The sequence below is a fragment of the Nyctereutes procyonoides genome, unplaced genomic scaffold (assembly GCF_905146905.1).
Source record: "Nyctereutes procyonoides isolate TBG_1078 unplaced genomic scaffold, NYPRO_anot_genome, whole genome shotgun sequence".
Classification (NCBI taxonomy): domain Eukaryota; kingdom Metazoa; phylum Chordata; class Mammalia; order Carnivora; family Canidae; genus Nyctereutes; species Nyctereutes procyonoides.
This window is the reverse complement of record NW_026575028.1, coordinates 2,409,344-3,402,276: the sequence shown is the minus strand read 5'-3', so window position 1 is coordinate 3,402,276 and position 992,933 is coordinate 2,409,344. Positions and strand designations below refer to the sequence as shown.

General features: G+C 39.0%; 6 protein-coding genes, 1 non-coding gene and 6 pseudogenes across 40 annotated transcripts; 5 read left to right on the top strand and 8 right to left on the bottom strand.

Moving 5' to 3' along the window:
- Nucleotides 1-37,768: 37,768 nt before the first annotated feature.
- LOC129503518 (U2 spliceosomal RNA) lies at nucleotides 37,769-37,954 on the bottom strand. The gene has a single exon (XR_008663190.1). It is a non-coding gene; the product is annotated as a U2 spliceosomal RNA (small nuclear RNA).
- Nucleotides 37,955-77,146: 39,192 nt separating this feature from the next.
- On the top strand, nucleotides 77,147-224,414 carry WNK1 (WNK lysine deficient protein kinase 1). 10 transcript variants are annotated; one of them, XM_055315332.1, is made up of 28 exons: nucleotides 77,147-78,041; nucleotides 140,270-140,442; nucleotides 155,308-155,528; nucleotides 157,533-157,690; nucleotides 176,601-176,689; nucleotides 178,693-178,912; nucleotides 180,763-181,096; nucleotides 181,982-182,169; nucleotides 190,237-190,314; nucleotides 196,766-196,912; nucleotides 198,184-198,642; nucleotides 199,394-199,675; nucleotides 200,365-200,453; nucleotides 200,550-200,712; nucleotides 201,334-201,450; nucleotides 201,769-201,942; nucleotides 202,150-202,207; nucleotides 202,344-202,466; nucleotides 203,224-204,671; nucleotides 205,783-205,866; nucleotides 207,719-207,802; nucleotides 208,443-208,503; nucleotides 211,730-211,803; nucleotides 213,484-214,145; nucleotides 214,897-215,099; nucleotides 216,860-217,054; nucleotides 223,480-223,667; nucleotides 224,051-224,414. In XM_055315332.1, the coding sequence occupies exons 1-28, from the start codon at nucleotides 77,277-77,279 to the stop codon at nucleotides 224,366-224,368; spliced, it is 7,155 nt and encodes a 2,384-aa protein (XP_055171307.1). In that variant the 5' UTR covers nucleotides 77,147-77,276; the 3' UTR covers nucleotides 224,369-224,414. The 10 variants fall into 10 exon arrangements, with proteins under 10 accessions (XP_055171307.1, XP_055171311.1, XP_055171306.1 ...); XM_055315336.1 differs by having other exon boundaries at nucleotides 196,763-196,912; nucleotides 198,376-198,642; XM_055315331.1 differs by having other exon boundaries at nucleotides 196,763-196,912.
- A 3,334-nt stretch (nucleotides 224,415-227,748) lies between these two features.
- RAD52 (RAD52 homolog, DNA repair protein) lies at nucleotides 227,749-263,745 on the bottom strand. 6 transcript variants are annotated; one of them, XM_055315536.1, is made up of 13 exons: nucleotides 263,411-263,528; nucleotides 256,526-256,688; nucleotides 249,030-249,131; nucleotides 247,856-247,957; nucleotides 247,151-247,244; nucleotides 246,904-246,971; nucleotides 244,428-244,546; nucleotides 243,457-243,532; nucleotides 231,072-231,268; nucleotides 230,751-230,893; nucleotides 229,650-229,733; nucleotides 229,075-229,263; nucleotides 227,749-228,460 (listed from the first exon to the last, which is right to left on the bottom strand). In XM_055315536.1, the coding sequence occupies exons 3-13, from the start codon at nucleotides 249,111-249,113 to the stop codon at nucleotides 228,399-228,401; spliced, it is 1,218 nt and encodes a 405-aa protein (XP_055171511.1). In that variant the 5' UTR covers nucleotides 249,114-249,131; nucleotides 256,526-256,688; nucleotides 263,411-263,528; the 3' UTR covers nucleotides 227,749-228,398. The 6 variants fall into 6 exon arrangements, with proteins under 6 accessions (XP_055171511.1, XP_055171513.1, XP_055171509.1 ...); XM_055315538.1 differs by lacking the exons at nucleotides 256,526-256,688; nucleotides 263,411-263,528 and adding an exon at nucleotides 263,615-263,745 and having other exon boundaries at nucleotides 243,457-243,529; XM_055315534.1 differs by lacking the exons at nucleotides 256,526-256,688; nucleotides 263,411-263,528 and adding an exon at nucleotides 263,615-263,744.
- Nucleotides 249,614-251,888, top strand: LOC129503365 (60S ribosomal protein L23-like; annotated as a pseudogene).
- A 2,858-nt stretch (nucleotides 263,746-266,603) lies between the features above and the next one.
- On the top strand, nucleotides 266,604-268,391 carry LOC129503441 (T-complex protein 1 subunit theta-like). Its single transcript, XM_055315516.1, is given in 1 exon segment — nucleotides 266,604-268,391. A coding segment is annotated over 1 exon segment (1,647 nt). The 5' UTR covers nucleotides 266,604-266,626; the 3' UTR covers nucleotides 268,274-268,391.
- A 26,602-nt stretch (nucleotides 268,392-294,993) lies between these two features.
- LOC129503440 (WD repeat-containing protein 31-like) lies at nucleotides 294,994-314,666 on the bottom strand (annotated as a pseudogene).
- Nucleotides 312,639-312,732, bottom strand: LOC129503520 (U6 spliceosomal RNA; annotated as a pseudogene).
- Nucleotides 314,667-314,748: 82 nt separating the features above from the next.
- ERC1 (ELKS/RAB6-interacting/CAST family member 1) lies at nucleotides 314,749-841,860 on the top strand. Of its 14 annotated transcripts, none has more exons than XM_055315461.1 (19): nucleotides 314,749-314,887; nucleotides 350,724-351,548; nucleotides 405,576-405,992; nucleotides 422,910-422,984; nucleotides 429,751-429,906; nucleotides 431,155-431,247; nucleotides 434,753-434,920; nucleotides 458,277-458,444; nucleotides 482,188-482,325; nucleotides 483,896-484,036; nucleotides 485,190-485,330; nucleotides 496,158-496,351; nucleotides 522,216-522,351; nucleotides 538,007-538,186; nucleotides 571,018-571,178; nucleotides 699,769-699,913; nucleotides 756,666-756,764; nucleotides 796,427-796,615; nucleotides 836,409-841,860. In XM_055315461.1, exons 2-19 carry the CDS (start codon nucleotides 350,880-350,882, stop codon nucleotides 836,544-836,546), a joined length of 3,408 nt encoding a protein of 1,135 aa, XP_055171436.1. In that variant the 5' UTR covers nucleotides 314,749-314,887; nucleotides 350,724-350,879; the 3' UTR covers nucleotides 836,547-841,860. The 14 variants fall into 14 exon arrangements, with proteins under 14 accessions (XP_055171436.1, XP_055171439.1, XP_055171437.1 ...); XM_055315464.1 differs by having other exon boundaries at nucleotides 314,809-315,048; nucleotides 431,155-431,238; nucleotides 538,007-538,138; XM_055315462.1 differs by having other exon boundaries at nucleotides 314,809-315,048; nucleotides 431,155-431,238.
- Nucleotides 529,940-530,920, bottom strand: LOC129503360 (adenylate kinase isoenzyme 6-like; annotated as a pseudogene).
- On the bottom strand, nucleotides 835,110-835,637 carry LOC129503417 (40S ribosomal protein S19-like; annotated as a pseudogene).
- Nucleotides 841,861-863,601: 21,741 nt separating the features above from the next.
- On the bottom strand, nucleotides 863,602-864,497 carry LOC129503490 (40S ribosomal protein S2-like; annotated as a pseudogene).
- A 2,784-nt stretch (nucleotides 864,498-867,281) lies between these two features.
- On the top strand, nucleotides 867,282-976,669 carry WNT5B (Wnt family member 5B). 7 transcript variants are annotated; one of them, XM_055315324.1, is made up of 8 exons: nucleotides 867,372-867,991; nucleotides 871,508-871,580; nucleotides 876,945-877,026; nucleotides 877,179-877,264; nucleotides 962,184-962,335; nucleotides 963,519-963,766; nucleotides 969,485-969,777; nucleotides 975,245-976,669. In XM_055315324.1, the coding sequence occupies exons 3-8, from the start codon at nucleotides 876,987-876,989 to the stop codon at nucleotides 975,701-975,703; spliced, it is 1,278 nt and encodes a 425-aa protein (XP_055171299.1). In that variant the 5' UTR covers nucleotides 867,372-867,991; nucleotides 871,508-871,580; nucleotides 876,945-876,986; the 3' UTR covers nucleotides 975,704-976,669. The 7 variants fall into 7 exon arrangements, with proteins under 7 accessions (XP_055171303.1, XP_055171299.1, XP_055171300.1 ...); XM_055315325.1 differs by lacking the exon at nucleotides 871,508-871,580; XM_055315323.1 differs by lacking the exon at nucleotides 867,372-867,991 and having other exon boundaries at nucleotides 871,287-871,580.
- On the bottom strand, nucleotides 921,095-925,531 carry FBXL14 (F-box and leucine rich repeat protein 14). The gene has a single exon (XM_055315329.1). It carries the CDS (start codon nucleotides 924,750-924,752, stop codon nucleotides 923,550-923,552), a length of 1,203 nt encoding a protein of 400 aa, XP_055171304.1. The 5' UTR covers nucleotides 924,753-925,531; the 3' UTR covers nucleotides 921,095-923,549.
- Nucleotides 976,670-992,933: the final 16,264 nt, after the last annotated feature.

Here is a 992,933-nt window from a genome sequence, read left to right as displayed (position 1 = left end):
TAACAGACACTTGGCTACAGCTCCTCTTCTCCCTTAGATACACGGGAACTAAGAGCGACTGTGAAGTCACTGACTAGAGGCAAGCTCAAGCCAATTTCTGGGAAAGAATTGCTTTCATGTGGCTGCTCTAGCTAGTGTGAGGGTAGCCTTTCAGGTGATCTCTTTCTAGACTCCAAAATAGGAGTGACAGATGGAGTCAACTCTCTTCTTGGCATTCCTTCAAAGATCTACTGGTGATATCCATCACTCCCAACCGCCAAAACTACACCGGGGGTCAAGAGCTGTTCTAAGCACTTTAACACACACTCACTTAGTTCCCATAGCATTTCTGCAAGACAGGTAATATTATTACTCCTGTTTTACAGATGAGGAACAGAAGCATAAAGGGGTTAAGTTGCCCAAAGTTGAATGGAGATTCAAACCTAGACAATTAGAAAGCAGAGTCCATGCTCTTATCCACGACATTGGCTCAGAGAGGTTGAGACCTGTGTCTGAATACCTGCTTTCTCTTTCTCTACTTGAGTATTTCCCATAATTCCCATAATCCAGAATCAGAAAAGGCGGGCTTTGTCTTCTTTCTCTTCCTGGCATGTGCCTTACATGGAATTTTATGGTAATAATTCTAAGAGGAAATAAATTTAGAACATCCCCATTCTCAGCAAAACCTGACAAATTTCTCATTCTCGACAAGACACAACAAAAATACCATCTTGCTGGAAAACCTCATTTTGGATGTTAGAAGCAAAATACCAACTATTTCTCTTTGCATTCCCGTTGTGACAATCCCAACCATCCTTTAGATAATATGGATGCATCTGGCTAAATAGAGAGGAAGTCAGAGCCAGAAAATGCCAAACAGAAAAACACCTGAACGTATTCCCATCCTACTCCCACCTCCCCTAAATATCCTATTGATTTTAAAAGGAAACATTTATTTCTAGTTAGCTATAATAATGGTTTTGGTTTGTTAAGACCTTTCCGGATTTGGATCTTTCCCTACCTCTTGAGCATCATTTGGAAGTAAATTTGGATTTGGAAAGTGGTTTGTCTACTGTGACTCTGGAAAAGGGGTCAGCAAACTTTTTCTGTAAAGGTCCAGAGAATAAATACCTTTTAGCCTTGGAGGTCAAATGGTTTCTGTTGCAATTACTCAACTCTGCTATTGTACCGTGAAAGCAGCCATAGACAGTATATAAACAAAGGAGTATGGCTATGTTCCAACAAAACTTTATTTACAAAAACAGATACTGGACTAGATTAGACCCCACAGGTCATAGTCTGCTGACTTCTAGAATTTACACAGAAAGAGAATCTGGAGTTCTAATTAGCATAATCATGTCCAATTTTCCAGTCCACATCTTTTAAACCTAATTCCCACTTGAGAGGGCACAGCTGAGCCCCTACTATAAGGATAATATGTTAGGGGATCCCTGGGTGGCGCAACGGTTTGGCGCCTGCCTTTGGCCCAGGGCGCGATCCTGGAGACCCGGGATCGAGTCCCACGTCGGGCTCCCGGTGCATGGAGCCTGCTTCTCCCTCTGCCTGTGTCTCTGCCTCTCTCTCTCTCTGTGACTATCATAAATAAATAAAAATTTAAAAAAAAGATAATATGTTAAACACCAATTATGGGGACATAAAATCACAAACTACATGCCCTTGTGAGACACAGGCATGGAAAGTTAACCTTTGTGAAGTGTGTGTGCTCTGACATTAGGCTGTGATACTGAAACTATCCCTACCTGGAGGTTATCCAATCTAGAGAGGAAAGGTTTCTGTTTCTCCTTACTGCTAGGGTGACTTTTGCAGTGTGAAGCCCAAGGGGCATTTTTAGGGAAACTGCCTCTTGGCAGTATATTTCTAAGGATATGCTTGAAGTTATAGATGCATAAACACTCAGAGCGACTCAGAAAGTGGTCATGGAATGTGCGGCCTGCAATGAGACACTAGGGGTATCTTGCTAGGTAGGAGGAGCAGAGTTGCAGTGTACTGAAGATGCCAGCAATAAGAAGATCCATTAATGGTGGGTGGTGAGGAAAACCCCAGGGTGAAAACCAGGTGACCTAGGTTCCTCTGTGTCTGCTGAGGTACTGCATGTTCTTAGGCAAGTCGCTCAACTTCTCTGGGTCTTATGTTGTCCTTTGTGAAAAGTGAAGCTGTCAAAAAAAGATGATTCCTAAGATGCCTTCAGCTCTTAAAGTCTGTTTCTAGTGTGTGTTTCTATTAAGTACTTCCTGCATGACAGTATAACATCTCAGATCCAGGTCTAAATTTCAATATGTACAAGGATCCCTAATAGAATATTTATGTAATAAGAAAGTTTTTAGGAAAAATGATCCCTGTTACCCCTGCTAGTGAGACCAGGCAGGGCAGGCACAGAACTAAGATACAGAAGTGAGAAGAAAGGCATACTTCAGAATATGCTTACAAACTCCTTTATGCTCATTTACCCATTAATTCACCCACTTCCAGACTCACTGCTCCAGGAATCCCAGGGCCTGGATAGATGGAAAGGGAAACTTCTGGGGTGCTTAGAGAGGGAGTTACCAGTTCAAGGATTGATAAAAGGCCTAGATTGGCCACATGATAATTCAGAATTAGATTAGATTACATGTAGCCCTGTCTCTTAGAACTTTCTGCGATGACCAAAGTGTTAAAGAACATTTCTGTCCTCACTATTCAGCCCAGCAGCTATTAACCATATGTAGGTATGGAGCCCATGAAATGTGGTAGTGTGGCTGAAGATCTAAATTTTAACTTTCATTTAATTTTAATAGATTTACATTTAAATAGCCAGCAGCTACCATATTGGACAATGGATATCTAGACCAAAATTCAGTATATTTAAAATATTATTTAGCACTGGCCACCACATAATTAATGCTCCCATTCTGGCCCCTCATCTCTTGATAGATGTTCATTGAGCAAAAGCCTGATTTGACATAAATAGGAACTCAGGTCACACAGCTCTCATGGGAATGCCCCCTTGAACCCCAGGGATGCTCTTGGTTGTGGTGAGTAAAATTCCCCTCTGTTCTTTTGCATTCAGGGTAGGGGGATTTTAACTGTGACTCACTGTTCGATGAATGATTAATAACAGAGTCTCTTCATGTTGATATGGAACACTTGCCACCTCTCACCTCTGTGATGAAATTAAAAAGTGCCTGGCACTCTCTCTTGGTGGCATAAGGGAGGGTACTAGTTGATCTCTTCTTTGTAACAAGAGAGAGACATTCATGTTTCTTTTTTTAAAGATTTTATTTATTTATTCATGAGCGACAGAGAGAGAGAGAGAGGCAGAGGGAGAAGCAGGCTTCATGCAGGGAGCCTGACGTGGGACTCCCTCCCGGGTCTCCAGGATCAAGTCCTGGGCTGAAGGCGGTGCTAAGCCACTGAGCCACTTGGGAGGCCCCATTCATGGTTTTTAAACTTTTCAAAGCAAGGCAACCTTTTGCATTTTTTAAGAGTGAAATCTTATGCAGAAGTTAATATAAAGCAGGTTAGGGGCACCTGGGTGGCTCAGTCAGTTAAGCATTCAACTCTAGATTTTGGCTCAGGTCCTGATCTCAGGATTATGTGATCAAGCATGGAGTCTGCTTAAGATTCTCTCTCTTCCTTTGTCTCTGCAACTCCCCGCCCCTTAAAAAAAAAAAAAAAAGAAAGAGGAAAAGAAAGAAAGACAAGATAAAATGAAGCTGCTTGGATCCTGGAGTCATGTTCACTTCTATCCCACCCACTATTTCTCAAGTTATCCCTTAAGGGACCTCTTGGGCACCACTGGTATTCTTGGGCAGGTAGCATAGTTTATAAACTTCTAAAGGCCTTTGGGTGTGTTAGGGCTCAGCAATCATAAGTCTCATGAAACGACATATTAAAGAAAAACAAAAGAAGAAGATTTAAAAAGCACAGTCAAAATTATGGACAGAATGTTCTTTTTTAAGATTTTTTTATTTATTCATGATAGACATAGAGAGGGAGAGTCAGAGACATAGGCAGAGGGAGAAGCAGGCTCCGTGCTGGGGCCGGATGTGGGATTTGATCTGGGACTCCAGGATCGTGCCCTGGGCCAAAGGCAGGCACCAAACCACTAAGCCACCCAGGGATCCCCTGGACAGAATGTTCTGCGGTGAAGTCTAAAAGTCACTGTTGCACCATTTCCCAAAGGGCACAAAGGACTTCAGCTTCAAGGAGGATGAAGGCTGCAAGATGCCATGGGGAAGGGGCATAAGAACAGCACACACAGCTCTTAAGACTGAGGGAAGGAGCAAGGGCAGGAGGCCCAGGCAGCACAGTAGTGGGGTTCTGAGTAGTATGAAAATCAGAGCTCAGAGACAGAACAAACCCTCTGAGATGGAGGTCTCAGTCCTCCACTTCATCTTACAGATGACAGAGGCAGCTTAGTGGTAAAGGTGAAATTAGAGAAATAGAAACTAAATTTCCTGGTTACCCCTTTAATCACAAGGGTGCGTACCTGTGAGTATGTATATATATGTGTGTGTGTGTGACAACTGACATGGAAATAGTTGCTTATAATTTCAAGGTGCTCTGTGCATATTTGATTTCATTTAACCCTCACAATGACCCAGCTGCAATTTACAGTTGAGGAAACTGAAACCAAAGTGACCTGCCCAAGATCACTCAGCTACCACGTGATGCGTGATGGAGCAAAGACTCAATTCAAGATTTCTTCTTTTTCCTCCACATGGTACTACTTAACACCAGGCCTCCCAACTCCTGCCACACACAGAGACACAGAGACACGCCAGCGTGATAAACAATGGATGTCACACACACACACACACACCCTATTGCTTTTGGTGCCAGTGCCATGGGGCTAAGTAGGTTGTTGATGACAGAAACTCATCATCAACCCAGGGAGACAGACCTGGTTTTTGCTCCCAGCCTTGTTATCTACCAGTTGTATGTGTGTTTTAAAATATAGGCTTTATTTTATAGAGGAGTTTTAGGTTCACAGCAAAATTGAGCAGACAATACAGAGAGTTCCCAAACACCCCATGCCCCTACACATGCACAGCTTCCCCCACTATCAACAGGGGGCCCAGAATGGTACATTTGTTATAATTCAGGAATGTACACTGATACATTGGGATCACCCAAAGTCCAGAGTGTACATTAGGATTTGCTTTTGGTGTTGTGCATTCTGTGGCTTTTGAGGAGCTGTGTTTTTGAACAAGTCACTTGGCCTCCTTTCCCCTGTAAAAATGGGGACCTTGGTATCTAACTTATGAGGATCATTGTGAGGATTAAAATAGATCAGATCATGGGTGTAAAGAAAATTGCCTGTCTGGCCCAGAGTAAGGAAGACTCATTAAATGGAGCTAATATTGGGGCACCAGGCTGGCTTAGTAGATATGGCATGTGACTCTTGATATTGAAGTTGTGAGTTTGAGCCCCACGTTGGGTGTAGAGATTACTTAAATGTAAAAATATTTTTGAAAAATGGAGCTAATAATAAATTTCATATGAATATCAATATGATAAGCCTGGCAATAAAACTCTTCTGAGTTTTTCGTCTTGAGCTCCTTTAACTCAGCCCAGAACCTCTAGTCTGGCCTACATAATTCTGTTGCAGATGAGTTCTAGAGGTTGGTAGAAGATATTCACCTAGGAATATTCCCTCTGCTGCTGAGAGGAACTTAAGTGATAAGTTTGGTTCTTGGAGGAGGCAGGGTTAAGCAAAGTGGAGATAGAATGTTTGGAATGCTTAGGTTCACTGAACCCTAAGGAAGGCCGCAGAAGGGACTCCTGGGTGGCCCAGCAGTTGAGCACCTGCCTATGGCCCAGGGTATGATCCTGGAGTCCCCGGGATTGAGCCCCACAAAGAGCCCCACATTGGGCTCCCCACGGGGAGCCTGCTTCTCCCTCTGCCTAGGTCTCTGCCTCTCTCTCTGTGTGTCTCTCATGAGTAAATAAATAAAGTCTTTAAAAAAAAAAGGCCACAGAACAAATACGTTTTGATAGGGAGAAGCAGAAGGGGAAGAGAAAGTGCAGAGGGGAAAAAATCGAAGTGCAGGGTGAGCTGTTGCTTGAGCTACTGTGAATATGACATGAAGACACCTTTTCAGTTGGCATTTGTCAAAGAGACCTTTAATACTGTGAACTATGAAACAAGTGAACTGAATTATTCTGTGCATTTAGATCCTCTTCTTCATACTGTTTACCTTTGGAAACTCCTACAGAGGGTAGCTGGGGGGTGGGGGGATCAAAAGGAGCAAAACTCCAGCATGTCTCATTTTTGCTTTCTGATAAGATTTTGTGCTAAGTTTCTCCTCTGACAACCAGTTCCTGCCCCTCCCCTTCCCCTTGTGTCTTAACATTTAGAGTCTACACAACAGTATTGATAACTACTATTTCCGATACAACTAGTCTGTAAGCCTTTTGAGAATGGGGATGGTGGCTTCTACTTCTGAACCTCCCAGAGCAGTCAGCCCATGCAGATGAGAGTGGAGTGGGTGACCCTGGGCTTCCAAGGGGGCCCTTTCTGCAGAAGGTGGTGCTGGTTCCCCAAGCCAAGGCGATGCCCAAAGAGATTCTTGTTAGAAAAACACTGGATAACTAAGACTCAAGTCAGTGGGGCGCAGACCTGGAAGTGCAGTTTCCTGAGCACTTGTCATAATGTAACATTGATATCTTTGTGATCTTTGGTGACTCATTTCCTATCTGTTACCTTGGTTTCACTCATCTGAGAAATGGGGAGAACAATTTTTTAAAGGAACATGTATTTATTTTTTTCTGATTGAAGAAGTAATATATGCTCGTTAAGAAAAATGTAGAATACACAGAAAAATAAAGGATGAAATATAAAGAACCTGTAAAACCACCCAATGATCAACACTGTTAACATTTTGCTTTATCGTTTTTCAGTCTCTTCTGTGTGTGTGTGTGTGTGTGTGTGTGTGTGTGTGTGTGTATTTTTTCCCAGAACAAGCTACATAATTTACAGGGCCCATTGCAAAATGAAAATGTAGATCCCCTTGTTCAAAAGTTATTATGAATTTTAAGGTGGCAACAGCAGGGCATTCAACCAAAGTACAGAGCCCTTCCAAGGACCAGGCAGGCAATTTGCTTTACATCTTGTGTGACTACACAATCATACAACCATGAAGCTAGCTTGTTATACTCCCTCCTCAAAATAGAAATCAAATCCTTGGGATGCCTGGGTGGCTCAGGGGTTGAGCATCTGCCTTCGGCTCAGGGTATGATCCCCGAATCCGTGATCAAGTCCTGCATTGGGCTCCTAGCAAGAGGCCTGCTTCTCCCTCTGCCTGTGTCTCTGCCTCTCTCTCCCTCTCTCTCTCTCTCTGTCTCCTAAATAAATAAATAAATAAATAAATAAATAAATAAATAAATCTTTAAAAAAAGAATAATTTGTATATTAAAAAAACATCAAATCATTTGAGTCTTTCTATGTGCCAGGTATTTTACTTGAATTAGTTTTAATTTAATTCAGCTTCCCTAAAATAAATGTAAATTCTTGCCCCACACCCTCTATTTCGCAGATAAGACTTGCTGAATTTATATAGCTTAGTAACTAGCAGAGATCACACTCATGCCTTAGTCTTTCTGACTGCAAGCCCTTGCTTTCTTCAAGTACAGCTTCTGGTACTAACATAAATTAGTAAAAAAAAAAAAATCCTAGCAAAATTGGGATTATAACATAAATAAACTCTTATATTGCATTATTTTCCATTTTATACCATGAGTGCTTTTTTTGCCTTATGCCTCTCTGTCTTCTTGGGCTGCTCTAAGGAAACACCACAGACTAGGCAGCTTACAAACAAGAGAAATTTATTGCTCACTGTTGTGAAGGCAGGAAGTCTGAGATCAGGGTGCCAGTGGGGTTGGGTAGGGGCCTTTCTTCTGGGTCACAGAGTTCTCTTTGTAGCTTCATGTGGCAGAAGGAGCTAGGGATCTTTGTGCTTTTAGAAGAGCACCAATCCCATGCATAAGGGCTTCATCCTCATGAACTGATCACCTCCCAAAGGCCCCATCTACTAACACCATCAACTTTGAGGGGTTAGGATTTCAACGTATGAATTTGGTGAGGGACACCAACATTCAGATCACAGACTATGACATTAAATACAAAAGAAAAATAGTGGCTACTTGTGAGAAATAGTGAGGTTCCAGATGACAAAGTGCTGACAATAATTCCACTTCAAGATTATATATTAAATATAAAGCACCAATGGCCCAAGGAGGAACATGCGGCCATAGAGGCTTACTTAACCTACATCCTCCATCTGATAAATGGAATATACACACCTCATTCCCCTTGCTCTGAATGTTCTCCTCCTTAAAGAAGATTTCTTTGCATATTTCAACCTCCTTCTTAGACACACACCCACATTCACTCAAATATCCCTATAGGGAGTGTGCATTCACCCTCTCCCCTTCAACAATCACTGAACTACATGTAAAAAGAGCCAGTTCTGAACTTAATATTAACAACCTTATTATATACTGCTCCATATTCTTGGAAATTTACTTACTCTTACTAGGCCTCAGAAGCCACATCTGCAACATGGAGCTCAAGAACTACTTCAACATTGTAAGAAAGGGCCTAGTAGGTAGGTCTTTCTCAGCCAGGGATTTCTAAGCCGAGAGTCAATTAGAATTTCTTTGGATGCCTTAATTCCTCAATGAAAACTTCAATCATGTGTGTGGTCCCTGAGATCAGGAACTGGGAAAGGAGTAAGGCCTATTACACTTCCTCCCACATGTGAACCACATGATTAAAAGGAAGACCATGTGCAGAAGGGTGAGATCCCTACCCTGAACTTGGCTGAGCCACCATTTTCCTTCCTTGCTTCAATCTGTACCCCACTCCATCACCAGTACTTTTTTCTCTACATTCCTCAGTCAAAGCATTGGGCCACTTCCTCCCCTGATCCTAGATAAGCCTGTGGTTTTCTAGTACTTTCAAATTTACTCTGAAAAGCTTGCAAATAGGAAAGACCCTTAAACTTTTCTGCCTTCGATGTCTCCCCCCACTTGAGGTGAACACCTACTTGAGAAACTGAGAATCCTTGTAATCACAGGGGGTTACATTTTGATTTTGGTTCTCATGATTTTTGAATTATTAATATGGTATAATTCTATTACAGAATATTGAGACACTAGAGGCAAGGGGGGGGGAATAACCATAAATAACTTCACGATCTTAAGACACTCCTGCATGTAGGTTATTTTAATAATAATGTTTTAGGAAAAATTCGACTCTCCATTTACTCCTATAATTACTACATTTTTTTTTGCACTTAGAATGACTTTTAAGCTGATGTTCCCTTTTCAATACACTACTGCCAATTCATGGGCACAGGGCACTGTTGACTGCTCTGACTCGGTCTGTCAGAGAGTAACCACAAATCCAGTTTCATTTAAAACACTGGTCAGCTTTTTTTTTTTTTTGTCAGCTTATTTTAAACAGTTCCATTGCCCACTAGGTCAAAGAAGGCCTCTCTGAGGAGACCGTTTGGACTGGCTGAACTTTGGGTAACAATAACTATGTTTACCCAAACATAGCCTTGTCCAGACTTCACCATTCAAAGGTTCTTTACAATTTAAGTAAATTCAGAATATGTCTTTTGTTCATAGAAGGGGTTACTTAGGGATAGAGGTCTATTTAGAATGCATGTATAGATTTAGTAGAACTCTTCCTAGCTTGGCTTGAAATTTCCTAGGTTTGGGTGTATATTTATATTTGTGTTAAATAATGACATGGATACGTAAAATGTTAGAGATAGAAATGACATTAGTGGCGGTGGTGGCAGGGGGATATGTAAGTGGAAGATATACTAGGATTATCCAGATGACATATGGCTGTGTATGTAATAGATCATTAGATTAAAAATGTATAAAGAACTACCATAAATGAACAGGAAAAATACAAACAACCCAGAAAGTAAATGGGCACAGAATTTCAATAGATGTGCACAGAAAAAGAAAGTTAGGTGCTACTTATGAAAAAAACCAGTCCATTTCACTGATAATCAGGGACATGCAACTTAACAAAAACAAGATATTCTTTCACACCCATGGGATTGGCCAAAAGTAAAATGTTTGACAATAGCAAGTGCTGATAAAGATGTAGGGAGAGAAGAGCTCTCATTCACATCTGATGGAAATTTCAAGGTATGTTTTGGAGAATAATTTGGCAATATCTAGGAAAGTTGAAAATGTCCATATTTTATTTTATTTTTAAAGATTTTGTTTATTTATTTATTCATGAGAGACACAGAGAGAGAGAGGAGCAGAGACACAGGCAGAGGGAGAAGCAGGCTCCATGCGGGGAGCCCGATGTGGGACTTGATTCCCGGCTTCCAGGATCACGCCCTGGGCTGAAGGCAGCGGCTAAGCCACTGAGCCACCTGGGCTGCCCAAAATGCCCATATTTTAAAACTTTGCGATCTACTTCTAGGTTATACTCCAAGCATCCTTTCTTAAATGAGAGAGCCTTCATATGAACTACAGAACCTAGGTAGTTATTTGAGTAACAATTTTACCAACTCTCCCAAGGACAGGACATAACTAGCATCATTCTAAATGCATCGGAGAGAAGTAAATTCATTATATATTATGTTTGTATTATGATATTGGAATTAGTCTTGTTAAATCCAATTGAGAAAGATTGAAAGAATCTCTCAAACATATTTACAGTACCACACTACCAGTAATAATAAAAAATTGGAAATGGTTTGTTCATGTGTAAATGAATAGATACATAAATCAGCATATTTACAGTATAGAGTTCTATGCAGCAGTTTGAATAAATGAACCCAGGTATATCATTCAGCATAGGTAAATCTTGGAAACAAAAACTTGATTTAAAAAAATTATAGGACTGGGATGCCTGGGTGGCTCAGTGGTTTGGCGCCTGCCTTTGGCCCAGGGTGTAATCCTGGAGTCCCAAGATCAAGTCCCACTTCGGGCTCCCTGCAGAGAGCCTGCTTCTCTCTCTGCTTGTGTCTCTGCCTCTCTATCTCTGGGTCTCTCATAAATAAATAAAATAAAATATTTTTAAAAAATTATAGGACTTTATACAAGTATAATTTCATTAATAAATATTTTATAAAATGCACAAACTAATACTATATATTATTTATAAGTGCTTATTTCATAGTAAAAATACAAAATAAGGTCTAGATATGCACCAAATTTATGATGGTGGCCACTTCTGAGTGGAGAGGGAAGTCAGTCTGGGGAGAGAGGCACAGGGGAACTACTACAGTCATTGGGTCTGTTCCTGAATGTTCCAGCTTTGCTACTATGCACACGACAGGATGTACTTCCTCATAGTCTTTGGAGTTGGGCATGACCAATAAAATGTGAGTAGAGTGTTACTTGCAGGTGGAAGATTTAAGAACCACATATAGAATTTGCTTTGTTCTTTTTCCCTTTTGCTGAGATAACCAGTGATATTTCAGATTTCATTGTTTCAGGCTACTTCATCAGCCTGGGTCCTGGAGTGAGAACAATGCATAGCAGGGTTCCCACATGATCCACAAGGAACATGAAGCACAATTGAGAAATAAAGCTTCATTGTTTTCAGGCACTAAGGCACTAACAGTGTAAGATTGTATGTTACTGCAGTATGGCTTAGGCCATCCTAATGGGTACAGGTACTTCATCTTTATCTATAATGTTTTATTCCTTCTTCTTACTTTTAAGGTCTAAAGAACATGTAACTAAATGTTAACAGTAACTTATTTTGAGTGGAGAGTATGAGTGTTACTGTTACCCTCATTATTTTTTGGTATTAAAAAAAGTCATCTGGAATAATTTTTCAGAAGACATTTGATACACATGGGGTAGGGATGATGTAGAAGGCATCACTTTTTTTGAAAAAACTCCCCAGATAATTTGATAATGCTTCCTTACCTCTCCTCTGATCTATAAGGCAGTTCCTTCTTTTTATAGGAGGGGAAACTCAGGCCAAGTATCTTGCTCTTCACAGCATTATCAATAATAGCCAACTTATGGGAAGAACCCAAATGTCCATTGACTGATGAATGGATAAAGATCTGATATATAGGGACACCTGAGTGGCTCAGTGGCTCAGTGGTTGGGCATCTGCCTTTCACTCAGGGCGTGATCCTGGCTCTGGGGATCAAGTCCCACATCAGGCTTCTTGGAGGAGCCTGCTTCTCCCTCTGTCTATGTCTATCTCACATTCTCTCTGTACCTCTCATGAATGAATAAATAAAATCTTATTAAAAAATCTGATATATATATGTGTATATATATTTATACACACACAATATGTACTCAGTCATATTGAGTCAGTCATCAAAAATAACAAAATCTTGCCATTTGCAACCATGTGGATGAAACTAGAGGCTATTATACTAAGCAAAATAAGTCAGTCAGAGAAGGACAAATACTATATGATTTCACTCATGTGTGGAATTTAAGTAACAAAACAAATGAACGGGGGGTGGGGAGCGAAGGGAGCAAACCAGAAAACAGACTCTTAACTATAGAGAAGAGAACACATTGATGGTTACCAGAAGAGAGGTGGGCAGGAGGATGGTTTAAATGGATGATGGGGATTAAGGAATGCCCTTGCTGTGATGAGCACTGGGTGTTGTATATTAGTGTTGAATCAATGAATCCTACACTTGAAACAAATATTACACTGTATGTCAACTGGAATTTAAATAAAAACTTTAACTTAAAAAAAGAGATCAATCTAATGCCATAGCCATTATGTCTTGCTATAATAATCTTGATTCCAATCCAAGCTTATTACAGGAAATAGTCCTCCTATGAAGATTTTCTGCATTTGTTATAAAGCTACTATCTAGGACATCACCCATTAGATTGCCCCTAAAATAAGGTTCAAATGAGAATTTTTTAAAAAAAAATTTGGTTCCTGGAAAATCTTTTTCTATTATGGATAATTGGCAGGCATCCACCTTTCTTTTTAATCTTTTCCCTTTTCATTAGGGCTGCCAGGAGACTCAGAGACAAATGTGTCCTCCATATGCATGGTAGCCTTCCTGTTTTTTTGTTTTTTGTTTTTTTGTTTTGTTTTGTTTTAAAGATTTTATTTATTTATTTGAAAGGGAGAGAGCAGGAGTGGAGGGGAGGAGCAGAGGGAGAGGGAGTAGCAGACTCCCCAGTGCAGGGCTCGATCCCAGGACCCTGGGACCATGACCTGAGCTGAAGGCAGATGCTTAACCAACTGAGCCACCCAACCATGAGGCTTCCTGGTTTTTAAAAATAAGCGTTTCTCTTACTTTAAACAATTCTGATAATAACTTTATTGCATATCCTTTGCTTAAGCTATCTCAAACCTCATCAGAAAAAAATGAATAAAGCACAAATCTTCTCTTTGTCAGATTGCCTCCTTTTTGGGCTCTTTCTGTTGACTGTGTTTTATCTCTCCTACAGCAAGGGAACCCCAATTGCAGGAGAAATCTGCTCATCAATCCTTGCACAACTACTATGCTAAGTAAAAGCCCAATATAACCATGGTGAACCTGTCACCTGGGATTCGTTCTGGTCTCCCACTTTGATATAATAAATGGGTTCTCTCTGTGGACAGATATTTTGGGGTCTATTTCATATTTCTAAAGCAGATGTTTCTATTAGTAATAGATATCCCTTCCTTTCCTTTCCACAGAGTATTAGCAAGCATGTGATCAGAGAGGCTGTAGAATCAGTTCCTCGGGCATGTAATGACTTGTTTTTTGTTTTTGTTTTTTTTTTATGACTTGTGATAAAGGAATGAAATCTTAGTCTCCAGGGTGGGACAAGGGTGATGTGGGGACATAATAATTTCAGACAAGGTTATTTTTCAGCATTCCAAGAACAGCCTGATTTTATAATGGAAAGGAATTAGTGGAGTAGAATTCAAGCCAATAGGATCAACGAAGGCAGTTTCCAAACTAGTACTCGGAAGAAAACTGTCTTAAGAATTGTTAAATAAGGGGCACCTGGGTGGCTCAGTTAGTTGGTTAAGCATCTGCCTTTGGCTCAGGTCATGAGCCCAGGGTGGTAGGTAGGAGCCCAGCATTGCGCTTCCTGCTCACAGGGGAATCTGCTTCTCCCTCTGCCTGCTGCTCCTTCTGCTTGTGTTTTTTCTCTCTCTGTCAAATAAATAAATAAAATCTTGGGGAAAAAAATGAATTGCTAAGTAGGTATGCCTAGTGGTTGATCCTGAAAAGTAAGTATTCTCTGCATCTGTGCTGGAGAATCATAACGCATATTAGAGCATTAAATGTTGACAAGTCCTGCAGAAAAGAGGTGCAGAAAGTGCACCGGTGTCTCACACCGGTTCAGAGAGCTGCAGACCCAGGGCTGAAAGCAGACAAACCACACCAGAACCATCCTTTGTCGTTAATTTGTCTCAAAGTGGGAAGGTTTGGGGGCCGGGCGGGGGGTGAGGGGTGGTGATGTGGGGATGGTCTGTGTTTTCAAGAGTGGGGGAATGATGTTTAAACACAAAAATAATTTTTTTCATTTCCAGAAACATTATTTATTATTTTTAAAATTTTTATCTTTTTTGGGGGTGAAATTGGCAGATGTCCCAAGGTCACAGCTATGCCCTGTATCACTGTGGCCGGTGAGAACCTCGAGCGCCCCACTAAGCACGCGCGGCAGGCGGGGTCGGGGGTGGCCCAGGTCCTGCGCCCTGCCGCCTGCCTGGACAGAAGGTCAGGACAGGAAGTCTAAGCTGTAGGAATCGACACGGGGGAGGGACTGTGTCTGCGGAGCGTGGCCAGTGTGGGTTACGCTGACCAGGAATACCCAGGTAACCCTTTTTTTTTTTGCTTTCGTTTTTATAAAGGAAAGGTGAGCAGCCCCACGCTACATGATTCTTTATGTTGTATTGTTTTGTTTTGTAAATTGTATAATTTTTAAATATCTGAGTTTTAAAAAAAGAAGAAAAAAGTACAAAAAAAAATTCTTGTTAAGGCCTTAAGAAGGGGTTAGTGCATCTTTCAGGGGTCACTCTGCCGTGGGGATAAAATAGCTGTTTCACAAACAGTTTTATTTAAAAAACAAAATAAATAAATAAATAAATAAATAAATAAATAAATAATAAACCTTGAAAAAAAAAAAGTGTTCTGTGCTCTTTTAACATCTTCCATGTCAGCATGGGGAATGCTGCCTTAAGGCAATATCTGGGCCTTTGAACTAGGAGTCCTGGACTCTGTTGTGTGGTCTGACAAAGTGTTGCTGAGTAACTGGGCCAGGCCTGTTGGTGGTCTATATTCCTCCACCTGAAAATTGAGGAAGATAACACTTGGGAAAAGTTAGATAATGTCCATGAGAGCTTTGAACACCCTGGAAACTAGGTTCTATAGAAACAATGCCATTATCTCAGCCATCCTGGCAAGATAGGATAATAAGTCAGATCATTAGACACAACAAATCTGGACCTAGCAGATGCTCCACACTTAGCTTTCCATCCTGGTCTCTGAAGGGATTTATGTAAATTCCACACACTTCAGTAAGCAAACCCATCTCATGCTGGTGCCTGTTTCAAACATATATTGAGAAGAGAAGAAATGGGAAATAAAGAGGGGGAGACAAAGTCAAGAAGTAAGTACAGGGTACAGCAACAGCCAGAAGATGAACATCTGCTGAGTACTTACCATGTGCTAGGTATTGTGCTATGCAGTTGAAACCAACTATATTTAAACTTTTAAATATAGTTTCTCATTTAATCCATACCAAAATCCTTATGACAAAATTGAAGTTTAAGAAGATTAAGTGACTTGTCCAAAGTCATACAGGTATTAAGTGGCAGAGCTAAAACCTAAAGTAGGCCTGTTTGACTCCAGAGCCCACGCTTCACTAATGTCTCCTAAAGTGGTACACATGGGATGATCTTATGCACTAAAAAATATTTTTTATTGTAATGGTTTTGCATTTTATTTTTTTTTATTTTTTTAAATTTTTTATTTATTTATGATAGTCACACACACAGAGAGAGAGGCAGAGACACAGGCAGAGGGAGAAGCAGGCTCCATGCACCGGGAGCCCGACGTGGGACTCGATCCCGGGTCTCCAGGATCACGCCCTGGGCCAAAGGCAGGCGCCAAACCGCTGCGCCACCCAGGGATCCCTGGTTTTGCATTTTAATGCACATTAGAAAAATATAATATGCATAGCAAATCCATGATATCTTTAATGAGAATTATAGGCAAGGATAAGCAAAAAATTCAAAAAGTATATATTAAAAAAAACAAAAAGTATATATTTTAAAATATTAAGAAAATTATAGGTGGTATGTGGAAATGTCAGAAATCATAAAGATAGTGTCCTACTGACTGGAAGTTAGAGAATCTCTGCAATATCCCCTTCTACCTCCCAACAGAGACATTAGAGGCAAAAAGCCAAAGACCAGTTGGATTCACTGTAAAAAGGCTTTGAGCCTGTTTCTGTCTCCACACAAAGTGGTCCTGTAGGTTCTACAGACAGAAGTGCATGGGAGGAAATGAAGTTCTGTGAATGCTGAAGGATGGCAATGGTTGCTGTGTTTACCTGGATGTGGGTGGGTCAAGGCACTGACAAGTACTGCCTCCTACAGAGAAGGAAACAGTGCTTTCGAATCCTTGGCAACCCTTACCCTGACCTCCCAACTATGTGCAGGTGCCTGGCAGACCTCCCAACTATGAGCAGTTGTGTCTAAGAACCCTTAGTTAAGACTTCTTGGTTGCAAAAGAAACCCACTCAACTAGTTCAAGCCAAGGGGGAAAAGAGGAAGAAGTGTAAGCAGATAGGACATGGTAGATTTACTGGGTTTCTTAGAGACCACAAAGAAGTGGAACCAGGAGTGTGGACCAGGAGTGTGGATCAGGACTCAAGATTGCTATCTGTTTCTTTGAGCATCTCATCTCTGTTTCTCTGAGTGTCTGCTTCATCCTCTGTCTTTTTCAGAGCATCATCAGACATGACCATCTGGGCTCTAGCCTTACATCACTTCATAGTTCTTTCTCTTAAAGGATAAGTATCAGTGATTCTAGGTCTTAATTCTAAATTGCCATAAGAGAATGGGATCAGCTCTGCCTGAGTCAGGAATCCATTGCTTCCCAGTATGACCAGTGTATTCATTGCTGCCAAGGTATAACGGGTTCTTCTGAAATGCAGCATCTCCTCACTAGTTGATATTGGACCTGTGAATTCTAATAGATGAGACTTGGGTACATTTCCATGAAATTATGTGGTCCCCATCTTTGCTGCTTTCAGTTCAGCTAGTTCTATTTCGATACTTGGTATTTCCAATAAGTAACTGGATTTCCTGCATCAGTAGCAATGTTTCTTTCATTGTACTAACTCCGGTTTCCTTGAGGCATGAAGGTGATGGACACTCACAGGGTGATAAAGCTATAAGCATCTGGGATACAAGGAAAAAGAGTTAAGGGGTTGGAATATCAGTAATGGGTATAGAGCACCCACTGGCACTTTGCAAGGAGTTCTGGGGAACTGCTGAGCCATGATGATTATAATGATGATGATAGTAATGGTGACAAAAGAAATTAGAAGCATGAACCTTATGAAAAGACATAAGATTATGGATAGAGAAGCATAAGTAGATATTATCATGTAGTAAAGAAGACTTTTAAACAAAGACTCAAAGACTTGGCTTTGTTCTGTAACTAGCTTAGTAATCTCAGACTAATGACTTAGCTAGTTTGGGTCCTTATCTGTAAAAATTGGGATGGCCCTCTAAGTCAGAAATTCCTATGGCCCTACAGTCTATGATTCTGTACCTGCAGGAGAAAAAAAATCTTGGAGTAAATGGGGTGATTAGAGCCAGATGAAGATAAGAATGGTCTAGTTTAGGGACACCTGGGTGGCTCAGTGGTTTGGTGTCTGTCTTCAGCCTGGGGTGTGATCCTGGAGTCCTGGGATCAAGTCCCACGTTGGGCTCCCTGCATGGAGTCTGCTTCTTCCTCTGCCTGTGTCTCTGCCTCTCTCTCTCTGGGTCTCTTATGACTAAATAAATAAAATCTTTTTTTTTTTTTTAAAGAAAGGTCTAGTTCCCTTTTTTTTAAGATTTAAAAAATTTATTTATGAATGAGAGACACACAGAGAGAGGCAGAGACATAGGCAGAGGGAGAAGCAGGCTCCCTGTGAGGAATCTGATGCAGGACTTAATTCCAGGACCCCAGGATCAGGCTCTGAGCCAAAGGCAGATGCTCAACCACTCAGGCGTCCCCAGAAAAGTCTAGTTTTTTAGAGAAGATTAATTTTCAGAGAGATTTGAAAGGTTTGAACACAGGCTCTGGTAGAAAGGAAAAAGCAAGGTTTAGGGTAAATAAGGAAGGCCTAAATAATGGCTTAGGAGTAGGAATATGAAGTATAATGCTGAAGAAAGACTCCTGGACCAAAATATGATCTGGATAAATCATTTCTCTTTTCTGGGTCTCATCTTCTTCCAGCTCTATTTTTCAAAGAAGAAAGTTGCACAAGGAAGGAAATGGCAATCAGGTTTGTCTAGCTGAAACAGTCTGAATTGATTATTTAAAAAAATTAAGGTGGGTTGGAGTGAGATATCTTGAAACCCATATTAAGGAATTTCCCTGACGTGGAACAGAGCAATGGGTTGTTACCATTAAATTTTCCTTGTTTTTTCCCATTAAAATTCCTATATGGGTGCCCTCTCTTTCTCATTGTGAATGTTGATTAAGCCATTGAACATTACCAATTGCTCAGGGGAAAGGAATCAAGATGAGGACGAACTCTTATGCATTGGCAACAACAGCAGGTCTACCAGATGACTCCCATAGACCTTAACTACAGAAAGATAATGTCACTGCCAGCAGCCAAAGAAGATGAACTCCAATTCTAGGGAGGAAATGAAACAAGCAATTACAAAGAAAAAATTCTTCCAATATGCAGAATTATAATCTCCAAACACAACAATTTGCTAGGCTCTGTTTTGATTTTAATGACTGGATGACTCAAGATGAGGGGCTGGCAGGTGGAGCCACAAGTAGTTCCTCAGCTATATCCAGCGGGAGTTGGAGAGGTGGTTGGCAATGGCCCATACTCACCCGTTTTCCAAAGGAAGTCTTTAGGGGCTGCTACCAGACCAACTGGAAGGAAACCTTAGTGTCTTAGGCTAAAAGAAAGCAGAATGAAAAGTCAGCCGGGGAAGGTAGAAGACAGAAGGGGAATAGAAGGATGTAATGAGTCTGAAGGACTTAATTTTTAATTGTACAGGAATTCAGTTAAATTCTTCTGGGTTCTCTTTGAAGGGCTTTAGTGTGTTTCCCCCCTGTAGCTACACTGAGACCAGGGTACCAGCTCTCCTTCTGGAAGAAGGAGAGAGAAGAGAGGGAGGAGGCAGGGCAGAGAGATGGAGGATAGAGAATGGTGAAAATGATCATTGAAAAGCTAAAACCCCAAGCTCTATTCTATTCTAAAGAAAGAAAGTTGTCTCTCTGGGATTTTTTTTTTTTTCTTTCTTCACCCTTCATGTCTTGTTTAGGAATGAACAATAAAGGGAGTGAAATAGAAGAAGGCTAACATTTACTGAGGGCCTTTTGTGTGCTAGGCACTTTCTCATCTACTACTGTTTCTTTTAATCTCCACATTTTTACAGATGAGGAGACTGGAGGGGCAGAGTATTTAAGTGACTTCAGTTTCCTGGCAATGAAAGGCAGAAGTGGTATTTGACCCCGGTTTTTCTATGAAGCCCTGGCTCTTTCTACGCCAAAGGACAATGAAGGTGTCTATACTGTAGGCCATAGCCACTAGGGGGACCAGATAAATTGCATGACATAGAGCAGCATTCTCAAACTCGAGGGTGCAGCTGAGTTTCCTGGAGGGCCTGTTAAAACCCTGCTTGCCAAACCTCTCCTCCAAAGATTCTGATTCTGCAGATCTGGGTGGGGCCCAAGAATTTTCATTTCTAACCAATTCTCAGGAGCTGCTGCTGCCTCTAGGTCATCCAGGGCAATACTTGAGAATCACTGGTTTAGAGCTAATACATGTCCAATAGTGGAAAAGCATCTCCCAGTATGTATTCTAATGACAGAGGACTTAGGGAATGTGCCAGTGTCATTCTTATAGAAGAAGGCTGATGGAGCCCCTGAGTGTCTCAGTCGGTTAAGCATCTGCCTTTGGCTCAGGTCATGATCTCAGGGTCCTGAGATTGAACCCCACATCAGGCCCTCTGCTCACTGGAGAGTCTGCTTCCCCTCTCCTTTGCCTTGCTTCCCTTGCCTGTATTCTCTCTCTTAAAGAAATAAATAAAATCTAAAAAAAAAAAAAAAAAAAAAAAAGGAAGGCTGACACATCTCAAAGTGGACTTAGAATAGAGTTCTTCACATTCTGAAAGCTTATAGAACCATGTTTTCTTGATTTCTGATTCCATGGCAAGATTTCACCAACAAAACATTCTCATTTATAATGTGTACAGTTACAGGATTGTGTCTTTGTGAATTTGTCTATCTGCTAAAATTTATTTGTAACCCCTAGATCAATTCTAGTGGTGCTTTTTTTTTTTTTTGAGTAGGCTCCACACCCAACATGGGACTTGAATTCATGACCTTGAAATCAAGAGTTACATGCTCTACTGACCACACCCCTCTAGTGATGTTTGTTTGTTTGTTTGTTTTTAAGATTTTATTTTGGAGGTACCTGAGTGGTACAGTCAGTTAAGTGTTTGACTCTTGGTTTCGGCTCAGGTCTGATTTTAAGGTTTTGAGATGGAGTGTGGGGTTCCATGATTGGTGAAGAGTCAACCTGAGTTTCTTTTTCCCTCTCCCTTTGCCCCTCCCCATTGCTCTCTCTCTCTCTCTCTCTCTCTCTCTCTCTCTCTCTCTCTCATAAATAAATGAATCTTAAAAGGAAAAAAAAGAAAGATTTTATTTCTGAACAATCCCCACACCCAGTGTGGGGCTCAAACCCACAACCTTGAGCTCAAGAGTCACACGCTTTACTGACAGAGCTAGCCAGGCAGCTCTCCAGCAGTGATTTGGAGTTCATATGTACACATTTGTAGAGCTGTGGAAATTGTGAGTTGCCCAAAGCACATGCATGTTTGCAGCTGAGGTCAAATGATGTGATGCTCTGCCTTCTTGTGTCAGCTCTTGTTCTGTAAACAAATGTCCTACTCAAGGTCCATTTAGTGCCATGTTTTTCACAGTTCTGTACTTTTTCTTGATGACTTTGCTGTTTTAAAAGGCCTCCAAGTATAGTGCTAAAGTGCTGTCTAGTGTTCTTACATGCAAGAAGAATATGACTTGGGATCCCTGAGTGGCGCAGCGGTTTGGCGCCTGCCTTTGGCCCAGGGCGCGATCCTGGAGACCCAGGATCGAATCCCACATCGGGCTCCCGGTGCATGGAGCCTGCTTCTCCCTCTGCCTATGTCTCTGCGCCTCTTTCTCTCTCTCCCTCTGTGACTATCATAAATAAATAAAAATTAAAAAAAAAATTAAAAAAAAAAAAAAAAAAAAAAGAAGAATATGACTTGCCTTACAGAGAAAATGTGTTAGATAAACTTTATTCAGGCATGAGTTATAGTGGGCTGTTGGCAGTAAGTTCAATGTTAATGAATCAACAATATGTATTAGATGTCTTTAAACAGAAACACCTAAGACTGATCAGTTAGTGCAAATGTTGAAACTAGAGTCTTGTAGGAACTGAACTCTCTATGTTCCCTAGGAGTGATATTTCAGTATTCATTAATTCAGTGTTCACAGCGACTTTATAGAATACAACTACCATGAAAAATGAGAATTGAGTGTATATTATAAGGAATCTGAGGCAGTAAAGTGCAGGAAGTAACCATAAAAATCAAGACAAGAAAAAAAAGGAAAAAAACTTGAAAATTGGCTCAAAGACTATGTAAAGGCTTGGCAAATGCAAATAGGTGTATATAAATTATAGGCAAAATTGTGTTGTTTCTCTAGTTATTTCATATGTGGAATATAGGAAAATATTAGTGATGATAGTTATTGCAACTTCTCAGCCTTCTCCTTCTGTTTCTTTGCAAATAATATATGATGTTTAAAGAGTGAATCTTATGCCCACATCTTCATCAACTCTGCTTTCGAGAACTATCAGAACCCTTATATTCATGCCAGGCTTCTCACATTCAGTACCCAGGCCTGGAGGAGGAAGGGCAGGGGCCTCCCAGCTGCTATTTATCTCACTCTTGTAACCAGAGAACAATGGATCCTGCTGATGGAGGGGTGAGAATAACACTTCCATTGTTGGCAGGGTAGCAAAAGACAGAGCCCTGAACTTGGGCATGAGTTCTTGCTCCTGTCCTTTGGTTCTGGGTTTTCTCAGGTGCTTAGCCACTTTTCAAAGATGTGCTGTTATGCTAGGAAGCCAGGAGAGAAATCTACGGTCCAATACAACACAGAATCATTCATACACATATGAAAAATGCAAATAATTGGCCTAAAATTCAGACCATACTTAACCAAGAGAACTCACTTCTCAGACGTTCGGGTGGGATTAACTCTATGTTATCCCATGATCCTCTGCATATGTATGGCAGACCTGAAATATTCAGGGAGGAGAGGTCCAAACACATGGATGAGACAGTGACAGGACTGTCACTGAGTCAGAACAATTAAAGATCACTGTCAGTTAAGGATACAAAGTATTCTTTTTTAATGTTCTAGCTTGAAAAATGTGTGATCTTTATATACATCATCAATCTTCAGTCTGTCACAGAATTAAGACATATTCTGTGTGCTATTGGTAATTCTATTACACTCCTACTAGGTAAAATTTTTGCTCTGGGATATTTGATGGCACAGTGTGAAAGGGACCGGAGTGCCTGTTTCCTCAATATTATGCTCTTGGGTTTATTTTTATTTGATTTTTTTAAGACTTTAAGTAATCTCTACACCCAACATGGGGCTCAAACCCACAACCCCGAGATCAAGAACTGCACACTCCACCAAACTGAGCCAGCCAGGCACCCCTGTGCTCATGGGTTTAAACTCTGTTTTCTCTTAGTGTACATGTGCTTTGCCTTTAGCCACCCCTTGATAGAATGATATGCTTACACTCATCTTTTGTGTGTTGGTCTTGTCTCTTTTGCTTGACCTGCTTAGGGGCAACATTCACATTCTATTAATAGAGTGTACTGTGTTTGAATTTGAAATAGTCCTACAATAACTGTTCCTAGTAATTGGTCAGGAGGGGGTTGGGGCTCAAAAAGTGGAGGAAGGTAAAATACTGTGGGATGTTTGGAAAGAGGGAGTGGGAATCAGAAGCAATTTTTGCTGAAAGTAGGACCCTTTAAATATTCAGTCTTCAGAGAACCAACTCTTTAATCATGTTCTCATATTGTTTACTTTTTGCCCTTTGATTTTAATATTCAATCGGACAATTTTTCCCCATTTTTATTATCATTTCTCATCCTCTGTTCTTCCTTGCTCATTCTTTAAATTCTTTTGACCAGTTCTCTGAATCCCTCAACTTTCCCATTATCCTTGCTGGTTCTAAAACTCCTGCCTTCACCTACATAAAACTTTGTATATCTATAATAATAGTTACACAGAGAGTCCTTGTTCTGGGCATGACATTATCCTCAGTACTTTATACACATTAACTCATTTAATTCTTATATTCCCTGTATGAGATAGATTCTAGTAGGAACCTTAGTCCCGGGATCCCTGGGTGGCGCAGCGGTTTGGCGCCTGCCTTTGGCCTAGGGCGCGATCCTGGAGACCCAGGATCGAATCCCACATCGGGCTCCTGGTGCATGGAGCCTGCTTCTCCCTCTGCCTATGTCTCTGCCTCTCTCTCTCTCACTGTGTGCCTATCATAAATAAATAAATAAATAATTAAAAAAAAAGGAACCTTAGTCCCAAAAACAAACAAACAAACAAAAAACCTTAGTTCCAGGAGAAAACTGAAGCACAGGGAGGTCAAGTAACCTGACCAAGTTCACCCAGCTGGGAAGTATAGGACCAAGGATTCAAACCAGGTATTCTGGCTCTAGAGTCCATGCTCTTCACCAGAACACATAGGGCCTCTTACAGTGAATAATATTACCTTCTACTAGCACTACCACATTCTCACTGATGCTTGGAGCACATGATTTTTATGCTTCTGAAGCTTCCTTCACAGGTTTCCACAAAAACTACTGGGATGAATATGGTGGTATGCCACCCAGACCTGCCTTTAGGGATGGCCCCAGTTATTGGGAATGCAGCTGACAGCTATAGGCTTCAAAGCTTAATCTCAACTGAGAGAGCTTAGCTCAAGGTCATGTTCTTCCCAAGATAGCCCATATCCAATGACCAAGGTGGGTATAAAGATTGCTCTTTTGACCAATCATGGAATTATTTGATGAGCCATCTTAGTTCTTCACTTCCCCATGGGTTGGGATGAGGCTGTGATCGGGCCTACATGGCAGCTCAGCTTCTCCTTCTACTTTATTTTACTTCCTTCTCCTAAGAAAGGGGGAACTGAAGAAGAACTTCAGTTCTGGATCCCAAAGACGCTCTAATAAACTGAGACTTACTGCAAGCCTCAGGCACACAAAAAAGAATATTAATCTTCACTCTGTAGACTAAGACGAAAGGAAAGAGACAGATATATGGACAATTTAAAAACAAAGAAAATATTGGTATTAAATTTTAAAGATTCCAGATTTATCATCTTGCATCACTTCTTTTGGGGAGGGGAGAGAGAGCACACATGGACATGAACAGTGGGAGGGTGGGGAAGGGGCAGAGGGAGAGAGAGAGTCCCAAGTAGGCTCCATGCCCAGCTTGGAGGCCAACATGGAGCTTGATCCCACGACCCTGAGGTAATGACCTGAGCTGAAATCAAGAGTCGGTGCTCAACCTACTGAGCTACCCAGACACTCTTCATCTTGCATCACTTTAGTCCAGTTTCTTCCATTTATCATTTCTGGGTGATTTTGTTATACTCTAAAACTTTTATTTAACAAGATCGCAATTCTTCAAAAAATTAAAAATGGAATTACCATATGATCCAGCAGTCCTGCTTCTGGGTATTCATCTAAAAAGTAAAAACAGGATCTCAGGGAGGTGTCTATACACCCATGTTCATAGCAGTATTATTCACAATACCCAAAATTGATGGATGAATAAACAAAATGGAGTATATGCATACAATGGAATATTATTCAGCCTTAGAAAGGAAAGAAATTCTGACTTATGGTACCAAAAAGAATGAACCTTGAAAACATTATGCTAAGCAAAGTAAGCCAATGACAAAAGACAAATATTGTGTGATTCTGCTTGTATGAGGTACCTAGAGGGATGCCTGGGTGGTTCAGTGGGTTAAGCTTCTGCCTCTGGCTCAGGTGATAATCCTGGGGTCCTGAGATGGAGCCGTATGTGAGTCTCCTTGCTCAGCATGGAGTCTGCTTCTCCTCCCTCTAATCTCCCCCTCTCCCCATTCATGCTCTCTCTCAAATAAATAAATAAAATCTTAAAAAAATACAAGGTACCTAGAGTAGTCAAATTCATAAAGACTGAAAGTAGAATGGTGGCTGCAAGGGGTTGAGGGTGGGGAGGACAAAAGGGGAGTCACTGTCTAATGGGTAGAGTCTCAGTTTTACCAAAAGAAATGAGTTCTAGAGATTGCACAGCAATGTGAACATACTCAACACTACTGAATTATACCCTGAAAAAATGACTAAGATGGTAATTTTTTAAAAAGACTGATTTACTTATTTTGGAGAGAGGAGGGGGGGGAAGGGCAGAGGGAGAGAGAAAGAAAGAATCTTAAGCAGACTCTGCACTGAGCCCGGAGCGGACATGGGGTTCCATCTCACAACCCTCAGGTCATGACCTGAGCCAAAACCAAGAGTCAGATGCATAACAGACTGCACCACCCAGGCACCCTGAAAATGGTAATTTTTATGGTAAATTTTATGTCAGTTAAAGAAAACGTTTATGTGATAAGATGTAAAAATTAAATTTCGGTGAGGGAGCATTGAAGAGAACATTGCTCAAACTTTTCCCAGGTACACAATTCTCTGAACATGGTCATAGATCTGAAATCCTGCCCAGTGTAAGTCTTTGAAGGAGAGAGGTAAATCTTATCCTACAGGATACAAGCAGAGAAAGACAAAGCCTTGAAGAGCGAGCAGGAAGTTCTTAGAGGAAATAGTGCCAAATCCAGGAGCAACCGCCACAAGCTTTGACACACAGTGGCTGCGGGGACAGGCACTTCTTGGGTTCCACAAAGGAGATCTGAAGGCAGAATAAGGAAGAGAGTGGAGAGAGTGCATGGGTTCATGGCTCCTAACCACCTGGGCTGGTTGTATACCACAGCTAAAGGAAACTGCTAGGAAAAACCTTTTGTTGTGAATCTCAGGACAATCACAATAGCAGGTGCTAAACAGGAAGAACCAGAAAAACAGTTCTTGAGTCCCATTCAGCAACTCTGGAGAAAAATGCCTGGAAGGATTCAGCACTGACATTTTAAAAGCCAAGATGGCAGCGCAGGACAGATAGGGTATCAGATGGAGGATTCTGGCAGCCTGTGGCAGAAGCTGAAGCGACAGGGTGATTCTGCATCAGTCTTCATGGAATCCTTGGGTGCCAGGTGGCTTTTGGGCCATGGCCTTGGCCTTAGCTCATGACAAGGAAAGAGGAGCCAAACAAATAGGGGAAAGGAAAGCTAAACCTTGTAGGGGTTCTATTTCAGAGTAACTCTAGCCAACTGCCCAGGCTGAAGCTACTTTTCTCAAAGGATTGTCACTACAAGCACTGCCCTTATAGATGCCCTACTTGACACACAGGTGGGAATTACCTGTCCTGCTAAAAATTCACCTTATTGTCTTTCCCAGAGACCCCTGAAAATTGTTTTATTAATTTAAGATGGTATAGATTTGCTCTGGATGTTGCTGAAGGGGTTCCTTTGAAGAATTTTTATTCAAAAAATTTTTTAAAGATTTTATTTATTTATTAATGAGACAGAGAGAGAGAGAGAGAGAGAGAGAGAGAGGCAGAGACACAGGCAGAGGGAGAAGCAGGCTCCATGCAGGGAGCCCAACATGGGACTTGATCCTGGGTCCCCAGGATCAGGCCCTGGGCTGAAGGCAGCGCTAAACCGCTGAGCCACCCAGGCTGCCCCTTTGAAGAGTTTTTAAGCACTTTTTTCTCCCTCCCTCCCCCTGTCCTTTCTCTCCTTCCCTCCTTCCTCCTTTCTCCTTCTTTCCCTTCCTTCCTTCTTTTCTGCCTTCCAGGACTTTTTTTATTATAGCAAAGGACATGTAATATAAAATTCACCATATTAAGCATCTTAAAGTGGACAATTCAGTGACATTAATTACATTCACAATGTTGTATAACTATTACCAGTATCTATCTCCAAAATGTTTTTGTGACCCCACGAAGAATCTCTATACCCGTTAAACAACTCCACATGTCTCCCTCCTCAGACCTTGGTAACCTCTAATCTATCTTCTGTCTCCATGAATTTGCCTACTGTAGGCACCTCATGTAAGTGGATTTATACAATATCTATCCCTTTGTGTCTGGGTTAGCTCACATAGTATGTCCTTAAGATTCATTCTTTTTGTACCAACTTCCTTTTTTTATAAGACTGAATAAATACTATTTCATCAAAAGTATATCATATTTTGTTCTTCCATTCATCTTTTAAACACATGGTTCTTTCTATCTTTTGGCTATTGTGAATAATCCTGCTATAACATGGATGTAAAATATCTATTTGAGTTGCTGCTTTCAATTCTTTGGATGTATTCGCAGAAGTGGAATTGCTGGATCATATGGTAATTCTATATTTAGCTTTTGGGGAACCACCAAACTGTTTTGTTTTGTTTCAAAATGTTTTTTCATAATGGTTGCACTATTATACATTCACAATCAGCAAAGTATAATGTTTTCAATTTCTCTACATTCTTACTAACTTTTGTTATTTTCAGCTGTTTGGGTTTTATTTAATAGTAGCTTTCCTAATGGGTATGAAGTGGTATCTTAATATGGTTTGTATTTTTCTAATGACTGGTGATATTGATCATTTTTTAATGTGGTTATTGGCTATCTATTTATCTGTCTTAGAGTAATATCTATTCAAGTCTTTTGCCCACTTTTGTATTTGGTAGTGTCTTATTGTTGTTGGAAAGTAGGAGTTCTTTGTATATTCTGGATACTAATCCCTTTTAGATAAATGATTTGCAAATATTTTCTTCCATTCTGTAGGTTGTCTCTTGACACTCTTGATATTGTTCTTTGAGGCATAGATGTTTTAATTTTGATGCAGTCCAATTTATTTGCTTTTTCTTTTGCTGCCTGTACTTTCAGTTTCAAATGCAAGAAACCATTGCTAAATCCAATGTCATGAAGATTTCTCTTAAGTTTTTTTCTAAGCACTTTATACTTTTACCATTTATATGTAGGTCTTTGATCCATTTTTTTTTTAGTTCTTATATATGGTGTAAGGTAAAGGTCCAACTTCATTCTTTTGCTTGTGTATATTTAATTTTCCCAGTACCATTTGCTGAAAAGATTGTCCTTCCCCAGTCTTATTTTATGTTTACACATTTTAGGCTCCCTGCATGGTAAGAAAAGTGAGAACTACTTAAATTGCAAGCAATATATAAGTAAAATATATTATATTTAAGTAAATATGGTAACACAATCAGATAACTATGACAGAATTATGTTAATGTTACAAATCCAAGTTTCACCTCTGTTATAATCCCTAAATCTGCAGGCTGGAATAATTCTTCCCCTTATTGATCTTTTAGCCTTCATTTTCTACAATATTTTTTTTTGCATGATTTTTTTTTTTTTACTGAAATCTATTTGATGTTAACATTGTGTAAATTTGGGGCACCTGGGTGGCTCAGTTGGTTAAGCATCTGCCTTTGGCTCAGATCATGATCCCAGAGTTCTGAGATTGAGCCCTGCATTGAGCTCTCTGCTGGGAGGGGGGGAGGCCTGCTTCTCCCTCTCCCTCTGCCTGCTGCTCTGCCTATTGTGCTCTCTCTCTGTCAAATAAATAAATAAAATCTTTAAAATTTTTGTGTAAATTTAAGGTGTTATAATATTTTTAAGATTAATAATTGGCTCACTTTTTAACCTAGCCCAAATTTTTAAAAAGTTTTTAATTTTTTATTTTTAGCATATAAACAACAAAAACTTATTTTTCACAGTGTTGAAGGCTGGAAAGTTCAAGATCATGGTGTCAGCATTTTCAGTGTTTGATGAGAGCCCACTTCCTAAACTGCCCCTCATCTCTAGGTAACAGATTGGTGCTGGCTGTTCACAGGAAGCAGCAGCTCTTCCCCATAGGGTCTTCTCTACCCAATAGGGCTGCTTGAATGTCCTCACAATATGCTAGCTATCTATCCCTAGAGGGAGTAACCCAAGAAACTAAGAAAGAGGTTCCTACAATCTTTCAGTTACTCATTGTTACTCTCTTAACTTCATGTTAAGAATCCATGTTAAGCTTGATTTTATATGCATTTGAAGTCCTCTAGTACAATGTCATCAAAGGGAGTATATGATTATGGAGACTAAGAACTCTCATGATCTACTGTCTACAGGATGGGGTCCAGGAAAGTTAATATTATAGTTCAAGTCCAGATCTAAAGGCCTGAAAACCAGGGAAACTAATGATGTAAGTCCCATGCAGAAACAACCAATTTCTCTCTGGCATAATTCTTCTGTTCTAACCCAGAACTCAGAGACCAAGGTGACGGAATTTCTGCAAAATCCGCCCAGTGCTCATGCATGCACAACCTAGAAATGCAGGCGAGCCCATGCCCCACAAAGCAAATCTTGACCAATGTGATCAAGAATCAATCCTTCCTGATCTAAGGTGGATAATTCTGAGGCCATTCCACGTAGCTCCTCAAAAAGCCCTAAGAAGATAGAGATGCAATTTCCTATAATGACTATTTTGAGATTACACTTTTGTATTGGTTTTCTCTTCTTTCCTGTTTTACTCTCCCTACCTCTATGGGATTACTGTCCCCCACCTCCAAATACTTTTTCTCAAGGCTTGGTCTCAATCCTTGCTTTCCAGGAAGAACACAGGCTAATACAACAACCTCAGTCTTTTGATACATATTGTAATTATTTTTAGCTGAAAATAACAAATGATTTCTTATAACCAGTTTAAAAAGAGTAAGAGGAAAGTAGATGTTGGGAGTCAGCAAAGATTTGGCTATGTGATTAAGATAGAAACATTTGGTTTCTGTATTAGGCTAAGCTAAGGCAATAGCCTGAAAATAGCCATTATGGAATCAGCTATTTTGAAGTCACTGTCAGTTGACTGGAAGCTATAATTTGTCCTGTGTGTCATTATAGTGTCTTCTTCACAATGCATTGCTCTATGCAAGGAGAGCTGGTTTGATGACTTCTCCCATATAACTGTGTCACACTCCTTCCTTTTGCTTTTTTAAATTTTTTTTTTTATTTATTTATGATAGTCACAGAGAGAGAGAGAGGCAGAGACACAGGCAGAGGGAGAAGCAGGCTCCATGCACCGGGAGCCCCGACATGGGATTCGATCCCGGGTCTCCAGGATCCGGCCCTGGGCCAAAGGCAGGCGCCAAACCGCTGCGCCACCCAGGGATCCCCCTTTTGCTTTTTTAAACAAAAAGTTTGTTTATTTTTAAAGTGTACAATTCAGTCGTTTTCAGCATACCCACCAAGTTATGCAATCATTACCACTAACTCCCAAACATTTTTATCCCTCCAAATAGAAGCCCATTAACAGCCATTCCCAGTTCTCCCTCTCCCCCAAGTCCTTGCCAGCCGGGAATCTACTCTCTGGTAGAAAGTAACTGGTCTACTCTAGTCATTTAATATTAATATTAATGGAATCATATAATATGTGACCTTCTCTGTCTGGATTCTTTTACCTACCATAATGTTTTCAAGGTTCATCCATGTTGTACCATGTGTCAATGGTACTTTCTTTCTTCTTGACATGGACCAATTCCTTGCTACCAGCTGGGCTGTCCTACAATTCAGTTCAATTCCACCACTAGTTCCTGGAGTTAGCATCAGATCCCACAAGGTTAAGGGATCAGTCCCACAAGACTGACCCCACTTCAGACCCCAGCTGCTGATGAGGTGCCTAGCTTACCCACATTTCTGCCCAGCCAACTACATATTTAGGGGTTTCCATGAACCCACATCTTAGGTTTGATGATTCACTGGAATAACTTCAACTCACAGAACTCAGGAAAGCACTTTACCTATTGTTATCAGTTTATTATAAAGATATAACTCAGGAAGAGCCAAATCGATGAGATGCATGGGGAAAGTCTGGAGAGGAGGCACAGAACTACCATGCCCTCTCAACGCATGCCACCTTCCCAGCACTTTGATGTGTTCGCTAACCTGGAAGCCCTCTGAGCCCTGCTGTTTAGGGGATTTTTATGGAGGTTTCATTCCTAATTGATTAGATCATTAGCTATTGGTGATTGAACTCAATCTTCTGTCTCTCTTTCTTCCTTGGATATTGGGAGTAGGACCAAAACTTCCAACTCTAATCATGGCTGATCTTGCTTGCAACCAACTCCCATTGTGAAGCTTTTGGGCCCACCAAGAGTCACTCCACTAGTGTGAACTCAGGTATGAATAACAAAAGACCTTCTTATCACCCCGTCACATAGGAGATTCCAATGGCATTATGGAGCTCTGTGCCAGTAAACAGGAACAAAGACCAAATATATATTTCTTTTTGTACCATAATACTTTATTTCCTTTTATGGCTGAATAATAGCCCAGTTTATGGATACACCACATTTGTTTATCTAGTCCTCTGTGGGTGGACATTTGGGTTGTTTCCACCTCCGGCTATAATGAATAGTACCACGGTGAACATTCACGTACAATCTTTGTGTGGACATATGTTTTCTTTCCTCTTGGGTAAATACCTAGAAATTGAGTTGCTGAATCAAATGGTAACTCCATATTTAACTTTTAGAGGAACTGTCAAACTCCAGTACTCTTTTCCAAACACTCATATTTTTTTAGACTTTCTTTTCTTGTCTTATTAAAGATTTACTTATTTATTTGAGAGAGAGAAAGAGAGAGGGGGAGCACACACAGAGGGAGAAGTAGACTCCTTGCAGAGCAGGGAGCCTGATGCAGGGCTCTATTTTTTTTTAATTTTTGATGTACACTATTTAGGTTTTATCTCCCCATTAACTTTAGAAACTCCTTAAAGGAAGGACTAATGTTTTCTATCTCCCTGCATCTGCCACAATATTGATCCTAATGCTCTGCACTTAGTAGGAACTCAGTAAGTATTTGTGTGTGATCACTTAATTAAGACAATATGGCCTTTATCATGGGAGTCAGTAGCTGACTGTATCTTATTGTATCTGGTTATACTATATAGTTATACAATATGTATGGTTATACGATATAGTATCTTATTGTCAGCTGGTTGTTGGAGATAGATATAGATAGATCTATATAAATGTAGATGGCTTTCTTTGCTTTCTTTACTTTCTACTCTGGAGAAATTCAGGCAACTGTTGTTGTGTGTAAGGAGTGGGGTTAGAAAGAATGGCTTACCCAAAACTTCTGGTCAAGTGCTTATACAGATTCCCAGAGAATGTTTATCTGTTCTGATTCAAAGTAATGTATCCAATTGAAGCCATACTTATGGACTGGAAGTAATCTGGAAATATTTTCCTTATGCTAATCAACTCATCTCAACTCTCTCTTCATGACTATAGGGCCTTACTCCAGATGTTAGTCAGGACTCTTTCAGTTGTGAATGATAGGAAATCAACTTAAAGCAACTCATGCAAAAAAAGGAAAGAAAAAAAGAAGAGGAAAGGGAAGGAAATGAAAGGAAAAAGGAGGAAAAATTTATTGGCTGTGAGTTTAGTTCCTAAGCTTTGGGTAAGGATGGGTCCATGGTCATAACATTGTTTGCTAATGCTCACTGTCTTCCTGAGTCTGTTGGCTCTGTTTTATCTGTTTTGACTTTATTTTTAGAAAGACTCTTTCTATCTGGCATGTCCCCTAGCAGCTTCCCTTGCTTCTCACTATTTCTTTGACATAAATACAAGAAAGCAAGGCAGGAGCTTGGACAAATTCAATTCACCATCCTACTGGTGACAAAGGAACATAACATCAGGCTGAATTATTTTCTTATTTGGATAGAAACTCTGGAGATACTCTCAGAGTCTAGATATCCACCCATCATAATAGTGTCCACTACTTCTCCCCACCACCACCTCCTCCAGAAATGTTTGGTGTACCAACTTGTACCTCATGTTCAGAGAGCAAGTACTGAATCCTGTGCTTGTAAAGAAACAGATGCTGATACCAGCTATAGGATGATTGGAAAATAAAGTGCCTCAGCCCCCATTCTTTAAAACTTCTTGCCATGCCTTTCCATTTCTGCTTGCACCTTTGATTTGATCTTGTCAACCCCAATGGAAAGAGGCCTGGTACCACTGAACAGCTATTCGTGGGAGAGGACCTCCAGTGACAGGTGAGGTTAAACCCAATGGTGCTCAGGGCATTGGTTACAACACACAACCTGAGCTCTTCCCTCAGTTGACCCTAACATTCCTTTTTTTTTTTTTTTTTTTTAAAGAATTTATTTTTTTTTAATTTTTATTTATTTATGATAGTCACACAGAATGAGAGAGAGAGGCAGAGACACAGGCAGAGGGAGAAGCAGGCTCCATGCACCGGGAGCCCGACGTGGGATTCGATCCCGGGTCTCCAGGATCGTGCTCCGGGCCAAAGGCATGCGCTAAACCGCTGCGCCACCCAGGGATCCCGACCCTAACATTCCTACATCTTTTCCAATTCTGAGAAATGAATCTCTATAATCATAATAAAAACTAGGACGTCCTCACATGCCCAGCTCACCTCAAGGGTGAGATTTCAAAGTTCTCTGTGCCCTCAGCCTTTAGTCCCTCTGTAGTTACTGCTCCATCAGTCCCTAAAACTTTCTGAGCCAGAAATAGGAAGAAAACATGGGGAGGACTGGAGGCTGACTCACCTCACACTGTTGTGTTCCAGCAAGAAGTCCAAGGAGTCCAAATTTTCTATTTAAACCAAGCCAACATTACAAAAATATATTTGTCAAGGTAGAAGGAGATATGAGTTTTAAGTTTGTTACCGTAAATTATAAAATTTATTTATTTATTTATTAAAGATTTTGTTTATTCATGAGAGACATACAGAGAGAGAGGCAGAGACATAGGCAGAGGGAGAAGCAGGCTCCCCCGGGGAGCCTGATGTGGGACTTGACCCCAGGACCCTGGGATCACGACCTGCGCCAAAGGTAGTTGCTCAACCACTGAGCCATCCAAGTGCCCCATAAATTATAAATTTTAAATATTAAGTCTATAGTTTGTTTCCTTGCCTGTATTTGTGCCTTGGGCCCAGCAAATGTCAGAGACAGACCAACCTCTCTTTTTCTGTTTTCTCACTAACTTAGCTGCTCACTAACTGCTATCGTGAGCACCTTCATAAGACAGAAATTAAAGCCCTGACTTTGCTCAGCCAAGTCTTATATTTGTATCTACTTGTGCCTTCAGAGGACAATCATTGATAGATCTAAACCCCACCAAGTAAAGAGAGTTTCAGAAAGAGGATGCTGTGATCAATATGTTTAAATCTTATTTGGAAAATGTTGTTGGTGTGAAATGGAAGAAAAGAATTCTATCAGTATTGGTTAAGGATAGAAAGTCTCAGCTGCAGCTGCAAGAAACCAAGGAACAATAAGTAGTGGAATACAAAACAAGTATGACAGCTCACCTAACAGAAAAAGTCACTTTATTGGAGGAACTTACAGAACTTTGCATTCAGTTTCATACCACCTACCTAAGAGGTAAGATTTATTTTGGTTACTTGAAGATGAGGAAACCAAGGCACAAGTAAGTCAAGTACTTATGGTATGTGAATTATTATTATTTTTAAAGATTTTATTTATTTATTCATGAGACACGCAGAGAGAAAGAGAGGCAGAGACACAGGCAGAGGGAGAAACCAGCTCCATGCAGGGAGCCCGACGTGGGACTTGATCCCAGGTCTCCAGTATCACGCCCTCGGCTGAAGGCAGCGCTAAACCGCTGAGCCACCCAGGCTGCCCTGGTATGTGAATTATATCTCAATTTTTTTAAAAAAAAGTCAAATATCACCATTTGACCAGAAGCAGTTACATAATTTTTAGGGCCCAGTACAAAAGAAAAATGTGGGACTCTTTGTTCAAATATTATGAGGAATTTCAAGATGGTGACAGTAGAGCACCAGCGCAAACACAAGGTCCTTTTAAGCATGTGGCTCAACGTGATACCGTGAAGCCAGCCACACACATGGTATAGGTGAAGCCAGACACAGATCTCAGATTCATGTTTCCAAATCGGGTATGTGATCAGTGATTCTCAAACTGGGAAACAAGTTCCTGGGGTTCCTCTGATAAGCCCTGTCTCCTCTTTGATTCCTTATCTCTCTCTGGGTGATTTCCTTCTCTCGGATCTCTTCAGAGTCACACTCCTTTAAAGAGAATGTCTTCACACACTGCTGCTTTACCTTCCATTTACTACCTTGCTTCCTTTCCCACCTGCTATGGACAACCGGATTTGGTCGGGCTTTTTCATAGTATATGGCTTCCTTGTTGCTTGAATCCATGAGTATTGCTCAGTACTTATCTCTCTGACCTCTCTGCAGCATTTGTCATAGCTGGGAACTCTTCTTTCTCCAAGCTCATGTCTTAGTTTAATGACACCATCACTTCCTTGTATTGCTCTCAGGTCTCTGTTCTTGCTCTCCTTTGGAGACCCCTAGTCTGCTAGTCACACCCCAACAGTTACTATGGCATATAAGCTAACTAACATACACAGGACTCAATCTTTGGGCCCTCTTATCTTCTCTGTTTACACTATCTTCCTAACCCTACATACCATGTAGGTGCTGAGCACTCAGAATTTTCTCTTTAGTTTAGGCCAAACTTCTCCTTTGAGCTCCAGTCCCAGATCACTCTCTGTCATAGTGTGGCTTGTCCATTGGAATGACTCAGGCCGCTCAAACTTAATATGTCCAAAACTGGGCTTGACATTCCTTTACCACCCCAAAGCCAGTCCTTCCCTAGCTTTACTCATCTCAGTATCTAGAACCATCATGTAAGTTCTTGCTCAATTCAGAAATGTGGAAATCATCCTCAATTTATCAGTAAATTTTATAGAAACTCTCACCAAAAATCCTATCTCAGATGTATTTGCTACTAACTATTTCTCACGATAACACATTAACTCAACTAGTCCATCAGTTCTAAATTCATTCCAATAGTCTCAGCCCTGGGTCTTCTCACTTCTTCTGTTGCTCTCCCTCCAATCCATTTTTCATATATAGCCAGAGCAACACTGTCCCATAGAAATATAACATGACCACATACATAATTTAAAATTTTCTAATATCCACATTAAACTAAAAAGAAACAGGTGAAAATAATTTTGATAATATGCTTTATTAACCAAACGTATTCAAATATGTCAACATGTAATCAATATAAAGATTAGTGAGATATATTACATTTGAATATAATTTTATTTTTTAATGTTTTATTTATTTATTTTTTAAAGATTTTATTCATTTATTCATGAGCAACACAGAGAGAGAGACAGAGAGAGAGAGACAGAGAGAGAGAGAGGCAGAGACACAGGCAGAGGGAGAAGCAGGCTCCATGCAGGGAGCCGACGTGGGACTCCATCTCGGGTCTCTAGGATCACGCCCCGGGCTGCAGGCGGCGCCAAACCGCTGCGCCACCGGGGCTGCCCTACATTTTAATATAATTTTAAATGAAACATCTTAAATACACAAAATAATGTATATTCTACACTTATAGTGCATCTCAATTCTGACTTGCCATAATTCAAGCACTTAACAGCCACATGTGGCTAGTGACTATCACACTTCAAAGAGGCAGAGTGATCTTTTTAAAAGTAAGTTGGGTTAAATATTTTATTTATTTATTTGATACACACAGAGAGAGCAGCAGGCAGAAGGAGAGGGAAAAGCAGACTCCCCGCTGAGCAGGGAGCCCAATGTGGAGCTCGATCCCAGGACCCATGACCTGCGCTGAAGGGAGATGCTTAACCGACTGAGCCCTGCCCCAAAAGTAAGTTGGGTTAAGTAATCACCTGCTCAGTAACTCCTCAATGGTTTCATAGGACACTTGGAATAAAACCTAAGCTCCTCACCATGATCTCTCCACATCTTTTCAACATCTGCAACATCCTTGGGCTCTGTTTCTGTTCATTTTGCTTCAGCCACCTTGGTCTCCTTTCAGTTTTGAAAATGCACCAACTCTCCATCTCCACATATATCTTGGCTGGCTCCTCCTTATCCTTAAATGACTAAAATAGTATTTCCTCAGAGAAGCCTGCCCTACCTGTCTCTAAAAAGGTCCATCTAGTTATCATTTATCTACAGTACTCTGCTTGTTACCCTCAGTGTGCTTTCTTCAGCTTGTGATTATATATTTACTAATCAGTTTATTGTCTATCTTCTGTTAGACTGTAAATTTTATGAAGGAAAGAATTATCTCCAGTACTATATACCAATTCTGGCTCTAGCTGGCAATCAATAAATATTTGTTGAATAAATGAAGGTCTGCACCCTCATTAAGGGAACTAAGAAACAAATTGATTTCAGTAGTGCTGTGTATCAAATGACAATAAATGCATGATAAATAAATACATTATGGTTAGAAGAGATTCTTTCCCATTAACCAAAGAAAGTTTCAAATGTAGGCAAAATTAGATTCAGTTTGTTATCTTACTTTTTTAAAAATGTTAAGCAACCTTTATTTCCCTTGAGGGGGGTGCACCGTTCCTAGAAGTACTGCAATACCAGGTCGATGCGTGGAGGGAGCAAGCTTCTACTCCATCTCCTAATTCCAAAAATCCATTTAATATATTGTCCTCAGATAGAGAATGTATCAGATATTAAACTGATAAGAACAGATACTACACTTAATCTTAGCCAAAAGGCCAAAAAGTGATATATCTTTCTTAAGAGATCTTGATTATTTATTCTGCCAATAAAGCAATTAACCTGAGGAAAAAAGTTCTAAGGATTGTGGTGCATCTGGGAAACCCTACATCTTAATATAATAACTCTGTGAAAGTTAAAACTCTTGCTCTAGGAGAGAGAACCAGACACCCCAAAACCTCTGTGGCTTTGAGGAAAGGTAGCTAGAAGATGGATGAATGCCCTGATCCCAACCTAGAGTGATGATCCACTTGTTCATTCATTCGGCAAATGTTTATGAATAGCAGGCATTATTCTAGGCTCTGGAGATAAAATAAAACAAACAGGCAAAAATTCCTGTCCTCATAGAGCTTATATTCTAGTAAGGGAAGATAGATGGTAAGAAACTAATTTTATAATATGTTAATAGTGATAAGCTCTAGGAAGAAAAATTAAGCCAGGATGAGGGGTAGAGAGTACAGGCTTACAATTTTAGCTAGGGTGACCAGACAAGGCCTCACTGATATGGTGACATTTACATAAAGCACTGAGGGAGGTGAGGGAGTAACCCAGGTAGCTGGCTGAGGTAAGAAAGTTCCAGCATTAAAGGGACGGCAAGGAGGCCAGTAGGGCTGGAGTAGAGTGAGTGGTAGAAAAATTGGAGATGAAATCACAGATGTTGGGAATCAGTGGCTAGATCAGGGAAAGCCCGAAGTAGGCCATTATAAAGACTTGGTATTTACTCTGGGTGAGGTGCGAAGTCAGTGGAGGCTGAGAGCAGAAGAATGATGTGAGGGGTGCCTGGGTGGCACAGGGGTTAAGTGTCTGCCTTCAGGTCATGATCCTGGGGAACCAACCGGGATTGATCCCCGCAGCTGGCTCCCTGCTCAGCAGGGAGTCTGCTTCTCTCTCTCTCTCTCTCTCTCTCTCTCTCTCTCTGTCTCTCCCTCTCCCTCTGTCCCTCTTTCCCCCACCCCATGTTCTTGCTCTCAAATAAATAAAATCTTAAAAAAAAAGACTGACATGATTCTTACACTTTAGAATGGCTTCTCTCACATGTGTGCTGAAATGAGTGAATGCATGAATGAAAGAAAATGGAGCAAGAAAGAAAATAGAACTAGTAGGCCTTCACTTAACCTGAAATCCAAGATACAATGCTAGAAACAATCTCTTAAAAAGAAGTGTAACAACACCTGATCACTTTTTCACCACATTAAAGGCATAACGACCCACTTGAGGTGCTTGATCCCTAGCTACAGGTCTCTCCTTGGGCTTGCCTATCTTCTGGAGGGGTGAGGAAGACACTTGAGCTCGGGAGAGAAAAGCAGCTGGTTGCTGGTGAGGCTGGAGCAGGACCTGAAGCAGCCCCTTTGTCACTGGAAACCTGACCCCTTTCAGTTTGGTCAGACAATGAGGGCCTTGGCTGGGGAATGTTAGGGAAGCCAGCCAAGTTTACAGGCTGCCTCTCAGTCTACACAACCTTTGAGAGAGTAGCAGATCTTTTGAATTTGAAGAAATGAGATAAAGCAGAAGGGAGAACCAACATTTCTCATTAGTATAATGAGATAATGTCAAAATATGTTGCTGAATCTATTCTGTTCCCACTGTGAGAAAGTAAAACATCCACAAACAGAAAAGAAGATATAATTGTGGGGTTTAGAATTTAAGGAGCTCCAAAATGGCTTATCTAGATAAATTTATCTCTACTAATCATTGTTTACCCCTTTTGCATTCTTTTATTTTTAATTTATTTTAGAATGGAAATGATTTTTTTCTGGTTTTAAAAAGTAATACATGTATGTGGTCAAAAATTTAAGCAGTACAAAGAAGTATACAATGCTAAGAAATAAGAAATAATATAGACATGTAAAAAGTCTCAATAATATGAACATGTAAGGTCTTTCCTAAATTCATCTACTTATTTGACCCTATCACAATAAAAATGCTGTCAGATTTTATTTTATTTTTTACAAGGTAAAGCAATGCTAAAGTAAATGCTGAAAGCAAATATGCAAAAATAGTGGTGAAAATTCTGAAAGAGAAAAATTACAGGGTAAAATTAGCCCTAGAAAATTAAAATATATCATAAAATCACTCATTAGAAGTTTGGTAGTGGCACAGGAATAGAAAGATTGGTGGTATAAAATAGTATCCAGGGGTGCCTAGGGGGCTCAGTCAGTTAAGCATCTGCCTTCGGCTCAGATCGTGATCTTGGGGGTCCTGGGATTGAGCCCCACGTCAAGGCTCCCTGCTCAGTAGGGCCTGTCTCTCTGCCTCTCCTCCAGCTTGTGCTGTCTCTGGCTCACGCTGGCTTGCTCTCTCTCAAATCTTTTTAAAAAAAATAGTATCCAGAAATAGACCCAAGTATACACGGAAATTGACTGTAAGATAAAGGAAGAATTTCAAAATTTGCATGGAAAAGATGACTAATAAATAAAGTTGGAACACTTAGCTTACTATCTAGGAAATAAAATCGGATCCTATTTTTGGAGGTAGGGTTTTTAAAGAGGTAATTAAGTTAAAATAAGTTCATTGCGGTGGGCCTAATGCAATCTGACTGGTGTCCATAGAAGAAAAGGAGGTTAGGACACAAAGACAAGAAAGGTCATGTGAAGACACAGGGAGGTGGCAACCAAGGTGGTGACAAGCCAAGGAGACAGGCCTCAGAAGAAACCAGCCCTGCCGACACCTTGGTCTTAGATTTCTGGGCTCCAGACCTGGGAGGAAAGAAATTTTTGTTGTTTAAGCCACACAGTCTGGTTTTTGTTATGACAGCCCTAGTCAATTAATACAGGTACTAAAATCTTTCTCATCAAGATATGAAATTCAGAAGCCATAAAAGAACTGATTAGTAAGTTGGGCTACATCACTATTTAAAATTTCTGTACAGAAATAAAAACAACAACAATTGGGACGCCTGGGTGGCTCAATGGTTGAATGTCTGCCTTCAGCTCAGGTGTGATCCTGGGGTTCCAGGATCGAGTTCCCCATCAGGCTCCCTGTGAAGAGTCTGCTTCTCCCTCTGCCTGTCTCTGCCTCCTCTCTGTGTCTTTCATGAATAAGCTAATAAAATCTTAAAAAAAAAATTTAAAAAGCCCCCCCCCAAATTAAAAACACAACAAGCTGGGGGAAAAAATATAATACCCAGAACAGCTAATCTCCTTGATTAAAAAAAAGAAGAAGAAAGAAAAGAGCCCAGGATTGCTATATCTATTTTTATTTACTTACTTCTCTTTCTTTCAACAAAAGCCAGAAAGCCTAAGTCACGTGATATCTCCTGGTGGTTTCACACTGAATACTAATTTAAAAAATTTTTTTTAAGATTTTATTTATTTATTCACGAGAGACACACACACAGAGAGAGGCAGAGACACAGGCAGAGAGAGAGAAGCAGGCTCCATGCAGGGAACCTGATGTGGGACTCGATGCTGGGACTCCAGGATCATGCTCTGGGCCAAAGGCAGGTGCCAAACCACTGAGCCACCCAGGGATCCCCAGAATACTAATTTAAATTTTAAACACTGTGTGGGGCTGCTAGTTTAGGACCTCTAACCTAGATTAGCATCACAGGGGACCTTCCCTTTAGCAGATGAGTCCAATGTGGGCTGTCAGACTATTTTAAGATCTTGCTGCCATTGAGAAGTGCCATTTCTAAGAAGAAATCCTCCCAGAATCTCTCTCTCTCACAGATATGCATGCATGCACAACAACTATTAACTCTCAAGTATATTTTGTAGCTACATTATGGAAGAAAACCATTTTCCCATATGCGATATAGTATTTATTGGCCCCTCTCTGCCCAAAGGGGAATAGTTTTACATTCTTTACATTGTTGGTACAGAGCTAGGACAATCACTTCCTTTCCCCCCTCACCTCAAACGGTAATATAAGCCTAAGAGGCCTACCTGCACAAGAAACAGGAAACTTTACAGAGCTATCAGTTGATTGATGGATACACTGAGAACTTAAAGTAGCTTAAAAAAAAAAAAAAAACAACCAACTCTTTCTGTACCTTAAGCCAAGTCATATTCCTAGGCCAACATCCCTAGGAGGGAAAGAGGAGATGGAAAATTTGTGTTCCATTTGCACAAGAACCTCCTTGTATGACAGTGTGAGGTTAGAGTACAAGTAGATTGCCCATTTGTGGAGGGCTGGTGAGGGAGGTGTGTGTGTAAAGAGTTATAATTTGGGATTTTGACTCTGGTAATTTGGGTAGTGAGATTTGGGATGGTTTTTATTTTCTTCTATTTGATTTTTTATATTTTATATGGTGAATGTATATTGCTTTTGTAAATAGGAGAAAGAACATTAAATGTCATAAAAAGTGTATGTTAATCTAATCTTCCTAACTAGACTATATAAATTCTCTGAGAGAGGGACACATTTTTTTTTTATCCTTCCCCATACCTATATTTTAGGACTCATGATAGGCATGTAAACTGTGATTGATTGTCATTAATTTGGAGTCTTTTCCAGAACTAGTCCTGATTCAAGTCACCTAGGCACAATAAGTCTTGTCTGGGTCAGAATGATTCTTGAGGATCTGAGAGCAGAATCTGTGAGTTAGATGTGTATTATTCTATACTGATCTCCAAGTCACGTTATCATGCCCAATGGGCACCCAGCCTCACAATGCTATATTCCAGGACTTTGCACCAGGAGTCCATCATATGGTATTATTTTAAACTTCAGATAGTACTTACTGGTTTATAAGATCTGTCTATCTCTATCTATCTATCTATCTATCTATCTATCTATCTATCTATCTATCTACCTACCTACCTACCTATCACTGTGTCACTGTGAGGTTTGATGAGATCATGTGAAGTGTCCAATACAATGCTTAGTACATAGTAAGAACTCCAGGCATATAAGCACTACCTTCTGCTCTACTCTCATTTCCTACTTTGTAGCTAAGCTGAAAGAAGGCACAAAACCAAAGGAAAGATGAATGGATGACAGCTGGCAATAAGAGAGATGTTAGTCAAATTCCACAGGATTAAATGGTTGTGAATCAGAGGTGTCAGGTCCACTCCCCAGATTCCAAAGAGCAACTTTTAGTCTTGAAAGAAAAGTTGGTGAAGAGAGGGATAAGTGAGAGGCCTGCTGGAAGAAAGAGGAAGTAATTATTCATAGCAGAGGGTGAAATTGGTCCTTGGGATTCCTTCACTATAAGCAGTGGCTATTTTGTTGGCCAAGATTGGATTAGCCTGAGGGTATTTAGAGATCTATGTATCTCATTGGGTCATCTGCATTTTACTGAAGAATAGAAAGATTAATTGCAGGCACCTGCTAGTCTGGTCATCCCACTTAATGCAACCAAGCCCTGGAAAGTCCTCTCACATTCCAGAAACTGCTCAGTCTCTTGCTTCAATAAAGTTTGCTCATCTGTCTCAAAAAAGGCAGTTCAGACCACATTTTTCCCAAGCAATAGAAAACGCCTTTCTCAACAAAGCTAGAACTTTGTCTTCAAAATCGAGAAGATTACTTACGAGATATTTCAGCAACCTATGTTTTTGGAAAGGTTCCCTAGAAACAGATTGAAAGGGGAAATTACAACTGAGACCAAAGAAATACAAGGAATCACAAGAAACTACTATAAACAATTGTATGCCAGTAAACTGGACAACCTAGAAGTGGATAAATTCCTAAAAATGTACGATCTTCCAAGACTGAATCATAACGATGTAAAAAATCTGAATAGATCAATTACCAGTGAGGAGATTGAATCAGTAATCAAGAACCTTCAACAAACAAAAGTCCAGGGCCAGAAGGCTTCCCTGGTGAATTCTACAAAACATTTAAAGAAAATGTAATACCTAGCCTTTTTTCAAACTCTTCCAAAAACCTGAAGAGAAGGAATGCTTCCAAACTCATCTTATGAGGGAAAAAGTACCCTGATACCAAAACCAGACAAGGACACCACAGGGAAGGAAGGAAGAAAGGAAGGAAGGAAGGAAGAAATAGAAAAAAGAGAATTACAGGCCAATATCCCTAATCAACATAAATGAAAAAGCCCTCAACAAAATATTAGTAAAATTCAACAATAAATTCAAAGGTTCAAACATTATGATCAAATGAGACTTATTCCAGGGATTCAAAGATGATTGAACATCCACAAATGAATCCATATGATATATCAAATTAACTAAACAAAGGATAAAAGTCATATGATCGTTTCAATTAATGCATAAAAAGCACGTGACAATAATCAACATAAATTTATGATAGCCCTTTTTTATGATAAAAACTCTTAACAAAGTGGATATAGATGGAATGTATTTCAACATAATAAAGACCACACATGACAAGCCCACAGCTAATGTCATACTCAACAGCAAAAAGCTGAAAGCTTTTCCCTTAAGATTAGGAACAAGGCAAGGATACCCAATCTTTCCACTTTCATTCAACATAATATCAGAAGTCTTAGCCAGAGCAATTAAGCAGGAAAAATAAATAAAAGCCATCCAAATTGGAAAGGAAGAAATAAAACGATCACTATTTGCAGGTGACATGATTTTATATGTAGAAAACCTTAAAGACTCTACCAAAAAATTGTTAAAGGTAATAAATTCAGTAAAACTGCAGGGTACAGGGGCACCTGGGTGGTTCAGTTGGTTGAATGTCTACCTTCAGCTCAGGTGATGATCTTGGGGCCTGGCATCAAGCCCCTTGTTGGGCTCCCTACTCAGCAGAGTGTCTGCTTCTCCCTCTCCCTCTCCCTCTCCAACTTCCCTTGCCCCCCACTTATGCTCTCTCTCTGAAATAAATAAGATCTTTTAAAAAAAAAGCTTCAGGGTACAAAATCAAAATGCAAAAATCAGTTGCATTTTTAAAAAGATTTTATTTTTTTATTTGAGAGAGAGCATGTGAGAGACAGAGCATGAGCTGGGGGAATGGCAGGCAGAGAGAGAGGGAGAAGCAGGCTTCCTGTAGAGCAGGGAATCTGGTGGAGCACTTGATGCCAGGACCCTGGGATCATGACCTGAGCTGAAGGTAGATGCTTAACTAACTGAGCCACCCAGGCACCCCCAGTTGCATTTTTACACACTAACAATAAGCTAGCAGAAAGAGAAAATAAGAAAACAATCCCATTTACAACTACATTAAAAAGAATAAAATAACAGGAATAAATTTAACCAAGAAGGCAAAAGGTATACATTGCTAATAAGACATTGATGAAAGAAATTTAAAAAGTCACAAATAAATGGAAAGGTATCTTATGCTCATGGATTAGAAGAACTAATTTTGTAAAAATGACATATTACCCAAAGTAGCCCACAATTCAATTCAATGCTATCCCTATCAAAAGTCCAATAGCATTTTTCACAGAAATAAAACAATTCTAAAATGTATATGGAGCCACAAAAAATCTCAAATAGCCAATGTAATCTTTTATTTATTTATTTATTTATTTATTTATTTATTTATTTATTTATGATAGTTACACACACACAGAGAGAGAGAGAGAGAGGCAGAGACACAGGCAGAGGGAGAAGCAGGCTCCATGCACCGGGAGCCCGATGTGGGATTCGATCCTGGGTCTCCAGGATCACGCCCTGGGCCAAAGGCAGGCGCCAAACCGCCGCGCCACCCAGGGATCCCCCCAATGTAATCTTTTAAAAAATGTTTTATTTAAATTCAATTTGCCAACATGTTATAACACCCAGTGCTCATCCCATCAAGTGCCCTCCTTAAGGCCCATCACCTAAGTTGCCCCATACCCCCACCCATCTCCCCTTCCACAATGTTTTGTTTGTTTCCCAGAGTAGGAGTCTCTCATGGTTTGTAGCCAAAGTAATCTTTGAGGAAGAACAACAAAGGCATCATCTTCCCTGATTTACTGTATTATAAAGTTATAGTAATCAGGGCAGCCCGGTGGCCCAGGGTGTGATCCTGGAGACCTGGGATCGAGTCCCACGTCGGGCTCCCTGCATGGAGCCTGCTTCTCCCTCTGCCTGTGTCTCTGCCTCTCTCTATCTCTCTGGTCTCTCATGAATAAATAAATAAAATCTTAAAATAAATAAATTTACAATAATCAAAACAGTGCAGTATTGACATGAAAACAGACACATAGATCAATGGAACAGAAGAGAGTGCCCAGAATAAACCCAACCATATATGGTCAATTAATTTATGACACAAGAGGCAAGAATGTACAATGGAGAAAGGACAGCCTCTTCAATAAATGGTATTTGGAAAACTGGAAACCACATGCAAAAGAAGAAAATTGGACATCTTACACCAAACACAAAAGTTAATTCAAAATAGATTTTATTTATTTATTTTTAAAGATTTTATTTACTTACTCATGAGAGACACAGAGAAGGAGAGGCAGAGACATAGGCAGAGGGAGAAGCAGGCTCCATGCAGGAAGCCCGACATGAGACTCGATCCCGGCACTCCAGGATCACGCCCTGAGCTGAATGCAGGCGTTTAACTGCTGAGCCACCCAAGTGTCCCTCAAAATAGATTTAAAAAATTTGGGGTAGCCAGGTGGCTCAGTGGTTTAGCACCTGCCTTCAGCCCAGGGCGTGATCCTGGAGACCTGGGATCGAGTCCCACGTTGGGCTCCCTGCATGGAGCCTGCTTCTCCCTCTGCCTGTGTCTCTGCCTCTCTTTCTCTCTGTGTCTCTTATGAATAAATAAATAAAAATATTTATTAAAAATTTTTAAAAATAAAAATAAAAAATTTGAATGTAAGATCATAAACCATAAAACTCCTAGAAGAAAACAGACAGCAAGTTCCTTGACATCGCTCTGGATGATAGATATTTTTGGATCTGACTCCAAAGGCAGTGGCGACAAAAGCAAAAATAAACAACTGGGACTGCATCAAACTAAAAAGATTCTACATAGTAAAGGAAACCATCAATGAATTGAAAAGGCAACCTACTGAATGGGAGTACATACTTGCAAACCATATATCCATTAAGAAATTAATATCCAAAATGTATAAAGAACTCATACACCCAATAACAAAGGAACAAAAAAATTGATTAAAATATGGGCAGAGTATATGAATAAACATTTTTCCAAAGAAGATATACAGATGGCCAACAGGCACATGAAAAGATGATCAACATTACTAATCATCAGAGAAATGCAAATCAAAACCAGTGAGATATCACCTAACGTCTATCAGAATGGCTGTTATCGAAAAGACAAGAAATAACAAGTGTTGATGAGGATGTGGTGAAAAGGGAACCCCTGTGCACTGCTGGTGGGAATGTAAATTGGCACAGCCACTATCTAATATAGTATGGAGATTCCTCAAAAAATTAAAAATAGAACTACCATTTGATTCAGCAATTCCACTTCTGGATATTTAAAAAAAAAATGAAAACATTAATTTGAAAAGATATATGAACCCCCATGGTCATTATAGCATTACTTATCAGGGCCAAGATATGGAAACAACCTACATGTTCACTGATAAATAGACAAAGAAAAGGTGATTAGGGACACCTAGGTGACTCAGTAGCTGAGCATCTGCCTTTGGCTCAGGTTGTAATCCCAGGTCCTGGGATTGAGTCCCACATCAGGCTCCCTGGGGGGAGCCAGCTTCTCCTTCTGCCTATGTCTCTGCCTCTCTCTCTGCATCTCTCATGAATAGATAAGTGAAATCTTTAAAAAAAAAAAAAAGGAAAGGTGATTAATATACACATGTGTGTGAGATATATCACATTTTTAGATATACCACATTATATTATATATATCACATTATATATATATGGATAGATTAGATAGATAGATAGATATAAATAATGATGAAGCAGATGGAGATGGGGAATAAATATATATAATGAAATAGTACTCAGCCATAAAAGAGAATGACATCTTGCCATTTTCAACAACATATGGATCTTGAGGGCATTTTGCTAAGGGATATAAGTCAGAGAAAGGCAAATACCATATGATTTCACTTATATATGGAATCTGAAAACAAAATTTAAAAACTCACAGAATCAGAGTACAGATTGGTTGCCAGAGGGGAGGGGATGAGGGAATAAGCAAAATGGATGAAGGGGATCAAAGACACAAACTTGCTGTTATAAAATAAATAAGTCAGGGGATGTAATGTATACCATGGGGATTATAGTAAATAATATTGTATTGCAAATTTGAAGGTTGCTAAGAAAGGAGGCCTGGGTGCCTCAGTTGGTTAAGCGTCTGCCTTCAGCTCAGGTCATGATTCTGTGGTTCTGGGATTGAGCCCTCCATCAGGCTCTGTGCTCAGCAGGGAGTCTGCTTCCCCATCTCCCTCTGCTCCTCCCCCTGCTTATGTGTGTGCTCACTCTCTCTGTCTCCCTCACTCTCTCTCAAATAAATAAATACAGTCTTTAAAAAAGAGTTGCTAAGAAAGTAAATCTTAAAAGTTCTCATTATATGAAAAAAATTTTTTGGAACTTTGTATGGTAAATACATTTATTGTGGTGATCATTTCACAATGTACACAAATGTCAAATTATTATGTTGTACACATGAAACTGATATAATGCTATATGTCAATTACACTTCAATTAACAAAAAAATGTTTGGCTATCTTTTCTTGTGAAAACACAGCCATAACCATTTTTCCTCCTTGATTTAATCCTATACGAGTCTTTGAGTAATATTGAAGAACTTATCTGCATTGTCCAATATGGTAGCCACTAATCATGTATAAAGTTGATAAATAAAATATAGGACACCTATTTAAATTTTAATTTCAGAAAAAATAGAGAATCATTTTGTAATGTGTGTCCCATACATTATTTGGGATAAAAACTATTAAATTATCTGTTGCTAATCTGAAATTAATAATTAACTGGATATCCTGGGGTGCCCAGGTGGCTCAGATGGTGGGCATCTGACTCAATTTTGGCTCCGGATAGTGATCTCAAGGTCATGGGGCCAGGCCCAGTGTTCGGCTCCACACTCAATGGGGAGTCTGTTTCTCTCCTTCTCCCTGTGTCTCTCCCTCTGCCTCTCCTCTTACTTGTGCTGGCTCTCTCTCCCTAGAATAAATGAATAAATAAGTCTTAAAAAAATAATTAGCTGGACATCCTATACATTTGTTTTCTAAATCTATAACCCTGAACATTTGACTATCTAAATTTAAACTTCAATAAAAATTTTAAACTTTAGTTTCTCAGTCTTACTAGGCACATTTCAAGAGCTCAATAGCCACACGTGGTTAATGGTTACCGTTTTGAGCATTATAGATACAGAGCATTTCATCATTGCAGAAAGTTTCAATCACACTCCACTTTTGCCAAACAAAGGATAGAAGGAAAGTTTTATGTTTTTATAGGTTATAAAAAATTATATTTGGGGCTGGAAAACTGCCAGCACACCCCAACTAGCCCCTTCTAACACAGCCAAGAAGCCATAGTCTTCATGTTCCAGCTATTATTATTACTGAATATGCAGGTTAATTTATTAAAAGGTAAAAAGATCTTTGTTTGAGCTAAATGAGTCTACATAAGAGAAGCAGCTCTTGCAGTTTATTTATGGTTGCAGTTGTTCTTGCTTTTCTCCTGGGACTCCCATGAAATAAGTTAGCTATCAGATCAGAGCAAACCAAAATTTAAAAAGTTCTAGATGAGAAATGAATGTGTTGCCACCTGACTTATTAATATAAATATTTATAGATTTTCTAAATTAATAATCAGAGAATATCCTCAGCCAGAACATCAGTTTATAACCCAAGTCTGTGATGAATTTGGTGAACACAACAGAGGTACTCTCTCTCTTAATTAGCCTTTTGGGAGAAACCATGTTTTGAATTGTTGCCAGCAGCCCTGGGAGTCTTATACAAAGCAAGCTAAGATTAATCTCTAGAAGAGATCCATACCAAAGGCTGATTTTTACATATGATTTAGTGAATCTTTAGCAGAAACTGGCTAACAAGCAAGATGTAACCAGCTAAAAAGTGAGAAGACTGTGTCATCATCAAAGGGAGAAACCATAAAGAATCTGACACAAACATATTAAAAGCTGTACATCAAAAAATTGTCAAAAACAAAATTAAAGACAGATGACTTACATTTCAAAATATTGTTACCTATGTGACAGACTCAATATCATTAGTAGGTATGAAGTTCTTACAAATCAGGGCACCTGGGTAGCTTGGTTGGTTAAGCATCCACCTTGGCTCACATCATGATCCCAGGGCCCTGGGATGGAGAGTCCTGCTTGTGTGCTCACTCTCTTTCTCTCTCTGTCAAATAAATAAATAAAATCTTAAAAAAAAATTCTTACAGATCAGTAAGGAAAAAACAAATGCCTCAGTAGAAAAATGACTAAAGGATAAGCAAGTCACAACACAAAAATACAAAAGGCTAATAAACGTTTAGTGTCTAGAATAGTACCTGTCACATAGTTGGCACTCAGTAAATAACCAACATGAATGAATACCTATTAAAAAGTATTTGACTTCAGCAAAGAACTGCAAATTTAAAGAATATTAAGATACCATTTTCACCTGTTAGCTTTGCAACGATGAAAACTAATGGCATCCAGTGTTGATGGAAGGGTAGTGATAAAAACTTTTTGCTGGGAAAGTTCACAATATGAAAAAAGCTTTGTCTGAAACTTTGACACAGCAATTTCTTTTTTAAAAAAGATTTTATTTATTTATTTATTTATTTATTTATTTATTTATTTATTTATTTATTTAAGAGAGAGAGAGAGAGAGAATAGGAGGTGGAGGGAGAGGGAATCCGAAGCAAACTCTCCATGGAGTGCAGAGCTCAACAGGGAGCTAGATCCCACCACCACAAGATCATGACCTGAGCTGAAATCAAGAGTCAGAGGCTTAAATAACTGAGCCACCCAGGTGCCCCCTACTTTTAAAAAATATTGTATTTATTTATTTGTTTGTTTATTTATTTATTTGAAACAGCAATTTCTAACAAGTTGTTCCAAGGAATTCTTTGAAATGCCCAAATATCTATATACAATGGTAAGATAGATGGTATGTATTTCTTCTTGCTTTTTGGGGTTATTCTTTATAATTTACCCTCCAGAGCTTAGTAGTTGGTACATAGACACAGGATGCAACCAAGTCAGGCCACTCCTTCCACAGAATTATCCAAGTTGGAGATGGAAAAGGAGTTTTCTCTTGGTCCTTGGCTTGCTGGCTGTCAGGGTCAGCTCTAGAGCAGACAGTGACCATATCTTCCACTAGAATGTGGTCAACATATGGAAGTAGAACTGAGATTGAAAGATGGAGGGAGGGAGGGATGCCTGGGTGGCTCAGTAGTTGAGCATCTGCCTTCGGCTTGGGACATGATCCCAGAATCCCGGGATCAAGTGCTACATCAGGCTCCTGCATGGAGCCTGCTTCTCCTCCCTCTGCCTGTGTCTCTGCCTCTCTATGTGTCTCTCATGAATAAATAAATAAAATCTAAAAAAAAAAAAAGAAAGATGGAGTGAGGGAAGGAGAAAGAGAAAGTATTCTGGTATAATATGAGCCAATAGATCCAGTCAACCCTAAGGCTAATATAGATTCTTCATTTCTGTAGTTACATTATGTGAGCCAATTAATTCTATGTTTTTGCTAAATTAGCATGAGCATGGACTTCCATTTTCTATGAAGATGGAATAATAGGGGCCAAATTTATCTTTTCACCCCAAACAACTAAAAACCTAGACAGAATGTTTTTTTTATTTTTATTTATTTTTTAAACATTTTATTTATTTATTCATGAGAAACACAGGGAGAGAGGCAGAGAAGCAGGCTCCATGCAGGGAGCCCGACGTGGGACTCGATCCCAGGACTCCAGGATCATGCCCTGGGCCTAAGGCAGGTGCCAAACCACTGAGCCACCCAGGGATCCCCAGAATGTTTTTTTAAATGACTATTTTCAGGACATTGAACATCAGACCATGAAGAATAATGATCCCTGAGAGATGGGAAACAAATGAAGTAAGACCTATGATTGTCCAGCTTATTGCCTTGAGAGAATTTCCAGATGATGGGACAGAAAAGTAGAATGTAGGTAGAGCCTGGCGGATTCCCTGGGTGAGGAGATGGAGCAGAGAGCGTAGGAAGATCATGACAGCTAGAGTTTGTCACGTAGAATACCAGATAGGAGACAGCTATATACAGAGAGAAAAATGACTAACAGCAACAAAAATCTAGAGATCTCCAGAGGGTTCAGAATACTCACTAACACATGATTTTTGTGAGGAAATTGTTTAAGACCAGGTAAAGAATCACCTGAAAGTAGTGTGGGAACAGTAACTAGAACTTCTCAGAGACAGAATAATGCCTGTTTCCACCAGCCAGATTGGAAATTTCGTAATTCACAGGGCATTAAGTAATGTACCCAGAAGGATCTTATCTCAGTTGTAGATCAAAATTGGCCCTAGAGTAAATGCTGCTCTGGTCCTGCCTAAAAATTTTAAAAGCAAGACTTGAAAGGATCAAACTTTCTAAGTAACTGTGCTCCAGAACAAACTTAAGAATATTTATGGAACTACAAAAATATCTAGCACTCAACAAGGTAAATTCACAAAGAATGGCATTAATAAAAAATTACTGGACACACACAGAAGCAGGAAAATATGAACCATAATGAGGAAAGTAATCAGTCAAACTGACCCAGAAGTGATGCAGATGTTAGGATTAGCAGGCAGTGGGGTGCCTGGCCAGCTCAGTCAGTTGAGCATCCAACTCGGTTTCAGTTCAGGTCATGATCACAGGGTCATGGGATTGGGCCCCAAAACAATCTCTGTGCTCAGTACTGAATCTGCTAGAGATAGATTCTCTTCCTTTCCCTCTCTCCTGACCCACACTCACACTCTCTCCTTCTCTCTCTAAAATAAAAACAAATACATAAAATCTTAAAAAAAAAAAAAAAGAAATTAGCAGGCAAGAACATTACAGTAGTCAGTGTAACTCTATCCATAGGTTCAAAAGGCTAGAGGAAAAATCAGGTATATCAAGTAGAGACTTGAAAGATACTTTTAAAGACCCAAATTGAACTTTTAGAAATGAAAACTATAATGTATGAGATGATTATTACACTGGATGGAATTAATGGTATATTATCCATAATGTTCATCCATATTGTATATGTATTAGTACTTTATCCTTTTTTTATGCCTGAATAAGATTTCAGTGTATGGATAGGCCACATTTCATTTATCCATTCATAGTTGATGGACATTTGGATTATTTCTATTTGTTGGCTGTTATGAATAATGCTGCTATGGACATTCATGTACAAGTTTTTGTGTGCACATAAGTTTTATTTCTCTTGGCTATGTACTTTGAAGTGGAATTTTTATAAACTTCTTTATCCTTCTGATTTCCATTTATCAAATATATAAATAGCCTAGTTGCACCTGAAATTGCAGGAATTGCGTCATAACTCTGTGTGTAACTTTTTAAGGAAATGACAGTTTTCGAAAGCAGGTACACTACTTACATTCCTATCAACAGTGAGGTCCAATATACCTAATTTTGTTGTTATTGCTTATGCTTTTGGTGTCCTATGTAAGAAATCTTTGCCTAATTAGAGGTCACAAAGATTCACTCCTATGTTTTCTTTTAATAAGTGTTTTATAGATTTAGCTCTTCCATTGGGGTCTATGGTCCATTTTGATTTAATTTGTGTGTGTGGTATGAAGTAGATATTCAATTTCATCCTTTTGCCTGTGGCTATCCAAATGTTTCAGGACATTCATTGAAAAGACCATTCTTTCCCATTGAGTGGTTTTAGCATTCTTTTTTCTTTTTCTTTTTGTCTTTTTTTCTTTCTTTCTTTTTTTTTTTTTTTGAGAAAGAGAGTGTGTGTGGGGTGGGGGGGAAGAGGTAGAGGGAGACTCTTAAGCAGCCTCCACACCCAGCATGGAGCCTGATGTGGGGTTCCATCTCAGGACCCTGAGATCATGACTGGAGCCAAACTGAAGACTGAGCTACCCAGGCACTCTGGTCTTGGCATTTTTAAAGATTTTTTTTTTTTCATTTGAGAGAGAGAGAAAGAGAACAAGCATGAAAGAGAAATAGAGCACAAGCAGGGGGGAGGAATAGAGGGAGAAGTAGACTCCCTGCTGAGCAGGGAGCCCGATGGGAGACTCGATCCCAGGACCCGAGCCAAAGGCAGACACTTAACTGACTGAGTCACCCAAGCGCCCTGCTCTTGGTATTCTTGTTGAAAATCAACTAATCATAAATGTGAGAGATTATTTTTTGGACTCTCAATTCAATTCCATTGATTTATATGTTTATCTGCATGCCAGCTCCACCCTATGTTGATTACTGTACTTGTGTAGTATGTTTTAGGAATCAGCAAGTGCTTTAGCTTTGCTGTTCAAGATCATTTGCTATTCTCTTGAGATTGCATACAAATTTTAAGATCAGCTTGTCAGTTTTTGCAAAGAAACCAGCTGAGATTTTGATAAGGATGATGGCAAACCTGTAGTTTAATTGGAGAGTATTGCATCTTAACAATATTAAGTCTTGGGATCCCTGGGTGGCGCAGCGGTTTGGCGCCTGCCTTTGGCCCAGGGCGCGATCCTGGAGACCCGGGATCGAATCCCACGTCGGGCTCCCGGTGCATGGAGCCTGCTTCTCCCTCTGCCTGTGTCTCTGCTTCTCTCTCTCTCTCTCTCTCTGTGTGACTATCATAAATAAATAAAAAAAAGAGTCTATCTTTAAAAAAAAAAAATTAAGTCTTTCAATCAATGAACATGGGATGCTTTTCTGTTTAAGTCTTCCTTGGTTTCTTTTCACAGTGTTTTGTAATTTTTAGTGTATAAGTTTTGCACTTCTTTGCTAAATTTATTCCTAATTATTCTAATCTTTTAGATGCTGCTGAAAATGAAATTGTTTTCTAAGTTTGTTCACTGTTATTGTACAGAAATGCAATTGATTTTTCTATATTGATCTTTTTTTAAAGTCATTTTAAAAAGAGGAAGGCAGGGGTGCTGGGGTAGCTCAGTCAGTTAAGTGTCCAATTCTTGGTTTTGGCTCAGGTCATGATCTCATAGGTTGTGAGATCAAACCCTGTGTTGGGCTCTATGCTCAGCAGGGAATCTGCTTGAAGATTCTGCCCCTTCCCACCCCCTACCCCCAACCCCCGGTTCACACACTTGTACGGTCTCTCTCTCTCTAAAAATAAATAAATAAATATTTTAAAAGAGGGAGGCAAACCATAAGACAGACTCTTAACTATAGAGAACAAACTAAAGGTTGCTGTAGGGGAGGTGGGCAGGAGAATGGGTTAAATGAGTGATGAGTATTAAGGAGGGCACCTGTGATGACCACCGGGTATTGTATGTAAGTGATGAATCACTAAATTCTACTCCTGAAACTAATATTACAGTATATGTTAACTAATTAGAATTTAAATAAAAACCTGAAATAAAAAATAAAATCATTAAAAAATTTTAATGAGTCCTGTTAACCAATGGGGAAATGCAGTTTATTTATACCAGCAGCCATAGGGGCAAGGAGAATATACAGTTAGCTAGCAATCTGTATAGGATGAACTACTTTTGCAAAAATAATAACCTCTAAAACAAAGGATAGTGATGAGCTTCACTACACTTCCCGAATGATTCCAGCACGTGATAATGCCAGGCAATGGCTGCTGGATGGGAGTGGTGAGAACTAATATATGGAAGGAAAATTCACAAATCACAAAAATTTGTAAAGAACCCCTTCCCCCCCCACACACACTGATACAGAATAGAATTACAGGGTGATCAATATACTTAATTGAGGAAGGGAGAATAGGAATTCTGCTGTTAGAAGGAAGATAGGTAGGGAAAGAGAGAATTCCTAACCACTGTCAACTATATGGTAGGGAGTAGTCACATTTCAGAAAAGAAAGGAGTTAGTCTATCCCTTCACAGTACCTGTTGGACCTAGCCCACTTCATACCCACCTAGGACAGGCTACTGCCCTAATAATGGGAGGGCAAAAAACAAAAACAATAACCAAGAAGGAGGTAATATGAACCAATATTCAAAATTACTTTCCACTTCTTCCTCCTCTAACCAAGAGAAAGACCAAAAAGGAAACAAATATCACAATCAGAACTCTCTCTGAAGGAAGAGTGGATTATGATTTTACCTTCAGCCTGTTCCCCAGACATTATTTGGAAGCAAGCCAGAGTTTCCTTAGACCCTTCTTTCCCTCTGCATATTCTCAGAAGGAAATGTCTATAAAGTTAAAGTCAGGGGATCCCTGGGTGGCGCAGCGGTTTGGCGCCTGTCTTTGGCCCGGGGCGCTATCCTGGAGACCCGGGATCGAATCCCACGTCGGGCTCCCGGTGCATGGAGCCTGTGTCTCTGCCTCTCTCTCTCTCTCTCTATCATAAGTAAATAAAAAAAATTAAAAAAAAAAGTTAAAGTCAGATAACTCAAAGTTATTTTAGCTCTTGCCAAGGCTCAGCTTTCTGAAAAATTATCACAATTCTTGGATTGAAACTTGACTAGTTCTAGAGGGAGAATGCAATAATAACCTTTAAAAATTTTTTACTATATGGATTTTATATCCTGTAAATTTGCTAAACTTAATATTTGTTCTCATAGTTTTTTAGTAGATTCCTTAGGATTTTTTTATATATACGATCATGTCATCTACAAAGAGACATAGTTTTCCTTTCTGATCCATTCTCGTTTAATTGCCCTGGCTTGAACCTCCGGTACAATGTTGAACAGAACTGACAAGAGCAGACATTTTTAGATCTTAGACATTGTTTCATATCTTAAAGCAAAGCACTTAGCCTCTCACCATGCTGCATTATGATGTTAGCTATGGGTCTGCATTATGTTTATTTTTTCTAATTAAGCATCTTGCTAAATTCATCCTGCTCTTACACCAATATTTTACACATAGCTGTGAAATGTACTAATTTCTCAATCACCTGTTGAATATTTAGAATGAACAGAGTTAATTCTATTCTCAGTATGTGTTGTTACAAACACTTGAATCCAGGTACCAGTTTACTTCCATTTCGTGCTGGCAGTCACAACAACAGCAACAGATATTTTGACCATAACATTAACTTTCTTTAAGACTCTATTAAGCTTAATGCAAATATGGTGGAGGCATAGCACAGTTTTAATAATCACTTTAACAGCTATTTGGATGATCACAATGTCTTGCCCATAGTAGTTCTCAATAAATAAATAAATGATGTGTTGTTGCAGGTTAACTGATAATGGGAAAAGGAATAACATAGAAAAATAAAATCCAAAGATAATCCAAAATTCTAGTTTTAGACAGTATTTTTTATCCCAGCATCCCTCCCCACAATTTTTTTCCTAAGTTTCTTTATTCTTTTGTCTCCTCTATCGTCTATAAATAGCCTAAAAAATAGGCAGGCCAAGAGAGGAGAAAGGCTGAATAATTCACAAACATTCTCATTTGAACCTGAATTATGAAAAGGAGTTGGTAATACAATACTCTGGTTTACAATGAATTCTTATCATCAGGAAAATTAATTCCCTGTTGTGACTGGGGAGCCTTCTGTATTGAACAAAGCATCTGTCAGTTTAAAAAGAATATTATAGGGACTCCTGGGGTGGCTCAGTGGTTGAGCATCTGCCTTGGGCTCAGGTTGTGATCCCAGGGTCCTGGGATCGAGTCCCATATCAGGCTCTCTTCAAGGAGCCTGCTTCTCCCTCTCCCTTGTCTCTGTCTCTCTCTGTGTGTCTCTCATGAATAAATAAATTAAAATCTTAAAAATAAATAAGTAAATAAAAATAATATTATAGATTTAACATGCCTGGCTAGAAAGACTGTCAGAATCTTGGGACAAATAATTTAGTTTCCTTAGGTCATAGTATATCTGTTTTATGATTCTATTTAAGTCAATTTTTTTCCTCTAGGAAGGTAATATTTTATATGCCCCATTAAATATAACCAAAAAACCCACAGTGTAGATAAAAACAATTTTCCTTTTTATTTGGGGATGGTAAAGAGAGGTGTTATGGAATTTGTCTAACATTGACAATGATCAGTGAATCAAAGAATCTTAGAGTTGAAAGAGTCCTTAGCGGTCATCCAGACCAACCAATGTGGAAATTCCCTTCCGTATCACAGACTAAAGATCAGTCATCCAGCTTCTGCTTGAACATTTCCTGTAACAAGGAGTTCACTGGCTCACAGGACAGTTGATTCTAATTTAGGGCAGCTTTAATCATTACCAAATTCTTGCTTATGTTAAGCTGAAATTTGTCTCCTAGTAACTTCTACCCTTTTGCCCTTTGGAGCCACACAGAATAAATCTAATCTATTTTACACACACAAGTCCTTTCAGACATTTGAAGAATGTTATCATGTCCCCCTGCCGCAATTCTCTTACCCATGCTGTTTCCTAGGTTTCCACTGTTTTTGCAGAACATGATTTCCAAGACTTTTGCTATCCTGGGATCTATTAACTGGGACTTATTTTATCAATTTCTTTAAAAATAGAGCTCAGAACTGAACACCATATTAAAGATTAGTGATTCTTCAGCTCTTTTTCTTTGATGGGGGAGAAGTCAAAGGCATACCTGTGGGAGTCCATTGAAAACTATGGATACTCTCCTTTAAAAAAATGTAGACAAAAAACTCATTATTTACATAGGCTGTATAGAGAGTTTAAGGATTGTCTAAAGCCTATATTCATAGACCACAGGTTTTAAATGGTATCTATGGAGTATAATAGATCTATTACTTTCCTGAACTGAGTAATCGATAAATTCTAAGGTTTCTTTTATCTCATGTTTGTTCATTTGGATATTTAGTTTGTCACTTTTGGCAAATAGTAGACTTCCTTTCTTCTTTCCTTTCCTTTTTTGTTGTTGTTAATGAAATATCTCCAAAGCTTACTTGTACAGATGATTATTTAAGTGTAAGTTTATATTTATTTTTTTAAGTGTAAGTTTAGATCTTTTGTGTTTATCACCATAAAATTTTATTTTGACCATTTTGACTCATTGTCCAAGCCCACTGAGATCTTTTAAAATATTGGTTTGATACTCACAATATTAATCAGCAATATCTCCAAGCATCAGGTCATCTGAAAATTTAGTTCACATTTCTTTTAGTGTTTATAGAAGATATTGATTTTTTAAAAAATATTTTATTAAATTTTTTTTAATTTTAATTTTTAAAAAATATTTTATTCACCTATCCATGAGATACAAAAGGAAAGGCAGAGACACAAGCAGAGGGAGAAGCAGGCTCCCTGAAGGAAGCCTAATGAGGGACTTGATCCCAGGACCCCGGATCATGACCTGAGCTAAAGGCAGACACACAGCCTCTGAGCCACCCAGATGCCCCTAAAGATTTTATTTATTTATTAAAGAGAGAGAAAGAGCACACAAGTGGGGGGAGGAGCAGAGGGAGAGGGAGAAGCAGACTCCCCGCTGGGCAGGGAGCCTGAAGCAGGGGCTCCGTCCCAGGACCCCAAGGATCATAACCTGAGCCAAAGGCAGATGCCAAACTGACTGAGCCACTCAGGCGCCCATCCCCTTAGATTTAAGGGGATTTATGAAAATAATATATTAATGACAACTAAAAGCCTGTGACTGTTTTAAATTTGTTTGTATCTACTTACCTGCCTGACCAAACAACTTCTGAGGTGGGTACTGTTGTCATCCCCATCTTATAGATAAGAAAGAAGGCTGAGGGAGGCTCAGGAACTTGTACAAGTTAAATTGCTATTAAGGGCAGCCTGGGTGGCTCAGCAGTTTAGCGCCGCCTTTGGCCCAGGGCATGATCCTGGAGTCCCAGGATAGAGTACCCCATCGGGCTCCCCGCATGGAGCCTGCTTCTCCCTCTGTCTGTGTCTGTGTCTCTGCCTCTCTCTCTCTCTCTCTCTCTCTCTCTCTCTCTCTCTCTCTCCCTGTCTCTCATGAAAAAATAAATAAAATCTTTAAAAATAAATAAATTGCTATTAAGTGACAGAGTTTGAACTGAGGGTTTTTTTGAGAATTCACATGAAAATTTTAGTTTCTTCTCTCCTGATTTCTGTCCTGCTTCCTTAGCACATATGAGTCAAAGAGAATGAATAGAGCACCCTTACTTAGCACTTGCTATTTGCCCAGAGAAGTAGGCTTTAAGATAGGCAAGTTTCTTTCTAACCAGTAAATATGAAGAGGAAACGTGTGAAGATTCAGTAAGATCCAGTGGCTGGGGCTACATGGAAGCTCTAATGTGGACACCAGACAATATACTAGGCCAGTTTAACCACTGGCTGGGTGGTTAGGGTCAAACTTTTCCTATTCTGTGTTGCAGTTTTCTCGTCTGCTTTATCCCATTCCTCTCTCTTCATCAAAGGGAATTTGGGAAAATGGAAATAAGAGTATGACTATGTGAAGAGCTTTGAGTTTGAAAAATATCAGGAAAATACAAGATGTTGTTAAAATTGATCTGTCCTGAACAACAACCACTTAAAGACCAATTATCATGGGATGCCTGGGTGGCTCAGTGGTTGGACGTCTGCCTTTGGCTCAGGGTGTGATCCCAGATACTGGGATCGAGTCCTGATCCGGCTCTCTGCAGAGAGCCTGCTTCTCCCACTGCCTATGTCTCTGACTCTCTCTGTGTCTGTCATGAATAAATAAATAAATCTTTTTTAAAAAAAGACCAATTATCACGCTCTAAGAATTATAACTATAGTAAAATAACCAGTTTGAGTAGCCCGTTACATCATCACCTTTTAAAAACTCAGTCCGGGGGATCCCTGGATGGCTCAGCGGTTTAGTGCCAGAGCGTAATCCTGGAGTCCCAGGATCGATCCCCACACCAGGCTCCCTATGTGGAGCCTGCTTCTCTCTCTGCCTATGTGTCTCTGCCTCTCTCTGTGTGTCTCTCATGAATAAATAAATAAAATCCTTAAAAAAAAAAACAAAACAAAACTCAGGTACCTCCACTTAGAAAACTATTTAATCCTAAACTAAACCTGAGGATTAGGACGGCTGGCTTCATTTAAATTAAGAGTTACATAAATTGTCAGCTGCTCTTTTAGGGATTATTGTTGATGAGGGATTTTAACTGTGGAATGGACTGTTGTCAGGATTAGACAGATCAAATTTTATTTGACACAACATTGACGGTCTCTCATGGCTTTATTTTTACATGAAAAAAATTTATATAAAAACTGAGTGGGAAGGTCTTTTAAAAATCCCAGTTAATATTAAATAAATACCGAAAGCTTGTAATGTGTTAGAAACTGACAAGGTATCGTAATATCTAAATGGATTTGTTGACCTTTAAATTGGAGCTTGGCTCTCATGTCTATTTGTCACAATTTCCTACTTATTTCCTTCCCCACCTTTTCCCCATTGTCAACTCTTGTTATTCTCAATGGTCATGGAAAAATATATTAGTTTGAGAGTCTTAGTGCGACCAGAACAACACAGACTGGCAGGTCATCTCTCCTCCTTATTAAAATATTTCTTTTTTTTAAGGTATAATTGACATACAACATTATATGTATAACACAATGATTCTATATTTGTATATATTACAGAATGATCACCATAAGTTTAGTTAACATACGTTTACTGATGTATTTCATTTGGGCTCGTTACAGAGCTTCTAATAGTAAGAATAAGAGCCTTTAACACAAAGCTTGTACCAACAAACAGAATCTCATCAAGATGTTCATTTTGGTCTTCCCCCTCAAGAGAATGTTTTAGTGATACTATCTAGTCCAAATGTATATTTTCTACATGTGAGTAAAATGCAACAGCATTATCAGATTGCATAGACTTTGAAGGGGTCTTCTTATGAAGTTAACTTATTATATTAGTGTGAAGAGAGAAATCAAATTTTGGGAAGGAGAAATGAGTATAACGATGAATTAGGGTAAATCAGATGACAGGGTGAGTCCAACTGGCACGGAGAGGGAAAGCAAATTAAGCTCTAGGTCATCTTATATTTGGTATTTAAATAATAATTTAAAAAAATATTTCTTAAAGAAGGTCTGTTGATGGGTCAGGCCTGAGTGAAAAGAAGGCCTCTGGGGGAGTGAAGTTGGTTCACATTATACTCGATTTCTATTTCCTACTGTTCACAGCTTCCATTTTAGAGACAAATCGTCCAAAAGCATATTATATATAATAGTGAAATATTAGTAACAAGTTAAAAGTCCTGTAATGAAGTAGAGTTTAAATAAGTCTTGATTTAGACTATGCTGTCATTTAAAATAATATTGTAAGTAAAAATTAGTGATAATTTTTATTGAAATATGCGAATATGATTATATTGTTAGGTAAAAATAAAGTAACATGTAAAAAGTATAAAAATAAAAGAATAGAAAAATACTGGGAAATATTTTTGGAAAGTGTCAGATAATGTGGTTATTTCTCTGTGGTAGAATTATGAGTGAGTTTTACCTTTGCTTATTTTTAATTTCTAAATTTATTTAAGATTTTATTTATTCATTCATGAGACGCAGAAAGAGAGATAGAGGCAGAGACACAGGCAGGGAGAAGCAGGCTCCATGCAGGGAGCCTGACGTAGGACTCGATTCCGGGGCTCCAGAAGCACACCCTGGGCCGAAGGCAGGTGCTAAACAACTGAGCCACCCAGGGATCCCCTTATTTTCTAAATTTTTAAAAAAGATTTTATTTATTTATTCATGAGAGAGAGAGAGAGGCAGAGGGAGAAGCAGGCTCCCTGCAGGGAGCCTGATGTGGGACTCAATTCTGGGACCCTGGGATCACGACCTGAGCCAAAGGCAAATGTTCAACGCTGAGCCACCCAGGCATCCCTATTTTCTAAATTTTTGAAGAACATATATACTGTTGGACTAATAAAACAACAACATTTTTTAAAAAACTGCAACAAATAAAGAGGTTTCTTGCCTTTAAAGAGATAAAATAATGTAATTTATAAAGTATGGCTTTTGCTGTTATAATAAACAGAATATTTATTAAAAACCTAGTTTGTTGTATGCATGTATATATGGGAGTGGTGTTGGATAAACAAAGTTAAATTTAATATTTTGAAATAATCAATAGTTCACACCTGCTAGGAACAGGGTGCCTTCACAGATATTGTAGAGGACAGAATTATTATGAGGCATAGAACTTGTTTATAGAAGGCTTACATCTGGCTGTTGAAACAAGGCTTAAGGCAGCAGAAATATCAATAATAATCCCCATGACTAGCTGATGTTTTTTTCCATGAGTCATTACATGATGTTTCATGCATGTAACTCGATGACTGGAAGATGCCTCTTGAAAACATCTTAGTCTATCTTTTTTGGGAATATTATCTATCTTTAGGTAATAATCATGTATCATAGGAATCTGAAGAGGAAGGACATTTTTTTCTATTAAAAAATTGAATCAAGGGGTACCTGGGTGGCTCAGTTGGTTAAGTGTCTGCCTTTGGCTCAGGTCATGATACCAGGGTCCTGGAATCAAGCCTCACATTAGGCTTCCTGCTCAGTGGAGAGTTTGCTTCTCCCTCTCCCTCTCCCTCTGCCTCTCCCCCTGCTCAAGCTCTCTTTTTTTCTCAAATAAATAAAATCTTTAAGGATTTTTTGAATTGAAATTGATTCAGCATAAGATAGGGGCCAAGCCTTTACAGGACTCTAAGTTTCTTTTTAGGCCAGGGTTCAGGGTTCAGCCTTTTGGTTCTCCTAATTAGCACGTGTGACTTTATTTTTTCTAATCAAGACCTAGAACTTGGGGGTAGTTAATCCAACAGTTCAACCTATTCTGGTTTGTTATAGGCAGAGACAAGTGATAAGATTCTCCAAACCTGTTCTGTCATAGCTTACTACCTCTGTCAAAGCTCAGTGATAAGGGCTGTAAAGATGCACAGATAGAGAGCTAAAATCAGTCCGACAGTTGCAAACATCTACTTTGAGAAGCTACTCACAACACGTACTAAGCTGTACGGCAACATTATCTTGTCTTTCTCTAGGAAACCCCTACATTCCAAATTTAGATTCCACATGCTTATCTAACCTGGCCCCTATTATCATCATGACTGTTATTATTGCTTAGCACCCTTATCAAAGAATTAAAATTGCACTACATACAAAATGTGAAGTTCAACATGCTTCCTCTCCCAAGAGAACCTAATCTAGATACACACGCAAAAGAAATTTAGAACTATCTTAGGAGAGAGGGAAGAGGGAAGGCAAAGTAATAATCGTTTTAGGATTTTCCTAGAGAAAGTATAAAGGAACTTTACAGGAAGTCCCAAAGGGAGGAAACTGAGGTCACCTGCCACTCTGACAATGGAATACCAGCTTATTATTAATTCAGTTTAATGAAAGGTCCAGCTCTGCTAAGGTCTCATCCACTACTAACCTGAATGGCCCAGGTTCCTTTTTTTTTTCTTTTCTTCATCTTCTTCCTCTATTGTTTCCTTGTATCGTGTATAATTTTATGAGCTTTGTGATTAAGTAGAAGAAAAATGAGACTACTATTTAAAAGACTATTATTACTGTTTTAGAATGTATACTTCTGTCTACTATAGAATGTTACCCAATGTAGAAGTTGGAGCTCTTTTCCTAATTCTCAGCTATTCTAAGAAAGCACATTTACAATGATATCTTCGATTGGCCTCAACACATAGACATTGGGAAGATGAAAATATTATTGCTGTTGTTTATTAAATTTACCAAATACTGGGCAGCCTGGGTGGCTCAGTGGTTTGAGCCTTAGGCCCTGGGCGTGATCCTGGAGTCTCGGGATCGAGTCCCACATCGGGCTCCCTGCATGGAGTCTGCTTCTCCCTCTGCCTGTGTCTCTGCCTCTCTCTCTCTCTCTCTCTCTCTGTGTGTCTTTCATGAATAGATGAATAAAATCTTTAAAAAATTACCAAATACTCACTTTTATTTTTTTTAAAGATTTTATGTATTTATTCATGAGAGACACACACACACAGAGAGAGAGAGAGAGAGAGAGAGAGAGAGAGAGAGAGAGAGGCAGAGATATAGGCAGAAGGAGAAGCAGGCTCCCTGTGGGGAACCCTATGTGGGGCTTGATCCCAGGACCTGAGCCACCCAGTACCCCCCCCCCACCAAATACTTTTATAGTCACAGAGTGAACCAGACTGTGAGGGTTATTAAGCAAAATACATTCAGCAAAATCATGATCTTTAGATGCAGAAAATTATTACTGAATGTTAATTTATTGATATTGAAGTAGTACATAGGATTTCCCTTGGTCATAGATGACTAAATAATGCAAGCAGGAGAGACCATATGGAGCTGGAAAGCTTATCTTACAATTTATTGGTAAGAAGGTACTCAGAAGATGAGCAGTAATTATGTTCATCATTCTCTTCAGTATTTTTCTTCACAGATATCCCTGTCCTTCCAACCAATGGAGATGGATGAACATGCCCACTGCTCAGGGGTTTATCTAACTGAACCAGTAATTTCATTTTTATTCAGAAAGTTCATGTAGACTTTGAGTATTTTGTTTAATTATAAACACAATAGAATGCTTTGTAGAGTATTTATGTTTCAATAATCTTGGCAGAATTATCTGCCACTTTACAAATCTACTTTATTGGGGTAAACTTATGTAAGATAAAAATTTCCCATTTAAAGGGTACTGTTTGGTGAATTTTGAATGAACACAGTCATGGGACCACCACCAAAATCAAGATAAAAAACATTTCCATCACTCAGAAAGTTCCCTTATGCTCCTTTGCAGTCAGCCTCCTCATCCTCTGACCCTGAACTGATCTTTCTATTAGTATAGTTTTGCCTTTTCTAGACTGACATATAAATGAAATTGGTAGTCTTTGTGTCTGGCTTCTTTCACTTACATTAAGCTTTTGAGATTCATCCATAGTATTGTACATATCAGTAGTTTATTTCTTTTTATTGCTGAGTAGCATTGCATTATATGGGAACACCACAATTTACTTACCCCCTTACCTGTTGATAGATATTTGGTTTGCTTCTGGTTTTGAGCTATTATGAAAAAACACTATGAAATCTTTCATGTAAGTCTTTGTGTGGACAAATGTTTCCATTTCTCTTGGGTAAATGCCTAGCAGTGGATTTGCTGGATCATATCTTAAGTGTACATTTGACTTTGTTAGAAAGTCTATTTTCCAAATTGGATCTACCATTGTATTCCCTTTAGCAACATATTAGAGAACCAGATGTTCTACATCCTTGTCAACACTTGGTGATCTCTTTTTCATTTGAGCCATTCTAGTGAGTATGTGGTAATATTTCATAGTGGTTTTAATTTTCACTTCCTTAATGACTAATGATGTTGTGCATCTTTTCATATGTTTGTTTGTCTTTCTTTTATTTTCTTTGGTAAAGTACCTGTTCAAATCTTTTGCATACTTTTTTTGGGTACTATTTATTCTAATGTTGAATTGTAAGAGTCTTACATGTATTCTGTTTACAAATGTTTTTCCAGGTATTTGTTTATAATATTTACTCTCAGTCTCTGGCCTTTTCATTTTTTCAATATTCTTTTTAAAGAACAATTTTTTTTTATTTTGATGAAGCCCACTTTAATAATTTTTTCTTTTATAAAGTTTGTGCTTCCTGTGCCCTAGAAATTCTTTACTTAACCCAAACTCACAAGGATTTTCTGCTGTGTTTTCTTCTGGAAGTTTCATAGACTTAATTCATATTTAAGCATATAATTCATTTTGAGTTAATTTTTTGTGGATATTGTGAGGAAAGGATCAAGGTTTATTTTTTTTCTATATGACCATCCAATTGTTCCAGCATTATTTGTTGTAAAGTTATTTCCTTTCCCTGTTGAATTACCTTAGCACATTTGCCTTGTGTCTTGGCACCCTATTTTGGTCCAATGATCATTTGTTAATCTTTATGTCCCTACCCCACTGTCTTGATGATCACAGCTTTATAGTTAAGTCTTGAAATCAGGTAGTATAAGTCTTTCAACTGTGCTCTTTTTGCAAACTATTTTGGCTATACTAAGTTCTTCAATTTTCTATGTACATTTAGAGCCAGTTTGTCAATTTCTGTTTTTAAACAGATTTCTGGGATTTTAACTGAGATTGTGTTGCATCTATAGATTAGTTTGGGGAGAGCTGACCTTAATGATATTGAGTGTTCTGATCCATAACAGGGCATATCTCTGAATTTATTTGGGTTTTTAATGTCTCTCAGCTATATTTTGTGGCTTTTGACATATAAATCCTGTACATAGTTTGTTAAATTTTTCCTCAAGCATGTTTTTTGACACTATCTTAAATGATATTTAAAATTCTTTCTTTACATTAAAAAAGAAAAGTTATATACATCTAAGTTTTTTGAGTACAACATGACGATTTGATATACATATCCATAATGAAATGATGATATAGTCAGGCTAATGGACATATCATCTCTTCACATAATTACCAATTTTTGTGTGTGGTGAGTGCACCTGAAATCTACTCTCTTAGCACATTTCAAGTATTCAATACAGTATAATTAAGTATAGTCATCATGCCTATACATTAGCTCTCTAGACTAACTCATCCTACATAACTATTAGCCAACATCTCCTCATTTCTCTATTGCTACCACCTCTGGTAACAACTACTCTCTGATTCTACGAGTTTGACTTTTCTCCTTCTTCTTCTTCTTCTTCTTCTTCTTCTTCTTCTTCTTCTTCTTCTTCTAGATCCACATATGACTTAGATCATATGATATTTGTCTTTATCTGGCTTGTTTCACTAAGCATACTGTTTTCAAGTTTCATCCATGTTGTCACAAATGGCAGGATTTCCTTCTATCTCATGGCTGAATAATATTTCATTGTATATTTATACTACATCTTCTTTATCCACTCGTTTTGTCAATGGTCACTTAGATCGTTTCTATATCTTGGCTATTGTGAATAAATACTGCAATAAACATGGGAGTGCAAATGTCTCTTCCAGATCTTATTTTTTATTTCCTTTGGATATCATTTCCCTTCCTGAATTGCAATTGCTAGATAATATGGTTCTATTTTTAATTTTTTGAGAAATCTCCATACTATTTTCATAATGGCTGCACCGAATTACATTCCCACCAAGAGTGTACAAGGATTCTCTTTTCTCCACAACTCCTCAACATGTTATCTTTTTGTCTTTTTTGATAATAGCCATTCTTAAATGGGTGAGGTGTTATCTCATTGAGGTATTGACTTTCATTTCCCTGATAATTAATGACGTTGGGCACCTTTTGGATGTGTGCCATTTGGATGTCTTCTTTTGAAAAATATCTATTCAGATCCTTTGCCCATTTCTTAATTTTAATTTTTTTCTTTGCTACTGAATTGTATGAGTTCCTTACACATGTAGCATAGTAACTCCTTATCAGCTATATGGTTTCCAAATATTTTCTCCATTTTGTAGATTGCCTTTTCATTTTACTAATTGTTTCTTTGTTTTGCAGAAGCTTTTTAGTTTGTTGTTAAGTCTCATTCATTTTTGCTTTTGGTGCTTGTGCTTTTGGTTTATATCCAGGAAATCACTAATTTTGTTGTCTGTGTTTTTTTTTTTTTAAAGTTTTATTTATTTATTTGAGAGAGAATGTGGGGAGGGGTAGAGGGAGAGAATCTTCAAGCAGACTCCATGTTGAGTGGGAAGTCCCACGAAGGGCTTGATCTCACAACCCATGAGATCATGACCTGAGTCAAAACCAAGAGATGGATGCTTAACCAGCTAAGCTACCCAGATGCCCCTCTTTGTGTTTTCTTGTAGTTCACTGAATTTCTTTTAGAGGATTATTCTCAATTCTTTGTCAGATAGTTCAGACATCTCCGTTTCTTTAGGGTCAAGACTGCTTGGTGTTGAGGAAGGAATGACAGGAGTCATGTGAAACTGTATTTTCTACCCTCTCAATGCATCCTTTCTTATTCTTTGCTCCAGCCAGGTGCCATAATTTCCACCTGGAATCCTGAGTTCTTCTGACGGTATTTTCATGTATAGATATTTGTTCAAACTGTTATTTCTGTGAGGTGTCAACTTGCTCATGTCTGAGAGTCAAATGATAGATTTTTAAATTTTAAATTGTCCATTGCTTATATATGCAAATGCAATTGATTTTTTGTATATTAACTTTGTATCTAGTGTCATTGTTAAATCACTTATTAGTTTTAGTAGGGTTTATTTTTGAGCTTCCTTAGGGTATCCTATATATATAATCATCATGAGGCCTATGAATTAAAGGTAGTTTTACTTCCTTCTTTGTAGTCTGCATGTCACCCATCTTCTTCCTTCTCTTATTGTGTCAAGTAGGACAGCCAGTACCATGTTATGAGAAATGGCAAGAGTGAATACTCTTTTTTTTAAAGATTTATTTACTTATTTCAATAAGAGAGAGAGTATGCATGAGGGTGCAGAGGAAGAGGGAGAGAGAAACTCAGGGAGACACCCCACTAAGCACAGAACCTGATGGGGGGGCTTGATCTCATGACCCTGAAATCAGACCTGAGCTGAAACTGGCAGTCGGACACTTAACCAACTGCACCACCCAGGCACCCCAAGAGTGAATATTCTTACCTTGTCTTCCATTTTATTTTTATTTTTAAGATTTTATTTATTTATTCATGAGAGACACAGAGATGCAAAGACATATGCAGAGGGAGAAGCAGGCTCCCTGCGGGAGACCTGATACGGGACTCGATCCCAGGATCCTGTGATCACGACCTGAGCCGAAAGCAGACACTCAACCACTGAGCCCTCAGTTCCCCCCTTGTCTGCCATTTTAGAAAGCATTTGTTCTTTTACCTTTAAGTATAATGTTACTCTAGGTGGGTTTTTTTTTTTCTAATAGATATACTTATGTTGAGAAAGTTCCCTTTTACCTATGGTCAGCTGAAATTTTTGTGGTTTTTTTTTAATGAATATTTGTTGAGTCTTGTTGCATGCTTTTTCTGCATCTATTAAGATATAAGTAAAAAATTTCTTTTCTATTTCACAACATATTTATTTTTCCTAAACTTAAGAAAATCCTAATTTACTAATTCATCTACTAATATTTTCTGTTTCCGAAGATTTAAAAAAATAACACTTCTTATAGTGCAGGTCTACTTGCAATGGATTCTCTCATCAAATATACACCTGAGTTGGGTGGAGTAGTGTTGATAAAACACTCCAATAGGTATATTTTGTAATGGCTTCCTAGGTGATTCTGATAAATCTCTTCCTGTGAGAGCTTAACAAAGGCCTAAACATGATAGGGATTCCTATTTTTATAAATATTTTTCCCTATGTTCTTTCTAAATGACATAATAAACTTATACTTGATAATGCCATATGATGGAATCCTATGCAGCCATTAAAAATGATGTTTCTAGGGGATCCTTGGGTGGCTCAGTGGTTTGGCACCTGCCTTCGCCCTGGGGCATGATCCTGGAGTCCCGGGATTGAATCCCGCATCAGGCTCCCTGTGTGGAGCCTGCTTCTTCCTCTGCCTCCCTCTCTCTGTCTCTCATGAATAGATAACAAAAAAAATTTTTTTAAAATGATGTTTCTAAAAAATGTTTAATAACCTTGTAAATGCTTATAATTATCAATCTTTTTATCTTTCTGAAAAGAATGATACCTAAATATCAAAGGCTGATATCTCTCTTTTTCAAAATATTGCTGTCATTCATTAAATTATGAACATTTTCCAATATACTTAAATGTTTCAAAAGCTGCATGATATCTCATTTCATAATTATGCCATTATTTTATTATTAGAAATTTTTGAAAATTTTAAAAATGGAATGATGCAGTATATATTCTTTTAGTCTGGCTTTCTTATATTCAGTTTTTTTGTTTCAAATTTTTATTTAAATTCTGGTTAACATATTAGTGTAATATTGGTTTTAGGAATAGAATTTAGTGATTCATCACTTCCATATAACACCCAGTGCTCATCACAAGTGCCCTCCTTAATGTCCATCACCCATTTAGCCCATCCCCCACCCACCGCCCCTCCAGCAACCCTCAGTTTATTTTCTATAGTTAAGAATCTCTTATGGTTTGCCTTCTTCCCTCATTTCTCCCACTTCCTCTGTGTTCATCTATTTTGTTTCTTAAATTCTACAAATGAATGAAATCATGTGGTATTTGTTTTCCTCTGACTGACTTATCACTTAGTATGATACCCTCTAGTTCCATCCATGTCATTGCAAATGGCAAAATGTCATTCTTTTTGATGGCTGAATAATATTCGTGTGTGTGTGTGTGTGTGTGTGTGTGTGTATCATGTCTTTATTCATTCGTCAGTTGATGGACATTTGGGCTCTCTCTCTCTCCACAGTTTGGCTACAGTTGATAATGCTTATAAATATCAGAGTGAATGTGCCCCTTCAAATCTATATTTTTGTATCCTTTGGGTAAATACCTAGTAGTGCAATTGCTGGGTCATAGGGTATTCTATTTTTAACTTTTTGAGGAACATCCATATTGTTTCCCAGAGTGGCTGCACCAGTTCGCATTCCCACCAACAGTGTAGGAGGGTTCCCTGTCTCTGCATCCTTGCCAACATCTGTTGTTTCCTATGTTGTTAATTTTAGCTATTCTGACAGATGTGAAGTGGTATCTCATTGTGGTTTTGATTTGTATTTCCCTGATAATAAGTGATGCTGAACATCTTTTCATGTGCCTATTAGTCATCTGGATGTCTTCTTTGGACAGCTATCTATTCATGTTTTCTTCCTATCAACTGGATTATTTGTTTTTTGGGTGTTGAATTTGATAAGTTCTTTATAGATTTTGGATATTAACCCTTTATCAGATATGTCATTTGCAAATATCTTCCCCCATTCTGTAGGCTGCCTTTTAGTTTTGTTGTTTCCTTCCCTTTTTACTTGGATTAAGTCCCAATAGTTAATTTTTGCTTTTGTTTCCCTTACCTCCGAAGACATGTCTAGTAAGAAGTTGCTACAGTCAATGTCAAAGAGGTTGCTGCCTATGTTCTCCTCTAGGATTTTGATGGATTCCCATCTCACATTTAGGTCTTTCATCCATTTTGAGTTTGTTTTTGTGTATGGTGTAAGAAAGCGGCCCAGTTTCATTCTTTTGCATGTTGTTGTCCAGTTTTCCCAATATCATTTGTTGAAGAGTCTGGCTTTTTTTCCCATTGCATAGTTTCCTCCTTTGTTGAAGATTAGTTGACCATAGGGTTATGGATCCGTTTCTGGGTTTTCTATTCTGTTCCATTGGTATATGCATCAGTTTCTGTGCCAGTAGTATACTGTCTTGATGATTACAGCTTTGTAATATAGCTTGAAGTACAGAATTTTGAAGCCTCCAGCTTTGTTTTCCTTTTTCAAATTGCTTTGGCTATTTGGGGGTCTTTGTGGTTTAGGATTGTTTGTTATAGTTCTGTGAAAAATGCTGATGGTATTTTGATAGGGATATATTAAATGTGTAGATTACTTTGGGTAGACATTTTAATAGTATCTGTTCTTCCAAATCATGAGCCTGGAATGTTTTTCCATTTCTTTGTGTCAGTTTCTTTCATAAGTTTTCTATAGTTTTCAGAGTACAGATCTCTTACCTTTTTGATTAGGTTTCTTCCTAGGTATCTTATGGTTTTTGGTGCAATTGTAAATGGGATTGATTCCTTAATTTCTCTTTCTGCTGCTTAATTATTGGTGTAGGGAAACAGAAAGGATTCCTATACATTGATTTTATGTCCTGTGATGTTCTGAATTCATGTATCAGTTCTTAGAATTTTTTTGCTGGAGTTTTTCAGGTTTTCTACAGAGTATCATGTGTCTGCAAATAGTGAACATCTGATTTCTTTCTTGCTGGCATGGATGCCTTTTATTTCTGTTGTCTGATTGCTGAGGCCATGACTTCCAGTACTATGTTAAATTAACAATGTTCAGGGTGGCATCCCTGTTTCAATTCCTGCCCTCATCCCCATTAAGGATATTAGCTGTGGCTCTTTCATACATGGCCTTTATGATGTTGAGGTATGTTCCCTCTATCCCTACTCTGTTGAGAGTTTTTATCAATAACAGATTTTGCCCAATGTAATGCTGTATTATATCCAATACAATGCTGTCCAATGTAATGTCCAATGCTGTATTTTGTCAAATGTAAAAGCGATATCTCAAAGGCTAGTAGATTTGCTGAGGATTTGTACTTTCATATTCTACTGTATTTTTCAAATTGTCTGCAATAAGTGAGAATATATTAAGAAATTCATACAATATAGATCAGAGTACTCCCCAGAAGTAACCTCTCACTTTTCATTTTGGCGTGTACTGACCATACTTTTACTCTGTGCATTGAGATACATATAGAAACACAATTTTAAAAATACAACATATGATCAAGTACATACTACTCAACAACTATTTTTTATGCCACCACATATATATCTACCTCCTTCTTTTCTCTTGTTGCATGATGTTCCCAAAATTAAATATACTATAGTTTAACTATTATAGGGTACATGCAGATTGTTTCAAATTCTTGTTACAGGCAAAACTGCAGTGGATCTTCTTATAAATGTTTGTTGGTGCATATATGCCAAGTATTTGTAGAAAGCAGCTACCAAGAAGGGAAACTGCTAGCTCCAAGGCTTTGCAAGTTGTACATTTCATTAAGTACTAACAAATTACCCGCAAAAAAAAGGTTTTTCTAATTTATGTTATCACTAATAGCACATGTTTCTCCACATTCTTGTTTACACTTGATATTATAAATGCTTACAAATTTTGCCAATTTTGTAAGGGAAAAGCATATATCTTGTTTTAATTTGCACTTCCTTTGTTACTGAATTTCACCATTTTTTTAAAGCTTATTTTTGTCATTTGGATTTCCTCCTGTTTCAATGGTCTCCTTTTTCTATAGGATTGTATTATCCTTTTGTTTTGTTTTGTTTTTTTAAAGATTTTATTTATTTATTCATGAGAGACACAGAGAGAAGCAGAGACATAGGCAGAGAGAGAAGCAGGCTCCCCACAGGGAGCTGGATGAGGAGGGACTCAATGCCAGGACTCCGGGATCACGGGATCACGATCAGGTGTCCTTGTATTACCCTTTGTGATTTAAGGTGTTATTTACATATTTTGAATATTAGTCTTTTGTTATACAGGTTTCAAAATTTTTCTGTCAGCTCATCATTTGTGTTCTATTGAACAAAACTGTTAATTTTGAAATAGTCAAGTATTTTTCTTTATGGCTCGTGGGTTGTTCTTTGATGTCCTTTCCTCTTCCATGTTTTCCGAGATTCTAAAAATTCTTAGAGCTTATTTTGAAAATTTTCTTTAAATTATATGGACGTTAGTTTTGTGAAGGGTGGGAGATAGACATCGAACTTAAATTGAACCATTGTACACAATATGGTTATATTCAATATGAAATTGTACCCAGGGGCACCTGGGTGGCTCTGTGGTTGAGCGTCTACCTTTGGCTCAGGTCGTGATTCCGGGGTCCTGGGATCGAGTCCTGCATTGGGCTCCCTGTGGGGAGCCTGCTTCTCCTCTGCCTATGTCTCTCTCTCTCTCTCTCTCTGTGTCTCTCATGAATAAATAAATAAAATCTTTTGAAAAAGTAAAGTTGTACTTGTTTTTATAATAAAGTTAATGTTAGACAAGTAGGAAAAGCTGTCAGGTGGGCAAGGGGGGGGCTTTACCTTGACAGTTAATTAAATTATTTACAACAAATTTAGTAGTTTGTTGTTGAAAAAAACATGTTGATAAGGCATGATTATCAAGGGCCTTGACTGTGTGTATTCCAGTTGCCCCACTGAATTTATATATTTTTATTTAACTTAAATTCAATCAGCCAACATATAGTACATCATTAGTTTCAGATGTAGTTTTCAATAATTCATCAGCTGTGTATAACACTCAGTGCTTATCACATCATGTGCCCTCCTTAATTCCAATTACCCAGGTACCCCATCCCCACCCACCTCTTCTTCACTGAGTTTATATTTTAAAGTGTTCATAATCTATTAGCTTCATGAAACCTAACAACCTTTGTTTTTAAACCCAGCTTTTTTGTAAACCTGAAAATGTAGAGAAAAATTTTTTTGGGAAAAAATTGAAAAAGTGTATTTTACACATTAGATGAATTAATATGAATTATGTAGCAAATGTTCTCTATGTGGAGTTCATCCTGATAAATTGTGGGTATTTTCTAGGAAACTGGTGGTAACGACTCATCCTCTTAATGTGGCGCTGGGCTAGGAAGTGTGCTTCTGAGTTTGTTCTATAGCGGGCGCTGATGAGAGGCAGGAGCTTGAGGACGCTCTGATGAACTAGCAGCGCACCTTTAAGATCTTCCCGCTCTTAAGACTTCTAACTGCCGTCTAACTGGCCTGGCTTCCCACTCTGATGCCCCCTGGTGCTCACCACCTGTACAATCTTGAGCCCTGCGAGGAGCGAAGGGGTCCAGAGAGTGTAAGGATGCTTTCAAGGAAAGCCTTCCAACACTGTGAACTGCATGGATCTAGATTTCCTCTATGTCCAAAGCCACGGTAAAAACTACATGTGCGCTTTCATGCACCTCTGGGGAAAGGGGATGGCCTCTCTCTAAGCCCTCGGGCAAATGAAAGATGGAAATTAAACTTAACCAACTATATAGCAAAATTCAACTGCACTCTCACAAGTTTGTGGTAAAAGATGCACAGATACGTGGACCTTCTCTTTTCTCGAATCCTCGCTCACCGCGCCGTTATTTTTTTTCTGGCAAAACAAAAGATTCGCTATGATCCTGATTTCAGGAGGGCAAACCATCTTCGAGAGCCAGAATATCTATCTTGAGGCTGGAGCTGAGAGTGTGGCCTTAATTGTTATGGAAGGGAAGAGGAGAAGAGGTAATAAATAGTCCGTGTCTCCTTCCCATTGGCCAATCTTCACAAAATTTCCTTAACCCTATGGAAGGAGTCCTTCAGTCCCTCTGGCTCTCTGAGCCCAGGTTCTGGTTCTTTCTGCTTTCCTTTTCTCCACCCCCATCACGCTAAAATCACTCAACACTACCGCGGCTCTCTCCATTAAAGATGAACAACGGATCATCTTTCATCGCATGGCAACCTCTTAGCTCTCTCTCCCCTCAGCAAAGCATGACGGGAGTCTCTCCTCTGGTCCTGCCTCCGTCTTCTTCTTCTTTTTTTTTTTTTTTATTCTCGTCCCCTTTTCCACAATTAAACCCTAAATGAAGATCTTCCTAGCTAGCGTTGACTTAAGGATGGGGTTTAGCGACCCACGGCGACGCTCCCATCAGCCTCCCAGAAGGGGCGGTTTCCAAAGAAAACTACAGCTCCCATGAGGCATCAGGCTAAAGCAACCACAGAGCATCACGGAAGTCGTAGGCTCCCTTCTCCACAATCCCTTTCATTCTTCAAAGGCGAAAACTACAAATCCCAGGGAGCCCCAATACGAGCACGCCTGCGCAAGAGCCCCGAGAGCGGGGTGGGGGTGGGGCGCCCCGGCGGCGGGGGGCGGGGTCCGAGCGGGCTGTGTGGAGGCTTCAGAGTCCCGGCGCCATTTAGCGTGGAGAGTTTCCCCGGCGGACGCGGCTCTTCACCCTCGGCCACTCTGCACCCCCCATCTTCGGTGACAGAAGGCGCCTGGTGGGGGTGACTACTCTTTCCACTCCCTGACTCCCTTCACCCAGTCCTCTCGGTCTCCCCGACTCTCGGCCCAGAGAAGCAGCGGAGCTCGGGCCCCGCGGTGAGCGGCCCTCCCCTCCCCACCGTTCCCTCCCTCAGTCAGCCCCCGGCACCGGCCCGGGAGGAGACGGGGGTTTGCCAGGCCCGGGGCGGGCGGGGAGGCCTCGGGGAAGGGGGGGCCCGCTCCTCAGGCACCGAGGCTTCGTCGCTTCGGCTCTTTCCGTCCGGGCGATGGGCGCCCTGTGAGACTGTCCCCCGAGCTGGGGGCGCGTGTGGGAGGAAGCGACCGACCGACTGACTGACCGGATCCCCGGCCGGCCCTCCTCGCCTCTCTCGGCCCCTCCCACTCTGCTCGGCTCCCGGGCCGCCGCCGCCCGGCAGTCGGTGCTCGTCCGTTCTTGGCGTCGCCGCCGCCCCGGGGCCTAACCCGCCCGGCTTGGGAAGCGGCGGCGGCGGGGACCTGGAGCCGCCGCCGCATCCGCCTCGTCCCAGTGCCGGCTGCCCGCCCTGCCCCTCATGACTGCGGCGCCCCTGCCGCTCCCGCCTTCCGGGCCGCCGCTCGCCGCAGGATGGATGCGGACCGTGAGGCGCTAACCCCCGCCCGCCCGCCGACGAGCCCGCCTCGTGAGCCGCAGCAGCCGCCGCAACTGGGTCCCGGGGCCCGCGTCTCCGTCGGGTCGGCTCGTCAGTGCTGAGTGAGGAGCCGTCCGGGTGCACCGGAGCCCGCCGGGAGCCCCGCAGCGGGACCCGCACGCCTCGCCGTCCGTCGGGCGCGGCCCCTCGCCCTCCCGAAGGGAGGCTTCGTTCACAAGTTCGAGCCCGCTCGCCTCGCTCCTGCGGACCGACCATGTCTGGTGGCGCCGCAGAGAAGCAGAGCAGCACTCCGAGCTCCCTGTTCCTCTCGCCACCGGCGCCGTCCCCCAAGAATGGCTCCAGCTCCGACTCCTCGGTGGGGGAGAAACTGGGCGGCGCGGCGCCCGAAGCTGGGGCCGGCCGCACGGAGGAGTACCGGCGTCGCCGCCACACCATGGACAAGGACAGCCGTGGCGCGGCGGCGACCACCACCACCACCGAGCACCGCTTCTTCCGCCGCAGCGTCATCTGCGACTCCAACGCCACGGCGCTGGAGCTGCCCGGCCTCCCTCTGCCTCTGCCCCAGCCCGCGGTGTCGGTGGCTGCGCCGCAGAGCGCCCCGCCGGAGCCGCCCCGTGAGGAGACCTTGACGGCCGCCGCCGCCGTGCAAGTAGCCCAGCCGCCCCCCGCCGCTGCCGGCCCCGGGGAGCCAGTCAGCTCAGGCCCTGCCGCTGCCGCCGCCGCCCCCAGCAGTGCCGGCAGAGATCGGCAGGCGTCCCAGCCCAACCATGTGGGGAGCAAAGAGGAGCCTTCGGCGGCCAGGAGCGGCAGCGGCGGCGGCAGCGCCAAGGAACCACAGGAGGAACGCAGCCAGCAGCAGCAGGATGATATCGAAGAGCTGGAGACCAAGGCCGTGGGAATGTCCAACGATGGCCGCTTTCTCAAGTTCGACATCGAAATTGGCAGAGGCTCCTTTAAGACCGTCTACAAAGGTCTGGACACTGAAACCACGGTGGAGGTCGCCTGGTGTGAACTGCAGGTATGGATGGCCCCATCGCTTACGGTGGTTTGGAGCTACGTTTGGCTCGACTAAGCCAGTTACTCCAATTCCTCCTTTAAAGTCGTTCTTTTAACCATTCGCTCCCGCGGCGGGCGGGGGTGGAGGGGAGTGAGGGGGGTGGGAGGCCAACTTTGAAAAGAGATTGAAACTAGAATTTGGGGCATGTACCTACGTAGGATAAGAGTTACTGGTAACCAAAGAGGCTTGCCACTTAGGGAAGGAGTGGTGAAAATCATCTTAGTACAAACGCATTACCTACTTGTTATTGTTTTAGTGTCTGGCAGGAAACCCGGAATTAGTGGGAAAGTTTCTGAGTTAGGAAAGTACAGTCTTCTTGCCCCGTGCGTTTCAGTCTTAGCAGAGGCTCTGCACTTTTGAGCTGCTGGTGTGTTACATGCGAGTTTCCATCCCGGAGATCAGGCTGTACTTTTCAAATAGGAACGACTTCGTTCCTCAGTGACCTTACTTGGGATATATCTTAGTTGGTGATTGCACAGGCATTTAACATAAACCATAGAAAAGACTTTCTTCTCTCGGTAAATGCTTTGGGACTAGAAAGGTACAATAAGTGTTTGATATTGTTCTACCTAATGATGCTTAATTAAGCCTGTTGGTAGCTGGTAGTTTTCGGACAGCGTTAATTAAAACTAGTATGTCTTGGGGATCCCTGGGTGGCTCAGCGGTTTAGAGCCTGCCTTCGGCCCAGGGCCTGATTCTGGAGACTTGGGATCGAGTCCCACATCGGGCTCCCTGCATGGGGCCTGCTTCTCCCTCTGCCTGTGTCTCTGCCTCTCTCTCTTTCTCTCGCTGTGTCTCTTGTGACTAAATAAATAAAATCTTAAAACAAAAAAACAAAAAACTAGTATGTCTTCAGCCCATTCACTATCCCCCTGAATAGTACACGAGCCCATGTAAAGTTCTGTAAGTGGTTTGAGAGTTGTAACGTCACTACGGTTATTGTTATGAAAGGTTTTTAAGCCAGACTTTTTCCAGGAGTCCAAAGGACTCAAATGCTTTGCTTTTTTAACGTCTCGGGGAGGTTTTCATGGTGTAAATAATGGTGTGCCATTCTGGTTGACAAGTATATTCTACGTTTAAATAGCTAGGTTTGGGTAACTTGTTGCTTGACCTATAGCAGCTTGATTGAATGTTGTCCTCATCCAGAAGTGAACGGAGATTATTGGAAGAAGCAGAGTTCCACTGAAAAAGTCAGTTACATTATAGACGAAAAATGCTGATATCCTTATTCTTGTCAAGAAAATGGACCTGAATGGACTAAAATAGGATATGAACGTTACTGAATATTCTAGTTTATTTTATCCATAAACTAATATGTCAGTACTTTGTCACCCTGCAAATGACCAAGGCCATATCAAATGTGAAGGGAAGTTAGCATGTGGAAGGAAGTGAACTTAAAGACTGACAAGTTCTTTAGGAACATAATAATTTCTTAAGTTTTACAGCAAATGATGTAGAACTACTAAGGCATTGTGAAATAAAAACTATTTTATGGCAGTTTACATTGGGTGCAGACGTTTTTTTAAAAAGTTTTGTCAAGCCATAGCCTTATTCTTATTGGACAGTCCTCAAAAACTGATTCCTTTTGGTTTACAGGCAAAAATTCCATTTATACACTTTTTTTTTTTTTTTTGGTACAGGGGTGCATATTGCTGCTGATCTTGGATTTTATTCTTCTGTTAAGGTGTTATTTGAATAGGTGCTTTTCAGATAAATTTTATTTGGTTACCTTACTTTCTTTTTACTGGACCCAAGTAAATGTTGAGCACTTTATGGATTGTGTTAGTTTCAATTATTTAACTTTGAAGACTTACAGAATATAATGTGTGTTTTCCTTAATCACCTGGATTTTTTTTTTAATGATTTTATTGATTTATTTGAGAGAGAGTGTGCCAGGACACAAGGTGTGGGGGAGGGGCAGAGAGAGGAAGACAAGCAGACTACCCTGCTCCCCCAGGAGGGAACTAGTCTTGGGGCTCCATCCCAGGATCCTGAGATCAAGACTTGAGCCAAAGGCAGGCACTTAACCAACTGAGCCACCCAGGCACCCCTCATCTGGAATTTTTTGATAGTTTATTTATCTTGAAATTAATGATACAGTGGAAGAAATCGGTTTGTCTGATGTCATAATAATTTTGTCTAAGCTTCTCAGTTTTTCTTTGAACTCATGGCTTTTCTCTGTCTAGGCATGGCATGGTCAAATTAAAGAGTATCTGATACCTTATCATATCACCATATTATTTTTAAAGCAGTTCAGGATTTGACAGCAGAACCAAATACATCCTAGCTCATTGAATGGTACCCTAGTTTAGGAACTTCCATATGTCATTTGACCCTGTTTGTACAATTTTTCATTTTGTTTTTTGAAATATGATTTTCCTAGCCTTTATAGCAGTATGTCGGGTAGTATTTTTGGTTTCTTGACCAGGATATTTGCCTAATAACCTATTCATTAGATGACTGAGTTTTTGGATACAAATTAAAGGACTAGTCAAGGGATTACTGAAACATTGAAAAGAAAGGAAAGCTTTTTCACTAAAAGTATACATCTAATATACATGTTTTTCTATAGGAAGAAAGAAATAATTCAGTTATTAAGTAAAAAATCTTAGTGTATTAAAATTGGAAGAAATTATTCTGCCTGACTACTTGATAAAGAACTTGAAATTACAGAGCAGGTAAATGACTTGCTTAGAATCGTAAAGAACAAATTTTAAACTGGTTAGGATCTGATGATTTGGGAAATGTTAAAGCATTTGTTAGTCTCGTACATGGCTAATTAGTGCATCTCAAATGAGGCTATTGTATTTTGGTGTGAAAGTCACTGTCAGATTTCTTTAGAATTCTGTAACCATAGCAAATTCTATTCTTTGGTTTAGATATTAATTTTATCAATTCAAGTATATAAATAGCTTTTTGGGACGGAGAATGAGTGAATGTGGTATACAAATCAAACTTGTTTCCATCAAGCTAATTTTTAGAGTCACAATATGCATAACTATTAAAGTAAGTATTAATTCCTAATAAATAATATTAAGTAATACTTAATACTTAAGATACCAAGGATCTTAAGTACTAACTTTAATCCTTTAAGATACAGATTTCTTTGCTTGATTTTGTTAGGCAAATGACATGCCTTAATTTTAATACTCAGTTTCTTTGGTCAGAAAATGTTAGTGCTGGATTTTGCAGAATTTATATTGCTTTTCTGTGGAAGGATTTAAGAAATGTAGCATAATTTTCTTAAGAAAATGTATTTATACTGAGATTTGTAAATGATTTTACTTTCTTTAGTACTTTTCTCCCAAATTGCTTCTAAATAAAGTTCACATGGCAACTTGATATATTCGCTTTGTACATTGATAAGATTGTTTCCAGTTTGGAAGGGAAAGTCAAATTTTGTTTAACCTGCAATATTCCTAGTGCTTGGCTCTGGCTTTCTCCCCCACCCCCTAAGTAAATTAAGGGTCATATCTCATCAAGAGCATAGGATATATTTTTGGGACTTAATTTCCTTTTTTTTTTTTTTTTTAAGTTGAAGTATAGTTGATGCACAATGTTACATTAGTTTCAGGTGCACAGGTTTAAATTAATGTTTTCATAAAAGGTTTAGCCGTGCTGCAGGAATGTGATGTGGTTCTGTGATTAAGAGACTGTAACTTATTTCTTTGCTTTAGTTCTTAAAATAACTCCTTGAATTGAATCTTCCATTTGAATATTGATAGCTTTTTTTGCCTTTATTTTTTACATTTGTGCCAAATTCCTTGTTTTTCAGGATGAGAATCTTCAGTAATTTTCAGTCCCAGGAACAAGATTTCCGGGAATAGTCTGCAGGTTTTTTTGTTTTAAAGTCTCAGAGTTAGTGATGAGTATGGGCAACACTGAGATAACACAAGTGTAACTGCTATGCAAATTAAAGAATGATTGGTAACTTGCTTGAAGTAATCCTTTTTTCCTACTAACAAGACAGTGTAATTAAAGACAGGATAATTTTGGTTAGGTAATATAATGATTTAAAATATACATAAATTTATTGCTGTAGGAAGTAACCTTTGGGGCAGAGATATTGAGAATTATATCTAAGTTGATTTTTCAGTCATTTTTTTCTTGGTGTTAAAGGTTTAAATGTTTTCTATTTTTTTCTCTCATAAGTATCACAGCTGTTCCTAGTGAAGGGTGTTTTTGTGTAAAACAAATGGGGAATCTGTTGTATGGTGATTGAGTTCATTTCTTGATTATCTAGGTTTTAGTGCAAGATCCTGGTCATTTGAAAGTCATTCTACTTAATCTCTGTGGAAACATTCAACTAAAACTGGGCTCTCATTTTTAGAAATTATTCTAAACCTGTTGTTTGGGTTTTATAATAGCTTTTCAGTGTTTTAGATAAAGCTGTAAAAGTAGCAAGAGTGGTTATGTTCAAATTATACTTCCTGAAAATGTTAGTATAACATGAAAAAATTCATAATAGCTATTAGGTTTTGTGGTAATAGCTCTTTATATTTACTTATGTAGCATCTTGCATTTTATTTTTCTTTCTTTCTTTCTTTTTTTTTTTTTAAACAGGACCACTGTAATGTGCAGGAATAGGTGAGACTTACCATGCGTGACCTGAATTTAGATTTGAAGAGGACTTTATTTTTCTGCAGTGTAACAGTCATTAAGAACTTAACTGCCTGAATTCAAATGCTGACTCAGCTAATGATTCTGTCACTTTGGGAAACATCTGTGCTAGTTTCCTATCGATAAAATGGAATGTAATAAGAGTACCTACTTGATAGAGTTGTGACTATTAAATGAATTACATAAATATAAAACATTTAGGACAGGGCCTGGCACGTAAGTGTTAACTATGATGATACATCAGGTTTTTAGACTGTTTTTTTTTTTTTTGAGGCTGTGAACATTTTGTTTGATTTGTCTATATTCTTGAAAATTCATGTAACAAAACTCTTGTTGCTTATCATTTTTAGGGGGAACTTTGGAGTTGAACATATTATCATCAGTGCTTTGAAATTCTTTAGCATTGCCTGTATTCTGGCCTAACTTTGTAATTTCATGACCTGTCACTATCTCAGATGCCAGACATTTTGAATTTGCTAAGATGTTTTTCCTTTTGGGATCATTCTTATGATATTCTTCAAAATAATTGGAAACTGTTTATATTCTTTGGCTACTTTAACTAGTCCTTGAGCTCTTTGAAGATATAAGTAGATTCTCAGTGTACTTTAATAAATACTACGTTCTTTTCTAAGTTAGAAGTAGTTGTAGATCTAGAGTTGTTTTATCCATACTCTTTTCCTCTCTTTGGTCCACAGCAGATTTTCTAATCTTGTATTTGGAGAGTTCACTGTAGTATAACACAATACTATATAATGGAAAAGACCTCTAAGGCAGAACATTTGAGTTCTCTGGTACTCAGTTTTCTGACCCAGAGTAAGGAATTTAATTTGTAATGCTGATTTATTAGTAATATGACCTAACTGAATTTTTTTCTAAAGATTTTATTTATTTGAGAAAGTGAGAGCTAGAGTGAGAGAGAGAGTACAAGCACATACAGAGGGAGAGAGAGAAGCAGATTCCCCACTGAGCAGGGAGCTTGAGGTGGGGCTCGATCCCAGGATCCTGGGATCATGACCTGAGGTAAGGGTAGTCACTTAGAAGACAGATACCCAGGCACCCCGACTTAACTAGATTGTTGAAGATAACTGAAAAACTGTGTGAGGGTACTTTGTGAAGTGTTACAGATAATGAAAGGATAATGGTGCTTTAAAAAAATCCATTTTGAAAAGGTTTATGTTGTCACTTGTTACAAATTGGGTTGACTATTTTGAACTTCTTAGTTGGGTTTTAGGACCTGCAAGAGAAAATTAGGGAAAAGGCACTGGAATTATAATGTTTGAGTTAATAAGCTACATTAGAAAGATATAATTGCTTTGTTCACAACTTTGTTTAGCTCTGGGAAAGTTAAAAAGAAAATTTTAGAAATCTGGAAGAGAATAGCACTCATTCATATTCTAGTATTGACATGGATTCTTTCTATCCCCACCTTTTCCTAATTGATCTCAACTGGATTAATCCAAATAAAAATCAGTAAAGAAATAAAGTTCCTAGTTAGAAAAAAAAAATTGGTTTTTAGGAACTTTTTGGTTTTTCAGTTTTAGGAATTATATAAAATCTTAAGAAAAAGGGGAGCAGATTGAAGAGAAGTTGCCAGAAGCTCTTCTTAAGAGTTTTATTATTTGGGAGAGGGTGGTGTCTTTATCAGGTGGCTTACTTAATATTGTGTGTACTTTTTAAAAGATTGGTTATTTGTTATTCTACATGAGAGGAATGATGTCAGTAATTTGCTTTGTTCTGTAATTGACTTATTTGATATCTCCACCTTAATTTGTATTAATTTAGATTTTTCAGATAGTCTTTTTTTTTTCTTTTTCTTTTTTAAAGAGGTGGGGACAGAGGGAAAGAATCTTAAGCAGAGTCCATGCCCAGTACACAACTGACCTCACAATCCTGAGATCATGACCTGAGCTGAAATCACCAGTTGGATGCTTAACCAACTGAGCCATCCCGGCACATTTCAGATGAGGCTTCATAAAGATTTTATTTTTTGACATTGTGACGTGAATCTTGGTATTGTAAGATTGACATATTAGGTGTGCTATACTAAATGTGCTTAATAATTTTTAGGAAAGAATCCTCAGTTAAACTGTCATCACAAGCAGATACAGTTTTTCGAGGAATTCAAGAATTCTTAAATTTAAGAATTTAGGAATAATTTAAGAAAGAGTGTTTAGAAATCTACTTGGTATAATCATCAGATTAGTGAAGAAAAACCACACTATTTCTGTAGAAATAATTGCTTTTATGCAGCCAAGGTTCAGCTGCTCAGAGACAGGTGATTTCTTTTTTGTCAGTATGTGCATGGTGGATGGTCTTGTGTTACTTAAACACAAACTAATATATAAACTAAGCAGTGAGAGGTGAAACTAATTAGTAAATCAAATCGTTATTGATATGCTTGGGATAATGAGATCACCTTAATGGCTAATAGTTTTGTGTTAAATAACCTGATATATCCATCTCTGTGTGGATACTCTCCTTATTTGGACTGGTAAGTCATTGTGGATGAAAGTAAATTTGGGAAATTCACAGGTCATCTCTTTGACATGCTGAAGATATCCTAGACATCATTATCATATTTATATTTACATGCTCTTTGAATGCTTCACACACCTCTCCCTCACAAATACTCAACTATAGGAAACTGAGTGTAAACAAAAGGATTTTTAGGTAGATTTGCATAGTAATAATAGTAGAGAATGGATTTAAGGTGTACAAGGGATGTGTAGAGTTTAGTTAGGGGTACGAATATGAGACTTCTGCAGCCTGAATGAGGGCAGTAGTGGTTAAAAGAATCTTTAAGTATTTTGGAGATAAAATATGCAGAGTTTAGTGATGAATTGGCATTTGGAGGAAAAAGCACAGATAAAAGGGTAGAGATAGATGATTGTGCTGTCAACTGAGAGAATTAAGAATTAGGGGTTTTGTTTTAGGGGAGGGGAAAGGCTATGGAGATCTATTCAGTTGACATGTTAAGTCTGAGGTACTTGGGAAACCTCCAGAAAGAAGTTCAATAGGCAATTGTCTTTATCAGGTGGCTTACTTAATATTGTGTGTACTTTTTAAAAGATTGATTATTTGATATTCTACATGAGAGGAACATTACTGAAGCTCATTACATTACTGAAGCTCAAAGAATAGGTTCAAGGTAAAGCTATAGATTCCCAAATGTCTGTTAGTCATAGCTGAAATAATGCAAGTACATGAAATCATCCAGGGAGAGGATATATCTAAATACATAGAGATGGAGGAAGAGATAGGGGATGATAATTTTACCAGGGCAAAATAGGAATAATTAACAAGTGGACAGAGGATAAAAAGAGACCAGGGGTTGGGCTAACTAGAACACTAGAAGAATGGCAATATCAAGGGAATAAAATTTTAAGAAAGGATTATAGTAGAGAAATCCAATTTGCATAGTAGTAATTTTGGAGAATAGATTTTAGAAGGACTAGAAAAGAATTACAGAGATTAGTTAGGCTTTGGAAATTGTTTATTGCCTTTGGGTATTAAGTCATTAACAGCAAAATTCAGGATTATCTAAGAGGAGATATGAGCAAGGGTAGATGTAAGTCACCGATAACATCCTAGATATATGCACTGTTTGCTAGCCTCCTGTGGCTATTTAACTTAATTAAAATAAAATTTTAAAACTCAATTCTTTGCACTAGCCACATTTCAGGTACTCAAAAGCCACGTGAGTGTACCATATTGGATGGTACAGATATAGAGCATTTCCATCATTGTGGGGAGTTCTATTGGAACATGCTGTATCTAGATCTTGGGTAGAGTTGTGTTTTTTTTCAATAGCTTGATTGAGATATAATTTGCACATCATAAAGAACATACAGTGCGGGGCACCTGGGTGGCTCAGTTAAGCATCTGACTCGATTTTGGCTCAGGTCATTATGATCTCAGGGTTGTGAGGTCAGTAGCACACTGGATGTGGACCCTGCTTAAGATACTCTCTCTTCCTTTGCCCCTCTGCTGCGCCCCCTCCCTCCCAAAATACACACACAGCATAGTGCTTTTATAGCTTAAGTTACATATTTTAAAAATGTATGTATTCTGTATTAATAAAAATTTTCTGGGGGGAAAAGATATGCAAAGGATGTTATCACAAACTCAAATATATGTGTAGAATTAACAGATTTACATATATCACGTTATGCTCCAGATATTTGGTGATCTTACAGTTTCAGAATAGTGGAAAATTTGTGGTGGATTTAAGGGAGTGGCTGAGGAAGGTTAAGAACTAGAGATAATAAGAGTAGGCTATTTCTTTAGACAAGTTTGAGTATGGGTCAAGAAAGATTGGCTAAGTAGAAGGCATGATCAAGGATGAGATGGATAGATAAGGAAAAGGTCTTTATTTTTTTTTTAAAGGATTTATTTATTTATTTATGATAGACATAGAGAGAAAGAGAGGCAGAGACACAGGAAGAGGGAGAACCAGGCTCCATGCCGGGAGCCCGACGCGGGACTCGATCCGGGACTCCAGGATCGCGCCCTGGGCCAAAGGCAGGCACCAAACCGCCGAGCCACCCAGGGATCCCCAAGGAAAAGGTCTTTAAAACTTGAAACACTGAAATATAGTATTTGCTTACTCTACTTCATTATCTGTGTTAAGGTTCTGTTCTAAGCTAATTGTTTTATTTTTGGTTATTCTTTTTTTTTTTTTTTTAATTTTTTTAAATTTATTTATGATAGAGCGAGAGAGGCAGAGACATAGGCAGAGGGAGAAGCAGGCTCCATGCACCGGGAGCCCGACGTGGGATTCGATCCTGGGTCTCCAGGATCGCGCCCCGGGCCAAAGGCAGGCGCTAAACCGCTGCGCCACCCAGGGATCCCTATTTTTGGTTATTCTTTATGAATAGTTAGGTTTAGTCCAAATAAGTTTTCGTACTTCATGCTATTTATTAACTAGTGTTCAGAAGAATACTTACCAGAATACTCTTTGAAAATAATGTTTTGATTAAAGTGTTTCCCTTCTATAATCTCTGGCTTTCTTGTTACATTTACGTAATACTGTGGTGATATATATTTTATAAGTGAGCATCTCTCTGAAATAACCATCTTTGTCACTTGAGGAAACAGCCAGATTTAAAATAAAATTTTATCATAGGAAAGATTCTGAGTTACTATACTGTTTCTAGGATGTGGTAAAAATGCGCTTTTCTATAACAAAAGCCCTAAATACTGCGTACCTTTCTTCAGGCCTTTTTTTTTTTTTTTTTTTTTTTCCAAAATGGTCCTTGCTAATTAATCTGGAAAAGTGTTAATAATCACTAATACCAGAACGCCTTGGTGGCTCAGTGTGAGTGTCTGCCTTTGGCTCAGGGCATGATCTTGGAATCCTGGGAGTGAGTTTTCATTTTGGGGTCCCTGCAAGGAGCCTGCTTCTCCCTGCCTATGTCTCTGCCTCTCTCTCTGTCTCTCATGAATAAATAAATGAAATCTTAAAAAAAAATCACTAATACCTAGCTAATAAGAGCCTTTTTTTTGCAACAGGCACAGTGTTGTTTTACTTATTAATAATTTAATTATTAAAGAATTATTTGTAATTCTCATAAGGCATATGTTTTCTTAATTTTATATCTGAAGAAACTAACTCAGTTTTAATAACTTATTTAATTAAGATCATGGCATATTTTGTTTTTTCCACTGCAGAATGCTTCAGTTAAACCAGGAAGAAGAGTTTGAATTCTTGTGGAAGTCTAAGTCCTTTTGCTCTATTTAGCAATTATAACTAATTCTTGAACATCTTATACCTTTACTTTCACTTCATGAAATAAATCTTTATTTAAATGATCTTTTAGCCAGTATTTATATGTAGATACTATAAGGAGGGAGATGGCAGGGCTTTTTAAATTAGCTTTTATTGTGTGTTCAGAGTTTTTTAGATGCTATTTTCATCCATTGGCTATCACAGGATGTTCTGTTTACATTTAAGTATTTAAGGTGAAGCAATATTTCTGTGGTCTATGTGTATCAGATTTCCTAATAGAGACAAATTGAGTGACTGATGTTAGTACGATTTTTGTCAGTGCTCTTTAACAACTTCTATGTATAAATGTTCATTTCAAGTATTACGTTGTATGTAAAAATTTCTAAATTCCTAAAGTTGTTAGGTACCGATGCTATTTTTTACTTAACCAGGAAAGCAGAATTAAAGGATATTGGAGTACTTAATGAATAGATCAACATGTTGTTACTGTATAATTAACATGGGACTTAGTTTTATTTGTGGAGATTGAAGTTATAACTAGTTTAGTTCTTGATACTGATGGTATGAATTGACCTTTCTCCTTGATTTAAAAAAAAATCTTGTTACTTTTTTTTCTTCACTGTGTAGTTTGACATATTACATATGCTCTTGAGAAGGATTTGGGGGATCCCTGGGTGGCGCAGCGGTTTGGCGCCTGCCTTTGGCTCAGGGCGCGATCCTGGAGACCCGGGATCGAATCCCACATCGGGCTCCCGGTGCATGGAGCCTGCTTCTCCCTCTGCCTGTGTCTCTGCCTCTCTCTCTCTCTCTGTGACTATCATAAATAAATAAATTAAAAAAAAATTAAAAAAAAAAAGGATTTGGCTCTCATGTATGAGCTACAGATAGAAAGCTCATTTAAATTACATAATTATGTTTTGAAATCTTCTGGAATGTTTAATCAGCATTGTTATGGGAATAAGATGTTAGCTTACCTCCAGTAAGATTTCCAGATAAATGAGATTTTCTTCCTGAAGTATGAAGACTTTATATTAATTTAGTAAAACACTTGAAGTGTATCACTTGATATTATTTGCCTGTGTCATACACCAGCACAGACTAATAAGCATATCATGCCATCAGCCTGGATCCTTGTATGTTCTTTAGACTAAAATGGTTCTTTGAAGTCAGTCAGTTCCGCAGCCTGTTATACCAGGAGTAATCCATGCTTAGGCACATAAGATCTTGCCTCAAAGTATGGCAGATTGTTCAAAATATTCTTGTTTTGTTTAGAGTAACTGGGTCTGTAGGGGTTTTCAGCTTCAGCTATATAGAGTACAAATCACCCGTCCTTCTTTCATCCCAAGCATAGATTTAGGCTTTCATTCTCTCTTCCTTTTAAGGTAAGTTGCATTATTTTGGTTGTTCAGGATGGGGGAGACTTTCCAGCCAGTGGCCCTCATTCAGGGCCATTTATTTTAAGTCTGTCAGAATTTCGAATAACAGTAAACTTAAAAGGGAAGGTCTTGGAATCTCCACACTTACCAAAAGCCTTTTTTTGCATACTTCTACACACTTTCTCTTAGGTCAATCGCACTTACTATCATTGGTAGGGATACTTTTATCAAGTCAAAAACAGAGTCTGCTCTGTACCTTCTCTGTTCGCTTCAATTACATTACTGAGAAGCATCACTCACGTGATTCTTCCCAGAACAAAGTAGGTGATGCCTAGGTGCATTGCTCTTTTCTGCCTAGACAAAAAAAAGCCACCAGCAATTTTTAAATGGTAGACTCTCAACTTAAATATTTGTTCTGCCTGACCAAGCATCCTATTACATAGAGGTGCTAGTTTAGATATTACTTTTGGTAACATAAGTGGAGGGGGCAGGGCGTAATGATACTCTGCTGGGGAGAATCTTGACCATTTTCTATCCCTCTTGTAAGGACAGAAGTCAAGCGTCCATATTTGCCAAAAATACCACTATTACATAATAGCTTTCACAGATCTTACTGAATAATACTCTACTTGAGTATTTTATTTTAATGTTTTAAACATCTATCATCTTTAACCCTCTTCATATGTAAAAATGACTTAACAACCAGTACTTAGCTATTACACAATAGGTACTTTTTTCCTCTTTATGTGATAGATATACTAAAACCTCAAAAAACCTTTTTACTATGAAATACTTAACAGTTGTTCCAGATTGGGCCAGAAGCTGCCTTTTGTGTCCTTGTTATTAACATGTCTCTGTCGTTTTGGATGATGTCCTTATTTTCTGCACAAGATGTTCTTTCCCCACCCTGGCCCTGGACCAGCCGTTTCTCCAAGGAGGCAGGTCCCATATAGTATAGAATGGAATTCAGAAAGCAATGTCTGAGTTTGGATGTACTCATGGATACTGGGGCATCACAGTTTCCAGATTTTTAAGTGAAGAGTTAGGAAGTATTTATATGTATACATGAGTGCGTGTGCCTCTGTGTATATGTGTGCATATGTATATATTTTAAATATTTTATTTGAGAGAGAGAGCAGTGCAAGAGAAAGAGCACAGGAGCAGGGGGGAGAGGCAAAGGGAGAGGGAGAAGCATGCTCCCCATTTTAGCAGGGATCCCAGTATCCTGGGATCATGACCTAAGCCAAAGGCAGACGCTTAACCAACTGAGCCACCCAGGTGCCCCTGATTAATTGATTTTCAATAAAGGTACCAAGGTAATTAGTGGAGGAAAAAAAATTTAGCATCCAGACTGAGATGTGCAGGTGTAAGTTACACACTGGATTTTGAAGACTTAATAAAAAACAAAGTTAAAATATTCCAATTAAAAAAATTGATTACATGTTGAAACAACCATATTTGGATATATTGGGTAAATCTATTTCATCTGATTCTTTTTTAAATGTGGCTACTTGACAATTTAACATTGCATGTATAGTTCAAATTGTTTCTCTTGGCCACCTCTGACCTAGACTATGTGTTAAAATAAAATGCTGTAAAAGAGCTCATGCTATAGTAAATTAAGTATACTACTTCCTTTAAAAAAATGTTAGCACCTTCCTTTTTGTGGTTTCTTTTATTAGTACCCTTTACAAACCATAATTGTTTTGCTGTTGCTGAACAGAGAAATTTGGGTTTTTAAAGTCTTTTCTGTGGTGCTTTTAATATCTGATTATTTTATGAAATTGGCATTTTAGTCCTTTAAAATTTTATCTTGTATTTTGTTATTTACCAAATGTCTGTATCAGAAATACTTCTTGTGGTGTTGTTCTTTGAGTATTTTAGTTGTTGCTAAGAATGTTAGAAGTCAGTTTTTATTGCAAATATCTTGAAATATTTGGTAAATACTTTTGTCTATTTTGCATAAACTGCTAGTACATGTTTAGATGTATACTGAATGTGTAAACTTGCTGCTTTATTTATATTTTTAAATTATTTCTGGCCATTGTGTCTCCTTAAACTTGTTAACCAACTTATTGCCCATATTCATATTTTAATGAACGTGAGAAAAAGGTTAAGTTGATTTTTGATATCTTTTGCTTATGAAAGAGATAGTATTTGTAGTTCAACTATTTGCATTAACTTTTTCCCTAAAGAGTTGATTCATGGCCAGGTGAATAAGGGTGAAAAGATTAGTGAAAAGGGTACAGTAAATAGGGGTGTACAGTAGAGGTGAAAAGATCAATGAAAACATCTCTAATTGCTTTATTTTCATAAAGCTGTAAAATACCTTTTTTTTTTTTTTTAAGATTTTAGTTATTTTTTCATGAGAGACACAGAGAGAGGCAGAGACATAAACAGAGGGAGAAGCAGGCACCATGCAGGAAGCCTAATGAGGGACTCTATCCCAGGACTCCAGGGCGTGATCCTGAACCGCTGAGCCATCCAGGCGTCCCAAGTTGTAAAATAGCTGAGATGCCAAAGCAGTGCTTTTCTTTTCTTTTCTTTTCTTTTCTTTTCTTTTCTTTTCTTTTCTTTTCTTTTCTTTTCTTTTCTTTTCTTTTCTTTTCTTTTCTTTTCTTTTCTTTCTTTTCTTTTCTTTTCTTTTCTTTTCTTTCTTTTCTTTTCTTTTCTTCTCCTTTCTTCTCTTTTCTCTCTTTTCTCTCTTTTCCTTTCCTCTTTCCTCTTTTCTCTTTTCTCTTTTCTCTTTCTCTTTTTCTTTTTCTTTTTTAGCAGTGCTTTTCAAAATCTAAATAGTAATAATCACAGAAGCTTCCTTCCCTTTTTGTATAAGGTTTGTTTGATAGTCATTGTTTAGAAAATGCTAATTTGATTTTGACTCTGTTACTGGAGTCGTAACTTATTTCTACCTTAGGTTTCGTAACTATCCTTAAATCACACAAAATAATTTTGAAGAAAGAACTTTATAGAAGTAATATATTCTCATTGTAAAAATTAGGAAATTAGAGGAAAAGAAATATAAATAAATGACCTGCATTGAATCCCTATATCTGGAGATAAGTCTTGTTATTTCCAAGTCTAATTTTTAACAGTCTAATTTCTCTTCGTGATTTTTGTTTTTATAGTGTGATCATATTGTATGGTGGTAGTTTGCCTGTTTTACTGCATAGCAAAAGCATTTTCCTATTTAAAAATTTGACCTATTTAGATCAAAACAACAAATACTGTTTGTATACTTTAATCCTAATTGGGGTATGTGTTCCCCTAGTTTTGATTGTTCTGTATAGTGGCATAATTTGCCTGATTTACCTCACAGAAAAACATTTCTTATGTTAAAAATAAGAAATTTTAGATAAAAATATGTATTATTTTTTGTAATTGTGTTTTGAGACTTTGTACTACTACTACACATGCAGTTGTGACATCAGTTTCAGAACTAACATTTTGATCTTAGAGTGTGTAACACTTGAATTCCTACTTGACTATGTATTTTTAATTCTCAAGAGAAAAATCAGTTAGAATGTTTGGCCCACAAATTGCTAACAATTAGTTACAACTGTCTAGTAAATTGGTCATTGATGTATTTGGTGATTATCAACAGAAGTTTAAAAGTCATGGTTGATATATTGCAAAACTGATTTTTTTTTCACTCTCACCCTTTGTTCAGAAATTTGCAGAAAGTTCATTCACTACCTCTCATGATTTTGGGATGGTCAGAATATTTTATCATTTCTAAAAGATTTTATTTATTCATGAGAGAGGCAGAGAGACAAAGGCAGAGACGTAAGTAGAGGGAGAAGTAGGCTCCCTGCAGGGAGCCTGATGTAGGACTTGATCCCAGGACCCTGGGACCATACCCTGGGCCCAGTGCAGACACTCAACCACTGAGCCACCCAGCCTCCCGGTCAGAATTTTTTATTTTATTTTATTTTTATTTTATTTTATTTATTTTATTTTATTTATTTTATTTATTTTATTTTATTTTATTATTTTATTTTTTTTTATTATTTTATTATTTTATTTATTTTATTTTATTTATTTTATTTATTTTATTATTATTTATTTTATTATTTATTTATTTATTTTTATTTTATTTATTTATTTATATATACTTTAAAGATTTTATTTATTCATGAGAGAGAGAGAGAGAGAGAGAGAGAGAGAGAGAGAGAGAGAGGCAGAGGGAGAACTAGGCTCCATGCAGCCTGACGTGGGTCTCGATCCCAGGTCCTCAGAAGATGGTGCTAAACTGCTGAGCCACCGGGGCTGGCCCCGGTCAGAATATTTTAAATCAGTAGTTTGCTTTTAGAACAGTGTTACTGTACTGGTACAGTTTTAAAGAGCCAAGTATTAGTACATCAAAAATTCTTTGAGGAAGGTTAATTTTGTATATTGACTAAACTACAAGAGAAAATGCCTTCGTGTGCTTTTTCTATTTCCTACCCCTAGGAAGCCCCCCCCCCGCCCGCCCCCAGTAGAAACCTTTGAAGTCTGTTGGCAGTCACAAAACTTATACTGTATGCAGTAAACACCCTTGCAAGACTATCCGCAACCTGATCACACAAGAAATGATTCACCACACAGTTGCCAGAGGAGAAGGGGAAAAAAATTAACAGGCTTGTTTTTGGGGGTAAAGGAGAGAAATAAAGATTATACCTAATTGATGAGTGTCCCATGGGCAAGAGCTGAACTAGAGATGTGTACAACTAGCAGCAGCAGTTGTGGAAAAAGTACAAGGCAAATAGCTCTCTCCATTAATTTACTTCTGTAGGTTAATTTTTTTAATATTCAAAATATTTATTATGGTTTTCATTTATAAACATGTATATTTTTAAAGGGGTGGGAGATTGTTAAATACTTCATACTAGGCAGACCTTGTTATTAAGAACCCCTCCACTGTAGTAACTTCCTCCAGTTCCTACATTCACAAGTGCAGGGTACGTATATAAATATCCACGCACACACATCCACATACTGCCTCAAGAGCTGGGAAGACTCAAAGTTACTGGCCACACTACTGAGCCTCTGGTGGACTCATCCAAATGGCTCACCAGGAGAGCAACTGGCTTAGTTCCTTTTCTCCAGTCTCTCCCTTTACAGAGACTGAGAACCCAAAGTCATAGAGTTACATCCGACTTGTAAAAGCAAGAGGCTTCTGTCTGGGGATGAGGATAAGCAAAGTGGGAAAAAAGGATGAAGCTAAGAACACCAAACACTTTTAGCTGGAGTTGTCTGTCACTGCAAGAGGTCAAGGGACTAGGGCAAGATAACTTAAATCTTCTTCCTTTATTTAAATTGTGTTAAGTCTATTCTAGAGCATGCCAAAGATGTTTTTAAAATATAGGAAATTCTTAATGCATTTAAAGGGAGTTACTTCTTAGTTGTTTTTTACCCCGTTCCAGAAGCAATATATACTTAGGGACATCTTAGAAGACAGAAGAATAGAAACCAAAATAAGCCCACTAAAGTTCTGTCACTAAAAGACAATGCTAGTGTATCAGTTGGGAATATTTTCCTTTTCTCTCTCCCCCAAAATGGGTTTTATATTTATTCAACCAATATTTATTAAACTCTATGTGCATGGTACTGTCTTAGTTGGCAAGTAGAGGAAAAAACCCTGCCCTCACAGAACTTATGTTTCTGCTGGGATCATGGGCGTGTGTGTATGTATAATTTTATTTTATGATAATTTTATAATTCATCGGAATGTAGGAATTAGTATAAACATTTTAGCAGCTGCGTGATAGTTCCTTATGCAGAAACACCATAATTTACCAATTGTTATTAAATTATATTTTCTCTTATAAATACAGTAGGCATGAGTCTTATCTGTAGATTGTAACTGTGAAATATATTCTCATTTTACTAAAATTTAATCTATTGTGACCTTACCTAATTGTGTTCATCATTATTCCCCTGTACAATTACTCCTCCCCCCAGTCTTTGGATAGCTTCATATATTCTAGTACATTTATCAGGAAAGGGCTTTCCAGTCTACTACCTACACTGCTTGTCAATGACATGCTATTTATAAGCCTGAAAAGTTCTTTCCAAGGCCAACTTATGGAGAACTGTGAGTATCCTATGCAGAATTTTCTAAAACAAAGTTCTTGCTGTCTTTGTCTCTCTCTTAACCCCACCACACCCCCATCCTTTTCTTCCACTTGCCCCTTCCAGTGGGATTAGGGGCAGGGGTATTCATCTTGATCTGGATGAATCCTGAGTCCAGTCCCTTCTTTTCCCCCAGTTTCTACCTCTTCAACTCTTCATTCTTTCCATCCCCTCCCTCTCTAGTATAGTCTAGCTGAACTTCTCTTTTTGGGCCTGGAGTTTCTCAAGCCAGATGAGATTGTCTTCTAATTGCTGGTTCTGAAATAAGACAAAAGATTTTGGAATGGGGGAAAGGAATTTACCTATTGCCTTGTGAAAAAAACACAAATTAATACTTGAGATTTCACTATTTAGACCTGTTTTTTTTTTAGGATTAAATTTCAGAATGTAATTATTGGTTTCTAAGGTTATGAACATTTAAATATCTTCTACAATCAGATTGTTTCCATAAGGTATAAACTCATGTATATTTTCAGTGCCCCAAGTGAGAGCTCTTTTATTTATCAATACTATAATCTTAAAACTTTCTCATTGTTTTATATTTTATTTCTTAAGAACTTTCCCCATATACTTGATAACAAATTGTATATTATCTTTTGTGTTTTGATATTTTGCCTACCTTCAGGTGCTTTACTCCCCTAATCAATTTTCAAAGCAAAATTAATAATCCTTTGTTATATTTTTGGAAAATGTTTTTCAGTGCTGGGAATCGAGTGTCAATATGATACTCTCTTTTTTCCTTCATTAGAGTTAATTGTTTTTTAGAGCAGTTTTAGATTTAGAACAAAATTGAGAGAGAGGTATAGAGATTTTCCATATACCTCCCTGCACCCACACATTCATTGCCTCCCTCTATCAGTCAACATTACTGACCAGAGTGTGGTACCTTTTTCTTTTTTTTTTTTTAACTAAGGATGAACCAAAACTGACACATCATTAACCACCCAATGTCCATGGTTTTCCTTAGGGCTTTTTTTCCTTAGAATGTTGTATATTCTGTTGGTTTCGACAAATGTGTAATAACATTTACCCATTATTATTATATCATTCAGAGTATCTTCACTGCTCAAGAAATCCTTGGGGTTGTCCTTAATCATCTTTGTGTCACCCTCACTCCTAGCAACTGCAGATCATTTCACTGTCTCCAGTTTTTTTTCCCCGAATGTCGCATACTTGGAATGATACAGTACACATCTTTTCACATTGGCTTCTTACACTTAATAATATGCGCTTATGGTTATTCCGTGGGCCCTTTAGCTCATGTCTTTTTAGGGCTGGATCATATTTCATTGTGTGAGTATACCAGTTTATCCCTTTATTTACTAAAGGACATCTTGGTTGCTTCCTAGTTTCCTTAGTTTTTGACAATTACGGTTTACCTGTAATTGCTTTATACTGCTATAAAAACCTGTTGCAGGTTTTTGTGTTTTCAACTCCTTTGGGTAAATGCCAAGGAGCACAGTTGCTAAATTGGATGGTGGGACTATGTTTAGTTTTGGAAGAAACTGCCAGACTTTTCCAAAGTGGCTGTATCATTTTGTATTCCCACTAGCAATGTATGAGAGTTCCTGTTTCTCCACATGCTGGCAGTCATTTGGTATTATAGGTGATCCAGATTTTGGTCATTCTAGTGGATGTGTAGTGGTATCTCATTGTTGTTTTAATTTGCATTTTCCTGATGACAGTAGAGTATCATTTCATATGCTTATTTCCCCTTTGTATCTCTTCTTCGGTGAGGTGTTAAGTCTTTGGCCCATTTTAAAATCAGGTTATTTGTTTTCTTCTTGTTGAGGGTTTTAAATTTTTTATTTATTTATGATAGTCACACACAGAGAGAGAGAGGCAGAGACATAGGCAGAGGGAGAAGAAGCAGGCTCCATGTACCGGGAGCCTGACATGGGATTCGATCCCGGGTCTCCAGGATCGCGCCCTGGGCCAAAGGCAGGCGCCAAACTGCTGCGCCACCCAGGGATCCCTTGTTGAGGGTTTTTAAAAGATTTTATTTAGTAATTTGATAGTGCACAAATTGAGGCGCAGAGAGAGGGAGAAGCTGACTCCCTATGAGCAGGGAATGGGAGAAGGGGTGGTGGGCTCAATCCCAGGACCCCAGGATCATGACCTGAGCTGAAGGCAGATGCTTAACCGACTGAGCCACCCAGATGTCCCTCTTATTGTTGAGTTTTCAGAGTTCTTGGTATATTTTGGATAATAGTCCTTTATTCAGATGTACCTTTTACAAATAACTTATCTGTGGCATGTCTTCCTGTTCTTTTGTATTCATTGATTCTGTTTTCATTACTTTTGATTATAGTGAGTCTTCACTCTAAAGGTAATAAGTGAATTTCTAATTTCTCATCTTCCCGATCTTGGTATTAAAAAAATGGCTTTTCAGGGTACCTGGGTGGCTCAGTGAATAAATAAATAAAATCTTTAAAGAAAAAAAGGTGGCTTGTCTTTTTGAGCATATTTATGCTAGAGTATTATCCAAATTTTAATTTAACACAAATAGATTTTTTAATGTTTATTTTTCGTTTTATTTTTCTAGCTCCTCATCAGTGTTTTAAAAATTAGTGGTATTCTCTCATTTTTATGTTTTTTTTTTATTATTTAAAGAGTAAATTAAGAGATTACTTACTGTGATGAGGTAAATGGCTTATTGAGTAAGATGGTTTCTTATGACACAACAGTTTTTAATTTAGTTGTCTTTAAATTTCTGTCTTATGACAAATTATGACAAATAATCTTTTTTTAAAGATTTGATTTATTTATTAATGAGAGACACAGAGAGAGAGATAGAGAGGCAGAGACAGGAAGCAGGAGAAGCAGGCTCCATGCAGGAAGCCCAATGTGGAACTCCCAGGATCCCGGGATCACACCCAGTGCTGAAGGCATAGACGCTCAACCAGTGAGCCACCCAGGTGTTCCTGTGGCCTTTTTTTTTTTTTTTTCAAATGGTGGTTGGAATTTTTTTTAAGTTTATTTAAGTAATCTCTACACCAGAGAGGGGTTCAAACTCACAACTCTGAGATTAAGAGTCTTGTACTTTTCTGACTAAACCACCCAGGTGTCCCAGTGACAAACTGTATTTTTATTATAAACTTCTGAGATCTAATGAATGACATTTGATCAGAAACTTGAAGTGTGGGATCCCTGGGTGGCGCAGCGGTTTGGCGCCTGCCTTTGGCCCAGGGTGCGATCCTGGAGACCCGGGATCGAATCCCATATCGGGCTCCCGGTGCATGGAGCCTGCTTCTCCCTCTGCCTGTGTCTCTGCCTCTCTCTCTCTCTCTGACTATCATAAAACAAAAATAAAAAAATTAAAAAAAAAAAAGAAACTTGAAGTGTATGCATGTCTGTGTTTAAAGGACTTGGGAAGGGGGAAGGTCCTGTGTTTTACATTTAATTCTTGTAACAGGTAAAACTCAATCACCATTTTATAGGCGAAGAGGCTGTAAAAGTTAAATATTTTGCGAAGATCACTGAAACTAGCAAATGGTAGAAGTGGAATTGAGAATGGATCTTTCTTGTCTCTCCTTTGTTTCCTTTTCATTTGTGTCTTCAAAGCTAGGGTGCTTCTCTTCAGACTTTGTAACTATCTTGTAGTGCACACTAAAAAGGAATAGTTCAGGTTGTTTGTGATTTAAAGACCAAATTGATAATTTTTCAGTTTTTAATCTGGCGTTTGAAGTTATATGAAGTTAAAATTGGATCTCATCATGTTCATCCTGTGTATGGCATTTGTAACTGATCTGATGCTTTGAGAAAGAAGTTGTATGGTTTTCCAACAACTTCCAAGAGGCAGTAAAATAAAATAGGGATCTAGGTAAGAATATGAACTGAAGGAAATTAACCAATAAACTCTTTCTGGAGTCATAATTGTTGACTAGAATGTTTACAAATGCCTCACAGAAGTGGGTGTGTATACAGAAGTTTTGAGACAAAGACTGGACAGATGACCTTGGTCCCTTTTATTACTACTGTTGTGTGATTTATTGAGGATTATGTGCATATGTTAAACTCATTCCATGATGTGCAGTGTGACTTTTAATTATTCTCGGATAAAATCAGCGTCTGTGCTTTTCATTTGCATTTTAATTTTTTTATTTTTAATTATTTAAAAAATATTTTACTTACTTGAGAGAGCATGAGAGAGGGAGCACAGGAGACGGGGGGGGGGGGGGGAGGGCGGCAAAAGGAGAAACAGAGGACACCTCCATCCAGGAACAAGAGCCTCATATGGGGCTCTATCCCAGGACCATGAGATCGTGACCCCAGCTGAAAGCAGATGCTTAACCAGCTGAGCCACCCAGGCATGCCTCTTCTGCAGTTTTTAAATAGCTAAAGAGTTAGATTGGTTTCTTTGTGAAAGACAAGATTTTGTCATAGAGGTAGATGCTTCTGTTACTTTGAGCTAAGCATAGTCTGCTAGAATTTTGAGATATAGCTAGATATGGTCTACCATAGAACTGTTCTTGCCAGCTGTATAATTTCTCATTATTATTCTGATCTAGGAAGCATTTGAAGAGCAACAGTGAAAGCAAAGCTTGCTTATAAGTATGGTATTTCTTTTGAAATGATAAATGGTAAATATTTAGTATCAAAGTGCTTTGTAGCTACTCAAGGAAACAAATGTTAATGTTATATGTGTAGCTGTTTTATTTATTTTTATGTGTGTGTAGCTGTTTTAAAAACAATTTACTACACACTCAGGAAACTAGATGTTTTGTTGAGACATGGCAGGATTTTACTATTAAACTTAAGCTTTTAGTAGTATTTAATTTTGAGTTGTAGTGACAGGTAAATAGGACTCAAACATATTTCAGAAGTTTTGGTGATAGTTGATTTAGGAGGACGTTAAGCTTCACTTAGTGCCATATCTAGAAATCTGTAAGTAGTAGGTGGCTCCTGGTTTCCTAATGATTTAAATTATATTTTCATCTAAGAGGAATTACCTTCCAAGCCCAAGTGATTTCATGCCATTGCTTATAAATTAGGGTTAAATTTTGTTTAAACTGTTTAGTTGAGCTATGGGAAACCAGAACAGGACTATTGTCTAATCGTATTTCATATTTAGATTTTTCATACCTGTGATTATGACTTTTAAAAATTTATTTTACTCTACTCTCCCGCCAACAAATCTCCCTGAGCTCTGCCATCTACATCATCTTCTCTCAACCCTATACCCTGGGCTGGGCGCTGTTGGCTCCAGCGCTCTGCCAGCATATCACTGCTCCATTTTATTTTAGAAAAATGAGTAAATGAACTTTGGCAGCTCCTATATTTGGCTTGTGAGTGGTACTCACTTTTAGAAGTCCCTGTTGGGAAAATAATCTCGGTTATGTTGCTGGGGGTATAATTTATGCATACACACACGCATATTTATAAATTTCCATTTCTTTAATCTTCTGAGAGAAAATTTCACATTTAATCTTGCGAATTAGCTGGGACCATAGGTTAAAAATGTTGAATTTTTTAATGTTTCTACCACTACAGTACAGGTTTAAAAAATAAAGAAGAGGGGGGATCCCTGGGTGGCTCAGTGGTTTAGCACCTGCCTTCGGCCCAAGGTGAGATCCTGGAGACCCGGGATCAAGTCCTACGTCGGGCTCCCTGCATGGAGCCTGCTTCTCCCTCTGCCTGTATCTCTGCCTCTCTCTCTGTGTGTCTCTCATGAATAAATAAAATCTTAAAAAAAAAAAAAAAAGCAAAGAAGAGGACATTTCTTATTGTTTGGGTGTGAAGGACAGACATTGTGCCTCAGTCAGTTCCCCCTTTCCTGTATTTGTTTGAAATTTCTATGTAGTTCTATAAGGCTCAGAAGTCAGAAGAAATAAACTTTATATCTCTGCTATAGATTTAGCAGTTTTTAAAATCTTCATTTTGTTGGTAATCATCAGCAATTGTTTAAGTGTAAACAATGAATGTTCTTTAGAGAAGTAATTTGAGGCATTGGTGCGGTGTTCTTTGCAAGAGTTATGGATATTGGGAGAGGATGTAGAAATAGGTCTTTGCTTGTAGGATGAAGTGGTGATGATCTGCCTCCTGTTTTCAGGGTTTAAACTTTTTAGCTCTTTGTAGAGATATCCCTTATGTTTAGACTTCAGTCCTTACATGTTTCTTCCCCTCCTGACTTTGTTGTTGAAGATTTGTCAGGAGATGGAAATGAAGTATTTTGCATGTTACTCACTCTAAAGGAGACCTCTTAAGATATTTATTGTGTTTGAATATAGTGAGGTATACAGATCACAAAAAATATGGTCTGATTTAATTAAAGTTGTAGTACTTTGCTTCAAAAATTTGGACAGAATGTAGAAATTTAGGAAAATTTCAGTTATGTTATGGCCCTGGTCATGCATTTTTTAAAAGCAGTGTGTTGCATTCTTAACCACTGTATTTGCATGCACTGCTGAGCATAATGGGAAAAGAAAAGTGCCATAAAAAGCTAAGTACCAAGTAACTAGCTGGAAAAAACTTTTAATGGGAGAGCTGGTGAGGTCATTAATCTGTTAGAATAGTATTTGAGAAAACAGTTGCATGTGTTAAGCTGCAATTTCTTTTGGTTATTAGAAACCAAAATAGGAAATTTAGAATTGTAGGCACAATACTACTAGCATTGGCAAAATCAGTGGCAATAAAAATCTTTAGCACCTTTTGGGATTTGAGTTTTTGGAAGGTATTTTGTGGCAAACACATTAATCTTCAGGCATACTTGTGCTGTTATTTTAAGTGAGTTTTTTGCTTTTGTGTTTTAACCATAAAGATACATTGTTTGTTTGTTTGTTTTAAACATTTTATTTATTTATTCATGAGAAACCCAGAGAGAGAGAGAGAGAGAGAGAGAGAGGCAGAGACACAGGCAGAGGGAGAAGCAGGCTCCATGCAGGGATCCCAACGTGGGACTTGATCCTGGGAACTCCCAGGATCACACCCTGAGCGGAAGGCAGGTGCTAAACTGCTGAGCCACCCAAGAGTCCCTAAAGATACATTGTTTTTAAACCTTGAACTTGCCAATGTTGTAGTTCTGTCAAATTCTTTTATCTCTTTTCCCTATCACCTTACAGGATTTGTAGCTTACTTGTTCTAAGGATTAAAATAAAGTTTTCTAGAGTATTAATATTTGTATGATCCTGGACATTCCACTCCCTTAAGATCCTTTTCCTTATTTGAAAGTGATAATTTTGTTTACTTGACTGGATTATTTTAAATAACAAATAATGAAAAAATAAAGTACATTCACAGTAAAGGTGAAAGTTTATACAAATTGTAAGTCACTATGGTAGACTTGACTTTGGAAATTAACTTCTGAGTTTTTTGTCCTAAAGCGATCCTGAAAGTTGGTGACCTAATTATCATTTTATTGAAATTTGAATTCGAATCCTGAATTCTGAGAGAAAATAGTACAGAAGTAGCTAAGTAGCTGACTAATCTAGGAAGTCTAGAACAATGCCAGTTAGTTCTTCTGTAGTACTTCATCTCATTTAATTCTTTCAGTAACCCATACATAGTATGTTGTCATCCTTCTTTCATAGATGAGGAAATCAAGGGAACTTTTTGGTGGAATATGTTTGTAAAATCAGGAATCCTCCCATGAGACTTAGTGTATAATTGAATGTATCACTTTGGAGTTCCTAAGTCTTTGACGTTAATTAGAATTTAGAAATCTAAATCCAAGGAAAAACATGATGGGAAGAAAATAGTAGTGAGAGATTTTATCTACCTATATTTATCAGTGACAAGTTAAATAGCTTAAAAAATAAATGTCTTAAATCAGCATTGTCCTAAATAGAAATATATAGTGTGTACAGATGTAGTTTAAATTTTCTTTACATTTTCACACAAAAAACCCCCAAATAGGTGGAATTAAACATTATATAGCCCACTATACTAAGTATCATTTTAACATGTGATTAGTATAAATATTTTTTTTATTTTTATTTTTTTTAATTTATTTATTTATGATAGTCACAGAGAGAGAGAGAGAGAGAGAGGCAGAGACACAGGCAGAGGGAGAAGCAGGCTCCATGCACCGGGAGCCCGATATGGGATTCGATCCCGGGTCTCCAGGATCGCGCCCTGAGCCAAAGGCAGGCGCCAAACCGCTGCGCCACCCAGGGATCCCGATTAGTATAAATATTAAAATGATGTTTTGTATTCCTTTTTTCTATTAAATCTTCAAAATCCATATTTTACACTTAACTAAGTTCACACCAGCAACATTTCAATGAAGTACTCAATAGTTGTATCTGGCTAGTAAGTACCATTACTGATAACTCAGTTCTGTGGTGTCTTTTTTTTTTTTTTTGGATTTCTGAATGCTAAGAACCTCATTAAACTATTCTTTTTTTTTTACACAAAATATTGTGTAAATATTTTGTTTTGAGAGGCAGAGAGAGTAAATGAGAAAGAGAACACAAATGATGAGGGGCAGAAGGAGAAGTGGAACCCCCACTGAGCAGGAAGTGTGTGTGGGGGCTCCATCCCAGGACTTGGGGATCGGGACCTGAGCTGAAGGCAGACACTTAACCAACTGAGCCACCCATGTGCCCTTCATTAGACTTTCTTAAGTAACCTTTTCCTACCATCTCAAGAAGTTAGTGATAGTTTTAAATTATGCCGTATCAGTAGTGAGGCTGTGGTTGCAGGCATAGATGAAATAAGAGTGTCTGAGTTCTCCCCAGTTTCAAGTTTAAGAAAATAAATTAATTTTTAAAGGTTTTCATTATTAGATTTTTTTTAAAAGATTTATTTATTTTAGGTGTGAGCCTGGGGCGGGGAGCAAAACAGAGAGAGAGAGAATCTTATGCAGGCTCCCCTGCTGAGTGTGGAGCCCAACTCAGAGCTCAATTCCAGGACCCCTATATGATGATCTGTGCTGAAATCAAGAGTTGGGTGCTCAACGGACTGAGCCACCCAGGCACCCCTTCATCATGATTAGAGTATTAATCCTGGCTCATTATGTGTATTTTGGAAGATCTACAGATGGAAAAGAAAAACTACCTGTTTTTCTTATATATTAACAGTGGAATATTATCCAGCCATTCAAAAAAGAAGGAAATCTTGCCACTTAATAACAACATGGATAGACCTTGAGAGTGTTACCTTAAGTGAAATAAGTCTGATAGATAATTACCTTATGATCTCACTTGTATGTGGAATCTGAAACAGAACATCAACAGAGCTCTTAGAGAACAGATTGGTTGTTGCCAGAGGGGAAGGAGAAGGGATGGTAAAAATGGGTGAAAGAGGTCAAAAGGTAAAAACTCCCAAAATAAATAAGTCCTGGGGATGTAATATATAGCATGGTGACTCTAGTTAATAACATTATGTTACATATTTGAAAGTTGTAAAAATAATAAAGTTTAAAAGTTCTCATCAGAAGAAAAATGTAATTATGTATGGTGAAGGATGTTAACTAGACATTAGCTAGACTGATCATTTCACAGTTTATACACATAGAGAATCGTGACACTATATACACCTAAAATTTGGAGGATGTTATGTGTCAATTATACTTCAGTAAAAAAAAAAAAAAAAACAAACACACACAAAAAAAAAACAAACCTAAAACTGTTCCCACCATCCAGAAATATTACTGCCAGTATTTTAGTGAATTTTCATCCAATGGTTTGGTTTATTTTTGCTTTTCATGTGATTATTAGTGTCTTGCTTTGTAATACATAGTTTAGCATGTAACTTGAATATTTTTATGACATTTTTATTTTTAAAAGTTTAAAGTACAGTTGATACAAAAAAGGTGCATGTGTTTAAAGTGGACAATTTCATAAGTTTTGATATATGTACAAGTCTGTGAAACCATCACCACAGTCAAGATAACATATTAATCACCTCCAAAAACTTCCCTTGTGCCCCTTTTGTTTGGCTTCTTTCACTCAGTTTTATTAGAGTATCTCCATGTTTTAGTGTCTTTTTTATGACTGAGGAGTATTCCACTGAATGGATATGTTAAATCTGTTTATTGATTTTACTTGCCCATGAACATTTGAGTTTTTATAATTTCTGCTATTTCAGAGAGAGGTGTGATACATATATTTGTGTGCAAGTCTTTGTATGAATATGTGCTTTCATTTCTCTTGGGTAAATACCATGAGTGGAAAGGCAGGGTCAAATGTTTAGTTTTTTGGAATACCGTCAAACAGTTTTCTAAAGTATTATAATACCATTTTACATTTCTGCATGCAGTGTATGAAAGTCTAGTTGATACACATGTTCACTAATACATGGTATGTTCAGTCTTTTTAATTTTAGACGTGGTTTTAATTTGCATTTCCCTAATGAATAATGTGTTTTGGCATCTTTTCATGTGCTTATTTACCATCTCTATATCTATATGTATGTCTGTTCAAATATTTTTCCCACTTTTTTATTGGTTTGTTTCATTACTGGGTTTTGCAAATTCTTTATATATTCTGGATAGAAGTCCTTTGACAGCTGTATGAATCTTTAAATTTTCTTAACATCCATGGAGTGTCTTTGCATTTTCTTCACATGCCTTTCAAAGAGCAGTAGTTTTTAATTTCGATGAAGTCTTAATTTATCAATTTGTTTTTTTATAGATTATCCTTTGGGTGACATATCTAAAAAGGCTTTGCATAACCCAACATCACAGAGATTTTCTAAAAGTTTTATATAGTTTCGGGTTTGCATTTAGGTCTAGGAGTTAATATTTGCATATGGTATGAGGTATAGATTGAAGTTCATTATTTTTGCATATGAATATCTAATTGTTACAGCACTGTTTATTGAAACTTCACTGAGTTTTTATACTTCCTTTGAAAATCAGTTGTCCCTCATTCATTTTTCCCCCTTTCTTTAAAAAATTATTTATTTATTTGAGAGAGTGAGTGCAGGGAAGGGGGGAAGGACAAAGGGAGAGGGAGAAGGAGAAGCATGCTCCTAGCTGAGCAGGGAGCCCCATGTAGGGCTTGATCCCAGGACCTGAGCTGAGATCAAGGGTCAGATGCTTAACTGACTGAACCACCCAGGTCTCTAGTTTCTCATTTATTTTTTGGTCAGCTTTTTTGAGATATTCATGAGATATAAAATTCGCCTATTAAATGTATAATTAGTTGGCTTTTTAGTGTCTTCACTGAGTTGTGCAACCATTACCACAATCAGTTTTTATGACCCCCAAAAGATACTGTTGTATGTGTTAGTACTCACTAATGAACTTTTGCATAAATTAGTAACTTTTTGCAAAAGTCGAAATGTTATTGCTCCTGCCCCTAGCTGCCCAAATTTTAAACTTCGGTAATATTTTATATCACACTGATAGTAGTCTCTGACAGTTTTGTATCTTTTAATAGTGTGGCTATGTCATAAAGTACTATGTCATATTTTGAGGGGACATTTAGGCTATATATTCAGATTTATACCTTCCTAGCAATATAAAAAATTAAATATCCTTAGTGTAAACATGTTTGTGTAGGATGGATCCCCATTTGAATTGCTAAGGAGCTAGATAATGCACATTTATTACTTATGTTATTGATTTTATAATAGGTTCTATGCTTACATAGTTTGAAGAGGTAAGTAGTTCTATGAAGCTAACTACAGAAAATAGCAATGCCTCTGTTCTCTTTCCACCTTCTTCCTACTTCCTAGTCCCTGGAAGTACCTACTTGCAATTTTTTTTAGCTATTTCTTTTGGTATTTACTTCCATTTATTTATGTAACAAACTACAGTTCTTAGTTTTTCAGTTCTCAACATTGTTTTAAATTCTCCCTATTGATTAATTACCATGTCTTTCATGCATACTTTCCTCTGTCATTTCCCCAATGAAGTTGAAATATTTAGTGTTTATATCATTATGATTCTGTAAGTGCTGTACAAAACTGAGCCTAGTAATAAATATGATTATTTTATCATACAAACTTTTGCTTTCTCTGGAGTTTATGTTGAGTTTTTGCTTAGTTTCCTGTGTATTTATTAAGTATTTTTGCTGAATTCTTCCCTAGTTGTTTAAATCTTTTGTCAATACTTTGAAACTTCTGTATCTTCTTCCATTTTGAAGATGCCTCTTTTAAGGACTTAGTTGTAACTTTCACCAGTCTATACTGATTGCTTTCGTTGATGCCCAGGTTAGGTGTCTTGTATCACTCATTTCAGGAAGTCCTTTTATCTCTAGCTGATGTTGGGTCTTGTTTCTAGAATTCCATTTCTTTCTTGATCTCTTCCCTCATTTTTGAAGGTATACCCTAGTAGTTGTTTGAGAAAAGGCATTTGGGAGAGAGTTTTTTTTAAGGTCTCGGATTTATGAAAATATCTTCCTTCACCATTCTTTTATTCCCCTCCTTATTTGGGAGTTTGGATACGGAATTCTAGATAAGAATCAATTTTCCTTCAGAATTTTAAAGACCTTGCTCTATTTTCTTCTAACTTGTAGGGTTACTGTTAAAGTCTGATGCTAATAGGAATCTCTGTTCCCTATAACCTTCCCCCCCCCTTTGGAAGTTTTTAGACTCTCTACATGACCTGTGTTTTGAAACTTAAGTGATATGCCTTGCTGTCTTTCTTTATTATTTTTCCCACTGTGGCTCTTTGTATCTGGAAATTCATTGGTCATTAACTCAGATAATTAATTTTCCTTCTGTTGCTTTATTTCTTACTCTTTGTTTTCTCTGTTGCTTCATCTGGTGCTCCTGTTATATGTATGTTGTTTCTCTTAAACCAGTGGTCTAATTTCCTTTCCTTTTCTTTTTTTTTTTTTTTTTAAAGATTTTATATATTTATTCAGGAGACAGGAAGACACATAAGCAAAGGGAGAAGCAGGCTCCCTGCGGTAATCCTGATGTGAAACTCGATCCCAGGACTCTGAGATCACAACCTGAGTCAAAGGCAGATGCTCAACCACTGGGCCACCCAAGGCATTCCTTCTCTTATTTTTCATATCTTTATTTTTTAGTTCTGTTCTCTAGGTTTCTTCTTGGATGATCTTGACTTGACCACGCTATTGTGTGTGTGTGTGTGTGTGTGTGTGTGTGTGTGTGTGTTTTCTATCATATTTTTTAACTTCCAAGAAATCTTAAGGAAAAAAAAAATCTTATTTTATGTATACAAGATTTTCTCATTTTAGAATCTTTTTTTTCCTGACATTTTCAGATCTTTTTATAGCTTCTGCTTTTTCCATTCCTTTACTGATTTTAGTAGCTTTTTTTCTTTTTTTTTTTTTTTTAAGATTTATTTATCCATTTGAGAGAGAATGTACACATGAGTGGGGGGAGAGGCAAACGGAGAGAATCTTAAAGCGACTCCTCTGCTGAGCCCCACCCGGGATTAGATCCCAGGACCCAGGAGATCATGACCATAGCTTAATCCAAGAATCCCACACTCAACTGGCTGAGCCACCTTTAATTATACATTCTGTATATTTGTGTGTGTATGTGTAATTTGGGTGTGAGAGATAGTTTGTCAGTCAGGGTTCTCCAGAGAAACAGAACTGGTAGGAGATATTTATTGTATGTGTGTTTTTTCCATACCACCAAACAATTTTTGACACTAGCTGAGTGTTGGGTATCCTACAGCTCAACTCAATTTAGACACTTTCTACCTGAAGATAGTATGCTACAAAACTGCTGCTGGTCCCACTTTGGACACTAATCACAAGTCCAGATTGTTCTCTGTGCTTCTAACTGGCTATAGATCAGACAACAACTCCCTTCTCTGGTTCAGTTAATTTGCCAGGGCAACTTATTGAACTCCAGAAACATCTTAGTTATTATGTTACTGGTTTATTTATAAAATGGTAGGACTCAGGAACAGCCAAATGGAAGAGATACACAGGACAAGATATGTGGGAGGCGGCATGTAGCTTTCATGTCTTCTCCAGGTACTCCACTCACCCTGAATCTCCATGTGTTCACCAAACCTAAAGCTCTCCAAACCCCATCCTTTTGGAGTTTTATGGCAGCTTTATGGTAGCTTATGTATAAGCTTAAGAGAACAGAGGGGAGAGAGAATCTTAAGCAGGCTTCACCCCTCAGTGCAGAGCCAAAATGGAGCTCAATCACAACCTGAGCTAAAATCAAGTCGGTCAACCGCTTAATTGACTGAGCCACCCAGGCACCTCACAGGGCTGCTAATTTATGAGGAGTCATAATTAGAGAAAAAGCTGTAGCACAAAACCTCAATGGTTTTCCATTCTAGTTATTGAGAAGCATGACAGTATACTATGTATAGATAACATTAAAGAATAACATAAGGCCACAGAATATTTTGCTTTTAAAATTAAAACATAACTGTTAAAGTATAGTATGTTGTGGTAAATGATGTATAATACCAGTTGTACATTTACATTCTCTTCCCAGTTATATCCTATATTAGTCCTTGTTTCTCTATTCAATGCTCATGTTAATTGTATCACTTTCACCTTCATTTCTCTGAAGTAGAAACTGTGTGATTACATCTCGATTCTTCATTAAACCTTACCTATTCTATCTGAGAAATGCCTTTTTTCTGTTCTCTCCTTCTGTCCCCATTGCTTTAATTTAGACCATCATGTCATCTTGATGTTTTGGTAAACTGTCAGCATCCAGCTGCATCATCCCTGTGCAGGTACCCACACTACCCCACCCACTCATACATACAGATCTTTAATTTCCTATACTGCTATCAGACTCAAGACTTCATGTTTCATGTTACTTTCTATTGCCTAAAATTTAATTTTCCTGACTGAAATTTGGAAATTGAGAATTTATATTGTAAGTTCATAAGTCCTGCATTGAAGAAACCAGTTTAACTTAGTTTTGCCAACATTTTCCCCATGCATACTCTTGTGGGCATGTCTTTTAACATTTCAGAACAGTGTTCTGTGACACCATTTTCGGGAAGTCCTGGCCTGTTACAAGATAAAGCCTAAATTCCTTGGCTTGGTGAGGTTTTTAGTCTTGCTCCAACCAATATTTTTAGCTTTATATCTTTTCTATCTTTTTTTTTAAATAATTTTTATTTTATTTAATTTATGATAGTCTCACACACACACACACACACACACACACACACAGAGAGAGAGGCAGAGACATAGGCAGAGGGAGAAGCAGGCTCCATGCACCAGCAGCCCGACGTGGGATTCGATCCCACGTCTCCAGGATCACGCCCTGAGCCAAAGGCAGGCGCTAAACCGCTGCGCCACCCAGGGATCCCATATCTTTTCTATCTTATACACACATTCAAGGAATGCATACTGAGGAGATATTCTCAAGACATTGTAGGGATTAAGAAGCCATTTTTTTTGTTCTCAAGTTGCAAATATTCTTTGTAAAAAGTCCTGTAGTAGCATTTTCTGTGATACTTCTGCTTGATAAAGTGTCTTCTGAAAGGACTAGGAACTTTTAGGATGTTTTTGGCTATAGTAGCAGAAAATCCAACTTTCATCAATAAAGATTTATAATTTTTCGTAAGAGGTAGGGCATTTCCAGATAGTTTGACTCAGTTATGTCATTAATGATCTCTTTGCCATTCTCAGCATATATCTCAGACCAGTGCTCCTATGGTCCCATTCCCGAGTGTCTCAGCATCATGAACAGCATTCAACACCAGAAGTAACAGTTACTTTGGATTGTCTCATACCTCACTGGCCAGAGTTGTGGTCACATGCCGACATTCCCTTGCACTGGAGATTGGGCCTACCCTTCTTTTAGCACAGGGTAGGTACTTGAACCAGATAAATGATGATGGCTAGCAAAGAGAACGGGGCTTGGGAATGGCTGGCAGACAACTGACAATGCCTGCTACTTAATTCAGTCTTAAGGAGTGAGGAGGAAATAGAAGAAGGAAACAACCTTTTCTATAAAGTGATTTCTAAGCTGAGTTTTGTGAACAAGGGAAGATCAATAGAGAGACCTTTCCTTTTTCTTCTAAGCCAGTTGCACTTGTGTTTTCTTTTTAAGAATAGCAAACCTGTTTAACATATTTCTCTAGGAATGTATCATGACCTTCTGTGTATATATGTATGAGTTATATTGTGGATTTATTTAAAAGGAATATGTAGCAGCTGTTTCAGTTGAATAAAATACATTCTGTAGGATAAAGGCTTTGTAGGAAAAGTGCTAATCATTGTTTTAAAATGACAAAAAAAATATTGATTCTCAAACCTTAAAGTTAACTTTTTTTTTTTTTTTTAAAGCTTTGGAAGATACTAAGAGTTTACAGCCTAAGTGTTATTTTGTTTTAGTGTTTATTCTGTCTCCCTTTCTTCCTTGCCTCCCTCTTTTTCCCTTCCAAGATTCTTTTTGGAATGGGCCTTGAGTACTATCTTTTGGCTCTCTCTGCTTGATCTTGTCCTTTTGATTTTAGAGATGAAAATGTAGAAATCCAAAAACATTAAATGATTTGTATGAGATCATTTGGCTAGTAGAGCTAGGCTTAGAAGTCAGGTTGTTTAGGGAAATGAAATGCAGCTGTAATGGAAAACTAGGGGAAATATGCCCTGTTAAGATTCTAGAGACAATTGTCTTAACTTTATAATCTATATAGACAGTTGTCTATATAATCAAGAGAGCCTGATATTTTAAAAAGGGGTATAAAACTGTTAGGATTGGTGAGTTATTATAATTTTGTGGATGTCATAGTACCACAGGATATAGTAATTAAGTAGCACCCTTAGAAATGTCAGGAGCAGAATTTTACCATTTTAAAATTATGAACATCTGATAAAGGTCTTTCTTGTAACTGTGAGAAAAATAGATAATTACGTGAATAATGAGGCTCTTCTGGGAATTTTCTTTGCATACACAAAATTTTAGGGATACTAGAATGCTGTTATAAATATTGGTTCTGATAAGAACCTGATAAGAACTTTTTCTACAACATGGTCCTTAACTTACCTAAAACCTAGATCTCTGCTTTTCTATATTCTTGGTTTAAGTTTATACTTGACCAAAAAAAAAAAAAAAAAATTATACTTGACCTGAGAAGAGGTACTTTGCTTGGAGAGCTTCTTTTTAAAACAACAACGACAAAAATTACATTTCATAGGTAACCTGCCACCCTAACATGGTAAGCCATTTTATTTTAGTTCATCAGGTATTTATTAATGATTTACTTGGTGAAAGATCCTAAGGAGAGCAGATAAAATTGTCTGTGTTTACAGTTTACTTAGCACAGGACGTTGTACTTGAAGTTTATTAATATGATTGATACATTTTTTCTGATAATTTTCTTTCCGTTTTTTTTTTTTTTTAAGATTTTATTTATTTGAGAGAGAGTGTACACACAAGCAGGGTGGGAGGGGCAGAAGTAGACTCCCTGCTGAGCAGGGAGCTCACCATCTGGCTCCATCCCCAGGACCCTGATACCTGGATTAGGGAGACCCTTAACTGACTGAGCCACCCAGATGCCCTTTCTGTCCATTTCTAATCTTAAATTGGGGGAGGATGATGTTTGCTTTTTTAAACTTAAAATACATAGAGTGATAAAAGAAACATTTATTAGTTCAGGTTTAAAGCACTTCATAAAGGCACCTGGGTGGCTCAGTGGTTGAGCATCTGCCTTTGGCTCAGGTTGTGATCCCAGGTCCCAGGATCAAGTCCCACATCAGGCTCCCTGCAGGGAGCCTGCTTCTCCCTCTACCTATGTCTCTGCCTCTCTCTCTCTGTGTCTCTTATGAATGAATAAATGAAATCTTAAAAAAATAAAAACACTTCATAATACTCATGTTCTCACCTCCAGAAGTTTTATTTTACTCAAGACCTATAGTTAGAGTGCCCACAATGGGGGAGGGAAGTTAGAGGATTCCTCATTACATCAAACTGCTTTTTTTCCCCACCTAGACCTAAACACTGGTACTCCTGTATCCTCAGGCTCCCCAGAGTGAGAGATGAGAGAGTTCATTAAAGTTTTCTGGAGGGAGAAATTAGCTACATAGATTTGGGGAAGGGAAATAATGTATGTTGATAATGTATATTGTAGACTGAGGAAGAATGGAAGTCTAAAAATGAGAGAACTTGCCACAGAACTACAGTATTATGTGTATTAGTTCTGATTAATAAAACTATTTTTTTCATTTTTTAATATTCTTAGAAGAAACATGCAAATAGGAAAGAATTTACATTGTTTAATATTAAAGCCATATGTAAATGTTTACAGCAGAATCTGAAAGTTTCTACTTGATCCTGCCTTACTGCTTTCACTTTGCCCAGAGGTACCCATATATTTGTGGGTGCTTCCAGTTCTCCATATATTCACACCAGTATATGTTCCCATTAAAAAAACAAAACTGGGGTGCCTGGTGGCTCAGTCAGTTAAGCGTCTGCCTTCACTTAGATCTTGATCCCAGGGTCTTGGGATCCAGCCCCGCATCAGACTCCTTGCTCAGCTGGGAGCCTGCTTCTCCTGCACTCTCTGCATCTGCCTGCTGCTCCCCCTGCTTGTGCTCTGTCTCTCTCTCTCTCTCTCTATCAAGTAAATAAAATCTTAAAGAAAACCAAAAAAAAAAACCCATAAATATGTTTTTTTTTTTACATGCTTTTTCTTTTCATTAGCTCTAACCCCTTGAGCTCTTATCAGGTCCTGTAGAACTCTGAGGAAGAGAGACATGATTTGGATTCAAATACCACTAGCCATTAAGCCTCTGTTTTCTTCATTTGTGAAATGAGAGTAATGATAGCATCTACCTTTTAGGATTATTACAAAGATTAAATGAGACTCTCTATGGGCTCTTTAGCATGGTAGTTCTTGGTAAACTAACCTGTGGTAGCTACTATTACTAATACACAAGACCAGTACATTTCTATATTATCCTCCTATACTTAAATGAACTTGTAGCAGTAAAGCTCCATCAGTCTACCTCTAAATCTAGAGAATAAAGTCTTTATGGGGCCTACCAATGTGGCAGTGATGACTTTACCAGGTAAGATTAAAGGATTGTTTCATGAAGAAAAACCAGGCCTTTCTCTGTAGTTTTTAGAACCGTTCAGATATGAAATTGTTAGCTGTTGATGGAAGAACTTTATAAAGCCAAGGTTACCAAAGTTTGATGATCTGAAAAGTCTATAAAATGATAGAAGAGTAAACATATTGGTTTTCCTAATTATCATATATTAAAATAAGGGACACCCACAAAAGAGCTAAATAGTAAATTTAGGACAAAAATAAGGATTATAGTTGTCTATTTGATGGATAGTAAACATTGGAACTAATTATTATTAAGATTTTATTTATTTATTCATGAGAGACAAAGAGAGAGGCAGAGACCTAGGCAGAGGGAGAAGCAGGCTCCCTTAGGGGACTTGATCTCAGGATCTGGGATCATGACCTGAGCTACCCACGTGCCCCTGGAACTAATTATTTTAAGTAAAAAGAGAAGATGATAAGGATTTAGATAATAGAGATTCATATTGAGTGACAGTATTGTTTTAGGAATCTCTATACAATCCTTTCAGAAGGAAACAAGCCATTTCTTCTCACTGTACAGTATTTATATTATTATCTAAGAACACTGGATTAGAGAGACCATGAATTTGACTAAATATGGCAATTCTAAAATCTGTTTGATGGTTTGTATTATTTTATTAGCTTGACATTAGCATTTTTAAAAACAACTTTCTTGAGATCATAAACATATGTTTTACCTGTTAAAGTATACAATTTTAGTGATTTTTTTTTTAGTAATACAGTCACAGAGTTGGTGTAGCCATTGTAACAGTTTTAGAACTTCTCATCACCTGCCAAAGAAACCCATTTCCCCCATTTCTCTGTAACCCTTCCGGCTTTAAGAAATCACTGACTTATTTTCTGTCTCCATAGATTTGCCTATTCTGGACATTTTATACAAACGACATAATACAGTATATGGGCTTTTCTGGCTTCTTTGCCTTAGCATGTTTTCAAGATTTATTTATGTTGTAGCATGTATCAGTACTTCATTTATTTTTTTTATGGTTGAGTAATGTTTCTTTTTTTTTTTTGAGTAATGTTTCATTGTATGGATTATACTACATTTTGTTTATTCATCAGTTGATTGGCATTTGTGTTTCCCATTTTTTTAAGTTCTCGTGAATAATGTTGCTGTGAACATTAATGCACTGACTTTCATATGGACATATACTTTCATTTCTCTTGGGCAGATACTGACGATAAGAACTGCTAGGTAATACGGTAGCTTAACATTGAATCTTTTGAGGATCTGGCAGCCTGTTTTCCAAATTGGCTGCACCATTTTACATTCTGACTGCAATGAATCAGAGTTCTAATTTCTCTGCATCCTTAGCAACACTTTTTTTTTTTACCTTTTTTATTTTAGCCTCAAGTGGGTGTGGTGTCTTATTGTGATTTTGATTGTATTTTTCCAGTGATTTGTGATGTTGGGCATCTTTGTAGCCATTTGTAGATCTGTTCAGATCCTTTGTACATTTTTATATTGGGTTCTTTTACTGTCAAGTTCTAAGAGTTCTCTATATAGCCTGGATACAAGTCCTTTCTCAGAGATAGGATTTGCAAAGGTTTTCTCCCATTCTGTTGATTGTCTTTTCACTTTCTTGGTAGTGTCCTCTAAGCAAGAAAAGTTTGCATTTCAGTGGAGTCTAGTTGATTTTTATTTTGTCACTTGTTCTTATGGTTGTATATCTAATAAGCCATGCCCAACTGAAGGTCACAAAGATTGACTCCTATGTTTTCTTCTGACTGTTTGGTAGTTTTAATTCTTACATTTAGGTCTTAATCCATTTGAGTTGGTTTTTCTATATGGTGTGAGTTGAGGGCTCCAATTTCATTCTTTTGCAAAAAAAATAGTATCCAGTTGTCCCAGCAACTTTTTTTTTTTCAAAGACAAATTTTTCCCCTGTTGAATTGTCTTGGTACCCTTGTTGAAAATCAGTTGACCATAGATACTAGGGCTTATTTCTGGACTCTAATCCATTCTGTTTATCTATGTATGTCTTGCCTTAATGCCAGTCCCACACTGTTTTGATTACTGCAGTAATTCTTTGTAGTAAGTTCTAAAACCAGAAAGTAGGAGTTCTCAAATCTTGTTCATTTTTTTTTAAGATTGTTTGAGTGCCTTACATTTACATATGATCAGTTTGTCCATTTATGCCAAAAATGACAGACTTCAGGGGGAGTTTTGGTAAGGACTTCATTGAATCTGTAGATCAATTTGATGAGTATCATCATTTTAACAATATTAAATTTTCAGAACTATGAGCATGAATATCTTTTCATCTATTTGGGTCATCTTTGATTTCTTCAACAATGTTTTTTGCTTTCCAGCATGTAAGTCTTAATGTTTCTTTGGTTAAATTTATTGTGAAATATTATTCTTTTTGATGCTATTATAAATGAAATTTTGTTTAATTTTGAATTGTTAGTGTGTAGAAACACTGCAAGTCTTTAGAAATATAATAGATTTTGTATATTGATTTTGTATCTTGCAACCTTACTGAACTCATTTATTAGCTCTAAGTGTTTTTGTAGATGCCTTAGGATTTTTTACATACAAGATCATTGTCATCTGCAAATAAAGATAGTTTTACTTCTTCCTTTCAAATCTAGATGTCTTTAAAAATTTTTTTACCCTTTAATGGCCCTACTTAGAATTTTCAGAACAATGTTAGAAGTAGTGAGATCAGGCATCCTTTTCTTGGAGATTGTTCCTAATCTTGGAGAAAAGCATTTAGTCTTTCACCATTAAGGTTAAATATGGTTAGGTGTGGGGTTTTCTGTAGATGCCCTTTGTTAGATTGAATTTGTTCACTTGTACTCTAGGTTGTTGATTTTTTTTTTTTTTATGGAAGTGTATTTAATTTTGTTCAGTGCTTCTTTTGTATCTACTGAGATGAACTTGTGGGCTTTTTGCACTCTGTTAATGTGGTATATTGCATTGACTGATTTTCAGATGTTAAATCATCTTGCATTCTTGGGATAAATCTCACTTGATCATGGGATAGAGTTCTTTTTATTTGTTGCTGGATTTAGTTTGCTTGTATTTTGGTGAGGATTTTTGTGTCTATATTCATAAAATTTATTGTTCTGTAGTTTTCCTGTTATGTCTTTATCTAGTTTTGGTATTAGGTTAATACTGGCATCCTAGAATTTCTCTTCTATTTTTTGGAAGAGTTTGTGAAGGATTGGTATTACTTCTTTAAACTTTGAAAGTGTTTACTAGTGAAGCCATCTATGTCTGGGTTTTTCATTGAGAGAAGTTTTTAAAAATTACCAATTCAGTCTCCTTACTTGTTATACGTCTAGTCAGATTATTTCTTCTTGTGTCCATTTCTACAATTTGTGTCCTTCTAGAAACTTTCTGTTTCATCTAGATTATCTAATTTTTTGTATATAGTTTTCCATAGAATTCCCTCATAACAGGTCATTTAAACTTAATAAGATTACTAATAATGTTGCTAGTTGTTTTCTCTTTGTTCCAGTTATTATTTTTTAAAATCTTTCTGCATTTCGGTTGATTGAGCATGTTTATTTTATCTCCATCATTGGCTTAATAAGTGTTTTGGTTTTGATATTTTTTAAATGGTTGCAAAAAATTCTAAGAATCATCTTAGATTTCTTTTTCCTTTATATCTTCTTCCATATCTACTTCCCATTTATAATCAACCACTTTGTCACCCTGATTCTGTCGTTTCTGTATCAATGCAGTTGTCACCAAAAATGATTTCCCTAAGAAGCCTAGATGCATTTCTCTAATATGTGATTCACATCAGTGCCAGTGTGATCTTTTGAAGATGCAAATTTGATCACATATTTAAAAATTTTCATTGGTGTTCTATTCTCTATAATGTGAATTTATAATATAAATATATTACAAAATATAAATCTCCTTATTGGAGTATAAAGTTCTCCTAAGATTTTACTAACGTTTACCCCCTTACCATTTCCATTCTAAAATTATATGTTTAAACAGTTCCTGAACTTTTTAGTTTGATGTTATCTATATAGGTATTTTTTTTTCACTTCCCTGCTTATATTGTCATTACTTTATCAATTTAGATCAATTTAGATCTTTTTTTCTGTCTCTTTGCTATACTTGGGTATTCTAGTATTGGTTGTATCCTTATAGAGATTATTTCCTACCCTCAGTACATAGTAGATTCTTTGAGACTTTTGATTCTCATCTTTAGAGCACATGTATTGAATAAAGATTGAACAGTTTAGCTAAAATTTGGTAATATTTTCCCAATTTTATAATTACCTTTTATATAAGGCAAATAACATAATTGGTTTTCAGTCAGCAATAATGTAAAATTTCCTTTTATCCATAAATTTAAGTTTTATAAAAAGATAGATTTTTGAAAATTAAAGTCATAATACAGTAGCAGTTCTAATGGTGATATTGAAGTGATTGGAGTTTAACTCATTTGCAACTTTACATAATCTACCCATGCCAAACCTTTATTTATTCCATCAAAGACCAGCAGTTTCTATTTTCTGCTTTGTAAGATGAAGATAATATCATTCTTATTCTTTTCTTCAATTCTGTTAAACCTCCATTATATGTATTTTATTTTTTTAAATTTTTATTTATTTATGATAGTCACAGAGAGAGAGAGAGAGAGAGAGAGAGAGAGAGAGAGGCAAAGACATAGGCAGAGGGAGAAGCAGGCTCCATGCACCGGGAGCCCGACGTGGGATTCGATCCTGGGTCTCCAGGATCGCGCCCTGGGCCAAAGGCAGGCGCCAAACCACTGCGCCACCCAGGGATTCCCCCATTATATGTATTTTAAACTAGCAACATGATTAATATTAACATTCTGTTTTCTATCCTTTAACAATATCTAAAAGTGAAAATCAAGTGTTAATGATTGCCAGTATTTATCTTTGAGCCAAACAGTATGGGTACAGTTCCTTTGCCTTGTACTGCTGTTTTTCTTACAGTTTTCAGTTACCTTTATGTTTTTCTTACCATATTTTCAGGTCTTTTTTTTTTTTTTTTTTAATCCCATCAAATATATTGAGTTGTCTCACTCTTAGAGAATACTTTCAGAATTTTCTATGCCCCTGTTCTGGACTTGATCTTTCTATATTCTTTTTAAGTATACGGCACAACTGTCTTGTTTGTTTGCTTGTTTTCTTTCATGGATTGAATCTACTATCTCCTGTTTCCTGAATCCCTTGTGTCCCCTCCCCACCACTTTTTAAAAATTTAATTTGTGAAAACGTCATAAGCCTATTGCTAATAAGAAAGTATGCATGTATGGTAAACTTTGAGTGCTTCCATATATGAAATACTTGTCCTTTTTTTTTTTTAATTCTGGATTTATTTAGGATTCTGTTTATATTATTTTCTTTCCACAGTTCTGCTGTTAATTCCTCCCTATCCCCTAAATACTTTTGGTTTTGGAAAGTTGGTCTTACAGAAATGGGTCTCCTTTTTTTTTTTTTTTTTTCATTTTCACTACCATCCATTGTGTTTGGTTGTTAATGGCCCTTGTATGTTTTTATGCTTTGGGAAATGTTTTCGTTCTTGGATTATTTCCACTCCTCTATTTTTCCTGTTTATATGTTGAAACTCTTGCAGACTGTACTCTCCCCTACTTGCACCTCCCCAGCTTCACCCCCAACCTTTTTGTCTGCTTTTTTTTTTTTTCTTTTTTCTTTTTTTTTTTTTGGTTTGGCATTATTCTTGCATGCTTTCATCCAATTTTTCTTTTGGTGAGCATATCTTTAATTTCTGTGAGTTCCTTCTGGTCCCTCCCTCCCCCCCATCATTTTCTGTGATTGTTTTATAGTCCTAATATTTTTAAGGTACTCTATAATTTTTTTAAAGAAATTATGAAAATGAATATTTATGTGTAATGAGAAATCACAACAAATTACAAACTTAAAAAAGCTAATACCAAAAATATCACAAAATACAGAAAAAATTTTATTAACTTCCATACTTAGCTCTAAATCCTTTTCTCCCCCTGCATTTTTTGGCTTCATTCTCTTTGATCACATTTTCATTTGGCAAAGAATTTGTGATACAATACCACAGGATCATTCAATTTCCTCTAGCATTCAAGTTTCTTGCTACATTGTTTCCATTTTTCCATTTCACTTGTAGTAATATTTTTTTGATTAAAAATATAACATAAAGCTTACCATTTCAATATTTTTATATGTACAGTTCAGTGGTTTTAAATACATTCACAATATTTGAAACCCTTACCATTACCAATTTCCAGAACTTTTCATTATCCCAAACAGAAACTCTGTATTCATTAAACAAAGGATTTGTTTATTTGTTTTGGTTTACTCTAGTTCCTGAATTTGTTTTGTTTTTTTGTTAATCCTACTTTCTCTCTTCCTTATTTTGGCAGGGTGTGGAATTTTTCCTTTACAGATTCTCTCAAGTGTGGTGATTGTCTGTTGATATTTAAGAATAAGGCTTACTGTGAGCTCTGAAAATGGGTGGACTTTTTAACTGTCACTCTCCCAGAACAGTCAGGGAGCTCCTAAAATGGTAGAACTACCGGTAATGGGTTGTGTTTAGGGGTACCAACTTCTGCTTTAATTGCTCCACTAGTTGCTTTAATTTCTTTAGAATAAACCTTAATTTTTTTCCTACCACCCAAAGGTAAGCTCTTGACTGAGCATTTTGCTGAGTACAAGGAAGGGAAGGGGCATTGATTAGTCTGCCTTACAATTTTTTTTTCTTTTTTAAATCCAATATTTCATTTCTGCTTTACTGAGCCTCATCATTTTTCAGGAAAAGATTGCCTCCCTTCTTAGGTGCCTTCTATATTCTAGAATAATGTTACTTCTTGGTTCAGAATGTCAGTGTTTGGGATCCCTGGGTGGCTCAGCAGTTTAGCGCCTGCCTTCAGCCCAGGGTGTGATCCTGGAGAACCTGGATCGAGTCCCACATCAGGCTCCCTGTATGGAGCCTTCTTCTCCCTCTGCCTGTGTCTCTGCCACTCTTTTTGTCTCTCATGAATAAATAAATAAATAAAATCTTAAAAAAAAAAAAAAGTCAGTGTTTGCCAGACATCTTTCTTCTGCTGAAACTCCCCTCCATCTTTTATCATTTTGCATTTAGTATTTATTTCTTGAGCTTCCTTGGGTTACTATGTTAATGGGGTCTGGAGGGAAAGTAAAATAAGATGTTTATTCTACCATTTCAGTTGGAAACTCCTGCCAACTTCTAAAATGATGTTAATCACCTTTTTATATGGAGTGACAAGCTTGTTCCTTGGTGTTAGTTGGTTATTTGGTTATCAGAACTTAAAAACTGGTGTATAGGGGTGGGGAAGTTTTAAAATGATGGCTAACAATTGCAAAGACAGGCTTTCTTATTTTTCTCATGAAAATAATCATGAAATCAAGAATGAATGAAAACTCCTAATATTAATAGAAATGAAAATTGATAAACATAAAGACAAAAGTGGGAATAAGTATTACTAATAATAAGGCAGATTCAGCCAGATAGAGGAATACTATGTAGATTTCAGCACATGGAATTTATATTGACTGTTTTTTGAAATGAAGATCACCACAGGCAGGGAAAAAAAAATCCTTATCTATCCCCATTATTTGTTAAAAAGTCTGACCTGGGGCCTGAGCTAACCACAAAGTTAATCCACCATCAACTTCACCCACTCTTCCATGAGATGAACTGACTGTCTTTTTGTGTCTTTTTCAGTGTCTTTAGTGTGTGCCCCTCACAAAATTTTCTGTATGGAAGCATATCAGTAAATGAGGCGGTAGGGAGAGAGGAATACTTGGTGGTAATTCTGTTGTACGTGTAGTGTATTGGGGATTGTTATCCAAAATATGGTGTATATACTTCTAGACATAAGAGATATTTTCAGGTGATATATGAAAGAAAAACATTTTAATTCTTAAAAATTTTTAAGGGGAAAAAAATTTTTAAGGGGGAAGTGGGGCAGAAAGAGAGAGAAAATCTTAAGCAGGCTCCCTGCCTCAGTGCAGTCTGATTCTGGTGCTTTTGTTGCAGCTCAGTTGCACAATCTTGAGATCATGACCTAAGCCAAAAGCAAGAGTATGACACTTAATCAACTGAGCCACCTAGGCACCCCACTTATAAATTTGTTTTAATCACCAGCAATGCAATACTAATTGATTAAGAGGATGCCAAATTAGGTATTAAATAAAGTGATACGTTGTAAATAAAAATATCAAGTAAATATTATAGCTAGTATTGGTTTTGGAAAAATACCGTGAAAATGATAGGCAAATTACAGAAGTTTGAGAAACATCTCCACTAGTTAAAAGCTTACTAGGAACTGGCAATGGTATTGCTATTTATGTATATCACAATATAAATATGAGAAGGGAATTTGACTACTTCTGTTACATGTGTAACAGACCATAAACTCTGGAACATCTGTGCTGTCCCTTTTATTCCCATGACTTACCCATTCCTAAAGGACCGATAATTGATAGACTAGATTAAAACTTTCCTGAGTTTTGAAAAAGAAGTTCTTTGTACACAGAAAGAACTCACTCCCTTCTTAAAAAAAAAAAAAAAAAAAAAGAGACATCTAAGGCACATTCTAGTAAAATAATTGAACTATAAAGTATGGGGAAAGGACAACTTCTAAATATCCATTTTGAGCAGTGTTATTATTTATTAAAGATCTAAAATCAGATTCTTCACTCCAATATTAGGTGCTAGAAGACCATGGCATCAACTTTGTTAAAGGGACTAGAGTATTAAAACAAGAATTAGGGTATCAAAGATTGAATTCATTTTATAATGACTGACAATATATATGAAATGGCTAAAATTGTAAGCCTGACTATACAGGGAATATAAATGCCATGTGACCAGCAGTTTCTGGCATCAAAAAGGAAGCCATAATCAATCTTTAGATTACTTTAACAACTAAGAAGTAGGTAAGGAAGGTGGTAAACATGTTTTGAATTCAAATGTAAGATACTCCAAAGATCCTGATCCTAGATATAAGTTAAAGAATGTTGTTGGACAACTTAAAAAGTAAGCACTAGTAGAATTAAATAAGGTATCTTCTAAACCACTGGGAGAAAAATGAAAATAATTCCATCCTGTGTTAGGTTGAATTATATGATATAGCCTGTACTCAACCGTGAGTACAGGTACAGGTTGTACTGTACAGTACAACCATGAATTATATGATATAGCCTGTATATCACCCATGATGACTGACAAAAGACAATTTTATTTGGTTCAATTTTATAATATGGTTAATTATATTTCAATATATATATTATATACTTGAAGGATGGCCTTCTCTGTTGGGATAGGAAATTAGTTCATTAAAAAGATCACAAGCAGGGGCAGCCCTGGTGGTGCAGCGGTTTAGTGCCGCCTGCAGCCCAGGGTGTGATCCTGGAGACCCTGGATCGCATGTCAGGCTCTCTGCATGGAGCTTGCTTCTCCCTCTACCTGTGTCTCTGCCTCTCTCTCTCTCTCTGCATCTCTATGAATAAATAAATAAAATCTTAAAAAAAAAAAAAAGATCACAAGCAAAAAAGCCAGGAAAAAGTTCAGAAATAGCATTTATATAAAAGTCAAAACATATAAAGCAGTATCATTCATGAATGTGTACATATGTTGTAAAACTGTTAAAATATACGGTAGAGTGACAAATTTCAGACAGTGGGTAGGTATGGGGAGGAAGAGAAGGAAATGACATTTTTATTTCATATAAAATAATCTAAAACAAATATGGCAAAATATGAAGATGTGACAAAAACAGGGCATATATATATACACACACACACATATATATTCTACATTTCTCTATGCTGAAAAAGTTCATCTAAAGTTTCAAAATATTTAAATTCCCCACATACCCACTGATCATACCGTAACTGATTTTTTAAAAAGGTATGTTAAAACCAATTCATTGGGTGAAATGACACTTGGTTTAGGTTTTAATAATAATGAAAACTAGTCTAGTTCCTAGTTAAACTTATTAAGAGGTCAGTATTGAGGTAGAATTACTTGCCTTGAAAATAAGAAAATGTGAGATTTGTAACTTATCTTTTTTCTTAGAGAGTTGATAAGATGACTAGTAGGCATTTTTCTCTTAAGTGTAAAAGGATCATATACAGTATCTCATATTTATTTCAAGATATTCATCTAGTATATATCCTAATGTAGGAAGTAGAACATTATCTATAACTTTGAAGCTTTCCGTGTGATTCTCCCCAGTGGCATCCCCTGGCCTCCCTTGTCCTGAATTTTGCATTTCATTTTCTTAAGCATTAAGAGCAGAGTTCCTCAAAATCAAGAAATCTTAAGACTTTTTTGTTTAGGTGGTAAAATATACATAACATTAATTTACAAAAATGTAACACTTTGTAAGTGTATATAATTTCAGTGATATTAATTACACTCTTAGTGACGTACATTCATCACCACCATCCATATCCAGAACTTTTCTTCATCCCAAACTGAAAATCTAAACTCATTAAACATTTACTTACCATTCTACCCTTCCCCCAACCTCTTGTAACCTCTTTTCTACTTTTTGTCTCTGAATTTGTCTATTCTACGTACCTCATAGAAATGGAATCATACAGTATTTGTCCTTTTGCATCTTGGATTATTTTACTTAGTATAATGTCCTTATGGTTCATCCATGTCATAACATGTGTCAGAATTTCCTTTTAAAGGCTGAATATAATTCTGTTGTACATATTTGCCATGTTTTGTTTTCCATTCATCTGTTGATGGGCATTTGCATTGTTTTTACCCATGGCTGTTGTGAATAAAGTCCCTGCTCTTAATACTTTTGGATATATGGGAGGAGTGGACCTACTGGGTCATACGTAATTCTGTGTTTAGTTTTTTGGAGAAGTGCCATACTGTTTTTCCATAGTGGTTATATCATTTTACATTCCTACCAGTATTGCACAAGGGTGCCAATTACTCTGTATCCTTGGTAACATTGTTTTGTTTTGTTAAAGATTTTATTTACTTATTTGAGAGCAAGAGAGAGTGAGAGAGCAAGCCCAGAGGGAAAGGGAGAAGCAGACTCCCTATTGAGCAGGGAACCTGATTCTGGGCTGGATCCCAGGACCCTTGGATTATGACTTGAGCCAAAGGCAGAGGCTTAACTGACAGTCACCCAGGTGCCTCTGTTTTTTTTTTTTTTTTTTAATAGTCAACCTAATGCATTTAAAGTGGTATCTCATTGTCAGATGTGTTTTAAAGGAAAAAGCAATATTACCCTTAATATTACTTAATTATTGAAATGTTACATATGTAAATAGACAACAAAATACACAATTCTTGTGCTTTTAGGTTATACCCAACTATAAAACACACTTTCGATTTATTTTTTTTTAATTTTTATTTATTTATGATAGTCACAGAGAGAGAAAGAGAGAGAGGCAGAGACATAGGCAGAGGGAGAAGCAGGCTCCATGCACCGGGAGCCCGATGTGGGATTCGATCCCGAGGCTCCAGGATCTCGCCCTGGGCCAAAGGCAGGCGCCAAACCGCTGCGCCACCCAGGGATCCCCACACTTTCGATTTAAATGCAAATTAACTAAAACCAAATTAGTGTTTACTTAGTAGTCTGAATCAAATTGTTGCAGTTAGTCTTCTTTTATAAGTAAGTCTTAAAAGAATGTCTTTTTCAGTTACAAATTATAACTGCAGCAATTTTATCTTTAAATAGTAAAGGAATTTAGAGTAAATAGTTGACAGGAAATTAGCTGACATTATGACATGCCAATCTATCTGCAGCCAAAATCTTTTAGCAAAATTAGCAATACATGGGATTTATAAATTGCCACTTAGCTTATCATTTGATTGCTAATGTAATTAAAAAAATAAACTTCCTCGTGAAATCTTTTGGTCAACTAGTTGAGTCAGAATATACGTATATAAATTTGTATTTAATTGTCTAAGAGCATAGAATTCTTTTACCAATTCCTGATATGTCTGTAGTCCCAAATTAAGGAAATGGGAGATGACTTCTGATGACTTTCTCATCAGTCTCTTACACTGCAGTGTAAAATGGCCAAATGTGAATTATATTCAGGAATTCGTATGTGATAATAAATCCCTGTGAATGGAGTAGCCGCCATAAAAATAATGTTCTTAGGGTGCGTGGGTGGCTCAGTCAGTTAAGCATCTGACTCCTGGTTTCGACTCAGGTCGTGATCTCATGGGTGGCAAGATTGAGCTATGTGCTCAGCAGGAGTTTGCTTGAAAGATTCTTTCCCTCTGTTCCTCCCCACCAGGTGTTCTCATTTTCTTTCTCTCTCTCTCTCTCTCTCTCTCTCTCTCTCTCTCTCCTTCCAATAAATAAATCTTTTAAAAATGTTCTTTATGTAATTATTGTCATAGTTTTGAAAACTTGCATGCAGTATGTTAAATTCTCAAAATAATTCTTAGTCAAGAAAGATGATGTTTCCATTTTACAGGCAAGGAAAATAAGACTCATGTCAATTACTTTAGTTATAGGAGTACAAAAGAAGAGATGAACATGGCGTGTGAGAATGTAGGAATCCTTCCTATATGTGGTTGGGTTATTTTGGAAAGTGTTGGGGGAAAAAGGATGAATCTGAATGGCTTTTGAATTTGGATTTTAATGTAATAGAGTACTTTTCAAACATACTGAGTGTAAGAGGTCCTTCCCCTGGTGATTGATTTTACGGTAATGCCCCTAGAATACTTAGTTGACAGATGCCCCAGAAAATTCTTAGCGTTAGGCAAAGTTGGCTAATTTTACACTCACTATTTTTGAGCAAGGGAGTTGGGATGATAAAATTAGTGTTTTGGAGAACATCTGCAATTAAAAGGATAGATTGATGTAGGAAAAGTTTAGTAGTTGTTTTGATATGAACTAGTTGTATGTTTTACTAGTGTGCAGCAGTGGAAATGAGATATGAAGAATGATGGAATTATGGAATTATAAGGATTAAAAAAGTTTCAGCCTATTGCCTGGGAAGACAAAGAGAAATTGGGAAATTGATAATGAGCTAATTTATGGAAGAAACTTTGTAGAGTTGGAGATATATTGAGTCTTGGGTCATAAACTGTGCACTAGACCTTTGTAAGTAGTAATTTGAATTCCAGAATTAGTAAAGCATTACATTAAAATACACCCTACCGAACATGAACATAAAACTTCATTAAGGCAGGTGCACTTGTGCAAATTGGGCTTTTAGGTTTTTTTTTTTTTTCTTTACTCTTCACATCTTACTGTTTTCTGTATTTCTGGGTCTCCTTGTAAAGTGGAAATATTTATTCCCTGTCCCCCAAGTGGATATGAGAAGAAGGGAGGGGTTAAGATTGAGCTGATACAGAGAGGATCCCAGAAGAAGTGATACACAAGTATTTATATTTAATATGAATGAGTATATACTCAGAATCCTCGTGTGTGTGTGTGTGTGTGTGTGTGTGTGTGTGTGTGTGTGTGTGTGTTTGTGTCTTCCCTCTTTTAGGAGGTTTTTAAAAGTTTTACTTCGGTCTTATTTCCTTAGATTATGCCTATTGAAAAGCTAATGCATTGTGTTCTTATATACTGGACTTAATTTTATTGATTTTCCTCTTGGACTAAATGAGACAGTTTTGGGAATAAAGCTCAGGGAATTCTTTGATGAGATTCTTGCTTTGCAATGTGCAGCTACGGCATGTAGCTTTCCTGTGTTGGCAGATTCTTAACAGGATGATCTACTGAGTTTCAGTGCTAATAACTCCGTGGGGAGTTTTCAGTTATATGTTGTTGTTGTTGTTTAAGATTTTTATTTATTCATTAGAGACACACACAGAGAGAGAGGCACAGACAGAGACAGAGGGAGAAGCAGGCTCCATGCAGGAAGCCTGACGTGGGACTCGATCCCAGGTCTCCAGGATCATGCCCTGGGCCGAAGATGGCGCTAAACCACTGATGCCCCAGTTATATATTGTTGATCTCACCTTTGGCAACCCTTCATTCCCCATTCAAAAAACTTTGGAAATTTTTTCATAGCCACTGCAGGGTATCATTTGTCTCTGAAGTGTAAAATTTCCTTATAATGAACGAGAATTTTTTTTTATCTTTCTGTCCACATTCAGCATGCCTTCTTTGTCCCCTTCTCAACTCTTTTTGCTTTCTTTAGAAAGTTTTTGTATAAGGCTCTACCTGTAACAGTTGGGGTTTAGCTCTCTCAGTTCATTGCCTTCACATTCAAATGAATCGAATCCATTTCAGTAAAAACTTTTGAATTTATGTGGATGGCTAAGTAGTGTTCTGAGTTTTGCTATTATAGTGGATATTGCAAGTCATTTAGTGAAAATTGCTATTTTTTAATAGGATTGAATGTGTTTACTTTCATTTTGTGGTTTAGCTATTTATAAGTATCTGCTATATTTGTAGCATTAACATAAAGCTTTCTATTTGTGCCAGGTTCTAGATATGTTTGAATTATTTGGCTTTTGTGCCTGCCCCCCTCCCCCTACAAGGAGATGGGTGGAGAGAATCTCTTAGACTCCAGATTTACATATTTGTGGCCCAGACTGGGGATGAATTGGAGGATGCTTAAGGATAGAACTATATAAATTAGTCTGGTTTGAGAAAGCACTCTTGATTTTTGTTTAAGTAGATCATTTTTTTTCTTGCTGTTTTGAAACAGAGAACCTTTTTGTAAATAAATGAAATGCAAATAAAAATGAGCCACATTGGGAAGAAGGGTCTGATTGGGAGTTAGAAAAAACAGGGCTTTTTTGGTTTTGTTTTTTACTATTCTTTTCATGACGCCTTTTTTTTCTTCTTTGGTCCCCAAAACTGGTACTCAACTCTTTCAAAATAGTTCTTAAAAGACTGTGGAGGGGTGGCTGGGTGGCTCAGTGGGTTAAGCATCTGCCTTTGGCTCAGGTCTTGATCCTGGAGCCCCACAGCGCCCCCCCTCCCCCACCTCTGCTCCACAGGGAGTCTACTTCTCCCTCTGCGCACTCCCCCAACTTCCTGCTTGTGTTTTCTGCTCTCTCTCAAATAAATAAATAAAATCTATGAAAACAAAACAGACTCAATGGAGAAGCAGGTGACACAGTTCATTTTAAAAATAATCCTTCTACCCTCCCTCGCCCCAGTAATTATCACATATATTGACCTACTGAGTAAAATTAAACTCTTCTCTATGGGACAGACCCAATTCCATTCTAAGGGTACCTGATAGAAGGCCATAAAGAAATTTGTAGTAGAAATTTACTCTGTAGATTTGGCCACTTAAAATCCAGGTTTAATTTTCATATTGTATTTCAAAACACCTTAACGGCCCTGTTAGTCATTTTTGCTGTTATAACATTTAAGAGTTTTTGCATGAGAATTACTTTCCTTCTAGTTATTTTCCCACCTTTCCCCAGGCCTTCAATCTCTATTCTGAAATTTTCAAGAAAAGAATACAAGTTACCTATACAGCTTTAAAAAGCAAAATATTTCGTGTAGAAGTATTTAGAAGTACAAAATACTTTTATCATCTTGGAATTATTATTAGACTATGTAGACCTATAAGTGATATGTCAAACTTAATTACTTATATGATTCCTTTCTTTCAAAATACAGAATAGTTGGTTTTTTGTTTGTTTTAATTACTTCTTTACTCAATGGTAACTGAAACCCATGCTGCACTGGAAAGTTTCAAACTACTTTCTACCTAAAGACAAGTTTTTATTTCTTTATCCCAAAACCCACAATTAAGTGTCACTTTAAAAGATGTAGTAGATGCCCAGGTCTTTGCTAAGTCAGTGTGGTGCAAAAAAATGATAAGGAGGGAGGACTCCAATATTGACCTAAAATATTTTAATCACAGAATTCCAGGCACTTCTCTCCACCCATATTTTGATATGTCTGTGGTCTTAATTTAGCAGTAAAACTTTGAATATTGCTAAAAATAAAATGCTGTAGAAGCTTGAATGCTAATAAGACTTGAGAACCAGATATTTTGGGGGTACAGATGTTAGCCAATAAAATTAATTAATGAGGGGATCCTTGGGTGGCTCAGCAATTTAGCACCTGCCTTTTGGCCCAGAGCGTGATCCTGGAGTCCTGGGATTGAGCCCTGCATCAGGCTCCCTGCATGGAGCCTGCTTCTCCCTCTGCCCGTGTCTCTGCCTCTATCTCTGTGTGTGTCTCATGAATAAATAAAATCTTTTTAAAAAATTAAAATAAAATTAATTAATGAAAACCAATCTCACTTTCATTGCAGTTTGTTTAGAAGGTTTGCTTCTGGGGCTAATAAAATAAGCGTTAGTTAGGGATAGGATTGCTTCTTTAGAAAATAGTTAAAATGGGGATAAAGAGAAAATGCCTCTAGAGGATGTTTAAAATAGCTTCTTGGGGATCCCTGGGTGGCTCAGCAGTTTAGCGCCTGCCTTTAGCCCAGGGCATGATCCTGGAGTCCTGGGATTGAGTCCCACCCACATCAGGCTCCCTGCGTGGAGCCTGCTTCTTCCTCTGCCTGTGTCTCTGCCACTCTCTGTGTGTGTCTCTCATGAATAAATAAATAAAATCTTTAAAAATAATAATAAAATAGCTTCTTAAAAGAAGCAAACGAAGGGATTCCTGGGTGGCTCAGCGGTTTGGCGGCTGCCTTTGGCCCAGGGTGCAATCCTGGAGTCCTGGGATCGAGTCCCACGTTGGGCTCCTGGCATGGAGCCTGCTTCTCTCTCCTCCTGTGTCTCTGCCTCTCTCTCTCTCTTTGTCTATCATAAATAAAGAAATAAATCTTAAAAAAAAAAAAAAACAAAACAGCAAACGATGATGTACAAATTGCTGTAAGGCCATTGTACCAAATATTAACATTGTGTTTTTTACCCAAGAAGAAATTGCATCAGCAAATAATCTACTGAGTACTGAGTGAATGGTACTGAGATGGACAATTGTTTTAGTTGTTGACCAGCTCACCACCTCCACCCCTCAGCAGCCTGGAACTATGCATATTATGGGAGGTCATGTGACAGTGATCCTTGGTTTTGTTCATTTAGCCTGTCCAAACAATTTTATGTAGGTGGAAAGAAATGAATGAAATGAATAGAGTGGGTTAGCTGCATCAGCTCTAGTTTACACTGAAGGTAATGAATGATAGTGTATGTACCAAGCCCCCAGGAATATCTAGCTTGGTAATGGTGGTGAGAAGTTACTAAAAAGCAGTAGAGTAGCTCATCTGTTCTAAATCTCATTTGATTATTTAAAAATTTTATCATTGTCATCCTGAATATTTGATTGACGGTAATATTTAAATAATATATATTCCTCTTACTTGGCCTTCAATTATAATTTAGTAAAAGTGACTAGTTCTTTTCAGTGATCCCTAGTTAATAGAAATAACATGGTTGATGTTGAACATGAGAACATTGTTTTAGAAGCTTCACAAAAAATCTAAGATACTTGTTCTAGTATAATAAATGAAACATGAGCTTTGAATCAAATCTTCATTTAATTCTTGGTTCTGCTTTTCCTGTGAACTTAAGGGATATGTTAAATTTTTTTTCTCAATCTGCTTATCTGTTAAAGTCATATTACCTAATAAGTCACAAGGTTTTTCTGAGAATTAATGAGAACAGAATAAACAACCAGCTATAAAGTAGCAAACAATTGGCAAGTATTTTTAAAACCCTAACTGTTCTTACTGGTCTGTGTGCTTGTTGGTTTTGATATATTTTACTATTGTCTTTAAAATATTTAGGGGTGCTAAAATAATATCGTTCTGAGATATTTTATGAATTGCTCCTAGATTAAAAAATAGAAGACTTAATTATAGGTAGACCAAGTTGACAAATTATTGAAAGAAACACCAGATTACTTATTTGGGTTTTTTCCCCCACTAGTTGATAATCTGTATTCATGTAATTTTATATTTCCAATTTTAAAGATTTTCTCAGACCTCTTTAAATAAATCACCAGTAATTTTCAGGGAGGAAAAAAAATTACAGATATCTAAAATACCCTCTATTACAATATAGATGACTTGTAGGCAAAATTAGATAAAAGTATTTTGATAGAATTTTAAGATTTGGCAGATTTATTGTGTTCACAAGGAAAATTGGTTCTAGTTTTTTTGGTGAGGAAGAAATCCCTGTTTGAGGTCCCCCCCTCCTTTTTTTGTACTTTGCTATAAATAAGTAGTTGGCATCTTTTACAATGAGCTTTTACAAATTATTTTAAAAAATCAAAATGGCAGCGGCAGTCATTATATTAGACTTACTGAGAATCAGAGGCCCAATTTCAATTCTTACCTTTCTTTTAAGTCATTGAAATTTATTTTATTCCTGGGGAAATGCTAACTCCTTATTAAGGATATATGTGTACTTTTTTTTTTCTTGGCAAGCACTTCCATGGATTCATTCAATACCTGGCTGTTGAGTAAGTCATTATGCGAGATTGTCAAATGCTAAAGATAGAACACTGAAAAAGCAGTTTGTCACTGCTTTTAGAATAAGTCTCAATGTAAAATGACTACTGATTAAGTACTACACAAGAGGCATATACATAGTTTGTAAAAGGTGTGTGTGTGTGTGTGTGTGTGTGTGTGTGTGTGTGTGTGTGTAGGGGGTATGATGACCTAGAGTAAGGGACAGTCAGGGGAGGTGTCCCTGAGGAAATGACTTAAATTGATCTTTGAAAGATGGCCGGGCATTAACTAGGCAAAAAAGGTTGATCGAAGGCTGTCTTAGATATAGAGGAAACAATGTATGAAAGACCTGTATGGGAAGAAGCATAATATGCTTGAGAATGGGAAAGTTTAGAGTGATAAGAAATTAGGCTTGAAGAGTAGGCAAGGACCATAAATTATGGGACCTCATAGGTCACAGTGATTTTCCCTTTTGTCCTAAAAGCTGTAGAAAGTTATTTAGCAGTTTAATCAGGATTATGATGTAAAATATTTCATTGGATCTAAAACTCCAGTAGCATGACACATTCTAATTTCAGGTATATTAAAAATGTGAAAAAGGATATTTCTAAAAATTATGTAGACATACTTCAGAATTGATTAAATTGGCACTAAAAACATTTTGGCTGTATATGGACAAAATGGAAAAGAGATTATATAAGGTTAAGATTAGATTTGGGAAACAACTTCATAGGCTATTATAGGATTCAGAGGAGATCACGATGGCTTGAAATAAGAGTGGTAGTAGAGAAAGACATAAGTGAATTACTTTGAATGAATTTCAACAGAAAATTTACCAAGCTTTGTGTGCTTTAAAACATTATTGAAAACTCTGAATTGTAGATAGAAGAGTCTTTAGATTTTTTTTTTTTAAGATTTTATTTATTTATTCATGACAGAGAGACAGGCAGAGGGAGAAGCAGGTTCCATGCAGGGAGCCCGACGTGGGACTTGATCCCAGGTCTCCAGGATCATACCCCAGGCTGAAGACGGCGCTAAACTGCTGGGGCACCGGGGCTGCCTGAGTCTTTAGATTTTAAATACAATTTAAGTAACAAAGTAGAATGATTTTTGTTAATGTCCTATTTTACATCTAGTAACAATTTTGATCTAAAATTACATATCAGTTGAGAGAAAACACTGCCTGATTGAAGGTTCAGTGTATATTTTAAACTAAAGATTTTGTGAAAACCCTTTACAGAGAATTATTCAGACTTAAAATTAACTTTCTATTTGTACAACAGTGATCATATTTATGCAATTTATATTTAAACTATTACTCCTAAGCATTATTCTCCCTTATCCTGTATAGTGTATATTCATTCTAAGTTTCTGCTACAGTGGTCTACTGTAAGTGATATATTTTCCAGCAGTTTTAAACTATTGGTGAATAAAATTTAAATAAAACGTTTTAGTTTCAGAGTTCACTATTATTAGAGTTTTGAGTCTCCTTGCCCCTAATCTATATCTTCTATTCAAGTATTACATGACCAGAACTATGGGTACTTTCATGCCCGTGATATCACTTAATCCTTAGAGTATCCTGCTGATAGAGGTTCTTCTCTTCTTACATGGTTAACTCTAGCCTGTGCACACTCACATACACAGAATTGGGTCTTTTGTGATATGTTCTCAGAGTACCCAGTTTTTTCCTCTTTATCATAATAAAATTGATGCCTTTGCCTCTTAATCCTTGAAAGTCTATGGTAGCAGGAACTTTTTCTCTGATATTCATCATATCCTGTTGTCTGATACAGGGTACCCAAATATTTGTTAAAATTAAGCAAACGTTCAGTGCAGTCAGTTAAGTGTTGGACTCTTGGTTTTGACTCAGATTGTGATCTTAGGGTCCTGGGATTGAGCCCTGTGTTGGGCTCTGTACTCAGCATGGAGTATGCTTAAACCTCTCTCTTCTTCTCTCCGTAAATAAATCTTTAAAAAAATAAAAAAGTGGGATCCCTGGGTGGCTCAGTGGTTTAGCGCCTTTGGCCCAGGGTGTGATCTTGGGGTCCTGGGATCGAGTCCCACATTGGGCTCCCTGCATGGAGCCTGCTTCTCCCTCTGCTTATGTCTCTGCCTCTCTCTCTCTCTCTCTCTCTCTCTCTCTCTCTCTCATGAATGAATAAATAAAATCTTTAAAAAATAAAAAAGTATATTGGGAAACCATATTGTAGGTCAATAAGTGAAAAACCAAATACGCTGAAAACAATTCCCACTGTAAAACACCAGATATTTTGAAAATTTTTATTAATAGAAAAATAAAAACCTTTCTTTTTAAGCATGATGAACCTTGTAAGAATATAAGAATAATCCTTCTAAGGTCTAAAAACTAAGAAGAAACAAAAAAACCAGAGTGGGAGAAGTGTGAACTGACGCAAGGACTTTTCTGGGACAGTTACCAATCTTGTTAATAACTAAGAGGCATGGTTTTATCATCTAATGATAGATGAAGTCTTAAACCCAAGCAGGTAAGTGGAATCGAGATGCAATAAAGTTGTTCCTTAAAGAGACCTATACCTTTTTTTTTCCTCAAAGATTTTGTTTGTTTATTCATGAGAGACACAGAGAGAGAGAGAGAGAGAGAGAGAGAGAGAGAGACAGGCAGAGGGAGAAGCAGGCTCCATACAGGGAGCCTTTTTTTTTTTTCCTCAAAGATTTTGTTTATTTATTCATGAGAGACACAGAGAGAGAGAGAAAGAGAGAGAGAGAGAGACAGAGAGACAGAGAGACAGAGAGAGACAGAGACAGGCAGAGGGAGAAGCAGGCTCCATACAGGGAGCCCGGAGACCTATACCTTTAATGAAAATACAGGCTAAAGAGAAATTCTGTTTCTAAGACAAGAAGAGACAAGCTTCTTCAGGTCAGGTGAAAGAAAAGTTGACCCTGGAAGTTTATAAACAAGGACCTGTATTCACACAGATGATTATGGTTTTGAACTGATCGCATACAGTTTGATTTTAAACTGATTGCATGGAATTGGAACTGATTGCATGGAGTTAATGACCAAGGCTAGTAATATTCCTAGGGCACTAGGCCTAAACAAACTCCAGGCCATCTACAGGAATATACCTGTAACTGAAGATATTCCAACAGACAAATCAAAGTTTAAGATAACCATTTTATTCAGTATTATAAATCACATGAAGAAACAAACCACCACAGGTAAAACAAAGCAATAGGTAAAATTAGAGCCCCAGTAACTCAGAGAAGAGTGGTATTGAATTGAGCCTTTAAAGTAAGTTATTTAAAAATATAAAATAGTTAAATATAAAAGAGTTAAAGGGCTAATAATGTCAAGTTAGTGTTGGAGAAGGGATAGTGTATGACTGACTTAATATAGATTCAAAAAGAGATTCAAGAAATGAAAGTGCATTGTAATTAAAAACTAAATAACAAGTGCTCCTTTCCTCAGTCATCCGGTTTTAGATATTTTGACTTCGTCCTTTCACGGTCTGTTCTCTCCAGAGCAGGAACATTTTTGGAGAATAACCCAGGATACAATAGCTCTGCTGCTATGGATCTGAGTCTCGGTTGACAGGGTATATGACTTATGGTTGATTGCAGCCTCTAGTTGAGATTGGGAGTAGAAGTGACTATGGGCTATAAAAGGGGGCTTTTATGGAACTTTGAGAAGAGTCAAGCTTGTGATAATTTGGAGATGGAACAGGATTCTGGGAGAGAGGAGATTCCAAGTAAGGTACTGGGAAATCTTAAATGTTCATGAAACAGGGAATTGGAGGGAGGCTGGAAAGGGGTTCTTTGCAAATTGAGCTGCCAGTTTTCATGTCTCATTCAAAACCTATGTGTTGGGAGTCCCACATCAGGCTTGCGTGGAGCCTGCTTCTCCCTCTGCCTATGTCTCTGTCTCTGTCTCTCTCTCACTCTCATGAATAAATCAATTAAAAATCTGAAAAAAAATGCCAAAAGAAAAATAAGCTGGCCTAGAATTCTGCATCCATCTAAAAACTATCATTCAAGACTGATTAGAAGTAAACATTTCAAACAACCTAGGATTATACCACTAATGGAACATTTACTGAAAGAATTTAGAAAAATATATTTTACAAAAGAAGAAAAATTAGCCCCAGATAAGAGAATAAGGAGCAAAATGGAAAGGTGAATAAAAAGATACATGGGTATATTTAAGTAAGCATAAACTGTTAAATAACAATTATAATATTGTCTTAAGTGATAGGATGAGAGAGAATTAAAGTAATAGAGAAAATAATGTATAAGATGGGGAGGGGTGATGAGAATAGTGTTTTTTTTTAATGGGTGTAAATTTACAATAAAAATTTAAAATATATACTGCTTGGGGAAAAAGTTGTTGAACAGATTATCTATACAGTCTCCATACCATTACAAATTATATGCATTTAATTAAAATTCTTGATAATATTCTGATAGTTTTAGTTGGTCTATGCTATAATTCCTATATTACAAAAATAATAATGTCTACATTATAAATATATATATAAATTATACATTAAAAAAAAATCTTATTGGAAAAAATAACCAAGATAATTTGGAGAATAAAGTTGAAGAACGTGTTACAGGAAGTGGTTCTACCAAGAATGAGTTATTTTAAAACTATAATGATTAAGAAAATGTGGTGTTAGTGCAGAATAGACAGACCATTGGAAGACAATATAGAATCCAGAAATGAAATCACACTTTCATGGAAAGGATGGATTTGTTCATCAGATGGTATTGGGTTATTGGTTGATATAGAAAAGCAGCCAATCCTTCTTGAATGCAACTAAATAAATTCCTCAGTGAATAAATTCCCAAGTGTGGCAAACAAAACAGATTTATATCTTAGAAAGGAAAAGAAAAGGTAGGGTCTCGGTGTCTGGAAAAATTACTAAAGAGATAAAGCCCACCCTACCACAGAGTAAAAGATGAAGTACAGTGAAATAAAAACATCAAAATCAAAAGACATCATAAGTAAGGTGGAGATACAAACCACAAGTTGAGAAAACATGTTTCTAACATAAAATTAATAAAAGATTTGTATCCAGAATATACTGAGAACTTCTACAAAGGAGAAAAGTAACAAATGATATGGTTGAGCATCTCACAGAAGAAGAATCTCAAGTCTGCAAAGAAAACAAAAGTTTTTTCTTACTATTGCCTCTAAAAATATAAATTAAACAACAGGATATGAGTTTATACCCATTAAATGGATAAAAATTAATATCTGATTATACCAATTGCTGGTGACCCTGTACAGCAATGGCAACCTTCATACAATGCTATTAAGAGAGTGTACATTGGTACAGTCCCCTTGAAAAGCAGTTTGTTGATACCTGTGAAAATTGAAGTTGCCTGTTATTTTTTACGATTCAGTTATTCTAGACATGTATCCTAAATAGATGTTAGTATTTTTTGTGCCTGTTTTGAAGGCTAGAACTAGTGTTTTTAAGTCTATATGTAAAATACATAGGATTATAATGAAAACTAAAATAGTTCTAAAAATTTTCAGATTTGTGATATAGTATGCATTGTTAGTACATACTAATCAGATCAATTGAAAGATGTAATAACTCTGAATTTCAAAGTAATGATTAATGTAAACGATACTTTGAGACAATCTATAACCACTTCTATGTATTGTCAAAATATCTAGGGTTGTTGGTGACAAAAACCACAAGGATTACTGAATGCTCTCAGGTATATATATTCATAAGTGATGTATGGGCTCATTTCTAGACTTCTAATGCTATTCCTTGGTATATATATCTATTCTTATGCCAATACCACACTGTTTTGATTATGATAGCTTTGTTATAATTTAAGAACCCGCATACTAGAGATACATTTAAATGTATATCCAAAGAGATTAAATATTGTAACACCACTGCAATATTGTAGTAGCAAAAAATGGGGATCAGCCTAAAGATTAGTTAATAGATGATTTAAATTGTGATATATTTAGGTATCAGCTAATAACTGTAACAGTGATAATGAACAAAGCCAAATTACAGTAATATGGTAGATATCTTGTAGTGTCTCCTTGTATATCATCACAGGTGACTTCAAACAATATTGAGTGAAAAAAGCAAGCTTTCAAAGAAAACATACTCTAACATTTTATGAAATTTTTAACATTTTAACACAAAGTGTAAAAACCCATATGGGAGTGATATGTCCAAATTTAGTCTAGTAGTTATTCAAGGATAAGTAGTGATGGAAAGGACAATCTAGGGGGCTTTTAATTATATCTATGTTTTCTTTAACAGTATAACGGGCACATTATTGTATGCCTGGAATATGTTGTTAAAAATATGTATTGCATGATTTGACAGAATATTAATATGACAGAGATAGTTTCAATTTTAATATATAGAATAGTTTGTGTATATTGGATCTTGTGAAGGGAAGATCAGCAAATTAAGTGCTTTTCCCTAGTTCATCTCAGAGAGAAGTGAATTAACCTATGAAGTGACAGGTGCTTTAAACATGTGATGAAAGCATATCTAGTAGATTATTTAATATAGTAAGAAAGAAAATTCTAATCAAAGATGGAACTAGAACTTATATTTAGATCCTTTTGCCTCCAAAATCATATGCCTGTTCCATGTTGTTAAATTGCATATCTAGAAATAAATGACATATTTTAGAAGTGGTAAGTTAACTGCACCCACAAAATGAGACTGTATCTGAGGCACATATTAACAGTAAAGACACTGAAATAATCTCAAGCATGACATTATAATCCAGTTTTCTTAAATATGCTTTAGCCTGTCCCACACTCATGAATGAAAGGCTGAAGAAATTATTAGTAACATTAATGTTACAGTGTTCCTGTTTCCCTTTAAACATGTACAATTTAGTACACGTTTAGCATTTGATTTTATTTTTGTGGGTTTTTTTTCTATTTGAACTATTTTATTTTTATTTAAGTATAATTAGCATACAGTGCTATATTAGTTTCAGGTTTGCGTTATGATTCAGCAGTTCTATACATTTCTCCAGGCTCATCAAGATAAGTTACTCTTAACATTTAAATTTGACTGTGTAACTTGGTGTTCTGTTCTTTTAAACCACCTTCTGTTTGGGTTCTTGATTTTAGGATCGCAAATTAACAAAGTCTGAGAGGCAGAGATTTAAAGAAGAGGCTGAAATGTTAAAGGGCCTTCAGCATCCCAATATTGTTCGATTCTATGATTCCTGGGAGTCCACAGTAAAAGGAAAGAAGTGCATTGTTTTGGTGACTGAACTTATGACATCTGGAACACTTAAAACGTAAGTCTATCTATATTATAAAAGTTGACCAAGAAATATGAAAGAACTTGAGTCGTCTTACATCATTTTTTATCAGTTTTGGTTTTGTTACCCTGTGTACCAAGGAGGGAACAGCCCCCTTCAATTCTTGATAGCACATTTTCCTGCCCACAAAGTCCTCTGGTGTATAAAGTGATTTGATAATTATTTAGTGGTAATATTAAAATAAAAAGTTATTACAGAGTAAACCTGGTTATTTTAAATCCTGTTGATTCGCAGTTCTGAAATTGAATGGCTAAAGGATCACGAAATCATGACAAGGTAGCCCTCTAGTGGTTAAAACGCGGTTGAAGCTTAGTGAGAAGGTTTCCCCATTTATTTTATCACCTTGTATTGGACAGTATTTGCTGCAACTATTATATCAAATTCAAATTGTACTGTGACAATTTTTACTAGATAAATCCATTTGCCATAGTATCAGAAATTAAAGCCGAAATAGTTAGACTTATCATTTCTTTCAGGAAAACAGGTCAAATGTAGAAATTTCTTGTTCCTATTAAAACAATTCCTGACAAGGTATTTCCCCTTCCCCTAAAAAGAGATGAGATAGGTAGATAGAGATTGATTTATAAAAGATTTTATTTATATATTCATGAGAGAGGCAGAGACATAGGCAGAGAGGGAGGCAGGCTCCCTGCAGGGAGCCAGTGGTGGGACTCAGATCCCAGGACTTCAGGACCACATCCTGAGCAGAAGGTAGACTCTTAATCACTGAACCACCCAGGCGCCCCCTAGAAGAGCTTTAAAGAGTGGGAGTTTGCCTTTGGAATCCCAGGTCTCTCAGAGTATCTGTTTGTATTCAAAGAGGAAACTGGGGGAATCAGTTTCCCTCAAGTAACATGGGGGTTAGGGGAATTGACCCTCCATGTAGTTGAAATTCCGATTATAACTTTTGAATCCTGCAGACTGAATTACTGAGTAGCCTACTGTTGACTGGAAACCTTACTGATAACATACATACTCTATTAACACATATTTACATATTGTATGTATTATATACTGTATTCTTTTAATGAAGTAAGCTAGAAAAAATAAAATGATGAGAAAATACATTTATAATATTATACTTTTAAATCTGCATATAAGTAGACCCACACAGTTCAAACCTATGTTGTTCAAGGGTCAAATGTAGTATGAATTACATGGTTTATTTATTTTTTTATTGTGGAGGAATTTGATTTTTAAAAATTGTCTCTTTAGTATGTATTCATTCCTTACTACTTTCTTTAGTGACTACTACAGAGCTGATTCATCCCAGATCTTTGAAACATGGTTTTATATCCCCTGGATATAATCATTTGCATGTGCTCTTGGATGCTCAAGATTAACGCATTGAAAAACCAACATATTATTTCCCTCCTGCAAATTCTAGTTTCCCCACCCAGCTTCTCTATATTTATGGCAGCACCTTTATCCTGGTTATGCAAGCTGCTTGTTATTCATATGTCTGTTTCTTCTACTAGATTGTGCTCCCTAGCACTATGCCTGAAACTTAAGAAGTATTTAAATGAATTAAGGAAAATTGTGTGGTAGTAGTTATGTGAATATCTGTATGCCAGTTTGGATACGTTAGTGGACTGTCAGTAATCTGTCAGGCATGCCCTACAAGTTCCCTACAACAGTTTGTTTTAAAAAGTTTATTGAGAGACTTTGGGTAGTATAGTTGATATTGGTTAGAAAAGTTGGTTCAGGAAATGGAAATAAAGCTAGATTTTTTTTTTTTAATTGAGATGAAATTCACAGAACACAAAATTAACTTTTTTTTTTTTTTTAAGATTTATTTATGTATCCATGAGAGACCCAGAAGACAGAGAGAGACAGAGACATAGGCAGAGGGACAAACAGGCTTCTCACAGGGAGCCCGATGCAGGACTCGATTCCGGATCCCAGAATCGCGACCTGAGCCAAAGGCAGGCGCCCAACCGCTGAGCCACCCAGGCATCCCAAAATTAACATTTTTAAAGTGTATAATTCAGTGGCATTTTTGTACCTACACAATGTTGTATAATCACTACATCTACCAAGTTCCTAAACATTTTCATCACCTCAAAGGAACACTGTACTCATTATTTATTACCCATTTTTCTTCCCACGTAAAGTGTATTTACTCTTTAATTGCATGCCATCTAAGTTCTTGGCTTTTTTCTAAGCTTAAAGTTCTCTTTCTCCATCTTTGTTTCTGTTTCTGAGCCTCAGAGCTAGAGGAGCTAGACGATATAGTAGAAAGAGCACTTAGAACAGAGTAAGAGTAGTGAATTCTACTCCCAGCTCTGCTTCTGCCCAGCTCTGATTTGGGGCAAGTAGCTCCCCATGTCTAGGCCTCAGTTCTCCATGTGCAAAAATAAAGGATTGTACTGACTTTTAGGATTTATGGAGAGGAATTTTTTTTACTGTGATAAAAAAACATACACTGGGGCACCTGGGTGGTTCAGTCAGTTAAGCATCTGCCTTTGGCTCAGGTCATTATCTCAGGGTCCTGGAATCGAGCCCCACGATCCCCACGTCGGTCTCCCTCCTCAGCAGGGAGTCTGCTTCTGCCTCTCCCTCTGCCCCCTCCCCACCCCTGCTCGTGTTCTCTCTCGTTATCGCTCTTGCAAATAAATAAAATCTTAAAATATATATATAGCATAAAATTTACCATCTTAATCATTTTTAAATGTGCAGTTCAGTAATGTTAAGTACATTCACATTTCTGTGCAACCATTCTCCAGTACTCTTCAGTTCTACAAAACTGATACCTATTACACAACTCCCCATTTTCCCCTTATCCCAGGCTTTGCCAAATACTAACTGCTTTTTCTCTCTAGTTTTATCTGATCAAGGTATTTCATGTAAATGGAATCCTAAAATAATGAGGCCTTTTGTATTTGGCTTTCACTTAGCATAATTTTTCAAGGTTCATGATGTTGCACATACCAGTACTTTATTCCTTTTTGTGACTACATAATATTTTGTTTGTAGATATATCACAATTTGTTTATCCATTTATTTCTTGATAGACATTCGATCTATTTCCACCTTTTAGCTATCGTATAGTCCTGCTTTATAACTTGTGTATATAACTTGTGTATAAGTTTTGAGTATATATTTTCATTTCTTTTGGACGTATGCGTACAAGTAGAATAGCTAAGTCATGGTAATTCTGTTTAACTTTTTGAGGAACCACCAAGCATTTTCCACAGTGGCTGAACCATTTTACATTCCCACCAACAGTGTGTAAGAGTTTCAGTTTCTCCAAAATCTTGCCAACGCTTGTTTTTATTTTTATTTCATTTTATTTTTTATTTGCATTTTCCTAGTGACTAATGATGTTGAGCATCTTGTCATGTGCATGTTGACCATTTATCTATCTTTGAAGAAATGTCTGTTCCATCATGTTTTTGTACAAATGTCTGTTCAGGTCTTTTGCACATCTTAAATTTTTTAAATTCATTTTTGAGTTATAAGAAAGAGTTCTTTATATATTCTGTAAGCCTTTCTCAGATACATGATTTGCAAATACTGTCTCACATTCTATGGGCTGTCTTTTAACTTCCTTGATGCCCTGTGATGTGTAAAATTTTTAATGTTGATGAAGTTCAGTTTACTTGTTTTTTCTTGTTGCTTATACTTTTTTTGGTATTATATCTAAGAATTTTTTTTGCCAAAACCCAAGGTCATGCAGATTTGTCCCCAAATTTTCTTCTAAAACTTCTACAGGCTTGTCTCTTACATTTAGGTTGTTGTTTCATTTTGAGTAAACTTTTGTATAGCTGTGAGCTGTGGAACCCAACTTCATTCAGTTGTATGGGGATAGCCAGTTACTCAGCATCATTTGTTGAAGAGACTGTTCTTTCTGTATTGAATGGTCTTAGTATTCCTGTCAAAAATCATTTAAGGATAGATGTATGGGTTTATTTCTGGACTCTTGGTACTATGCTTTTGGTCTGCGTATCTGTCCCTAGCAGATATGTACCACACTGTTTTGATTTTGTAGCTTTTTGTAATATGTTTTCAAATTGGGTGTGAGTTCTCCAATATTGTCCTTCTTTTTCAATATTGTTTTGGTTATTTGAGACCCTTGTAATTCCATAAGAATTTGAGAATCAGTTTTCCATTTCTACATAAGGCTGATTGAATTTTGATTATATCTGTAGATAGAATAAAATATATTTATACATTGAATCTGTAAGTCACTTTAGGTAGTATTGCCATCTAACTAACTATATTAAGTTTTCTGATCCATGAACACAAGATGTTTTTAAATATTTTATTAAATTTTTCAACAGTGTTTTCTAGTTTCCAGCATATAAGTCTTTCACTTCCTTGGCTAAATTTATTACAGTGTATTTTATTCTTTTTGATGCTTTCGCAAAGTGGAATTGTTTTCTTAATTTCCTTTCCAGTTTGTTAATTGTTGGGGTATAGAACACAACTGATTTGTGTTTGTTGATCTTGCGCTCTTGAAACTGTGATGAATTCTTTTATTAACTCTAATTGCGAGAGTGTGTGTGTATTCTTTGGTATTTTCTATATATATGATCTTGACATCTACAAATAAAGTCTTACTTGCTTTCCAATTTGGATACTTTTATTTCTTTTTCTTAATTGTTCTGGCTAGAATTTCTAGTACAATGTTGAATAACAGTGGTTATTGTTGTCTTATTCCTAATACTAGTGAGAAAGCTTTTAGTGTTTCATTATTGAGTATGATGTAAGGTTTGGGTTTTTCATAATTGTTCTTTATCATATATTCTCTGTTATTTCTAGTTTGAGTATTTTTATCATGGAAAGGTATTGGAATTTGTCTAATGCTTTTTTCTACATCAACTGAGATGATTGTGGGTTTTTTTTTTTAAACTTTGTTCTATTAATATGTATTATGTTGACTGATTCTCTAAAGTTGAGGGATACTTCCATTTCATAGATAAATTGCACTTGGTGTATAATCTTTTTACTGTGCTGTTGGATTCAGTTAGCTAATGTTTTCTTGATGACTTTTTTTTTTTTTTGACACATTTGACACATTCAGCGTCATGATCAGACTATTACATTTAGCAATCAACATCATGGGTGAAAAAAAGAAAAAAAACTACATTAAAACCCTTTGTTGTAATGCTTTACACTTTCCACAGAACAGAAACTAAAATAACCTGTTATACAATTAGTCACAAATACAGTCCTCAAGTGTTTTGCTCATACACATGAGTATTATCTAAAACATGTCTTCTTTGTAGCAGCTAGGCCCTGCCACCACTGTGCTTGGCTGAGTTCACAAATTTGTTGTAACCTGTAGCTTCCCTGTCACTTCTCTGGCTTTCCTCTCCTGCTAAGCTTTGTTTCCTGGCAGTAATTAAAACGTTCTGTCACTGCCATAGCCACCTTGGTTTCGTGGTTTGGCAAAGTATTGGCCTCCACCACCATAGGGGCCAGAGCTTCTGCCTCCAAAATTTCCTCCTTTCATGGGTCCAAAATTGAGGATTGATTGTTGTAATTGCCAAAATCATTATAGCTTCCACCACCTCCAAAGTTGCTTCCATCATTACCAAATCCGTTATAGCCATCCCCACTGCCACCATATCCACCACCACCTCGACTGCCACCAAAGCTACCTCAACCACTGAAGTTCCCTCCACGACCAAAGTTGTCATTCCTACCAAAACCACCTCCACGACCACCACCAAAGTTTCCAGAACCACTTCGGCCTCTGGCTGGATGAAGCACTAGCCATCTCTTGCTTCTATAGGACTTTCCTTACTTCACAGTTGTGGCCATTCACAGTATGGTTTTTTTTTTTTTAAGATTTTATTTATTTATTCATGAGAGGCATGGGAGGCGGGGCGCGGGGGCAGAGACACAGGCAAAGGGAGAAGCAGGCTCCAAGCAGGGAGCCCGACGTGGGACTGATCCCGGGTCTCCAGGATCATACCCAGGCCTGAAGGTGGCCCTAAACCACTGAGCCACTGGGGCTGCCCAACACAGTATGGTATTTTTGAATAACAATCTTGTCTACAGAATCATGGTCATCAAATATCACAAAAGCAAAACCTCTTTTGCCAGTGCCTCAGTCAATTATGATCTCAATCACTTCAATTTTCCCATACTGTTCAAAATAACCTCTTAGGTGATGTTCTTCAGTGTCACCAACAAAAATCTTTTTCACAGTTCAGTGGGCACCAGGTCTTTGAGAGTCTTCTCTTGAGACAGCCCTCTTCGGTTCCATAACTCTTCCATCCACCGTGTGTGGCCTTGCATTCATGGCTGCATCCACCTCCTCCATGGTGGCATACGTGACAAACCCAAAGCCTCTGGAGCGCTTGGTGTTTGGATCTCTCATTACCACACAGTTCGTAAGTGTTCCCCATTGCTCAGAATGGCTCTTCAGACTCTCATCAGTTGTTTCAAAGCTCAAACCTCCAATGAAGAGCTTCTGCAGCTGCTCAGGCTCTTTGGGAGACTCTTAGACCTGACGACGGTGGGAGGGGAGACTAACGATGCTTACTCGGCGGCATCCAGGGGCAGAAAGGCTTCTTTATGACTTTTGCATCTATATTCATAAAAAATATTGTATGGAGTTTTCTTGTGGTGTCTTTGCTGTAAGGGCAAATGAATGACTTGTGAAGTGTTTTCTCCTTTTCTACTTTTTGGAAGAGTGTTTTTCCTTTAAATGTTTGGTAGAACTCAACAGTGAAACCATGTCGTCCTGAATTTTTCTTTATTGGGAAGTTTCTTAAAGGGATATTTCCATGTATTCTTAAGAATATGTATTCATCTGTTGTTGGGTGTCATGTTCCATATATTTCTCTTATGTTTAGGTGATTTATAGTGTTGTTCAAATCCTCTCCTGCCTTAATGGTCTTCTGTCTGGATGGTCTATCCATTTTTGAAAGTGGGCTATTAAATCTCCAGCTATTACTGTAGAACTGTGTACTCCATTCTGTCAGTATTTGCTTCATGTATTTAGGAGCTCTGTTTGATGTGTATTATGTTTATAATTTTTATGATCTTAATAAATTGACCCCTTTATCAATATATAATGTTCTTTATCTCTTTTATCAGTTTTTGATGTAGTCTGTTTTGTCTGATGTTAATATAGCCACCTCGTTCTTTCTCTTTTGGTTACTATTTGCATGGAGTATCTTTTTCTGTCCTTTGATTTTCAACCTGTGTGGATCTTTGAATCTGAAGTAAGCATTTAGTTGGATCACATACATCTCCATTCTGCCATCTCTCTTGTCTTTTGATTAGAAAATTTAATCCATTTATAGTTGAAGTAATTGGTGATAAGGAATCTTTTGGGTTTGTGTGTGTGTGTGTATTTTAACACTTTTTTTTGTTCCTTGTCTTCATTACTGCTTTTTTTTTAATTGTGTGGGGTTTTTTTTTTGAGTGTACCATTTTAATGCCCTTCTCATTTCTTGTGTGTGTGTGTGTGTGTGTGTGTGTGTGTGTATTTAAGATTTTATTTATTTATTCATGAAAGACAGAGAGGCAGAGACACAGGCAGAGGGGGAAGCAGGCTCCTGGAGGGGAGCCCGATTTAGGACTTGATCCTGGGACTCTGGGACCATTCCCTGAACTGAAGACAGATGCCCAACCGCTGAGACACCCAGACATTCCCTCCCTTGTATATATTTTTAAAATATTTTCTTAGTGGTTACCTTAAGAATTACAATTAAATTTTTAATAGTCTGGTTTGAAATGTTTACCAACTTAGCTTCAGTAGCTTCAAAATCCTTGCTCCTATACAGCTTTGTACCTCTTGTTTTTGTAGATTTTGCAAATATGCAAATTGCATCTTTATACATTGTGTTCCCATTAATACAGATTTAGAATTATCGATTATGCGTTTGCCTTTTAAATCATGTAGGAAATGAGCAGAGAAGTTATAAGCCAAAAAAACATTAATATCGGTTTTTATATTTAGCTATGTAGTTATCTTTACCAGAGATTTTATTTCTTGGTTTCCAAGTTACTGTCTGGTATCATTTCATTTCAGCCTCAAGGACTTACTAACAGCAAACTCCCTCAGCTTTTGTTCATCTGGGTATGTCTTCATTTTGCCTTCATTTTTGAAGGATATGTTTGCTAGATACAAAATTCTTGGTTCACAGGTTCCCCTGCCTCCCCCCACCCCCGCCCCAGCACTTTAAATATGTCATGCCTCTGTGGTTTCTGCTGAGAAGTTGGCTGATAATCTTACTGAGGATCTCTTGATCATGATAAGTTGCTTCTCTCGTTTTCAAGATCTTCTCTTGTTGGGATGCTGGGTGGCTCTCAGTTGGTTAAGTGTCTGCCTTTCAGCTCAGGTCATGATCTCCATATCCTATAATTGAGCCCCATATCGGTCTTCCTGCTCAGCAGGGAGTCTGCTTCTCTTTCTCTCTCTCTCTCTCTGCCCCTGCCCTGCACTGCCCATTCTCTGTCTCAAATAAAATGAAATCTTAAAGATTCTCTCAGCTTTGGTTTTCAACAGTTTGAATGTAATATATCAGTGTGAATCTCATACTTATATCCTTCTTGGAGTTTGTTGACTTTCTCAGATACATAGATTCATGTCTTTCATCAGATTTAGAAAGTTTGTGACCATTATTTTATCAAATACTCTTTCTGCTCATTTCTTCTTATTTGAGGCTCCCATTATGCATATATTAATCAATTTGATGGTATCCCACAGGACTGTTAGGCTCTATTGAGTTTTTATTTTTGTTTACTTTCTGCTCTTCAGACTATTTAATTTCAGTTGTGTTTTCAGGTTTGCAGCTTTTTTCTGCTTGTATCATTTGATGTTAAAATCTCTTAGTGAATTTTTCATTCCAGTTATTTTTTCAGTGACAGAACTTCTGTTTTGGTCTTTATAATAATTTCTTTATTGATAATTCTCTGTTGAGCTAAAACTTGCTGCACTCTAGTTTTTGGCAGCCATTGTTCTTAGCTTTTAGTCTTCCAGTTTTGTGGGATGAGTACATAATTAACCCTATTTAACCATGAGTTGGTTGTCAGTTTATATTAAATAATTCAGCATTTAAGAGCTGATTAGGAGCTATAGTTTTGAGGGTAGGACTTCTCAGCTACTAGACTTTTCTTCAAGGTGATTGGACATGAGTCAGCCATAATGAAGGACTAAAAGATGCTGTATCACAGAGACCCTTTATTTATTTAGTCAGTCATCTGTACTGATGGTACTTGGTTGTCACTTTTCTTGTTTGGTTAGGTGATTATTGACTAATATCCCTATCTTTAGCACCACTTCTCATTCTCACCATATTTAGGTTTTCAGGTTTGTAAATGTCCCATTTGTGTTTGTATAGGCAAGTCAGATCTCTTCTTGTCCACATTCTCCTCTTTTATTTTTTTATTTTTATTTATTTATTTTTTTTATGATAGTCACACACACAGAGAGAGAGAGGCAGAGACACAGGCAGAGGGAGAAGCAGGCTCCATGCAGGGAACCTGATGTGGGATTCGATCCCGGGTCTCCAGGATCGCGCCCTGGGCCAAAGGCAGGCGCCAAACCGCTGCGCCACCCAGGGATCCCCACATTCTCCTCTTTTAGACAATGCTACAGTAATCATGTATATACCTATGTCCTTATTTATATCAATAGAAATAGGTTTCCAAAAATGTAACTCAAAGTATATGTGAAATTTTAAATATTTTATTTTATTTATTTTATTTTTTAAAATATTTTATTTATTCATTAGAGACATGGAGAGAGGGAGAAGCAGGCTCCCTGTGGGGAGCCCAGTGCCAGACTCTGGGTCCTGGGATCATGACCTGAGCCAAAGGCAGACACTCAACCACTGAGCCACCTAGGTGCCACCTATATTTTGCTTTTTAATTAAATGCATATATTAATTTAATTAAATGAATACATAACAGATTAGCAACTGTGTAGGCAGTCAGGCGGTAGCAGTAGTTCAAGCCTAAGAATTCCTTTGCCATCTCTGTCTTGTCATAGTTGCATAACTTTGGGCTCACCGTCTTCATCAATAAAAAGAAAACTGAGTACTCGGTATCAGAAAGTAGAAGTGACTTTTTTTTTAATATTTTATTTATTTATTCATGAGAGACACACAGAGTGAGAGAGGCAGAGACAGGCAGAGACAGGCAGAGGGAGAAGCAGACTCCTTGCAGGGAGCCTGACATGTGGGACTCAATCCCGGGTCTCCAGGATCAATCAGGCCAAAGGCGGCACTAAACCGCTGAGCCTCCTGAGCCACCCGGGCTGCCCTAGAAGTGACTTTGTTATTAGCATCGCCTTAAATGTGTGCTATATATCAAAGTTTTAAAAATCTAATGTCTTTAAAATTGGACTTTTGAAAATTAAAAACTTCTGTACAATGAAAGATATATTAATAGAATAAAAAGGCAATTCACATAAAGGGAGAAAATATTTGCAGGTCATATAACTCAAACGGGATTAACATTTGGAACAGATAGAGAACTCCCCAAATTCAACAACATTTAAAACAAACAATCCTATTCGAAAATGTGCAAAAGACCTGGATAGACATTTCTCCAAAAAAGATATACAAATGGCCAACAAATACATGAAAAAGATTATCATCATCATTAGTCGTTAGGGAAACACAAATCAAAATCATACTGAGATATCTCATACCTTTCAGAAAGGCTATTAGCAAAAAGACGAGGAAAGCAAATGTTTGCAAGGATGTGGAAAAAAAGGAACTCTTGTGTACTGTTAGTGGACATGTAAATTGGTGCAGCCATTGCAGAAAAACTATATGGGGGTTCCTCAAAACATTAAAAATAGAACTACCATATGATCCAACAATTTGACTTCTGGATGTTTACTTGAAGAAAATAAAAACACTAATTGAAAAGATATATGTACCCCCTGTTCATTACAGCTTTATTTACAGCCAAACCATAGAAGTACCCTAAGTGACCATCAGTGGATTGAATGGATAAAGAACATGTGGTGTATATATACAATGTATTATTAATATTGTTCTTCCATAATAAGAAGGAAAATTTGCCATTTGTAACAATGTGGATGGATTTTGAAGACATTGTGCTAAGTTAAATAAGTCAGAGCAAGACAAATACTTTATGATCTCATTTATATGTGACCTCTAAGAAAAACTAAAAATACCCAACTAAAACAAAACACGGAACTCATAAACACAGAGAACAGATTGGTGATTGACCAACGTGGCGGGGACAGGGGTTGAGTGTGTGTAATGGATGACAGTGGTCAAAAGGTACAAACTTTTATTTATAAAATAATAAATCCTGGGGATGTAATGTACAGCATAGTGACTATAGTTAACAAAACTGTATTATGTATTTTAAAGTTGCTAAGAATAGATCTTAAAAATTCTCATCACAAGAGAAAAACCTGTAACTGTATGGTGATAGATGTTAACTAGACTTACTGTGATGATCATTTTGCAATGTATACAGATCATTTTGAATCATTGTACATCTGAGACAAATATGTTACATGTCAGTTATATCTCAATTACCACATGATCCAAGACTTCCACTTGTGGGTTCATACCCAAAGAATTGAAAGCTTGGTCTTGAAGAGATATTTGCATACTCCTATTTATAGCAGCATTATTTACAATAGCTAAAGGTGGAAGCAGCCCAAATGTCCATCAAGGAAAGAATGAATAAGCAAAATATGGGGGGGTATTATGAATATACACGCACAGTAGAATATTTTTCAGCCTTAAATGGTAAGGAAATTCTAACACATGCTGTAATGTGAGTGAACCTTGAGGACATTATGCAAAGAGAAATAAGCCAGTAACAAAAAGTTACATACAGATACTGTTTGATTTCACTTTCTTTGAGATACCAAGAGTAGTCAGTTCATAGAAACAAAGTAGAATGCTGGTTGCCAGAACCCAAGGAGGGAGGGGGCCTTGGGAGTTACGGTGTAATGGGTATGTCATTTCAGTTTTTCAAGATGAAGAGTTCTGGAGATAGTTGGTGGCAATGATTTCATAATTGTGTGAACTTTAAAATGGCAAATTTTATGTATATCTTATCTTAATACAAAATGGGAAAATCCACTGTGTTGTTTTCTCAAAAATAAAGGTAGAATAGTGTGTCCCATTTTATGAAGCCAGCATAACACTAATACCAAAACCTAAAATATTATAAAAAATAATTTTTTTAAAGATTTATTTATTTGACAGAGAGAGAGAGAGAGAGAGAGGGAGACTACAAGCAGGGGGAGTGGCAGGCAGAGGAAGAGGGAGAAGCAAGCTCCCCACTGAGCAGAGTCCAGTGTGAGGCTTGATCCCAGGACCCTGGGATGAGGACCTGAGCCAAAGGCAGATGCTTAACTGCCTAACCAACTGAGCCCCCCGGACACCCCAAAAAAGAAATTGTTAAAGAACAGTGTCCTTCGTGAATATTGATGCAGAAATCATTTACAAAATAATAATAGCAGATTGGATCCAGCAATCACAATACATCAGTACCAGAGAGGGTTTATCCCAGGATTACAAAGTTGGTTTAAAATTGAATGAATCAGTGTTATTCATAACATTAACAATAAAGGAGAAAAGCCATATGATTATTTCAAAATATGTTGAAAAGTATTTGACAATTCAGTATCTGTTCATGGCTAAAAACTCTTAGCCAAACGAGGAATAGTAGGGAACTCCTTCCAACTGATAAACAACATCCACCAACCTATAGCTAATGTCAAACTTAACCACTGCTCCCTGAGATTAGGAACAAAGCAAAAATGTTTGTTTTAACCACTTACATTCATTATTGTTTCAGAGGGCCACTCGTTGCAATAAGGCATAAACGCAGGGAAAACTAGTAAAAGGCATAAAGATTGGAAAGGAAGAAATACCATTGTCCTCGTTTGCAGATTATGTAATTGTTCACATAGAAAAATTTCAATGATTCTAAACAAACTTAATGAAGTTATACAAGGTTAATATATAGTTATCTATCATATTTTATATACTTGATCATTTTATAAATGTGAAAGAGATACAAGCCAGACTCAACTTTTCCCCAAATTTTTATTATAGAATTTTTCAATTATACAGAGAAGTTATAAGAACCACACAATGAACATACACATATTTACTGCCTAGGTTCTGTAGTTTATTAACTTTTGCTGCATTTACTTTACCAAATAGTCCATCTAATCATTCACCTATCTATCTTAATTTTATTCATTCCAAAATAAGTTGTAGACCTCAGTAATGCTTCAAGTGTAACATTTGTTTCATTAAAATTCTCATATTTATATGCTTTGTTTTTCCTTACAATAAAATTTAAATACAATGAAAAGTGTAATCATAGTGGTATCATTCTATGAGTTTTGACAAAGGCATTCACTTATGTAATCAAAATTCTGTGTATAGAACATTTTTATTATCTTAGTAAAATACCCTTATGGCTCTTCCTAGGCAGCCCTTCCCTCACCCTCCAGAGGTAGTTCATTTTAATTCCTGTTTTAGCTTTTCAGTTAAAGCTTCCTTGTGTTGTTTTTTTGCTTGTTTGTTTTTTGTTTTTTAAGCAATTGCTTTGGAGCAATTGTTAAAATCTTTAACTTTTCATAATAAACTTTAGGTTGATCCTGTATAATTTCATGTAAAGGAACCTCGCACAGATAAAATTTCAGGTGTCCCTAATACTTGCTCTTTGTGCTATAATTTTTATGTATGTGATATTTGTGTATTCTGTAGGTCCTAATACAGTGTTCTATGTTGTTCTTTAATTAGGCTTGCATATTTTAAAGATACTAAGAGGCTAATATAATTTTTTATATCTTCATATTTCTGAATATTTTCAGATAAAATACTCATCTGAAGCCAATCCACAAACTTTATCTTTCCTGCAGTGGGTAGCATCAGAAATCTCTGTTCTGTTTTTTTAGCATTAGCTGGGCAACTTGGAATCTGCTCCACATATACATATTTCAAAGGTCAACCAGAGATTTGGGCAGAATGAATATGCAGGATTTGAGGGTCCCCTTCTTTACCCCCCCTTCTGGAATTTCCTTTTGTTTCTAGATCTCTGCTTGTTCACTGGAACTCTCTGGTGATGGAAATATTTTATAATCTGTACTATCCAAAATGGTAGCTACTTAATACATGTGGCTTTTGAACACTTAAAATGTGGCTAGTGCAGCTAAAAAATGGAATTTTAAATTTTAATTTATATTTAAATATATTCACATTTGTCTAGTGAATACTATATTGAATAGACTATCATTAAAGAAAGTTCTTTTGGACAGCACTGTCGTAGCTTCTGTGGTCATCTTGACCTCTGTCATCCTATTTCTCAGCTAATAATAAGGCTAGAGGCTTTTATTTAGAATTAAACTGATCGGTGCAGTCAAGCTGGAGCCTTCCCTCAACTGTGTAATGATTTAGAAACTGGGAAGCTCAAGCAGTACTCTTTTTTTCCCTCCCTTCCAATTTATGCATAATTTTGATTGCTCTCCAGAGACCTGAAGTAGTTGTTCTTATATTTTTTTTACTATAGTTTATAATTATATTTGTGTCCAGTAAGAATTACTCCACTTAATCAGAAGTCAAACTCCACACTTTATTTTTTATTTTTATTTCTCTACCTCTTACCTTCTAAATTATTTTAGCACTGACCCAATTTTAAGCAATTCATTTTTTTGTGCTTTGTTATTAAAATTCATTTGCCAACCACTTATTATCCTTTCCCCTTTACCCTTGCTAAAAAAGTATCACTAACCTTTAAGGTTACTGAATCTTAATACTGTGAATTTGATATTCCCATCTCAGATATGCTAGAATTTAATGGAATTCTTCAAAGCAGTAAACACATATCATTGATAACCTGTTTGGTGTACTTTGCCTTTTCTAGGTACCTGAAAAGGTTTAAGGTGATGAAGATCAAAGTTCTAAGAAGCTGGTGCCGTCAGATCCTTAAAGGACTTCAGTTTCTTCATACTCGAACTCCACCTATTATTCACCGAGATCTTAAGTGTGACAATATCTTTATCACTGGCCCTACAGGCTCAGTCAAGATTGGAGACCTAGGTCTGGCAACCCTGAAGCGGGCTTCTTTTGCCAAGAGTGTGATAGGTATGTTTCAGGTGTACCTTGCATCCTAACTGGTTTTCTGATACTCTTTACTTAGAAACCTGACCCTGTCAGAGCCTTTATTATGTGAAATAAGCCTTCAGAAATTCATAGCTTGAACTCAGGAAGTGATCAGTTTTACTTATGAGATGTGGAGTTCTCTATATGCTTTTAGAATCATATGAAGAGAAGTAAGGTGAACTTTGTTGACAAAACCTTATGTAACTATCATTCTTATTGGGTCATCCTGTTGATATTTAGTATTATATACTTATTTGTATAATAGATATAGAGTTACTTTCTTATAAAAGAAATTGAATTTATATGTAGTTTAGTTTATAAAAAAATGTTAAATATGTATTCAAAAAGTGTTCAAAAGTAATTACCTGTTAAGACTTTATTTTAAAAAGTGAAAATATGAGTTTATTATGAAAGCTTGGTTTTAACTTTTCTTACTCCTGTTCTTCAGAAGATATATCTGAAACAGGGCTTTTCAGCCCTGTATTATTTGGCATTTGGAGTTGAATAGTTCTTTGTTGTAAGGGCTTTCTTGTGCATTGTAAGATTATTTAGATGCCAAGAGCACATCCCCTTTCCAGTTCTCCCCCAGTTGTTACAACCAAAAAGATCTCTGAACATTGCTAAATGTTCCCGGATAACAAAATCAACCCCTTATTGAGAATTGCTGATCTAAAGAACAAGGCTAGCCTTTCAGACTTTCAGCTATGTGTTAGAAAGTTGCAGCTGGAAAAATAATTTAATGCTTATTATTTTGATAAACTTTCACTCTCTGAAGAGGCTATGACAATTTTAAAACGTGAAATCTTCACAAATACTCTGTTCTCCCCCCACAGGTGGTTACAACAAGGAAACCATTAGTTTTTAAGTGCACTAGAATTTTATGTATTAATAGAAAACCATAGAACACCAGTAATTTGTACATTCTTATAGTGTTCTCCTTAGAATATTATGTAACTTGGATTCAGAATGCTAGTTTTCAATTTTCTTACAATAGATTAACAAGAAAAATTGGAGAAGAGTTATTTAAAGCTCAGTTTCCTTTTTGCCTTCCTTACAGGAAAAGGAAACATTTCTTTGATTTCCTTTGGCTCCTTAAAAATCTCTAACCTAAGAAAGGTGCCCCCCCCCACTTTTTTGTTTAGATCATATTACATACTAGGATCTATTTATTTTTCCATTCTTGGAAATGTCCCACAATATGAGGTATCCAAACTTAATTTCTTTGGAAACATTGGAAAACCTGGTCTATAGGGTCACACACTCATAATTCAGTTTGTATTTGAGTTCTCTGTGATGCATTTGTTTTTTGTCTGCAAGATCTGTAAAATGTCCTTCACTATATTTCTTGTATCTGCAGTAGGCTTATTTGTGTACTGCAGGTAGTATGGTAAGTATGTGAAGAAAGGGGCTCTGGGGAGTGGCCTTTATAGACAATTACACTTTATTACTATTTTAAAAACATATTGAATGTTGGATTTTCCACTGCAAGGCCTTCCTAAAAGTAAAACTGATCAGGTTAATGGCCAAAGACTAGCTATAAATATTAATCTTACAGCTACCATACAGTAGGGGGCAGACAAGTATTTTGATCTTTTTTAACCCATCCTGTCTTATTGGTAGATGCCATTATATTTCTTGCTAATCCCTTACTTTTTCTTCCATTTGTTTTCATTATGAGTTATATCAGTTTCTCTCCTAACCAAGTCTCTATTTTGACATTGTATAACAGTAATCCATTTGAAATAGCAACTAAATAGACACTAGACCCTGTTCAGTTTCTTTCATGAAGGCCATGCAGCAGAAGATTTATAAGATATTTGGTGGAAGAGACTAAGATTTTTTTCCTCTTCCCTGCCACTCTTCTTTCTTCTTTTCCCCCACTTTCACTTTCTTCTATTTTACTGGTCATCCCCTTGGCTTCTCCCCCAAGTGAGTAATATTTGTTACTCTGTTCACGTTGAGTCTGAATTGTTCTTTTAATTTAAGGTACCCCAGAGTTCATGGCCCCTGAGATGTATGAGGAAAAATATGATGAATCTGTTGATGTTTACGCTTTTGGAATGTGCATGCTTGAGATGGCCACATCGGAATACCCTTACTCAGAGTGCCAAAATGCTGCGCAGATCTACCGTCGAGTGACCAGTGTAAGTCTTCCCTTAACTGTGAGCTTAAGTCACACCAAAGAAGGAATGCCAAGCTGGATATCATCAAACCATGCAAAAGGAAACAATAGTAGAATGCACACTCAGGTGTTGGGGTAAGAGGGAGTTGAAAGATTTTATTGCTCCTGATTTAGTGAGCACAAAAATAAAGATCAAAGAAATACCAGTATATTCTGGATCCTCCTTGCATTCATTTAAATCTTGAGATATATTATGTTTAAAAATGCTCTCATTACTACCTTTCAAACCTCTATTTATTCATCTAAGTTCTCATTCCCTCCAACCATAAAACATATTATCTGAGTTAAAAATAATGCTCTTAACTCAAGTTGCTTTGTTCACAGACCTTTCCCTAAGTGGTTTAAAATTGATTTATGAATTTATTAAATCATTTATAAGTACCACAGGGTTTAAGGCATAACAATAATTTCTGGATCATCTATATACCCTAACCTATTAAGATATTGGCCCTGTTGTTTCAGAGATGTCTGTTTACAGTCAGTGTTCAAAATAGGATGCATCAGAGTCCACAGAAGATACTTTATTTTTATGTCTCTTAATCTACATCTGTTGCCCCCTACTTTCTTTTTCTCAGGCTAGGTGAGGGCAGGAGAAGTGTCATAAATGTAGTTTGTTTAGCCTTTGGATAATTCTGACAAGTATTCAGTACTCTCCATTCTTCCCCCAATGCCTAATAATTTACATTATCACTTTTTTCTTTGGGGTAGGATGGAGTAGATGGATTATTCACTGGATAATTCCTCCTTGTATTTTATTTAGAATTCCTGAAACCTCAAGAAGTATGTTTGATTCCTTGTTTTTTATTCACATCTTCTGTTTATCAGGTTCTTGGTTCAGAATAATTCTTAGATACAGACTTCATTTCCATTGTCAGAACTCTGATTTCACGTCTTCCTTGCTTCATTCCTTACACTATCATCCTGAAGTAGTTAACATTATGAATTTGTTTCTCTGCTTCACTTGAACTAGTTGAAATTTCTTGCTATTTCTTTTTGTTATAGGGAACTTATATAAAATCAGTTTGCTTATGAAAGCATGTACAGGTTCTTATTATAATGTTTGCTGTTCCTCATTTTATCTAAACACCTTTTTTTAGTCAAGCTAGTCCTCTTTATCATCTTGCACACATGCCACATCCTTTCCTTTTTTCCCTCTCCATTTGTACACACTATTTACCTTTTGTGCATGCGCTTCTACTATCCAGTCAGTTTTTATACTGGATTTAACAGACTTCCCCACAAAATTTTATTTCATGGGCTTCACTACATAATGATTTTTGCCTTCTCTGAGTTGAGTTTCTTAACTGGTCTGAATCATAGCTTTTTTTTTTTTTTTTAAGATTTATTTATTTATTTATTCATGATAGACTAAGAGAGAGAGGCAGAGACACAGGCAGAGGGAGAAGCAGGCTCCATGCAGGGAGCCCGACGCGGGACTCGATCCAGGACTCCAGGATTGCGCCCTGGGCCAAAGGCAGGCGCCAAACCCCTGAGCCACCCAGGGATCCCCTGAATCATAGCATTTTATTTGTAATTGATTTTTACTTAAGAGTTCAAAAATTGAATTAATCCTAAAGAATTTTAAAATAAGTCTCAAGTGCAAATACATGCAACATTTTCTTTATCCCTGCTACATGCCAAGTCCAGAGCCTGACATTAGGTAAATTAAAGATGGGTAACATGCATATTCCCTGTCTTCAGAAAACTAACTCTAACATAGAAGATAAATGTGTAAGCAGACAGTTGTAATTATAGTATGATGGCTTATTGGCAGGGTTTTTTTTTCCTTTGGAAAAATGCCTATTCATATCCTTTGCTTGTTTTTTAATAGGGTTTTCTTTTTATTATTGGGTTGGGCAAGTTCTTTGTATATTCTAGATAGAAATCCTTTATGAGATAGATGATTCTGAATTATTTTCTCCCATTCTGTCAGTTGTCCTTTTAAAAAAAAAAAAGATTTATTTATTTGAGAGAGAGGAAGAGAGAATCAGAGAATCTCAAGTAGACTCCACACACTAAGTGCGGAGCCTAACACACGGCTTAATCTCTCAACCCCAAGATCATGACCTGAGCCAAAATCAAGAGTTGGATGCTTAATTGACTCAGATACCCCAAACACCCAAGTTGTCTTTTCTTAAGAGTGTCGATATATTATTATTGCCCTTTAGAACACAAAAGTTTTTCATTTTGATGAGGCCAAGTTTACATAGTTTATCATGTTTTTCTCATGCTTTTGGTAATATCAATAAATCTATTTCCAAACCTCAGATCAGGTGTGTTTTCTTTCAGGAGTTTTGTTTTAGTTCTTGTAATTAGATCTTTGATTTATTTTGAGATAATTTTTATATATGATATGAGGTAAGGGTTTTAACTTGATTCTTTTGCTTGTGACAATTATCCAGCTGTCCCAGCACCGTTTATTGAAAAGACCATTACTTCTCGATTGAAAGATTTCACCCTTGCTGATCATCAGTTGAGCATAGGCACATGAGTTTATTCCTGGACTCTCAGTTCTGTTCCGTGGATCTATATGTCTTGATTACCATTGTTTTGTAGTAAGTTTTGAATTGGGAAGTGTGAGTCCTTCTAATTATTCTTCAAGTTTTGACTCTTCTTGATCCTTTGCAACTCTATATAAATTTTAGATTCCGCTTGTCAATTTTTACAGTTCAGCTGGAATCTTGATACATATGGCATTGAATCCATAGATCAGTTTGGAGACTTGCCATCTTAACCATACTGAATCTTCTAGTTCATGAACATGGAATGTTTTTCCATTTACTTAGACCTGTAATTTACTTCAGTCATGTTTTATAGTTTTCAGAGTATAAGTCTTGTACTTCTTTAATTAAGTTTATTCTAAGTAATATATTTTTGGGAGAGATTCTATTATACATGGAATTGAGTTTATTTCAATTTTTGATTGTTGATTACAAATACCACTGGTTTTTGCATATTGATTTTGACTCACAAACTTACTGAATTTATTAGTTTTAATAGTTCTTTAGTAGATTCCTTAGGATTTTCTATATACAAGCTAATTTAATCTGCAAACATAGTTAGTAAAAGAACTTAAGACTTGGGACACCTAGGTGCCTCAGTGGTTGGGTGTCTGCTTTGGGCTCAGGGCGTGGTCCAGCGATGAGTCCCACGTCGGGCTCCCAGAGAGGAGCCTGCTTCTCCCTCCATCTGTGTCTTTGCCTTTCTCTCCGTGTCTTTCATGAATAAATAAAATCTTTTAAAACAAACAAGCAAATATAAGACTTGGCAGTGTGGGTGTATGCTTGTAAGAAAATTCTTGTAAAGAAAGAATTGAAAAACAAAATGACTTTTGGTTTAATGAATAGAATTTAGGGATAAAGTTGAAAACAAAACAAAACAAAAGACTGTGTGTGGTTGGCTTCTGGGAATTTTCTAGTGAGAAAAAAGAGACCTATCTCCTGATATGTCAGGTCCACTCCCATTGTAATTTATACAGTTTGTATATGTGAGAAGATTAACATGTAATTCTCAACATTTTCAGGAAAATAACCAGTAAGAGTTTATTTTTAAAAGTTAACTACAGGAATAAGTAAAACTTTATAAGTGAATTACTTTTATTTTTTTACTTAAGGGTAATTTGCCATTTTTTAAAAAGTTGTCTTGGATTTTATTTTGTTTCATTAACTCTCCTGATTTTGCTAGAAATGATAGAATGGTTGTCAAATTAAAATATTGAATTAAATCTGAACTACCCAGTTGTTTTGATAGGTTCAGATCCTTGTTTGAATCCAAATATGTGAATTTAATCATTTATTCTATCATATCCTATTACAGTAAAGTTAACTCACCATGTGCACTCATATTGATTACATTTTTTTAACCTAACTTTCAAGGAAAAGTTAAGATTTGGTGTATAGAGAGACACAGGAAACTATCATTGGTCCAAGTATTTGAGCATAGTTTTCAGGGACTGTTGTAACAAAGAACCACAAATTGGGTGATTTAAACCAGCAGAAATTTATTGTCTCACAATTCTGAGGCCAGAAGTCCCAAATCAAGGTTTTAGCAAGGTCATGTTCTCTCTAACACATGGAGGGGAGAACTTTCCATTGCCTCTTATCTTCTGATGGTTTGCTAGCAATCCTTAGCATTCCATAGCTTGCACCTGCAGCACTTCAGTCTCTGTCTCACATGATGGTCTTCTCTCATCTGTGTCTTCTCTTATAAAGACACCAGTCAGATTGTGGTAAAGGACTAAGAACAGTTTTTACATTTTAAGTGATTGGGGAAAAAGAAGAAAAATATGCCATGTCATGTCAACCTTTCAGTGTCCATAAATAAAGTAATAAATCACAGCCACGCTGATTTGTTTCTGTATTATCTTTGTATTCACGTATTACAGTGGCAGAGTGAGTAACTGGAAGACTATGTGGTCCCAAAAGCTTAAAATATGTACTATTTGGGCTTTTAACAGAAATAGCTGTAGACTGCTATTCTAAACACAGGTCACCAGAACTTCTTTAAAAAAAATTCTCCACTGAAGAGATCTGTGTAAGTAATTACTCATCTGTAAAAGTAGTGATAAAATGTTTCTCTGTTGGAATTCTGTTTGCCTCTGCACTTAACAGTAGACCTGAGAATCTCAGTGCATGCAAGTTAAATTTTTAGTTCTTAAATTTTTAGCTCTGAAAATTTGTGGGCACTTTTCTGTCAAAAGTAGAACTATTACTTTAATTCTATGATGAAAACATAAGAGGTTTTAATATATAAGTTTTTTCAGTGGCCATACTTAATACTGGTACTGGCCTAAGAAATAACATCTGAAGCCCAGTATTACTGCTTGAGGTGATCATTCTGGATTTTAAACACAAGGGTTTATGAATCAGTATCCTTTATTTACTTGAAAGCAGTGCTGAATGTTTTTTTAATGTCAAACAGACTAGATAGATGCAATATACACATCAGATAGCTATAGCCATATATTTGAGCATTCTCTGCTCTCTCTCAGTCATACCAGTTTCCTTTGTTAGTATTATTAGTTAGTTAATATTTCTATTTTGAGATGGGGGAAATTTTGTTACGTACCAGCAGACAATGGCGCTGCTGTTGGAGACACTCAACTGTGTTGTCTCTATTAGTCTGATTAATCTTGCAAATTCACATTCTTATTATTTCTCTAAATCAAAGTTGGTGTTGAAAATGTTTCAATGGATCATGAAATTTTAGGTTTCTTTCCTTTTTTTTTTTTAAGATTTTTTTTTATTCATGAGAGACCCACAAAGACAGAGAGAGAGAGAGAGGCAGAGACACAGGCAGAGGGAGAAGCAGGCTCTATGCAGGGAGCCCAATGGTGGGACTCAGTCCAGGGTCTCCAGGATCACACCCTGAGCCAAAGGCGGCACTAAACCGTCGAGCCACTCGGGCTGCCCGGAATTTTAGGTTTCTATATATAAAATGAAGTATAAAAATAACTGCTACTTAGAGAACTCAAGTTATAAATTATATGGTAGTACCAGTTGTTTTTTTTTTTTACGATTTTAGTTATTTATTCATGAAAGACATAGAGGCAGAGACACACACAGGCAGAGGGAGAGGCAGGCTCTCCGTGGGGAGCCCAATATGGGACTCGATCCCAGGATGCTAGGACCACGACTTGAGCCCAAAGGCAGATAGATGCTCAACCACTGAACCACCCAGGTGCCCTAGTACCAGTTCTCTTAAATGCAAATTATATAGGTGACCAATAATAAATTTTATCCTTGTTCTTTATTTAACCCAGCAAATATGATTAAATGATGAAAAATATTGACTCATAGGCTGAGTAGGGGAAAAACATAGCTAAACACTGTTGATTCAAAAGTTGCTCAAACACTATTAATTCAGAAGTTCACTAGAAGCTTAGAGCTAAAACCAGTGTTTCAGAGTTCTTTGGCTTCAGACTATTAAGAACCACCATAAGATCAGATAAAAATTTATATAAGCAATTATTTTATAAAAATAAAAACCAAATTACTTCAATATTTAATAAAAGACAATTTGAGACACTACGCTAATAGATATATCTTTATTTGCAAATGCAGATTCAAGCTCAAAATCCTCTTAAATGAGAGAAGTTTTTCATGTTAATTTAATAGAACCAAGAAAGGCCAAAGTCACTTTTCCATATTCTTAGTATAGTATCTACCTGTTTTCAGTTTTTCACTGTTTTTTGTTCCTTTTTTTTAAACTTTGTTGTTGTTGTTGTTGTTGTTGTTGTTGTTGTTGTTAGAGCACACAAGCAGGGGGAGTGGCAGGCAGAGGGAGAGGGAGAAGTCAGGCTCCCCACTGAGCAGGGAACCCAATGTGGGCTCAACCCAGGACCTTGGGATCATGATGTGAGATGAAGGCAGACATTTAATTAGCCACCAAGGTGCCCCAGTTTTTCACCAGTCTTTAAGGTAAAATTCACATACCATAAAATTCATCATTTAAATAATTTAAGGTATACAATTCAGTTTTTTAAAAAATATATTCATACTGAACCTTTCCATCACCCCCAAAAAGAAATCCCATGCCTATTGGCATTCACTCTCCATTTCCCTTTCCACAGCGCCCCTGGCAACTACTAATCTACTTTATGTGTCTGGATTTGATTTGCCTGTTGTGGTGGACATTTCATACAAATGGAATCATATGATATATGACCTTTTGCATTATACTTTGTTTTCCATTATACCTTTTGTGTTATGCTTTGACTTAGTTAGCATAATGTTCTTAGGGTTTATCCATGTTGTAGCATGTATAAGCATTTCATTCTTTTTTATAACTGAATAATATTCCATTGTGTTGATATACCACATTTATTATGTTCAACAAATTGTATTTCTTCCTCCTCTTGTTGTTAAACTGTTTGAACCTATAGCCAGCTTCCCTTGTGGAGAGGGACTAAGAACACAAAGAATGAAATACATAGTGTCTTAAAAGATATTGTCCTGTAGCCTGATTTATCAAGTCTTTGTTTATACATATTGTGTTGATAGCATAGCACATTCTAGGCACTTAATAATATTTTGAAGAATAAATGACTTTTAAACCTTTTTTTTTTTTTTAAGATTTATTTACTCATTCAGAGAGAGCGAAGAGAGAGGCAGAGACACAGGCAGAGGGAGAAGCAGGCTCCATGCAGGAAGCCCGATGCGGGACTCGATCCTGGATCTCCAAGATCACACCCCGGGCTGCAGGCGGCGTTAAACCGCCGCGCCACCGGGGCTGCCCTTTTTTTTAACTTTTTTTTTTTTTTTAAGATTTATTTATTTTAAATGACTTGTAATTAAAGGAATCCCAAATATAGTCAGTTAGACATTATGTAAGTTTGGGAGGTTGAATTTACCTTGCAAAAGAGGAATGAAACTTAAGGCAACCTCTGAAATATTAACAAAATTATCCTAAAATGAAAATGAATGGTAGTAAGTAGGAACTGATACCCATATAAAAGCAATACATTTTATAGGGTGAGTAAAACCACTTGGTACAAATAGAGCTGGAAACAATGACTTTACCAGTTAGAAAGAGTCAAAACTCCAGGATAAGTGCATTCAAGAAAGTCATCTATATACATACATTTCCATTGTTCCTAAAAATCTCGTATTTGTGATTTTTTTTAAAGATGTAATTATTTATTTGAGAGAACGAGCACAAGCAGGAGGGGCAGAAGAAAGAGAGAGAGAATTTCAAATAGACTCTGCACTGAGTGTGGAGCCCGATGCAGGGCTCATCCCAGGGCTATGAGATCAAACCTGAGCCCAAACCAAGAGTTGAATGCCTAACTGACTGTGCCAACTAGGTGCCCCTCATAGCCGTAATGTCTAAACAACTATTTTATAAGTAACTCTTTCTATTGTGAGGCTAGGTCTATATTGAAGCATTTCACCATAATTTTTACCCTCTGATGACTCTGACTTTATTCTCTGAGATTTCATAGGGAAAACCAAATCATGATTTCACTTGTTAATACCTCAGATGTTTTAGGACAATTCCTTTAAAAAAATTTTTTATTTATTTTATTATAGGAGAGAGAGAGAACAAGAGAGCATGAGCAGGGAGGAGGGGGAGAAGCAGGCTCCCCAATGAGTAGGAAGCCTGATGTGGCTTGGTCCCCAGGACCTGGGATCGTGACCTGAGCCAAAGGGAGACACTTAACTAGCTGAGCCACTCAGATGCCCTTTCAGGACAATTCCTAATTCATGAGTCCTTTCTCATTGAGAACCCACCGTTTTCAAGCAGAACAGTCCTGTGAAATCTTTGTAACCTGAAAAGGAATAAAGTGAAGGAATAATTAGTATTAGCTTACATTTATATTAAAAATTTTTAAGTACTCTCAAACCCCAAAAATAACTACTCTCAGGCTTTTCTAATACCTTAGGACATATCTTGCTAACAGACTCATAAAATAAGTCAATATAAAGCACAGGTGTTCATAAGCACAATTCAGAGCTATGGTATCTGGATGCTAAATGTAACTTCCAGGGGATGGAGCTTGACATTGCCCAGCCAGTGTCCTTACCACTCCCGTATTTCTGGTTTCCATCCCAGATCTACTATGTATATCATTCTGTCAGTAATCAGTAAACATTGAAGTAGTAATTGCACTGAAGCAGATGGATTTTGATCTCCTTCAGAGGGTCAAAGACCATATTCATGAAAAAGTGTGTTTAAGTTGAGAACTTTATTGACCTCCTGTCACAGAAGGGGTGAGGCAAATTTTATATGAAGTAATCATTAGTAGCTTCAGCCTCTTGGTACTCTTTACCAGAAATATTTTAGGATTCTTGGAAGAAATCCATGCCAGTATCATTCCCTCTTCTATGTTCTCATCATACTCTACCTCTGTTTTATTAATATAATAATTATTATGTTCATATTAACTATTGTCCCCCCATTAGAACTGAGCCCCTCAAGGAAAGGTTTCTTTTTTCCTCTGTAGATTAATTCACTGCTACATGTCTGACCCCGCAGTGGTGCACTGTCATACAAATAGTGAGTGATAGCAATGTAAATATTAATATATATTCTTTTGTGCCAGACATTGCATTAAACACTTTGCATATGTTACATAATTTAATTTTTCCAACAACTTGGGGTGGGAAGTGGGTAAATGCTGCTCTTAATCAACATTTTGTAAATAAAGGTCTGAAGCCCAGGAAAGCTAGCCCAAAATTACATATCTAGAAGGTGCATTCTGTTATTTCTGTTATTATCTGATCCCAGATCCCATCCCATGCTTATATCAAAATACAATACTGTATTTATAACTGTCAATTACAGTGTCAATCTGTAGCCTAAGGGTATTTAAACATATCTGTGTAAGTGTTAATGTGGAGGAGGTAAATGTAAACTGGTTTAACAATTACATTCTACACTGCACTGAGAATAAATTGCTATATGTCATTGTTCCATAATGCAGTTTATTCAGGTCTGTACTTGAAATGTTACTTGCTCAGAGGGGCTTTCCATGCTTACCCTCTAAAATATTTTTTAGTGTGCACACACTTCTATTCCTTTATGGTTTTATTTTTCTTCATGGCTTTTATCGCAGCCTTCCAGTATTCATCTGAAGCCCCAATTAGAATACAAATTCTGTGGGCTGGGGGTTTTATTTAACTTACTCTTTGCTGTATTCCTAGAGTTTAGAGACTGACAAGTCATAGGCACTCAGTTTTTGTGAAATGAATACAGAACTTAGGGAATGAAACTCAATTTTATGTTGCCTCTGGAGGAACTCTGGAGTTGGGTTGGGTCTGCTTAAGTTTAAATCCCAGCAATGTCATTTCCCAGCCAGGATACCTTGGGCAAGTTATTTAACTTATCTGAACCTAACGGGTTTATGAAGAATAAAGGAGAAATGCATGTAGAACACAGCCAAGTGCCTGACATGCAGTTATCATTCACTACTTAGTAGGTATTGCTGTTGTTACTGTTAACATCATGACATGCTTAATAGTGAAATACGTTGTCTCATGTTCCATTCTTTATCCAGTGGTATCTGGTAATTTGCAGTTATTAAAAGTCAAGTTTTAGAGTAAATGAGCTAACATTTATATAATGTAATCCTTCTTGCCAATAACCTTCGAAAGTGCTTTACATATACTATCTTATTTTTATCCTGGTAAGTAGATAATATCTTCATTTCACAGATAAATGAAATGAAAATAGAATCAGAGGTAAGCATTTTGTCCTAAGGACATGCAGGAGAAATAGTATTGATAATAATAATAGTGGTGGTGATGGTGGTGTCAGAAATCAAGCATCTCTAACATGATATTAATACAAACCTTAAAATTTTTTCTTTGCCTTTTTTGTTTTTTTTTTTCACTTTTTTTTAAGACCTCAAGAGAAAAAAGTTGAATTTTAAAAAATTACAGTACAAGGATAGCGTAAGACTGGTATTACAGGTTTGAGCCCAGTATAGAGGGTTCATGATTGCTGTTTAAAGGAGAAAAAACTTCAGTTATCTTGAAAATCTGCCATTGGTAATGAGAGAATCCAAATAACAGTAGTAATGTCCTTAGCACAATTTTTTGTCTGCTCTTAAAAGAATAGAAACTATAGGAAGCAATGGCATCATTTTTTTATTTGAGGGATAGTATGCTTGAGGTTGGAGCCACACACAAGCTTTTGTGTATCCAGAGAGTAATGAGCCTTGGAGAATCATGAGGTAAACTAATTTCTTTTGATAGAGCTACTGGATTTGGTAGGGAGTTTGAAGAGGTTTGTTTTCCAGTGGGATCATAAGGTATGTTCAAATTCCTGTAAACTAATGGTTCATACCAAATAAGAATCTGGCTGAATCCAGCCTCATAACAACCAAGTTAGAAATAATGGGGATTTTTAATTACTTTGTTTGTGTAATTTGACTTTGTCACTGATTCCATTAGCTATTGGATTGCAAGGTTTGAACATTCTGTCTGGGAAAAACAGAATTAAAGCAGTTAGGGTGAAATTCCTTTTAGTTTTTTTATATAACAGATTACAGTTCACTTTTTTTTTTTTACAGAAATAAGTGAGGCTGATTCCTGATTAGTGTTTGAAAATTGAGGAAAACTTTGTATTTTTTTCTTTAGCAGCTAGGATTTTTTGTGCTATCCCAGAGACCTAAACACACTGGAATTAGCTGAAAACTGTTGCTTTATAAGTTTTGTTCCTGTTCTCATCCAATAAATTTGGATTCTACCTGTAAAAGAAAATTTGTGTATCATGGGCTATATCTTGGTAACATTTTGCATGATTTTCAGAGGCATTCCATTATTCTGTGATTTGCTTAATATTAAAGGTTCTTAATCAGACTGTTAATCTAAAACCAGACAGTTCTGGATATCATTCTTAATGTTTTAGGTACTAAAGAACAATTGTGAAATCCTTTTTTCAGAATTTCTCAAAACTGAGTTTTGTTTTTTTTTTTATACTCACTGAATGTTGATCTATAATTCATAAAGCATTAGACTATAGAATAAAAACTTGTGGTATATAAATGATGGTTTCTATATTTAAGTATATTATAGCAATAATGAGTTTCCTGGTATCTTACAAATAACCTCTGTGCCAGAAGATTGATATATAGATGCTTTGTAGTTGCTGCCTTCTCATTATATATGTATGATTCATGGTATATCTAGAAAGAAGTGTGAAACTCAGTGGCTAAAAAGGAGAATAGAAATTATTCTTGTCAGTGAAAATGTGCACTAAGTATTTGGTCAACAAGTAACCAGTTTCATTGGACTTATTGGGGAGATAAGAGTAGAGAAAACGGTGGAAATTAGATTTTGAGGATTTTTCAAAAACACCAGATTAAGGAAATTAAAAGGACTATAACACACAGACTAGAAGTAACATTGAACTAGACATTGTGGAATCTGGTTTCTATATTTTGCTTTATGTTGATGAGGCCCTTACCAACAAGCCCTTACCCACAAAAACAGGCTGTTTTATTCTAGGTGTTGAAGATAGTACAGTGTATTTGGCAGGTATCTAATAATGATAATGACTAGATCCCGAGTTCGTGGGATCAAGTCCTGCATCAGGCTCCCTTTGGAGAGAGCAGGCTCTCCAGGCCCAAAGGGAGCGTGCTTCTCCCTCTACATATGTGTCTGCTTCTCTCTGTCTCTCATGAATAAATAAAAATCTTCCCCCAAAATTTTTTTTAAATGGAGATGAGGTGTGATAATTTGGACTTTGGACTTTGATGGTTACAGTTATACAAAAGAAGCAATGATTTTGAGAGGGAACAAAAAAATTAGTAAAAAATCTCGTTTTGCCTGTCCAGAGATCTTTGTTGCAGGAACAGTCGGAATACTAGTAGCAGAAGTGTTTACCGTTGCTTTAAACATTTATCTTTGTTTAAAGAGCTCATAGAGAATAATAGTACTTAACTATATTGGGAGAAGTATCATATAAGAGTAACTAGTTTTCTACTCTGAATCATGGAAATAGAGATGATAGCATTGAAAGAAATGAGGAAATGTAGAGAAAAGCACTGACTCTAAGAGGAATTAGAGCTTAGGTATGTAAACTTTTGTCCATATGTGAATGGTGTTTTTATTGTATATGTTGAAAATTCTCATCTTGATATATAGAAAAGACTGGTCTTTATAGATTTAGATATTAGTGCCTACATTATACCTTTATCCAAAAAAAAGTGATCTCACTGTAGTTTTGTGTGTTGCCCAGCAGAATTTTAAAAGCCAGGCAACAAGTCACCTGTTTTCTAACTCTTATTTTCATTTGGTTAAGCATAGTCCTAAGCAGGCTTACTCAGACATTTAAGTTAAAGGTAATGCTGCACACATTACTGTATTTCTGACCAATACCTGACATTCTAGACTACTTACTTAGTAGTGATGAATTGTGTTGAGTCCAAGATCAACGGCAGTTACTTTGAGATAGGTTGTTAGAATTAATAGTCATTTTTAGCCTTTAGAGAAGTATTCCTACCATTCCCTAGCTTCTAAGCTCTTATCGTATGTTACTGTTAATTGAGTAAAGACTAAATACCTGCTTCCTTGATGGGGATTCCAGCTTACCAAATTAAAAGGGATAGACTTGGGTTACCTATTACGACAGTGCATTGAACAGTGCTTTTTCTGCCATCTTTGTTAATGCCATGAAGAAAAACCTTTCTTTAATCACTAAAGTCAAAGTAGTACTTATTTGGGTTCATGAGATGATCTTGTCAAATGCAAATATCTTTAGTTATAAATGCATATTGAGGCTTTTAATAGAAGGGAAGGGAGAAGAGTAAATTCTTAACGATTCTGTGTACTAAGTCACGGCTGTTTGTTTATTTTTAATGTCATGAGAGAGTAGTAAGGCTTTAATATCACCTCTTTTTAAGTTAGGTAAACATTTCAATCACATAATTTAGATAAACTATTATCTATAGTTTGCAAGTGAGTTTAAGGGATATGGCTTAGGTGACACATAGACTTGGTATATGAGAAGTCAACTGGAGAACCCAACTCTGGTATTGTGATTTCCCTGAACAGTGTTTCTTTTGGCTTCATATTCAGAGTTTACATTTTGATTGTTGAGCTTAATCCCCTTTTCTTTTAAAAGCATAGTTCCAACATGATTAGGGGTGAGGGAGTGTGTTTAGATAAATAGATTTCTAGTGTGGGTTTTGATGTCAAGGAGGCAGAACCTGTGGATATAATGGGTGGAGCTTTGAGCAAGTAAAAATCTCATTTTGCTTGCCTTGGGCTCTGTTGCTTTTAGAGGAAAAGCAGGAGGAGCAGTAGCAGAACAGTGTCCCTGCTTTTCAGCATGTAGAATTGTTTAAAGGGCTGATCTAGAATAAGTAGATAATTGGCTGAGCAGAGCACTCATGTCTGAAAGTTGGAGAAGCATGGCTAGTGTTAAACAAGAAACTATGCTTCAGTCTGACTTTGATGTCTGCCTTGCTTATGCTGTAGGCTAATTTACTGTTAATTTCCATTTTTATCAATTTCCTCCCTTTTCCTCTAACTGTAACAAGTTTGTTTTGTCTTTTGTGATGGATTTTACAAAGAAAGACTTCTGCTCAGTGTTTGTCATCATAAATTCTCATTGCTGCTGCTGCCCTCAAAAGGATTGTGTAAATGAGGTGGGTAAGAATTTCTGATATATACAAAAGGTGTATTGTAGCCATTTGGTAATATATGTAGCAATGTGAAATTATTTATTTTAGAATGTCTTTTAAAACACTTGAAGTTTTGTGATTTAGTTAACTTCCACTACATTTTGTAGAGGGGGAAGGAGGCTTTTCTCAATTCTAAATTGTTAGGAAGAAAAGATAGATAGATAGATAGATAGATAGATAGATAGATAGATAGATAATAGATAGATAGGAAGAGTTTTACTTTTATGAAAGTATAGATAAATGTTACCCTAACACATTTGAAACCTGAGCTTTTAATAAGCAAGAAGCAAGTACTGACAGTTTTAAGAGCTAGAATATTGAACCAGAAAATACTGTATTATGAATCACTTTTCAAGCAGGCTAGTTGGCAAACTATAAGTAAATAGAATTCAAAGGAAAACTGAATCTATAAAATGCATGTATGTGTTTTTCATTTTTCTTGGTTCAAATCAACATTTTATAAGTATATCAACTCTTAATGTGACTTTGGGGGAGTCACAATTGTTAGGTTTTTTTGTTTGTCTTTGGGTTCGTTTTTTTGTTTTGTTTTTTGTACTCTAAAATTGCACAAAAGTAGTCTTTGTTTTTGTTTTAAGAGAACATATAGGGACGCCTAGGTGGCTCAGCGGTTGAGCATCTGCCTTCAGCTCAGGGCATGATCCCAGGATCCGGGATCTAGTCCCACATCTGGCTCCTTACAGGGAGCCTGCTTCTCCCTCTGCCTGTGTCTCTGCCTTTCTCTCTGTATATGTCTCTCATGAATAAATAAATAAAATCTTAGAAAAAAAAAGAGAACATATAATTTTGTATAAACCCAGAAGTAAATGGATATATACATTAAATATTCAAGAAGTACTTTTGTTTAATGGAGGGAAACATGTTACTCTCCCATGTCAAAAAAACATAACATAGCACTATTTGCCTAAAGAGGGATCCTGTGAATTACAAAAGTAAGCAAGAATATTTCTAGAGCCAGTGGGTTGCTGGCTGCAGAAAAATGGAATAAGAGGGAGTGTCTCTAACCAGATTTTTCTTATGTGTAATGTATTAGCCCAATTTGTCTACCTTAGTATTCTTCTGTTTTGGGTTTTTAACCCTCATTCAGAAGAAGTGAGCAGAACTTTGCCTTTACTGGTTGAAACTGGACTAGAGTAGTACTTAGTGAAGTTAAATCAGGAAGTAAAGGGGTTACATTAGGAGGATTTTAAAGACTCTAAGTTGATTATCTTTGTTGAAGTGTATGAAAGGGAAAAAAGATGAAAATGAAATCTTGTCAAATGTTTTTTCTCATCAGTATTTTGTTCTGTCTGGTGCTTAAAACCATGTTTTAGAATAATCCGGATCTTTTTTTTTCTTTAAAAAGTCAACAGTTACCAAAAATATTTTAAAATATATTGAGTTCTTTCATTTCTTAAACCTGTAAGTATGATGAAAGTATCAAAACCTGTACTTGTTTATTTTAAGCAGCTTTCTATGATATGTCTGTCCCAGATGACTTTTTTGTAAGGTCACTTTCAGGGGTGAAGTTTCATACTCATTTTTACATTTTGGGGATCATTTTCAGTATACAACCCCATATATTCTTCTCAAAATGATTCAGAATACTTCTGCTAGGTATTTTGATAATCCTGGCTGGCTTGATAGTAGCTGACTGATAGCTGAAGTTTCTTCTACCTTTTTCATTATCTAAGTGGGTAGCCATAAACTGCATTAATCTTTTAATATCAGCTACTGGACTAGTAAGGTATATCTCAGTTTTATTGGCTCCCTTGGTACCTGCAATACATTTTTTTAAGTCGGTACTGGTGTCAGAATGTTAGATAGCATTGGTATGGAGTCTTCTCTATTTTAATCTTGAATAGGTTGAGAAAGCAGCTTAACCTAGTAGATTCCAGGCGTTTATGACTCGCAGTTGCTGGTTTTGCTGTTATAACCTTACATAGCTCATTTGTTCAACTAGTATTTCTGTTTGTAAATAGGAATTCCTATTTGTAAAGTGTGTGTGTGTGTGTGTGTGTGTGTGTGTGTGTGTGTGTGTTTGCATGGGTAGGATTAACAAGAGTATTATTTAAAGACAACCAAGAGGGATCCCTGGGTGGCGCAGCAGTTTAGCGCCTGCCTTTGGCCAAGGGTGCAATCCTGGGGACCCGGGATCGAATCCCACGTCAGGCTCCCGGTGCATGGAGCCTGCTTCTCCCTCTGCCTATGTCTCTGCGCGCCTCTCTCTCTCTCTCTCTCTCTCTCTCTCTCTCTCTCATAAATAAATAAAAATAAAAAAAAAATAAAGACAACCAAGAATGAAAGTAGGTTCACTATAGATTGTGGTGATTATTTTTCAAGAGAATTATTTGCTTCCTTTTAGACCTAAGCTTTATTATCTTCAGCGATTGCCTCTGAATTCAAAAGCAAACTTAATAATTCAAAGAGCTTTCAGTCTAGATAATACATCTGATAATACATCTGATCATATTCTATATTCTCTTTATCCAGTTTCCTGTAATATTTGGATTGTCTTTACATGCAAAGGCCAAATATGTATTTAGTGTCCAGTTTTACCAAAGAACATTCTTTTAGATAATTTTCTGCTAATAATAAATGTTCTACAAACTTAATATATTTTAGATTGTTCTCTACATTGTTTATAAATAGCATCTTTAAAATTTTCTTTTATACAGTTTTACATGTATGTTACACAACATTAAAAACAAACATAAAACAAAATCTCCAGTGTTTCCACTATCAGAGAACTTTTAGGGTATGTCATCTTTTTTTTTTTTTTTTCTTAAAACAGTTCCTATTTTCTTAAGCCTTAGTCTGAAATACCAAACCAGCTTGCTGAAGTAAAGCAACTTTTTGCTTCAGCAACATTATTTTCTTGTTCTCATTAGAATTATTATATGAAGACAAAGACCAGTTGGGAAAGCTAAGCTGTTTTTGAAAAATAAGAAAATTGAGGAAAATACAAACTTTTAGTCAGTATTTAGTACTTAGAAACTAACCTTTTAAATGCATGGATTGATTGATTTAATTTTCTTCATTTATTTAATGGAAATTTGCCTATTTTCACGTCTTATTTTATATTTTTAAAAGAAGACAGTATTCATCTATATTTTGTATAGCTATTCTATCAAGTGTAGGGGCTTTATGTCATGTTATTAAAATCAGTTAAGCAACCTTTTATGTTTTCTATATTATCATTTAGAATATGTGTTGCAGTTTTTATTTATAAGAAAATCTAATGGTTGGGTCATGTTGTTTATATACATCTCTTCCAGTTGCTGTTTTAGAGGTGGTGAAAGCACTACAGAAAGATCCCATCATCCATCTGCCCACTTTACTCATTCTACCATCAAAATTTTGTCAAATGCTAAAAGAGAAAGTTATATATTTCATTTAAATATACATAATACATGTTATATTTGGACATAAATATTTCACAAGTCTCTTATATATGTATCAGCGTCCTAGATCTTGGTAAAGGACCCAGGTAGTGCTGAGATATGTTGGGGCATAAATGCATGGATTTAACTTTAGGGTCAGCCCTACTTACAGTTCCTTGGTATGGAAAGTTATTCCTAGAGGGAGAGGTAGAATCCTCCAAATCAGGAGTTTTGAATAACACAGTTGAGTAATTGATGAGACTTACCCAATCACAACTCCAGTATTTAAAGACAAAGTGCTAACCATTTGATGCATTTCATTTCAGTCTGTGAGAGGTTACATGCATTTCTGTGATTTATCAAATTTTCACTAATTCTGTTTTAATCTGTCTTGTCACTGAGACAATAGGTGATTAAAATTTATATGCTATATTCTGACTTTTCTAGTCCCTCTCCCTTATTTCCCGTTCTCTGCGTTTTATGTGTTTATAGACTTACACTGCCACTTGGACAGTGTATCAGTGCAGCTGCATCAATCCATGTGGTTACTTAGACACGATGGGAAGAGAAAATGAAATGTTTTTCTCCACTTCACCTTTCAGCAGGGGTTATTTTGTTACATCTTACGTATATTTTCCACACATGGCTGAAATTTTTGTTTGCAAAAAATTTACATGTTACGAAGGTTCTAAAATGCTACTAGGATACTATATAGTATTACCTAAAATAGTGGTATTGAATTTTCTTCTGAAATTAATTAGAAACCTTGTCTTTTATATGGGCCTGGTTTATCACTTTTCATTTTATGTTTCATATGTACAAGACAGTTTGTTCTTCTGTTATGCCAAACCAACCCAAATCCTTACCTCCTCTGTTGAGTTTGTTAAAGAGTACTATGATAATAGAATACCTGCCAAACTAAGCATGTGAATTCATGCCCATTCATGGATTCACTGTTTAAAATGGTTAAATACTGTGTTGATTAATGTGTTAGGGAACAAGGCTGCACAAAAGATCTTCTAACCAGTTAGAACATTTGGCCCTTCTCTTGAGCCAGTAATTTCCTTTACCTGAAACAGCAGAAGATATTGACAACAGCTTAAATTTTTCCTTAGCTACATATAGAGGCCATGGAAGTAAGTGATCCCACTGTCTGACTATTCCTTGTTGTTTTCTTGTGGGAGTTAAATTGCCACTACCCAATTCTGACCCTGCAATGGACCAGCTCCTTCAGGCAAATCAGAAAAAAGCCAGGATGGTGAGAAGGCAATCTAATAGAACCTTAAGAGGCAATTCAAAATCAAAGTTCAAAGAACCTGCCTTTATTAATGTGTTTCCTTTGCTATTTTTATGTTTCTCAGGGAGTAAAGCCAGCCAGTTTTGACAAAGTAGCAATTCCTGAAGTGAAGGAAATTATTGAAGGATGCATAAGGCAAAACAAAGATGAAAGGTAAGTTTCCACTTTTGATTTAGGTGTTGCTTAAAAACCTAAAATATGATAAGCTCTGAATACAGTACTCAATCCAAACTACTTAATACTTGTGATTAATTTCTCTACTTACATAATATCTTTAAAAGTAGAGTTCTAGGGAAGCCTGGATGGCTAGTGGTTGAGCATCTGCCTTTGACTCAGGGCATGATCCCGAGGTTCCGGGATCGAGTCCCACATTGGGCTCCCTGCGTGGAACCTGCTTCTTCCTCTGCCTGTGTCTCGGCCTGCCTCTCTCTCTTTCTCTCTCTCTGTCTCATGAATAAATAAATAAAATCTTTAAAAAAAAAAAAAAAGAGTTCTGGGGCTGCCTGGTTGGCTCGGTCAGTAGAGCATGCTACTCTTGATCTCGGGATGGTGAATTTAAGCCCCATGTTGGATGTAGAGATTACTTAAAAAATAATATAAAAAATTTTTAAAATCTTTTTTAAAAAAAAGTAGAGTTCTGTCCATTTAAGGCAGTGTTGAGATTTGATACACTGAATGTTATTAAAATGTGGTATGGTAGAGTTTACATAAACCAGAACCACCTTAAACATAGCTGCTACATTCAGTAAGAATTAATTACTTGTAGCGTCCGCATGACTTATGAAACCAGTAGGGTTCAGTTTCTCTCTAACCAGCAGATTTGTTCCTTACTTTTTTACCAATTGAATTCTAAAAGGTGAAATAAAATCTTGGCTCTTTAAAATCAGCTCAACTCTACACATCTTAATTTGCTTTCATTATGCCAGAATTAAAGAACAAACATCAAAATGCCTTTCAGTAAAAAAGAGACAACTTTGCCCAAAGCTTAGGAGGAGATTTGGCTTAGTCATTTTTACTAATAGGACTCTTCTCAGAGGAGTGGCAAGTATCTGATCTGTCATAGCTGATTCATCACCCATTAGGCATGGCAAAGATCCAGTGTCTGCTTTTTAAAAATAATCCACCCTCACCCTCCAAGAAAGAAAAAGTAGACCAGCCAATATAAATATAAATTGTAAGTTGAGTGTAATCCAGTTCCTAAAAAATGTGAGTGATCAAGTATATCAGCCAAATTAAAGAATTCAGGATCTTCACTTCGCCAGTCTCATATTCTTTTCATAACATTGTTATTTGGAAGAGCTTAACATCATGATCTGTAAGGCTGTTTAGTAGAACTTTAGTTTGGGTTTCTAATTTTATATACATTTGGAAAGGAGAGTCCTTAATCTAAGAACTTTTTGTTTATTTGTTTTTGTTTTTTTTTTTTTTTTACTATAAACAAAGGAATATTTGTTTCCAGTCTTAGAACAATATTACTCTGTTTCTTTTCTGGATGGTGCAGTTTACTAGATTACTGGTTCTTTGAAACCATTTATCTAAAGAAGATTATTCCATAATCAGACTTTTTACCTAGTACACAAATTGTTGACCAAGGAATTGAGAGAATTTATATCAGTAAACAAAGTTGTAGTAGAAGGTAAAGAACTAGAAATCACAAAATCTAGTTTCAAATTTTGATTCAACCAGTTGAGGTTTATAACTGTGAGCAAGATTTTCACTCTCTCTAAGCCTCTATTTCCTAGTAATCAGAAAATACCTCATTGGATGTTGGTCAAAGATCAGAGGGGATCATAAATAAGAGGAGTATTTGCTAACTATAAATTCTGCATAAATTATGTGTGTATTTTGAAGCTATGATATTCTGTGTATTACTTGCTATTTGTTAACCAATAAGAGGTTAGATCACTTAGATTAAAAAGTATTAGCTTTCAGCTCTTATTTATAAATGAAATTGTTCTGATGTTGTATAACTTCAGAGTAAAACTGTAATGACTATTCACATGGAACTCATGTAGTAATGAGTTATAAAGTTTCCCTTTTTTATAGTCTGCCTATATTATTCCAAGCATAACAATAATCAGCCGCACATGAAAATTATATTTTCAATCTAATGACATTTTGTTTGGTTTTTTGTTTCATTTCTCTCTCTTTGGAAGGTATTCTATCAAAGACCTTTTGAACCATGCCTTCTTCCAGGAGGAAACAGGGGTACGGGTAGAATTAGCAGAAGAAGATGATGGAGAAAAGATAGCCATTAAATTATGGCTACGTATTGAAGATATTAAGAAATTAAAGGGAAAATACAAAGACAATGAAGCTATTGAGTTTTCCTTTGACTTGGAAAGAGATGTGCCAGAAGATGTTGCTCAAGAAATGGTAAATGTGGATGGAACTAGAGGGTATTATGCTAAGCTAAATAAGTCAGTCAGGAAAGACAAATATCCTATGATTTCATTCATATGTGAAATTTAAGAAACAAAACTGTTGTACACAGGGGAAGGGAAGGAAAAATAAGATGGAAACAGAGGGAGATAAACCATAAGAGACTCTTAACTGTAGGAAAAAATAAAATTTCTAAAACAATAAGAGACTCTTAACTGTTAGGGAGAACACTTGATGGAACGAGCAGTAGGTGTTATATGTGATTGATGAATCTCTAAATTCTTCCTCTGAAACTAATAATGTTAATTATTAACTAATATGTTAATTAAATTGAATTTAAATTAAAAAAATTTTTTTAAAGAAATGGTAAATTAGTGTTGATCCGCTATTTAAAAATTGATGTAGATTTATAAACATTAATGTTGGGATGCCTGGGTGGCTCAACAGCTTAGCGCACGCCTGGGGCGTGATCCTGGAGACCTGGCAGCAAGTCCCACATCAGGCTCCCTGCATGGAACTTGCTTCTCCCTCTGCCTGTGTCTCTGCCTCACTCTCTGTCTCTCACGAATAGATAAATAAATAAATAAATCTTTTTTTAAAATAAAATAAGTAAACAGTAATATTGAGCAAAAAAGTTTCTGAAGCATTGTGGGTGGAAGATCTCAGATATAAAATTGTGTTGATTGGTGGCCCCCAAAGTTCTTTTTATTTGAGGAAAAGATATATAGAAGTAGATATATTAGGATGGATAGATGGATGGATGAGTAGATCTAGAATGCATTCTGAAATAATGTGAACATCTGTGAGGTTGAATGACTCCTAATTTATATAAACCTACTGAGTTATAATGACAAGTTATATTTTCTAAATACTGATAACATCTGATCAGTCATCTGGATAAACCCTATAAATATATCATAAATTGTTTTTACTTTGAGGGAATTTTTAAGAACAATTATTAGTAGGCAGCCTTTGGTGAATCATCTTTTGAAGTATGTCTAAAAGGTCATTTTCAGAAAGGAAACACTTTACCAATTTTAGGCTCGCCATAGTGTCTAAACTGTTAATATGCAGAGATACTCATAGACTCTCTACCAGAATTTATCAGCCCCCATTTGATAGAAGTTGCTTCTGAGAAGGGGTCAGGTATGAAAGAGATACTTATTTTAATTGTTAGTTTTTTATACCTTTAGAGATTTGTGTTTGTGTGTGTGTGTATTTTTAACTTTCATGTATTTATAAAAATTGTTTTACCTGGTTAAGTTATTGCCTAGGGAAAAGAAGTAAAAACACAAGTTAACATTAATAGTTACATGTAAGGGGAAAATAGATTGACTAGAGTAGAAGAGCCTTACTTGGTTTAAAAACTTTGGGGGGCAGCCCAGGTGGCTCAGCGGTGTAGCGCCGCCTTCAGTCCAGGGCATGATCCTGGAGACCCGGGATCGAGTCCCATGTTGGGCTCCCTGCATGGAGCCTGCTTCTCCCTCTGCCTGTGTCTCTGCCCCGCACCCCCTTTCTCTCTATGTCTCATGAATAAATAAAATCTGTAAGAAAAATTAAAAAAAAAACTTTGGTTTTAGGTTCCCCATTGTTTTGTTGTTGTAAGAAGTGAAGGTACACCTACCCTAAGAGTTTCTACAGAGATGATGGCACCCACCCCATGAGTATCTACAAAAAAAAATGGAGAAATGCATGATGCAGACAAGTAATTTCACAGTTTGGTTAAGGCCAGTCCTTGGAGAGGTCTTTCTCTTTCCCCTTTCTTATTTTTTTTCTCCTAAAGGTGCCTTTTTTGTTTTCTGTTTGTTTTCTTCTGCTTCCTAATGCACTCTTGTATCTTGTAGGTAGAGTCTGGGTACGTCTGTGAAGGTGATCACAAGACCATGGCAAAAGCCATCAAAGATAGAGTATCATTAATTAAGAGAAAACGAGAACAGCGGCAGTTGGTTCGAGAGGAGCAAGAAAAAAGAAAGCAGGAAGAGGGCAGTCTCAAACAGCAGGTAGAACAACAATCAAGTACTTCCCAGGCAGGAGTCAAGCAGATCCCTTCTGTCAGCACTGGCATGCCTACTGCTTCTACCACTTCAGCTTCAGTTTCTACGCAAGTAGAACCTGAAGAACCTGAGGCAGATCAACATCAACAGCTACAGTACCAACAAACTAGTATATCTGTATTATGTAAGTATTTTGTGATGTGCACAGGTATGCTAAGGATATCCTTAGTTGACTTTTCAACTTCTTGTTCATCATTTTGTACTGGCCTCTTGGTTTGAATCATAAATCTAACATATAATAAGAAATTTGAAATGATTACCACCCTACCTTTTCCCATGTGTCAAATGATTATCACCTACATCTATCACTAATAGACTAAAAAGATAAGAAAATGTGATTAGAGTGTAAAATAATTTTACAGGTTCCAACATCTTGAAAATTCCAGTTTGTAGATTTCTACTTTTCACAATTCCTTAAAATAAAATATAATTATGAAACTAATACTACACTGTATGTTAACTGGAATTTAAATTAAAACTTTTTTAAAACTTACATCTACAAAAATAAATAAAATGAAATGTAACTAATAATGAAAAATGAACAAGTTTATCTTAGCTATTTGTAACTGAACCCATTAGCCAGGTTCAGCTTTTTTAGCAAAACTCAATAACATATAAAGTAGAAACTAATGAGGTTACTAGTTTTTGATTAAACTACCTGCTTAACACAAAAAATGCACTGGTCCCCAAAGTTAAGACTTTGAAAGGTGTGTCAAACTTACAGCTAACAGCATTCCATTTTATTTTCCTTATTCTTCAGATAATAAGATTCTAGGATAGCTATGAATTTTTTTTTAAGACATCAAAACTTTTTTCCCATATGGATCCTTCATGTTTTTAAGCATAGACACCTACTTATTAAAAACTAGTATTTATTTTTTATTTAGGTCAGATCTTTGCAAAGAAGATCTAACCCCAAAGAAAAAGAAAGTCTGGGTTTGTGATGGGAAAATATAAACCTCCTTTTTGTGATTTTTCTCTGTTTTTTCACAATTTATTTCTTCTTCAGCTGACGGGACTGTTGACAGTGGTCAAGGATCTTCTGTCTTCACAGAATCTCGAGTGAGCAGCCAACAGACAGTTTCATATGGGTCCCAGCATGAACAGGCACATTCTACTGGCACACTCCCAGGGCATACAGCTTCTGTTGTCCAGGCACAATCTCAGCCCCATGGGGTCTATCCACCCTCAAGTGTGGTAAGTAGCTGCATAAGAGAGTGTAAGCCTATAATAAAAGCCGATAGATACATGTTAAATTCACATTCTTTCTACTATCCAAGCAATAGCATGAGTCTGAAGTAGAAAATGTAAATGGTATATTTCTGAAGGGAGTAGGTTTCTTACAGAGTACAATGAGAGTAGTTCAGGCAGGTTAGGACATAACATTAACATGTGAGAATTAGCTGAACTTTGTATGTGAAGAAACTATGTACAAGACTTAGACTAATCTGCATTTATTAAAGATAATGCTCTCTTTAGCATTTTAGAGTTGAAACTGTTCAAAGCAGCATAAGTTGGACATAGGAATGATTTGGGGATGGGCACAAGGAGTTTTCAAAAGCTTTCTTACTAAAAGTATTACTGAGCATTTCTTGTAAGATTTCTTACTGTATAAAACACAGGTAAGATGTTCAAACCATTATAGAATGCTGCATGTTAATACTTTAGAGTGAAGGAATCCTTTATTTGTATGACCATTTAATTTAGCGCTTGTGTTTAGTTAACCATCAGTTGCTATGCGTGTTCTTGCCTTAAAGTCTGTGTTGGACACAAATTCCTTCCCCAGTATATGTTCATTGCTTTTTCTCTTTATTTGATATTGTTTAATTACAGATTTATTTTCAGAATCAATTTATGGAGATTATTTCCTGAAATATTTTATGCATTTATATAGACATACAGACACAGCCCCTGTTTTACATTAGCCACTCTTCTCATAGAGAAAATGTTAAAATAGATCATCAGGTAATACCTCATTTCTTTTTTTGGCCCTGCGTGAAGTCTTCAGAGGTAAATAAAGGACATCATCTGCCTCAGGGAAGAATTGGAGAACAACTGGACACTGTATAGCACTTGTTTAGTGAGATCTTTAGACATATTTTCTCTTTCGCAGAAAGCTTTTAAATCTGAATTTTGTGGAACTTCTGCTCTGCATTAAATGAAAATCTTTCTCTCTTTAAGAAAATACTTCTGCTTGCTCTGTTCTTTTATCCTACAACTTGGAATAAAAGATGTTTGTATTGTTTCAGAGTCCATTCATCAGTCCTGCAGTGGCTAGGTCTCAAGATGAATGGCCACAGTAACATAAACTACTAATACACTGTTTTAACAGTCTACTTTTCTGACATTTAAAATCATTAAGGTAGAAGAATTTATGAAGGCTATGTAGATGTTTCTTTGTTCTGATATATATTTTTTGTCAGCATTTCATGTTCATTTCTATTGTTTACATTGATTTTTTTGTGGATCATAATAACTAGATTTTTTAAAACTATTTTTAATATCTTGGCTTCCTGCATCACAGGGTAATGAACATTAGGTGTCTCTATTGAGAGAAGGAAACAGAATGATCATTTATGAAGATTTTAAATATTTGAGCCGCAAACATAGCTGTATTGGTTGATGCTCTAAAAGCAGACTGTTACTGACGGTCTTGCCTTTTAATGACAGTATTCTGTAGAGGTAGCATGAAGGGTTACTAAATATTGAGGATTTTTTTTAATTTTATGATTCTGTTTCTTTCTTAGCACAGAAAGAATTTATTATGGCTTACAACAATGTATCAATATGGAATAAAAAAATTAGGGTAAAAAAGAAACAAGGGTGGAGAAAAATAGAACTAGGAATGAACTAAGTATGATAAGTATGATGATCTCTTACTTGCTACTGGTAGGCCACAAATTTGGTTCAGTGTATTCTCTGCAGCCAATTTTGGAAAAGAAAATATAATTAGCAACACAGTTCACAATACCTAAAAGGAAGTAACGAACTTGCTCAAGACAACCTTACTACAGTATTAGGTGTACTGCTTTCTAGCTATATTAAAATTTTTATGTTAAGACACCTCAAACTTTATAAACTTAGGTTGAATCTCTGATATGTTGGAAAATTGTTAGTTACTCTTTAGAGATTCACATTTAAGATGTTTTTCCATTGACTACTTTAGTAAAACTGCAGAATGTATCTATATCGTGAATTAACTCTAGAAATCTAATGCTTTTCCTACTAGAAAATGACTTTCTACCCTTTATAAAGATAGGAAGTGTAATAAATAAAATACTCTGAGCCAACAAACTTTTTTTAGTCTGATGTCTTCTAAAATAGAATTGAGAAACCTTTTTTGAGGTTTCCAGAATTCCTGCAAACTATTCGAGTCTTAAAATCTACACCTTATAATGTACATTAAACTAATAGAATTCATTCTTGTTTAATCTTAATAAGTTTGGAGAAAACTGCAAGCCAGTGTTCATTGTTTTCCCTATTATACTATCTCAGTCGGCCATTCTTATTCATACATTAATAACAATTAATGTTATTTTAGGATATTTAGGAAGAGAATTGATCATTTTCATAGTTTATAAAAAAAACCTGTACTTGACCAATGGTATAGAGAGAATAGTTATGATCTACCAGATTTGCTTTGTGGAATTATACCTATCCTCAAAAAAATTGAATTTGTGGGATTGAGGGAGGATGGAATACTTTGTCAGCTATGCCCTGTTTTCATTGTACATTTGGTTATTTTGTGTTCACAGTACTGTGTTTTCATGTGTGTGTTTGTTTTCTGTTTAGCCTCGTCGTGGCCGTAGCATGTCAGTTTGCGTTCCCCATCTTTCTGCTGTTCCCTCTCTGTCCCGCATCTCTCCCAGTGCTCCTTCCACCCCACCACCAGTGCTGTCTGCACCTCTTTCTCCTTCCCTCCTTCGGATTGCCCCTGAGGAAACTTTTGCCGAAAAGCTTTCTAAAGCATTGGAGAGTGTCCTGCCTATGCACTCTGCCTGTCAGCGCAAGCACCGACGCTCCAGCCTGCCTTCCCTCTTTGTCAGTACTGTATGTAACCATAAACTTCCTGACAAATGAAAATTTATTGCCAGTGAATACATCCAGGCATCAAGAATTTTCATAAAAATTAAATAAAAGGATTACATAATATATTACGTAATATATTATGTATATATTATGTAATATATTATGCTTTTAGGGTACCAGTTCTTCCTATAGGAAACTTTTTGTTATAAAACTTTAAGGGGGAGAAAATTAAAAAAGCAAGGAGGTAGAGAGAGAATGCTCATAAATTTCTGGGCACAATATGTACACAATAAAATTTAGCTTCTATTATATTCTTCTATCCCAATGACCTATACAGATCCTTGTATTTTCATACATTAATAATGAATATGTATTACTTCATTTTTAAATTCATTGGCTTAATCAAAAGCAAATTTTCTCTTTATCAAAAATTAACCCAAGTATATTTTCTCTTCACTTTATTCTAAAGAGACATTCATGAAGCTGGATTAGTCCCATTTTTCCCCATAGTGAAGAGTAATTGAAGAGAGAAAGTTGGTTTTAGTTTATTAGCTGTTTAAAAAAGTGTATTGATAACTAAAAGGCCTCTCATGTTCCCTTGTGAAAATTTTTCTCTGATATTGAATAAGGTTGAATCTTGACCCTAATGAATACATTAGATACACATATAGTGCATAAGATTTCCTTTGGCCCCACTTATATCCATAAAAAAAATCTGTCTTTTAAAGTTATGTTAAACACTGTAGGACCTTGCTGCTGCTTTTCCAGAGAGAGAATATAGTTAACGTTCCAGTTTAGCGATACCAAAATCTTCAAATTTTTACTTAGGATAATGATTAACCATATAGTATATAATGGCTTTGGGATACTCCTTGAATAAACAGTAAAATGGAGCATTCTGCTTTGAAATAGAGGTGCTCTTTTAGCTGTTATGAAGAAGTAACAGTTGAGCCATTTTATTAACTTGATGGGGACCATCCCTACTGAAAGAATGAGACCAATCTATTATTTTTAAAAAGAGTTCATGAAAGTGCATTATTACAGTGTACACTTTGCATTTGGCAAGGTAGAGTCTTATGCCTAGAACTGCCTCTGCCACAACAAAAAGTGCTGTTAAGTCAGTGTTATTATTTTATCCTTTTCACTTGATTTGAACACCAAATTATTCAACTCTTAACTAGGATCAGAAAAGTGGACATTCAGTGATGTGGCATCTGTAACATGTCTCATATAGTAAAATTAACTGCATCAGTTTGGGATTGATGGATGAAGGACATTACTGTCAGCAGTCAGTAGTGTTTTTTTTCTGTCCACAAAAAATAGCTCTTTTGATTTCTAGTTAGAAGGCATATATTAGTTGATAAGAAAAATAATACGGAGCCTCTGATACAGCACAGGATAAGACAGTATAGGAAAACTTTGTATTGCAGCTTTAATTGAAGCATCTTACGTTTTTAAAATGCTGGGCTTATATTGTCATGTTGTCTTCCCTTATTATTTTAACTCTTTTTCCACTGATGTAATTTATATTAAATCTTAAGAGTGAGCATATTTATTGGAGGTAAAAACAGAACAGACACTTAAATTCTTCCATCTCCTTTCAGAAAGATTGTTGTGGAAAAGTAGCTCTTATCTAATGCAAAAAGTCCCACAGAATAACTTATTGACCCTGGATGTATTTAATGGATTTTTACTATGCACATAATTTTATAATAACAAAAGCATTGTTATTTCTTAATTATAAATTTGGTGTAACCATTTCATAGTGTTACACAAAGCTACCCAGTTTTGCATGTCTAATGTAATTTCACATATGAATGTATGAATTACTTGTCTTATTCATGTTGATACAGCCTCAGTCCATGGCGCATCCGTGTGGGGGGACCCCAACATACCCAGAATCACAGATATTTTTCCCAACTATTCATGAACGTCCAGTTTCTTTTTCACCACCTCCCACCTGTCCACCGAAGGTGGCCATTTCCCAGCGACGTAAGAGCACCTCCTTCTTGGAAGCCCAAACTCGCCACTTCCAACCCCTGCTGAGGACTGTTGGCCAAAATCTTCTTCCACCTGGTGGCAGCCCAACTAACTGGACACCAGAGGCTGTAGTTATGTTGGGCACTACAGCCAGTAGAATAACTGGAGAGCCATGTGAGATACAGGTCCATCCTATGTTTGAACCAACTGAAGTTCACAGTGACTATAGACCTGGACTGGTACTTCCAGAAGAAGCTCACTATTTTATTCCTCAGGAAGCAATGTATTTAGCTTACCAGGCCCAGGTGACAGAACAGTATGAGGGTATTCCATACAACTCACCAGTACCGTCAAGTCCTATGAAACAGATACCTGAACAGAAGCCAGTACAAGGGGGCCCTACTTCAAGTTCTGTCTTTGAATTTCCATCTGGACAGGCTTTCCTGGTAGGACACCTTCAAAATCTAAGGTTAGGTTCTGGATTGAGTCCAGGATCTCCCCTCTCTAGTATTTCTGCACCTATCAGTACAGATGCTACATGTTTGAAATTTCACCCTGTCTTTGTTCCTCATTCTGCGCCTGCTGTGTTAACTCATAACCATGAGAGCAGAAGCAATTGTGTATTTGAGTTTCATGTTCACACTCCAAGCTCCTCTTCAGGAGAAGGAGGAGGAATTTTACCTCAGCGTGTTTACCGAAATCGGCAGGTTGCAGTGGACTTGAAACAGGAAGAACCACCTCCTCAATCAGTTGGATTACACAGCCGCCTACAGCCTGTGACTGAAGAACAGCGTAATTACCATGCCCCAGAATTGACCATTTCTGTGGTAGAGTCTATCGGACAGACCTGGCCAATAGGAAGCCCAGAATACTCCAGTGATTCCTCACAAATTACTTCTTCAGACCCCAGTGATTTTCAATCACCTCCCCCTACAGGGGGAGCAGCTGCACCATTTGGCTCTGACGTCTCATTACCCTTTATCCATCTGCCTCAGACAGTGTTACAAGAATCCCCACTTTTCTTCTGTTTCCCCCAAGGAACCACATCTCAGCAGGTTTTATCTGCCTCATTTTCTTCAGGAGGATCTGCACTCCATCCACAGGTTATAGGAAAACTTCCACAATTCTTTTAAACTACCCTACTGTGCATCATTACTTTTAAGTTTTTTATCACTCCTTTACATTTATAAGGATTATTTTTACTTTTATTAGTAGAGTTTCTCCTTTGGGGGGATTACAAACTACTTGTATATAAGAACAAAATACAAGAGAGAAGCTGCCTCATTTACCTATAATATGTGCAAACCCTTGAAAAAGAGAACACAAAAACTAGAATCTTAGTCCCTCATCAAAATCAGTTACTTCTATCTGTATGTAGAATAATTTCAACTTGTAGTGAAAATGTAAATGGTAAATGTCTGTAATGTAAAGTTGACTCAGCATTGACTATTTATAAATGCTAATGTGAAGTATTTCTCCCTAGAAACAAACAGGACTAGTTTTTTTAAAAAACAGAAATGATAATATTTTTTCTGTAAAATGAAAAGAATGGAAAATAGGAAAAAAATTTTAAAGAGTATTAAGAATACCCAAAATTTTCATTAACGTGGAAGAATCTTAAAAGAGAAAGGAAACATCTTAAGAATTTAGGAAAAAATGAAAATGCATTTTAAAATGGCATCATTTGAACAAGTCACTTTGTATTATATGTCCAAATGTTAACCATAAAATTGATTCTAATTTTTAGCAACAATGTTATAATCTAGTGTGGGTGGTGGATTTTTTGCTTTGTTGTTTTTTTTTTTTTAAGAATTTGTGATATATGTTGCAAACTAAAAAACAGGTATCTCAGGCCTTGGTTCTTTCCTCAATAAATTAAATTTTATGTATACATATGGACATATGTACTCCCTTGTGAGTAAAAACAAAGTAATGGACATAATAGAATTCAACAAGTGGAGTCAGTATTAACTATTTGATATATTCTGTATATTTTATCATATATTTATCCATGTATAAGTCTTACATAAAATCTGTATAGGAGACTTTCCAATTATATTTTCAGGGCATCATTTGGATCTTCTTAATATTCCATTCTTATAAAGTATCACATGTTCTTAATACTTGTTTCCTATGTTTTTCCCTCAGGGGCGTAAACAACTCCAAAAGTATACATAAAGTATCAATTATTTAGAATAGTTCTAAGAAGCAAAAAGATCCAGAAACTTGAAAATTATGCTTCATGGGCATGCAGTGTACTCACATTAATGTACTAGTTGTTAGCCTATACTATAAATCTTACTGCACTGCCAGCCATTCTTTAAGCTTTTCAAAGTAAAATATCAGGTGGTTAATTTATAGACATACTGCCCGAAGAATGCATACTATGTAAATTTTTATTCTTTAAACAAGGTTAAGATGGAGTAGAATGTGGTATCAAATCCAAGTAAGCTTCAAAGAAACTGAAATGGAACACCAAAAGTGGGCATTTTCATTTCCTTAATTTACTGTATAAAATCCTGTATTCATTTTTTACCTTCTCATTTATCTTAACTTAGGTGACTTCTAGGTCAAGGTTTCTCAAATTCATCACTGTTGATGTTTTAGGTTGGACAAATTCTTTGTTGTGGGTCATGGTTCTGTGCATTGTAGGATTAGCAGCATCCTTGGCTTCTAATCACTAGATGCCTGTAGCAGCCACTTCCCCCAGTTGTGACAACTAAATGATCCCTGGGAGGGCAAAATCACTTCTAGTTTTGACAACTGTTGCTCTAGGTCAGTGATGATAACAGACTTTTTTACATTTTTGGTAAAAGTCACCATGGCACTAGAAGAAGTAGCAAAAGGAACCAAATTAGCACTATCAAATACCCTTTTGTCTTTAATTGTTCAGATATAGGAGTTTTTCACATCAGTAATTGTACTACTATTTTCCTGATTATTATATTTTCAGTAAGAATTTTATTATGAATCTTAGTATTTTGAATAGCTAAAATTATAGCCAGAGCATAGCAGTAGTAGTTTTAACCATGAGTGGTTTTTGCGTGGAATCAGGATATGTTCTGTGATATAATCCTCCAACCTTTTCTTACAAAAGATACCTCAGTGATCTCTCCCATACAATCAAACTAATGTTTTATTTTGCTTAGGCAAAGTCGCAGGAGTTTAAATATTTATTACAAAAGCCTGACCTTTCTATATACTTATCTGGGGCTTTGCTAATTTGTTGTATTCACTTCTTTTCATCATGCACAGGGGCAAAGCCAGGGTCAGCCATCCTCAAGTAGCTTAACAGGGATTCCATCTTCCCTCCCCATACAACATTCTCAGCAGGTGAGAACAACTCATTGCTACATTTTATGGATTAACAGTAGCCAAACACCGTTTAACGTCTTTTCATGAATTAGATTCCTGATATAAATAGGCTTGCTATGTTTTTGAAAGAAAAATCAAGAGGCATAACATTTCTTGTGTTTAGTAGCATTCTAGAAAGTCTTTTAATGTATTTTTAAACTATTAAAGTTAGACATAATGAAATTCAAAAGAATCATTGTTAACTTATAACATTATTCATCTGCCTTCTGAAATAGATGATTCTACACATAATTTAACAATACAAAGAATGTCAGTTTCGTTTTTATATTTGTGACTTATTCTTTTATGAGCATTTTGCCATTGCCTTCATTGTATTTAACTCTATTAATACCAAACAACTTAATTATTTATAATTTGTGGAGTGGAATATCAGATTTTACGCTAAAAGAAACTGAACAGCTACTTTAGGAACTTCTTAAACGTTTTTTTTTGTTTTGTTTTGTTTTGTTTTTTTGTTTAAGATTTTATTTATTCATGAGAGACACAGAGAAAGAGAGAGAGGCAGAGAGACACAGGCAGAGGGAGAAGCAGGCTCCATGCAGGGAGCCTGACATGGGACTTGATCCTGGGTCCCCAGGATCAGGCCTTGGGCTGAAGGCAGCGCTGAACCACTGAGCCACCCAGGCTGCCCCTTAAACGTTTTTTTAAACTTGATTTGAGGAGCTTAAGCCCCCAACGTTCAAGGAGCTAAAAAGATTATTAGTACAGTGTTGATGTATTCAATAGCAAAACTACTAATTCTAAAATTAAATATCTGTAGTTCATTTACTGATATTAGTTAATAGCAATTATTTGCATAGGAATAAGTGGGTTTTTTTGGCACTATCAAATATTTATTAACTGTTTCAATAAAATTTATATGTGACACTACATATGTCCTAAAAACTTTCTGATGAACTATTTCATTGATAGTTCCCTATGACATGTGTTTTCCAACCACCAAATCATAAATTGGTTTCTGTTTCTATTAATTTTTTAAACAAAACTTTTAGTTCTTATTACAAATGGTCTTCTTCTCCAGCATGTTCATACAGTCATTTGATACTAGTTTAAGATTAGATGTTCCTTGTTCAAAATTAGTTTGGTCATATGTACATTTATTTGGTGACCAACAGCCCTGTCACAGAATTTGCTTTGTCTTGCTTCTGTCCTTTCTTTCAGAAAAGCAGCAGAATCTGTATATAATTATAAATTTGAGTAGTCATATTTTTGCCAAACTTAACAAATTCTATTTTAATTATAGTAACAATCCCTAATAAGGATACAAATTATGGGACACCTGGGTGGTTCATTCTGTTAAGCATCTGACTCTTGACCTCAATTAGGTCTGGATCTCAGGGTCTCATGAGTTCAAGCCCTACATTGGATTCCATGGTAGGCAGGAAGCTTGCTTTAAAAAAAAAAGTACAAATTAAAAAGTACATAAAGATATTTGAGGACAGAAGGACTATAATGGATACCACTCTCCTGTGTCTTTGGACAGAGGCCCACACCAATAAACTGAGCAAATTTAAGTGTGTGCACTGTTTTTCCTTTTCCAAAGGAATTTTTCATATATCTTATATGTGGGCATTTATGAACAAATGAAGATAGTGAAGCCATTCAGGTCATTGATAAGAAAAATATGTGGGGGTAAAGGAGGGCAATTCTTTAAATGTCAGGTTAAAAGAATCAGGTAGTTGACTCTCCTGGGGGAAAAAAATGTAGCTAAATATGGCTATTGTCATACTAAAAAATTTGTGTGTCAGTGATGCTTTTTTTAAGATAGTTTTATTTTGTGAATTGTTTTAAATATAGAATGGTATTTAAGTTACGTAGAATCATAAAACAGAGCCCTCAGTTTATGTAAGTGTATATAGTCTAGAATACTTAACTTTTTCAGGGTTACATAGCCAGTAAATGAATAGAACTAAAAATTACAAGTCAGAATTCAACATTTCTAGAATATTGAGGGGTTTTTTTCTATATTAAGGTTCTTCTATATCAGGGACTTCTGATTCTGCAGATGTGCTTAAGAAGCTGCATTTATTGGCTTCAGCTACTGGGGTTTCATGTATTTTTTTTTAAGATTTTATTTATTTTTTCATGAGAGACATGGGGAAGGCAGAGACACAGAGGGAGAAGCAGGCTCCATGCAGGGAGCCTGATGTGGGACTCAATCCCGGGACTTCAGGATCATGCCCTGGTCTGAAGGCAGGCGCTAAACCACTGAGTCACCCAGGGATCTGCGGTTTCATGTATTTTTTTTTTAAAGGTTTTGAACCCTCTTTACTATATAGGTGGAGTTTTTTAGATGTGAGTTTCACTTTACATGCTATCAGTTTCCAGCCCCATCTTAGGAAACTGTATCTCTGGTTTTACTAGAATGAGGAAAGAAATATACTTTAGCTAAAATGTACTTTATTTCATGGTTTCTGGAATGTAACCAATAAGGGATTGCTTTTTTCATGTTTTTATCAAGAGTCCCTTCTAGTGGTATGCTGTATCTTAATGTACCAAAAATACCTTCCTTCTACTAGAAAACTTAGAATGTTCTTTGCCATACGCCATATAGGCCATAACCCAGCTTACTTAATTTCTTCATAGGACCATGTAGAATCTTCAGGTATTTCGCTTTCTGTTCAACTGAGGCTCATGAACATTTTTTCATCAAGCACCATTCCTTGTCCAACAGATAGTACGTAGTCCATATAGGCTATTTGAACTGGTTTCATGAGGCAAGTTAATAAAAAACCATGATTTCAAGTTGCTACACACAATACTTGTTTGGCTGAAGCACTGAGTGTTAGCCAGTAGGATTGTGCACAAAAAGATCACCATATTCTCCTGGCCTACCCAGAGGTGCCACTTTTCCCTAAATACTCTTAAGGTATAATTGGTATACGTGCTTCTCATTCATATGTTAAGCACAAAGTGATGGTATATGTCTAAAAACTTGTTTCTTGACAGCTCGCTCTCTCTCTCTCTCTCTCTCACACACACACACACACACCAATTAAACAGATTTTTTTCATAATTGAGTTCATGTTCCTAAGGACTATGTGCTAGGTAGGCACTGAGGGTCTATCAAGATGGACCAGATAGGACTACTTTCAAAGGATCCTAAATAATCTAAACATATCTGTCAACTCCTACAAAACAAATAAGCATAATTAAGATTTCATACAATGTGCAAAGCACTTTACCTGTATTTTTATTTAATTCTTATATGAACCCTGTATGTATACCGTCATTTTCATTGTACAGATGGGAAGGCTGAGATGAGATCTGGAAAACCTAAGTAACTTAACCAAGCTTACACAACTTAGAAGAGGTAGAAACAGAATTTAAATCCAGTTGTCTTACTCCACAACTCATCAGTTAACTACATGCCAATTATGCCATGAAAGGAGAGAAATTAACATCACCTTCAAGCGGGGGGGCGGGGAGGGCGCAGGGAATATCAGGAAGGCTTTATGAAAGAGCATTTGGACTGGAATCTGAGTTAGACTCAGATGTAAGAATAAAGAATATTCTAGGCCAAAAGGAAAGTGGAGGTAAAAGCACAAAGGTAGGAAAACGTGAGACAGAAACACCTGTAGTTCAGTTTAGCTAGAATACAAATAATGAATGTATAGGTTCGTAGAAGAGCTGGTTGAGGGCAAATTTAGATGTAAGCATAGTTCTGCATTAATAGGGGTGAGTGAGAGGTAATCATATGCCCATATATAAGGTAGGGATTTTTTCCTCAAATTTTCCTCTTTCCCTCAGTAAAGAAGGAAATCAACATAAATTTAAACCTTTATAATATTTCCATATTACAGACTTTCACTTCCTTTATTTTGAAATAACCAAAAAGATGTTAATGGAATAAAACAGAACTGGTGAAAACACATGTGCCTATAAGGACCTTAAAGTAGTATATGTAGTTGGAAATGTTTATAGAGCATATCTGACCGAGTTGCTTTTAAAATAAAAGATAGGAAGTTAAACATAGATTTGGTCCTTATTCTTAGGAAAACGACTTAACTATTCCAGGTTCTGTATGTTATTGTAAACAATTTGTTTAAAGATCACTGTAAGGAGTTAATACAAAGATCACACAAATATAAACCTGTTAATACAAAAGCACAAAAATCCCAGCTGTCCTAATTTTTTTAAAGATTTATTTGAGAAAGAGAGAATCTCAAGGAGACTCCCTGCTGAGTGCAGATCCCACTGTGGGGCTTGATCCCATGACCCTGAGATCAAGACTTGAGCTGAAATCAAGTGTTGGACACTTAACCAACTGAACCATTCAGGCTCCCCAACAACTGTCCTAATATTACTCATGATGCTTGTTACTGCAGATTCTACCTCAAGACACAACTTACAGAGAAAGTATTTGCTATGTTCCAGAAAACTAGAGCCTTCGTAGTATAGCTCCAGTAAAGAGTAAAGGAGACTGGTTTATTATGTGGGAAGAGTTTGAGAGATGCAGAACAATATTTCTAAACAAACATGACTACCATTGTGTTTCAGCATTTTGGAGGAGGTAATTTTAATTGATACAATAAGAACAAAGTAAGATATAACAGGAGAGAGGCACCTTTTTGGCTCAGTGGTTGAGCATATGCTTTGGTTCAGGTTGTGATCCTAGGGTCCTGGGATCAAGTCCCACATCAGGCTCCCTGCAGGGAGTCTGCTTCTCCCTCTGCCTATGTCTCTGCCTCTCTCTCTCTGTATCTCTCATGAATAAATAAATATTTAAAAAAATAAAAATATCAGGAGAGCAAAACTATTATTTGCAGATTGTCATCTAACAAAATCTAGGATGTTCATGAAGGTGGCCAGGTTCATAATATATATAAAACAAAAATAAATAAGTCCTAGGGATGCAGTATATAGCATAGTGACTATAGTTGCTATAGTATTGTGTATTTGAAAGTTACTAAGAGAGTAGATCTTAAATGTTATCATTGCAAGAAAAAAATTTTAACTGTGTCGTGATGGATGTTAACTAGATTTACCGTGGTGATCATTTCACAATATGTGCATATATTGAATCATTATATGTCAATTAAATCTGTTTTAATATATACCCACAGATATAAACAAATAGCTTATCTTTTTTACCAGCAGTAACTAATTAGTTGTATAGACCGGGATATATGTAAAAAGCTACTGGTTGTAGCATTAAGTAGCAAAAAAACAGCTTAAATGTTCATCATTAGGATATTGATGCCCTTGATAAATTATATGAAAATAGCATGTTAGAGAACGGTATTTACAAAATGGGCATGCTTTTGTTTCAGAAAACAAATATGTCATTTTTTGTAAAAGACCACTTAAATATAGGGAAAAAAATCGCAAAAATGATAACCAAACCACTAATAGTAGTTGCCTCTGGAGAATTGGTGTGAGGTAGGCTATTTCATTCAACTTGATATTCCAATAGGTTGGTTAAATTTTTTATTATAAACAGCTGTTGTTTTATATTAATAAGAATTTTAAATTATAGGTATTAGAGAATTTTGAAGATCTGGTATGAAGTTCAGATTTTTGTTAGGCTAGAGAGAGCCATTTATTTATTATAAAATATAGTATTGAGAGTACATTTATGCTCCATGCTTTAAGTTTAGGTGTATTATACCACAGTGCCTAGACATGGTCACTAAGACTTTGTATTCAGCTTAGCTTAATGTAAATTTGAAATTAGCTTTTTTCATTAAATAAAAGCCAATGCAGAATTAAAAAATGCCTAGCACATGGTTGATTACTAAATGTCACTTATTCCCTTTGCCCTGCTTTGAATTGAGTGATAGTGTCCTTTTCAAAGAAGGAAATACCTTTCTGGCAGTAAAATGAGCAGTCTCTAAAGTATTACAACTAGCAAATGATAGAGCTAAAATTCCACATTCAATGCTTTTCTCACTATTTGGTGGCTGTAATCAGAGCTATTCTTCAAGGAAATTAATTATACAGTTGATAAAATACAATAAGAGAAAGAGATTAAAGGAGGAGATTAAAAAAAATAAAGGAGGAGATTAGATTTGTTTAATATAGGACCAAAACGAGAGGTGATACCAAGAAATAGGGTGGAAAAATAGGGAGGGCAGTTTTGGAGGAGGGAGTATTTATTTGGGTATGTGATCTAAAGGTGTTTGTGAATGACCTCCTGTTGGGGTCAGAGGGATAATAGCCGAAGAACCAGTGGTGACTCAAATTTTGAAACATTGGCTAATTGCTCTTGGTTGTACCATCATGAAGAATACCAGAGGAAAAAGAGAAGTAAATGTAAAAGGGAATTGATTAATCTGGGTTTATGCATGTCTTAATTCCTAATACTGTCATTTACAGATACAGAAGGCCTTAGGCAAATATACTTCCTTAGAACTATGTGATTAATGATTTGAAATAAAACTGAATTATTCTATTTTATTTTCAGCAGCAGGGAGTACAGCAGACAGCCCCTCCACAACAGACAGCGCAGTATTCGCTTCCACAGACATCAGCCTCCAGTGAGGCCACTATTGCACAACCAGTCAGTCAGTCTCAGGCTCCACAGGTCTTGCCTCAAATATCAGCTGGAAAACAGGTACGTTCTTAATTTCTAAATAGATGATAAAAAAGAATCTCCATATAACTTTCTCATGGAAGGTTTTTATCTTCTGTAATAGTGAAATACTGAAGTTGGTTATTTTCACCACAGAAATTCATTCACAGAAATGAATTGACAATTGTTCCTTTTGTGCACACGCATTGGTTAATGTAAATAGGTACATATTAGCAGCATTCATAATCCAAACTGACTTTTAGGTTTATCAGTCTAAAGTCCATTTAACAGGCATTTGAACTGGTAGATTAAATAACAGTACTTTGGTACTTGAACCTGGACATTTTCTAGAATTGCGTCAGCTCTATCCAACATTCTAGTTTTACAGCTCTGCTGTATTTTTTTTTAATTGCTTTAATTCCCTTTAATGCAGATGTTTATTTCTGCTGTATTTTTCATGTAGATTATGCATTGCTTCCTCCTTCATAGTAGGTCATATGTAGGTCATAAAACCTCCTTATATGGAGTGGTGTTTGTTCTAAGTCATCCTTCTAATCACTTGAAAAGTGCCCTTTGGAAGGTATATTTTACTGAATGACTTTTTTTTAACTTTAACATTGGGACTTGTTGTCCTTGTATTTTGGCATAGTGTATTGTTTCTCTCGTATTTCATTGCATCTGAGATACTGTAATTATCAGATGCACCGTTATTTTAGTAACCAGGAACTGGCACACCATTAATTGTAACATACATCTCCGTTTCACAAAGGTTACAAAGAGCAGATTGTAGAGAGGGATGACTGTATCCTGGAATCAGTGAAAATACGGTACTTATACCTACTTTCATAGGCCAATGTGAGACTTCAGAATTGTAGAAGCAATATGAACTGAAATCTAACTCCAGTGAGAAGGAACTCACTTGAATTCCAGTAACTACTATAATAGCAGTCATAGATGTAGTGACAACACATATGCCAAAGGATTAGGATATGTGAAATAAATCTAAATAAAACTGTAAGAAACAGACTTTGCCTATGAAAGTGTCCTCTTTCTATTGTTAAATGATGAAGCATGAGCAGAATTTTTTACAGCAAAAGATTTGAAACAGCCAGTCTGTCAGCCTCTTTGTCTCCTATTATACTTTCCTGTTCTCTTGTGGCACACTAACCCACACTAATGTGTGCGGAGGTTTGGGGAGGATTTTCCTTCTTTTTGGCTAATACATAACTCTTGCTTTTGGCAGCCTTGCTCTTTTTTTTTCCTTTTTTTTTTTTTTTAAAGTCTGTCTGTTTTGTTTTTCTTTACCTTACCAGCTTCCAGTTTCCCAGCCAGTACCAACTATCCAAGGCGAACCTCAGATCCCAGTTGCGGCACAACCCTCAGTTGTTCCAGTCCACTCTGGTGCTCATTTCCTCCCTGTGGGACAGCCACTCTCTACTTCCTTACTCCCTCAGTACCCGGTCTCTCAAATTCCCATATCAACTCCTCATGTGTCTGCGCCCCAGACAGGTTTTTCATCCCTTCCCATTACAATGGCAGCTGGCATTAATCAGCCTCTACTCACCTTGGCTTCATCTGCTACAACAGCTGCGATCCCAGGGGGACCAACTGTGGTTCCTAGTCAGCTTCCAACCCTTCTGCAGCCTGTGACTCAGCTGCCAAGTCAGGTTCACCCACAACTCCTGCAACCAGCAGTTCAGTCCATGGGAATACCAGCTAACCTTGGACAAGCTGCTGAGGTTCCACTTCCCTCTGGAGATGTTCTGTACCAGGTATTGTGTTGGCTAGCAAAAAGGAAGACACTAGACAGAGGGCTTGGTTCTAATAGTAGACCATCAAAGGACTTGAAAACCTAATAGTTGAATATCAGAATATTTAGCAATAATAAAGGTGTAGCTGGTCTCAACTAGGGAAGCTAATATAGTAAAATTCAGAGAAAAGATAGAAATTTCCATTTTTCTCAAGATACTTCTTAGGAGAAAGATGCTTCTCTCTATTTGATGTAAGCTGACTAAATGCTAAATATAGCTAATGATAGAGTATATCAGGGTACTTTTTTTTTATAGGTGGGATAAATAGAGTAGCCAACATGGTACCAATAAAAAGCCTTAGATTATCCTGTCATCATATGATTAGAATGACTGATACCTTGAAGAATTTTTGCATTCTTCCACTTAAGATTGGCTAGAAAGTTCATATTTTTCTAAAAGGAATTATGTTTATTCCTCCTCTTTACTCTCCAAGAGGAGAAAACTCAGCAATTTATAGTTGTAGAGTCCTGTCCCCTAAATTTGAAACCAGTCTACCATTTCAAGAATCATTTTTAAATTATTAGAAAGACATTGGGCTACTACTATTCTTTGCTGTGTACTTTCTTTTTTTTGTTGGGGTTTGGGGTTTTTTTGGTGTTTTTGTCTGGTTGTTTTTTTCATTTGTTTTTTTTTTGTGTGTGTGCATGTCTTACTGTTTTGCTAATTTGATGACCCAAGCTGCACTAACTCACCTTCCTCATTTCTGTCACAGGGCTTTCCATCTCGACTGCCACCACAGTACCCAGGAGATTCAAATATTGCTCCTTCTTCCAGCGTGGCTTCTATTTGCATCCCTTCTACAGTCCTATCCCCTCCCATGCCCACAGAAGCACTGGCTACACCGGGTTACTTTCCTACAGTGGTGCAGCCTTTTGTGGAATCTAACCTTTTGGTTCCTGTGGGCAGTATAGGAGGACAGGTTCAAGTGTCCCAGCCAGCAGTGAGTTTAGCACAACAAGCCCCCACTACATCCTCCCAGCAAGCAGCTCTGGAGGTAAATGGAATTACTGCATGTTTATATATAAAACGTCTACACAGTGGGATAAAAATGACAAGAAACAAAGGTTCCCCTGTTTTAGAACTCATTTGGAGACTATTTTCAAACTAACTTCTAAATCACTTTTTCTTCCAGCAGAATGAAATGCCAATGTGGGGGCCTTGTTGCCACTGGCTGTTCTGTTGGGAAGTGAGTGTGCCTTGGAGAAGATTAACCCTATTAGCACTTCACTTCTCTAGCTAGTACTTTAGCCATTATTCTTATCCTTTCACAAATTCTTGCCATTGGCAGTCATGAAAGTATCTTGTCCTGCTGTGCTCCCAATAATCATTTTTGCCCTACTAGGAGAAAGATCTGAATCATCTTTGCACTCTGCTCTGCCTGCCCTGTTGCACACTTCTAGGAAGATGCTGGCTGCATGCAAGTTGTACTTTCTCACTACGTAGCAGTTATGTCGGCTGACGTCACACCATGCAGTCTATATGAGATTTAGCTTTAGAGACTTCCTTTGGAATTTTAAGACCACTGTCTCTAGATGCTGAATACTGGGAATTACTAGTACATTTAGTGCTTCTAGGACTTGGGGGTGGAGGGGTAAAGGAAAAAAAAAAGTAGCTTTTTGGAGATGCTGAATAATAGATAAAATATATTACTGCCAAGATCTGCATCATCCTTTCTATTTACAGAGCACTCAGGGAGTCTCTCAAGTTGCTCCTCCAGAGCCAGTTCTAGTGGCACAGGCACAGCCTACCACTTTGGTCTCCTCTATAGACAGGTATGTAAAAGTAAAGTTCTACCTTGACTGATAGGGAAGGATGATAGAAAACTTCAAAATATCAAATTTTTAAACACTGAACTATTTTTTTTTAAGTGCACATTCAGATGTTGCTTCAGGAATGAGTGATGGCAATGAGAATGTCCCGTCCTCCAGTGGAAGGCATGAAGGGAGAGCTACAAAACGACATTACCGAAAATCTGTAAGAAGTCGCTCTCGTCATGAAAAGACTTCGCGTCCAAAATTAAGAATTTTAAATGTAAGTGTTGCTAACTTATGGGTTTCATATAATTACTTAATGTCATTTAATTATTTCTAAGGCGGGTGCCTGGGTGGCTCAACTGGTTGAGCTTCTGCCTTCAGCTCAGTTCATGATCCCGGAGTCCTGGGATTGAATCCTGAATCCAGCTCCCTGCTCATTAAGGGGTCTGCTTTTCCCCTCTCTCTGCTCATGCTCATGCGCACATGTGTGTACTCTTTCTCTCTCTGTCAAATAAATAAATAATCTTTAAATTTTCTAAGGCTCAGGTGTATTGATGAAAATTTGGAATTTTCTAATCCCCCAATATTATTATTAAATTCCATATTTTTATAGTAAGGCATAATTTTCCTTCTAGAAAAAGAGTTTTAATTTGTAGAATGGATACTTTATTACATTCCTTCCAGACTCTTCAGCGGAAGGTGAGGAAGTAGCACAAAGGCCGATATTTTCTTAACGTTTTCTTGCTACCAATTTAAGAGATAAAATACCAACAAATCTTCAAGGAACAGTGGTAACGCCAGGCAGGCTTAAGTTCAAGTGATCGTCTGCATTACTTTCTCAAATTCAGTAACAGTGCTGAATATGGCTTCTGCAATATTAAGTTCCTTTTCTTTTTAGGTTTCAAATAAAGGAGACCGAGTAGTAGAATGTCAACTAGAGACTCATAATCGGAAAATGGTTACATTCAAATTTGATTTAGATGGTGACAATCCTGAGGAGATAGCAACAATTATGGTATGTCTGCATTTGGAGTTCCAGATTTTGCTTTAGTACTTTTTCAGTATCTACTGCCCTACGAAAATGTGCAGCATTTTGTAATCTATTTTGATAGTTATGTGTTTATTTCAATATGAATTACCTGTGACTTAGAGATATTTTGTCTAGGACATGTCCAATTCTGGGTATTAAAGAACTAATTTACATATCAAATAAATAATGATACAGGTAGTATGCAGATTTGTCAGACAAAAGTCATGAACAAGTGGTAATTGGAATAACTTAAAACATGAGTAACACTCTACTAATCAGACTGACATCACATTTCTTTTACAGGTGAACAATGACTTTATTCTAGCAATGGAGAGAGAGTCCTTTGTGGATCAAGTACGAGAAATTATTGAAAAAGCTGATGAAATGCTCAGTGAGGATGTCAGTGTGGAACCAGAGGGTGACCAGGGATTGGAGAGTCTGCAGGGAAAGGATGACTATGGCTTTACAGGTTCTCAAGTAAGATCATTATCCCCATAGAGAAGTTTGTTTACTTGAAATATTGCTGTGGTGTTAAATCTGCCATGCAAAATGTTCAGTGATACCACATTACATCTGTGATTAAGATTATCAAACATTTACGTTCTCTTTGCACGTGACCTTTTGCTGTGCTCAGTGATAAAGACTGTGTTTGAGAATGAATTTGATCACTTTTGTTTGTTGTAGAAATTGGAAGGAGAATTCAAACAACCAGTTCCTGCGTCTTCCATGCCACAGCAAATAGGTGAATTTCTTTTCTTTCCATGTTTCCTTTTACCTTTGACCTAAGAAGTTGAATACTAATAATGAAATCTTGAAGCTTCATATTGGTGACAGTATATAAGTAACACAATTAAGTGGTTTGTTTCTTTTTTTACCAGGCATTCCTACCAGTTCTTTAACTCAAGTTGTTCATTCTGCTGGAAGACGGTTTATAGTGAGTCCTGTGCCAGAAAGTCGATTACGAGAATCAAAAGTTTTCACTAGTGAAATACCAGATACAGGTAAGAAATTGCTTCTACCACAAACTTGTATTAATCTTACAGCATCTCTCCTATATTGGAAGGCTGGTTATCAAACAGTAGTTCAAATGATGACATAGACAGTAAAGAAGAGTAGAAAGTTGAGATTATAATCAATAGATAAATATTGGGGGAGGGAAATAGATGATGAATAGGGGACTAAAAGATAAGAGGCAGAAAAGACACCTGCACTAGATGCAGCCTGTGTAATAGATACTGTATACCTACAATAGTATGTGTTCGTTTCTCTATTTAGGACTATTGTAGGTGTTTTGTGGTGACTTTTTTTTCCCTTTTTTCCTTTCTATTTTTTTTTGCCCCTAGAAATAGATACTCATAGAAGCTAACTTATTTTGATCGAACAGCTCTTTTACTTTGCTGCTTTAGATCCTGTCATTTCCTTAGGAGAAGTTTTAAACCTTGTTGGTACGTGGCAATATTGGTAATCCAAAAATAGATTGTTAGGACTGTTTTGAATCGACCCTTTTAAAATGGACTGATTCTTGAGATTCCTGGGTGGCTCAGTGGTTGAGCATTTGCCTTTGGCTGAGAGCATGATCCCAGAGTCCTGGGATCGAGTCCCACATTGGGCTTCCTGCATGGAGCCTGCTTCTCCCTCTGCCTATGTCTCTGCCTCTCTCTCTCTCTTTCTGTGTGTCTCATGAATAAATAAATAAAATCTTTTACAATAAAATAAAATAAAATGGACTGATTCTGAATTTTGTATTTTCCTTTACAGTTGCTGCCTCTACTTCTCACAGCGCTGGAATGAACTTGTCTCACTCTGCTTCATCCCTTAGCCTACAGCAAGCCTTTTCTGAACTTAGACATACGCAGATGACAGAAGGGCCCAGTACAGCACCTCCCAACTTCAGTCATACAGGACCAACATTTCCAGTTGTTCCTCCTTCCATGAGTAGCATTGCTGGAGTCCCAACCACAGCAGTAGCCACACCTTCAGTATCAGTGCCTGCAACTAGCAGCCCTCTAAATGACATTTCCACATCAGTAATTCAATCTGAGATTCCAGTGCCCACTGAAACAGGGGTTGGTGGAGTTCCCACCTGCACAAGTGTAATGCCTTCAAGTGGTCTCCCTGTACCACCCATATCTGAATCACCAATATTTTCCACTATGGTTTCAAGCATCACAGTACCTACAGTTGTCTCAATATCAGCAACATCCCAGCCAGTTCAAGCTCCCACATCTGGGAGCACTGTTTCTAGCATAGGAACTTTGCCTTCTATACCAGTTTCAACAACTTTAGCTTCTGCAGTGGGCAGTGTTGCTGTCCCAGGTGCTAAGCCTCCACCTGTACTATCACAGCAGGCAGCAGGCAGTACTACTGGGGCAGCCACATTAACATCCGTTCCTGCCATCACTCCGTTCCCAAGCATAGCTTCACAGCCATCTCTTCAGCTTAGCAGCAGCACCTCTGCTCCAACTCTAGCTGAAACAGTGGTGGTTAGTGCACACTCACTAGATAAAACATCTCATAGCAGTACAACTGGATTGGCTTTGTCCCTGTCTGCATCATCGTCCTCCCCTGGAGCAGGATTATCTAGTTCTATTTCTCAGCCTGGTGGGGTGCATCCTTTGGTTACCCCATCAGCTATGGCTTCTATTCCTGCCCTTCCTCAAACAGCAGGACCTACTTCTACACCTTTATTGCCCCAAGTACTTAGTATCCCACCCTTGGTACAACCTGTTGCCAGTGTGCCTGCTGTGCAGCAGACACTAATTCATAGTCAGCCTCAACCAGCTTTACTTCCCAACCAGCCCCACACTCACTGTCCTGAAGTAGATGCTGACTTACAGCCCAAAGCTCCTGGAATTGATGACATAAAGACTCTAGAGGAAAAGCTGCGGTCTCTCTTTAGTGAACCGAGCTCATCTGGAGCCCAGCATACATCGGTCTCACTAGAGACTTCACTGGTAGTAGAGACCACTGTCACACCAGGTATCCCAACCACTGCTATTGCACCAAACAAGCTCATGACATCTACTACGAGTACGTGCTTACCACCAACCAGTTTGCAATTAGGAACATCTGGTTTGTCAGTTATACCAGTGGTCACGCCTGGGCAGGTTTCTACCCCAGTCAGCTATGTGTCAGCCCCAGTCAGCACTACATCAGGAGTGAAAGCTGGAACTGCTCCATCAAAGCCACCTTTGACTAAAGCTCCAGTAAGATTCTCGTTTTAAAATAATTTGATAAATATGATCATTCTCCCCCCCACACTCCCATAAGAGCATTTTTTTCAGTTCAGCTTTGCAAATTAGAAATGCAGTTATAAAGATACCCTGGCATATAGTAGCATTCTGTATTTATTAAATAAATTGAAAATGACTTTAGGATATATGTATATTGAGCACAAGATACTTTTTTCTTTTGAAATATAGCAGGATTATACTACATGATTTTCTAAGGTTGTATGATAGGTAAAATAGACATTTCTTAATAATTGGTACCAGCTAAAGAAATCTTTATCCTAAAAGGAAGCTAAATGCCTCTGCTAGCAATTATACATAGTAATATAGCAGTTAACAGCCTTTGTTTCAGTGAGGATGAAGCAAATTTTCTGCTTTGCTTAGATTCCAAGATGTAAAATTTGAGGTTTATAAAACTGAAAGTTGGTGATGAATTTTGTAAAGAGGAAGAAAGAATCTAATCCTAGGAATAAAATAACTAAAATGTATTTTCTAATTCTGCAATGGTGGATTTCCTCTCATTCTGCCATCTTTAGTCTCTGAAATCTTCTCCAAATAACAAGGCTGTGTTTTTCCTACTATATTCTGTGCTTCACTCATCTTTTCTGCTTTGCCATTGATCGCAATTTTTTTTTTTATAGTAGGGCAACAGTAGAGGCTTTGTACAAATTGCTTAATAGTACTAGATTTCTGGTGACTTTTGTTCTCAGACCGACCCTTGGTTATTTCTGAACTATACTGTTTTCTCAGAAAAGCCTAATGATACTGTACTAAAACAGTGGCTCAAGAATATCTGGACTTGGCCTCTCCTGTCCAGACAGCCTTTGATTCTGTTTTCCCTAGGGAAAAACCTTTTACTAAATTTTACTATTTATTTTATTGCCATGTAGTAGTAACCCCTATAATAGTATCATGGTTATAATGTCCTTTATTTAAGATAGATACCAGAATATAAGCCAGGTGACAGCATGTCTTACGTATATATTTTACTCTTATATTTCTACATTGGAATTAGTTGATTTGCTCTCCAGTACGCATTCTGTACTCTCAGTGTCTCATGGACTTGAATTTCCCTTCATTGTCTCAGGTGCTGCCAGTGGGTACTGAACTTCCAGCTGGTACTCCACCCAGCGAGCAGCTGCCACCTTTTCCAGGACCTTCACTAACTCAGGTGCCCTAAGACTTGGCAGATGTCTTTTTGTACCCTTACTTTTCTTTCACAAAGCTTACTTATTTAAATTCTCCATTGCATGATCTTGGCTTCTGCCTCCTCTTTGGTTTTGACTTAGTAACAACTTTCTATTAAAACAGTGTAGCTAATTATCCAGGCCCTACTTAAAGTAAGAAGCTTCATAGTTCTTTTGTTTTTATTATTACTTCCAAGTCATCTAGAAAACATTTAATATTAATACTTTTTCATATTTTATGAAGGAAGAAAATAGCAAAGTTTACCTATTACCGGACAAATATAACTCCTATCATTCAGAGTTTTGTAGAGTAAAATTACATCTAAGGAATGAGAACTAGGTTCTAAACAATTGTGGAAGTAAAAATAAGTAATCAAAATTAACTTTGAAAGTTCCTTAGGAAAAGATACCACCCTGATAACTGATAATGCCCCTTTTCTGTGAGTTCAGTCAACCAGTGTTTTCTTGAATATTTGATATTTCTTTCACTGATCACCTAATAAAAGTAATTGGTTTATGTATAGATGGTCGTGCTTCATGAACAAATATGTATTATATCCTTCAGTAGAAAACCCACACAGCTCAGACCAGTGACATGAATGTTAATTTCCTATGTCACGATCAGTTCTGACCAGAGGGTAAAACTGCCTGCAATATTTAAATTATCATTTCCCTTTCCCACCATACCCCACCACTCCACACATTTAATTGAATTCCCATAAGGAAAGTACTTATTATGAATTCATTATAACTGTAAAAAAGCTTCTGCCCTGAGACAAAGCAGTAAACAATGAAACTAAATCATGATAAGATTTGATTTTACAGTTGTGTGCTTTATTTTAAAATTGTGTCTAAGGAAAATATAAATTTCTAACTTGAGAAGTCTAAACTTGTCCCTACTTCTTTAATCTCAGGTGTACAGTAGAACATAATAACTTTAAGAACTTGCTAGAGTAAAGTAATAATTCCAAAAAGAACTCCCATCAGCCACTAAATTTTGGAAAAAATTCATTGTGAAACTCTGTAAATTAGGGATTTTACCCCTATTTTCTCTTTAAAAATAAAAACAATCCATTCAGACTTTTGAGAGGGTGCAAATGAGATGAGAAACAGCAAATAAGATAGGGGTGGTTGATGGTGAGGGTAAGTGGATAATGCCTGCATATAGAAGAAGTATAAATGAAGGCTGCAGAAGAACAGGTTGACAGAAGCTAAGATAGATATGGAATTATGGTCTGTTTCAAAGGTAAAAAGTTATGGCCTTGGGGTGGATGATAGTTAAGACCTGGTTAACAGGATGGAATGTCCAAACCTCCAGTTCCTTCTTGCTGTCATCTGTAGGGTATAAGAAGTATAGATTATTAAGACCTAAAGAAAAGAGTAATATCCCTTGATAGTGACAGCATGTATTAATGCAATTCATAAGGTCAAGTTGTCAGACGGACCTAAACTAAAAAGGAAAAGAGGGAACATGTGATACAATAATCTACTGGTAGATCTTGATACAGTTATCAGAATGTTTTAAAGAGAGAACAGAGGACAGAATTTTTTAAAGAGAGGACAAATGAAATTTTTCTATCACTTCAAGTAACATCAAACATAGAAGGTAAGAAGACTTCAAAACTATAAAAACATTAACTAAATTTCTCCAAGGTTTGGGAAATTGACAGAAATCATTCAGGCAATGTAAATTTAGTGTATTGAGTTTTATACTCAGTGAATAGATGTTATGTTGTGTTAACCTAAAGCACCAAACAGTATTCTGTATAGATTAGCTATATATAGTGGGTCTGACTATGCCAAAGACCTCTCCTTATTGTACTTATTTTCGTTCAGTCCCAGCAACCTCTGGAAGATCTTGATGCTCAGTTGAGAAGAACACTTAGTCCAGAGACTATTGCGGTGACATCTACAATTGGTGTAAGTTTTGAAAATCTTGATGATGTCTTTCCATAATTCTAATATATCATATTCTCAAAGCATACTGTAACCTATTAATATGTTTAACACCTACCGAGTTAAAAGTATTAATTCAATCTTTGCTTGTCCCAGCAAGCGGAAATAAGGCACATGAATAATGTAAGATTAACAACTGACCCCTTGGTGTAACTGTGGAAAAGATTATTTTTATTTTTTTGAAAGATACTTTTCTTGTTTTACCATAGAATTATACCATAGATTAATCCTATGGATTTTGCATTTATGCTTTGGAGGAAGCTATACTTTAAAAGTTTTAACTTCTTCCTTTTAAGTTTGTCACACAATAGTGTTCTGATTAAAACTATTTTTCTATGAATATCCAAGTATCCCATGAGGAAAGTAAAGAAAGCAATATAGAAACAGCTCAGAATTTCTTCCTTTTAAAAATCTTTTTTACATCAGACTTATTTTTATGCTGAAAAAAATAGAAAACTCTTGTGGACATAAGTGTTTCTTCACATATGTATATACTGCATTTATTTGGCCATTATAAGGGCAAAAGAGAGAAGGCAGCATGGCAAAACTTCAAAAGTAACTGAAGCTAAAGATTTTGTGGTATCTTTGCGTATGTGTTTTGCAGCCTGTGTCCGTGGTGGCTCCAACAGCAGTCACAGAAGCAGGAGCACAGCCTCAGAAAGATGGTGAGAAGCATTCTTCTTTTATGTTATCATTTCCAGTCCTCTCCATAATCGATATAGAGGTTACCATTTGAAAGACTTTCTTAAGAATGTAGGTGTATTTGAGACCATTCTAAGGAACATTTTTATGTATTTTATGATTGAGGAGCATCAATACTAGTATCTAGAACATGTCATATTAGCAAATTAATAAATCTTTTATGTTTTGTTCGTTGTTTTGGGTTTTTTGTTTTGTTTTGTTTTTTGCAAGAGGGGCATGCAAAAGGTCGATTCTCATAATAAGACCCTTTGTTATAGCTGGGTCAGATACTTGACTAAAAGAGATAAGGAAATTCAGGCATACTTACCAAAAATTTTACCTTAACTTGGATTTTGTGACACTAGATAATCTTGAATAGCATGAATGGTAGAAATACAAATATAAGATTTTAATCAGTTTAAAAACATTTTTATCTATTTCTAGAGTCTTTAGAATTGTGTTAAAAAAAAAAAAGAATTGGCATGATCACACATATAGTCTCCTGAGAAAGGTATATTTCCAACTTAATTTTGTAAAAATAATCCATACCAACAATGAGAACTTTTATGAGCATGCATGTGGTCATAAATTCACATTAAGTACTTCTTTTCTAAAGTTTTGTTGTGAATCTCTTTTCACCACATCACTGGTCCCCCAAAAGCTAGGAAATTTAAAGCATTTATTTTCTGTTAGCTTTTCCCTTAGAACCATTTATGTTCAAAGGTGGATATAATTCAATGTGAGCTGTACTTATTCAACGTGATTTTGTTAGAGCACTTGCTTAATACTTTTCCTCTTTATAGTTTATCCATTCTCCTCACTACCACCTACATAGATATAGTTTCTCCTGTGTAACTATTAATAAGATTACCTGGAATGCTCAGCTTTCTCTCTTCATTAAATTCTAAATTTTACTTCAAAGCTCTCTCTTAAAGGAGTGACTTGAAAATTAGTGGAACAGACCAGGAAAGTCTAGAAATGGACAAACTATAAGAGAATGTAGAATATGAAAAAGATGGGCTTGCAAATCAGTGAGAAAATGCTGGGATATTTCAGTAAATGCTTTGTGACAACTAGACAGCCATCTGGAAAAAAGCAAAGATAGATCACCAACCTCAACCAAAATAAATTACAAATGGCCCAAAGATAGAAAATGATACTAAAAATAGTACTGTAACAAAATATAAAAGGAATCCTTTTCTTCTTTTTCTGTAGAAAGCAGGGTCAACAAACTTTCTGTAAAAGGCCAGAAAGTATACATTTCAGGCTTTGTGGGTCATATAGTCTGTCACCATTACTCGAATCTCCTACTGTAGCCCCAAAGCAGCATAGACATTAATGAGTTTTCTGCATGGAAAAAAAAATGCCAAAGATAATAAAAAACTGGGTTAGAGGGATGCATTCATATCACAAAAAAGACTACTAAGTGATAACATTTCTTACCTCTTACTGGTAAATTCAGAAGTTTAATAGCCTCAACCTCCTTGGAGATCGATTTAGTAATATCTATCAGAGTTTTAAATGGGTATGGTTTAGCATGTCCACTCTTAGGTATTTATTCCACAGATCTGTAAGAAAATATTTAGAGCACTTTTATAATAGCCAGTTCTAAAAAACTTGATGTCCATCAGCAGAAGTCTGCTTAAATTACATTACCTTTGCATACATATAGTGTACAGACAAACAAAATACTGTGCAGCCATTAAAAAGAATGAGACATCAATATGGAATGATCTCTAAGATATATGGTTAAAATATCAAAATCAGGGACACCTGGGTGGCTCAGTTGGGCACCTGCCTTCAGCTCAGGGCATGATCCTGGGGTCCTGGGATCAAGCCCCACATCGGGCTCCCTGCTCTGTGGAGAGCCTGCTTCTCCCTCTCCCTCTGCCCCTCCCCCTGCTTGTGCTCGCTCGCTCACACTCTATCTCAAATAAATAAAATCTTTTAAAAAATCAAAACCGGTGTTTTATATTTATACATATATATTAAATATATACATATATATGTATATATATAACACAACTTATTAGTTTTGCAAAATAAAGAAAATGCTGGTATAGGTCTACATTATCTCCAGAAAAAAAAACTTCAAACAAATGATTGTCCCTAGAGAGGGGGACCTAGGTGGCTTTAAATTTGCTCAAAACTACTTAACAGTGATTCTGATACCTGTACTTGCTGTTTTAGGATTTTGCCTAAGTATTGCCTAAACCAATTTATCATAGTTGATTTTCATTTTAAAATGGGTCTTTAGGGCCCCTGGGTGACTCAGTCAGTTGAAGGTTTACCTTTGGCTCAGGTCATGATCCTAGGATCAAAGCTCTGCATCAGGCTCCCTGCTCCTCACAGAGCCTGCTTCTCCCTCTGCTTTCAGCTCCCCCTGCACATGCAGGGGTGCATTCTCTCTCTCTCTCTCTCTCTCTCGCTCTCTCTCTCTTTCTGTCAAATGAATAGAATCTTTAAAAAACAAAAAAATGGGTCTTTAATGTCCTTGGTAAAATCTCATCCTTTCTCTTCATTTATTTATAGCTATCTTTGAGTTAAAGAATGAGTAATTGAGGGGATCCCTGGGTGGCGCAGCGGTTTGGCGCCTGCCTTTGGCCCGGGGCACGATCCTGGAGACACGGGATCGAATCCCACATCGGGCTCCCGGTGCATGGAGCCTGCTTCTCCCTCTGCCTGTGTCTCTGCCTCTCTCTCTCTCTCTGTGACTATCATAAGTAAATAAAAAAAAAATTAAAAAAAATGGTGAAGATTGAGTGTCTGAAATTTCACATTAAAAATAAATTAAAAAAAAAAAAAGAATGAGTAATTGAATTCTTACTGCCTGTTAACCATAGTTTTTGTAGTATCTCTTTTATGTTATAGTTAAGCTGTGAAGCTGTTTTATTCCTCCAAATAATACCGTATCAGCTGTACATGTGTATAAGGAAAAGTAAAGGGTTAATTTTCAGATTTTGACAGTGTTTCACAAACAATATAATATTTCAGACTAGAGATATCTAGTAAGGAAAGTAAATAATAACTTTTCCGTTGTTGGACAAAACTTAAGGGGAAGAGGAGGTAAGGAAATTTTCCCTGCCTTGAACAGTTTTCCTCACCTGACACATAGTTTTATTTTGCTGTATTTCTGGCCAAAGGGAAAAGAAGCTAGCTAAACAGAAATGCTAATTTAAGTTCTTTTTCTCCTCCATGTACTTACTTCAGTTTCTCAGATCACAGAAGTTCCTGTCCTAGCAACTACTTCGGGAACTGGTGTTTTTAAGATGGGAAGATTTCAGGTAAGACAACCACTTTTCCTTGCCGTGAATTCCTCTTTGGGGTAAATAGGTATATAATAAAATTATTACTTACCTTTGGGACGTAATTGCCAATTTAATGATATATTTCTTTTTTATAGCTCTTTGTCATTTTCCCCTCTTAAAAATAATACATGCAAAAAAAAAAAAAAAAAGCTGCGGTGCCTGGCTGGCTCAGTCGGAAGAGCATGTGCCTTAGTCTTGGGGTCATGAGTTCGAGCCCCACTTTGGACAAAGAAATTACTAAAAATAAGTAGATAAGTAAACTTTAAAAAATAATAATAACACATCTCAAAGAAAATATAGAATACTTAGTAGAGAAACAATGAACTATCTGCCCATCCCCACCACCTCCCTTCCCCATCCAGGATTACTTTATAGGGTTGTGTTCCCTTCCATTGATTTTTCTATGCCATGGGTGTATCTACAGTTGACCCTGCTGCTTCTTTGAATGATATTTTGTGGCTCCCCCGCCCCATCTTTTTTATTTACCTAACTCATTCTCCTATCGTTAGTCATTACATTGTTTCTAATTTTTCCAACATAGTAAAGTAACAGGAAACATTTTTGTATGTACAAATACTTTGCGTGTTTAGGATAATTTTTTAGGATTAATTTCTGAAGTAAAACTACTTACTGAGCATCAAGTGTGATACCATATCATTATATTTTCCCAGCTGATCCAACCAGTGAATTTTTCTTTTTCTTTCTTTCTTTCTTTCTTTCTTTCTTTCTTTCTTTCTTTCTTTCTTTCTTTCTTTCTTTCTTTCTTTCTTTTTCTTTTTTTTTTTTACTGCTTTTTAGAATTGCTTTCCAGTTATTCTCAGGATACCACTGGGAGTTGAGGTTGGTAGGTGATGTTTGTAAACTGAGGTTCTGAGAGTTTGTAGCTGGGCTGAGTTTATAACACATGGGCAAATTAGAATAAGGATGTGGATCCTCATAGTCCCATTTAGTTGTGTTGATTCTTGAAGCTTAGCTGGCATTTAACATTTACTGGATTTAATCTTTGTAGTTTTTATATTCACAAGCAACCTTCAAGATTCCATTCCTTAGGGCAGCCTGGGTGGCTTAGCGGTTTAGTGCCGCCTTCAGCCCAGTGCATGATCCTGGAGACCCGGGATCGAGTCCCATGTCGGGCTCCCTGCATGGAGCCTGCTTCTGCCTCTCTCTGTGTGTGTCTCTCATGAATAAATAAATAAAATCTTTAAAAAAAAAAAAAGATTCCATTCCTTGTTAATTATATTTCCACAAAGACATAAATCTAAGTCCTGTGTATAACATGAGATATGAAAACAATTATTTACTTAGTAAGCTTTGCCAGCCACTGAGAATCTATATATCTAATGTGTACATCTCAGTACAGATATATTGTTCTCTATAATGGTATTCCATTTATTTTCACAGTGAAAATAGAGGGACTTAAGTAAAGACATACTCAGCCTATTCACTGGGAGACAAAGTAATGCACTTTTTAAAAAGATTTTGTTAGTAATTTCTACATCCAGTGTGGAGCTCAAACTCACAATCCTGAGATCAGTAGTCACATGCTCTACTGACTGAGCCAGCCGGGCCCCCCTCAATTTTTTGAGGGGGGTCCATTTAAAAAATTGATTATTGGGGACTTTGTTTTTTAATCTCACTTTGGTTTCTTTCTGTCAGGTTTCAGTTGCAATGGATGATGTTCAAAAGGAGGGTAAAAATAAGTTAGAAGATGGAAAGTCTGTTCATTTTGAATCCAGCACTTCAGAGTCCTCAGTGCTATCAAGTAGTAGTCCAGAAAGTACCCTGGTGAAGACAGAGCCTAATGGGATAACCATCCCTGGCATCTCATCAGATATGCCAGATAGTGCCCACAAAACTCCTGCCTCAGAAGCAAAGTCAGAAACTGGGCAGTCTACCAAGGTTGGACGTTTTCAGGTGACAACTACAGCAAACAAAGTAGGTCGTTTCTCTGTGTCAAGAACTGAAGACAAGCTCATTGAGGCAAAGAAAGAGGGACCAATAGCGTCTCCTCCTTTTATGGATTTGGAACAAGGTGTTCTTCCAGCTGTGATACCAAAGAAAGAAAAGCCTGAACTGTCAGAGCCTTCACATCTGAACGGACCGTCTTCTGACCTGGAGGCCGCCTTCCTGAGCAGGGATGTGGATGATGGTTCAGGTAGTCCACACTCCCCCCATCAGCTGAGCTCAAAGAGCCTGCCTATCCAGAATCTAAGTCAAAGCCTTAGTAATTCATTCAACTCCTCTTACATGAGTAGTGACAATGAGTCAGATATTGAAGATGAAGATTTAAAATTAGAGCTACGAAGACTACGAGAAAAGTAAGTATATTTTCTTCTATGAAAGAATAATGGCAGAACTGTATTAAGACCTAGCTACTGGTGCCTAGATTAGTGTTTTTTCAAGCAAAATGCTTATACGTCATTTCTTTTCAAGAGAGAGTGGTAGGCAAAAGCTAGTTATCTGAATGTTCTCATTAGGTCTCTTATAAGGACCCATAGCATTTCTACTTCTTTACCTTTTGTTATTATATGGTTGTTTTTGTTAATAGTATTCTTTATCATTATTAATCTACTTACTAGTCTACCAAATGAATCCAGTAATGGCACTGGGATGTAGATTATGTGGGCAGGTTTTATAGATCATAGTTGATAAACTGGATCAGAGTAGCAAATTCAGTACTCCTGTGTGTAGTCTCAAAAGTCAGGAAACCTTTTCTCCTAACACATCATCAACTATCTGTTGTTGGTTAGGAGCTGATTGGAATTTGGCTTGGGTAATGGAGGCCAACAATATGAGATGACAAACTAGAATTTCAAGATAGTAGAAATTGGGTTAAGTATATTGGGGGAAAAATAAATAAGTAAATATGGAGGTTAAATAAATAAGTAATAATAATAAATAAATAATAAATAATATGATAATAAATAATAATTATAAATAAATATATAAATAATAATAAATAAATAATAATAAATAAGTAAATATGGAGGTTAAAGAATATGTTATTAAATCTCATTTGAACAAAAATGTTGATAATGTTTTTGAATTATGTTTGGTTATCTTTCATAGACATCTTAAAGAGATTCAAGACCTGCAGAGTCGCCAGAAGCATGAAATTGAATCTTTGTATACCAAACTGGGAAAGGTTCCCCCTGCTGTCATTATCCCCCCAGCTGCCCCCCTTACAGGGAGAAGAAGGCGACCCACTAAAAGCAAAGGCAGCAAGTCTAGTCGCAGCAGTTCCTTGGGGAATAAAAGTCCCCAGCTTTCAGGTAAAAAGCCATGGTCCAGGTCAGCTTTAGCTGTCCCATCTTCTTTTTCTGTCTCCAACTCTATATGTAACATATGAACATTTATTGTTTTTGTTAAATTTCAAAGGAGTTTGACTTTCCTAATATTCTTGCTTCCTTGACTTTTCTACTCCCTATGTTTATAGTATCTCTTTTGTTGAGTCTGTGAAAGTAGACTGGGTGAGTACAATGCCTTATTCCATTGTGACTCTCTACTGGTAGCCACTTACAGTTGTTCTAAAGGAAAAACAATGCAGCAATGCCTGGTTACTCATATAATTCACATTTCACCAAACTGATAAGCAACTGTACTCTATTTTAGTAAAGTTCAGGTAGATTTTTCTTTTCAATGCATGAATTATTCATAATTGCAGCTAGGATGAATGTAAATTTCATATATGTCACAGGTAGTAATTTTCTTGATTCAAGTTTTTATTTCTATATTGAAATAAAAAAATGGGGAGCCCTGGTGGCGCAGCGGTTTAGTGCTGCCTGCATCCCGGGGTTTGATCCTGGGGACCCTGGATCGAGTCCCACATCGGGCTCCCTGAATGGAGCCTGCTTCTCCCTCTGCCTGTGCCTCTGCCGCCCCCCTCCCCCATCTCTATGAATAAATAAATAAAATCTTTAAAAAAAAAAAAAAGAAAGAAAAAAACTTGTTTGTGGTTGTAATAAAAAAAATAGTTAAATCACAATATCTTATAATGAACTATAGTTTGTCTATTTTAATTGTGATAGAATTTTTACCCTTTGGTGAAATTGTGATGTTAACAGATAATTAGTTGAAAAGTAGGGACACCTGGGTAGCTCAGGGGTTGAGCATCTGCCTTTGGCTCAGGCCATGATCCTGGGGTCTTGGGATCAAGTCCTACATCGGGCTCCCTGCATGGAGCCTGCTTCTCCCTCTGCCTCTGTCTCTGCCTCTCTCTCTCTCTTCTATATCTCTCATGAATAAATAAAATCTTTAAAAAAAAAATTAGTTGAAAAGTAAAAAAAAAAAAAAAAAAACTGAAATAAGCTTGTACCCATATTTGCTCTCCAGATCTAATATAAATATGTTGGAAAACAGTTCAAATTTCATAGCAGCTTTCCATTCTCTGGAAGCTTTCAGAAACCCAAACTTTTTCTCTAGCACATTAGAACCAATTCAGTAGTGGAAATGTGATTATAAGGGATATCAGCTAATTTAGATCCTGACCCCAATTTTGACTTTTTGAGTGGCCTTCTATTCCACCAGTTAGTAGGAAACAGACATGTTTGTCAATTTAAAGACAATTGATTAGAAAATAAAAGCCACAAAGCCACCTGCCACAAATTTTAAATTTGCATTACTCTGTAGTCACTTGTGTCTGTTTTGACACCACTTTTTACTTGATCTGACACATGCTAAGAATAAAGACTAAGCAGAGACTGCCCATCAAGCCTATTGATGTTGTGCTCTGACTCAGTGTTTTATAATAGGGTTTAGGAAAGCGATTGTGGAATTCGGTCATACCCTCTTCATGTTCTATCCAGATGACACTTGGGTACCATCTCGGATATCTAAAGCTATCTGTAGCCCTGTTGCCTGTTGATTCTCTCACTTCCCCTCCCATGAGGGAGGCTTTTTGTTCTTTCATCAGTTATAGCTTCTGACCTGTGATTAGTCACTTAATGGGACACATTATAGGAATAAGAATAGTGCCGTTTAGGGTGTTGGGAAAGCTGTACATGTTTCTTCATGCCGCTTTATCTTTTGACAGGTAACCTGTCTGGTCAGAGTGCTGCTTCAGTTTTGCACGCTCAGCAGACCCTCCACCCTCCTGGCAACATCCCTGAGACTGGGCCAAATCAGCTGTTACAGCCCCTTAAGCCATCTCCCTCCAGTGACAACCTCTACTCAGCCTTTACCAGTGATGGTGCCATTTCAGTCCCAAGCCTTTCTGCTCCAGGTCAAGGTAAGCAATCAAAGCAACCATCATCTTCTAAAAACATTAAAACGGAGAAGCTGTCATACCTGGCACAAAAGCCTGAAGAGTAACCTGTTGTTAAGGTCAGTTGGAAAACCAGCTGGCCAGAACACAACCTATCTGTTGTATACCTACAGATTCTGAGCTGGAAGGGGCAGTTGGGCAATGATTAGATTAGGTGAGTTCATTGCTTCTATCAGATGAAATTGCCTTTTTCAAAGGATTACAGCAAAAAGTTGCATTTGTGACTTATGTGAGGACTTTAATCAAATTAATAACTCATTTGGGATTGGAACATATGCTTTAATACTAGACTGAAATTTCCTGAACCAAAATTGAAGGAGTTGTAGCAGTTTCTGAAGAGCTAATACATTTGCTTAGCCAGTGCAGATTTTTTTAACTTTTAAGTATGGGAGTAGCATACTAAGATAAATAGCCATACAAGTATCTGTAATCTACTTCCTAAATATAGTTTTATTTACTAATGATCATTCAGAACTTTCCTGTCGAGCAAAGAGCTGCTAGCAATAGTAGAAAGAGAACTGGAAGGACTTAGGTATCATCTGGGTGGAAAAGAGTAAGAGAAGTTACAGGTAACTCGCATAGGTGCTTTTGCAGCAATATCATGGAAATTAAAGATGAGATCAGGGCAGCATGGGTGGCTCAGCGATTTAGCGCCACCTTCAGCCCAGCGTGTGACCCTGGAGACCCGGGATCGAGTCCCACGTCAGGCTACCTGCATGGAGCCTGCTTCTCTCTCTGCCTCTCTCTCTCTCTCTCTCTCTCTTGTGTCCCTCCTGAATAAACAAATAAAATCTTAAAAAAAATAAAATAAAAATAATTTTAACAAAATAAAGATGAGACTGTCTCTTCATAAGAGGAGTATACTTGTTCACTAGGACCGCAAGCTAGCTGGCATTATTCCCACTGGGAAGAGCTTCAGCATTTGGCAGAGGGTGGGAATTGAGACCTGATATTTCCTGGCCTAGATATCTAACCTTTTCCTGGAAACTTGTTCTTCTGTGTGCCATCTTAGCGCATTTCACCACTCCGGCCTCAAGTTTCTAACATCTTGTAGTTGTGTTCTGTCTCTTCTCTCTCTGTTCTTCCCTGTTTTTCCCCTCTCACAGGCTGTGCGAAGTTTAACTGTGCATCTGAGCAGGTGACATTCAAACCTGGTGGCAGGAGGACCCGATTTCTGAGTACGCCCTGCTTGGCTCTTTGTGTGTAACACCTTTACTCCTTCCTTGTCCTTGTTTTTCTGCTGCTTGGATCTGATGTTTCATGCAGTCCATTTTCATTGTCTCTTTGTATATCATCTACTCAGTGGCTTGGCTGAACTATTAACCTCAGAAGTTTGGGTCTCTTTGTTAATTATGATAAAAAAATATAGCGATAATAATTAAGTTTCCATAAACTTCAAAATAATTTTCTGGTAGAAGTTCTTCTTCATAGATCTGTGACAGAGAGTAGAAAAGAGAACTATGCTATAGAGACTGCTGGGCCATTTGGAATAAATGAAGACTGAAGTCCATAGTCACGTACGCCCCCCTTGTCTCTGGCATTAGAAGTGACAGAGAGCGTCTTGACCACTGATGTACTTTGATCCTGGCAGCAGGGGAGAATTACACCCTATTTTGTATTCTTTTTCAGAGTAGATTGAAATTATTTTTCTTCTTAGTTAAGCCTATCAGTTGAAATGATGTTAGAGTCTCTTCATTGGATCCTTTCACTTCCCCCCTCACCCTCTAACTCCATAAAATCGGTAGTTCAAAAAGGGTTTCAGTATAGTTACTCTGATTAAGCATTAATTTTTTTAAGGACCAAAGCCCAGCACCTGCCAATGAAAATGGTCTTTTTTAACATAATATCTAGGATTTCTCTGCTCTCTTCTTAAAAGTAAGTTACAATGGCAGATCACCCAACTTCCCCAGCCTGTCTTTCCCATATGTGAAATGAAGATGATGCCTATCTCCTAGGGCTCTTGTACAAATCAAGTAAGATGGTGTGCACAGACACGGGCAGCATTGGGAAGCACACATCATTTCCTTCTAATTATTCAGTGCCTGCCTGCCACGTAGTAGATGGTCAATAAATGTATATTGAAATAAAAAATTAAAAAAACAAAAATAAGGCTCAGGTAGAAAACCTGTTAGAGTTCGGTTAAAGACCTTCTTTGTTGAGGCCTCAAACTTCTGATGTGGTTATTGAAGTGCTTTTTAAATGCATGTGCAAAAGTCATCATTGTTTCTGAGTATGGTCCAGAGGTTCTTGGGCCTCATATATCACCAGCCCAGGACTTTTAAACAAAAGAGGTGGACGGTGTTACCCAGTGTGGCAGTTTTCCAAAGCATGTGTGGTTTTTGGGTACTGAGATTGATAACTTTACAGGTTAGACCAGGCTGGACCAGGTATGTTATTAGCACCTTGACACTTAAATAAGCATTTAATTTCTATGTCCAGCTGGCAAAGTGAAAAGACACGTAGGAGACAAGTGTTGTAAAGTGGTATATAACATGTCAGGCCTATATCATATAGCCTGAGATGTCTGAGAGGGAAGAAAGAGAACCAAGGCTTTTTTGTGAAGCGTAACGTGAGAGCTACACTTCAGATTAATTAATTAAATTCTCACATACTCTTAAATGTAGGTGGTGGCACACTTGTAACATCAAATGTTAGAGATATTAAATCTTACTTCCTTTTGGGTCTAAAAAGAGAAGCCACTTGATGATTATACATCTTTTAAGCCTTGGTGAACAAATTGCAAGAGGCAGATTTAAAGCAAATATGGAAGAGAAAACATACATAACAGGCGTGGGGTCTTTCTAGTTTTAGATGCGTTATTCTGTGCTCTCAAAATAGATTCTGGTTTGGAAGCACGGCTTGGCTTAATGCTTTATTTATGTTTAAAAGTTGCTAATTTTCCACATACTTTTAAGGATTTTTCTGGAGGGGAAGGGATTAGTGTGTATATCTAAGATTTGGAAATATATTAGCCAATTTAAATATACCCAAAACTGTAATAGTGGTCCTGTCAGTCTACTGGAATAGAATTACTAATGCATTTAATGAAGTGCTTTATAACAACCCAGCAGGAGAAATAGAAAGTGGGACGGGGTCAGTGGAAAGACTGCTTGAGTATTTGAAATTCAAGCAGCAAGACCTGAGAGACTGTGTTGGAGTTCCTCCCCGACCCCAGAACCTCAGTGCCAAGCACTCTTAAATACAAAGATTGGATGTGGAAGCTCCGCTGTCAGCCATCAGACAACCATGTGAAGGCTAACAGCCAGTAAGATCTATGTCCCATAGAACTTTACCTATGGCAGCGGCTCCCGGGTACCACCAGTCTGTCTCTCATTCTGCTTTCTCTTGCTGGGATTTTGTGTACTGTTTGGAGATTCTAAGTATTTTACACTGATGTTTCTTTATCTTTAACATGTTGCTCTCTCTTTGTGCTTCAGGGAAGATGGTGAAAAAAGTCTGTCCTTGCAACCAGCTCTGTAGTAATTATCTTTTCATTCTCTTACTTTTGGTCCTTGATTGCAAAGCCTGTTATCCATGAGTTCTTGGAACCCTGAAGCTTCACAACGTCCTCATTCCCAACTTCCATCTGTCTAATTCTGCACCCTTATCTAAGATACTTTTCAACATGCTTAATTGCTGACTACGGGCAGATTAAGAAATCACCTCATAGTCTTCTCTCACAAGATGACCCCCTGTGAGCCTGGCTTTGTGACAATTATGGATTGATAATGCCCATGATATATATAGAGAGATTGGGGATGCCTGGCTCCTTGAGGAGAGTTCTTTAGTCAACAGATACGTGCCGGCCACTCTTCTACCTGCTGGGAGATCAGCACTGATCAAAATGTAGAAAAGTCCATATACACACATCATAGTGGGAGATGTCTGCTAGGTTGGTGAAGAGAGAAACACTACTTACTAGAGGTTGGGTTCTTAGACTGGTGGCTTCTTAATGTGCAGATAGTTCAACTGCCCAACAGGCCCCCTACAGGGCCAATCAGAAAACACATGTATTTGCAATACTGGGCAATGAGTATGACTCAGAGTAAGGTATTGTGGCTAGGATCTGGTGGTGTGGGGTCAGGGAAATGTCTTATGCCAGAAGAAAATTTAAAAATGGATTTGGGGTAGTAAAACACTACCTCTTAGAGCTTTGCAGCAGAACTCAGAAAGGTTTCAAGATTATTCAGTATAACTCTCTGGAAGGCAAGCAGCAGTCTCAGAAGTATCTGCATTTACAAGCAGTGTTCTTAAACCATTTACTACTAAGGTGGACTAAACGTGCCATCTGTTCTCCTAGCTTTCATAGTCAAGTCACCTTTTCCCAGTTAATTTCCAGTCAGAGAGGAGTGTGTTTGTTTCCTTCTTTAATGGGAAAGTCTGTTTGCAGAAGCCAGAGTAAGAAGGTTAACTATGTGATTGACCCCTGCCGCCTTGGGTGTATAAACCCTACTTGAGAATCCAGTAGTGTGTAAGACAGATTAAAGATGAAAAATGAAATGTGGTTGTAAAGGAGCCTCACAGCATCAGAGGCGACTAGCAGGAGACTAGAGAGATGTGACTCCCAGCATGAGCTCTTTGTGAATAAGCAGTGTTCGCCTCTACCGAGCTTCTTGTATTTGGCTTTTGACAGTTCTGCTCACATGTGATTGTTTCCGGTTTTCATTTTGATTGTCTCACTCATCATCAAGCTTTCCAAGCAATTATTATTCAAACAGGAAAATAGTCCTCATGCATGTGATATGCTTGCTCTCTGGATTTTATCACTATCATGACTGCCACACTCATTGCTTGCACTTCCTGCTCTGTACTTTCCCCACCACTGTCTCTCTTGCTTTTCGAGGAAGGCTGTTTCCTGTGCTCTTATCCTTTTCCACTTGGGTTTCCCATACCTTAGGGGAACTTACTCTTCCTTTACGCTGTATGTGCAGTAGCTACCCCTCGTGGTTCCAGTGGGCATAAAAAGTGAGCTAAATATACACTGTAGTAGATCCATGTCTTGCCTTGAGGGTAAGAAGCATGTGACCTTCCTCACTCTGCAGCTTCAGCTCAGAATTAGCTCACTCTACTACAGACATGCTTGTGTGTGCCTTTCCCAGGGCGGTGGGGTTTAAACTTGACTTGAGACCAGCATTGGATTATAAAGGGCTTTTAAATGGCAGAGTTGCTTTGGGCATGCTGCTATGCTCTGGTGCCGCTTGGACCTGGAAAGCAGGAATATGTATGCATTTATTTAGCCCCCGAGCATTACTTAGATATCTGAAGGCCTAGTGGCTGACAACTTATCTTAGAAGCTTTTATTTATTCTGCAGCAAATGTGAGATCTGGTAAGAAAGTGGGGGGTGAGGGAAGAAAAACAAGATCATGACTTTTCTTTCCCTCTTCCCTAAAACTTGCCTCTTCGAATAATCTTCAGTGTGCCCTCCAGCAGAGCCGAAATCAGGCAGGACACAGACCCCTTCTTCCTTTCTCATCAAACCATAGAAATAAAATTCCTTCATCATAACCTCAAAGCTTCCTCCTTCCTTTTGCTCTACCTCAGCTGAATGTTCCTGTTGCTTCCACATGCAAGTGCTTGCTCTTTGGGGGGTGAGGGATGTGTTAGTGAGAATCCACGAACCAGTTGAAACTGAGGTCATCTTCAGGAAAACCATGTCTTCCTGGAGTTGAGTGATTCAGGCATACGACAGAGAACCTTCCTCAGGAGTAATCTTGGTTCTTAACTCATAGGCAATTGGGAGAGGTTGAAGCTTCCATTCCTCCCAAGTTTATGTTTACAAATTTGTGTATATGGGTCCAGGTGAAAAAGGTTTTGAACAGAGCATGCTATCTCTCCTGTCACCTCTTTCTGTTAAAGAATGGCTAAAGACTGTGGCACAATATCCACATGGTTTCAGAACCCCATCTTTTCTGGGCCAAGCATCTACCTTTGTATCCCTTTAACTCCTACTTTTAATCCTGCCTTGGGGCTCTAGAAATCCTCTTTTACCCTGCATTCTGCAGCAGTCTAGAGCCTCAATAACCTTAACGCACCTCCTTCATCAACGTGATGCTGGGAATAGGGTACTGAAAGTAAGTTTCAGTACTCTGATACCATGTGAATGGGCTGAAAGAGGTCCCTCCCCTTTGTGCCCTACCATTATCCGGAGTTATTTGGAGTTATTTAGCCTCATCCGCAGCTCCTAAAGAGAATCTGTTTTCATTACTCTGCCCTGCCCAAACATGGCTAAACAAACCTATGGGACTTTCCCTTCTTGCATGCCTTCTCAGCTTATCCTCTCCTCATTCAGTGGCTTGCCATTTGTCATCCTGTGAAGTTTTCCCTCTTCCTGAAGTTCTAACCCAAACTCCTTTTAATGGTTGTATTCTGTTGCTTCCTCTAATTTTAGGGACCAGCAGCACAAACACTGTCGGGGGAACAGTGAACAGCCAAGCTGCCCCAGCTCAGCCTCCTGCCATGACATCCAGCAGGAAGGGCACATTCACAGATGACCTGCACAAGTTGGTAGACAATTGGGCCCGAGATGCCATGAACCTCTCAGGCAGAAGAGGAAGCAAAGGACACATGAATTATGAGGCAAGTCTTCCCTTTTTGTCATTTACTGACCAGCAGAGTATCACTTAGCACACATCTGAATCAGAGGTGATATCAACTGCCTAGCTAGTGCTTAGCATTTCATGCCATAGCCTTCTGTAGCTAATAAATTTAAACACTTTTAGAAAAAACAAAATCATCCAGTTACTCTGTTTTTGAATCCCTAGGTGTCAACTCGTTTTTTTCTCCCCTTTTCTTTCACCACCCTTAATTGCATACACATATTAAAAAAAGGTATGGTTCGGGTTTCACTATACTCTGTAAGATTTGAACAGCCCTGATTCTAGAATTAGATTTCAGTACCACCCATTTCACCTTTGAGTTATACCCACACCAAACTTTACATGTAGCTGTTTTCTTTTCAGGGCCCTGGAATGGCAAGAAAGTTCTCCGCACCTGGTCAGCTGTGCATCTCCATGACCTCAAATCTGGGTGGTTCTGCCCCCATCTCTGCAGCATCAGCTACCTCTCTAGGTCACTTCACCAAGTCTATGTGCCCCCCACAGCAGTACGGTTTTCCAGCTCCCCCCTTTGGCACTCAGTGGAGTGGGACGGGTGGCCCGGCACCACAGCCACTTGGCCAGTTCCAGCCTGTGGGAACTGCCTCCTTACAGAATTTCAACATCAGCAATTTGCAGAAATCCATCAGCAACCCCCCAGGTTCCAACCTGCGGACCACTTAGACCTAGAGACTTTAACTGAGTAGATTTGGGGGCAGGAGATGGAATGCTGAGGGGTGGGTGGGAGGGGGGGGGAATGGGAAAGTAGCCTATATACTAACTACTAGTGCTGCATTTAACTGGTTATTTCTTGCCAGAAAGGAATGTTTTTTAATACCGCTTAGAGCCCTCAGAATTGAGACTCTCCCTCCCCTTCACCATTTATTGGAGTGGAACAAGAAGGAAAGAGCAGCTTTCTTGTGATGGGGCAGCTTCAAACCATGCTTTCCTATTTATCTACACCCAATAGTGAGGGCTAGAAAAGAGAATCATTTATCAGAAAACTATAAGAGAGCTCAGTGTAAAACCAAACCCATCAGTATTTTCAAGTGGGTGGAGCTCTTAATTTTGGTACCTACCCCAAATCCCTTATTTCCTCAAGAATCTAAACCACAAGACAAAAAAAGCAAAAACTATTGGGGTCTCTCCTACCCTGTTTCCCCTCCCCCTTTTTTTCTGTTTCTTCTTTGGTTCTTTCTTTTTGCTTTAGAACCAGTGGAAAAACACCAGGGGACTGAGGTTTCAACCCTTTCTTATGATAGGTCATTAGTGCTTTAAGCAAATGATATTAGCAGCTTTGACTGCAGCATTAGCAATTAGGAAAAAAATTAAGTCCCCTGCGGACATGTAACTTTGCCATCAGTTTTGATGTGGAAACACTGTGATATATAAATGTTGTTGGACAACAGTAGTTTTAAGAGTAAGATATGAAAGGTTTAAAAAGTTGCAAAAAAAGCAAGCTCTGTCCTTTACTTATTGAGACACTTTAGCTTTTTCCTTTGTATTTCCATTGTAGTAGATAAATAAATGTGAATGTAAGATTGTATAAATTACTGTACTTGAATACTTCTGTTCTCCCAGTATTGCTGGCTGGATATTTTAGTGCCTTGGACTCTACTGCTTCTGCCATTAGCACCAACTTCTCATCAGACCCCAGATCAGCAGAGGGCGTATGGAAGGATATTAGGTCCATGTGACCCCAGCAGAGGATTATGCCAAAGGGAAACTGAAAGAGTATTTTTTTTTTTTAAGTCATTCAATTTTGTCTAGAGCAGGTGTAAGATGAGCAGGGTGAGAAGTTAAGTTGACATCAGTGGTTGAAAGCAGAAAGTTCTGTTTCAGGAACAGTAAGGAGGGGTGTGGTAACAAAATTGAGCAATTTAAAAGATTAAGGGTGGTTGTGATAAATGAAAGAAAAAGAAAGACTAAGAACGAGAGAACAAACTTGTCAGGAAAATATGTGCTGCCTGGCCTGCAGGTGCCATGAGCCTTACTTACTCAAGCCAGGTTTGGACAGACAACACCTAGTGGAAATGGCTGAATATAAAGGGGAAAGGGGGTGGGGGCTAGTTTTTAAGTTGGGAAACGTTGATTGGAAAAGTCACAGATGGAGAAAGTTGCTCTAAGAACTTTGGATTGCTTTCCTCTTGTTGCAAATGTATCCTGCATTTCTCAGCTTGGGGTGCTGTATTTTGTGGAAAGTGGACCCACATCTGAATTGAGCATTTTAAGAAAGAGTGCTTATTCCTACTCATTTCCTCTGTGATGTCCACATGGTAGCAGGATCTTAAATCTGTTGTGCCACCTGTTTCTAGAATTGCAACTGATATTCTCACATTCTGATATAAATACTCCCCTTCAGTAACTGCAACCAACCAGTATTATTTAGTGCTATGCCTAGTCATAATGGGCAGTTCTGTTATTTTCAGAGCTTTCAGAAAATACTCTAATTGGCTATGTTTGGGATATCTATTATCTCCAAAGATGGAGAAAGAAGCTAGGACTCCTGATTTTTTGGGTGCTGCTTCTCTTGACTCGAGTTGGGAAATTAACACGTTTCCAATCTCTTACCCACCTCAACGGCACATCCCAGGAATCACCAGAAGGGGAGCCTGGTTGGCTGTCCTAAGCTGTTGTTCCTTCGCGGGCCCAGTTTTCTTTTAGTAAGTTAACCTAGGTCCCAAAGATGCAAACAAAAGCCGAAGGTTTAGCAAAGTAGAAATGAAAAGGACAGGGGTTCCAAGCCCTGCTTCAAGGTTGTTTACTTATTTATTCTCTGCTTAAGATCCTTGGGGAGATGGTAAGAGTAAGGATAGAACAAAGAAGGTGCCAAGTAAATGAGAAACAGACCACCTAAGATGAATGAAACCATACTTTCTACCAGAGGAACGAGGGAACCAAATGCAGCACATTATTTTTTGTTATTTTGGTTTAATTTTGAGATCTCTTCACTTAACACACAAAAAATAAGAACTGGTTTTATTTACTGTTGATTTTTTTTCCCCTCCTGTGGATGAAGTAACTGAAGCCTAGAGGAATGAACTAGTGCTACTGAACTGTTTAAATTATTTTTGTGTTAATAGTACACTTTGAGTATCTTTTTCCACATTACAAAAATCTTTTCTGGATTATAAATGTTTTCCTTACATTATTTAACAATGTACACTGTTTAAAAAACAAATAAACTGAATTCAAACCGTGGGGGTTTCTCAGCAGCCGTTAATTGTACATTTTGCACTAACTCTGGGTGTTGCGCTTCTTGTAAGATTGCGCTCTGTGCTTCAGTTTGTTACCTTTGTAGACTTATTTAATGAAACCATTCAAATAAACCAAACTTGCTTTTGTTGAGCTGTGGGGTTTCATTTCCAGAAAATTTCTTTTCATGATCTCATTAGCTCATGTTTCGAGTTGTGTACAATTTATAACTGAATTCCTCACTCCGGGGACTTTAAAGCAGAAGATCTGAACTAAACTAAGATTATGCTTGAGACAAGGGAGAGATTTTTTTCTGAAAAAAATGGTCAGAACCAAAAGATGAACATATAACCAAATCCATTAATGAAGTTGGTAAGATAAAGGAGAAATCAGGGTAAGCTATGGCCTCTTCATCTTCCATAGGAATAGAAATGGCTGGCTGCCGCCTTGTACTTCAAGAGTTCCTTGCCTCGGGGGGCACCTGGGGGCTCAGCGGTTGAGCATCTGCCTTCAGCTCAGGTCATGATCCTGCGGTCCTGGGATGGAGCCCCCACACCAGGCTCCCAGCACAGAGCCTGCTTCTCCCTCTGCCTGTGTCTCTGCTGTGTCTCATGAAAAAATAAAATCTTTAAAAAGTACCTTGCCTCGGGTCCATAGCTTCCCACAAATGGAACTGTGATCCAAAAATTAATAAAAGCCACAGCTCAAAGATTAGGTAAAAGGCACAGCTGCCCAAGACGCATCTTAAAAAGTAAACTTGTAAACTCATTATTGGCTGGGGGTAGAATTATGAACGTCTGAAACTGGGAAAAATCCATTTACGTTGAGTTCTATCTCCCACCTAAAAAGGAGAAATACAAACACTCACATTTTTTGTTACAAAGTAATTTATTTTGCTTTCTTAAAATGCCTTTTCTTTGGTCTTCTTAGGTTATTTCCTCCATTAGGAAAAAACTGCAGGATAGTGACACCGTGACCTATAAATCAGAGATGTGTATCACAGATGAAAAACATAACCTGGATTACTGCAAAGTAGTAAAACACTGTAGCTTTTGTTCTCAGAAGGATACGCGGTATGGTGTGGACAACGCTAAACACTGAGCCCCACCCAAAGTGAAAGGAGGCAGACATTACAGTAATTTCGTGGAGGCAGTTGCAGGTACTTAGTAGTATAGCTTACATTGCTTGAATGCAGGAAGCCACTGAGGATCCCTAAAATTTCTATCCATATTAACACAGTAGCTTAGGAATAGTGAAGAACATCAAGAGCCAAAGAAAGGGTTTTTAATCTCCACGCCTCCCCCTGCGGTGTGTGACGAGCTTTCTTAAAGCACTTGTCTTCTCACTGCTCAGTTTTATCTGCAGAAGGCTCCAATAGATCTTCTGGGTTAAGTTCAGAATGAAGCAAGGTAAATCCTTGGAAATAAGCTCATTCCCTAGGAATGATGAACAATATTATGACCAAAAAGTAGCTTTAGAAAGTCCCTTTGTGACAAAGTCCAAGGATGTGACCTGAGCCTCAGGATGGATCCAATTTCCTTTTCTTCAAGTCCTGGTTCTTCCTATAGATATCACAGTTTCCTGTGGAAGAAAAAAATCATTTAAATATGGCTGCTGTGGGGATCCCTGGGTGGCTCAGTGGTTGAGTATCTCCCTTCGGCTCAGGGCATGATCCCAGAGTCCCGGGATCGAGTCCCGCATCAGGCTCTCTGCATGGAGCCTGTTTCCCCCTCTGCCTGTGTCTCTGCCTCTCTCTGTATCTCTCATGAATAAATAATAAAATTAAATATATATATGGCTGCTGTGATTTTCAAATGAGGAATAAACTGACCATGAATAATTTCTGATGTTAGTTAAAAACCCTAACATAAACTAAAAGGCTAAGAGTGAAAACTATTAGGGCAGATCACTCTATTAACACTAAACCAAGTTACAATAACCAAACGCAATGGAGAAGCTCTCCATTCTGTCATGTAAGCTCCCTACTGCAAGCAAGGGTTACAAGGGCTACAGCACTGGTCAGGACTGCAAAAGAAGGGTTCTGGCTCATAAGCCAGTTATCTTTCATTTTCTCAGACTGCTGTTCCTCCAGCATACTATCACCCAACTTCTTAAAATGAAATGGCATTCTTCCTCTAAAATGCATAGAATTAAACCCAAGTTCTTTCCATTTTTGTCCCTAAACACATTACTACCTGTGACATCTTGGTTGATGCCGTGCAAGGGTCCAGACTTTCCTTGTGGATTCTGCTGGCAGAGGTTCCAGGTCACCACCTGGTTCTTCAGGACTGTGGTGTCAGGGATCTGGAGCGGCTCTGGTTTACACAAGGCCTTGGTATCACTCTCGCCTGCCTCTGGACCCACATCCCACATTCCAAGGCTGTCTGTGAGGACCAGGATCATGGGAAATGCACAATCAAACAAGCATTCTCACACAAAGCACTGGTCATAGGAAATTCCACGTCACGAGTGGACTATGACAGATTCTGGGACTGCTCTGTCCCCCACCCAAAAGTACAGCAGAGCTTCTCTTAGGACAAGAGAGGAGCTGAGTGTGTGCTAGCAGAACTGCCATCAGCCAGTTATGGGTCTTCTTTTGTCCCAAAACCTTCAGGGCCATAAAACAGATAAAAATGAGGATTTTTATGCCTCTTTTAAAATGTGTTAGTGACAAAAATAAATGAATAAATAAAAATTAAAAAACAAAATGTGTTAGCAACAACCAAAGGTGCATTTCGTAGGTACTCACTGTCATTCACGTGGCTCTTACCTGTAAGGAAGTCATTGTCCGTGGCTGGCTCCGAAACAGCAATCACAGGAGTGCTCTGCCTCAGAGGAGGTGCTGGCGGCGCTGCTACAGTTCCCACGCAAGCAGCGAGCGAGGAGCAAGGAGCGAGACAAATGCACACAATCACTGAACTGCCAGGAGAGCCTCAGAAGTGCAAAGCCGCCTAGAGTTACACCGGCTCCTGGCACAGCCAGCAGCCAAGTCAAGCTTCCTGACTGCCCGTCCCTACCTGCAGATCTACAAGAGATCAGAAAGACTATTCTTTTTTTCTTCTCACCAAATTGGGGTTCATTTCTCCTTAAGCAGCATATAAAATAGAGGGGTTGTGAGAAGCTCTCTGGTCCATTTTTTTACTTTTTAAAGCTATAACCCTTGTTCCAAAAAAATCTTAAGCAGAAATTCAGTATGTAAAACCAATAGAAACAGTGGCTCTGGTTGTGTGGTCAGGGTGGGGACCTCCGCACACCCTTCCCCACCAGGAGTTTCTGCAGTGGTCGGAAGCTCCAGGTCCAGAATAATAGATTAAGAACATCCCTAGCACAGTAAGATGTGTTTTCCCCCTACATTAATTTAAGCCTGTCGGTGCTGAGGGGAATACTAATGAGTTAACCCGAAGAAGGTCCTCTGAATCTTTATAATCCTTCGGGAGAAGCTAGACAAAGATCCATTGGTCTGAGATAAGCCCTTTGTTTCTATTCTCCGGGCAAGACTCCCCAGGAATCTGTCCCAGTACCACGGAGTCTAGACTCGAGTAAACCAAAGCTTAGGATGAAGCGTTATCTTCCAGGAAGTCTGCCTGATATTTGCAGACCACTCAGGCCTCCTAGCAGAGGTGGCCACGGTACCTGGAAGGGAGAAAAGTTCTATCCGCTGCAGTATCTAGTTCTAGATGATGTCAAGGCCTGTTGCCTTCCCTTAAAACAGAGCAATGTCTTTTAAAATGGGACTTTGTTCTCTCAATCACCTAGACTCCTCTCCTGCGTGGAACCTGGGGCAAGTGCCATGGGGTTCCCGCTGGCCAGGGGTCAGGCAGGCCCCTTGGGACAGCTCCCCACTGCCTCCACACCCATCCTTCTCACACACCCAGATTCTTCTTTTCAACTGACGAGGCAAGTAGTTGGACTTGCTGCTGTTTCTCCATCTCCTCCCGGAACTTCTGCTGCAGCTGTTTCTGCCGGAGCTTCCGCTGGTACGTGGCATCGCTCTCCATAGCAGAAGTCAGGCTCCTGCAGCACAAGAGCCACAAGGTAGGCGTGAGGTCCTGAGCTAAGGGAGTAACCCATGTGCGATTCCTGGGGTTGTGCACAGACCAACTGGCTGGCTCAGTGGGTAAAGAATGAAGGTCCCTTGGACCACCTGAAGAGGAAGAGTGGAAAGGGAAGAAACTGGGAACCGTGGCCTCACCGGGAGCTGCCAGCCTTCTCTTCCTGCACCACACAGGGGGGATCCTCTGAGCGGCTCAGTCTGCAAGGGGAGGTCACCTCCCGTGCTTTGGGGGGTCCCAGGACCACGTTCTGCCGGCAGCTGCTATATCTTGCTTGTTCCACAGATGGTTCAAAATCTCGTCTCTTGGCTTTGGTTAAATCCACTTCAAGAGGCAACTAAGAAGGGAAGAGAGGGGGTAAATAACCCTCCAGCTGCACTTCCTTCCTTCCCTTGTCCCAGCCTGACAACCTGGGTTCCTGGAGAGCTGACAGTCCTCATCCGTCACCCCTCTTGGTCCTCAGAAGCTGAGACAAAGGGGACACCTGGGCGGCTCAGCGTTTGAATGCCTGCATTTGGGTCAGGGCGTGATCCCAGATTCCTGGGTTCGAGTCCCACATCAGCCTCCTTGCATGCAGCCTGCTTCTCCCTCTGCCTGTGTCTCTGTCTCTATGTCTCTCATGAATAAATAAATTTAAAAAAGCTGAGACAAAGGATCCACACTTCAACTAATATTTTTAATTACAAGAGAAGTAAAACTATTTTTTACTTTACATCGTTCTGTATTAATCAAGTTTTGATAAAAAGGGATCTTACTTTATGATTCAAGGCAAATGGTCTGTAAGCTCTAATTTGAATCCTTCATTGGCAGCTGGATCTGTCTGATGCTGTGGACTTTTTCTTTTTCATGGAAATGATCACACATAGTCTTTTTGGAGGCCTGCCCTTTCCCAGCCTTTTCTTCCAGGACCTCCCCCTAAAATACCCCATACCACTGAAGAAGCCTCAGGCTGCTATGGCACAGCTCAGTGTCCTTCAAAACACAGGAAGAGGAAAACCGGCAAAGCACGGATGTAAGCTGCTAGCCAAGGCCACAGGCAATCTCCCAACCTGGGGCCGTTCCTGCATCCCACCATCTGTGAGAGCTAACACCAAATGAAAGCCAAACACAAAACAGTCCATACTGTTTGGTTCCCAAAGTACAAAGAGTCTACACTAATCTATGCTGCTAAAAGTGGTTTCTTAGTTGCTTAGTAGTGAAGAGAAGGGAAGGACGACTTGGCAGTGACTGCAAGGGACACTTGAGACTTCTAGGACACTGGTAATGTTTTATCTTGATTTAGATGCTAGTTAAGTGGATGTCTTCATCAAGCTGAACGTTTATGATGAGTATACTTTTCTACATGTTTATAGGTACATTTTTATACTTCAATCAATTTTTATAGTACATGTACTGCCGAAGCAAGCACAATCAATTTTTATAAAGTACAATTTCATTTACATAAAGTTCTAAAACAAGAAAAAAAATCTACAAGGCTGGTGCACCTGGCTGGCTCAGTCGGTACAGCATCCAACTCTTTATCTCAAGGTTGTGAGTTTGAGCCCCACACTGAGTGTAGAGATTATTTTTTAAAGAAAGAAAAGAAAAGAAAGAAAAGGAAAGGAAAGGAAAGGAAAGGAAAGGAAAGGAAAGGAAAGGAAAAGAAAGGAAAGGAAAGGAAAGGAAAGGAAAGGAAAGGAAAGGAAAGGAAAAGAAAGGAAAAGAAAGGAAAAGAAAGGAAAAGAAAGGAAAAGAAAGGAAAAGAAAAGAAAGGAAAAGAAAGGAAAAGAAAGAAGAAAGAAAGAAAAAGAAAATCTATGAGGCTAAATAAAAGTCAGAATAGGGACGTCAGGACAATAGTTACTTTTCAAAGAAGTCAAGTAGTGAATGAGAGGGGGCAGATGGTGCTGGAAGGTGCTGGTAATGGTAATTTTCTTATCTGGGAGATAAATAGCTCTGTTCACTTCTAAAAATTCATCAGGCTGTGACATTATGAATTACGCAGTTTTCTGTGTTTATGTTGCACTTCATTTTTTAAAATCTTAAAAAAAATAAAAGTGAAAAAGAAAAGGAGAAGGATGTTATCAGAATGGTAGACTCTGAAGCTCCAAGGTCCCCACCCCTTCTCCTAGACACTGAGTTAACAACATACAGACTAGAGTACCTTTGTGAGCACTCCAGTGACCAGCTGAGAAGCTATAGGACTCAGGCCAGCATAAAACCAAGACAAGATTCCAACAAAAGAGGTAGGAAAATTCATGGCATTTTGCATGCCCACTCATGCTTCTGCCCCTGCCCTCACCCAGCATACAGCAATACAACCAGCAATACTTCCCATCCTGGGCTCTTCCCCTGGGATGGAAACAAGAGTAAACTGTGCATCCAGTGTTGTGGTTTGTCTGGGGGCTGCCCAAGGCATTGGTTTTTGTCTCACCTGACTCAGCATGCTGATGGGGTCAGCAGAATTTGAAAGCCCTAAAAACAGAGATGAGCACCAGAACACATTAGAGCTACAGTTACAAAGTGAGATGCCAGGAAGAGGGGAATCGCAAAAGGTTTGAGCAGTACTAGAACCTCTAGCTGGGCTGACTGGTGAAGGTCTTCCCCTGCACCAAACCAATACATAAAGACTGGGACAGATGCCTGTTTTCTCAAAAAAAAAAAAAAAAACAAAACAAACAAAAAAAAAAACCAGGGAAATGTGACCCAAAGGAACAAAATGAAACTCCAAAAACTGACCTTAAAAAAACCACAATCTATGAGCTAACAACAAATTTAAAATAACTGTCATAGGGGTACCTGGGTGGCTCAGTTGCTAGGGTGTCTGCCTTTGGCTCAGGTCATGATCCCAGAGTCCTGAGATCAAGCCCCATGTTGGGCTCCCTGCTCAGCCGGGAGTCTGCTTCTCCCTCTCCCTCCAGCTCCTACTGCTTGTGCTCTCTCTGTCAAATAAATAAAATCTTTAAAATACATAAATAAAATAAAATAACTGTCATAAAGATGCTCAATCAGTAAGAGAGAACACAGTTAAATGAAACCAGGACAGTGATGCATGAATACCATGAGAAGAATATTAACAAAATAACTGTCATAGGGGTACCTGGGTGGCTCAGTGGTTTGGCACCTGCCTTTGGCCCAGGGCACGATCCTGGAGTCCCAGGATCGAGTCCCGCATTGGGCTCCCGCCGCATGGAGCCTGCTTCTCCCTCCTCCTGTGTCTCTGCCTCTCTCTCTCTCTCTTTCTCTCTCTGTGTCTATCATAAATAATAAATAAATAAATCTTTTTTAAAAAGCTATAAAAAAGCAGCTAACAATATAAAAAATTTTTAAATATAATAACAGCTGAAAAATTCACTAGAGGGGTTTTACAGCAGACTTGATCTCACAGAAGAAAGAATCAGCAACATGGAAACAGGTTATTTGAAATCATCTCATCAGAGAAACAAAAAAAGAATGAAGAAACATGACAGAGCCTACGGGGCCTATAGGACACCTGTCACACTGTATACTAAAAGAGTCTCAGAAGAATAAAAAGAGAAAGGGGCAGAAAGATTATCTAAAGAAATAATGGCCAAAATCTGAGGAAAAGGAAGGATAAATTCAAGAAGCTCAAAAAACTACTTCTAGGATAAACCCAAAGAGGCACACACCAAGGCACATTATAATCAAACTGCCAGAAGTCAGAGACAGTACATTAATAACAGACTACCAGAAAGAGAAATTAACAAATCCACTTATAATTTCAACAAAAAGAATAAAACACGGGATCCCTGGGTGGCGCAGCAGTTTGGCGCCTGCCTTTGGCCCGGGGCGTGATCCTGGAGACCTGGGATAGAATCCCACGTCGGGCTCCCTGCATGGAGCCTGCTTCTCCCTCTGCCTCTCTGTCTCTCTCTGTGTGACTATCATGAATAAATAAAATCTTTAAAAAAAAAAAAAAAGAATAAAACACTTTTAGCAACAAATGAACCAAGGAGGTAAAATACCTGCACAGTGAAAACTGTAAGACACTGATGAAAGAAACTGAAGAATAAATAGAAACATATTCCATGCTGTGGACTGGAAGAATTAATATAGAATGTCCAAACAAACCAAAACAATCTATAGATTCAGGACAATTCCTATCAAAATTCCAATGGCATTTTCTACAGAAATAGAACAAACAATATTAAATTTGTCATGAATCACAAAAGACCCCAAATAGTCGAAGCCAACTTGAGAACAAAGCTGAAGGCATCCTGCTACCTGATTTCAAACTGTATTAAAAAGCTATTGTAATCAAAACAGTGTGGTACTGACATAAATACAGACACCTAGAATAATGGAACAGAATACAGAGCTCAGAAATAACCCATGTTTATACAATCAGCAAATTTATGACAAAGAAGCCAAGAATGTACAATGTAGAAAGGACAATCTCTTCAATAAATAAATGTTGGGAAAACTGGACAGTATATGCTAACGAATGAAACTAGACCACTATCTGACGCAATGCAGAAATATACTCAAAATGAAGAACAGACTTGAGTGTAAGACTTGAAACCATAAAACTCCTAGAATAAAACACAGGAGATAAGCCCTTAATATTGGTTTTGGTGATGACTTTTTGGATCTGACACCAAAGCAAAACCAACAAAAGCAAAAATAAACAAGCGTGACTACATCAAACTAAAATGCTTCTGCAGAGCAACAGAAACTATAAACATGAGAAAGTAACCTAATGAATGGATGAAATATTTGTAAATGATAGGGAGTTAATTCCAAAATATGTAAAGAACTCACAACTCAATAGCAAAAAAAAAAAAAAAAAAAAAAAAACAAAAAAACAAAAAAAAAACCACCTAAATAATTTCATTTTTAAAAATGGGCATTTTTCCAAAGATACACAGATGGTCAACAGATGTTTGAAAGGATGCTCAACATCACCAATCATCAGGGAAAGACAAATCAAAACCAAAATGAGATGCCACTTCACACCTGTCAAAATGGCAAAAAAAAAAAAAAGCGTTGGCAAGGATGTAGAGAAAGATGAACCCTTATGCACTGCTGGTGGGAATACAAACTGGTATAGCCACTGTGGAAAACAGTATGGAGGGACCTCAAATAATTAAAAATAGAACTACCATGTGATCCATCAATTCCACTTCTGGGTATTTATCCAAAGAAAACAAAAATACTAACTCAGAAAGATATCTGCACCCCATGTCCACCGCAGCATTATTTACAATAGCCAAGGTATGGAAATAACCTAAGTGTCCAACCGTGGATGAATGGATAAAGAAAATGTAATAAATATACATTGGAATATTATTCAGCCATAAAGAAGAAGGAATTCTTGCTATTTTCCACAATGTGGATGCACCTTGAGGGCATTATGCTACTGAAGTGAGACAGAGAAAGACAAACACCGTATCATCTCACTTACATGTGGAATCTCATGGGGGAGAGGGAGCACATAGGTACAGAGAACAGATCAGTAGTTGCCAGGAACAGGCAGGTGGCAGGCAAAATAGGAGGTGGGAGGGTGTGTGAAAAAGCACAAACTTCCAGTTATAAAATAAGTCATGGGAATATAATGCACAGCATAGTGACTAAAGTTAATAATACTGTATATTTGAAAATTGCTAAAAGAGTAAATCTTAAAAGTTATTTTAAAAAAAACTGTAACTAGGTATGGTGACAGATGTTATCTAGACTTATTATGTTGATAATGTAATAATCTATCAAGTATCAAATTATGCTGTATCCTAAAACTAAAATAATGTTATATTCAATTATATCTCAATTTTTAAAAAGTCAAAGACAAAAAGAAATCTTGAAAGCAGCAAGAGAAAAACAAATTATCACATACAAGAGAGCCTCCATAAGATTATTAGGTTTCTCCTTATTGGCCAGAACAGAGTGGGATGAAATATTCAAAGTGCTGAAAGAAAAAGACTCAGTCAAGAATACTGTATCCAGCAAAACTATCTTTCAAAAATAGAGAAATTAAGACTATTATAAAAACAAAAGCAGAGGGAGTTCATTTCTACTAGATCTGCTCTGCAAGAAATGGTAAAAGGAGTTCTTCAAACTGAAACAAAAGGATGCTAAACACTAACACAAAGCTATATGAAAATAATAAATTCTCCAGTAAAGGTAAATACAGACATAAATATAGTAGCCTATATTATTGTACTTTTGATGCACAGAATTTTTTTTTTTATTCATTCATGAGACACACACACAGAGAGGCAGAGACACAGGCAGAGGGAGAAGCAGGCTCCCCATAGGGAGCCCGATGCAGAACTCGATCCCAAGACCCCAGGATCATGACCTGAGCCAAAGGCAGACACTCAACCACTGAGCCACCCAGGTGCTCCATGAATATAGAATTTTTAAAAACAATTACAATTAAAAAAAAATTACAGTTTTTATAACAGCAAATCTCGGATACAGGGTATACAATATATAAAGATGTAACATCAATGAGATAAAGTGGAACAGGGGTGGAGTTGTAAAGGAATAGAGTTGTTGTATGCAACTGAACTTATCAAGTTAGAATGCTACAACTTTAAGATGTTTTAAAATTGCAATGATAACCACAAGGGAAATAGCTATAGAATATACACAAAAGGAAGTAAGAAGGGAATCAAATCATGTCACTACCCAAAAGTCAACAGAACACAAATGAAGGCAGTAAGAGGGAAAGGAGGAACAAAAAAGCTACAAAATACAGAAAACAATAAAATGGCAATAGTAAGTCCTTCCCTATCAATACTTCAAATGTAAATGGATTAAACACCCCAATCAAGTGACAGATTGGCTAGTCAGATTTAAAAAAACAAGATACAAGTATATGCTTCTTATGAGAGACTCACCTTATATCTAAGGACACATGGTAAAGGTGAAAGGATGAGAAAAAATATTCCATATAACTGATACAAAAGAAGAGCAAGGCAGGTTATACTAATACCAGACAAAACAGACTTTAAGTCTAAAACTGTTACAAGAGACAAAGGAGGACATTATATAACGATTAAAGGGTCAATTCACTGAATAGGTATAACAATTATACATCTTTGTGTACCAAACACCAGAGCTCCTAAATACATAAAAGAAACTGACAGAACTGGAAGGAGAAATAAATAGCAACACAATACAATAATAGTAGGAGTTGTCAAATTGTACTTCCAATAGTGGGTAGAATAACCAAATAGGAGATCAATAAGGAAATAGAGGATTTGAACTTTATAAAGCCAGCTGGACCTAACAGACATATACCCAATACTACCCAAAAACAGAATATAAATTCTTCTCAATATACATGAAATATTCTCTAGGAGAGACCACATGTTAGGCAACAAAACAAGTCTTAACCAGTTGAAGAATACAGAAATCATACAAAAGTATGCTTACTGATCACAGTGGAATGAAGCCAGAAATCAATAGCAGAAGAAAAAAGTGGAAAATCCACAAACATGTAAATTAAACAGTACACTCTTAACCAGTGGGTCAAAGAACAAGTCACAGGGGAAATTAGAAAATATCTTGAGACAATGAAAATGAAACACAACATATCAAAACTTATGGTTTGCAGCAAAAGCAGTGCTAACAGAAAAGTTTATAGCTGACATAAGCTAGTGATAAAATGAAATAAAGCTTGGAGCAGAGATACATGACATACAGAATAGAAAAGCAACAGACAAAAAACTGACAAAACTAAGAATTAGGGGATCCCTGGGTGGCTCAGCAGTTTGGCGCCTGCCTTTGGCCTGGGGCGTGATCCTGGAGTCCCGGGATCGAGTCCCACGTCGGGCTCCTGGCATGGAACCTGCTTCTCCCTTCTCCTGTGTCTCTGCCTGTCTCTCTCTCTCTCTCTCTATCATAAATAAATAAATAAATAAATCTTAAAGAAAAGAAACAAAACAAAACTAAGAATTAGTTTTTTTTAACTTTTTTTTTAAAAGATCAACAAAATTGATAAACCCTTAGCTAGATTAACTAAGAAAAAAAAAGGGAGAAGACTCAAATAACTAAAATCAGAAAGTAGGGACATTATAACAAATGCCACAGAAATAAGATTATAATACAACAAATCAGATAAGCTAGAAGAAATGGACAAATTCCTAGAAACATACAACCTCCCCAGACTTAAACATGAAGAAGCGAACAACCTGAAGAGATCAGTAACTAGTTAAGAGATTAAATCACTAGTCCAAAACCTACCAACAACAAAGCCCAGAACTAGATGGCTTCGTGGGACAATTCTACCAAACATTTGAAGAATTAACACCAGTACTCAAACTCTTCCAAAAGCTAAAGCAGAGGAACATTTCCAATTCATTTTGTAAGACCAAAGTCAAACAATGACACTACATACATTGATCATGATGAGCACTGAGTAATATATATAATTGTTGAATCAACTATATCATACCCCTGAAACTAATATAACACTGCATATTAACTAGACTGGAACTAAAATAAGAAACTTAATAAAACCAAAACAAAACAAAACCAATGACACTACAAGAAGGAAAAAAAAAAAAACTGTGAGAAAACTATAGAACAATATAACTATAGAACAATATCCTTGATGAATATTGATACAAAGATCCTCTGGGGGCACCTGGGTGGCACAGTTGGATAAGCAGCTGACTCTTGATTTCAGCTCAGGTCATGATCTCAGGGTCATGGGACTGAGCTCCAGGTCATCGGACTCCATGCTTAGCAAGGAGTCTGCTTCTTTCCCTCTGCCCCTCTCCTGGCTCATGCATATGCACTCTTTCTCTCTCTCAAATAAATAAATAAATCTTTAAAAAAAAAAAAAAAAAAGACCCTCCGAATACTAGCATACTGAATTCAATAGCACATTAAAAGAATTATATACCACAACCAAGGGGGATTTATTCATAGGAGGCAAAGATGGTTCAACTCCACAAATCAATCAATGTGATATACCAGAGTAACAGGAAGAAGGAACAAAAGTACATGGTAATCTCTATTAATGCAGAAAAAGCATTCGATTAAGACTCAATACCTTTTCATAATAAAAATATTCAACAAACTAGAAATAGAAGGAATATACCTCAACATAATAAAGGCCATATATGAAAAGCCCACAGCCAACATCATACTCAATGGTGAAAGACTGAAAGCTTTTCTATAATATAAGGAACGAGGCAAGGATGACCACTCTCACAACTTATACTCAACATACTGGAAGTCCTAGCCAGAGCAATTCAGCAAGAAAAAGAAATAAAAGGAATCCAAAGTGGAAAAGAAAAATATCTCTAGATGTAGATTACATGATCTCATATGCAGAAAAACCTAAAGACTACAAAAAAATTGTTAGAATAAACAAATTCAGCAAAGTTGAAGGATACAAAAATCAATACACAAAAATTAGTTCTGTCTATACACTAGTAATGAACAATCCAAAAAGAAAATGAAGAAAACAATCCATTTATAATAGCATCAAAAAGAATAAAATACTCAGGAATAAACCTAACCAAGAATGGGAAAGACCTGTACACAGAAAACTACAAAACACTGCTGAAAGTAATTAAAGAAGCCACAAATAAATGGAAAGACATCCCATGTTCATAAACTGGAAGACTTGACATGGTTAAGAGACCTACTGATTCAACACAAACCCTATCAAATTCTCATAGCATCATTTGCATAAACAAAAAATTTCACCCTAAAATTTCATATAGAACCTCAAAAGACTTCAAATAATGAAAACAGTATTGAAAAAGAACAAAATTAAAGGACTCATACCTTCTGATTTCAAAACATACTGCAAAGATACAGTGATCAAAATGGTATGATACTGCCATAAAGACACACAGTCCAATGGAATAGAGAATCCAGACATAAAACTTTGTATATATGATCAAGTGAGTATCAGCAAGTGTGCCAAGACCACTCAATGAGGAAAAGGAAAGTCTTTTCAACAAATGATGCTGGGAAAACTGGATATCCACATGCAAAAGAATGAAGTTAGACCTGTGTCTTACAACATAAACAAAAATAAATCCAAGACAGATTAAAGACCTCAAACCATAAAACTCATAGAAGAAAATTTATGGGAAAAGCTTCAGGACATTGGATTTGACAATGATTTCTTACATATGACACCAAAACCACAGGCAACCAAAGCAAAAAATATACAAATGGGACAATGTCAAACTTAAACACTTTAAATGCAACCTATGAAATAGAAAAATTTGCAATCCTGTCTCTGAAAAGGGGTTAATATTCAGAATATATACAGAATTCCTATAACCCAATAACAAAAAACTAGATAACCCATTTAAAAAAAAATGGGCAAGGGCAGCCCTGGTGGCTCAGCGGTTTAGCGCCACCTGCAGCCCAGGGTGTGATCCTGGAGACCCTGGATCAAGTCCCACGTCGGGCTCCCTGCATGGAGCCTGCTTCTCCCTCTGCCTGTGTCTCTGCCTCTCTCTCTCTCCTCTCTGTGCATTCTCATGAATAAATAATTTAAAACTTTTAAAAAATAAATAAATAAAAATAAATTTTAAAAAATGGGCAAGAAACTTGAATAGTCATTTTTCCAAAGATGATGTACAAATGGCCAAAAAGCATACGAAAAGACGTTCAGTATTGAAACTCATCATCAGAGAAATGTAAATCAAACCCACAAGAAGATAGTACTTCAACACCCACTAGAATGGCTGCTATCAAAAAACACAGAAAATAGTAAGTGTTGGTGAAGATACAAAGAAATTGGAACACTTGTGCACTGTTGATTGAACTATAAAATGATGTGGCCGTTATAGAAAACAGTGCCTCAAAAACTTCCTCAAAAAACTACCATATGAAGGTGTCTGGGTGGCTCATTTGGTTAAGTGGCTGACTCTTTTTTTTTGTTTTTTTAAGATTTTATTTATTTATTCTTGAGAGACACAGAGAGAGAGAGACAGAGAGAGGCAGAGACACAGGCAGAGGGAGAAACAGGCTCCATGCAGGGAGCCCGATGTGGGACTCAATCCCAGATTCTGGGATCGCACCCTGAGCCAAAGGCTCAACGGCTTAGCCACCCACGTGTCCCATGTGCATGACTCTTGATCTCAGCTCAGGTTTTGAGCTCAGATGAGCTCAAGCTCTGCGTAAAAATAAATAAATAAATAAATAAATAAATAAATAAATAAATAAATAAACAAACAAACAAACAAACAAACCCTACCATATGATCCAGCAATCCCACCTAGATATTTATCCAAAATAACTGAAAGCAGGATCTTGAAGTGGTATTTGCAAACCCATGTTCCTAACAGACTATTCCCAAATCAAGAGATGAAAGCCATCCAAATGTCCATTGATGGAAAAAAGGAAAAAAGAAAATGCAGTGTATACATTCAGTGGAATATTGTTCAGCCTTAAAAAAAAGAAGGTAATTCTTGTTTTTTTTAAAGGATTTTATGCATAAGTAATCTCTACACCCAACACAGGGCTCAAACTTACAACCTGAGATTAAGAGCTGCGTGCTCAACTGACTAAGTCAGTCAAGTGCACCAAAAAAAAAGGAAGATAATTCTGCCATAGGCTCAACATAGATGAAACTTGAGGACTTTATGCTAAGTGAAATAAGTCACCAAAAAAAGTAAAAAACCAGGATGATTTCACTTACACGAGGCATCTAAAGTAGTCAAATTCATAGTAACAGTAAGTAGAATGGTGATAACCAGGGGCTGTTAGAAGGGGGAAAGGGGAGCTGTCCTATGGGTATAGAGTTGCAGGATCCCAAGACTAAAAAGTTCTGGAAATCTATTTCATCAGTGAACTGTACACTTAAAAATGGCTAAAATGGTAAATTTTATGTTATGTGTTTTTTACCATAAGAAAAAAAAAACATGACTAATATACCTCATAAACACAGATGCAAAAAGTCTTACCAAGATAAAGCAAATGGAGTCCAGTAACATATGAAAAGGATTTTAACAAGGGAAAGTGTGGCATTTTGACAGATGCCAAGTGCCACCCCCCTCTGTCAGGGTCTCCACAAGAAGAACCCCTCCAGGACAAGTAGGGGACTGCCGCCCTGGGCAGCAGCACTGCAGGGGGCCTCGAGACCACCCTGGAGACAGCAGCCACTCCACCCAGGCAACAGGAAGGCTCCTCTGCCTGACTCAGCCCTGGCCAAGAGTGACTCCAGGGATGCATGATTCTAGACCCCTAAACAGCAGGAGCGGCAAGATTGAAGAGCTGAGGTTCTTTGAGGGTTTTTAAAGAATGACAGGGGTACCGCAGGGCGCTCTGTGCTCCTTTTGAGGTTTCACAGACCATTCCTGAACGCAGTTCTCCGTGGAGAAGAAAACAAGTGGCATAGATTCTCTAGGCTTCAATCCCTTCAGCTGGAAAATAAGGTGATTGGTTCCTGTTGCCTCTGGTCGTCTAACAAGTCTGAAATACACATTCCAGACCTTGAAAGGGTTGGGTCTCCCCTTCTCTCTCCTTCCAGGAATACTCAACCCATGCCACCAGGGAACTGGCTCTAGTTTTCCTATGATGCAGTCCATTCATCCACTTCTAACATACCTGGCGTGGAAGCTTATTTAGTGACCTCAGATAGTCTTTGTCCAGAATACAATTTCCAAGTGCATTCCCGAAACTTCTAAGGATAAGGAAAAAAAGAGTGCAACAGGTTGAGAATGATTACATGTAAATATCAGAGAACAGAGTTACGACCTTTGTGCACAGTGCTTCCCAACTGCGGCAAAGGAGATGGACCCTAATATACATCCAGAAATGTTTCTTGAGTACCTGCCATGTTCATACACTGTATCAGGCTCTCAAAATACAGGACTGGGCACAGCCTTTGCCAGTCTCTGCCCTCAACAAGAGGCAGGGAGTACAAAAAGACTAAGAAAACACCATTAGCTACCTCCTGCCATGAAGCACTAATTCCGGAGCAGAGATTTTTTTTTTTCTAAGGACTGTTCTAATTCCCCCAATAACAGTGGGTGACACATGCTTAGAGCACAATCTGTCTCCATGACTGAAGCACTTTGCTTGAGATATCTGGCCTCATGCACAAGTTACAGTACTGTAAGTTTTTCATGTATGTTCAAACACGTTTTTCTGGGGATTCAATTCACTTTGATTCTCGAAGGCCATGTATGACCCCCAGAAAAGTAAAACTGAACAAAACCTGTTCTATGTAACTAAGTTGTACATACACAATGAGAAACTGTTCAGGTGTTTTGACAGAATAGGAAAGCTATCTCTGTACTCATGTAGAAAGGTCTCAGGATTCAAGACGGGGTTGGGGGTGTGCAAAATCAAGGACAGAATAGAGAACATGGTATTCTACACCTGTTCCCAAAGAAGGGAGACGTAGGCATAACAAAGCATGAGAGAAATACGAGGAGGAGGAGGCAGGGCTGATGGGGGCAGGAAGACACGTGAGACTTGGGCTATTTTAACTTTTAAACAAATGAACAGAAATCACAACTGCTCTGAAAGCAGAGCCAAACGGAAGCAGGTTAGACTCCAGCTCTTGCGCTTACCTCAGTGCCCGCTTCAGCCCATCAGTCACGGCCTCCTTCCGGGCCTTCTCCAAAGACAAGGCTTTGGACTTGAGGCCCTCGCTGACACCATAGCCCACGTCTTCGTGATACGAGCCATCCTACAGGTAGAAAAAGAGCTCAGAGTCCAACGTGAAAAGCTGCAGGCCTCTCCCTGGTTCCACAGCTCTTCTCACCCTCAAGGGCGTTCACACTGGGCAAAGAGGACCCAGGCACCTTGCTTCAGGACATGGGCACCGAGAACTGTAACAGAACTCTTTTCCAGTACTGCATCCTAGACCTCATCTGCCTGGGAATGTGTGAGACAATTTTCCCTTCCCTCTTCCTCTTTCACATAAAAAAGGCACACAACTAACCTACCCTAAATCTTCCTAAGGTGCATTACTCCAAGGTCTAAAAACCTCTGGGACAGTGAACAAAAGGAAAAGATGAAATATTATATTTAACAGATTCTAATGATTGAATAGCAAATCTCACAGGTCAGGTGGTATCCATTTCTTGGCTTTCGCCAAAAATGAAGGTTCACCTGATCAAGTTAGTACCTGGTAAAGAACCAAATGTAATTTTGGATGATAGCACTCTGATTTTTGAGATATAACTCAGAAAGCTTATTCAAAGAAATGAGTGACACTGTAACAAAACTCTCTCTATTCCCAGTTTATATGAACAAGGTTTTTCAGTACTATTTATAAAAATAAGAAGTCAGAATAGAATTAATGCTGAACATCTAAGAAAAAGTAATATGAAACTATGAACATATAAACTACCCAAAAAGAAAAAAGAGCTATGGGACGCCTGAGTGGCTCAGTCAGCTAAGCGTCTGCCTTCAGCTCAGGTCATGATCCCAGGGCCCTGGGATGGAGTCCCACATTGGGCTCCCTGCTCAGCTGCCAGTCTGCTTCTCCCTCTCCTTCTGCCCCTCCCTGCTCATGTGTGCACCCTCGCTCTGTCTCAAATAAATAAAAAATCTTTAAAACAATAACAAAAAAAGCTTCATCCATCTCATTAAGAAATGCATTTTCCACAAAAATTTATTTTTATTAAGTATATAAATTTTGATGTAGTTATTTTGTCCTCCTCACAGACACAACTGGCTGATCAATTGTGTGTTAATAATACCTGTAATGGTAACTCAATCCAGAAAAATTTTTTTATAATTTAGAGCCTTAAGATCACTGAATATTTACCCCCCAAAATTACTTTTATATACACATACATACACACAGAGGAATATGTTAAGGTTTCATTAAAATGTTCTGAATATATATAACATATATAGTACATACTCCAAACATATATATATATTCCAAACATATTTAATTATAAACAATACATTTTATTTATATATACATATACACACACATATATTTATACATGCACACATATATATGGACAAAAGCCAATGGAGAGATATAAGGGAAATAGGGGTTTGAGAAGAAACAATGTAAAATTTCTCATGATTAGAGAATAGTTTGCTCATGTATTAAGTGGATGACGGTATTTAATCATTTATGATATTTAAAATCCATTGGTTCATTTAAAAATGATGTAACAAAAAAAGATGCATGGACTAAAAGGGATGAAGAACATACTTATCCTGAGGAGCTATGAGAGATGTACAGAAGTGCTGAATCACTACATTGTTCACCTGACCTAACATAGCACTGTATGTTCATTATACTAGAATAAAAAAAGGAAGAGAAAGATGTAACATTTATTTTAGAATGTCAAATTCTACAATATGCTAAAAACATATCATTGCAAGTACAGGCTTACCCCACTATCTGAAAGTAGAACATTCTTATGAGAACTTTCTTAAGTCAAAATGGTGTAAAGCAAAGAAGCAATTACCATTAATTTATATGGAAAAATTTTTGAGCATTCCCAGATCTGGAAAATAACTTGTTATGCTTTTCTGATACCTTAGGACACATCTTGTTAAGATGCAAACAATAAATCCAGATAAAGCAAATTGTTCACAAATACAGTTCAAAGCTCTGGCAGCTTGATGCCGAGATGCTGAGGGGAGTTCCCAGGGATGGACTGGCAGGGCCACTCTTGCTGCCAGTGTACAATGCCGTTTATCGTAAAAGTGAAAATCCTCTCCGGATTTCTTTCAGTTAAGCGAAAACAGTTACCAGTATAGATCTTTCATAAAAGCAAAGCAGTGTAACGCAAACTTTTTGAAACACAGAAGATCTCATTTATACTTATGGTGAAAACTTTCAGGTGTCAACTTAAAATGTGCAAGAAAATGTGAGTTTTTCAGAATTCATTTAGAGGCCACATGAGTAAGAATCTTTGGATACCACCATCCTAAGGAACACTGGCTGAGTCCCAGCTCTGAGCCTAGATCTCTAGCATGGCTGTGCTACTTCCAGAGAATTCTCTACCTGCTCATTCTCTCTTACCACCCACCCAATCCTTGGAGGCAGCAGGTCTATTCCATCACCCTCACCTTCAACTGGACTCTCACAAATGCACAGACTCCCACGTAGAACTTGCCATTGTTAAGGTCAACAAAATCTAGGAGTGGGAAAGAGAACCAGTTGAAGAGGATACTGATCCCTGTGCCTCACCCATATTCTTCCTATTGCCAACCAAACATACCTACCCTACATCCTCACCCACAAAATACTCTCATCAGAAATTAGTATAAAAGTAAGGGAAATGAAGAAGTCACCATTGCCAGGAAATACACTCACCCACATTCTGCTGTGTGATAGAGTGTGCCCAGCCATTATAACCAAACATTTCATTGGCCAGATTAATTACCCTGTGACCCTCAATGTAACATACCTGGAAAAAGAAAGTTAAGGGGAAGAAAAAAAAAAAAAGCTTGTTAAAATTCCTTGCCATATTTAAATAAGAATCAAAATTTACTTAATTTATTCCTTACCAGTTTTTTGTTTTTGTTTTTGTTTTTGTTTTTTGGCAAAACTGCCCTTTAACATTCCAGGGAAATTCTCAGTGAACTTATTTCAAAGATCTTCCAGAAGGAACCAGTTAGAACTAATGTTTTGTCTCAGGGGAGGGACTAGACTCAGAGGGGAAAGATATTCACTCACTTAGCAGTTTCCAAAAAAGTACAAGTCTCAGGTTGACATATATTACAGAAGACCAAAAATATACACAGAAGTTAAATTTAGAAGCAAAAGGCAAAAGAAACATTTTTAAAAGATGGTATAAAAATCCCAAGAAGGCAGGCATGGAAGTCTCAAGACAAGACTTGGGTCACTTCAAATGACAATGATGGCTGGAACCCATCCTCTCCCAAAGACACGAGGGAACATGTAGCAACAGTGAGCAAGAGACCTGAATCCATGAGGACCCAGAGAGGGAGCTGTTGAGATCATCTGAGTAGCCAGCTATTAGGAGCACCCACTTTTCAAGCATATCAATTCTCCTACCCTCTGGCCTCCTCCAGACATGCGGCTACTGATGTATTCTGGGCCCAGCCTCTGCCTCAGAGCATTCTGGATGGCCTGGTACTCTTCTGCTGTGTACTGATACTGCAATTCAGAAAAGAAAAATTAAATTGACATTTCTTCCATTCCTACATCAGCAAATCTCCAACTTTTTGGTCTCCAGACCCTTTTACACTCTCAAAAAGTATTGAGGACCCTAAGAGCTTTTGTTTATGTGGGTTATAACTACCAATGTTAGGAATTGAAACTGAGAAACCTTTAAGGCACACCTTCTTCCATCAGCCATCCTAGCAGTATCACAATAGGCTGCGCATGGCCTGGCAAGTCCCACTCTTCACTCGTGTGAAAAGGAAAAGGCAAGAAGTACTTTAGTATTATTATGGAACTCTTCTTGACCTCATGGACTCAGAAAAGGTCACAGGGCCACAAGTAGACAGGCATCGCCTTAGGTGTCACTACCATCCTTACAAAACTTCCTCAAGCCACAACTGGTAAACTGAAACTTCCTGCTTCAGAGTCTGTGTGTGACATTTATGCCTGCGAGGGAGTAGGGGAGACCCACCGTCCTCTCCAAAGTTGTATACCTCTTCTCTGCTTAAACAATTTCCCACCCTGTATATGCAGCTAAATATACTGCTACTAGTTTTGATTTTTGTCCCCTTAGTAATTTTTTCCTTCCTTATTTAAATGAAATAAATCTTCATCAACAAATCTCTGGTAAAGACAGAATTTGAGTGGACAAAGCAAGAATCTCTTTGATAAGCACAGACTATCTCCACAAAGAATATGACATGGGAATCTTTGGATGCCTCCAATAAAATGAACTGGGTGAAATGTGAACAGGAGTGATGGGGAAATAAATGAGATTTTTCATTCACAGTCCACGTTTCATTTTGAGTGTTATACCATATGAATATGTAATCTAGCCAAAAAAATAAACAAAATATAAATCTAAATGTAATCTCCAGTACTATTTGTCTTTTGATGTCAAAATTCCAAAATGGCCTGAGAGTTCATCAGACTCGCAAAATAATGCACCTAACAGGAAAACCACTGACAATAAATAGCTTCTACATCTATGGCAATGCTTTACAAATTACATTCTCCTACCTTTTCACTTAACCTCATTCTTTCCAGGTATGATAAACACAGTTACCTGTCCAAAGCATAATACAGAGTTGCCACCAGCAGAAGGATGGCTGCCACAGCCTCCAAGAACTGCTTCCTCAGCCCCAAACATGTTGATTTTGAGTAACCTCTATAAAAACAGAAGATTAAAAAAGATCTCAAAGAATGGTAAAGGTAAAAAACAAGAACCTCCACTCAAAATCAGATTAAAGCACCCATATGCAGTATTCTACAAGTTTTTTATTTACTTAACACTTTATTTATAAGCACTGCCCCAATCAGACTAAGTTCCTCAGTGCTTAGCTATCACTGAAGATCCTTTAGAGTCCACTTCCATCTTTGTTAAAATTTTTCTAGAGTTGGGGCACCTGGCTGGCTGAGTCAGTAGAGCATGGGAAGCCTGATCTCAGGGTCATGAGTTCAAGCCTCATGCTGGGTATATAGCCTACTTAAATACACAATAAAAATTTTGCTAGAGCAATTGTATTATTAAAGGTGATTTTTATAATTAGAATGTATAACTGTAATATTTATAATTGGAAAAGTCAAAATTACAAAACACACCAAGGGAGAGTAACCAACCAACTGATTACTACCTATCATATGAGCAACATGACCTTGGCCTCAGTGAGGTCATAAAAGAAGTATAAGCCAGGGGCACCTGGGTAGCTCAGTCAGTGAAGTGTCTGTCTTTAGCTCAGAACATGATCTCAGGATGCTGGGATAGAGTCCCCTGGCTGGCTCCCTGCTTAATACAGTCTGCTTCTCCCTCTCCTTCCGCCCCTCCCCCCAATTCATGCTCACTCATGCTCTCTCTCTCAAATAAATAAAATATACATAAACAACAAAAAAACTAAAAGCCACAATAACTGATCTGCTTTCCAGGACCTAACAAGCTAGCTGATAGAAGACTCATAGACAGGAAAATTAAAGAGCAAGAGAAGGGGCACCTGGGTGGCTCAGTTGGTTTAGCATCTGCCTTCAGGTCATGATCCTAAGGTCCTGGGATCAAGTCCCACATCAGCCCCTGGCTAGGCTCCCCTTTAGCAAGGAGTCTGCTTCTCCCTCTCCCTCTGCTTCTCCCTTTCCCCCTTAAGCTGTCTCTCTCAAATAAATAAAATCTTTAAAAAAAATAAATAAAGAGCAAGAGAAGGCAATACGGTGACCCTAACATTCAGGAATAAAGCATTAGACCAGTGAGGTCTCTTGCAGCATCAGCATCACCTGGGAGCTTATTAGAAATGCAAATCCTCAGGACCCCTGGGTAGCTCAGTGGTTGAGTGTCTGCCTTTGCCTCAGGGTGTGATCCCAGAGTCCCAAGATCAAGTCCCACATTAGGCTCCTTGCATGACAATTGCTTCTCTCTCTGCCTCTCAGTCTCTTATGAATAAATAAATAAAATCTTAAAAAAAAAAAAAACAGAAATGCAAATCCTTAAGTCCTACCCTAGACCTTGTGGACCTCAGAAACTAGAGGTGAGCTCCAGAAGTCAATGGTTGCCCAAGCCTACCAGGTGATTCTGACACAAACTCAAGTTTGGGAGCCAATGTATTATACTGAGACTATGTAAATATATAGTCCATGAGAAAACAGAATTACCCTAAGAAGCACCTGCAACTGGCTGACCCACTACGTGACTACCCCTACACCTGTCTCAGATCAGATGGATTCAGTGTTGTGCCCAGCCTTTCTGTCCCTTTCCAACACTCAAGATCCAGAAACAAGGACATGGTGGGTCCTCCAGTGTAAAATTCTAGGACTTCCTGGGTCTTCCAGTAGGAGCTGTGATCAGTTGTGCTCAGCACAGGAGCCAAAAATCTGTAGATCATCTCCTCAAAAGAGGATCAGGGACTGAACAGACTTCCTGCTGCTGGTGGGGGTGATATGGTGACGGCCAGAGTGAAGATGACAAACCAGAGCTCAGAAAGAAGGTACAGGGGCACCATGGGTGGCTCAGCAGTTTGGTGCTGCCTTCAGCCCAGGGCGTGATCCTGGAGACCCGGGATCGAGTTCCCCCCTTCAGGCTCCCTGCATGGAGCCTGCTTCTCCCTCTGTCTCTGTCTCTGTCTCTCTCTCTCTCTGTGAAAGAAAGAAAAGAAAGAAAAGAAAGAAAAGAAAGAAAAGAAAGAAAGAAAGAAAGAAAGAAAGAAAGAAGAGAAAGAAAGAAAGAAAGAAAGAAAGAAAGAAAAGAAAAGGAAAGAAAAGAAAAAAAAGAAAAGAAAAGAAAAGAAAAGAAAAGAAAAGAAAAGAAAAGAAAGAAAAGAAAAGGTAGTATCCAGCAGTGTTATCCAGCACTGTTATCCAGCAGTGATAACTGGACAACAAAAGTCCTACAGGAGAAAAGCTGGTGTGTTTCTCTGTTTTGAAGATAACGCAGGGGTCATGGTAAACAGAAAAGGTGAAATGAAAGGTGCTGCTTTCACAGGACCAGTTGCAAAGGAATGTGCATACCTGCGTCCACTATTGGCAACACTGCATGATTCTTTGGTGTGTTTTAAAAAAATTAAAAATTATTTGCTTCCCATGTTTGCCTTCCTGTTCTTTTCTACATGTCACTCTTCTTGATATCACCCAATTCCTGCCTCCTTTTGTAAAATGAAATTACTCAGTGGGTGTGTGCAAACTAACTGGCTGTGGGTGTGTGCAAAATAAAGATAAAACAGTTCTGGGGGAAAAAGAAAGCTGTGCCTCAGCAAACTTCCAAGCTGTAGTCTTCAGGTTATTTGCAGACAGTAAAACTACAGACCTGGGAATGTCAAGTGGCAGGACGCTCCATGTGTCATTACAATACAGCATTTAGGGGCTCAAGTTCTAAATGTCAGTTTCTGGCTCTATCATTCACTAGGTGCTTGACCACGGGAAAAATCACATAACCTCTACCAAATGATGTTCTCTCATCTAGAAAATGGACATAATAATACCTACATTTCCTAGGGGTTCTATCAAGATTAACAGGATATTGCATGAAACTGCATTAGAATTGTGCAACATGGGGATGCCTAGAGGGCTCAGCAGATAAGCTCTGCTTTTGCTCAGGGCGTGATCCTGGAGTTCAGGGATCAAGTCCGACATTGGGATCCCTGAGGGGAGGCTGCTTCTCCCTCTGCCTATGTCTCTGCCTTTCTCTCTCTCTCTCTCATGAATGAACAAAATCTTAAAAAAAAAAAAAAAAAAAAAATGCACACATGAAGTACTAAAAGGTTAGCTATTGCTAAGGGTGTCTCAATTTTCTAAAATATGATGAAAATGCAAAAAACTATTTAAATGATCATAAAACAAAAAAAAATGATCATAAAACATTGTATTTCAGCTAAGAATGATAAATTATTCTAATCTGGCACCAAATAAGTAGAAGAGTGGCCTAAATTAGGTTAGTCAATAATTAGTGTCTAAAATTGTTATAATGGGGATGCCTGGATGGCTCAGTCTGAAGAGCATGTGACTCTTGATCTTGAGGTTGTGAGTTCAAGCCCCATGCTAGGGGTAGAGATTATTTAAATAAATAAATAAACTTTAAAAAATTAAATTGTTAAAACAGAATCACTATATTACACACTTGAAACTAATATTACACTGTTTGGGGCAGCCCAGGTGGCGCAGCGGTTTAGTGCCACCTGCAGCCTAGGGCGTGATCCTGGAGACCCTGGATCAAGTCCCACATCAGGCTCTCTACATGGTGCCTGCTTCTCCCTCTGCCTGTGTCTCTGCCTCTCTCTCTCTCTGTGTCTCTATGAATAAATAAATAATCTTAAAAAAAATATATTACACTGTATGTTAACTAACTGGAATTTAAATAAAAACTTCTAAAAAGCACAAAACACTTCACACACACAGGGATGGCTACAATAAAAGACAGTGGATAACCAACATTAGTAAGGATGTAGAAAAACTGGAACACACACACACACAAAATCTGTTAAAACAGGTTGTGTGCCTGCCTGACTCAGCTGATAAGAGCACTCAACTCTTGATCTAGAGTTGTGAGATCAAGCCCTACATTAAGCACAGACATTACCTAAAAACAAAACAAAACAAAACAAAAAAAAACTAAAATTGTTACAAAAAGATATAGTGGAATAAGGATGGTATTTAGAATGCAACTATAGGGCACCTGGGTGGCTCAGTGGTTAAGTGTCTGCCTTTGGTTCAGGTTGTGATCCTGAGGTCCCGGAATCTAGTCCCACATCAGGCTCCCTGTGGGGAGCCTGCCTGTCTCTGCCTCTGCCTCTGTGTGTCTCTCATGAATAAATAAAAATCTTAAAAAAAAAAAAAAGCAACTATAAATGCCAGAAAAAAACACTTAAAAGAATGAAGCAGGGGTGCCTGGTTGGCTCAGTCGGTTAGGTGTCCAACTCTTGATCTCAACTCAGGTCTTGATCTCAGGGTCCTGAGTTTGAGCCCCAAAATGAGATCCACACTGGGTGTGAAGGCTACTTAAAAAAAAAGGAATACAGCAGATCTGTCTCCAAGGGGTGGGACTGGGGTGGAGAACAATGTAGCAGGCATCTACTTTTTCCAAATAAAACTTTTAGCACTATTTCATTCTCCAAATATGTGCATGTATTATTTTAATAAAAATTAAAATAAAAAATTTAAAGAAAGACCTATTACATAAAGCAGAGGTCAGCAACTTTTTCTGCCAAGTGCCAGATGGTAAATATTTTAGGTTTTGCAGGCTACATGGTCTCTGTCACAACTATACAACCCTGGCATTTTAATGTGAAAGCAACCATAGATAATACATAAACAAATGGACATGTTTGTATCCCAATAAAATTTTATTACAAAAAGAGGTGGCAGATTCGGTCCACAAGCCATAGTGTGCCAATCACTGCTATAAAGCATGCTTTGAATATTACAGTCAAAATGCTGATCAATATCCAGCTCCACCCAACCAGGTATTTAAATTGGGCAATTACTTAAACTTTCTGCACTCCAATTTCCTCATCTCTAAAGGGGAATATTAGTAAAATCAACCTCATAAATTTATCATATTAAAATGATGTGATGCCTGGGTGGCTCAGCGGTTGGGCGGCTGCCTTCGGTTCAGGTCGTGATCCCAGGATCTGGGATCGGGTCCCAGCTTGGGCTCCCTGAGAGGAACCTGTTTTTCCCTCTGCCTGTGTCTCTGCCTCTCTCTGTCTGTGTCTCTCATGAATAAATAAATAAATCTTTCAAAAAAGTTTTTTTAATTAAATAAATAAATGAATGAATGAATGAATGAATGAATAAATAAATAAATAAATAAATAAATAAATAAATAAATAAATAAATAAAATGATGTGAGGGACACCTGGGTGGTTCAATGGCTGAGCAGCTGCCTTTGGCTCAGGTCATGATCCTGGGGTCCTGGGATGGACTCTCCCATCAGGCTCCCTGCGGAGAGCTTGCTTCTCCCTCTGCCTATGTCTCTGCCTCTCTCTGTGTCTCTCATGAATAAATAAATAAAATCTTTAAAAAAAAAAATGATGTGGGACACCTAGATGGCTCAGGAGGCCCGCTTCTCCCTCTGCCTATGTTTCTGCCTCTCTCTCTACATCTCTCCCGAATAAATAAAAGAAAATGATGTGATAACAGTATCCAGTAAAAATCACCAATGGATACTAGAAAGTTGTGGAAGATATTTACAAAGTCTCAAATGAGCACTTGTCCACTTATTTGTTAAAATAAAGGGGTATACATTGGGAATATACCTAATACTACTGAGTTGTACACTTAAAAATGGTTGAAGTTGGGGCACCTGGGTGGCTGAATCAGTAAAGCATTGTCTGCCTTCAGGTCAGATCATGATCCCAGGTCCTGGGATGGAGCCCCACGTCAGGCTTCCTGCTTGGCAGGGATCCTGCTTCTCCTTCTCCTGTTACTTACCCTGATTGTGTTCTCTCTCTCTCTCTCTCTCTCTCTGTCAAATAAATAAAATCTTAAAAAAAAAATAGTTGAAGTGGTTGAAATTTAAGTATGTATGTTTTGCAACAATAAAAAAAAAGGAGGAAGAATAACTTAATAAAGGTTTACATCTTTCATGCAAGATCTAATGCAGTCTGGTGGCTCTGCCCATCCTGTGGCTGTACATCTAAGATATGTGACCTCCAAGGTCACCACTACAGTGGGGAGAAAGAGTTGGAAAAGTCACACCAGTCCATAGCTGCCTTAGGCCAGAAGTGATATGCATCACTTCTGGTCACAGTTCACTGGACAGAACTTGTCACAAGACCCCAGCTTAATTGCAATGGAGGTTGGAAAATGTAAGAAAGCATTTGGTGAGTGCTGTCTTTTATATCCATGTTCCCCACTCCAATGTAACCCCCTAGAAGACAGGAGATTCTTGATTCTTCTTGGCACCCCAGTGAGTAGCATAGTACCTGGCTCATAGTAATGGGTCCGGGAGGAAAGTGGTGAGTGATTAAATGAATGAATGGATGGATGGATGAATGAATGAAATACATAGCGTAGGATACTAAGTTTATTTTTTAATTCTTTAAAAACTCATTTTATAAGAGTTATATTTCTCACACTTAAAAAGCAACTTTCTACTTTTCTAAACAATATCTTAGAAGAGTCAACCTTTCATCACAGAAAAGGATAACTTCATCTCTGCCCTATAAAAAGTAAAACATGGAATCATTCTTTTTTTTTTGCCAATTACTACTTTGAAAAACAGCTATCTTCCTTTTAAAACTGTCCATGGGGATCCCTGGGTGGCGCAGCGGTTTGGCGCCTGCCTTTGGCCCAGGGCGCGATCCTGGAGACCCGGGATCGAATCCCACATCGGGCTCCCGGTGCATGGAGCCTGCTTCTCCCTCTGCCTGTGTCTCTGCCTCTCTCTCTCTCTCTGTATGACTATCGTAAATAAATAAAAAAAAAAATAAAAAATAAAAAAAAATAAAACTGTCCATGACCATTTTCCCATTATGAAATTAAAATATCTTTACTGTAGAAAGCTTTAAACATTTATCAAAAAATATGGAAGCAAAATTTGGCTGGATCACCAACCGCAAGAGGTACTCTTTATTTTTTTTTTTTTTAAGATTTTATTTATTTATTCATGAGAGACACAGAGAGAGGCAGAGACACAGGCAGAGGGAGAAGCAGGCTCCATGCAGGGAGCCCAACGTGGGACTCGATCCCAAGACTCCAGGATCACGCCCTGGGCCGAAGGCAGGCGCTAAACCGCTGAGCCACCCAGGGATCCCCAGGTAACTCTTTTTTAAAAAAGATTTAGTTTATGTGTATGTTTTATGTGTATATATGCATGAGCATATTTGCTAAACAAGAGTAGAATCCTAATTTATCACGCATACCTTAATGCAGCACCTCAAATCTTCTTGGCCTCGTCAGTCTCTGAGGCCCTTGAACACTTTTCTACTCCAGCTGCCATTATTAGGTCAACTAAATATGCATGAGTTGAGTGAATGCACAGAGGCACCACCACCGGTCCCTTACTTCCTAGTCATGCCAGATGCCTCTTGCTCCCACCCCTGGGTTCCCTCTTGCCTTGGAAGTATGAGAACCTGTAGGACCCACCTGAAGCCCATGCACAACCGGGGAGTCTGAGGGAATTAATACACCATGAGGCAAACTTTTTACCAATGAGATACAGTAGCTTTAAAGGGTAAATTCTTCTCCTTTCTTCCTTTGGGTGGGTTGTCCTGGGATATAGTACTTCATACATGCTCCTGAGAAACAGCTTAAGGAGATCAAGCAGTTAGTTGTACTTGTCACCAAGGGGTGGCCAGATTTCTTACCCACCTTGTGAAATAACACTGAGCTGTGAGTCCCACATTGGCTTGAGTTCCCCAGTGAAATTAGGTTTGGTTGCCTACTAGTGTTAACTGGCTTGGCTATGCACCCTCTGTTGACTGCCTTTTCTTCCCCATCTCACTTCCCTCACCTCTACCAGACATCCTGGGCTCTTCTCTCAGATAAGCTACTTAATGCTTGGAGAAAAATGTAGGGAGAGCAAAAAATACCCTAGCAATGGAGAAATCTAGCAAATGCTACCTTAATCAGGTAATTAAACATAATGTCATCAATAATATTCTCATCATAAGCTTCCTGATGGATATACTGAAAAGGTCACAACATCACTTAGGGAGTATTTCTACGAATTTAATTATGACTCTAATCAAGAGGAAATAGACAAGTTGAAATCTATAAGGGTTAGATTCAAATTGTATCAATGTCTCAAAAAATAAAGCAAAACAAAAAGGCTCGTGAACTCTTCTAGATCAAGAGACTAAAGATACACAACACACAACTACAACTAGTGTGGTCCTTGAGAGGGTTTTAGATCAGGGGGAAAAAAAGCTGTAAAGGCTAGTATGGGAACAAGGGGGTATTTTAATGATGGACTGAATATTATTCGATGGTATTGCATTGTTGTTAAGGTCTTATCACAGTTATATAAGAGAACAATCTTGTCACTAGGAGATACATGATGGAGCGAAGTGAACGGTCATGTTTTCTGCAACTTACTCTCAAATCATTCAACTAACAAAATACGTGTGTGGGTAAATGCAAAGAGGAGGAGAGGAAGATAAAGCAAAGTAACAAATTTATGAATCTTGGTGAAGGATATGCAGACATCCCTTGTGTAACTTTTCTGAAGGCTTCAAGTGTTTCAAAATAAAGTGTTAGGAAAGACTTCCTCCACAGCCACTTATGGCAGCTACAAAATCTAAATATCCCAATTCATCCAACGTAGGTCAAAAAAAGGAACAAATATAATCACAAATACCCCATAACTACTAATATAACTAGACAACTGAAAATACTACAGGCTTCAAATCGCCTGGAATTAGAAAAAACAAACATCAACTTCTGGTGGAGATAGTTCTCAAATGTTCATCCTAACTCTTCAAGGACAGTAAGGTGGGACATAGAAGGGAAGAGAAATATGTAAAAGAGAGCAGAGGAGGATAGAGAGCCTAAAATGGAACTAAAATTGCTCCCAGGAAAAGCATACCCACACTAAGTATGAAGATACTGACAAAGAGTTCTGGCAGGTCAGAGCCATCCAGGAAAAAAGTGTATATACAACTCAAGGAGGCAGTCTTGAAAAGTCAGTGTTTCTGGGGAAAAGAGGGCAAAAAGGAATAAGACGTGCCTTCGAAACTGTGCTGTAAAGGACAGAAAAGGCAGAGTATAGATCCTGTAAGACAAGAGAAAATTTAAAAGTCAAAGGATATAGAACCATTTCCCCTTTTTTGGCTTTTTGCGTCTAATAAAGAAACCATACTCACTATACTTACAGAAGAAGAGAAACTATTCTCAATCTAGGAAACTCATAAATTATCTATCAATCCTGTTCACAAAATGCAAAATTGAAGATAAAAAAAGTCAGTGAACTTGAAGATAGTTCAATAGAAATTATATAACCCGAAGAGGAAAAAAAAAGACAGACTGAAAATAAGCAAAAGCCTCAGAGTCCTGTAGAATAATATAAAAACAGCTAACACAAATACAACTGAAGGCACAAAAGAAGTTAAAGAAAATAGAAAACAAACAAAAAAATTAATGACTTGAAATCTCCTAAATTGGGTGATAGGCATAAATTTACAGATTAAAGGTCAACAAACTTCAAGCAAGATAAATATAAAGAAAACCGATCACACCCAGACACACTATAAGCAAACTGCTGAAAACAAAAATAAAGAGAAAATCTGGGAAGCTGTCAAAGAAAAGTGGCCCATTATAAATAAAATAACGATAAAAATGATGACTCCACCTTACAATAGAGTTAAAAAAGGCATACTTAGAAACAAATTTAACAAAAGATAGTATAAGACATCCCCACTGAAAACCACAAACAGCACTAAAAGAAATTAGACCTAGTAAAAAAGGAGATGTACCATGTTCATAAATTTCAAGAGTCAATACTATTAAGATGTTAATTTCTCCCAAATTAATCTAAAGATTAAATGTCATCTCAGTCATAATCCTAACAGACTTTTTATAGAAATTGATAAAATAAAAAAAAGAAATTGATAAAATGATTCTAATATTTATATGGAAAATGCAAAGGAACTAGACTGTCCAGATCAATCACGAAAAACAACAAAGTTGAAGGACCTACACTATGTGACTTCCCGACTTACTCTACAGCTATCATAATTAAAATAGAAGTAACTAAAATTGACATAAGAATTTATTATTGGTGGGGTCCTGGGTGGCTGAATCAGTTAAGTGACCGACTCTCAGTTTCAGCTCAGGTCGTGGTCTCTGGGTCATGGTCTTGGGGATGAGGTATCAACATCCGGCTCTGTGCTCACCAAAGGAGTCTGCTGGAGACCCTCTCTATCTCCTTCTGCCCCTCCCTCTACTCTTGTTCTCTCTCTGTCTCTCTCAAATAAATAAATAAATCTTTAATTAAAAAGAATTGATCAGTGGAACAGGAAAAAAAGCCTAGAAACCAACCACCATTTATACAGTCATCTGAATGGCAATGTGAATTGCAAAGGTACAAATATAATACAATAGCATTCTCAACAGATTATTCTGGGATAACAGGATATCTATATGGAGAAAAAATTTTAAAATTTTCCACAAAATATTTTTTACACAATTCACAAAAACTAGAGATGGATCATAGGCCTAATATAAAAGCTACAATTACAAATTTTCTAGAAGAAAATATAATTATATCTTCACATCCTAGAGGTGGTCAAGATTTCTTAGGACTCAGAAAGCAGTAATAAAAAAAATGATAAATATGACTACATCAATATGTAATACTTTGCTTATTAAAGAGCACTCTATGAAAATGAATATGCAACACCAAAGGTGATACCCAGGATATAAAAAAGATTTAACTCCTACAACTCAATAAAGACAATCTAATTTTAAGTAGTCAAACACCTGAAGAGGCACTTAAAGGAAGATACACAAATGTCAAAAAGCACAGGAAAGTTCAACTTCATTAGTAATCAAGAACTTAAAACCGTAATGACAGGGATCCCTGGGTGGCGCAGCGGTTTGGTGCCTGCCTTTGGCCCAGGGCGCGATCCTGGAGACCCGGGATAGAATCCCACATCAGGCTCCCGGTGCATGGAGCCTGCTTCTCCCTCTGCCTGTGTCTCTGCCTCTCTCCCTCTCTCTCTCTCTCTCTCTCTCTCTCTCTGTGACTATCATAAAAAAAAAAAAAAAAAAAAAAAAAAAAAAAAACGTAATGACATACCCTTCTAAACCCTCCAGAATGGCTAAAAATAAAGACTACAGCACCAAAATTTGGCAAGGATGTAAAGCAACTAGAATTCTCATACACCACTGGCTGGAAACAAACTGATAAAACTATTCAGTTGTAAGCACACGCTATCCTCCATGAAAAAATAATAATGACTAGAAGATAGCACAGCATAGAACCATAGCATAGGTTCAGAGGATAGAACAGCAGGCCACAGAGGATTATCCCCAGGCCTTGAACCCTAATGGCACTTTTTACACCCTGGAGATCAGTCCTTTATGAGGTAGGTGTTGGTGCTTGCCTATTTGTTTTCTTAGAGCTGTCTTTGATGAGTTTTAAATTTGATGTAATCTCATTTTAAGTGGGTATTGCTTTCTAAATCTTGTCTAAGAAATCTCTGCACAGGGTAGCCCCGGTGGCGCAGCGGTTTAGCGCCGCCTGCAGCCCAGGACGTGATCCTGGAGACCCTGCATCTGTCCTGCGTCAGGCTCCCTGCATGGAGCCTCCTTCTCCCTCTGCCTATGTCTCTGCCTCTCTCTATGAATAAATAAATAAAATCTTAAAAAAAAAAAAAAAAAAAGAAATCTCTGCACAAAAAAAAAAAAAGAAATCTCTGCACACCCCCAGGTCATGAACATATTTTTATATTTTCTTCTAGAAGCCTTATGTTTTTTAATTTGTAAATAAAACTGATAATTTCCTTAGAAATTAAACATGCAACTGCCATATGACCCAAGAATTCTTCTAAGTATTTTCTCAGAGAAATAAAAACATATTGACCAAGAAAAGATTTGTAGAAAAGGTGGCACCAACCTGGTTCAGTTGGTTAAGCTTCGACTCTTGATTTTGGCTCAGGCCATGATCTCAGGATTGTGATCAAGCCCCCCATTGGGCTCTGCGCTGGGCATGGAGCCTGTTTAAGATACTCTCTCTCCCTCTCCCTTTCCGCCACCCTCTCTTACCAAAAAAAAAAAAAAAAAAAAAAGTGGGACAGAAAGGAAAAGTGCCTGAACCAGAGCAGGGCTGTGAGCAAATGGATGAATTTGAGAGACATTAAGATAAACAAGATTGACAAAATTGTTTTTATTTTTATCCACTTCCTTTTCACATAAAGCATTTCTAATTATATGTGGAAGAAGGGAGGAGGAAGAAGAGGGAATGAGGCATGTTGCATATGGCAATTTTCCTCTTTCATCTGACCTTTCTTTTATCTTTGTTAAAGACAGCACAGGAGGGGATCCCTGGGTGGCTCAGTGGTTTGGCGCCTGCCTTTGGCCCAGGGCGTGATCCTGGAGTCCCGGGATCTGAGTCCCACATCGGGCACCCGGCATGGAACCTGCTTCTCCCTCCTCCTGTGTCTCTGCCTCTCTCTCAATCTCTGTGTCTATCATGAATAAATAAATAAATCTTTTATTAAAAAAATTGAAAGAAAAAAAAAAGCACAGGCAGGGCATGATTATGAAGAATATTGTCCACCTTAAAAAATATGAAACTTTAGTATGAGTCCAATGGAAATTTTAAGCTGAGAATGATGAGATTATACTGTCTCAAAAGGCTCTTTGTCAACAGAGAATAATTGATGGAGGGATCAGTTAGAAGTCTGTTACAACAGTCCAGAGAGAAAATGATAAAGAAATACCATGGCCACGTGGAGGAAGAATGGACTCTGGATATATTACAGAGCAGAACTGAGAGACGTCAGTACGGGCATGGATCTGATTGCAAGGATCAAAAACAGCAGGACAGCAGACTGAGTTCCTTTCTTTTCAAGTACATGCTGCTGTAACATTTGTGAAACTTCAGATGTCATGTGCTCTTTTAAGTGCTATGGAACTTACACTCTAAAGAGAATTAATCGTATGTTTCCCTAGCATTTTAGACACACATCAAAGCACATATTACACCATAATCCACACCCAGCCATTCAAGAAGAGAAAGGCTGTTCCAAACTGCAAGATCACTAACAAAAAGTACAAAAATGAGAAAAATGTGACACTAAATATACCTAAAAGCACCATGAGTGTTGATTTAGGGGTCACAAAGAAATCTGTGAATAGGTACATTCTCAAAGCAGATTCCATGAATAATGACAATACACTACAGGTTTCTGTTTTGTTTTCTTTTCAATAAAACCTCTCCCACAGCTCTCTCAGCCACATTTTCATACACTCATCTCCAGCTACACCCAGTTCATATCACAAGAGAAACAGGTCATGGCACACATAACGCAGCAGTACAACTATTTCTCTGCCAGTTATCACTACAATTAATGATCCAGGAGAGGACTTTAAAAAGACAAACTTCCCCAAAAGATACCAGACCTGAGGACACTAAAATATCTAAGCCAGTCTCAGAGTTAAATGCTGGCTTATAAGAATTTCCCTTAAAAATGCGCCTGGGGGGTGGGGGTGGGGGGCATCTGCCAGGGCTCAGGTCATGATCCGAGCAGGAGTCAGGCTGCCTGCTCCACCTGGGGAAGTCTGCTGCTGCTTCTCCCTCTCCCTCTGCCCTCCTGCTGCTCATTTTGTCTCTCAAATAAATAATTAAAATCTCTTAAAAAAAAAAAGTGTCTCAGACTGTGAGTTCTGTGAACAGATCTTAAAAGCTCTTCGAAGCCACAAGTAGAAACCACCCAAATGCCCCTACAATGGCTTGTTATTCTGCCATTAAAAGGAGTGAAGTACTGACAATGCTACAGCATGCATGAGCCTTGAAAACGTTATGCTCGGTGAAATAAGCCCAACACATAGAAACAAACACTGTAGGATTCCCCGTATGTGAAATATCTAGAATTAGTGAATTCAGAAACAAAAAGTAAATTCGTGGGGTGGGGACAGGGGCAAACGAGAAGTGCCTGCTAACCCGTTGTGGGTGATACAAACCTATGGGACTCGACGATGGCTGCACAACCCTGTGAATATACGAAAACCACCCAACTCTTTCAATGGACGACTTTAATCGTATATGAATTGTATCTCAATTGAAAACAAACACCCCTATGAAGGCCAAATATGCGGCTACACGTGAATGTCAAATTCCTTTGAAACGGGTAACTGCTCCCCAACCACGGCCTTTCCGCCTGCCCCCGCCTGGCTGCAGACACACACCCGAGCCTTCCGCCCCGCGCAGACGGCGCCCTGGAGGCCTGACGCCGGAGCGCCGGGACCGCCACTCGAGCACCGCGCACCTGCACACCGCCCCGGGTCTCCTGCACCCGTCCCTCCTACCAAATCCTCGGGAGGCCCTGATCCCGAACCGCTACTGGGCCAACGAGCGCACGCCCCGGACTCAGGGTCACTGTGCGGCGGCCCACACGACGAGCCCGACTCCCGCCGCCAGCGAGCCACTGGGAAGGCGCGGCCCGCGCTCGCAGCCCGGCCTGGAACCACCCCACTGGGCCGGCCTCCCTCCCTCCCTCCTTCCCCACTTACGCGGCTCGGGCAGCGCGCGGTGCACGCAGGGAGCTCGGTCTACACTAAACACTTGGGGAAGGGAGTTTAGATAGAGCCGCGCAGGGGAGCCTGGGAAGGAAGGGGAAGAGAACGCTGGGAAGAAGGTCATAACCCAGAGCGGGCCAGGGACCGGCGGGAAGTACAGGAGAAGGAGCCGAAAATCAAGTCGGAAAGGGAGAAGGGCCGCCGCAAAGCAAATCGCCGAAAGCCGTAAAGCAAGCTGGCAGCGCGGCGGTGACTTCGATCCGCCAAGGCCAGTCTTGCCGCGTCACTCTCTGGCTCGGTCGGCCCCCGCGCTCCTTCTGGTTCTGCGGCCGCTCAGGTCTCTGCTGCCCCCCGGCGGACTGGGCGAGCTCACGCGGGGCGTTCTGGCGCATTCTTGAAAGGCCCTAGTAAACCCAACCCCCAGATGGAATGCGGCGTTGGGGCCGGGTAGGAACTTCCCAGAAACCATCCATTTAAGCCTTCTTGAGAACAGCCATCCGAGTCCTTCATAGCTCCCACCCCAGACAGGCACTGCAAAGCGAGGCAGGGGGACGTTCTTCCCCTCCGGCCCCCGCCGTGGCCGCACGCACCCACCCATCACCTGATGGCCTCTTCAATCAGCTGGACCCCAGGGAAGTGAGTGTGGCGACCTGGAGGAAGGGAGTTCCTTAGAATGGCCCCTGGAACGGTGACTTGCAACTGGGAGATGACTGCACATCCTATTAGCAGTATTAGCATCCTATTAGTAATCAAAAAGAAGATTAAAATGTGTAGTCATCACAACCCTGTCTTAAGTGCTTTAAGAACTTCAACAAAATCATTCTCTTTCTCAAATTCATTGTCCCAAGACATCCTTTTAACCAGACAGCTTATTATCTGAGCAGTAATGCTCCAGAGCAAGTCATTTCCTGGATGACTACTCACTCTTCCCGGGAACCCCGTGGGAAGCTGAGAATCAGACCCTATGCATGAACAATTTATTTGGTAAAGGCTCCTTTTCAAATCAAACAATAAAGGAATGGTTTACTTTTTAAATGATGCTGGGACCATTAGTTAACCTTTCGAGTTAGATTCCTATCAAAATACATACTAAAATTACAATGGACTTCAAGAGTGAAATGTAAAACACAGGGATACACATAAAACAAAGTAAAAAATACACAGATGAGTACCCAACCTCAGAATGGAGAAGGACTTTCTCAGTATAAAAATGGGACATAAATTGTAAAAGAGGGACAAATGTAACAAGGTACATAAAACTTTTTAAACTTCTGGAAGTTGAAAATAAAATAAACTTTTTAAAAAGATTTTATTCATTTATTCATGAGAGACCTAGAGGCAGAGACACAGGCATAGGGAGAAGTGGGCCCCCGGCTGCTAACCAGCTGCAAGACTCATCCAGGATCTCCGAATCACACCCTGAGCCTCACACCCTGAGCGAAAGGCTCAACCACTGAGCACTCAAGCCTCCTGAAAATAAAATAAACTTTAGAAGTAAATAAGAAAAAAAAAGGGGAATGGTAAGGGGAATTTATCATGAATGGTAAAAAACCTTATATAGGGGTGGCTCGGTTGGTTAAGCGTCTGCCTTCTGGTCAGATCATGATCCCAGGGTCCTGATATCAAGCCCTGCTTTTGGCTCCCTGCTGGGGTGCGGTGCTGTTTCTCCCTCTCCCTCTGCTGCTCCCCCTCCTTGTGTTCACACTTTCTCTCTCTCTCTCTCTCTCTCTCTCTCTCTCTCTCTCTCTATCAAAAAAATAAATAAAATATTTTTTAAAAGAACTCACATATAAAAAGTTCTAACAACTCAAGAATAACAGGCAAATGAAATGAGTAGATATTTCACAAAAGGATGAATACAATAAATATGAGAAAAAGTTTAACTTTAGTAAAAATTTAGAAATCGTGAATATTAAAATAAGTATATAGGGATCCCTGGGTGGGTCAGCGGTTTAGCACCTGCCTTCTGCCCAAGGCATGATCCTGGAGTCATGGAATCCAGTCCCACATCTGGCTCCCTGCATGGAGCCTGCTTCTCCCTCTGCCTGTGTCTCTGCCTCTCTCTCTCTCTCTCTCTCTCTCTCTCTCATGAATAAATAAATAAAAGCTTTTAAAAATAATAAAAATAAGTACATGATTTCACTCATTTCCATTTTAAATTAGGAAATTAAAGTATTTCATAAACTATCACATGATTTACATTTTTTTAAAGATTTTATTTATTTATTCATGAGAGACCCAGAGAGAGAGAAAGAGACACAGGCAGAGGGAAAAGCAGGCTCCACCGCCTGCAGCCTGGGGTGTGATCCTGGAGACCCGGGATTGAGTCCCACGTGGGGCTCCCTGAGTGGAGCCTGCTTCTCTTTCTGGGTCTCTCATGAATAAATAAATAAAATCTTTAAAAAAAAAAAAAAAAAAAAGCAGGCTCCAGACAGGGAGCCCGATGTGGGACTCGATCCCAGGACTCCAGCATCACGCCTTGGGGCAAAGGCAGGCGCTAAATAAACCTTTAAGCCACCCAGGTGTCCCACATGATTACATTCTTATTGAAAAATACAAAGAGTAAAAATAAATCCAACATTTTATTTGGCCAGTCATACAACAAAACCAGTCCTATTCTCAGAGTTAGCCATTGTTATTAGTTGATGTATATTCTTGCTGACCTTGTATTTATGATCATACATTAAAATAATGTTGTCTGAGGGTCACCTGGCTGGCTCTGTCAGTGGGCTGTGGGGCTCTTGATTTCTGGGTAATGAGTTAAAGCCCCACTTTGGGCAAAGAGCTTCCTTTAAAATCTTTAATTAGTTAATTAATTAATTAATGTCCAATAATATTCTGTGTAGACGATAATCTCACACTGCTAAAAGGAATATAAACTGTGGCAACCTTTCAGGAAAGCAATCTGACAACATATATTAAAAATATATATGGGAGGCTTTGCGTGCCCCTCGCTGCCACCGGGATCTTCCGAGCGGAGCGCGTGAGCGGCTGCCTGCACCGGCCATGGCGCTTCCCGTCCCCAAGGCCCCGGGCTTTGCCCAGATGCTCAAGGAGGGGGCGAAGCATTTTTCCGGACTAGAAGAGGCTGTGTATAGGAACATACAGGCTTGCAAGGAGCTTGCCCAAACAACTCGTACAGCATATGGACCAAATGGAATGAACAAAATGGTTATCAACCACCTGGAGAAGTTGTTTGTGACAAACAATGCAGCCACTATTTTAAGAGAACTAGAAGTACAGCATCCTGCTGCAAAAATGATCGTAATGGCCTCTCACATGCAAGAGCAAGAGGTTGGAGATGGCACCAACTTTGTCCTGGTATTTGCTGGAGCCCTTCTGGAACTAGCAGAAGAGCTTTTGAGAATTGGCCTGTCCGTTTCAGAGGTCATAGAAGGTTATGAAATGGCCTGCAAAAAAGCCCATGAGATTCTTCCTGATTTAGTATGTTGTTCTGCTAAAAACCTTTGAGATGTTGATGAAGTGTCTACCCTGCTTCATACCTCCATAATGAGTAAACAGTATGGTAATGAAGTGTTTCTGGCCAAGCTTATTGCTCAGGCATGTGTGTCTATTTTTCCTGATTCCGGCCATTTCAATGTTGATAACATCAGAGTTTGTAAGATTTTGGGCTCTGGCATCTATTCCTCTTCTGTATTACATGGCATGGTTTTTAAGAAGGAAACCGAAGGTGATGTAATAGCTGTCAAAAATGCAAAAATAGCAGTGTACTCCTGTCCTTTTGATGGCATGATCACTGAAACTAAGGGAACAGTATTAATAAAGACCGCTGAAGAATTGATGAATTTTAGTAAGGGAGAAGAAAATCTCATGGATTTCCAAGTCAAAGCTATAGCTGATACCGGTGCAAATGTCATAGTAACGGGTGGCAAAGTGGCAGACATGGCTCTTCATTATGCAAACAAGTACAATATCATGTTGGTGAGGTTGAATTCAAAATGGGATCTCAGAAGGCTATGTAAAACAGTTGGTGCTACAGCTCTTCCTAGATTGACTCCTCCAGTCCTTGAGGAAATGGGACATTGTGACAGTGTTTACCTCTCAGAAGTTGGAGACACACAGGTGGTGGTTTTTAAGCATGAAAAGGAAGATGGTGCCATTTCTACCATAGTGCTTCGAGGCTCTACAGACAATCTGATGGATGACATAGAAAGGGCAATAGATGATGGTGTTAATACCTTCAAAGTTCTCACAAGGGATAAACGTCTTATTCCTGGAAGTGGAGCAACAGAAATTGAGTTAGCCAAACAGATCACATCGTACGGAGAGACACGTCCTGGACTTGAACAGTATGCCATAAAGAAGTTTGCTGAGGCATTAGAAGCTATTCCCTGAGCACTGGCAGAAAACTCTGGAGTTAAGGCCAATGAAGTCATCTCTAAACTCTATGCAGTACATCAAGAAGGAAATAAGAACGTCGGATTAGATATTGAGGCTGAAGTTCCCGCTGTAAAGGACATGTTGGAAGCTGGTATTCTAGACACTTACTTGGGAAAATACTGGGCTATCAAGCTGGCTATGAATGCTGCCATCACTGTCCTTAGAGTGGATCAAATCATCATGGCAAAACCAGCTGGTGGGCCCAAACCTCCAAGTGGGAAGAAAGACTGGGATGAAGACCAAAATGATTGACTGGCTTAGTTTTTTACTGTAGGTGAAGACTACATTTGTAGCAGTAGTCTAGGAATTGCCTGATGTTTTCATATTTTACTTAAGTTAAGAAGAAGTGTTTTGTGTTTATATCCTCAGCTGGATGATAAAATAAACATGTTGTTGCTGTCAAAAAAAAAATATATATATATATATATGGGGCAGCCATGGTGGCTCAGCGGTTTAGTGCCACCTTCAGCCCAGGGCATGATCCTGGGGACCCAGGATCGAGTCCCACATCAGGTTCCCTGCCTGGAGCCTGCTTCTCCCTCTGCCTGTGTCTCTGCCTCTGTGTGTGTGTGTGTGTGTGTGTGTGTGTGTGTGTGTGTGTCATGAACGAATAAATAAAATCTTTAAAAATAAAAAAATAATAATAAATAAAAAATAAAAATATATGCTCTGGGGGATCCCTGGGTCGCTCAGCGGTTTAGCGCCTGCCTTCCCACCGGGGTGTGGCCCTGAGGTCCTAGGATCGAGTCCCACCTTGGGCTCCCTACGTGGAGCCTGCTTCTCCCTCTGCCTGTGTCTCTGCCTCTCTCTCTCCCTCTCTCTGTGTATCTCAAGAATAAATACAATAAAAATCTTAAAAAAAAAAAAAAAAATATATATATATATATATATATATATACTCTGACCCAGGAATTCAACCTCCAGGACCTTATCAACTAAAGAAAATATCAGGGATGTATACAAAGATTTCTACCCTAAAAATTACTGGAAACAAAATAAAATACCACATTATGGGATCTGTTCAATAATACCGCCATTAAAAAATCATGTTTAGAGAAATGTCCACTGACATGCAAAAATATTCAAGATCATTTTCTGTGGAAGAAGCAGAGTCCAAAACTATCTACATAAAACAGCTTGCCTACATCTATTAGGATGGCTAATAGTAGAGAGGCCTAGGTGGCTCAGTGGTTGAGCATCTGCCTTTGGCTTAGGGCATGATCCCAGGGTCCTGGGGGAGTTCCTCATCAGGCTTCCCACAAGGAGCCTGCTTCTCCCTCTCCCTATATCTCTACCTCTCGCTCTGAGTCTCTCATAAATAATTAAATAAAATCTTAAAAAAAAAAAAAAGGAAGAGAGAAGTAAATTCTGACACCTGGTACAATGTGGATAAAATTTAAGAACATTAGGCCAAGTGAAGTAAGGCCATCACAAAAAGACAAATACTGTACAATTCTGCTTATAGTAGATACTTAAAGTAGTCAAATTCATAAAGACCAAGAGTAGAAGAGTGTTACCAGGGGCTAAAGGAAGTGGGAAATAGAGAGTTGTTATTTACTGCACCTCGAATTTCAGTTGTACAAGAGGAAAAGAGTTCTGGAGATTGGCTGCACAACAGCCAATGTCAATGTACTTAATACTACTGAGCTGTACACTTAAAAATGGTTAAACTGGCAAATGTTATATTATATGTATTTTAACACAAACATTTTTAAATTAGAGTAAGTTTTGTTTTGTTTTGTTTAGAGTAAGTTTTAAAAGCTTGCCTACAATGAAGTAAATCAAGAGCTTCCATACCCTCAAAGCCTTGGTGGCTCAGTCAGTTGGGCCTATGGCTCTTGGTTTCAGCCCTGGTCGAGATCTCAGGGTCATGGGATCAAGCCCCAGGTTGGGCTCTCTGCTCAGCGGGGAGTCTGCTTGAGATTCTCTCCCTTTCCCTCTGTCCCTGCTCTGGCTCATGAACTCTCTCTCTAAAATAAATAAATAAATCTTTTTAAAAAAATGAAGTGAGGGGCATCTGGGTGGCTCAGTGGCTGAGCATCTGCCTTCAGCTCAGGGCATGACTCTAGGGTCCTGGGATCAAGTCCCTCATCGAGCTCCCTGCAGGGAGCCTTCTTCTCCCTCTGCCTATGTCTCTGCCTCTCTCTGTGTCTCTCATGAATAAATAAATAAAATCTTAAAAAAGAAAATGCATCAGTATCAAACTTCTGCCCTTCTTGATTCACCCTTTGAGACCACAAAGAACAAGTTGAATGCCTCTATCATATGACAATATTTTCATTTTATTTTCCCAAATAATGAGGGGACTGGTTGTATTGCATTCATGCAACACGTATTTATTGAGCATTTATTATGTGCAAAATACCATGCAAGGAACTACAAAAAATACAAAGAGAAAGACAGTACCTACTCTTAAGAACTTAACAATATAGTAGAGAAATAAGACATATACAGAAATAACTACAACACAGTTTTAAAATGTTATATGATAAGAAGTTCAGATAATGGAATTTGAACTGAATGAAGATGCTACTTCTAAAGAGTCAGCAGGAAGACTTCATGGAGCAGCGTGTGAACTGAGATTTAGTATCTGCCTGAACAAATATCAGAACTTAGGCTATAGAAAGATAGACATTATACCTAATGTGTTATCTTAGGGATATTATTTGAAAGTTTGTTGAATTTTTATAAATTGCTTTTTCTAAAGTAATTTCAGTAATTTGGTTTTTTTTTTTCTTTTTCTTCCTCTTGCCTGTATAGGTCTCTACCTCTACTCCTCTTACCTATTCTTCCATTCTTCTATTCAGCACTACTTGAAATCAGCTTAAGGATCAGCCCACTTAATATTTTTCAAAATCTTCGAGAAAGTATGCTTTTTTAAAAAAATGAAATTGTAGATAAAACCAACAGAGAAAATGTAGTGGTTCTGTCCTGATGTGCAGGAACATGAAGCCCTGCGCTCTTAACCTTGAAGCGCCTCTGCAGAACAATCACTACCAACTCCCCATTCAAAGGTTGAATTTAAATGGCAAATAGTCAAGCAGCTGACGTTTGAACATCTGTCTTGACAGATTATTATAATATTTGCAAAAGTAAGTTATACATATAAGTGAATTAAGTTGTTATTTTGGAGGCATAGGACAATTATATTGTAGTCAAAAGACTGAAATTTGAGTCTTCTCTATTTATTATCCATCTGTCAAACTTCGGTTCTTATTTTCCTCACCTAAAAAATGGAAATGAAACAGAAAAACTCAGACTGAGAGACATTGAACAAAATAACTAGCCTGTACTCATAAAAATGCCAGGGTCATGAAAGATAAGAAAAACTGAGGACTTGAAGACTTGAGATAGGAAAACTGAATGAAATCTGTGATTTCAAATGTTCTTTTTCTATGAATGGCAGTATGGAACAATTGTCAATATTTGAGTAATGTCTGTAAACTGGCTAAACGAATCATATTAATGTTAATTTCCTGATTTTGAAAATTATGTCGTGGTCATGTAAAAAATACTCTTGTTTCTAGAATATTCACATTGAAATATTTAGAGAGAAAGGGCTATAATTTTCAAACAATTCAGAAAAAAAAAACGAACAGCTATAAAGCAAATGTGGTTAAATATCAACAGTTGGAAAATCTGAAAGTGTAGTATATGCAAAATTTTTGTGCTATTGAAACTTTTCTTTAAGACTGTAATTATGTCAAAAAGAAATGCTTTTTACAATGGAAATAATACCTGCTTATGCACTTCATATAATTTTGAGAAAGAGCAAATAAAATCTTTGATTTTTGATCTTTACAAAAGAGCTTTTTAAACTATAAGTCTCCCTACAAATGTAGAACATAATTATTGCTACTGAAAAGAGCTTTATAAGCTATAGGGCTCTCTACAAATGTAAAACAATTATTTTTATTGCATTTTTATAGCTTCTACAGAGAATAAGTCTAGTTCTGTATCCATTAACTCAATTATTGTTCCTCTGAAAGAAGATTTTTTAAAGTCAAAAGCATTGCCCTTTGGTTTCATTATTTTAGAGGATCAGTGATCAACAGTAATTTTATTACCTCATTTATTACAAAAAAATCTATATCCTGAGAAATTGTCTCTTCTGTATTTACTGCCTGAAACTAAATGTCCTCCAACATCCCTTTCCAACACTGGAATTTCATGATTTAACAGAAACAATTCAGAAAAGCTATCCATGGGAGGACTGGTGCTTGTATCATTCCATGGCTGGGCCACAATGCTATCTTTTTTTGACTCTATGTACTAATTGACTGAACTGTGGCAGGCTGGCACATAGTAGGTGCTCAGTGCTAATATATATGTATAAATGAACACTAAGAGGCAGAGTAAAGAGCTTCTGTAAATTTGATCTAGCCCATTTTTGTTCCCTATTTCTGACATATTTTTTTCTTTTGCTTGACATATTAGTTAGAACCATAAGAAGTAGCCATTTTTATATGTCCAAAATGGTTGAATATCAGCAATTTCTTTTAAACCTATGGTTGGGCAGCCCGGGTGTCTCAGCGGTTTAGCACTACCTGCAGCCCAGGGTGTGATCCTGGAGACCTGGGATGGAGTCCCACATCGGGCTCCTTGCATGGAGCCTGCTTTCCCTCTGCCTGTGTCTCTGCCTCTCTCTGTGTGTGTCTCTAATGAATAAATAAATAAAATCTTAAAAAAAAAAAAAACCTATGGTTGAGCTAACCTATTACATATATATTAAGAGGTGTTCCTTATTTATTTATTCTGACACTAATAGATATGTAGTGTTGGATTATTCAGACTGCTTGCCTTCCCTTCCCTCTTCCCTTCCCTTCCCTCCCTTCTGAATGACTACAGTCTGGTCTTTTCACAGCTTATTAACAACTACAACCTATTTTACTATAGCAGTTCTGGTAAAATATTAGGTAAATTAGGTTGAGATTATTGCCTTCAATGTAACCTGAGAATTCCTGTAGATTCTAGTTGTTCATGAAATATTAGTTTCTGGGATTTCTGGGTGGCGCAGCGGTTTGGCGCCTGCCTTTGGCCCAGGGCGCGATCCTGGAGACCCGGAATCGAATCCCGCGTCGGGCTCCCGGTGCATGGAGCCTGCTTCTCCCTCTGCCTGTCTCTCTCTCTCTCTCTCTCTCTGTGACTATCATAAGTAATAAATAAAAATTTTAAAAAAGGAAAAGAAAATTACTTTAAAAAAAAAGAAATATCAGTTTCCTCTGTTGCCAAGTAAAATCAGAAGTTGGTTTATATGCAATTGTTCCTAAGCTAATGAAAGTCTGGGAGGAAATGATTTGCATATCAATGGCAGAAATAAAAACAGGCACCATTGTTTAAATTGTGAAAGAAATCTTCTGCAAGAATCTGGGCTCTCTGCCTGGTATCATTTCAGTCTTCCTTATTGACAAATTTTTTTTATCTATATAAGGCTTTCACTGTGTTGTTACTGTAATTTATCTGTTTAGTTTTATGTATCCTCCTTAAGACTGTGAATTCCTGATAGAAATCTTGTATGGTGCTAGGCACAGAGCAGGTGACCCATAAACAGTTGTAGGGAGAAAGGGGGGTTTGGGGAGATAGATGAATTAATGTGACTGTTTTTATCTCTCAATCTAGAATTTTAAGGAGCCCCCATCAATTATCGCTTTAATGCCTTAGTTGTTATGTTTCATTTAAAGAATCAACTTCCAAAAACAAAAGCAATAAAAGCAAAAATAGACAAATGGGACTACATCAAACTTAAAAAGCTTCTAAGCAGCAAAGGAAACAAAGTTAAAAGGCAACCTATAGAATGGAAGAAATTATTTGCCCATCATATATCTGATAGGGAATTAATATCCAAAATTATAAATAATTTATACAATTCACTAGAAAAAATCAGTTAGAAAATGAGTAGAGGACCTTTTTCCAAAAGAAGACATACATATAGCCAACAGATACATGAAAAGATGATGGACACCACTAATTATCAGGAAATGCAGATCAAAACCACAATGAGATATCACCTCATACCTATTAGAATGGCCAGTATCAAGATGATAAGGAATCACAAGTTTTGGAAAGGATATGGAAAAAAGGGAATCCTTGTGCCCTGTTGATGGGATTGAAAACTGACACAGCCACTATGAAAACAGTATGGAAATTCCTCAAAAAAAAAAAAATAGTATTAACATATAATCCAGTATTGCCAGTTCTGGGTATCTATCCAAAAGAAATGAAAATAGAATATTGAAAAGAGGGATCCCTGGGTGGCGCAGCGGTTTGGCGCCTGCCTTTGGCCCAGGGCGTGATCCTGGAGACCCGGGATCGAATCCCACGTCGGGCTCCCGGTGCATGGAGCCTGCTTCTCCCTCTGCCTGTGTCTCTGCCTCTCTCTCTCTCATTCTATGTGACTATCATAAATAAATAAAAATTAAAAAAATTTAAAAAAAAAAGAATATTGAAAAGATATCTGAACTTCCATATTTATTGCAGCATTATTCATAATAGCCAAGATATGGAAATAACCTAAGTGTCCCTTGAGGGATGAATGGATAAAGAACATGTGATGGACAGATAATTAGACAGATAGGTGATAGATAGAAAGAAAAATGAACAATCAAATGGACTTTGAGAACATTATACTGAGTGAGATAAGTCAAAGAAAAACAAATACTGTATGATATCACTTATATTTGGATTTGAAAAAAACTTGAATCTGTAGAAATAGAGAGTAGAATGGTGATTACCAGGCGCTGAGGATGGGGGTAGAATTAGGGAGATGTTCCTCAAAGGGTACAGATTTGTAGTTAGAAGATGAATAAGTTTTGGGGATCTAATGCACAGCATTATAATTATAATATACATTAAAGTTGCTATGAGATTCCATCATAAATGTTCTCATCAGAAAAAAGAAATGATAATAATGTGATGTGATAGAGGTGTTAGCTAATGCTACAATGATAATCATATCTCAATATATGTGTATCAAATCAACGTATTGTATACCTTAAACTTACATAATATTATATTTCATTCTATCTTGTTTAAGTAGGCTCCATGCTCAACGTGGGGCTTGAACTCACAACCCTGAGATGAAGAGTCATATGCTCTACTGAGTAGAGGGTGCCAGCCAGGCACCTTCATAATGTTATATTTCAAGTATATCTCAATAAGAAAATGAAAAGAATCAATTTGATTTATTTCATTGAAACGATACAACCATTATAACTTTACAACTTTATAAGAAACTGCCAAACTATTTTCCAGAATAGTCGTACTAGTAGCATGGAAGTTAGTCTGGTTTCCTAGTAGCGATGTATAGAAGTTAAGCTTGTTCTTGTTTCACATTCTCATAAACACTAGGTACTACCAATCTTCTTAAGTTCAGCCATTCTAGAGGTGCTTGGGTGGCTCAGTCAGTTAAGTGTCCAACTCCTGATTTAGGAACAGATCATGACCTCAGGGTCATGGGATTAAGTCCCACATAGAGCCCAGAGTAGGGCTCTCTGCTCCATGTAGAGCCTGCTTAAGATTCTTTCTCTTCCTCTCCCTCTGTCCCACCCTACCACTCTTTTTCTCTCTCTCTAAAAAATAAAAAATTCAAAATTTAGCCATTCTAGTAGGGGATTTTTTTTTAAGATTTCATTTATTTATTTGAGAGAGAGCGACAGGAATAGTGACCAAGATAGCAGAAGTGGAGGAGAGACAGAAGCATGCTCCCTGCTGAGAAGGGAGCCTGAAGCCAGGCTTGATCTTAGGACTCCAGGATCATGACATCAGCCAAAGGCAGGCACTCAATCAACTGAGCCACCTAGGTGCCCCTCTAACTGTAATTTTAACTTATTTTCCCCTAATGATTAATAATGGTGATCATCTTCTCATGTGTTTATTTCCCACTTTTATATATTCTGTGGTGAGGTGTCCCTAAAATTATTTGTCCATTTTAAAGAAATCAGATGGTCTTATTATTATTGAAGTGCAAGAGTTCTTTATATATTTTCTGTATAACTTCTTGGTCAGACATATGTTTTGTAAGCATTTTCTCCTAGACTGTGGTTTGCCTTTTATTCATTAACAGTGTCTTTTGAGAGCAATAGATTTTTATTTTAAGAGAGAAAGAGAGTGGGCACATGGGGGTGGGGGGAGAGGCAGAGGGAGAGAGAGAGAGAGAGAATCATGATCCTGAAATCATGACCTGAGCTGAAATCAAGAGTTAGGCACTTAACTGACTGAGCTACCCAGGCACCCCAAGAAAAATAGTTTTTAATTTTGATTAAGTGTTATCAATTTTTAATAGTTTGTGCTTTTATATCTATTTTAAAAATCTTTGGTCAATTCAATGTCAGAAAGATTTCTTCCTATGTTTTCTTCAAGAACCCTGTAGTGTTGGTTCTTGTATTAGGTCTATGTTCCTTTTCAAGTTAGTTTTTGTACATGGTGTGGGTAAACATCAAGATTCTTTTTTGGGGGGGGCATATATATATTCAATTGTTCTAAGCACCATTTATTAAATAGATTATTCTTTCCTCATTGAATTGTCTTGAAATCTTTGTCAAACACAAAACAAAATAATTGACAAAGTATATTAGAGTGTATTTCTGGACTTTATATTCTGTTCTAGGGTCTATATGCTTATTTTTACACTAATATTCCACTGTATTACTGTATTGATTATTGTAGCCTTGTAGTAAGTTCCGAAATAAGCAGCTTAAATTCTTCAATTTTTTTCAAAAATTTTACCTCCTCTGGGTTGTTTGCATTTCATAAATTTTAAGATAAGCTTGTCAATTTCTACCAAAAAATGAAAAATAAAAAAATCCCGCCAGAAATTCACTTTGGATTATATTGAATCTATAGATCAATTTGAGGGAGACTATCCTAATAATACTTCTGGTCCATGAATATGGTACAGCTCTCCATTTATTCAGGTATTCTTTAATTTCTCTCAGTAATATTTGCATTTGTTAAATTTATTCCTGAATAGCTTTTTTTTGATGCTTTCAATGGTATTTATCTAGTTTCAGATAGTTACTAGCCTACATAATATGTAATCAAAAATTTTAAAAAATGTTTAATCATTTGTCCTGTTAAACTCACTTATTAATAGTTTTTTGTAGTTCTCTCAAAATTTTGACATAGATTATTATGTCACACTTCTGAATAAAAACTACTTTATGTTTACTTCTCAACCTCTATGGTTGTTTGTATCTGACTTCTTGTACTAAGATTCCTATTAGATTGTTGAATAGACATGATAAAAGCAAACATCCTTAAAATTTTCACAATCTTAGAGTAAAAGCATTCAGTCTTTCATCATTAAACATAAAATTAGCTGTAGGTTGGTTGTTCTTTTCTATTTACTTATTTTTTTTTTTAAAGATTGTATTTATTTATTCATGAGAGACACAGAGAGAGGCAGAGACACAGAGGGAGAAGAAGGCTCCATGCAAGGAGCCCGACATCGGACTCAATTCTGAGGCTCCAGGATCACACCCTGGGCTGAAGGTAACGCCAAACCGCTGAACCACTGGGATTGCCCGGTTGTTCTTTTTTTAATAGATGTACTTTATCAGATCCAGAAAGTTCCTTTCTATTACTACTTTGCTGAGAGTTTTAATTATGTTGAATGTTGCCAAATGCTTTTACTGCAGCTATTAAGATAATCATATGACTTTTCTTTTTTAGTCTGTTAGTATGAATTACATTGATTTATGTTCCTATGTTAAATCAATATTTCATTTCTGGGAAAAACCTCACTGAGTCATGATGGTTTTTGTATTGCCAGATTTGGCTTGCTAAAACTTATTAGAGCTTTTTGCATTTATATTCATGAGATATTGGTCTGTAGTTTCTTTTCTTTTCTTTTCTTTTTTTTTAAGGTTTTATTTATTTATTTGACAGAGCGAACACACGCAGGGGAAACAGTAGGCAGAGAATAGGGAGAAGCAGACTCCCCACTGAGCAGGAAGCTCGATGCAGGGCTCCATCCTAGGATCCCTGAGCTAAAGGCAGACGCTTAACCAACTGAGCAACCCAGGCACTCTTATAGTTTTACTCATACATTTGTCTGGTTTTGGCATCAGGTTAAAGCTTCTTTTTTTTTTTTTTTTTTTTAAGATTTTATTTATTTATTCAGGAGAGACGCAGAGAGAGTGAGACAGAGAGAGAGAGAGAGAGAGAGGCAGAGACACAGGCAGAGGAAGAAGCAGGCTCCATGCAAGGAGCCCCATGTGGGACTCCATCCCCAGTCTCTAAGATCAGGCCCTGGCCCGAAGGCGGCGCTAAACCGCTGAGCCACCAGGGGCTGCCCTAGGTTAAAGCTTCTTACACAAAATTATCTAGAAAGTATTCCTTCCTTGATTTTCTGAAATGTTTACATAGAATAGACATTATTTTATCACTAAATGTTTGAGTCATAGACATATGTTTTATTTGCCTGAGCAATGACAGATTGTACTCCACAATAGCTGCAATGCATGAGAAGTTTCCTATATTTTTCTATCCCTTCGTGTTTATATACTTCATATTATCTAGCTTTCCAACCTTTGGCAGTCTAATAGGTGTAAAAAGATACTTTATTGTTTAAAATTATATTTCTAATTACTAGTGATTTTAAGCATTTTTTCCTATGCATGTATGCATGCCCTACATAAGTTTTTTGGTTTTTTATTCTTTAAATTGGCTGTTCATATCATTCTTCTATTGATATGTTTCTTTTTCTACATGGCAATGACTTTTTCTTGTTGATTTGAGGGTATTATTGAAATGCTGGATGTTAATCTCTTGGTAGATTTTTATTGTGTAAATATCTGCTTTTATTCTGTTAGCTGCCTCTTTGTACATGGTGCCTTTTCTTCACCACAAATCCTTAAATTTTATGTAATAACATTCACAGATATTTTTCTTTATTGGCTTGTATTTTTAAAATATCTAAAAATCCCTTCGGGGCTATTATTATCTTACATATCCATTAAAATTATAAATTAAATATAGATAGTGTAATCTTTTATTTTTAGGCTATTAATCTAGAATTTTCCTTTAAATGTGGTATTGGTTAGGGATCCATGAGGGATGTTACTGAAGCATTCCAGGTTTGCAGCTTAATTCTGTCACAATAGGGCAAGGGATTCTTTTCTCTAGATTCAATTTGAAAAATTATAGAGAAGGATTGACTAGCTTGAGTCACATACCCATTACTATGGCCTGATTACCAAGAAACCTTACTAAGTGCTAGGCAAACAAAACAATAGTCACTATAGGAGTGATATCAGGGGTGCATGGGTGGCTTAGTTGGTTAAGTGGCCAACTCTTGATTTTGGCTCAGGTCGTGATCTCAGGGTTCTGGCATCCAGGGCCATAACGGGCCCTGGGATCCACCCTCCATGCTCCATGGGGAGTCTGCTTAAGGATTCTCTCTCTCTCTGCCCCTCCCCCTGCTCATGTTCTCTCTCTCTAAAATAAATTTATAAATCTTAAAAAAAGAAGTGATAAGATAAATATACCTATTAATTAGAATTTAAAGTTAAAAGTTCTTAAGACTTCAGATGTGGAACAATCACACCCTAGTGGGGAAACCAGATAATTTTTCATGACAGAAATGACACTTTCTTTTTCTCTTTAAGATTTTATTTATTTATTAGAGGGAGAGAGAGGAAGCACAAGCTGGGGAGGGGGCACAGGGAGAGGGAGAAGCAGACTTCCTACTGAGGAGAGAGCCCAACACAGGGCTTGATCCCAGGCAGGACCCTGGAATCACAACCTGAGCCGAAGGCAGATACTCAACTGATTGAGACCCCAGAAATGACATTTTCAATGAACTAAGTGTGTGGGTAATATTAAGACCCATAAGAGGGATCCCTGGGTGGCGCAGCGGTTTGGCGCCTGCCTTTGGCCCAGGGCGCGATCCTGGAGACCTGGGATCGAATCCCACATCGGGCTACCGGTGCATGGAGCCTGCTTCTCTCTCTGCCTGTGACTCTGTCTCTCTCTGTGTGACTATCATGAATAATTAAATAAAATCTTTAAAAAAAAAAAAAGACCCATAAGAAACTACATGTGTAGTGACTTTTAATTAGAGGAAAAAGCATAACAAAAATGCAAGGGCAAGAAATTAGGATTGTATCGAAATTGGACAAACATGCCAAATTTGTCTGGATCACAGAATACAAAAAAGTTTAGCATGTTCTGACACTCTGAAAAGGTCTTCGTAGAGGACAAATTGCCCAATGGCAACTACCTCAACCCTTCATCTTTGCTCACAGAACCCTGATTTCAGATGGCAATGGATCTTGATTTATCTAAGTCTGTGGTGGCAATTCAGTTCCCCTTTGCCTGATACTCACTTTCCTAGACTCCCTTCAACAAAAAGTAGCCATATAACTCAGTTCTGGCCCACAAAATGCAAGTGAATATCTCCCAGATCTTTCCCTGTCCATTCACTTCTATTTGGCATCTTGTGTCCAAATGGGAAAGGATAAGAAAATTGCAGATGGAAACCCAGAGTCCTGACATCATCAGAACTAGATTCAGCTTCATGGGAGCAGTTGCACAGGCCTCAGCACCTAGAACAACCTTACACTTGGTTTAGCACTCTGTTGTCACTGTCCTAAAATTAGGAATAATTTTTAAGAAGGGACCTTGCATCACCATTTTTGCACTGGGCCTCATAAATTATGCAGCAAGTCCTTATTAGGGTAACAATATAAATTCTGGAATCTCCTATTTCCAAACTTACTGTTAACAGTAAGTATCCTTCTGGATGAGCATACCGTTTTGGGGTTTTCTGTTACTTGTGGCCAATCACATTCTGACACAATACATAAACCTGAGGCAAGATTCACCTATAACAACGTTCCCTATAAAATCTCTGGATTCCCTGGGGTACCTGGCTGGCTCAGTGGGTGGAGCCAGCTACTGTTGATTTTGGTGTTGTGAGTTTAAGCGCCATGCTGGGGGTAGAGTTTACTTAAAATTGTTTTTTGTTGGGGCACCTGGGTGGCTCAGTGGCTGAGCACCTGCCTTAGGGTCAGGTCATGATCCCAGGATCCTGAAATCGAGTCCCACATCAGGTTACCTGCAAGAAGCCTGCTTCTGTCTCTGTCTTTCTCTCTCTGTCTCTCTCATGAATAAATAAATAAAATCTTTTTTTAATAAATAAAATCTTAAAAAAAAAAAAAGAGCATGAATTTTGGATTCAGGCAGCACTACAACTTGAACATTTTGCTCTATGCTCCTGAACATCAGCTTCCTTTCTCTTAAAATGGAAATCATCAACTCTAATCAGATTGCAGAATTAAATAAGTTGATGTATAAAGCACACAGGTTAGTATCTGATATTTAAAAGATGTTCCAGAAATGTTTTTTTGCATTCATTCTCAATTCTACATCTTATAATAAGCCCACTGAATAAAAGGAGAGAAGCATAAGGATTCCATGGACGAAAGTCCTTGCTTGGGAAATTACCTTCAGGTCTCAGTAAATAATAATAATAATAATAATAATAATAATACATTTCAGAGATTAACAAGATTAACAAGTAGATAACATTGTTTAAATTGAAGAATTAAAAGAATCTGAAGAATGAAATACAATTTTTAATTATTAAGAATTATCATTTTGGGGACACCCAGATGGCTCAGCTGTTTAGTGCCTGCCTTTGGCCCAGGTAATGATACTGGAGTCCTAGATCAAGCCCACATCAGGCTCCCTGCATAGAGCCTGCTTCTCCCTCTGCCTGGGTCTCTGCGCCCCCCCTCCCCGTGTCTCTCATGAATAAATAAATAAAATCTCTCAAAAAGAAGAGTTATCATTTTGGGGACACCTGGGTGGCTCAGGGGTCGAGTGTCTGCCTTTGGCTCAGGTAGTGATCCTGGGGTCCTGGGATCAGATAGAACTTGAGGCTGCTTCTCTCTCTGCCTGTGTCTCTGCCTCTGTCTGAGTCTCTCATGAATAAATAAAATAAAATAAAATAAAATAAAATAAAAAAGGAGGGATGCTTGGGTGGCTCAGCAGTTTAGCGTCTGCCTTCAGCCCAGGGCATGATCCTGGGGTCCCAGGATCAAGTCCCACGTTGGGCTCCCTGCATGAAGCCTGCTTCTCCCTCTGCCTGTGTCTCTGTGTCTCTCTCTCTGTGTGTCTCTCATGAATAAATAAATAAAAATCTTTAAAAAGAAAGAAAAAAAAGAATTACCATTTTGGTGTAGACATTGGCAAAAATGGGCTTTATCCATACTCATTTTCTCCTGTTATAAATATTTGTTTGGAGAGGGATCCATCACTCGTTTTGCTCACAACTCTCCTTTTGGGCAGTGAGTGGCAAGGCAGCTTCATTTCTCCTCTTTGTGCATCAGCTGGGGTCACTTGACTGGGGGCTGTAGGACCCGCTTTTCAAGCCATCTTGCTTTTCAAGCCATCACATGGCTGGCAGGTAAGTGCTAAGTCTTAGCTTAGATTTCTGTTGTAGATAGGGGTCTACATAGGGTCTTTCCACTGTAAGAGCAAGCATTCCAGAACAGCATAAGGTGTCTTGCTTTTTATGACATAGCTTTAGAAGTCACTTAACACCCACCTGAAAACCATAAGCACACCCAGATTAAAGGGGAGAAAATACAGCCTCACTTCTTAACGAGAGAGTGGCAAAGTCACAGTGTAAGAAGAATATGCAAAATGGAACATATTCCATTTTTGGCAAATACTATCTGCCACAGGATACTAGCAGTTTGGGCCAGGACATGAAGTGGTTGGTAAGCCCATCATGTACTTTCCATTTAATGCAGGCTGAAATTGGAAGGACCTGGATGGTGTAGAATTGATGTAGGGATTCAGACTTCCTTTTATTTTATATAAAATGGAGGTAGGTGGAGTGATAGGATAGAGTCTGGCTTCAGGAGATTGGGTGGCATTTTCCTCAAACATCATTATGTAGGTATTAGTAACTTGGCTAGGTTCCAAATCTAGTAATAACATTCTCTTTCTTTCTTTCTTTCTTTCTTTCTTTCTTTCTTTCTTTCTTTCTTTCTTTCTTTCTTTCTGATTGTATTTATTTTACTAATCACACACACACACACACACACACACACACACACACACACGCAGAGGCAGAGACACAGGCAGAGGGAGAAGCAGGCTCCTCCATGCAGGGAGCCTGACGTGGGACTCAATCCCGGGTCTCCAGTACCAGGCCCTAGGCTGAAGGCGGCGCCAAACCACTAAGCCAACCAGGCTGTCCCCCATTCAGTTTCTTTCAATTTGCCATTATCCCCAGGGAATAGAGTATTCTTTTTATTTCCTGTCCTTGTCTATTGTATGATGTTGTATGATGGAAGGTGTACTGCTTATCAAGTCACTGCCACTCTATTTACCAGAAAAAGATGTATTTAGGCCTACGGTTTAATATGTTTTCAGAGAAATTCTGAAAGAAATAAAAAGGTTAACATTAATTATACTCAACAGTATGCTAAGTGTTCAACACTCATTAGCTCATTTAATTTTCAATATTTCTCTAAGAACTGGGTACTGTTATTGCTATTTCATAGTTATGGAAAGTGCATTTTAGAGAGGTGAGGTAATTGGCAAGGTTAAGGAGTATCAAAATAGGAACTCTAAACTCTACTATACCATTATATTTAAATATATACTTTGGGGGCACCTGGGGTGGCTCAGTCGGTTAAGTGTCTGCCTTCAGCTTAGGTCATGATCCTGGGGTCTTGGGATCAAGTCCCACATTGGGCTCCCTGCTCCGCAGGGACTCCGCTTCTCCCTCCCCTTTTCCCCCTCCCCTCGTTCCTTCTCTCTCTCTCTCTCTCTCTCTCTCTCAAATAAATAAATAAAATCATTAAATATATGCATACACAGACACATAAACATTTAACACATTTGTTAGGCCCTATGGTGACTTAGCATTGTTCTAGGCACAAGAATTCACCTGCCAATGAAGCAGATAAAGTCTATTTTGTCATGGAACTTCCTTCTAGTGGACAGAGAATGATCACATATCGAGGGAAGTATTAAGGTGATATTAAATGAGGGCAATGTCTGGTGACAACTTGATGTCTATCTGAGTAACAGGAAGAAGGCAGGCATGGCTAAATTTGGGGAATGAGCAATTCTGGCTGGGAAGAGCAAATACAAAGGTCCAGAGGTGGGAAGGAGTTTGGGGAATCCAAAGGGAAATTAGCACAAGATATAGAGAATGAAGGCACAGAGGTCAGATCACCTCAGCTTTAAAAGCAGGATAAAGATTTTGCACTCTATCTTAAGTGTTATGGGAAGTCCTTCAGAAATTTTAAGAAATATGATCTGGGTGAAAACATCATTCTACTTGTTGTGTGGAGAACAGATTGTAGCAGAATAACTGAGGATGGAGGGGGTGCTGGTTTGGAACTGATAGATGGTGGCTTAGTGAAGCTGTAGAAAAGAGAACAGAGTTGGGAAATGTGTTTATTGAGGATCCATAGACAATCCAAATTTCCAGGTGATAGCAGTTGACATCAGTTTGGATGATGGAGATAGGGTAAAGAAAGAAGTTAAAGAATAATACTTGGTTCTTGGCTTGAGTAACTGAGTAGGTGGTAGGGCAATTTACTGAAATGGGAAGACAGAGGGTGGAGCAGGTTTGGAGGAAAGCAAGAGGTATCATTGGTATACACATATAATATTTAAAGCTGTGGGAGTGGATGAGATAATATAAGAATAAAGTTTATTTAAGGAAGAGAAGGAACCCCAAGACTGAATCCTGAGTACTCTGACATGGAGAGACAAGACAGAAAATGAATAAACCAAGAAAAAAAAAAAGAGTGACCAGTGAGGAAAGGAAGAAAGCCAGGAAGTTATTTCTTTTAAGCTGATTTGTGTTCCAAAATGTGTAGGTTGAAGCCTGAAACACCAGTGTCTCAGAATGTGAGATAAGCCTTCAAAGAGGCAATTAAGTTAAAAGGAAATTCTTAGTGTGGGCACTCATTCAGTTTGCTTGGTGTCCTTACAAGAAGAAGAAATTGAGATGCAAAGAGGGATACCAGGGATGCACCAGCATAGAGGAAAGAGCAGATGAGGGCACAGCAGGAGGGAGGCCATCTTGTGAACAGAGGAGAGAGGCTCCAGGAGAGACCAAACCTGCTCACACCTTGATCTTATACTTCTAGCCTCCACAACTGTGAGAAAATTCAATTCTGTCAATTAAGTCACCCAGTCTATGGTTTTTTTTGTTATGGCAGCCAGCTCCAGCAAAGCAACATGGCATTTTATTCCAGAAATAAAGAGAGGAAAATGTTTCAGAAGGAGGGAATGTTCAGCTGTGTAGGTTGCTGACAAGAGATGGAATGAAATAAGGATGAAGAAATGGTCAAGCAGATACCTTGATGACTCTGAAAGGAGCAGTTCTGTGGAAGCCTGAGTAGAATTGAAGGAATGGGAAATGAGGAAGTAGAAATGGTTCCTAGAGGCCACACTCTCAAGAAGGGTCAGAAAAGTGATCAGAGAAATGGGTGTCAATGGAGAGAAATGTAGAGTCAAGGAAGACATTATTTAAGGCAGTTACTTGACCATGTTTGTCTGGACTTATTCTTACTAGATTTAAGGAACATTAATGAGACTGGAACAAAAATAGAGGAGCAAATTTTTTTAAAGGAGAAAATTTATTTAGTTAGTTTAAATCGTCTTATGTTTCCATGTGAAATGTGTGGGTTCTTTCTGTTTTGCAGACAATGCTGTATAAAATGCCAGTTCTGAATATTTTACCAGCTAAGGGCTCCTATAGTATTTAGTAATAGCTAATATGTCTCATTAATTCTTTTATTCATGTTTCATCAAATAAATACATATTAAGATACTCCTTTGTGAAAGGCCCTAATCTAGGCACTGAGGACAGAGCAAAGAACAAAGTCCAGGCTCTCATGGAGCTTGTATTTTAGAAGGCAGAAACATAATAAACAAGTAAACAAATAAATATGTAGTATGGCTGGTAGAAGTAAGTGCTATTAAAAAAATAAGGCTGAAGCTAGAAAGTGATTACAAAAATGGTAACATTTTATTTATTTATTTTTTCAAGTTTTTTTTTAAAGTAATCTCTATACCTGATGTGGGGCCCAAACCATGACCTTGAGATGGAGAGTCACATGCTCCACCACCTGAGCCAGTCAGGCGCCCTAAAATGGTGCTATTTTAGATGGAGTGATTTCTTGGGAAAGGCATCTGATAAGGTGACATTTGCAAAGAACTAAATAAAATGAGTATTAGTATAGGGAAAACTGTACTCTTCCTCCTGTTGCATATCTCCTTTACTCCCATAAAGCTGTCATACTTGCTTCTGATAACAGATGTGCGGGTTTTCCACACATCAAGCAATTCTCTGCAACACCAGCTGGGTGTTCTACAACTCAAGTCATTTCTGACACTAACCTGAGTTAGGCAGACTCCACAGTTAAGGGCTCAGTCCTGTGAGATTGCTCATCACTTCAAACTCCTATTGCAAGTAGAAGGTCCCCAGGTTACTCACCATTTTTCCCAAGTTGGCTGCAAAACCAGAGGTTCCCATGATCCCCTCTTTGGATTAAATCATTTTCTAGAACACGTCAACAGAAATCAGGGAAACACTTATGTTTACTACTTTATTAAAAAATAAAGCCTATGATAAAGGATACTGATGAACAGCTAGATGAAGAATTACATACAAAGAGGTTTGGAAGAGTCCCAAGCACAGGAGCTTAGGTCCTCATGAACTTGGGATGTGCCACCACCCCGACACATGGATGTGTGCACCAACCCAGAAGCTCTCCAAACACCACTTTTGAGCTTTATATGAAGACTTCCTCATGTAGGTATAATACAATGATCATTAACTCAATCTCCAGTCCCTCTCCCCTTCCCAGAGGATGAGGGGTGGAATGACAGATCTTTCTGGTGATGAGCCTCCATCCTGAAACTATTCAGAAGCCCACCAAGAGTTACCCAGTTAAAACAAAAGACGTTCCTGGGGTGCCTGGCTGGCTCAGTCAGTAGAGCATGCGACCCTTGACCTCAGGGTTCTAAGTTTGAGTGGCACATTTGGTGTAGAGATTACTTAAAAATAAAGCCTTTAAAAAAAAAAAAGACACTCCTATTACCCAGGAAATACCATGTTTTCTAAATCTCTGTGTCAGGAACCCAGAGTCAAAGATCAAGTATTTTTTTTTTTTAAAGACTTTATTTATTCATAGAGATGCAGGGAGAGAAAGAGAGAGAGGCAGAGACACAAGCAGGTTCCATGCAGAGAGCCTGACGTGGGACTCAATCCAGGGTCTCCAGATCACGCCCTGGTCTGCAGGCAGCGCTAAACCGCTGCGCCACGAAGGCCGCTCAAACACCAAGTATTAGAACGAAGGATACTGCTGGTGGTCTTATCACTTAGGAAAATACAGTGGTTTTAGGATTTCTGTCCTGGGAACCGAGAACAAAAACCAATATATATTTATGTTTTTTTCATTCTTTTTTTCCCCTATCTTTATCCCATTGTACACATTTAACACGTATAATGTGATAATTTGATATGCTGTGAAATGATTACCACCGAAAGGCTGGTTAACACATTCATCATCTCACATAGTTATCTTTTGTGTGTGTGTGATGAGAACTTTTAAGATGTACTCTCTTAGCAATTTTCAAGTATACAGTGTAGTATTAACTAGAATCACCATGCTATATATTATGCTTCTAGAACTTATTTATCTTATAACTGGAAGACTGTACCCTTTGACCACCCTCAGCCATCCTTCCCCTTCTCCCCTTTGCCACCAATCTACATTGTTTCCATGAGTTTAGTTTTTTGTTTTTGTTTTTATATTCCACACCTAAATCAGATGATATAGTATTTGTCTTTCTCTGCCTGACTTATTTTACTTAGCATAATGACCTCAAGATCTATCTGTGTTGTCACAGATTGCAGGATTTCCTTATTTGTAGCTGAATAATATTCTATTTTATTTATACAGCTGACCTTGAACAACATGGGTTTGAGCTGCATGGTTTCATTTATTTTCACCCGGATTTTTTTTTTAAGACTTGAGAGCAAAAGGCATGAGACATTTATTTACAATTGTCTCCAAAGGATCAAATTGTAGGTGATTGGCACAGAGGTCAGGCCTGCTGCGCTCTGGGTACATGGGGAGGCCTCCGAGGCTATCAGCAGCCCTGAGTCGATTCCATGTCTTGGCAGCTGAAAATAATGCTGCAATGAGCACAGCAGTGCGTGGTATCTTTTCATGTTAGTGTCGTCTCTTCCTTTGGATAAATACCCAGAAACAGAATTGCTGGATCATATGGTAGTTTTATTTATTCCACATAAGAAGGAAAGCCATGGAAGCATTTTAATCAGAAGAGTGATATTACTTACAAAATTTTTAAATTATAAATTTTAAAAGATCTTACTTGCTGCTATGTTCAAACTAAAGGGGGCAGTGATGTTATACAGGAGACTAGTTAGAAGCTTATTTCAAGAATCTGGATGACGGATGATAGTGACCTGATCTGGAAATGGAAGAGTTGGACAGAACTATTTCTTCTGAAGGTATAACTCAAAGATTTACTGATGCATTGGATACAGGCTGGGAGCAAAAGAAGTCGAGAATTTTTCTTTAACTTTATAAAATTTTCAGAGTGACTTTTGTTTTAATCATAAATATTACTCTTAATTGTTGAGTGGGTTATTCAGCGACTAGAATTAAAGCAATGTAGTCGGGATCCCTGGGTGGCGCAGCGGTTTGGCGCCTGCTTTTGGCCCAGGGCGCGATCCTGGAGACCCGGGATCGAATCCCATGTCGGGCTCCCGGTGCATGGAGCCTGTTTCTCCCTCTGCCTGTGTCTCTGCCTCTCTCTCTCATTCTATGTGACTATCATAAGTAAATAAAAATTAAAAAAAAAAAATAAAGCAATGTAGTCAAACTTATTACATATGTATTAGCACTTGTTTCTACTTTTGAGCTTCTGAAATAATGTTTGCATTTACTATTTACAAAGCCAAAGGGTTGGGGCACCTGGATAGCTTAGTCAGTTGAGCGTCTGACTCTTGGTTTTGGCTCAGGTCATGATTTCACAGGTCCTGAGATGGAGCCCTGCATTGGGCTCGGTGCTCAGCAGGAAGTCTGTTTGAAGATTCTTTCCTTCTGCCCCTCCCCAACTTGTGTGTACACACACACCTGCATATGCTGTCTCTCTCTCAAATTAATAAATCTTAAAAAAAAGAAGCCAAAGGTTTTTTTTTTCCATTAATAAACACAAGGATTCACTGAGGAATATGCTATCTTTTCTACAAAATGTACTGATTATTGGCCTTTGAGAGAAATGTCCAAATCAGTCTAAACAAAGTTGTTAAACTAAATTTATTTTTTTATTAAATTAATTTTCATATTGCCACTATGTTAAGTTGACCTCTTTTTGGGCAAAAACAGGTTTTCCCATCTTTTCCATTGTTTCCTACAAATGATTCCTGAAAGGATTAAATATAGTTGCTTTGAAAAGTAGTATTGAGGAAATTCTGAGTAAAAGTTTCTCATCAATCTCTTTTTTGAAGATATTAGCACATTAGGGGTACCTGGCTGGCTCAGTTGGTAGAGCATTCAGCTTTTGATCTTGGTCTACAGGCCCCAATTTTTAAATATTTGATATTTTGGATAGACATCTACAGAAAATGTATCATATACACCTTTGCTTTCTTTACAGAAGATTGGTACACATAATTTAACATTTTCTTGATGTCTCAGGGTCTGTATTATTAACAACTATTATTAGTATGTATTGTTATATATATTTTTTGAAGATTTTATTTATTTATTCATGAGAAACACAGAGAGAGAGAGAGGCAGAGACATAGGCAGAGGGAGGAGAAGCAGGCTCCATGCATGGAGCCCGATGTGGGACCTGATCCTGGGACTCCAGGATCAAACCCTGAGCCGAAGGCAGACACTCTAAACCACTGAGCCACCCAGGCATACCTTAACCAAAATTTTTCCTGAAATTCTTATAGTTTGGCCTATTAGGAATGGTGGTTGACAAAGATAATTAGCTGTTGGGTTAAAATAACAACTGGAGGGGTGACGTTGAACTTGGGGTTGTAAATTTGAGTTCCATGTTGTATGTAAAGATTACTTAAAAAATAAAATATTTTTTAAAAATGACAAAGAATAGCAACAATGTAGGAACTATGCAACGTTGATTTAGAGATGCAGTTGGGAGTGGGCATTAGGAGGAAGTGGTTGCAAATGGTAATTTAAAGTCACATTTAGGAGTAGGTGACTCATGAGATAAGGTGGTATCTGAAGAAAGTGAACTAGTAACTGAGTTTGGATAGGGTATCATAGCAATTTTAATGTTATATTAACTACTTTTCTCATCGATAATTAAAGCCAGGCATATTCCTTGCTGAGACTTTGGGTTATTCATATATATACATATATATATATATGTATATATATGGCTGTATCGAACTACTCTCATCCTATGAAAATATAATTATATGAAGTTACTCAAGCAGAGACATATAATCCATATGTATACATTCATAAATTACAGGGTACAAAAGACATTGTGAGGGGAGGCATGGTATTTTTTTTAATAAGGCATAGTTATGAAGGCAGAAAAATGGCCTCTCCCTCTAGTGTGAGTCTCCTTAACTAAGATAAAAACTAATAAGTAGGACTTAGAATCCTACACTTGTGGGGGCCAGTACGACACTTATTTTAAAGTACTATTTTTATTATATTATATTATTTTATTTAAACATACTTTCATTTATTTTTATTTTAAGATAGTCACAGAGACAGAGAGGCAGAGAGGCAGAGAGGCAGAGAGGCAGAGACACAGGCAGGGGGAGAAGCAGGCTCCATGCACCGGGAGCCCGACGTGGGATTCAATCCCGGGTCTCCAGGATCACGCCCTGGGCCAAAGGCAGGCGCCAAACCGCTGCGCCACCCAGGGATCCCCTATTTAAACATACTATTGATGGTTATAAATAAATATGGAGGGTCACCTGGCTGGCTCAGTCAGTAGAGTATGCGACTCGTTTTTGTTTTTTTTAAGATTTTATTTATTTACTCATGAGGGACAGAGAGAGAGAGACAGAGACAGAGACACAGGCAGAGGGAGAAGCAGGCTCCATGCAGGGAGCCCAAGGTGGGACTCAATCCCGGGTCTCCAGGATCAGGCCCTAGGCGGAAGGCTGCACTAAACTGCTGAGCTACCCAGGCTGCCCATATGAGACTCTTGATCTCGGGTCATGGATTCGAGCCTCACATTGGGTGTAGGGATTACTAAAAAAAAAAAAAATAAACTTTAAAAAATATGGAAAAATAATCAAATCTGCTAGTCTTTTCTATGAAATTTGTGGGAAAGTTTCAAAGTATAATGCCTAGCAGGAGCATCTTATAACTAGTACCCTCTACCTAATTGTATTAATTATTTTGGGAAGCAATTTGATAACATATTAAAAAGCCAAAAAATGCTTTTTTTTTCAATACTCTCATTTTGGAAATAAATACAAAGGAATTAATCATAAAATATGGAAGTAATATACATAAAACTTGGTACATGGGATCCCTGAGTGGCGCAGCGGTTTGGTGCCTGCCTTTGGCCCAGGGCGCGATCCTGGAGACCCGGGATTGAATCCCACGTCGGGCTCCCGGTGCATGGAGCCTGCTTCTCCCTCTGCCTATGTCTCTGCTTCTCTCTCTCTCTCTGTGTGACTATCATAAATAAATTTAAATAAATAAATAAATAAAACTTGGTACACATAAAGCTTGAAGCAACCCAAATGTCCAATCTTATTTGCTCATTCATTTATTCATTAAGCAATTTTTTTCTAAGTACCAACTATGTTCCAAGCACTAGGGGTAAAGCAGGGACTAAAAAGAAAGTTCCTCTCCTCACAGAAATTACATTTCAGAGGAGATAGAATATAAACAAAGAAGGGACACCTGGCTGGCTCTGTCAGTTAAGCATCTGCTTTTGGCTCAGGTCATGATCTCAGGGTCCTGGAATGGAGCTAGTATTGGGCTCCCTGCACAGAGAGGAGTCTGCTTCTCCTCTCCTTCTGTCACTCATGCTGTGTACTCTGTCTCAAAGAAATAAAATAAAATAAATAAAATAAAATAAAATAAATCATAAAAAAAAGAAAATAAACAAGGACGACTGGGTGGCTCAGCAGTTAAGCGTCTACCTTTGGCTCAGGGTGTGATCCTGGGGTCCAGGATCGAGTCCCATATCAGGCTCCCTGCATGGAGCCTGCTTCTCTCTATGCCTGTGTCTCTGCCTCTCTCTCTCTGTGTGTCTCTCATGAATAAATAAATAAAATCTTTAAAAAAAAGGAAAATAAACAAACATTATATATACATATATATATATATACATATATATATATATATACACACATTGATATAAATATATAATATATATGATATATATATATATATACACACACATGTTCACTTGTTTGCTTGTTTGTGTTTTTTTTTTAATTGTCCCTGCATGTAGAGAGCTGGCTGTTCTGTATAGGGAATCAGGGAGGCTTCAGGGATGGTGACATCTGAGATCTGAAGGAAGTGAGGAAACAAGCCTTGAAGGTATCTGGCAGAAGATGTGCCCATCGGAAGGAGCAAGTCTTGAAGCAAAAGCAAAAGCAACATGCTTGGCATTGTTGAGAAATAGCAAAGAACTCAGTGCAACTGGAGCAGAATGAACTAGAAGGAGAGTAGTGGATTAAGGTCAAAGAGAGAGGACCAAATTGTATAGGAATGATAGGCCTTATAAGAATTTGGATTTTACTATCAATAAGGCTGGAAGCCATTGGAGTATTTTGAGTACAAAGGCGATATAATATGATCTAAGTTTTAAAAGGATGGTGAAGAGGGGGAAAGAAAGTACAGAGAGCAGTCAGGGAACTATTTAAATAATCCAAACAAGAAACCACAGTGGGTTGGGTCACGGTGGTGATAATGGGGTAATGAATGAGGTTGGATTCTGAAAGTAGATTAAATGTGATGAACAAGAGAAAGGAATTTAGGAGGATGCCAGCCTTTGGTCTAAGTAGCTGGAAGGATGGAGTTGCCTCTACTGAGATGGGGAAGAGGTGGGGAGAATGGATTTGGGGGTAGAAAGCAGAAGTTTGTTTTTGATCATGTAAGATTTCAGACACCATGTAGACAGCTGTAACAGCAGGTTGATGCCTCACTCCTACCCCCCTTTGGCTATACCACCATTGTGCACTTAGGACAGCCTGACCCACTGCCTGCACCTCCATTTCTTGGCCAGGGGGCTTTCTCCGACTAAGACATTCTTGAAAAACACAACACAGCACAACTCAATACAGAACAATACAATACACAGACTTCCTCTTTAATAAGAGAAAGGCACACTTGGAGAAATCTCTTTGCCCTTCCTTGCTCCCTGCTTTCTGCTTTAGAATATATTTGTTTGGAAATGTGATGAATGGTGGTATTGCAATCATCAGAGAAATTCCAAGGGAATGGAAGAGAAGCCAAGCCCTGGCATTGTAGAAATAAACCAATTTTAGCAAACACTTATCTCCCGGGTGCCTGCAATGTGAGAGAAACAAACTCTTTGTATTTAAGTCACTGTAAATCAGGTATTTTCTTACTTAACAGTTGAAAGCATTCCTAACTGATGCATAATGATTGTAAATATAATCTAGCTAACGTGATCAAGTACTAGTCTAAGCACTTTACATGTATTTTCTCATTTAATCCTTATAATAACTTTGTGAGAAAGTTACTATGATTTCTTTAAAAGATGTATTCATTTATTTTAGGGAGAAAGAGAGAGAGAATGAGTGCACATGCATACAGGAATGGGAAGGGCAGAGGGAGAGGGAGAGAGAAAGAATCTCAAGCAGACTCCCCGCTGAGTATGAAGCCTCATGTGGTGCTCCATCTCACCACCCCGAGATCATGACCTGAGCTGAAATCAAGAGTCAGAGGCTTAGCTGATTGTGCCACTCAGGCGGTGAAGTAGTTACTATTATTATCTCCACTTCAGATAAGGATATTGAAGCATGGAGAATTAAGGCATGATGTGAACCCAGGCAGTCTGATTCCAGAGCCCTTGCCCAAAACTACTTTGCTATACTACCTTCCAGTACTTGTGGTTCTATAATCTGACATAAAACTATAACCATAAACTTTACTGTGGCAAGTTTTTTTTTATATTTACAATATGGACATTTATCAAGTATAAAAAGCTTCAAATACAGAGGGTAAAGGTAGATCGGCAGCCAAATAGTGACTCAAAATTCTCATACTCTTCTCTGCAATTTTGGATTTAAAATGTTCAGTCAGGAAGCATCTGTCTTTGGCTCAGGTCATGATCTTGGGGTCCTGGGACTGAGCCCTACATCCCTGTTCAGCAGGGAGTCTGCTTCTCCCTCTGCCCCTCCCCCTGCTCATGCCGTCTCTCTTTCTCTCTCTCAAATAAATTTTTAAAAAAATCTTTAAAAAATTTAAATGCTTTAGGATATACTTAAAGAAAGTTTAGTTATCTTATCATTATGCACATGAAATAGGTAATAAAGGAGGCTTTCAAGCTATTCAACCAGCCAGTATGCATCCTTTACCTACAAGTCCCAAACCAGAAGTCACCAGAAGTGAATGATGTCAAATGGAACTTGGGGATAGGAGAAAGATACATAGGAACCTAAGGTTGAGCTCACTTTTCCCACTGGCCTCTGATGCATTTCCTCACTCCTGTTTATAGCAGAAATTCTCTAAAGAATTGCTAGTTCTCAGGATTCCTGTGTGGCTCTGGTTGAGCATCTGCCTTCGGCTCAGGGTGTGATCCTGGAGTCCTAGGATTGAGTCCCATATCAGGCTCCCTGCATGGAGCCTGCTTTTCCCTCTGCTTGTGTCTCTGCCTCTCTCTCTCTCTCTCTCATGAATAAATAAACAAGATCTTTAAAAAAAATTTTTTTTAAATGATAGTCACACAGAAAGAGAGAGAGAGAGGCAGAGACACAGGCAGAGGGAGAAGCAGGCTCCATGCACCGGGAGCCCGACGTGGGATTCGATCCCGGGTCTCCAGGATCGCGCCCTGGGCCAAAGGCAGGCGCTAAACCGCTGCGCCACCCAGGGATCCCTCTTTTAAAAAATTTTAAAAAAGAATTGCTAGTTCTCACAACTTACATTGCTACTCCATTTCCATTCTCTCTTGAGCCGATCAAACTTTCAACTTAACCACCTGAATAAACTGTTCTTGTCATCTTGATGTTTACATCACTAATCCAATGTCTATTATATATTTATTTTTATTTTTTAATTTTTTTAATTTTATTTATTCATGATAGGCACACAGTGAGAGAGAGAGAGAGGCAGAGACACAGGCAGAGGGAGAAGCAGGTTCCATGCACTGGGAGCCTGACGTGGGACTCGATCCCGGGTCTCCAGGATTGCGCCCTGGGCCAAAGGCGGGCGCCAAACTGCTGCGCCACCCAGGGATCCCCTATATATTTTTTTAAAAGTAGGCTCTAAGCCCAACATGAGGCCTTATCCTCATGACCACTGATCCAGCCAGGTGCCTCCCCTGACATCTATTGTTAATCCTCATCTTATTAATTTATCAGCAGCATATGGCATAGTCCTCAGCCTCTGTGGTCATTCTTCAGTTCACTGGTCTCCACGTTGGAAGTTTCAGTGTTTGGACTTCATTTCCACTCATGCCTTTGGTGTTCTCATCTTGGCTCAGTTTTATGCGCTGTGGTGGATTAAAACTCATCTGGCAGTTGAATATCATGCAGTGAGTAACCTCAGGTGATGCCATGTGAAAGAGAATAATTGCCCATTTGAGACAGGCTTAAATTTCCGATTCTCAAAATTGTGAGCTAAAAAAGAAAAGTTATTTCAGAGACTAAATTTTAGGTTAACCTCTCTCTCTCTCTCTTTTTTTAAAGATTTTATTTATTCATTCATGAGAGACAGAGACAGAGAGAGAGAGAGAGGCAGAGACACAGGCAGAGGGAGAAGTAGGCTTCCTGTGGGGAGCCCAATGTGGGACTCAGTCCCAGGACTCTGGGATACCGATCTGAGCCAAAGGCAGGTGCTCAACCACTAAGCCACCCAGGAGTCCCAGGTTGGCCTTTCTTGTTGCGATAGATAATCAGAAGAGAGAATCATCTTTTTTGCTGATGACCCACAATTGCCTGAATGCCTCACCTGAATTCCATATTTAATTGCATATCTGACATTTCCACTTGGATATGTCTTATTTGGGATTCTACCAGAAGCAGACTCCAAGATGAGGATTCAGATGCAAGTAGCTTCCCCCCAGAGGTGATCTCAAGAAACACCAGCAGAGGAGAGGGGAAGTGAGATGAGAGAGAAGGCCTACAATAATGGGTGTGTTATTAAGCCAATTATCACCGAAGAAAACTCCTTCATGCTATTGGGAAACTCGGAGAATTAATGTAAAACATGTCTCTCATAGTTTTCACACTCAGAGGGCAAGGGAACTGGAACACGCTAACTTGTGTGAGTCACTGGTTGAGGGCTGCTCCTGGGGAAGTGAATTCCCTGAAATCAGCTTTAGGTAGAGGTTTAGGAAAAAAGCCCTCAGGCAAAGAAATGATAACCCTGGGAGTGGGGTGCACACTGAAGTGGGTAAATTGAGGAAATATGAGCAGGACTCTAACAGCATTTGCTAGGACATTAATATTTTAATGATTCCAGGACAATAGTTTATTGTATTGTTCTTGTTGTTACTGTTTAAAGATTTTAAGTAATCTCTATGCCCAATGTGGGTCCCAAATTTACAACCCTGAAATCAAGAGTTGCACATTTCACTGGCTAAGCCAGCCAGGCGCCTTTCCAGAACAATTATTTTGTAGAATGTTCTATATACTGGCTGCTGTGAGACAGTGTTCCATGGTCTCACATTTCTTTGTGACTTGTGAGAAGAAGCACTAACTGTCCTTCTGCTCTGGATTACCTAATCCAAAGATATTTGGATAGTGAACAGCCTTGGAAGCTAATGTCTCCCATCAAGACAGGCTTGTTTATTATTACCATAGTGTAATAAAGTAAATATCTCTCTAAGGCAAAAGTTAGGCATGTTTGCTTGCAGCCCATTATAAAAAATTTGGGCTCCTTGAGTTTAGGATTCCTCTCCCGTAACAACATATATTACGTGCAGGTATTACCTAGCTCTTGTATCATCCTGGAGGAACTGGGGCTTGGGAAACTGGCACAAGAGAATGACTCTGTGATTACTATTATTGCTGTCCAACAGTATAAAGCACCATTCCTCATAATAATATATTTACTTGTTTTCTCTATCCTACAACAAAGACAAAATAATTTCAGAATTACTATTCCATTGATGCCATCAACAAAAAATCTAAGTAATTTTCAAAATTTTCTTTTTTTTTTTTTTTTCAAAATTTCTTTGCTGAGCCTGGGTGGCTCAGCAGTTAAGCACCTCCCTTCAGCCCAGGACATGATCCTGGAGTCCCGGGATCAAGTCCCACATCAGGCTCTGTGCATGGAGCCTGCTTCTCCCTCTACCTGTGTCTCTGCCTCTCTTTCGCTCTCTCTCATGAATAAATAAATAAAAATTGTAAAAATTTCTTTGTAGTTATTAGAATATATATATTTAAACTTTATTTCTGTTCTTATGTTAGTATGCTATTTAGAACAATGATATAATGTTAAGTGGAAGAGACAATAGTGGCTTTGTCTTGTTCCTGATTTTAAAGAGAATGATTTTAATGTTTTCCCACTAAATGTAATGTTTGCTATGAGCATTTTTATTTATTTTTAAATTATTATTTTTTACTTTAAGCATTTTTAGAAATAATTGGTCTTTTTCCTAAGTAGGCTCCACACTGAGCGTGGAGCCCAACATGGGGCTTGGACTCAAAACCCTGAGACCAAGACCTGAGCTGATACCAAGAATTGAATGCTTAACTGACTAAGCCACCCAGGTACCCCCAAAATAGCTTTGTATTAGATTAAATTTCTCCTCTGTAATTGTTTTGCTAAGAGGTTTCTTTGCCTTTGTTTTTGTTTTTGACTTGCCATGGTTGATATTGTCCAGTGAAACATCTTTTGGCCTCACAAGGCTGCCACTTCCCACAGCTCCAGCCCTCAGCTGTGGTCCACTCTGAGTAGATGAATTCCCCTGCTGAAACTTGCATATCATAAGGAGACAGTGTCACCAACAACCAGGGAAGTCAAAGGTCCTAATCTATCCAGAGACAAGGTGAACAGGCAGGCTCCAGTATACTGGTTCCCAACTGTCACTTTGCAGTCATATGATGAAGTAGCAATGATAGGCATGAAGGCCAACACGCTTGGTAGAAAGACACAGGATGCAACAATCTGAAAATGCCTCTTATATTCTCATATTCTGTTCCACGTCTGCCTTAGGTTCCACAATGTGGCTTCACAGCCTTCCCTCCAAAGCCATTGCTGCAGGAGATACACTTGTGTTTGTCCTCACTGACCTCAAAGTAAGTCTGAATATGCTGCTTTGCAGGAAATGTATGAGGTATCTGCAGCCCCAACTGTCCCATAATCTGATGGTTTTATCCTTAGAAGTCTGTGGTTCTTAGGGGACCCAGCACAGGTAAGTGAGCAGGTTCCTGGAAATGGAGGCTCTCTCTGTGCACCGTCCCGTCCCAACATCCCACAGAAGCAGGGTGTTGTCCCAAAAGCCAGGGCCCAGATGTGACATGCCTGGACTCACAGCCAATCCAGTGACCACCGTGGCATTATGGAGAACTGTTGCCTTGGTTGTGAAGGACCACACAAGTTCCACATCATGACCATCCTGTCACAACAGACGCTGAAGAACTGGCTTGATTTGTGAATACAGGCTACCTTAGTGATTTCTTTCATTAATGTCCTCTGAGCCTTTGATCACATTTCCGATTTTCCAGTTTTGGCCACAACTGTCTTATCTTTTCCTCTGGAGACACATAGGTCTGAGTGCAGAGCAGCAACAACAGAGACAGTGTCCACGTGGGCTGGGCTATACTCCCGACAAGCTTTACTTAGAATTTCCTCTTCTATATTTCCATTGGGCTGTATTCAGAAGTGCTGTGTTTGAGTTTACTTTGCAGTTCACTGCAGAGAAAAGACACAAAACATTCTGAGAAAGAATTGATTTCAGATGGCACCTGAACAGCAGCATCCCTAGTGGCTGCTGAAAGTTGTGCTCCCCACAGACCAATAGGATTTTCTTGGGGCGCCTGGATGACTCAGTTGGTAGACTTTTTTTTTTTTTTTGAGACTCTTGAACTCAGAATTGTGAGTCTGAGTGTAGAGATTGTGAGCCTGGGTGTAGAGATCACTTAAAAATATATATATATTTTTTAAATAGGATTTTCTTGATGAGCTGCCATACTCAATCTCAACGCCTTGTAATGTTTATCCTTTGGAAAATAGTTCAGGCAGCTGCTTCCTAATCTCTGTGATTATGGAGGGCTGGCCAGGCTGGGAGCTGAGGCCAGTAGGACACAGAGTGGAGGGCATCCACAGCTACCATACTCCACAGCCTCTCGTGCCTCTTAGGCCCCAGCAGGGAGGTATATTGCTAGGACAGGAGGTGTTTTGCTAGAATTTTTTTTTTTTTATCAGAAATGTGTATTGGATTTTACCAAATATTATTTTGTGTACCTATTGATAGACTTTTTTTTCTTTAATATCTTAATGTGGTAAATTACATTAATTTTCAAATATTAAAATATATTTGTACACTTGGGTAAACTCAACCTAGGTGTAATACATTATCTTTTAAATATATTGTCATATCTGGTTTGCTACTAATTTTTTTGTACCCTTCTTCATGAGTATTGCTCTATAATTTAATGTTCTTATATTGCCCTTGTAGGGCTTTGGTATTAATATTTTATTAACTTCAGTAAATGAGTGGGACTGGGCATTTTCTCTCTAATTCTGTTTTTTATAAATTCTCTGGAAGAGTTGAAAATAAGTTTAAAATGCTTTGTTCCTTAAATATTTTGTAGAACTGACTTGTAAAAACTTGTGGACTTTTTTTTCTTAAATGAAAGAGTTTTTACTACCAATCAAATTTCTTTTTTTTTTTTTAAGATTTATTTTATTTATTTATTTGAGAGAGGGAGAGAAAGAGAGAGAGCACAAACAGAGGTGGAGAGAGAAGCAGGCTCTCCACTGAACAGGGAGCCCGTTGTCGGGGCATACACTCAACCGACCGAGCCACCCAGGTACCCCTCAAATTTCTTTGTTATAGAAACATTCAGGCTTACTATTTCTTCTTCAATCAGCTTTGGAAAGTTACAAACTATGTGTATTTAGATATCTCCATGTGTTCACTAATTTCTTTGATCACCATATTCCTGTCTTTCAGAACTTTTTCCAGGATTATTTTTTCTGAAGTATCATTTATCCTTCCCTTTAGTGAAGATCAACTAGTAATAAACCCTGTGCTCTTGTTTATTTGAAATGTCTTTATTTTGTCCTTAGTCTTATAAAATAGTGTTACTTAAGGAGAGCATGTGATGTGATGAACACTGGGTGTTATGCACAACTCATGAATTACTGAGCTCTATCTCTGAAACTAATGATATACTATATGTTGGCTAATTGAATTTAACTTTAAAAAAATTAAAAAGTAGTGTCACTAGATGACAGTTATTTTATCTCAGCACTTGAAGATATTATCCTGGCTTCTGGCTTCCCTTTTGTGTTAACAAGTCTGCTGTTATTCTAATTACTATGACTTTGTAAATAAGCTGATTTTTTTTTTTTTTTGGTCTGATGTTATGGGTTGAATTGTATCACTCAAAAAGGTATATTAGGGAATCCTGGGTGGCGCAGCGGTTTGGTGCCTGCCTTTGGCCCAGGGCGTGATCCTGGAGACTCGGGATCGAATCCCATGTCAGGCTCCCAGTGCATGGAGCCTGCTTCTCCCTCTGCCTGTGTCTCTGCCTCTCTCTCTCCCTGTGTGACTATCATAAAAAAAAAAAAAAAAAAAAAAAAAAAAAAAAAAGGTATATTAAACCCTTAAGCCCTAGTACCTAAGAATGTGACCTTATTTTGAGATAGACAATTGAAGATATAATTAGTTAAGATAAGGTCATATTGGATGAGTAGTCCATTAATCCAATATGACTGGTGTCCTTTTAGGAGAGTAAAAGAGATGCAGAGACACAGATGTATGAAGAGATAACACATGTTGATGGAGGCAGAGATTGAGGTTTTGCAGCTGTGAGCCAAAGAATGACAAAGATTGCTAGCAAGTCATCAGAAACAAGGAAGAATTTTCTCCTATCAGTTCAGAGGAAGCATGACCTTGTGACACCTTGTTTTTGGACTTCTAGACTTCAAAACTGAAACAATAAGTTTCTTTCTTTTTTTTTTAACTTTCTTTTTTTTAAAATTTATTTATGATAGTCACAGAGAGAGAGAGAGGCAGAGACACAGGCAGAGGGAGAAGCAGGCTCCATGTACTGGGAGCCCGATGTGGGATTCGATCCCGGGTCTCCAGGATCGCGCCCTGGGCCAAAGGCAGGCGTCAAACCGCTGCGCCACCCAGGGATCCGAAACAATAAGTTTCTGTTATATTAAGCCACCTGGTTTGTGGCACTGTGTTACAGCAGCCCTTAGGAAAAGAAATGAAATTGATTTTAAAATATTTTGTCAGGGGACAGGAGAGAAAATGAGTGGAAAATGTCAGAAAGGGTGACAGAACATGAGAGACTCCTAACTCTGGGAAACAAACAAGGGGTAGTGGAAAAGGAGGTGGGCAGGGAGATGGGGTGACTGGGTGACGGGCACTGAGTGGGCCACTAGACAGGCTGAGCACTGGGTGTTATATGTTGGCAAATTGAACTCCAATAAAAAAATATGCAAAAAAATATGTTGTCAAAAAAAAAGGAAGAAAGAAAGAAAAAGTATTGTCTTTTATGTTGTCAGTTTCGCTGGAATTTTCTGGGTTAGATTTTCTTTTTACTTAGTATTCTTAGTGACTTCTGATGTGTGGATTTATGTTTTTTATCAATATGGAAAATCCTCATTCATTATATGGATATAAGCTCACCTCCATTCTTTTTTTTTTTTTTTTTTTTTTTTTCACCTCCATTCTCTTGATTCTCCTTCTGGGACTCTAAGTAGATTTTTTTTTTTTTAAAGATTTTATTTATTTATTCATGAGAGACACAGAGAGAGGCAGAGACACAGGCAGAGTGAGATGCAGGCTCCCTGCAGGGGAGCCCAATGGGAGACTTGATCCTGGGACTCCAGGATCACACTCTGAGCCAAAGGTAGAAGATCAACTGCTGAGCCACACAGGCATCCCCTCTAAGTAGATTTATTTTATTTTATTTTTTTTTTAAATATACATCTTTTCTTTTTTTTTTTTTAAAGTTGTTTTGTTTTTGTTTTTTTTAATTTTTTTATTTATTTATGATAGTCACAGAGGGAGAGAGAGAGAGGCAGAGACACAGGCAGAGGGAGAAGCAGGCTCCATGCACCGGGAGCCCGACGCGGGATTCGATCCCGGGTCTCCAGGATCGCGCCCCGGGCCAAAGGCAGGCGCCAAACCGCTGCGCCACCCAGGGATCCCTCTAAGTAGATTTAAATTAGGGAACTGCCTCATGTCCTTGGCCTGTCACATTTTCATCTCCTTGTGTCTCTGTGCTGCTTTCTAGGTAGAGGTTTGTGGCAGAGATGGATAATTGTCATTCCTTAGTCACTTTCTCCATATTTAATTATAAAACTTCTTAATTTTGATGGATCCATGATCATTCACAATAAAAGCTGTATTTCCAGTTTGCTTGAGCAAACACTGACTGTGGTATACAAGCAGAAATGATGTGCACAGTTAAAAATAGGAAAAAAAAAGAAATGGTGTGCATAATTTTCACAAAGTTTCCTTTTTGCCTATTTGTGTATCTTATTTGGAGAAATATCTATTCACATTTTGTACCCATTTTTTAAAATGGGGTTGTCTTTTTATCATTGAATTTTAAGAGTTACTTATATATTCTAGATATTATATCAGATATACATACGGTTTGTAAAATTTTTTCCCATTCTGTGTGCTGTCATTTCACTTTCCTGGTAGTGTCTGAGTTAGTCTACTAGGGCTGCCATAACAAAATACTACAGACTGGATATGACCTAATTTAACCTTTATCACCTTTTATTTTTATTTTTTTTAAAGATTTTATTCTTTTATTCATAGAGACACACAGAGAGAGAGGCAGAGACACAGGCAGAGGGAGAAGCAGGCATCATACAGAGAGCCCGACGTGGGACTCGATCCAGGGTCTCCAGGATCACGCCCTGGGCTGCAGGCGGCGTTAAACTGCTGCGCCACCGAGGCTGCCCCCTTTATCACCATTTATTTATTTATTTATTTATTTATTTATTTATTTATTTATTTAATTTATTTATTTATTTATTTAAATTTTTATTTATTCAGAGAGAGAGAGAGAGAGACTGAGAGGCAGAGACATAGGCAGAGGGAGAAGCGGGCTCCATGCAGGGAGCCAGACGCGGGACTCGATCCTGGGTCTCCAGGATCAGACCCGGGCTGCAGGCGGCGCTAAACCGCTGCGCCACCGGGGTGCCCCTTTATCACTTTTTAAAAGGCCCTGTCTCCAAATACAGCCACATTGTGGGTTAAAGCTTCCACATATAAATATTAGGAGAACACAGTTCTGTCCTAAACAACTCTACCTTCTGGGTACCCAAAATTTATATCTTTTTTTTTTTTTTTAATTTATGATAGTCACACACACACACACACACACACACACACACACACACACACACACACAGAGGCAGAGAGAGAAGCAGGCTCCATGCACCGGGAGCCCGACGTAGGACTCGATCCCGGGTCTCCAGGATCGCGCCCTGGCCCAAAGGCATGCGCCACACCACTGCGCCACCCAGGGATCCCCTTATATCTTTTTAAAATGTGAAATACATTCACCCCAATACCAAATTCTTAACCCAGAAGCAGCTCTCTATGTCAAAAGCCTCATCTAAATATCATCTCAAACAGGTATGGATGAGACTTGAAATATGATTGATCCTGAGGCAAAATTCTTCTTTTAGCTTTGAGCCTGTGAAACAGAAATTCTGTGCTTCCAAGATAGAATGGCGAGATAGGCATGCATAGACATTTCCATTTTATGTTTTTCAAGATTTATTTATTTTTATTAGAAAGAGAGAGAGCGAGTGCACACAGGCAGGAAGGTTGGGAGAGGGAGGAGTAGACTCTCTACTGAGCCGGGAGCCCAAATGGGGATTTGGACTCAATCCCAGGGCCCTGGGATCATGACCTTAACCCAAGGCAGATGCTTAACTGACTGAGCCACTCAGGCACGTGTATTTTATTTAAAAAATTTTTTGTGTGTTTTTTGTTTTTGTTTTAGAACAATTACTTATTTTTACTTAGGTTGTATGAAATGCAATTGGGAGAAAATACTCTGGAACACAAACCTACAGATTAAATTAGGGACATAGATAAATGCTGCAGACATCAGTAGTTTATTGTTTGTTTAGTCCAAACACATTCAAAATGGAAATTCAAATACTTTTCCACCTGAAACAATTAAACTAGATTGTACTAGCATATAATGCTTAAGACAGTATAGTAATAAAGATGATAATCCATTGTCTTCGATAACTGCTAAAGCAAAGATGGTAAAGCCAGTTTGGTTGCAATAGTGTCATAAGGATACATTACCATAAAAAAAAATCAGCAAATAACCATAATGGTCAATGAATATTTTTACTCTGGTTCACTGAAAAGGATACAAAATGTTAAAAGTCTGCAGTACTGCAGGTGAACAATCACCACGTAAACTTCTCCATGTGATGTTTTAATGTTTTATTCATGGTATGTAAAAACTGAAGCTGAGTAGCTCCTCACTCTAATTTTCTAATACACTGAACATTTCTCATTACTTTTGGTGCCAGAACAGTTTTCGTGGGTGGCAAGGCAATATCCTGGATTGGAAATTATATATATGTTTAAAATGGGAAGGAAAGAAATAAAAGGGTAGAGGAAAAATATTCTATAAAACAAAATGAAACACAGCACTGACAATAAACCACTTATTTAAAAGTAGTTTGAATAAAGCCTTCAAAACTCAAAAGCAATTTTCTGGCAAGAACTTCAAGTACTATACATCAGAAAGTGTAAAAGTGTTCCAATAGGAAAAAATCTTTAAGTGCCCCTAAGTGGAAATTATGAGAAGTCTATGTCCCCATAACATATGCAACAGTGCAAGTCTTTTTTCCAAACACGGAAACCTCATTCAAGAGGGGAAAAAGGACAGATTTAATTTCACTTATATTGCCCAGTACATGAAAAACAAAATATGTGCATCATTTGCTAGCTTGCTAAATAGCAAACGTTTCATAATTCAGAACTAATTTGCTGCTACAATATTCATATTTTAAAAGAGAAATCAGGATGCCTGTGTGGCTCAGTCAGTTAAGCATCAGCCTTCAGCTCAGGTCATGATCCCAGGCTCTTGAGATTGAGTCCAGAGTCCAGCATCCAGCTTCTTGCTCAGCAGGGAGCCTGCTTCTCCCTCTGCCTGCTATTCTGCCTGCTTACACTCTTTCTCTCTGACAAATAAAATCTTAAAAAGTAATAATAAAAGAGAGAAATCAGAAAGAAGAAAGGGGGAGGTGTGGATCCAAAGGAAGTACAAAATTTAGTAAGATAATTCCATTAGATTTTAAGGCTCAAGAGTAATCTCGTTTGGCTCAATGCTTTGCCTCTGGAGCTCCAGGGGTGGCAGCATCATCTTCTTGTTTCTGGGCAATAACTTTGTTCCTGAGGGACTGGTTGGTAGCAGCCTGACCCACTAGAACTGAAGATACAGCCTTGACCCCCTAGACCTGTATCCTCCAGACTCATGGTAGGAGTGACAGTTATGCTTATTTCTGAACAGCTTTTGGTGCTATTCCTCCCTTTTCTTTAAGGATAATGGGGACTGGCAGCCACATAGTTCATTTTTTTTTATTCTGTGGAATCCCAGAAGTCCAACAGGATTCCTTTATTTTGTTGACTCTGTCGCCTTTATTCCAAGCTGGCAGTGCTTCTGCTGTTATAGTTCCATCGCTATTCCTGGATACTTCTGAGATGGCTGATTAAATCTATGAATCACACTATCAGGAGGAAGAATTTTCTCTACCTTTAATGTCCTTTTGGCTGCGCTAAGAATCAAATTGATAGGAGACAGATTAACAAAGGAAAATCAAATTTAATAGCATACATACAGGGAATCCACATAGACATGGATTTTCCAAAGACAGTGAAGCAATATGATGCTTGTATAAACAAAGGGAAGGTATCTGAGGATCCAAAGTGGGGAAAGACCATTAGCAGGAAGTTGAAAGATGCTTGGAAAACCAAGGTTACCTTATTATATAGGTAAGTTTCTTAGGTAAAGAGAAGTCTCTATTAATAGCTCTTTTCCTGGTTCAAAGAGTCAGTTGAGGGGGAGGTGAAAAGCTTTTTATGAATCTACTGGGTTTCCATTGTGTTTAATTCAAAACAGTGTTCATGCCAAAGTGGCCTGTCTTCAGGCAGCCTGCCCTCAGGCAGCCTGCCCTTGGACCCTACAGCACCCATGAACTCTTTATCATACGATTTTCCAGCCACCCATTTGGTGTGCTTTCTAGAATATACCTTTTCTTTTTGTAATATGGATAGTAATTAGGTACTGTGCCCAATTCCAACATGTGTGTGTGTGTGGGGTTTCCCACATCACCAAGGAGCAATTTTCCAGAAACCTGTTGGATATCTTACAATTCAATTCAATTCTGACTACCCAGAGATATCTGGGTATCTACCCAGAGATAATATCAGATCCCACAGATTAAGGGCTCAGTCCCACAAGAGTACTGTCCTACTACTCTTTTCCCTGCTCCTTCATATGCCAGATGCAAGCCTATGTTATTACCTGTGTCTCTGGCCAACTGGCTACAAATTGGAGGTTCCAGTGATCCCCTCCAACTCAGGATGCCATCTGCAAGTTCAGATTGTTATCTGTACTTCTGACCAGTTGGCTGTAAATCAGAGGTTCCCATGACCCTCTCCCTAGGGTTGAGAACTTCCTGGAGTGGTTCACAGAACTCAGAAACACATCTTTCCTAGTAGAATATCAGTTTATTACAAAAGGATATAACTCAGGAACAGCCAGATGGAAGAGAGGCATTGGGCAAGGTATAGTGCCCTCTCTAGGTGCATCACTTTTCCGTACCTCCACGTGTTCACCATCCCAGAAGCTCTCCAAATCCCACCGTTCAAAAAAAAAAAAAAAAAAAAAGAAAAAACAATATATATATATATATTTTATTCGTGAGAGACACAAAGAGACAGGCAGAGACATAGGCAGAGGGAGAAGCAGACTCCATGCAGGGAGCCCAACGTGGGACTCGATCCCAGGTCTCCAGGAACACGCCCTGGGCTGAAGGTGGTGCTAAATTGCTGAGCCACCCGGGCTGCCCTAAATATCCATTTTTGAAACAACAGTCTCTCTTCAAAGGCAATCTGGGCCTTTTCTAACATGAACCTCAAAAATCTTCCAGCCTCTATTCACAAACCAATTCCAAAGCTACTTCCACATTAAAAAAAAAAAAAAAAGATTTTATTTACTTATTCATGAGAGACAGAGAGAGAGAGAGAGAGAGAGAGGTTGAGGCAGAGGGAGAAGCAGGCTCCATGCAGGGAGCCGGACATGGGGACATGGGACTTGATCCCAGGACCCCAGGATCACGTCCTAGACTGAAGGCAGCGCTAACCGCTGAGCCACTGGGGCTGCCCTACTTCCACATTTTTAAACTATTTGTTGGAGCAACACCTCACTTCTCAGTGTCAAAATCTGCATTAGTCTGGTAGGGATATCATAACAAAATCTCATTCAACAGCAAAAATTTATTTCTCACAGTTCTGGAGGCTGGGTATCCAAGATCAAGGTGCTAGTAGGTTTGGCCAGCTTGCAGATGGCCATCTTCTGGTTGTGTCTCATGAGGCCTTTGCTTTATGCTTATCCCCCAAGTGTCTCTTCCTCTTCCTACAAGGACACTAGTCCTATTGGATTAAGGTTTCACTCTTACAACTTCATTTAAATTTAATTACCTTTGGAAGGCCTTTCTTCAAATATGTTGAGGGTTTGGGAAAGAGTGAGGAACTTTGAAGGAACACAATTCAGTCCAAACCAGTGTACTTGAAGTACAAGAGATAAATTTTGTTTATTGTGGTAAAATATATACAACATAAAATTTACCACTTTAACCATTTTTAAGTGTACAATTGTATGGCATTAAGTGCATTCGTATTGAGATGCAATCACCACCACCATCATATCCAGAACTTCATCTTTCCAAACTGAAGTATGCAAAGTACTCTAATTTCTAAACACTAACTCCATATTCTTCCTCCCCCAAGCCCCTGGCAATCACTTTTTTACTTTCTGACTCTATGAACTTGAGTACTCTAGGTATCTTATATAGATGGAACTGTACAATATACAGGCCTTCTGTGGGTGGGTTATTTCACTTGGCATAAGGTCTCCAAGATTCATTCATATTGTAACATGTATATATGCTGCCGAAATGAGCACTACATTGTAACATGCTAGGATTTCCTTCCTTTTTAACGCTGAATAATACAAAAGTTTTCCATTTTGGTGAAGTCTAATTTTCCTATTTTTTTTTCTTTTGTCACTTGTATGTTTGGTTTTATAGCTAAAAAACTATTGCCTAATCCAAGGTCACACAGAAATATACCTATATTTTCTCTGAAAGTACTATGGTTTTATTTTTATCTTTTTATTTTTATTTTTAAAATATTTTATTTATTTATTCATGGGAGACAGAGGGCGAGAGAGAGAGAGAGAGAGAGAGAGAGAGAGAGAGAGAGAGGCAGAGACACAGGGAGAGGGAGAAGCAGGCTCCATGCAGGGAGCCTGATGTGGGACTCGATCCTGGGTCTCCAGGATCCCGCCCTGGGCTGAAGGTGGTGCTAAACCGCTGAGCCACCAGGGCTGCCCAGTACTATAGTTTTAACATTTATATTTAGATCTATGGTCCATTTTTTAAAAAAGATTTTACTTATTTTTTATTTATTAAAATTTTTTTAAAAATGATTTATTTTTTAATTTTTTTTGATTTTACTTATTTATTCATGAGAGACATGGAGAGAGAGAGGCAGAGACACAGGCAGAGGGAGAAGCAGGCTCCATGCAGGGAGCCTGATGTGGGACTCGATCCCAGGACTCCAGGATCATACCCTGAGCTGAAGGTGGACGCTTAACTGCTGAGCCAATGAGGCATCCCCTATGGTCCATTTTGAATTAAATTTTGTATGGGTGAGGCAGGGGTCCAGTTTCATTCTTTTGCATTTAGATATACAACTGTTACAACACTCTTTGTTGAAAAGACTATTCTTTTCTCATTGACCTGTCTTGATGTTTTTATTAAAAATTGTTTGTAAATGCATGTTATTTCTGAATTCTAAATTCTATTTCACTGGTATATATGTCCACCACTTTTCCAGTATTACATTATCTAGATCACTGTGGGTTTGTTTTTTTAAAATTATTTATTTATTTATTCATGAGAGACACAGAGAGATAGAGAGCCAGAGACACAGGCAGAGGGAGAAGCAGGCTCCATGCAGGGACCCTGATGTGGGACTTGATCCCAGAAGTCCAGGATCATGCACTGAGCCGAAGGCAGATGCCCAACCGCAGAGCCACCGAGACATCCCTAGATCACTGTGGTTTTGTAGTCAGTTTTGAAATCAGGAAGAATAAGTGTTTTCTTTTAAGGATTATTTTGCCTATCTTGCATCCCTTATATTTCCATGTGAGGGACTCAGCTTGTCAATTTTTGGAAAAAAAAAAAGGCAGCTGAGATTTTAATAGTAATGCATAGAATCTGCAGAATAGGGGAGTATTGCCATTATAATACTTTAAGTCTTCTGCTACCATTTCTTGATGAACTACCTAGATTAATGATGATTTAGCTTACTTATAAATCCTGTTTCTTGTGTCTTCCTACCCTCTCAAAATAGACTAACAATTCCTTGTTCCTCCATTGGTTACTTTTTCTACTTCTAACATGCATTTTAAAACCAGAAAAGTTCTGCCAATAATAATCTCTTGAATACTTTTATCTTTACTTGTATCTTTTCTCCCTAAGTTCCACATCTTTAACTGTCCACTCTATTTTTACCTTTATATCATCAATAATGGTATAATGTTTGAACTTCAACATTTTACAAGGTTGTTTTTTCTTTGTTATTGCTCTGCACTAGTAGACACTTTAAGCTCTGGGAAGTTTTCTTCCATTATTTTTTTTAGTAATTTTCCATCTTTTATTTACTTTGCTTTCTCTTTCTCTTGTAATATTAGTCCTCTTGGATTGATTTTCTTCCTTTATTATTTTTTATTTTAAAAAAGATTTTATTTACTTATTCGTGAGAGACACAGAGAGAAGCAGAGACATAGGCAGAAGGAGAAGCAGGCTTCTTACATAGAGCCTGATGCGGGACTTTTTTTTTTTAAATGCATATTTTCCAATTTTATTCCATATCTAATGAATCAAAATTGGTGGTGAGGTGAGTGGGGATGAGGGTAGGACATTTTTCGCTTCAACAAGCACTCCAAGTAGCTCTGATTTACAGATCTCTTTTTTCCTTTTATATATATATATATATATTTTTTTTTTTAAAGGAAGATTTAATCCCAGAAGTAGAATTACTTTTTTTTTTTTTTTTAAGATTTTATTTATTCATGAGAGACACACAGAGAGAGAGGCAGAGACACAGGCAGAGGGAGAAGCAGGCTCCATGCAGGGAGCCTGACGTGGGACTGGATCCCGGGTCTCCAGGATCAGGGCCTGGGCTGCAGGCGGCGCTAAACCGCTGAGCCACCCAGGCTGCCCCTGTATATAATTTTTTTATTGGAGTTTGATTTGCCAACATATAGCATAACACCCAGTGCTCATCCCGTCAAGTGCCCCCCTCAGTGCCCATCACCCAGTCACCCCAACCCCCCGCCCACCTCCCCTTCCACCACCCCTTGTTCGTTTCCCAGAGTTAGGAGTCTCTCATGTTCTGTCACCCTCACTGATATTTTCCATTTTCTCTTCTTTCCCCTTTATTCCCTTTCACTATTTTTTATATTCCCCAAATGAATGAGACTATATAATGTTTGTCCTTCTCCGACTGACTTACTTCCTCAACATAATACCCTCCAGTTCCATTCACATTGAAGCAAATGGTGGGTATTTGTAGTTTCCAATGGCTGAGTAATATTCCATTGTATATGTATAGGTTTGGGGTCCATGGATGCGGGACTTAATCCCCAGGCCCAGGATCACACCCTAAGCCAAAGGCAGATGCTCAACTGCTGAGCCACCCAGGTGTCCCTTCTTTTTCTTTTAAAGTTTATTTATTTATTTATGTAATCTCTACATCCAACATGGGGCTCAAACTCATGATTGGGAGATCAAGAATCATGTGCTTTTTTGACTGAGCTATCTAGGTGCCCCTGTATTTCTCCTATTTTAAAAAATTTCATTCACTTAATCTTTTAACACTTCAAGTGAATTGATAATTTTGGCGATTTCTTATTTATAATTTCAAGACCTACCTTTTATTCATGGATAAATAAATAAAATACTTCATCTAAGTATACTGAATATGTTATTCTTGTTCACAGGTGTAATGAAAGTCCATGAGTATACTAATTATTTTTCAAGTTCTGTGAAGTTTCTCTATTTCCTCTATGGCCACTTTTTCTGTTTATCTTTCTTCCCTCCCCCTAAATTGAAACTGCTTTTAAATATCAAATAATCTAATCCTTGGTTGTCTGTTTATGTTTAAGATGAAGTAATTGGAATGATTAGAAACCTTGTGAACTTGGGCGGGTCTTGCCAACTTGTACAACTTCACTCAGGGGTGAGTGGGTAGAGAAATAGCTATTGTGCCAGAATGAAGACTGCTTTACTCTTAGACATTAAATGCTCAAATAGCCACCCAGCTCCTCCCCAGAGATTATGAGAACTCTTGATTTTTAGCCTGGAATAAATGCCTAGGGTACTGTATCCAAGATAAGGAAGGGTTCAAGGGTTCTTCTGTTCTATATAGGAATGTTTATTTCACTTCCCTATTGGCTGTAGCACCTCCTGCACCTATTACACATTACAGTTTCTTTCATTTTGTTTAGTCAGACTGTACTCACTTGGTGTGTAAATTAAGAAAAAATTATGTCTTGGTGATCTCTTCCCACTTTCTATTATGTATGAGTTTCGTATCATTTTAATGGGTCTCAGGAAGAAGAGGTAATGAATGCATGTGCTTAGCTAGCTTTTTAAAAAAATTATTTTTAAATTTTAAAAGATTTTATTTGAGAGGGAGAGAGACGGAGAAGGCGAGCAAGGGGGCAAGAGCAGGGGGAGGGAGAAGCAGAACCCCCCCCCCCAACAAGGAACCTGACAGGGGCCTGGGGAATCATGACTTGCGCTGGGATCATGACCTGAGCCAAAGGCAGACACTTAACCAACTGAGCCACCTAGGCTCCCCCAGCTTATTTAAGTATATAAAAAAGTATATACTGAAGTATAGTTGACAACCAATGTTATATTAGTTGCAAATTATGGAATGCTTCATTAATTTGAGTGTCATCCTTGCACAGGAGCTATACTAATCTTCTAACATTCAAATTTTATTTTATTTTTTTAAGATTTTTAGTTACTTATTCATGAGAGACACACACAGAGGCAGAGACACAGGCAGGTGGAGAAGCAGGCTCCATGCAGGGAGCACGATGCGGGACTGGATGCCGGGTCTCCAGGATCACACCCTGGGCTGAAGGCAGACGCTTAACCGCTGAGCCACCCAGGCATCCTACATTTCAATTTTAGTATATGTGCTGCCGAAGGGAGCACTCAGCTGGCTTTAATTAAAAAAAAATGCTAAATGTAAGTTAAAAAAAAAATCTGGGGCAGAGTCGGGAATAAGAAAAAACAACCAATGGGAGGGAAAAAAAGAACCCCACAAAAAACAAACCCCCTCCCAAAACATAAGAAAACAAGCTGCCAAAATTCTGAGTCTGTGATATTGCTAGCACCCTGTTGTATGTATAACTTAGTGCTTAGCATACTAACCCACACGTTTTAGTGATATGTTGGATCTCAGACATCTAGTTCACATCCCATTTTACAGTTAAGAAAAGTAGAACCCAGAAATAAAGTGATTTTCCCTAGGTCATACAAGTAGAAAGTGGCATAATGGAAACTAGGATGGGACTCCCACTTTTCTTTTACCTCACCACCCTGCCGGGGAGTAAAAGGATGAGTAAATCAGCAGTTAGATGAGAAAGATCTTGAAAAATAGTGGAAGAAGGATGGCTTTTTTTCTGGGGGGGGGGGAAGGCCAGATGTCTAAAAAAATGAAGTATTTTAGGATGCTTATTTGGCAGCTATACAACCTTCTCTGGCAGCAAGCACATCTTAACAAATGGTAGGCATATGGTGAATGTACTGAAGGGGGCGACTATACAGCGGGACGGGGAACTGCAATAATCCAAGTGCGTGGTGATCTGGGAGGGAACAGAGTCTGGGCGGGGTGAAAGAGTAGAATTTGGTGAATGAATGAATGTTAACATTGAAGAGGGACGGGAAAATGTTAGTGGAATTATGGAGTGTAAATTGGTTAACTGTGGTGGAGAATAAGTAGGGGTAAAATGACGAGTCTACTCCTTGTAAGGCCATTTTAAATTATTTGACGCAACCGAGAACGCTGGGGCAAATGTAATTCACAGCACTCCTACTTTCTTGGTTAAGGGATAGTTTACCTACATTCTTAAATAATAGGTGCAGTTGCCCTCTTTGCATGACTCCGGTGGAAGAAAATCGACTGCGATTCATGACAAGAAAATTGCGTTTCCTGAAATGAAGTACCATTTGCCCAGCGGACTCGCCTAGATGCTCTGAGGGCCGAATAAGACAACGTAGCACCGCATGTGGCACATCGCACAGCTGAACGTGCACCTTAAATCCCGCCGGCGCTCTTCCGCCCCGCGGAGCTCCTACAGAAAAACCAAGCACCCTGTTGTAGGTCTTGTGCGACGCCTGCTTTTCCCTGAGGTCTAGTGGGCAGCCCCGCGGCCACATTCGCAGAAGCAAAGAGTGGAGGAAAATACAATTCCCCCGGGCAAAGGGCTCCCACTGCAGCCGTGGGAGCGCAGCCCGGAACGCACGACGACCTCAGACCCACTCCGCCGCGGCGGCGGTCCCGGGGCTGGTGGACAGCCCCTCGGAGCAGGGGGTGGGGCGACCCTAAGGTTTGGGAAAGCTACGACTCCGCTCCTCGGGCCCGGCCCGCCCGCTTCCTACGGCAAGCCCAAGGAGACAAACGCCGCCTGGCCGCGTTCCCACCTACCGCCGCTTCCCCGAGCCGAGTCCGGCTCTCCCTTCCCGTGGCCGCAGGGGCCGCGCGTGGGGGTGTGGACGCCCCGCGCCCGTTGCTGTGCTCGAGCGCGCGATCGCCGCCGGAATCTTGAGTCACCCCACTCGTCACCCCTGACCCACCTCCGTCTGGAAGGCACCGGAGGCGGGCGGGCTGCTACGCGCACTCCCAGGAGGGTGCGGGCAGCCTAGGTGGCTGGGACAGGAGGGGGCGGAGCTCGCGAGGTCTCGCGGCCGGACCGGGGCGGGGCTAGGTGTCTCGCGCAGGGGGCGGGGCGCGGTGACGTCGGCGGGCGCTGGGGCCGTGCTGTGGCTGTGGCGGCGGCGACGGCGGCGGCGGTAGTGGCGGCGGCGGCGGCGGTGGCGGCGGCGGTGCGGCGGCGCCCGGGCGGCAGCAGCGGCAACAGCAGCAGCAGCCCCCCTGAGGAGGGTGAGACGGCCGCCGTGTAGGCTGCTCGGAAGTCGGGCGGGACTGAGAGCTTCCCGCCTGCCGCTGGCGCTGAGGCTTTTTTGCCTTTTCTTAGCCTGCTTCTTCCTCACGGCCCTGGCTAGGGCTGGGCAGCGCGCCCCCGGGGAGGGGCGGAGCCGTAGGTGAGGCTTCAGGACCCCCTCCCCCCTCTCCCCACCGGGGGGATGGGACCGTCCGGGGAGGGGCGGGCCCCACCCCAGCCCATCCCAGCCCATCCCAGCCCCCCGCGGGCTCCACCCCGCCAGCTCCAGGGTTGGGCGGGAGCTGAGGCGGTAGATGCGGGGAGCCCGAGGTGGGAGACGGGAGTAGGGGTTCCCGGTGCTTGGAGAGCGAGGCTTTCTGAGGCGTGGTGGTGCGGGCGAGGTGGTGGGGGGGTGGAGAAATGGGGAGCCGTGAGGGGGTTGGGGTGCGGTCAGGGTGGATCTGTGTGTTCAGGCGACTGTTGTCAAATGCTGAAAGAGAGGAGATGAAGGACTATTTCAAAAGGGAGAGGAGCTGTGGATGTTGCCTTTGAGGCAGTTGGAGAAGCTGTTGCACCAGCTCTCACATTTCTACTTTGGTGTTTGATTATTATTATTTTCCTCCTGGCGGGATGGGACGAGAGGGAAGAGAAGCCCTCTGCTTTTGGCGCAGGTGGGTAAATTGTGAGGGTGGCTGGGTTTAAACTTTTACACCCTTCAAGAAGAGTGAGATCTTGGGTTAAGACAACTTCATTCTGGCAACAACATAAGGGTGTAGGTCCCATTACACCTAGTTCCTTAAAGGTGTTATCTTCCAGTCTTTTTTCTGTGCCTGAAAGATCTCTTTATACCATCTCACTTAGAAGCTTTATCCTGTCCCCTTAAGGGAAGGCCTGAAAATCAGGTGGTTGCTTTGGAAGACACATTTCTGAGTAATAGTTGCAGGTGGTTGTGGTTGACTGCTTTGGATGGATAATTTGAACAGTTCTGTTGGAGCTAATTATATGAAAAATGTTTTAAAGCACAGTTGTCTTTTACAGCTCGTTTTTCAACAGACCTTAACATTTAGACTCTTTGTGTTCAACACAATTATTGGAGATTATTTTTATTTCTCAATTGCTAATGTTATTAGACCCTTTAAAAATGAAGTGGAATTAATTTTTTTCGGTAGGTCCTTCAATTTCTGAGATATGTTCCCGGAGTCAAGTGCTTTTAAAATGCTCTTTAATAACATTTTGGGGGCATGTAACTCATTTCATAGGGGTGGCAGAGTAAACGGTGTTCAGTGTTCAAAACATCAGCGTTTCACAACTTTGCACATTAAATCAGAATCTTTTCTCGATTCCTGCTCCCTATTAGATCACAGTATTCACTGACCTTACCTATCAGTTAGTGTCATTTAAGCTGTTTCTTGCTCAGAAGACAGGTCCTGTGATGGACATGTATTATGTAATGGATGGAAGTAGGCATGACTCTCAATAATTCATTTGTGGAGGAAGAGAAACCGTCATGAAGTGGAATTTAAGCAGTGACTTTCCCAAGGCTTACTCTTTTTTTTTTTTTTTTTTTGGGAACGTAGCCAGAGAAATGCTTTCCTGTAACCCAAGAGAGAAATATACAGATATGAGTGTCAGTAGTTGCAGATCATTGCCTTTTTTAACATGCCTAATTAATGAGCAGACTGTTATCTTTTAAAAGATACTTCTGTTTGGAGAGACTTATAGGCAACAGATGATACAATAGTTACTAAGTGAGAAAGGGTGTGTCCACAATTTGTAATTCTAAAAGATTAAATGTATTCAGATCAAATTAGAAGTTTTGATTTTGGATTACTTAGAAGGAAAAATTAAAATTCACATATCTAGTTTTGGTTTTTAAATTATACTTTGATTTAATTGGGTACTCATGAAGACAAATGTGAACTAAAATATCAAGTGAAACTTTGTATGTATATTGCTAAAATTACATTTGAATGGCTGACAGTGGGATGTGATTCTTTGTGGGAATGAAATCATGGGATTTGGGAGAAAGGTTAAGGTAGGAGTGGTCTGTTTCTCTTTAGAATTTCTTATGCCTGAAAAAATTACTACATTTTATTTTTCAAGAATGTTGCTTGCTAGTCATTACTGTGATTATTTTATGTGTATTTTACACATAATCATACCAAAACATCAATGGGGGAAGACCAGGGAATGAAGTATTTTGGTTAACCAAATAATCAGTACATATTCATTATCAAGTTTGACAAAATGGAATGAAGTAAACAGCATTCAGGTTATATAGAATATAGTTTATTTCTGTAGCTCTTCAACATCTGAGCCTTGGGGCACTGATTCAATCAATGGTTATTTATTGAGTATGGTTCTGGGTGCTTTTTTAGCTTATTGGGGTAGTGAACAAAACTGACAAAGATCCCTGCCTTCATGGAACTTACTTTCTGGATACCTTTTGGGGAGATGAAGAGAAACCTGGCAAAGGAGATTGATAAAAGGTTATTGGGTTAGGAAAACCAGGAGAGTATGATGTACTAGAAGTGAAGAAAAGGAAGTTTTCAGGGAGGAGGGAATGATTTAAGTGTGTGTCATTGTTTAAAGAGGTGTCAGAGTGTTGGGTAAGGGAGAATTTATATGATTATAATGTCTAATATCAGAAAATGAGTAAATGCTTTTTAGTGTGAGATGAAATAGATGTAAGAATTTGTCAGTTTTTTACTTCCCTAGATTGATTTATTTTATTTTTTTAAAAGATTTTATTTATTTATTTATTCATGAGACACACACACACACACACACACACACACACACACAGAGGCAGGCAGAGACACAGGCAGAGGGAGAAACAGGCTCCATGTAGGGAGCCCAACGTGGGACTTGATCCCGGGTCTCCAGGATCGTGCCCTGGGCTGAAGGTGGCGCTAAACTGCTGAGCCACCTAGGCTGCCCTCCCTGGATTGATTTTTTAGAAACATATAGTTCAGTTTTTATTCTTCTCAGAACAAAATAGGCAGTCAATGAAAGTATACTTAGACTAAGGACAGATATGACATTGTTGTTATTTAAAAATATATTAATAACTGTTATACTCATTTAAGAAATAGGTAAGACATTGGGGGATCCCTGGGTGGCTCAGTGGTTTGGCGCCTGCCTTTGGCCCCGGGGCACGATCCTGAGGTCCCGGAATTGGGTCCCACATAGGGCTCCCGGCATGGGGCCTGCTTCTCCCTCTGCCTGTGTCTCAGCCTCTCTCTTTCTATGTCTATCATGAATGAATGAAATAAATAAATAAATAAATAAATAAATAAATAAATAAATAAATAAATCTTTACCAAAAAAAAAAAAAAAAAAGGAGGTAAGACATGTACCAAGTCAGAAGGTATACAAGAGTACATGTGGAAAAGTAAGTCTCCTGTCCCATCATGTTATTCCTGAAGGCAGTCACTGTTTCCAAGTTGTTTTTCCTAACCAGTGCAATTTTGTGCAATAATATGGGTTAGCTATTTTAAAATTGCATAAATATAACATATTCTCTTCTAGGTCTTTTTTTTTTTTTTCAGGTTTAGTATTTTCATAATTTAAGCCTAGCTACCTGTAGTCCTTTTTAAAAAAATTTATAAGAGCTTTATTGAGAAATAATTCATACACCACACAATTCACTCATGTAAAGTGTATAATTCAATTCTTTTTGGTGTGTATAATTATCACCACAATCAATTTTGCAATGTTTTCTGAATTCACCCTCAAGAGAAACCCTAAACCCGTTAGCAGTTACTTTCTTGACCTTTAGTTTTTCAGTTTTTTTTAAAAATTTATTTATGATAGTCACAGAGAGAGAGAGGCAGAGACATAGGCAGAGGGAGAAGCAGGCTCCATGCACCGGGAGCCCGACGTGGGATTCAATCCCGGGTCTCCAGGATCACGCCCTGGGCCAAAGGCAGGCGCTAAACCACTGCGCCACCCAGGGATTCCAGTTTTTCAGTTTTCTTTTGTATTTCTGTGGGAGATAATGTTTGTAAAATACTTGTTTACCAACTAAAATGGCAAGTAAGCCATTTAGTGTGTACTTTTAATATTCTTTGATTGAATAGAAACATAGGTTTGTGTAAGTCAACTTAGCATTTTATTTGGTTGAGTACATGCTTGTGAAATGATTTCATTATTCCTTCATTTATCACATATTTGTTGAGTACTTTTAATGTCCTAAATCCTAGGGTAGCCCAGATGGAATCCATGATGAATAGTGGACAGGGTCCCTTATTCTTAAGGAGTTTTATTCTAGTGAGAGAAGAGGAAACGTTAATAGGAGTTTGTGGGCTGCTGTGCTTCAATAGGTAACTTTAGGGTTCTACATCAGCACACATACTGGATTCCTAAACTGAATTGTTGGAAGATCTGCAATGGGATCTTAAGGATACGTAGGATTTGGCTGAATGAAAAGGATGCAAGTAGAAGGAACAGAGTTTGCAAAGCCCAAATGCCAGAAAGCTGTAGGGCAAATTGAACGATCTGAAAATGGTTTGGTCTGCTGGAATGTTGAGTGCTAGTGTGAGGTTTGGGTCAGTCCTCCTTTATATTAAATAGCGTGTTGTCTTGAAAAGGCAAAATTATTACATTTTTAATTTGCTTAAACTCTATGGATTGCTGTCATTTTGTAGCTGTATAGCTTTGAATGAGTTACTTTACTGTCTAAAACTCAGTTAATTTTCTCACCTGTAAAATGGGAAAAATAGTCCTATCTCATGTGATTGTTATGAAGAACAAATGAAATATATTAATAAAGCTTTTAATAAAGTGCTTGGAATAGAGTAAGTACTCAATAAAAATCAACATTCTGATGGTGATGGTAGAGTGTGGTGATGTTGATAATGATACCTGATTTGTGGAATTCCTTAGGATGTTGTGGAACCCCAGGGAGTTCTCAGGAGACTGGAAAATTATATCTGTCTTTTAAATTTTTTTTCTGGGAGGGATGAAGTGAATACTAAAAACTTTAGGCCAGCACTGTTCAATAGAACTGCGATGATAGAAATGTTCTGTATACCATTTGATATAGTAGCCATTTCAGCCTGGGTAGCTCACAGGTTTAGCACCGCCTTCAGCTCAGGGCGTGATCCTGGAGACCCGGAATCGAGTCCCGTGTTGGGCTCCCTGCACAGAGCCTGCTTCTTCCTCTGCCTGTGTCTCTGCCTCTCTCTCCTGTGTGTGTATCTCATGAATAAATAAGTAAAATCTTAAAAAAAAAATGTGGCTAGTATAATTGTTGAGAAATAATTAAAATTATTAGTTTTTAAAAAATTAAATAGGCACTGTAACTGGTGATTTAGTGTATTGGGCAGCACGGCAATATGGTCATAGACTGATGAATCTGATACTGAACTCTGGCAGTATTTTAGTATACATTATTTAAAAGTTAGTTTTAGGGATTCTAGGGGGGCTCAGTTGGTTAAGCATCCAATTTACTATTTTAGCTGAGGTCATGGTCTTGGGTCATGGGATTAAGCCCTGCTTTGAGCTCTGAGTTCAGCTCAGAGTTGGCCTGAGATTCCCTCTGCCTTTCACCCTGCACTCCTGTGTGTGTGTGTGTCTGTGTGTGTGTGCGCACGTGCACGCTCTCTCTAAAATAAGTAAATCTGTCTTTTTAAAAAAAGTAGCTTTAGAAGCCTTGTCAAGTGATACATTGATCACTGGGATATAGTATGGATTCATGAAGTCATTTCAGGTAATAATTTCAGTTTTCTAGAGTTGACATGGTTCCTAAACTGTAAAGGAAATGTAGTAGTTGTATTTAGACTTCAGCTAGATCTTTTCATGATGTCTTTGCGGAAAATATGAGATCTTTTATGAGGGCAGGGACTGTCATGTGTTCTCTACTGAGCAAATAGTAGGTACTTGTTAAATATTTGATGAATGAATGTTTGATAAGACAATTAAGTGAATTCCCAACTGGCTGTGAATGGATATACCCAGAGAATAGAGTTGCTTACTGAGGATAATGGATTTGAGGAACTGGTATTAGATGACTCATCCATGTGTGTATTGAAATAGCCCAGGACGGGATCCCTGGGTGGCTCAGCGGTTTGGCGCCTGCCTTCGGCCCAGGGCGTGGTCTTGGGGTCGAGTCCCACATCAGGCTCCCTGCATGGAGCCTGCTTCTCCCTCTGCCTGTGTCTCTGCCTCTCTTTCTCTGTGTGTCTCTCATGAATAAATAAATAAAATATTAAAAAAAAAAAGAAATAACCCAGGAGTGGAGTGGTTGCATAAAAGACAATTGCAGTGTGAACTGGTTGCCAGTATCTCCTCACTGAGTGTGGAGGATGTCCAGGTGGTCATTAGCTGATAGTGAAAAGGGAGAAAATAGAAGACTGTGTTGCTGAAAAACATGAGTATCAGAATAACAAATATTTTACATGGGGGTTCAGGATTTTACATGGTCTAGAGGTGGCATTGGAAGAAAGAAGGATACCAGTCTCATTTCCCAACATTGGGTTGTAAAGTTGAGAGACCTGAGAGCCTCCTTGAAAGGGCCGCTTGGGAAGAGGTGTCCTAGGAAAATCAGTTTTCAGTTAAGGCAGAGAGGCAGTGAGAACTTTCAGAAGAATTTCTTCATAATGGAATAAAATTCCTTGAGAGTATTTTTCTACCTTACTGGCTTCTTACCATCACTTAAACTTTATTATTTTTTTAAAGTAGGCTCTGTTACTGACTGAACCAGCCAGGCACTCCTCATCACTTAAACTATTTTTAAAACGTATATATGTATGTATATAATCTTTACACCCAGTATGGGGCTTGAACTCATGACTCGGAGATCAAGTCACATGTTCTTCAGACTGAGCCAGGTAGGTGCCCCATGACTTAAACTTTAAAACGTCTCTTTTGTCTTAACAAAATCTCTTCTCCCAACTTCATACTTTAAGTTACTGTCTGCTTTACCACCACACTTTTTGAAAGACTTGCTACATTTGCCATATGTCTCCATTTCTTTGCCTCTTGTTCTCTTTTCAACCTATTTCTATATTGTTTCTGTTTTCAGAATTTTATTAAAACTGTTTTGCTGGGTTACTGATGTGTTTAAAGCCAATGGCTATTTTACTGTCTTCTTATTTAACCTCTTTGCTGTACTAGTTGCCTATTGCTATGCAACAAATTACCTCCCAACTTAAAACAACATTTATTGTTTCACAGTATCTGTGGGTCAGGCATCTGGATGTGGTATGTCTGATTCAGTGTCACTCATAAGGCTGCAATCAAATGTTGACTAGGACTGCAGTGTTCTCAAAGTTCCACTGGGGGGGAGGGTCTGTTTCCAAGCTGTTGGCAGGCCTGAGGTCCTTGTTGGTCCTTGTTGTTTGTAGTCTCCTTGCCATTTGGGTCTCTGCATAGGAGTACTTGCAACATGGCACCTTGCTTCCATTGAGAGCTCTGTGGAGGAGGAGTGGATATATTAACCAGAGTTTTTTGTAACCTATTCTTGGAAGTGCCATTCTCTAAATTGCTTTGTTCTATTCCTTAGAATCTCTTAATTTATAACATATGCAAGGATCTCTTAAGTTATAACATATGCAAGGGGGGCTTCTACAAAAGCATGATTACTAAGAGGCAGAGATCATTCAGAGCCATTATCAAGATTACCTACTACAGTAGCATTTGGTACAGTTGATTTCTCCTTCCTTTGTAAGGCTCATTTCATTTGCCATCATTAGCTCATGTTTCTGTATTTTCTTCCTGGTTTTGGGGCTCTCCTTCTGTCACCTTTGTTGAATTCTTCTCTAGCCATTTATTAAATGTATAGATTTCTATGAGTGATCTCCTCTCCTATTTAATTTTTCATCTACATGCTGAGTATTCGTTTTTCTGACTTTAGCTTTTACCTCTTTGCTGAGTGTAAGGACCATTGTTATTCAGTATTTCTATTTGGATGCCCCTTAAACTCAGCACATCCAAAACTAAATGTATTATCCCTACTCTTCTCTTTTGTTGTTTAACTAATTAAATGACACTTCCAGTTGCTCAAGCCAGAGACGTGTAGTATTCTTGATTTCTCTCATTCTTCCACCTTCCATTTTACTGTTCCTTATTGATTTTATAAAAGTCATTGCTGTCCAGTCATGATGGTATACATGTTTTTATGAGGTAGTGCATCCCTTGTCAGATTCCAAGCATTGAATGAATGTTTGCTAGGTGATTTTTAAGGCTCCTTCCAATTTTGAGTTACTATGTTGGGTACTAGTGAAGATTTTTGATTAGAAGACACATGATTCAGCTGTGCTTCATAGATATAGCAACTCTTGAATACATTTAAAAAAAATTTTTTAGGGCAGTTTTAGGTGCATAGCACATTTGAGTGGAAGGTACAGAGATTTCCCATAGATCCCCACTCCCACCCCACAGTGCAGAACTTTCTCCATTATCATCTCCCACCAGAGCAGTACATTTATTACAGGTGATCCTTGATCAACACATCATTATCACTCAAAGTCCATATGAACTCTCATTTTTAGTGGTTCATCAAGAATGAAACTAAACTTTGTCTTCCTTTAATTTTATTTATTATATGTTGTGTGATGAATAGACAATGGTTTTCATCAGTTATTTATGTATATTTATTATTTACATTTTCCCCTTATTTTATTGTTTTACTTTTTTGTTTGAAAGACCTTTGTATGGAAATTAGGTAACTAATGGAAAAAATTTGTCTAACCTTCAGTTAAACATCTCTGAAATTGTGAAAATATTTCAAGAAATGAATCTGTACCTTAAACATAATTTTATTATGGTAGTATAGTTTATTAAGGGAAGGAATTAGGTTCTCCTTGAGGCCCTTTTTGAATGTAACACGCATATAGGAAAGTATGTAAAACAAAAAATATAGGTTAACAACTTATGAAACAAACATTTGTATAACTGTCATCCAGGTCAAACACTAGCACCTTGCTAGCATTCCAGAAACTTTCTTTACCTCTTCCCAATCACATAAAGATTACTGTTGTCTTGACTTTTATGGGAATCATTTTCTTGCTTTTATTTATATAAACGTATGTTTAGTTTTGCCTGTTTTTCAATTTTATATACATGGGCTTCTTTTGTATATATTTTATGCTTGGTTGCTTTGACTCAACGTTTTGTGAAATTTAGATTTGTTGTGTAGTTTTTTTTTAATTTTTTTTAAAATTTTTATTTATTTATAATAGTCACACAGAGAGAGAGAAAGAGAGGCAGAGACACAGGCAGAGGGAGAAGCAGGCTCCATGCACCGGGAGCCCGACGTGGGATTCGATCCCGAGTCTCCAGGATCGTGCCCTGGGCCAAAGGCAGGCGCTAAACCGCTGCGCCACCCAGGGATCCCTTTGTTGTGTAGTTTGTTCATTTTCATTGCTAAATAGTTTTCCATTGTATAAATACACTACAATTTATCCGTATATCAATGATGGATATTTAGGTTGCTTCCAGTTTCAGGTCATTATGAATTATTCCACCAGGGCCATTCTTTGTACATTCTTATGGTGCATATATTTCTGATTACTGTAATAGCTTGGAGTGAAAGTTTTGAGTCATAGAGGATGCATATGTGAAATTTTAGTTTAGCCAAACAATATTTCTGTGTGGTACAAACTAACATGCTCCAAAGCAATATGTGAGAGTTCTTTTGTTCTCTTTTTTTTTTATTTTTGAGATTTTATTTATTTATTCATGAGAGACAGAGAGAGAGAGAGAGAGAGAGAGAGGCAGAGACACAGGCAGAGGGAGAAGCAGGCTCCATGCAGGGAGCCCAATGTGGGACTCGAACCCAGGACTCCAGGATCACACCCCAAGCCAAAGGCAGATGTTTAACCGCTGAGCCACCCAGGTGTCCCTGTTTTAATTAATTTATAGGATTACATACTTTGGGTATGAGCCCTTTGTTATTTGTGTTGCAAATATTCCACTCTAATCTGTTGGTTGATATTTTGCTTTCTTAATGGTGTCTTTTGAAGAAAGGAGATTCTTTTTTTCTTTAAAAATGATTTTATTTATTTGAGTGAGAGAGAGCATAAGCAGGGGGGAGGGACAGAGAAAGAGAAAGAAGCTGACTTCCCGCTGAGCAGGGAGCCTGACAATACGGGGCTCAATCCCACGACCCTGGGATCTTGACCTGAGCTGAAGGCAGATTCCTTTTTTTTTTTTTTTTAATATTTAAAAAATATATTTTTATTTGTTTATTCATGAGAGACACACAGAGAAAGGCAGAGACACAGGCAGAGGGAGAAGCAAGCTCTATGCAGGGAGCCCGGTGTGGGACCCCATCCTGGGTCTCCGGGATCAGATCCGAGCCAAAGGCAGGGGCCCAACCACTGAGCCACCCAGGCATCCCTCTGTAGGCCGATTCTTAACTGACTGAACCACTCACGGGTCCCTTGAAGAACAAGATTCTTAATTTTAGTGTAGTCCAATTAATGTTTTCCTTTATGGTTAGTGTTTTTTTATGTCGACATTGGGACCATTCCCTACCCTAAGGTTATGAAGTTATTTTCTTTTACTGTATTCTGAAAGGTCACTGTTACACCTTTCTATATAGCACTATGGTCTGTCTATAATTGATTTTTTTGTGTATGCTGTGAGGTAGGAGTTATGGTTTATATTTTTCCTGTATGGTTAGCTAATGTTTTCTGTACAGTGTTTGTATATATCTTTTGTAGATTAATCTTAGGTTTCTGATGGTATTTTAAGTGGGGTTTTAAAATAAATTTTATTTTCTATTGTTGGTATATGGAATAAAATTGAATTTAAATATTAGCTCTATTTTGCCAGATTTTGACCAAGTCTGGTAAATTCTATAATTTTATCAGTAGATTCTCTTGGATTTTCCACCTGTATAATCATGTCATTTGTGGATAATTACTGTTTTGTGTCTTTCCTTGCAATTCTTATACCTTTTTCTTGTCTTTTGGTTAGGATCTGTGGTGTGTTGTTGAATGGACTGGTGATAGAGATCCATGTTATTTTCCCATCTCAAAGGGAAATTGTTTCACTTTTCACTATAAAGTATGATATTGTGAATATACACACGTAAGGCAAGACAAGGCCTGACTGATTTGACTGGTATGGATACAATGAACCCGTTAGGTTTAAGCAGTTTATCACTTACATGGGCAGTGGAAAGGTGAATAAGCCAAAGGTACCAGCTCCATGTGACCCTTGTCCCACACATGAAAAAGTCAACATTAGAACAAAAGCCTTGCTAATGACTACAGTCTTAAGTTGTGGGACACGCTCTATTGATGAAGGAGCCCATTCTAATTTGCCCCAAAGCAGTTTTGTGTTCTATGGCTCTGTTCTGAAATGGGCAGCCTGAAAGTCACATGCCTCATCAGTATCCAGTGATGAGAAGCTGTCTTATGTTGTCCTCCAAGGGAGATAGAAAAGCAGTGGAAAATGGCCTGGGAGCAGCTCCTTATGGGCCGCCCATCCTTTCCTCTTCTGGGGGGGGGGATCACAAGGCATTCTGCCCAGACTCAAATAAGCTACAAGTTGCCAAATATGGTGCAGCAGAGCAGTTCCTCTACAGAACTTACTTGCTTTTGCATATATCCTTTATTAGATTAACAAAGTTTCTTTCTGTTCCTAATGTAAATTTTTTATTTTTATTTTATTTTTAAAAGATTGTATTTATTCATGAGAGACACACAGAGAGAGGTGGAGACATAGGTAGAGGGAGAAGCAGGTTCTCTGCAGGGAGCCTGAAGTGGGACTCAGTCCCAGTACCCTGGGATCATGCCCTAAGCCGAAGGCAGACTCAACCGCTGAGCCACCCAGGTGTCCCTAATGTAAGGTTTTTGATCATTAACAAATGCTAAAAATCTACCTGATGCATTTTCATATCTATTGAGAGAATCAGAATTTTTTAACCTGTTAATATGGTCTTATATGGATTTTTGAAGCAGAATTTCTACTGGATAGAGTTTTTTTATTTTTTATTTTTAAATGATTTTATTTATTCATGAGAGACACAGACAGAGAGGCGCAGAGAGACACAGGCAGAGGGAGAAGCAGACTCCTTGCAGGGAGCCCAGTGTGGGACTCAATCCCGGATCCCGGGATCATGCTCTGAGCCAAAGGCAGACGCTCAACCGTTGAGGCACCCAGGTGCCCCAGGATAGAGTTTCTTAACATTTGTTTTCCTTTCTAAGCTTTCACTTATTTGGAAAAAAACTATTGATAGAGACTTTATTTTCTCTGACTGCCTGCCTTTTTTTCTCCCCTTGAGTATACATAGAACTTTGTCCTTGTACATATATTGTACATATAGAATTTACTGTTGCTGACCTTTTCAAGGAAAAAAGACTGATTTGAACTTAAAATTGGTCAGTAAGTTATTAGTGATCTAAGAGATTCTTAGAATTCTTCTGATACAAGAAGTAGTTATGTTTGACATCTTTTTGAGTATATCCCTTCAGATCTTTTAGTATACATCCTTATGGATACCACACAGGTGACTTTTCTACCTTCATGGCAATATTGACTTCACTTTCATTAGTGGAAGATAATTTTGAATATTTCAAATAGTTTTCCATTCCTTTTCTAAACTATTCTATTAAATTTAGATCAAACCTTTGCTTGATGTTTTTCTTCCTGAATAAGTAGAAAATTTATTAAGTAGAAATAATGATTGAAAATAGAGTTGTTCTGGTGGCTTTTCTAATGGTCTGATGGTAGTTAATTTTATAGTATTGCCTTTCTTTCTTTTTTTTTTTTTGCCACATTTCTGAATCCATTTTGAAATTGTTTGGTTATGCTTATGGGTTGGTATTTTTAAATGTTAATAGAGCAGCAGTTTTTATCTGTTTACCTGCTTGTTATTAACAATAAGTTAGCTGAAAACAGACTCTTAAATGGGGAGAACAAACTGCTGATTGCCAGAGGAGAGGTGGGTGGAGGGATGGGGGAAATAGATAGTGGGGATTAAGAGGGAAAAACTTCCAGTTATAAAATAAGTAACTCATGGAGATGAAAAGTACAGGGTAGGGAATATAAGCAGTAATGTTGTAATAACATTTGGTGAGAGATGGTGACTATGTTTATCATGATGAGTACTGAGTAATGTATAGAATTGTTGAATCAATATGTTGTACACATGAAACTAATATAACACTGTATGTTAATTATACTTCAGTTAACAAATAATGGAAAATGGATATAAATTCTTTAGATTTATACTCACAAATATAGGTAAATAGTTTCTCATTTTTACATAGCAGGTATATATATATATTTTAAAGTATCAAGATTTCCTTGGAAAAATCAAAATAGGTTGATTCTTAACAAATTCACATTAAAATTCTTTCAAATAGTATAACAAAAATATCTACTTTGCCAAATTTTTATTTTCGTAGTTGTTCAAGAATAGTATATATCTATTTCCCTTTTTTTTTTTCTTTTTCTTCCCTCATTCAAAAAAGATTTATGGAAAATCTAGTATACCTTGTTCCTGTACTGTGACTGTATATTGTGTTCTGTCTTAACAATATGATGTTTGAAACATTGTCTCTGCCCTCAGGATGGTAGTGCCTGCTAAGGAGGACAAGTAAATAGGCAATGTTAGTAGAGCCTGATACGTGTTAATGATATGGGTAAGAGCTGGAGTGGAAGGGAGTGGTGAAAGATGAGGCTGGAGATTGGGTTTGGATCATGAAAGGTTTTGTAAATCATGTAGAGTCTGGAATTTTACCTTGGGGCAATGGCAAGACTTTGGAGACTTTTGAATAAAGGAAATAAGTTTATATTTACATTTTATGAAGAGTAGATAGGAGGAAGCTAAGTGAGGAGGCTAACTAGGAGGTTATGGCCTTAATCCATCAAAGCTTGAAAACCAAAGTAGTAGAAGTGGAAATAGGGATGCAGACAGAATTGAAAGCTTTAAAGAATACAGGACTAGGTAATTCAGAATCTGTGTGTGTGTGTGTGTGTGTGTGTGTGTGTGTTTACATTTTTAGATGTAGGGGAAAGGACAGTTGATGGGGAAGGAGGAGACTAAGATGACTTCCAGACTTTCAGATGCAGCAAGTACAATAGTGCTGTCTAATTAGTAGCTACTAGCCGTACATGGCTATTTAAAGTGATTTAAATGATGTAAAATGAAAAAGTTAGTTCTTCAGTTGTAGTAGCCATATTTCATGTGCTTAATAGCCAAATGGGACTAGTGACCTCTGTATTGGAAAGTGCAGATACAGAACATTTTTATTGTGACAGAAAGTTCTGTTGCACAACACTGGTCTGCAGTTTTTGTACCTAGTACCTTTTCCCCAGAGGAAAGTCAGAATAATAGATGGTGTTTGCCTAAGTCTCCTAGGAATTCTGGCTTCACGATATTTAAGGGATTCTCTGAGTCTCACACCGTCATCACCGTTACCACCAGCACCAATCATCATCAGGTTTAGAACACTTCTATAATAGAGAAGGTTGTGTTGGAGCACTGAGCTAGAGGGACAGTGATGCCATTCATTGAACTATTGATTGCTACAGTGAGGGCAATAGGAACCTCTGGGCGGTACTGTCCAATAGAAATATAATGTAAGCCACATATTAATTAAAATTGTAGTAATTCACATTATAAAGAGAAAATATTAGATCTTATAATTTTTATAATACCTTATTTAAATCAATACATCCAAAATAACCATTTTCAACGTGTTAAAGCGTACATTAAAAAAACTTTAAATGAGCAATTCTACGTTATTTTTTCATACTAAGTTTTTGAAATAATCTGTATACTTTTTTTGGTAGCATGTCTGTTTTTGTTTTTAAAATTAATTAATTTTTTGAGTAATCTCTACACCCAACGTGGGGCCTAAATTTACAACCCCAATCAAGAGCCTCAGTGCTCTTCCAGCTGAGCCACCCAGGTGCCCCTAAATTTAACTTTTAACTACAGTGACATAAAATTAAAAATTCAGTTCCTCGGTTTCACTAGCCATATAATAAGCGCTTAGCAACTACATATGGTTAGTGACTACCATCTTGGGCAGTGCAGCTCTGGAATAACCAAGTGCATTCACTTGATATTTGGAAATTCCGGTCTGGATCTCAGGAAAGAGGTATAGAAATAGACCAGCTAGATGGCAGAGACTGAGGAATGGGGAGATAAATTCTTTGTGTTTTAGGACAAACTAATATTAACTTTTTAATGTTTCATTAAAACAACCCATAAATGTATCTGAGTTAAAGTAGTAGATGAGTATGCAGTGTATGGTAGTGGTTAAGAGTGTGACTTTAGAGTCAGATGTGTGATCATGGGCACTTACTGAGTTTTTTTTAAAAAAAGATTTTATTTATTCATGAGAGACACAGAGAGGCAGAGACACAGGCAGAGGGAGAAGCAGGCTCCCTGTGGGGAGTCAGATATGGGAATCGATCCCGGGATGCTGGGACCACGACCTGAGCCAAAGGCAGATGCTCAACTCTGAGCCACCCAGGTGCCCTTTACTGAGCTTTTCTAAACCTAAATTTTCTCATCTAGAAATGGGATAATAAAATCTTTTTCCTTGAAAGCTTTGCTGGGAGGATTATAGGAAGAATTCGTGAGTATTTATCACGTATAATACATGTCTCATTTCTAAGTTTCCATTTAATTCTTTTGGAGTGTACCATCAATTTAATAATTTCTTTATTTTTTAAAGATTTATCCATTTGAGAGAGAGTGTGAGAGTGCAAGTGGGGGCAAAGGGAAATGGAGAGAGAAACTCAAGCAGACACTGCATTGAGTGCAGAGCCTGATGCGGGGAGGCCGATCCCACAACCCCAAGATTACCACCTGAGCAGAAACCAAGAGTTGGATGCCCAACTGACTATACCACCCAGGCACTCCTTAATAATTTGTTTTAAAAGGGCAGCCCCGGTGGCGCAGCAGTTTAGCGCCACCTGCAGCCCAGGGCGTGATCCTGGAGACCCTGGATCGAGTCCCGCGTCGGGCTCTCTGCATGGAGCCTGCTTCTCCCTCTGCCTGTGTCTCTGCATCTCTATGAATAAATAAATAAATCTTAAAAAAAAATTTGTTTTAAAAAATTATACATTTTGATATAAGCTGAATCCCACCTTTAGAAACTTCATATTATGAAAGAATGTTTATCTTAAAATAGAAGAAATATACTTATAGCTTGTACTGATGAGTGCTCATTATGATCCACATATTATGTTAAATGCTTTACATGATAGAAAGGTTTTTTTTTAAAAAAAAGGTGTGGTGTACCCCATTTCTATTGTAAAGTTTCACATAAGCAGATTTTTGTAATAGAAAGTCTATTTTAATTTTGAAACTTTGAGATGTATGATGGTCTAAGTCTTTTTTAAGTTAGTCCAGGAACCATTGAATTCTGCTTGAATCTCTTTGGCTGTCTTAAATTTATGATTTTGTAGCACTCTAGGCTCAATCTATAGAACTTAAAGAGTCTGTAATTCTACATTTGTGTATATACATGTAAAGAATTATGATTAAAAGAAATACCCTTGGTAGAGTTTATTCAGAGAACCATGGTAACAGGAGAAAAATGGTCTCTCAAAGAGAAAGGAATTATGATTTTTACTGGCTCCACAAATGATTTTTTTCAAGTCTTTTTCTTAAGTCCCATCTTAACCTTTTATCTGGCAGTGTGCCATTTTTTAAGTGTACTGGAGAAGACAAACATTTTTATAATGCTTATCCCATGTGTTGAATACCTCATATGTGTTAAGAAATCTTGATGTCTTCTTCTTAGTAGTTCTGTATACTCACTCAGGTCTGAAATAATATTAGATGTCTTACATCTGTATTATTGCAAATCATGAAAAAAAGGTATGATGCCTTTAGGGCCAGCAGATAGGTTTGGTATTATTACATTCCTGTGTTGGGAAGGATTTTGAGACCAGGTTCAAAAGGAGGAATTGCTCATCTTAGTGTAATTTAGGGTGGCTTTTCCCTTTTGTTTCTGTTTAAAACTTGTAAACATTTGTTCTTTTTAAACAAGTGTTATATACCCATTGGGAAAATTTTGGCAACTACTAAGAGCAAAGTAAACGCATTTCCTCCCATTCTTTTTGTTTTGCTTATATGGAAATTTGCAAAATCTAGAATATACTGTTAAATGTATATCCATTTTTGTTCACTGTGTTGTAAATATTTTTTATATCAGGCATTAGTTATAAATGTATTTTTTGTAGATGGTATATTAAATCATAAAGATTTTACTTAAATATTTCTCGAATGATTAGTGATAAGGCTGGCATATCATAATTCGTAATGTAATGGATCTTTGTACATTTTAGGTCATTTAAGTAGATAGGATTCTTGTGTATGGAATTATTGTATTAAAAAATACGAATGTTTTTAAGACCCTAAGCATAACCATTGTCAGATTTGCTGCTTCCCAAATGCTTTTACATTTTAAGGAAGGAAACAAATGCTTTGAATACAAATGCTTTTATTATTTTAGGGAAAAAATTAAACATTGAGAACCTACAATTTTTCACTTTTTTCACTTAAAGTTTTAAAGTTTATGAAATGTTTCAGACATGCAAAGAGAATTGTATAATTAATTCTTGTATACCCACCACCCAGCTTAAGAAATAAAATATTGTAGGGCTAAAATCTCCTTGTGTAACTTTCCTTGATTATAAATGTCTTGATAAACAATGATGTGGATATTTAGTCTTCAATTATACAAGTCTAAGTCCCAGATTTTTTGGGTCAGAATTCAGAAATTCTCAGATTTTAGAAAGATGGTATGATGCATATACCATATGAATCTAACTTTCCAAGCAGGATTGAGGGGCATCTTCCAATTCCTTTATCAAACACGGAGGTATTTCTGAATCAATTTAGGGGTGGTTTTGCCACCAAATTGGTTATAAAAGGTTTTGGTTTTCAGAGATTTTTAGAATTCAGATTTGAGGATAATGGCTTGTGAACATGTGCATCTATTCACTGGATTTGTTCAGTTTAATCTGGTAGGATATGTTCATCTTTCTGTTGAACTGATAATAGTTGAGTATGAGATGTGTAAAGTGAAAGGTTATATATCTACAATTCAAACAATTTCATATTTTAGGATTTTAAGATACCAGGGTATCAGTGAGGACTGGAGTGGTTGGGAAGGGCTGTACAGCTTCCAACTGGACTCCATTACACTAAATGGCACAGATTGTGATATAATTAGGAACAACTATGATTAATAACCTTGTATTTGCTTCTAAGTATCTGCTTGACAAGATGTTTGTCATAGTGAGAACTTTGATAGACCTTACAATTAACTTGATTAACTGATTGATAAGAATTACTAAAAACCATGATTATCTTGACTATAGAGTTAACCTTCCATAAAGAAGAATGTAATGGCACTGATGACAAGTGTTAAGTATTATTGCTGGTCCTAGCAGAGGGGCTTTTTCTGGTAAGAATGTCACCAAAACACTGCTACTGTTGCCATATAATTCTGTAATTTTTGGTTTCTGCGAGAATCAGATTAAAGTCATGCAACGTGATGCACAGTGTTAGCAAACCTGATAAGCTGTGTACTGAGAGTGGAAGCAGACACATCTGTGTTTTAACTGGTAGGGGTGTGTGTGTGTGTGTGTGTGTGTGTGTGTGTGTGTGTGTGTGTGTGTGTTTAACCTACTACTCAGAGACTTTATCAGCCAGGAGCCTAGCCCATTAATTACCATATAGTAGTGCTGAATGGTTGAGGCCTTTTTTAAGCCATTAGTTTATAGTGAGAAGTGTGTGTGTGTGTGTGTGTGTGCATGCGTGCATGCTCCTGTGTGTATAAAAGTAATATATACTGTTAAAGGATTAAAAAGAAAAGTATCTGTGCAAGGGAAAAAGTGATTCCATCTGAGTTTTCAGAAATAGTTACTTACTCTCCAGATAATTCCTGTGTGTATACATACATACATACATACATACGTGTAACCTTTTGTATACTGATGGGATTGTATTATACATATTATACAATTCTTCTGTAACTTGCTTTCTTCTTTCAAAAGATATCATAGATGTCTTTATAGAGGTCAGATACAGATTTAAGAAAAATTTTTAATAGAATTTTATTTTATAGTTTGGAGATACCATTATTTAACCTGTTGATGAAAATTCAAGTTCTCTCCCTTTTTGCTGGTACAAATCATAAAATAATTGAACATCTTTGCACATATATCCTTAAATCTGTGAAATTTTAAAAGTGAGACTTCTAAGGTCAGAGGGCATGCACACTTGAAATGGGTGTGATAGATTCTGCCAAATTGTACTTGAATGGAATTTTAAAATTTGGTCTGTTAATCTTTGCATGGAGTGCTTACGAAAGCAGCATGTTTCTTGCCCCTCGTAACATTTATAACCCTTTAACAAAATGAACAGCATCTTAAAAATGTTGAAATAGTGTTTAAAATATTCATTTTCTGATAATAAATGCTAATGCCGTTAAATATAACTCATCACAGCAGGTTGGACTAGTAATTTTGAGATTTAGTCACAATTTCACATACCATGTTTTATTTTTTTAAATTTTTAAAAAATTTTATTTATTCATGAGAGACACACACGGGGAGGGAGAGAGAGAGAGAGATTGAGAGACAGAGGGAGAAGTAGGCTCCATGCAGGGAGCCCAACGTGGGACTCGATCCCTGGACTCCAGGATCATGCTCTGGGCCAAAGGGAGGCGCTAAACCGCTGAGCCACCCATGGATCCCCACATACCATGTTTTAAATAGCTAATAGGTGATATATTTTCTAGTTCACCTTGCACATATCTCAGAACACATCTATGGCAGCCTGTCCAGTTGCAATTAATTTGAAGTAGGTTGCTATTGAAAGATTTTCTGCTTTCCTTAGATTTATGAATTTTTGGTGTTCTTTGGAGATTTAGGTTGTAGAGAGCTATTATTATCCTTCTAATCTGTGAAGAAAGAGTTGAGACTACTGTTTGCATTTTCATGTTATGCTTGTAGCTATTTGTGGGAAGAGTGAGAATTAAAGGCCGACATACAATCATTGTGTGTTGAAGCCTTTTTATTTTTAGGCCTATGGGTGTATTTCAGGATTCTGAGAAGCTGTATATGGGTGTCTGTGGGGTGGGGCCCGCGAGGGTGTGTTTTTCCACAGTATGCATATAGGTGTTGGTACAAATGCTCTTCTTGCAGGGAATTAGGATTCTGGAATTTTCTGGTATTCTCTTAATGGTTTTCCTAACCTAGTTGACAAACTTTGTGGGGTGAATATGTAGTAGTGGCCAGGTCTGAACTGAGTTTTGTTATTTTATTTGAAGACCTCAAGGAGATTTGGTAATGAATATGGGAAGTAGGATTTAGTATGTTAAGAAAAACCTTAGATCATAAAGAATTGACCTCCACAGCTATGCCTCTCTCACCTTCCGTTTTGTTTTAGCAGCATTTTGGTTCCTTTTAGAAGCTTTGAAGTAGATTATTCTCATAATTACTACTTCTTGTATGGCCATCTGTATATTCTGGTTAAGGGATACAAAAGACACTTTTCCTGTAGGAGCTTAAATTGGAGTTTTCCAGAAGGAACTTTACTAAATAACTAAGGGAGTAAAACCCTAAATCTCATCTGCCCCCCACTTTTTTTTTAAGATTTTATTTATTTATTCATGAGACGCAGAGGGAGAAGCAGGCTCCATGTAGGGAGCCTGACATGGGACTTGATCCTGGGTTTCCAGGATCACGCCCTGGGCTGAAGGCAGCACTAAACTGCTGAGCCACCTGGGCTACCTTTGTCCCCCACTTTTATAGAGCGTTTTAAAAATAAGAGAAATGGGTTATTTAAAGTAGTATGTGTTTATTGTAAAAATTATAAAATTTACAGAGAAAGGATACTACTTTTTTTTTTTTTTTGGCCTTTTTTAAAAAAAGATTTTATTTGAGAGAGTGAGGGAGAGCCAGCGTGAATGTGGTGAGGGGCTGAGAGAGAAGCAGACTCCCCACTGAGCAGGGAGCCAGATGCAGGACTCAGCCCCAAGACTCTGGGATCGACCTGAATCAAAGGCAGTCACTTAACTGACTGAGCCACCCATGCACCCAGGATACTACTTTCTTATTCTCACTTAACCTTTAGTTGACATTTCCCAGGCTGGTAGAGCTTATAGGATATATACGTTAATTTCCTTTCACCTTAATTGTCTCACATTGATGCTAGGGATGTATATTATATAAAGACACATAACGTCTGAAGTAGATTGGCTTTCACATTCTTGATGGCCTGGCCTTCCCACTTCTTTTCTCCCCTTCCCTTCTTTCCACCACTCTGTCCATATGCTTATAAACATGTAGTGACTGAACACATGCTATGATATACTAACTAGTAACGTGTGTGTGTGTATTAAAATCCTATTTTCATAGAGTGTATAGTGTAGTAAGAAATATAGACAAAACACATAAAGTATTCCTAAATTCTAATGCATCTTAAGAAGGGAACAAGCAGCATCACATTTTCTCTGTAGTTCCTACTACTACTTGGTTCTGCAGTGAGTAATGTTTACATATCATCATATTTTAAACTGTTTTTTGGCTGTTTTTAGAATTGATTTGTAGACAAAAGACAGTTATAGATCGGAAAATAAATATTATGGACCTATACAGTGTAAAAATAACAGTAAAGGTGATTCATGTGAGGGGCACCTGGATGGCTCAGTTGGTAAAGCATCCAGCTCTTGATTTTAGCTCACATCTTGATTGTAAGTTCAGGCCCTGGGTTGGGATCCACACTGGGTGTGGAGCTTACTTGAAAAAAGAAAAGAAAAAAGAAAAGAGAAGAAAAGATTCATGGGAGGTAGTTGGATGTACAGGAAACCTGGATTCCTCATCTTATACTGAAATAGGTAGTAGGAGGCTAAGAGTTTAAATTTGATGGAGGAGAAAAAACAAGTTAAAGCATATTAGTTAAAATGATAAAGATAACCATTAAAAATACTGAAACTAAACTGTAGCCCAACAAAAATTTGGGAAAAAATGATTATGAACAAATTTCCTCACCTTTTATGAGGAGAGACTCAAGAAAATATATTTGGAGTTTAGATAAATCAAGAAAGAAATGTTCATTTTTTTTTAAACATTTTATTTATTTCTTCATGAGAGACACACAGTGGGAGTCAGAGACATAGGCAGAGGGAGAGGCAGGCTCCATACAGGGAGCCCGATGTGGGACTCAATCCCGGGACTCCAGGATCACACCCTGGGCCGAAGGCAGATAGATGCTCAACCACTGAGCCACCCAGGAGTCCCCATTTAGTGTATTTATCATCTACCTTTTGTGTGCTAGGCCCCATTCTAAGTGGTGAGTTACAGCAGTGAACAAAAAAGGGAACATTTACTGTCCTCTTAGAGCTTTAATTCCAGTGAAGGAGGCTGGCAATATCAAAATGAAGAAATGAAACAAATTGCATATTATATAGTAATAAAAGCTATGAAGAAAAAGTTAAAAAGTTTAGAGTTATGGAGGTAACTAGACTAGACTTAAAAGCAGAATGGTCAGAAGTGGTTATTTGTAATGACTGAGGGGAAGAGAGTTTAATATTTATTATTTGAATTTTTATTTCTACATGTATATATTACTTGTTTAATAGTAATAGTTAATGTCATAGGTATAAATATATTAAAAACATATATTACCAAAATGGACACTAAATATATTTGACTCCAAACATGCTGATAATTTTTTGAAGATTATTATTTAAATAAAAAGTCATAACATCAAGTTCACAGTAAGTTAACACTTCACATCAGGTAGGATGGCTAGATGGACAGTAACAAGTGTCCATGAAGGTGTGGACAGATTAGAACTCTCATACATTGCTACTGAGAATGTAAACTGTTGCAGATACTTTGGAAGACAGTTTGATATTTTCTTCAAATGTTACGTAGAGTTTTCATATTGCTCAAATAATTTTACTCTGAGGTATATACCTAAGAGAATTACAAATATATGTCTATACAAAAATTTGTACATGAATGTTCATAGTAGGATTATTAATAAGGGAAGGAACCCAAATGTCCACCAACTAATGAATGGATGAGCAAAATGTGGAATTTCCATACAACAAAATATTATTTAGCCATTATATGGAATGAAATAATGATACATACTGTGCCATGAATGAACCTTGAAAACATTATGCTGAATTGAAGAGACACAAAAGGCCTCATATTATATGATTCCATTTATATGAAATATCCACAGTAGACAAATATATGGAGACAGTGGTTATCAGGGCCTGGGAAATGGGGAGTGACTCTTATGGGTTTGTGGGATTTCTTTTCGCAATGATGAAAATATTCTGCAATTGGTGGTATAATTGTACAACCTGGTGAATATTACTAAAAATAACTGTACACTTTAAATGGTGAATTTTTTGATATGTGAATTATAGCTCAGTTAAATATTGAAGCAAAAATGAAAAGGCATACAAAGAAAAGTATATTGATTCTCGGTGGGGCATGGAGGGGAAAAAAAGAGTATTAGTATTAGAATATGGGGCTTTTATTAAATGAAGAATGACCATTTGGCATTTTTAATATGTCTCCCACCCTTAATTTGATAATGTCTATCAAAATGAACTATTATTAATGGTAGCATGTCCTATCCCTTAAGTATGGTGGGCTAGGAAGATAAAATTAAGCAGGAGACACCAACATGTTTGGGGGTAGAGGTATAAGGTACGTGTACCAGTGTTTTAAGGATAGGCAGAGGAAGAAGAGCCAAAAAATGTATGAAAGAGGGATTGTCTTAGATAGTAGAAGCAGAAGAGTAGTATTAGAGATACTCAAGGGTTTCAAGATAAAAGTGGTCAGTAGTGTCAAATGCAGTGAAAGTAAAGAGAATCTGTTGATTTTGGCTTATAAGGAAACCATTCTGGCTTTACTCTAGAAGTGTTAGTGGGAGTTTTAGTGCCTAGACCTTTATTTTATGCCAATATACCATTTCTGTTGGATATCTTTATACCAACCATTCCTGAAAAAGTTTTTTTTTTTTGTCCTGATTATAAAAAATAGTACGTGCTTGAAAAAAATCTGTGGTTTGACAAGAAAGTGAGATAACCACCAGAAATCTTACTACCTAGAATTGTACATCCTGCTGAAACTTCGGAAAAAAAAAAAAAAAAGCAAAACCCAAAACAGTAACAACAAAAACAACAACAATCTCAGGTAGAGTCTGTGTTTATAACTTTTTCTTTTTTCTCTTTCGTTTGACAATAGATCACAAACATCTTTCTCTGTCATTGAGTATAGAGCTACATCATCATTTATTATGAGATGGTATATTAGTTTTCTAGGTTTGCTGTAACATAATTGCCACAGACGTGGTGAGGTAAAAAACCAGAAATTTATTCTGTTTCAGTCTTGGAGGCTAGAAATCCAAAGTCAGTATGGGCAGACCTTGCTCCCTGTGAAGGCACAAGAGAGAATTCCTGGTTTCTTCTTCCTGGCTTCTGGTGGCTCTTGGCAGTTCTTGGTGTGCTGTGTGGCTCATAGCTGTACCATTCTAGTCTCTGCCTCCATCTTCTACATGTGTGTCTACAACTGAATCTCTTTTCTCATAGGACACCAGTCATTGGATTTAGAACCTACCATAATCCAGTGTGAACTCATCATCACTTGGTTACATCTGCAGACTCTTTTTCCAAATGAGATCACATCCAGAGGTTCCTAATTGACATGAACTTAGGGGTGACACTATTCAACCTATTGCAGATAGTAATTCATTTTATAATTTTGCCTTAACTTACATAGCCAATGCCCCATTGTTGGACATTTAGATTGTAATTTTTCCCTCTTATCAACATAATGGAGATGGTATATCTGTAGTCGGTGGTCTAGCTGGCCACTCCCTTGCCCCATCTTAACTGGATGGACATATGCAGCAATCTTGGCCTAAGATGAATATGATCATCAAGAACTTAGGCCCCTTGGGAATGATAGTTTGGGTTGCCATCAGATAAGCCACTAAGACCTGTAAACAGGATGAAATTGGTGGGGGAGGGAAAAGATGAGTACCATTTATGTTCTTGAGAGACTGCCAGCATCTGTAGTTTGTTTCCAGTAACCTTCCTCTTCTGTGAACCCCTCAAGAACAGAGGCCTACGAGAATCATAGAGAAGCTGCTTCCTGTTCCTGGGTGGGGAAGTGATCCTGCAGCGCAAGGGGTGGACTGTGCAGCCACACAAACGTACTGTTCAGATCTCCTGTTGTGGGGAGCAGAATTGCCTCACTTTTTTTTTTTTTTAAAGATTTTATTTATTGATTGATGAGAGACACACAGAGAGAGAAAGAGGCAGAGACACAGGCAGAGGGAGAAGCAGGCTCCATGCAGGGAGCCCGATGTGGGACTCGATCCCGGGTCTCCAGGATCACGCCCCTGGCTGAAGGTGGTGCTAAACCTCTGAGCCACCGGGGCTGCCCAGAATTGCCTCACTTTTCCTACTTTTATTGCCTTTGTACTTTTGTCAAAAATAAGTCGTCCATATATGTGTGGGTGTATTTTACTTTATAAATTATGAAAGTAATTCATATTTATGTTAAAACCTGAATCAGCGTAGAAATGAAAAAATATAAAAACCCACCTCTCCTCATGATTTCTTGTATTTTTCTTATAAATTGAAAAAATGTATCTTGTGTCTCTTATTACTCACAGACTTACATTCTTTTCTTTCTTTCTTTCTTTTTTTTGTTTTTGAGAGCGGTTGGGAGGGAGCAAAAGGAGAGGGAGGATCCTAAGCCGGCTCCAAAGCCCAGTGTGGAGCCCCATGTGGGGTTTGATCTCACAACCCTGAGATCATGACCAGAGCCAAAATCAAGAGTCAGATACTTAACTGACTGATCACCGCAGGCATCCCAGACTTATTCTTCTTAATAGTATTACCATAATTTTAGACTATTACCAGAGTCTTTTTGTTTTTGTTTTTTAAGATTTTATTTATTTGAGAGAGAGAGCAAGAGAGCACAGCAGGGAGGGAGACAGGGAGAAGGAGAAGTAGAAGTAGACTCCCCTCTTGAGGGCTCAGTCCCAGGACCCCAGGATCATGATTTGAGCTGGAGGACTCTTAACTGACTGAGCCACCTAGGTGCTCCTGAGTCTTGTTATTTCAAAGAATTTAGTTTATTCTTACTCAGTTTTCCCACTTGTGTGAAAGTATGTGTAAGATGAATTCCTAGAAATGTAATGACTAATATTTATTGAAAACTTAGAACTAGATAGATTTTTTTTTAAAAGATTTTATTTATTCATGTGAGACACAGAGAGAGAGAGAGGCAGAGGCACAGGCAGAGGGAGAAGCAGGTTCCCTGCAGGGAGCCTGAAGCCGGACTTGATCCCAGGACCCCGGGATCACAACCTGAGCCAAAGGCAGATGCTCAACGGCTGAGCCACCCAGGTGTCCCTAGATAGATATTTTATACTTATTCACTGATTTGATTCTTTTAGCCATCTTTTGAGGAGGATACTCTGTCCATTTTTATAGATGAAAATACTGAGGCTCTGACAGATTCATTTGTTTAATGTTACACATTTAAATCATGGAGCTGAACCAACCAGCGCAAGTGCAAGCCTTTCCTACTACATGACTAAGCCTCAGGAGTCCGGTAAGAATTAATTCACAGGGAGCTTGTTGGGATGAAATGTATGTAAGGTCTAGAATTACATTTTTGTTACTGCACATTTTTATACTTGCTCCCCAGAAAAGATTTTAGGTCATGCTTTTGGTTTCATACTTGAGCACAGTGTTATTAATATGCTTTAGTACAAAGAGCAACAGTGTTAAGGAGGATACTATAAAAATTACATCTCTGTATTCTGAGCACTGTTGCTTCATGATTTGGAATTGTATTTTTAATTTTTGCCATTCCATTTCATTTAGGGAACTTTAAAAAAATGACTTAAAAATTTAAAAAATGGCTATTTAAAAAATAAACCTAATCATTATGAATGTTGATAGTGTTTTATACCTTTAAAAAATTCTTTGCTAAGTGTGTACCACCAAAACTATTAATTTCCTTGCTTATAAGTGTATACCACCAAAACTGGATTAATTTTAGGTATTTTCTTTAAAGATTTTATTTATTTGAGAGAGAAAACGTAAGCAGGGGGAGGGGCAGAGAGCGAGGGACAAGCAGACTCCCCACCGAGGTTGGGGCCTGATGTGGGGCTCAATCCCAGGACCCTGAGATCATGACCTGAGCCAAAGGCAGATGCTTAACAGATGAGCCACCCAGGCACCCCAATTTTAGGTTGCTTGACTTTATTTTCTGAGAACACATTGAAATTTATCTTGATAGGAAACCCACTGTTTTGAGCCTTTTAGGCTATTTTTGAGTTAAGAATGCTTTGGTGAAAAATAGAAATGCTGTAAAAATTATAAATTTTTTTGTGGGAACATGGAAATATGATTTGATGGTGATACTATGTCATTAATAAACTCCAAATCTAAGATAAACCAGATTTTTAGTAAAGTTCTTATCAGAAGGAGATTTTAGGAAATTTTTCTAAACATAACTCTGGATAAACTTGCAGAGTTTTAAATGCTGTGCTGATATTTTTTAGAATTTTTAAAAACTCAAAATATAGGGTAAGAATACTCATTTGAAGTACTTGATAAGTCTTAGGCTATAATATTAACTTGCCAGAGAATTTAATAGACTGTTCAGTATTAAAAGCAGTGTTGTATCCATAGGCATATTTTTTACACGTGGTTGCTCTGTGTGTGTGTGTGAGAGAGAGAGAGAGAGAGGACAGAATTTAAAATTTTTTTCTTACAAAACGAGAGGAATTAGTCTGTTCTTATTGAGCTTATGATGTCTTTTTGGAATTAAAATGTAGCTAGCGAATTTCCTATTTTTATTTATCTAAGAAGAGCAGTTTGTTTTTAAAAAATTTAAGTCTTTACCGTTTAGAACATTTCTGTGATTTTCAGGGCATAATATTAGAGGACAGAAATACATAGCAATACATATAGAGAAGGAGGTTGTCAAATTTAAGGAATTTGGTTACAATTTAAAAATAAAGTTTATTAACTTGAAAAGTGAAAAAAAGGGCTTTTATTATATTTGTCTTACATTGCATTTTTTATTTTAACTTTTTAAAAAGATTTTATTTATTTATTCATGACACACTCACACACACACACACACACACACACACACACAGAGGCACAGACATAGGCGCAGAGGGAGAAGCAGGCTCTATGTAGGGAGCCCGACGTGGGAGTCGACCCCTGGTCTTCAGGATCACACCTCAGGTCGAAGGTGGCACTAAACTGCTGGGCCACTGGGGCTGCCCCTTATGTTGCATTTAGTTGCAGTTTCCTTAAACTAATTTCAAGCTTACTACAACCTTCTCAATATAAGAACTATTTTAATGAATTGTATTCAGATTTCGGTTAACTTTCAGCAAACATTGCATACTTGATTTGTAATAGCTGTTATGCTAGGTTTTGGAAATAAGACATTCCTTTAAGGATGCAATTAATTAACTAAAACAGAGTAAGTACATTATTTTGAAAGCCCTTGGTTCCATGAGGGGGTACCTAATTAGATTGAAGGGTTTAAGGGTCTATGTAGAACTGTGACTATTCTTCCAACAGTTTGGAAGAATGAGCAGTAGGTAGTTAGCCAGTTGATGGGGGAAGAGGAGGGTCATAGAAATAAGAAGAGGACATGGTATTTTAGGAAATTGTAGGTACTTGTTAATGGTTGTCACATGGAAAAGGAGAGTGGTTAAGTAAACTGCTGTAGGGAGGAAGGCAAGACTGAAGCCATGAAAATCTTACATGCACTGCCAAGGAATTTAGATTTTTATTTTGGGAAGCCATCAAAGGAAGTATGTATGTGTGCTCATGTTATATTTAAATATATTTTAGAGCAGTGGTTCTTAAACTTTTTTGTTCCACCATCCCTATATGCTTTTGAATATCAGTGAGGACTATAAATAGCTTTTGTTTATGTAGGTTATATCTATTACTGTTTACTATTTTGGAAAGTAAAACTGAAAAAAGTAAAACTGAAAAATTTAAAGCATAAGAGTACCTGAGCATAATTCCATTAGTTGTCAGTGGGATATACTACATATTATGTGGCCTCTGGAAGACACTACTATACATTTGTAAGAGTGTACAGTGGAAAAGGCAAATGATATCATTGTACTATGAAAATAGTTTTTCTCTCACAGACCTCCTGAAAGGATCTTAGAGTCTTGGGGGTTCCTGACTCTGTATTAGAAGATCATTTTGGCAATGGTGTTGAATTTTTTAGAACCTGCAAAAAGAAACACGTTTTTAAATGTGATACAGTATGTACATGTGTGGGTATATGCCCCCTCTGAAGCAAAGATTTCAGGAACAACTCTGTATTAGTTTCTTGTGGTATTAAAAGTAAAAAATATATATATATATATACTAAATTAAAAAAACATCTTACTGTTATGCAGAACACAGCTGACTCAGGTTTCTGGCTCAAGGTATTTCATGAGGTTGCAGTCATCTGAAGGCTTGATTGGGGTTGGAAGATCTTTTTTGAAGCTTTCTCACATGACTGTTGGCAGGAGGCTTCAAATTCTCACTGTATGGCTCTCTTGTAGGGTAGCTGAATATGCTTACAGATGGTAACTAGCTCCTCACAAAATGAGAGATCCAAGAGAGTGACCAAGACAGAAGATCCATTGTCCTTTACGAGTTGTCTTGGAAGTGATGCATCATCAGAAGCAAATCACTAAGTCCAGTTCACATTCAGAGAAAGAGGAATTTTGCTTTCCCTCTTGAAGGGAGCAGTATCAAAGAATTTATGGAGATACCTTAAAAACTACCACAAATATTTGTCAGGAGGGTGAGTCATCCATGGTTTTTTCCTTTCCTGCAAGGCTTGCTGGGTATGCTAAGAATTCAAGGCCCTGAGTACTCTTAACCTGGGCCATTTCTCAGGATTGTGTTTGCAGCAAGCCACCTTGAGGTAATGTTTCCCATTGGGACAGAGCAGGCTTACTGCTTGTTATAAAAGTGGTGGATTCCCTAAACTCACTATCCTCAGCTGCGATGCAGACCCGCTGCATATGTAGTATCTATCTGGACCCCTCTTGTCACCTGTGGGACTTGAGGGTAACAAGGACCCAATGCAGACATGATGCTCATACTCTCTGCTGTCCTGTGAGTAATAAAGTTTTTTGTCTCTGACCCAGGAGACTCCTGTATTCTGTCTGATAGGCAGAGGGGGAAGATTTGAAGTAACCACAACAGATTAAGTAGATAGGGAGTTAAAAAATTTAAATAGGAAGCTAACTGAAGGACCCTGGGAGTAACATTATGGGCTCAAACTGTATAGCTGTATGATTTTTTTCACAGGCAATTAGTATTCCAGTTGTATAATCAGTGAAGGTGTTTTTTGGATTAATCAAGGACAAGGCAGTTTGGAGTGTGAAATTTTTTCCCCAAACTTTTGTAGTATAATTAATGTACAATAAACTGATTGTATTTAAAGTATATAGTTTGATGAGGGGAGCCTGGCTCACTCAGTAAGTAAAGCATGTGGTTCTTGATATCGTAGTTGTAAGTTCGAGACCCATGTTAGGTGTAGAGATTTCTTTAAAAAAAAAAAAACTTTAAAAAATATATAATTTGATGAATTTTGACATGTATACACCCATGAAACCATTACCCCAGTCAAGATAACAAACATTTGCATCACCCCGAGAAAGTTTCCTCTTCCTTTTTGATCATGCCTTTCCCAACCCCATCCCCAGGCACACTGATTCCTGTCATAATAAGTTCTAGAATTTTACATACATGGAATCATACTGCATGTTCTTTTTTGTCAGTTGTTTAAAGTGCAAGAATTAATATTTTGTGGTTGTATATCTGGAATATTTATTTTTAAAGATTTTATTTATTCATTCATGAGAGAGAGAGAGAGAGAGAGAGAGAGAGAGAGGCAGAGACACAGGTAGAGGGAGAAGCAGGCTCCATGCAGGGAGCCCGATGTGGGACTCCATCCCCGGTCTCCAGGATTTGGCCCTGAGCTGAAGGCGGGGCCAAACGGCTGAGCCACTCAGGCTGCTCTGGAATATTTTTAAAAGATTTTTTTTTTTTTTGGAACACTATCTTCCCTGAAGCTCCTGAGATTAAAAAGCTAGTGTGAAGAATTCAGAGCTAGTAATTTTTTTCTTTTGTTGTGTAAATGAATATAGTTCTGATAATAATAAAGACTCCACATGCCAGTGCCATTTTGGATATGAAAGTGACTTGAACATTAGAGTGCACCTGCTAATGTTGAAAACTTGATTGGAATTTTTGTTATTGGATCTTAGCCTATTCAGTGTGATTTAGTTACTTGACTACATGAAAATAGAATTCTGCACCAAAGCACAGTTGAGAATTTTTTTCTTGAATGTGGCAGGGTATTCTCATGGCATGATTCTTGAGACTCTTGACTTATTACTCCTTATTTTGTTAGTCTGACTTTGTTCTTTTGCCCATCATCTTTTAAAAAAGACTTTCTCCTTAATAGAAAGGTAAATGTGATTATTTAAGCTTTATATCTGGAAGGCCTAAGTACTAGATTAGCAGCACACACTGCCTTAAAACTGTGGAAGCCTTTAATACCCTATGGCGAGTTGAGACGTTCTCAGCAGATGATTGTGGTTAAAGCACAGTAGTTAAGAGCCTCCAGAGCTGTGGAATTAGGTGCCCTAATTCAAATCTTGACCCTACCTCTTAATGGTACGTGACTTCAGATGTCACTTAACACCTATAAGCTTTACTTTCATCATCTCTAAAATAGAGACAATGACAGTACCTATATTATGGGAGGCTTTTAAATATTACATTAGAGGGGCACTTGGGTGGCTTGTGGTTGAGTGTCTGCCTTTGGCTCAGGTGTTGATTTTGGGGTCCTGGGATTGAGTCTCGCATGGGGTTCCCTGTAGGGAGCCTGCTTTTCCTTATGGCTATGTCTTTGCCCCTCTCTCTGTGTCTCTTATGAATGAATAAATAAAATCTTAAAAAATATATTAGATCTTATAAAATTTTTAGCACAATGCCTGACATATGGTAAATACTAAATGTTAGCTTTTGTTATCGTTCAAGGGATTCTGGATAATGAATGGCTCTTATTTTAAGCAATTCATCTTACTTAAAAAGAAAAACTTTGCATCCCTCTTTGATCTTGAAATAGAATTCATTCAAACAGCAATATGTAGGTTATTGTCACCTACCTCACAGTCCAGATTAATCATGAAAAGGAAGGGTACTGGCTGGCTCACTTGGTAGAGCATGTGAATTTTGATCTTGGGTTGTGAGTTCAAGCCACATGTTAGGCATAGAGTTTACCTAAAAAACAAAACAAAACAAAACATGGAATTTTTACTTTTTTTTTTTTAATTTTAATCATGAGAAACACACAGAGAGAAGCAGAGACATAGGCAGAGGGAGAAGCAGGCTCCCTGTGGGGAACCTGATGCAGGACCTTGGGACCATGCCCTGAGCTGAAGGCAGATAGATGCTCTACCACTGAGCCACCTAGGCATCCCAAGAAATTTTTACTTCTTAATCTAGTTTATTCCCAGAGAGGAATTTCCAAACATTACTAGTAGAGTATTGTAATTTCTGAACTTGATGTACTATTGCTATTTCTTTTTTAAAGGATTTCTTTATTTATTTATTCATGAGAGGCACAGAGAAAGAGGCAGAGACATAGGCAGAGGGAGAAGCAGGCTCCCTGTAGGGAGGATCATGACCTAAGCTGAAGGCACATCCTCAACCCCTGAGCCACCCAGGCATCCAACTATTGCTATTTCTGTGATAGAACCTTAAAGATTCAGGCTCTATGTACTTTCTGTTCTTCTTGCTATTACCCTAGGGCATTACTAATGTTAAGGTGAGACTGCCAGTGAATTTATATTTCTGAAAAATAACCTCTTTGAGTTTGAGTGAAGTATATGGATTCTCTAAATTCCTAATTTTGACTATGTGAGTTACTTGGGTAGTGTTTTTTTTTAATATATATTTTTTTAATTTTAATTTTTTAAAAATTTATTTATGATAGTCACGAGAGAGAGAGAGAGAGAGAGAGAGAGAGAGAGAGAGAGAGAGGCAGAGACATAGGCAGAGGGAGAAGCAGGCTCCATGCACCGGGAGCCCGATGTGGGATTTGATCCCGGGTCTCCAGGATCGCGCCCTGGGCCAAAGGCAGGCGCTAAACTGCTGCGCCACCCAGGGTTCCCTTGGGTAGTGTTTTCAGTGAAGAAACATTTAAAAAAATTTAGAGACAAAGTGTGCATGTGAATGGGGGGGGGCAAGAAGGGGAGGAAGAGGGACAAGGAGACTCTTGGAGGGGAAGAAGGGGAGAGAGAGGGACAAGCAGACTCTTGGGGGGGGTAAGAAGGGGAGGGAAGAAGGACAAGCAGACTCTCTACTGAGGGAGGAGCAGATAATGATGATGATCTTATGACCCTGAGATCATGACCCAAGGAGAAATCAAGGGCCGAAATCAAGAGTCGGATGCTTAACCAGCTGAGCCACCTAGGTGCCCTGGTGAAGAAACACTTAAGACTTCTACATAACAGTGGATTTTTGGAAAATATTATTTAATGTGCTGATCCCCGTTACTTGACCTGAGCCAGTTCTTTTGGTACTGTATTGGAGTACCATGGAGATCTAGTTGATTTATTTTTTGAGAGAATTGAAAGTAGATAGTTGTGATAAATGTTTTTAAAATTGGTTTTTATTATGCTTGTGGAATATGAACATACTTTACTTTTAAAAAATTCAAACTTAGGCAGCCTGGGTGGCTCAGCGGTTTAGCGTCACCTTCAGTCCAGGGCCTGATCCTGGAGACCCGGGATTGAGTCCCATGTCAGGCTTCCTACGTGGAGCTTGCTTCTCCCTCTGCCTGTGTCTCTGCCTCTCTCTCTTTCTCTGTGTTTCTCATGAATAAATAAGTAAAATCTTTAAAAAAAAAATAAAATTCAAGCTTTATGAATGTAAAGTGAACCTAAAGTTCACTTTAGATTTTTTGCCCCCACCTTCCCCTTACAATACAAGCTCCCTTCCCCCTCTACCATTGCTCTTTGAAATTTGGCATTTCCGTGTAGGAATTCTTTATACAGGTTGTATATATCTATATACCTATGTTAGATATATATCACCTAGTTTTTGGTTTCTCTTTTAATTTTGCTTATAGTATTTTTTGATGTAATACTTAATATGCCATTTTAGCATATTTAAATACATTGTGTTTCTTTATGGTTTTGCTTTTTGTTTCTTACTGTAAGAGATACTACCTTAACTCAAGTTCACAAGGGTACAAGGGTATTCTCCTAAGTTTTCTTCTAGTACCTTTGATAGTTTTAAAATTTGTATCTTTGGGGCACCTAGATGGCTCAGTGAGTCAAGCATCCAACTCTTGATTTCATCTCAGGTCAAGGTTGGGCTCCATGCTGGGAACAGAGGCTGCTTGGTCTTCTCTTTCTCTTTCCCCTACCCACACCCCCTGCTCACATAAGCATATGCATACACACACTCTCAAAGAAAAAAACAACTAAATTTGTATCTTTACATAGAATTTATTTTTGTGTACTGTGTGAAGTAGGGATGTAATTTATTTTTCCAAGAGCACCAGTTGTTCAAACCTCGTTTATTGAAATGATTTGTCTTTTCCTCATTCTTTTAAAATGTTACTTTTAGCATATACTAACTTACATATATACTTTAGACTATGTTCCTGTGCCAGTACTATACAATTTTAAATACTGTGGTTTTAAAAGGCTCTGAGTTCTTTTTTTTTTTTTTTTAAGATTTTATTTATTCATGAGAGACTCAGAGAGAAAGAGAGGCAGAGACACAGGCAGAGGGAGAAGCAGGCTCCCTGCAGGGAGCCCGACGTGGGACTCTATCCCAGGTCTCCAGGATCACACCGTGGGCTGAAGGCGGTGCTAACCGCTGAGCCACCCGGGCTCCCCAAAACTCTGAGTTCTTATGAGAAATTCTGGGGGTCTTATTTGGCTTGAAGTCCAGATTTTTTCCCCCGTGATACCCAGTGGACATTATGCAGTATCCTGTAATCATATACATTGTTTTCTCAATAAGTGTGTGAATAATACCTATAAATAATAAATGACCTCATACCAGATCAGGTCAGGTTTTGCTGTTAAATGAGTTAAGAAGAAACAAAACGTATAGCTCTTTTGATTTTGGCATTGAAAGTGAGGAGGAATCATGGACCTGTAACTTATCTTGGTATTTAGGGAACAGCTTCCTTCTTTGTTCTTGTGTTACAAATTGTTTACGTTATTCTTATACCTTAACTCTTCTATTTGAATTTTAGGGTCAGCTTGTTCGATTATTTGGAGAATCCTGTAGGGATTTTCTTTAGGATATGAAGTATTTCATGCTTGCATCTTTTTGTTAGATTTGTACTTAAAGTGTTTTTATGATTTTGTTGCTATTTGTGAGTAAAAAATTGTATTTTCTAATTGTGTTACTAATGTATAGGAAGATACTGATATTTATATATTTATTTTATATCTAACTGATTTGTAGAATCCTGTTATTTTAATAACTGTGAGTGATCCTGGGTTTTCCAGTTAGAAAATCTTAGGTTCAAACATAGTTTTATCCTTTTATTGTTAGTCTTTATACCTCTTATTTCTTTTTTTCCATTTGTGTGGCATGGTTTCAGTATTTAGTTTTGAGACATGCAAAATACTGTTAAAATGATGTTTAAAGTGAAATGTGCTGTAGACAAATTTTGAATGCATGAATAAATAGATGACAGGGAGATCTTTCTTATGTGGGGGTAATGAAAAATTTTCTGAGAGGGAGGATTTAATGTGTGATCTTTTCATTACAGATATGGTGTTAGGCATTTCTTCAAAACTGAACAGTTGGAGACCTGTTATTTCTGAGTAGCCTTAAGCAGACTTACAGCCATTGAGAAACCTCACGGAATTTCGTACTTTGCTTTCTGCTTTACACCTTTCTTGGCACCGAAGTTCATCTTGCAACCATGTATGGAAGTGCTCGCTCAGTTGGGAAGGTGGAACCAAGCAACCAGAGCCCTGGGCGTTCACCTAGGCTTCCTCGTTCCCCTCGCTTGGGTCATCGTCGAACCAATAGTACAGGAGGGAGTTCTGGAAGCAGTGTTGGAGGTGGCGGTGGAAAAACCCTTTCAATGGAGAATATCCAATCCTTAAATGCTGCTTATGCTACATCTGGACCTATGTACCTAAGTGACCATGAAAATGTGGGTTCAGAAACCCCTAAAAGCACCATGACGCTTGGGCGTTCTGGGGGACGTCTGCCGTATGGTGTCAGGATGACTGCTATGGGCAGTAGCCCCAATATAGCTAGCAGTGGGGTAGCTAGTGACACCATAGCATTTGGAGAGCATCACCTCCCTCCTGTGAGTATGGCATCCACTGTTCCTCACTCTCTTCGTCAGGCAAGAGATAATACAATCATGGATCTGCAGACACAGCTGAAAGAAGTGTTAAGAGAAAATGATCTCTTGCGGAAGGATGTGGAAGTAAAGGAGAGCAAATTAAGTTCTTCAATGAATAGCATCAAGACTTTCTGGAGCCCAGAGCTGAAGAAAGAACGAGCCCTGAGAAAAGATGAAGCTTCCAAAATCACTATTTGGAAGGAACAGTATAGAGTGGTGCAGGAGGAAAACCAGGTTAGTGTGATATGTATGCTTACCTTTTTTGACTGAAATCGTGTGTGTGAATGAAATGAGCTATTCTCTTTCTTTTCTTCCTTAGGTTTTCTTCTTCTTGGTTCATTTATCTTTTTCCTATTTATCTATTTTCTGTCCTTTTCTTAACCTTTTTTTGCCCGGTGCTGTAGTTTTTTTCTGGTTGCCATGTCTCTTTGCTCGCTGTTCTTGCTTGCTTTCCTGCTTGCATTTCCCTGCTTCTCTTTCTCTTCCTGTCTTTTCTTTAAGCCTGTATTACCTTTCTCCAGTTCTCGAGAAAGTATAATTTTGCCATGTGCTCTAAGATGCGTTAACAGAATTACTCAGGCTACATATCTTAAGTGTGAGGGATAGGAGTAAGATTTACCATGGTGCTTACTTTGGTAGCACATACTAACGGTGGAAGAAAGGCAATTTGATAGATTGATTGCTTCTAGAAAATAAATGAGGTAACTAGGCATTATACTTAGGGCTTTGCAGTTTGAGAGCTAAATGCGATTTTATTAGATATATGAGACATTTTTTTTTTTCCTCTCCCAAGTTATAGTTGATGTTTTGGCCACTGTCATGTCACATTGAGTAACATGACTCCAGAGATGTGAACAAACCCTGTTCATGCTTCCAGCAATTAAAAAATACATTTTTAAAGATTTTATTTATTTATTTGAGAGAGATAGCAAGCATGAACACAGGGGAGGGGCAGAGGGAGAGGGAGAAACAGACTTCCCACTGAGCAGGGAGCCGAATGCAGCTGGATCCCAGGGCCCTGGGATCATGACCTGAGCTGAAGGCAGATGCTAAACCAACTGAGAACCCAGGCACCCCAGCAACTAAAATCTTAATCATACTTTTTATTTGAGACTTTTACAAAACTTTTCTTAAACTTACGAGTGTGAATTATTTGCCTCCTTAAAAAATTCTATTCTTAAAGAAAAATTTTAAAGTAGCTACCTTATTAATATTATACTTTGTTTTGGAGTTTGGTTAATAAAAATTATGAAGAAAGTAATAAACTTACTTGGATTTCTTTAGCATTCTTGAATAATGCTAAGAAAGAAGGAGAAGTGATGTCTTTGACGAAGTAAATCTAAGATTGTTGATTGTTTTTACCATTCTATTAACTAACACTTAATTCAGGCATTCATGTCTACTGTTTTGGTTACTTGAAGAAGATTGCTAGTTATATTGTTTTGTATGTTAAAGCCCCAGACTTAATTTTCTAGTAGTAAAAATAGCTTCTTTTCTCTGATCATAAAAATAATACTGAAAAACATAGATATGAAATCAAAATTTGCTCTAGATCCTCCCATATATGGTAACTTTGCTATTCCATGGTTAACATTTTGTTGTTTCTCCCTAATGAACATCTCTGTGCATACACACAGATAGAATTTATACAAAGGAATATTATAGGTATTATATTGTGATCTTTTTTATTTTTATTTATTTATTTTTATTATCTTTTGTAGCCAACACATCTGCTGTGTATTAAAGCTCTATGTCTGAATCATTATTTTAATGCCTATTTACTATTCTCTGTACTACTTAATTTAACATCACAGAGTTAAAAATCTTCAAATTTACTTGATAGTACAATATGAATTAAAAACTAAATATTGGAGCACCTGGGTGGCTCAGTTGGTTAAGGATCCAACTCTTGGTTTCAGCTCAGGCTATGATCTAAGGGTTGTGGGATCAGGTCTAGCATGGGGCTCCACACTCACTGCAGAGTCTGCTTAAGATTGTCTCTCCCTCTCCCTCTGCACCTCCTCTCTCTCAAATAAATAAATCTTTAAAAAAATGCCTAAACGTTTAATTCTTTTGAATCAGAGATTTCAAAATAATTAGAAATTATGATAATTTTCTCTTCTCAGATATATTATAGCCTCATACTACTTTGCATTTACTTTTTAACCAGCAATTAAATATAATCTGTTATTACACAGACTTGGAATGTCTTATTAGCATAGTTAAATCTCTAAGTCTCTTAGAGATTAAAAAAGAAGAAATGTCCTTTAAAAGGTATTCCTCAGGAAGTTTTTGGGATTTAATCTTTAAGACTTTAAAAACAAAAATGTGAAAAGAAAGAGAAAAACTAAAATAGACCCCAGTGTTAGATCTTAAAAGTAAGGACGAGGTTCCTAAATGTTGGTTCTGATACATTTATTTAAGATATAGATTTCCAGGTCTCGCTTTATAAATGTTTGGAGATGGAGTCCAGTTTCCCTGGTAGTTCTGAGATAAGCCAATTTTGGGATCTTTAGAATGTGGTACATCTAATTCTTAAACTAGTGTATTGCTCATCTGCCGTAGGGAATTCATGATGATTCTTTGAGCTCAGTTGTGACAGAAGGAAAACAAACAAAACACGGTTGGCTCAGTGCTTCTCAACCTTTTTTCTGCCTACTGCACTTCAGGATAGTGACAGACTCCTGTACATAATGATTGTTAACTGTGACAGTGACCCTTGGTAGAAGTTATGTATGTTTAGGAAAAAGTGTTTAAAATCTTAGATATGTTTAAACAACAAAGCCCATCCTGGTGATTTTGGTATCTCCTCACCTTGAGAATCATGGATGTATAGATAAAATATTCAGATAACATATGACATGGGGGGGGAGGGAATGTGTTTTCCTCACTTCACATTTTTGTTCTCAGAAGGTGAAGTACAACACCAAAAGTTTATAATTCCTAGATACATTCTGAAAGTTTTTACAATTGGTGTTGAATTGTAAATTTCAAGACAGAAAAAAAGAATTTGCTTTATTTAGTCTTGTGGTAAGGTATCAATGTAGCATAATGTCTTAAAAATTGTATCTGGGGGCACCTGGGTGGCTCAGTGGTTGAGCATCTGCCGTTGGTTCAGGTCATGATCCTGGGGTCCTGGGATCGAGGTTCGCATCAGGCTCCCCACAGTGAGTCTGCTTCTCCTTCTGCCTGTGTCTCTGCCCTCTCTCTCTTTCTGTTTCTCATGAATAAGTAAGTAAGTAAGTAAGTAAATAAATAAATAAATAACATCTTTAAAAAAATCATTATGTATCTGTATTTCAAGGATATTAGGTTATTTATTTATTTAAAGATTTTATTTATTATTCATGGGAGACACAGAGAGAGGCAGAGACACAGGCAGAGGGAGAAGCAGGTTACATGCACGGAGCCTGACGTGGGACTCGATCCCAGGACCCCAGGATCTCTGGGCCGAAGGCGGCGCTAAACTGCTGAGCCACCCAGGCTGCCCGATATTAGGTTTTTTAATTTGTAAAAATCAGATTGATAAATTGGAGTACATACTGATGGTGTTTCAGTGCTCAAATATGAGGTACTTTGTATATGTATTTAGACAGGCATTAACATAGTACGTCGTACTTAAATATTATTCAGTCTCAAATTATTAATAAAAATCAATGGCTGAGCTATAACTTCTTGTGATAAATATTGTGTAAAGATTACACATGAGTAAACAATTCCCTTTAAAGTTTCTACCTTTCAAGAGTATATTGACACTACATTTGTGTGTGTATAAATGTAATATGTATAAATATAAGCATATATATAATTTAAAGTGGATTTTGGTAGAAGTTGAATTGAGACTACTAGATTTACACTGAATTAGCTGGCCTCTAGTATACCTTTCTGATGATGCTGAAAATATGCCTTTCACTAAGATGATTTTTATTATCAAGCAACTTGGAAATGTCCATTTTAACAAGGAAAAAATTACTGATATATGTCTTTATTTTCAAATAATTGAGGCAGCTAATTATGCCTATATTGCGAAAGCTATATGGATAAAAAGCAATGACAATATCCTTTGTAATTATCAAACTACATTTAAAAGCAAAGTATTTGAATCTTCTGTAAAGAGTGAGGTGAGGAGTCAGCACTGAAGTCCAGTGGAAGTGAAATAGTCCACAGGCGTATGATGCCAAAAAAACCCATATGCACTGAAGGAGGGTGAACACAGCCTTATCTAGATTCCGCCCCTTGCCCTAATTAAGCACCAGTGCTGGCAGGAATATATTCTTCCTGCACCCACTATAATTACCACACAATCCTAAAATTGTGTAACTTTGGTCCAAAAAGCATAGGGTGCAATTTTAAAGTAAAGTGAGACACTGCAATGAGATACTGAGAGGACTGAGAATGCTAATTAATAGATTATAGTGAGCCAACAGTGGGCCCTAATTAAACTCTGCATTCATTATACCCTCCAGAGCCCTCAGAGGTCAGACATTTTCCACTTTACAAAGAAGATTGGTTTAATAGGATTTATAGTAATTAAATAGATTTCCCCATTCCAGTTTGAGACTGGGGATTTAGATGCATTCTAAATGTTTGATCTGATTGGGCCACAGAGGTCTGTTCTAGAATCATATCAAATGTAAAAACACATTTTCTTAGAATTGCCAATGTGTATGGTTCATTATTATAGTCCTTTTTAAAAAATTTTTATTTATTTATGATAGGCACACAGTGAGAGAGAGAGAGGCAGACACACAGGCAGAGGGAGAAGCAGGCTCCATGCACCAGGAGCCCGATGTGGGATTCAATCCCGGGTCTCCAGGATCGCGCCCTGGGCCAAAGGCAGGCGCTAAACCGCTGCGCCACCCAGGGATCCCTATTATAGTCCTTTTAAAAAATTGTTTCTAAAATAAATTCCCAGCTGTTTTTATGTCTCAACACTCCTTTTTGTTATTGAACTTTCAAATACTAATGGTTGGAGATATGGAACGATACATGTTTTAACAGGAAAGACCTTTTCTTTTTCTCTTCTTAAATTGAAAATAAGGAAGGTTTTTAGTGTACGGTTTGGTAAGAATAAAAGTCCAGCTGTGAGCTTGTTTGAATTGCAAAGCTATGGCTTTGGATGATTTCTGTTTTATTTTATTCTAACCAACACTTAACAAGATACTGTCATACTTTTTTTTTTTTGATACATGCTTTGTTATATTTTTATATGTTGAGTTTAGTTGGAAGCTTAATTTAAATAATAACAGTTCTAAAGCACTTTCATTGGGATTTTTGTGTGATCAAAATCCAGTATTATAGTGTGGCAAGTGAGTTTAATGTTTTGTGTATTTTTTTGTTTTTAGAGACTGATTTTATTCAGGATTTTGGAGCATTTTTTTTTTTAAGATTTTATTTATTCATGAAAGACACAGAGAGAGAGAGGGGGGCAGAGACACAGTCAGAGGGAGAAGCAGGCTTCATGCAGGGAGCCCGACGTGGGACTCCATCCCAGGACTCCAGGATCACATCCTGAGCCGAAGGCAGGCGCTAAACTGCTGAGCCATCTAGGGATCCCTTTATTCAGGATTTTGATTTTTGAATTTTGATTTTGTTTAGGGATCAAGAGAATTTCCAAGTTCAGAAATACAAAAAGATAAATTTATAAAAATCTTTGTCATTTGTTCTGTTAGAACACTGGTGGCTATTAACATTTTTACAGTTTTAGGTTGCACCTTCATTTGTCATATGGTGAAAGCTATCATTCTTTGAATTTAAGTAAGCTTTTTCATGAGGTTGCTAATTGTTTTACTGTTATTTAAGTCTGATATTAAAATCTGGAATCTATGTCTTGGACTGTTTTTTCTTTTTGATAATTCTGTTTTAACAAATAGATTATGAATAATAAAGCAGAGTATGGTAGATAAATCAATATTCTAATTTATTTTACAGATAGATGTGATCTTTTTAGGTGTTTCAGAAATGGGATGTGTTAAAGGAACTGTGCAGAATGTCCTGAGAAATATAAAGTCAGATCTAAAATAGATATGTTCCTTTTGGTGAGTTAATCATTTTGAGAAGGAAATTTGTTCATGTTTGTCTTCTACAAATTTAAGCTACCTATCCATTGGACTTTGTCACATACAGAGGTAATGTAGGTGGGTATGAGAAATTGGCTGCTTGTAGAGTTGGTAAATTTGCTTCAGTTGGAATGTAGTGGAATGCTATGAAAAATTATTCATTGAATCTAATAAAAAATGTGCAAATATCTGACAGGGCTTATTAGTGAGGAAATAAGGATTTGCCAGGGGATTGCAGCTTCTTCCCTCCACTCTCCCTTCTTGCATTTCACACTGTAGTCCAGTGTGTGATTTCATCTCAGTGACAGAATAGTTTTTAGAGATTTGCTAATTTACAGCAGCTTTGCAGATAGTAGCTTAAATATGCGTTGGGAAACCCAGTTTTTATTTTATTGTGCAAGGAAACCAGAAAATGAACTTAGTTTTTAGTTCTATTAAGGGAGGACAGAGTTGCATTTCACTTTTTAAAATCATATGCTCCTAGAACTTGACATCATGTTATGGGTGCCCAGGGAGGGAGGGGGTGGCTAGAAACCATGCTTCATAAGGAGTGACTGAGGGAACTAAAGAAGAGGAGACTTGTGACATTTTAGTTATACTCTGTATTTGATGGGCAGCCATATAGAAGGAAGTTTTTTTTTCTTTTTCATTATTTTTTTGGGGGAAAGGCCAATGCTAGAAAAATGAGTGCAGAAAATAGGGTTACGGATTTTGGCTCTATGGAGGAAATATACTGTATTTTCTAACAAAGCTATATCCATTTGATGAAAGAGTTCCAGAAAGTAATGCTTGATCATCACTAGAATTGGTTACGGGGAGGCCAGAATGCCTCTGGTATGGGTGTTCTATATCTTTTAGCTTTTCAGAATGTTGGAAATGGTGTGGAGTAAAGTGGAACTTTTGTAGAGAACCATTTGGGGAGTTGTCCCCCCCCTTCCACTCCCTTTTTCCCTGCCCTCCCTTGCTTCCTCTCTCTCTTCTTGACAGCTTTATCTAGATATAATTCAGTTCATCCTTTAAGAGTAATTTTTTATTTCTTAGTCTGGAATTTATTTGAAGAAGAATTTGAATAGTAGGAAGTTGCCCTAGGGATTTCTTGAACAAGAAAATGAATGACGTAATAAAAAATACTATTTAGGAACAGCTTTTAATTGCTCTCAGCAGAATGGGTTGAGCAAGGAAGGGGGGAAAGCAATTGACTTTGTGTCAATTGGAAGAAGGCTTGGATTAATGTGGGTAATAGGAATGAAGAGGACGGTGCACAATCATGAGATATTTTCAAAGAAATATTTGAATATAGACTATGATATCAAGAGAGAATACTGTGATGAACCATGGTAATGAGATAGGGGAAATGTTTTGGTCATTGATGGAGAGTAGAAGCGAACTAGAATGCATAAGTATTGGAAATAAGAGACTAATGATTGTGACCTTAGGTAACATGCACATAGATGTGTGCTTGTTAACATTGGTAAATTCACAGGTCTGGTTAGTTCAGTATCCCACCTACATGCCTCTGCTTATGGGAGTAAGGACTGGAGAAGGAGAGAGAAGCCATTAAATAGTACATGTTTTGTGTGTATTTTCTCACCTGTTTTTGTGTTTTAGCCGTCTTTGTTGTGGTATATATCTTTTTTTTTTTTTAACATCTTATTTATTTATTCATGAGAGACAGAGAGAGAGAGGCAGAGACATAGGCAGAGGGAGAAGCAGGCTCCATGCAGGAAGCCCGATGTGGGACTCGATCCCAGGACTCCAGGATTACTCTCTGAGCAAAAGGCAGGTGCTAAACCGCTGAGCTGCTGTTGTGGTATATACATCTTTGAAGGCAGACAGCTTGAGTCTCTCAATTCCCAAGTCCCAAGTCCCAATTCTCTCAATTCTCAAGTCACTATTCATTAAAAAAGGGTAATAATGGTTTATATTTTTGTGATAAACGAACTTTGATAATAGATGTCTTTTATTTTAGTTAACAAGTTCATTGAAGATCATCATGTACCTTTGCATGATGAATTTGGAGTGAATTTGTCAAAAACACATTGCAGAAAATGTGCTTTCAGTAAGGAAACGATTAGCTTTGTATTAAAAATGTTCTGTTCTTCCTTATGGACAAGATTAGAAGTGCTTTTTTGAGCTGTATTTTTCTTTTTCTCTGTTGCCATATGTATCTCTGAAAATACTAGTTTTTCTTCCTGGAGTTGGGAAGTTTTTAACACAGATCTGTTCCTTTAATTTTTTTCATATTATTATCAATAATGCTTATTGGAACTACATCCCTTTCTCTTTGTTCTGGCAGTCTTTCCTATCTGATAAGCTCATGGTAAATTCTGTTACATTTTGACAATTGATGGAGAATAGTGGGGGGATCCCTGGGTGGCTCAGCAGTTTGGTGCCTGCCTTTGGTCCAGGGTGTGATCCTGGAGTCCCGGGATCAAGTTCCCACATCAGGCTCCATGCATGGAGCCTGCTTCTCCCTCTGCCTGTGTCTCTGCCTCTCTCTCTCTCTCTCTCTCTCTCTCTCAGTCGGTGTCTCTCATGAATAAATAAATAAAATATTAAGTGGGTTGAAGTGATAGCTTCATTTCATCTGTGGAGACCTTGTGGGCTGAGAAGGTGAGAAATAGTTCAACTTCGATGGCATACTGTACCATCCTTTAACAGTGTGGTGGCTTATATACTTCCAGAGATTGTGATACTCAGAGACCTATTTTACTTTGAAATCCCCCTGGGATAACTCTTCTAGTCTTTGGTAAGCCCTCAGGCACTTGTGTGATTCCCTTTAGCAGCAATTCTCAGTTTTTTTGCCTTAGGATGTTGTACACTTGTAAAAATTGTTGATCCCAAAGCGGCTTTTGTTTATGTGGGCTTCAATATTTGTTATATTAGAGGCTAAAATAGAAATTTAAAACAATTTATTAATATATTTAATAATAAACCCATTAAATATTAACAAAAATAACATTTTAAATGGAAAATAGTTTTAAGTCTCATGTCTGGCTTAATAGAAGACAGCTGAGGGGATCCCTGGGTGGCGCAGCGGTTTGGCGCCTGCCTTTGGCCCAGGGCGCGATCCTGGAGACCCGGGATCGAATCCCATATCGGGCTCCCGGTGCATGGAGCCTGCTTCTCCCTCTGCCTGTGTCTCTGCCCCTCTCTCTCTCTCTCTCTGTGACTATCATAAATAAATAAATTAAAAAAAAATAGAAGACAGCTGATTGTCATAATTGCTGCTTTCAATGATCTATTGCAGTTTTTTGTTTTGGATGAAATATTTGAAGAAAATCAGGCCTCGAGTAAATATGTGGTTGCAAAAAGCAGGAGTGATTTTTTTTTTTTTTAAGTTTTGGGGTTTTTTTTGAAGATTTTATTTATTTATTCATGAGAGACAGAGAGAGAGAGGCAGAGACATAGGCAAAGGGAGAAGCAAGCTCCATGAAGGGAGCCCGATGTGGGACTTGATCCCAGGACTCCAGCATCATGCCCTGGGCCCAAGGCAGGTGCTAAACCACTGAGCCACCCAGGGATCCCCAAAGCAGGAGTGTTTTAAAAGCCTCTTTAGGTAATCAATCATGGATATATTTTGAAACCACACCCAGATTTTTTTTTGACATTTCATTGAGGTATGTTTTATATTCTATAAGACTCATTGATGAACTGTACATACAGTTCAGTGATTTTTTTTTTTAGTAAATTTACTGAGGTATGCAATCATAACCATAATAGTTTTAGAACATTTTCATTAGCAAATGGTAGATTCAATGTGGAATCTGAAATATTATATTACCAATGAGTTTTCCATAATTTTTTACATTAAAATAAATTGGTCTGTCTTGTACTTGGAGCAGATCTTTTACATGTAGAGGATGTACATGAATACATATGCTTTCTCCAACGTTTGTAACATTGTGTATTGGTCTTTTGGAAAGTATTTTGGTTGGTTGAAGTATGCATATCTTCCAAATGTTGCCGTATTTCATTAGACAAATTTTTAAAATTTGCATTCATTAATATTAATTCATAGCTCATCAGAAAAGTCTTTTAAGTTTTGGTAGGCTATCAAGCTCACCAGATGGGAGATACAGATTTTCCAAAATTCTGATTTTTTTTTTCCTTGAAAATACAAGTTTTATCATTGGCAGGAAGTATTGCCTGTTATGGTATGGTTTTTGAAGTAACATGTTTTGTTAATTTTTGAGAAAAATATAGTTATACACGAATTTGAGTAATCATAGGTTATCAGTTCAATCTTTTAAATTAAAATGAGATAATCATTGAGATAATCATTGTATTTCAATATGCAGCAAAAGTGTTTTATGCCTCTTTGAAACTGTTGCTTGAGCAGAGACCTGAGTGATGTGACTAGGGTAATATATTCCAGGCAGAAGGGACTAACAGTCCAAAATCCTTAGGATCTTTTGACTCTGATAAGACGTTGTCACTAAGGGTCTTAACTAGATTATTCTTTAGCTAATAATGTTCCTCTTCTCCTGTCTATTCGGTATTATAATAAGATGTTACAGTCTTTGACATCAGCAAAGCTTTTGCTTCTTTACCGTGATTTAGGAGGGTATACTATTTCTTCAGTAATGGGAAAACACTGGCTTAAACCCAATAGGCCAAAATTTAGCCCAATGTTAAATAAAAGGAGAAAGCTTCACTGTTGTAGAAAGCCAAAACAGTACTTTTATTTTTTAAGATCTTATTTATTTATTTATTTATAGGCAGCACTAGTGGAGGGAGGGGCAGTTATAGAGAGGCAGAATCTCAAGCAGACTCCATGGTGAGTGTGGAGTCCAAGGCGGAACTTGATCTCATGATCTTGAGGTCACAACCTGAACTGAAATCCAGAGTCAGACACTCAACCGACTGAGCCACCCAGGTGCCCCAAAAGTATTTTTTTAAAGTTTTGGAGTGAGTTTATCTATGCACATTGAATAAAAAATCCTGCTTTGAGTTCTATTGATAATGTTTTTTGATTGTGCATCAGATATCAGATATTAACTGATTAGAGAGGCCACCCTTTTCCTGGCAAGCTATGAAAGGGTTCATCTATTATTAATTACTAGCTTTAATGTTTATTATTATTTATTTTTGATAACAAATATTGAGTACCTTCTTTTAATCATTATATTTTTCTGGTGAACTGCCCTAAGTAGAAATAAAGCTGAAAGCAATGTGAAAACATTACAAGGTAGTAACTTGTATCCTTGAGTTTTTGGACTCCTGAATTAACATTAAAATTAAAGTAATTTTAGTGATTTAGAGAATATGTGCAAAGAATACATACATTTTCTCTTGGATTTTTTGAACATAGTCTTATTTTGTAGGGCAAAATGGATATGGAGATACTAGACTCCTATAAATATATAATAACCCTTAGAAAAGGCATCAGTGAAAGCAAGAGCAACAATGTGAAAAGACCAAAAGAACCAGTACTTTTTTTTCTTGTTTGTTAATAGTATGTATTTCTGTCCTAGAGTTTCCTTGGGAGGCTTTTAAATAGCCAGTAGTTACAGTTGTCTAACTAGTATTCTTATTGAGTGTTTTGTAGTAAGAATTCCACTTTGTCTCGTCAATTACTCAGTTTTTACTGTGAAGAAATTAAAAGAAAGGATATATTGATCTATTTTGATTGCTGTTGTGTTCTCACTAATACTTAATTTTGTTCTCCCACTCTATGGGAGCTGTTTAAAATAACCATATCCATAGCCCTAAAAGAAGGAGGACTTAAATTTTTCAAGAATCGTATGCTTTAAAAATCATCTTTTTTTTTTTTTTAAACCAGCACAAGAAGGGTTTATTTGGGAATAGCAAAGAATTGCAATCTGAGACTGGCAGGGTATGGCAAAAACCATAGACAAGTCCCCCAAATTATCTCATTCATTAGCAGTGCTTGAGCACTATAATTCATTGCTTTGAAAAAGAAGAGAGCAAATCATCTAGAATATCTTGACATTAGGAATCTATATTATCATTGCTTAACTATTAGAAAGCATGGTAAAATTCTGAAAGAGAGAGCTCAGTTTTAAAGACTAAGAATATTGGCAGGCAATGCATATTAATCAGTCTCATGGAAAATTTTATGTAACTTTTATGCAGTTAAATATATTTTTAAAACATTTTAATTCTGGTGTATTTAACATACAATGTTATATTAGTTTCAGGTGTGCAATATAGTGAACCAACAGTTCCACATATTACTCAGTGCTTGTCAAGATAAATGTACTCTATCCTCTTCACCTAGTTCACCTGTCCCCCCACCCATCTTCCCTCTGGTAAACCATCAGTTCTCTGTAAAGAGTCTGTTTCTTGGCTCCTCTCTCTTTCCTCCTCCCACTTCTTACTCTTTCTTTCTTTTTAAAAGAGAAAGAGGGGATCCCTGGGTGGCTCAGTGGTTTAGCGCCTGCCTTTGGCCCAGGGTGTGATCCTGGAGTCCCGGGATCGAGTCCCGCATCAGGCTTTCTGCGTGGAGCCTGCTTCTCCCTCTGCCTGTGTCTCTGCCTCTCTCTCTCTCTCCTTGTCTCTCATGAATGAATAAATAAAATCTTTAATAAAAAATAAAAGAAAAAAAGTGTGTGTGTGTCATTGCTGTTGTTGGTCTGAGATAATCGTATTAAAATGAAAGCAAAACTGCTTTATCTGTTCACAGATAAATATTTAAGTATGGTATTTAAAAAATGTTCTTACATTGTTGCATCATGTGTGTTTACATTATAAACTTATTGGGAGCAAAGTGAAGGGACAGTTGTATAGGACTGAAAACCTGAGATATTGGAAGAATATATTCAGAAAAATTCTTAATTTTGATTATGTTTCATAGATTTGATAACCTGAATAATTAGTAACTTATTCTTCCCACATAGCTCTTCTTAATGGACACAGGAATGTAATAATAGGTGCAAGATTCTTAGGAGAGAAGCGTACCTTAATGAGTACTTCTAGTCTTTTCCTGTAATTTCCTGGGGTACATTTCTTTTTTTTTTTTTGTATATTTTTTTATTGGAGTTTGATTTGCCAACATATAACACCCAGTGCTCATCCTGTCAAGTGCCCCCCATCACCCAGTCACCCCATTCCCCCCGCCCACCTCCCCTTCCACTATCCCTTGTTCATTTCCCAGAGTTACGAGTCTCTCATGTTCTGTCACCCTCTCTGATATTTCCATCATTTTCTCTCCTTTCCTGGAGTACATTTCTTGGTTCTCTATGAAAGCATGTTATCCATGCTGCAGAGCATTTTCAACAGATGAAACAAATAAAAGAAAATCTATGTATATGATGGCAGATAAATTCCAGATTTTCTCGGTATTTCTGATGACAGGTAATTTTCAAGGTGAAGTGCATTGTTTCTCATTTATTGGGAAGTTGTGCTAACAATATTGGTTGCTAGAAGAGCTTAGAGGCAGAAGGTATTTTTTGGATTTCGGGTAGAGAGTGCTTAGGGTTGCTAGTTACCTTGCAATGCTTAGGATGGCCCTGAGTATTTAAAAGTTCTCCCATGTTCCATGATTTTCACATGTCTTGCTGGAAATTTATGTAGTTAAAATATCTGTGTATAAGATCCTAACTACATAAATATGCATAAGTACAATAGCATTTTTTGAATGGCTTTAATATATGCTGAATTTTGTAGCAGTGGGAGTGCTGTGTAAATTGATGGAAGATTGTATTTTGTTTAGAACCTTACCAAGTCACTTTTTTTTTTTTTTAAACCAAGTCACTTTAATAGCAGCATTGCTTATTGGATGCAACCCATTTATTCAGCCCCTATCTGGGAGTGCATGTGTCTTTGGGTGTAGCTGTGCCGTAGCAATTACACATGCACACACACATATATTTAGCGTATTAACACACATTTTATTACATAATCTTCTTTTTAAAAAAATAGACCATTACAGTAGGTTTTTGATTACATCTGAGGGTAGGCTTATTATCTGTGAACTTCATTTCAGAATAGTAAAGGGCACATTACAAAATATTTGTTATAAAAAGGGGAGGGGTGGTTTTGAGTCTGATGAGTTTGAAATCACTGACCTAGTGGATACTGAATTTTAAAAAGGGAGACTTGGGTTCTCATTTTGGTCCTGGCCTTGCTAATCAGTAACAGGTGTGTGATCATGAGCACATTGTTCAATCTTTGAACCCAGGCTTTTCATCTATAAAACCCGAATGTTGGACAAGGTGGTCTTTGGAGATTCCTTCTAAAATGATCTGATTTGGAACACCTGGGTGGCTCAGCAGTTACTTGGGTGGCTCAGCGGTTGAGTGTCTGCCTTTGGCTAAGGGTGTGATCCTGGAGTCCCAGGATTGAGTCCCATATCAGGCTCCTTGTGTGGTGCCTGTTTCTCCCTCTGCCTGTGTCTCTGCCCCTCCCCCCCATGAATAAATAAATAAAATCTTTAAAAAAATGATCTGATTTTAGTTTTGTCAGTTATTCTATTGGAGTTCTCTAGTAGTCTCTTCACCTTGATTATAATGCCCTAATTACTGATTCATATAATCAAGTTAGCACTTCTGGGAATGAGAAATTCTTGACTGTTGATGTTCTTTCTAAGGTAGACAGCACAAAATCTTTGGTGTATGTGCTGCCGAAGTGAGCACAGACAGCACAAAATCAATGTTTGTATATAAAGAGCAGAGAGCTTTCATGTGAGTTTTGTCACTTGTCAATTTGGGAAGATGCTGTTATGGTTGTGATAGTAAATGAAATTAAAGGAGATAATAGGCATAAAATTATGGACAAGCCTACTTGACATAATAGGTATGCACTACAAGATGTTAATTGAGTCAAATATTTCGTAAATACAAATAATATTGTATAACATTTTTTGAAGTATGCAGTGTACCTTGTAATCTGCTCTGAGAAGGAAAACAGGAGCATGGGATCTATATAGTTTTTCTGGAAAGTGGGTCACAATGGATAATAAGTTTCATTTGGATAACTAATCACTACCAGTGTAGCCTTAATATTCCTGAAGGAGTTACCAGGAACTTTGAGTAGTGTAATTAGCTCTCAGAATTTTCAGTTACAGTCATATCCATTATTTAACATTTATATTTCCACAATGACTCATCCATAAATTATAGAGTGCTTTCCCAAAAGGAATGTAATATTGCTGGAAATAATTTTTTCACTGCTCTATTTTCTTTCTGTGGCAAGGAGTTCCTGGCTGGTTAGTTGGACCTAAAACTCTCCGCAAATAATTTAAACTATGTGCCTTTGTATGAAGAAGCCTTAACCTTCACAAGGCAGTGGAGATTTCTTAAAAACAGGCAACACAGAATGCTTATACTTCTTCATTATGTTTATATTAAACTATTAATTTCTGTGCTGGATGTGTTTTTTTAAGCTGAAATATTACATAAGTAAATGTCACTAAAAAGGATGCTTTGCTCACATTATTTACTCCACTGAGCTTCAAAATGTAGCATTAAATTGTTTTGCAGGGGCTGGGAATGATTAGGGTGGTTGGAGGAGGGTTAGTGAAGGGTAGGGCCATAGTAAAGGTTGATTTTTGACTTGTGGTTCACTTTACCTTCATATTTGGGAAGTTGCTGTTTTTTTTTATTTTTTTTTTATTTTAGGTAAATGCATAGGCAGGAAATGTAATGCAGATAAAACAGCCAGTGCTTTCTGTAGAGGGAATTGAATTTGTCCGGGTGTTGACTTGTTTGTGAATTTTTCCATGTGTGGTTTTTGCCTGCTCTGTAGTTGCTGTTCGTAGTAGGGAGATAAGAGTCAGTGTTGGAAGAATTACAATTTTGGTGGTTTTTCTTCCTCTTACCCATTCCATTCATAATTTGACGCTAATAAGTTTGAATAAATGTTTATTATAATAGTTATCTGGAATTTAAACCTAAGTCTTAACTGCCCGGGTTAAGGGGCACGTCACAGTCCTTGACAGCTACTGCCACCTCTTTTTCTTGTGACAGATGGCTACCCCTCCTGGTTGTAATCAACTGATTTTTTTCAAAGAATGAATACCATGTGTTCTCCATTTTGGCTGTGATTGTCTTCTGCCCACTCATTGGCTTCAGAGGAATTTGAAATTGGATGTACTTGCTGCTGGCATTTATGGCAGGAAGTTAATACAACTGCGACTCTCTTTGCCAGGTGTTCATTTATTAGAAGAATTGTAGCTTCCTAAAATTAAACATTATTTCTTTGTCATACCAAGAGTAAAGTCGAAAAAAAACATTAAAGTGAATTTGATGACTTTTTTTCGAATATGCTTTTTACTTGATGATACATAGTAAATATTTTTTTGGTGGCATATTTATTACAAAAATAGGTTTTTAAACCTGAATTTCACATACTCAAAGATTTATGGTGTATAAGATTGCTGTCTGTACAAGATACTGAATAGTTTTAATTTACTAAGTATAGTAAATATAATCTTGAAAGGGATTTATATCATAGAGACTCCAAAAACAATTGAAATTGTGGTGTATGGTATTGAAATATGAAAGCATATTCAAATATAGGTGAATATGCTTTGTGGTACATGTGGGCACTAGTATCTGTTCATTTTAACTTTCTTGCTCAGTATCTCTCTTTATTGGTGAATATAAATGATATCATTGTAGGCACTGAAGAAAGTTGTAAGTCTAAATCTGAACTAGTTTAGTTCTGTGAAAATTCTATTCATATTTGGATGTATGGTGTTTGCCTTTAAAACTAGATTAAACAAATAGATTAAACAAATAGAAGGTATTTCTTGACAAAAAAGAACTACAAACAAATACTTGCATATTACTCTTATTAGTTTTGGAATTTGGGATTTCTCTCCTCTGAAGTCACTGTTCTCTCAAGAGTCTCCTGTATTTGGCTAAGTGCATCTAGCGTAGTAATTAATGGTAAAAGTATTGCCCACCTATGGCCGACAACATCTTTATCTATCTTGTTAATCTTTTCTAGCTCAGTGGTTTTCAATCTTGGTTGTGTGTTAGTATTACCTGAGGAGCTTATAAAAAAAGAAAAAGATGCCTACTCTTCCTCATCCAATTTAATTTCTGATTTAATTGGGGCTGGAGTGTGGCCGCCATGTGGAGATTTTTTAAAAGTTCCCTGGATAATTCCAGTGTTTGGTTAAAATTGAGGAACTCTTGGGATGCCTAGGTGGTTCAGCGGTTGAGTGTCTGCCTTTGGCTCAGGGCGTGATCCTGGAGTCCCAGGATCGAGTCCCACATCGGGCTTCCAGTGAGGAGCCTGCCTCTCCTTCTGTCTGTGTCTCTGCCTCTTTTTCTCTGTCTCTCTCATGAATAAATAAATAAAATATATTTTTTTTAAAGGTTGAGAAACTGGTTACTATTAACGGGTAAGAGTCAGTACTTGAACTGAAATCTATTTTTCAATCCTCTGTCTAGTGAGGTGGTTTATAAACATGGCATAATCTATGAACGTTTAAAAACAATTTTCAATTTGAAGGGGTACAGAGAATGTTTGTTGTTGGAAATTGAGAGTACAAATATAACCTGAGGATGAGTAACTGGTGCCAGTATTTTGTGATATTTTAAAAGAATTAGCTTCACAGGGTAGTTGGAAAGGTGAATGAGTGTGGAACAAAAGGTGGTCATATAGGAGTGGGAATACTCAGAGCAAGCATGGGGCTCTTGTAAGGAAGATGAGAAGGGTGAAAAGGAGTAAAGTAAGAATGAGCTCTGGCTTCTGGAGACTTGTAATTAGGGAGGATGGACTGGGAAGACAGGATGGAATCTAAGTCTTGAAGTAGAAACTACTTTTTTCTCACTAGGCAGGTATAGCTGGGGCTCACCCTTCTAAGAGACCAGGAAGTGATGCTAGTGAAATAAATGGAATGAAAGGGCTCTTTTTTTACATCCAGACTTGTTTTCTGCCCTGTGGCAAAAGGCCGAACAACCTATTATTGGAGCATTTCTCAAGCTTTCGTGAATAAGAATCACCTTAACATTTATAGGTGCTGCTTCCAGCCTTCATTGTTTAGGACTGCTGGGGTAGGGCTCAAAATCTGTATTTTTATTAAGCACCTTGGTCAGAGTTACCAGATGTTTTTGTTTGTTTACTGTTGTCTTCACAATGTTTGCCTTATTTCTTGTACTGTTCTTAATTATTAAAAAAAAAATTAAAAATTGACATTAAAAAAATGGAATCTTACTAGAAGTCCTTACTGACACCCATGGAAAACATATCTCTTGCAATTAACAAAAAACTGTAAAAGAGAATACATAGCTATTTAAAAAGGTTTCATATATGTATATTATCACTGAAGATTATCTTGAATATAATTTTGATTATCTCTCTAGTGATTCTGATATAGTAGTTTTCTCATTATACTCGGAAATATAGCAAATAGGGACAAGAACTTTCATTTAGCCTGAGTGGTTTTCAGCTCTGATTGCACACTAAAGTTGCCCAGGGTGCTTTTAAGATACTTTTGGCCGGTCCCCGTCCCCCAAAAATATTTAATTGGTATGGGATAGGAACTGGTCATCAGTTTTTAAAAACATTCCCTTAGGTAGTTGTAATATATATTTTGGGCTGAGAATTTAGAGATTAAAAAAATACAATGTAAATAGACTAAGAAGTAAATTCATGAGTGCTAAATATATCTGGGTAGAATTAGAAAAATAAGGAAGACAGTGGCCACGTAGGGGTCTGTCAGGAAGGAGGTCAAAGAAGGTGAATTGATAAAGCACCAACACTCTTTATCCTCATTATCTCCTCTGCCTCAACCTGCTTCTCCTGTTTTCTGTTCTTGAATGGTTAAGATTTTTTAATCTAGTCAGGTAGTCTTCAAACTTGAATATGCATCAGAATACATGGGGAAGGTTTGTTAAAGCACAAATTGTTGGGACTTACCCTCATAATTTCTAATTGAGTAGGCTGAGTTGAGGACCAAGATTTTTGTACCAACAGTTTCCCAGGTGATACTTATATTGCTGATCCATCTGGTCTAGAAACCTAGAACATTAGACTTAGATTTATTTTTTTCTCTAATTATCCAGAAAACTTAAAAAATGATCAACATAAACCCTTGTTTCCATTACCTAGAATTACCAATGTTAATGTGTGGAGAAATATTCATTATGAATTCATATTCACGTTTTGGTCATTTTAGGAAATAGGTATCCTATTTCACACTTTTGAGTACAAGGAATAAAACATGTTAACTTTTCTGGGTTTAAGATCAGTGATCTTTAGGTTAAACTATATTTTTCCATTTAAATAATTTCTTTATTCAAATAGTTCACGGAATTAATAAGCTGTATTTATTTACACACTAGAAACTTGGGAGGAGAAAGAGTAAGCTGTTATGTGTGGTGGTATAAACAGTTTGACAGTGTGGTGAAAACATAGGAACTTAGAACCTGAAGGAATAACTACATCATTTGTTCGGTTTAAAACAGCATGTTCTCCCTGTGGATAACTGACATTCTGTACAAACATATGGGTTGAGGGGGTAAGAGTACTGACGGATATAATTTATTTAATTAACACTGAATTCATAATCAGTGCCATCAACTTGATTCTGCAACAGTTGAGGTAGTTTTGATTGCCTAGCTTTTTGTCATGCTTTAAATAGTTGCTTCATTTTAGTACAGATCTCTCCAGCCAATTTAGTTTTGGAGATAGGCATGATGCTATTTTTATATTCTTCTGAAGGACATTATTAATCACTTCTGTGTATTTTTTAAAAAATCTTGGAGCTAATGTCAGGATTCCCTGAACTCGCTAGCCTGAATTTTCCTCACCATTTAAAAATTTTAAATTTTAAATTAAACTTTTTAAGGGGGGTTGGTAGGGGCAGAGGGAGAGAGCGCGCCAAAACCAAGAGTCAGACGCTTAAACCAACTGACCCACCCAGGTGCCTCTCACCACTTTTTGGAGTGAAGATTTTATGATGCATGGCTTTATAAAGTATGGACTTACTGTCTGATGAAAATCCTTGTATTGCTTCAGTTTGTCTTCCTCTTTCCATCCTTTTCTTTTTTCTTTCCTCTCATCCATGCATCTGTCTCTCCATTCATTCTTCATATCATAGTATTTCCTGTAATTATTGTCTTGGTACACTTGTTTCTTTTTAGACTCTTCTGTTTGCTTTCCTTCTGGGAGTATTTGTTCCCTCTTGCTAGAATTTTTTTTTTTTTAAGATTTTATTTATTCATGACAGACACACAGAGAGGCAGAGACATAGGTAGAGGGAGAAATAGGCTCCCTGTGGGGAGCCTGATGTGGGACTTGATCCCAGGACCCGGGGATCATGACCTGAGCTGAAGGCAGACACTCAACTACTGAGCCATGCAGGCATCACTTCCGTGTATCATCAGTCACAAGTAGACCTTAGGAATATAACCCTTTCCATTTTTTCTTTTAACAAGGAAGCCAGCTTTTATTTGCAGTTCACATAATAAGGATGTACAAGCAGTGGAAGATGGATAAATGCAGAGACCATACAAATTATTGAGATGTTTTCTCCAGTTTTCATTCAGTCTGGGGATTTTCTTTCTCCTCTTTGGAAACTGTCCGTCTGTCCTTCCTTCCTTCCTTCCTTCCTTCCTTCCTTCCTTCCTTCCCTTCCTTCCTTTCTTCCTCCCTCCCTCCATTTTCCTTTCCTTTCATTTTCTTTCTTCCTTCCTTTCTACTCCCTTCCTCTCTTTCCTTCCTTTGCAAATGGGAGCATGGTCTTTAAGGCAGTCTTGACTTTTTTTTTTTTTTAAGATTCTATTTATTTATTCATGAGAGACACAGATTGAGAGAGAGGGAGAGAGAGAGAGGGGGAGAGAGGTAGAGACACAGGCAGAGGAAGAAGCAGGCTCCATGCAGGAAGCCCGACATGTGACTTGATTCTGGGTCTCCAGTATCAGGCCCTGGGCTGAAGGCGGCGCAAAACTGCTAAGCCACCTGGATAACCCCCAGCCTTGACTTTCTAGTTAGTATTTGATTGTCTTTCAAATATTAGCAGTAATTAGAACCAACATGTCAAAGCACACTACCTATGTTATTTCTGATGTTTGGGTCTTCTAGATTCAGAGAAAAATAGGTTATTTTTTTCTTAACTGAATTTCTCATATTTATGGGTAAGGATCTGAAAATTCACAAAATACATTATTTTGCATATTATATGCTATAAAGAATCAAGTATTCAAAGTTTGAACTATCACAACTTTAAGAACACGAGAATTAGCCAAACTTTGAAATCTAAGGCCAATCATTAGCTGACTGCCCTCCTTGTAGGGGGCTTCTCTAAACCAGATGATTTTTCAGGACCTGGGCATACTATGTGGTATGATGAACATCACAAAACAATTGCAGTTGGTTAGGAATAGCATGTTCAAACCCTTTAGGATTTTTGTCTTTGCCTGTCATTCATATGTCACTGGGATTCTTGCCCCCTTTTAAAAATAATTCACTTAGTTTGTACTTTGCCTGTTTGTATATTTACCTGACCTTAGATGATACAGTCAAAGTTCAGCATTTAGGCAAATGGGTGGCAAAGTTAACTGTTTCTCTGGTATGTCACTATGCATTGTCTGGGATGGAATGCTTTGTGGGTCTCCTGTGGTTTCCTAATGAGAGAAAGCTGGTCCAGTTGCATTCACTGTCACAAGACGACCTTTGTTTCTGCATATTCTCTATTTCAACATAGCATTGTCTAACTAGTCTGTCAATAAATATTTATTGAGTGCCTACTGTAAATGCCCAGTAATATGCTGGGTGCTTTGAGTGATTAAGAAAAGGGGCGGGGGGAGAAAGAGGAACAGACGTGCTTGTGAGGAGTTTAAAACCATGTTGTCATGATATATATATGCTCTGTGGCTTCATAAAGACGAATATCAGGAATTCTAGAGTGTTTTGGCTTAGACTAGCTTCAAGATTTGAATTATTCATAAGAGTAAACTGTTTCCTCACTAAGGTGCATACAACTTGTTCATGTAAGTGGAATATTATTTAATGTTAAGAATTTCTTTAAATTTGGTGTTTATAGATTTTTAAAAGATCATTATTTCTTAAAATATATAGTGTATTTCCCACAATTTCAAGCTTTAAAAAAGTTATTGAAGTGGAAAGATATTCATATGGTATATATACTATGGTCAAGTTTTTGGAGGAAGTATAGAGTTCTAATATAGTGTTAAAAGCACACAAACTATATAGAGTCAGGATGCTGGGTGGTTCTTATGAAGATGACCTAGGGCTGGTTACTTTTCTTCTTTGTGTCTTGGTTTCCTCCTTTGTAAAATGAAAATAATAATTGTGCATCATGGGGAATTACGTGAGATTTATATAAATTAAAAATATATAGAGCATTTAAAATATGGAGTGGCGCTAATTAAATGTTAGCTGTTTTATTTTTTAAGATTTTATTTACTTATTTATTTATGAGAGACAGAGAGACAGAGACAAAGGCAGAAAGAGAAGTAGATTCCTTGCGGGGGAGCCTGATGTGGGACTCATCCCAGGACCCCAGGATCACTACCTGAGCCAAAGGCAGCCACTCAACCACTGAGTCACCCAGGTGCCCCTATTTTTATTATAATCACTTTGAAGGGTGAAATTCAACATAAGAAAAAATGTTTTGAAGGATACTCAGCAGGGCATTTTCAGCAATTTTCTCAGATGAGTAGGATTATGGATTTTTTTCTTTTTGTTTGTAATTCCTTTTGTTCTCTTATGGGCATGCTTTTCTTATATAATGAAGTAAAAGATAAGATTTAGTCAGAATGTTTATATGAGTTGTTATATGACAGAAGCTAGAATTAATTGCTAGGAATTAGTAAATGAGTGGTAATGAATGGGCAATCATTTGCTAGTAAATTAGTAAATATTTGAGTATTTGGTATTGAATGGGCTACGAAGGTGGAATTAGTAAATGTTTGAGTGGTAATGAATGGGCAATCATTTGCTAGTAAATTAGTAAGTATTTGAGTATTTGGTATTGAATGGGCTATGAAGGTATGATATTATATTTAAATTCACAATGTAGTATAAGAAACATGGTAGGAATACAGAGGGGAAGAAGTTCTAAAGGTAGTCTTGTTCAACTCTATCCACCTCTTTCAGTGTCCCTGACATGCATTATCAACATTAAGTTTGCAGTGACTCATTGTTTATTCTATTTTGAGGTAATTTATTCAACTTAAAAAAAGGTTTTTTGATAAGACATCTAAATGTCAGGAAATTTTCTTAGATTGAAGTAGACCTGCCTCTGTATAATGCTTCTTCCAGGTTAATGATATAATAGAAAAGGAGTTTACCAAATGGATATTGAGTAGCTTACAGAATTGCTGGTAGGCTGGTTTAGCTTCCACAATGTTCTTTACTGTGGCGATGAAGAAACCGTATTGCTTCGTTGGATCCTGAGTGTCATTCTATAGTTGACGCTTCGATATCACTTAATAGTCAAAAATTGACCTCGTAATCTCTGGGAAACTGCTGGTATTCCCATCTCCCAGAGCAAGATTCATCTGTCACAATCTGCACCAGTAAAAATGGAAATAAAGCCTCTTTCTGTACTCAATTCCAAGGTAGTCTTCTATGCATATATCTGATTGGCTGAGTCTGGGTCACATGCCTGGGTCTAGCTACAGGGGAATATGGGAATTTTGAGTTTTTATTTCTACCCTAGGGAAGCAGGATTCATAACAAAGGGATTTCTTCACATGTAGAAAGACTACTTAAAAGATTATGAGCACAAGCACAGGAAAAGATGTTCTACAGTGTTAGTCATTAGGGAAATGTAAATCAAAACCATCCACTAGGATGGGTATAATACGAGTAATAAAAAAAAGAGGAAATAACAAGTGTTGAGGATGTAGAGAAATTGGAACGCTTTTACATTGCTGGTGGGAAGGTACATGGTTCATCTGCTGTGGAAATCCATTTGGCAGGTCCTGAAAAAGTTAAATATAGAATTACCATATGACCATGCAGTTTCACTCCTAGGTATATACCCCAAAGAAATAAGAACTGCCACTCCACCAAGTACAAGTATATATATGTTTATAGTAGCATAATTCACGATAAGCAAAGTTTGGAAACATTCCACATATTCATCAGTGGATAGTAGATAAACAAATTGTGATATATACATACAACAATATTATTCAGGCATAAGAAGGAATGAGGTTCTGATACATATTATGTGGGAGTACCTCCAGAACGTTATATTAAGTGAAAGAAGGCAGATAAAAAAGATCATATATTGTTTCATTCTATTTTTATGAAATATCTAGAATAGATTTATGGAGCTAGAACAGTAGTTGGTAGTTGGTTTGTGGGGAAGGAGGAGTGGATGGAAACTGATTAGGAGTAAGGAGTTTTACTTGAGAGGGATGAAAGTATTTTGTAACTAGAATAAAGGTGGTGGTTGCACAACATTTTGCATATACTAAATGCCACTGAGTTGTTCACTTTGAAGTGGTTGATTTTATGTTATGTGAATTTCACCTCTAAATTATTTTTTAAAAAGTTTACAAGCAGCCATTAATAAAACATGTTCACTATGAAGATGATAATTTATTTACTGTAGTCTATAAGGCTTCGCATTGATTCTGATGCTTATGGCAACATTGCAAGATAGGTATTAGGGACAAGAAAACAAAGAACTATGTATTAGTGGGTTAAAAAAATCTTTACAGCTTAAAATACTGACTTTGAATCACTTTAAAACTGTTTTATCAAATTAAGTGAACTTTTGAAATCTAATCAAAGACTGATCTGTAGGGAGCACTCTTGTTACTTAACCTTGCTCTGATTATGTTTAGAGCACCTTATATCATAAATTTAGGTTTGTTGTATGAAGTTGATAGTTTGGAAATTGCCAGCTGGAAGCATTGAACTTGTAGTTCTTTGAGTTGTGTTTTATCTCCCAGTTTTCAGTATTGTTGAAAAGCTGCTTTTCTTTCTTTCTTTCTTTTTTTCTTTCTTTCTTTCTTTCTTTCTTCTTTCTTTCTTTCTTTCTTTCTTTCTTTCTTTCTTTCTTTCTTTCTTTCTTTCTTTCTTCTTTCTTTCTTTCTTCTTTCTTTCTTTCTCCTTCCTTCCTTCCTTCCTTCCTCCTTCCTTCCTTCCTTCCTTCCTTCCTTCCTTCCTTCCTCCTTTCCTTTCCTTTCCTTTCCTTTCCTTTCCTTTCCTTTCCTTTCCTTTCCTTTCCTTTCCTTTCCTTTCCTTTCCTTTCCTTTCCTTTCCTTTCCTTTCCTTTCCTTTCTTTTTGCCATAGAAGAGGTATATTTGCAACTTCAGGATTTAAAGCATGATATTCTTTCTTTATTTTTTAAATATTTATTTATTCGTGAGAGACACAGACTGAGAGAGAGAAGCAGAGATAATAGGCAAGGGAGAAGCAGGCTCCTCGTAGGGAGCCCGATGTGGGACTCAATCCTGGATCCTGAGATCACGACCTGTGCCGAAGTGCCCAACCGCTGAGCCACCCAGGATACTCTTTATTTAAAAGAAACTATGAAAATTATAGTTAAAAACTTGGTAAAAATATGTGTTGTGTGATTTGTTTAAAAGAAAGAGTAAATTATTTTTTAAACTAAGAAAGGAATTTCCTTTTTGATAGTCCATTTTGTTTGTACCTAGTTCTAAATCCTGGTTAAATATACTTTTTTGTGTTTGCCAGATACTGATGTTTTAGGCACGACTGGTCGGTCCATTGAGAACATTATATGAATGAAGGTTTGCTTCCTTCAGTAGCACTTGGAACTTAAAAACTGCTAGTCATTTTTTCATTTTTTTTTAAACTTTAAATATTATTTATTTATTTATTTATGATAGAGAGAGAGAGAGAGAGAGAGAGAGAGGGAGAGGGAGGCAGAGACACAGGCAGAGGGAGAAGCAGGCTCCATGCACTGGGAGCCCGACGTGGGATTCGATCCCGGGTCTCCAGGATCGCGCCCTGGGCCAAAGGCAGGCGCCAAACCACTGCGCCACCCAGGGATCCCTTTTTTTAAATTTTAAAGTAAGCTCTGGGTGCAAGGTGTGCTTGAACTCACGACTCTGAGATCTCTTTAAATGCTCTACGGACTGAATCAGCCTGGCGCCCCCTGGTGGTCATTTCTTACAAAAATTTTGTAACATTTAGTAGTTAACACTAATATTTCTTTTTAAGCCATTTACTGACATCTAAAAGTTTGAATTATGGGGATCCCTGGGTGGCTCAGCGGTTTAGTGCCTGCCTTCGGCCCAGGATGTGATCTTGGGGTCCCACGTCAGGCTACCTGCATGGAGCCTGCTTTTCTCCCTCTGCCTATGTCTGCCTTTCTCACTGTCTCTCATGAATAAATAAATAAAATCTTTAAAAAAATAAAATTTGAAATTATTTTAGCAATATATATTTTAATTTGGCATAACCTAAGTGCTTTTTGATCATAACTTGTAGAAATATGTCATGTAATATATAAATGCCTAAATAATCAACATACGCGTTTCATGATAAAACACTTGCCATCTATGGGAGTTGTACTTAGATATTTTAAATTTTATTTTTTGAGAAAATATTGGTTGTCAACCACTAAATTTATTTTACAACTCATAACAAGTCAGCTTGAAAATTGTTAGTGTCATATTTCTTGTGTCACGTAGACACCACCAGGTTCTGAAAAATTTCACTATAGGAAGGTTAGGGTTCGGGGGAGACTACTAAAATATATGCAACTTTATAACCATGACAGTTAATGAAATAATAAATGGTACCTCAGGAGATACTTGGATAGCTCCAGGGTGGCGGGTCATTTTGGCTTCAGGCTGCTCCAGCAGATACTAAAAATTCATAAAAATAATAGAGTAGAAATGCTTGCTTGCAGTGCTGAGACAGTGCAGATGGAAGTGGATTTCTAAGCCCAGGAGGAAGTGCAGCCTGCCTTGAACAGAGAGCCATGCATGCTTAGGGGTGTGCTCCTGTGGGAAGGGAGTGCCCTGGCTGTAGGTGCTCATTTTTAATTTTCCTAAAATAGAGCTGAAAGAATTCCTGTTTATGCAACAGCCAAGCTAAGGGCATTTTCCTTTCTGCTGAAGGCTGTAATTGTTTTTCTGGCCTTTGTTGTTTCTTTGCCTAGGAGAAATTACTTATGAGTCAGCACAGCTTTGATGTGATGATAGTTCTCTATTTATTGTGATTATGTATGAGCTAATACATAATAAAAAAACACACTTTATAGCAAAACAGACTGTATATATGTCCCTTTGGAGTTTGCCACTTTGACTGTATTCCGTTTTAGCCACTGCTTTTTAGAGAGATTGCCGTAGCTGGTTGTGTTAGCATGACATTTTGATTTCAAAGATCTTATTATATAGTCTTGTTCAAAATGCCATAGGCACAAACTCTTACTAGTGCTTTGTTAGAGCATTAGATGATTTTACAGTTTCTTTGTTTCTGTATCTGTAAATTCTATGTGTATTGCTTAAATGAGAGTCACTTGAGTCTAGAGATTACATTTATATTGCCTAGTGAAATTTTTATATATTGACTTTAGGTTATTTGCTAAGTTTTACACTTCTGTGAGTTTTGAACTTGGTTAGAAAACTTGATGACACTAGGTGGGGAATAGAGTTTCATAGCAAGCAGATTTTACGTATAGGCCAAATCTCAAGGAAAAGTATTGCTTTTTAATTTTTTTTGAAAAGGTGTATGTATATAAGTAAACTCTACACCCATCAGGGGGCTTGAACTCACAGTCTGGACATCAAGAGGCACATGTTATTCCAACTGAGTCAGCCAGGCAGCTAGTTAATGTAGCTTTTATTTTATTTTATTTTTTTATTTAAGATTTTATTTTTTCATGAGACACACACATAGAGAGAGAGAGAGAGAGAGAGAGAGAGAGAGAGAGAGGGCAAAGAGACAGGCAGAGGGAGAAGCAGGCCCCATGCAGGGAACCTGACCTGGGACTCGATCCCGGAACTCCAGGATTGCGCCCTGGGCCAAAGGCAGGCGCTAAACTGCTGAGCCACTCAGGGATCCCCACGTATTACTTTGTAATGAGAAATTGTTACACAAATGACTCTACAAATTACCATATTGTCTATCTTATATTTGGAGAGAAATGCAACATTTCCAAAACAGCCTCTGCATCCTAAGGATAACACCCTACTGCTTATAAAATAAAAGAGATGAATATGCCTTCTTGACACATGTCCAGAAATACTGGACCACTTTAGGTGATCACCAGCAGCGTATAAGAATGCTTGTCTTTCTCTCTTGTTTATATAATTTTATGTTTATAAAAATCTCTTCCCTGAAAAAAAAGTTGTTTGCCTGTCTTATAAATTAAAAAGTATTATCCTATTTTGTTTTATTTTATTTTTTTTTAATTTTTATTTATTTATGATAGAGAGAGAGAGAGAGAGAGAGAGAGAGAGAGAGAGGCAGAGACACAGGCAGAGGGAGAAGCAGGCTCCATGCACCGGGAGCCCGACGTGGGATTCGATCCCCGGTCTCCAGGATCGCGCCCTGGGCCAAAGGCAGGCGCTAAACCGCTGCACCACCCAGGGATCCCCCTATTTTGTTTTCATTTGTATTTGTTTACATTTCCTATATTTATTGGCCATTTGCTTATTACCTGAATTTTGTATTCTAATTTTTAAATTTTTCTTAGGTGGAGGAAGGTTCATTGAATTGTATGGGCACTTTATGTAGTGAAAATATAGTTCTTTTATTTGTTGTAAATAATTTTTAGTGTTTGTTATTTGCTCCTTAGTTTTTGTTTTTTTGAGAGCTTGTTTGAAGGTTCTAGCGGGGGAGCACAGCTACTCTTATACCCTTGACCAAAGAACGGTCCTCCTCAATTGGGGATGGTTGTCCTCTTTGACCAAGTGCACAGCTTCGGGAGGGATGCACATGGAATGGTGAGGGAGGAAGGGGACACTCACCTAGCTGGTTGGATCAGCCGAATGAAACCTGGCCATCAGTGGGGTCACATGTTGCAGCCAGATAGCCCTCACATCCAGTTACTGTTTTTTGAAATACAGATTTCCCAATTTCCAAGCAATAAAATGTGCCACACTTGTCTTTGTAATTTCTTACAATTCTTTTTTATTTAGAAAGTCCTCCTATGTCTGAATATCATTATATATGTCTTTATCTTCTCATTTTCTAAAATAAACTTTTTTTAATCTTCCTCAAGTTTAGCTTATAATTTTGTGTGAGGACAGCATATTTATTTTGATGTTTTCCTAATAATTGAAAAGTATTCTGAACACTATGTGGAATGATTAGTCCCTTTCCTCTTGATTGTGGCATTTCCGTTTTATTAAGTGCTTAATTATTGTAAGAGCTATTCCATTAATCTGTTGATATTCTTTTTCTAGAACATTGTACTAATAACCTATTGGGCATTGAAAAAATTTCCTTTATATAAATATTTGCTGTTCTCAACTCTTTATTCTTGTGTGGTACCAGATATTCTTAACCCACTCTTTTTATATGCTAGCTGCCTCAGGTCTCAGCTTAAATGTTTTCCAAAGGAACCTTTCCTATCCATTCTATCTAGAGTAGGACCACCTGCTTCTGATCTGCCACATCCTCCCTCCCTCCTCCCTTCTCTCTCTCTCTCTCCATGTCCAACATGGGGCTTGAACTCACGACCCTGAAATTGAGAGTTGCACACTCCATTGACTGAGCCAGCCAAGTGCCCCTATGCTGTTTCTTCAGTAGTGTTAATCACAATTGGTAAATAACATGCTTGCCTCTTCATTTACTCTCTCTTTCACTGGAGTATCAGTTCTGTGAGGGTATCTGAATTAACATGCTTATTGCTGTATCTTTAGCTCCTGACATGTAGTAAGCACTTGATAAATATTTTTTGACTTACTGAATAAATTCCAAATGTACTTTAGAAACATTTTTTCTATTTCAGCCACTATCAGTATTGTGTCAAACCTACAAATTATTTTGAAAATAATTTGATCTATGGCTTATTTCTCTATTGATTAAAACTTACTACATTTTTCAGCAAAATTTTACTGTTCATTTAAGTCATGTACATTTCTTGTCAAGGTTATTGCTGTGTAATTTGTAAATTTTTTTTTCTACTTTGGAATTTTTTCCCCATCATATTTTTTAAGTAGTTAAAAAAACATAACCTCAAACTTGGAGAAAAGGTTCACAAACAAGGATCTCCTTCTACATAACCACTGTTTAGCCATCAAATTCACAAAATTAGTGTTAATACACTGCTCCCATCTCTTCCTTAGACCCCACTCAGATTTCATTAGTAGTCCTAATGATCTTTACAGGAGAAGATGCAGTTTAGAATCACAGGTTGCATGTCTCTTTCAGTTTAGGGCTGTCCCTCAGTCTTTGTCTTTTATGACCTTGCCATGACCTTGACACTTAAAGATTACAGACCCATAATTTTATAGACTACAGTTTGGATTTGTTTCGTGGTTTCCTCATTATATATTCAGGTTGTATTATTGGAAAGAATAGCACAGAAGTTATGCTTTGTTCCTGTCATTACATCCTTTCAGGTGGCGCACCTGATTTGTCCTATTACTGATGATAATCTCTTTGGTTACCACCCATGTAAGGTCATGTCTGTCAGGCTTCTCCACTCTGCAGTTATTCTTTCCCTTTGTAATAAATATTTTGTAAGGACATACTTTGAGACTTATGTAAATAGCCCATTCTCCATCATGTAGGTTGTATACAGCCTTCATTATTTATTTTGATGCTCATATTTTGTCCCAGAGTCCACTCAAGCTAGTTCCTGTTTATTTGACATGTTTCCATTATTCTGTGAGTACTATTTTTCTGGCATAACTGGAGATGCCAGACTCTCCTTGTACTTTCCATGCTTCAGCCTAGAATCAACCATTTCTTTAAGGAGCTGTGGTTCCTTTTAGTGGAAAATATTTAGAAGCCAACATCTGAACTTTAGGTGTGCCCATTGCTGTTGAGACTTTACTGCTCCCAGTCCATCTCAGTGGACAGAGCTAAGGCATATATTTGTGTGTGTGCACATAAATATATTTAGCTCTGTATATTGAAAAGCATGAGTTCACATTCATACTTTCAATTCCAGTCCAATACCATAGGATTCATTCTAGTTACTTTTTTTTTTTTAATTTCTGTATTTGTAAATCCCTTACTTACAGTGAGGAACTTGGCTGCTATTCTCCTTAATGTATTTGTGTATTTTATCAGTCTGTATGTGACAATGTCCCATCTCTGCTGAGCCCCTCACCCCAGTATGTCTGCATGTTATACCACAAACTATAAAATTTGTTTTATCAACAAAAACAAAACTCTAAGCTTAAAATTGCTGACACAGTGAGTTTTAAATATTATGAAGCTGAAATATAATTTCCTAGTACACAGTGTCCCCTTACTAATACACACATATGTCTATATGCTTTTTCTTTTTTTGTAGTGTGGGAATAATGAAAGAATCTAAGGATTTAAAATTACTTGAATAAGGAAATACTGTTCTATACCTATTAACTCAGTTCTTTAGCATATCATTGGCTTTTCTTCTTTCCAGACTTCTCACCCTCCTAAATGTTTTGTTGTAATTGCTGATTTTGGCCTAACCCTAATAAGTTTCTTAACTCAAAAGTTTAGAGATAACTGAGTTTCTATTACTCCTGCAGTTTGTTGCTTATTGATATTTCTATTATCTTTGCATTTGAGAATAAAATGTTAATTGCACTAGAGTCAGTGCCATTACTACCATTGAAGCATCATAGCTTATAATCAGCATTTTTTGTTGTTGTTGTTCATTTGCTTAAGATTGCAAATGCCTGAACACTGAAGAGTTAAATTTAATTAAAATGACATAGGGCTTTCTTTTTCATGAAAAATAAAGTTGGTTAAAATGTTCAGATTACTTGTAGTTTTCTTTTTGATATGCCTATGTGAAGGAAAACACCTGGGTAGAGCATCAAAGAAGTCTTGCAGCTTTTTATTACTGAAATTAGTACATTTTTATTTTCTAGGGGGTCACAGGGAGAGGGAGAGCCCTAAGCAAGCTCCATGCCCAGCATGGAGTCCGACTCAGTGCTTGATCTTGCGACCCTGAGATCATGACCTGACCTGAAATCAAAAGCAGATGCTTAACCAACTGAGCTACCCATGTGCCCCTGAAATTATTATCTTTAAAAACCTTCTCTTAGGGGATCCCTGGGTGGTGCAGCGGTTTGGCGCCTGCCTTTGGCCCAGGGCGCGATCCTGGAGACCCGGGATCGAATCCCACGTCGGGCTCCCGGTGCATGGAGCCTGCTCCTCCCTCTGCCTGTGTCTCTGCCTCCCTCCCTCCCTCCCTCTCTCTCCTCTCTCTCTCTCTCTCTCTCTCTCTCTCTCTCTCTTTCTTTCTTTCTCTCTCTCTCTCTGACTTTCATAAATTAAAAAAAACAAAAAACAAAAAAAACCCCTTCTCTTAGGGATGCCTGTGTGGCTCAGTGGTTGAGCCTCTGCCTTCGGCTTAGGGTGTGATCCTAGTCCCACATTGGGATCCTTGCATGGAGCCTGGTTTTCCCTCTTGACTGTGTCTCTGCCTCTCTCATGAATAAATAAATAAAATCTTTAAAAAAAAACCCTCTTCTTTTAGTATCTTTTTCTTATGCTGTTGATTACTTATAATTAATTACTTTTCAGGTAATCATCATGTCTGGTCCTCTTTGAATAATTATCCCACATACTCTAAAGTTTACTCTGTAGAACAATTGCTTCTCAGGTGCAGTGAAAAATTCTCAGGGACACTTAGTTTGAAACTATGACACAAACATCCTTGCACTTTGTTGTAAAATGGGACAAAGGTTTAACAGAGCCTTGGAGATTTTGTGTCCCAGACACTGGCTGTCCTTTTCATTTAGGACATGATCAAATATGTAGTTTGTAATATATCCTTGTTTAGCTAATACTTTGGAATTTACAAACAATGTCTTACTTAAATGATTGTATCTGCTACTAGTAGGAATTTTCAGGGGCAGAACAATCAGCAAATAATCAAACGGGTTGTATTTTTTTTTTAAAGGCTTTAATTTAATCATGTCTTTGTTTTTGTGTGTTTCAAAATTGTATGCTTTTGATTTGCTGTTGGAATTCTTATAACCTAGCTTGTGAAGGACATTTTGAGCAATCAAATAGGAGCTCATAGTGGATCAGTAGTTGTCTTCATTTTAACAATTCACCTAATAATGGGGAACATGTGGTTGTCCATACCTCCCAGTATTGCCCTGCCAGGCATTTCCTGAAGATGATCTCCAGGAGCCCAGGACTTCACAGTCTGGTTTGATATCCCAACTAACAACTTTTTAATTTTACGAACAAATACAAATAGTAATTACCATTTATTATATATTAATTGCTAATTATTATAATAATCCTGTAGGTTAAATTTCATAATGTTCTTAGTATAGAGTAATAAATTAAGGTTCAGAATGTTTAAGTAAATTTGCTAATGTCATCCTAATAAAACTAGGAATTAAACACAGAGCCAAATCTTTCTTGGTCTGTGTTTTCCCCTTCACCTAGAGAAAGGGTCTTTTATTTTTTTTTTCTTTTTTTCTTTTCTTTTTTTTTTTTTTTGAGAAAGGGTCTTTTAAATAGCAAAATTCAACCAAATGAATTTTAAAGATCTAAATTGGTTTTATTAATTAATTCATAAATCAGACAGCATCCCATCTAATAAGTAGAGGCGAACTCTGGGAACTGTATAAAGTAAAAGCATCTTAAGGTAGAAATGGGTGGCTCAGTTAGCAAAAGGAAAAAAAGGACTGTTTCAGATAAGGTCACTTTTCTTAGGGACAGGCAGGGGGTCTTATTAGATGCATTTCCTCATCTTCCTTTGGGGGGTTAAAGATCACCCATGCGACAGACTACCTCCTTGGTGCTGACCAGAAGATTGATGGGTTAAGACTTTCTGGAGGAGGTTGAAACTGCAGTTAGGGTAGGCGTTAAGTCCTGGTTTGGTGACTTGATCTTGCCCTAAGTGATTCCATTTTGGGCCTGTGGTTTTCTTTTTAAGAGATCCTATCACTACTACTACTACTACAACTACTACCCCTTCTTCCTTCTTCCTTCTCCTCCCTCCTTATTCCTTCTCCTTCTCCCTTCTTCCTTCTCCTTCATTTTTTTTTTTTTTTTAAGATTTTACTTATTTATTAATGAGAAACAGAGAGACAGGCAGACACAGGCAGAGGAAGAAGTAGGCTCCATGCAGGGAGCCCAACGGGGGACTCCATTCCGGGTCTCCAGGATCATGCCCTGGGCCGAAGGCGGCGCCAGACTGCGAAGCCACCCAGGCTGCCCTTCTCCTTCATTTTATTTATTTATTAGAGAGAGAAAGAGAGAGAGAGAGCTAGCACATATGCAGAGGAGAGAGGCAGAGGGAGAGGGATGAGGATCACAATGGAGGGCTCCATCTCAGAATCCTAGGATCATGACCTGAGCAGAAGGCAGACACGTAACCGACTGAGCCACCCAGGTGTCCCTGTCACTTCTTTTAGTTTCTGTGACAGTGTGTTTTCTTGACGCCCCCCCCCCCCCATTTTTTGGCTGCTTCTCTTGTCTCCTTTGTCTCTCTCTCATACTGTACCTGCCATTTAATGTAGGCTGCTTAGTGGTATGAGTATCCTGTTTTACTCTTTTTTCTTAGCTATGCTTATTCACTTACTGTGGCTTCAGTTAACATCTGTGTATCAAAGCCTCCACAGTTGTTATCTTTGGCTCATGTCATTCCTCCAAGCTCCAGACCCACATATTCAGTTTACTGTCTTGAAACCTTTTATCAATATCTCAACCCCTTAAATTCAGTTCCTGATTTTTCCCCCATTTTTATTTATGGTACCACCACTTGTCCAGGGTTTTTAAGTCAGAAACTTTAGAATCTTCCTTGATTCACTCCCTTATTTCTTACCTGGTCAATCAAATCCTGATATATTTTTTTTCCGTCTTAAGTATTTCCCTAAGCCCTCTATTTTTTCTACCCCCACTGCTACAACCGTCATAGTTTGGTCATCTTCATTGTTAGCTTAGATTTTTTGCAATAGTCTCCCAGTTTTCTTGTCTTTCTCCTTCTTCCCCTTAATGTGCAGCCACACTGGAGCAAGTTTTAGCTTTTAGTGCTGTTTATGTCCTGGTTTCACTCACTAGTTATGTGACTTTGGTCAAGTTGCTTGATTTCTCCAAATCTTAGTTTCCTCACCTATAAAATGGTTCTAATAATTCTTATCTCATGTGGTTGTTGTAATTTAATGATATGTATTTGGTAAGCAATTGATACATTAGTGATGATGATGATGGTAATGATAATACTCTGCTCAGAACTTTTCAGTGACTTCCTTAAAGTCTGCCCTTAAAGTCTATTAAAACTTGACATGCTTCCTTTAAGTTCTTGGTGCTTCAGTCTCCTTAATTCCTTAAATGTGTCATGCCTCCTACTCTTTTAGTATCTTCACATAAATTGTCCTCTCTTCAGAGAACAAGTGTCATTTCTTTAATTAGCTAATGGAAGTTAACTTTTCAAATCTCATTTAGTCCCCAGATCACCTTTTTTGGGTGAACTTGTTGAGACTCTCCCAAGGTAGGTCAGGTCTTTTTGTTCTTTATTCTCTTACTTTCTTAGATTTGTAGCTTTTATCCCGTTTTGCAGTTAAAATTGTGTGTGTGCATGCATGCATGTATTTTGATTAATACCTATCTTACCTATCTTTATGTGGACACAGATCATGTTTATTATGCCTGCCTACCGTTGTGTCTTTCACAAGGAACAGATACGTAGTAGCTACTAAAAATATTTTTTCCCTCAGTGAGGGATTAACTTCAGTATTTTTTCTTTTATTCTTCAATATTTGGTTAAGTTTATTTTTCAACTCCATTGATTCCTTATCTTTAAAGCTGACTGAAGTAGATCCATTCATGTTAATTCCTAGCTTTTGTTATTAATGAGGAGATCTACCAGGGTGGCCAGAGTTATTCATATCAGTATCTTTGTTATTCTTTTGGTATTGAAATAGGGTAGGAGTTAGTTTTTTTCTCCTAGGATAAAGTGCTGGTCTTGAGTTGTTGGGGCTTTCCTGTTTTTTGTGGGGCTGGTCAGTAGGTTGGAATTCAAATTTTCTTTTGCTTAAGTCTATATTAGAAACGAATGTGAAGGGATCCCTGGGTGGCGCAGCGGTTTGGTGCCTGCCTTTGGCTCAGGGCGCGATCCTGGAGACCCGGGATCGAATCCCATGTCGGGCTCCCGGTGCCTGGAGCCTGCTTCTCCCTCTGCCTATGTCTCTGCCTCTCTCTCTCTGTGTGTGACTATCATAAAGAAATAAAAATTAAAAAAAAAAAGAAACGAATGTGAAATATTTTAGGTTTAATTGAAGTCATTAAATATTCCTTATATTTGAAAACATCTCATTTTAAATGTTTTTGTTTTTGACTTTTGGGGAAGATAGCGGAGTATGAGGACCCTAAACTTACCTCGTCCCATGCATACAACTAGGTAGTACTCTCCATCAGTGCAAATAATCTAGAAAACAACCTGAAGACTGGTCAAGGAAATTCCACAACTAAATATAGAGGAGAGGCCACATTGAAAAGGGTAGAAGGTTGAGGACTCAGTGGAAACCTAATGGGACTAATCTCTGGAGAGGGGGAGCTGTGGATGCAGAGAGGGGCAAGAAACAGACTAGCACACTGACGAGCCTGCATGGGGAAGGCGAATCTCCAAAGCATTTGGTTTTGACAGTCAGAGGGGGATATTTCATGAGTTAAAACCAGAGGACTTTAAGCTTGGAACTTTAAAAAAATCAGCAGGCTTGCCTCCAGGAGAAGCCTGGAGGGTGATAGGAAGCTGAGTCCTCACCCCCTCCCTTTTGTTTTGTTTTGTTTTGTTTTTTGAGAAAGAGAGGGAGGGGGTGTGTGTGAGCAGGGTGGGAGGGAGGGACAGAGGGAGAGGGAGAATTTTAAGCTGAATGTGGAGCCTGATGAGAGGCTCGATCTCCTAAACCTGAGATCATGACTTAGCCAAAATCAAGAGTCTGACACTTAATTGATTGAGCCACTCAGGTTCCTGAGTCCTCACTCTTAAAGAGACAGCACAACGAATAGCCCTTGGAGAGATTGCTTAGAAACAGCAGTTTGAAAAAATGCTCGGGGCATATAGGAGGGAGGGAGAGTTAGTTACTTTATAAACTCCTTTTGCTGAGACACTTCTCTAGGAAGAAGGGAACTGACTTGTAGTTTCCTTCCTCTGCCCCTAGCATAATCACACAGCTGCCTGCTAAAACAGTACTGACATTCATTACCTAACTTGCTTACACTACACCCTGCCTCTTACACCCGGCCTGTGGGTCCACTCCCGGAGAAGACCAACACAAACCTTGCCAACACTTCTTCTCCTGACCTCCTGCAGAGGATGCTCATGCTTTGTTGAAGTTGCACCCAGCCTGTGTACATCCTTTGGGGGGCAGATCCCTGTGGCCTGGTCTCAGTAGCAGCTGCATATCCCCTGTGGAAGAGGACCAGCACCACCTTCTTAAAAATGTGTGCCTGCCCACTCCTGTCAAGAGCAAGAGATGTAGTTGACTTCCTAACACACAGAAACAGAGTTAGGCAAAATGAGGAGACAGAGTATTATGTCCCAAATGAAAGAACAGGACAAAATCACATCAAGAGACCTGAGTGAGACAGTAAGTAATATAGCTGATGGAGAATTTCAAGTAATATATTGACTGGACTTGAGAAGAGAGTAGAGGACATCAGTGAGACCCTTAACACAGAGATAAAAAAGAACCAATCAGAGATGAACACAACAATTGAAATTAAGAATACACTTGATGGAATTAATAGCAGGATAGAGGAAGCAGAGGAACAGATTAATGACCTGGAAGACAGAGTAATGGAAAGTAATCAAGCTGAGGAAATAAGAGAAGAAAAACTATTCAAAATGAGAACAGACTTAGAGATTCAATGATTTCATCAAGCATAATAATATTTGCAAATATCTCTGTCTCCTCCTTAAACTAAAGTTGTAAGAAGAGACTAAGAAGGATACTACATAATAATAAAGGGGACAAGAAGCTATAACAATTGTAAATATTTATGCACTCACCATGGGAGCTCTCATAAAACAGTTAATAACAAGTATAAAAGAACTAGTCAATTGTAATACAATACTAGTAGGGGACTTCTACTACCCCACTTAACATCAGTGGACAGATCATCCAAACAGAAAATCCGCAAAGTAGGGGTGGCTGGCTGGCACAGTAGGGGGAGCATGTGACTCTTAATCTCAGGGTTGTGGCTTTAAGCCCTACGTTGGGTGTAAAACTGAAAAATAAATTTAAAAAATCAACAAGGAAATGGTGGCTTTGAATGACACACTGAATCAGATATATCTAACATATATTCAGAACAGTCCATCCTAAAGCAGCAGAATACACATTCTTTTCAAGTGCACATGCCACATTCTTCAGAATAGATCATATATTAGGCCACAGAACAAGTTTAAACAAATTTTAAAAGATTGAAGTCATACCATGCATGTTTTCTGACCCAATGCTATGAAACCAGAAACAATCAACAAAGCTAAAAGTATGGAAGCAGCCAAAGTGTCTATCAATAGGTGAATGGATAAAGAAGATGTGTATATTATACACATACATGTGTATATTATACATACATATGATACAATAGAATTCAGCCATAAAGAACAAATCTTGCCATTTGCAATGACATGGATGGAGCTAGGGACTATAATGCTAAGTGAAATAAGTCAAAGAAAGATAAATACCAAAATTTTTCACTCGTGGAGTTTAAGAAATAAATGAGCAAGGAGAAAAAAAAAGAAAGACAAACCAGGAAACAGATTCTTAACTATAGAGAGAACAAATTGATGGTTTCAAGAGGGGATGTGGGTGGTGAGATGGGTGAAATAGGTGATGGGGATTAAAGAATACACTTACCATGTTGAGCACTGAGTGGTGTATATAATTGTTGAATCACTGCATTGTACATCTGAAACATATAATGCTGTATGTTAGTTATACTGAAATTAAATATAAAAAATATTTTAACAATTTTCCTTGTTAGTGTTTTTTTTGTTGTTGTTGTTTAGATACTTTAGGTTAAACAAGTAGCTTTACTCAACATGCCACTTTTCCCTTTAATAGGAGGATCAAAGAATTTGTTATTAAAATCTGTCAGAATAAAAGAATTATAGGTAACCTAGTTCATATTTTTAGTTTAAAAATATTTTAAAAAATATTTTTGATACTAATAATAGGTATCTCCGTATGACTTTTTTTTTTTTTCAAATACATGATACAAAAAGGAAACCTGTATGTTTATTTTTTCAATCAATATGAATGGGACAGAAGGGAAATTGTTGATTATTTTTGCTTTCAAATTTCCAGGGTCCTCATGTTGAAGATAATTTTACAGGCATCTTTGAGATAAAAGTTTTGATGTTAGGATTAACTTAGTTTCATGGCATGGGGATTCTCAAAGAAAGAAGTAGTGTGAGAGGAGGAGAGAAATTCGAATTCTTCCCAGTCTCTTCTATTTTCTCATTTTTTCTTCCAGAGACAGAGGATTCTATGGGTAGAACTTTTTTTTTTTTTTTTTTTTTTTTAAGAATTCTCATGCCTCAGAGTGAATGAAGCTAGGGTTCTTCTAAAGCAGCTTCATAATTAAAAACTTTCTTTGAAAATACTCTGCATTTTTTTTCATATGGATGGAATTGAATACATAATCATTTGGCTTTTTGTTTTGTGTTTTTTCCAAATAGCAACTCAGTCCATTTCTATCAAAAGTTTCCTCTTAGGAAAATGTTTATATGATTAATGGAAGGCATATGATTAATGGCTCTATAGATAAGAACATTCTAAGCTTGGTAATCTGTCCCCTTTCATCATTTGTATTACGTACCTTATTGTATACTAAGTTGAAAAAGTTAAGTTTAAATGAGTCGTAAGAACATACCCTACTACCTAGCAGTTCCATCTTAGTATGTCTGCTTAAGAAACTTTTACACATGTGTACGAGGAGATAGAGGTACATGTGTTTATTATAATAGTGAGAAGGTGGATACCTAACTGCTTCTTAGTAGGTGAGTAGATAAATTGGTATTTACTCATAAATGGGATATAGATACAAAATCCCTTCTGCTGAAATACTTATGGCAGATGTATTTTGGAATTTAGATGGTTTCAGATTTTGAAAGATAATCCAGTGTGTGTGTGTGTGTGTGTGTGTGTAAATATATATATAAATACAATTTTGTATTTGGCAGCACTGAGCAATCAAGCATACTACTGTATCTGTAGTGTAGCTTGGGTGTATTCACATTAAATTGGATAAAGAGATGGCAAAGAGCCTAAACAGTTGAGGACTTGTATCATATGGCAGTTCTATTTCTATTTTTATTTTTATTTTTAATTTTATTTTAGAAAGAGTGGGAGGGGAAGTCAGAAGGAGAGGGAGAGAGTGAATCCCAACTAGGCTCCATGCTCAGTGTGGAGCCCAATTCAGGGCTTGATCCCACCACCCTGAGATCATGACCAGAGCTGAAATCAAGAGCCAGATGCTTATCTGACTGAGCCACCTAGGCACCTCCATAGTTCTATTTTTATATTTTTGAGGAGCTCCCTACTCTTTCCCAATAGTGACTACCCCAATTTTCATTCTCAGATACATTAGGTTGAGTAACAGGCTTGCAGTCTCATGACTCCAAGATGTTGACCTGAGCCAAAACCAGGAGTTGGATGCTCAACTTGACTGAGCCACCCCAGAACCCCTGCATGAGTCTTTATAACCCTAAGCTTCTGCCTTTCTCTCTTTTATCTTTTTAAGAATGTAATGTTACCATTGAATTAGGTGATAGAGTATCCTACAGAGCATGTTAGAACTGGAAGAGTTATTAAATTTACTAAATTATTGTCCTTTTTTCAAGCGAAGTCATTACCAGTTGTTAAATATTTAGTTTTTCATTCTCAAACTTATAACTGTAACTTTCTCTTTTGATTTTTTTTGTTGAAATGTAGTTTACATACAGTGAAATACATAGATCTTAAGCATCATAGAATTTTGACAAATGCCAATACCAATATAATCTGCAGTCTTATCAAGATACATTTTCATCATCCCATAAGGTTCCCTGTACCCGTTCTCACTTACTATCTTATCTTCCCTGCCCTCCAACAAATAATGTTCTAATTTCCTCCACCTTAGATTAATTTTGCCTGTTCTGGAACTTCATGTAAATGGAATTATCTACTCTGTTTTCTGTTGTGTTTGGCTTCTTTTGCTCAACATATTGTGTTTTACATTTATTCGACTTGTTGCATGTATCTGTAGTTATCCTTCTTAATATTGAGTAGTCTTATTTATATGGATATTGCATAATCAGCTTATCCATTTTCATGTTGTTGGAGTGTTTCCAGTTTTTGGCTGTTATGAATGAAGCTGTTATAACATTTTTTAAAGAGATTTATTTATTTGAGAGAGAGAGAGCGAGCGAGCACACGTGCATTAGGATGGGATAGGGGCAGAGGAAGTGGGAAAGAGAAACTCAAGCAGATTCTGCTCTGTGAGCAGGGAGTCTGATGCAAGGCTCTACCTTACCACCCTGAAATCAGACCTGAGCGAAAACCAAGAGTCAGTCACTTAACTAACATCACCACCCAGGCGCCCCTGTTATAAACTATTTATTTAAGATTTATTTATTTTATTTTAGAGAGAGTATGAAGGCAAGCAGGGAGGAGGGAGAGAGACACTTTAGCAGACTCCTTGCTGAACTCAGAACTTGTTGTGAATGCTGCATCTCAGGACCCTAAGATCATGACCTGGGCTGAAACCAAGAGTCAGACACTTAACAGACTCTGTCACCTGGGGTCCCCATATACATTTTTATACACGTGTGCTTGTAGACATGTTTTCACTTCTCTTAGGGAGATATCTAGGACGGTAACTGTTGGGTCACAGGATAGATACATGTTTAATTTTTTTTTAAAGTTTTTTTTTTTTTTACCCCCACAAGAGATACACGAGAGAGACACAGAGGCAGAGGGATAAGTAGGCTCCCTGCGAGAAGCCCAATGCAGACTCAATCCTGGACTGCGGGATCACACCTTGGGCCAAAGGCAGATGCTCAACCACTGAGCCACCCAGGCATCCCGATACATGTTTAACTTTATGAGAAACTGGCTGGGGCACCTGGGTGACTCAGTCAGTTAAACATCTGCCTTCAGCTCACGTCCTTCAGGTCTCCAGGTCCTGGGACTGAGCCCCACATTGGGCACCCTGCTCAATGGGGAGTCTGCTTTTCCTTCTCCCTCTGCCCCTCCCCCTGGCTCATGCTCTGTCTCTCAAATAAATACATTTAAAAAAAAAAAGAAAAAACTTCATGAGAAACTGGCAGACTGATTTCCAGAGTATTGGTATAATTTCACATTCTGGTCACTTTACATCTTGCTAACATTGGTGGTGTTTACATTTGAGCTATTCTAGTGGGTGTGTGATGGTATCTCATTCTGATTTTTTCATTTTTGTAATTACTAATGATATTGGTCACTTTTTCATTTGTATGTTGGCTAGTTATATATCTTCTTTTTTAAAAAGTGTATCTTTCACTCTTTTTTTTTTTTTAAAGATTTTATTTATTCATTCATGAGAGGCACAGAAAGAGAAGCAGGAGACCTAGGTAGAGGGAGAAGTGGGCTCCTCGCACGGAGCCGGATGTGGGACTCCATCCCCAGACCTGGGATCATGTCCTGAGCCGAAGGCAGACTCTCAATCACCGAGCCACCCAGGCATCCCACGTTCACTCATTATTTTTAAGGCATTAGCCTGTGTGTTTTTATTTGTATTATAGGAATTGTTTATATATTCAGGGTATGAGTCCTTTGACAGTTGGTATTTCTCCCAGTATGTGGCTTGCCAGTTTATTTTTATAATGGTCACTTAGATAAAAATTTTGATAAAATTGTAATTTTGATTAAGTCCAATGTGTCAGGTTTTAATCAAGTGTGCTTTCTAACATAGTGTCTAAATATCTTTTAGCTAAATGTATGCAGTCAGATGAAGTGATGATGAAAGATTTTGTAAACATAGGCCTAAGTATTTGAATTGAAAATATGATGTTGTAAGTAAACTTTCTGCAAATATGGATACAGGAGTTAAATACTTGTTTGAAAATAATGGTAACAAATGTATGTTTTGGGGTTTATATGATAGAATTGATGGGAGTCAGGAAAACAAATTTATTTCCCTTTAAATACCCCATGAAGATCTATCTGGTGTTCTTATTTGTACTTCACAGTGCTGCTAAATCATGAAGCAATTTTTATGTTGTTTACTACCTAATTCATTTCTTTTCTTTCGTCATTTTTCAAAAAATTTTCATTAATTTTTAAAGATTTTTTATCCTGTTTTATTCTATTTTTACAGAAGCATGTGTAAGAATCTTAGTCATACCTTATTTGATGATTGCCATGGAGAATATTAAAAGATTGTGAGCAGTAAATATATCTCAGTTACTTTCAGTAAAGATTTATGATTTTATCTATAAAAGCTTTGTATTTTTATACAGTTGTTATTGTTCGTATTTTTATTCCCAGATGCCTTTTGTTCTTATCAAGTTTCTCTCTTTTTAATTACACTTTTGAAAGATTTGTTCTTGTGTAGAGAAATGCAGTTAAATTTTACATGTTAATCTTACATTTACCAGGTTGCTGAACTCTTAATGATACTGGTATCTTGTATTTTTTTTCTGTTTTCATCATATAGTTTTGTAAAATGACTGTTCATCTTTTCTAATTCTGATACCTTTCATCTCCTCATCTGATTACACTTGTTCTTAGTATTTCTGTAGTAGAGTGCTGCCTAGTGTAGTCAGTTTCATTCTGATTTCCTTAATAGTTTGATTTTTGTAGGGAAGCATGTTTAGTAAAAATCTAAGTATTGAAATAAGATGTGAATGATTTTGGTTGGTTTATTCTGGTTTACTGATGTTCTTTGTATATGTTTTATGTTGTTTTCTCCAGAGAGAATTAATTATATAAATAATTTTTGAGCTTCCTCTTAATTTAAAATTTTTTGGTGATGGTGTATGTGATAGCATCTCAAGCAGTAGCAATGTACATGAATGTTTTTCTGTAAGACTGTAAAGTCGTGATCTCCGTACTCAGTATCAGTCTTCCTTGCTGCTTTTCTTTCTCTAGAAAAGAAGGTGGGGGAGGGAGAGAGAAATTCTATAGTTTCTGATCAGCTGTGGGTACACAGTGACTTCAGTGTTGACATAGCTCTGTGGGACACAGACATCAACCCTGTCAGCTTTATGTTGTGTGCTGCAGCTGAATGTCAGCAGGGACTCCCTTCAGATCACCAAGCTGGTCGCCTCATTCATTCAGCAAAATCTACTCCCCAAAGCAGCATTGCCAGGATTAGCTGTTATCACTTTCATAGCTGATAGATATCACCTCTTTGTTCTTTTTTTCTTTCTTTTTGATTCATATACCAGTATTTCAGTGACTAAATTTGAGGAGTTTGTTAACCTCATTTACCTTTTTTGCAGGTGTTTGCAACTTTTGGGTTTTGTTGTAGAGAATGAATAAAGAAGTGAATTTGATACTTGAAATGCTGCTGGAATGAACAGTATCTTTTTGGTCTCTTGTAGTTCTGTCATCGGATTGTTAACTGCTGCGTGTTCTCAAGTTAAACATTTATGGAAATGGTTGTTATAGGATCTCTTTGTTGGTCAATTTTACTTTTGAGATTTTTTTTAAAAAATTATTTGGATGTTATTTATAATGAAATGAATCTCTTCAGTCCTGATATTGCTTAGCATGACATTTTTACTATTATAATTTCTGGTTTGGGGTACTATCCTTTCTGTACTTCCTTTACCAATTCCTTCTTACCCTTTTCTTTCGTTCAGTTTGGCAAGTCAGAACAGGATTTCTAGAGGATAGAATAATGCCTGAGCTAAGAATGAAAGGACAGGTAGGATTTAACTGGGAGTGAAAGAGGGAAACGGCAGAAGAGACTACGTAAATAGAGGTGAAGGGCTAGATAATAAATAGTATGGCAATTTACGTAACTTAAGGTTATTTGGAATTTCTAGGACTTGTACTAAAAATGATTTATTGTTACTTGAATTATTGGGGCCATAAGATATAAAATATACAGTTGACCCTTGAGGAATGTGGGGGTTAGGGGCACAGTTCCCTGTATAGTTGAAAATCTGCATGTAACTTTGGACTTCCACCAGAATTAACTATTAATAGCCTTCTGTTGACTAGAAGCTGTACTGATAAATAAAAAGTCAGTTACATATTTTTTGTATGTTGTATGTTTTATACACCGTGTTCTTAAAGCAAGGAAGAGAAGAGAAAATGTTATTAAGGAAATCATGAAGAAGAGAGAATGTGTTTACATTTATAGTACTGTTCTATTCATTGAAAAAAATCCATGTATAAGTGGACCCAGGCTGTTCAAACCCATGTTGTTCATTCAAGGGTCATCTATATTTTGACCTTAGGATTTCTCTGTTTTGATAGCATTTTCATTTATTCTTTAACTTCCAGTCTAGGTTGTACTAGGTTAAAGATAGATGTTCTAATATTTTCTGGATTCAGTAGCAGAGAGTAGCTGCTAGACTTCTAGTATAATTGCCCGTTCATTTTCTTGACTCTTTGTCTTTTTTTTAGAGGAGAATCAGCTCAAAGTAAGTGGGTAAGAATGTTAGACAATTTTAATATATCCATTTGAATTCTATGTGGTTGTTTCTTGCATTGTAGTATATCTTTTGCTGGTGTTCAGATTAGCCTGAGAACTTGGTTTTGGTTTAATATTTGCTACACAGAAAATAAATCCTTATCATCAACTGAAAGAATAGTAAATTGATGATTAGAAAAAATGAATTACCTTAGAGACTCTCCCACTGTCTCAGTGTCTGAGATTCAGACTGATTAAATTACTCACCAACTTCCTTCTAAAATGATAGAAATTAGAATACTATCTTTTCATATTAAAGATTCATGAATCTATTCATAGTCCTCTCTAATAGGTTTCAAATTTCATTTGAATATATTGCGTGTAGAATGAGTGCTTTACATGTATGTGTTCCACTTCTCTCCTGAATATTGTTTTTTTTTAAAATCAGTAGTCCCATTCAGAAAAACTGTCCATTTATTTTTCTACCCAGTTTAGTGTCTGTCATATACAAAAGGATATAAACAGATTACCATATTTATGGGAAGATACACAAAACAATTACCAAGGAACAAATCCACAGTAATAAATTGTTTATCCACATCCACTTAAGTGTACATGGTTTATTGTAGGCCAACTTGCCAGGAAAGAAGCTGTGTGAATTCATACCTCTCATAATAAGGTCAAGCAAACATTACAGAGCTGACAGAACCATGTTGCATATTGTTCTTAATTTTTTTTTAAGATTTTATTTATTTATTCATAAGAGACACACAGAGAGAGGCAGAGACACAGGCAGAGGGAGAAGCAGGTTCCCTGTGGGGGAGCCGGATATGGGACTCCATCCCAGGATCCCGGAAGCATGCCCTGAGCTGATGGAAGACGTTTAACCACTGAACCACTCAAGCATCCTGCATATTGTTCTTAATTTAAAATTTGTAACGGGGTAGTGCTGGTGAGTGAGTGTGTCTGTGTAACTATTGTGTTTTATCAATTTCTAAGCTTTATTTTTGGACAAGAACTCTATGTGCTTTGTATAGAACTAAAAGTATGAAAGATTCTTGTTGACTCTTGATTATCTGAATATGCTTTGCTTTGGATCAAACATGAATAAATCCAGGGGTGCTTGCCTGGCTCAGTCAGTGGAGCATGTGACTCTTGATCTCAGGATTGTGTGTTCAAATGCCACATTGGGTGTAGAGATTACTTTAAAAAAATAACAGACACAACACGAATAAATCTAGGGTATATAGTTAACATTTTTTGTTAGGCCTGTGTTATGTATTTTGGATAGTAATGTGATGGTACAGAGCAGAACATCATATAGCCTGAGGAAGTTGTAAGCTTTACTCAGATGACTTCAGTAAGAGTAATCATAAGCTGTTTTGCATCTTACATGGGTAAAGTTACTTAATGTATACATTTACATGATTCAGAAAAAAATTGTTCTTAATTTAACATAATATGGTGCAATACTGGCACTTTTTCTAACTGGTCATCTTGACAAATAGTGCATAGAGTTCTCCATGATGTATTGTTTGTAATGATGACCATGTTCTTGTACCCATAATACAGTGGTACCCCCTTTATATGGTTTTGCTTTGTGTGGTTTCAGTTACTGGTGCTCACTGGCAGTCCAGAAGGAGACCTCTTTTTCCTTCTAACTTACTGTTAGAAGGTCACTTAATAGCCTAACACTACCTCACAGTGCCTGAGTCATTCATCTTGCTTCAGGTTGTCACATAGGCATTTTATCATCTCACATCATCACCAAAAGGTTGAATACAGTATAATGAAGTGTTTTGAGAGAGAGAGAGACCACAGTCACATAACTTTTATTACAGCATATTTTATTGTAGTTTTTTTTGTTAATCTCTTACTATGCCTAATTTGTAAATTAAATTTTATCATGGGTATGTATTATTGGAAAAAAACATAGGGTGTATAGGACTTGGTACTATCCATAGTTTTAGGCATCCACTGAGGGCCTTGGAACATATTCCTTGTGGAAAAGTGGGGGGACTACTGTATTTTTTTTCTAAGTAAAAATAGCTCTAGACTACAAAGTTCTGTCATTTTAGAAATCAGGATAAACTGGACTAAAGTGTTCTGTTGTTCCAAGAAACTGAAGATTATATTTGGGGAGTTCTGCCTCATGGGAGTTTTTGATATTTATCTAAAATATATTGTATGAAGGGTTGTGATATCTTTGTAGTTTTTGCATATAGATGTATTTTTTTCTAAGAAAAGTCATAGTCCCTGTCAGAGATTTAAGAATTTTCATTACTAGGGGCATCTGAGTGGCTCAGTGGTTGAGTGTCTGCCTTTGGCTGAGGTCGTGATCCTGGGATCGAGTTCTGCATCAGGCTCCCTGCGGGGAACCTTCTCCCTCTGCCTGTGTCTCTGCCTGTGTCTCTGCCTCTCTCATGAATAAATAAAATCTTTTTAAAAAAGAATTTTCATTACTGTCGTTCACAGTATCCTATCATTTCATTGAGATATAGCATGGCATAATAATAGCACAATCCTTGGAGTAAATTTTAAGCAGTTACTTTACCAGTCTTTCCAGATCAACTGAATGTCAGAGTGAAAATGGTAGACTAGTAAGTGTTGGTCTAACATTTGGAATGTGAGAAGTGTGAGTTTGTTTTGGAGAGTGTCATTAGCAGAATTCTCAAATAGAAATTCTGCTAATGTCTTACAACCAAGATCTTTCCACTAAATTCAATATATCTGTTTTTGGTTAATCATTATAAATGTCTGAGATGTGTAGGTTTACTCATTTTATCATCTGTATGATTATGCTGGAGAAGGAGTAGCCTGGCTTCTAGCCTGCTGCTTCTTTCTTCTCCCAAGGGAGTTGGCAAGAATTTTTTATAAAGTGAAGCTAGTTTGAATGTAGTCTAAAGTAGGGATGTTGATTCCTATTTCAGTGGAGAAAATTGCTGTGTAGCTTTGTAGGGTACCAGTTAGACCATCGTTTTATTTGTTTCATTGTACAATGGGTGCAAGTAGAGCTGAAGAAGTAGTAGCTGTATTTATTCACCAAAATTGCCACAGTAAATTTAATCATAAGTACTGAAGTATATGTGAGGCTGTTATCTGTAGTCAGCATCTGTTTCTCCTGACTTGAAAGGAGGAAGGAGGAAGGAAAGGAAGGAAAGGAAGAACAGTTGTACCTAGAAATCAGGTTCATTGTTGACTTTGACTTCTGATAATTTCCATTGGGATAGATTTACTTAGACTTTATCTGGGTTTTTTGACTTCGAGAAGTAAAGAAGGAAACTAGGATTGATCATAGTCCTCAGATAATTATTAACACTTTGCATATCTTTTTATTAAGGATTTTGAACTCTTTTTTTTTTCCCTAAAGATTTATTTATTTATGATACACAGAGAGAGAGAATGAGGCAGAGACACAGGCAGAGGGAGAAGCAGGCTCCATGCCGGGAGCCCGACGCGGGACTCGATCCTGGGTCTCCAGGATCGTGCCCTGGGCCAAAGGCAGGCGCTAAACCGCTGAGCCACCCAGGGATCCCCGGATTTTGAACTCTTAACAACTGTTAAGAATCTTTACAGATGCTGACAGTTAAATGCATTTAAAAAATCTAGTTCTGAATGAAAGTATCTGATAATTTTATTTTGTTTTCTTAAAGATTTTATTTATTTATTCATGAGAGACAGAGAGAGAGAGAGAGAGGAGGTAGAGACACAGGCAGAGAGAGAAGCAGGCTCCATGAAGGGAGCCCAATGTGGGACTCGATCTTGGTGCCCCAGGATTACGCCCTGGGCTGAAGGCAGGCGCCAAACCGCTGAGCCACCCAGGTATCCAATGATAATTTTATTATAAGTTTATTCTTGGTAAGAAAGAAAGCTTTTCAAAAGTTTGAAGATTACCAGAGTTGAAAATTCACTATTTCCTAAACATAATAGAAAAACCAGGAATGATGAAAGAAACAGCTGATATATTTGCACTTAAAAAATCTGTAATAGCATAAACTTTGTTAAAAGAAAAATGACAGACTTGGCAATATATTTGTAACATACACAGCAGGCAACAGTTATTTAATCCACTTAGAAAAATAACAAAATGGGCAAAGAACAAGAACAGATGAGTCACAAGGGAAGGAATATAAGGTGCTGGTAAATATGTGGATAGATAGTCAGCCATGCTTATAATTCAAGAAATACCAGTAAAAGAAGTACCCAGAATTTTCAAATGTGTGGGAAATGGGCATTCCCAGGTATCATTTGGTGTAAGTTTAAGTGTATACAGACACTTTTAGAGATAATTTGTAATATATATCAAAATTATAATTGCATATCCTCCAGTTTAGCAGTTCTGCCTTTGAGAATTTATCCCCAGGAAAAATTGGGATACATGTACAAAGATACACATGAAGGTACCTGTTCTAATAGTGAAAACTGACCTAAATATTTATCAGTAGTCATAAATAAATTATTCAATATCTATACATTGGAATTTTACGGCAGGCATAATTTTTTCCTCATTTTTTAATTGTTGTAAAATACATCTTACATTTACCATCTTAACTATTTTTCAAATGTATAGTCAGTGGCATAAAGTACATATGTTGTTGTGCAAACATTACCACCATCCATCTCTAGAACTCATTTCATCCTGTAGAACATGAATCTTCATATCTGTTAAACAGTGACTACCCATCCCCAACCCCCACTTTTTCCAGGTCCTGGCAGCCTCTCTCCTACTTTCTGCATCTATAAATTTGACTACTCTAGATACCTCATGTAAGTGGAGTCATATAATATTTGTCTTTTGTGACTGATTTATTTAGCACAATCAAGTTTCCTTCGTGTTGTAGCATATTAGAATTTCACTCTTTTTTAAGTTTGAAATATAGACATTTTTTAAATTTAATTTTTGAGTGGGTAGTACTTCTATTTAGTTCAAATTCAAGAGGAAGGTTGGGAGGAGAGAAGATGGGAAGCGATTGCTAAATGCATAGGATTTCTCTAAGGGGTGATGGAAGTGTTCTAGAATCAGTAGTGTTTGATGTAGAACTTTCACTATGTTGAAAACCACTGAATTGTACACTTAAAACAGGTGAGCTCTATGGTATGTGAATTTTATTTCAGTAAAGCTGTTACTAAAAAAATTTTAATGTCAATTATATTTCAGTTAAAAAATTTAACTGAATTTACAAAGGAATAGAATAAATTTCTAGTAAAGTCTTTTTACAAGTTGTCTCTCAACTACTCTAGTTTTACTTTTTAAAAAATTTTTTTTTTGTTTTTTTATTAGAGAGTTAGTTAGGGAAGGGCAGAGGGAGAGGAAGAGAGAGAATCCCAGGCAGGCTCCACACCCAACATAGAGCTAATTGCAGGGCTCGATCTCATTATCCTGAGATCATGACCCAAACTGAAAGTAAGAGTTAGATGCCCAACCGAGTCACCCACAGGCCCTCTAGTTTTACTTTTTTTGTTGTTTTTTAAAGATTTTATTGGCAACCCGGGTGGCTCAGTGGTTGAGTGCCACCTTCAGCCCAGGGCCTGATCCTGGAGACCTGGGATCAGGATCGAGTCCCACATCAGGCTCCCCACATGGAGCCTGTTCCTCCCTCTACCTTGTGTCTCTGCCCCCGCCCCCCATGTCTCTCAGGAATAAATAAATAAAATCTTAAAAAAAAAAGAAAGATTTTATTTACTCCTGAGAGACACACACAGAGAGAGAGAGAGACCAGAACACAGGTAGAGGGAGAAGCAATCTCCCTGTGGGGAGCCTGATGTGGGACTCGATCCCAGATCCCAGGATCATGACCTGAGCCAAAGGCGGACGCTCAACCACTGAGCCACCCAGGCGTCCCCAGTTTTACTTTTTTACTTTTATTTTTTTTCAGTTTTACTTTTTTAAAAAAATTATTTCTTGTGTATCTTTTCAGAAATATTTTTATTTCTTATAAGTTGTTTTTTATTTATAGTAAATAGTAAATATTCCTCCCTTTTAATGTAAGTGATAGTAAATTGAACATGTTGTTCTGCACCAAAGCAGACATCTCTGAGGTCTGTTTCTTTTATTTTTTGGTAAAAAGGTTTTTTCTTTAAATTATAAAATTATAACATGGTTAGTTAGTATAGAAAAGTACGAAGAGAAATGTAAGAGCTATCCATACCCAGAGATAGTTATTGCTAATTGTTTATATTCTTTTACACTTTTCTCTGCATGTATATATACTCTTTTAAAAATTAGAATTGAGATCATCCTAAACTTGATATTGTGAAGTCTGCTTTTTTACACTTAATATATTATGACCATAGTTTTCAAGCAGTAAATATAAATCTGCATTGGTTTTTTTTTTTTTTACGGTTGCATAGTATTAAACTATGTGGGCATTTCTCATTTACTCATCATCTATTAATATCTGTTTAGGTTTTATCTAATTTTGTCACTATGATAAACAAGAATGAGTATCTTTGTATGTACACCTTTGTACCCTTGCCAGATAATTTGAGATGTTTACTACCCTGCTATTTTGCAGTCTGCCAAATTTTTTCAATATGTTTTTGAAATATAAACTACAAAGATTTCCACAATATTATTAACTCTGAAAAGATGGTGCAGGTATTTAAATCCTTATTTACTTTTAAATATGAGGAAATCTGAAATGCAGAAAGTGGCATTGCGTCTAACATTGCATAGCAGTTAGTGTGAGAGCTGGCACTAAAACTCATGTCTTCTGATTGTAGGTTAGTGTTTTTTCCACTGTTGCACACTGCCAGTCCTTAAATACCTTCAATACAAGGAGTGATTTTGTTGTTGCTTCTTCATTTTTAAAAATATGATTCTTGTGATACACTTTTAAAATCCTTGTATAATGTGCTGCAGTTTTCCATTCAGATTAAAGGTTCATATACCTTCATTGGGGAGTACAGGCTAAAGATATGCCCTCCCAGACATTTTGTAGTTTATCTGCATTAACATCTTCATGTAATTGTTAATCTATTTTGTTATCTTTGTATGAAAAGCTCAGGAAAAAAAAAGTTCTATAGTCTGTCCTCTTCCCCTCCCCGCCCCTTTTGAAAGCTTGAAGTTATTTTGTCTGGGTAGTATGAGTTTCAGTTGGGCTGGGGGAATAGCTTTGGTTTCAGTGACAGCTCCATCATTTACTGTGTGATCTTGGGCAAGTTACTTAAATCTCTGTAAGACTAGTGTCATCATCCATAAAATCAAAATAATAGTACATGTGTCATGAAGATTAAATGAATTAACACATAAAAAGTGCTTGGCACAATTTGGCATATAGATACTACTCATTAAACATTAGAATTATTTAATGTGTGAATTTAAGTCCTTAAAAGTCATTTTGTGTTTTGATATCCTTTGTATTTTTAAATTTTTTTTGTTTTATTTATTTATGATAGGCACACAGTGAGAGAGAGAGAGGCAGAGACACAGGCAGTGGGAGAAGCAGGCTCCATACACCGGGAGCCCGACGTGGGATTCGATCCCGGGTCTCCAGGATCGCGCCCTGGGCCAAAGGCAGGCACTAAACCGCTGCGCCACCCAGGGATCCCCCTCCTTTGTATTTTTTTTTTTAATTTTTATTTATTATTTATGATAGTCACAGAGAGAGAGAGAGAGAGAGAGAGAGGCAGAGACACAGGCAGAGGGAGAAGCAGGCTCCAGGCACTGAGAGCCCGACTTGTGATTCGATCCCGGGTCTCCAGGATCGCGCCCTGGGCCAAAGGCAGGCGCCAAACCGCTGCGCCACCCAGGGATCCCCTCTGTATTTTTTGATGAAACTTTTTTTAAAACTTTTAATTTTTTATTATTTATTTATTTATTTTTAAGATTTTATTTATTTGTTCATGAGAGACAGAGAGAGAGAGAGAGGCAGAGACACAGGCAGAGGGAGAAGCAGGCTCCATGCAGGGAGCCCGATGTGGGACTTGAACCTGGGTCTCCAGGATCACACCCTGGTCAAAGGCAGGCGCCAAACCACCGAGCCACCCAGGGATCCCTGATGAAACGTCTTAAAAAAATTTGAGACAAAGCATACACAAACATGAGACAGAGGGAGAGGGAGAGGGAGAGGGAGAGAGAGAGAGAGAGAGAGAGAGAGAGAATTTCAAGCAGACTCCTTGCTGAGTGGGTTATCTTAACTGGATCTCACAACCCTGAGATCATGACCTGAGTTGGATGGTCAATTGACTAAGTCATCCAGACACCCATTTCGATTAAACTTTTATATGATGTATTTGTATTCCTGTAGATTTCCTCTTCTTCTTTCCTCCCCTCCCCTTTAATTCTATGTAATACATTCTATTGATTTGGAATAATATATTTTGTCATGGCTTATGCAAAAGGAGGAGCTGCCATACTTATTTCCTGTTGGGAGTAAACACATGTTAAGTAACTGAGATTTTATAGATTATCTCAATCATTTTTTAAGACAATGTAAAACAGTATAATGTGAATCCTAATTTATTCAGGGTTCTGAGAGCCGTGGTAGCTACTCTGTGGCTTCCCCAATCTGCTTCTTTTTTTTCTACTTGAGGAGGAAAGCTGATTTGGGTTTTTCTCTTTTGTCTTGGTTCTAGCACATGCAAATGACAATCCAGGCTCTCCAGGATGAATTGCGGATCCAGAGGGACTTGAACCAGCTCTTTCAGCAAGATAGTAGCAGTAGGACTGGTGAACCTTGTGTGACAGAGCTGACTGAGGAGAACTTTCAGAGGCTACATGCTGAGCACGAGCGGCAGGCCAAAGAGCTGTTCCTCCTTCGAAAGACTTTGGAGGAAATGGAGCTGCGTATTGAGACTCAGAAGCAAACCCTAAATGCTCGGGATGAATCCATCAAGAAACTTCTGGAGATGTTGCAGAGCAAAGGGCTTTCTGCTAAGGCTACTGAAGAAGACCACGAGAGAACAAGACGACTGGCAGAGGCAGAGATGCATGTGCACCACCTAGAGAGCCTTTTGGAGCAGAAGGAAAAAGAGAACAGTATGTTGAGAGAGGTGAGTGACTGATTTTTTGGTTGTTAAGACTTACTGATTGTCTTTTTTTCCCACTGATTAGTCAGCATCTTGGCTTAGATAAATTTATATGTTCTACTGAGTTAGTGGAGAGAATTTCTTCTTTGGTATTTAAGTGCTTCACTGATTTCTATTCTGATTTGCTCTCTTGCACGAAATGGCATTGACTGGTATATATAATGGCTTACTAACTTTCTGGGTCTCTGCCAGCCCCCTATTTGGTTTCTGTATACTCACTTTGTTGCTAGAGGGGCACAGAATATTCGTTGTTACTCACTTCTTGATGTGTTCATAAAACCAGAATTTTATGAACAAAACCAGAATCAGAGTATCTATTATTTAATTTTAGAATATATTTTTTTAAGATTTTATTTATTTATTTATAGAGACACAGAGTATGAGAGGCAGAGACACAGGCAGAGGGAGAAGCAGGCTCTATGCAGAGACCCCGACATGGGACTTGATCCAGGGTCTCCAGGATCACGCCCCGGGCTGCAGGCGGCACCAAACCGCTGCACCACCGGGGCTTCCCAATTTTAGAATATTTCTAAGAGAAAGTAAGTGGTTACCTCAGTTTAGGTGTTCTTGTATAGTCCTTGGCAGTAGTAATGGATGTTTGCCCTGTGGTTTCCATGGAGACTTGTTTTGCTATTAAAGATATATAGTAAAAATCATTTGCTGCCATGGAGGCACAGTGAGAAAGAATGATATAGAGACACACTGCATTTCCTTTTTATAGAGGAAACTCAGACTTTAGCTGACCACTGTGACTGTTGATAATTTTTCACTTTTTTAGATAATGATTGATTTCAAGAAATTAAAAATGAAAAATTCATCTTGCATTAAAAAGTTGACAGCTATAATTCTCTATGTGTGATCAGAGACTTCAGCCATTTGGGTAAGGAAAAAAAATCTCAGAACGTGTTAGTACCAGACTAAATGAAATAAGAGGAAAGAGATTAAAAAATGGAATATTCCCAGAATAGCAAAATAGCAACTTTAAGAGGATATTTCTAATTTTGAAGTTCTATAACTTTTCCTTTTGTAAAAAATCTGAAATATTTTGGGGATCCCTAGGTGGCTCAGCGGTTTAGTGCCTGCCTTCGGTCCAGGGTGTGATCCTGGAGTCCCGGGATCAGGTCCCACATCGGACTCCCTGCATGGACCCTGCTTCTCCCTCTGCCTGTGTCTCTGCCTCTCTCTCAGTCTGTGTCTCTCATGAATAAATAAATAAAATATTTTTTAAAAATCTGAAATATTTATTAACAGTGAGGACATTTTAGTTTTGATAAAGGGGAAATTCTGAATTTTTTAAAAACATGATTCTGTTACACAGTAAATTCACTGTAGGTTATTGTAGTAAAATTAGAAAATAGATTAGCGAAAAATAAAAATCCCAGGTATCATTACTTAGTGATAACTATTGTGTGTGTACATGCGTATATATATATACATATACATACAATGTATATAATTGTGTGTTGTATGTATATATTGTTCATACTTATAATGCATAATATACATATGTGCAATATATATACTATATATGTATAAGTGATCGTTTTTATTATGTATACATTCTTTCTTTTCTTTAGAAAGATAGAATACTAGGGGTGCCTGGGTGGCTCAGTAGGTTTACTGTCTGACTTTTTTTTTGTTTTAAGATTTTATTTATTTATTCATGAGAGATACACAGAAAGAGGCAGAGACACAGGCAGAGGGAGAAGCAGGCTCCCTGCATGGAGCCTGATGCAGGATTCAATCCAAGAGCCTCGGGATCACTCCCTGAGCCAAAGGCAGATGCTCAACTACTGAGCTACCCAGGTGCCCCAAGCATCTGACTCTTGTTTTTGGCTCAGGTTGTGTGCTTGGTGGGGAGTCTGCTTGGGATTCTCTCTTTCTACCCCATCCCACCCTGCATGTGCTTGCTTGTGCTCTCTCTCTCTCAAATGAGTAAGTAAATCTTAAAAAGATATAATGCTATCCATTAGTATTGTCTGATATTACTTTCTGTGATGATGAAAATGTTTTGTATCTGTTTGTTCATTATGGTAGCCACTAGTCACATGTGCCTATTGAGCCCTTGAAATGTGGCTACTGTGACTGAGGAACTGAATTTTAAATTCTATTTAAATATAATTAATCAATTTTAAAGTATCTACATGCAGCTAGTGGCTACTATATTAGTGCATGTATGTATAAGGCAATGTCACCCACTTTTCTTAATAATTTGTTTTGACCACCTTTCTTTTGTCAGGTACATGTAGAATTTTATAATTTCAGATGAATTTATAAAGTTCCATTATATTTATTTGAACACCTTTTAATGTTGAAAATTTAGACCATATTATATTTTTAGTATTATAAAACTGTATGTCACTGAATGTCATTAAATTTTGTGTTTAGGATAAATTCGAAGAAATTAATTTGCTTAAACTGTGTGTACATTTTGAAACTGAATAATCTTAACTTCCAGAGTGATTGGACCAGTTTATCTTCCCAGCAGCATAGAATGTGTTTACTTTACTTTATGGCCTGGCCATAGAACACTGTTAGAGAAGTTGTAATAATCTTAGCATGCAATATGAAATCTATGTCAGTATTGTGAATTTTGAATATTATGTTTATAGTGCTTCTGTTCTGAATATCTTGAGATATGCCCATTTATTTATTTAAAATTTTATTATATTATTTATTTTATTTAAAATTTTATTTTATTTCTTTTCTTAAAGATTTATTTATTTAGGGACATCTGGGTAGGTCAGTGTTGAGCATCTGCTTTTGGCTCAGGGCGTGATCCCAGGATACCAGGATTGAGTATGTATCAGGCTCCCCACAGGGAGCCTGCCTCTCTCTATGCCTATGTCTCTGCTCTTGCTCTCTCTCATGAGTAAATAAATAAAATCTTAAAAAAAGGATTATTTATTTGAGAGAGCACATGAGCAGGATGGGCAGAGGGAGAGGGAGTGAGAATCTGAAGCAGGCTCTGCACTGAGTACAAGCTTCATGTGGGGCCCGATCTTATGACCCTGAGATCATAATGTAAGCTGAAACCAAGAGTCGGAGGCTTCACTGACTGAGCCATCAGGCACTGTTATTTATTTAAAATTTTAAACTGAAGTAGAGTTGACATACAATGTCATGCTATTTTCAAGTGTACAATATTGATGATTTGATAGCTCTATATATAATGAGCTATGCTCACCAACAAGTGTAGCTACCATTTGTCAACGAACAATGCTATTACAGTACTATTGACTATACTTCCGATGCTGTATCTTTTATCCTTGTGATTTATTCATTTCATAACTGGAAGCCTCTATCTTCCACTTCCTTTTACCCATTTTGCCCATCCCCCTGACCCATCTCCTCTCTTGCAACCATCAATTTGTTTTCTATATTTACAGGACTGTTTCTGCTTTTTGCTTTTTCATTTTTTTTTTTTTTTAGATTCCACAGATAAGATCATATAGCATTTTTCTCACTTTATCTCAGCATAATACCCTCAAGGTCTAACCATGTTGTCATAAGTGGCGAGATCACATTCTTTTTTATTGTATTTAATTTTGAGTTTTGGAGTTAATAGGTGGTGAATAGTTAAGGATTGTAAAAAGCTACATTGGTATTCTGGCAGAGAATATGATATCAATCAGATATGATGAATTTGAAAAACTAGTGGGAAAGAAAAATGAATTTAAGACCAATTTTCAAATAACAAGCTCTACAAATATTAAGTCCTGCTTATGTATGTAATGTAGAAAGAAATATAGGCCTTGTCAGTCATACCAACACACAATTCCAGTTGCCATTAGTAACAGCATCATTTTATAGGAGAAACAGTCATGTGAATTAAAATTATTTAAGAGCAAGTGGAAATGATTGCTTCAGAAACAAATGTTATTCTTTTTCTTAAAGATTTATTTACTTATTTTAGAGAAAGAGAGCATGAGTGGGGGAGGCAGAAGGAGTAGAGTGAGGGAAAGAAGCAGATTCCCTACTGAGCACGAGGCCCTAAGCAGGGCTTGATCTCACAACCCTGAGCAAAATCAAGAATCAGATACTTAACTGGCTGAGCCTCCCATGTACCCCCGGAACCAAATGTCAAAAAAAAAAAAAAAAAAAAAAAGAAAGAAAAAAAAAGAAAAATGTTTGGCATTCTTGTTTTCTTTTCTGTTTCTCCTATTTACCTTCAAGACTTAGATCAAATTTCAGTTCTTCTGTAAAGTTTTCCTTGTGCAGCTCTATACATATATGTAGATGAACCAAACATATTATAATGTATTTATATTTACATGTATGCTTCTTCCTTATTCACTTAATCTTTTACATCAAAGATAAATTTTAAAAAAGATTTTATTTATTTTTATTTTTTGGGAGGAGAGTGTGTGAGTTTGGGGGGTTGAGGATAGGTGAAGTGGCAGAGAGAACCTTAAGCATGGAGCCTGATGTGGGGCTTAATCTCAGGGCCTTGAGATCATGACCTGAGCCAAAATCCAGTCAGACACTTAACTGACTGAACCATTCAGGCATCCCACCAAAGATAAATGTTTTATAAAATTTGCTTTATTTTGCAAATTTTATTTGCAAAATTTTATAAAGTTTGCTTTATAAAACCTTTATTTTGCTTGTGTCTAACAAGTACATAGTGGGTACTCAAGAAATGTTAGTTGAATAAGTTGAAATGTAGGTAAAAAACTTAAACCTGAAACTTATAGGAAGTATAGTGTTTTGAGGTTTTTCCCCCTGGTGTGACCACTAGGTACTAAAACCTGATGAAGGTTTCAAAACAAATTAAATCCCAAAGCTAGTTTTGCTTATGAGTTCAGTTATATGTATTATAAATAAAATATTAGCAGAGAGAGTCAGCATTATGATTAAATGATAAGACTCCAATCAAAAGGAGTTTATTCCTGGAATACCAGAATGCCTCAATATATCATACACAGTTATAATTTGTATTAGGTAAAAGGAATAGTGAACCTTGTGGTATTTGATGGCTGTTTCAAGGGTTTAGATAAAATGTTGCAGACCAAAAAGAAAAGTGTTGCTGACATTTTCATTGTCTTTGAAAATAAAATGAACTAAAAATAATTGAATGTTACTTTTATGATAAGATTTAAATAAATAATAACATAATAAAGATATCTTATAAACATATTTCAAACTAACAGCCAGCATCAAGCTTACTGTGACATACTGGACATACTTCATGCCCATTGAAGTTAGAGATCAAAGATGACTGTGTTCATTAGTGTTTAACATTATTTTGGAAGTATTAGGTCATGAAATTAGATAAGGAAATGGAATACATAATATCAGTAATGGTAATAGAGAGGCTGGGCTAAGTTTTCATTATAGTATAGATAGAAATATTAATATAAAGATGTCACTTTACCCTAAATCTGTAAATTTAACATAATCACAGTTGGGAATGATTTAGAAACATGTCCTAATGATACTGTTGTTTATTTGCAAGAAGAACAGTGTTGGAACACTTGCTTAAACAGATCATGATGTACATATTTTAAACCCGATGTTATTAAAATGTGTGGCACTGGCAAAGCTATAGATACCTAGATCAATGAAATAGAATGGAATCCAGAAGTAATGCAGCTTTCAGTATATGATGGATGTTTTGAAATAGCGGCCATCCATTTGGAAAATAGTTATTACGTCGTACATTCAAATTAAATTTTAGACGAAGTAAAAAAAAAAACTTTAAAAAAATAAAAATAAAAAAATAAAAAGAAGAAAATATAGGTCAAAAGCTTTTTCTTTTTTAAAGATTTTATTATTTACTCATGAGAGATGCAGAGGGAGAGGCTGAGACCTAGGCAGAGAGAGAGAGAAGCGGGCTCCATGCAGGGGGCCCGATGTGGGACTTGATCCACGGACTCTGGGATCACACCCTGGCTGAAGGTAGGTGCTCAACCACTGAGCCACCCAGGCATCCCTAAGTCAAAGGCTTTTAATATAATCTTGAGATAGGAAAGAATCTTTCATTGCCATAGTAAGAAACCTTAAAGAATTAAATTTGTGTATGTTAGAAAATACAGTTAACAAAAGTTAAAATGATAATTTGGGATAAAGCTTGGCTAACCTAATACATAAAGATTGTTTCTAAAGATTGTTTCTAAAACAGTAAGAGGCCAGAGGCACTTGGTACCATGTTTCCTTTCTCATTATTCAACAAATATCTATTGAGCTTCTAATAGGTGTTTGATCTAGGGATAAGCATGGAGTATACATTTTTCATGTCAGCACACATGGACTCTGCCTTCTTTTAGAATTTAAAAATCTGGTGGGAGACAGTTAACTGACAATTATGAGATGAACTACATGATTGGGTGGAGTCTAATTATGTTTGGGGGAGGGCATTTCTGTAAATAGAATAAGCATTTTTGAGGTGGTGCTCCATAAGACCTGAAGAAAGACAAGGAGAAACTCTTGCTGAGCATTTGGATAAAATCATTTCATGAAGAAAGGTTAACAGTTTCAGAAGGTCTGATAGGAAGGAATTTTGAGGACACAACAAGATGGCTGGAGGGCAAAAGCAAATTGTATAAGGTGAAGGCTGGCATCAGATGACAGGTTGAAGAGGTAGCCAGGGCCAAGTACATTCCTTTCATTCATCAATGTTTACTGGGCACTAACCAGGTGCAGAGCAGTAGGGAAATAGTGAAGGAAACCTGCCCTCTAGGAGGCAAGCACTTGCCTTCATGATCCTTGCAGGTAAATGCATCTGTTATACTCAAAGTGCAAGAAGAATCCATTCCGGTGTTTAACCAGGGGAATGTTAAGATCTAGTTTGCCTTTTATAGTTTACTCTGGTTGTGTTGAGAATGAGTGGGGGAGGGAGAGTCAAATGTGAATAGGATAGTCTAATACAAACTAACAGCTCTCATCTAGGTTAGGTGAGTGGCGACTTGAAATGACCATTGCACATTATATCAAGAAAGTCAAAAAGAATTGTGAGCTGGCAACACCAGGATGTCCATAGGTTTTGTTATTTATTGGACTTATTGTCCATCTTTTAAAAAAAATCAGTATTTCTTCAATTCTAAGACTCACTGTTTTTCTTATTTAAATAATACGGAATTGAGTTAAATCTTACCCTTGATGGCATCTCACAGTCTGTCAGTGAGGCAGTAGTTGTGCTGGATTTGTTTGTACTTTCACAGACAGTACCTGTTCCTTTTGTTACCACTTTAGTTGAGGGTGTGAACATTGTTGGTATTTCTCATGTTAACTTTAATTGTTGGTCAACATGTCATCAGTAATATGCAGTGAATTGGCATTGAAACCAAGGTTACTGGCATGGAGAAAGTTATAAAAACAGTTCAAAGTGATATATAATTAAACTGTAGTTAAATAAGTAGAGAATTCACAGTCAGTATAAAATAAAAATTTTGAGTGATAAAGCTTTGTGTCATGATTTATTTGGAGGTATTTTTTCCCTTTCTTTCCATTACATAAAACAGTGGTATCTACTACAATCAATGGCATCTTAGATTTGATGAAATACTGTAACATTATAATGGCATTCATATCTGATAGCTTTTGTGATTAGATTTCCATTTTGTTTATGAAAATGGTTCTGTAGATAACAGATAATAAATAATTCACCCAAATAAAAGCCAAAGAAGAAAAAAATAAGTTTAAGCATCGTATTTTGTTTGTACTGAAATTACATTTTTATGGGACTACTGATTGTTAGATTTTATATTGTTTACTGTAATACTTTTCCTTTGGTTGATAGAAGAGTGAAGACATTTATTGGACAAATATTGAACCATAGTCAGGACTTGTCTTGGCCAGTTCTTGGGGCTTTAGCATACAGAGTTTTAACAAGCTTTATAGGTAATTCTGTTATACACCAAAATTTGAGACCGGAGTTTGGGTTCTCAGTCTATTGGCAGAACATACCAAGTTGGCTATGGAATTTTTTGCATCTGCATTCCATGTACATACCCAACAGGCCAAATAAATAATATATTTGATGCCTATATATGCTCTGAATTTTAAAAACATAGATGTGGTAAATAAAGTATAAATTTGTTTTAAAACATTATATTCATGCTAGTTTTTGTCTCTGTAATATTTCAATCAACAAACCTTGTTAAGCATAACTGCTATGATGTTGGAGTTTACAGTAATCTTTGAAGTTGAAAGCACTAATATTTGACAAGGTTCTATGCTAGGAATTCTGAATCTAACTAGTATATCTGAGGAATACCTATTGTTATCATTGGCAGTTGTGTAAAGTGTAAGAGAAGATAGAAAAAAGAGAGAAGAGAAAAAATAGAAACAGCAGACAAAGCATAGGAAGAATTAAAAAAAAGAGGGGATCTGAAGTTTGTTGCTCTGAAAGTGATTTTGGAAAATATAGATAGTTGCATACCTTTTTTCAGGTTATTCTTCCTTCTTTCCTTGTGTCATTTGTGCCCATTTCCATTTTGACAAGAAAATCACGTTTTCTAGAGTAATGCCATTAGAGATGGTAAAGGGTTAAAGTATAATGGTGTCTGACAGACACAACAGTGAGGATTCTTTCTGCTTATTCTCCTCCTCATTTTTATTCCTGTCTCCTCTGTGTTTTGAGTACAGTAAACCCAGAACTTGTGAGGAGGATTGAATCTGTGAAGGAGTGTCACAATCTGGAGCTTCTACCCTTGAGCCAAGAGTGCTGGAGGCTAAAACCTAAAACTTGAAAAACAATTTTTTTCAGACATAAATACTACTATTCAGTCACAAATTCCCCTTTCTCTCTGTTGTGTAAGTAAAAGTTGACTGACTTTTTAAAAGAAATTACTAAAGAGAGAAAAATATGAAAATTCCTAACTTGTCTTCTAACTCTAGATTAGTCATTACTCTTTGGTAAAATAATGAGAGAAAATGAACGTATTTTCTGTTGTCTACCACAGTGGACAGTTTAACAAGATCCAGATAATTCTACCTGTACTCTTATTGTTTCTGAAAGAAAAATTTCAGGCCAAAGGAGTGAAGTAGAACAAACAAATAGAATATTCTAGTTGTTATTTTTATGTGAATAGTACATTCATTTCTATTTCCAGTCTCCTCTCTTTATTAATAGTGCAAGAATCAGAGGCTTGATGTACTCAGTGGGAAAGGGAGCTTGTCATCTCACCAACTGCCAGGTGTGTTCATAATGAGTTTTAAGGTGCAGGCCTCTGAATGGAAATTTGTTACAAGTGATATGCTTTACAGATGTCTTACCAGGAAAACTTTATGCCTGTGAATGGTTTAAAATGCATCCTAGTTCCTGCTTAGCAAAGGAGGATTTTTTTTTTGTTCGAATGGATTTGTTTTCTTTATGTTTTACTTACATGCTTGCTAGGATTCAAAATGAAATTATTATTGTTTAACCATAACACATTTGCAAATCTATCTTATTTGGAGTTAGGTAATGGGAAAGAAGTCAGATAAAATTACCTCACAACCTGAATTGTGAGGTATTTCAAAGAAATGCAGTTTTAATATTTTCAGGTTGATACAGAAATACCAAATGAGGGACACCTGGGTGGCTGGCTCAGTTGAGCATCTGCCTTTGGCTCAGGTCATGATCCTGAGGTCCTGGGATTGAGTCCCACATCGGGCTCCCCGCAGGGAGCTGCTTCTCTCTCTGCCTGTGTCTCTGCCTCTCTGTCTCTGTCTCTCTCTGTGTCTCTCATGAATAAATAAAATCTTTAAAAAAATTTAAAAAGAAAGAAATAGCAAATGAAAAATGTATAGGTTATAGAATTTTATTAATAGATGAAGATTATTTGCAATTAGAGGGATTCATTTTATTTTTGCTTATACTTTTTAAAGTTTTACACTCATTTTACTGAATAAATGTTACTAAATATCTGCTGTGTGCCCAGTTGATCTCTTGCATACAATATGGAGAATAGATTAAATGTGGACATACTAGAGGCTCAGAGGAAACTGATGAGTTTGTTGTTTTAATGTAAGTGAGAGATTATTATGGCCTGAACTAATGTGTTGAGATTTTCTTCTGGATTAGTGTGTTCTGGATTTTACTCTCTTAATGAAGGTTTTGCCTTGTGAAATTGTGGATTAACTTGATCTTTAGAAGACCGGCTTGTAAATGCGATTAGGGTTGATGTAGATAGCCTTTCCTCTTTCAGGAATAAATTAGTTAACTTTTAAGACTTGGCCTGTCTGGTTCCTTTGATGTTCTCCTAATTTTGGCTATTTGGAACTAGAATTTTTCCCAGGCCCATGTGAATTTAGGTAGTTGCTCAACTCATAGCTCTCTGGTAGTTCTGTTGCTAGTAATTGTTCTTTGTCTGACATTGTGGAATCTTGCCCTGTGCGCACACACTTAGTGTTTGGCCAGAGACTCAAAGGGACCCCTGTCAGATTAGACACTGTTGCTTTTATGGCTGGCTTCCTTCTCTGTGATAGTCTGCTTTGCACGTTTCCACTGTCTCAGGAGTCTTATCCATTGATCTGTCTTCTGAGATTTGTATGACTGCTGTTTTCTGTTTGGGCTTCCTCTCCTTGCATCATAGATGGGATAGCAAGTCTGAACCATCAGTGTTTGTTTCCCTTATTTCAAGTACCATAGACCTATGTGCTTGTTTTCCAGTGTCTGAAAAGTTATTTCATGCATTTTACCTAATTTTAAAATAGTTTACAATAGGAGGGCCAGTTCTCTATCCATTATGGTCAGAACATGTTGCTTTGGTAGAGAGTGAGAAGTGAATGGGAAATTCCATGAAGGATTCAAAGCAGACTAAACTGTTATATGATTTGTTGATGCTTTATGAAGATTACCCTGGTGCTCTCTTGAGAAAGGACAGAGGAAGTGGAAGGAAACTAGAGGCAGTTGTAGTAATCCAGGGTTAAACTGAACTGGAAATGGAATGAAGTGGAATAATTCAAGACATATTTTGAAGCTAGAACAATCACTGCACGCAGTTTGAATTGGTTGTGGGAAATAAAGATCTGGGAAAAATGAGACATTGGTGTTTGGCTTGAGCCACTGGGAAGGTAGTGCCGTTTAATGAGATGGAGAAGACTCCTTTCTCATCACACTCATCAGATCAGGGGCTCTATTAGGGAAAAGAAAAATTAAGAGATTTGTTATGGACAGTATATAGGTTAAATTACCTATTAGACATCTAAACAGAGATGTCAAATGGGCAGTTGGATAAATGAGTCTGAAATCAGAGCAGAGGGCCTAGGAATTCACTAGTGTTTCAGTTGAATTTTAAGCAATGTTATGGAATAGAGAGTTTAGCAGGAAAAGAGAAGAGGGTTTAGGACTTGTCCCCTGGTCATTATAGTATTTAGGGGTCTAATTTAGAAGGAAGAAACTGCAAAAGAAACAGAAGGAGCACTTGGAGAGAAAGAAGAAGAGAGTGTAGTCTCATAATAACAGTCAAGAGAAAATACGTGTATAGGAGGGAGTGACCCACTGCTTTGAAGGCCTCTGAGAGTTTTAGGAAGATGAGGACAGAAAGGTGTCCACTAGATTTGGCACCCTGGAATTCACTGGTAATGTGGCTGAATTGCTTGAATGGAGAAGTAGAGAAAGAATTAAAATAAATTAAAGCAATAGTCTTCCAGTGTGTTACTAGGGAGATTGATTTTGGGAGCCTGTTGCTATAATCCAGACAGATGATGGTTCCAGAACTTTTTTTTTTTAAGATTATTTATTTATAATGAAATATGAATGACAGAGGGAGTGGGACAGAGATATAGGCAGAAGGAGAAGCAGGCTCCCTGCTCCCTGCAGGGACTCAATCCCAGGACCCCGTGATCATTACCTGAGCTGAGGGCAGACACTCAACTACTGAGCTATCCAGCTCTCCCAGTCCCAGAATTTCTAGGAGGGTTAGAAATGCTGGGTACAGAAGTTATATAGCCAAAACCAGTCTCAAATACATCATGCTCCTTTATTGGTTTAGTGTAGACAGTGCTTTTCTTGGTACAGGGTACAAACACAGCACCAAGACATCACTGTTTGGCTGACATCACTGACACTGCTCACTACCCTTGGAACCTCTGCCATTCCTGAGACTGGGAGCTTGAGGTAACTGCTGCCTCTGCCACTCATTGTCAGACTTGTCTCTATTCAGGTCCCTGATTCTTCTGTTAAAAGGTTCTGAATCAAAGTGATATATGTGTCTGACTGGGGAGATTAGGTCTTGTGTTTGGATTTTAACTGCCAGAAAGGCTGAGGAAAAAGTATGTGGCATCCTTAGCTTCTGTTGTAGAAGGAAGACTGTCTTAAAATGTGGAATCCGGGGATCCCTGGGTGGCACAGCGGTTTAGCGCCTGCCTTTGGCCCAGGGCGCGATCCTGGAGACCCAGGATCGAATCCCACGTCGGGCTCCCGGTGCATGGAGCCTGCTTCTCCCTCTGCCTATGTCTCTGCCTCTCTCTCTCTCTCTCTCTGTGTGACTATCATAAATAAATAAAAATTAAAAAAAATAAAATATGGAATCCCCAAACATAGAAGGGAGATTAGATACCATGGCAAGAAAGGGTAAAAAGATATCCACTACAAGGCTAGAGAAATAGATTTTGCAGGTTATTGATGGAAATGTAATATAGTTGACTTTTGGATAATGACGGGGTTGGAAGCTGACCCCTGTTTAGTTGAAAATCTGTATAGAGTGTCTGACTCTTCCAGAACTTAACTACTGATAACCTACTGTTGACTGCAAGCCTTACTGATAACATAAATGGTTGATTTACATGTGGTTTGTATGTCATATGTATTATTTACCATATTCTTTAAGTGAGCTAGAGAAAAGCAAATGTTATTTAAAAATCATAAGAGAAAATACATTTATAGTACCATACTATATTTATTGAAAAAATAATACATGTAGGGGTGCCTGGGTGGCTCAGTCGGTTAAGTGTCTGCCTTCCAGCTTAGGTCATGGTCCTGAGCTCCTGGGATGGAGCCCCAGGTGGGCTCCCCACTCAGCCAGGAGTCTGCTTCTCCCTCTCCCGCTGCCCCTCCCCCTGCTCGTGTTCTCTCTCTCTCTCTCTCATAAATAAATAAAAATTATAAAATCTTAAAAAAAAAGAATAATACTTGTATAAGTGGACCAGCACAGTTCAAACCCATGTTGTTCAAGGGTCAACTGTAGTTGAATTTGTGGGATTTGGGAGAAGGGCTACCCTGTATTGTTGGTGTGCCTGTTCAGCCAAACAAGAGCTTCCTGCTGATGGAGCAAGTGGGGCCTAAAACTCAACCAGTGTTTCATGCTGAGGTTGCTTCTACTCTACAGGGGTTGTTTTTTTTTCTAATTCCTAGTAAGTTTCTATGTGGGCTAGTGGAGTCCCTGGATTGGGGATATAGAACTGAGAAGAGTTCTAAGGATTGAATTTAGAAAATGTCTGTCTGTGGTTATGATAGGGGAAAGGAGAGAGAACAAGTCTTTAGAGCTAGGATAATTCTTTAATGGAAGGCAGTTGAAAATTTTAAAGATGTTCCTCCCTTAACTGTCTCTCTCATTAAAAAAAAAAAAAGAAAAGAAAACTATTAAATGAGTTCAGAAGGGATGTGGACTGACAACAGCTATAAGATTTAGAAACAAGAAGACCTTTCTTTATTTGATAGAGAGAGTGGTCCAATAGAGAGGTGAAGATTAACACTAGCTGACAATTTATTCATTTTTTCAGTCTTTCCTTCATCCAACAAAAGAGGAATGGATATGGAGGAGAAATAATTTTTAATGATTACTTACATGTCTCACAGTGTTTAAGGAATACAAAGGACAGTTTTGCCCTGAAGGAGTTTACAGTCTGGTATATTAGAGAAGATTATTCCAAATATAATGTAGTAAGTGTTAGAGGAAGATTATCTAGAAGTAAGAGGAGGTGTATGTAACTCAGCACAGGGATAGAAAGGGGTTCATAGGTTCCCTTAAGTCTTGAAAGTTTGGTAGCCTTTTGTTTTCATCCACTCATCATTCATGTATAGGTTAGAAGGTACATGCTATGAGTAGGAAAAGCAGAGTAAGGTAAAGGGGAAGGGACATGTGGATTCTTTTTTGTCAGTTTTAAGTTTTAAAATAAGATATGCTGTGCTACATTAAACATTAATTTTTTAATGAAAAATTTCAAACCTATACTTATAACTCAGATATACCAATTACCAAAATTTTGCCACACTTTGTTTCAGTGTCCTATTTTTTCCCTTTCCTTCTTTTTTCACCAAAGATTTTATTTATTTTTATTTTTATTTTTTTTAATATTTTTATTTCCAGAATGGCTGTACCAGCTACCTTCCCACCAACAGAAGGTCCCATTTCTCTGCATCTTCACCAGCATCTGTTGTTTCCTGAGGTGTTGATCTTAGCTATTCTGACTAGTGTGAGTTGGTAACTCCTCATGGGTTTGAATTGTATTTCCCTGATCCCAAATGATGTTGATCATCTTTTCATGTATTGCTGGGCATTTGTTTGTCTTCTTTGGAGAAATGTCTTTTGTTTTTTTTAAGCTATTTTTTTAAAATAATAAATTTATTTTTTATTGGTGTTCAATTTGCCAGCATACAGAATAACACCCAGTGCTCATCCCGTCAAGTGCCCCCTTCAGTGCCCGTCACCCATTCACCCCGACCCCCGGCCCTCCTCCCCTTCCATCACCCTCACCAAAGATTTTAAAACAAATTCCTGACATGATGTAACTTACCTCTCTATAGACTTTGGTATGCACCGCCAAAACATTTGGACTTTTTTTTTTTTTTTTTGTATAACCACAATGTGATTATCACAAATCATAAACCTAATAATCTAGAAGAGACATTTGAGTCAAGATTTGAAGGAGAGAAAGTCCTCTCCATGAGCTGATTGATGAAAAAGAGTTTAGGTAATGGAAACATCTGGTGTAAAGTCCTAAGGAATGGGAGAATGCCTAGCATATTTGAGGAACAGCAGGGAGTCCAGTGTAGTTAAAGCATGGTGACTGAGGGAAGAGTGATAAAACATGAGGTCTTGTAGACTACTGAGGGGACTTTGGCTTGCTTTGAGTCACATAGGGAACCATGATAAGAGTTTTGAGCAGAAGAGTGACAAGATTAAATTCATACTCTAAAAGGTCACTCTGAGTGCTCTGTTGAGAATAGACTGTAGGGGAGCAACATAAAAAGTGAGGAACCCAGTTAGGAGCTTGTTTTTAGATTTAAAAGAGATATATATCTATATCTATATAGATACAGAGATATATGTGTATATATATATATCTACATATATATATAGGCACACACACGTATATATTAAGATTTATTTATTTGGGGGAGAGGGAGGGGGGAGATAGAAAATATGGGGGGATGGGCACAGAGAGAGGGCGAGAGAGTCCCAAGTAGACCTGGTGCAGGGCTGGATCTCAGGACCTCGAGATCACACTCTGAGCAGAAAACCAAGAGTTGAATGCTTAACCAACTGTGTCACCCAGCCACCCCTAAAAGATACATTTTTGTTAGTGGCTCACTCCAAATGGTAAGAGTGTTTGCGTTTTGGATATATTTTGAAGGTTGAGTTAACTGGATTTCCTGATTGTGGCTTGAAAGAGAAAGGAAGACATTAAGAATTAGGTATTTCACCTGAGTAACTGGAAGGATGGAGCAGGTTTTAGAGTACCACCAAGAATTTAATTTACTCTTGGGCATGAAGAGTTTGAGATATTTGTTAAACATACAGATGGGATACCTTGTTTGAATATTTAAGGCTAGAGTCAGGGAGAAAAGTAGCAGAAAGGGTGGTATGTATTAATAGTGGTTTACACTATAGTTTCATCAACCAGCTGGTAAATGTGGATGTTCAGAAGTTACTGGTTTTTAAACTGTTGACTGTTAATAATTTAGAACTTTTGTCAGTTCAGGACAGTTCTTCCAGGAAGAGGTAATTTGGTGAATTGCGCAGTTCTATTTTCTGTTTCTCTTAAACCATTCTTCCTGGTCAGGCAGGAATGAATAAATTAGGTGAAAGGTTTAATTATTATACCTATAATACTTATAGGTATAAGTATTATACATTCCTTTTCTTATGGTTAAGTATGGTTCAGATGGAAAGTATTCAACTGCGTATTCTCTGGGATCACTAGAAAGCTATGCCAGGGTACTTTGGAAATGTTAACTGATTAAGTCAGAGACATTCACAAAATCTGACAGGAAATATCCTGAGGTGGAATGATAACCTTACTGTGACCCTTGAAGACCTTAATTGTGATATTACTACCATTGCTTCCTTTCTTCCTGATTCTGAACTCACTAAAATTGAGATTAAAAAGAATAGCTGTGCTTTTCTGACATTTTATAAACATGAACTATGAGGAAACTTGCCCAACAACCTTATTTTGTCTTTCTACTTGTTACCCCACTGGAGAGAGATTTTCATTATAGGTAGCCAGGTTGTTACTCCAGGGTAGATGTTAGAGAAAGGATGTGGTTAACACAAATGCTTTTAGTAGCTTTGTGCAGTGCGGGCTGATTGTGACTGCTTTTATTTCTCCTTTTAAAAAGGGAATATTTCTAGTCTACCTTTTGGATCTTGGAGTTCTGATTTATATGTTTTAGAATCATGTGGAAAATTGACAGACCAATCTGGGTTTGTGCTGTAGTTTCCATCTGTCGTACTGATTTTATCTGTTTGACTAATTTTAACTAACTAGGTGTTCATAGACAGGGACTCTATCCCTGTGTGCTTGACCCTTAGAGTTCCTTAGCCTGGATGCAGTCTGTGGGTTCTCTGATCCACTAGGAAGGTCTGGTACACAGGGATCAGTCTTACAAGGATGGTATATCTTTTTTACACAATTAGTCTCTCTCCCCATCTTTCTCTAACCTCTATTTAAGACAAAAGAAGAGCGAAAAGGAAGACACTTACTCTCTCTTTTGCTTCTCTTGTATAGGAGATGCACCGGAGATTTGAGAATGCTCCTGATTCCGCCAAAACAAAAGCTCTGCAAACTGTTATTGAAATGAAGGTAAGTAAGAATCTATGAAAAAATCTTCTGAGTCAGTTTTAAGTGATTTTTAAACTTTTAAATGATTACACACTTCCGTGTGTGTTTTAGAAAGTGGTATGTGATAATATTTCACTTACTTTGTAGATTGAGAAGAAATAGTAAGACAATGAAAATGACACTGTAAAAGAACTTCAGTTTTATTCCCTTTTAGTTATAGATCATAACTCAAATGGGACCAAAAACACTTGTCCAGAATTTCTTTAAATCAGCTCTGCTTAAACCTTTTGATCTCAGGACTCTTCTATTCTCTTTTTTTCTTTTTCTTTTTAAAATATTTTATTTATTTACTCATGAGAGACACACACACAGAGAGAGAGAGGGAGAGAGAGGCAGAGACACAGGCAGAGGGAGAAGCAGGGTCCATGCAGGGAGCCCGATGTGGGACTCGATCCTGGGTCTCCAGGATCACACCCTGGGCCCAAGGCAGGCGCCAAACAGCTGAGCCACCCAGGGACCCTCTTCTATTCTCTTAAGACAAGCTCATTCATTCGTTTTTAGAAAATGTCTGCCTAATAGCCTAGAAACTATAATTTGTCAATTGTTCTTTCAGGTAAAAATGATGTTCTATAAAAATAGTATCTAATGTGGCTTGCAACTCAAAGAGGCACATAAGTGCTATTTCTAAGGAACAACTGTCATACTTCAATGGGCAGAGATGCCTAGCTCCTTCCCATTTCATCACAAAGAATATTAAAAAGATGCATTCCTAAGGGTTGCGATTAATTAAAAGTAATAATTTTTACTGCTTCATTTAGGGACATTCTCAAGAGAAGCAGTCTTCCAAAAATTTTATTTCTAGGGGCGCCTGGCTAGCTCAATTGGCAGAGCATGTGACTCTTACCTCGGGGTCATGATTGTAAACCCCACATTGGGCCTAGAGCTTACTTAGTTTTTTATTTCCCCCTTAATATATTTTTCTTTTTTTTCTGTGAGTGCCTGACCTGTAAAGTACAATGACTGCTGGTGTGGTTTGGTGCTACTCCCTGTTGTCCTGATACACTAGCAGTTTTTCCACCATTATATACCTTTAGTACAAATGTTAACATAGTGGAGAAGGCAAATAAAGTCATAATATTATTATGAAAATAGTTTTGACTATGTAGATGTCTTGAAAAGGTCTGGGGGATCCAGAACATAGAACATGGACCATACTTTGAAAAACTATGCCTTAAGTTAATGAATAGTTAGAAATCTTTAGGCTCTGTGTTACGATGATCAAGAGCTTGTCTTCTAAATTCCTTGGATTCAAAATTTGGCTTTACTTGAATCAGTTGTATGACACAGAACAAGTTACCTAACCTCTCCCTATGCCTCAATTTCTTTATTGATAGAAGGTGATGATAAACCACCATCCTATAGGTGGTTTTGAGTTTTAAATTAGTTATAGCAAGTAAAATATTTTGAATAATACCTGGTATATTGTAAACTGTTAGCTGCTACTACTGTTATTTTTATGAACATCATATTCTTTCTTACAAAAGTGGAAAGACTTATAGATAAGAACTTCTCTCTTTTTCTCTTTTTTTAGCCTCTTCATATTCCCTTGAAAGTTTGACACTGTTTTTACTTTGTAGGCCTTTAGTTAATATTTGGTGATATGACAAGAATATTTAGTTTATTGGTATATGGTTTTATGCAAATAGATGCTTCTTAAGTATAGTTATAAGAACTTTTCTCTGAATTTAAATGATTTCTTCTTAAGATGGATAATGTTTCTTGGGGCCTTGTGGAGGCTTTGTAGGCTATGTGATGAACAGAACTTGAGTTCATAGCTGGAGGTGATTTGTTTGGAACACCAGTCCCTCTTTCAATGGCCCCTTTTCATCCCCCCAAGACCCCCAATTAATGTCAGAAGTAAGCCACATTTCATTTATTGGATAGTCACATGCAAATGCCTAGTATCTTAGTTATTCTTAAGGGACTATATCCTGATATTTCCAGGAAGATACATCTTAAAGGTGTAATCTTAAAGGTGAATTTTCAGATAGTACAATGAAAATAGTTTATAGGCATAACCTTGTTTTACTCTGCTTCACTTTATTGTGTTTTGCAGATACTGTATTTTACAAATTGAAGGTTTGTGGCAACCTTGCATCAGGCATATCGTTTGATGCTATTTTTTCTTTTTTTTTGTTTTTGTTTTTTTTTTTTTTTGATGATGCTATTTTTTCAACAGCATTTGCCCCTTCATGTCTATGTGTCACATTTTAGTAATTCTTGCAATATTTCACACTTTGTCATTATTATTCTATTTGTTATGGTGATCTGTGATCTTTGATGTTACTGTTGTAGTTGTTTTGGGTGCCACTGATAAATGGCGCCACTTGATAAATCTGTGTATTCTGCCTGCCTCACTGACCTGCAATTCCCCTAGAACTAACTCCCCCTCTCCTCAGGCCTCCCTGTTCCCTGAGACACAATAATGTTAAAGTTAGGCCAACTAATAACCCTACAGTGGTGGTCTCTACATGTTCAAGTGAAAAGAGTCACATGTCTTTCGTTTTAAATGACAAACTAGAAATGATTAAGCTTAGTGAGGAAGGCATGTCCAAAGCTAAGATAGGCTTGAAAGCCAGGCCTCTTGCACCAAACAGCCAAATTATGAATGCAAAGGGAAAACTTCTTGAAGGAAATTAAAAGCGGCTACTCTAGTAAACATATGAATGATAAAAAGTGAAACAGCCTTATTGCTCACATGGAGAAAGTTTTAGTGGTCTGGATAGAAGATTAAACCAGCCACAACATTCTCTTGACCCAAAGCCTAATCCAGGGCAAGGCTCTAAGTCTCTCAATTCTGTGAAGGCTGAAAGAGGTGAGGAAGCAGCAGAAGAAATGCTTGAAGCTAGCAGAGGTTGGTTCATGAGGTTTAAGGAAAGAAGCCATCTCCATGACATAAAAGTGCAGGGTAAAATAGCAGGTACTGATGGAGACAGTGCAGCAAGTTGCCCAGAAAATCTAGGAGGATCATTATGAGAGTGGCTCCACCAAACAACAGATTTTCAATGTAGATGAAACAACTTTCTATTGGAAGGAGATGCCATCTAGGACTTTATTTATCTATTTATTTATTTATTTATTTATTTATTTATTTATTTATTTATTCATTCATTCATTCATTCATTCATTTATTCATTTATTCATTTATTTATTTATTTAATTTTTTTTATGAGAGTCACACAGAAAGAGAGAGAGAGGCAGAGACACAGGCAGAGGGAGAAGCAGGCTCCATGCACCGGGAGCCCGACGTGGCATTCGATCCCGGGTCTCCAGAATCGCGTCCTGGGCCAAAGGCAGGCGCCAAACCGCTGTGCCACCCAGGGATCCCCATCTAGGACTTTAATACCTAGAGAAGTCAGTGCCTGGCTTCAAAGCTTGAAAAGATAGGCTGAATCTCTTGTTAGGAGCTAATGCGCTGATGACTTTAAGTTGAAGCCAGTACTCATTTACCATTCCAGAAATCCTAGGGCCTTAAGTTGAAGCCAGTACTCATTTACCATTCCAGAAATCCTAGGGCCTTAAGAATTATGCTTAGTCTCTGCTGCCTGTGCTCTGTAAACAAAGCCTAGATGGCAGTGCATCTATTTGTAGCATGGTTTACTAAATATTTTAAGGCCACTGATGGGACCCACTACAGAGAAAAAGAGATTCCTTTCAAAATATGGCTGTTCATTGACAATGCACCTGTTCACTGAAGAGCTCTGATAGAGGTATACAAAGAGATTATTGTTGTTTTTGTGCCTAATAACAAAACATTCATTCTGTAGCCCATGGATCAGGGAGTCATTTTGACTTCCAGGCCTTTTTTTTTTTTTTTTTTTAAGATTTTATTTATTTGTTTGACAGAGAAAGAGAGTGAGCACAAGCAGGGGAAGTGGGAGAGAGAGAGAGAGAGAGAGAGAGAGAGAGAGAGAAGTAGACTCTGTGCTGAGCAGGGAGCCCGACGTGGGGCTCGATCCCAGGATCCTAGGGTCATGACCTGAGCTGAAGGCAGATGCTTAACTGACTGAGCCACCTAAGTGCCCCTTGACTTCCAGGTCTTATTATTTAAGAAATATATTTATAAGGCTATAGCTGCCATAGAGAGCATCTGTAAAATTTGTTAAATTCCAAATAAAACTATACTTAATTTATGCTTCTGAAGGATCTCTGGGCCAAGTAAATCAAAAACCTTTTGGAAAGAATTCACCACTCTAGATGCCAATAAGAACATTTGTGATTCATGGGAAGAGGTAAAAATATCAACCTGAATAGGAGTTTGAAAGAAGTTGATTCCAACCTCCTGGATGACTTTGAGGGGTTTAGGACTTCAGTGGAGGAAGAGCTGCAGATGTGGTGGAAAGAGCAAGAGAACTAGAATTAGGAGTAGAACTTGAGGTGTGGCTGAATTTCTTGAATCTTATGCTAAAACTTGAATAGGTGAGGAGTTGCTTTTTATGGATGAGCAAAAAAAAGTGGTTTCTTAGGATGGGATCTACTCCTGGTGAAGATGCCGTGAAGGTTGTTGAAATGACAACCAAGGCTTTAGAATATTATATAATCTTAGTTGGTAAAGCAGCAGCAGCAGCAGGGTTTGAGAGGATTGACTCTAGTTCTGAAAGAATTTCTCCTGTGGGTAAAATACTGTTAGACAGTATCACATGCTATAGAGAAATTGTTCGTGAAAGGAAAAGTTTTAATTAATGCAGCAAGCTTCTTTGTTGCCTTATTTAAGAAATTGTCACAGTCACCCCAAATTTAGCAACCACCACCCTGACCAGTCAGCACCTATCAACATGTAGGCAAGACCCTCTACCAGCAAAAAAGGTTATGACTTGCTGAAAACTCAAATGATAATATTTTTTAGCAATAAGTTATTTTTAGATTAAGCTATATACTTTTTTCATTAAAAATTATGTTCGTGGAAACATAATTTTTTTATATGCAGTGGGAAACCAAAACATTTATTTGATTTGCTTTATTGTGATATTTACTTTACTGCAGTGATCTGGAGCCAGCCCACAGTATCTTCAAGTTATGCCTGTATTTATTCTTTATAGGCCAGGAGATTAATTGTGGCCCACTAAATTTTATTTTTGGGGGGCTGTGATAGAAATGGGATGCACCCACTAATTTTAAACAAGTAATTGAGAATTTAGGGTTAGAGTATCTTTTGATTGTATTAATTCAGTGCATTTAATTTTGAACCAAATGGGAATGCCTGGGTTGCTCAGTGGTTGAGCCATCTGCCTTTGGCTCAGGGCGTGTTCTTGGAGTTCCGGGATTGAGTCCCACATTGGGCTCCCTGCATGAAGCTCTGTCTATGTCTCTGCCCCTCTCTCTGTGTCTCTCATGCATAAATAAATAAAATATTAAAAAAATAATTTTGAACCAAATGTAAGTTTAATTTGAATAGATTGATAAAGGAAAATTTTTGTTATATTTTTTTTTTTTAAATTTTTATTTATTTATGATAGTCACACAGGGAGAGAGAGAAAGAGAGGCAGAGACACAGGCAGAGGGAGAAGCAGGCTCCATGCACTGGGAGCCCGACGTGGGATTCGATCCCGGGTTTCCAGGATCGCGCCCTGGGCCAAAGGCAGGCGCCAAACCGCTGCGCCACCCAGGGATCCCTGTTGTTATATTTTTAAAGGTAATACAATGCAAAACGGGATACATCCCATCTCCCTTCTCTCTCTTGAACCTAAAAATTGCTAGTTGTAGTTGTCTCATGATAAATGCTTTAACTTTCATCTGCATGCTCAAAGAATTATGGTAGGCAAGAATGTCAATCAAGAAATCTTTGAAGTAAAGTACAAAAGGAAGTAATTTTAAAATTGCTTTCTTTCTAAAGGATTGATTTCTCTAAAATTCCAAATAAAACAAAACTGTACTTAATTTATGCTTCTTCTACTTTATTTCTTAGGTGAATAAACATATACAACTCTAGATATAAAAGTGTTCATTCTATGTAGGAATTTTTCTGTAATTGACATCTAAAATGATCTTCCTGTAATTGATAACATCTAAAGTAATCTGTGGATAAACTAGATACTGTGACAAACCTAACCAAGAAATTGAACATAGAAGAATGTTCTACTGAGAGGTGATATTTGTGGAGATGATGGTTTATAAGGATAGTGATTTGAAAAAAGTTATGCAAAATACTTCAAATATGTAGAAAACTATTCAAATGTGTAGAGAACTATAGAGAATAAGTAATATGATAAACTGTAATTGTTAGCATAATTATTCATCCCTTTGTTATTCTTACAGTAGGATGCTTATAGAATATTATTGAGAGTATTATTACATAAATCTTTGAGACATTTTTACTCTTCTTCTTCCTCCTTTGGGAACAGAAATAAATAAACCTTTTAGGGGTCCAGAGTAGAATGATAGTAGCTAGAAATGGTTTTGCTGTTAATATTATAAAATTTTTTCCTAGAAGTTTATTGACCATGAAGTACAAAGAAACTTTAACTTGCCATTGCTTCTGCTTCTTTAATGAAAGGGCACAGACTGGAGGAAGAGACAGAAGAAAAATCATATTCTAGATATGAACTCTCCTCCTTTCACTCAAGTGGCCATAAAGATATAATTTGGAAGCAAGGCACCAATTGCTAGGCAGCAGTTTTCCTGGATAGTTGTTTATCTTTATTAAATTCACTATCTGTAAAGACTGAGTTTTTCAGCTTCTCTGATTCTTTGTGAATACTTTAATGTCTAAATCTTCCATTGTCTTCAGGATTCAAAAATTTCCTCTATGGAGCGTGGGCTCCGAGACTTGGAAGAGGAAATTCAGATGCTGAAATCAAATGGGGCCTTGAGTACTGAAGAACGGGAGGAAGAAATGAAACAAATGGAGGTCTATCGGAGCCATTCTAAATTTATGAAAAATAAGGTAATGGTGTGTGATACTGTAATTTTTAAAAGAGGTTTAAGAAACCTGATGCATGTCTCTATTTCCTTAGTGATGATGAAGAGCTTCACATTGTTTTGTCAGACTTCAGGGAAAGATAGAATTCTTAGAATTCTTTCAAATGGAACTTTCCTAAAACTGAAGTCAGAATTACTGATGTATAGTTACTTCAAGTTTTCACTTAAAAGAAAATTATTCCTGTGAGGCTGATATGTATTGTCACAGTTTAATATTTATATCTATCAGTACTTCTGAGGTGATTTAGTAGAATTATATCCAAATTGAGTTTTTCTCACTACATGAGATACCAACCAAGTTCTGCAACTCTTGTGTAGTATTTTAAAAGTCAAAACCCCAAGAGGCTGAACCCAGTCCCTCCACCTTTTTTTTCCCCTGAAATGACCTAGATCATATATTATTTTCCCTTCATAAAGGGAAAGGGAAAGTTCCATAAAGGGAAGCCCGATGCTCTGTCCCTTGGAGAAGATCCATTTGTATTAGGTTTCCCATGTGCACTCAGATATATCTACAGTGGAATACATATCAGCAAGACATGTCAGTCCATATTTAGAAACTCAGTCACAGTAGTTTTTCCTTAGATCCAAAGCCATTTAGTTTGATTCTATGAACTATGTAGGCAAATTGAAGGGTCTAGTTTATCATAGTTATAAATTAGCTAGCTTTGTTCTGGTTTAATTAAAAATCATAATTGTGATTATGAAATATTATCTAGAAAATAACTCTTGCGTCTCACTTGTGTTAGTTTTCCAGTTTCTCAGAGCGGAAAACTGTAAAGGAATGATACACGATTATTCTAATTTCCTTTCCAGTTTCTGGCTTCTTGCTGTGGTGCCCATACCTGGCATAAAAGTCAGTAGAATATTCCTTTATTATTTTAAGAATCTGTTATCAGTGACTACTGACAATTTATGTTAATTTTAGAACCTAAAAATTCACATATCCAACGTTCTATTAGTTTGTATTTTTCACCCCAATTTGATAATAAAATATGCTTACAGTATAATCTGTGCTTTCCACTTGCTGATTGGCACATTTAAATCCATTTAAAAAAACCCTTGAAAATAGAGAAACTATCTAGGGTGCTTTCAAGAGGGAACTAGGGAAACAAGTTTGATTGTGTTATATAGGTTATTGTTATATCTGGCTGAAAAGCAGATAATAAGACCAAAGTTGACACATAAGTGAAAAAGAATAACAATGTCGTGACAGGTAGAGCAACTGAAGGAGGAACTAAGTTCGAAAGAGGCTCAAGGGGAGGAGCTGAAAAAGAGAGCGGCTGGTCTTCAGGCTGAGGTCTTTGCCGTAAGATTTACTCTCTGTGTGCAGCGATCCCACAGTGGGACCCTGCTAGCTCTGGCTTCTGGGTGGCTTATACTTTCATTCTCTTTGGTTGGCAACTTTGCCCAATACTAGCACTAACCAGCCTGCTCTGCTCTTTAACCGACTCCTGTTCACCAGTTTGACCCATATGTCACTTTGTGTGCAGTGAGCCCTCACTTGTTCTGGTTCTTTATTGTTGCTTTTTTCACTCTATGGATGGTACTTCAAAGTGTGTTTTTTTTCTCTTTTCTTTTTGTAGATACTTTTTGATTTACATGAATGGTGATTTATTTCTGCAGATGTTCTAGGTTCTGAGATTATTTGAATTTGAAATTCTTTTTTTTAATGAAGTAAGGTATAATTGATCTATCTTTATGTTAGTTTCAGATTTGTAACATAATGATTTAAGATATTTATATATAGTGAAATCTCCACAATAAGTCTAGTTAACATCCATCACCATACATAGTCCGAATTTTTTTTCTTTTTTCTTTTTTTAAGATTTTATTTATTTATTCATGAGACACACACACACACACACACACACACAGAGAGAGAGAGAGAGAGAGAGAGAGAAAGGCAGAGACACAGGCAGAGGGAGAAGCAGGCTCCATGCAGGGTGCCCGACATGGGACTCAATCCCGGGTCTCCAGGATCAGGCCCTGGGCTGAAGGTGGCACTAAACCGCTGCGCCACCAGGGCTGCCCCGAAATTTTTTTCTTCTTGTGATGAGAACTTTTAAGATCACCTTTCCTAGAATTTGAAATTCATGAGTAAAGTGCTTTAGCTTCATATGTATTTAACTCTCCATTAGGTGATTTTCCAACAAATGTTACTTATTTTAGAACAGAAAGTGATTTGATTAGAGTTATCTAGTAGATTAGAATTAGCATGAAACATAATGTCTCTCAATCTAGTTTAATCTTCTGTCTAAAGAACTTAAAATTCCATTTCAAAATATAAAAAAATAATAAAATAGCTAACACTCAAGCACTTACAACCTACTAAGGTCGGTATATCATCTAAGCCCAATTTGTAGATGTGGAAACCAAGGTAGCAGAATGACGCTCAGGTAATAGCTGGTAAGAGGCAGAGCTTGATTTTTTTTTAAAGTCAAGCAATCTGGTTCCAGAACCTGTGCTGGTGAGCTCTTCAGTATTCTAGCCTGTCCTAGGCCATGTGCACATATGTTGCACAAAGTCAGGAAAAAACTGCTACTGAAAATAATTGTGGGATAAGACAGGAATGCAGCATTAAAAAAATAAAAACTTGTGGTAATTTGATGTTTTTATTGTTTATGAACCCCTTTATAGTACAGCTAGTAAAGTGAAATATTTTATCTAGAAGGAACTCATTTGGTTTATGGTAACTATTGTCTAGAGGACTAGTTGATGTGTAAGTTTACTATTTTCCCCTTAGCTATTATAAATATTTCTTTGTTGTGTCAGACAACAGGCTAAGCGCAGTCCAGACATTATTTTATTTAATCTCCAAACAGTACAGTAATATTGGTTTCCTGTTCCCATTTTATTGATTGGGAAAGCAAAGCTTAGGTAAATACTAAAAGACACACTTATCCTCAGGTGTGAGTGATTGCAAAGCCTCATGCTCCAAGCTTTTCTGGAAAATGTGTACTTCTAATTCTAAACTCTGCTTTCCATTAGAATATTTTCTTTCCCTTCTCAGTCTTTATGGCCAATATAGCATTATTTGAGGATTATTTAATAAAGTAGACGATGAGAAAACAGGGATTTTCTAATTATTTTTAACCATGTGATTGGAGATAATTGGAAATATGAATAATCTTTAAATTGTAGCAGTTCTTTAGTTGAGGGAGTGATAACATTTTAAACATTTCTCCCGTATGTTCATTCATACAGCAAGTGTGTTTTTAGTGCAACCTGTACGTTAAGGATGGAATGCTATAAATAGGTGTTTTTTTGTTGGAGAGGGGATGTCATGAAAGATGCCCTAGCATTCAGTTCGTGGTAGTTCGAGGACACATATTCATATTACAGGGTGAAGATGCCCCAGCACTACAGTACATGGTAGCTCCAGGGTACGTATTCATATTACAGGGTGGAGATGCCCCAACATTATAGTATGTGGTAGTTCCAGGGTACATACTCGTATTACAGGGTGAAGGTAGCTGCCATGTATAGTCTTCTTCCACTGATGTTCTTAGTATCCTCAGTAGTTTGCATACAGTAAGCAAATAGAAATATTTGTGGGGTTAATGAATAACTAAATCTACAAATAGAATTTTCATGCATATGAAAAAATGCTTGTCTTCTTGCTAAACAAGAAGAGTAAATCAGAAATATATTTTTAGGGCTTCTTAAAAGCCTAATTTTATTTAAAATAATATTTATTTCATATTTCCTCATGGGGAATTGTTCTCAAAATTGTCCTTTATACCAAAGATTATTATAGTGAAAATACTGTAGGTATGTTCAATGAAAAAAAATAGCAAAGGACTTTTCATTTCATCAGTAATATTGAAATTAGTGATTTATCAGATTTATACTTCCAATAATTAATCTGTTAGTGCACAGCTACTTTACTAGGCAGGAGACAGAAGGTAAAAGCAAGTCTGATTTTTGTTTATTTGGTGTACATTTAGAATGAGAGACTATTTAGAAAATTCTTAGAAACAGAAATGTAAATGAGGTATTACATAAACATTTTTTAAGAGGGGAAAAATTTATGGGAGAGTGAATGGCACCTCTTATGGATTACTCTGTCAGTAATTCAGATTCAAATTACACATGCAGATTCTTAAAGAATGAGCCTTTATGCTTTTAAGTCATATACTTTTATCCATTTAGTTGGTATGGCATGTTGTAGATGATGTGATTTTGTAGGTAGAATCTTTTCTTAGGTCAATATCTCTAACTCATCAAAATTAAATGATTTCTAAAAGGCATGGGTTGATAATGCCACATAACACGAAAGTGGGCTTTTTAAGATGATTTTATGTGAACTTTTGTTTGCAAATGAAAAAATAAAAAGTATACCAGCAGCACCTTTCGAATTTAACTTTAAATAGCAGTGCTAGGAGGTTTTCTTTTTCCCTTCTGTTTTACCTTTACACTAATCCTGCTTTATGTTTTAAGGGGTCTGACTTAATAAAATGAAAACTGATTAGCACAGTGATATTCAGATGCTTCCTGCTATTTCATAGTAATCTAATTGAATTTGGAATTTTTCTCCTTCTGTTCTTTATCTAAGGGATTTTGAAGAGTATTTAGGAGATATAATAAATGAAAACTGGAATTTCCCTATTTGTTGACAAACTTTTTTTTTTTTGTGATGGGTGGTTATCCAAGATTAGATGATGCAAAAGGATGAATTAATTATGTTTTGTCATAAAACTAATAGTACTATATTTAGTTTCATATTTTGTGACTAAGATCTGTCAAAGATCTAGATCAAATGTGGTTGTTTCATTTCTTTGTTCCTTACAGTGTTTTATTTTCTTCTCTAGATTGGTCAGGTGAAGCAGGAGCTGTCCAGAAAGGACACAGAACTACTAGCCCTACAGACAAAGCTAGAAACACTCACAAACCAGTTCTCAGACAGTAAGCAACACATTGAAGTGCTGAAGGAGTCCTTGACTGCTAAAGAACAACGGGCTGCCATCCTACAGACTGAGGTAAAAAGAATTCTGGCATTTTCAGGGAATCACTTCCTTGACACCTTTTCATGTATATCACCTGTGCTGTTTTTGTTATACTTAGATTTGGGAGATATGAATAATATAATGATTCTTTAGCAATGTGATCACTTCCTATACTAAAATATAACTGTCTTGTTTCAATTGTTCTTAGATCTAACTAATTAAATTTGGTGTAGTTTATGTGTGTTTTTTAATTCTTTGAACATTCCCCAAGTTTGTACTTCCAAGTATACTTTAACATTATGAAATGAAAAGATAGTTGTAAAAAAGAAATCCAAAGGAATCTGTTGTTTTCACCCATGGTGAATCTTCTAGTCATGAAAGGCAGTGAGGGTGGTTACTCTCTGTTGAGATTATTGTGTTCTTAATTTCTGATATTATGAATAGCTTTATGTAGGCAAACTGCAGAATCTAGAAATGTTCTAGGTAGATCTTGTTTTGAACTACAGATCATGAGACAATGTGCCCTCATATCTTGTTTGAAAGTGAAGTTAGGGGATGCCTGGGTGGTTCAGTGGTGGAGCATCTGCCTATGGCTTAGGGGCATTCTCCTGAAGTCCCGGGATCGAGTTCTGCATCAGACTCCCTGCATGGAGCTTGCTTCTCCCTCTTCATATGTCTCTGCCTCTCTCTCTCTCTCTCTTCTCTCTCTCTCTTTGTCTCTCATGAATAAATAAAATCTTTGGAAAAAAATGAAGTTAATATTTTTAGAAACCTTAGGAGATTAGTCTGTCAGCCCTATTTATAGGTAGGAGTACCTTAAATAATTCCATACAGATGAGAATCTATCATATTTGTAATGATCCAAGAGAAGGAATTGATGATGCTATATGAATTTATTGTCTTAAATATTTTTTAAAAGGCCTAGTGAAATAGGGAATTTAGGTAGAAATAGATAAGTAGTTCTGCTGTATAGAAGAAAAATAAAGCATACAATGTGGATTAGTTTTTTTTTCCTTTTTCTTTTAAAGAATCAGATAGGTAAATAAGGGCATACTTAGATGGAAAAGAGGAATGAGGATTAAAAAGAACGCATAAAAACAATATAGATAGCGGAAGATGAGAATCATCAAGTGTGGAGGAATGGGGAAATCACCAAAACTCTTTCATGTAATATTTGATTTTTGTACAGTTTGGGACTTTGCTGAAAATGAGAGATTTGGATGATGAATTTGTAATTTTCCTTACAACTTGGACTTTTTTTTTTTTATCAATCACGTTTCATATTAGCAGGATATCAACCTCATTCTTCCTCACAAGGATATTTTAGATAAAAATTAGTTTTGGCTCTGGGGTCATAGTTACTGAGTTTGAAATTCAGCTCTACTAGTTACCTACCAAGAATGTGATCCTGGGCACGTTATTTAACTTCACTGTGCCTCACTTTTCCTACATCTGTAAGATGTGTCTACTTCATCAGGTTGTTAGGATTAAACTAGTTTATTGCATACAGTATAAAGCCTTTGTCTATTACTGTCATCATTATAGCTATTATATTAAAATCAGCTTATATATATAAACTGAAAATATTAAAAGAATACGGTTTTCTTTTCATTGGCATACATTTTATTTAGATTTGTTTTATAGTTTTATTAAGCTGATTTTATGTTCAACCAGAGAATTGCAAATATAAAATTATCTGGAAAATGTTACCTGCAAAGTTACTAACTTACGGCTTATTAAGAGTTTTCACCGCCCCCCCCCCAAAAAGGAGTTTTCACCCCAGTAACTGGTGTGCATGCAGTACTACAAAAGGGTCAGAAGAGGGTGCCAGTGTTTTAGAGGTGAGCCGATTTCCAAGTTTACTACTATGCTAGCATTGGCTAGAGGTGACACGTGTATAAATTAAGAGAACCAGGCAGTTGGTTAATGATAATACAAACATTGAAAAGCTTGTCACAGTCTAATAAATGGCTTTTTTCCTTTTGGCAATCCATCCTTTTCTTCGTACCCCTCTCATATAGTGTTCTTATTCGCTAGGTCTCACACAGATGGGCTTGTGATTTATTTCTTGTACCATAGAGAGTGAAGACTGTATTTGTGTCATTCTTGAATAGTTTTTATATTTGTTTTTAGCCATTGTGGGGGTAACTGAGTTTCAGTGATTACCCTTATAAGTTACTAGGACAGCCGTCTGAAACATGACCATCTCATCCTAAAAGATAACAGTGTAAAAGCTTACAATCTTTTGAGTCTAAGATAATTACATGAACATGATATGCCGATTTATTAGCATGTGCTTTTTTTTCTCAAATTACTCTGGTGACATTTGACCAGGGTCACTTTTTCTAAGGTATCCTCTTATGTTAGAGCCCAATAAGAGGCACTTTGAGCCAGCTCTGTGAAAATTGTCACATATTTTTATAATTTGCTCTTAACTGATATTGTCCTCATCTCTGCAGCTGTCCTAGACTTTGATCTAACTGTCACATCACTAAATTCAAGTATGTCTGAGAAAGAACATGCATCAGGGAGTTTTAAAAAATCCTTTAAAGAAAAATAGGATATGGGAAAAGAACTGATTTTCTTTCTATTCATGGTCTAGGGAATGAGGCCCTTTTGTATTGGGCAGTGTACAATATATAGTATCTCTGGAATGGTTCCTATTTTATGAACATTTCTTTTAATCTGTTGATCTTTACAGAGGTGGTCTGGATTTAGTAACATGGCGGTTAAAAGCATGAGCTTTGGAGTCAGATCTAAATTTGAATGCAACTATCTATGTTTATCAGTTATATGACCTTGGTGATTTACCTTTATTTCTATAATCCTTCATTTCCTCATTTGTAAGTGGGAATAATTAATAGTACCAACTTCCTAAGGTTGTTGCGGCTAGAATAGATGTTTAATTATGTAGCTCTTATCTGAATTTAGAGGGAAATATTAAATATGAATGGGTTTCAATTTTTTTTTTACCTACCTTAAAGTTTATAAGCATTGTTTATTTGATCTCTGTTGTTTCATGTGATCCTCAGATTAATTTTATGGATTAAGCAAGATAAATATTGTTTTTTTGCTTTCATTGTGGGGAATTATATGAAGTTTTTAATTACCATATGACTTTTGGTTGGTCCTTGGGGTAATCTCACTGGTACCCTGGGACTTTCAATACTGGTTATAAGATTTTCAGGAAATTTTCTATTTTATGGTCACTTTCTTGTTTCTGATTCTTGATACATACTGTGGACATTCTAGTGAATTTATTTTCTGTTTGAGTTCTTCATGTGTAGAACTGATTTTATCAATAAATTAAAATAATGGAGACCTTACTGCTTCAAATTAGTATAATTTTTTCTTCTCCCAGATATTGAATTTTAGAATTCTATTCATTATAGGTGAATATTATCATCTGTATCTTACTGACGGTTTATAGGGAGTAGTTCTTTCATAGCTGAATCAGGGAATCAGCATTTAGCACAAAATAAAGAGCTGCCATGGCTGTAGGATGTTTAGGCAGTGGAACCTGAATGTTGTTTGATGTGCACCTTCTGCTTGCTTTCCTAACCCAGTGCCCCAGTATGCTGTGCTTTTCAAGTTAGAGTTTTGACTTCCTCAGGATACTTAGAGTTAGTAGTATATCCTTAGGACTGAGTGCATTTTAGAGATCATCTAATTTTTCCATAATTTATAAAACATATTTGATAATGTCTAACATTGAATGCTTTCTGTGTCATGCAGGGGCATATACTTTCATTTTCTCAGTTAATCCTTGCAGTAATCTTCTAAGAAATAAGAATTGTCATAACATTTTAAAGATGGCATACTGAAGCTTGGAGAGCTTGAGGTTATGTGAGTTATTGCATGATTACCTGGGATTCAGAATTTGATCAGTTGAAACTCCAGAGTTTATGTTCTTGACATAATGCTATAATGCTTCCCTGTGTGGAATCTGAATATATGTGTGTATATATGGAACAGTTTTTCAGAATAAAAGAGGACTTGGCATGAAGAGGTGTTTTGGGATATTTTTCAGTAACTGTTTCTTTCTCATTGCTCTAGGTGGATCATTGCTCCATTACTACTCTGAGCAGTGCTTAGCCTGGTATGAACCACGGGGTAGTGGGGGGGCAGTTCTTGTAGTGTAACACTGATGTAGTATTCAAGCTGGCTTGTGAAGATGGCCTGATTAGCTTCCGAGCACCCCCTTTTCCCTCCACATTACCTATACCTGAGTAGAAGATCACTTCAGAAAGAGTGTTGGCAGAGTAGAAGTTCATATTATTACATCAGAGGTTCTCAGATTTCGGGGTCCTGCCCACCACCACCAGTCCCCCAACTCCAAAGGGTAAGTTGGCACCATTCACAGTAGTGATGGGGCAGTGTCTTATTTGAGGAGATGCAGATAATGATAAACTTGAGAAAATGACAGAAAAATAGAAGTGTAAGTATGGCTGTTAATACACTAGGATCAATACAATGTTTTAAGTTTCAGATCTTAAGTATAACACTCAATTTATCTAGTGGAGAACAGAAAAGAATTGGGGAGGGGGTGGGGAAAAACAAGAGGTATGTGGATGCCATGAAAAATGTTGGCCAAAATGGTAAAGGCAGTATGTGCAAATAAGTTAAATTTAGATTAAAATACAAATCTCAGTTGCAATAGAAAATAAGATACAGAATATATTGTCAATAAGAGTTAAGCATAGGACAAAAAAATAACAGAATTAAAAATAAAAGAATAGTAAAATTTAAAAAGAATAAAAGGACTATCAAGAAAATGTCTTCCCAATCTGATTTGTTTTAACATTAGTTAAAATATATATATATATTTTAAGTAGGCTCCACGCTGAGTGTGGGCACAATGAGGGGCTTGAACTCATGACCCTGAGATCAAGACCAGAGCTGAGAACAAGAGTCAGACACTTAGCTGACTGAGCCACCCAGGTGCCACTAATTATCTTTTTTTTTTTTTTTTTTTTTTAAAGAGCACACTGGTGGGGAGTGTGTGGGGAGCAGAGGAAGAGGGAAAAGCAGACTGTGCTGAGCATGGAGCCTGACATGGGAGCCTGACATGCAGCTCAATTGTGAGGTCTTGAGATTGTGACTTGAGCTGAAATCAAGTTAACAGACTGAGCAAAGCAGTTATAAACCATACAGAGCAATATTATATATTAATAAAAAGAACAGTAGATCAAGAAATACAATGATTGTGAACATTTATGCATCTAACAACATTGCATTTGCCTTCAAGTGTATAAAACAGTAATGGAGAGAAATAGGTACATCAACAATTAGCTGGTCATTAGTACATGTTCCTTTCAGAACTTGATCAAAGAAACAAAAATAAGGGGATCCCTGGGTGGCTCAGCGGTTTAGCGCCTGCCTTTGGCTCAGGGCGCAATCCTGGAGTCCCGGGATCGAGTCCTGCGTCGGGCTCCTGACATGAAGCCTGCTTCTCCCTCTGCCTGTGTCTCTGCCCCCCACCCCGTCTATCATGAACAAATAAATAAATCTTTAAAAAAAACCAAAAAACAAAAATAATTTAGAAAATTTCAAGAACATCAATAAGCATAAACAGGTATTCTGTAGAATATTGCACTAACAAATGGAGAATGTGCAGTGTTCTTGAGAACTTACTGAATAGTCATAAAAATCAAATGTCAAAAAAAAAAATAATCAAATGTCCTAGGCCACAGAGGAAATGTCAAAATTCCCAAGAATTCAAGTTACATGGACTACGTTCTTTGACTCCCTAATGTGGCAAAATTAGAAATCAGTAATGAAGAATTGCAACATAAAACTAAAGTCTGGAATCTGAAAATTTAGGTGGTGGTGGTGGTGGTGGTGGTGGTGGGTGGTTTTTTTGTTTGTTTGTTTGTTTTTGAGTATAGTTGACACAGTGTTACATTTAGTTTTGGGTATATAGCTTAGTGACTTACCAAGTTTATACATTATGTTATGTTCACCACAGGAAAAGCCCGCATGTGTCCCATAATATTGCCATTACAATATCATTGTATTCTTAATGCTATGCATTTATTCCCGTGACTTACTTATTCCATAACTGAAAACCTGTACCTCTCACTCCCCTTCCCCAATTTGCCTAACCCTCCACTCCCCTGCTCTCGGTACCCATCAGTTTGTTCTCTGTATTTATAGGTCTAATTCTCCTTTTTGTTTGTTTATTTGTTGTTTTGATTGCCACTTATGAATGGAATGATATGGTACTTGTCTTTCTCTGACTTACTTCACTAAGCATAGTGCTCTCTAGGTCCATCCATGTTATTTCAAAGGCATGACCTCATCCCTTTTATGGCTGTGTAATATTTCAGTGTGTGTGTGTGTGTGTGTGTGTGTGTGTACACATATACTATGTTTTCTTTGTCCATTAATGGACACTTACATTACTTCCATATCTTGGCTGTCGGAAATAATGCTGCAATAAACATAGGGATACACATACTTTTGGATTTGTTTTGAAAATATACTACTTAATGGCCTTCGGGTTAAAGGAGACTAGAATAGGGGTGCCTGGGTGGCACAATCAGTTAAGCATCCAACTCTTGATCTCAGCCCAGATCTTGATCTCAGGATTGTGAATTCAAGCCCCATGTTGGGCACAGCACAGGGTTTGTAGCCTATTTAAAAAAAAAAAAAAGACTTGAAAGCAGAAGAAAATCTGTGGGATATAATTAATCCTCTAGCATTTAGAGGGAAATGTCTTATTCTTATATTTATCAGAAAACAATAAATGAAAGCAAATAAGCTGAGTATACAAATCAGGAAACTAGGAAAATAAAATTAGAATCAAAACCAAAGGAACAGTAAGATGGAGGGTAATAGATACTAAATCAGCAATCAATATAGAGGATACAATAAGGTGAGTTAGTTTTATTTTTTTTTCTTTAAAAAATTTTTTTTTAAAATTTTTATTTATTTATGATAGTCACAGAGAGAGAGAGAGGGGCAGAGACATAGGCAGAGGGAGAAGCAGGCTCCATGCACTGGGAGCCCGATGTGGGATTCGATCCCGGGTCTCCAGGATTGCGCCCTGGGCCAAAGGCAGGCGCCAAACCGCTGCACCACCCAGGGATCCCGAGTTAGTTGTTTTAAAAACATTAATCAGACAGGATCATCTCTTACAAAATGGTAAAGAAGTGACTACCAGTACCATACAATTTAAAAATAATAAAAGATTTTCTTCAGTTGGTGAATGGATAAACTGTGGTACATCTAGACAATGGAGTATTATTCAGTGCTAAAAACAGCCATCAAGCTGTGAAAGACATGGAGAAATCTTAAATGATATTCCTTTATGAAAAAAGCCAATCTGAAAAGATTGAAAAGACTGAACACTGGTGTTCAGTATATTCACATTGTTGTATATCCAATCTCCAGAACTCCCTTCATTTTGCAAAACAAACACTCCGTACCATTAAGAAAAAACAAGAAACAAAAACCTCGCCATTCCTCCTAGGTCATAGCAACCACCATTCTACTTCTATCTTTATGAATTTAACTTAAGTACTTACTAAAAGTGAAATGAATGATATGTCTTTTTGTGACTTGCCCACAAAAACTTAAAGTAAAATGAATTTCATCTTGATAAAAGAAAGTACCACTCTGATAAATGATGTCAATAATGGGGGGAGGCTGTTCGTCTGTAGGGGCAAGAGGTATATGGGAAACCTCTATACCATCTTCTCTTAAGAGCTAAAACTACTCTTAAAAAATAATAAAGGACAATTATAAACAGTTATATCCTAATAAGCTTGAAAAGATAGAACAAGTAGATTTCTGGAAAATATGACAAAGAAGGTTGAAGAGATAAGAGAAAACATGAACAACAATCATTATGAAAATTAAATTGCTAATCAGCCTCTTCTAAATTCCATGGTTCAGATGGCTCTTTATCAAAAGTTCAAAAATAATCATTTTTATGTTGAGGTTTTTCCAAAAAACAGAGAAAGTAAGAAAGCCCAAGACAATAGGAGGATATGAGGAAAAAGAAATTCAGAGATATCTGTTGATATCAGTAGATGGTATAATTTAATACCGTAAGGATATCAGTTCTCCCTAAGTTAGTATATACATCAATTCCAATGAAAATTCCTAGCAGTAATTTTTTAGAAATTCACTGAACTGTACAGTTAAAAATGGTTAAGATGGCTAATTTTATGTTTTGTGTATTTTACCACAATTGAAAAATTTTAAATATTATATGGACAAGTAAAGCTCTTCTAACATTAAAGTGAAGAAAAATAAAATAAATGGGAGATCTGCTTTAACACATCTGAAAATATACTACAGAGCCATAAACTTAACCAAACCAAACAGTATATCCCAGATTGGTATAGTACTGGTACAGGAATTGGGCAGATAGAGCACTAAAAGTAAATAAATAAATATAGAGAGTTAGCTATGTATGTAGTTGGGATCATCATAAACTAGTGCTAATTAACTGAGTGTTAGAAAACTGATATACTATAGGGAGAATAAAATTGACTACCTACCTGGTGCCAGATATAACAGTGAACTCCGTATCAATTAAAGATCTCAATGTGAAAGAGAAAACTATAAAACTAATCAATAAAAATATATCTTAGGTAGAATATTTTAAGTGACACCATCAAATTTAAGGATTTCTGTTCAAGAAAGAACACTATTGACAGAGTTAACAAATGTGTAAGTGGGAGAAGATATTTTCACCACCTCCCAAAATAACAAAGATTGAGATACAGAATAAAAAAGAGATGCTTGCAAAACTGCAAGAAAGTTTATACATTATGCTGTGTTCACCACAGGAAAAGCTAGCATGTATACTGTAATATTGCCATTTACAATATCATTGTATTCTTAATGCTGTGCATTTGTTCCCATGACTTACTTATTCCATAACTGGAAACCCATATCTCTCACTCCCCTTCCCCAATTTACCTAACCCTCCACTCCCCTGTGGGAGGGAAGGAGAGAAGGGTTTAAATAGGCAGTTAACTGATAAGGAAACCTAAGTGGTTAGCAAATAAATATAGCATAGGATCCTCAACCTCATTAGTAAATAAATGCAAATTTCAGAGATGATGAAATGCTATATTCCATTGATCAAATTGGTAAAAATTAGCAAATAAGTTAATATTCAGTGTTTGTAAGGATTTGGGCTAAAGGAACATAGACGGCATAGTTGGCTCCAGTAATGCCATTCCTGGGTATGTTCCCTAGAGAAAATTTACCATTGGTCCACAGGAGGACATGCATAAGGATGTTCACTATAGAATAAGGAATTGAAGGCAGCCCAAATGTTTTTTACTAGAGGAGTTAGATGAGTAAACTACAGTAGGTAATATATCATGTAATACTATAGAAAAGTCAAAAGTAATGATCTAGAAGTATTCGTAGGGCCATGGGCATATATTTTTTTTAAAGTAAGAGAACAAAATGATGTATATAACATTCTTATAAATTAAAAATATATGCATATAAAAATAAGCCTCTATTTCTAAGTTACATGCATATTCAATAACATCACACATTAGAATGGCTGCATACTGAATGAGGAATGGATATTGAATGTCGATGGAAAAATAATAAAATAACAATAAAACTGTGCTTGGATAGTTTTAAATGAATTGAGGATTAAGAGCAATTTAGTTCCTTCTTCAACTTGATAGACGTTTGAAAGCAGTAATTCTGACTGTGTAACTACTGTAAGGTATGTTGAATATAGTGTATTTACCATATTCTCAGAGTTGTTTTGGCAGACCTCTCTGGCAGGGCAGATGTACCTGTTTCTTATCGTCCCTTCCAACACAGTCATCTGTCAGCAAGGATTCTAACTAAGGTTTAGAAGGGGTATTCTTTTTGGTAACTAAGGGGCTTGGATTTTATTTTATTGTATTTTATATTTTATTGCATTTTATGTTTTATTGTATTTATTATTTTTTAAAGATTTTATTTATTTATTGATTCATGATAGAGAGAGGCAGAGACACAGGCAGAGGGAGAAGCAGGCTCCATGCCGGGAGCCCGACTCGGAACTCAATCCCGGGGCTCCAGGATCGTGCCCTGGGCCAAAGGCAGGCGCTAAACCCTGAGCCATCCAGGGTTCCCAGGGGCTTGGATTTTAATGGTGATGTGTGGATAGCAGACACTAAATGGGGTAGAGATTTGAAACCAAGACTCCTTCATAAACTCTGGGGAAAAAGTGGACTAGAAAAAATTCCTCTTTCCGGTATCAGTTGACAACATGAGAAACTGACTTACTCACCTGGTCTTAGAGTTAGAAGAAAGTATCTTCTCATGAGCTTTGAGTTGAGTAAGTACAGCTGCTGTCAACACTGATTTTAGCCTGGTCTCTACAGATTCCCACAGATGAGAGCTCTGATTAGAATGAATTTACAATCCCAAATTACTAAGTCACCTGTGGAATTTAACCTACTCCAAGCCAATATTAGAAGTAAGCACAAATAGAGTGATTAGACCCTTAGCAACATTGGGTAGTAGAATGAGACCATAAATGAAATGATTAGAAATAAAGAATGGAGTAGTAAGCATAGGAGCACTCTTTAGGATAGAGGAGAAGATAAAACTTATTGGGCTGTTTCAGTATGGTTAAGAGTAAAAGCTGAAGCTTTTAAATGTAATAAAGGGTAGCACTAGCTATAATTGTTTAATGTCTTTTCATCTTGGCTTTGCCACTTACTTGTTTGTAAGTTTATACGTTTTGTGCTTCAATTTCCTTATTTATGAGAAGAGTAATAGCAGTACCATGAGAAGAATAAATAGCATTTATGAGAAGAATAATAGCATTACAATAGAGTATTGTGAGAGTTAAATGAGTTAATGCATGTACATACAACACTCAGTAAATAGTACCATTATGAAATACATGAAGGATTTAAAACATGAGGAAAGGGCAAAACACTATAAATAATACCAGGCAGGTTGTTAAAGAACAAAGCAGGGTTTTAGATATGAAATACATAATAACTAAAGTGAAGGAAAAATATAGTGGTTAAACTATATTATAGTGGTTATATTATATTATAGTGGTTAAACTATTCTCTAGCAGACTAGAGAATGCTGCAGGTACAGTTAGTGAATTGGAAGATACATCTGAGGAGTCTGAGGGAGAAGTCTCTTATGAAGAGAGCAGTAAGAAACAAGAAAAGATGGGAATTAAAGCGAAGTCTTTTGAAATGGAAATCTAACATCTATGGGAGTTTCAAAAGGGTAGGATAGAGGAAATAGGCAATTTTAGAAGAGGTAATTGCTGAGAATATTTCATTTTTTTTTAAGATTTTATTTATTTATTCATGAGAGACACACACAGAGAGAGGCAGAGACACAGGCAGAGGGAGAAGCAGGCTCCTCGCAGGGAGCCTGATAATGGGACTTGATCCCAGGACCCCGGGATCATGCCTTGAGCCAAAGGTAGATGCTCAACCTCTGAGCCACCCAGGCATCCCACTGAGATTATTTCTGACTAGATAATAGTAATAGATCTTCATTTTAGGAGCAAATAATTCTTGAAGAGGAGGATATCCACACTTACCATAAATCACAATGAAACCATAGAGAAACTGATTTTAAAAGCTACCAGAGAGGAAATAATAGTTTACCTAAAAAGGATTAACAGGCCAGCAGCAGGCTTTTCAACAACATCAACGGAGCAAGAGAGAATAAGAGTAAAAATCTTCAAATTTAGTGAAAAACTTCAGTTCATAATTCTGAACCCAGTGAAACCATCATTCATCAGTGGAGGTAGAATAAAGACTTTTTTTTCCTAGACTAATGCAAATTGAGAGTTTACCACCTATGGATCACATAGAAAGAACTGCTAAAAAGAACAAAATGTCTCTACAAGGAAGGAGTGAGTTGCAAAAAAAAAGTAGTAGAAAAGGGATATTAAGGTGACAGGAAAAAAAAAAGTCAAGTATCAATGTAAGAATTTGGCACAGACCCATATAAGAACAGTGGCATTAATACCAAAACTCCAAAATAATTGAGGTTATCCGATAAAAGTAAAGACTTTTGGAGAAAGATCATAAAAAGTAGAGCTTATCCAGTTGGTATATACTCATTGGTACATTTTTTTTTTTAAGATTTTATTTAGTCAGACACAGAGAGGTGGAGACAAACAGAGGGAGAAGCAGGCTCTTTACGGGGAGCCCAATGTGGGACTTGATCCTAGGAGTCTGGGATCTTGACCCAAGCCAAAGGTAGAGGTCTGCTCAACCACAGAACCACCCAGGTGCCCATCATTGGTATCATGTTACATGATAGAGCAAGTGAAATTCTGCATATAGTTGTTGTCTTCTCCATCATAGGACTGAAAAGAGTGCCTTGCATATTTTAATCATGAAAAATGAAAATGAAAGCCTAAGATGTATAAAAACAGAAATTAAAAAAAAAAAAAAACAGAAATTATGCTAAAGCATCCAAGAGATCTATTCAAAGTGTGCTTCAAAGACCAGCAGCATCCACTCACTTAAGAACTTACTGGAAACACAAAATCATCTTATTTTTTAAAATATTTTATTTATTTGAGAGAGAGAGAATGCATGCACGAATGGGAGCAGAGTTAGAGGGAGAGAGGCCGAGCAGGGAGCCCAATGTGGGGCTCAATCTCAGAACCCTGACGTCGTGACCTGAGCTGAAGACAGATGCTTAACTGACAGAGCCCCCCAGGTGCCCTGTTTAAAAAAAAAAAATTATTTAAATTCTAGTTAACATACAATGCATTATTGGTTTCGGAGTAGAATTCAGTGATTCATCACAAGTGCATTCCTTAATACCCATCACCCATGTAGCCCATTCCTTATCCACATCCCTCCATCAACCCTCTGTTTTCTGTCATTAAGAGTCTTTTATGGTGTGTCTCTTTTGTTTTCCTCTTTTTCTCTTTTCCCCCTCCCCATATGTTCATCTGTTTCATTTCTTAAATTCCACATATGAGTGAAATCATGGTATTTGTCTTTCTCTGACTGACTTATTTCACTTCGCATAATACACTCTAGCTCTATCCACATCATTGCAAATGGCAAGATTTCATTCTTTTTTATGGCTGAATAATATTTCTCTCTCTCTCTCTCTCTCTCTCTCTCTCTCTCTCTCTGTGTGTGTGTGTGTGTGTGTGTGTATACACCACATCTTCTTTATCCATTCATCAGTTGGTGGACATATGGGCTCTCTCCATAGTTTGGCTATTAATGATAATGCTACTGTAAACATTGGGGTGACTGTACCCTTTCGAATCTATATCTTTGTATTTTTTGAGTAAAGACCTGGTAGTGCAATTGCTGGATTGTAGGCTAGTTCTATTTTTAACTTTTTGAGGAACCTCCATACTGTTCTCCAGAGAGGCTGCACCAGTTGGCATCCCCACCAGTAATGTAAGAGAGTTCCCCTTTTTCTGCATCCTTGCCAACATCCATGGTTTCTTGTGTTGTTAATGTTAGCCATTCTGACAGGTGTGAGATGATACTTCATTGTAGTTTTGATTTGTGTTTCCCTGATGATGAATTATGTTGAGCATATCTTCATGTGTTTGTAAGCTATCTGGATGTCTTCTTTGAAACAATGGCTATTCATATCTTATGCCCATTTCTTAACTGGATTTTTTTATTTTTGAGTGTTGAGCTTGATAAGTTTCTTTTAGATTTTGAATATTAACCCTTTATCAGATATATTATTTGCAAATATCTTCTCCCATTCTGTAGGCTGCCTTTTAGTTTTGTTGATTGTTTCCTTTGCTATGTAGAAGCTTTTTATCTTGATGGTCCCAGTAGTTCATTTTTGCTTTTGTTTCCCTTGCCTCTGGTGATGCACCTGTCTAGTAAGAAAGAAGTTGCTATGGCTGAGGTCAGAGAGGTTCTGCCTATGTTTTCCTCTAGGATTTTGTTGGTTTCCTGCCTCATGTTTAGGTCTTTCATCCATTTTGAATTTGTTTTCATGTATGATATAAGAAAGTGGTCCAATTTCATTCTTCTGCATGTTGCTGCCCAGTTTTTCCAACACCATTTGTTAAAGAGACTTTTTTCCATTGAATATTCTTTACTGCTTTGTTGATTAATTGACCATATGGTTGTGGGCCCATTTCTGAGTTTTCTGTTCTGCTCCATTGATTTAATATGTCTGTTTTTTGTGCCAGTCTTAATGATTATAACTTTCTAATATAGTTTAAAATCTGGAATTATGATGCCTTTAATTTTTTTCTTTTTCAAGATTGCTTTGGCTACTGGGGGTCTATTGTGGTTTCATAAAAATTTTAGGATTGTTTGTTCTAGCTCTGTGAAAAGTGCTGTGGTATTTTGATAGGCATTGCATTAAATGTGGAAACAAAATCTTGAGTTATATTTTAGACCTGTTGAATCAGAGTCTACATTTTAAGTTTCCTTAGTCTGGGAAGTGCTATAAAATGTTTTGTTTTTTGGCTAGGGCCACATGCAAATAAAATTACTAATCTGTTATTGATCATCATTTAGGAATCATGAAGATGAGAGGGGTTTTTGAGATTGGCTTTGAGCAAATGTCACTTTGATTTTCAAGTGAGTACAAAGAGGATTGCCGCATTGGTGCACCTAATCTTTTTCATTGGAAATGGTGATCACCAAAAGTCACCATTGGACTTTTTCATTGGAAATGGTGATCACTAAAAGTCAGCATTAAAACTAGGCCATCTAAGGTGAATTTTACATTATTTTTTGGTAGGATTTCCAGTGTGGAAGAGGGTTTTTTGTTTTTGTTTTTTTTTTTTTTTGAAACTGACATTCGGTTTTATTGTGCCAAGGACATTACAGATGGTGGATCTTGTCAACACCTGCAGGGCACGGGTGTCCCATCTGCTGAGGCTGCGCCCACTCGCCACGCCCAAATCCTGGGTGGTAGTAGCCATGATCCTCAAAGGTGCCCCCCACCCCAAGATTCCGAAGAGACCCAGTGGTAGTGGTGAAAGTGGTGGTGGTGGTGGCAGTGGTAGTGGTGTGGAAGCAGTAGGAATGCAGCAAGGTCAGAGTCTCATTGTCCAAAGCCCACAAGACACCTGCCCCCTGCCCCCACCCCGGCTTGCACTCTAGACCCTACCCACCTCCACAGAGCTGGAGGCAAGAGACAGTAACCACATCTTTGTGCCCCCTCTGTCCCCATGGCCTGTCTACTCCCAAACCAGAGATGCCGCCTTCACAGAGCCACTGCTATTGTCTGCATCATTTTGGATTGGTTGATTTTATAAGATAAAAGTACATTTTAATAAAGAAAAAAATTCAACATTGAAGGCTCAGACATTCTTGGGGTACTGGTAAGGGGAATTCCCACTTCTTCCTCCCACCTCCCCAGCATCATTATGGAGGCGGGGTGACAAGTTTTTCTGATCTTGGAAGGAATGGGGGGCAGGGAGACTTTGTCTGAATGTCTCTCCTCAGGGGCTGCCTGGCTGCCAGTTGGTTTGTTTCTGTGTGCCTCTCGCCTACCTTCGGCACCCTTGCCCAAGTCCCCTGTGGAATGCAGGGATGGTGCTGTGCAGGGGGCAAGAGGGCACGTCAGCTGGCGAAGAGACAGGTGACGGTGGTGGTGGCAGCAATGAGAAGGGGTGCAGAGGTGGGCCAGCCAGAGGGAAGTGGGGAGTAAACCTATACCTCTTCAAGGCACTGGCAAGGAAGGGAGCGTAAATAAGATGAAGAAATGTAAGAAAAGATGATAATTAGGTTACTTCATAACTATAAAATGACTTTTCCCAAAGGTGGTGGTTTTTTTTTTTAATTTTTTATTTATTTATTCATGATAGTCACAGAGAGAGAGAGAGAGAGAGAGAGAGAGAGAGAGAGAGGCAGAGACACAGGCAGAGGGAGAAGCAGGCTCCATGCACTGGGAGCCCGACGTGGGACTCGATCCCGGGTCTCCAGGACTGCGCCCTGGGCCAAAGGCAGGCGCCAAACCGCTGCGCCACCCAGGGATCCCGTCCAAAGGTGGTGTTTAATGGTTTATGTTAACCTACATAAAAGTTTGTGGTGGGATTATGTATCTCTAACCTCGACTCTTCTTGTGTTAAATATTTTTATTAATGAATTGGATGGAACAAAATATGGAGGAGGGATGGCTAATGTGCATGTTAGATAAGAAATTCAGCATTCCAGGGACCCCTGTATGACTCAGTGATTGAGAATCTGCCTTTGGCTTAAGTTGTGAGCCCGGGGTCCTGGGATTGAGTCCCACATCAGGCTCACTGTAGGCAGCCTGCTTCTGCCTCTGTCTATGTCTCTGTCTTCCTGTCTCTGCGTCTCTCATGAATAAATAAATAAAATCTTAAAAAAAAATTTCAGCATTCCAAAAGATCTTTAAAGAGCAGAGTAATGGGCTAAATCAAGCAGGATAAAAATTTAATAGGATGCCTATAAAAATTTTTAGTTTTCTATCCCTCCCTTTCTCCAAAAAAAGTCAGTAGGGGACAGTAGGGGTGCCTAGGTGGCTCAGTCTGGTTGAGTGCCTGTCTCTTGATTTTGGCTTAAGACATGATCTGGTCCTGGGATCAAGCTGTGGTTTGGGCTCCCCACTCAGCAGGGAGTTTGCTTCTCTCTCTGCCCTTCCCCCAACTCATGCATGTTCTCTCAGTTGTTTTCAAAGTGTCCAGAAGTAAGGGTGAGAGAATCAGCCGTGATGTATTGAGTTCTGGGTATAATGATTTAAAGGATGTTGGCACTTTTAAGTGTGTTTATATGGAAAGAGTCTGAAACCATGGCATATTAAGGAATAGTTGAAGGGTAGCTTGGAAAAGAAGTGCTTTGGGAGTCCATGATATTCTGCATGTGTCTGAATGGATGTTACATGGAAGAACATCTAGCCTAAGGGATTGAACTGGGCCAGTGGTTAAAATTACAGAAAAAAATATTTTTAAACTTCTAGATCAGAAATTGCTTTTACGCCTGGTAAAAGCAGAGCATGGGCAGCCTCTAGAGGGGAACTATGTACCTGGATTTTACTGGAGGTATTCAAATACTAGAGAAGACTGTTTATTGGAGATATAGAGACCCAGAATTTAGATTAGAGATGGAATCAGGTGACTGTTAAGGTCCTTCCAATGGGGAAATTGTCTCTTTCTGTGATTTTGAGTTCCATGCAGAGAGGGCTAGGACTCTAAGGTTTACTTAAATGTTAGTCTGATACCAGAATAAGGAAGCATTACAGATGTGTTAGCTTAGAGGGGTCGGGGTAGAAGAACTAGGTTGGCTGACTGCTTTGCTTTATCATATTTGCCAAGACCAACATTAACATTTCTACTGTAGCTACGTAGCTGAATACGGCTTTGTATTTTATTCTTTGTATAGTTTGTATAGTTGTTACCATGTTGTCTTTAAAACAATATCATTGTCTATGAATCACCATGATTGTTATGAAGATTATGAGTTTTCAGGGTAAAGTGCATGGAAACAATATTGACATTGGTTTTTTTCAGACTAAATTTGCAGCCTTTTGTGTGTGTTTGTGAGCAAAGTACTGTGTACTGGGTACTATGTACTGTGTACCATGGAATGGCACATCTATACCCTTGGTCTTTTTGATGTTTCTCTGAGCTCTTCAGCCTTTTTGTCATGTATAAGGCTTTAAGCAGAGCTCAATGCAGTTTGTCAAAATAGCCTTTTAAAATGCTTCCTGGGGCAGCCCTGGTGGCTCAGCGGTTTAGCACCACCTTCGGCCCAGGGTGTGATCCTGGAGACCCGGGATCCAGTCCCACGTGAGGCTCCCTGCATGGAGCCTGCTTCTCCCTCTTCCTGTGTCTCTGCCTCTCTCTCTCTGTGTGTCTCATGAACAAATAAATAAAATCTTAAAAAAAATATACATAAAATGCTTCCTTATGGATGTTGTCAATCCCATGGCCCAGTGCTCTTCATTCAGCCTCTTTGTTAGATGAGAACAATGGGAAATGTAATGATAGGAAATTATACTTAGTGATCTTGGGCAAATCACTTAGTTGGGCTTTGAGTTCATTGGTTATAAAATTAGGAGTTTAGATTATTAATTTCTAAAACATTTGTGAAATACTGCCAAATACCGGAAAAAATGCAGAAAGTAATAATAAACACCATAAGATTTAACTTGTGTTAATGTTTGACCATAGTAGGTGATCTTTAAATATTCTTTAAAATAAAAGATTCTCTAGGAACTCTCATTCTAAACTAAATATTCAGTGAGAGTTCTGGGTTAAAAAGAATATTTTGTTAGAATCTCAGGATTTTAGAACTGTTTGGGGTTAGGAATAAAGATTTGGAGGCTGTTATGGAGATAGTGGTTAGCTTTGTGCAGTGGCAGTATCTATCGTACGTAGCCAGTGAGGTTTATCCGAGGCATGGTTATTGCTAATTGGAGATGGTGGTTAAAGCCTGAGATTGAATTGATTTCTACAGAGGAAGTTTTATAAAGTAGAGATGTAAGGAGGGGAAAATGACAGAGGATTCAGTGGAAAAAAATGGAAGAGATGGGGTCAGAGAGTTAGAAAGATGTAAATCATTGGCAAAGCCAAGATAGGAGTTTTAGGAAACAAGCCATTGTATCCGTGCAATTCTTACTGCTCATGTATATTTAAATAGATGTATTTATTGATGTAAAATGAAAGAAGGTTAAGATAGCTTAAGATAATTAATAGTTTTGTGATCATCGGTAAGAGACCAAAAGAGCAAGGTAGCTATTTTTCTGTTCATGTCCATTGGTAGAGAAAATCTTGTAGAGAAAAACCTGTTTTTGTTGAAGTTGGCATAACCTGTTTGCCACAGACCTTGACTCTTGGCAAGCTAGATGGATGCTGTTCCTCCAGTGCATTTGGTGGAATAAACAGTGTCTTATTCCTCCTACCAGCCATAGTATTAGTGTGATGACGTGTGTCCCGCTAGTCTCTGAGGGGCTTTCCTGAATATGTTTTTTTGTGGTTTGCAAAATATGGACCTCACGCAAAATTGTACTATGTACTCACTACTAACCAAAAAGATCAGTATAGAGTTCAGAGCAATCAATCTAGTAGTAGCAGAGTGGTTTTTGTGGTTATTTTTATCTTAGATCTCCAGACCAGCACATTTAAATTCTGCATTGCATGAGAAAAGCAGACAAAGAGAAAGTGTATTTGGTAATTTGAATTGAATACTTAGTAAAGAAAAGATCACTTAGTGATTAGAGAATGGACTTGAGTACATAATATTTGTGATGTGAGATACTTTTTATATGAAAGCCTACATTTCCAGCTACTCTTACACCAAAGATTTGTATGTTTATTACGAGAGTTTTCATTTTTTACCTTTTCAGTCATCAATTCCTGTGGGTCTCATACCTGACATTCTCCCAAAATGGCATGCAGGTATTTATGACTTGGTAGCACTGGCACGTTGACGGGTCAGTTAAGTGAGTGAGGGATAATGTAAAAATGCAGCGACGACATCTAGGGACTCTTGGTAAAGAATAGCAATATGAGGTCTTACAGTTATTGTTCTGTGGGACTTTGTTACTATCAGGATGAGAAACATTTAGAAATGCTAAGGGATGTATTCGTGTTGTATTCTGATTCCTTACCCATAGGTGGAAAACATTTCATTTTTCTGAAATTAATGTAGAGAAGAACTGAGAGACAAGGAAATTCGGCAGTTAAGACTTATCTATAAGTTTAAATGTCTGGGCTTTTGCCCTTATAAAAAGAATTTAATGTATTTTGGGAATATTGTGTGAAACGTCTTTAGGTGATTTACTTTGTTTTTTGCTTGTGGTTATTGGGATATGTGGTATATGGTTAGAAGTAGAATATAGAGTATACAGAATACAAATTAGAATGTAGAAATTAGGTGCAAATGATTTAGCATATAATTTATGTATTTTAAAAATTTCTGACATGTATACTTTTCTAAGACTTTGACCTCTTTAACTGTGCAGAAGAGTCTGTGGGTTCAATAAGTACCCTGTTGAATTAACCGTGACTGATGCCCTGTAATGGATTCAGCTAATTGGAACCAAATCTGATACTGTCAAATAGGATTAGTAGCCACACAGGCCAGCTTGAGCTGTGCCTGAATGCCAAGTGGATAAGGGTCAATGGGCTCTTTTGGCATCTTAAGCAGGCTGGTTGTTGAATTTCATATTCCACAAAGGTCTTTGCTCTATGGTGGCAATCCTTTTCTCCAAATTGAATCAGTATTCAGTTCTGACATTTGTCTTGTAGATCTTTTTGTTTCTTTGCATGGTAGAGTGCTTGTGATTTGAATAGGTTGGTGACGGAAAACCAAGGAAGTGTAAAGACTTTTGTCATCTTGCACTTTAGAAAGGACTGTTGTGGAACTCTGGAAATCACCTAATTCATCATTGTTTTGTATTGGATTTTAATTCTTGCTCTGAGATCTTTAGTACTTTATGCAGGCAGCAAAACTTGCACATTTTTGTTGGTGATATCTCTTGGATTCATTGGCCTTGATTTATTGTAGTTCTGTTTGTTAGCAAAACATTTTTTAAAATTACTTTAATCTTTTCTTTTTCCAGGTCTCTGAGGAAAATTTTAAGTAGGCTGGCTATCTTGACACATGACATTTTATAAGATAGTCAAGGGAAGAACATGTTTAGATCTTCTTTGATTTCTTTTATTAGTTGTAATTTTCAGTGTATAGATCCTTTACATGTTTTGTTAGATTTATACCTAGATATTTAGATTTTTTCAGAGTGATTATAAATGGTCATAAATTTAAAAAATTGAAATTCAATATTGGATCACATTTAATTTTATTCATTTATAAAATACTGACTTTTTAAAGCAAGTATAAACATTCACCAATTTTCTTTAATATTACTGTTATTAAGAACTATTTCAGGCACATAAAGTGTAGATAAAAGGAAAACAACACTGTAAAATGGTACCATGATGTGAAATTTTAAATTTTAGCACAGTTAGATTTAACAGTATGTTTTCTTTATGGTGTATCCTTTCTGTGTCCTTAAAAATGAAGCCTTCCATGCCTCAATGTCTTAAAAGTATTTTCCTATATTTCCTTCCAGTACCTCAGTGAAGATAATGAACATGCTCCCCATATTTCTCCTACCTCTTTGTAATCCCTTTCTTTTGCCTTTGCCTGATATTCTTCACTGCTCCCCCTTTCATCCTCTTTCCAGGGAATTCTTGATCTATTACTATTCTTTTCTATTACTGTAATTAGTGTACATTTTCTAGAATTTTACTTAAATGAAATATATATATTTTTGTCTAGCTCTTAGAGGGGTAGTGTATTATATAATTAGTGGTTAAGATTGTAGGATCTGGAGATAGACTAGTTAATCTTAAATTCTTGCTCTATTGCTTATTTATAACTACCTTTTCTAAGTCCTGGTTTCCCAGATTGCCATGGGAAAGTGAAATTTTACACAGGGAGAATACAAGTGAAGATATGATGCTTGAGGATAGAATTGGGAGAATTTTTAATATATTGTATATATGGTTGGCGAGCATATACATGACCATATGCAGAAAGGTTCAGAAATCTTGAGGGTAGAATGAAGAAAACCATTTGAAATGATAAGAGGCTGTTTGAAAGGATTGCTCAGGCTGGGAGAAAAACAAGATAAACCAGAATAGGGATGAATGATGAAAAAAGAGATGATATATCAAAGGTTATGGTATGCATAAAGAATAGATTTAGTAGGTGTAGAAGAAAGAAAACAGATTTCAGAAATAAGAGTTTAAGAGTTTGAAAGTTCTTAGGTGGACCTTTCCAGAATATAATAAGGTTACAATATATCATTTATTAAAATGGAATAGAAGGAAATCAGAAGGGAAAAGTATTTATTGAGGGGGCATGGTAGAACTTTGAAGAATTACAAATGGACACTAAAAAGACTACTCCCCAATTACGGGCTTGGTGGAATTAGTGGCATTGACATGCTTGGTAGAAATTCAGTTTAGCAGAGTGAAATCTAGTTTATTTACATATTTTTCCTTTCCAACATAGTCTAAGATAATTTATAAGTGCATAATGACTTAACTATAGAGTCTCAAGTGAGATTAGTCTTGTGGGAAATTTTCCATAGTACTTACTAAGCAGTAAGTACTACCATACACACAGTACTGGTTCTCAGATACCTTATAGTTTAGATATAATATTAGATTTTTCCTGATAATCTTGGTATACTGTAAATGTGAGTCATTACCTATGTTAACTAATTTTTCTTTGTGGATTGGTTAATCCACAGACAGCCAGGAAAAATAATACACAATAAGTTCAAGATAAGGAAGTTTTATAGAAACATACTTGATATCTTAGATTTGTATTTTCAGTGTGGTAGCCACCAGCCATATATGGCTATTGAGCACTTGAAATATGGTATATAAAATATGCATTGGACTTTTAAGATGTAGTATGAAATAAAGAATGTAAAATAAAAGAGCTCATTAATAGTTTTTATTAAGGATTACATGTTTGGAATGATATCATAGATTAAACAGGATATATTATTAAAATTTATCTATTTTTATTTTTTAATGTAGCTGCTAGAAAGTTTAAAATTTCATATGTGGCTTGCATATGACTCACATTATATTTCTGTTGAACAACATTGTCTTAAGATGAAAGAAATCCACCTCCCTGTTCTGCTATAAGTAGGTAACTGTGCTGAATTATAAATCCTTAGTGGAAAAGAAAAAGAAAAAAAAAACCAAAATAATTTTGGTGTATGAGTTTGCTTAGTGAAATTTGGTTTGAATGGATTTAAAAATAAGTACTGTCATTAGATTTCTAGTTATTTGAAAGTTATATTTAGAGAAAACTGTTAAGCTTGGGGGATAAAGGTAATTGGATGCCAGACTTTAGCAGACTAGTCTTTGGGCCTGAAAGTAGACCTTGCTTTCCTTTGCACAGATGTTTCAGTGCATTATGGGATTGTTCGTCTAAAAAGCATCATATTCTACCTCTAGTTTCTATTTTGTGATACAGCAAGAGTCATGCTTTGGGATGTTTATGGTTTTCTTTCTAATTTTAGATTTTCTAAAGCAGTGTAGCATCACTTAGGAACTTTTTAGAAAAACTTAATTCTTGAGCCCCAAACCCATTGAATCAGAAACTCTTGTGGCTGGGCCCAAGAATCTGTTGAAACTCTTCAATAGAATTGGCAAAACTCAATCTCTTTATAATAGAGATCTCTTCATATTGTCTTTGATTCAGATCTATTTATCCTGATATCATTGTTTACTTAACTGATGTAAATTTATTTTTATTACAAAAGCGCTCATAAAGTTTTAGGGTTTAATTTCTAAATAGCAATAATTATATTTACCGATAATAGAATACCACTCTATTTGATTTCATCTGGGCAACGATACACATGTATTTGGAAGGGATTACATTCCTTTCTTTCAATTAATCATTTGTAAAAAAAAAATTCTTAGGTGGATGCTCTCCGATTGCGTTTGGAAGAAAAGGAAACCATGCTGAATAAGAAGACAAAACAAATTCAGGATATGGCGGAGGAGAAGGGGACACAAGCTGGAGAGATTCATGACCTCAAGGACATGCTGGATGTGAAGGAGAGGAAGGTTAATGTTCTTCAGAAGAAGGTGAGGTGCAGGTGTTTGGAATTTAGTTTCCTACATCTGGCTATATCTCATTCTTACTGTGTGTGTGTGTGTGTGTGTGTGTGTGTGTGTGTATGCCTATATGTGTATATTTATCTCCTCCTCACCCTTTCTCCTAAAATGCTCTCTTAAAAAATTTTGTTGTTTTTTTTAATTTTAATTCTAGTATAGTTAACATACAGTGTTATATTAGTTTTAGATGTACAGTATAGTGATTCAGGAATTCTATACATTACTCAATACTCATCATTAAGTATGCTGTACTCATCAGGGACGTTGGCCTCTAGTTCTCTCTCTGTCTCTCTTTTCTAATGTAGGCTCTGTACCCAGAATGGAGCCCAACATGGGGCTTGAACTCATGATTCTGAGATCAAGAATCAGATGCTTAACCTACTGAGCCATGTAGGCGCCCTTGTAATTCTCTTCTATTGTGATTTCTTTATCTGATTTTGGTATCAGGGTAATGCTGGCCTTATAGAATAAATTTGAAAGTTTTCCTTCCTTTTTTATTTATTTGGAATAGTTTGAGAGGAATACATAATAACTCATTTAAATATTTGTTAGAAATCACCCTCGTGAAGCCATTTGGTCCTGGACTTTTTTGTTGGCAGATTTTTGATTACTGATTCAGTTGCTTTGCTGGTAATTGGTCTATTCAATTCCTATTTCTTCCTGTTTCAGTTTTGATAGTTTATATGTCCTGGAATTTATTCATTTCTTTTAGGTTGTCCAATTTGTTGGCATATAGTTTTTTATAATATTCTTGTACAGTTGTTTGTATTTTTGTGATGTTGGTTATTTCTCTTCTCTCATTTGTGATTTTATTTATTTGGGTCCTTTTTTCTTTTTGGTAAGTCTGGGTAGGGGTTTATCAATTTTATTAATTTTTTCAAAGAATCAGCTCCTCCTGGTTTCACCGATCTTTTTTTTTTTTAATATCATTTTATTTCTGCTCTAATCTTTATTTCCTTTCTTCTGCTGGCTATAGGCTTTGTTGGTCTTTTTCTAGCTCTTTTAGGTATAAGTTTAGGTTCTTTGAGGTTTCTGTTGCTTCTTGGGATAGCCCTGAATTGCTATTAACTTCCCTCTTAGAACAGCTTTTGCTGCATCCCAGAGGTTTTGGACCATTGTATTTTCGTTTTCATTTGTTTCCATGTACTTTTAAAATTTCTTCTTTGATTTCTTACTTGACATGGTGTTTAACTTCCATGTATTTGTGGTCTTTCTAGACTTTTCCTTGTGGTTGACTTCTAGTTTCATAGCACTGTGGTTAGAAAAGGTGTGTAGTAGGACTTCAGTCATTTTGTATTTATTGAGTCCTGTATTATGATCTAAGACGTGTTCTAGGAGAATGTTCCATATGCACTTGAAAAGAATGTGTATTCTGCTATTTTAGAATGGAAGGTTCTGAATATATCTGTTAAGTCCATCTGGTCCAGTGTGTCATTCAAAGCCATTGTCTTCTTATTGATTGATTTCTGCTTAGATGATCTGTCCATTGATGTAAGTAGGGTATTAAAATTCCCTACTATTATTTTATTATCAATTAGTTCCTTTATGTTTGTTATTAATTGTTTTATATATTTGGGTGCTTCTATGTTGGGTGCATAAATATTTACAATTGTATCTTCTTGTTGAATTTTCCCCTTTGTTATTATATAATGCCTTTCTTCGTCTCTTGTTACCGTCTTTGAAGTTTAGTTTGTCTGATAAAGTATTGGTATTCAGCTTTCTTTTGACATCCATTTGTGTGGTGATTGTTTCTCCATCTCTTCCCTTTCAATCTCTAGGTGTCTTAGATCTAAAATGAGTCTCTTGTAGGCTGCATATAGATGGTGTTGGTTTTTTCATCTACTCTGTCAACCCTATGTCTTTTGATTGGAGCATATAATTTATTTACATTTGGAGTAATTATTGATATGTATTTATTGCCATTTTATTACTTGTTTTGTGGTTGTTTCTGGAGATTTTCTCTGATCCTTTTTCATGTTTTTGCTGATTTTCTGTAGTGATATATTTGGATTTCTTTCTTTATTCTTTGCAGGTTTATTAGTGCTTTTGTTACATGGTTACCATTAGGTTTGCATATAATCTCTTCTGCAATATCAGGCTATACACACACACACATTTTAAAGATTTATTTATTTTTTTCTTAGAGCACGTAAAGGGGGATGAGCAGGGGGAGAGGGAGAGAGAGACTTTAAGCAGACTTCTTGCTAGTGTGGAGCTTGACAGAGGGCTCCATTTCATGACCTTGAGATCATGACCTGAGCTCAAATGAAGTCAGGACACTTAACTGACTGAGCCACTCAGGTGCCCCCAAATATCAGTCTATATTAAGTTGATGGTTGTTCAAGTTTGTATCCATTCTTTCTTCCTCTCCTCTCCCATTTTAGGTAGATGTTATTTTACTTATATCCTTTTGGTGTGTGAGTTCCTATATTGGTTTTTAGTGAAATATTTAATTATACTGTTTTTGTTTTTCCTACCTTTATACTGTCACTTTTGATCTCTCCTTTCCACTCAAAGAGTCCCCTTTAATATTTCTTGCAGGGCTGGTTTAGTGGTCACAAACTCCTTTAGTTCTTCTTTGCCTGGGAAACCTCTCCTATTCTGAATGACAGCCTTGCCCTATAGAGTATTCTTGGTTGCAGATTTTTCTCGTTCAGCACTTTGAATATATTGTGCCATTCCCTTCTGGCTTGCCAAATTTGTTGAGAAATCTCCAGCTAGTCTTAAGGGTTTTCCTTTGTAAGTTAATGACTTCTTTTGTGTAGCTGCTTTTAAGACTTTATCACTCTATTTTGCAAATGTGATTACAATATGTTTTCGTGTTGGCCTGCTGTTACTGATCTTGAGCAGAGTGCTTTCTGGAGGTGTATGTCTGTTTACTTCCCCCTGAGGTAAGTTTTCAGCTATTATTTCTTGAAATAAATTTTCTGCCCCCTTTTCTCTTTTCATTCTGGGACTCCTATAATATGAATGTTAACTATGTTTGATGGAGTCACTGAATTCCCTAAGTCTATTCTCCTGTGGCATAATTCTTCTTTCTCTCTTTTGTTCAGCCTCATTGCTTTTCATTATTTTGTCTCCTAGGTCATTAATTTGTTCCTCTGCTTCTTCTTGCCTGCTGTTCATTGCATCAAGTGTGGTTCTGATCTCATTTATTGCACTCTTCATCTCTGATTCTGTTTTAACTCTTTTATCTCTGTGGTGAGGGTCTCACCAATGGCTTCTTTTCTCAAGGCCAGTGAGTATCCTTATCATCATTGCTTTAAATTCTTCATCAGGTATGTTCCTTATATCTGTTTCAAAGATCTCTGGGTATGGCCTTATCTTGATCTTTCATTTGAGATAAATTCCTCTGTCTTTACATTTTATCTAAGTGTCTGCCTTCTTCTAGGTGTTAGAACAGTCAGGCCTTATGAGGAAGGAGAGGTCATGTATTGCCCAAGCAGGGGAGTGTTAGTGTCTCCTGTGTATGCTGCATGTGCTCTGCTTTTGTGTTCTGGTTGCTCTGCCCTTCATCCAGTCATTGATAGAGGCCCTCCTTGCCTGCTGTCAGCAGTGTTTGCTTCCTGGCTTGAATGTGGCAAGTTTTAGCTTGGTATACTTTGCTCTGCTTGTGAAATGAGACCTGCCACCATCTCCACTGTAATTTAGGCCCTTCTAAACTCTCTGGTCTGAAGACGTGGTATGGAGGGATATGTACTGATCTTCTGGGACAGGGTCCCACTGCCCTGAGACTGAGGCAGGTGTGACTGAGAAGGGCAGTTCCACTGGAGCCCAGGGGAGTGGGGCTTAGTGTAAGCAAGTTAAGCAGCCCAGTGTGGGTGCTGTGCTGCTTCCCACAGGTGGCCTTGTATTTATGCTGAGGGTCAGGGAAAGAAATGGCGCTGGCAAGCTCCATTGTTCCCAGAGAGGTGTCTTTGTGAATGCTATCTCTGAAGGGAGTGCTCTGAGAAGAGTGTGTAATTTCCTCACTGTGTGCCCCAGGTGTTTCTGCTTTGTCTGCCCCCAGGTTGTTTGCCTGCTATCTCTCCAGGACTCTATCCCAGCCAAGCCCGCTGACCTTTAAACTCTAGGCTTTAGTCTCCACTGCTTGCAAGAACTGATGAAATTTGGCTCCTCTCATTTTCCAAGTCAGTGACTTTGGGGAAATGTTTTCCTTGTGCTTTCCCCTGTGTGCTTCCCTCTCTCTTTCTTGCCCTTCTCTCTGACCCTTCCCCCACAGTACCTGAGATCTTTGTCTCCCTGAAACCATGTCTCCATACTTCCTACCTTCTTCCATGTGGTTTCTTCTCTCCCTTTAGTTGTAGAGTTTGTTCTGTCCATCATGAGGCTGATTTCAGAGGTATTTAGGAAAATTTTATAGTTACCTAGTTATGTTATTAGTAGGACAAGGTGAGCTTTGGGTCCTCCTACTCTGCCACCATCTTCCTGCTTCATACTGCAAGCTTTAAATTTTTCTTTTTTAAGGATTTTTTATTTATTCATGAGAGACACAGAAAGAGAGAGAGAGAGAGACGGAGAGAGAGGCAGAGACATAGGCAGAGGGAGAAGCAGACTCCCCACAGGGAGCCTGATGTGGGACTTGATCCCAGGACCAGGGATCACGCCCTGAGCCAAAGGTAGGTGCTTAACCACTGAGCCACCCAGGCGTCCCAATTTAAATTTTTATTTAATTCTTGGTTGTTCTAGAATTCCTTTGAAATTTTTTCCAGAAAAGTCATAGGTGCTATGTTTCCTAAGTTCTTGCTTATTGATTATATGTTTATATTGTCTTTCTAGATTTTATAACTAATTGTTTCAGAGATAGAAAGAATATAGGGAATAATATAAGTAATGGTAATTATTCAGCTTATTAAGAAGTAAAATTTCAAATACAGTTGACATTCCTTGGCATAGCTTTACTTGATAGTATTGTCCCCCATTCTATTCCAGAGTTGAACACTTAATTTTGATGTTTATGCATACCACATATATTAGAGCAGGATACATGTTTTTATACTTTTATAACTATGTACCTATTAATGAAATATATATATGTAAAATATGGGGAAATACATCTTACAAATAAATACGAGCAATTTACCCTGACTGTAATCAGGGGACTGTAAAATAAAACCAGATTTAGAAGCAATTTTTTACCTATCCTTTTATGTTCTGTTGGCAAACATTATGAAGTCTGTGGCAGTATCAAGTGTTGATAAATATGGCAACTGGATTTCTTGAACAGTGCTGTTGGATTTTTAAATTGACAACTACTTTGGAAAGTAGTTATAAAATTAAACATAAACATAACCTTCCAGATACAGATACTGTAGATGAACTCTAAGACATGTATAGAAACGTTCATAGTAGCCTTGTTTGGAATAAAAACATAACAAAACTGAGGAAATATTATACAAATGTTCTTAAGAGAAGAATGAGTAGGTAACTTTGGTATAGTCACACAATGGAACCTATTATTTTAAGGGAAAGAAATGTTTAGGATAAAAATTCAACACAGTCATTTCTTTTAGAAGTAGGGAAGCAGAGAGATGCATAAGGAGGGATATGTAAGTATCTTAAGATGGGTAATGAGTTTGTGTATATTTATTATCCTTCATAATATGTATGTATTAAATATTATTTAACATAACTTAAAATAATGAGGCAGGTTAAGTTTTGTTAAATTTGCATGGTACATTTTTATAATTCTAAAATCAGAATTACTTTTCCCTAGAAGTTCATTTGTACATTTTGAAACAATGTCTGATACAGGTGTACAGTCTTACTTGATAAAATTTTACTGTCTGACAAAAAAATTTCGTGTAAATTCTCTGGCAAAGGGTTTATTCAGCTTATGATCAAATATGTCCACTTATGATGAATTAATGACTTGGACAGTTTGACCTTCTTTCCTTGAATCAGAATTCAGCTACTTAATAGTATTTGCTGATTGAGATTGACTTGGGGTCATATTGAACAAGTATAATCTTCTTCCTATAGAATGACTTTTTAGGTATTGGAAACTTGCCATTTGACAACCCTCAAATCATATTTTCCTACATGAAATATTTCTCTTCCTCCCAGTGTTCTCATTTGCCCTGGTTAATTTTTCTAATGGCAGTTATTTGTCTTAACTCATTTTTCTTCCATACTTTACTTTTCCAGTTGAAACTTTGGACCTAATTGCAAGAGAGAATAGTATTAATATTCTTGGCCCTAGATGAAATGTGATATTGGGAAACTCAATAAAACTGATTAGTCTTCAGTTTTTTCATCTATAGACAGGGCATAATAGTTATCTCGGGAGGTTTTTGTTAAATGATGTAATGTGTATTAAAGTGTCTGGGAACCTGTAAGGTGTTGCACAATGTGGCTATAAGGTGTCAATATTGTTTATTCTTTTTAAAAAGATTTTTATTTATTTACTTCAGAGAGAGCACACACAAGTGGGAGGGGGTGCAGAGGGAGAGGGGCAAGGCAACTCTGTACTAAGCCTGATGTGAACGATCCCAGGACTGTGAGATCATGACCTGAACTGAAGGCAGATGCTTAACTGACTGAGCCACCCAGGCACACCTTAATATTGTTCATTCTTAACTAAATTTAAATTTTACTTTGCTGAATTCAGCCAGTTAATCTTTGAGGATCTTCAGCTTTATGCCTTCTACCTATTTATGAGCGTATTCTTTATACTTTCATATAAGTGATAAAATATTTAGTAGACCCAGAAAAGACTTTTGTGATATATTTCAAATTGATTATTTATTAAAGCAATTCTCAAAGCTCTTTTTGTTGTCTGTAGAATTTTTTTTTTGTAACAGTTTGTTTTCAGGTCTAGCCTTTTTAAAAAATTTTATTTCTCTATGTTCTTCATTCAGATCCTTATAAACCTGTCTTAAAAATCTGAGTCAGTTGGAGAGATCACTCTGTATAATTCTTTTACAGTGATGCCTTGGTCATGAGCCAGTGATATACTCAGCTGTTTTGGGCTTTTTCAGGACCACTACCCCCACATTTTCCTAGGTTTCTAAGCAATGTGTATATTTATATACACTAGAGTATTGTTTGCTGTTTCTTCTTTTTCTCCCTCACTGAGTACATTTGTAGCTGCATGGTCAAATTGTGTTTTGTGGCTCCCCCATCCCTCTAAACTGCCTTCATTCATCCATTTGGTATAGAGCCTTCTCCTATATAGTAGGTATTGGGCTAAGTACAAAGATAATTAAATAAGATGTGGCTTCTTCTCTCATAGTTTTGAATTTCTGGGAGTTAAAGAAGTGGGGATATACCTGGTGTATAGTGAGGTACAAAGCAAGGAGTTTTTTTTTTTTTTTTTTTTTTTTTTTTTTTTTTTTATTTGAACTTGTGTGAAAGGAGCTCTTGGAACTTTGCTGAGCAGATGGGGAAGGAGTGAGACATCCCAAGCCAAGAGAGCAGTGTGAATGAAAACATGGGAATAGTGTTCCTTTACACAGTGTTATGCCTTGGAATTCTGCCTTTGTTTTTTAAACATTTTGTAACAGGAATTCTTAAAAATTTCTGGCAGACCCCTGTCCACAACTGTCTTTTCTTTCTTATTGTGAACTCTCTTATTACCTGGTCTCTGGGAACATTATTTCCAGTTCTTACATAATGAGAAAGTTTTCAGTGAATACTCTGATCTTTATTTTCTGTTTAGTTTATTTAGGAAATTAATAAGAGAATTCAGCTTTTCTTTTCTCTGGCCCTAAGGATTTTCTGTCAAAAACTAGAAATTTACCTACAGTGGGGTATTAAGATAACGCTGTGCTCAGAAAACAAAATGGGACAATAGCAGATGGCCAAGCATGCTGTACAATGGGATTAGCATTGGTCTTCTCCTTCCGAGGGTTCTCCCCTATGGTTTTAAGTAGTTTTGTGTTACAGTAAATTTCTTATCTTTATAATAAATCACTGACCTGGAAAATGTAATTGAGCATTTGAATCTGAGCTGCATCAAAAATCTGTGTTAAAATTGTACAGCTTCTTGCTTGATTGATTATAAATGATAATGTAGCTTGGAGTTTAATTTGGTGACACAGATGTTACCATCATTCCCTTCTATGCTTCTGTAACTTCTGTTGGTTTCCCCTTGCTTACTTCTCCAGTTTCCTAGGCTTGGGTATTTAGAATATAGATTTAACAGTAGCAGAAAGTTGATTGATATATAGAATTAGAAGGTTGCAGTTGGTTTGTTTGGTCCTAGATTGGCTCTTTAAGTCACCTCTGTTATTTTGTTTTGGGTAAGAAGTCAAAGAATAGGTTTTTTAATATGTTCTATCTGTTTTCTCTGGAGTCTAGGCTAAGGTAGTGCTACTTTCTTCACTTTTCCAATATCATAAAATAGAAGAATATATGTTTTATCACTGAAAAACAGTATTTAGTATTTTACTCAGAAAATTAGTATTTTAAAAAATTGTCATATTTTATTTTTAATAAGGATTCATTGTAATGTTTTCTAAATGTTACTATTTTAAAGTCACAGCCCAGCTGTTAATGAAGCTAGAGATGACCAAGTCAGTCTAATCAAACATTAAGTGGAAATCTTAATATACTTAGACATTAGAATTTTCTTTTTTCATTTTTTTTTACTTCTTTTTCTAATAGAACACAGTTTAATTAAAAATTTTTTTTAAACTGGAGGGTATTATGCTGAGTGAAATAAGTCAATCGGAGAAGGACAAACATTATATGTTCTCATTCATTTGGGGAATATAAATAATAGTGAAAGGGAATAGAAGGGGAGGGAGAAGAAATGGGTAGGAAATATCAGAAAGGGAGACAGAACATAAAGACTCCTAACTCTGGGAAACGAACTAGGGGTGGTGGAAGGGGAGGAGGGCAGTGGTGGGGGTGAATGGGTGACGGGCACTGAGGGGGGGCACTTATGGGATGAGCACTAGGTGTTATTCTGTATGTTGGCAAATTGAACACCAATAAAAAATAAATTTATTATTAAAAAATTTTTTGTTGGGGATCCCTGGGTGGCACAGCGGTTTGGCGCCTGCCTTTGGCCCAGGGCACGATCCTGGAGACCCGGGATGAATCCCACCTTGGGCTCCCGGTGCATGGAGCCTGCTTCTCCCTCTGCCTGTGTCTCTGCCTCTCTCTCTCTCACTGTGTGCCTATCATAAATAAATTAAAAAAATTAAAAAAAAAAGTCTCTTTCTAAAAAAAAAATTTGTTTATGGAGAACATGTACAGCTAAATTCTTGAAATATTTTATCAAAAGGCAGAATGGATAGTAGATGAAATCTGATGATGGTATTTTTGTTGGGGAATATGCTCCATATGAATTTACTTTGCTTCATATAACCTTCCTCTGTCTCATTTCCCCCACCCTCGCTTTTTCAAGTAAACCTTAAGGAGGTTGATATCTAAACTGGGAAAGTCTGATTTAACTTCCAGTTTGTTAGTAATGTTGGTCTTATACAAGTGACATTTTGTAATGAGTGTAATAACTCATCCGTTATTCCCTAGGAAAAGTTTACCTCATTATAAATTGTTTTAATTATGATGTATTTCTGTTCACCATCCCTTCTGCTTCCAAAACAGTTCTCTCCAAAAAAATAAAAACTGTAAAACCCCTCATCCCTACATTCTGATCATCTAAAAACAATAAACTTCAGATATAAGTGATTAAAGCAACAATAGCACTGCTTAATAGTAGTTGGAGAAAATCCTATTGCTGCATAATGAAGTATTTCTAAAGCTTAGAAGCTTAAAAAAACATTTTTGAATGCTCATTTATTTGTGAGTCATGAATTCAGGGAGGGCTCTCCTGGGTAGTTTGTCCTTGCATTGTTTGGTGACAGCTGGGGGTGTCAGCAGTTGGATGATCCACTGCCAAGCTGGCTTTTTCATTTGCCTACATTCTGTCTAGGTACTCATTGGCCTCTGGCTAAATGGCTACATGGTGTTTTTTTGCCTCAGGGCTTCTGCATATGTCCTGGGTATCCCATAACATGATGAGAGTTGTCACACTTCTTATGTGGCACCTGACTCCACAGTCATAGATGTTAGAAGCAGAAGCTGTCTGACTGTGTATGGGTTATGCTATGAGTGGGTTTGGAAGAGGCAGAAGGTTCCTTTGTATTCCTTTGTACTCTCTTTGTCATAGTCATAGGACTTACCTTGATTCGGGGGGTCAAGAAATAGACTTCACTTCTTAATGGAAGCATGGCAAAGTCACATTGCACAAGAATCTGTACGTGGGAGGTATTATTGTGGCCATCTTTGGAAAATATCTGCTCCAGTTAAATAAAAATGTTGAATAAGGAGTTGAGAATATGAAGTTAGGATTTTCTTGTGGGTGATAGGTGATAGGTGATAAAGCTCTTAGTCCCTTTTTTGTGTGTGTGTGATAGGTGATAAAGCTTTTAGTCCCTTTTTTGTTTTCTTATGATGTTGCAGCCTTATTAATCAGAATGGAAGAGGGATTTTTCTATTTCTCTGTTACTCAGTGTTTTAATCTGTTATTCATAGAGCTTCTGCTGTCATCCTCTGTTCCCAGCAGAAGTCACCTCAAATCAGAAGGAATTCCAAACAGTCTAAAATTGTTTTACCCACTTCAGGAATTATCATAGGGTATAAAAATATTTTAAAAAAAAGTACAAGGGAATAAGGTGCAAAGAAGGGATACAAAGGATGGCCTAACAACAGAAGGTGAATTAACGTAGCTACGTATTTACTTGAGAGAGATTCACCTTAGGTGAGAAGCACACTTGTCTAGATGAAAACTTTGCATATTGGTGCTCCAAGTGGAAGAGATTGCCATCTGGAAGATAATTGGACTGAGTATTGCATAGATTCAAAAGAATTTTTTTTTATCAAAAGAATTTTAAAGTCTTTAAAGAACAGAAATATGGCTAAATTGTTTTGTGTTAATTTGGGGAATAAAACAGGATAAATCTTAGGCTTAGAGTACTTTCACACTTCATTGATGGATATTATGGAACTTTGACATTTAAGCTTGCACTAGGGGTTAATTAGATTTTTTTTCCTAATTGAGCTATAAGCCACATATCATAGAATTTACCATTTTAAGCTGTAGAATTCATTGTTTTGTGTATACGTACACATTTGTGCAACCATCACCACTATTCAATTACAGAACATTTTTAAGAACCTGTCAGCAGTCATAACTCCTTATCCTCTGGCAACTTCTAATCTATTTTTTATCTCTATGGATTTGCCTGTTCTGGACAATCATATCACATGCAGCTTTTTGTGTCTGGTTTTTTGAAGTGTTTTCAAGGTTCATCATGTTGTAATACATGTCCGAATAATATTTATGTCCGAATAATATTCCATTAGGATGAATATAGCATATTTTGTGTATTCATTCATCAGTTTATGGGACATTTGGGTTGTTTACAGTTTTTGCCTACTATGAATAATGATATACAAGTTTTTGTATGAACTTGTATGTTTTCATCCTCTTGTGTATATATCTAAGAATGGAATTGATATTAACTTCATATTTAACTTTTTGAGAAACTGCCAAACTATTTCTAAAGCAGCTCTATGATTTTGGATTCCTATCAACATGTGGTATTTTTCTTTTTAAAATAGTCATTCTAATGGTTATGCAGTAGTATCTTTTCATTGTTTTCATTTGAATGTCCATGACTAATGATGTTGAACATCTTTTCATATACTTGGCCATTTGTATATATTCTTTAGAGAAATGCCTATTCATATTTTTTTGTTTACTTTTCAATTATTTGTTTTCTTATGATTGAGTTCTGGAAAGTCTTTATATATTGAAGATTCCACTCATAACAGATTTGCAGATATTTCTCCTAGTCTCTGGTTATCTTTTCACTTTCTTGATAGCATCCTTTGGTGCACACGCAAGAGCTTTAAATTTTGATGAAGGCCACTTTATCTTTTTTTTTTCTTGGTTTCTTCTGCTTTTGGTGTTATAGCAAATAAACCATTGCTTAATTGAAGATCACAAAGATTTCCTCCTACATTTTCTTCTATGAGTTTTGTAGCTTTAGATTTTACGTTTAGATCTTTACTCAATTCCAAGTTAATTTTGGTGTGAGGTAGGAGTCCAACTTTGATATTTTGTATGTGGGTATCCAGTTGTCCTAGCACCATTTGTTGAAAGACAAATCTTTTCTCATTGAATGGTCTTGGGACCCTTGCTAAAACTCCACTGGATATAGACACCTGTGTTCATTCTGAACTCCTAATTCTGTTCCATCAATGTATATGCCTCTCTATGTGTCATCCCACCCTGTCTTGATTACTGTAGATTTTTGTAAGTTTGTGTATTGGGAATTGTGAATCCTCTGTGTTCCTTTTTAAGATTGTTTTAGCTTTTGGGGGTCTCTTGTAGTTCTATATGAGTTTTGAGATCAGTGTATCCATTTCTATTGTTAATTTCCTTTTTCAGTGTTTTGTAGTTTTCAATTTGTAAGTCTTGAACTTCTTTACATTTATTCCTGAATATTTTATTCTTTTTGATGCTATTATAAATGAAATTGTTTTCTTCATTATCAGATTAATTTTTAGTATACAGGTATACAACTGATTTTTGTATATTGGTTTTGTGTTTTGCAACTTTGCTAATAAACTTATTAGCTCTAATAGTGTTTGAGTGGATTTTTAAATAATTTCTGTATATAAGATTATGCCATCTGCAAAGAGATATTTATATTTCTTTTTCAGTGTGGCTGTCTTTTATTATTTTTTCTTCCTTAATTGCTATTCCCAAATGTCTAGTACAATGGTGAATAGAGCTAGGGAAAGCCCTGTATCCTTATCTTTTATTTTTATTTATTTTATTATTTTTTTTGAGAGATCTCTGCACCCAACGTGGGGCTTGAACTCACAACTTTGAGATTAAGAGTTACATACTCTGTTGGCTGAGCCAGCCAGGTGCCCCCTTGTCTTGTTCTTTATCTTAGGAAAAAGGCTTTCACCATTAAGTAGGATGTTCAGTGTAGATTTTTCATAGAAGTCCTTTATTAGGTTGAGGAAGTTCCCTTTTATTCCTAGTTTATCGAGTGTTTTGTTTTTTTTTAATCAAGTGTTTTTATCATGAAAAAGTGTTGTACTTTGTCATATGGTTTTTCTAGATTTATTGAGATGATTGTGTGGGTTCGTTCTTTATTATTAATATGGTACATTATATTGATTCATTTTTGTATGTTGAACCAACCTAGCATTCCTGGGATAGGGATGGGTGTTTTTACATAGTCTTGCAGTTTTCATCTGGAGAAATGTGGAAACTTGTCTGTCAACATTATCATGTTGGCAATAGGAATGGACCTGAGAGAACATAGCCTTTGTATAAATGCCTTATTTTTAAGTGCTAAGGTATAATATAAATAAGAACCATTCAGAGGCTTACATTGTAATGCTTTTTGTACAACATAGAAATAATTTTGACCCTTATTAAAACATCATTTCCTTGGATTTTTAACTCTGAGTAATTAGTGAATAGCTTGAGAATTTATGTTTATCTGGGTCCATTTTCTGTTGATAGAGTGCCATATAATGCCATATAGTTTTGCAAGCTCTAGTTCATAGTGCCCTGATTTCTATTTTGACTGAGCACATATTTTAAACTTGAAAATGGTACTTAGCAAGCAAATAGGAAGGGTCAGATCCCTATTGTGATAAAGGTTGTTCTTAGAGGTTTCTTGCAGCAGGAACTTGTCAGAGTAATAAATACATAGATAAGTATCTAGAAAGGGACAAAGGATTTAAAAAAACACTGGATCAAAGTTGTGAAGCATAGTCAGTATTTTCTTTTGCTTAGAAACTGCTTTTAATTTGACATGAATTAACTTGCATTGCATTCTCACCTGTGGGAATAGCCATTTGGATATATGCCCAGTTACCTGTCAATTCTGATTAAGAAGTTGAAATAATTAACTACCTGAAGAAGCTATTAAATCAGACTTTGATGGAATAACTTTTCATGCTGTTTTATCTTTCTGCACCAGTATGTGCACCCTAACCAGAAAATAGCTTCAAGTATCATACATGTATTTTGTTCTTTATCTACTTTATCTTCCTGTAATTGTCAGACTTGCTTGCTTTTTTCTCCTACCCCTGTTTTTCCTAGAGGAATTTTTTTGGATTAGAAAATTTATCCAAATCTACCAAGGAAAATTTACTAAATTTGATAAGAGCCTTAGATTTCCATTGTATATAGACAAGGAGCTGTTGTTTGGATCCATTCTCCCTACATCTCTCTCAGGCCAGACTCTTATTTTAGACTCAGCAAATTTGGTAACACAGTATTTTTATAAAGTAACTAAGTGAACAATTTTAAGTGAGATGGCTGTTCATTTTAAACAGTATTCTGGATATTTGAAAAGAATGCCACTGATGAATGATTTTTAACTCCCCCTACCTTTTTGACAATCTGATGAAAGCTCTGGGCTCTTTCCATATAAAAATGTATATAGCTCATTTATGTGGACTGGGGTATCATACATCCCTGCCATCCATGGACTCCTGATTAAAAATGTCCACGATTTGTGAAACAAACAAGCTTGGAAGAAAGGCTTCTGTGTTTTGTAACATAAAATTATGTGTGTGGTTCAAATACAAGATCAGTTGTTCAAATACAAACAATTTCATGTTAACTGTAATTTAACTAGAAAGAGTATAGCTGCTGGGTATGATGGATACTGTGATGAGTGCCCCAGGCCCCCTGAGGGTTGAGGATGTAATTGCCCAGGTGCTGGAAGTGCTGTTGACATAGTCCTTAGTTGTTAGCCCCTATGGAGGTTGCCTTGGCTAGAGACTTCCCTTGCATAAGGGCATAGAAGTCCCATGGTTGATCTCTGTAGGCTACAAGGAATTGAATCTATTGTCCTGACTTGAGACAACTCTGAAAGATCATCCCAGATTCAGAGCTCCTCAGGGGTTGTCTGAATCCTTTGGAACTTTGTGGCAGCTGAATTTCTCCCCCTGCATAATCCTGTTGTCCCCCAATCCCCTTCCTTTCCACTGGTAGTGATCCAAAGAGCACCCTTTAATAAACTTCTTGCATAGTGAAATCTGTCTCAAGGTCTGCTTCTTGGAAAACCCATCCTTCTCACACTAGGGTTGAGTATTAGTACAAGTTAGCTTACTTCAGGCCATAAAAATTGGCTTGGCTAACAAAAGTTCAATGAGATGAACTTGAATTTAAACTGAAAATATGTGAAGCATCTCATTAGTATTCCCTTCAGACCTGATATTTCCAGTGGTTTTTGGAAATCTGAGTTTCTTTGAACGTTTTAGTGGTCTCCCAGTCTTGTTTTAGCTTTGCAGAAACCACCCAAAGCTTGATTTGTTTGGTTACACAGTATGAACCTAGGAAGGTGTAGGTTAAATGAAGAGTTGCTTACACGTCCTGCAGAAATCCCTAGAGATTGCCCATGCTGATGAGTACATATGATAAGAAAACTCCTCTTGTCATAATTCTAATCGAATTACTTATCACAAATCCTAAGATGTCTTTTTTGGATAGCATTTAGAAAATTATTGCTTTTGTCATTATTATCAAAGTGATGTATGTCTATTCTAAATATTTGAAAAAGATGAGAACCCTATGACAAGGAAAACTATGTAAAAATAAACTTTTCCTTCCTTCAAATTGGGATAATATTGTACATACTTTTTGATAACTTTTCTTTTTCATGTTATAGTATACCATAAATAGATTTCCATATCCCAATTAATCCTTAAGTATATGGGTTGTAATGGTTGCATAATATTCCATTCAGTGGGTAGAACAGGTGTAACTTAGCTAGCCACCTGATGTTTTGTCTTTGATTTTTCTCGGCTTTGTTATTGTTAATAACAAAAATCACGATTGCTTTTTTTCTTCAAAACTAAGCCTAGTATGTCTGCTTTAATTTGATATTTAAAAATACTAGGTTCTTTCATCACTAAGATGTACTGAACCATTAGATGTAAGACTGTTCTATCTAGATAGCCATTTTTATTGTGCAACGTAAAGGGATATCGTTTATATAGATGACGTGAGTTGAGTTCCTAAGTGCAATGTCACCAGTGTCACTGCCTCAGAAGGATTGCCTGTCATCGTGCATTTATAGATCTTCTTTGTTTGGTTTTTAGCACCAGAAGCTCAGGCAAATTTTTATGTATGCCTGCCAGGTAAAAAAAATATTTGAGACATTTATAGAATTGTTTACCAAGCAGAGCTTCACTAGCAGTGACCTTTGGTCTCCTCAGATTTTGCTTCACATTATCCAGTTATTTTAACTCAAGAGGTCCCTAGTTCCATTATCTGTTCCATAAGCAAATGTATCAAGAAACTTAACTTTCCCTCTCAGCAATTAATAAAATGTCAGGAGCAGTGGACTCTTAGTCTTTTCCTAAAGGTCATACCTACACTTTTTGAATAGTGCAAACTGAACAGTGTTTTTTCTTTTTAAAGATTTTCTTATTCAAGAGAGAGAGAGAGAGAGCCAGAGGGAGAAGCAGAAGCAGGCTCCATGCAGGGAGCCCGACGTGGGACTTGATCCCGACTCTCCAGGATCAGTCCCTGGACTGAAGGCGGCACTAAACCGCTGAGCCATCTGGGCTGTCCCAAACTGAACAGTTTTTAAGATAAAATGTAGTGGTACTCTGATGAAATTTATTACTTTTTTAATGTTTTCAGCCCCCCCCCCCAAGAATACAGTTGTATTTTAGAATTAAAAGGAATGTTAGTGTCGTTTTATAGTAAAGTAATTCGATCAAGTAACTTTCCCAAGGTGACATAGCCAGTTATTTTTTCATTACAGTAATCTGTTCCATAACTTACATGATGAGAGAGTAGCACAGCTGAGCAGGAAACTCAACCAAAGAAATAATTGGTTATCCACCAGAATCTTTGCTGGGTTTATTAAAGACCATAAATAGTAATTGCCAATATAGATATGGAAGCCTTTCAAAACTTAAACATTTTAAACAGTTTAAAACATTGCTTAGGGTTTCTTATGATTTTGTTCTTGTCTTCTAATCCCTGGAACCACATGATTGGACAATAACATCTAAAAGCCAATATAAATGGAAAAACTCATTTTGGTAAATTATAGTTGTGCCTACTTGATACTTTTTGCCAGAGCATAGGGTAGTAGATAAACATTTGCCTAGAAATTAGGGTACTTAGTGAATTTTTTCTTTTTATATTTTATTAATTATTGTAGATTCCTTTTTTCTCTTGATATTATGATAGTTCATGCAGACATAATTGATACTGGAAGGTACCATTAACAAAGTAGGCAATGGTCAGAGCCAGAGTACTTGCTTCACACAGTAAGTTGATGCTGATGACTTAGAACAACTGTGGAGACAGCATTAAACATTTTCTTGAAATGATGTTTAAAGTAGCTAGGTGATTGCAAGAAGTGTTTTGGGATTCCTTGTCCTTAGAACTGTATCCTAGAGGAAGTCTCTTTTACCTTTACTCAGTGATTAGAACCTCAAAAATGGAGTAATCAGTTCCACTTGACTAAGAATAAATCACCCACGTTGAAACATGATAGTTCCTGACAACTGGCAAGCCTGATAAAACCAAAACAAAAGATGTCAAGAAATCTGTGCCATTGTGGAATTGGTATGCAGCTTTGATAAATTCACATGTAGCATACATTTGGCCTTAGTCTTCCTCTTGCTTTATACATTTTCTCTCTCTTTGTAAAGTAAAAATTGAGTAGAAAAAGGCTTTATATAATAATTATGTTATTTCTGCTTTTTTTTTTACAACCCAGTTAACATAACTAAACTATACTATGTTATTTCTGCTTTTTTTTTTTTTTACAACCCAGTTAACATAACTAAACTATACTATGATTAGAGAAGGAAATGTCATCTTTCTGTAAGTAGTCCTTTTAAAAAATTGTGAATTCTTAATTAGTTCTTCTCTCTGATAATAAACTATATGTGTAAACCTGATTGATTCCCCTCCTATTTATCATCACGGATATAGACATAGAGAATGAACACCAATTCCTTTGATCTCTATAAAATTATACTCATGCAAATATTGAATATATGCTAGTAGGTACGTCATGATCTCTTTCTGTATCAGGGTTTCTGGAAAGTAGGAAAAAAGCCCATAAGAATATAAAATATGTCATTTTCTGCACCAGTCACTAATTTTCAATATGATTAAAAACAGTAAAAGAAAGAAAATCTTTTTAACAGTTTCATTGTCAAGTGCATTCTAGTCCATGCTAGCTGCTTTTTAGGCCTTGGAAGTCAGGCTACACAGACTGTTTTAATTAGGTTCATGATACTGAAATCCTGAACATCAAGTGTGTTTGGCTTTGCCCACTAGCTTGAGTGTATTGAGTTTGGACATATGTTCCGTGGCAGATGTACTTTTGCATTTGCAGTGGTTTGCTACCTCCTCTACCCTTCATTCCTTCATTAGAGGATAACATGTTAATATAAGTGACCATAGTAATAATGTACTATGTTTATTAGTAAACACTATTTAAAAATAAGGGATGGTTAATATAAAGATGCTTGAGTCATTTATATGACTCTTTTTCCTGTTTGTTTGTTTTTCATCACAGAACTTATTTATAGCATAGTGATTAAGAGTAGGATTCTAGGGGCAGCCTGGGTGGCTCAGCGGTTTAGTGCTGCCTTCAGCCCAGGGCCTGATCCTGGAGACCTGGGATCAAGTCCTACGTCGGGCTTCCTTTGTGGAGCCTGCTTCTCCCTCTGCCTATATCTCTGCCTTTCTCTCTCTCTCTCTCTCTCTCTCTCTCTCTCTCTCTCTCTCTCTCTGTCTCTCTCTCTGTCTCTGTGTGTGTGTCTCATGAATGAATGAATGAATGAATGAATGAATAAATAAATAAATAAAATCCTAAAAAAAAAGAAAAGAGTAGAATTCTAGAGGTAGATTGCCTAGTAATTATCTCATAGTCTTCTGGTGATACTTAAATAGCTGTTATGTATAACGTTTTTACAATGCCTGACTTAAAAAGAAAACTGTTCTTTTTAAGTGTTAGTTATTACCTGTTATCACCACCACCACCTTCTCACCATCACCACCATTATTATTATTTTTTGTTATTGTTACATTGTTATTTTAGGGATTCTGTGGTTTTTATTCCTACAAAATGGAGAGGTGGTTTTGTTTTTGTGTTTGTTTCTGTTTTTGCAGGTAGTCTGAGTATATTTAATGGAGTATTTTTTTCTTTTTGAAAGATTTTATTTATTCATGAGAGACACACAAAGGGGGAGAGAAAGAAGAGGGGGAGCAGGGCAGAAACACAGGCAGAGGGAGAAGCAGACTCTTTGCAGGGAGCCTGATGCAGGACTTGATCCCAGGACCCCCGGGATCACGCCCTGAGCCAAAGGTAGATGCTTAACCACTGAACCACCCAGGTGTCCCAGTAAAATCTTAAAAAAATAAAAAAAAAAAGAAAGAAATTGCATAATTAATACCGAAATGCCATGATATGACACCACCTGGGTGATCAGCTTTTACATCTTCACATCAGGTGAGAACATGATTTTGAATCTCAACCAAAGTGAGGATGTATAACAGCAGCTTTCAAAAAAAAGAAAAAAAAAACAGCTTTCAGTAGGGTTCATGTTATCCATCATGTTGCTAGGTAAACAAACTAAAAGAGAAGTAGTCTTGTATATACACCTTCTCCCACATACCCCCACACAGCATCTTTGGGTTTATTCTGTGCTTACCCAGCTAGTTTGTACATAACTGTGTCTATTTCAGGTCTTCCTTGCTGATGGAAACTTGCCCAAAGGAGACAGTTTTACTGTCCACTGTCTTTCATTTCGTCAGTTCTTTTTTTTTTTTTTTTTTTTTTTTTTTTTTTTTTTTTTTACGATAGAGAGAGAGAGAGAGAGGCAGAGACACAGGCAGAGGGAGAAGCAGGCTCCATGCACCGGGAGCCTGACGTGGGATTCGATCCCGGGTCTCCAGGATCGCGCTCCGGGCCAAAGGCAGGCGCCAAACCGCTGCGCCACCCAGGGATCCCTCGTCAGTTCTTTTCTTTATGGAATGTTTATTCCTCCTCTTTAGAAGTGAATAGGCATCCTTTTCCTCCCCTCCAACTCAACACTCTGTTTAGACACCTGGGTAATTGAAACAGAACATAGCTTAGGGAAAAGTAGTTAATGAGGATTTTACCAAGTTTAGTAGCTTTTGCACCTGAGTATATTGTGAAAAGTTTTGGCTAGCAAAGAATAGTGGATTCCTATAATAGCGTGACTACATTTAAATTATATGACTGGTATTGTTAGTTTAACTTAATTTCTTTCTTAAATTCTGATGATGGGGGAGAAAGAAGGGTGGTTATCTTTATGATGCATGTAAGCGCTATTTGTATTTTAGGTGGGCTGTTTTCTTATATGTAAAACTTGGTTGATTCTGTGAAATTTCATTTTAAATAATGGCTCTTGTACTGTCCTTTCTTGACAAGAAAGTCTAATTGGCAGTGTAATTATACCAAAGAAAAGATTAAAGTTTATATGTTAGCAACTGGAATGACATGCATAGCTGGTTAAACATGTAAACCAGGGCATTGCATTCTCTTTGTATATGGAGTATTAGATTTTTAAGTGGGAAAATTCTTTTTAGTGATTGTGAATTTAACCTAAGTATTGATCCATATGAGATTCTAATAGTAGTGTCTGATTAAAGGAAGACAAGTGATTTTTACCTGAGATGGTCTTTTCTCTGATAGTAGCTTTTGTACTTTTAATGGCACGGAAAAGACTGGAGCCCATTTCAGACATTTTAGTGGCTTTACCTGTATGATTATTTCTTTTTTAAAAAATAAAAATCTAAGCCTTACACAGTATTTACAGTACTTTATTCTGAATTTACCAGATCTTTTTGCATAGCTTGTTTGTTCTGCTTGTGGAATTCTCATTGACTCTAGAGAAGATGTTTCTTTCCCTATAGAATCAGACAGTTCCTTAACGAGTTTATACTAAATTGATAAAAGCAGAAAGTTATCTGAACATTGTATCTAGGCTTCTTCTGTTTTGATTTTTGTTTTATTTCACATTTTTATTTAAATTCTGGTTAGTTAACATATAGTGTAATATTATTTTCAGGTGCAGAATTTAGTAATTCATCACTTACAGCACACTGCCCTCCTTAATATCCATTTCCCATTTAGCTCATCCTCCCACCTGCCTCCTCCCTGGTAACCATCAGTTTGTTCTCTATAGTTAAGAGTCTCTTTTATGGTTTGTCTCTTTTTTTCCTTTCCCTTATAGCCATCTGTTTTGTTTCTTAAATTTCACATATGAGTGAAATCATATGGTACTTGTCTTTCTCTGACTTATTTTCTCTTGGCTTAGTACCCTCTCATTCCATCCAAGTTGTTGTAAATGGCAAGATTTCATTCTTTTTGATGGCTGAATAATATTCCTCTCGTGTGTCGTCTTTTTTTTAAGATTATTTATTTATTTATTAGACAGAGAGGTATAGAAAGAGAGAGAGAAACAGGCAGAGGGAGAAGCAGTCTCCATGCAGGGAGCCTGACATGGGACTCGATCCCGGGTCTCCAGGATCACGCCCTGGGTGGAAGGCAGCGCTAAACCACTAAGCCACCGGGGCTACCCTCCACATCTTCTTTATCCATTCATCGGTTGGATGGACATTTGGGCTTCTTCCATAATTTGGCTACTTAAAATGCTTATAAACTTATAATACTTATAAACATTGGGGTGCAGGTGCCCCTTTGAATCAGTATTTTTGTATCCTTTGGGTAAATACCTACTAGTGCAGTTGTTGGGTTGTAGGGTAGTTCTATTTTTAACTTTTTGAGGAACTTCCATACTCTTCTCCAAAGTGTCTGCATCAGTTTGCATTCCTACCAATAATGTAAGAGAGTTTCCCTTTCTCTGCATCCTTACCAACATCTGTTGTTCTAGTGTTAATTTTAGCCATTTTGACCAGTGTGAGGTTGGTATCTTATTGTAGTTTTGATTTGTATTTCTCTGATGATGAGTGATATTGAGCATCTTTTTATGTGTCTGTTAGCCAATATTTAGGCTTCTTTTGTAGTTCAATTCTTTTCAGGAGTTTATGTGTATGCCTAAATACAGTTTTTAAAAGTGCAAGCATCTATATTATTCATTTACTGATTAGTGAAGCAATATTTATTATATACCTATTGTGTGCCAGATATGAAGATAGAAAACAGGGAGGGGCAGGATCCAGTCCCCTTGTGGAGATATGAATCAAACAAAGAATTACAATATGATCAGGGATTAGTGTTATAATGTGTATATAGATTGGATAAATAGTAATAAAGGTGATAAACATATAGATAGATGAAGGAATGGAGAGTGTGTATGTATGTATATATAACGTGTATTGTGATAGAGTACAAAGAGCATTTTGTTCTCATGGAGCAAGAAAATCTTTTCAAAGGAGATGACATTTATGTTGCTTTTTGAAAGCCATGTAAAATGTACTAATTAGCTTTAGTATTAGCTCAAGGGGAGACTATTCTGTTTGAGTTTTCTCTATAGAACTTATTACCATCCTACATACTGTTTATTTCATTCATTCGTTGTCTTCTGTATTAGGATGTAATCTCTTTGAGGATAGGGATTTTTATCTGTTTTGATTACTTCTATATTCTCAACACCTAGAAAAGTTTCTGACATATAGCAAGAGCTCAAGTATGTGTTGAGTGAGCGAATGAAGTTTGTGAGTTCTACAGTAATTGCCTTATTTTCTTTTCATTTATTAAGACTATCTTTCTCTAGTTCCTTCATATTTTTTGCTCAATATTTTTCATTATGTGTACTTTGAATCTCCCAGATAACATGCTATCTTTATAATGTTTCTCAGACCCATCCCCTCTTTTCCATCTCTCTTAGCTCATTTAATCTTCAGTATCACTTACCTGAATTTATAAGCTCTAATTATTTTCCGTGTCTCTATGCAAGTCCCCTTAAATTTTTTCTCCACAGCCATCAGAATTACCTATCTAAAATACTGACCAGACCATTTCTTAGCTTAAATACCTAATGGTTCCCATGTGTCTAGAATAAAATCTGTGCTCTTTAGATCATACATGGGGCCATCCATAGCTTGGATTCAGCTACATAATGGTAAGTTCTCTTATCTTATAACATAATAGAAATCGGTGTATTCATTTTTCTTTGTACCACTAGTGCCTGGTAATAAAGAATTGAGTAAATACTTCTTTGAGTAAATGAATGCATACAAATGTGTATGAAGAAATGAATGACTGCAATAAGGAATTTCATTGAAAAATGATTTCTGCTTAGATAAAAGGTGATATAAAATATATTTTAAACAAGCATTTAAGAATAATTTTTCTTTATACAGCTTATTTGTCTTTCTTACTGTCTTGTTATTCTAATCCTCAATTCACTGTGAAGTGATTTACAGTGTCATTATTGAGGTAATCCCATTTCTCATGTCTTTCCTCTCTCAATCTCATCTCTATATGTTGAGTCTTTTCTCTCTAGCTGTTTTCCTTATTTTTTTAGAGATTTATTTACGCACACATGTCCATAGCTATATGTGTGTCTTTTCTCTGTTCTGGCTATAAATTCTGGCTTTAAAATTTTGCAATGAAGTTATGAAGCCTTTAGCACTAAATTTCTATGAAACACACACTCAGAGACAACCCTAATCTACTTGTTTCCAACTAAAAATGATTTTTATTGTGATTATATGTATTTCTGTTAATTTCGTTTTTTCCTCCACACTCAGATTGAAAATCTTCAAGAGCAACTTAGAGATAAGGAAAAGCAAATGAGCAGCTTGAAAGAACGAGTCAAATCCTTGCAGGCTGACACTACCAACACTGACACTGCCTTGACGACTTTGGAGGAGGCCCTTGCAGAGAAAGTGAGTGATTTCTCAGAATTCTCAGATTCTCAGTGATTTCTCAGATTCCTCAAAGAGGAAGATTGGCCTCTTCCTAGACACATTTCCTCTGCTTTCTCATTAATCTAAAATTTTCTCTGGCAATGAGACTTGGATATAAAAGGCAAAAGGAATCTCTTAGGGCAAAAGAGAAAAGAGCTTTCTGTACTATTTCTGACATAGTATAAGAGGATAGAAAATTCATTTTGTTTTTATTTTGTTTTTGTCCTTGTAAGCATCTGTTGTTAGGCAAGATGGATTCCACACTAGAGGGTAGTGGCTGAAAGTTTTCCTTTTCTCCTTTCCTTTCCTTTTTCCTTTCTTTTCTATTCTTTTCTTTTTTAAAGATTTAGAGAGAGGGTAGGGACGGCAGAGGGAAAGGGGGAGAGAAACTCAAGCGGACTCGACACTGAGCTCGGAGCCCAACCTAGGGCTCGATCTCACCACCCTGAGATTGTGACCGAGCCAAAACCAAGAGTCAGTCAGTTAACCAACTCTACCACCCAAGCACCTCCAGTGGCTAAAATTTTTAAAGATTAAGCCATATGTTCTCATTTACTATCTTCTGAAGAAAAAGAAAAGTTCTTTTTATTTATCTTATCAACTAGAATTTGAGGATATGGGAATATCAGACATTGACCACCAGGAAGCAATATATAATTAGTTCTTCTTTACTGTACCATATTGGTACCTAGTATAGTCCTGGGGTTTAGTTATTAACATAATATACTTGGTATTTTTCTATTCTTGGCCTTGCTACTTCATTTTGTGTTTATGAGCAAACCTGATTTTTAGGAGTGGTTAACTAAATAAGTGGCCCAGTTGGATAGGTGTTAATGTCTTGAAAGGAAGTTTAAGGAATTTTGGTGGGGCATTTTAATTGGATTTTTTAAAGGAACAGGATGACTGTTCCTTAAGCCTCTTGGACTCACAATACTATCGGCTATGTGCCAGGGATCAAGGCTTGATCCCTGAATATAGTCAGAAATAATACCCAGAAATGTACCTGAATTGGTTAAACTTTTAGACTGCCTGAGTATCTGTTGACAGAAATTTTAATGGGTTCTCTCCCCCTCTCCTTTTTATGCTTTAAACTCAGCATATCATAATCTCTCAAATCTCCTCCATTTTTGGTGTGTGAATTGTTTTCCATTGCCTTGTGGGCAACATGTGAATTATGTATAAAAAAGAAATATCTGTTACTGCCCTTAGAGCTGTGTGTGTGTGTGTGTGTGTGTGTGTGTTTGTGTGTGTGTGTAAAGTTTCTGGATACTTGGAATAAATGTAATTTTTCCAATAGAATAAGGACTTTCAGTTCTATCTGAGATTATAGGAAAAGAAAACTAGAGGAATCAGAAGAACAAAGCCACATCTTTGTTATTGCAAGAGTGGTAGGAAAGATGAATTCCGTGAAAAGTAGATTATTAACAACCTACCACTGTCTTTTGAATGGAGCATGAAAGTGTGAAATTTTATCAGTGAAAAGCTGAATTAGTCATATGAGATAAGTATGAAAGGAATTTTCTTACATATTGATGTGCTCTCTCATCAGGAGCGGACAATTGAACGCTTAAAGGAGCAGCGAGACAGAGATGAGAGAGAGAAGCAAGAGGAAATTGATAACTACAAAAAAGATCTTAAAGACTTGAAAGAAAAAGTCAGCTTATTGCAAGGCGACCTCTCAGAAAAAGAGGTTAAGATTACCAAAATAGAATGATTTGGTTTGCTTAGTGCATTGTATGTATATGTTGTTGGTGGTGTTTACATAATGCTTATAAAAATGTATTTGACCGAGATTTTCTTAATAGCAGGCTTTTTTAGAAGACCTCAAGGGGTATTTTGGGAAGCTTTGCAGAAATGTAGTAGATCATTCATTTCCTAAGTCTTTAGCTCTTTCAATATGTTATGAGTTGATTTATTACTTGTTAATGACATTCTCATAGATCCTAAAATAAGTGAAGCAGTTTTAAATGGAAAAATACAGTGCTAATGGTAAGAAAGGTGATAGATGAAAAGAATATGCAAATGGAAGCTAGCTTATTTATACTAGCTCTTTTTTTTTTTAAGATTTTATTTATTTATTCATGAGAGACACACAGAGAGAGGCAGAGACATAGACAGAGGGAGAAGCAGGCTCCTCACAGAGCCCGATGTGGGACTTGATCCTCAGATCCAGGATTATACCCTGAGCCCAAGGCAGATGCTCAACCGCTGAGCCACCCCAGTATCCCTACACTAGCTCTTAAAATGCATTTCAATATTGGCAGAGAAATCTTAAAGTAATTGCTGACCAACTAGATGACTTAGTATACTTTGGTCTTGCTTTTGGAATATCCTGTTAATGTGACCTAAACAGTAAAAATACCTAATGCCTTGTGATCATGTAATAATACCTGAGCTTTAGGGACACTCAGATTTTCTTTTTAATATCTTTAAGACAATATGTGGAAATTTAAGTTTCTAGTCAACTTTCCTTTTAAAAGGGAAAAGTATTTTGTATTTAAGTCAGTGTAGCTACTACGGTAATAAGTAGTGACTACTACTGCTAGTGACTACTTATATTCACAAAGCTTGATCTACTTCCATTTATTTTATGGAAATGGATATGTATTGATAGAACTCTTTAAATTATAATTCAATTGATATTCCTTGGGAATTCAACTTTCATAGGACCTTGAAAGCTAAAGCTGGCATTGTTTTGTATTTCATGTATGTTCTTGAGATGGAAATGTTAGCTAATAGTAATAAACAGAAACTACAAGCCACCAAGATAATAAATTTTAACATTTACATTTCCACTTTGTTTGTAGTTAGTATTTATTCTACATGTGTGTGACTTTTTTCAGGCTTCACTCTTGGATCTGAAAGAGCATGCTTCTTCCCTGGCTTCCTCAGGACTCAAAAAGGACTCACGGCTTAAGACACTGGAAATTGCTTTGGAACAGAAGAAGGAGGAGTGTCTGAAAATGGAATCACATTTGAAAAAGGTTAAAGAAAAATTTCCCACTTTTCTTACTTTGCTTTAGATAAGAATATAGTAGAGCTCTATAGTGCTCATTGTGTAATAAATTACCAATGATGTAATAATCCCTGAAGTTCAAAATATCATTTGTACCTTCATCAGTTCTCTTAATGTTCTTGTCCTATTTTATCTTGCTACTGAGAATTCTTAAGCTCTTAGAAAATTGACAGATCAGAGGAAGATGAAAAAATGCAGCTCCTTTATGGACAAACTGTATAAGAATACAGTGTAGAAATCTTAATTATGTGATATTTTCCTTTCATTAATATTGAGCTTCCTTAAGATAACTTAACAGTGATAGTCACCTATACTGGTGAATATTAGGATATGGTATGGATATTTATTTTCCATTTCTTTGATTTATTTCCCTCTAAGATTTATATGGCAGTTTGTAGTTTTCAAAAACACTATCATATTTATAATCTCTGAGCTACCAACTCGGTGAGAATTGGAGCTATGACTTTTGAGCAGTTACATTAACTGAGTTCATTTCATATTGATGACTAATGAGATAGCGTATGGCCTCGTCTTGACACTTTAAATCTCATTCTCTTTCCATATATTGTTTTTTTTTTTAATATTTTATTTACTTATTCAACCAGGAAGGTTGGGGGGGAGAGAGAGAGCACATGAGCATATACGCGTGAACATGTGCACAAGCAGGGGGAGCAGTGGAGGGAGAGGGAGAAGCAGCAGGGTCTCTGCTGAGCAGGAATCCCAATGCAGGGCTCAATCCCAGTACTCCAAGATCATGACCTTAGCTAAAGACAGACACTTAACTGACTGAGCCACCCAGGCACCCCTTATTTTTGATCTCTTTGTTACATACATACTCTCTTATATCTTGGGCTTTATATTTAGGTTTATGAGAAAAAATAAAGTTATCTTTGGGTAGAGGAGGTTGAGGGCTTTCCTCTACTGTTATTTCAATTATCTGTTTTACTAATGGACATTTTTCTCTTCATATTTTCCCTTGTTTCATTCTGGATTATTGTTTCTTTCATTTTAATTCATTACTGATGTTTTCCTGTATATTGCCTTCAACACCTAAATCCAAAAAGGAGGTTGTTACTGTAGTTTTCCATGTTTCATCTGTGTTTTGCTTTTTCTCCCCTCTTTTAATTGAGCATTTTATGTAATTCCATTTTCTCGTTCCTTTTAGCATATCAGTTATATTTGTTATAGTTTTCAAGTAATTGCCTTAGAGTTTGCTGTATACATTTTTTACTTGTCTCCCCAACTTTATGGAGATATAATTAACAAGTAATAATTGTATATATTTAAGGGGTACAAGATGATGATTTGTGTATACATTGTGGAATGATTACCACAGTCAAGCTAGTTAGCACATTCATTACCTCTCATAATTACCATTTTATTTTTTTGTGGTGAGAGCACTTTTTAAAATACACTCTTTCAGCAAATTTCAAGTATACAGGATAGTATTATTAAGTGTGGTCACTATCCTTTATGTTAGATCCCCAGAGCTTATTCATCTTATATGACTGAAAGTTTATACCCTTCCTTTGATTAGCATCTCTTCATTTCTCCACCCTCCAGCCCTTGACCCCCACCATTCTAAGTTCAGCTGTTTTAGATTCTGCATATAAGTGAGATCTTACAGTATTTATCTTTCTGTTTCTAGCTTGTTTCACTTAGCATAATGTACTCCATGTTCATCCATGTTGTCACAAATGGCAAGATTTCCTTTCTTTTTGTGATTAATATTTCAGTATACACAGACACACATACACATCATATTTCCTTTATCCATTCATCTGTTGTTGGGCAGTTTGATTCTTTCCATATATTGGGTCTTGTGAATAATGCTGCAATGAACATTAGAGTGTAGATATCTCTTTAAAATACTGATTTCATTTCTTTTGGATGTATATCCAGGAATGAGATTGCTGGATCATATAGTAGCTCCATGTAAGAATTTCTGAGGAAGCTTCTTACTGTTTACCATAATGGCTGTTTGAATTTGCATTCCCACCAGCAGGATAAAAAGGCTCCTTCATCTCTATACTCCTGCCAACTCTTATTTCTACTCTTTCTGATGATTGCCGTTCTAACAGGGGTTAGTTATCTCATGGTGGTTTTGATTTGCATTTCCTTGATGGTTAGTGATGTTGAGCTTCTTTTCGTGTAGCTGTTGGGAAAAACACTTCATTGTGTGTGTCTTCTTTGGAAGAGTATCTATTCAGGTCCTTTCCCTGTTTTAATAGGATTATTTGTGTTTGTGCTATCAAGTTGTGTGATTCCTTACATATTTTGAATATTAATCTGTTGTTAGCTATAAGGTTTACAAATACTGTCATCTATTCTGTAGGTTGCCTTTTCATTTTGTTGATAATTTTCTTTGTTGTATAGAAGCTTTTTAGTTTGATGTAGTCTACCTGTTTTTGCTTTTGTTGCCTATGCTTTTGGTGTCATATCAAAAAATCATGTAGTAAGTATTTTTAAACTAAATTCACTTTCAAAAAATGTTATCCCACTTTATGTATCATGCAGGTACCATACAACAGAATCCTCCCAATTCCTTCCTCTCTTCCCTGATGACATTGTTATCATTCATTTCACTTATCCATATCTGATAATCACCCAGTACATTACTGTTATTACTTTAAAGTGTTATCTTTTAAATGAAGAAGAATAATAAAAGATGTAATTTTAGCTTCATTCCTTCTCTAGTTCTCTTTATGTAAATGTGAATTTCTGACCTATATAATTTGCTTCTGCCTGAAGAACTTTTTTTTTTTTTGAGAGAGAGCATGAGCAGGGGCAAGTGAAAGGGGCAGATGAGAGACAGAATCTGAAGCAGGCTCCACTCCCAGCACGTGGTTTGGTCTCACATCCCTGAGATCATGACCTGAGCTGAAATCAAGAGTTGTACGCTTACTTGACTGAGCTGTTCAGGTGCCCACTGAAGAACTTCTTTTAATATATTTTTGCAGGATAGGTCTCCTGGCTATGAATTTCTCAGTTTTTGTTTAAGATTAAAGTCTTTATTTCTTGTTCACTTTTGAAAGATAATAACACTGGGTATGGATTTCTAGATTGATGAGATTATTTTCTCTGTAACGCTTTAAATGTTTTACTCAGCTGTCTCCTTTTTTGACTTCTGATGAGAAGTTACTGTAGTTCTTAACATTATTCTATAGGTAAGGTGTTTTTTCCCCTCTGGCTTCCCTTAAACTTTTTTTTTTGTCTTTCATTTTCTATAGTTTTAATATGATGTGCCTATGTATGGATGTTTAAAATTTGTATTTCCTGGTGTTCTGAGCTCTTTGATTTGGTGTGTATCATTAACATTGGAAAATTTTCAGCCATTATTACTTATAATATTTCTTCTCCTTTCCTTTCCTGTTGGTATTCCAATTATATGTATGTTGCACCTTTTGAAATTGCTCCATGTTCTGTACTGTTCTTTTTAATATTTTTTTTCTCTTTTCATTTTGGGAAGTTTTTTTTTAAAGATTTTATTTATTTATTTTGGTATGGGAGAGAGAGAGCACAAGCAGAGAGGGAAGGGGCAGAGGGAGAGGGAGAAGCAGACTCCTTGCTGAGCAGGGAGCCCGATGCGGGGCTTGATCTCAGAACCCTGAGATCATGACCTGAGTCAAAGGCAGATGCTCACCCAGGTGCCCCCATTTTGTTAAGTTTCTATTGACCTGTCTTTAAGCTTACTGATTATTTCTTCAGCCACATCTGGTCTATTAATGAGTCCATCAAAAGCATTAATTATTTTTTTAAGCATTAATTATTCTTACATGTTTTTTACACCTAGAATTTCCTTTTGATTCTCTCTTAAAATGTCCACCTCTCTGACTATATCACCCATCTGTTCTTGGGTATTGTCCCCTTTTCCCATTAGGGACCTTAAATATTAATCAGTTATTTTAAATTCCCTGACTGATTAATTCCAACATCAATGTCAGATATCTGAGTCTAATTTTGATGCTTGCTATGTCTCTTCTTCTCTTCAGACTGTGTCTTTTCTTGCTTTTTAGCATATTTTGTATTTTTTTTTTTGTTGAAAGGCAGATATGTTGTATCAGATAGCAGGTAAATAGGTGTATATGTGAGGTTTTAATCTGGCTAGAAGTTGAGCTGTATTTAATGTTTGCTGTAGCTGTAGGTGCCAGAGGCTTCAAATTCCTCTAGTGTTCTATGTTGACTTTGGGTTTTTCTCTTCAGAGAGAGTCTGCATCCTGTAGCTTTTTCAGCTGTTATCCTTTGTTATTTTACTGGAGCCCTATTGGTGTGGTAGTAAGGTGTGAATGAAGATAAACTTTCTATAGTCTAGTGATTAAGTCTTGGTCTTTTATGAGCCTGTGTCCTTGGCTGTGATCTTCACAAAGGCTTTTCCCCTTAGCTAGCAGGGGCTAGAATAGGAGAAATCCCTATCTGTCAGGTGGGATAAAATTCTGTTAAAATATTTATTCCTGGAGAATCTGCCTTTGGGGAGAGTATACTTTGGGCATATTTCACAATTACTACCCTCGCCCCCCACCCTTGCAAGAACCACAAGGGGTTTTTGTCAGTTCTTCACTGTCAGAATCTGGTGGGGTTCCTCAGGGGAAAGCCTGTAAAAGTAAGGTGGGTCTGCCCAAAACTGCAGCTTCTAAGACTTTTTCACTTTCATGTTTGTCCACATTCAGCCTCTAGTAACTCCTCAAAGTCACCATTGTTTTTCCCAACAGCTTTGCTCCAGGTGGGTAGATCTCAACTATGACTCTCTGGATTTGTCTGTGTCTCTTCATTTTGGAGTTGTAGTTTGCCTTTTGACCTCAGTTCTCCCATAGGTCCAAGAAAAGTAGTTGATTTTCAGTTTTTTAACTTGTTTTTTTTTTTTTTTTTAACTTGTTCTTGTTTTAAGAATGGGTCATGATTTCCAGACTTTTTACATGTTGGAGCTGAAGTTATAGCAGTTTTCCATTTGGAACAAACCTATGCATTCTTGTTTTGTGAAGATACATATGTGAATTTTGCTGTTTAGAATAACATCTAAAACCTAAAATAAAAAAAAAAACAACAGTTTTTGCCTATATTTGGGAATCAGCTTTAGTTTTATTAACACATAAATATTTATGGAATCAATAGGTTGTCTCTCCCAAGGAATTTGAGAGTATATCACAGAGGTCTGAATTAACAATATACATGGCTATTTATTTCAGAGAGAAGGAGAGAGAGAGAGAGAGAGAGAGAGAGAAAATGAGAGAACATGAACGTGCATGTGTGTGAATGGGGGGGGGAGGGACAGAGGGAGATAAACAGACTCACAGCTGATGTGGGGCTCTTTCTCAGGACCCTGAAATCAGGACTTGAGTTGAAATGAAGAGTTGGAGGCTCATGTGACTGAGCCACCCAGGCGCCCCCAATGTACATGTCTTATATAGCTTTTTTAGTTCTAGATATCAAGTGAATTTGAGTATTTTATATTATTGAATGTTTTTAAACTCATTAATTTATATTGGAAATTACTTCTCAAGAAAGAAGAAAAAAACCTTTGACTTTAAAATATATCCTAGAATAAATGAAAATGTATTTCCTAATGTAAGATTGAAATAAGAGTTAAGCAATAAGATGTAATAAGATTCATAACAATTGTTAAATATTATACTTCAGATTTTATCTCATTCTAGTAAATGACATAAAATACTTCCCTAGCATTATTACATTTTAAAAACAGGGCATTGAAATAGAGAAAGACAAATACCATATGATCTCACTTATATGTGGATTATAAAAACAAGAATAAAAACCTGAACCCATAGATACAGTGAACAGATTGGTGGTTGCCAGAGAGGGTGGGGAGTGTGGTGGTTAGCAGGTGAAATGAACAAAGGGAGTCAAAAGGTAAAAATTTCCAGTTATAAAATAAATCCTGGGATATAATGTACAGCATGGTGACTATAGTTAATATTACTTTATCATACATTTGAAAATTGCTAAGAGAGTAGATCTTAAAAGTTCTTATCACAAGAAGAAAATTATTTGTAATTTTGTAGTAATAGATGTTAATTAGATATATTATGATCATTTTACAGTAACTATACATATGTCAAATCATTATGGTGTACACCTGGAACTAATATAATGTTATATGTCAGTTGTATCTAAAGTAAATAAATAAATAGAACCAAATACTGTCAGATGGTATTTCGGTTTGTTATTTGTTACAATTTTAATTCTTAGTAGTTTATAGGTCTAGGATTTTGTTGTCTTTGTTTTCTATATTAGCATTTTTTTGTTTTGTTTTGTAGTGTATTTGTAGGTTTGTTTTTGTTTACTTTTTTATGTGGATACAATTTGTTTTTTTATTTGTGGGAATTTTTTTTTTAAAGATTTTATTTATTTATTCATAGACACACAGAGAGAGAGAGAGGCAGAGACACAGGGAGAGGGAGAAGCAGTCTCCATGCAGGGAGCCCGATGTGGGACTTGATCCTGGGTCTCCAGGATCACACCCCAGGCTGCAGGCGGCACCAAACCGCTGCGCCACCAGGGCTGCCCTATTTGTGGGAACTTTTAAAACCTACTTCTCAACAATTTTCAAACATACAAAACGATACTTAACCCTAGTCACCATACTATGTAGTATATTCTGAGAACTTACTCATCTTATAATTGGAAGTTTGTACTCTTTGACCACTTTTGCCCATTTCACACACACTTCTCTCTGCTCCTGGCAACCAGCCATTTGTTTTGTGTTGGTCTGAGTTCAGTTTTTTATATTTCACATATAGGTGAGATCATATAGTATTTCTCGTTCTCTGTCTGACATATTTAATTTTGCATAATGCCCTCAAGCTTCGTCCATATTGTTACAAATGGAAGGAATTTCTTCTTTTTTTTTTAAATGGGTAAATAGTATTCTATTCTGTATGACTTTTTTATTCATTCATACATCAGTGGACACTTAGGTTGATTCCTGTCTTGGCTACTATAAATAATACTGCACTGAGTATGGGGGTACAGATAGTCTTTTCAAAATAGTGATTTTGTTTCCTTTGGATATATACCCTGAAGCAGAGTTCCTGAATTGTATGGTACTTCGATTTTTAATTTTTTGAGGAAACTTCATACTGTTTTCTGTAGTGTCTGTATCAAATTCATTCCCATTAACAGTGTATAATTGTTCCCACCATGCTTGTTATTTCTTTTTTTCTTCTTAAACTATTCTAAAAAATAGAAAAGGGAGGAAAACTTCCAAATTCTTTATGAGGCCAGCATTACCCTGATACCAAAACTAGATAAAGACTCCATTAAAAAAGAGAACTGCAAGCCAAGATCCCTGATGAATATGGCTGCAGAAATTCTTAATAAAATAATAGCAAACTGAACACAACAATATATTTTTAAAAAATCATTTATCACAGTCAAGTAGAATTTATTCCTGGGTTGCAGCAGTGGTTCAGTATTCACAAATCAATCAATGTGATACACCACATTAATAAAAGAAAAGAACCATATGATCATTTCAGTAGATGGAGAGAAAGCATTTGATAAAGTATAACATCCATTCATGATAAAAACCCTCAACAAAGTAGGTCTAGAGGGCATATATGTCAACATAATAAAGGCCATATACAAAAAACCCACAACTAATGTCTTCTTCATTGGAGAAAAACAGAGCTTTTCCTCTATGGTCAGGAACATTACAGGGATGTCTCCTCTCACCACAGTTATTTAACAGTTTAACAATTGTCAGCAATCAGACAACAAAAAGAAATAGAAGGCATCCAGATTGGCAAGGAAAAAGACAAACTCTCAATATTTATAGATGTGATACTTTGTATAGAAAATCCCAAAGATTCCATGAAAAAACTGCTAGAACTGATCAACGAATTCAATAAAGTCACAAGGATACAATATAAATGTTGAGAAATTCATTGCATTTTTATATACTAATAATGAAGCAGCACAGTTGTACCAAAAGCAATAAGCCTAGGAATTAACCTAACCAACGAGGTAAAAGACTCGTACTCCAAGAACTATAAAATAACACTGATGAAAGAAAATGAAGGAGACACAAAGAAATGAAAAGACACCCCATGCTTATGGATTGGAAGAACAAACACTATTAAAATGTCTATACTACCCAAAGCAATCAATACATTTAATGCAGTGTCTGTCACAATACCACCAGCATGGGTGACTCAGTCAGTTAAGCATCTGCCTTCAGCTCAGGTCATGATTTCAGGGTCCTGGGATAGAGCCCCAAGTCAGACTCTGCTCAGCAAGAGCCTGCTTCTGCCTCTGCTTCTGCTCTTTCCCCATGCACTGCCCCCCCCTCGCCCCCCCAGACTCTCTCTTAAATAAAGAAGTGTAAAATATTAAAAAAAAAATACCACCAGCATTTTTCATAGAGCTAGAACAAGCAATCCTAAAATTTGTATAGAACCACAGAATACCCTGAATAGCCAAAGTAATCTTGAAAAAGAAAAGCAAAGCTGGAGGCATCACAATTCTGGACTTAAAGTTGCATTACAAAGCTGTATCATCAAAAAACAGTTATGGTGCCAGCAAAAAAATACAACAGAATAGAAATGGAACATAAATACTTCTAGCTTATGAATTTACACCCTGTACATGATTTTCCATATTTTGTGTTTTAAGCATGAGATTATAATCTCAGAATTCTTAAGGAAAACATTCAAATTCAACTTCTGAATTATTGAAATTGTAAAAAGTGCTAAATTCTTTCTTTTTTTTTTTTTTGGGTCTCCCTCCTGGAGAAATTTTTTTTTATTGAGAGTTTTAAAAAATTACATTTTTTGTTCTTTTACTTTTCTTTTTCTTTCTTGTTCTCTTCTTATACCATTTCCTTCTACCTTTTTTCCTTCTTCCTGTCTCTTCTCTCTTCAGGATCCTGAAATAGTGTTAACTCACCCATTCAAACCAGTAAATGATGTGACAGAGTAGTGCCATAAAGCCCTGGTTGGTGTTTTCTCTTTATTTTGTATGAGTGGTTTTTTACACTCTGTAGAAAGTGAATGCACTTGACCTTATCTCTCCCTTCCTCAAGTAGGAACTCTATACTTTGAAAAAAATTTTACTCCTTTCTAAAGTATATTGGGGTGCATCCAAAGTGGAAAAGGTTTTATGAGATCAAAAATCCCCCCCTCTCCCAAGCATTGGAAAGTGTCTGCATTTCCACTGCTTTTCCCTTGTTTTTTATTCTTAATGAGTTAATTCATTCCAGGTTGCTCTCTTTCCTCTTGATTTTACTTTGTTATGGCTGTTAACCATACCAGTTTAGGTTAGAATTTTGCTAATACATTAAAATACATATCTGCCAGTGGAATCTTTTTTAAAGGCCACTATTATTAACTGGATTTTCATAATTGATTAAACCTGAAACAAAAGATGTTTTTAAAGGTCTTGATCTTAGAAGTTCAGCTTTAATTTTTTAGCTCAGTTTATGGAAACATTTCTCTTGTACTCTAGGCATTTTGCATCAGAGCTTTCTGAAATATTTCCTAATAATATATATTTACTCCTTTAATGTTTTTCAAACCATTTTAAAGAACTAAGTGGTTATTATTGTCTGTTAAATAAAGGAAAATAAAACATCTTCACCTCTGCCTTCTCTTTAAATACATTATAAATGCATGGTTTTAGAGATTCAGGAGGAAAATTGAAGACTTGATAGTTTTTAATTATTGAAATTGCTTTGCATTCCAGAATACATTGAAGGTATTAGTTACATTTGCAACAGGATTCTTTTTTTTAAAGGTTTATTTATTTGTTTGTTTATCTATTTGTTTGTTTATTTATGAGAGAGGCAGAGACACAGGCAGAGGGAGAAGCAGGCTCCCTGCAGGGAGTCCGATGTGGGACTTGATCCGGGACCCCGGGATCACAACCTGAGCCAAAGGTAGACGCTCAACCACTGAGCCACCTTGCAACAGGAATCTGAATAAAAATTTTTTCCTGGTTCTAAATGGGATTGTTGATTTCTGACTTTGTATCTTGTAAAATACTGAATCCTTATCTTAGGAAGGTACCTGTGTGCAGATAGCCATTTTCTTAGCCCAAATTCTTTTTTTTTTTTTTTTTTTAAGATTTAGTTAGTTATTAGAGAGATTGAGAGAGAGTGGAGGAGTGGCAGAGGGAGAGAATCTTAAGCTGATTCCATGCTGAGTGTGGACCTGGATGTGGGTCTTAATCTCATGACCCTGAGATCACGATCTGAGCTGAAGCCAAGAGTTAGCTACTTAGCTGACGGAGCCACCCAGGTGTCCCATAACCTACCTTCTTTTTTATGGTGTCACATTTGTCATATCTATATGATTGTTTGCTCCAGGTCATGTGATTCATACATGCTTGGTAAAGCAGTATATAAGAAAAGGGAAGGGAAGGATCAAGTGGGAATTGATTTCAGCATTGGCATGGGTTATAGTAACAGGAGCAGTGAATTTCTGGTGATGCCTTTTTTAGAAAGATTGAAGAGATCAATAGTAGATCAATAATAGTCTCATGGCTTGTTTGTATGTCTCAGACTCAGAAAAACATGTCTTGTTATATGATGATTTTTGGCCTGATATTCAGAGTTATACATCTAAACACAAATCCGTTTGAAATCCATGATAACTTTTCTCATTTTATTACTAATGTTTTGTCTATGTAATATTTAAGTAGAGAAAAACTTCATAAATTAAAGACTAGCTAGTACATATTTGATAATGATCTATTTAATTTGAAATATAGATAGTCCTTTGGGACATGATTTGCCCACTGCCAGTATATGTATCTGATAGAATTTGAACACTTTTCTTTGTAGGCACATGAGGCAACATTGGAAGCCAGAGCCAGTCCAGAGATGAGTGACCGAATACAGCAATTGGAGAGAGAGATTTCCAGGTACAAAGATGAATCTAGCAAGGCCCAGGCAGAAGTTGACCGTCTCTTGGAAATCTTGAAGGAGGTGGAAAATGAGAAGAATGACAAAGATAAGAAGATTGCAGAGTTGGAAAGGTAAGGATAGGATAGCTGAATGGTGGACTTACTATGTTAGAAAGGTTAAAGTATGGTTTTAAAACTGTATACTTTTGGGGGCATACTTGTTTAGTGTATCTGCTTCTTGGGATTTATTTAGATTCTAGAATGCTTATGTTATTTTTTTAAAAGACTTTTTATTCTAAGTCATTGTAAATGCATTGCTGTAACATTTGAAAGGCAGCATAGAATGGGGATGTATTAGGAAGCTGTGGACATCAACATCATTGATTGGAAAGTGAGAAAGTTTTCATCAGTGGAGAAATTAAAGCTTTCTACTAGCTAATCAGGAGGGTACAAATTGCTACTTGCTCTCTAATTACTTATTATCTACAGAGCAAATGAACCTCAACTTCAAGGAGGTAATTAATGTTTTTTCATTGGCTTAGACCTTTTTCATTGAGCCTGATGCTCCTTTTGGCTATGAATTTTTAGACTTTACACAGTTTGTATTGTGGAGAAGCAGGCTGTTACATCAGTGCACAGGTCAAATTTAGAAGAAGGGACATTGTGGGGATAATTTAAGAGACTTGGTTATAATTATTATGGGTCTCTGACTTTGAATTCTATAAAATGAGCTGTGTTTACAGATGTAGCCAGACGACTCTGTTGGAATTTTCTGCTGTTTTTTTTTTTAAATTAGAATGTTTTATACTAAATATTATGTATATGTCTTTTGACCTCTTCTTTTAGAGCATGTATTTAACATAAATTTACAAGTACATTGAAGTAGTTCTAGTAGAACTTCATCAATCACCTATATTCTTCTAAATAATCAGAGACAACAGTGACAGAATGAAATCATTAGCCTATGTCGTTTCTTGGAGCTGATTCCTAGGAATATTCTATTTTTATGTTCTTGAAGATTAGGAGATATGAGATGACTTTCATAAGTTTATTAAGTTTAAAATTTTGGGGTGACAAGTAGACTTGATACTCCCCTCTGGAATTGATTTTTCTCCTTTTCTGTACCCATAGAATTTTGACTGCAAGAAACTAAAACAAGGAAGTCTAATCCTCACAGGTTTTCTTCACTATAGTGAAAGTGTGAATAATGTAGACTGACCACATAACTAGATTGCTCTTACTTTGATATGAACTCGAACAGAGTTCATATGAACAATATTTTCTGGTTCTGGATAAGATGAATGGATAGACTTCTTTAGGTTAGATTTAAGAAACTACCAATCTCAAGATTAGATTATTGTATTTTTGTATGCCTTTTCTCATGTTTGTGCTTCAGTTTTCCCTCTAGCACGCACATGCGTGCACGCATGCACACAGACACACTTGCATATTCACATGAACACATGCATTTCTGCATTTGTGTTGGCCTGAAATCAGCGGTAGTGCTGTAGAAGTTTTAAAATGTAATACTTTTGATGAATTAGTGACTTCCTGCCAAATATTTTAATATTTTAGAAGAGAAATTCCTTGATCAAGTTTCATTTTTTAGTTTGTTTTCTTATATTAGAAGTCTTCATTGAAATTATTGCTTGTCATTCCAGGCAGCTTGTTTGAAAAACTTTTCGATTCATTTTTGGACCTACTACTGATTCCTTGAGTTGGTTGTGACTTAAAAGAGACTAAGAAATGGGATTAAATCTATATATGATACCCAAAGCACAACCAATTGCTTTTATTGACCACTGTATTTCTCACATTTTTGAAAAAGTTGTAAGGTATCTATTCTTTCCATGGAATGTTAACTGAGAAGGTTGAAAAGTGCTCTACAGTTTTAGCCTCTGGCCAGTAGCATTGTAATTTTGTTTTAGGATTTGGCACAAAGTTTCTTGGCTACCAAAAAGGAGAAAGTTTAAAACTCCATTTTGCTATCTGCTTTGTAATTTGTTGACCAGCTATACTATTTAAGATATAAATAATAGTTAATGACAGTTAAGATTATATTGTGCCTTTTGTTCCCATATGTACTACTGAGGTGCATGTGTGTGGCTGCTGTGTTTTTTACTAACCATTTGCTTCTTGTGTTGCCATTCCACTGTTTCCTGTGTGTGGGTGTCTGTCTCCCCATAATTTATCATTTGAATTTTGTCACCTTTCTTTTGATTTGTCTTACCATGGTCCTAATCCATTGGGGTTTTGGTCTCTGTGTGTTTCTGTGTGTGTCCCCTCTTGGCCATGCTGTTTCTCAGAAAGCCAGTATCCCGCAATCTGTACCTTCCACGCCAGGTTTCTGTCCCTGCACCGTCAGGGGGGTTTGTTTGGGACTTCCTGGGAAAGTGAGTGTTATGTAAGGCTACAATTCTGTACTAGACTGAATTGCTACTGCTGCTCTTGCTACTGCTGAGGCTTGCGGGGAATTTTGCTTGATCAGAATTAAAGAACAGCCGGTATGTGTCAAGTTGAAATGCACCTCTTGGGTACCTTATTGTGTGGATAAAGTGTGTGTTCTCTCTGGTAAGATTCTGATATTGTTGATTATGATTGTCTTCATCTTTGTTTCTAGACCATCTTGTATGTGGCTCTAATGCTGAAATGCCCTTTAGGTAGTAGCCCCTTAACTAGTATGATGGTAGTGCCACCCCATTACTCAGGATACAGAATTCATTTTTAAAGGGTGTTCAGCAACCTTCCAAATGGAAAAAAAAAAAAAAAGAAAGAGAAAAAAGTGGACTGTTATGATCATTGTACTAGAGAAAATTCGTAGTAGTCTTTGTGTGTGTCCTAGTGCTTCTTATATAAGGATCTCCAACGTTAAAAGGTTTAAAGAATTTTTTTTTAAATTTTTATTTACTTATGAAAGTCAGAGAGAGAGAGAGGCAGAGACACAGGCAGAGGGAGAAGCAGGCTCCATGCACCAGAAGCCCGATGTGGGATTCGATCCCAGGTCTCCAGGATCGCGCCCCGGGCCAAAGGCAGGCGCCAAACCGCTGCGCCACCCGGGGATCCCTTTCCAGACCTATTCTTTGTGATCTAGATACAAATGATTAGTCCTTTGCATTGCTCTTGTAGAACAATAGTAGCTCCTGTTAGATGATTTAGTGTTATGCCATTGTTTATCACTGACTTATTGCAGATTTTAAAAGGATTATGTAAGCCCATCCATATGTCTGCACATTTAAATTTTTTCCCAATTGAATGTAAGAAGTACTACTTCTGAATTCATATTTTATACTGAAGTGTATGTAATTTGGGAGTGCAATGAAAGAGGCAGAAGGAGTAGGAGATATATATGTATGTATATATATCTGTATCTCTTCAGAAATTTATTACAAGGAGTTGTTTTGCATGATTGTGGGGGACTGACAAAAGAAGTCTGAAATCAGGATGTCTAGCTGACAGGAAGAGAAGATCACCAGGGTAGAAATTTCATGGGTACAGGCAAAAATTCTGCCATGTCCACAGGCAGAGTTTTTTTTCCCTCTTGGGGAAACCTCAGCCTGCTTTTAGAGGCGTTCCAGAGGATTCAGTTATGCCCACTCTGATTATCTGGGATAATCTCTCCTTTACTTAAATGGATTAGAGGATTTAATTATATCTACAAAATACCTTCATAGCAACATCTAAATTAGAGTTTGGTTACGTAACTGAGCACTTTAGCCTAGCCAAGCTGACATTTTAAAAAGTTATTACGTGGTGATTTTTGGAGTCTTCATAGATCAATTTAAGAAAGAACAAAAACAAAAATAAAAAAACCCTAGAGCATTACCTATCCTTCTATAAGTAGATCAATTTAGATTAGCTCAGAAACATTGTAGTTAAGAATTTCTCTTCTAAAATGATCATAGTAGAGTTTCTAAGAGGCTTATCTTTGGCATAATGTTTAAAATATTGAGAGAAGAGTAATGTAAGCTGAAAGAATTCTGACTTAATATCTTTTCAGACTTCAATAGTTATGTAAAATTTTTTTTTAATTAAAGAAATTGTTTTTTTGAGATATAATTGGCATATGACATTATATTAATTTCAGGTATGCAACATAATGATTCAGTATTTGTGTAGGTTGCAAAATGATCAACACCATACTGTAGTTAATATCTGTTACCATACACAGTTACAGAAATATTTTTTCACGTGATAAGAACTTTAAAGATCTATTCTCTTAGTAACTTTCAGATATATCTTACAGTATTGTTAATTATAATCACTATGCTCAGCATTACATCCCAGGAAATGTATACCTTTTGACAGCTTTCACCCATTCCACACCCCCTCAACCCATGCTCTGGCAACCACTTGTCTGTTTTCTGTATCTATTAATTCATTTTGGGTTATTTTGTATATATATTTTAATTGAAGTAGAGTTGACATACAATATTATATTAGTTTCAGGTAGACAACATAATGATTTGACATTTATATACATTATGAAATGCTCACCACAATAAGTGTGGTGACCGTCTGTCGTACAAAGTTATTATAACATTGCTGGCTGTATTCTCTATACTGTACGTTTCATCCCCATGACCTAATTCATTTATGCTGAACGTTTGTACCTTTTTCTGCCCTTTCACCTATTTCACCTATTCCTCCTTTCCCCTCCTTTCTGACAACCACCAGTTTGTTCTCTGTATTTATGAGTCTATTTCTGTTTTTGTTTGTTTTTGGTATGTGTTATGGTTTTTATTCTGGCATTTGTCTTTTTTTTGTTTGTTTGGCTTACCTCATTTAACAACTAGGTCCATCCAGTTGTCCCAAATGGCAACAATTTCATTCTTTTTTTAAAATTTTTTATGAATGTGTGATATTCCATTATAAATGTATACCACATCTTCTTTATCCATCAGTGGGCACTTAGCTAGCTTCCATATCTTGGCTATTATATATAATGTTGCAGTAAACATGGGTTGCATATATCTTTCTGAATTTGTGTCTTTGCTTTCTTTGGGTGAACCTTGATTACTGGGTCTTACAGAATTTCTATTTTTAATTTTTTGAGGAACCTCCATACTGTTTTCCTTAGTGGCCGCACCAGTTTACATTCCCACCACCAGGGTTCTCTTTTCTCCACATCTTTACCAATACTTGTTATTTCTTGCCTTTTTTGATATTGGACATTCTGACTGATGTGAGGTAATATCTCAACTGTGGTTTTGATTTGCTTTTCCTTGATAATTCATTGTTTTGAGCATCTTTTGTCAATTGGCCATCTTTATGTCTTCTTTGGAAATCTGTTCTATCCTCTGTCCATTTTTTAGTTGTTTGTTGTTCAGTTGTATGAATTCTTTATATGTTTTGGATATTAACCCTTATCAGATATATCTTTTGCATATATGTTCTCCTATTCAGTAAGTTGCCTTTTCATTTTGTTGATGGTTTTCTTTGCTATGTAAAAGCTCTTTGATTTGGTGTAGACTCAATAGTTTTTTTTCACTTTTGTTAACTTTGAGGAGTCCGAGCCAGAAAATATTGCTAAAACTGATGTCTGAGTATTTATTGCTTATGGTTTCTTCTAGGAGTTTTGTGAGTTTTAAAAAACATATAATGATAGAAAGTAGTCTGGTTTTATTCTTCTGTATGTAGCTGTTAGGTGTTCCCAACACCACTTCCTGAAGAGACTGTCTTTTCCTCATTGTATATTCTTGCCTCCTTTGTTGTAGACTGTGTAAGTGTGCATTTATTTCATGACTCTTTGTCCTGTTATATTGATCTATGTGTCTCTTTTGTTCCAGTTCTGTACTGTTTTGATTACTTTGTAGTATAGTTTAAAATCTGAAATTGTGATACTTCCAGCTTTCTTCTTCTTTCTTGATTACTTTTGCTATTGAGAGTCTTTTGTGTTTTAATACAAATTTTAGGATTGTTCTAGTTCTGTGCAAAACATATTGGTATTTTGATAAAAATTGCATTGAATGTAGATTGCTTTGGATAGCATGGACATTTTAACAGTATTCTTCCAGCCCATGAGCATAATATGTGTTTTCATTTGTTTGTGTCATCTTCAATTTGGGAGTATTCTTTTCTTTTTTTAAAAAAGATTTTATTTATTTATTCATGAAAGACACAGAGAGACAGAGGCAGAGACACAGGCAGGGGGAGAAGCAGGCTCCATGCAGGAAGCCTGACATGGGACTCGGTCCTGGGTCTTTGGGATCCCGCCCTGGGCTGAAGGCAGCGCTAAACCGCTGAGCCACCGGGGCTGCCCAATTTGGGAGTATTCTTCAACTCATTTTGGAAGTATTCCTGAAACTATACTTCCTGTTATGTGATTTAGTACATTTTCTTACAGTTTAAGCTATTTTGAAACAAGATTTTTTATAATTTGCCACCCAAAGCATTCAAACCGTTATAGTAATTACAAACTTATTTCTCTCTTTTTTGTTTTCTTTTATAAGTGTTTCTATAGTAGAAGCAACCATTTTGAAAAGATTTAAAGTTTTGGGAAGTTAAACAAGGTTTGAAGGTGCTAGAACAGAAGTAGCTTAGAGGCCTTGACCAAGGTTGGGCTATCTTTGTCTACCTAATACTTTATGAATAAAACAGTTAACTTCCTCACTTTTAATTATTGCCTGAAATCATGAGTGATTCACTTGTTATGCCAATTTTGATTCTTTTAAATAAGGCAGTGATTTGAGGATACTAGTCAAAGCGGTTGCAAATGATTCTACTATGCTGATGTTCAGACGTACACACAGAGGCCAGTGCTCCTTTACCTTTGTTTTAGTCCTTTCTCTGTCTCTTCTCACTTTATCTCCACCCAAATGCCTGGAACAGATCTCATCCCTTCACCTTTCTTTTCTTTCTTTTCTTTCTTTTCTTTCTTTTCTTTCTTTTCTTTCTTTCTTTCTTTCTTTCTTTCTTTCTTTCTTTCTTTCTTTTCTTTCTTTCTTTTCTTTCTTTCTCTCTCTCTCTCTTTTCTTTCTTTTCTTTCTTTCTTTCTTTCTTTCTTTCTTTCTTTCTTTCTTTCTTTCTTTCTTTCTTTCTTTCTTTCTCTCTTCCTCCCCTCCCCTCCCCTCCCCCCCTCTCCTCCCCTCCCCTCGATTTATTTATTCATGAGAGACAGAGAGAGAAAGGCAGCAACATAGGCAGAGGGAGAAGTAGGTTCCATACAGGAAGCCTGATGCAGGACTGGATCCTGGGACTCCGGATCATGCTCTGAGCCAAAGGCGGAAGCTCAACCGCTGAGCCACTGAGGTGTCCCATCCCTTCACTTTTTGAAAGTGTATTTATTCCTTATACAGGAGATTTTTGCTCTCAGGCAACTATTTTAAAGAAGCATATATTTTGACGTTTTAAAAACAAAGTTTCAGTGTGACAGATGTTGGCATTACTCTTACCTCATTTGTATTTTTTTTTTTTAAGATTTTATGTATTTGAGAGAGAAAGTGCAGAGAGAGAGCATGGGGAGGGGGAGTGGAGGGTTGGGAAGTTGGTGGGAGGGGCAGAGAAAGAGGGTGAAGCAGGCTCCCTGTTGAGCAGGAAGCCTGATCCCAGGGCATGGCTGGATCCCAGGACCTGGGATCTTAACCTGAGCTGAAGGCAGACTCTTAACTGCTTAACTGACTGAGCCACACAGGCACCCCCCTCATTTATATTCGACTATCAATTCTTTTTCTGTCCTTTAGTGGAAACATTAAAAAGCAAAATGGCACATATTTTCGGTGAAGATTTCCTGTAGGAACTTTGCAAACCTTACACGTCTTCCTTTTGATATTTATCAGGTACATCTTATTTTTCTAAGAAAGATGCCCCAGATTTTTAATATAGTTTGTTTAGTAGTTGTAATTGTTGATTTTAGTTGTCCCTTCTTGCATCATGACCTTTTTGTTTGTTTTTGAAAAGGGTTCTTATATAGATTTTTAAAATACAGATAAGGAGGCTGAGGCACAGAGATTAGATGGCTGGTCCTGTATCACATAAGTAGGTGGGTGGTAATAGAGTTATGCCTAAGAATTCTAAAATTCCAGAGTCTTTCCCTTCCTCCCCCCTCCAATCCTATGTTCTAGATTTTATTAATGAGCTTATCTTCTAGAAGAGGAAGATGAAGACAATTGAATGATTCAGAGGCTGTTCACTTGAAGATCTTGCTGAGGCCAAAAAAGGTTTTTCCCACATTCTAGAATACTATCTTAGAGGACAGGTACTTTGGAATTGAAATGTGGGTCGCTTTGTTGCCTGGTGCCAGTTTCTCCATGTCTGACTCAGCCTTCCTGTCAGTCTAGTCTCAATAAAGAGATATTTCTGGCCCCAGAAGACTAAGACTTCAACAGAAAGCAGCTGTTGTCTTTTCCTTTGTGATGGTGCTAGCAGAGGCATCTTTCCATGGCTTGTGTAATGGATGGAAATTTCAGTGATAAGGTTTCAATTTAAGGTTTGGTTGAGCTCTCCTGAGAAGTACTACTCAAGGTATCCAGTTAATATGTGCCCCTGAATATGAGACTTCTTGAACTTTGTACTCTTCAGTATGGTCTTTTAATTTCTAAGACCAATATTCAGTCATGATGTCTTGCGAGGTTGTTAGTTGGAGCATTAGTAGGTAGTTCTGGACTGTAGACTTTTAATTTCAGGTCTGTGATCTCAGGTGTACATAGAGACAAGGGGAAGCCAGGATGCTGCTGCTACTATGGTAAGGAAGCAAGAGAAGCCAAGACACGCTTTATTTATTCATTCACACTCACGTATATTACTAGGCCAGTCTTGTAAGTACTTCTAATAGAAGACACTTAGTTTTTCCACTTTTTGATGGTTAATTTTATTTTCCCTGCTAACCATCTTTTTTAGACTTCATCTTGAACTGTGAGTTCTAGGCGTTTGCATCATGCCTAAACTTAAATTTTGTGGGCCAGCAAAAATACCTAAACTGCATCTATAATATTATTTCCAAGGGAATTACATTCTTTTTTTTTTTTTAAGATTTTATTTATTTATTCAGGATAGACACAGAGAGACAGAGACACAACACAGGCAGAGGGAGAAGCAGGCTCCATGCAGGGAGCCCGATGTGGGACTCGATCCCGGGTCTCCAGGATCACGCCCTGGGCGGAAGACAGGCGCTTAAACCGCTGAGCCACCCAGGCTGCCCGGGAATTAACATTCTGATTTATAAACAACTGGCTTTATTTAAAGTGGACTGTATCTAGTAAGATTTGGAGCCACTTTCGTTGATTTTGCCACCTTCCTCCACTCTGCTTTTTTTTTTTTTTTTTTTTTTTTAAAGCAGGAGTGTTCTCACTTTGCTCAGAATTTAGGCTCAAGGTAATTAACCCCTGAATTAGCTGTCTGAGCCGCTAAAGTAGTAACTTAATCTCATTTGATAAGTGAAATAAGTCTGTACTTCTGTAGATCAAGATCAACGTACTGAACTGAGCTTGAACACAAAGATTGGGGTCATTTTCCTATCCTGCCAGGAGTGAGATATGATCTAGGTGTTATTTGCATGTGTGTCTGTATAAGAGAAAGCACTTTTCTGGTGGTACTTGGAGAAATTAGGAAGATAGTTGGTAGGCTTAAATCCCATGGCTCAAGGATTTGGCCTTTTGAATTTTTGATTTGCTTTTAAAGATTACTAGTGTCTGAAATTTTATGTAATGAAAATGGAGTTGTCTTTATTTTTCATAAATCCTCTAAAATGTGTTGGGAAATGTGAACTAGTTTACAGGATGATATTTTCAATTTTTGGTTTGGTAGTCTTTGTAGAATTACATCTTTTTGTAAAAAAAAATGGACCTCAAAATTAGAAGATGAGTCCTTTTTTTATCTGCTTTTTCTTATTTTTTCTCTTTTATTAAAATTTTGTTTTTCTACTTTCATTTGTGGGAATTTGACTCTGTTTAACTGTTATCTTTTTGGAAAAGAAAGCCAGCTTTCCTGACCTCCCTGAGGTAGTAATTTCTGTTTCCTTTATATGTGCTATTTTTTAATGGTGTTTACCATGTTCTGTCCTATGACTCTACATTATTGAGGGCCTAATAACTACATAATATGTTAATACAAGGAGAATGCCTTTCTTGTTTCACTATCTAATCATCCCATATTTCTTCCTTTTTATCTTTCCATCACCTATGTATTCAGACCTTTCATCAATCAAACATATGTAGATTTTAGTCCCTTATATACTTGTTAGTTATATATATATATTTAGATATTATTATTTTTTAGATATTATTTTTATATTCATATCTTCTACATGTTTGTAATGTGTTTATACATGTACCTATCCTTTTCCCTCTGTAACAAAGTGTAAGTAAATTCATATCTATAAAATATTTTTATATAATTTAATATGATCCAGTGGGATTATTTTTTGATCTGTAGATTAGATAGAAATATAGATAACCTCCTCCCTCTTTTATCACAATGAAATACCAATTATAACTTTTATTTTTATGTTTTAACATGTCTAAATCTGGGATACATGTATAAATAATGGCATAACATAATTTAATTAGTATATATACTTTTTTCTTTCTTAGTGATACATAAAGTAATGGTAATATTCTGTCCTTGGCGAATTGATATTGAAGATGCACGTAAAGAGAGTAGATAAAACTGTTTCAGAGAATGTGGGAGGAGAAGAAATATTTCCAAATTAACTTTATTTTCTCATGTATCCTATTTTAAATGTGTGTATAACCAAATGAATAAATATACTATTATAATTAGATATTTGACTGTTTTACCTACCTCCTTGAATTTTTCTTTGTAAAGAAATGCCAAAATGATACTCAGTTTAAGATCTGCAGAGATCTTCTGTCTAAAAATTAATGTTAAGCTGTATATAGCTGTGGTATAAACTAGTAAACAATTCATAAGGAAAATGGTTCCTTAGAGAAGACTTTCCTTACTTTTAGATTTATGGTTATGTATTTTTGACTCATGAAGTTCAGTGTCAGAGATTGTGGTCTTCCTATAGTTTGAGGAGAAGAGAAGTGACCACTGCTGTGGAAGTTGTGTGTTCTTGATTGAGGGAGAATGATAGTGTTTAAAAAAAAAAAAAAAAAAAGAGAAAGGATACTAAGACTATGAATAACTGAAGATGACTGGTTCTTTATCTGATCCTGCTTGCTTCAGCTTGCTTTCTCAGGAAGCTGCTTGTTTCTTTCTTTTCCTCCTTGATGAATTTCACTGATTTCATGTAAAAGAAGAATAAATTACACAGCTTTGCATAGTCAATTATATTAGGTCATCTTGCCAAAATTTCTTGTGGCACAGCACCTTGTAATTTGTTAGTACGGTCTTTATAGGAATTTTTGTTTAGTGATCACCTTAAATTTTTACTTGAAAGTGCAAACATTAGAATTTTATAGGATTATTCTATATGTAGATTTTTTCTTCCACATTAATTTCCCAAGAGCTATAGTTTGATGCCAAACTGAAATATGACCCAGAACAATAAAATAGATAAAAAGTTGCTCACTGTTGATAGCAGTAAGCTTAATTTTTTTCCCTACAGATTTACCCAAGTCTTAATTATTTCATTTTTAAAATATTTTATTTATTCATTCATGAGAGACACAGAGAGATAGCGGCAGAGACACAGGCAGAGGGAAAAGCAGGCTCCCTGTGGGGAGCCTGATCTGGGACTTGATCCCAGAATCATGACCTGAGCCAAAGGCAGATGCTCAACCCTTGAGCCACCCAGGTGCCCTATCCAAGTCTTATTTAAAGCCTTGCAACTATCGGAAATTTCAGTTAGTGTCATTGTTGATCTAAAATTATTCTAATTTATTGTGTCATAACTAACAAAGATAGAAAAGATAATTGGGAACAGTCATTTAGAGATTGGCCTGTTTTTGCCTTTGAATGTTATCTGCATTCTCTACTGTTTTATATATGCCAAAGATGCATGGATTTATTTTATACATTCCCCCTTAAGAATCTGTAAGCATGGGATCCCTGGGTGGCTCAGCGGTTTAGTGCCTGCCTTTGACCCAGGGTGTGATCCTGGAGTCCTGGGATCGAGTCCCACATCAGGCTCCCTGCATGGAGCCTGCTTCTCCTCTGCCGGTGTCTTTGCCCCTCTCTCTCTCTCTCTCTCTCTCTCTGTCTCTCATGAATGAATAAATACAATATTAAAAAAAAAGAACTATTTAAAAAAAAGAATCTGTAAGCATCATAGAACATGTAAAATATGCCCAGGGAGATGTCAAAGACCCCCATTTTTATCCTGGATGTGCCACTTACTCAGGGAATGAGAAGAAAAATTGCTTTAATTTAATTGTGTGATTGAGGGGAGTCATTTTTAATCTGTTTTTCATTTCTCTTTATCTTATATAATGGAAGTAATAAATCTTGTCATCCTTATCTTTTGTTATTTTCACAATGATTTAAAAATCCTGGTTTTAAATACTGAAACATAAGAAAATATTAAAGTACAAATTGAAATGGTGCTTGCATTCAAGAAATAAACCTTTTTTTTTAGATTCTTAAAGTAAAATTTAGATCCTGAATACAATCTGGATGGCACTGGCCATTAGAAGTCTTAAGTATTTGGAGGATAATACTAACTTCAGTGAAATTGATTAATGTTTTAAAAGGGAAAACTGCTTGTTACTATAAAAAGCAATAATGAACCACTGGGGCTTCATGTTATGTAGGAATATTGAGCATGGCAACTTTGCATCTCTAACTGCTGAGCAGTATTGGAAATGGAGTGATGTTTATAGAGCTGTATGTTCTTGTTCATTATTGCTTTTAGATTGCACCATTTGAGAGAGTTTGGTAGATTTGGAATGAGAAAAAAATTAGGTTCTAATTAGGAAAAATTATTATTGTTTTCACATTTGGGGCCATTATTTCAACTTCTTCCTCATCAATTAGAATTCTGTCTGTATTCTACAGAATGATTAAAGCTCTAAATGTTTTTCTGCTTTTGTTATGGATAACTTAGATTCAAGAAATGGAGTGCGGTGGGTTAAAGGAGTAGTTATAAGGTGGATATGTATAAAATTAAGATGATTTAAATTGTGAAATCACAGTTAGCTACTTAAATGAAAAAGGGGAAGTGCTGACCTTCTCTTCCTTTGTGTTTAATAAATTCTTTTTTCCCCTCCTTTAAGAAATGGTGAATTCTAGACAAAAAATTTTCTTTCAAACTTACGTTAAGGTACGATGGTGTAATCTAATGCCAAAATACACTTTTTGAGAGTTGAAAATCTGAAATTACTAATTTTTAGTGCCTGTGCAGAATCTGTTAAACCTTTCCCTTCTCTAATCCTGTGCTTTTATGTTTTGTTTGTGTCTATAAATAACATTATTTCCTGAATATTGTCCTTATTAATTCTTTCTAACTTTCTCTTTCACATTTTCTCCCTGGATTTGCTGTTTCTTCAGTCTCACCTCAAGGTCAGTATGCTTGTACTTTAACAAAGATAAGAGCATGGTATACTAACATTATCTTGAACTCTAATGAGGAACTGAAATGATAGCACTTATTCCAGGAAAGATATGTCTAGAAATCTAGTTATGAGTCCATAAAATGTCAGAAGTTTTAGGTTTACCGAAGAGTGGATTCAAAGTTCTGTGCTTCAAAAGATAAAGTAGTCAGAAAGCAAGAATCGGACTGAGCAGGTTTTGACTCAGAGCGAAACGAAGATGAAAGGAGGAGTCACCAGGGGAATGAGAAGAAAAATTGCTTTAATTTAATTAAAATTTCATCAGAGACAGAAAATGCAGAGTGAATGTTGGAGGGAAAGTTGCCATAGTCTCTGGATTTTTAGAAGAATCTTGAAATTATTTTACTATACATAAACCAATGCACCCTTGAAATTTTGGTTTTGTTTTGTGATTCTGCTGAATGGTAGAACAAATGATAATGAAGCAGCCAGTGCTACTTTGATTTATAAGTGCCAGAGGCACTATAATAGAACCTTTACATATTTTATTTCAAATGATCTTCCCAGCAAATATGTAGAGATTTATTATTTCCACTCTTGAGGTCAATACCACAGTTTCCAAGCCCATTAAGTTATTTGTCCATCTTTATTAGGAAGAAAAGCTAACAGCACAATTGAAAACATGAATTTTTTTTGAGGGGGGCGCAGAGGGAGAGAGTGAGAATCCCAGGCAGGTTCCATGCACAGTGTGGAGTCCGATGTGGTTCTTGATCTCATAACTGTGAGATCATGACAAGCTGAAAAAATAAGAGTCAGACACTTAACTGAGCTACCCAAGCACCCCTGAAACATGAATTTTAGAAGTTATTTCTTTTGCATGTGAGCATGGAAATGTAAATGAAGGCATGAGAATTTCTGGTATGGTTCCAAAAATGATATGACTGTATGTGCTTAACCTAGCAGCTGTTTTCTAATAGTAATGGTATCATCATATATATTACTGTTTATAAAAGCCTCCTTCCTGTCTTGGAGTCTCACAGATAGCATATGGGTTATACAGGACAGATTATCATTCTGATGAGGAACTAAGAGTAGGGAACATGATTTCCCTAGGGTCAACCGACTAGTAAGTGGTGGAACTTAGATCTGAAGCCAGATCTTCTCATTTCAACCTCAGGACTTTATGTATTTTATGTACTCTACTGTCAGAATTAGAGTATGAGCCATAGAGCTCCAGATGGCTTAAATTTTCTTAGGTAGATTTTTCATCTGTAGAATTGGGATAATTACCTAATCTAAAGGGTTGATGTAAACATTGAATGAGTTCATATAAATAGCACTTAGAACAGTATCTGATACAGGGTAAACAGTCGATATATAGAGCTCCTTTTTGCATTTTTCATCAAGTCCTATTTGATCCGGCATATGAAGCATGAGGTGATATATTTCAGATTCTTTAAAACACTATACTGTTCTTATTGGTTCTTACCACTATTAATAGAAAATGCAAAGTAGAATCCTAGTGCAAAGTTGTGTATGTGTAGAAAATGAGAAAAGGAAACCTATTTCTTCTGTAATGGTATTTTAAGACTTGACTTACCTTTTCAGTTGCTATATTTCTATATAGGTAGAAAGATAAGATGTTGAAGCATTTTAGGAAAAAAGATTCCCTTTCCCATTTCTGCTCCCTGGTATTTCTTCTCAGTGTTTAAATTGATAACCTAAATGATATTTTTGAAAAAGTCCCCTTACTTTTGATTCATTTAAGAGAAAAGCAATTTGTGTGAGTTGTAAATAGTGAGAAACACAGTAAGCTCTTCTTTCATACTTCTTTATACTAATCTAGTTTATAAAGAGGCTTCTCCAGTCAGATTTACACTGTCCTCCTCCTTCTCTCTTAGCAGATGACCTCCCTTTGCCTGGTAAATAGAGTTTTAGGGTATCCACAGTCCTGGGTTTTAATTTCACTCATGTTAATCTTCCTTTTATTTCAGTGGATCTCATGCCCCAGCTCTTTTCCAAGGCTAAATTTTCCTATTCTCTTTTATTCTTACCCTATTCTCAGTTTTTAGACTCTTGCTCTATAAATGAACTTCTCCTTACTTATATTCTCTTCCTTTCCACAGATTCTTCCAAATATAAAACATATACTAGTTTCCCCATCCTTAAAAAGAAATGGAAATAATCTAAGTATCTTTTCCTTGGCCTCAATTCAGTGCACTACCTTACTTTTATCTTTCTTTTTCTGCAGGCTTGCACAGTGTTTGAAATAATCATTTATGCTCCCTGCCACCACCTCCACGTTTATCTTTGTTTTCCTTTTTTTATTTTTTTTTAAAGATTTTATTTATTTACTCATGAGAGACACACACACACACACACACACAGAGAGAGAGAGAGAGAGGCAGAGACACAGGCAGTGGGAGAAGCAGGCTTCACGCAGGGAGCCCGACATGGGACTCGATCCCAGATCTCCAGGATCACGCCCTGGGCTGCAGGCGCTAAACGGCTGAGCCACCTGGGCTGCCCTATCTTTGTTTTCCAAATGTAATCTGGATTCTTCTCTCACTGCTGTGCTAAAATGGCTTCAGTGATATACTGGTTGCCAAACTGAGTGACTTTGTCTTGGGCCTACTGACCTTTTTGGGATTTTAAATATTATAATCTCTTTTCCTTTAGAAACTCTTCTTTGTAGTTTATGTGACATTGTTTTCTGCTAGCTCTCTTAACACTTCATTGACATTTTTCAGTCTGTTTTGCTTTTCTTCTTCTTTTTTTAAAGATTTTACCTATTCATTAGAGAGAGTGTGTGTGTGCACAAGCAAAGGTAGAGGGAGAAAGACAAGTAGATGCCCCATTGAGCACAGAGCCTGATGCAGGGCTCAATCTCAGGACCCCAAGATCATGACCAAACTGAAGTCAGACACTTAAACAACTGAGCCACCCAGGCACTGCTCCTTTTCTTCTTTATACATGTTCCTTAACTTTTGGGCTTTCTCATGTTCTTGTAAGAAATTTCATTTTCACTTACATTATTGGTTAACCTGCCTTACTACTCCCAGTTTTATTTATTTTGTTTAAGTTTTTATGGAACTTTTATTTCAAACCATATTTATTACAGAACAAATCTTACATTGTTTGCAATAATAATAGCAAGCCCAAATACTGTATTTAAAAACTGATTTTCCCATTTTCTACTGTAAGTGTTTTTCTCCTTATGTAATTCCAAGTATGGCATAGTCTGAACACAGTTCAGCTTTAGTAACAAAATACCATTGAAGCCTTGTCTTTGAAGAACTTTCATCTCTGACTTAAGCATCAAGTGGACATATTTTTACAGGGAGGTTTTATCACTGTGTCTTTTGTATGACAGGTTTTGATCTAAATATCTCTAAACAAAACTCTGCCCTGGAATAATTTGTCTTTGGAAGCCATTATTGTATACATAATTCTCTGAGTTATAAGTTATGTTAATTATAATATTGTTAGCTGGTTCATTTTAGTAGTTTTTACTCTAGCAATAAATGCCATTGAAGTATACTTATTTCTAAATAAGTTTATTTTCCAAGGAATACAAAATAAAACAGTGGCAATGATTTTTTTAAGATGTTATTTATTTACTTGAGAGAAAAAAAGCATAAGCAGGGGGAGGGGCAGAAGCAGGCTCCCCACTGACCAGGGAGCCCCATGAGGGACTCGATCCCAGGACTCAGGGATCAACCTGAACCAAAGGCAGAGGCTTAACCCACCGAGCCACCCAGGTGCCCCAGGGGCAATGATCTTTATTTATTTTTCCAGTAGCAAAGATAATTTTGGTTGTAGTGTGTAATAAAGCCTTTTTTGTTCCTGGTTGAAATTATTTTTTGCAGTATTTTTTCTATACAGAAGCATTTCACCATTTTAGTTACTGTTTTGTCAAGTCCAATTGAGCAGATCATCAGGAGAGTATTGATAGTTTAAGATTAGATTAAGATTAGATTAGATATTTGGATAACTTTATTATGGGACCTTGGGCAAGATACTTAACTCTTAAATGTATGTTTTAACCACCTGTTTTGAGTTAGTAGTGACACTTAACCTTAGTATTTGTTTTTTAGTGTCCTCCACTAAGCATTTCTGATTTGAATAGATTTATTTGCTTTCTCTCTTCCTCTATTCCTCTCTTGTTCTCTCCTGTTTTCCTCTGTCCCTGTTTCCATTTAATACAGAGCAGAGAGATTTTTAGAGTGATGACTGAAGATTCACGATCTCTATCCTTAAACATATATACATGTCTTTCGTTACTATTCAATGACATTATCTCCAGAGAAGGAATGCAAAGAAATGATTCCATGAATAGATGAAAATACATGATTTGATTCAGAATCATTGTTACTTTTTATTTAGCAGCAACTTTGGCTAAAGGCAAGACATTCAATAAGTGAAGCCTATAAATATCTCTTTTACTCACTTTCAGGTATACACAAATTGGGCTCAATATTATTATTACCCCATTTTATTTAGCAGTGCCTCTATTGCAGGCTGGTCTTCAAATGTTTGAAGTCTGTGGGATACTTTCTATCAACTGCATTTAGACCAGAGTGCCTATATTATTACATAATAAAAGCTAAATACTTGATGTGTTGCTCAGATGTATTCCTGTTGTTACAGTTATTTGTTACTTTCATCTAATTTGATAAAAGAGTTCGACATTAATTTCTAAAATCTGACTTTGTCAACCAGCCATTTCTCTGATTGCACATCTTAGAGGTTTTTTTCATTATTGTCTGACTAGGCACTAAAATCTCATAAGGTATCATTTACAAAGAAGAGATATGTCTGTATTTTGAAGGCTTCATTCTTTTCCTTTTTGTTTTCTAGCTGCAGTGTTCAGGATTTTATAGGCCCAAGAGTATTTTTGACTTTGTTCTGTTTCAGAGAGTTATTTGTAGACAAGAGTTTATAATCTAGGAGAACGATCTGTTGTTAATTGCATTTTTTGCACCTATTTGCCATTCTTTTGACTTTTTAAAACATCCTTATTGTTCAAGAGAGTTTTCCTCATTTTCTTTCCTTTCAAGCAAGAATATTGCCTAGTGTTTTTGGATTGGGTCACACAAGGGTGGTGGGTTGCCACACCCTCCCATTAACTACTCCTGAAATATAGTGTTACTATTTTGAATGAATAGTAGAAAAAACGTGTGAGAAAAAATAGTAGAAAAAAAAGTGTGAGCACATACTTGTACTGATCTACCTAACTGTTCTATTGAGAAGTATTGAGTTTTGTGCTATCATGCATCGAGAAGTGGCAAAGGTATTTTTTCTTGGTAGCAGCTGTAGACAGTTACCTGGCATTCTGTACATGAGCTAAAGATGGTAAATTCAATAGAGAAGGGAGGAAGGCTAAATTTACAGTTAGTTAAAATTTGAATTTTATGTGGTTGCCAGATTTAGCAAATTCACATTTGGGATATCAGTTAAATTTGTATTTCACATAAACAATGACTATTTTTTTTTTTAGTATTTGATGTCTTGTAAGTACCAGGACATACTTATACTAAAACATTGTCACATATCTGAAATATAAATTTGAGTGGAGTTTAGTATTTTATCTGAATCATTCTTTATCTGAATCTCATTCTTTATCTCACTTCAGATCATAACAACTGTAAGAAATGGATGATATTTTCCTGTTTTACAAATGAGAAAATTGAGGTTCAGCATTAGTGGACTTACTCATCAGGGTCATTGCCACTTTATGGCACAGTCTTCAATACAAATTCAGTTTCTCAGATTTCATGTTTACCACATACCTTAACTTTCCTCTATTTCTTGTTTTGTATGTCCTTGTGAGGTCTAGATGCAATATGTAGATTGATAGATTTTTTAAGTTTATGTTTTTTAGCTCCTCTGAGTGTGAAGGTCAGAAGTTGGATTGAATGTGTTATATACTTTGGTGAGAATTGCCACTCTTTTGCCAGTTGTAGCCTGTTTGTATCCACCCTAGTAGTGACAAGATTATTTCTGGGTGTTGCCCTGATGATTCACAAAATACTTTAAGCCTTGCTGGGGGGGGGGGCGGGGGGGCTCCATGACAGCTTAACGTTTTAGATAATATGATTTATTTGGTAAGGTAATTTAGAACCATGCTTCTCAAATTTTAATGTACAAATTGTATTGGAGTTTGTTAAAATGTAGTTCTGATGTGGGTTTGGATAAGGCCTGGGCTTTTTACATTTCTAACAGCTCTAACAGTCAAAGCAGCTACGGAGATTGCTTTGACTGGCAAGGCTTTAGAACAGTGGTTATCTATGAAAGAATATTTTTGAATTGATCTTTATCCTTTTTAAAACATTTTCACCAACATTTAACATTATCCCCGTTGATTTCTCTATATCAGCTCATATTTTGAACTTATAAAAAATCCATTTTCCATTGATTTCAGGATGGCAGTACCACCCATTGCCTCTGTTAAAGACCATCTGAAGCGCCATATTGGCATAGGTACAGAGGCAAGTTAAACTTTTTAGGATACTAAAAAGCATTTTCATTGGCCCCTGTTACCTTGTCATTTTATGTACAAAAACATGTTGAGCAGTGTAACAAGAGTAAAAGGGAATTGAGAGTGTAGCAAGGGGAAGGGAGTGAATCACAAAACTTCAGGATAGCTGCTTGGGTACGGATTACACTTTTGCATAAACTTTCTTTCCAACCTCCAGTTTCTATAACCTATATGACTTCGAGATCTCAGAATTTGAGATTGTAGACTGGGAGATGAAGATGAGGAAATTAGTAATCTTAATGGTCAGTTTTAAGGTGATTTGGTTTATTTGCATACACATTGATACTACGCTCTCTAAAAAAAAATTAAGCTGCAGTGTTTATCCATTGTTGGTGTTTGGTGATTTGTGTTGGTCTTTGTCAGTGAAGACAATACAAGTCTAGTGGAATGGAAGAACAACCTTTGTCATAGGCAGGAAGAAATGTATCTGCTTTAATTTTCTTAACTTCGTTTTTCTTAAGGTGCGATTATTTTGTTTCTGTTGTGTTTGGGATGCCCCCGCTGGCCACAAAAGACATTAAGATGCTGTAGCTAGCTATTTGGTCTCTGTATTAAGCATTTCAATGTTAGTTATGAGTTTCTAAATTCAAAAATCACTTAAGCTTGTAAAACTTAACTATTTTCAAAGTGGTAGCAAAAATTGATTCCCTTCATATCTGATTATTTTATTTTTAAAGATTTTATTTCTTTATTTGACAGAGAGAGAGAGAGCAAGTGAGCACAAACAGAGAGGGAGTGGCTGAGACAGAGGGAGAAGGAGAAGCAGACTCCCCAGTGAGTGAGGAGCCCTACGTGGGGCTCGATCCCAGGCCCCTGGGATCATGACCTGAGCTGAAAGCAGACATTTAACCAGCTGAGCCACCCAGGTGCCCCTCATATGTGATCTTTGAATTGAGATGTAAAAAGGAGAGTTCTTTGCAGATAATTTTCTAAGAGAACTAGAAGCAAGGAATAATGGGTTTGGAGAAGTGATCATGATAATTTAGTTTGGAAATAATCAGAAAACTTTTATAGAATGTATTGTAAGAGGAAAAGTCTATCAGCTCAGTCTATCATTACCTGATTTAAAAGAGGTTAGTATAAAGCATAGTAGCTTAGCTGTTATCATTACTAGTTTAGTTTATCAATGTAACTTCAGGGCAAAGTAAAATTGATTTTTTTTTCATTGCTATAAAAGCTATTTAATTGTCCCTTTGTCCCCCAAATTATGATTCCCCTTCAGTGTGTTTTCTAAATTTTGGAAATCTGATTGTATCATTTCTCTACACAAAGTCTTATGCATTTGGGATAAATACCAGTTCCTTGCTTAGCATAAAATACTTATTTGTTTTTTGTTAAGTTTAGCTTCCTTTTTCTCTACTGTCCTCCAATTTTAAGCTGTAGTCAAAAAAAAAAAGTAAGCTGTAGTCATACTGAGTATGGTTTTCCCCCAACATAACTCATTTCCCTTTACATCAGGGCTCTATTGGTACAGTTCTCTTTACCTATTACTATATCCTCTGCTTAGTAACCTGGAATGATCCCTTAAGGAAGTTCCTGAATGACTTTTCAGAAAGTGTTTCCTGATTATCACTATCATGCCTACTTCCAGATAAGGTTAGGTCCCTTTCCTCTGTATATTCTTGTAGTACTCAGTATATATACTGTATTTGCTTGGATGCCTGGGAGGTTTTTGAGAATAGGAATTATTTTTATTCATGGATTTATATCCCTAGTGTTTGACAGCTGATGGTGTTGTTTAACCAAATACTTGTTGATTTAATGAGTAATGAAATGTAAAGAACTTTGCAGGCTATTAAAGCTTAGAGAAACATAGACCATCTTACATTCCACAGCCCATCCTTCCAAGCAATGCCTTAGGCATATTTTTTTTAATTAATTGGTAATGTGAGTTCTACCCTTTGGTGAGATTGACCTTTACCTGTGACCTGGTATTTGGTTTAGTTTTTGGCAACCGTATGACTTTGAGGTAAATTTTAAAAAAATATTGTTTATGGGCAGCCCGGTGGCTCAGCGGTTTAGCGCCACCTTCAGCCCAGGGCCTGATCCTGGAGACCCCAGGTCGAGTCCCACATCGGGCTCCCTGCATGGAGCCTGCTTCTCCCTCTGCCTGTTTCTCTGCCTCTCTCTCTCTCTCTCGTGTCTCTCATGAATAAATAAAATCTTTTTAAAAAATATTGTTTATTTATTTAAGAGAGAGAGAGAGCACGCACGTACACATAGAGCCAGTGAGCAGATGAGTTGGGGGCGGGGAGAGGGAGAAGCAGGCTTCCCACTGAGCAGGGAGCCTGATGCAGGGCTCCATCCCAGGACCCTAAGATCATGACCTGAGCTAAAGGCACATGCTTAACAGACTGAGCCACCCAGGTGCCCTGAGGTAATTTCTTATAGGATGTAGAATTATTCCCTGACTCTTTCTGCCTGAAGCCTTTGGCTCCTTTTTGGGCTGTCTACATAAAGTTAAAAAGTTAAAATGTTTTACCTTTATTTAGTTTCTAAGTTTACAGTACACCTTCACATCTACCATCTAATATAAATGAAGAGACAAATCTATGGTAGAATAAAGTATTATTTTTTACACTCATCATTTCAAATGGAGGGAACATGTAGTTTTTAAAAGGCAGAACTGCATAGCAATGCTCCCAACCTTAGGGCTGAAGAGTTCAATTAAAAAAGATGAAATGAGTCAATATGAGAATGGTAAGATAGATGCTGCTCTTTTGGAAAGAGGAAAAAAATAATGAAGGATGAATTTCTTCAGAACAAAGGAAGCCATGGAAGATAACAGCTCTATAAAGCAATGCCTTTCCACCTTCTCACTGATTTTTGTATGTATCATGTAAGACATATTCAATCAATATTTGGTTTCGGAAATGTTATGAAATAAGCAATTTTCACTTATAATTACTATAGCAGAGAGGGTGAGTATAAGGTAGTTGCGGTCAGACAGACTGGAGTTGAGTACCATTTCCATAATGTGTAAAATTGTGATTTGGGGCTAATTACTAAACTTTATTGAAGGTCTGGGCTTTTTGTCTATGAAGTTGAATTAATAAAACCTCATGAAAGTGTTTTGAATAGGTGACGAAAGAAAAGATTGATGATAAACATTAAGGTACTTGGTATATGATGAGAAACTTATAAAGATGTTTTTTTTTTTTTAAAAGATTTTCTTCATTTATTCATGAGAGACAGAGAGAGAGAGAGAGACAGAGAGAGACAGAGAGAGTAAGAGGCAGGGACACAGGCAGAGGGAGAAGCGCAAGGATCCCGATGTGAGACTCGATCGCGGGGCTCCAGGATCAGGCCCTGGGCTGAAGGCAGGCGCCAAACCACTGAGCCACTCAGGGATCCTCATAAAGATGTTTCTTATAGAATTTTATCTGACATAATGCTAGACTAACGTTCAAACACAGAACATTCAGTCATATACACACCCTTCCTACCACCTGCAAAATAGGAAAAGCATATTCTGTGATTCTCTGCAGGTTAATGTATGGGGAATTTAGGTATTTAAATTTATGTATTAAAATATAATAAGTTAGATATTCATGTTTGTGGGCATGTGTGACAGTGAATGTCACTAGCTTCTTGCTCTTTGCCAAATCCTTTGCTGTGCATTTTTCATACATTATTTTCCCACATAACCACTCTGTATCACAAATTAAAAGCTAAACAAACAAACAAAATCAACCCTGCAGCTTAGAAAGCCTAATGATCACATAAGTAATGAATTGTAAACCAATATTTAATCCATAGTTCTCTCTTATCTTTATATTCCCATCAGGGGCTCTCACATCCCTGGGGACCTTGAACATGTTTTGAGATTGATGAGTTTACCATGCTGATGTTTTGATTTTGTATTTTCTTTTCATTGACAGTCTAAAACACACATGTACGTATTTTGGGTCATCTGGGTGAAATCCTGTAACTAGCATATTTATCCGTATTCATTTTGTGTTATGATCTAATTGTTACCAAATATTACTGATATAATTGCAATGGACCAATAAGAAAAGAAAGTGGCTTTTATTTCAGGCAAAGTTTAAATGATGTTATGATGCACTGTAGGAAGCAAACTTGTCTTTAACCACTTTGACAAACAAAAGTTTGGGGACGATTTAATCTTCTTATTACTCAGAAGCACTTGGACCATAGTAGTAAGTACCATACATATACTGTGAGTAGTGATTTGCCTGCATATTAAATCAATATTGGCAATTTGAATTTCACTGTATATTTTAGCTTTTCTTATATTTAATCTGTAACTCTAGAGTTAATATTTTTGAATTTTAAGTATTATAATTTATGAACAGAGAATCTAGAAAATATTTCCCTTTACATGTATGCTATAATATACCTGTAGTCCAGGTGCAGACATGGGGATGAAGCAGTTCGGTTCAGGGGAGTGTTAGAAAACTTTGCCAAATGCTGCCATTTGAACTTCTCTTTGAAGGATGACTACTTATATGCTAGGCAGAGAGAGACATGTGAAGAGGCACAAACAAAAACACCCCAAAACAAAAATCTTAGTGCAAAAGGGAGTAGAGGGCAGCCCGGGTGGTTCAGCGGTTTAGCGCCGCCTTCAGTCTAGGGCATGATCCCGGAGGCCCAGGATCGAGTCCCGCGTCGGGCTCCCTGCGTGGAGCCTGCTTCTCCCTCTGCCTGTGTCTCTGCCCCCCCCCCTCTGTGCCTATCATAAATAAAAAAAAATTTTAAAAAAACTATGACGAGATACTATTTATATCTATCAGGTTGTTAATATTGAAAGTCAGAGAGTACCAAGTGTCACTCATTTCCTAGAAGTGTAACAGATATTGCTGTGTACTATAGTGAAAATACAAGTTAATACAATTTTTTTGGAAAATAGTGAATTGGAAGGTATACTTATTGTATGGCCTAGCATTTCAGTGTCTGGGCCCATGCCTTGGAGAAACTCTTGCATAGATCTATCAGAGTATATCTAGCAGCATTGTATATAATAGTAAGAAAAACGAACTGCACTGGTCATTACTTTGGGAATGGGTTGAAACAATTTTTTTATATTTATACTTTAGTGAAAATTGAGGGGATTGAAAAAACTTCATTAACACTCATTGTTTAGTGTGAATCTCAAGACATGTATGGAAAAGAAAAAATCATTTCTTAATAAACTGCATATGAATTTCAAAGTATGCAAAATAAGTGAAATATCCTTTATATGTAGCATACTATAATAAAAGCAAAGGGATTTTTAAACACATCATTTAGAATATAGTCATCCTTATTTTAGTATGGAGGTAGTGGAATATAATTGGGAACTTCTGAATTAGGTAAGATGTTCTGTTGCTTAAGCTAGGTTCCCAGATTGTTATATCATTCTTTTCTTTTTTTAAGATTTATTGATTGATTTATTTGGGAGCAAGAGACTGGGTGAGCATGTAGAGGGAGAGGGAGAAGCAGACTCCCCATTGAGCAGGGATCGCAGGACCCTGAGATCATGACCTGAGCTGAAGGCAGATGCTTAACCGAATGAGCCACCCATGTGGCACCCTCTCTTAAAAAAAAAAAAAAAAGATTTATTTGTTTATTTATGAGCATGCGAGTACACCGAAAAATAGAAGCAGACTATATCATTATTTTCATATTCATATATATCATTTATAGTCTTTTGAAAGTTTGAAATATTTAATAATAGTAAAATTAGAGTTAGGTTTCCAAACTTTTCTTAATCAGCTGATCTACTGTTTCATAGCATTGATGCCAGTACTAGACTTTTCCTATTTCCAACATAAATCTCTGAACTGATTTCTCCTGTCATTTCAGACTATCCCATGCCTTTCTTTTGTTTTATGGTTTTGTGCTTCGTAAAGTACATGCTTAAACATAGTTTCTGAACATCATTGTTACCAATTTGCTACCCTTGGTAGGAAAGAATTTTGAATTATTAGAAAAATCTTGCAGCAAGACTTCTTTGTTGGTTTTCAGCTGTTCCTTGGTGTCAGCGGTATAAATTTGTAAATGAAAATATTCTTCTCTGTGCATATATATATGTGAAAAGCTTTGCTTTTCTCACTTTTATCAATAGGCAAGTGAAGGACCAGAATAAGAAGGTAGCGAATCTGAAGCACAAGGAACAGGTGGAAAAGAAGAAGAGTGCACAGATGCTTGAGGAGGCTCGACGAAGGGAGGACAATCTCAATGACAGCTCCCAACAACTACAGGTTAGAACTCGAGGACAGTCTGAAAAGATCGGGTGAAGAGATTTGATCCGTAATTGCATGTTGTTTTCCTCTTCATCTTTATCCTCCTCTTTTTTCTCTTTCTAACCCTGCTTGCTGCCTTCCTCTGAGACCAACTGGTTAGCAATAAAGGAATGGCTTTAAATAGAAAGGGCAAGTTTTATTCCACAGCTTTGTGAGGACACCTCAGCATAGGAGAAAGTTCATCTTGCTTCAAGTTGATCACATTCCATTGGTAAGTTTAATGTCAGTTTAATGAGTGGGTTCTTTTAAGTTCCAGGGGGTCGGTGTTACTGTTTGCCATTTAACTTCATCAAACTGCATTGCTAAACTTGGTTCGTATCTATTTAACTTCATTCTGTGTGTTTCATTCTTCTTTTGCCCTTTCCCCTGCCTTTTCCTTTTTGCCCTCCTTCTTTCTTTCCCTTCTTTTTAAATATTCAATTCAGAGAGCATATTTCATGGTCTTATATGATGTATAAACTCTTTTTCACTTCAGTGGTGTGATAATTGATGTGTAACCCTAACTATTCACAAATTAGGTGAAACTAGACTCCATAACAATAGGAGTAGTGACGGTATGATAAGTGACCATATGTGCTCAATACTTTTGGCCGTAGGCCCTGGTAATTCATTGTTTCTAACCTTTACATTGCTCTTGTGGAGCAGATGGTTTTGTGCACATTTTATAGATAAGGAAATAGACCCAGAGAAATTGAATTATTTACCTAAATGCACACAGTTTTTCTTTCTTTCTTTCTTTCTTTCTTTCTTTCTTTCTTTCTTTCTTTCTTTCTTTCTTTCTTTCTTTCTTTCTTTCTTTCTTTCTCTTTCTTTCTTTCTTTCTTTCTTTCTTTCTTTCTTTCTTTCTTTCTTTCTTTCTTTCTTCCTTCCTTCCTTCCTTCCTTCCTTCCTTCCTTCCTTCCTTCCTTTCCTTCCTTCTTCTTTTCTCTTTCTTTCTTCTTTCTTTCTTTCTTTCTTTCTTTCTTTCTTTCTTTCTTTCTTTCTTTCTTCTTTCTTTCTTTCTTTCTTTCTTTCTTTCTTTCTTTCTTTCTTTCTTTCTTTCTTTCTTTCTTTCTTTCCTTTCTTTCCTTTCTTTCCTTTCTTTTTTTTTTTTCCACACAGTTTTCTGTGTGGCTCAGCCATGATTTTAACTGAGACTTTCTGGATCTCTAGCCTGTCAGAATGAAGGTTTAAATTTTAAAGAAGAATATCATAAGAAATATTAGAAATAATATTGATATGTATATAAGAAATATATATATATACATGGGGTTATTATACATGCTTGTATTTCCTAAATGTCCATTAAGAAGGCTTAGAAGCAGTAAGCATAACTAACACCCAGATTTTGGTTTCTATGCACCTGTCTCCAGTGAAATGGACTAAGGCATCTTAGAGAAGTGGTTGATTCCAGGGCTGGGGCATGGAAAATACAGTGATAACCTTGTGGTTCCAGAAAATGGGAAAGTGCTCAACAAAAGAATGGGGGCTTGTGGAAAGCACAGAGGAGCCAACCTAAAGGAGCACCTGATGTCTCATGCTAAAACAATTGGAGTAAAAAAATAAATAATATTTTAATTTAATCCATAGAATGAAATAAATATTCATGAGTCCATACTGATATAAATAATCAAATGTATTGGTAAGGACAGCTTTTTCCTGAAGAAGATTTCTAATTAATAAGTATAGAAGGAAGTAGATATTATTTTATTTTTATTTTTTTAAGATTTTATTTATTTATTCACAATAGACAGAGAGAGAGAGAGAGAGAGAGAGAGAGAGAGAGAGAGGGGCAGAGATACAGGCAGAGGGAGAAGCAGGCTCCATGCCAGGAGCCTGATGTGGAATTCAAACCCGGGGCTCCAAGATCATGCCCTCGGCCAAAGGCAGGCGCCAAACCGCTGAGCCACCCAGGGATCCCCAGGAAGTAGATTTTAAATAATCACCATGAAACAAACAACTCAATAATAATTGTTATAGACCAGATAGTTGTGAAAGTTAGTTAACTTTTGAGAAATAATAAGGCAGACATAGTCTCAGAATATATATACCTTGAGATGTTTACTTATTATAAAGGGAAGAATGTAACTGTTCAATGCATAGACCTAGCAGACACCACCTTGATAAAATGAAGGTTGTAACATTACCAGTAGTATGAGATACTGAGGATACAATATCATTTTTGTGTTGCTTTTTTCTTCAAAATGTATAATCTTATTCCAGTCATCAGAAAATATCAGACAAATCCAAATTCTGGGACATTTTATAAAATAACTGCAGTATATTATATAAAGTAAAATATACTTTAAAAGTATAAAAAAAGTATACTTTATACATTTTATAAAATAACTGCAGTGTATTATATAAAGTATACTTTAAAAGTATCAAGATCGTGAAAGACAAAGACTGAACACTGTTATAGGTGGATTGGCAAGAACTTAGAAGAAATGTTAACTAAATGAAATGTGAGATCCTGCATTGAATCCTGGAACAGATATAAGACATTAGGGAAAAGCTGTTGAAATTAGAATAAGTAATTTTGGGGACTTGAGTTTAAAAATCATACGGAAGTCCATAAGAATCAGTGATAACATCTGGAAGTAAAATACTGACAGAAGAACATTAGAGTTAGAGTTGAGCCTGTAGAGATGGGGTTGGGTAGAAGGTGGTGTTTGAAAAGAAACTAAAATGGAAAGATCATTTGAGGGGTGGGAGAGAAAAAGGAGAGTGTGGCATTATAGAAGGCAAGAGAGAAGATTGTCTTCAGAGAAGGGGAGGAAGTACATCATATTAGCGGTGCTGAGAGGCTGAGAAAGAGGACAGCATAGAGATGAGTGATGTGATCCATTGTATTTAGAATGGTCAAGAAAGAGCAGTGATCTCCCTGGGTTAAGGTGGATAGATGTCTTCCATTATACCTTATTGACTTTGGAGATGGTTAATCCTGTATTGTTGCAGACCCTTGCCTTGGCCAATTTTTCTGTCACACACTTATCAAAATTCACTGCCTTTATAACAAAGTCTTTGTAATGCTTTTCTTAGGCATATATTTGAGTAATATTAAGACTTGATTATACAGTGGTTATTTAAAGTGTTTCAAGCATGATCCATACATCTAAACTATTTTACAATTCTACTTGATATTCATGAATTTGGACATGAATGACAAAAACAGTGAGGCACATTGGTGATGAGCCTTTCCTGTTATCATTTTTTTTAATTATAGTGCCTCTTCTCTTGATATTCAGCATTTAATTTTGCTGAACTTTCTGTTTTCCTTACTCAAGAACTTAATTCTGTATTAAATTTAGTTCTGAATTGTTTCATTAATATTTTTTGTAAGCCATATTTTATTTTAATTGGCTAATAATATTTCAGGATAATCTGTAGCTGTCTTCAGTAAACATGTATTGAGTGCCTATTATGGAACAGTCACTAGGCTGAGTACTGGGATATGCTGGATATGTCCAAAAGGGTGTTGTTATTGTGCAATTCATAAGTAATTGCTGTATAAAAAACTGAAATTAGGCAAATCCCAGCAATAAGGACCTCCTAAATAAATGGTATATGAAAGCATAATCTTAGCTTATTTGACTGATGGTGAAGGTGCAATTAGAAAAGCTCTCTGTTGAAAGCCTGCCCATCTTCCAAAATTCAGATCAAATGCTCCCTTCCCTCCCTTGTGCAGCATGCCTGAATCCTCACAGTTGGAATTAATCAGCCCGTTTTAATTCCATTAGACTTTGTTTCTGCTTTAAAAATTTCAGAGCTGGGCAGCCCTGGTGGCTCAGCAGTTTAGCACTGCCTTCGGCCCAGGGCGTGATCCTGGAGCCCCGGGATCGAGTCCCACGTCGGGCTCCCTGCATGGAGCCTGCTTCTCCCTCTGCCTGTGTCTCTGCCTCTCTCTCTCTCTCTCTCTCTCTCTCTCTCTCTCTCTCTCTCTCTCTCTGTGCCTCTCATGAATAAATAAATAAAATCTTCAAAAAAATTTTTTCAGAGCTTATTTTCTCTTGCTTTGTATTATATACTCATAATTTGTGTGTTGTTTCCCCCACATATTTGAATTTTTGAACCAGGTCTTGGTATATGGTACATAGTTGGTTCTCTCTAAAAGTGTTTATTTATTTCAGTGGCATTTCAGTAGATGTCCAGAACTCTCATTCACAAGCATTTTAGCATGGCCTTTGGAGTCTTTCATCAGCCAAACCTTTAAGTATTTCTAACCTCATCTTTAGGTGAGATACTTACTTAGCATAGCTACTATATTCTAGAGAAGTTGATAGTGTTGGTGTTTCTTAAATATAGTAAATTGATTTTCTGATCTATGATCTTTTTCTTACACAGGATCTTTTTTCTTTGGATGTCTATTATTACCACCTAAAGATTCTGGCTTAAAATTAGCCTTTGCTGTTGATCTCTATACCCTGTTTTGTTATTGTCTTATCCCTGTTCCTCGGCCTGTATGTTTAATTATACTTTATTGTTTTCTGCTTTTTAATATATTATTTTATTATTGAGCCTGTGTGATTTAATCACTTTCCCTTCTCAACCAGTTTATATCTGCCTTAGATTAAGGCCTGTTTTAAACATTTCAGAGATATTGAAATACTGTTTTACATAGGTAGCCGTTCATTAAGTGTAGCTAAAAATCATTGTTATAAGTAATAAAATAAAATTTAAAGGTTTAGTTACAAATTTAAAAAAATCTTTGCCTGATGCTACATTTAGCATTCTAATATTCTCTAAAATTTTACAGGTTACCCTTTAAGGAGTTTGCATATTTTAACAAAGAAAATGTCAGGTCTTCAGTTAGCTGAGAATATTTACCTTACATATTTTTATTCTTTAAGCAGTAACACTCACTTTGTCTTTGGATGAAACTATAAGTTTTAGTCATATTCTAATAAGACAAAGTAGACTGAAGGTTGGTGGGGGAGGAACCTCATATCAACAGTGGTTTGGTGCTTTGTTTTTATTTATAACAAAGATAAGTATTTGAATTTAACCTTGATATAGGGTACTGTCAAGGAGATTAATGGGATTGCTGGAAGAACACTGTGGTTCTTGTGAGTCAGCTCTTCTGAGACCAATGAATATTAAGAATAAAGTTCAAAGAGAATGAAAACAATAGAAATAGAGATAGGGAAACTTTACATATATTTAGGCATATTCTCTTTTTAGATGACTTATCAGTGAAATGTTTGTGTTTATCTTTAAAATTTGCTTGGATTTACTCTATCAAAAATGAAAATTCTTCCATTTTGGTAAGAAATTTTGTTTTCCTTTCTGAAATGAGGATTACTTATCTTTGGTTTTCACATTGGCCATGAGGATAATTATTTAAGAAAACCTTTAAAAAAATTAAGATTATCTGATGTCTTTTCTAGAAATAGTATGTGATGTGTCACCTGATTAGATACCTCTGATATATTAATGATTTTCTTGTAAAAATCAATTTTGGTTTCTTAACAGATATTTTCCTTGACCTGTTGAAAGATTTAATCCTATGTCATCTTTTCTTCTTTAATTAAGTTTTTTTTCTTGGCAAGAGAGGTTTTTTTTCTGTCTAGACTATGGGCATAGGTAGATTTTTAGGATGTTACGGGCAAATATTAAATGGAGCTAGGGATTATACTAGAAAAATATACATACCAATTAGCATCCATTTTAACAACCTTGTGCAAATATGCTGAAATTAACTTCAAAATTTGATTTTCCTGCAGATGAAGCACCTACTCAAATTATTGGCCTGTGTGCAATTTTCTAAAGCTTTTACCCTAAACTGTGCTGCTTTTTACCATTTAGAAAAAAGCAAAACAAGTCATAATCATTTTAAGGCTCAGCAGTCGTTGAAATGGACTCTTTAGATACTTTTCTCTCTGGCCAAAATTCAGTTCTTTTTGACAGCCAGTGAAATGTACTGAAAGAATGTTTACTGATAATATTAATGTGTAGGTAGCCTAACAAAGCTACTTCCTACTGTTAGGTTAGCCCTATTCTATGGGAACTGTTAAGCCAAATCCTTTTAGCTTAATACAAGAATACTCCCCATAAAATAATAAGTGGGGACAGCCCGGGCGGCTCAGCGGTTTAGCGCTGCCTTCAGCCCTGGGTGTGATCCTTGAGACCCAGGATCGAGTCCCACGTCAGGCACTGGCATGGAGCCTGCTTCTCCCTCTGCCGGTGTCTCTGCCTCTGTGTGTGTGTGTGTCTCATGAATAAAAAAATAAAATCTTAAAAAAAAAAAATAAGTGGTTAAAGTTACATTTGGCACCAAAATTTTTAGTACTATGTCCTCACCTCAATGAAATGAATGGTTTAATCCTTTATGTTGTTGTGGAAACTTCCCCTTTATATTTGGAAAGTGAAGTCTCTGAGAAGATTCTTTTTATTTTTAAGAGAGAGCATTAGAAGGCGTTATTATTCCCTTTACCAAGACCTCAAGGGAAAAGTCATCCTTTTATAGACCACATCAGTTGTTTATTATTTTAAGTAAAAGGTTATCTTTGGAATTTTTGGTAAAGACTTGGAAAATTTGTGCTTGTTCTTTTTATAAGCATTATCGATCAGCGGAGACATGCAGTAAGATTAGGAAAAAACCCTATGTCCTTGCTCAAGTTTCTGATACCCAGCTCCCAGAATTTTTAAGATAAGAACCTGGCTCATCTGCAGGGGGTATTGGTACTATATGCTCTGTAAAAGTTATTTATGTAGAGCACCATTTTATATGTATATATGTCCATTTCTTTCATAAAATCCATCTACTCGTGTTTGATTTTTAAGTTAAGGTTTGTAACAGAGTTCTCTAAATAGGGGAGATATTTGAGGGACTTTGGACAGAAGGGGGAAGAAAATATATTTAAACTTTAACCCAAAACATCTCTTTAAAATAAAAAGTAGTTGTGCATATAACCAAATTCTGTCTGTGTTAAGCTAGCTTTTTTTTCTTAAAATTGACTTCATCAGTGCATCTGGCTTCAATTTTTTCCCCCCAGTAAACATATGAGTAGTTGGAAATTGAATTCTGCCATGTTGAATGATTTTCATAAAATCCTCTGCATGTGTGTATGCTTGGGGGACGGGGAAAAGGGAGGAAGAATAAGCAGTAGGGTGGAGGGTAATAAAGAATTACTGTCTCTTTATATTAAGGAAAATATCAGTATCTTTCAGAACATGTTAAAGCCTCTTTGGTAAGTGCGGGTTACTCCAAAGGAAGCAGCTCTTAATATTAACCCAAAGAAATGGCCTCCATAACCAAGGCAGAGTCCAAGTTGAAAAAGGGACAGGTGAACAGGAGAGGCTGGGTTACTTTGGATAATCTATGTGAGATCTGCAGTGACTTTCCTTCTGCTGCTGACAAATAAAAAAGCTTATGAAGATCTGTCATTGTCAAGTGATTTCTTTTTCTGTTATTGTAGTATTGAACCTTTTTTCCTTTTACTTTTGTGAGTGATATTTGAAGAGAACAAAAAAATTATTTTTAAATTTCTAGGTTTTTTGTTTGTTTTGCCTTTGCTGTTCTTATTGAATGTTTGATTTGAAGGAAAAGCTGTGGAGACTTAGAGTTTTACAGCTGCAGTGCTATGTAGTTGGTGTTGACAGAGCTGATGTTAAGAAGCAAAGTTCAGATGAGTGTATTAGGAGAGTTAGTAGTAGTATAGGATTTGCTATAATCCAGTCAAACTGTTAATTTTCCTGATGTTACAGCTGTCACAGCTTTTGCCCTAATCTCATTCGACTCTAGGAATCTTCTTATTCAAGGATATGAAGAATTCTTTGATAGCTTCCCGCGTTCCCCCAAAACTAGTCACACAAACCCCCTGCTTTGAACCCTATACTCTGCAAATGAAATGGTCTTATGCGACCTCATTTGATAAGTGTAGTTGGCATAGTAAGTAGGTTTCAGCACCTGATCTAGTGGTAGGAAAACTGGTCTTTGTTAGTTGAGATGAGTGCAAACATAGTTTATAGCAATTGAAGTAAAATTTTAAAGATACTTGCTTTCATTTTAAGTGATATGAACTATTTAAAATGATAAAGCAGGCTCTTTTCCTGTCACACCAGAGGCTTTTGAGTGAGTTGTCAATGGCACACAGTATGTCTGGTTTATTGCTGGGCAGCTGATGTACTATTTCTTCTTTGTAGGATGCTAATGCTTCCTCATAAAGAACTTGAAAAATTTCACACTGAATATTGTCTTTTAGTTTCTTTTCATTATAACCCCTTGTTTCAAGTCTTTTGTACAGTACACTGTTATCTGCTTGCAGCACAAAAACTATATGGGACCACCGTTCAGGGAAGAAATCACAACCATGGTAATCAACAATAACTCCACCTTCACTCATTTGGTTTTCTAATTCATCAACTACTCTGTCTTCATCTAAAATGGGGCAATCATACTCTTCATCGTAGCCTTTATATAATTGCCCTTCTTGAGCTAAATCACCCACATTAATGTATTTCAGTCCTGATCTTGATGCAAGTTCTTTGCCTAGTGTGGTTTTTCCAACCCCTGGTGTACCGGTGAGCAGGTGTTCGGAAGCAACATATGGTTCTTGCCGTGCTGGCTCCTGCCGCCAGCCCCCTCTTTGTAATTTTAAATTAGGCTGTTATTTTTCACTAAATTTTGTGATTTTTTCCCCCTTAAGAGTAAAATCAATTATAATGAAAATGCATAAGGGAACAGAATTTAAGGAGGAGAGTCTTTAGTCCATGGGGGCCAATAGGACCAAGAATACTTCATTCTCATAATTTCCTAAAAACTGTGTTTATTCCCAAAAGAAAGGAACTTCACTAAAATGTGAGGACTAAACTTATTAATAACATCTATTATGTATAGCTCTTTAAACATCCACCCAGTGATTTTTTTCAGTTCACCTTTGATTGATTGGCATATTGTTGAGTATTCTTTAGTACTGAACTACTAACAAATTAAGTTGGATTACTCTTCATTTCTACCAGAATCATAAAATATTTTATTAGACCTCAATCCAATTGCAGGTTTTATTCTGAATAATTTTTGAAAAAATATATATTTTGCTGATCTCATATCCATCGGATAGCCTAATTTTGTGAAGTATCTTTAATGTCTGCCTTTTACATTTCAGGAAATCTAGTGTTATTCAGTTCCACCTTAATATAATCTCATTAAAAAAGCTGTGTCTTTCTGGTAAAGACCCTGTTATCCTAACAGGTATTTTTCTCTCAGCAGTTTTGATAATCACTGTTTTTATGCCTCATTGCTTCATTGATAGTTCAGTTTTCTTAGGCTGGAAGTATACTCTAGGGTGCTATGATAATCATCTTCCAAGATGGCCCCAGATCATCCTTACCTCCCGGTGTTTGAGCCCTTGTATAGTCTGCTCCCACATTGTATCAGGATTAGTCTGTATGAACAATAGAAAATGTCAAAAGTGGTAGTATGTGACTTCTGAAGATGGATCATAAGAGATGTTGATGTGTCTGCCTTGTTCTCTTGGATCACTTGCTTTGAGGAAAGCCAGGTGCCATATCATAATGACACTCAAGTAGCCCTGTGGAGAGGAACAGAGGCCCCTAGCCAGTAGCTATCACTAACTTGCCAACTGTGTAAGTGGAAGCAGAGGACTGAATCCTGACTAGCATCTTGACTGTAACACCATGAGATCCCCTGGAACAAGAACTGTTTGGCTAAGCTGTTTTTTAGTTCCGGACCCACAGAAACTGTATGAGATAAAAAATGTTCACTATTGTTTTAAGCTGCTGTGTTTTGAGGCAACTTGTTATATAACAGTGAACAACGAATACAGGCACTTTATATCCTAGGTATTAAAGCGATATGTCATATGTTGATTTTTTTTTTTTTCCAAAATCCAGTTTGGTTTTCTCTGTTGGCAGAAGAGTTAATGCTATTTGAATTTGTTTTATTAATATTATCACTGCAGTAATTTTCAGTGCTTTGGATTATTAGAACTTGAGGCAGTTTACCATAAGAATTCTCACCCATGTAACTCATACCTGTATGCAAATAGGCTGTAAGCTAAGAAAAGAGATGATTTTTTTTTTAAGATTTTATTTATTTATTTAACAGAGAGCGAGTGAGTTGAGCACTAGCAGGGAACTAGATGTGGAGCTTGATCCCAGCACCCTGGGATTATGACCTGAACTGAACCAAAGGCAGACGCTGAGTCTGAGTGAGCCACCCAGGTGCCCCCAAGGGATAAATTTATAACATTTTCTAGTTATTGCTGTGTTATCCAGAAGAAATAAAAATGTATATAATTTTGAATTTTCTGATAGCTTCACTTAAAAAACCAAAAGGGAACATAATTTTAGTAACATACTTTATGTAATCCAGTATGTCTAAAATATTATCATTTCAACATATAATCAATGTGAAGATTATTGATTAAATGTTTCACTTTTTTTGTACTTACTTCAAAATTTAGTGTGTATTTATAGCTCATTTCAATATAGCCTAGCCACAATTTAAGTGCTCAGTAGCCACATGTACTAGTGGCTACTGTATTGGGAAGTACAGATAGTATATTTAGTTGGAGAAGTTAGGATTTTTTTCCAAGCTAAAGCAAGAAGTCATTAATACATATAAGCAACAGGAATGATTTTCACAAACTAAAGTGTGCCAGTCATACCTTAACTTTAATCTCTGTCTATAGTTAGTTTCCAGTAAGCCACCCTCTATTTTCTGAATACTTCAGATCCTTCGAAGCTGTGGAATATCCTAAGAATAGAAGGATTTAGGGATATTAGAGGTTCTGTGTACTTTTCTCTGGGATTACAGACTTAGAATGGCAGGACTACTTCATGATTTATCTCGAAGACTGGTGAATGTGGACTTTTTAAAAGAGAGAGTATAATTAAATGTGTACAGCATATATCTGGAGCCTTAGGACATAGCTGGTGTAACCACCGTCACTACTGGAGCCACTGAAACACTTCCCGGGCATTTCAGCACATCCCCTTACTTTCTCTAGCCTCTTTACCAAGAGTAGAAGTATACCAACTCTTTTGTGTTTTGCAGTTTCTGAAGTCCTATACTTCTTTACTAACTGATATTTTTTTGGCTCACATACATTCAGAGAAGTTGGGTAGTAACCATGTATTGGCATCGAATTGATTACAAGATTTTTCTTTTCCTTCAAACCCAAATACCAGTAAGTTCAATGTAAATGAGCTATGTTGTCTGTAGAATTTTGTCAAACTATCACTGAAATCTACTCAGTACTATTTTCATAGGTATTAAAAAAACTACTTGCATAGGAGGGGAGATAGGGTACAGTTTTCAAAGCTCTTGGCTTGGTACTTCGTCTTACACATATGCTATTGGGATATTTAAGCTTTAGGTATTTTCAGAATAATAGCCGAACTTATTGCAATATTTTATCTCTTTAAAAAATGTTATTTAGAATATTCCCTGGTTTCCTAAAGACTGAAAAGAATTTCTCATAATTTTGACCAGCTATGCAAATTATTGGCATAAAGAACTTCAACTTTTGAATAAAAAACTGAGGAAAAGTGACTTAAAATTCATGTATTTTTTTCACCATTTGCCCTGTCTTGAGATGTATTTGCCCAGTCTATTCTCTTTCCAGTAAATAGTTAACCCATGTGTTTATAGAGTATCCATACCTGAAATAGTCACTGCATTTATAGTTATTTCTAGAAATTCATGTATCATTTTTTAAAACTATTTTATTTATTTATTTGAGAAGGGGGGAGAGCAAGATAGAGTGAGCACAAGAGCAGGGGGGAAGGAGAAGCAGACTCCCTCCCCCCCCCCCGAGCAGGGAGCCCCATCTGGGGCTCGATCCCAGGATGCTGGGATCATGACGTGAGCTGAAGGCAGACATTTAACCCACTGAGCCACCCAGGGGCCCTCCAGAGATTCATGTATTCTTATTAATTATTTTGTAGTATGTGCTTTTTCCTTTAACATTTTAAAATTTGATTTTGAATTTTTTTCTGAACAATAATTATTTATTATCATTTACGAAGTGATGTGATACTATAGGGCTTATAATAAATAGTGCTAGTCCTCTATCTCATTGTCTTACCTGGATTCCTGCTCCCCTAAGATAAGATGCTTTCACCTTTTTTGGTTGTTTCTTCTGCAGTTTACTTCCACCTCTCCAAATGACATTTTTATACTGCTGTTTTCTTATTTTTTTAGATAGTTATCTATTGATTTCTTACTTTGAATGATGAAGAATTAGCCTTTCAATGCAAGTTACCACACACACTTTCCTCTTTCTTCCATCTTTCTAATACAAGTTTTACATTATTATGTCTCAGGCATATAGTATATTATGCTTACATTTCCTTTCCCGTACTTATAGTTTTTCCTGGTGCAATAATAGCTTTGGATTTTTTATGTGTATACATATCACCAGTTTATTCCCAAGTTCCTTTCTCCTACTATAACATTTCTCTCGATGTTGGTACTGTTAGAGAATACATCATCCCTTATTTTATTAACCTTGTAATCTATTCATCCACTTTTTTTTTCTTGGAAACATCTTACCTTGAGCTTCTGCCCTTTCCTCTGAATTGTACTTATTCTCTCGCTTACCATTAACCCCAAGTTCCCTTTCCCGTTTGTTTGTGGTAGATCCCTTTTTTTCTGGGTCCCATGTCTTCCTCTTTCTAGGTTGACTTCTTAAGTGATGGAGCACATACCTAGTAGCTTTCTGAGAGAATCTGTGATGTGAGGTAAATTTTTTAAGACTTTGCATTCTTCCCTTACATTTGATTGATAGTTTGGATATAGAGTTCTAGATCAGAAAGCATCTTGCCTTTGGAGTTTTGAAGGCATTACTTCAGTTGACTTCTAATTCCTTGTGTTCCATAAAAAATTCCAGTGCCTTCCTATACTTTATTCTTTGTGGGCGATCATTTTTGGCCTTTCTAAAACTTAAAATCTTTTCTCTAGTATTCTAAACTTAAAAAACATAGAATACCCATGTTATAGTCTAAGTATAGAAAAATGTATTTAGTCTTCATTGAAAGTATAAAAACAAGAAAGGATAATTATAAATAATGATCTAGTAGTGTGCTAAGAACTCCAGTATTTATAAAACTAAAAGATTCTATTCATTTCTGGCATTGGCTCAGGATTTTATTAAATGAAACAGATTCAAGGTGTGGAATTCAAATAAAGGAAACTTCCTTGGTTTACCTTAGCAGATATCTGAGATACTAAGATTCTGAAAATAAAACTGGAGCCAAATTTTCTCACTAGATGGATTAAGTAGTTACGGACTTTGTTGGTGTTGAAGGTGATAAGAGTATTCACTGTCTTCATTTCTCTTGTTACCACCCTGGTTTGATACAGCTTTCTTAGAGCATATGGCTCCACACTTAGTTTTACATTGATTTTCGACTGTATTATAATTATGTAATATATAGTATCTAATAAATATCATTTAACAGTTTTCTGCTTTTTATTTTTGGTATTTGTTGGCTTTTGTTCTTTGTCCTTATTATACACACCGATTTTGAACCAGGCTTTACCATTAAGTCCAGAAAACTTTTCTTAAATAAATTTTTCTTAAATAGTAAAAAATAAACTTTTCTTAAATAGTAAAAAAAAAAAAAAAGAAAAAGAAAAAAAACCCCTCTGATTTTACTACTGGTTTTGATAAAACTTTCAGTATGAAAACCTGTAGTGATTATCTGCATTATGACAAATTACCAAGTATCCTCTCTCTAAAGAAGTTTTACTGATAAAGCCACAGAGCTGGTTTTCAGCCATGCAGAAATGCAGATAAACCTGTTTGTTTGAAATAGGTTTTGGGAAGTTATTTGGGATATGTTTTTTGGCCTCAATTTCAGTTAGAATAACAAAAACCTCTTGCGAGATCTCCCAAAGACAGTTTAAGAGTAAAGAATACAGCAGACTGGACAAAAACATCATACTGAGTTATTCACAACCAGTTGGTAATGGGAAACATTCATGTTTCTTTTCGCTTACAGTAGTCTGTAATTCAGAATCCCACAGTACTACAAATAGTTATTCATCAGAGATTTTGAGAGGACTGAACTCACTGATGATTGCATCTGTCCCTTTCCATGGGATCCTTCTGTTACCTTTCATTTTCTTTGAATCAAAAGAAACCTTTGTTTTTACAAGAATCATTTCATGTCCCTTTCTTCTTGACATTGTTTTAGAAACCCTGCGCAGTGACTTCCGTTTTGGAAGCTGCACTCATGCTCATGGCAAGCCACCTGGAAGCATTAAGATTTCAAGAAAGAGTATTTTTTTTATATAGCTAAACTGCCCCGTAGAAGATAGAACCTTACTTATGGGGTTAAATCACAGTATTTTATAACATTTTCTCCTAGAAGAGTGAACACTTTAAAAAAAAAATGAACATGACATATATTACTGAAATGTGAATATTCTTTTTTTTAATATTCTTTTTTTAAACCTCATTTTTTTTAGTTGAGAAAACTGAGAAAAAAAGTTTTGTCAACTTTTTATTATGAAAGATATGAAATAGTAAGATGTCATTCTTTCAGTGCTCAAAGAAAAAACTGACTTAACTTTGACAGATTTCCAATCTGGATTTCTGAAGACAGAGTTAGAAAGGACTTTCTGTGCCTTGCACTTATAAAAGTGAACTGCAGTCTAATTAAATGAGAGTTGCATAGATGAAAGACAAAATCCTTTGATACATCTTTTACTGATACAAGTATTCTGAAAGTTGGAGAATGCTTTATCAACTCTTGTTCTGTTGTTTTTAATTTAATTATATTAATAAAAGGCAGCATTTTATTTTTAATCTTTGCATTCTAGAAGAATTTCAAGAGGAAATGCTTATAGTAACCTGATGAATCTGTTTTTAATACTGTTTGAATTCTGCTTCATGTATCCTTTCTATTCTAAGATCTTTCCTTTCTTACATGTTCTTAAAGTTCTGTAGGATTGTCTTTCTGCTAGAAATCCATATTTACATTCCCAGGAGTTAATTTTTAAGCTTATTTAAAATATCAAGGATAGTGGGAATTGGCTGGCTAACTATAAATTATTCATGCTTAGCCCAACCACTTATATCCATTTTTAGTTTCCTCATATGAGATTAAGAGAAAACTCTGCTATCTTGAAATCATTTAGAAAATCACTTTCTTTTTCATTTCTAAATTAGTTTGCTAACAATTTTCTGTATGAAGAATATAATCTAAAAAATCATGCTATTTATTTAACTTTTTCATCGAGGCTGAACTTTGGAGAGACAGAGAATGTTTTGGTATTGAGTCTTATTACTTAAGGCTTCATCAAAGCTGGCTTAAAGCCCAGTTTAGAAAGTAGTTCAAAACAGCTTTGTGTTTTTAAGTAATCGTGCTCTTGCTGCCTATGCTGCTTATTAACACAGTTTTATTCTCTCTGTTACAGAGAACATATCCATCACAAACTTGTCTTGCTTAACTAACTCGACCTTTTGCTCTTAGTAATATTCTTTTTCAACCTCTTATTATACTTCTTTTCTTCCCTTGTTCTTTCCTCTGTGAAGATATTTTTCTGGCCTGGATTTTTTGAAGGAAGAATATTTAATAAGCAAATAATCCTTTCTTGATAAATAGGCTCTCCTGGGTTAACTAATTAGTCTACTTCACTTAGTCTTCCATCGTTTTCTAGGACAGTCTCCGTAAGAAGGATGACAGGATTGAAGAGCTGGAAGAAGCACTAAGAGAGAGTGTACAGATAACTGCAGAGCGAGAAATGGTGCTAGCACAAGAGGAGTCAGCCAGGACCAGTGCTGAAAAACAGGTCTGCAATTTTATACAGTTACTGGCAATGCTGCTGGTTAAACCAAAGGTAAAAACCCAACCAGTATAGTTTAGGTAAACCGTACATGTGTTTATAGGGTTTCAGAAGCACTTCATCAGGTGTAAGTATCGAGACTTAAATAAGAATTGAAATGTGATTGCGTAAGAAAGACTCATGTTGAAAGTCTCTGCATTAGTAAAATGTTCATGCTCATGCTCATGTATCTGGTGAGATGAAATGGAACTTGTCTGTTTATTGCAAGACTGGTCACAATCCTGCTTTTAAGTTGAATGGGAAAGCCAAACATTTCTGAGTTAAAATGTTAATTTTAAATATCAGATAGTTTATTTATTTTATACCCTGCCTTATTGGAAGAACAGTTAAAATTATAACAAGGTATTAACAAGGTTAATAGTAAGTATGACGGACATAGTTATCATGGCACTTGAGAGCATCCCCGAAGTGACTTGTTGAAGAGTTCTACTGCTCTTGTGTGTGGTGTTTGCTTTACATATTTTTCTGTGTCTTTTAGATTCCTCTACACTTGCTTTTAACATTTTGTTAGGAAGGATAACTAAAGATAGGAAATGTTAATGGAAAAAATGGTTTCAACAAGTGAAGGCTCTAATCTCAATTCATATGAGTATGATTTGAGGTTTTGCTTCTTTTTTTTTTTTTAAGGTTTTATTTATTTATTCATGACAGACAGAGAGAGAGAGAGAGGCAGAGACATAGGCAGAGGGAGAAGCAGACTCCATGGAGGGAGCCTGACGTGGAACTCGATCCCGAGTCTCCAAGATCATACCCTGGGCTGAAGGCGGCACCAAACCACTGGGCCATCAGGGTTGCCCTGATTTGAGGTTTTGAATCTCCCTTACAGAGATAAGTGACATTTAATTTTTTCAGGTATTGTTTCCTTTCCATTTCTTTGTTGGAGAAATATACATGCCAAAAGGGTGAAAAATTCAATGAGAGGGCAACCTGAATCTTTTGGGAAACCCCCAAGATGAGACCCTGTGGTCTTATGTGTTAAGGTAGTTGCAGTGCAAGAAAGGGTGCATTTTATTTTTTATTTTTATTTTATTTATTTATTTTTAAAGATTTTTATTTATTTATTCATGAGAGACACACACACACACAGAGGCAGAGACACAGAGGAGAAGCAGGCTCCATGCAAGGAGCCTGATGTGGGACTCAATCCCAGGACTCCAGGATCATGCCCTGGGCTGAAGGCAGGTGCCAAACTGCTGAGCCACCCGGAGGTCCCCGAAGGGTACATTTTAAAGCAGCCATGTTGTAATATGTGCCGTAAGGGAGTCCCTCCATAACTGTGTTAGTATGAGGATATGATTTCTTTAGTGCTTAGTATAGAAAGACAAACTGACATTTACTAGTGAAGCTGAAGAAAAATGGAACTTTTCACAGTCTGTAGTGTCTTTTAGTGCCCTGTTCCTATATAAATGCCTTGTCCACTTCTTACTTGAATACTTCCTGAGACACAGTTAAATAGAGATTGGGTTAATCTCTAGTTAATAGAGATTGGGTAGTAGTAGAGAGCTTCAGAAAAGGGATGGTTACAGTCATTGTTCCAAGGTGAAGAGGGATTTTTTTATCTTGATTTTACCTTTTTTGTATTCTTACCTTCATTTTCAAAATGTCCCTATTTTTTCTTTCTGTACAGAGTTCTTTCTGCTTGACATATTGGGGATCATATAGAAATGTTGGCAATAATACATCTTGTAACTATGACATATAAATTGATAGTACGCATTTAAAAATGTATTATTGTGTGAACTAGTTATTTGCTTTCTTGGTGGTAGATTTTAATATATTTATGTGTTATTTGTTTATAATAGACTTACTTTAGATCAGTTTTGTTTTTTAGTTTACAGAAAAGTTGAGCAGAAACTACATGGAATTCCCATATATTCCTTCCTTCACCTAAGTTTTCCATATTGTCAACATATTGGATTGCTGTGCTAGATTTATTAGAATTGATGAGCCAATATTGATACATTATTAACTGGTCCATAGCTTACATTTTGGTTAACTTTCATCTCATACAGTTCTGTGGGTTTTGCCAAATGTATTGTATTCAAATGTATTGTGTTATGTATTCACCATTACAGTATTATTTAGAATAGTTTGCCCCAAAGTTCCCCTGTACTCCAGCTATTCATCCTTCCTTCATCTCCCCAATCCTTGATCTTTTTGCTGTCTCCATAGTTTCTCTTTTTCTCGAATGTCCTGTAAGTTGAATCACACAGTGGGTAGCCTTTTTTGAGTGGCTTCTTTCATTTAGCATATGCATTTTTAGGTTCTTCCATCGGTTTTTGTGGCCTGATAGCTCATTTTGTTTTACTTCTGAATAATATTTCATTGTATAGACATGCCACAATTTGTTTATTCCTTCACCTATTGAAGAACATCTTGATTACTTCCAATGTTTGGCAATTAAGGATAAAGCTTTTCTATAAACATTTATGTGTAGGTTTTTGTATGAACATAAATTATCAACTCATTTAGGTAAATACCTGGGAATTGCTGGATTGTATGGTAAGACTATATTTAGTTTTGTAAGAAACTATGAAACTGTCTTCCAAAGTAGCTATATATAATTTGCTTTTAATTGCATGCTTTTTTCTTTCTCTCTTCCTGTTTATCTTTCTTTCTACCATTCTGCTACCCACTGCCTATCTGAAGCTGTTGAGTGAAATATTGCATGAGACCAGTCATTTGGGTCCTGAGTGGTTTAAGCTATGAAAAAGCCGCTTTTATGTTTGTATTTCTGAGGCCATGTGACCTTCATCCACTGTCCCCTCTTTCTGTCATCTTCTGTTTTCTTATTTTTATATTGTTCTGTCTTCTAACTCCACTGTTAATTTTACTTATATGCATTAATTGTATATTGTAATACCAAGGTAATCTACACATATTCATTTGAAGTATCTTAAATGGGTAAAGTTTTTTTTGGCTAGGGACATTATTCTTACTATCTTACTCAGGTCCAGAAATTATCTGTCTCTTACCTAAATTTAGCCTCTGAGAAGAAATAACTCCCTCTGTTAGAAGGGAAGGATATCTGTATCTCTTGATTTCTTAAAGAGCAAAGTAAAATTGTTTGGGAATAATCCCTCTTACTAAAATAAAAAACATCTTTTAAAGGTTGAGAGGAAAAACTCACAAAAGAAAACATTTCTTCTTATAGGATCCCCTTATAGTTTCTTTATTCCCAATATATGCTGCTCCATATTGAGCTCATGCCCAAAATATAAAGAAATTGTATAATGATCTCATGAGGGAAGATGTTCGGGGATCCCTGGGTGGCTCAGCGGTTTAGCGCCTGCCTTTGGCCCAGGGCGCAATCCTGGAGTCCCGGGATCGAGTCCCGCATTGGGCTCCTGGCATGGAGCCTCCTTCTCCCTCTGCCTGTACCTCTGCCTCTCTCTCTGTCTATTATGAATAAATAAATAAATCTTAAAAAAAAAAAAGAGGGAAGGTGTTCTATAACCTGTGTGGGCAAATAGATGAAAGTGGATAATCCCTTCAGGGGAAGCCCAAGGGCTTCTTTTACTTTTGCTTTGTACTTTTCTATGTGGACTTTCTTCTTCTGAAACTTGTCTCTGCTCAAGTTTTAGCAGGTTTTGTGTTTTGTTGAATGTGAGTCCCATTTTCTTAAAATGAGACTAGAGTAAAATTCATTCTTTTATGTGTCAGAATTGTGAGGAGGTAGGAAGCAGTATCATTAGTTCAGCAGTGCTGCTATAAACTTAAATTTTTGAAATGCTTTTTTCTTTTTACTAGAAAAGAATGTTTTAAATATCGTCACTAAGAGTAAGCTTATTCTTTGAAGTCTTTTGCAACTACATTGTTAACTAAAAGTTTAAAAAATGCCTCTAAAGTAATAAGACATTTTCTTATGGCTCAATAAGCTGGATTTGTATCTGTTCCTAAAGAGTATTTCTTAGTGTTTTGAGCAGTGATAAAGATGTATCCTTTCAATATAACTAAAATTTGCTCATGAATTCTTTTATTTTTCAACATTCATTTTTCATAGTGGTACTCATTTTTTAAATTACTATCTTGTTATTTGGCTTGTATGTTACTTATAAATTTTGACTCAGAAGATCATAAGGTTTTACCTATGATTTACAGGTAGTTTTAGATCACTGAGCATTTTTTGGATTATATCCTAAAGATTTTTCTCCAGATACTTGCATATTAAATATTGTGCATTCTAATAATTAAAATCACTTGAGCAACAACAAAAAATGGCACTCTAATTAAATGGCATTTTTACAGCCTAATAGGACACGTTGGACTTACTTGGTTTTTACTCTGGATCTCACAGAGTACCCAACTTCTTTCTTCAGCATTCAAGTCCTTTTCCTTCCCTGCCAGGGAGATGGGCAGGTGGGAGAGCCAGACTTGGCCTTCACTTTCTGTAGTACTTGATTCTTTATTGTGAAAATGGGTAGTATAGTCATTTAAACTTGATCTAGCCTCTTTGCATCTTACAAAGTTAAATAGCTAAAAAAAAGTAAAATAAGAAGGCAGTGCTAATGGAATGCATATTGGTGGCACATGCTTCATCATGATTCACTTCCTGCTTCTCCTATTCCATTGTTCATTTTTGAAGACAGTGGATTTTTTTCTTGTGTTTCTGTCTTCTTCATTTCAGCTTAGTCAAACTTCTTATCCTCAGCCACATCTGGTTTGTCACTCTTGTGGAGGAAGTGGAGCAAGGTACATGAGTGAGTGGGGTGCAGACTACAATTGGCAATCACCAAGTGTCCCATCTTTTTACTCTTTAAAGATTTATTAAATTCTCTATTGGCTGTGAATCTACCCAGTTAGTTACATGTCATTTATCACCAGGATGCCCAAATACTTTCTCAAACAAAACAAGTCGCCACTAGTGAAGCATCACTAGTAACTGAGTAGCCTATAGACGATAATGTGTGCTAATAAAGTTATAATTGTACCCTCCAATCCTTTCTGTTGCCCTCTTACTTTTTTTTTTTTTTTTTTTTTTTTTTTTTTTTTTTGGTGCTTGCCTTCTTTTAATTGTTCCCAGAGTTGATAGCTTATTCTCTGGCCATATAACATAGTCCTGTACTGATCTGAATATTTATAGTAAGTTATATTTCTCATTTTGTAAATTAAATGGTAGTGATGCTCAGAAAATAATGACCCTTTTACTAATCCTACTCTTAGGACAAACATTTATTGAATACCTTGTAGTTTCCCAGATATTACACTAAGCACTGGAAATAGGTAATAAAGACAACCTCTCCCGCAAGAAGTTCATAGTTTATATGGAAACACTGAAGAATGAACCTAAAATATGGTTCAGTTTGATAAGTGTCATGGTTGTGATCTGAATAGAGAGCTTTAAGAGTAGAAGAGGAAGGGGCAGCCCGCGTGGCTCAGTGGTTTAGCACCGCCTTCAGCCCAGGGCCTGATCTTGGAGACCCGGGATCAGGATCGAGTCCCACGTCGGGCTCCCTGCATGGAGCCTGCTTCTCCCTCTGCCTGTGTCTCTGCCTTTCTCTCTCTCTCTCTCTCTCTCTCTCTCTCTCTCTCGTAAATAATCGTAAAAAAAATAAATCTTTTTTTAAATCTTAAATAAATAAATCTTAAAAAAAGAAAGAGTAGAAGAGGAAGGAAGGACAGGCATGTAATCCAGATCGGAGAGGTGCATAGAAGACCTCTTGGAGGAGATGGCTAATGCATGAGGTGAGTCTTAAAAAGAAATAAGCAAAAAGGAGGTGGAAGGATATTCACCATATTCCATATAGAGGGGTCAGCATATGTGAATGCTAGAAATATCCAGGAAACTTTAAGTAGTGGTTAATAACTATAGTTCAGGATAAATATGTTTGGCACGAGCTAGGAATGGGAGGGTGGAGGGAAGGGAGTGGGAATTGCACACAGTCTGATCATTTAGTCTCATGTTGTACTCCAGCATTTAATTTTATGTTCAAGGCAGTGGAGAACTATTGAAGCATTTTAAGCAAATAACTAAATTTTTTCATGAGTTTGCTTGCACAGTCATTCAACAGATCTTTATTGAGTATCCAGTGGTGCTGTGGTAGTCTGGAGTAATATATTGTGATGAGTAAAGCAGCTGTGGTTTCTCCCCTAAGAGAGCTTCCAGTCTGCAGAGGATCAGACACTAATCCAACAAAAAAAAAAACCATTTAATTACATGTTACCAAAAGTGCTATAAAGAATAGGAACAGGTTTTCTGCAAAAGACAATATATTATTTGGTGGAATTTGGGGAGCTTAGAACCTATTTTTGATTGAGTGCTCAGAGAGGGTCCTCTGAGAAAGTAACATTTACCTGGGTTTTGAAGGCTAAGAAGCATGCCATGTGAGGAGTAGGGAGGAATCAGTGTTTTTGACGATAGTAAGGTGGGAAGAACTGGGCATGTGTGAGGACAACTGGTATGAGGGGCAGGAGGGGGGGGATCGGAGCAGTGAAAGGCATGCAGGGCCTAGTAAGGGGTGGCCAGGAGTTTATGTTTAAGAATGGTGGAAGCCCTTAAAGAGGTTTAATCAGTGCATAACATCTGCTGATTTGTGTTTTTAAAAGACCATCTGGCCACTAGTTGGAAAATGGATTCCACGAGACTTATAGTGGAAGCAAGATCAGATGAGTTATTAGAGTAGCCTAGGCCAGAGGTATTTAAATTGAGATACACATATACCTGGAGATGCACATTTTCCAAAAGAGTGCACTGCCACAGGTCCTCAGCTTCTAAAATTGATCTGCCTCAGAAGGCACCTAAGATGAGCAGATTCTTTTTTTACTTCCCTTTTCACAGTGTGCACCCCTCACTTTACAATAGGCATGCCTCTCCTGAATCTTAGTATTTTATTCTTGTAGGGAAGGAGAAAAACCTCTGTGGAGCAATTACAAACAGATAGTTCCAAATATTGGTATTAAGAAATTGGATCGGAAAGTTAGATTGTTTATAATTCTTTCTTTTCAATAGAATTGAAGGATAGCTTAAGTTACCAGCTGATGATTTTAAGTAATTTTTAATGATAAGCTACTGTGTGATTTGGGGCATATAATTCTGAAGGAGTGCAAAATATTGAGATATATTGCTATAACAAAGCTCCTTCCGTTCTTATCTATGTATTTTTATAAAGGTTACTTAGTGCTTACACCTGTAAAAATGAAGCATATGATAGAATGGATACTGAACCCTGAATAAGTAATATTCATCAAGGAATATATAAACTAATAAAATAAAAATACCATAAATTTCATTAAGGTAAATATGTTTAATGATAAGACACAGTTTAATAAAATTTTACTTTTCATATTTAATAGTATTCTTTCAAAATATAAAATGTTTTGATTGTTATTAATTGTCATGATCACTCAATTTGATTTTTTTTTTAATTTATTCATAGAGACACAGAGAGAGAGGCAGAGACACAGGCAGAGGGAGAAGCGGGCTCCATGCAGGGAGCCTGACATGGGACGTGAGACTCGATCCCAGGTCTCCAGGATCACACCCCGGACCGCAGGCAGCGCTAAACCTCTGCGCCACTGGGGCTGCCCTCAATTTGAATTTCTTAACAGAGTTATGACCACAGGAAATTTTGTAAATATGAAATTTAAACTTATATCTTTGATTCATAAAATTACAGTAGAGGATTTATATGAACAGTCTAGCATAAAATAAATTACATCAGTATAAAATTTTAGGAAGAAATGTAACATAAATACCAAGTCAAAGTGAAAAAGGAACACATAAAATTCTTAATTACTTAAGAATAGTTTGTCTTGGGATCCCTGGGTGGCCCAGCGGTATAGCATCTGCCTTCAGCCCAGGGCGTGATCCTGGAGACCCGGGATCGAGTCCCACATCGGGCTCCCTGCATGGAGCCTGCTTCTTCCTCTGCCTGTGTCTCTGCCCTCTCTCTCTCTCTCTCTCTCTCTCTCTCTCTCTCTCTCTCTCTCTCTCTCTCTCTGTCTATTATGAATAAATAAATAAATAAAATCTTAAAAAAAAGAAAGAATAGTTTGTCTTTACAGTTTTTAAATAGATAAAAGTAAATATTGTCATCATAGTATTTTATATTTAATTGGATACTTTTTTAAAAAAGAGATGCTTTATTTTTTAAAAACAATTTTTTAAATACCTAAGAAATCATATTCTTTGCAACTCCTTAAACTTATAATGTTAAAAAAAATAAATATCAAGTTAGAATTATATAAAGTCTTTGAGGAAGCATGCAAGCAAAATTATGTAGATTCCTGGTCCAGGCAAGAATCTGTAAATTAAGAAATAGGTAAATTACATAGCGGCAGTGGGGATAGAGACAAGTAGATGGATTTAGAATGTCATTTGCAAATAAAACTAAAAGACTTGGTGAATTGCATGTGTGGGTAAAGATGAAGGAGAAGAGCAAAGATGATTCTCCAATTTTGTTAGGCAACTGAGCAGACAGTGGTTTCATTTTCTAAGATGAGAAATCCTAAGGGAAAAACTTGTTTGATGATAAGAATCAAGAAATTGTGCTAAAAACTGATACCTGGGGACACCTGGGTGGCTCTGCCCTTGGCCTTTGGCCAAGAGTCCCGGGATCAAGTCCCACATCAGGCTTCCTGCATGGAGGCTGCTTCTTCCTCTGCCTATGTCTCTGCCTCTGTCTCTCTGTGTCTTTCATGAATAAATAAATAAAATCTTAAAAAAAAAAAAGATACCTGCATTAGTAGTAGTAGTAGAGTTTTACCACATCAAATGTGTATGTCAACCCAATATTCTCTTTTGAGGGCCAAACCAGTGAAGTAGATGGTAGTCTGTTTCATGTCTCCTTCATACCTTTTTTCAGATATTTCATTGACATCTCAACCTGAAACCATCCATATCCAGAACTCTATATTCCTTGCCTCAAATCAATTTTCTTCCCCCAGGCTTTTTCATCTTAAGTGAGAAAACGCTTACCCTAAAAAGCTGAAATTAGTCATGGTGAGTGTTAGGAGAAGCAAGTCCAACGAAGGCAGAAGTGATAGATTAGGTACAAAATTGTAAGCTGGGCAGCCCTGGTGGCTCAGCGGTTTAGCACAGCCTTTAGCCCAGGACCTGATCCTGGAGACTTGGGATCGAGTCCCACATTGGGCTCCCTGCATGGAGCCTGCCTCTGTCTCTGTCTCTCATGAATAAATAAATAAAATCTTAAAAAACAACAACAAAGATCGTAAACTATGGTTCTCTAGTTGAGAAAGCTATTCCAGAACTTTAGGAGAGCTATATTACATCATGGCTTAGAAAGTGGGTTCTGGGTTAGAATCCTTGATTGGAATTATGGTTCCATCCCTTCAAAATTGTAATTGCAGGCAGGTTACTTCTGTGTCAGTTCCCTGAGCTGTTGATGATACTTACCGTAACTGCCACACTAAAGAGAGGTCATACGTACAAAGCACTTATAACAGAGTTGGCATATAGTAAGCACCCAGTAAACATTAGCTACTCCTGAGCTTTTGTTACTATGGCTCTTGATAGCTGGAGGGGAAGGGGTTGTACTGATTAGCAAAATGCCCAAGAGAAACTTAGTATCTACAGACACCACCTGGTCAGTTCAGCACAAGTGATAATCTGCTTTTTGTTCAAAGTTCCCATTTTCATATATCAAGTTTTAATCCTTTTGACTTGAGAAAATCTTGTTCCTTGCCATTTCCCAGCCTAGAATGTGGAATATGTGTATCAGCTGAGAATACCACAACCAACTAATAGGTCAGTCAGATGAGTATCGTTCTTATTGTTGAGTTATTCATTCTCTGAGAGTCTCTTAGGTTAACACAGGATCTTAGTCTATCCATTATTTTCCAATTTTCTTTTAGATCTCTCTCATAAAAATAGTTTTAGTAAATGGCTACAAATGTATGCTGTAAAATCCAATTCTGATGCTATCCTTCAGTTTTACAAAGTCATGTGTTATTCTGTGATTTCCTTTAGGAAGGAAAGCAGAGAGGGAAAGAAAAATAATACTTTCTTTAACACAATTTAAAACAAAATAAGGATTTGAGAACATTATGCTTAGACCTTATTTGTAGAAGTAGGAAGTTACAGAAAATTTAAGATTAAAAAAAATTTGTGTTTGATCAGCATAATCTTAAATTGGAAATACCTGTTTGGATAGTCATGGTTTTTTTCTCTTAAACGCATGTGCACGCATGCGCGGGCTCACAGACACACACACACACAAACACACATTTCCTGTGTCCCAAAAATACCTTAAAAAATTAATTTCAGTTGTAGTGTACCCTCCTAGTGCCCAGGTATGGTATCCAAATACCATTCTGTATTAAAAGGATTTGAGTTCCAAACAGAAGTTACTTTTTTCTTTGGACATAAAGTGAATTCTAGGAGTATACATTTTTTCTTCACAAGTGCTTATTGTGACCAAAGCCTCTGTAGTCTTTATAGCAGCACTACTCAATATAACTTTTACACAGTGGAAATGTTTTATACCTCTTCCGTTCAGTATGGCAGCTCCTAGCCACACATTGCTGTTGAATACTTAAAATGTGTCTAAAACCTCTAAAAACTGAATTTTTACAAATTTTTACTGTTAATTAAATTTAAATGACCATCTCTGACTAGTGGCTTCTGTAATGAATACTGTGTTAGATGGATGGATACTTACACATACACATAGAGCAACTACCATTTAGTTTTTCCTCCTGAGCCTGACAGAGTTGTTGTACTGATAAATATAAGGACAAGCACTTTCCTGACGTTGTTGATCCTTTTTTTTTTCTTTTTGGAAAAACATCTGCGGTCTAAAAACCTATTTGTCAAAAATAATTATTCCTTTAAGAAATAATGTTGAAAAGACTAGGTTAGTAAAGGACTAGGTCACTTTCAAGAGATATCATAATTGTGTGTGTGTGTGTATTACCCAATGTTCATACAATATCAGATACTTCAGTTAATAGCATGCATGATGGAATTCAAGTAGGAAAAGCAGAAAAATTATAGAAGTGAGAAAGAGGTGTCTGTCCATAGAATATGCCGCCCTAGTGTTGTTAAGAATTTAATGGCTTCGGAATTACCGTTTCTTACATTACTCTGTTATTCATTCCAAGTAATGCTTATTGAGAGTCTACTATGTGCTAGAAACTGAGAATATATTAGTGAACAAACCAAATATGGTCCCTTTCCTCCTGGTGCTTCTATGCTAAGGAGATTAATCACATGATCACAGACATAAACATATTCTTTAGGATTGTGATACAGGCAAATAAATGGAAGAATAGAATTATAAAAAAAGTATAACAAAGGGAACTTATTTAGAATAAATGGCCAGAGAAGGCATCTCTAAGACATTGATACTTAAATTGACACATGAAAATGTGTCAGGAATGGGTGAGATTTAGAATGCTGAGGAATTTACTTCAGTGGAGACCACATGTGTGAACACCCTAATAATGGGAAAAGCATGGCACAGTTATGCTATAGAACTAAAAGAAAACTACCAGTTAGTGGAGAATGCTGAGTAGAAGTGAGTTGGTGGCTGAGTGGGTAGGTAGGTGAGTGAGTGAGTGAGTGAATGAATAAAGGAATAAAAGAACAGATGGTATGACATGAAACTGGAGAGGTAGGCAGGAACCTGATTATGTAGGATGGTCATATCAGTGATTTTAGATTTTATCTTAATTGTAATGGTTAGCCTTTAAATCATTTTAAGCAGAAGAATGATAAAAATCCATTTTATGTTTTAAAATTATTCCTGGCAATTATATGAAAAATAAATAGAGGATAAGTAGGGAAAAAATAAATAAACAAGGGCACAATGGGGAGTACCTGTTAGGAAGATCTTGCATAATCCAGGAAGATGGTTGAGTGTTGGCAGTTGAGATGGAGAGATTTCTTTAGGATTTGCTGATTTTTCCATGTGAAGATCAGGGAGAGGGAGGGGGCAAGGCTGATGGCCATATTTTCTGCCATGAAAGCTAAGTTGTTGTTGGTGGTGTTTATTGAACTATGGGGAAAACTGGAAGAAGAAGAGTTTAGGGTGGGGATTCAGTTATGTGTATATCAATTTAGGGATACCTTGCCTTCTTTCTCCTGAAGGAGTTGTCACCTAGGGATTTCGATATATGGCTTTAGCTCAGAAATGTGCTGTAAGCTAAAAATATAGACTTCAATTACTCTCTAATGCACATAAATTGAGAAAGTACCTCTTTACTCTCTATTATTGCTAGAAAATGTGACATACTGAAAGTACATAGCCTCCTGCTCTTTAATACAATTAAAGGGCTTGAGATACTGACATTTATTGATTACCTATTAACTGCTGGTAATCATGAGAAATACTTAATAGTATTTAATCACTTAAATTATTAGATATAGAAATGTTTCCTAGAGAGAAAAAGAACATCAGGGCTCATTGGGTCCTTTTGCAGAAGAATGAAGAATGGTTTGTATTTATTGAACTTTATGTTCCCTCCCTTTATTCCATTCTCTTGTCTGGATAAATCTTAATTCTCTTTCCATAAAACCTTCTCTTACTTCCTAAGACTGAGTTATATGTCTCTCCCATGTTTCTCAGCAGCATTCTGTACTATTTGTTGGACAACATTGTGTTATTATTACTTATTTACTGTCTGTTACTTTAAGAGAGTATCTCCATCTTCTCTATTAGAATGAAAGCTCCTTGAGGGCAGAGGCTGTATTGTTTACTGTCGTATCCTTAGGACCTACCATCATGTCTGGTACATAGTGGCATTCAGTGAATATTTGTTGAGTGTATGAATTAATAGGGAGTGAATGAATGAAATTTTATTCTGACCTCCTGAATCTTTGCACTCCTGGTAACAGAAGCCTCACTTTATATACTAAATGATGTAAAAGTTCAATGGCAATTTTATGAGATTTATATTAGTTACCAAAAAATATTTTGAGTTATTACAAAAATACTTTGAGTTCTTTTTATTCTTTCTTGCAATTCTTCTTCTTTTTTTAAACATTTTATTTATTTATTCATAGAGACAGAGAGAGAGAGAGAGAGAGAGGGGCAGAAACACAGGCAGAGGGAAAAGCAGGCTCCATGCAGGGAGCCCAATGTGGAACTCGATCTTGGGTCTCTGGGATCACACCCTGGACTGAAGGCGGTGCTAAACCGCTGAGCCATCCAGGCTGCCCCCCCCCTTTTTTTTAAGATTTTATTTATTTATTCATGAGAGACACAGAGAAAGAGCCAGAGACATAGGCAGAGGGAGAAGCAGGCTCCCTGCAGGGACTCAATCTCAGGACCCCATATCACTACCTGAGCCAAAGGCAGACACTCAACCCCTGAGCCACATAGGTGCCCCTGCAGTTCCTCTTCATGAGATTTGATGAAGTACTTTGTCATCTGCCAGAGAAACAAGAAAGATTTCATAATTGTAGATTTAACGAATTAGATATTATTATTTGAAGGCTTATTTTTTTTGTGGTGTAGAGTGTTTGATTTTAGAGCATGGTTAGCTATAATGGAAAAATAAAATTTAGAAATCCTCATTATCCTTGACTTACCCTTATGGTGGGAATTAAGAAGACTTATGTCTCATGCAGTGAATGCATAGCACTCTATCCCACCTAGCAGATAGTGGGTGCTAGCAAAGAGTGGTGTTATGTATCACCTAGTCTTCAACTCTGAAATAGCAGTAAGCCATGTTATACAAACATGTAAAAATTCAAAACATTCTACACAACAGATGTGATCAAATTAGGATGAAAATGTTTTTGATACTACTTTATTTCCTTCCAGTAGGACTGATACTTCTGATCATCATTGGTAAATTTGACATTAGGTTTTTCAGGATTTGTGTCACATCTCTTACCTTAAAGCTAGATTTGTAATATTAAGATTGTTTGCTTGTATACAGTACTCTAATGGGCTATCTATATAGTTTGTAGAAGCTTATCATTTTTTTCACTATCCTTTTATGTCTTAAACCTATTTTTATGTTGGTAGTGATAGGGATTTTTGAGGTGAGTGAGCTGTCTAAAAGTAATAGAAAGACAAACATGTTTCTCAGAACTATGTGGAATCATTCAGTCTTGGAAGAAAATCCAGTTGTAAATTAGCAGTATAAGCTGTGCTTTTAAAACAGATTACTGATGTCTGCAGAAGTCAGTCAGTTTTGGTCAGTGCGAAGATTGAAGGTATTTTGTTCAGAGATACTTCATTTAAAAAAATAAGTTATTATGAAACATTTTATTGGTAAACACATAGTACATTTTTAATATTCCAAGAGTCTGAAATGGTGACAGTTAAATTCACAATCATTTTCTCTTTGCCATTGTGTAATCATTTCAATATTTAAATCAAGCTCTGTCAAGAGGAACTTAGTTTCATTGTAGACTCTTGTTCTAATGTCAATGAGTTTGAATCTCCTTTGTTATGGTGACTGGTTATGAAATCAGTCACTTGACAGACCCTGAAGTGAGACTGCTGGAAATACGTCATGTCTGCCTTCATGGTGACAGCTGGCTACAAAACAAACCCCACCAGAGCCATTCTGCAATTGACAAGGGACTTCAAAGGCCAACAGGGCTGCCACTTCAAAGAGAATTCTGCCATCTATGGCTTGTTGAAAGAAGAAGTAAATGGCTGTACCCTGCCAGAGCAGAAATCTTCATGTTTAGACTTCTTCTTCTTTTGATCTTAGAAAGATGTATGAAATGGGCTTTAAGTTAAAGGAATGATAGATTCTGTAGCAATGGCAACCCGATATTATTCTGCATTTCAATTCACTTATTAATGGAAATTACCCAGATACCTTCAAATAATTGTAGGGCTAAAAACTCAAATGTCCCAGAGGATGAATTTTCAAAAGAAGAATTGAAATTTCATGTTAATGTTGTAGCCACTTTCACAAATGTGCAGTAAGTCAGATGGTGAATAAAATGGAGTTTTCAGTGTGTTCTTAAAACTCTCCTTTAATTTTTCCTCATAATTTTTATCCCCTTTAGTAGATAGTAGGAATGGCAGACAACTAAAGCCTGTAGGTTCAAGTCCAATTTGCATGGTTTAAACAGACATTTCTCTTTCTCCCCTTTTAGTAACTCTGTACTTGAAATTTAAGCTACCTTACACTGTTTAAAATGTTATTCACCCAGGTATGCTGGATACAATTTTGAAATAATTTCCTCATCATTGTGTTAAACAAAGAAAAGAGCTTAGGGTTTTAATAAAACTCTTCCAATAAAAATCAGAATACGAACAAGCATCTTGAAGAGTAACAAGGAAAAGGCAGGAACATGAATTCTTTGATTTAGAATACTGACAGCCCTAAAAGATAATCATTTGATGGAGTCATGTGTAGTATACTTGAAAAAGAAGACAGGAAACTTTATAAATAACAGGGCAGTAAAAATACGGAGATTTTATATGTGGCATGCAGTGAGAGTAGGGCTCAGCCTGGAATTTAAAATTATTACAAGTCAGTGGCATGACCTTTTTAAAATTACAGTGTTTTCCTTCTCATCATCTATTATAGAAAGATAAAGCTAAGAATCCTTCTATTATTTTGCCCCCTGATCTTGGGGTTTTTTCCCCCCTTAAAATTTCCATATATATATCAAAAGGGCTGACTTTGGCAGAAGCTTTAGGCACTATGACTTCCTCTATTTGCCAGATGGGGTCAGTAGACAACAAGTAAATTCTGAAGGGGAAACTGGAGCTCCCAAGAAATAACCGCATGTGATGGTATGACCAAAAAAAATTTTTTTTTAATCTTTTTACACAAGTGGTTTGTAACAGTAATTCTTAAAGTAAATGCATTTGAGTTTGTCTTAAAAAAAAAAAGATTTTATTTATTTATTCATGAGAGACAGAGACATAGAGGGAGAAGCAGGCTCCTCACAGGGAGCCCAGTATGGGACTTGATCCCTGCACTGGAGATCACACGCTGAGCCGAGGGCGCTGAGCCACTCAGGCATCCCTGGTTTGCCTTTTTTATTATAGTTTTTTGCTCTTGAAAAATGTTTGATAAAATAGTATATGATTATATTATTATGGAAGTTCAGGAAATATCTATGTTTCTAAATTTTGGCTTGGTTTTTCCTTTTCATTCAATAAAAGGACCACATCTATGTTTTTAAAAGTTATAATCAAATGAAAAATTCACTGCAGTGGAAAAGAAATAAAGCCTTGGCATACCCCAAAACTGAACCACAGAGATGAGTGGCAAAATCTGTAGATACTGGTTTTCTTTCATTCTTTTTTTTTAAAGGATTTTATTTATGTATGTATTCATTCATTCATTCGTTCATTCGAGAGAGAGACAGAGACAGAGACAGAGAGAGGCAGAGACACAGGCAGAGGGAGAAGCAGGCTCCATGCAGGGAGCCCGATGTGGGACTTGATCCTGGGTCTTCAGGATCACGCCCTGGGCTGAAGGCGGGCGCCCCGGCTGCCCAATATTGGTTTTCAAAGTAGACATGTTTTTGTACTTCTGACTAAACTGTATAACCACTACTGCACTGGGAAGCACTTTTGGAATCTATGTGACAGATCTGTAGCAGATGATATTTAGTTTGCTTGTAATGAGTTCTCAGGATGTTTGGCCCTTATTCTATTGTCTCCTACTGAGAAGTTTGATAAACCAAGTTACTCACGGTAGAGGCAGTCATCCAAGGTATTACTGAAGGTGAAGTCATGAGAGTCAGATGGCTTCCCACTGATTTTTATATGCAGTTTATGTTCTCCTTGGCTGCACCTTCCTGGATGTTTTCAATAAAACATATTTTCCTAGAGAAATATGCACAGCAGGATTTATCCTACATAACAGATAGTTTCTATGTGTGGCACGGCCCATGCTCTATTTTGGCACTCATTTGTCCCTATCTCTTATCTCCACTCTCTTTAATGAATGAATAAAGGGGTAATAAGGGCTAGTGCAGTGAACCAGAAGTTAATGATGTGGCTTCTAGCTCTTCTGTTTACTAGCTATGATTTAGGGTATGGCTCATAATCTTTCTAAGCCTCTGTAGTGGAGTGAACTAAATTATTAGCCCCACAAGTGTTTTAGTGGCCTATAAAGACAAATGTTGAGCTTTGTTGTTACTGTGGCCAGAATAATTGTGTATGTACGTGTGTGTGTGTGTGTGTGTGTGTGTGTGTGTGTACACATACACACTATGGGATGCTTATGAGTTCTCTCTGGTATTCTTGGGTTGCAGATCTTAAATCCTACCCTTTTATTTTTCTTCTTTGACTAATAAATTTTTGATAAGGTCATATAACTGTCATTTCATTTGTTAGTATTTTTTTGGTAACCATTTTCCAGAGGTTATATTGAAATCATGTTTTCTCCACAAAAAATGTATCTGCATAGATGAAATATCACTCTTTTTACTTTTAGGTGACTGTTTGACTTTTTTCCAGCAATGCAAATATGAGGGATTAAAAATTTCCATTAAAGTGCCCGTAAACTTACATTGTTGAAAACCTAAGGGAAGAGTATGAAGCTGTTTTATTCAAATTGTTCATTTGATCTTAGAAAAGCATCTCAAATTCTAATGCTTTGTTCTCTGTGACTTTATGCTAGTCAGGGGATTGCTGTTCTCTGTGATGAAAAGAAATTAATGTTTTTTCCATATGAAATGGCCAAATGATTATAATTACAAAGGAAATTTCTTCTCAAAAGCTGGACAGCTTGTACAACTCTCCTAGCATGTACTTTAGCCTGATGTCTTGACTTCCTAGAGATTCCCCCCCCAAAATTTTTTTTAGAAGAGAATTTGCTAGAGCTCAAAGTTCAAGGGAAGTGTTGTCTTTCCACCTCTATTTATATTTCCCTGAATTACTTGTTTGTCACAAACTCTAATGAGATATAAAGAGCTTTCAGACCCAGATGCAGAAGAGTGTAAAATTATGGTTACCACATCTTTGTTACTGATGCTAGAGAAAGAAAATGTGATGTTACTTAGATTATTTCTATCCTTTTCTAGAGAAGAGCCATGGAGTGTATGTGAACCCAGGCAATTACTAAATTTTTGTTTTACTTGATTCTGGTATGAACTGCTAGGTGGCTGAAGTAAGCAAATTATAGGAGATCTTAATCAAGTAACAATCTTCTGAAAAAAGAAACAAACGGGGATCCCTGGGTGGCGCAGGGGTTTAGCGCCTGCCTTTGGCCCAGGGCGCAATCTTGGAGACCCGGGATCGAATCCCACATCGGGCTCCCAGTGCATGGAGCCTGCTTCTCCCTCTGCCTGTGTCTCTGCCTCTCTCTCTCTGTGTGACTATCATAAATAAAAAAATAAAAAAATAGAAAAGAAACAAAAAAAAAAACTGGTTTTGAGTGCTTTAATTCAGATTTTTAGTTTTTAGTTTTGATGCTTTGTTACCAAAAAATCACCTAAGTGGAATGGACAGTGTGAAAAACATTAGCCCTTCCTAAAGATGCTTTCCAGCCTCAGTGACTCAAATGATGAGATTCATAGTAGCAGGGGAACATTTGCTTTGCTTTGAAAATGTGCACCCACATTTTATTGTTGTCTGATTTTTAAAGCCCCACTTAGGAATGATGAGGCTTTTTTATAGGGTTTATCTACCCAAGCCCTCTAGGTTGATAAAGAAAAAAGAAAAATTGAGATGGCTTGTTCTTTCCATTGTTTTGTTTCCACTCTTTAAACTTTTGAAACAATGAAATCTTGCCATTTGCAACAACATGGATGGACCTAGAAGGTATTATGCTGTGTGGAATAAGTCAGAGAAAGACAAATACTATATGATTTTACTTATATGTGGAATATAAAAAAAGAACATGATCAAAGAAAACAGAAAGAGACTTATAGAGAACAGACTATTGGTTATTAGAGTAGAGAAGATTTGGGGGATGGGTGAAATAGGTGAAGGGGATTAAGAGGTACAAACATCCAGTTATAAAATAAATTAGTCAAAAAAATAAATAAAATAAATTAGTCATGGGGATGTAATATATAGCATATGGAATATGACAGATGGTAACTAGACATATTGTGGAGATCATTTCATAATGTATAAAGATATTAAATCACCATGATGTACACCTCAAACTAAAAGGGTATTGTATATCAATTACACTTCAATTAAAAAAATTTATCTTCAGCTAAAGATTTGTTACCACAGCATAATATTACTAGAAACTTAAAGGCAGTTGCTGATGAAAAAACACAACCAATCATTGTGCATTTACATTGTAAGACATCTTCTACAAGTCAGTCTTAACTGTAGATTCTTATAAACCATATGCTTTTATAGAAATACCCAACATCATTAAGTGCCCAGTGGGAATGTAAGCTATGAGGGATGGTAAAAACATTTTGTAAATTGCTTACCAGTGGAGCACTTTAATTATTTAAAGTCTCATTGCTAATTTTATTTACATTCACAAACCTTTGACAATGTTTACTTATTAGGTAAATGCGACACTACTTAAAAGGTCAAGAAATCAGGGCACCTGGGTGGCCCAATCAGTACAGCATCTGTCTTCAGCTCAGGTTATGATTCCCAGGTCCTGGGATTGAGCCCCATGTCAGGTGCCCTGCTCAGTGGAGCCTGCTTCTCCCTTTTCTCTGTGCTTATGTTCTCTCTCGCTATCTGTGTCTCTCTCAAATAAATAAAAAAGTCAGGAAATCTAATGTGTCTCAAAGTTGAATTGGAGAAATGTGTTTTCTTTGGTTTCTTTCTCAGTGCTATATATATGTGACTCCGACTCATATTTGGGTTCTTCATTAAATCAGGAGGAAAAGAAAGCAGTAGTATCTTACAATTCCTAAGTTGAATATACTGCCGAATTCAGTGGTATCTGTTACCATTAAGTTACTTCAGGACTGACTTATAATATCTTATTTTCAATAAACAGAACAGAAAATTAAATCAGTCCTATCATATAAGTCATATGCATTAAGAAAATAATTATTAATTCTTACTTTGGTAACATCTTTATTTCGAAGTCATGGTACAATGGGACCAGTGCCCACCCTTTTCAAAGAATCTAGTAGGGTTAATTTTACTGCACTTTTCATTCTAAATTTCATTAGACTTCATCCAGAAAATAAGCCCCCAATCATCTGTACTGCATCATTATCCCTATCTGTTCAGTACTTTCTTGGCTCAGAATATTCTCCTTATTCCTTCTACATCTTCCTACTGTGTGATCACAGATTCATTTGTCTTAATCCCCTTTATTTCACCCATATGCCCACCCACCTCTCCTCTGGTAACCATCAGTTGGTTCTCTGTATTGAAGAGTTTGTTTCTTTGTCTCTTTTGTGTTTGTTCATTTTTGTTTGTTTGTTTGTTTCTTGAATTTCACATATGAGTGAAATCATGCCATATTTGATCTTCTCTTTTTCTTCTTGAACAAGCTTTCACCTTCTTTGCCTGAAGTATAATTTGGCCTTTCCTTTATGACTTCCAGCAACTCTTTCTGGTGACAAATACAAGTTTCTTCTGAACCACAGGGTTAGAGGTGGGACTTTCAGCCTTCTTGTTTTCTTTTATATCTTCAGACTATTTAATATATGACATTTTTATGAGAACCCCTACTTCTTCAAGTCTCATGCCATTCAGATAGAGCAATGAAGGTCTTCATTAAAGATTGTTATCCCACTGACTTTAGAATCTGCATGCATTCTTTCAGTTTCTTGACCTTTGTCTCCATTGACTTTCTTCATCTCATATTTGGCATTCTAAATTTTGTTGTAATCTAGCATACCTCCACATTCACTCATTATAGTATCTTCCTCTTTAAACACAACTGCAGGGATCCCAGGGTGGCTCAGTGGTTTAGCACCTGCCTTTGGCCCAGGGCATGATCCTGGAGTTCCAGGATCATGTCCCACATCAGGATCCCTGCATGGAGCCTGCTTCTCCCTCTGCCTGTTTCTTTGTCTCTCTTTCTGTGTCTCTGATGAATAAATAAATAAAATCTTAAAACACACATACACACAACTGCATATTATTTTAGCATTCTTGTTCATTTGAACTATCTTTCCATGTCATTTGAACCTCTTTTTCTCCTTTTGCTTCATCCTAATCCATTAGCCCTGTCTTTCCTTCCCTCTGTAGTCCCTATCTTTGTTTCTCTCTTTGTTCAGCTTAGAATCCTTGTTCCATTATTTTAGTAATTCTAATTTTCACATTCTGAATCCTCTTGTTCCTCTATTTAGTCAGATTCCTTTGGGATCTTCCTACTGTATTTGCAATAAAAGCCCAAATCCCTCATACGGCCTATAAAGATCCTTCTACATCTAGCCCCTTTCTCCCTTTCCTACCACATTTGCACCCTTCTCCTTCTTCTCAGGGCTTGTATCTTTTATCTTCTCATTTTATTTTCCCTCTTTAGGGCTATTATACAAGTCAGAATGCCCCTTTCCTCCCCATCTGCTCCTTACTTTCTTGGGGAAACTCTCCAGGCCCCCAAAACAGATCAAAGCCTCATGTTACTCTCATGGCATTATGTACATCCTACATAGCACTATACACAGTTTATAATTAAATATTTATGAATTTTATTAATGACTATTTCTATATAGACTGAAAGCTCAAGAGCTATAGAGAACTATTTCTGTTTTGTTTCTGTTATATCTTCAGTGCTTACACATAATACCTAGCACAGGGTAGGAATTAATATTTAGGGAGTAGGAGAAAAGGGAGAGAAAGGAAAGATGGAAAGATGCAAAATTGGGCATGAGAACACTCCACAGGGTGACTTATTAGATATAATTGTGGAAAGCTGTTGTGGAATACTGGCACACTGTAGCAAAGCAGCATTAACTCTGAATACAGTGGAGTCTCACTGTCTAGGTTGCAATCCTGATTCTATCCTCTCTAGATATTATGACCTTGAATAAGGCACTTCAACCCTCCAAACCTGTATTGTCTTCTGTAAAAGTGAAATAATAATAATACCTAATATCCAACCTCATAGGATCATTTTGAGCATTTAACAAATGATACCTGTAAAGTGTTTTGAACAAAGTATTCAAACAAGGTAAGTTGCTATTGTGTTGTTACTATTGTTATAATAGCTATAGCTATTTTCTATTCATAAAATGCTGTATGATTGGTGTTGTATCTTGTCAAAGAATTACCACATGTTGACAAAAATAACATAATGGGAAAAGAGAATATTTCTAGTATAAATACTAGGATACATGTTTTAGAAATTCCATAAATTTAAATTCTCCGTAGTAGTGTTGTGTGATACCTAAAGGAGTTTGTTGGGAGAGGACAGTAGAAGGTATGTATGTGTGTAAGTACTCACTAATACTTCAAAAATGCTCAACTCAGGAACATGGCAATTTTTTTGTTTAATTTTGGTAATTATATAACAGAGTGGTTCCTAATCTAGAATTTCTTTGAAATCAAAAGAACTAGTGGACTTCTCAAATGAAAATCTGACTTCTATGATGAATGCTTAACCTCTAGGTAATCTTCCCTTTGTACACTTCTTTTTTTCTCTAATCGTTTTATTCCTTTGGAGGCTTATGCTTCTTACCCCCCTAAGAAACTGTAACAAGATTTTCCATAAGCATCTTGGAAACTACAAAAAAGTATTTTGTTCTCGATTGGGGAACAGAAGAAGGTGGGAAACTTGAAAACACATTCTTGCCAGCACCTGAAGCACCTAATTGCTTTGCTTTCTTAAGGAAAATGGGTCTGTGGTAAAGTCATAATTTGTTCCTCCTTATTCTGAGTAAAAGTTTATTAGCTTGTGATTTAAGCAAACCATCTGGTCCTGCTGGCAATGCACACTATCAAGCCCTGTGCTTTCTCTTAATATGTTACTGGAGGCAGTTAAGTTGCATACTTGAATCCAGCTCTGGCCTGGACTTTTTTTGTCTTGAAACATATGTTTCTGAAGATCATACTGTGACCTGGAGCACATTTTTAAATGGTGGAGAATTTCTTCATTGTTTAATGTGTAATATATCTCTTCGTTTCTTCTCCTCACTTTCATTACCTCCATCTCTCAGTGACTATACCTAAAATTGTAATAACTGCTGTGTGGTAGGCATGTGATGGAATAGATTATCCAAATGGAGGTAGTTGGATGTGTTTGCTGGGGTTGTAGAAAAGTAACAGAGTATTTCAGTTTGACCTTGAAACTGTTTCCCTGGCTAGAGCCCAAGCACAAATGAGATAATTATTTGGAAATCCTGGCCTGTGGTACCATTCTAGCCTTAAATAGAAAAAGGTTTTAAAACTTACTTGGTTGTATGTATAATCTGAGGTAGGAATACCTTGAGTATCTGGCACTAAAATGGATGGGAAAATAAAGCAATTGTGAAGAAAATTAAATTTTACTAAAAGCAAAATCCTGTAAGTGGAAGTATAGAATGAAAGTTAAAACATGTCTGTCAACACAGAAGACTAGATGTTAGGAAAACAACTTCCACAGAAACAATTGAAGAGGGTTAATGAAATATGTATCATAATTTGGAAAGAAAATAAATTATCAGGAGATGAATAGACAGGGAATTCAAATATAGGTACTTGATGAGCTGTTAAACTTGAACAGTAACTGTTAAACTTGAACATCTTGGAAGAAAAAAGGTCCATGGCAGCCCAAGATGGAGAATCTAATGGACAACCAACTTCCCCAACCTTTTTATTTTATTTTATTTATTATTATTTTTTTTAATGGAGCTCAACACAAGGCCTGGACTCATGATCAAGCCCCTGAGCTGAGATCAAGAGTCTGATGCTTAATGAACAGAACCACCCAGGCACCCCTTCTCACCCTGTTTAAAAGAGACTCACAATGCCCAAAATTGGTCCTTTGAAAAATTAAGAAAATTGACAGGCCTTTGGTCATACTGAAAAAAAAAAGTCGTCACAGTGAACAATGTTTGAAGCGATACAGGACTTATAACTACAAGTCCTGTAAGTATTAAAAAGATACAAGAATATTTTGCCAGTACATATCAAATATAGACTAAATAAGCAAATGCAAAAAAAAAATTAGCAACACTAGCTAAATCTGAAAAAGAAAACTTGAAAAAAATTTGTCAGTAATAATTTTTTTCCTACAGATTTCAAGCCTAGAGAGTTGATTTTGTAATAAATGTAAAAGGAACAAATAATCTTAGTCTTACAGAAACAATTCCAGAAAATAAAAAAGAGGAAATAATTAATCACCAACATATTTTATAAGATAAGCATAACTTCATATCAAAACTTGAAAAGTTGTGGTACCAGGGTGGCTTAGCAGTTGAGCTTCTACCTTTGGCTCAGGTCGTGATCCTGGGGTCTTGGGATCAGGTCCCACATCAGGCTCCCTACAGGGAGCCTGCTTCTCCCTCCACCTATGTCTCTGTGTCTTTGATGAATAAATAAATAAAATCTTTAAAACAAAACAAAACTTGACAAAGTTAATATAGGAAAGGTAAAGTTTAGGTCTATCTCAACCATGAACATAAATGCAAAAATTCCTAAATAAAATATTGCCAATTTAAAGTTAGTGTGTATGCGGGATCCCTAGGTGGCTTAGCAGCCTTCACTGCCTTCAGCCCAGGGCGTGATCCTGGAGTCCGGAGATCGAATCCCATGTCAGGCTCCCTGCATGGAGCCTGCTTCTCCCTCTGCCTATGTCTCTGCCCCGCCCCCCCCACCCTCTCTCTCTCTCTCTCTCTCTCATGAATAAATGACTAATAAATAAATAAAGTTAGTGTATATGAAAGAGAAAAATAAGCATGAAGACATTTGTTTTAGGCCTATTCCAGGAGTCAAGATTGATGTCTTTAAGAAATTCATTACTATAGTCTGCCACATTAAAAGGTGATAGGGAAAAAATTTTTTTAAATGATAGGGAAAAAGTCATATCATCTCAATAAATGTAGAAACTTTAATTTTTTTAACTGGCAAGGAATTTTTTTTAAGTTTTTATTTAAATTACAGTTAATTAACTACAGTGTAATATTAGTTTCAGATGTATAATATAATGATTCAAGACTTCGATACATCACCTACTGAGCCCCATCTCCCCCCAACCCATACCCTATTCGGTAACCCATCAGTTTGTTCTCTGTAGTTAAGAGGCTCTTTCTTGGTTTTCCTCTCTCTCTCTTTTTTCCCCCCTTGCTTGCTTGTTTTTTTTTTTTTTTCCTTAAATTCTGCATATGAGTGAAACCACATGTCTTTCTCTATTTTACTCAGCATAATACTCTCTAGCTCTATCCATTTAGCTGCAAATGGCAAGATTTCATTCTTTTTTATGATTGAATAATCTGTTGTGTGCACATGTGTCTGTGTATGTTTATACACATGTATACACACACCACATCTTCTTAATCCGTTCATCAGTTGGTGGACACTTGGGCTCTTTCTATAATTTAATTCAGCTATTGTAGGTAATGCTGTTATAAACATTGGGGTTCATGTGTCCTTTTGAATTAGTATTTTTGTATTATTTGGGTAAATAGTAGTGCAGTTGCTGGATCATCTATTTTTAACTTTTTTAAGAAACTCCATACTGTTTTCCAGAATGGCTGCACCAGTTTGCATTCCCACCAGTAGTACAAGAGGGTTCCCCTTTGTCCACATCCTTGCCAACACCAGTTTCTTGTATACTGATTTTTACCATTCTAAGAGATGTAAGGTGATATGTCATTGTAATTTTGAATTGCCTTTCCTTTATGATAAGTGATGAATAGAATTTTTTCATGTGTCTGTTGGCCATCTATATGTCTTTTTAAAAATTTTTTAAAAAGATTTTTTATTTATTCATGAGAGACACAGAGAGAAAGGCAGAGGCATAGGCAGAGGGAGAAGCAGGCTCCCTGTGGGGAGCCGAATGCGGGACTCAATCCCATGACCCTGAGATCATGACCTGAGCCAAAGGCAGACGCTCAACCGCTGAGCCACCCAGGCATCCCCATCTATATGTCTTCTTTGGGAGAATATCTAAGAAGGAAATTTCCTTATCCTGATAAAGAATATCTATTAAAAATTATACTACTTGTGCACCTAGGTGGTGAAGTCATTTGAGCATCTGATTCTTGGCTTTCACTCAGGTCGTGATCTCAGGGTCAGGAGATTGAGACTCACATCAGTCTCCATGTTTAGCATGGAATCTGTTTGAGATTCTCTCTTCCTTGCCCCTCCCAGTCAGGCTTGCTCTCTCTCAAATAAACACATAAATCTTTTTTTAAAAAGTTCTACTACTTACAGATAAAACTGTTAAAGCAATTCTTTTAGGATGAAAAATAAAATAGAATACATGCTGTCATCATTTCTGTTCAACATTGTGGTAGACTGAGGCAGTGCAGACTATGGTAGACTTAGTAAATATTTTTTGCAAAAATTCAAAAATAGCAAAGATGCTTTTGAAAAGAGAAGATTTGTTCTAGATATAAAGCTATAACAATTAAGACAGTGTAGTTTTTTAAGAATAGGCAAACTAGTGGATTATAATAGAAAGCACAGACACTTACCCATGCTTATGAAGATACTTGATGAATGTCAAAGGTTAGGATAAAATGGATTTTTAATAAATTATACTGAGATATTGGATGTTCTTCTGGGGAAAAATGAAATTGGCTCCCTACCTCACACGATACACAGAAAAGCAATTCCAGGTAGTTAACGATCAGATGTCAAACACAATACTTAACACTCTTAGATAGCTTTTCAGTCAGGTATTATATAACAACTACAAAATAACAGTAAACTGTGATGGTTAATTTTATGTGTCAACTTGCCTGGGCCACAGGGTGCCCAGATACTTGGTCAGACTTTATTTTAGGTGTTTTTCTGAGGGTGTTTTGGATGAGATTAACATTTAAATCAATGAGATTAACATTTGAATCAATCACATTGCTTTCTGTAAGGTGAGTGGCCCTCATCCTGTTCTATTCAGGCTTTCCAGTCAGTTGATTCCTCTCCCCTGACTATAAGAGTAAATCCTGACTGTGTTTGAAGTGGGATGTTGGCTTTTGCCTGCTCTTGGATTCTAACTGGAATACTGGCTCTTCCTGAGTCTTGAGTCGGCCAATCTTTGGATCAGAACTTCACTATTGCCTCTCTTGGGTCTTGAGCATGCCCATTCAGTTTACAGGCCTTGGCACCTGTCAGATTCCATAATCACATGAGCCAGCTACTTATATAAAACACACACGCATATATGAAACATATATGTATTTTATAATCTATATTGTGCATTATATATTATATATAGTTTCTTATAAAATGTACATTTAACATATGTAATATATTTTATATGTTAATATACTTGCTATATGTTATATTAATATAATTAGTTGTATTAATTTAACAGTATTATATATTTGTTATTTATTGGTTAGGTTTCCCCAGAGAAACAAAACCAATTGGGTATATATTGAATACAGTGTGTATGTGTGTGCTACGTGTTTGCATATACATGCATATACAGGCATACCTTGGAGACATTGCCAGTTTGGTTCCAGACCACTACAATAAATCGAATATGGCAATAAAGTGAGTCAAATGAATTTTTTGGTTTCCGTGTGTGTGTGTGTGTGTGTGTGTGTGTGTGTGTTATGTTTACACTATATTGTAGTTTATTAGGTGTGCAATAGCATTATGTCTAAAAAAACAATGTACATGCCTTAATTTAAAAAATATTTTATTGCTAAAAAATGCTGACTAGCATCTGAGCTTTCAGCAAGTTGTAATATTTTTGCTGGTGGAGATTCTTCCATGTTGATGGCTGTGACTGGTCTGGGTTGTGGTTGCTGAAAGTGGGGGTGGCTATGACAGTTTCTTCTGTGTGAGTGTTTTCTGACAAGTATTTAAGACCTTTATTAATAGGTGCTTGCCGTTTGTTGACTTTTTTTAAAAAAAAAATCAAGTTGTAAACTTTTATTCCAAATAAAAATGAGGCTTTTAAAAATCTCAACTTGACGAGATATGAAACAATTTAAAAACCTTTCAAGGTGTATTAAGAAAAAGGAGGCTTCTTTTAAAACATATTTATTGTTACTAAAAAGATGTGTCTTTAGCCAAAAGTAATAAAAACCCCATGTTCCATAAATAGTGAGTCTTTATAGGGATTACATTAAACCTGTAGATCACTTTGGACTTTCAATCTGTGAAGATGATGTTTTGCCATTTATTTAAATCTTTGTTAATTTCTTTCAGTAATCTTACAATTTTTTAGTATACATGTTATGTATTTTTAAATTAAATTTATACCTAGCTGTTTTTTTTATTTTTGATGCTATTTTAAATGGAATTATTTTTTTAGTTTCATTTTTGGAATGTGCTTTGCTTGTGTATTGGCAGTTGATTTTGTATATTGACCTTATATCATGCAACGTTTGTATACTTGTTGATTATAATTTTTTTAGTAGATTTCTTAGCGTTTTTCACTATATAAAATCATGTCATTTTCAATTAGATAAAGTTTTGTCTTCCTTTCCAGTGTGGATACCTTTTAACTTTTTGTATACTCTGATTTTCCTGGCTATTGCTTCTAGTACAATATTAAATAAACATGGTGAGAAGGGACATTCTAATCTTGTTTTTGGTGCTGGTCTTAGAAGGAAAGTATTCCATCTTTCATCATTAAAGATTATATTAGCTGTCGGTTTTTCATAAATGCCCTTTATCACATTGAGAACATTTTTCTTTTTCTCTACTTTCTTGACTGTTTCTATCATGAAAGGTTGTTGGAAATATATTTTTATGTATTAAACAAACCTTGCAGTCTTAGGATAAATCTCAATTTTTTAATCTCCCTCTGTTTGATTTTCTAGTATTTTTTTGTTCCTATAATCAGAAAGAATATTCCTGTATAATTTCCTTTTTTTCTTTCTCGTGATATATTTTTCTGGTTTTGTTATCAGGGTTTCTGCATTGTGATCCTTGTTTGCCACGATTCCCATTTCTCTTGCTTTCTGGCATAAATTGTTCAAAGTTCATCTTTTGTACATTTCTTCCCCTAAATCTGGAATCAGCTCTGTTTTTAAGAAGCCCTTTCACTTTAGTAGCAAACTATAATCTGGGTGCTGAGGTGCTCAAAGTTGTTGGCTCTCATTGCTTTTAACTCCTATGTAGTGAGTATGTAGGTGATGTTTTCCTTTTGGTTCTTGAATATATATATAGGGTAGGCCCTTTTTTTTAAATGCACGAAAAATCATAATGTTGGATGAAATAAGGTCAGAAGATTCCATTTATACAATGTTCATAAACTGATAGAATGAAAGTTATTTATTTTGGAATATATGTATCAAAGGCAAAAACAAATAAATGGAAGGAAGGGTTTAAGTAACAAATTTAGAATGGTGATGACCTATCAAGGGGTACTGAGGGTATACAATTGGATAATTGCACTCAAAAAACTTATGATTAGTGAGTATATAGATGTGTGGATTGTTCTTGGTTCTGGAATATATACATATTCCTTTTATATATATGTAATATTTCACACTGCTTATTTATGAAATTTAAAAGTATATATATATTACATTGTTTATTTATGAAATTTAAAGGTATGTATAGGGATCCCTGGGTGGCGCAGTGGTTTGGCGCCTGCCTTTGGCCTGGGGCGCGATCCCGGAGACCCGGGATCGAATCCCACGTCGGGCTCCCTGCATGGAGCCTGCTTCTCCCTCTGCCTGTGTCTCTGCCTCTCTGTCTCTCTCTGTGTGACTATCATGAATAAATAAATAAAATTTTAAAAATAAAATAAAGGTATGTATAATACGAAGCATTGTGAAATTATCTTTCCTACAATTTGTAAGTAGACTTTAATTTCTGGTCTTGGGCTTCTGGATGCAGTTGAGCGTCTGACTTTTAGTTTTGGCTCAGGTCATGATCTCAGGGTTATGAGATCAAGCCCTGTGTTGGGCTCCGTGCTCAGCAGGGAGTCTACTAGAGATTCTCTCTCTCTCCCTCTGCTCCTCCTTTTCTTTTGCATGCTGTCTCTTCCCCTCCCTCTAAAAATAAATAACCCTTAAAAAAATAGATTATTTCTGATCATTTGCTGAGTAGACCAAAAGTGCCTTCCTACTATGCCTATTAAAGTCTTTCTGCTATTTATAGTGCTTAGTTGAATATCCATTTTGATAAAAATGAATTTTGACCATTACACTGTATTTATTCAGTTGTATTTATATTGTAGATCTAAATGTGAAATGAGTAATTAAATAAAAGATTTAGAAGAATAGGATATTTCCATGACTTTGTGGTAGACAAAATTTTCTTATCTGGTATACAAGAAGCTCTAATCATAAAAGAAATAGAAATGAAAAAACTAGTTAACCCACTAAAATTAATAAAAACTTCCCTAGTTTTTAACTTAAAAAATTAAAATGTGGATGGATCTTGAAGGTATCGTGCTAAGTGAAAGAAGTTAAGAGAAAGACGAATAATGTATGATGTTACTTATATATGGAATCTAAGACAAAAGAAAACAAATAAAAACTCATAGAAAAAGAGATCAGTCTTATTACCAGACATAGGGGGTGGGTCAAGTGGGATTTGGAGGAAGGTGGTCAAAAAGTACAAACTTCCAGTTATAAGATAAGTAGTAGGCAACTGTAACAATAGTGCTCTGTGGTATAGGAATGTTGTTAAGAGACCATATCCTAAGATTTGCCATCAAAAGAAGGAAATCAGGTTTTTCTCTTCATGCTTTTTATTGTGTTTGTGGGAGAAGATGGATGTTAGCTGACCCTATGGTGGTAATCATTTCACAATATGTGTAACTCTAACTATTGTACTGTACACCTTAAAATTACACAGTAATGTATGTCAGTTATTTCTTGGTAAAACTAGAAAAAAAATTTATTTCATTCCTATTGTCAAAAGTGCCTTCAGTAAATTTTGTTATTTTCACACAGTCTATACAGTTAAGAGAATTGTAGAACTATAATTATACCCAATAAGGCTCTCACGGATATAACACTGAGTGAAGAAAAGCTGTACTTCAAATTATATACTATGTAATTCCATTTGTAAGAAGTTAAATAGGAGAAACTAATGTAGAATGCTAGAGTAATGGTAACTCTTCATCTGGGAAGGGGATTTGAGATGCATTTCTTGGGGACTTTAATGTTTCGTTTATTGGTCTGTGTTCTCATTACATTGGTGTGTTCAACTTAGAGAAAATTATTTAAGTGGCACATTTATCATTTGTGTATTTTTCTGTGTTTATGTTGTATTTCAATAAAACCTTCGCCAAAAATTTTAGATGTATACATGTATATATAAAGTGGGCTTCCTTTTGTTGTAGAAAAGGGAGGAATAAGTTATTTATACATGCTTCCTTATGTATGTATAGAATATCTATGAAATAAATAAATAAATAATTAATAAAAGAATATCTACATTATGTAAGAAACTGATACCATAACTTGCTTGAGGTAGTGAAAAAAAAGTTGGGAGGGAGATTTTTTTTTGAGATTTAAGATGAGTTCATAAAAGATGGGCATAATCCCATATTCTATTAGAGCTTTTATAAATGATGCTGTCCATTACTGATTTCGTGTTATAACAACACCTTGGCATATCATTTCAACTTAGTTTTATATAAGATTTTACATGAATTAAACTGATTAAAATGGAATCATACTTATTTGCAGTTTTCGAAGGGGTGGGTAGTGATACATGTTTAATAAGTAAAGCTTGTAAATATGTGAATACATATCCAAGGAGAGCTGTATAATAATATATACTCTCATAGCAGTGTTCTCACAGCTATTAACTGAGAACATTAACTGGATCACTTCTGAAAAGATAGACAAAGTAAAGTGATTTAGGTGCCAAAACACTAAATGTATCTGTTTATTATCAGTGTTTAACAGCTGTTCCCAATCAACATGGAAGCTTTGGTTAGGTCTAAGGTGCTAACATCCTGGGATCTATTAACAACTCTGATTTTTGTTCTATTGCATTTTTGTTTCTAAATTGTTCTCAGTTTTAGTATCATACAGATTGTTTTTATTTATGTAGAAGTCATTGAATGGCAAATCCCTCGTCTCTTCCTCTGAAAAAGCTTGTTGTCACCAAAATTACCTTTTGGCAAGCAGCAACCTGATGTAAGCTCTTGTGAAAGGTTCAGTTGGCTGGTTGATTACCTGGTTCAGATTGGTTTTGGTATTAACACATTTTTGCCGACATATATTTTGCTTCAGAATTAAAATGAATATGTTTACTTAAGTAATTCTGGTTTGAACACCACCTAGAATAAGTGGAAGTGACGGATGAAGTACATAATGTGTTCTCTTCATTCCTTGTGTTTTTGAGTTGTTTCCTTTCCCTCAGAATTTTTTTCAAGTCTTTTCTCTCTCCTCTCTATGAGGTCATGTAAACTCTACCTACCTGGCTTTAGAACAAGAAACTATCTGATTGAATTTTAGCTGTTTTCTCCAAAAAAAATTCTTTTTAATGGTGTAAACAGAAAAATCTTTGGATGAATGAAAATTACTTATTTGTGTTTATGTTGAATGTTATTAGTCAAGTTTATGTTTTTTATTTCCTAAAATCCTTATAGAGATATCTACTATGATTTTGTTCCTTATGTTTTTATGTGTGTTATGTTGTTATTTCCATGGAAATTTGTCAACCATTTCCAAATAAATTGTCTAAAAGGGGCAGACTATAGCAAAGTGTGACTTCTTGAACTGATGCCCTTCATGCTCTTGTGTTTATCAAAAAGAAAATGAAGTTCTTTTTGGCATAACCTGAGAAGAATTATAGTGGTGGGAAGGCCAGAGATTTTATTTCTTTATCTGGTGTATTGTCTTGATATATATGTTTGATCCAGCAAGAGTACAGGATTTTTGATGTGTGTATGCGCTTTTAATCTTTGCCCATTACCTAGCTCCTCTGTCTTTAATTGATCAAAATGCTCAGTTTTTCTCTGTTCTATACTTATCATAGGTGGAGGAATTACTGATGGCCATGGAGAAAGTAAAGCAAGAACTGGAGTCCATGAAAGCAAAGCTGTCCTCCACTCAACAGTCTCTAGCAGAAAAGGAAACTCATTTGACCAATCTTCGGGCAGAGAGAAGGAAACACTTAGAGGAAGTTCTGGAGATGAAGTAAGTGTTCATAATCTTATTTTTTAAGCATGTGCTTAGTAGAAAATCTTTTTCTCATTGTTTTCATCATCTGACCCAGTTTATTACCACCAAAACATTTAGCTTAATTTTAATGCAGATTTGTATTTCTCACTCCTTAGAACAAATTTGGAACAAATTCTGGTCAAATAGAATTATTTTTGCCTCTTTATTGAATTTTAAAATCCAAGTGAGGGAGAGTTTGTGTGTGTGTGTATAACTATATCCAATTGCATCTCTGAAATTTCTAAAATTTTATGGAAAGTTCAGCCATATTGTTGAGCTTAGTGAGGGACATGACTGTTGGTCCTGAGACAGTGTGATAGCGAGGCACTTTTTTTAAGCATTTTTTCTTATAAACACTTCAAAGGTATGCAAAAGTATAGAGAGTAGTATAATGAGACCCTATGTACATATTCCCCATATGTAACAATTAATGTTTTGCTACACTCTCTAGTCAGTTTTTACAAATTGTCAATATTAGTAGAAGCTTGCTGTACATCATTTTCCCACTAGTCCCACATCTTGTAGCTCCCTGAGATAATCTGTTGTGAGCATATGCAGGTCAACTAGTCCATAATAGATGCTGCTTTTTCTTTATTGTGGTACCATGCCCAGCTCTCACCCCTACATAATTATCCTGCTCTCAGGTTTTATGAAGACAGATTTATCCTGGGATAGCTCGGTGACCCTTCTTTACTTTAGCAGTTATCTATATTTTTGTTGTCTTTTCTTCAGTTTCAGAAGAAATATTCTCTCTCCATCGTAAGGCTAGCTTCTGATCTCTACCACATATTTGAAGCACAGATCCTCTTCTCTGCAATCTTCATCTGTTAGTTTTCTCTCATATAATCTCTGCTCACTTTCTATTAGTTTCTTCTCTGCATAAATACTGAGTCTCTCTGACTTAGAATAACCAGACTTCTCAGCTCAGGTAGTGCTTCAGGCTAACATCACCTTTTCTTTTCTACTACTTTGAACTATCAATAAATGTTGAGTACCCAGATTACAGACTAGAAGAGGATCTTGCCATGATACCTTAGCGTGAGTTGTTTTCATGGCACATGTGATATCCTGACAGCTACCTAAGAACAGAGGAAGCAGTTGTTGAGTTGTCAACTGCATGTATAGATTATTAGGCCACAGTGCAAGGTTAAGAGATTCTAACCTTTTGGAAAAGCATTACAGAGGATCTACTCTTGGAAGTGATGAGTATGTGAAGCCAGAAATAAATTTATATGCTGGAAAAATAGGGAGAAATTAGTGTTCTGAGTATCATCAGGATAAAATTTGTTAACATGTGCTTAGGGAGCAGTTAGTGAAAGAGGTGTAAGACAAGTTTTTTGTCACTGGTATGTGAAATTAAAAGCTTGATATTTTGGAAATGGAGTAGTAGAGTTAACTTTTGAGTGATAAAGCAAAATTATTTGAATGGGAGAGGTCTGGGAACCATTTGTAAAACACGGTAGGGGACAGAGCTGAGAAGCAAATTAAATCAGAGCCCAGAGGATTTAAGAAAATGGAAGAAGGATGGATATCATGTTGTGGAAAATAAAGTATTCCCATGTGATGTTCTGAAGCAGAAACAGGCCTCACTAAAGTCACAGTATTGATAAGTTTTTTTTTGTTTTCTCCATGCACCAGTATTTTGATTTTTACCTGTCACATCTTTCCTACTAAGTACAAGTATCTGTGTATAACAGAATAGTGGTGTATTTGTGTGGGAATTTTCCTTTATCATTAGAACTTTGGGAAGATATGGAAGAAGTTTTAAACGAATGCTTGACTTCAAGCCATGGAAAGGGAGTTGTGTGTAATTGTTTTTCCTTTTTGGTATCACAGTGCTACACTCTATTGGGACTTCCCTTTCCAACCAGGTCAGAGATTACATTTCTGAAAACTACTACAATTAGCAAAACTATTTTTGGTAACATCAAGCACTCACACAAGGCATGGGATAAATGATTCAAGTATGTAAGAGAAATGTGTAAGTAGTGTAGAAATTTAGTAAACAAACATTAAACGAAAGTTCTAGAAATAAAGTGCTAAAATCTGGCTCTGATAGATGACCTTGTCTCTCAAATCACTTTCTTCAGTTGCTCAGAATATATTCTGTGGCACCATGATGTTCTTAGTTCTATTTTTCACAAGTTTTATGTCATACAGATTTAGCAGCATAAAGTTTTAAAAGTAGTCCTTGCTTTAATTTCCTTTTAAATTTCCCCTTGTTGCTGTCTTTCAGTTTCGTATCTTAGTAAAGTGGTCATTTAATACCTTTCTTTTAATAAGTTATCTCAGCACTTTAGACGTAATCCTCTACCTAGATAATCTGTTGAGAGAGTGATCGTTCTTTAACTGGCCCTCTCTGTTTGCGCTGCCCTGTAGGCCAACCCACATGGCACTACCAAGTCAAAGAAGGAACAGTTTTTACCTTATTTTTACCTCTGGAACAGTGAATTAAATTCCCTGTTTTTTAAAAAAATGTAGATTTCCAAAGTATGCCATACAAATAAAAAAGTAATGATTCATAAAACCTCTGTTGAAAACTATAACCTAAACTTAATTATACACAAAATACTATGAATGATATATTGTGGGTTCTAATACAATCCCTTTCGATTCCTTTTCACTATGAAACTGAACAAGAGAAGTCTTTCTTCTGCTATATTCTGTACCTATTTTCCATAGGTTGAGCAAGTTCTGCTAATCATCTGTCCTCCGTTGGGGGTTCTCAGTTTCTACAGTTTGCTCAGAATTCACTTCATTCTTTTGTTAATTTGTAAGGAGTTTATTCCTTCCAACTAGTTGTACGTGATATCTGCCTCTAATTACTTATGACAATTAGTAGGAACATACTTCCTGGAATAAAAGAGCCTGAATCTGAATTTATTAGCTCTGTGACTTCAGCAAGTTCTTTAACCACTCTCTGCCTCAGTCTGCTCATTTTTAAAATAGTAATAATTGTTCCTGCTTCATAGAATTTTCATGATAATAAAATAAATTACAATGGAAAAAGATATTATCTTTCTTTTGGATATTGACTGTGACGACCAGATTCTTCACTCTAATCATGGCAGAACCTGCCATATTTTAAATGTTTACATTGTTTAATTATGGATAATTGAATAAGTAAAAGGAATTTTTCATTTTAACCAGATAATTTGAAATGTTGAAGAAATATGGGAGGAATGCACTCTGCAAGAGAAATGAAACATGCATATTTAAAGAATCTAGAATAAAAGTCTCCCCGAGGAAAAGGCAGAGCTGACCTATATATCTAAAAAATACAGACTTTGTTTTAGCAAAGCACTGGAATAGTCTAGTTTTCTGCAATAATCCTGACCAAGTCAGACTAAAAGGAATGACCTAATCATTTTTCTCTAACCCTAGCATTTATAATTATAATTTTTGAGCATCTGCAACAAACAAATGGTGATCCTGCGTTTGAAGACATGTGAAACTGTTCACTTGGTAGCATGTTAGTGAGTCAGTAGAAATGCTTGAGTTGATTAGCCATCCTCAAAGGAACATTTTTATTGGCAGATCCCATGTTGGTTCTTCCTTTACTTATGCTGTGGTTTTGTTAGCCATTATTTTCTTATTCCACTTTTATATTACTCTCCTTCCCTAAGAAAGAAAGGGTGTATTGGAGAAGGGGACAAAATAATAAAATAACAGTTATAATAACCATAGTAAATTTTAAGTATCAATTCAGGTCATGAGTTTGAGTAGTACAATTTCTAGAATAGCTGGTTCATTCTCCACTGCCTTGCATTCACACTCCTACTGCCATCTCACCCTATGTTGGCACTATGAATAAAAACACTCATTTTTCATGCTTAATAAAAATTTTTATGAAACTATGAATTTCACTATCCTGAAAACAAGTATGTTTGGGGAAGTGATGGAAGAGCTCTTTTGTTTCTTTGAGATTCCAGAACTTTTTGTTAAGTAGCATTCCACTAGTAAAGTTGGCAGAGAAATCAAATCCTCTGTGGGCTAAATTATATACTCTTGAGATGCCTTTTGGCTAAAGAAAGTTCTAACTTCACGAAACAGAAAGTAAATTTTCATGTGTACCTAGGAGAGTCCAGGAATATAATCTAAATTCTGAAATTTAAAGAATCTTCTAAGAGAGAAAAATAGAATATGTATAGAATTAAGAAAGCAGTTGAAAATGGTTACTTGAAAAAGTTCAGGCTATTTGGGGATAGTATAGGTTAGATGTCAGTCTGTTACACCTTGAATAGTTAAAATGAGTCTGTATTTTTTTTTTTTCCAGATTTATTTGAGATAGTGCAAGAAAGAGCAAGAGAGCAAACACGAATGGGAGGAGGGGCAAAAGGAGAGGGAGAAGCAGGAACAGGGAGCCCAATGCTGAGCTCCAACCTAGGACCCTGGGATCATGACCCAAGCTGAAGGCAGACACTTAACCAACTGAGCCACCCAGGTGCCCAAAGAGTCTATATTTTAAATTATTTTATCTTCTGATATCCTGTAGTATTTCATTTTGAAATTTATTTTAAAGTTGCTGATATTAAAAAAAAAAAAAAAAAAGAAAGAAAGAAATCCTGAGCAGCCAGGTGGCTCAGCAGTTTAGCACCACCTTCAGCCCAGGATGTGATCCTGGAGACCCAGCATCAAGTCCCATGTCCGGCTCCTGGTATGGAGCCTGCTTCTTCCTCTGTGTCTCTGCCTCTCTCTCTCTCTGTCTCTCTGTCTCTCATGAATAAATAAATAATCTTTATTTTTTTTAATTTTATTTTATTTCATATTTATTCATGATAAACACACACACACACAGAGAGAGAGAGAGAGAGAGAGAGAGAGAGGCAGGCAGAGGGAGAAGCAGGCTCCACGCCGGGAGCCCAACCCGGGACTCAATCCCGGGACTCCAGGATCATGCCCTGGGCCAAAGGCAGGCACTGAACCGCTGAGCCACCCAGGGATCCCTTAAAAATCTTTAAAAAAACAAAAAAAGAAAAGAAATCCCAACTAAGGATTCATGACAACCTTCCAAATTAACCAGAAAATTAAAAAGTTATACAAATATATCCTAGGAACAGTTATACCCTAGTAACAAATTGAGGTGTTTTCTAAGTTACATAAGAACTTGTATACTTTTTGCAAAGCCACATTTATTTATACCTCCATCAAATGCCCTTATTAGAGGCAGTAGACATATAATAAAGGTCTTAGAGTGAACTTGGAAGCCTAAAATATTGAATTTTAAATATTCTGTAGGAAATCATATAAATTAATTTTTAAAATTCCTATACTTGAAAAAGAAAACAAAGTATGTTATATAGCATAACTATAAACAAGTAACACTGGTGGAACTGGTCCTTTGTATAGACATAAAGCAGAGTTTGTGTCTATAATCAACTATCCCTTGGGACTTAGGGTCTTCCTTTCTAGTCTTGCTTAACTCCTTGATTCTGCCCCCTTTTTTCTACCATTATCTCCAGCTCGCTTACATACCCACCTTATAGAATGTGTGATCTTAACTGTTACTAGCATCTTCCCTTATTAGACTAATAGTTTACTTGGGGCTCTGAGTTGTTATAGAACAATGAAAGAAATGAATTAAATATAGTAATTGTTAGAATTTTTTACCCCTTTCTGCTCCTAAACTTTGACCATGATCTCTGCTTTTCACAAGAGATACGGCATGTGTATTATGTTTTTCTCAAACCTTTTTATTTTCTTGAAACCTGAATTGGAATCAATTACAAATAATCCCATGCCTTTCTCCTCCCTTAAAACTTTAATCTACCTTTTAGCCATTTAGAGCCACATATACTTTCCAAATAGAAGAAACTGTATTCTTCAAAAAATCATTCTTCTTAATCATCTTTTCATGTAAAGACCCTCAAATGGCTGGAATAATCTCTAAGTAGCAAATAAAACATTTCAGATGAAGGGCCCCAAAGTACCTTTCTTTTTCAGGTTTTATTGTGCTTTCTCTGCCCCATCAATATATGTGGTTTGTGTGTAAGAATGTCCGTACTGTGCAAGGATGAAATCAAGAATATAGGTTATCTTCTTTCTCCCAAAGAGGAAAGGAGTAGGATTATTGTCCTACTTCTTTTCATTTTCTTCTCTACTGGAGGTGTGGGAATGTATCAGCTAAAGAGCTAACTGATGCAGCTAGGTAAGCCTTAACCTAATTGCAATATCATTTTGAGAAAATCTGTTATATAATATACCAGGATGAGAACTTTTTTGGTTTGGGAGTTAAAAGAAAACAAAGTGAACTTTTCCTTTCAGGACCTTCCATTACAGTGCCCTCAGAAAGTACCATAGAGGTAATTACTCATTCTGTGAATGGATAAAATTTCTGTTGAGCTTTGGATGTAGATGGTAGTAATCCATCCATTTAACCATAAGATTTTCCTTAGAAGATCCAAGTAGGAGTATCAAAGATGCTCCCTGCAGCAAAGAATGTGTTTACATTTGAACCAGTTTGCTTACATATAAAACCAGTATAGTAATACTTAGACCTACCTCATGATATTGTTGTGAGGATCAAATGAGGTAAAGTAATGGAAACCCTCTGAAATTAGTGAAGCTGAATATTTGCAAAGCAAGATATTCAGAATGGAAGATCCACTCTGTACTTAACTTCTTAGGTCTGCAGTTCTTTTATTCAGAAATGAAAGGGTTTCTTAAATCTCTAAGATCTCTATCATTTAAAAATTGTATAGTTCTTTGAGTGACCTTCTGAGATGTCTTGATTCTGTAGTTGTAAATGCTCTGAGTAAATCTTGGAAATAACTTATGAATAAACAGTATACTGAAAAGAAGTTGGGAGTCAGATGTCCATGATTTCTTGGCTGAGGACTAGGCTGCACATTGACAGGAGACTACCCAGGGTTTACCAGAGACTAACCACTATGGGGATGAAAGTGGAATTGTGATACTAAAGGTAGAGTAGTGCTAGGGAATTTGAAGTTCCAGTCCATTCAGAGTGGCAAAATGCTTGTTAAAACTTCTGGCATCTTGCTGAAGTAACAGAAAGCTAGGTTTTAAGAATAGGGATCATGACCTGCGATAAAGCCTGCTGTAGAGCCAGACCAACAAAACTTAAAGTTCCAAGAAAGTCAGTAGGGAAGATTGAATTTGGAGGATAAGTCTTACCAAGATAGAGAGGTTTGGGAAGTACCCTGAGCTTTCAGCAGATCAGACTAACAAAGGATAAATGTAAGACTACAAAAGTACAAGGAGGTCAACTATTAACTAAATTACCTACTAGAATAGGGACACCTGGTTGACCCAGTGGTTGAGTATCCACCTTCGGCCCAGGTCATGATCCCAGGATCCTGGGATCAAGTCCGACACTAGGCTCCCCGCAGGGAGCCTCTTTCTCCCTCTGCCTATGTCTTTGTGCCTCTCTGTGTCTCTCATGAATAAACAAAATCTTAAAAAAAAAAAATTACCTACTAGAATAAAAATTATTGCTCTTCAGAATAACATAACAGAATCCAGAGCCTTTACAGTGTATCAACTACAACATACTATATTGGGTTTCAAAATTTGTCAGACATGGAAAGAAACAGTAACATATAACTCCTAATGAAGAAAAGCATGCAGTAGACATCAACTCCAAGAAGTCCTAAGAATCATATTTAACAGATAAAGACTTTAAAGTAACTATTATAAATGTGTGTCAAGAACTTAAAAGAAAATGCCCTATCGATGATACAGGAAATCTTAGCCAACTAAGGAAAACTATTGAGAAGTACAAATTTGGAAACTGAAATTTAATGAAAAGTTCATTGAATGGTCCTAGTAACAGATTAGAGCTGAAAAGAGTCCATAAATTTTAAAAGAGATCAGTAGATAGTCAATTTGAAGAATGGGGAGAATGAGGAGTGTTACACAATGAATGGAGCCATAGAGATATACTAACATACAGATAACTACACAAAAAAAGATAAAAGAGTAAGAAAGAGGCAGAAAAAATTTTTGAAAAAATAATGGCTGAAGTATTTCTCTAATTTGATTCCAAATTCATAAATATAAGGTAGTCTATAGGAAATCTTTGTATCTCCTTATCAATTTTTTTATAAACCTTATAACTGCTCTAAAAATCTTTTAGAGGGGATCCCTGGGTGACTCAGCAGTTTAGCACCTGCCTTTAGCCTGAGGCATGATCCTGGAGTCCCGGGATCAAGTCCCACATTAGGCTCCCTATGGAGCCTGCTTCTCCCTCTGCCTGTGTCTCTGCCTCTCTCTCTCTCTCTCTCTCTGTCTCATGAATAAATAAATAAAATCTTAAAAAATAATAAAATAAAATAAAAATCTTTTAGAAATAACACACATGTATTTACAGATCCCAGAAACTTAGTGAAACCTAGCAGGATAAATAGAAAGAAAACCACATCTGTTGACCTTGTAATTCAATTGTGGAAACAAAACATAAGGAGAAAAACAAAAGCAGCAAGGAAAAAACGACATACTACATAGAGAGAAAACATGATAGCTGAGTTCTTATCAAAAACATTGGAGATCAGAAGAAAATGGAACTTCTTTTAAAATACTGGGGAGAGGGCAGCCCAGATGGCTCAGCGGTTTAGCTCCGCCTTCAGCCCAGGGCATGATCCTGGAGACCCAGGATCGAGTCCCACGTCAGGCTTCCTGCATGGAGCCTGCTTCCCCCTCTGCCTGTGTCTCTGCCTCTCTCTCTCTGTCTCTCTCTCTCTCTGTCTCTCTCTGTCTCTCTCTCTCTCTCTCTCTCTCTGTGTGTGTGTGTGTGTGTGTATGTCTCATGAATAAATAAATAAAATCTTTCAAAAAAATAAAATACTGGGGAGGGGGATCCCTGGGTGGCTCAGCGGTTTGGCACCTGCCTTTGGCCCAGGGCGTGATCATGGAGACATGGGATCAAGTTCCGCATCAGGCTCCCGGCATGGAGCCTGCTTATCCCTCTGCCTGTGTCTCTGCCTCTCTCTCTCTCTGTCTACCATTAAAAACAAAAAAACAAACAAACAAACAAAAAAAAACAAGTAAAATACTGGGGAGAAAAATTCTTAGACTAAAATTCTATGGCCAAATAAAAGACTGATTAAAAATTTAGAGTTAAATATGGACATTTTCAGGCAAACAAACATGAGAAGGCTTCGTTTCTAGAAAACATGCTTTATAAGAAGTGTAAATTGATGTTCCTCTAGCTAAGAGGAAATGAAACCAGATGGGAGCATGTATCTGTAGGAAAGAATAAAGAACATCAGACTTGGCAAATTAGTTGGCATATATAGAAAACTTAATTTTTTCTTCTCATACTCTACTTAAAAGACAACTATTTTTCTTTAAATGCATTTATTAATGAGAGATACAGGGAGAGAGAGAAAGAGAGAGAGAGAGAGGCAGAGACACAGGCAGAGGGAGAAGCAGGCTCTATGCAGGGAGCCTGACATGGGACTCGATCCTGAGTCTCCAGGATCAGGCCCTGGGCTGAAGGCAGTGCTAAACCTCTGAGCCACCGGGGCTGCCCACAACTGACTATTTAAAGCAAAAATAACAGTATTGTGTGGTGGAATTTACAATATATATAAAAGTGAATATGCCAACAATAACACAAGAGGTTGGGGAGTAGCTCTGTATTGTTTTAAGGTTATCTTTGCACATTAGAAAGTAGGAAGAATCAGTTACAAAGTTTTATAATTTCTAATCTTACTGGATGGTGTAAGTTAAAGATGCATATTGTTAGCTATAGAGCAACTTCAAAAAGTTAAGTACAAAAACAAAAATTAAAAAACCCAATAGAGGTAATAAAACAATACTAAAAATTATTTCATTTAATCAGAAGAAAAAGGAAAAGGAACAACAGGAACAAAGAATAGAAGGGATAAGTAGATAACAGAAATTCAGCATATAGTCTTACATCAAAATCAAATGAACTAAAACACTCCAGTTAAAGGACAGAGATTATCAGAATGAATTCAGAAAGAGAAGCAGTGTTGTCTATAACACACAGACTGTAGTAAACACAAATATGTTGAAATTAAAGAATGGAAAAAGATGGTCCTTGTAAACAGCAATCAGAGGAAGCTTAGTATGGCTATATTAATATCAGATAAAGGAGACTTCCAAAGAGTCTTTCGAATTGAAGAAGGATATATATCATGTTAGAAGAGACAAATAGTCAGAAGGACATAATAGTTCTTTGTAACGTATGTACCTTCAAAATTCCTGAAGGGCAAACTGAAAGAACTAAACTGGAAAGCAGACAAATCCATAGTCATCAGTCATCACTGGAGATTATAATCCCTGTTTCTCAGAAATTGATAGAATAAGTGACCAAAAAAAAAACAAAAACAAAAAACCCAAGCAGTAATAATATGGAATATTTAAAACTATCAACTTGACCTATTTAATATTTATAGAATAGTACACCCAACAACTGAAGGATATGTATGTTTTCTGAATGTGTATGGAATGTTCACCAATGTAGACCATAAGCTGGGCCATAAAAAGAAATCTTAATAAGTTTCATAAGACTAAATATGTCAGAATTGTTTCTCTGACCACAGTGGAATTAAGTTAGAAGTTAAATAAGGTATCTCAAAAGCCCCTAAGTGTATAGAAATTAAATCATACAGTTCTAAATACCATGGCTCAGAGAAATCATAAGGAATATGAGAAATCATTTTGAACTGAATGAAAATGAAAATACAAATGTTAAACTTTGTTTTCTACAATTCAACTAGTGCTTGTATCTTTGATTGTATTAGAAAAGAAGAAAGTTTAAATCCAGTTGAGTTCCTACACTATGAAACTAGAAAAAGAAAGAGCAATGTAAACCAAAGTAAATTGAAAGAAGGAAATAATAAACATAAGAACAGAAATCAAGGATAGAGAAAACACAGAAAATTCAAAAAGTCAACTATGATTTGTCAGAGAATTAATAAAATTGATAGACCCCTAGCAGATTCATCCAAGGAAGAACGAAGACACATGAATTAACAATTTTTGGAAGGAAAAAGAGGAAGGGGGATATCATTCAAGATTCTAAGGGCATTTGAAAAAAATAATAGAATATTTTGAATAAGTTTATACTAATAAATTTGATAACTTAGATTTAATAGACAAATTCCTTGAAAAATAGTTTATTAAAACTGGCACAAAATCAGGAATATAAAATTGTCCATTCTGTATCTATTAAAGATACTGAATTTATAATAAAAATGTTTCCATAAAGAAAACTCCAGGCCCAGCTAGCTTCACTGGTAAATTATACTAAATATTGAAGTAAGAAATAATAATAATCTTGGGATGCCTGGTAGCCACCAGTGGTTGAGTGTCTGCCTTTGGCTCAGGTCATGATCCCAGGGTCCTGGGATCAAGTTTCCCTCTGCTTATGTCTCTGCCTCTCTCTCTCTCTCTCTCTCTCTCTCTCTCTCTCTCTCTCTCTCATAAATAAATCTTAAAAAAAAAAAGAATAACAATCTTATAGAACCTCTTTCAGAAAATAGAGAAAGAAATACTTAATTCACCTTACGAGACCAGAATTACCCTCATACCTAAATCTGGCAGAGACATTACAAAAGGAAAATATTGCTGGTCAATCTGCCTCATGAACATTGGCATAAAAGTCCTCAATAAAGTCATAGCAAATTCAGTCTAACATAAGGAAAAAGCTAATACATTAACAACCAAGTTAGGCTTTTTTCTGGACATAAGGCTGTTCAGTATTGAAAATGAATTAATAAGTTCACTACATTAAGGGAATAAAAATGATACAATTATCAGTTCATTGAGAAATCTCTTTTGACAAAAGGTAACGTCCATTCATGATAAAAGCTCTTAGCTGACTAGGAGTAGAGAACAGTTTCCTCAGCTCAATAAAGGGCATTTATGACATATTTACAGCTAACATCATGCCTAATGATGCAAGTTGAACACTTCCCTCTGAGAATTGCAAAGGATATAAAGATGTCTGCTTTTTACCTCTCTGTTCCTAATTATATTGGAGATCCTAGTTATGTAGTATGTCAAGAAAAATAATAAAAAATTCAAAAGAAGTAATACAGTTTTCTTTATACACAGATAACATGATTGTCTAAGCAGGACAATACGTAAAAATCAGCTGTATTTCCATTCATTAGCAGCAAACACATGGAAACTGATATTTTAGAAAATATTTACAATGGCATCAAAATGCATAAAGTATTTCAGAATATATTTAACAAAAAATATACAGGATCTCTACACTGAAAACTATAGAACATTACTGAGAGAAAAATTTTAAAATATCTAAATAAATAGAGGTATATCTAGCTCATGATTTGAGATCCCATATTCTCCAAATTGATTTATATTTGCACCTGAATCATAGCCAAAAATCATCTTTTTGGATAGGAACTGACAATTGAATTCTAAAATTTATAGGAGATTGAAATGGATATAGCAGAGCTAAGTCAATTTTGAAAAGAACAGATTTGGAAGACTTGCACTAAAAGAAATAACAGTATTGGCATGAAGACTGGCACATAAAATCATCAAACAGAATAAAGAGTATAGAAATAGACCTAGATACGTACGGTCAAAGGCATCAGTGGAGAAATAGACTTCTTTTCAGTAATGGATGGAGATACAACTAGATATTTCTGGGTCAAGATGAAGTAAAAACCTTATACCATATGCAAAAATTAATTCAAAATGGATCATGAGGCTAAACATAAATGGTAAGCCATGATCTTCTGGAGGAAAATTGGAAACTTTGGAGTAGACAAAGATTTCTTGGTATATAAAATATGTTAACCATAAAAGAAAATATTGATTAACTGGATTTGACCAAAATTAAAAGCTGTTCTTCAAAAGACACCACTAAGAAAATGAAAATAATTGTCAAAGATAAAAGGTGTTTATGTGAAAAATATTTTGTATAGAACTTTCAAATGATAAATATCTATTAATTACATATATGTTTCTATAGGATTTACCCCATTGTGTTACAGTCATTTATTTGCAAGCTTTATTTCCTTCCTCCGGACACCTGACATTTAGAAATGTTGCTCATCTTGAATCTGTGGAAAAAAGCCTAGTGCCCAACATATAACTGGCACTCAGTAAATATTTTTTGAATTGTACTGAATTATTTTTATCTTCAAAGTGAAAGTATTTTAAGAAAATATAAAGCCAAATAACTTTTTTTAAAAAGCCTTTGTGTTTGTCTTTTTTTACATTCAATGTGTCTTTACAACACATTGAATATTGTTTAGGCCCAGAGTTCACCTTTTCTCTCTGGTTTAATAATTTAGGAAATTAAATATAAGATGCTAATTTGGAAAAAAAAGATGCTAATTTGGCTAGGAACTGTTGCTATGGAAAATATGTGTGATATACACATCAGTTTTACACATAAGTCCTTCTCAGAGGGAAAAAAGATGAACCTCTCATTTTAACAGAATTATCTTGCTGTGTATGTGAAAGTAATTGTGGCTGGACTCACTCTTTTTCTTCTTTGTCTTTTCTTCCACATAGTGATATTCTTATAATACCCCATTAACACTGGTATATTTTCCACCTAGAATGAAGTTATTCTTTTTGTTTATTTGTGGTCATGCATTTTCTTATTAGAGATACTGTTGCTTTTTAGAGCAAAGTGGCTGGTTATTAGCTACTAGAGATAGCAAATACTTCTCGTCTTGAAATTAAGCTTGAGTTTCACAGGTGGTAGTGTACACATCTGGAGTGGACTTACCAGAATATATCTCCCAACTCAGGACTCTGGGTTCATGTTTGGTGTTACCTTTCAAGTTCAGCGTACCCACAAATATATAGCAGTCTTTTTTGATATTCCTTTGTCTTTGGGTAAATCTACCTCATATAACTTACCCTTTCTTTGATTATTTCTTTTTTTTTTTTGCGTTTTTTTGGATTTTGGAGTTTTGTTTTGCTCTCTTTTTTTAAAGATTTTATTTATTTATTCATGAGAGACACAGAGAGGAGAGAGGAGAGAAAAAGAAAGAGAGAGGGAGAGACAGGCAGAGGGAGAAGCAGGCTCCGTGCCAGGACTCAATCCCTGGTCTCCAGGATCAGGCCCTGGGCTGAAGGCAGCGCTAACCACAGAGCCACCCCTGCTGCCCATCTCTTGTTTCTTTTTCTTTGTGTTTGCTTTTTCTTAGCTCAAGTATAAAACATTTGCAGCACTCAGAATTATGAAATGGTTAAATCTGGAGCTGGGGTTTAAGATTGTAAAAAGAGCAAGGTGGTGAAAATAAGATGATTCTCTTCTGTCATAAAAATGTATTCGATTCAGATATGTTTATGGGTATTATTTATATGTTAAAAATAATCAAGATTTCTATTCACTATTATTTTTTTGTTGTTGAAAGGCAGACATTAGGATTATTAATTTCATATCATGGTTCCATTTCCCATAACATGAAATATAATAAAGTCTCATGTTATTTCTTTGATCTTTTTTTATCTTTGGGAGTAAGCAGTGTAATCCATATCACTGAATTAAATATGAAACAGATTAAATACTATCATGACCTTTCTAATATCCAGGCTTCTATTTGAAACATTTATTTATAACCAGTTCCTACTTTCAATGATAACATTAATCTGATTATGTTGTACTTCTGTTTACAAACCTTTAGAAGGCCCATATTTCAATCAAACCTCTGTAATTTTGTCTCTAGATAAATTTCTGGCTATGTATCCTTTTATACTTTTTATATTCATTCTCCAGAAACATCTAACTATTCACAGTTATTTTATATTCTCCTTCCCAGTGCCTTTGCTAAAAGCATTCTTCTGTCTTAAACGTTTTCTTCATAATTCTTCCTTTTGTGGTTACATTTTATTCTCACAGTTCACACCAAATCATATCGGCTATAGAGAAACCTGCCTAAATCTTCCCAATTTCTTACCTTCACAGAGCTCATAGACCTAAACACAGTTTTTTTTGTAAAATGAAGCATAGGGTTCCATGGGTGAGTATAAAAATGGAGGTGCCTGGGTGGCTCAATAACCTTGGTAGATTATGCCCTTAGCTCAGGTCATGATCCCAGGGTCCTAGGATTGAGCCACACATCAGGATCCCTGCTCAGCAGGGATCCAGCTTCTCCCTCTCCCTTAGCCCCTCCCCCTGCTCGTGTTCTGTCTTGTTCACTCTCAAATAAATAAATAAAATCTTTAAAAATAAATGGCCAGTATGAGTAGGGTACATCCTTGTGTATTATAAAAGTCTTTTGGTTTCCTGAGCTTTTCTCCTTTAATCTCCTTAACCTATCCAAGGTGTGGTGGTTTCTTTTCATGAAATTGGGAGAGTACTCAGTGTTGATTTCACAGTATTGCACTGTAGTAAGAAAACATAGTCTATAAAAAGTAAGCCAAAGAGGTGCAAAAATAGCTAAGTTTAATATAGAAATGTTTAAAATTATCCACTGACTGAATATACTGGCCTTAGACTGTATGTTGATTATATCTTCAGGCTGTTATCAAGATGATGCCACCATTTCTAGGTGCTCTTGAGACTCCTCCTTAGATATAAGAACAGCTTTCTCAGAAGTCTTCTCCTCCCATAATAGGCTTCCCTTCAAATTCATGTGGCCAGCCTGAGTTACATGCCTAATGATTGGGAAGAGAAAAGGGGCTTACCATTTTTGCATTGTTTTAATTAGTATCTATCTACCCCTGAGGTCTGGAGAAAGGGTCTTTATCTTTGAGTCACACTGTGGAAGGATTGAATACATGGAAAATTTTGGAAGGAAGAAGATAGGAGGTAGGAGTATGGATGTTGGTTTGACAGCCCAGTATAGTCTTCTACAGTTACCTCCTAGTTGCCGTATTTCAGTATGCCTTGAGCATCACTAAAGTTACCGGAAGGGAGAAAAAGGATGTCGATTAATCTGGAGAATTTGATACATGCCCTTATATTAGGAGAACTTCTGTTATTTCTGTGTAAATGTCCTTTAATACAGTTCAGTTATTTCCAGTTTTTACAATATGAGTTCTCCAGATTTTTGTTAACTTTTAACTTTTTCTCTTAAGGATTTTTCTTACATGATTTGTAATTTTTAATAATGAGCTCATCTTCTGTGGGACTGCTTTTCTTGGAAGTCTTATTCAGATCAGCTTTGAGTTTGTGCAGGGACCAAATACATTTGTTGTTTCTGGATCAATATTTATATGAATATCTGTGCTTAGAATTCTGTGTATCTCATGAACCTAATGATTTCCATAGATGATTATTTTCCCACCGGTAACTGTAGACTCTTTGCTGTTCCACTGGCCTGGTAGGCAAAATTTTTCTGGTCCCCACTTTACAGAAGGAGCCAACCTTTGTGACTTTTTTCTAGCTTTATATATGTAGATCATTTCCATCTCTTCTTAAGCCTGAATCCTGGAATCTCCTCCCTTGTCCTTCCTTAGCTTTTCAGGTCGGTAACCCAGTTTTCTACCTCTCACAGCTATTTTCACTTAAGCTCTCATCAGTGTTCTGACTTTGCGTTCTATGTTCATTATTGACACTTCTGGTCTAGCTCATGCTTGATACCTCATTGTTACTTTCTGTTTTATGCAGTATTTTCATGAGTCTCAAGCAGGAGGGGAGTGTCTTTTTATGTTGGCTTAGTTCATAAATATTTTATTTATCAGAATTATAAGTTCCATTTAAACCAAATTTATTTTCAGTATGTTAGCTTTTTCTCCTTCTCTCCTAATTTTTGGTGGCCTTTATTTTTGTATACATATTTTTCTTTCCTGAATGCTTCAAAATCCATAACAAGGGTTTTGATTGCTACTTTTTTTTAATTGATTGATACTTTTAAGTCAGAGTATGTGTTTCAAAAAGTTTGCTGTTTCTTAAGGTATGGGGTAAATCACAACTCTTAAACCAAATTTTATGTGGGAAGGTAGAAGAAACAGTGATGAAATACATGCCTCTTCATCTGTATTTCTGAATTGTTATTTTGTTTAAGTTTTTGTAAGGTAGAGATTTACTTCTGCTTAAAAATGTTCATCTTTACCCACACTTTGTGTGTCTTATGGAATAGTTTATTTTTCCAATATACTATAGAGGGAGAAAAAAAAAAAAACCTTTCTGTTCTCAGCCTACTCATGATATCCAGCTCCTGTTGCTTTGGCTCACAGTTCATTCTACCTCATGATAAACACCTTCGTATCTCATTATAACTTAAACTCTGTAAGCTCTCCAAGCAGACTTTTAGAGGAAACTTACTGTATTATCTAAATGAGCCATGACAAGCCTGGGAGTGGAATTTACTGCTGGGAAGTAGACCAGGTGGTATTAAAGGGGCTTGTTCCATGTGGTAATATTGAAGTAGAAACTGAAGGAATGAACCTTTTTTTGCTACTAATTTCCTGAAGAGATAAGACAGTCACACTGTGCTTGTGTATTTCCAGCTCTCCATGTAAAATTGTATTTAAGGATTCTTGTTATTTCTAGGTCTGATATTTTAATTCATTTTATTTTTATTTTATTGGCAGGCTTAATGTAATTAAAACCTTCAGTACTAAAATTCTAAGACACCAGGAGGTAGATTAAATTGTTGTTATATTATGAAATAGACTCTATAACTCTTCTTACTAGACATAAAGCCCTGTTATGATGAAGTAATATTGTTTAAAGATGTCGATAATTTCCAGATGTGAAAGAGAGCGTAAGCAGTGTTTTTTCACCAAAACAAATACACATATTCTAGTTGAGTCTGTGCTAATTAAAAGAGTGTTTTCCTCTCATTTTGTCGTTATTCCATTTGTTAGAAAATATCCAAATAATTGCACTAAACACAAACTTTTATGCATTTGTCACACGCAAACAATAGAAATATATTGACATGGTTGTTTTGGGGAGGTTTCATCTGGGAATAGTGTGGGTAAATACCCCCTTCTTCCCAGTCACCATCCTGGTAAGTACTGATGGACTCCAGAGCAAGAATGGCCCTAGAGACCATTTATAACCCATCTCTTTTATCACTGATTTGAGAGCTATTTTAGCAAATGGCAGCTGTTGTCAGTTTCTTCAGACTGAAAATAAATTATTTCTGTTTTTGTCATGCAGATAATCACATCAGTTAATTTTGAGCCAGTAAATACAGAAGGAATAGTAAAGTTTAGTAAATGTTGCATAAAATAAGTTCTTTGTGATTTGACTCCTGAGTTAAGGTATTTTCTTCCCTTTTGTCAACCCCCAAAATCCTTCCATCCCCCACCCCTTACTTTGAGGTTTTCAACAGAATGCTTTAGTGAGCCACAGGCCCAGGAATCATGTTTGTCACGTTTTAGTACTTGGGATTGAATAGAATTTACTCCCTTTGAAGTTAGCTCTCGGTATCAGCAGTTTGAAGGAGTTTCTTCTCATCCTACCACTTTTTAGCTTTGGTGCTTACCTGTTGTATCTTTCTAATAATTACATCTTTGTTTTCATTTGTAAAGACTAAGATTGTTTTAGAGCTGTGTTTTGTCTTTATTTTAAACTAATACTGGAGTACCTCTGTGGTCACCAATCACTGTTTTGCTAAGTTAGTGATGCCTTTATGCTACCTAAGATTTTTTATTTAAAATTTGGGGATCCCTGGGTGGCTCAGTGGTTTAGCACCTGCCTTTGGCCCAGGCCATGATACTGGAGTCCTGGGATCGAGTCCCACATCAGGCTCCCTGCATGGAGCCTGCTTTTCCCTCTGCCTGTGTCTCTGCCTCTTTCTCTCTCTCTCTCTGTCTGTCTCTCTCTCTCTCTCTCTCTCTGTCTCTCTGTCTCTCATGAATAAATAAATTAAAAAAAAAACACACAGACCACAAAATTTTTTTAAAAAATAAAATAAAATTTGCTCAAGCATTTTTTACTTGGTTTTTAGGTCAGAGGACTCATGTCCTCTGTGGTATTCCTTTTTCATCTCAGCTTCTTAAAGAAGTGCTATAAATAGAGGCTTTCAACTTCGAAAGCACTGTGTATTTCATTGACTAGAACTAAACTGAACTATAGGCTAATAAAAAGTACCAAATGAAAATATTATGGTATCTTATTGCATTCTATTGTAGGTGTAATGTAGTGTGAACAGACTAGCTTTGATTCATTGTAAATCCCATCTGAATATTGACAACATGGTTAAAAATATCAGGAGATAAATCCCAGAGGTCACATTTGTGGGAATGCTTATTGACATATGTAAGACCTTATTTCATTATTTAAAGAACAGCAGTATTGCTCTTACAGTATAGGGCAGTATTGTAGGCTGCGGCAGGGATAGAGGTAACATGAAAGGTGAGTGGCTGCTGAATTACAATGCTCAGTGCATTTGAGATTCTTTTTGTGTTTTAGCTATATATATATATATATATATATATATATATATATATATATTTTTTTTTTTTTTTTTTTTTTTTTTTTTAATTCATGAGAGGCACACAGAGAGAGAGAGGCAGAGACACAGGCAGAGGGAGAAGCAGGTTCCATGCAGGGAGCCCATCGCAGGACTCGATCCCGATCCCAGGTCTCCAGAACCATGCCCTGGGCTGAAGGCAGCACAAGACTGCTGAGCCACCCAGGCTGCCCAGCTATAAGCTTTTTTGCATGAAGAGTAGTGATCACTTCATAGGCAGTTTTCCCTTGGGGCCTAGAGTATTATAGCAGATTAGAAGCAGATAGACCTGAGATTTTAAATGAGCTCACTTGCAATTATGTTAAAATGAGGAGTTGGTAATGAAAAATAAGAACCGGGCAACCCCGGTGGCTCAGGGAGTTAGCACCAGCTAGTAATTTTCACATCTGACAGATATCGCTAAGTTTCCCCCACAAATTTAAAATATTCTGTAGTGCCCCTGTGAGTTCTCTGGGCCATTCAGGAACTGTGGTAGTATCATAGAGTTAATAAGATTAGCTAATAATAAGTATTGGTGGCATCTTAGTTCAACATTAATTATTGCTCTATCAAACTATAAAGGAAGTGAGTAAATTGTATATGAGGCAATTAATAGACTCTTCATCTACCTGTAGGGAGACAGCTCAACATATTAAGAACAATGGCTTTAAAACTCCCTTTGACTTTGACTCCAGTAAGAAAAACATTTTACATCTTCTCCCTTTCCCATTCTCTCTTCTTTCCCTCTTCTCTGCTCCTCTCTCTCCTTTCACTCTCATGCACACATGTACACATAAGTGAAACATGATTTAACAGTGAACTTTCTCATTTACAAAATGGGAATTAATAAAATACAGTGTTGGGATGCCTGGGTAGCTCAGTGGCATTTGCCTTCGACTCAGGGCATGATCCCGCGGTCCCAGGGTTCGAGTCCTGCATACGGCCTCCCTGCATTGAGCCGGCTTCTCCCTCTGCTTCTGTCTCTGCCTCTCTCTGTGTATCTTATGAATAAATAAAATCTTTAAAAAAAATTACAGTGTTGAGGGAATTAAATAAACAAATACATATGAAACACTTAAAACAGACTTTGGCTATTAACTTCCACTGTATTATTTATTATTAGAATCTTAATTGAATAATCTCAACAAATAATCCCCAAATATCCTAATGAGGTTAGGTCTTTTGGGAATTGGGGAAAAAACAATAATTTCAACCTCTAAAAGTGGTACTATATATGTAGTTAAAGAGCCGCATTTTTTTCTGGATTTTTACTCCCAAGCAGATAAATTTGGTATCCCTTGGCAAAGATTTTCTGGATTTTTCAAATTGATTAATTAATTAATTTATTTTAGATTTTCTGGATTTATACTTCTGAATTTGGATCCAGTTAAGAGATAGAGAAGTCAGATCAAGGGAGATGGAAATGTTATTTTTGTACTGTTAAAGCTGATGAGCATAAATGACTTTATATTTGCAACCAAGTGGCCTTTCTAATATTTTAGTCCTGAATTAGACAGATCTACACACTAGCACAGCCAATTAACTGTAGATGTTTTACTACATGGCAGAGAGCTGAACAGGATGTACTTTCTACATAGACAAATCAAAGGAAAGGAGAGCATTAGAGGCTGAAACAAGCATGTGTATCTCTTTGTTCAAGACTTGCCAGTCAGCTCTCAAGGGAGTGAGATTGGGAACAGAGACATAGAAATATGAAGAATGAGTAATATTACCCTAACAATGGGAATATCTTGCAGGGATATAGGAAGCCCATGATCAAGTTTGTATTTCATAACTTTTAGCAATTAGGTATCTTTGCTGGTATGAACTTTAAGGATAGACACATCAAGATTTGAATCTTGCCAGTCTCATTTAATTGTACTGGCTTGGGCAACCTAGAATTTCGAGGAGCCTTAAAAGAGATCCAGCTGCTTTGTCAGAAAAATTGACCACTCACTTCTCTTCCCTGTTCCATTCATACACTTTTAAATTTACTAATGTTTGCTTGTTATTGACCTACAATAAAAGTCTGCAATCACAAACCTCTCAGTGAAGCAAAGCTGAGGACCAGATCATTTCACTGATTTGAATTCTACCAAACATTTAAAGAAGTACCACGTTTTTCTGAAACACTTCAAAAAAAGTGAAGAGGAAGAACACTCACAAACTCATTTTACAAAGCCAATATTTCCTGGTACCAAAGTCAAATAAGGACACCACAGGAAAAGAAAATTACAGACCAGAAAAAAAAAAAGAAAATTATAGTCCAATATCCCTGATAAACATAGACCTAAAAATCCTCAAACTGAATATAACAACATAGGCAAATCAGCCAATGTCATTCACCACATTTATAATAAAAATCATATTATCATCTCAGTAGACACAGAAAAAGGATTTGATAAACTTCAGCATCCTTTCATGATAAGATTTCTCAACATACTGGGTACAGAAAGAATCTACCACAACATAATAAAGTCCATATATGCCAAACCCACAGTCAATATCCTGCTGAATGGTGCAAGGTTGAAAGATTTCTCAATGGAATCAGGAAAAAGACAAGTGTGCCCACTTGCACCACTCATAGTCAACATAGTCCTGAAAGTCCTAGCTAGAATAGTTAGGTGAGAATAAAAAATAAAAGGTATCTGAATCAGAAAGGGATAAGTTACCTTGTCTCTGTTTGCAGAGAGGACGTGATCGTTTATATAGAAAATCCTAAAGACTATACCAAAAATCAGAACTATGAAACAAATTCCGTAAAATTTCAGGATAAAAAATCAATGTACAAGTCAGTTGTGTTTCCATATACGAACAGTGTACTCTGAAAAAGAAATAAAATGACCCCATTAATAATAGTGTCAGAAATAATGAAATACCTGGAAAAAATTTAACCAAGGAGGTAAAAGCTCTCTACACTACAAATGATGACTTTGAGGAAAGAATTTGAAGAAAAATAAGTGGAAAGATATCCCATGTTTATGGATTACAAGAATTAATATTGTTCAAATGTCCGTATTACTCAAAACCATCTATAGAATCAGTACAATCCCTGTTAAGATTAGAGCAGCATTTTTCTCAGAGAAAACAATCCTGAAATACTTCTGAAACTGCAAAGGCTCCCAAATAGCCAAAGTAATCCCAAGAAAGAAAAACAAGGCTGTATGCATCACAATCCCTGGCATCAAACCTCATTGTAAAGCTATAGTAATCACAGCACTATGATACTTGCATAAAAGCAGACACACAGAACAGTAGAACAGAATTGAGAGCCCAAAAATAAACCCCTGTACATACAGTCGATAATATTTGACAAGGGAGCCACAAATACTCAATAGAAAGAAGTTTGTCTCTTCAGTAAATGTGGTTGAGAAAACTGGATATTCTCATGCAAAAGAATGAAATTGGACATCTGCCGTATAGAACACAAAAATAATTCAAAATGAATTAAAGACTTAAATATAAGGCTGTAAAGTGTAAAACTACTAGTAGAAAACAGGGTTGGGAAATAGGGAATCGTCTTGGCAGTGATTTTTAATGTGACAGCAAAAACTCAACAAAAGCAAAAATAAACAGTTGGGACTATCAACCTAAAAAGTTTCTTCGTCGCTAAAGAGACAATCAGCAAAATGAAAAGGCAACCTACAAAATGGAAGAAAATATTGCAAACCATCTATCTAATAAGGTCTTAATATCCAAAATACATAGGAATTTATATAACTCAACAGTAAAACAGCAGCAACAAAACAACCTGATTTTTTTAAGTGGCAAAGGAGTTGAAGTAAATGTGTTCAAGGAAGACATACAGATGGCCAAAAGGTACATGAAAAGACATTCAGCTTTACTAATCATCAGGAAAATGCAAATAAAAGCCACTATGAGATATCCCCTCACATTTTCTAAAGTGGCTACTAATAAAAAGACAAGAAAAGACATTAGCAAGTGTTCACCAGTCTGTGGAGAAAAGTGAACCCTTTTACTCTGAATAGGAATGTAAATTGGTACAGCCACCAGAGAAAGCAATATGGAGTTTCCCCCAAATATTAAATATAAAACTGCCATATCAACCATCAGTCTGACTTCTTTGCATATATCTGAAGGAAATGACACTATTTCAAAGAGATATCTGTACCCTTATATTCATTGCAGTGTTATTTACAGCAACCAACATGTGGAAAACTAGGTTAATGTCCAGAGTGGCTGAATCGATACAGGAAATGTGGTATAGTATATACAGTAGAATATTATTCAGCCAAAAAAAGGGGTTCTCTCTTTTATGACTCTTATGTATGGACTTTGGGGAAATAAGTCAGAGAAAGACAAATACTGTATATTCTCATTTTTTTGTGGAATCTTAAAAGAGCTGAGCTCATAGAAATGAGAGTAGAATCGTCTTTGCCAGGGGCTTTGGCTTTGTGAAATGAAGAGGTAGGTATTGGTACAGGGGTATAAACTTTGAGCTATAAATTAAGTTTTGAGAATCTAAGATATGGTATGGTGAGTGTAATTTGCAATGCTCTGTTATATGCTTGAAAGTTATTAAAGAGAGTATGTCTTAAATATTATCACCAAGAATAAAAATCATAATTATGTAATGGAATGGAGGTGTTAGCTAACTGTATTGTGGTAATCATTTTACAGTACATACATTGTAGTATACCTTAAACTTACATTAGTTGTATACCAGTATCTCAGTAAGCTGAAGAAAATATTTATATTTCTAAAGATTTAGATTAGAAAGACTTGAAGAATGAATAGGAGTGCCATCTAACTAAGGATGCCAGTTAAGGGTCAGGAGAGGAGAAGAATATTCCAAGCAGAGGAACCAACATAACAGAGGTCCAGTGGTGGCAAAGAGCTTAGTTTATTCAAATATCTGAAAGAAAGTGAGGGTGGTTAAGTATATAGAAAATGGGGTAAAAGTATCCAAGATATGTGAGGATGGCAGGACTTACATCATAAAGGATCTTTTAGCATAGATCAAGAATTTTGCACATAAATCCTAAGATGATTTGCTTAATTTTAAATTTCTATCCCATCTTTAGTGTTGAATTTTATAATTCTGATTTAATGTATTGTGTTGACTTACATGGATGAACTATTTTGAATGGTTTCTTATTTCCTTTCCCATTCTCCCATTGAGACTTTGTTCTTTAAGAAACACAATTAGAGGTCTTTGGTTTTATTTGGAAAGAATTAGATTCTTAAAGTTTATTGATTTGCAGATGATCTTATTTTAGAGTAGAAATTCCTAGAAATGATTGCTATCCGTGGCAGAAAATTTACAAGCACTGTTGTGTCTTTTTTTTTTTTTTCTTTACTCAAAAAAGAGCAGTTGCTTTCTTGTATAGAGTTATCAATTATCCTTCTGGCTATTTCACTTGAGCTCGCCATGCTTTCCTTTTTCCTGTGGAGATATATAGTCAAAAATAAGTGTTTTCACTTATGGCTAAATAAGCGAAATGGAATGGTATTCCATTAGATCTGAGTAATTTGAATAGTTTTTCATTGGCTTTGTAAGATTGAATTTGTACTCTGGAAAATTAAGACAGGTATTATGTATGCTTCCCAAAATATGTAATTATATTTTTCGAAAACTGTATACCCTTTTTTCCCCCAAGAACATAATTTGGGGGTATTTTTTTGCATCTCAAATCAGGGGTTGGATAGCATATTTTCTTTTCTTAGCAGTGCATTTTTTCCTGTCTGTGGCTACTGTTTGTATTATTTCAACAGGTATAAGTGGGGCTCTTTATTTGTAATCAGGTATGACTGCACACTCCATATATAATTTCTGTTAAAGATGCAGTATACTTCTGGGGCACCTGGGTGGCTCAGTTGGTTAAACTTCTGCCTTCAGCTCCGGTCATGATCCCAGGTTCCTGGGATTGAGCCCGTATCCCACATCGGACTCTCTGCTCAGTGGGAAGCCTGCTTCTCCCTCTCCCTCTGCCTGCCACTCTGCCTAGTTGTGCATACTCCCTCTCTCTATCGAATAAATAAATAAAATCTTTTAAAAAATTAGTATACAGCTGAATATACTTTCAGTACCTTGAGCTTGACCCCTGGCCTTAAGCATGAAAGGTGATAGAAAAGAAAACAGTTGGGGGTGGGGCGAGTGTATGTTTGCTTGTAATCCACACAAAGGCAGTTCTTTGCTCACTCCTAAAATAATTCCCTCTCTCTTTTAAATTATGTTTATTTTTAGGCTTGAATTATCTACCAAATTTATGAATTGGTCCATTCTTTCACAGGAATTGAATTTGTTTTGAGATATTTTACTTGCAAAATCTTTTACATTTCATATCTTTTCTGTTTCTGCTACAGCCACTTATATGTTAGCATTTAGTGAGTTATCCCTGAGTAACTGCAGTCCATCTTCCTCTTTTCTCAGCTCTAAACTGACCTGTAATGCTAGAACGATTTTTCTCAGTAATTACTTTTGACAGGTTATTTTAATATAATTTAGCATTGTTTTCATTTTTAATGAAAATCCAAATCATGCCCCTATTCCAATAAAAGTATAAGAAAATATTAGTAGGACAGGGTTTTATTTTTCTCACCTAACAAGAAGCGTGGAGGAGGGCAATCTAGAACAACTTTTGTGGTTCCGTGATACAAAAAGGGTCTGGGTTCATTTTTTTCCCCCGCTATTTCTTTAGTACATGGCTTTTCTCAAAATGTCTGGGTATTGCAGCTTTGCAGGCATATTACAGACAAAGACGCATACAAGGGGCAAAAGGTATTTGCCAAATGAGTCTAAATCTTTTATTAAAGACCCACCCACTAGATTTCCTTTTATTTCTTACTGACAAAAGAGCTTAGAAAATCCTGCTTTAGTTGGGCAGGGATTCCCTGATTCAAAATATAGATTCCATTAGAAATCAAGGAAAATGGAAGGGTACCTGGGTGGTTCAGTCGGTTAAGTGTCTGACTCTTGGTTTCAGCTCAGGTCATGATCTTGTGGTTATAGGATCCAGCCCACACCAGGCTCCCTGCTCAGTGTGGAGTTGGCTTCAGATTCTTTCTTCCTCCATCTGCCCCTCCCTACTGGAGGTGTGCTTTCTCTCTCTCTCTCAAATACATAAAATATTTAAAAAAGAAAGAAACAGAGAGCGAAGGAGGAAGGATGGAATATTGAATAATAGCTAACAGTGTCTGCCAAGGTCTCCTGTTTAGAAAAATAATTCCATTTTGCCTAGAGTATGAGACTCTTCAGCTGAGCTAGAATGATAAAACCAGAGTCAGGCATTTAGAGACCCTAAACCACTCTGCAAAAAGAGGTTAGTTGCCTCCTATATGTAATTCAAACTTTATCACCAATTGAACAAAATACATGTAAAGAAGATCAAAAACATTCTGATGTTTTCCATTACTATTTCAGTATTTTTTCAAAAATAACAAATGTTATTTTTAAAACATTTTTGTTTTCTTGTTTTTGGTGGTCGTGGGCTAGAGGTGCCCCGACCCTATATGCCAAGCTTACTGCCAATCAGTATTTCCTCAGTACTTCCTGTATACCAATTGTGTTAGAAAGGTACCCAAATGTTAACTCCAGGGATATGATTAATTCACTTTAGAGCCTTAAGGAAGTTAATCTGTCAGGGCCTCTGTTTCATCATCTATGAAATGAGAACATTGGTCCCAATAGAAAAGTAGGCAAAAAATATAAATAAGCTGCTCAAAAAAGTAGGAATGCATTTGGCCAGTAGAATTATTTTAAAAAAATATGAAGCCTTGGGCAGCCCGGGTGGCTCAGCAGTTTAACGCTGCCTTCAGCCCAGGGTGTGATCCTGGAGACCCCGGATCAAGTCCCACATCGGGTTCCCTGCATGGAGCCTGCTTCTCCCTCTGCCTGTGTCTCTGCCTCTCTCTCTCTCTCTCTCTCTCTCTCTCTGTCTCTGTGTGTGTGTGTCTCTCATGAATAAAAAAATAAAATCTTAAAAAAAATTATTAAAAAAAATATGAAGCCTCAGTTTTTATGGCAAAAGAACATTTAATTTAAAAGATGCCTTTCTTAAACATATAGCAGAGATAATACACCATTACAGTAAGAATATATATGTCATATAAAATAAGATAGGATTTTTCCTTTCCTAGTACTATTCTACCTACACAGTATTCTGTTCATTTACCTTCTAGACTCAGTACTTTGAGAGACAGAAATATAAGAGACAAATGGTGTAATGGGATTTACAGAATTTCTCTTTAACCCCTAAGATACTTGTTAGATTAATTGAGGCTTTATTTTCACTCTGTTAAAGATCCTAGTAGAATGCTAGAACAGCTAGTAGACTACTCTCAAATATACCCTGCCCATCTCAATTAACTTTTTGAGTTGTATGATTAGCTGTTTGTTATGTTTGTTTTCATATATATCAAGAATATAATTATGTTGTTAATTACAATACGAAGAATAAGTGGCATAAGTATTTTTATGATTATATGAAACCAGTGACATTTGAAAGACCAGATATTTTTATGAAGCTGAATGTTGTTGAAAAGGATACAAGGAAGTCATTTAAAAATCATTGTTGAATGAAGAGTAAGATAATTATTAAATATTGGGGAATTTTTTAAATCTAAAGGTGTTTTAGACTCATCGTTTTCAGAAATCTTTAAATTCTATTCTAATCCTACTTTAACAAAAACTGGACAAGATACAAAAAAAATGTACAATTTAAGTCAATGGATCATATGGTGTGAGCTTTGGACCTCACCTGCAACAAGAATTGGAGAAACAATGTACAGTTGTATATGTAATTTTCCCATTCTTTAGTCACCTTTTTAAAAGTTAATCAACTAGCAGAATTGAGTGTCATAAAAAGAGCATCTTCTGTAATTTCTTATACATAATTTGTTGATTCTGGGAACCTCAAAAGAGAAAATTTTTATAGAGAGTATTGTGTAGTATAAATTATTTATAAAAATGTTATAAATAGCTGATTCTCAAATAATACGTAACTAAAACCTACAGCACCTGTTCTATGATGTAGTATCTTTAAGATATAATACAAACTGGGTTAAATCTTTTCATATGGATTTGGTTTGAATTCCAAAGACAGCTTTATCAACAAATATTTTAATTTTTACATTCTAAAATGTAATTTTTTTTTCAGCCTTCACAAAAACTAATTCTAATCCTTAGGAAGTCAAGACAGCTGCATCATGATATGACTTGCCTTCGTTTGATATTTTACTGAGATAACTGCCAATTGGAATTAAGACCCTATGGGTATAATCAGGATAGACTTAATTATTGACTTGCTATATTCACATCAGAATGAAAAGCTTACAGAATTTTATACCCATACCCTGAAAAAATGTGAAGCTGTTTTGGACTAAAATTTCACAGCTTTTGTAGCTAATGAGGCATGAAATAAATTGGCACGCGTAGACTACTCAGAGTACAGTGGTACAGTGTGCATTTTCTAATTCTCAGCCCTTGGGATTCCAGCAAAGGTCACAAATTAAAGTCAGGATTAATCAAAACTACAATCAAATAAAACCCAATCATTAATCCTCTCCCAAGTTACAATGGAGTGATTGTGTAATTGTGTGAGAAGCACTGGAGAGGGCTCTTTTGTATTATATAGGAAAATCAACGTTAAGGTGTCAAACAGAAAAATGAAACCCTGCAGGTGAAGCTGTCTCTGGAGCCAAGAGAAACTGGCAATTTCTACAGAGTTGCAAGTGACCCTTTGGAGGATTGAAAGGGGTGTTAGCACTAGCTGTAGAACATGTGGGTATTCTCAGTGGGGCCCTCCACAGAGATTAGTTTATGGGCCACAGCAGGCCCTGTTTGCTGAGAAGCTTAGTGTTTGGGTATAGCTGCTTCAAGCAACAGTCTCTCCAAGGTTAACTGCCAAACATTTACTCTGTAATTCTCATCTCTTTGTAATTTTGAGAAAGCATATCCTCTGTGGGAATAATTGTCAGAATATGTCCTTCCCAACAAAAAGGAGGAGAATTCCCAAAGAAAAGAATTTTAAGCCCATGTTTCTTCTGTGTTCCTGACTTTTGAACTTACTAATGCTGGCTTTATGATTGCTGTCTTATTATTTCTGCTATTTTATATTCCATCATGATGATTTTCTTCATTTTTCATCCCTTAGTGTCAGGTCAGTATCTGTTTGCCTATTTCTAAAAGTCAACAGTGATATTATCCAGTTATGCTAAGATTATAATTTAAGAAACAATTTTGATGTTTAATTTATCCCATATTGTTTGTTATATATGGGTGTAGTTTTGCATGTGTGCTTTAAGGATAGCATTGCGTCTTTATTTGTTAGCTTTCTGCTTTGCTTTACCCAGAAAAGAAAAAATTTAAATCATTTACCCCATCTCTGATCTGGTTACTGGTTCGAAAGCCCCCAAACAGATGATTGCTTCTTATTACATGACTCAGATTGAGTTTCTGTATTACAGAATTTCTGTTTCTTAACATTGTTTTTTTGCCATTTATGTTCTAAGTCCTTTGGGTATGCAGAACAGTCTCTGGTGCTTTATGGGATACCTGTTCTTTTCTCTCAAGGAATTTACCAGTTAGTGTCCATGCATGCATACAGCTAGTTAGTCCTGTATATTTATGTTACTAAAAGTATCACTTGGATTTTATCACAAGCATTTATTGTAATGAGGTATTATTTCAGGTTTCATCTTCCATTTAGGTTCCTACATATGACATTTTCATATCACCACTGAAACATCACAAATGGAGTTTTAGTGTTAGAAAATAAAGGACTTGGAATTTTATTAATGTGATTATTGCGTTTAAACTTGTGGCCACCACAGAGATATTCTTGGTGTGTTTAAATCTGCATGTTTTTACTTAACTATAACAAATTTTCATTTTCAAAGTAGCAGGTCTTTATTCAGTAGAAGTGGGAAAGCATGTAGAATATTTGTGTGTTCGTATGTTTGTAGTGGGGGTAGGGTTCTTGTTTCATTTTACATTTGTTTTTCTGATTTTATGTATGTAAATGAAATGTTAGATTGTTCTGCAATTTGTATTTTAACTGAAGAATATAACATGGTTATTTTTAATGTCAACATAAAGATCTGTTATATTCTGTTTAGCAACTGGTTAGTGTTCCATTATATAGATGTTATACTATTTTTAAAATTACTTCTCTGTTGAAGGCCATTTAGATCATTTCCAGTTTTGCAGTATTGCAGCCAAACTTCAGAGAACATTATTTTATGTGCATCTTTTCACATGTAAGCATATTTCTCTAGACTAGATTCTTTAATGGAATTGTTGACTCAAAACATAATGTGTATTTTATTTTAGTACCTTGTTGTTAAATTGTTCTCAACAAAGTTTTTACCACATATGCTTTCACCAGCTGTATATAAGAGAGTATACTTCCTCACACTATCAGGCATACTGTACATTACCCATCTTCTAAACTTTTGCTGACCTAGTTTTATATTTGAGATATCTTTCCATATCATTACTCTTTCTACTCCAGCAGAAGAGTATTCCATGGTACTATATTCAATGAGTTCTCCATTGTTGGGCATTTAAGTCACTTCTAATACTTAGCTATTTTAAATACAGTGCTACAAAACAGTAATAAATTTGTAATAATACAAAATTTGTATAAAGATACAAATACCCCTATACAAAAGTATTTTGCATGTATGCAAGTATATCTGTAGAATAAAGGCCCAGAAGTAGAATTGTAGGGTTAGATAGCATATGCATCTGAAATGCTAGCTGATAATATTAAATGAAAAAAGCAAAATGGAAAACAATGTGTATAGTATGCTGCCATTTGTTGAAAAGAGGGAAGCATGGGAATGTACATATGCAGACACACACACACTTGCTGTTTTCTGGATCAGTGAAGGTACAAAATGATGGACAAGGGTTAGAGGGATATTTTTCACTCTACATACATAAAAATAATTTTTAAAAAATTTAACCATGAGAATGTATTACTTCTATATAATATTTTAAGTATTTCCTTAATGTTGTGATAAAACTAAATTTAATGTGCCCGGTGTGACCTTCAGTATTTAGTTTACTCTGGATCTCAATTTCCTCATGTATGTATATGAAACTGGTAAATGCTGTTTTGTAGATTTAGGAAACTGAAATAAGAAATTGTATGGAAAAGCATATACACAGTGGCCAGCATTTGACACATTTTTGTAAATAATAAGTTCTTTTAGATTTCTTCATTCTTTCTGCCAGAGTTACTTCTGTACTATGAAATCCTGAGAGGTAATGTTAGAGGGACAAAACTTAGTTACAAAATGTCTGTTATCTATTCCACTCTATGTAAATGTGAATATAGAGGCAGAGGTGAACCATTTAGTTTACCAGGAAGGAGGCCTTTATCCTGGCCTGATTTTTGTGATAGTGACTTCTCTTATGTTACCAGACAGTGAAAAAATGAACTTGAGTTGGAAACTAATATGTATCTGTATATACACACACACAGGAGCTGTTATAGTGCTTCTTTGAACAAAACACTTATTCAGAAGCTATGGCTGATTCAAGCAGTCCTTTGGCCAGGTTCATATGTTGTCAGGCATGTCTGTTGCAGTCTTGCATTGGGGTGTGTGTATGTTTGTGTGTCAGTCAATGGGATGTCCTTAAAAGCCACTAAAATTTACCCAGTGATAGCTTCTGGGAAATTCTGTAAAGATATTTTGAATTGTGAGATATATATATACATATATATATATTTATACAAAGGAATACAAAGGAATTGTGAGATATATATATATTTATACAAAGGAATATTAGCTTTTTAAAATAACAAATACAGGAGTACCTGGCTGGCCCAGTTAGTAGAGCATGCAAGTCTTGACCTCAGAGTTATGAGTTCAAGTCCAACATTGGGTATAGAGATTACTTAAAAAACTAAAATATGAGAAAATAAATAAAATAACAAGTACATCACTACAATATATTTAAATGTTTCATGTTTCTTACAAATTCACTTCACTAGGTTTTACTTCTAAATCATTTGTACCTCAAAGATTTCATGAAACTTTTTTTGTCAAAGATGCCAAATTAGAAAAGACTGCTTTGGCAAGTTTGTCCTTAGAGTTTTCTGTGCCTTGGGCATAGGTCTCCAAGTCCAAAGAATTGAAGAGATAGGAATGAAATGCAATTCTTTTTTTTTTTTTTTTTTTTTTTTTGCCTTCTAAAATTTTATATCCTGGGATGCCTGGGTGGCTCAGCTGTTAAGTGTCTGCCTTCAGCTCAGGGTGTGATCCTGGGGTCCTGGGATCAAGTCCCACATTGGGCTCCTTGCATGGAGCCTGCTTTTCCCTCTGCCTGTGTCTCTGCCTCTCTCTCTCTCTCTCTCATGAATAAATAAACAAAATCTTTTTAAAAATTAATAAGATAAAATTTTATGTCCTCTATTTTCTTTTTTTTTTTCAGTTTCATCTTTTTTCTATCAGTTTCCTTGGGAGTACTTCAGATTACCCAATCTACTCTCTGCCACTTTGGATGGCCAGCAATTATAAAAGAGAAATTACTTCCTAACACAACCAAATGTGTAGCTATGAAAGTCCCTCTTTTTATATCTACTGCTTAAGAGAATTGAACATCATTTTAGGCAATTTAAATTAACTTGGTAAGATATTGATCTAATTATTCTCTAGACTTTTCTTGAAGTGTCATAAGAATTCATATTCAGAAGCATACTCAAGCAGTGTAAGTTATTCTAGAGCTAACTTGCTACCTATTTCTCCTATGAGTTTTTGGATGACCTTTGCTCAATTTATTTATTTATTTTTTAAAGATTTTATTTATTCATAGAGACAGAGAGAGAGAGGCAGAGACGCAGCAGAGGGAGAAGCAGGCATCATACAGAGAGCCTGACGTGGGACTCGATCCAGGGCCTCCAGGATCACGCCCTGGGCTGCAGGCGGTGCTAAACCGCTGCGCCACCGGGGCTGCCCCCTTTGCTCAATTTAGCAAAATATCTAAACATGTAATATACACATAAACACATTGCATTCTGTCTTACTGAAAAGAGTTTCATTTAATAATACTTTTTCAAATGTAGAACATTCTTTTATATTATTTCACTTGTTTACTATAGAGCAGCACTAAATTAATGGATATATTACTATGTTCTTTAGGTTGTTTATCATGAGTTCTAGTGACCAGCATTTCTAACCCTTTGAAGATATTGTAACACCTGGGTGGTTTTCAAGTATTTTCCTTATAAGGTCAGCCTGTCCATAATACTGCCTTATCTATAAACATAGTTTCTACATGTAGATTGCAACATACACAATTATGCAGCAGGTCTGCAGTGTTCTATTTGTATCCCATTCTACCTATGTGATATGGAAGAACTAGCCAATTTATAGAATATTCAAAAATATTTTTGGCAACTCTTATAATTTCTAGTTCAGAATTTTTTTATGTGGCTGCAAGGCTTGGCTAACACTAAAGAGTAAGTTTATTTTGTTTTCTGTCCTTACAGAAAGGACACACATACTATGTAATGTGACACAGATACTACAAAGAAAAATATGCTTTCTGCTCCTTCTGGAATGATTCTAGGGCTCATCTTTGACTCCTCCGTTGCTCACAACCATTTTAGCACCCAGTCCCTTTCACTCTAAAATACTTGATATACCGTGTCCTTTTCTTTTTAGCGCAACTGTCACTACTATAATTTGTACCTTCATGATGATTTTTGCTTGAATTTCCTTAATTGCCTCCTAAGTGGCCTTGCCTCATTATAATACATGCTTCATAATGCCCACCATAATGCTTGGCATATAGTTTGGATATGGTGAATCTTCGACGCAAAATTCTTCAGTGTCTGTATTTCCTTTTTTCATATCACTCCTACACAAAAATATTTTTCTTAGTACAGTATGTTTAGATCTTCACAATCTCTTTCTTGCTTTCTGTTACATCTACATACAGTTCGAGTTCATTTATTCTCACTGCTATGTAGTATTCCAGTCCATGACTATACCACAATTTATCCATTCAACCATAGAAATTTGGGTTGTTTCCAGTTTAGAGATATTACAGATGGAACACATTGTATTTTATTTGCTTCTTTACCTATAGTCTCTTCCATATAGATCCTGAATTTATTAATGCTGCATATCGTTTTATTCTCTAATTTCCAGCCCATTGCTAAGACATTGCATGGCATATAAGTGTTTTTGAAAGAATGGAGAGAAGGAGTGGAAATGTTACTCTACTGTTTTTTTACCACTACTGATAATACCCATTGCCCTTCTTAGAATGGTAATTAAAAAAAAAAATCTGCCCTATATTTCTCAGACTCCTTACTATAGCTGTGTTCACTCATAGGACTTTGTAATAGAAAAGCAAACTCTCAGTATCTCTTTTCAGAACTTTAGGAATTTATTAAGATGCCACTTCTCCATATCTCTACTTAGTAAATTCTTCTTCTCTGACTACTGAGCACATTTTTAGTTCTCTTAGAGATGATGTCATCTACATGAAATCAGTGGTAGCGTATTCATATATATAGTCAAACTGTTATAGTTGCTGGAAGAATATGGATGGCAAGGAATCAAACCAATACCTTTCTGAGCCTTTCCATCTTAAGAATCCTCTAAGAATGATTCCACCTTGCAATTGGCAAAAGGGGGGCATCCCCAGTGGCCCAGTGGTTTAGTGCCACCTTCAGCCCAGGGTGTGATCCTGGAGACCTGGGATCGATTCCCACATTAGGCTCCTTGCATGGAGCCTGCTTCTCCCTCTGCCTGTGTCTCTGCCTCTCTCTTGCTCTGTGTGTCTGTCATGAATAAATAAATAAAATCTTAAAAAAAAAAAAACCATTGGCAAAAGGGAATCCTTATCATGGATTATAATTCAAGGAGGTAAAAATCACAAATTCCAATTTCTTCTCCGATCTGTTCTTAAACTCAGTATTTACTGATTTTATCTACAGTTTTATTTACATGTTCTGATTCAGGAAGTTATAGTGACGTGATTGAAGCATAGTGAATAGGTATTTTGTTATCCATTTAGTTTCTTGATGTGCAGTTACCCTGCTTATTTTCTAAACTAAAAGTGGAAACTTCACTGAAAGTGAAAAAGTGACCCCTTTCAGATCATAGTCACTCTAAGAGGAATCAGGATTGACTAACTGGGTAGGAAATTACGGTTTGTTTTCATTTAATAAATTTGAGAAACAAGTATAATCAACCTTCTGTATTCATTATTCTGCAAATTCACCTACCTGCTAAAATTTACTTGTAACTCTGATATCAGTTTTCATGACACTTTTACAGTCATTTTTGGACATTGGCAGAGTGGCAAAACTTTTGACTCACCCTACATGCTCATCACCAGCTGAAGTTGAACAAGGTGATGTTTTGCCTTCTTGTTTTAGCTCCAAAACTGTAAACTGGTATCCTTTGCACACTCTGTTTTAGCCACATGTTTCCCATTTTTGCACAAAGTGCCATTCAGTGTTCCTAAGACACAAGGCTGTGATGGACCTTATGGAGAAACTACGTGTGTTAGTGAACCTCTGTTCAGGCATGAGATACAGTGTTGTCGGTGAGGAGTTTGATGTTAACAGATTAATAATATATATTTAATAAGATACCTTTTTTGAAAAGATTTTATTTATTTATTCATGAGAGACAGAGAAAAAGGGGCAGAGCCATAGGGAGAGGGAGTAGCTGGCTCCATATAGGGAGCCTAATGTGGGACTTGATCCCAGGACCCTAGGATCACTCCCTGAGCCAAAGGCAGATGCTCAACTGCTGAGCCACCCAGGCATCCCTAATAAGATACCTTCTAACAAGAACACACATAAAATATAGTTATGTATTGATTGGTTGATGAAAATCTTGTAACTGGATACTTACCCAAACTTAACATGGTACTTCCCTTAGAAGCAGAAGTTCAGTATTTGCTAATTCAGTATTTGCAACTACTTTATATAATCTAACTACCACGAATAAGAAGTACTAACTCTACTTGATTGCCTTTTATTCCTACTGTTATCAAGCTAAATTTATTGCTATTTTCTCAGTCCTTTTTCCTCTAACACTTAATACAAAACAGTTGCCCTTCACTTTGCTGTAAACATATGTAACTTTATCTCAAGCTTAAATTTCTTTTGCTACATATTCTCATATGAGACAGGTATCCCTTGTGAAAGTAGCAGTTGCCTACTACACATATACCCAGTGGAACTTGATTGTCAGTGATGGTTTTTATTTCATCAGGTATACATCAAATTGTCGTTGTAGTAAATGCCGCTTCTGCTTTGAATTATCTGGTTCACTTTAGAGTATAATTTAAAGGTAAAGTACCGGGCAGCCCCGGTGGTGCAGCAGTTTAGCGCCACCTGCAGCCCGGGCGTGATCCTGGGGACCCAGGATCGAGTCCCTCGTCGGGCTCCCTGCATGGAGCCTGCTTCTCTCTCTGCCTCTCTCTCTCTCTCTCTGTGTCTCAATAAATAAATAAAATCTTTAAAAAAATAAATAAATAAAGGTAAAGCATCTTTATTCCTAGAAACTTAAGACCGCTAAAGCATGTTGTAAAACATGAATATTCACTATGGGCATTTTAAATAGAATATCTTTTGCCCGTGGCTTTAGGTGATACACTGGGAAAGTATGTAGTTGCTTTAGAAGATTTTATAAATAACACTTGTGTATTTACATAATAAATATTTATCTTCCTTTAACATTTCCTACTTCTCTTCCATAAGTTTATTGAATTCACTGCCCCAACGATATGGTATTAAGCACTTCTCTCATTTTTTGCTAATAAAATTAAAGACTAAGAATCATTACTACATTAATAGTATATTCCTACAAATAAGAGGTTCTTTCCATATCATGTTCAGCAGTGCTAATCCTTTTAGAACCAATGATCAGAGAAGTTTCTGTGTTTTAATGCTTTGAGAAGTAGCCAGTCCTCTTCTTCCAAGTTTGTTATTGGGAGAGTAAATAAATGTCCCTGTCTACCTGTTTGATGTAGTGAGGGGCTTAGGGCTCAACTGTTAAAGTTTTTGATACTTGAATTTGTCATATACAGTGTTTGGAATTATAGTAATTTCTAATCTACATTTGGGGGAAAATACCTAACTGGAAAAACACCCTTTTCAGTATGAAATTGCAGAATTTGTTTACTTAACAGAAGTTAAGGAGCAAACTGTCCTCATTCTATATAGATGCTCTGTAGTATTTGCTACCCTACTAATTCCCACCATTCCTTTTTTCCCTTAAAGCTATCTCCTCCCTTTGGCTGTGTGATACCTCACTCTCGTACTTATTTGTCTTCTACTAGTCCTTTTAATCTTTTGATAATGGGCAATAGTGAGGAGCTTGTTATGACTGGAATAATGAGGTTAGGAGCGGAAGTTGGAAGCAACACGGAGAACATTCCGAAGTTTTTGGCCCTATATTTTGAGCCTTTATGCAAGAATATAAAAGCAAGTTTGTATCTCTTTGGCAGATCACTCTGGTCACAAAATGGGAAGTAGATGAGGGAGAAGAGAAATTGGGGCAGGAATAACCTGTCAGGGAGCTAGGTCAGTATGTCAGAAGAAAGGTCTTCAGTAAGAAAAAGGCAAAAGGGATGGCTTGTTTCTAATTAGAAACCCATAGAGAATTAAGGTTACTGACACCTTTTGAAGCTGTTAATGCATTTTTTTTTTTTTAAATCGTGGACTTCAGAGGCACATAGAGCTAATAAGCACATATTCTGACTCTCTTGCCTATTCTATAGGTGTGACTTTGGGCAGATTAGTCTCCTTCAATCGACTTTCATCACTTATGAAAATAGAATACTAACTAATTCACAAAGATACTGTAAACATAACGTTGAGTAAAATCAACATGTGAAAATAAGAATGTGTAGTGTACATAGTGGACTCTTCAGCACATGTTGGCTTCCTCACTTCCTTTCCATTCTTTTAATTTACATTTAAGGAAAGAGGCATTCAGAATGGCTAAGTAATTTGTGCATAGTCAAAAGGCCAATTTAGTGACAGAACTGGAACTAGATCTGTAACTAGAATTGCCCATGGATTCTTTCCAACATGTCAAGCAACATCCATATTCATTTATCCTCATGTGTACAGTTTTCAGTGGGAAAAAAACAAAACTACTGGTTTATCTTTTTTCCCCTCTTTATAAGATCTAGTACTTGTGGAAATTGCTAAGAATTAAGCGCTCATTATACTAACCCCCTTCCAGAAAGATGGGTGTTGAGTTACAGTATAATCATTTCACTATGGGATCCCTGGGTGGCGCAGCGGTTTGGCGCCTGCCTTTGGCCCAGGGCACAATCCTGAAGACCCAGGATCGAATCCCACGTCGGGCTCCCGGTGCATGGAGCCTGCTTCTCCCTCTGCCTGTGTCTCTGCCTCTCTCTCTCTCTCTCTCTCTCTCTCTCTCTCTCTCTCTCTGTGACTATCATAAATAAATAAAATTTAAAAAAAAAAATCATTTCACTAATGATAATTCCACAATTCTCAGCAGTTACTTTTAGGTTTGCCTCTTCTCAACTGATAAAGTTTTCCATATCTGAATTTTTATCCTTAATGAAAGCTGCTACATCTTGCCTCAACACATTTTTCCATTTTGAGTATATTTATGTTTTCTAAATTTTTATTTCTAACTTTGTTTTCCAGTTTGCCAAACTCAGTTTACCCATTTTATTTTAATTTTTTTAAGATTTATTTATTTATTTTAGAGGCAAAGGGAGGGGGGAGAAAGAATCCTAAAGCAGACTCCCTGCTGAGCATGGAGCCCAATGTGGGTCTTGATTCTATGACTCTGAGATTATGAGTTCAGCTAAAACCTAAGAGTCAGACACTTACCAACTGAGCCACCCAGGCACCCAGTTTGCCCATTTTAGAACAGCCATACTGTCTATGATTTTGCTAGATTAATTCAGTAATCTCTGACTTCATTTTTCACATCTGATTTTCCTTAGTCTTGCTAACTAAATATTAAGTTTGTATGCCTTAGTAGTAGATTGATGAAAACTCTAGGAATTGAGAAACCTACTAGCTCTTGCATCTTTCTTCTTATTGCTTCTTCAGCATCACAATAGGAAAATTACATTTGTAACATAATTTTGTATCTTAAAAACAAAAGCCCAAGTTGATATATATATATATCTATATGTATATCTATACATATATATATTATATATTTAATGAAGAATATGAATATTTAACTTTGACAAATAATTTTGGACATAAGTATGGAGTGTAGAAGATATTTTTTTTTAATAAATTAATTTTTATTGGTGTTCAATTGACCAACATACAGAATAACACCCAGTGCTCATCCCGTCAAGTGTCCCCCTCAGTGCCCGTCACCCATTCACCCCACCCCCCGCCCTCCTCCCCCTCCACCACCCCTAGTTCATTTCCCAGAGTTAGAAGTCTTTATGTTCTGTCTCCCTTTCTGATATTTCTCACACATTTCTTCTCCCTTCCCTTATATTCCCTTTCACTATTATTCATATTCCCCAAATGAATGAGAACATACACTGTTTGTCCTTCTCCGGTTACTGTGGCCAAGTTCAAAAAGGGTGTTGCCTGAGTTCTCCTCTGGGATTTTGATGGAATCTTGTCTCACATTTAGATCTTTCATCTATTTTGAATTTATCTTTGTGTATGGTGCAAGAGAGTGGTCCAGTTTCATTCTTCTGCATGTGGATGTCCAATTTTCCCAGCACCATTTATTGAAGAGACTGTCTTTCTTCCAGTGGATCGTCTTTCCTCCTTTATCGTATATTAGTTGAGCATAAAGTTCAGGGTCCACTTCTGGGTTCTCTGTTCTGTTCCATTGATCTATATGTCTGTTTTTGTGCCAGTACCACACTGTCTTGATGACCACAGCTTTGTAGTACAACCTGAAATCTGGCATTGTGATGTCCCCAGATATGGTTTTCTTTTTTAAAATTCCCCTGGCTGTTCGGGGTCTTTTCTGATTCCACACAAATCTTAAAATAATTTGTTCTAAGTCTCTGAAGAAAGTCCATGGTATTTTGATAGGGATTGCACATAATTACACATTATACGTGTAAATTGCCCTGGGTAACTTTGACATTTTCACAATATTAATTCTGCCAATCCATGAGCATGGAATATTTTTCCATCTCTTTGTGTCTTCCTCAATTTCTTTCAGAAGTGTTCTATAGTTTTTAGGGTATATTTTGAGAACCATTTGAATGGTAAATGGTTCTCCACCCTTTTATTTTCAGGTTGTAGGTGTCCTTCTGTCTAAAATGAGTCTCTTGTAGACAGCAAATAGATGGGTCCTGCTTTTTTATCCAGTCTGAAACCCTGCGCCTTTTGATGGGGTCATTAAGCCCGTTCACGTTCAGAGTTACTATTGACAGATATGAGTTTAGTGTCATCATGATATCTATTTAGTCCTTGTTTTTGTGGATTGTTCCACTGAACTTCTTCTTAAAGGGGAATTTTAAGAGTCCCCCTTAAAATTTCTTGCAGAGCTGGTTTGGAGGTCACATATTCTTTCAGTTCCTGCCTGTCTTGGAAGCTCTTTATCTCTCCTTCCATTTTGAATGAGAGCCTTGCTGGATAAAGTATTCTTGGTTGCATGTTCTTCTCATTTAGGACCCTGAATATGTCCTGCTAGCCCTTTCTGGCCTGCCAGGTCTCTGTGGAGAGGTCTGCTGTTACCCTAATATTCCTCCCCATGAAAGTCAGGGACTTCTTGTCTCTTGCTGCTTTAAGGATCTTCTCTTTATCTTTGGAATTTGCAAGCTTCACTATTAAATGTCGAGGTGTTGAACGGTTTTTATTGATTTTAGGGGGGGAATCTCTCTATTTCCTGGATCTGAATGCCTGTTTCCCTTCCCAGATTGGGAAAGTTTTCAGCTAGGATTTGTTCAAATACATATTCTGGCCCTCTGTCCCTTTCGGCGCCCTCGGGAACCCCAATTAAACGTAGGTTTTTCTTCCTTAGACTGTCATTTATTTCCCTTAATCTGTCTTCATGGTCCCTTAATTGTTTGTCTCTTTTTTCCTCAGTTTCCCTCTTTGCCATCAACTTGTCTTCTATGTCACTCACTCGTTCTTCCACCTCGTTCACCCTCGTCGTTAGGACTTCTAGTTTGGATTGCATCTCATTCAATTGATTTTTAATTTCTGCCTGATTGGATCTAAATTCTGCAGTCATGAAGTCTCGTGAGTCCTTAATGCTTTTTTCTAGAGCCACCAGTAGCTGTAGAATAGTGCTTCTGAATTGGCTTTCTGACATTGAAGTGTAATCCAGATTTTGTAACTCTGTGGGAGAGAGGGCTGTTTCTGATTCTTTCTTTTGAGGTGAGGTTTTCCTTCTAGTCATTTTGCTCAGTGCAGAGTGGCCAAAAACAAGTTGTATTGGAACACGGGGGAATATCACTGGTCCGTCTAGCTGGTCTTCTGGGGGAGGGGCCTGCTGTGCTGATTTTCAGGTGTTAGCACTTGGGGGAGCTGCTCTGCCCCTGCCTGCTGCAGGGCTCAGCGGGGGTTGTTTACCCCGTGAGGCCCCAGGAGGAACAGCCGCAGTTGCTATGGCAACTCTGGAAGCCTGGATTCAGCCTCCGCAGGAACTAGGGCTCGGGGCTCTCCGTCTGCAGGGCCTGGAGGCTCCCGGGCGGGGCCGCTGATCTGCTCAGCCCGGGGCAGGAGCGTCCTCGCTGTCCTGGGCCCTCTCGGCCTCTGCCTGTCCCCCGGGGAGGCCGGATCCTGGGCTGTGTCCCGGCGCCCTGTGCTCCGGGGCCTGCGCTGTTGGATTCGCGCTCCCGCCCCGCAGCCCCCTCCGCGGAGCCGCTCGAGCCCCTCCGAGCTGCTCCGGGTCCCGCCGTGCACGCTGCAGCCCTTAGGGAGCTGGGCGCACTCTCCCGGGCGCAGGTGTCTGTTAGTGTCCCCGGGAGACCGAGGGCATCCCCGCCCTCCTGGGTCCTGCTCCACCTCCCTGCGAGCCCCTTTCCACCCGGGAAGGTTGGTGCAGCTCCTGCTCCTCCGGGACGGGGCTCTCCTGTCCTGGGGACACTCGCCCCGGCCTCAGCCCGGCTCCTCGCGGGACCCTCCCCCTCGGAGGCCTTTTGTTTCTTTATTTCTTTTTCCCCGTCTTCCTACCTTGATAGAAGCGCGAACTCTTCTCACTGTAGCGTTCCAGCTGGTCTCTCTTTAAATCTCAGGCCGAATTCGTAGGTTTTCAGGATGATTTGAGGGTTATCTAGGTAATTTGGTGGGGACAGGCGATTTGGGGACCCTGCTCTTCCGCCATCTTGCCCCTCCTCTGTAGAAGATTTCTAATTTGAATGTCAGCACACTTGATGGCTTGAATTATGAGGCTGGTAATAGGAGAAACAAAAGCTTACAACCAGCGGTACCACAGTTACAGTTCCTTACAATGTATTCTGCCTTCACTTTGAGTATCAGCTTTCCCTCCTGCCACGGTAAGCTATTAATTTTGAAGATAAAATCTACTTACATTTAAATATTGCAACTTTTCAAAGCACATTTGTATACTAATGATGTATATGTAAATGACTAAAACTATATTTCAATGTAAAAATATGGTCAGTATTTATGATTCTTTTACTGTCACACCATTTGAAGAAGACTTCAAAGCTTGTTGTTCTATGCATACTATAAACTGTATGTAGGGAATCAAATGCAGTAGGGAAAACAGCCCTGTCTAGAATATATTCTCTTATGTTTATGTCTAAAATCTGTTTTCTCATTATTCTTCAAGTAAATGTTCTTTCTGAGTATGGACAGAAAATGTAACAAATTAGTTAGTGATTAGGTTTGTTAGAGATTTAACTGTGGCCACATTTTACCCAGAGAAAAATTGAAGACCTGAACCCACATTCCAAAATAAAAAAGGCATTGGGAAAATATTTTGCTTAGAAAGAATGATTGTTTTTGTTGTCCTCTCTGAAAACAAACAAACCAAAAAAACCACACATATCCCTCATTTACAGTTGGAACATGTAACTACTTAATATCTTGAAGCCTATATTGTTAGCTTTTTGGTTTCCTAGGGCACTTCACTGCCTTTACCAGGATTTCACTTCTGCTGTTTTACCTTCTGAATTTCTTCTCTCAGTCTCTGCCAGACTTAAACCCAAGTATTATTAGCATTATATCAAAGGTAGGTTTAGTGCTTTTAACTCTGCCAGCTTACATCATAACTTTCTTGCTCTTAGTGACAATACAGTATTTGGTGCCCATTTAAACACATATCTAGTGTTAGTTGTTGCCTATTCTGAATTGAGTTAATTGATCCAATAAATTAAAATGAATAAATGGGTATGGTAGGCCTAAAAAGTATCCATCTGTCATGGGTTTACTTTTGCTTTAGAAAAGTCAGAAAGTTCTGTTAGTAAGTGGCTTAGTCTTCTCTCACCATTAGCAGCTGACAAACATACTGATGAGGTGATAATGAACTCAAAAGTCTCACCAGTGACTGAGTGGGAAAGGAACCTAGACATGCCTCACTGGAGCCTGCCAAGATTTTTTACTTTTTAATAGAATACATTTCAAGGTTATGTATTCTTGGATACTTGTCAGAAGTGTAACATGTCATTCATGGGTACCAAAGAGGAATGTATGTTATCTTACTCTGAATGTAGCAAGTCAGAAATCTTAGTCACAGAGAAAGGATTGGAAGTAGGATTTGAATACAGAGTCTGTGCATGTATACACATATGTGCAGGCATGAGTGTGTGTGTGTGTGAGAGAGAATTATTTGCAGAGAATTAACAATGGCCACATTTTACAGGGTGGTTGGGATAAATATATATATCATCTCCTTGGTGATCTCCCCCTCTTCAGATTCCCAGTGAGCTTCCATACAGTATCTCATACATACCTTTAAAAGATATTATATATATAAATCTCTAAATATCTTTTCCTTCCATTAAAAAATTATCTGATACATATTGTGTGCTACATTAGAATTATTAGCTACTTGTATTTGATGTCCTTTTTTTTTAAATATTATTTGAGAGAGAGAACTGGTGCATGGAGGGGGAGGGGCAGAGAGAGTCTTTTTTTTTTTTTTTTAAGATTTTCATTTATTTATTCATGCAAGACACACAGAGAGAGGCAGAGACATAGGCAGAGGGAGAAGCAGGCTCCATGCAGGGAGCCCAGTGTGGGACTCAATCCCAGTACTCCAGGATCACACCTTGAGCTGAAGACAGATTGAGCCACTAGGCGTCCCAGGAAAGAGAGAGTCTTTTTTTTTTTTTTTAAGATTTTATTTATTTATTCATAAGAGACAAAGAGAGGCAGAGACACAGGCAGAGGGAGAAGCAGGCTCCATGCAGGGAGCCCGACATGGGACTTGATCCTGGGAATCTGGGATCAGGCCCCTGAGCCAAAGGCAGACACCCAACCACCAAGCCACCCAGGCGTCCCGGGAAGAGAGAGTCTTAAGCAGACTCTGTACTGAGTGCAGAACCCAACATGGGGTTTGATCTGTGATCCTGAAATCATGACTTGAGCGGAAACCAAGGGTCAGACGCTTAACTGGCTGTACCACCCCGGTGCCTTAGCTACCTCTATTTGATTTCTGAAAATGTTTTCTAATAACCTCAAAATCACTTGAAAACAATGTCAATATTTAAAGTTTAAGACTTCCAGTTTTGTTTTCATTATGAAGGCTGATGAATCTCTTGTAATCCCAAATTCAGTTTATACTTCCATTGATACCTTTTTCTTTTTCAGGTTTCACAACAATGGAGTATTTAATACCTTATGCATCTCTTTCCCTCTTTACATACTGTGCCTCTGCTGGTAAACACCCCCTTGTACACATACACTTTTTAGCACAGTACTCAACTTGATGTAAATGTACAAAAATTTTTTAAGTTGATTGCTGGTTGTGTACTGAACATGGAATATTGGTGGGCTTTGAAAGTCTCTGAAATTTAAAAATAATTGTATGTAGTAAAAATTTAAATATTTTTAAAGGTGGCTCAGCGGTTAAGCATCTGCCTTTGGCTCAGGGCGTGATCCTGGAGTCCCAGGATCGAGTCCTACATTGGGCTCTTTCCATGGAGCCTGCTTCTCCCTCCACCTATGCCTCTACCTCTCTCTTTGTCTCTCATGAATAAGCAAATCTTTTAAAAAAATAAAGACATAGGTCAAAACTAGAGATAAAATCTCTGCCACTTTTTTGTAAATTTGAACAAGTTAATTAACTTCTCTGTATCTTAACTATCTCTAAAATGAAGATACATTTACCTTTTGGGGTTGTGAAAATTAAATTATTATCATTATTGGTTGTGGCATTCATGATCACAGTAATCAAAAGATTAATCAATGGCTTGAAAGTAGTCCATTGATTTCAAGAAATATTTGATAGAACAATGTCCTACTATGTAATGAAAAGCTTGTTTTGGTATTCATAAGTTCTTTGGCTTCCCCTTTTCAGTTTTAGGTAGAACATGAAATTTGGAAAATTTTTAAAAATTATCTCATTAATACCCATCTAGGTGTCCCTTTATCCTTTAATCTGCAATAGTAGTCTAGCAGTTTAAGAGATTGATAAGGAGGAAAGAGAAAATCACATTTTTAAAAAGGAAAGATTATAAATAAAAGCAGTTTGCTTCAGTGTTAGAGGAGTCTGATGTATGTTTCCAAAATGTCAAGTCTTTCTTGTTTAACTTCCGTTGATAAATATCAAGGAACTTACAATGTACTGTTTTAAGCTAGATTAGAGGTTGAAAAAAATGCCAACTGCTTATGTCTGGAGGTTTGGTCAAAATTGCTGATCTTGTCCAATAACCCCTCAGTTTGGCTTTGTTTCTTGTTCTTTTTAACTAGCATTTTCTGCCATAGGAAAACAACACTCAGAAGCCAAGACAACTGATTTTATTGTAAGCATATGGATGAAGGCACGTTTCCCAGAATTCTATAAATTTAACATAAAAAGGACCTAAGTTGAGGAAGATAATTCAGTAAAAAGAATATTATAATTTTAACTTTCTTCATTCCATTTACTTGTCAGATTTGATTTTTAAAGATTGCTATTCTGATACTTGACCTTACCAATCACTTATCCCTTTTTCTTGAGAAAAAAAAGAATAAACAAAAATATGTAGACATTAAAGAATAATCTAAGGATAACAATTTTGACTCAGCATTTCTTCTTTCATCAGTATATCTTATCTCTTAACCTTTTTCATAACAAAAGATATGGAATAATTTGTCTACTGATTGCTCTTCACTTCCCCATGCCTGCTTGCTTCTTTGTGTCTTATTTCTTTTTTTGGTTATTAATTGTTACCACAGGACACAGTTACTTCAATTTAATATTTGTTTTAATTTTGTAATATACATACTGAAGTCAAATAAACCTTATCATTTTCAGGGACCTGCTTGCAATACAAAACCATCACTCTTCTATTTTGATATTTATGATGGAAAAACTTTTTTTTTTTTTTTTTTTTTAGAAAATGAGCCAAAGTTAGTGTGGTGTTAGTAGTCCTGAAAATGCATTCTGATTTCTTAAAGAATTTCAGACTATTTTATATATGTGGTATGAATCCTTATTTTATGAAAGTAAGGTAGAAAGAGCCTCACTATACTGATCTGTAACCTATGGCAAAGTGAAACAAGGTTAGAAGCAAGACATTTTACTCAAAGTTAATTAGTTAAAGGGTAAGTCAGAATCTGCCCTAACAGTCCTTGGCCTGACAAATTAGATTGAAGAACTAACTGCGTTAAATCCATTATTCCACCTAAATTACCTAATCATCAGCTGATAACTTCTAGACAGCCTTAGGATAATCCTGAATCTATAAAACTGAAAGTACTCCTAACAAAAGGAGTAATATATTTTTTAATATATTGCCTTTGAAGCAGAAGAGCAATTAATCTATGACCAAAAAGGATGCAAACTAAGTTTTGATCCTGCATGATAATACTGTTTCCAAATTGAACTTTGTTAAAACATTTTTTTATCAAAACCAGAAAGATTATATGCAAAAAGAACTTAGGCCTGACTAGGTGCCATAATTCTTTGTGTTTGAAATGTGAGGTTTTAGATATAGAGCAAAAACTCTCCTGTTTTGTTTGTTTGTTTTTTTAATTTTTATTTATTTATGATAGTCACACAGAGAGAGAGAGAGGCAGAGACACAGGCAGAGGGAGAAGCAGGCTCCATGCACCAGGAGCCCGATGGGGGACTCGATCCCGGGTCCCCAGGATCGCGCCCTGGGCCAAAGGCAGGCGCTAAACCGCTGCACCACCCAGGGATCCCTCTCCCGTGAGTTTTAATAGAAACTGCATATAAGGAAATGTTTTAGGTTAAGAATCCAAGTATTTTGGGGTTTGTTTCCTGTTTATGAATAATTCATAGGGTGATATCTTCAGTCATTTAAAATTATTTCTCCCTCTTGAAAAGTTGCCAACAGAAAGAAAAGTAGAACTTCCTGTTTGTCTTTTCAAAATGAAGAATATAGCACAGTCACATTACTCCAGGCTCAATTTTTAGATAATCTTTTACTGTGCTATTTTTTTTAATAATTTCAGAAGCCTATGGATGATATATAATAAATTTGCCTACATTCTACTAAAACTAAATTATTTTTATTGGTAATCAAATGTACAGTATCTGTCACGTTAACTCATTTATAATGGTCCATAAATTCTGAGGTTTTTGTTACTCTTTATATCTAACATTGAAAATCAACACGATTTAAAATTATTTTATGGCCTGGTTTTAGTTCTAAATCTTGGGTCCTCAGTTTTCTAGTTGCCATATTACTTCAAATTTATAACAACTCCCTATACTCACACATTTTATAAAGGTTAAGCTGGTGACTGAAGAGGAAACCATGAAATGTTCCTCTTAAGTAATGAGGATGATTTTTTACATGTCTTTATAGACCCATTCCTTCAGAATCATTTCTCATATCTTTATGCTCTAACAGTGAACTTCTTATAAATTTTTAGCAGAATAAATGTATACTCACAAGTATTTTAGTTACTTTAAGGAGCATATCGAGGCCTTTATCCTGATGAGCATATAGCATTAAATGAGATCTAGCCTGAATAAATTCTTTATAGAAAGTTCTTCGCATTGTTTAAAGATTGATCTTTGGTTCTTTTAATTCCTTATCCTGGTTTTCCTCCTGCATCTTTGGCCATTTTTTAAAGGGCTCATTTTTCTTTCCCTTAAGGTTTATACTCCCCATGAGTCCATTTTTAGGTCTCTTCTCTTCTCCTATACTTCTACTCCTGATATTTTCTCCCCAGTAAATTTTAACTGTTTAATGGCTTCTACCATCTATATGTGCTGATGACTTCCAAGTAAATAGATAAACACACATATGCATATTTTACTCCAGCACATGTCTTTCTTTCAAGATTTGAACATTTGTATCAGCAACCAACTGTAAATGACCTCCTGAATATTCCAACAGCCTCAACATGGCTAAAATTATGCTCATCATTTTCTTTTACAAAAGCACTTCACCTGACTGGTTCTGTCGGTGGAACGTGTGACTTGATATCAGGGTTCTGAGTTTGAGCCATGTTGGGTGTAGAGATTACTTAGGAATCAAAAACAAACAAAACCCTCTTTATACCACTATATCTATTAGTAATAGATGTGATCCATTTACTCAGTTGGTCAAGGCAGAAACCAGTAAATAATTACTAATGGCTTACTTTCTCTCCCCCACCCCCCACCACAGCATTTTCAATCACATCTTACTCATCTTTAGAATTATATCTCTGCAACATATTTTCTCCTTGTAGCATTTTTTCTTTTTGCAACACTATCTTAAATAATTGACCCTCTGGCTAGTTTTGTCCTTTGCTAGTCTTTTTATTCTATTTCTTCCTGATTAATACTTTTTAAAACACATATATGACCATGTCATTTCCCCTTCAAATTTTCCAAAGGTTATTCATTGTTTTCATGAAAAAATTCAGGCTCCTTAGCATATTAATTCAAGATTCTTTATCTGGCCCTTTCCTTCTGTTCACTGTTCCCTGGCCCTTGTACCTCACTTTCATCTCGTTTCTTCCCTTCCTAACTTCTCTCCTTCTGTTTTTCTTTTTTTTTTTTTTTTATCCCTTACCCCGTCTTTCTTTGTCAGTTTGTTATCACAGCAGGGAATAGTCACCACTTTCTCTGAGTTTAATCTGAACTTCTCTTACTGCTTGTCATTTCTACCATCAGTCGAAATGATCTGTGTGCATGTTTTCTTTTCTATTAAATCGTTAGGAGCTGTTTTACATCCTGGCAGTATAATTGTAAGACATAGTCTCTGTTCTCAAGGAAGAAAGGAGGGCTCTCATCTTTTTCATTCTTGGAGTCCTAAAGAGTTCATTTGACAAAATGAATAGATGTCTCTTTAAAAGGTAGCTTTTATTAAATCTTAGAAAAAGTTGTATTTTTGTCAATTTCTCTATATACATCTAATATCTCAAAAGTAATTTTATAACAGCCTAAACCAAACCAACTGCACGTCACACAAATATTTAATGATCGCCTTCTGTGAATGAAATCCTATTTGATATACAGAAAGTTACGATAAATACACCACCACCAATAATAAAATTATTATTAGATTGTTTCACGTGTTCTGAATACATACTGAGTTAATTTATGGAAGCCTCTCAGCTGCCTGTGAGAAAGCTGTCTTCAATGTACTCATATAATTGAGGAGACTGAGGCTCTAATAAAGTGAGTAATTTTGCCAGTTATACTAATAAATGGGAAGGAACAGATCTGAAACTTTGGTTTCCTTTTGTCACCTAATGCTACTCTTATAAATCTTACCTGATTTAGGAATGGGAAAATGTGAATAATTAAGGTACTAAAAAGAGACATTAAAGTAATCCAGGGAAGAAATAATGAATTAGGGTTAGACAATGAAGAAAATTTGAGGAGGTAGAATGAACAGAAGATTTAATGACAAAGGGATATGTGGACTCTGAAGGAAAGGGAATAGTCAACAGTGATTTAAGCTAAAAGCTCCCAAGACTTTTGACCTCAATTTTCTGGTATGCTTGGTTTCTCCTTTAAAGAGACTGGAGAATAGTTTAACAATTCCCACTGGAAACAAATTATAAAAGCTAAGATGGAGCTACTTATTTATTTTTGTTTTTTTCTGTCTCAGTGAATGTTTAATTCATTCAGTTTTTCAAGCCAGAAATCTGTATTCTTCTCAAAATGATGAAGCTATGTCTCTATTTAATCATTATTTATATTTAATTGTATTATATCACTCAAAACCATCCCATAAACTTCTTAGGTCAACTTCTGCATAAACTTATCTTCTTGTTCTTTCTCCACTGTTTCTATAGGTTTTCTACCCATGTGTCTTTATTCTTTCCCTATTTGTTCTATATGCCACTTGCTGCTTGAGTGATCTTTTCTCAGTATAAAGCTAATCCTGTCTCTCGACTACTTAGAGGCCTCACATGTTTCATTCTGACTTTCAAGATAAAAATTAACAGGGATGCCTGTGTGGCTCAGCGGTTGAGCGTCTGCTTTTGGCTCAGGGCATGATCCCGGAGTGCCGGAATCAAGTCCCACATCAGGCTCCCTGCAGGGAGCCTGCTTGTCCCTCTACCTGTGCCTCTGCCTCTCTGTCTCTCATGAATAAATAAATACAATCTTTAAAAAATAAATAAAAATTAACAATGTGGCAACACATGCTGGGCCCTTCACTATCTGCCTTGTGCTCATATCTCAGCCTTTCACATTGTCCTTTCTTCATATCATGTTCCTTATTTTTGCCATTCTTTTTCAACTTCTAGACATGGTTATTTATTTTTAAGATTTTATTTAATTTTTTTTAAGATTTTATTTATTGATTCATGAGAGACGCAGAGAGAGAGGCACAGACACAGGCAGAGGGAGAAGCAGGCTCTATGCAGGGAGCCTGACGTGGGACTCGATCCCAGGTCTCTAGGATCACATCCTGGGCTGAAGGTGGCGCTAAACCTCTGAGCCACCCAGACTGCCCAGATTTTATTTATTTATTCATGAGACACATATAGAGAAAACCTGATACAGGACTCAGTCCTAGGACCCTGGGATCACGACCTGAGCCAAAGGCAGACACTCAACTACTGAGCTGTCCAGGCACCCCATATTTATTTTTAAATATCCTGACATTTCATTTATTTACTTTTTTTTTTTTTAAGATTTTATTTACTTTTTCGTGAGAGACATGGAGAGAGAGAGAGGCAGAGACATAGGCAGAGGGAGAAGCAGGCTCCATGCAGGGAGCTTGATGTGGGACTCGATCCTGGGACTCCAGGATCACACCCTGAACCAAAGGCAGACGCTCAACTGCTGAGCCACCCAGGTGTCCCTTATCTTCCTTTTTTTATTTAGTTACTTATTTTTAAGTAAGCTCTACGCCCAACATGGGGCTTGAATTCACAACCAAGAGTTGCCCACTCTACCAACTGAGCCAGTCAGGTGCCTCTAGACTTGGCTGTTTAAATTAATTAAAACTGGGGGTACCTGGGGGCTCAGTCAGTTAAGTGTCTGACTCTTGATTTCTACTCAGATGATGGTCTCAGGGTCATGGGCTCAAACCCTATGGTTGGGCTCCTCACTGGGCATGGAGCCTTCTTGAGATTCTCTCTCACCTTCTCTTGTTGTTCTCCCCCACCCCCAAAACTGAATTAATTAGACTAAATAAAAATTTAAAATCTATTCCTCAACTCCTATATTGGACAGCACAGATAAAGAACGTTTCTAACATGATGTAAAAGTTCTAGTGGATATTGCTGTTCTTTAGTATATTAAGCTCCCTTTTCCCTGTCTTTCCATATGCTTCTGTCCTTTTCTAAATGTTAATGTACCCTTCCTTGTTTGGCCTACTTAACACTCTTTTTCCATTAAGACTCAGTTTGGATGTCAGCCATTTCTGGAAAACCTAGTTTGATACCTTTTTCTGCTTCCTCCAACCCCAAGGTCCTAATTCTTGTCTTTTGCTTTAATATCTATTACATTTAATCCAGCAGTCACTGTTTAGTAGCAAGATTATAACAGATACCAAGTATTGAAATTTTATGTAAACTGTGTTTTACTCAGTCTCTTTATATATGTAAATTTTTTAAAAGATTCTATTTACTTATTATTCACAAGAGACAGAGAGAGAGAGAGAGAGAGAGAGAGAGAGAGAGAGAGAGAGAGAGAGAAACATAGGCAGAAGGAGAAGCAGGCTCCATGCAGGGAGCCCGATGCAGGACTCGATCCCAGGACTCCAGGATCACACCCTGAGCCGAAGGCAGACGCTCAACTGCCGAGCCACCGAGGCATCCCTATATGTAATTTTTTTTTAAGTTTTTATTTTCATTACCTGGTGCTCATCATGACAATCATACTCCTTAAACCCCATCATCCATTTCACTCATGCCCACCCACCCCCCCCGCCCCGCCTTCCGCCGCTGACCTCCCCTCTGGTAACATCAGTTTGTTCTCTATAGTTAAGAGTCTGTCTCTTGGTTTGTCTTTCTCTTTTTCCCTTTGCTCACTTGTTTTGTTTCTTAAATTCCATATGTGAGTGAAATTACATGGTATTTGTTTTTCTCTGACTTGTTTCACTTAGCATTGTACACTCTAGCTCCATCCACATTCTTGCAAATGCCAAGACTTCATTCTTTTCTATGGCTGAATAATAAGAGTATGTGTGTGTATCACATCTTCTTTATCCATTCATCTATCGATAAAGACACTTAGGCTGCTTTCATAATTTGACTACTGTAAATAATGCTGCTCTAAACATAGGGGTGCATGTTTCTGAGATGGGGACATTTAAATCCTAGAGCCAGCAGCAGGGGACTTAATGCTAAAATTTTAAGTAATATCTTTTGTTTAATGACTGAGAATCAACATCCTCTATTATGTAGCTAGGAACAGCAACTTCACTTTTTGTAGGCCTAACATTATCTGTTATCCTATTTTGTGAGATATATAATTAATATACTACATGACCATGGTGCGAAATCAAATAGTACAAAAGGACCAAAAGAAAGGCAACATTACTATCTTTTCTGCTTTCAGTTCCACCTCCTGTAGTACATTATTTTTTCTTTTTGAAGTTTCTTCATTACTCTAGCCTCAATACTGGTTTTTTTTTTTAATTGACTCTTTGCTACGCAGGTTAAGATTTAGCTCACTTAAACTGCTCCTTACCTTCCCTCACTCTCCCAGTACTCCTGTTTGTTACTTGTGACTTTGAATCATACATTTAAAACTGTAATTGCTGTTCTGTCAATATCTCATAGGCTCTCTGATGAGCTACTATGCAAAATAAGTTTGTCAGTACCTCTATTCTTCTCCCTGTTTTTTTCCCCTTTGGCTTGAGCTCCTAAGTGTTGACAGTAGAACTTTTATTTTTATTCATTTTATACAAGATATGCAGCAGTGCTTTAAAGTTGAAAACTCATTTTTTCCACTATTTTGGAGAAATTAGCAACAATTACCTCTTCAAGTATCCTGTCCCCAGTCTCTCTAGAGTTGTTTTCTTTTGCAATTCTTGGTAGACCTATACTAGAGTCTCTCAAATCTTTCTTCCATATCTCTTAATTTCTCTGTCTTTATCTCCTTATCTGTCTTTTCTGTGTTCTGAGTTCCTGATACTATCTTCCAATTTATTTACTGTCTTCAACTATGTTCAGTGGTAAGTCTCACACTTGTTTAGTTTTTCTTTTTAATTTCAGTAACTTATTTGTTAAGTTCTTTACTCAAGTACACACTTACAGGAGAGTGTATTTTGTTCAGTTCACTACATTTTCAGAAACTGAAAAATGTATTGTAAATTGATCCTAGTTTAAGAAATACAGTAATAACTATCTTCAGAAGCCATCTTTGTGTTCCCCTCCTTTCAGTAACCAGAATTCTGACTTCTAAAAGCATATATTGATTTTACCTGTTTTTTAATTACATTAAATGGAGTTATAAAGTAAATACTGTGTCTGGGTTCTTGCACTTTGTTTTTCTTCCACTTAATACATTTTCTTTCAGTCTTGTGCTATTTGCATTACATGTGACTATATCACTTATTTATTTAGCATTTATCTATCTAATAATTTCTGTAGTGTTGATGGAGACACAGATTTTTTTAGTTAAGAGCACTTAAAAATAGTGGTACCATGAATATTTTCAGTTTAATGGTAGTTTCTGACCCACCATGATATTGAAGCTTTTACAGAGATCAACCCGTAGAGCCAGTAAATGCCTTGTTTCTGTTTCTGTTCTTGAGACTATCTTCCTGATTTTCTGTGCCCTAATCCTAGAGAGCAATTAATTATTGGGAAGGATAAAGGTAGGGAAATTTGGCTTCTAGTTTTAAGTAATGAGCTTATATATCTTATAAACTGCTTTTAGTCTCATCATTCTTTGAAAGTCAGATTCTAACCACCCCAGTTTACTTTGCTGATCCAAATTACAGGCAGGCTGTGTATCCAGCCCTGCATCTCACTTTATATTTGTGTTCCATTCTGATCCACAAATATGTTTAGATTATATTTAATCCCAGCTGTAGCTTTTTAGAGTGCTCTGTCACTGCTATACATTATATGCCCCAAAACATGAACTTACTAAAACATCTTGACCAGAGTCTTTTTATGAAGACTCCTGGGTTTAGGAATATATTGTCTCTCTTTCCCCCTTTGTTTAAGCTCAGAAAAATTCTAGAATTAGTTCTTTGATCATTTTCTTTTCTCCATTTCATTGATCTTACCTTCTAAAATCTCTAATAGTTGGATTTAGGATCTCACTAGATTAATCTTCAGTTTATTTTACATTTTTAACTTCTTTCTTTCCTCCAGCTCTGGGGTTATTTTCTTGACTTTATCTTCAGTCCTTCTGAATTTTTTTATTTTGGTAATGAGATTCTAACTTTCTCATATTCTGAATGTTCTTTTTCATGACCTCTTAAATCTTGTTTTGTAGCTTTTATATCTTCTTGAATTTCTCTGAGAAAATTAGATCTTTTTAAAAACATTTTTTGTTTGTTTTCTGAATTGTTTTTCCTTCTACCTCAATTATTAAGATTTAAAAATTTCTCATCTTATTTTTTTAAGATTTATGTATTATTTGAGAGAATACATGCACATGCCAGCGGCAGGGTTGGGGAGGGGTAGAGTGGAGGGAGAAAATCTCAAGCAGACTCCCTGCTACGTGTGGAGCCCCACACAGGGCTCAATCGCCTAATCTGTGAGATCGTGACTTGAGCCAAAAGTGAGAATTGGATGCTTAACAACTAAGTCACCCAATTGGCCCTCTCTCATTTTAGAGGTTTATCACACGTATCTGATGATCCTTAATTGTGTGTGTGTGTGGTTGTGTGTAATACATCATGTATTCTTTATCCATTCATTAGTCAGTGGACACTTGGGCTGTTTTTATAATTTTGCTATTGCAGACACTGCTGCTGTTAACATCAGGGCTCACATATCCCTTTGAATTAATATTTTTGTGTTCTTTGTCTAAATACCTAGTAGTGCAATTGCTGGATGATAGTAGTGTTCTGTATTTTTAACTTTTTGAGGACCTCCATACTTTTTCCAGAATGACTGCACCAATTTGCATTCCCATCAACAGTACAAGAGGGTTCCCCTTTCTCTATATCCTCTCCAAAGCCTATTTTTCTTGTACTGTTGATTTTAGCTATTCTGAGAAATGTGAGGTGATATCTCATTATAGTTTTGATTTCCATTTCCTTTATGATAAGTGGTGTTGAGCATCTTTTCATATGTCTGTTGGCCATATCTATGTCTTCTTTGGAAAAAAAAATTTTTTTTAATAAATTAATTTTTATTGGTGTTCAATTTACCAACTTACAGATTAACACCCAGTGCTCATCCCGTCAAGTGTCCCCCTCCGTGCCCGTCACCCATTCACCCCCACCCCCCGCCCTCCTCCCCTTCCACCACCCCTAGTTCATTTCCCAGAGTTAGAAGTCTTTATGTTCTGTCTCTCTTTCTGATATTTCCCACACATTTCTTCTCCCTTCCCTTATATTCCCTTTCATTATTATTCATATTCCCCAAATGAATGAGAACATATACTGTTTGTCCTTCTCCAATTGACTTACTTCACTCAGCATAATACCCTCCAGTTCCATCCACGTTGAAGCAAATGGTGGGTACTTGTCGTTTCTAATGGCTGAGTAATATTCCATTGTTTACATAAACCACATCTTCTTTATCCATTCATCTTTCGATGGGCACCGAGGCTCCTTCCACAGTTTGGCTATTGTGGACATGGCTGCTAGAAACATCGGGGTGCAGGTGTCCCGGCGTTTCATTGCATCTGAATCTTTGGGGTAAATCCCTAACAGTGCAATTGCTGGGTCGTAGGGCAGGTCTATTTTTAATTCTTTGAGGAACCTCCACACAGTTTTCCAGAGTGGCCGTACCAGTTCACATTCCCACCAACAGTGTAAGAGGGTTCCCTTTTCTCCGCATCCTCTCCAACATTTGTTGTTTCCTGCCTTGTTAATTTTCCCCATTCTCACTGGTGTGAGGTGGTATCTCATTGTGGTTTTGATTTGTATTTCCCTGATGGCAAGTGATGCAGAGCATTTTCTCATGTGCATGTTGGCCATGTCTATGTCTTCCTCTGTGAGATTTCTCTTCATGTCTTTTGCCCATTTCATGAGTGGATTGTTTGTTTCTTTGGTGTTGAGTTTAATAAGTTCTTTATAGATCTTGGAAACTAGCCCTTTATCTGATATGTTATTTGCAAATCTCTTCTCCCATTCTGTAGGTTGTCTTTGAGTTTTGTTGACTGTATCCTTTGCTGTGCAAAAGCTTCTTATCTTGATGAAGTCGCAATAGTTCATTTTTGCTTTTGTTTCTTTTGCTTTCGTGGATGTATCTTGCAAGAAGTTACTGTGGCCAAGTTCAAAAAGGGTGTTGCCTGTGTTCTCCTCTAGGATTTTGATGGAGTCTTGTCTCACATTTAAATCTTTCATCCATTTTGAGTTTATCTTTGTGTATGGTGCAAGAGAGTGGTCTAGTTTCATTCTTCTGCATGTGGATGTCCAATTTTCCCAGCACCATTTATTGAAGAGACTGTCTTTCTTCCAGTGGATCGTCTTTCCTCCTTTGTCGAATATTAGTTGACCATAAAGTTCAGGGTCCATTTCTGGGTTCTCTATTCTGTTCCATTGGTCTATGTGTCTGTTTTTGTGCCAGTACCACACTGTCTTGATGACCACAGCTTTGTAGTACAACCTGAAATCTGGCATTGTGATGCCCCCAGATATGGTTTTCTTTTTTAAAATTCCCCTGGCTATTCGGGGTCTTTTCTGATTCCACACAAATCTTAAAATAATTTGTTCTAAGTCTCTGAAGAAAGTCCATGGTATTTTGATAGGGATTGCATTGAACGTGTAAATTGCCCTGGGTAACATTGACATTCTCACAATATTAATTCTGCCAATCCATGAGCATGGAATATTTTTCCATCTCTTTGTGTCTTCCTCAATTTCTTTCAGAAGTGTTCTATAGTTTTTAGGGTATAGATCCTTTACCTCTTTGGTTAGGTTTATTCCTAGGTATCTTATGCTTTTGGGTGCAATTGTAAATGGGATTGACTCCTTAATTTCTCTTTCTTCAGTCTCATTGTTAGTGTATAGGAATGTCATTGATTTCTGGGCATTGATTTTGTATCCTGCCACGCTACCAAATTGCTGTATGAGTTCTAGCAATCTTGGGGTGGAGGCTTTTGGGTTTTCTATGTAGAGTATCATGTCATCGGCGAAGAGGGAGAGTTTGACTTCTTCTTTGCCAATTTGAATGCCTTTAATGTCTTTTTGTTGTCTGATTGCTGAGGCTAGGACTTCCAATACTATGTTGAATAGCAGTGGTGAGAGTGGACATCCCTGTCTGGTTCCTGATCTTAGGGGAAAGGTTCCCACTGCTTCCCCATTGAGAATGATATTTGCTGTGGGCTTTTCGTAGATGGCTTTTAAGATGTCGAGGAAAGTTCCCTCTATCCCTACACTCTGAAGAGTTTTGATCAGGAATGGATGCTGTATTTTGTCAAATGCTTTCTCTGCATCTAATGAGAGAATCATATGGTTCTTGGTTTTTCTCTTGCTGATATGATGAATCACATTGATTGTTTTACGAGTGTTGAACCAGCCTTGTGTCCCGGGGATAAATCCTACTTGGTCATGGTGAATAATTTTCTTAATGTGTTGTTGGATCCTATTGGCTAGTATCTTGTTGAGAATTTTTGCATCCATGTTCATCAGGGATATTGGTCTGTAATTCTCCTTTTTGGTGGGGTCTTTGTCTGGTTTTGGAATTAAGGTAATGCTGGCCTCATAGAATGAATTTGGAAGTACTCCATCTCTTTCTATCTTTCCAAACAGCTTTAGTAGAATAGGTATGATTTCTTCTTTAAACGTTTGATAGAATTCCCCTGGGAAGCCATCTGGCCCTGGACTCTTGTGTCTTGGGAGGTTTTTGATGACTTCTTCAATTTCCTCCCTGGTTATTGGCCTGTTCAGGTTTTCTATTTCTTCCTGTTCCAGTTTTGGTAGTTTGTGGCTTTCCAGGAATGCGTCCATTTCTTCTAGATTGCCTAATTTATTGGCGTAGAGCTGTTCATAATATGTTTTTAAAATCGTTTGTATTTCCTTGGTGTTGGTAGTGATCTCTCCTTTCTCATTCATGATTTTATTAATTTGAGTCTTCTCTCTCTTCTTTTTAATAAGGTTGGCTAATGATTTATCTATCTTATTAATTCTTTCAAAGAACCAACTCCTGGTTCTATTGATCTGTTCCACAGTTCTTCTGGTCTCAATTTCGTTGATTTCTGCTCGAATTTTAATTAACTCTCTTCTTCTGCTGGGCGTCGGGTCGATTTGCTGCTTCTTCTCTAGCTCCTTTATGTGTAAGGTTAGCTTTTGTATTTGAGTTCTTTCCAGTTTTTGAATGGATGCTTGTATTGCGATGTATTTCCCCCTCAGGACTGCTTTTGCTGCATCCCAAAGATTTTGAACAGTTGTATCTTCATTCTCATTAGTTTCCATGAATCTTTTTAATTCTTCCTTAATTTCCTGGTTGACCCTTTTATCTTTTAGCAGGATGGTCCTTAACCTCCACGTGTTTGAGGTCCTTCCAAACTTCTTCTTGTGATTGAGTTCTAATTTCAAGGCGTTATGGTCTGAGAATATGCAGGGGACGATCCCAATCTTTTGGTATCGGTTCAGACCCGATTTGTGACCCAGTATGTGGTCTATTCTGGAAAAAGTTCCATGTGCACTTGAGAAGAATGTCTTTTCAGTTGAGTTTGGATGTAAAGTTCTGTAGATATCTGTGAAATCTATCTGGTCCAGTGTATCATTTAAAGCTCTCGTTTCTTTGGAGATGTTGTGTTTAGAAGACCTATCAAGGGTAGAGAGAGCTAGATTGAAGTCACCAAGTATAAGTGTATTATTATCTAAGTATTTCTTCACTTTGGTTAATAATTCGTTTAAGTATTTGGCAGCTCCCACATTTGGGGCATATATATTGAGGATTGTTAAGTCCTCTTGTTGGATAGATCCTTTAAGTATGATATAGTGTCCCTCTTCGTCTCTCACTACTGTCTTCGGAGTAAATTTTAGTTTATCTGATATAAGGATGGCTACCCCTGCTTTCTTTTGAGAACCATTTGAATGGTAAATGGTTCTCCAACCTTTTATTTTCAGGTTGTAGGTGTCCTTCTGTCTAAAATGAGTCTCTTGTAGACAGCAAATAGATGGGTCCTGCTTTTTTATCCAGTCTGAAACCCTGCGCCTTTTGATGGGGTCATTAAGCCCGTTCACGTTCAGAGTTACTATTGACAGATATGAGTTTAGTGTCATCATGATATCTATTTAGTCCTTGTTTTTGTGGATTGTTCCACTGAACTTCTTCTTAAAGGGGAGTTTTAAGAGTCCCCCTTAAAATTTCTTGCAGAGCTGGTTTGGAGGTCACACATTCTTTCAGTTCCTGCCTATCTTGGAAGCTCTTTATCTCTCCTTCCATTTTGAATGAGAGCCTTGCTGGATAAAGTATTCTTGGTTGCATGTTCTTCTCATTTAGGACCCTGAATATATCCTGCCAGCCCTTTCTGGCCTGCCACGTCTCTGTGGAGAGGTCTGCTGTTACCCTAATATTCCTCCCCATGAAAGTCAGGGACTTCTTGTCTCTTGCTGCTTTAAGGATCTTCTCTTTATCTTTGGAATTTGCAAGCTTCACTATTAAATGTCGAGGTGTTGAACGGTTTTTATTGATTTTAGGGGGGGAATCTCTCTATTTCCTGGATCTGAATGCCTGTTTCCCTTCCCAGATTGGGAAAGTTTTCAGCTAGGATTTGTTCAAATACATATTCTGGCCCTCTGTCCCTTTCGGCGCCCTCGGGAACCCCAATTAAACGTAGGTTTTTCTTCCTCAGGCTATCATTTATTTCCCTTAATCTGTCTTCATGGTCCCTTAATTGTTTGTCTCTTTTTTCCTCAGTTTCCCTCTTTGCCATTAACTTGTCTTCTATGTCACTCACTCGTTCTTCCACCTCGTTCACCCTCGTCGTTAGGACTTCTAGTTTGGATTGCATCTCATTCAATTGATTTTTAATTTCTGCCTGATTGGATCTAAATTCTGCAGTCATGAAGTCTCGTGAGTCCTTAATGCTTTTTTCTAGAGCCACCAGTAGCTGTAGAATAGTGCTTCTGAATTGGCTTTCTGACATTGAAGTGTAATCCAGATTTTGTAACTCTGTGGGAGAGAGGGCTGTTTCTGATTCTTTCTTTTGAGGTGAGGTTTTCCTTCTAGTCATTTTGCTCAGTGCAGAGTGGCCAAAAACAAGTTGTATTGGAACACGGGGGAGTATCACTGGTCCGTCTAGCTGGTCTTCTGGGGGAGGGGCCTGTTGCGCTGATTTTCAGGTGTTAGCACTTGGGGGAGCTGTTCTGCCTCTGCCTGCTGCAGGGCTCAGCGGGGGTTGTTTACCCCGTGAGGTCTCAGGAGGAGCAGCCGCAGTTGCTATGGCAACTCTGGAAGCCTGGATTCAGCCTCCGGGGCTAGGGGCTCTTGGCTCTCAGTCTGCAGGGCCTGGAGGCTCCGGGGCGGGGCCGCTGATCTGCTCAGCTCGGGGCAGGAGCGTCCTTGCTGTCCTGGGCCCTCCCGGCCTCTGCCTGTCCCGGGGGAGGCCGGATCCTGGGCTATGTCCCGGCGCCCTGTGCTCCGGGGCCTGCGCTGTTGGATTTGCGCTCCCGCCCCGCAGCTCCCTCCCTGGAGCCGCTCCCGAGCCCCGAGCCCCTCCGAGCTGCTCCGGTGCGCGCAGCAGCCCTTAGGGAGCTCGGAGCGCTCTCCTGCGCTCGCAGGTGTCTGTTAGTGTCCCCGGGAGCCCGAGGGCATCCCCGCCCTCCTGGGTCCTGCTCCACCTCCCTCAGGGCCCCTTTCCGCCCGCCCGGGAAGGTTGGTGCAGCTCCTGCTCCTCCGGGACGGGCTCTCCTGTCCTGGGGACACTCACCCCGGCCTCAGCCCGGCTCCTCGCGGGGCCCCTCCCCCTCGGAGGCCTTTTGTTCCTTTATTTCTTTTTCCCCGTCTTCCTACCTTGATAGAAGCGCGAACTCTTCTCACTGTAGCGTTCCAGGTGGTCTCTCTTTACGTCTCAGGCCGAATTTGTAGATTTTCAGGATGATTTGAAGGTAATCTAGGTAATTTGGTGGGGACAGGTGATTTGGGGACCCTACTCTTCCGTCATCTTGCCCCTCCCCCCTTTGGAAAAATTTCTATCCAGGTCTGCCCATTTTCAGATTATTCTGTTTTGTGTATGTTGAGTTTTTAAAGTTATATATATATATTTTGGATACTAACCGTTTAACAGATATGTCATTTGCAGATACCTTTTCCCATTCCATAAGTTGCCTTTTAGTTTTTTTTTCCTTCACTGTGTAGAAACTTTTTTTTTTAATGTAGTCCCAGTAGTTTATTTTATTTCCCTTCCCTCAGGAGATGTATCTAGAAAAGAGTTGCTGCTTGTGCGCTTTTCAAGGATTTCTGTAGTTTCAGGTCTCACATTGAGGTTTTTAATCCATTTTGAATTCATTTTTGTGTATACCATAAGAAAGTGATTCAGTTTCATTCTTTTGCATGTTGCTGTCCAGTTTTCCCAACACCATTTATTGAAGAGATAGTCTTTTTCCCATTGCATATTCTTTCCTGCCTTGTTGAAGATTAATTGACCATATACTTATGGGTTAATGTCTAGGTTTTCTATTCTGTTCCATTGATCTGTGTGTCTGTTTTTGTGCCAGTACCATACTGTTTTGATATTACAGCTTTGTAATATAACTTGAAATCCAGAATTGTGATGCCTCCAGCTTTACTTTATTTTGATTTTCTTTTTCTTTGATTTGCTTTGGCTATCGAGGGTCTTTTTTGGTCCTGTACAAATTTTAGGATTGCTTCTTCTTGGTCTGTGGAAACTGCTCTTTGTATTTTGATAAGGATTGCTTTGGGTAGTATAGACATTTTAACAATATTTGTTCCTCTAATCCATGAGCATGGAATGTCTTTGCATTTCTTTGTGTCACCTATAATTTCTTTCACCAGTGTTTTGCAGTTTTTCAGAGTACAGGTATTCCATCTCTTTAATTAGGTTTATCCCTAGGTATTTTACTGATTTTGGTGCAATTGTAAATGAAATTGATTGCCTAATTTCTCTTTCTCCTGCTTCACTATTGGTATATAGAAATGCAACAGATTTCTGTACATGATTTTATATCCTGCAACTTTCCTGAATTTGTTGAGTTGTTCTAGCAATTTTTGGGTGGTGTCTTCCAGATTTTCTATATACAGTGTCATGTCATTTGCAGATAGTCAGTGTTTCACTTCCTTGCCAATTTGAATGCCTTTTATTTCTTTTTTTATCTGATTGCTGTGGCTAGGACTTCGAGTACCATGTGGAATAGAAGTAGTGAGAGTGGACATCCCTATATTTCCTGACCCTAGAGGAAATGCTCTCAGTTTTTCCCCATTGAGGATATTAGCTGTGGATTTTTCCTATATGTCCTTTATTACATTGAGGTGTGTTTCCTCTAAAGCTACTTTGTTGAGGGTTTTTTGTTTTTTTTGTTTTTTTTTTTAGATTTTATTTATTTATGAGAGACACACAGAGAGAGAGGCAGAGACACAGGCAGAGGGAGAAGCAGGCTCCATGCAGGGAGCCTGATGCAGGACTCGATCCCAGGTCTCCAGGATCACGCCCTGGGCTGAAGGCAGGCGCTAAACCTCTGAGCTACCCAGGGATCCCCTCTTGAGGGTTTTTATCATGAATGGATATTGTACTTTGTTAAATGCTTTTTCTGCCTCTATTGAAATGATTATATGGTTCTTATCTTTCCTTTTATAATCTGATGTATCACATCGATTGATTTGCAGATATTGAGCCATCTTTTAGGTCTTTCTTGAATTTATCTCCTTAATATTGAAAATTAACCATGTGAATATCTAGGATAAGAGCATTCCTGGCAGAAGATAGTGTGAATACAAAGTCTCTGAGGCAGAATTGAGCTTGGAAAATAGAAAAAAAAAATAGGAAAATAGAAAAAAAGACACCTTTGAGTATAATAAAAGAAGAGATTCATAGGAAATGTGCCCAAAGAGGTTGAAAAGACCCAGGTCATTTAAGACTTTAAAGGAGTTTGAGTTTTATTCTAAATGAAGTATGAAGCCTTTGAAGTACTTAAAGAGGGTATTGCCCTGGTCCAATTAATGGTTTTAAAGCTTACACATCTAGAATATACTTTGTAGGTTGAGCTTTTGGCATTCTCATGGATTAAATATTGAGGTTAAGGAAACAAAAGATCAAGAATGGCTCATTTGTTTTTGGCTTGAATAGTTGATCCTGCTTAGTTCTAGGGATACTCCTATTTTGATATGGTGCTGTGCCTTGGGTGGCTCACATTTCTGCAGTGGCCACAGTGGTGACCCCTCCTTAGGTTCTAAGGTTTCTAATTTACACTGAAATGCTCAGACATTTATTTGGCATATCTAAGGTGGGTAAAATCAGAAAGACTTATGAGCTTAGCAAAATGCTGTACTGGAACTAGTCCTCTCCCACCAAGGTGTCATGTTTTTGAATTTATGAGACAACTTTAAATTTTTAAGAAACTACATGAATGTGAGGAGTGTGTTGTTAAGTCAACTTAAGTAGGAGAATTCCACCTTAGCTGTTTGCTCTGGTTTTTCAATCTTGTACACCTATAGAACCAAATTCAGATGTATTCAGAGACCAAATAGGTAATATAAATTATTGAAATGAGATGTAATACAATAATTGAAGTAGGACAGCCTAGGGCACTCAACTTCACTGAAAAGCAAAACAAATGGCATGGAGATAAATAAAAATATAGTAAACCATATTTATACTGCGGGAAGCAATTTCTTCCATCTCTCTATAATTTTTTTCAGTTCTTAAAGTGGGAGAGGGGTGGAGTGGAAAGACAGAGAAGTGATGTCAGCTTTGTGGCTATATAAGATGTTTCTCATTTTAGTCCTTCCCACATACTCCTAACAATAAATACTTGGCATCCATATGCAAACAGAAGTGCCTTTGTGGGAACTGTGGGATTTCCCACTATACACCAAGGGAAGAATGGCAAGAATTGTGCCCACCCATGCAACATATAATAGGGAGACAGACCTTGTTCCTGTCTGTGGACACTGAAGTGATCCATAAATCAGCTCTTGACTGAGGTCTGTGAACCTCTGGGGAACACTTACTTAGACAGTCACCAACAAAGAAGAAAGCCTTTGTGAAACTCTAGGTGCACAGAGGATGCAGCACTCTATTGGAGCAAACAGAATATGAATTTGGACATCCTGGAGTGGGTTGTGACTCCTACTTCAAATGTGAAGACAACACAAAATTCAAAGGAACACCAGAAATCAAAGAAACATGACACCACCACAGGATCATAATCTTCCAATTATCAAACCCCCAAAACATGGGAATCTGCAACTTCTACTTTAATGAGTTCCAAATAACTATTTTAAGGAAATTCAATGAACAAGAAGAATGCAAGAAAACACAGAAAGACAATTCAACAAAACCCTGAAAACACTGTATGACTAAAACAAAAAGTTTCGTGATGAGATAGACATTGTGAAGTGGAACGAAACAGAAACTCTGGTGCTGAAGAATTCAGTGAAGTAAATTAAAAATGCCTCAGTAGCCGACTTGATCAAGCTGAAGAAGGAATCAGTGAGAATGAAGACAGGAACTTTGAAATTATCCAGTCAGAGGAGAACACAGGAAAAAGAAAGTCTAAGTGATAATAAGTGATACTAACAAAAGGACCAATTTGTGAATTGTTGGAGTTCCAGAAGGAGAAGAGAATGAGAAGGGGACAGAAAGTCTATGTAATGAAATTAAAAAAGGACTTCCCAAATCTGTTGAGAGATTTGGATGTCCAAGTTCATGAAGCTTTTAAGTCACCCAACAAAATCAACTTTAAGAAGTCCTCTCCTTTCTATTCAACATAGTACTGAAAATCCTAGCCCAAACAATTAGACAAGAAATAGATATTAAAGACATCAGAATGGAAAGGATGAAGTAAAAGTGTCTTTATTAGTAGAAATACAGTTTTATATGTAGAAAATCCTAAAAATACCACCAGAAGCCTGTTAGATCTAATCAGTGAATTCAGTAAAGTTGCAAGATGGAAAATCAACGTATAAAATCAGTTGCATTTCTATCACTAACAGTGAGTTTTATGAAAAAGTGTTCACATTTGCAATAGCATCTAGACAATAAAATAGTTAAGAATAAATTTAACAAAGGAGGTGAAAAATCTCTACAGTGTAAACTACCAGACATTTATGAATGAAATTGAAGAAAACAGAAATACATTAAAAGATATCCTCTGTTCATAGATTGGAAGAATTAATGTTAAATGTCCATACTATCCAAAGCAATCTATACATGCAGTGTAATCCCTACCAATATTCTGATGACATTGTATACAGAAGTAGAAAAAAACAATCCTAAAATTTGTATGGAATCCCAAAAGACCCTGAATAGCCAAAGCAATCCTGAGAAAGAAGAACAGAGCTGGAAGTATCACATTCCTTGATTTCAGATGATATTACAAAGCTATGGTAAAACAGTATGGTATAGGCATACAAAAAGACATATATATCAGTGGAACAGAACTGAGAGCCCATATATAAACCTACACATATACAGTCAATTAATTTATGACAAAAGAGTCAAAAATATTCAATGGGAAAGTATAATTAACAAATGGTTTTGAGAACACTGGACCACTATCATTTACCATACACAAAACTCAGATCAAAATAGATTAAAGACTTAAACATAAAACCTGAAACCATGAAAACTCCTGGTTAGATAACAGGTGTAAGCTCTTTAATGTCAGTCTTCAAGATGTTTTTTTGAATTTGATAATAAAAGCAAAGGAAACAAAAGCAGAAATCAATAAATAGGACTATATCAAACTGAAAAGCTTTTGTACGGCAGAGGAAAGTGTAAGTAAAATGAAAAACAACCCATAGAATGAGAGAAAATATTTGCAAGTCATATATCTGATAGTATGTTAATTTCTAAAATATATAAAGAACTCCTACAATTTAATTGCAAAAGAACTCCCCAGATAATCCAATTAAAAATGGGCACCTGGGGGTGCCTGGGTGGCTCAGTCCATTAAGCATTTACCTTTGGCTCAGGTCATGATCCTAGGGTCCTGAGATCAAGCCCCATGTCCAGCTCCCTGCTCAACAGGAAGTCTGCTTCTCCCTCTCCCTCTGCCCCTACCCACTGCTTGTGTGCACACACCCACTCTCAAAAATAAACAAAATCTTTTAAAAGGGGGGGGGCAGCCCGGGTGGCTCAGTGGTTTAGCGCCGCCTTCAGCCCAGGGCCTGATCCTGGGGACCTGGGATCGAGTCCCATGTCAGGCTCCCTGCATGGAGCCTGCTTCTCCCTCTGCCTGTGTCTCTGCCTCTCTCTCTCTCTCTCTCTCTCTCTCTCTCTCTCTCTCTCTCTCTCTCTCATATATAGATAAATAAAATCTTAAAAAAAAAATGGGCACAGGATCTGAATAGGCATTGTTCCAAAAAAGATATCCAAACAGCCAACACTTATATGAAAAGGTGCTTAGCATCACTAATCATCAGAAAAATGCACATCAAGACCACAAATAAGATAGCAGTCACCTCATGCCTATGAGAATGGCTTTCATCAAAAGGACAAGAAATAGCAAGTGGTGGGGAGGATGTGGAGAAAAGGAAAGTCTTGTGCACTGTTATTAGGAATGCAAAGTGATATAGGCACTATCGAAAACAGTATGGAGTTCCTCAAAAAATTAAAAATAGAACCTACTATATCATCTAGCAATTTAATGTCTGGGTATATATCCGAAAAAAAACCAAAGTCACTATCTCAAAAATATCTGCACCTCCATGTTCATTGTGACATTATTTACTGTAGCCAAGACATAGAAACAACCTAAGTGTCCATCGACAGAATAGATGAATAGATGAAGAAAATGTAGTAGATATACACAATGGAATGTTATTCAGCCATAAAAAATATGGAAATTCTGTCATTTGTAACAACATAAATGGAGCCTGAGCGCATTATGCTAAGTCAGAGCTAGACATAAACTCTATGATTTCACTTACATGTTAAATCTAAAAAGACCAAACTCATGGAAAAGAAATAAAATATGTGGTTTCCAAAGATGGGGAATGGGGAAATTGGGTTGGGTTAAGATGTTCAGAAGGTACAAACTTCCAGTTATAAAATTGGTAAGTATTGGGGATGTAATGTACAACATGATAACTATAATACTATTAATTTTTCTCCTTATAAAAGAGTGCTGATATATTTAAATTCAGTGATAAATATTTTTAAAGGAAATGAAAATCACTTGCAATCCTCACTAGAGCTAAGTAGTCATTATATAACTGGTCAGACTTCATTCTCTGTATCTTCAAGAAAAAGAATTTTCCAGTTTAGCAATAAGTATGAAAATCTTTTGGGATCCCTGAGTGGCTCAGCAGTTGAGTGTCTGCCTTCGCGTCAGGGCATGATCCTGGGATCCGGGATCAAGTCCCACATTGGACTCCTTGTAGGGTGCCTGCTTCTCCCTTTGCCTATGTCTCTCTCTGTGTCTCTCTCTCTCTTCTCTCTCTCTTTCTTTCCTTGTGTCTCTTGTGGATAAATAAATAAAATCTTTACCAAAAAAAAAAGGTATGAAAATCTTTTAAAATCAACTAATACTGATCTTTATCATTATTTTCAATGGTAACATAATATTCCTGTATATGATATACCATAAATTATTTTTCTGGCCCCCTTTTGTTAAGAATATGGTGTTTTTCATTTCCTAATATTTTAACTGTAAGTAGTATGTTGTCACTTTACTGCATCTCCGTGTTTACTGTTCTTCCAGAGGAACAAATACATAATGGTTTAAAGCATTAGATAATAACATTCCTATTTTCCCTTGAAATTCTGTTCATTCTATACTATACAAAATACCAGACAGAATTTGGAGTTTGAATGAAGATTCACAGAGACATAAACTATATCCCAGAAATACACATTACCTGCTAGAGAAATTAGTTATTTAACATATCCAATGATTAAAACTATTTGAATGTCTACTATATATCAAGCACTGCTAAAGCAGACTTTATCATCATAGTCATTATGTTTTAACTTGCAGTTTTCTTATTAATTCAAGGATTTTTTTTTTTAGAGATAAAACCACAGACATTAAATTTACCATTTCAACAAGTTTTTAAATGTGTAGTTCCCTAGTGTTATGTATTTTACACTGCTGTAAAACTGATCTCCAGATCTTTATCTTGCATTAAACATTTATTCTTTACCCCTTCCCCTCTGCCCCTGGTAACTACCATTCTACTTTCTGTTTCTATGAATTTGACTACTTTAGGTAAATGTAAGTGGAATCATACAGTATTTGGGTTTTTGTGATTGGCGTATGTCACTTAGCATAGTATCCTCAAGATTCATCCATGTTGTAGCATGTGTATGACAGGACTTATTTTTTTTATAGGCCAGGAATTTGAGACTTTGAGATTAGTTTGGCATACTTTAGGTAATTCTGTTGACAAGTTTATTTCTGAATCACAGAATGGATATTCAAAATTTGGAACTTTGGAAAAATATTTATAAGAACTTTTTATATTTCACTAAATGTTAAGCAGTTTGTGCCCATTACTGGTCTTTTGGGAAAATTCATAGATGCAAGCCATGGAAAACAAGAAATCATAATGTATTGTAATGGTAGATATAATGGAGATATGAACAGGATTCAATGGGAGCTTAAAAGTGGGAGGCACCCATTCTACCTGGAATTAAGGTAGGCTTCATAGACCCTTTCGCTATTTCTTACAAAGAACTAAGAAGAAGAAGAAAAAAAAAAAGAACTAAGACAAGAAAGCATTGGAAGTATTCTTAGTAGAGAAAATGAAATATGAAAAGTCATAATGGTGTGAAATATTAAGGTATATTTGAGAAACTACCTGAAATTTAGTATTGTTAGAACTAATAATATTCTAGGTGAATTCTGAAGGATAAAGCTAGAAGGGTCTCTGATGCTATGCTGCTAATTAAAATTTTTATTCTGTAGGTATAGGGAACAGCTAAGTGACATGATCTGATCCATATTCAGGAAGATAATGCTGGCTCTGTTAACAATTGAGAGACTAGATCACAAGACCAGTAAAGAGTCCATTAGATGTATCCAGAAGGGAATTTAGAGTAAATTTAAGAATTAAGCATATTCTTAGAACTTGAATGAAATAAATATCAATATATATGTAATCTGTCTTTTTTGCCTGTCACTCATGCTGTCTACACCTCCTTCCAGCCCCTAAACGAGTCAATCCTGATGGTAGGCAGCTTTGAAATGTTTATTAAGAAAATGTCCCTGTTTTGACAGACAAGAGTAGTAGCACCTGGATTTACAACAGACTTTATAGCTCCCCTGGGGATTTCCCAAGTAGGCAACATGGGATCAACAGAGCTCTGTGCAAGTAAGCTTTATAAGCAAATGACCATTTTTTTCTGTTACAGATTCCATCACTCCAAAAGAAAGCACCATTTGTTAAACTAGTTTTTCCCCTTTTACCTGGATCACTGATTTTAAAATATTTCATGGGACATTTAAATTATAGCAGCTTTGATATCAGTCTTTGTATTTTACAGTTTCAGAATTCTGCTTCTCATCATTTTGGCATGAAAGTATCCCGTGCAGTCGTCATGGTGCTTTTAATTTAAAAGGTTGTTCTTCACTACATCAGAAATACTGTACCTAGGGTAAAAACTATACACGTCTCTTCCTTGAAGCAGATTGTAACTTTGGAGTTTAGTTCTGTTGGTATTGATATTGAGTCATTTTTAGGAAGTTATGTGGTTACTGTTAACTCATCACTTTAACAACCAGTGACTTACCCTTCCTATGCTCTCAGAACATCTGTGTCATGCATCTTCTTCACTCTTTCCCTTCTTAACTCAGTTCTCAGATGCTTTTACTTCATTCTCTGCAGTCCTGTAAAGATCAGCACATATATAATTGGTAGTGCTGGGCTTCCCTTATTAAATAAGGCTTCCCTACATGCTAATTTAAATAAACTGTATCCTGAGGCTTATCTTTTAAATTATGGATTTCATTGTAAAAACATTTTCCTTATAAACAAAGCATGTAACTGTAGTTTTATAGAACTGAAGGCAGGGTAGTGTCCACTTTGTAGAGAGTTATTTTACTTCTATTTTTTTTTTAAGATCACTGATCATTCCCATGTTGTTTTTCTTTGCTAATCATGACCTTACTTTCAGTTGGCAATAGATCCTGTCAGCATCTCAATGGGGAAAAGAGATGTTTAATATGCTTTAAATATAATATTTTTGCATTGAGTCAAGAAGATACTGATTTCTCAGCAGGAGGAGATTCTAGAACTACACAATAGTTTATATTGTGAAACCCCTTTACAGTGCATTTTAGTCATGCTGTAACAAAGCAAACAGAACTTAGTTAGCCACACGAATCTAGGGAGGTAAGACTCATGACTAAAGGACTCTTGACTAGAGGTTAAAGATATAATTGGAGGGATCCCTGGGTGGCGCAGCAGTTTGGCGCCTGCCTTTGGCCCAGGGCGCGATCCTGGAGACCCAGGATCGAATCCCATATCGGGCTCCCGGTGCATGGAGCCTGCTTCTCCCTCTGCCTGTGTCTCTGCCTCGCTCTCTCTCTCTGTGACTATCATAAAATAAAAAAATTAAAAAAAAAAGATATAATTGGAGAGGAAATATAAAACCCAGGGTATAATTGAATTTCTTCTTTCTATTTCTGTTCTCAAAACCTGAGCTCCCTAAGGAAAATTAGTATTTGTTAAGTGCTTTCCATGTGCCAGATTCACAGCTGTAATGAGGTATATTATTTATGTCTCAATCTTGGGAAGTTTAAGGCTTTGCACTACCACTTTATAGATAAGAAAAATGAAGTTCAAGAAATCACCTGATCTCAGGTCACACAGGTAGTAAGTATATGGCAACTTTGAAGTCCAAAGCACATGCTCTTATGTCTGATAATACAGCTCAAGTCAGAAGTCTTTATCTATTTGTTATACTTTTCTTTTTAAAACTTTAAAAAATAGCAGGGGGACCTAGTAGCTCAGTCATCAGTTAAGCATCCAGCTCTTGGTTTTGGCCCAGGTCATGATCTCAGAATCCTGGGATCAAGCCCCACATTGGGCTCTCAGTAGAGAGTCTACTTGAGATTCTGTCTCTGTTCCTGTCTCCCCTGCCCTCCCCCCACGGTCTCTTTCTCTCTAAAATAAATAAATAAATCTTTAAAAATTTAAGCAATAAAAGCAGAATAAAACAAAAACTCAAAAGTTAAGTGCTTAGGAAATAATCATTTGGAGTCAGTATTGATTCCTGTCATTTTTCTGTGCACATATACAAAAGGGAAAATAGGGGGTAGATAATTCACTCATAACAGCATGCCATTTTGAGTAAAAATTTAATTTAATTTTACTTGATTTTAACAGAATGAACAAATGGAATTTTTAAAATCTTTTTATTTAAATTCACTTTGCCAGCATACAGTATAATATCTAGTGCTCATCCCCTCGTGTGCCTTCCTTAATGCCCATCACCCAGTTACCCTATCCCCCCACCCTTCTACAACCAGAGTCAGGAGTCTCTTATGGTTTGTCTTCCTCTTATTTTTCCTCACTCAGTTTCCCCTCCTCCCTTACAGTCCCTTTCACTATTTCTTATATTCCACATATGACTGAAACCATATAATAATTGTCTTTCTCCAATTGACTTATTTCACTCAGCATCATACCCTCTAGTTCCATCCATATCGATGTAAATGATAGGTATTCATCCTTTCTGAAGGTTGAGTAATATTCCATTTTATATGTATACCACATCTTCTTTATCCATTCATCTGTTGAAGGACATTTTGGTCCTTCTGCAGTTGAGCTATTGTGGACAGGGCTACTATGAACATTGGGGTGCAGGTGTACCGTCGTTTCACTACATCTGTATCCTGGGGGTAAATACCTAGTAGTGCAATTGCTGGGTCATAGGGTGCCTCTATTTTTAGCTTCTTGAGAAACCCCCACACTATTTTCCAGAGTGGCTGCACCAGCTTGCATTCCCACCAACAGTGCAAGAGGGTTCCCCTTTCTTCACATCATTGCCATCATTTGTTGTTTCCTCTCTTTTTAATTTTAGCCATGAACAAATCAAATGGAATTTATTTTTTTAATGTTTTTTTTTAATTTTTATTTATTTATGATAGTCACACACACAGAGAGAGAGAGGCAGAGACACAGGCAGAGGGAGAAGCAGGCTCCATGCACCGGGAGCCCGACGTGGGATTCGATCCCGGGTCTCCAGGATTGCGCCCTGGGCCAAAGGCAGGCACCAAACCGCTGCGCCACCCAGGGATCCCTCAAATGGAATTTAAACTGAATATTTCTTCACTGTACAGGAGAAGAATTTCCAAGACTTCCTCTCAAGGATAAGAAAAAAGATTAATGAGATTAGGGTCATGTTTTTCAACAATACTCTATCAGTGTTAATTCACCCTTTGCTCTAAAAAATTAGGAAATTAACACTTTTTACCAATATTTAAAGACATTTGTGTCATCGCAGCTTTGCTGAGGTTTGTATCATTTACATTTTATTTTTTTTAACTATTCTCAAATTTACTTAGTCTAGGTTCTACATTTAAATTCAGTGCTTATCACTGTCCTTTATTACATTTTCTCTTTACTTTCCTGAATTCTTTGCTTTGTTTCTTTTTTGTTTATTGAATGTTACCTTTTTTTAATTTTTAATTTTTTTAAAGATTTTATTTATTTGTAAGGGAGAACATGCACAAACGAGGATAAGCGGTGGGGAGGGGTAGAAGGAGAGGGAGAAGCAGACTCCCTAATGAGATCATGACCTGATCTAAAGGCAACAGCTTGAAGGACTGAGCTACCCAAGCACTTCTTAAATTTTATCTTTAATTGGCTTTTTCAGGAAAGATTAATGGGTATTGAATTCTTTTCATTTTTTTATTTTTGCATGTCTGATGTTCATTTTGCCATTATACTTGAAGAACTACTTAGCTGATTATAAAATTCTCAGATGTGTTTCTTCTAATGTAGAATGAATGAATATTCTCTGATATCTTTCCTACTCCCACCTTAACTGAAACCTGGTTTCTTCGTCCTTCTAGACAGTAATGTAGGGCTGCAAAGATTTTGGTCTATTTTTCTATAGTCTGAGGGAGGTAAGGAGAAGGGACAGTACTCAAGTAGAGCCATGCAGTCTTTGTTGTAGAACCTGGGCTCATTATTTTTGTGTTCTGAAATTTGATAAAATGTTACATGTTCATCCTGGTAGGAATGAGTAGGGTTCAGATCATTTGTGAAATTCTTTAATGACCCTCAGGTAATAACTCTTATCCCCCTCATTTCTTTTTGCCTCTACTGAGGCTTCTGTACGTAAGTATTTCTCCTCACTTTCATTTCGTGAGCTGTCAATTCACACTTCAATCTTATTTTCTCCAAATTTGGGGTTATTACTCAGAATCCTCACCATTTTGTAACCTCACTTCCAACTTTGGTTTTGTTTCTGGCCATAGTTAAGAATTCCTCCATTCCCCACCAGCATTTTTGTTTTCATTTCCTTATCTGCACCTCAAATTAAGGTTTTGTCCTTTGTCTTATTTGGTTCCTGCAAGTGAATATTTTGCAGGCTTTTAGTGTTTTATGTATTTCTTCTAAGTATTGGAGAAGACATTCTGAAATCTGTCACCTTTAGGCAAAATTGCCTAAAATTTAACTTTAATTTAAAATTTAATTTAAAGGCAATCTATATGATCTCATTTAATGTGGAATCTAAAGAAAAAAATGAATAAACAAATAGAAACAGATTCATAAATACAGAGAACAAACTGATGGTTGCCAGAGGGATGGGTGGTGGGGAGAAGGGCAAAATCGGTGAAAGAGACTAAGAAGTACAGACTTCTTGTTATAAAATAAATCATGGAGATGAAAAGTACAGCATAGGGAATATCACCAATAATAGTGCAATAACATTGTGTGATGACTACACTTATCTTGGTGAGCATTGAGTAATGTATAGAATTGTCAAAATCAATATGTTGTATACCTGAAACATAATATATCAACTGTACTTCAATTAAAGTGTTTTTAAAAAGAATACAATTTAAGCAGGGTGCTACAACAGACTGCTGTGTCAGGTGTGGGCCAAGAGCAGCCTCATTTTATTATCTCAGTTTTCTGAACAAATATCACTTCCTTGGGATGCCTGGATGGCTCAGCAGTTGAGCTCTGCTTTTGGCTCAGGGCGTGGCATGATCCTGGAGTTCAGGGATCAAGTCCCACAGCGGGCTCCCCAAGGGGAGCCTGCTTCTCCCTCTGCCTGTGTCTCTGCCTCTGTCTCTCATGAATAAATAAATACAATCTTTAAAAAAATGAAAACAAATATCACTTCCTTGTGTTCGTTCCATGATCTGAAAAAGATTAGGAAACACTGATCTAAACTCAGGACCTGAGATCCCTGGGTGGCACAGTGGTTTAGCGCCTGCTTTTGGCCCAGGGCGCGATCCTGGAGACCTGGGATCGGGTCCCACGTCGGGCTCCCGATGCATTGAGTCTGCTTCTCCCTCTGCCTGTGTCTCTGCCTCTCTCTTCTCTGTGTGTGTGACTATCATAAATAAATAAAAATTTAAAAAAAATTTTTTAAAAATAAAAAAATAAACTCAGGACCTGAAATCCACATGTTTAGTTCTTTTAACAACAAAATTTTTGTTTTGTTTTGGATATGGATTACCTAGGATACATTCTCCATATCTCTGTAGGCTATTTCATTTCTAAGATAAAAAGTTTTGGTCTGTAGTGAGAATAATTAAAAATGGATGAGAATTATAATTATTGGTTCTGCACAATTCTTGTTTTTTAAAGTTGTATATTTTTTAAGAGAATAATTGATATACAATATTGGTTTCAGATGTACAACATAGTGATTCAGTATTTGTATACATTATGAAATGGTCACCACAGGAAGTTTGGTTACCTTATATTACCACAGGTAGTTGTTACAATATTGTTGACTGTAGCTGTACATTATATCTCTCTGTGTTACTTACTTTAAAACTGGAATACTGTACCTTTTAACTCCCTCTTTCTATTTCATCCACCACCCACCTGTGTTCACAACCATCGGTTCTGTATATTTATGAGTCTGCTTCTGTTTGTTCATTTGTTTTGTTTTTCAGATTTCACATGTAAGTGAAGTCATAAGGTATTTGTTCATCTCTGTCTGATTTATTTCACTTAGCATAGTACCCTGTTGTCCATCTTGTCCATCCATGTTGCAAAAGACAAGATTCCTCTTCTTTTTTGTTTAATGGCTGGGTAATAATATCACATTGTATACATTTCCCATTGTGTATATTTTCTTTAGCCATTCATCTATTCATGGATACTTAGGTTGCTTCTGTATCATGACTATTGTAAATAATACTGTGAGAAACATAGGAGTGCATGTGTCTTTTGGAATTAATGTTTTCATTTTCATTTAGGATAAATGCCTAAAAGTGGAATTGCTGGGTCATATGGTAGTTCTGTTTTTAATTTAGGGGGAAATTTCCATTACTGTTACCTTTCTTTTTTTTTTTTTTTTTTTAAGATTTTCTTTATTGGGATCCCTGGGTGGCGCAGCGGTTTGGCGCCTGCCTTTGGCCCAGGGCGCGATCCTGGAGACCCGGGATCGAATCCCACGTCGGGCTCCCGGTGCATGGAGCCTGCTTCTCCCTCTGCCTGTGTCTCTGCCTCTCTCTCTCTCTCTGTGACTATCATAAATAAAAAAAATTAAAAAAAAAAAAAAGAAAAAAGATTTTCTTTATTTTGGGCAGCCCCGGTGGCCCAGCGGTTTAGCGCCGCCTGCAGCCCAGGGCGGCGATCCTGGAGACCCGGGATCGAGTCCCACGTCAGGCTCCCTGCATGGAGCCTGCTTCTCCCTCTACCTGTGTCTCTGCCATTCTCTCTCTCTCTCTCTCTCTCTCTCTCTGTCATGAATAAATAAAATCTTAAAAAAAAAGATTTTCTTTATTTTTAGAGAGAGATAGAAAGCATGAGCAGAGGGAGGGGCCAAGAGAGGCTAAAGGGAATCTCAAGAAGACTCTGCACTGAGCATGGAGCCCACTGTGGGTGGGCCTGATCCGATGACCCTCTGATCATGACCTGAGCTGAAACCATGAGTCAGAAACTTAACCAACTGAGCAACTCAGGCGCCCCCTCCATTACTATTTTCCATAATGGCTGCACCAAATTTACATTCCCACTAACAATCCATGGGGGTTCCCTTTTGTCCACATCCTCACCAAGACTTGTTATTTCTAGTCTTTTGATAGTAGCCATTCTGATAGGTGTGAGGTTTTGATTTGCATTTTCCTGATGGTTAGTGATGTTAAGCATCTTTTTTTCTACCCCACCCTTTTTTTTTGCTCTTGTGCCCATTTTTAAATATTTTTTAAATTTAGTTTAATGAGTTCTTTATATATTTTGGATGTTAATCTTTAACACTAACATTACATATTTTAAATGTTCATATAATCTGGTTATATTGAAAATTTAACACAAGTCTGTTAATTCAATACGAGCTTATTGAATACCTATTTCAGATGCTAGGAGGGATGTATAAACAAATATATTAAAGCATGATCAAAATAAAAAATGGGAGTGTATACATAAAACCATGTGTGTGTGCTCACACTCTATCATTCACATATTAACTACAACTCAGGTTGTGCTATGCAGTTGGCCATGTATAAAAGTGGCACACAATTCTGGCACTGGTCATCAAATTATATGAGTCATTAAGGAATTGATGAACAGGGACAGCTTCTAGGAGGTTGTGATATCAGAAAAGCTGGATAGCAAGTGCCTAGGTGGCTCAGTGGTTAAGCATCTGCCTTTGGCCCAGGCCATGATCCCAGGGTCCTGGGATCGAGTCCCACATTAGGCTTTCCACGAGGAGCCTGCTTCTCCTTCTGCCTGTGTCTCTGCCTTTCTGTCTGTGCCTCTCATTAATAAATGAAATCTTAAAAAAAGAGAGAAAGAAAAGCTGGATAGCAATTGATAAGGCATGGAAAATTGTGAGTAATTGAGTAATATTGAAGCATAAATTAAAATGGATAATGGAAGAGAGAAAACCATAATCCTAGCTCATGTGCCATGGTAAGGAATTTAGCCTTTATCTTTTATTACTTATATATATCTACATAACAAGTTTTATCCTATATTTAGTCGCCTAAAACAAAAATTAGTATCTCAGTTTCTGATGGTCAGGAATTTGGGAACCCCTTATCTGTGTGCTTCTGACCCCAGACCTCTCATGAGACTGTAGTTAAGATGTCAGTTCAGACTGCAGTCATCTGAAGGTTGATTGTGGGTTCAAGAGCTATGGCCAGGATGGCTAACTCACCTAGCTGTTGAGAAGAGTCCTCATTTTTTCACTGGCTATTGCAGGAGACTTTACTTCCTCACAGAATGGGCCTCTCTGTAGGGCTGTTCGCAGCATGGCAGCTAGCTTCCCATAGAGTGAGTGATCCCAGGGTGAGGCGATGCTGAAGACAAAACCTACAGTATTTTTATAATACAATATGTAAATCACTTCAACCATCTTGTCTTATATTGACCACACAGATCACCACTGGTATAATATAGAAAGAGAGTCTATAAATGGTATGAATACCAGATTGTGGGAGGTCAGTGGAGACCATGCTGGAGGCTGACTATCCTATCCTGGAAGCAATAAAGATCTATTAAATGTTTTGAGTATAGAGGTGACATTTTTATTTGCATTTCATATATATGATTCTGCTGTGGAAAATGAAGTGTAGGGGACAAAATTAATCATGAAAACACTAGTAGTCTAGAGTTCTTGAGATGCTTAAATAAAGTAGCATTTATGAAAAAAAGTAGCACTTATGAGCTTTAAGAGATTTTTGAGAAATATTTAAAAGATAGAAAAGGCATAATTTATTGGTTGCTGAATTTATATGGTGAGTTAGGAAGTAGAGTAGGAGGAGTTAAGGATGACTATCGGGTGTCTGGGTTGAGAAACTAAGTGGTTGTTCGTGTGACCCATTGAGATGCAGGATGATAAAATAGATCTATCTGATATACATTTGAATATCTTTAGGTCTGAAACTCAAACAGAAGGGAGTGAATAGTCAGATAAAATGAGAAGAAGGCCTGCATAGATCACTAGGGAATTCAACACATGGATGAGGGGGAAATCATCCTGCAAAGGAGATAAAGAAGAGTTGTTAGGAGCTAGGTAGTAAACCAGCAAAGCATGATTTTAGGGAAGCCAAGGGAGAATACAGTGTTGAGAAAATAAGGAAGTATAGCTAACCTATAATCATTAAAATGTAAAGCTCAGTGAAGCTCTGAAGTATAGTTTGAAAAGCCTAAATTAAAATTAGTTGGTATGTGACCCTAACCTCGGTGTGAAAAAAAATATAAATAATTTTTTCAAGGTTGTAATGTTAGGATCTAATGATCCCCTTTCCATTACCCCCTCCAAAATACACATACTCACACGTACACACACATAACATGCTTGCACATTTGCACCCACCCTCCCACACACATAGAGTCCACATAACTTTATAAGACAAAATTAGCTTCTTCTACACCCCTTCCATATCTTACTGTAACAGACAATAAAAAGAGACAGCAAACTTTTTTCCATAAAGAGCCAGATAGAAAAGATGTTATAGTCTCTTTCACAACTACTCAAATGTGTCACTACAGTATAAGAGCAATCGTAGACAATATATAAATAAATACATGTGGCTGGATAACAGTACAGCTTTATTTACAAAACCAAGTGGCACAGCAGTTTTACTCCTACGTATGTACCCAAAAGAATTGAAAGCAGGAACTCAGATATTTGGACACCATTGTTTTTAGTAGCATTATTTACAATAGCCAAAAGGTGGAAGCACCTAAGTATTCATCAACAAATAAGCAGATGAACAAAATGTGGTATGTATATACACAATGTATTTCAGCCTTGAAAAGAAATGAAATTCTGGCATATGCTACCATATGGATGAACCTTCCAATCATATGGTAAGTGAAAGAAGCTGGACACAGAAGAACAAATATTATATAGTTCTACTTACTGAGGTACATAGAATAGGCAAATTCATGTAGAGAGAAAGTAGACTAGACGTTAACCAAGGGCTGGGCAAGTGGGAAATGGTGAGTTAGGGGATCCCTGGGTGGCTCAGCGGTTTAGCACCTGCCTTTGGCCCAGGGCGTGATCCTGGAGTCTCAGGATTGAGTCCCACATCAGGCTTCCTACATGGAGCCTGGTTCTCCCTCTGCCTGTGACTCTGCCTCTATCTCTCTCTATCATAAATAAATAAATCTTAAAAAAAAAAAAGAAATGGTGAGTTATTGTTTCACTGGTACAGAATTTCTGCTTAAAATTATGAACAAGTTCCAGAAATGAATAGTGGTAATAGTTATATAACACTGTGACGTACTTAATGCCACCGACTTGCGCACTTAATGGTTAAACTGGTAAATTTTCTGTATATTTTACTACAATTAACAATACCAACAATAATCATAAAATAGGCAGCAGGATAAATTTGGCTCCTGGGTTATAGTTTACCAGTCCCTGAACTATAAACTCTTGAGTACAGAGATTGTGTTTCTTTCAACTTAGCTTCTAACTGACACAGCTGTTTTACTGAAGAATTTGGATCTTTATTTTTTACTTGATTATTTATTTTCATAATCTGTTTAATGTTTAGTACTTAATTTTTTATTGTACATTGAACACATTTACTCTAGGATGTCTTAAGATCACAGGAGAAAAAAGAAAATATTTTTATCATTAAACATTAAATGACTTGGGGTGCCTGGGTGGCTCAGTCAGTTAAGCATTTACCTTCAGCTTGGGTCATTATCTCAGGGTCCTGGGATTGAGCTCCCCATTTGGCTCTCTGCTCAGTGGAGAGTCTACTCCCTCTCCCTCTGACTCTCCTCCCAACTTGGGCGTGCTCTCACTCTCATCGCTCTCTGTCTCAAATAAATAAAATCCTAAAAAAAAAAAAAAAATGACTGTAATCTTCTCCGTACAATTTTGAAAAATATCAGTTCTTCAGGCACCTAGGTGGCTCAGTTGGTTAAGCATCTGGCTTTGGCTCGGGTCATGATCTCAGGGTCCTGGAATCAAGCTCTGTATCAGGCTCTCTTCTCTGCTGGGAGTCTGCTTCCTCTTCTCCCCCTCAGTGCTCTCTCTCCTGCTTGCTCTCTCTCTCAATAAATAGAATCTTTTAAAATATATATATCAATTCTAATAAACTTATATGATACTCAGATGTTTATGTTTTCTCTTTGCACATGTAAATAAAAGCCTTAGATTTTGCACAGTAACTGGCTTATCTTTATGCTAGAATCTGTGATAATAAATTTGGGTGAGAAGTAGACCTGAGTGACAAGAGTAGCTTTTGTCTTTCTGTGTAGCTGCATATCAATCTAAAGAAACCACTTACTGGAGAAAATATCCAATGAGTTTCTCTTTTTCTTATCTTTTAAAGATTTATGTATTTGAGAGAGAGAGAGCATTAGCAGTGGGGAGGAGTAGAGGGAAAAGGAGAAGCAGATTCTCGCCTGAGGCTGAAGGCAGCACTGAGCCACCGGGGCTGCCCTCTTTTTGGTTTTTTGTTTTCTTTTTAGACTTGGGAGTCAGAGAATCAATAGAGGATGGTATTTTCTAGTTCATTGTTTAAGTAGAATTGAGTTGGGGCAGCCCGGCTGCCTCAGCGGTTTAGTGCCGCCTTCAGCCCAGGGTGTGATCCTTTAGACCCAGGATCGAGTCCCACGTCGGGCTCCCTGCATGGAGGCTGCTTCTCCCTCTGCCTGTATCTCTGCCTCTCTCTCTGTGTCTCTCATGAATAAATAAATAAAATCTTTAAAAAAAAAAAAAGTAGAAGTGAGTTAAGACTCTTGGAAGTTTTCTTATGTATCTTCTTGAAATATGTCATTGAAATACTAGGATATATTTTAGTGCCAGTACTAGTGCCACAGTTTACTTTTTGAAACTTCTTAGTAAATGTAAAATGCATCCAAATCAAAAGTAATTACCTAGAATGGAAAAACTGAAATAATATAGTAATTTCTATGTAGAAGAATTCTGTAAAACTCAAACATGTCTATTTTGATGGTCCTTAGCTATATTTCCTGCAGAATACTAAATAAATTTTGTGATTGGTATCAGTTTTCACATGAGCCCAAAAAAGTATTCTTTTGTTGTCAGGTTAAGAATTGAAGGCTTCTCTAGAAAAGAGCATTTTTTTTTTTCATGCTAGTTTTCCATATATCTCTCCAATGTGTTGATTCTTTAGAATGTCATCCATTTTAAAGCTTTTCTGCAGTGTTTATTTACACTCTCTGGCAGGCTGTGCCTTAAGGCTTATGGCATTTCCTAGAGAAAAACAACTCCATGACCAATGTAAATGATTTGCCAACTGCCTCTTCCTGATTTGGGTATCTTTTCTAGCAAGACACAAATGCAGGAAGTGAGCCAGAGCTCATTAAGAAGAACTATATCTGCCCCTCTTGTTTACAGAAGCTTTAATAGAAGTTTTAGTATTTATTAATTAAAAAACTGTTGTTACTGAATTCTTTTTTTTAGGAAATTTGTTGGACCGTATGGTCAATGGTAAAGAATCCGCTTTTAAGAGAAAAAAATGTAAAATGCCTTTTTTTTTTAAGATTTTATTTATTTATTTATGAAAGAGAGAGGGGCAGAGTATTAGAGGGAGAAGCAGTTTCCTCGGAGAAAGCCTGATGTGGGATTCGATCCTCAACCAGGATCATGTCCTTTCCCCAAGGCAGACACACTCAACAACTGCACCACCCAGGGGTCCCTAAAATGCCCTAAAACATAGTATGACAAGATTTACAAAAATCTGTGTCCCTTGAGATTTATGTGATCAATCCCACTGTCATCAACACGTAGTTTGTTTGTAGTTGCTGAGAATTCCTATAGTCATTTCTTTTCTCTTTTGACTCACTGGAAAGCATTTGTCTTTATAGGCCTATGATTCAGTTATTATAGTTTGCCTTCATCCTTAGTTGCCATGCTCAGATTTTTTGAACACCTCATGCATGTGTAAGTCCAGTTACTTTAATGACTTGAGTGTGAAGAGTCTAAGGAGCTAATGTCCCTCTTTTCTCTTGGCCAGTTTCTTACTGCAAAGGAATGTAGTAAAGTACTACAGCTTTGTGTGTGTGTGTGTGTTTTTTTTTTAGACTAGAACAGTCTTTTTTTTTTTTTTTTGAGATTTTATTTATTTATTCATGGGAGACACAGAGAGAGAGAGATGCAGAGACATAGGCACAGAGAGAAGCAGGCTCCATGCAGGGAGCCCAATGTGGAACTCGATCCCGGGACTCTAGGATCACACCCTGGGCCAAAGGCAGGTGCTCAACCACTGAGCCACCCAGGCATCCTCCTAGCTTTGTGTATCTTTTGGCTGCATGTGAGCCAAAACCTATTCAATCAAGTGAGTCTTTATTGAATAAAAGTAAATTGGTATCAGTTGTTTCCCAAAAGATCAGGTATTGGGGTTAGTTCTATGGTCATAATGGAGAATCCCAACACTTTTTCTCCAGTTTCTTCAAGAAGTATAAAATAATATTAGTATGTGATGGGCCTTTGGCTTGGAGGCTTCAATAAATTCATAAAGCGATATTAATTATCTAGCTAAAAACTCACATTTTGGCTTAAAAGTTCTTTTTGATAACTAGGAATTTGATTTTGTTTGTTTTAGTGGCTTTAAGCATTTTATTAAAAAAATTTGAGTACATAAAAAGATAACTTCATGATTAGATCCTAATGTAGGAGTTCAACAAACAACTTTTACAACTGGGTAGATTTCCAGTTTTCCTGAACAAGAGTATGGAACCATTGCAAGTCTTGGCTTAAAGTATGTATGATACCTACATAAATCACAATGATTGCAGTAGTAGGTCTCCAAGCCCAAAGAATGCCCAGATGACTTTGTCTCCAAGATTGCTCTAACATGGTGCTCCTTAATGAGTTAACTAGAGGGAATCCAGGTTCAAAATCATTTGCTTTTTATTTTAGGCACCAAAAGATGCTCTTCTTGATTTATGAGTTTTAAAGACTGGGAAATTTGACATGAGGAATATTATTTTTGAGTGGCTAAATAAAGTTAGGAAAAACAGAGAACAAAGAACATATAAGGATGGGATGTATTTAAATTTATTCTGTAGTTCTGTTACCATAATTCACTCAAAAGGAATTCATTTTGAATTTAATATTTAATGTTAAAAGGAACAGAGCTGGGGCAAGTGCAAGCCAGCACTAAGTAACAATGCTGGATTGAGACCTATTGTATTTTCTTTAAGTGATTCCAGGGCTGTCCAGGTGTCCTGATTTAAAGGCTGCTTCTTGAGTCAGGAAATTGTATCTTGTTCTGAGGTTTACTGTAATAAAGTACACAGTCCTAGGGGATGATACTGCTGGCCTCATGAATCACTTTACAGACTGGCTTTACTGACCCAAGCCCCATGATTTATTTATGTCATACCATAGTAGGAATGGCAAATATGTAAGGCACACATGGTTTCTGGGATGGTTCCTTAACAGGAAAACTGCCATAAATCCATAAAGTGAGACAGGGCAGAGCCAGCCACAGCTCATGTCCAAGAGATCTCTTCCTGTCATATATATATATATATATATATATATATATATATATATATATATATATATATATATATGGTTGACTTTAATATTCTTCTTGTAATGTGTCCATGGGCTTTTTGTATACTATGTTTTAGTCTGCCCACTCTTGGATTCATTACTTTAATCATCTCTTGTATCTAATCTTGTGATTGCCAGTATTGCAATAAGATTAGAATTTTACCTCGTGTTTGAACTTCATTTGATTCCCAGCACTAATAGATTCTCTTAGAATTGCACTTAGGGGGCAGCCCGGGTGGCTCAGCAGTTTAGTGCTGCCACCAGCCAGGGCGTGATCCTGGAGACCTGGGATCGAGTCCCACATTAGCTCCCTGTATGGAACCTGCTTCTCCCTCTGCTTATGTCTCTGCCTGTGTGTGTGCGTGTGTGTGTGATGAATAAATAAATAAAATCTTTAAAAAAAAATTGCACTTAGGATTTAGGCTAGTCTTAGGCTATTCAAATATTGAGCCAAAATGGACAAGATAGTAATTTTTCATTTTAATCTGAACGAAATCTCTATTTTAATAAACTTTTTCTTTTGAGATAATTATAGATTTTGTAGATTCACATGTAGTTGTGAGAGATAATACAAAGAGATCCCATTGTACTCTACAGGCATTTTCCCCAGTGGTAACATCTTGCAATACCAGGATACTGTATACAGTAGCACATCCAGGATATGGACGTTGATATGGTCAAAATACAGGGGGATCCCTGGGTGGCTCAGCGGTTTGGCGCCTGTCTTTGGCCCAGGGCACGATCCTGGAGTCCTGGGGTCAAGTCCCAAGTCGGGCTCCTGACATGGAGCCTGCTTCTCCCTCTGCCTGTGTCTCTGCCTCTCTCTATGTCTATCATGAATAAATAAATAAATAAAATTTAAAAAAAATACAGAACGTTTCTGTTACTACAGAGATCCCCTTTTATGACACATGCACTCCTCTCATCCTACCTTCCTTATATCTTGGCAGCCACTAATCTATTTTCCATTTTTATCATTTTAAGAACATTATATAAATGGAATCATGCAGTATATGATCTTTTCAGATGATTTTTTCACTCTGACAATTATCTGGAGATTTATCCAGATTGTCCCATCTATATTTCATTCCTTTTTATTACTGAGTGATATTCCGTACTATGGTAACCAGTCACCTGTAGGAGGACACCAGAACTGTTTCGTTTTTGTCTGTTACAAAAAAAGCCCTGCTGCAAACATTTGTGTACATGTTTTTTTGTAACTTAAATTTCCACTTTTCTGGAATTAATGCCCAGTTGTACAGTTGCTGGACCGTAGAGTAGTTGCATGTTTAATATTTTAGGAAACTGTCCAAAAAAAAAAAAAACTGTCCAACCGGGGGCACCTGGGTGGCTCAGTCAGTTAAGTGTCTGACTCTTGGATTTGGCTCAGGTCATGACCTCAGGGATCATGAGATAGAGCCTGTCACTGGAGAATCTGCTTGAAGATTCTCTCCCTCTCTTTCTCCCCACACTCACACTGTCTCACACACACATGCTCTTTCTCTCTCTCTTTCTCAAGTAAATAAAGAAATCTTAAAAAAGGAAAAAAGAAACTGCCAAACTGTTTTCCAAACTGGTAGCACCATATTACATTCTTACAGTGTGTAAGGGGTCCTATCTTTCCACATCCTTGCTAGCATTTGATTTTGTCTCTATTTTTATTCCAGCAGTTCTGATAATTGTATAATCATATCTCATTGTAGTTTTTACTTTGTGTTTCTCTGAAGAAGAATGACGTTGACTGTCTTTTCATGTGCTTGTTACATGTATATTCTTTTTAGTGAAATATCTCTTCATGTTTTCTTTCCACTTTCTAATTAGAGTGTTTATTGTTGAATTTTAATAATTCTTTACTCTGAATATTAGTCTTTTGTCAGATATGTAGTTTGCAAATATTTTCCCCCAGTCTGTATCTTATCTTTTCATCCTCTAGACAGACTTAAGTGTCCTCTAAACAGACTCTTAACTATGTCTTTAGTAATTCAGTATATCTTTTAAATTAATTTTATTTTTTAGGGCAGTTTTATTTATTTATTTTTATTGAAGTTCGATTTGCCAACATATAGTATAACACCCGGTGCTCATCCCATCAAGTGGCCTCCTCATTGCCCATCACCCAGTTACCCCAACCTCCCGCCCACTTCCCCTTCCACAACCCTTTGTTCATTTCCCAGAGTTAGGAATCTCTCGTGGTTTGTGTCCCTCTCTAACTTTTCCCACTCAGTTCCCCTCCTTTCCCTTATAATCCCTTTTACTATTTCTTATATTCCCCGTATGAGTGAAACAATATGATTGTCCTTCTCCGATTGACTTATTTCACTAAGCATGTCAAAGCAAATGGTGGGTAATCATCCTTTCTGATGGCTGAGTAATATTCCATTGTATATATAGACCACATCTTCTTTTTTTTAATTTTAATTTTTTTATTTTTTTATGATAGTCACACAGAGAGAGAGAGACAGAGAGACAGAGACACAGGCAGAGGGAGAAGCAGGCTCCATGCACCAGGAGCCCGACGTGGGATTCGATCCCAGGTCTCCAGGATCGTGCCCTGGGCCCAAGGCAGGCACTAAACCACTGCGCCACCCAGGGATCCCAGACCACATCTTCTTTATCCATTCATGTTTCGATGGACACCAAGGCTCCTTCCACAGTTTGGCTATTGGGGACATTGCTGCTATGAACATTGGGATAAGGTTTCCCAGCGTTTCACTACATCTTTATCTTTGGGGTAAATCCCCAGTAGTGCAATTGCTACTAGGGTAGCCCTATTTTGAACTTTTTGAGGAAGCTCCACACAGTTTTCCAGAGTGGCTGCACCAGTTTGCATTCCCATTAACAATGCAAGAGGGTTCCCCCTTCTCCACATCCTTTCCAACATTGGTTGTTTCCTGTCTTGTTAATTTTCACCATTCTCACTGGTGTGAGGTGGTATGTCTTTGTGGTTTTGATTTGTATTTCCCTGATGGCAAGTGATGTGGAGCATTTTCTCATGTGCTTGTTGGCCATGTGTATTTGTTTGGTGAAATTCCTGTTCATGTCTTCTGCCCATTTCACGATTGGATTTTTGGTTTCTTGGGTGTTGAGTTTGATAAATTCTTTATAGATTTTTGGATCTATAAAGATCTAGCCCTTTATCTGATATGTTATTTGCAAATATCTTCTCCCATTCTAGAGGCTGTCTTTTAGTTTTGTTGACTGTTTCTTTTGCTGTGCAGAAGCTTTTTATCTTGATTAAGTCCCAATAGTTCATTTTTGGTTTTGTTTTCCTTGCCTTCATAGATGTATCTTGAAAGAAGTTACTGTGGCCAAGCTCAGAAATGTTGTTGCCTGTGTTCATCTCTAGGATTTTGATGGATTCTTGTCTCACATTTAGATCTTTCAACCATTTTGAGTTTATCTTTTTGTCTGGTGCAAGACAATGGTCTAGTTTCTTCATTCTTCTGCATGTGGCTGTCCAATTTTCCCAACACCATTTATTGAAGAGATTGTCCTTTTTCCAGTAGATATTCTTTCCTGCTTTGTGAATATTAGTTGACCATAGAATTGAGTGCTGATTTCTGGGTTCTCTATTCTGTTCCATTGATCTATGTGTCTGTTTTTGTTCCAGTACCATACGGTCTTGATGATCACAGCTTTGTAATACAGCTTGAAATCCAGCATTGTAATGCCCCAGCATTGATTTTCTTTTTCATTATCCCCTTGGCTATTCAGAGTCTTTTCTGATTCCACACAAATCTTAAGATTATTTGTTCCAACTCTGTGGAGAAAGTCCATGGTAGGGATTGCATTGAATGTGTACATTGCCCTGGGTAGCATAGACATTTTGACAATGTTTATTCTTCCAATCCATGAGATGGAATGGCTTTCCATCTCTTTGTGTCTTCATCAGTTTCTTTCGTAAGTGCTCTGTAGTTTTTAGAATACAGATCTTTTATCTCTTTGGTTATGTTTATTCCTAGGTATCTCATAGTTTTGGTGCAATTGTAAATAGGATCAATTCCTTAATTTTGCTTTCTTCAGACTCATTGTTAGTGTATAGAGATGCCACTGATTTCTTGGTATTGATTTTGTATCCTGCCACATTGCTGAATTGCTTTATGAATTGTAGCAATCTTAAGGTGGAGTCTTTTGGGTTTTCTTTTTTTATTATTATTTTTTTCAGATTTTTTAAAATTTATTTATTCATGAGAGACACACAGAGAGAAAGAGAGAGGCAGAGACACAGAGGGAGAAGCAGGCTCCATGCAGGGAGCCCGATGTGGGACTCGATCCCAGGTCTCCAGGATCACGCTCCGGGCCGAAGGCAGGTGCTCAACCACTGAGCTACCCAGGGATCCCCTTGGGTTTTCTATATACAGTATCATGTCATCTCCAAAGAGGGAAATTTTGACTTTTTCTTTGTCAATTTGAATGGCTTTTATTTCTTTTTGTTGTCTGATTGCTAAGGCTAGGACAGAAAGTCCTACTAGAAAGTACTGTGTTGAATAACAGTGATGACAGTGGACATCCCTATCATGTTCCTGATCTTAGGGGAAAGGCTGTCAGTTTTTCCCCATTGAGAATGATACTCTCTGTGGGCTTTTCATAAATGGCTTTTAAGATGCTGAGGAATGTTCCCTGTTTCCCTATACTTTGCAGAATTTTAATCAGGAATGGATGCTGTATTTTGTCAAATGATTTCTCTGCATCTATTGAGAGGATCATATGGTTCTTGTTTTTCTCTTGTTGATATGATCTATCACGTTGATTGTTTTATAAGTGTTGAACCACCGTTGCATCCCAGGGATACATCCCACTTGGTCATGGTGAATAATCTTAATGTACTGTTGAATCCTATTGGCTGGTATCTTTTTGAGAATTTTTGCATCTGTGTTCATCAGGGATATTAGTCTGTAGTTCTCCTTTTTGATGGGGTCTTAGTCTGGTTTTGGAATCAAGGTAATACTGGCCTCATAAAATGCATTTAGAAGTATTCTGTTCCTTTCTACCCTTCAAAACAGCTTAAATAGAATAGGTATTTTTTATTCTTTAAACGTTTGATAGAATTCCCCTGGGAAGCCATCTGGCCCTGGACTTTTGTGTCTTGGGAGGTTTTTGATGACTGCTTCAATTTCCTTGCTGGCTATTGCCCTGTTCAGGTTTTTCTGTTCCTTCCTATTCCAGTTTTGGTAATATGTGGTTTTCCAGAAATGCATCCATTTCTAGATTGCCTAATTTGTTGGCATATACTTGCTCATATTACGTTTTTAAAATCATTTGTATTTCCTTGGTATTGGTGGTGATCTCTCTTTCGTCATGATTTATTAATTTGAGTCTCTTTTCTTTTTAATAAGGCTGGCTAGGGGTTTATCTATCTTATTAATTCTTTCAAAGAACCAACTCCTAGTTTTGTTGATCTCTTCTACAATTCTTCTAGTCTCTATTTCACTGAGTTCTGCTCAAATTTTCATTATCTCTCTTCTTCTCCTTGGTAGAAGCAAGAAGAAGACTTGCAAGACTTTATTTGTTGTTCTTTCACCGGTTCCTTTAGGTGTGAGATTAGCTTGTGTATTTGAGTTTTTTCCAATTTTTTGAGGGAGGCTTGTATTGTGATGTATTTCCCTCCTAGGACTGCTTTCTGTATCCCAAAGATTTTGAATGGTTGTATCTTCATTTTCATTATTTTCCATTAATCTTTTTAATTCTTCTCTAATTTCCTGGTTGACCCATTCATCTTTTAGTAGGATGCTCCTTAATCTCCATGTGTTTGAGTTTCTTCCAAATTTCTTCTTGTGATTGAGTTCTAGTTTCAAAGCACTGTGGTCTGAAAATATGCAGGGACAATCCCAATGTTTTGGTGTCAGTTGAGACCTGATTTGTGATCCAGTATGTGATCTATTCTGGAGAAATTCCATATGCACCTGAGAAGAATGTGTATTCAGTCGTGTTCAGATGGAAAGTTCTTTATATATCTGTGAAATCTATTTGGTCCGGTGTATCATTTAAGGCCCTTGTTTCTTTGGCAAAGTTCTGCTTAGAAGATCTGTCATTTGCTGAAAGTGCCACGTTGAAGTCTCCTATTATTAGTGTACTATTATCTAAATATCTTTACTTTGGTTATTAATTGATTGATATACTTGGCAGCTCCCACATTGGGGGCATAAATAATGATTTTTAGGTCTTCTTGTTGGATAGATCCTTTACGTATGATATAGTGTCCCTCTTCATCTCTTACTACGGTCTTTGGTATAAACTTTAATTTATCTGATATGAGGATTGCTACCCCAGCTCTTTTGAGGACCATTTGAGTGGTAAATGGTTCTCTACCCCATTCAATTTCAGGCTGGGAGGTGTCCTTAAGTCTAAAATGAGTCTCTTGTAGACAGTATATAGATGGGTCTTGCTGTTTTATCCAGTCCAGTACTCTGCATCTTTTGATGGGATCATTTAGCCCATTCATGTCCACAGTAACTATTGAAAGATATAAATATAGTGTCATCGTATTACCTATTCAGTCCCTGTTTTTGTGGATTGTTTGTTTGGACTCCTTTCTTTTACAGGGTCCCCCTTAATATTTATTGCAGACCCAGTTTGGTAGTCACATATTCTTTCAGTTTCTCCCTATACTGGAAGCTCTTTATCTCTCCTCCTATTCTGAATGACAGCTTTGGTGGATAAAGTATTCTTGGTTGCATGTTCTTCTCATTTAGTATCCTGTATATATCATGCCAGCCCTTTCTGGCCTGCCAGCTCTCTGGCCTGCCAGGTCTCTGTAGAGAGGTCTGCTGTTAATCTGACATCTCTCCCCATATAGGTTAAGATTCCCTTGTCTCTTGCTGCTTTAAGAACTTTCTCTTGGGGATCCCTGGGTGGCTCAGCGGTTTGGCGCCTGCCTTCGGTCCAGGCATGATCCTGGAGTCCCGGGATCGAGTCCCACGTCGGGCTCACTGTATGGAGCCTGCTTCTCCCTCTGCCTCTCTCTCTCTCTCTGTGTCTATCATGAATAAATAAATAAAATCTTAAAAAAAAAAAAGAACTTTCTCTTTATCTCTGAAATTTGCAAGTTTCACTATTAAATGTCGAAGTGTTGAACAGTTTTTACTGATTTTTTTTTGGGGGGGGGTCTCTCTATCTCATGGATCTGAATGCCTGTTTCCTTCCCCAGATTTGGGGAAGTTCTCAACTATGATTTGTTCAAATATACTTTGTAGTTCTTTCTATCAGCCTTTTCTGGGATCTCAGGTAGATGTATATTCTTCCTTCTCAAGCTACCATTTATTTCCCTAAGCCTTTCCTCATGGGCTCTTAATTGTTTTTCTCTTTTTTCCTCAGCTTCCTACCTTACCATCAACTTGTCTTCTGTGTCACTCACTCTCTCTTCCACCTCATTAACCCTAGCAGTTAGAACATCCAGTTTGGATTGCATCTCATTTAATCTGTTTTTAATTTCGGGCTGATGACATCTCAATTCTGCAGGAACAAAGTCTCTAGAGTCCTTTATACTTTTTCCCAGAGTCACCAGTAGCTTTATAATTGTACTTCTGAAATGAATTTCTGACATTGTATTGAAATCCAAATTCTGTAACTCTGTGGCACAGAGTTCTGATTCTGGTTCTTTCTTTGTCATGAATTCTTCCTTCTAGTCATTTTGTCCATTGCAGAGTGGCTCTATGAGCAAGCTGAGTCAAAAATATCAACCACAACCTAAGTAAAATATACTCTAGATGATTCCGAAGAGGTCAGAGACCAGAAAATAAAAGAAGAGAACAAAATAAAAGGACCACTAAAGTGAAAAACAAAATTTAAAACAAAGTAGTTAAAATAAAAAGCCAAAAACAAAGAAGAAAAAGAGAATAAAAAAGTAAAGAGGAAAAAAAGGAGGGGAGGGGTGATGGTGAAGAAGAAATGGTAGTGGAGAGAGAATGTCGTCTACCTGAGGGGTCCTAGAGGGTGATCCTCTTGGTTCTGAGTGTATTTTGTTCTGTATGTTAGAGATGCTCAATCCCAAATTTATATAAATCGGCAATACTTATATAAAGCCCCTATATTGACCACCAAAACATAAACAAGATAAAAGAAGGGGCATAATGGGAAGAAAGAGAGAATATAGTCTCACAGAATGAACCAACATGGTGTTCCACTTGGTTCTGGGTGTATGTTCATTGTGTTTTAGAAGGTACTGACTTCCACTGTTGTAAACCAAACAAGTCACAAAAAACAAAAACCTGTATCCCGTATATCTACCAAAATTAAATTGAATGTGTTGAAGGGAATCCAGAAGTGGAAAACATATCTAAGACCTGTAATTTAGAAATATGAATGTCAAAAAGGAAAAAGCTTAAAAATGAAGAGCTGGTAAAATATTGTAATTAAGGGGGGAAAAGAGAAAAAGTATTGGAAAATAATTAGTCTGATATAAAAACAAGTCATAATGGAAAAAGAAAAAAAAAAGAAAAGGACCCTCTAGTCTATATACTATTTTCCCTCCGTCCTGGAGCTTTCCAGTGCTGCTTGGTCAGTAAACTTGCTCTTCCCTTGTTCTTCCAGCTCATCTTCTGGGGGCGGGGTCTGCTGTACTGATTCTCAGGTGTCTGTTCCTGGGCAGAGGTGTCCCACCCTTTCCCAGGTCTGGGGTTCAGTGTGAGCTGTTTATCCTGCAAGGCCTTTGTTCCCTAGAGGCCCTGCCTCTCCCAGGTACAGCGTGAAACAAAGAGGAAAAACAACAATGGCAGCGGCCAGATTTCCAACTCTGGAGTCAGCTCTCCACTAGCAACTAACCACAGGCTCCCAGTCCACACTGGCCCTTAGATGCTCCTGGGGGTAGGCACGGGTGCACTGGTCTGCACAGCTTGCGAGATGCCCAGCAGCAGGGGAGTTCTCGATGTTCTGTGCTCTCCCTGCTTCCACCTGTCCCAGGGGGAACACAGGATTGCCAGCTTTGTCCACTTGGTGTCCTGGAATCCAGGACCCTGTGCCAGTGAACCCATGCTCCCAGGGACCGCCTCTTCTGAAGGGAACGAGGTAATAGCCACCTCCAGTGCTTCTCCCAAATGCCCCGAGGGCTGCAGCACTCCAGCCATTTACCAGATCAGACAGCAGTTTGTGGTGAGCTTTCCCCTAGGTGCTCCTCCTCTTATAGTGACTCCAGGAATCTTGAGGCTTCACTGCCCCTCCAACAATTCTGCCCAATGTCTCTGCTAAGCAGTTTTCCATCAGGGAAAACTCTGGCATGGATTTTTAAAGTTTCCACTTCCCCAGGGCTGGCTTTCCTGTCCCAGGCTTTCAGTTATCTCAGTAAGTTTGTGGGGCCAGGTAAGTTGAGGACCCCTACTTTTCCGACATCTTGCCCCTCCCAATAGGGCAGTTTTAGATTAATAAGAAAATCAAATAGAAATTACAAAGAGCCCTCATACACTGCCATCCCCCATATATACACAATCTTCCCCCATATAATCACAAGATCCCCCACTATCAACTGTAGGTACCAGGATAGTGTATTTATTACATTCAGTGAATCTATATTACATCATTGTTAGCTAAAGCCTGTAGTTTATATTAGAGTTCACTAACAGGTTTTTACATTCTTTTGGTTTTTTTTTACATTCTTTTGATTTTGAAAAATGTATAGTATCATGTATCGTTATAGTATCATATAGAAGTTTTGTGCCCTAAAAATCCTCTGTGCTCTCACTTATCTCTCCCACTCCCTAACCCCTGCAAGCCATCTATCTTTTTACTGTCTCCATAGTTTTGCCTTTTCCAAAATGTTGTATAGCTGGAATTTTATACTATGTATCTTTTTTTATGGCTTTTATAGCTCATTTCTTTTTAGCACTAAAAAATACCATTCACCTACTGAAGGATATCTTGCTTGTTTCCAATTTTTGGCAATTATGAATAAGGCTGCTATAAACTTCACTGTCCAGATTTTTGGACATAAGGTTTCCATGAACAGAAGTTTTTAGTTCATTTGGGTAAATACCAAAGAGTGTGATTGTTAGATTGTATGGGAAGAGTAAGAGTTAGTTTTTTGAGCAGAAACCACCAAACTGTCTTATAAAGTGCCTGTACAGTTTTGCATTGCCAGCAATGATGAGAGTCATTTATTCTCACCAGCATTTGATGTCTGTGTTTTGGATTTTGGCCATTCTAATTCGTGTATAGTGATATCTCGTTGTTTTAATTTGCAGTTCCTAGCGATATATGATGTTGAACTTTTTTTCATTTATGTGTCTTTTTTGGAGAGATGTCCAGGTTTTTTGCCCATCTTTAAATCAGGTTATTAATTTTATTATTGCTGAGTTTTGAGAGGTTTTTGTATATTCTGGGTAACAGTCCTTTATCAGTTGTACCTTTTGTATATATTTTCTCCCAGTCTAAGGCTTGTCTTCTCAGTCTCTTGATACCTGAAATTTTTAAACACATATGTTTAATGGAATAATGGTATATGTTTGTTTTACAACAGAAGTCCCAGATTAAAAGACTTCTGTGCTTACATTAAACAACTTAAGATTCTTTTCTTTTAATGGGAAGACATCATTAATGTAGGGGTAATAATTTTTTGATATACATGTTAACCAACCAAATAGTAGAGGGATTATTTTCAAGGTTTACAAGTGTCATTTACAAATAACTTTTTAAAACTTTTTTTTTTTATTTATTTATGATAGTCACACACAGAGAGAGAGAGGCAGAGACACAGGCAGAGGGAGAAGCAGGCTCCATGCACCGGGAGCCCGACGTGGGACTCGATCCCGGGTCTCCAGGATCGCGCCCTGGGCCAAAGGCAGGCGCCAAACCGCTGCGCCACCCAGGGATCCCCCTTACAAATAACTTTTTAGATGGAAATAACCAATTCCTTTTTTAAAAAAAATTAAACAGTTGAAAAATAAATTAACTATTTAGTATATACTGCCTCAGAAGGCCCCAGAATCCATTAGGCCACCAGTTTCCACCCAGAACAACATACTATTCTCCTCAGAGGTTCAAAACGCCAAAGGTTTCACCTACCTTATTGCCTCAAAGGGTTTGTAGGGCACTCGAGGCTCAGTCCACCAAACTTCATAATGCACCCATGTTCTAGTCACCTAGATTTCTCAGGATAACATTTTAAGACTGAGGCCTTATCTTGGCTTAATCCTCATTGTGACCTTTGTCACTTTTACAAGACATTTAATGAATGTGTACTGAACTGAGCTGAACCAGCAGGAGCAAAATGGATTAGAAGACTGAATTTTAAGTGAAAAAGATTTAAATAAAAGGTACTAATAAAAGAAAGTATATATTTGGGAAACATGAAAATTTTCAAATAACTAAAGCATCAGGCTGGAAAATTTGGGTTGAAGCCAAACTGTGAATGGTTTGACTGTTCTGTACTTTGTAAATTGATATACTTATCTTTTACATAGAATGGTGACTTTTTATAGATAAAAAGTACTTCGATTTTATGTTCTTAATCCAAAAAACATCAAATTGCATTCTTTCAATAGATGCTCAAATAATTTCTCATTCTCCTATACCTCAGTTTTTGTTTTTTTTTTTTTTAATATACCTCAGTCTTAAAGCAGGTATCCTCAAGTATACTGGCACATGCAACTAGAATTCAGAAAAATTTGCAAAAACTAACACACATAATCAGAGATGATCTGGGGTGTTTTTTGAAACTTGCTTTTATTCTTTGATTGCTTTCTTTTTGTTTCTTTCAAAGTACATCCAAATACAACTTCTTATATTCATAATCTTTTTTTAAAAAAATGTGTTATATAGTTCTTTTTTTTAATTTTTATTTATTTATGATAGTCACAGAGAGAGAGAGAGAGAGAGAGAGGCAGAGACACAGGCAGAGGGAGAAGCAGGCTCCATGCATCGGGAGCCCGACATGGGATTCGATCCCGGGTCTCCAGGATCGCGCCCTGGGCCAAAGGCAGGCGCTAAACCGCTGCGCCACCCAGGGATCCCTATTCATAATCTTCTATGTAAGACAAATGTATGTTTGCTCTACAATAGGACTATTTTATATTTGATATTCCTTTCTTCTTTTACAAATATAACATTAAATGCCAGTTCAGGATGTGTACTCAATCCAGTCTCTTAGTTTTCATTGTGATAAAATTCTCGGGTATAATAAGCAATCAAGTCTTCTTACCCAAACATGTATTTGGACAAATCAAATAATCAACTTTATAAATTAGTATAAAATGTTGTGTTGTTTTTACCTTCATAAAAAGCTTTTAATTTTCTTAGCTTATTAGAATAGTAGCAGAGCTAAGGTGTATTAAGAATTACTGCTTCAGGGCAGCCCTCGTGGCCTAGCAGTTTAGTGCTGCCTTCAGCCCAGGGTGTGATCCTTTAGACCCAGGATCGAGTCCGATGTTGGGCTCCCTGCATGGAGCCTGCTTCTCCCTCTGTCTGTGTCTCTGCCTCTCTCTCTCTCTCTTTCTCTCTCTCTCTCTCTCTCTCTCTCTCTCTCTCTCTGTCTCATGAATAGATAAATAAAATCTTAAAAAAAAAAAAAAAGAATTACTGCTCCAGGGGCAGCCTGGGTGGCTCAGTGGTTTAAGCGCCTGCCTTCACCCCAGGGCGTGATCCTGGAGTCCCGAGATCAAGTCTCATGTCGGGCTCCCTGTATGGAGCCTGCTTCTCCCTTTGCCTGTGTCTCTGCCTGCCTCTCTCTCTCTCTTTTTTTCTCTCTCTCTCTCTCTGTACATCATGAATAAATAAATAAAGTTTTAAAAAATAAGAATTACTGCTCTGCAGAGAGTGTCATAAAACCTACCATAGGGAAGATAACAGAACTCCCAGCCAATCAATAGATAATAATAAGCCCCTTTGTCAGCTGTGATATAATTCACAGGAAGTTATTTCATTTGGCCTCACCTGACTCAAGAAAGAACATTCTATGATAATGTTACATTTTAATCCCTATAAAATTTAATAGTATCACTCTAATCATCAAAAACCGTGGAAGATGTACATGTATTGTTTGTACTCTTTATAGTAGTTTCTTAAGGTTTATTTTGTTCTCCAAAATAATCAAAGCAGGAGTTCCAATGTCAACTAACTCTTCGTTTACCTGAGATTGTAAGAATATACTTTACTCATGTATACCAGCTTACAGACTGCTTTAAATAAAATATTAGGGTTTAGGTTCAAGATGGCAGCTTATGAAGTTCATAAATTCACTCCCTCCCATGGATCCAAAGAGAATGCAACTATATATGGAATAATTTCCTCTGAAAAAGACCAGAAAACTGGATGAGCAGAGCTGCTACAAAAAAGAGAGAGCATTGAGATGAGTGGGCAAAGGGAGAGACACTGTCTTGCCAAAAAAGACCCATCCCATTTGCAGCAGTTCATCATCATCAAAGATCTCAAAAATACTGAACTATTCCCTGGTGAATGAGCAGTTTCTGCTCCACATCAAGCATGCCAACCCTTGAATCCTACACTAAATATAAGACCCCTAAATGCCAGGTTTTGCAAAAACAGTAAGGAGTATGCCCAGAAAAACTATAGATCTGTAGGGAACAGAGAACCCTACTCCCCCCTCCCTTAGAGGGCTCACTCACAGACTCATTCTCCCTGTGACCTAATGCAAAAACACCAATTTGAAAAGCACATAGACCACATGTGGAGAAGTCCCACTTACTAATCTTAAAGCACCTACTGGAAAGGAAGGAAACCGTTGGGGCTTTCTCCATGGATGGGGACATTGGCATATGCCATGTTTGAGATTTCATCCTACCTTTCCATTGTCAGTGCTCCACTTCCTTGGTGCAAGTATGTGTCACAGCCAGGTTGAGTGACAGCCCTGCCAACCCCCACACAACAGATATGCCCCATCATAACAGATGGGATTACACAGCCCACACAGGAGACACTCCTTGAGTACCTAGCTCTGGTGGTCAGAGGGGGTTGCACTTCTGGGATCCATGTACCTTTTCCTTAAAAAGGTGGCTGACTCCTTTTAGAGTGGGAGAGGTAGTTCTTTTGCCTAACACATAAAAACAAACAAAGCCAGGCAAAATGAGGAGACAGAAAATAATGTCCCAAATGAAAGAACATGACAAAACATCAGAGAAAGACATTAATGAAATGGAGATAAGCAATTCACCTTGTAAAGTGTTCAAAGCAATCCTCATAAACTCACCAAACTCAATAGAAGAATGAATGAACACAGTGAGATCCTTAACATAAGAGATAGAAAACTTAAGAAAGTTTCAGACAGAGTTTACAGAGCTGAAGAATATAACTGAACTCAAAAATACATTGGAAGAGATCACTAGCAGACTGGATGAACCTGAAGATTAGATTAACAAACTGGAAAACAAAGCAATAGAATTTACCTAAATAAAACAGCAAAATAAGAAAATAAAGAAAAAAGAAAAAAGGAATTTTTAAAAATGAAGATAAATTCATTTTGGGGACAATGTGAAGTGGAATAACATTTGCATTATAGGGCTTCCAGAAGAAAAAAGAAAGAAAAAGGGCCAGAAAACTTATTTGAAGAAATAACGCCTAAAAACTTACCTAATCTCGAAAAGGAAGCATACATACAGGTCCAGAAAACCCAGAGAGCTCCAGAAAAGATTAACACAAAGAAATCCACACCAGATATATTCTAATTAAAATGGTAACAAGCTAAAGAGTAAATCTTAAAAGCAACAAGGTAAAAACAAGTTAATCTGTACAAGGGAAGCTCCGTAAGACTATCAGCAAATTTTTCAGCAGAGACTTTGCAAACCAGGAGAGAGTGGTACATCATACTCAAAGGGCCGAAAGTGGAAGGGGAAAAAAAAATTAATTCTCAACCTAGCAAGATTATCATTCAGACTTGGAGAAATTAAGAGTTTTCCAGACAGATCTAAAGATGACAGCTTTTGCAGCTTGGGACTTCTGGTGCTATGCATGAGTACAAACCAACCTGTGGCTTTTGTCAGAAAAATTCCCTGGACTGCAGTCTCAAGTAAGCTGAGCAAACACCTTGCACAGTTTGGCCATGTCCAAAAGTACAATGTACCTTCTGACACAGAGACTGGATTTCATAGAAGTATGGATTGAATTCAGTTTTCTTCAGAAGAACTTCAGCATGCACAAGAATATCATATTGTTGGAGTAAAGCTTCACTTTCACTTTCAAGTTCAAAACCAAAGCTTTGCAAGGAGATATCAAATATCTGATGAAGAAAAAGATTTCTGGGATCCCTGGGTGGCGCAGCAGTTTGGCGCCTGCCTTTGGCCCAGGGTGCGATCCTGGAGACCCGGGATCAAATCCCACATCGGGCTCCCGGTGCATGGAACCTGTTTCTCCCTCTGCCTGTGTCTCTGCCCCCTCTCTCTCTCTCTCTCTCTCTCTCTCTCTGACTATCATAAATTAAAAAAAAAAAGATTTCTGAGACTAATTACTACCTATTAAATAAATAAAATTGAAAAAAAAAAGTTTTCCAAACAAAAGTTAAAGGAGTTCTTCACTACTAAACCAACCTTAGCAAGACATGATAAAGGAACCTCTCTAAACTGGAGGGGAAAGCACTAATTAGTTACAAGAAAACATATGGAAATAAAAATCTCACTGGAAAAGGTAAATATATAGTAAAGGTAGTAGACCAATCACTTATAAATCAAATAGGAAGGTTAAAAGACAAAACTACAATAAGTAGTTAAGTTTAGACACTAAGAGATGCCTAAAATGAAAAGATATAAAACGAAACATAAATAATAGATTACTTGGGCAGGAAGGCAGGAATGTAAAATTTTGAAGTGTATTCAAATTAAGTTGCTATCGGGCAGCCCGAGTGGCTCAGTGGTTTGGCACTGCCTTCAGTCCAAGGCCTGATCCTGGGGACCCAGGATCGAGTCCCGTGTTAGGCTCCCTGCCTGGATCCTGCTTCTTCCTCTGCCTGTGTCTCTGCCTCCCTCTCTCTCTGTCTCTCATGAATAAATAAATAAAATCTTTAAAAAAAATTAAATTTCTATCAACTCAAAATAGCTCATTCTATACATAAGAAGCTGTATGTGAACCTCTTGGTAACCACAAAACAAAAACATAAATACTGGAAAGTACATGAAAAAGGACAGACAGAAAGCAATTAAAAAAATGGTAATAAGTACATACCTATCAATAATTACTTTAAATGTAAAGAGACTAAACTCCAATCAAGAAATTGAGTGCTGAATGGATAAATTAAAACAAGACCCATCTATGTACTGCCTACAAGAGACTCACTTCAGAAGTAAGGACAGAGACGGAAAGTGAAAGGATATAGAAACCATGCAAATGGAAATGAAAAGAAAGCTGGTGTATCTATACTTATAGCATACTAAGATTTTAAAATAAGACTGTCATAATAGACAAAAAAAGGTCATTACATAAAGGGATCAATCCAACAAGAAGACGTAACATTTATAAATATATATGCATCCAACATAGCACCAAGATATATAAAGCAAATATTAAGGGACCAAAGGGGAGAAACTGACAGCAATACAATAATAGAGGACTTTAACACTCCCTTAGATCAATGGGTAGATCATTCAAACAAATTTGATTAAAGAGAATCATTGGCCGTAAATGACACATTAGACCAAATAGACTAATAGATATATGCAGAACATTCTATCCCAAAATAACAGAAGGCATATTTTTCTCAGGTACATGTGGAACATTCTCCAAGATAGATCACATGTTAGGCCACAGAACAAGTCTCAGTAAATCCCAAAAGATTAAAATTAGAATCTTCTCTGAACAAAATGGTGTGAATCTAGAAACCAATTACAAGGAGAAACGCAGAAAAAAACACAGAAATGTGGAGATTAAACAACATTCTACTGAACTACTGTTGGGTCACCAAAGAAATCAAAGAAATAAAGAATAGCTAGAGACAAATGAAAATATAAAAACAACATATAAAAATCTTTGAAATGCAGCAGAAGTGGTTCTTATAAAGAAGATCATAGCAAGAAACAGGATAAATATCAAACAATCTAACTCTACACCTAGGAAGAAAAAGAACAAATGAAGTCTGGGGGATCCCTGGGTGGCTCAGCGGTTTAGCGCCTGCCTTTGGCCCAGGGCGTGATCCTGGAGTCCTGGGATCGAGTCCCACGTCTGGCTCCTGGCATGGAGCCTGCTTCTCCCTCCTCCTGTGTCTCTGTCTCTCTCTCTCTGTCTCTCTCTCTCTCTGTCTCTCTCTCTCTCTCTCTGTCATAAATCAATCAATCAATCTTTAAAATAAAAAGAACAAATGAAGTCTAAAGTCAGTGAAAGGAAGGAAATAATAAAGATCAGACAGAAATGCATGAAATAGAGACCAAAATGAACAAAAAGATCAGTGAAATTATGAGGTGGTTCTTTGAAAGATAAACAAAATTGATACACCTTTGGCTACACTAATCAAGAAGAAGACAAGCTTTAATAAAATCAAATGATAGAGGAAAAGTTAAACTGACACCACAGAAATGCAAAGAATTTTAAAAGACTATTATGAACCCGAGAGAACCTGGAGGCATGGGTGGAAGAAGCATTGGACTCGCCGCCGAAGAGCTACAATTGGGCCATCACCAGGGAAGGGCTGGTGGTCAGACCACAGCATAAGGGCTCGTAAGGGTCCAGTAAGGACAGTGCCCACCCAGGGACCATGTGTGTATGGGGTAGGAGGGTTGGGCCTGATCTGGAATAGATCTGTTGATGTTGCTTAGGAAGAAGGAGGCTCAGCCTATTCCAGTGTCCTCCTCACATTCTGCCCTGCACCCACAACCTGGTTGGCAGTTCCCATACATACTGTCCTGTTCTACATCCATGTACAACTCAGCAAAGCAGCAGACCTTAGAGGTTTCCAGCTCACAGTGGCGCAGAATGGACCACAGTCCCCTCGATCAACTAGGTCATTTACCAAGTGTCATCAAGGACATGGACAAAGGTTGGCAAATTACAGTCCTTTGGCCCAATCTGTCCTACTGCCTGTTTTTGTAAATAAATTTTATTGGAACACACACACACACACACACACACATACACAAAAGAAGTGGTGGTGACTCCAGTTCCTCTCCAGGGAAGGCTCCCTGAGGCTCGAACTCCCTCCAGCCAGTGCCACTCACAGGACCAGCCCCTGGGCCCTACAGGCCAGAGCACCTTGTGTGGGAAGGGGTCTGCCAAGCGTTCCATTCTATCAGCAACTAAGATGAACGTCAGGTTTTCAGCTGCTACCAAAGATAATGAACATAAGCGTTCCCTGACCAAGACTCCAGCCAGAAAGTCTCCACATGTGACCATATGTGGGAGTACCCCAAAAGGCAAGGCTGTACTCGGGACATGCAAGTTAAAGACCGCAAAGGGGAATTCTGCTTCTGTTGTTACCCCATTCAAATTGACAACTGAGGCAGCACAGACTCCAGTCTCCAACAAGAAACCGGTGTTTGATCTCAAAGCAAGTCTGTCTCGGCCTCTCAACTATGAGCCACACAAAGGCAAACTGAAACCATGGGGTCAACCTAAAGAAAATAGTTCTTCTCTCAAGCAACATGCCAACAGAGTTAGCTTCCACAAGAAAACTTATAAACAACCTCCTCTCCAGACTCGGGAAGAGCAACGGAAGCAACATGAACAAAGACGAAGGAGAAGAAAGCAAAGGTTTTGGGAGCTTGAAGAGGCCTCATTATGGCTGAAGATTATTTTTTTAGCATCCTGTAAATATTACTTCATTCTGAACCCTTTCTTTAATGTAAATATTTTTCTGTCTTCTTCATTTGAGTCAAGACTTCCTTCTGCTGTTTGTTGTTCACTATCTGTGTAGTGTTGGGGGTTCTTCACAGGCTGCATCTCTGAAAAGACCTTATTAACCTTAGCGCTCAAAAAAAAATTACCACCTATTTGTCAATGAAGATATTAAAAAGATGTCTAAGATTTGTCCTCGATCTCCTTATACTCCTCTCCTCCTCCCAACCAAAGCAGCTGGACCCATTGTTTTCACTAAGGCTGTGGTTCTGAAGCTTTTTGTTCTCTGGACCCATTTTATCTTCTTTTTTTCCTTCTTTCCCCCATATTTTATCTTCTTAAAATTACTGAGTCTTCCCAAGTTTTTGTTCATGTGGTTTAAATGTATCAATAATTATGGTAGTAAAAATTAACAACTTTGAAAAATATTTAAAAGGGACAGTATTCCCTGTTGATAGAAATAACATCTTTATGAAATATAACTATAAAATCCAATACAAAATGCCTTGGCAAAGCATTTCTTGTCCTGAGTAAGTAGTGCAGCTCGGCCTGTCCCTGGTCTACAGACACGGCTCATCTCCCGTAGGCAAGCTGGATAAAGGTTCCGGTTTCTCTTTTTGGAGCCCATCCTTTTTCCAAATGGCATGTCTGTTACAATAATGTCCACAGAGCCAGTTCTCAATGGCAGATTGCAGATATCCCACTGAACAGCATCTATGGGCAAGCCCCAGGACACTTTGCCTTCTTTAATTTGGCTCTTGGTCAATAAAGATGAGATGTTATTTGCTGCTCTATTCACAGCCAACGGATTATTATCACCAGCAGTATGTTAACAGTAAGACCATTCAGTAGCCCCCTCTATTGGTATTGCTCCTGTTCCACACAATGGATCAACTATTACATCAGTAGGTATACCATAATCAAGTGGGATTTGTTCCAGGGATGTAAGGATGGTTCGGTAGCCACAAGTCAATCAACTTGATACACCACAGTAACAAAATGAAGAGAAAATATCATGTGATCATCTCAATAGATACAGAAAAAACATTTGACAAAATTTCAACATCCATTTATGGTAAAAATTCAACAAACTGTATCAAGTGAACGTATATCAACATAATAAAGGCCACATGTGACCAACAGCTAACATCAAACTCTGGTAAATAACTGAACACTTTTCTTCTCAGATCTGGAACAAGACAAGGATGTCCACTCTTACCACTTTTATTCAGCATAGTATTGGAAATTGTAGCTGTTACCAATTAGGCTAAAAAAGAAATAAAATAGATCCAAATCTGAGAGGAAAAAGTAAAACTGTGACTATTTGCAGATGACATAATACTATATATTAAAAACCCAAAGACTTCACCAAACAACTGTTAAAACCAATAAATTAATTCAGCAAGGTAGCAGTATACAAAATCAATATACAGAAATCAGTGCCATTTCTATACACGAATAGTGAATTAACAGGAAATTAGGAAAGCAATCCTATTTACAGTTACATCAAAAAGAATAAAATACCCAAGGAAAATTTAACCAAGGAGGTGAAAGATCTGTACAGTGAAACTATAAGATACTGATGAAAGAGATTGAAGAAGACACGAATAATAGATATTCCATGCTTCTAGATTACAGGAATATTGTTAAAATGTCCATACTACCCAAAGGAATCTATAGATTCAGTGTAATCCCTATGTAAATTCCAAGGACATTTTCCACAGAACTATAATAAGTAATCCTTGAGTGGCCCGGGTGACTTAGGGGTTTAGCGCCGCCTTCAGCCCAGGACCTGGTCCTGGAGACCCGGGATCGAGTCCCATGTCAGGCTCCCTGCATGGAGCCTGCTTCTCCCTCTGCCTGTGTCTGTGCCTCTCTCTCTCTGTCTCTCATGAATAAATAAATACAATCTTTTTTAAAAAATAAAATAAGTAATCCTAAAATTTGGAAACACAAAAGATCCTAAATCATCAAAGCAAGCTTGAGAAAGAATAGTAAAGCTGAAGAAATCGTGCTCTCTCTGGTTTTAAACTATACTACAAAGCTATAGTAATCAAAATAGTGTGATATTGGGGATAAAAACAAGTACACAAATCAATAGAACAGAATTGAGATCCCAGGGACGCCTGGGTGGCTCAGCGGTTGAGTGCCTGCCTTTGGCTCAATGTGTGATCCTGGATTCCCAGGTTCAAGTCCCACATCAGGCTCCTTGCATGCAGCCTGCTTCTCTGTCTACCTGTGTCTCTGCGCCTCTCTCTCTCTCTCTCTCTCTCGAATAAATAAATAAAATCTTTAAAAAAAAAAAAAGAATTGAGATCCCAGAACTAAACTCAAATACATACAGACAACTAATTTACAAGAAAGGAGCCAAGAACACATAATGGAGAAAGGACAGTCTTTTCAATAAATGATATTGGGAAAACTGGATAGCCATATGCAAAAGAGTGAAACTAGACCACTATTTTACACCATATACAAAAATTAACTCAAAATGGATTAAAGTCTTGAATGTTAGACCTCAAAACATAAAATAGCTGGAATAAAGCATAGGTGATAACTGTTGATATTGGTCTTAGTGCTTTTTTGTGGATCTGACTCCAGAGGCAAGGGAAACAAAAAAAAATGGATTATATCAAAACTACAAAGCTGCACATTGAAAGAAATCATCATCAAAACAGAAAACCTACTGAATGGGAAAAGAATTTTGCAAATCATATATCCAACAAGGGATTAATATCTAAAATATATAAATAACTTGTACAACACATCACAACACCAACAAAAAACCAACCCAATTAAAAATGGACAGAGTTTCTAAAAAGGTATTTTTCCAAAGAAGACACAGATGGCCAACAGGGACTTGAAAAGTTGTTCAGCATCACTAATAATTAGGGAATTGCAAATTAAAGCTGTAATGCAGTATTGCCTCATACCAGTTAGAATGGCTATTATCACTGATATCAAAAAGACTAGAAATAACAAGCATTGAAGAGGATGTGGAGAAAAAGGATCTCTCGTACTCTTGGTGGGAATGTAGAATGGGTACAGCCACTAGAGAAAGCAGTATAGAGATTAACGAAAAAATTAAGAATAGAACTACCATATGAACCAGCCCTTCCTCCTGTGGGTATTTATTCAAAGAATTCAAAAAAATGCTAATTTGAAAAGATATATTAAAAAGAGATATGTTTATTGTAGCATTATTTACAATAACCAAGGAATGGTAACCACCTAAATGTTCCTTAATGGGTTAATGGATAAAGAAAATATTGTGTATGTGTGTATCTATATAAACACACGCAGAGAGACATACAAACACACATATAGTCCCTTCACTCATTTGCCCACCTTTCACCCCCCCCCTTCCTCTCTGGTTACTACTAATCTGTTATCTCTGTATATTTTGTTTTGTTTGTTCATTTGTTTTGATATTTTAGATTATACTTACAGGTGAAAATCATACAATATTTGTCTTTCTCTGACTTATTTCACTTAGCATAGTATCTTCAAAGTACATTCATATTGTTGCAAATGGCAAGATTTCATTCCTTTTTCATGGCTAAACAGTATATCACTGTGTGTGTTTCCTCAATCTTTTCCAATATGGCTTGTGCTACCAGCCCTGAAACTGCTTTCCATGATAACTGGAAACCTTCTAAAAGCTAAACCAAATGGAAATTTTGCATTCTTTGTTTTGACTTTGTCTATAAACCCTTCATAGTATTTGATCACTTATTTCTTGTAATTCACTTTTTTTAGCTTTCAAGATACATTGTCTCCTTGTTTTCTTCTACTCCTAAGACTATTCTCTCCTCAGTTCTTTACAGACTTTTATTCCAACAGTGCTATGTGCCTCTTTTCTAATCGTGGTGGTTTCATGCACTCCTGTTGTTTCACCTACCTTCTATGCTCATCATTTCCACATCTATTTATAATTCAGGGCCTGGCTCCATGCCCATCAATACAACTGCCTATTAGATACCTCCTTTCACAAATTCATAGGGTTTTTATAATAAGGATTAAATTACTTAATCCATGTAAAATGTTTAGCAGAGTAGCCGACTCTGTAGTAGATTACAGTCAATTTTTTCCCAGATGTTCATGCTCTTTTATTCATTCTTTTGAGATCCACTGACTTATTGTTAAGTCATCACTTTCCAAACTGTTTTCTTAGAATATTAGTATGTTTCCAGGTGTTAATTGGTGTTCCCCAGAAAACTGAGGAAGGTAGGGTTCCATGGTCATTAAGTTTGGAAAATAGTTTACAGGGCCAGCCCCAGTGGCGCAGTGGTTTGGCGCCGCCTGCAGCCCGGGGTGTGATCCTGGAGACCAGGGATCGAGTCCCACTTCGGGCTCCCTGCATGGAGCCTGCTTCTCTATCTGTTTCTGCCTCTCTTTCGCTCTCTCTGAATAAATAAATAAATCTTTAGAAAAAAAAAAAAGGAAAATAGTTTACAAAAGGGTTGGCAAACTTTTTCTGTGAAGAACCAAATAGTAAGTATGTTGAGCTTTGGGGAAAATTTGATGTCTGCCACAACCACCCAGATTTTCTTTTTCTTTTTTTTTTTTTAAAGATTTTATTTATTCATGAGAGACACACAGAGAGAGAGGCAGAGACACAGGCAGAGGGAGAAGCAGGCTCCATGCAGGGAGCCCGACACAGGATTCGATCCCGGGTCTCCAGGATCCACATCCCGGGCTGCAGGCGGCGTTAAACCGCTGCGCCACCTGGGCTGCCCCCACCCAGATTTTCTATTGCCATAGTAAAGTTGCCATAGAAAATACATAAACAATTCAAAAAAAAAAAAAGAAAAAGAAAAGAAAATACATAAACATGTGTATGTTTTGCCTCATTCATATTTTGTTCATAGACATTGAAATTTTGCATTTCAAATCTTTATAAAATGCTGTATTTTATATATTCTCATATAAGTCATATATTTCATACATAATATGTCACAAAAATATTTTTCTTTTTTATTTTTCCACCGCTTAAAAATGTAAAAGCCATTTTTTGCACACAGGCTCTACATCAACAGGTGGTTTGTCAGGGTTGGCCTGTGGGCAGTAGTTTGGCTACCCCTGCTTTAAAATATAGCATCTTTTTAAAGATATGTAATCTATACCATGTATTTGACCATGGAAATCTTTTTTTCATGGGACATTTGTTGATATCTCTTTCCATACTTCTGTGGAATATACTTTTGAGAAATGCCGACCTAGAGAATAACTGTGTGTGCTAGCAGTGAAATTTTGGGCTGTGGAACAGACTAGAAGTAAGAGAAAACTATCTTGTCTTTATTACTCCTCTGACCAGGTGAGGTAACTAGACATAGAGAATATACTTTGGAAAATGGAATTTACCCCTGCAGGGAAGGCACCAGTTAGACACTACAGCTGAGCAGATTGGCTGAGTCAAAAGTAGACTTGATAACGTTCCTGCTGTCAATCAGCTTTCAGAAATAGGGAAAATGTGTACATTGCTATGGTGTATGACAAAATAAAGGTACTCTAAGATAAAATAGTTGACGAAGATAACCAGAGGCCACAAACAAAATGTAATCAATAATAGTTATCATTTTCTGTAGCTTTAAAAACTTTACTATTCTTTTTAGAGTAATAAAGTTTAAAAGTTTATTGTATTTTTAAGTAATCTCTTTATCAATATGGGGCACAAAAAAAATAAATAAAATATGGGGCACAAACTTAGAACCCCAAGATCAAAAGTTACACATTCCACTGACTGAGATAGCCTGACACCTCTAAAAGATTTAAAAAACTTTTAGTTTACAGCGGCCCTTGGGTAGCTCAGTCAGTTAAGTGTCTGCCTTCAGCTCAGGTCATAATCTCAAGGTCCTGGGATCCAGCTGCCCACCCCACCCCCATTTGGGCTCCCTGCTCAGCAGGGGGCCTGCTTCTCCCTCTCCCTTTGCCACTCCTGCTTGTGCTCTCTCTATATATATTAAATAAATAAATAAATAGTTTTTTAAAAATTATACATATAGTCAAATTCTAAAACTTGTTCTGAAATAATATATTTTTTAAAGATTTTATTTATTCATTTATGAGAGAGAGAGAGAGAGAGGCAGAGACACAGGCAGAGGAAGAAGCAGGCTCTATGCAGGGAGCCCAACATGGGACTCGATCCCAGGTTTCCAGGATTAGGCCATGGGCTGAAGGCAGCGCTAAACATCTGAGCCACCCGGGCTGCCCCTGAAATAATATTTTACCTGTCAATTTTCCTGTGTCTTCGAGAAGTAAATGTGTGACATAGTAGGGAGTGATGGTTATTGCTTTACTACTTTTGAGCATATTTTCTCTAATAAAAATAATACCATTGCTATGCAGGGAAACTTAAATTTTTTTAAAAAACCACACACTTACCAGAAGGTTTTGCATTTCTCGTTGTTTTATGCCTGCTGTAACCATGTGCTCCTTATATACATACAAAGGAAGAATAGGTGTGATAACCATGCTTTCCAAATTATGTTTGGCATTTTACAAGTGGCTAGAACCTAAGAAAAGATGCAGAGAAGGTAGGATCATCCAAGCTGACAACAATAATAATTCATCTGCCAAATGCAAGCACAGCCCCTTGCCCATTCCTATAGAATTTCCCCACCAGATGTTTCATTCCAAAGCTGTGTAGGAGAGGAGTTGTTATCATTTTTGCCAACAAATTGATAGCAGATGGATAGAATTGTTGAATCATTAGTAGAGGAAGGTAATAAACTACTGAATTTGTTTTCATCTATTTTGGCCACCAAGTGCTTTTGGTGACCTTTAAGATCTCAGGAACCCTAGTATCTCTAGTCCCCTCTCAGCACCATCCACAGTTACATATATCCCTATAGATTTTATATGTTTCATATATAGTCTGAAGAATATTATGGATATTTAGTTATTGGAACATTACCCACTTTTTTTCAGGCAGTGTACCAACCAATTCAAACATTACATGTTCTGTGTAATGTTGGATAATTTTTTAAATCAAGGCACACTTAGCTCTTGATTATACTGCAGGATGGAGAAATGAGTACCATGATACCACTGGCATTCTTCTAACAAATGTCATAGCAAACAGGCTTGGAATGCAATAGGAGCTTTAAAAACAGAGGCAAGCAAGCCTCTATGGTAGCACAGTGTGGACAGCTGGTATGGACATGTTATCCATCTATGACTGGGAAAGGTTAACTAAACAGTGGGACAGTGACAAAGTGCAGGGATTAATTGCTTAAAGCGTTCAATAATTCTTAAAACAGACAACTAAATAAATGGAGGTTTCTGGAGTTTGAATTCTGAGAAACAATTTAAGACTTTATTTTCCTTTGGAAACAGAGACTTCCTTAAAAGACATAACAAGTGGTATAGCCCGAAAGTGTGAGTAAAACAGTAACAGGTGTGCCTTATTTTGAAGGGACTATATCTTTATAAGGGAGGTTTGTATTCTGATATTTTCTGTTCATATTATACCATTAAACTTGAGGCAGAACAGACATACTATTATGAAATAGTAAAGACAAAATGAAAGAAAGACCAGTATAAATCTTTTTGTATACATCATCCCCAGATGTTACTGTGAACCCACCACTTAGCTTCATCTCTTGAGGCTCATGCTAAGCTATCCCTCTACCCAACCCCCACCATCTCCAACAGAAATCAGTGGGTTTAAGAACATAATTCACTAGGGATTTTGATAGGATTTGAATAATCCCCAACAAAAACTCCCGTGGCTGTCAGCTATTGTTAAAGGCAGAGATTTAGAAAGCAGAAGATCCTAAATTCACCTGTCTTGTGATGGCCCTCGCCATAAAGAAAGGAGGAAATTTATGTATGAATGCATTAGGAGATGTTCCATAAACTTTTTTTCAAACAATCTGCTGGTAGAGTTACACTACAGAAGTCCGCTCTGCATGATATTTCTAAATACAGTAATGGTCAATATTATTAAGTGTCTGCAGTATCATCAGAATTTAAGAGTTAAAAAAACGGGTCATTTTCACTATAGAATTGGAAGATTTTCTATGTACTTATTGAATTTGGAACAGTAAATGCAAATCCCAAATAAAAACTCAGTCTTGGCGGGATGCCTGGGTGGCTCAGCAGTTGAGCTTCGTGATCCCGGGTCTGGGCTCCCTGCGGCGGGGGCGAGAGGGGAGCCTGCTTCTCTCTCGGTCCATGTCTATGTCTCTGCCTCTTTCTCTGTGTCTCTCATGAATGAATAAATAAAATCTTTAGAAAAAGAAAACAACAAACTCAGTCTTGACAAGGATGTGGGGAATCAGGGATACCTATAATATCTTACTGTTGGTCTTTTTAAATCAGTTCATCTTTCTGTAAAGTAGTGAATCTCAAGTTACCTGGACTGCTTCTTAAAAAGTTATAGATGCTCATCCTCTGAAATTCAGATATAGTAAGTCAACAGTAGAGCACAGACTTCCATTTTTAGTAATTTGTTTTTTATGTTTGAGTTTTTCATGTTGCACACCCATTTTTACATCTGACTAAAATGTCTATGTTTAGGGACAGCTGGCTGGCTCACTCCGAAGGACATTGCTACTCTTGATCTTGGGGTCGTGAGTTTGAGTCCCATGTCATGTGTGGAGATTATTTTTTAGTTGTTTAAATAAAATGTCTGTAATTAGTCTGTAGTAACTAAAACATTTTCTCCCTTAATCTTTTCATTTTGCTGTATGCATTTTCTTAAAGATGTCTTTCCTGTTTGTTCAACCAATAACAATTGGAATAAGAATAATAATTCTTATTCAATAGAATAAGAATGGTATAAATTTCTTATGTGTTTTTTGACAAACTGGAATTACATTTTTTCCTCTGAAGAACCCTTGAAGTCATTCAATTTTGCAGAGTAGCTTGAGTCAAAAGCCTCACATTCAGAAATCTTAAAGGATCTGGCATAATGCCAAAGTGTCTCTTCCTTAAAAATCATACCATGCTTTCCCTCTACAATCCTATTCAGTTTTTATGGTAGCTGTTTCTTAACTAGAGTCAGAAAGGGATGCTGTTTTCTGTAGGGCTCTACCCACATTTAATGTACTGGGGCTTCTTCAAGAAAGTTTTACTTAAAAGATCAACATAAAGAGTGAACATAGCAATGATTCTAGATGAGCTCTTACGCAAAGAATTATTTGCTTTCTGTAATACATAATTATGTATTATTGAGGAAAATTTATTTGATTCTTAGAAGGTCTGCCTTGTTGCATATAGAATAGATAATGCTATTATTAAATCATTTATCATTTTCTTTTCTCTTATGTTTGGGTAAATGGGCTTTCCTGCCCTTGGTTCAGTGATAATTGACCAAAAATTATTTTTTGTTCTGAACTAGTTTAGTTTTGAGTTAATTGGCTCTAATTTATTGAGTGCTTACTATATGAAGAGCTTATATGTGGAAGATATAGTGAAATTAAGACATAATCCCGGGATCCCTGGTTGGTGCAGCGGTTTGGCGCCTGCCTTTGGCCCAGGGTGCAATCCTGGAGACCCGGGATCGAATCCCATGTCGGGCTCCCGGTGCATGGAGCCTGCTTCTCCCTCTGCCTATGTCTCTGCCTCTCTCTCTCTCTCTGTGTGACTATCATAAATAAGTAAAAATTAAAAAAAAAACTCTTAAAAAAAAAAAGACATAATCCCTATACTCAAGAAACTTACATCCTACTTAAATACTCAAGACTTAAATATGTACAAAATTCCGTTTTAAAGATCTGTTTATTTATTTTAGAGAGAGGAGAGCTTGACCCCGGGGAGGGGCAAAAGGAGAGAGAGAGAAACCTCAAGTAGACTCTCTGCTGAGTGGGGAGCCCTACTTGGGGCTCAATCCCAGAACCCTAATCATGACCTGAGCCAAAATCAAGAGTTGGATGGCTCAATCATTAAGTGTCTGCCTTTGATTCAAGTCATGATCCCAGGGTCCTGGGATTGAGTTCTGCATTGGACACGCTGCTGCTCAGTGGGGCATCTCCTTCCCCCTCAGCCCCTCCCCCCCTGCTCATCCTCTCAGTCTCTCATATGTACGCGTTCTCTCTCTCTCGCTCTCTCTCAAATAAATAAAATCTTGGGGGGGGTCAAAAAAATTTTAAAAAAATAAAATCTTAAATTAAATTAAATAATAAATACATTAAAAAATTAAAGACCCTCCTCCAGCTTATCAGCAATGCTTCTTCAAAACATATATATATATAGTATAGTATAGGTGGTAATGTTCGATGTGATTAGACAAGTGAAAGATGTCAGAAGTTGGGCAGCCCAGGTGGCTCAGTGGTTTAGCGCTGCCTTCAGCCCAGGGCGTGATCCTGGAGACAAGGATCGAGTCCCACATCAGGCTACCTGCATGGAGCCTGCTTCTCTCTCTGCCTGTGTCTCTGCCTCTCTCTCTCTCTCTCTCTCTCTGTGTGTGTGTGTGTGTGTGTGTCTCATGAATGAATAAATAAAATCTTAAAAAAAAAAGAAAAGGTACATTTAGACTTTAAAAGATGTTCTCAGGTAAGTGGAAGGTATTCAAAGATAGATGGTGGGTGTGAGGAGATGGGGTAACTGAGTGATGGGGTAAGGAGGGCACATGATGTAATGAGCAGTGGTTGTTATATGCAACTAATGAATCACCAAATTCTACATCTGAAATTAATGATATATGTCAACTAATGGAATTTAAGTAAAATAATTTAATAAAAATTAATTAATTAATTATTAATTAATTAATTAAGTTGATGCAGTTTTAGTCGCTGACCTGAAAAAAAATTTGCATGTCTGTATTAAGCTAATAAAGAATTTATGGAAATCTGTACTTTGGTCTGTTTTGCATATCAACCTCACTTTCTCTTTAGGGAAGCTTGGTACTCTACTTAAATACCAGATCCCTGCTGCCTTCTTAATCTTGAGCACCATAAGCAAGATCTAGATCTCAACATTCTGCAGTCATCAATATGTCATGAAAATCTCTCCTGAAATTGGTTTTTATAAAAGTGTCTTCAGGAAAGCAAATCTCTGGGACATTGGACCACATAATGCATCATTTATAAGACTATTTTTTTAATAAATTAATTTTTATTGGTGTTCAATTTACCAACATACAGAATAACACCCAGTGCTCATGCCGTCAAGTGTCCCCCTCAGTGCCCGTCACCCATTCACCCCCACCCCCCTCCCTCCTCCCCCTCCACCACCCCTAGTTCATTTCCCAGAGTTAGAAGTCTTTATGTTCTGTCCCCCTTTCTGATATTTCCCACACATTTCTTCTCCCTTCCCTTATATTCCCTTTCATTATTATTCATATTCCCCAAATGAATGAGAACATACACTGTTTGTCCTTCTCCGATTGACTTACTTCACTCAGCATAATACCCTCCAGTTCCATCCACGTTGAAGCAAATGGTGGGTATTTGTCGTTTCTAATGGCTGAGTAATATTCCATTGTATACATAAACCACATCTTCTTTATCCATTCATCTTTCGATGGGCACCGAGGCTCCTTCCACAGTTTGGCTATTGTGGACATGGCTGCTAGAAACATCGGGGTGCAGGTGTCCCGGCGTTTCATTGCATCTGAATCTTTGGGGTAAATCCCTAACAGTGCAATTGCTGGGTCGTAGGGCAGGTCTATTTTTAATTCTTTGAGGAACCTCCACACAGTTTTCCAGAGTGGCTGCACCAGTTCACATTCCCACCAACAGTGTAAGAGGGTTCCCTTTTCTCCGCATCCTCTCCAACATTTGTTGTTTCCTGCCTTGTTAATTTTCCCCATTCTCACTGGTGTGAGGTGGTATCTCATTGTGGTTTTGATTTGTATTTCCCTGATGGCAAGTGATGCAGAGCATTTTCTCATGTGCATGTTGGCCATGTCTATGTCTTCCCTGTGAGATTTCTCTTCATGTCTTTTGCCCATTTCATGATTGGATTGTTTGTTTCTTTGCTGTTGAGTTTAATAAGTTCTTTATAGATTTTGGAAACTAGCCTTTTATCTGATATGTTATTTGCAAATCTCTTCTCCCATTCTGTAGGTTGTCTTTGAGTTTTGTTGACTGTATCCTTTGCTGTGCAAAAGCTTCTTATCTGGATGAAGTCCCAATAGTTCATTTTTGCTTTTGTTTCTTTTGCTTTCGTGGATGTATCTTGCAAGAAGTTACTGTGGCCGAGTTCAAAAAGGGTGTTGCCTGTGTTCTCCTCTAGGATTTTGATGGAATCTTGTCTCACATTTAGATCTTTCATCCATTTTGAGTTTATCTTTGTATATGGTGCAAGAGAGTGGTCTAGTTTCATTCTTCTGCATGTGGATGTCCAGTTTTCCCAGCACCACTTATTGAAGAGACTGTCTTTCTTCCAGTGGATCATCTTTCCTCCTTTATCAAATATTAGTTGACCATAAAGTTCAGGGTCCACTTCTGGGTTCTCTATTCTGTTCCATTGATCTATGTGTCTGTTTTTGTGCCAGTACCACACTGTCTTGATGACCACAGCTTTGTAGTACAACCTGAAATCTGGCATTGTGATGCCCCCAGATATGGTTTTCTTTTTTAAAATTTCCCTGGTTATTCGGGGTCTTTTCTGATTCCACACAAATCTTAAAATAATTTGTTCTAAGTCTCTGAAGAAAGTCCATGGTATTTTGATAGGGATTGCATTAAACGTGTAAATTGCCCTGGGTAACATTGACATTCTCACAATATTAATTCTGCCAATCCATGAGCATGGAATATTTTTCCATCTCTTTGTGTCTTCCTCAATTTCTTTCAGAAGTGTTCTATAGTTTTGTGCATATAGATCCTTTACCTCTTTGGTTAGGTTTACTCCTAGGTATCTTATGCTTTTGGGTGCAATTGTAAATGGGATTGACTCCTTAATTTCTCTTTCTTCAGTCTCATTGTTAGTGTATAGAAATGCCATTGATTTCTGGGCATTGATTTTGTATCCTGCCACGCTACCAAATGCTGTATGAGTTCTAGCAATCTTGGGGTGGAGGCTTTTGGGTTTTCTATGTAGAGTATCATGTCATCGGCGAAGAGGGAGAGTTTGACTTCTTCTTTGCCAATTTGAATGCCTTTAATGTCTTTTTGTTGTCTGATTGCTGAGGCTAGGACTTCCAATACTATGTTGAATAGCAGTGGTGAGAGTGGACATCCCTGTCTTGTTCCTGATCTTAGGGGAAAGGCTCCCAGTGCTTCCCCATTCATTTATAAAACTATTGATTATCCCGAGGGCTGAGGTGTAGTTTTTGAAAGCTTTTTACTTAATTGTCAGCTAGTCAGCCCAGGAAGGATGAAACAAATAGATGACTCTTTGTATGAAACATAGGGGAAAAGAGTAAAAAGGATGTCCAGAGTTTATTGGGATCTTTTTTATAGTTAGGGAAGCTAAATTTTATTTAAAGTATTCATGGAAGAGCAGCTGGATTCCTGTTTCTTAAAAGAAAGCCTTTCTATTTTTGCATGAAGTTCTTTATTTTAGACCTTTTATCTCCAGATTGCTTTATTCTGTTGCTAGTACTTTTTTAGGTGTTCTATATAGCGCTAGAGAAGATTGGACAAGCTTTTGTATAATCAAATATTTATTTCAAGTTTAACCAAATATTAGGACTATAATAAACATCACCTTCAGTTTTAACCAGGTATGCAGTATCACTATAAATGATATTTAATGCTGACAGAAAACAAATTGTTTGCAGAAATTCTAAATTATGTACAGTCTAGCAACACTGAAACCATGCTTCTGTATTATACCTTTGAAGTAGACTTAATTAGGGAAAGCATCCGGACCCCAATTTGGCCAGTGTCATCACTAAGTTCTGTCAGTGCTTCTGCCTCAGACCTTTCCTCTTCTGCTCAGCTCATCTGATCATGGCTCTTCCCACCACCACTTCCTAGTCCAACTATAATTGAATAAAAGGCATAGATTTTTAAAGATCTAATTTTCTTTTTTCTTTAGATAAAAAGTGTGAAAGGCTTAGGAAAAATACTTATAGGGTATATTTTAAAGGATATTTAAATTTGGAAGAATAAAAATACATTATAATTTAAGACATTATGCTAAATGAAATAAGCCAGATACAAAAGGACAAATACTATATGGTTTTACGTATCTGGTAACTAGGGTAGTTAAATTCAAGAAGAGGGAAATTAGGGCAGCCCCGGTGGCGCAGCGGTTTAGCACCGCCTGCAGCCCAGGGCGTGATCTGGAGACCCTGGATCAAGTCCCACGTCAGGCTCTCTGCATGGAGCCTGCTTCTCCCTCTGCCTGTGTCTCTGCCCCTGTCTCTCTCTCTCTCTCTCTCTCTGTGTGTTTGTGTGTGTGTGTGTGTCTCTCATGAATAAATAAATAAAATCTTTAAAAACAAAAAAAGAAGAGGGGAATTAGAATGGTGGTTGCCTTGGGTTGGGGGAGGAGAGAATGAGGAGTTAGTATTTTATGGGTACAGAGTTTTAGTTGGAGAAAACAAGTTATGGAGAAAGATCGTGATTTTGATGGTTGCACGACATTGTCAATATATGGTGCCACAGAACCATATACTAAAAAATGATTAAAATAATAAATTTAGTGTTATGTATATTTTACCATAATTTTTTTAAGTTTTTTTTATGTCTTTTTTTATTTATGGTAGTCATACAGAGAGAGAGAGAGAGAGAGAGAGAGAGGCAGAGACACAGGCAGAGGGAGAAGCAGGCTCCATGCACCGGGAGCCCGATGTGGGATTCGATCCCGGGTCTCCAGGATCACGCCCTGGGCCAAAGGCAGGCGCCAAACCGCTGTGCCACCCAGGGATCCCTATTTTACCATAATTTAAAAATGCATTGTCCTTATTGTTGTCATGTTTGCTATGTAACATTCCTCATTCAGAAAATTCTTACGATTTTAAAAATTACTTACTTTTATCAATACAATAAAATGTATACATGTTAAGGGTACCGTATGGTGAGTTTTGACAAACATATACACTGTGTTACAGCCACCATAGTCAAGCTGTAGTACATTTCTAGAAAGCTCTGTTGCTTCCCTGTCCTGTCTTTCTTCAACCCCAGGTCTAATTTGCTGGCAACCACTGATTTGCTTTATGTCTCTTTGTGGATTAGATTTCAATTAATTTTTATTTTTTAAAACAAATGGAAAAGATACAAACTTTTGTTTTTTCTTACAAATGTAGATACAAACATCAAGTTTTTGCCAGTCTGAGAAGCAGGCAGAAGCTTCATAACAGAAGTGTCAATATCACAGTAGCACTGTTTTCCAAATGTGTCATAACCTCTACTATTTGGGAATACCAAAATGCTCATATTTCATAAAAAGTGAAGAGAAGAATGAATACAGGTTTTCCATGCTAAATTTTGTTTAATCAACCTCACTTACTCAGCTGTAACTACCAGCAGTTTCTGTTTTTATTGTGTTAACTTTGATTCTTTTCAAGGACTTCTGAAAAATAAACTAGTCCAAGTTGGGATAAACTTCTCTACCCATACTTATGTCAGTGTATATCTTAATATAAATCAATTTTCTTCCCTTATTTCAGGAGACAGACATAAAGCAAGAGAAGGTCGAGGAGATTCCAGATTATTCTGGGCAAAGTTTGCCTTGCTACTGTGCTGCAAGAAGGTTCTATGAGGCAGGGACCCAGCATGCATTTATTACTGGATCAAAGGCCTTACGATAATCTGTATTTGATGACATTTGGAAGTTACTTTACATGGGCTCCTGGGTGGCTCAGTGGATTAAGTGTCCGACTCTTGGTTTCTGCTCAGGTCATGACCTTAGGGTCCTAAGATTGGCCACCATGTCAGGCCTCTGCTCCCCCCCCCCCCCCAACTTGCACACACTTGAGCTTTCTCTGTCATAAATAAATTAAAAAATTTTTTAAATGAAGTTACTTTCCAGCATCAAAACAGAAATGTGATATATTTTATAATTTAATATTCATTGAATTATATAGCAGTTTATTATAGTCCACCTGTGACTCTTTTTTTTTTTTTTAAGATTTTATTTGTTTATTCATGAGAGATACAGAGAAAGAGGCAGGGACATAGGCAGAGGGAGAAGGAGGCTCCTCACAGGCAGCCTGATGTGGGACTCAATCCTGGGACTTCAGGATCATGACCCAAGCCAAAGGCAGATGCTCAACCACTGAGCCACCCAGGTGCCCGCACCTCTGACTCTTAAATCCAAAATTCAGACAGCATCATTTTATCCTTCATTCCTTAAAAATAATTTTTATAATATGAGAATTCTATTCATAATACATTTCCAGAGGTAGCATCCTGACCTTCCTGTTTTAATCTCCCCTCGTTGCCTTTAAATCAGTCTTTCTAAACCCTTGCTTTACTTTTCTGGAACTTCTAATGCTACTGTATTATCAAAATCAAATCATTCCGTATTTTGAGTAACCTCTGTTTGTCAAGTTTGGGTCAGAACCCTCAAGGATTTCCTTTTTTTTTTTTTTTTAATTTTTATTATTTTTTAAAAATTTTTTTTTTATTTATTTATGATAGTCACAGAGAGAGAAAGAGAGGCAGAGACACAGGCAGAGGGAGAATCAGGCTCCATGCACCGGGAGCCCGATGCGGGATTCGATCCCGGGTCTCCAGGATCGTGCCCTGGGCCAAAGGCAGGCGCCAAACCGCTGCGCCACCCAGGGATCCCCCTCAAGGATTTCCTAATCTCTGTATTCCTTACTGATATTCCAGGCCATCTCTACTCTGATTCAAAGCCATCTTTTCAGTTTCTCTTTCCCTGTAGAAACCCTTGAATCCACTTATGCATTGTGTCCTCACATATGCCTATGATTTTACACTTGTCACTTTCTCTGTCTTATTATCTCTGTCAAAATAAGGTCTCTCAGTTCCTATGTCCTCAGCCTAAGGTGATTTGTCTACTGTATTACTTGAGCATTTATTATCCATAAGATTTATTGGCACTTATCACTTATTGTCTCATCTCATTAGTTTTTATTGAAATATTACAGTTAAAGAGGATAGACAAAAAATAAAAAAATAAAAAAATAAAGAGGATAGACATACTACTCAAAAACAAAACAATTTATATAGTATCTTTAATAATCTCTTTAAATACCCACTCATGGAAAGCTCTACCAGTTTTTGGACTTCCCAATTCTACTTGGTTTTTTTTGTTGTTTTTTGTTTTGTTTTGTTTTGTTTATTTATTCATAGAGACACGCAGAGAGACACAGAGAGAGAGACAGAGGCAGAGACACAGGCAGAGGGAGAAGCAGGCTCCATGTGCGGAGCCTGACATGGGACTCGATTCCGGGTCTCCAGGATCACACCCCGGGCTGCAGGCGGCGCTAAACCACTGCGCCACTGGGGCTGCCCTCAATTCTACTTGTTAACAAGAGTTAATACATTAGATGTTCATCATGTAAACTGAAATCTTTGTGACTTTCTTCCTTTTAATGCCATTTGTGCCCTCTAGAGGAACATAGATTAAATGTCTTACTTATTTCTGCTCTTCCTGTTCCTGCTATTCTGAGAGCAATTACCATGTTATATGGATAAATCTTTTTGTATTAACATGCCCTTTTATAACCCCATCATGTCACCTTCCCTTGTATACCCTTTACTTTGTCTCTTAAATTATGACATCTAGAATTGAACCTATGATTCCAGTTGTCATCTCTCTACTTAGAGAAAATCAGAACTCTTTAAATGAAATATAAATTAGCCAAAGTTAGTGGTCTCTTTTGCAGTCTTGATTTTCTTCATGTTTTCAAAATTTTTCCATTCCCTCTATACACTTGCCTTCCAGCATGCTATTGGGGGGGGGGGGGACCTTTAAAAATAAAGTGAGGGCAGCCTGGGTGGCTCAGCGGTTTAGCACCACCTTCAGCCCAGGGCGTGATCCTGGAGACCCAGGATCAAGTCCCGCATCAGGTTCCCTGCATGGAGCCTGCTTCTCCCTCTGCCTGTGTCTCTGCCTCTCTCTCTCTATCTCATGAATAAATAAATAAAATCTTTAAAAAATAATAAAGTGAAATAAGGGAGAAGCTTCAATAAGGGAATATGTTAGAATAGTTGGGAAACCAAACCACCACCACATTGGATAGAAATGGAGTCATAATTGGAGGAGTTATTAGTTGAAGATACATTTGTGAAGTGCCTACTCCATGCCAGCAACTATTCTTGGAATTTGGAATACCTTAGTGAACAGAATAGATGAAGATCCTTCTTTTGTGGAGCTTATATTCCAGCTATTTTTCGAAGCAAAGGCTTTAGACAGAAAAGGAAGACTGGCAAATAATACCAGAATATATAGAGTACTGAGAGTAATTCATAACAAATAAAAGAAATAGTTTAGGCATATGCAATGCATAGAATTAATAATATTTATAAGCTTCTGGTGTGGAAAACCATGAATAAGACTCTAGAAAGAAAACAATATATTTTATTTATTTTTCAAAAATATTTTATTTATTTATTCATGGAAGACACAGAGGAGAAAGAGAGGCAGAGACATAGGCAGAGGAAGAAGCAGGCTCCATGCAGGAAGCCCGATGTGGGACTCGATCCCGGGTCTCCAGGATCACGCCCTGGGCCGAAGGCAGGCGCTAAACCGCTGAGCCACCCAGGGATCCCGAAAACAATATATTTTAAAATTAAAAATGGGATATTATTTACAATAGGCAGAGGCAGAAGCAACTCAAATTGATGAATGGATAAACAGTGTGGTGTATATATACAGTGAAATGTTATTCAGCCTTGAAAAAGAAGGAAATTCTGACACACATGCTACCACACAGATGAACCTTGAAGACATTATGTTAAGTGAATAAACCAGACACAATAAGACAAATACTGTGTGATTCCCTTTATATGAGATTCCTAGAGTAATCAAAATCATAGAGACAGAAAGTAAATGATGGTTGCCAAAGTTTGGAGGCAGAAAGGGAGAATAGGGAGTTATTAACAGTTACAGGTTGAGTTTTGCAAGATAAAGAGTTCTAGAGATTGGTTGCACAGCAGTATGAATGAACTTAACACTACTGAATGTACAGTTAAAAATGGTTAAAATGGTAAACGTTGTTATATGTATTTTACCACAATTAAAAATAAAAAGTTCAAAAATATTTTTAGTGAGCTAATAAATTGGAAGACCGACCAATAAATACATAGAAACATTAAAAGAAAAATTTAAAGACATAGGCCATAAACATAACACAGTTGAGGAAGCAGACCCTGAATGTGTAGAACAATTGAAGGACATTTACAGGGCACATGCTTATTAATATCACTTAAACTGTGAACATACTGAACAGAAATGCTGAACAGAGAAAAATTAGCAGCCAAGTTTAAAGAGAAAGCTACAGGCATTTCAGGTAGAGTGGTAAGAAACCAGATGAAAGTGAATTAGGAGAGGACATTGTAGAAGGATGGGGAAATCAGAATGGGTTTAAGAATAATATAGACCCATGATCAAAGGATGGTACTAACTATGATAGTGAACATGCAGATACAAAGCCACAGGTTCATTAAAAACCATTAGAAAGGAAAAACCGACAAAATGTGAATATTGGTTATGGGGTGCAAAGAAGTCAAATTATTTAGATGTTGTCAGCCTGTGGTTCTAGGAATGTGGTGATTTAATTGATATTGAAAAAGAAATTTATTATGATAGGTGAAAAGTTTTATTTAGTGTTGACATTCTACATCGAAGAAGATATTTTGGAGTACCTAAAACAGATAATAAGACAATAGGTGACGGAAACTTGCAAGGTCAGACATGCCCAAGTAGGCTCACCCACAGACTGGTTTTCACTGAGCTTAATTAAGGTAGTAAGTCTGCCATACTCTGAGACCTCTGTAAGTGAAGTTAGAGAAAATAATAATCAGAAGGATTTCTTCAGGAAATGAGATAAAAGAGTGGAAGAGATATCCTAGTAATTTACTGCTCACTGTGGATAGTCAGATGGTTAAATAAGAAGTAAAGGAGGCATCAGAATCAAGGAAGCATCAATAAGAGAATCTAGATTCCAAATTTATCTTAAAATTAAACTGTGCTTGCATGTCCATGACAATAATACATCTAAAGCAACTGACCTTATTCTTACTTTCATCTGATCTGTCTCCTCATGTTTTCAGTATTAACGATATTTATGAAACATGATTGCGTAAATGTGCTGCCGAAGTGAGCACTACATGATTGTGTAATCATTGAATTTGAAATACCCAGTTGGAGGAGGATGGGGAAAAGTAAACCTTGGTGGCATCCCTTCATGCATACCCCTTTTCTGTGTGACATTTCTATTAAAAACACTCACATATTTAGGACTCACTCTTAAATTGTTAACCACCATCATTCCAACAATGATTGTATTTCTTATTTACTAGCAATTGCAGGCTAATGTGGTAGTGTTCTCAAAAATTCAGGCATTATCAGAAAGATTTTGAGCTCCATTTGCCTTGGATATTTGCCTCCTGTTTCCAAATGTTCTCAGAAGGGAGAGGTGGTCTTACTATTTCTTAAAGCTCAAATGACACAGTAGAGTACTTTTAGTGACATCTTGATGCTATTAAAATTTTCAGGTCAAAGGGCAGGTTCAACTGTATGTAGTTTAAAGCACATGGGATGGAGTGAAAAGACCTCTTTAATGACTTAAAAGTTGGATTTCTGCTACTACCTATTCATTATGCAGTAATTTGGCATCTTAGTCAAGTGGTAGGGGGTCACCAATCACTTTGAAATGTCTGTGTATACATTTTCTTTCTCTTTCTCTTTTTTTTTTTTTTAACTGAGGAAAGACATTAACAGAACTAGGAGAGTAATTTAGCAGGAAGAGCATTGCAGTTCTTATTTTGCTCTGTGCTTGTGGCATACATACATTACCTTTCATATTATACGTGCTTGTATTGCTCCCTTGGGACTCATAGGAAATGAAATCAGAATGTGCCTCACTAGAAGTCTTCCTCTTCTGCAAATAGACTTTAGTTAGTAAAGCTCTTAAAGTCCATTACTAATCCCCATCAAGGTTCACTTTCTTTAAAATAGCCATATTAGACTTAGAATAGGTGACTTCCACATCTCAAGACTCATTGAAAAGGAACCATTTTTGATACCTCTGTTTTCTTCGGTTTACTTTTCTGGATCTCCAGTTTTTCTTCCATAAATGGATATTACTTTTATCAGAAAACACCTTTCTTTTTTCAAAGAACCAATTTTATTGTTAAATGGCTACTAAAATAAGATTCTTTTTGTAATTTGCTTTTTTAAAATTTCACCCTGAATTCCATTCCCCCTGAAAAGCAGAGTGCTCTTTAAAATTTTTTAGTTTTGACACTTTTGAGTGCTCTCTATAAAACTTAACTGCCCAAGTTCAACTATACCATACAGTCTTTTCTTTTTTCTTTTTTTTTTTTAAGATTTTATTTATTCATGAGAGAGAGAGACAGAGACAAAGGCAGAGGAAGAAGCAGGCTCCATGCAGGAAGCCTGATGTGGGGCTCATTCCAGAACTTCTGGACTATGCCCTGAGCCGAAGATAGCCGCCAACTGCTGAGCCACTCAGGCATCCTCCATACAGTCTTTTCTATCAGATGTATTGAGGGAACAACAATTTTTCTTATTCTCAAAAATTAGATGACTGTGACTGTTTATTAGCTTTATTTTTTTTTTTAATTTTAATGCTTTGGTAGAGGGCTAAACAACCTTAGCTTTTTTTTTTTTTTTCTTTTAATTCATGAGAGACACAGAGAGGCAGAGACACAGGCAGAGGGAGAAGCAGGCCCCATGCAGGGAGCCCAAAGTGGGACTCCATCCCGGATCTTCAGGATCACACCCTGGGACCGCTGACCCACCCAGGCTGCCCTGTTTATTAGCTTTAATCTTCTTGCCTATCTTCCAAATTTTTTAAGAGGTTGCTCTCTCCTATGGTTGTCCATTTCAGATTTAACAAAATTGCAGATAAGAGAACAATACCATCTCTCTTTCTTTCAAAACAAAAGGAAAACATAAACGCTAATATACCCAATAAAAGATACTGACATTGCCCAAAGTTTATATGTGCAGTGTTGTGCCCAAGATTGAGAATCCGAGAAACCACCAAGGAGCCCACACCGATGCAAACACACGAGGGTTTATTTACAAGCTCGAGCTTGGGTCCAAGTATACCCAACACAGCAGAGCAGGGACTTGGACCCCGAAGTGGGTTACAGCTGGTTTTTTTATAGGCTGGTCTAGGGGATTTTCAGAAGGGGTGGAGGAATTTCTCAAGTTCTGTTTACATTCTGATATGGGGCTTTCAAGGGCATTGAGCTCTGTTCTCATTCTAATATGGGACTTTCTACCGTGGGTGTGGGCTCTGTTGTGTTTCTGATATGGGATTCTCTGCCAGGGCAATTCTGAGCTCTGTTGTCTTTCTGATATGGGATTACCTGCCGAGGACATTGAGGACATTCTGCAGTTTTTCCCATAAGTTCAGCTCTTATTCACAGGGGCCTAAGATGGCTGTACTTGTGCTAATGCTAAACTTTAGGTGGGATGGCCTTGATTTTTCTCGGCCTCCACACAATATGTGATCATAACATTTTATTCTCTTGACTATCAATTGCCCTTTTTAGCCACATACACCTGTAGAAATCAGTATCAAGAGTATGCTTTTAAAATGGAAAAGACAGTGGTATGTTAAGTTAGGGAATTTTTAGAAGTTGGGAACGATGGGTATGGGAGAAAAAGTTTGATTCTGTGCAGTTTGTAGTATATTATCAATGCTCAATAAAAAATAACATAACCAACATAATAAAATATCTATTTGAATTTTATATAAAAAGAACAAAAGACTTAAAATGATACATTTTGGTAAAAAGGCATCATTATTCCAGTGGCTCAGAGTCTAATACACATCCTCTATTTTAAAATTTAGAATCTGAATTGTCACCTGTTATATTGCAGTTTAGGAATGTGACATTTTACCCCAGAGGTTAACTGTACCACACTAGCTGGCCAAGCATATCATTTATAAAAGAATTTGGAATTCAGTCAAGATGCTTCACCAACATAGAATACTTTTTACTTTTTCACATTATGAGGATTTCCTTAAGCACACAATGGAACTCTGATCCCATCCCCTTTGTATCTTGCATTTTGCAAAGGTGTTCATGTATTTGATCTAATTAGATAGAGTGGTTTGTGTTTCATTCATATTCTGTTATTTGCCTGCTGCTAAACACGTAATTCTGACTATTGGTGCACAGAAATGCTTCAGCACCCTTATTGAGAAAACACATTTCTCATTCCAGCGTTGTCAGTCTTTGAGCTTCCCCAAAGGGAACAGATGACAGCAATCAGCAGGAAATTGTGCATAGTGAGAGCAACTTGAACTCCTTCACCTTTAAGCTCATTTCGCCACTTAACATATTTCTTTCAAGTGATCAGTGGATATATTTAGACTATTGTTATCCCTTTGCTGTTGACTAAAGCATCATGGGATAAGCCATCTGCCATTTTTTAGAATTATATTGAGTGTGGGGACAGTGGAAAATTACACTGGGGTCAATGAGAATCTTCTTCCTTTCCAGCAGCAAAGACTGGTTAAACAAATCTTTATTTCCATGATGTAAGCTGATCTATCTCCTCCATTTGTTAGTACTGCTTGGTCAGAGTTCTCCAGACCTGCCCATCCAGAAAACAGAAAATCCTTGTCAGGATATGCAAAAGATAGTCTTCCAGTTTGTGGCTAAACTAAAACTCTTCCAGATGACTGCTATTGAAGCATAATTATCTTAACAAAAGACAGAAGCAAGGTTAAACTTGGGCAGTTCATTCTCAGATTCAGTATTTCCTCAGGTCAAAAGCTCAGGCCACTTGAATCGTTAGTTCCTATAAATCAAACCTGCATTCTTACAGATGTCTTAAATAATAGATGAGCTATTGAGGAATGCATTTTTGCTGAGGAGACTAATTGTTCACCAACTTCCTTCAGATTATTTTGTAAATTTCTTGTGTTCACCTCTTTCCTAAATCCCACCTTCTTTTCCTTCTGGATGTGAACCAAAAAGTAGTTAGCTAAACTACAAGGAATCTGTAATATTGAAGTTATTGTTTCTAAGTGCACAGATCATTGCCAAATAAAGCCACAACTGGAAACTTACTTGCATCAATGAGAGAAAGAGAACTGTAGATGTTTAGAATGCCCCAAGAACAGATGGATGATTTTCTAAATCCTATTTCCTAATGTTTACAGTGTACACTCTGTTCATAAGAATGTTTTCAGTTTCAGTAATGCTTCAATTTGCCTGGATGGTACAGAATGCTTATCAAAAGAATGAATTAAATGGGTAGAATGTGTAAGTGTAAGTGATGAAGTTTTGGGATCATAGGTGAGGTCTGGAGCCGACGACCAAGAAAGAATTCTTGAGACATCTTTGGTGCAAATGGTTTTGTTAAAGCAGAGGGACAGGACCTGTGGGCAGGAAGACCAGCTGTCTCCCAGCCCCACACCCCCACCCCTAGGCCTGTGAGGGGTGGCTGATATACCTGGGAGTTGGGAGGGGTTTAAGGATAGCATACTCTCTAAGGAATTTTGGAAGCAAGGTTTCCAGGACCTTGAGGGGGCTGGCTATCTTTGGGAAAAGGTCACTTATTACCGTCTAATAAAACCTGAGTCATAAGACCCTTCAGATGTATGTTGGTGGGCCATGTGCTTGGGGAATGATTGCCAACACATATCTTGGGGGTTTAGAGATAAAGGAAACTTTTTAAGGAATTTTTATATTTTAAAGTAAACTTAAAGGCTCCTGAGGGTTGGGCTAAGATTGTCTTTTGCCCTTAGCAAAGTATTAATATTGAGGCAGTTGAGTCCGTAGAGGAATGTCCCTCTGCCTGTTTCAGGGACTTGTCAGTGTGTTGCCCCAAGCTCGTGCCTTGTCCTCAGCTAGCCCTGTGTTCCCCCATCATTAGTATTATTCTTGGTTTTTAAAAGGCATTAATTTTGTTTGCTTTTTCATTTAACTATAGGAACTCTTTATTAAGATGTCCATATAACACTTGATAAAAGCATTTAGAGTCAGAGAAACCTGTGTGGGATTCCTAGCTGCACTATTTACTTCAAGTGTGAATTTGAGCAAGGTATATAAACTCTCTCAGCCTCGGTTTCATCACCCGTAAAATGGGGGTGATAATAATAACTTCAAAGGATTGTTTTGAGGATAAATGAAAGTCCTGGAATTTTCTTTATTTTGTAGGCAAGAAGCTCTTCTGGCTGCCATTAGTGAAAAAGATGCCAACATAGCTCTTCTGGAGCTTTCATCCTCTAAGAAAAAGACCCAAGAGGAAGTGGCTGCCCTGAAGCGGGAGAAGGATCGTCTGGTGCAGCAACTCAAGCAGCAGGTATACTAAAATGCTAGGGAGGGCCCATGGTGGAAGGTCAACGGGACTAGCTTTCACACCAGTCCCTACTTTTGTCTTTGCCAGTTTGTACTTTAAGGTCTTGCGTCTCATGTTAGACATCTGATCTTTGTATCTAGTTAGATTGTTGTTTTCTTTTCTCCAGAGGAAGAGGGAGGAGGGGGAAAAAAACAGAGGGAGAGGGAGAGAGAGAATCCTAGGCAAGCTCCACACCCAGCAGAAGCTGCTGCATGGCTCCATCTCACAGCCCCCAGATTGTGATCTGAGCCCAAATCTAGAATTGGTCGCTTAACCAACTGAGCCACCCAAGAGTCCCTCTAGTTAGTTTTCATAAGCAGAGACTTTAATCTTCTTCACAAGTTTCTGACTATATCTAGGAATTGGAGTGTTCTTGGTAAGAGCACTGGTTTAGAAGATGTTATTTATGAGTCTTCTATGAAAAGGTTTTTTTGTTTTTTCTTTTTAAGTTAGCTGGATGAAATTAGCAAAATTCTTCACACTTAAAATGAAAAAGGCTAATTTTTTACATCTAACCAAAGCCCTACTATGGAAGGCACTCAGTATATCTTTACTTAATTTCTAGCTACTCAGAGATGAGTAGGCTCTGAAGATAAGAGCAAAGTTTTGCCCTTTTCTTTTCCAACCTAATCCCCCCAAATTTAATGTTTAATATTTATATAAGACCTGTGAAAATAAAAGCTAATCATTTTCCCTTTGTTAATGGTTGGACAACAATGTAAATGTGCTTAATGGAAAGAATATACACTTAAAAATAGTTAAAATGATAAATTTTATTATATATATATATATATATATATATATATATATATATATCTTAAAATTTTAAAACTTGAGGGAAGAAATCTTTTAAAATAAAGAGAAGGGGCAGCCCGAATGGCTCAGCGGTTTAGCGCCACCTTCAGCCCAGGGCCTGATCCTGGAAGCCTAGGATTGAGTCCCACATCTGGCTCCCTGTAAGGAGCCTGCTTCTCCCTCTGCCTGTGTCTCTGCCTCTCTCCCTCTGTCTCATGAATAAATAAATAAAATCTTTAAAAAATTAAAAATAAAAAAATTTAAATAAAATAAAAAAGAGAAACCTGAATCTATCTTTCTTTCTTTCTTTCTTTCTTTCTTTCTTTCTTTCTTTCTTTCTTTCTTTCTTTCTTTCTTTCTTTCTTCTTTCTTTCTTTCTTTCTTTCTTTCTTTCTTTCTTTCTTTCTTTCTTTCTTTCTTTCTTTCTTGATAGTCACACAGAGAGAGAGAGAGAGAGGCAGAGACACAGGCAGAGGGAGAAGCAGGCTCCATGCACCGGGAGCCCGATGTGGGACTCGATCCCGGGTCTCCAGGATCGCGCCCTGGGCCAAAGGCAGGCGCCAAACTGCTGCGCCACCCAGGGATCCCAACCTGAATCTTTAACTCTAAGTCCGCTTCTTTATCTTCAGTGCTCTTCACTGGCCATTCCTGTACTATTTGCAGTGCCCTTAAATCTTCTTTTCTAATATCATCTCCTGCATTCTTAGTCACATTTTCTGTGCATCATGTTTGCCAAGGTTTGCTCTTTTGCCTGAAGTAATAAGATTGGGAGTTTTTCAAGTGAAGAAACTTCTTTTCTATTCTGGCAGATCAGTCATCAATTGATGGCATTTTTTTTTTAAGATTTTATTTATTCATGAGAAACACAGAGAGAGAGAGAGGCAGAGACACAGGCAGAGAAAGAAACAGGCTCCATGCAGGGAGCCCCATGTGGGACTCAATCCCAAGTCTCCAGGATCACGCTCTGATCAAAGTCAGATGCTCAACTGCTGAGCCACCCAGGCATCCCAATTGATGGCATTTTTGGTATAATATTTAATGTTCAAATTAACAAGAATCAATATTGACACAATAAATATATTTGTTTGTAGACCAGCATTAAAACTGCTTAGAGGGACTCCTGGGTGGCTCAGTGGTTGAGCATCTGCCTTCAGCCCAGGGCGTGATCCTGGAGTGCCAGGATCAAGTCCCATATTGGGCTCCCAGCACGGAGCCTGCTTCTCCCTCTTCCTCTGCCTGTATCTCTGCCTCTCTCTCTGTGTGTCTCATGAATAAATAAATAAAATCTTTTTTAAAAACTACTTAGAAATAGATTTTTATGTCTATTTATGTGGCCCACTTTGCTGAGAAAGTACCAAAAGGGGCAGCCCGGGTGGCTCAGCAGTTTAGCGCCACCTTCAGTCCAGAGTGTGATCCTGGAGACCCGGGATTGAGTCCCACGTTGGGCTCCCTGCATGGAGCCTGCTTCTCCCTCTGCCTGTATCTCTGTCTCTCTCTGTGTGTCTCTGATGAATAAATAAATAAAATCTTAAAGAATAAACAACCTATAAAAAAAGGAAAATACCAAAAGATGTCCCTTTTCTACAGGATAGAGACAGGGATGAATCTTTAACATCAGGGATGTTAAAGGGATGTTACAGGGATGACCAGCAAAAATCAACCCTATTACTCATTTATAAGCAAAAGAATTTTGTCCAGTGTCCTAAAAGATTTTGTCATAAGAAGAGATCATCCAGTATTTGGATACCTGTTAGGTAAAACAAGAAGAATGTGCTTAATATTAAAGACATCTGTCCAGTAGTTCAAAACTGAAATTTGGCTTATCAAAGCTGATAATATGAGTTGAATAGTGGTTGCCATGGCCGAGGAGGGTGGGAGAAATGGGAAGGTGTTGGTCCAGAGTACAGAGTTTCAGTTATGCAAGATGATAAGTTCTGGGGATCCAATATACATCATGGTAACTATAGTTAATATCATATTGTATATTTGGAATATGCTAAGAGTAGATTTAAAGTGTTCTTTATAAAGGTAACTGTGAAGTGACAGAAGTGTTAATTAGCTTTATTGTGATAATGATTTGATGATATACACATATTAAAACATTATGTTGTATACCTTAAATGTATAGCTTATATCTGTCAGTTAATACTTCATTGGGAGTGGTGCTGCTATATAAAAAAGAAGGGTATTATTGAGAAAAGGCATTCACTATTTTGTGAGTCTGTATATTTAGCAATATAGGTTCTCCTAAGTAGACAAGCCTGAATGTACAGGCATAAGATATAAGTAGCTCATGATTCCTCTACTTTCAGACACCAAAGAGAATAAAATATCTAGCAGACTAGAGTACTGCATCTCATTCACAGTGGCTTTTGATTAGTTGGTTCTCAAGACTTATATGTTTTCAATAGGTGAAAGTTAAGGATATTAATTAATCTATAAATTTATAAGCCTAAAAAAGACCAGCTTAATGTCCTTCCATCTAACTATATGCCCTGAATATTCTGTAGTGATGTGATCTATGTAAAGAGAAAAATAAATGTAGTTCTTGGGAATCCTTCCTAACAGTATTTTCCTGTTTCCTTTCCATGTAGTTTCACATTCCTGCCCTCTAAGAGTATCTAAGATGCTGTGAGCAAGAAGGAACTAGTCTTTTTTTTTTTTTTTAAGGATTTTATTTATTCATGAGAGACACAGAGAGAGAGGCAGAGACACCGGCAGAGGGAGATGCAGGCTCCATGCAGGGAGCCCGATGTGGGACTGGATCCCAGGACCTAGGATCATGTCCTGAGCCAAAGGCAGACGCTCAACCGCTGAGCCACCCAGGCGTCCCAAGAAGGAACTAGTCTTGCCAAAGATATTTGATTCTTTAATTTTTCTAAGTGTGTGTACTAACTTTTAGACAAGGGAGAGGCCTTTGGAAAGAGGATATGGCATCAATATTGTTTTAATTTAAAGCTTCTAGTCCTTGGATTGCTGGAATGTACCTCAATCTAAAGGCCATTTCCTAACAAGGAAAGCAGTCATCGTTGACCAGGCTTTCCACTAAGTGGAACTGCCACTGCCTGATGAGCTTTGGCATGCATGTGGAGTTCCTATTGTCAGAAAGAGGTGACGCAACAAGGGATTTACAGATTTGGGGGTCACCCTCTAAGATGGTCCCAATTTACATACCCACCCCTGGGTAACTTGTCTCCTTGACTCATTCATGGCAAAGCAGCACTTGGAGAGACTTCATTGGAGGAAGGGGCCAGAGCCAATAAAAAAATAAAGGTTGTCTAACAAACTCCAGATGTGCTGTGGTGGGTGCCAACCAGTGTGTTCAGATTATAAGTCATGAAGAAGCCCCTGCTGTGATTGTCAAGCCCCCACGCTGGATTTAATGTAAACTCTCACATGGAACCCTGGGAAGCATTAACACAATCTATTTAGCCACAGCAGCTGTCACAAAATGGCCTTTCTCTCAGCATTATTTTCTTCTTTTCACCTCAAGAATTTTACAACCTCCATATTGTATTTGCTGTTAGTGTGAAGTCTGGCTCTGCCCCTGTGTGCTCTATACAGATGTGTAATGGGCCGATTGGGATTTCAAACCTATGTGATTTGGTTTTAGTTTTTTTTTTCTGGTTTTTAAAGGTCCTCTATAACATTGTAAGAGGAAAGACTATAAACTTAAAGTGATTTGGTTCGATTCTAGACAACTACAAGTACAATTTTAGAATCTTATGCATTAGGATGAAAAGTCAGACAATATATTCCTTTATTCCAGCATTGTCTAGGCATGAGAGACATAAAGAGAGAGTTCTTGCCTTAAAAAAGAAGCTCACACTATAGTGCTTAAAATCCTAGTTTTTCTAAACATGTGACAAAACCATTCTATAGAAGGTAGCTTTACCATCTTTTCCTGCTGACAGCCTCAGCAAATCATCCCTGCATTACTCAGCATTACATCCCTGCATTGATTTATTTGCCCATTCATTTCAGATTTTTTGAGTATCTACTGTGTGTCAAATATTGTATTATTGGAAAATGAATGTCTTCCTAGTTAACAGCCTGGCAGCTAATCAAACCTAGATTATACCTCTAGCTGTCTCTTCTACCACTTAGACAAATTACTTCTCTGAGATTCATATTCCTCCTCTATAGCATTTGGATAATGTTACTTACCTACCTCACAGGATTAGTGTGAAATTAAGTAATACAGCAAATCCAAAGCACTTAGACTCCCACTTCTATTCCCTTTCAAAGATTTCTGTTTCACAATGAGAACAGTGCAATGGGTGATACATGCTACATTAAGAGAAAGGGGGACTTCAGTAACTATGGCTCTCATTCTCAGTCATCTATAATAACTATTTACTTTTCAATATGACTATAGTATTTTTTTAAGATTTTATGTTTAAGTACTCTCTGTACCCAACGTGGGACTTGAATTCACAACCAAGATCAAGAGTCACATGCTCTACTGACTGAGCCAGCCAGGTGCCCCTCAGTATGACTGTAGTATTTAGAATTATACAATCAGCACATTGTGTTCTACTCCTGTGAGGAAGAACGTTATTTCTCAGAGCAGTGAGGATAGTAAGTGGTGTGCATTTTATCCTTCCTTTCTTTTACCTGTTTTATAATGATACAACTGTAATACAGCATTTTTCAAAATTAATTTTTTAAGACTTTATTTATTTTTAAGATTTTATTTATTTATTCATGAGACACAGAGAGAGAGAGATGCAGAGACACAGGCAGAGGGAGAAGCAGGCTCCACACAGGGAGCCTGTGGGACTCGATCCCAGGTCTCCAGGATCACACCCTGGGCTGAAGGTGGCGCTAAACCACTGAGCCACCCAGGCTGCCCAAGACTTTATTTGAGAGGGCCCACCCATGCATGAGCAAGGGTAAGGGACAGAGGGAGAAGCACACTCCCTGCTATGCAGGGAGCCCGATGCAGGGCTCCATCCCAGAACCCTGGGATCATGACCTGAGCCAACGGCAGACACCTTACTGGCTGAACAACCCAGGTGCCCTCAAAAATAATTAATATGTCTTTCTTAAGTCTTAAACATTTTCATCATCAAAGAGCATTGTTGAAACGCCAGCGTGCCTTTAATTATCAGCATTAGGAATATTAGAACTCGCAAGCTTATATTTTGCTTCACTCACGTTCTAGTTTTGTGACTTTTTGCTTGCATACATCCCTCTTCTATGACTTTTCAGAAATATGTGAAAATAGGAAAACTGCAAAAATGACTACCACTTATCAGTTGACTATAATATGGTGGGCACAGTTTTGTATACATCATATTTAATCCTTACCACAATTATTATCTCTATTAAGTAGATGAAGTACCTGAGACTCCAAAAGATTAAATTTCTTGGGTAAATTTCCATAAGGACTAAGTGGTAGAAAAGAGCTGATTTTGTTCTTATTCCTACCATCTTTATATGGAAATTTCAGACAATTGGTAATTCGAAAAGTTATATTGGAATTAGAATAATACAAACAATGCTATTTCAAGTCCTTCTGACAATCATTTGTTCCCCTGAGAGATAGGAAAGGGTATTTATTTATATTCCAGTCCCTCCCTTCTCTGCCTCTGAAGGACCTGAAACAAAAAAGAAATGATGAATTTGTCCCTGTTTTCCAAATTACTGAGAAGTGATAGAAACTCAAAGCTATAAAATTACAGTGAAGTATAATTTAGCTTCTTTTATGTCTTTGGAGATGGCAGTACTATATCAGAACTAAACATGCTGCTGCTCTAACAGTGCGCCTTCACAGTCTGCCTTCTTTGAACTATCTGCAGACAACTCCTAAAAGCACCAGCTGGGAGCCAGCCTGCCAGAGACTTTGACTATCTTGAGTAAATGGAGACTTGAAAACTTCAGAGTGATTATAGAGGAGTATTTGGTTCCCTGGATCCCCAACCTATATATGGTGGTGAAGAGATACTCTAACCCTGTAGGTACTCAGCAGGTAGCCTGTAAGGCCAGTTTGTGTGGCCTTTACATGGGGTCAGGAAAATTGCCCACCTAAACTTTGGTACCTGAACCTTGATCACCTGTGAGCATGATGTGCACGAATTAAATAAAGAGTAGTTATAGTCTCCTTCTGAGAGCAGGCAATCAGAGTAGTCGTTCCAGGGTCCTACAGGTTTGTTTAAGACTATTGTTCTTAAAGGATATTTAGCTGACCACTCACTTGAGATTTAGACTGAATTAATTTAGTTGTTTTTTTAGGATGAGTTTTTTTTTTTAAGAGAACAAAAATTAGAAAATCATTATGCTTTTAAAAAATAATCTCAAGTAACTACCTCTAAAATACTAATTTTTCATAATCACATTACCCTGGACACTTAATTATTGATGTTATTCACTGTGAACTTTTCAACTCTTGAGTTCTGTAGGCAAATGCTTCTACTTTCTATAATAGAATAATGCTAAATTAGGTCTAAGTAAGATAAGTAGAAAAGTCAATTCACTTATGAGAAGCCCAAAATTTTGATTGGTTGCTCTTTTTTTGTTTTTAAATCAATCACTTTTTGAATTATATCACATAAAATGTTTTAGGCTTTAAACTTTTCTTCTCAATATTAATTTATTTATAATTTATTATGAAAATTATTGTCAGCATTAAACCTGTGATTCTTCATACCTTCAGTATTCCCATTCTCCTCCTCTTCCAATGAACTATTCTCAAAGAACTATTAAGACAACTATCAGGAACTCTCTTCTGTGATGATACTGACCTCAAAAATCAGTTGAGTTTCAAAAAGATCTTTATAAAGTCAGGATGGCCTCATATCTTTCATTACATACACATACTTGGCTATCTATAATGTTGAGCATTTGTCTTCCCTTTGGTGTGTTTGCAAAATTTTGTCATCATCTTCTAACATCTCCTTTGAGGAAAACAGGTTATTAATAATGTAGTTCCATTTCACAGAAGGTAAAATCAAGGCCACTGATCAAGGCCACTGACAGCACAAATCAGCTATAAATATCAAAGAAGGTCATATTTAAGCACAGATGGCATTCACTATCCCATCACTGTTCCTAATTGTAATTCTGTGGCTATAATTCAAGACAGCCTTCACATTTCCCCTGCTGTACAGGAATCCCTTCTTCCTTGATCCACATCCTTTACTGTTAACAGATTCTTCCAGACCCTCATCTAAATTGATAATAATTTACCAATTATTATTTAATGCTTACTATATACCAAGCCCTCTCCTAGGTGAAGGGTAAGCAGGGCTCTGGGAAACTTCTTTTTTTTTTTTTTAAGATTTTATTTATTCATGAGAGAGAGAGAGAGGCAGAGACACAGGCAGAGGTAGAAGCAGGCTCCATGCAAGAAACCCAACATGGGACTCAATCCCAGGTCCCCAGGATCACACCCTGGGCTGAAGGCAGCACTAAACCGCTGAGCCACCCAGGCTGCCCTGGGAAACTTCTCTTTATTGCACATTCAACTACTTTATCTAGCATTTCTAGGTAATTTGTTACATAAGAATTTTCAGGTTACCTAGTTTGGCATAGAAGTTATACTTCTTTCATACTACATAAGAAAATTGAGCAAAAATATTTATTAGTGATTTGTCACACAACTTCAGATTGCTCAGTCTGTCTCACTGTAAGAATTCTAAACTAATTTTAATTTGCCCATATTTATATATTCTGAACAAATTGTCAGTTTCCAAAATGCTCAAATAGAAGAACTATAAATACATTCAGGATAGCTAAGTTTACTAGCTGAGTGAGCCTGCAGAATGATAAATAGTACATATAATAGGTTGGTGAATACAGAAAAACCTTGGATAAGTTGCTATGTATCTGTGCTTCATTTCCCCCCCAACAAAGTCAGTATTACCCCTCTCCTGTTTCTGTTCAGGAAGTTTGAAGATCAGTTAGAACCAAGATCTTCTTGAGGCATCTGGGTGGCTCAGTTTGTTGAGCATCCAACTCTTGATTTCAGCTGGGGTAATGATCTTGGGGTTGTGAGATCGAGCCCCATGTGAGGCTCCACACTCAGCGGGGAGTCTGCTTGAGATTTTCTCTCTCCCTCTGTCCTGCCCCCCGCTTGCTCAAGCTCTCTTTCTAAATAAATAAAATCTTGAAAACAAAACAAGAACCAAGCTCTTCTGGAGAAGAAAATCTGTATGTAGTATATAAGTACAGAGCTGTGTGATGTGTCAGGATCTCCTGGTGGAGAATCCCCTGCAGGATTCTGCAGAAAGGTTGTCACGTGGGGAAGCTGGTCAACTGTCAGATACTAATGCCAAGCTTCATCTGCACAGTGCTCAGCTACCCAGAGCCTGCCCCCCATGTCTTTGTCCTGTTCAGTATGAACAACACCTTTCTGTTCACACGGTCTTTCCCAGTTGTCCCAGTTCTGCTTTCTTACGATCAGGTGATTCTGATTGGTACTAGGGATAACCTCTACTCTTCAGTCAAGTGTTACTGTATGCTTTCTTAGTTTTCTTTTGTGTTGCGTGTATTTTAATTTTTTAACCCTCATAAGACCACTTTATTTCCCTAATCTCTAAATTCTTGATGGAAATGGGTTGCTTCAGTGTTGCTCCAAGTATTTTCAATAAGTACAATATGAAAAATACCTGAAGTATACTTTAATTGTCTTTTATTAGGTTCTGCCCACTCTCTAGTTTTTTAGTCTCTTGCAAGGAACTACATATGACATATATGATACTTTTATTAATGCTTTATCAGGTAGAGCTGAGGACTTTGACTGCTTCTGATTAGGCCCAGGAACCTGGCCTCTGCTTTCTGTTGGCACTTACTGTAGTCCAGCTTAGCATACCTTCACTCATCCATAAACCCGCTTCTGTATATTCTTTCATACTTCCTCATCCCTAGGATCATGCTAGTTACTGAGAATGACAGTATTCAGTGTGCAGTATCCCCATATCTCAGAAATAACCTAGTCTATAATATGAACTTGTTCTCTTTTGCTTCCTTTATTTTGGATTATGTTATACCCTTGTTAATAGTGAGCAGAATGTGTAAATAAGTTAATGCCCTTCTTTTTTTTTCTTTTTTTTATAATTTATTTTTAATGCCCTTCTTATTTTGACTTAGACCCCTTTTCTCACATGTCCTAAGGCTGACCATTTAAAGAGAAATCCATCATCTCTCTTTTCCTCCTCATAGCAGTGAAGGCTAATATTATGTAGCATGATATGCTAACTGTGAAGTTATAGTTGAAAAGGCACTTACCATAATCACTCCAAGCACTTGGAACTTTGCAAATAAATTATCCTTTGGACTAAAATTTCTCATGCTTATTCATGGTCCAAAGGAGAATAAATTTCTGAAAGTTCAGTAAATTCCTTTTGTTTGGTACTGAGAGTTAGGGTGCAACAAAATATCATTTATTCCAAATCCCAACTTTGCTGCACATGTTTTTTTATCACAGTTTTGATGAAAGAAAATGCTGTTTCTTTTTTTTATTTCATTTTTTTAAAGATTTTGTTTATTATTCATGAGAGACACAGAGAGGGAGAGGCAGAGACGCAGGCAGAGGGAGAAGTAGACTCCATGCAGGGAGCCTGATGTGGGACTTGGTTCTGGGACTCCAGGATCATGCCCAGAGCCGAAGGCAGATGTTTAACTGCTGAGCCACCCAGGCATCCCAAAAATACTGTTTCAGTATTGATTCTAAGTAGGCCAAACTCAAATCATTTTATTTTGTTTGAAGTGTCTTCTTCTATCTGTCTCATAGTTTTGAGTAGAGAATGTAAAGAGCTATTGTTTTGTACGTAAAAATGTCATTGGTTCTTATTTGCTAAGTTTTGGGAAGAACTGGTGCAACTTTGTTCTGAAAAATGAAACTGTAGGTCAGATACATTAAACACAACTCACATTTGGTTTTCATATTCTTGGCCCCAGGCCCTGACCCACTTATTATTTTTTTAAAATTTTTATTTATTTATGACAGTCACACACAGAGAGAGAGAGAGAGAGAGAGAGAGAGAGGCAGAGACATAGGCAGAGGGAGAAGCAGGCTCCATGCACCAGGAGCCCGACGTGGGATTCGATCCCGGGTCTCCAGGATCACACCCTGGGCCAAAGGCAGGCGCTAAACCGCTGCACCACCCAGGGATCCCCCTGACCCACTTATTAAAGTAACATTCAGAACTACCAAGTTGGAGCATGATAAATAATTGAATTCTTACTTGCTAAACTTATTGTTGATTCTCTGTAGTATGCATAGATTTTTCTTCTGAGCAGAGCTAAAATAGTGTGAAGACATACTAATAATACACCAGTATGAACCCAGTATAATGAAAGTCATGACTTTGGATTTTTCTTTTTTCCTAAGCAGAAAAAAATTTACAAAAACTCTTTTAACTACCCAAGAAAATAGTTATTTCAAAGGCTGAGTTACTCATTTAAAGCCTTTTCCTTTTGAATGAAATTCTTCATGGGAAGTGTGTTGCCAGTAAGTTTATTATTTGTTAAGTTCCCATAAACACATAAAAGGACCAGGCTAAGCTGTCCTTGAGGCGGACACATTAGTGCTTTTTTTCCCCTCTCGTATAAGAAGCAAGAAGGAACCAGGACACACACCTTCTGGCCTCTAGCCCGAGGTCTCCTTAACTAAATCATTCAGTTCATCAAGTGCAATTTTTTTTTACCTTCCATGTTACAGCTGGTAATGTTGTTGAACTTTCTGTTACTACTTAAGAAGGATGCCCTGTTTTACATGCTGCTCACTTCTCTTGAGGGCCCCATTGGTAGCCTCCTCGAAGGCTGTCTGTACTAACAGCCTATTCAGGGCATGTTTCAATTTCACTAACACTTGTCTTCAAAATCTTTCAGCTCTTCCAGCTTCCACCCCACTGCCCAGTGCCAAAGCCACTCCCACATTTTTTGTCATGGAAGTTACCAAAATCTATTATCTATCACTGCATAAAAATTACCTTAAATTTAGTATCTTAAAATAAACATTTATTTAGGGCTGGCTGGCTCAGTCGGTGGAGCATGTGACTCTTGATCTCGGGGTTGTAGGTTCAAGCCCCACAGTGGGTATAGAGATTACTTAAAAAGAAAATCTTCAAAAAAACATACACATAGGGATGCCTGGGTAGCTCAGTGGTTAAGTGTCTGCCTTTGGCTCAGGACAATGTCCTGGAGTACTGGAATTGAGCCCCATATCGGGGTCTGCATGGAGCCTGCTTCTCCCTCTGCCTATGTCTCTGTCTCTCTCTGTGTGTCTCTCATGAATAAATAAATAAAATCTTAGAAAAAAAACATACACATAAACATTTATTATCTCACATAGTTTCTGAGTGTCAGGAATCAAGACCAACTTAGCCCATTGTTCTGATTCAGGGTCCCTGGTGAGTGTGCAGTCAGGCTATTGGCTAGGTCTACAGTTATCTGAATGCTAGACTGGAGCTACAAGATTCATTTCCAGATTCACTCATATGACTCTTGACTCTACACCATGAAGTCTTCTCTGTAATGTTACTTAGTACATGGCAGCTGGCTTCCCCCGAGTGTGTGATCCAAAAGAGAGGAAGAGAGCAATGAAGATGGAAGCTACAATGTCTTTCATAATCTAATCTCAGAAGTGACATACCATCACCTGAACCTTATTCTATTGATCACGTAAACCAGCCCTCTATAACGCTTAACCGACTGAGCCACCCAGGCACCCCATCAGTCGTCCTTTTTCCTTCTCAGCTAAGCACAGGGCACATCAATAAGTCTGATGCCCAAGTAAGTACCAAACACAGGAATGAGATGCCAGTTTCCTTTCCTTTTACTCTCACCCAGTGTTTAGGATTGAATACACTAGGACTTAGGCTTGAGCTCTCCCACTCAGCTCAGACAGAGGGACCCTCATGTGCATGAATTCCTGTGCCATCAAGATTCCTCTCCCAGTCCTAGCATCACCCCCATAGCAGTCTCAAGCTAAAAAGGCATGTGCTGATGTGTTGGACTAGTGAGCAGTAGTGCCTTTTCTGCCACCTCTCAGCAAGCTCTCTTTATAAAATGGCTAGTTTAGAAACAGCTTGGGAACAACTATAAAACTCCATTCATCATAGTGTTAGAACTAGCTTAAAAATGACCTTCAAAATTGGAGAGAGAACAATAAAACTATGTTACATCCTTTAGACAGAGAACATTAATCAGGGAAAGCTACAGAGAACTCCTGAGTTGTTAATGAACAAAGGGGAAAATAAATAGCAAGTGTTGAAGTACCTTGAGTAGTACAGAAGCTGTTGATAGAAAGTAAAATTTGGTAGTCCTCTGTTCTTCTCACTAAACAATTTAAATTCCTGATAACGAAACCAGCCCTGGAGAGCATTCACATATCCATTTGTCCACCACACATATATAGTGCCAGGTATCTTTTACTTGACAGGGCAGACGTTCTTCGAGAAGACATACATGCAGGCACTGCTAGACAACCCCCTGTTGTTGCACTTGACTGTGCCCACTTTCTCCTTTATTTGCGATATGCACATGTCCACCTCTGGGCAGTCCTGACATTGTCTCCTGAGAGTGATCACAGAACATGTGAAAACCTTTTGTCTATAGACGCTAAGATACACAATATTCAGAAGTTGCCAGACTAGAAGATTGCAATTCAATCAGTATTTAATGATTTAGCAGCTCTTATTGACTGGGTGAGATGAAAATGTTAATCTATTTTTAATTATCCTATCTCCCTTCAATTTAGATTTTTATGTGTTAACTATTCAGTATACATACTTCCTTCTCGAAACCACTACAAATGTTAGGATCAGCTAGATTTTTTCTGCTGATGGTATCCAGATTTATTTTAAAGGAACTGGATGCAAAGCATTTCCCATTCACTGTCCTCACCTCTGGAATCGCCTTCTACTTCCTCATCTTAGTCTCTAATCTTCACTTTAAGACTCATCTTTGTAGTTTGGAATTTCCTAGCCATGAAATCTGGTTTGTTTGGGTGGGTTTTTTTTCTTTTTCTTTTTTTTTTTTTTTTTTTTTTTTTTTTTGATCATTAGCAAAGTCATTCTGTGCCCTTTTCCATTCACACATTTATCCTCTTTGGGGGATAAATTGAAACATGAGAAGAGAGGAAGAAAGAAGAAGAGAAATTATTCACTGATTGTACTACAGTTGTTAATTCTATTTGTTGTAGGCCAAATTATTCTCATCAGCATGGCTGTTTTTTCAGATGTAGAAATTCCCATTCTGTAACTGTTGCTGTCTGGTTTTCTTGTATGTGTGAAGCCATGTGGTATAGTAGAAATAGCATAAAACTGAGTGTCAAGAGACCTGAGCTCTAGTTCCAACTCTGTTGATAACTAAGTGTGTAATCTTAAGCAGTAATAACACAGTCAACTAACACATACAGTTCAGAATTTACAAAGTTCTATTCAAATACTTTATAGCATCTAACCCTGTGGCTGAATGAGCCAGGCAGATATCATAAGTTAAAGAACTGAGTGAAATGTGTAAGACAGAGAGAGAAACTGTGATTAACTGGGGGCCACATGCTTTTCTTATGAAAGCAGCCAATTTTAATTCCAACTCATGACCGTATATGATGTGAGCTTCATGTTACACAGACATCATTTCTTTTTTTTTTCTTTTCAGAAAATCCACATTTTTAAATAAATCTCTTCTCTTAATTGAGATATAATCAACATACAACACTGTGTTAGTTTTAAGTGTGCAGCATAATTTGATATATGTATGTACTATGAAATGATTGCTATGATAAGTGTCATTAACATCATCATCACACACATTTTTTCTTGTGATGAGAACTCTAAGATCTGCTATTCTCAACCTACAAATATCCAGAACAGTATTGTTAACAATGGCCACTTTGCTATCCATGACATTCTTGGGATTTATTTATCCTGTAACTGGAAGTTTGTATTTTTTGACCCTCTTCCCCTTTAAATCTCTTGATATCTAAATATTGGCATCTAATTTATTTGTTTGTTTTTTATATAAAGCCAGACCACAAGCTACCTAACTTACCTCTCTGAGTTTTATCTTCTTCATCTGTAATATTGAGTGGATAGAGAAAAGGAATTTTGAAGTCTAAACTTCTTTATTTTCCATGTTTTGACAAATTATTTACTTATAGCTATATTACCTGCTAATTTTTGACATTCGGGATTGTTTAAAAAAAAGCAATTCTAAAGCATAAGAAAACATGTATGTAAGGATTGTTTAAGTCCATCTATAGGAATTTGCTTATTTTATGCAGGTAGTAAGTATTGCATTTTGAAGTTAAAAAAATAAATCCTGGTTACTTAGTATCCCTTTCAAAACCTTTTTTTGTATTATACAAAGAAATAGATCATCTTTTGATGAGTTTTGCTTGTTTGGAGTTAAGTGAAGTCCAGAGGTTGGGAGATATGGGGGAAATCTGGATTCCTCCCAGTCTCCTTTCATCCATCTGTTCCATTGTTTCTGTCATCAATTACAGATGTAGGAAAATTCTTCCCAAAAATTGATAAGACTCTTTTCTTCCCTTCTTTTCTAGCCTCAAATCTAACTTGCCCTTCCTGTTATCAGGCTGCTGCCTTTTACGATGCAACAGGGAATTTTTTTTTTTTTAAAGATTTATATACTTCTTCATGAGGGACACAGAGAGAGGCAGGCTTGCCAACAGGGAGCCTGATGGACGACTAGATCCTGGATCCCAGGATCATGCCCTGAGCCAAAGGCAGATGCTCAGCCGCTGAGCCACCCAGGCATCCCAACAACAGGGAATTTCTAAATCTGAGTTTCCTGATCCCTCTTGAATTGTCTCAATGCAAATAAATTATCCTAGATTTCCTGCCCCCATGCTTGTACCCCTCCCATTCCTGCTTGCTTTTGTGTCTGTTAGGTGGCATGATCTATCATTGTGTCTCTTATACTCATTGAAAGGTCTGAGGAACTCATTAAGCATAAGTAAAACTAGAAAGATTGGTTTGAGGGTTATTTCCCGTTTCCCCCACTAAACTTCTCTTGGTAGGAATCAGTCAGACTAGTATATTCCACAGAGTTTATTCTTACTGCCTCTTTCGGTCTCTTTAGAACTAATGTGGATACTTATTAAAAGTGAATATAGAATTAAATGATATTTACATTTAAGAACAAAAAGAGTGGGCAGCCCTGGTGGCTCAGCAGTTTTGCGCCTGCTTTCGGCCCAGGGCCTGATCCTAGAGTCCTGGGATTGAGTCCCATGTCGGGCTCCCTGCATGGAACCTACTTCTCCCTCTGCCTGTGTCTCTGCCTCTCTCTCTCTCTCTGTGTGTCTCTCATGAAAAATAAATAAATAAATCTTTAAAAATAAATAAGAACAAAAAGAGTGATATTAGGTAAACTATAGCATTTGGTATCACAGAGTGCCCTTTACATGGGCAGTTTTCATAACCAGATTAAATTATCTATACTGCTACACGGCTCTCTAGAAAACAGTACTCATGCCATGAGCCATCTCACAGTAATAATATCTAACTTTAATCTAACATTTTTTTACCTATAAGCCTTACTTCAAGTGCTTCACATGAATTAATTAATCTTTACAACAACCCTATGAAGTAGAAATTCTTAATTTTACTAAGGAGATGCTCAGAGAGAGACATTAAGTAATTTGCCCCGGGTCACATCGCTAGTCAGTGACTGGGCTAGAAATCATAACAGATCCTATCATTCCAGTGCTGACACTGCTAATCACTATACCAAAATGTGTTGTCATCACTGTGTGCTTTTGGTTAGAGATTTCAGTTAGCCTTCAGCCATTTTGAATGATCCTGTATTCGTCCTGTAATTCTGTCTTGTGATAAATAGTACTTTAATAATCTCTTATGTACTTGTTTGTTTATATTCCAGTGTAATTAATATACAGTGTTATATTAGTTTCACATGTACAGTATGGTGATTCAGTAATTCTATATATGTCTCAGTGTTCATCATAATAAGTGTATTCTTAATCCATTTCGCTTATTTCACCCTTGCCCCCCCCCCACACTTTCTGGCAACCACCAGTTTGTTTTCTATATTGAAGAGTCTGTTTTCTTTTTTCATCTGTTTCTTAAATTTCACATACAAGTGAAATCATGTTTGTCTTTCTCTGATTGATTTATTTCCCTTAGTATTTTGCCCTCTAGATCTATCCATGTTCCAAATGGTAAGATTTCATTCTTTTTTATGACTGAGTTGTATTCCATTGTGTATATATACCATACTTTCTTCATCCATTCATCAGTAAATGGGCATTTGGGCTGTTTCCTTAATTTGTCTATTGTAAATAATGCTGCAGTAAACCTGGGAGTGCATATATGCCTTCAAATTAGTGTTTTTGTATTCTTTGGGTAAATACCCCATAGTGTGATTACTGGATGATATGGTAGTTTTATTTTTACTTTTTGAGAAATCTCCATATTATTTTCCACCGTGGCATTCCTACCAACAGTGCACCCTTTTTCTCCACATTCTTGACAATACCTATTGTTTCTTGTGTTGCTGATTTTAGCCATTCTGACAGGTATGAGGTAGTATCTCATTGTGGTTTTGATATGTATTTCCCTGATCCTTTTCATGAATCTGTTGACCATCTGGATGTATTCTTTGAGGAAATGTCTGTTCATGTCTTCTGCTCATTTTTTAATAGGATTATTTGGTTTTTTGGTGTTGGATTGTGTAAGTTCTTTATATAATTTGGATACTAACCCTTTATTGAGTATGCCATTTTCAAATATCTTCTCCAATTCCATAAATTGTCTTTTGGTTTTGTTTCCGTGGCTGTACAGAAGCTTTTAATTTTGATGTAGTCCCAAATAGTTAATTTTTGCCTTTGTTTCTCTTGTCTTAGGAAACATCTAGAAAAATGTTGCTAACACTGATGTCAGGAAAATTACTGACTGTGCACTCTTCTAGGATTTTTATGGTTTCAAGTGTCACATTTAGCTCTTTAATCCATTTTGAATTTATTTCGTGAATGGTGTAAGAAAGTGGTCCAGTTTCATTCTTTTGCATGTAACTCTCCAGTTTTCCCATCACCATTTGTTGAAGAAACTTTTTCCTATTGCATATTCTTTCCTCTTTTGTCAAAGATTAATTGACCATATGGTTTATATCTGGGGTCTCTCTTCTCTTCCACTGATCTTGGGTCTCTTTTAGTGCCAATACCATACTGTTTTATTTACTATGGGTTTGTAGTATATTTTGATATCCAGGATTGTGATACCTTGTTTTGTTCTTTTTCTTTTTTTTTTAACTTTTTTTTTTTTAATTTTTATTTATTTATGATAGAGAGAGAGAGGCAGAGACACAGGCAGAGGGAGAAGCAGGCTCCATGCACCGGGAGCCCGATATGGGATTCGATCCCGAGTCTCCAGGATCGCGCCCTGGGCCAAAGGCAGGCGCCAAACCGCTGCACCACCCAGGGATCCCTGTTTTGTTCTTTTTCAAGATACCTTTGGCTATTCAGAGTCTTGTGTGATTCCATACAAATTTTAGGATTGTTTGTTCTAGTTCTGTGAAAAATGCTGCTGGTATTTTGATAGGGATTGCACTGAACCTATAGATTGCTTTGGATAATACAGACATTTTAACAATACTTTTTCTTCCAATCCATGATCATAGAATATATTTCCATTTGTTTTTGTTGTCTTCAATTTCTTTCATCAGCATTTTATACTTTTCAGAGTACATGTCTTTCACCCTTTGATTAAGTTTATTCGTATGTATTTATTATTTTAGTGTAATTGAAATAGGATTGTTTTATTAATTTCTCTTTCTATGCAACTTCATTATTAGTATGTAGAAATGCAACAGATGGAACAGGTCTCTATATGTTGGTTTTGTATCTTGTGACTTTACTGAATTTGTTTACAGGTTCTAGTAGTTTTGTGGTGGAATCTTTAGGGTTTTCTTTTTTATTTTTAATAAATTTATTTTTTATTAGTGTTCAGTTTACCAACATACAGAATAACACCCAGTGCTCATCCTGTCAAGTGCCCCCCTCAGCGCCTGTCACCCATTCACCCCCACCCCCCACCCTCCTTCCCTTCCACCACCCCTAGTTCGTTTCCCAGAGTTAGGAGTCTTTATGTTCTGTCTCCCTTTCTGATATTTCCCACACATTTCTTCTCCCTTCCCTTATATTCCCTTTCACTATTATTTATATTCCGCAAATGAATGAGAACATATAATGTTTGTCCTTATCTGATTGACATACTTCACTCAGCATAATACCCTCCAGTTCCATCCACGTTGAAGCAAATGGTGGGTATTTGTCGTTTCTAATGGCTGAGTAATATTCCATTGTATACATAAACCACATCTTCTTTATCCATTCATCTTTCTTTTTGTTTTTATTATTATTATTTATTTATGATAGAGAGAGAGAGAGAGAGAGAGAGAGAGGCAGAGACACAGGCAGAGGGAGAAGCAGGCTCCATGCACCGGGAGCCCGACGTGGGACTCAATCCCAGGTCTCCAGGACCGTGCCCTGGGCCAAAGGCAGGCGCCAAACCGCTGCGCCAACAAGGGATCCCTATCCATTCATCTTTCGATGGACACCGAGGCTCCTTCCACAGTTTAGCTATTGTGGACATTGTTGCTATAAACATCAGGGTGCAGGTGTCCCGGCGTTTCATTGCATCTGTATCTTTGGGGTAAATCCCCAACAGTGTAATTGCTGGGTCGTAGGGCAGGTCTATTTTTAACTCTTTGAGGAACCTCCACAGTTTTCCAGAGTGGCTGCACCAGTTCACATTCCCACCAACTGTAAGAGGGTTCCCTTTTCTCCGCATCCTCTCCAACATTTGTGGTTTCCTGCCTTGTTAATTTTCCCCATTCTCACTGGTGTGAGGTGGTCTCTCATTGTGGTTTTGATTTGTATTTCCCTGATGGCAAGGGATGCAGAGCATTTTCTCATGAGCATGTTGGCCATGTCTATGTCTTCCTCTGTGAGATTTCTGTTCATGTCTTTTGCCCATTTCATGATTGGATTGTTTGTTTCTTTGCTGTTGAGTTTAATAAGTTCTTTATAAAAAAATAAATAAATAAGTTCTTTATAGATCTTGGAAACTAGCCCTTTATCTGATAGGTCATTTGCAAATCTCTTCTCCCGTTCTGTAGGTTGTCTTTTAGTTTTGTTGACTGTATCCTTTGCTGTGCAAAAGCTTCTTATCTTGATGAAGTCGCAATAGTTCATTTTTGCTTTTGTTTCTTTTGCTTTCGTGGATGTATCTTGCAAGAAGTTACTGTGGCCGAGTTCAAAAAGGGTGTTGCCTGTGTTCTCCGCTAGGATTTTGATGGAATCTTGTCTCACATTTAGATCTTTCATCCATTTTGAGTTTATCTTTGTGTATGGTGCAAGAGAGTGGTCTAGTTTCATTCTTCTGCATGTGGATGTCCAATTTTCCCAGCACCATTTATTGAAGAGACTGTCTTTCTTCCAGTGGATCGTCTTTCCTCCTTTATCGAATATTAGTTGACCATAAAGTTCAGGGTTCACTTCTGGGTTCTCTATTCTGTTCCATTGATCTATGTGTCTGTTTTTGTGCCAGTACCACACTGTCTTGATGACCACAGCTTTGTAGTACAACCTGAAATCTGGCATTGTGATGCCCCCAGATATGGTTTTCTTTTTTAAAATTCCCCTAGCTATTCAGCGTCTTTTCTGATTCCACACAAATTTTAAAATAATTTGTTCTAAGTCTCTGAAGAAAGTCCATGGTATTTTGATAGGGATTGCATTAAACATGTAAATTGCCCTGGGTAACATTGAACCCAGCAAATAGATGGGTTCTGCTTTTTTATCCAGTCTGAAACCCTGCACCTTTTGATGGGGTCATTAAGCCCGTTCACGTTCAGAGTTACTATTGAAAGATACGAGTTTAGTGTCATCATGATACCTATTCAGTCCTTGTTTTTGTGGATTGTTCCACTGAACTTCTTCTTAAAGGGGAATTTTAAGAGTCCCCCTTAAAATTTCTTGCAGAGCTGGTTTGGAGGTCACATATTCTTTCAGTTCCTGCCTATCTTGGAAGCTCTTTATCTCTCCTTCCATTTTGAATGAGAGCCTTGCTGGATAAAGTATTCTTGGTTGCATGTTCTTCTCATTTAGGACCCTGAATATATCCTGCCAGCCCTTTCTGGCCTGCCACGTCTCTGTGGAGAGGTCTGCTGTTACCCTAATACTCCTCCCCATAAAAGTCAGGGATTTCTTGTCTCTTGCTGCTTTAAGGATCTTCTCTTTATCTTTGGAATTTGCAAGCTTCACTATTAAATGTCGAGGTGTTGAACAGTTTTTATTGATTTTAGGGGGGGGATCTCTCTATTTCCTGGATCTGAATGCCTGTTTCCCTTCCCAGATTAGGAAAGTTTTCAGCTAGGATTTGTTCAAATACATATTCTGGCCCTCTGTCCCTTTCGGCGCCCTCGGGAACCCCAGTTAAACCTTGGTTTTTCTTTCTCAGGCTGTCGTTTATTTCCCTTAATCTGTCTTCATGGTAGCTTAATTAATTGTCTCTTTTTTCCTCAGTTTCCCTCTTTGCCATCAACTTGTCTTCTATGTCACTCACTCGTTCTTCCACCTCGTTAACCCTCATCGTTAGGACTTCTAGTTTGGATTGCATCTCATTCAATTGATTTTTAATTTCTGCCTGATTGGATCTAAATTCTGCAGTCATGAAGTCTCTTAAGACCTTTATGCTTTTTTCTAGAGCCACCAGTAGCTGTATAATAGTGCTTCTGAATTGGCTTTCTGACATTGAATTGTAATCCAGATTTTGTATCTCTGTGGGAGAGAAGACTGTTTCTGATTCTTTCTTTTGAGGTGAGGTTTTCCTTCTAGGCATTGTGCTCAGTGCAGAGTGGCCAAAAACAAGTTGTATTGGGAAAAGGAGAAAAAAGAGAGAGAAAAAAAAAGGAAAGAAAAGAGAAAAAGAGGGGATCCCTGGGTGGCGCAGCGGTTTGGCGCCTGCCTTTGGCCCAGGGCATGATCATGGAGACCCGGGATCGAATCCCACGTTGGGCTCCCGGTGCATGGAGCCTGCTTCTCCCTCTGCCTGTGTCTCTGCCTCTCTCTCTCTCTCTGTGACTATCATAAATAAATAAAAATTAATAAAAAAATTTAAGAAAAGAGAAAAAGAAAAAAGGAAAAAAGGAAAAAAGAGAAGAAAAAAAAGGAAAAAAAGGTGGGGGAAGCAAATTAAAAAGCAAAAAAAAAAAAAAACACAACACGGGGGAGTATCTTCTGATTTTGTATACTTTAAGTCCCTTGACTTCCTCCTGGAACTTGTCCATCTAGTTGGTCTTCTGGGGGAGGGGCCTGTTGTGCTGATTTTCAGGTGTTAGCACTTGGGGGAACTGCTCTGCCCCCTGCCTGGTGCAGGGCTCAGTGGGGGTTGTTTACCCCGGGAGGCCCCAGGAGGAACAACCGCAGTGGCGGGGCCAGCTCTGGAGCCCTGGAGTCAGCTCCCGCAGTAGCTCCAGAGCTCTCCGTCCGCAGGGCCTGGAGGCTCCGGGGCGGGGCCGCTGATCTGCTCAGCTCGGGGCAGGAGCATCCTTGCGGTCCTGGGCCCTCCTGGCCTCTGCCTGTTCGGGATTCGCGCTCCGCCCCGCAGCCCCCTCCGTGGAGCCGCCGCCCGAGCCCCTCCCAGCTGCTCCGGCCCTGCAGTGCGCGCTGCAGCCCTTAGGGAGCTCGGCGCACTCTCCCGGGGCGCAGGTTTGTGTTAGTGTCCCCGGGAGCCCGAGGGCATCCCCGCCCTCCTGGGTCCTACTCCAACTCCCTGCAGGCCCCTTTCCGCCCGGGAAGGTTGGTGCAGCTCCTGCTCCTCCGGGACGGGATGGGACGGGGCTCTCCTGTCCTGGGGACACTCGCCCGGCCTCAGCCCGGCTCCTCGCGGGGCCCCTCCCCCTCGGAGGCCTTTTGTTTCTTTATTTCTTTTTCCCCGTCTTCCTACCTTGATAGAAGCGCGAACTCTTCTCACTGTAGCATTCCAGCTGTTCTCTCTTTAAATCTCAGGCCGAATTCGTAGATTTTCAGGATACTTTGAAGGTTATCTAGGTACTGTGGTGGGGACAGGTGATTTGGGGACCCTACTCTTCCACCATCTTGCCCCTCCCTCCTAGGGTTTTCTAATGTATAGTATCCTGTCATCTGCAAATAGTGAAAGTTTTACTTCTTCCTTACCAATTTGGATGCCTTTTATTTCCAGATCATATTGGTTTTCCCACAACTGTGTATTTGCTTTATTATTTAGAAAAAATAGCCAACTGGAATTATATGGCACAGGAAACCAGTTTTCAATGCTGGGTCTACTTCAGCTGATTGCCGTTATTGACTATATTTGTATTTAGACATCAAAACAAATAGTAGCAATATTTCCTAATCCAAATTATTGTCTTGAATGATATTACCAGTTCTGCCACCTTGCAGCTATTCTTATGGTGTGCACTGAAATAAATGTTTATCTTATATGTAATAGAAAAGATAGCTAAATTATATCATTTAATCTGAAACTGAGTTTCCCACTTTTATGTCATCTGGTGAGAGCACTCATAACTTAATATCTTTTCATTGCCATAATATTGTAATTATAGAAAAACAAAATATGGGCTATAATTGAAGGACTTGAGTTTCTATCAGAGATCATTTCCTTTGTTGCTTGAAGTTTTTTGTGATATAACCTTTTGAAAACATCTTCTTTATTAAATTATAACTTACACATAGAAAATTCATATCATAAGTATACATATCAGTGAATGTTCACAAAGGAACATGTTGATGTAGCCAACACGCACATCTAAAAAGCAGATCATTAATTACCAACACCTCCAAAAACTAGCCCTCATGCTGCCTTTCAGGCACTATAACCAGTCTTGAAAGAGTAACTGCTCTCTTGACTTCCAACAGTATTGATTAGTTTTACCTTAAAATCAAGACTTTAAAATTTAAGACATTATGTTAATGGAGCTGCTGCGGGTAAGGAGGCCCAGAGGCATAGGCCAGTGGAGCCAGCACATGGCCAGAGGGTAGAGCTATGAGCCACACAGGCTTAGTCACAAGTCTTGAAACTTAATGGAATTTGTTCTGCTGGATTTCAAAGTTGCTTGGGACTGATGACCTCTTTGTTTTTTCCAGTTATTTCTCTTTTGGAATGGAAATGTCTATCCTGTCTATACCTGTCCCAGCATTATAGTTTAGAAACTGATCATTTGTTTTCTAGTTCCACATGTCAACAAACAGAGAGGAATCTTCCCCAGAATGGATCATACCCAGAGTGTTCTTAACCCGATTTTGATGATGAGACTTGAAACTTTTGAGCTGCTAGTATTTAGATGAGATTTTAAATTAAGAGTTGATGCTGTAGTAGGTTAAGACTTTGCGGAATGTTGGGTTAGAGTGAATTAATTTTGCATATGAGGATATGAATTTGGGGGGATAGAGAACATGCTATAGTGGGCTGAATGGTGGGCTCTAAAAGTCTATGTCCATGTCCAAATCCTAGAATCTGTAAATGACCATGAGGTCCAAATAATTTTCAAATAATTGGAAAAGCAATCTTTGCAGAAGGAATTAAGTTAAAGATCTCAAGATGAGATCATTCTGGGTTATCTGGATTGGTCCCAAATCCAGTAAGACTCAGAAGAGAAGACAGACACAGAGGAGAAGGCAGTGTGAAGGCAGAGGCAGAGATTGGAGTGATGTGGCCATTAGCCAAGGAATACCAACAGCCACCAGAAGCTGAAAGAGGTGAGGAAGAATTCTCCTCCTAGAGTCTTCGGAGGGAGTAAGCCCTGCCAACTTTTGGACTTCTTGCCTCTAGAACTATGAGAAAATATATATATGTTGTTTTAAGCCACTAAGTTTGTGATAATTTGTTATGACAGATTTAGGAAGCTACTATGTGGGTGAAGATGATATAACTTCTTCACTTGATCTTAGCCAAAAGGCCAAGAAGCGATGATGATATAACTTCTTGATTCCTTCATCCTAACAGTTTCATTCTCCTATATCTTCAGGATTCCATAATATATAAATAGAACTGGTTATAAAAATACATAACTTTTTACACCAATATTCTGAATATTGTTTTGTCTCAAGTTTACTTTGGGATGTGGGGTAGGAATTCAGTTTAACCTTTTATTTTGTGCCAAGTGTTTTTCTAGGTATTGGAATAAGAGGACGAATGGGACAAATTTGTTGTCTTTGAATGTGTTAGGTTTGCTCTTTATTTGAAAGAGAAATATAAATCATTTCTATGTAATGATTAGCATTCATTGATATAGATGTATGCATTCTATCAACAGGCATTGTTGAGACAGCCAGGAAGCAACTGAGGTGAAATAGTATTTTCTGAGAAAGGAGAATCTTAAAAAGACTAATTAATACGAGGTTGCCTCATGAAAAAAACTGGTAAAGAATTCTTCTTAGGCAGAGCCGTCAACATCAATAGGAAGTGCTAAAAGCATGAAGCATCATAAGATCAGAGGACTACAAGAGGTTATTACCAAATATATACTGCTTATGTGGGAGTGACATAAGATGAGATCCTAGAGCTGGAAAAGAATATCGTAGAAAGCCTTGTATTCACAATGCTGAGGTTAGTTTGGAATTGATCGTGTAGGTAATGCCAAGCTCTGGAGAGGTTTTTAGTCTCACTGATATTTTCAGAGTGTTCTTTTAGGTAAATAACTCTGGCAGTTAATAGAAGTTTGAGGGGGCCTGGAGTGATAAGAGGATGGTAAGGTTAAAGACAGGAAGATTTAGAGTCTATTCCGATTATCTAGGTAGGAAATGATGAAGCTGAGAATACAGGGCAGAATCAAGAAGATCTTGATTCTGGTAAGGTGGCATAGTAGGAGGCACCAGGAATCCCCATCAAAACAGTTGTTCTGGCAGAATCTGTCTGATGTAAATTTTTTGGAACTCTGGAGTCTGTTGAAGGCTTGCAGTTTCCAGGGGGAGGACTTGGTTGGTAAATTATGGTTAATTATAGTCAATTTCAGCTCTTAGCAAAGTAACAGCTACCCATCCTCCACCAGGAGCCATGTGGCAGGCAGCTGTGCATGTGTTCCTACAGCAGCTTGCACACAGCTTGCAGGAGGCAGAATTGGCAAAAAGAGCCCTGTCCTCCAAATTCTGGGAATCTGTGCTCTCTAATCACTGATTGCTGCTTCTGATCATGGAGGTGCAAAGAAGCAGGTAGCCATTGTTGTTTTCCCTCCCTTCCCCCAATTGTTGTAAGGCAGTTCCTCCTCTAGCTAGAAAGACTTCCAAGGGACTTACAGGGCTAGCCCCATTTTCTCCCCCTTCATTCTTTACATTTTCCCCTATTGAGAGCCAAGCTTTAAAGACCAGGACATTCAAAAACAGTTGAATATACAAGGAAAATTAGAAAATGACCATGTATGCTCAGGGAAAGGCTCAGAAAAGACCTGAAAAGACTAAGTTTATACCTCAGGCTGATCCTCAGCAGAGAACCTACAACATTCAATCAATCAATTTAATTAAATTAAATCAATTAAAAAATATTTTTTAATTTTTAAATAAAAAGAAACCTGAGGGATCCCTGGGTGGCGCAGCGGTTTGGCGCCTGCCTTTGGCCCAGGGCACGATCTGGAGACTCCGGATCGAATCCCACGTCGGGCTCCCGGTGCATGGGGCCTGCTTCTCCCTCTGCCTATGTCTCTGCCTCTCTCTCTCTCTCTGTGTGACTATCATAAATAAATAAAAATTTTTAAAAAAAATGAAAGGATGGGGAAAAGGTTACATACAAACAATAATCAAAAAGAGCAGGAGTGGCTCTACTAATAACAGAGACTTTAAAATCAAAAACTTACAAAAGACAATGAAGGATATTATATATTAATAAAAGGTTCAACACAGCAAGAAAATATATAAGAAATATAAACATTTACATGCCTGTTGACTTTAAAATATATGAAGCAAAACCTGACAAGTGATAGGAGAAATAGTTCTACAGTAATAGTTGGAGACTTCAGTATCCCACTCACAATTATGGATATAACAATCAGACAGATTATAAACAAAGGATTTAAACAACACAGTGAACCAACTAGACCACAGATACATAAAGTGCACTCTACCCAACAACAGCAGCGTACACATTCTCTTGTGAACAGGACACATTTTCCACCAGAGAATGTATGTTAGATCACAAATTCAGTCTCTGTAGATTTGAAAAGATATCATACAAAATATCTTATCTGACCACAAGATGAAGATAGAAATCAATGACAAAAGTAAAACTGAAAAAATTACAAAACCGTGAAAATTAATATACATTTAAACAATAGATCAAAAAATCACAGGTGAAATTAGAAAATAGAGATGAATGAAAATGTAGATACAACATGCCAAAACTTATGGGATAAAGTGAAAGCAATGCTAAAAGGGAAATTCACAGCTGTAAATGCTTACTTTAAAAAGCAAAGATCTCAAGTCCACAACCTGCCCTCTCACAACTTACAGAAGTAGAACAAACTAATCCAAAGTGAGCAGAAGAAGCGAATAAAGACTATATGTGAATAGATAAATGAAGTAGAGAATAGAAAGAAAAAAATCAATGAAACCAAAAGTTGATTCTTTGAAAAAGTCCACTAAATTGGTAAACCTTTAGCTAGAGGGAATAAGAATAAAGAGAGAAATCTCAAACTCCTAAAATCAGAAATGTAAGTGCAGACATTACTACTGATTCTATAGAAATAAAAGTAATTATAAGAGAGTACTGTGAAAATTGTATGCCAGCATGCATGAAATGGACAAATTCCTAAAAATACAAAACCTACCAAGACTAAATCACAAAGAAATAGTTATAGGTCTACTCAGATTTTCTAACTAGTAAGAAGATTGAATCAATAATCAAATATATCTCAATAAAGAAAGCCCTGGTCCTGAGGGCTTTTCTTATGAAATTTACCAGACATTTATGAATGCCTATCTTTCTCAAACTTTTCCAAAAATATGAAGTCCAGGAAATACTCCCTAACTCATTCTGTAAGGCCAGCATTACTTGATACCAAAGCCAGAGACTACAAGAAAACCACAGACCACTATCCCTTTTGAACATTCCTGCAGGAATCCTCAGCAAAATACTAACATACAAAATTCATCAGTATATTAAAAAGATTATACACCATGTCAGAGATTTATTCCTGGAATGCAAGAATGATTCCATATGCAAAAATTTAATGATGTAATACACTACATCAACAGAAAGAAGTGAGGGAGAAACTACATGATTATCTCAATTGATGAAGAACAAGTATTTGTCAAAATGTAACACATTTTCATTATAAAAACACTCAACAAAGTAGGAATAAAAGGAAGCTACCTTCACGTAATAAAAGCCATATATGAAAAACCTGCAGCAAGTATCATCCTCAGTGTGAAAGACTGAAATGAAAGCTTTCCTTTCAGATGAGGAACAAGGAAAGAATGCCCACTTTCACCATTTCTATTCAATATAGTACTGGGAGTCCTAGCTAAGACTATTTAGGCAAAAAAATGAAATATCCAAATTGGAAAGGAAGATTATGTCTTTGTGTAGATGATATGATCTTTTATGCAGAAAACCCTAAAGACTCCACACAAAAGAAACCTGTTAGAACTTAAAAATGAATTCAGCAAAGTAGCAAGATGCTACTTTTTTTAAAAAGTCAACATAGAAAAATCAGTTATATTTCTATACACCAACAATGAATAGTCTGAAAAGGAAATTACAAAAACAATTCCATTTACAATAGCATCAAAAAAAATTTACCTAAAGAAAACAAAAACACTGATTAGAAAAAATATGTAACCCTTTGGTTATCGAAGCATTATTTACAATAGCCAGATTATGGAAGCAACCCAAGTGTCTATCAGTAGACAAATTAATACGGAAAAGGTGGTATATAAAAACAATGAAATAGTACTCAGCTATAAAAAAGAATGAGATTTGTCATTTGTGGCAACATGGATGGGAGAGGGTATTAGACTAAATGAAATAAGTCAGAGAGAAAGAGAAATACCATATGATTTCATTTATGTGGAATTTAAAACAAGTATACTCCTAAATTTATAGAACAAACAGATGGTTGCCAGAAGGTAGGTAAATGGGGGTATTGGTAAAATAAATAAATAATGGGGATTAAGAAGTATAAGCTTCCAATTATAAAATAAATAACTCATGAAGATGAAAAGTACAATGTAGAGAATATAGTCAGTAATGATGTTTAGTGGCAGTGACTATACTTACTGTGAACACTGAGTAATGTATAGAATTGTTGAATGAATATATTGTATATGTTGAATGAATATATTGAAAATAATATAACATTGTACATTAAGTATACTTCAGTTTTAAACAAGGAAAAAAGGAATATAATTTTTAAGAAGAATAAAATATTAGGAATTAACCAGGGAAACTTAAAAAATGAAAACTACAAACAATACTGCTAAAAGAAATTGAAGAAAACATAAATAAATGGAAACATGTCCCATGTTCATGGATTTGAAGACTTACTGTTTGGGATGCCTGGGTGGCTAAGTCGGTTGAGCGTCCAACCCTTGATTCAACTCAGGCCATGATTCTCAGAGGCCTGAGATCAAGCCCCACATGGGCTCCCCACTCAGGGAGTCTGTGTGTCTCCTTCTCCCTCTGCTCATCCCCCTTCTTGCACACATGCTCTCTCTCTGAATAAATAAATCTTTAAAAAAAAAAAGACAATATTGTTAAAATGTCAGTAGTATCCAAAGCAATCTAAAGAGTCCATCCAATGTTTTATAAATTCCAGTGATGCCTTTTTGGAAATAGAGAAATCCATTCAAAAATTCATCTGGAATCTCAAGGGGCCTCAAATAACCAAAACAATTTTTAAAAAGAACAAAACTAGAAGACCCACACTTTCTGATTTCAAAACTTATTATAATGCTATAGTCATCAAAACAGTATGCTAATTGGCATAGATAGACATAGAGACCAGTGGGATATGGAGCCCAGAAATAAACCTTCACATATATGATCAAATGATTTTTAACAAAGGTGCCAGGATCATTCAATGAGAAAAGAACTATCTTTTCAACAAATGATACTGGGAAGACCAGATAGCCGCATGCAAAAGAATGAACTTGGACCCTTACCTAAAGCAATATATACAAAAAATGTAATTTAAAATAGATCAAGGACTGGGATGCCTGGGTGGCTAAGCAGTTGAGCATCTGCCTTCAGCTCAGGGCATGATCCCAGAATCCCAGGATCAAGTCCCACATCGGGCTCCCTGCGTGGAGTCTGTTTCTCCCTCTGCCTATGTCTCTGCCTCTCTCTCTCTCAGTCTGTCTCTCATGAATAAGTAAATAAAATCTTTTTAAAAATAAAATAGATCAAGGACCTAGATGTAAGACCTAAAACAACAGAAGTCTTGTAAAAGCTTTATGAAATTGGATTTGGTGATAATTTCTTGGATATGACTCCAAAAACACAGGTAACAAAAGGAAAAAAGTAGACAAATTAGACTTAATGAAAAATTTTAAATTTGTATTACAAAAGACACTATCCAAAGAGTAAAATGGCAACTAACAGAATGGGAAAAAATTTGCAGATCATATGTTTGATAAGGAATTAGTATCCAGAATATATAGAGAACTTCTAAAACTCAACAACAGTAAACAGCCCAATTAAAAAATGTGCAAGCGACTTGAGTAGAAATTTCTCTGAAGATAGACAAATGGCCAATAAAAACATGAAAAGATGTCAACATTACTAATCATTGGGGAAATGTAAATTAAAAGTACAATGAGATATCATAGCACAGCAATTAGGATGATTACTATCAAAAAAATAGAAAACAGGTGTTCCCAAGGATGTGGATAAATTAGAACTTTTGTGCCATATTGGTGGGAATGTGAAATGATATAGCTGCTGTGAGAAACAATATGGCAGTCCCTCACAAAGTTAAAAATAGAGTTATCATATCCAGAATTTCCACCTTGGGGTATATACCCAAAAGAATTGAAAACAGAGTCTCAAAGAGACATCTGTATGCCCATGTTTATAGCAGCATTATTCATAATAGCTAAAATGTAGAAGCAACCTTAATGTCTTACCCAATCAAAGAATGAATGGATAAGTAAAATGTGAATGGATAAGTATACTGATGACTCTTCAACAACATAGGTTTGAACTGCATGGGTCCACTTATACATGGATTTTTTTTTTTCAAAAAATAGGGTACTATGAATGTATTCCCCTTAATATTTTTTCTAGTTTCCTTTACTGTAAGACTGAGGTATATGATACATATAACATATAAGATAAAGGTTAATCAACTGTTTATGTTACCAGTATGGCTTTAAAACAACAGTAGGTTAATTTTTGAGGGAGCCAAAAGTAATATGCAGATTTTCAGCTGCATGGTAGGTTAGTGCCTATAACTTCCATGTTGTTCAAGGGCCAACTGCACATACAATGAAATATTATTTGGCCTTAAAATGGAAGGAAATTTTGTAGTATGCTGCAACATGAATGAAACTTGAGTCATTACGCAAAATAAAAATAACCAGTCACAAAAAATCAAATACTGTATGAATGCACTTATATGGGGTGTTTAGAGGAATCAAAATAATAAAGACAGAAAATATAATGGTGGTTGCTAAGCACTAGGGAGAGGAGAGATTGGACACTTACTGTCTAAAAGGTATAGAGTTTCAGAGTCACAGGATACAAGGAGCCATAAAATTAGATGGTAGTGATGGTTGCACAACAGTGTGAATGTATTTGATACCACTAAACTGTACATGTAAAAATCGTCAAAATGGCAAATATTATGTATATTTTACCACAATTTAGAAAAAAAAAAGAAAAAGGTTTTAAGTTAAATTTTTTAAAAAATAAAGGACAGTTGAGACCAAGAGATAGTATGTATCGTAGGCTCTAATGTGATAGCAAACACCCCATAATCTCAGTGGTGTAACACTCTAAAAGTTAATTTCTCAATTATGCAGAATCTGCTACATGTCTTGGTGACTCTGAGGAATTGTTCTCTGTGCCATAGTGCAATGATCTCGATCTATTTACATTTTTATAGCTTAACTCTGTCACTATGAAGTCTCCTTAGTCATTGCAGAAGGAAGGGACAGCTAGAGGGTTCTGTGCAGTTTCTTCTATGCTGGGACCCAAGGTCACTTCTACCCACAGACCGTTGGCCAGATTATCTGTTTTGGGTGAGTGAGTGGAGGCAGTTACACTAGTTGAGACAATTATTCCAGAAGAAAGACCATATTTGGAGAAGGTAGAACATTCCTCTTTCCTAAAGTTGAATTGAAGGTATTTGTGGCATATCCTTAGGTAGAGATGTCAAGAAGGCTATTAAGTCTAATATGTATGATGTTTCAGATAAAAGTGAGAGCTAGAAATACTGATTTTGGAGTCATCAAAACAGAAATGCCTATAATTGAAACCACAAAAATAGATTACCTTAAGAGAAAATATAGGTAAGTTTTGTTTACTGTTTACTGTTTCTGAGACCTATTAAAATATTAATACATGCCATTCTTTTCATCGTTACACAATGAATATATGCTCTCAATACAACTTACTGTTAACTAATTTCAAAATTTGCCTTATTGGATATGAGCTGCTACAAGTTTTTTAATGAAGTTTCGGGGTTTTTAAGATCTTTTTTCCATGTTGTAGGTCTTAAAAATCCTTTAAGCATTTATGGCACAGTATATCACAGGCAGTTGTGATATCATGTACCCCACAGCCATTTTACTGTTTTAACATTGCAAATTTAAATATATTCCTGGAAACAAGGAGGATGGGGGGTATAAATGCTACACTAATATTTTGAAGAGGTAAAATAAATGCAGTCCAAAAAAAATTCCTTAAAGAAAATAATTCAGTCTGAATCCTATCAATTGCAGGTGGTTTTCTCTATTTCCCTTAAAGCATCTGAGGTTTTCAGTCTTTAATGCTTTCAATTCCTTAGCAAAACTGTGTAGTGACCTTTTATTTGTTTATACTCTTGGATAGGTTAACCTATTCATTTTAATTGCCATTTAGTTCTTTCATATATTTGGCTAGTCAATTGAGCTTCAAAATACCAGTAGAAGTATGATTTTTTTTTAATTTTGGGAAATTATTTCCTTCCAATCATAGTAACAAAAATTCTATATTATAAATAGTAATTACCTTATAAAAAACATTTTAATGGAAACAAATTAGCCTGTTTGGTGATAAATCTATCTCTTGATATCATTAAACTGATCCTTAGCCAGTATATTTCTGTGTATTTATAGAACAGTATAATCCCCTGTAACATAAATTTAGAGTTTTTAAAAATCAATTATACAATGAATACCAAATGTCCATGAATATTGATAAATCAGCAACTTTAAAAAATAATTTTTCAAGTTGATAAAAGTGAATATTAATTTATTGACAAATTACTGAGCTAATAAAATTAGTACTTACTGTCATTAATCTAAATGGGAAGGAGCTACATGTGTGACAAAGAAGGAACTTTTTTTTTTTTACCTAAAACAGGAAGGAAAATTGGAAGTTCCTAACTGAACATGCTTAGAAAGTCCAGAGATATTATCAGTTCTTCTGGAAGGGTATGGAGAGCATTTAATTACTTCTGAAATGAATCAGATGTCAAACATGAATTATGGGTGATTAGATGAACCCAGTTGCATCACTAGACCACAGGGGTTTTTTTGTGGCATTTGGAGTCGAGTGATTGTCTAGTTTCTGTCTTGCTATGCTGACGCTTCCCTTTCTAGACTTCTGTGGCTGGAGAACAGAGGTGTTTGCAGTTTGTCACTATAGGCATTTCCAGGCTGCGTTATTCAGCTCAAGTCTGGACATACGAAGCAAAAAGGAAATCTAGGGAATTTACCATTTGTATCATGCTTTCAGTCCCAGTTTCTCTAATCAGTCTCCTGTCTTTTCACCATCCTTTTTATGTTTGTATGGATGTGAGTTTATGTGTGGATATAGTTTTGGCGTGGAGGGGATAAAGATTTATTTATTTCAGTAAGAGAGAGACCAAAGAGGGGAGGGGGCAGAGGAAGAGAAAGAGAGAAACTCAAGCAGACTCCCCTCTGTTTGTGGAGCCAGACCTGGGACTTGATCTTGCAACCCTGAGATCAGACCTGAGCTGAAACCAAGAGTCAGATGCTTAACCAGCTGTTCCACACAGGTGCATGTAGTTTTATATAGATATATACATAGCTTATAGACAGTATTTAGTTTTACTTTTTTTTTTTAGCGGTATTTTTGTATTTTTTGGAAGGATTAGGGAAAAGTATATCTGCTCCATCTTCTGGAAGTAGAAATTAAAGCTAACATTTATTCTTAAAGCAAGACAGGCAAAACTGCCTTTTCTATTTAGGAAAACAAAAAGTGTATCTTGTGTTTAGATATCTAAGCAATCAATAGGCTAAATTTTACTGCTTATATTTTAGATAACCCAATTTTTTTTAAAGATTTTATTTACTTATTCATGAGAAACACAGAGAGGAGAGAGAGAGAGGCAGAGACACAGGCAGAGGGAGAAGCAGGCTGCCTGCGGGGAGCCTGACGTAGGACTTGATCCCAGGACTCCAGGATCACACCCCAGGCCGACGGCAGTGCTAAACCACTGAGCCACCCGGGCTGCCCAATAACCCAATTTTTTATTTTTATTTATTTATGTTTTAAAAGATTTTATTTATTCATGAGAGACACAGAGAGAGAGAGACAGAGACACAGGCAGAGGGAGAAGCAGGCTCCATGCAGGGAGCCCGATGTGGGACTCAATCCCGGGTCTCCAGGATCACACCCTGGGCCGAAGGCAGGCGCTAAACCACTGAGCCACCCAGGCATCCCAATAACCCAATTTTTTAAATCATAATTTTCACTCATTACCATTCCCCCAACCCCAGTCACATATAAATGTGTTTTAGAAAATGTTGCCTCCAGTAGCAGACAAATTTTATTGTCTAGTACCATTAATATATTCAGTCTCTAATTTTGTTTATTTTATATTTATTTATTTTCTTTTTTTTTAGAGGAAGAGAGAGCATACATGAGCAAGGAGTGGAGGGAGGGAGAGAGAATCTTAAGCAGGTTCCATGCCAAATGTAGAGCCCAATCCCACGACCCTGAGATCATGACCTGACTTGGAATCAAGAAGCAGATGCTTAACCAATTGAGCCACCCAGGCACCTCTCTAATTTCTTTTAAATGGCCCTTATTGGGTATGTATTCCTTATTAGAATCTGTCTATACTTACTGCTTCTTGTTGATTTCTAAAATTCAAAGTGTCTTTTTTAAAGATTTTAAGTAATCTCTACACCCAACGTGAGGCTCAGGCTTACAAGTGTCTCATGCTTTACTGACTGAGCCATCCCTAGAAATCAAAGTTTTTAAGATACTTGAGTTTATCAAATGGTAAGTGAATTATTTCAACAATCATAAATATATAAGATCATTTAAAGTACTTTTCTGTAATTTAAGAGGTAACTGGGGAATGGAGAAAACACCAAGAATGCACTGGTCGTGGTATGCCAGTTCTAATGATTTACCCACATATAAAAGTTTGTACAGTCACGTAAGAACAGAGAAGTCCTTTTATAATGAATTCTCATAGAATAGGAAGAAAAGGTGGGATTGCAGAGTTTGACTGTGTGTCAGTTGCGTTCAGTGTGAATGGTTTTCAATAAAAATCTGAATGCTTTCCTATCCCCTGGATTTATTTAAAGATACTTCAGTGTACATGCACTTGGTTGTACAATTTGTAGCTAACTTATGTTTTGTGCCAGTTTCATTCTTTCTTTTCCCACACGTCACCGTGATTTTCTGAAAAGATAAAATTTCCTCAAAACTTCTTACTTTAAGGATTTTTTGATTCATGTCATCTAAAGTGTTTTTTTTTTCTTTGTGTATACGTGTATTTAAAATGCTCAGAATTCTTGAAGGTCACTCCTCTGCCTGCTTAGTTATTCTCAAACAACATAAGTTTTTTTTTTTATCAAAAGCATTACATAGGGACGCCTGGGTGGCTCAATGGTTGAGCGTCTGCCTTTGGCTCAGATTGTGATCCCTGGGCCTAGGGATCAAGTCCTGCATCTGGCTCCCTTCAGGGAGCCTGGTTCTCCCTCTGCCTCTTTCTCTATGTCTCTCATGAATGACTGACTGACTGACTGAATGAATGAATAAATAAATAAAATCTTTTTAAAAATAAAAGTCATTAAATAATTTTAAGTTGATTTCTATGTATTTACTAAGGAAAAGGCTTTATTTGAAGGGATAATACTAAATTTTTCTGCTTTCCAGCACTAAATTGTTTGGTGGGGGGTGTGTTGTAACCAATACCTATGGTTTGTACTACTGTCCTTGAGAAAATGTGTTTTTTTTTTTTTAGATTTTTTATTTATTCATTCATGAGAGAGAGAGAGAGAGAGAGAGAGAGAGAGGCAGAGACACACAGGCAGAGGGAGCAGCAGACTCCATGCAGGGAGCCAGATGTGGGACTCGATCCCGGGTCTTCAGGATTACACCCTGGGCCAAAGGCAGGCACCAAACCGCAGAGCCACCGGGGTTGCCCCAGAAAATGATTTTTTTAACTTGTATTTAATAGCAAGATTTTTTTTCTTAAGGTATCTTACATGTAAAGAAGTTTAGTGTCACTTTTTCCTGGCCGCTTTCTGTATTGGTAAAACATTAATTGTATACTCAACCATCCAGATAGCCTTAGCCATAGACAAAAACTCTGTGGTAAATGTTCTCAGATCCTGGCCTTTGTTTGATTTCTAGAATAACAGAAAACACCTACCTGCATTTTCTTCTTTCCTTAGGTATGATAGTGATTCTCACCAGATCCAGCTAATATTCCTCTTAAATGTTCTGGTTGCTTTCCAGAATGTAGGGTGTCCATTTCTTTGAAAAGAGATAAAGCTGGCAGAAATTATCCTGATGATAATAATACTGGAATAGGTTTATGCTAGGCTTCTTGCAAGGATGAGGAAATATATGCTAGAAAGTAAGGTGGTGATCAGGAATAAAATTTCAGTTGTACTTTGTTTTTGAACAGTATCATTTTAGTCATTAGTTTGGGTCAGTGTAGGCAAGTTGGCATCAAGATATTTTATTTCCTGGAACTTAAGTTTGTGACTTAATTTTAGGAATGATTTTATGGATCTGACTCTGACTTTATCACTCTAGTGTATAGCAGTTACACACTAGGCCTTGCCAGAAAACATAACAGCTTTCAAAATTAAGAGTAGAATAGAGGAACACCTGGGTGGCTCAGTGATTGAGCATCTGCCTTTGTCTCAGGGTGTGATCCCAGGGTCCTGGAATCGAGTCCTGCATTGGGCTCCCCTCAGGGAGCCTGCTTCTCCCTCTGCCTATGTCTCCGCCTCCCTCTGTGTTTCTCTCATGAATAAATAAAATCTTTTTTTTAAGTAGAATAAAAATTTTTATTAAAATTTCTTTAATTTAAAAATGTTATGTCTTTATCATCGTGTTAATATTTTTTTTTTGGACAAAGGAAAGTATAGGCTTCTGTCATTGAAAGCTAATATCTGCATGGCATATAGGAAACTGTTAGATATACATGATAATCAGGATGGACCATTAATATATTCTTTCTGGCAGCTAAGATGGATTATCTTCAGTTTAGTGAAATCTATTAACTATATTTAAAAATTCTCAAAAAATTTAAAAAATAAAAAAATTAAAAAAAATTCTCCTAGCTATATTATGTGTCTCTGTTATAGAAGCAAAGACTCACATGCAAGCCTCTCTAAGAATTAAGGAATGATTGTAATGAGATGGAAGAGGTTAGCCTCCTGCAAACAAGCAGATAGACAGTTTTGTGTGTATTTGTTGTTGTTTTCGTTTTTTTTTTGTGTTTTATATATTTATTTGGTTTGCTTTCTACCACGAGAAAAAAGAAAGGGTTTTGGTAGGAAATACAGAATATTAAAAGAACAGATATCCTGTGAGCTTAATGCCATAAATGGCGATGTACCCAAGAGTACTTTTTTTCCCTAAGAGTACTCTTGAGATTAAGAGAGGAAAATTACATGAGACCTTTTTTAAAAAGTCCACTGAGCACTAAAATAAATACATGAATATCTGTAGTCAAAAGTTTTCCTTTTCTTAAATGAATCTGTATGCGTATGAGAAAATCAAAGAAAAAAACTTCATAAATACTTATAAACCAAAGTCCCTGGATTCTGGAGGTTTTTTTGTAACTAGTACAAGTAATAGCAACTATAGGTTTTGGGGGGATAAAATGCTAGTTAGTAAAAATGTCCATTTTCTCTCCTTTTTCCTTAGATAACTCATTGTGGTAATGCTAGATTTTTCATAGTCATGAGAAATTCTGTTTGGAATATCTATTTTTAATTAATGTAAGTGGAAAAGTACATTACTTAATAAAAATAATTCCGTAGAAAAGCTTTCAAAATATGAATCTCATTGCTGGAAAAATAATAAAATATAGTCCTTAAAGGATGAGAAAAGTGGGAACTACTAACTTATTTTCATTTTGTATCAACCATGAAAAATAGACTCTTGAATTGGGAAACATATCAAAGATCTTATAAATGCTGACAATTTTGCTAGGAACTGGGTTGATACAGAGGTGAGTCTTTGTCCCAGCCCTCATAAACTCATGGTCTATTGGAAGAAAATATATTTAAATAGATTATTGCAGTCTGACAGAGGTTCCAGATAACACTGAAATGCTTTTGTTCCAAACCTAAAGATGCTAGCAAGCCTTAACCACCTCTCAAAATATGTGATGCATGATTGAGCTCATTGAGAAAAAGGAAAGTCTCAGGTGTCAGAAGCAGAGGGGATTGAAATGCAGAGGTGGAGGTGAACAGATGAAGCAGCAGCCCTGAAGTTACAATTGGTTATAACCCAGGTATAACTAGGAGCTTGGATTTCCATGCCTATAGAGAGAAAGGAGGAGAGACACATTAGGATTACATGAGGTGAGGAGTAGGAGTTGAACCTTTGCTACGGGACAGAACAGTCAGAGAAATATAAGGGAAAGAAAGACTAATTCAGTCAAACTTTTACAACTGGTAGGTAACAAAGAAGCTTTTTCTCTGTCTTGCCTCTGGAAAGAAACCCAAAATCCCCTATAAGATGTCAAAAATTTGAAGCCTGTACCTCCTGCAGATTCAGAGTGCAAATTTACTCTTATGTGTGGGAAGTTTCTACCTGAAATATTAGTATAAAAATTTATCCCAGACGTATATGCCCCTTTAAAGCAATCACAGGGGATGCCTGGGTGGCTCAGCAGTTGAGCATCTGCCTTCGGCCCAGGGCGTGATCCTGGAGTCCCGGGATTGAGTCCCATGTCGGGCTCCTTGCATGGAGCCAGCTTCTCCCTCTGCCTGTGTCCCTGCCTCTTTCTCTGTGTCTCATGAATAAATAAATAAAATCTTTAAAAAATAAAGTAACCCCAGTATCACTGTAAGATCCTTCAACAACCCAAATTTCACAGTATTCCCATGGAGGAAAAAAAAAATAGGTGCCCCTTAAGATGAGTTCACAATCAGTCCACCATGAGAAAGATGTAACAGAAAGACCACATCTTTTAAAGACTTGAGATTATAGAAGAGCAGTATTTTTATTTTTGTTTTTTTAAATTGATTGATTTGAGAGAGGACACACACTCATGCACAGGGGAGATGCAGAGGAAGGAGAGAAAGTCTTAAGCAGACTCCGTGCTGAGCTCAAAGCCCAATTTGGGGCTTAATCCCAGAACTCATGAGATCACAACCTGAGGTGAAACCAAGAGTTGGACACTTAACAGACTATACCACCCAGGCACCCCAGGAGCAATATTTTTAAATAATTTTAAAATAACCTAAGAGATAACAGTGTAAGGAAAGAACAAGGGATGCAGTGTAGTGTGGTAGTTAAGGGTATGGGCTCTTAAAATTAAAACAAATGTGAGACTACAAAAAGTAAATTATGTCACAAACACCTAATGTCCCTAATAAAAAGCATTCCTAAAAATTGAGGAAATAATTTAATAGAGGAAAAATATTTAAAGGATAGGAATAAAAGGTCATAGGGAAGAAAAGTAGATGAATTTGCCTATTCTAGGCATTTCATATAAATGGAATCATCTACATGTGCCTTTTTGTGTGGCTTATTTTACTTAGCAAAGTATTTTCAAGTTTCATCCACGTTTGTTGTATCAGTACTTGATACCTTTTGTGACTAATATTTCATTATGGATAAACCTCATTTTATTTACCCATTCATAAGTTGCTAAATAATTATTATTTCTTTTTTACTATAATCTACTGTGAACATTTGTATACAGTTTTTTGTGTCAAATGTATTTTCAGTTATCCTGAGTATACACATATGACTGGAGTTGCTAGGTCATATGGTAACTTTATGTTTAACCTCTTGAAGAACTGAAAGTGTTTTCCAAGGAGTAATACCATTTTACAATCCTACTATCATTATATTAGCATTCCTCCACATTCTCACCAGCACTTGTTATTGTTTATTATAGCTATCCTGATTATTGTGTTATCTCATCATGGTTTTCATATACATTTCCCTAATGACTAATGATGCTGAACATCATTAGTGTGCGTTTTGCTTATTTGTATGTTTTCTTTGGAGAAACATTGGTTCATATCCTTTACCTTTTTTTTTTTTTTTTTTAAGATTTTATTGGGGAACGTCTGGGTGGCTCAACAGTTGAGCGTCTGCCTTTGGCTCAGGTCATGATCCTGAAGTCCCAGGTTCAAGTCCCATGTCAGGCTCCCTGCATGGAGCCTGCTTCTCCCTCTGCATATGTCTCTGCCTCTCTCAGTATGTCTCTCACGAATAAGGTTTTATTTACTCACTTGTGAGAGACAGAGAGAGAGAGGCAGAGACATAGGTGCAATTATCCCAATTTTATATATGAAGAAACTGGAGTACAGAGAGCCTAAGTGATATAATAGAGTTCATAGGATGAATACACAAAGCTAGAATCAAATAGAAACAGTCTAGCTTCATATTGTTGCTATGAGGATTAAATTAGTTAAGTTACCTAAAGCTCTTACAGTAGTGCTTGGCACATAGTAAGCATTGGGCTGGCGGGGGGGGGTGGGGTGGTGGGTGGGGGAGGACTATTAAAAAAGTACATACATATTTGCCAAATAATATGAAATGAAACAAAAAATCTAGCCATTTAATTAAAAATTTAGTGAATCAATTAACACATCTAAAAAGAAAATTAATGATTTGAAGGATAACATTGCAAAAATTACCCAAAATACAGAAGAGAGAGATAAACTGGGATAGAAAATAAGATCCATGGGAAATAGACTAAAAAGGTACAGCATCCATCCAATAGGAGTTTTAAGAAAAATGATAGAAAAAAAAAATCAGGAAAAAAAAATTCAGGAGAGACAATATTAAAATGGATAAAACATTTTTATTATTTATCAATATTAATATTGATATCAATATCAATAAATATTAATAAGATCAAACTGAAGAAGCACTTGAAGTCTTGAGAAAGACATAATTATACAAATCTTTTAGTGAAACTGCAGAACATCAAAGAGACCTATTACAAGCCACCAAAAAGGACAGATCATGCACAAGGATACAAGAATTTGTCAGTAGATTCAATAGAATCAATAAAAAAGCATGAGAAAGTGAGGTGATAAGTATCTTCAAAGTGTTGAGGAAAAATAACTGCATATCTAAAATTCTGCATCCACAAGTATGGGTGAAATAATATTTTCAAACAAACCCTGAGTGAGTTTATCACTCATGTTCTCTCTCTCATTTAAAAATGAACTGCTTCAGTAAGGAAGAAATTAGGTGATATGCCAAAAGCAGTGCTGGAGGGTGGGAAGAATGAATGTTGCAAATCTAAATAAGCATTGAGCATAAAACGTTAATTTAATAACAATGACAGATTGCCCCAAGTCTTCATATTATTAAGAAAGAAGAATAAAGATGTGATAACTTTGTGATACTTGTCAAGTATACGCTGATATTATAGGTAAGCAGTAAAGTAAAAGAAATAGAATGTGAAACTTCAAAATAATGAGGAAAAACATTGAATAAAAATTTTCTTCATCCATTCACCCAAAGTTATGAAGAAGGTAGTAGGAAAAATACCTATAAATTATCCAAAATAATATTAAGAATAAATCTAAATATATCAGTAATATATTAACTGTAAATAAGTTAAATTTTATTGAAGACAGATGGAAAAATACAAAATCTACCTCTAGGCTGTTTTTAACTTTAGCTAATATTCTTTAAAATGTAAGCTCCATGAGGGAAGGAGCTTTGTTCATTTATCACAGCACCTGGTATTTGTTGAATGAATGAATATGATATTTTTGAGAAACATACCTAAAACAAAATGATACAGAATGAAAGAGAGTTAAATGATTTTTAAAAAATATGCCAGGCAGATACTGACCAAAAGAAAGCCATTAGAGCTCTGATTATTGGACAAAACAGGCTTTAAAGCCGAAAAACAAATTTAGGCATAAAAATATCATTATAATTACAAATGGAGTAATTCACTTGAATGATATAACAGACATGAAGCTCTATGGATCTAAGAACGACATTGCCTAAAAAGAGAAATTCACAAGTTTATACCCATGTTGAGAAATTTAACAGATCAAACATGAAAAAGCTAAGAAGGACATAAAAGACATTATTGACAGTCTTTATCTGTGTATACATATAGAGCCCTGGACCCAACAATTAGACAATATGCATTCTTTAGAAGCACACACGAAACATTTATTAAAAGTGATCTCATACTAAATCTTAGAACAAGACCATCATATGCCTGTGAGTTTAAACTATTCTGACCAAGTTCTCTGAATATAATGCAATAATGTTAAAAATCAATGATGACAATAAATATATGCATTTGGAAATTTTAAAGCTTATTTTAATCATGAGTCAAAGTATAAATCTTAAGAGAAATGCAGAATATTTAGAGCAACAGTGAAAATACTACTAAAAAAATTAAAATAAAAAAAAGACATCAGAGCAAATTCCCCCTTTTCACACACAAGGAGTAGGAGGAGGAGAAAGGGAAGGGGGAGGAGAGGCAAGAAATAAAAGCAGAAATTAATGAAACAGAAAACAAACCATAGAGAAAGTTAATGAAAATAAGAGCTCATTCTTGGAGAAGACTTACAAAATAGAATTTAATGACTTAATTAGAAATGAAAGATAGGGGGACAGATTGTTTATGAAAAAGACCAGATATAGATAAACAATATTTGAGAAAGGCAAAGGAGACACATCTACATCTAGAAAAGAGACTTAAAATAATAGGAAAATAAGATAAACTTCATGACAATCTGTAACTCACCAAATCTGAGCAGTTTCGGGTTTTTTGAAGTTTTTTATTTTCTAGTATAGTTGTTAGTACAGTGTTATATCAGTTTCAGGTGTACAATATAGTGACCCAGTACTTCCATACCATACCTGGTGCCCATCATGATAAATGTCCTCTTTAATCTTCATCACCTGTTTCAGACATCTCACGGCCCATCCCCCCTCTGGTAACCAGCAGTTTGTTCTCTTATAGTAAGAGTCTATTTCTTAGTGTCTCTCTCTCTCTCTCACTCTCTCTCTTTCTCTTTCTCCGTCTTCCTCTGAGCAGTTCTTGAAGCCAACAAATTTAGATTCAGCTTAAAATCTTCCTAGTAGTGGATACAAAGCCTAGTTGTTTTTAGAGGTAAGTTCCAGGGGATCCCTGGGTGGCGCAGTGGTTTGGCGCCTGCCTTTGGCCCAGGGCGCGATCCTGGAGACCCGGGATCGAATCCTACATCGGGCTTCCGGTGCATGGAGCCTGCTTCTCCCTCTGCCTATGTCTCTGCCTCTCTCTCTGTGTGACTATCATAAATAAATAAAAATTTAAAAAAAAAAGAGGTAAGTTCCAGCAGACAGCAAACAGCAAATAATTTCTACCTTAAAACAACTATTCCAGAGATGTCTGGGTGGCTCAGGTCATGATCCCAGGATCCTGGGACTGAGTCCCACATTGGGCTCCTTGCTCAGCAGGGAGCCTGCTTCTCCCTCTAACGGCTGCTCTACCTGCTTGTGCTCTCTTGCAAATAAAAAAAATTTTTTTAATCTTAAAAAACACAACTATTCCAAAGAATACAAAAAAGGGAAAGCTCCTTGATACATTTCATGAGTTTAGCATAACTTGGATGCTAAAACTGCAAATACAAAAAACAAATCATAGACCAGTATTACCTATGAATATTGATACAAAAATTCTAAATAAAATATGAGCAAATTCAACAATGTGTAAAAATATTACACAGTTAACAAAATTTATCTTAGGAATTTGGGGATGGTTTAATATTTAGATTCAGAGAAAAGGAGAAAAAAGGATAATCTTTTATCCTTTATGAAAATTATGAAATGAAGCTAGAGTGTATGACATATTATGAAAATGAAGCTAGAGTGTTATGATGTGGTCTGATAGTGAAGGCCTTTAGTGTGTTCACTGAGAAGGTTGGACTCTGGTGGTTGCCTGCTGTCAGTGGATAGGTTTTTGTTTTTTTTTTTTTAAGCAGGATAGTATCAGAATCAAATAGTCTATAAAACTGAGACAGCAATTTAGAAGAAGCAATAAAATAGTACATCAAAGGTAATGTAGATGAAACTGTACAGTTAATTACAGGGGGAATATTTATAGGAGAAATATTTGGAAACAGGATCACCAGGGCTTTGTGGCTTAATTGGATATAGACATTAGTGGAAAAGGAGTCTAGAGTGATTCTGAAATTTTTAGATTGAGCAACTCAGTGAATAATGACTACATTCATGGAGATGAGAAACACCAAGTAGAGAGTTACACGTGGAATGGTGAGAAGCCTGGGGAAGGAGCGGGAAGCTTCTACATGGTGATATGTTTGACATACACTATCCTTTATGCGTCTTCATCATGAAATTGCCACACTGGTATGAGGAAACAAGGTGTAAAGGAAATAACATAGCAGTATGGAAGAACAATTTCTGATTCGTAAGGAGCTGTATCATACTCCTATTTGTCACAAGTATACTTTTAACAGTGATTTCATCTGATGCCCTTTACAACTCTGTGGAAGGATTAAGAAATTTTTTTAGGCTGGTAAACAGAGCCTGCAACTATAACTCTTAGATGCTTTATCAGTAATGAAAACATAATATACACTTATGTCATTATTTCCATAAACCTCAGATATAATAAAATGAGGGCAAATATGCTACTTGAATATTTGACCCTTCCATACTAAATAGGAATACATTTTTCTAACAGGTGGTATACATTTTTTGATGCCATCATTATTCATTGGTCTTTATATAAATTAAGTAAAAGCCTACCAAATATATGGGTGTTTTTATCTATTCATACCTCTCCTTACCTTTGTGTAAAACCAGGTATGTATCTTAGGAACCTGGACTACCTAACATTCCAGCCATATGACCAAACAAATTTAGGCTTTTTACCTTAAGAGGAAAGCTGTTATTTGGAGGAAGATGATGTAAAACCTAATGATAGATAGTTTTAACAATTTAAATTTGTCAGTTATCATAAGATTATTCTTTACAACATTATTTGTAACAGCAAAATATTAGAAATAATCTAAATCTACATCAACAAGTCAGCAAAGAGAACGAGGCAGCTCTTTATTTACTGATACAGAAGGCTGTTCAAGATAATTAGGAAAAAATAGCTAAGACCAGTGAATCAAATATGCTACCATTTGTTGGAGGGAAATGTGTGTGTGTGTGCATGTGGCTACACAGTTACATAGCCATGGAATGTCGGGAAATCTTTGGCATTACACACAAGAAACTGGTAACTGTGGTAGCCCCCCCCCCGCCCCTTTTTTAAAGATTTTATTTATTTACTCATGAGAGACACAGAGAGAGAGAAGCAGAGACACAGGCAAAGGGAGAAGCAGGCTCCATGCAGGAAGCCCGATGTGGGACTTGATCCTGGGTCTCGAGGATCAAGCCCTGGGGTGCCCATGACTCTGTGTCTTAAGGAGCTCTCATACTATGCTCTTCTTAAGATAAGACCAACAGGGATCCCTGGGTGGCGCAGCGGTTTGGCGCCTGCCTTTGGCCCAGGGCGCGATCCTGGAGACCCGGGATCGAATCCCACATCGGGCTCCCGGTGCATGGAGCCTGCTTCTCCCTCTGCCTATGTCTCTGCCTCTCTCTCTTTCTCTCTCTGTGACTATCATAAATAAAAAAAAAAAAAAAAAAAAAAAAAGATGTTCTTTAGTGTAAAATGTTGGCTAAGAAATTTAAATAAATCTTAAAAAAAAAAAAAAAAGATAAGACCAACAAACAAAAGGAGTAAATCCTCAAGTTTTACTGACATGAAAGGTACTTTATATCCAGATATTTTCCTTCTTAAACCATGCCATGTGCATGTGCAGGTAACTGAATTCTGCTGGTCATTGGGGAAAGAAAGAGAGGGAAAGAAAAAGGAAGAAATTTGCTAAAATAAACTTCTTTAGTTTTAAGTGCATATCTATGTATAAAGGTATACATACCCTTTCAGAGGAAAAGGAGTTCATTGTTTATTCTGTAATCTTTTCTTTTAAGACTGAGATGTCAGTGCTCAAACAAGGTATTAGAGAAAATGTATTTGACAGAATACATTTCTTAAGGTAAGAAATGGTGTATGTTAGTTATCCAAACCTAGGGATAGGTTGCCTGTGTTTCTGCCTCTGTGTGTGTGATCTCTCTCTCATGAATAAATAAATACAATCTTTAAAAAAAAAAAAGTCTGTTTCTTGGGGTGGCTCGGTCAGTTAACCATCTGCCTTCAGCTCAGGTCATGATCTCTAGGTCCTGGGATCAATCCCTGCATAGTGCTCAGCAGGGAGTCTGCTTCTCTCTTTCTCTCTCTCTCTCCCTATCACTCATCACTCATTCTCTCTCTCTCTCAAATAGTCTTTTTTTTAAAATAGTCTGTTCTTATTAGTCTCTTTCACTCTCTTCTTTTCCCCCTTCATTGCAAGAATAAGTTTAATATATACAGCATGTCAGCCTGTTGACTTAAAATTTTTATAACTCACATTTTTGCTTGTAATTTTAAAGCCTATAGAAGGAACGTATGGTTCCCATGATTATTTTTGAATTATAAAATAATGAAATAATAATAGCTTGGAGAACATAAGATTCATAAAAGGAAATAAGACTCATAGTATTTAATGAGAATGGTAGTATCTATCCATATACTCACCAAACAGATTAAGAAACAAATACAAAATTACTAGAGATAACTGTGTCACCCATTCCAAATCACATACATCAATCCTTTCCCCTTTCCCACCTTCCATACCACTAACTTCTACTTTTATGGACACTTGTACTGTGTATGTATATATTCCAAAGCAACCACTACCATTACTTCCTATGCTTTTAAGACTTGGCATCATGGATTCTAAGACCATGTTCTGTCTCTCCCATTTTGAAGTTATTCTTTAGTGCTCTTAAGTAATAGTTTGTGATTTCATCATGCACAGAAAATTTACATATAGAAAAATATGTACTTTTTTAAGTTCTTCACATCCTACCAACTATTGCTGTGTTTTATTTTCTCATGTTACATTTTTAATTGGTTAATACTTAGATTTAACAGTCATTTGTCTCATAGCATATAGATGTAATGGATACTTTAGACAGTGAACAAATGCAAATATTGAAAGTTTTGTTTTATCTTTTCCTTTACTATTTCTATATCTTTGATTTTATTTGATATCCTTATTTCCCAGGCTGGAACTTTCATTATAATTTTGAATAAGAGCAGTGGTAAAGATAACCCTCTCTTGTCCCTCAATTTAATGTTTTCATTTCAGACTTTCACCATTACACAGAATGATTACTCTCTAGTGAAATGAAGAGCAAGTTCTTCATTAACTGTTGATTTATTTGATACTTCTTTTGGCATCATTTTTGTTAAGTTGTTTTTTAAGAAAAGTATCCCCTTTACCTAAGTATTCAAATGTATTGGCATACATATAGTATTTGATGATTTTTTAAATCACTGTCTATAGTTATGCTCTCCTATTTTGGTTCCTTTCACTATGTGTTTATGTCTTATTTATTTTGCTGAACATTTATTTTTAATTTCAAAGAACCTGATTTTTATGTTGTTAGTTATCTCTTTTTTTTTTATCTCTGTCTTTTAAAGTTCACTAATATTTGCCTTTATCTTTTTTCTTCAGTTTCCTTTAGGCTTAATTTATTTTGTCTTGACTTTATTTTTTAAAGATTTATTTATTTATTTTAGAGTGAGTGTGAGCATGTGGGGGAGGGGCCGAAGGAGATGGAGAGAGAAACTCAAGTAGACTCCACACTGAGTGCAGAGCCCTACCATGGGCCTCCATCTCACAACCCTGAGATCACAATCTGAGCCAAAACCAAGAGTCTGACGCTTAACCAACTGTGCCATTCAGGCACCCCTTCACTGTTTTTTAAAATAAGCATATTCAAAGTTTGTTTGAGGTTATAAATTTTCATCTGAAACTACTTTAAGTTAGATTCTCAAGTTTTGGTATGTTGTATTTTCCATTTTTGTTGTTGATTATAAATAGTTTACAGTTTCCATTATGATTTCCTCTACTTTATTTTTTTAAAAGATTTTATTTATTTATTTATTTATTTATTTATTTATTTATTTATTTATTTATTTATTTATTTGACAGAGACAGAGAACACAAGTAGGCAGAGTGGCAGGAAGAGGGAGAAGCAGACTCCCTGCTGAGCAGAGAGCCAGGTGTGGAGCTCAATCCCAGGACCCTGGGATCATGACCTGGGCCAAAGGCAGGTGCTTAACTGATTAAGCCATCCAGGCACTTCAATTTTCTCTCCTTTAATTCATAAGTTACTTTTAAAATACATTCTTTAATTTTTTTAAATGTTCAGTTTTCCTTTTCTATTATTTATTTTATTAAATTCTAATAAACATACAGTGTTACATTACTTTCAGATGCAATATTATGATTTAATAGTTCTATACAGGGGCACCTGGGTGGCTCAGTTGGTTAAGCATCTGACTTGTGATTTCAGTTCAGGTCATGATCTCAGGATCATGAGATGGAACCCCACATCTGTGCTTCATGCTTAGCAGAGAATCTGCTTTTCTCCTTCTCCCTCTCCTTTTGCTCCTACTCCCCCTTACTCCCCTTTTGCCCCACCCTCTTTCTTTAAAATAAGTCTTTTAAAAAGTGGTGATAATTTTGTACATCAGTCAATGCTCATCACAATAATGTACTCCTTTGGGGGAGATGAAGCAAAAGCAGTGAAAGTTATGCTACAAATGCTTATATTAAGAAAAAAAGTTCAAATAAACAATATACATTACACCACAAGGAACTAGAAAAAGAAGAAACTTGACTGAAATTTAGTATAGGAATGAAATAACAAAGAAAATCAGGATAAATAAAATAGAGACCAGAATAAACAATAATATAACATTGAAAATAATGGCGAGCTTAAAAACTATATATAACTGATAATGCTTTAACTACATTCACTAAAACAAAAAAGAGAGAAGACTCAAATGCCAAAATCTGAGAAAGAGAAAATAATATAAGAGATAACCACAGAAATACATGGTGTGATAACAGATTACAGTAAGCAATTATACACTAACAAATCAAATAGCTTAGAAAAAAACAGATAATTCCTAAAAACACACAAGTTACCAAGATTGAATCATGAATTTTTAATACAAGAATTTAGAAATCTTCTCAGACCAATAACATGAAAGAAATGGAAGAATGAAAATTGAATTAAAAATAAAAAATCTCAGGATCCCTGGGTGGCGCAGCAGTTTGGCGCGCCTGCCTTTGGCCCAGGGCGCGATCCTGGAGGCCCGGGCTCGAATCCCACGTCGGGCTTCTGGTGCATGGAGCCTGCTTCTCCCTCTGCCTGTGTGTGTCTCTGCCCCCTCTCTCTCTCTCTCTCTCTCTCTCTCTCTCTCTCTCTCTCTCTCTCAGTGTGACTATCATAAATAAATTAAAAAATAATAATAATAATAAAATAAAAAAAAGAAGTGTTAAAAAAATAAAAAAAAAATAAATAAATAAATAAAAAATCTCAGGGATCCCTGGGTGGCTCAGCAGTTTAGCAACTGCCTTCAGCCCAGGGCATGATCCTGTAGTCCCGGGATCAAGTCCCACATCAGGCTCCCTGCATGGAGCCTGCTTCTCCCTCTGCCTGTGTCTCTGCCTCTCTCTCTCTGTGTCTCTCATGAATGAATGAATGAATGAATGAATGAATGAAACCTTTTAAAAAATAAAAATAAAAAAATAAAAAATCTCCCAGCACACAAAAGCCCAAGACTATATGGCATCATTGGTGAATTCTAGCAAACATTTTATTTTTTTTTATTTTTTATTTTTTTAAATTTTTATTTATTTATGATAGTCACACAGAGAGAGAGAAAGAGGCAGAGACATAGGCAGAGGGAGAAGCAGTCTCCATGCACCGGGAGCCCGACGTGAGATTAGATCCCGGATCTCCAGGATCGCGCCCTGGGCCAAAGGCAGGCACTAAACCGCTGCGCCACCCAGGGATCCCCTCTAGCAAACATTTTAAAAAATAGTGACAATCTTTATCAAAACCTTACAAATAACAGAATAGAGAAAATACATTCAAAATCTGTGAGGGCTCCTGGGTGGCTCAGTTGGTTAAGCGTCTGCTTTAGCTCAGGTTATGATTCCGGGGTCCTAGGATCAAGCCCTGCATCAAGCTTGCTGCTCAGTGGGACCCTGCTTCTCCTTCTCCGCTGCTACTCCTCCTACTTGTGCTCTCTCGCTCACATGCACTTGCTTACTTTCACTCAGATCTTAAAAAAAAAAAAATTCTATGAGGCCTGCATCACTCATATCAAGGCAGGACAAAAATAATAGAAGAACAAAGTAATCTAGTTTGTCCGATACAAATATTGCTACTCAAGCTTTCTTTTGACATCCATTTGCATGATAAATGTTTCTCCACCCCTTCATTCTCAATCTGCAGGTGTCTGTAAGTCTAAAATGAGTCTCTTGGGGATCTTGGGGATCCCTGGGTGGCTCAGTGGTTTAGTGCCTGCCTTTGACCCAGGGCATGATCCTGGAGTCCCAGGATCGAGTCCCGCATCGGGCTCCCGGCATGGAGCCTGCTTCTCCCTCTGCCTGTGTCTCTGCCCCTCTCTCTCTCTCTCTATCATGATTAAGTCAATAAGATCTTTAAAAAATATATAAAAATAAAAATAAAATGAGTCTCTTGTAGGCAGCATATAGGTAGGTCTTATTTTTTTTTTATCCATTCTGACACCCTATGCCTTTTGATTGGAGTGTGTAGTCTGTTTACATTCAGTTATTGACAAATATGTATTTATTGCCATTTTATTACTTGTTGTTTCTGGAGATTTTCTCTATCTTTTCCTGTCTTTGTCATATTTGGTCTTTCCTTTGCACTCAGTCTCCTTTAATATTTCTTGCAGGGCTGGTTTAGTTGTCACTAACTCCTTTAGTTTTTATTTCTCTGGGAAGCTATCTGTCCTTCTATTCTGAATGACAGCCTTGGAGAGAGAGTATTCTTGGCTACAGATTTTTCCTATTCAGTACTTTGTTGTTGTTTTAAAGATTTTATTTATTTACTTTTGAATGAGAAAGAGAGAGAGAATGAGCATGAGCCATGGGGAGTGGCAGAGGAAGAAACAGACTCCATACTGAGCAGGGAGCCCATTGCAGGACTCGATCCCAGGAACCCTGGAATCATGACTTGAGCCGAAGGCAGATGCTTAACTGACTGAGCCACCCACGTGTCTGCCATTCAGCATTTTGAATATATGATGCCAATCCCTCTGACTTGGTATGTTCTGTTAAGAAATCTCCAGCTAGCTTTATGAGTTTTCCCTTGTAAGTTAAGGGCATCTTTTGTCTTGCTGCTTTTAAAATTTTTCTTTACCACCATATTTTGCAATTTAATTATATGTTGATGTTGGCCTGCTTTTGTTGATTTTGATAGAAGATCACTGAACCTCCTGGATCTGGATGTCTGTTTCCTTCCCCAGATTAAGGGAGTTTCCTACTATTCTTTGTTTTTTTCCTATTATTTCTTGAAATAAATTTTCTGCCCTTTTTCTCACTCTTTTTCTTGTATTTATTCTATAATATGAATGTTACTACATTTGATAGGATAACTGAGTTCCCTGAGTCTGTTCTCATGTGGCATAATTTTTCTTTCTCTCTTTTGTTCCACTTCATTATTTTCCGCTGCTTTGTCTTCTAGGTCACTAGTTCATTACTTTGATTCTTTCAGCCTGCTAGTCATTGCATTAGCCTGTTTCCAATTTTGTTTATTGCATTCTTCATCTCTGACTGATTTTTTTTAACTCTTTTATCTCTGTGATAAGGGTTTCACTGATGTCCTCTATTCTTTTCTCGAACCTAGTGAGTATCCTATGTCCTTATGATTATTGCTTTAAGTTCTCCATTAGACCAGTTACTTATATCTGTTTCACCTAGATTTCTGGCCATGGCCTTATCTTGTTCTTTCATTTGGGATAAATTTCTCTGTCTTGGCATTTTTGTCTAAGTCTCTGCTTTCTTCTCTGTGTTAGAAAAGCTAGTTATATCTCTTGCTCCTGAGAGTAATGGCCTTATGAAAAAGAGGCCGTATAGTGCCCCAGGCCTGGAACTTCAGGGACTGTCTCTGGTACGTGCTGCATGTACTCTGCTCTTGTGTTTTGGCTCCTCTATCCTTCAGGCCCATGGTCTGCAGAGGCTCTCCTTGCTTGCTGTGAGCAATGTTTGGTTCCTGGCCTGAATGTGGCAAGTTTTAACCAGCTCTATGGTGGTCTGCTTGTGAAATGAGATCTGACACCAACTCCACCAGAACTGAGGCCCTACAAAACTCTCTAGTTATGAGATGTGATGTGGGCATGGATTTATGGGAGAGGAACCCACTGCACTAGGACTGGGGCAAGCATGACTGAGAAGGGCAGTCCTGCCACAGAGCACAGGTTGGTGGGGCTTACACTAGTAAGCAAGTTAGGCAACCAGTATAGGCCCTGTGCTGCTTCTCACAGGTGGTTCTGTTTTATGTGGAGGGGCCAGGAAGGAAAAATGGCACCAGCCAGCTTCTTTGTTCCCAGAGGGGCTTCCTCTGAATGCTGCCTCTCAGGGATGCACTCTATAATCGGGCCCCTGTGCACCCCAGGTGTTTTTCAGAATGTGGTTTCTAGGCTGTCTGCCCCCAGGTTGTTTGCTTCTCTCCAGGAACAGTGAAATGCCCTTGGGGCTCTATCCTGAGCAAGCCTGCTGACATTTAAAACTCCAGGCTGTAAGCCCTGCTGGTTGTAAGAACTCACAAAATTCAGTCCCTCTCATTTTCCAAGCCAATGGCTTTGGGAAACATGCTCTTTGTTTATTTCTCTCTCTCTCTCTCTCTCTCTCTCTCTCTCTCTCTCTCTCTTTCTCTTTCTCCCTCTCCCTTCTCTACAACCATGTCTCCCTTCACTCTGCAGCATCTGCAATCCCTTTCTCCCCTAAACCACATCTCTGTACTTCCTACATTCTTTAGGATGGCCTCTTTTCTCCCTTTATTTGTGAAGTTTGTTCTCTTAGTCTTCAGGTTGATTTTTAGGGTATTTAGGATGATTTGATAGTTACCTATTTGTGTTCCTGGGACAAGGTGAGCTTCATGTCCTCCTATTCTGCCATTTTCAACAGACTCTAGAATAATAATGACATGATAAAGAATGTTCATAGTAATGATGATGTTAAATTAGTGTGTATTTTATGCTAGGCACCTTTCTAAGTGTTTGCATTAACTCAGTTGATCCTCATAACTGTCTTATAAAGTATTGTTATCCTCATTTTAAAAGTAAATAAACTGAAGCTCAGAGCACTTAAGTAGCTTCCCCAAACTTAGATATCTGGTAAGAGCAGAACTAAAATTCAGACCCAGGCCGTTGGCCTCTTAAACCCTTACTCATGCATTATTACATGAAAAAATACCAAAGAAAAATTTCTATAAACTTTCTCATGGAAATAAGCAAAGTGCTTTTAATCTAGGGAAGAAAATGTGTTAAAAATACCCAATCAAATTTTGACAAAGCAGAATTGGTAGAGGAGAAGGACAACTTGTTGTACCAGCTATCAAAATACACTATAAAATATAGTAATTTTTAAAATACCATATTGGGGCACATAGGTGGCATAGTCAGTTAAGCATCCAACTCTTGGTTTCGGCTCAGGTTGTGATCTCTGGGTCAGGAGATCAAGTCCCACATTGGGCTGCATGCTCAGCATAGATTCTGCTTAAGACTCTCTCCCTCTCCCTCTGTGTCTCTTTCCTGCTTGCTTGCTCTCTTTCTCTAAAATAAATAAATCTTTTTTAAAAAATATCATATTGTAGTAGAAATAGGGAACAAATAGAGGGAAAAAAATCAGAAGAATATGCAACTTTTTATGTTCATAAGGAAGAGGCTGAATGGATACACCTAAATAGTAAGAGTGATTATTTTCAGAGAGGGATTTACAGGTGATTTTTTTCTAATTTTTCAATTATCTAAGTGAGCATTTTTTTTTAAATATTTTACTTATTTATTCATTAGAGACACAGAGAGAGGGAGGCAGAGACACAGGCAGAGGGAGAAGCAGGCTCCATGCAGGGAACCCGATGCAGGACTCGATCCCAGGTCCCCAGGATCACGCCCTGGGCTGAAGGCAGATGCTCAACTGCTGAGCCACCCAGGCGTCCCTACAGTGAGCATTTTTAAATCACCTAATATTAGCAAGTTTATTTTCAGAGCTTTTTAAAACTTTCAGTTTGGCAGTATTTTGTTAGTGCAATATATATGTTGCTATTTGGTTTATGCATATATGAATTGTAGGGCATCCCAATCAGATGAGGGGCCAGTGGCATACGCAGTAAAAGAATTCACCCGAAGCAGTACAAAGAAAGAAATTTACTGAATATACTGCAGCAGAACAGCAAAGGAGAGACTGTAACAAGGCAGTGATGAGGGATAAGTTATAGGGCAGAGTGAGGAGATACGGAAATGTATTGGATTTTCTCCTTTTTGGTAACTGTGCCTGGTTATAAGTAGCCCATGGTTAGTTATGGCCTGTGGCTATTTCAAGGTGGGTTGCTTAATGAGCCAGTTTGCATCAACCCAGTGATGGGTGGTCGCTATGGGCCCTTGCTGTGTGCCATTTGTCTCACTCAAGTTCCATTGCCCAAGCCTGTTGCCTAAAAGCAGCCTCTACATTTATTTTTATATTTATATAATACATTTATGTATGTATATACATTGTGTGTGTGTGTGTGTGTATATATATATATATATATATATAATTCATTTATTCAGGCCTTGTATTAACAGATCATACAGGGATCCCTGGGTGGCGCAGCGGTTTGGCGCCTGCCTTTGGCCCAGGGCGCGATCCTGGAGACCCGGGATCGAATCCCACATCGGGCTCCCGGTGCATGGAGCCTGCTTCTCCCTCTGCCTGTGTCTCTGCCTCTATCTCTCTCTCTCTCTCTCTGTATGACTATCCTAAATAAATAAAAATTAAAAAAAAAATTATTAAAAAAATTTAAAAAAAAAAAAAAAAAACCAGATCATACAAAATCACCAATCCAGTTCTTCTTTTGGTAAGCATGGAGAAAAAACAATGGGATAATAATCTTCTAGCCTAGGGTTGAAGAGAATTTCAGAACCTCTGACTTATTTTGGAAACCTGAATGTTTATAGATGGTGTACAGAAAAATTATTGAATTTATCTTTGTAGCATCTCACCATTTTACTCAACTTTATTATAAGTTGTAATAGTTTTTCAGTTAATTCTCTTAGATTTTCTAGGTGTATAATCATTTCATTTACAGGTAATAACTTTTTCCTCCAATATTTATGGTCTGTATGTTATATAACATCTCCCAAAATGGAATAGTTGTTTAAAAAATGAGTAGTTCCCGGGATCCCTGGGTGGCGCAGCGGTTTGGCGCCTGCCTTTGGAGGGCGCGATCCTGGAGACCCAGGATCGAATCCCACGTCGGGCTCCCGGTGCATGGAGCCTGCTTCTCCCTCTGCCTATGTCTCTGCCTCTCTCTCTGTTTGTGTGATGACTATCATAAATAAATAAAAAAATTTAAAAAAAAATGAGTAGTTCCCATAGTAATGTGGAAATATGAGTCCTGCATATCATGAAGTGAAAAAATAGAGTTACAGAGTCCTAGTCTATGTATGCAATAATTTTGTCTTTATTTTAAAAAATAATTCTGTCTCTATTTTTAAAAATAAAGCAAGCACTGCATAGAGGGCTTGATTGGGGGAGATTACTCTTTCCCTCAAAAATTCTGTACTAATTTAAGTGCCTGTCTTAGTTTGCTTGGGCTGCCATAACAAAATAACATAGACTGGATGGCTTAAACAACAGGAATTTCTGGAGGCTGAGAAGTCCAAGATCAAGGTGCCAGGTGATTCAGTTCCTGGTGTGAGCTCTTTTCCGAGCTTGCAGAAGCCAACTTCTTATTGTCTCCTCCCATATCAAAGAGAGAAAAAAGAGAGAGAGAGAGCTTAAATAAATGAGAATGAGAGAATGAGAATGATCTCTCTTCCTCTTCTTAAAAGGCCACAGTCCTATCAGATTAGAGCCCCATCCTATGGCCTCATTTAACCTTAATTGCCTCCTAAAGTCTAGCCCCATATATTTACACTGAGGATGAGGACTTGAACATGAAGGGGAGGGGGGGTAGTACACAATTCTTTTCAAAGCAGTGCCTACATTTTTTCCCGATTCTTCAGAAATCCTCTGTTTAATTTTGTTTCAGACAGAATTAGTTTAAGGCACTTGTTACTTTACAGTGTATCACAGAAATTTTATCGCAGTTTAATTTCATAAATCTTTTCCTCTTAGACACAAAATCGCATGAAGCTAATGGCTGACAATTATGAGGATGACCACTTCAAATCCTCCCATTCCAATCAAACCAATCATAAACCCTCCCCAGACCAGGTAAGACTGCTCTTGAATGTTTTACAAAAATAAATGTGCTTTTATTTTCATGTATTTTATGCTAGCATGTTACAGATTCCAGACTATAAGTTTAGAAAAATAAAAATAATCAGTTTCTGAAGTCTCCTTACTCGTGTTTTTAAACACAGATTCAATTTCTGTACAGGAAGGTGGTGCTAGACGATTCTGATTATTTTAAGAGGAGATACTCAAAAGATTTGAGAACTATAAGGAATCCTTGAATTGGGTTGAGAAAGAACAATTAACCTCAGAAATACATACTAATTTGTAAGTGTCCTACTTTTCCTGTTAAAACAATGCCTTATTAAAAAAAAAAGACTCTTTCGTTGTGAGCTCAATAAGACACAGCTCTGTTTAGAGATAACTGTTGTTTGGTTGTAGAATTTTAAATCTCTGATCATCACCTGTTATGAAGAGTGAAAACTTCTTCTTTCCCATTTCCTTGATGATCCCTGCAGTATTTATTATTCTCAAGGAAAATTGTAGCCTTCAACTTTTCATCAATGCAAAAAAGGCATTGATGAGTCTGAAGGGAACCATATTCAACTCCAATCTTTTGGAAGAAGGGAACTCTCCCAAGATCTTGAAAATGATGGATGGGGAGAGTGGTGAACAGATTACCTCATATCCCATTGCCAAAAATCAAATTTCAACATCTCCATCACACTCAATCTTAAAATATATAGCTGAAGGGGAAAAAATAATAGTTAAGTAATTACATCCATATGACTAAAGAGTCAAGGGCAACTCCCCCACTAAATATCTCCACTGAATGATAGCCATGGCATTGTCTTAGAAGAAGAAATATTGCAGATGAGAGCAGCAACAATATCCAAATTGCAATTTTTTCTAAGATTCAGAAGGTATAGTCACGGTATTATGACATTTACTACGCCAGTTGAGGCAAGCCTTACATTTTAAAAAGGGAAAAACAATACCAGTCTTAATGTAGGCAGAATGCAGAACTGTCTGCCTGATGTCAGGAGTCTTTCTTTGCCAAGAAATCATTTTGCTATCTGTGCCTGTTCCTGTAACTCAGAATTAAATTTATGCCAGTGTACATAAGATGAGTATTAGGTCCTAACCTTGAAACAGGTTTTGATAATGAATAAATACAAGGAATCAGATGCCTGGGAGTAGTGGGAAGAAAAAAAAAAAAAAAAAAAAAAAACAAGGAAAGTTTGAAGAAAAGGCAAAATAAAGAAAAGCCTCCAACCTTGTAATTTTGCCCAGATCCAGCCCTGGATTAGAGATAGTGTCTTGGAAAGGTAGGAAGAGTAGAAGTGTAATGGCAAACTAATTACTAATTTGGGTAGGTTAGTAAATTTAGGGAATTCGAATCTAATATAAAAAGAGTCAAGAAGTTAGAGACCATTTTCTTCTACTACATTATGCTTATGTCTTTGTTTTAAATACTAACCAACTCTTTTTCATTCCCATGCTGCTCTGGGGCATTGTTCCCTTTGTCATCTCTCTTCCCTAGGATGAGGAGGAGGGTATATGGGCATAGCCAATCAGATGCTCTTAGTTCAGCCATTTTGTTCAGAACGGTGAGAAACACCTTTCCTTAACTCTAGAAATGTTTATTGTTTGCTTTCAATTTTTTTTTTTACACAATCATTCTCACATCCTGTTTCTCTGTAATTCATGAAATTGTTTGGTGTGCTTTCTGTTTTCTGATTTTCACCTGATTCCTGTGTGTATTGCTATGCTTCTGACATAGTGGGGTTGGGTTTTGTGGCTTTTTTTTTCTTTTTGTGTGTTAATAGTCACTTTTATAATTTCTTTTTTTACATTTTTGGGAGAACTTCCAGGGCATATATTTAAATTTGTCCTGTTTTGATCTTATTTATAAACTACCTTATCTAGTGTTATATTACAGTGTCCTGGTAAGGTTTATAGTGACTTGCATCAAACTGGAACTAGAAAATTGTTCAAATATTCTGCCAGTAGGCTTGAGGTCTACTTTTCATGATAATTAATTATAAATGTATGTCTTTAAAAAAATTGTACTGTGAACTGAAACCTTTGGTTTTTATCTATAAAAGGATTCTCTGAATTCTCAAGGTCAGTGGTTCTTATAGAGTGCCTACTAAGGACATCCCCTAGGGCTTTGGCATTACTCTCAAACTATCCTTAAAAATAAAAAGTAAAGAAGTAAAGGAAGACCTTTTAAAAAGTCAGTCTAAAGAATTCTTTATCCTCTCTTTTATGGATTGCTGCTGTGTTAAACAGTTGCCAGGACACTGTCTAGATTCTCCTTTCCAGGCCAATTGCCTAGAAAATATAGTCCAGCTGTGGCAGTATCTCCCTTTGATCTGATGCCCTGGAGGTTTGACTAAGGAAATCCTTTTCTTAGAAAAAATAATAATTACAATTAATAAGTTCACACATATTGGTGGCCTTGCACTCCCTGGATTCACTGGCCTTGCTTATTGGTGATCTCACTCTTTTGGAGTCAGTTCTCCCTGAAAAGTCTGTATCTTGGTGTTATACTTCTTAAAATGATGAGGACATGTGTAGATCTCTCACTAGCAAACACAGCCAAGAAGGATGATGAGGTAAGTTGTACAAAGGGGCATATACTGTGAAGATGGGATTCTTTCCAAATGACTTTATCCTGAGGGTGTACAAGGCAAAATGTATACCAGCCAAAAAGCTATTTGGGTTAAAGCATTGCATGCCAAAGCTAAAGCTAAGCAAGTTCATGTGTTAATTCTCTTTATCTACACTCCCCCCTACAAGGGTAGTTATTTATCATCATGAAGGATGTGCAGGCCATACAGTAGTTGTATAGAGAATACCAGTCCCTTCCTTCTAAAAGAACCTGCCTTGTCTATTTTGGCAGAACATAGGAGCTTCTTGGCATGCCTTAGTTGGGTGTAATTATATTGGTTGTATACCGTTTCTAGCCAATCAGAAGAAACAGGTTAATGTTACAGGAAAGAAGGCCCATAGATAACTTCACCAGGAGACTGAAAAATGAATAAACCTACACATAGACTTGTTCCTAAAGTCTCCATTTTATTTTCTCTTCTTCCCTAATAGAATGACTCCTATCAAGAGTTCAAATGCTATTGATTTGGGTGTTTTTTTTTTTTCAATTATTGCACTATTGAGCTTATTGCACAAAAATATTAACTGCTATGGATTTAACACAGTGCAGTTGTAATTAGCTGGCCTTAACTGGAGTTCCTATGATATGATCTTTCACGTTTTTAAAATGTGCTATAAATGTCATAATATCATAAGGGTTTTACCTTAAGAAATGCATGAGTGACTCCTAAAACATTGCAGAATTCTAACAAAATTTCAAATTTTTGAAATTGATGATTTACCTTATCAAACTTAAGAATATAAATAATGTTTTACATCCAAAACATTTTGTAACACAGTATATATATATATGTATATATATATATATATATATATATATATATATATATATATGTTAGCAAAGCAGTCTTACTGGATATAATCAATACTGAGACAGGAATTGAATCATAGAAGTATAGAGCTAAAAGGGTCTAGGCAATTTCACAAGAAGTGGGAGAACATAATGGTTAGGAGTCTAGGCTTTGGAGCAGAATGCCTCTGGTGAGATCCTACCACCACGGTGTATTAGCTTGTGACTTTGAACAAAGTATTTAGCCTCCTCATACTTCAATTTCTTCATCTTTCAAATGGAGGTTGTTGTGAGAAGTAGATGAATTGTTTGTTAGTAGATGAATTGTTTGTTAGAGGCATAAACTATGGAGCCAGACCACATAACTTTGCATCTCGACTCCTCCACATTCTTTGTGGCCTAGGGAAATTAACTAATTAACTCAATCTTTGAACCCCAGTTTTTTGTAAAAATGGGTTTATTTTATTTTATTTTATTTTATTTTATTTTATTTTATTTTGAGAGAGAGTGTGGGAAGGAGGAAGGACAGAGAGGGAGAAGGACTATTAATATCTAGTCCAGTGCCCCCATTCTGTAGCTAAGGGTGTAAATAAATAAATAAATAAATAAAGGATTTAGATGTGATGTTAAGGCCCCCAGGCATTTCTGTGGTCTGAAAAGAGGAACTAGTAGCTCATCTAAGACATATTGATGATTTTATCTCCTTTTTAATCACCAAAATTTTAATCTCTTATATGCTGAGGAATTTTTTTCCTTAAGAAAACACCTTGAATTTTTCTATAAAAGAAATGTATTCATTGAAACTTTCTTTGAAAGAATTTGCTGTCAGGTAACCCTCCTGAGATACACAGAATAAAGCGAGTGTTACCTCCAGTTAGAAAGCATGAGAGTCCCTTCTCTCTCCCCTCAACCTATAGAAAATCCATGTGAAATGTGTCCCTGCTACTGTCTATCCTTTTAATCTGTTTTCTTTTTTTTTTTAATTGTATGTATTTATTTATTTGTGAGAGAGAGAGACAGAGCAAGGACATGAGCAGGGGGAGGAGCAGAGGGAGAAGGAGAAGCAGACTCCCCATCAAGCAGGGAGCCCAAAGCCAGAAGCTCAATCCCAGGATCCTGAGATCATGACCTGAGCTGAAGGCAGATGCTTGACTGACTGAGCCACACATGCGTCCCTGTTTTTTTTCTTTCTTTGTTCCTTTAATAGTAGAATGTAGGCCCATTGGGAACAGGGACTTTAATATGTTTGCTTTTATATTTCTATCATCTAGAGCAATGCCTGGTATCCAGCAGGCCCTCACTAAGTATATATTGAATTAATTAACTTCTAAATTCATGAGATCCAGAGAAGAAACAGTAAAGTTTACATTGAAACTAGGAGCATTGAATTAGCTGTTAGCTTTAATATAAATATTACTAGTACAAGAAAGGGAAGTTTTGAAAGGGAAGATAGGAAATGTCTAGAAACAAAAGACTTTTTTTTTTTTGAAACAAAAGACTTGTAGAGAGAAATGTTAAAAATTCAAAGGAAAGTCATAAGTAAGAGAATCTAGCTTCTGTAATTTCATGCTAAATAAAAAAGAGTATAATTCAGAAATCTTTTCTACTTGAAAACTGAACATCTTTCAGGTGGAAACTTTTCTGCTAGTAGCGTGTGGTACATAGCCATCAAGAAGAGGTACCATGGCCATGTGTTCTTTGTGGACCTCATTCTGTGGAAGCACTTTGTAGACTAGCACCAGACCCCTCCAATAAAGGATGTACTTGTCAAGAGGTTTAACAGTTGGTCTTGGTATCACACCATCCCACTGACTAAAATCTGGAAATGAGTTGCAGGACTATTAGATCAGAACTATAGCTCTCAAAACATGATTTGAACCAGTGTGTTATGAACCTTTTCTTTTTTAATTAGAGATGATATCAGTGTTAAGCTTTTAAAACAAGTGTTTTAAAAACAAGTCTCTTTTTCTTTTGGCATTTCCTTTTCCTTATGGTGTGTCCTAGTTGGGTTGTCCACATAATCTTATCAGCTTGAAACATCCTGAAAGTATTCTCTTGATTAGTACTACAGTGGAAATCTCTTAAATCTCCAGAGAATATGTCTCTAGAAGGGAAGTATTAGATTAAGATGTTACAAAATTGATTGGTGTAGTGAATTAGAATGTTTTGTCAGTGTGGTCCAAATTGTTTATTGGACCAGCTGTTTAAACAGTTTGGACCAATACCAGGATCAGTTTTTGACTGAACAGGCAAGAAAGAATTTGACCTTGTATTTTCAGAAGTGGATCACAGATTTTAGCAAGATGCTTCTTTCTTTAAAAGCCTGGAAAAGCCATTAGAATTTAGCAAGCAGGAGGATCCTAATTGCAGAGGAAAGTAACATTCGTTAAACACTATGGGCCACTTTCATATCTCTTACCCCATATTTAGTTTTCACAACCACTCTAAGATGTTTATAAATGAGGAAACAGAGTTCATGGAAGTTAAGTAATTTTCCAAGATTCACAGGTAACAGGTGGAAAACATTTAAACCCAGGACTGACATCAGATCACGTGCCCTTTACATTATACCATAATTAAAAGAGAAGGAATATTCTACTTTAAAGTTCTTTAGACATAATAGACACTTGGTAGAAGTATGTTGAATTGAATTGTATTCCTGTGTAGGAAAATAACAAAACAGTAAGGGATTTCCTTTATAAAAGGAACCTAAGTGGATTTCTGACCTCACTTCACTGATATTTTTTTTATAAATACAACTACCCAGAAATCTGGTGACAAATTTGGAACTGTAGAGATTAGGAACAAGAAGTGGATCTTGAAGGTTGGATAAAGTTGAGGTGGATGGAAGGCTTCAGAAAAAAGAATTTTAGATGGGAACCAATTTGAAGGAAGACCCTAAAAAGGAGAAGCGGCCAGTGTAGAAACCCAGCCTTTGGGCAGCCGGGGTGGCTCAGCAGTTTAGCGCTGCCTTCAGCCCAGGGCATGATCCTGGAGACCTGGGATCAAGTGCCGCATCAGTCTTCCTTCATGGAGCCTGTTTCTCCCTCTGCCTGTGTCTCTGCCTCTCTCTCTCTCTCTCTCTCTCTCTCTCTCTCTCTCTCTCTCTGTGTGTGTGTGTGTGTGTCTCATGAATAAATAAATAAAATCTTTAAAAAAGAAAAATGAAGTATCTCTGATCCTTATAGGCCTCAATTAAAAAAAAAAAAAAAGAAAGAAAAGAAAAGAAACCCAGCCTTGCTAGAATAGAGGGTGTCATTGTCCCTTTATTTTTTCATGGTTATGTCCCACCCACATTTCTGTTTTAATATAGAGTAGCCATAATTCAGATTTTAAAAACCTGCAAATATGAGTATCTCACAAGAACAATTCATATTGAATTTTACAAAAGAATAAAATAGCAGTTTCTTCTGGACATTGTCTGAATCCCTGTATTCTGAGTTGATTGCCTCTTCATCTAGTTCTGATGTTGTAGGGTCCTAGTCAGAATGTAGGCTTTTGGACCAGATTGCCTGGTTCCAAACCTCTGTGTATCTACTTTATTCATTTGTAAAATGGGAACAATATACCTACTTCGTTGGGTTATTGGGTAATTACATGATATAATATAAATATAATGATTAATTGGGTGATTAAATGATATAATAAAAAGCCTTTAAAACAGTGTCTCCGTATGTCATCGTTGCTTGATTAATGTTAATCATTGATGTCTGCAACCTGTTGAAGTTGCATGTTGAAGTTTACATGAAGACATGTAAGTTACATAGACTTTACATGAAGTTTACATAATGAAGACACATGTTGACAGTTTACAGCATAATACCCATCTCCCTTTCTGCCTCCCTCCCTCTCTTACTGCATTCTCTTTTTTTCCTCTTAGTTCTCTTGTTCCTTTAAATAGGGAATTGGGTGAGAAGGATTCAAACTATACTTACACCAGGTAAACTCCAGTTTAATAGATAGCATTTCGTGTATACTCTCCTCAGAAATGTCTTAACTAGTTCCTTCTTTGTCCTAGGTATACTGCCTACTTTCTGTGTTGCAGGTTTTTGTGTGGATGTAAATTTTCACCTCCTTTAGATAAATACCAAGGACCACAGATTACTGGATTATATAGTAAGAGTAGGTTTCATTTTATAAGCAAGAAACTGCCATTGTCTTCTAAAGTGTGACTATTAGCATTTGCATACCCACCAACAATGAATGAAAGTCTGTGTTATTCTTGGCAGCATTTGGTGTTATCTGGATTTTGGTCATTTTAATAGATGTGTAGTGGCATCTCACTAGTTTTGTATTTCTCTGAAGACATGTGAAGCATCTTTTCACGTGCTTATTTTCCATCTGTATATCTTCTTTGATGAGGTACCTGTTAAGGTTTTGGTCTTTGACCCATTTTTTTTAAAATTGTTTTCTTATTGTTGGGTTTCAAGAATTATTTCTATATTTTGGACAATAGTTCCTTATCAAATATGTCTTTTGCAGATATCTTCTCCCAAAGTGTAGCTTGTCTTAAATCTTGAGATTGTCTTTCACATAGAAGTTTTATTTTAATGAAGTTGACCTTATCTGCCTTGGGCCCAGGGCCTGGGCCCACATCAGGCTCCCTGCACGGAGCCTGCTTCTCTTGCTGCCTTTCTCTTTGCCTCTCTCTCTGTGTCTCTCATGAATAAATAAATAAATAATCTTAAAAAAAAAAACTAGTCTCTAAGATTTTGTTGTATGTATCATATATCTTTCCATCTTACACATCAGTTGATCTCATTTTTTCATTACTTCAAAGTAAGTTAAGAAACACTTATATACATCACCCCATGAGTATTAATTAAAGTCCAAAATAGGGCAGCCCGGGTAGCTTAGCAGTTTAGCGCTGCCTTCAGCCCAGGGCCTAATCCTGGAGACCCGGGATCGAGTCCCATGTTGGGCTCCCTGTATGGAGCCTGCTTCTCTCTCTGCCTGTGTCTCTGCCTCTCTCTGTCTCCTCTCTGTGTATTCTCATGAATAAATAAATAAAATCTTAATAAATAAATAATAAAGTCCAAAATAAGTTTATGGATTTTTTTAAATTGAAATGCTCAAGTCTTCAGTTATACTATTCTATGATTTTTTTTACAAATATATATGCATACTTATGTAACCTAAACCCCTATTTTTTTTTATTTTTTATTTATTTATGATAGTCACAGAGAGAGAGAGAGAGAGGCGCAGAGACATAGGCAGAGGGAGAAGCAGGCTCCATGCACCGGGAGCCCGATGTGGGATTCGATCCTGGGTCTCCAGGATCGCGCCCTGGGCCAAAGGCAGGCGCCAAACCGCTGCGCCACCCAGGGATCCCTAAACCCCTATTGAATAAAGAAGGAGTAGGCAAACTTTTTTTTTTTTAAGAATCACATAGGACGGGTACCTGTGTGGCTCAGTTGTTGAGTATATGACTCCTGATCTTGGTTCAGGTCTTGATCTCATAGTTGTGAGTTTGAGCCCTGCATTGGACTCCACACTGGTAATGGAGCCTACTTAAAAAAAAAAGTCACATAGTAAATATTAAGGTCTCTGTAGCAACTACATCTAGTTCTGATGTTGTAGGGTCCTAGTCTGTCACTGTAGTGAGAAAGCATCAGTGGACAGTAAGTAATTATTAAGAATGGCTCTGTTCCAGTAAAGCTTAATTTATAGTTACTGAGATTTATTTCATAGAATTTCATATATCGGGCAGCCCCGATGGCACAGCGGTTTAGTGCCGCCTGCAGCCCGGGGTGTGATCCTGGAGACCTGGGATCGAGTTCCATATCGGGCTCCCTGCATGGGGCCTGCTTCTCCCTCTGCCTGTGTCTGCCTCTCTCTCTCGTTCTGTGTCTCTCATGAATAAATAAAAAATAAAATCTTTAAAAAAAAAAGAATTTTCATATATCATGAAAATTTTTCCAACCATTAGAAAATGCAAAAACTATTCTTCGCCGATAGGCATACAAAAAACGATGGCTGCCTTTGCCCATTGAAGTTTGCCCACTCCTGATACAGAACATTAACATCTCCCAAGAAAATTTTCTCTTGCCTTTTCCCAGTCTGTACCTACTCTTACACCTATAGACAAACACAGTTAATGTTTTTGTTTGTTTGACATAAATTAGTTTTCTGTTCTAGAACCCCATATAAATGGAATCATATAGTCTGTACTCTTGTGTAAGACTACTTTTACATTTATAATTCATTCATTTTTTTTTTGGATTAAAGACCAAAATGTGAGACCCAAAACCATAAAAATCCACTAAGAGAGCACAGGCAATAATTTCTCTGACATCAGCTGTACCAACATCTTTCTAGATATGTCTCCTGAAGCAAAGGAAACAAAAGCAAAAATAACTATTGGGACTACATCAAAATTAAAAGTTTCTGCATAGCAAAGGAAACAGCCAACAAAACTAAGATACAACCTACTGAATAGAAAAAGATATTTGCAAATGACATATCTGATAAAGTGTTACATATCCAAAATATGTAAAGAACTTAGACCTAACTCAACACCAAAAAAAAAAACAAATAATCCAATTAAAGATGGCAGAAGACATGAATAGATATTTCTCCAAAGAAGACATCCAGATAGCCCACAGACACATGAAAAGATATTCAGCATCTCTCATTATGAGGAAAATGCAAATCAAAACCACAGTGAGATATCACCTCACACCTGCCAGGATGACTAAAATCAAAAGGTCAGAAAATAACAAGTGTTGATGAGAATATGGGGAAAAAAGGAAACCTGATGCTCTCTTGGTGGGAATGCAAACTTGTGCAGCCAATGTGGAAGACAGTATTGGAGTAATGTGGAAGACAGTATTGGAGATTACTCAAAAACTAAAAACAGAACCACCAGGGGCTCCCTAGTGGCTCAGTCAGTTGAGCATCTGATTCTTGATCTCAGCTAGGTCTTAATATCAGGGTCATGAGTTCAAGCCCCACCTTATGCTCAGTGCTGGGCATGGAAAAAATATATATAACTGCCCTATGATCCAGTAATCATACTACTAGGTATTTAGCCAAAGAATACAGAAACACTAATTTGAAGGGATATATGTGTCCTTGTGTTTATTGCAGCATTGTTTACCTTGGCCAAATTATGTAAGCAACCCGTGTCAATCAAAAGATGAATGGATACAGAAGATATGTGTGTGTTTGTGTGTGTGTGTGTGTGTGACAGAATATTATTCAGCCATAAAAAAGAATGAAATCTTGCCATTTGCAACAACATGGATGAAACTAGAGAGTATAAGGCTAAGCTTAAAAAGCCAGTCAGAGAAAGACAGATACCATATAATTTCACTCATATGTATAAATTTAAGAAACAAAAAATCAATAAAGAAAAAGAGAGAAACCAAAAAACAGACTCTGAACTATAGAAAACACTCTGATGATCATGAGAGGAGATGGGTGGGGGATGGGTGAAATAAAAGGAGATTAAGAGTACACACTTATGAGCAGTGAGTAATGCATAGAATTGTTGAATCACTATATTGTACACCTAAAATTATTATAACACTGTATGTTAACTATACTGGAATTAAACTCATTCATTTTTATTGCTGAGTAGTATCCCATTGTGTGATGACTGATCACAGTTTATTTGGATCTCTTGAATAATCTGGCCTGTTTCCAGTTTGGGACAATTATGGATAAAGCTACTATGAACATTCTTACACATGTCTTTTGGTGGACATATGCTTTTATTTTGGGGGGTAACTACCTACAAATAGACTTGCCTTAGTTACACCATAGTTATGTATTGAGTTTTATAAGAAACTGCTACTTTTTCAAAGTGGTTATATCATTTAATGCTCCCATCAGCAACAAATAGGAGTTCTGGTTGCTTCATATCTTTCTAAACATTTGATACTTTCCATATTTTTAATTTTGACCATTTTTATGGCTGTGTAGAGGTATTTCATTGTGGTTTTCATTTTAATTCTGCTACTGATTAGTGATGAACACTTTGTCATCACTGTGTGTTGAGTGGCTGTTTGTATGTAGTCCTTTCTGAAGCATCTGCTCCAATGTGTATTTTTAATTGGATTTTATCTTATTATTAAGTTATAGGCATTTTTTATATGGCTTAGATACCAGTCCTTTTTGAGAAAAATATTTTGCAAATATTTTCTCCTAGTCTGTGGCTTCTGTATTCAGTTTTTCAGTGGTGCCTTTTCATTATCAGAAGTCTTTAATCTGTTGAAGTCTTATCAGTTTTTAATGGTTATTGCTTTCTGGGTTCTAAGAAACTTTTGCATAACATGTAAGAGCTAAAATATTTCCCCCTGTTTTTTTCCTTTTTCCAGACACTATTGTTTTGTTTCCATGTTTATTTCCATAACCCATCTCAAATTAATTTTGGTGTATATTAAGGTAGGAGTCAAGGTTCTTTTTTTCCCGAATGTATATCCAATTGTTCTTAAATACTCTCCTGTCTCCATGGATTTCTGTGCACCTTTGTACAAAAAAAAAAAAAAAGTCAAAGATATAAATATGTATCTATGTTTGTGCCTTCTATTTTCTTTCATCATTTAATTTGATCTATATTACCACACTGTCTTAACCATTATAGTTTCATAACGTATTAAAGTCAGATAGTCTCTTTCCAATTGTTAATCTTTGTAAAGGTGTTTTAGTTATTTCAGGTTGTTTGTATTTTCATATAAATTTCAATTTGTCAGTTTCTATGACAAATCCTGCAGGAGGGGTATTGAGGTTGTATTGATTCTGTAAATCAATTTGGGAACAGTTGACATCTTAACACTATTAAGTCTTTCAATCATGAACACAGTATATTTCTCCATTTAATTAGATCTTTAACTTTTTATCTATGATGTTTAATTTCAATTGTTTGCTAATATATAAAATACAGGTGACTTTTTTATATTGAAATACCTTACAACTTTGCTAACATCACTTATCCTAGTAGTTTAAAAAAAAAAGATTTATTTATTTGACAGAGAGAAAGCACAAGCAGGGGAGCAGCAGAGGGAAAGGGAGAAGCAGGCTTTCTACTGAGCAAGGAATCCGACATGGGGCTTGATATCCCAGAACTCTGGGATTATTTTAAAATATCTTCTTTTTTTCCTGTAGACTTGCAAAAGTATCTAGTTTTAAATTTGAGAGGGTTTTTTTTTTTTTTGGTTGCATTGTTATTGATTTCTATGTTAATCCCATTGTGATCAGAGAGTATACTATGTATTATTTTAATATTTTACATTTTCTGAGACTTCTGTTTTATGGTCCACAATATGGTCCACTTTGGTGAACCCAAAAGTGGTGAGTCCACTATGTACTCCTGAAAGGAATGGTATTCTTTAGTTATTACATACAGTGTTCTATAAATATCAGTTAGGTATAGGTACTTGTTCAGATATTCCATGACTTTACTAAAAAACTTACAGGGTGGGGGAGCCCAGTCTATTAGTTGCTGAGAAAGAATTATTAAAATCTTTGAGTATGATTGGAATTTTTTAATTCATTCTTTGAATTCTTCAATTTTTGCTTCATGCATTTGGAAGCTGTTATTATTTGTATACCATTTATGATTGTTTTGTACTCTTATTAAACTGTTCTTGTCTTTATGAAATATCTTTATTTCTAAGAATGCCTTTTGTCTTGAAAATATTTTATTAGTCTTAAATCAACAAGGAGCAATATAGAGTGACAGTAGAGGACACTTAAATGTTGTCTGGCAAATAATAGGCCTTCGGTAAATACTTCTTGAATATTGACTTTCTCCAGCTTTAGTTTATCTCAGGATTACTTTTTTGACTATTCATGGTCTTTCATGGTTCCATTATATATTTTATGATTATTTCTTTCTGTGAAAAATGTCATTGGAAATTTGATAAGGATTATACTGAATCCTAGATCGGATTGCTTTGTGTAGTATGGACGTTTTAACAATGTCATTTCTTCCAATCCATGAGCTTGGAATATCTTTCCATTTATTTGTGTCTTCTTTGGTTAATGTTTTACTATAAATTCAATATACAGGTCTTTTACCTCCTTGGTTAAATTTATTCCTAGATATGTTATTCTTTTTGACGTTCTTGTTAACACAATTGTTTCCTTAATTTCTCTTTCTGATATTTTATTATTGTGTGTGTAGAAACACAAAAAGTTTTCGTGTATTGACTTTGTATCCTACAACTTTATAGAATTCATTTATTAGTTGTTAACAGTTTTTATTATAGTGTTTAAGGTTCTCTCTATATAATATTATGTCATCTGCAAACAGTGTCAGTTTTATATCTTCCTTTCTGATTTGGATGGCTTTTATGTCTTTTTCTTGCTTAATTGCTCTGGCTAGGACTTCCAATACTATGCTGGAAAAATGTAAAAATAGACATTCTTGTTTTGTCCTAATCTTAGAGGAAGCACTCCCAGTTTTTTGTTATTGAAATATGTTAACTGTAGCCTTTATTATGTTGAGGTGTGGTCCCTCTCTGCCTCCTTAGTTGAGAGTTTATATCATACATGGGGATGTTTAGTTTTGTCAAATGCTTTTTATGCCTCTATTGAGATGATCATATGATTTTTATCCTTCATTTTGTTAGTGTGATGTATTGTGTTGACTAATTTTGCAAATGTTGAATCATCCTTCCATCATTGGAATGAATCCCAATCAGAGGTATGATCCTTTTATGTATTGTTGAATTCAGTTTGCTCGTATATTCTTGAGTATTTTTGTGTCTGTATTCATCAGGGATATTGGCCTGTAATTACTCTTTTCCTATGGCTTTTTTTTTTTTCTGATTTTGGTATCATAAAATGAGTTTGGAAGAGTTCTCCCTCTTCTATTTGTTTTTAAAAAGTGGGAGAAGAATTGCTGTTAATTCTTTATTTATCTTTAAAGACCCTATCCATTTATTCATGAGAAGCAGAGAGGGGGGGGGGGCAGAGGCAGAGATACAGGCAGAGAGAAGCACGCTCCATGCAGGGAGCCCAACGTGGGACTTCATCCCGGGTCTTCAGGACCAGGCCCTGGGCTGACGGCGCAGCGCTAAACCCCTGAGCCACCCAGGCTGCCCAGCTGTTAATTCTTTAAATGTTTGATAGAATTCACCAGTGAAACCATCTGGTTCTGGGCTTTTCTGTTTTTTCTGTTTGGGGAGGGTTTTGATTACTGATTCAATCTCCTTACTCAGTATTAGTCCGTTTAGATTTTCTATTTCTTCATGATTCAAACTTGGTAGGTTGTATGTTTATAGGAATTCATACTTTTCTTCTGGGTTGTCCAATTTTTTGGCATATAATTATGCCCAGTAATCTCATGATCTTGGTATTTCTCTGGTATCAGTTGTAACATCTCTTTTATTTCTGATTTTATTTATTTGAATCCTCTCTTCTTTCTTGGGGAGTCTAGCTATTGTTTGTCAATTTTGTTTATCTTTTCAAAAAACCAGCTTATTTTCACTGATTTTTTTTTCTATTGTCTTTTTTCTGTTTCATTTATTTCTGCTCTAATCTTTGGTATTTCCTCCTACTACTTCCTTTGGACTTCATTTTCCCTTTTTCTAGTTCCTTGAGGTGTAAAGTTAGATTGTTTATTTGAGACTTTTCTTGTTTTTTTTTGAGGTAGGCATTTATTGCTATGAACTTCCCTCTTAGATTGGTTTTGAGATTTTAAAGAGAAATAAACAGTGAAGTAGTCCCTTCTGGTTTTCTTTACCGGCTATCTGCTGAAATATTATGTCTTGAGAAGAGATGATGATATATATACTTCACTAACTCATAAGCAGGGAAAATATCAGAATGGCTTGGGACCTCAAGAAGCTTTTATTTGAATCTTTAAAACCTAAGAAACTTTTTTTTTTTCCTCTTTTCTTTCTGTTCAATTGGTTGTTAATCTTTTTAACTTTGGAATAGCACTTTGCTGCTTAGACTAGAAGAAAGTTAGGATTCTTTTCTACCAGGAATTATTTCTTTCAAATTTGTATTTCTGTTATATAAAGGGTACATGTGTAATGTTGTTAAGACACTTGTGCTGGATTGTGTTTAATAGTTGGAAGTGAGAGTACTTTTTGGTATGTGACTTTGCTACGTCTCCTGGGGGGACAGTAATATTTTCCTGCAATAGTGGATGATATCCTTTTCTACTTTCTGTTTTCCTCTTTCCCCCAAGCTGCTAACAGTCCTTGATAAACAGAGCACAGAAACAAGCATTGTTCATCAACATTCTCACCAGCTTCACCAGATCCTGAATCTCATTCAACTAAGAAAGGTGCCAGTTATCTGTATCTATTCAGCCTTATCTCACAGCAAGGAAGAGACAGAAAAGGTATTGGTTACAAAAATAATTATTCCTCTATGAACAAAGCTCTCATGCACATCATTCCTCCTTGATGTGTTTTGGGCTTTCCAGAATAACTGCAATTATTGTCAACAGACAATGTTGATCTGTTTACATGACTCGAACAGAACTTTTAGCTTTTAGCACAACCTTTCAACTGCCAAAGTTGTTTTTCTCTGACAGACTCAGAATTAGGATCAACTATCATTTTTCTGGCCCTAATGCACTAAGATATTAAATTCCTCAAAGTTCAAATATGTCTGTTTTTCTGTTTCATATGAACTATCCAAGAAAAATATAGACAGCTGTTTGATATAATTAAAAAGGTAGGGATCCCTGGGTGGCGCAGCGGTTTGGCGCCTGCCTTTGGCCCAGGGCGCGATCCTGGAGACCCGGGATCGAATCCCACGTCAGGCTCCCGGTGCATGGAGCCTGCTTCTCCCTCTGCCTGTGTCTCTGCCTCTCTCTCTCTCTCTCTCTCTCTGTATGACTATCGTAAATAAATAAAAAATAAAAATAAATAAAAAAGTATTGAATGAAGGTCAGAGACTGTAAGTAATTCATTAACCTCTTAGAACCTCAGTTTATTCATCTCTAAAATGAGTGTGATGGTAACTATTGTATTTCTCTTAAGGCAGTATGACTGTGAAAGTTGTTTGTAAATTCATAATTTGCTATACAAACAATAGGTATTTGGTGACCTGCACACAACTAGCACACCCTCCTCTACAGCTTTTGCGTGGTACTTGAAGTATATACAAGTAGTCCTTGTTTTTAGTTTTTAGAACATGTTTAATGTTCCTTTTAGGGAATCCTGATGGGAGCGGGATATAGTTGTTTGACACCAAATCTCTGTTTAACACCAACTTTCAATATTTCTGGATTAGTCACTCTTCCAAAAAATCAACATTTTCTGAAGCCCACATGCTTTGTGATAATTTGCAGATATTCTCAGAATTCTAGAACCTTTGCTCTAGGCTGCAGTTTTTTGCCAAATTCAAACTACAACTATATGTTTTGTGGACTATAATAGTTGATAGAGTAAGATAAAGTAGTACATGCTGGTGAGATTTGAATGCTCTATAAACATGATCACAGAAATAGAATACTGCTTCTATTTCCTAATGATAATCATGCCTCAATTTTTTTCACCATGTTTTGTCTACCTTTGTACTTCTTCTTTTTTTTTTTAAGATTTTATTTATTTATTCATGAGAGACACAGAGAAAGAGGCAGAGGGAGAAGCAGACTCCATACAGAGAGCCTGATATGGGACTCGATCCCAGGACTCCAGGATCATGCCCTGGGCCAAAGGCATATGCTCAACCACTGAGCCACCCAGGCGTCCCTACCTTTATACTTCTAAATTCAACTTACCTTTCTTTATCCTTTCATAATTTAGAATGTCTGTGATTGAACCAGATTTTATCTCCAACTTTTTTCTTTTTCTTTCCTTTTCTTTTAAAGTAGAATTTCCATTTTTCCCCCCAGAGGATAGCTTTTCATCAGACTTAAAAATTTAGCTCCATACATTGGCTTTGGCAAAGGTGATAGGACAGCACCTGCAAGTCTAAATCAGGATAAGGGTGTTTGGTCCTTCTGGGCTTCACGAATACCATTCCTGACTGCCTTGCTGTGAATGGCATAATTCCTGCAGTAACAGCTTGAGAAGTCTCGTTTACAGCTTGAAAAGCATAAAGGTGTCAAAGACTCCTGCTTCAGAAATGTTCTGATGGCTGCATCCTCTACTGTGTTTCAAACAATGAACATCTTAATGGCCTACTGCTAGAGCTCACATCAGGCACAGTTGGTGCAACGAATAAGCTGCACATGGTTGGCAGCCCTTTTCTTCATGGTAATTATTCCTTCTTTTCTTGGTCATATTGGAAGCAAGCACCCAAGGGTTCCACTTTTTCTTAGAAAAACATTTTTGCGCCGTAGAGGTGTTGTAAGTGTTGGGATTCCTTCAAGATGACTGCCTCTGCCCTTCTTCTAATAGCCCACTAGAACATTTAGGCCCCCAGGAGCCACAACTCCAGGTGAATTTACTTATCTTATTCCCAACTAGGATTTCTCTGGTAACTGGTCACTAGCCTAGAAATATCTCAAACCCCTTTTCACTACTTTTTTCTTAAAACCTGGACAGAGTCCTCTAGAACTGGATTACCATGAAGATAAAGCCATACCCAGTTCCATTTTCCATTCCAGAAGCAGGAAAGGAGTAGGCCTCACTGTATCTCCTAGGTGTGTGTGTGTGTGTGTGTGTGTGTGTGTACACTCTCTCCTTTCTACCTGTCAGAATGCACACACAGTGCATAAGTAACTATGCGAGGACTTCCTTTATGTGAAACCTTGGTGTCTTGATGCATATCTGAGCTTTTATATAAGACCTGCCCAAGGTGGTGGCCAGCCTCAGCTACACCTTCATCATGCTAGTCTTTGTCACTATCTTCCTGGTCCTGCAGCTGTAGTCAGGCTTCAGCTTCCGGGGGGTGAAGGTGTACATCATGAGCCACCCTACCTTCTCGGATCCCCTCCCCTCCTGCCATCTCCTGTAAGTGGCTGCCCCCCAAAGCCTGACAGGAAGAGTGCCCATCTGACTCAGAAAAGGATGAGGGCCAGGGCCAAATGGCTGCCTTTATCAAAGACCAGAGCGCCCTTTGACATCACCTACTGCCTGCTCCTTTGAGCCCATTCCCTCCTTGGGTACTTTTTAATTCATCAAAATATTTTTCTGCCTTGGGACTGGGTTTGGACCCCAGCTGGGAGGCAAGAGGGTCAGAGACTGCCTTCCCACCCTACCTTCGGGCCCCTTGGCTGAGGAAGATTGGGCCCCAGGACCAACTTAGGGGGCAGGGGAGGGCCTCACCCTACCTCCAGGACCTCTGTTGTCTGGAAAAAGGAACAGAACCTTCAGGGCAGCTTTCCGAGGTCCAGGCCCCAGCTGGTGTTCCCAGCAGAGTGAAGAGGGTCAGCCCTTATCCTTCAGGATCCTAACCTGGGCTGCAGTTCTTGTCCCTTCCCTATTCCTTTAAAGCAATAATGGTCCCCATCCAGGGAGGCTGGCCTTGAAGGAGGAGGCCACTCTCCAAAGGCTTTTGTATCCCTGCCCTGTCCCACGTCTGGTGAGCCTCTTGAGGAAGTGGTGATCAAAGGAAGGGACCGAGGCAAGGCAGATGCTTCCAGGGTGTGTGCGTTCGCATGCACATGTCATCATGTGTCCCTTTGCCAAGCATGGCTGGCCAGACCAAGCCTTATACTGGTGTCCTGACCACCCTACCTTCTCGGATCCCCTCCCCTCCTGCCAGGGCCCAAGTCACTGTTTTCTGAGCCAGGGGCTGCCTGGGCTGTTGGCACTCACAGTCCTGGAGCCCCTGGGTTGGGTGGTAGGGAGGGGCGGTGGCCCAGCCAGCCTCACCTGCCTCCCACCTGATGCTGCTTACCCCTGTGGGGATCTTGGGGGCTGTTTGAGGATATATTTTCACTTTATGATTATTTCACTTTAGATGCTGATTTTTTTTTTTGTATTTTAATGGGGGGTAGCAGCTGGACCACCAACTTTCCCACACCTACTGTCCACTCTGCTGCTCCCCCAGCTACCCTGGCCCTGAGGTGTGGGGGCTGCAGCGTGTTGCAGAGGAGTGAAGAGTAGAGCCCCAAGTCCTGAAAAGGCCAGTGGACAAGCCAGGTGGGCTATAGGAAAGGGGATTGAGAAAAGGAGAATTTGTAGTCAACACTAACCACTTAACTTGGAAAATAGAAAAGGAAAAAGAAAAAAGGAAAAGAATTAGCCATAATCCCACCACCCTGATACAACCTCAGTTAATATTTGTTGTCTCACAGTCCACTGTTACTGTCTTTCTGATGTGTGTTCTTGTCATAATTGTGATACATGCACAGTTGTGCACTTACAGGTTTCTACTTTCTTAAAAATGTAGTAACCTCCCATCTATGAAACTGCCAAAATATTTTTTCTTTTGTGTCCTTTATGAGGCAGTTGTATTATTTTTACAGCCTTTTAGCTTGATGGTAAATAGCATGTTTTGTCTTTAGACCCAATTTGAATGTTGCCCAGTAGCTATATACTCTCCCACAAATCACTTAACCTCTTTTCTCAGCATCAAGTTCCTCATTTGTTAAACGGCAATAATAAAACCTGCAACAAAGGCTATTGTGCAGATTAAATATGTAAGATACTTAGTGCATTTAGCCCTTTGCCTGGCACACAGGAAGTGCTCAATAAATGATAGTGGCAATGACAGTTTTAGTGGTTGTGATACAACCCCAGAATATTTATGAGATCATTGATGCTATGGTTTATTTTACAGATTTCTCCTCTTTCCTAACATTAATTGCACAAGGAACCCATAATCCTAGTAATTAATTTTTCCTGCAGCAATAGAAATTAATCTTCTTTCCTGAATCTCTAATTGAATTGTTCAAGTTTACCAGTATTCCTGAGCAACTATATCGGTACCTCTCCAAGGCCTCAAGTCATGGGAAATTAGCCACACACATTAAATCAGACCTAATTACCTTTCAGAAGCACCCCATGATGGCAGGTGATTTCTTCTTCTGGAATTTTCTGACCTGAGAATGATTTTCAGGCAATAGTAAGAAGTAGAAGCTACCACCTTGCACTGTGCTTCTAAAGTAATTCTGGACAGGCGTAATGATTACATGGGCTTAACAGACATAAAGACCTCTTAGACTACATGAGAAAGTTGTAAGTAATTTGGGAGAGAGACTTTTCTGTTTTCTGAAGACATGATTATAGTGTTCCACAGGTATACATCCTACATTTTTGTAGTTTTTGCTGAATAATTTAAGGTGACATTATCTTGTGACTCATATGATTTATTTCTCTGATTCAAAATTACAGTGTTTTAAATGTCTGTGGAATATATGCTCTCAGATCCATTGGTTCTTAATGATTATGACCATTTGACTAATGAGGAAAAGCTATCTTTTTCCTCTTTGGGATATAATTTGTGATTGAAACATTCATTTATCCTGGGCAATAAAAATATCCTTGCAGTTTAGGCTCAGTTAAGCATCCAGCTCTTGATTTCTGCTCAAGTTATGATCCTCAGGGTCCTGGGTTCAAGCCTCATGTGGGGCACTCCATTCAGCAGGAAGTCTGCTCCAAGGTCCTCCCTCTCCCTCTGCCCCTCTCCCTGCTAGTGCACACACACTGTCTCTCTCAAATAAATAAATCTTTAAAATATCCTTGCACTTTGTGTAAAATAAAATTCTTCACATCTTACATAATTTTCACAGTCAACTGAAAACATGAGGACCCTGCAGTTTTCAATATATATTTATTGAATGAAAAAGCTGGTGAGTTTTTACCCTAAAGGAAAGTTACATGTTTTTTTTTTTTTTTCTTTTTTAAGGTAGGCTATACACCTTGCACAGTGGTACATGTCAGGCTTGAACTCACAACCCCAAAATCAAGAGTTGCATACTCTACTGACTGAGCCAGCCAGGCACCCCAGAAAGTTGCTTATATTTTATTTAAGGTTTTATGCATTTTAAGTAGTAGATATTTTTAATGTTTTAATTTAATCTTAATAAGTTATTTATCCTATAATCTGACACCATTCATGTGTATCAGTTTCTCAGCTTGATTTTAGCTCCAGTCAATATCTAGGGTACCTTCTAGAATAACATCATTAAGTTCACCACCCACATCTACCAGCGAACATATGATAGGACCCCTTTTTAATCATTTTGGAAGACCGGCCTGGCAGTTCCCTATTATATCACATTTTTATTTTATAGAGTTATGTTTTGGAGAACATGATTTGTTGTTTTTTTAAGATTTTATTTATTTATTCATGAGAGACACACAGAGAGGCAGAGACACAGGCAGAGGGAGGAGAAGCAGGCTTCAGGCAGGAGCCCGATGTGTGACTCGATCCTGGAACTCCAGGATCAGCTCAACCTGCTGAGCCACCCAGGCATCCCTGGAGGATATGATTTGAATCACATTTTATCTGAACTATTAGACAACCTTGTTACAATAGGGTTCTAAAGTATTCCTTTCATTAACTTGTCCTCAGCTTCTCATTAATTTGTTATTTTCTATACATTCTCCCTGTCTTTAATATTACTATCTGTTTTGGGTTAAAGGAATATTTTCTTGGATACAAAAATGCATCATCAACCAAAACAAAAGAGTTATTCTCCATTGATGTGTCTTCCTCCTTCCTGATCTGAGGATGACGAGGCTAAAGTTTCCAGCTGGATCTGGCAGTCAGCATTTCTGAGATAAATTAAATGAGCACACTTGATTGAGGTGTAGCTGGACTGTATCACTGTCTTCCTATTATCCTGGGAGATCAAAGCAGAGCACAAAATGGGGGTTAGTCTTTAAAATATTCAAAACAGATGGCTGGTTCTTTTTGGTGAAAATTCAGATTTTAAGGCAAACCACTTGTTAGCAAGACTTCATTTCTTTTCATTGAAAGAATAGTCAACATTGAACATATACTACTTTTTCTTCCTCAGTTTTAAGAGTAGAATCACAGACTTTTTGCATGAGAAGGGATTTGGCAAAACTAGAAAGCACTTGGACTATCTGGGTTCCTTTTCATGTCAATATAAAATAATTCAAATTTTGCTTTTGGCATTTTGGGTATTAAATGAAAATACCTTAAATGTTTAGATTTTCATAGTCATTTTGTTGGTGGGTCACTCTTTAAAATCTAGCATTCATATTGTTTTATCTTCCAGAAATTGAACCAGGATGTTGATTTCCTCACTTCGTGTTTTAACAAACTGAAAGCCCCATTCTCCACAATCCTTTATCATTGACATCTGAGTCCTAACTTCACATAGAATAATTCTGTAAGTGTAGTTTGAGATTTTTATCATTTGATTTAAAACTGACTGAAATGATGGGATCCCTGGGTGGCGCAGCGGTTTGGCGCCTGCCTTTGGCCCAGGGCGCGATCCTGGAGACCCAGGATCGAGTCCCACGTCGGGCTCCCGGTGCATGGAGCCTGCTTCTCCCTCTGCCTGTGTCTCTGCCTCTCTCTCTCTCTCTCTGTGACTATCATAAATAAATAAAAAAATAAAAAATAAATAAAAAAAAAATAAAACTGACTGAAATGAGAAAACTAACTCTAAAATATTTATTGGGAGTCTACTCCCAATCCATATACTGCTTTAGGTATATGGATTAAAATATATGTTTCAAGACTATACAACAAATACTAAACTACATTTTCTCAAAAGAAAAGAATAGGAAAGCCCGCCCAGGCCTCCACAAGAGACTCAAATTTTCACAGAGAAGGTGACACTTGAGCTGCCTCTTAAAGAAGCAGTTGGCATTTCCCCATCAGATATGATTTTAAACAATGTCATAGAAGCATAAACAGCATAACAAATTTAGTATGCTCTTAGTTTATGATGGATAGTGCTTAAGGTGTATATTATTTCTACATAACATATTAACCCGAACTTGGCAGCATGAAGAAAACAGTAAGCCTTTATTATCTCAGTGGTTTCTGTGGGTCAGGAATTCCGGAACCTCTGAACAGCGTAGTCCTTACTTAGAATGTCTCATGGGGTTACAGTCAAGATGTCAGTTGGGACTGCAGTTATCCAAAAACTTGACTGGGATAGGAATGGAGCATCCAGTTTTAAAGATTTTTTTTTAAGATTTACTTATTTATGATAGACATAGAGAGAGAGAGAGAGAGGCAGAGACACAGGAGAAGGGAGAAGCAGGCTCCATGCAAGAGCCTGACTTGGGACTTGATCCCAGGTTTCCAGGATCACACCCTGGGCTGCAGGCGGTGCTAAACCACTGCGCCACCAGGGCTGCCCTGGAGCATCCAGTTTTAAGATGGCTCATCCACAGTTCATGCTGGTTCTTGGCAAGAACCTTCAGTTCCTCGCCAAATGGATTTCTCCCCCACAAGGTGGCTAACTTCACCCCAAATAAATGATTCAGGAGAAGAGAACAAGGATGAAGCCACAAATGGTTTCTGTGACCTAGAATCAAAAGTTACATACCATCACTCTTACCATATTCTGTTCCTTAGAAGCAGGTCACTAAGACCATCCCACATTTAATGGAGCAGAGTATTTTAGGCTCTCCTTTTTGAAAAGAGGTGTGTCCTAGAATTCATGGGCTTATATTAAAATACCCCACGTGTCAGGATAGGGGGATGACAAGCCATGAGGCTGATGCAGTCAGCAGGTAGATCATGAAGACCTTAGTGTGCCTTTGCAGTCTATACAGGATGGACAAAAAAGAATACTGGAAACAAGAAGGCCAATTAAGATTCATTTCTTATTTTGTCCTAGAGAGTAATGTTGAAAGCCAGAATGGATGCAGTGGTGGAAGAGTTAGTGAAGCAGGAATATATTCAGTATCAAGAAACATTAATTCTTCTAAGAAATGTCCCAGATTGTTTCTAATCTTTGGTTCAGAAAATAGAGAACGGGGGATCCCTAGGTGGCTCAGCAGTTTGGCATCTGCCTACGGCCCAGGGCGTGATCCTGGAGTCCCAGGATCGAGTCCCACATTGGGCTCCCTGCATGGAGTCTGCTTCTCCCTCTGCCTGTGTCTCTGCCTCTCTCTTTCTGTGTCTCTCATGAATAAATAAAATCTTTAAAAAAAAAAAAAAAAAGAAAAGAAAATAGAGAACACAGTCTGAAAGCCTGGTTACCATTCAAAAAGTTACCTTGTCCACAGGGACTATTCAGATTAAAAAGCAGTTAATAAAGCCTGCATGTTCTATAATTATTCAAGGTGAGAAGCATCAAGCTGTGATGTATGGCCACTAACTGAGCAACATAGCTCCTACCCATATTTACAGGTCATGTTACCTCTTCAGGTCTTGAAATTTTTATTTAGAAAGTAGAGTGAGGAGAAGGGGAGTAGATGACCTACATGATCTCTAAAATTCCTCCCATCTTTTATGTTCTGTCCTGAAAACGAGTACAGGATGCTGTTTTGATCCCATTAATGTTTAATTTTTGTTTAACCTTGAGAATGTTTGACTCGATAGAAATATTTGACATATTCACAAACATTTAAATCAAGATAGACCCATTGTCAGGGAATTTTCACTGAATATTTGCTGGAGCTGAAACTAAGTTAATTCCATTTAATTTTATCAATTTTCTATATGTGTAATTGAAAACATCCAATTTTTTCAATATTCTTATTTTACTGAACCATTTTAGTATCGGTTCTTTTCCATATATAATGTATAATGATTTTATTTATCATTCAGAGTTTTGCCCATATCAGATTTTACTAATTATAACTTTCTGCAACTGAATTTTCTTTCTATGCTTATTGCCAAATTCATTTTTCTATTTCACCGTTGTTTTGTTTTGTTTTGATATTACTCCTTTTTTAAAAAAATTTATTTATGATAGTCACACAGAGAGAGAGAGAGGCAGAGACACAGGCAGAGGGAGAAGCAGGCTCCATGCACCGGGAGCCCGACGTGGGATTTGATCCCGGGTCTCCAGGATCGCGCCCCGGGCCAAAGGCAGGCGCCAAACCGCTGCGCCACCCAGGGATCCCTCGATATTACTCTTGATGCAAATAATATTCATTGTGAATTGATTTTTCTTTCATTTCATTTTTTTAAATCATGATAAATGTATTCTCTTTAATCTTCATCCTCTATTTTCTCCATCCTCCTACTTACCTCCCTTCTGGTAACCATCAGCATGTTCTTTATAGTTAATAGTGTGGTTTTTGGTTTACCTTTCCTTTATTTTATTTTACTCATTTGTTTTCTTTCTTAAATTCCATATATGAGTGAAATCATATGATGTTTGCCTTTCTCTGACTTATTTCACTTAGCATAATACTCTGGCTCCATCCATGTCATTGCAAATGGCAAGATTTCACTCTTTTTTATGGATGAATAATATTCCATTGTATATATAGACCACATCTTCTTTATCCATTCATCTATCAATGGACACTTGAGCTGCCTCCATAGTTTGGCTATTATAGATCATGCTGCAATAAACATAGGGGTGCCTGTATCACTTTGAATTAGTGTTTTTGTATTCTTAATAAGTAGCCAGTAATGCAATTACTAGATCATAGGGTAGTTCTATTTTTTATTTTTTTGAGGAACCACCATCTGTTTTCACAGTGACTGTACCAGTTTGCATTCCCACCAACAGTGCACAAGGTTCCTTTTTCTCCACATCCTCGCCAAAACTTTTGTGTCTTGTGTTTTTTATTTTAGCCATTCTGACAGGAGTAAGGTAATAATCTCATTGTAGTTATGAATTGAACTTTTTAATGGTAATTATTACTTATTTCTTAACTAGTCTTTGAGAAAATTGTAAGAATTTCTTAATATTACAATTAACCCTATCGTCTGCAGTTGATCCATTGTGGGGATTGGCAGATTTTTTTATAAAGATTCATACAGTCAATAGTTTATATTTTATGAACTCTGCACTCTGTTACCACTATTCAGCTCTGCTGCTGCAGTGTGAAAGCAATGTGTAAATAAATGAGCATGACTCTGATCTAATACAACTTTATGGGTGCTGAAATTTGATTTTTATATAATTTCTACATGTTATCAAATATTCTTTTCTCTCTTTTCAACCCTTTGAAAACATAAAAACCATTCTTAGATGATGGATTATAGAAAAACAGGCAGTGGTGTTAAATTTGGTTCATGGACTGTAATTTACCAACCTCTGGCCTATTGCTCAACATTTCCCATGTTGTTATCTCACTGTCCATAGTAGTTGGCGGAGTTAAATACAGATGATAGGGTTAAAATGTCCTCAGGGTCAGAATGTCAGCTAAAGGAGCACTGGGGTGGTTCAGTCAGTTGGGTACCTTCCTTCGGCTCAGGTCATGGTCCCAGAACCCCAAGATGGAGCCCCATGTCAGGCTCCTTGTGCAGCAGGAGGTCTGCTGCTCCTTCTCCCTCTGCCCCTTCCCCTTCATCTTCTCTCACTTGCTCTCTCAAATAAATAAATAAATAAATTTTTTTTTGGAAAAGAATGTCAGGGACGTCTGGGTGGCTCAGTGGTGGGCGTCTGCCTTCAGCTTGGGACGTGATCCTGGGATGCCTGGATCGAGTCCCACATCAGGCTCCCTGCATAGAGCCTGCTTCTCCCTCTGCCTTTGTCTCTGCCATTCTCTCTCTGTCTCTCATGAATAAATAAATAAAATCTTTTTAAAAAATTGTCAGCTAAAGGTATGAAGAATTACTTATATTTTACATGGACTTGAATGCATTTTATAGATGATGAAATAGATTCTTGAAAATAATAGTTAATAATTTTTTAAGGAGTTTCCTATATAGTAGACACAGGACTATTACAACCCCGTAAAATACACTGTCCCCAAAGTAACTGTCCTAGGTCTCATAGTGAGAATGTTGCAGAGCCTGGAATTAAACCAATCTCCAGAGCCAATGTTCTTAACTACTCCACGGTATTGCTGTAGAGTTTTTCACTTCCTCACAGAGCTACCAATTCAGTGCAAATGTTCTATAGCAGATAACATCAGTGATACAAATCTGACTCTGGTAAGGGCAGCCTCTGGGTGAAAAAGCCTTTCTTCACCGGTCTTTGAAACTAGATGCCCAGTAATTAACATGATTACCAGCCAAGGCCCTGCCTGCTTATGGCTACCATGTTTGAATGAGTTATGTTTATGGCCACAGCTAGCCACATTGCCTTCCTTGGCACTAAAGAATGGAGGCTACTGTGTCTGCTTGGAGTGTGGTGCTGTAAGATGTGAGATGCCACAGCAGCTTTTGCCAAATATTCAAGTCAGTAAGATTCTAAGTAAGATCATAAGATACAGAGGACCATCTACATTACTTTAATTCCATAGTTAACTAGCAAAAAATTTCATGAGTGAAGTAACTAACAGGAAAGCAGGTAAGGCAAGCAGCCAGGCAAACAAATGTGGTTTCCTGGAAGGTACAAGTTGTAATTGCTCCAAGAGACACTGGGATGCAGGATTTCCAGCTCAGAGGAGCCTGATGCCTGCCAATGAAACCATACAGTATGGGGGTGGGGAGGGGGGTGTTAAGTAATACATGAACCTGATGTTTTATTCTTCTGCACAGAAAAATATGATCGTTTAGATGGACATGTTAATGAAATCAGGGAAATCTGAAAACCGTCGGGTACATAAAACATAAACCACTGAATTCACAAGATAGTCTGAGACACAAATGTCAGGCTTAGAATGGCTTTGCAGTATTCTTTGAAATGATACATCTGGGAATAATGTGAATATGGTTTATAAGATAGACAAATACAGAAGTACACCAAACCAAATGAGACCTTACTGCTTAGATGAAGATGGGAAAGACTTTGTTTCCTGTGGATGATCTAAGGCTTTCTATTTCTTATCAGCATTAACAGCTCAATATATAAGGTTTCAGCTGCTGAAGCCTACAAAGCAACAGAGTATGAAGAAACCCCTCAAATTGTATTTGAGCAGATTGCTTAAAGCATGGAGAGAGCTGTTCTTTCTGTTAGTTGCTGTGAGTGACACTGAAAGTATACTCTCTGGAAGGAGACCAAGAAGAGCACTAATGACATCAGCAGGTTAACATGGTGAAGCAAAGATGTATTCTACATTCTCTTGTTGCTTTTCCACTTTGCTTCATCTTTAGAGTTGGAATTTCTACTTCACTTTTTCATTCTGTTTCCTATTTTCTTTTTTTGTTTGTTTGTTTTTTATGATAGTCACACAGAGAGAGAGAGAGAGAGGCAGAGAGACAGGCAGAGGGAGAAGCAGGCTCCATGCACCGGGAGCCCGACGTGGGATTCGATCCTGGGTCTCCAGGATCACGCCCTGGGCCAAAGGCAGGCGCCAAACTGCTGCGCCACCCAGGGATCCCTGTTTCGTATTTTCTAAACACCCATAATGTGTTAGGTATTCTGATTATATCAGAAACATGGTCTATGTCTTTTGTATTTCCTCACTAAAACTGTTAAAAATTTGAATGTGGGTCCATAGGTTTGGTAACTTTTTCATGAGAACTAAAAGCTGGGGCTAGAGCCTGGTAGATAAAAGAAATATGAAAATTCTGTACAAACATAACCTTTTCCCCCCACTATCAAGTAACTTTACAGCTATACTAGGAGCCTCCCTACTCTGTTGAATATCATAACTTCACCTGCTTCTGCCTAGACGGACTCCCATTTCTGGATCCTTGGAGCTTTCTCCCTTGGTCTGCTGGCATTTTTTTACTTGCTAGGAACTCTGCCATTTTTCCCTCAGCATCTGTCAGCTCTGTCAGAGCACTTGTGTTGTTCTTTCTGACCACTCTGTTCCTTGCATTCTTTTGGGACTGCTGTACTCTGCCATAGACTTCAGAGTTGATCATTAATCAATACTTAATAAGCCCTGTCTCAGATCAGAGGGAATCAGGGCACATGGAGCCTTCTTCCAAAAATTGAGTCATACATACACAAAAAGGCTTGGCCTGCCCCAGGTTCCTTAATCCTGAATTCCCCCTAGCTGTTAAGTTATATAACATCAGTCACAATTTGTAGGATTTCTGGTATTTTTATGATGAGCCTATTTTGTCATAGTAACATTTTTATCCTCAAATAATAAAGCTTTGCTTAGCATCAGCCTACTAGTAATAATGAAACGGTGATATCCATCAGAGTTTGTGTTTTGCTAAGCAATTTTAACTTTTAGAGGGAGGAGATTAATTCAGTGACTGTATGGGAGGTTTTATTCTCAAAGAAAATGAGTAGAGAAAACCATCTTCCTAATTTTTGTTTTCCCCAAATTTTTTTTTCTTCCACCCAAAGCCTGGATTACTCCAAAGGTGAAAGAGGTAATGTTTAGAAATCGTTAATCCGTGGGATTTGTTGTTCATGGTGTATAAAATTTTCAGAAAGAATTTGCTTTTTAAATAGGATTTCCTGCGGCAACCCGGGTGGCTCAGCGGTTTAGCACCGCCTTCAGCCCAGGACCTGATCCTGGACACCTGGGATCGAGTCCCATGTCAGGCTCCCTGCATGGAGCCTGCTTCTCCCTCTGCCTGTGTCTCTGCCTCTCTCTCTCTCTCTCTCTCTCTCTCTCTCTCTCTCTCTGTGTCTTTCATGAATAAATAAATAAAATCTTTAAAAATAAATAAATAAATATGATTTCCTGATTGACTATGGCAGACATATATCCAAGGATACCTCTGTCAGAGCAGCCAAGATCCCTCCTATATTCTCAGATATTTGATATTTTTTGATATGTATGTTTTGAATGGAAATAAAGATTCTTCATGCTGGTAGGTCAGGAGGAGAGAGGTAGAGAGGAAAGGAAGAGCAGCATAGTGATGCTGCTTGGGTGAAAGTAGGGGATGCATACCCTAACCTCTCCTGGAATTCACTGTGACCTCAGTAGGATCCTAGCTTTATTTCAATCTATAGTAATGAGAAAAAGAAGTTAAGGAGTCACCCTTTGTGCCTCTTGTCATGCTACTGGTTTCAGTTCTTGAAGTGCTCTTTTATAATATCCAGAAACACACCTATCCTTTCAGTTGGCAGAGTTGTGCTCAAGCTGAAAATAAATGGCTAAGGGCCATTTTACTCAGATCTTTCATCTTTTCCTTGTCACCCTCCTGCCACTGCAAGCACATAACTGTGCCTTCTCATACACACCAAATTATGTGTCTCTAACCTGTCAGTTTGTTTCCTGGTTATTTCTTATTTTAACTTTAAGAGATCAAATTCTTGTATGTAAATAATCTTTCTCTAAATAGCACAGACACCCATTTCTGATATCTGTACATAGCTCCAGATACATTTATGTTGTCCCATGCATTCCAAGTGATAGACACTCCTTCTCTCCCACTTATACCTGCCTTGGCCATGTTCTTGTTAAGCATCATTTAACGAGGAGCCATGTTGACAGAGAAAATATTAAATGATCTCTTGCTATGCTAGAATGAGCCTCTCAGTGGCCACAGCCTCTCTGTGAGCATTCCACAGTGGACTTCTAAATATCTACATAGTCCTATTGCATTTGATTTGACACTAGAGTTGAAATAATAATGACTAATGGCAAACTATCTTTGTCTACCCCTTCAACTCTTTAAGATGTACACATACACACCTTTAAACTGACCTTGAAATAAGCTAATCACAAAACAGTCCCCTATAGACACTAGCCTCTGTTTGGGAGCTCTTATACAGATAAACTATCCAATCTCATAGTTACTAGATAATCACACTTGACTCTTTTCTGTGTTCCTATAAACTGAGAAGGAGCCAATGGATGTGCTCTCTATAATGTATCTTCACATCCTTTCTTATGTCATTCCTTGTTTGTTGACGTACTGGCAAGGTTAGAAGGTTCCACTTGGTCTTCTCTTCCACTTCCAGTGCAGTTGGTACATTTCATTAGAAAGAGAAGAAAATGAGATGTTGTGATAGGTTGTTATTGTGGTTTGCCCAGCAGGCAACAAGTATGTTACTGTTTTTCAAATCCATCTGTCTAGCAGTCATGTAATCATACCAGGAAGTGTTGTTGTACTTGACTGTAGCAAACAGTTATAGCAGGGTTACTTTAGGCACCAGATCTCAAAGGATCAAATAAAGCATGAGTTCCAATTTCAGTACTCAGGTATGTGCACAGGTATGCAAGGAGTTGAAGCTGCCATTTTTGCCTGTGGCGAACTGCCTAGCTAATTTTTTCCTTTTAAACATAGCATCAGCTTTCATTTGGCTCCCCTACTCAAAGAGTAGGAGCCTCTCTACTGCCTCATTTTTCTCCCCCATCCCTAGAATTTTTTCCTCATAATTTCTCATTCCTAAGTAAATAGCCATGGAACTTGACTATAGAATGGGGAAGTCATTCATCTGTTTGTTTTTTTTAAAGATTTTATTCATTTATTCGTGAGAGACAGAGAGAGAGAGAGAGAGAAAGGCAGAGACACAGGCAGAGGGAGAAGCAGGCTCCATGCAGGGAGCCTGATGCGGGACTCAATCCCGGGACTCCAGAATCACACCCTGGGCCAAAGGCAGGCGCTAAACCGCTGAGCCACCCAGGGATCCCCTGTGGTAAGATTTCTTTTTTTTTTTTTTTTAATTTTTATTTATTTATGATAGTCACAGAGAGAGAAAGAGAGAGAGGCAGAGACACAGGCAGAGGGAGAAGCAGGCCCCATGTACTGGGAGCCCGATGTGGGATTCGATCCCGGGTCTCCAGGATCGCGCCCTGGGCCAAAGGCAGGCGCCAAACCGCTGCGCCACCCAGGGATCCCTGTGGTAAGATTTCTGATTAACATTTATTCACCCCAGTGGTCCTTGGATCTGAACTCCTAGTGATAGCTGAGTATTTACTATTTCTCTCCTTTACCCAATGTTAAAGAAAAAAAAAATATCCATTCTCATTTAAAAACAGTAAGACAGACTTTATTCAGGGCCATTGTGATAGGTATAGGGACCACTGCAATGGAGTTTTTCAGTGGGAATAAAGATAGTGCTTAATAATCTTTGAAGTGAATACAACAAAAATAATGGAAATGGTTAGGTAGGGAGCAGGGTGGGGGGATCAGTAGATGGTCACTTACTGAGAGGACACATCAGGGCGAAGTGCATTCTGGCTAAACTAACCCTATAGGATCCATGCTAAAGGCAGGCCGGATATCAACCTGGGGAATGGTGCAGGATGAGGAACCTGATCTGACATTTATGGCAATTAAATAGCAAGAATGGGAGATTCTTAATAAACCAATTTAGCAGAATTCTTGCTAGGGCTGGGCAATGTAGAGATGAACACAGAAGCCACAAATTTAAGGCGCAGTTGAAAAGAGAGTTCAGGGAAGCATAACTAAAGTTAGGTTAAAGAGAGAATTTTTGTCACCAGTATATAGATATAGTCCTGAGAATGTTAATTGAGCTGGTCTAAATTTTTCATTAACTGTCGTAATAATAGCAGGTCTTCTGTAAGGGAGGCTGAAGAAAGGATTCTAAAACTTTCTTTTTTTTTTTTTTTTAATTTACGATAGTCATACAGAGAGAGAGAGAGGCAGAGAGACAGGCAGAGGCTGTCTGCACTCAAGCCTCTGTCAGGCAGAGGCTGTCAAGCAGGCTCCATGCACTGGGAGCCTGACGTGGGATTCGATCCCGGGTCTCCAGGATCGCGCCCTGGGCCAAAGGCAGGCGCCAAACCGCTGCGCCACCCAGGGATCCCCTGAAGAAAGGATTCTGATTTGCTGCAGAATTCATATTTGAGTTACTTAGTAAATATTTCTAACACAAGGAATATTCTGTATTGTTTTCCTTTTGTCATGATCTTTATTTTTGGCTTGGAAGATAAATGTAAGATGGTCACATTCTATGAAATAGTAGATAAACGTGAAAAATGGTTATGAAGTGAGGGTCAGGATTTGGAGTCTTTAAGTTACTTGCCTTTAATTTTGGGTTATGTGTAAATTTTTCCTGAAATTTTGGAGGTTTATTGACTATAAGAAAAGCAGCTGTGCTACTATAGAATTGATTTTCAATGACTAGTCCTCTAAAACTAAGTCAAAAGCTATTAAAATTCCCCAAATTCTCAATTTTAACAATAAGGTTTGGTTTTTGATGGGGGCCATATAGGTCTATATGAAGTGATATGAAGTTTTGACCTTTTTATGGGTTATTTTGAGAGTGCAGACCTGGTAGGCATATCTTTGTTCAGTGTACCTCTTGCAGAAGTATCAAATGAGGCCATTCTCAAATGTATGTATTTTTTTTCTATTTGGTAGGATTAAAAATGGGTAAGGACTGTAACACCAAAAATATTTAGAGAATCCATTAATGTCCTTCCGTTTGGGCTTCAAATCGGAAAGTTAATTAAGAAGTTGGAACTCAGGGGTGCCTGTGTGGCTCAGTCAATTAAACATCCAACTCTTGATTTTGGCTGAGGTCATGATATCAGGGTCATGAGATCAAGCCCCATGGTGGAATCTATGCTGGGTGTGGGGCCTGCTTAAGATTCTTATTCTGGGGGATCCCTGGGTGGCTTAGCGGTTTGGTGCCTGCCTTTGGCCCACGGTGTGATCCTGGAGTCCCGGGATCAAGTCCCACGTCGGGCTCCTGCATGGAGCCTGCTTTTCCCTCTGCCTGTGTCTCTGCCTCTCTCTCTCTCTCTCTATGTCTATCATAAATAAATAAAAATCTTAAAAAAAAAAAAGATTCTTATTCTGCCTCCCAAAAGAAAAAAAAAAGGTTAGATCTCAGGGACTATTAAAATTTTTTAAAAACTTGAATTTTATAACTTTTTGCATGAAGACTAAGTTAAGCTAAGCTTCAAATCAAGGCAAAGAGAGGGTGTCTGCGTGGCTCAGTGAGGTAAGCATCTACCTTCAGCTCAAGTCATGATCCCAGGGGTCGTGGGATTGAGCCTGCATCCGGCTCCCTGCTCAGGGAGGAATCTGCTTCTCCCTCTCCCTCTGCCGCTCACCACCTGCTCATTCTCTCCCCCCGCCCCTTTCTTCCCCTCTCTCTGTCTCAAATAAATAAAATCTCAGGGCACTTGGGTTGCTCAATGGTTGAACGTCAGCCTTTGGCTCAAGTCGTGATCCTGAGTTCCTAGGACTGAGTTCGGCATCAGGCTCCCCACAGGATGCCTGCTTCTCCCTCTGCCTATGTCTCTGCCTTTCTCACTGTGTCTCTCATGAATAAATAAAATCTTGATGCAATAAATAAAATCTATAAGAAATCAATCGAGGCCAAGTTTATTTAGCAATTTAAGTGTTTTCCTGAAGTAAACTTCAAAAGTAAACTTAAAGATAAATCATGAATTTAATGCATTTCAATTTTTATATACAATCAACCATTTGTTCCATTATTTCATGATTTTTTTAAATGTATACTAGAACCACACCTATTTTAAATATTCTCTTCACTAAACCAAATATGAAATGGCACAGCACAAAGGCATTCACTAAATGTTAAGTGAATTATATAACTTTAGTTTCACTATATGTCATTTGATATGCAGCATATCTAATCAATGTAGCAAAAATATTTATGAGGATTACTATTTTTTTAAGAACGCTATCCTTTCACCGAATAGCTGCACTTAAGTGAAAACGTAATACAAAGCTCCAAACCTTTGTGAAGAGACTTACATTATCCTTCATCTTTCTGAAGCTGAAGTCCTTTTTTGACCAAGAAGATAAACTTAGTTATTGAGGGGAAAAAGGCTTTGAAACTAGATTGATGAATTTTATTTTCTTGTTTCATTTTTTACTTTTCAGAATTAGCTCTCTGCTGGGCCTCTGGACAAGAATTCAATTAAGAGAGTAATGTCTGTGGGAAGTTAATATGTTACTTGTTCTGGGACTTTCTTGATGTACCTACTTTGTGGGACAGAAGTATAATGGTAACCCAGTGAGAAATCAAAACTACCACTAGCATTTATGCTGTTAACATGTGGACATTTGAACCTGCATCTGAAAGCTTCAGCAGCAGAGAGAAAGGAACAAAAAAATTTTGTAGCCAATTAAGGGCAGTGAGTTAACTACAGAAGAATCATAGTAAATTTAAAAATAAATTACCAGGAACACAGTAAATGATCAATAAATATTAGTTTTTTAAAAAATGGTATCTTCCAAAAAATTTTTTAAATGGTATCTTCCAAACAACAAAATATGAGTTACCCCAAGGACAAATGCCTAAGTCCCAAATAATATTCAGTACTTATTCATTCAGTCTTTATCGTGAAGATACCCCATTCCTTTCAAAATGAATTCCTAGAATGTGTTACAACAGATTAACCTATACTTAGAGTACATGTCTGACACAGAAAACAGTGGGAAGAGAAAAGCAGGCTGTATACTGGACTAATTAGGAGTCTCACTCTGCACATTCCCTCTTGGTATGAAGAGCCAAATGGTCTAAGAAAGTACGTTTAGATATCAGAGGTAAATGGGTTGCAGAAATGGAATACTCTGGAATTTTCAGTTACAATCTACATCGAACAATACAGGAGCAACTCATCTGTCTTCTCAAAAACCTTTACCCATCTAATCTCACTTAAGTGGGAAGGAGGTTAAAAAAAACACTGCAGAAGATCACTGTCCTCTGTCAGCATATGTCATCAAATGCTGGCCTGTGAAGTCAGTTTGAGAATCTAGTACGTAAGCAAATAAATCCTTGCAAGAAGAAACAAAGCAAAGCTATCTGTATGTCAACCAAAAAGTCTCTCATTCCTTTTTACAATTTAAATTCTTTTCCTTAACAATTTGGTAAATATAGGATTGGGGGAATATTGCCATTTGGCATTATATTTTATATAAGCAGAAGTTGTCTTGACAAGTTCACTTTTTAACTTCTTTTTTCCAAAAAAGGTGTATAACTATTGTTCTGCATAACTATAGAATTAATGTGGCCTGACCACATTTCTGATCTTTTTTGGTAAGACTTCTTGGCAGTATATTGAGGTTACATGTGGACAGAAGACATAATTTATGGATGCTATAAGGCACCCTCATTCTACTTGGCAAGTGTCCCTCTTCCCTCTTGAGATTAGACAGTGGCAGTTCCACCTTGTGGGAAATGTGATTTCTTTTCTAAGTGGCCTGCCCAAGTCAGATAGAAGGGAAAAGGAAGAGATAAGGGCATTTCCTACATGATTGACATGGTTAAAATGTGTCCCAGAGAGGTCAAAGTGATTTTTTTTTTCTTTTTCTTTTTTTTTTTTTTTTTAGTGGTAGATTTGGGAATATGCTATTTGGGCTGTTTCCTATGCTTTCACATAGTAAACTCTGTGGGGGGTTTTTTCTTTTTGTTTTTTTTTAAGTGATTTCCTTTAACATGGAAAGAAAGGACAGACATCTGGGCTATTACAACGGAATGAATTTTTATCATGGAAAAAATGTCAAATTCCATCATTTTTTAACTTTTCAAATTTGACTTTGAAAAATTCTAGAGTGCAAAAGACTCTCATGGTTTTGTTTTTGTTTTGACTCTCATGGTTTTTAATCAGTTAGCACTTCAGCATGAAATGCATTTAAATCAACATGAAATTTATCTTTAAGAGCAAGGACCTAAAATGAAAAAAAAAACATTTTTTTTAAGATTTTATTTATTCATGATAGACATAGAGGGAGAGGGAGAGAGAGAGAGGCAGAGACACAGGCAGAGGGAGAAGCAGACTCAATGCCGGGAGCCCGATGCGGGACTTGATCTCGGGACTCCAGGATCACACCCTGGGCCAAAGGCAGGCGCCAAACCTCTGAGCCACCCAGGAATCCCTAAAACGAAAAATTTTTTCATCTCAAGTCATATGTGGTGAGGTAGTGTCTTTCTAAATTCCATTTACTTATAAGAAATTTGACTTCTCCAATACTACCATTTATCACATTGTCCCCTTTCTCTGTGGTCATTTCTATGCCAGTTTTCGCATTCAAACATTAATTATCTGAGATACCAGCTTATTCAGCCTTATAGCCCAGATGTGATAACAACTATAGACACACACACAGAATAGGAATAAGTGGAAATCCCAAAAGGGAACTCCCACCCCCAAATTTGTTATCAGTGTGTCTATGGAAGAAAAGGCCAAACTTAAAAAAAAAAAAAAAAAAGTAAAATGAAATAGGGATGCATTGTGTGGAGGCCTTAAGGGTTGGGTATGTGGTAATAGAACCATGACTAGGCAGTTTAGTTACTGAAGTGCAAAGTGTGCATGCATTTAAAGAAATACTGCTTTTAGGGCAGCCCGGGTGGCTCAGCAGTTTGGCGCTGTCTTCAGCCCAGGGCGTGATCCTGGAGATCGGGGATCAGGTCCCGAGTCGGGCTCCCTGCATGGAGCCTGCTTCTCCCTCTGCCTGTGTCTCCGCCTCTCTCTCTCTCTCTCTGCCTCTCATGAATAAATAAAATTGTTAAAAAAAAAAAAAAAAGAAAGAAATACTGCTTTTAAACTGCTTTTAAAGATTATGCTTTGGAATTCCTTATAAAACTTTCTGCAGTGAGTATGCATTTGTGGTCAGAAATAAAATGCAACTCTTTTCAAGAGATTGGTGATGTTTGTGAAAAATCATCCAACTTTCCAAATCCTCTGCTTTAATTGAAACAATCCCTTCCTTCTGTGATTGACAGTGTTAATATGTCTATCATAGGTAGGAAATGCCAGATAGAACTGGTACCATGAGCCTGCTGACTAGGGTTCTCTTATAGAACCCAAGAGCCTTCCACACCAGCACCCAAGTGTTTTACCTTTATCTTAAAGAATTGTGTATGTGAGTTTAAAAAGTAAAATAATGCTAAGTTGATTTACTTTCTCTGGTTTGTATATCCAGGCTTCAATTTCTATCATATGTAATATTAAATAGGCCTAAACTCTGAACTCTGATCTCTTTAGTAAGCTAAAGATTATTTTAGCCATTAAGCCCTGGCTGTTCCCTCTCTTAATTATTTCATGGAAATAATATCAGAAAGAGGAAATGTGGTATATTTATAAAGCAACCATTAAAAACCATGTTTTCCAGGAATACATGATGTTGGAATAGTACTTATAATACAGCACTGAACAGATAAACAGTGTATCAAGCAAAAGTGTTAAAAGCTGATGTATAAAAGTTTATAAAAAGACATACAAGAAAATCACCAATGTTGCAAATGGTAGTCTTGTTGGAGCACTGATAGCCTATTTTATTACTTTATTACTATTTTACTACTTTTATACTTTTTCCCCATATTTTTCAGAATAAAACATGTATTGATTTCATAATAAAAAAATATAAAACTTTGTTCATTTAAAGAATTCTGAAAGACACAAAGAATCAAGAGCAGGCCTCTGAGGAGGCCAGGGAGAAATCAGTGTCACTTTTGAAAGTAATGCCAGTCCTTGTTTCTGTAAATGAAGATTATTGAGCTCCTTATTCATGAGGTGGGCCAGAGGTGTCCTGTGCATCGAAAATGCCAGCCTAGTGACATGCAGTAGGTGTAGACCTCTGCCTTGTATGCCCTGGGAACATTGTGAGAATTGCCAGCATTTTGATGGGGCTTCACAGCTCTCACAGCTGCTATATATCAAGCAGATGCTGCTCTAACATTTCAGCATTCTGAGATGTGAGATTGGGACGGATTCTTCCTAAGCACACCAGGCTTTGACCAACTACCAAGTACCTGACCAGAGTGTTGTCATGAGGTCTGTCAGATGAAATTCTGGAGCAGAAGCCATCTGTCATTTAATGTGCTTCCAAAGGGAGTCAAGGGATAGTTATTCATCCAAGGTAAAGGAAATACAAAAAAATTTTTAATTCAGGACTGTTTTTTCAAGAAAAACATCAAACCATTGTTACAACTGAGAGAATTTCAGAGTCCTTGGCTGTGAGTCAGGTGTTTGGTGTTATATAAGAATTTATCAATCACTGTTTAAAAAGAATATCGGATAGCTCTGTGAAATGAATGAGGGGAGCTTAAGCCAGGATGAGGCAGATTTAGTAATGAGTTCACTCATCACATCTCATGGCCAAGAAAAACATGCACCTTCTCCAGAGACAGGATTTTTCTTCCATTCCAGGAGGTGAAGGAACACATGAAGTATATGTTGTCCAGATTTCAGTGAGCAGATTTCACTAGCAGTTTTTTGTAACCACTCACAAATAAATGGGAAGACAAATCATGAGATAACTGGAGTCTTCCTATATCAGGAATGTCATCTCTTTAAAAACAAGTTAGTCCTGTGTTTAATCCCCTGCCTAAATACGGAACTCTCAGTTTCGCATTGATAGACTAAGCCAACATTCTCTACCTGTCTCACAGAAGTGGTTGGGTGGGACAGTGTAAATGTTCGAGTGTGTGGAACTGTATCTCTTTATAATCCTGAAGATGTCAATGGTGATTAGAGGAGCTTTAGTTGTCTTTGACTTGGGAGGCATAAAGATATTTGAACTTGTTTCAGAATGACCTTGACTTTCCTCAATTTTTTCACTTCAGATCATCCAGCCCCTCTTAGAACTTGACCAAAATAGAAGCAAATTAAAGTTGTATATTGGACACCTGACAGCCCTCTGCCATGACCGAGACCCCCTGATCCTCCGTGGACTTACTCCACCAGCTTCCTATAACTTGGACGATGACCAGGCAGCTTGGGAGAATGAGCTGCAGAAGATGACCCAGGAACAGGTCTGTCTTTCACTTGAACTTTTGACAAGGCACTGGTAAAATTCAGCTGCTACTTAGATTGGTGTAAGAGGAGCTCCCTTGGGAAGTTCAGTGTTCAGATTGAAGATTCTTAGCAATGAGCAGTTCTTCAACAGATAATAGAAATTACCTTTTGCAAGAAGTACCACTTTATTCTTCCCTCAGTGTGACTTGCTCCCTTATTAGAAAGGGCTGCTTAAAAAGGAGAGAGTTGGGGCACTTGAGTGGCTCAGTCAGTTAAGCATTTGCCTTCACCTCAGGTCATGACCTCAGGATCCTGGAATCAAGCCCCACATTGGGCTTCCTGCTCAGTGGAGAGTCTCCTTCTCTCTCTCCTGCTGCCTCCACCTACCCCCAGCCCCTGCCACTGATGCTTACACTTGTGCATGTGCGCACATGCTTTCTTTCAAATAAATCTTTATGGAAAAAAAAGAAAAAAATGGATGAGGATAGCTATAGAGAACAGACATGGAAAGTGAACAAAAGAAAAATTGAATGAACACAGAAAAAGAGAAATAGAACCGTTTTTAAAATATAAACTCTTAGCTCCTTTTGTTCTTAGTTTACAGAGGAGTTGATGATATCCCTACCTAGGCTATGGTCATATCAACTGAGAGACTTAATTGCATTCATGTTGTAAATTTAGAAAATTCTCCAGAATTTTGAAGTTATGTGCTATTTTCCAGCTAAATCCTTTCCAGCTAAACACTGTTTGTTTCCTCATAATGTGTGATGGAAAATTTTGTTAAATACAGACATTTCCATGGTATACTGTTAAAGACAGCAATGTCAACCCATAGATCAAGAAATGCACACTGGAGTCTTAGAGCTGTATTTACTTCACCATGATATGGATATTGCCTCATAGTAGACATTGTAGCTGATTTAGTTATCTACTTATTTGATGAGTAAAGATAAGGCCTACTGTTCAAATTTAACATATTGCCATAGAAAATTTAACTTCTCTCTTTTCGAAGGAGGGAAGAATCTAAAGAAGAGAATGAAATTGGATTCCTAATAGCTCCTTTGGATATTAATAGCCATATAGTGAAAATGCAACTAAAAGCCCACTGGAAGCAGAATGCATGCCTAGTTAATTTTAAAAACTTTCACTTCAAAATTTTACAGAAGAACAGTGCTTCTTAAAGCACTGACATACTGCTACATCAAAACTGAACTGACATTAAACTATTTCTTTGTATAACAGCTTGTCTTTGAAATGAAAAAGTATTTTTGTTTAGTTCTTTTTTTCAAATATGCTGAAATGGACTTAACTCAGTTTTTCTAAGGGAAAAAAAAATATCTCCAGGCTGAGACCAAAACAGGAAATTTCAAACTAGGAAATTTTCTGAAAGTTTTAAGTGAATGAAACCAAGAATTCATTAATAGGCTTGTCATGGTACATTATGTTACAATCAGGCTACTGTAATCATCAAAAGAGTTTTGTTCACATTTATGAACTGTGTTATAAGTTTCTTCTTTTTTTTTTTCTTTAAAGATTTTATTCATTTACTTATGTGAGACACAGAGAGAGAGAGGCAGAGACACAGGCAGAGGGAGAAGCAGGCTCCTCGCAGGGAGCCTGATGTGGGACTCGATCCCAGGACTCCAGGATCACACCCTGGGCCAAAGGCAGGCGCTAAACCACTGAGCCACCCAGGGATCTCCCCTATAAGTTTTTTCTTGATTGAGAATATGCTCAGTCACTGAAGTTACTGCCTGAGGTGTGTGAAGTTGTGTCTTTAGCAGGCTTCCCTGAGAATCCTGAGAAACAAGAGACTTAGGTCATCCATAAAGGAATACAGCAACTAACACTACCTTCTATAAGCTTCTCCTTGGCTGCTAAAGATTGGCAGAGAAACCAAACAATTTTCTGCTACCTCACTGCAAGTAAGAATTTAAGGGAACAGTACAGGTTTTTGAGAAAGATGACCCCTAATACTCAAAATGATTGGTCTGTGAAAGTATTACGATCAAGGTTTACCTTAGTTTTTTTGAAGCCCAAGAAACGTAAGACCCAAATCATTGCCAAATATGCACATTGATTTTGTGTGTGTGTGTGTGTGTGTGTGTGTAGTGTGTTTACATATTTGTTTTGGGGGATGAAGAGCCCTCTGCAGCTAACATTTGTGTTAGCCAACTGTGTATGTCCAGTGCCATTCACTGCCACCATCCCCACCTCCCAGTAACACCCTCATGGGACAGGACAGGAGCCTTGTCTGTCCCAAGAATAATGTCTAGCATATAGTATCTGCTCAATGAATATTTGTTGAATGAGGGGATCCCTGGGTGGCTCAGCTGTTTGGCGCCTGCCTTCGGCCCAGGGCGTGATCCAGGAGTCCCGGGATCGAGTCCCACGTTGGGCTCCCTGCAGGGAGTCTGCTTCTCCCTCTGCCTGTGTCTCTGCCTCTCTCTCTGTGTGTGTCTATCATTAATAAATAAATAAAATCTTTTTTCAAAAAATTAAATAAATAAATAAATAAATAATAAATAAATAAATAAATGAATAAATAAATAAATAAATAAATAGATAAATAAATAATATTGTTGAATGAATAAGAGAAGAAGAGAGATTGGATAAATCCCATACTCCTTATCATATGCTACAAGGCTTTCTTTCATTTGGCCTATTTATTAAATGCACATCTCTTCTCATCTAAGCCTTGAAGCATACTCAAGCCCTTAGTTTTATACCTACAGTCTTTATACTTCTGCCCTTTTGCTTATGTTGTTCCTTCTGCCTAATATGCCCTTCCCTACCTTGTCTCCCTGGGCAATGCCTAAATAGGAATCTGAGTTTTTAAGCTCAGCTCAGACATCATTTCTTCTATGTATCCATTCCTGAAACCCTAGGCAGAATGTGCCACTCCCTCTTTAGGGTTTCTGTAGTACTACAACACTTGTATTTGTTTTCATATCCATCTTCCTATTCTAGCCTTCCTGTCTGTTAAAGACCTGAACTACAAAATTTTCATCTTAAAATTAGCACCACATCAACAAGTACCACTTTCTCAGTAACTTAAATGAGCAAGTGAATTCTGGTGAGTTCTGCATAGTTTACTAGTTTGTATTTCATATTTGAGATTCTTATTTCTCCAATTAGGGAAGCTTCTTCACTGCCAGAACCATCTTGTATTTTTTAAGTGCCTAGCACAGTATTATATGTGTAGAGAATGTTTAGTATATACTAAGCTGATTATTTATCCATTGGGCAACCCAAGACAGTTTCCTCAGTGCCATTCAGTAGCTTTGGATAAGCTTACTATTGATGTTAGTAACCATTCAGACTCATCCTGAGTCATAACCCTATAATCTGCAACTGCTCAGCCTGTAGAAATAGAAATTTATATCAGAAGATTTCACAGAACTGTTTTATTTCCTTTGCCTTTTTAGAGGCTGGCTATCACACCAACTAAACTTACAGATTTGCTTTTTTTTATTATTTATTGTTTTTTGCTTTATGTATTCTAAAGCTCTGTTATTGAGTACATACACATTAACAATTGGTATGTGTTCTTGATGAATTGATTTATTATTATGTAATGTCTCCCTTGAAAACTAGTGGTATTCCATGCTCTGAAATGTGTTTTGCCTGACATCCGCATAACCATTCTAGTTTTCTTTAGGTTAATGTGTGCGTGGTATATCTTTTTCCATATATTTGCTTTTAAGCTATCTGGGTCTTTATATGTAAAAAAAGTTTCTTGAAGACAGCATATATTCCACCAGCACCAGGCACAGGTCTAGCAGGCAAGGCTATTTCTTCCTCCTTGGTTCCACAGGGCAGGGCTACCTCCTAGGTTTCAGTAGGCCAGGTTATCACCTAGGGCTAGAGGGGTGGAGTTGCCACCCCAGAGGACCTAGAGGACAGAGCATCCTGCCAAAGAGGATTATTCTTAAGCCTTAAAATCCAATAGCATTTACCTTGCAAGGTTTTGAAGTTGCTTGAGACCCATGACCCCTCCTGGAATAGGAATGTCTAACTGTCCTACTACTGCTGTATTTTAGAAGTAGATAAGTTGTCTGGTTTCAAAAGGTTCATATCTAGAGAGGAATTTTTGCCTTAGGATGAATCATACCTTGAGTCTCATCCACATTTGATTTAGATGAGATTTGGAATTTAGAATTGAGGCTGAAATGAGTTAAGACTGTTGGGGTGTTGGGATGAGAATAAATGTGTTTTGCAATGTGAGAAGCACAGGAATCTTGGGGGAGTGGAGGTGGGGTATTACAAGCTGAATTATGTCCCACCAAATTTGTATATTGAATCCCTAACTCTCAAAATGTGACTGTATTTGCAGATAGAGCCTTCAACGAGGTAATTAAGTTAAAATGAGGCTGATAGGGTGGGCCCTAATCCAATATAACTGGTGTCCATAAAAGAAGAGATTAGAACCTACAGAGAGATGCTAGGAGTACATAATCACAGAAGAAAAAAAAAACATGTGAGGAAGGCAGTCATCTGAAAGCCAAGGAGAGACCTCAGTAGAAATCAACCCTGCCAACACCTTGATCTTGAACTTCTAAGTTCCAGAACTGTGAGAAAATACATTTCTGTTGTTAAAATACACCCATTCTGTTGTACTTTATATAGCAGCCTTGCAAGCTAATATGCCTTCTTTTTGAAAGATACTCTTCTCTGGATATAGAATCCTAGGTTGACTGTTTCATTTTTTAATTTTAGAGATGCTGTTATATTTTTACCTGGCTTCCATAGTTTCAGATAAAAAGTCTTTTATATTCATGTACATATTTTTTCCTTGGTCATGTTTCTTTTTTCTCTGACTGCTTTCAAGATTCTCTTTTTATCTTTTGTTTTCAGCCATTTGAAAATAATCTGCCTACTTGTGCTTTTCTTTATATTTCCTTTTTGGACTAAAATCCTGTTTTGGATCTCTGAATCTCTTGGATCTGTGTTTTGTTGTCTTTCATTAATTGTAGAAAATTCTTGGCTATTATCTCTTCAAATATTTTTTGCCCCTTTCTCTCTTCTTCTACGACTACATCTACATATTTGTTCAATTATTTGATCTTGTCCCATATCTTTTGGACGTCTGTTTTGTTTTGTCTTTCATGTTATATTTCGTGACTCCTACTATCAATCTGGATAATTTCCATTGATCTGTCTTCAAGTTCGCTTGTGTTTTTTGTGTGCCTCATAATTTTTTTATTAAATGGTAAATATTATATGTAAAAGAACAATTGGAACTGAGGTCAGTAATATTTATGTCTGGAAATAGGCATTCCTCTTCCATAAGTCAGTAATTGAGCTGGATTTGAGTCTTGTTTTAGCTATAGTTACCTTTAGTGCACCACAGGCTTCAAATTTTCCAGTGAGCTACCACTATCATGTTTTGTTTCTTTTTTTTAATATTTTATTTATTTTACTCATGAAAGACCCAGAGAGAGGTGGAGACATAAGCAGAGGGAGAAGCAGGGTCTATGCAGGGAGCCCAATGCAGAACTCAGTCCTGAAATCCTGGGATCACGCCCTAAACCAAAGACAGACACCCAACTGCTGAGCCACCCAGGCGCCCCACCACTATCATGTCTTTAATATAAATTCTAGAGTATTGATTTTTTTGTTTTTCCACTGTGTTCTCAGCTTTCAGTAAGTTCCCCATGCCTTTGTCATGGAAGGCTCTTTCTGTATGCTCTTTCCCTTCAAGTAGCAGACTGCTTTTGTTTCTCAGTCCAGTACTCATGGTCAGGTCAGGGGAGGTTTTTTCATTTTTCTGCTCCAGACTCAGTCTTAGGCAGCCCTGGTTTCAGTGTTTCTGCCCCATCCCCAGTGACAGACAATTCTCCCTCTTCTTTAGTGCAAGGTGTAGACTACAGAAAGATTTCCTGCTCTTCCCTAGTACAAGAAGACTTCTGCTTTAAGACAGTTCAGAATATGGGGGCATAGTGGATTTACTGTCTCTTCTCTGGTGATGGATTTCTTTGTCTAGTGTCAATGCAGAAGGTAGGATAGATTTTTTTTTACTGTTTTAGTGGCAGCTAATCTTTGCCTAGGAACAGGGGTCATGAGAGTTTCTTGCCCTGGCCCCAGCAGCACACAGCTTTTCTTGTCAAAGCAAGGTCAGGCTGTAGGCACTGAAGGGTTTCTTGCCTCTCCAGCACATGATTTTTGCTTTGTATCAAAGAAGAATCCAGAGTGCAAGTGAATCTTGTATGCCTGTCTTATTGTGGCTGCCATCACCACTTGTGCTCAAACAGGGCCTAGAGTATTGATAGATTTCTCTACCTTCAAACCTTGCCAGACCCAAATACCTGAACCACAGAGGGAGAACTGTCTCAGGATTCTGTTCTGCCCTAATCTTCTAACAAACATACTATGACATCTAATAGAATTGGGAAATAAAGTCTTATCATTGTGTAGAATTCTGTAAGAATCCATTTAGGAAACAAGATCTGATACTGTTTTGATTCTTGGTGCTGTATAAAATTGACAAAACTGGCATTCACTTACTCTAATAAAAACATCCCTTTTTTGAAAGGTAGAAGATTATGTAGACGCATAGAATTATTAAGATTTTTTTTTCAACCTATCAAACTTAATAGGTTGATTCCTTAATGGTAATTATAGGATAGCTAGATGGCAGAATGTGATGAATTCTTTCTAGGCTCTGCCTTGAAACTATTCATAGCAGTGACTCTTAATTTCTAAGTTCTGTGAGTCTGCCCCCAAATTTTTTACTCTCTGGAGCTATTTTGGGGGACGATATATTAGTTTTGATTGGATTGGACTTGTTAGGTGGGTACATAGATAATAGGCAAGCATATATACATTAGTGTCATGTGCTGCTGGTGTCACCCTCATGGGAGATGATAAATAGTAGATGATAGTCCTCATTATTTTCAGTGAATATTTTACTAAGACTGTAGCTGATCAGCCCCCATCAGCCTTGGCATTAGGCTTATTCTAAAATCTTGAGCATGACAAATTCTGACCCTATATCTCTAGTTCTATCTCGGCTTTCTTAATCTCAGGCTTCCTATCATTCTATATCCATGTTGTTATCTAAGAGAGCAGCCTTAAGTATATACATGTCTTGGGAATCACAAAAAGTTTTTGCAAAAGATTGAGAAAACCTATACTTGCCTTTTTTTTTATATTATATATATTTAGTTGCAGTATGGGTCCATATGTTCTTCTTTGTGTGTGGTTGTACCAACTTATTTTTAATGAAATACTTTAAGCATTCAGAAAAAAATATAGAGATTAATGTAACATCAGATTTATACTCAGAATTAAAAAATATTACTATGTTATAACTGCTTCAAGGTTTGAGTTTTTTTTAATGCTAAATATAGTTAAAGTCCTCGTACCCCTTCTCAATTGCATTTTTCCTTTTTCATCTGTACTGTCAATCGCTATCCAGAACTGGTATGCATTTTGCAGTCTACATTTGTACCTTTTTAATAAAAAGCACATATTTGTTTCCATAAACAATATGCAATACTGTTGAGTGTGATATAAATTTGAAATAAATGGTATCAAACTACTTAGGCTATCTTTCTGTTCTTTACATATACTGAACCCAGGCCCTCTAGTCACTCAGTATTGGAAAAAGAGACATTGTTGAAATTTTTTACAAGTATGTATAAATCTTATACCATTTTACATGTATTTCTGGACCCCTAAGGAAGCTTCTTTGAAAAAACAGATCAAGGTAGTGTCAGAGTAGAATGCTATTATCGTACAAAGTGGCTAGCATTAAGAAAAAGTCTTATTAAGTTCAGTTTTAGATTTGAACATCTTCTACATGTATTTTAGTCCCATATTTGACCACTGTCTGTTATTTTCCAGAATCACAGCTTATAGCAGAAATTCCAGGTCTGTATTTCCCATACTACATTTATACATGCTTCTCCTACATGAGATGCCTTCGTTTCTTTGCCAAACCCTCTTGCCAGCTCTTGGGCGGGAAATCTTGTTAGTGTCTCCGTGAATCCAGCATTGACACTAGATAACATACAACTAACATCTCTTCAAGGAGTTGAGTTATTGGTTCTTGGGGCAAGCATTAATAGAACTATGTGAAAATTGTGGGAAATTTTCAACTAAAATTTGTCAGTATATGCAGGCAATTAGAGGCTTTAAATTTTCAGACTTATTTTCATTGAGCTCATGAATTTGGGTCTTGGTGTATTTGGGAGGGATAAAAATGAGTTTAACCTAAGTGTTAGGTATGTCTTTAAAAGGTTATGTCAAACATATGCTACATATTATCTCCTTGGTTTCAGGAAGATACAATAAGGTGGGTTACTCTAGATATTTGCAGATGCAGATACTAGAAATACCACACCCCTATGCGTAACCTTTCTCATAGCTGCAAGTGATTGTATTCAACTTTACAATGAGGTGAGGAAACATTTATAAGTCTATGGCTCTCCTATTTATACACTTTTGTGTTGTATAACATGATTTCCTTACAACAATGAACAACTTTTCAACTTGTCACCAGCACAATGGTTCATAGAAAGTGAATGTAGAAACGATGTTGGAGCATAATATCGTTCATGGGTCAAAGTACCCTGATTTGAAGAAATTGTATGCATTGTGATTTACACACACTGGCCAGAGTCAATATAGTCACCAAACACTAAACAGATTCATTTGGGAATACCTATAGTTAGTTGTTTACACTTTAAGCATTTTGGTGTGCAGGTAAATGGATACATGCAGATTATATTTTAAAGACTTGGTATTTGGGTCCTATTCCTTTGGTTTTCTTTTTTTTTTAAGATTTTATTTATTTATTCATGAGAATACACAGAGAGGAGAGAGAGGCAGAGACACAGGCAGAGAGAGAAGCAGGCTTCATGCAGGGAGCCTGACGTGGGACTCGATCCAGGGTCTCCAGGATCACACCTTGGGCTGCAGGCGGCGCTAAACCTCTGAGCCACCGGGGCTGCCCTCCTTTGGTTTTCTATCTCTACACTTTACCAGGGATACATTGTTCAAATAGTGAATTTAAGGCTATTTCATCTCTAGCTGCAATCTTGTTAAGGTCCAACAACCAATTAAATTTGGAATAGGTCATCTTTCAGATAGCTTATGGCCAAAGAAAGCTTGTTTTTAAACATCTTTATATACAAAAGAACCATTATTTTATCTTTGAGATAATTTTTTTCAAGCTCACATTACATTATTTTTACTTATCATAAAATTAAGAAGTTATATTCATAGAATTGTATTCAGTTAGCTTTGAGGTTAAAGGGAAGCATGTTCCAAAAGGATGAAATGAATAATCAGCAACTCAGTTCTAAATCTTACAATATCTGAATTGAGTGAGTGGTTCTGGAACCAGTGCCTCCCTAGAGGGATAGAGAGTTTCAGAATCTCTTAAAGAAATGTCCTCTATTCTTTGTTCCAATTTTCATGATTCTAATAATCAAGGGGAAATGAAGTTAGAGAAAAATAAGGTGAATCCAGAAGTGAGCTCTCAGGCAGTGTCAAGAGAGAAATTTGATTAGTTATGGAGTTTGTGTAACAGATAAAACCCAATGAGGAGTCCCCATGGGTCCTCATCTAGAATCAAATTATAAGTCACGTCTTCAATATCCTTCCAGTACATACAGTGAGTTTCCATAGGCTTTTTCTTTTTTTAACATCTCAACAGTATAACAACACCAGAGTTCATTTAAATAGACATGATTTATCAGAAAGGGACACAGAACATAAAGACTTCTAACTCTGGGAAATGAACTAGGGGTGGTGGAAGGGGAGGAGGGCGGGGGGTGGGGGTGAATGGGTGACGGGCACGGAGGGGGACACTTGACGGGATGAGCACTGGGTGTTATTCTGTATGTTGGTAAATTGAACACCAATAAAAATTAATTTATAAAAAAAATAAAATAAAATAAATAAATAGACATGATTTTAAGGAGACCCTAAATATTACTGCCCAAGTATTCAGATATTCAGGACTCCTTAGAGTCATATCTGAGTCTAAGGCTGTGTATGGCATAGTAAAACGTAAATCCAGAACATCTTATTATATCAGAAAGTAAGGAAGTGTTCAAGAGTGGTAGGGTATGTCAAAAGGACATGGGACTCTCAATGAAAAATTTTGAAGAATTTGAGCAGCAAAATCAATATTGATAATAGATAGTAGCCCATTGAATAAAATGGAAATCTATGAATCTATACCGGTATAAAGAAATGAATGAATAAATGAATAGGAGAGAAAGGAAAGCTGTATCCTATAGAAGAGTGTGGACTAATAAAAGTGGAAGGATGATGGAATTAGAGAATCACTATTTGGCAACCATCATAATAATAACTGCTTTGGGCAAGAATCATCAATAAATGTGGAAACCAGTAGCTAAAAGTTTGTATTTGCATAGTGAAAGTATCTCTCCATAAATAAGGTATTCCACTCAATTAACACAAAACTCTTTTAGTTAATTTATATTGGAAAAACCTAAAAGATACCATTTAAACCAAGTGACTGAAGTAAATTAACATCACCATTAGTAGGACAAATCAGCATTATATATTTTTTTAAATTTTTATTTATTTATGATAGAGAGAGAGAGAGAGGCAGAGACATAGGCAGAGGGAGAAGCAGGCTCCATGCACCGGGAGCCCGACGTGGGATTCGATCCCGGGTCTCCAGGATCGCGCCCTGGGCCAAAGGCAGGCGCCAAACCGCTGCGCCACCCAGGGATCCCTACTTTCTGATAATATGCACAAGAAGAACAAAGATATACTTCTACCAAACAATATGTAATCTAAATTTAACGATTAGAAAGCATATATGAATTTATATGTAGATACAACAAATGAATGATAAAGCAAAGATAGTAAAATGTTATCAAGTATTCTAGATGAAGAATTGGACAGGTCTTTATATTCTTGCAACTTTTCTGTAAGTTTGAAATTATTTCAAAATTTTAAAAAATTTTAAACTTAGGTCAGTAAATATGAGGTTCAGATTTTCATCATCTTGTGAAAATGGAGATGCCTAAGAGTATTAAAAATATGAAGAAGTGTACTAGTATAGACAACTCCAAAATATTACTTATAGGCAGCAACAAGATGATACAATCAGTTACAGAATGAACTGTAACTGTATATTGTATATTTGTATATTGACTAATGCAGTGTTACCCCATGACCTGTGGGTAGACATTTTAAGAAGGCAGTTTTTAGTTCAACAGAAAGAAAAGCTTACTAGATCTGTCAGCAAGCAAATGGATAGCCATATATGAAATCTGTTTTTCATTGGATGAGAAGCTGTTCACTTGGGGTTGTAGAAAGGATTCAGCATTGGGAGATGATTTGAATAAGATTATTTTTAAGGTTGTTTTTCCCCCCAACCCTGATTGTCTATTGTTCTAGTGTAAAGGGAATGTAAATATTGCCTCTCAAAATTTTAGGACTGTATTTGAATATGACATTGTAGCTCAAACAAAAAATAAAATAAGTAGAAGACTTAAGAAGAAGACAGGAATATTTTTAAAGTAATTGTTTCAAAAGGGCAGCTTATATAGAACAATTAAAGGCACAGAGCTCAGTTATAGGGTGAAGGGTTTTTTCTAAATGGTAAGAAGGCCCATGTTTCTCCTTTTTTTTCTGTTTCTTCTGAGGACAGAATGAGAGAGTATATTAAATTACAAAAAGAAACATTCCGGTTAAACAGGGAAGAATCTGTGAACATGGAATAAATTTCAAAGGGATATGATAGAATTTGCTTTCAGAGATTTAAAAACTAACATTGAGTCCCAGACCTTTAGTGCCCCCACCCTAACCCCATCATAGTTGTCAATATTTTCCCCATTTGATACAAATCATCTCATGCTATCCATAAATATATTTAGCCTATATGTTGAATGATTGAATATTTTTGAAAATGCAGCTTTCATTTCTGCAACTTTAATAGCCCTGGAATTTTAGGTAAAGCCAGTGTTTTTGGTTCTAAAATTGTGCCTTCGTAAACAAGGGTTAGCAATAGGTAGTTGGTTTTAGGCCTTAATAAAGAAATGTGTTTTAATATCAGATATTAGCTAAATGGCAGGTATATAGCTAAAAGTGCCCCAAATTTAGCAGGCATAGAAACATAAAACACTAAACATAAGAGAAAAAATGAAAAAAATTGGACTTTATCAAAACTTTAAGCTTGTGTTCATCAAAATGCTGGGAGAAAATATTTTCTGTGTGTGTGTATGTGTGTTTGTGTGTGTGTGTTGAACAAAGGACTTCCATTGAGAAGATAAGTTTTAAAAGTCAATAACAGGGACACCTGGGTGGCTCAGTGGTTGAGCATCTGCCTTTGGCTCAGGTCGTGACCCCGGGGTCCCGGGATCAAGTCCCACATCGGGCTCCTTGCATGGAGCCTGCTTCTCCCTCTGCCTGTGTCTCTGCCTCTCTGTGTGTGTGTCTCTCATGAATAAATAAATAAAATCTTTAAAAAATTTTTAAAAATAAATAAAAGTCAATAACAAAAAGACAAAACAACGTAATTTTTAAGCAGACAGAAGACTTGAATAGACATTTCACAAGATGAAAATACACAAATTAAACATATGAAAAAAATGCACAAATGAAAGCCACAATAAGATTGTACTACAATCTCACAAAAAAATGGTTGAAATTAACAAAACTGGTAATACAGTTATTAGTAAGGATATGCAGCCCCTAGAACTCAGCTACATTGCTAGTAAGAATTTAATGTGGTACAAGACTTTGGGGAACCATTAGGCAGTTTCTTACTAAATTAGATATACTCCTATTCTATAATCCAGCAGTTCCCTTCTTACTAAAGAGAAGTGTACACAAAAAGATGTGTACTAGAGTGTTCATAACAACTTTATTTTTAAAAGCCCCAAACTGGAAACAGTCCACATGTCATTAACAAAATAGATATTTTTAACTATTATGTATCATGTAATGGAATACTACTAAGCAGTAAGCAACAATGAACTAGTAATACAAGTAACTTTACAAATGAACCTCAAAAACACTATATCAAAAAAGCCAGATACAAAGTAAAATGTAGGATGAGCACTGGGTGTTATTCTGTATGTTGGTAAATTGAACACCAATAAAAATTAATTTATTAAAAAAAACAAAGTAAAATATAATTAATGTATGATTTCATTTGTATGACATTTATGAACAGGGTAAACTAATCCTTGGTGGTAAAAATTAGTACACTGGTTACCAAAGGAATTGACTGAGAAAAAGAATACAAGAGACTTTCTGGAATGTTGGAAATGTTCTATAATTTGGCTAGGGAGACAGTTATGTGGGTAAATGGATTTACCAAAATTCATCAAATTGTACACTTAAAGATCTATGCATTTCACAATATGTCGATGATAGTTAAAATGAAAACAGAGTGGTGTTTGGCTGGTTCAATCGGAAGAGCATGTGACTCTTGATCTCGGGGTCATGAGTTTGAGCCCCAAAATGGGCATGGAGCCTACTTTTAAAAAATAAGTAAACTTTTTTTAAAAAAAACTTTAGTAAAATATGAAAACAGAGAAATCATACCCCACAACTAGTCTCTTTTTAACTTTTTGAAGCAGTTAGACTGATAAGCAACATTTGCTAAAAAGCTAAAAATGGAATTTCTCCTTAGAAAACAAATTCTTTTTTTCCACCATGAATGCCAGCCTCCAATCAGGGGCCCAAACACACTGGAATGAACTTGTATCAGCCAGCCTGCTCTGTGGGTCATGGAGCTTTGAATTCCAGCTCCCTTTCCCAGCACTCCGTCCCATTTTTTAATTTCCAGGGAAGTATTGTTCCAAAACTTGGCTCAGACCTTGTCATCTCCTTGGATTCCTTCTTCATTTGTTTTCTTGATTTGGATCAATCACTCTTTGGCTTGTATCCCTCTCTTTTCAAGATGGTGAATCAGGGGTGTGTATTGCTGGGGCAGTATTGGGCACAGAACCTAAAAGTCATCTACCCTCACTCAGGGAATGCATCAATTATCAGTCACAACATAACGTTTCATTCTTCTCTCTTGAATGCATTTGCACAGATTGTTGTCCCACACGAGTGAGCCAAATGGACTTATGAGCTGTTGGGGGGCAAGGGATAGGGGACAGCAGGAAGAGAACATAAGAAAAGAAAAAGAATAGTTCTTTGTGGGGCAACAAACTTTGTTCTGGTTCCCAGCCTGACTGTTTCTGATCTGGCTTTCTTCTTTTTGTGATGTTTGAACTCCTTATCCAAAAAACTAAGAGCAGCAGAGTTTGAGAGGCTGAGAGAGAGGCAAGACCAGCAATCCAGCAAAAATAACTGCAGAGCTGTGAAGATAAATGTGTGTCTGTATCAGAACTGGGCTTGAGTGTGTGTGTGTGTGTGTGTGTGTGAACAAATTTATGAGAAAAACCCTGTGGAGTAGCCTCACTGCTTCTCTCCCTCTGCTCTCATACAGTCTGGCACTTTCTCCTCCCTCTGACAGTTGCCATTAACCTTTTTCTGCAAAGAGCAGAGTATCTTGCCAATTGGATGTTGAAAATCTGTCAGAGAAAAGCTTGTTCAAAAAAAGGGGGAGGAAGATAGGGAAGAGCTGGGCAGACACCACAAGAGAGGATGGGGGCTGACAGGGTGCTAAGCTGGGCCATAGGACACCCTGCTGTTGTCTTCTGATAAAACCTCCAAAAGCTGAGTTGGGGAAAGGATGAGGAAATGAGGATTTGAATATAAAGACAATAAGGATCTCTTACATAGCTGAAATTACACAGATATTAAGCTTTATTTGCACTCACTCCCAGTGTGAGAGTAGCCTTATGGTGCACCCATGAAAGGATCCACTTAAATGGGGACAGAGCTACTGGCTTGGTGCAGAATGGAGTATAATCTTGCTTGTGGAGAGAGAATATTGAAAGGCTTAGCTAGACCAGAACTTTTTTTCATAGAAAAGATCAAGATCCCTCCAACCATTTCCTTTCTTACTTCTCTCAGAGAAGGGGAATTCTCCTTTTTCTGTTTTGTCTGCAGGTCTTTCCCTCCACTTCTTGACTAGGATAGCTCTTGGTCCTCGTTACTGGTGCCTACCCCCAACTAGCCTGTACTAAATAAAAGTGAACATAAAACACCTACTCTGAATTCAGGTCTCATGTCCTTAACTTTGCAACGAAAAATGCAAGAACCTTTTTTTAGTCTAGTTTTTATTAGCTTGGTCTTGCACTGGACTCTTTAGAGTTCTAAAGTATGAATATGGAATGTTTTGTTAATTACAAAGCTCTGTGTTTATAGAGATCTTAATGTTTTCTAGCTTCCCTAACTGCATTTTTCCTTTTGTGTTTAAAGTATTCCCGTGGGAGAAGAGGTTAACACTCGTGATTCCCTAGAGCTCCTGCAGGAGCAATTATTTACCATCTTGGTATTTTAATGAGTCTTGACAATTGCTACAGTCCAGTACATTAAACACAGCTCTGTCATCTTCAATGTCATCTTACACAGATAGTGCTCCCACGATGAAGCAAAGAAGAAAATTAATCCTGTGGATACAAAAAAAAAAAAAAAAAAAAAACATGACCAGCATAAGCACTGCAAACTTAAAGCCAGTAGAACTTAGAAACTTTGGAAATGACAGGTTTCTGGTCTAGTCAGAACATTTGAAATAAATGGCCCTAAGCTTTCTTCCAAACTATTTCTTTATCAAATGTTTGGTGGGACAGTCTAGAAATAGATTTTCTATGGGCAGCATCTCCTATGGTGTATGCCAGGGGCTCCACCATATTTCTACCCCAGCACACCAGAAGGATACAAAGCTCCTGTGGTAACAGTGGCTAGGTGCAGCAGTCATTCTCTAAGGGAAACTTATTTAAACTTAAGAAAAGATAAAGATGGGGGAGTACACCTCTCTCCCAATGGGACAGAACCTTTTAGGTGTAAAATCAAAAGGATACCTTGAAATAAAAGCAATCTTCAGGGATCCCTGGGTGGCACAGTGGTTTAGCGCCTGCCTTTGGCCCAGGGCACGATCCTGGAGACCCAGGATCGAATGCCACGTCGGGCTCCCAGTGCATGGAGCCTGCTTCTCCCTCTGCCTATGTCTCTGCCTCTCTCTCTCTGTGTGTGACTATCATAAATAAATAAAAATTAAAAAAAATAAAAGCAATCTTCAGTCTACGTACAGGGTGTACTGCCATTCCTGACTTGGCTCTCCTGTGCCCCACAACCTAAAGCCCTGCTTCCAGACTATGGGGAAATACTGCCACAGACCTCCCTTCCTGCAGTGTGAAAAGTCCCTGCTACTTGAATGACCTAAGCCCTTCACAGCAGCCACTAGTTACTGTTCTAGCTGTTGTTGCTGTTACTCCCTGAGTCTCTAAGAGAACCTCCTGTACCCCTTTTAAGAACATCCTGCTGCTGGAGCTACTCCATAGAAGTGAGGTTTTCTGCTAAGTAGGAGAGATGGGACTGGACCACACTCACCCGCCACTGAGGCAAGCGAAAATGTTTTTCGAAAGTCCGGAGTTAGAGCCCAGAAGGCATCTTCCAATATGTAAAATGTTACGAATGGCGGTTAAGTTCTATGACATCATATACCAACAATACTGTATTAGTTTGCAAGGCTGCCATAACAAAACACCACAGACTGGGTGGCTTGAACAACAGTAATTTATTTCTTACAGTTCTGGAAGCTAGCAGTTCAACACTGAGACATTGGCACATTGGTTCCTCCTGAGGCCTCGTCCTTGGCTTGCAGATGGCCGCCTCCTCACTGTATCCTCACATGGCCTTTCCTTCATGTATATGCATCCCTGGTGTCCCTGTGTCCAGATTGCCTCCCCTTCTTCACAAGGACTCCAGTCATTGCAATAGAACGCCCCCTAACAGCCTCATCTTAACTCAGTTACCTCTTTAGATCTTTAAAGTAGATATTGCTCCTTTAATTATCTGCATTCTGAGGATATGGGATTAGAGCTTCAATATGTGAGTTGGGGGAGGGAGCATGATTCAGCCCAGAGCAAGCATTATGGGTCAGTATCTTATGGGGACTGCTTGGGAACCTAACTACCACTTAGGTAATTGTTTCTGGGTTTCAAACAACTGACTTTCAAACAAACTCTGGAAACAGCATTCCAAATAAATCATGGGGCCCTGCTTATTAAAAGGGGGGGTACTGCACTACTGCACAATCTGTTACTCACATCCACTAATTACAGAATACTCCCCCCAGGGGAGTTGCAGGGTGTGCTGGTGACTTCAGTCCAAAATGCTATGTGAAAAGAAGTTAGTCGTTGGACCTTCCTCAAAAAAGCTGTGTAATCGACATAAAGGCACATAAAACATGAAGCTGATACTTGTTTAGTGAATGAATGAAATCAGGAATTTTCTAGAGGTATTCTTCTATACTGTATGAAGGCCCCTTTATTGCTCTGCCTACTAATTTTTATATAAAAGACCACTTAGGCACAATAGAAAATCTCCCTACCTGGCCTATGTTCTCCTAGTGAAAATGAGCCTTTAATTTTAACACTTAACAGATCTTGTTTTAAATTGCAGTGATACTTAGTAGTACTATAAATTAGGTTTTGGTTGATGAATTAGGTTTTAATATTATCAGACTTTAAAAATCTTACCTTTTTTTTTTAAGATTTTATTCTTAGGTAATCTCTGTACCCAATGTGGGGCTCAAACTCACAACCCCAAGATCAAGAGTCACATGTTCCACTGATTGAGCCAGCAAGACCCCTTAATGTTACCCTTTTTTTTTAAGAGTTTATTTATTTATTAGGGTGAGCGAGAGAGAGAGAGAGGGAGAGAGAGGGAGAGGGAGACAGCATGAACCAGGGGTTGCAGGAGTAGGAGCAGAGGGAGAGGGAAAAGCAGACTCCCCACTGAGCAGGGAGCCTGATGCAGGGCTCAGTCCCTGGACTCCAGGATTATGACCAGAGCTGAAGGCAGACACTTACCCAACTGAGCCACCCAGGCACCCCTAATCATACCGTTTTCTAGTGTAAACCTAAGCCAAAAGGTCAGACACTAACATCCTTTTGCCAACCTAACAGAAAAGCATGATAGTAGTGGCTTAAAAGTAGTAGGATGTGGGACTCCTGGGTGGCTCAGCGATTGAGTGTCTGCCTTCAGCTCAGGGTGTGATCTCAGGATCCGGGATCGAGTCCCGGGCTTTCTGCCAGGAGCCTGCTTCTCCCTCTGCCTGCGTCTCAGCCTCTGTGTGTGTGTGTGTCTTTCACGAATAAAATAAATCTTTTAGAAAAAAAAAGTAGTAGGATGGGATGTTTGATAAAGCTCCTGCCTATATGCCTGAAATTTCACTGTTCAGTTTATTCCTTTGAATCAGTTATCCCTCCAAGACACTGCCTTTTTAAATGCAGATATTTAGGAAGGATAGCACATTGGCATCATCACCTTTGCATGCCTGGGGTACCTGAACACCAGAATGTTAAGAACAGTGAGTATCTGGGAAAGTTCAAAAAAGGGCCACATAAGGGATCCCTGGGTGGCTCAGCGGTTTAGTGCCTGCCTTTGGTCCAGGGTGTGATCCCGGAGTCCCGGGATCAAGTCCTACATCAGGCTCCCTGCATGGAGCCTGTTTCTCCCTCTGCCTGTGTCTCTACCTCTTTCTCTCTCTGTGTCTCTCATGAATAAATAAATAAAATCTTAAAAAAAAAAAAGGCCACATTGCCAGATTAAAAACCAGATTAATCTCCTTCTCAGTGTAAACCAGGCCTGGTGATAAAACATCATTATACTTCAGATTCTCTGGTTTTAGGCTATTTGATGCATCAAGAGTATATGGGAAATCATACCAACATTTTGCAAGTCTTTAGCCTAAATTTGAATCAGTAGATACTATTCCTAAAAGTATGTTTACCACAGAGGCATGTTAGGATGCACCTAGCAGGAAGGTAGGGAATCATTGAAAAGTTACCTAACTAGATTTTCTCTAGCATCCTATGATGAGACACAGGGAAGGCACAATGAGAAGTCTTCATGAGATCTAAAGAACTCCTCTAACTAGAAATAGGCTGCAGGCTCTCATTTGGGGATCACTGTTCTAATGGTATTTTATCAGGAATGAGCTATGTTTATTCGTACATTGATAATTAAAGCTGGAGAGAATTTAGAGATCTTTGAATCTCCACTCCCCTTTTTTTTCTTTTGCACTTTTGCATACAAGGAGGCTGAGGCCACAGAGGTAAAGTGACCTGCCCAAGATGATGAAGCTAAATGGCATAGTTGGGACAGGACATTTCCTTCCATTTCAGACCTCTCCCCACTACTGCACATCGAAACCCCCTCTGGAAGAAAATCCTCTTGGCTGGTCAGAGGAGGCTCTAGTAATAACAGTATTCTCTTTTGGTTAATGTTATAATCCACATGATGCTGCAAGGCCACTTGCCTTCTAACCCAAGCAGAGTGTGTGTCAGTAATGGATCACAGCAGAGAGGTGCATGTCTTCCTGCGTTGTGCACAGACCAAGTACTGTGACTTTCTTCAGGGGAGAAAAGTTCATGGTAAATCATTTAAAGTATCTATGAAGAAGTTTCTGGAACCTCAGGGCTGCAGCTTTGCCAGCACCTCTCTTGCTCCATACACACTCAGTTGAACCCTCAGCGTTAGGCCCTTATGTACCAGCTAGTGTACTGCAGCCCACAGGCAACCATCCTATAGGTGCCAGGCATAATTGGGAAGAGCCACATGCAGGAGTTGCTGGGGTGTTTATTTGGCCTCCTTGGGTTGTGTGCAGTGGGATGATCCCATGACTTCTCCATCATCTCTTGAAGAGCTCACATTCTCACTTGGCGACTTCTTAAGGTTCAGTTCACCTCCCGCTCCAGCTGCTTCCTCAGAGAGAAAAGAGCTGGTGGTCCTTCCCTCCATAAGCTACATGAAACTTCACAGAAGTACTTGCTTTGCTGTGGACTTGCCTTCTCAAGCTTTGGTCACTCTTTCCATGTGGAAATAAAGCTGGGTGAGGCCATTTGAGGTCTGGACTGCGATGGCTTTGCCCATACTTTCTGGGGGAACTATGCTATGAGTGTGGTAAGCCTTAACATTCATTGAGTCAGGCTGGACTAGAAATGTCCCTGGAGCCTCTCATTCTCAACACTGACTGCAAAATTCTGAGCATTAGGGGCTATGGGAATATCCTTTGAACCTCAACCATCCCCAAGAACTTTCAAATCACATCACATATTTTCTTCCCTTTAGCAATCTGAATTAGTTACATAGAATTCCAGACACCTACCTCATCCCCAGCCTTGTCCATGTCACATATAGAAAGGTAATACTACATCATTGTATTATGCTTGCCCCTCAGAGCTGCTCATGGTCCTCTGTAAGATGGCCATGCATACCCAGGGGAATCACTCAGAACAGCCCACGTGATTCCAGAGCACCCCTCCCAAGGCCCTTCTGAATTACTGATCCAGGAATATGTCAGGTTGGCAGTGAAAACAGAAAACCTCAAGCAGAATCCATAGTTCCCTAGGGGAGGTTTTCCAGTCTCTCCCTGCCACACTCACCCCAGAATCAGCCCCAGGTGCTAGAAATAGCAGGCAGCAGTCCTGGGCATAGGGTGTGTTTTGAGCACGTGCCACTGTGGTGGAGGAAATTTCCTTCTCTCCTCCTGCTTGGTCAGAGAAATGAGGTGGGACTGGATCAGGCTTTGTGCTGGTTTAGCACTAAAATCTCAGCTGCAACAAGCCTTGTTATCACTGCCCTGACAGTTTCAGCATTAGATTTCTTATTAGTTGTTTGGGTTTGGGGCTTTTTTGTTGTTGTTTCATCCTCTCCCTTTTGACACTTTTCTTTTATGAGAGCCAAACCAAATACACTGGGCTGGCGAGCTAGCCTGTCTGTGTCTGCGATTCCCAGAACTCTGCTGCTGTCCTGATGGATCTCTTTGGCAAGGAAGGAAATTTTTCTCCATTTTGATAATGACAGGCCCTTAATTTTAATGTCTCTATTTATGTCAGTTAACAGATTTGTAAGAGATAATGTGGGATACTACCAGACCAACTTAGGCAACCATATAAAATTCTGCCTAGCTAGAAATATGGTTCTAACTTTCTCAAGCCTCATGTACTAACTCAGCAAGTCATGTACTAACTCAGCAAGTCTTTGGACTGGCAAAGCCATTGGAGACAATGCCATCCATTTCTCTGCCTCATGTGCATGCTTCATGTGAGCACCCCACCCAAATGGGTAACTGGCTGGTTCTTTTCAGCTTTACTGAGGTATAATCGACAAATAAAATTGTAAGATTTTTAAAGTGTACAGTGTGATGACTTGATCTACATTGTGGAAGGATCCCCCCAACGCCATTGAGTTAACACACCCATCACCTCACATAGTTCCCTTTTTTTAGCTTCTACTCTCTTAGCAAATTTCAGTTATAGTTCGATTATACAATACAGTGTTACCAACTGTAGTCTTGTTCTTTGAGTAGGATGATGCATCACAGTTCCCTCAATGTTCCAGGGACATGTTTACACTAAAGATGATTCCCTATTCTCTTGTATCGGGGACCAGACAGACCAATGTAAATCTCTTACTGGGTGTTATGAGGGTTTTCTATTCCCACTTTTATCTTTTGCAGTCATGCCTTCTGCTTTCTTGCTATACTCCTCTGTTCACTCCTTCACTTGCTCAGAGAAGGTATAACACCTATATTAAGATACAGTCTTTTAGAAAGACAGTACCTGAGAGGTTCTCCTAGGCACAGAATGCTACTCAGAAAACATTCACATTATCTCAGTGAAGGAAGAATGATATAGGCAGAAAGCAGCAGCCAGTGTTTTTGAGGTGTCTAGACAGAAGTAGCTTAGAAATTAAACTGTTAGTGACATCTGCAAATACAAAATAGAGTTATCAGAAAGCAAAAGTTTGTGCTGGTTTATGTACAGATAACAGTCTAAATCTGGATTGTTAACATCCATTTTACTTCCCTGGTTCCAGCCCCTGCTGTATGTATGGAGGTTAATTTAGAGTGGCAGGATGTGTTTTGGTGCCACTAACCCTGACTCATTTTACCATTTTGACTTGGGTTACTTGACCTCTCAGTTGTTGCCTTTCTCAAATTCATGACTGACTGACTTTGAAAAGAATAATAAGCAACAGTGAGCAATATGACAACTTTTTTTTTAAGATGTATTTATTTACCTTAGAGGGAAAAACAGAGCACAAGCAAGAGGAGCAGAGAGAGAGGGAGAGAGACTCTAAAGCAGAGTCTGTGTCAAGCATGGAGCCCAGTGCGGAGCTCAGTCCCACAACCCTGAGACCAGATGACCTGAGCTGAAACCAAGAGTCAGATACCTAACCAACTACACCAGCCAGGCGCCCCAATATGACAAGTCTTAAGAGATCTAGAAGTTAACTAGCGAGACCAGATTTCTTGTAGAACTTTCCTCTGAAGCAGGGGGGGACTTCCTTTCTTCTCTGGAGATCTTGTGCTTCTGGAGAGAGTAGTTTGATCCCCTAGCTACTAGTAGTTGGGCTTGAAGGATAATACACAGGTGTTCCTAAGGCAGGCACTTCTGTCAGTCTGAACTCTACTGGCCACTGCACCTCCTTAGGCCTTGGTTGTCTTACTTGAAGGTCTAGAGAGTTGAACTGATAGGTCTCAGCTCTCTTGTGGTTAATGATTCTCAATTTCAGAATCAGTAGTTCTACTATTTGATATTTTGTTAGGGAGGAGATTAGTGTGGAAAACTTTATGGGGCACCTTGTGGGCTGTCAGTTAAGCATCTGCCTTTGGCCCAGGTGGTGATCTCAGGGCCCTGGGATAGATCCCCAGGTCGGGCTCCCTGCTCAGCGGGGAGTCTGCTGCTCCCTCTCCCTCTGCTCTACCCCTGCTCATGCTCTCTCACTCGCTCTCTCTCAAGTAAATAAAATCTTCAAAAAAAAAAAAAAAAACTAAGTTATATGCTTTGTGTTGATGCAGGTTGACTAAAAATCTTAACTACTTATTTCTTTCAGAGCTAGGGAGCTGCCAGTGTGGCACTGTGAATTTTCAGAGCTGTAGTAGTTAAGAAAGAGAGCAGCTCCTGAGTTGCTTTTGTTTTTGTTTTCTTTTTAACCTTTGAAAACTAAAGGTAAAAATACATAGAGAAATCTAGCTACACCAAGGCATATGGCATGCATTCATTCAATTACTATTTGGGGAGCACCTACTATATGCCAGGCATAACATGTTCTTGAAAGTACTAGAAAATACTAGAAAGTAATTTATGATTTTCTTGCTTTGAGAGGCTCAAGTACCTGGGGTTCCTTCCTACCTTGATGCTTTTGTCCTGAGGGAATGAAAGGAGGAAGTCCCTTTAGTGATATAAAACCTAATGAACCTTGAGGAGATCACTGGACTATCAAACTGTTCAGCAGTGGAATTTTGAGTGTGGATCATGTATCTACAGGCCCCCCTTGGTGGAATGGTGCTAAACTCTTGTTTTTATTATGCCGTTTCGTTGAAGATTAGTCATGGAAGAGCAACATCGTATTTACTTTTGGTCTAAGATAATAAATAGCCTTTCCTTCTCTTTCTTTTCTTTTCTTTATTATTTATTTGAGAGAGAGAGAACATGACAGAGGGACAAGCAGACTTCATGATGAGTCCAGTGCAGGGTTCAATCCCATGACCCCAGCTAAAATCAAGTCAGCCACCATCTGTCTGAGCCACCCTGGCACCCCTACCCTTGCCTTCTTATGAGAACAAAATCAGACATTGCCTGACAGAGGAGTTCATTACAAGTTAGAGAGGAGGAGCAGAACCAGTAGCAACCTCAAGATCATGACCACTTCCACTCAGCATGGCACAGAACCTCAGGCCATGGTGACAGTTGCTTCAGGCTCTACTTGACAAGCTACTGGGGCAGATGGAGACTTCAGAAAGAAAACTAGGAGATTCAAGCTGCAAGCTCAGACTTGAAATACCAAGGAAGAAAGGATTTGGGAGTTAGTCTTAATCTGTGGGAAATAATCATAGAACATACTTCAAGAGGAACTTTAGCTTTTCCTGGTATTAAATGCTAAAGGGATTCTACAGAGTGAAAAAGTGGCCAAATACCTGTTGAAAAGTGAATGACTAGGCAAGAAATATCCACCATGTACTCAGTTCCCTCTGACCACATGCATTTTGTGTTTTATCAACAGATATTATGGCAAAAGGCATTTCATTTTATTCTAGTTTTTTGAAAATCCAAACTCAGAAGTTAAATGTCTTCATATCTCCTCAGCAGATGTGGTTGAATGGCCTGCTGATTTGGACTGGAAGGCTCCAGCCCAGATCTGGCCAGGGTAGTCAACCATTTCAGCTTGATCCATTACCTTCGAAAGGATCCAATTATCATGCCAGTTGCCAGTTCAGATTCTTGTCTGCTTCAACCAAACTAGGCATCTCTGTATAATTTCCTGCCTACCACAAAACCATCCACAGAAAAGAATTAGTCTGAGTCACTGCCAAACACAACTGAATTCATTCAGTTACATCTCTTATAACCATACCTTCTTCATATCCATCCATACATCCTCTTCTTTCACTTCATCTCCAGTGACTATGAATAGAACTCTTTATATTGAAATAAAGCTATTTTCTCTCCCTGAAGACTAATTTTGTGAACTTCTGTTAGCCCTCTCTATGTCTTTACTTGGCTATGGAGATATATAGTAGCTATTCTGAAATCATGACCTGTCCTGAGCAGTAAATGTTCTGGGGAAATTTCCCTGAACCAATTGGCCCATCCTTCCCCCAACTGTACTTCTGTTCCTCCATCCAGCCCAGCTATGCTCCTTATTTTTCTTCACACCATGATAACATGCATCAGCTCTGTGCTCTGAAAGAGAACCATCCTAACACTGAAAGCAGGAAGGGAACTTGGGTGCCTTCCCTTACTGCTAGCCTTTTATAACAATATTTTGGATGGGTATGAGGTTGTAAAACATCATCTCTGAAATACCTCAGTTTCTTTCTGAGCTCCTCTGTCTACTTGTCCCCTGAGCAGTGGTGGAGGCTGAAGCATTCTCTCCTTCCCTTGGGTTTACACACTTCTAGTATGTGTTGCTTCAAGCATTCAGATGGAGTTGCTTTTGCATTTGTGATTCTTGGCTTGAGTCCCTCTAGAAATCATATTACTACTCTGAGTTCAGGGAGGGCTGGAATAGCTACTAAGAACAGAATACATTATAATAACATTCAGCAGACAAAGCCAGAAAATTCCTGCCAGAGACCACCTTAGTATCCTTTACTTGGCCCATTTCCATTTTTTGAGAACCTTAAAACAAGTGAGATGCCACAGTATACAGTTTATGTCCCTGCTATAACATCTGCATCGTCATACCGCCTTGATTCTGAGATGCTTCACATTTTATCTTAAAGGCTCTTTGGAAAGTTATCAGTGTTTTCCCTCCAGGATTAGCATATGTTCCTTCAGTTTATGCACCAGTGACTTCTCGATCGATCACCAGTTTTGTGCAGGGTATTTTGCTAAGCAGCATTGGTATTCCTGCTTCGTAAGGAATTTGAAGAAGAGTTGGGGAATTAAACAAATAGCCAACTCTCGAAACACCAAACCAAATTAATTTTCCAACAAGGTATGAACAGAGAAGGCTCAGAGAGAAGAGCCAATTGTGCTGAGTCATGATGGATGAGTAAAACAGGGAAGAGAGATTTGTAGGAGGGAAGACTCTGCATTGTAGATGAAGGAAACACATCAAAATAAAAGCAAAGATGAGGGCAAATACCAGGAGGCTCTATGCACATGACAAGGCTATATACAGGACCTGAAATTGGGAAAGTAGGATGGAGTCAGATTGTGGCTGCCATGCCAAAGAGATTAGACTCTGTTTTATAGGTAGGAGATCATTTAAAATATTGTAAGAGGAGGAGGGAACCTAATCCAACCTGTTTTTAGAAAGAGTGCTTTTACAAACCAAGGTTGATATGCTTGTGAAGCTATTTCAATAAGCAAAAATACTAGAATAAGAGAGCTGTGACCAGGAGATCAGCAAGGAAGAAACTAAACCAAAAAAAAAAAAAAAAAAAAAAACAGCCTGAAAAAGGCATTAACAGGAATTTCCCAGAAGAAGAAATGGCCAATAAATATATTTATAAATGTTTTGCCTTGATTTTGGCTTCACTACAAATGAAAAGAATTACAGTGAAAATAGCCCCGTCATAGCAGCAGGGTTGGTGTGTGTGTGTGTGTGTTGCCCAGTGTATTGAGTGGTGGGGAAATGAGCTCCCTTATTTGTTGCCTGTGGGCTGACAATTAGTACAACTCTTCTGGAACAGTTTGGTAACATGTCAAAAGCTTAAAGAGGTATAGGCCCTTTGACCCAGAAATTTTAGGAAAATTATCATGAATATGCAAAGATTTATGTACTAGAAAACTCAACATACTACTATTGGTAGTAATGAGAAATTGAAAACAAACTAAATTTCTCCTAATGGAATTACTTGAATTATAATACATCCATAAAATGGATCATGTATAACCCATTTAAAAATTGTGTTTTATGGGGATCCCTGGGTGGCTCAGCAGTTTAGCACTTGCCTTTGGCCCAGGGTGTGATCCTGGAGTCCCAGGATCAAGTCCCACATCAGGCTCCCTGCATGGAGCCTGCTTCTTCCTCTGCCTGTGTCCCTGCTTCTCCCTCTGCCTATGTCTCTATCTCTCTGTCTCTCATGAATAAATAAATAAAATATTTTTAAAAATAAAAATAAAAATTGTGTTTTAGAAGAATATTTAATTATGTGAAAAACTGTCATAATTACTAAGTGAAAACAACAGTTCATTAAACAATATGAACCTGTGAGTTGATGTGTTTTCTTTGTGAACATTCACAAAGAAGTGTTTATTAAGCATTTGAAAAATGTGAGTCAAACTCAGAGAAGGGAGTCAGAGTTATAATTACATTGACATACCTTGGTACTCCTTAAGTTTAGGTCATGTACAGGTTAGTTTACTACTTTCACTTGTATACGTGTGAAGCTTTCTATGCTAATAGTTATTCAAACTCCACAAAACACACAAAAACCCACCTCAAAAGAAATAATTAAGTTGGCAAAGAAAATTGATTGAATGTGTTAGTACACTAAAGTACTTAGAATAATACCTGGCCCATAATAAATGTCCACTAAGTTACTTCCTGGTTTTATTACCACTTTATAAAGCTAAAGATAGATGGTATGATCCAAGCAGAGGACAAAAAAGGAAGAAGAGAGGAATGTCTGCCTTGAGCCCAGGAAACCCCTGCATGTGTGGGAAGAAGCAGAAGGAAAGAGAAACAGCAACAGGACAGAGTAGAAATACAGGGACAGGCAGAGGAGAGCCAGAGAGCCAAGAGGGAAAGAGATTTTCAAAGATGTTACCAGAACAGATATCACAGAGGAGCTCAAGTAGGTTGAAGGCAGTTACAGCCATTGGATTGTGCTGTTAGAGTTTTGGTCTTTGTGTTTCTTTTATAACATGCATCCAAAAAAATACAGATGGGGGGTGCCTGGGTGGCTTAGTGTGGAGTATCAGTGAATTTTTACACACTCATGTAATATCTGGAACAAGAAGCAGAAAGTAACCAGCACCTCAGTAACCTCTTGTCATGCCACTGCTCTACCCTCTGTGGGTAACTGACTTCTAACACTGGAGATTAGCCTTGCCTGTTTTTTGACTTTATATACCTGGAATCCTACAGTGTGAACCCCTTTTATGTCTTGCTTCTTTCATTCAACATCATGTTTATGAAATGTGTCCATTATGATATGCATAGGTATAGTTCATTCTCATTGCTGTGTGATAATCCATTGTGTGAATGAATATACCATTATTTGTCACCTAGTTGTTGAAGGACATTGGGGTTATTCCCAGGCTGGGGCTGTTTTTCTGGAGTCCCTTCGCCAACAGTCCCTGTTCCATTGGTCTTTATGCTTGTTCTTGTGCCTGTAGCAAGCTCTGTTAATAACTGTAGCTTTAATGGTAATACCTTTCTTCATGATTGTTCTTCATGTTCTTATAACTTTGTTCCTTGATGTTGCTTTGGCTATTCTTGGCTCTTTACATTTCCACTTACACCTTAAATTGGTTTGTCAGTTTACACTCATGTGTCCATGCACCTGCCAAGGTTTTTATTTGGACTGCATTGAATCTGTAGATCAGTTTGGGCAGAATCAATACTTTATACTTCTGATTCTTCCAAGGCATGGTCATGTTGTATTCCTGCCGTTAAGATATCTTTATTTCTTTAAATAATGTTTTATAGTTTTCAATGTAGAAGTCTTGGTTTAGTAACCTTTTGAGAGAGCGGTTTCAGTGAATAGCAGAAAGTAAATTCTTAGATGCTAAGGAGGGAAATGGGAAACAGAGGTAGCAAATATAGACTATTCCATTGAGATGTTTGATGGTGAAAGAAGAGAAAAATGGGTGCTAGCTTGTGAGAGAAATAGATTTAAAAAGTTTCAGGATGAGAGTGCCCTCTGAAGCCACAGTAAAGACCGGGAGAGGAGAGACTAGAAGCACAGAGTTCATTCAAGAGACAGGGGCATGCAAGGGTTGCTCAAGTTAGCCTGGAGAAGAAATTAGGAACAAGGAGTGTTGTGAGGTTATTTTGAGGTAGTGTGTTTAATGTCTGCAATTACCTTAGTAGCAATTTCCACAGATTCACTGGTTGCTTACACAATGAACAGTACTGAGCCATCCTGAGTGCTGTGCCCTTTGTCACTAATGGCACCAGATCCCACATGCAGGATGTTTGGCTCAGCGGGACTTGCTACCCTCACAGTCATCCCTAATCCACACTTTCAAATTTCTGTTTCTTTGTGCAAAGCACATCATTTTATATTCTCTCTACTGTGCATACCTATTCATCTGTTGTTCCATTAATCCCTTCTTCCAGAGTATCTTAGTTAAATTAAGGTTTAGTATGTATGGGCTTTTCCACTAAATCTTTTTTTAAAGTATTTATTTATTCATGAGAGACACAGAGAGAGAGAGAGAGAGAGAGAGAAGCAGAGACATCGGCAGAGGGAGAAGCAGGCTCCATGCAGGGATCCCGACGTGAGACTCAATTCCAGGACTCCAGGATCATGCCCTGAACCGAAGGCAGACGCTCAACCGCTGAGCCACCCTTTCCACTAAATCTTGAGGTGCCCAAGAGACTTGAGGAAGATTTTGTAGTAGAGACTTTAAATATGGGGAAAACGAGGGTGCTGAGATAAGGGATTTAATGTTTAAGTTCTAGAAGGAGCCTGCAGGATTCATGGGAACAAATCTGTTTTGCAGTTTCATGGAAATTATTTTACTTTGGAAGTGATTTTAAGTTTGTTGTTTGCTTTAGATGCAAAGCTTTCAATACATGCACATAAAATTGCATCTTTCTATCTATAGAGGGCATCGTGTGAATTTACGTGCTACATTATAATTATGGTATTTTTAAGAAAGTAAACCAAGAAGGCAGTATTTTTCACTGCAATTCTTGCAGTGGCAGAATTAGCCCACCAATATTATAGAGAATAGGAAGTGGAAGATCTTTTTGGATTACTCAGTCTTACATCCACTAAGTTTGGATATGTAGCTTTAACAAGGGAGGGAAAGAAGGAGAGAAATGGATTTAATTCATTGCAGCTAGGATATAATAAGCATTTTCATTAAATCCCAAATATTACATGTTTGTACTTTTTTGGGAAATTCTTTTCTGATGTGAAGTCTAAAGGGGTCTTTCTTTGAGGAGGAGGTAAGTGTTGAATAGGCAAGCGGGGGTGGGGGGGTGGGGGCAGGGTATGGGCAGTGGGCAGAGGGTAGAGGGAGCCAGAATATCTTGAGTGAGATCTGGTAAATTACACTTCAGAAGCTAGAACACCCTTTTCCCAATTTAACCATAGGACCTGCTGCATACTGATACTGTACAAAAACTTCCTTTTTTAACGTGATACGCATGCTAAAGAAGTATTTTAAAATAACGAGGTACTAACACATTTTAAGGTTTGTTTCCACACCTGTGCTGTATAACACATCTGTCTACATTTTTAGTTTGATTTACTTCACGTTGCCTTTCTTTCCTAAGTGGTCTTTTTTTTTCTTTCATACATTCCTGTACTCCTTTGAATTCAGAATGACTAAAGCTTTGCATTTCAAAGTCAAAATAAAAATCCTCATTTTAAATGTAATTCCAGTTTCACAAGAAAAGTTGATCTTTGAGATTTTTTTTCCAAGACGGGAAATGTTAGCATATAATGGATGGAGTGCCAGTGAACTCTCCCCCTGCCCAGCCATGTCCACATCTAATACTGCTTGCCTTTAAAACTCAAACCATGCACGATCCCTGGAGAACAGAGAAAGCCCCACCAGAGGGAAAGCAACTCCAGCTAATAAAGGAACACTTCCTTCTCTAAACTTTTTTTTTTTTTTATTCATGACATACAGAGAGAGAGAGAGGCAGAGACACAGGCAGAGGGAAAAACAGGCCCTGTACAGGGAGCCTGATGTGGGACTCCAGGATCACGCCCTGGGCTGAAGGCAGCTAAACCGCTGAGCCACGCCCCCACCCCCCGGGTGGTCCCTTCTCTAAACTTTTTGATTCTTCTGATCCCCTCCCTTTTTAAACACCTTTTTCCGGGGCCAACCATTCATTTAGCCCTTGGAAAAAGCCTAGTCTTACAGTCCGCCTCTGGTTTTTTCCCCTTAATCTTTTTCTGTTACTTGTAGTTATACTTTCTCCTGTTAGCAGTCAGTCCTCTGCTTCTCCTGTACACCCTCCTGACATTTGCAGGTCAGAATCACATCCCCTTCCCTTAGTTTTCACTTAGTTCAGGCCTCCTGCTTAGTTCTTCTAATCCTGCCTTATAAAGTGATCCTTTCAGCTTCTTAGTCATGCCTGCCATTTTCCTTTGAACTTATTCCAGTTTGTCTCCATTTTTCGGGTAATGAGGTGCCTGAAATGGAATGCAGTGCCCTAGGTGTGGCCTCACTGAAACCACCTAACAGAATGAGGGTCCTCAGGGATTGTGCCCAAGCCTCGCCAGCCTTTTATCATCCTCAGGAACTGGTATTGCTTCCGTCAAGACCCAGTAATTCCTGTATTCCTGAACTTCAGCAAGCAGCCAAGTGCACATCCTCCTCCTCTGTGCCTTGTGAGCTTATACTGTTCCTCCATTTAGAACAACCCTCTCATCTATCCTCTCATATCTAACAGCCATATTCCTCGGGAAACTTCCCCTCCCTTCTCTCCTTTTTTCTGTTCAAACTGAAGACAGTAGCACTTTATACCTGTCTGTGGGCATTTACTACATCGTGCACTGATTACTCAGTATTTTTTTACAGTTTTATTGAGCCATAATCCATACACCATACACTTAACCTGTTTAAAGTGCACAATTCAGTAGGTTTAGTACATTCTCAGAACTGTACAACCATCAGCACATCAATTTTCAAATATTTTCATCATTCTAAAAAGAAACCTATACTTATTTGCAATCACTCCCAATTACCCTATCCTGCTTCAGTTCTAAGCAGCTTCTAATCTACTTTCTGACTTTTGATTTGCCTATTCTGGACATAAAATAAAAATAGAATCCTATAATATGTGGTCTTTTGTGACTAGCTTCTTTCATTTAGCATAGGTATTCATGGTTCATCTCATACCATGTATCAGAACTAAATTCCTTTTCACTGGCAAACAGTCAATACTTTTTGAATGAATATTTTATACATTTTTATTTGTCCCTTTTCGGTGTCAATATCAGAATTACAGGATTACATGTTAAAAATCCATGCAACTTTGAATATTTATATTATATATTTTTATCCATATTTCTTATTACATTGATGCTGCTTGTGACATGAAATCAAACAGTACAGAAGTATATAAACAAAATGGATTAAAGATCTAAATTGAGACCTGAAACCATAAAAATCCTAGGAGAAAACATGGTAATTTCTTTTGCCATTTGCCTTGGCCACATTTTTCCAGATTTGTCTCCTTGGGTGAGGGGAAAAAAAATAATAATAATAATAATAATAATAATAATGAACTATTGGAATTATACCAAAATAAAAAGCTTTTGCACAGTAAAGGAAACCATCAACAAAACAAAAAGGTAACCTACTGAATGGGGGAAAATATCTGCAACTGATACATCCAGTAAGAGGTTAATATCCAAAATATATTAAAAAAACTTATACCACTCATCACCAAAAAAAGAAGAAGAAGAAGAAAAAAAAAACCAACTAATCCAGTTAAAAATGGGCAGAGGACTTGAATAGACATTTTTCCAAAGAAGACATACCGATGGCCAAGAGACATGAAAAGATGCTTAACATCACTGACCATTAAGGAAATGCGAATTAAACCGTGATGAGATGTCACTTCACACCTGTCAGAATGGCTAGACTAAGAAAAGAAGTAATAAGTGTTGGTGAGGATGTGGGGAAAGGGAAACCCTTGTGCACTCTTGGCAAGAATGTAAATCAGTGCAGCTACTGTGGAAAACAGTATTGGAAATTCCTCAAAAAATTAAAACTTGAAGTACCTATGATCCACTAATTCCTCTACGGCCAATTACCTAAAGCAAATGAAAACACTGATTAGATTAGAAAAGATATATGTACCCCTATGTTTATTGCAGCATTATTTACAATAGCCAAATTATGGAAGCAACTCAGGTGACGACTGTCAATAGAGGAATGATGAAGATGATCTGATATGTGAGAGACAGATAGATCTATACACATACAAATATACAATAGAATATTACTTAGCTATAAAAAAAAGTAATGAGAGACTCCTGGGTGGCTCAGCGGTTGAGCGTCTGCTTCAGCTCAGGGCGTGATCTCAGGATCTGGTATCGAGTCCCACATCAGGCTCCTTACAGGGAGTCTGCTTCTCCCTCTGCCTATGTCTCCGTGTCTCTCATAAGTAAATAAAATCTTTAAAAATAAATAAATAAATAAATAAATAAATAAATAAATAAATAAATAAATATAAATAAATAAATAAATAAAAATAAAAAAGGAATGAGGTCTTGCCACTTGTAATAATATGGATGGACCTATATGGTATTACGCAAAGTGAAATTAGAGAAAGACAAACACCGTATGATCTCACTTATATGTGGAATTTAAAAAAAAACAAATGAATAAACATAAAGCAGAAAGAGATCCATAAATACAATAAACTGGCTGGTGCCAAAGGAAGCAGGGTAGGTGGCTGGGCAAAATGGATAGGGAAATGAGGAATACAGGCTTCCAGTTATAAAATGAATAAGTCATGAGAATAAAAGGTCCAGCATAGAGAATATAGTCAATGGTATTGTAATAGTGTCATATGGTGACAGATGGTAACTACACATATGGTGAACATAGCATAACATGCAGATTTGTTAAGTCACTGTATTGTACACCTGAAACTAAGGTGATATTGTGTGTCAACTATACTTCAGTGTTTTTAAAAAGAATTAAAAAAAAAACAGATCGGGTAAAATTGAAAAGTCCCTTCCATCCACTCAATGTAGCCATTCTTAATAGTTTTGGATTTCACTTTTATTACATGTATATATCTCTCCAAACATATCAATCTCTCTCATCTCGTTTGACACTGAGGTTGTTAGTAAATTTTTGTTCTTACAAATTGTCTTGGCAAACAAACTTGTGTATCTGTTCTTGAATTTCTTACTGATATTTCTATAGAGTAGACTCTTAAGAGTGGAATTATTTGGTCAAAGGATATTTGTGTTTAAATTTGGTTAATGAGTCCAAATTGCTCACTGTATTCCCGTAGTAGTATAAAAGTACTTCCCCAACACTGATTGTTAACAATATTTTTTAAAAAAATATTTTTTATTTATTTATTCATGAGAGAGAGAGAGAGAGAGGCAGAGACACAGGCAGAGGGAGAAGCAGGCTCCATGTAGGGAGCCCGATATGGGACTCAATCCCAGGACCCCAGGATCACGCCCTGGGCCGAAGGCAGACGCTCAACCACTGAGCCACCCAGATGCCCTGATTGTTAACAGTCTTTAAAAGACTTGTGCCAGTGTGATAGAGAGAACAAAACCCTATCTTGTTTAATTTATATTTCTTTAATTACTAATCGAAGTTGAGTATTTTTTATGTGCTTACTAGCCATTTGCATTTCTTCAGTGAGTTTTTGTTCATATCCTCCGACCATTTTTCTATTAAGTTATTAGGCTTGTAGTACCGCTTCCATAATCAGTGATACCAATCCTTGTCCTTTTGTCTTTTTTTTTTCCTTTATTTTATGTTGAGGTATATTCTCTCTGTACCCTCTTTGTTGAGTTATCATACATGGATGTTGAATTTTGTCAAATGCTTTTTCTGCATCTGTTGAAAAGGTCATGAAATAGAATGATTTCTATTCTTCATTTTGTTAATGTGGTGTATCATATTTACTCTCTTATAGATATTGAAGCATCCTTGCATCCTTGGAATAAATCTCCTTGATCATGGTGTGTGATCCTTTTAATGAAGTATCAAATTCAATTTGCTAATACTTCATTGAGGATCTTTGGATCTATGTTCATCAGGGATATTAGCCTGCAATTTTTTTTCTTTGTGGTGTCATTTCCTAGTTTTGGTATCAGAGTAATGCTGGCCTGGTAAAATGAATCTGGGAGCATCCCTCTCTTCTATTTTTGGAAGAATTTGAGAAGGATTGGTATTAATTCTTCTTTCAGTGTTTGGTAGATCTCACTAGTGAAGTCATCTGGTCCTGGATTTTGTTTGTTTGAAGGTTGATTAATGATTAATGATTCAGTTTCCTTGCTAAGTATCTCTTCAGGTTTTTTATTTCTTCATGATGTAGTTTTGGTAGGTTGTATGTTTCTAGGAATTTATCAATTTCTAATAGGTTGTCCAATGTGTTGGCCTATAATTTTTTATAGTAGTCTTTTTTGATTCTTTTGCATTTCTCTGGTATAAGTTATAACATCTCTTCTTTCATTTCTGATTTTATTTATTTGAGTTCTCTTGCTTTCTTGATAAGTTTCACTAAAGGTTTATCTATTTTGCTTGCCTTTTCGGAAGACCAGCTATTGGTTTCATTGATCTTTTCTGTTGTCTTTTAGTTTCTATTTCATTTATTTTCACCTTCATCTTTGTTATTTTGTTCCTTCTACTAACTGGGTTTTTTCACGTTCCTTGAGATACAAAGTTATTTTTTTAAAGATTTATTTATTTATGATAGACAGAGAGAGAGAGAGGCAGAGACACAGGAGGAGGGAGAAGCAGGCTCCATGCCGGGAGCCCGACGTGGGACTTGATCCCGGGACTCCAGGATCATGCCCTGGGCCAAAGGCAGGCGCCAAACCACTGAGCCACCCAGGGATCCTCGAGATACAAAGTTAGATGGAACTCTGTCTTGCTTCTTACTGTAGGCATTTATTACTAAGAGCTTCCCTCTTCTGCTTTTTTTTTTTTTTTTAAGATTCCATTTATTTATTCCTGAGAGACAGAGAGAGACAGAGACAGAGACACAAGCAGAGAGCAAAGCAAGCTCCAGGCAGGGAGCACGATGCAGGACTCAATCCTGGGTCTCCATGATGACGCCCTGGGCCGAAGCATCACTAAACCGCTAAGCCATCCAGGCTATCCGCTCCCCCTTCTGCTTCTCCCTCTGCCTGTGTCTCATAAATAAATAAAACCTTTAAAAATAATAATAATAAGAGCTTCCCTCTTAAGAACAGCTTTTAGGGGCACCTGGGTGGCTCAGTCCAGCAAGCCTCCAACTCTCAGTTTTAGCTCAGGTCATGATCTCAGGTTTGTGGGATCAAGCCCTGCCCTGTGTTGGGCTCCACACTCAGTGGGGAGTCTGCTTGAGATTCCCTCTCTCCCTCTCCCTCCACCCCTCTACTCCCCTCTCTCAAATAAATAAATAAATATTTTTAAAAAAACTGCTTTTCCTGTATCCCATAGATTTGGTATATTGTATTTCCATTTTCATTTATTCATGAGAGACAGAGAGAGAGGCAGAGACATAAGGCAGAGGGAGAAACAGGCTCCTTGCAGGGATCCCAGTGCGAGACTCCATCCCAGGACCCCGGGGTCACACTCTAAGCCGAAGCCAGATGCTCAACCAGTGAACCACCCAGGTGTCCCTCTTGATGTGATTTCAATCTTAAATTTATTAAGATTTGTTTTATGGCTTTACATATGATATCTAGAGAATGCTTTGTGTGGGCATGAGAAGAATATATACTCGTGGCATAATTTTTAAATTTAGATCTTTAGATAATTTTAAATTTATGCTTACATATGGTATGAGCAGGAATCCAACCATGAGGCCTACTTGACCTAATATAATTCATCGATTTCAAATGCCTCCTGATCATATTCTAAATCCCTGTGATCTAATTTTATCAGTATTATACTCTGCTAATTAGTGTCTTTTTGGAGTATGTTTTATAATCTGGTAACCCTCCTCCATTACTTTGCATGGTTGACTTCAGTTCCGTTCGAGACATTTGAGACTAGTAGCCTCTTCACCTGGCAGTCTTTCTGGGTTATAGTCTGTGCAGCTGTATTTAAAAAGACACCTGGCTTCTTTGGCTTCTTTCATATGACAGCCAGACCTTGAGATGCGTTAAGACTTAGTGTAGTCTAGGAGTGCCTGGGTGGCTCAGTTGTTTAAGTGTCTGCCTTCAGTTCAGGTAATGATCCCGTGTTGGGATTGAGCCCTGAGTCAGGCTTCCTACTTAGCGGGGAGTCTACTTCTCCCTCTCTGCCTTTCCCCTGCTCGTGCCTTTCTCCCTGCATTCTCTCTCTCTCTCTCTCTCTCGCTCTCACTCTTGCTGTCTCTCAAATAAGTAAAATCTTAAAAAGAGAGAGAGAGAGAGGGAGACTTAGTGTAGTCTAAATCTGGTCCTTGCATGTCCTCATTTAACAGAAAGAAGATTGCAAAATCTATTCCCAACTCTTTGATATATTTGAAGATATATTAGCAGCATGCTAATTCTTGGCTCATAGCATGTAGCTTCTGTCAGCAGTGTAATTAAAATTGGGTTCTGTTTGCTCTTTAATCTACATGCTCTGTCAAGGTAATCTTACCAATTTAACAATAATTATAACAACATCTAACATTCTATGTCGGGCATTGTACTACACTTTATATGAATATCTCATTAAATCCTTAAAGCAACCCTATAAATGTATTTGCCCCATTTTATAAATGAGAAGACTGAGGCTCAGAAAGGTCCAGGTCCTACAAACTAGTAAGTGCCAGCTGACATTGAGATCGAGGTAGCCTAACTCCAAAGCCCACATCCTTAATACACTTGAAATTCAGCATTTATCTCTCTCCTTTCCTAAAACTTGCTCTGCCTTCTGTATTTTCAGTCTTATTTGCCTCATGTCCCCAGCCAGAACTGTCAAAATGATCCTCCATACCCTCTCACTGAACTTCAACTCCTATCACCCTACCTCTGGGAAGCCCACCTATCTGTTGCCCTCCATGTCCCCTGGCCCTGCTCCATATTCCCTGCCACAGGAACCTCCCTCAGCTTATTCTTCCTTCCACTCTGTCTAATGTGCATGTATCTTCACAGTTCCCTTCTCAGAACATGAAGCTGATCACGTCCCCGCACTATTTAAAAACTCTTAGTAGACTTCCTTGTTTGTTTGTTTGTTCGTTTGTTTGTTTGTTTGTTAGCCAGATTAACTCTGAACTGCTTAGCTATAAAGCTGCAGTCTGGCCCCACTCTGCCTCTTCGGCTTCATTTCCTGCCATCCCCTCCCCAGTCCCCTTACCTTCACTCCAGCCACATGGAAGGGTTCCATCTTCCCTAGCTCTATGCCAAGTCCTTCCATAGCTCTGCACATCTGCATTTCTTTCATCTACCTGAGAGCCTCTTCTTTGATCTCCCCTACAGACTCCTACCCCACTCTTGAGAGCTACATCAGATATTGCCCGCCGTAACATCTTCCCAGACCCCTCCAGGATGCACAGTGATTCCTGTTCTTCCCCTGGAGCACATGTGTAGGCCTTGGTTGTGGCACTCACCAAACTGTGTGCCAATTAATTATCCATTTCTGTATTTGTCTCTTCCATTAACCTTTCAGCACCTAGCACACAGTAGGCCCTTACTAAATGCTGGTTTAATGCTTGAAGGAATGTCCAAGACGGTGTTTGAAACAATAAGAAGTTAGAATTATACTTACTCCTAAACAGAGGACTGTCTTCTGTGTTTCTCAGCATAATCTTTAGCTAAATTAGCAGATAGTCCAACATACTGAATACAAGTGGTACATAGCAAACAGGATAGGTCTTTTAAATATAAGTTTGCCTAGGACAAGGACCATTATGCAAGACTAAGATCCTGAGATCATGCCTGTACCCCTCTCCTCATGCTGGGCATGGTTGTGATACTGTGACACAGTGGGGAGAATATTCCATCTGGCGTGAGAGCTCTGGGGCTGCATTACCATCTTTGGGACTCAGACTAGTCACACCTTCATGAACAAATATTTGATGTTAACATGTACACTTCCTGGTTGTTGTTGTTGTTGTTGTTGTTGTTGTTTTAATGAATGAGGCAATTTATTAACCCAGCATTTGTTCTAATGCTTCTTGTTGGCAGCTGCCACCTGTCCGGCGATTCTGTCCAGATTCCGCTGTCCCTGAGGTGTCAGTTTGTGGCCCCCATCTTGGTCCTTTTCCATCATTTTCAGCCCCTCTAGGGCTTGGAGGACCCTGCAGGCCACGCTTTTGGAGCCTGAAGTGCTGAAGTGGCTGGGCATGACCCCGTTTCTCTGACGTCCCCCGTAGATCTTAGTCATGGAGCCAACCCCAGCGCCTGCCCGGAGGTACAGGTGCCGTGCTGTGGAAGCAGCTTGTGTGTAGAACCAGTTCTCATCGTAGGGAGCAAGCTCTTTATGCTTGGCCAGCTTGACAGTGTCCACTCATTAGGGACTTTCAGCTTCCCAGACTTTTTGAGGAAGGCTGCCAGAGCTCTGATGAACTCCTGCTGGTTCACGTCTTTTACAGTAACTCCAGGCATCGTGCGGCCTCCACGCTGCCAGCCAGGGGAAAAGGCCACTTCCTGGTTGTTAACTTTGTTGCAGGAAGACTTCCCATAGAAGCCTCTACTTTTTTGGTCATTTCTTTTTTCATTTTCAGCTTATTAAGGTTTAATTGACAAAACTGTGATATAAGTGTACAACATGATGATTTGATTCACATTATGAAGATTCCCACAGTCGAGATAACACATATATCATCTCAAATATTTCCTTCTTTTTTTCCTTATGAGAACACTTTTTTACTCTCTTAGGATTTTTTTTTTTTTTTTTTTAGCGTGGAGGAAGAAGGAAAGGGAGAGAGAGAATACCAAGCGGGGTCTATGCTTGGTGCAGAGCCCGACATGGGGCTCATTCCCACAATCCTGAGATCATGACCTGAGCTGAAACCAAGAGTCTGGACACTTGAGCAACTGAGCCACCCAGGCACCCCTCTTTTAGCATATGTAATAATGCAGTACAATGTTATCAACTGTAGTCATATTATACAATAGATCCTCAGACCTTGTTCATGTTATAACTGAAAGTTTGTACCCTTTTACCAACCTGTCTCCATTTCCCCCAACTCCCCAGCCCTTGGTAGCTACTGTTCTACTTTGTGTTTCTGTGAATGTGACTCCTTTCCCCCCGGATTCCACTTACAAGCAATACCATGCAGTATTTGTCTTTCTGGTTTGTTTCACTTAGCATAATGCCCTCCATTCCCTCTTGTTGTTAGAAATGCCATATCTTTGTTTATGAACAATAATTCTTAACCCAGTGCAAACAGGATCATTTAATTTTATCTGAAGCCCATCTTTCCTTTCCCTTTCAGCTTCAGAATGAGTTAGAAAAAGGTGAACGGGACAATGCAGAACTACAGGAGTTTGCCAATGCCATTCTCCAGCAGATAGCAGATCATTGCCCCGATATCCTGGAGCAAGTGGTCAACGCATTAGAAGAGTCTTCCTGACCCTGCTTCATGGGGAGTGGCCAGCCCAGCAGCCTGCTATAGTAAATCCGGGAGCCAAGAAAGAAGAGCTGTAAGGAACGGGCACCCAGAAACTTCTTGGCACCCAAAGAACACTACAAACTGTATCCTATCTTGGTTGGTCCTTCAAGTGTGATTCCAGCACCCTTTCTACAGTTGACCGCTTAACTCTGCCTTTCTACTTTGGATATTGTCTCTACACTAATTTTCTTGATGTCCAGGTTGGTAAGTGGCCAGATTTCCATGAAGAACTGCCATCCAGTCATCACCAGTGGACAATTGTGGAAGCTGGTGGTTCTGCCCTTAACAGAGGGACATGGAGTAGAGAGCCCTTTTTCCTTCTGTCCTTGACACGAGAAGTAAATCTGGAATCTCCTTGGAGATCAGCATATTGAAAGAAACTTCCCAATGGACTAAGAGAGCTGAGTGTTCTAATATTACAATAGGTGCTTTCTCCTAAAAGGGTTAAAAAAAAATCTTTAAAAAAGAGAGGGGAAAAGAGAACAGAGACAAAGAGAAACTGACTCTTCTTTTTACTGTCTCTTTTGCTTGCTTTCACATGTAATGTTTCATGCAGGGGAGCTGCAAGGCCTCATGATGGCTTAGTGAACACTAATACCCCAAGTTTGGAGTCTTTATCCAGCCCTGTTTATCTCATTCATCCTTGCCCTCCTCAGCCAGTTAACAAGAGGATGGTGTGGACAGTTCTCCCCCTGGTCCCTCTTGCTTAAGACCTTTGACCCTATTCTGTTTAGTCTGTCAGATCATATATCTCGATCTGAAAGAGAAGAAGGGTTTGACCTGAGGCCCTGCCGTCACCACCCGCAGCTCTGCTTCTTTAGAAGATGACCGTTCTGTGGGGCCAGGCTGGTTTCTTCTAAAGCTCCCCTTCATTGGCATGCTAGATAGACCCTTGATGCTACCCACCACCCACGTTCCCTATTTTTGCAGCCCAGTGTTTGCTGATGTTCATGACTGGCCTTCCTCCCTTCCCGCAGAACCATGGCTTGTGCATTGTCTAGAACCTCCTCTGGCACAAGTGAATATTTCTCATCCCACACACATTCCTTTCTCCATTCTTTCATACAAAGAATATTTATGAAATGCCTACTGTGTGTAAGTCACTGTTAGGTACCCATCCTTGAAAAAAGTCTCTCTCCAGGGATGGAGAAGTATAAAGGATTCCATGAGACATACCTGATTGAATCAAAGCAGCAGAAGGCCTGCCCTTCCCCTCCCCACTCCTTTTATCTTAGTAGAAGTCCTCTTTTCCAGAAGAATCTTCCAAAAATGAGCCTTTCTCATTGCTCACTGTAATGGAATTGATGAGTTTGGGGAGCACGAAGCTGAGTTGCTTACTTGCCTGCAGGATCTTAGTTGATGGTTCAGGATTTTTGTTGTTGTTTCTGTTACTCTACAAGAGTGTAGCGTTTGCGGGGGTGGCTACAGCAGTGGATAATGTTTTCTTAACACGTCTACGCACACTGCGTGGAAACATGGCCAGCTCTGTGTCACAGATCAGAAAATTGACCATAACATTGCAAATCCCGTTGAAGGTATTGACATCTTGAAGGGCATTCTTCCCAAGCTTAGACAGTGGCAGTCATAAATAATCAGGCACCAAGAAAGAGACTACTTAACCCAAATCTAGCCCTTGGACCACCTCTCTGGCCAGACGCCCACCAGACACTCACATCTTCTGATAAGAGTTGCTGGGCTAGATGTGCTTCCCTTGCATTCTCCCCCTTCCCCCTCCCCATTATTCCTCCAGAGAATCTGGTGCTGCCTGTAAAGTGACCACAGCCATCAGCCCAGTATCTTCCCACCAGCAGCCCTCAACTGTCCCATTAACTTATATGGTCATATCTCCAGCTGCCCTAATTCCCTGGTGTAAAACAGTCTGTCCTGTGAGAAGCTGTAGACTGTTTCTTATCGAAGGTTAAGTGGGCTCTGCTCATAAACTTCTTACTGAGATGCTTCCTGATAGCCAGGCTGGCCAGAAGTGGGGGAGGTGGGAGATGTAGGGATTAGACAGTAAGTAGTGGTCGTTTGTGCTCAGTCACCTCAATTCTGTTTATTTATTACACTGCCCATAAATCATATAGAAAGTCCCCAGTACTTAGGCCTGAAGTATTGGAACGTCACTTTATCTACCATAATGCAGAGAACTGAGGTATGATGATACCCTTCACAGGACTACAGCAGGCCAGAGCAGGCAGGCAGGAGGCCATGCCCGGAGAAGTGATGTGGCCCTGGCGGCCATTCTCCAGCAGGTTTGGCAGGGGAGGGCATCAGTCAGGTCTCACTAGATCCTGCGCATTCTGTCTCTACTCTCAAATACAGTATCTGCCACTCACCCACCTGCTGTGTGACTCTCACTGCACTTCCTTTCGTCCCCTTTTCATTCCAACCCTTCCTGTTGCTTCCCCTCCAAAACCTTATGGAAGACCTCTGGCAGTGTTTCTAAGAAGAACAATTCCTGGGACAAACATCATATGTCTGGTATCTGTGAACCGTACCAGGGAAGCACCTTGATTCCTCTTGGGTGGTCATCCTAGCATCTCAAATGGTTCTGAGGACTGTTTGATTCTAGATGAAAGTAGGCTCTGGCCAAACTTTAATAACAAACATGACCTGACTTTATATTACAGGGGAAAAATTAACACAGTGTCTAGTACATAGAGCATCTTACCAAGTTGAGCTCATTCATCAAGCCAACTTTTACTAAATGTGCAGTTTCCATCACACTTATTGCATGACACTCCTCTGATTTTCGTGGTTTCACAAAGTCAGTCAACTGCTGGCGAAGGTCTGTAGCCTTGAAAACTCACTGCACGTTGCCTATTCCTTTCACCAAACTCATCTATTCCGTTGGCAAGTCTAGTTGCCCCTTAGCACCTAGAGATCTGTGCCCCAAATCAAGGTCATCATAAAAGGGGACAGGAAGAAGAGTGGGTGGGATCCAATGCAGGGCTCATGACTAAAAAAATACAATGTGATTTTTTTTCATCTTTTCATATACCTCTATCCCAGGTACTCATTGAGTCCTTGATGAAGTATCTCAATTGAGATTTACAAGGACTTGGGTACCATTTGAAATGGAAAAGATTGTAAATGGGCTTTAATATATTAAGAAATATGAATGAGAATCCCCAAATCCATCTCAGCTCTAACCTTTAACTTGGTATCTTCTAGTCTAATGAAGAGCTAAATGCTTCTCTCCCTTACAGTTGATCTTTAGAAATACTAGTAAAGCAGATGGGACCCAAGACTGCCTTCAGTGTTGATAGTGTCAGTGTGACTTGGCACCTTTTTCACCTTTTGTCACTGAAAATCTGTTTGGTTTTCCACAAGGAGCTTGTTGGCTCACCCACTCCTCAGAAGAGGAAGAGGAAATCATCACAAAGTTTTAGTCAACTGCTGAGCTGATCCCTCCCCTATGACGTTCAGGATTGGCATTTGGATTTGCTGCTAGAAAGTCCTGCTGATCCCAGAACCATCCTGTCCTCCCCTTTGACCCCAGTAATGAAGCACAAGCCCACCAGCTACCCTCAGGGGTTTTGAGGAAAGAGCAAATCAAGGAATACGTTGCTACTTGGAATGTGACCTTCACATGGCGCTTCCTGAGTCATGGTGGGCCCTGTGTCCCATCATATCAGTAACTTCCATGTCTGCCTCTCCAGCCTTACCTCCCACCCACAAGAGTTCAGAGCTGTGGAAAAGCAGGTGAGGACAGAGAGTAGGTGCAGTAGGGCATCCCACCCTTTGCCAAGCCTGCAAGGCCAACCCTCCATCACTGCCAGTGCTTCTCAGGACAACGACTTGAACAGGTCAAAGAATTGTTTTTAAAAGAATCTGGAGTTTTCCCCACGTGGACTAAGGGAATGTCTGGGCAAGAAAAAACACACACGCATTACAGGGAAATCCTTCTGAACAAAATGGCTGTCTTCACTTACTCTTTTTAAGCAAAAACTGTTTCCAGACTTTTTAGTGTCAAAACTGTAACCAAGTGTCTCCTGATTTTTTCCCCAATGTGTTTAGTGAGTGCTGTGACCCTCTTGTAGGTATTTCTTCTCCTGACTCTTTTGGGGGAAAGGTGGTTTTAGGGATTGATTTGGGGGGAGCGGATCTTTGACCCATCCCACCTCTTTTGTTTCTCTGCTTGTCAATATTGTCTGTGTGGTTCAGAGCATTGGGGCAGTTACATTGTGTCCATTGTTGAGATGATTAAGATATTAAAAAGTAGTTTGTAGAACTGAACAGTTAAAGAGCTGTGTTTTTAAAAAATGCAAAGCGGTATCATGTTAATAAAGGAATTCAAGCTATGGGGCAGTCGAACTCCTACCCCTTCTCCCAAGCTGGACTGAGGTGACAGCCGGGCTCCCCACTTGGAAACCCTCTCCAGGTAGGTAGGACTGCCTGGGAGATAGAGACAAATGCTGAGTCAAAGGAATTGGAATCTGGGGCTCTGAGGGTCCCATTTGTGCCAGAGATCTCCTGTACATCCTCAGGACCTCGGGGTAGAGGTTTCGGAGTGTGTGAGCCTGTAACCACCCTCAGACCTGCCTGGGTCCCATGTCAGTGTGCCTGATCCTGTGTGGGAGCCCCCCCCCCAACGCTCCCCCAGCCTCTTTCCTGCCAGTAGGTGCTATAGCAGCCAGCGACACCCCACCCCTGGCACGCAGGCCGAAGGGCCGCACTCATGTCTCACTTCCTTCTGGCTTCGGTCCCCGGATGGTTTCCCTTAAAGCTTTTCAGGCCGCCCGCCACCCTGGCCAGAGCCGCCTCTCTGGACCCCGGTGGGGCAAGGACAGGAACGCGGCCAAGCCAGAGAATTCAGCCTCCAGCTGTGAGCCCAGCTCTCCTTCCTGTGCCCGCCAGTAACTGCGATCCACTGTGGTGTGGCGGGCACCCCCGGCTCACCTGCCCGGGACCCCACTGAGCGCTCAGGGCGGCCGGGGTGCAGGCCTGATGTTCCCAGGACCTGCTCCCCTCTCTCAACGCACGGGCACGACTCCTTCTAGCTTGAGTTCCTTGTGGTGACAGTAGCAGCTGCAATGATCATGTCTGTGATGCAAATGCACCCGCTGCCTTCAAGTGTGTGTGTGTGTGTGTGTGTGTGTGTGTGTGTGTGTGTGTGACGGCCGGAGTCGTGTTACTGACAGGATAATGACATTACAAACAAATTGTGTTATGGTCAACTTTGCCTTGATAATTATTGTAAACACTTGTCCATTTTTTCTTTTTTATTCACAAACTAAATCCATCAGGAAATTATAAAGTTATTTAAAAGTTGTGTGCCTTGTCTTTCTTTGGGTCTCATCCAGTCTACTGATGCAAGTGAGAGGAGTCCTCAGATGCCAGCACGGCAGAGGGCTGCGGCCGGCCAGGAACCGGCGTTGCCCCGGGTGGAGGCGGGGGCGGAGGAGCCAAGGCTGGCTCGGGCCTGGCGGGCCTGGCGGGGCGTGTCCTCAGAGGAGCGGGCCTCCTGCAGGTCCCGCGGAGCTCTGTACCAGCAGCCCCCTTACAGCTCTCTAGAGTCGGTTCCCACCTGCCTCCTCCCTCCTGCCCTGTTAGGCCCTGAGCCAGGTCCCCATTACATCTAGCTGCGTTTCTGGAGCTTGAGCTCAGGGGGGAGCAGCCAGGGTGTGACCGAGGGGCCTCCACTCGGGACTCCTTGGGCTTCATTGGGGTGTACCCGATGTATTAGCTCAGGGATGTGGGAGCTGTAGCAGCCGACAGGAAGTGCAAATATCAGAAATAAAGGAACCAGAGAACCTGTGCTTGAAAATTCCCAGTTTGGAAAAAAAAAAAAAAAAAAGAAAGAAAATTCCCAGTTTGGGTGTCTCTCTTGGGCCTTACGCTCAATAAGAAATTATTCTGGGTGGACGTGTATGAGAATGCGTTTTCTGCCTCTCTGCATTTCTGCATCCACCCGGGGAGGGATCAACCTGCTGGCTCGCCTGCCCCCCTCCTGTGGAGATTCCTGTCCACTGTGTGTTGGCACTCGGAGGCAGGCGAGTCCAATGTGGCCCCTGCTGGCAGGTTCCCCCACACCTGGGCTCTAGCCCTGCTGCCTCAGCCCAAGCAGCTGCTGTGAAGTCCTGCCAGGTGGAGGAACACCTGGGAGACGGTGCTGTTTACAGGCCTGGGAACCCAATGTTGCTTGTTTTGTCACCATGAAGCAGGAACAATTTCACTTGCAGAACATGTATCATACTGCAAAATATAAAATCACAAGCAGATGTGTCCACAGAAAACTGTCAGATTACACTGGTCAGCTGTTTCCAGGGTTTCCATTAATCTCATTTCACTATTTGTTTATTCACTCTATGGTCTACCAGCACTCAATTGCAGACAAATGGACACAGAGACCACAAGGTTTAAGGAAAATATTTGAGAGGAGAATTTGCAATTGAGAATTTCATCCATTAACTTGTTTTTTCCTCTGAATTAGGAAAAGACTGCTATTATTTAATTTTTTGAGGTGGAGTATCTCAGGCTGGCTAAAAGATGTTTAAGAACTCATTAGCCTCGGGGTGCCCGGGTGCCTAGTCCATTAAGCACTCAACTGGATTTTAGCTCAGGTCACCATCTCGGGGTTGTAAGATCGAGCCCCACACCAGGTCCATGCTGGGTGTGGAGCCTGCTCAAGATTCTGTCTCTCCCCTCCCTTCCCCACCCCCTACCCCCTCTTACTCTCTCTCTCTCTCTCTCTCAAAAACAAAACTAGTTAGAGTCTGGGGTGAGAGAGTGTTCTGAGATCCACAAGCTTTCCTAGATGTCCTGGAAAGAGCCCTGGACTCCCAGCGGGAGCCTTTGGCTACCCCTTGACCTCTCAGCCTCTCTTCAACCTTTCCCTTGAAAATAAGGCCACCTTCTACTAGGTCACGAGCCGTAACCCATGAGGAATAATATATGATTATGTGTTTCCTTTTTGAAAACTTTAAGAGTGTAAAACAAAATTGCTTTTTTCACATCTGCCATTTGCTTTAGGATAATCCAGTATGTGTGCTGGGGAGGTGGCGAGGGGCCAGTCATACATATGGAAAGATGGGCCGTGAGTTAGTACCTGTTGAAAGGGGTTCAGATGCACGGGGTTCGTTATACTGTTCCATTATTGTGAATGTTTGAAATTTCTCTGAGTTAAATATTCACATCCTTCAATTTGCTGGCCCAGTCATCACACATGGACCTTCTTCTCCAGGATCCAAGTAATCTGCCCACACAAACTGCCACCAGAGCCCTCAGTTCAGTATTCAGACTCTTCTGTGTTCTGGGCTCCAGAGATGCAAACAGCAGTTTGGGGCATGCCTTCCAGGTGTCAGGCTCAGGTGTCAGCACTTCCCATGTTTATCTTATTTCATTGTCATAGCAATCCTATGAAGCAGGTGCTGTTCCCATTTTACAGATGAAGCACAGGGCAATGAAACAACTTTCTCCTGGTCCTGTAGCTCATAAGTGGTAGGGCCAGAGGTTAAACCCAGCTCCGTCTCCAGGGCTCGTGCTCTTCAAGCCACAACTGTGGCCACTTCTGTTAGAGACCTCAGTCCAGTGGAAGAAAGGTATCCCAATAAAATCTGGGAGCACAGAAGAGCAGGCAATGCTCTTCATAGACCTACAAGTTTGACCTTGAATGACAAACTGAATTTTGCCAGCAAAGGAGTTCAAGGATGGGGGAGGCAGAAAAGGCCTGAGCAAAAACAGGGAGGGGGCAAAGGCCATAGGGTATTTGGGGATCGCAAGCAGTCTAATGTCAAGATCTTGGCTTAAGACCATGGAGGAGAGTGGGGCACCTGGCTGGCTCAGTGGTTGATCATCTGCCTTCAGCTCAGGTCATGATCCTGGGGTCCTGGGATAAAGCCCCACTGCAGGCTCCCTGCTCAGCAGGGAGTCTGTTTCTCCCTCTGCCCCACCCCACTCCCACTTGTGCTCTCTCCCTTCCAAATAAATGAATAAATAAAACCTTTAAAAAGAAAAAAGACCATGAAGGAGAAGACATAGTGGCTGCAAACATTGCTTAAAAGGAGGTTGGATGAGTCCACACTGTGAAAGATCTCTAATGCACTGGAGAAGGCCAACTTGGGGGAGCCTAAGCCACACCACCAGTGACCTAACCACAGCCACCATGAGAGGCTGATCACCCCCCCCCCCCGCCAAAAAAAAAAAGAAAAAGAAAAGCACCTGTGTGTGTCAACTCTGGAAAGTGTCCAGGCCCAGGGACCATGGGGGCTGTTGGAGGTAGTAAAGAGCAGGCCATGGCTGGAGCCTTAGAAAAGAGTCGCTCCACATTACAAGGCCAGGAAGCGATTGGGCCTGGGGTCAAAGCTGGGGCCATCTGTTTGCTGGTGTTTCTCGGCGGTTCCTTTCACTAACCCTGGGCACCATCAGAGCTTGAAGCCAGATGGGAGGCTCCCTGTGAGCTGGGACTCTGAGGAGACTTGCTGCCAGCCTGCAGGGCATGAGGCATCCAGGCCAGCCTAGGGACAGCAGGGGGAACAAGGGAAGAAAACGCCGCCTTGTCCGCTGCAGGCTGGATGAGTCACGCCAGGAGCGTGTGCTGTCCGGCTCTGGGTGCCATCTATTCCCCAAGGATGAGGGATGACGCACTGTGCAGGCTCCCTCCTTCAGCCCTTGGTGAGAAAGTCGTGAGGTGTAAAGCGTCAGTGATGCCGCCTCGGGCCTCCCGGACCATTTCCTCGTCACATGGTGGAGGAAGCAGCGATGCTCCTGCTCACAGGGGATCCGAGGGATCCGCAGGCGGGTCAGCTGTTCCCACAGTGAGCCCACCTTCCCCTCTTCCTCCGTGAGTGGCTGCTCCTCCCTGTGTCTGTCTGGCTGGCTGTCCGGCCCAATGCCTCCCCAGCTGCCCCAGGGCTTCAGCCTTGCTTGTGAGGGTGAATAACTTGACCCACGTTCAATAAGAGGGAGCGCGGGCTGCGTGGGAGAAAGTCCTCCGTGGACCGCTGCAGCGCTTCCCCGCCTGGGCCCTGCTGGAATTCACACGCGAGAGCCAGAGCGTTCCTGTTTCCTCTGGCCTGGGCTTGAGTTTTCTTGTCGTGATGATTTTGTTCCTTCGGATTGCGGGAAGTGAGGCTTTGTGGGGAGTCTGTGTGCAGTCCCCGCGCCGTTACCAGGGCGGCCCTGCAGGGACACGTGTGGGTCGGGCCATCCTGGGGCCTTGGTGTGACCCTCCTGCCATGCTCGCCTCCCAGGGCACAGGGGAGCCCTCAAGCACGGTGGGCCCCAGGATGACCGAGTGACTGGAGGGCCTTGCCCTCCCTTGGCCATTATCACAAGTGCCGACGTCAGGAAGGTCCCACAGCTTTTAGGAGTCACCCGCCTCCGGGGAAAACTCAAGAAGCCAGGCGGCCTTCCCGCGGGCCGGGGACACCGGGCGGAGGGGCCGTACCATCTCAGGCTGGCTGTCTGCAGGCCACCCGGCTCCCGGGGACAGGGGACAGGGTGCCCAGCCCGCTGAACGGCCAGAGAACAAAAACGGTGTAGAGCTGGGCGTGTGGGAGCCCTGGCCCTGAAGAGGAAGGGAGACCTACGTTCCCGTCTCGTCTTCACTGCTTCTGCATGAGCTGTGCGGCCTCGGAGAATTCACTGGATGTCTTTGACCTTCAGTTTTCTCATTTTAAAAATAGAAATAATAGTTCCCAGGGGCGCCTGGGTGGCTCAGTCAGTTGAGCGTCTGCCTTCAGCTCAGGTCATGATCCCGGGGTCCCGGGATAGAGCCTCACATCTCCCTCTACCCCTGCCCCTGCTTGTGTACTCACACTCCCTTTCACTCTCTCTCTTTCTCAAATAAATAAGTAAAACAAAATAGAAATAGAAATAACAGTGCCCAGGGGTACCTGGGAGGCTCAGTCAGTTAAGTGTCTGAATCTTGGTTTCAGCTAGGTCATGATCTCAGGGTTGTGGGACGGAGCCCCATGTCAGGCTCTGCGTTTATCTGGGAGTCTGCCTTGTGATATTCTCTCTCTCTCTCTCTCTCTCTCTCTCTCTCTCTCTCCCTCTGCCCCTCTCCTCAAACTCTCTCTCAAATAAATAAATCTTTAAAAAATGAAAATAAAAATAAGGAAATAACAGTGCCTACTTCACAGGTGGGTGAGCTAATGCGTGGGAAAGCACATGGGGCCCCAGCGGCTGTCCATTGTGTGCCTCAGCTCGGGAGAGCCATCCTCTGCCAGGGAAACCCTGCTTGGCTGCAGCCACCATCTGGGGGTAGAATTATCCCCGTGGCCTATGAGTAAATCCACATATTGTTTTGCCTAAAGACTTGACAACGGGACCATCATTGTCTGAAAGGTCATCCCACTTTGATGAGAGCCCCCAAGTGCTGTTTCCCCCTACCTGAAATCCTACAGATGGGGAAACTGAGGCCCAGAACCGGGAGTGTCATGCAGGGGAATCACCACCCATCTCCTCACTCTCCCCCTCCCAGGCTCCGCCCTGGCCCTGTGTGAACCCAGGAAGGCACATCAGACACCTCTGGGCCTGCCCGCTGGGAGCCCGGGCTGGGGCCGAGGCCGCAGTGTCCTCCCCCAGGGGAGTCGAATGCCAACAATCATATTGCTTTTGCTTCAGGCGGAAAAAACCCCAGATGCCAATGTGCCTGCCTCATCAGCTGGGCCATGTTATCCTCCTGCAGGGATGGGCTCTTGAATGTGAGCTTTGTCTGCCTAGCCTGTTAGTCACTGTGACAAAAGAGACCCAGGGAGACTGGGGCCCAACGTTGGATTCCTTGGCCGGGACGTCACGTCATGGAGTCCAGGCCACGGAGTACAAGCCCAGGCCAGCCAGTACCTCGAGCTCCCATGTGGGCTGAGACTCACGGAAGGCACCTGCCTTGTCCCCACTCCCCCCACAAGTGAGAGGCCCCTCTGCCGGATCCCCAGGCCGCTCTGCTCTGGCCCCCTCTCCCCCCACCCTCCACGGAAGGTTCCCGACAGCAAGGAACACATGACCTCCCTTCTGAGTCCCTGCAGGCCCGCAGCGGTTCAGATGGTTTAGCTCACTTGCCTGTGCCCTGGGATCCTCGTCACCACAGCTGTGTCACTGGAAATATCTCAGCCCCTGAAACGTTTGTGCCGACACATGTCACGACCCCAGGGCCCCTGAGGGCAGGGCGGGCAGAGCAAGCCCGTGCAGCAGCTGCTTGGTTGGTGTCACGGGGACTCCCGTCTGCTGCCTGGTCCAGCGAATCCTCTGTTTCCAGGCCAGGCCCTGGAGCAGCAGGGACCCCTACCCCCCAGCCCCCGTGATTGCATTTCGGGTACAAACAGCTGGGAGGGATGCACCTAGGTTTTGACCCCAGAGCCTTGGGATCCTGCGCAAGGGTCTCCCCGCAGCCTCTCCAGGTCCCCCAGGGCCAGACTCTTCGCCGGTTTCCCTGTGAGGGATCTGATGCAGCTCGTTGCTCTTCACGAGGAAATCTTCATGCCGAAGGGCTCAGTCGATGTCTTGGGGGCCTGCCAGGGTCTGGAAGGCAGCCAGTGTTTCTGAAGCTTTCTCTTGTCCCCCTGAGTACACGCATGCATACAGCCTACACCCGAACTCCGCGTTAGTACGCACACACTCACACACACGTACACGCAGGCTTTGGCCGGGTGTGAGGATCTCCGTGTCAGGAAGGGAATAAGTAAACAAGCTCAACATTTCTGTTTCCCTCTGAGGCTTGCAAAGAAGGTGTTAAGAGCACAAGATTTAAATCATAAACTTTATTAAAAGCCAAGCAGCCCAGTGTGTGACTCTTGCCAACTCAGACAGAGTCTTTGGGGTAAAACTACACTGAGCTAATCCAGAAGGAATCAAGCGGAGGAATACAGTGGGTGGGAGTGAGCCAAGGCATCCAACCTCTGGAAGGTGGAGTGGGGGCCGCCCAGAATGGCTGAGCAAGGAGGATGGGGCAGGAGCCCAGGTAAGGCCTTCAACGTATTGAAACTTCCTTTCTACCTTTCCTCATACTGTTCACTCACTTATACCTCACAGACTCCTGGCAAGGCTGGGGAGCATGCACTCCAGCCAGTCTCAGAACTGGCCAAAATTGCCCAGTGAGTAACCTTTGAGAGACAAGCAGGACAGGAACACCCCAGCTGCTCCCCCACCAGGCTGGTCTCCACCCAACCCGAGGCAGCCTCCCTCCTCCAAAGATTAACTGCCTCTTCACCGGGGGCAGGGTCTATGCCCACAAGACACAGAAATATGAATAAGATCACTGCTTGCAAGGAGTGTTTTGTTTTTTAAGATTTTATTTATTTATTCATGAGAGACACACAGAGAGAGAGGCAGAGACACAGGCAGAGGGAGAAGCAGGCTCCATGCAGGAAGCCCGATGCAAGATTGGATCCCTGATCCCGGGATCACGCCCTGGGCCAAAGGCAGATGCTCAACCACTGAGCCAACCCAGGTTCCCAGGATTGGTTTTATTATAAGGTGTTAAATAATGAAAGGGACCATAAGGGAAGGGGAAAAACAGTGGGAGAAGGCTTCTCTCCTTCCATAGGTGGCAGCCGGCTCGAGAACCACCTCGAGAACCCCCGGGGCGGGCTTGCGGGCTGGCCTGCGGCCGGAAGTCACCAAGCGATGTGGACCAGGCCCCACCATTTATGTCCCATGTCTCTCACCAGCTTTCCCTGGGATGCTTTTGGGGTTTGCCGATCTGTGTTTGTCCCTGGGTTTGCATCAGTCACTGTTCACCGTGGGAAGCTTCAGTTGCCAGGGTGAACCCAGCCCAGCGGGCTCCCCACCACGCCTCCCAGGGCCCCCACCCTGGAGGCACCCAGCCCACCCAAACCGGCTCCCGCCTAGGCCCCCTTTGCACTTGCTGCCTTGCCCTCACCCACAGCACCCTTGGGTTCGCTTTTATTTTCACTGTGGACTTCTGGGCATTTTAGAAATGAGAATTAGAAGAGAGAGAGAGAAAAAAAGAATTAGAAGAGAGTTATTTATAGGAGTACCTCCACAGGAGGTTATTTATACGAGAACATACAGTGTCCTTGATCATCCAGCTGCCGAGTTAGAGGGAAGGAAAGGACCCTTTATTAAGTGCTTCTGATGACTCAGACCCCGCGTCAGCCCTTTCATATGTGACGGGGCTCACTGTCCACATTTTAGACAGATGTTGAACGAGAACACGGCCCACATCTGTTTTGTCATTAGCACAGCTTTGTGCTTAGAAGAGTGGCTGGAGCATTCTAGATGTTCAATGAAAATGCGTTCCATAAACGAATGGAAGGGAAACAGAGGCTCAGCAAGGGATGGCGCTGACATGGAGTCACACAATCTGGCCGTGACCAGATGGACAAATGCCCAGGCTGGCCTGGCCCTCACCCCTGGCCCCTTCCCTTCCACCTTCCATGGGCCTTCATCATCTTCTCTCCGTGAAGCTCCTGGGGCTCCTTCAAAGGCTGGTGTTTGACCCAAACAGTACAGTGTCTCCTCAAACAATTAAACACGGAACTAAAAACAAAAAACAAAAAAAAATGGGACTACTGGATGATTCAGCAACCCCACTTCTAGGTATATCCCCAGAGAACTGAAGGCGGGGACTCAAAGAGATATTTGTACAGTTGTTCACAGCAGCCTTATTCACCACAGCCAAAAAGTGGAAGCAACCCAAGCGGCCATCAGTGGATGTGTGCATAAAACAAAATATCCTTAGATGGAATATTATTCTGCCTTACAAAGGAGAGAGTTCTGGGATGCCTGGGTGGCTCAGAGGTTGAGCGTCTGCCTTTAGCTTGTGGGGTGATCCCGGGGTCACTGGATCGAGTCCCGCATCAGGCTCCCTGCATGGAAACTGCTTCTCCCTCTGCCTGTGTCTCTGCCTCTCTCTCTGTGTGTCTCTCATGAATAAATAAATAAAATCCTTAAAAATAATAATAATAATAATAATACAAACAGAAAGTAGAATAGAGTTTTTCTTGGAAATGATGGAAAAGTTTTGGGTATAGACTGTGGTGATGAGTGACTAACATCATGATACTTCATGCCTCTGCCCTGTGTACCTACGGATGGTTAAAATGAAAAAGTCTCCATTCTGTATTTTTTTTTACCATGGTAAGAAGTTTCGTTTATTTCCCAAGCTACCCCCCACACCAAATCCTTACAGTCCTGGACACTGCTTTCGTCACCACTGCTCCCTGGTTGAGAATCTTTCAAAGCCTCCTTCTAGCCAAGCACGAAGCCTGAACATGTCCTCCTCGTACCAAGGCCTCTGCACTCGCCTGGACACTGCTCTCTGAGCCTCCTTCCAGCAGCTCCTACCCTCCCACCTCCTTTGCTCAGTGTTGGCCTGTTTAAAGCTAGTGTTCCTGTGGCAGCTGAAGCCTCGGGAAGCACCTTGGTGGGCCCTGGCCGGTTCAACAAACAGCCCAGAGGCTTCCATCCTGATGCCCCAGGCTGTCTGGCTGTTCTTACCCCTTCTTGTCTCTTCTCAAAGCACACCTGAGGGCTCCTTCCATTTTCTAGTGGGGAATAGGGCACAAGGAGGTTGAGTAAACTACCTTTTATTAGATTTGTTCAGTTTAGAGGAGAATGCTCCTGAGGAATTCACTTTATATTAAAGAAAGGCTGCTTTCGATTAAGGTCATTGGAAGTAGAGCAGTGGGGGTCGCCCTAACTTCCCTCTTGCTACAGGACCCCCTTTTACTCTGTAAAACAGTTGGTTTCATTTTTGAACAGATTTTTATGTTAGAAAACTCTTCCTTATAAGTTCATAGATAATGAGAGCTGGAAAGGATTTTAGAAATAATCCTGTCCACTCTCTTCATTTGAAACAGAAGACAGCCCAGAAATATGAAGCAATACGGTCAAGATCCCCCTTCTGGCAGCACCCAGAGCCCTGCTCTATAGCCACAGGCTCCCCAGCATGCCACTCATGACCTCTGAGCTGGGATGACCCAGCCCCAGCTGAATCGGATGCCAGCTAGAATCTCTGTCCCCCTTCCTCCCGTTGTAGCCAGGACAACGTGCTTCCCTGCTCAGGGGACTCCCCCAACCCCCTAGCCGTCTGGCAACGGAGAGAGCACGCCTTCCCCAGGGTTAACCCAAGAGCAAGAGGCCAGGCACAGGCTCAGCCCAGACACCCATCCCCCAGTCCTTCCTACCTCAACATAGTAAGAATAAATCTGTCTGGCCAGAAATGGCAAAGATCAATATTATTTGCTGCAACAAGAAATGGGGCCCCCCCGGGACCTCCCGTGAAAGCTGCATCTCTCATTTATTTAACAAGCCAGTGTTATGAAGCGGAAATAGCAGAACACCGTGTGCAGCTTGCAAACTACAATGTTCATTTATGTTCCAAAATTGCCAGTGACTACAAAGTGTAGATGTGACCCTTTGGGGATGAGAGGGGGGTTCACCAGTTCCTCACTTCGGAGTCATGAACCATGTATCTGCTGTCGAGGTCTGCACCAAATTCAATCACTGCATCTGACAAAGATACTAATAGATTCAGCTTCATAACAGAGCCTCTGGAATGGCTTGAGGAAATGAAGCCCAAATAACTTTGAAATCACTTTCAAAAATAACTTTTTAGCCTTATAGAGCTATATGGAGTAGACTTTCAAATGAGTTATTGAAACCATTTCAAACCATTCAAACCAGTTATTATGGTATCTGAGAAACAAGAAGACTCAAAACAATTTGCACTTTTAAACTTGAACTTCATGCATAAAGAGAACATCACATATTTTCCCCAATACTTTGGCATCCATGTGAGGACATACCTACAACACTGACCTACACTGCCTTGTGCTCCCTCCTGTCCCAATAGGCAATCTTAGCAAAAAGAAAAGGAGTCTAATTTGGAATGATTTTTAATGACACCAAATGGAATCCTAGATGTAATCATTTCTTTTCAAAGTATCCAGAAACAATTTAATAATTTTCTCTAAATTTTTGCTGGAGACTAACATTAACCTTAACACATGTCTGTGTGTGTGTGTGTGTGTGTGTGTGTGTGTGGGCGCGGGCGTGTACAGACAGTAGAAAACTTTTTTTTAGATTTATTTATTTATTTTCTCTATATTCAGCATAGGACTTAAAGCCACGACCCCGAGATCAAGAGTCGTGTGCTCCACTGACTGAGCCAGCCAGTGCTCCGGCAGACATTTCTCTAAGGAGCCAGAGAGTAAGTAAGTCAGTGCTGGCTTCATCAGCAGTCAGAGGCCCCTGGCTTTGGAGAGGCACAAAACTTGGCTTAATGCTCCATAGTTGCCATCATGGAATAAAAATTCTCTTTTATCAAGAGGCCCCACATTTTCATTTGTACTGCAGATTTTGTAGCCCGTCTTGTTCTCCAGGCCCATACAGTGTCTGATATAATTGCTTAGCCACGCTGTGGCAGCGCTACAGCCACCATGGGCAATATGTACGCAAATGCATGTGTTCTAATTAAGCTTTATTTGTAGATGCTGAAATTAGAATTTCATACAATTTTCACATGTCATGGAATACCAGCCTTCAAAAACATTTTTTTCCAACCATCAAAAAATGTAAAAGCCATTCTTAGCTTGCAGGCCAGGCAAAAATAGATTGTAGTCTGGATTCTGGCCCTCAGGTATAGTTGGCTGAGCCCTAGCCTAGGAAAAATCTGGGAAGACCGTAATTTTCCACTTGTTGAAATCCTGGATGTTGGTTCGGATTCCTGGGAACGTCGGGCTTCCTCGGCGCAGGCCGAGCTGGGGTGCCGCAGCCGGGTGCAGGGGGGCCGGCGGCGGCTAAAGCTGGGAGCCTTCCAGGGAAATCACCGGCTCCTCCTGACACCCTGGGTCTGGACCCACCAATGAAAGCAGAAGTGGAGATTCAGCCCCCGCTCCCTTCCCCTTCCTCTCCCTCCCTCGTCCTACAAAGCCATTACGTTGTGATGTCAGGACACCTTCCTTTGCCTGACCAGGGAGCAGGAGGGACACTAGAGACCTCCGTGTCGACACATGTGCTGAATCCTTCTAGAAGCCTCTTACACGTGTTCCTCCGGAGAAGTGCTGGCAGATGGCAGAGCCCCAGCTCGACCCCAGAGCCTCAAGGCTCGGGACCCCCCAGAACCTCCCTCTCAGAGGCACCCTGAGCAGCTGTCCAGAACCGCCGACTGGCTCAACAGTCCTCCGAGACGCACGGGGACGGAGGAGAGGCGACCTGCCCCACCACCGCCTCTGGCCCAGCCGAGCCCCTCGGAGCCTCAGCCCAGCGCGCTCAGGCCGGCTCCGCAGCGGCCCAGCCCTTTCCCGCCTCCAGTTCTCCTTCAGTTACACTTTCCGTGGCTCAGCCGAGAGATGGGTGACCGCGCTAAGTCCTGGGGTCCGAGCTCATTCCGGACTCACATCTTGAAACTGGAGGAGCCAAGTCAGCCCCCGGGGAAGGTTACAATTGCTGAAGGAGATAATCATGGGAAGAGGGGTGGGGGATGGGTTATGGTAAAGACACCGCACATCTGAGCCCTTTGCAACTTGGATTTCTCCACCAAAGAAGAGAAGAAGCAAGAATTAGAACGTAATGGATGGCTGGACCTCAGGCCACCAGCACCCTAGCAGTGAGTGTGTCTGACACAGAATCATACAAACAGCGGACCAGAGGTGGAGGGGACATCCAGCCATGGGCATGAGAATAGCTCTCATTATTAGCGACTATTATAAAATGGAACAAATTGGGCAAAGGGCTGGTGAAAATACAAAGCATGCTAAACTAAGGAATGGACCATCTTGTTCGAAAGGTAAAACGAACATATAAATGTTATTTATATAAATAAATATTATATATTCATATAAATAAATATTTATTATATATTTATATATAATAATATTAATAATTAATAATAGTATATAATATAATATATTTTAATATATTATATAAACGTTATTTATATAAATAAACAGTTAATGTCATTACAGGGCCATACGTGATAAGTCCATAATTCACATATTCGTCAAGCCTGTGCTGGGTGCCTACTGTGAGTGAGGTAGAGACCCAGGTTCTTGAGTGTTGGGGTAGACAAGAGTGGGCCACATGGATAGAATCTAGATGGGCTACGAATGATGAAAGGGTCTCTGAGAGTAGATGTGTAAGTCAGTCTGGGACCATAAACTGTTTCAGCTAGAGGAGACAGTTCATGTGGACGACAGTGGAATGGAGCACTGGATTTTTTTTTTTTTAAGTAGGCTTCATGCCCAGCATGGAGCCCAGTGTGGGGCTCAAACTCACAACCCTGAGATCAAGACCTGAGCTGGGATCAGGAGTTGGACACTTAATCGACTGAGCCCTCTGCCCAGACACCCCATTACTGGACATTTCTGAAGGTGACAGTTGGTCAGGGGCCTCAAGTGCCCAAGTACCAAGCCAAGGATTTGGCCCTAGACTTATGTGTAGGAAAATAACATGCAAAAGTAGTGTTTAAGAAAAGACATAAGCTTTCAGAAGGCAAGGATTTGTTCTGATTAGCTTAGATGGATGCCATCAAAACAGGATAACCTGAGGAATGAGCTTTTCAGTTAACAATGACTGAAATGAGTGCACAGGGCTCATTTCTGAGTGGTGCTAATTTTGGCAAGCAGAGCCAAAGCTCCACTACATATTCCTCCTCACACACTCAACCTCAAGAGCTCATATCACTTCAGTTCCCTAAGAGAGGACAGGCTTTCAGGTCAGGCAGACTTGGTTTGAAACACAATTCCGCCACTTTGGGCCTTAGTCTCCTTGTCTATAAAATGGGATAATAATACACACTTCACACGGCCATGAGGAGGTCAAATGAGGATCCTAGGAGTATGCTTGGCTCAGGTCTGGGCAGAGGGTAAATGTTCCATAACACTCACTTCCCTTCTCTTCCTTGTCTCTTGAAGAGCTGAGTGCATTTTCCCTGCCTTTTTTTTTTAATGAGTCTAGATTCACAAGATGTTACAAAAATAGTACAGAGAGGTCCCCTGTACCCTTCACCTAGTTTCTGCCAATGGCCACATCTTACATAACTGTAGGACAGTATCAAAACCAGGAAACTGACATGGTATAAACCTTACTCATTTGCATGTGTGTGTTCCTTTTTTTATATATATATAAGATTTTATTTATTTATTCGTGACAGATACAGAGAGAGGTAGAGACACAGACAGAGGGAGAAGCAGGCTCCCTGCAGGGAACCCAATGCAGGACTCAATCCCAAGACCCCAGGATTACAACCTGAGCTGAAGGCAGACATTCAACCACTGATCCACCCAGGCGTCCTGCATGTGTGTGTTTCTATGCAATATTGTCACATGTGGATTCTTACCAGTCAAGATACAGAATTGATCCATTGCCATTCACTTATGCTATTCTAAATATTCCATCCTCCTGCCCACCTCATTCTTCATCCCTGATACCATGGATATATTCCCAGTTTTATAATTTTGTCAGTTTGAGATTTTTATATTAATGGATTCGTGCAATTGGTAACCTTTTGAGTTTGGCTTTTTTCAGTATAATGCCTCTGACAGCCATCCGAATTGTTGCATGTGTCAGTAGTTGGTTCTTTTTTGTTGCTGGGTAGTATTCTATGGCGTGGATATACCACAGTTTGTGCAAACAGTCATCTATTGAAGGACATCGGGACTGTTTCCAAATTGGGGCTATTACCAATAGAGCTGCTACGGACTTTCACGGTTTCTGCGTGAGCAGCAGTTTTCGTTTCTCCGGGATAAACACCCAGGTATGCAATTACTGCGTCGTATGGTCAGTGTCAGCTTAGGTTTTTTGTTTTTGTTTTTGTTTTGTTTTTAGGAAACTGCCAACCCATTTTCCAGAGGGGCTGTACTATTCTATATATTCCCTGGCAATGCATGAGAAATCCAGTTTTTCCATAAAGTTACCTGTTGTCACATATTTGTGTTTTAGTTGTTCATTAATATATGTGTAGTGAAACCTCACGGTAGCTTTCGTTTGCATTTCTCTAGTAGTTAATGACAAGCATGGTAATTTTGTATAAAGTGTGAGATTTAGGTCGAGGTTCATACTTTTAATCTACAATAGCTCCAGCACTGACTGTTTGCTAAAAGGCTAGTCTTCCTCCATTGGGTTGCTGTTGTATCTTTACCAAAAGTCAGTTGAACACATTTGTTTTGGTCTCTGGGTTTCTGAGTTCTTTACTCTGTTCCATTGATCTGTCTTTCCTTCCACTAAGACCATATTGCCTCGATTACTCTAACTATATGATAAGTTTTCACAACAAGTAGAGTAATTCCTCCCATTTTATTCTTCCAAACAGTGGATTTTAAGACATTATTCACCATAGATTTCAAAACAGGCAGGAAATTTCAACATAATTTGGGTGATTTGAAAAAAAATGTTTTAGGAACCTGTAAAAGATGTGTTTTTTCCACATAAATGAGTGAATCTATTCTGTCTCTTTTTTTTTGTTTGTTTTTCTTATCATGGTAAAATACATACAACATAAACTTTACCATCTTAATCATTTCTAAGTACACAATTCAGTGCCATCAAGTATACTCACATTGTTATGCAAGGTGAATGCATATGCAATCCATCTCCAGAACTTTTTCATTATCCCCAACTGAATTTCTGTGCCTATCAAATAATTAAAAACCCACCCTCTCTTCTCCCACGCCTCTGGCAACCACAAGTCTACTTTCTGTTTTATGAGTTTAACTAGGTACTTCCTATAAGTGCAATTATACAATATTTGTCCTTTTTGTGTCTGGCTTATTTCACTTAGCATCACGTCCTCAAGTGTCATTCATAATGTAGCACGTGTCAGAATGTCCTTCCTTCTTAAGACTGAATAGTGTTCTGGGGCACCTGGGGATTCAGTCGGTTAAGCATCCGACTCTTGATTTTGGCTCAGGTCAAAGGTTGTGAGATTGAGCCCTGTGTGGGTCTCTGCGCAGGGCATGGAGCCTGCTCAAGATTCTCTCTCCCCCCTCTCCCTCTGCCCTCTCTCTCTCTCTCTCTCTAAGATAAATAAATAAATCTTTTTTAAAAAAAAAAAAAGACTGAATAATGTTCCATTATTCTCTCAATAGACATTTAAGTCATTTCCACCTTTTGGATATTGTGAATAAGACTGCTATAAACATCAGTGTACAAATATGCCTTGGAGTCCCTGCTTTCAATGTTTTCGGGCACAATCGTACAAGTGGGCCATTCTCATTCCTGACTCAGGATTTGTTCAAACCACCTGCTTCCTCCTCTTTTGTCAAGACCTCAGGGGCCATCAGCAAGTGGGTCCATGGGGCCACTAGGGGGAGCTCCCCACCCTGGGATCTGGTGGGGTCTTTGCTTTTTTTGCAGCTTGCTTGGAGGTGATAAAGGAAACAGTGAGACTACAATGAGGGAAAGAGCAGCCCTCTGCGCTATCAGAGGCCATTCCTCCTGGGTTTGACCCAGTCACAGCCTGAGGAGAGTTCAGGGGTTTTGTGCTGTGGAGTTTATTAAAAGAACCACATCTGTGCCCCTGGGCATGAGAGATTAAGCAATCAAAGAACTGGCCTTTCCTCAATTCTTAGTTTGGGGAAAATTGGTTTCCTGCTTTATTGTGAACTTGGACAGATTATATACAAAAAGCACTTTATCTTCCACGTTTTCCTTAAGTTCTACAGCCCCACTCTTCCTCTCCCACTATTGATAGAATTAGGGCCAGAGTAGATCTCCTGTCTTTGAGTGACTGTAGGTGGTGGGAATGGAGGATTCCTTGCCAGTCTGTGGTGCTCTGGGCCAGGGACTTTGACCTAAACGGCAGCAAGGGTCCTCCCCATTCTCTCTCCTACAGGCTCTCTCACAACTGGTGTGGAGCTGGCCCAGATGCCAGCAAGCTGTGGAGGTGTGGGTAGGTAACTGACCTCTCAGTTTCCTCATCTGTAAAATGGGATGATAATAGTGCCAATCTTGTAGTGTTGTAAGGATTAAATCCCTTCTGCAAGCCCTTAATTAGGACTGGTTATTATTATTGTTGTCCTGATGTTATAATTCTCCTGCAGAAGTTAGTCCTGGACTAAAGCAGACGTCCCTCCCATTGCATACTTTCTCACACCGCAGCCCAATAAATGTCTATAAAACCTAACACCTATACATACGGTACAGCATGATGACTCCCTCATTAGTAGCCATGGAAGCTATTCTAGTCCAAAAGCGTCTCCTGAGGACTGAACTCCAGCATCTATGCTACTGAGACTGTGCTTCTAAGGCTGGGTTCTACTGGAGAAAACGTTCCCTCCCAACCGCCAGGAAACCATCAACCCCACCCTAACCATGCCTGGGCCCTTGGAGTGAAAGCAGAGAGGAAGTCGCTGCTGGGCCTGGTGCAGGAGCTGGTGCAGGAGAAAATAGGCATCCCCTTCAGTTAGAAACAAGGGCCAAAGAGTTACTTCCACCTCCTTCCTCCATCTCTCTCGGCTGCCCTCTGGAGCAGAGCAGTGGTCAAGTGGAAAGTCCCAGAAACAGCCCCAGGTGAAGTTGTTCCCCTTGTGATGAGGAGTCAGCTGACAGAAAAGATGGCACCCTGGGGCTGCCCCGATCTCATCCTAGGCCTCCAAGAGCCGAGATTATGCCCATGGAGTCAGCTGCTCAAAATATCCTTAATTGCTACCAGTCGGCCAGCCCCTCGCTGACCCGCCCCCACCGAGATTGGAAATCAAGTTGCAGTGGGGTTCTGTGGGTCTTGGGATGTGAGTAGGGTGTCGTGCTCCTTGTGTAGGAGAAGACACATGGTCTCTGGTATAACCTATGTTGGGACCACCTTCTGGGCACTATAGATTCTGGAATCCAGTCTGTCCTTCTGGCCCAGGGCACTGAGCAAGGGCCTGTGGTCACCTCCCTCCCTGACTAGGTGTTACTCCGTCTCCTCCTCCTGTCTGTGGCCATCACACTCTGTCTCAAACAGTGGTGAGAACCCCTCTGACCCTGGCATTTGCTGGTGAGGGTGACCCAAGGCCCCCTCAGGCGGGGCTCAGTCCTCATGGTAACCCACTCTGGACGTGCCCTCTCAAGACACCCCATGCCCAAGTACTGCCAGTTCCAAGCCTCCCTCTCCTACTTCTGGCAGCTTTTACACAGCTGCTCCCCAGAAAAGAAACTCCCTTTTCTCTCCCCGTCTTGGCCCAACTGCCAACCTGCCTAGTCCATCCTCTTTCCCACCACATAAAAGGCACACGAGACCTGGCCTGGACTGAAGTAAATATTTATGTACTTGGTTCTTGGGCGCAAATGAGTGTCCTTTGTCTGGGTCACTGTCATCAGCCATCATGGCAAGCAGGGCCAGGCTGAGGATTCTCTAAGTGCAAAGGGTTTTAAAGGTTTTCAAATGCTGATGGTGACCAGATTTGTTCTGATCCTTTCCCTGGTAGAATGAAGGCATCTTTGAAGCACACATTGAAAACCCCTCCCAGGGAGGGAAAGTCCTGAGGCCCATGGGTTCCCTGGCACAGGTTTCAATGACCTGGGCCGCCACCAGCAGTGTCCGGAGACCCCGTCCCTGAGACTTACTGCAAAGCCAGTCGGGCATTTAAATTAAGGCAGCCAGGCTGGCAGCTCCTGGCTGGCTGGCTGCCACCCGCTGGGGCGGTGGGGAACCCTGAGCAGAGCACCTTAGGGAGACGATGGAGGCAGGCAGCCGCTTGGGTGGTAGGACCCAAAGACACCAGGGAAGCTCCCCGGGGGCTCCCCCTACCTGCTCTGGGGCCCTGAAACACCTCCTGCACACAGAGGCCTCTGTGCCTGAAATTCCACCCCTGGAGCATCGTCTGCTGTGTAGCTCTTGTTTCCAGAATGTCCTGCTTATGGCACACCACAGATGGCAGCCCAAGAACGAGATAGGCGGGTGGGGATACAGGGGGCTTACCAGGCACCAGCAAGGCAAAGAGGAAATGAAAAGGGGAGGTAGGAGGCTGGGCACGAAAGAAGACTGAGGACCAGAGCGCTCCTTGCGAGGGTGAGGTCACGGCCGGCTCTGCCCTCCCCGGACTCGTCACCTCTTGCCCTGCTCTCTCCTTTTCTGCTTCCCTCCTACCTGCTCAGCTCAGGGAAAAAGCAAGTCAGCCCCTCCAACACGTTGCTAAGCCTCTAAAAACCAATGGTATTTATCTGCACCTTCTCCTCTCAGAGCCAAAGGTGTTCAAGGCCCATTGCTGAGACCTGGCAGCAAAGGAAGTCCCGATGGCCACTGCCAGCTCTGCTGGTCATCTTTCTCCATCTCAGTGCCTTGATGGCCATGACACACCTGTGTCTCGAGAAGGACTTCTAGGACAGGAGAAATGTTCAAGTCTAATTCCCAGTGGAGCAGATCGCTGTTTTTTTCCGAGTCATTCTTTTTTCTGATCTATTTAAGAACCTCAAGGATTAATGCAGGACCCTCAAGTTAGTCTGTGGTGGGACCCAGAGGCCTGCATAACCACATGGCAAGAGTCACAAAACTAGGGAGGGTGTTGAGCCAAATGCTTTAAAGTTAACCTTCTGGGGACGCCTGGGCGGCTCAGCTGTTGAGCGCCTGCTTCGGCTCAGGTTGTGATCCCAGGGTCCCAGGATCGAGTCCCACATTGGGCTCCCCACAGGGAGCCTGCTTCTCCCTCTGCCTAAGTCTCTGCCTCTCTCTCGTGTCTCTCATGAATAAATAAATAAATAAATAAAATGTAAAATAGAGTTAACCTCCTGAAGGGTTAACAATTGTCCATTACAGCTATACAATTTCACATGTCACTGTTTGCCTCTTGTGGTACCAGCACTCTCCCTCAAGCCAAACACACACTTCACATAGGAAACTGCCTGGCCAAGCATGCCAGCTGGTAGAGTGGAATTCAGGAGTTTATAAATACTTTTGATGATAATTATGGGTCAGGAGACAAACTGTTACTTACCTCGAGATGTTTGGATTACCTATGGATTTCCTTTATCATCCTTATTAGTACCCAATTACCAAAAGTTAACTCAAACATGGTTGTGCTGGTGGCATCTGGAATCCAGTCTCACTCAGGCTGGGGGCACCCCGCCCAGATCTTGCCAAGGCGGTTGGTCGCAGGAAGGAACCAGGCTGATGGAAACCTGGGCAGATTCGAGCTCTACCCTGGCCCCTTCCCCTCTACCTCCACTGCAGTGTAGTGTTCGAGAACTTAACTGGTAATATCCTGGGGCTCAGGGGTGGCCGCAGCCAGGTTTATGCTGGCACATGTCAGCAAGAGCCTCTCCACCCCTGGGAGTGGCTGGTCAAGTGCGGAACCTCTGGGACCCAGTGACGGCGTCTCACACCGGGCCGAGGGTCAAAATCATCTGTGGGGCCTTAGACATTACAGACCGCGAGCACACATGCTTAGACAGCCTGGGAATCTGCTTTCAGCATTCATTCTTTGCTGGGAAATTCTAATAAACGAGCAGTTCAACCCATCAGGGCTCTAGGAGTCCTCCCAGGGAGCTATTTCAGAGCCAATGACCTTGAGACAGCCTCTGGTCATAGGTCTAGGTGTCTCTCCTCCTTGGGGCCACTTCAGTGCTCTTCACTGCAAACGCAGCCTTTCTTCCTCCCCTGTTCTCTGGCATCTTAACAGCCTCTGGAGAGGAAGGAAGAAGGGGCCCCTCATGCTCTGGAATGCTCCCCACCCCCCCTAGGCTGAGCTCCTGGCCTCCCAGCTCACAAGGAATGAGATCTTGCTGGAGAGCAGTCCCATTCCTTCTTCACAAGGGGGGATGTCCTCCCCACTTTTATCCTCTCTGCTTTCAAGCATGGCCAGGGCTCTCTTATCTAGAAAACCACATCACTTGACCCCAGGGCCCCTTGCTGTGCCGATGTCAAGTCCTTCTTTGGCCCTCCTTGGTTGAGGGTTTATCTGCACTTCTGTGCAAGGTCTCTGCCATCTCCTGAGCCTTGACCCTCACAGCAGCTCCCTCCATGGGGACCACACTCCAGCCACCCTGACCTTTAACCTTCCACCCCTGTTCTCCAGTCTGGCTGTCAACACCTGATGCCCCTGCTGGCACTCTAAATGAAATGGTGCAGTCAGAATCATTGTCTTCCACACACACTTCCGTCTTTCTCAATTTCCCCTTTGACTCAACCATAGATTCATTTAGTCCTGGAAGAAATCTTAGGGATTATTTAGGGAGACTCATGCACTTTACAGGTGAGGACACTGAGGTCCGGAGAGAGGAGGCCAGGTGTCCAGAGTAAAGGAGCCCCTCCAGGAAGGAGCAGGGAATAGCCCAGGCCTCTACCCTTGGTCCTGATGGACGGCCATAGCTGCCAGGGCTTCAGCTCCTGGGGGTATACACTGTGGGCATCCGTCCTTCCTTTTGTTTCCCTTTGCCTGTACCCTGGCCCCACCTCTAGAGCAAAGCTCCTTGCAGGCAGCTGCCTTGTCCCCCTTCCCTCAGTACATGTCTCAGCATGGAATACAAGAAAGGATCTTAGTCAAAGCTGAGAAGGGGGGACACAGGAGGGATGTGGCAGTGTCTAAAGGGAAAATCGAAATTTATATTGATGACAATTCCGAATAGTGCCTCATATTTTGATCAAGTATTGGAGCCGCCTATTAATAGACCTGCATTCATTAGCACTTCTGATTTTACTTTTTAATTACTTATTTTTTTAAAGATTTTATTTATTCATTCATGAGAGACACAGAGAGAGAAAGAGAAACAGAGACACAGGCAGAGGGAGAAGCAGGCTCCATGCAGGGAGCCCGATGTGGGACTTGATCCCCGGTCTCCAGGATCATGCCCTGGGCCAAAGGCAGGTGCTAAACCACTGAGCCACCTAGGGATCCCCTTTAATTATTTATTTTTTAAAGATTTTTTTTAAGTAATCTCTATACCCAATGCAGGGCTCGAACTCACAACCCCGAGATCAAGAGTCACACACTCTCCCTACTGCACCCTCCCGCCCCAATTTTCTCATTATGGGACTGTGGCAGGTGGCATGCACTTGAAACTCTTGCCTCCCCAGTCAGCTGGGGGCTCCAGGTTTTGCCAATTCTTAGTGACACCTTAGCCTGCCTCATTCTAGATATTTGTGTGTGTGTGTTTTCTTAACAAACTCTAATTCACTTTTTCTTGTAGAAAACTATGTGGTAGCCACAGATGGAGCCTGGGTCCTCTGCACGGAGACTCTGGTGTGGGTCTTTACAAGATGGTCAGTGAATTCCTGTTAGGGAGACTTGGTGAACACAGTCTCTTTCCAGAGATCAGGGGTGAGATAGCTGTAGGTCTTGGAGATCGCATCAAAAGTAGCCTTGGCAAAGTTCCCCAGGGTGGCAGTGCAGCCCCTGGCCGAAGTGTAGCAGTCATCAATACCAGCCATCATCAGCAGCTTCTTGGGCACAGGGGCTGAGGCAATGCCAGTGCCTCTGGGGGCAGGGATGAGGAGCACCAGCACAGAGCCACAGCGGCCAGTCACCCTGCATGGGACGGTGTGGGCCTTGACGATCTTGTTCCCCCCAGTAGCCTCGCCGCACCGGGACGACGGAAAGCTTGGCCAGGATGATGGCCCACGGATGGCAGTGGCTACCTCCTTAGAGCACTTGACGGCCAAACCGACGTGTCGTTGTAATCTCCGATGGCAACAAATGCCTTGAACCTGGGCCGCAGGCCAGCACGGGTCTGCTTTTTCAGGGGCAGGATTTTCAAAACTTCATCCTTGAGGGATGCCCCCTAAAAGAAAGTCAATGAGCTCAGATTCCTTGATGGGCAGAGAAAAGAGATCTCCTCCAGGGACTTGATCTTCACGTCCTTGACTAGGCGGCCCAACTTGGTGACTGGGATCCACTCCTGGTCCTCCACCTTGCCCCCCCCCCCCCCCCCCCGCGAGCTCCGCGGCCCGGGCCCGGCCCCGACCACCGCCACTGCCACGGCCCCAGCTGCCACTGGCGAAGCCTCCACACAAGCCGCCAGGGCCTCCCCTTCCGGGCCCCCCAGGGCCCCAGGCCCCCCCACCCCCCCAGCACCAGCGTCATCTGCCATTTGGTGTTCTCTCGCAAAAGTCATTCTAGATATTTGTAAAGCAAGAATTCATTCAAGGGACAATTTAGGACTCTGTCTTCTCTTGGGAGAAAAAAAAGTAGGGATTAAAATCCAGGAGTTCGAGAATTAAGAGCAACATTCAACTTTCAAATAGAAAATCAGTCATGTCTATTTTTTAAAAATTTATTCAGGAGAGACACAGAAAGAGGAGAGGGAGAGGCAGACTCCTGTGCGGAGCCCGATGTGGGACTCGATCCCAGGATCCCAGGATCCCAACCTGAGCTGAAGGTGGACGCTCAACCACTGAGCCACCCAAGTGCCCCAGGTCATGTTTATTTAGTAGTAATAATACTATCATTAATATTTGTTGAGTATATACCATATAAGACATGGTTCTTGTTTTTTTTTTTTTAATCTGTTTTATTCAGGGGCATAAAGACTGCCCAAGAAGGCACAGTCCAAGGGCCAGAGGTCAGTCCTAGATATAGGAAAGCCACAGGGGGCTAAGGAAATAAAGGAGGCTGGCTCCTCTCTGACTCTATCTGACAAGGTTTTGTTAGCCCATCTGGCTCAGAAGAGACCTCTGGGGGTGGTTGGTGGCCTGTGGGGGCATGGCAGGAAGGGAGGAACAGTGTCTCCAACAAACAGAGCGGAATCAGTATGCGTTTTCATAGCCCAAATATTTGGTTTTTCTTTCTTTGTTGAAACCACAAATGCCAAGTCAGGATATGTTTTATTTGGGGGAGAAGGCAAGAGACCCCACCCAGCAATCACAGACAAAACATGGGTGAGATGTGTCCGCATTCCCATCAGGGCTTGCCTCCAGGGCTGGCTCTGGACTCCTCAGCAGCCCAGTGACTCAAGCAATGGGGCGCTCACCACTTCCCCTGGGAATCTGGCCCAGGACTCAGCCCGCTCCTCATTCGAATGTTTTCCCAGTTACTGGGCCACAAGCTCCTTTCCTGGGGGCACTGCAGCTTTCCTCCGTGGGCCCAAGTTTTGACTCATCCTGGACAGAGACTGTGGCAGGAGGGAAAGGACTCTGTGCTGGCATTCAGCTGGGGGTGCCGTCGTCTACCACCTGCCCTTCTCCTGAGTCACCAGCTAGACACCAGGCAAAGGTGCCCCTTCTCATGCTCATTCGAGGCCCCAAATGAGCAGTTTGTCCCCTAACTCCACCCTTCAGACCTGAAACTTCCTGAGCTGGGAACCCAGCTCAGTCATCTCTGTGTGTGTCGGGCTCCATAAAGGGGTATATGAAGTGGACCCCAAAAAAACCCTAGGCTGCATTCCAGAATGATAGGCCTTTCTAGACAAGACTTCCCCTTGACCTCCTACAAAGACCCTCACCCCAAGACTGATGCTTTCTTCTGAGAAGGAGAGGAACTGAGCCTATTTGTGATTTGACAAAGTGGATTGAAAGCTTTTATGACTGCTTTAGACCAGCTCTGCCCCCAATCCCATCTGTCTCCAAAGATAAAGCCTTGAACTAGCTCTCCTCGGTGAAGGCAGCCCCCACCCCCATGCCTATTATAGGCCATTCATTTAAGGTTGCTGGACCTGGTCTCATAAACCCCATTCACTGCGAGGTGAGAAAAGTCGTAGAGAACCTCCGGCCCAAGGCAGCACAATTCCAAGGAAGCCTTTCCCTCTAATTAGTCAGGTATTTGCTAAAACAGCTCTTACTTTCCTTATTGTAAAAGCCAGAGGACAATAGCTCCTTATTGCCCAGCCAATGTGGTGGGCTCCTGGTCCCTCATTCCCTCAGGCTCCCGGTGGCCCCTTCCCCCACCCAGAGGGGGAGGCTGTCACCTTGTTTGGTTACTAATTAAGAAAAGGCAAAGCCTTAGATTATTACTATTGTTTTGTTTTGTTTCCTCACTGTACTGCACTCAAAAGCAATTTCTTTAGCCAGGGTGACCTCTGACTCACTCAGGGAAGAGAGGGGGGTTTCAGAGTGTAAAAAAAAAAAAAAAGGCATTTGCAGTGCGCACCTCAAACCTTGCTGGCTGCTGTGCCTTGGTACCCTGTTACTAGGTCTGGAACAGGGTCAGCGGCTGGAACTGGAGCTCCCCTCTCTCGTGAAGCCTTGGAACTCCCTGGACAGATCACCCAGGGGTGCCATGAGCTAACTTATCAACAGGACTTGGGCACCTCAATAAAAGTATTTAAACATTGATCTGCGCTGAGGCTAAGAACTGGGCCCCTAGGGACTTTTCAGACTACTAACTCGCTTTAGCGTGCCAGTGTTCTGTGCCTCAGTTTCTCCATAAAAAGGAAGGCCAGTATTTCAGCCCACAAGCCACCAGAGAATGCATTTTCCGTTTGGACACAGTCTACTCGGTGTGCCCCCTCCTCCGCTAGGTTTCCCTATCCCAGAGATCTCTGCTGGGCGCTGTAGCAGAAGGGTGGGGGTCCAGGGCCAGGGTCCCAGGAGATGCCTTGGGTTTGTAACGCGGAAATAACAGACCACTCTGCTTCTCTGGGGGCACTGAACGGCGAGCGGACGCGTGCGAGTGGCTGATGCCGGTGTAACGGCTGCGGCCGTAACCCTCCCGGCTCCCGGCACCTCCGGCTCCGCAGCCCCGAGGTCGGGGCTCCCGGCCGGAGCGCGGGCGGTCCCGAGGGGCTGCTGGACCCGGTGAGTCCTGCAGGTCCTCTCGGGGGCCAGATCGAGATCCAGGAGGAGCAGGCGGCGGGTGTGCGGCGCCGGGGGCGGGGCGGGGCGGGGCGGGGGGGGGGCCGGGCACCCCTGCGTCCAGGCCGGGGCCGTTCCGCGGAGGGGCCGGGGGCGGTGCGAGCGCGCCGGGCGGCAGGAGGCAGGTGCGGAGGTCACGGTCCCAGGGCCGGGGAGGGGCCCCGGAGAGGGGTGTCGCGCGCTCGGCCGGTGGGAAGGAGCGAGCCGGGGCCGGCGCGGCCGCGGGGCGGGGAGGAGGCGCGGGGGGCGGGGCGGAGGCGGCGGAGCCCCCGGGATCCACTCGCCCGGCGCCGGCCCCCGCACTCCCAGCCGCGGCCGCCGCCCGCCCCGCCGCCAGCTCGGGGCGGAAACTTCTCGGGTCCCGCGCTCCGAGGAGAGCGCGCCCCGGGCCCGTCCTCCCTGCCCCCGCTCGGCCGCGGGCTGCGCTCCCCGCCCGCCCGCCGAGCTCGGGGGTCCCGGCGCCGAGCAGGGCACGCGCTGCCGAGACCCGGGGCCGCCGGGGCAGGGGGCGCTCCCGGGCCCCGCGCAGGCTGCCCGCGCGTCTGGGGACCGAGCAGGCGCCCGGCGGGACCCCCGGAGCGCAGCGGAGGGAGGGTCCGCGCCTCCAGCCCGGCGCGGGCGGGACGAGGAGTCGGGCGCGGCGGCCCGAGCGGCGCGCGCGCGGAGAGGAGCAGGCGGGGTCCCCGGGCGCCCCCGGAGGCCGGGGCCCCGACGGCGCGCAGCCGGGCCGAGCCGAGCCGAGCCGAGCCGAGCGGCCACCGGAGCCCGCGGGCCCGCGGGGCGGCGGGACATGCAGGTAAGCGCCGGCTGCCCGCTGCGGAGGCGCCCCCGTCCGGGCTGCGTGGCCCGACCTTCCCGCAGCCGCAGCGGCAGCGGCAGCGGCAGCGGCAGCGGCAGCGGCAGCGGCGCGGGGGGGGGCGGGGGCGGCCGCGAACAAAGCGGGGGCGGGGGGCTGTGGGCGAGCGTGCGGGGCTGGGCGCCGAGGGCGCGCTCGGGCGGGCGGGCAGGTAGCCCGGCCCGGCCCGGCGCGCGCACCCCTGCCCCCCGCAGCCCTGCACCCCCGCACCCCCGCACCCCCGCACCCCCGCAGCCCCCGCCCCGGGGACGGCCCCGCGCGAGCCCCTCGGAGCTCCGTTCACTTTCCCGGGCTTGGTCGGCCCCGCTGGACTCCCGTGCGGGAGGTCTGCGCCCCGGCCCGGCGGACTGCAGCGAGGACTCCATCTGTTATTTTAACCCGCACGAGCGGTTAGTCGGGTGCCCGAATTCCTCTGCCTCTGCCTCAGAGCAGGTCCTTTCATCGCTCTTCCGCTCCTCTGCCTCATCCGCCTCTGCCCCGGGAGAAGTGAGAAGTGACCTCTTTCCCCATCTTCTCGTGGAGCCTCCCTCGGTGGCTCTTTGGTCATGCACTGTAGTCGGAGCCAAATTTCCTAGAAATTTCCATCCTGCAAATCACTGTGAGATGATTCAGTGTGCGTGGAGCGGATTGCTTCTGTCTTTTGCAAGAGAGAAACTGAAGTGGCTCGGGCGGGGGGCGGCGGGGGGGATTGGTCACCCAGCTGTGAATGGAGGCATCTGCTCTCCACTCTGCCCACCGCCCCCGCCTCGCGGCTTTTGCCACCTGACGGCACTGGCGGCAGCTTTCAGTTACTACCACCCTGGGCAGAGTTTCAGCCTGGTACCTGGAGGAGGAAGGCTCGGGATCATGTTACCAATCCTCTGAACTGCTACAATCACCCAGGAATGTGCCCACTTGACAGAGAGCTGTGATGGGACACCTGGGCCATGCCCTCCATGTGGGTGCAGAAAACTCTGTGCCAGTTGAGCAGGGCCCAATACCAGCGCTTATGTACACAGATGGGTGGAACTGTAGGCTGGCCCCTAAGGCAACGTAGGGTGCTGGGAGCAGCGGGCACACCCTCAGGAAGCCTGGGGACCCTTTCCCAGGACCCAGCCGCTCCTCCTGCTGTCTGATTCAGATGTGGGCTTATCAAAGGCAGGACTCCGAATCTCAGGCATGGATGAGTGGGTGCCAGGCCCCAAGCTTGTGCCCACACGCCTGTCCAGGCTCAAACACACAAGTCCTGGCAAACATACCAACCTATGAAAGGCTGAGTGGTTGTTTCCCTCCATTTGAAAATAATGTCTGTTCTGTCTTTGACACAGAAGATTTGTGGTTATAAATAGCAAGAAGGAGGTGTGTCTCCTGGGAAGGAAAGGCAATGCTGAGAGACCTCTTTTGCACAATTGCGAGGAGCCATGTAGCTGGGCTCTCCATGGTGATGCCAAGTCCATGAGTCCAAGGGAAGAGGCACACTTAACACCAGGTCTCAGCACTAAACTGTGTGGGTGGTGCTGACCCCAGGGTAGGAGCTGAATGGAATCAAAGGACCCTAAAGAGACAATTTGTGGATGAATACCTAAGGGCAGCCACAGCTCCCTTTCATTTCCTAAAGAAAATCACACAGAGGGCATGTGCCACACTGGGGGCAGGTTGGATGGAGGCCTGGGGTTCTGACTGCCAGTAGAGCAGGAGCCAGCCTTGCAGGAGCTTGCTGGCCTTCTTCCATCCATGGATTTCCTACTTTCCCAGGCTCTATTTCTTATATATTTGAGTATGAATATATGACTGAGGGTGTGTGTGCATTAGGTGTTTGCTCAGGGTGTCTGAGACCAGTCTCCTCTTTAGTCCATTTGGAGGTTGTAATATCTCGAAGGGTGTCTTATTGACTTGAAAAAACTGTTTCCTAAAATTTTTTCTATCCCAAAAGTGTAAGTGAAAGGGCTATTGCCAAATTGCTGGGCGCCATATGCTGTGAAAAGCAGAATTCTGGGATGGTTGGTTATTCACCTCAGTATTTCATGCCCCTCCCCCTTACTGCAGTGGCAGTCGAAAGATTTTGTTTGTTTGCTCTTCTTCAGGAAGGGCAGAGGACTAGTTCTAAGTTTTACTTCTAGGATGGTTCTTCTGGTTTCTGGATTGCCACACCTGGCATCTCCAGCAGGGGAGGAAATTTTCATATGAGGTGATAGTTCTAGCCTCCTCTGAAATAAAAACCAACATGTCCACAAAAGCTTGCCTATTCGCTCCTCTGATTCTGTTCTCCCCAGCTCCTTTTCAAACTACCCGTCCTTTATCTCAGTCTTCTACATAAGTCTTCCCTCAGACCTCACCTTTGTTCCAGCTCCACCCCTGAATACAACCCTGAGTTTTGGTGGCGGAGGTGGCAGCAGTGGTGGTGGTGGTGGCGGTGGTTGCAGTATAACTCCCTCAGGTCTCTCTCAAGACACACAATGGCACTAATAGAAAGGTCCCCTAGCAGGGAGCAAATATGGGGTCCCCAGCCTTACCTGGGCATCCTTGGCTGGTTTCTACTGAGCATCTCCAAACTGTATGCAGGAGTCCAGAAAAATCCAGCAAGGGGGTTGGGAATAGATACTGTGATGGAGGTAAGAAGCTCTGATCGTTTCCAATCTGAGCCACCTTTTAGAGCAAAAATAACCTACGCAACTCTGAGCAGCAGCGTGACTACCGTGCTGGCAGGGCCCTGGGAGCAGGCGTGCTGTTGGTGGGGGGGCAGTTCCTGTCGCACAAGAGGTGCCCCAACCCCAACAGAGTAGATGACTCCTCCAGTGGAGGCCCTGTTTACGTGGCTAAATTTAAATCTCCACCCCCTCCACCCCAATTGGACCCACTGGCTGGCGGTCTGGCCACTTGGGCTGGCTGCTCCAGCAGCATTTCCTGGCTTTGCCCTTGCCGGTGCAGTTGAGTCTTTCTGTGCTGCATGACTCCTCTTCTAGACTTTCTAAAGTTGGTCTCTCCTCCCTGCTGCACCTGTATGGCTTTCTTCCCAACTCTTGTCCTCCTGGGTGACTTGGAACCTGGCTTGGTACTTGGGGGGGCCCTCAAAGTGCCATGCGCGAAGGGTTCAGGACTCCTAGACTCAGGCTGCCATCAAAGGTCCCCGGGGCCCCTGCTGAGTGGTCATTACCCAGCCCTGCCCGCCAGGCTCTGGGAGCCCCTAAGAGCAAGTGTAGTGCTGGCAGCAGCGCAGTCCTTAAAGGCACAGGGGTGTTTCCTCAGACTTCCTTTTTGCGCCCCCAAACCTCCCAGCCTCCCAAATCCCCACCTAAGTCGGTTCTTGGCATTAGCCTCTTCTCCTGAGGTGTTACCTTGAAGGTTATATTGCGAGGGGTGGTGGGCGTCGGGGGTCTGGATGCATTGTAGCTTCTGCTTTCGGGGTGTCAGTTGTCTCTCGTAAAGTGAGGGTGTTGGAGGCCCCTTCCAGTGCTAACTTGCTGTCTTTTTCAATAGCTTTAGCTGGTTCCGTTTGGAAACCCCTCTGCTCTGGCCCCAGCCTGGGGAGGGGAAGCAGTCAATCAAAGAGGTGCGTTCCCAGTTCCCACCGGAGGGGCGGGCTGGGCCGGCGGCTGCTTTCACAGTCACTGTTTCACAGATCGTGGTCTTGCAGGCAGGTTTGTGGTTGAGGCTGCAAGCTCTGGTTGTGCTTCTGGCTTTGGGCTCCGGCCTGGCAGGAGCCTCTGTGGTTGTCCGCCTCCCTCCTGAGGAGGATTACCTCGAGGCTCTGTCTCCAGCTTCGGGTGACTTGGGGCTGGTGCCTAAGTTCCTGCTGGGAGGCCCTGGGAGTCCATTCTTAAAAGGGATTCCAGTCCTTTTCTCCTCTGCAACTCCCTTGTGCCCCCAGAAATGCTACCTCCTCAAAGGTTGCTCTTGTCTGCCTAATTGATAAGGGGTCAGGAGTAGATTTCCTCAGGCCTGGGAAGCGTAGCTGGGCTTAGTGAGAAAAGGCAGTGGATTAGAAGTTTTGAGTTTACAAACTTTAGCCCCGAAAGGTCACTTTAGAGTTATCTAGAAAGTTCAGTCGGTAGATCTGCTCTGATTCCTGCTGGGGGAGCGAAAAGTATGGTAACAAAGCTTTTCTGACACTGGCTGGGGATTATCCTGTGTACTGCCGCCCTCCTCCCCCAGAGGAGAAGCCAGGACTTAAGGGGAGAAGCCACAAGCAGCCTGAGCTCCTGTTCCTGCTCTTGTGGCATCTCCTGGGTCTGAACCAGGACTTCTGCACCCTCCTGCATTTCTCCTCCCATCAAATACCTCCCATCTAGTACCCTGGCACTGGTAGGAGGCTTCTATTGCTGCAGGAGGCTGCCGCTCAGATGAGGCCCTTCATAGATCGTCTTTACAGTTTCAGACTTTGCTGTTGAGAAGTTTCTCTCAGGACAATTTCAGTGATGAATTACTAAAAACTTTGCACAAATCTTGTTTGAGGTGCAAGAGCTTCAATCAAGGTAATTAAGACTTTAAAGGGATTTTGCACATTAGAACTAGAACATTCCAGGTCACATTCAGGAGCAGGAGCTGTGAATGGGGTGTGGGCAGGGGGAGGGGAGAAGAGGCTGGGGAGGAGTTCTAGATTGTATTATCAGGAGATGCCCTGATATAAGAGGCTATAGAGGGACGCCTGGGCGGCTCTGGTTGAGCGTCTGCCTTCGGCTCAGGGTGTGATCCTGGGGTGCCAGGATCTAGTGCCGAGTTGGGCTCCCCATAGAGAGCCTGCTTCTTCCTCTGCCTGTGTCTCTGCTTCTCTCTATGTGTCTCTCATGAATAAATAAATAAAATCTTAAAAAAAAAAAAAAAAACAGAGACTATAGAAAGCAAAGATAAGAGAGACCAGGGCTTTGGAGTCAGACGGCCTTGCCTGGGTGTGAATCCCAGCACTTAGTGGCTAGCTATGTAACCTTGGGCGAGGCAGGTTCCCTGACTTCTCTGTGCCTCAGTCCCCTCTTTTGTAGAGTAGAAACAGTAACTTTATACTTATCTTCTGTGATTGTTATGAGGTAGGCTGTAGTATGCTTAGTGTATGTAAAGCACTACAGCTGTGCCCAGGACTTCGCAGGGCTATGGAAGCGTGAGCTGTTACAGGGTCACTGATGAAGGCCCCTTAGCAGTGCAGTTAGAACTCCCTAGCCCCTCCCCCTGCCCCTACTTGCTCTGCATTTAAAGATGGGGGCTGTTTTGTGTGGGATGCTACAAGCATACCTGCTGCTTAAGTCAGCATGTACTTGCCAGTTCTCGAAGGACTCTCATCAACATTGACGGTGCCCAATCAAGATAGATGTTTTGTCTTGTTTAGTTTTTTAAGATTTTATTTATTTATTTGAGAGAGAGAGACAGCATGAGAGAGAGAGAGAGAGAGAGAGCGAGCGCAGCGCGCGCGTGCGCGCGCGCGCGCGCGCATGAGCAGGGGGGAAGGGCAGAGGGAGAGGGAGAAGCAGGCTTCCTGCTGTGCAGGGGCCCCATATGGGGCTCGATCCCAGGACCCTGAGATCATGACCAGAGCCAAAGGCAGACACTTCACTGACAGAAACCCAGGTGCCCCAAGCTTAGATATTTTGATCATACATTAAGAAGAATTGAGGGGCCCAGTGTGAGGAATGACCCGAGACAGGAGAGCACAAATGTTCAGGGCTGGCTAAGAGTGCGAGGAGAGTGGATTCGGATGTGGGCCTGTTGAGTTGAGAGAGGAGAGAGTCCCTGGCTAAGAGGGAAAGGGTCCTGCTGACTCACCATCTCAAGCAAGTCCTGGTGTTTAAGCAGATCCTGATATATTCCTTGTGTTTGGAAACCGCTCAAATTCTTGACATGTCATATTTTCTTACTCTTAAAAGGATAACCTCTGTGGTAGCAAATCTAAAATAAGTTTTATTTATTTATTTTTTAATATTTTATTCATTTATTCATGACACACACACACACAGAGAGGCAGAGACACAGGCAGAGGGAAAAGCAGGTTCCACGCAGGGAGCTGGACATGGGACTCGTTCCCTGGTCTCCAGGATCACACCCTGGGCTGAAGGCAGCGCTAAACCACTGAGCCACCTGGGCTGCCCCTAAAATGAGTTTTAAATATAAAGGGGCAGCTGAGATTTGAGAGTTTCCCTTTCTCCCCTGGCCCAGGTCTGGCTGCTGCTGTGAGACAGAGCAGTACAGTAGACCTGTGAAAGGAAACACGTGGGAGTCTCCCCTGACACTTCCCCAAAGGCCAAGCTGGTAGCCTGAGGGAGGGAGGAGGAGAGGGTCTGTGACACAGGAATGTGTGAGGAAGAGTTCCCTGTGGCAAACTGGAGAGGACCTTGCCACTTCGAGGCATTCTAATCCTGACATTTATTTTTTTTTAAGATTTTATTTATTTATTCACGAGAGACACACAGAGAGAGAGGGGGGCAGAGACAGGCAGAGGGAGAAGCAGGCCCCAAGCAGGGAGCCTGACGTGGGACTCGATCCTGGGTCTTCAGGATCATGCCCTGGGCTGAAGTCGGCACTAAACCGCTGAGCCGCCTGGGCTGTTGTAATCCTGACATTTAAAACTGCTGTCAGCCCTCCTGACTCCTCTGCCCTTGCAGACACCCACCTGATTCCCCAGCTAAAAACCCTTCTCCAGACTGGAGGTGAGACTGTCCCTAGCGGCTCCGCTTGGGTCTGTTAGTTTGTCGAACCTCAGAGATTACCCGTCCCCAGGCCTGACGTAGTTGCTCCTAACCTAATCTTCCAGTTTCTCTAAGAGAATGGCACCTCTCTCAGAGGCATCAGAAACAGAGCCATCACCAACGGGGTTTCCTACAGGTTCTGTGTATCATTCCTGAAACTCACAGGGAACGTTCACACTTCCCAGAGAATGAGCCTCCTTATGTCCACTGCAACTTAAACTCCACCCAGCCCTGGGGCACCTGGGGGGCTCAGTCGATTAAGCGTCCAACTCCTGATTTCAGCTCAGGTCATGATCTGAGTCTCTGACTCAAGTCTTGAGATCGAGCCTCACATTGGGCTGGGTGCTAAGCCTGGAGCCTGCTTGAGATTCTCTCTCCCTCTCCCCAGCTCCTGCACATACACACTCTCACTCTGAATGAATGAATGAATGAGTGAATGAATGAATACAACCCAGCCCTTCACAATGGTCTACCAAGCCCTTCACGGCCTGGCTCCTGCCTCTCCAGCCTCATCTTGCACTTCTCTCTGTCACACCCAGCTCCTGCCCCACATGGGTGTGCCTGATACTGCTCAAACACCCCAAGCTCATTCAGGGCGTCTGCACCTGCTGCTCCCTCTGCCTGGACTCTCCTACCCTTTCTCTGTGCCCGATGGCTCCTCCCCACTCATCCAGGCCTCAGCTCCTCAGAGAGGTCTCACCGAGCAGAATTGCCACCTGTCCCCTGGCCCTCTCTGTTTCCTCTGTAGCCCTTCCTGCCATCTGTAAGTCTCCTGTTCATCTCCTAGTTCTTGTTAAAAAGTCTCTGCATCCTCAGAGCTAAAACAGCATCTGAACAATGTCTGGGCTCAAAAGCTTTCCAGTGTATATTTGTTATTGTTGATCTAAGGCAATGAACTTTGGAATTGTATAGCAATTTCATTGCTAGAAATTGGTCCATTTTGCCTAATATGAGTGCCGTCCCTTACTGATTTTCTGATGATGATTGAATTATTCATATTACAATTATGACCCAGACATGCCCCAGGTGCTGGAGGTGCAAGATACAGTTTTTGAACTTCAGTAGCTTTCCTTCTGGTAACTTCTACTACATGCAAGTAGCAAATGTGCAGTATTCCAAAGCCTCTCAACTGTTTTATCCTCCCATATCCGGTGCTTCAGACCCATCCCGTGACCGTGCATGGCACAGGCAGTTTGAGCATGCAGTGTAGGGCAGAAATGCAGAAAGAACAGGAAGCCAGAGGAAGCCGTCCAGGCCCAGTGGTAGGTCCAAGATATGAAGCACTGACCTGACCTGTTGCCCAGGCTGGATCCTCAGCTGCTCTTGAGGAAAGCTACAACATTCCTGCATGCTGCCACTGCTGCCACTGCTGCCACTGCTGGTAGGATAGTTTTCACTCATGCCTATGACCAGATTGAGACATGGTGAAGGAACTGGTTTAGGAGCTCCCCGGGAGCCTTACATCCCAGGCACTCAGTCATGTCCCTTGCTAGGCTGTCATTCCAGATGACTGGCACCATCTCGAAGTTACTAGATCTCATCTCTTTCATCCCAGATTGCCTAGCACAGGCATCCAAGAAAGCCACCTTGAGTATAATTTGAAAAGAACTGATAGGAAAAGATCTCCTCCAGGTCGCTATGGGCAGTTGCACCATCGTCTCCTCTCTGATGTGTGATCTCCGAGTTCCCCTTCTCTCTCACTGGTAGCAGCTTTCCTGGTTTCCTTTATTCCCTTAGACCTTCTCTTTCCATCCACTCTGGTGGCTGGAAATGCCATCTGCACTCCTACCTGTCCCACAATTCTCGTCCCCTGCCTGCTTGTCTCCCTTGAGCTTCAGACTGGCGTGTCCAATTGCTTAAGAAACATCTCCTTTAGGAGATTGAGGAGGCATCTCTGCCTCCCTTCTGGCCTCTTCCCTTAAACCTGCCATTCCCACAGCCTTCTCTGCCTCATCCTTCTTGTGCCACAAACCTCGGAGTCATTCTTTTTTTTGTTTCAAGGCTTTATTTGAGGGAGAGAGAGAGAGAGAGAGAGAGCGAATGAGCAGGGAGGAGAGAGAGAAGCAAGGAGCCTGCTGCAGGGCTTCATCCTAGGACCCCGGGATCATGACCTGAGCCGAAGGCAGACACTTAACCAACTGAGCCACCCAGGAGCCCCTAGATTGGTGTGTTTCCTACATACTTTCTCCCTTCCCGGTGGCGATGCCTTGAGAATGAGGACTGTGCCTGTTCTCACCTTCTAGGTGTCTTGGGGCCTGGCCGGTAGCAGGTGCACAAGATCATAGATGAGAGGAATGATGAAAAGGCGTGTGGTCTATTGCCTTGGTGAGCAGTTGTAGTCTGTGTGGGGCCAGCCCCTGGGTTTCTTTACCCTTTTGTCTTTTGAGCTGCAGGGCCAGTGTCACATCTTTACCACTCTTGTTTCCTTATGGTCCTAAAATGGTGTTTCTGGACCTGATAACTCTTGGTTGAGGAAGGCTGTCCTGTGCCTCGTGGACTGTTTAGCAGCATCTCTGACCTCAACACCCCAGATGCCAGAGGCACCCCCCCCCACCGAGGAGTGGTAAGTAAAAGTGTTGCTAGACATTGCCAGGTGTTGGGTGGGGGCAATGTCTTCCCTGACTAAGCACCACTGTTCTAAAGCATTTCTATTATTTCCCTTGTTTTTGTCTCCCCTAAATCCTTTAGAATTGTTATCTGTCTTGCTTCCTAGTTCTGTACCACTGCCGGAGTGCGAGTTATGATCAGATGTGAATTATGGCCTCAGTTTCCCCCTTAGCTGTGTGTCCCTGGACCACACCCCACAAGGACACTCTTACCCTGTTCCCACATGAATCCTGCTATTGCTCTAGGCCCCTGTCCTGCTCAAAATTCATGGGTGACTCCTTACTTCCCTATCAAACACATATCTTTACTCTGCTATTCAGTGCCCTCCAAAATCTTACCCTGACCCAGCTTTCCAGATTTCTCTCCTGCCATTTCCCTATTTTGCAGCCAAACCAGAAGTCCTGTTTCTTAGTGTTTGCTCATGCCATTTGTTCCTCTCAGACCCCTTCTTTCCCCTTCCTTCTCTTCCTATCCATACCTACCTATTCTTACGATATAGCTCAGATGGCATCTCCCTGGTCATCTCTGTCAGAAATAATCTCTCTGTGGCTTGAAGTTGGCCCCCCAAAGAGCTGTTACCATTCAGGAGACATTCGTTATGATGGCCCTTTCCACACTTTGCCCTATGTTGCAGTTACTTGTGTTCACGTCTTTTTTCACTGCCAGTTATGTGGTTGGCTAAGTTGTCTTCCCACATGCAGCTAGGACTGTACTCAGATCACCTCCAAAAGGTGGACAGCCATCCTACAGATCAAACGGGTCCCCAGCTTGAGTGAGGTGTCCTGTAGCCAAAGGCTTTTGTTATTTACTGTGTCATTGTTTAGATAGAATATCAGCCTTTTAGATTTCAAGTTAGTTTAGCAATGATTTTCAAAATTTCAAAAGCTTTCATACTCCCTGCTTTCTGTCCCCTGTCCAATAGAAAGCACATGGCCTTTGGGAAGCAAAATGGACTCAGGTTTGAATCCTGATCAACCACACTCTGGCTATTCAGCTTTTCTGAGCCATTAGTTCTTCATCCTTTAAACATTATTAATGGGTTAATAAGGCCCAGCTCATAAGGTTATTTGGGGAATTCAATGTGATAATGGATGTGAATCAGGACAATTCCTGGCACTTAGTATGTACTCGGTATTAGCGCCTGTCTTTAATTTGTCACTGAGGGGGGAAAAAAAAGAAGTGTCAAGAAATTGTCACTGAGTTGCTCCAGGTACCTGCTCAGAGTTTGGTCCAGAAGAACTGAGTGTCTCATAATTTGACTCATCTTGACTTTGAGGAGATAAAGAAGACATGAAAAACACTGTTCAAAGCTCTGCAGCTCCTGGTTCTTGGAATTCTCCTTAAGAACCTGATCTGAGAGGTGGGTTCTGAATGCTGGAGATGATGCCTTTACTCATCTTTGCTCCTGTCTTCCCACTGACAGGCCCAGCACTCAGCATTGTTACTGGTTAACAATAGTGATAAATTAATGAGCTGGTGGCTTCTGAAGAGATTATAATCCCCAGTTTGAGAAAACTGGTCTTGAATTGTCATCTTTTATCAGTACTAAGATAAATTTTCATAGATCTGAGATTAGGACACATCTTAAAATCAGTACGTGTCATAGTTTAATTCAAGAACCTTTCTTTCTTTTTTTTTTTTTAATGATAGGCACACAGTGAGAGAGAGAGAGAGAGAGAGAGAGGCAGAGACACAGGCAGAGGGAGAAGCAGGCTCCACGCACCGGGAGCCCGACGTGGGATTCGATCCCGGGTCGCCAGGATCGCGCCCTGGGCCAAAGGCAGGCGCCAAACCGCTGCGCCACCCAGGGATCCCAGAACCTTTCTTTCTTAGTGATATAAAATAATGGTACATTTTAGAATCTGTAGCATCTAATAAATAAGGTTATATTATGGATTACTATTTACCAAGATGACCTGCGTCATTTCTTGGTGCCTGCCTTAGCGTTCCTTCTGTTATTTTGCCAAATAGGATAGTTAGAATGTCATCTTCATGTTGAATATCTACTCACTAAGAGTTGAAATTGAGATAGGAAATATTAGGCAAAGAGCAGATGTCCCATGGGCCCAGGCCCCTGGTACTCCTTGATGCTCAGCCTCCCAGCAGTCACTTGGGAATCAGAAGTCTGTGGTTTCTGCCCCTGTGTTACCAGGGAGCTTGGGCAAGTCTCCCTGTCCTCATTCGTAAACGGGTTCACAACTCAGCCCCGCCTTGCCTGACTCACAGAGTAGTTAGTAGGATTGAGACGGTGTGTATGAAAGTGGTTTATAACCACTCCTATCTGCAGAAGTGGAAAGGTGCAGAGTGGAAATGTGGCCCAGACAGAGACTTCTTAAATCCACTGATAAAATGCAGCCCCAGGTGTCGACTCAGCAGTGATTCATATCTGGCACTTGTCTTCTTATTTCTTTATTTCTAGAAAAGAGTCTTTGAAACTTTGTAGAAGCTTGTCTGGTGAGGTGAAATAGTATCCCAAAGGATCAAAAACAAGTTATATCCTATAATGAGTACACGCTTTTTTCCTTTATATTCCCAAACCCACTTGACTTCAGTTTCCTCAGTTTTCTGGTCTGTTAAAGCCCTTAAGAGGCCATGGTGAGGATTACACAGAATGTGTGGAAAGCACTTCACAGGGTGCTTGCACAGAAATCACTTAGCCATTTGCTCTAATTATGCTCCTAAACAACCACGAAAAATGCTGTTGTGCAATCGCCAGTCACTTATTCTGCTGACATCACCAAAAGCTTGGTTATGTCTGGAAAGAAGGGATGGAGTTGGTATTATTTTCATAGTTAAGCACGGCTTTAATAAAGCTTCACAAGCCTCTCAATTCAGCAGTCATTGGACCTCAATAACATGGCATTATTGGATACATACAGTTTATTATACTGTAACCAAATCAAAGAGAATCCTAGTCAGAAGCTTACTAGACAGCTTTTTAAATATTTTCTTTTGAGTGAGATTCTCGAAGCGTACTGTTCACCATCCATGTGCTGAGGACTGTTCTTAAGTGGCATCCTCCTTTCATCCTTAAAAACCTGCGGTGGTCACCCTCAGAGTGAGCTGGGAGATGGTGTGCTCTTGGTAGCTCTGGTTCAGAAGGGAGTGCACGCTTCTGAGAAAATATCGTGATCTTACTTCCACAGTCTGTTTCTGGGGGTTCGGTAAACTGTCAGTGCCCAGACTCCTACACTTCATATATCATGTCCTCTGTTTCTTCACATGCTGCCCTACATTGCCACAGCTGAGCGGTGGGGATGCTCCCCACTTTTCCTTTTTAATCAACTTTATTGAGTATAATTTGTATACAGTAAAATTCACAGGTTATAAGTGCACACTTTAGTAAATCTGGACACCCATGCAGCCACCACCTCAATCCTATCTCTGCTTCCTGAGAAAGTCCCCCCTTATAATCTCCACAGGCTACTCCCCCCCTTCAAGCAAACACTGACATGATTTATGACATTTTAGATTACTTTGACCTGTTCTAGAATTTCACATAAATAGAACTGTACCAGAATTCTGTTTTTTCTTTTAGCTTTTTGGTTGCTTTTACCTCCTTTTTATTGCTGAGTAGCATTCCATTGAAAGAATGTAAGACAATTTGTTTATTCCCTTTTGATGGATATTTGGATTATTCTAGATATTTGGTTAATATAATAATCTGTCATTTATATATCTATTTTTATTAGAAGAGATTTCTAGTTTATTAATAGGAGTTTTCTTTTTTTTGGTTTCTTTCAGTATTTTTTTAAATTTAAATTCAATTAGTTAACATACGTTATTAGTTTCAAAAGTAGAAATCAGTAATTCATCAGTCTTAAATTATTTATTTTTTAAAAGATGTACTTATTTATTTATTTTAGAGAGAGAGAGAGAAAAAGAGAGAGAGAGAGAGAGAGAGAGACAGCATGAGCAGGAGGGGCAGAGAGAGAGAGAATCGCAAGCAGACTCCCTACTGACTGTGGAGCCTGATATGGGGCTTGATCCCAGGACCCTGAGATCATAACCTGAGCCGAAGGCAGGTGCTTTAACTGACTGAGCCACCGAGGCACACCCCCCCCCCGTAGTTTTTGATGAGAAATTGGCTATCTTTTTAAAAACTTTTTGTTCCTGTGCATAATGTGTCTCCTCCATCCCCATCCTCCACTACTTTCAAGATTTTATCTTTATCTTTCAGAATTTTGACTATGATGGGTCTAGACATGGTTCTTTTAATGTTTATCTTTCTTGCCATCTGGTAAGCTTCTTATAGCTATCAGTTAGTGGTTTTCATCACATTTGGGAAATTTTTGGTTATTCTTTTGGTGGTTTTTTATTATCCTCTTGTGATATTTTAATTATATTTGTATTAGACTGATGGATACTATGACTAAGGTTCTGAAATATAGTTCATTTCTCTTTAATCCTCTTTTCTCTCTGTGCTTCAGATTAGGTAGCTTCTATTGATGTGTCTTAGTGTTCGCTGACTCTTTCTTCTACCATCTCCAATTTGATGTTAAGATAATCCAGTGAAATTTTCATTTGTTAGCATTCTCAAGTGTGTTGATTCTTGTTTTGGCAGACAGTTTAATTGCTGGGTGATCACTTTGTGCCAGTTGTTTGGTTTGGTTTAACACTTTATTACTGTGGATCACTAGAAAGCACAAACTTTAAATTGGCAGGACTCAAACCCTAACTTCATCTTTTTTTGGTACATCTTGTTAGAGCTCAGTTTATTATTTTGGGTTTAGAGGAGGCCTCACTATAGGGCATGGCACTTACTCCTAGGGCATGTGTCAGCTGGATTCCAGGGATGTTAACTACCACTTAGTTTACATATGTATATAAAGTTTTATTGAGATATAATTCACATACCATTACAATTCAGTGATTTAAGGTCTACAACTCAGTGGTTTTTATTATATTCACTGAGTTCTGCAACCATCTCACAATCAGTTTTAGAACATTTCCATACCCCCTGAAAGAATCCCCATACCCATTATCAGTCACTCTGTTTTTCCCATGTCCCCCTACCAGTCCCAGGCCACCACCAGTCTGCTTTCTGCCTCTATAGATTTGTCTACTCTGGACATTTCATAAAAATGGAATCATGCGATATGTGGTGTTTTGTACTGGATTCTGTTGTTTAGCATGACGATTTCAAGGTTAATCAGTTTTATAGCATGGGTCAGTATTTCATTTCTCCTTGTGGCTGAATACTATTCCACTGTACACATATATCACCTTTTCTTCTTTCATCAGTTGATGGACATTAGGGTTGTTTTTACGTTTTAGCTATTATGGATAGTGTTGTTACCAACACTTGTGTTCCAGTATTCGAGTCTCCTGATCAGAGAGCTAGCAGTGAGTCACTGGGTCATTTGGTCATTCCATGTTAGCCTTTTGAGGAACTAGCAGACTACTTTTTGAAGCAGCTCTACCACTCTATAGTGCCACCAGCAGTGTGTAAGTGTTCCAGTTTCTCCACATTCTTGTTAGCACCTGTTATTGTCTGACTTTTTTTTATTATAGCCATCCCAGTAGGTATTGGTATAGACTGATTTATGTTCTCCTCAGATTCACATGTTGAAGCCATAACTCCCAATGTGATGGGTATGGGGCCTTTGGGAAGTAATTAGGGCTAGCTGAGGATTTAATGGGGAGCACTCATGGTGGGATTAGTATCCTTATAAGAAGAGACATCAGAGTACACACACTGTCTCTTTGCCTTGTTGAGGACACAGTGAGAAGTGGCTGTCTGCGAAATAGGAAGGGAGCCTTCACCAGAACTCAACCTTTCTTACCCCTTAATTTTGGACTGCCAGGCTCCATAACTGTGAGAAAATAAATTTGTTGTTTAAGCTACCCAGGCTATGTAAGACTGAGATACATATGAAGTGACATTTCATTGTGGTTTTAATTTGTGTTATTGGCCATCTGTACATCTTCTGTGGAGAAATGTCTATTTATCCTTTGCCCATTTAAAAAATTGGATTATTTGTCTTTTATTGAGTGTGAGCATTCTTAATATGTCATAGGGTTACCAGATATTATATTTGCAGTTACTTTCTCTTGTTTTGTGGGTTATGTACTCTTGGATACATTGTTTGCATCACTAAAGAAGAAACTTTGAAACATATCGAGTAGCTAATTCAGGACTCTGAGGCATCCTGCATTAGGAATCAATAGAGGAAGTGACCTGAACATCCTTAGAGAAGCCAGTCAAGCTGTGAAAAATTGCCTAAATATAAATTTCTTATATAGAGAGAGTGTTGAATGTTGTGTTCTTGTATAAATAAGTAGAAAATCCTGCAGTTGTCACTAGTCAATATTGTTAGGGTTCCAGGAGCTCAGAAGCCTAGGGACTTCCTTTGGAACAGATGACTTGTGCATGAAAGCCCCATCTGACAGCTGGTTTGTTGAAGGGGGAGTGTTGGCTGAGTGAGGCACCTAGTGGTTAGAGCTCAGGGATCTTAGGGATGTTCAAATTCCACAGTAACTTGAGCTTTCTATATCTGTACTGTCTTTTCATAATTTAAGAAGCTTATAGGCGAGTGAAAGTCCCCTGAAAATAAAAGCAAACTTTTTGGAACGGAAACATGTGTCATTATATGTGTTTCACATGTTGTGAGAACTCTTCTCTCTCTTTTCCCAAAATACAACATGCTGTGTGTCTTTGACGTGTGAATTTTAGTGTTGTATTTCATGACACCTCTTAAGATAATTGGAGCGAATTTGAGATAACACAAAATTCTAATTGAGTATCAACCATCTTATTAAATATTCTGAAAAGCATTTCTAGGAGTCATATTTCAATGGCATGTCCGTCATCAGGGATGAGTCAAGTCTCCCACAACAGCCTGTTCTTTCCATCAGCTAGCAAGCTTGTAGTTCATGGGAATCATTTTCCCAGAGCAGGTGATAATATGATAATGCTTTGCATGTGTATGTGACCTCAGGCAAATCATTTCACTCTGCCATTTGCCAATTTGTGTGGTAGTAAGAATACTTTGAGGTGTTTGGATTAAAGATGAGGTAGACAAGTCCTGACTTGGAGAGGTTTGAGTGTGAGAACTCACCATCTGACCTCAGGCCAATACTTGCCTTTTCCTGAGTAACAGTTTCTTGAGGAGCTCTTGCGAGCCCCCACAACTTCCCTGAGGTGTGGTGAGGATCCATGAAGGGATATGTTTTAGGGGGCCTTGAAAGTGGCACTTGTGTCCTCAGATGCGGAAGATCATAGGAGGTACCATTAGGATTTGTTTTGGGATGAGGGTTGGGGGGTGGCCACCCTTTTGGGCAGATTGCCTACTCAGGAATGGACAGTTTGAGAACTGGGAGGTCCAGGAGGAGGAATGTGGGAACTTCCCGCTTCAGGGCTTTGGTGAGATCTCCACACTGATTGACTCCGGTCCCAGATTGTTTCTGTATGGCCCTGTTTACTAAGCTCTGTCTCACGTGTAACTTCCGCCAGATGACTTCTGCGGTCTCGGGAGGTCTATGAATCCTGCCTTCTTCACTTGCTGTCATGTCAGCTGCATGGGCTTGTCAGCGTTTCGCCATGGCAGATCCACTTAATCCTCATGGACTTGCTCCTTGGCTTTTTCCCTGGGGACACATTTTCTGTCAGCCACCCCGTATTAAACATCCATACATACCTCAGCCTCAGGATTTAGAGGGTATGTGAGGTGAAGTGAATTAAACGAATTCCTGCGGACAGCTGTTCTCGCTCCAACATACTCTGCACTCTCCTCAGAGGGGATCTTTCTCCAGAGGGGAAATATAAACCCTTTCTCGGGACAGATAACTGGGAAATGTGGCTCACGGCCCTGCGTCAGGCTAAGTGTGTGCGGCTGGGATTTCACTGTGCTCGGTCACTACACAGAAGTCACGTGGGGTCTCCTGACAGACAGCTGGAGCCACTTAGTACCCTGCCGGCCAGAGCGCCTGCTGGGAAGGTGCGGAGGGGCCGAGAGCTGTGACAGGAGCTTTTCAGTGTGGGCCTGGCAGTGGATTCACCAGGCATCAGGCCCGGACTGCAACACGGCGACACAGCCACTGCCTTCCAGGCCCCGCAGATCCAAGTCGGAGAAGGCCAAGCAGCCCACCCGGAGGCTTCTGAGTTGTTCCCTGGCTTCCTTGCTGCCGGCAGGAGGGTCACCACCCCGGCAACTCTTGGCCGCCTCCGTGCAGGCCCTACAATCAACTCTTTTCTCTTCCTTCTGTTTCCTTTGGTATCTTTTCCTCACCATCCTCTTCAACGTGGCAAGCTCAGTTGACTCCTAAAAATGCCAGAGGTACTATAAGAAGAGGGGTTCTTTGGATGGAGATGATTTAATACAAGAACTGTTTATTCACCGTCTATTTGTGGCATGATGTTGTGCTGAGTTCTGCCAACTACAGACATGACTGAGGCTCCTTGTCTCTGAGGAGCTTATGCTCTAAAGGAGGACTATTTTTTTTTAAGGCACAAATTACTATATTATAAGGCTGAACCATCTATTAGCTCTGGAACCTGGGGAAAGTCACCCAACTCCGAGCTTCAACTTCCCAGTCTCTAAAGGGGGTTATGGGTTTTCACCTACAAGAGTTATTGTGAAGTAATTTAAGATGAAAGAATATGTTTTTTCTTTCAATTTATGTGTATCATCTTTTCAAATGGCTACTAAATTGTTGGAACATAAAGGCTTATTAACTTCATTGGACTTAACTACTTAAGAAATGGAACCATTAGATTTTATTTATTTGAGAAAGAAAGAATGAGTGGGGGGTGGGGCAGAGGGAGAGGGAGAAGCAGAACTCCCTGCTGAGCAGGCAGCCCTCCTGGGGCCTGATCCCAGGACATGCTTAGCAGACTGAGCCACTCAGGCTCCCCTACTATTGGGCATTTCCTTTGGCCCAGGCACTGCACGAAAAAGTATTGAGATGCTAAGCCTGACAAGAACCAAGAGCTTATCAACTCTAAGATGCCTTTGGTTTTACACTCTACTTTTATTTCTGTGTGGCAAAGAAAGACCAACCCTGTCAATAAGCTACAATACAGTGCCTCTGAGATAATCCTGTGGAACACAGGAAATGATGCCAGCCACTCTTGCTTTGCAGTTTCTTTCATATGTTCCGAAGGATTCATCCATTTCTCTTACCTCCACGTGCATTGTTCGGCCTGTAATCAGCATATTTTTGTAGGAAGTAGCTTAACTTTTTCTACCTGTGGGTATCTTTCTTAGGTCCCATGAAGCTTTAGATTATTGTTTTGCAATAAAATTTAGAATTTTGATCATTCCTCCAGTGGCAAATATTTAATGTAAAATTTATATTCTGTTGTTCTGTTTCCATGCCTTTCTGTGTACCAATAACTTTGGGTTTCAGTGCTGAATCACGGTGTCATCTTTTTGAAGACATTTAAAATGGCAGTTAAACTCAGCGCAGGTAGTACCAACCATGCACACTACTCAGATGAGGTGACAATGATATGAAAAACTGTGACCGAGTTCTGCCACTCAGAGGCAGTGACAGTTATGTCACGACTGCATGGAAATGTGTTTGACATTGGCATTTGCATTCAGGTTTCAGAGTTGTTCAACTGTGATAAAATGTATGCTTGAGTGTCATCTTGAGTGTCAACTTTTATTGGCGGCTACTGGCTTCTTTGGATCGTACACTTTGTTAAGGAGGATCGTGAGGCCAAGTGCAGGCTCTGCAGGAACAAGAGCTGTGATCCATTACTGATGTCTTCTGATTGGCGTCTGGGGAAGCTCAGAGGGAGAGCGGCGGCCTGTGTGTGATGCTTTTGCTCTCACAGGTTTTGAGTATGTAGAACATTTATACGGCCACTATAATAGGGGTCAGGTGGCACAGTGAGACTCCACAGAGCGGCAGGGAGGCAGGGAGGCAGATTTGATGAAACTTGCCACCTGCGTGTAGTCATGGGCAGTGACTTGCTGGGCTTGAGGTCTGGCTGACTGGAACATGGCTGTGGCCCTCATGGGAATGACTGCCTTCGGGGCTGGATTGATGGGAAGGGGGCAGATTCATTTTGGCTTTTGGGTTTTGTGGGTCTTTTTTTTAAATATTTTATTTGTTTGAGAGAGAGAGAGTGAGCACAGCTGAGGGGGAGGGGGGCAGAGGGAGAGGGAGGAGCAGAAATCCCGCTGAGCGGGAAGCCTGCTGCTAGACTCAATCCCAGGACCCTGGGATCACTACCTGAGCTGAAGACAGAGCTTAACCCGCTGAGCCACCCAGGCACCTGCAGATTCACCTTTGCACAGGTTGAATTGGAGGTGGCTAGTCTATCCAGGAGGTTGTAAGTATAGCCCTGGAGCTCCTTTCAAAGAAGCTGGGCAGGGATCTCTGGGTAGCTCAGCGGTTTAGCCCCTGCCTTCAGCCCAGGATGTGATCCTGGAGTCCCAGGTTCAAGTCCCATATCAGGCTCCCTGTATGGAGCCTGCTTTTCCCTCTGCCTGTGTCTCTGCCTCTCTCTGTCTCTGTCTCTCATGAATAAATAAATGAAATCTTAAAAAAAAAAAAAAAAAAAAAAAACAAAGAAACTGGGCAGCAAAGTCAGTAACAGGGCAATGGCTGCAGGGGGACCAGAGGTAAGGAGAACTTGGCAATGGGTCAGGAAGGGGGCATAAGATGCACGAGAGACAGTGTGGGTAGCAGAGCAAGGTGCCAGAGGCCCCAGGAGGGAAAGGGTGAACCTGTGACTGTTTGCACCAGGAGAGCATGGGTTCCAGGTAAGGGTGGCTTGCTGTTCCAGCGTCCCAGGTACTCATTAGCCCTTCTCATCCCAAGGTTATCTGATTCTTCTCCTCCTCCTTGTTGGTCACGCTGTGCTTTCTCCCTGGACTCTCCCTTCTCTTCCTCAGGCTGCCTGGCATCCCTCTCACAGGCCTGTGGTCCCCGAGGACTCGACTTCTCTTACACTGAGGCAGAGTGTTCTCCTGAAGGCCCCCCGCCCCTAGCCCTATCTCAGCCTTACCAGAGGAATCTACACAGGACCCTCTTACTTTCCCAAACTTTCCTGACTGATTGGGTCCTTTATCCCTTCTGATCAAAGTTTTCCTGCCTTTAGCTTTCCACCAGTTTGGTTTCCCCTTAGAACATTTTCAGGCGTTCTGCATCATTTCTGTCCTCACACTGGGCTTTCCATTCACCGTTAGCATCACACCCGTTCCCAGAGTCATGCCCACCCGCAGTCCCTTTATCTTCTTAGAATGAATGTTAGTGTCTGTGCTTCAGTTATATTTCAGTTGCTCCAGTTCCAGCCCAGTGACTTATCCTCAGTCCATACAGCCATGGGTTTTAATGGCTGGAAGGCAGGCTGCTAACCATTTCATCCAGCAGTTTCCCACATGTGTTTCCTCCCTAGAGATTAAGAGATATTTGGTGGGAGAGGGGGGAGGGGGAAGAATTGTGTGATTAAATAAGTTTGAGAAATGCTGGTTTTGACCAAATTAAACACTTTGGTTTCCCCCCGCCACAAACTTTAACGTGTTCATAGGCAAATGTGAATCCCTGAGGAGGGGGAGTGTTTCCCATATTTGACGGTGAAACCCTCTTTTGTTCAGCATGTCACTGGCCTCATCCATTGCCATATTTAGCAGATGAGCAAACTCACACGGACTGAGCATCTGACATCACTGAGGTTATTCGTCTTTAGTGGACTCCAGTGACTGCATTGTGGCCACTCTGTGTGATGTTTATGAACCTCTAACAACGCATTCAGCAAGGGTTTGAACTCTGCTATGATCCCTGCGCAAAACTGTTCTAAACTTTCCCAACTGATAATGAGAATTAGCTACAGAATCTGGTGAGCTCATAGCCAGTGTCAGCCTTTTCACTAGGGACCCAAGAGCAGCTGAAGCCTCACCCCCAAAATGTGGAGTTCCAAGCCCTTCCTGCCTGAGTTATTCTGCCCTGGACCTTTGCACGTTCCCTCCTCCCCTATTGACAGTGCCCTTTTGCACTTTGCAAGCCCATCAGGTGACCACATTTACCACTAGATTCATTCAGAGGAGCCCTCTTCTCATGCTTCCTGGCCTCCTTGGGCAAAATTACTTTCTCCTTGAAGCTCCCAAAATTCTAACAAAATTGTCCGCCCAAATTCTAACACACAACCTAGCACATTCCTTTAACTATTTGCTTTTTGTTTGTTTCTTCACCAGACTTGGGCCCTTGAGGGAAAACACCCCTTCTCGCTGGATAAAGTATTCTTGGTTGCATGTTCTTCTCATTTAGGACCCTGAATATATCCTGCCAGCCCTTTCTGGCCTGCCAGGTCTCTGTGGAGAGGTCTGCTGTTACCCTAATATTCCTCCCCATGAAAGTCAGGGACTTCTTGTCTCTTGCTGCTTTAAGGATCTTCTCTTTATCTTTGGAATTTGCAAGCTTCACTATTAGATGTCGAGGTGTTGAACGGTTTTTATTGATTTTAGGGGGGGATCTCTCTATTTCCTGGATCTGAATGCCTGTTTCCCTTCCCAGATTGGGAAAGTTTTCAGCTAGGATTTGTTCAAATACATATTCTGGCCCTCTGTCCCTTTCGGCGCCCTCGGGAACCCCAATTAAACGTAGGTTTTTCTTCCTTAGAGTGTCGTTCATTTCCCTTAATCTGTCTTCATGGTTCTTTAATTGTTTATCTCTTTTTTCCTCAGTTTCCCTCTTTGCCATTAACTTGTCTTCTATGTCACTCACTCGTTCTTCCACCTCGTTAACCCTCGTCGTTAGGACTTCTAGTTTGGATTGCATCTCATTCAATTGATTTTTAATTTCTGCCTGATTGGATCTAAATTCTGCAGTCATGAAGTCTCGTGAGTCCTTAATGCTTTTTTCTAGAGCCACCAGTAGCTGTAGAATAGTGCTTCTGAATTGGCTTTCTGACATTGAAGTGTAATCCAGATTTTGTAACTCTGTGGGAGAGAGGGCTGTTTCTGATTCTTTCTTTTGAAGTGAGGTTTTCCTTCTAGTCATTTTGCTCAGTGCAGAGTGGCCAAAAACAAGTTGTATTGGAACACGGGGGAGTATCACTGGTCCCTCTAGCTGGTCTTCTGGGGGAGGGGCCTGTTGCGCTGATTCTCAGGTGTTAGCACTTGGGGGAGCTGCTCTGCCCCTGCCTGCTGCAGGGCTCAGCGGGGGTTGTTTACCCCGTGAGGTCTCAGGAGGAACAGTTGCAGTTGCTATGGCAACTCTGGAAGCCTGGATTCAGCCTCCGCAGGAACTACGGGGCTCGGGGGCTCTCGGCTCTCGGCTCTCCGTCCGTCCGCAGGGCCTGGAGGCTCCGGGGCGGGGCCGCTGATCTGCTCAGCTCGGGGCAGGAGCGTCCTTGCTGTCCTGGGCCCTCCCGGCCTCTGCCTGTCCCGGGGGGAGGCCGGATCCTGGGCTGTGTCCCGGCGCCCTGTGCTCCGGGGCCTGTGTTGTTGGATTTGCGCTCCCGCCCCGCAGCTCCCTCCCTGGAGCCGCTCCCGAGCCCCTCCGAACTGCTCCGGTGCGTGCTGCAGCCCTTAGGGAGCTCGGAGCACTCTCCTGCGCTCGCAGGTGTCTGTTAGTGTCCCCGGGAGCCCGAGGGCATCCCCGCTCTCCTGGGTCCTGCTCCAACTCCCTGCGAGCCCCTTTCCGCCCGCCGGGAAGGTTGGTGCAGCTCCTGCTCCTCCGGGACGGGGCTCTCCTGTCCTGGGGACACTCGCCCCGGCCTCAGCCCGGCTCCTCGCGGGCCCCTCCCCCTCGGAGGCCTTTTGTTCCTTTATTTCTTTTTCCCCGTCTTCCTACCTTGATAGAAGCGCGGACTTTTCTCACTGTAGCGTTCCAGCTGGTCTCTCTTTACATCTCAGGCCGAATTCGTAAATTTTCAGGATGGTTTGAAGGTTATCTAGGTAATTTGGTGGGGACAGGTGATTTGGGGACCCTGCTCTTCCGCCATCTTGCCCCTCCCCCGAAAACACCCCTTCTCATTCACTTCTGTGCCTACTGCAGCACACCGTGCCCGTAGCATTACACCAGCGTAGATTTTGGTGAATTTGGTTTAAATGAATGATCCTTCTCGGGTGAGGCTACCCAGTCAAGGGAAGTGGCAGGGAAGCCACCAGTGTGGGAAATCCATGGAAGCCTTTCAGAGACAAATGACTTTTGAGGAAGCACTTGGAGGAAGCCATCAGGCTGGCAAGCAAGAGAGGGAAAAACTCTTCCAGATGCAGGGTAGAGTGGAAGAGAAAGACCATGGAGGTGTGGCAGGGAAGCAGGAACAGAGAAGGCAGGAGAAATTATCCTCTGGGACAGAATAGGGAAGTGAGGTAGGGCAGAGAAGCAAAGAAGAGCTGTGATCTGGCAAAAGAGAGGGTGGAGGGCTTTGAAGGCCCAACGGGCAGCATGAGGAGGTGGAGGGAGGTGGAGGGAGGTGAGGGTGGCCTCACCAACTGCATAGGCTCCGTGCCCATATGGCTTCCAGCTGCCCGGTGGTTCTGTGGTCAGTGCCTCACCCAGATGTTCGCTTAGTGCCCAGGCCAGGCTCTGGCTGGCTCTCAAACATCTAAATGACGGAAACCATCTCAGAGGAGGGTGTATTTTTAGCCAGGGGCTCTGGCTGTGGTAGGTGATGACTCTAATCATCCAGATAGTCGTGGCAGTGGCAGAGAGGCTTGGATGGCTGAGTTAGAATTGAATTGCAATTCTGACCTCCCTCCTGACAGACTATGAGGTGCTGAGAAAGTCGCCTGACCCTTTCTGCTAGATCACAGTTTGCCATTTGTACTGAGGGAGAATGGATTGAACTTAAAGGATTGAACTTAAAGGATTGAACTTTAAAAAAAAAATGAAGAGAGGACATTTTCCAACTAAAAGGTGCTATGCCAGAGTGTTAATGGTAGTTCTCTCTGCGTAAGAGAATTTTCAGTCTTATTTATTCCCACTTCTTGTTTTCTAACATTTCTAAAAGGAAACAGGTGATAAAGTAAAACCCAAGAGTTTTTAAATAGGCAAATGCTAATTAGTTGTAATAAAAAAGATGTAGGATGTACTGGAATAGCAGCTAAGACCTGCTCTTTACTTAACCCTGACACTGACTTCGTATTCAGCACTCAACTTCTCCATACCTATTCTGTGTATTAGAAAGAAATTTAGGATGCCATCTCTTGGGTGGCCTGTCAGTTGAGCATCTGACTCTTGGTTTCGGCTTGGGTCATGATCTCAGGGTTGTGATCTCAGGATCGTGGGATTGAGTCCTGTGTCAGGCTCTGTACTGGGCGGGGAGCCTGCTCCTCTCCCTCCCTCTGCCTCTCCCCACTGCTCATGCTCACTCCCTCTATCTCTCAAGTAAATAAATAAAAATCTTTTAAAAAAAAAACACACGATAACAAAATAGTTTTTTTTTATTTTTTTTAAATTTTATTTATTTATGATAGGCACACAGTGAGAGAGAGAGAGAGGCAGAGACATAGGCAGAGGGAGAAGCAGGCTCCATGCACCGGGAGCCCGACGTGGGATTCAATCCCAGGTCTCCAGGATCGCGCCCTGGGCCAAAGGCAGGCGCCAAACCGCTGCGCCACCCAGGGATCCCCAACAAAATTGTCAATGTATATGATGTAAAATTTACCATTAAGTGTACAGTTTTGTGGTTTTAGTATATTCATGCTGTTGTGCAAAACCATCACCACCATCCACCCCCAGAACTCTTGTCATCCCCAACTGAAACTCTACCCAATCCTGTCTCCTCCCTCCAGCCCCTGGCAACCACCATTTTGCCTTCTGCCTCTGTGAACGTGATGCCACTGGCTACTTCATATAAGTGGAATTATACAATAATTGTCTTTTTGTGTCTGCCTTATTTCACTTAGCATGATGCCTTCAGAGGTCATCTGCGTGTCATGTATGCATGAACCACATTTTGCTTATCCAGTCAGTCATCATTGAACACTATTGTTTTTTAAAGTTTCTTTAGTGAAGGCTTTTTTTTTTTTTAAAGATTTTATCTATTTGTTCATGAGAAACACAGAAAGAGAGGCAGAGACACAGGCAGAGGGAGAAGCAGGCTCCATGCAGGGAACCTGATGCGGGACTCAATCTTGGAACTCCAGGATCATGCCCTGGGCTGAAGGCAGGCACCAAACTGCTGCGCCTCCCAGGGATCCCCTAGTGAAGGCTTTTAACACCTGGTAGTGTTTCTCTTCCCCATTGGACTGTGAGCTCCTTGGTGACTTCATTTATCCTTGTTCTCTGCTGCAGTGCGGTGGTCAGCAGTGTACTCAATGAATGAATCAACAGGTGAGCCAGCTGGTGCTTGGATCGGAATATTTGCCCAAGAATCAGAATCAGCTCTTCACTGGAACCTGATGTTCTGGGTCAATAGAGCCACAAACCTTTACTTCTCTGAGCCTTCATATCTATGACATTGGGACATTATCCTCACTACTAGATCATTTGTCTGACCCAACACTCTTTGAGCTTTTCAGGTTAAAGTTGCTATTAAAACACTCAGGAAATTAACACTAACACTTTTTTTCGTCCCAGAACTCTTCTTGAATTTAAGAAATTCAAAAGCTGCTCCATTTAAAACCATTCAAGACTTGTGTGGATTTATGTTAAAAGAAAAAAACCCCAAACAACAAAACTACTGTTACATGAAAAGAGAATAGCTTGAAATATGCCCAAACCCATGTCTTTCTTTCTGTTTCTGTCATAGCTAGGACCTATCCCTCCACATCTCTCCTGGCTTCTGTGCCACCAGACTCACCTATGTCCTCCTCTTTCTTCATCCTCTTCTGACCCTGACTTACAGTGAGTCTGCCTTCAGCTCTCTTTCCTTTTCCTAGAAGATTTTTTCTTATGGCATCTAACCTATTGTTGCTATAAGAGTGATTCCCAAAACTTAATCTCTGCCCAGACTTCTCTCCTGAGCTTCACTTCTGTGCTTTGGCTGCCTCTAGAAGGAGGAGTTCACTTGTCTGACACAAAACCTCCATTTCTTCCCACATGCCACCATCCTCCCCAAGAACCCATCTTTCCTCCTCCTTGATCCCCAACATCTCATTAATTACTCAGCCAATATCTGTTGCTACTGGATGATACTAAATGGCAGGTGTCCGGCACCATTCTTGGCACATAATTAGTGGGTTCGTCTAATTTTCTGAATTCAGAAAATGAGTTGTCCAGCCTCTAATCCACAGTCTCTCATAGTTCTTTGGCCTCTATTTCCTTTCCCTTCCATCGTGTGTTAACTTCCTAGGGCTGCAGGAACAAAGTGCCACAGACGAGGGGACTTAAAACTGCGGACATTTCTTGGCTCACACTTCTTGAGTCTGAAATCAAGGCATCAGCAGCCATGGTCCCGCTGCAGCCTGGGAGGGAGAATCTGTTCTGTGCCTCCGTCCCAGCTGCTGGTGGTTTAGCAGCAGTCTCTGGCGTCCTGGGTCTGGGGATGCATTCCGCTCCTCCACCCTCACACAGCAGCCTCCCTGTGTCTCTGCACATAGCCTTCTCTCCGTGCATGTCTCTCGGTCTGAATTTCCCCCCCCCCCTTTTAAGAGACTTTATTTATGAGAGCACGTGAACAGGAGCAGCAGCAGGGGCAGAGAGAGAAGCAGGCTCCTCATGGAGCAGGGAGCCCGATGTGCGCCTGGGCCCCAGGACCGTGAGCTGAAGGCGGACACTTACCTGGCTGAGCCCCCCCCCCCCCCGGTGCCCCTGAATTTCCCCTTGTTATAAGCACACTGGTCATATTGGATTAGGGCCCAACCTAATGACCTTACTTTAACTTCCTATTTCCAAATAAGGTCACATTATGGATGGATGGATAAATGAATGGATGAAATAATTAGTCAAGTTGGTCTCAGTCTGCCTTCCCAACCTCTGAGCCATTTATTCCCATCCAAGCATTCTGTCCTCTGGCCCAGTGTTTGGCTTCCCTTCTCTATACTCTTTCCTTTCCCAGCCTCTGCAAGTTCAGTTTCTCGCCCTTGGCTATGGCCTCTCTCAAGTTCACATCCACACTGCCACCACCCCACTGATGTCTGCCTTCTCCTAACCCTGGTTCTGCACTCGGTGCCTCCTCCATGGCACTGTTCGCTTCCGCTTCCCGTGACAGTGATGTATCACAGAACTTTACTCCTGTTAGAAGGCATCTTACAGATGGGCCAAGACCAAGAGGTCTGCATTTGACCACATGGGGGCATTTTAAAAACTGTGATAGATCCCTGAGCCCCACACTTCGAGATTCTGACCAGTGGGTGTGGGTGGGGGCCTGGAGTCTGTACTTCCAAAAGGTCCTCCAGAGATTCTGATGGCCAGTCAAGTTTGAGAACTAATCATCCAGTCCAACCTTCTTATTTTACTTACAAGGAAGCTGAGCTCCAAAATTGTTGTATGAATTGCCCAAGGTCACATAATTAGTAGCAGAGCCATCCAGTGATATGGTTCTCTTACCTTCTCAGTCAGATTGAAGCTGAGGAGCAGAGTCTGTATCTCTCTTATCTTTGTAACTATGTGCTACCATCAGTCTTCATCAGTCTAGACAAGAAATTCAGAGTAGGTCTACTGTTGAGTCAATAGGCTAGTGGCCATATGGAAAGCTCCAAGAGGGCAGTTACTACATCTGTCTTTGCTTACCTGGCATAAGGCCTGGCAAATAGTAAGGTGTCAGTTAATATTGGTTGAATGCACGAAGCATCTGCCATGTACCAGGCACTGTAGTAGATGGTTTGCATACATCATCTCATTTCACTGATCTCACCTATAACCCTATGAAGCAGGTTTTAATACTCCCATTTTACAGATGAGGAAACTGAGGGCCAGAGGTTAGATAATTTGTTCAGGGCTGTGCAGCCAGTAATTGACATAACTGAGGTTTTTTTTTTTTAAGATTTTATTTATTTATTCATGATAGACACACAGAGGGAAAAGCAGGCTCCATGCAGGGAGCCCGACACGGGACCAATCCTGGGTCTCCAGGACCACGCCCTAAGCCGAAGGCAGGCACCAAACCGCTGAGCCACCCAGGGATCCCTGACATAACTGAACTTTAAACACCAGCTCTGTCTTCAGTGCTTGATTCTCTTCAGAAGCTGTAAATCACCCCAAAACAATATTGAGTGCAAAGGGATTTAAAAGTTCCAGAAACCTCAGCTTAGATCGTAGCTGTAAGTCAGCCTTGCTGCCCCACGAGGTAATAGGGAAGTTGACCCACTGAGAGTGTTATTGTGTGTGTTTCAGAACATACAGTACCCTGACTACTTGTATGCTTCTCTGAGCATGACTCAGTGCTATCAAAAGCTTTTACAAGTGTTTCATCTTCTTTCCCGTGCCTTTTTAAAAATGCTTTTAGAAAAAAAAAATGCTTTTAGAATGCCCTCCCTTTGTAGGGCAGAATGCTAGCACCAGGGCAAGCAGAGTTCAGAGAGTGTCATAGCATGAACTGTTCTACTACTAAGTTTCAAATACGAGCCAATGGCTGGGAAACCTGAGTAGGGGGTGTGAGTTGGCCCCACACACCTAGTCCCCAGCCCAGATCACTTGCACAGTGAGCGGGTTTCATCTGTACCAGAGGCATTACGTGTCACAGACTCCGTGTCTAGAAATGGCAGGGGTCTGATCCGAGCTGTCAGGCATGAGAGAGAAACCCAAGTAGCCACATCCCAGAGACAGAGTTTCAGCTTTGTCATCTCAAATGTTTCTGTTATTTTTTTCTTTCCAGTTTGATGTTTTCCTTGGATCTTGGCCTTGAATGTATTCTCCATGTCGACAATTTCCTCATTCCTTATGGCCTCCTTTTCATTGCTTCGGAGATCAATCCTTTCTGAACTTTAAGGTCACCCCTCCCCCATCCAGCCTCAGGGACAGAGGAGTAAGCGGGGCCTGTACTCACAGGTTCTTTTGCAGAGGGGCCAGCCTTCCACTCTCATACCCTGCCTCCTCCTACTTCCAAGCACACTTCCACCCTGTCCCTGAATTTTTCAAATATGTACATACATTGGTTTTGAATTCTTACTTATCCTCCTTTCTTTTATTTAAAAAAATTTTTTTAAAGATTTTATTTATTTTTTTCATGAGAGACAGAAAGAGGCAGAGACATAGGCAGAGGGAGAAGCAGGCTCCTGGTGGGGCGCCCGATGTAGGACTCGATCCCAGGACCCCAGGATCACAATCTGAGCCGAGGGCAGATACTCAACCACTGAGCCACCCAGAAGCCCCTATCCTCCCTTCTTTTAAAGGGCCTTGAACAGAATTACTTTAAGGATTCTGGTTTTTTGTGTTTTTTTGTTTTGTTTTGTTTTGTTTTGTTTTAGGACTCTGGTTTTGTAAATAACTAAGACTCCTTCCCAATGAAGCTGGGCTGGAGACTCCACTCCCAAAGGGGTCCCATTGAGGCCATGGGTGGGCCTTGGGAGTGCCGACAGTTTTTTTTCTTCTTATGCCAGGGTAGCAAATTGCCTGACTACCTAGGAAAACTGAATGAAGTGAGGGGGTCTCGGGGAGAGGTGTTTCAGTGTTGAGTTGTGTAATATGCAGCCACTTTTATGGTGAGGTACTTGGAAGCCATCTGTTGTCTGAATTATTGGATCTATCACCACGAGGTCAATACACACACACACACACACACACACTATAGACAAAAATCCTTTTTTTTTAAGATTTTATTTATTTCGAGAAAGAGCTCGTGCAAGCAAGCAGGAAGAGGAGCAGAGGGAGAGAAAATCCCAAGCAGGCGCCATGCTCAGCACAGAGCCTGATGTGGGGCTCAGTGTCATGACCCTGACATCATGACCTGAGCAGAAATCAAGAGTCAGATGCTTCACTGACTGAGCCACCCAGGTGCCTCCATAGGCAGTCTTTTCACAGTAACATCGAAAACACTATCCAAATTCCTTGGTGATACAGCACTAAACTTTTGCTGATTAAATCTTCCTGAAGTTTGTATACTATGAGCTGGATTCTAATTGTTTTTTATTGTAGTGATATGTGTTTAATAGAACCTGACCTGTATTACTTCTGCCAGCAAGGAATTCAGAGTTACCAATCAGAGTTAATGTGGCACAAAGAACTCCAAACTTCTTATTCAGAGGATGTGAACAGGAGTGATTCTTGAATGAAAGCATTGAGTCAGTAATTTTTGTAGCTTAATAGTGCCACGTGCAGTTTTGTAGGCTCAGAAAATTCTCCAAGACAGAATACTGTATAGAAAGAGCAAGAGAGGGATCCGTGGGTGGCGCAGCGGTTTGGCGCCTGCCTTTGGCCCAGGGCGCGATCCGGGAGACCCTGGATCGAATCCCACGTCGGGCTCCCGGTGCGTGGAGCCTGCTTCTCCCTCTGCCAGTGTCTCTGCCTCTCTCTCTCTCTCTCTGTGACTATCATAAATAAATGTAAAAAAAATAAAAAAGAAAAAAAAAAGAAAGAGCAAGAGATTAAGCATCCAGAAAGTTGATTGGTCCCTAATTCTGCAACCCTGGGCAGTTTGCCTGACTTCTCTGTGCACCCATTCTGATGCCTATAAGATGGATGGGCCAGGCTGGACAGGTGGTTCTTGAGACAGTTCTTACTAAGGGGCTAGTGTGGAGATCCTTTCCCTTTCCCAAGTTTCACCTGCATAAATGTTTTTATTTCATGTGTTTCAGCATACAATTTTAGTAAACAAACAAACAAAAAAGTTGTAGTTCTTAAAAAAAAAAGTTTAAAACCACTGGACTAGATCATCACCATCTCTAGATCTTTCTATTTTTATTTTTTTGCTCTAGATCTTTCTGATGCACTATCAGGTCTGCCCATCAAACTGTCTACATCACTGAATGATACTCTCGTGTTTTAAGGAAGGGTCTCTACACCAAAAGGCGAAGTCAACCAGGTTCAGCATATAGGCAAGCTCACGCCTTGGGACCCTTCTACTAGAGTCCAAGCCAGAAGGTCCTTTGGGTTACAGAGAGAGGGTTCTTAGGGCATTGGCAGCAGTTTTTAGAACAATCAAAAGAAGTAAAGTTCTCTAACACCTCAACCATCCTGGCTGGACTAAGGGAGACCTAGTAGAGAGTTGTGGAAGAGAGAATGAGGTTCCACCTCTCCCGACTTCTTAAGCTGTGTAGTGCAGAAACCAGTATCTGCAGCTCTGAAATGGGAACCAGGAGAGTTGGGTCCCCTCAAGCTGACAAGGTAATTTGAGAAAAGGCAATGTAAGGTGTGATGATGGGACAGTCGTTTCTTGTTATCAGTTTGGCCTCTTTGATGTATGCTCTTTCTGCACCTGTGATTCTTCCTTGACCCCTGCCTATGATGGCCTGCCACCAGGAAGCTTCCTCCGTGCTGAGGAGGGGCAGCCATCACTGCTAGCCGGTTCCCTTCACCTCTGCTCTGCTTCCTTACACCCCTTACCCCCCGTCCTCTTATATGTTCACAAAAGGTTCCCTGACTTGTGGAAGTGAAATGATCCAGCTTAGATTGTGGGTTTTTTAAGATTTTATTTATTTATTCATGAGAGACACAGAGAGAGGCAGAGATGAAGGGAGATGGATAAGCAGGCTCCCTGTGAAGAGCCTGTTGTGGGACTCGATCTCAGGATCCTGGGATCATGACCTGAGCCAAAGGTAGATGCTCACCCGCTGAGCCACCCAGGTCCCCGATCCAGCTTAGATTGTAAACCAGGAAATCATTCCTCTGGACCAGAGAGAGAGAAGAGAGAAAGACAGGAAACAACAACAAACCCAAATAGAATATGTGAGAGGAAGACATACATATTCTATAGTTGCCATTAAAACGAAAGCTCTGTGGGGAAGGGAATTGTAACTGTGAAGTGTGCAGTGGATTTCTTTCACATATGGGCACTCAGGAAACATTATTAATGAATGATAATGATTTGTCAAGTGACTGCAAGTGTTTCAGGGAAGGAACAGGGGAGGAAACATAGGGACATTCTTATATCTCAGTGGGGAATTGCTAGGCAAGCAATCCAGACATCTTTTCCTTGAGGGGTTGTGAATTCCTTGTGTGTCCGGCTATCACTGTGTAATCTTAGTTTGCTCTCTCAGAAAGATGTATAATCATTATATATATATATATATATATATGTCATCATTTTATGTGTATGTATATCCATACACATATACATGTATGTACATATGCATGTATATATAAACATACATATGTTTCTATAATTAAAATGTGCTTCCCTGAGGTGACTTTGGGCTGGGCAGTACAAAGTATAGCCCTGAGACATTAAGAATAACCTAGAATAATTACCTTTAATACCATAATCATAATAATCTTAAAAAACATCTTCATAAGGGTGAGGGATAAGGAACACAGTAAAATTCCTACAGAACTGTGGAACAGAAGAAGAAAAAAAAGGTGCATCTTTATGTGTGCTAACAGAATCGATGTTGTCTTTATGTGCATATGTGTATGTATTTATGGAGACCGTCTCTGTAAGTCAAAGTAATGAGATAGCCTGACTCATCCTGTCTCTGTCTTGCCTTCTCATTTTTCTCCTTTTCATTTTTCTTTTCTTTCTAAGTTGAGGAAAGGTAGTGATGGTTTATGTAGATTGTTCGCGTGGTGAGAGAACCAGTGGTCAGGCAGTGGGAGAGTGAGGCAGCGAAGGGAAGGTGGCCAGTAACAGGTGGGCCACTGAGCTGGTTACCACTGGGCCCTTTGAGGTTGAGCCCTCTCTGTCATTGGCTGAGGGTGTCCCAGGGAGCTTTGCTTCCCAGTGCTTAAGTCCTACTAGGAAGAGCAAAGAGGGCTTTGCTAAGCAATGTCCAGTTGAAAGGTGGGCTCCTATGCCCTGAAGTGGGAAGGGGCCTGGTGGGGGGGGGGGCACCAGCTGCATGCCCTACACCTGCAATGCATCCTTGTTGAATTGCACTATATTTTCACTCTTATAGTCTTTCCTGGATTTCCTAATGGCAAGGGTTATGTATAATATTTTTCAGGTTTTTCAAGTGAAAAAAAGAAAAGAAAGAAAGAAACAAGGGAAGGTCAATCAAGCTAGGCCAGGGACTGAATGAGCAAAGCAGAATAGAATCCAAGGTTCTTGACTATTTTGCCTATTTTAGTTGGAGCATACACTAAACATTCGATAAATTTTTGATGATATGGTCATGGAGACCAAATGGTATTAATTCTCCTCTGTCTCTTGATGTTTACTCCTCCGGTGGTCTCCAGAGTGGTTGTGGTGATGCCCGGGGCCGGGGGTATGGGGGAGTGGTGGCGCCAGGGGCAAGCACAGATGCCAGCATTGTCACAGCAGGTCCTCTTCCCCTGTCTGCTGAATCTCGAGTGAGAGATCCCTTTGAGACAGTGGCAAGCTAAATATACCATTGTTGTCATCCTTGTCATCCTTCATGGTGAGGTCTCTGAAATCTCGTGTGACATTCCTTCATTACTAATAATTGGTCATTGCTATGACTGAACAGTCATTCATTACCTGTTTTTGAATCTTGTAAATATCTTAGATTTTTATATATACTTGTGTATATCTCCAAAAGCATGTTTTTGTATGGCAGTAGTTGTGAGACACTTACTTTTTTTTTTTTTACAAAGGTGGAAGTAGTTCTCACCTTTAATTTTTTTTTTAATTTTAATTTTTTTTTATGATAGTCACAGAGAGAGAGAGAGAGAGAGAGAGAGAGGCAGAGACACAGGCAGAGGGAGAAGCAGGCTCCATGCACCGGGAACCCGACGTGGGATTCAATCCCGGGTCTCCAGGATCGTGCCCCGGGCCAAAGGCAGGCGCCAAACCACTGCGCCACCCAGGGATCCCAGACACTTACTTTTTGGTCAGCAAAACTTAACAACATACCTCATCAATTGCATAAACTTTTAAAAAGATACTTGAAATATTCTAATTGAACTTGGAAATGGTTACCATGGGGCAGAGATATTGCAGTTATCAAAGAGTGACTTATTAATAAATCTGGGCTCTGAATAGATTTCTCACTAGCAAGGTTCATGCGAGATCATCCCTATTCCATTTATGGTCATAACTAAGAGCTTCATCTACCTCCTTCAAGTCAGACTCACTTGAGCCTTGTGTACAAGAATGTACCTTCTCCTTCACGTGTTTCTCAGATACTTACTGAACACCTGCGACACACCAGGTGCTTCCCTGAATGTAGGGGTCACCAAAATGAAGACAGTTCTGTAATGTGGTTACTTGAGACCTCACCACTCTGAGCCTGGCATTTCTATAAATTCCATAACTGGAAATTCTTCTACCAAGGGGATTTTAGAGACCTCACCATCAAGGATGGGGAGGGATGACCAAAACTGAAGGTGACAGAAGAAATGACACCCCAGTTTGCCTGGGGGAGTCAGGAAAGGCTTCATGAAGTAGTGAAGATGAAAGAAGATTTACAGGCAGGTAGGCAGGATAGAGCATTTTATTTTCCTTTTAGTTCAATGAGGACTTAATTTTTTTTTCAAGACCTCATTCATTTATTTGAGAGAGAGAGCATGAGCATGGGGAGGGGCAGAGGAGTAGAGAGAATCCCAAGCAGACTCTGCACTGAGTGTGGAGCCAGACACCTAACCAACTGAGCCACCCAGGTGTCCTGGGATAGAGCATTTCAAAGTAACAGTATGATCATTCATGAAACAGTTAGTTTTGATGGAGGGAACAAATTTTATAACAACTGTACTGAGATACAATTCGTGTAGAACAAATTTCACTCATTTAAAATATACAATATAGGGGCACCTGGTGGCTCATTCAGTTGAGCATCTGCCTTCAGCTCAGGTCATGGTCCCGGGGCCCTGGGATTGAGCCCTGTGTCAGGTTCCCTGCTCTGTGAGGAGTCTGCCTCTCCTTCTCCCTGACTCTCTCACCCTGCTCGTGCTCTCTTTCTGTCAAATAAATAAATAAAATCTTTTAAAAAATAATAAGGTATACAATATGGTGAGTTTTGACAGATATAAACCCCATGAAATCACGACCACAGTCAAGATACAGAACTTTTCATCATCCCAAAAAGTTTCCTCCTGCGCCTTTTGCAACCTGACACAGGAAACATTTTAATGCAAACAATGTGCCTTTTGAAAGTCAGGAACATTTTCATCTGATCAAAACAGTATTCATTATACTTTTGGCATTTTTGACACCAGGCACCGTGAACTGTCCTTAAGTCGTGGGCCATCAGGTACTTCCAAGAATCCTTTGCACTGGACCCCTAAATCCAGGGGTCCTTCCCCATTTCTGGAGGAGGGCGGGAGAGGTTGGAAGGAAGCTTCAGGGGTGCAGGGCTGCTGGCATATGCAGGTTAAGGGGAGGCGGCAGTAGAGAGGAAAGGCAGGGCTGATTGCCAAGGGTCCTGGCTGATGTGTGACAGACTTTAGATTTTAACCTATAGGCAAGAGTCATTGGAGAATTGTGACTGAGAAAGTGATAAAATCAGATTTGCACATTTGAAAAATCACTGACTTGATTGAAATTGAGTCAAAGTTACAAATAATAAGGATTGATTTAAGGCAGAGCTAGTAGTAGGAATGGAGGGGGGCAAAAAACATGTGAAATCTAGAAAGTAGTATTGATGGGCTGAGATGCTCTGGTTGGGCATAGGGTTTAATAAGAGAGCAAGAGAAATCATACATAACTCCAAGGCTTATTGTTTGGCCAATCAGGGGGAGCTTTTTATGGAAGCTGTAGATTATTTGGGCAGGTAGAGTAGGTTTGAAAAGGAAGATGTGGGGATCCCTGGGTGGCGCAGTGGTTTGGCGCCTGCCTTTGGCCCAGGGCGCGATCCTGGAGACCCGGGATCGAATCCCACATCAGGCTCCCGGTGCATGGAGCCTGCTTCTCCCTCTGCTTCTCCCTCTGCCTATGTCTCTGCCTCTCTCTCTCTCTCTCTCTCTCTCCTCTCTCTCTCTCTCTGGGTGACTATCATAAATAAATTTAAAAAAAATTGAAAAGGAAGATGTTTAGTTTTAGATGTGCTGGGTTGAGATGTCTGCTGACGAGAGATAGTTGGGCCTGTGGGTCTGGACCAACTATTTCAGGATCATCCTCATTCAAATCACACGTAAGAAAATATGTTTGAGACCTCCCAGTGTGCAACCAACAGCTAGAGAAGCAAAGTCCTGGCTGTCTGGGAAGCAGTCTCTGACTCCAAGGGCAGGTTAGATCCTTTTGATTTGGATCCTTCACCGCTCAACCTGTTTTAGGTACTTTTCCTATCAAAACATTCATCCCCCATTATGGTAATTACTTCCTAATTGTTTCTTTTTCCCACGAGGCTGTGAGCTTGTGAGTGGCACCAAACTTGGTTCGTTGCCATATCCTCAGCCCCTCTCACAAAGCTGGGCACCTAGTAGAAACTCAACACGTACTTTCATGCCGGTCAGTTAAATGCCACCCCAACCACCCACAACTAGGAGATCCTTCTAAGGAGAGGGTGGAGGCAGGGAAGATATAAGACAGTATTATAAGACAGTGCCAGAAGCCCTAAAACCAGAGCCTCCTACAACATGTTGTGGGGACACATAGGAGAAAATAATGGAAGGTTCTACAAAGTTCGATTGAGCCAGGCCTTGAGGGGTGATAAAGAGTTCTCCAATCAAGCTGGGAGGGAAGCACATTATAGGCCTGGGGATATAGTACGGGCACAAAAGAGTGAAAATTGCATATGACCAGCATAGGAGGCTGGGATTGGAAGGATGACAAGTGGCAGGAGATGGATCTTGAGGAGTCACTGGAGACCCTGCAGGCTTATGGTTCTAGAGCAAGAATTTGGGACTGGACTCTTGATGCAACAGAAAGCTAGTGGAGGTTTCTAAGCAGGATAGCAATATGATCAAATTACAGTTTTAGGAAGAAACCCCTGGGATAGAATAGGGAGATTTCACATCCTTCCCCCTGGAAAATGCATTTTTGCCAAGCACCCAGGTGATTCTTCCACAGGTCATCCCGAGACCACACCTGAAGAAACAGAGGTGTGTGGGAGAAGCTGGAGCAAGTTAAGGCTGGTGGCAGAAGGGGTGCCCTGGGAGGCAGGTACAGTGAGTCCACTGGGAGCTGATGAGGGCCATCCTGACTAGTCAGCCAAAGGAGTCTTCAGAACCTTCTTCTGGGGGGCTGGCTGGCTCAGGGGGTTAGGCATCTACCTTCGGCTCAGGTCATGATCCAAAGTCCTGAGATGGAGTTCCGTGTCCAGCTCTCTGCTCAGCAGCAGCAGGGAATCTGCTTCTCCCTCTCCCTTTGCCCCTTCCCTGACTCGTGCACTCACATGCTCTCTCTCTCTCTCTCTCTCTCTCTCTCTCTCTCAAATAAGATCTTTAAAACAAAACAACAAAAAAAAAAAAAAAAAAAACCTTCTTCTGAGGCATCTAAAACTTGAGACCTTGGAGGTCCCACAGCATTGGTGATAATAAGGCCACATGAAGGGAATCCTGCCACATGCATGCTTTCATGGTTGGATGTGGGCAGAAAACTTTGGGGACACAGCCAGTAGGGTCCTACCTTACTTCAGATGTAATCTGGCCCCAGCTCCTGGTGTCCTGATGACCATTTTAGTCCTAATGTGAGCATTATTATGCTTGTCGGTAAGATTTTGGTAGGAATTCACTGGAAAAGCCAGGGGTCTTCTTTACAAGTCATCTTTGATGAACTTAATAGCATATTTCAAAAGTACTTTTTGGCCAGTAATGACAAACAAATTGCTTCTGAACTAGATGAGAAAGATCTAAACACATTCTCTAAGCACAGCAGTATCAATAATATCTCTGATTATCTTTATTTGCCCTTAAAAATCTGTTCAAACAAACATAAGCAGGGCAGCCCTGGTGGTGCAGCGGTTTAGCACCACCTGCAGCTCCGGGTGTGATCCTGGAGACTCGGGATCGAGTCCCACGTCAGGTTCCCTGCAAGGAGCCTGCTTCTCCCTCTGCCTGTCTCTGCCTCTTTTCTCTCTCTCTCTCTGTCTGTCTCTAGGAATAAATAAATAAGTAAAAAATCTTAAAAACAAACAAACATAAGCAGACTCTGGACTCTAAGAATGATATTTTCTGTGGACAGATAAGCAAAACCCCCAGGGAGAAAAAAACTTCTATTAAAATAAAAATAGGGCAGCCCGGGTGGCTCAGCGGTTTAGCGCTGCCTTCAGTCCAGGGCGGGATCCTGGAGACCCAGGATCAGGTCCCAAGTTGGGCTCCCTGCATGGAGCCTGCTTCTCCCTCTGCCTGTGTCTCTGCCTCTCTCTCTCTCTCTCTCTCTCTCTCTCGAATAAATAAATAAAAATCTTAAAAAAAAACATTTAAAATAAAATAAAAATAAAGATCCCCCACAGCTTTATCCTTTGCTCACTGGGGTTCCTTTATTCCACTTTGAGATAGAAGTACTTCAGTTTCTCAGGAGATGCTGATTAAGAGTTGAACAAAAAGAAAGTATTTTTATCTATCATCTATCTATCCATCCATCCATCCATCCATCTACCTTCCTATCCACCTATCTCTGGCCCTGAACATTCCAGCCATTAGCAGAGACCTTTCTTTTTTTTTTTTTTTTAAGATTTTATTTATTGGGCCACCTGGGTGGCTCAGTGGTTGAGCATCTATCTGCCTTTGGCTCAGGGCGTGATCCCAGAGTCCTGGGATTGAGTTCCATATTGGGATCCCTGCTCCGGGCCTGCTTCTCCCTCTGCCTGTGTCTCTGCCTCTCTCTGTGTGTCTCTAATGAATAAATAATTTTTTAAAAATTATTTATTTATTTATTCATGAGAGACAGAAACAGAGAGGCAGAGACACAGGCAGAGGGAGAAGCAGGCTCCATGCAAGGGCTCTCTGGGACCTGAATCTCTCTCTCACACACACACACACACACACACACACACACACACACACTCCTTCCCACCACCCCCACCACCTGGCACACTGCGGTCCTTGCTTGCTGGAGTTGAATTTGGCTGCCATCCATACTATGTGTCAGCATCTGGTGCTGACGGTCGTGGGAGCTTGCGGAGGTACCTGGTGGTTAGCGGGAAGGAAAACAGTGAGTGGGGAGTATGAGGTCAGTTTCCAGTTGCCCATTGGAGGAAGAGCACAGACAGGGTAACCATCTCCGTGGGAGTATCTTTGGGGAACTGTCTGTGCTTCCACCCTGGGGAATTATTACAAAGTGGTGTGCATTTGAGGGTGACATCTGGCTGGCTCAGTCAGTAGAGCATGCAACTCTTGATCTCCAGGTCATGAGTTTGAGCCTCATGTTGGGCATGAGATTACTTAAAAACAACAACAACAACAAAAAAAAAAACCTTTTTAAAATGAAAAATATTAAGAGGGGTGCCTGGGTGGTTGAGCATCCAACTCTTGATTTCAGCTCAGGTCATGATCTCAGGGTTGTGAGATTGAGCCTCGGGAGGGGCTCTGCCCTCTGCTTGGAACTCTCTCTCCCTCCTCCTCTTCTCCTGCTCACACTCAAATAAATAAATCCATCTTAAAATAATAAATAAATAACATAATAAATAAAGTGGTATGCAGGTTGGGCACAAACTCTGGACTTCCTCCCTCCACAGGGTCTTCAGTAGAGAAAGTCTTATCTTAAGAAAGCAGCTCAGGAAAAAAAAAAAAAAAAAGAAAAAAAGAAAGCAGCTCAGGGGAACGTCCCCTTGCTTGTGGAGGCTTTGGGCATGTGTGTTTGCGTCCGCTCCGAGACGCACATGACAAATTGTGCACAATGCCTCCTCACAGCCCAACAGGTTTTTTTCTGTTTACATTTAACTAGCTTTGAACAGCAGGAGGAAACCTTAAATATTTCCTCTCTTCTCACAAACCCTTTCTGTAATAAAACAAAATTACCGGAGATGAAGCAGAGAATAATTCAAATAGTCATTTAAATCAAGGACCTGGCTTGACTTGGCCTCCCTTGGAGACTTTTTTCAGCTTGTGCTCCGCCAGTAAAGGCCAGGCGGCTAAGCTGACCTGAGCCAGAGGCCGGTGGCGGTTCCAGAGCCCAGGGGCAGGGGGCACTGTAGGCCCTGGCGGCTTCTGCGGCCTCTCACTCTGTACTTGGGTCCCTGGGGAATCAAGTTGAAACTGACACAGAGGGCAGTGCCAGGAGGGGAGAGACCCAAGGGGAGTGGTTCTGGTGCGAGTGGGACCCGGAGGTCACTCCTTGGGGAAAGTTGGAAGGAATTTAGTGTCGTCTGCACACACATCTCTCAGTCCCTGTCCTTATCATCCACTGGCTGGTTCCTCCTGCACTGGGAACTCTGTAAAGCAGCAACTCCAACTTTCTGCTTTTTTTTCTCTAAAACACACATGAGGCACACTCCCATGGGCATATCCAGATTATAGGCCGCGGCACAGATAAATCAGGCTGTGGGTTAGGAGCAGTTTCCAGTGAAACTCCACTTCTTTCTCTCCCACTCAAGAAAGCAGACCTCCATACCAGGGAGTGTAAGGCGTTACTCTGTATCTTGAGCCCTGGGTGCAGGATCTTGGCCAGTAGTAGCTCCCAAATAAATATTTCCTGAGTGAAAGATAGCTTTGAATCCACACTGATTTGGATTTCTGAAAAGTCATTCATAAATTCTAGCATTTTAACTATTAGTGAGCAATTAATCCCAATAAACCAGCAGGATCTTGTGATTGTGAATGACTGTTCTGTGGTTGGTCAGATGGAATATTTGTTAGCATTTTTATAGGGTCTTAAAGTAGTTTTAGCTCTATAACTGATAAAGCCAAGCACAAGCTTTATCAGTCCTGCCACTTGCCTGTCAGCACTATGTAGATAAACTCATAATAGTTCCCAGGGAGGAACTTTTTAAGAGATTCTTAAGCAGGAGACCAGGGGAGAGATATTTTTTATGTTGCCTGATTACCATAGACCCTTTGGGGGCTTCGCATAGGCTGGCAAGAGGTTAATTTCAAGATGTTACACAAGGATAAGATTCTGTATCAGATCCAAATTTGGGGCATTTGTCACCTCGCTGCTGTTGGCAACTCTGAACTCTGAAGGCTGGAATTGGGTCCAGAAGGATACAGCCCTCTCTGTCACCTGGGACCTCCAGGGGAGGAAAGTGGCATTCGATGAGGGACTGAAGGGTGGCTTTGCTTTGTCATCTAAATGTTTCTCTTCCTGGATGGTATTTTTTTTATATAAGGATTTATGTATCCCTTTGAAGAACAGCCTTAAATAGGCAGGCATGCTTTAGTAAAAATAATATTTAAAACTGTGGTGTAGGGAATGCCACCACCACTCTGGATAATTCTGGAAAGTTCCATAGCTGTTGGGAGGTTCTGGGGCAGAACAGGGCAAGTAGAGGATGCCAGAGTCAAGTGCACCATGATTCCCAGGCAGGGTCTTCAGTGGCTGAGTCGAGATTATAGGCGTAGAAGTGGTGGTTTTGAGAGTTGGGGGAGCCAGATGATGAGTGTGCCCATAATGATGGAAATGAGTGAACAGGGAGAATTTTGGAAATATGAAGCAGTACAACACAGGTGATCTGAGCAGAAGTTAGGTGTAGACCTCAGTTATTAAGAGCATGAGAGGAGCTAGAGAAGACACTGTAGAGAAGGAAGGCTCCTTTTCTCTCTGTAGGTTACCCTGCCTGGTACAATCTGAAGAATATTTTCTCTCTTCTCCGTGGATTCAAGGGTAGTTCCCAACTATTTTATTTATTTATTTTTAAAGATTTTATTTATTTGTTCATGAGAGACACAGAGAGAGAGGAAAAGACACAGGCAGAGGGAGAAGCAGGCTCCATGCAGGGAACCCGACGTGGGACTCGATCCCGGGATTCCAGGATCATGCCCTGGGCCAAAGGCAGGCGCTAAACCACTGAGCCACCCAGGCACCCCATTTCCGAACTATTTTAGATATGCCCGCTAGACACAATGAACTTTGGACTGATAACATTTCAACCTCAAGATATAATTTTCTTCTCTCTTAAGTCATTAAAGAAAATTTTTCTTTTAATCTGAAAGCCCATACTTTGTACTTCTTAATTCTAATTATGGTAATCTTGATTTTTGAGTGGAAAATTAAGAAAGTTGGTCTTAGGTTGGTTTTTACATACCTTTGTGATCTAATGAGAGCCTGAAAGATGTTTACCTCCCAAAGTACTAAAATAGTCAACTGCCCTGAAGAATCTGAAGTGCATCATCATCACTGTTTTATCAAATTATTGTTTTTTCAAATTGCTAATTTACTCTTCCCTAAACTGGTTTTGGTAGGAAGAATGACTTCTAAAATAATTGATACTCTGCTAGATACAGTATGTTAAAAGACAGGAGAAGTATAAGAATAATGATGAGTATTAAGATGATGCTGGGACACCTGGGTGACTCAGTCACTTAAGCGTCCGACTCTTGATTTCAGTTCGGGTCATGATATCGGGGTCATCAGATCGAGCTCTGTGCTGGGCATCGAGCCTGCTTAAGATTCTCTCTCTGCCCCTCCCCCTCCCTCTCTCAAAAAAATAGAACAAATAAATAAGACAAAATAAAATAATGCTGATAAGCCAAGGAAAGAAGCAAATGGGCATCCTGGGTAATGATTCAGGAAGTGTATCTGGGAGAGGAAGGTTTGGAACAAACTTTTCCTTCAGGGCAGACTTATCTCATGATTTGCTCCTTATTTAAGGAATCAGGCCCCCTTAGACTCTTTAGATCTAGTCCACTGTCCCCTCTGATGCCCTTGAGTGTATCACTTCATCTTGCTAATAAACAAGTTCATCTGCATCAAAAGTAGGGTGAAAATTATTCACTCCTGGAGAAGACTGTCACAACACCTTGATAACCAGCAGAAGTGATTCAACAAGGCTGGCTATCATTACCTGGGGAGAGGACTCCAGAGGGGCCACCCTTACTTGCTTTCTTTAGGAAAATTGTATGGCCCCCTTTTCCTGCAACACCCACCCCAATGAAGCATGAAGGCCAACATAAAGTATGAATGTGGGGTTAGTATGCAGTAGTAAATGTAAGATATTAAATGTAATAATTGTGCTCTTATCCATCTGGTTCTCACCTGTTTCGGGCTTTTCTGAGGGAGAACTGAAAAATTAGTAAGGTAAACTAGATCAGGAAGGGATTTCTACTGACAAAACCAGACAGGGTTGGTTTTTGGTTTTCGTTTTTTGACCAAAGACATTTTAGGGACTTTGAAGAAAGGACCTGAGAATTATTACTCAGCCTGGCATTTATTTTGCAATATGTGCTGACTTCTAACTTTCAGCGCTGGACAGCCTAATCCTTGTTCATCCCAGAATGAGTTTAGGAGTTTGTAATAATTTCCTTTTTACTGGGTATTTGCATACATCACTAACCAGCTCGGTTTAGAAGGATGAGCAGTCTCTCTGTGCTGAAACAGAATGAGGAGAATGGAGGGCCAACCTGAAACGTTCATTTATTGATTAGTCCTTAACGAGCATTTATGTATCAACAATATACAGAGGAGACAACTCCCTTCCATAGTGTACATTTTTGAATAGGCTACTAAGACTGGTTAGGGTTTTATATTTTTATCCATGGTTCGCATCAGGGCTTCATGTTAAGGGGAAGGGTCAATGTATATAAATAAGAAGAAGGATATCTGGCAAGATTGGGAACATGACCTCTTGCCCTCCAAAGCCTGGGAAGCCCTCGTGAATGCTCCCAATCTTAGCAGTGTATGGACATGGTGTGAACTCTCCCCTCTGCAGACAGAGTGGGGGTTAGAGGTTAATGAATGAGTGCTCTCCTCACACACGAGATCCTGTTCGATGGTGGTTTTATAAATGAGGGCTTAAATGGGGTCAGACTAGGACCTGCATATTGCTTCCAAACTCCCTAAATCTTTTTGAAGTGATGGTGTCCAGAAATGACACCCTTCCACCAGGGAAGGGAGACATGGGGCTCTCATGCTTGGATGCTTGGGGAACTGGACGCTGCCACTGGTTCAGTATGTCTAAAAGCAGGACCAAATGGAAAACAAAGGGGAGGGTCTTTGCTGTTCCCTATTCTTCTCTAGTAATCCCTTAAAAAATAATTGCAGACCCAAACCTCTGGCCTCCAGCACATTTTCCACTTGATTAGAGGCCTTTGTGAGGTAGGGAAAGGGACCTGCAGCCTTGTACATTGTACTGAGGCCTGAAATGTCCAGCTGGGATTTTTTTCCATCAAAAGGGGATTTTAGTAAAACCATTATCAGGGGCTTAAGAAGAAAAGCTGTTGAGCTGCAAGTGAGGGGGTAGATTAGCATTAGCAGGCTTGTTTTGGGCAACCGGTGGAAGGGTGGGAACGTGTCTGCAGCCCTGCACACAAGTGCTGCCGTTTCCCTGCAAGCTCTGGGCAGGTGCAGAGACAGGAATGAGTATAGGGGTGAGAGCTGATGGGCTTGGGAATGGTACATGGGGGGCTTCCCCCGGGGGCATCAAGTGCGAGGCACCCCAAATCCAGGAGGGTTGCAAGGGAATGCGGGAGACCTGCTGGATGGGGTATCAGAGGCCTGAGCGGTGCCTCGGAATAGGCCATCTATGTCTGTGTCATCTGTCACTGTCCCCCCCCCCACCCCCGTGCCCCTCTTCACTCTCTCCATAGACGGGGCAGACGAAACTTGGGAAACCCGGGCAGTGGCAGTGCTGGCTTAACTTCGATATCTGTGTGGACGCCTTGCAGGGATGGAAGGGATGTTAGGACGGCAGCGGCAGTGGCTGCCCAGGCCACAGACAAGCAGTCAGGCTGCCTGGACCGGCGAGCCCTGCTCTGGGAGCCCTCTTGCTCAGGATTTAGGGAGGTATCCAGGTGTCTTTGGGGGATCGCTAGTGCTAGCACGGTCGGCTCTACCTTCTCTGCCCATCAGAGCCCAGAAGCTGCAGCCCAGGGGGGCCTGAGGAAAGCCCCAGGGCAGTGTTGGGGCCCTGGGGCTGGCTGTCGCCTGCAGGGCCTGCGCGAGGGCTGTGGCTGCACTGTGGCCTTGGAAACACCTCTTTTCTGTGTCTCCCTAGCCACACTGTCAATCCTGGCTTGTTTTCCCTGCAAAACCAGGATGGTGGCTAGAAGGAAATGCGAGTCCTGCCTGCCGCAGGGGCTAGAGACCTACAGACAGGATGGCTGCGGAGGGGGGCAGCCCAGCAGCTACGTGTCTGGGCAGGACAGTCACCTTCCATTCACGTCCTCAGGCATGACTCACCTCAAGGCCAGCTTGGTGGCCCGCGACTGGGTAGTTCTGCCTCAAGTCACATCAGACAACCAAAGAAAGAGGAGGGCCCGTCTTCTTGCGGATGTGTGCTAGCTCAGGAGAACTGTTCCTGGGGGCTGCCAATCAAGGGGCAGCCCTCCTGGTTCCTTCTAATGAGGCACCCCCACCATCTGGAGGAGCTGCTGGTGGTTGAATAGTTCATGCCCTCCCTCACTTGGTGCCCTGTCATCTGTCTCCTCCAGCCTGGCATGCCCTGTGTTTTCTCCTCCTCAGCTGCGCATGGAGTGATACATGCTTCCTCTTCCTGCCACTGCAACCTCCTTTCCCTGCTTGGGCTGCTGTCCTTGAATCTTTATTTGGTACCGTCACCAACAGGGGCATATTTGAGCTACGATGTCCATAGAGCCACCTGGGAAGGTTCTCTGCTTTTCTAAGACTTTTATGAATGGTGCCGGGAGTGGTCATTTGCTTTCTGGCTGAGCCCTGAGTTCCAGAAGGTTTTCCTTTCTTTTCTCTCATTCTCTAACCAGTGATGACCTCTGTATTACTGAGCTAATAAAGCTATGCCTCATCCAGTGACTACAGCCAGGTGGAAGGAGCCATAGGGGCTGTTCACCTTCCACCTTCCAGATTTTCATTTCGTGGCTGTGCCAACGGCTCTTCAGACCCACACGGTGATCCCGGGAAGCCTGACTATTGAGCTCAGAGAGGGCAAGAGCCCCGAGGCCTTGCCTGCCCTCAGCCTGTCCCCTATTGTGGCATTTTCTGGAATTGGGCCAAGTTGGCTTAGAAGTTCTCTTTGTTTTAATTTCTCCTACCTTTCTCTAGTGTCCATTTTCCACAGGAGGAATTTAGATACATGAGCAACCTTACTTCTCTGTCAAGCTCTTAAACGTTTTCAATTTCATAGACCTCTTTAGATTTTATGAAGATGTCTTCATCTGGGCAATAAAGATGCCCATTTTATAATAAAATAATAAAAAATAGGTACTCCTAATTAAAAATTTTAAAATATTTTTATTTTTCCCCAAAGGCTTTCCAGAATTTTTCATTACAGATGATGTGCTCTTTTTTTTTGACAATAAAAAAGCCAGCACTTTGACTCTTGCTATTAAAACTATCTCCACATATGATTGTAAAATTCCACCCCATTTCTTCTCCCAAAATTCCCAAATATGGCAATGTAACAGGATTTGTACAAGTTGGTCTTTAAGAGGGGCATCTGGGTGGCTCAGTCCGTGACACATCTGACTTCTGCTCAGGTCATGATCTTGGGGTCCCGGGATTGAGGCCCACGTCAGGCTCCCTGCTTGGCGGGGAGATTGCTTGTCCCTCTTCCTCTGCTCCTCCCCCTTCACTGGTGCTCAAGCACACTCTCTCTCAAATCAGTAAATTAAAAAAAAAAAAGTCTTTAAGAAAAATTAGAAATTGATGTTTGATTCCCACAGCCTCCAGAAGCAAATCACTCACTGGGAGCTACATTAGAGAAGCTTTGTGAAGTCACATCTGTTACCTTGCTTGGAAAACAAAGTGCTGCACACCTGGGCACCTTCAAATAGTTTATATGATGTCGTAAAATTAGATTTCATCTTTTTTGGCAACACGCGATTCCTTGTTTGTCAACTCTCAGACCCTGGGGAAATTCTTTGGGTTGGGGGAAGGTGGTGTGTGAGGTGACCGGAGGGCATTTGTCAGAGGGGAGGCGGTCTGGGCGCCCCACTGTAAATCGTCTCCAATTTGCAGGCAATGCTGCCGCCTGCTGACAAAACAGAGGGCTTGCAGACTCTGTGGATAATCATCTTTCCAGTTTCCACCTTTCACATTAGAAAACAAACTTCCATTGTTTACATTAACCATACTTTCTTTTTCTGCCTTATGGTGGATCGTAAGGTCATCTTCGCCAACTTAAGGGAAAGAAAAACACAAGGTCGGGCTCCTAGCTAGACCTGACTCTTAGCTACATCACAATGGGGAGGGAGGGCCAATCTTGTGTCAGTGGGAAAAGTGTGCTGGTTTGGGTTTCTGTGGGGATGGGAAAGAGAACAATCTAGGAGTCAAAATTGATTTTTCACCCCTGCTTGACTTCTGTCTCCTAACTTGCATATATACATTTTTCCTAAGTTTTTTTTTCCTAAGTTTTTTTGTTGTTGTTGTTAAGATTTTATTTATTCATGAGAGACACAGAGAGAGAGAGGCAGAGACACAGGCAGAGGGAGGAGGCTCCATACAGGGAGCCTGATGTGGGACTTGATCCCAGGACTCCAGGATCACACCTTGGGCCAAAGGCAGACACTAAACCGCTGAGCTACCCAGGGATCCCCCCTAAGTTTTTTTATTTAAGTAATCTCTACACCCAACATGGAGCTTGAATTCACGACCCCGAGTCGCATGCTCTTCAGACTGAGCCAGCCTGGCGCCCCTACACATTCTTACTTCTAAAGTAAGCAGCAATGAGACAGGCTGCTTGCTGCTAAATCCTGTGTCGTATTTACTCAAGTGAATTTCTGCAGTTCCTCTTGTGATTCCACCAACATTTAGACCCTTATGTGTGGAAAAACGATAGGGCAGCTGTCTTCCTTTGGACCACACTGTTCTGATTGTCGCCAGTTGACACTTAGCACAATAGCAGGGCATCTGGCTCAAGGGCAGAGATGTCAGCTAGGACTGAAAGAGCCAGTTGGGCTATTCCAGACTCCGAGAATATGGAGACCTTCTCTGCAAGCTGTGAGCCTGATAAAGCTTTGGAGATCAGAGAACCTGACCATACCATTTTTACAGATTCCTGAAACTCTCTAAATTGTGCGCATTTGAAATGAACTAGAAGAGCTAGAAATTGTCACTTTAATTTTGTCATTTCCATATTGTTTGCTTAGGGACACACCTACTGCCTACTGTTTTTTTTTTGTTTTTGTTTTTGTTTTTTTTTTTGTTCTGGGCAGTGAGCTTTTGAGCTATGAAGCTAAGGTTTAAAACACTAAAGTAAAAATGGAAGGTACAAATTAGTTATCTTCCATGTAAGGACATTAAGAATTTGAAGGGGTTAACTGCTGCAATTCCTCCCTTATTTTATCCATCTATCCAATTTTAGCCTCAGTGATTTTACTAAAGATTCTAAGAGTACTGTGACAATTTTTTCGGTTCCTCCCATGAAAGTCGTGATCATGCCTCAAAAAGCAAAATGGTAGCAGGTAAGCTGTTCTACAGAAATGTGTACATAAAAATGCCAGGTTAGGGTAAGGCTTTCCTAAAGAGAAATATCATGGATGTTTGTAAGTGTTTTCATATTATTTTCAGATGAGGAAAACAGTACTTTCCAAGCCATGTTGAGTTATCTTGTGCTATTTATAAAAAGTTAATCTGGTCTCAAAGAACAATTTTCCCACAGTCGGATTCCAGTGACTCCAATCCATGATAGCAGGAGTAATTATTGAACAGAGAGCTGTATGCTGAGCCCCATGCTTCTGGATTGTTGATTGCTTACATTGAGGAGTAATCAACATGAACAGCATGCCTGATATTAACAAATTAGACCCGTGTAGTCTTTCTGGACAAGATGGATTTGTAACTAACGCATCTGTTAAGTCAAGCCTTTTTACCTTTGAATGAAGAAGAATAGCTGGTGATGGGGCAACCCGATTCTACTTTACAAGGATTGTGCAGCAGACATTTGCAGTGCACTGAACACGCAAAAGTCCTTAGGTTTGAGACTATTGCAAGCACAGACTTACAACACTCGTACTTTGCATCACTATTTGTGACAAAGCAGTGCTTTAGAAACTGGCTCAAGTCCCTGGAGGACAACAGGTGACAGGTTTGACACTGCTAGCTACTTCAGTACCCTGTAGCCCATTCACCAAATTGCACTAGTTTTTTGGCTTCTTGGATAAGCCTATACAGAATGTTTGCAAAACGTATCTAAAGTTTGCATAATGTAATGCATATTAAATAGTAACTTTCAGCTCTTGGGGTGTTTTTCCTATTCCCAGTGAAGATAGGCTCTGGTTTATTAGCACCTTTCTGAAGCCAAGGGGTCAGGGTGGTATTTTGCAGTGTCTCAGGGAAAGATCAAAGAACTACCTGCATGTTTATCACCTTCTGATGTGGTCATTAAACTCTGAAGCAGTCATTGTTCTGATATGCGCTCCTCACATCACCCAGGCAAAACCTTTCCAGCTTGTCAAGCCTCTTTCCCCATTTATAAAATTAAATGTACGGTATCAATGAGATTTGTGAAAACAGACATCTTGAGACAGAAACTGAACACTAAGTCATGCCTAAATTCTTCCAGCAGATTGCATTCATGTCCCTAACACTGTCTCACAGGCTTCTTTGCTGCTGCAGAAGGACCTCATTATTCTTTCTTTGTAACTGACACTATTTTCCACCATCACAAATAAAAGCAAACTTACAAGCATATGTGGCATTTGTCCTTTAAACAAGTAAAAGTCGAAGAGGAATGAGAGAATAAAAACCTGTCTTCCTTTTTTAAGAAAATAATGTGAGCTTTTCTGGGTTAACAAACAGCAAGAATAGGAATTCCCACTTCTATTTGTTTTATTTGCAGGGATGTTTAGCAGAGCCCACGCTAGGGCTGCACAGTTAAGATCTCAAGCTTACTTGCACCTGGAAGACTCGACTTTACATAGTACCAAGTGTGCTGGGTTAGCACAGCAACTCCACCAGGCAAAATCAGAGCAATCCCTGGAAAAGAGGAAAAGACTGAAACTGATCATTTGTGGACATTTAAATTTACTCACTGTCTAGAAATAATTCATCTTCTATCCAAGACCTAAGAGTACACGTTCTTATTCTAACTGTGCACTTACCTTTGCTAAGTTCTCAATGATTAATGGTTGGCAATGATCCAAATATGAATGTCTTATCTGTTTGATACCACTTTGCAAAATATTTTAACTTGCTATATTTGAACAAAAATGAGAGACGTAGACTACGCAAAGAACTGTGTTTGAACATAGCTTTCCAGTGTAGAATCCTGTACTCTGAATTAGTTCATCATAAAGTTTCACCCTTGGGGATCCCCAGGTGGCTCAGCGGTTTGGTGCCTGCCTTCGGCCCCAGGCATGATCCTGGAGTCCCGGGATCCACTCCGGCATCAGGCTCCCTGCATGGAACCTGCTTCTTCTTCTGCCTGTGTCTCTGCCTCTTTCTCTCAGTCTGTGTCTCTCATGAATAAATAAATAGAATCTTTAAAAAAATAAAATAGGGACGTCTGGGTGGCTCAGCGGTGTAGTGCCTGCCTTCGGCCCAGGGCGTGATCCCGGAGTTCCGGGATCGAGTCCCCCATCGGGCTCCCTTCATGGAACCTGCTTCTCCCTCTGCCTGTGTCTCTGCCTCTCTCTTTCTTTCTCATGAATAAATACGTAAAATCTTTAAAAAATAAAAAAGTTTCACCCTTCCATCCACAGGGGCTCGGAGGGGCACAAAATTTAGGTCTTGCCCTCTACTAAAGGGATAGAATGACCTGAAAAGGGAATGAGGTGAGCTGCAAGGAAGGGCAACAGGGAGAGGACCACTGGGTGACTTCCCATATATCCTCCCCCTTGGCAGCAGGGCAGCCATCAGCAGAGGCCAGGGGCCCACCCTTTCAGGGGACTGACAAGAGAGGTTTGTCAGAAGCTGCATGAAGTCCTGGTTTTGTTTTACAAATCTGATCTTTTAATCAAGAGGTTCTTGTGCTTTGGAAATACAGTGGTCCCTGGGGGCCACTACCTTTTCCCCTTTGAACATGTGAGTTCACATTTTCTAAGTCAAAAGTGAAAAAGGTTCTGCTTATTCCAAGACCAGCGTCTATCTAGTAAGCACTGCAGGCAACCAGCAGGATTTAGGGGAGAGGCCATGCTTCAATTTACATCTCAAGTGTCATTTTTTAGAAGAAAGTTCTTACCTAAAAGGAGACTCCAATAAAAAAAAAAGAAACATTTGCTTTTTCAGATCTTTGTCATTGATTTGAATCATGAAAGAATTTGAATTCTCCTAACTATTGAAAGACATGCTGTAAGTCAGGCAAGCATCCTTATCCCCGTTGCCAAATGTGAGGTGAATCGGGTGTCCCTCCGCTCTTTAGGACTGAGAAGTCCCGCAGGAGGGAGACCACAGCAGGGAGAATCATGCAACACTGCCCAGCATTTGTAGCCGGAGGCCTGTCAGGGCCGTTAGGGGACCGCAGAAACCGTCTGAACCCCACCATTGCATTTATAATCTTTTCCAGACAGACTTTAAGGGCTACTGCCCAGTGAAACTCAGAAAGGAAAGATGTGTGGAGCCCTTTCCCCACCCCACCCCAAACAGTTCCTAGGAGGTTTATTACCTCTAGGTGAGAAAGTTTACACCAAGTTCCCATTTTGAAATGGTTTTTCACTTCTGAAGTGTCAGCAAATACCTGCACCAGTTTTTTTTTCTGCCACTCTAAAAACTGCCCTGAAGTGCCTTTTAACTTTTGTAGCACTCACAAAAATATCAAGTCATTTTCTTTGGTGCTTTTAGTCTTTAAAAGCATTTCTTTCCATTCCAATAGGTATGGTGGAGATCGGATCCACCCATATTCCCTTTAAGAGTTAGTGCCCTGTGGCCTGAGCTTGTCTGCACTGTGATCAGACAGATACCACTCATTTCTGTGAAGTCACCTTACTGGGACTCAAGGTATGATCAGTAACTGAACTTTCTCAGAGAACAGAAGGGAGCTGGACTTTGGAACTGGTCCTGCTTTGCATCCTGGTTTCCCTCAGTTAGTGGCTGGGTGATTTAAGGCAAGCAGTATGCCTTATCTGGAAATCAGGATACCTGTTTCAACAGGCTGTTTTGAGGACTAAAAGAAATTTACAGATACCATGCAAAGCATACCATGGGTTCTCAACACATTCATTTCTTTCCATCCACAAAGGTTGAGAGATAAACAGTTAACCTTGGCTGATGAAAATAAATGGTTTATTCATGGTTTCCAGAGACACTCCAGATATATTAAGTATACCCAATTCAAGGTTGAGAACAGTAGGCCCGTGACCTTAACCTTTAAACATTAATTTACTGACCTTTAGTCAAGCTTATATTTAGCCTTTCAAGTAAAAAAAAAAAACAAAAAAACAAAAAAACAAAAAACAAAGTGGAAAACCCTTATTTTTTTGTATGAAAGTGAGGAATGTGAGCAGAGTCTGAGACTTAGGAGGTGCTCAAATTTTTATTGACTGAATCTGTACAGTCATGCAGTCTTTTGGAGGAAGAAAAAGTCTAAGAACTTACAGCTTGTGGAGCCTTCATTCGTTATAGTGTCAAATGCTAAATTAGAAAGCTGACCCTAATTCCAAATCCCGACTTACTAGGGTTCACACATTTTCTTTTTTTTTTTTTCCAGGCAATAAGCACTGTAACCTAAGAGGGAATAAAGAGATCCACACCCTCCCCCAAGAAAAGGAAGATGGATCTAGTGTCAGGCTCAATTAGACCCAATTGTGATGGCTCTCCAAAAAGGAACAATGTAGCTTTTGTGATATGCTCAAGCAGAAAGCTTGGAAATTTTACAAAACAATCCTACCCCAAGAGAAACTTGGGTTCTAGCTCTCTTCCTGGAAAGAGGTGTCTTTGCAGGAAAGTTTTATACCCTTTACTAGCTCTTGCTGGGATCTGTATTTGTTGTTGTTTTTGGTAAAAAAAAAAAAAAAAAAAAAAAAAATCTCAGAAACTAAGACCTATGTGAAACCAGGAACGTGAATGTGAATTACTCTAATGTTGGAGCATTTATACCCTGCCACTTCCGCAGCCCAACCACAGGGCGTTGATCATTTAGTTATTGTCTATCAAAGGGAACTCTTTGCTAGAATTGTTGGTATTCATTTATGTGCCCCGAATTCAGTCTAAGAACCCTCACACCAGAGTGGACCCGAGTGGCAAGCTTCAGTGCTGGAAGTGCTTAAAATGCAAATGTGCAAGAACTTCTGGCCAACCTCCCCATCCCCCAGGAAAGTGCTTAAATACCGCGGGGCCTGGAGGAGAATGTTAAAAAGAGGGGCTGAACTGCCTTCCTCCTTTCTACCAGGACCCTCACTCACACTGTGAGATTCAGCATGCATGACTGAGCAAAGTAAGCGAGCAGGCAAGGACAGCGTACAGCGTTCTTTTAACTTTTCTGAACAATGGCTTCAGTTCCCTCCACTCTTCACCATTTCACATCCTCCCCACACCCACTCAAAGTGGAAAGCAACCCATCTTTTCTTCCCCACTTCCACATCTCATGACCCCATTATTCAACAGGACCCCTAGATCTCATTTCCACCCTGGGGAAATTGTGACTCTTACAGATCTAGGTTTTTAAAAGTTCCATTTCTTTAAATTCCCATGTTGTTGACAGTTCAAAACCAAAAATTATATAAGTCTCCAGTCCAGTCACATTTCTAGAAACACAACATTTAGATGTCAGTAGTAAATCTCTTACAGAATAAATTTTTAACTGTGAGCTTACTTACACCACCTAGGATGCACTGAACTCTATACCTTATTTCCTCTTAGAGTACACAAACAGCACCTCCGACTTTGGCATGTACCCAAACACACACTGCCTTCAAAATAATTCACAAATACAAGGTTTTTTGTTTGTTTTTTTTTTCAAAAACATACTTCATATTTCCTCTTTTATTATATAAATATCAGTTTAACCTTTTACTGTAAGAATATAAACGTTTTAAGAGGATCTTTGTTATTATTTATACAAATTCACAAACAGTACAATTAATTGATAAAGGTCTCTGGGTTTCTTTAACTCCATGGTCTCTCTTGTTGCAGTGGAGGATTCTAAAAAAATAAACAAACAAAAACTCCAACAAAAATATACATCCTACTCAAAAGCGATTTTTTTTTAAAGCCACAAGTCCCAACCCCCACCAAAATAAAGAAAGCCATCTATTCCTCCATTTAGAAACTGATTTTTGTAAAACCCACAAACACCCATTTTATTAACAGAGATAAGACAAGAGTTTCAGTCTCCTCCCCTTCACGTTACAGCCCCTGGGGCTCCGTAGGCCAACTCTGCTCTTCTGCTTCCAACAGGAAGCCTCACCATGTGACCTTTTTGTGGGGAAAATTGGAAGAGGGTGAGGGTAGGGCAGGATTTGCATATATAATAATCATTTTCAAGACACAATCTGCATCTCAAACAAACAAAAGTTCAATTCTCGTTTCTTCCACACATTTGTGCTCTAAATTAAGTCAAAATTTACGAACACCGTTGGGCCCTCAAATCCCAATGGGCAAGGAGAAAAAAAAATTATAGCCAGAATGTGCAAGTGGGATATACTGGATGGATGGGGTTTGGGAAGAAGCCAAAACAAAAAAGACGTACAAACCCAATGGGCATCTTTCCAGTCTAGGCACAAAAATGTTTCAGTCTCAAAATATCTCTCTTGTAGAATTCCAGGGCTTCAGAGAAAAAAGTAAACTAAAACGAGGTAGCCAGACATATATATATATGTATATATATATATAATTTATATATATATAATATATAGACTATATTCAGCAGAAAAAAAAGGACCGTGATTTCAAATTTCTTCAAAAAAATAAAAACTTGAAAAAGACAATTAAAAGGAAATGCGCGTGAGTAGCAGAGTACTGTAGGAGAAGTGATGAGAAGAGCCTGGGATTAGTTACAAAGTGGAAGGAAGAAGGGTGAAAAGGCCGTGGTAGTTGGGTTTGCTCTTTATACATTTCAAAATAAAAACCAGATCACAGTATTCAAATGAAAGCTTAAGTGAAGGCAGACATTTTCCTCAACTCCCCAGGGTTTTAAGGACTAGTCACTCCCCGCCCCCTCCCCCATTTCCAAATGCACAGCAGTGAGGATACAGTAGCTCAAACAGTCCTCCATCCCCCTGCAGAAAGGAGTTGGGTGGGTAAGTAGCTGAATCCATCTCCGCCCTCAGGAAGAGAGGGAGGGGAGTAAGGTCGGGGTAGCAGAGGAACCCCAGATGCCAGGGGAATGGGCGTGTAGTGAGGCCCGAGGTGCCAGAAGAGGGAGAAAAAGAGAGCCCGAGGCTTCGTGTCACTGCCCCCATCTCATCCACTACAATGATCTGTGTTGTGTGTAAGTGTGCATGTCGAGCGAGTGAGGGGGATGGGGCGTGGTGGTGACCGGAGGATGAACGGGGAGGGACAAGGGGAGCAGGTGCTGCTGCCCTCACCTGACCTTCTCACTGTCCGTCATCTGCCAGAGTCCCAGGTTGAGTACCTTCAGGCAGGGCAGCTGCGTGATGCGCTCCAGACCGCGCTTGGTGATGCGGGTGCAGCCATACAGGTCTATGCCGGTGAGTTGGCTCAGGTGCTCAGCGATCAGCTCCAGGCCCTTGTCTGTGATACGCACGCACTGTCCGATGTTGAGCGTGCGCAGCCCATGCATCTGCCGCACCATGCGGTTGATGCCATCGTCGCTGATGTGGCAGGAGCAGAGGGACAGGGACTTGAGGCCGTCCAGGCCCTGGGCGATGTAAGCCAGGCTCTGGTCCCCCACTTTGTCACAGAAGGACACATCCAGCCCGGAGAGGCGCAGGCTGCCCATGGCCAGATGCATGATGCCCGTGTCACTGATGTTATCGCAGGAGCGCAGGTTGAGGCTGCGCAGGCTGCCCATGTGCGACAGGTGCAGGAGACCCGCGTCTGAGATGCCCCCGCAGAAGCTGAGGTTTAGGAGCCTCAGGCCCGTCAGCCCCCGCGAGATGTGCTTTAGGGAAAGGTCCGTGAGCTTCTGGCAGTCCTGCAGCGTGAGCTGCTCCAGGCCCAGGCAGCCCTCGGCCGCGCTGCGCGTCATGCCGGCCAGGTGCCCGATGCCCACGTCCGACAGGTGGCGGCAGCTGCGGAGGTTGAGGCTCTTGAGGCGCTGCAGGCCCCAGGCGATGAGCAGGAGGCCGGTGTTGGTGATGTTGCTGCAGCCCCCCAGCTCCAGCACCTCCAGGCCCTTGAGATACTGGGCGATGCGGCCCAGGCTGCTGTCGGTGATCTGCTTGCAGAGGCTCAGGTTGAGGGCGCGCAAGGAGCCGATCTCCTGCACAAACGCGTGGCCCAGCCCGTTGTCGGTGAGGTTGTAGCAGCCGCTGAGGTTGAGGCTCTCGATGTTGGCCATGCCCTGGATCACGTAGCTGAGGCTGCGGCGGAGGCTCAGGATCTGCACGCGGCGGATGCCCCGGGCCTGCAGGCTGGGGAACAGCGACGGGTTGGCCCGGCGCAGGTGCAGCTTGGCCTCCACCCCCCGCCACACCGACTTGTGGTAGGCGGCGTCCCGCCAGGCCGTGCACACCTGCGCCGCGCGCCCCTTATCCCGGACGTCCAGGTAGCCGAAGATCATGGCCAGCAGCTCGGGGAACAAGCACGAGATGTGGGTCTCCATCTTCCTCCTCCCCCCTCCGCGGCGCCGGGGGGAGGAGGCGCGGGCCCCGCCGCTCCTGTCCCGAGAGGCGACACGAGCGGTCCGCCCGGCCGCCGCCGCTGCGCTGCCGCCGCCGCCGCCGCCGCCTCGGGCCCAACGGCCGGCCCCTCCCCGCCTTCCGGCTCCGGCCGCCGCCGCCGCCGCCGCTCCTCCTCCGGGTCCGTCCGCGCTTCCTTCCTTCCTGCCGGCGTCGCCTCCCTTCCCTTCCCTCCCCCCGCCCCGGGCTCCGCTCGGTCCTCACATCCCGGGCGGGGAAGGCGCCCTCTCACTCACTCCCGAGCCCGGCCGGGCCGCCGCCGCCGCCAACGCCAACGCCAACGCCGCCGCCGCCGCCAACGCCGCCGCCAACGCCGCCGCCTGGGGTCTAAGCGCGCCGCGCTCGGGCCGCGCCGCTCCGCCCGCTCCGCCCGCTCCGCCCGCCGCGCTCCCGCCGCCGCTCCCACGCCCCCTGCCGCATCCTCTGCCTCCCTCCGCCGCCGCCGCTGCTCCGGGGGGCCCCGGGGGCTGCGGGCTCGGGCTCCGGGCGCCGAGCAGGCTTCCTGCTGCCTTTGTCTCTCGCCCGCTTTTCAAACCTCCCAGCCCGGGCCGCCCGCACTCCGCCGCCCAGGCGGGGGGACCCGGAGGCCAATCCGGGCCACCGGGCGCACGCTCCTCGCACCCCCCCCCCGCCGTCCGCGGACGGGTGGGAGCTGCCGGCCCGGGCCCGGGGCACGCGGGGCACGCGGGGCACGCGGCGGCGGGAGCGCGGCTCGGCGCCGGGCCGGGCGGGCGGGCGCACGTGCGGTCGGGTCGGGCCGGACCCCGCGCCCCCGGCCCTCCGCGCGGCCCCTCCCGCCGCGCTCCCCCGCGCGCGCCCGCGCGATGGTACGAGCCTGCGCTGCCGGAACTGGCGGAGCCGTTGCCCTGGAAACCGAGTTCCTCCCGGTCGGAGCGCGGGGCGGTTAACCCTGTGGGCGCCGCGGGGGAGCGGCTGTCAGCAGGCTTCCGCGCCCTCCGCCGCCGCCCGCCGCCCGCCGCCCGCCGCCCGCGCGGGGGAGCCGGTCCCTCTCTGGGCACGCCCCGGCCCAGCCCAGCCCTTCTCGCCGTCGCTGCTGACGTCCGCGCAGCCTTCCCCTGGGGTTACCCGGCCCTCCCTGAGCCTTGCTCCCACCCTCTCCCTCATCAGCCCTGCCAGACCCGCCTCCCGGCGCGGAGGCTCCCAGTCGTCCCTCCCGCTCGCCGCGTAGCTGGTCTCGGCACACCCTCGGCGCTCCCCAGCGGGGCTGCCCCCCTCCTCACCGGTCTTGTGCCTCCAATCACGGAGAAACTCGGCCTTCTTCCTCACGACCTACTTTAACACCGACCCTCCCTAGCCCTCATTCTAGCATGACCCATCACTGCTGCCTTCCAGCATCTTCTGCTTGTTTCCAGGCTCCGCGGGGGTACTTTGTGCATCAAAACTTCCCTGCACTTCCGCACTTTGTTGGGAACTGTCGGGAGCGCCTCGGCTGCCCTCGCATCTCTCAGCCTGCTCTGCGCTTAGAAGAGAGCAGCCCTCCCTCAGCCTGGCTTGAGGATTTTTTTCCCTCACCAGCCTCTTGGATTAAATATAAATTGTATGCACAGTTCTACTGATCAGCTGTACATATATATATATATATATATGTATGTATGTTATATATATATATATGTATTTAACAAAAGGATACTTAGAATTTTATTTATTCATGAGAGACATAGGCAGTTGGAGAAACAGGCTTTCCCAGGGAGCCCAATGGGGTACTCCATCCCAGGACCCTGGGATCACGACCTGAGCCCAAGGCAGGGGCTCAACTACTGAGCCACCCAGGTGCCCCAAAGATACTTTTTAAATAAAATACCATGACTGCTGGACTTGGTTTAAGGCGCTGCAAGCAAACATCTGTTGGTTTGTTAACCGTGTTTTATGGAACCAGGGCACTGCTCTCTTTTAGAATGTGGTTCTTCAGTGCCTACACAGATAGGATTTCAGCATTTCCCTTTAACTCTCCCCAAACCAAGAATCTTTGGGTCAGAGAAAATGACCCTCTGTATTTTTTTTTTAAGATTTTATTTATTCATGAGAGGCAGAGAGAGAAGCAGGCTCCACGCAGGGAGCCTGATGTCGGACTTGATCCCAGGACTCCGGGATCATGCCTTGAGCCAAAGGCAGATGCTCAACCACTGAGCCACCCAGGCGGCCTAACCTTCTGTATTTTTAATGAACTCATGGGTTCGTATAACTTGATATAGGACAACCTGATGTATTTATCAGAAAAGGAAAATGGTCTCATTGACTCGTTGAGGACCTAAGCAAGATTTTGAATGGGTTCCATATTCAGTATGTGAGATGAACTTTTGGCCACTTCTCTTTGCCCAAGAGACCAATACTAGACCAAGTACTACAGATTCACTAACAGGCCTAATGTATTTCAGACCTCATCCACCTACCTCTCCTGTTCCTAAATCAGGAAATACAGAAGCAAAAATTTTTACAGGTTTGCTACCCCACCCATATTACACATGATATGAGGCCCATAGATTTTTATAACCTTTCTGAAATAATAGACCGTACTGTTAGTCACCTAGATGATCCAGATGTGCTGTGGCAATAAGATGTCCCAATTCCTGGCCATACCTGAGCTAATACTCTTCTCCTAACGTGTATCTGGCCTTATATTTATCTCAGTCACTTCTGCCTAAACTTTTACCTTAAACTCTACATGAAAGTCACTTTTTTTGGTTGTTGATTTGTGGATGTGGATGTGTTTGTATTGATGTCAAAGTATGAATCCCAAACACCTTAATCCTGCTGAACACAAAACAAAGTGCTAGACCACACATGGGGCAGAGGGGAGTGTATTTGTAGACTTGGGAGCATGACCTCAAGAAAAGAACTTAATGGTTTTCTTCCACTAGACAGGCTGTTGTTCTCAGCTCAAGTCTGAAGAGACATTCAGAGATGCCCAGAAACACCTTCTCTAAGATGCCCAGAAACACCTTCTCTAGAAGTTGACCACTTGATCCTAGTTTTATCAAAACTTTTTCTTGGGTTGAACTCTAGAATTTTATTAATACAGAGCCTTTTGTTTAAGACATTCAAACATGGGCAGCCCGGGTGGCTCAGCGGTTTAGCGCCTTCCGCCCAGGGTGTGATCCTGGAGACCTGGGATCGAGTCCCATGTCAGGCTCCCTGCATGGAGCCTGCTTCTCCCTTTGCCTGTGTCTCAGCCTCTCTCTCTCTCTCTCTCTCTCTCTCTCTCTCTCTGTGTGTGTGTGTGTGTGTGTCTCATGAATAAATAAATAAAATCTTAAAAAAAGACATTCAAACATATTTCAAGGATTTCCAGTAATATGATTGTTTCCACGTTCAATAAATAGGAAAATAAACATCAAGAGGCATCTCGAAAATGAACATTAGTGAGAAAAAGAAGTGTGGCATCAAAGGAGCCCTGTGCTGTCTGGAGACATGGTGACTTTGTATGGCCTTGAGAAAATGTGTCCCCTTGCTGGCTCTCAGTTTCCTCATGTGACACTAGGGCGATTTGACTGGATAATTTTCAGGGGTCTTTATATGATTAGTAACACTCTAGAAGACCATGAGCTTAGATGGGTCCTGCTGTCTTCTCAACCTTGGAATTTATGGATTTTTCCTAAGGCCGGCCAGAGATTAAGAGTATTTTCACATGCAGTGGCTTCTTGGGGGTTTTCGTTTAGGTTCAGATCTGGGACACAAAAATAGATGGAGGGTATTATGGAGCAGAGACATTAATTACCTGAAAAAAAAATGTGCACCAATGTAGAAAATCCTGAGGATAGCTGTTCATTTCCCACCCTATCCCACCCCACCGCTTCCCTGGACTTTATTAAAGAAAAACAATTATGGTAAATCCCTAGAATGTAGTTGATTTTCTGGGATTCTTCCCTCAAAAATGTGACATTTGATTTCTGAACACATGCCAGATCATGCTTGGTTCCCAATTGTACTAAATAGGTACGAAGCTGAAATCCTAAAATATTCCCCAGTCTGTGATCTGTCTTTGGGTCTGCAGTTACTGTCTGAACAGCTACTACGGCTTCGTGAATTTTTGTCTGTAGTTCTCTGAGCTCTTCTATGTGCAGGAATCACAGAATTTGAGCAGCTTCATTAAGAACTGCATCTGCTGTGTCAAAACCAAGAACATGTTTGTCTAAAGCCATAGGCAAACCCTCTTGTTTGATTTGCTTTGGTAACTGCATCCTAGACCAAAATACAATTTGCCTTAAACATTACTAGGTAATCATCCTGACATTAACCTGAAGAAGCTTAGCCAAAGCCATTAGACCAGCCTTAAAATCAGGATTATTGGGGCACCAGCATGGCTCAGTGGTTGAGCATATGCCTTTGGCTCAGGATGTGATTCCGGGATCCTGGGATTGAGTCCCGCATCGGGCTCCCCAGGGAAGTCTGCTTCTCCCTCTGCCTGTGTTTCTATGTCTCCCTCTGAGTCTCTTATGAGTAAATAAATAAAATCTTTAAAACAGGATTATTTACATCCAAATTGATGAATGCCTCTACATTGCCATTTTGATTATTATCACGTACCAAGTCCTTTTATTTCTCAGCATCATCTCCAGACTGAAGTCTAACAGCTAAACCAAGAAGCCAATTAATTGTTTCTTGTCGACCTTGAATCTTGAAAGGACAGTTAGCATCTCTAAGATACTTTTCAAAGAACTTGGGCCAGTCACTACTGTGGATGTTTCTTAAAATCCCTCTGCCTTAAATCTTGTAGTGTCTGATTTTTCTGGTCTTCAAGCCAAACAATAAAGTTTCTAAATTCTGGTTCATCTTTACAGTTGAAGCCAGCAGGGCTGTGGTAGTCGAGAGCCATCATCAGCTTGCCTTGGAACATGGTCCTGGCTTCTCACTCTAGTTCCTGGGGCTTCAACTGTGAGACGAGAGGCAGGCAACCCCTGCTACTGGTGACACTGAGTGTTCATATTTTAAGGACTTGTTGAGACTTTTGAATATGATTCAACAAGTTGCAACCAGAAAGAAGTTTTTTTTTCAGAGTGAGCCTCTGTAGAGAAGCAGAAATGATAGCCTTATATAGGGAATCTCTCCAAAGCCTTACCAAGAATTTTAAGGGAACTAGATTTTCAGATAGAGTGTGTTTTTCACCTGGGTGAGGCCTGGGAAAATTGAGAGGCCCAACCCAAATATCAAGCTTACTTAAGGGTGTGTATACTTCCTCATTCAGAGAGGAAAGATCTGGCAGGAAAGATCAGACTCTTCTGTAGCTTTTTAAACTCATTCAAAAAAATATATAGATCTGGAGCCCCTGGGTGGCTCAGTCGATTAAGCGTCTGCCTTCAGCTCAGGTCATGGTCCCAGGGTCCTGGGATGGAGTCCTGCAGAGGGCTCTCTGCTTTGCAGGGAGTCTGCTTCTCCCTCTCCCTCTCCCTCTGCCTTCTGCTCCCCCTGCTTATGTTTTCTCTCTCCCTCTCTCTCTCTCTCTCTCTCTGTCAAATAAATAAATAAAATCTTAAAATTAAAAAAATCCAAAATTAGTGACCTAGAGTCTAGCTGGTAGGTATTATTATTATCAAAGGAGTTAAAATGTTTTTCGTGGTTTTTTTTCTGTTAACTCTAAGGTATCCATGACACAATGTCTACTATGTAGTAGGCACTCTGTAAATATTTTTGTACTGAAATGAATGAGAGCAGTAATAACATAATAGCTTTATGAAAGATTTCATGCATATCAAAACTTCTCCAAGAGTCTGGACAACCAAAACAATGGATCTCTGATGTTTATAAAATGGTACCTTTCCAACTTCAAGATTTCTTGGCAGCAACATTCTCTCTATTCCTAGTATTACTAAACTAGAGAATACCATGAGGCACCTCTCTGTTAGAGAATGTTAAAGATAAGAAAGGTGAGGACATAATTCACGGATTGCAAATAAAAGATTTAAGCAGGGGACACCTGGGTGGCTCAGTGATTGAGTGTCTACCTTCAGCTTGGGGCGCGATCTGGAGTCCCGGAATCCCAGGATCGAGTTTCCACACCGGGCTCCCTGCATGGAGCCTGCTTCTCCCTCTGCCTGTGTCTCTGCCTCTCTCTGCGTGTCTCTCATGAATAAATAAATAAAATCTTAAAAAAAAAAAAGATTCAGGCAGTAGCAAAGGAACAAATACCCTGATTTTACAATGGGCAAAGGACTTGAATAGATATTTCTCCAAAGAAAATATACAAATGGACAACAAGCATATGAGCAGATGCTAAACACCAGGAATTGTTAGGGAAATGCAAATTAAAAGCACAATATGAGAGCATCTCACATCTCTTAGGATAGCTGCTGTTCATAAAACAGGAAATAGCAAGTGTTGTGAAAATACAGGGAGATTCTAACACTGACATACTACTGTTGGTGGGAATGTAAAATGGTTCAACCCCTGTGCGAAAGTATGATGGGTACTCAGAAACTTAAAAATAGGGGCGCCAGGTGGCTCAGTTGGTTAAGCATCCGCTTTTGGCTGAGGTCCTGGTCCCAGTCCAGAGTCCTGGGATGGAGTCCTGCATCAGGCTCCCTGCTCTGCGGGGAGGCTGCTTCTCTGTCTCCCTCTACTGCTTCCCCTGCCTGTGCTCTCTCTCTCAAATAAATAAAATCTTTTTTTTTTTTAAAAAAAAGATTAAAAGTAGAACTACCACGTGTATGATCCAGAAATTCTACTTCTGGGTTTATATCCCCCCAAATTAAAGTAGGGTCTCAAAGATATATTTGTATACCCATCTTCATAGCATTATTTACAATAGCTGAAATGTGGAAGCAACCCAAGTGTCCTTCGATGATGACTGGGTAAGCAAAATGGGGTATACACATGCAATGGAATATTACTGAACTTTAAAAAAGAAGGAAATTCTGGTCACAGGCTACCACATGGAGGAATCTTCAGGATGTAATGCTAAGTGAAACAAGCCAGTCACAAAAAGACAAATACTGTATGATTTCACTCATATGAAATATGTAGAATAATCAAAGTCAAAGAAACAGAAAGTAGAATGGTTGTTTCCCAAAGGCCTGAGGGAAGAAGAAATAGGAGTTGTTTATTTGGATATAGTTTCATTTTTGCAAGATGGAAAGTTCTGAAGATTTATTGTACAATGTGAATATACTTAACGCTACTGAATTATATGCTCAAAAATAGTTAAGATGGTGAATTTTACATTATATGTATCTCACCATAATTAAAAATGAGAATATTTAACTAGAACAAAAATTTTGAAATAAAAGATGTAAATAAAAGGAAAAATAGAGGTAATAATTGTTCTCCTATCAACAAATTGTCAGGAATACCCTGAAATATTTGTTTACTCTTCCCAAATCATTAGTCTGCTAAATCCTGTAAACATGGGCTTTAACTACCACAATAAAAATAAGGGCCTGGGGTCTGGGTAGCTAGAGCCCTCTCATTAGGCTGACTGTGCACTTTATTTTTTTATTTTTATTATTTTTGGGGGAGGAGGAGAGGGTGTTTCCCAAGGAGTTTATTTGGGTGGGCCTGGGACAGAGAAACTCTGCATCTAAAAGGTGTTGGGGGACACCTGAGTGGCTCAGTGTTGACTGTCTGCCTTCGGCTTAAGTTATGATCCCCGGGTCCTGGGATCCAACATCAGGCTCACAGTGGGGAGCCTGCTTCTCCCTCTGCCTATGTCTCTGCCTCTCTCTATGTCTCTTATGAATAAATAAATAAAATATTTAAAATAAATAAAAATAAAAAGAAAGCGTTGGGCCTCTTGGTGGTAAAGTGTGGCTTGTGTGGTGCCCCAGGATGTGGGGAGCTGCAGGGACTTGATCTGGAAGTGGTGGTTGGTGGCACTTGCTGGCTGCAGTCTCCTCCACCTTCATGATCTGGATGGAGTGGGCACTGGGGCAGCGCCCACATCTGGGTAGCACTGGATGACAGCATTCAGGCACCAATACTCCCAGCACATGTTGTATATGGGTGGTGCTTCAGAGTCCTAATGTTGCCGCCCCAAAGTTCCAAACCTGCCAGGGGGGATTCCTCCAACACCTGTCCACACTTGGACAGTTTCCCCTGATGACTTCTTCATCATCTTCGGCAAAGACACAAAGCACCAGAAGGAGGACTTGGCGACCACTGGACTAGGTGGAAAGATTCGCAGGTAGTGGAGGTGCTGAGTGCAGCATCTGGGGTGGGCAGGTGGCGGGGCACCACCTTGTTCTCTGCAGTGTGCCCAGGCCTTCAGGACACCCTCCACGCTCTGGCAGCCACCCACAGAGAGCAACTGTGCACTTTTTTTTCTTTTTAAGATTTATTTATTTATTCATGACAGACACACAGGCAGAGACATGGGTAGAGAGAGAAGCAGGCTCCCTGCATGGAGCCTGATGTAGGACTCGATCCCAGGACCCTGGGATCATGACCAAGCGAAATGCAGATGCTCAACCACTAAGCCATCGAGGTGCCCCATGACTGTGCACTTTGCTGTCCGAGTTGGAAAAACTCATGAGAGTGAAAGAGGGTGCTACTAACGATCACTCCCCGAATGGTCACTCCCTACTCCTTTTTTGGAAAAGGTTTGCCCTTGGTAATCTGTAATTTGCAACTTTTGAGCATTAACTCTAATGTACGTTTTCATATTATCAGACACCTAACCAAAGTATTAGAAATACTTTGATAGAGTGATCTCAAATATCAGGTATATTTGTTAATATTAACATAAACCTTAGAACTTGTGACAAAGCAGATAGATATAGTAACTCTTAAATAAATAAATAAATAAATAAACAAACAAACAACAAACAAATAAATAAATTGTGTTGTCTATACAGCTATTATCAGGGCAGTGAACACCTAACAAGGTAGATTTTTAATCAGTCAGGAGTTCAGGAAGCATTAAAACAACTTTTGTGCACTACTTGGTGCTTTGTAGTAGACAAAGATGTTGAAGTGGTGTTTTGCATTTAAGGATTTAGGACCAGGGCACCTGGGTGGCTCAGTGATTGAGCATGTACCTTTGGCTCAGGTCCTAATCTCAGGGTCTTGGGATCAAGTCCCACATCGGGTTCCCTGTTCAGGAAAGAGCCTGTTTCTCCCTCTGTCTGTGTCTCTGCCTCTCTCTCTGTGTCTCTCATGAATGAATAAATAAAATCTTTAAAAAAAAAAAGAAAGAAAGAAAGAAAGAAAGAAAGAAAGAAAACAGAAAAAGCAAAGAAAAATATTTAGGACCAAGCAATGAGCTGGAGAGTACCTGCTGTGGTGTGTTTGCTGATGTTCCAAAGGCCACCAGAGTGACAAAAAGAAAATGTTTCAGTTTACAGGGTCACCATAGGGAAGCCTAGAATTTATAAGTAGTGTTGATGGAGAAAGGTCGTTACATAGGGTGGAAACTTATTTAGAGAACAGTGTTTCCTTACTTGTTTAGAGAAAAATAATAAGAACTCTGTAATAGCAGCCCTACATTGTCATACTTTGTTATGGTTTTTCCATCTTGAGGCGTCGGTTAGGTTAACTTAAACAAATCACCTTTTCAAAGAAGTTTTGGCTTTTTTTTTCCCTTTAAGAACAAGGAAACTTTAATTCTTATGTATCTGGAATTGGAATTCAGTATCTGAAGTCAGAAAATTTGAGTTCATGGCTTGGACTTTGCTACTGTTTTTACAAACCAGATTGCCTTGGAAAAAAATGTTCTTAATTGGCTATCTTTCTCCTCATTTGCCCAATTCATTGCTGACAGGTAGAGTCTGAAGGTGCACATTCAGGCAGGGAAGGAGGAGAGCAGCCATTCAGAGTTCTGGCTTCCGTGTGTGTCTTCCTTGAGTGCTTGTGACATGGGGGCTCCTTAGATCGCCTCTGTTCCCAAGGCAGCATCGTGAGCTCAATCTCCACCAGGCTCCGAGTCTGAAGTCGTGAATTGCAATCCTGGCTCTCCCATTATAGACACATGGCCTCCGGCAAAGTGACTGAAATTCTTTGAGCTTCAATTTCCTCATCTATAAAATGAAAGTAATTCCTGTTCACGAACTGTTGTGCAAATTCCCTGGGGGAGGGAAATCCACAGAAAAGGAAGGGCCTAGTGTAGAACCTGGCACATCGGAGACATCTAATAAATGCTAATTTTTTCTTTGATAAATGCACTGGTGGGGGGGAGCCCCACACAGGTGTGCGCCTCCAAGTTGTATAGATATACATTTGCTGACAGTTCAACATTTTTTTTTTAAATGTTTATTTATTTATGATAGTCACACAGAGAGAGAGGCAGAGACACAGGCAGAGGGAGAAGCAGGCTCCACGCACCGAGAGCCCGACGTGGGATTCGATCCGGGGTCTCCAGGATCGCGCCCTGGGCCAAAGGCAGGCGCCAAACCGCTGCGCCACCCAGGGATCCCAGTTCAACATTTTTTTGATGTTATTTCCTGTTTTCAAGAAACGTGCAGGTTAAAGGAGCAGAAACATAGCAAGAGTATAATAAACTGATTTTTCAGTTAGGGCAAGCCATCTATCTCTCTGCACCTTGTTTTCTCTCCCCAAAGTCAGGAAGAGCAGCATGTTCCATTCAGCCACCAAGAGTCCCAGACTCCTCTTCCGCCAACTTGTTTCCTTAAAGTATGTTTTCATGACCAATTCTCACACTTTTGCTCAGAGCAATTGTTCTCAAACTTGCGTGCATCAGAAGGCCTGTGAAGGCTTCTGAGTCAGAAGGTCTGGGGTGGGGCCAAGGATTGGCATTTCTAGCAAGTTCCCAGGTGATGTTGATGCTGCTGACCTGAGATCACAGGTGATCCCAATGACCACTGGTCACAGGCATCAATGACCACTGGTGAGCAACTGCCAACTACCCAGTTTTCTTTCTCCTGCTTTAAAACTTCTATTAAATTAAAGGCTCTCCCTTTTTAGTAAGAAAAAAAATAATATAGAAAAAACTACGTTCCCCCATTCATCTTTTTTTTATTATTATTAATTTAAATATTTGAGAGAGAGAAGATAGAGAGAGCACGAGCAGGGGGCAGGGAGAGGGAGAAGCAGGTCCATCCCAGGACCTCAAGATCATGCTCCCAGGACCCTAGGATCATGACCTGATCATGAAGGTAGATGCTTTACCCCTTAACTGACTGAGCCACCCAGCCACCCCACCCCCATTCATCTTTTATCTTTTAGATCATAAGCTCATGATGACTGCATTTTTCCCCCAGTGCTAGAGTGAAAAGAATATAAGTTTTGTAATCAGATTCTGGTTTAAAATCTTGACTCTAACTTACTAGCTCCGTGACTTTGGACAAGTTATTTAACCAGCTAGGGCCTCGGTTTTCTTGTCTGTGAAACAAGACTAGTGATTTTTGTATCTTGGGAGTTTGGGGAGAGTTGGATGGGGTAACGTGTGTAACCTCCTAGTACAGTTCCTGACCATCATAAAAATAGCTACTATTTACAAAGCATTTATTATATATTAGCCTTTCCTTTAAGGTCTTTACATATAAGGACTTTTTAAAAATTTTTATTTATTTATGATAGTCACAGAGAGAGAGAGACAGGCAGAGACAGAAGCAGGCTCCATGCACCGGGAGCCCGATGTGGGACTCGATCCCGGGTCTCCAGGATCGCGCCCTGGGCCAAAGGTAGGCGCCAAACCGCTGCGCCACCCAGGGATCCCTACATATAAGGACTTATTTGTTCTTTGCAACAACTTGTTGCAAAGTTGCAACCTGTACCACCTTGCAACCTGTACCACCTATGGAGAAGGTTCCCATTTTACAGGCGAAGAAGCTATGACACAGAGAAGTGACTTGCTCAAGACCAAACAGCTAGCAGAACTAGAATTTGAACTTAGTCTAGATCTGGAGACCACATTCAAAGTCACTATGCTTGCTGCCTTCAGTATAGGTTTATTGTTCTGTCCTGCTAGGATGCAGTTTCTTTCTTTCTTTCTTTCTTTCTTTCTTTCTTTCTTTCTTTCTTTCTTTCTTTCTTTCTTTCTTCTTTCTTTCTTTCTTTCTTTCTTTCTTTCTTTCTTTCTTTCTTTCTTTCTTTCTTATTTTATTTATTCATTCATGAGACACACAGAGAGGCAGAGACACAGGCAGAGGGAGAACCAGGCTCCCTGTGGGGAGCCCGATGCGGGACTTAATCCCAGGACTCCAGGATCACGCCCTGAGCCAAAGGCAGATGCTCAACCACTGAGCCACCCAGGTTCTCCTAGGATGCAGTTTCTATATGACATCAAAGACGGAGAGGTCCATGAAAACAATGGTTAGCAGTGACTGAAATAGTGACTGTACCATGAGCAGCATTGGGCCAGGGGCCAGGTGTGGCTTCCATGCAAAACACTTGAAGACCCTGGTTGATTTGCTAGCCAAGGTAGGTCAGTATTTGTGTGTGTGTGTGTGTGTGTGTATGTGTGTGTGTGTGTGTGTGGTGAGAGAGAGAGAGAGAGAGAGAGAGAGAGAGAGAGCATGTGCAAGTCCACGTGTGCGTGCATGCTGTGGGTAGATACACTGATCATCCATCTTGTACCTCCAGACCCACTGTTGATGCCTGGCTGGCTCTGACCTTTTATTGTCCCCAAAGAGTGCACTTGTGTGTAATTATGTCACCCTCTAGTGGTTACTTCCCCAGTAGCCCTTTCTCCACTGAACAGCCCACTCAATGTCAATGTTGTGCTTCTTCCAAATGAGACTCCCTGAGCAGGACTTGGAGGAGATGTGGGCACAGAAGGCCTGGGCTGAGAGAAAAGGAGGGAGGCCTGGGGCAAGAAGAGAGCAGCAGGCTGTGAAGAAAGGAAGACACACTGCACTACTGCACTACGGGAAATAACTAAAGACCAGCGGCCCTGGGCTGGGCCAGGAGGAAGGGGAGGCAGGAAAGACAGGCATTCCGGAGGAGAGGCCTGGGAAGGAAGCTGCTCTCAAGTGCAGCCTTCATCAAGTAGCATTTTGTATTTGTGGGATGGCGCAGTGACCCCACCCAGAGCTCTCTCCAGAGCTTCAGGGGTGAAGGCTGAAGTGGGAGTGGAGAAGGAATATTCTTGGCCAGTTTTTTTTTTTTTAAATAAATCTTTTTTTTTAATTTTTTTTTTTATTTATTTATGATAGTCACACACAGAGAGAGAGGCAGAGACACAGGCAGAGGGAGAAGCAGGCTCCATGCACCGGGAGCCCGACGTGGGATTCGATCCTGGGTCTCCAGGATCGTGCCCTGGGCCAAAGGCAGGCGCCAAACCGCTGCGCCACCCAGGGATCCCTCTTGGCCAGTTTTAATTCCCTTTTCCAAGGGTGGTGAGCCCAGACGGGGGCCAACAGGCTGGCTGTGTTGCAGGCTCTCAGTGCCCTGGAGTGGAAGCCTCACTTTCCTGCTTCTCCATAGCCTAAGGCTGTGCTTCTTTCTGCCCATTAAGGTCATTCTCCTAGGTTTGTCATATCTTGATATAGATTTCAAAAGGCAAGGAAGGGGCAGCCCCTGTGGCTCAGCAGTTTAGCGCTGCCTTCAGCCCAGGGTGTGAACTTGGAGACCCGGGATCAAGTCCCACATCGGGCTCCCTGCACGGAGCCTGTTTCTCCCTCTGCCTGTGTCTCTGCCTCTCTCTCTCTCTCTCTCTCTCTCTCTCTCTCTCTCTCATGAATAAGTAAATAAATAATCTTTAAAAAAAAAAAAGGCAAGGAGGGATCAAGATCAATCTTATTCAGAACTAGTTTGTGACTCCACATCGGACCTGGGACTCTGCTGTCTAAAGCCTTATTGAGCTGGAGTTTGAAGGTTGTTCCTATTTTGAAAGGGTGCTGGGGCTGAGCCAGGCTTTTCTGGAAAGTTCTATGTGGAGGAACCAGAGCATTTACATTTCTTACATAATGCCAGACCCAAAGGAATCTGAGGGACTGGCCCTGGCCCTGTAGCAGAGCTCACAGCCAGCTTCCCTTTTCTGCCAAGAGGTTAGGGTGAAAGGTTTAGAAAACAGCCAGAATTAACTCTTCACAACCCAGAAAAAAGATGGTTAGGAGATAAAAGTCAGATTTTTCCATCATGTGATACTGACTGCTGTTTTCCTGAATACCAGTCATTCCTAAAGATGTCAATCACACCAGGCATTGGCTTTTCCCTCTCCTGGGAGGGACATGAAAACAGTACAAAAACCCTGTCCAAATGTTTTCTAAATTTGGAACACCTCTCAGTTTGGAGACCTAGAATTCAGTGAGATTTTTAATTTACGTTTTATTTTTATTATATTAAAATATTTTATTTCTTTATTCATGAGAGACACAGAGAGAGGCAGAGACACAGGCAGAGGGAGAAGCAGGCTCCATGAAGGGAGCCCGAAGCGGGACTCGATCCCAGGACCCCGGGATCATGACTTGAGCCAAAGGCAGATGCTCAACCACTGAGCCACCCAGGTGTTCCCTACTTTTTATTTTTATTTATTTATTATTTTTTTAAAGATTTTATTTATTTATTCAGAGAGACACAGAGAGAGGGGGAGAGACAAAGACACAGGCAGAGGGAGAAGCAGGCTCCATGCAGGGAGCCTGACGTGGGACCTGATCCCGGGTCTCCAGGATCATGCCCTGGGCTGAAGACAGCTCTAACCCACTGAGCCACCCAGGCTGCCCCCTACTTTTTATTTTTAAATTTCACTTACCATTTAAGGCCAGAGCGTTCAAATAACTTACTCAAAAAATCAGTGGCTATATGGAGAATTCCTTGATTTAGCTGGGTAAGGGCACAAACTGAAATTGGACTTGTCAACATTTTGGCACAATGACAAAACTTATTAAATGACACCTTCCCTTTAAACCTCTGAGAACACCATGTAGACATTTAATGGCAACACTTGTTTGTTTTGCAAATGGAGAAAATAAAGCACAGAAGAAAGAAATGATTTTCTCAGGGTCCTGGGAACAATTGAGATTGAGTGCATCTTTCCTAGATCTACAGAGTATCTCTGAATTCTTCACTCAGGTGCACACTCAAGATTACATTTGTACTCGCCATTTGCAGTGGGAAGGATAATCAGACATTTGCAGAAGTACATGAAATGCTAACTAAAGTTTTTCTGTGTTCTATAGTGTAAGATAGTAAGTGCTTAAAATTCAAGCACTTCTTAATCCTTGAACAACGTAAAGAATCATATGGTTAACATTAGATTGTCTTAAATTATCCACGGCTCTGGGAGAAAGCTGGTTGTTCAGTTCTGATGTTCCAAGCTGAGCATTTTGTTTGTTTGTTTGTTTTTTACTTGTCTTCCTGCCCTTAGTCACAGATCTGACCCTGTTACTTCCTCTAAAACCCTCCACTGCGGGCAGCCCGGGTGGCTCAGCGGTTTAGCACCGGCTTCGGCCCAGGACATAATCCTGGAGTCCCAGGATCGAGTCCCATGTCGGGCTCCCTGCATGGAGCCTGCTTCTCCCTCTGCCTGTGTCTCTGCCTCTCTCCCTCTGTCTGTCTCTCATGAATAAATAAATAAAATCTGGAAAGAAAGAAGAAAGAAAGAAAGAAAACTCTATTCTGAATGAGTGTCTGTGTGCCTGGCTCCTGCCTGAGGGACTTCTTTTTGCTCCCTTCCTGCTCACAAAGAATAAGCTATCTCTAAACATTGAAATAAAATCAACAACAATAACACAGCTTTTAAAAGGCGCATTAGAGATCCAACTGGTTTCTATTCCTGCATTTTTCTGTAGCATATCAATTTGATTTGCTTCATGGTTAAATGGTTCTTGATCTGGGTGATGGTTTCTTGGGTGTATACAAATGTAAAAATTCATCAGGCTTATATTTAAGATGTGTGCATTTCTCTCCATGTTTTGTTTCAATAAAAAAGCTGTTTGTTTGTTTAAGTCAGAGGGGGTTTAATGGGTCAAGGAAAGTTTACTTCTATGCATACAAATTATCACAAGTTCTGTTTGTTCAACAGGCTAACCAAACAGGTAGAGATTTCTGCAGCAGCTCCTGCCTAGAATTTAACAGGGATGGGAACTCGGCCCTACTCTTCAACCCCACAGCCCTGTCTTGTGATTGTCACTCCCTCCCTGGACCTTCCTGGCTTGGCTGCTCTCGCTGCAGAGAGGGCAAGGGTTGTGTCTGTTTTATTACTCTTCACCTGCCTGCCTCCGCTCCTCCCCATCCTTCAGCTCCTGGTACACGTATGCAATCAGCACTCAACAAATACTGCCTCTAATTCTGATCGCATTACTTGGATTAATACGTGTTGGGGGTTCGCAGTAGAGTGGTGAGAGAGAGGGGAAGAGGAAGCTGTTTCTTTAAAGAATTGGATCAGTGAATGAATCGGGTTGTGGGAAACAGCCTGGGATGGAGGCAGGAGCTGGAATAGAAAACACACAGACATTTCTGGTTTTGCCTGAGTCTTTGAGGATTGTTTTCTTAATGTTGGAAAAATGCAATGGTTTTATCATTTGCTGTACACCATTCCATGCTGTTCCCTACTGAACCAAATCAGGTCACATTATACTTGCTATGTTATGCTGTGCTGTTTTCCATTGACTTTTTAAAAAAAATTTATTTATTTATTCATGAGAGACAGACAGAGAGAGGCGGAGACATAGGCAGAGGGAGAAGCAGGCTCCCCACAGGGACGGGATCCCTCACTTCAGGATCATGCCTTGACCCAAAGGCAGACCCCCTACCGCTGAGCCTACATCGACCTTCTTGTTGCTGATATTGGCCTTTAGGGTTGGGTATGTGATTTCTCTAGCCCAAGTAAAAGGCAAAATGCATGTTCCTTATTGGCAGACAGTTCTCCAGGTGGTCATTTGGGGACCTGGGCTGCTGCTGTCTTAATGACTCTTAATGAGCACATTTACCACTGAAATGTCCCTAGGGGTCTGGTCATCTTAAACTGGAAATTGTCCTTGGGATGCATTTTTACATCCCTGTTCTTGCTGTCATCTGTGGATACCACCCATGGCAGAGGCTTCCAGGGTATAGTGGATGTACTACATTACATAGGAGTTGAAAAATGCAGCTTCTCTGATACAGCCAGGAAGTCAAGCCAACCATGGTAATGCTGCGTGCCATTAATGCACATTTGTCTGTAGTCTATCAGAGCTTCGGATCCAGCTATCTTTGCCTGTTACTTCCATCCCAGACGGTGACATCCACTAGGACCGAGCCCTTGCTGCAGAAGATCAAGGGCCACTCTTCCCTTATTCGTACTCCAGTGGCTGTGATCCTACAGCACTCCAGCTAATGTTTTCTTGATTTCAGCTCTGGGACACTGGCTACTGGGCAGTTTTTGCAAAGAATCCTCATTAGAATTTCCCTCTCTGTCAGGTTTTTAAAACGATTTTTTTTAGATGGAATTTCTCAGTGCTCTTGAAATCAACAGTGTTATTTTATTTTGCTGATAGAACCCAGATGGCAGGAGAGAGTTGTTCGTTTCTGTCCTTTATTTGAATCACTGCACACACACATACACACTGCATCACCTAGATGCAGAATGGTGATGTCAGGACAGTGCTGTGGCCACAGAGCATGGTGAGGTTTGGAAAAGCAGCAGAGCCAACACATGCCTTCTGATTCAACACTTCCGTTCTCTGTGTGACTTCAGCACATATCTAGTTACAGGGTTTCTTTTGGCAAAAACAAATTTGTGTGCGAGAGTTAGCCAGGCAAAGCCAGTGTCTCCTTGGCCAGTTGAGTCAGAGGACCCATCTGCCTCGTACGTCATGAGCAGCATTATTGGCTCAAGGCCTCTTGAATCTTTATTCATGGAGAAGCAGAAAGAAGCTCAAACAGCCCAGCTGGATTTCCAGGTCCTGAGTGGAATTTGTAACCTTTTTGACTTCTCAACTGAGAAAATTGGATGCGGCTGTCACAGAAAGAGAATAAATATGGAACCCCGCAATGCTATGCTTGCAGCCACTTTTATTCCAATGAATTGAATACATAATGAAAGGCAGGCATACTCTGGGAGGCACAGAGCTGAACCAGGGCTGAGAGTCCTACAGTTCTGTCGGTTGAGCTGGTGGTGGGTGTGGGCAAGATGCTGTAGGACCCTTTGGTTGGCCACTGGCAGAAAGATGCAGGTAGTGATGTACCCTTCTGTGATCCTACTGCCAGTGTTCTAATCTTAAACCGAAATGACCTGTGAAAGGGGAAATAACAAAATGGCTAATAAACATGTAGAGGTAAAAAATAAAAATAAAAAAATAAACATGTAGAGGTGTATATCCTCACCAACAATCAAGGAAATGCAGCTTAAAATCAGAGAGTCATTTTTACCTATTATGAGAAAAGATTTGTTTTTAAAGATTTTATTTATTTATTCATGAGAGACACAGAGAGAGAGGCACAGACACAGGCTGAAGGAGAAGCAGGCTCCATGCAGGGAGCCCGATGTGGGAGTCAATCCCGGGACTCCAGGATCACACCCTCAGCTGAAAGCAGATGCTTAACTGCTGAGCCACCCAGGCATCCCTTTTTAAAACTCTTTATTAAAGATTTTTATTTATTTATTCATGAGAGACCCAAAGAGAGAGGTAGAGACATACACAGAGGGAGAAGCAGGCTCCCCACAGAGAGCCTGACATGAGACTTGATCCCAGGATCCAGGGATCACGACCTGAGCCAAAGGCAGACCCTCAGCCACTGAGCCACCTTGGCATGCCAATAAAAGATTTTTTTTAAGTGACACTATCCAAATATCTTAATTAGCTTCTGTCATTTAAAACTAAAATTTAGTGTCATGTTTTATTAAGCTTTACTTTCATTAAAGGTTGGAATTCTTAAAAATAATTTATTTCAAAAGAGCAATAAATTGCCCAATGTACTTAGGCAATTTCACTGGATTGGTTGACTGGTCAGTAGATGCCAGAAATGTTAGGGTTGCACAAAATGTTAGGGATTATACAGTTCAGTCTTTCATTATGTAATTGAGAAACCAAGGGCTCAGACTTGTCTAGGGTCACACAGTTATGAAGAGCTGAGACTGCATAGGTGAAATATGATGGGCTGTTACTTAGCTCCTGCTGTAGGTAAAATAGTTTAATATAGGATTAAACTTTTTTTCTCTTTTAATTCCTCAAAGATGTTGTGCTTTACTGTCTTTCTAGACAGACAGAATGTCTTAGATCTCAAAGAACAGAAATTCAAGCATAGTTACCCTCATTTAGTCTGTCCTCATAGAACTGAGTGGTTGGCTACCTCTATATATTTTTACTTTTTTATGATTTTATTTTTAGGTAAGACCTATATATTTTTAATGAGGAGAGCAATCTACAATTGAGGTCCCTTTGGTAGTCTTAGAAACCATTTGAGCAACTATAAATAGAAATGGGGTTTTTTACATTCTATAAAGGGGATTTTCTTTCCACTGAGCACGGAGCCCGATGTGGGGCTCAATCTCACAACTCATGAGATCACGACCTAAGCTGAAACCAAGAGTCGGGTGCTTAACTGACTGAGCCACCCAGGTGTCCCCAAAAGGGGAATTTTTCTAAAAGTACAGAGATGAATCTAATACAAGGTAAAATGAAGGTTGTAAGAGTGTGTGTTAAGCTAATGTTAGCTTCTTTGATGAACAAACACCCAAATGTAGCTTGGCTCTAAAACCATCAAAGTTTGTTTCTAGCCCAGGTAAAAGACAAAATGCGTGTTCCTTATTGGCAGGCAGGCAGTTCTCCAGGTGGTCATTTGGGGACCTGGGCTGCTTCTGTCTTAATGACTCCGTCCTCAGCCCTCACTTTGAAAGCCACGATGCTTATCTGCAGCAAGGTGAGAGAAGGAAAGTGAGCCAGGAAGTCTGCCTGTTGGTGGATTTTATGGGCCCGGAGTGGAAGTAGTAGACCTCATTTCTTCTAACATCCCTTTAGAAAGAACTCAGTCACATAACAACATCTTAGTGCAATGGAGGCTGGAGGATGTAGTCAAGCTGTGTGTGGCTTCAGTGACTGTCAAGTGGCCTCTGCCACGAATAGCTTTGAAGATCCAAAGTGGGAAGACAGCACATGAGAGTGAAGTAACTTTCTGGGCAAACATATATATGTGTGTGTATATCCATACATACAAACGCAGGAATGCAGAAGTTATTGGTAATTATTTCAACTATTTTTTAAAAATATTTTCTTTTGGGGACACCTGGGTGGCTCAGTGGTTGAGCGTCTGCCCCCGGCTCAGGGTGTGATCCCGGGGTCCTGGGATCAAGTCCTGCATCGGGCTCCCCTCAGGGGGCCTGCTTCTCCCTCTGCCTATGTCTCTCCCTTTCTCTGTGTCTCTCATGAATAAATAAATAAAATCTTTTAAAATAGACAAAGATTTTCTTTTTAAGTAATCTCTATACCCAGTGTGGGGCTTGAACTTCCAAACCCGAGATCAAGAGTTGCATGCTCCCCTGACTAAGCCAGCTGGGTGCCCCTATTTCTACTATTAACTATATATATTTTTGGTTAATTTTTTTAATTTTTGGTTAATTTTAATACACATGTTTCTGCTGACTCATTCGAGGTGGTAAATGTACTTTGAGCTCTTTGTTTCTTCAAGAATGGTGCCTCTTTTTGATCGATGACATGTATTTGCCAGATGGCAAGATTCCATGGATATCAGACCTGTGCCAAGCACCTACTGTAGCCTTGGAGATGAGGATAAAAATAGTAGGCTCTCTCCACAGCCACATGCAGATATACTACCCTCAGTATTCTTTAACAGGGACCAAAATCAAGTGGTCTGAGGGCCTGTACTGGTGGTTGATTCCTACCACTAACGTAATGCACAGACCACACCTCTTCCCTTTCTTTCCACTTGGGTTGACAATGTTCTTTTTCTGCCCCTTATCCTATTTCTCCTGGACTAGCCTTCCCAGCTGGGCTCTCAGCCCCTATACTATCACTCTCTATGCCCCATCAATCATTATTGCTGGCAGACCATCAGCAGTTTTGCCAAAGACAGATCCGATGATGCCTCTCCTGTTAAGATGCCTTGGATGGCTCCTGCAGATGACAGAATGAAGCCCAAACTCCCAGTGGAGCCTCAGGTCTTCCATGAGCAAGTCCCAGTATGAAGGTCCTGCTTTACTCACAGTTAGTGACTTGTTTTTCTTTGAATTTTGGCTTTGGTTCTCTCTCTCTGTTTTTATTTATTTATTTACTTATTTATTTTTAAATAGGCTCCACTTCTAGGGCAGAGCCCAATTCAGGCCCAAACCTATGACCCTGAGCTTAAGACCTGAGCTGAGATCAACATTCGGATGCTCAATGGACTGAGTCACCCAGACAACTGTCTCTTTGGTTTTTATCATTGAATTTTGGACATGAAATTGTTGTGTGATGTTCTTATCATTCTGAAAATGTGTCCTATGTTTTCAGTCCTCTGCACTTTGCCCAATGGGAGGGTCTCCCTGTCCTGTCTCCACTTGTGGGAATTCCATCTGTCTCCTAGGGACAAGCGCTGCTCTATCATGAAACATGTCCTCCTTGGGAATTAATTAGTCTACTTCAGGACTAGTACTTGGATACCAAGGATAACATTTGGAAAGTAGTTGTCACCTTCATTATAACATGTCACTCTGGTAAATATTGTCATTTTTTAAAAGATTTTATTTATTCATTCATGAGAGACACACTATAGAAAGAGAGGCAGAGACACAGGCAGAGGGAGAAGCAGGCTCCATGCAGGGAGCCCGACATGGGACTCGATCCCGGGACTTCAGGATCAGGCCCTGGGCAGAAGGCCGCACTAAACCGCTGAGCCACCCAGGCTGCCCTAAATATTGTCATCTTGTGTGTGTTTGTCCACTGCTACAAGATTAGAAGAATTTCTCTCTTTGAGTATGACCTAGTAGATGCTCAATACTGTTTATTGATTTGAATTGGAGTCACAGAAAGAATTCCATTTACATTATTTTCTGGTGTTTTCACTGGGTCTGAACTTGTTCCTTTTCTCTTGAGTAGGAAATGCAAAATAGCTACCCATTTAGTTCTGATGGTGAAAAATTGCTCCCAACTTTGTTACATTATCTCTTTTTCCTAATGGTGATTCTGAAGACAGTGAGTGGAGTTTATCATTGGAATAGAAAAAATTTATCTCCCTGGCCCATAGGTGGGGTGTTGGTCCCCGGCCATGGATTACACAGTTGGTTGCCCTTATTCAAGTGTCTGCAGTACCTTATGTATTCCCTCTATTATGGCACCCTTATTATACCAAATTTAAATAACGGTTTTCAAATGGAGTTTTTGATTTTGTATCAGTGATGATTTGATTTCTAGCTCCCACTGTATTTTTAAAAAGACTTTATTTATCTATTTATCTATTTGAGAGAGAGAGAATGAGCAGGGGGAGGGCAGAGAGAGAAAGGAGAGGAGAAGCAGGCTCCCTGGGACTTGATCCCAGGCCCTTGGGATCATGACCTGAGCTGAAGGCAGACACTCAACTAGCTGAGCCACCCAAGTGCCCCTTCTAGCTTCCATAAACTGTCTGTGATCATGGAAATGTTCTGTTGAAAAGCCACATGTGGCCAGTTGCTACCATACTGGACAGGGTAGTGATACGGAGTTCCCAGGAGAGTAACATCTTATTACTTTATTATAACCTCCTATATAGTGTTGGATGCTCAGTAGGCCCACAATAAATATTGGTTCAACGATGAACATTTAACATTCATCAAACAGCTGCCTAATGTTAGGTGTTTGCCAGGGGCTGTTGGTGTGGTTCATTTTCCACAGAGCCCCTGTGCTGAGGTGGCACAGACTGTGAGGCGTGGCCTCTAGCAGCCCGGCCTTCACCGGGGAAGCCAGCAGGCAGTCACAGGAGTGATTTAACAGGAGGGCTGGAGCTTGGTGAAAGAGGCCTGGCAGAGCCATAAAAGAAACCCAAAGAATCTCAGCGGTGAACCAAAAGCCTCTTGAACGTGCCCAGGCCTGCCTGAATTTGGTGACCATACTTTTTCCTGAAGCAGCCACAGAGTTACATGTTATTGAATTCCCCAAATCAGAACCTGTGAGGTTCACAGACCTGGTCTAAAGACTCCTGGCCATGACACCAGCGGTGGTGCAGGAGATGGGAATGTTTAAGCCCTGGTGGAGGTGAGAAAGGTGACCTGCTTGGCTTCTCACCCGGTGACAAGGAAGTGAGGCTGTGTCTGAGAGGGACTGAATGCTTTCTCTCTGTCTGTGTTTTTCATTAGAAAGCTGCTTGAGGGATCCCTGGGTGGCGCAGCGGTTTGGTGCCTGCCTTTGGCCCAGGGCGCGATCCTGGAGACCCGGGATCGAATCCCACGTCGGGCTCCCGATGCATGGAGCCTGCTTCTCCCTCTGCCTGTGTCTCTGCCTCTCTCTCTCTCTCTCTCTCTCTCTCTCACTGTGTGACTATCATAAATAAATAAAAATTAAAAAAAAATCTTTAAAAAAAAAAAAAAAAGAAAGAAAGCTGCTTGACACTTCTTCCCTTTGAGGGTTCAGGAGCAGCATCTCAGGGTTCATTTGAAACATAGGAGCAATAGCTCGGGGGAGTTGGTAGGCAGACCCATATAACTTAGAGTTACTGTTTTCCCCCAAATAAAAAAAAACCAAGTGTCATTTCCTTTTTTAAATTTTTTTAAGATTTTATGTATTTATTCATGGGAGACACACAGAGAGAGGCAGAGACACAGGTAGAGGGAGAAGCAGGCTCCCTGCAGGGAACCCAATGTGGGACTTGATCCCAGGATCCTGGGATCATGACCTGAGCCTAAGGCAGATGCTCAACCACCGAGCCACCTGGGTGCCCCCCAAGTGTCATTTCTGCATGAGTAGTCGGCCGCAGGGGGAGGTGGCTGGCTGACTGTCCTTGCCACCACTGCCACTGGAGCGCAGCCAGCCAGGCTTTCTTCTGCGTACCTGGCCCAGGGCAGCCAGAGGACAGTCCCTGGCACTCACCACTCCAGGCCCCTGAATCCAGGGCGGCTGCTTCCGATACTCTTAACACAGCAGTATTCACACACACGCCCCCCATTAATAAAAACAAAACCATTAACCTGTTTTTCCAAGTGGAAATTGCCAATTCTTGGAGCCTAAGTTTGGCAGCTTCAGTGAGATTCCAAGAGAGTGAAAAGACTCGAGTAAGGGGAAGCAGAAATTCTTATCCAAACTTAGTTCCTGGGATGGAATGACAGAATTGTTCAGAAAAAAGAAGAGTTAGCATAACTGTGTTCAGAAAACTCGGTATGTGCGAATCTAGATTTATAAATAGTTCAGAGTGATTATTCATATAGTAAAAGGACTATTGTGTATGTAATATATAATATATAATACACATATTACGATTCCTTTCAATAACAGTGGCATAGTAATTTTTTAAAGATTTTATTTATTTATTTGAGAGAGAGCACAAGCAGGGGGAGGGGCAGAGGGAGAGATCAAGCAGACTTCCCACTGAGCAGGAGACCCGTATGTGGGACTTGATCCCAGGACCTCAGGATCATGACCTGAGCCCAAGACAGATGCCTAACTGACTGAGCCACCCAAGTGCTGTAACAGTGTGTACTTAATAGCCTTTGGGCACCTGACAAGCAAAATGAATGTGTGAGGCAGCCAGGAGAAATGCGATGGAGAAAAGTGGGGATTTGGGGAAATTCAGGAGCCTGTACACCACCCCCCACTCACCAAGGCATTCATATTCCAAAAATTTTAAATCATTGTGTTAGCCAAAGAGATTCTGTTGTCTGCCAGTTGGTGATCCTGCTTTTTTAAATAGTAAGATTTCTCCATGTCTTAAAATGCTTCAGTTTGCAAAAATAGGAACACATTTACCTGACAACACAAGATATATTTTTATTCTAACCAGCCCAAAGGCATAGGGAGGTCATCCTTCTGCCCAGGATGGGGATCCAGAGTTCCATTTCTCTGCTTCATTCATTCTGTCTAAGCCAGGGAATTGGCAGAAGCGGGTGGCCATGTCCCAGAAGAATACTTTTACCCATAGAACCGGACTCAGAGGAAATAAGGTTACTTGGAGAAAGATCAGTACCTCTAGACCACTTTCCCATCAGCTCTCCAACTCTCTTAAAACAAAGTCCACAACCATGGCTGTCATGCTTCTAGAACAATTTCCTATACTACACTGACCGGTGGCCATACCTCTCTGCCTTCTTTGCTAGAGCATCTTTAGAAATTAATTTATCAGAATTTAGGAACACTTGGGTGGCTCACTGGTTGAGTGTCTGCCTTTGGCTCAGGGCGTGGTCTCAGAGCCTCAGGTTCGGGTCCCACATTGGGCTCCCTGCATGGAGCCTGCTTCTCCCTTTGCCTGTGTCTCTGCCTCTCTCTCTCTCTGTGTGTGTGTCTCATGAATAAATAAATAAAATCTTTTTAAAAAATAATAATTTATCAGGATTTAGGAGGAGGAAAAATTATTTTCTTATTTTCTGCACAGAATAAGATTTCTGAGGCGCCGACATGGCTCATTCGGTTGAGCACCTGCCATTGGCTCAGGTAGTGATTTCAGGGTCCTGGGATTCTGGGGTGGGGGTGGACACTGCTCTTTTATTCCCCCTCCAAGTGTAACAGCCAAGAAGGAGTCAGCTGGGATGGACCACCTTTGGGACCTGTATGGGCCCTGGGGTCTTGGGGATTTGCTCTGCCCGGTGTGTAGGCTGATTCTTGCTGGGTGTGAGTGGCCACTTTCACACTTCTCCAGGCACTAGGAGCTGGAGACAGATCGGGGGAATCGCTTTTCTCTGAAACATCAAGAACTAGATATTAGCATGGAGGCCTCAGGATGTATTTCTGTGCCCCTGTCACCCTGTACGATGATTAGGTCTGTTCTTCCCAGATTGTGAGAAATTTCTCATTGTAAATGGCAAGCGCAGTTTCCGGGAAGGGCACTTTTGCATTTTTCTTGAGGGCCAGATTAAAATCACATCACTCTTACCCCCACTAATCCCTTCATCCCCCCATCGCCAGGGCATTATTTCTCCTGCAAATGAGAGAAACAAAGAGAAAAGACACTATGGGAGATGAGCTGTATGCTGGAAGCTGGGAATACCTGCTCCAAAAAAAACCCTTTAATTTTCATCTTCAACCGTTGGGAAAGTAGATCACACAAAAGAATGATCTGCCTTAGGGCTGAGAGGATGCATTGGGAAAAGCTTGGAAGGAAGAACTAGAGACCTAGAGACAGAGAGAGACTCTTGGGAGAAATAATTAAGGCTGGCAGGGAAAGGCTATGTTAATTGAGCTGAGAAGAAAGATGAGCATCTGGGGATTCTTTCTAGAGGTTATGGGATTTTCTGATCAAGTCTTGGCTACATAAACATAATTGCATTCATCTTCGGTCACTACTTTAAAAATATTTTTAAGGGAAAAAATTATCTGTGAAGAGATCTATATAAAAGAAACAACTAGCTACAGGACTAACTGGTAAGAATTGATGAGGGGGAAGGGGTGGAGGGTCGGCAAAGGTGGTTGTACCAGAAGGTAGTTTCGTCAGATCCTCATTTCTTGGAGTGGGAAGAGAAGAAAGAAAATACTGTGCTGGCCCCTGGCATGGTCATGGCAGCTGCTCTTATGTGTATAGTCAATCCAGGCCTAGCATTCAGTGGCCAGTAGGTGTGGTTTGCACAGAACTCCCTCCCTTTCCAGCACCCCTACCTGCCCTCAAGTAGTTATCCCAAGTGGTTGTCTCTGTGCCTCCATTTTTCAACATGCATTTAAGGCAGAGGTTTCTTTTTGAGGATGAGGACCCTTTTGTAAGCTTCACCCCCTACAAAGGTCACATGCCCCATGAGGCTATAGTCGTACTTTCCACTGAGGAGATATATAAAGATCCCCTTGGAGTGCCTGAGTGGCTCAGTTGGTAGAGCTTCTGCCTTTGGCTCAGGTCACAATCTCAGGGTCCCAGGATCGAGTCCTGCATCAGGCTCCCTACTCAGTGGGGAGCCTGCTTGTCCCTCTCCCTCTGCATGCTTTCTCTCTCTCTCTCTCTCTTCTGTGCACTCAAATAAAATCTTTTTTAAAAGATCCCCCTAAACCGTTAGGTATTAATGAGACTTTTCCTTATTTATTTATTTATTTATTTATTTATTTATATTATTTTTTTAATCTAATACCCATTCATGATTTTTAAATTTTTTTTATTTTTAAGGATTTTATTTATTTATTTGACAGAGAGTGAGAGACAGAAAGAGAGAGAGTGTGGGAGCACAGGAGCAGGGGAGAACTCACAACCCTAAAATCAAGAGTCCTGTGCTCTACTGACTGAACCAGCCAGGCACCTCAACTTGTTCTGTCCTTTTTTTTTTTTTAATTTTATTTATTTATTCATGAGAGACACACAGAGAGAGGCAGAGACACAGGCAAAGGGAGAAGCAGGCTCCATGCAGGGAGCCCTATATGGGAATCGATTTCGGGTCTCCAGGATCACGCCCTGGGCTGAAGGCGGTGCTAAACCGCTGAGCCACCCAGGCTGTCCTCCTGTTTTTTTTTTTTTTTTTAAGATTTTATTTATTTATTCAGGACAGACACACACAGAGAGAGAGAGAGAGAGAGAGAGAGAGAGAGAGAGAGGCAGAGACACAGGCAGAGGGAGAAGCAGGCTCCATGCAGGGAGCCAGACTTGGGACTGGATCCCTGGTCTCCAGGATCGCACTCCCAGGCAGAAGGTGGCGCTAAATCGCTGGGCCACTGGGGCTGCCCTGGAATCATAATTTATATATTCTTTTGTGATTTGCTTTTTCTCAACATTACGTTTGTAAGATGCATGCATGTTGTTGCATGGAACTGTGCTTCATTCATTCACTTTCATCCGGATATTTGTTTGCATTACTATATCACAATTAATTGATCCATTCATTGACCATGTTGATGGATATGTGTGTTGTTTCTAGTTTGAGGCTCTTTTTTTTTTTTTTTTTTTTTTTGGAGAGAGAGTGGGATTGTTCAAGCCGGAGTAAGGGAGAAGAGCAGAGGGAGGGAGAGAGAGAATCTTTTAAGATTTTATTTATTCATGAGAGAGAAAGAGAGCAGAGAGAGGAGCAGATGGAGAGCAACAAGCAGACTCCATTCTGAGTCCCACATGGGGTTTAATCCCATGACCCTGAGATTGGGACTGTAGCCTAAACCAGTAGTCAGCGGCCTTAGCCAACTGAGCCACCCAGGCACCCCTCCAGTGTGAGACTCTTAATAGGACTGCTATTCTTGACATGCATTCTGGTGTACACGTGGGCAGACGTCTCCATGAAAACGGAACTGCTGCACCATCAGGAAACTAAAAAAAAAAAAAAAAGTAACAGCATTGTTGAGATATAACTTCTGTACCATACAATTCACCTTTTTAAGTGTACAATTCAGTGGTTTTTAATATATTCCTGGAGTTGTGCAACCACCACCACAATCATCAGTAATGCTTTCAAATGAGTTAGTATTGAATTAACTATAAGGGGCTACATACATGTAGACCATCACAGTAGAAGTAGGTGGACACATGTATTCGTTCTAGAGATAAAGCTTGGTTTGCATGCTTTGTGGTTCTGTGGCCCCAGCTAAGGAACCACTCACTAGTTTAAGGCACTAAAAGGTAGACATTTGCTGTTAACAGAGACACATGTTCCTTGAAAGGTTTAGTGCATTAATTCCTTACATTGTTCCCCGAACTGCTTTATGCAGAGGTTCTCAAATTTTGGTGTGCCTCAGAAGCGCCTGGAAGGCTTGTGTCAACAGATTGCTAGGCACTGGCCACAGAGTTGCAGATTGAGCAGGTCTAGGTGGGGCTCGAGAGTTTGTATATCTAATCAGTTTCCACGTGATACTGATATTGGCAGTCTGGGGACCACACTTTGAGCAACGTGGTAGCCAGCTATTACCTTGGCAATTAGAGAACTGAGTGGAAGGAATTCGTTCAATCGTTCCATAGATAAGAATTAGACAAAAGACACTTGCAAATTGTTGGAAGCAAAGGAGACCACTTGCAGGCTCTTGTAGTAGCTCGGAGTGGGCAGCAGGAGCTGAGAGTAGGGAATGGGCTTCCTAAATACCATGGAGGCCCAGTCAAGAGGAGTTGACTGTTGGTTGGGCGTGGAAGGTAAAGGAGAGGGAGGAGGCAGGATGAGCAGTGAGATTTTAGGCCTGGACCCAGGAAGAGAATTGGGGGACAAAGAACAAGCAAGATTGTGAGGGAGGAGTGTGATCAACCAGTATCTCAACTTCTGTACTTGGCTCTCTGGGAAGATTTACCCAGCCATCACTTCATGGTCAAAAGGTGACTGATCCCCTTCATGCAGATCCCAGGAGTTTCGGGGAGTTTCTCCGGGGTGATGGATACTGGATGCTTGGTGAGAAATCAATATCGGGGTTCAGAGGGACACTCCATAAACTTAATGAATAAGAATGATTCTAAGAACATTGGAGATTATGAAAGTCCTTCTTTTGCAAAATCTCTCCTACCCTTCTCCAAAGCACCTTGAAATTTTCTGGTTTGACCAAACCCCATCTTAATGGGAAATCCTCCTTCCCCTTTGCTCCTTTTTAAAGCCTACACATTCTTCAAGGCCCTACTTCAATCCCATGTCCTGACTGTGGAGGCTCCCTTGGACTCCTTGGGCATTTGGGATGTCTTGCCTTTCAGAGTAGATTTTTCATGTTTCCTGCTGCTAGACTAAAGCATCTCAAGGAGCAATGTCTTAGACGTTTTCACATTATCTTTTAATGCACAGCTTTAGAGGTTGCCTGCCACTCATGCCTTTGAGGAAAAGGTAGAAACAAAGCTGAGACCCGGAATCTCCAGAATCTCATACATCAGTAGAGGCAGTTTTTTGTGGGCTGGACCATGTGGACGCCAAAAGGACTACTTTGTCTCCATGAGAGGCTGGCCTCCACAGCCTGCCTTCTATTTTCTTGAGAGCCAAAGAGGCCTTTTCTTTTCCTTCGGTCAACAAATATTTATTGAGCACCTACCAGGTACCCTTGGGCACTCTCCCAACCACTGGGGAGAAAATGGTGAACAAGACCATTTGCAGGGTGTATGAGGAAAGAAACAAAACACAGATCAGCAGTCAGCCTGCCAGATTATACCACACTATATTAAATCCTGGGACAAGGGGCACCTGTGTGGCTCAGTGGTTGAGTGTCTGCCTTTGGCTCAGGACATGATCCATGGGATCAAGTCCTGCATCAGGCTTTCTGCAGGGAGTGTGTCTCTCATGAGTAAATAATTAAATCTTTTAAAAAATAAAATAAAAATAAATCCTGGGACAAAAATACAAAGCCAGCTAGCGAGAGGTTGATGGAAGTGGAGGCCTTCTCTGGATGGGATGAGCAGGAAAGGTTTCTTTGAAGATGTGACCTCAGGACAAAGGAGCCTGACCCGCACAGAGAGAGGAGAAACATTCCCAGAAGTCCGCACCGCACAAAGGGAGAAACAGTGTGAGGGGTGGATAAGGAAGTATATACAGCAGTAGTTTGCGGTTTCTAGAGCACAGAGCAAAAACCCAAATAGGATGGAAACACTGGCGAGGGTCGAATTTTTGAAAAGACTTATGTAATGTGATGAGTATATAAAAGACTTATATAATGTGATGAGGACTTCACCCTTTAAGAAATGGAAAAATAAATAAATAAATAAATAAATAAACAAATAAATAAATAGAAATGGAGAACCTGGGATCCCTGGGTGGCTCAGCGGTTTGGCGCCTGCCTTTGGCCCAGGGTGTGATCCTGGAGTCCCGGGATCGAGTCCCACGTCAGGCTCCCGGCATGGAGCCTGCTTCTCCGCCCTCCTGTGTCTCTGCCTCTTTCTCTCTCTCTATCACAAATAAAAATAAATAAATAAATCTTTAAAAAAAAAAAAGAAAAGAAATGGAGAATCTTTGAAGTGTTTTAAGCAGGGAAGTCACATGGTCATATATGAGTTTTGAAAGGAGCTCCTTGGTAGCTATATTCTCTGAAAGGTAGTGCAATGTTATGCTATCAAATAGAATCTTCTCTTGCTAAGGATATAGTCTCTTGGTCAGCTTCTCTGTTATGAGGGATCTAAGATTTCTTTCCACTCTCTCTCCAAACCTTACATTTTTTTAGGTAACCATTCTGCTCCTTGCCTCTGCTGGTGTCTCCCATAAGCATCTGAAACCATGCCAGGGTCCATCTTCCCTCACATTTACCTCTTGGCCTGACTTGTCTTTTCCATCCCAACATAAACACTAGCTCTCTAAAAACTACTGTTCTGTTTTAATTTCTCCAGCATTAAGCATCCAGACTTATTCTCAATCCAGATATCATTTTTGTTGGGGAAAGCATGTCTCCCCCCAACCCCCAAAAGGCTCTGTGTGTGTGTGTGTGTGTGTGTGTGTGTGTGTGTTTATACTAGTAACTTTGGGATCAGCCTTTTTTCTTAAAGATTTTATTTATTTATTTGAGAGAGAGACAGAACATGAGCATGAGCAGGGGAGAGGAGATAGAGGGAGAGGGAGAAACAGACTCCCAACTGAGCAGGACCCCCCGACATTATAACCTGAGCTGAAGGCAGATGCTCAACTGACTGAGCTACCCAGGTACCATCTTACTCTTTTTATACTTACTTTCCTTATATTCAAAGTGAACCTAATGATGCCATAGATCACATAGAATTTTAGTGAAAATTAAGTGAGAAAATTGGATATAAAGTATTCAGCTCAATGCATGTAGAAGGTGCTCAATAAATGTTCACTAATATCAAGTATTGTCACTGGTTAGCAGTCATTTATTATTGTCTAGTAAAACTATACTAGGCACAAGGAGGCATACAGAGAAAGTAGGGGAGGTAAGTTTATGCATTTGGGAAACTTTGGATCTACTGGAAAAAAAATGCAGTTATGAGGCAGTCGGTGTGGGATGGGGTCCTCCCAAGTGCCAAGGAAATATCAAGTAGATGGAAAGATTTTCATGGCATGGGATTAATCAAAGACAGTTTTATGGAGGAGATGAATCTTGAGCAGACTTGGAAGTACCGTTGGAGACCAGAAGGCATCCCTGGGAAGAGGATCAGATGGGGGCTTGGGGGGAAAGCAGTTCTTGTTCCTAGAACACGAACAGGAAGAGATTGGATAAGAACCCCCACAATGGGAATTTCAGAAAATGAGACATAAATTATTTTTTATGATTTTATTTATTCATAAGAGACACAGAGAGAAAGGTAGAGACACAGGCAGAGGGAGAAGCAGGCTCCCTGTGGAGAACCCAGTGCAGGAGTTGATCCTAGGACCTTAGGATCATGACCTGCGCCAAAAATAGATGCTCAACCGCTGAGCCACCTAGGTGTCCCGAATGAGACATAAATTAAAGGAGGCCAGGCCAGGAAGTTTAGAATGGTTGAAGAGCTAGGAACCACAGTAGGTCTTCAAATGGAAATGATTAGTGTTTCAGAAAGACTGGTGTGGGAACCATTGGGTTAGACCACAGAGCACTGATTTGGTGTTCAGGTTTAAGAAGGATGAGTACTTACATGAAAATAGAGGAAGAAATTAGGGAACCTGAGTGCATTTTAGGAGGTGTTTGTCAAGTGTTTTGAGATCCATAAAGAATCTTTCTCGGGGTACCTGGGTGGTTCGGTTGGTTAAGTGTGTGACTCTTGATCTTAGGGTCATGAGTTCAAGCCCTGACTTGGGCTCCATGCTGGGTGTGGAAACTACCTTAAAAAGTCTTTCTCTACAGTGGTGGAAATTAAGTGGCCAAGGGGAGAGAAGGCTCTCCCTCTGTCCTGCTCCTCCCCCACCTGTATCACCCCATGGAAATCATCACATCACTGGCAGACATTGGGACACCAGCATAGTCATAAGTTCTTAAAGGGAGACACTCTCTTCCCAAGGACTCCTAAGAGCCTCTATCTTGTTATGTCAGGAATGCTAACAAAGTTGCAAGTGTAGGTTCCACACCCCAACTCGAACTTACAACCTGGAGATCAAGAGTCATGTGCTCTACGGACTGAGCCAGCCAGGCCCCCTGCAAATGTAATTTTTTTAAAAAGATTTTAATTTATTTATTCATGAGAGACAGAGAGAGAGAGAGGCAGACACAGGCAGAGAGAGAAGCAGGCTCCATGCAGGGAGCCCGATGTGGGACTCCATCCTGGGACCCCGGGATCACGCCCTGAGTCGAAGGCAGCCGCTCAACCACTGAGCCACCCAGGTGTCTCACAAATGTATTTTTTAATGACACATTACATAGCTCCTCCTTGGGTCACACAGAAAGAATTAGCCAATGACAGGAAGAGGCTCCCATGGAAGCCGTTGGTTCTTTCTGGGTAGGTTTCTAGGTGTGAGGGTGCCTGTCTGGAGCAACGGGGCGGATGCGGGACGTGACACCATTTCATGCAGGACTTGCTTGAGTTCTCAGGCGCTGAGGGAGGTCAGTCCTGAACACCCGATGATGGCTTTTGTGAACAACTATGACCTTGTCAAAGCTCTTGCTGTGTGTGGAGGGGCTTCTGGGGTACACTGCTCTGAAGTGTGTGTGGAAGCACAGAGGTGCCCCTTTAGGACAGACTGGCTGGGGTCAGCCCCACTTTCCCGAGTCTCTCTCCTCGGTCTCCTACCTCTGGGCTAACTGCATGGAGCTACTTAAGAGAATGAAAGTTGGTGACTGAGTCCAAAAAAGAAAGGAAAGGAAGAGGAACCTGGAACCCTGTTTTCAAACATGCACCCCTTTAATTGCGATGGCAAAGACGGTCATTGCAGTCTCAGTAAGGGACCTGGGACATGGCACAGTGGAGTCTGGGTTGTGTAGCAGGGTTACAGCCCTGCCACCATTTCCCTGTCTCCATAGCGGTTTGAAGAGATGTGAGCTGGGCAGATATTTCAGAATTCGGCTTTCCCTAAAGGGCCCCAAAGAATGTAAGCTATCACCCTTTACCATTCTTTTACTTTTTTACTTTACTTTTTTAAAGATTTTATTTATTTTTATTTTTAAGAGATTGTATTTATTTATTTATTTATTTATTTATTTATTTATTTATTTGACAGGGAAAGAGAGAGCATAAACTGGGGGAGTGGCAGGCAGAGGGATAGGGAGAAGCAAGCTCCCTGAGGAGCAGGAGCCTGATGCAGGGCTCGATCTCAGAGCCCTAGGATCATGACCTGAGCTGAAGGTAGATGCTTAACTGACTGAGCCACCAAGACACCCCCCTTTTTTTTTTTTTAGTATTTTACTTATTTATTTATTCATGAGAGATACAGAGAGGCAGAGACACAGGCAGAGGGAGAAGCAGGCTCCCCATAAGGACCCTGGTGTGGGACTCGATCCCAGGTCCCCGGGATCATGACCTGAGCCAAAGGCAGATGCTCTTTCACTGAGCCACCCAGGCACCTCACCCTCTACCATTCTTGATTCTTGTCCTCGCTTTACTTTTCCTTACAGTGTTCACTGGACCTAACACATCATGTGTTTCCTTGTTCACGGCCCTATCTCCAGCCCTTAGAGTAGTAACTGGCACATACGAGGCCCCCAGTACACATTTGATTAATGACTTTAATGAATAAATACATAAGTGACTGAAGAAGTAGGGCAGAGCAGATGTCTGACCAGCTCCTCAGGCCCTCTGGAGGCGTCTTCCCCTCCCTGACCCTCTACCACAAAAGGATACAGACCCTGGATTCCCTCATGCTCAGCTGTGTTTGCTGTGTTTGACATGATGTTCCCACTCCTAGGAAGGGGAGATGCTTTCATTATCTGAGATAATCTGTAGTTATGACAAAAGGCAGCATGAGGGGTTCCCTCTCCAGTCTTTTCTATATTTACTAGATATTTCTTCCTACACAAAGGAGAGCCTTCCCTGGGTGAGCCCCACTGTAAAACTCACCTGTAACCCACAAACAGGGCTTTCAATGTGTCCCAGTCATTAAAGCCAAAGCCTCAGTGCCCACCCTCCAGCCCAGCTGGGCTGAGGCCAGAAGTTTCCATGCTGCCCATGCTGACGAAACCAGTTGCCCATCTTCACTTTTCTCCTCCCAGCTCCTCACAAGGAAAGAAAAGAATGTCAGCCAGGGCAGAGATCTGGCCCTTGGGTTCTGTGACCACACATAGGGTGGTTCCCATGTGTCTGTCCCCGCCAGGGATCGTCCTGGGGGAGGGGGGGGATGGCGATCAATTCCAGGGACTTGAGAATTGAGAAGGCAGAAAAAGAAGTCACCACATGCGCTTTGGCCTTTTTGTTTGTTTGTTTGTTTTTACATATATATTTTCCTAATGAGCTGAAAGTTTGGTGGAAATCAGGGCTTGGTGGGAACAGCTGGGCAGTGAGCCCCTCTGTTGGTGTTCGGTGTTCGGGAGGCACTGAGGGGCGGGATCAGCAGCTCCTGGCCTTAGCCGGCCTGGCACTGGGGAGTCAAAGCCACAGTGACTGTGAGTGGGCAGCGACTCCCATCCTTGGCTCAGAAACGGTGCCCCCCGGTGCCGCGGCCTCGGTGGAACCTAGGAGTTGCCGAAGCAGAGATTTCACAGGAGCTTGATGAAAAGGTGTGACAGATGTGAGAGACACTGGCATAAGGGGAACATCTCTGGGGATCAGAGGTGGCACCCGTTGAGCCTTGGGCAGTGGGAATGTGTGAAGACGTAGGTGGGGCGGGCAGGAGTAGGGGGTCTGCCGGAGGCCCGGCCGCGGGAGGGAGGAGGGCCGCAGGGCTCCGGGAGGGGCCTGCTCCGACTCCTCGGCCCCTAGGAGGACTGGGAGGTGGAGTTGAGGATGTTTGCATTAGGAAACCCTTTGAAGCTCTTCTCTTGGCCTCCCTACTCTGGACCTGGTTACCTCCCCTCATAAAGCCATTAGCTTCTGGTGCCAGCCCTATCTCTGCTCCATCTCTCTTGGTTCCAGTCGGTGCATTCACAGACCTCCTGCCCCGAGGGACAGGGAGGATTTATGGGGGGGGGGGGCGGAGGGCAAAGGGGGAGGGGGCGTCCTTTAGAGGAGGAGAGGTCGGTTGGGAAAGTAGGGTGTGGGGAGCTGTTAGTCGGGCCGGGCCAGAGGCCGGATCATTTCCGAGCTGGCTCTGCATGACAAAGGGGAAGGAGCAAGTTTCCTCTTTGATCTGCCCCCTGCCGGCCCCACACACCTGCCTGTTGGTACTCCTGTCCCAGCTGAAACCTCAAGAAGAAAAACCAAAGGGGGGTGGAGACCGGGCTGTGGCCCAGCTTCCCCGGGTCCTGTTCAGGCCACCTTCCTCGCTTGGTGGCTCCAGGACAAAAGTGTCTCCTAGGCTGATGACCCACAGCACCTGCCGCCCCCTCCCGGAGAGCCTGGAGACCCAGGGCTGCGGGAGCCGCGTGGTGAGATGGGGGGGGGGGGCGGCCGCTGGGTGCGCCTGCGCCAGTGTGTGTGTGTGTGTGTGTGTGTGTGTGTGTGTACAGTTGGAGGTGTTAAGGGGTCCCGGGGAGAAGACTCACTGGAAATGTGGGGTCACACCCTGGATGGAAGCTGAGGGGGAGACGAGGTGGGGGTGAGTGGGAGGGGGCGTGTTTTAATAGACTTGCTCTAAGATCCAGAAGCAAGGATTTTACATTTGTTTCCAAGGGCTGGAGGAAAGGTGCTCTCTCCTGGGATACAGGCACAGGCATGAGTTATAAAAGAGCAGAGGCAAAGATGCGGGAAGGTCCTGACCCAGGAGGGAAGGGTCCTTGCTTTTAGAAGATGCGTCCTCGGCCCAGACTTCTGAGATCAGGGCCGCAAAACCCAGAGCTGGTGGTGCCCTACTGTCACCAGCGGTGCTCTTGGCTGCCCCTCGAGGACCACAGTGTAGATGAGGGGAGGAAGGCCACCTAGGAAGATGCCATGTCCCCCCACCCCCATCCCAGGCAGCTTTAGGGACACATGGTATTGCTCAGAGGAGTTGCCTTGAGAAAGTGCAGTCCTCGCCCTTCTGTCTGCTGTATTCCTGGGAAACAAGGGCTGGAACACGGAAACTTTCTTGGCGTGAGAAGGGTACGGATCGGGAAGGGAGACTCCTACTTGGCTGCAGGTAAATCTCACTCACCAGCTGTTCGTAGCCCATGAAGGAGAGCCTCTGGCTGGAGGGAGATGAACAGGAAGGAGTGGATGGTGCCCTGGTTTCTTCGGATGCTCTGGAGGAAGGGCAGGTGGACGCTGCAGCAACCAAAGCATCTTCCTTCATGCTATATGGAACAGGCTCTGGGCTTGAAAGGACTCATTTTCATTCCTCTCTTCTAGTTTCCAAGCTTATTGTTTCCTTTGGAATGAGGTCCTGAGTAGGGTTCCCACTCGTGGGGGTAGGAGACGCAAAGTCTCCCCTGGTGAGAAGAGCAGCACTAGGAGATGGAGGATGGAAAGAGACTGGATCTCTTTGCCGGCCGAGCAGAACTTGACTAGACCCCCATCCCCGCCCCCGCCCCCCACCCTGGAGCTTATCCTTGGTGCTCCCACCCCGCCCTCTCCTCTGGTCCTGCCTCATCAGCTTCATCTCCATGTTGGTTCTCTGTCCATTCTCTCTTCTCCAGGGAGCCCCGCTTCAGAAGCCGACTGCCCCTGGGGTCTTCCCAGGGCACTGGGGAGGGCCGAGGCTGAGGCCCACCATGCCCAGCCGGCTGCTGCTCGCCGCTGCACTGCTGTCCAGCTGGGCTCAGCTTCCGGCCGAAGCCAGCTCCTGGTGGTGAGTGAGGGGGGCTGAGGCCCTTCTCTACAACCTACGCCTCCTTTGGTAATTGAATGCAGAGAAAGGTCACCGTGTGTTGTGATCATCCCTTTATTCGTAGGAATCCTAAGAATCGCTTTTATCCCAGGAAAACTAGGACAGCCTTGTCTCTCACAAGCCCCCAGAGGTAGAGGTTCACTGAGGATAAAGGAGGAGGAGTTCGTTTGGTATTTTCCTCTGATCCTGTCTGCTTTCCCCTTTTCCTGGACCTTCCTCCATCCCCATGTGTTGTTAGAAATAGCTCTTGCGTTGCTATTGGATCAATAAGAATATTGATTTTTTCCCCCAATGTGGGCAAGGAGAGTAGAATTCCTGTTTTATAAGTCTGATGACCAGATGAGAAGTTGAGAGATCCACAGGACCGTGTGGGGCCTTCTGCTGTGTTCTTAAGACTATTGTCATTGCCAAGTCAACGTGCAAATGGCAGGCACTCCTCATCTATTTTTGCAAGGTCTGTGCCCCGCTCACGTTTGCACTCAGATGATATATCTATACAGTCTTCTCATCTAACTGCACACTTTACTGTATCTGGTTGAGGATGAGCCAAGGGAAAGCCGCTAAACAGAGAAGGGGTGGGTCAGGGGATTTAGACAGTGTTGTGATGTATGTAAATTGGCTTCTGTTTGCCAGGCATAGGGGCAGGTCTCATTAAAGGAATTTATTGCTTTCCATCATACATCCTGCACTGGGGCTCAAGTGAATGAATCACGCCTACTCCTTGAATAAGTCATGTGCTCTCCTCTTTCCTGTTGAGATTTGGCTGTTTCCGTCCCCTGCCTGGAATGAATGTCCTATGCCCTCCCTATCGCCCTTCCCTGCCTGCCCCCACCCACACCCCCGGCCTTTGAGACCCAGTTCGTACTCTGGCCATTGCCTTATAAAATCTTCTCTCCAGCTGCAAGAGCTCTGTCTGATCATTTGACATCTTCCATGTCATCTGCATTTGTGCCTCAGTTTCCCACACAACGCCCTTTGAAGGCAAGGCCTCTGTTTTACTAAGTTTCCTTTTCATGCCCTTAGTACAGGGCCTTGCGCACAGAAAGAAAGCACTGGGTAAAAGTGTTGAATGAATGACTTAGTGCTGCACACAGCCTGTGCTCACTCCTTGGTCTTTTGTCCCCTTTCTGGATCTCTGCTGTAGGTCATTAGCTATGAGCCCTGTACAGAGACCCGAGATGTTTATCATCGGTGCCCAGCCCGTGTGCAGCCAGCTTCCTGGGCTCTCCCCTGGCCAGAGGAAGCTGTGCCAGTTGTACCAGGAGCACATGGCCTACATCGGGGAGGGAGCCAAGACGGGCATCAAGGAGTGCCAGTACCAGTTCCGTCAGAGGCGGTGGAACTGCAGCACCGTGGACAACACGTCTGTCTTTGGGAGAGTCATGCAGATAGGTAAGAGGCCACCAACACATAGCTTGGCTAGAGGACCCAGGTTCACCTGCCTGGGTGCAAGAACGCTCTCCTGGGCCTGGCACAGAGGGCCCTCGTGAGCATTTAGGGGAGTTCTCCAAGGCTTGGAAGCGGTGTGCAAGGAGACAGGAAGACGAGTCTTAGATCATGTGTTGACCACCCAGCTCACGCTCCACCAGCTCTCTGCTCCCAGCTTCACCCTGTTGGGGGCAATCCGCGTGTGGCTCACTCTGGGAAAGAGGCAGAACAGTGGAGCTGAGTTAAAGTGGATTAGCAAACATGCTCGCCGCCACTGCCCCTTATCTCAGCCCAGGGGACCCTTTGACGGTGCTGTGTGGAGAACCAAAATTTGCAGCCCTGAATGTCTGTATGACGTTTGCCTCTTCCACTTGGACTCTGAGAGAGATAGAAACTTTGGGCCAAATTGGTGATAGCTGTCATAACCTGGCCCTAGGTCCAGTCCTGGCTCTTTCATTCCAAAGGGATGTGTGTGAAAGTGGGGGAAGGGGACAGACCCAGAAGAAAGATGAGAGGCCAGATCTTCCAGGATTCCTGTCCCTTCCCCTCACCCCACTCCCTTGGGACTCTCTGGCTGCCCTATTGCTTAAATGGAGGTGTGATCTGGGGTCTAATTGTTTTAGGTCCTTTTGAAATGCAATCCTCCCCTCCCTGGCAAGAAATTGAGAAATCCGGCCCTATTCTACGGGGGTCTGATCCCCAGGGCCATAGAAGGAAGGTGTTAGAGCCCTGTATTCTCCTGTGGCCCATTCTCCAAGAGTTTGCCTGCCAAGGATGGCTTTGGGGAGTTCACTGAGGCTGAAGAATGACTTTAGCAGGAAGCAGGGTATGCGGAAGGCCCCTCCCTCCTGAGCTCTTTCCCCTGCCCATATTGATAAGTGAGGACCAGGGGAAAGCACACTTTGAACCGCTGCTCTCTTTCTTCCTTCACTATTAACTCAAGGTCCAGACAAGGAGTGCTTGCATGTTCCTGCAACAGTCTTCCGGGGCAGCTTTCCTAAGAGATTGGACTTGGGGTGAAGTGGGAATTGCTCATAGTTTATTGATTCTTCTCAAGTACACTTAGCATCTGGTAAAGTCTCAGCAGCACTGCCTGTGCTGGGTTCCGGGTGTGGGGAGGAGGATGACCCCAGGTGGAGAGAGAGGCATCCACTGATCACTTTTGGGGAACTTATGTGTCTCTGGGACCTAATGTGTGCCTGATATTGGCTAGATCCTTTTCGTGTGTAATTTTGTTTGAGTGAGGGCCAAAAAGTGAGCTTTACTTTAGGAAAGGAAGGAGTTACCAGAAATGGCAACTCCACTGGGTGCAGACTTGCTTGGGGGAATGAAAACAGACCCTCCTGTTCTCTCGGTACCCTATTCCGTTACAGATGGAACCCTCTGCTTGCCTTCTTTTCAGTTTCCTTTTGTAGCTCTCCTGCAGGCTTATGCTACCTGGGAAGGTACCCTCCACTCAAGCCCTTTGGGCGGGGAGCGGCTCCCCTGAGGCCTCTCCCTCTCCCGCAGCTGTTGTGTGTACCTAGGACTTCCAAGAAAGTCCTGCCCTCTTTGAAGCACTGCAAGAGTCTACCACCAGAGGGCAACAGAGCAGCTTGGCGGGAGCCGCTGGCACTTCACCCAGCCTTGGGCAGGGGAGCGTAGGGGCGCCTTCCTGGGAGCTGGCTGGATCTACTGTGGAACAGAGAGAGAGGGTGTGGTACGATCCTACTGCCTCCTCGTAGAAGGACGATGCCAGGTATCTCTAGGAGTCCCATGGCTGCTGGTTTATTAGCCTTTATCCTTGAAATGGTTTAAGTTGCCTCTGAGTTGTTTCACTTATAGAGAAGCCCCCACCTTGCCTGTCCATTCTGAAGCCTTGCATTATGTCTTGCTGGCTGAGAGTAGCCCTAGTAGTATGTACCTCCCAGGACCCAGTTGCTCCTCATGAATGAGGAACTACCCGCCCTCGGTGCCTAATGATGCCACAATCAAAAGAGGCAGAGCAGGGACGCCTCGGTGGCTCATTGAGCACCTGTCTTTGGCCCAGGCATGATCCCAGGGGTCCTGGGATCGAGTCCCACGTTGGGATCCCTGCAGGGAGCCTGCTTCTCCCTCTGCCTGTGTCTCTGCCTCTCTCTTGTCTCTCATGAATAAATAAATAAAATCCTTAGGAGAAAAAAAAAAAAAGAAGCAGAGCAGTTGCAAGGATAGCTAATGCACTCGAGGACAGACTGGGATCTGAACCCTTCGTGACAGACCAGGGCCGTCAGAGCACATAGTATCTGCTGTATTATGCTCAGATGCAGGCACATTATTCTTAAAGGCAATTCTGAGAGGAGTGATTCAGTTCAGAAAAGCACGTTTGCTAAAGAACTGAGGAAGAAATCAGACATGTAGCCTGGAAAAGACAAAACATAAAAGGCATATCAGTTGTTTTCAAATGTGGAAGGGCTGTCAAATGGGAAGGGATCAGATAGTGTAGCTCCAGCGGATGGAAGTTACAGGGAGATATTTTTCAACTTACTATAAGGAAGAACGTTCTGGTGATTAAAGTCATTAAAAGATGATGGGCTGGGTTGCCTTGAAAACCCAGCCTGCTTCTCTGAGGAATGCTGTGAAAAGGAAGAGTCACAGTGGGTGAGATGTAGATGGGGCTGCTGATCAGGGCTCCTTCCTCTCAGGGATACCAGGGCAGGGACTTGAGACTCCATTTCAGGAAGACTTCTCAGCCATGGCTCCCTCAAGGAGAGAGTTAGGCCCTCCTGCCTAAGAACCTGTTGGTCACCCTAGCATCCCAGTGGCTCATTCTCATAGTCTGACCACCCTCAACTAGATAGATCCCTGGTCTCTGGCAGCGATTCAGCACTGACTCAAATGTCCATCCTGATGGCAGAAGCTGACCATCAGGTTACCTCTTGAGAAAGACAGGACTTGCCCAGTCTTGTCTGGTTGCAAGCTTGACTGTGTCTTGCCTAGATAATCAAGAAGTAGGGCAAAGTGGGAGGTCATTCTAGACGTATTGAGGGTTGCAGACTCCTTCCGTCTCCACCTGCCAAGGCAGGATTATGGGATGTCTACTTCTGACCACAAGACTCAGGAGAGGACGGAGTAGAGAACAGAAGATTCTGCCTAATGTAATCACTGAGATCAAGATAGAATCTCAGCTTCCTGCTAAGAACCTCTCCCTGCTCCTCTACACCTGAGTTTTTTAAATATTATGTATTATTTCTTATAACAGCTGTAGTGAAATAGAATTCGCGTGCCATACAATTCACCATTTTCAAGTGAATAGTTCCGTATATGAATTCACAGGATTGTGCAACCAGCACCACGGTCTAATTGCAGAACGTTTTTGTGACCCTATGAAAAAAATCCTGCAGACCCATTGGTAATCATCCTCCATTCCCTCCCGCTTCTGAAACCCTAGGCAACCAATACTCTTTCTGTCTCTATGAATTTTCTTATTATGGACATTTCATATTAATGAGATCACACAACATGTGGCCTTTTGTATCTAGTTCAGTACAGATACAAAATGCTAGGGACACCTGTCTGGCTCAACTGGTAGAGCGTGTGCTCTTGATCTCGGGGCTATGGGTTCCCGCCCCACATTGGGTACAGAGATTACTTAAAAATAAAACCTTAAAAAAATGCTACATGATTCACTTAGTATAATAATTCAAGTTTCATCCACATTGCATCATGTACCAGTACTGTATTACTTTGTATGGCTGAATAATATTCCACTGTGAGGATAATGCCACCTTTTGTTTGCCCATTCATCCACTGATGGACAATATGAGCTGTTGCCACTTCCTGCTATTATGAATCATACTTCAGTCAACATTCATGTCTAAGTTTTTGTGTGAGCATGTTTTTATTCATCTTGGATATATCTTAAGAATGGAATCACTACGTCATATGTTAATTACATATGTAACCTTTTGAGGAGTTGCCAGAATTTTTCAAAGCTTAAGATTCCCACAAATGGTACATGAGGGTTCCAGTCTTTTCATATCTTCGCCAACTTACTAGTTGCCTTTTATTTTAAGATTTTATTTATTTTGGGATCCCTGGGTGGCGCAGCGGTTTGGCGCCTGCCTTTGGCCCAGGGCGCGATCCTGGAGACCCGGGATCGAATCCCACGTCGGGCTCCCGGTGCATGGAGCCTGCTTCTCCCTCTGCCTGTGTCTCTGCCTCTCTCTCTCTCTGTGTGTGTGACTATCATAAATAAATAAATTTAAAAAAAAAGATTTTATTTATTTTAAAGATTTTACTTATTTGAGAGAGAGAATGAGAGGGGGTGTGGGCACAGGCAGGGGGTAGGGACAGAGAGAGAGGGAGAAGCAGTCTCCCCACCAAGCAGGGAGCCCAACATGGGGCTCCATCCCAGGACCCTGAGATTATGACCTGAGCCAAAGGCAGAAGCTTAACTGACCGAACCACCCAGATGCCCCTATTTTGTTTTATTTTTAAGATTTAAGATTTTTTTTTTTAAGCAGTCGCTATACCCATCATGGAGCTTGAATTTACAACCCTGAGATCAGAGGAGTTGCATGCTCTGCCAACTGATCCAGCCAGGCGCCCTATTCATTGCCTTTTTGATTCTAGCTGTCCTCCTGAGTGTAGTGGTGTCTTATGGTGATTTTGATTTGCATTTCCCTGGTGACTGAGTATTATTTTTTAGAAACATTTTTATTTTTTTTAATTTTTAAAAATATTTTATTTATTTATTCATGGGAGAGAGAGAGAGAGAGGCAGATTCACAGGCAGAGGGAGAAGCAGACTCCATGCAGGGAGCCCGATGTGGGACTCAATCCTGGGTCTCCAGGATCATGCCCTGAGTCAAAGGCAGGCACCAAACCACTGAGCCACTCAGGGATCCCAGAAACATTTTTATTGAAGTGCAACATGGATCATATGAGTTTTTAAGTGGTTCACTACAGGAATAGAGAGGAACACGTTTCACATTTTCTCCTGGAAATGATCTGGACATTTGGAGAGACTATGCTGAGTGTCCTGCAGACCTGGTTCACCTGAGCTCTAAGCTGGGAGGCAGTGTGGACCCCATGGAAGACAGGGAAACAGTGTGGATTATTCTGGACTTTGTAATTCTGCCTCACTTTCCTCCTGGTCTTTTCTACTATCTAGCTAGATAATGGCAACAATAAAAAAGACAGATGTGTGGCCCACGGAGTGGTCAGAAATTGGCATCTGCGAGAGGGAGGTTTTTGCAAGGCTACAGAGCCCTACTATGGGTCCTGCGATTTCTGCCCTAGCTCATTGTGTTGGTCCCACAGGTCCCGTAACTCCTTAATGCCCAGTCTCCCCTCTGTTCAGGTCGGCCTCCTCCTCCTAAGAATCCACCCACCACATAGGCTTCCCTGGATACTCGTGTGGGCGAGGCTGGAGGGATTCGCTCTGCTCTGTGTGCAAGGGGTAGAGGAGGCACCTTTCTGCTCATTATCAAGAGAGGTCTCTAGGTCTCTAACCGTTAGAGCCACGGGAAGTGCCCTGGGAAGTGCCCTGGGAAGTGACGAGGCTTCGAGGCTTCTGATGATGTCTCCCTCCGGGGCGGGCGGGCGTGTTGGAGCCGGGCAGGTGCTGGCCCGGGAGAGGGGAGAGGCCGGAGGAAGAAGGGGGCGTCCTGGGGAGCTGGCCGCCCTCAGGCCCCCCCGCCTCGCCTGCCTTGCCTTGCAGGGAGCCGGGAGACCGCCTTCACCTACGCGGTGAGCGCCGCGGGCGTGGTGAACGCCATCAGCCGGGCCTGCCGCGAGGGCGAGCTGTCCACCTGCGGCTGCAGCCGCGCCGCGCGGCCCAAGGACCTTCCCCGGGACTGGCTGTGGGGCGGCTGCGGGGACAACGTGGAGTACGGCTACCGCTTTGCTAAAGAGTTCGTGGACGCCCGGGAGCGGGAGAAGAACTTCGCCAAGGGGTCGGAGGAGCAGGGCCGAGTGCTCATGAACCTGCAGAACAACGAGGCGGGGCGGAGGGTAAGCTGGGGCTCCCCCACCTCCGTGCAGGGGAGGGGGCGCCCGGACCGCGCTGGCTCTCACCTCCCTCCAGGGCTGACCCGGATGCCCGCATTGCCCACCTGACCTGTTTCTCGAGGCTCCATTCCCCGACAAGGTACGCTCAAGTGTCGTGTTGGCAGACCTTGCTTATTTCCCCACGGGACAGCTGTCCCTAGAAGACATCAGGTTCCGTGGCTCCAGGATTCCAGGCGCTCCACGTAGAGTTCTTGTCTCGGCCTTTGTAACCAGAGCAGACAAGGCGGCTGGAAGTTAAGGCCGTTGGACCTAGCCTAGGGTTTACGATTTGCAGAAGCAGAGCTGACTTTCAAGAGCGGCTGTCATGCTCATCCAAAAGCCCAATCCAAAAGCACGTGTAGATGCTAACGGCAAACACACTTTTTTTTAATTTTTAAGATTTTATTTATTCATGAGAGGCACAGAGAGAAGGCAGCGACGCAGGCAGAGGGAGGAGCAGGCCCCCTGCGGGGAGCCTGATGTGGGACTCGATCCCAGGACCCCGGGATCACGCCCTGAGCCAAAGGCAGACGCTCAGCCGCTAGGCCACCCAGGTGCCCCACGGCAAACAAACTTCTAAACGCAGAGTGCCCTGCAGGAGGGGAGTGGAAAAGATAACCATCTCCTGAAGGTTGTCTGTATGACCAATCTCAAGTGAGACGTGACTGTTTTTCAGCCTCAATTTCAGTAGAAACTAAAGTGTGGGTTTTGAGGTGAACATGGTTTACTGCCTGTGCAGAGCATACCTGGGCCATACTCTAGGTTTCCTTGATGGTATGCCGGAGAGCGTGTGCCTTCTCTGCCTGCACCCGGCTCGTGAAGACCTCCCCTGAGTGCACACTCTGTCTCCATTTCCCTTTGATGCACCTGAGGTGGTCTGCCTCTGCTGCAGGATGGGGGGGGGGGGGGCTTGCTCAGTCAGACACTCTGCCTTCTGCTGGCTCGGCGTTTTCCCATGTGGAGGGGAGCATGAATGTGCATCAAGGTGTCTCTCTCTCTCTCTCTTTTTAAAAGATTTTATTTATTTATTTTTTCATGAGAGACACAGAGAAAGGCAGAGACACAGGCAGAGGGAGAAGCAGACTCCATGCAGGGAGCCCGACGTGGGACTCAATCCCGGGTCTCCAGGATCACACCCTGGGCTGAAGGCAGCGCTAAACCACTGAGCCACCTGGGCTGCCCTCTCTCTCCCTTTTTTTAAAGATTTTATTAATTTATTTGAGAGTGCGACCAAGCAAGAGAGCACAAGCAGGGGGAGGGGCAGAGGGAAAGGGAGAAGCAGACTCCCCGCTGAGCAGGGAGCCCAGTGTAGGACTCCATCCCGCGACCCTGAGATCATGACCTAAGCCATAGGCAGACACTTTACCAACTGAGCCACCCAGGCGCCCCTCCAGGTCTCCCTTATAGAAGATGTTAGGTCTGAGTACTGGGTGGTAGGGGGTTGCTCCCGCACAGGGCTAGGGGACCACAGACCTCTCAGGAAACTACTCAGACTTCTTTCTAGGAGTGTTGTCCACATTCAAGTCTGTGTCAAGCCAGCTGGCTCAGGGGCCCAGGCAAGATACTATAATGAGACCAAAGATGAAATAATTAAACAGTGAGACTAGCAGTTTCTTGACAAGAAATCAATCCAGAAATTTAATGTGGGTTCATTGGTGATTCAGTAACAAGATATGGATATAATTCTAGAAAAATGCTTACTAATTTAAAAAATGTTTCACAGGCACACATATCAAATAAAAGTAATTGAAATGTCTTATACAAATTGGGATCTGTGATGTTGGCTTGGCGGATGCTTGTGTAAACTTAGTGTCCTCAATAGCGTGATGTCAAGTCGAAATTAGAATTGGTCATTTGCCCAGTGTCTTCCTTTCAGAGCCCATGTCCAGAAGCTTGATCTGGGTGTGAGCAGTGGTGTTAATCTGTGGCAGGGTTAGGAGTTGAGGTTGTTGCTCTGGTACAAACCAGGGCACGGAGAGCAGCCGTGGCTTAGATGACCTTCCACTCTAAGGGCATCTGTGAGGCCACCTCTGTTCCCCAGGACTTCTCTGTGTGTGGCAGTCTGCTTGCCAGTCTTTGGGTATCTAACCCAGGAGAGACTGATTAAAAAAAAAAAAAAGTTTAAGATATTCACTTTATGTCCCAAACGTCCAAATTCTATTCATTTTTTTTAAGATTCCAGTTCAGATACCACCTACTTCTTACAACCTTTCCCATGCCCTATAACTAGTAGTCTCTCTGCGTCTGAACTACAATAGGGCCTTGGCTACCTTTTGGGCTCTGGCTTAGTTCCCCTCCTCCCCCGGCCCGTATTCTGGGATCTACCCACAGCTCTTGTAACAACTCTCTGTGCTTTGCATGGGGAGGCCGGTGCGAGTGGAACATGCAGAGCAAAGTTCCCGCTCTGCCACCAAGAAGAGGTCAAATTCATGGAAGGTCGTTTCCTGTGTCCGCTCTGTGCTGTCCTGGGGGCGTTGGTGGCAGATGCCGAGGTGACTAGGCTTTCATCCTGATCTGGGCTCCGTCTCAGTCACAGTCTTGACCTCACTTCTCCTGGCTCCTCGTTTTATTGCCCTTAATTGTTTGTTTGTTTGTCCTGACCCTTATCTGGCCCACCTTCCTTCCATCTGCCTTGTTTCTCACTCACACACCTTCCCTGCCTTCCTCAGTCCCTCGCCTCTCCCCCCAGCCTCCGCACCTCTTCCACAGCCTTTATCTGTCTGCTCCAAGTGGGGGATTCCTGTCCCTCTCTAATGTTTATCCCCTCTCCAAGGAACAGGCCTCCACCATCAATCACCATCTGAGGCCAAAGGTATGCACCTCCCACCGCCTCACACCTACACAAAAAATTCCTTAGGGAAGACTAAAACAGTGGCAGGGATTGCAGATTCCCTGGGTTGATATTTTACAGCCAGTTAGAGATTTTATTTTCAAGTTATCTCTACACCCAACATGAGGCTCAAACTCACAACCCTGAGACCAGGAGTCACACACTCCAACGACTGAGCCAGCAGGGCGCCCCAACTAATTTTTTTTTTTTTTTAATAGGCTACCTAGGATCTGACATCTTGGCCACAGAGTAAATCTGAGGCATACTTTGCAGGAAACTTCTCTTGGCCTTTGAGAGTCTCTAGTAACCCCATTTTAGACACTGATGGCCAGAGAGAGCAGGGGGTGGATATTGCCTTGTCTGTCACTCAAGGGCTCAAGCATTTTCCAGATAAAAGCTGTCTAATCCTCGTGACATTCCTATCAGTTACTGAGCTCAGTCACACCATTAGACAGTGCAGAAGAGGGACTTAGGGCTTTGTCAGGAGGCAGGATCCAGAACTAAGAAAATGTTTTAAAAATTAGCTTTTAGGGGCGCCCCTGTGGCTCAGCTGGTTGGGCATCTGCCTTTGGCTTGGGTCATGATCTTGGGGTCCTGGGATCAAGTCCTGCATTGGGCTCTCCACTCAGCAGGGAGTTGGCTTCTCCCTGTCACTCTCCTTCTTTTGTTCTCTCTCTCTCAAATAAATAAATAAAATCTTTAAAAAGATTTTTAAAATCAGCTTTTATTGCTTTTTCAATTAGCAGGAAAGGCTAAAGATTTGGATTTCTTTTCTGCCTTCTCCTGTAAGAGGAGCTTATATATATTATCAATAATAAAATATTTAAAAATACAAGTATTACAATGTCTTTCTTCACAAAGGAGGACCGGAATGAATGTCTACAGAGTGAAGATCAGTGACACTCTTCCTCTTGGATTTGTTTTACTAATGCTTCTGTTCTTACTCTGTGGAGTCTTCTTCATCTGTCTTTCCTCTAATCTCCCTAAGTGTTGGCTCCCAGGAGAGATGCTTATCCTGTCCCATTGGTCACTTAGTGGCAGGAGGTTTAGGCCCTAAATGTTTCCTCTTCCAGTGGTACCGGATGCCTGACCTCCCTGGCTACACCAAGTACCTTTTCCAGAGGAATGTGAGGCCCCAGCTCAGACTGGGGCGGGGGGGTTGTGCCAGAAGAGGGTAATTGCAGACTCCGTCTTTGAAGTGCCTGTTGGGATGGGGTGTTGGTTCCTTTATGCCCTGGGCCTGGAGCTGGTACCTTTAACCTTGGGGAGGAGCCTCCTTCCTTCTCAACTGTAAGCCGTTTTTAAGCCCCCTGATTGGAGTGCAAAAGCGTTCATCATTCTTGACTCCCTTCTGGGTGGCCCCCAACAAATTATTGGGCCTCTCCAGAACTTCAGTTTCTCCACCACAAAATAATAGGAATAATTCCACACCAGAAAAAAAAATCAGGAAGAGTTTTGACAATTGTAATATGAGCTGATGATGATGAAGCTATTTCTTGCACCTGCAGTGGTCTCAGTGCAGTGCTGAATAAAGACACAATCTGGGAACTCTTGAAAAGAAATCTGTGAGAAACCTTGAAAAATGAGTCCCGACCCAGTTAGTGACAATGGCTGTGGCATAAGAAAGTGTTCTGCAGCAGGCTTGCATTTTTATCCTGCCATCTGTATGCCTGGGCCCGCTGCCAAGGCCATTTGACACAATGCATCAGGATGCTTTCATCGAAAAGCGTTTTGGAAAGCAGCATTCTGATCTACTTTTGCTTTTAAAATTTTGATTTGGGATAGCCCAAGTTCAAATCCACTCCACATTGTCGTGGTTCAGTGGCTTCAGGTGGATTTGTTTTTGGAAAAATCACCCCTATTGGTGCCCTCTCCCCACACCTGCTCTTGCTTGACACAGGGCTCCACCCTCTTCCTCTGTACTCAGCCTCTGGGTGTCTGGGAGGGTGTCTGCGGGTTCTGGGGTGGAAGATAATGGTCTTGCTCTTGAAAGTGGTGTGGTTTGTGGCAAGGCCCCTGTGACTCCGTGGAGTTAATCACCAAATATTAACACAGAAAAAGGGACTGTTTAGTTCTTAGGCAATTTGGCAGAGTCAGGGAGAGCTTTTGGCAAACTGGGGGCCATGCCAGCAGGCTCTGTTGCAGGCTGGTAATATGACTGGATTTTTTTCACCCGACTATACTCCATATCATGCAAAAACTGCACACAGTTTGTTGGTTGGTATTTGTTTGAGACTTTGGTCAAGGTAGAAATATCTTTTTTTTTTCCTGGTGGTAAAGATGATACATTTATCATAACAACTTTCAAATAATAAGAAATGGACACAGTAGACAAAGCAAGTGCACAAAATGCCACCATCCTTGTAGCTGACCAGACATGGACTTTGCCTCCTCTGTGTTTTTCTAGGTGGTTCTCCTTTTATCTGCTTCCAATCAGGATAACTGAGCTTCCTGGAAAGATCTTTGAAAAACTACTTCTCCCCTGCCCCCCACACCAGCGTCAGTCCCCTTCTGTGTTTGGCCTCAGGTGCCCCTCACCACCCTCTTGACATCCTCCCCCAGGGATGCTCCTTCTTATTGCCTTCTTTCTGCTCCCCTCAGGCTGTGTATAAGATGGCAGACGTAGCCTGCAAGTGCCACGGCGTCTCAGGGTCCTGCAGCCTCAAGACCTGCTGGCTCCAGCTGGCCGAGTTCCGCAAAGTAGGGGACCAGCTGAAGGAGAAGTATGACAGCGCAGCTGCCATGCGCATCACCCGCAAGGGCAAACTGGAGCTGGTCAACAGCCGCTTCAACCAGCCCACCCCTGAGGACTTAGTCTATGTGGACTCCAGCCCAGACTACTGTCTGCGCAATGAGACCACGGGCTCCCTGGGCACCCAGGGCCGCCTCTGCAACAAGACCTCGGAGGGCATGGATGGCTGCGAGCTCATGTGCTGTGGCCGTGGCTATGACCAGTTCAAGAGCGTCCAGGTGGAGCGCTGCCACTGCAAGTTCCACTGGTGCTGCTATGTCAAGTGCAGGAAGTGCACCGAGATCATCGACCAGTATGTCTGTAAATAGCCTGCAAAGGCCCCCTCTTCTGGCCTCTTCTCCACTCTGCCTCACAAAGTTTATATTATATAAATCTATATAAATCTATTATATATTTGTATAAAGAAATGGATGGATGATAAATAATTAAAAGAAGAAAATGGAAAGGAAAAGCTTATTTAAGAGATGCTGGAGATCTTTGAGGATTGAACTTTGCTGGTTCTCTACTCCCGGCAGATGGGGCAAGGGGCTTCTCCCCCTCCCTCTGCTGGGGACTCTCAGGATGTAGGGACTTGGGGATATTCACTGCCTACCCACTATGGCCTTAGGAAGACGAGTGGCGATTAGATGGAGAAGATGGTTTTGTCTGGATGTCTGGAGTCTTTGCTGGCTGGATGGCTGCCCTGTGACCCCCGTCATGAGGCCAGGAGGCCCTGTGCAAGGTGGCAGGAAGTCAGCTTACACCATCATGTCTTCAGGGTCTTGTCCAAAATACTGCTTGGTTCCGTAAAAGGGTCCAGTGCTTTCTTACCCTTTCACTCGGGTGCATCCCGGCAGAACCCAGAGTTACAGGAATGAGAAGAGGCCCGATGTCATCTCTGACAGGTGACCACAAAGGGACCTGCACCTCCCCAGACCCCCAGGCCTGTCTGTCCAGCGAGAATTATTCTCCCTCCACAGCTCACTGGCTCCTGCGGTCACCAGCTTCCTGCGCTGAGGAGCACAGGGGTCAATTAGCCTGACCTGTTAGGAGAGACACGAACTGAATTATTTGTGCCCGAGCTGCAGAGAGCCAGGAGAGTAACTGGTTCGAGTGCTGCACTGTGCTCCCACGGGGAGAGGAAACGGGATGCTGCTGTTGTCACTTCCTTCACCGTGCAGACCCCCCAAATGACAGGATGCGTGGCCTGGTCAGGCTTGGCTGGCCTGGCTCGCTCTTGTCATCTCTGCCCCAGATGTACAGTTTCTCTCTGACATTAAACCCCCTTCACTGGACTTCTCTCCCCTTCCTTCTTTGGACACACGAGTATCTTTCATGAGTCTCCTTTTATTTTTGATCTGATCCTCAGAACCTTGCTACCCAGTGTGCGTGTGGAAGAGGGTAAGGAAATGGAAACTTTTTAGAGCTCTAGTCTGGTGGCTGGAGACAGAGACAGAGGACTATGAGGATAAGGTAATGCACCGAAACACTCGCCCCCAGGGCCAACGCCAATTTGAATACTCATAAATGCTAGCTATTACTATTAGTATTATGAACAAAAGAATTCAGAGATTAAGGTTTAAGCCTCATGTTTCCCTTCCCTTCTTCCATCTTACAACTCACCCAGTCACCCCCTGGTCTGTTCACTGGGTCCTTGGGAAGGCACAGGTGATGGGGACACTCTGCTGGCTTCTCTATGTTGCCATCTCCAGTCTCAGACTCCAGGATCTGGAGCCAGGAGAGACAGGAGGGCAGAGCTCAGGGATGACCCAAAAGGGAGATGTTATATCCTAGAAAGGGAGGAAGTAGTTCCTGGGACACCTTGATCCAGGCGCATTAAAGTGGCCAGCCTGCAGGTGACCCAGTAAGTCACCCCACAGAGAGACACCAGTTTTATTCTAGAAAAGTCTACTTCTGGGGAAATGGTGGAATTAAGGAGTCAACTTGGGTTATAATGAGCAAATTATATTTCAAAACAGTCTAAAAGGGATTCTGTCTGGATTGGAATCATGCCATGTATACCACTTGTCTCTTTAGGGCCTAAAGAAGAGCCTTCTGATTTGTCATCAAAGGACATCAGACCTAGGGTTATTTCACCCTATTCCTCACGCTATTACTCAGATTCCTTTGGTTGACATTTTCAAGATGAATAGTCCACAAGAGAAAGTGATTGAAGCCTACTGGCCTACAAAAGATGCAAACCATGTCCTTGGCTTCATTAGTTGGCATTTAGCCAAACTAACTTGGTCACACAGATCGACGATAATAAGGGTTTTGAACACTGGCTGGCACTATTGCTCTTCCCTACATCACCCTTGTAACTCCTGGAGGATTACCTTATGTCAGGTGCTCAAAGTTCATATTGAGCTTTTTGGCCTGAAAAGCCAAAATCCAGTTCATCTTTAGCAACTTCAGGAAATTAGCTGTGAGGGACTGGTCCATAGAAAGCGACTTTCATGTTCATGAAAGGAGGTGCATCATCCCCATTATGTTGAGGTCTTCCTGCAGAGTCATGGCAAGGGAACTGAGGAAACCTTAAATGTTTTCTTTCTGACCTAAGGAGGAAGTCACGTGTTTGAATACCAGTGTAATTGTTGCAGCCACTGACAACCAAGGTTAGGAAAGATTTAATCTTCAAAATAGATTGGGGTGTAGTTATAGTTACAGACATGTTAAGTCCTGGTGGACTGGCAGTTGTCTATGATGTAACCAGGAATGCTGTAGGAATGTGGCTGGAAAATATGAAGACCAACCTAAGAAAACGAACCTCTGCTTGGAAACATGTTAGAGCAGGGACAGAATGTGCGGTCAGATCTCCTGCTCCTGGGTTTCCAGAGAAGGGCCTCCAAATCTTGAGCAAGTCCCAAACGTCAGTGTGCTGTAAAAAATACACAGTCCTAGGCCTCCTGCATCAGAGATTTTTATTCAGTTGGTCTGGGGGGAGCGGGACAGCTGTCTGAATCTTTAACAAGGCCTCAAGGGGACCCTGTGCTGGTGGTCGTCCTGAGACCGCACTGGACCCAGCGTCAGGATGAGCTAGCCCATGATCCACAGGGCGACCCTGTGCAGGATTTTCCAGTACCTGAAATTTATTATGATTAACACATGGTCTAACTGAAGGATCATTGCACAGAATGTAATGCCTGGACCAAGAAATCCTAGCCATCCAGGGGATCCTTTCTATCAAGAGGGGAGAGAACATTCTGGCACAGAGCAGAATGTGTTTGCCCTGGGTGTTCTACCTCCCTCCTGTACCTGGGACAGATCTATTACAAATGTGGTAACGTAATACTCGCTTGGCTCTTTGTTTGCATATATTCATCTTGCCTTCAAGACAAAATCAGGAGAAAGGTATGTCTGACTGCCTCCATTTAAAAGTAGACAGGAGGGTAGGAAGGCAGTCACAGCTAGGATTAAGGTGAGACCAGGCTCCTGTTCATAAAGGCATCCTGATGAGTCTTTCAAGAGCTTGGGTTCAAAACCCTTACTGGTCGTCTGCTCTCTGCCCTTTGAGGTGGGAAACAAAACTTATTAAACTGCGTTTATTCTGCCTGGCTTGCTGCCTCACTCTGGCTTTGTCATCCACGGGAGTTCTAGGGGCTAGCAAGACATCTATGGTTGAGATGGCTCTGCGACATACAGCTCTCCCAGCTGCAGTAGTTTATCAGAGAAGACACCTACGTCTTGGGCAGAGAGCTACACAGTCCCAAGAAGGTGGAGGAAAGTAGTCATTTCCATCTTAAAACAGGCTCTGACGCATGGCCAGATCCCACTGGCACTGGTCACTTGTGTCTCAGGAGAACTTTAGTGTGTGCCTGCATGTCTGTGGGTGGGTGTGGGGGGTGTGCACACATGCCAGGCACACCCATGCATGTAGGAATGGGTGTTTTTCATTAAGTTTGGAGGGGCCATGGGGAGGCACTTAAGGTAAGGAAGCTATAAAAAAAAAAGGTAAAAATCACTGTCACCACTCTGGTTGAGCTGCTGCAGAATGCGGATTGTTCTGTCTTTACTGGAAGTCCTTGCTGATGATTGACTAGTGATGACAAGCTTCCTATCTCTGGAAGGAATGTTGAGAAGGGCTCACTGCTCTTGCTTGCTAAATATTCCTGTTAGTCCTTTATTATTCAAGAATCCCTGCCCTGTATTTATACCAAAACAATAAGTAAAGGAAGCTTTAATCCCTGGTTTTATGTAAGATCTGTGGGTAGTTTGCCCCTAAGTAGGAAGCTTCTCCATAGATTTGAGTGTCAGACATTAGGCAACCCAAAGACTGAGCTCTCACACAGCTAATTTTCTAGATTGTTTGAGAGTTTGGGCATTCGTCCTGTAGATTATCTACATTCTTTGCTTTTCCCTCCTGCTGTCTGCCTTTTGGTCTTCAATCTGTTCATTTGCAGCTCTACCAGAGGCTGCACCAAAATCTGTTCACTCGGGCCTCCTAAGTAGTTTTTGATAAATAACTGAGTGGGAAAAGGAGTGGCTAAAATTAGATTTTAAAACTATCTGTGAATTTAGCGTGTCACTTGTGTGGATTACCTACCGCTCCCCTGATAACTGAGAATAGACAGAAGCTGTCCACAGCCACAGCAGGTAGGAAACCACAGTATCTGTCAGGACAGAGTTTGCCTAGGTGTGGGGCCTGTCAGTAACGCATCCCCTGTCAGGGACCCAAGATGCAGAGGAAAAGACACTATAGGAAGGGTGAACTTTTTTTCTTAAAGATTTATTTATTTATCTTCTACCTTAGAGAGAGAGAGCGAGTGCGCACAAGTGGGAGGAAGGGCAGAGAGAGAGAGCGCATGCGAGGAAGCAGACTCCCCACTGAGCAGGGAGCCCCCACGTGGTGCTCGATCCCAAGACCCTGAGATCACAACCCAGAGCAGAAACGCAGCCAACTGACCCACCCAGAGGCCCCAGGGTAAACCTTTTTAACCCAGTTTTATCATAAAGCCCAAAGGAATGGGTATTGTTTTAAGTGGCCCTGGCCCTCCAGGACGTGTTCTCAGACCTGGGGCTTGTGCTCTATGTGTTGGGTCAACCAGCCCTTCTGCTGGCATTCGATTTGAAGTTTATGTCCTCCTCTCACATACTTACATCATTTCCAGAGATTGTTTTAGTAGAAAATAAGTTTCCTAAAGGATTTTTTAAAAATCTCTTTTGTGGGGATCAAAAGCATCTGCCTTTGTCTCAGGTCATGATCCCAGGGTCCTGAGATGAGCCCCTCATCAGGCTCCCTGCTCAGTGGGAAGTCTGCTTCTCCCTCTCCCTCTGCTGCTCCCCCTGCTTGTGCTCTCTTTCTCTTTAATAAGTAAATAAATCTTTTTTAAAAAAAGAAAATCTCCTTTGTTTCCAGCTGTGTCTCCTAGAACTTTAAAAAGTACCTAGCACAGAGAAAGTGTTTAATAAATACTTGCTGCATGGATCAGTGAAAGATGATTTTTACTGAACAGATGAGGAAACTGAGGAGGAGATTAATTGCCTGGGCCACTGTGTAGTTTCTTCTCTCAAAGTTGGAAGCCACAGAAATCAACTTGAATCAGCTTAAAGGGAAGGACGTTGTATAAGGGTTCAAGAGAGATTCCAGTGTCTCTGGGAGCTGAAAGCAGACACCTCTGGCTTGCTCTCCCTCTTCCTCCCTCTTCTTGGTGGGTCCTCTTTCCTTGTGCCTCAGCAGATCAACTTCCTCTGCTCCTCATGGTGGGAAACGTGGCAGCCAAAAGCATCTGAGTTAACAGGCTCCAGCTGCAGCCATGGTTAATGACTCCCGAATCTCTCCAGACGCCTATGCCAAATTCCCTGGGGCAGAGGCTCCTGGGCTGGGGCCCTCTCAACCATTCTGTGACCTCACAGTGGTTCAAGTCAGTGAAGTGGAAGGATTTAAGAATTCATTGAAGCAAGAGAAGTTACTCTGTCCTCATTGATTTTTCTGCTGATGGTTAGATCAGACAATATGTAATCGAGCTTGTTGCTGTGCATGGAAATGCCCAAGTGTTTGCCCTGGAAATGTTCATGAAGAGTCTTTTATCTGTAGAAATGCAGAATTATTGGGCAAGTCCTAAAACTCTTCTCAAAGAGGTAAACACATGAGCCCAGCGGTGTGAAGACTTCTGGGAGGAGCTGGATAGCTCCCTGATATGTCTGATGGAGTTGAGGGAGTGAAGTTGGTTTTTTTTTTTGTTTTTGTTTTTAAAGGTTTTATTTATTTATTCATAGAGATGCAGAGAGAGAGAGATTGGCAGAGACACAGGCAGAGGGAGAAGCAGGCTCCTTGCAGGGAGCCTGATGTGGGACTTGATCCCGGGTCTCCAGGATCGCGCCCTGGGCTGCAGGCGGCGCTAAACCTCATCTGCGGGATCCCTGGGTGGCGCAGCGGTTTGGCGCCTGCCTTTGGCCCGGGGCGCGATCCTGGAGACCCGGGATCGAATCCCACGTCGGGCTCCCGGTGCATGGAGCCTGCTTCTCCCTCTGCCTGTGTCTCTGCCTCTCTCTCTCTCTCTCTCTCTCTGTATGACTATCGTAAATTTAAAAAAAAAAAAAAAGTTTAAAAAAAAATATAAATAAACCTCATCTGCGCCACCGGGGCTGCCCGAGGGAGTGAAGTTGTGAAGAAGTGACTGACTAGGCCCAGTGACAAGTCCTGGCTGACATTTCATCCCACGGATGGAGCAATATTTATACTGTTCTTTTATACTGTCATTCCGGTAATGATTTAGAAATATCTTCCCTTTTAAAAAAAAAGATTTTATTTATTTATTCATGAGAGGCACAGAGAGAGAGAGAGAGGCAGAGACACAGGCAGAGGGAGAAGCAGGCTCCATGTAGGGAGCCCGATGTGGGACTCGATCCCAGGACCCTGGGATCACGCTCTGAGCTGAAGGCAGACGCTCAACTGCTGAGCCACCCAGGTGTCCCCATACCTTCCTTTTGACGGTTCCTGTCTACAGAGTCAGTCACTTCCTTCATACTTTCCCCGGTCTCTGAGGTCCCGAGGACACACCAAAAAGAAATACCCAAGGATTTACAATCCTTTTTTTTTTTTTAAAGATTTTATTTATTTATTCATGAGAGACACAGGCAGAGGGAGAAGCAGGCTCCATGCAGGGAGCCCGACATGGGACTCGATCCCGGGTCTCCAGGATCACGCCCCGGGCTGAAGGCAGCGCTAAACCGCTGCACCACCCGGGCTGCCCGGATTTACGATCCTTGTAATAAGGATTACAAGATTTTTCAGTAAACCTTCCACAGCTCTGGAGCGACACAGCAAAAACTTGAAACTTTACACATGCCCTAGGACTAGCCTACTTGGGTCCTTCTTGCGCTGAGAGCACGAGCCACCCAGCCTTCAGATCTTAAGCTGTGACAGGGAGGACACATTTGTCAGGTAGGAACCAATTCCTCCCACCCTTGCAAGGTGCCGAGTTCCCTCTTCACCTTGTGTTCTCCGGGTCCGCCTGCACCTGCAGACTGTGGTCAGGTGCTCCGGCACAGGGCTGGGCCGCACGTCTGTCTGGCCACACGGTGTCGCCGTTCCATCAGTTCTTGGCCAGACGTCTTGGTAGCTCCCACCTTAGTTTCACGCTTGGGCAGTGGCATCCTCGGGCAGATGGCAGAAACAATCTGAACAGCAGCAAAGCTGAATTTCAGATTTTTCATTTGGACCAATTTGGGAAGAGTTACGTGTTAATTTACTTATTTTTTTTAAAGATTGAGTGTGGAAGGTAGTGCAGTCAAGGAAACCAATGAGATTAAAAAAATCTACCATGATGGGGTGGAGGGGTAGTGGAGACAAAAGGAAACCACAAGCGCAGTGCCTAGTCCAGCCAGGTGGGCCCCGGAACACACGCGATGACAGTGGAGTGAGGGCTGGGGAAGTGGCTGCAGCCCTGGCACGCATTTAGCTGGGGCTTATCCCCTGCTCCTGGCTGGTTTCTATGCAGCCAAATACTTTGCATGTTTGAAGGTTATCATTATAGAGGTGGGGAATAATTATAGCTGCCAATTATCGGGTGCTTATTGTGTACCAGCTGCTTCAACATACATTGTACATCATTGTCTCCAGACCTCAGTAAGCTAGGATTGTTACCCACACATGACAGACGGGAAAACAAAGACTCAGAGAGGTTAAGTAACATCATTTGACTCACACAGCTAATAATTGATGCTGACACCAGAGCTCTTTCTGGTTCCTCAGTGGATTTCTAGGTAATTACAGTATCTAGTCACCTGAAATAAGAGGTGCCCATTTCCTTCTAAGTCTCAAGGCATGTACAGTAATCTTCCCCATCTGGCCACCATGAATTCTGAATGAGAAGAGTAAGGAAATTTCTTTTGATGGGGCACATGGCAGAGGGAACGTAGTGATCTCGAATCTAAAGTAAAAAAGTAAAAGGACAGGGGTGCCTGGCTGGCTTAGCTGGTGGGGCACACAACTCCCCATCTAGGGGTTGTGAGTTCGAGCCCCACATTGGGTGTAGAGATTAGTTTAAAAAAACAAAAAACCAAAAACAAAAAACAGGGACACCTGTGGTTGAGCACCTGCTCATCCTAGAGTCCCGGGATCGAGTCCCATATTGGGCTCCCTGCATGGAGCCTGCCTCTCTCTCCGCCTGTGTCTCTGCCTCTCTCTCTCTCTCTCTCTCTCTCTCTGTCTCTCATGAATAAATAAATAAAATCTTTAAAAAAAAAAAGTAAAAGGACAAGGCATACAGGGCTAATGACAGAACACCAGGCACAAAATGACCAGCGTATATTGACATACATGTTGAAGCAAAGAGAGAACTGTCTATTTTTTCTTTGAAGATTTTATTTATTTGAGAGAGATAGAGAGAGCATGAGCAGGAGGGAGAAAGAGAAGCAGACACTCCACTCCCTCCATGAGCAGGGAGCCGAAGGTAGATGCTTACCCAACTGAGCCACCCAGGCACCTGAGAAAAGTGTGTATAGCTGGCCTTGGGGAGTTACATGCCCAGGACAATGCAACCAGCTAGGCAGCTCACAGTTAGTATGAATTATAGTGCTCGGTCCTGGTGCATCATTATACATAAGAGTTGGCTTTTTTTTTTAAAGATTTTATTTATTTATTCATGAGAGACAGAGAAAGAAAGAGAGAGAGAGAGAGAGAGACACAGGCAGAGGGAGAAGCAGGCTCCCTGCAGGGAGCCTGATGCAGGAATCAAAACCGGGACTCCAGAAATATGCCCTGGGCTAAAGGTAGGCGCTAAACGGCTGAGCCACACAGGCATCCTTTTTTTTTTTTTTTTTTTTTAAGATTTTTAAAGATTTGGCTTTTTTTTTTTTTTTTTAAGTAAGCTCCACACCTAACATGAGGCTTGAACTCACAACTCAGATCAAAAGTGGCATGCTCTACCAACTGAGCCAGCCAGGCACCCTGGCTTTTTTTTTCTCTCTCTCTCTGAAAATCTTAATTTGTTCTGGCAATGTGATTAATATAGCATTAGGACTTAAGCCCTCAGGGTGACCTGGGCGACTCAGTGGTTGAGCGTCTGCGTTGGGCTCAGGGCGTGATCCCAGGGTGCTGGAGTAGAGACTGCATCGGACTTCTCCCTCTGCCTGTGACTCTGCCTCTCCCTCTCTGTGTCTCTCTTGAATAAATCAATACAATCTTAAAAAAGGGACTTAAGACCTCAGGCTAGGCAAGATGTCCTGGCCCTTGGAAAAAGCACCAGGCTGGCAGATGCAGTAAGATGGACTCCACATGGGAAAGGAATGAGCCACACAGAGGAATGATAGGGAGGTTTCAGGTGTCGAGACCCAAACGTTAAGAGGGAGAGAATGAACTGTCCCAGCCTTACTGTGGTATTTAAAAAGAAAAATACCCTTACTTTCAATTATTAGGAAGAGGAGTGAGGGGAAGGACGCAAGTTGCTCATGGCCTGCCCCTGCCCGGACCTACAGGACAGGATAGGATGTACGGAGCAGAGGAAACAACAGGATTGGGCTAGTGGGAGAGCAAGAGTAAGAAGGGGAGTCACACAGGTCCCTGGGTTGATGAGTCAAACCCTGGGCTTGGCCATCATCCTCTGGGGCCAGAGCAGCATGTCTTCCTTCTGAGAAGATGGCCTGAGCTCGGGGACTGGGAGCATCAGCTTTCCAGCCTTCCCCATCATCCTTCATTACTGGGATTCCCTTGTGTCTCAAAAATCTTGGAGCAGTGAGGTCTCGCTCCAGGAATTTCCTTTCCAGTCAGTAAGCAGCCAAGTCTCCTGGCAGAAATGTCCTTCCCACACGAGGAGGGTAGAAATCTGGCCAGGCCTCAGGAAGGGGCCCCGGAGGCTTGCGGCAGAGAATTGTCACTCTCTACTGTGCTGCTTCCCCCACTTCACATAAAGAGAAATGCTCTTCCCATTGCCTCTCTCAGGTATTAGGAGTCTGACCTTTGGGTAATAGCGCTCTTCCTAATTCACAAGTGCTCTGAAAATGTCTGCTAGCAAACAGACAAAACCATGAACTGAGCTTCTGAACTTCTTTCCCAAGGTGCTCTTCCAGCTGTGCAGTCTCCGTGCCAGGACTTACCTCCTCATCCAAAGAAGTAATTTCTATGGTAAGAAAAGGAGGCAACCAGAAATGCTTTTGACTTTCATGACATATTCAGCCACTGAAAGGCCCCTTCCCCAAACTCAGTAGAGCCTTGGCACTTGGCTGTGCTGCTGGTACAGCCAGACTGGTCAGGGCGAGGAGGCTGAATGGGGTCACAGCTACTTTGGAGACAGAGGGCAGGTATTTTGATGCCAAGTGTGAACATGGAGCTCTTCTCACTCACACTTTCTGGGTGTGCGCAGGGGAGCAGCTCACACGGGGTTTCTGGGCTCAGAGCAAAGGAGCAAGGGAGTGCTGTGGAGTGAGCAGCTCTTGGGGCTCCCCATCCTCCAGCTACTCAGAGAAAGGAGCCCAGGTCAGAGCAAGACAGGACAGGAAGTTTGAAATGGACACTGAGCAGAGCTTAGAATATAGCTGGTTACTTTGAGTCCAGTCTGAAGCAACACTTGCTCTATCTGGGGTATGGAAATGGTGAGATAAGTGGTTTTGTTCCCCTTTTGGTGGTGGTGGTAAGGAGGGAGACCGTTGTGTGCTGGGCACTAGTTCCTCATTGCTTGCCCTCAATCTGGGCTCCCAGAACCCAGCCAGGACCCAGACCTAGAGATACTGCTGAGTGAATCTGGGAGTGGGGCCTAGGAACCTGTGTTTTTCTTTTTTTCTAAGATTTTATGCATTTATTCGAAAGAGAAAGAGAATGAGTACAAGCAGGCAGAAGCACAGAGGAAGAGGAGAGGGAGAAACAGACTCCCCGCTGAGCAGGGTATCTGGATGCAGGGCTCCATCCCAGGACCCTGGAATCAAGACCTGAGCCAAAGGCAGACGCTTAACCAACTGAGCCACCCAGGTGCCCCAAGGGAACCTGTGTTTTAAAAAGACACCTTGGGGGTGATTTTGTTCTGTAGCAAACTTTTGAGAATTGCTGATAGGTTGCTAGTATGACTACCCAAAGTGTTCCACGCATTGAAATGGCTGTTTGCAGGAACAGGTGGGCTTAAAAGAAGTGTGACCAAGGCCTCAGGGTGTTAGAGGTCTGAGGACGGAAACCTGGAGTAAATCGTCCATGTCTACACACTCAGGAGTGAACTGGGAGAGGGACTGGCAAACCGTCCTGGATTAGAATCTTCCAAAAGACTAAGAATGATACAGTCTGTCCCCAGATCCTCCTACATACTAAGCTGTGTGAATATGACCTCCTGAACCCATTTCTAATCTCTACTGTGGTCAGCTGACTCCTCTAGCTTTGGAGAGATGCACGAAGCACAGCGTGCATCAAGCAGCACTGCACTCCGACTGTACGAGACCATGTGGCTCCTGTGCAGGTCTGGGCAGGTCTGGGCAGGCCTAGGCAGGCCTGATAGGTAACGGCTCGGGAGAAGCCTCTGAACGTTGTGGTTCCCACGCAGCCTGCGCAGGGCACAGCCAGCAACTGCTCAGTGCACACACCCGCTGGCTGTGGCCCAGGAGCTGGCAGAAGCCAAATGGGGCTTCATGTTCTCTAAAGAAAGTCCCCAGGGAGCATCTCCGTTTCTGCCCTCAGCCGTCCTGAATTGGGGCTTGTCACTAAATTAAGAACTCACCCCAATAAAAACCTAGGTAACCTATGAAGTCAACATGACTTTTTGATGGGCGTGGAGACATGGTGCTTTAGTCCCAGAGCCAGAGAGCCAAATTCTAGTCATCTCTGTCGTCGATCTGTGTAAGACCTCGAACAATACATCAGGCTTCCAGCCTGCTCAGCCCACCCATGGGGGCTTTGTAAGGGTTAGCTGCCACCGAGGAGGAAGTAATATTGAAAATGTACACAGTCCCTTCTCTTGCTAGTCATTATTTCAGTTGTGCTGTTGACTGCTGTGAAAGGACCCAATCATTACAGGCTAGTACCTGTTTTCTGAGCTCCCTATTGTTTTCCTAAAGTAGTAAAAAACACTTTCTCTGCCAAACAAACGTTTTTGTTTTTTGTTTTTCCTTTTGGTAACAAAAATAATCAAGGTGGATATAAAGGATGTCTTTCTAACCAGACAGAGGCTCTTTGTCACCAGGACAGGTAACTGAGAATTATAGATTTCATTCCCTAGAGAAATTTAAGAAAACAAGAGGCATTTAGATGTTCTGGGAGAATTAAGTAGAGTCTGGGGATGGGGAGAAAAGCAGACGTACTCCAGAGATTTGCTTCAGCTACAGGATCCTGTGAGTCCTGCTTCCCTTAGGGAATTAACCAAGCTCCAAAAAAACATTAACAAGGCCACAGATTTGGTGCAGAAGACCCGGCTTCCCCAACAACGAGCTAAATGATCTCTAGCAATAAAACAGGAAGAATAATATCTTTAACCTCAAGTAAGATAATAGATGTGAAAACCTTTTGTAAAATATAATCCTTTGAACAAGTGAGATACTGGCATAGATGTGTTGAATCTATCGAGGCAAGAGCAAAGAAAACAAGATTTTTTCTTTTTTTTTTAGAAAACAAGATTTTTGAAACATGATTTTGACATGTGACATCTTGGGGATTATCTCTTAATTGAAGCCAACTACAAACGCAAGGAATCTAATCTGGATTTAGTGTACTCTTTGGTATACCTGGAAAACCACTATTCTTTCCTACGTCAACCGTGGTCTTTTCCTGAAAGGGTCATTAACTGAAAAATAAGTGAAAATGTGTAAAATGCATAAAATTTCAAAAAAATGACAGGGAAAAATTCAGTTAAAAAGTCCCCTACTCTTCAAAAGGGAGACATTTTTTAGAGCTGCAGTCTGTTTACCTTTGTTTCTGGGGTACAAAGATCTTAGGAAACTTCAAAAAGCTCAAGGAACCCGGACTAGAAGCAAAACAAAAGTAGGCTTCTCCTTGGGGCCTTCAGAAAATGTGGATGGGGAGCCAGAGGCTCAAAGGAGTTCTGGAATTTTCTCTGCCTTCCTCCTTGTCTGGCCATCCCGCTCATAGCTCTCTCTCCTCTCTGGCTTCAACCCCACGCCATGGTAATCACACGACGGCTGAGAATTGGGGAAGTCCTGCTGCCCCCCAAAGACAATCTGTGATGAGGGAAGAAGATTCCCAGGACCTCGGGTTAGAAATCGGAAGGTGGGCGGGCAGCCCCGGTGGCTCGGCGGTTTAGCGCCACCTTCAGTCCAGGGCGTGATCCTGGGGTCCCAGGATCAAGTCCCAGGTCGGGCTCCCTGCATGGAGCCTGCTTCTCCCTCTGCCTGTGTCTCTGCCTCTCTCTCTCTCTCTCTCTCCCTCTCTCCCTCTTTCTCTCGTGAATAAATAAATAAAGTCTTTTTTTTTATAAATTTTTATTTATTTATGATAGTCACAGAGAGAGAGAGAGAGGCAGAGGCACAGGAGGAGGGAGAAGCAGGCTCCCTGCAGGGAGCCCGATGCGGGACTGGATCCCGGGTCTCCAGGATCGCGCCCTGGGCCAAAGGCAGGCGCCAAACCGCTGCGCCACCCAGGGATCCCTAAATAAAGTCTTAAAAAAAAAAAAAGAAAGAAAGAAACTGGAAGGTGTTTTCTGAAGAAGACATGTTTACACAAGGTGGGGTTTCTGACCTTTGCACAGGCCATGATTTCAGGCACACATCACAGAGTTCTTTGGGGCTGTCCTGAATAATAAAGATTACACACAGCCTTCTTTATCTAGCGGAAATGCCTTCCAATTCTAAACAATTGACTTACAAATTCCCTTTCTGAGAACAATGCCCATTCATGAGCTGGGGACATTCTGTGCAAACAATTGCTGGTCTCAGTCAGAGTTCTCCAGAGAGGGAGGTGGGCAGGGTGTCACCCCTACAGAGTAGGGTGTGCTTAGAAACTTCCAGTGTTTGTTAGGGACACAGAAGCACACAGAGGTGACTGGTCCAGACCTGCCCAGACGAACACACCCTGTACATGTGATAGTCACAGGCCCTAACATCGTGTCACCTAACCTTTACTAGGAGTTGAAGAATATTGGGTAATTGTGACCTTTGCTGAGGACACAGTAACACAGCTTCAGGTATTATCCAGGGCAACAATGCTAAAGAAAAATTGCCTGCCAGGTAGCACACTTCTTTTTTTTTTTTTTTTTAATTTATGATAATCACACACAGAGGGAGAGAGAGGGGCAGAGGGAGAAGCAGGCTCCATGCACCGGAAGCCCGATGTGGGATTTGATCCCGGGTCTCCAGGATCGCACCCTGGGCCAAAGGCAGGCGCTAAACCACTGCGCCACCCAGGGGATCCCCCACACTTCTTATTTTTTCCTGCTAAGTTGTTTTTTTTTTTAAGATTTTATTTTTTATTTTATTTTATTTTAAAGATTTTATTTATTTATTCATGAGAGACGCAGAGAGAGGCAGAGACACAGGCAGAGGGAGAAGCAGGCTCCCTGTGGGGAGCCCGGTATGGGACTTGATCCCAGGACCCTGGGATCAGGTCTTGAGCCAAAGGCCACCCAGGTGCCCCCTAAGATTTTATTTTTAAGTCATTTCTATGCCCAGCATGGGCTTGGAACTCACAATCCCAAGATCAGTCTCACTCACCCACTAAGACCACCAGGTGCCCCTTTCTTGCCCATCTTTTCACAATAGAGAAGTCAAGAAATTATTCGGAAATCAGAACTCTGAGGTGGTTTTTGTTTTTTTGGTTGTTGTTTTTGTTGTTTTGCATTGCATACAGAGAGTTTTATTTATTTCTATTTCGGTTTATATATATTGACATAAGTACCTCTACAAGCTTAAGCTGTACAGCATGGTGACCTGGCTTCCATATATTGCAGAAAAACTGCCACAGTAAGTTTAGTTAGCACCCATCATCTCAGGTAAATACTAAAACAAAACAAAACAAACAAATAAATAAAACAACCCAGAGAGATAGAAATACTTTTTTTACTTATGATGAGAACTTTTAGGATCTACCCTCTTAGCAACTTTCAAACGTACCATAGAGCCCTGTTAACAGTCATCAGAGGGATCCCTGGGTGGCTCAGCAGTTTGGCGCCTGCCTTTGGCCCAGGGCCCGATCCTGGAGTCCCCGATCGAGTCCCACGTCGGGCTCCTGGCATGGGGCCTGCTTCTCCCTCCTCCTGTGCCTCTGCCTCTCTCTTTCTCTCTCTGTGTGTCTATCATAAATAAATAAATAAATCTAGGAAAAAAAAATTTAAAAAAAAAAAACAGTCATCAGGCTGTACATTACATTCCCAGTACTTATTTATAGAAACCGGGCTTCCTCCAAACCCACAATTTGCAGAGTTCTAGGCAGAAGTAGATTAAGCTTTTGTGGAGCTTAAAGGCTATGCAAGGGGATCCCTGGGTGGCGCATCGGTTTAGCGCCTGCCTTTGGCCCAGGCGTGATCCTGGAGACCCGGGATCCAGTCCCGCGTCGGGCTCCCTGCATGGAGCCTGCTTCTCCCTCTGCCTGTGTCTGCCTCCCTCTCTGTGTCTCTCATGAATAAATAAATAAAATCTTTAGAAAAATAAGGGTCTCTTGCATCGATATGCATAAAGCTTTCGTACATTCAAAGCGCTTCCCCCCGTGTGACCTTGGACGGTTCCCTCCCCACCTCTGTTCCTTCCTCCTCCTGCTGCGGAGTTTGCTGAAGAAAAGCGCAAACCGGGCCACTGGGCCCCTAGATAGGCCCCAGCTGCGTCCCCTCCCCTGGGGTCTCCCCTGCCTCTCCGGGTCCTCTCCCTCCGCGGACTCTGCTCCGCCCTAGTTTAGAGAATAGGAGTGTCAGGGGTTTCCGCTACTTCTCTTCCCCTCTCCCTCCAAACGTGTCCCTAACTTCACTCTTCTTCCTTGACAACCTTCACTATGGAGAGGAGAGGAGAGGGTTCGAGGAAGTTCCCCAGGGTGGTTCTGCTAATACCTCCGGAGGTGCCCTCCTCACTACCAACGCAGGGGTCTGCATTTCTGTTTCCCTTCTTCTTCTTCTGGTTTTTCTTTTAAATTTTTATTTATTTATTTGAGACAGAGAAAGCACTAGAGAGAGAGCAAGTATGAGTAGAGGGAGAGGGAGAAGCAGACTCCCCGCTGGGCAGGGATTCCCCAGATGGGACTCAATCCCAGGACCCCGGGATCATGACCTGAGCTGAAGGCAGACACTTAACTGACTCAGCTAACCAGGAACCCCACTGTTTTGCCTCTTGAAACACTAGCTCTTTAAGGGTCGGGACTGTCCCTCATATACCTGGTCCACAATAGGTTGCCCCATGGGTTTGTGTGCCTATGAGCCTGTGCCTATGAATATAAAGAACTAGAAGGACCATCTGAAGTTAAGAGAGCAAAATACAGAACAGGACAGCAGTGCTAAAGGAATGAATATGATACAGTATCAGTCAGATCCTTTCTGGAAGCAGGGCCACCATCAGTCTGCTGTCTTGGCTAGAGCAGAACAGGAGTCTGGATTCCTGGGGAAGGAGGTGAGACCAGAACGGAAGGGCTGGCCTGCCCTCATAGTCTCTTCTCCCACAGCAGCACCTCCTGCTCTGGGCTCTTAGGCCAGCCCCCAGTTCTAATCTGAATCAGGTCTTCTCTTTCACCCTGTGAAGATCCAGGGAGCCAGGGGGATCAGAGTACTTCAAAGCTCTCTTTTCCAGCAGGAGAGAGAAAAGCACTTTTTCTTAAGGCTACAGTAGGTATCTGCGAATAGCCCCTGTTTCTGGTGAGGGTTGGCTTCTGGAAGGAAGGGCACTGCTTTATTTAGTGATTCACTACGTTCTGTCCATTAGGTTGTACACCTGTGTCCAAAGGCTACAGCACCAGGGCACTGCTGGTTGCCTGTACCCAGCACATGTGACTGACAGGTGTTAAAAGTTCAGTAAGCATCTGTGGGAGGGAAGAAAGAGCTCAGGGGTAGATGTTTCTAGGGAGGATGCAGTCATGTAAGGGCCTGTAGAAGGTGCAGAAGGTCAGCCCCCTGAGAAGTCCCATGGAAGGCAAAAAGCCTCTCAGGAATGCACCACTCAGACCAGAACAACTCATGAGCTTTTTAGATTTTTTTTTTTACTTTTAAATTTAAATTA

What these genes read in the sequence shown, in the direction of transcription:
- WNT5B (XM_055315325.1), top strand. Translation starts at nt 876,987, where the DNA reads ATGAGAGGAATGATGAAAAGGCGTGTGGTCTATTGCCTTG. An exon ending in GCGTGTGGTCTATTGCCTTG is followed by an intron (nt 877,027 to 877,178) that starts GTGAGCAGTTGT and finishes TGGTTGAGGAAG; the next exon opens with GCTGTCCTGTGCCTCGTGGA. An exon ending in ACAACGAGGCGGGGCGGAGG is followed by an intron (nt 969,778 to 975,244) that starts GTAAGCTGGGGC and finishes TGCTCCCCTCAG; the next exon opens with GCTGTGTATAAGATGGCAGA.
- RAD52 (XM_055315534.1), bottom strand. Translation starts at nt 249,113, where the DNA reads ATGTTTGGGGCTGAGGAAGCAGTTCTTGGAGGCTGTGGCAGCCATCCT. An exon ending in GGACAATGACTTCCTTACAG is followed by an intron (nt 229,264 to 229,649) that starts GTAAGAGCCACG and finishes TGGTCCTCACAG; the next exon opens with ACAGCCTTGGAATGTGGGAT. An exon ending in CATCAACCAAGATGTCACAG is followed by an intron (nt 228,461 to 229,074) that starts GTAGTAATGTGT and finishes TTTCTTCCACAG; the next exon opens with GAAACTGTGATATCTATAGG.
- WNK1 (XM_055315340.1), top strand. Translation starts at nt 77,277, where the DNA reads ATGTCTGGTGGCGCCGCAGAGAAGCAGAGCAGCACTCCGAGCTCCCTG. An exon ending in CCCAGCAAGCAGCTCTGGAG is followed by an intron (nt 199,676 to 200,364) that starts GTAAATGGAATT and finishes TTCTATTTACAG; the next exon opens with AGCACTCAGGGAGTCTCTCA. An exon ending in CAAAATTAAGAATTTTAAAT is followed by an intron (nt 200,713 to 201,333) that starts GTAAGTGTTGCT and finishes TTTTCTTTTTAG; the next exon opens with GTTTCAAATAAAGGAGACCG.
- ERC1 (XM_055315461.1), top strand. Translation starts at nt 350,880, where the DNA reads ATGTATGGAAGTGCTCGCTCAGTTGGGAAGGTGGAACCAAGCAACCAG. An exon ending in TTCAGGCTGAGGTCTTTGCC is followed by an intron (nt 431,248 to 434,752) that starts GTAAGATTTACT and finishes TTTCTTCTCTAG; the next exon opens with ATTGGTCAGGTGAAGCAGGA. An exon ending in AAGATTGCAGAGTTGGAAAG is followed by an intron (nt 496,352 to 522,215) that starts GTAAGGATAGGA and finishes TTTTATCAATAG; the next exon opens with GCAAGTGAAGGACCAGAATA.
- FBXL14 (XM_055315329.1), bottom strand. Translation starts at nt 924,752, where the DNA reads ATGGAGACCCACATCTCGTGCTTGTTCCCCGAGCTGCTGGCCATGATC.